The 1,153,433-nt window shown below is 36.7% G+C and overlaps 3 protein-coding genes, 1 non-coding gene and 1 pseudogene across 15 annotated transcripts; 1 reads left to right on the forward strand and 4 right to left on the reverse strand.

Moving 5' to 3' along the window:
• Window positions 1-61,464: 61,464 nt before the first annotated feature.
• On the reverse strand, window positions 61,465-487,849 carry MBD5 (methyl-CpG binding domain protein 5). Of its 9 annotated transcripts, XM_047771972.1 has the most exons (17): window positions 487,198-487,849; window positions 333,771-333,863; window positions 307,060-307,139; window positions 306,167-306,295; window positions 303,544-303,684; window positions 219,810-219,931; window positions 137,922-138,095; window positions 124,574-125,241; window positions 121,066-121,168; window positions 119,825-120,005; window positions 113,224-115,359; window positions 99,263-100,288; window positions 97,499-97,707; window positions 92,462-93,670; window positions 81,436-81,548; window positions 65,212-65,287; window positions 61,465-62,052 (listed from the first exon to the last, which is right to left on the reverse strand). In XM_047771972.1, the coding sequence occupies exons 8-17, from the start codon at window positions 124,684-124,686 to the stop codon at window positions 61,981-61,983; spliced, it is 5,238 nt and encodes a 1,745-aa protein (XP_047627928.1). In that variant the 5' UTR covers window positions 124,687-125,241; window positions 137,922-138,095; window positions 219,810-219,931; window positions 303,544-303,684; window positions 306,167-306,295; window positions 307,060-307,139; window positions 333,771-333,863; window positions 487,198-487,849; the 3' UTR covers window positions 61,465-61,980. The 9 variants fall into 9 exon arrangements, with proteins under 9 accessions (XP_047627928.1, XP_047627927.1, XP_047627926.1 ...); XM_047771971.1 differs by lacking the exon at window positions 306,167-306,295; XM_047771970.1 differs by lacking the exons at window positions 306,167-306,295; window positions 307,060-307,139 and adding an exon at window positions 322,323-322,400.
• Window positions 487,850-488,128: 279 nt separating this feature from the next.
• On the forward strand, window positions 488,129-563,037 carry ORC4 (origin recognition complex subunit 4). Of its 4 annotated transcripts, XM_047771980.1 has the most exons (16): window positions 488,129-488,277; window positions 495,871-495,967; window positions 496,502-496,590; window positions 528,885-528,958; window positions 531,745-531,821; window positions 532,282-532,372; window positions 541,585-541,660; window positions 542,109-542,194; window positions 545,277-545,325; window positions 546,997-547,148; window positions 550,926-551,099; window positions 555,493-555,579; window positions 559,871-559,979; window positions 560,697-560,792; window positions 560,878-560,945; window positions 562,570-563,037. In XM_047771980.1, exons 4-16 carry the CDS (start codon window positions 528,902-528,904, stop codon window positions 562,756-562,758), a joined length of 1,311 nt encoding a protein of 436 aa, XP_047627936.1. In that variant the 5' UTR covers window positions 488,129-488,277; window positions 495,871-495,967; window positions 496,502-496,590; window positions 528,885-528,901; the 3' UTR covers window positions 562,759-563,037. The 4 variants fall into 4 exon arrangements, with proteins under 4 accessions (XP_047627936.1, XP_047627938.1, XP_047627937.1 ...); XM_047771982.1 differs by lacking the exon at window positions 496,502-496,590; XM_047771981.1 differs by lacking the exons at window positions 495,871-495,967; window positions 496,502-496,590 and having other exon boundaries at window positions 488,135-488,277.
• On the reverse strand, window positions 547,754-547,940 carry LOC125123823 (U2 spliceosomal RNA). Its single transcript, XR_007134199.1, has one exon. It is a non-coding gene; the product is annotated as a U2 spliceosomal RNA (small nuclear RNA).
• Window positions 563,038-564,089: 1,052 nt separating the features above from the next.
• Window positions 564,090-650,691, reverse strand: ACVR2A (activin A receptor type 2A). Its single transcript, XM_047771978.1, has 11 exons — window positions 650,054-650,691; window positions 602,668-602,875; window positions 599,129-599,238; window positions 598,775-598,929; window positions 583,674-583,817; window positions 581,234-581,377; window positions 579,368-579,513; window positions 577,581-577,695; window positions 574,124-574,262; window positions 570,212-570,342; window positions 564,090-569,280 (listed from the first exon to the last, which is right to left on the reverse strand). Exons 1-11 carry the CDS (start codon window positions 650,106-650,108, stop codon window positions 569,086-569,088), a joined length of 1,542 nt encoding a protein of 513 aa, XP_047627934.1. The 5' UTR covers window positions 650,109-650,691; the 3' UTR covers window positions 564,090-569,085.
• A 192,072-nt stretch (window positions 650,692-842,763) lies between these two features.
• Window positions 842,764-844,346, reverse strand: LOC125121920 (TBC1 domain family member 17-like; annotated as a pseudogene).
• Window positions 844,347-1,153,433: the final 309,087 nt, after the last annotated feature.

Here is a 1,153,433-nt window from a genome sequence, read left to right on the forward strand (position 1 = left end):
GGAGGCACCCTAAAATAATGACCATTATGTAGGGCTGTATCCCCAATAGGTAGAATCCATGGGTCCAGAGTAAAGGGGGAGGGGGAAGGGTGGGAGAGGATGGCTGTGCTTACCATCGCTTCCAGGGATCCACTTGGGAAATGTATGCTTAGCGTGCCTGCAAATCTCCGTCTGCAGGTTTAGAGGTCCTGGTTCCCAGAGGGAGAAACTCCTCCACCAGGAATCACAAGAAAAGGCCCATTCAACTTTAACCTGTGACTGCTACTTGTTTACCTTGGAGTCCCTAAGCAAAGAGTCCAGCAGACAAGAGGTGTTCCTCTCTTGTCAGGGGTAATTGCCCTGATCAGCAGGAGTAGGGGTCTACTTTTACACTATGGGACAAGGTGTACTATGTCTGGCACCCAGGTAGTTCACTGAGTATGTCTTGATAGTCCCTACCCAATTGTGATGGCAAATCAACAAGTGAGGCAACTCTGGCCTGGGGAGGGCATAGCAATCACAGACTCAGAAACCTCAAGGACAAAGTTCCTGATTCTCCACCACAGGATGACCATCTAGACTAGCAGAGGTGTGAGCTGAGGTTGAGGAAAATCAGGAAAGGATAGTAGACAATGAGCTTCTGTTATATTAAGATCAGCTGTAACAGCAGGTCTGTGGTTTAAGTCACTAACATTATTTTGAATTTCCCCAGGGAACTAAGGAAAGCAGAGGATGTGTTTCCAATGAGATGAATTTCTTATTCTAAAGGGTATACTGAACACACAAGGGGTGGAAGGTCCTGGATGTGGTGGTACCTGAAATCCCTCTTCAGGATTGAGACACTCATTCCTCCAGCTGCTGGAGGAGTGTTGTTTGCTGGTGGCTTGGCTCTCAGTTGAGTCTCTCACCAAGAATTGCCCTTGGCTGAGGGAAGCTACCTTACTCAAGGTTATGTGCCTTGCTGGTCAGCCAGGATGGAGTTGACATGAGGGTCCAAAGGCCTGGCCCCCCCTTGCTTCCACTTAAGAGCTTTCTAGAGGGTCTTCCCAGCTTCATTTGAGCTATCACATTTCAGTTCAATTTCTACCTCCATCCACCCTGTTTCCCTCACCTCCTCATGGTATTCCTTGGAGCACAACCCAGCAATCCACCCGCACACAAATCTCCATCTCACAGTCTGTTTCCTAGGAAACCCAACACACAGTCCTGGTAATTGGGCATTTCATTTATTTATTTGCTTTATTAGGGCCGCACCCACAACATATGGAAGTTCCCAGGCTGGGGGTCTAATCAGAGCTACAGCTGCCGGTGTACACTACAGCCACAGCAATGCAGGATCTGAGCCATGTCTGCCACCTACACCATAGCTCATGGCAACGCCAGATCTCTGACCCACTGAGCAAGGCCAGGAATCGAAACTGCCTCCTCATAGATACTAGTTGATTTGTTTCCACTGAGCCACAACAGGAACTCTGATTGGACATTTTAGAAACTGGCTCCACCTGCTTTTTTTGTGGATCCCAACAGTTGCATCCTTTAAAGGCAAAAGGGAAGATGAGGGCAGGGAGTGATGAAAGATGGCAGAGAAATCTTGGAAACAACCTTTTGCATCCTTGGCTAATGGTCGGCTCTTTGGGGCAACAGCAGTAGGAGGGGAGCCAGGAGTTCAACAGACTCAGACATATTCCATTTCTGTCCACATTTCCCATAGAGCCTGAAGCCAGAGGACCCTTCTCATCGATCTTTCGCACTGATTATTCTGTCTTTGGTGGCATCGTTGAGAGGCCTCCTGTTAAGCTATCTGCAAAAGAGCTAACTATTGCCAGGAGTGAAAATAAAAGTGCTCCTTCCACTCTGCCCTTAAATATCTCCTCAAAGAGAAACTAAGGGATATTTCCTAAGCAGGAAGGGGCTTAACATCTTTCTTTTAAAATATATTTTTAGCAGCCTACAGCAGAAGGTAGCTTTATCCAAAAGGAAGCTTTATCAAGCTCAAAACCATTGCCTCACATTTCAATTCTCTTCAACTTTTAAAATATGACATTAGAGTCTATTAGTCACCAAAAAGACATTTAGAGCAGACTGGAAATGAAAGTTAGAGACAATGAATGAATCAGAAGATAACACCTTGTGGTTTGGGGTTCCAGCACAAAGTGAGAATGTGGCTGTGTATATTTTAGCCAGATTGCCGTAGTCCCACATGTAGAAGCCTCCATGTTTTAAAGTTAGCATTGGAATAGGGACAAATGACAAGTCAAAGAACAAGAACAATGGTAAATGAAGGGTTGCTCCTGCTTCCTCCCAGCTGCCAGGCACTCATGCAGAGGGAACTGGAGAGCACAGGTAGGTTCAAAGACACTGGTCAGAATGCTCAATCCCCTCCTCATTCTGTGCCTCCTCAGATGTTTTCTCTTCAGCCCCAGAAAAAATGGCAGGGGATTGCCACTTGATTGTTATCATTCTCTCCTTTCAGACAGAAAGTAGGGTGTTGTGAGTGCCAACTGGTGCATGGAAGAAGATGACTGGAGCCTGCCCCTGGCTTCCTGTCACACCAGGAAGGACTGACTCACAGGATGGATGTTCTCTGCACCACGTGAAGATCCTCAGGTCACTAAAGGGCTGGTTTACATTAGAGGCAGCGTTCCATGGCCTCACGATTTCTTAATAAACTGACTTTCCTGTCCTCTCACAAACACTGAGCTGTCTGGTGTGCTTTTCCTTCAGCAGACGGCTCTGCATTTCAAGGCTGTAATACACAGTTATAGGAAAGGGCACAAGCAGAGAGAAGCCCTGCCCAACCCCCTCGCTCTTCCTCGGTGGGGTCCCCAGTCCTGATTCTCCTTTCTTCTCTTCCTGGCTCCTTTCCAGAGCGCCAGGGTGGGGATGTTTTCAGAAGGCCCAGGAGCCTTCTTTTATCAAGCTGGCCTCACAGAAGAGCCACTTTGCACCTATTAGCACTAACAGAGCCAGGATGTGGTGATACTGAGAAATCCTGCCTGACGCACTCGAAATGAACTGGGTGGTGCAGCCCAAGCAATGCATTCACACACACCCATGCTGCTTTCACCAGCTCACCCCCAGGTCTGGGCAACACTGGCCCCATGGGTGACATTTTCTATGGCAGTCCAGAAAGCTCTCAATTCTTTTTCATTTAGAAAGGGTTTGAATCCATAAAGATGGCTGCAGTCTGGCAAACACACACAGCCTCAGGCTCAGAAAGCCTTCTGGTTCAACAGAGAAAGAGAGGACTGTGTTCCATCATGACACAGATACTTTTATTGAACATTTTCCTGAACCTTTACCTTGTTTGCAAGCCTTTCAGCCATCTGCAGGTCCAGTGACCTTGTTCGGTCCTACAGCTTCCGTCAGCTGGCCCTTGAAAGAGACGAAAACAAGAGCATGGCTGTGATGGGGTGAGCTGGTGAAGATCACTCTGTGATCAGGTTACTTCTAGAAATATCTCTCCACCCTAACAAACTGCTGTGTGCTAGTCAGGATAGAAGATGGCTGAGAGGGCACTGTTTTAGAATTTTGCCATTGAAGTGTGGCATGTGCGATGATGAAAGTGTGGACAGAAATGGGATAGGAAGAGCCAAATTATTCTTTTTCTTTTTTCTCTATTATTTCTGGGTTTTTTTTGTGTATGTGTATGTGTATATGTGTGTTTCCTTTGAAGAAGAGGTTTTCAGGCCTTATACAGTAGATAGGTAAGTGGGATGTTACAATACAGCCAACAAAACTGTTGTAGGACTTGCTGGAAGGAATTTGGCAGTATGGAACCTGGAGTCACACATAAAGGTCCAATTTTGCCTCTGCTTCCTGCAAGCTATGGGCCCTTGGGCAAGTAACTTAACCCCTCTGAGTTAGGGTTTTCTCATCTACAAATGTAGAGGAAACAAAAGTTCCTATCTCATAGGCTTATTTGAGGACTGACTGAGTTCACACACAGGAAGCTCTTGGCACAGTCCCAGGCATGTATTAAGTGCTCAGTAAATATTAATAGACAATTTTAGAATATCTGCTTTTACCTTTCCTATAACAAGAATCCTTCCATCTTGCCAGGCATATGTAAAAGTAGAGGGAAAACAAAACCCAAGAGATAAGGAGGGAAGAGAGGAAAAAAGATGGGGCTAGAAGAGTGAAGGAATGAAAGAAGCAGGAGTCAGATCCCTGGGGTGGGTGGGTGGTGGGGTTTCCCACATGCCTCTCTGGGCCAAGAGAGATGCTTCTCCCCAGAGAAGGAGTGACTTACATATTCACAAAGAAGTTGCATTGCCCTGAGTCTCATAGGTACCAGAATGAGAACATTTACAGGATTTCTGAGAAATCTGAGGAGCTGAGAGGCCACAACTATGGAGGATACACACATCCTACAATTTCACAAGTCAACCCAAGAAATAATGCAGCACCAACAGTGGGGGAACCAAGATTGGACATCCATGGATGCCAGTCCACATACTTAATATTTGTTGCCACAGGTGTTATATGTGTTGTTATATGATACACAGAGTTTTCTATTGATTAAATTTCTTGATGTAAAGGTGAAATAAGAATATTACTCCACTCCTTCATATATTCAGGAATGCTAGGAAAAAGGGCAGGGAGAATCGTGTCATTTTACTATATTTCATGCCATTGAGTACCTGGCAAGTGTGTATTAAAAAATACCTTGATAACCCATGAATTTTACCCTGCTCATCTCTCAGCATCTTCCTCTGTACTCACACTAAAGTAGGTACTCAAATACCAATCTATGTTTGCAAAGAGGCAAAGTTTAACTGCTTTTGTCTTTGTTGAAATAAAAAGAGCCATTCTGCATGCTTCAGACTAAATAAATTCTTTCTGATAGTTAAAATAAGTTCTATACTTTTACAATAATCCTTGGGCCATGTTATCATTAAAATGTCTATTTCTTTTAACCTAATTAGAAAAAAAATACCTTGATGTGGGTTCCATCAAGGGATGAAAAGGAGTTTCCAGGTAGACAAGCAGGAAAGAGACAGACATATCAAGTAAGGAAAGAATGTGTCTGAAGTCTGAATATGAGAAACAGCCTGATTTGTGCAGAACATACCACTGGTAGGGTGTTATCTGAGTGTGAAGGCCAAGGAGATGAAGATGAGGCTGAGAGCTGGGGCTAGACTAGATACATTGTGTATCTTGTCTGGACCCCTGAACCTGATCTTTCTAAGCTGTGATAAATCACTGAATTGCATTGAGAAGGGGAATGGCAGCTTAGAAACACAGCAGAGAAGGGTTTTGAGAGGACCGTGAATAGACAGTGCGAAAAAAATGAGGGACCCCCCGCAATAGTTCATGCAGGCTTGAGGAAGTCCTGCGCTAAAGCAAGAGGACTCCAGGGGATGACAATTCACTTCTGAAAGTGATAGCAGTAGAACTTGGAGAGCTTATCCAAAAGGGAATGGACGACTCCCTGGTTTCTGGTTTGGGTGATTGGATGATGGCAATTCAAGAGAGAAAGTGTGTGCAAGTGGGGAAGATAACTTCCCTTTTGAATGCAGGATGGAGAGGAAGGGCTGGGAGGGCAGGGGAATGTGTGTGTAGATGAGTAGGAGAGGAGATAGTGAAAGATATTTTCCAAGGCTAAGTGGGCAAGACATTTAGCTTATCTGCTGTTTTATGATTTTTGCTACCTCTCTTTAAGGAGAGAATACTTAACGACACTCCAAAGCTAGAAGCAACAACTCACATTTACTATATGCTTCCTCTGTGACTTCTTTGGGTGGTTAAGTACTTTTCCTATATTATCTCATTTGATCTGCAAAAGAATCTTATGAAATGAATATCATCATTCCTAGTTTACAGATGCACAAATTGAGATTTAAAGGGATTAAGTGATATTCTAAAGCCCCACAGTCAATAAATGGTAGAGTTGAGACTACTCCATGAGAATTAAGAAAATTTCAGGAAAGAAATAAGAAGACTTTTTCATTGTTCATATTTGGTGGGAGGCGGGATAAGCTAATGAAATATTTGAACATACAAGTGCGCTTTGACAGTTTTATTAATTTACATTTATTTTATATTCATGTTTTTAAAACATGTTCACTTTCCTTCTCAGATTTCTCATAAAATATCTATATGAGGCCACCAAGGCCAACATTAGTATCTCTGTCTTTCAATAAACAAACATTCATTGGGTATCACCACCAAGCAAGTCACTGCTCACTGGGTGTTTGCTGAAGTTTCCTTCATGGTCCTGCTGGTAAGGAGTTTCCAGTTGCTACAGGGGGCTATGGAAAAATACAAGGCAGGTGGGCTAGGTGCCACATGGAAGCTACAAACCATTAGCTTTCTAGCTGTGTTTGCCAGATATGAGTGACTCTACAGCAGTGGTTCTCAAAGGGTGGAATGGTTTTGCCCTTTGGAGGGGACATTTGGCACTGTCTAGAGACCTTTTTTCATTATCACCACTTTGGGTGGGGGATACTGCTGACATCCAGGGGGTAGAGGGCAGGGAGGCAGACAATCATTCTGCAAGACACAGGACAGCCCCCGAAACAAAGACTTATCCAGCTCAGAATATCAACAGTGCCAAGGCTGAGAAACCTGCTCCTAGGTAAAACAATTAACCTTAATCTGAATTTCATTTTTAAAATTACACTTGATTTTCAGAAAGTAATAAAACAACAGATATGCTGAAAATAACTACATGCTAAATATTCACACATTGTACTCCCAAAAGGATTAACTTGTGCTGCCAAATTAAATGCTATTGTGGAGAACTTGGACTAAATCTTCCTGGTGTAGTTAGTGATTGTAGAGAACAATTTCTTAACAAGATTACCTACTAGGAAGAATATCCTAAAATTTACAGATAAGTCATTAAAAAATTAACTAGTTCTAACTACTTGTCTGTGTGTATCAGGGTTTTCTCAACAAAATACAGAAACAAATGTGGAGGCTGAGGCTGCCACAATATTACCAAGTGTCATTCACACACTTAATTTTGTATTTTTTTTGTATTTAATCAAACTGCCTAAATGATTGAAGAGTAAATGTTGTCAAGTTTGAGCATATAAATTTCTGATCTCATTTGGAAAAAAAGGAAAGACCTGTGCTAATAAAAAGAAAACTGAAAACCACCAGTACAGGGCATGAGATGGATGGCCTGGCCCTCAAAGTGTGTCATTCAGGTCAGCAGTACTGCAGCATCCACAGGCTTGGTAGGAATGCAGAACCGTGGCCCCTACCCCAGGCCTCCTGGATCAAGATCCACATTTCAGTAAGGTCTCATATATCTTAGAGTTTGCTAAGTGTTTGGCCTATAAGACTTCACAGAAATAGAATCAAGTAGGGCTTATGGGAGAAACAGTAAGGCTTGCAGGCAAGGTGGGATTGAAGGTGGGAGTGACTCAAATTAACTGGACAGGGAAATGTGGGGTGTGCATTTTGAGTGGGGGAGGGGCAAGACCAGGGGGCCAGGAACAGACCACCCTGGTCAGACAGAGGGTTCTGGTAGCAGAATACTCAGGAACAGCCTAAAGAATTGGGAACGGAGGGGAACTTGTGGTTGAGAGAGGCCAACCATCAGCCAGCTCTCTACTCTCGGGTGTGTGTGCAGGCCCCTTACCTTGTTGACAGAGCAGCTTCGGCTGAATTCCAGGCCAGGATTCCCTGGCACCATGAATCAATTAAACCTTCAATAGCCCCAAGATGTTGGGGCTCGTTATGTCCATTTTCTAGAGGGGGAGCCAACCACTTCCGGAAGCTGTAATTACCAAAGGTCAGAGGGCACCTGAAGCAGGAAGTCTGGTTTGTAACAGCACATTCTTGGCCCTTCCCGTTCCTCCCTCCAGAGGGATGCCCAGGCCCCTGGCGGCCCTTCCAGAGTTCCCCCCGCTCCCCGCTTCACGGAGCCCTGGGTTTCACGGAGCGCTGGCAAGGAGCGAGTGGGCTGCTAGCATCTCCCCTCAGGCTGGGCTCTTTGGAAAAAATCAGGCTCTAAGCTTGGCCAGGAAGGTGTGGGCTGCTGAGGGGGTTTGCTGGAAAGACCCTGGGATGGGGCAGCCTCGGGGAGTTGGGGGAGGGGGCTGCAGAGGGAGCGGGGCTCCAGTGGGGCTGTTCTGGGAGGAGTTGGAGCTGTGATAGATAGCCTTCCAATCCAGCAGCCAGGTAACTTCAGATGAGTCAAGACTAGTTTTCTTAAGAATATAAATGTGTCAGCTGAATTCTTTATAGCCCCTCCCCTCCCCCCATCCACCTTTAAGCCTTTGGGAAACAATGTGCTGCTTGGCTAGTGGCCTGAAGCCTGATTCTGCCTGGAACCTCCTGACCATCCCTGATTTTGCTCGGATTCTGTCACAGCTTTCTCTTGTCCCCTTGTGAGACCCATTGAGGTTTCTAAGTCAAGGCAATGGACTGGACTCTGGCAGAATGACAACAGACCATGGGATAAGGGGCAGCTACTCTGTCCCTGCAGGGGCCCTCAGCCACCCATCCTGAAGATGAGACCGCTGGGACACCCCTCAGCCCTGCCCCCACTGCTCAGAGCTTATGTGACATCCGGCTGGGGCCCCTTTACTCTGCCTTGAGACTGATTCATCAACTCCTGGAGGCTGAGCATGTTGAAGCCCGCCTCCCCTTGATGCTGCCCTTTGTTTCCTGGTTAATGACTCCCAGCTGTGCAGGGTCCCGGGTTTGTTCAGACTTTCTGGGAAGAAAAGACTCTGAAACCCGAGCTCTTTACTAGGTGGCTGTGGACACCTTTGGGGACAGAGCAAGGGCTTCCAGTCCTGGTGGAGGCTGCTCTATGTCCTGGGGCCTATCCTTAAGTGTGGGAGACAGAGGCTGAGGCTGCTTGTGGGGAGACCTGAGGAGTCACCTTTACCTTTTGGCTTCTTGGGCCTCCCGGCCAGGCCTCAAGCCTGAGATCTGTCCTTAAATTCAAGGAATGATCTTTGGGACAGGTCTCAGCCTAAAGAGCCTAGGGCTTCACCAGAGCAGAGGGGTGTGAGTTTCTTGCCTCTCCCCCAAACTTCTGAAACTTACTCTTCTGGGATATTAAGAAGCTATTACTGACAGCTGCAAAAACCTAGGGAGAGGGTAATATTAGGCTGAGAACATCTTACTATAGGAGGCCTTCTGTGAGGTAGAGCTAACAAAGAAGTTGGCAAGAGTGGGGAGAAATAGGAAGATAAATGGGGGTCCCCAAGTTCATTTTTATGCATCTGGCTCAGGGGTCCCACAGGAGGGGTGCTCCTCAATCAAGAGGTCATGTGAGTGCATGGGAATCTCGAGGGACAGGGGGTATGTGGAGCAGCACTTCCAGAAAAGGCAGGGGCAGAGGGAAGGAGGAAGACAGTGAAGCTAAAAGTTGAGTGGTCAGCCCAGTCCCTGCTCAGGTACCTGACTTAAAAACCTGAAGTCCTAGACAAGTATAGTATGGCCATATCGTGGAATCCTTCATAGCCACTAAACCACTGTTCCTTAAGACTATTTGTGTAGATGGGAGATTCTCATGATGGATCTGTAAGTAAACAAACAAACAAACAAAAGCTTGTATTACAAACAGTACCTACAGATTCCACTTATTTTGATAAATGCACACACAGATACACACAAATACCCTGAAAACCTGGTAACTGGAAATTGCCAACACATCTGCAATGGTTACCTCTGCATAGTATGTAACCATTGCGAGTAATATGTATTTTTTTTTATGCATTCCCAACTTTCTATAATCAACGTGCCTTGCTTTTGTAAACAGAGTACAGTTAACTGTTTAAATGTCGCACAGTTTCCCTTTAAACTGTGTGGAGCGTCAAAGAGTCAGGGGCTCTGGGCTTGGTGGCACAGCTAGTTGCCTCACAGCACCTGTTCTGCCTTCATCCTTCCTATAGAAGCCCTGATGCTGTCCATGCCGGGCTCAGTATCTTCCATTTGCCCTTCCAGACCCACTGCTCTCTTCCTCACTTTGAGCCCCAGGAGGCTGACCTTTATGGACACATCAAAATCGCTGGTTGGGTTGACAAATGGGGGTTGCCAGCAGGAGATCAAAGGGAGACAGGACCACAAGGCTGCAGTATTGATTCCTCAGGCTTCCTCCCAGTGCCTGGCCATGTCTCTCTTTTGGAGGCCGTGGCTCCTTCAGAAGACCTGCTGCACACAACTCTCTCTGTCTCTGGGTTCCCTGCCTAACCCCTGCAGGCCTTGGGGGTGGCCCAGAGGGCAGAAGGGTGGCCCGCTAAGAGACATCCATATCCTTATCCCCGGATTTGTAAATGTGTAAATTGGGAAAAGTTTCTCTGCAGGTGTGATGAAGGATCTGGAGATGGGGAGAGAGTTCTGGATTATCCACATGGGCCCTAAATCCAATAAGTGAGAGTAGAGGGAGGTTTGACAGAGAGAAGAGAGGAGGTTTTGTGACCTTGGGGGCAGGAGTGATGAGGCCACAAGTAGAAAAATGCCACCAGTCACCAGAGGCTGGATGAGACAAAGGACAAATTCCCCTACCCACTCCAAGAGCCTGGAGGGAGCTTCCAATCTCTATCCCCCAGAACCACAACCATGAGAGAGGAACTTTCTGTTGTTGTACACCACGTGTTTGTAGTAATTTGTTACAGTAACTGCAGGAAACTAAAACACTTGGTAACAGTGTCCCTGTTGTTAGTAGCCCTGGTGGGAATGGGGTATTTCTGCCATCTCTCCATGCCTTTGTAAACAGTCCCACTTTGACTTGCATTACCCATGAGCCACCTGCTTCCTGCCTGGAGCTTCATGTGGTGCCTGCCTCCCCCACATCCAGGGAGAGATCCCTATGCCTCCAAACAGTGTCCTAACTCTGATCAAATCAGAGCAAAAGCTTCAGACTTTGGGGACAGTTCATTGCTCCTGTGAGGGAGTCACGAGAATGCAGAGTCCTTCCAACCCTCTCCCTCATCTAGACTGGGCATGGCTGGGCATAATGCCCACAAGTGCAGCTCAGTCATGACTCCAGTTTGAGCCAATTAGTGAGCCAAGCAGTCAACCCTCCAGCCCTGAAGGTGGTCCTGCTCTGGACTTCTTGTCACATGAAATTACATATTTCCATGTGGCTAATTTCAATTTAAGTTGGGAGCCTACTAATTGATGGAGAATCAGATTGGTTCTATGTTGCCTTAAGGCAGAGATGGTCAAATATTTTTAATTTTTTTATATTTAAATATTCTACCACCTTGAAAGGTTCAAAACTTGAAAAATCCTGATAAAAGATGTTCATGAAATATTCAATGTGCTCACACTTGGTTGGCAAATAGTAGGAAAGAAGATGTGTAAGGATTTGCAGTCCATCATCATGTTAAATGGGGAGAGGGCCTGAAATAACAGCAATAAGGTAAAACAGAACAATTCTGTGTAACATAACTGGATATTCAATTCAGCAAATAACTATTAAACCTGCCATATGCTAGACACTTAGCACTGGGGGATCCAATGAGAATGAGACCTTGGTCATTATCCTTGAGGGGCTCAGAGATTGTTGTTGTTTTAAATCTTTTTTCCCCAGGTTATATTTTATCCAAATCATGGAAAAATAAATGCAAAACTGTTCATCTAGCAGCACTTCTACTCTTCACTTTCTCTACTCCTTTTGATTGTATGTTTGGTGAGAAATGTACTGTTAAGGTCAAAATGAATGCAATTTCAAAGGCAGAAAAATAGAAAAGAATTCGATTCAGAAAGAGCACATAAAAAAGAAAAAGAAAAGAAAGATCATATAAACAAAGTATGGGAGCAAAATTGATCTTTCCCCAAAAATGCTAAAAACTATATTGTGCTTGTAAAGTATTACTTGGAATTGTAGCAAGTATTTCCCAGGGTCCCAGTTTGAAGAGAATTGGCTGAAGGCTTGTGGCAGCGGGAGGGTGGAAATCGCACAATCAGAGCATGCTGGACCCACACACCAAACTCCACAAACAGCTGGAGATAGAGCCGTTTCTTTACCTGCCAAGACTCCCGCCCCTTCATTTCAGGACCTGGAAGTAGACATCCCTTAGTAAGTATAGATGGGTTCCTCAGTGGAAGACCACTCCCACCATCCTGATAGTTCAATAGTCAACCATTCCTTTGAATCAAGTAGGACCATTCCATAAATCCTCTTCCATATACTAGTACCCTTGGGAAGGATATACCCATTAACTCATAATAGTGAGTGATTCTTTTAGTTTTTCATCAGAGTTTTGAGAGGATAGAATACAGGGGATGAAGAAGGAGAGAGTAAGGGACTGTGGTTTGGGAATGATGGCCCAGGTGTGTCATTCAAATTGGAAATCCTTGGGAGTTCCCTTGTGGCACAGGGGGTTAAGGATCTGGTGTTGTCACTCCAGTAACTTGGGTCTGGGAACTTCCACATGCCTTGAGTGGGGAAAAAAAAAAGGAAATCCCTGGGAGGCAGAGGCTGAGTGAGGGGCCTGGTGACAATCTCTTATTTATGCCTCTCTCCTTGATCCTATTTCTCATCATCTCTGCTTAGCCTTCCTTTTTTTTTTTTTTTTTTTCCATGCCCACAGCATGCAGAAGCTCCCAGGCCAGAGATCAAACTTGCATCTCAGCAGTGACCCAAGCCATAGCAGGGACAACAATGGATCTTTAACCAGCTCTACCACCAGAGAACCCCTAGCCTTACTCTTTTGAGAAATGTGTAAATAGAATCCAACCTCATCCAATGAACTTTCCCAAGTTTCACTCCACAGGACACTGGTTCTACAAGGCACACTTAGACGATGCTGTGTATGGAAAGCCCTTGGGGACTCACAAGTAGATTAGCACATTGATTACTCTGAGAAATCTGGCAGCTGGGAACCCTAATGTGTGCTTATGTAACCCAGCATTTTCCAAACTTTTTTTGATGAAAGATCTCTTTAGTGCAGGTGAATTGTCATGTCTTAGCAACACAGTCTGAGAAAAGCTTATCTGAAGCTCATGGCCTTTAATTGCAGGGTTTGCTCTCTGAGTTTTCAGATACTACAGTCCTATATTTCCTTCCTTCGCTATTGTCCCTTGCTGATGCCACCCCATAGCACATGAGCAGGAATGAGGCCAAAGGCATAGTGGACACTTTGCTGCTTTGTTGGCTTTCCTAGCAAAAGATTTAGTTAGGAACAGATTTAAATAATTCCTATAGTTAACAGACTAGCCACAGATTGCGACTATCTAGACTCTCTTTTCTTTATTAATTTGGAAAAATTGGAATTGTTCTCAGCAAAACTTGGCTCCTTTAAAAGCAGTAGCCTCCTTAGCAAGCTTCTTGTCATTCTTCTGTAATCTTTGGAAAGAGCCCAAACATCTCCATTCCCCAAGGAGAGCTGGTTCAGGAAAACTACCATTGTTCCTGGCTGGAGAATATTTCAAATAGAATCAGTACAGATGTGCCTGGATATCCAGGATGTTGCCTGGAAGCTGCCAAACTACCATCTGAGACCACAAGAGGCAGAGCCCAGGGCTCACACTAAAGACTTTGCTTTTCAAGGTGGGGTCTCTGAACCAGACCCCTAGAACTCAGAAATGCAGGATCCCTGGTCCCACCCCAGACCCAGCAAAGAATCTGCCTTTGAACAGATCCCCAAGTGATTTGTGATTGCTTATATCTCAAAGTCGAAGAAATACCAGGATTCATCCCATCCTTTTTCATCAATTCAACAAGAAATTACTGAGCACCCCATTCTACAATAGCTCTGTCTTGAGGACATAGTGGTGAAAAACCAGAGAAGTTCCTGGTTCTCATGCACTTTACATTCAACTGGGGGAGACAGACATAAGTTGAAAACAAAAGATTTCAGGAAGTGGTAAATGCTTGAAGAAATAAGAGCACCATGGCTTAGACAATGACCTGGGGCAGAGTCCCCATTGCAACTCAGTGGGTTAAGAACCTGATGTAGTCTCCGTGAGGATGCGGGTTCAACCCCTAGCCTCGCTCAATGGGTTAAGGATACGGCATTGCCACAAGCTGCGGAGTAGTTTATAGATGTGCCTCGGATCTGGTGTTGCTGTGGCTGTGGAACAGGCCTCAGCTGCAGTTCTGATTTGACCTCTAACCCCCAGGAATTTCCATACGGAGCTGTAAAAAGAAAAAAGAAAGAAAAAGATTAAGGGTGAGAGGCAAGAGTCAGGAAGGGTCTCTTTGAATAGAGACCTGCCCGGAGGGAGGGAGGGAGGGAGGGAGGGAGGGAGGGAGGGAGGGAGGGAGGGAGGGAGGGAGGGAGGGAGGGAGAGAAGGTGGGGGTGGTGGGAACACTCCAGACAGATGGCACAGCTAGAGCAAAGGCCTTGAGGAAGAGTATTGGGACAATGGAAAGAAAACAAGCCAGCATGGCTAAAGCTTAGTTAATTAGGAACTCAGAAGTCAGAGAGGCAGGGAAGGGCCAGATTATGCATGTCAGTGACTCTGAAGCTTTCCGCACATCAGAATCACTTGGAGGAGCGCTTCTTAAGACACAGATGGCTGGGTCATGCCCTGAGAGTTTCTGTTTGAGCTGCTCTGGGGCGGAGCCCAAGTATTTGCATTCCTGACAAGGTCCAGGTGATGCTGATACCTCCTGTCCAGGGACTATTCTTTAACCACCACTGCTGTTGAGCCTTGTGGGGCCTTGTTATGAGCTCAGTTGGTAGAATACCATTGGAGGATTCTAAGCAAGAGAGAGACAAGGTCTGAGATTTTTTTTCATATACAATTTATAATGATTTTTATTTTTTCCATTATGGCTGGTTTACAGTGTTCTGCCAGTTTTCTACTATACAGCAAGGTGACCCAGTTACACTTACATGTATACATTCTTTTTTCTCCCATTATCATGTTCCATCGTAAGTGACTAGACAGAATTTTCAGTGCTACACAGCAGGATCTCAATGCTTATCCATTCCAAAGGCAATAGTTTGCAACAAGATCTAACTTTCACTTTCATCTATCACCAACAGAAGTGCACCCCTGTCCCATCATCCATCATTACCAGGACTTGCATTCCGTTCCTGCTTTGCTCACCAACTGATTTGTCCCAACTTCCCATACTTCCCCTCCATTTCCTCCCAAACATTTCCACTTTGTCTTCTGGGTACCCCTGCCCCCCCAAGCCCCTGATCTGTAGTTCTCAACCTGTAATGGCCTTCCTGCCCCTGCTTGCTTTAGCTGGAGCTTGACTGGTTCCCAGGACACTAGGGCTGCAGCTCTTTCTGGCAGAGCCTATTTGATCTCTTGGTGTCCATGAAATTCAAGGCGAGGAGGTAGTGTTGGTGCTGCTTGTTCTCCACTGTAGCTCCCAGAGTATAACTCCTATCCCCTCTTACAAAGCTCCTTCCCTTTAGAGGGTGACACTAGTCTAGATTCCATGTCTTCTTTCACTGAGGGCCACACCCTTCTTCCTCTCTGTGCAGCTCCTTCCTTCAATCTCAGTGAGGTGATCCACACTGATGCCCCACCCTGCGCTCTGGCCTCTCAGTTTCCTCTACTGACTCATCTCTAATGACCTTTTCTTCCTCTGTTCCACCTCAAGGTCATAGTCTGAACCTTGTCCCCACTAGAATGTCAGGCTCTTGCAAGCTCAAATGTCCACTGTCTTCCGCAGCCTCCTTTCCTTCAATGGTCTTGTTCAAGCGTCCATTGCAATGATTCTTCAACTCTATTGAAATCACCCTTCCACTGTCTCCACCGCTTTTTACTACCCATCAGCTGCCACCTGTGTTCACTCTTCTTGTCCAGCTTAGGGTTCAAGGTCCATCACCATACACACTCTTCAAAAACTCACAATCCCCACATCCTCTACTAGAGCACCCTACAAAACACTAAGTGGATCCAATCATCCATTTCTCCATACCTGCATTCAAGTAATTTAATGTTACTATGGAAAAGCCATATTAGCAGACTGTTTTCACTTTAAGTGTATGATCTCAGACCTCAAAGAGGTACTCAAAACAGCAAGGCTATGTGACTGTGTTTTTCCAGTACACCAGCGTTCATATTTTTCGAGGTACCTTTTCTATACCTTTTTGTTTTTTGTCTTTTGTCTTTTTAGGGCCGTAACTGTGGCATATGAATGTTCCCAAGCTAGGGGTCGAATCAGAGCTGTTGCTGCCAGCCTATGCCAGAGCCACAGCAATGCCAGATCTGAGCAGTGTCTGTGACCTACACCACAGCTCACAGCAATGCCGGATCCTTAACCCACTGAGTGAGGCCAGAGATCAAATCCGAATCCTCAGAGTTCCTGGTCAGATTTGTTTCCACGGCGCCACAACGGGAACTCCCTTTTTTAATCTTAAAACTCCCACAACCCTTCCTGCATCTTAGCCTCAGCTGATGAGCTCTGGTCATATTTCATTGAGAAAAGAGAAACTATCAGATGTGAATCCCCTCATTTTTCCACCTTAAATTTACACGTCTACTGGTGTTGGCCTCTTCTCCTTCCCTCTGGTCAATGTGTCTGTCACCTGTCAAAGACCAGTCATTCCACTGGTGGTCTGAATGGCCTCCCCACATTCATTCAATCATCCCCCATCAGCGTCTCCCCCTCTATTGGAGCATGTCCATTGGCATACACCCATGCTTTCATTATCTCCCATCTGTTTCTTCTGTAATTTATATCTGTACTTCTAAATAATACAGCTATTTTCAGCTTCTTCAATTTTAGACACTTTAAATTGGTTTCCTGCACCCTCCTGGTGCACATTTCCCCCCTTCCACCCTCCCAATGTCTTTATATCACCATTTTCAGCTTAATCAATGTTCAGTGTTTGCACTACCATGACTTAAGTACTCACAGCACATGTAGGTTGTTATTCTTTTATGGGTCAACTTTGTTTTTCTTGGGGTTACAATTACCTCATTTTTCTTCATTGCTTAGTTTTTAAAGTATCTAAGTTTTTACCAAATTTTTCAAATTGTAAAGCCCTTCTTATGAACCACAAGCAATGAATCATCACTCTGAGTCTGGCACCTTGGCTTTCCTGACTGAAGTACGGCTTAGCTGTGAGAATTGACCCATGTTCTTGAATGTGGTCCTTTTAACATCACAGTCATAGAAGAGCTGGACATCGAAGCTGTGGACTCCAGGAGTAAGTGTTCCAACAAACAACATGGGAGCCATGTGGCCTTTTAGGACATTTTGGGTAAGAAATAACATAATGTCACCATGTTGTAGTGGCTCAAGGAATCCAGGGCCCACCCACACTCAAGGGAAGGGGCATAAACCTCGTCTCTCAATGGGAAGAAGGTCAAAGAATGTGGCTCTGTTTTTAAACTGCCAGAGGAGTTCCTGTCATGGCTCAGTGGAACAAATCTGATGAGCATCCGTGAGGACTCAGGTTTGATCCCTGACCTTGCTAAGGGAGTTAAGGATCTAGCGTTGCTGTGAGCTGTGATGTAGGTCGCAGATGCGGCCTGGATCTGGCGTTGCTGTTGCTGTGGCGTAGACCAGCCACTGCAGTTCTGATTCAAGCCCTAGCCTGGGAACCTCCATATGCTGCAGGTGCGGCCCTAAAAATAAAAATTAAAAAATAAACTGCCAGAGACACATACACTTATTCTTGCCTTTGAATGGAATATCTTTGGAGGGAATCAAGAAATTGTTAAGAGGAGAAACTGGGTGATTGGGAGCAGATAAGGAAAAAGACTAACTTTGCTCTATAAGCCATTTTGCATTGTTTATAATTTTGCATCATGTGTTTGAACTACCTTTTCAAAAAATTAAATACTAATAACCATGTCACAGCTTTGCCTGGAGCCACACCTGCCTATAGAGGCCACGTCAGTTTCTAGGGTCCTTTAAACCACTGCTGTCCAATAGAATTTTCTGTCATGATGGAAATATCTCTGCACTGTCCAGTGTAATAGCCATTAGCCACAGGTGGATATTACAATGAAAGGAAATTTAATTTTAATTCCTTAATCATACTAGCCACATGCCAAGTCCTAAATAACTATGGGTGGCTGGTAGCTACATCTTGGACAGAGAGCGCTAGACTGTGGGCGACATTTGCATGAATGGGATGAAGGTGGGAGCATGAGATTCTTGAGTCAATGGTCTCCAAATATTTCTAACATCTACTTCCTAAAACAACTTTAAAGAAGTATATACCCTCTTGCCAAAATGAAAGTTGACGTTTAAATGCTTCATCCTTCATTTGAAAGTTTATTTTTGTTAGGTGTTATAAATGATTAAACATTTCATAAGATGAGAACGAACTATAATAAGAATAAATATTTCATGAGCTGGTTTGATAAGATAAGCTTAATTACTGAATAATGTAGACGGAATCTGAAGAAATTGTGTAAAAAATTTAGCACCACTAACCTATCTTACTTTAGTTGTTCTAAATTTAGAGTAGCTCAGTGTGGGCCATGCTTCACCCTTAACAGAAATATGCAGGGAAGAACAGGAAGTCCTAAGGGGCAAAGATGCCTTGATGAATCATTAAAGCTGCTCCCCAGAAACCAATATGTCAATCTCCCCTTTTTCTGGATCAAGGAGGTTTTTACACCCAAGAGCAAAGCTCCACGTGATTACAACGGGCAAGGGGGACATGGGAAATTTTATGAAATCATTTGAGAAAACTGTACTTGTAAGTTAAGACTCTGGAATTGGATTCTCTTTAGATCATTTGTGAACAATTACCCCCTTGAAAAGTCTGTAGACCTTCAGATGTACTTAAACCTGGATTTGAAGAAAGCTTCCATAGGAAGGGGGAGGCTGGGCTTGACACCATGGTGCCTGCTGCTGCTGCTGCTGTGGAAGTTTCCACTGAAACCTGCCAAGAAGTAAAGCTGAGGACTTTACTTGGTGCCCCTCAAACAATGCCTTGTCAGCATCCCTGTCGTAAGCCTCTGGCCTGCTCTCAAGGACCTGTTTGTCTCTAAGGTAGAAATATGGCTGAGGTTTCTTCCACAGAAGCTTGCTTCTCTTGTCTGGAATTTTTAAGCCTCTCCCCTGGGGGAAAGGACCCAGTTCAGAGCTGCCTTCTCCCAGGACTTGGAAAGAATCTGCAGAACAAGACTTAGTTCTTTCTTGCCAGTTGACTATGCTCCAAAACTTCCCTCCTTACCATTGCCCCCTCCTCCCTTTTCCATCTAATTACTTTAGATGGAATAAAGAATGGAGATGGATCTGGAGAATCTCTGACTAGAAGAGGGGGAAAGGGGCTTTGTCACTCAGTGTGACAAAGTGGACAGTGGGCTAAGGAAGGGCTGATAGGAGTGTCCTGCTCACGGCATTGTCACAGCTGACTGGGAGTTGCTCATGCGATGAAAATCACACGAGGTCAAAATTTCCCTTTAAGGTCTCTAAAATCAGCCTCTGAATACAGCTCACATGGTGGGATTTTTGTGCCACATTGGAGATCAATAAACTATCTCTCATAACATCCATATGAAAACCATTCCTTTTTCTGGCCAAGTAAGGATAAATTGGTGTTTCTTTGGTCAAATACTAGCTGTATGGTTGGTTTCCGTCTATTTCTTGGAGTTCCCATCATGGCATAGTGGAAGTAAATCTGACTAGCATCCATGAGGATGTGGGTTCAATCCCTGGCCTTGATCAGTGGCTTAAGGATCTGGCATTTCCATGAGCTGTGGTGTAGGTTGCAGATGAGGCTCAGATCTGGCATTGCTGTGGCTGTGGTGTAGGCTGGTGGCTACAGCTCTCATTTGACCCCTAGCTTGGGAACCTCCATATTGCCACAGCTGTGGCCCTAAAAAGAAAAAAAAAGTCTATTTCTTTAAACCCAAGAATCATACTTAGTATGTGTGTGCTCAGGTAGAGAGGGGCTAGAGGCAGCTGAGACCCTGAGGCCAGAGCCCCACCTGACGTCTCCCTCACATCAGGCCTGACTCATGGCAGAAGCACTGAAAGTGTTTAAATGTCCCATTTAAAAAGTGGCCCTTTAAAAAGTCCCCTGCCTCTCTTTCTTGGCCCAGCAATTTGTAGTTGATTTTTGTTCGGTCTGCACCTGTGTCCAAAAAGTCTCTTTTGTATTCCCTTGCTCCCTCACAACTTCTGGTCATTTCTGGAAGGTGGCAGTACTTATGGGTCCTGCCAAGTTGCCCAATTCCATGGCACTTATTTCTGCCTTGGAGTTTTTCATGTGTTTCTATGGACATGTCTTAGCTTCCCAATCAGATTGGCCTCCACCTTCTTCAGAGAGCTGGCTCTGGTTTGTTTATCTCGATGTTCGCCACCACCACCCCTTTACCACCACATCTGGCATCATCTCTTCTAGAGTTCAGACTGAACTGCATGTGCATCATCAGGTCCAGAACTCGGTGGAGAATACTTCAGCCTCTAAACATGCAGCTTATGGGTTCCATGACTCTGCCAGGTCCCCGGGCAGCCTTCCTGTTCCACCGTGGAGGCATCAGAACCTTTGGTTGTGTGTGGCCTGGGGGATCCCATGCTGCAGTACTGGATGACAACCAGCTGGGTTAGGATCACCCTGAGAGTCAAGGGCAGGGAACTTGAGATCAGAAGAGGGAAAAGATCCAAGATAAACCCTGCCTTTTTCGTATCTCTCACCTGAATTCCTCAGGCAAGTGAAAAATGACCTTTTCATTCCCAGCCTTCTAAGCACTGTATACAATATTACTAGCCTATCACCTCCTCCAACCCCAGCCCCTGCAGAGAAGTTTTAACCTTTCCATGTGGTCAGGGGAGAAAGGTCCTGACTCAGTTATTTCCTTATTCAACAAAGATGTATTAAAAGCTTACTTTGTGCCAGTGAACAAATCAGACCCCCGCCCTCATGGAGCTTATGATCTAGCAGGGAGAAGACAGGCAGAGACAGTGTATATAATCCATAATAGCATTATCTAACATGCTTGGAGGTGACTGGATTTGATGGGAAAAAACCTGCTAGAGTAGGGTGGGTTAACATTGTTGGTCAGAGAGTGTCAACCAACCATCTCAAATATTATAGGTCACAGAGTCCAAACTTCTAGAGAACTCTTTCACTTATGGAAACATCACCCTTATTTGTTCTGAGGAGTTTTTCAGGTAAGAACTGGGATCCTGGTAAAGCTAAGGGTTGGTGGTGGAGGAAGCTTTAGAAGGAAGTTCCTAGGATCTTCCTGATGGCATCTGTATTAGTTTCCTAGGGCTACCACTACAAAGTGCCACAAGCTGGATGTCTTAGAACAATAGATATTTGTTGTCTCATAGTTCTGGAGGCTAGAAGTCCAAAATCAAGGTGTTGGAAGGACTGTGTTCCCTCTGGAAACTGTAGGAGAACAATTCCTTCTCTCTTCCTAACTTCAGGTGATGGCTGGCAATCTTTGGTGAGACTTGGCTTATACCTGCTTCACCCCAATACCTGCCTGTGTTGTCACAGAGCGTTCTCCCTGTGTCTCTGTGTCTTCTTCCACATGGTCATCATCTTACACAATAGGACACACTAGTCATGTTGGATAGGGCCCTTATAAGAAGGGTCCCATCCTACTTCAGTCCAATTGCATCTTGGACTAATTATTATCTGCAATGATCCTAGTTCCAAATAACACCTATTTTGAGGTACTTCAAACATTAGGACTTCAACATATCTTTTTTTAGGGGGACATAATTCAATCGTTAACAGTATTAGATTGGGAAGAAATGGGGTGAGGGCTAAAGATAGACGTATCCTCAGTACAGTCCAGTAGAAAAGAGAGAACCAGGGGTGGCCATAAAACTCTCCTGAAGTGGAAATATTTCCAGAAAGAAAATAAACAATAATGAGGAAAAGGGTATGGGTTTGGAAGAAAAGTCTTGCAGAGCAGAGTGAAGGGACGAGAAAGTAGAACAAGAATAAAGGTTGAAGAGGTGAAGGGGGAAAGTGAGCGTCTGAGCCCAGGAAGATACACGGGCCTCGAGAGGCATAGGGAGAGAGGATGGGAAACCACAGACTCATTGTAGGAAATCGCAACTTGGCAAGTAATTATTCTGGAGTTCATTAAGCAACTTCCTGCTGAGGCCAGAAGGGCAGGGGGTGTTCTGTCCTGCAAGCTGATGGTATTGCTTAACCTTGGTTTAAAAGGTGGAAGAGCACAGGGGAGAAGCTCTGGACCGTGGCATTTTGATCCAGTTTCCCTGAGCTTCGGACCCGAGACCAGGCTGACAGACACCCCAGCTCAGGGGCTGCAGAACTGCCTGGAGGAGCAGAGCTGCTTCCTGTGGGAGCCAAGCCCATGCCCTGGCCAGATGCTGCCCACTTCTACTTCACCCCAGGGAGCAGGCCCCGCTCAGGTCCTCCCAGCTCCCTCAGAGGCAGACAGGAACCAGCAGCATCTGGACTCCCCAGTACCATCCTGCCTATCCCTGCCTTGTGGCCATTCAGCCTTAGTTCCAGCCAAGAATAAAGGGGTTGGGGTTGGTAGAGCAGATTTAGCCTTCTGAAATTCTGGGCAATCATGTTTAGTCTCCTTCCAGACACAATGCTATAAACAGCACAGATTTTTGTGAAACATGGATCTGTTTTCCAGAATCATCCATCAGGAGATTTGGAAAGGAGGTGATAGTTCCTCTACAACCTTGAGTCACCCAGCATCCTGGGCTAACACACTTGACTTCCAGATGGAATTGAGTTCTGAACCTCTTATGTCCCCTGACAGTGTCCATCAGAATATCCTATCCTGTGTTATATTTTGTTTCCTAGTAGCTGGCAAGTATTTAATTTGATAAGGCAATCAGAACAAAGTAAAAGAAATTAAAGCGTTAATAGATGATTAGTCTCAACTGATTAAGCCAGAGATTTTGGTTGCCCAGAGCAGGAAGTGACCCTAAGCACTTAAGCAGAAAAGTCACTTACTGAAAGGTGAGGCATTGTTCAGTGTGGGCAGCAGGCACAACAGGCTGTGGTGGGAAATGAGTCCCAGCAGAGGTGACTCTTGGGAACCAACTTCTTGGCTGCTGCCTGTGGTGACCCTTGATGCCTGGCTCTGCTCCCTTGGACTCCACTTGGCCATGGCACTGGTGGATAATCTCCAGCTGGCCTAGGCCACTTCTCCAAGACTGATGATCCCAGGAGGCAGCATTTGGTTGGAGCACCAGGTCCTGTGTCTCTCTCCAGCTGTCTGGAGGTGGGGAAAAGACCATCCATAAATTTCATTTCTATAGTAGAAAGCAGAGCCTGTTTTCCTATTTTAGGATTCCTCCTATTTTAGAATTCCTCCCAAATAGGAAGTGGGCAGCCCAAAAGAACAGCTATCTGCTAGAATAATATGTTTGCATATTCATAAGGGTCCCCAAGACAACTCCATAATCCAAAAACTGCCTCTCCTGGGGATGTAAGGCACCATGGCAGGTGGATGGTGAGACTTGCCTGATGGCAGAAGCCCTAGACCAGTGCTCAATTCCTCTGGTTACAGATCCAAGTGCTGTTGACTACAGTGGCCTCATTAAGTGCCTTGCACATAGCTGATGTCAACCAGTATTGAAATGGTTGAATGAATGAATTGCAGGTCTTCCATTATGTAATCATCTGTCCCAAACATGTCGTGAAAAGAGGCAGAATATAATTATGAATCAATAAAATAAAATCCGAGGGCCCTGGGGTAAGTGGTTTAATCTCTCCAGATCGCCAAGTCTCTTTATCCTTAAGATAAGAAGATGGACTGATGCTGATCCCTAGAACTTAGCTTTGAACAAACTGCAAACAAATTTTGGTTACATTAGAGACAACTGGAAATTTGAACACTGAATAATTTGATGATGTTAAGAATTACTATTATTTATTTTAGGTGAGCTAGTGATGATGTGGTTTGGCTTTTAAAAGTGCCTTTGTCTTTTAAAGATGTGTGCTGAAATAATTTTGGATGAAGTAATATGATGTCCAGGACTTGCTTCATAATAAATTGGAGCAGAAAGCAGGTAGGAGAATAGATGAGAAGGGCCTTGAGTTGATCACTGTTAAGGCTTGGCAGTGCATACCTGAGAATTTGTTACACTGTTTTGTCTACTTTTTATATGTTAAAAAATTTCCAAATAAAATGTCTTTTAAGGCTCACAATTCTTCTTTCCTGAGGCCCCTTAAGTGCTCATCCTTGGTAACTGCTTACCCAACATCTCTTCCTCCCTGGCTCTTTCTTAAAAGGACTCTTGATTCTATCCAGGTGTCTACTCTTCCACACAGACACTGTGATCTAAGCAAAGCAATCCCATCCCAAGCTCCAGCCCTGATTCATCTCAGCTGATCAGAGTGAGCCCAACCTTCTCATCAACCATTGGTTCTGGAAGGACATGGGATGCAGGACAGGTTTGCTGGGGTTTCTGAGAAGGGTCTGCCATACTCTTCCAGGGGACTGCTGGAAGCAGCACCCTTCTACTGCTGGAAGGAAGGAGGTGACCCCAAATGCCATCAGAAGCCATGCTGCATCCTAGAGGAAACCCAGCCCAAGGAAGAAGCCAACATGCTGAACAACAGAGCAGAGTGACAAAAAATACCAAAGTCTTTGATATGAATGCTGAGCATCTGGATCAAACTCTGATGTTCACCCTCTCTCTTGATTCCCAATTACATGATATAACAGCTTTTCTTGTTTGAGCAAACTTGATTTTTACAACCAAGAATGTATATAACCGGAGTATCCTAAAACATACAATGCTCAGTGAACACTCACCCTGACTATGGTGAAATGAGGACTACCCTAAAGGCAGGGAGTCCACTGTCCCTCAGTGACCGCCAGCATTTGGGAGGCAGGAACCACATCTTGTAGGAGAAAGAGAAGGGCAATAGTGGAAGAGGTCTATCAGAAGGTGGAGGCATGGAATGCCCTGCACCATTTTCAGACTAGAGAGACAATTCTTCCTAATGTCAGAACATCCTGCTTTGAATGCCACTAACCTGAAGCTCCAGACACAAAGTCAAGTGCCACCAGCAGGAAAGTTGTGCCCAGACCTTGCTCCTGTGAAAAGCTCTTGTAATACAATAGCACTCATTCGTTGGCAAAACACTCAACCCAGGAATTATGCTAATCCCTTTTTATAATTGAGGGATGCTGAGAAAGGCCTCTCGCAGAAGCAGGCAGCTGGGGAGGGTATGCAGACTTTGAAGGCTCTGGCTTTCTCACATATTAAAGATGGAATTGCTGGTCTTCTCCCCTGTCTGTGTGTCCCACACTTCTCCTCCTTCTAAAACAGACTTGAATCCAAGATGGCATCTCTCAATGGAACCTGGGGACACTCACAGAGCTCAGAGCATCTTTGCTATATGGGGGCTGGTGCTGAATGTTTCAGGAAGCCATTAATAACTGCAGGAGTTCCCTGGGCCTACTGGTCAAGGATTCTATGTTGTCATTGCTGTGGCACAGGTTTGATCCCTGGCCCTGGAAATCCCTCATGCTATAGGCCCAGTAAAACAAAACAAAACAAAACAAAAAATTTAACTGCAGAAAACCTCAGAATAGAGGTCCTCTGGGACTCTCCTCTCTCTACTGCATGCAGCCAAGCCCTAACTTTTAACCTAATTACTCCTCAGTCTCTTGTTGACTCATTCTCCCCTTTCTAGCTTCTCTGCCACCACCCTTTTGCAAATCATCACCATCTCTCCCCCAGATAATTTCAATAGCTCAATGGTCTCCTAGAGTCAGTTCCCACTGTTTCCAACTCCATTCTCCCACAGCAACAGCCAGAGTGATCCTTTTAAAATGCTAGTCTGCCAGTGCCTTTTCCTTTCCTAGAAGCTGTGAATGGCTTCCCTCTGCCAATCATGTCCTCCCTGCCTCTGCCGTCCTCACCGCCCTTGTGCCCTCTACTCTAGAATCCTGGATATCTCAAATTCCTTACACACATTCTTTTTTTTACCTCAGGGCTTTTCCATGTAAGCCACTCCCTATCTGGGGCTACCTGCTCTCTATCCTTCCCCTTATTTGTGCATAGCCGCCTCTTTTAGGTCTTATCTTAAATGCCATTTCCTTGGGGAGAAGGTTCCTTATTCTATCCCCTACTCCCAGCCAGGTTATGTCCTCTTTACCTGTGTCCACAGTGTCCTGTCTTTCTCCTTCATAATAGGCAATACAGTTGGAAACTTCTGCTTAATATCTTTCTTGCCTATTAGATTTAAGCTTAAGGAGGGTAGAGATTTTGTCCATGTTGCTCCAAGCTCTCATCACAGGGTCTGGCACATAATCAACGATTAGTCAACAAATGTTGGTTGGCCGACTGTCAGGTATAGCTACTGCTGAGGCCTTCAAAAGTGTGGCCCCCATGACCCCCGAAGACCCCATTTGGACTCTTAAGCATCCACAGAGCTTCACACCTATTAAGTTCCCACTTGAGGGGTCAAAGCTTACAAAGAAACAGGGGTAGGCAAGTCGGAATCCAGTTTGGAACCTGGAAGCAGTGCTGTTGCCTTATAGAGAGAAGAGAAGATGGCTTATTAGCATTCAGGACATTCCCCTCCTAAGCAGACTTGTTTCTTACTGTTTGTTCTAAAATGTCTGGTGTGACTCAAAGGTCCAGACACAGACTTGAAACAGAAAGCAAAGGTGGAGAGGAAGAAAGGCTGGAGCCATTTCCTGTTCACCACCAGCAGCACACACACAGGGAGGGAGTCCTCATCCTCCTCCTGCTTCCTTGGTGATAATTCAAAGGCTTTTGGGCCCCATGTCAGCACTCTACTGGGCTGCGGGGAGACGTCTGGTAGGAGCAGCAACAGATAAGACACCCGGGGGTGGGGCCACTAACGTGCCTTGTGCAGAACTGTTGGTTTCTCAATCTGAGGCCTCTGGAAGGAAATGGGACCCTGGGGTCAGGCCCCCCACCTCCCATGAGCCTCATCTCCACCCTGGGCTTGAGGACACCCACTTCTCTTTAGAGTCAGGCACAACCACCAGAAACTCACTGACATGTGTCCTTCTGGAAAAATCACCAGGTCCCTTTCTCCTGGAGTCAGATGTGGAGTAGCTGAGACTGTTCTGTCAGGCAATGGATCACTGAAGGGGTGGAGTGGGCATGGGGGCAGGCGAGAGCCAATAGAGCCCGGGTAGGTTCCTGAACACAGGCAGGTGGCTCAGGCATCAAGGCCTCCTTCAGGTGGGCCTGGACATGGGAGGTGGGCAGAGCCAGGAGGTGGCAAGCATGGGGATGGCTTGTCAGCAGGTGCAGGGTTGGTGAGTGTCAGCAGGCCTGGGCTTGAGTTCAGGCCTCATGGCTGAGAGCCCATCATATCCTGGGGGCTCTCCGTCCTCTGGTAACATGGTCTTGCCATGCACCTGAAGAGAAATGCTGTGGGTTCCCTGGTGCATGGGAGGCTCTGGATTCAAAGAGCAACTTGTACAATTATGACACAGGCCTGAGCTCAGAACCCAATTTTTGTCTCCCCCACCACCACGTCATGCTGCCTTCAGAAGGGTTTCTCTAATGCTCCAGCTGACCCTGTCAGGCCTCAGCAGGGAAGCTTCCCTGGCCTCAGGGGGCCCATGTCAGGACTTCTGCAACTTTTCTGCTGAAGTATCCTTAACAAGGGTAATGTATGCCCCAGAGCAGCAGAGATGAAATTTCTTTTAAGTCCCTTGTCCTGTCTTAAAAATTCATGTGATTTTTTTGGTATCCAACTACATAATATATTCATGCTTGTTTTAATATAAATATATCATTTTCTTCAAATATTAAAATAAAGTGTGCAGCTTTAACCCCTCACATCTGAAACTCTGTTTAATGTTCCTCATAACATTATGAGGTAGAGCTTTTTTTTCTGTAAAAGAATTAAAACATTACAGCCTTTACATAGCATAATATGAGCATCCCCCATAATGTAATTCCTTAAAAAAGACTCTAATAAACAGTATCTGTGGCACCATCCGTCATGTCGACTAGCCTTGCCATGTTATTGGCCATCCCTGGCCCAGGAGCCCATGATGCTGTGTCTTAATGGTACTGTCACTTGCAGACATGGTTTGACCCTTTTAATTGAGAGCAGCAGTTGCCTACCCATATCCCATTCTGTTCATTAAATGTAAGCTTTGGCCTGAAGTCACCTCTGTTAGAAACCAAGAATGGTGAGAGAGGGGCATCTAACTGCTCAAGGCCCTTGCCTGGTCTTTCTGTTAGACATAGCTGAACCTGATGGGGACTCATGGTCCAGTGGGGTCATGAGCTGGCAGGCAACTCAGGGACCTGTTAGCAGAGAGGAGGTGATGTGGACTTCAACTCAGAGCCTTGTGGGGAGGCAGGATGGAGCTGGACATTGTGTCATCTGTCCCCCTGCACTGTGGATGAGGGGATGGAATAAGAAAGAAGCTGCAGATGGTCAGCAAGCTGCTTTCAGCAGGGACTCTGGATAACCAGGACCTGAGGATGAACTACAACACAGGGCTGCCCATGCCTACAGGGAATATAGGAGCTCAAAGTGAAGGCAGTGCTCCCAGAAGTCCTGGCCACAATGGTCAGGGGCGGCTTCATGGACAGCAGGTGGCCGTGAGGGCACCAGGCAGAACGTGCTGAGAGGTGAGGTTGGCCTTTCACATGGAGAAGACTCCAGCAATACCCAGGGGGAACCTTAAAGTGGATGCCAGGGCAGAGGCAGTGGGCCAATATAGTGTAGTGTTAACGTTTATGTGGCCTAATCCAGAGAAGGATTGGGGAAGTTTAGAGAAAATTTCCATCCATTAAGCTTTTAATTACATGGCTACTTTGGCTTATATATGTTCATAGAAGCAAAATCAAAAACCATACTGGAACTTATACATCAAATGAATTTGTCCCTTTAAAGTGTACCTCAGGCAATACCATGAATGGGCCTGAAGAGTATCACTCTTAAATAAGTCAGGCAGTGAAAGACAAATAACGTGTGATGTCACTTATATGCAGAATCTGAAAATTAAAGCCAGAGTTCCCACTGTGGCACAATGGGCTAGGCAGCATCTCTGGAGCTCTGGGACACAGGTTTGATCCTTGGCCTGGCACAGGGGGTTAAAGGATCTGGCATTGCCGCAGCTGCAGCATAGGTCACAACAGTGACTCGGATCTGATCCCTGGCCCAGGAACTCCATATGCCATGGGATGACCAAAAAAGGGAAAAAATTAAAGCAAACTAACAAAAAAGAAACAGACTCACAGGTCTAAAGAACAAACTAATGAATACCTCCTAAGTATTCACTTAGGGAGATGGAAGGGAAGAGGGGCAAGACAGAGGTAGGGGATCCAAAGGCACAAACTACTGTGTTTGAAATAAATAAGCTACAAGGATGTATTGTACAGCACAGGGAATAAAACCAATATTTTATAATAGCTATAAATGGAGTATAACCTTTAAAAATCATGAATCACTCTGTTGTACACCTGTAACTTATATAATATTGTGCATCAACTATACCTCAATAAAATGTACAAAAATAAAAATAAAATGGTACCTCAGGAGGTTATATACACATTCCAAGATGCGCATGATATTTGCAGAAATTATCTTTGGGATCTGGCTTCAGAACCATTCTATGAGTCATACTTTAGAGTCAGCTAGTGTGATCATCCAGCTTTTTCTTCAGGTTTGCCTTTGAGTAATTATTGTTTGATGCCAAAGTTAAAATCCTCTGCCAAATGATTGTGTTCTTTCACCAAGCCTGTTTCTCTGGAGAAGGTAAATTTCTTGACTTAAGGGGCATGTCTAGTGTATTGTTGGCCACCAAGGCCTGGCCAGACACTTCAGAAATGTTTGATCTGTTTTTAGTTCTGTAGCTGTTCACTCCAAAGACTGTTTCTATCACTGTTATGTTTTATACAATTGCAGGCATCAAAATGTTTGCCTTCTCTTCTCAGGTGGCTTTTGGTATCAAATAGTTAATATTGTTCCAGAAAAGAGAGGGTTCTTTAAATTTGCACCCACACAAACCCACAGTAGAAATGCTTTCTGAAATGAGCATCAACCCTTTAGCTTTTTCTGTTGGTTGACGTCACAGAGAACAGTCTGTCAACATTTTCCCCTACATTGCTTTTCTTTTCGGGGGCCTAGAATAAAGATGAAAAAGCACAGCTCTGAGAGCACAGAGAACAGAGAGCTGGCACTCAAGGGATTGATTGTGTATTCACTTATTTATTATAATTTTTAAAAAATGTCCCAGCTGCTTCGGCTTACACAAACTGGGCTGAAATATTTTACTCCACAGGATTTTCATCTGGTGGTTACAATACCAAGTGATTTAATGCTAAGGTTTTCTTTTTTAACCCTAAAAGAAATAAATCAAAGTTGAGCAAAAAATAATATTGGTGCCTGAAACTGGGATTCAAACATGTGAGTGTGTTCAAGGAATGTCCCCTGCTTTGTTTCCTGCCCTGCAGGTTGATCCATAGCCGCCATGTTCTCTGATGGTGCACACGAGAACCCCCTGTCCTGGCAGAATTTCCCCACATCCCATGCTCAGGTGGATGTCCCTCAAGTGATCCGGAAGGCCCAGGCCCAGACCTGCTCACTTGTATCTTATAAAATGTTCCCAGGTGAGTCTGATGCTGACCCCCAGTTGAGAACATGTGGTCTACGTCCTGACCACTGCTGCCCTATTGTTTCTCTCCTTTGATTATCATTAGAACTTATGTGCTATGTTTTGGTCAAATGATGGACCAGCCCAACTGCAAATGTCCTAGAGAGAAGGAAGAATTTGTTGGCTCAGTTAACTCGAAAGTCTAAGGATAAGTTTGGCACAAGACATTGCTTGATTCAGTAACTCAAACGGTGTCATGATCAAGATCCTCTCATTTCTTGGCTTGGCCCCCTCATGGTGGTGTTCTCAGACATCTTGAGGAAGCAAGTTGGTGGTCAGCTGCTCTGGCCTCAAAACTTCCAAGCCCATCAGAAAATTAGTCTCTATTTCTCGACTGTTTGAATGAAATCTTGTGATCTGACCTTCTCCCTGGTCTGAGTGGAGTCCCAAGTACCCATCTCATCTGTACCAGATGATATTCATTGGTAGAATACAGCAGCCACCCAAGATGTTTAAGGAAGAGAGAACTTTAACTTCAGTATTAGGTCCTTATGAAATTGTTGGATCATCTGGAGAAATGAGTTCTGGGTTGAATCATTAGAAGGGACTTCAAGAAAACAGCTACTAGGGATAGCTGGGGGAATCAGGAGGCCACCATGAGAATGGTAGAGTTCAAGACCACACAATGTATTCGTGACTCAGGATCAGGTGGCCAGGAGGCTGATGGCACCACTGCCATTGCCATCAAACTGATTCTCAAACTCAAGACATGGCTGACCAGATGTTGAACTACTCCTGTGGGAGAAAGTGTCTCTGCAGAAAACATGAAAGTTGCAGGGACACCATCTCTTCTGTACTTCTTCCTTCCAAACCTAGTTTGAGTGGACATTTTGGGTAATAAGTTGCATTCAGATGGTCACCTGTAGAAGAGTCTAGAAAAGATTGTTTTTAGCTGTACTGCCTCTGCAACACAGGATAGCACCCTGGAGGGCACTGGAAAGGATTTTGAGGGCTAGCGCACCACAGAAGGAGGCTAGGAGTGTGCAAGGCTTTCCTTGGCCAGGCCTTGAGCCATATCCCCAGCTTCTGGGACTAGGAGGAGGGCCAAGTCCATCTGCAGCCTGGGGACTAAGAGTGGGATGAGGTTAGTTGTCCGGAGGAAATTAGGTTATGACATAACCATTATGCTGTTACTAGAAGGAGAGGTTATAAGAGGCTAGGTGACAAAACACAAAGAATGCCCCCTGCAATGTATATGATGCTTTATGGCTTACAGATAACCACCTGAACTACTTCATTTGATTCTCACAAAAGTCTCATGAAGGGGCAGGTCAAGTACTGTGATTCTCCTCTTACAAATGAGAAAGTCCAGACTCAGAGGTTAAAGGATCATCCCAACTAATCCCTTACAGCTGGTAAGAGGCAGTGCTCAGATTCATTCTCATTCCCATTTCCAGAATCCCATTCCCTTAGGCTGGAGCAGAAAATGGAGGAAACTTGTTTCTGAAGCAAAGTTTCCAAGCCTCAGGCCTTGTGCACAGAGCCTTGTGCCAGGGGTCTTCAGTAGGACAGCAGTCCCCTGCTCCCTGGCAGCTCTGGCCAGACTGGAGCATGGGGTCAGGAGGATTCTGTACAGGAAAGAGGCAGGAATTTGCACAAGCACTTGGATGCTTGGCTCTACCTTCATTTGAAGAATGAAAGAGGGAATTTCACGTTTGTTTGCTTAATGCTTGAGCATTCCAAGATGCCACAGTATCATTTAAAATGTCTGAATTTAGGGCATAGATTGGCTCATGTTTCTCCCAAACAGCAATATTTATAGCACTCGCCATTCCCACGTAAATGTAAAACCTTCTTTGATAATAGATCAAAGCAAATCCCTCCTCCTAGCCTTCCTTGTGGGCCGGGAAATGACTGGGTTTGCATAAACCAGATTAGAGCAGCAGAGCAGCTACCAGCATTACAAATGCCTCACAGAGTCAGCACCCAGGAAAACCACTGCCGGATCAGCAAGAACTTCCTCGCCAGTGACCCTCAGAGTCTTGGGCCACCACAGTGACCACACGACGTCCCAGCAGCACCACATTTGAGGAAGGAGACTTGCCTTGGGGCCAGTGGGGTGGCAAGAATGTTGGGGCACATTCCTGGGGGAGAAGAAGCCTCAGTGCCCCCCCCCACTCCCGGAAGTCCTGCTCTGCAGCCCCACAGGCCACTCCTTCCTGCCCCACCATGGGGCCACAGCTGTTTGTGATCAAGATGGGTCTTCCTTTTCACGTGTGTGGTTGGGTCATCACACCCCTAGAATCCTCACAGACTGTCTTAGCCCTGGCTGCTGTAACAGATTACCACAGGCTGGGTGGCTTCAATCACAAATGTTTCTCACAATTCTGGAAGCCAGAAAGTCCAAGATCCCTGTGCTGGCAGTTTCTGCTTCTGTTCTGGTGAAAGCCCTCTTCCTGGTTTGCAGATGGCCTTCCCATGTATTCCCGTGCTTGAGAGGGTGGTGGGAAGGGGAGGGAGAGGGGAGAGAAGGAAAGAGAGAGCAAAGAGAAGAGAAGAGGTGAGGGGAGGAGGGGAGGAGGGGAGAGGAGGGGAGAGGGGGGAGGGGAGAGGAGGGGGGTGGGAGAAGGAAAGGGGAGACAGGAGGGGGAGGGGAGAGGAGGGGGGTGGGAGAAGGAAAGGGGAGACAGGAGGGGGAGGGGAGAGGAGAGGGGAAAGAGAGAGAGGAGGAGAAAGACAGAGAGGAGAGAAGGGAGAGGAGGGAGAGGAGGAAGAGAGGAGAAGCTCTCACATCTCTTCTTATAAGGACACTAATCCCATCAGAAGGGCTCTACCCTTAAAACCTAATTATCTTCCAAAGGCCCCACCTCCTAATACCATCCCATCCTGGGTTAGGATTTCAACATAAGACTCTGAAGGGACACAAACATTCAGCTCATAGCACTATCCGGCTACAGAGGAGCTGGTCACACCTGGGTCCTGTCCCAAAGTGGCCAAGTTGGGCTAGTCATCTTGTCATTCACACCAGACCCTGGTGAAGCCTTTATGACATTTCACACAGTGAGGTACTTGGTTCTCTTTTCTCCCATTGCTTCATTTTAACCAAGTTAAGAAAACATATTATGGGCTGAATTGTTTTCTGTCTTGATTCATTTATTGACATCCTAACCTCCAGTACCATAGACAGTGACTGTAGGGCACTCCCACTGTGGAGCAGTGGATTAAGGATCTGACGTAGTGGCTCTGGTCACTGAGGAGTTGCAGGTTCATTCCCCCGCCCAGCATAGTAGGTTAAAGATTGGCTTTGCTGCAGCTGTGGTAGGTCCCAGGACCTACCTGGCCCGGGAACTTCCATGTGCTGTGGGTATAGCACCCCCCACCCCCTGCCCCCCTGCAACACAGGCATATGCAAAGAATGTGACTGTATTAGGAGATAGGGTTTTTAAAGAGGTAATTAAGTTAAAATGAGGTCATTTGGGTGGGTCCTAATCCAATAGCACTAAGTCCTCATATGAAGAGATTAGACGGGTACAGAGGGAAGACCATGTAAAGACACAGGAGAAGAGGCATCTACAAGCCAAGGAGAGAGACATCAAAAGAAACCAATGCTGCTGACACCCTGATCTCAGATTTCTGACCTCCCGGACTGTGAGGCCAACACATTGTTGTTGTTTAAGCCACCCAGTCTGAGGTACTTTGTTACAGCAGCCCTACCAGACAGAAAGATCTTCCCTCCAGACCAACTGGTGGTATAATTTCCTACTTCTTTTTTCTAGTCTTTTTCTTAATGGAACTGCTGCTAATTTGCCCTCTGGATTCAGAGAGGGCAATGAGGCCATCACCAGGAGGTATGTGCTTGGAGTTCTCTCTTAGTAGGACCAAAGAGTCATACACAGGTACTCTCTTTCTCTGGGCTCCCTCCCAGAGAAAGGGGGCAGTGCTAAAGTTTACAGGTGCTTCTGCCTGGGGAGCACTTCATGGAGGGTGACTAAAAGGAGAGGTCCGCAAATATGCTATGCACGTCCTTGGTCCCCAACTTTAACATTCTAGCCAACCAACTCTTGACCATTCTAGACAGCCAGCTCTTGACCATTCTAGCCAAGTTTTCATACCTCCATTTCTTCCCTGCATCAGCGGTTTTATTCAATGGGTCTTGCCTCCCCAAGTTTATTTTCCACTATATCAGCACAATACATGGACACAAGTACTGCCTGGATTGGCTTGTGTTTCCTGGACAAGGTAGTGTCTTGTCTCATGCAGGTATGATGGACTCATCATGCTCACATGATGAACTGGTAAGACATTATCGGTGATGGCACGTGACACACCACTGTGCTCTCAGCCCTTCATAGGACGGCTTGTGTTCTTGTTATAGTATTTTTATAAGCATGGTGACATCTTAGGAGAATAAAGATTAATCACTTCACTAATGGTTGTATGGAGCAGATCTCCTCTTCCCTTAAGAAGTCTCAGAGCTCCTAATGCTCAAGTTATCGCAGGCTTTGCACCCAGCGACAACAGCTTCTGTATCTCCCATCTCCTTACTACTCCCTCCTTTGTGGGCAGGCTCTTGCCAGGACCATTCACGTTCTTTCCTCTGTACCCAGCACAGGTATTGATGTGCATTGGTTCACCCAACATTTCCTAAAGGAAAAATTATGCTCATGAATTAGATTCATTTGTACTCATTAACGATTTTAATTTCAAAGTACTTCTCATTTTTCATTCTTGTATTATTATAGTTAGGGAAGCGTAGGCACATGGAAGTAGAGAGGATTTAGAATTACCTCTACTCTGGTTTGCCAAGTGTAAGTATCCCTTCATTCTCTGAGGGTCTCATACTCTTAAGACGAGTCTCTTCGAAAATAATTGGCACCACATTTTCCTTGATACCTGCGCTAGAATAAGCATTCAGTAAATATCTGTTGAATAGATGAATGGATAAATGAATGAGTAAATGAATGAACAGATCCCAAAGTAAAGCATAGGTGTTCTTTTTTAACATTCTGGCAACTAATGCCTCAAAGTTTCTAAGTCCACTCTCATCCTGGGGCCTAACTGCCTCCACTTAGAACACTGCTTTGGAAGCCTTTTCACCAAGTGTCCCTAATCTCAGAAGAAGACATCCCTTTGGTGAACTGGCCCAGATCCCAGGGTGTCCCAGAGCAACATAACTTTCTCAGAAGCCTTCTGTTTGACCTTAAAAATTCATATGGATCATACATCCCACTCTGTAACATCCTGGGTTCATGTCTATATTTTGAGTTAGTGCGGCTGAGTGGAACAGACCCTCTCTGAGGAGGTATCACGTCTATGGCCACTTCCAGTGCTTCTAGTACTTTGCTGTGTGTGTCCAGGGGTCTGTGTTACCCCAAGTTATCAGCCAAGGGTTAGGCCAGGGTGCAGAGAAAACTTTGGAACTCCCAGTCATAGATTTTTTCAATTTTATCATTTTAGTGTACATTCTCCCCATATTATAAGTTATAGTTTAGAGGGCAGTACATGTACTTACATGTCAATATACAAGCAAAAACATGTTGCAGGTACGTATGGAAGAAGTTTCACTAAGGGGTTAGTACTTTCAGAAATGTTGGGAGACTATTAGCCTAGACCAAAACCCAGCTGTTCCTGCCCAGCCTGAGGTCTCTACCAGCCCTGCCCCCTACTCTGGGCTGTGCCCGCTCACAGTGAGAGAGCACCTGGGAACCAGCCTTGCTCCCTTCTTCATTCCCTCCCTCCCTCCCTTCTTTCCTTCCTTCCTCCTCCCTATCTTTCTTTCTTTTTCTCTTTGTGGGTTGTAGTCTTGTGAGAAAACTGGTGAGAAAAGGTGTGAGATGCACAAGGTACTTCTTGAACAACTTTCTTTCTTTCTTTCTTTCAAATGAGTCTTGGTGTATTGCATTTCTTTACTTTTTTTTTTTTTTTTGGCTATGCCTGCAGCATATGGAATCTCCCTGGCCAGGGATTAAGCCTGTGTCACAGCAGTGACCTGTACTGCTGCAATGGCAACGCCAGATCCTTAACCCTCTGCAACTTGGGCAGCTTTCAGGCTGACTTTCAGAGGATGCAAAGACTGGCTATCCTCATCCTTCCATGAGAACTGCTTTCTCTCCCTTCCTCCATCTCTTGGAGCCCATGGGGGGCAGCAGGTAAGGACCCATAAGCCAGTGGACTGACTCCTTATAGAGGCTAGGCCAGGCCAGCCTCAGTGGGGCACCCCCTGTGGTGCTTCCTTTTTGCCTCCCCCAGATGTGTCAGGCCCCCCTAGATGTTCTGGTCCTTTATTACCCCACCCCCACCCCAGTCTATGCAGGTGGCCATCACTGGCTCCATCTTTACTAACCAGAGGCCTTGGGCTGACCCCTGGAACACTTCCTCTTTGGCACCAGTCCACCTTTCCCACAGCACTGCTGTGGGGAGTCAGGTAGTGGAGGTTTGTCAAGGGGCATTGGACAGTGCAGGAGCATTTCAAACACCTTGTCAAGGCTTAATGTGACAATATCCTCCTGGCCAAGGTGCATGCCGCCTGTTGATTTTTTGAGGAAAATATTATGTATTTTTCTTCCTGTTCTGTGTAGTTTTCTCCTTCTCCTTGGTCAAGCCCCAAGCTTTTGTTTTGAGAAAGTCCAAGCCCTTTGAGGCGTGAGGAAGAGGAGGAGAGGAGAGAAGAGTACCTTGTAGGCAATCGGCCCACCGGGAAAGGTAATTTACTTCTTTTGACCTGGGGAGATGAGGACTCCATGGGCTCTGTGGTTCCTCGTCCCTGCCTTCTCCTGGCAGCACCCGTGTGGGCTTAGCTGTGTGGCTCCAAGCCCTCAAAAGCCCACATGTCCTCCTGGTGCCTGGGACAAAGGCCTTGCCTCATAGGAATCTCATGAATGTTGTACAAAATAAACCTCAGGCTGGAAGGGTCTTAGAGATTCTGGAGTATAAACTCTCTTTTATAAAAAAATGGAGACACTACAGCACAGAGAGATTAAAATGCCTTGCCCAAGATCACACAGCTGGTTAATGGCAGTTTCTCATGCTTTTAAAAAAGAAAATAGGAGTTCCCGTCGTGGTGCAGTGGTTAACGAATCCGACTAGGAACCATGAGGTTGCGGGTTCGGTCCCTGCCCTTGCTCAGTGGCTTAACGATCCGGCGTTGCCGTGAGCTGTGGTGTAGGTTGCAGACGCGGCTCGGATCCCGCATTGCTGTGGCTCTGGCGTAGGTTGGCCGCTACAGCTCCGATTCAACCCCTAGCCTGGGAACCTCCATATGCCGCGGAGCGGCCCAAAGAAATAGCAAACACACACACACACACAAAATAAATAAAAAATAAAAATAAAAAAGAAAATAGTTTGATTTAATACTTTTTAAAAATAGAAAATGGGTGGTATAAAAATGGGCCTTTACCTTCTCAAAATCAAATATAACACATTTAATCATTTCTAAGCATTTTATCATTTCAAATGATTGCCCTGTTTCACCTCTTTGATTTAAGCCTGTTTAAGACCAAGAACTGGTTACATTTCTTTCAAGTGTTCCTTTTGTACAAATTCTTCTTAATTTTTATGAGATTTCCTCTTTCTCACCTCTCTCAGAGTCTCTAGCAGCCCCAGCTCAAAACATAGTCACTTTCGATCTGACTCCATCTGTTTAGGCACACACTTGATGTCACCTGGAGGTCACATTTTCTCATATACACATTTGGAGATTCTGTATCTAGGGAAGGGTTTTCCTCTCTTGAGTGATTGGTTCATTTCAATAAACATAGGCACTGCCCAGATGCCATCTGAAGCCCCTTCAGAGTTGCCTTGACCATTGTTTTTGGAGTTACTTTGATGACAGCAAATTTTTATCCTTCAGGAGGTAAATTTAGTTTTAGGAACTACAGAAAGTCCTTTTGGGCAAGCCCAGTGGATGGAATGAGTAATTTAGCTAGTAAGAGCATTTAGGGTCACTCATAAGAGGTGACTGTGAAGCTACAAAATCCTCCACCCCTTCCCCACAGCTATGCAGGCTCTACTGGAGATATTTAGACGAAGGGCAGTATCTTTGGAAAATGAAGGAATGTCCCAAGGAACAAATTCAAGGACACTGGGGGCTGCATTACCCACACCATAGACACTGCTTATCCCCTCAACTTCTCTCAAGGGCCAGACTTACTCATGGGCAGATGACTGCCTGTGGGAGATATTTTGGGGACACCATTATTTATGAAGGGGTTATTCTCAGTAAGGCACTGTCCTAGGTGCCAGGGACACACTGAAGAGTAAGACAAATCTGATCCCTGTTCTGCTGAAGATTATTTATGATCTGGCAGGAAGAGACAGTCATTGAATAGATGAGAAGGCTAAAAATTAAAGAGTTAAATTTTTGAAAAATTCTCAAAATCAACATAGTCATTAAAAAATTCTTAACAATGAGTTTAAAGTTTGAAAAGAATTCCTTTGAGTGAAGGGGTGTTCTTCTATGAACTACAAATAAAACTTGAGAGGAAGGCCCATTGGGATGTGGTTAGTCACTAACACTAGTACAAATCAGTTACTGCACTTTTCCCTAGATTACAGCAGGACTAGGCCTCTACTCTAGGGGTCATATGGCAGGGAGGATCTTAAAAAAATAGCTTAATGAAGTATAATTCACACACCATACAATTTACCCATTTAAAATATACAACTGGAGTTCCCATTGTGGCTCAGCAGTAATAAACCTGACCAGTATCCATGAGGATGTGGGTTCAATTCCTGGCCTTGCTCAGTGGGTTAAGGATCTGGCATTTCTGTGGGCTGTGGTGCAGGTTCCTCCATTCCTCCATATGCCACAGATGTGGCCCTAAAAAACAAACAGAATAGGATAGGATAGGATAGAATAGGATAGAAAAAACTTAATGGCTTCTGATATACTCACAGAGTTGTACATTCATCACCACAATCAACTTCAAAATAAACCCTGCACTCTTTAACCTTCACTCCTCAATCTGTCTTCCTCTTGCCCTAAACAGCCACTTTCTGTCTCTATAGATTTGCCTAATCTGGACATCGTATATAAACGGAATCATACAATGTGAAGTCTTTTGCAGCTTCTTTCATTTACAATAATGTTTTTGAGTCTTATTCATGTTGTTTCCTGTATGAGTACTTTGTTTCTTTTTATTGCCAAACAAGATTCTATTGTCTGGATATTTTATTCATTAGCTGATGAACTTTGGGTTGTTTCCAGTTTTGGGCTATTATGAATAGTGCTGTTACAAACACTCATGTATATGTCTTTTTTGTTTTTGTTTTTTTCTTTTTAGGGCCTCACCTGCAGAATATGGAAGTTCCCAGGCTAGGGGTCGGAAAGGAGCTACAGTTGCCTATGCCACACCAGAGCAACTTAGGATCCCAGGCACATCTGCGACCTACGCCACAGCTCACAGCAACGCTGGATCCCTGACCCACTGAGTGAGGCCAGGGATCAAACCTGCAACCTCATGGTTCTTAGTTGGATTCCTTTCCGCTGTGGCATGACAGGAACTCCCTATGTATAAGTCTTTATGTGGACATTATGTCTCCACTTTTCTTGGGTATGTATTTAGATATGGAATTTCTAACTCATATGGTAACTATGTTTAACCATTTCAATAAATGTCAAGACTATTTTCCAAAGCAGATGCACCATACCCTGCTAATTTCTCCATACCCTTACCAACTCTTGTTACTATTTGACTTTCTGATTATAGCCATTATCATGAATGTGAAGTGATGTCTCATTGTAGTTTTGATTTCCTTTTCCTTGATAGCTAATGATATTGAACATCTTTTTGTGTCCTTCTTGGCTATTTGAATATCTTCTGTGTCTATTCAGATGCTTTGTCCATTTGTTTATTTTTATTTTTATTTTTATTTCTTATACCAAGTTGTAGTAGTTCTTTATAAATTCTAGATGCAAGTCCTTATCAGATATGTGATTTCAAAAAGTTTTCTCCCATTACAACTACAGATGTGATGAATTCACATCTGTAATAAAATAAAATAAAAAAAACAACAAAAAAACCCAAAAAGTTTTCTTCCATTCTGTAATTGTCTTTTTACCTTCCCTATGGTGTCCTTTTTTTTTTTTTGTCTTTTTGGGGCCACACCCACAGCATATGGAAGTTCCCAAACTAGGGGTCAAATCGGAGCCACAGCTGCTGGTCTATGCCACAGCCTCAGCAACACAGGATCCAAGCCGAATCTGCAACCTACACCACAGCTCACAGCAACGCTGGATATCTGACCCACTGAGTGAGGTCAGGGCTTAAACACCCATCCTCATGGATCCTAGTAGGATTCATTTCCACTGTGCCACAACGGGAACTCCTGGTGGTATCCTTTAAAACACACGATTTTAGTTTGAACATGCCCAATTTATCTCTTTTTTTCTTTTGTTATGCATGCTTTTGGTACCATACCTTTAAAAAAATTGCCTAATCCAGGGTCATTAAGATTTACAGCTATATATCCTTCTAAGAATTTTGTCACTTCAGTGCTTTTATTTAGGTGTTAGATCCATTTCGAGATCACTTTTGCAGATGGTGGGAGGTAGGTAGGCAAGTTTTAGTGTGAGTTTGAGAAGAGGGGATACAAAGCACAGAGGATACCCAAGAATAAATGATAAAAGTGTAAACGTCCATTTTAAAATTAAGAAAAAAATAAAAATTAAGAAATCATTAGTTTCCATAAAAGAACATTTTTGTGGAAAACTCTATGAACCTCACATCAAGACCACAACCAACATGTGTATAGAATTCATTCAAGCAGTAGAGATGGTGTAACCGAGCCGGACCCTGGGAGGCCTTCCCAGAGTGGACTCCCCACCCCCGACTCATGTCCTTCACCTGCCTTTTTGTCTACAGAAGAACTTTAGTCAAAGAACCAATTTAATCAGAGAAGTGAAAAAACAATACAGAGAAAAAAGAAAACAGTAATAATGATTCAGCCATTCAACAACGTCAAGGACCTTCCGTTCTTCAGAGACTATAGTTAATATTCTGAGCCATGTCCTTGAATCTGTCTTGCAGGTGCTGAAGCACCCACTGGGTGGAAGAAGTCAACTGGATGCTACCCACAAGCACATAGACCCCAGACCAGTTAGAACCAGGTAACTGACATTGACTCCCAGTTACCTCACCACCTACCAATCAAGAAAAGTCCATGAACTGACCATGCCCTGCTCCTCAAATACTATAAGACTCCTCGCTACCTCCTCCAAGGGGGAGCACAGTCCTTGAGGCATTAGCCTACTGTGTTCCCCTCTTCACCTGGCAATTAAAGATGCTTTTTTCTCTTTACTCCGCCTCTGTCTCTGCGTTTCTATTTGGCATCGCTATGTAGAGGCAGCCGATACTTCAGCAACAGTGGTGAAGTGGGAGGATGTTCTAAGCGAAGGAAATGGTGACCACGTGACATGAGGGGGTGGTCACTGGAGGGTGTCCAGGTAGTTCATTTGGCTGGAGAACTGGTGTGAAAGGGTGAGGCCAATATGTCAAGGGCCTCTGTGCTAGTTTGCTCAGGTTGCCATAACCAAACATCCCAGACTGTGTGGCTTCAACCATAGAAACTAATTTTCAAACAGTTATGGAGGCTGCATGTTCAAGATTAAGGTGCAGGCAAGATTGGTTTTTCCTGAGGCCTCTCTCTCTGGCTTGGACACAGCTGCCTTCTCTCTGTGTGCCTGCATCCCTGCGTCTCTTCTTCGTGTTTGGACATCAGTCCTATTAGACTAGGGCCTCATCCCTATGACCTCATTTAACCTCAATTACTTCCTTAAAGGCTGTATCTTCATAAAACAGTCACTTTGGGAGTGTTAAGGCTGCAACATATAAATTTGAGGGCAGAGGGGAAACAATTCTGTCCATAAGAGCCTCCAAAGCCGTATTCAGGGGTTAAAGCTTTCTCCCATGATTTTACTCATCAGTGACATGTTGGATCTGTGTTTATATATTCTTTTCCATCATGCTTATCATAGGACATTGAATATAGTTCTCTGTGCCACATGGATCTTCATTTTTACAAAGTCTACCCTGGCAGCAGTGTGAATTCTCACTTACAGAAGGCTAAGCTGGAGCAGAAGACCCAATTAGGAAGCCATGGCAGGTGTGCAGGGTGGGGTGATGGAGATCTGAACAAGGCAGCAGCAGGGGGAACGGAGATTGCACATTGTGTGTGTGTAGGGGGCCTTCTGGTGGAGGGAGCTGCTCTTCACTGAGAGGGAAAGGGTGAAAGAAAAGGCTGTTTAAAGGTCAGCTAGCCAGTGCCCCTAAGGTATGCTGTTGGTGGGACAGAGGGAAGCTGAGATAAGCCCTAATGGATCCAATAAGAAGAAGGCTGGTTGTGAGCTTAGTCTATTGGTTTCCATGGAGGGCTCCATGCAAGCCTCAAGGCAGGGGGCAAGCCTGAGGCTGCCCTGCTACCCCTCCTCACCCCTCCTGGCAACAGAACTGCAAATTCAAGACCTCTGCTCTCAGCTGTTGACCCATTTCCAAGGTTAAAGGATGCAACAGAACTGACAATGTAAACCAAGAAAAGAGCAGGGAATCAAGACACAAATGCAGAAAAGACCACTTAAAAAAGGGAATGCAAGGAAAGGAGTGGAGATGGAAACCATAGGCTGCCTTCCAAAGCGCTGAAAACAGGGAAGAGAAGAGGGTCAGTGTTTTGTGTTGATCTTTGATGAGGAAGGTGCTTGACTGGGAGAGGCTGGAAGAGAAGGAAAGGCACCCAGGGGAGTCAGGAGGGGATAGAGTAGATGGGGACTAGACTTAGACAAAGGGAGCAAGGTTTTTCTGTGACAAGAAGTCAGGAGGAAAGGACAGCGACATGCACAGAGCAATTTCATCTTGGGAGGTGAGTGGGGGGGGGGTCCCCCTCCTGGGTCACAGGATGTATCATCTGGGGCAGCTCCTCCTGTTTCCTGTGGAGGGACTTCAGCTAGGTGGCCTCACCTGGCTTCTCCCAGCCCAGCCCCCCTACCCCTGTGGGGCGTGAATGATGGATGCTGAGTGTAGAAGCAGTCCAGGACCTTCCCTGGGCCCCAGCTCCACTCGCTCCCTACAGTATGGGGGGAGGTGAATGCCTGGGACCACTAACTCCTCAGAGATCACAGACCGGAGGCTGGAAGAGGATTTCAGAGAAGAGAGGAAGATGTTTTCCATCCTCGCTTGCACAGCCTCGCCCTGGTAGGCAGGATTCTGGAACTCACCCCTTCCCTTTGATCTGAGCAGCTCAGCTCATGTGTACCTCCCTTGTTTCTGCTTCCTGGTAAGATTTCTTTTGAAGAAAGCCTTCTTGTGGCTTAAAAACACTTTTTTTTTTTTTTAAACCACAAATCTAGTATAACTGCCTCATTTTTCGGATATGGAGGCCAGGAGAATAAACTCTCTTACCTTCCTCATTTTCAGTTTTCAGTTTTGATTTGGGCACTGGGCATTTCTTAATTTGGGGCACACCTTTAACCCAAGTTCTCAACTGGAACCAAAAGAATCACAGGGAAACAAATTTCCTTTGGAAGTTGAATTCAAGTCAGTGACACTGACTGTGGCCCACAAGCAAGCAAACAAGTGGCCAGAAGTGAAGGAGGCACGTGTGTAAAGTGGTTTCTCTTTCCTTCACTTCCTCAAGTGCCTGCAGCTGGTGAATACCGGCCTGGAAGCTGACTGGCAAAGGGGCCTGGGAATCCCTGCTCATTTGTGCTTCCAGAGTTACAGGCAACCATGGAAACACATCTCTGCCAGGTGTCCCCTGGCCACTGACCAGCCCCTGCAGGGTCAGACATGTGATACAAGAATGAGAAGAGAAATGGGGACGCGTGGGTGGGTTCTGCTTCCTGCACAAACCTTCTCAGCCCATTGCTTCCTGTGTGCCATAACAAAACAATGAACGCTGGTGGCTTAAGCAACAGAAATGTACTTCCCACCATTCTGGAGGCTGGAAGTCTACCATCAAGGTGCTGGCAAGTTTGGTTTCTCCCTTTCCTTGGTTTGCAAGTGCCTCCTGCTGTGTCCTCACAGGGCCTTTGTTTTCCCCTTTGAGGAAATAGTCTCTTTCTTCCTCCTCTCCTGTGAATACCAGTCCTACTGGATTAGGGCCCCACCCTTATGACCTCATTAAAGGGCCTCTATGCATACAGTCCCACTGGGGTTAGGGTTTCAACACACGAATCTGGGGATGCTGGGGACATGATTCTATCGATAACTGTCCCTTTATCCTTGAAGTGAGAATGCTCAGGGTAGAGATTTATCTTCTCACCCATTCTGCCCCATGTCTCCTGAACCAGGGCTGGCACAATTCTCAGTAACTCTTTCAACAGCCCAGACTTGGGCTGGGAACAGGTGTGCTGCAGGAGGCAGTTTCATTCTGCTTCACTCTTGGAGCCCGCTGAATGCCATGAAAAGTGCCCTTGTTAATATGAGGCATGTGGGGCTTCCCTGCCCTTTGGAGATTTTAGGTTAAACTTGGCCCAAACTATAAGTCTATGGCCTCCATTCGGTCGTCTTGCCTCACTATCTCCAGTTTCTCTCTGTCTTTTTGCCAAGTAACTTGGCTTCTTGGCCTCAGACTAGATAGAGGAGCCTCTCCTTTCTGGTTTTCACACACACATCAGATACATGCAGCATTTTCACAGGCCACATACTTTCCTGATGATTTCAGTGGAGATGGAGCAAGATCATATCAGTACAGAACAACCTTCTGCAGTCTCCTCCTGGCCCCTCTCAGCCCCCACTTCCCCAAAGCGTAGGCTCCCTGTCCAATTTGTCCTCTGAGAAACAGGGTTCAGTTCTTGCACATGGCAAGTGCTGTGGAGTGACGCCCAGATCTGCCCTTTCAAGACTGAGGCAGTCATATACCCCTCGCCCCCACCTGTCCAGGGTGGTACCTGCTGAAGCTCTCCAAGCTGGGTCTCCCCCCCAGGAACTGCCCTTGACTCAAGTTAGCCTCACCTAATGATATCCTAGTCCCAGGGACCTCTCAAAGAGGGTGGGCTACTAAGGCACAGCCCCTTGCCTCAGTTTGGGACAACTCTGAGGGGCCATCCCAGCTCCGATTCCCCATGGAATCAGTTGCTGCCTTTGCCGCAAATTGTCCCTCTGCTCAGCCTGACCACCCTCAGGCACTGATCCTGAGAGCATTCCCTGATAAACTTCCTGTCCTCAGACCTCACCTCAGAGATTGTCTCTGGAAAAATCTGACTTGAGACTCCTAAGTCTGGTTGCAGCAGGGGGCGCCCCGCCATGGTGCCTGCACCTCTGCTGTTTCCCCAGAGTCCTGGTAAGTCAAATTCTCTCCATTTTTAAAAATCATTATCCCTATTTTATTGACAGAGAATCACAGGCTCAGAAAGAAGGTGGCACACAGTCTCACCCATTCTATGCCAGAAAGGCATAGCCTCTGGTTTATGTGTTAACTCCCGTTGGTTTGGCTACGTGGTTAACTTGCCATGTGGTACTGTGGGTGCCTGATGGTAAAACTAAGTCTGCAGTCTGACTATGGGAGAAGACAGATTTTTTTTTTTTTTTTAGTTACATCACATTTCTCCATTTGATCCACAAGAATATCTCAAGAGACTTAGATGTCTTGTTGGGAATCCACTAGACTAGGAATTAGAAGATAGGGGTTCTAGGTCCAGTTTACTTCTTTTAGCTGTGTAATTTCAGACAAGTTATTATTATTTTTTTTAATGGCTGTACCAGGGACGTAGGGAAGTTCCTGGGCTGGGTTCTGAGTCTAAGCAACAGCTGCGACCTAATGCCACTGTGCCACTGGATACTTTAACCCACTGCACAGGACTGGCAATGGAATCTGTGCCTCCACAGATCCTTAACCCCCTGCACCACAGCAGGACCTCCCTCTCCTCATTCTTAATCCCAACCCTTTATACTTCCCCGCAGGTCTGCTCTATCAACAATCCCTTGTTCTCTTCAACATGTCCAGTCTCTCTTACACAGAAAGCTCAGATCTCCTCATCTGATTTTGGTTTGGGTTCTTTTGGTTGCCAGGAACTGAAGCCCAGATGGCTCAGTTGATCTCCAGAAATCCAATTAAACTCAAGTGGCTGACCTTAGGAAGGGTCGATGCCAGGGGCTTCAGGGAGTGCCTCTCATCACTCCTTTGTGAGGCAATAATCAAGGTGGTAAACTAAAGGACTCAGGAACCAGCCTATTTAGTTTAAATTCTGGCTTTACTGAGAGTCATCTTGGGCACAACTTCTTTGTGTCTTGGCTTCCTCATCTGTAAATGAGGGCAATCATAGTACCCATCTCACAAGATTGTTAGGAAAAATAAATGAGGGGGAGTTCCTGTCATGGTGCAGCGGAATGAATCCGACTAGGAACCATGAGGTTGTGGGTTCAATCCCTGGCCTCTCTCGGTGGGTAAAGGATCCAGCATTGCCGTGAGTCGCAGACACGGCCCAGATCTCACATTGCTGTGGCTGTGGCGTAGGCCGGCAGCTACGGCTCCAATTAGATGCCTAGCCTGGGAACCTCCATATGCTGAGGGTATGGCTCTAAAAAAAAAAAAAAAAAAAAGACAACAAAAAAAAGAAGAAGAAATATGGGAATATTAATGGAAAGACTTACATTATGAGGCACATAGGTTTGCTATTGTCATCTCTTACTCACGCCTTCTCCAATTTTCTCCTTGTACCTGTGGTTCTCTTGCTCTCCTCTCCCAATGACTTCCTCTGGGTCCTCATGACTTACATACGTGCATGACAGCATAACAGCCACTTCATTCCCTTCTACTTGATTTTCAGCTCAAGGATCCATTCCCAAAGGGCATCTTTCATCAGTGTCTCTTGGCACAGACAGGAAGCTACAAAACCCACAATATTAGGGCCATATTTTTCAGAGCTTGATGATGGAAACAGAAGTATTTTGTAGGAGAGGATTGACAGTGTTTAATGGCTTCGTTTGGTGCAAAGGTAAGTACCAAGGCTGAGACACATCCCCAAGAACCTGTGGCAAGAAGCAGCAGATGACACTGGACAAGGACAACACAGGAAACTCTTAAGTTGACCTAGATCAGACCAGAGCTATGCCATTTGCTAGACAGGTTAAGAGTTATTGCCACCTCCTTAATGAAAGGGAACTAAAGACGATCCTTGAGGTTTTCTACTGTTAAGCACAAAGATAACATTCATCTGGTTCTCACCACAGAATGTTAGGTTAGTCTCAGTGAATACTTGAGTTGGTTTCATAGACTCATTGAAGAATTATTATCTATCTTCCTGGGATGAAGATGAATGGGATCTATCTTCCTGGTAGATTCCTGGTATCTAGAGTGGGCAAAACAAGGTGAACAGCCTCTCCACGCAGAATTTAGTCTTACCAAGTTTCCTTGTATCTGGATATGATCAGTGTTGTAGGCACTCAGTAAGCACATGCTCAGACTTCCTGGACAGACTGGGCCTGACGCCAATTCCTGGGAAGGATGAAGAGGCCCTTAGTGGGACTAGTTAATGAATTCTGTGCCTCTGTCAGGAATGTGAACTACTTGTTAGAGGGTGTGCCTTAAGAATCCAGAGGTTATTGCCCTGCCCCACTTCTTTAGCCCCGGTTGACCCTGAGCAATTTGTCATGCAAAACTCAGCCCCTAAACTTAGCTGTAACAATAAACCCAACTACATCAAAACCCACTGTGACTTTTTGCAATTGCCCTGAATACTTTCAGAGGTGTAGGGAGAGTTCACGTTGCACAGTATGTAGTATCTTTCTCCTAAATCTCTGTACAAGAAAGGAATCTCTTTTAGATGTATCTTCTTCTAACCTCTTCCTGATTCTCCTTTGGGAAATGGGGTGGATTGGAGCGTGGGAGACCTGCCTCTTTCTTCAGCCTTCTTCCCCCATAACAGTCAGCACCTCCTCTTTCCAAGGCACTCTCTCCTGCCCTGCAACATGACTGGGAGGCTTCCTTCTTTCTACTCCACCAAGGGATTTTCATAGCATCTTTCTCTTAAATCTGCCTCCTCCCTCCAGAAACCTTCCCATGAGAGCTACCAAGAGGGTATTTTCTCCATTTTGTTATAAACTGTACAAATACGTTTTTGTGTATGAGTTTGGATATAGTTATATATTCACTTATTAACTTTGAGAAATCTATTTCACATACCCAGACATCATTGTATATACGAGCCTGAGGAAATGTGACAGTTTGGCTTAGTGGATAAGCACTTGGACCCTAAACCTGCCTGGGCTCTTCTGTGGCTGCCAATTTCTACCTGGGTAAAAGACGTATTACTAAAATCTTCCAGTTTCAGATTCCAGGTCTGTGAAATGGGGAAATAATAGTACTTGTCCCATAGGATGGGGAGTGGTATGTCATTTAACTCTTATAGCACATTGAGTGTTTAGCATTGTTGCTGGGACAGGATAAGTGTTCTCCAAATATTAGCTATTATCTTTATCTTAGCAATATTTATACCAGCACAAGGAATATGTTCCAATCACATATTTTGTTAAAAACTTATGTAGTAGTTCTAAATGTGTCTGCAAATCTTTGTCACTCTAATGGGAGAGGCAGTCAAATTCCCCTCTTCTAGAATATGGGCTGGTTTTAGGGCCTTGCTTCTAACCAAACAAATTGGGCAAAAGCAATAAAATATGACTTAGGAGGCTAGATTAGTAAAGGTACTTCAGCTTCCACCTGGCTCTTTCTCATGTGTCTCAGGACACTTGCTCTCAGATACAATGCTGTGAGGGTGCCCAGACCACATAGAGAAGCCATATGTAAATGTTCTGACCAGCAATGCTAGCTGAGGTCCCAGCTGACAGCCCATCAATCAGCCACTGGACATATGAGAGGGAATCCTTCCTCAAGACTCCTCAGGTACCATGTGACTGCCACCTATGCACCTGGAGTAGGCACACACAATGATGTGGCCATGCAGTGGTGTATCTTGATCAGACTTGCCACTCAGGCTCTTTGTTCTTCTTTCCTAGCTTGAAAAATGGATTAATGTCATAATTGCAGAACAACATACGAGTTACATGGCATCATTTAAATGACTTCATTTTTAGGCATGTTGACAAGTCTCCCACATTTTGGTCCTCTGGGGTGATAGGAAGGGATATTCCACCCCATCTCCCCTGCCATCCTCCATACAGTCATCAGGCACTCAGGTCATTTTGTACTGGTATTTGTGAGTCTTGGCCATGAAAATTATATGGGACAGACATTGGGATGGGTTGGTTTGGGTTTCTGGTACCCATCAAGCTCATCTTATGTGGCTTGGAAAAAGCATTATCTTTTGTTTCAGGAGTTTTGCCTTATATAATCTTTTATAGTAAGAAAGAGAAAGGCAAAATCCATCCCAAGGGAGATAATAGCCTGGTGTTAGGTGTAAGGACAACATGTACACATCAATTGGATTGTTCCTTGTTACCCCATCTGTTTGATTTAATTCAATTCAATAAAAAGGACAATGTGGAGTGGAGGTGGGGGACCCAAATTATATGGAGACAGTGCTTCAAGAGATTGTTACTTCGTGGAGTTTCTGTCATGGCTAAATGGTAATGAACCCAACTAGGATCCATGAGGATGCAGGTTTGATCCCTGGCCTTTCTCAGTAGGTTAAGGATCCAGTGTTGCTATGAGCTGTGGTATAGGTTGCAGACACAGCTTGGATCCTGCATTGCTACAGCTGTGGTACAGGCCAGTAGCTGTAGCTACAATTTGATCCCTAGCCTGGGAACTTACATATGCCAAGGGTGGGGCCCTAAAAAAAGATAAAAAGAAAAAAAAAGAGACTGTCACTTCATTGTCAGTTCCTGAATATGTAGCACAGATAAAGACTAACACAGTAAGCCCTAGCAGAAATCTCCTCCGTAAACATGGATGAGATAGAACCTGATGATTACTAGCCCTCTACCTTGCAATCTCAGAACATTAATCTAAAAGAACTGTATTGTGCAATGAGCTGTGGTGTAGGTTGCAGACATGGCTTGGATCCATGTTACTGTGGGTAGTGTAGGCCGGCAGCTGATTTGACCCCTAGTCTGGGAACCTCTATATGCTGCAGGTGCCGCCCTAAAAAGCAGAAGTAACTAACTAACTAAATAAATAATAAAAAAATAAAAGAACTGCATCGTTCCCTTAAAATCATTAGGTCTAGTGAGTGACTTGCCCAGAGTCACATGGATAATCGGGAACAGATCTGAGATCACAGTACAAGCCTTCTGACTCCAACCTCATGGGTCTGAGGTCTAACTATAACCCTATTAAATTGCTGACCTTAACCAAGCCATTCCCCATGCCTTGAGTTTGGAGTCAGGGATGTCTTGACTTAGCCTCTTAGAGGGTAGCTGGGTTTTTACCTTGAGGACAGCAGAATAAATTTGAGCTGTTGGCATTTCTCTAGGAGGAGAAGAAAAATTCATCCCTCTTCTGTGGTCAGGGTGGCCCTTCTAAAGTACCATCATATGGGGCCATAGAATCCTATAGCCATCATAATACTCATTACACTTTAATAATTTTTTGGTGTCTGTCATTGACATTAGACAATACATTCTGTGGGGGTAGGAACACGGCAGCCTTAGTTATCATTATATCCTCAATAGTGCTAGCATATGCTAAGTGCACAATAAATATTTGTTGTTATGTGTATAGATGAATGGCTGTCACTCATCTGGTCTAAAATGTTTCAAATGGCTTTTCAAGTTATGCTGGTCTAGAAGACCTGCTGGCAGCCCACGTTCACCATTTTGGTTACTTTCTGGGATTATTGTCTACCTTGCTCCTTTCTAGGACATCACGTTCAAGATTTATTGGATCTTTCACAGTTCCCAGAAAACCATACTCTAGTCCTTCCCATCCCCTACTCTGCCCCGGCCTTGTCACTTTATTCCCTCTCTCTTGAATGTCCTTTTCCCCTCCTGGCAACCCCTGAATTCCCACTCCCATAAATCACTTACCAGAGTCCCCCATATTTAAGTCTCCCAGGATCCAAAACTCTTTGTATCTCACTCTTGGCTTGTGGCTCTTGTCAATGTATTGCACACAATTTTTCACAAGTCTTCTCATTCACTGGAACAAAGAACCCTTGAGGGAGGCCCTTTATCTAAGAGATAAGATGCTCTATAAATATTTACTGAAGGAATGAATGAACAGACAAATATCCCTTGGAATTCTCTGGAAAAATGGAACTCTACCAAAATTGCTTTATGAAAGTCATCATGGTCCACTCGGTTTTTTCTTTGGGCTCATAAAGCCTCCAGAACTCTGGGTTCAGATTAGAAATCTACTGTGACCCTCTGTGCTGCTCTCCTCAGGAGAAAGTTTCTCAGAATAATTAACTCCAAGATTTCTAAGAAAAATTTGTCTTTGTGCCTTTATGGGATTATAACACAGGAGTCTAAATAGCTTATGTCATCACTGTACAATGTTTTACATTTTTTGCACAGCACCAGGCTTCATAAGCATGTTCATGTGAACTTCATGATAACCCTATGGGGCAGGTAGGGAAATATCAGTTCCCCTAGAGACAGATGAGAAGAAGCAGGGTAAGAGACGTTTAGGCAGTCACCCAAGGTCACACAGCAGAGCTGAGACTAGGAATAAATTCAGCTCCTTTTCCACCCTGCTATGACCTTATGAATGAGCTGTCTAGAACCACACATTTTGGGTACCTGTCAGGAAGGCTCCAGAACTTTCCTGAAGCTGCGAGTATATAGAATACACTGGTATGTGTACACCCATGGTGCCTGACCCTTGTGTGCGAGCAGACAGGCCTACCACAGTGTTGGCCTGACCTCTCACTTCTACCAGGGGTGGCAGCAGCAGTGCTGTGCTGACACTCAGGCCCTTGCACTCTGGATCAGCAACTCTCCTGAGCAGGTATCCAAAAGATATATTTGATAGACACTTGAAGTTTGTAGAAAGAGCAAGGTTGTTCACAGAACCTAATATAAAATGTGGATTCCATATCCATTATCAGATTTTTAGGAATGCTTTCCTTCCTTCCTTCCTTCCTTCCCTCCTTCCTTCCTTCCCCTACAATTTAATTAGAATTGAGCATAGAAAGTTGAATAAGAAAAATTGGCTCCCTTTTCAAGAAGTTCAGGTTGAAGGTTTGGTTCCATCACTGCCTTTGCTGTTGGAATGACATGCTGTGACCTCCCTGTATTTCATCACTTAGAGCCATCGCCTAAGGGTACAGTGCAAGATATCTACTGGGGGGAGGAAGAGGAAAAAATAAAACTTCTATTTCTGTTTGGTTCATCTAGTCTCCCCTAATTTTCATTCTGGCTGTTTTATAACACACATAATGTATTAATTCAGTAGAACACACACACACAAACACACACATGTGTGTATAGTAAGTCCTCAATTTTATTTTTAATTTACTGCTAGGAATTTCTGATAATAAAGTTTGGAAACTACCACTTTAGAGCAAGGAAAGCTATTCTTTGAGGCAGAAACCACATCTCTTTCTTATTTTGTTTTCTGTTCAGAAAGCGATGAGCTCCTCACAATGGCCATCACTATATGGCCTGATCTCTTGGCTGACCTGCTTGCTTTATGAAGCACAGACCTGGTGCACATACTTTCTCCTCCTCCCAGGATGCCTCAGCTGCTCCATAATCACCCAGGAGACTTGAGAAGAGCTTGAAAAGCCAAGAGAAATGTGGGTCTAGGGGAACAGTCTCTCTTCAGCTTTGCTGACTTTTGCTAAGATAGATGGCTTGTCCAGAGATAGCCAGTGTTACTCCACTCCAATTTTTGCATGCTTTCTTTTCCAGCACTTGTGAATTTTTGCTTCCCCTTCTGTGCCAAATAAACCAGAACAGTGAGACTCAGCCTGAATTCACAGGCTCCTGGACCTCTATGCTTGTTTTGAAATTTGAAGGAAACCACCAATTCTAGATAATCCCCATTTGATTGGAAAAGGGGAACAGAGCTTGTAACAGATTTCAGAGATTTCCTAAGGATATCTTCCCTGACCATGAAAGCTATTTAAGATTAACTTGGCGAGGACAGCCATGTTCTGGAGGGATTCAGCCACAGTTTGGGGACCAAAGCCTTGGGCAATCAGTCATCCTGGCCACGTTCTCTACAAGCACTCTTCCGCAGCCACCCAGGGAGCTAAAGACAGGAAGACCCAGAGAGGCTCTGCCCCTGGCAAAAAAGTGTTCAGATAAACCTACTCCCTTCATCAGTGTTTTAACGAATTCTGCCCCCTGTTTTAACAAGATGTGCCTAAGGCTTCACAGTCTGAAAATTAGTTTCTATATACTTCAATAATGTACCTAGACTTTTTTGTACAGTCTTTAGTCAGCAACTTCCAATTAAGAAATAAGTAGGGAGTTCCCACTGTGGCTCAGTGGGTGAAGAACTCGACATAGCCTTCGTGAAAATGCGGGTTCAATCCCTGGCCTTGCTTATTAGTGGGTTAAGGATCTGGCTTTGCTGCAAGGTTCAGTGTAGGTCACAGATCTGGCTGGCTGTGGCTATGGTGTAGGCCTGCAGCTACAGCTCCCACTCAACCCCTGGCCTGGGAACTTCCTTATGCTCCAGGTGCAGCAGTAAAAGGGAAAAAGAAAAAAGAAATAAATAGTAAGCCTTAATAGCACTGAAATATACTATCAGATTATTTATTCTTTCCTCTCTTCTTCTGAAAGCATATCTCAATGTATCATCTCTTTTTATTTTCGTGCTAGTCTTCTGAGGAAGCTCATCCTAGGATAGTTATGAACATTTTCTCACCCTCCATATTCTCAAATCTTTTGGGAACCTCCTGCCACTTGCTCAGTTCAAAGTCTTACTCCTCTCAAGAGTACCTGTGTTGAAATCAGGGAAGAGAAATAAATGGTCCAAGGTGAACAGCAGGACCCCCTTAAATGAGTACCCCACAGAAGACTGGTTCCTTCTTTAACATAAGCGAGGGCTGTGTTGTTTGTTTGCATCTGGAGATGAAGGAACTGAGTGAGGCTCCACCACTATTATTAACAGCGATAACAATAGAGTAACTTGACTTGCATAGCATTTCCTCTAAGCCCACACTCTTCTAAGTGCTTCACACAGATTAATCTGTGTAATCCTCAAACAATTTTATGATCCTATTGCCCTTATTTTCAGATGATGAAACTAAAGCCCTTAGAGGGTAATTTGCCTGAGGTCACAATAGCCACTGAATGGCTGGAGTCACAACCTAGGAGTCTTATCAGTGATTTGTCCTAAATCATGAAGCCAGTCAGTGGCAAGAACGAGGACACTGAATTTCGGTCAGGTCAAATACACTTTTCCCTGGACTAAACTTTGCATTCCCTGATTTGGTTGCTTATAATTTATTTAACTTTTCATAGCTTGAGCTACTTATTCGAAGGGCCAGTTCTAACTTCACTTTGTGGCTGAAGGTTAGAAGTTCTGTTTCTGTGCTGCCTATACACTTCTTGGAGAAATCATTTTCCAGACTAGTTTATTGGGAGATCATTTTGCTGGTCCATTTCTGCATGTAGCACTACAGACAATGGAATTCTAAGGAATACCCCAGGTAGCAGATTCTGAAACTCTGGGCTAAATGGAAAGCACCAGAAAAGGCCTCTGGACAGGTAAACCACTCCACATTTAAAGGCTTCCTGGGGAGACAGCAATTCTACACACGGCTCCTCCTTGTGTTTGACAACCGCTTTCCCTGGCAGCAAGTTCCCTTTTCTAATCTGAATCTTTCCAACTGCAGCTTAATTACCAGTCCCTGAGTGCCTGCTATGTGCCAGGCACTAAGAGTTTATCTGCATTATCTCATTCAATCCTCTAAGCAACCCCAGGAAGGAAGTGTTGTTATTATCCCTCTTTTTTTAGATGAGGAAGCTACACACAGATAGGTTAAGTAACCTGCCCAAAGTCAAACAACTAGTTAGTGGCATAGCCTAGATGGGAATATAGACGACCCCCTGAGAAGAACAATTTGTAACCATTATAACAGGCTGCCTCCCTGTTGAGGCTCCATTTCCTGTGTACAAGACCCTGTCTAGAGAGAAGGGCTATTTGTTGGTGTCTGGATCATAGGATTGGATGCCTGTTATTGCATTGGTTCTGCCTTTAAAAAACCCAAAAAACAAACAAAAAAACCCACCCCAGATAATTAGCTTTGAAAAGCCCTTAAGTTCAATGTTCATTGAATGTAGGAGGTGACTAATTGTGGTTGGGAATACTTTGCAGGGCATGTGTATAATCACCGGCCGGAATGGATGATGAAAGGCCATTGTGGTCTCCCCTGCTGTGGGGCAGAGGTCCTTGTAGCCAAATGGCCTGACTCCCATGGTCCCATGTTCCTGTGCTTCCATAACCCTTGGTGCTCACCTGATACCTCTGACATCGTGCATGCTCCTCTGAAGCTTCCTTTTTCAGTGAGATGTGTAAGATGAAGGGATATGGTGCCAAGTGGCTGGACCTGACCTATACCTACCTGTGCATTCCAGGAAGCAGGCCTTGTTTTCTAACAATCTCACAAAATGCTTTGGGATTTCCAACATTCCCAACCTCTTATCACCAAAGTAGAAACATTATTGCTCTACCAATAGAGCCCTAATTTGTGTGAAAGAAATAGGGCATCATGTTGTTGGCAGACACTGTAAGTGCACTACACAGCATTTCTTCTTGACTGTTAAAGTGACTTTACACAAATATGGTTATATACATACCTCTCAGGACTGGAATGGAACTGGCTCAATAAATGTAATATGAAGAATTATGGTGGGCCCAGATCTTTAAAAAATTTTGCTTTTAAGAAATGCTGCACCTGGAATATAGCCAAATTTATAAGAACTTTGGAGTATAATCTATAAAAATCTTGAATCACTATGAAATTAATACCGTAAATCAATTATTTAAAAAATGCTCCACTCGATGTTCCCTTCTGGTTGCCCATTCCTTCACCTTACAGTCAGATTAATCTTTCTAAAACACAAACATGATCACATTGGCCTCCTCCTGAAAAACCAACGAGTTCCCATTTCTGCCAGGCTGCAGTGCAGTGTTGGTGCGAAGCGCCAAGACCCCGCTTTGCTCTTTGCTCCACTTCTCTCCCATTGCAATCTACTCCATAACTATTCTTCTCTCCTGCTTCCTCTAACCTCCAGCCTCACACAAGCCCTTCTCTCTGCCTGGAACAAGCTCTCCTTTACCCTCCCCCAGGCCACACACTTCTCCTTTGTCTAATACTGAGTCATCTTTCCCTGGTCCTCACTCAAGCCCTCACATCCATTAAACCGGGCCAGGGACCTGTGATGTGCTTCCCTCGCCCCAGCCCTTATCACCCTTTATCATACTTACATGGTTAAGTGGCCTCCTCCTTAGGCAGCTCTGTGAGGGCAGAAAACAGCAAACTCACTTTGCTGCAGATAGGGTGTGGCATAGAGTGGGACTCAGTAAATATCTACTGAATGAATAAATGCATCAATGATATCTCCAGGATCTATAGAGCTGTTTCTGTCAGAACTTAAAAGAGGATCCCACAAAAACTGCTAATACCTGAACCAGGCTACTAGAGAGAGCTGAAGAAATAGATACATATAAATGTACATACATACACATCCTCTTAACCAAACTCCTCATCTGGACTCAAGGAGACAGCTACACTATCACTGGGAAGCCTTCCACCCAAGTGAGCCATCAGTCTTCTCCCAAACTCCCAACCACAGGATGGCAGTAATTCTTCTTCGCCCTACCTGGGAGTTCTCCAAAGATGATTGTCCTGGGTCAGTCTTATAATCAAAAGTGACAAATGTGTCCAAAATGGAACTGAAGCCAATGTATTCACTTCCTTAACCAGGGACTGAGAAGCACTCCTTTGGCATGGGTTTTGTTTTAGACTTTGATCTAGGAATCAGTTTCCTGTTGCTAACAGCATGCCAAACATGTCTACATTTCACCCAGACATATGTTCCATCACTGATTCTATTAATGCAGTGGTTTTCAAATATCACTTTGTCTCCCACCCCCGCCCCACCTCACACCCCCAGAGATATTTGGCAATGTCTGGAGTCAATTTTGATTGTCACAATTTAGAAGGGATGCTCCTGGCATCTGGTGAGTAGAGCTAAGGGAGGCTGCCAAACCTCCTACAATGCACAGGACAGCCCCTGTGCAAAGAATGAGCTCACCCAAAATGTCAATGGTGTTGAGCAGCCCTGAGTCGGGGTGACACTCTGTAGCCACCTTAGTGCAAGAGAACCAGGCCCTGCTTGCCTGTGTGGTGTTTTCCATGATGTATGGAAACAAAGAAGAGAAGAATAAATTAAAAAGCAATAAGAAGACTGTGGTTCTTCCCCTGCCTGTGATTTAGAAATTAAGATGCACAACCTATCTCTACAATAGAATATTTCAGTTTGGGGAGGCTTCCTAGGTAGATCCCAGCCCCAAACCCATGAATCTGCTATGGAAATCTCTTAATACGAGTCATTTAGTGTGGAACTGAACAGACTCTTGAACATGAAAAGAAGTTTTGGTGAATTCAAAACCATATTTGTTTCACACTGAAAATGTTCAGGTCATTTTCTTTTCCATTTGGACAAAAATATCCATTTGATATGCAGGTGAAATGTAGATTGCTACTCTTCTACACAGACAATCCAGTGTATTTAGACTTAATCCATAAAGGCATGATGTTACAAAACACATTTGTATATTGTGAAGCCATCTGGCATCAAATTTTCCAATTTATAGACAACTTTGTATTTACATAACAAATTATTAAATCAACCATTTTTTCGGTTTATAAAAGGTCACTGCAGTACACACACAGTGTGTATAAAAGCAGATAAGGCTGATAATACATATTTACAGTAGATACAAGTTAATCTTTCATATTTGAAGATAATGCTTTTTATATATTTTTTTCTATATCAGACTTCCCACTGTTAGCAGGATTTCCCATGCTTGAGTTGTTTATTGCTTTTTGGCTCACTGATTGAATATTCACTTCTGGGTTGATTACACATATGAATTACTAATGTTCTTATCTCTTTGGCTAATGCAAATGTGATAGAGTGAATGAAAGAAAAAGATAGACTAATTCAATATTACAGTTCTGGCTGATTGATATTATTTGCTTCTGGTCCCCAAATGAGTCAAGTAATGCACAACTCATTTTATATATTACATTGAAAAGTCTTGAGTCTTGCATTACACCATTTGGGCATAAATGGGCAAAACGAACAGGATATCAGATTTTTGGTAAGGTCTAGAATCTTGGCTTTCTTTACAGAAAGAGCAATGTCACCAGCATCTTAATATTTTAGATTTAAAAATATCAATGCAAAACCACTTGTGGCTTACAAGGGCACATTGCAAACTGCATGGAAGATCACCAAAGTTAACGAAAACGTGTTACTGTGGTCTGAAATGAAAAAAGAATCACCTCATGGGACAAGTCAGCTGAGAATCTTCATAAAACTTACAGAAAGCAGAATAACCACCCTCTACTTCTCCCCAAATTCTGCAGTGTTATGTTCAAAAAAAGAAACTGTGTTTACTTAGAACACAGACATAGCAAATAACTCAAAGTCAGGGTTCAAATGAAAGACTAAAAGTGGCCCATGATATCACAAGGGATGAGTATTCTTCTCAAAGAATTTACATGCACAATGAGACTGAAAAGTACAAGCCAAAAATGTCCCTCTAAATAAATAAAAACCGATTGCTTTTAATGCTACAAACAAGACAAATTAAACAAAAGTTGCTCAATTAGGTCTCACACATTTGAAATAATCTTTAAAAACCACTGAAAAGTGAAGTTTATTCTCCTTGTGCTTCCTAAAACTTTTAAAGGGCTCAAAGCAAAATTAGATTTCCTTTTCCAAGAGGGACTATTATGTTTCTAAAGGTGCAAAAACTTTTCTTTCTGTTTCCATTCTCAGATTGGTTGAAAAAAAGTTTATTTTCAGAAATAAAAAATGTACTAAGGTCAAAGGGCTAGGCTTCATTTAAAAAAAATGAATTGGCTTTAATACAAAGATAAAGAAATGGCTGTGTGGGCAAAATTCAAGTATGAGTGACCAATGTTTTAATTGTAAAGTAGGTGCAACATTTAAAAAAATGTTACAGCACTGCATGACCTGTAATGCTAACAATATTTGCATTAACTGCTTACATGAGATTGTATAACTATTAAAAGAGAGGAAAAAAAAACCCCATGTGGACTGAAACAACACCTAGCACCCACATGAAGCCGCAAGCAACCAGTGAAATCATGGGCACAAACATACTTTACATTGTCTCTGATGTAAAGTATACATGGGTGAGAGAAACACAAACCTAATTAGCTTAAAATAGTAAAAAGAAGGCTTGGTAGACACAAACTCGGACTGTTGACAAAAAGCAAAGGTTAAAAAAACTTCTACATATCAACCCCCCCCCACATATATGCAGACAGTCCTAATACACAAACACACGTATGCTGTGAATCTGTGAAGAAAATCAACCATGTGGATGAATAGTAGAAAAGCAGATTGATGCAAAACAAAAAACAAAAAACAAAAAAACCCACAAAAAAAGGACAACATTAATGGTTTAAACATACCAAGCACATCAACTTATAACAAAAATACGTTAACTAAACACAAAAGGTTACTTTGGGTGACTGTGTGAAGGAAGGACCAGGCAGCTAATCCCACCATGACACCAAAGACAAACTCAACCTACCCCCAGAAGGAAGGGTTCCTGCCTCCAGGCCATGAAGCCCAGTGTGGCCAGTTGCATTCCATCAGGCTTGGGGGTGGGGTGGGGGTGGGGTGGGTGTGGAAAGGACAGAGAGACACAGGAGACCCAGGGGAAGAACTAAGAGCTGTTGATATCAAAAGTGAGCCCAGGTGGAGTGCTCTGTGCTGTGGCCCCAAGAAACCACATGGGGAAATGACCTTGGTCTCCTTTTTCCTGAGTTACTGGAACTCTGCTACATCATGGACTGAGGAGTTGGGGGTGAGGTGTATGAGAGAAGAGGAGAAGGGAAGTGAGGGGCATTAGGGGGTTCAGAAGCTACCAATGGAAGGTCCCCCCTGCAGCTGGAGCATTAAGCTGTCCAGTGAGCTCCAGGTTAGGGGAAGAGGCAGAGCTCTCCAGAGGGTTAAGGGCTTGGAAGTGGGGTTGGTGGTTCTAAAAATGAAAGGATAAGGGATCCCTTCCTGGACAATCCATCAATTGAAGTCAGGCTGGAAGCCTGAAACTTGGCTCAATTGCCTGGGAGATTGGGTTATACCACCACCACAAAAGAACTGTGGGAAAAAAGATGGAAAATTATGTTGTGCTACATTTCTTATTAATAACCTTGTACTTTACAATGGCTCACAGTTTTAGGTTTGTATGCTTGCAATGTAGTATTTTCTCTCTACATTTGTTTCACATTTTTTTTCTTACTTAATATAATATAAATAATTTGGTTAATAGATTCAACCTGCACATTTCAGCCACATTAATATATATAAGAATCTGATAATGGTATAAATAATTCTTTAAATAAAATAAATCTGATATGTTACATAATACTGATAAAAAATTACCACTGCTAATAATTTTGTAAGCCACCCTTAACCTCTGGTGTAAGTAATACCGATGAATGGATATAAAACTTGCTTTGATGGTTCATATTTATTTTTGCTGCTACACAGAAAAACTGAATTATAATCAGCCTTGCCTCTGAAAATAATTTCAAAGTGGGGCTCTGCCTCCATGTATGGCAACAGAAAGTTTGATCTTGTCAAGTACTGTTTGCAAAAAAACCTCAACTCTGAGCATCAATGGTAGTGCAGCATATGCTATCTAGTTCAAAAGGTGGCTATCAAATGTTAACTACAGAAATGACTGAGTAAAATATCTCATCTAAGATTTTTTTATAAAACCTATTCTAGTCTAAAACTTAGGTAAAAAAAATATGCAACAAATGGTTGCAGTTTCTGAATTCTTAATTTAGACCTGTGAGCCCTCGTTCCGTTAGAAATCTGCAAGGTTTTGATTTCCTAGACACCCGAAATCAAGTCCAGTGCTTCCAGGCAAGGTTCATTCCAAACAGACAATATAAATGGACACTCAGTGGTGTGCAGCGTATGTCATAATTCAGGTAATACATTATCATGCCTTTTCTCTGCTGTTAAATACAAAAACAGCATCTTTTACATTATCATAGAAAAGCATTTAGGTTGTATTTTTATTTATCACTTTACACTTGTAGTCTCTGGTAGGTGTACTCCATAGAAACCAAAGAATTTTGTACACTATTTCTTTGTACAATAAAAGATAAAGTGTGCATTAGGTACGCTTGTACATGACAATATTGTACAATATTTACATTTCTGATATCACCATGAAATTCTGTATTTTCTATATACAACATTGAAAATTCTTCAGAAACATTTGGACTATTTCTTATAATCACAATTTTAGCACTGTAGAAAAAAAGAGTTTCTCAGTAATCTCTTGACCATTTATCACTTTCATCATTCAGGGGATTCTGATTGGTTCTCAAGCATTCTTTATCCTTCCTGATCAAAAAAATACTGTATCACTGTTTCTTTTAGCACCCTGTGGTGGTGGTAACTGTCTGCCATCATATAAATATTGATATAACAGAGGCTGTATCAATACTTATATACAGTTCTATCTGTGCACACTCCTTTAATAAACACTGCACATGGGTGGAGTAGTCCCTGTTATCTGGAGATCTTCCTCCTCTTGGGTTTGGGGGGTCTCATTTGTCTGTCTCCCTGTGGGATTTGGTGAACCTGGAAATAAAGAGGTGGGGGGAGAAAAAAACAACAGCAGAGATTGAAATCACAAATACCATATGATTTCTGACAAAGAAACAGGGTAGGGAACAGACTCTGGGTTTCCTTTTTCATCACTGATACCCTGAGGCATTTAACATTTTTACGAAGACCCCAGATCTCAGTGTGCCCACAGTCGCTGCAGAGGATGAGGAACCTTGGAAACTGCAAAGCAGAGCAACACTCTGTGAAAGCCACTCCCTGACCAGTGGAATACAGAGGAGGAAACGGGAAAAGAAAATCAGTGTGAGAAATGGGACATGTAGTTGTTACCCCTGCATTATATTGAAGACAAAAATTAGACCTCTCCCAGCAGAGATCTCTGGATCACTTTTCACTGGGGTCTGGAAGTGTGGATATATGCATACTAAACACATTTTCTTCTTCTTCTTCTTTTTTTTTTTTTTTTTTTTTGTCTTTTCTGGGGCCGCTCCCATGGCATATGGAGGTTCCCAGGTTAGGGGTCTAATCGGAGCTGTAGCTGCTGACCTGCACCGCAGCTCATGGCAACGCCAGATCATTAACCCACTGAGCAAGGCCAGGGATCGAACTGCAACCTCATGGTTCCTAGTTGGATTCGTTAACCACTGAGCCACAACAGGAAGTCCCATTTTCTTCTTTACTTCATTACGGTATTTATTTTATAACTGCTATGAAGGGTCAAAGATTATAAGAACATGTACACACACTCAGCCCAAGGAGGTTTACTTATGAGAAGGATCAGGATGGAAAATAGAATACCACTACCATCTGTTGGTAAGTCTAAGCTTATATAGTCTGGGAAGAGCAATTAACACAACTTGTTTTTATATACTAATGCAGAACTAGCAGCATTTAGGGCTGTATATCAGATTAAACAGGGTGCAGCAATAGCAGGACTTGATTCCCAGGTAAGAGACAGCAGGTGTGGTTTTGAGGGGCAGAAGACAGGTGCTAGGGGAGATGATGAGGTGTACTCTACTACATTGTGGCTATTGTGGTACTGATAGGAGGGGGCAAGGTCAAGACCCTGGAAAGGCAGAATGGGCCCAAGACAGTGGTATAGTAAATGCTTAACAACCAGCTCTCTATGGAGGCAACAGAAGCCCACTGCAGCATATGCCAATTTCTGCAGTAAAAGTGTTTTTACCACAGCCAGTTTCAAGCTACCAATATGGTGTCACAGGACTCAGAGTTAGGAAGACATGTGTATTATCAAGGTGGCGTGAATGCATGTTTTAAAGATAATGTTTATATAACAGCAAAGGCCAATGCCATTCAGAGTCTAATACAGAAAACTTAAAAAAATTTTATTTAAAAAACAACACCTATGAGTTTCTCAAAGTGATTCATCCTCTTAATCCCTCCATATATTCTTTAAAACCACAAAACCATGAAGTTTCTGATAAAGATCCAATGGAAATCTTTTTAAAAATTGAGGAAAGAAACCTCTATTTGAGACTGTAAAGTAGTAACCTGTGGACTGAATGGGGTCTGGACAGGATTTTTGTTTAGCCATATGGTGTCTTCATATTTTTAAAATAGTTGTCAACACTAAAATATGAGGAATTTTAACTCTAGACTTCTAGAATCTCGTGAGAAATTGGAGTATCTTGCAACACTGGCACAATTCCCCACCTGGCTCAGATCTGCTGGAGCATGGAAGGAGCTTCTTAGAAAGAGCATGACCGCAGGTTGCCATGGTCCCCACCACTCCTGATTGCCTACTGGCCACAAGAGCCAAAGGTCCTGAGACAGAGACTAGCGAGATGCTTGCCAAACCCATTTCTCTTCTTACTGAGCAGGTATGGAGTATAATATATTTACTAGTGCCCTTGAATTAAGAAGTCCACATGATTGGGTCAGGCCAGAGGAAAGCTGGCAGAAGTGATGAGCTTCTCAATCTGGCCCATAAAATCTATCCTGACAGTCTTCTGTATACATGCTTTTTTCTCACCTGCTGGGCTGGATGCAAAGATATAATGGAGCACTCAGAAGCCCCAGGGGATGATCTCAGAGGCCCTAGGGGATGTTGGACACTAGATATAGAAAAACCTGAGCCCCTGAATGGCTGTGTAGAGCAAACCCTTCCCAACCAGAACCAGACCCAACTGAAAGAGCCTACCTTGATTAGTGCATCTTGGTTGGCCTTTCTCAATCCACTCAAATTACTGTTTTTCTTATACCTTACCCACTTACCTATTGATATTGTTTGTCTATCCCTAGAAGGTGTTTGAGTTTATAATCCAGACTTGCTATAATTGCACCAGGAAATTTAAAATCTTAGGGCCCCAATTTACCCATCTTTGAAATGATGAGTCAGATCACAAAATCTCTAAAGTCCATCCCAATCCCAACATTCTATGAATGTATAACTTATCTCTGTCATTCAATAGCCACTAGATGGCTTGTTAGGATTCAGAAAACCCTATTACCACAGTGTCAGGTAAAAGTAAAAGAAATCCCACTGCTGAATAGCTTTTGACAATTTACATTTTTAAAAAGATTACCAAAATTATATTTTGAGTGCTTACATTAGCCAATATGTAAATTAGAGAATAATGATTAAACTTCTTACATACAACACTATTATATGAACATTTCAATAAAAATTTAAATAAAAAGTTGACTCTACCTCTTTAAAACCAGAGGTTATACTGTTAAATAATTTGAAACAATTTTTTGCCAAATATTTTATTTTTTAAGTAACAGTAGAAAGGAGATGAGAGGTCTATACACCCTTGAGCTTGACCCTATGTTCAATTTCCCTTTTTGTTCTATAAACAGAGTGAAATTTATTATTGAATTTTTAGGCAATACTAATGACCACTGCTATTCTGAGAGTCAAAATGCAGAAAGCTGTGATTTGAACTTCAATATTTTGCTGCTTACATTTTAAAAGACTGTCACATGGTAGGGAAAAAGTTATTTATCTCAGAAAAAATACATAGTTAATACAAGTAGGTTATTTTTTCTTAAGTTATTTTTAATCTTTCCTGATATTAGTCTTTTTTTTGAGCCTACTAATTTAGTATTACTATGTGAGTTGCTTGACAATATTTAAGAGACTTTACCAAAAAGTATAATACAATTTATTTTCAAAGAAACACAATATAATGGAAAAATAAATTAACTTACAGTCCCAGACATTTTGTCCAGTTCACTCATGGCCTCATGAATAGCAGCTTCTAAATGGTTATTTAGCTTTCCACTTCTGGAATTAATGAAAACAACACACCAGATTAATAAATTATGGACACAAAAATCTCAATTTAATCCCCTAATCAGAAAACAGAAGTACCAATTCCATGAGAGAAAGTCAATTTATATTCACATTTGGACAATTCAGATGACAAAACACTCTGGAAATCTCACGACTGAGTGATAAAACCACGTAACTACTAAAAAAATTTGAACACATGATTGGGAAGAATGGATTCTTTCCCCTTCCACATGCTTCTTCCACAGTCAGATAGTTTTGCCAGAAAGCTGGGCCGCAGGTCTGTTTTCATGCAGATGCAGCTTGTCCTCCTAGATTCCAACCTGTTCTGCACTGCCTTTTGTTCTGGCTTGTCTCTTTTTCAGCGGCCAGGCCATGCAGTCAGGAGGTTGCGGGGGCTGAACTGCAGGCTCTGGCCACTAGGGAGCTCCCTCTGCCCTCTCTGGAGCCTCCTGGCTTCAGGAATTGAGCAAGGGAAACCTGAAATCCTGGTGTGCATTTGTTCCAGGTGGGAAACGGTTTAACTTGCCACACCTGAGGCTCAGCCCCATTTTTTTTTTCCCCACAAACCAAAATGACATAACTATTTGAGCAGATGAAGAATGACGTCTCAGAGCATCTATCATTCGTCTGACCTTTTCTCTCCACTCAGCATACCATTAAACATACTATTACTCACATATTGAAACATCTAGGAAGCTGCAAAACTAATTACTAGAATCAGGCAAATCCACACTATCCACCGCTGCAGTCATGTCCACTCTATTTTTTCCTTCTCTATGTATATAAATAATTACCCAATTATTCTGAGTACTAAGGTGATTCATTTCATTTGTCTTCTCATGACAATTACTAGAAAAAGCTGAGGAGGTAAATCTTTTCAAGACAGGCTTAGCATGGCTTTCCAAGAGTTAAGTTCTATCCTATCATCTACATGGAGATTGGAAATTTGCATTTGTAGAAAGATTTGGCTCACAGTGCCATTTAGTTTGGCTCACGTTGTGTTTAGAAACATATTTGAACTCTAGTGGAATGCTTTTAAATGAGGCCTTCACCAAGTTTTACCCTGACACACCAGGACTGGACAATTCATAGGTTTAGTTTCTGTGTACAATCCTGAGTAGTTTACCGACAGGTACATCATGGATGCTGCATATATTTACTAAATAAAAATGTCTGACTCAAGCTAAAACAACGGCTCTATATTTTGGGAAACATATATGCACTTAACTCAGTTGAACAGAAAAGAAAGTTTAATGTATTGATTGTAATTAAATTATACAGGCAATGCAGCACCAACTTCTTCTCCCAACCTTTTGTAGGCCTGTAAGCTAGCCTCTAGCTTTTATATTCTTGCCACTTTACTTTTAGAAATGTAAACAATGCAGAAAGGTGCATAGAATAAATTAGCAACCCCATCAAATCCATTTCCCAGAATAAACTGTTAATAAATTACATATTTCCTTTAATTCATTTTTATTAAAGAAAATGAAGCTGAAATTTCCATTTGTTATCCATTTCTTTTTTTTTGCCTTTTTTTTTTTTTTTTTTTTTTTTGCTATTTCTTGGGCCGCTCCTGCGGCAAATGGAGGTTCCCAGGCTAGGGGTCGAATCAGAGCCTTAGCCGCTGGCCTACACCAGAGCCACAGCAACTCGGGATCTGAGCCGTGTCTGCAACCTACACCACAGCTCAAGGCAACGCCGGATCATTAACCCACTGAGCAAGGGCAGGGATTGAACCCACAACCTCATGGTTCCTAGTCGCATTCGTAAACCACTTCGCCACGACGGGAACTCCTGTTATCAATTTCTTTCTTTCTTTTTTTTTTTTTTGTCTTTGTCTTATTAGGGCCGCACCCCAGCATATGGAGGTTCCCAGGCTAGGGGTCTAATCGGAGCTGTAGGCACCAGCCTATGCCAGAGCCACAGCAACACCAGCGTCACAGCAACGCCAGATACAAGCCACATCTGTGACCTACACCACAGCTCACAGCAACACTGGATCCTTAACCCACTGAGCAAAGCCAGGGATCGAACCCACAACCTCATGGTTCCTAGTTGGATTCATTTCCTATTATCAATTTCTAGTCCTATTTTCTCCCACCCTTTCCCCAAAGGCAACTGTGTTGCATATTTGTATAGTGTGTTTTTTTGTATTTTATATATGTCCATGAATAGTACTTAGTATTGTCTTTTATGTGTGTGTATACACACGCACACACACACACAAGGTGTCCTGATATACATAACATTCTGCAATGTGCCGCTTTCTCTTTTATTGATATTTTTGACCACTAAGTTCATAAAATCTATTTGCATGCTATCTTTTATTTACTTACCCAATCCAGTTTTAAGGGGCTCTGGGAATCTTGTGGAGTCAGAGTTGTTTTCCCAACAAGGAGTTTGCTAAGCATGATTCTGGGTGACTGGGTAGGAATCCAACCCGGGTAGGAATCCATCCCTAGGGCTCTGTAGGGACATTTAAGCTGAGCTAGGATTAGGCTGGGGCCCTTTTGGTGAACTGTTTGGCAAAGACCTTGACAGTCTCACACATGGCCTATTGCCTGAGAATATTAAACCTTGTTACTGTAATATGTTAAATAGAGTTATTCTTACTCCTTCTTTTGTATTTGCATAAAAGTATGAAAATAAGTTTTAAAAGATATTTATTATGCATTTTTACTATACTATCTTAGGGGTTTAAAATTGACTATGTAAAAGTTTTAAATGTCTAAAAAAGGTAAAGGGTTTCAGTGAAAAATTGTCAGAGAATCTTGGTTTTCTCACCTTTAATAACAAAAATAGATAGTATTTATTGAAAAAAATGTTTTAATTTTTATATTTTGCTTTTTAGTGCTACACATGTGGCATGTGGAAGTTCCCAGGCTAGGGGTTTAATTGGAGCTACAGTTGCCAGTCTATGCCACAGCCACAGCAATGCAGGATCCGAGCCGCGTCTGTGACCTATACTGCAGTTCACGGCAACGCCGGATCCTTAAACCACTGAATGAAGCCGGGGATTGAACCCACATTCTCATGGGTACTAGTCGGGTTCATTACTGCTGAGCCACAATAGGAACTCCATGCAAATTTTATATGTGCCAAAATTGTGTTAAATCTTTATGTACATTATCTCATTTAATCCTTATAACAATCTGATGAAGTAGGTATTATCACACCTGTTTGTATGCAATACTTCATGACTCTTTAGGGAGAATTGGTGAAACCAACTGTAATTTTATAATGAAAATGATGGATATTTAACTACAGATAGTTTTCAAAAGTAATAATTTGAGTTATAAAAATCTTTCCCTATGAAAAATTGCAAGAACATCACCAAAGTATAAACATAATTCTGTTGAATGAATAGATAAAATTTTAGGAGTTTATGATTTAATCCTTTAACAAGGTATTTAAAATGTTTATAAACATCTTGGATTAATTTAATTAGTATAATGTTTTTCTTTTAACAAACTTAAGTAGTTATTAGCAGGAGAAATGACTACTTTTGGAAGAGAGAATAAATATAGAGATGTGGGGCATGAAATTACATGAATTCATCATGAGAATCAAGAGGTAAAGAGAGACTTTCCCAGATGTCAAATATACATACCAATTTTTACACTAGCTGGTCAAGAAAGAATGAGCTTAAAAGAGGAAGAAAAAGCTCCATGAGTTCATTAAATGGATAATTAGTCAAAATTCAGTCTTCCAATCCAGATGGCCTCCTTGTGGAATCTCTTCTACTATTTTCTCTTCCCCACTGACATTTAATAATAAACAGTTTTAACTAATGGACACTCTAAAACCTACTTGATTAAGCAATAGGTGTTCATATAATCATATTTCTAATTATTAATGGAGATAATTGCCATTTTTCATCTTCACTGCCTATATTGTCACACATTATCCTCATCTTCATTCATTTTAAAAAAAGCCAGATACACATCTGTGAATAGCACAGAAATAAGAGGGAAATGAGAAACTGTATGTTGCTCTACACTTTCAGTTTAGGATTTAGGCTTAGAATTCAACATTTTGTGTTGAATAGAACAAATTTGGGTAAGAACTAAATGTCAAGAATCTTAGATTATAAAATTTAATCCATAGTAAAACTATGCAGAATAAAGAAAATTAACACACGAGAGATCAATCAAGATGGTGGAGTACAAGAACACTGAACTCACCTCCACTCACAAGTATATCAAAAATATAACTATATGTCGAGCAACTCTTGCTGAAAATGACCTGGAGACTGGAAGAATGACCAGATTTCTACAACCAAAGCTGTAAAGAAAGATCCACATGGAGTGTGGTAGGAAGGGAGGAGATGCTATCTGGTTAGGATCTACACTCCTAATGGGAGACCCAGAAGAGAAGGGGGTATATTTCAGACTTAGAGATCCTCCCTGGGGAGCATGGGGTTCAAGCCACATAGCCTGGGGTCCGACACTGGGAAGATGAGCCCCCTCAGCTGGTTTGAAAACAAGTGGGACTTGTATTGGAAGGCCGTAAGAAACTGAGACTTCACTGTTGAAGAGTGCATGCACAGACTTGCTTACCCTTGGTCACAATGCAGAGGTGGCAGATTGAAAATAGCCTGGTGCTCTGGCTGGCTTGCACTCCCCAACCTGTGCTGGGCCCATGCTCCAGCCCCTCTTTATCTGGTAATGCTCTTTACAAGAGCAGAGGCTGCCATTGCCAACGAGAGTGCACACACTTAGGGTACAAGAGCCAGCACAAACAAGAGCAGAGACAGACATTGCCAGAGTGCTTAAGGGTGGAGACTGTCATTGCAAAACCAGCTCAGTTGTGTGGCACAAACTCCTCCAGCCCTGACCCAGCCTCTAACCAAGGCACACGCATCAGGGGAAGAAGTGAAACTAGCACAGGAATGCAGCCTCAAGCCCTGGCCACAACCTTAACCAAGGCAGAGATTACATCACACCCAAGAGAAACCCAGCTCCCTCAGGGCTCCTGCTTTAGCCTCTCAGGCCGCAATCCAACTTCCTATAGGGCAGTAACAATCACTGGCCAAAGAGGAAGACCCAGCTCACAACTGGCACTGGCTCTAATGCCTTCAACTCCATGTCTACCTCCCACCAAGGTGGTGACTACCAACACTACCTGCGGGAAGATGCAGTCAGTGCTCATTTCAGATCCTGCTCTCCCAGAAAAGCCACTGAGTACATGCAGACTGCTTAGGAATGCTCCCACACAAGGACAGAACTCCAAGACTGGGATAAGTAATTGTTTCATCTAATTTCACAGACACAGAGAAAGTTAATTAAAACGAGAAGACAGAGAAGTATGTTTCAAACAAAAGAACTAGGCGAAAACCCTAGGAAAAAGGGAAAACTCTAATGAAACAGAAATAAATTTACCTGATAAAGAGTTCAAAGAAACAGTAATAAGAATGCAAACTGAACTTGGGAAAAAAATAGATGTATACAGTGATAATTTTAACAAATAACTAGAAAATATTAAAAAAAGACCCAATCATGCTGAAGAATATAATAAGTGAAATGAAAAATATACTAAAAGGAATTAACAGCAGATTAGGTGATAAAGCAGAATGCATAAATGATCTGGGAGATAGAATTGAATTACCCAATCAGAACAGCAAAAAGAAAAACTAATTTTTATTTTTATTTTAAAATTTACTTTAATTTTTTTTTCTGTCTTGTTTGGGCTGCACCTGTGGCATATGAAGGTTCCCAGGCTATGGGTTGACCTATACACATGACCTATACAGATGACCTATACCATGGCTGCTGACCTATACATAGCCATGGCAATGCCAGATCTGAGCACATCTGCAATCTACACCACAGCTCATGGCAATGCCGGATCCTTAATCCAATGAGCGAAGCCAGGGATGAAACCTGCGTCCTCATGGATGCTAGTCAGATCTGTTTCCACTGAGCCATGATGGGAACTCCCAAAGTAAAAAAAAAAAAAATGATAGTTTAAGAGAACTCTGGGGCAACATCAGGCATATTAACATTCACATTATAGGGGTCAAAGAAGAAGAAGAGAAAGAGAAATGGGTAGAAAACACATTTGAGGAAATTATGGCTGAAAACTTCCTGAACCTGAAGAAGCAAACAGATTTCCAGGTACAGGGTGCACAGAAAGTCCCAAACAAGATAAAACAAACAGATCCACACCAAGACATATCATAATTAAAACTGCAGAAATTAAAGAGCTTTCTAGGAGTTCTCCCGTGTCACAGTGGGTTAAGGATCCAACTGCAGCAGCTTGGGTCACCGTGCAGGTGCCAGTTTTATCCCAGGCCTGGCAGAGTGGGTTAAAAGATCCTGCATTGCTGAAACTGTGGCACAGGTTGCAACTGTGGCTCAGATTGGATCCCTGGCCCAGGAACTTCTATATGCCATGGGTGTAGCCAAAAAAGAAAGAGAGAGAGATTTCTAAGGGTAGTAAGAAAAACAGAGTCATATATAGGGGAATCTTCATAAAGCTATCAATTGATTTTCCTGCAGAAATTTTATAGGCCTTAAGGCAGTGGCATGATATATTTAAACTGCTGAATGGGAAAAATCTGAAACCTAGGATACCCTACCAAGTAAGATTATCATTTAGAATTGAAAGAGTGATAAAGAACATCTCAGACAAGCAAAAACTAAAAGAGTTCATCAATACTAAACCAACCCTAAAAGAAATGTTAAAAAGTCTTCTCTAGGTAGAAAAGCAAAAGCTATTGCTAGAGGTAAGTATCTATAGGAAAGAAAAATCTCATTAGTAAAGGCAAATATATAGTAAAGGCTGGAGATCAACCATTTAAATAAGTTAGTGCAAAGATTAAAAGACAAAAAATTTTAAAACCAAGTATACTATAATACTCAGTAAAGGGATAAACATGAAGATGTCAAAACACGACATCAAAAACACAAAGAATGTGGAGTTCCCGTCTATGGTGCAGCAAAAACGAATCCACTAGGAACCATGAGGTTGTGGGTTTGATCCCTGGCCTTGCTCAGTGGGTTAGGGATCCGGCATTGCCATGAGCTATGGTGTAGATCGCAGACATGGCTCGGATCTGGCATTGCTGTGGCTCTGGTGTAGGCTGGCAGCAACAGCTCTGATTAGACCCCTAGTCTGGGAACCTCCATATGCCACAGGTGTGGCCCTAAAAGAAAAACAAAAAAAAGAGAAATTAAAAAAAAACCCACAAAGAATGGAGGAAAGGACTAAATACTGCAGATCTTTTAGAATGTATTTGAACTCAAAGAATTATCTGTTTAAAAGAAATAGATATAGTTTTAGGTCAACATATATGAACCCCATGGTTACCACAAATCAAAAAACCTACAACAGATCCACAAAAACAAGAGGGAAAGGAATACAAACACACCACTAAAGAAAATCATATAACTACAAGGGAAGAAACTAAAAGAAGAAGACAAGAACAGGAAAGAAGTACAAAAACAACCAGAAAATAAAAAATAAAATGGCAATAAGTACACACTTATCAATGATTACTTTAAATATCAATGGACAAAATTATCTAATCAAAAGACATAGTGTGGCTAACTGGATAGAAAACCAAGACCCATCTACATGCTGCTCATAAGAGACTCACTTCAGAACTAAAGACACAGAGAGAGACTGAAAGTGAAGGAATAGAAAAAGATATTTCATGTAAATGGAAATAACAAGAAAGCAGGATATCAATACTTATATCCCCACAGAATGGGAGAAAATCTCTGCAAATGAATCAACTGACAAGGGATTAATCTCCAAAATTTATAAACACATTCTGCAGCTCAATACCAAAAAAACAAACAACCCCACCAAAAAAATGGGCAGAAGATCTAAACAGACAGTTCTCCAAAGAAGACATACAGATGGCCAAAAAACACTTGAAAAGATGTTCAACAGACAAAATAGATTTTAAAACAAAGTCTATAACAAAAGAAAAAGGAGGGTATTATATGATGATAAAGGGATCAATACAAGAAGAGGATATTATACTCATTAACTTATGTACACCCAATACAGGAACACATAAATATAACAGACAAATATTAATGGACATAAAAGCAGAAATGGACAACAATACAATAATAGGAAGGAACTTTTTCACCTCACTTACATCAATGGACAGATCATCTGGACATAAAGTAAAAAAGGCAACAGTGGCCATAAATTACACAGTATACAAGTTGGACTTACAGATATCTACAGGACAGTCCATCTCTGAAGAGCAAAATATACATTCTTTTCAACTGCATATAGAACATTCTCCAGGATAGATCATATGGTAGGTCACAAAACAAGTCTCAACAAATTTAAGAAGACAGAAATTATATCAAGTATTTTTTTCTGACCACAATAATATGAAACAAGAAATCAATTACAGGAAGAAAAGTGAGGAAAGCACAAACATATGGAGACTAGACCAATGAGTTAAAGAAGAAATCAAGGAAGAAATGAGAAAATAGCTAAAGGCAAATGAAAATGGAAACACAACCTTCCAAAATCTATAGGATGTAGCAAAAGTGGTTCAAAGAGGGAAGTTTAAAGTGAAATAGGCCTACCTCAAGAAACAAGAAAAATCTCAAATAAACATACTACCTTTCTTCTGAAGGAATAGACAAAGAAAAACAAAGCCCAAAGTCAGAAGAAGGAAAGAATGGAAACAAATTAAACAGACAAAAAAAAATAGAAAAGATAAATGAAAATAAGAGATATTTATTGAGAGGAGAAACAAAATTAATAAGCTTTTAGCCAGGCTCATTAATTAAAAAGAGAGAGGACCCAAATAAACAAAATAGTAAGTGAAAGAGGAGAAATAACAACCCAAACACAGAGATACAAAGCAATCATAAGATAATATTACTAACAGTTACATGAAATAAATTGAACAACCTAGAAGAAATGGATAAATTTCCAGAAGTGTACAATCTTCCAAGACTGAATCAAGAAGAAATAAATAGACAATCTTAACAGACTGATAACTAGTAGTAAAACTGAAATTATAATTAAAAAAAAAACTGGTAAGCAAAAGTCCATGACTGGATGGCTTCACAGAGGAATTCTACCAAGCATATAAAGAAGAGCTATTACCTAACCTTCTCAAACCATTCCAAAAAATTGAAGTGGTGGGAACACTCTCAGATTTAGTCTACAAGGCCACTACTACACTGATACCAAAACCAGAGAAGGATATCACACAAAAGAAAATTACAAGCCAATATCTCTGATGAATACAGATGCAAAAATCCTCAACAAAATATTAGCAAATCAAATTCAACAATATATTAAAAGGATCATGCAGCATGACAAAATGAGATTTATTCCAGGGATGCAGGAGGGGTCAATGCTCACAAATAAATCAATGTGATATACCACATTAACAAAAGGAGAGATAAAAACCACATGATCCTCTCAACAGATGCAGAAAATTCATTTGACAAAACTCAAAATCATTTATGATAAAACTCTCATCAAAGTGGGCATAGAGGGAACATATCTCAACATAATAAAGGCCATTTATGACAAACCCAAAGCTAACATCACACTCAACCATAAAAAGTTGAAAGCTTTTCCTCTACAATCATGAAGAAGACAGGGATGTCCACTCTGGCCACTTCTATTTAACAAAGTATTGGAAGATCTAGCCACAGCAATCAAACAAGAGATAAAAAAGGCATCCAGATTGGAAGGGAAGAGGTAAAACTGTCATTATTTGCAGATGATATGATACTATCTGTATACAGAAAATCCTAAAGTCTACACCAAAACACTATTAGAATGCATCAATTAATTCAGTAACACTGCAAGATATGAAATTAATATACAAAAATCTGTTGCTTTTCTATATACTAATAATGAACTGTCAGAGACATTAAGGAAATATTGCTTATATTCACATCAAAAGGAATAAAATACCCAGAATAAACTTAGCCAAGGAGATATAAGACCTATACACTGAAAACTATAAAACACTGATGAAGGAATTTGAAAATTATACAAGGAAATGGAAAGGTATCCTGTATTCTTAGATTGGAAGAATTAAAATTGTTAAAACATCCATACAAAGCAATCTGCAGATCTAATGTAATCCCTATCAAAATACCTATTATATTTTTCACAGAACAAGTACAAACAATCCTAAAATTTATCTGGAAACACAAAAGACCCTGAATAGCCAAAACAATTTTGAGAAAAAAGAACAAAGGTGGAGGTATCATGCTCTCTGACTTCAGACTATACTACAATGCTACTGTAATCAAAACAGTATGGTACTGTCACAAAAAGAGACACATAAATCAATGGAACAGAATGGAAAGCCCATTCTATGGACACCCACCTATGGACAATAAATCTATGACAAAGGAGGCAAAAATATACAATGGGGGAAAAGATAGACTCTTCAAAAAGTGGTGTGAGGAATACTGGACAGCTACATGTAAAAGAATGAAATTAAAACATTTTCTCACACCATATATAAACTCACGCCAAAAATAAACTCAAATGGATTAAAGACCTTAATATAAGACCAGAAACCATAAAACTCCTAGAAGAAACATAAGCAGTACACTCTTTTGGCATAAGTTTTAGCAATATTTTTTGAATCTGTCTCCCAAAGAAAAAGAAATAAACAAAAACAAAAACAATTAGGACCTAATTAAACTTAAAAGCTTATGCACAGCAAAGGAAACCACTAACAAAATGAAAAGGCAACCTGCTAAATAGGAGAAAATATTTGCAAATGATATGTCTGATAAGGGCTTTATGTCCAAACACATATAAAGAGCTCATATAACTCAGTATAAAAAACAAACAAACAACCTATTTGGAGTAGATGAGCAATGGGTTCCTACTGCACAGCACAAGGAACTGGGTGTGACTTGGTCACTTTGCAGTACAACAGAAATGAAAGAAACGTTATAAATCAACTACACTTTAATAAACAAACAAGCAAACAACCTGATTAAAAAATGGGAAAAAGATCAGACATTTTTCCAAAGAAGACATACAGTTAGCCAACAGGCACATTAAAAGGCGCTCAACATTGTTGATTATCAGGGATATGTATATCAATACTACAATATGATATCACTTCACACCTGACAGAATGCTGTTGTCAAAAAGACAACAAAAAATAAATGCTGTCTAGGATGTGGAGGAAAGGGAAACTTAGTACACCCTTGGTTGGAATGTACAGCCAGCAAGGAAACAGTATGGAGTTTCCTCAAAAAACTAAAAATAGAACTACTATTTGATCTAGTAATTCTACTCCTGGGTATATATCCGAAGAAAGTGAAAGCATTAATTAAAAAAGATACATGCACTCCAATGTTCATAGCAGCAATTATTTATAATAGCCAAGATATGGAAGCACCCTAAATGTATCCATTAATAGATGAATAAATAAAGAAGTGGTATACATACACAATGGAAATATTAGCCATAAAAAAGTGAAATTTTGCCATTTGCAACCACACGGATGGACATGGAGGGTATTGTGACATAAGTGATATGTCAGAGAAAGACAAATATTGTATGTTTTCACTTATATACAGAATCTAAAGAAAATAAACAAATAAATATAACAAAACAGAAACAGATTCACAGATACAGATAATAAAATGATTACCAGTGGGGAGGAAGTAGGGAGAAGAGAAAGATAGGGGAAGTGGATGAAGATGTACAAACTACTAGATGTAAAATAAATGAGATACAAGGATATAATATACAGTATGGGGAATATAGCCAATATTTTATTATAACTTTAAACAGGGCTTAATCTCTAAAAAAAATTGAATAAATATATTGTTAAACTGAAAATAATATAATATTGTAAATCAGCTACATTTCAATTAAAAATAGACAATTTAATACATTAGGTACCATTTCTTGATTTTTAAAGTAAAAGTGTGATTTATGTTATCACTTTATCATTTCCCAGCTTCATAAATATAAGATTTCCAAGGAGTTCTCTTGTGGTGCAGCAGGTTAAGGATCTGGTGTTGTCACTGCAGCAGCTCGGGTCACTGCTGTGACATAGGTTTGATCCCCGGTACAGGAAATTCCATGTGCCCCATGCACAGCCCAAAAATAAAGTTTCTGAATATATTTATATGTACATATAGACAGAAGATTTGGTTCTTGTTTAAATGAAAATCATATCTTGTAATTTTTTCTTTAATGAAGCTATTTCCTCTTTTAAGTACAAAATGACCCTGAATAATTCTTCAATAAATATGTTAATATTTCTTTTGTGATTGGCTATAATAAGTACATCTTTATTTATTGTACAGCTTGATTGTAGGATACTGAGGGTTAAAATGACTACATAATACTCTAAATATCTAATATAGAGATAGAAGTTTCCAACTGGCAAAAATATTTTGTTTCACTTGCATCTTTACAATAAAAATAACTGTTTACTAATACCATATGCCAAGTACTATGTTAAGATTCTCTTTATATTAACTGTAACAATTCTAAGAGGTAGGTATTAATATGCCCACTTTTAGAAATGAAGAATTTAGGCTCAGAGAGGTTAAACAACATAGCCAATGGTACACACAGCTATGCAAGGATTTGAACTCAGGTCAAAAACCAAACTTTTAACTATCTTGTTCCAAATGCCACCTTCTTTTTTTCATTCTTTTCTTTCTCCTTTTCCCTTTGGCCTACAAAAGTAGTCAAATCTTTATCTTGAAACTTCTTTCATTTATTCTTCAGGAATTTTTCACATTAAGGGTACAAAAGAGAGTAAATAATCTCTACTGGGTCTCTCTACTCCCTTTTATTTATTCTTCAGTCCATGGACATTTTATTTTTACATCTACCACTCTACTGGAAACTGTTTTCACTAAGGTCACCAATGGACTCCAAATTGCTCAGGCTGATGGAGGTGTTTTAGATCCTGTTTTACTGGACCTCTGCTGATCATTCTATCATGAAATCATAGATAGAATTTCTATGATCATTCTATCATAGAAATTCTTGGTCTTTGGCTTTCAACACCTACTCCCCTACCCCTTGATTCTCCTCCGTCTTTCTGATTGATCGTTATTCTCATCTCCTTTATTATCTCTAGCACATGTTCAAATGCCCCAGTGTTCATCCTTAGCCCACTGTTCAAATTGGTCAAAGTATCTCTGAGTGACCCAGTCAGTTTTACATAATCAAATACCACTTCTTCCCAGTTTCAGACTTGTGCCTGTGAGATCACAGGCATCTCACATCGACTCAATGCCTCTCTCCTATATTCCCCATTTCAGTGTTTCCACTACCCACCAAGTCGCCCAAACTAAAACCCTGAGAGTTGACCTTGATAGCTTACTCTCCTTCATGTTCCAGTCACCATGATATTCTGTCAGTTTTACCCCCTAAATATTTCTTGACCACATTCTTTCTCCTCCTTTCTCATTGCCCCATTCCTGGCGGAGTCCTTATTCCCCCTTGTCCTCTGACATGGCCTCTAAATGGATGTCCCTGCTCCAATATTGTGCCCTTAAAATTTATCCTTGACACAGCCCTCTCTAAAGTGAAAACCCAACCACTGGTCCCCTAATGGGACTTTCAATAACATAAAGGGACCTATGGGGCCTTACTAGGCCCTTCATTATTTGGCCCCCACTTACAACTTTGGCTTCACTTCTTACAATTTCATGTCTGACAATTTAAAGTCCCCCAACTGATGATCTCATCTAAACACGACCCCACTCCACCCCATCTTGTTTCCTTTGTCTGGCCAACACCTGCATAGTGTGTAAGGCTTGGCTCAGATGTCACCTCTTCTAGGGAGATGACTCTAGGAAGTTTTCCACTACCTGAGTTTAATGAGACTGCTCTATGTTCTCAAAATACACTATACATACTCCTGTAATTGCAACATTAACATTTAATTATTTGTTTCTAGATCTGCCTCCTTCACTAAAGAGTAAAGTCCAGGGACCATAGCACTGTGCCTAGCTGGCACAGATTTTTTGCTAAATTAGTCTCCTTGAATTAACGAATATATAAATGATTGAATAAGTAAATAAATAAATGACTGAATTCAACACATCATTTATCACATATGTGACTTCCAACTAATTATTTAAGCTCAGATAGTGTCCTCATCTATAAATGGGTTCAGTAATTCTGGCCCAATTTGTGATTAGGAGAATAAAATAATGGATTTTATTTATTTATTTATTTATTTATTATTTTTTTAAAAAAATTTTTGATTTTTAAAATTTTTTTAAAGTTTTTAAAATTATTTATTTATTTATTTGTCTTTTTGCCTTTTCTGGAGCTGCTCTTGTGGCATATGGAGGTTCCCAGACTAGGGGTCTAATCAGAGCTATAGCTGCCGGCCTACACCACAGCCACAGCAACACAGGATCCGAGCTGCGTCTGCAACCCACACCACAGCTCACAGCAACGCCAGATCCCTAACCCATTGAGCAAGGTCAGGGACTGAACCCGCAACCTCATGGTTCCTGGTCGAATTCATTAACCACTGCGCCACGACACGAACTCCGATTTTAAATCATCTATATAAAATGTAAAGTATTCTAATAGGCATTTACAGGGTAATTCAGTCTACTTAGACAATATATGTTAAATAAAGCTGTTTTCCTTCATATTTCTGTTGTTTGCTTCTTCAGTCCATACTCTTAAGTTTATGGTTTCATGAGAGTTCCTTTAGATAATGCCACTTAGGACTCATATAAATTCACCATAAATAGTAAACTGGCTTTGAAGAAAAAAAATTTAAATTGCTATGTGTTACTCATTACCTTTCAGAAATTGCTTAATAGAAAACTTATGGGGAAAATATAGCTCATTTCAAGGCAGTATATCTAAATGTTTGGAGGGGTTATTTCATTTCTCTGTTATCAACAGTTTCGGTTATATTGCACATAATCCTGCTGACTGGCATACCTCACTGAAGGAAAGATTTTAAGAATATTTTATGTCAAATAAGTACTCTTGAATATTCTATAGAAAATGGCCCATTGCAAATTTGTGATTTACGTCATTTGTAATTTTCTTCCTTTCCTCCAGTCCTTGTATTAATTTTATAGGCTTTATCCTACTACTACGCTCTGCATTGTTAAACGTCATTTTGTTCAGAGTAAAGGAGACTTGCCTCACTCTGTTCCTTATCAGATCAGAGCTATAGCGAATCTGGCAATTCACTTGGCCCTCACCATAACCCAGTACCAGCTTGCTGCCTTCCAGAGGAGTCCTGAACACAGGAGCATCGGGGTTTGTCCCTTGCAGTTGGCATCTTTTTATGAGACATTCTAGTGAGGTGAAAATAGTCTCCCCATGATTGCTTAAGTTCTACAATTTTAGGTCTGGTGAGAATTACTGAAGAGAATGAGTGCCTTTTACTATTATTGTTATCATATAAGTTTTTTTGTACAAGACACTACAAATAATTTCATAATTCTTAGATGTTTGATAATATGAAAATTAAGTAATGATAACTTTCCATGTACATGTACAGAAGCAGATTTATAGTTCTCTACCTTAAAATGAAATAATAGTTATGATATATAAAACTACATTGTGTTAGAGTAGATATTACGTTTCAAACATTATCTACTTGCCCATTCTATATTTACTCAGAATATAGAGATCTAGAAAAACTTGAAGAGTAATCATGTCCCAAAGTTCAACTTCTTGTTATAGTTCCAAAGAAAGCCTATTGCCCCTACAAGAAAAAATAATTATTTACCGTCATTTTGCCCCATTTTACCAACTAAACTCTGCCAAAATTATTCACATGTGTACAAGTGGGGGGGTATTCCCACTCCTGAAGTATTTGAATTACAAAGGGATAGACTTTTGCTATACTTTTAGAGACTCTTTAATTGCTACATGTCAAGAATATCAATCACATTTTCTTTCCCACTAAATGAGAGATGGAGACAGGGAGTGAGGAAAGAGCTGATGAAGAGGGAAATCCCACACACAGCATAAATTGTTAAGAAAATATTTTATGTAGTAGCTAATTCATCTATAATGGTCCTGTTATAACAATGATTAAACTGTACTTACACAGGACCCAAAATGGACAAAATAAGCGAGGTATCATTGCCCCTTTGAAGGAAAACCAGTAAATTATATCCTTGAAAAACAAAATGGAAAAAAATAGTGCTTACTTTCTGTTCCTTTTCCGGGCTCGGCTGTAGGCTTCTAAACCTTCTGTTAGTGTCTTCAACTTCTCCGGCTCCACCTGAGTGAAGGCATGAACACCAAACCACATTACCCAGACCTGCAATTGTTAACACTATTTTTAGTTTCCTGCTGTACAAGCAGGTGCTGCACTGGGGGAAGGGAGGCTTAACTTTCACTGTTCTGCCAAATGCTCTGTCCTCACTCGAGCAGAGGTGGATTCCATGGCTCCAGGCTGCAATGTTAATGGAGATGAAAGACTGGCTTTTGAATTGTCAACATTTTGAAAATAATGTTTTAAGAATAAAACTTTCAATTTCAATAACCTTCAATTCACAAAATCATGTAAGTCAGAAACCCTGGTTTGCTTTCTGCACTGCCTGATGATCAACAGCTGCAAATCCGTATTCCATCAGGGATGAACTAGAGCAGTGGTTAGTGAAGTGGCTTTGGAGACAAGAGAATGGAAGTTTGAATCTGACCTCCTCACTTTCTAGCATGAATAAAACACTGAAATATTCTGAGCCTAAGTTTTCTCCTCTTTAAAATGAGGACAATACTACCTTTCTGCTGTAATTGCTGTGAGAATTAAAACGCAACCAGTCACATTGAACACTTAGCTAAGCATAGAGCAGTTAGTACTACCTAATATGTGTTAGGTTTGCAGAAGCCACAAAAAGAGTGGGGGCAGTAGGAGTCTGTGGGAAGAAGGTGTTGCTATACCTGATGGGCCTGTCCTCTATCCTGTCCTGCTTTAACACCACCCTCCTAGCCTATGTGACCCTGCTACCTCATCACAGTTCGCCCCCAGATGGGAGGGGAGGTGCAGCCTTTGCCACCTGTCCCTAATAATCTCTATCATGATTCTTGAAGCCACTTCTCCTAAGAAAAACAATTAATAAACAGGAAATCTTGTATGCAACTTGTGAATAAGAACATTTAGAAAAACACTGCTACTTTTATCGATCTTGAAAAAACACAATCTAAGTAGAAACAGTACTGCCTACTGTGTAAATACAGCTTCAAAGTCACCATCCCTTAACCCAGTTTTTCCCCACCCCTACACTACTTTTATATCAAAATTCAAAGGTTTCCAAAACACCTAATGGGTAAGAAAATATACACTACTAAGCAAAGAAATTATTAACTTTTGTCCTTAAATCATGAGCACCATTCATTCATATTTCTTCTTTGACCCCTTCAAATTTAGTACATAGTAGAGATTAACCAAGAGCTTCCACTAGAAACTGAATAATTAGAATAATTATTAATATTAATTTCTAATTATTCAATGAGAAAAACAGTCAAATAATGGAAACATTTTCCTCTTTATGGTTTTTGTATTTTGTCCTAAAGTATCCAAATATCCTATATACACAAGTTCACTGGGAATACCCAATCTATGGTGGGCCAGGACAAGAGAAAACTTTCTTCTATTAACAATTCCACAGAAGTAATGATGTGTCTTACTGGGATGACTGGAAAATCTTAAGATGGATATATTCATTGGTTTTAGTTGTTATTGTTTTTTTAAGATGCCTGACTATATTTTCACATTTCATGTTAGAAATGACGTCCCAAATTGTATTCACTCACACAAAGAGAATAAGAATATGAAAGATATTTCACATATTACATGTATGTTATTCATAGCTAATTCCAATTGTATTTAAATTACTTTCTTGGCAGCAAGGAGGAAGCTCTCCTGTAATATAAACTTCTATTAGACACAAATTGGTGTAGTGAGAGATCTCAGAAGGGACTGATGTATTTATACAATAGGAAGCAGATTCAGGGTGAAACAAAGCAACACACCACAATGAAAGCCTATCCTAATGGTCTTAAATTTAAAAAACTAAGTTAGGTAAAACTATTTTTAAAAAAGTATCTATTTTTATTTTTAATTATGTAAGGAATAAAGAGGCAGTAAAAACATTTCTTGTGCATTTATTATGTAGTAGGCACTGTTTTATTATTGAATGTGGTAATTCTGCAAACTAGTATTGCTTCATTATTTCACAGATGGGACTAAGGGAGTTTAAGCAACATTGCCAACACTGAAACTCAGGTCTGACTCTAAAACAACTCTCTCCACCATACCAACTCCAATATATGTTGAAATATACATAATATACATAGGTATATATGTGTATATATACACACATATGCACGTGTGTGTGTGTATATATATGTATGTGTGTGTGTATATATATATATATATATACACACATATATGTATGTTTACATACATTTGGTCAAGTTATTGTAAATCCAATTATATTTTTATAGAAACATAGATTCTTGCTCAAATTTATCTTCAAGAATTTTTTATGGTTGGATAATTTTCTCATATTTTTCTGAACTAATTCTCTGCCATGATTTCTTCATTTAAATATGCCTCTAAGGTTCTAAGGTACTCTCATAGTAAACTATATTATTTATAATTCAATGACCTTGAAAGGGAAAGCAATGATGGTGTTTTCTGAAACTAAATATTAATAAGATACACATCACTCTGTATTTCTGACATGACAAGACCATACATATCCAGAGGTAAATGTTTACTTTATTTGGTTCCAAAATTTTAGTACTCTTCTGTATTGTGATAGGTAATACATGAAGAGTGTGCGTTTTCTCTGGGGAAATATTCGTGCACTTATACAATATTCAAGAAAGTCATTAAAGATACCTTCTCCCAAAAGGTATCAGGGAACAACAAAATAAATTCAATTTCTAGTCAAATAGAAATCACAGTTAATGATTTAATGAATACTCCCTCATAAATTAGACACCTTGTTAATGAATTAAGTTCTGGGAATCAAATATATAACATTAAAAAGGTTAAACACATAATCATATTTTAAAATAAAACTTACACTGAAGGAGTAAGTAATTTAGGACACTATTTTAATAATCTTATATTCCTGTACATCCACAAGCCATCAGAAGTTCCATAAGTTATTTGATTCCTATCTTGGTGAGAAATTGGGGGAGGACTTTATATTGTATCATCACTTATAATCTGTCAACATTATTCTCATTCTAACAATAATGATGTTAATAGTAATGGCTCTCATGGCTTAACTCTGCACATATGTCACTCAAGAATTAGAAAAAGATACCCAGAATTTACATGTATTTATAATTCACATATTACTTCATGTATAATTATATACATGTTGAATATTTTTTACTTCTAAATCCTTCCTTTCATTCATTCAGATTCTTAAGATATAATAATTCTTTGTCATAAATAGTTAAACCTATTCAGTAGGGTCAGAAACATACCCACAAAGCAAAATATCATTATCTGGTAGAAGTTTAATAAGAGTTTTCTGAACAAGTCTGAATCTCTGGTTGCTTATTTTTTCCACAAGGCACATATTCAACATTTGGTAATTTAATTTAATTTGGGGTCAGCACAGTAACATGTAGTGTATCTCAGAAGTAAGTCTATGACAAAAGGAGATACAAACATTTCGGAACGCCAAAGTGAGTCTCTGAAAGTGAGGTATAGTGTATGTTAGGAGAACCTGGATCAAAGATCCTAGATCCACCTGAATAGAGCCAGTTAACTAGAGATGATGTCAAAATTCCCTGCAGGGTTTAATCCTTGATAACAGGATTAAATCTCTTTGTGATTACTGGTATTCCATGCTGAGGCAAAGCTGTCACACCAAGGTCAAAGGATAGAGCAGAGCCACATCACAGATTTCATAACAGAGATAAAACAGCTGATTGCAATCACCCCTTTTCATTCTTTACTTCCACATCTCATTTTTACAGTGTCATCAGCTCCTGTGGTTGGGGGAATGGCATCATGGAAAGAATACTAAGCTTAGAGTTAAGACACCAGGGTTGGGGTCTGGTTTAACTGCCTGTGATTTGTGTCCTTAGGAATGCCACTTCCTGAGCTCCAAATGGAAATAACTGTGCATATCTTTATGGGCCACCGAGAGGACCTAAAAAGATTATAAATATGAAGGTGCTTTATAAACACCAAAGCAGTTTTTCCCTAAGTGCCACCAGTGGCATGTGAAATTGTTCTAGGTGGAACATGGACAGACCTTTACAAACATTTTAACAGCTATGCAGTGACAAATTTATATTAGAAAACTATAAAAACATTATGCCTGTGATTTCACATATATCTTAGAGTAAGACTGAAATTTTTTCGTTTTGTTTTGTTTTGGGTCACATCTATGGCTTATGAAAGTTCCTGGGCAAGGGAACAAACCCATGCCACAGCAGTGATCCAAGCCACTGCAGTGACAACAGCCAGATCCTTAACTTGCTGAGCCACAAGAGAACTCCTAGAAGTTATTTTTAAAGTGGCTTGAATAGTGCTTAGGACATAATACGTGTCAAAAATATTTGATGAATGGTAAATGAGTAAGTAAATTTAAAGAGAAATTTTAACTAAGTAATATTAATGTAACATGTAACTTGAGCTAAAGTCTGGGAAATACATTTCTGAAGCAATAGCAAACATGAGGCATTTATTAGGTTTGTTATTATCAACCATTTGATTAAATAACTATTTTAAATCTTCAAGCTGAAAATCCTGCTAACTTAAGTGCAATATTTCAATATTTTTGCAAGTATGGGAATTAATGATAAATAATTTGGAGTAAAATGTTTGACTCACCTGTGACAGAAAGGATGAATCGAATTTTCCAATAATATTACAACAATAGTACTTAAGGAAAAATCCATAAAACGAATCACAAATTTTGCAAAAGGACTAAGAAATCCACATTATTACAATTTTGGTCAGTGGCACTTTCTGAGACTTTTTATTTATTTATTTTTTTGGCTTCCTTTCCTCTTCAGATAGCAGCAATTTTAAGTACTAGAGAGCTATAGAGAACTATTCTACAGAACTAGAGTAAATCTATTCTGAATGTGACAATAAATTTCATATAGATCCACTAGACATAAGTAGAATTAAATGTTTTGAATAAATTCATATTTCTAAAGATACATTGTTTAAGACATCATGTAACAGAAGCATGTATTTGCCTGAGATTCCATTTGCTACTAACCATATGCCACATATTGACAAGCTCGAGAACTCCGTGCCTGGTCTCAGTTATCTGTGACTGGAGACAGGCCTCCTTTTCCTCTTTAATCTTCCTCAGGAAAAAAAAGTTCACAGAATTTCACAGTTTACTAAAGTTTACCTCAGCTTTGTACTCAGTCTTTTCCATAATATTTATATTTTGGGTGTTACCTAGTTTTTTATTTTTACCATCACATTTTGATTAGGCATTGCCTCTTTTTGCTTGTTTATCTTGCTTGTTACTTTTTAAAAACTATTTTTTCTCCTTTTTTCAAAAAGACTCTGTTGCTGCAGATTGCTCCTGCCATCCCACCAGCCAAAATGAAGCCCAAATATTATGTATATTTGATTGGGTATAGAGAAAATAATTTGTTTCTAGCAGAGGTTAAGAAAATATATAAGGCAAAGGGAATACACAAACACTTTCAGCAGAGAATCATGGTACTAAATGATACAAGTAGCCAATACTGATAGTTAAGCCCAGAAAGAATGTCCTTCAAAGTAAAATGTTTAAATATCACAGGAGGGCCCACCCCCCAAATTTAATTCCCATGCTCCATTTCTCAAGTTATACATTCCCAGAATGCAACTGTAAGCTGTCTCTGGTTTTGCTCCATACTTGTCAAAATGTGAGTGCATGTGATACTGAACTGACATACAGAAAGTGATTGTCCCAAAATAAATTTGGCATGAGTTTTAATAATGATGAGTTCTCTCTGTTTTGAACAACCATTCAGAGAGCTGTCTTTATCTCTACCTGCCAAATATATCCGTGTGGAAAAAATTCAGAGTGTGAGTTTAGAGAAGGATCACCCTAGCCATTGCTTTTAAAAAACATCTTCATTCAATCAGGTGATGCTGAAACAAAATGTAAAACTTTTCTGGGTAATCAGAAGCTGTCTCTATCTGCCCAATGACAACAAACATTTCATTGAAAGAAACATTTGGTGTCAACTGAGAAATAAATTCTTTCCTAAATTTGGCTCTAGTCAGAACACATATTGGATGTAAGAACAAGGAAATATGAAGACCAATGGGACGGTGTAAAAAGAGTAAAAATGATCTACTCAGAAAAATATAAGAATTTTATTTTTTGGTTATTACTTGAGAGTCAACCCATTTAGGCTAGTTAATGTAAGATCAAAGATGGCAGATGATAATTACAAAATATATTTTAGAAAAAAAGAGCATTTTTCCTCTCTTAAAATAATTATTGAAGTAAACACATAAAGATAATCACTTCCCCACACAGTTGCACAGGCTTAAAATGTTTGTACATTATAATGTACAGGTCGGTGTAATGCCAGGGGTAGCCATTTTCCTTTCCAAGGATTCCTTAATAATGTGCTAAGATCTGACAGTACATTTTTCCAGCCATGATTCAGCACTGAGGTCTTATTCTTGGCCACTAAAACTGAAACTATAAAGGGTTCATGGTTCAGAGAGAAACCCGCATCATTTCTTTAGAAAAGTATAAATGTCTTCTGGAATGTACTTCATTACAAACTCATAGTCAAAGGAAAAAAAATGGATTAGTAAAGAGACACTGCTTCCTCAGTGGTATACAAGACACATAACATCCTTCGGTGCTGTCACACAGCTTCAGTATTGGGGCAGTATTACGTAGGGGTGATTCAGCCCAACTTTTCACAGACTTAAAAATCTCTACTATTTAATACTGTTGAGTGTTTTGGGGGGTAGGAAGATAGAGGAAGAAAGTCTGAGTTCATAGCTTTTAGAAACATGGTGGGGGGACTATCAAATTCATTCAACAAACTGAGTGCTTTAAAATACTTCCAAGTAGAACACCTGCTTGAACAGCTACTATTAGTTTGTAATCAGATACGCCAATTTGTATGCAATGTCCTGAGGTTCATAAAAAATAGTTATAATCTATTTCATTCATTAAATATATTATTATACTTCCACCTCCAACCTGGTTAATTAATCCTTTTTTTATGGATAATGCATAGGCATACAATAACGAAGGTCAGATTACCGCAATTCCATAATGGTGGAATCCAAATTAATCAGATTTAACATAGGGAACAGAAAGGAGGAGGCAAATTTTTACTGATCATCTTCTGTGTACCATCTCTTTATGGTACTGCACTTAATTCTTAAACATCATTTTCAGTAGGAATTAATGTTCCCACTTGAGGGGGGAGGGGATTTCTGCTCTGGAAATTACTATACCTACCCAAGACCATTTAGGTAAACTGGCAGAGTTGTGTTTAAGCTCACACCAGATCGCCCAAAGCCCAGGCATCTTTTTGCCACACCCTGCTTCCTCTCTAGTTCCCTGTAGACTGTGTTCATACATTACTTGATGTTCAGAAAGCATACCTCCTAGAAAGTAATCTCAGAAACTGCAGGAGATTTCTAACGTATTATTAGTAATTCCACTTCATTTAATACCCCAGCAAAGATTAAAAATGTCTTTCTAAAATCATAAGCTGACTGAGTCATTTATTATCATGACAAACAGTTGGCTAAAGTATCAGGTTATGGACAACATGGAAATCTCAGCCTGAGGCAGATGCCAGTGCTCCCATCACAGCCCTGACCTCTCAGTCCAGAGACCACACATGCGACCTGAGAACAAGGGAAGGTGCCTGGCTTGTTCTGAATTAGTAACCCGCAATCCTGTTAATTATTTATTATTTTTTCTACTTTGCCCGCTTCCAAAGAGAATTTGAGGTGACTTGCTGAAAACAAAGATTGCAACAGAAAATAAATTATAGGTTTGTGAGATGTGGGGGTTGGGGGAGATAAGATAATAAACCTATTCTAAAACTTGAGTTAACATGGATTTTAGCTGGTGGGATCTGACAGGATCTTGGATTAATTTACTTAGGTGGACATAGAACTACTTGTATGAAAAACTGAGAGGCTAACAAAGTTTCAAATGATCACATGTAAGAAAATTGTCTAGCAAACCTTTTCTTCAGAGATACTACAAAGATAAATACTAGGGGAAATGGTCCCACATTCCACATTAGCAAGATAGAATTAATAAGATTTTACTCAGTAAATTGTTCATGGAGTCAGTCTCTGTCTTTCTCTCTTGACTTTATCCAAATGCAGGCATTGCCACAGTGTATTGAAGGAAACTGAGTGAACTGCTTACCTTTTTAAAAGCAGTAGTCTGGTTATAAATGCACAAGACTTTATTTATCCAACATTGTGAGGACTAAGGGGTTCTATGTAAGTAAAATTTATATCATAACTGGTTCACAATTTCAAATCAGTTTTAACGTAAACCATGTTTTATAGGAAATCTTTTCAAATAGATCATGCTTTGTCACAGATATTAACCACAGTTTAATTTTTTCTAGATCAGGATCACCAAGACATCTGGCTTGAAGTCAAAGAGACTTGTATTTTAAATTTTACCTTTTTTTTCTTTTTTGTCTTTTTAGGGCTGCACCTGTGGCATATGGAGGTCTCCAAGCTAGGGGGCTGAATCTGAGTTGTAGTCACTGGTCTACACCATAATCACAGCAACACCATATCCGAGCTGTGTCTGCAACCTATGCCACAGCTCATGGCAACGCTGGATCCTTAACCCACTGAGCAAGGCCAGGGATCAAATCTGTGTCCTCATGGATGCTAGTCAGATTCATTTCCACTGAGCCATGATGGGAACTCCTAAACTTTACCTTTTCTAGTGTTAAAAACTGAAAAGAGTGTTTGACTAGCTGGACATCATTAAGTAAGGTACGAGGAAGCCCTTCCTTTGCTTTGTGAACTATAGGAGGAAAAAAAAGGGTTGTGAAGTAGTACTTTGTTTTTCTTACATGTAAAAGTGAGGTGGGTTCTGAGAAGACCAGAGGTTTTAAAACATGTTAAGTACTCTAGAGCTTTTAAGGCTTTTATACCTTGCTTTTTAATAATAGATAAATATTTCATGTGTTATTAATATTTTATTGTGTATTTTCAGGTTTTAACCTCTAAATGTGTGCTTTCAGTTATTTTTCTGATTTACTAAAAATATTTTTAGTATATCTTGATATATTTTGCTATCAAAGTTTTGAGAAAACAAAATTACAATGTCAGCCAATGGAAGGGGGGCTATTTGAATTTACAGAAACAATTTTATGCTCCTTATTAGGAATCTACCTATTGTATAAAATGAAGAATCTGGATTTTTGAAACACATTATTATTTTATAGTGACTGAAAAACAGTTGTTTATCTATTTATTTATTTTTAGCTGTGCCCATGGCATGTGGGAATTTGTGACCAGGGATCAAACCCACACCACAGCAATAACCAGAGCCACAGTAGTGACAGCACCAGATCCTTAACCTGCTGTGCTTCCAGGGAACTCCCCAGTTGCTTACTTAAATAAAGCAAAACAAATGTTTCTTGTACTCTCAGATAATGATTTTTTAAAAAGTGTATCTTCCTAAACGTCAGTGAGGAACTCAATCTCAGGAGTTTGCTAACATAGAAGAAACAGAAGATTAGATCCACTGTTTAATGTAAAATGTGTTAAAAGTACATGCCTTTATGCTTCTGAGGACATGAAAATATATATATAGGCAAGGCATTCAGGACAGGAAGAAAGTTTTTAGGAAAGGGAGGCCATAATCTTTTCATTAGTTAAGCTTTTTTTTGGTAAAATGGCACATAAAAAGGCATGGTTTCATTGGCACAGAGATTATAAAACAGCTCAATGTCTACATCTTGTATTTGTACCAGTTCCATTTATATCATAAAAGCCCAATTTTGCTGTTTCTAATTATTTTTTGAATAAACTGTCAAAAATATTTAGGTTTATCAACCTAAAGAATGTCTGTCTGGTCTCAGAGAGATTAGAGAATAAAATGTTTTGTGAATAGGAGTATGGAATTCATTTTCTTATCAAATATAAAAACATTATGCACAGAGTGTATCCTGACAAGTATATATTAGGCATTATAAGCAATGGATTTAAGGACCTCCCGGTCATTTGGAGAAAGACAATCCTTTTATTGTGCTGGCAAAAATGTTTTTGGTTTCCTTTGCCATTAAACCTCAGTGCCAGTGGATATTTGAGCAGAGCTGAAAGACCGTCATACAATATACTCTTATAAGAGAATAATATATGCCTATAATAGAATAATATATAAAAGGAGATGAGAAATTACAGGTTTCTTCATCATATGTGGGGAATATGCATTATTATCTCTTCCTGGTCAGATAAAAAATTGTTCTATCTGCTTTAAACATTCTGCTTATTTCTTGCCTAGTGAGTCAATTCTGCCAATTATGAGGGGGAAAAAAAGTCTAGAAGACTCCTACTAATTTCTTCAAAATTGTATGGTAGTTTCATGGAGAAGTTTTCATTTAATTTATGTGATCAGATTGTGTTAAGTAGAACCAGACTATGGGGTTAAACATTTCCATATGTTACAAAGACCCAGAACTTTTCCTGAAAGGAGACACCATTCTGAACTCAGATGTTACTTGCTACTTCCAGAAATGGCTGCAACTCCACCCCAATTTTACCCTCTGCCCAGCTCTAGGTGTCACATGTCAGCATACAGAAGAGATGCAGTCCCCTGGCACTTCCTGTCGCCTGGGAGGACCCCTACCTCTGCCACACAGCTGGATTCCAATAACCACCAGATATTTTTCCCCAGTCATTGCCACTTGCCTTCATTCTCTATGTATGAATGAAGAATTGGGTACATGCAAGGAAGGAAGGCAAAGTTAACACAATTCTGGAAATCTGGTTCCTGGGTTAGAGCCACCCTGAGCCCTAGTGGGATCTATGAATGCTTCACAACTCACCCCGTGGCGATATGACATTTTGGTGACTACAACCATCCCCTCTTCATTTTATGCTCCAGAAGTTTGTGAGACCTCAATGAGTCATGAAGAATCCAAAGTGATGATAACAAAAAATAATCATTGATATCTGAATAAAGGTTAGTATTTGACAATGGATAAAGATTGGTATACCTTCCCTTCCTCGGGGCTTTGTTGACAAGAACTGTGAACGTCGTCTTCTCTTACTAATTTTCCAGGCCAGGAAGTCAGTCCTTTGATTTGGCCCCAGACCAAGTCGCCAACGTTGAACGTCCTTGGCCTATAATGTATCAACTCATTTGAAGAGGGGGAGTCTGGATTCCTTAGGTCATCTTCACTACTGATGCTTTTAGCATCTGAAGGGCTAGGTACACACCCATTAATGCTTTTGGCATTAAAGTCTCCATTGTAATGGATGTAGTCTTTGACCAGAGAACTTTCCAAGCTATTTGAGGAGCTCGGAGATTGTTCCTCTAGGACCAGGTCTTGCTTTGTGGTGCTCAGCAGCTCTCCAAAGCCCCGACTCTGTCGAGGTCTGTTTCCATTAATGTGTGCACATCTTTCCACAGTGTTCTCTAGTCTCTCCTTAAAACTCATCATAGTTCTTTTGTAGTTATTATACCTGAAATTTTCCTCCAGAATTTTATCCCCTTGACAGTTTCTTGGTGGTAACAGTATTGGGTGCTGTTCCCCAGGCAGAAATGGCAGTGTAGAGACATTGTTGGGCCTTTCATGACAAGGACTATTGTGGATATGGCCTGGATGATCTAAAAATTCCTCACACTTCCACCTGTTTCGTTCCCCTCCAGGGCTTTGCTCCCCATCCCATTGTTTTTTAGATGTGTGGCAACTTGTTGACTTGAAATATTCAAACCCATCTCCTTCATTTGAGTTTTTCCCATGGTCCAGATTGCTGGGCAGCCGAGCCCCTCTTGCATTCCTCAGCCTCCCATCATGATCAACACTGCTCATGTTTCGTCCATGAATGACCGCACTGACAGCACTGGGGAGACTTAAGGGGTCACCAATTGAAGCAGTGAAGGCACTCATGGCACTCAGAGCTGGAATGGGGCTGATCTGAGTTGTACTGTTGACTGCAGTGGTGATGACAACCTGCATTCCTTTGCTGGCTGCATCAACAACGGCTTTGTAAATAGCATCTACAGAAGCATCACCTTGGCCACCCACAACAAGACCATCCTTCACCTGCTGACTGAGAGATGGGTCAATCCGAGATTGCAACTCACAAGATGTATCTTGGAAAGGTGGAAGTGTAGTGTTTGGATTTTCGGGAAGTGCTGTGAGCCCCGGCTGAGTGCTTATTCTTTTGTTTAGGAGAGCTGCATCTTCCTGCATTCTCACCTTAAAGAAATAGACAGGAAGCAGTGAGAGAGAGGGAAAAAATATAAGTCCTTAAAGAGAAAGATCATAATTTTAAGATTTACCAGAAGATGAACAGATATAGTAAGGAAGGAAATACAAAGAAAGGACAAGACTCAAAGATGAAATTAAAAGTCATCTGTATAGAAAGGCTTTTATCTTGATTATATTTGAGTACTACTTCTTTGACTGAAATCATGTAACAGATTTTTAAAGAAATCATCGTTATGCAACATTCTCTAGAGAAATTAAAGTTGAGGGGGTTGGACATAAAATGTTTCCAGGTGATGACTCCATGTTTTTAGTGTTATTGCAAGTTTTACAACTTGGAATTCAAAGAGAGAAACAAGTCTGTCACCAGCACTGCTCAAAATAAAAAGGAAAGCAGAGTGTTTCAATGATTTCTAACTCACTGGTATTTCTACTGAACCAAGTGAAATACAGTATAAGGTAAAACAAAACAAACATAGACTCCTTTTTTAACAACAAATATTTCTGATATGACACTAAATTTTTGAAGTTTTTAGATAGGTAGTAACACCTACTTTTCAACCTTACCAGGCCACTGGCTGAGGGACATGGTGTCAACAATGACAATGGCTCTGTGGAGAAGTGATTCTTTTTTTAAGGGCCACAGGTGCAACAAATGGAAGTTCCCAGGCTAGGGGTCGAATTGGAGCTGCAGCTGCTGGCCTACACCACAGCAACAGCAAAGCCAGATCCGAGCTGTGTCTGCAACCAACATCACAGCTCATGGCAATGCCAGATCCTTAACCCACTGAATGGGGCCAGGGATTGAACCAGCATCCTCATGGATACTAGCTGGGTTCGTTTCCACTGGGCCATGATGGGAACTCCCTAGAGAAGTGATTCTTTATTGGATAGAGGTGGAGGGAATAACCTATCAGGGAAGAATGTCAATGCTCAGGACAATAATGACGAGGGTAATTTTTAAAAGTCACAATTAGAAGTTATTCTAATTTCACCAACCCCAGCTAACTGCTGCTCTAGACCCTTGATACTTTGGATCCCCTCAAACGCCCAGCCCCAGTGATCACTCCCTTCCTGTCTTCACATCCTTTTCTACTAAACCAAAACCTGGGACCCATCAGCACATAATTACTCTCTTCTACCATATAAAATCCCTGTCTTGGATCAATTTAACTGCCTGCTTTACCTATCTATATCTACAGTGAGCATGCTGAATATCCACAGCTGGGGGCTTATATTCCCATCAATCCTGTGGTCCTCTGGTTAGGTGTCACCCCTCTTCACAACTATTTAAACCTTTATCCACTTCCTCAAGACAGCTGCTATACCATCTCCTACACTATTCTTAGTAACTGACCTTACTTCACAGAGAAAATGGAGTTCACAGATTAAGAATTCTCCTAATTCTTATACTCTGCTACTCTCTGCCTTCTGGCAGCACATGCTTCTCTGCAACATATATGTCACCATCCGGCCTGTCCGCTTCCCAGTATAAGAGGAGCCCCTTCTGCTCTCTGAGAGTTAAGTCCTCTGTCTATGCTCTGAATCCCAAGCCCCGTCTCAGGGATCATGCCTTATCTGTTATCCTTTCTCTTCTTTATGTTATCCCTTCTCTTCCACTTTCTCTCTCTCTCTTTTTGTCTCTTTCTTTAGCATTCATCTATGTGTGTGGCTCCACATTTTAAAAGTTTGCAATCGATATATAACTGCCTCTGTGGTGCCACCCAGTTTCTCTTGCATTCTTCATAGTTAAGTTTTAAAGGAGTAATCTACAGTCTTTAAATCCTTTTTTCATCCTTCCATCCATTGCAATCTGGTTCATGCTCTCACTACTCCTCCAAAACTGCATTCCACTAAGTCACTGAGGATGTTCTAACTGCTAAATCTAGTGGATTCCCTTCAGACTTTCCCTACTTGTTTACTCAATGACATGTTGAGCACTTCTTCCCTCCTAAATTATTCTATTATATAAGACGTACATGAATATTTTCTCATTGTCAAAAAAAGGAAAAGTTTTCTTCATCATTTCTTCACCCGGACCTATATATACTTTTGCATCTCACTCGGATCCTATTTCTTTCTCAGAAGTAATCAATGCTGGTGTGTATCCTTGCAGATTTATTTTTTAATATATTAAGGTATAGCTCTAGTTTCCCTTCTTTCTTTCATTCCTTCCTTTCTCCCTGCCCTCTTTCTTTCTTTCACATAAATGGTATTGCATATTAGTATTGTTCTACAATGCTAGAGCATTAAAGTTTTGTAATCTTGCGGATCTTCCCACATCAGATTATATAAATCTACCTAATCTTTTAAACTACTAGAAAAATGGATCTAGCATAACATATTTAACTATTTCCCTACTCATGGTTGCTTAAGTGGTTTCTAATTTTGACACCACAAATCAGGTTGTAATGAACATTCTAGATTGTGCCCTTTTGTTCACATTTGAATATTTCTCTAAAATAGATACATAAAAGTTGAACTTCTGGGTCAAAGGAGATATATATATATATATATATATATATATATATATATGTATGTGTATATATATATGTATATATATAAAATGTATACTGATAAATATCAGATTATCCTCCAGAAGAACTGAGTCAGCATACAATCAAACAGTATATCTGAAATAATCAATTTCCCCATACCGCTGTCAGCAAGAGATATCAATCTGATGGACATAGTAGTGTTGTAATTTATATAATTCGGATTATTCTTTTCATGTTTATTACAAATTTTTATTTATTTTTTCTGAATTATCTATTCATTTTACTGCTCATTTTTCTAATCAGTTATCTTTTTTCTTCCTGATTTGTAGGGGCTTTTAAAAATATCATGATTGGCAATTATTTGCTATTATTACACAAGTATTTTCTGCCAGGTTGCCTCCTGCTTTCAATTTTGTTTAGAATACCTTTGATCATCTGTTTTTTGTTTGTTTGTTTGTTTTTTCTTTAAATGGCCGCACCCACAACATATGGAAGTTCTCAGGCTAGGGGTCGAATCAGAGCTGCACCTGCCAGGCTCAGCCACAGCCATGCCAGATCTGAGCTACCACAGGTTGCGGCAACGCCTGAGTGAGGTTAGGGATTGAACCTGCATCCTCATGGATACTGGTGGGGTTCTTTACCCACCGAGCCACAACAGGAACTCCTGATCATACAGATTTTAAAGTTTTATGTATTCAACTCTATTACCTTTTTCTTTTTGACTTGTTGGTTTTGCGTCTTGCTGAAACAGCCTTCTTTCTTCTCTACCCCAAGATTATTTTTAAAATCTATGTATTCTTCATGTATTTATTTAATGTTACTATTTTCATCCAGCTCCTTAATCTAGTAGGAATTTATTTAGTTTGTAGAATTAAAAGAAGACCATGCGGCTGAGGCCAGGGAGAGGGTGGTGAGAGCTAGGGCTGGAGAGTGAGGCAGGGTAAACATGTTTAGGATGTGATTTTGTGGAAGTTCCCAGCCCTGCACCACAGCAGTTACAATGCCTGATTCTTAACCACTAGGCCACCAGGGAAGAGCTAGGATGTGATTTTAATCATGGGAGCAATGGGAAACCATGAAAGGGTTTAAGAGGGTAACATGACCAGTTTTTACTAACAGACCCAAAAGAACCATGCTTCAGAGAAAATAAAATAATCTCACACCCAAAACTGGGAAGTTTAACAATAATTGATTATTGAGAAATAATAGTAAGTAGAAGTGAACAGGTACATAAGCGCCTTCTTTTGTCTCTCCCCCCAAGTTAAGTAAAACAAGTAGTAAATGCTGTTTTCTACTAAAGGAACCCAGGGAGGCAGAGTACCTGAAAGTTCTGAAACAGACAAGCCATGGGGTTATTGTTAGCTGGGCAAGGAATTGTGGACTGTCCTTGAAATGCCTGAAGATTCTGGTACCCCTGAAGAAGTTGCTGCTGCTGCTGATTTGGAGGAAACATCTGATTGTTGTTTAACAGCGACTGTAGATGAGTCAGTTGATGGTTATTCAAAGTATTGTTTATTGAGGACATGTCACCTATAGTTTGAAAAACATAAAACATAAGTCATTGTGAATCTTTGGAGGTCCTATGCCTACCTTTGTTGAGGATTCCTGAAACAAAAACCAAAAACTAGATTTACATGGTAATTCTTTTTTCTTTTTCTCCTCAAAATCTTACTAAGTAGTAAGGAAGGAGTGATTTTATTATTTAATTTTATCTTTCATAATTAGTGCTTTGATTTTGTATCACGGAGAAACTAGTTAGTCTTTGGTCTGTTATCCAATACTTATATATTGATCTTCAATGTTACAGAATTCCTTGAAACTATTTTTGTCAGAGCACCTACAATTAAAGGTTGAAATTAGTCCTAAATACCTTAGTCATCATAAGTATTTGACAAGATGATTAAAGTAAGTGGGTCTGATCTGGCCTTGCTTACAAAATTTAAACCATAATCATCAATAATTACCTCTAAATAAAATGAGATTTGGTCTAGAAATAAGTATTTTGTTTTTTAAGTAATAGGTTGGTTATCTAAAGTTGTAAAGAAAGCTATAATACAAAATAATTCATTGTCATAATCACTCAAAATAAATATTACATAATCAGATAAATTAGTTTACCACAAAATTTATATTTGAAATTAAAAATTAATTTGTTTTGAAATTACACTGAAATTATTTTGAGGAATAATGTCAAAGAAATTGTCCTATAACTTGAAATATGTAAATCTGTAATGCTTTTTAGATTACTTAACTACTTAATTAAACTATATTATTAAGGTGTCCATGAAATCTGGAAACATAGTATTTTTACGTACTAAATATGCCCTTGACAATATCATGTATACTTGCATATGTTTCCAGACTTCACGGATACCATCTCTTTACTTTATATTATAGTTACCTGCATCAAGCAGTTGAAAATACTTGACATTATTTTCTAAGTTTTTGAAGATAAGATAATCTGCATAGAGGATTTTGTTTTTAAGCCACAAAGTTCTAAAGAATAATACTGTTTGAGAAAAACTAGCAGTAGTTTCTGGGGCTGTCTGTTTCCTTGAACTTGGGCAAACTTTAACTTTGAATGTTTCCATGCCTTGTTGCTTATCTTGCTGGATAAGCACTTAGTTTTATTTAGGATCACCTGGAAAAATACTTCCTCAAACTGTTTTCATCCACAGTGCAGCTGCTCATACTAACCCTGTGATGCCACACCAACTAAAATTCAAATAAATGTTATTTTAAAGTGTACCTGTGCTTTATTATTTGAAAAGTAAGACACTACTTGGCTTAAGAGGGTGATGGGTAGGTTAGATTTAGGTGGCATCAGAATTAGAAGATAGGAGGAGGCAGATTAAAATGATATTTAGTATTGCTAGAATAGGGGAAAAGGAAAAAGTCATTTTCATGTTTGTAAAACTATGATTGTGTGTGGGTGTTATTATATTTAGTTCCTTAAGCAAGCTGTGACATAACAAAAACATTTTTAAAAATAGTGTGACAAAATGGAGGTTTTTTTTTTTTAAAGGAGAAAATAGAATTAGAAAAACGTTTCTTTCGTAAAAATTTGTGAAAAAATTTAACTTACCAAGCAGACCTGTCCCCAGTAGAGGGTTAAGTAGCTGTGGCACCACAGAGTTACTGTTGAGTTTAGCTGGACCAGATGTATTCCCAGCATTATTAGATACATTCAGCAATGTTTCTGCCATTGACACCACTGCTGTCCCACCAAGTGTTGAGACAGTCAGTGCTGCCACTGCTGATGATGTAGTGGTTGTGGTAGTGGTTGCCTGGGAAGAAGTTGCTATGGAAACCTCTGGATGATTAGCGGTGTTGGCCGATGCCGAGTTCAGGACACCTCCCAACAGCTGGGGATTCAAGGTCATTAATCCTGAGGCCCCAGTGACAGCTGGGAGTAACAGGGGGTTAAAAGTAGTGTCACTGCCTGCAAAGCTTGGTAAAGGGTTCCCCAGGGGGCTGGTTAAAAGGGTCTCAGCTTGGCTGTTCTCTGACTGATTGCTTGGCAAATGGTCTGGTGGGGCTGTCATCTGTGTTAATGAGGGTAAAGGGGTGTTTTGCTGTTGCAAAAGATCTGAGATGGTCAGATTGAAACATGGCAGGGGAAGCATGGCAGCTGCGTGGGCTTGGTTCTGAAGCAGGGCTGCTAAGAGTTGAAAGTGAACAGGCTGCAAGACCTGCCCATCCATGTCACTGGAGAGAAAAGCTAAAGCAGCGTTTACATTCGGGTTGAGAAAACCTAAAGGGTGGAGGTTGATCTCAGACTTGCCTTCTCCTGCTGAAGGCTGGAGGATATTTAATAGATTCTGGTTTAGGAGATGCTGTTGATTCACTGGCAAAGAGATAGGTAGAGAACTGAGGAGGCTGGGGTTCAAGGGGTGTGGAAGATGGTTGTTTGAAGTGCTGTTGGATGGAAAATGAAGTGCGTGCTCCTGGCCAACAAATGGAAAATCACTCCCAATTGGCAGCTGACTCTGCAGTGGGTTTCCGGCTGCGGTGGTGACTATGACGCCATCTTGAAGAACAGATGTTGTCTTTGTGATGGCGGGGTGGTTGGTGCCAGCTATGGCTATGGAGGATGATGGTCCTGAACAGCCTAAAATAAAGGGGAAAAAAACCCACTTGTTAATTATGGATGTTAACGAAGACCACTCCATGAAAAACATTGAAATGCATTTCAATTAATGTTACATGTCATCTTTGTAGATTCTAACCAGATTAACTGCAACTAGAGATGATTTATCATGTTAATGAAATTTAAGCTGAACTTCATACTTCCTAATCTACTCTGAACATAAATATATTGAAGAAGTTTAGCATATAAAGAAATAGTTATTTCTATCAAATATCTTGTTTTTCATAGCTAGACGAGGTGAAAATGGGGGAATTTGTGGTAGTTTATTCAATTGGGTAGATTAAAGTAACAAGCCTTCATTTTTCATCATATATTTTTACATTTTTCACAAAGTTCTTGGTCTTTATTTATATTTAATAGGACTTGCTTTTAGTGGGAAAAAAACCAAGTAGTATATGTATGAGAATGCAAAACTATTATCTATTAATAGTAGATAACTATTAATATTTTAGAGTACAGTTTTCTAGGCTTTTCCCACCTGTGTGTATATAAACATGCAGACATATCTATATATCTATTTCCACACATGCTACATATATTTTTAACAAAAATGGAATCATACTGTTTTGTAACATGTTTCATTTACCAATACATTGTAAATAACCTTTTATGTTAATGCATTTTAACTATAGATCCATTTTACTATTATCATGTATGGATATACCATAATTTAATCACTCCATAGCTGTGGATATTTTGATTGCTTCGAATCTTTTTCTTGCAAGCAACACTATGATAAACATTATCATTTACTCATCTTTGCTAATACGCTCAATTATTTTCTAAGGATAAATTCTTGCAAGTGAAATTCCAGGGACAAAAGTTTTACTATTTTTAAAACTCTAGATACATCTTGTCAGACTGTTCTCCAGAGAAGGTGATCAATATACATTCAATTTGCTTTTCTATAAATAATGTAGGCAATGCTCATTTTTCTCAATGCTGTATTTTATCATTATTTTAAAATATTTGTTATTTTAATAACATACTTTATACTCATGATTCCTTAAGTCAGACCAGTTTTCACCAAAATAGCATTCTTAATCTTGAAAATCTTATGCATGCTAAATTCAGGGAATTTAATAATAAAATTTCAGTTGTTTATTATAATTGTTTTAGTTGTTCTCAATCCAAGCTGTACAAAATGATTACCTTGAGAACTTAAACAAACCAGCCAATGTTTAGGCCCTATCCAAGACCAGCTGAGAACTCATCTCCTGGGGTACAGCCTGGGCAGTAGTATTCTTTGAAATCACCCACGGTGATCCAGATGCATGAGGGGTGGGGTGGGGAGGGTGAGAATCACATTCTATTGAAAAGGAATCTACAATCTTTTTTTTTTTTTAAAGACTTACCATGAATAAATGCATTGTTTTATGTAATACATGCATTTGGCAAATATTTATTATTGTAAGCACATACATTTATTAAAATATTAAACATGTATATAATGAACAATACCAGTATTATTGAAAATCTGAAATAATTCAGAGTTCCTGTCATGGCTCAGCAGTTAACGAATCTGACTAGGAACCATGCGATTGCGGGTTTGATCCCTGGCCTCACTCAGTGGGTTAAGGATCCGGAGTTGCCGTGAGCTGTGGTGTAGGTTGCAGATGCGGCTCAGATCCTGCATTGCTGTGGCTGTGGCATAGGCCAGCGGCTACAGCTCTGATTAGATTCCCAGCCTGCGAACCTCCATATGTCGCAGGTGCGGCCCTAGAAAACAACAAAAAAATAAAATAAATAAAATAAAATAAAATAAAATAATAAAATAATTCAAACACTTTCCTGCTATGCTATGCCATTATAACAAATTTTATATTTGGCCATGTTACCATTGAGGACTCGTCCACATACACAGAAATATTTCCATTGTGGTCACAGCAGTACAAATATAATTATATAGCCTTGTTCTCTCCTAACAGAATAACACAAGAATTTTTTGACATATAGACTTCATATTTTTAACCGTGTAGTACATGGATTGACCACACGTATTGAATTTCTGATAAAGTTTGGCATTTATATTTTGATTTTTTCATCATTATATATAAGACAGGGATGGATGTCTTCCAGCATGTGATAACTTTCCTACCTTTGAATTTTCTTTTTTTTTAAATTTTATTTTATTAGACAAAGAGGTTTATAAAGCTTTTTATTGAAGCAATTTTTTTTTTTGCAGAAATTTCAGAGAATATGCAAGCTATATATTGGCTCATATGCAGAAGACATATGATCACATACAGGATATTTAGTATTCTCTACCTTTGAATTTTCTTAAGGAAACTCACAGGTATGATTGTTGTGAGCATCAAAAATAGGTAAGTGAAAAGCTTGTAATGTGTTAAAAGTGTACACATAATGATAAAAGGAGTTATCATTATTTATGGACCTTAGTAGTTGTAGTTATGATGATGTAGTAGGGATGATGTGGTAATAGTAATAAGTATAATTCAGCATATCCAACACATACATCTCTATAGCATGACTTTGTAATTTTTCCTAGTTGTGGTGTTGTGGCCTGCTTTTTTTTTTTTTTTTTTAAGCTCTCAGTGTTTTATTTAAAGGAGGAGATAAAATACTGAAGTAGGCAATATGGTATGTATGTAATTCTCTAAGTATTAATTCAGATTTGTAATAAAACAATCAACACCTTAACCACTTCATTGCTTCTTAAATATTGCTATTTCCATAAATAGATATTGCGCTTTATTTGCATTTGGAAACCATGTTTTTAAACAAGCTCATAAAAACTCTTATTTACTAGTAGTCACTATCTACAGCTTTTCCTCCCCCATCTGTTAAATAATAATGACATATTTAAATATATAGATCACCATTCTTCTAATTACAATCAGAGTACATTTTCAAAATACTCTAATGTGTATATGACCTGGCTTTGTAGATGAAGGATTTCCTTAGAAATTATTATTCTTTTATCTTTATTTTCTAAGAGCAAAACATCCGTATTTGGGAATCATGAAAGTAGCCATTTGGGGACATTATTCTAAAAGTTTTCCATCCAAATATTTGTGAGGAAGGACAATAAAGAAAATATAGTTGCTCTGGGTATACTTTTGCATTACAAAAAAGAAGGTGGTGAATACTACAAGCTTCTTAAGGGTAATATGTAGATCAAGGCCTATTTTTTATTTTCTCTAATTTTCAACATATCAATTCAATAATCAAGTGCACTCTGCCCCAAAAAAGGGTAAAAATGGTGATACAAAACAAACAAACAACAACAACAAGAACATAGAACCCTGCCCTTTCTTTCAGGAACTCTGAGTTTAGGCAATGTGATAAACATACAGATCTCTCTGTCTCTCTCAAATACACATTTATTGCAAGCTTATTATGAACCAGGAAATTTTAAAGGTCTTTTCATATAGCTTGTATAACAAGACAATATGAACTATATTGTACCTGTTATGTACCAGCTAAGAACTATAGCTGGTACATAACAAGGGGACACTTATAAAAATGAAGATGTCAGGAAAAACTAAGCAAGTCATAACATTTAATCTGGGATTTGAGAGTAGAAAAGGAGATAGAAAGGGTTTTGAAGTAGAAGGAAAGTAATTTTTTAAAAAGACAAGGAGATAATAAAGTGCATGGAGGATAATAGAGTCCTAGGTATCCTCAAAACAGAGAAATATGACTGAAAATATTGCACACACACCTTTTCTATACACCCCAGCTGTCCTACTCGTAGCTAACCTGCTGTCTTAGACAATCAGTGAAGAAATTTAAAATCATCTTTCTAAACCATTCAAGGCAAGGACCATTTCTTACTTCCCTCTGCACTTCCAAGATCTGAGTCTTTAACACACGGTTGGCATTCAAAAAAAACATTGGTTGAATCAACCTATTAAGATTGTAAAATGTGCATTCAACTTCTACAAATCAGCTCATTTGATACTGTATGTATGTGAGACAAGTGTGTATGTGTAGGACAGAATCCTATTCCTCTGTGAAGAAAATGAAAACCAACTCTCCAGAGTATTGGTCCAATGCCAGGAAATAAGGGTTGCTGGAAAGGAGATGGTTAGAAGATGACAAGTTACTTTAGAAGACTCCCAAGTGTTCCAGAGAGTTAAAACAATCTTACAGAGGAAGAAGTCCATCCCAAAGTACTCTGAGTTCTTAAAAGTCACTCATTAATACTTGAGGTCATTGAAAGAGGACCCTGAAGTTTCATAGTTGGAGGGAAATTTTAAATTGCTTATTTCTGAACCACTTAATCTTGAACAGGCGTTTTCCAGTGAATCTACTTCATAGTTCCACATAAAGATTTAAAAAAATAAAAAAAAACTAATTTACATCATAGACTTTTACATTATTTCTATTATTTTTGTAAATTTAAATAAAGAATAAGAAACATTAGCACTCTTCAAAAAAAAAAAAAAATCCCACTATGGTCTGTTGAACCATGTGGGGAAAAATTTTTTTAAATGTTTTCTTAAGCTGATTTTTTTTTTCTTTTTGGCAGCCAAGATGTTTTGTGCTTAATCTAATGAAGGAGAGGGATTTTTTTTTTAATTTTTTTTAAGAGTTTTTAACAAAGCAAACTATGCTCTAAACATTTAGCAGTGAAATAACCAAAAGGCAGCTGGGAGTCTGGAATAAGTTACTAAGTTGGAGACGTCCTTTCATTGGAAAAAATTATTTCACACCAGCCAGCAGCACCATGAACTGGCATAATTTCTTTTTCTCATTGTTTTTTCTACTTTTAAAGAAGTAGGAAAGAAGACTGGAAAGCCACCCAAATAAACTTTCCTGGTATGAGATCACGTGCCTACCCAATCAGAGGCTGAAAGTATGGCCCAGTACAATGAGGAAACAACAGTAGCTTTTCTAGTGGGGTAGATTTCTAGACAAGAAGTATTCTTCACACACACATAATTTATGATGTGTGTGTACCTGTATATGTGCGTGTATACAGAAAATAGCATCAGTAATATTTTAGGATTTTTTAAATGGATATTTTCATATTACTAAATGTCATTTTTGAGATGTTTCTAAAAACTGCTCTTCAAAGCGAAAGTAATGTCTTCATCTTTAGATTTCTTTGTTACCAGCATTCTTTGAGAAACGTCATTGTTCATGTTATGCTAAGCTCTTTTATAGGCAGCCTTTAAATATTAATTATATTGTACATGTCTTTGTGTACATACAAGAGAGGGCATAAAACTCATTCCAAATGGACCAATAGGTGCTTTTAAAATTTCATTATGCCAGTTAGAGCTATAGCTCCAATTCTGAATAAATACTACATAATGCTAGAAATCTCCTTCTAAATTGATATGCCCAAATACTGATTTTTATCCATAAAATTCAGGAACGTAAGAAATATATCATATAGAAAGCACTCCTTCACTTTTTGACCTTTATCATTTGCTTTGGTAACAGTACTTTAATTGCAAACAGGGTCAACGGCAATCCTTAATAAAAATGAATGCTTCTAGAGACAAGAGAAAATATCATGTCCAAGTGAGTCTAATAAATATAATTCACTTTTCAATCCCATGGAAATAGTACAATTTTTTATATTTAAAGAATTGATTTAAAAAATTGAAAGGTAACTTTTATGAGAAGTCTAGATCTTCCAACAAGACATTATTTTCCCAAGCCTTAGTAATGGCATGGTAATACATGTTTACAAAAATACACCAATCTCTATCTTTGTGCCTTGGATCCTGATGTAAATTCCTAGCATTCCTTTACCAGAAGTAGGCAGGAAGCCCTAGGGACCAGTGGCTATTTGTTCTTCACAAGGCAGGGAGGGAGGGGCCCAAAACCAACACACTTAGAAGAAAAATAAGAGGGGGAAGGGGTCAGTGGTGGTATCTGAGGAAATACTCGCCACCCTCAACAGGGCCAGTCTCCCAGGGAAGAGGAAACAGTGGAAAGGACACAGCTTGAATCTTGGAATACGAGGTCTGAGTGGTTATGACTGTATCGAGGTGGCCAGTCTTATGGGGGTAATGGGTCACATTAAAAAAAAAAAAAAGGTGTTTTACTACTGATCATTTCTGCTTCCTTTATTAACACAAAGAATTACTCTGGAGACTGCTGAAATGAAAAAATGTTTGAGATTTTTCACTGTTTCTCAAGTAACAAAAGTTTTTTTTTAACAAACGCTTATCACATTTTTTCTTAATATTTACTGTAAGTAAACAAATGCTGAGAAAAGGTTAAGTCTCTTGCTTGGTAGGATTTCTGTTCTCTGAATATGCTAGAATAACAATTAAAATGACCCATCTATCAATATTCCAACTGGAAGTTTATCTCGTTTTGTTCAATGAGCAGAGCAAACTGAGTTTCTAGATTATTAACACAGTTAACTTTGTATCCTTCCATTGTATACTATTTTATCTCAGTGCTAAAACAGAGCATAGCACATACTAGCTGCTCAATAAATATTTACTGAGTTAATTATCTCATGAATATTCTAAGGCAGTGTTTAGACCTATCTGGGGTTGTAAAATCAATTTAGTATGTCCAGCTAGTATATTTTGATAAGTGAAATAGAAAAGAAAAAGAGTACCTTGCATAGCTAGGATATTATTTTGTGGAAACTGTTTCCATTAACTTACATATGTGAGTGCTGGGTCATGTTCTGTTAGCAGTTGATAAAATCATTTCAGTGGATCATGAATGTCATAAAAAAAAAAAGAGATACAGAATAAGGATAAGATACAGAATGGGATAAAAAATGTCAGAGTGCATCACATGCAGTATTTTTTTCGGGAAACTTTTATTGGCTGTACATTAAAAACATATCTCCAGTGAACTGGAGAAGTTAATTTCTTGCTGTGGTTAGAAGTGAAAGTTTGAAAAACACTGCTTTAGGATCAGGCCTCTCAGTTGCTCAAGTCTGTGGGGGATGGTCTGTGGAGCCATGCTCCAGGAAGCATATTTATGAGACTTAGAGTGTGGGAGATGTCCCTGTGGAGATGGGTAGCACAGGAGCCCTGCTCCAGGGCATCTGTGATACTCTCTCTTATACCTGTACCCACAGGTCTTGGACAGATAACTCAAGTTTCCCTGGTTTAGTTCCTACCCCAGGAGTATCTCAGCAACTCCTCCAGATTTGTTTGTCTAGTTCCATTCTTATTGTGAAAAAGGGTGGGTTGTTACTTTGAATCTGCAAGACTCCTAACTCTTAAGAGAATAATTTTGCTCTACTCATTGCTTCTTTGGCACCAATATTGTTTGATATAAGTTCCTAGAAGGTAGAACTACTTATTTATTTAGTACTACAGGCACGTGGAAATGAAATCTATTTTGATGGAATATTTTTAAGCATTATTTTTAATGAGTCAAATTTTTATAGAGTTAACATTACTGCTGAGAATTTGGGCACTTTTAAAAGCTACTTCGACGTTTTTAGACCACTTGAGCTTAGTAAATAATAGCTTAGGCATCTCCTAAGAACGGAAGGATTTCTAGTGATTTTATAAGTGAGCTTAGTGTATTGTAATAGAATAAAATTCTCCCAATTTGCACACTGGGGCAATTTATTTCTTAAAAGGTACAAAATAGATCATTGAATCAGCAAACATATCACACCACTCTAGTTCTGTTATCACCTTTGATTACATAGACTCGTCAAACATCTTTTAACTCCTTTTTCTGTACAAGAGGAAACATTTAACCTGGAAGATGTAAACAAAGCAAGTGGTGTAACCCTGATATTAGGAAACTTTCTTAAACAGCAAGACATTGTCACTTGTAAAAATATCTTACAGCAAATAAATGGCTCATTTTGCAAAAATTTAAACTAAAGGAATAGACATAGATTGTTATCATATAATCAAGAATTTAATAGTTTCGGTATTTGGTTAAAAAACAAGAGCAGAAGGCAACTTTCAACCTAGAAGCCTGTGTATCAATCAGATGAGGGATAAAATCAAGGCATTTAAAAACTTAGGTGGAAATACTTCCAATAGAAACTATTATCAATTCAGTCACAAGCTTAAAGGGACCTCTACCTTTCTTCGCTCTACAACAAGTCAATATAAGACTAGAAGATTATTTCCACACAAACATCCCATATTCTGAGAGCTAACATATAGAATAATCCGCCCTGGAGCATTTTTATCCCATCATCTTTTTGCACCTATAACCTCAAATGAAGGGAAGGACAATTTCCCTTTATTTTCTTTACTGGCATGTTAGAAATAAATACATAGAACCAAGAAACCAAGCTTATATTTTGCAGCATTTTATCCAAAGTGTTCTTTTGAAGTCTCTATTTAATTTTCTTATACCTACCACATCAGTGGCTGCACTGAGTTTCAACCAAATGCATTTTGTGCTCAAAGAAAATACTTTCTTTTCCAGAGTAAAAAATAAATATATATATAAAAATATCCATGAGCATATATTTATTCATAGGTTTATTTATATTCTTGTTAGTTAATGTATATCCTTAAAAGTTAAGGCAAATAAATGACTGAATTATTTTCTCTTCTGGTACAAACTCATACTCTGCCTCTTCAGAGGACTATATTTTCATGTATTTAGAAGAGTTAATTAACTGTCTTTTATTAGGAAAAAAAAGAGAACATAAAAGGCATTTTAAGGTGAAAAAATTATATTTAATGACTTTATAATATTGGAGGAAGGTGAGGTTCAATTATTAAGTTGGTTGACAGAATAGTCCAAATCTTTTTTGTTCTTTGAAAATTGTGAAAACCCATATGGCAATGGAAGGATGGGTTGTCATGTGGACACAGACCTGGCTGGGTCCTCTGTAGAGGTCAGAGTCACTGGCATGTGTGTTTTTGTTCTATGGTAAACAGGTAGGCACTAGTCAGAGGATGGAGGAAAGGTGGGCCTGATGAAATCTGCCATTCAGGGGCACTCGATTTTGAATTCCTTCCTGAACCAAAACACCAGAGAACATGTGCTGAAACCACTTAAGTGCTGAAACTTATCTCACTTTAATAAACTGATTAAATGTACACTATTGATGGATTTCAGAACATACCTGCATTCAGCAATTTGTTTAGACTGAGAATCAGGAGCTGATTGGGGTTTGGTTGCCAGATCCACCAGAGCTTTGCTCTACAACTTGAGGAATGTCACCAAGAATCCTACTGGTCATTTTCTAAATATGTTCCATGGAAATTTTAAACTTTATTTGTAATTTTACATCCAAAAGGCTAATGGAAATCTGAAACTTTACAACGCAAAGTGTTTAGAGAGCTTTAGTGGAAAGGCAAAACACCAAATAGAACTAAAAAAACCTATATATTCTTAAGTTTTAAAAATGCTTTCTAAGTGTTTCATCTCTTTCACCCGTTTTCTTTTTTTCGGGGGGCGGTCTTTCTGCCTTTTCTAGGGCCGCTTCCCACAGCATATGGAGGTTCCCAGGCCGGGGTCGAATCGGAGCTGTAGCCGCCAGCCTATACCAGAGCCACAGCAACGCAGGATCCGAGCTGTGTCTGCAACCTACACCACAGCTCACGGCAACGCCGGATCCTTAACCCACTGAGCAAGGCCAGGGATAGAACCTGCCACCTCATGGTTTTAGTCGGATTTGTTAACCACTGCACCACGACAGGAACTCCTGTTTTTTTTTTTTTTAAACTATCTTTGCTTCCAATTCTCATATGGGAGGTGTAATAAATTTTAAGTATGTTTTATGGAATATTTACATATAGGCCTAAAAATGAATATTTGAATTGTTTATGATAAAAAAACTCTCTTTAAAAGAAGTTTTTGAAAATAAATAACCAAACAAATTAAACATTTTCAGAGTGATTTCTGGTCCAAACTGAGGTCTTAATATAATATTTTTGAGCTGCGGCTTAGGAGAGTGGAAAAAAGGCACTGAGTAGGAGGTCACTTGTGTTCTGTTCAGGCTCCCCTATTTAACAAGGAAGAGTTGGGCCATGTTACCTGAGGGTTTCTTTCATCCTCACTCTGCTATCATTTTTGGAATGGCAGGACTAGCATATGCATAGTCACCTCCTTCAAAGGTCTACTGACACCTTACTCACTAGGAAACCCATTCTTATCTGAATAAGTAAGGTGAAATGAATTCACTTAAAAGTTACCAAATGTGATTCACAAATGAGGGGCTTTTGATGCTGTGGACATTTCATCTGCATTGACACAAACATCCTAATTACTATATATTAAGATATTAGAGTCCAAAGAGAGAAGGCAAAATAACTTGACTTTTGTCTAAAAGTGCATCAGAAGTTTACAAATGTGGTTTCTAACATGCATCGATGTGCTTTAATTCACTATCTGTTGGATATTTTTAAAGATGTGAAAGTGAAAATAGTATTTTTGACAACTGTTTCAGAAGAAGAACTTGTGCAGCTGGGAGGAAAATGGATTTTAGAATCAGATGAACCTGAGTTCAAATCCTAATTCAGTTATGCATGATCTTCAACAGTTATTCAGGCTCTCTGAGGCTCAGTCTACTCATCCGTAAAATGAGAGCAAGAATATCATATACTTTGGAAAACTGCACAAATTAGAAATAATATAGGTAAATCACCTAGCACATCACAGGTTCTCAATGACAGCTGTAAGTAACACTTTAAGAATGTGTCTTTCTTCTAACTGGTATGCTAGGAATACCTAGAAAAACTTAAAGAGATAGCTGTCTCACTCTGAATTCCTGGCTTTAGTGTTTATTTGATGGATGAATAAATGTCAGTGAAAATAAATATTTAGGCTAAGCAATTATAATGACAGTACATCCAGCAGACACAGTTCACTGTGTATCTAAAAGAAACATGATATTAGAGGCCTATTCAATATTCAGTTCATCAAAAGAGTTATATTAATTAGTAAATCTACCCATTTGTATTATCAGCTACACATCAGATCTATATACATTAATTAGTATTTAATTTTATTAGGTTTAATACTTTAAAGAATTCTTACTGACCTAGACTTTTATCAAGCATATGCTTTCTGTTAGCTTACACATGATTGGTCACATCCACATCATTACTAGACATTTATTCTCATCTCTTTTAGCTATTTATATGCTAATTCTTTTCTTATATTAATAAATTTTCAACATGTGTGTTTTGACACTCCCAGCACTGGCAATCCAGATCCAATATTTTACAGAGATGTATGGAACAAGAAAGCACATGTCCAAGACCGTATAAAATAAGTCTAAACTTGACAATCCAAAGAAACAAGAATATAAATAAATGTTGGTCTTTTCCATTATAGATAAATTAAAATACATCATTAATAAAATACCTATACTTTGCAATATGACTTAGACCTGAAAAAAACTAAGTTGAGGTAAGGGGGTATCAAAACTTAAAGATATAATACAGTGAGACTAACAATATCTCATTAAAATAATTGAAGGTATGCTTAATAAATAGAATGTATTCTTAAATAGTTAACGATTTTATGTAACTTTAATCTGCTAAATGCATAAGATTAAATTTTCATTTGTTTGGAATTATCTAAAATGGAATATGAGTCATTGAAAAGCTGGAAGCCTCTTTGGAATAAGGATCCTGTTAAACACATAAAAAAATAGTTTCATGAGATTCCTTAGACTAAGAATATCAAGAAGGCACTAATCATTTCAATTATCTTCTTCACCTCATACTCTTTTTAACACAAGAGGTCAATGAACAATTCTTCATTAAATACTGACATCAAAACATAACATATAACACAAGTTGTGGAGAATGGCAGGTATGAGTAGTGACACCAGGTAGGAAAAAACTTGATTTTACCATCAGCAACAAAGACATGTAGGTCATACTGCTTTTCCAGCATGGTGGGTAATACGGTGTCTATATAGATACACAATAGCTTATTATTAAAAGCCTCACTAGTTTTCTCATTTCCAACAGCAATCTGGTTTTAAAAGCCCACTGTTTTCATATCTGAATAATAATCATCTACAATCATCTTTTATTTCCTTCCTGTCATTTCCCATCAACATCTCATATCATTAGTTTGGGGCTTAGGGTATTCTTTCTAAAATTTTCATGGTCAAATTTTCTTAAGTATCAATGAATTTATCTCTTTAGTGCTTCTTTACAGTTTTCCATAACAATTTCTGAGGACTCTACTGAACAAAATACAGTTCTTTCTAATGTGTCTACTTTTAAGTAAATTTGTCTCCTTCATTAATAGTGGACAAAGAGATACAATAACGTCAATGGTAAAAATAAGGGTTTAGTTCTACAAGAAAATTGTAAAATAATTTCAAGATCAAAAATTCTGGAAATCAGGTTTTCAAGCCTTTTTTATTAGAAAACTTAAATTATCACCTTTTTAAAAAAGGGAGTAGCCAATATCCATTTTTGAATTTTTTTCAAACAAATAATAATAAAGGATAGCAAACTAGGATAAGAAAACACATTAGAAGACAGCTTTCTACTTCATACAACTTCTAGTTACCTTTTCCTATCCATTACCTATTTCTGGTCAGCAGCAAAAACAAAAAATCCATTTATTTTTGCCTTTTTGGGTTTTCCAAGTTGAGCTTCATTTACCTGAATACAAACAAAAGCTAGGGGAAATGGTCTATGTATTGGCATAGACCAAGTACATGTCTCACGAACCAGGAAATCCTGCCTTCTATGGCTTCTTTTGTTGTTTAGAGTCCAATGGTTATATAATCAACTAAAAGTCGAACAAAATTCAAAATGAACAGATTGACAACAAAAAACGGAAACACATGGAATCCTCATGGCTGTTATTTTTTCTAAAAGACAAATCCCTAGCGTTCTGTAAATAAAATTATAAATACTAAAGAAATGATGTGAATTTCACAATGGGGGAAAGGATCATTTCTTATCATAATAAATATTTTGGTACAAATTTTAAAAAATGTATAAAAGTTTAGTACCTTTGGGTACTTTTTTCTAATAAAACCATACCTGCTTCAGAACTTGTTTGATTATAGCTGCTAACAATGCTGTTTGGTATCACTGGAGTGGAGGACGTTGAAATTCTTGACTGAGGTGGATTGGGATGTAATGAATTTCCTAAAGCCATGCCCGACTGACTGAGCATCCCACAGTTCCCGCTAGCCTGAATCTGATTGATTAAACCTGCAAGATGGTGGTTTGGGACTGGACTGTTACTGTGAACAAAGTTAGTGTTTGCATTGTGGCAGTGCACGGCTTCCCCTCTTAAAGGTATGTTCTGTGTCAGTGAATTCTGAAGAACAGTGGAGTTCATACTGGGATCTGTAAAATGCAGCTGGTTAGCAGAGCAAGGCAAAGCAGTATTTGAGCCCCCACAACCCGGGGTACTATTGCTACTCAAGTGAGAGCTTTGACAACTCATAGACTGTAGTAACTGAGACATGGAACTGATGGGAAACGATCCCTGACCCTGCTTCCTTAGCAAGTCGGGTCCAGGTTTAGGAACTGCAGAACTATCCATTTGAGACTGTCTGAGCAAACTCAACACTGTGGTAGGTGGCTGTTTTCTTTTTCGCAATGAGTCTTTTTGCTGAGACATCAGCTTATCTCTTAGTGCTGCTCGACCACTTTGCCCTTCACCTGTTGGGAGAAGCATGTTGGCAGTAGGAGGGAACATGGTGTTTAAAGTGCTATGTCCTTCAGTGTTGCCACTGCCAGCAACAGCTCCAGAATTGCTACTGCTGCTACTGTTGTTACCAGCAAGTTTGTTTTGATTTGCTAGCTGTGCTTTGGCTGCTGCTGAGAGTAAACTACTTGCTGGAAAGGAGGCAGCATTGTGCTGGTTCAAGATCTGATTTAAAGGCATTCCCAGCAAACCAGGCTGACTCTTTACAGAACCACTTCCGGCAGATGCAGTAGGAAAAGCTGCACTGCTTGGGGTATTTAGTACATTACTCATTCCAGCAATTAATGGGTTAGGGATATCCTTGTACTGATGATGTCCATCGGACTTGGTAGAAGGGCTTGATGGCATTGATGGCCTTGGGGACCCTATCGTTGACCTTGGTGACCTGGGTGGAACCTTAATACCACTACAAGTGGCCTGGGGTCCTAGAGGTGGCATCATGAAATTTCCGTGATCTGATGATGTGGAAGATGAGCGTGATCTTTGGGGCGATGCCTCAATCCTTCCAATTCCAGTCCCCATCATGTGCACTGGGGATGTCACTGGAGAAGGGGACAGGGAGGTTGAAGCTGAATGCTGAACTCTCTGTACATGACTCCCATGATTCATGTGACCAGGTTTTACAGTTGGCAAAGGGAGATTACTTGGCAAAGGAACAACAGCAGGAGGCATGCTTACATTCATCACAGGTACCTGAGAGTGGACATTTGAATGGAAACTAGTTGGATTAATGATAACAGGGTTCTGATTCACCGGTTTACTAGGAATAGGGTCAAGAATGCCAAGTGGATCTTTTTCGGATGTTAATGGCTTTTTCTGAAGAGCACAAGAAGGTGGAGGAGGGGGAGGTGGGCCTTGGGGTGGTTTGTGGTGAAACATTGCTCGTGGTATTTCCATATTAGTTGAAAAATTACACATTGGTTTTTTCATTACTGGACTCTTTGTAGTCAAGGTTGGGGAAAGAGGTATATTAGTCCTTCCAGCCATTGCACAAGATGACTGTATAGGAGAACCATGTAGCATTACTGAAGGTGGAGAAAGAGGAGTCCTATTCAGGTGAATAGGACTGGAATTGGGAGCTCCATGAAAACCAGGATTACTTCTTGTGAAAACATCAGGGCTTCCAAGTGGGTCAGTCCTTGGAGAGATTGAGCCATCTCCATATATCTGGGAACCTGATGATGCTGGGCTGGGCAGGCCTCCATGGCTGCCACGGAATGGAGATTTCTGTCCGTGTTCGCTGCTGCCCAATCTTTGCCGGGGGTAGACAGGGTGGAGTTCTTGTTGCTGGCTTCCAGGCAGTTCTTGTACATATAGCCTTCCCATGGCATTTGATGATCCAATCATTAACTTGAAAGGATTCTTACATTCAGGCATTACAGAATTTGTAATTCCTTCATGAGATTTATTTCTTGCAGATCTTGGAGTTGCGGCCCGTGAAGGTACTACTGGAGTTGCATCTGATGTGAAAGAGAAAAAAAAAAATTCTGTTAGTAGTCTCAATTTGTTTGTGTTAGGATGGAAGGAGGGAAAAAAAGGAGAAAATGAGAAAGGGAGAGCATCTGCAAACAGAAGCTATGACTCTTGGAGTTCCTGCTATAGCACAGAATATGACTGCAGTGGCTTGGGTCTCTGCAGAGCTGTGGGTTCAGTCCCTGGCCTGGTACAGTGGGTTAAAAGGATCTGGTGTTGCTGCAGCTGTGGCATAAGTCTCAGCTGTGGCTCAGATTCAATCCCTGGCCCAGGAACTTCCATGTGCTGTGGGTGTGGCTATTAAAAAAAAAAAAAAAAAAGCAGCTCTGACTTTTTGCAGTTAAAAAAAGTTCTGTATTCTACATTAAATTTTGATTGAAAAAAATGACATTCTTCCTTAGTTGACCAAAGGTTCTCGATAACTGCTCATTATGCTTGTTTTCCTCATATCTGTTGAGAAAGGATGGGGATCTGAATCTGTACACACTGACACAAGCCATTCTAACATTTATAATATGCCAAATCAAGATTGACAGCTCAGATGGAAATGATGATGTTGCTATCTTTTGGATTTGAATTTTTTAAAGAACACAGCTACAATGGAAAATTATAATCTGTGTGGCATTCTTGGGTGATTTAAATCAATTGCCGTTTTCACCAGAAAACTTGTTACCCTATAATTGTTTCTGTAACCTTACTAAAACCTCAAGACAGCACAAAAACTCTTCCTTATCCCAATCTTTTCACTGTGAGAGTAAGAGTCTTAAAATTTGTGAATTAGGTACATGGGATTCTGAATCTTTCATAAAGGGAGTGATAACAACAGTAAACACAGCAAAATTAAACAATTCTGCTAACTTCACATCAAGTTTGTAACACTGCAACTTTTTTACCCTTAACCAGTCATTGTTGCAAAAGCAGCCTTGGTCAACGAACTTAAGTAGAAGATTGCAATTCTTTTATTAGGATAGAATTCTTATGCAAAATTTAGTCAGAAGGCAAAAATCTTCAGTACTAGGTTCCAATTGAGTATTCTCTTTTTACATAATGCATTGCTCCCTCACTAGCTTTTTGGAATCCTTTCAGTTCTTTTGGAGATCAGACAGAATACAGGCAACAAAAGCAAGCTGGTTCAATCATACAGAATTTTCATTCGATCAAACCAGAATTCTAGGTTGTTGTTTTTTTTTTTTAGCCCCTAAGGATGTTTAACTATTTTATTAAGTTGTGACTTTTAAAACATGGGAGGTAAATAAAACTAGTTTCATATGCCAGTTCGAATCAATTGGTGGTGGACTTCTTAGAAAGCTATGGCAAAAAGGATGCTGAGCTCTAGCTGGGCTCCATGAGAAAATGCTAATGAGTCTATTACTGGCACAGATAGAAGTGGTACTGTTCATACTACATACTGGTCATCCCAATTCTTACAGACTATTAGCAAGTATATACTTGGATTCATTTGAGGTATACTTAAACAGATAATTAGACATTTAAGATAAATATACTTTTCCTACCTGCAGGGTAGTTACAGATGAAATCATAACATAACAATTTTTAAGACAGTGGTTCTCAACCTGAGATAAGCAGAAGTCTTGGTAGGGTGCAATCAGGAAGTAAGAGGATGCAGTGAATATGTATTTTTCCTGGGAAACATGTGCTTTCTGTTTTTGGTAGAGATTCTTTGATAGAGTGATTTTTGGATATAATATATGAAAAATTGAGAACAATTCATATAAGAGAATTGCAGCAGATAAACTCAACTGAATTAATTTTTTTGTTAAAGATTTTTCAAGTTTGTAATTGAAGAAATAATATATGAAAAATATCTGGGGCACTATGCTTATAGTGAGAACTCAGTTGTCTGTATTAATATCACTAGCATTATTATAGGATTAACTGTGTCCTCTTTAATAATAAAACCACCAAGTTGTGTCTTTTCCTGTTTATTTATATATAATTATCTACAGTTCAATGATTAAAAATATAGTCACCGTCATTTTTATATTTACTAGAATTTAGACAGTAGGTACAGTTTAGAAAGGATTTCTTCCATACTGAGGAAAAATAGTTACCATCTTTTAAAAAAAGGAATACTAAACAAATAAACAAACAAAAGTCATGCTGCTGTTATGTTTAAGTTAGGACCTAAACTCTTAAAGAGTTGGAAAATATAAATGCTAGGCACCCATCTAGTACTTTCATGTATATTCAAACAGACCTTTTGAAAGAATAAACAGAAACTAGTTATATGTTTATGCATGTAAAATAAAGGGAGGTGAAAATTACTACATGAGTCTTCTTAACTTTTAATTATTTAAATCTGAACCTTATAATATAGTTTAAAATTTGAAAATTGAAATAAATGCTATGTCTGAAGTTGGTACAAGAGTGGACATTAACTCAACAAAGAATATCATTTTAAAAGGAGATGGAGATATACCTCTTTATAGCTACACTAGATAAATATTTATCTTTAATTTAATAATGAAATTTGTATGTATAGGGTATGGTAAAAGAATTAGATCAAGATTCCGCTCCAGTAATTAAAAAGGCACCAAGTTAGACTTTGTAGACAGAGGTGAAGCTGTTTGATATGATATGAAGATGGCAGATGTATGTGCACACACATGTGCAAGGTAAGATGCAAAAATGAAAACATACAGCAAGGTTGCAGGATAATAGTAAATTTTAAATAATTTATTACTACCAAACATCTTTAAATTGTTGTACTTTTTTAATTAAAAAAACATAGCTTATAAAAAAAAGAAAAATTCACTAAAATATATATTTTTTACATACCTTAGTGGAGCAATTTTTTTCTGATCATTCCTGTTAAAGCTTAAAGGTTAGAGGGTTATTGGAGAGGAGCTCTCTGCTAATAACTGCCAAATCTGTCTTCTTCCTGCCCTCTTCATGTGTGAATGTTTAGTGACCTCTATGGTGTCATAACTGCTCCTCTTTGTATCTAAGGCTGTCAATTTGGTCTCAATTTACCTATGGAGGTTTAATCTTTCACTCAAGCCAGATGAGTCCACACCATTCCTTAACTATGCTGTACTCATTATAGACAAGGATTTTCTTATTTCCCTTATCTGTCTAAGTCTTACCATGTTCCAGGTCCCTGGTTCAAATCAGTTCTACCATAAAGCTTTCTTTGATCACTACAGAAGGGACCTTTCAGAAGTCTGAGGAACAGTGTGACTTATCCTTCTTAAACAAATGTTTTGGTGTTCAGCCAGGTTTTTAACCAGATTTACCATGCAAGTGTTAATTGTAATATTTTGGAGAGCTCATATTCTAGCCCTTACAAAAAGAAGTTCCTCAGCCTCAAAGCATAATTTTTAAACATTAATCGTTTAAAAAAAATGTATCTCAATAATGGACATAACTTTAACCAAGTAATCAAACTTAATGTCATCAATACGGGATAAATTGCCTTTATGCGCTTCCTAATGAGGACATAACATCACCTATGTAGTATTCCTAGCAAACTGTGTTTAATCTGAATATAAATATGAGGGAGCAATGAGGCAAATTCAAATTGAGGAACTTCTATAAAACTGGCCTAGATGCTTTAAAATATCAATGTTATGAAAGATTTAAAAAACTGGGGAAGTGATGTAGATAAAGAAATGTGTCAACTAACTGCAGATACACAATCTCTGCATCCTAACTTTAAAAAACATTGGACTAAAAAAACTATAAGAATATAATTACAACCGAGAAATCTGAATATAAACTGCATATTAGTTAATACTATTATATCAGTTTTAAATTTCCTCTGATAATTAGACTGTGGTTTATGTAAAGAACATGCATGTATTTTGAAATACGGGTGAATTGTCACAATACCTGCAACTCCAACAACAAAATGTTAATTACTAAATCGAGGTGAAGGGTACATGGGTACTCAATGAGCTTGTCATGTAATTTTTCTGCAGTTTGATGTTTTTAAAAAATGAAAGTACGTGTGTATATTGGATGGAAGTATAAAAAATTCATGGCAATGTGACTTCTGTTAGTAGGTGTTCAATATACAGCTATTAAATGACTGAAAGAATAACACTGCTAGTTGCTTTTTCGGATTTGATATTACATGTTCCAGTACAGCCCTAGGAAAGAGGCTACAACTGCTTCCTAAAAGCCAATGGCACTTTTTAAAAAAAATTTTTTTTATTAGCACAGTCTATGTACCTGCACAGCATTTGTATGTGATAATCAGTGTTCATTCTGCTCATTTAAATAAATGATTTGGATAGGAAATTCTGGGAGACAACTTCAGAATTAATTTGCTATTTGTAGTAAAATGATAAAACATACATAATTTTAAATGCACTGTGCACGTTTGAAAAGTGGACTTGGAAAATGCTTGGCAAAGTGATTTCCACTGACTCCTTCCCCAGGAAAGGAGCCAGGGAGGAAAATTCCTAAACCCTTCACCATTTTACATACTTGTTCCTCCTCCGGGACTGGTGAGCACCAGAGAAGGATGTGGGGCTTCCATGCTTTTATGAAGTGTGGCCACTGCAATGATTTTTCTTTTATGTATGCATAGCTTTGTGACATCTTCATCTGCTTTAACATCTTCTGCAGTTCTCTGTTTCACAGCAGCTCCAGGATCAAAATTAAACACCTGGAAAAAGCAAAGCCTTTGTTTAAAATATGTCTGTAAAAATATTAAGTAAAAAGATCCCCTTGTTAAAAAAAAGTTTTGCACAGATTAACCCATAAACCTGAATAAAACGGTCTCAAGTTTTTAAATGTAAGAAAAGCAACTTTATGTATAATGTAATAAATACTTCTGCTGAACTCATGTTTTTTAGTGGCAGAGTAATTAATGAAAATTATCCTAATTCTAAGATAGCCAAGATAAATATATGGAAAGGTATAGTAGCTGATGTTCCCAATTTTAGATACTTCCTGATGTTATAACAGTACAAAAACAGATGAAGTACAGTTAAAAAATCCTAAAATCTGACACTGCTTCATGCTAACTTTTCCTTTGGCTTTATTTTATTGCTATATTAATATAACCTGTTCATTCATTTAAAAAATCTATTACTCTATTTAAAAAATATTTATCATGTATATACATATGTTTCATATGCTTTATTTTTTGGAGTGAGGTAACAAACAAATAAAAAAGAAAAAGTGTCTACTACTCTTTAGTTCTAAAATTAGCACTATTATAGATATTCAGAGAATAAATGACCTGTTTCTACGGTAAATATTTTATCATTTAAAATGATTTTATTTTTATCTGGCAAAGGCATAAAACAGTTTTACTTTTGGCTAAGAGGGTTCAGCTTTGTGATTTTAGAAATATTTGTGGCAGATTTATCAACACCAATGCTAAAAATAACACTGCAGACTGAGCAGGAGTGAAAGAAAATACTGCCGAATTAAATAGTGAACACGGGTATACCTCTAATAAAAAGGTGCAAAAAGAGGTTTTGATGAAATACTTAATGTGAATATAGGTTTGTAATCTTTGAAAATGACTCTTGGATGTAAACTATTTTCTGCAATGTTTAACCATTGCAAAATGCATGCAAAATATATGTAATTAAAGACTTTAAAATGCATATACGATTGGAGAATGTGAAAATAAAATGCCAAATGAGAAAAGCAAATATATGAAACACCTGAAAAATAAAAAAAAACTGCTGATACATCTATTGCGAAATGATTACCTTGGGAAGAATAAGAGGACATTCCAAGCCACACTTGCATGTTCCGTCAGTAAGCAGGTATGTTTTAACCTGCTCCAAGCAAGATAACAAAGACCCACTGGGACTGCAAAAATAGTTTAAAAAAACATCAGGAAATAATTCTGACTGCACATATTTTATGAAAAAAGGCATAATTTATAGTCTTACTGTCCTTCACAGGATAATATTTTCTAACTAGGGGAAAGCATTTTCTTTGTCAATATTATGTTAGCTACTAAATTATAGCCTTTAACGCTATTGCTCTTTCTTTTGAACCAAAATGTTTCTCAGAAAAATACAGATCTTCATAGGAAAGTAAATAAAAGTATTTTGAAAACTAAGAGTGGACTAAGGATGGGAAAAATGCTACTGTTAAGAAAGAGCAGGTAAGAAAGGAATAAGAAAACTATAACAAATCATTTTAAACTATAAGATCTGGTTCTCAAACTGTGTGAGGAAAAACTAACATTTAGGAACATGTTGGAGGACAAACCAGAAAGTCACCAAGTTTACAAAAGTTCAAGCTAACAAGTTCTCCCCTTGAATCTTGGGGTCTAGAACCAATCTGTCCCTATGTAAAAACAGGCTTCTCTTCTTCTCTTCTTCATTCATGTGTTTCTCTAAAGACAGAGCAATGTAGCCCAATCCAAATTCTAATGAAGAACCAAGGATGGAGAACTCTTGAGGTAATAGGGTTTAAATGGAAGAAAGGTACCTTGCAGGCCTTCTGTCTGGTAACTGGGTAATGCTCTCAAGGTTACTACTCTTCAGGTCACAGAAGTCAGTATATGTGAATATTGATCAAAGTTAAGTCTACAGATTAGGTTCTAATTCAGATGACAGGTAAGTCATTAATGTTTATTTATAGTAAGGGTTAGTTTAAAATGAGCAATTTGCATTTCAGGACTTTCATTATTAATGTGTTGATTTTTATAACTTGCTTGCATATTATGTTTTGAAAATGATTATATACTTTTCATTCGAGAATATCTTTTATTTATGACTATTTACCAAAACCTTCGCTTAAGCCTTCTGATAAAATTTACTCAGAAACAATACTCTCTATTTTGTAAACAAAGTAGTATACTACTAGGGGTAGACTAGTCTGCTTCTAGAGAAACACAGGTAGTAGTTTGGTATCAATAAAAGAAAATAGATTTAAAATGCAATTTATATTTTATTTGTGGACAATTATGTTAGTAACTTTGTGGAGAAAAAATCACAATTAAAATCCTCAACTTTGTTAACTCCTTCATTTATTTGGGCTAACAATTGTTTTCAGATGATAGGCAAAGAATAATTCTCATATTACAGATTGGAGTTCCACTGGTAGGAACAGCAAAATGTTTTTGGAGGTCTGATAATTTTGATAGAACACAACCACCAGTTATCCTGTGAAGAGTTTATCATTTTGAGAAGAGAAACTGCCTAATGTGTTTCAGCTAAAGAAAGTGTCCGAATGAATCCTAGAAGAATTTAATTGCAAAATTAAACTTAAATCAAGAATTTCTGAATTCTATGAGAGTATTCTACTCTAGACACTTTAAAAACACTTCTCAGTCAGTCAGTTGAGTTCTTTCCTTCAGTTGTAGCTCTTTACTTAACTTTTGGGAGTAATAATTAACATAAAAATAGTTACAAGTCTCACGGCACAGATAAATCTTAGAAGATTGGAAGCAGGTGGGAAGTTTAATGTGCAGCCTCCATGCCACCCTGAGGCAGGAGTGGCTGGAGATTAACCCCCAAATTACAAGCAAACTGCACGGAGGGAAGGAAGCTATAGAACAAGGGCTCTTGTATATATGTTCAAGTAGTAATTTAATCAGTTATACAAATTGAAGCCATGTTGGCTGAATTTATTTGAAGGTGTTTTACCTTATCTGAAGTTAGTTTCCAAAATAACCCTTAGTGCAGAGAGTTGGATTGGGACAATTCGAACTAACTCATACTAACAGATGGTAAAGCCTACTCACACTTGGTTAGTCATGAACAAGATAACTGGCAGAATCCCAGACTTAATTTGCTTTAACTTAACTCAGCAACCTGAGAAGCTGATTTATCTTTTACAGGGATTCACATGAAGTAAAACAAATACAAATAAAACCCCCCAAAACTAAATTATCAAGACTTTGGAGTTATTTGTTCTAAGCTGAATATATAGCTGCTCCTTACAGATTAGGACAACCATACATATGAACAATAACATTGATATCTTGCTATAGTGTATTGATAAGAAAGTTATTTCTGGCAGTATTAACAGCATCGGCAATACAAACACTCTGAGAAAATTATCACATGAATCCTCATCCATCTAATCCACCATGAGGTAAGCATCACATCCCTGCTTTCTTATATCTTCACTTCAATTAATAAAGAGCACATCTTTAATACTGCAGATACAAAAATATGTGCAAAAGAATTTCAATTGGTCACTAAGTGTACCTCAGGAAACATTTACACAAAACTAGCCAGCCAACCAATCAACCAACCAACCAACACAGGACAGAATCTGAACAGACTTTTGAGTTGTTATGGTATGAAATTGTTTGCATTTATGTAATGGAAATTCCTCATTTACATAAATATATCTTTGCACAAATGAGAATTCCATTGAAGCTGAGATACAAATAATCACACTGAAAGTAACAGCATTAATGTAATGATGCAATGTTGTATCTTCTAAAAAGTTCTACGTGTAATAGCTTTTAAAAATTACATCACAAAGAAAGATTTATGGTATCCTAATCATATATTTACTGACAAACTACAAAGTAAGGAACTTAGGTATCAATAATTTAGTAATAAGACTAAAATTTCTTGCCAATAGTTCAGTTACTTCATTCAGCTTCTTCTACATAATAAATGCAATCAAAATTTAAAAGAGCAGACATTTACATGTTACTTGTGTGATTTATACTTGTGACGTGACTCCATCATGACTTTTTCCTTTTTACTGTTATACACAGGGAATAGATTAAAAATTTTTGCACAGAAAAAAAATAAGGAGTTTATTTTTAGCTAATAGCAGGCATTAAAAAACTCATAATTGAAACTGCCTATAGGTAAAAACACTCAACTTTGTATTAGAATAGCCAGCTGAAGCACTATGAAGGACCCAATAATACTATCAAGAGATGTTGGGTCTATTTTCTATATTTTATATTCTCCTGTGAATGTGGTAATGATGCCCATAGGTTACTTTTAGAAATCTTCGTATTTTTCTTTATCCTTGTTAGAGAGATAAGCATGATGACTTATATGAACACAAATAATGCATAAAAATTCCCTCTGGTAACCTAAGGTAATTCACATCGCAAAATAGTATTAGAATAAAAACACTTGAGTATTCCCAGCACAAAGGTCATTTATTCAAATTCATTTGGGATGCTGTCAGTCACAATATTTTGCACTCTCAGAGGAACAGACTATATACTGCCTTCATTTTGGGGCTGCAAACTTGGAGGTAATGCAGGTAATAATAAGGGCTCACCTGACATAAAGCACTCCATTTTGATCCACACGTCGCTGCCAACCCACAGGAACTTGTATAGCTGGAAGACCTCCATCCTTGTCCCCTCCGTCACACTCCTTGCCTCCATTCATTTTCTGTGTCTGCTTGGGACTCCCCAAAGATATCAGCAATAAGATGATATCCTTATCTTACAGGGCATCATGGCCTTCAAAAATGGCCAATGCAGCACAGTTTTCCCCAGACTGCACAAAATGCATTGGGAAGCTTCGGCTCAGTTTGGAACCAAGTCCTTGAAATCTGCCATTTTAGAAAAAATCAGTTTCCCATTATAATCTACATTAAATGACCGATGTTTAATTCTTGAGCATGGTCTACATGGGTAAAAACAAGTGCTTCTGACTAAAGAACATCATGTTCACCAATGCTGGTACCTGTCTGAAGTGGGGGAGGAGAGGAGTGTAAGTTTTTAGTTCAACATTTTGTCTTGAACCTTGATGTTGGACTAACTTCTAATGTTTAGAAACTGGTCTCATTTTTACAGTGTGAGTCAGTTAATATTTCCAGGTACTACCCGCCTTTATAGACCACATTCTTTAAACTTTCTCTTCATCTTCCAATCTGAATCCAAGATGTTGTAGGTTGGTTCACCTGATGTTTTCATGTCTTCAAAATTCCAATAATGTAGCCTGAAACATATATAAAATATGTAAACGATACATTTAATAATGAAAAACGGAGAAGCTGCACACTTCAAAAAATAGAATAAACTGGGAAGTGTACCAAACCACTCTGATGTCCTCTGCTGTCAAAATCACATGTCAAATTCAACTTGTTTTCTTCTTCCAACTTGATCCACTTACTCCAGTTAAACCAATTTGTTTGTTCTTCAATGCTTGCAACTTTCTAATTACTAGAGATAGACCCATAATTATGGCATCACATATATACATACACAGCCTCCTTCTAACTCACAATAAAAACATATCTCTCACCTCCAATGACTTGACACCTAGAAAGGTGTGTGTTAATCCAATAACTTTTGATCATTTTTAGTTCTACATACCCCTATGATTTATTTTCTAATCACCATATTGACCTAAAGAAGAAACAGTTCTTTTTTTAAAAGAAAAAAAATTTATAGTACATTTCTAAGTATGAAAAGGTTTTCCCCCACTCTTCTTGAACATAAGAATGGGAATTGCTTTGGATAACGTTCATAAATTGCCTTCTTTTTTGGGGTACTCTCTTAATTCCTTGATTAAGTCACAAGGTGCAGTTTGAGGAAGACACACTGGCTTGAAAGAGCAGTAGTCACTGCTAATGTGAAATGCTTATAATAGGTCCTCTTAATAGAATTGCTGAATAAAAAAAGATGGCAAATAAAATTTTTTAAAGATGTAGTACTTAATCCTGGTAGAGAATGTAATATCACAATTGCTAACATTATTTGTTGTGGCAAACAAGACTCTTTATAATCAATTTAATATACAGAGTGTGATTACATTGTGGGACCCATAATACTATACTACAGGATGAATAAAAAAAAAAACACCACTGTTCTAGTGTTATATGAGTGGGAATTGTGGTTTGTGATAAAAATTTACAGTGATAGCATCATCCACAGATTAAAAAATGCTGACTCTGAAACAACTTAACTGGAAGTGAAGGTGATATGCTCTTGAGTACTGTGTTAAATGACTGAAGATTCACATCACAGTGATAAAACTGTTTAAAATTGTAAATAAAGGTTAATATTTTTAGATAATTTTTATATATGCATGTATAACTCTAATCAAAAATTAAACAGTGTAAACAGACACAAAACTACTCCATCTCCATTCCTGAAAGTCTACTATTTAAGTTAGCCCCAGATCTTTTTTTTAGATCTCATCACTGAAAAGAAGAGAAAAGAAAGCGAGAGAATGGTTTTATGGCAAAAGGCATCATGTATTCAGGCATATGCCTTACTTGCAGCCTTGGCTCTGAGGCAGATAAAGGTGTTGTAATACTTTTATCAGGAACCATGGGGACAGGTGTCGGAAATACTGGAAGACAATGGGAAAAGCAGCACACATTTATTAGGGGAAATATGGGGTATAAAGGAAGGTGCCAAGTAGTACACTCTCAATGGTGACTCAAGCTGATAATTTGCACTGCTGGGCCCAGTCCACTGGGTCTATGCCATTCACAAATATGACCCACTTTCAGGCATAGCATCCTATTTCTATCTCCCATTCACTGCACCTTTAACCATGGAGCCTACTGATCATGTATGTGTTTTTTTCATGGTTCATTCAACAATTAGTGACTGGCTATTATGTATGAGGCACTATGCTATGGGCTGGAGCATAAAGATGGTACTATTTTTATCCAAAGCCCTGTGTAATATGTGGCACTAAAGAGTTGCTGAGTGGGGATGAACAGAAAGGAAAGAGGGGACAGGGTGAGAAAGGCTGGAGAGCAAGGAAGGGATAGTCCCTGTTCTTGAGAAGTTTCTAGCCTAGTAGAGTTCTCCTAGCTAGTGAAAGATATAAAAAAGATAAGAAATTTAGGTCATCCTGGACTCCCAGTTTGGTCATATAGCAACAGACCCTGTGAATCTTTTTTAACAGTTCCTGTTCACGCTCATTTTATTAAATTGCATTTTCCTAAAGAAATCCCTTCCCGTGGTCTATGATCATTAGATTGAGACTAGCTCTCATTTTCCTTACTTTCAAGGTTTCTGTTTAATGCTCCCCCACCCCCTTTTGACTGTCTGCTTCTGCAGGTGGACTCCAACTTCCCTAAGACTGACTGCTCACTCCATTAAGTAATTTGTGGATCTGCCAGATAATATCAAATTGATTTCTGCCAAATATCTCCCTTATATTTCAGTCATCAAAAATACAAATATCTGAAGGCTGAGTTTTGCTTAGACCAGCAGTTCTCAAAGCACAGTCCTGGGACAAGCATCTTTTTTTTTTTTCTTTTTTTTAAATTTTAATTTTAAAAATTGTAGTTGATTTACAATATCCTGTCAATTTTTGCTTACAGCAAAGTGACCCAGTTATACATATATACATTTTCTTATTCTCCATTATGTTCCATCACAAGCGATTGGATATAGTTCCCTATACTATACAGCAGGACCTCATTGCTTGTCCACTCCAAATGCAATAGTTTACGTCTACTTACCCCAATCCATCCCACTCCCTCCCCCTACCCTTTGGCAATCACAAGTCTGTTCTCAATCTCCATGCGTTTGTTTCTTTTCTGTAGATAGGCCAAGCATCTTTACTGTTATGAACACCTGGGACCATGTCAGACATGCAAACACACAGGACTAAACCCATATTTTCTGAATTTGAATCTCTGGGGGGCAATATGTTTTTTAACCAGTCCTCTAAGTGATTCTAACGCAGGCTCGAGTTTGAGACTCACTGGCTTAGACTAACGCCCCTGGTTCCCTTCCCAGGACATGACTGGTTTTACATTTCCACACCACACAAGAACCAGCCCTCTGCTTCCTTTTGTCTCTGGGAGGGTCATCCCTTTTTTGGCTGATTCTAGAGTCAGGTGAATAGCAAGGGCCTTAGGAACCCCTCACTGACTGAGGTCCATTAACTACATAGTTGCCGTCTATTTACCTCTAAGTGGCACTGATTTTCTCAACATTTAGTTTGTAAATCTGGAAAATTCAGAGATGTCTGAAGATGACAATCAAAATTGAACTGTAATCTCACTGTTTAATCATAACCATTGCACACCTGGATGACTTTCATTTTTACTAGAAAGTTTTAAAAGCACACATTAAAAAAAAAAGAGTTGAATATAATAAACAATGAACAACCACTCCAAATTTACAATGTCAGCATTTTGTCACTTTTGCTTATTTTACAAAAGAAAATACATAGAAAACATTACAAATGAGATTAAGTATTACCCCTCATCCCCACCCCATTTCTATTTTTGGTCCTATTTCCCCTCCCCTCTGGCCTAAAGGTAACCAATATCCTTATTCTGGTCTATATGTTTTTATATGTTTTTATATGTTTATTCCCTATGTATATATGTAAACAATATTTGGTATTGTTAGATTTTAGAATTTTAACATAAATACATATATATCACTCTGCATTTTGCTTTTTAAAATTCAATATTGTTTTGAGGGCTATCTTTGGAGATAGATCTGTCTCAACAGAGATATACAGATCTGTGAAGATACATAGATCTATATATAGATCTGCAGATCTCTAGATTTACAGACACTAACATTTGAATACTATTCTATCATATGACTATTCATCTTTTGGTACATAAATCATATTAATGTTGAGTTGCAGGGTTTGCACATTTAACTTTATAGGCATTGCGAAATTGCTCTCCAAAGTAGCAATACTCATTCCGATTTTTTCCTATGTACAAAAGTGCCATTTTTTTCCTTTAAATATTATTTTTATTTGATTTTGTATTATTATAATTATTATTTTATCTTTTTAGGGCTGCACCCACGGCACACGGAAGTTCTCAGGCTAGGGGTTGAATTGGAGCTATAGCAGCTGGCCTACTCCACAGCCACAGCAATGCCAGATCTGAGCTGCATCTGAGACCTACACCACAGCTCACGGCAACGCCAGATCCTTAACCCACTGATGAGGCCAGGGATGGAATCTGCATTCTCACAGAAGTTAGTCAGATTTGCCTCCACTGAGCCACGATGGGAACTCTTTATTCCTTTATATATTGAATTAGCACTGCTTTGTGCTCTATTTTAAAGTTGATCATTTTACTAGAGCATTAAATATTTTTCCAAAATATGACTTTTAATTGCTTAGACTTTTCTTAGATAGAGCTTTCTAATTTACTTAACATCCCTTTTGTGGACATAGATTTTTCTCGTCAATTTTTTCAACTGCAAATAAATCTGAGATAAGTAGCTCTATACATAACTCTATGGTCATTTTGATAATTCACTTAGAAGCATTTGCTAAAATAGGAGTTCCCATCATGGCTCATTGGTAATGAACCCAACTAGTATCCGTGAGCATCCAGGTTTGATCCCTGGCCTTGCTCAGTATGTCCAGGATTGGGCATGAGCTGTGGTGTAGGTTGCAAAAATGGCTTAGATCCCACGTTGCTGTGGCTGTGGCGTAGGCCAGCGGCTATAGCTCCAATTTGACCCCTAGCCTGAGAACTTCCATATGCTGCAGGTGCAGCCATAAAAAAAGAAAAAAAAAGAAGAAAAAAAGGAAGTATTTGCTAAAATAGAACTGCATAATTCTAGGGCCCTTCTTTGCATTGGCTTCATTCAGAATTCAAATTAGATGTCACCTCCTCAAAGAGACTACACTGTAAACCTTAGGTATTCTCTCAGTTAATTCACTAATACCTCTTATTATCTGATTTTTTTCCTTATCATTTATTTGTTTGTTTATTGCCTATCCCTCACCATAGGAATGCAAACTCCTCACAGCAGGGACCCTGTTTCTCTAGGTTCCTCCAGTAGCCCCATTTCCTGGTGTAGAGTGCCTTGGCCTACACAAGGTGCTTAAAAACCCAATAAAGACGATGCAGATTCTAATTAGCCAACAGTTTTATATTTTGATTTTTACCATGGTAGGCTTGTAAAGTTTTAGCAACATGTGCATCTAAAATGAAAGAGAACTTTTTAAAAGAAGAGAAGCCGGTGAGTATGAATGTTTACAAATGATAGAAAGGAGTTTTTTTGCTCTAGATTTGTCCCTAATGATCTCACAATCTCTGAGTAATAATTTCTGTGTAGAAGAAGTATGATAGAGCTTATAAGAAAAATAATATGCTAACTTTATGAAAGTGCATCAGAGTTTTTGTTTTTTGTTTTTCTTTTTCAGTTGCACCTCTGGCATGTGGAAGTTTCTGGACCAGGGATCGAACCTATGCCACAGTTGCAACCTGTGCCACAGCTGCAGCAAAGCCAGATCCTTTTTTTTTTTTTTTTGTCTTTTTGCCATTTCTTGGGCCGCTCCTGTGGCATATGGCGGTTCCCAGGCTAGGGGTCGAATCGGAGCTGTAGGCACTGGCCTATACCACAGCCACAGCAACTCGGGGATCCGAGCTGCGTCTGCAACCTACACCACAGCTCACAGCAACGCAGGATCCCTAACCCACTGAGCAAGGCCAGGGATTGAACCTGCAACCTCATGGTTCCTAGTCGGATTCGTTAACCACTGCGCCATGATGGGAACTCCAGAAACACATTTCAACAGGATGTAAATTTACTCAACTGATTTTTTTTTCTCTATCTGCTTTACTGACATTTCTGTCAACCAAAGAATAAACTTACTATATTAATCAGTGTTAAATATATGTTTTAAAAGTTATACCCAAAACACCATGAAAACTAAATATCAGAGAATATGACATCATGAAAATAAGCGGCTAATCTTCATAAATCTTTCTGAATAGCATCAAACGTCACACATTCTTTTGAATAATATCACACACACTTTTTTTTTTTTTTGCTTTTTAGGGCTGCACTTGAGGCATATGGAAGTTCCTAGCCTAGGGGTCTAATCGGAGCTACAGCTTCCAGCCAACACCACAGCCACAGCAACTGAGGATCTGAGCCGCGTCTGCGACCTACACCAGAGCTCATGGCAACACCAGATCCCTAACCCACTGAATGAAGCCAGGTATGGAACCCGCGACCTTGTGGTTCATTTCTGGGTTCATTTCTACTGTTTCATGATGGGAACTCCATTACACATACCTAATTAATGATAAAAAGAATGAACTATTTTAAAGTTATGTTATAATATGAGTAAATTCTACTAAAATGTTTATAATGAAATCACACATTAATCTCGTACTTAGTGGCATTACTTGGATACATAGTAGGGCAGAATGAATACTGAATGAACTATTGATTTATTAAGGTAAGATGATGCAACTTTGGTAAAATTCAAATATTTAATATGCTCTATATAGCCTAAATTATCATTTACAACTTTTATTCAGTGATTATAAACTTAACTCATGAAATATTCAAAGTTAGAAAGTCTCCTTTCTGACATTTGCAAGAGTGAATGCCTCACATCCTCCACTTGATAATTCACTTAGAAGCATTTGATAAAAAAGTCTCACATAAAATCTACCTCTTTCCAGACTTAAATTCCAAAATAGTATGTACATGCAACAACAGATATGACTGGATTAAAAAAACAGCATAAGCATTAGCATTTTAGAGAGTAATGTCTGAGTGGTTACAGCATTCTTTTAGTTTTTTAACATTTTCATTTATTTATATATATATATATTTTCTACTGCACAGCATGATGACCCAGTTACACATACATGTATACATTCTTTTTTCTCACATTACGTGTTCTACCATAATTGACTAGACAGAGTTCCCAGTGCTACATAGCAGAACTGCATTGCTAATCCATCCTGAAGGCAACATTCTGCCTCTATATACCCCAAGCTCCCAGTTCCTCCCACTCCCTCCCCTTCCCCCTTGGCAACCACAAGTCTATTCTCCAGGTCCATGATTTTCTTTTCTGTGGAAAGGTTCATTTGTGCCATATATTAGATTCCAGATATAAGTTATATCATGTGGCATTTGTCCTTCTCTTTCTGACTTACTTCACTCAGAGTGAGAGTCTCTAGTTCCATCCATGTTGCTGCAAATGGCATTATTTTGTTCTTGTTTATGGCTGAGTAGTATTCCATTGTGTATATATACACCAGTCTTCCTGATCCAATCATCTATCAGTGGACATTTGGGTTGCTTTCTTGTCTTGGCTATTGTGAATAGTGCTGCAATGAACATGCAGGTGCATGTGTCTTTTTTAAGTAGTTTTGTCCAGATATATGCTCAAGAGTGGGATTGCTGGATCATATTGTAGTTCTATGTATAATTTTCTAAGGTACCTCCAATACTGTTCTCCATAGTGGTTGTACCAGCTTACATTCCCACAAACAGTGCAAGAGGGTTCCCTTTTCTCCACACCCCCTCCAGCATTTGTTATTTGTGGACTTATTAATGTTGGCCATTCTGACTGGTGTGAGGTAGTTTTGATTTGCATTTCTTTAATAATCAGTGATGGTAGTTTTGATTTGCATTTCTTTAATAATCAGTGATGCTGAGCATTGTTTCAAGTGCTTGTTGGCCATCTGTATATCTTCCTTGGAGAAATGTCTATTCAACGTATTTTTGGAAGTCCTAGCCACAGCAATCAGACAAACAAAAGAAATAAAAGGCATCCAAATAGGAAGAGAAGAGGTAAAACTGTCACTGTACACAGATGACATGATATTATATATAGAAAACCCTAAGAACTCAACCCCAAAACTACTTAACCTGATCAACAAATTCAGCAAAGTAGCAGTATATAAAATTAACATTCAGAAATCAGTCACATTTCTGTATGCTAACAATGAAATATTAGAAAAGGAATACAGAAATACAATACCTTTTTAAATTGCAACACACAAAGTCAAATACCTGGGAATTCACCTGACCAAGGAGGTAAAGGAAATATGCCGAGAATTATAAAGTCTTAATCAAGGAAATTAAAGAAGATGTAAAGAAATGGAAAGATATTCCATGCTCCTGGGTTGGAAAAATTAATATTGTAAAAATGGCTATACTACCCAAAGCAATCTACAGATTCAATGCAATCTCTATCAAATTATCCATGACATTTTTCACAGAACTAGAACAAACAATCCAAAAATTTATATGGAACCATGAAAGACCCAGACTTGCCAAAGCAATTCTGAAGAACAAAAACCAAGCAGGAGACATCTCTCCCCCAGACTTCAGGCACTGTTACAAAGCCACAGTAATCAAGACAGTGTGGTACTGGTACCAAAGCAGACATATAGACCAATGGAACAGAACAGAGAACCCAGAAATAAACCCAGACACCTATGGTCAATTAATCTTTGACAAAGGAGGCAGGAACATCAAATGGGAAAAAGACAGTCTTTTGGGCAAGTATTTCTGGGAAACCTGGACAGCTGCATGTAAATTAATGAAACTGGAACACACCCTTACACCATGCACGAAAATAAACTCGAAAAGGCTGAAAGACTTAAATATAAGATAAGACATCATCAAACTCCTGGAAGAGAACATAGGTAAAACATTCTGACATGAACTTTACAAATGTTTTCTCAGGTCAATCTTCCAAAGCCACAGAAATAAGAGCAAAAATAAACCAATGGGACCTAATCAAACTGACAAGCTTTTGCATAGCAAAGGAAACCAAAAAGAAAACAAAAAGACAACTTACAGAATGGGAGGAAATAGTTTCAAATGATGCAGCTGACAAGCACCTAATCTCTAAAACATACAAACAACTTATACAACCCAACTGAAAGATGGTTACAGTATTAATATCATTTGATTGGGTAATAAATGGATTCACTCATCATCTTTCTATCATTATTAGTTATATTATGCTTGTTAGGCTAACCCTAAATGACATTTTCCCTTTTCAATTATCTTTCACCCTCATATCAATTACTTAAATATCTCCTTCATAGCATTTAGCCGGCCCTCCCATCCAACCTTCCCATCTGTTTCACCTTTCACCTATTTATTCAAGCTATGTATTTTTACTTATCAGCACACTTATCTTAACAGTTATACCTGCTTTCATTAAAAAAAATACCTTCCTATATATTAGCCTCATTTTAACTCTGGTTATCATTGTAATTTGGTTCTTATCTTCACTGTGAAGTTACCTCTTCCAAAACATCCCTCTCAGATACAGTATTTTTGTAAGAGACCTAATGCCTCCACTACACTCTACTTACTCACACCAAAGTACCCTCAATATGTTTATATTTGTTTTATACATTGTATCAGGATACTATAAGCACATCTTCCCTGTCCTGATCCCTAAATCTCTCTAGTTTCAAATGTCTTTGCCCTTTCAATGCAGAAGAGTGTACATGTTCCAAAGCTGCGCATGAAGAACATGTTCGCACTGGAAGGTTGCAGTTTTTTTTTTTTTTTTCCCAGACTCTGACGGTAGAGGGATGGGCTCCTGATAATGAGGCTAGTTCTCAGGGTGAAGGTAACCAGCATCCTGACCTATGCCTATCCATGGTCAGTAGCATTATTTACATGGGCCATTTCATGTAACAGCATTCAGCAACGTACACATTCTAGTCACATAGAAGCCTTTGGAGGACTAGATGCTGAATGCAGTACACTGCAATTGGCCACAAATATATTGTAGTTCCTTCCATCAAGAGGTAGAATTTATTATTATACACTCTGAGTCTGGGCTGGCCTTGTGATTTCCTTTGACCAGAAGAATGGGATGAATATGTTACTGCTCAAGGGCTGAGCCTAAACTTCAAGAGCCTTGTATCTTCCACTCTTGCTTCTTGGATGAGCTGACCTATGTGAGCCCAGCCTAGATTTCCAACCCATAGAATCATGAGTATTATCTCAAATAGCCAAAACTATCCTGGAAATGATCCAAAAGTCTAAAATTGAGTTTTCTTTAAATTAGTTACAGTATTGAGAAGCGATATAGCTCTACCTTTTAATGGCTTGTGACCTTGAGCAAAAATTTAAAAAAAATTAAAATTAAAATTTTAAAAAATTAAAAATTAAAATTAAAATTTTAAAAAATTAAAAATTTTTTTTTTATAAAATGAAGATTACAGCCTAATAGAATTATTTTGTTCTGGAGATATAATAAGCTATAAGTCTTAAACAAGTGCCTAGCATATAATAAATGTTTAAGTTATTATTTTTTATACATTGCTATTAAAATCAAGTTATGGAAAACCAAATAGTACTGGGAAAGGTCCATGACATTGTCGGGTGAAAAAAGACATGGCAAAGTTGCATGCAGTGCAATCTTTATTTATAAAAATGCTAATATATATATGTATAGGAATAGAACAGCACTATCTTCCCAGTATTTGTCTCTAGGTAGCAGAAACATGGGCGTTTTTTATTTTCTTCATTGCTTTTTTGTATTTCAAAACTCTTTATTGAAAATGTGTTAGCTTTGTAATTAGGAAAAATATTATTTCTAAAAATTAAATGTCATAGCCATAGAACAGCTAATTAATATTTCCCCAATCCTTAAAAGCATTAGGGAAGCTTTTTATTGGGAACAGTCACAAGCTTTGTGCCTAGTAATATGCTATTATTCCTCTTTCTGTTTTTTTTTTTTTTTTTGGTCATGTCTGCAGCATGTGGAAGTTCCTGAGTCAAGGATGGTGAACCTGCACCTCAGTACTGACAACACCAAATCCTCAAGCTGCTAGGCTGCTGGGGAACTACATTTTTCTGTGTTAGCTAAGTAGAGCAAAAGATAGGAATAATTAGAAAGACTACCACATTAACCTGAATGACCTAGGTAATAAAAAGAAAATTAATCCCTTTGATTTTTTTTTTTTTTGTCTTTTTAGGGATGCATCCATGGCATATGGAAGTTCCCAGACTAGGGGTTGAATTGGAGCTGCAGCAACCACCCTACGCCACAGCGGCAGCAATGTGGGATCCAAGCAGTGTCTGTGACCTACACCACAGCTCATGGCAATGCTGGATTCTTAACCCACTGAGTGAGGCCAAGGATCGAACATGTGTCCTCATGGATCCTACTCAGGGTACTTTACCACTGAGACTGGTTCTAAAATGCCTCAGGCTGCCACTCTTACTTTTCTGCTTGGAGTTCCATTGCCTATCACCACACTCAGGTTCTTCACTAAACCAATTTCTGTTGATCTCAGTTTAAACATCACTTCTTCAGAGATGGAACCACTTTCCTAGTTTCTCCAGTCACTATTTGACTTTCCAACTCTAAATTAGGTTCCGCTTATAATTCCCCTTTATTATACTCAGGAATCCACATACATTACTACACATAACTGAGCTTTTTCTTAGCCCTTGCCATTCTACACGACTACAAAGAAAAAGCAATTGAAACAGCAACTTCAAGTTAAGGCTTCCCTTTGTGCCTTTAAAAATACAGAAGGAAAGTGAGGATCTGTATGCATATGTAGAAAATGCTTACTCTGCATTTTACTTTCTTAAAAGCCAAAAAGTGAATAATCATCAGTTCCCAAATACATATTCTTTTAAAAAAATTTACTGTTTAAAAGTATAATAATAGGTCACAACAGAACATCTATGAACTAACTGATAAACCCATGGTAACTCTGAGGGCAAATTTATTTATGATTTATTTCGGTATATTAGGCATCAACATAGTTGGCTATTTTTGCTTTTCTATAGTGTAGTAAAATTTCTTGTAACGAATATTTACATTTACATAATCTTTTTAAGAGTGCATGAAGCAACTAAGGGGTTATTTTCACTTTTTAATCTGTGCATTACTAGTATTTTGGGTATTCAAGGTATAGCTCAATAGGTCAAATCATTGCTAAAAAATGATGTACATCATTTTTTTAAACTAAAACTGTACTAAGAATGAAACAATTGTGACTTTTGTCCATTTAGGGGTTGTACTAGTGTTTATGTACTCTTTTAACTTAAAAATGTTTATTTAGCATTCTTCAATTCACCTGGCAATGGATGCCAAGTTCCTACTTGGAGTAATTAGCTGCTTATAGAAGTAATGGTGCCTCCTCAGTAACAGTGACAATCAAGTTACTCAAAGTGAAAACAGAAGATTCCTCAGCCATTGAAGAAACAGATACATTGTCTATAAATATGTACAGATATCTAGGAACACTCAATCCTAATCAATGTTTTCAATAAACATAATTAAATGTAAAAAAAACCATAGTCTAATTAATTATCTGATACGGTCTCTCAAGATGCAAGAGAAGGAAGATAATCTCTGAGGATTCTAGAAGGGGGAGTCCAAAGCATACGGTCTCTAAGTACCATGAAATAAACAATCTTTTACTGTGCTTATTTAGCTCACACATCAGGAATGAAATGAGTAAAGTAATACCAGTAGTTGTTTAGTGGTGTCATATGAAAGTGTCTCAAGGAGACTCCACTTAGCATTTGACTATTTACCAGAATACTGAGGGTGGCAGAGATATAGCAATCCCTCCAAAAAAAACCCTCCAAAACCCCCACCAAAATCTATGAACAACAACAACAACAACTTATGCATAAAATATTCAGGTTGGAGAGGGAGGGTTTCATTATCACAAAGCCAGGGATAGAATATTTTAGAGAACATGCTGAAGAAAAGCAAAACCTGTAGAAAATAAAGACTCCAGTTTAATAAATACATAAGCAAAATATAAAACCAAATTATAAACAGGAGGGCTCTGTGCCAAATCCCACCAGCAGAAGAATTTGGCTTGTACACAGCTGAGAATAATAATCCAAGTGAATTAATGGACAACATTTAAAACAAAGATTTTACAGGAGAATTTTCATTTCCTGCTTTACCTGAGAAACTGGACAATGTGGTAACACTAGGTCAACATTCCTGCCTTGCAACAATTATCTGGAACGGAGCAGTGGCTGCTCCCTCACAAAGGACTTGGTTCTCCAGTTCACTGCAGTGGCTTCCTGCTTCATTCCCACCAGCCTGGCCTCTGTAGGCACTTGCGTTTCCAACCTCTGGAATAGAAAAGACCTTGAGATAAGGCTTGAAGGACTGACTGTAGCCCTTAACAAGAGGCACTTATTTATTTATTTTTTAAATGACCACTTAACCTACACTCTAGTTTCTTCACAAGGGTACAGAACAAACTCTCGGTGGATCTTCATGCATTATTAGTACACAAAGGGATGCCAAAAAACCAACTAAAACCACAAGCACGCACAGTTAACTTTCTCTTTTTTGGCCACCCCACAGCATATGGAGTTCCAGGGCCAGGGATCATAACTGAGCCACAGCTGGACCTATGCTACAAGTGCAGCAATGCTAGATCCTTTAACCCACTGTGCTAGGCCAGGGATAGAATCTGAGTCCTGGCGCTGGAGGACCCCACCAAATCCCGTTGCACCACAGTGGAAACTCAAACTTTCTTAATGAAATTGATTTGACCCTGGGACCGCTGATTTTTGAGTTAGAGGAAGCAGAAAGTACAGAGAATTCTCATCCAACATCAATCCTCTATCTTTCCTTCTTTCTTAGCGCCAATGTCAGCTATACCACATACCATCATTTCAGGAACTTATCTTGGGATCAAAGAACTATGAAACCAAACTGTACATTATCATTACTGTGTTACAAAGTGACATTTCTACCCATGACTTTTAAAACTGCTTTCTGCAAATAAGAAAAAAATTTGTAAGGACTTTCAAAAGTATACTTGAGGCCTTATTTCCCCTTGCTTAATTTTCTCCTAGCCATCAGGGAGGCAATGAAAAGGTTCTTCCTCAAGCCTGAGTAAAATAATTCTAGGTGCAGTCTAACTCATTTTGTTCTGTTTCCACATTCACTGAACAACCTTCTGATTATTTGGTGGATTTTACAGGGGCTTTATACCACTAAGTTAGTGACTTGGATATCAGATACAAGTATTTCAATGAATGAAATTTTCATTTCAAATCAATGAAAACAAACAAACAGGTCACCTGGTTTATAAATTAATTTCTTGCAAATGTCAGACCCTAGGGGCCTTGAAAGGAGTGGCAAAATCAAATTTTTAAATTGGAAGAGTAAGGATCAGCTCTTGGACCATGGTTACTCCATAGGGTGTTCCTCCGCCTTTGAAGTCTTGATATCTGGCCTACTTATTCTTTTTGATTTTGGATGGAAGCAGGACAGGAAAATGTGTAGGACAAGGTGCAGCAGCATGTTTGAGCATTGCTATTCCTCAGAAAGCAGGCAAGAGAGACCAATAAGCAACTAAGGGATGTAGGACCAAAGTTAGATAACTATGTTTCTATAATCCTGATATACTAAAGGTAGTCCAGGCTTTATATTTTAATGTTTTAAGTATTTACTGGGAATCAACTACATGTGAAGAACTGTGATAGACAGTACAGACCCAGACATAAAAAGAACATAGTCCCCCACCCCTCATCTCAAGGAGCTTACTGTCTGAAAGTTGGAGGGTAGAGAGTTGGGCAGTCAGGTAAACAGGTCATTACAACACTGAGTGATGCCTGCTGTGGAAGGGCTAAATGAACACACACACAAAAGAGCTAGTCTAGTTTTCCAGGGAATCAGCAAAGGCGGGGTGGGGGGCAGGATACACTTAAGGATGCATAGAGGTTACATAGACAAAGAAAGGTTAGTAGGAAGCCAAAAACGTCACCTAATCCATGAAAAAGATCTTAGTTCCTAAAGATTAATACTGAAAATTTTATATTGTCTGATAACAATTCCATATGCTGTACTCATTTTTAGTTGGTAAGCAAGCATCAAGGTCTCATTCTGTTAGACCTTTTAACCTTGAGATGTGTTAAGTGATGAAGCATTAATGAATATTTTCCACAGGAAGATCTGGATGCCTGCGGATGCTTTAAATAGAAAATGATGACCTCACATTTAGATAAGCAAATATTGTTTAGTAGAAAAAATACTATGAAAGAATGATGATTCACTTCAGTAAGAAAGGGATATTAGATGTAACTGCTTTGGGAGCAGAAACTAAAAGCAGCAAAATATGGATGAGGGAGATAGCCTATAGATAAAGGAGCTTAAAACTGGAAATATATCCTTCAATAAAAGAAGTCCATAAGTGATGGAAATAAGATAACTATTGTGCTAAAGTTATTTTAGTCAAATGTATAAATAATATTGGCTAACAAATTGCCATCTTCTGGGGTTTTCTATACACACATGGTAGCTCACTTAATCCTTGTCATAATCCTTTACGTAAATACTACCATTTTTTTCTAGAGCTGAGGAAACCAAGGCAAGAAAAATTAAATAATTTTACCTTTAAATAACTTTACTTTCTCTTTTCCTCTCTGATAATTTCTCCCTTTCCTACTTTATTTTTTCTCTTTAGTATTTAACACTAACATACTGTATATATTTTACTGTTTACCCTGCTATTATTGTCTGTCTCTTCTGATAAGAACAGAAACTCCCTGAGAATATGGATATAGTAGTCATCATAACAGACAGAAATCCTTGCTAATTTTTGATTTACATTCAATATCTCCCTGAAAGTTGGCTCTGTATAACAACTTTTTTATTTCTAATAGCAACCTACACATGCTAGAGCCAAAAATATTTGTTGAGTGAATGATGAGCATATTAATCCATAAGGGTATACAGCGCTCTTGCTACTGTAGCACTGCACATGTCGCCACAGATAGGGGAGTTCAAAATAGCATTAATGTCCTCAAAGTACTGAGGAATGGAAATAGGTGGAAGCATCAAGAATAAGAAATCCTCACATCCCAATTACTTCCACAGTTTCATCATCTAATGATGCTGAAAAATGCTTTTTCACCACTTCTTCTAGGATATCCTAGTTTCCTGCTGCATTAAACTTTCTTGGAAATGCCAGAACCATTCATAACTCTACACCTATGTATGTGTCTTTCCCTGGGCACAGAAAGATTTCCTCCCACTTTCTTAAAGCAACCTTCTGTTCTTTGACTAAATTCTAGGGTCAACTCCTCCATGAAGCCTCTTTCCCTCTCCTGGTTAGAGTTACTGTCTCATTCTCCAGTGTTGCTTACATATATGTAACAGCACTTAGCACATTCTGTTTTATGTACTTTACATGATCAAGTATATGGTATGAAAACAGTGTACTTTGAATTGAATTTTTTTTCCCTCACCTATAGAACATTTTTTACTCCCCTAAAATATAGAAAAGTCCTTAATGATATGATAAAAATCACTCAGTGATATACAACGTGGTTAACTGTAGGTATGTATACAACCAAAATCCAATGAAGGCAAAATAGAATCTACTTTTCTTATTTTATTTTTAGTTCAATTTCTTGATTTGGGGACTATCTCCAGAGTATCTGGCACACATAAAATTACTTGTTGGATAAAAAAATGAGTGTCTGTAGACAAACCATGGCATTAAATGTGAAATGGCACGGCATAAACTAAATGTAATAGAAAGAACAATGAATTAACAGTAAATTTGGTATCTGCAATTTTCTAGCTGTATAAGTTTAAGTAAGACATGTAACCTGAAGTTTAATTTTTCAAGTTGCTAAGATTAACAAATTGAACTAAGGATTGAACCAGATTAGTATTTTTCAAATTATTTTAGTGGTAGATCTCTTTTGTCTAATAAAATATAAATTAAACCTATAATATATAAAACAGAGAAAGATATTTGCTGGTGATAATTCATTTTATAAGAGCAAATTATAATATTACTTATTAAAATCCATCAATAAGATTAATCAACTATTTTGATTAATAAGAGGTATAAAATCAAGGGATATGGCTGACAGCTGCAATTTTAAATCATCTTCAACAAATTTATTTCTGAACTTTGTTTTGGATTTATAATATTGAGACAATTCTGATTACCAGAGAAAAGCTACTGCGAATGCCAAGGTTTTTTTTTTTTTTTTTAGTTCTGAAAATTATTTATTTGTTTTTTTTGGGGTTTTCTCTTCTTTTTTTTTTTTCTTTTTATTTTCCCACTGTACAGCAAGGGGATCAAGTTATCCTTACATGTATACATTACAATTATATTTTTTCCCCCACCCTTTGTTCTGTTGCAACATGAGTATCTAGACAAAGTTCTCAATGCTATTCAGCAGGATCTCCTTGTAGATCTATTCTAAGTTGTGTCTGATAAGCCCAAGCTCCCGATCCCTCCCACTCCCTCCCCCTCCCATCAGGCAGCCACAAGTCTCTTCTCCAAGTCCATGATTTTCTTTTCTGAGGAGATGTTCATTTGTGCTGGATATTAGATACCAGTTATAAGTGATATCATATGGTATTTGTCTTTGTCTTTCTGGCTCATTTCACTCAGTATGAGATTCTCTAGTTCCATCCATGTTGCTGCAAATGGCATTATGTCATTCTTTTTTATGGCTGAGTAGTATTCCATTGTGTATATATACCACGTCCTCCGAATCCAATCCTCTGTCGATGGACATCTGGGTTGTTTCCATGTCTTGGCTATTGTGAAGAGTGCTGCAATGAACATGCGGGTGCATGTGTCTCTTTTAAGTAGAGTTTTGTCCGGATAGACGCCCAAGAGTGGGATTGCGGGGTCATATGGAAGTTCTATATATAGATTTCTAAGGTATCTCCAAACTGTTCTCCATAGTGGCTGTACCAGTTTACATTCCCACCAGCAGTGCAGGAGGGTTCCCTTTTCTCCACAGCCCCTCCAGCATTTGTTATTTGTGGACTTATTAATGATGGCCATTCTGACTGGTGTGAGGTGGTATCTCATGGTAGTTTTGATTTGCATTTCTCTTATAATCAGCGATGTTGAGCATTTTTTCATGCCAAGTTTGTTTTAAACGGCAAATTTGACTGACAATTTAAGATCTTTGTAATCAAAATGGTCTGGAAGCTTGAAGGAAAGTAACATTACTCATGTTTCTGGTCATGAATACAAAGTATGGGCAAGAACTACCCAAAACTTAAATTAAGCAAGAAGACTTTCTTTAATACAATATTATCACATTAATTTGCCATTGTAAAACTGTTAAGGAGTATAAGGACACATGGCAGGAGAGTTCCCCAGTGTTCTGTTTGTATTTATTTAATGGAGCATACATATGCTACAGCTCATCTCTTGCTTGCATAATTTTACTCGGTATATAACAATGAGCTCTAGGGGTTGTTTTTTTTAAAGCCTAGCTAAAAACAGAAAAATAGAAATGCATACTTTTATGAAGTTCAAATATCTACATCAAAATTGGTAGCAAGGTTTTAATTAGCAGTTCACAAAAATATAAACTAGCAGCACAGTTTATTTTTGTTTCATGATGTGTTTATATGTAACAATTTGCTATAACACATTTCAGTGGGCATGTTATTTTCATGACAGTGTTAAAATACTTAATGTAATTTTAAAATTTAAAGTTGTATGTATATTAATGATTGGGTCACTACTCTGTACAGTAGAAATTGACAGAATGTTGTACATCAACTATAATAAAAAAATTTGTGTCCAACATTTGGGAAACTCCAAAGAACCTCCCCTCAGCTGGGTATTCTGGTCCTTTGAATTCTGTCATTTCTACATAAGCTAGAGAATCAAGAATGATTTTATATAGATGACTTCAATATTTTCAACTCAGTATTATACATGTTTACTGGGACAGGGAAAAGCCTGATCGGACTCAAGTGGAGCACTAGGAGTGCTAGCAAGTATCATAAATACAGCTTTAAAAAACATGTCACTCTTCCTACTATAGGATGAATCTCTATGCACATAAGCTAAAAACAGCTTTGGTATCAGAGATCCATGACATTTCTAACACAAGTGTTGCTGGTCTACAAGTATCTTAATTTATAAATGCAATTTCATTCCCAAATAGTTATTTTCTGATAACAACATTTGTCAAATGAAATATAACTTTTCAGTGATTTTGCCTTTATTTACTTGGAGAACATATTCTGATTTGAACTATAGAGGAAACTCTTTTAACTGACCTCCACATAAACAAATCACTAAATTAATCAAAACAGTATTTCCATTTGAAAGCAGACAAATGCTTACTCCTTACCCGCTGAATTACATGCTTTCTAATATCAGTTGCATTATTTCCAAAGCTGTCTGAGTCAGAAACACTTGGTGGTGTCATTTAGGAACTTAACTAAATATTTTGTAAAGGAATGAAATATAAATATAAAAAGAATGACTGTTTATATGCAAGTTAAGTTTAAAGCATAGCTTTTAATACCAGCCTCTTAAAAAATGAGGTTGATCAAGATGAGAAAGAAGAGAATCTTGAGGGGAAAACCTTACAAATCATGGTTAAGAGTACGAATTCTGGATCTAGATTACTAAATTAAAATCTTTGCTCTACTACTTGTTGTGTGACTTAGGATAAGCTATATCTCTGTTCCTCAGTTTTCTCACTGGAAAAATGATAATAACACTACCACACAGGGTTGAGCACATTGAATAAGTGAAGATTTGTAAAGTACTTAGTGCCTAGCCCATAGTAAGCATGACGTAAATATCTGGTAAATAAATAAAGATAGCTGGTCATAAAGGAACTCTCAATGACTCCAAACAACTGAAATCACACTGAATGTATCATATGATCAAGTTTCCATGTAGAATGTCATAAGAAAATGATATCCCCAAACATCCCAGTGTTTATAAATTTTAAAAAGTAACTCATATATAGGCAGTGGTGAAAGCCAATTTGAGCTCAATAATCATGAATTTATGGCATAACTCAGAATGTGATCTTAGTTACCGGAATATGACTTATCAGATAAGACAGGAGTATGGACAGAGTTGGACCTCAGCGTTATAGAGGATAGGCATAGAAAAAATAAACACAAGACAGATACATGATGTTTGCAACTGATTATCAATCTATTACAAAAAATATACATGAACACTCACATAGAGTCGGGCAAGAAAGAATGATAAAGCAAAATGGCAAAATGCTAATTGCTGAATTTGTGCCAATAGAGTTCTGTGCACTACTGCAACTTCCTGGTAAGTTTGAATTTATTTCAAAACAAAAAATTGTTAAAATGTAAGAAAAACAGAAACAAAAATAAAATAGGAGCATAATGTTGATGGGGAGTGGGTAAAAGACAGAGGCCATGAATTCTGAGACATGGCAATTGGGTTACTGAAATATGGAACACAGAATCTAAGCTGGAATAAAGATTTACATGAAGTTAAAAAACACACAGTACAGGTATCAGGGGAGGAGGAAAGAAATTGTGAATATATAAGACACAGGGGAAATAATCTGACCTGAAGGAGTTAAAATGTTGGGTAGACAAAACATAGACTCTTGGAAATTATAAGGCAATAGTGATCAAATGCTCAAATAAATAAAGGAAAAAGAAGAATTCTGCATTAGGTCAGAAAAAGTCAATATAATATAAAGAAGTATTCTAATTTTGAATCTCTTCCTTACCTTGCCTAACTCCTAACTGAAGCTTAAAGAAGTGTTTAGAGAAAGAGGAAGGAAGGAAGGAAGGCAGGCAGGAAGGGAGGGAGAGAGGGAGGAAGGAAGGAAATAAATCTCCAATCCATCTTGTGTGAATGGAGAAGGACTACATTTGGGAGAGGGATAGGTAGAGAAGGATAAAACTTTCTAAATAAGTTGTCGATAGAAATGTGTCCATTTGTAGGTGTTTATGTGGAATTATCTTAGTCTTGAATATTTAGTAAGACAAATAACTATTAAATGAGGTATGATTAATAGACATAAATAAATAAAACTGACAGTACAAGAAGTCAAAATGATCATTTTCCTAGAGAATCCAAACTATGAAATTATTAGAACCAAGGACAAAGGTATTTAGAAGGTAGCTAGATACAAAACCAACATACAAAAATAAGAAGGACATAATTGTTCTATGAAATAATAAAATATATTAAAAGGTTGTAGTATTCAGGCAAGAATAAGCAAGAAGTATAATAGAGGAGATTGGCTATAAATAAATCCATAGGTATTAGAAGTATAATAGAAGAGATTGGCTTAGGTATATGAATTTAGTTTATCATAGAGGTGGCATCTTAAATCAGTAGGATAAGGATGGCCAATTCAATATATGCTGTTGGGATAACTGTATACTCACTTGGGGGAAAAATGAGTTACTTCCATAGCTCATATAATTCACTAAAATGCATTCCAGATGATGCAAGACTTAAGTCAGAAATAAAAACTAAATCAAACTAAAATATAAATGCATTAAGACAATATAAAAGGACATGTTTATTTGTACCATATTTATGAAAACCTTCTAAAGGAGATACAAATGCCATAATGAAAAAGACTGTTAAATTTGAGAGCATCAAAACTTAAAACTTCTGTTCAGCAGAAAAATCACTGAAAAACTTAAAAGACAACTGATAGCCTGGAGAAAACATGCAACATAAATAACAGTCTAAGCATTAGTATCTGGAATGTATAAAGAACTTCCAAGAAATCAATAAAAAAGAGAAAAAGCCCAATAGAAAAATGGGCAGTAAATATGGATAGGCTGAGAAGAGGAAATGCAAAGGCCAGTAGGCTTAAGAAAAGATGCTCAATCTTAGTAGTAATCAGAAAATGCAAAATGAAGCAATAACAAAGTATTTTTACTTGCAAGATGTTTAAACATTTTGAAAAGATTGATAATAGAAAGTTTGGTCAACCACAGGAAAATAGCTAGGGTCAAAATATTGGTAGAAGGATCAACTGCTGCCTCCTTTTAGGAAGGTATCAGCATCAATATTATGATATGCATATCCTTTCAAACAGCAACTACTCTTCTTTATCATGCCTGGAGAAATAATCAAATATGTGCACAAAGAATTATCTAAAATGATATTCACTAGCATTGGTCATTAGAATGAAAAATAAAACCAACCTAAATGCCTAGTTAAAACTAGGGAGTGGGTAAATAACAAAACATTCATAATATGGAGGATAATACAACACTTAAAAGAGGTAGTTCTGCAGTGAAAGGGAAGAATTTCTAAGACATACTGTCAAGTAAGGAAAAGTAAGCTGAAGAAAATGTTTTGAAAGGAAAAATACGTGACACTTAAATATCAAAGATGAGATTAAGATGGCAGAATAGAAGGACTGGAGTTCAACTTCTCTCCTAAAAACAACAAAATCACAACCAAATGCTGAGCAATCTTCAACCAAATGGACTGAAAACTTTCAAAAAGATATCCTACTCCAGAAGACAAAGAGGAGGCCACATCAAGAGGTAGGAGGGGTGATTACACAATATAAGCAACCCCATACCTCCTGGGTTGGAAGCCCCACAGACTGGAAAGCAACAGTATCACAGACAATCACATACAGGCGTGAGAGTTCTGAGCCCCACGTCAAGTCACCACACCTGGGGATATGGCACTGGGAGAAAGAGCCCCTGGAGCATCTGGCATTGAAGGCCAGTGGGGCTTGTGCGCAGGAGCTCCACGGGACAGGGGGAAATGGAGACCCCATTCTTAAAAGGCACACACAGACTTTCACATGCACTGGGCCCCAGGGTAAAGCTAAGTCTTTAAAGGAATCTGGGTCAGACCTGACTGCAGTTCTTGGAGGATCTCTTGGGAAAACAGTTGGTGACTGTGGCTTGATGTGGGGGAAGGGCATTGGAAGCAAAGCTCTTGGGAATATTTATCGCCGTACCTTTCTCCGGAGGTAGCCATTTTGGGAAAATCTGTCCCCACCTGTCAGTGCTGAGAAGCCCCAGGCCAAACAACAATCCAGGTGGGATCACAGTCCCTCCCATCAGTAAACAGGCTGCTTAAAACACCCCCAGGCACACGGCTGCCTCTAATCTCACCCAGAGACAAAGTCCCACCCACGAGAGGGATTAGAATCAGCACCACCTACCAGTGGGCAGGCACCAGTCCCTCCCATCAGGAAGCCCCCAAATACCAACTTCAGCCACAAGGGCAACAGATGCCAGAAGTAAGAGAGGCTACAAATCTATGATCTGTAAAAAGGTCACCACACCAAAAACCTATAAAAATGAAAAGACAGAGAACTATAACTCAGATGAGGGAAAAAGGAAAAACTCCAGAAAGTCAGCTAAGCAATGAGGAGATTCTCAGCCTCCAGGAAAAAGACTTTAGACTGTTGATGCTAAGATGATGCAAGACATTGGAAATAAACTGGAGGCAAAGATGGATAACTTACAGGAAACACTGAGCAAAGAGATACAAGATATAAACTTAAACAAGAAGAGATGCAAAACACAATAACTGAAATAAAAAAATTCTTTAGAAGCGGCCAACAGCAGAATACAGGAGGGAGAAGAACAAAAAAGCGAGGTGGAGGACAGATTAGTGGAAATCACGGATGCAGAACAGAAAAGAGAAAAAAGACTGAAAACAAATGAGGAGAGTCTCAGAGAATTCTGGGACAATGTGTTTTTTTTCTTTCTTTTTTTTATTTTCCCACTGTACAGCAAGGGGATCAAGTTATCCTTACATGTATACATTACAATTATATTTTTTCCCCCACCCTTTGTTCTGTTGCAACATGAGTATCTAGACAAAGTTCTCAATGCTATTCAGCAGGATCTCCTTGTAGATCTATTCTAAGTTGTGTCTGATAAGCCCAAGCTCCCGATCCCTCCCACTCCCTCCCCCTCCCATCAGGCAGCCACAAGTCTCTTCTCCAAGTCCATGATTTTCTTTTCTGAGGAGATGTTCATTTGTGCTGGATATTAGATACCAGTTATAAGTGATATCATATGGTATTTGTCTTTGTCTTTCTGGCTCATTTCACTCAGTATGAGATTCTCTAGTTCCATCCATGTTGCTGCAAATGGCATTATGTCATTCTTTTTTATGGCTGAGTAGTATTCCATTGTGTATATATACCACGTCCTCCGAATCCAATCCTCTGTCGATGGACATCTGGGTTGTTTCCATGTCTTGGCTATTGTGAAGAGTGCTGCAATGAACATGCGGGTGCATGTGTCTCTTTTAAGTAGAGTTTTGTCCGGATAGACGCCCAAGAGTGGGATTGCGGGGTCATATGGAAGTTCTATATATAGATTTCTAAGGTATCTCCAAACTGTTCTCCATAGTGGCTGTACCAGTTTACATTCCCACCAACAGTGCAGGAGGGTTCCCTTTTCTCCACAGCCCCTCCAGCATTTGTTATTTGTGGACTTATTAATGATGGCCATTCTGACTGGTGTGAGGTGGTATCTCATGGTAGTTTTGATTTGCATTTCTCTTATAATCAGCGATGTTGAGCATTTTTTCATGTGCTTGTTGGCCATCTGTATATCTTCTTTGGAGAAATGTCTATTCAGGTCTTTTGCCCATTTTTTCACTGGGTTGTTGGCGTTTTTGCTCTTGGGATGTATAAGTTGCTTATATATTCTAGAGATTAAGCCCTTGTCGGTTGCATCATTTGAAACTATTTTCTCCCATTCTGTAAGTTGTCTTTTTGTTTTCTTTTGGGTTTCCTTTGCTGTGCAAAAGCTTTTCAGTTTGATGAGGTCCCATGGGTTTATTTTTGCTCTAATTTCGATTGCTTTGGGAGACTGACCTGAGACAATATTCATGATGTTGATGTCAGAGAGTGTTTTGCCTATGTTCTCTTCTAGAAGTTTGATGGTGTCCTCTCTTATATTTAAGTCTTTCAGCCATTTTGAGTTTATCTTTGTGCATGGTGTGAGGGTGTGCTCTGATTTCACTGCTTTGCATGCAGCTGTCCAGGTTTTCCAGCAATGCTTGCTGAATAGACTTTCTTTTTCCCATTTGATGTTCTTGCCTCCCTGGTCAAAGATTAATTGACCATAGGTGTCAGGGTTTATTTCTGGGTTCTCTATTCTGTTCCATTGGTCTGTCTGTCTGTTTTGATACCAGTACCACACTGTTTTGATGACTGTGGCTTTGTAGTATTTCTTGAAGTCTGGGAGAGTTATGCCTCCTGCTTGGTTTTTGTTTCTCAGGATTGCTTTGGTGATTCTGGGTCTTTTGTTGTTCCATATAAATGTTTGGATTGTTTGTTCTAGTTCTGTGAAAAATGTCATGGGTAATTTGATAGGGATTGCATTGAATCTGTAGATTGCTTTGGGTAGTATGGCCATTTTTACAATATTGATTTTCCCAATCCAGGAACATGGAATATCTTTCCATTTCTTTACATCTTCTTTGATTTCTTTGATTATGGTTTTATAGTTCTCGGCATATAGGTCCTTTACCTCCTTGGTCAGGTGTATTCCGAGGTATTTGATTTTGTGAGGTACAATTTTAAAAGGTATCGTATTTTTGTATTCCTTTTCTAATATTTCATTGCTGGTATACAGAAATGCAACTGACTTCTGAATGTTAATCTTATATCCTGCTACTTTGCTGAATTTCTTGATCAGTTCAAGTAGTTTTGGGGTTGAGTCCTTCGGGTTTTCTATGTATAGTATCAGGTCATCTGCATACAGAGACGGTTTTATCTCCTCTCTTACTATATGGATGCCTTTTATTTCTTTTGATTATCTAATTGCTGTGGCTAGGACTTCCAAAACTATGTTGAAGAGCAGTGGTGAGAGTGGGCATCCCTGTCTTGTTCCAAATTTGAGGGAGAAGGCTTTCAGTTTTTCCCCATTGAGTATTATATTTGCTGTGGGTTTCTCATAAATGGCTTTGATTATATTCAGGAATGTTCCCTCTATACCCACTTTGGCGAGGGTCTTGATCATGAATGGATGTTGGACTTTGTCAAATGCTTTTTCTGCATCTATTGAGGTGATCATATGTTTTTTGACTTTTTTTTTTGTTAATGTGGTGTATGATGCTGATTGATTTGCGTATGTTGAACCATCCTTGTGAACCTGGGATGAACCCAACCTGGTCATGTTGTATGATTTTTTGGATATGTTGTTGGATTTGGTTGGCTAAGATTTTGTTGAGAATTTTTGCATCTATATTCATCAATGATATTGGGCAATAGTTTTCTTTTTTGGTGGTATCTCTGTCTGGTTTTGGAATGAGGGTGATGGTGGCATCATAGAATGTCTTTGGGAGTATTCCTTCTTCTTCAACCTTTTGAAAGAGTTTAAGGAGGATGGGCACTAGTTCCTCTTTATATGTTTGGTAGAATTCGCCTGTGAAGCCATCTGGTCCTGGACTTTTATTTGTAGGGAGTGATTTTATGACCTCTTCAATTTCATTTCTAGTGATTGGTTTGTTCAGTTGGTCTGTTTCTTTTTGATTCAGTTTTGGCAGGCTGTAAGATGCTAGAAAATTGTCCATTTCTTCCAGACTGTCAAACTTGTTGCCATAGAGTTGTTCATAGTATTCTCTTATGGTTTCTTGTATTTCTGCTGTATCCGTTGTGATTTCTCCTTTTTCATTTATAATTTTGGTTATTTGGGTTCTTTCTCTCCTCTTTTTAGTGAGTCTGGCCAGGGGTTTGTCAATTTTGTTTACCTTTTCAAAGAACCAGCTCTTGGTTTTATTAATTTTCTCTATTGTTTTTTGAGTCTCTAATTTATTGATTTCTTCATTGACCTTTATAATTTCCTTCCTTCTGCTGGCTTTAGGTCTTTTTTGTTCTTCTTTTTCTAATTCATTTAGGTGGAGGGTTAAGTTGTCAATTCGGGATCTTTCTTCTTTTTTGAGAAAGGCCTGTATTGCAATAAATTTCCCTCTGAGCACTGCTTTTGCAGCATCCCATAGGTTTTGAGAGGTTGTGTCTTCATTATCATTTGTTTCAAGGTATTTTTAATTTCCTTCTTGATTTTCTCATTGACCCATTGGTTTTTTTTTTTGTCTTTTTGCCATTTCTTGGGCCGCTCCCGCGGCATATGGAGGTTCCCAGGCTAGGGGTTGAATCGGAGCTGTAGCCACCGGCCTACGCCAGAGCCACAGCAATGTGGGATCCGAGCTGTGTCTGCAATCTACACCACAGCTCACGGCAATGCCGGATCGTCAAGCCACTGAGCAAGGGCAGGGACTGAACCCACAACCTCATGGTTCCTAGTCGGATTCGTTAACCACTGCGCCACGACGGGAACTCCCGACCCTTTGGTTTTTTAATAGCATGTTGTTTAGTCTCCATGTAGCAGGTTTTTTCTCTTTCCTTTTCCCATGGTTGATTTCTAATTTCGTGGCATTGTGGTCAGAGAAGATACTTGAGATAATTTCTATGCTCCTAAATTTATTGAGGTTAGCTTTTTGGTCGATTCTTGAGAATGTTCCATGAGCATTTGAGAAGAATGTGTATTCTGATTTTTTTGGATGTAGTGTCCTGAAGATATCAATGAAGTCTAACTTTACTATTGTTTCCTTTAGGATCTCTGTTGCTTTATTGGTTTTCTGTCCAGAGGATCTGTCCATTGATTTGAGGGGGGTATTAAGGTCTCCTAATATGATTGTATTCTCATCAATATCTCCCTTTATGCCTGTTAATATTTGTTGTATGGGGCCAATGTTAAATGCAACAAAATCTGTATTGTAGGGGTGCCAGAAGGACAAGAGAGAGAAAGAGACAGAAAAAATATTCCAAGAGATAATAGCCAAAAACTTCCCTAACATGGGAAAGGAACCACTCACTCAAATCCAGGAAGCACAATGAGTACCATATAAAATAAACCCAAGGAGGAATATACCGAGACACATATTAATCAAACTGACCAAAATTAAAGACAAAGAGAAAATCTTGAAAGCAGCTAGGGAAAAGAAACAAATGACATACAAGCGAAACCCGATAAGGTTATCGGCAGATTCTTCAGCAGAAACTCTGCAGGCCAGAAGGGAGTGGCATGATATACTTAACATGATGAAAGGAAAAAACCTCCAACCAAGATGACTTTACCCAGCAAGGTAAAGGCTCTCATTCAGATTTGAAGGAGAAATCAAAACCTTCACAGATAAGCAAAAGCTGAGAGAATTCAGCAACACAAAACCAGCCTTACAACAAATACTAAAGGAACTTCTCTAGGCAGAAAAGCAAAGGACTCAACAGGAAACAACAATACCACAAATGACAAGGCTCACCCGTAAAGGTATATATACAGTAAAGATACAAAATCATGTGGGTACAAATGCAGGACAATGGAGATGCACTTACAATTAAGAAACCAACAACTTAAAATAATCTCATACATATATAGACACTTATATCAAAACTTCAGAATAACTGCAAACCAAAAATCTACAATGGATAAACAAACAAGAAAAATCAACTCAAATTAAACACTAAAGATAGTCATCAAACCACAAGAGGAGAGAACAAGAGAAGAAGGAAAGAAAAAAGAGCAACAAAAAACAAATCCAAAGCAATTTAAAAAACGGCAATAAGGACATACATATCAATAACCACCTTAAATGTCAATGGACTAAATGCGCCAATGGATACAAAAAGAAGACCCATACATATGCTGCCTTCAAGAGAACCACATCACTTCTAGGGACACATACAAATTGAAAGTGAAAGGATGGAAGAAAATATTCCATGTAAACAGGAATGAAAAGAAAGCTAGAGTAGCAATACTCATATCAGACAAAATAGACCTTCAATTGAAGAATATTTTAAGAGACAAGGAAGGTCACTACATAAAAATCCAAGAAGATGATATACCTATTTTAAAATATCTATACACCCAACATAGGTTCACCACAATATATAAGGCAACTGCTAACAACCTTAAAAGGAGAAATTGACAATAACACAGTAGTGGTGGGGGACATTAACACCCCACTTACTGCAATGGACAGGTCATCCAGACAGAAAATCAATAAGGAAACACAGACCCTGAATGAAGCATTAGACCAGATGGACTTAATAGGTATTTATAGGACATTCCATCCAAAAGCAACAGAATACACATTCTTCTCAAGTGCACAGGGAGCATTCTCTAAGACTGATCACATCCTGGGCTACAAATCCAACCTCGGTAACTTTAAGAAAATTGAAACCATAGCAAGCATCTTTTCCGACCACAATGCTATATGACTGGAAATCAACAATAAGAAAAAAACTGCAAAAAGCACAAACACGCGGAGACTCAACAACATGCTACTAAACAACCAATGGATCACTGAAGAAATCAAAGAGGAAATTTAAAAATACCTGGAAGCAAATGACAATAAAGATACGACACTCCAAAACCCATGGGATGTAGCAAAAGCCATTCTAAGAGGTAAGTTTTATAGCAAGACAAGCCCACCTCAGGAAACAAGAAAAAGCTCAAATAAACAAGCTAACTTTACATCTAAAGCAGCTCCAGAGAGAAGAACAGACAAGACCTAAAGTTCGTAGAAGGAAAGAAATCATAAAGATCAGAGCAGAAATCAATGAAACAGAAATGAAGAAAACCATAGAAAAGATCAGTGAAACGAAAAGCTGGTTCTTTGAAAAGATCAACAAAATTGATAAACCCTTAGCCAGACTTCTCAAGAAAAAAAGAGAGAGGACGCAAATCAATAAAATTAGAAATGAAAAAGGAGAAGTAAAAACAGACGTCATAGAAATACAAAGGGTCATAAGAGACTATGACATGCGAGTATACTCCAATAAAACGGAAAACCTGGAAGAAATGGACAGATTCTTAGAAAAGTACAATCTTCCAAGACTAAACCAAGATGAAATAGAAGAGATGAATGGACCAATCACATGTACTGAAATTGAAACTGTGATTAAAAAACGTCCAACAAACAAAAGTCCAGGACCAGATGGGTTCACAGGCGAATTCCATCAAACACTTAGAGAAGAGCTTACACCTCTCCTTCTGAAACTATTTCAAAAAATTGCAGAGGAAGGGACACTCCCAAACTCATACTATAAGGCCACCACCAACCTGATACCAAAACCAGACAAAGATACCACAAAAAAAGAAAATTACAGGCCAATTTCACTGATGAACATCAATGCAAAAATCCTCAACAAAATACTAGCAAACCACATCCAGAAATACATTAAAAGGATTGTACATCATGGTCAAGTGGGATTTATCCCAGGGATGCAAGGGTTCTTCAACATCCTCATATCCATCAGTGTGATACACCACATTAACAAACTGAAGAATACAAACCATATGATCCTCTCAATAGAGGCAGAAAAAGCCTTTCACAAAACCCAACACCCATTTCTGATAAAAACCCTTCAGAAAGTGGGCACAGAGGGAACCTACATCAACATAATAAAGGCCATATATGACAAACCCACAGCTAACATCATTCTCAATGGTGAAAAGCTGAAAGAATTCCCGCTGAGATCAGGAACAAGACAAAGATGTCCACTCTCACCACTACTCTTCAACATAGTTTTGGAAGTCCTAGCCACAGCAATCAGAGAAGTACAAGAAATAAAAGGAATCCAAATTGGAAAGGAAGAAGTAAAACTCTCACTATTTGCAGGTGATGTAATACTATACCTGAAGAATCCTAAAGACTCTATCAGAAAACTGTTAGAGCTCATCCATGAATTTGGCAAAGTCACAGGACACAAAATTAATACACAGAAATTGACTGCATTTCTATACACTAACAATGAAAGAGCAGAAAGAGAAATTAGGGAAGCAGTCCCGTTTACCATTGCATCCAAAAGAACACAATATCTAGGAGTAAACCTACCTAAAGAGACAAAAGACCTGTACTCTGAAAACTATAAGACACTGATGAAATAAATCAAAGATGACATAAACAGATGGAAAGACATACCATGTTCTTGGAATGGAAGGGTCAATATTATGAAAATGACTATACTACCCAAAGCAATCTACAGATTCAATGCAATCCCTATCTAATTACCAAGGACGTTTTTCACAGAACTTGAACAAAGTATCCTAAAGTTTGTTTGGAAGCACAAAAGACCCAGAATAGCCAAAGACATTTTCCTTCTGAAAAAGAAAGCACAAAAGACCCAGAATAGCCAAAGAGATTTTCTTTCTGAAAAAGAAAAATGGAGCTGGAGGAATCAGGCTCCAGCACTTCAGACTATAGTACAAAGCAACAGTCATCAAAACCATATGGTACTGGCACAAAGACAGAAATACAGATCAGTGGAACAGGATGGAAAGCCCAGAATTCAACCCATGCACCTACAGCCAACTAATCTATGACAAAGGAGGCACGAATACACAATAGAGAAAGGACAGCTTGTCCAATAAGCGGTGCTGGGAAAACTGGATGGCCACATGGAAAAGAATGAAATTAGAACACTCCCTAACACCATAAATAAAAATCAACTCCAAATGGATTAAAGACCTAGATATAAGACCAGACACTATAAAACTCTTAGAGGAAAACATAGGCCAAACACTCTCTGACATAAATGACAGCAACATCTTCTCAGATCCACCTATCAGAGTAATGACAGTAAAAGCAAAAATAAACAAATGGGAGCTAATCAAACTTAAAAGTCTCTACACAGAAAAGGAAACCCTAAACAAAATGAAGAGACAACCCACAGAATGGGAGAAAAATCTTTGCAATGAATCAACTGACAAGGGATTATGGCCCAAAATTTATAAACATCTTTTTTTTTTGTCTTTTCTATGACTGTACCTGCGGCACATGGATTTCCCTAGGCTAGGCGTCCAATTGGAGCTGGTAGCTGCCAGCCTACACCAGAGTCATAGCAAGGTGGTATCTGAGCTGCATCTGTGACCCACACCACAGCTCACGGCAACACCAGATCCTTAACTCACTGAGCAAGGCCAGGGATAAAACCTTCAACCTCATGGTTCCTAGTCAGATACATTAATCACCCAAGCCAAGACGGAACTCCCAAAATTTATACACATCTGCAGCTCCATACAAAAAAACCAAGCAACCCCATCAAAAAATGGGCAGAAGATCTAAACAGACAGTTTTCCAAAGAAGACATATGGATGGCCAAAAAACACATGAAAAGATGTTCAACATCACTCATTATTAGAGAAATGCAAATCAAAACCACTCCGAGGTACCACCTTACACCAGCCAGAATGGCCATATCAAAAAGTCTACAAACAGTAAGTGCTGAGGAAGGTGTGGAAAAAAAGGAACCCTATTACATTGTTGGTGGGAATGTAAATTGGTGCAACCACTGTGGAAAACAGTGTGGAGATTCCTCAGAAAACTAAAAATAGAACTACCATTTGATCCAGCAATCCTGCTTCTGGGCATCTATCCATGGGAACACATGTACTCCGATGTTCACTGCAGCACTATTTGCAATAGCCAAGACATGGAAACAACCTAAATGTCCATCGACAGAGGAGTGGGTCCAGAAGATGTGGTCCATATACACAATGGAATATTACTCAGCCATTAAAAGGAACAAAATACCAGCATTTTTAGCAACATGGATGGACCTAGAAGTTATCATGCTAAGTGAAGTCAGCCATACAGTGAGACACCAACATCAAATGCTATCACTGACATGTGGAATCTGAAAAAAGGACAGACTGGACTTCTTTGCAGAACAGATACTGACTCACAGACTTTGAAAAACTTATGGTTTTTCAAGAAATTCATTGAGTAATATAAAAAAATAAACTCATTTAAAAAAATAAAACCTCCAAAAAAAATCATATAGAAGGATGTAATACTTCTGTATCTATCAGTGGTGACATTTGGTTCCTTTTCACATCACATGCCATAAATTTACAACCTATTCTTCCTTGGGTGGCTTTTGTAAAAGCAATCTTTATATCTCACCTTCAGAGACTAAAATTACATGTTAGTTCAGAGGAACATGTGCTGAGTACCTAGTATATATTGAGGTGCTCAAAAACAAATAGCAGAAGGTATACGCCTTTAAAACCTAAGGAATAACTTTTGGAAACCATTTGGAAGATTCACTCCAGAGGCATGAAACAATCAAGTATTTAAGACGTTTATTTTTGGCACTCTACATAAACTGAGGTTCAACTTTCAAGAAGTGACTCAGGAATGAATTTTAATATGTCACATAGAGGTGTATAAGGTCCAATTACTCAAATCAAATACTGTTTTTCTCTGTTCATTAACTTGGACTTTAATATTTTATAGCTAAAAAAGCCTAGAATACTAAGTATAAGTTTTAAAAAGGCATTTGACTTTCTTTGTTTTTAATTACATACAGGTCCTTGGAATTCTTCAGCGTATAATTCAAAGTTTTTCCTGGATGACCTAGAATGTGTAAAATATTTTTTGGACCAAGAATGAAAACATAGCAGTAAGCTTGATACCAATATTGAAATGTCAGTTTGTTACATTTGAGTGTCAAGAATACTCACAATGGCAGAAATTCTTGGGAATCTGGAACAAGTCAGGATTAAAACACCAGGAGTTCCCATTGTGGCTTAGCAGTAACAAACTCAACTAGTTTCCATGAGGATGTGGGTTTAATCCTTGGCCTTGGTCAGTGGGTTAAGTATCTGGTATTGCCATGAGCTGTGGTGTAGGTCGCAGACGTAGATTGGATCCTGTGTTGCTGTGGCTGTGGTGTAGGCTGGCAGCTCTGATTCGACCCCTAGCATGGGAATCTCCATTTGCCTCAGATATGACCCTAAAAACAAAAACAAAAACAAAAAAACAATAAAAAAAAACCCAAAAAACAAACAAAAAAACCCAAAACGATTAGGAGTTTCCGTCATGGTTAAGTGGTTAGCGAATCCGACTAGGAACCATGAGGTTGCAGGTTCAATCCCTGGCCTTGCTCTGTGGGTTGAGGATCTGGCATGGCCGTGAGCTGTGGTGTAGGTTGCAGACGCGGCTCGGATCCCGCGTTGCTGTGGCTCTGGTGTAGGCCGGTGGCTACAGCTCCTATTAGACCCCTAGCCTGGGAACCTCCATATGCCGTGGTTGCGGCCCTAGAAAAGACAAAAAAAAAAAAAAAAGATTAAAACACCAAAGTTAGCTTATGACACTTTAGGAATACTAGGAGATGGATGACACAAGCAATTTTATCTCTGGAAAAATCAATCTAACGTTAATGAAAAAGTTTCTATGGCAATATGATACTGAAGCAAAAGTCCTGAATAAAAAGATAAAGATTTTTTTAGTTCTACTTATAGATTCTGTTTGAAGACTTTACTCTTTATTACAGCTTTTTGTTTCTAAGCTTCAATTGGCATAGTTTTAATATTTATATTTTTATAGTTTCAAAAAGGATGCTGATAACTCAGATTAATCAGTAAGCTAATAAACTAGTCTCTACTGACCTACAGAGTTAAGGTATCTGGAATAGGTTATGCAACTTTTAGGAAATTCATTAATTCTAGCTCATAGAATTACATTACTATTTCTTGATTCATTTTTTTTTTGTCAGAAAGACATCCAAACTAGAATCAAAAAGCAGATGTTGACATATAAATCATCTATTAAACATAGTAAGCAGCAAGAAAACACTAAAACAAGAGGCACAATTTTAAAGAAATTTTTTAGAAATTTTAAAGAAGTTACCTAATTCTTAAGAAATTACCTAATTTTTAAGAAAATAATCCCAAAACCCTCAAGTAAACTGCAAATTTAGACTACCAGGTCATTTCTTACCAGTAATAAGCAATTAATAAATAAATCCAAAGATGTGACTACAATAATAATTCTAATGTTTCAGGCACGAACACTTCAAAAGACAACTGCAGCAGTAATTGGTATATTTTAAGTATGAAAACTTCAAAAGACAATATCATTTTCAAAAAATGTCAGCATACTATAACTGCCATGATTTAACTGTATTATGTAACTAATTCTGAAAGAAAAAGATAAAGACCCATATTATCATATTTTCAACCTTGATTTCATTTTAGTTAATTACTTAGCTTTTTTGGGGGGTGCTGCACCTGTAGCATATGGAAATTCACAGGCTAGGGGTTGATTGGGAGTTATAGCTGCCTGCCTGCACCATAGCCATAGCAACGCAGGATCCGAGCTGCATTTGTGACCTACGCCATAGCTCATCTCAAGAGAGGCCAGGGATTGAACCCGCATCCTCACAGGTACTAGTGGGATTCGATACTGCTGAGCCACAATGGGAACTCCCCAACCTTGGTTTTATATCAGACATTACAAACAGGTCACTACAATATAAGTTCTATTTTTCTAGAAAAATTTCTGGTAGCCTCAGTCTATTTCTCAGTCTATTTTATGTAGAAATTTGCTAACCAAGTCTCCATTAATCTTACAAAATACAAAAAGATTTGTCCGTAACAATTAAAAATGAAATTATATTTAGTAAAGATGTATGTTTGAGATGAAAATGTTATTAATTTTTTCATTTGCTCAACAATATATGAGTAAGAGTAAGAGTCACACTGAATCAGTAATACAGTTAATGAGAATTTAACAATACTTATATGTCTTTTCCCTCACTGGACATTGTAATACTTCAGTACTAAAGCAAATCTTTCTTTCTTTCTTTTTTTTTTTTTTGTCTTTTCACCTTTTCTAGGGCCACTCCCACGGCACATGGAGGTTCCCAGGCTAGGGGTTGAATCAGAGCTGTAGCTGCCAGCCTACACCACAGCAACAGCAAAACCAGATCAGAGCTGCGTCTGCGAGCTACACCACAGCTTATGGCAACGCTGGATCCTTAACCCACTGAGCAAGGCCACAACCTCATGGTTCCTAGTCGGATTCGTTAACAAAAAAACCCACCAAACAACAAAGAAACAAACTTTGTCAAAAAGTCAGTTTTATTCTAAGTTTTATGATTTTCTTTATGTTCATTCATTCAAAAATATATGAACTAAGTTTAGAATCAAATGAAATTACTTAAATCCTTCACGAGGGCCCATTATATATCAGACATAGTTTTAGGCATGTGGAACAGTGTAACTGGGAGGCCTATATTGTAATGGTGGAAACAGACTAAAGACCAATAAATGAATATGTAAATAAAATAATTGTTACTCATGTTAATCTCTATGAAAGAAATAAACAAGGCCCTAAGAGAGCACAAGGGTAAGGGGTAGAAAAGATCTCATTTACAGATGAGAATTCCTCCATGAGGAGATGAAATATAAATGAGACCTGAAAGATGAGAGAGAAATTGGGCAGGAGAAGAGAATCAGGGGAAAAATACCTCAGAAAAAGGAAAACAGCATGTGCAAAATTTCAGAGCTGGACAAAGACTGGGTTTGTTCTAGAAACTGAAGGGAGATCAATTTTGCTGGAATACAGTGAGTGAAGGGGGCAGTGGCATGAGATGGGGTTGGAGAAACAGGCAGGGAGGGAATCATGTAAGGCCTCATAATCCATAAACATGTTGTGAATTTTATTTTAATTGCAAGGGGAACCTATCAAGAGGATAAGCAGAGGAGAGACAAGACTTTAGCTGTACTTTGGGAAAGAAGGAATCTCTTTTTTGCTGTGTTAGGAATGCACTGGGAGAAACAATTTGCAAGAAGTCTTTGTGATAATAGCTGACAGGCCTGACAAAATTCTGGATGCTTGTTCACAACTGTCTCTTAAAACTGTTTCTTTGTATTTAAATCTGACTGATAATAACAGGTACCACTGGAATGTAATTGGAGAAATGGGTCATGTTACCTTGCAGATTTTAATAGTCTAGGAAGTACACACTAGGGGCGGTTACACAGGTATCTTAGACTTTGGAAAAGTGTATTTCAAAGCATTTGAGAATAGCTAAAAGTACATTGTCAGCATGTACTATAAAGAAGGCAAAGTAAGTTTTGAAATAAAAAAAAAAAAGACAATCTGCCATGACTATACAATCATTCTAAGCCCAAAGATGAAGAAACCAGACAGTTTTGGAGAGGATCAAGGGGTTGCATGCACAGGGAGCTTCCTATGTGGCTTAGGTATAAAGAGGTCATGTTTAAAAAGTAAAAATAAAGGTTATATAAACTTAAGATTCTGTCTTTAAGATCTCATGTGATTTGACCTCTGAACGCTCCCTGACTACATTCTGTACCACTCTTCTTTGTAAATGAATTTCCACTTGTGTCCTTTTTTGTGTTCCTTGAATATGTCAAATTTATGCTTGACTTTAGGTTTTTGCAGTTGCTGTTCCCTCTTTTAAACTCTTAATATTTGAGCTCAAATATCAGCTCAAAATATACTCTTATTTTTCTCCATAGCACATATTCCTAACCAATCTATTTACATGTCTGTTGCTTTTCTCTCACTACTAAAATTTAAGCAACAGAGTGAGGATTTTGTCTGTCCTTTCCATGGCATTACCCTCAGGTTTTCGCATAGTATCTGGCACATTATAGACTTTCAATAAATACTCATTGAATGGAAAGAAAGAAGAAAAGTAGGACAAAAAGGGGAAAACAAAAAGGCATGTGAGAAAAATACCAAAAAGCTTATCAAGTCACAGTGAATTGGGTTTTAGAAAAATTCTAAAGATACAAAAGGAACTTTCAGAGTTATTATTAGAACAAGAAGAAGATTAAGAGAAAGATTTTTTACTTGGATAAACAGCAAAATAATAAAAGGAAATTAAAAGAAAATTAAATTTTAATTTTATTATTGTTTTCTTGATCAAAGAGAATAAATCAATAAAAAAATAAATTTGATTGAGAATAAACCATAGAGGTCTCCAGCTTCCAGTCAAGATAGAAGAGCAAGGGTCATATTTGCCCTCTTACTCAAAATAACTGAAAAACAAACCAGGTAAAATATATGAAACAATGTTTTTAAAACATTAGACATCAGTCAGTCAAAGACAGTGATCCTTCAGAAATAGGAAACAAAGGAGATGAGCCCTAGAACTGAGCTAGCTTATTGCCTTGAGTGAGTTTCTAGTCTGTGTGTAAAGGTTATCCCAGTTGGAGCCCAGCAGGCTAAGTTGAGGAGATGTAGATGAAGAGTTAGGGAAGATCAAGCCAGTGTGAGTCTGCAGGACAGAGTGCCAGAGAAGGGGGCTGCACAGAGAGAAATACAGAAATGTGCATAGCATTTCCTTTGAGTATTCAGCTGAGTAATGATCAGTGCATGTATGTGAGGAAAATAACTGAGGCTGAGGAAAGAATTCCCTGAAAGGATAGAGAGAATGTCACTTGGCATTCACCCTGGGCTGAGAACTAAGACACTTCATAATTCATGAGGTATAGGTTAGAGTTTTCAGTAGTGTCTTGCCAATAGTGGGGAATATGATGGAGAATTAATTCAAGCACTGTTCTGGTACCAACTAATGAGTTTTAAAAGCAAGACCTTAAAAGGATCAAATTATTATTTCCAAGTAGCTTTACCACATTCCAGAACAAAGCCAAAGGATATTTAAAGGTACAAAATACCCAGGACTCAACAAGGAAAAATTCACAATGTCTAACATGAAATAAAAATATTCAGACATGGAATAAATCAGGAAAATAAAACACATAGTGAGGAATAAAATCACTCAATCTTGGTTGAAATTCCAGGGAATTATGCTGAGTGAATAAAAAGCAAATCCCTAAAGGTTCTATTCCATTTATTTGCAAATCCTCAATCATACTAAATGATTCCATTTATTTAACATTTTTGAAATGACAAAATTTTAGAAATGGAGAATAGATGAGTTGTTAGGAATGAGGGATGGGACTATGATGAGGGCAAGACAGACATGGGTATAGTTTTAAATGCACAACATGAGGGTTCTTGTGGTGATGGAACTGTAGCTTGACTGTGGTGGTAGATACACAAACCTACATATGGGATAGAACTGTACAGAACTACATACACATACACACACATGGATGGGTAAAGTAAAATCTGAAAAAGATCAGTGCTCTGAATCAGCATATTCTGGTTATTACATTACATTGATTTTACATGATGTTACCATTGGGGAAATTGGGTAAAGGGTACATGGAGTTCTCTGTATTAGTTCTTACAGTTGCATGTGAACCTACAATTAAATGAATAAAAATTTCAATAAAAATAAATTGAAACTGATTCAGACTGACAGATTTTAGAATTAGCAGATAAGAACACTGACATAATTATTGCAACTGGATTCCATATGTTAAAAAATACAAAGTTATGCAAGACAGTAAAAAAAAAGACCTCTATTGAACTTCTAGAGATAAAAACTCTGAGATGAAAAATACAGTGGGTGAAATTAAGAGATTAGAAATTGCAGAAGAGATAAGTAAACTTGAAGACAGCAATAGAAACTATTCAAAATGAAATGGAAAAAGAAGAGACCAAAAAAAAAAAACCAAAACGAATAGTAACAGTGATCTGTGGGATGACTCAAGTATAATTTAAGTTTGCAATTGGAATCCCTGAAGGAAAAAAGAGAGGAGGGGACAAAAAATATTAAAGAAATAATGGCTAAAATTTTCATGGATTTGATGAAAACTATAAGCCCAGAGACCTAAGAAAGGAAATAAATCTCAAACACAAAAAGTTTTGAAGAAACCCATCCCTGTCTTATATTTAAGTCTTCAAGCCATTTTGAATTTATTTTCATGCATGGTGTGAGGGTGTGTTCTAGCTTCATTGATTTATATGCAGATGTCCACGTTTCCCAGAAATACTTGCCCAAAAGACTGTCTTTTTCCCATTTGATGTTCCTGCCTCCTTTGTCAAAGATTAATTGACCACAGGTGTCTGGGTTTATTTCTGGGTTCTCTATTCTGTTCCATTGGTCTATATGTCTGCTTTGGTACCAGTACCACACTGTCTTGATTACTGTGGCTTTGTAACAGTGCTTGAGGTCTGGGAGGGTTATGCCTTCTGCTTGGTTTTTGTTCTTCAGAATTGCTTTGGCAATTCTGGGCCTTTCATGGTTCCATATAAATTTTTGGATTGTTTGTTCTAGTTCTGTGAAAAATGTCATAGGTAATTTGATAGGGATTGCATTGAATCTGCAGATTGCTTTGGGTAGTATGGCCATTTTTGCAATATTAATTTTTCCAACCCAGGAGCATGGAATATCTTTCCATTTCTTTACACCATCAAACTCCTGGAAGAGAACATAGGCAAAACATTCTCTGACATCAACCTTATGAATATTGTCTCAGGTCAGTTTCCCAAAGCAACAGAAATAAGAGCAAAAATAAACCAATGGGACCTAATCAAACTGACAAGCTTCTGCACAGCAAAGGAAACCAAAACGAAAACAAAAAGGCAACTTACAGAATGGGAGAAAATAGTTTCAAATGATGCAATTGACAGGGGCTTAATCTCTAGAATATACAAGCAACTTATACAACTCAACAGCAAAAAAGCCAGCAACCCAATGGAAAAATGGGCAAAAGATCTGAATAGATATTTTTCCAAGGAAAATATACAGATGGCCAACAAGCACATGAAAAAATGCTCAATATCACTAGTTACTAGAGAAATGCAAAGCAAAACTACCATGAGATACCACCTCACACCAATCAGAATGGCCATCATTAATAAGTCCACAAATAACAAATGCTGGAGGTAGTGTAGAGAAAAGGGAACCCGCCTGCACTGTTGGTGGGAATGTAAGCTGGTACAACCACTATGGAGAACAGTTTGGAGATACTTTAGAAATCTATGCATGCAACTACCATGTGACCCAGCAATCCCACTCTTGGGAATATATCCAGACAAAACTTGCCTTAAAAAAACACATGCACCCACTTGTTCATTGCAGCTCTAGTCACAATAGCCAAGAGCTGGAAACAACCCAAATATCCACCAACAGATGATTGGATTAGGAAGATGTGGTATATACATACAAAATGGAATACTACTCAGCCATAAACAAGAACAAAATAATGCCATTTGCAGCAACATGGATGGAACTAGAGACTCTCATACTGAGTGAAGTCAGAAGGAGAAAGACAAATACCACATGATATCACTTATATCTGGAATCTAATATAAGGCACAAGTGAACTTTTCCACAGAAAAGAAAATCACAGACTTGCAGAATAGACTTGTGGATGCAGGGGGAAGGGGAGGGAGTGGGGTGGTTGGGGAGCTTGGGGTTAATAGATACGAACTCTTGACTTTGGAATGGATTAGCATGAGATCCTGCTGTTTAGGTTAGACATTTTTTCATGTGCCTGTTGGCCATAAATTTCCTCCTTCCTTCCTTTCTCCTTCCCACTCATTCCTTCCTTCTTTTTAATTGAGCAACTTCACTATGCCAGTAGCCTTTCCAGGGCACTCCAAAACAGGAAGGTAGTGAGTCCAGAATGTAAGCCCTTGGCCTGTGTTACCTGGAGAGGGTAGGTCCTCAGCTGCCTGGCTGCCTGGGTCCCTGCTGGCCGTGGAGCAGGGCTCTGGGTGCACAGTGAGTGTTGGACAAGTGTGCCTGTAAGGAACACGCCAGTCTACGTGGCCAGCACCCCAGGTGTCAGGCAAGGTGCTCATGCAGCATCGGCTGAAACAGACCCAATTGCACCTGGGCATCCCGGGCTCTGGGAATCCCATGTTGGGCCTGAGAGCCTTGGAGGAGGTTGCAGAGAAGGCTCTAAGACAGGTGGGACCCAGGATCTCAGCAGCTTCCACAGGGCCGCTGAAGTTCTGAAGATGGACTGAGATCTCAGACCTAGTGCTGCGCTCTTCTCGGCGTATGGAGATCTCTCTGATTCAGTTGATCTTTCCATTGATTAGAAGCATGCAGCTGAGATGGAATTGCGTGTGGAAAGGGCCACGTGGCAGGATGTGGAGGCGGCCTCCAGGAGCTGGAGGCCTCAGCGATGCAGCTGTGAGGATCTAGATTCTGCCAGGCACTTCATGGGCTCTGAAGGGGACCCCACAGAATACAGCTCTGACTCACCATGACTGCAGCCAGTGAGACCCTTGGCAGAGAATCAGATTTGCTCAATCAAAAAAATCTGCAATTTCAAGGAGCAAGCCCAATACATTCGAAGCAGTTTGAACAGAAAAAAATCACACCTCTATGTTATATTTAAACAATAGATAGCTGAAGACAAAAAATAATACTTGAAAAGGAACAGGAGAAAAAGATTGATTACCTGAAAGTAAAATGCAGAGCAGACTGGAGCTCAAATTCTCTCCTAAAAACGACAAAATTCACAACTAATGGCTGAGCAATCTTCAGCCAAATGGACTGGAAACCTTAAACAAGATATCCTACTCCAGAAGAAAAAGAGGAGAACACATCAAGAGGTAGGAGGGGCGATTTCACGATATAAACAACCCCATACCTCCTGTGTGGGAAGCCCCACACAATGGAAACTGGTTCACAGAGACTCACCTACAGGAGTGAGAGTTCTGAGCCCCACATAAAACTCTAACGTGTGGGGATCTGGCACTGGGAGAAAGAGCCCCTGGAGCATCTGGCATTGAAGGCCAGTGGGGCTTGAGTACAGGAGCTCCATGGAACTGGGGGAAACGGAGATCTCATTCTTAAAAGGTGCACACAGACTTTCACGTGCACTGGGTCCCAGGGCAAAGCAAAGTCTCCATGGGAATTTGGGTCAAACCTGACTGCAGTTCTTGGAGGACCTCCTGGGAAAACAGGGGTGAATGTGGCCTGTTGTGAGGGAAGGACATTGGAAGCAAAACACTCAGGAATATTCAGCAGGAAGCCTTTCTCTGGAGGTGGCCATTTTGGGAAAATCTGTCCCCACCCATCAGTCAGCTGCTGAGAAGCCCCAGGGCAAACAACAATCCAGGTGGGATTACAGCCCCACCCCTCAGGCACACAGCTGCATCTAATCCCATCCAGAGACTAAGTCCCACCCATCAGAGGGATTAGAATCAGCAGCCACCTACCAGTGGGCAGGCATCAGTCCCTCCCATCAGAAAGCCTACAGCAAGCCCCCATACTGACTTCAGCCACAAGGGTAACAGATGTCAGAAGTAAGAGAGGCTACAACTCTATGATCTGTAAATAGGTCAGCATACCAAAAACCTATAAAAATGAAAAGAAAGAGAACTATATCTCAGATGAGGGAGAAAGGAAAAATCCCAGAAAATCAGCTAAGCAATGAGGAGATCTCAGCCTCCAGGAAAAAGACTTGACTGTTGATGCTGAAGATGATGCAAGACATTGGAAATAAACTGGAGGCAAAGATGGATAACTTACTGACCAAAGAGATACAAGAAATACTGACCAAAGAGATACAAAATATAAAACTTAAACAAGAAGAGATGCAAAATACAATAACTGAAATAAAAAATTCACTAGAAGCAGCTAACAGCAGAATACAGGAAGCAGAAGAATGTATAAGCGAGGTGGAGGACAGATTAGTGGAAATCACGGATGCAGAACAGAAAAGAGAAAAAAGATTGAAAACAAATGAAGAGAGTCTCAGAGAACTCTGGGACAATGTTAAATGCACCAACATTGGTATTACAGGGGTGCCAGAAGGAGAATAAGGAGATAAGGGGACAGAAAAAATATTCCAAGAGATAACAGCCAAAAATTTCCCTAACATGGGAAAGGAACCACTCACTCAATCCAGGAAGCACAACGAATACCATATAAAATAAACCCAAGGAGGAATATACCGAGACACATATTAATCAAACTGACCAAAATTAAAGACAAAGAGAAAATCTTGAAAGCAGCTAGGGAAAAGAAACAAATGACATACAAGCGAAACCCGATAAGGTTATCGGCAGATTCTTCAGCAGAAACTCTGCAGGCCAGAAGGGAGTGGCATGATATACTTAACATGATGAAAGGAAAAAACCTCCAACCAAGATGACTTTACCCAGCAAGGTAAAGGCTCTCATTCAGATTTGAAGGAGAAATCAAAACCTTCACAGATAAGCAAAAGCTGAGAGAATTCAGCAACACAAAACCAGCCTTACAACAAATACTAAAGGAACTTCTCTAGGCAGAAAAGCAAAGGACTCAACAGGAAACAACAATACCACAAATGACAAGGCTCACCAGTAAAGGTATATATACAGAAAAGATACAAATCATCCATGCACAATTATACCACTGAAATCAGAAATCATGAGAAGAGGAGGGTATAAATGCAGGACACTGGAGATGAACTTACAATTAAGAGAACAACAACTTAAAACAATCTCATATACAAATACACTCATATCAAAACTTCAGAATAACTGCAAACAAAAAATCTATAATTGATACACAAACAAATTAGAAAAATCAACTCAAATACAACACTAAAAATAGTCATCAAACCACAAGAGGAGAGAACAAGAGAAGAAGGAAAGAAAAAAGAGCAACAAAAAACAAATCCAAAGTAATAAATAAAATGACAATAAGAACATACATATCAATAATTACCCTAAATGTTAATGGACTAAACTCCCCAACCAAAAGACATAGATTGGCTGAATGGATACAAAAACAAGATCCATATATATGCTGCCTTCAAGAGACCAACTAGGGACATACACAAATTGAAAGTGAGAGGATGGAAGAAATTATTCATGCAAACAAGGATCAAAAGAAAGCTGGAGTAGCCATACTCATAACAGACAAAATAGACCTTCAATTGAAGAATATTTTAAGAGACAAGGAAGGTCACTACATAATGACAAAGGATCACTCCTAGAAGAAGATATACCAATTTTAAAATATCTACACACCCAACATAGGTTCACCACAATATATAAGGCAACTGCTAACAACCTTAAAAGGAGAAATTGACAATAACACAGTAGTGGTGGGGGACATTAACACCCCACTTACTGCAATGGACAGGTCATCCAGACAGAAAATCAATAAGGAAACACAGACCCTGAATGAAGCATTAGACCAGATGGACTTAATAGGTATTTATAGGACATTCCATCCAAAAGCAACAGAATACACATTCTTCTCAAGTGCACAGGGAGCATTCTCTAAGACTGATCACATCCTGGGCTACAAATCCAACCTCGGTAACTTTAAGAAAATTGAAACCATAGCAAGCATCTTTTCCGACCACAATGCTATATGACTGGAAATCAACAATAAGAAAAAAACTGCAAAAAGCACAAACACGCGGAGACTCAACAACATGCTACTAAACAACCAATGGATCACTGAAGAAATCAAAGAGGAAATTTAAAAATACCTGGAAGCAAATGACAATAAAGATACGACACTCCAAAACCCATGGGATGTAGCAAAAGCCATTCTAAGAGGTAAGTTTTATAGCAAGACAAGCCCACCTCAGGAAACAAGAAAAAGCTCAAATAAACAAGCTAACTTTACATCTAAAGCAGCTCCAGAGAGAAGAACAGACAAGACCTAAAGTTCGTAGAAGGAAAGAAATCATAAAGATCAGAGCAGAAATCAATGAAACAGAAATGAAGAAAACCATAGAAAAGATCAGTGAAACGAAAAGCTGGTTCTTTGAAAAGATCAACAAAATTGATAAACCCTTAGCCAGACTTCTCAAGAAAAAAAGAGAGAGGACGCAAATCAATAAAATTAGAAATGAAAAAGGAGAAGTAAAAACAGACGTCATAGAAATACAAAGGGTCATAAGAGACTATGACATGCGAGTATACTCCAATAAAACGGAAAACCTGGAAGAAATGGACAGATTCTTAGAAAAGTACAATCTTCCAAGACTAAACCAAGATGAAATAGAAGAGATGAATGGACCAATCACATGTACTGAAATTGAAACTGTGATTAAAAAACGTCCAACAAACAAAAGTCCAGGACCAGATGGCTTCACAGGCGAATTCTATCAAACATTTAGAGAAGAGCTAACACCTCTCCTTCTGAAACTATTTCAAAAAATTGCAGAGGAAGGGACACTCCCAAACTCATACTATAAGGCCACCACCAACCTGATACCAAAACCAGACAAAGATACCACAAAAAAAAGAAAATTACAGGCCCATTTCACTGATGAACATCAATGCAAAAATCCTCAACAAAATACTAGCAAACCACATCCAGAAATACATTAAAAGGATTGTACATCATGGTCAAGTGGGATTTATCCCAGGGATGCAAGGGTTCTTCAACATCCTCATATCCATCAGTGTGATACACCACATTAACAAACTGAAGAATACAAACCATATGATCCTCTCAATAGAGGCAGAAAAAGCCTTTCACAAAACCCAACACCCATTTCTGATAAAAACCCTTCAGAAAGTGGGCACAGAGGGAACCTACATCAACATAATAAAGGCCATATATGACAAACCCACAGCTAACATCATTCTCAATGGTGAAAAGCTGAAAGAATTCCCGCTGAGATCAGGAACAAGACAAAGATGTCCACTCTCACCACTACTCTTCAACATAGTTTTGGAAGTCCTAGCCACAGCAATCAGAGAAGTACAAGAAATAAAAGGAATCCAAATTGGAAAGGAAGAAGTAAAACTCTCACTATTTGCAGGTGATGTAATACTATACCTGAAGAATCCTAAAGACTCTATCAGAAAACTGTTAGAGCTCATCCATGAATTTGGCAAAGTCACAGGACACAAAATTAATACACAGAAATTGACTGCATTTCTATACACTAACAATGAAAGAGCAGAAAGAGAAATTAGGGAAGCAGTCCCGTTTACCATTGCATCCAAAAGAACACAATATCTAGGAGTAAACCTACCTAAAGAGACAAAAGACCTGTACTCTGAAAACTATAAGACACTGATGAAATAAATCAAAGATGACATAAACAGATGGAAAGACATACCATGTTCTTGGAATGGAAGGGTCAATATTATGAAAATGACTATACTACCCAAAGCAATCTACAGATTCAATGCAATCCCTATCTAATTACCAAGGACGTTTTTCACAGAACTTGAACAAAGTATCCTAAAGTTTGTTTGGAAGCACAAAAGACCCAGAATAGCCAAAGACATTTTCCTTCTGAAAAAGAAAGCACAAAAGACCCAGAATAGCCAAAGAGATTTTCTTTCTGAAAAAGAAAAATGGAGCTGGAGGAATCAGGCTCCAGCACTTCAGACTATAGTACAAAGCAACAGTCATCAAAACCATATGGTACTGGCACAAAGACAGAAATACAGATCAGTGGAACAGGATGGAAAGCCCAGAATTCAACCCACGCACCTACAGCCAACTAATCTATGACAAAGGAGGCACGAATACACAATAGAGAAAGGACAGCTTGTCCAATAAGCGGTGCTGGGAAAACTGGATGGCCACATGGAAAAGAATGAAATTAGAACACTCCCTAACACCATAAATAAAAATCAACTCCAAATGGATTAAAGACCTAGATATAAGACCAGACACTATAAAACTCTTAGAGGAAAACATAGGCCAAACACTCTCTGACATAAATGACAGCAACATCTTCTCAGATCCACCTATCAGAGTAATGACAGTAAAAGCAAAAATAAACAAATGGGAGCTAATCAAACTTAAAAGTCTCTACACAGAAAAGGAAATCCTAAACAAAATGAAGAGACAACCCACAGAATGGGAGAAAAATCTTTGCAATGAATCAACTGACAAGGGATTATGCTCCAAAATGTATAAACACCTTCTGCAGTTCCATAGTAAAAAAACAAACAACTCCATCAAAAAATGGGCAGAAGATCTAAACAGACAATTCTCCAAAGACGGCATATAGATGGCCAAAAACACATGAAAAGATGCTTAACATCACTCATTATTAGATAAATGCAAATCAAAACCACTCCGAGGTACCACCTTACACCAGCCAGAATGGCCGTCATGAAAAAGTCTACAATGAGTGCTGGAGAGGGTGTGGAGAAAAAGGAACCCTAGTACACTGTTGGTGGGATTGTAAATTGGAGCAACCACTGTGGAAAACAGTATGGAGATTCCTCATAAAACTAAAAATAGAACTACCATTTGATCCATCAATCCCACTTCTGGGCATCTATCCAGAGAAAAACATGACTTGCAAAGACACATTTACTCCAATGTTCATTGCAGCACTATCTGTAATAGCCAAGACATGGAAACAACCTAAATGTCCATTGACAGAGGAGTGGATCAAGAAGATGTGGTCCATATACACAATGGAATATTACTCAGCCATTAACATGAACGAAATATCAGCACTTTTAGCAACATGGATGGACTTAGAAATTATCATGCTAAGTGAAGTCAGCCATACAGTGAGACACCAACATCAAATGCTTTCACTGACATGTGGAATCTGCAAAAAGGACAGACTGAACTTCTTTGCAGAACAGATGCTGAATCACAGACATTGAAAAACTTATGGTCACTAGAGGAGACAGTTTGGGGGGTAGGGGGATGTGCTTGGGTTGTGGGATGGAAATTCTATAAAACTGGATTGTGATGATCATTAATAAATAAATAAATAGATCCTGCTATGTAGCACTGGGAACTATGTCTAGTCACTTATGATGGAGCATGATAATGTGAGAAAATAGAAATGTGTACATGTATGTGTAACTGGGTCACCATGCAGTACAGTAGCAAAAAAATTGCATTGGGGAAGTAACTATTAAAATAATAATAATAATAAATGCACATACATTCCAAAAAAAAAAAAAAGGAAACCATCCTAAGGCACATCATAATCAATCTGCTCAAAACCAGAGGTAAATAAAAATTTTTAAAAGCAACTGGGAGCTAGGGGAACATGTTATGTACAGAAGACTAAAGCGAAAGATGATAAAGAGATTCCTTAATGAAAACAGAGCTGTGAGAAGACTGAGATCTTATTTTTAAAGAATGTTTTTAAAAAATCCCCCCAAACAGTTAACCTAGAACTCTATATACAACAAAAATATCTTTCAAAAATGAAGGTGATGCAAAGCCTTTTTTAGATATACACAGCTGAAAGGATTCAAGTAATGATAAAGTTTTTAGGAAGAAGAAAAATAACACCAGATTGAAATATGGATCTAAGACAAAAGGGATGTAGAGTACCATAAATAGAAGTTACATAGCTAAACATATAAAATCTTTTTCTTATATTATTTAAAGTCAATCAACAATTTTTTTTGACTGCCCTGCAGCATATGGAGTCCCAGGCCAGAGATCAGATGCAAGCCACGTTGTGCTGCAGCTGCTGCAACACCAGATCATTTAACCACTGTGCTGGACAGGGGATCAAACCTGCGTCCCAGCCCTGCAGAGATGCTGCTGATCCCACATCACACAGTGGGATCTCCAGAAAATTTAAATTTTAAAAAATGTAGTATAGGATGATAAAGGAAAACAGAAAGAGAAGAATAAATATCAAATATGACAAATACAAAATAAAAAACCAGGGACAAATAGCAAAATGATAGTCTTAAAACCTAACCATATCAGGAATTCCCGTTGTGGCTCAGTGGTTAACGAATCCGACTAGTAACCATGAGGTTGCGGGTTTGATCCCTGGCCTCGCTCAGTGGGTTAAGGATCCGGTGTTGCCGTGAGCTGCAGTGTAGGTCGCAGACACCACTCAGATCCCACGTTGCTGTGGCTCTGGCGCAGGCTGGCGACTACATCTCCAATTGGGCCCCTAGACTGGGAACCTCCATATACTGCGGGAGCGGCCCTAGAAAAGGTAGAAAGACAGAAACAAACAAAAAAACCCCCAAAAAAACCTAACTATATCAATAACCATACTAACCATAAGTGGTCTAAACACCCCAATTAAAAAGCAGAGGTTGCCAGACTTCACCAAAAAAAAAAAAAAAAAAAAAAGTGAAGTCCAACCATATGCTGCTTACAAAAATCACACTTTAAATATAACGACAAATGAGAAAGAAAAATTCTATTAACACTAATTGAAAGAAAGGTAGAAGGGTATCTGTAATAGCTCAGGCTGAAAACAACCCAGATATCCAGGTGAATAGATACATAACCCAATTGTGGTATATTCATATAGTAGAATGTAACTCAATAAAAAAAGAAAAAAAACCCTATCAACTCATGTATTAGCAAGAGTCAATCTCAAAGTGATCATCCTGAGTGAAAGACGCCTAATGAAAAAAAAAGAGTACTTTACATTTATGTAAAATTATAGAAAATGGAAACCAATCTATAGTGACAGAAAGCAGATCCATGATTGCTTGGGGATGTCAAGGGGCTGGTGATAAAAGGGGCTGGTGATAATGTTCATTATCTTAATTGCAATGATGATTTTACATATGTTAAAACATCAAATTGTGCTCCTTAAATATATGTTGTTAAATGTATATCAATTATATCACAATATAACCATTAAAAATAAATAAATAAAAGGAACAACTCTTCCTTACAGAAGAATTCCAATCAATAAGTGCAAGAGAAATGAGGAATACAGAAAATCACTTTTAGAACACCACCGTAATAACTGTGGCAGGCATGATAAATGAATGCTAAAAATAGTAGGTGAAGGTTTAAGAAGAAACAAGATATATGCATAATATAAAGGTATGTGCTTTCAAGTATTTATTAATTACAAAGAGGGAAAAGAGCAACTTTACAGTCTTTATAGTAGGCTTTACAGAAATCTAACAGACACCTATTAAGCCAAGTGACCAAGGTTAACATTATTAGTAATAGGACATAATCAACATCATTCACCTCCTGCTACAATGCACTGAGAAGGGGATATCATCGTCAATTATTGTCCCCCAAATGCATAATCTCAATCTAATCAGGAAAAAAAAAATCACATATGCCCAAACTGAGGTACATCCAACAAATTTTCTGACTAGTTAGTTTAAAATGTCATGGTCATGAAAGATAAGAAGAAACTAAAGAACTCTATCAGGTTTGAGGAGACAGACATGAAAACGAAATGCAATGTGGGATCCTGGATCGTATCTTAGAAAGAAAGAGCATATTAATGGAAAAACTGGTGAAATCAGAATAAAGTCTATTTCAGGTAACAGTGTTGTATCAATATTAATTTCTTAGTTTTGATCATTGGATTATGGCCATGCAAGATGTTAACATTGCGGGAGGGAGGTAAAGCCTACGTGGAAATGCTCTGTACTATTTTTTGCAACTCTCTTATTAGCATAAATTATTTCAAAATAAAAAAAATGTAAAGAGAATAAATCACAGGCTCAGACAGGTGAAGAAACAGTAACAGATCTCTTATCTGCTTTAACAGATCTATTATTGGCATCTTGACATACATGATTGCCTGAAGAAATGACTGAGAGAACCTGAAGATGAAATGATGAGATTGATGATGGCAATCTTTGAAGAACTATAGAGACTGGAAGAGAAAGGCTGCAAGACTGGATAATGAAACTACTCCTAATTTTTGTGAAAAGAAAAAGAATGTGGAGATCTCAAATTACAAAACAGTCAGGCTTTAAGTTGTGCTTTTTAAGCCCTGCAAGCCTTCTAGAAGGAATTAATGAACAGACAGTCTTACATGTGTTAAGAAACTTCTTTCTAAACGAAGGAAGGCAGTGATAACTATGAGCTAATTCATCTTCACCAAGAACAAGTCATATTAGACTAACTTCAATCATTTCCTGAAATTATTACATGGTTGGCAGATCTGAAAAATACTCTAGAGCTAGTAAATTTGATTTCAAGAAGGAATTTGGCAAAGTCATTAGAAATCTTGTAGATCAGATAGTAAAATAAGAGCTAGATGACATTTCAAAAGTAGTATATATTTATTATTGACTGAATGACTGCAGACTTATGACTCAATGTCCAAGTTCAGTCTCCCATTAGAATTCTCTATTGGCAGATGAAAAGGCCTTTTCTCTGCAATCCTACACCAATAAACATTTTCCATTAAGTAGGATGAATAAACACTGAAATGGAAGAATGGCTGATGGTTACAGAATAGAATTAGGATCCAATATACTCCTAAAGGGATTTTGAAGATCACCTTTAGAAAATAAGATCAAATGGAAGATGGAAGAAATAAAATGTATAATATATGATATAAAAAGACATTTTTTGGCTAAATGCAAGCTCAGTAAGTCTTGCTGCTGATAGAGAATTCTAATAGGAAATTGAACTTGGATGCTGAATCATAAGTCTGCAGTCATTCAGTCAATACAATATAGAGGGTAAAAATGCCAACAGGATCATACTTATCAGAGAGTGATATTCAGCCTACATTAAAATGGAGAATTCTTCTAATAAACTGTAAACTTTTCCATATTTCATTCATCAAATGGAGAAAATAAATAGGATGAGACAAATACTTATTAAGCACTGGTAACAGAGGCTGCACAGTAATTTTCCTATTGTGTCTATAGAGGTAACCTTACTTTAACTAGAATCTTATATATTATCTAATATATTAGATTCCATCTGAGACTACATTATATAAAAGAAAAGCTTTCCTATATTTATAAATAAAACAACCCTCTGAAAAGTCAATGATCTTTTAAAATATAAGGATTAGAAGACAGAAATATAGGGGCTACAGGATACACACTCATGAATTAACCAGAGAATAATAAAGCCAAATATAATTGAGTAGGCCATGTAATCAGTTTGCAAAGGATTGGCAACTTCTGCTGAATGGTTTGCCTGAATATCAATCCTTTTCCATTTCACACATTTTTATCTCACAGAAAGATACTGAGCTAGGATTTTCAGCGTGAGAATAGAGAGAAAGGACACCAAGTGAATAATATCTGAGGTCTAAAATAAGAATTCTTTGTAATTATAAGGATGTGTGTGGGGCATGAGGATGATGTAAGGAGTCTAGGAAAGGGATGGTAAATAAGTTTTAATTTATATGCTGTATGATATATCATGGATTTCAGCATAAAACAAGAGAGTACACTCAAATTGGGCAATTTGTGAAAAATTTAACAGCAAAGATGTGGGCAAGATTTAGGGGAACTGGCAAGGGATAGTACATAACCCCAGGGCTAGCAATACAAGAGACCCATTATCACCCCAAAGTCAGAAAAGAGCAGTTTCTGGAATTGAAGGTGTTGATAGGAGTTAGGTCGTTCAGTGAAAAGATGAAGCCAACCTGTGGCAAGCCTGCGAAAACAAATACCTTTTTTTTTTTTTTTTTTCATTTTTAGGGCCATACCCACAGCATATGGAAGTTCCCAGGCTAGGTGTTGAATTAGAGCTGCAGCTGCTGACCTACACCATAGCTCACAGCAACGCCAAATCCCCAACCCCCTGAACAAGGCCAGGGATTGAACCTGCATCCTCATGGATACTAGTCAGATTCATTTCTACTGCACCACAATGGGAACTACATAAAAATAAATATCTTAATATCCCATTTCCTAATCTTCTATGAATGCCTCCCAGCAAACCCACGTGGAAGACAGAGGGCAAGAAAGCTCTCAATGTAGTCCCAAAGGTGACTGCACAAAGAACTGGGTGAAAAATAAGCAGGATATCCTAATTGATTGACAATAGTTGCCTACAACACCAACAGAAAAGGATTCTGTGATGTCATTCAAGCTGAGTAAGACAAATAACCCTGAGAAGCATATACCTATTAGAATGGCATGAGGCAGTGTCAGTATGTGCTTATAAGTCCTATGTTCATAATAAGCATGTGATGGAGAAATGGCAGCCTATGAGTTGTAAGTTTCTCAACCCTGGACTATGAAGACTTTCATATTTCTATTTTTTCCAAATGGTAAATAGCTGTATTAACAAATAAAACAAAAAATACAAGAGGAACAAATTTGAGAGCAGGGGTAATACATTTAATTTAGGCTAGGGTGACTTTGAAATTCCCAAAGATCATCCATGGATATATGAATGTGATGTTCAGTGGGGAGGTCTTGACTGGAAATGGGAGTTTTGGGAATCAATAGTTTATACATGATAGTTGAAACCATAAAAGTGGAAAGAAACTGAGTAAAGAAAGTTATGGCAAGTATGAAATCTGGTGAATATGAACATTTTAAGTGGAGGGCATAAAAAATTTGCAAGAAAAAGAGCAAGAATAGTCAGAAGGTTACAAGCAGTACCCATGGGATGCAGATTCAAAGAAACCAAGGGAGTAGAATATTTGTAGAAGAATGTTGCCATGACTGTCACCTAGAAGATTACAGGTGCTCTTGGTGAGAGCAGTTTCAGGAATATAACAAAAGGCAGAACCTAATTTCAGTGGGATGAGAAGTTAATGAGAGATAAGAATGTGAACACTGCAAATATTTCTCTTCTGAATACAATGGATGAGGTGAAAAGAATGAGTGGATGGTAGTTAAGTGAAAACAGGATCAAAAGAGTAGTTTTTAGAGTAACAGAACAAAATTAAAGCATGAGGAGAAGGAGCTAATGGGTGAAAGTGAATAAATAAGGATGAAAGAACTATTAGAGATGGCTAGAGCCCATTCTACCAGTATATCCCTAAGGCTAGATGCCTTGCCCACACTTCTCAAAACAGGTGACTGACTATCCTAGGTATATAAGTTAATTAATAACCTATTAAGAAAAGATGAGTCGAGGGGAGTTTCCACGGTGGCTCAGTGGGTTAAGAACCTGACATAGTATTCATTTGGATCCCTGGCCTTGATCAGTGGGTTAAGGATCTGGTGTTGCTGCAAGCTGCACCATAGGTCACAGATGAAGCTTGGATCTGGTGTTGCTGTGCCTGTGGACTGCACTTGCAGCTCCGATTAGACTTTCGTGTGCTGCGGGTACAGCCATAAAATGAAAACAAACAAAAAAACCCAAAACCCAAAAACCAAAAAACAAACAAACAAAAAAAAAACAAAAAAAAAACAAAAAAAAAAAGGAAAAGAGTTGAGCCAATTGGATTCTCTTTGTTAGGAATATGAACTAAGAAATATGGAAATAACTGGCTGATTAGCAAAGGAAACTCAGGAGAAAGGGTAGTGATTAAAAGAAAGAAAGAAGAGAATAGTAATGAGCAATGTTAAAGTTCGTTTAGACAAAATACCAATTGTGAGTGGATAATGGAAGGTAGAGTATGAAGAAGTTAGATCTTTAGGGAAACAGAATAGAACAGAGATATGTAGGGGGATAGGCAGAGGCTCCAAGAGAGACCATGTCCCTCCAAAAGAGTGACACAGATAGTTGCTTTGGTTTTTGAGAGCTTTCCAGTTATGGTGCATTAGTATCCTTACACTAACTCACCTTTTATATTAATTTGAATGGGTTTCTTTTCCTCATATCCCAAACTCTGACACTAAGACAAGGACTGAAAGCAAAGCCATGGAGGACACAGGAAAGAAAAAGTCGAGTAAAAAAGGGTTGCTTAGAACAGGAAGGGAAAATCCAATGCTCAGAGATCCTAGGAGAAAAAGGACAAGTGTTGATGAAGGAATTGGAAGGAAGTTCATAGCTCAAACATTTATCAAAAAACAAAAAAGAGGAGTACTCTTGTGGCACCACAGGTTAAGGATCCAGCATTTCACTGCAGCAGCTTGGGTTGGTGCTGTGGTGCAGGTTCCATCCCTAGCCTGGGAACTTCTGCATGCCACGGGTGTAGTCAAAAAGAAAAAAAAGGAGTTCCTATTGTGGCTCAGTGGTTAACGAACCTGACTAGTATCCATGAGGACATGGGTTCGATCACTGGCCTCGCTCAGTGGTGTGAGCTATGGTGCAGGTTGCAGATGCGGCTTGGATCCCGCGTTGCTGTGGCTGTAGTGAAGACCGGCAGCTACAGCTCCAATTAGACCCCTAGTCTGGGAACCTCCATATGCCGCAGGTACAGCCCTAAAAAGACAAAATAAATAAATAAATTAAATAAAATAAAATTGAATGAGTTAATAAGCATCCAAAAAAAAAAAAAGCTGAGAACTAAAGAGCCACAGAGCAAGCCCAAAGAAACCAGAAGGAAGGAAATATAAATAAAGGGGCAGGTGATGCAAAGAATAACATCAACAACCTCCACACAGTAACAAATAAGAATAGCAAGCCAAAAGTCGATTCTCTGGAAAGATTAATAAAGTAAGCAGATGTTGGGCAAGAATGAAAAAGAACAAAAGAGAATGTGCAAATAAAATACAGAATGAAAAATAGGAAATAACTACGGACATTACAAGATTGAAAAAGGAGATTGGGTACTATGAAAAACTATATATTAAAATTTTTGAAAATAGAAATAAAATAGATAAATTCACAGGAAGATATAAAATATCTCAACTGTTACAAAAAGAAATGAAGAACTTGAGTAAGTAATACAGAAATTGAAATAACAGTCAAAGACCACCCCTCTGAAGAAACACAGGCAGATGATTATACCAGTAGGTTCAAGAAAATTTTAAGAGATAGAGAATTCCTATTTTATGAAGTTGTTCCAGAAAGGAACAAAAGCTACCCAAGTTATTTATGAAGCTAATTTAATCTTAGCTAATACGATAAAAACAACATAACAAAAACCAATCCAGCCACCTGGTGAATTTGGTATGGAAGAAAAGCAAAAATACAACCTCAGATGTTTGTTACTGAACAAACATATTTGCTACTTATAAAATCTTAAGTCAGATTTGTAACATAAAGCAGTAAATAAATGTAAGTTATATACCTGACAGTAATAAGTTAACTTTGCCCAAGTATCTACCTTAAAGTTATAAGCATGACCTTTTCCTCCCAATGCAAGACTACAATATATCCTCTGTGGTTCACAACAATCACTATTCTTTCTCCCAATCTGCCAGCCTCCCCCTCTCTTTCACTGTACTGTGTCACTGCTATTAATCCCTTAGGTGTGTTGGGGTTGAATATGAACTTCAAGAACATCTGCTCTGTCTTCAGTTCGTTTGGGAGGAGGCTGGACTTTTTCTTTCAGAGTTGGTGAACTTCAGATTAAGAAGATCTCTCAAATCAAGATAAAGGTGAGAAGAGACCAGGGTCCCGGATAAGAAGATGTCTGCTGCTGGCTCCCCAAATTTGGTATGTCCGGTTAACCTTTTAGGATAACCTAGAAGCACTGGTGTGTAAGGCACAGGAGTCAATGAGATTAGTAGTTTGTTGTTTTGATTGTTGGGGGTGCACAATCTGTTTCTCATGGCTTCAACATTTACTTCCTCCTAATCTGTGAGGATGACAAAAGGCTAGCAATGCCTTTGGAAAAGGGAGATGTCAATCACATACCATGTTCCTTTTCTGTTTTATTTCAATTGGTTAGGGGAAGAGAAAAGCTTGGGTAGTATACTGTTTACTTTCCTTAATTTCAGATTTTTGACTCTGGAGGTGATGTAAATTTTTATGTTAGTATCACAGGGATCCTATGGAAAGGAGAGAAGGTGAACATAAATTTAAAAGATTAGATAGGAATACTTTCCCACAGGATTGTCAAACTTCTTAATTTTCTAAAATACTCTGATAGTTTCTTTTACCTGTATCCAGAATCTCTTACAAAGGTGAGAGCTGAATAATTTGTCAGAACGTCTTTATCTTTATTTTCCTTGGTCTCTACATAACAAAAAAGATATCAAAAGGCCTGCAGCTTATAATGTTTCTGGGAAATAACTAAATCCCCATAATGCAGGAATAAAAGAAATACCTACTAGTAGAGAAGTATAGACTGAAAGGCTGGAGAGCAGTGGCATTTTTTTGAACTTAGTTGAAAACTTCTTTAAGTTGTAGCTATGTTGAAAGAATGAAAGTGAATCTTTCATTGTAAACATTATTTCCTAAGTCAATACTGGGCTAAAATATTTCTTTAAATAAAGCAAGAGATAATAATTCCCAAACTCACGGTAACAAGAAAGAATGGGACAGATTTTACATATGCTACCTATAAGTCCAGACCTGATAAACACAGGGTAGCTATAGGCTGGAAAGGATGAAGAGAAGTTCCTCAGGTAAACTAGTATGGGGAAGACCATTTAGTTCAGAGCCAGAGCTGTCTGGATCTCTTTAAGTCACTGTTTGACTTAAACCAAGGTATAAAAGGGGTGTAATGCAGATATAATACCATTAAGAAGTAACTGGAAAGATGTTTAATATCACTAATCATCAAGAAAATGCAAATCAAAATGAGATCCTTACACCTGTTAGAATGGCTATCATCAAAAAGACAACCACAACAACAAACAGGTATTGGCAAGGATGCAGAGAAAAGGGACTTGTGCACTGTTGGTAGGAATATAAACTGCTGCAACAGCTATGGAAAACAGTATGGAAGTTCTTCAAAAATTTAAAAATAAATTACCATATGACCCAGCAGTTCCACTTTTGGGTATTTATCTAAAGAAAATGAAGACACTAACTTGAAAAGATATATGCACCCCACCCCATGTTCACTGCTCCATTATTAAAGCCAAGAGATGGAAACAACCCAAGTATCCATCAATAAATGATGAATGGATAAAGATGTGGTTTACATATAAAATGGAATATTATTCATCTGTAAAAAAAATCTTGCCATGTGAAACAACATGGATAGAACTTTAAGGCATCATGTTAAGTGAAATATATCAAAGACAAAGACAAATACTGTGCGATTTCATGTGCATGCGGAATGTAAACAAAACCAAACAAAAACCAAGTTCATAGATACAGAGAACAGATTGGCAGTTGCCAGAGGTAGAGAGTGGGTAGTGAGTGAAATGGGTGAAGGAAGCCAAAAAGTACAAACTTCCCACTATAAAATATAAGTCATGAGGATGTAACATACAACATGCCGACTACAGTTGGTAGTACTCTGTTTCATATCTGTAAGTTGCTGAAAGAGCAGATCTCAAAAGTCCTCATTATAAGGAAAAAAAAATTTCTAACTATGATTGGTGACAGACTTAACTTATTATGATGATTATTTTGCAATGCATACTATTATTGAATCATTATGTTTTATACCTGAAACTAATATAATGTTATGTATCAATTATATCTTAATAAAAAAGCAGTTATTTGGAGGATTAAACATATCTAAAAAGGCAGGGAATAAAGCTTCTCAGTTCTCAGGCTATGGTGTACATTAGTGGTTCTGAAATTGCGCAGTGCTTAAATTACCAGGGCTGCTTGTTAAAATTCAGATGTTCAGGCCAGACTGACAGGATTCTGACTGAGAAGGTATAGGATAGCATTTAGGCATCTGCATTTTTTTAACAAGCACTTCCAGTTAATTTTGAGAGAAGTGAAGTCTAAATGCAACATGTGGAAAAACACTGGTGTAAAATATAAAAAGGAAACAGCGCATTTGGCAATTCTCCAGTTGATTTTGTTAATAAAACCCAATCAAATTCCATAACAAAAACTTGGAATTTGTAATCATGCTATGTTACTGTGTATTGTCTACATTGCTCTTATTACAGAAATAGCTCTGACAAAAATAAAATGTGATATCATGTCTTTCAGAAAGTGTATTCTAATATAAACTTTTGTCTACATTGGAAAAATAGATATCTGCAATAAGTAACACCACTTTTATAGTCAGAAAAAAACAGTGAAGTAATTTCTACCTTTTGAGAAAAAAATAGAACAAATTTATATAATGTAGTATACCAGACTGAGGGACAACTACAAAAAATTATTAAATGTTCTATTTGTTTTTCAACAGTTCAATACATCAGAGAGAATTGGAAAGAAAAACAGACACATACAAAAAAGGTCTTTTAAAGAATATATGTTGTATATCTATGTCCACTGAGGAATAAATGCAAAGCTTAAGACAAATGAACATTAACTTGACTGTTTTCAGAATAATGATTTGTAAATATTTTCTTTCATCTGACAATTTTTTCAATACATCTGTTAGACTTTAGGATATTAAGCTTTGACAAGATAAAGAATAACTGAAGAAATATGTCTACTATAAAAATATCTGGATGTTTCCATTAATTCTTACTTACATGCTTACTAAAATCAGGTAGATTGAACATATTAGATAGGAATGTGGGCTGTTAACAAACCCATTTTTTGTTTTAGGTGACCCCCAATGTATATTACTTGTGAAATCAATCTACGATGTCAGAAGAAAAGCTTTCTAGAATCAAAAATTACTTTCAGGCAGACAAGGAGATTTAAATAGTATCAATTACACTAAATCCAGTACTTGCTAAAATTCCTCATATACAAGGCAGAGAAATATTAAGTCCCTGAGTCATTCAGTCTTGCAAAGCAAAAATATATAAAAAATATAGCTGGGCTGCAAATTAAACCTGTAAAAAACTTTTTTGCTTTGTGTACTAAAATACGAACTCATGTGATAAAACTATTTTTAGATAGATTTTCTTTTTCCTAGTGAGTACTGTTCTTTAACACTGTTTTCTGAAACATCTAAAAAAAAATTTCTCTAAGCCTTTAAGGAAGATAAAAAAATACCTCGAAATATAACTTGCAACTAAGATTAAATAAAATATTCAGAAACCTTAGAACATCTTATTCTCTAGTCTCCTCCATTATTAGGTTATTAGAATCTTAGTTTCACTTTATTGCACAGAGTTATGTAATTTATGAATATGCCTAGTAAAGGATGTAACCATTCCTATCCTAATCAGGCCTTTTTTCTTGCTTTTCTTGGTGAAACATGAGAAGGAATTCAAAAAGAGGTTAATATCAAGTAGATATTCACAAGAAGAATTCCTCAAAAACCCTGTCACTACTTTTCACTGGAATCAACTTGGAAAACACTGACACCTTGACTATTCTGAATCTAATACATTAGTACAACTCTCCATTTAGATCTTTACCATTGCTCAATAAAGTTTGTAGTTTTTCCATAGAGATCTTGCATACTTTTGCTCATTTTATTTCTATGTACTTGAAGTCTTTGTGGCTGTAGTAAACAGAACATTGGGGTGCATGTATCTTTTTGATTTAGAATTCCAGATACATGATCAGTAGTGGGATTGCTGGATCATATGGCAAGTCTATTTTTTTTGAAGGAACCTCCATACTGTTCATAGTGACTGCACCAGTTTACATTTCTACCAACAATGTAGGGTGTACCCTTTTCTCCATACCTTCTGTTATTTCTGGTTTTTTTGTTTGTTTGTTTGTGTTTTTTTAGGGCCACACCTGTGGCATATGGAGGTTCCCAGGCTAGGGGTTGAATTGGAGCTACAGCGGCTGGCCTACTCCATAGCCACAGCAACACCCAGATCCGAGCAATGTCTGCAACCTACCCACTCATGGCAACACCAGATCCTGAACCAACTGAGTGAGGCCAGGGACTGAACCTACATCCTCATGGATACTAGTCATATTCGTTTCTGCTGAACCACGAAGGGAACTCCCATTTGTGGGCTTTTTTAATGATGGCCATTCTGACTGGTGTGAGGTGGTACTTCAGTGTAGTTTTGATTCACATTTCTGTAATAATGAGTGATGCTGAACATCTTTCCATGTACCTATCGGCCATCTATCCAGGTCTTCTTCCCATTTTTTGGATTGGGTTTGTTTTTATCTTATTGAATTGTATGAGCTAACTGTATATTTCAGAAATTAAGCCTTTGTTGGTAGCACCATTTACAAGTATTGTCTCCCAGTTCATAGACTGTCTTTTCATTTTGTTTATGGTTTCCTTTATTGTGCAAAAGTTCTAAGTTTGATTAGGTCCCATTTATTTATGTTTGCTTTTATTTTTATTGCCTTGGAAGACTGACCTAGAAAACATTAGTACAATTCATGTCAGAGAATGTTTCGCCTATGTTCTCTTCTAGGAGTTTAATGGTGTTCTGTCTTTAAGTTATTAAGCCATTTTGAGTTTATTTGTGTATGGAATGAGGGTGTGTTGTAACTTCAATGACTTACATGCAACTACCCAGCTTCCCCAAAACCATCTGCTTGAAGAGATTATCTTTTATCCATCGTATATTCTTGCCTTCTTTGTCAAAGACAGTTGACCATCAAGTGTGTGGATTTATTTCTGGGTGCCCTATTCTGTTCCATTGATCCATATGCCTGTTTTCATGCCAATATCACACTATTTTGATTACTATAGCTTTGTAGTATTGTCTAGTCTGGGAGGGTTATGCCTCCAGTTTTGTTCTTTTCCCTCAGGATTGCTATGGCAATTCTGGGTCTTTGATGGTTCCAAATAAATTTTAGGATTTGTTCTAGATCTTGAAAAATGTCATGAATAATTTGACAGGGACTACATTAAATCTGTAGATTGCTTTGGGTAGTATGGCCATTTTAAAAATATTTATTCTTCCAGGAGTTCCCGTCATGGCTCAGTGGTTAACGAATCCGACTAGGAACCGTGAGGTTTCGGGTTTGATCCCTGGCCTTGCTCAGTGGGTTAAGGATCTGGCATTGCCATGAGCTGTAGTGTAGGTTGCAGATGCGACTTGGATCCCACGTTGTTGTGACTCTGATGTAGGCCGGTGGCTACAGCTCTGATTCGACCCCTAGCCTGGGAACCTCCAGGTGGTGTGGGAGCAGCCCAAGAAATGGCAAAAAGACAAAAAAAATAAAAAAATTATTCTTCTAATCCATGAGCATGGTATATCTTTCCATTTCCTTAAATCATCTTCAGTTTCCTTTAACAATGTTTTATAGTTCTTAGCATATAAGCCTTTCACATCCTTGGTCAGATTTATTCCTAAGTATTTTGTTTTTGTGAAGCAAATTTAAAAGGGTTTTTTTTTTTTTTCTTACTTTCCCTTTCTGATATTTCATTGTTAGTGTAAAGAAATGAAGCAGATTTCTATATGTTAATCTCATATCCTGCTAACTTGTTGAATTTGTTTATCAGTTCTAATAGTTTTTGTGTGCTTCTCTCCTTTACTAATGTAAGCATATAAGGTTATGTATCCTACACATTTGACATGTTTTAGTTTTTGTCCAGGTAGAAGTTATTTCATTTTTGGTCTATGAATTATTCAAAGGTTTTTCCTTTAAATTTCCAAATGTATAATCATTTAAAAGTTTTTCTTTTTGCTATTCACTTTTATTTATATGTCATAAGATGTGGTTTATAATATAATTCTCTAAAATGCATTAACATTTTGTGGAAAAAGATATGGTCAATTTTTGTAAATGACAAGAATGTATATGCTCTAATTATTGGATGCAAAGTTCAATCAAATGTATGTTAAAATTTATTATGATATTGATCAATTTATTCCTTTAATTTTATTGAATTTTAGCATTTTATATATTTTAAAGCCTTGTTTACTTGGTTTCTCTTCAGTTTGCATAAATCTTTCGCCTTGTTTTTTAAAGCCTTGTTTTTATGGATATAGAGGCTTAATATTGTTTTATATATACTTTTTTCCTCTTTTATCTGTTTTGCTTGTCCTTATTGTTGGGAAGTTTAGGCACATGTCAGTTCTCTAATACTACTTTTGTTTTGTTTAAATTTCACCCATTTCTCTCATTCCTCAAACCTTCCCTTTTGCAATTACCAATCTGTTTTCTGTATCTAAGAGGTTTTTTTTTTTTTGTCTTTTTGCCTTTGCTAGGGCCGCTCCCGTGGCATATGGAGATTCCCAGTCTAGGGGTCCAATCGGAGGCAAAGCCACCGGCCTACACCAGCGCCACAGCAATGTGGGATCCGAGCCGTGTCTGCAACCTACACCACAGCTCACAGCAATGCTGGATCCTTAACCCACTGAGCAAGGCCAGGGACCGAACCTGCAACCTCATGGTTCCTAGTTGGATTCGTTAACTACTGCACCATGAGGGGAACTCCTAAGAGTTTTTTTGTTTGCTTTGGTTTTTCAAGATTTCATATATAACTGAAATTATATAGTATTTGTCTCTCTCTGACTTATTTAACTTAGCATAATGTCCTTGAGTTCCATCTATATTGTCTCAAATGGCAAGTTCTTATCCTTTTTTATTGCTGAATATGTTCCATTATATATGGAGTGCAGTGACTATTCAGATAGGATGCTACTACTGATTAGCACAGGAATTTTGACCTGCTCCTCTATTTTCTCTTTGGGATACAATTAGCCTCAGAATTTCACATTTTATCCTACAAATCTCTTTTTTACATGTTTTTCATGTATTTGTTTTTCTCATTTATTCTTTTATTTATCCTGTTATTTATGTATTTATTTGCTTTTTAGGGCTGCACCTGTGGCATATTGAAATTCCCAGGCTAGGAGCTGAATTGGAGCTGCAGCTGCTGGCCTATGCTGGAGACACAGTAACACAGCAGTATCCGAGCTGCATCTGCAACCTCCACCACAGCTCACGGCAATGCTGGCTCCTTAACTCACTGAGCAAGGCCAGGGATCGAAACTGCATCCTCATGGGTACTAGTTGTGTTCATTACTGCTGAGCTATCATTTTAAAACATCTCTTCTAATTCTCCCTTCAGCCATGTTCAAACAGATATATAATCCATTATGCCAACCTGTGTGTTTCCTCTTAAAGCTCTCACTGTTCTCTGTTCTGCTTTGTGCTGTATGAGGTGCAGAGTTTGAAAATGCCTGGTTCTTCTCACAAGTTTCCTATTAAATTCTCCCAATACTCTTAAGGCACAAATTGGAGATTATAAGGAAAGAACTGCTTTTTGGGCAAGAGGGGTGAGATGATTTTGTAACCTAGCACTTTGGGAAGAGGCAGTGACTTTTGGTCATCTGGTTATGGTTGAGGTGATACTACTTTGATGGATCCAAAAGTGACTGCAACAGCACCCTCAGGAGTGGAGGATCAGAGACTCCAACCAAGAAATGTTATCTGCTTCTGAGCTCTGCCTACTACACCGTTTTCCTTTTTATTTGCTCTGTCAGTTATCCTCTCTTTGCCTTTCCAGTTCTTTCTAATAACCTGTATAACTAAGTCCCTGTATTATATTGTCTCTACATAAAATAATTAGAATAGTTTTTGTTTTCCTGACTAGTTACTATCCATTTAAGATTTTTCATTTCGATGATTATGTTTTCCACTTTTGTAAACTCAATTCTATTGGATTATTATTTTAAGCATTTCAGATTTGCATTTATATATTCTATATCAGCTAATTTCATTATCTGCAGTGTTTGGGGTCTATATGTATGATTTGTTATTTCTACTGTAAAAAATAAACAGAAACCTCAATTAAATGGAGTCAGGATACCAGAAGAGGGAGCTCTCATGCCCCGAGAAGACAGCCAAATAGGAAGAAGAAAGATTCCTCTTCTTTCCTGGCAATATCTCAGCCAAGGAAAAGTCATGGACTCTGTTTACTCTAGCTGTCCCACATTTTTCCCCTCTATGAAGGAATTCTCCTTTCCTTGCTTTGTGGGGACTTAAAACTTGCACATGGCTTGCCATGGTAGCAGATTCCAAATGACCTTTCTCTACTGATCCCAAGCTAATCTCCCCTCCCCCCCCTCCAAAAAAATAATTGGCAGTCTACTTGTTTTAGGTCAACACTGCTAACTCTCATTCATGGTGGGTCATTTCCTTTTGTGTATACTGGACTTCGAGAAAGTAAACAAATCTGTAAACAAAACAGGAGGGAAAAAACTCCACCGGGGGGCTTTAAGTGATAATATCCTCCAGCTTCCTTTTTTTTTTTTTTTTTTTTGGCTTTTCTAGGGCCACACCTGCGGCATATGGAGGTTCCCAGGCTAGGGGTCTAATCGGAGGTGTAGCCTCTGGCCTATGCCGCACCACAGCAACATGGGATCCGAGCCTCATCTACAACCTCAACCTCCACCACAGCTCACAGCAATGCCGGATCCTTAACCCACTGAGCAAGGCCAGGGATCGAACCCGCAACCTCATGGTTCCTAGTCAGATTCGTTAACCACTGAGATCCTCCAGCTTCTTTATCTTGCTGTTGGCTTATAGTTTTCTTTCTGGATTAATTGTTTTTATTTTCATTTGCCATTAAAGACAACCTCTGTGTCTTGTATGTGTTTACTGCTTATGTCTTAGTCCAAGTTTTTTGCTTTCCCTGTTTGTTAAGAATTTTACTTCAATTTGTCAAACCTAACAATGAAGTAATATTAATTTTATGCAAGATGTGGTTGTTTTGAGTTAAGATAGCCATTGAAAGTAATTTTTATATGGCTAGAAATAGATGTCTTCATTCTGATTTTCTACTTGTTCTACTCTGTGCTTGAGTATTTTCAAAATAGTATTTTTTTAATAAAAATTCTAGTTTCTAAAAAAATTAATAGTAATTCAGACATAAGCAAAAATGTATTACTTTTCTCTTTCCTATTACTATTACATTTTCTTTGTAATTAAATACTTCCTTTAATTGTAACCATAAATCATAAAATATGACCATCAATTGCTTATGTTTAATCATATTTTTATATAATATACCTCAATCTCTCTAAATTTTTTTCCTTTGGTACAATATGTTAAATTCAAATCTCACTAATATTAAAAATAGGAGGCCACAAAATACTTGTTACTTTCTGAATAGGTTAATGGGTAGCAAAAAATTATATACTTGTCATTACCTAATCACATATTTATAAATAAGCATTTTTTCCTAGATGTATTAGTAAAATATCCATATTCTGAGTTCAATTAGAATAATGGACACTATGGAGATACATTAAGATTAAACTAGCCAAAATTAATAAATAAGAATATGTTGTTTAAAAGTAGTAAGTTATTTCAAGACTTAATAAAATCAACCTTTCTTTTTTTTTTTTTTTGTCTTTTTGCCTCTGCTATATGGAGGTTCCCAGGCTAAGGGTCTAATTGGAGCTGTAGCCACCGGCCTATGCCAGAGCCACAGCAATACCAGATCCAAGCTGCGTCTGCAGCCCACAGCACAGCTCATGACAATGCTGAATCCTTAACCCACTGAGCAAGGCCAGGGATCGAACCTGCAACCTCACGGTTCCTAATTGGACTCATTAACCACTGAGCCACAACGGGAACTCCAACTGTTCTCTTTTTTAATAATAGAAAAACCTTAAATATTTCTGGTAAGAAAAAAAAAAAACCCTCTAACAAAGCTGACAGGCTATTTACAATACAATATAAAAACTGAAAATATCTTGACAAAAAGTTCAATCATTTATTCTATTTAAAAGCAACACTAAAAAGAAATTAAATCATGCTCTCATACTTGCAAAGCTATAACTTATTAAGTGGTAAAAGAAATGCTTAAAATAAGGAAATTAGATGTTACTCTTCAATTTTGGAAAGGTATGCTTCTAAACTCTTAATACAGGTTAGTGATTTTGGAAGTTAATTTGAAAAAGTAGCAAAATGATTCAGGTCAACTCTGAAATTTATCAGGAAACCAAATGAAATTAAACTGTTTTTTTCCTAATATTTTATCTTTGCTTAGAATAGTTAATGATTAGCATAAAAAAGCCATTTTACTCATATAAACGATCATTTTGTAAGGAGTGAAAATATATATAAATTAATGAACACTGCAGTAAGCTTGAAAAGAAAAAGGCAATTTTTATGGCTTATCTATATTTCCTTGCATATGCTCTGAATTACAAAAGCAAATATAGGAAGGTTTTTAAAAGAGAGTTTTCAGGCTTGATCCTAAATCTTGACTACATAATAGCTAATTTTTATATTGTGGGAACATCTTTTCAAGTAAATTTAATGTAATGACAAAATGGATACTTGCATTTCATTTGTTTCCATGATAAGCTTAAGAAACATACACTCACTCAATTAATGGAATTTCTGGAGCACAAAGTTTAAATTCAAAACTCAAACTAACTTTCCTTCTCTCATCCTTCCTATAGGTACCCATGCTCAAGGCTATCTTTGAAGAAGGGATAATAAGATGTATAATTTTACACTGTGCAGAAGGGGCAGAAGACAAAGCAAAAGGGAAATACTGAAGGGGGCAACACAGAGGAGACAATTTTTCAACCTCCTTTTTTTTAAATTTAAATGTTTTTCTTTTTATGGCCGCATCTGTGGCACATGGAAGTTCCCAAGCTAGGGGCTGAATCAGAACTGCAGCTGCAGGCTTATGCCACAGCCACAGCAACACCAGATCTGAGCAGTATCTGTGACCTACTCTGCAGTATGTGGCAAAATCGGATCCTTAACCTACTGAGACAGGCCAGGGATTGAACTTGCATCCTCATGGATTCTATGTTGGGTTCTTAACCCACTGAGCCACAACGGGAACTCCTCAATCTCCTTTTCAGATTTATATAATGTCTTACATTTTGATGAGAAGAATTTAGAGGAAGCCGTGAGAAACATATAATTATAGCATCATTGGTAAGATTGTAAGAAACACAAAGAAAGTAGTCAAAGGTAGCTTCTATTTATTTGTTGTCCACTAAGCAAAAACATAGTTGTATATTAATGACTTTCAACTGGCAGTAATTTTGTACCTCAGGAGACATTTGTCAAAGCCTGGAGATAATTTTAATTATCATTATAGGGGTGTCCCTATGTGCTGAAATACTGAAGGGGGCTACACAGAGGAGACAATTTTTCAACCTCCTTTTTTTTAAATTTAAATGTTTTTCTTTTTATGGCCGCATCTGTGGCACATGGAAGTTCCCAAGCTAGGGGCTGAATCAGAACTGCAGCTGCAGGCTATGTGCGTACATGTATGCCTGTGTCTGTGCGTTACTGCTATCCAGTGGGTAGTGGCTAGAGATTGCTGCTAAACATCCTATAAGGCACAGGAAAGCTCCCAACGACAAAGATTTATCCCTTCCAAAATGTCAATAGTGGAGTTCCCGTCATGGCTCAGTGATTAACAAACCTGACTAGTATCCATAAGGACACAGGTTCGACCCCTGGCCCTGCTCAGTGGGTTAAAGATCTGGCATTACCGTGAGCCGTGGTGTAGATCGCAGACGCAGCTCAGATCCTGTGTTGCTGTGGCTGTGGTGTAGGCCAGCAGCTACAGCTCCTATTAGACCCCTGGCCTGGGAACCTCCATTTGCCACAGGTGTGATCCTAAAAAGTCAAGACAGAAAAAAAAAAGTTAATAGTATTGAGAAACTTTGCTTTACAACGACAGATGTGTTCCACTCCTTCACCTCAAGTATGAATGATGGTTACAGGAGTTAATATTTGGTGGAAGTGCTTTACTGAGGAAATAATTTGGATGCTTACAGAAAGCAAAAATTGGGATAAATTTTCTAGAGAAAGACAATAACCTATATGTGACCCCCAGATATTTTTAAATGATGCAATGAAGATTTAAGATGAAAATTAATTAGTTCACTGTTATCTGTGGACATTGGTCACCAATGTTATAAAGTTTTAAACACTTTCCTTATATTTGTTAACTTTACACAGCAAGATTCTAGTCTTCTTAAGGCAGAAATTGGAAACCTAGCCTTCTTAGACTGTCTTGCATCTGGGCAAGGATACTAGGTCCCAGCAAATCAAATTCATATGATTTGAAATTGGAAACAAGCACCCTGAGGATGCCATTCTTCTTGGAGAACTTGATTTGGTTCTTTGACGATAATAGTGGTGTTCAGACAGATGTATCCACTTCTGGGTGCCAGTGGAAAGAGTGTTTTTTGCTAGAGGAGCTACTGGAAGATGCTTGGACAATGTTATTAGCTTGAGAGCTGGCTCCATGTTCCTGCTGGAGTCTGTTAGCTACTTAGTTAATACCTTTTAATGCGTCTCCTTTATTGTTACTCTGGCCAGAGAAGATTATGTTATTTGTAATAAAGAATCTTGACTGGTACAAAAATATATGATTTAAAAATATTTCTTCCCTAAACTCTTTAGTTACTAATAAAGATCCAGTAGTAGGCCTAAGAGATGCTATTAAACCATGGTGTTTAGAAGCTGGTGCCTAGAGAATTTTCATTAATAATATAAACTATACTTTGGAAAGGATGCTAAAAGTCCAAGGCTGTGGCATTCAGGACCAATGATATTTGTACATAATACACACATAAATACACGTACATAAATATTGTTAGCTATGACATTAACTTGAATTCAAAATGAAAGCATTAAATTAGAATAGTGATCAAGTATTTAAAATAGTATTATTTTCTAATGTTAAGAAAAAAAGCACATGTTAAAATAAAAAAAATGCTCTAAAATATAAATATAATCCTACACATGTGTGGCAGAAAGGAAGCTAGATATGACAATTCAAGAGGACAGTATAATCTGTATTACTATTATTTTGTATTTGTTGTACCAATTTGCACATCTATCTGAGGGTTCACCTTTCTCAGTATCCTAGAGTCCTCAGAGAATGTACTCTGTCTTCCACACCTCAAACCAGGGCAAAGGAGCAGGCCAGTCAGCTGCAGGTTCTCCTAGTAATGGAAAATGCTTAAATGGAAGGTCAACAGCAGAAAGATGGCCAAAAAACATAGGAAAAGATACTCAATATCACTAATCATTAGAGAAAAGAAAATCAAAACTACAACAAGGTATCATAACCTAACACCAGTCAGAACGGTCATCACCAAAAAATCTAAAAACAATAAATAGTGGAGAGGGTGTGGAGAAAAGAGAACTCTTCCACACTATGGGAGAATGTAAACTGGTGCAATCACTATGGAAAACAGTATGAAGTTTCCTCAAAAAACTAAAACTAAAACTACCATATGATCCAGCAATCCCACTACTGGGCATCTATCTGGAGAAAACCATAATTCAAAAGGATACATGCACTCGTTCACTACAGCACTATTTATAATAACCAAGATATGCCAACAACTTAAATGTCTATCAACAGAAGAATAAAGAAGATGTGGTCATTTACACAATGGAATATTACTCAGCCATAAAAAAGAACAAAATAACGACATTTGTAGCAACATGGATAGACCTAGAGATTATCATACTAAGTGAAGTAATTCAGACAGAGAAAGACAAATATCAAATGAGATCATTAATATGTGGAATGACACAAAAAAACTTATTCACAAAGCAGAAACAGACTCAAAGACTTTGAAACCAAACTTAATGGTTACCAAAGGGGAAACATTGAGGGGAGGGATAAATTAGGAAGTTGGGATTAATATATACATACTATATATATATATATATATATAATCTATAATAGCGAAGTAACAAAGACCTACTCTATAGCACAGGGAAATCTACTCAATACTCTGTAATAACCTATATGGGAAAAGAATCTGAAAAAGAATGGATATATGTATAACTGATACACTTCACTCTACATCTGAAACTAAAACAACATCTTAAGTCAACTATACTCAATAATATTTTTAAAAAACACAAGGAGGTAGGGTTTCATTTTCTTCTTTTTAATATCTTCAAATTTAGATTACACTTAGAAAATGTTCAATAAGCACCCGTTAGCTAATTGCAATTTATGGAGGTTAAAAAAAAAAAAAAGAAAACCTTATACCCATGACATGAAATACAGAACCTAGACTTACATTGCTTAGTATTGTTCAATTGTTACATTGTAAAAGATAACATTGGAGTTCCTGTTGTGGCACAGCTGAAACGAATCTGACTAGGAACCTTGAGGTCTTAGGTCTGATCCCTGGCCTGCTCAGTGTGTTAAGGATCTGGAGTTGCCATGAACTGTGGTGTAGGTCGCAGACTCGGCTTGGATCTGATGTTGCTGTGGCTGTGGCTGTGGCCAGCAGCTGTAGCTCCTATTTGGCCCCTAGCCTGAGAACCTCCATATGCTGCGGATTTGGCCCTTAAAAAAAAGCAAAAAATAAAATAAAAAAAAAGATAATATGATGACTGAGGATTGTTAAACACCCACATACATTCAGAACTGTTACACTCTATACCTCTGTAATAAAGGAATACACAGACATATGTGTATATACTGACACATACACAAAGATAATTACTTAGTCTGGAAGAAGTAAATAGGCCTGTGTGCAATGTTCTAAGCTTTGCAACAGTCTGGGTGTGGCAAATTGATTATCCAGTTAAGTCACTCCAATCCAATCAAGTATCTCAATACATTATATCAGTAATGTCCTCAGGTCAGCCTACATTCAACACTTCAAAGGAATGGGCTGAAAAAGGAGGGTGTGGAGGAAAGCTACAAAACCAATTATAGCCTTAAGAATAATTCTAATTAGTAAATAGAAAAAAAGGGATTATAGTCACCTTATGACTACTGAGAATATTTTACTTGGTTAGTGTTTTAATTGGGGATTTTTCAATAAATGTAACTGGTTTCAGAATTTCTTAAATATGTGACTTGCATGTAGACAGAAGTTTGTCCATTTTTGAATTTAAGCCATCATCAGTATTTGTCATATCAATACCACCAATTTCAAAATTTCAATATCTTAAAAGTTCTAATATACTTTGTTCCAGAATGTTTTATGGCTTATCAAATACTGAAAATATAACTGAAATTATAATTAAAAGCAAAAATGGTTTTTGTCAAACCTTTCCTTTTAATAGCATATTCGGATAAACATGTTTGTATTTTTCCTCATATCAAATATAAATCAGCAAGAATCATTGCTGTGTTAGGTCATTATCTGGTTACTCATTACATACATCTCATTGTAGTGAAGTCCTATCACTGAACTAGAGTTATTATACCCCCCAATTGACTTAGATCTACTAAAATCATGAGAGAAAATAATAAGTAAGCAAAATTTTCTCAAAGGTATTCTTTCCTTTTGTTCCCTGGAAACTGATTAATTGAGCTTATTTGAAAATTAGGACTGCTTGCTTTCCTACTTTTTAGATATTATAGAACTAATTTTTTAATATCCATTAAAGTTAAAATTTAATTTTGTAGACGTATTGACACCTCTTTCCTTTTCCTTTTTTTTTTTTTTTCTGTATTTTTAGGGTCCCACCTGTGGCATATGGAAGTTCCCAAGTTAGGCACTGAATCAGAGCTGTAGCCTCTGGCCTGTGCCACAGACATAGCAACACAGGATCCTTATCCACTGAAAGAGGCCAGGGATCGAACCTGCGTCCTCATAGATACCAGCCAGGTTTCTTACCGCTGAGCCACAAAGGGAACTCCTTCTTTCTTTCTGTCTTTTTTTTTAAAAGGGTGCACCTGCCACATATGGAAGTTCTTCGGCTAGAGGTTGAACTGTAGCTGCAGCTGCAGGCCTATACCACAGTCACAGCAACACCAAATCTGAGGCTTACTTTCACCTAAGTCACAGTTTGTGGTAATGCCAGATCCTTAACCCACTGAGGGAGGCCAGGGATTGAATCTTCATCCTCATGGAGACTATGTCAGGGCTTTAATCAGCTGAGCCATGTGGGAAGAACTTCTCAACACATAATTCTTCTAAAAATTAGACGACTATATACAACTAAACTATGTGTTTATCCCAGCACGCAACTAAAAGATAAGGTACATTTCTTCATTATACTATGGAGAGTAATTAGAACAAGTGATCAAAGGCTATTACTTTTCCTCAGTCACTGCACTAGCAGAGTTGGTGAAGATCAGATGCAGAACTGCAGAAAATAACAAAAACTGCCGAACATTCCAACTTCGAGTACAAGTGATTTTCCAAGTCTTTTTGCATGATATTTAATTATTAAACTCCTCAAATTTCTTTTTTTTGTTTTATTGGAGTTTATTTACAATATTGTATTAGCTTCAGATGTACAGCAAAGTGACTCAGTCATACATATAAATATATCCATTATTTTTTTCCCATATAGGTTATTATGAACTAGTGAGTATATTTTCTTGTGCTATACAGTAGGTTCTCGTTAACCATCTATTTTATACAGTAGTGTGTATATGTAATTCCTAGCCTCCCAATTCTTTTCTCCCTCCGAAAGTTTCACCTATGGTAATCATAAGATTGGTTTTGACCAATGTGGTTTGTTTTTGTTTTTTGGAACCTGCAGCATATGAAAGTTCCTAGGCTAGGGGTCCAGTCCAAGCTGCAGCTGCCAGCCTATACCACAGCCAAGCGACACCAGAACTGAGCTGCATCTGTGACCTATGTTGCAGCTTGTGGCAATGCCCGATCCTTAACCCACTGAGTGAGGCCATGGATTGAACCCACATCCTCATGGATACTAGTTGGGTTTTTAACCCACTGAGCCACAGTGGAACTCCCTCTATTTTTAGTAAGTACTTTTGTACCATTTTTTATTAGATTGTACACATAAGTGATATCATATGATGTTTTTCTTTCTCTGACTTACTTCACTCATTATGATAATCTCTAGGTCCATCTATGTTGCTACATTATTTCATTTGTTTTCATGGCTGCATACTATTCAGCTACTATTCTTTTTCATGGCTGCATACTATTCCAACACATGTGACACCACACACACACACACACACACACACCACATCCTCTTTATCCATTCCTCTGTCAATGGACATTTAAGTTGCTTCTATATTTTGGCTATTGTAAATAGTGTTGAAATGAACATTGAGGTGCAGGTATCTTTTTGAATTATGGTTTTCTCTGTCTATATTCCCAGAGTGAGATTGCTGGATCATATGGTAGTTTAATATTTAGTTTTTTTAAGGAAACTTCATAGTGGTTGTATGAATTCACATTCTCACTAACAGTGTAGAAGGGTTCCCTTTTCTCCATACCCTCTCCAGTATTTACTGTTTGTAGACTTTTTGATGATGGCTGATGTGAAGTGCCACCTCACTCTATAAACTCCTCAAACTTCTTGAGCCCACTATACTTTCCTCCACTTACCTTACTTAAACTCAAATTCTCTTTACTAACCTTTCCTACCTTCTAATCTTCCATCTTAATTTCTGTATTCCCGCTTTTTCCTGTATTTGGAAATTTCCCTCTCTGTTCAAGGCTGATTCTCCAAATTCATTATTACTACTTTTCAGAAACACTACATCATAATGATTTTCCTTCTAGTGAGAGCTCATAGTATAATCATGATTTACTGTCTTTCACACACAAGGATGAAGCGAATGATCCAAAAGTCCTTGGCAGGACATGAGTTCAAGTTGGGTTTATAGGAGTAAAGGATGAATTTCCACTAATGAATTCATGCTTTTCCTTGGGTACCTCTGAAAGCCAATGATACAAGTGAATTGTGTGGCCTGAATTGGTGTATGCCAGTTAACCAAAAAGAGAGCAACAATCAGAAGAAATAAGATAAATATTTTCTCAGGAAAAAAAACTTTATTATTATTATTTAGGATATCTTATGTAAATGACAAAATTGTATTTGTTGTAATGCTTAACATATCATAGATATTTGATTAACTGGTTATGTTAATAAGACTAATGTTTATCTTGAAAAAAGCTGATTTGGATCACAAAATTCACATCATATTTTACTAGCCCCATCTTTGGTAGCCAAAATCACTGACATCTACAACTACCCAGTATGGGTTAGGAGCTATTACTATATACCTCCATAGCACATTGTGTTTGTTTTTATAACACTTATTTTATTGCATTGTTATGGTTAAGTTTGCTTGTCTTAAGCAACTTGAGAATGGGAACTATATCATCTATGTCTGCAACTTTAATACAATTATAGAACCTGGCATGTATGTCCATGAATTATACTGAATAAGTGAATGAAAGCCAAAGCAGTTTTTCCAACTGGGCATTTAATCACTAACACTATGGGTGAATTTAATATATTGATTTTTTTTTTTGCAGGATGTTCACCAGATATATAAGAGAGACATAACATGGTATTATGGGAAAAATCGCTATTCTATTCCCAATTGAGCTATTTCTTGGAATCCACATAAATGTGGAGATGAGAAAACCAAAAATGGCTTTCACAGGTAGTGTAAGAGGATGACAAAGCCATCTGAAGTAACACAGACCTCAACTTGAGATTCTGTGCCTTTCTTTACTCTCTAAATTATGAATTTCTACCCAAAAGATCAGCTTAGAGAAGCTTTAGTAAAGTTTTCAAAACCCCAAAGTTCTGGAATTAACCTAGAATAGCCTAGCTTCCTAGAATATTTTTTTCTCCATTTGCTGGTTGTTGCTACAGTATAACCTGATATTCAGCTTATAGAAATACAATAAGAATGAGTTTCTCTTTTTTATATGTTACAGTAAAATTCTGGCTTCACATCTTGGTGTGAGACAGTTATTCTCTTGCTAAAAAATTCTGAATGAGAAAAAAAAGTAGGTCAACAGTGGGGCTAAATCCTTTCTTATGTAGATAAGAGCGCCAAGAATTAATTCTATAAAATAATTTTATATGATGACATATGACCACTTCCTCAGAGAAATTACATGATTGTTAAAAGGGAAAGACTATTATTGACATGTTTTATTCAATATATTTTGAATGTAGACTATAACATTCTTGGTGGAATTTATAAAAAAAGATTCAACAGAAAAAAACAATTGCTGAAATGCTTATACATTTACCTTTTCTTTGAAAGTTAAAATTTTCTGTGAGAAAGCAATTCTTTATCTCTCTTAATATTTATAATGTTAATAATAATAATATTCCTCTTACACAGACTATCAAAACAATTTAAAAATCTGCTTCAGATACAAAATTATTACAGAGAAATCTCTTATATTCCTACACACTAACAATGAAAGACCATAAAGAGAAATTAAGGAAATAATCCTATTTAACATCTCATTAAGAGAATAAAATACCTAGGGATAAACCTACCTTTTAAAGAGGCAAAAGATCTGTACTCTGAAAACTAAAAGACAATGATGAAGGAAATTGACGATGACAAAAACAGATGGAAATAAATAGCATACTCTTGGACTGGTAGAATCAACATTGTTGAAATGACTATATTACTAAGGCAATCTACAGATTCAGCACAACCCTTATAAAATTACCAATGGCATTTGTCATAGAACAGGAACAAAAATTCTAAAATGTGTATGGAAACACAAAAGACCCTGAATAGCCAAATCAATCTGGAGAAAGAAAACAGAGCTGGAGGAATCAGGCTCCCCAACTTCAGACTATACTACAAATCTACAGTCATCAAAAGAGCACGGCACTGGCACAAAAACAGAAATATAGATCAGTGGAACAGCATAGGAAGCCCAGAAATAAACCCAGGCACCTATGGTCAATCTATGACAAATGAGGCAAGAATATAATGGGGACAAGACAATCTCTTCAAAAACTGGTGCTAGGGAAACTAGATAGGTTTAAAAGTGTATAGGAATAAAATTAGAACATTCTCTTACACCATGCACAAAATTAAACTCAAAATAGATTATAGACCTAAATGTAAGACCAGATACTATAAAGCTCTTAATGGAAAATATAGTCAGAACAGTCTTTGACACAAATCACAGCCATATCTTTTTGGATTTACGTTTCTGAGTAGTGAAAATAAAAACAAAAATAAACAAGTGGGACCTAAAGTTTTAAACTTAAAAACTTTTGCACGGCAGAGAAAACCATCAACAAAATGAAAAGACAACCCACAGACTGGGAGAAAATCTTTGCAAATGAAGAGACCAACAAGGGCCTCATCTCCAAAATATAGAAACAACTCATAAACTCAACAACAACAAAAATCTAAAAACCGCCAATGGAAAAATGGTCTGAAGATCTAAATAGACATTTCTTCAAACAAGACATTTAGTCAAAAACACATGAAAAGATGCTCAAAATCACTAATTAATCCAGAATATAAAAACAACTCATACAACTCAACAACGACAAAATCAAACAACCACCAATGGAGAAATGGTGTGAAGATCTAAATAGACATTTCTTCAAACAAGACATGTAGCCAAAAACACAAGAAAAGACGCTCAAAATCAGTAATTAATTGGTAAATGCAAATCAAAATTATGAGATTTCACCTCACACCAGTTACAATGGCCATCATCAAAAAAAGTCTATAAACAATAATTGCTAGAGAAGGTGATGAAAAGGGAACTCTCTTACGCTGATGATGGGAATGTAGGCTGATGCAACCACTGTGGAGAGTAGTGCAGAGGTTCCTTAAAAAACTAAATATAAACTACCATATGATATATCAATCCCACTTCTGGGCAGGTATCTGGAGAAAACCATAATTCGAAAGGATACATGCAGCACCCCAATGTTCTCTGCGGTGCTATTTACAATATCCAAAACCTGGAAGCAATGTCCATCAACAGAAGAATGGATTAAGAAGTTGTGGTGTGTATATATGCAATGGAATAGTACTCGGTCATAAAAAAGAATGAAATAATGTCATTTGCAGCAACATGGATGGACCTAGAAATTATACTACGTGAAGTTAGAGAGTGAAAAACATCAAATGATACTGCTTATATGTGGAATCCAAAAGAAGGATACACATGAACTTATCTGAAGGATAAAAAATGGACTCACAGACTTTGAAAACAAATTTATGGTTACCAAAGGGGACAGATGGTGGGGAGGGATGAACTACAGGTTTGGGATCAGCATAAATACCCTACTATATACAAAATTGGTGGGTGACAAGGACCTACTATAGAACTAGGGGAAATCTATTCAGTACTATGTGATAACCTATTTGGGGAAAGAATCTAAAAAAGAATGGATATATATGTATATGTATGGCTAATTCACTTTGCTATACATCTGAAATTAACATAACATGCTTTTTTTGTTTGTTTGTTTTGTTTTTGTCTTTTTGCTATTTCTTGGGCCGTTCCCGAGCCGCGTCTGCAACCTACACCACAGCTCACGGCAAAGCCGGATCGTTAACCCACTGAGCAAGGGCAGGGACTGAACCTGCAACCTCATGGTTCCTAGTCGGATTCGTTAACCACTGCGCCACGACAGGAACTCCTGAAACTAACATAACATTGTAAATCACCTATACTCCAATAAAATTTCTTAAAAAGACTGAAATCAAAATAAAAATCTTGCTTCAAACATACTCATATATCCACACATAATTGGTACCTCTTAATTCATCCCTCTTACTTTTGTTTCTGGTTTAGACTCTTGGACTCAACAATTATACCAGCTGATATCTGAATCTATGACAGTCTTTGTCTCTCAATTATCTATTAAATGAAAAATATCTTTCTTTATATTACTATTTAGTCCTCTGGATTTAACTCAGACTTGCCAACTCTCAATGTCAACCAAACAACAGTATTTCTGAAAAGAAAACTTTTTTTTTTCCCCCTAGGACCACAGGTGTAGCATGGGGATGCTCCCAGGCCAGGGGTTGAATCAGAGCTACAGCTGACAGCCCTTGCCACAGCCATAGCAACACCAAATCCAAGCCGCATCTGTGACCTACACCACAGCTTACGGCAACACTGGATCCTTAACCCACTGAGTAGGGCAGGGATTGAACCCACATCCTCATGGATACTAGTCAGATTCTTTTCCACTGAGCCACAATGGGAACTCCCAAGAAAACAAACATTAATGTGTATATAAAGACTATAGAGCTTATGGGTCCAAAGAAGTAGAATTTATATTTTGAAAAAGGTAAAAGAAGTAAAACATATTTTACTTCCTTTTTGTAAATATACATATAATGTACATACATAACATACATATTGTTTGTTCTAAGTTTTAAAAAATTGTGATGTACTCAAAATATTTAAAATTAAGGATAACTTAATGATTACCCTATTTAAAAATAAAACTACAGTGATTTATGACACAAAAAATATCAAAAATTGGGCAATTTTTTAGTACAAAGTCTTTTAAAAAGACCTTTCAATTTAATATATAGTCTATCACCTTCACAGAGTAGTGAGAATGATTATAAATTATAGAAGGCAAAAAAGACTCCTGGACAAAGCTCTTTACATTTGGATTAGCCATGTAAAGTGGGGGCGGAGGAATAATGTGTGGCACGTGGGGTGGGGGTTGGGGAGAATGGACATAGTTTCATGTGTCTCTTGATATAGTTGTCCACTGTACATTCTCTAAGTGCACTCACTTAAAATATTAATATCCTGAATTCATATAGTACATTTAACATAAAGAATTTAACATGGCTCACTATTAGACTATAAATTAACTTCTCTTGAGGGAGGGGGATTAATTACCATATTAATTTAGTTTCATAATTGTATCAGTTTGGACAAAGAACAAGGAATAAATTTGTAAGGTTTTGCCTTTTTTCTTAAATACTTGGAACAATGTGACCCATTATAATGAAACAGGCTTTTAACTCTCAGTGGGCATACTCAAGTTAAAATAAGTGTTAAAACTTCAGTTTGGTACAAATTCAAATTTAGAGAAATGTGTAAGAATAGGATGAGGAATTCTCTCCAGAAACATAATCCATATTCCTCAATTGTTTATATTTTGTCCCATTTGCTTTGTTATCTAACTATCTAATTTGCTATTTTGAGAGTAAACTAAAGCAATGTGTCATTTTATCTCCAAAAATTTCAGTCAGCATTTCCTTAGAACATGAATATTCTCTTATAGAACCACAGTACAATTTTTTGTTTTGTTTTGTTTTGTCGTTTTTTGCCTTTTCTAGGGCCGCTTCCACGGCATATGGAGATTCCCAGGCTAGGGGTCTAATCAGAGCTGAGGCCACCAGCCTATGCCAGAGCCACAGCAACGTGGGATCCGAGCCGTGTCTGCAACCTACACCACAGCTCAAGGCAATGCCAGATCATTAACCCACTGAGCAAGGCCAGGGATCGAACCCGAAACCTCATGGTTCCTAGTCGGATTCGTTAACCACTGAGCCACGACGGGAACTCCCACAGTACAATTTTTGAAATCAAGAAATTTAATATAGTTAATCCAAGTACACAATCAATTTTTGATAACTGTTACATAATGCTCTTTGTAGAGCTTTATATTTTTAAAAAATCTCCTGGGCCAAGATCCAATCCATTACCACACATTTAGTTGTTAAAGATTCTTTAGTTTCCTTTAAAATGAAACTTTCACTTGTTTTTGATCTTGACATTTTTGAAGAATGCAGGCCAGTTATTTGTAAGTGTCCCTCATTTTAAGTTTGTCTGATGTTTCCTTATGGTTAGCTTTGTGTTATGCATTTTAGTGGGAATATCACGGAGGTAATGCTGTGTCCTTTTCAAGTGCATCTATCAGGAGGCACATGAAATGTCAGTTTAATCCAGTATTGGTCATCAATTTGTTAATGTGATGTCTACCAGTTTCTCTACTGTCAAATTACCAAGTCTCCTTTATAATTAAAAAAGAATTCATGGAGAAGTATTTTGAAAGTATTTTATGTAAAATGCTACCCACTAATTTTAGCATCCATTGATGGTTTTCTAACTCTATTATCTCTTGTATTAGTTGTCATTCTAATTTAAGGAAGAGTTTTCTCCTCTCTCTCATTTATTTACTTATTCATTTAATGGATTCTTATTTTATTCAGTGTGTTTTAATTCATTGTCATCGTTACTTCTTTTGATGTTCAAATTGTCTCAAATTTGGCCAGTGTAAGTCTCTTCAAACAATGTCCTAAACCCAAATATTTTTTGCAAGTAAATTTTCCTCAAAAAACCCCAACTATTTTATGTTGCACTTTGCCTCCAAAGAAGTAAAACATTCTTCCATTATTTTTTTTTCCATAGCATAAAGTTACTACTCTTATTCAAAAAGCTTTAGAAGACTAGCTATCACACATGACAGTGATGATTACTAAATTAAGTGATGAAAACCAACAATGCTCCTATTTTGGAAAAACTATTTCTTCTTTAGCTATTATTTCCTTAGAGCTGTAGCATGAAATTTTTTTAAAGTAAAATATAATATGCACATGATTTTATAGTATTTTACCTAGAAACCATAAAGACCATTAATATATAACAACTTAAAAAACATTTTACTCAATACTCTAAAATCATATATATGATTTTTAATTAATTAAGAAGATCTAGTTAAATGTGGAGTTGTTTTAAAATAATGTTGTGACCTAAGACATTTTTCAAATAACACTGATCCCTCATAAGCATGTGACTGAAGTTCTTTGCTTATAAGAATCTTTTTTTCTTGTAAGGAGAAAAATGTAAATAGATAATTTAAAATAATTGAATATAACATTTCAGAATTACAAGGAAGCCTGGAATATATTTAGAACTGTATTTCTCAAACTACATTTGAAGGATCTCTTAAAATATGTGGTACAGATACAGGGTAGCAGAATCTTTTATTACTATATCTACTTTTTGGAAATTCACATTAATATTGGGTGTAGAAACTTGCTTTACTTTGTTTAATAAACAATTTGACAAATTTGAGCACAGAACCTAGAATTCTTTTGAAGTTCATTCTTAATATCTAGGTGGGAAGTGGTAATCTCATCATTTTTCAGAAAAGAACTGCCTTTTATAATGTCTCACAGGTAGCTGATGCAGATCCAGAACAAAAAATATATCCTGGCTACTGATAGTTCTGTGTGTCTTGTTAACACAAGATCACAACCTTTTTAGTTGGAGTCCTCTTTACCAAGAACTACTAAGTGTATAATATAATTATTGTGAAACATTCTTCGATGCTCTTATTAATGTCAAGTGATTGCTTCCCCAAACTATGGGATCAGTTGTTCTGTGTTGTGAAGTCTAGCTTATATAATTTAACACACTAAGTGATCTTTAAAAATAAGTAGCTATGGAGTTCCTGCTGTGGCACAAGGCGATTGGTGGCATCTTGGGAGTGCTGGGATGTGGGTTCGATCCCCAGCCCAGCATACTGGGTTAAGGATCTGGTGTTGCCACAGGTGTGGCTTAGGTTGCAACTATGGCTCGGATCTGATCCCTAGCCTGGGAACTCCATGTGCTTCAGGGTGGCCAAAAAATAAAAATAAAATAAAAAAATAAAAATAAGTAGCTGTGGTGATTTCTTATTTGTCTGACTATACAGATAATGTGAGCCCTTCTTGTACCAAGGACCGAATCCTATGCAAAGTTGAAGCAGTTATATTAGTGAATATTGGACAAATATTCATTTGTTCAGCATATACCCTCCCTTTTAAAGATGGCTTTGTAACAGCTCATTGAAACATTTGTAAAATAGGACGGTTGGTTTCCCAAATTGGTGTGCTGGAGAACACAGCTCCAAAGGATGGGATTTGATGTGATGCAAAATAGCGTGAGTTCAAACAAGTTTGGGAAAGGTTGGATTTACAGATTTCTTTTCTCTAGGGCTACTAAGAAATTTTACATGATAAAGGCATTGTGAATTTTTAAGAAGAAAATATGAAGAATATATGTGTGTGCATGCTTTAATATTTCAAATTTACTTGAACGCTGGTATTTTCTATCTTCATGATATAGCTTTGAGAAGACCAGTTTGGGCAATACTGATTTGGAACAAAGGAAGAACAAATTCATCCAGCTAGAACCAAATCAGAGAGGTAGGTGTACTGTTCAATGATAATAAGTTTCCAATCCTGATACACTTCCTATGCCCAAAAGGTATTAATATGTTTTGTTCACACTTTCTGTTTACAGTCCTGGTTCTGGGCCACTCTTCTGTATTTTTTTTTTATTGTTTATTGCATCTCATTCTGCTCAGCTGCCTTACCTACTTGTATTCCTTACTTATTTCTGTCTCTCCTTGTACTTAAGATTGGATTCTAGGCACTGAGTGTCCAGTTTATGGTCTTTAGATTTCTCAATATGGAGTCTGGTCATCTGCCCTGGTATTTTGTAGTTCTCTCTGGCTATATAAAGAAACCTATGAATTAGTTTGGTGAGCTCATCTTTCTGTCATCTAGAGGACAAAATCCACAGAGTTAATCCTTAGCACATCTGTGCTTTAATTTTCTTAGCTGAGAATTGTGACGTAATCTGTTATTTCTTCTATTTCATAACATTTTTGCAACGAGGGAAAAGAAACAGATCAGATTCTTTCAGTACATATATAACTCTCTACTTGAAAGTCAGTCACCGTGCAGATGCTTTAACTCATTCAGTGTTTTCCTTTCCGGGTTTTATTTTTTGCTCAGAAGTATTAAAGGGTGAAACAGCTTTCCACACAAGGAGAATATGGCTTCCTGAATGTAAAAGCTGACTTTTTGAAAGAGATGCTCTGCACCAATCTGACAGAAGATAAAATAACTTCTCTTGATGAGCATAATTTTATAATGCAGACCTAGATAGTATTTTATTTTTTAATAATTTAACAGAGTTCACCCCAAATTAGGAAATAGTAACAGACTAATTGCACCTTTTGGGGGTTAGATTTCAAAATTAGTAGACTACTATAATTCTAAATACAAGGTAATTAATGGGGGAAAAAATCTATAATGAGTCTTTCCTAGCATGATTTAAAATTTAAAAATGAACAATGATTATGTGTGCTTTTTTAACTTGAATAAAAAGTATTATGTTGCAATATTTAAATATTTTTAAAAAGTATTTTAATGCCAACTTTAAAAGTGATTGTGCAGCCTTTCAGAGACCTTTTAAAATACCAGCAATATTAAACGGTGTGTGCCCTGTAATTCTAGCATATGGAATCATAATGTTTCTAAGGTTTCACAGTAAATATCAGTAATGCAGCACACTCTACCTCAATTTTCAATATCTAGGTCACATGGACCACTTTGAATACTGTGAACAGAAGAAAGAAACAAGCAGGAAGATTGCTATAGTGCTACCAAGAAATCATAACAGTCAAATTATGACCAAAAAAACCCCAGCACAATAGGTTTTAAAAATAATTCCAATGTAAAATAGAAGCTAGTGCCCTAAAAATGAACTTCTGATCTATTATTTAAACTGAATAAAACCTTTTAGGAATGTTATTTACTTAATAAAATGTCATTTGTTTTCACTACTCTCTCAGATGTGTGTGTGTGTGTGTGTGAACACACTGAACAGAAACAGATAAGAAGAATATATTGAAAATTTCCCCCTTACAATAAAGGCAAATAGCTATGATAATAATGATATCTGAAATTATAATATTTTTTATTTATATAAGGAAACATGAAGGGTTGATAAAATATTTTAATTATGAAAAATGCATAATGGTTTTGCAATTTCTTTAAGCCATAATCACATAGTTGCAGATATTTGGAGCCTGGAATTACCTTTTCTGTAATTTTTATTTTTTTCTTCAAAACCTACTGAATTTATTAGGTTATGGATTTAAAATTTCTCCTTTCCCCTCCCCCAAGTTATGTGGAAGACAGGAAGTAAATGAGAGAGCCTAATAATGTGTAATAAAACTCTACCACATATAATTTTTATATATGTGTAGTTCTTTTTAAGGGAGATTCAAATGAATGCAGTTTGTCTAAGAGCATTTTTCTTAGTCTATTCAATATCCCTAAGGGGAAATCACACATACGACAGCACAATAATTAAGATGGAAAATACTGAAAAACATTTAAGTGAATACAATTTATAGAGCTGGAACTTTGATAAAGAAATTATTCACATTATAAAGACTTGGGCTGTAATTAATATATATTTCTTTAATAGCACTAAAGCTTACATGTATCTTTTAATCAAGGACACAAAGGAGCTGCTTAATACTGCAAGACAGCAGAAAAGACACTTTCCACATATAACATGCCATAAGTTGGCAGCAGTTCCCTTTAAAATACCAAAATTTTCATATAGACACAGGTTAGTGGATTTGATCAGTGAATTTACTCTAGTTATGGAGATATTCTAGAGGTGGCTTAAAAATGGGTCTACAGTATGAAGAAGGAGAAAATGAGCATTATATATTTTATCTCATTTAATCATCATTGCCACCTTATGAGATAGTATTTTGATCTTCATAGCTGTCAATTTACTGTAAATAAAGAATCATAAAATTCTAAATCAAAGGCTAATTTAAGACTAATTTACTGCTATTCTATGCAAAATTGCATTTACATTCAATAGTAAGAGATAGGTGGAAAAGCCCTGCTAGAGTATGTAGAGATTATATGATTTCTAAAGCAAGTCACTTCTGTTTAGGCCTGGAGAATAACATATTATATAAATATAGTACAATTTATTAAAATTTTATGTTGATATAAAATTTTGCTTTTAGTAGAAGAAAGTATTGTTTCTAGATGACAGTATTCCATTAAATATGAAATATGATTTACTTATGTCTAAGAATATACTATTTATGTCATTATTTTAATAAATAGATTTATTATCTATGTTGTGTGCTAAGTATTATAAGCATCACAGAATTACATTTATGAAAACCAAGTCTTTTAGTTTATGCTGCTATACTTCAAACTCTAACCAGGTGGGTCTTTGTGAAATGACATTTGATCTGTTCATTTTTCTGCTTACAAATATTCAACGATTTCTAGTTAAAGATGGGACATAGATCACGCATGTTTTTACCTCTTTTAAGACCTACTAAAATGATAGTACAAGAATAAAAAATAAGTAACACTACAATGGATGAGGGACGGACCATCAACAGATTAGAGATTTCAAAAAAGGAATGTGAGCAGGAAAATAACAGAAAAATACTAAGGTGGAGCAAGGAAACCTTATCCTAGAGCAGATATGGAGTGGCAAAAACTAAGATGGGCACAGCAATCTTTAAAACCACAGAGAGATTCAGAGGCTCAAGATGCCTGGTAAGAGAGCAGCAATGAGAGCAGAACTGAGAAGTGGGACTGAAAGTGGGGAGGTTAATTTAATGTTTGTGTATGTAACGGTTGCATCCACATCCACTGAAGCAAAGCATTCCTATAAAAACTATCAAAGGGCTCCTTTTGGGGAAAATCAATCCTAGAGCAAAGAATTGCTTTGATATCTGACATTTAGGGACTCTGGATTGTAATGACTATGCCCCTGGCCTAACCATCTTAAACACCTGAAATGAGGAAAATCTGCCTTTGTATGTAAAGCTCCCAATCAGTTGTTTATTTTCTGACTGTTATACATGAATTTGTAGCCAAAACCTGCCAGATATTTAAAGAAAGCTTCTTGCATTAAAAAAAAAGAGAAAGTAAAAGCAAACTGAAAACATAAGCTAAACTGGGTAATTTAGAATTTAGGGAAAAAAAGGGTAGTGCCCTCAGGAACAGTGAGAAGACATCATACACAAAATAATAATGATGTTTATAATGTAATGATAATAGCAAATACACAAAAGGCTTACTATATTCCAGACTTTGTTCTAAGTGTTTTATGTTTATAAACTCATTTAATCCTAAGAACTCTGATAGGCATACTACCATTATCTCCATTTCAGATTAGGACAGAGGAAGAGAATTTAAAATTGCTCAAGGTCACAGAGTTACTAAGTGGGAGATGGGGATTCAAATTCAGTCTGGCTCCATAATCTGTGCTCTTAATCACTATCTTCATCTTCAAACAAACAAAGACAAACAAACAAAACCCCCAGAGAATATGAAAGACTCTGGGAAAATAAAAACACAATTTTATATTTCAACTCTCCTATGACTCTCTTTTTTTTGGTTTGGTTTTAGGAATTGAAAGCACTGCCTGGAAATAGATTTAAAAAGAAACAGAAAATATCATGGTAAAGATGAGACATCAGATGTTCAGCTCATGTGGTTCTTCATGGAATAACAAAAGTTATAGAAGGAAAAAATAAGAGGAAACTAAAAGAAAAAAGGGATGACACTACTGAAGAATTAATATGAGATTAAACTCCTCAAATGAAAGTGCTCACTGCATATAACATGAAGAGAAAAAAGCCTACACCGAGGCTTCTGAAAAGCACCAAGAAAAATAAGAATGGACCCCAAAAGTTGCCAGAGGGAAAAAGGAGATGAGCTACAAAGGACTAACTCAGGCTGGTGTTAATACATTTGAGAAGACCATGGAGCATTTTCGAAGTTCATAGAAAAAATGATTTGTACCCTAGGGTCCCACACAAACTAGAATTCAGATGGCAAGCAGTTAGAAAGGCATCAACTGCTTATCCTCAGCACATTCTCCAAAGGCGGTATCTTTTCTACAGTTTTTAACACATTGATTGTTAAGACTATTGTAACAAAAAGTTAGTAGTGTAAGTGGTACAAAATGCCAGTTTTTAGACAGTGTGTAGTGTAGAGTGAAAGTATGGCACCTTTCAATGCTTTTTCTCCTTCTCTAACACTGATGCGCACACCCCACCTTTCCCCTCTTCCCCGGTCAGGCCCTGTCCCCAAGCTTACACCCTCTGATGTTAGAACCTGGGTATACTTCTACTGAGGATAAAATACAAGAACACTTCAAACGTGAAAGTTCAAAAAGTGCATCATCCATATATTCTTTCCTAGAAAGTTGCTCAGGGATACGCTTCATTAAAGGAGAATATACCATGAAAAAGAGAAAAAATATGGGTTGAGAAGAGGACAGAAGAGAAGCCCCAGGATGACAGCTGTGCAGCCAAAGGATGTAAGGTTCTAGAAGAGCTGTTCCCAGGGAAAAGAACAAAACAGGGAAAGAGATGCCCCAGAATATTTCACATAATCAAGAGTTGGAAAGAACTGGGAATGTGATAAAGAAAAACAATGTGAGAAAAACAAAAAAAGGAATTACAAATTTTAAGAAAGCCAAAAAAAACTGCCTAAGGACATATAATTAAAGAAGACTACTTGGGACTATAATTAATCATAAACTCAAATGATTTTGTGTCTGGCGCTGTTTTAGCCCCTGAGAATATAATAGTGAGGGGAAAATAATACAACAAAAAAGTCAAACAAATTAAGGTAGATAATCCTCATCTTCTTGAAGCTATAGTCAAGCATGGGGAGAGCGACAATAATGTTAAAAATTCAGTGAAATAAAACATATGATTTTTATTACCCATAAGTGTGACAGAGAGAAACATAACAGAAAGCAAAGCCAGGATCCCAGGTGGAGGAGTTGCTATTTAGGATTAAGACGGCCAGGAACAGCTCTACTGCGCAGCTGCCCCTTGGGTCAAGAACTTAAGGGAGGGAAAGCTCAAGCAAGGTGGGCCTGTGGGTACATGGATGTTCCAGGTGGAGGGAACAGCAAATGCAAGGCACTTTTCACATAATGATATAAACACTTGAATGTGGTTATAAAATAGATGTAAATGGCATTGATTTTGGAAATATAAAAAACAAACAAACAAACAAAAAAACAAATCTGACAGAACCACAGAGAATGTGGATGCTCTTATCCTCATCTGATAGATGGGACAATCCCAAAGGAGCACCTATATTTAATGGGACAAGAAATAAAAGTATTTGGTTTTTGTCCCACAGTTATAACAGAGAAACCAAAGACAGAGATAAAACTCATGAAAAACGATAGAGAAAAGGTGGAAGTGGAGTAGGTATGTAAGAGAACTTATACTGCCTCCTTGATTTCTGTATGCATGTGTGTGTGCAAGTGTGTGTGTGTGCAAGTGTATGCGTGTGACTATATGATGCCTAAAGATCATAAATTAAAAAATGTGAGGTGAAAGCAAATTACATTTAGCTGGATAAATGAAGATAAATATCAAAAGGAAAACTGGAAAGAGAAGTGCGGCTTCACTGGGAAAAGCTGAACCAAAGAATTATTGATTTTAACCATGTACATATATCAATTTGATTTAAGCACACACTGACACATGCACACACAGACACAGACGCACAAACACAACATACATACACACACCCCTTGCAGGTTTTCCATAGCTCTTAGGATAAATATAAAAATTCTAAAATGGCCCACAGGGCCTTGCCTGGCTCACAGCCTCACCCCATGCCTCCCTGCCTGCACTCTCAGCTCCAGCCACACTGGTCCCCTGTCAGTTTTCTGAGCAAGCAAGGCCTGATGCTGTTCTTCCATCTGAAATGTTTCTGGCTCAGCCCTCACCTCTAGGCTGACTTATCCACTAGGCAGAGTGGGTGAAAGAGCCTAGGGCCAAAAATACTTTTAGGAGTACATAGAAACATTTTACTATTTAGAAAAAAAAATAAGAAAAAAAACCCTTTTAGGTCAAAGAAAATGTTTTAGTATATAATCTTAACATATCTCTTTTCATATCAGTATAATTGCAAAATGTGCTTTTTTATATTTGTATGGAAGAAGGGGCCCTTGAAGGCAAAAGTGCCCAGGGCCCACAAAAGTCATAGTGTGGCCCCTGCCTCTCCTACTTCCCATTTCCACTGGACTTTGTGAATCCTATTCATACCTCAGGTCTCAACCAAAATGCCCTTTCTTTGGAGATGCTTTGCCTGAATCTCCTGGACTATGTGAGATCCTTAAATACATTCTCCCATTGCCTTATATTATGGAAATAAAATAAATTGTGTGATTTTATGTTTTATGAAATCAGGAACTCTTCCCACCTCATTTACCACCATATTCCCAGCACCAAGTCCTATGTGTAGCGATGTGAGACTCTGAAGGATTGAGAAAGTTTTCTACTGTGGCTCTCTCAACCCCTGGTCTGGTTTCTGATCCTGAATTTACTATCTACTATTTAATCTCTTATTGACTCAATTCCCTCATTTTAAAAAATGGGGATAATAATGGAGTATTGAGTTAGAACATAGAGTAAATCCTATATGAAATCTACCCCCCCCTTTTTTTGGCTGTGCCCGTGGCATGTGGAAGTTTATAGGCCAGAAACTGAACCTGTACCACAGCAGTGACCAGAGCCATAACAGTAACAATGCTGGATTCTTAATCCGCTATGCCATGAGGGAACTTTCAAGTTATTCTTCTTAATGTTATTAGATGATTACTAGAACACAACTCTTTTTATTACTATTATCATCATCAGTATTATTCCATACACTGGGTGAGTTATGTAAATAAATGTTTTGGTTTATTAAATTCCTCCTTCTTACTATCTATTATGTAAATATATTTTTAAAGTGGGGGGTAGGAGTCTTTTTTTTTTTTTTGTCTTTTTTGCTATTTCTTTGGGCCGCTCCCACAGCATATGGAGGTTCCCAGGCTAGGGGTTCGAATAGAATCGGAGCTGTAGCCACCAGCCTAGGTCAGAGCCACAGCAACGCGGGATCCGAGCCTCATCTGCAACCTACACCACAGCTCACGGCAACGCCGGATCGTTAACCCACCGAGCAAGGGCAGGGACCGAACCCGCAACCTCATGGTTCCTAGTCGGATTCATTAACCACTGCGCCACGACGGGAACTCCAGGAGTCATTTTAACAACTAGAGTTACAAAGTTTTTAGAGAAGAATTAAAGCAAAGAGCTATAAGAATAGATGAAAACTGAGGTTTAGTAACTGAAAATACATAATTATCCATGAATTCAAGACTTTAGGGTTTTCAAAATATCCACACTAACTAGTTCATAATTTTACATGTTAAGATCAGGCTAGAAGAATGTTTTTAGCAAAGAGAAAATCAGAATTCTTTCAAACAGAAATTTCCGTGAAAATCTAATAAAAATGAGAAGTGAAATTCATTATCTTTAAAAAAAAAATTCTTACCTATTTTCCCTGAATAGATCCTTTATACAGGTGAATACAATTTTCAATAGTGATACTGCTTTCTTGGGGTTACAACTGTTTATACATAACTCGTTCTGCAGGTAAATAAAAATGCATACCCCAAAGCAGTAAAAATAAAATAAAGCAACAGTAAATGAAAAGTCTACCAAGGGTTTTCTTTTTGGTAAACATTTATCTTAACATTTAAGCTTCAGACTCCTGAGATGGCCCTTGGGATAAAGTGACAGACTCAGGTTTGATTCCTTCTGGTATTTCAAATAATACTCCACAAGCTCAGGACCATTTTTTGAGTATAAATGACAGGCTAGGAACATTAATGTCCTGAGGCTGTGCCTGGGGCATATAATCTCACCTAATCATTATTCACAATCACCCAGAAAAGCCTCAAGCTAAAATTCTGAATGCTATTTAGAACTAAACTTGCAAATTCATTTAAAAAATTCCTTCTTCTTTCATGATTTTATTTTTTGTTTAATTCATATGCATCTTTAGACAAGAACTGCAGCCAGCATTAAAACCTAGAGCAAGAGTCAATCTGTTCTGTGTGTTGCTTTCTTTATTAATTCATAAAAAAGACAAGCCATCTTTTATTTGAAAAATCACAACTTTTGTAAATGTAAAAATAAACTGAGGGATGCAATATTCCCTGAAAATTAGGGAATAATCTACAGTCAAATCATGCCACAAATTTCTTTAATTAGATCCCCCCCTTTTTTTACTTAGGATGTAAAAAATATTATTTCTTGCCATCTATCTTGCCAAAACTTTCCATTCCTGCTTTAATTTCTAGGACTGACTATTGCAATCCTCTCTGTTCTTCCACTAACTGTCTGCTTTAGTTGATAGAGAAATATAATTTCTTACTGATTATAACACTTAAGAGTCGCCTTTGAAAAACAGCATTAAGAGTGAGGGCTATTTGTCTCAGACTGCCTGGCTTAGGGTCAGATTCCTTACCTCTATAAAAGGGGATAGTAATAGTTCTTATCTCAAAGCACTTTGTAAGGATTACATGAGACAAATGATTCAAAGTACTTAGGAGATTGTCACCTACATAGTAAGCACTCAATAATTGTTTTTGCTGTTAAAAATAACTTTTCAGAACCTTTTACTTACTTCTTAAATGTCTAAGAAAACTGGAAAAAAAATTTGTGTGACTTTGGACAAACTTGAGTTCAACTCTCTGCTCTTTTGTTTTCTCACTCATAAAATGAAATACTCTGGCAACATTAACCCAAAGACTGTTGACTATAGAAATGTACATGATTTTACCTAGCTATGAATAAGGTTTGGATTGATTTTACTTTTCTGCTTTTATTTTATTTTATTATTATTATTATTATTATTATTTTGTCTTTTTCTTTTTTTTTTTTTAAGGCCGCACCCACGGCATATGGAGGTTCCCAGGCTAGGGGTCTAATCAGAGCTGTAGCCGCCGGCCTACACCAGAGCCACAGCAACACTGGATCCGAGCCGCATCTGAGACCCACACCACAGCTCATGGCAACGCCGGATCCTTAACCCACTGCGCAAGGCCAGGGATCAAACCCACAACCTCATGGTTCCTAGTTGGATTCATTAACCACCGCGCCACCAAGGGAACTCCTTACTTCTCTGCTTTTAATATGTATTGACATCCTATTTCCAGTAACTCTGGTTTGTATCCTTCTTTTTTGAATAAGAACTATATCTAGTGATATTCTGTACTCTTTCTGGCATTAGCAATCATGAGATTGTTTGTTAATTTCCTATGATGAACTTTTATATTCACTAACAAATTTCACAGAAGATCCTGAGAAGCTACTGCTTTCTTCTGGGCTGATACTTCAAAAACTAATCAGATATCAATCACATATAACAAATAAAATTCTATCTAATCCAAGGATTAAAATAAAACCTGCCATGTTTCTGGAGAGGTATTTGTAAGGTTTTACTCAAAATACCTAGAAAGTATCTTTTAAATACAGTGACATAGTTCACAATTTAGGACAATACCTTTTGAGAACAGAAAAATGAAGTTTATATCATGGTAAAAAAGAGTTATAGATTTTAATAAGGTATAACTTTGGTAAAATAAAAAGGAAACTGAAGCTTTTTATTAAGATATAACTGTAGTAACAAAAAAGTATGGATCATACAGATATGTATATTTAATCCATGAGAGACAAGCAACACAAGTACTTAAAATAATTCTTACAGAGGCTATTTAAAAATCCTAAATTATGTAACGATAACCTTAACTGATGCTGATGTTTGGTGTATCATTTTAAGTATGTTGTAATGGAAGTCAGTGATTCTGGTTAAGACAAACTATGGTAGAGGTAAAATACAGGTTAGTTAAAAATACCTTTAAAGTCAGTGTGCACACTGAAATATTCAATGATTCAATGTCTCAATTTGCTTCAAAGTAATATAGGAACTATAAATAAGATTAACTATGAGTTCTTAATTATTGAAGCCAGGTTGAGGTACACAGGAGTTCATTATAGTATTCTGCCAAATATTCTATGTTTGAAATAAATATGTCTATATTCTATGTTTGAAATAAATTATGTCCATAATAAATAGTTAAAATAAAGAAAGCCAATGTACAGGCAGACATCAAAAGCAGGAGCCATGAGGAAGATGACAGGTTTAAGCTCATAGAAATGCTAATCTTACATGGCAAAAAGAAAGCACATAAAGTAAAAAACATCATAAAAAAATTAAAAAATGAAAAACTGGGAAAACACATTTGTAACAAATGTGCCTTACAGTGCTAATATCTGAATATGATTTTTGATTCTTATCAATCAAGAAAAAACATTAAATACCCCAAGAAAAATTTGGAATGGGGCATAAATGAGATAGTCATAAAAGAAATACAAAGTACAAATAAAGACATTCATCTCACTAGTAACCAAATAAACGAAAATTTAAATGCCATACACTTTTGTCATTTCAGATTTATTTAAAAACAAAAACAGTTCATACCAAATGACAAAACCACAGAGAAAGTGGCAATGCAAATTGGTAAAGCCTTTCAATATATTTACTCTTTGATCCACCAAGTCCATTTTTAAGAATATACCACCCATAAACTAGCATTTTCAAAAGTGTTCAGTGGGGTGTTGACAAATGTGTATGTGTACGTCTAAGTTTAATTTTAAATGTAAATTTATACAATAGCATTTAAAAAAAACTCCTTTTTCAAATTTCTCATTTCCTTTTTAAAAAAATAGACTTCATTTTAAAAATAAGCTTTAGGTTTACTGTAAAACTGACTAGAAAGTAGAGATTTTCCACATCTCCGCTGCCCCCCACATGCACAGCTTTTCCAACTGGCCACATTCTATGGACAGATGTCATTTAAGGATTCTACAGTCAAGTAAGTTTGACTTCTAAGACCTTAGCACACTACGATACACTGGTATTCTCCAAGATGGTGAAAAACAGTGTTTCCTTATGTTATAGGCCATGGAATCCTTTCATTAGAGAAGATTCTTAGGAACTAAAGTTCTGCAAGAATTACTTTTGGAAAATGTCCTGAGAAATCATTAGACATAGGATGTTCATTGAAGTCATGTTAACCATGGGAAAAAAAAAATCAGAAAGATCTCAAACTCAATAATTGGAAAATATTCATATAATTTATATTATACCCTTAAACTAGAATATAATACAACCATTAAAAATGGAAATATGGATATTTATTGATATGAAAAATGCTGCAATAAATTGATAAGTAAAGGAGGAATTCTAGCCAAAGAGCATTTATATCCTATTACTTCTAGTCATAACAACAAATATCTATAGAGGTACATAAACATAATATAAATATATATCAATAAATTCATAAAGACATACAAGAAAATATCAAGAATATTATCTCATAGTGGTAGGATGACTATACTTTTCCATACTTTTTTTTTTGCTTTTAACAATGAACATGTATTAATTTTATAACAGAAATATTTTTTAGAGGTAATGTGTTTACGTGTCTTAGCTATTTGGAGATGCGTGGCACTTTAATCTATTGATAACAGATGCTTTTCATATTTAATATAAATTAAGTTCACAGACAAGAAAACTATAATTATATGAAGAATTCATGGAGAGAAAACAACTCCTACCTTCTGGAGAGAAACAGATGAAAACATAACACGTGCTGTGAGACCCAGCAGTGTAGTGGAGGCAGTAAATCTCTGGATGCTCTATGCCTTTATGAGTCCCTATAAAGGAGTACCTCTTCTCTCTGTAACAAAAATAACATATACACACATTTATTTAAAGGAACAGCTGAATGAAAATCATCCTTAAATACAAACTGGAGCTATACAGGCTGCCCGTTTTACAGTGAGTTCTCATAGAAAAAAGTTTGAAATATTACCACTTGCATATTATATGACCTTGGGAAAGTTACTTATCCTCACTGTGCCTTAGTTTCCTCATCTGTAAATGGGGATAATAATAGGGCCCATGTAGAAGGGTTCTTATAAAGATTAATATTCATAAGGTACTTGCGACAGTGCCAACAATAGTATATGCTATTGATGTGTTTTTTAAAAAATAAATACCTGGGTAGGGTTATTTTAATAGAGACCCTTCACAGAGCATAATACTATCAGTGACATTTTACTTCTGTTAACATCTCTGGTAATTCTCACTTCAGTGCTGGGAATGCATCTTCAGCTTTGCAAATCAGAAACTTGATTTTATCAGCTCCCCAAACTGTTATAAACTCACATGAAACTGATTAACTCAAAATGGGAACTTGGTTGTTGCTCCAAAGTGATAACCAAGGGGTTGGATAAAATACTATTTACTTATACCTGGTCTATTTAAGTACCAAACCACTTAGAAATTACCTGATTAGTATGAAATTAAAGCAAGGAGACCTGAAAACTCAAATTGGACCTTCTATCAAGTCATCGTGGTGTACTTTTCTATTGTGTTGCCAATTTCCTCTTATATATTTGATATGTTACTGTGAGAAGGCACAGCATCCCCAATGGAGTTATTCTTGCCAAGAATGTTTAATCTGAATATAATAATTTTTAAAAATTCTGAAAAATCTAAGTTAAGGGACATCTTGTGAATAACTGGCCCAGACTTTTAAAATGTGTCAGTGATATGACACAAAAAGGCTGAGAGGTTTTTTTTTTTTTTTTGGATTAAAGGAGAGTAAATGGATAGGACTGCAGAATACAATGCATGATCCTTGCTTGGATCTTGGACCTGGGGAAAAAAGACAGCTGTACCTTTTGAACAGTTGAGAAGTTTAAAATAAGGACTTTGAAAAATCTCTAGCAGTCAATTCATTTAAAATTAGGTGGATTATTCCTATAGATAAAATTATTCACTCATGCATTTATTTACATAATTAATTAAATATATATCAGTGTTATAGGCCTGCAGGTCACAAAATTTCTTGCAAGTAACAGACCTTACAATACAATCCTGGCTTGGCCAAAGGAGTCAAGTGAAGGGTAGTGTGGATGCCTCCATCTCAGTCTGGCAAATTAGCAAAACAGCTAAACCATCATCTGATATATTTGGGATTCAGGCCATCTTCCTACTGAAATGTTTTTCCTTGTAACGAAGGGCGAAAACTCAGAATGCTGGAGCAGGCTGCTGCTTCATGCAGCCCTCAATAAAGTTCTACAAGAAAGAGTGGCACATCAGGAAGCAAAGAAGGGGAAAAAAAAAAAGACATAGCTTTGCCAGAAGAGCTACTTTCTGTCTGTGGCTGAGAATCAGATGATCTGGAGCTTGGCAGGATTGAAAAAGCCAAATTATACATGTTTTATAATTATCTTTTATTTATTTTTGAATAGGTTATTTGCATGATATAGAATTTGAAAGATATAAAAAGGCAGTGAAAAAATCTGTCTTCTAGTCTTGTCCCCTCGACATCCATTTTCCCTCCCCAGAGGCAACCCCTGCTACCAATCTCGTATTCTTCCAGAAATGTTTAATGCATTCACACATTTATATATGTATTTATAGAAATGGAGCAGGTTATACACTCTGTTCTATACTTTGCTTTCTTATGTAATATGTTTTTTCAATTGATCATTTCAGGAAATACAGAGCTGCATTATTATATGATCATTATAAAACTTATACCATAAAAACTATAGTGTAGACAAGAGTGCAAGATGATATAACAGATATTTCCCATGCCAAGGAAATAAGACACTGGCCACCAGGCAGGAAAGGGCATTGGGGTATCTGAGCATAGAAGATTATGACAGAGAAAGGTACCTGGGAGGATTTGTCTGAAGACATCTTTAGATTCTAAGCATACCAATGTATAATGGCAGAACAGCTGAAAAGTTACTAAAGTCTCTGCCCTGAGTGGGTGGAGTGAGTGGTTAAGATTGAGTTGGCAGATATAAAGGAGACTGGAATTCAAAGAAACAGGGTAAACAACACCTGGTCCTTACAACTGGAGAGCACAGCAAGGAGAGTGGCAGTAGATCCAGTGTATGAAGTCCAGAGTCCAAGCAAGAGGAACTACATGTCAGTGCATGATGGCACATGGTGCCCAAATGCCAAGCACCAAGAGTAACTGAACAGGGACCAGCAGGCAGACAGAAGGATGTAGAAACCCACGCTCATCTGCCATGACAGGATGATGAGTCTCCCCAGGAACTTGGGGAAGAGTAGAAAAGAAGGAGAGAGGAAGGAGAGGAAGAATCTTAGTTTAAAGCTTAAACTGACTCAATTTTAATTTAGAAGTGACTAAGCTACTACCAATAGGTAAGATTAAGTTTTACTTTATCTATGGAAATGATGGTTAGGGGAATGTCAGAAAAAAAGGGGTTTGTAAGATAAATCTATTTTACATATAGGCAAACAGTTTTTTACACACTAGAAATAAACAACTATAAAATTTAAATCTACATAGCCAGTTTATAGGACTATTATAAGGAGTCAATGAAATGTACAAATGATAAATTGTATGATTTTTCTGGTTACGATTTTTGATAGCAGCCTTTCTGTGACTTCTCCCCAGTTTCCAGGGACCTTTAATATAGTTCCATAATTCCAAGTTTTTTTCTACACACTCCCTTCCAGAGAGTGAATCCTGAGTTTAAATTCTACCTTTGTTACATACTAGCTGTGTGAATTTGAGGAAGTAATTTAACTTCTCTGAGTCTTTATTCAAAAAACATCATGTGACAATAAAAAATTCTAATACATGTATTAAGTGAAATAATGAAATGTACATAAGACATTGTTTACAATAATTAAAAACTGCTGAATACATATATTAAGTAAGACAGTGAGAGAAAGCACATTGTTTAGTTCATGGTTGCTAAAGATTACACTATGTTGCCCAGTTTCCAATTCAGAAATTTTGATGATCTTGTTATATGTCCTGATTCTAAGAGACTGAGCTCGGTTATAGATGGCTCCTAGTTATTTCAGGGTGATGGAGTACTAAACATATCCACACGCTGTGAAGAAAGCAGGTCTATGTCATACTTAAAGCATTTAATATAAAATACATAATTCATAAACAGCAATCTCCTCAAATTTTACTCTGAGTCTGAGAGTCTGAATATAGGGATTGAATAAGGTAGTTTCCATTTTCTTCAAATAGAAATTGTCTTTTTAAAAAAGGCATTTTTATCCCAAATCTAACAAATGTTAAAAAGAAGAAACTACTCAGTAGATAACAAAATTAGCAATATTGATTTCTGGTTAAAGATGGTAGATTGAACATACGCATTTAACTCCACCCCCTTTCAAAACCACATTAAAATACAACATTCAATTTTTTATTAAAAAGCATGAAGCAAGAAAGAAAAGGAGAATGAGAGACGAATGATAGTTACCAAAAGTTGGAAGCTAGAATTAATTAAACTAATTAATTTAGCAAATCCAAGTGAGCAGAATCTTGCCTTTAGGAAAAAAAATTATTTTTAGGGCCACACCTGTGTATATGGACGTTCCTAGGCTAGGGGTTGAATGGGAGCTGTAGCTGCTGGCCTACACTACAGTCACAGCAACACTGGATCTGAGCTGCATCTGCAATCTATGCCATAGCTTGCAGCAATGCCAGATCCTTAACCCAAATGGAGCAAGGCCAGGGATCAAACTCCTATCCTTATGGATACTAGATGGTTTCTTAACCCACTGACCTACAACGGGAATTCCAAGCAAACAGAATCTTAAACCAGCAGTAGGTAAAGCCAGGAAACAATTTTATTTGCATTGCAGTTTTCAAAAAACTTAGGAACTGGTAGCACCTAGACTTATGGGTATGAGCTAAAGGTAGAAATAAGAGCAAGCCTGGTTGGAAGCCTATTTTTTTTTTTTTTGGCTTTTTGGCTTTTTGCCTTTTCTGGGGCTGCTGTCATGGCATATGGAGGTTCCCAGGCTAGGAGTCTAATCAGAGCTGTAGCTGTTGGTTGGCCAAAGCCACAGCAACACTGGATCCTTAACCCACTGAGCAAGGTCAGGGATTGAACCTGCAACCTCACCGTTCCTAGTCGGATTCGTTAACCACTGAACCATGACAGGAACTCCCTGAAGTCTATTAAAAAATAGTTTCTTGCATTCCCTCTCTACCTTTCACAACCAGACAAATAGCCCTTGCTATCTCATCTCAGCAGAAGACTAAACGTTTATTCCTTTGAATGGTACAACAGAAGGCTCCCCATCTGAGAAATTTTAGAGAATTCTTGTGGGCAGAGTACTCTACTGAAAACAGAATTGAAGGAAACTTTATATTCTGGATATTGAGACCCTTAAATCCTCTTCTACCTAGTTTTTGTCATTGTTGATTTGCCAAATGCTAGGAGTCCATCTTATAACTTCTAGGCAGGAGAGTGATTCTTCTTTGGTAAATCTAATTAGACTAAAAAGAAAGGTGTTCAATAAATTGATACTGGGGGTTCCTAAATAAAACAAGCATAGTCAGATTTAGGAAATCCACAGTCATCAAGCCCTAAATATGTATTACCTAGACATCCTTCTTTCTTACCACCTTAAATATGAGCTGATAGGCAGTGACCACTAGACATCTGTGCAAAGCATCTAACATGAAATATGGAGCCTCGAAAAACAAACAAACAAAGAAAGTAAACAGAACTATTCATGAAAATAAAATTCCAAAAAAAATTTATCTTCAAAGAGAGAAGAGAGCAGCATCCATGAAACAAGAACAGATTGCTTTAAAAAAATCAGGGAAAAAGAAAGTGTTGTTGGGAAGCAAAATTACGATAGAAATGGAAACCTGAAAAGAAAAGGTTGGAAGAACTCCCAGCAAGTAAAAAGCCAAAAAAAAAAAAAAAATATATATATATATATAGGAAAGAAAGGCTAAGAAAATTTGAAGACCAGGCTAGGAGGTTCAACATCCAAATAATAGAAAAAGAACAGTGAGAAAGAAATCATCAAAGAAGATAATTCACGGAACATTTCCTGAAATAAATAACATAAATTTCTAGATTAAGAGGGCTCACTGTATGCCTAGCAAAATGAATGAAAATAGATCCCTAATAGGATACATCAAAGAAAATTTCTGATCTTTGGGACAAATAGAAAATCATAAAAGCTTCCAGGAAAGAAAAACATACAAAATGGAAATTAGAACATCTTTCAAATTTTCAACACAAGAAACTAAAAGACAATGGAGAAAGACTAAAAAATTGTGAGAGAAAAAAAATTCCAAACAAGCATTTTGTACTCACCCATGATACCAATAGAATGTCAATAAAGCATGAAGACATAATTCAAACAGGAAAGATCAAAGCTATTGTTAGAATTGCTCCATCAAAATGAGCAGTAAATGAAGAAGGAAAAGACATTAAAAAAAAAAGATTCAACTCAAATCAAGGACAAAAAGAAGCTCCAAAGAAATAAAGACATCAGGGCCAGAGTTTGCAGCTGAAACAGAAACAGGTACATAGGAAATAAACTATGAAAAATATGACAATTATTCGCTTTAAGAAAGGCAGAGAATTAGATACATGATATGGTCCAGTCATAAGCTGAGTTTATTTAGTTATAAAATGCATGTAATTGAAAACATCAAAATCATATTATTATGTTGGTGCATTGTGATGGGCATGGACATAAAAGAGATTGAAATCTACAGCTTCCAAGGGAAAACAATACTTTATATGTGAGGCTGAAAAAAATCAAGAAGTAGAATTAAAATCATAGTACTCATAATATTTAGAGATAGTCTTTTCATAAATACCTAAAGAAACATTTAAAAATAATTCAAAGTGATTATTTCTGGGAACTGGAAAAATGGTGAAAGGAGGTGCTGAGCAGGAAACTGCTAATTTCTTTTAAAAATAAGTCTTTTAGGACTACTCATGAACTATGTGCAGGTGTAACTGATAAATATAAAACAAAACAGGAGTTTCTGTCATGGCTCAGTGGTTAATGAATCTGACTCGGAACCTTGAGGTTTCAGGTTCGATCCCTGGCCTTGCTCAGTGCGTTAAGGATCTGGTATTGCTGTGAGCTGTGGTGTAGACTGTGACCTGTGGTGTAGACTGCAGACATGGCTGGGATCTGGCATTGCTGTGGCTCTGCCGTAGGCCGGCAGCTACAGCTCCGATTAGCCACCTAGCCTGGGAACCTCCATATGCTGTGGGTGCAGCCCTAAAAAGACAAAAAATAAAATAAAACAAAACAAAACAAAACAAAACATAAAAAAGTATAAAATTAACATTGGCAATGAACTGTGGAAACTTAGCAATTCAAATTTAAATTCTTAAATATAGTTGCATATGAATTATTGTATTATATAACCTTATAGAGTAAGCTTCTAGAAAATATTTGTTAGATCAGATAATCATCTGCCATGGCAGCCAGCACGGGGCAGATATCTAAACATTGATACTTTAACTGGAAACAATGAAAAACAAAAACAAGTACTGAAGTGGGTTCTAGACTTCCTGGGTTCAAATCTTGGCTCTACCCCTTTCTACTTATATAGCCTCGGATAAGATATTAAACCTCTTTTTGCTTAAGCTTCCTTAATCTGTAAAATCCTTATTTCACAGGTATGATGTTAGTGTAATCTGATATAAATACAGTGCTTAGCACACTGCCTCAGGTATAAGGAATGGTTAATACATGCTAGCTATTTTACTTTTAATCCCAAATTCCTAACTCTGGGTTCTGAGGATCATGTCCACTGTACCTCTTCTACCCCCCTGCACAGACCTTGGCACATTTTATATCCCACAAATGTGTTGTTCAACAACTCCAGCCCTAACCACAGAGATCAGACTATATTATTACCCTAAAATCAATTGTGCCTGGTTTACTTCAAAACATAGACTAAAAATAAATGTCAAACATGGAACCACCTTTTTTCTTATCCATTCCTGCTTCCCTTTTCCTTTAAGGCAGCCTGGAGCAGGATTTTTAACCAAAAGACATAAGTTTGGGTAGGACGTTTAGCCTCTCCAAATATTTATTTTCTCGTCTGTAAAGTGGAGATGTTATTATCTGCTGGAGTGGATTTTTTTTGCCTCACCACCATGCTTTCTTGCTACTTCTGGTAACTGTACACTGATTTTCCTTTGGACCACTTACCCATTCTACAGCTTTAAAGGTGGGCCTAACAGCCAAAGTCAGTTAGCATATTGCCCTACCCACCCCCGTCCACAGCAGGATGTCCTAGGATGGACACATAACCAAATCAGGACTGGTGACACTCAGAACTGTTAGGGACAACCAAGTATGGAGCTGATGATGGAACCAATTTAGAAGGAAAGAATTGGGAACCTCAGATTAGCTTATCAGAAGACCATTCTATCTTATGAACCAAAAATATCACCTTTTAGCCTAAGCCTGCAGAAGGAGGGGAGGGTAGAGAGGGAGAGTATTCTTCAACCAAATGAGTCTTAACTCCTACCAACCTCATAAGTATTATCCCTACTGTTTCTAAGAGTAATTGATACAATAAATATAAAAATATGTGATAAATGTAAAACAGTACACAAATGTTACCTGCTAAAAATTTTAATAACATAAGCCCAATTTCTTCACAAAGTATACTATGCCTTGTAACACTTATAACTCTTCACAAAAATCAAAATACCCTATGAAAAGTCTGGACATGGTGCATATTATTTGTGAATATGTATTTTGTATAAAGAAATATAAGAATGAGCAAATTGTTGTTCAAATTATTCTAGGTTAGGCATATGACAGCAGCTCAGATGGCTTCCTTTTAACCAAATTTAAAAGTGAGGCCAATACTTCTCAAATCTCTATTTTATACTTTGATATTTACAGTTGTGTGCTCCGTAACATGTTTGCATAATTTTGAAAATGTTTTCTTAAAATATATTACAAAATTACTTAAAAGAGAATTTTATCATAATTAATTAGTGAAATCTAGAGACGTACAATTATTTTATTATTTATAAGTAAAACATTAACTAAAGAGAAACTGAAAAATGGTACATAGTCCTTATAAAACATGGTTTCGTTAACCTGTGATATAAAATATTCTAAAGTCAGAATAAAAATTAGAAATTGGTATCCCAAATGAGTTCAAAAGACTTTTTTTTTTTTTTTAAAGGCATTTTTTTGCTTCAATAGATCCACCTCTTAATGTCTACAGGATTACTTTGGTTGACAATTCTTTTCTTTCTGGCTAAAGCAAAAGTAAACTTTAGCTCAACTCCTGTTTCATTTCTCAAAAGCTAAGAAAGTGCAGTTGAAATAAATGCTACTTTACAGTATTTACTCCATTTGATATATATGTGGTCTTATCTCTAGATTAGGCTCCGTTAGATAAAGGGTCAGATAATCAGGAAATGAGGATGATTTTGGTATCATCTTCCATTATCATTATCCAATAATAACAATGGGGCAAGGAGCATGAATGTATAAGTTTTTTTCATGATGGAAAATATCCAATATGAAATGGAAAAAAAAAAACTAGGCTGTAATAGCATTATTTTTAAGAAAGAAAATGATGAAACAAGAATGACATTCTTTAACTAAAAACAAGTTATGTTATCAGGATCGCTGGTAAAGCTTAAATACCAATTGAAAATAGTATAAGAAAGATAATCAGGACACATAACAAAATGCTTAAAATTCCAGCCCAACAAAGACAACAACTCTTCTTAATAACTTGGAGTTACAAACTGGGACTATGAAGAACCTGGTATTTTAATAAATATACTTTAAATCCTTTTTGTCCTTCAAAATGGTTATCTTGGGAGGCCATAAACCAAGCCCAGAAATGCTAGAATTGTTCAAAATATTTTTGGAATTTCTCTCTTGTAATTGCCTCTGCAATTAACTTTTGCACCACAGAAGATCTCTTGTTGTTTTTGACCTCTGAAGCCACACATAACTTTTGACCCACTAAACTTAATTTGAGATGCCATTTAGTTGGTTTAAGAATTCAGATGAAACTAGTACGTGTATTCAAAATAGTGTACTAAGGAACAAAAGCAATTCCATAAACATTTTGGTATAAGTCTAAAGTTTCCAAAGTACTTCTGATGAAGAGTCAAATAATAAAGTATTTATTTAATAATTTTTAAATGTTGTTTATCCCCATCCCTATAATTATATATTAAGAATAAAACAGCAGTCTGAATATGCAGACATATCAAATTTCAGACTGTTTAAGAATGAATCTTTTTAAATGAGCAACTTCTAGAAATTAAGTCAATTTAACAAATGTTTGAGTATATTCTACACATCTATATAATAGTGCTAGGTTCAAAAGGAAGCAGCAAAATGAGTAATATATAGGCCAGATCTTCAAGGCATTTATAAGCTAGTAGAAGAGAAAGTTATGTACAATACCCAGTACAACATTCTACTTCAGTTCTTCACACTTGGACATTCCAAATAAAGCTAAAATCTCAGTTATATTAGCTAATTTACCTTCAGATGTTTTAGTCCATAGTTTTTCATGTCAATCCTTTTACCACTAGCATTGTGTACCATTATAAATACATGTCATAGTATACTGCACAAATGTATTGATATATCTGCCTCCTCCACTGGCCTAGGAGCTCCTCCGCAGCAAGAACTAGAGATCACAGCACAACGTTTATTGTAGTGTACTTGCCCAACAACTGTGTGAATCATAAGGCAGGAAGTTAAGTCACTGAAAGAAATGCAAAGTGGTATGAGAAAAATCAGACACGGAGTAGTTTTAATTCTTACTGGAGAGCTTGAAGAAAGCTTCAAAAACAAAGGAGCATTTAAAGAAAACTGAGATCGTCATATATAGAAATGTAAGAAGAAAGAGGATTTTAAAATTAGTTGTAACAGGAAAAATCTGCAAAGTATGAAAGTAAAAAAAGTACTGGGTATGCTTTAGAAATATTCATAATCCACTATCATTGGAATTCCAAGCTTTTGTGGTTGATTGAAAAATGTATTAAGTATGGGGAGGAATAGTGGGACTAACACCTAGATAAATGAACAGCTATCTGGGTGGGTCACCTTTCTCAGAACTGTGCTACTGGGAGGCTAATATGGGTGTCACAAAAATAGTCTTTGGGAATTTATCCACATGCTTGAACAAAATTCAGATATCTATATTATTTTAGAATAATGCAGAGAATTCCTTACCAAATAGCGTTTCATGGAATAATATACTCTTAGAGAAATACAAACACTTGCAGAACCCAGTTCAGTCCAGTATATCTTCCCAAATAATCTGGCCATGGAGCATTTTTGTCATAAAATTCCTATTAACATCTCAGTTTGGAACCCATTATTGTAACTCCCCTATATTTAATATATAAGATATCACTATACTCTAACTTAAAATTTGAGTCATCAAATGAGTCTATTTCAAGCATTATGATGTTATATTACTACTGGGGACAACTCCTAAATATCCACTAATTTGGTAGCAATCAGAGGACATGAGATAATATAATAAATAAGAAATTATCAATATAAGTTAATTTTTGTCTTATATGTTCGGACCTACATGAATTATTTAGCAGTTGGTGGGTTAATCTAGACTACAGTGGAATTTAGCGAAATAAACATAAGGTTTGATTTAGCTATGCATCCTTGAAAAATATAAAGAAACTGGAAATAAGATGAATGTCTGAATAAATTTTGGTGCCTCCGTAATATACAATATTGCAGTCATGAACAAATAAATTAGATCTTTTTCTACAAAGTATTGTAGAGTGTGAAATGCAAGGTTCAGGGGTGTATGTGTGTCTGTGTGTGTATGAGTGTGTGTGTGTGTAATCCAATCTTTTAAAGCAATGAACAATTCCTTTCTCTATATGTGTATATACACATGGAGTATAGGAAAGATATACACTAGGTTAGAAGACTGCATCAAATATACTTTTACAGGCATACAAAATAAAAATATGATCTATAAAAATTAAGAATATTAAAACTAGAGAATTTACATCAAAGTTGATTGCAACTAATATAATAAATCTTCCTTTTTCCATTTCTTGTGATTTCTCATTAATTATAGACAGGCCTGGGAAAGGTGGGATGTACATTTCTTGTTTGGGCTGTAAATTTGTTCATGATTTGGTTCCTACTTTCCTCACATCTGCAGTATATATTCTACATTCCAACTATACTAAACAACCTAGCCTGTACTGGAACACTCTGTGCTACTTCATATTCCTGTGCCTTTGTATACGTCCTGTCCATTCCACGAAATGTCCTTTTTTTCATTTTCTGCATGCTGAACTCTTAAAAATTTGTGTAAGGCCTAATTAAACAAATATTAAAAATACAACCTGTTACATAATAAACATTAAGTAAGTATTACAGGAATCCAGAGTCCTGACTGGGGTAGTCAGGAAAAGCTAGTATTTGAATTAGGTCTTTTTTTTTTTTTTTTTTGGCCTTTTAGGGCTGCACCTGAGGCATCCTAGGCTAGGGGTTGAATTGGAGCTACAGATTCTGGACTTCACTACAGGCACAGCAATGCAGTACCTGAACCACATCTGTGGCCTACATCACAGCTCACGGCAATGCCAGATCCTTAACCCACTGAGCAAAGTGAGGTAACAACCTCATGGTTACTAGTCAGATTTGTTTCCACTGAGCCATAACAGGAACTTCTGATTTAGGTCTTGAACTATAATAGGCATGAGAAGAGAAGGTACAGGCATATCTTGGAGATATTGCAGGTTCAGTTCCAGACCACTGCAATAAAGCGAATACTCAACAAACTAGTCACAAAAAGTTTTGGTTTCCCAGTGCACACAAAAGTTATATATAACAATAATGTGGTTTATTAATTGTGCAAAGGTTATTATATCTAAAAATTGGTGTATATACCTTAATAAAAAACACTTTATTGCTAAAAAATGCTAACCATCATGTGAGTCTTCAGTGAGTCAAGATCTTTTTGCTGGTGGAAAGTCTTATCTTGATGTTGATGGCTATTGAATGATTAGGATGGTGGTTGCTGCAGCAGGTTGGGTTGTGTAGCAATTTCTTAAATGTGAAGTTGGGTGCATTGATTGACTCTTCCTTTCACAAACAACTTCTCTATAGCATGCAATGTGGTTTGATAGCATTTTACCCACCGAACTTCTTCCAAAATTGGACTCAATCTTCTCAAACCCTGCTGCTGCTTTATCAGTGAAGTTAATGTAATATTCTGAATTCTTTGTTGTCACTTCAACGATCTTTGCCAAAAGTAAATTCCATCTCAAGAAACCATTTTATTTGCTCATCCTTAAGAAGCAACTCCTCATCCATTCAAGTTACATCATAAGATTGTAGCAATTCAGTCACATCTTCAGGCTCGACTTCTAATTCTAGTTCTTTTGCTATTTCTACCATATCTGTAGTTACTTCCTCCACTGAAGTCTTGAACCTCTCAAAGTCATCCATGAGGGTTGGAATCAATTTTTTGTAAATTCCTGTTAATGTTGATACTTTGGCCTCTTCTCATGAATTGCAAATGTTCTTAATGACATCTGGAATGTGAATTATTTCCAGGTTTTTAATTAACTTTGCCCAGATCCATCACAAGAATCTATGGCAGGTCTAGCCTTAAAGAGTATATTTCTTAAATAAGGCTTGAAAGTTGAAATTACTCCTTGAACCATGGTTTGAAGAATGGATTGTGTTATCAGGCATGAAAACAACAGGAATCTCATTACATATCTTCATCAGAGTTCTTGGGTGAACACGTACATTGTAAATGAGCAGTAATATATGTATATTTTATGGCTATGCCCATGGCATATATAAGTTCCCAGGCCAGGGACTGAATCTAAGCTGAGCTGTGATCTACACCACAGCTACGGCAATGCCAGATCCTTAACCCAATGTACCAGAGCAGGAACTCCAGGCAGTAATATTCCGAAAGGATTATTTTTTTTTTCTGAGCAGTAGGCCACAACATCAACAGATGTGCTGTCATCCAGGCTTTGTTGTTCCATTTATAGAGCACAGGCAGAGGAGATTTAGCATACTTCTTAAGGGCATTAAGATATTTTGAATAGAAATTGGTACTAGCTTCAACTTCAAGTCACCAGCTGCATTAGTCCTTTATAAGAAAGTAAGTCTATCCTTTAAAGTTTTGAAGCCAGGCATTGACTTCTCCTCTCTAGCTATGAAAGTCCTAGATGGCATCTTCTTCCAACATAAGGCTACATTGAAAATGTGCTGTGTAATGTAGCCAACTTCATTACTTACTTTAGCTAGTCCTCTGGATAACTTGCTGCAGCTTCTACATCAGCACTTGCCAGCCTACCTTGTATTTGGATGCTATGGAGATGGCTTCTTTCCTTATACCTCATGAGCCAACCTCTGTTAACTTTAAACTTTTCTCCTGCAGTTTCCTCAACTCACTCAGCCTTCAAAGAATTAAAGAGAATTAAGGCCTTGCTCTGGATCAGGCTTTGGCGTAAGGGAATGTGGGGGCTGATTTAATCTATTCAGACCACCATAACTTTCTGCTTATCAGCATAAAGATGTTTTGCTTCTTGTGAACATTTGCCTTCTTGTGAACATCTTTGTGTTCACTAGAGTTGCACTTTTAATTTCTTTTAAGAATTTTTCCTTTGCATTCAAAACTTGGCTAACTGGCACAAGAGATCTAACTTTCAACCTATCTCAGCTTTTGACATGCCTTCCTCAGTAGGCTTAATCATTTCTGGCTTTTGACATAAAATGAGAGACACGCAATTTTCCCTTTCACTTGAACACTTAGAGGCCATTATAGGGTTATTAATTAGCTTAACTTTTTTTTTTTTAGGGCCACACCTGTAACATATGGAAGTTTACAGACTAGAAATTAAATCGGAGCTGCAGCCCCTAGCCTACACCACAGCAACATGGGATCTGAGGCACATCTTCGACTTACACCACAGCTCATGGCAATGCCGGATCCTTAATCCATTGAGTGGGGCCAGGGATCAAACCCGCCTCCTCATGGATACTAGTTGGCTTTGTTACTGCTGAGCCACAATAGGAATTCCAAAACATTTATTTCAATGTAATACATTATTTCTAATATTTGCAAATTATGTGACTGACAAAGCCTTTATCTCCAAAATATACAACTCAACAACAAAAAAATAAACAACCCAATCATAAAATGGGAAGAAGACCTAAATAGACATTTCTCCAAAGAAGACATACAGATGACCAGTAGGCACATGAAAAAATGCTCAACATCAGTAATTATTAGAGAAATGCAAATTAAAACTACAATGAGATACCACCTCACACTAGTCAGACTAGCCATCATTTACAAGTCTGTAAATAAGAAATGCTGAAGTGGGTATGGTGAAAAGGGAACGCTCCTACAATGCTGGTGGGAATGTAAGTTGGTGCAACCACTATGGAAAACAGTATGGAGATTCCTCAGAAGACTAAAGATAGGATTACCATATGATCCAGCAATTCCACTTCTGGGCATATACCTAGACAAAACAATGATTCAAAGGGATACATGCACCCCAGTGTTCACTGCCCCACTATTCACAACAGCCAAGACTTGGAAACAACTTAAATGTCCATAGGTAGATGAATGGATTAAGAAGATGTGGTACATATATACAATAGAATACTACTCAGTCATAAAAAGAATGAAGTAATGCCATTTGCAGCAACATGGAAGCAACTACAGATTATCATACTAAGGGAAGTACATTAAGAGAAAGACAAATAAATACCATGTGATATCACTTACATGTGGAATTTAAAATATGGCATGAATGAACCTATCTACGAAACAGAAACAGACTCACAGACATAGAGAACAGACTTGTGGTTGCCAAGGAGGAGGGGGGAGAGGGAGGAACTGACTGGGAGTTTGGCGGCAATAGATGCAAACTATTACATTTAGAGTGGAAAAGCAATGAGGTCATACTGCATAGCACAGGGAACTATATCCAATCTCCTGGGATAAACCATAATGGAAAGGAAGAGTAAATAAAAATGTATAAATGTGTATAACTAAGTCACTTTGCTGTATGGCAGAAATTAGCATAACATTATAAAAATACTTTAATAAAAATTCAAAAACAAAAAATTTAATAGATTTTTTTAATTAAATTTTTTATTATACTTGATTTACAATGTTCTGTCAATTTAGATTATTTTTATACTAAAAGAGATGTGTTAAGCGTGGGATGTAAAATTTGTGCAAATTTTTTAAGATAAAACAGGAAATTTCCAAGAAATACCAAACTCTGGTAAGGTGTTTCCAGCTCTGCTACCAGATTGTAGTGGCTGCTCTCATTTACATCTTCTCCTGGCAGTGGAAATATGACTTGAGCAAGATAGTAACCTAATTAAAGTGATGATTTACTTATATTAATCTAGCAGCAGGATGCAGGCTGGCCTAGAAATGGGGAGAAGATTAGAAATCTCTATCCTAGCTAAAGAACTACTGCAACAGTCCAGAATGGTAGCTATTAGAATGGAAAGAAACTTAACAAGCTTCATTAAGGAAGTTAGTATTTCAACTAATATTGTAACCATTGCCATGTATTAGAATTGATTCAATGATACTAGACTTTCTATATATTGAAAGTCAGTTCACTGTTGGTTAACTACCAACTCTGGTGCCATAATTCTTAGTTTTAAATTTTGGTTTAGGCACTTAACTCAGCTTATGACTTAGTACAAATTGCTTAACTGTCCTGCCCCTCTATTTTCCCATCTGTATAAATGGGAATAATGATAATACTACCTACTTCTCTGTATTTCCATAGGGATTAAATGAGTTAATGTATGTGAAGCACTTAAAACAGTGCCTGGCACAGTAAACACTATTTAAGTGTTACCTAAGTATTATTAAGTTAGCTCTATAATTATTATTTTTTTAAATTTTCATATTAACCCGTGTCTTACCTGAGATGTAAGTTCCAAAAAATTAGGGAGAGCAAACAGTTTGAGTGTATATTTTTAAATTCTGTGACAGCTGTGGAAAAATTCTGAATTCTAGACTATCAGCCCAGAGATCAATGAGGACTATAAAAGCATTATAGTCTGGGTCACTATAACAGTATATTTTGTACCCTTTTGCTCCTTCGTTATAACATTAAAAAGTCTCATGAGTTAGATAATCTACTTTATAAATGTCCATAGCAAGTGTTTCTGACACCTAATAAGATTAAATTTATTTGATAAAAGTAAATAGTTTTCATTATAAATAATTACTGATAACAAAAAAATGGAGAAAAACATCTTTTATCTACTCAGAATGTGCAAACTTGATGAATTGCTAAATATTATAGTATATTAAAGTGCTCTGGTAGGTTTTCATGAGGTTGAACTAAATGAACGTTTCATATTCAATCTTTTTTGACTTACAAATATGACAAATTCAGATGGTCCAGCTTAATATTGCCTTAAAGGTACTTTGGACAATCATATATATATATACCTCTATTTTTCTTAAGCAAATTCTACACTTTTGTTAGTTAAAATAATCATGGAATTATAGGAACAAACATGGTTAACAATAGCAAATAAAGTCATCCCTATGTAAGATAACATTTTGGAACCTGGAAAACTCCTCTTTGCCTCTGCCTTTAACCTGAGATTCCTCCCCTAGCTCCTGCAGTGCTGTCATGAGGAGGCTGGCTTGAAGGCGGCCTTACACAGGTCTGTCTATCAATTTTGCATATATTAGCCACCAAATGTCTTGCCTTTGTTTGGGATACTGCTTTTTAAAAATTGTAACTGAAATATAGTTGATTTATAATATTGCTCTAATTCAGGTGATTCAGTTATGTGTATATGTCATATTTTTCAGATTCTTTGCCATAAGAGGTTATTACAAAATATTGAATATAGGTCTCTGAAATATACAGAAAATCTTTGTTGCTTAACTATTCTATGTAAGTTTAGATTGTGTCTGTTAATTCTATACACCTAATTTATCCCTCACCCTCTTTTTACTTTTGATATGATATCACTTATATGTGGAGTCTAAAATAAAATACAAATGAATCTATATACAAAACAGAAAAAGAGTCATAGACATAGAAACAAACTTATGGGATATTGCTTTTAAAGTATGCTTGGAAAGATTTTCTAGAAAGGTAACATTATTCTTCAGAAACAAAGATTTTTGACTCTACTAGTGAACAAAAGATGAAACTTTGTTTGGTTTACCATTGAATGTCTTTTGTAATGTTTTGTGGGATAGGCTAAAATTCAGAGGGACATAATTATTAAAATCAGTAGCAGCTCAAATTATTTGGCTGGCCATCTGCAGTCTGGCCATCTGCAATCATTGTTTCATTTTCTGAGACCACTAAAAATACAAATAGTATCTTTAAACTTAATTTTAGTTTTGAATAGCTCTTGAAATAAAAACATCCTATAAATTACAATATGTCAAATAATATAAATACACATTATTAGCATATGTCTTAGTGTGATATTTTCACTTTTAGTTTTAAAAGAGTAAGATGAAGGCACTCCAACTTTTTTTTTTGCCTACACCCACAGCACGCAAAGCTTCGTGGGACAGGGATCGAAGCTATAGCAGCAACCAGAGCCACAGCAGTCATAACACTGGATCCTTAACCCATTGCACCATGAGAGAACTCTGAAAGGTATTCCAATTCACAAAAAAACAAACAAAAAACAAGCTAGAACTGCTTTAACTCCTGGACGTCAAAAGAATCCAATCTGAGTTATACATCTATTTGAAGTCGAATGGGCTTGATAAAAATTTCAGTCTCTGCATTAACAATAGATATCTATAAATAGCAAGAAATTGGGAGAAAATATTTCCCCGGCCTGCTCTGCATGTTTAGTTAGCTTTAAAGGTTAAAAGACTCTCTGATGGGAGAGCGGAGGTCTTCACTCTGGATTGCTCCAAAAGGAAAATTTCAGAATTAGTAGTAGGATGTGGACAGAAAGCAATGATTAGCTTAGAACAATGTAAAACCTCCTGATACTAAGTAAGAACAGAGTTCAAATCCAAGCAAATTCCACTGTCCATTCTCCCACTTCCAATATATTCTTTATGCCAGAAGAGTAATTTTTTTTCAAAATACAAATCTAAGTATGACATCTATCAGTTAAAAAACTTCAATAGATTTTTGCGTGTGTGTGTCTTTTTGCCATTTTGTGGGCCGCTCCCGTGGCATATGGAGGTTCCCAGGCTAGAGGTCGAATCGGAGCTATAGCCACAGGCCTACACCAGAGCCACAGCAACGCGGGATCTGAGCTGCGTCTGCAACCTACACCACACCTCACGGCAATGCCGGATCCTTAACTCACTGAGCAAGGGCAGGGATCGAACCCGCAACCTCATGGTTCCTAGTCGGATTCGTTAACCACTGAGCCATGACGGGAACTCCAAAACTTCAACAGATTTAACTACTGAACTTTTAAATTCACTGCTCTTGAAATTAAAAATAAAAATGTCTTAGAATAGTCTTAAAGAGATAGTATGATCAAGCTTTTTAATTCCTCTGACAACTTTCTGTCCATTGATATCTTTCACCAACTAGTTCACTTTACCTTCTGGACACCCGTGTCCCTTCAGTGCCTGGTATTCTTGATGTTACTTCCAGCCACATGGTCTCCTGCTATGCCTTCTGCCTAAAATGCTCTTTCCTTCCCTCTTGACAAAGTTATCCTATATTCTATAGGCAATTAATTATAAAATAATATAACTCACTGCTATATTGACCTGGGAATGAAGTATAATGGGAGATACAAAGAAGGAGGTGTTCTATCTGGTGTCCATGTCTCTTAGTTACCAGCAGTAGAAACCAACTCCATGTAGTTTCAGCAGAAAAAATTATGTAAAGGTAGGAAGCCTCTCACAAAATTCTCCAAAAAGTTAAAGAATCAGTTTGGAAGTTATCCTGCCTGGAAAAGAGGCAGCAGTGAGTAATGCTCCTACTTGGGAGATGTACGCTGCAATCCGCCACTAGAATGACTTTTCTGTCATACCTGGATACTGGAAATAGCTGCCATTGCTAGTATTATCTTCTCCATAAATTTAGGAGTCTGTGGTTTGATTTTAAATGTCTCTAGGTTTAGCTTCAAATACGTGGCATGTGTCCTTGACTGGCAGTCCTGTTTGTGGAGTCACATTCAACATGTAAGGGTGCTGTGAAAGTAAGTAGTTGGCATTTTGAGTCTTTTCAGTAGGAACTATCTCTAATTCAGAAGGCAGGGAACCGAGATGGGATTATGATGGCGGAATAGAGGGAATGGAGCTCAACTTCTCTCCTAAAAACAACAAAATTCACAACTAAAGGCTGAGCATTCTACACCCAAATGGAACAGAAACCTTAAAAAAGATATCCTACTCCAGAAGAAAAAGAGGAGGACACATCAAGATGCAGAAGGGGCAATTTCACGGTGTAAATAACCCCATACCTCCTGGGACTGGAAACTAACTGGTTTATAGAGACTCACCTACAGGAGTGAGAGTTCTGAGCCCCACATCAAACTCTCACGTGTGGGGATCTGGCACTAGGAGAAAGAGCCCCTGGAGCATCTGAAATTGAAGGCCAGTGGGGCTTGTGTGCAGGAGCTCCACAGGACTGCGGAAAATGGAGACCCGATTCTTAAAAGGCACACAGATATCCACGTGCACTGGGTCCCAGGGCAAAGCAAAGTCTCCATAGGAATCTCAGTCAAACCTGACTGCAGTTCTTGGAGGACCTCCTGGGAAAACAGGGGTGAATGTGGCCTGTTGTGAGGGAAGGATATTGAAAGCAAAGCTCTGGGGAATATTCAGCAGCTGCCTTTCTCTGGAGGTGACCATTTTGGGAAAATCTGGCCCCACCCGTCAGTCAGCTGCTGAGAAGCCCCAGGGTAAACAACAATCTAGATGGGATCATAGCCCCACCTCTCAGAAAACAGGCTAACTAAACACCCCTCAGGCATACAGCTGCCTCTAATCCCATCCAGAGACTAAGCCCCACCCACCAGAGGGATTAGAATCAGCTCCACCTACCAGTGGGCAGGCATCAGCCCCTCCCATCAGAAAGCCTAGAGCAAGCCCCCCATACCGACTTCAGCCACAAGGGGTCCAGACACCAGAAGCAAGAGAGGCTATAGCTCTATTATTAGTAAAAAGGTCACCACACCAAAAACCTATAAAAATGCAAAGACAGAGAAGTATAACTCAGATGAGGGAGAAAGGAAAAACCCCAGAAAATCAGCTAAGCAATGAGGAGATTCTCAGCCTCCAGGAAAAAGACTTTAGACTGTTGATGCTAAGGTGATGCAAGACATTGGAAATAAACTGGAGGCAAAGATGGATAACTTACAGGAAACACTGAGCAGAGATACAAGATATTCAACTTAAACAAGAAGAGATGCAAAATACAATAACTGAAATAAAAAATTCACTAGAAGCAGACAACAGCAGAATACAGGAGGCAGAAGAACGAATAAGCAAGGTGGAGGACGGATTAGTGGAAATTACAGATGCAGAACAGAAAAGAGAAAAAAGCCTGAAAAGGAATGAAGAGAGTCTCAGAGAAGTCTGGGACAACGTTAAACACATCAACATCCATATTATAGGGGTGCCAGAAGGACAAAAGCGAGAGAAGGAGACAGAAAAAATATTTGAAGAGACAATAGCCGAAAAATATCCCTAACATGGGGAAGGAATCACTCACTCAAATCCAGGAAGCACAATGAGTACCATATAAAATAAACCCAAGGAGGAATACACTGGGACACATATTAATCAAACTGACCAAAATCAAAGACAAAGAGAAAATCTTGAAAGCAGCTAGGGAAAAGAAACAAATGACATACAAGTGAAACCCGATAAGGTTATCGGCAGATTCTTCAGCAGAAACTCTGCAGGCCAGAAGGGAGTGGCATGATATACTTAACATGATGAAAGGAAAAAACCTCCAACCAAGATGACTTTACCCAGCAAGGCTCTCATTCAGATTTGAAGGAGAAAGCAAAACCTTCACAGAAGAGCAAAAGCTGAGAGAATTCAGCAACACTAAACCAGCCATACAACAAATACTAAAGGAACTTCTATAGGAAGAAAAGAACAAGAGAAGAAGGAAAGAAAAAAGAGCAGCAAAAACAAATCTAAAGCAATTAATAAAATGGAAATAAGAACATACATATCAATAATTACTTTAAATGTTAATGGACTAAAGCCCCAACCAAAAGACATAGACTGGCTGAATATGCTGTGTTCAAGAGACCCACTTCACTTCTAGGGGCACATACAAATTGAAAGTGAGAGGATGGAAGAAAATATTTCATGCAAATGGGGATCAAAAGAAAGCTGGAGTAGCAATACTCATATCAGACAAAATAGACTTTACAATGAAGAATATTTTAAGGGACAAAGAAGGACATTACATAATGATCAAAGGATAAATCCAAGAAGATGATATAACAATTTTAAATATCTATGCACCCAATATAGGCTCACCACAATATATAAGGCAACTGCTAACAACCTTAAAAGAGAAATTGACAATAACACAATCATAGTTGGGGACTTTAACACCGCACTTACAGCAATGGACAGATCAACCAGACAGAAAATCAATAAGGAAGCACAGGCCCTGAAATATGAATTAAACCAGATGGACTTAATAGATATTTATAGGACATTTCATCCAAAAGCAACAGAATACACATTCTTCTCAAGTGCACATGGAACATTCTCTAAGATTGATTGTATCCTAGGCTACAAATCAAACCTCAGTAACTTTAAGAAAACTGAAATCATATCAAGCATCTTTTCTGACCACATGGCTTCACAGGCGAATTCTATCAAACATATAGAGAAGTGTTAACACCGCTCCTTCTGAAACTATTTCAAAAATTTGCAGAGGAAGGGAAACTCCTAAACTCATTCTATGAGGCCACCATCACCCTGATACCAAAACCAGACAAAGATACCACAAAAAAAGAAAATTACAGGCCAATTTCACTGATGAACATCGATGCAAAAATCCTCAACAAAATACTAGCAAACCGCATCCAACAATACATTAAAAGGATTGTACATCATGATCAAGTGGGATTTATCCCAGGGATGCAAGGATTCTTCAACATCCTCATATCCATCAGTGTGACACACCACATTAACAAACTGAAGAATAAAAACCATATGATCCTCTCAATAGAGGCAGAAAAAGCCTTTGACAAAATCCAACACCCATTTCTGATGAAAACCCTTCAGAAAGCGGGCATAGTGGGAACCTACCTCAACATGATAAAGGCCATATATGACAAACCGACAGCGAACATCATTTTCGATGGTGAAAAGCTGAAAGAATTCCCGCTGAGATCTGAAACAAGACAAGGATGTCCGCTTTCTCCACTATTCTTCAACATAGTTTTGGAAGTCCTAGCCACAGCAATCAGAGAAGTAAAAGAAATAAAAGGAATCCAAATTGGAAAGGAAGAAGTAAAACTATCACTATCTGCAGAAGACATGATACTATACCTAGAGAATCCTAAAGACTCTACCAGAAAACTGTTAGAGCTCATCCATGAATTTGGCAAAGTCGCAGGATACAAAATTAATACACAGACATCGATGGAATTTCTATACACTAACAATGAAAGAGCAGAAAGAGAAATTAGGGAAGCAATCCCGTTTATCATCACATCCAAAAGAATAAAATACCTAGGAGTAAACCTACCTAAAGAGACAAAAGACCTCTACTCTGAAAACTATAAGACACTGATGAAATAAATCAAAGATGACACAAATAGATGGAAAGATATACCATGCTGGTGGACTGGAAGAGTCAATATTATGAAAATGACTATACTACCCAAGGCAATCTACAGATTCAATGCAATCCCTATCAAATTACCAAAGACATTTTTCACAGAACTGGAACAAAGTATCTTAAAGTTTGTTTGGAAGCACAAAAGACCCAGAATAGCCAAAGACATCCTGAAAACGAAAAAGGGAGCTGGAGGAATCAGGCTCCAGCACTTCAGACTATAGTACAAAGCAACAGTCATCAAAACCATATGGTACTGGCACAAAGACAGAAATATAGATCAGTGGAACAGGATAGAAAGCCCAGAATTCAACCCATGCACCTACAGCCAACTAATCTATGACAAAGGAGGCAAGAACATACAATGGAGAAAGGACAGCTTGTTCAATATGTAGTGCTGGGAAAACTGGATGGCCACATGGAAAAGAATGAAATTAGAACACTCCCTAACACCATACACAAAAATCAACTCCAAATGGATTAAAGACCTAGATATAAGACCGGACACTATAAAACTCTTAGAGGAAAACATAGGCCAAACACTCTCTGACATAAACCACAGCAACATCTTCTCCAATCCACCTCTTAGAGTAATGACAATAAAAACAAAATAAACAAATGGGACCTAATCAAACTTAACAGTTTCTGCACAGCAAAGGAAACCCTAAACAAAACAAAAAGACAACCCACAGAATGGGAGAAAATCTTTGCAAGTGAATCAACTGACAAGGGGTTACGCTCCAAAATGTATCAACACGTTCTTCAGCTCCATACCAAAAAAAACACAACCCCATCAAAAAATGGGCATAAGATCTAAAGAGACACTTATCTAAAGAAGACATACAGATAGCCCAGAAACACATGGAAAGATGTTCAACATCACTCGTTATTAGAGAAATGCAAATCAACCACTCCGAGGTATCACCTTACTCCAGCCAGAATGGCCGTCATCAAAAAGTCTACAAACAATGAGTGCTGGAGAGGGTGTGGAGAAAAAGGAACCCTAGTACACTGTTGGTGGGATTGTAAATTGGAGCAACCACTGTGGAAAACAGTATGGAGATTCCTCAGAAAACTAAAAATAGAACTACCATTTGATCCAGCCATCCCACTCCTGGGCATCTATCCAGAGAAAAACATGACTCGCAAAGATACATGTACTCCGATGTTCATTGCAGCACTCTTTTCAATAGCCAAGACATGGAAACAACCTAAATGTCCATCGAAAGAGGAGTGGATCAAGAAGATGTGGTCCATATACACAATGGAATATCACTCAGCCATTAACATGAACGAAATACCAGCATTTTTAGCAACATGGATGGACCTAGAAATTATCATGCTAAGTGAAGTTAGCCATAGAGTAAGTCACCAACATCAAATGCTTTCACTGACATGTGGAATCTGCAAAAAGGACAGACTGAACTTCTTTGCAGAGCAGATGCTTACTCACAGACATTGAAAAACTTATGGTCTCTGGAGGAGACAGTTTGGGGGGTGGGGGGGATGTGCTTGGTTTATGGGATGGAAATCCTGTGAAACTGGATTGTTATGATCATTACACAACTACAGATGTGTAAATTTATTTGAATAATTAAAAAAAAGAAAAAAAACAAACAAACAAAACAGAAGGCAGGGAAGCCTCTGAGAACAAAAAGACCCTAGTGTCAATCAGCCACCAGCAAAAACTTATAGCCACTAGATTAAGAATGGAAGCAGAAATGGCAAAATCTTTTTAGAGAAGGTAATGTTTTAGTTTTCTCTCTCTCTCACTTTTGTTGAATAAGATTTTCTCAGGAAATTCAAAACAAGTAAAAGGGAGGATCCTAAAGAGACAAAAAGAGAACAGCAATGGTTCCTAAGCTTTTAAAAAACTCATCAACTATAAAGAATCTGATTCAGTAGGTGTGGACAGGGCCTTTGGATCTCACATAACTATAGGGTTATTTTGCAATCACTTGGTTAAGCATCTCTGAAAACAAAAGTGTGATCATATGAAGTAAACGACATGTTTGGAGAAAGAAGTAAGTTGTTGACCCAGTCTAAGTCAAGAACAGGCAAAAGATGAGGCAAGACCAGTAAACTATGGCCAAATAGGAAAAGTTATAAAAGACTTCCTGAACAGTTTGAAGTTTATTCTACAGGCCACCAGGCATTTTTGAAAATTGGAATGATACAACATAGAAACCTGTTAACCCTTCATATGTGTGCAGTACAACATAACACTTCAGTGAACTACAGGAAATAACTAGCTATCAGTTATTAAACAAGAAAGAAAGAATATCACCGAGAAAATGGAAAAAGAGTGAGCCCTTTATATATATATATTGTACGCAGCTGCCTGAAGGCTTAAATCAAACAATACATCCAGAAGATCTTTTACTCTGGTTTTCTTGGGTGAATTAGAGTGAAGAATTGGTAGTCAATGTAGATTGGGTGGGGAAAAGTAAGAACTGTTAAAATTCTTTAACTCCTAAGAGTTTTCCTTTTGCCAAGGAAATTCTGGAAAGAGAATGGCTGCTAGAAAAGGAGAGAAGGCCTGTCCAATCCTGGCCAGCACAGACTGGGTTAACTAAGGGATCATCTTCTCTCAGAGAAAGAAAAAGTTTTACCCACAATTCCTTATTTCTTTCTTAGCATGTGACTTTAAAAAGTTTCCTTTATATAAACAGGTGATCATAAGTTAGATTGAGTATTTATTCAAACTGTCATTCCTAGGCCTACACAAGTATTATTGATATTTGGGGATGCTGTAATTCATTGACATGTAATGTACAAAGTGATTTATGGCATGATGATGTTGATTTCTAGAGCTATACCAATATATTGATAAATTATAAATCACACAGTAATAATGGTCCTTCAGAGAAGAACAGAGAGGTTGATGGGATATCATCCAAAACTTAATGGCCAAGATCAACTTCTGAAATGGATGAGGAGCCCAAGAGTGAAACAGTCATAACAGGTAAAAATAGTAAAATCAAAGTCATTTAAAATTTGTGAAAACTGTCCTAAGGGCACAAAACAAATGAATAAACATTGTGCAAGAGAACTTACCAACTCTTGATAAGAATAGTGAGACTCATGGCACTTGAGTCATGACCCACTGCTTCCCTCACCCCTGCCCACCAGCTCAGTCAAGAGAAGTTCTACTCTAGGAAGGTGTGGCCAAGAATACAGGGCTCCCCCTGCCGCCTCAGCTTCCAGTCAAGGACAAGTTACCTCCCAGAGAAGGGGAAGCCATCAGAATTTCTCATGACCCCAGCTACATGATTCAGAGATTAAATTCCAACAAGTACTGCTGGGAGGCCAGGGCCTCCTCTCCTATACTCAGACCTCACTTAAGAGCAGAAGTTTTACTCCATGTGAGCTAGGCTAAGAACATGAGCCCCAGTCATCCTTGTTCCAGCTCATTCTTAGGGCAGAACTTCCATATCAGGAGGGGCAAACCAAGATCAGAGGCTACTGGCACACAAATTGCCCTGCTCATAAAACAAGGGTGTCACTTCAAGAAAAAGTGGGCCACTGTTCCTATCCTTAGCTTCGGAGTGCTCCTTCAAAGATTTGCCCAGGGGAGAGGCGGGCCATTAAAAACAGAGACTCCCAAAGCTCTCCCCAAAGAACTGAAGTTTTTATTTAGGACAGAGTGTAGAAAGGTTCAAGCTTAAGGGTGCTCTCAAAACAAAGGAGATTTTTCTGGTAAGCAAGTAAAAAGTGGCCAGTAATTCCATGAGATAAACAAGCTAAAAGATAGCCACAACAGTGAATAATAGGAAATGACTGTATCTATCAGTCATCAAATAAAGCAGAAAAATAACCAAGAAAATGGGGGGTTTTTATCAGAGAGAACCAAGGAAAGAGAGTGCTAAGAAGAACCCTCTGGAGTCAAAATAAACTTCAAAAAATGGCGTCAAAAACTACTCTAGAAAAGGGAACAAAATTTCATAGGATCAGATTATGGAGTAAGAATTCGTGTCGTTGGGCCTTAGGAGAAACAATATTCTGTTGGCAACCAGTGGAGTGTAACAGACTTGTGAGATGCCAATAGAGGCAGACAGCATAACAGAAATCAGGGAAAGAGTCAAAGTGAGCTGTGTCATGACTACAGTCATTCCATGGTGATCATTTATACAGAAAAGGCTGAACCTTCAGAGAAGTATCAGAAGTTTGACACAGAAGGGAAAATAGACTTTGCTAAAATAGTCCTGCTAAATCCTTAAATGAGTAAACAAGAAAACAACAACCAAAATCCTGAAAGTGGACTGATACCTAGAGTTGATATAACATGCTATCTAATATGTCCAACTTTCAACAAAAAATTCCCAGACATGCAAAAACATTTAAGTATGACTCATATGCAGAACAACAACAACAAAAAAAAGTGAATAGAAACTGCCTGTGAGAGAGTCCGGATGTCAGACTTAACAAAAACTTCAAAAGAGCCATTATAAATATGGTCAAAGAACTAAAGCAAAGTACAATGGTGACATTTCAACTGATACAGGCTACTAATAAAGAGAAAGTATATATATTAAAAAATCTAAATGGAAATTCTAGAGTTGAAAAGTATAATGACTGAAATGAAAAATTCACTAGAGGGACTCAACTGTAGATTTGAACTGGCAGAGGGAGCAATGAAATTGAAGACAGATCTACAGGGACTATGCAATTTGAAAAACTGGAAAAAAATGAATGAAGACAAAAAGAAAAGAAGGGCAGAGAAATGTGAGACACCATTAATATAGCAACATATCATAATTGTAGGTACTAGAAGGAGATGATAGAAAGGACTAGAAATAATAGTCAAAGAGATAATAGCTGGATACTTCCTAAATTTGATAAAAATCATTAATAGACCATGAAGTTCAATCAGCTCCAAACAGTAAACAAAGAAATCCATAACCAGACATATAATACTACAAATGTTTAAGACAGTGATGAAGATAAATCTTGAAAGCAGTAAAAGAAAAAGGACTCATTATATCCAAGGGACCCCCAAAATATCAACACTTGACTCTCCTCAGAAACACGAAGGCCAGAAGGCACTAGGATGACATAATTAAAGAGCTAACAGAAAAAACCCCAAACACATGTCAGTGAAAAACTTATATCCAGTAAAATTATTTTTCAAAAATGAAGGTGAAATAAATACATTACCAAACAAACAAAAACAAAGCATTCATTGTTAGCAGACCACCATTATAAAAAATACTAAAGAACATTCTTTTGGCTGAAAGCAATCAATCCCAAGTGGTAATCCAATGCCAAACAAAACATAAAAAGTAGTAGAGATAATTATGAAATGATAGGCAAGTGTAAATACATATTTCTTCTCTTAACTAAATTCAAAAGAAATTCTACAAAATAATAATGTAGAATAACATATTACTGGTGTTTAACATATAGAACTGTAATATATTTGACAAAAATAGCATGCAGGTGGGAGGGAGCAAAGATGTATTTAAGAAAATGACACCAGATTATAACTCAAATCCACAAGAACAAAGAGAACCAGAAATGGTATGTAAGAAGGCCAATATAAAAAACTTTATAAATACACACTTGCTCTCCTTTCTTCTCTTAGATTCTTAAAAGACATAAAAAAATACAAAGTATTGTTAGTTTTGTTTCACATATACAAGTAAGTGCATAACAATAATAGCACAAAAAGGGAGAAGAAAAAATAGAGCTATATAGGAATAATATTTTTATCTCATTGGAATTAAGTTAGTAACATCTGAAGTAGAATCTGACAAGATGTGTATGGGCATGTCAGACATAAATATAAATATATTAGTAACATTAAATGTAAATGGATTATATAATCCATCAAAAAGCAGAGACTTCAAAACTGAGTAAAACAATATCTAATTATATGCTATAAATGAGACAGTTTAGATTCAAAGATACAAACAGGTTGAGATTTTTAAAATGGAAAAACATAGTTCATGCTAACAGCAATCATAAGAAAGCTAGATAAAATAGATTTTTAAACAAAATTGTTATAGATAAAAAAGTGACATTTTATAACAATAAAAAGCAAAACATTGGGAGGATATAATAAACATATATGTACCTAACAGCAGATCCCTAAATTGCATGAAGCAAAACTGATAGACCTGAAGGGAAAAATATTCAGTTCAACAATAATAATAATTGCAATCTTCAATATCCCACTTTCATTAATTGAAGGAACAACTAGGCAAAAGCTTTTCTGATTAATTCTGTCAAACATTTAAAGAACAATCAATATCAATTATTCACAAACTCTTCCAAAAAAACAGGAGAGAATATATCTCAGTTCACTCTTAAGACATTATTAACCTGATACAAAGACTAGAAAAAGATAGTACAAGCAAACTATAGAACAATATCTCTTATGAATATAGAGGCAGACACAGACATCCTCAACTAAATAGTAGCAAACCAAATCCAGTAACATATGAAAATGATCAAACACTATAATTATGCAAAATTTAGCTCAGGAATGTAGAGCTTAGTATTCAAATCAATAAAGACAAAAAATACATGTTTAGCTCAGTAAATGCAGAAAAAGGACTTGAAAAAATCCAACATCTCTTCATAATAAAAAAACCCAATAAATTAGAATAGGAAAGGAACTTCTTCAACTAATAAAAGGCATTTATGAAAAATCCACAGCTTATATCATACTTAATGAAGAATGAGTTCTTTCCTCCTAGATCAGGAAGAAGACAAAGGACATCCACACTTTTATTCAAATTGTAATAGAGGTTCTAGTCAGAGAAACTAGGCAAGAAAATGTAATACATGGTATGCATATGGAAGAGTTCCTTGGTGGCCTAGTGGTTAATGATCTGGTATTGTCACTACTGTGGTGTGGGTCCAATCCCTGGCTTAAGAACTTGTGTATGCTGTGGACGTGATCAATAAAATAGTGTCAAGTGTTTAAAATGTTTTAAAAATATTCATATGGAAATTCAAGGAAACCAGAATAACCAGAGCAATGAATCTTGAAAAACAAGGACAGTGTTGAAGGACTCACACTTTCTTGTTTCACATCTCATAAAACTATAGTAATTAAAACAGTATGGTACTGGCATAAAGATAGACATTTAGATAAATAGAACAGAACTGAAACTCCAAAAACAAACCCTCACATTTATGGTCAAATGATTATCAAGAAGGGTGTTAAAGTAATTCAGTGGGTGAAAGATTAGATTTTTAAACAAATGGTGCTATGACAACCGAATACTCGCATTTAAAAAAAAATGAAGTTGAGCCTGTTCCACATACTCTACACAAAAATTACCTCAAATATACAAGCTAAAAGTATAAAATTCTTAGAATAAAATATAGGAGTAAATTTGTTGTCTTGGCTTAGGCCAAGTGTTAGATATGGCACTAAAATCACAAGTGATAAAAGAAAAATTGATAAATTGTACATGATCAAAATTAAAACTTTTTTGCTTTATAAGAAATGGGCTTATATTTGGAATATTTAAAGAACTCAGAACAATAATAAAAAGACAACTCCCAAACAGGCAAAGCATCTGAATAAACATCTCTTCAAGAAGATATATGAATGGTCAATAAACACATGAAAAGATTCTCAGCATCATTTAACATTAGAGAAAAACATAATACCACAATCAGGTACCACTTTACATAACAGTAGGATGGTTTCAATAAAACGACTTTGTTTCAAGTGCAGCCACTTTGGAAGACAGCCTCTCATTTCCTCAAATGTTAAAAATAGAGATAGCATATGACTCAGTAATTCCACACCTAGTTATATACCAAAGAGCAATAAGAACATATGTTCCTGCAAAAAACCTTGTACACAAATGCTCATAGCAGCATTATTCATAATAGCTAAAAAGTAGAAACAATCTAAATGTTCACTAAGTGATGAATGGATAAAATGGTATATCGATAAAAGGAATATTATTTGGTAATCAAAAGGAATAAACCAATGACACATGCTACAAAATGGATAAACAGTTAAAATACTGTGAATGAAACCAGTTGCAAAAGACCACATATATGATTCCATTTGAAAGAAATGCCAGAATAGGAAAATCTATATGGACAAAAAGTAGATTATTGGTTGCCTAGGGTGGGGGAAAAGGAAATACAACTTCGGGGAAAATGAAGAGTTACTGCTACAGGATTCTTTTTGGAGTGAAAAAAATGTTCTAAAATTCATTGTAGTGAAGGTTGAGCAACCATGTGAATGTACTAAAAACACCGTATTATATAATTTAATTGGGTAGTTTGTATGATATATGAATTGTACGTCAATAAAGCTGCTATATATGTATTTTAAAAGTTAATGGCCCAACTATACTACTAAGTGCAGATTATAAACAACAATGCCTGAACTAGAACTCTGATATGAGTTGAGATGCAGAAAATGAAGTTTTGCATCAATGTTCTTAACCATCCATACCAGTGACATTAAACAATACATGAAAATGATAAAAGAGTGGTCCATCTCAAATGGAGGTATTGCTTTTCTTTGGTAGTGTACTAGTCTGTTTCTTAAAACACTAGGTTAGACTAAGCACACATAAATGAGTCAAAGCTATGAGGGGCAATTCTATCCAGTCTCATAAGAAGGAAATGAAGAGAAAATACTGGGTAGTAATGGCAGGAGTTTGGAGTTTCCACACTGAAACGGGCAAGCATTTGACTTGGTCTCTGATAAGTCAAGAGAAGGCCTGTTAGGGCATAAAAGGAAGACTAATGATTTGTACTGAGGCCTCTCTTATTTGGAAGGAGGAAGAACCATGGCAGTGAGACTATAAAGTTGATTAGGTTCTCAGTACATCAAAGTAAATCTAGTTTTCCTTTTTTATTTTGAAGTTCCAAAAACTATTAAAAAGCAGAGTTATAATTTTTTAACATGTCTTTCCCAAAAGAAATATGATTTCAGTATTGCTTCTTGGATTTAAAAAAAAAAGCAGCTTGCTTTTTCTATTCTAAAAATAATACGTGATTTTTATAGGATTATTAGAGAATACAAATAAGCAGAAGAAACAGTTCTACCACTCAAAAAAAAATTACCTTTAAATTGTTAGTTTTTTTGCATAGCTTCTTTCAGACATTCTCCCCTGTGCTTTTCTTTTGTGAAGCAGTGATGATACTATAACTAAATTTTATACATTTTTAACAAAAAAGTCCATGTTTCAACAAGTTCTCTGCAAATATTATTTATAATAATACCATATTGTTCACTGTAATTTGCTTATTCCCATTCACTCTTATTTATCACATAGGTTTTTCCCAAATTTGAGTCTTATAAGTAATGTTGTAGTTTCCTTGGGATAATACTTTTCTATTCTTCTTTATAATAGGTTTTTTAGAAATTGGGTCAAAGGAAACATCTTTAGGCTTCTAATATAAATATATATCTTAATTGCTTTCCAAGAGTTATACCAATTTACAGCCATTGGCAATGTAAGAAAATACATGTTTGTGCACACCTTCACAAACATGTCATATCACTCTCATGAGCATTTTTTTTCATCTTAGAAAGTCTTCAGGAGCATGAATCTGAAATTCCACTCATAATTCATATTAGAAGTCAGCCCATCAGCTCAGGGATCAAAATGCAGAAGCAATATGGTCATAATTCTGATGAACTCTGCTGAAACATTTCTCAGCAGCTAAAGTATTTTGAAGATATATATTAAAAGTCAAATGACGTGGATGTGAAATATTCCATCAGGAGAAAAAAAGCAAGAATCATTTAGAAAGTAAAAAAAAAAAATCAAAGATAGGTTTCCAACATGGTAAGAAAATATGTTTATTTATTAAGAAAAAAAAACTCTATGCTAAGTAGTCCAACCATTAAATCCAATGTCTGTCATGTTTGTAAGAAAAAAATACTTTAATCAAAATAACTATGTCTTTTTGTTGATATCTACTGCTAAAAACCATATGGAAACCTAAAAATACTAGTAATAAAAATAAGTGTTTGCTGATATTAAAACTTCATTAAAACTTTAATTTACATAGTATTTTGAAGAGGAAGCAGAAAAAAAGACTGAAGCGGACATAGAAACTACACAGAAATGTAATGAATTAGAATGCATATTTCCTAATCAACAGTAGTTACTCAAAGCTATGTGAGAATATGGACAACTGTGGCCAGATATTCTGATTATTCAACAGAAGCCATAGATTTGGATTTTAATGTAAAATTTCCTAATTTTGAAAGAGTATATCACACAAATGATTCAAGCCTGTTGGCTGAATCTGGCCTGTGGGACAGTCATTTATAAAGGTAGCACAAAGGAAAGCTATTTTGGTTACCTGCAGCTGATTTCTGTTTATTTATATTCAGAGAAAGAAAATGTTTCAAGCACTTAAAGTCCAAATTTTTTCAGGTCATCCTATTAATACCATTCTTTTTTTCAGCAAATTTACAAATGAAAATACAAAACTGTTAATACCATCTTAATCACACTTTCACTTCTAAATGTTTTGACAGTGGGTAGGAGGCAAAAAGAAAAGAGAATATATGTGTGCATCTGAACTTGGGAGCATTTAGTGAAGAACAGTTACCATCTCAAAGATACACAACTGCAATCTAGACTACTTTTTATGCTTTCCTTCAGTTACCCTGTAGTTACTCAGAGTGCTGTAAACTGAGCTGTCTATTTGTTTCAAGGAGCAGATGGGAAAAGCAGCTACTTTCAAATGTGATTAAAATATGAGGCCTCTGTTTAGTATTTATTTTTCTTTTTAAGCTTCAGATTTTAGGCTTAAGCAAGTTTAATCAAGAGAGGGAGGACCAGACAGCTGCCACAGCCCTAGTCCACTGAGATGTCTCTGCACAGAGACCACTATAATAACAAACAATCAACTCCATCTTTTGCCAAGGCTGTGAGTAAAACTCATTCATATATTGTTGGGGGGGGGGGCGTCCAATGAGGGTATACAACCTTTGTGAAGAGCAACTAGCCAATATTTATTAAAACAAAAAATGTACTTACTATTTTGTATCCTGATTATGGTGGTTGTGACACAAGTCTACATATTTGTTAAAATTTATAGTGTGGGCATCAAAGAAGAGAGAGAGAAGTCACTCCTACTGTATGATAGTAAGAAAACAAAGCAAGTGAGCCTAGCATCCTAGCATGCAGCTATTAGGGTTATGGGCATTTTCAGGTTGATAATCATAGCACCTTAAAAGGTGCGTAATGCTAACAATTTTTATCCATTATCTCATCTAATTTGATAATCACCCAATTGAGACAGAGACTATTCTCCAATTTTTGCAGAGGAGTACACAAAGGTTCTATAAGGGTGGAAATGATTAGGCCAAAGCTGCATGGCCAGAGAATCAAAACCAGGCTGTCTGCACAGCTCCACCAACAGGCTCTACTCCGATGGCTCCACTCTCTGTTGTTTTGTGGTGGTTGAAACCTTCAGATATTTTTAAAATAATGCATTTATTCTTTCACCCATAATCCTACTTTGGAAATTTATCATACAGGTACCCTATACATGTATAAAGTGACAATATTCACTTAAAAAAAAACAACTGTAGCAATGTTTACATCAGTAAGACTGAAAACAACTCAAATGTTCCTCTAGGAGGGGATGATTAAATGAACTGTGGCAAGTACTTTGAATGAAGAAGCGCTCTATACACTGATGTTAAAATAAAAATCCGAGATAAAATATTCAGTAAAAAAAAGCAAAGTGTAAAAAATATACATAGCATGTACCATGTATGTAAGGAAGGTGAGAATATATCTACCTATATAAATCTAGATTTATATAGATAGATATATAAACAAATACCAGAAGGACACCTAAGAAACTACATTAGCTTTGACCAGAAGGGGGTGATGGTGGAGGCAGATGGGATAGGAGTAAAAGTCAGATTCTCAGTGAGTACTTTGTAGTACTGTTTTGATTTTTGAAGTGTATGTGGAAAGTTAAGAAGATAGTTAAGAAGGGTTAAAAAGGAACTGAGTGGAACTAGAAGTTTATGTGCTAACCTTTACTGGGCTTCCAGGAAGAACAGCTTTCGTTTAACCTTTGTCCTGCTCTTTCAAGAACAAAGCATGTTCCACTTAGAGTAGTTTTTGCTACATGTGAGTCTGGAGAAGGAAGGGAAAATTTTTCTTGGAGACTTAGGTGGGGAACACTCTTCTCATGACATAAAATAGAGCCACCAGCTAAGGATAAACAGCTTAGTTCTCAGATTTGTTCAGCATAGTCCACTAAAGGTATGTAATAATTTTATCCGAATAGGGAAGGAAATGCCTGCTCAGCTGACTTCAGAACTAAAATTGGGATTCCTTTATTGCTGTTTCAAATTGCTAAGAACTAAATATTGTATGCAGTGTTTGAAAGAGGAAAAGGATTCTGGAACTTTGGTCTCAGCAGTTAAACTGTCAAACACAAAGACTAGATAATGTATATCTACTTCACTGCCATGCCCTAAGAATCATTCTTCATAGATTTTTTTCCCCTTATTACAAAAGTACAGGATGGATTGTAAGTGAAACAAACTTTACAAGCTCAGGGTAACCTGCTTTCCATATGAGCTCCATAAAGCTGTTGTAATGAAGGCAAGCAATAACAGCTCATATTTCTAGGGTGATTTAGAGTTTACAGACTGCATTCTCATATCTTATTTAACTTTTACAAACCCTCTGATATGTGGGTACTATTATCTGTTTTAGAAAGTAAGAAACTGAGGTTCAGAGAGGTGAGGGTGTTGGATAAAAACCCCACTGGGGACTGTCAGAGTCCAGAAATATACCCAGATTTTCTGATTCTGAACTCAAATGATTTTCTATTATTGAACAGTTGTATATAATCATCAATGCTTGTGTGTAAAGATGCTGCAAGATATTAGAGTAATATCTTTAAAGTACTGAGGGAAAAATAACTGCAACATAAACATTTAAAACTACCTACCACTAAGCAGTGAAGTCAAAATAAAGATATTTCTAGGCCAATAAAAAGCACTAGACATATGTGTTGAAATAACTACTTCTTAAAGCAAAATGAAAACTGAATATTAAAGGAAAGCATAGGACATAAATAATTGTGAGCATAGAAATGACAATGTCTCTTTCAAAATAAAACCAACAGAACACAAAGATATCGTTACTATTCTAGAAAAAGCAATTAGGAAAGGTGACAGATAAAACATGCAAAGATTGTTAAGGGAGAGGACAGATGAAATAATTTCAAACTTTATGAGAAAATACTATGGTATTTATGTATATTACAACTTATGAGTATGATTAAAAGAATGGAAATATACAGTTACAGTTTCCAAACCTCCAAACCAGCAGAGGAGAAAAATGCAGAAAAGTGATCAGTTTAATAGAAGGCATGAAAGGAAAAAAAAAAGGAAAGTAAAATTAAACAAAACCAAAATAAAATGGTAAAAATGAGTCAAATGTGTCTATGTCTACAATAAATATTAATGCATTAAGTTAACCCCTTAAAAATAATACGAGCATGGAATTAATCCATCATTATCATGCTCAGAAGAGATACACCTTGAGGCAGATGATTCAGTGGAAACAAAGAATGGAAAAGATATTCCCAGCAAATAGTAGCCAAAAGAACATAAGAATGTAGAAGATTTGAACAACACAGTCAGTTTTTCTAGCAGCTATTTATAGAACACAGCACCGAAAAAAAAAAAAAAAGAAAATTCCGTTCAAGTACAAATGAGACTAAAAATAAGATGAAAAACGAGGACATATTCAACCTCACAATAATCCTCAATAAGTATCAAGATTCAGAATCATATAGACTAGTCCTCTGATCATAACATATGATTGGTTCATGCAAAAATACAGATGACTCTCAAATGCATTACATTAAGTGAAAGGAGATAGAATCAAAGGGCTATACATCGTATGATTATATTTACATGATAATCTGGAAAAGACAAAATTATAGGACACTGGTTTCTAGAAACTGGAGTTGAGGAGAGAGGTAGATTATAAAGCAGCACATGGAAATTTCTGTGGGTGATGGAGATTTGATAACTTGACTATTGTGGTGGTGAAATAAATATGTACATTTGCCAAAACTCAGAACTGTACACTAAAAAGGCGCTTCTACTTTATGCAAATTATACCCTAATGAACCTGATTTTAAAACTCTGCTTAATTAGTTAAAACAGTAATAAAAGTATTACTTTAAGTGCATATACTAAATAGAAAAAATAGGCTTAAAAATCAATCAAATGTTAGAATCGAAGAAGTGAGAAAAAACCCACAGTAAATACAAGAAACGAGAAAGGAAATGCTAAAGATAGTAATGTGAACTGATCTCTAGGCAGACTGATGAAGAAAGCAAACAAAAGACATTATGAATAAAAAGGTGACATAATCACAGATAAGGTAGATATGAAAAATAATAGAATATTAAAAAAAACTTGAGGACATATTTGAGAGTTTGGAGGAACTGAACAACTTATACATACATATGCTTGGTTTTTCATCTAGTAGAATTCAAGTAAAGGTGTGGGTTCTAAAAAAATGCTTTATGATTGAAACCTATAATCAAATTTTAATGATCTGTATTCCTCCTGAAATCTCACTAGGCATGTTTTCCCTATTACTCAAATCTGATGCATCTTTGCAGTCCCAAGCCTCTGAGCTTTCCATAAGCTCTTCTCATTTCTCACATCTGCCCTCTAACTGCCTTTCCTAAATGATTATTGTCCATTCAACCAGACCTCACACTTAATTTGTATTCTCAACTGAGATTAACATAATGCTCTACATATACTGTGAAAAACAAGTGAAAATTGTTCTTTAAGAATGCTGTTCAAGAAAGGAAGACACAATAGTTTTCTGAAGTTTTATAGCCAAGAGTAATCTGAGTATGTTAAAAATTTTTAAAAAGACAAATTTTTCCTTTTCTTTTATCCTGGATTTGAAGCTTTGAAAGGACTAACACGATCTTTCTTAAAAATTCAGAACTGCTGATACTGGTTATTACATAACTGCTCATTATAATAAGAAAACAAACAAAAATCATTACATATATGAAAAGAAGGTATTCATTCTGAGGGATCACACTAAAAAGGTCCCTGTAAGATAGATTTAAGTCAAGAAAGATCATGTAGTTTCAAAAAAATCTCCTAGGTGATAGGTAAAGGAAAAGCATAATTCTCAACTGGAAAGTAAGTTGGAGAAAAAAATTGCTATGATAGCATAATATTGAAATAATTGGCAAAATTTTAATATGGACTGTACATTAGATAACAGTATTATATCAGGGTTAAATTTTCTAAATTCAAAAACTATTTTAAGTCATGTAGCAGAATGTTCTTGTTTTAGGAGATATTTGCTGAAGTATTTAGGTAAAAGTCAAAGGCTGCAACTTAATCTCAAGTTGTTTAGCCAAATAATAATATGTGTGTATATGATGAGAGATAAACTTAATATGGCAACTGTCAAAAACTGATTGATCTATGTAAAGAGGGTGATTAACAAAGTTTATAATCCTGCAAAATAAAAAGTTTTATAGTTTAGTCAAAACAAATATAAAAATATTTAAAACGTTTTCAAAAAATTAGAAAATAATACAACTACAAGAAATACGAAATCAGAAAATATTGCTTTTAAATAAAAAACACTATCACCAAATTTATAAAAAGCAATAAGTGCTGCAAGCAGCAAACCGATGACTTGCGAAGATACTTTGAGTAATTCTTTTAAAATTTAAAATTTAAACTAGAAGGAAAAAGAAATAAAGGGCAAGGAGAAAGTGATTTAGAGAATATGATGGTTAATTTTATATGTCAACTTGGCTGTGCTCTGGTGCACAGTGGTTAGATCAAACCCAGTTTAGTCATTCCTGTGAGGATAATTTTTAGATGTAATTGAAATTTAAATCAATAGATGTTGACTAAAGCAGATAATTCTGGTAATGTGGGTGGGTCTCATCCAATCAATTGAAGGCATTTAGAGGAAAGACTGAGAGCCTCAAAGGAGTAGGGAATTTTGTCTATAGACTGCTTTGGGATGTAAGATGTTAACAACAACTGCTGTCAGAATTTTCTGACTGCTGGATTGCGTTACAGATTTCAGACTTGCCTGCCAGCTGTGCAGGAGCCAATTCCTTGAAATAAGTCTCTGCATATATACATGAAAACAATTTCTTTATAGATACATAATACAGCCCATTGGTTCTCTTGTGAACCCTAATACAGAGGCCAAATCCAGGAGATCCAATATAATAAGAATTCTATAGGAAAAATTTTAAAGTGGATAGAAGGGAAGCAATAATCAAATAATACTAGAAATTTTCCTGAGATGAAGAAAAACATGATTCTTCAAAATAAAAGGGCTTACTCAAACTTAGCAAAAAAAAACCTTACATCTAGAATATTCTGATGATACATTTAAATTTAAAGAATTTAAATAAGAAAGGAAGGAGAAAATTTTATGTCAGTCTCAGTAGAAAAAAAGTCATCTAAAATGAACAACAATGAACTGACACCAGACTTCTCTCAAACAACCATCTGTAATAGAAGGCAATGGAACATACCCAATGAATATTTATTTTTTATGTTTTTATTTTTTGCTTTTTAGGGCCACAGGTGCAGCATACGGAAATTCCCAGGCTAGGGGTCGAATCAGAGCTACCAGCCTATGCAAAAGCCACAGCAACATGGGATCTGAGCCACATTTGCAACCACAGCTATATACCACAGCTCATGACAACACCAGATCCCTGACCCACTGAGCCAGGCCAAGGATTGAATCCACATCCTCATGGATACTAGTCGGATTTGTTTCTGCTGTGCCACAACAGGAACTTCCCCAATGAATTTCTAAAGTAAAAGATTTCTACCCAAATATCTGAAACTAGCATAGCTCTATCATTCATTTTCAAGGACACAAAAGTATTTCACAGTCATGCAAGGACCTAGAAACTTTACTATCCATCAAGAAAACAAAGGGCTTTAAGAGATGCATAATATTTTAACAAAGCAAAAGCATCACCAGTAAAACTACTAAAACTTTGGGTTATATATGTCCAAGTTAATGGCTCTATGGCAGAGAAAATGTTAAAATAATCATTAAAAAATGAAGTAATGTAGGTGTTCCCATTGGGGCTTAGCTGTAATGAACCCTACCAGTACCCATGAGGATGTGGGTTCAATCTCTGGCCCCACTCAATGGGTTAAGGATCTGGCATTGCTGTGAGCTGTGGTATTGTGCAGACGTGGATTGGATCCCATGTTGTTGTGGCTGTGGTGTAGGCCAGCAGTTACAGCTCCAATTTGACCCCTAGCCCGGGAACTTCCATGTGTCATGGGTGCGGCTCTAAAAAGACCAAAAAAAAAAAAAGTAATGTAAAAAAGATAACGTTTATCTAAAGCTAAAGACAAAATTACTGGTGTGTGCATGTGTTTGTGGTAATGGTAAGAATGGGACAAAGTAAAATCACATTAAATATCTCATTGTATACATGGTGAACTATTATTACCTATTCATGACCCTGGAAGAAGAATAAAGCACTAGTAAAAATAAAATGTAAAACTTCCAAATGAGAACTAGAATAAAGAGAGATCAAGAAAAACTCAGCAGGTATAGAAAAATATAGGAAGATAAAAAGCAAAGAGAAAACTAAAAAAAATAGTCCAAATATAGATGCAAAAAGTTGCAACAAACATTAGCAAGCCAACAATGTATTAAAAAGATAATAAAACATGATCAAGTAGGATTTATCCCAGGGATGCAAGAATGGTTCGATATTCCCAAACAGATCAATGTGATACGTCACATTAAACTGAAGAATAAAAATCATATGATCATCTCAATGGATGTGGAAAAAGCTTTTAACAAAATTTAAGATCATAAAAACTCTCAACAAAATGTTTGTAGAGGAATGAACCTCAACATAATAAATGACAAGCCCACAGCTAACATCATACTCAATGGTGAAAAGCTAAAAGCATTTTCTCCAGGATCAAGAACAAGACAAGGATACATACTCTCAGTTTTATTCAACATGGTATTAGAAGTCCTAGACATAGCAATCAGATCAGAAATTGAAATAAAAGGAATCCAAATTGGAAGTGAATAAGTAAAACTGTCATTGTTTGCAGATGCATAGGAAATCCTAGAGATGCCACTAAAACACTATGGAAGCTCATCAATGATAAAATTAATATACAGAAATTCATTGCATTTCTATGTAATAAAAATAAATTATCAAAAAGAGAAATTAAGGAAACAATTTCATTCACATACCTAGGAATACAGCTAAGGATATAAGAGGCCTGTACTCACAAAACTATAAAAGACTTATGGAAAAAATTGAAAATGGCCAAAACTGATGGGAAGATATGTCACGTTCATTGACTGGAAGAATTAAAACTGTTAAAATGACCATACTACCCAAGGCAATCTACAGATTCAGTGCAGTCTCTACCAAAATACCAATGATATGTTTCATAGAACAATTAATTTTAACATTTATATGGAAGCACAAAAGACCCAGATAGCCAAAACAATCTTGAGAAAGAAGGACAAAGCTGGAAGTATGCTCCCCAATCTCAAACTATACTACAAAGCTACAGCCATCAAAGCAGTTCTGGTACTGGCAAAACAAACAAAACAAAACAAAAAACCAAACCAGACACATAGATTGTTGGAACAGAATAGAGAGTACAGAAATAAACCCACACACTTATGGTCAATTAATCCATGATGAAAGAGGCAAGAATATACAATGGGGAAAAGATAGCTTCTTCAAAGAATCATAGGCAGTAATTAAGCACTTTGACATCAGTCTTAGCAATATTTTTTTTGGCTATGTCTTCTCAGTTAATGGAAACAAAAGCAAAAATAAACAAATGGCACTACGTCAAACTAAAAAGTTTTGCAGAGCAAAGGAGATTATCAACAAAATGATTATCTCAGAGTTCCTGTCGTGGCTCAGTGGCTAATGAATCCGACTAGGAACCATGAGATTGTGGGTTTGATCCCTGGCCTTGCTCAGTGGGTTAAGGATCTGGCGTTGCCGTGAGCTGTGGTGTAGGTTGCAGACACGACTCGGATCCCGTGTTGCTGTGGCTCTGGAGAAGGCTGGCAGCTACAACCCTGATTAGATCCCTAGCCTGGGAACCTCCATATGCTGCGGGTGAGGCCATAGAAAAGGCAAAAATACAAAAATAAAAAAATAAACAAAATGATTATCTCCCATTCACCTACTGAATGGGAGAAGATATTTGCAATGATATAACTGATAAGGGGTTGATATGCAAAATACACAAAAACCTCATATAGTTCAACATCAGAAAAATAAACAACCCAATTAAAAAATGGGCAAAGGACCTGAGCGGACTTTTCCAAAAATGATATACAGATAGCCATCAGGCACAGGAATAGATGCAAAACATCACTAATGATAAGATAAATGAAAATTAAAGCTATAATGAGATATCACTTCACACCTGTCAGCATGTCTATTTTCAAAAGGATAACAAATAAGAAGTACTGGCAAGGGTGTGGAGAAAAGGGAGCCCTTCTGTACTATTGGTAAGAATGTAAATTGGCATAGCCACTATGGAAAAAAATATGGAGTTTCCACCAACAAGCTTAAAATAGAACTATGATCCAGCAATTCCACTCTTGGGTATTTATCCAAAGAAAATGAAAATACCAATTTGAAAAGATACATGCACCCAATGTTCACTGCAGCATTATTTACAAAAGCCAAAATATGGATACAATCTATGTTTCCATCAACAGATGAATGGATAAAGAAGATCCCCCTGACACACATACCCATTCTCTCTCTCTCTCTCTCTCACACACACACACATACACACAAACACAGGAATATTACTTAGCTATAAAAATAATGAAATCTTGCCATTTGTGACACCATGGATGTACTAAGTGAAATAAATCAGACAAAGAAAGGCAAATATTATGATTTCATTTATATACGGAATCTTGAAAACAAATGAAAAAACATAAAATAGAAACAGAGTTACAGATCCAAAGAACAATCAGGTAGTGCTAGAGGGGAAGTGGGTAGAGGGGAGGGGCGTAAGAAGTAGGTGAGGGAGTTGCAAAATAAATCAGTCGTGGATATGAAATGTACAGTATGGGGAATATAGTCAATAACTATAAAATATCTTTGTATGGTGAAAGATATTAAGTAGGCTTATTGTGATCACTGTGTAATGTATAGAAATGTAAAATCACTATGTTGTATTACAGGAACTAACACAGGCATGTAGGTCAATTATACTTCAAAGACAAATGAACAAACTCATAGAAAAAGAGATCATATTTGTGATTACCACAGGTAGAGAGAGGTGGAATTGGATGAAGGCAATCAAAAGGAACAACCTTCCTGTTATAAGATAAATAAGTACAGGAGTAATGTACAATATGGTTAATATGATCAACACCGCTCTATGTTATATATGAAAGTTGCTAACAGAGTAAATCCTAAGAATTCTCGTCACAAGGAAAAACATTTTTTCCATTTCTTTAATTTGAATCTATATGAGACGCTGGATGTTCACTAAACTTAGGGTGATAATCATTTTATGATGTATGTAAGTCAAATCATTATGCTGTACTCCTTAAACTTACTCAGTGTCGCATGTCAATTATTTCTAAATAAACTGGAAGAAGAAAAAAAAAACAGTCTAGCACAGATAAGCATATATGATGAAAGTGAACTTCCTGTACAAATAAAGGTTACAGCAAATTCAAGCATTTTCACTTCTCAGGGAATGTATGAGAGAGATAATGAAAGAGGAAAAGAGAAATGTTTTCCAAAAATAAGTGTAAAATATAGAGAACATAAAAATATTTGTCAAAATAACAGTGAAATCATTCAATTCTTTATTTAAAAAATAAGATCCTTAAGCTAGTTTAAATAATAAAATCAAACTCCATGCTGTAAGAAATAAGAAAGTATATGCTATAAGAGTCACATCTTAATTTATAAGCAAAGGTTAAAATTAAAGGACTAGATAAAGATATATTAGGTAAATACAAATAAATAAAGGATGAGTGGCAAAATTAATAACACATTTGTAGAAATCAAAGGAAATGCACCTTCACAGACAAAGTAAATTTTAAAAAACTGATTACAAATGTAGATCTAAAATAAGGACATATATATCCTTTTATACTACAAATAACATAGCATTGAAACAGGAAACAAAGCTATTTGAAATTCAAAGAAAATATGAAGAGATGGAAATAATTATTTTGGGAAAACAGTTTCCATCACATAGTCATTTACAAAACAAGCATCCAGAAGTAAATCAAAGGGTTAACCAATATAACGGATGTACAAAACTTTTTACTCACAAGAAACATATTTTCTTCAAGTGTCTATGTAATGTTTATTAAAACTGATTATATTCCATACTACAAAGAAAACTTATTTGAGCTCCAAAAATTAACTTACAGGCCAGCCACAAATCACAGGCCAATGAAACTGTAAATTGCTGATTAAAGACAGAATAAATAATACTACCTAGAGACTAAAAATCACCCTCCAAAGAGAAAGTAAAAAATAACACTTTCAATATTTAAAAAAAGACACAATAAAGACAGTGGAAAGCTCTTAGGACAGGTTTCTTCTATGAGATGAGAGGTTGATCCATAGTCTTATCTCCTCTCTCTAGAGATCTCATTAAAATACTAGTAATGAAAACTTTTTTTTTCCCCCCCAGCACTCACAGAATATCAACGTTCCCAGGGCAGGAATCAAATCTGCACTGCACCTGTGACTTATGCCACGGCTGCAGCAATGCTGGATCCTTAATCCATTGCACTGGTCTGGGGATTGAACTTGAGCCTCAGCAGCAACCTGAGCCACTGCAGAGATAAAGCTGGATCCTTAACCTGCTATGACACAATGGGAACTCCTGAAATGCTTTTTTAAAAGGAAAACCATACAGTAAGGAGAAGACATGAGGGGCCATCTATCAGTTGAAAAGAGAGTGTAATAACTTTGGAAAGAATGAAAGTAGGGAGTGGTAAGTGATAAAGATTTGGAAAGTAAAGTTGAGAAAAATCTTTAAAAAGTAGAATTAAAAGCACAAAGAAAGATGTAATAAGTTAAGAGTTAAAGAGGACTGATTCTAAAGTGTTAACATTCAACTACATCTCAGAATGAGAAACAGTAAAGACACATAAGTGAAAAAATATTCATAGAAATAATAGAAGGTAGATTGTCAGAGATAAAAAGGATATCCAAGGGAGTTCCTGATGTGGCTCAGCAGGTTATGAACCCAAGTAGTATCCATGAGGATATGGGTTCCATCCCTGGCCTCACGTAGTGGGTTGAGATCTGGCATTGCCATGAGCTGTGGTGTAGGTTGCACATGTGGCTTGGATCCTGTGTTGCTATGGTTGTGGTGTAGGCCAGCAGCTGCAGCTCTAATTTGACCCTTAGTCTGGGAACATCCATATGCTGTAACTGCAGCTCTAAAAAGAAAGAAAGAAAAAAAGATTTCAGATTAAGGAAGTCTTTAAGCCAAGTACAATAGATTAAAAAAAATCCACCATTTTATATATATATGAAACTGTAGACCACTAGATACAGAAATCTTACAGATTTCCAGCAGGAACAAATATGAATAACACATCACTTATCTGATCAGCAATAATGGAGCAATAGCTTCAATTTGTGAGAAAATGATTTGACCTCAGATATGTAAAAAAGCAGTTTTCAAATATGAAAGTAGAATAGAAAGACTCTCGGGCATATAAAGATTTCCTACATATCCTTTTTTGGATGAGCCTCAGCATCTAGCAGTAGAAGGAGTCAAGAAAGAAGACCAGGGGATGTAAGAAAGGGCAGATCTCACTTAGGAGAGGGGATTACACATTTACATGGTTAAGTATAAGACTAAACTATAGTCCAGCAAATGCAAAATAATGGAGGGATAGACGAAAAGACCGGGAATTTCAGTAAAAATATTAAGCAAAATTGCATACAAACTTTCAGTTATACACTGACAAATGGAAATTTAGTAACAATCTATAATGGCTGTGGGTGTCGAGAATGTGAGGAAAACTCAAGCATGGTAAGGTTTTTGTTTAGTTAGGATGTACTGATTGCCTCTATATTTTATTAGAAAACAGATGTTTATATATATACAGGTCTGGACAAAAATGAAAACAGAATATGAAATTTCCAAACCATCAAAAGGAACACCAAAATAAAGAAAAATTAGATCAGTTCAAAAGAGACCAAGAAAAGAAGCAAGATAAGCAAATATACAAAAAAGTAATAAGTAGAAAACTAAACAATTATAGGACAGGAAACACTGCAGGTATATTAATTTGTCACAATGCATATTAATGAATTGTATTCCTTCATTAAATAATAAAGACTCTGGGTAAAAAAAGAAAAGAAAAAAGAAAATCCAGTTAAAAAAGACACATTTAAATTAATATGATGGAGATGCTGAAAATCAAAGGATTAAAACTGATGAACCATGAAAATGCTAACAAAAGTGAGCAGGTATCAGAAAAAGGTTTGAAGACAAAATTCATTAATTGGGACAAGAAGGATATATCAATTCATAAAAATAAAATCCCAAGAAAATACATAATAATCTTTACGCTTTAGTCATATTTAGAAAAATATGTTCTATACACACACTGATACACACACTCACACACACACACACACTATTAACAATGCATGTATGTGTATACAAACACACAAACACATAAATACTGTTTAATGATATCAGGAGAAATAGTCATATCCACAGCCCATAGCAGAAAACTAAATGGAGTGTTCTCACAAATCTATGATCAAGTAGTCAAAATTACATAGAAATACCAAGCTTTACCAAAAGAAAGTATGTATTATATTTAGCTGTTGATAGAAAGTGATTATACATTAGACCATAAAGAAAATTTCAATAAATTTGCCAAGTAGAAATTACACAGACTAAAAATAAAACCATAAATCCACAACAAAAGAATAGTTAAAAACATGTCCCCACAGAACAACAACAAAAAGCATTTTATTAAATAATCCCTGTTTTATTAAAGAGAAAATAAACAAGTGTTATAGACTATTTAGAAACAATTTACTCAGGAGAAAATGTTGAGCTTTAAATCCATTTATTAAAAACGTAATAAAGTTTGAAATATATATGCCAAGTATTTAATTCAAGTGGTCAGAAAAGAACAATAATATAAAACCAAAAGAAAAAACAGTGATAAAAGGAGAAATAAGTGAAATAAAAACCAAAAGGGTAGACTTGAACAATCACAACAGAAGCTGGTTCTTTCTACAAACCAATAAAACCAATAGTTCTAGTGCTATTCAATAATTTGAATGATCTTAGAGAAAAGAAGAAAAACTTTTAAATTCATTTTATAAAACTGATATACCATGCTATAAAACATGACAATGACAAAACAAAAAGAAAAGCTTAATACTAATCTCACTTATTCTTTAATTAAATAAATATTTACTAAGTGTCAAGGACAAATCAGTAAATAAAATTCTCAGAAAAGTACAATCTTCCAAAACTAAACCGAGAGGAAAGAGCAAAGATGAATGGACCAAGCACAAGTACTGAAATTGAAAATGTGATTAAAAAACTTCAATAAACAGAAGTCCAGGACCAAATGGCTTCACAGGCAAATTCTATCAAACATTTAGAGAAGAGCTAATACCTATCCTTCTGAAACTATTCCAAAAAATTGCAGAGGAAGGAGCACTCCCCAAACTCATGCTATGAGGCCACCATCACCCTGATACCAAAACCAAATATACACAAAAAATAAAATTATAGGCCAATATCACTGATGAACATAGATGTAAAAACCTCAACAAAATACTAGCAAAGCACATCCAGAAATACATTAAAAGGACTGTACACCATGATAAAGTGGAATTTATCCCAGGAATGCAAGGATTCTTCAATATCTGCAAATCAATCAGTGTGATATACCACATTAACAAACTGAAGAATAAAAACCATGTGATCCTCTCAGTAGATGCAGGAAAAGCTTCTGACAAAATCCAACACCCATTCCTGATAAAAACCTTCAAGAAAGTGGGCACAGAGGGAAATTACCTCAATATAAAAAAGGTGATATATGACAAACCCACAGCTAACATCATTCCCAATGGTAAAAAGCTGAAAGAATTTCTGCTAAGATCAGGAGCAAGACAAGGATGCCCGCACTTGCCATTACTATTCCACATAATTTTGGAAGTCTTAGTTGTGGCAATCAGAGAAATAAAAGAAATAAAAGGAAACCAAATTGGAAAGGAAGAAGTAAAACTATCACTATTTGCAGATGACATGATACTATACCTAGAAAATCCTAAAGACTCTACCAGAAAACTGTTAGGGCTCATCAAAGAATTTGGTAAAGCTGCAGGATACATAATTAATACACAGAAAATGACTTCATTTCTAATACTAACAATGAAGGATCAGAAAGAGAAATTAGGGAAGCAATCCCATTTATTATCAAATCAAAAAGAATAAAATACCTAGGAATAAACCTACCTAAAGAGACAAAAGACCTGTACTCTGAAAACTATAAGACACTGATGAAAGAAATCAAAGATGACACAAATAGATGGAAAGATATACCATGTTCTTGGATTGGAAGAATCAATATTGTCAAAATGACTATCCAATCGAAGGCAAACTACAGATTTAATGAAATTCCTATCAAATTACCAAGGACATTTTTCACAGAACTGGAACAAAGTATCTTAAAGTTTGTTTGGAAGCACAAAAGACCCAGAAGAGCCAAAGACATCCTGAAAAGAAAAAGGGAGCTGGAGGAATCAGACTCCCTGACTTCAGACTATACTACAAAGCAACAGTCATCAAAACCATATGGTACTGGCACAAAGACAGAAATATAGATCAGTGGAACAGGATAGAAAGCCCAGAATTCAACCCATGCACCTACAGCCAACTAATCTATGACAAAGGAGGCAAGAACATACAATGGAGAAAGGACAGCTTGTTCAATATGTAGTGCCGGGAAAACTGGATGGCCACATGGAAAAGAATGAAATTAGAACACTCCCTAACACCATACACAAAAATCAACTCCAAATGGATTAAAGACCTAGATATAAGACCGGACACTATAAAACTCTTAGAGGAAAACAGGCCAAACACTCTCCGAAATAAATGACAGCAACATCTTCTCCAATCCACCTCTTAGAGTAATGACAATAAAAACAAAAATAAACAAATGGGACCTAATCAAACTTAACAGTTTCTGCACAGCAAAGGAAACCCTAAACAAAACAAAAAGACAACCCATAGATTGGGAGAAAATCTTTGCAAATGAATCAATTGACAAGGGATTATTCTCCAAAATGTATAAATACCTTCTGCAGTTCCATACCAAAAAAAAAAAAAAAAAAACAACCCCATCAAAAAATGGGCAGAAGATCTAAAGAGAGACTTCTCCAAAGAAGACATACAGATGGCCAAAAAACACATGGAAAGATGTTCAACATCACTCATGATTAGAGAAAAGCATATCAAAACTATGAGGTACCATCTTACACCAGCCAGAATGGCCATATCAAAAAGTCTACAAACAATGAGTGCTGGAGAGGGTGTGGAGAAAAAGGAACCCTCCCACTGCTGATGGGAATGTAAACTGGTGCAACCACTGTGGAAAACAGTATGGAGATTCCTCTAAATACTAAAAATAGAATTACCATTTGATCCATCAATCCCACTCCTGGACACCTATCCAGAGAAAACCATGACTCGAAAAGATATATGTACTCCAATGTTCACTGCCGCACTACCTCCAATAGCCAAGACATGGAAGCGATCTAGATGTGTATTGACAGAGGAGTGAATAAAGAAGTTGTGGTACATACAATGGGATGTTACTCAGCCATAAAAATGAATGAAATAATGGCATTTGCAGCAACATGGGTGGACCTAGGAATTATCATGCCAAGTGTAGTCAGACAGTGAGACACAAATGTCATATGCTATCACTTACATGCAGAATCTAAAAAAACGATACAATGAACTTCTTTGCAGAACACAAACTGACTCACAGACTTTGAAAAACACAGTTACCAAAGGAGACATGTTGTGGTGGGGGGATGCACTGTGGGTTTGGATGGAAATATTGTAAAATTGAGTTGTGATTACCACTGTAAAATTATAAATGTAATAAAATTTGAGTTAAAAAATAAAAATAAAAAAATCAGTAAATAAAAAAGACAAATCCCTTCTGTACTTCCATGGAAATGAGATTTTAAAAATAAGCACATCAAACATATGATCAAAGAGCAGTTTCATGGGGAATATGATATATCTCTATTGGGAAATTTAATAAAATACATTACCAAATATATAATATAATGTGAAAAGCCCATATGATTATCCCATAAATTACTTATTTAATGTTACTATCTACTTCTATATTAAATAACCTAAATTAGAAGCTATACACCTATCAGCATCATTCTGTAGGAACTAGCCAATATAACCACAGATGAAAATTATAAGAGATACAGATATTGGAAAGATCTGCAATTATCATTTGCTAATGATAAATTATCTACATGAAAAACCCTAGTCTACCAACTAAACTAATAAGATAGTTCATGAAGGTCATCTGTTAGAAATGAAATGTACAATAAAAACCAGAACAAGAAGAATTTCATATAAATAGAAACATGCTAGAAAATGTAAAAAGAAACAGTTCACAATAGCAACAAAAAAGCACACATGGTTGTTAACAGTAATAAACCTCACAGAAGCTATACTATTAAAATCAGTAGGGAAAGTATGGGCTCTTCCAGACAACAGCTTTGTATATGGAAAAATAAAACTAGATCCCTACCTCAAATCAAACATAAGGCAAATTCCAGATAGATTAAAGACATATGCATCAACAGCAGACTTAAATAAAAGACTAAAAAAATTAATGAATTCTATATATTGTTTATCACATATATCTAGAAAATATTTAAAAACATCCATGTATATGAACACATTAATTTCAGAACAGTGGTTACCTTTGAAGAGAGAAGGCAGAAAGGATATAAAGTGAGCTTTAGCTTTGTAAGTAATACACTATTACTTTTTAAAAAAAGAGATTAAAAAAGTGGGAAATAGGAGTTCCTGTAGTGACTCAGTGGTTAACACACCTGACTAGTATCCATGAGGACATGGGTTCAATCCCTGATCTCACTCAGATGGTTAAGGATCTGGCCTTCTGTGAGCTGTGGTGTAGGTTGAAGATGTGGCTTGGATCCCATGTTGCCATGGCTGTGGTGTAAGCCAGCAGCTGCACCTCCGATTGGACCCTTAGCCTAGGAACCTCCACATGCCACAGGTGCAGCCCTAAAAAGAAAAAAAAAAAAGTGGGAAATAGATTAAGTGTAATTTGATTCAAGTTAAAGTTATTTAATTACTTTCTGTACTTTGTAGTATATTTGAAATATTTCCTTTCGAAAAATAAGGGCAGAAAAATTGCAACATCTTTAATCCATTTGATCTTTATTTTGGTGTAAATTATGAGAATAGTGTACTAACTTTATTCCAAATTACCACAACAGTATTTACTGAATAATCCATCATTTCTCAACTTTAATTTGAAATGCTACCTGTATCACATTTTAACTTATTTACACTTGGGCCAATTTCTTTTTTTTTTGTCTATTCTGTTCTCAGTACTACTGTGTTTTAGTTACTATAAGCTTTATGTTCATGGTAGCATTATTTAAATAGCCAAGTTATGAAAACAATTTAAGTGTCCACTGGCAGATGAATGGATAAAGAAAATGTTACGCACACACAACACACACATACACACAGAGGATTATTATTCATTCATAAACAATAACGAAATCTAGCTATTTGTGACAACATGATGGGCCTATAGGGCATAATGCTAAGTGAAATAAGTTAGAGAAGGACAAATATTATATAGTCTCACTTATATGTAGAATCTTAAACAAAAAAACAACAAACAAACAAAAAGACACTCAAGCTCATAAATTCAGAGAGCAGACAAGTGGATGCCAGAGGTAGAGGGTGGGGAGGTGGGCAAAACTGATGAAGGAGTCAGGAGTCAAAATTGGTGGAGGTGTAATGTACAGCATAGTAACTGTAGTTAATACTGTATTGATATTTCAAAGATGCTAAGAGAGTTAATTTTTTTTTTGTCTTTTTGTCTTTTTAGGGCTACACTTGCAGCATATTGAGATTCCCAGGCTAGGGGTCCAATCTAAGCTGTAGCTGCTGGCTTATGCCACAGCCACAGCCACAGCCACGCCAGATCCTAGCCACATCTGCGACCTACACCACAGCTCACAGCAACACTGGATCCTTAACCCACTGAGCAAGGCCAGGTATTGAACCCACATCCTCTTGGATACTAGTTGGGTTTGTTAACCACTGAGCCACAATGGGAACTCCAAGAGTAAATCTTAAAATTTCTCATCACAGTAGAGAAAATTCTTTATGTATGGTGATGGTTGTTAACTAGACTTACTGTGGTGACCATTTTGCAATATATACAAATATCGAGTCATTACACTGTATACCTGAAACTAATATAATGTTGTATGTCAATTATACCTCAATTAAAAGAAAATTTTCATAATCAAGTTAAAAATGTATAGACAGGCAAGCCTGCATTATTCCTCCCTCTCTTCACCATCCTTCCTCCTCATACTTCTTGTGTTTATTGTTCCTTAGAGCATTCGAAGTAAATGTTAGAACTTTTACTGGGAGTTCCCTATGGCTCAGTGAATTAAGAACCCAACACAGTGCCCATGAGGATTCAGGTTTGATCCCTGGCCTTGCTCAATGGGTTAAGGATCCAGCATTGCCACAAGGTATGAAGTAGTTCACAGATGTAGCTTGGGTGTGATGGTACTATGACTGTGGCATAGACCTGCAGCTGCAGCTCTGATTTGACCTCTAGTCCAGTAACTTCCATATGCTGCAGGTATGGCTATAAAAAGGAAAAAAAATACCATACGATATCACTTACATGTGGCACAAATAAGCCTATCTACACAACAGAAACAGACTCTGGGACAGAGAACAGACTTGTGGTTACCAAGGAGGGGGAGGGAGGAATTGGGATGAATAGGGAGTTTGGGGTTGGTAGATGCAAACTATTACATTTAGAATGCATAAGCAATGAGGTCCTACTTATAGCAAAGGGAACTATAGTCAATCTCTTGCAACATGATGGAAGATAGCATAAGAAGAAGAATATGTATATATATATATGTGTGAATGGGTCATTACTCTGTACAGCAGAAATTTACACAACATTGTAAGTCAATTATATTCTAATTAAAAAAAAAAGAAAGAAAAAAAGAAAAAATAATCTGTGAAGCTTGGAATCATGTAATGTTAGCTCAATGAGTACAGAGATTTTACTGTTTTTTCCCATATCCCAATGGTTTCCACAGTTTGACATAGGACAGTACCTGAATAACTATCTGTTTAGTAAATTCATTCATTTTTACCGTTGAATCACATTATATTTATAGATTAATGTGGAGATTTGCACTTTTTTGTATTCAGTCAAACCAACATACATCTATTTGTTAATGTGTGTTTAAAAAATCTCTCAGCAAAGCTTTATAACTTCATAATTTTCTTCAGATAAACTGCTCATGAAATTTCTTTTATGTCTATCCTTGGTATAATTTTTGTTATTACTGATGTTCTTTTTATCCTTTTAAAAATTATTATTAGATAGGAAAGTTAAGATTTGGGATTTTTCTTTCTTTCTTTTTTTTTTTGTCTTTTGTCTTTTTAGGGCCACACCGGTGGCATATGGAGGTTCCCAGGCTAGGGGATGATTTGGAGCTGTAGCTGCTGGCCTACACTGTAGCTACAGCAATGCAGGATCCGAGCTGTGCCTGCGATCTACACCACAGCTCACTGCAACACCGGATCCTTAACCCCATGAGTCAGGCCAGGGGTGAACCTATATCCTCATGGATGCTAGTCAGATTCATTTCTGCTAAGCCAGGACGGGAACCCCCAAGATTTGAGTTTTCCATCCAGCAAAGTTGCTTATATGTTCTTTTAGTTGTATATAGATAATAGTAATATCTGCATGATGACATTGTGTCTTTCTAACCAACCTATACATTTTTTTTTTTTTTTACTATATTGGGTAGAACTTCTAGTATGCTGAAAAGCTGGAAAAACAGGCAACCTTTTCATTTTTCCAGACTTTCAAATGGCATGCTTGCTGTTTTTTGTTTTATTTATTTAATTTCTATAGATACCATTTATCAGATTAAGGAATTTTCCTTCTATTCCTAATTTACTAAGTTTTTCTAATTATTGAATTTTACTGAATGTTTTTCATACATTCAATACAGAGGTGATCATATAGTTTTGCACTTTTTGTTCAAAGGATATCATTGATAGATTTTTAAAAACTTGAACCATTCTTGAGTTCTTTCTATTAAAGCCTACATGGTCTGGAGATACTAACACTCAAACAAAAACATTACTTATTTCATTTTGCCAATATTTTATTTAGGATTTTTTTTTTGGACACTCATGACCTATGGAAGTTCCCAGGCCAGGAATCAAATCTGAGCCACCACTGAGACTTTACGCCACAGCTGCAGCAATACCAGATCCTTAACCCATTGCATTACAGCAAGAACTCCTTTATTTGGGATTCTTTTGTATCGCAGTTTTCATGTGAGATTGGTCTATAATTTTTCATATTTGTACTGCCTTTGCTTGATTTGGATATAAAAATCAAAAGAGAAAAGCTTTCACACTTTTCTTGAAACCCTTCTTTCCTCATTTACCCTAGTCCAAGACACCATATGGATTATCTTCTAATCCTTCCTATTTTTTTTTCCAAATGTATTAAGTATTTATTTTTTCTCTTTCCCACACCACTTTCCCTACCTTCAGCCTACCACCTCACATACATTCTAGAATATAAACTCCCCAATAGCAAGAAACTTACCTCTTCCCAGAAATTAGGCCTATGTTAAAGAAATAGAGAAATTTTGGCTATACTTAGAAAGCCATGTTCAGATAAAAACAAACAAGCAAAACAGCAACCTATATTCAAAAAGTATTGAAAAGTGAACAGATATTTTAAATCTGTACTGAACTCTAATGAAGATGCACTAATATAGGATTTCATTGCTAATGTATAATAAAAGATCTTAAAATTCTCTTTTGTCTCTTCCTTAGGTCATAGAGCAGGGTGGCTGTGCTAGAATCTTATCTCATACCCTCAAATCTTCCTCAGACTCTCTCTCCAAGCACCACCAATATGACATTTTCCTTTATTACATCCCCTCCTCCAGTCTTTCTGGATTGATTGTTTTCTCCCTCTAACTTCCTAACGTAAATCGATCAAGCCTTCTCAGCTTCTTTCAATTCTCCTCCCTTCCAAATTTATAAAACAGCACAAAGAATTGGCCCTGAAGGTGAGCAGGCAAACAGGAAAGAGTTATTACCTTTTAACTATTCATAATCTTTATCCTTCTGTTGCCTTCCAAGATTTCCCCTTTCTCTTTTCTTCTCCTTCTTCTTCCCCCACCATGACTCTCTTTCTCTTACACACACACACACACACACAACTACACAACCGTATAGATTTAGGCCATGATACATTTCAATCTAAAACCTCAGCTGTGTCTTTTAAAATGCTTGTCAATCCTCTATTTCCTTGTGTGGTCCTTTTCTCTATTTCCCAGTCCAGACCTTTCTCCTGAGTTCCAGAGTCACAAATGCCCTGCTTTCTGGACATCTTCCTTCAAGTCCCTTACAGGCATTCCAAACAGAAAATTTAAAAAGAATGAAAAACTCAACAACTTTCCCTTTAAATCTTCTTCTCCCTCCTGTATTCTTCACCTCATTTATCAACTTTTCATTTAGTCAAACAAAAAGCCCTGGAGTGATCCCTGACTTTCTTATTTCCTTCATACTCCATGTTAATTAATCACCAAGTCTTGATCTTTTTAATTGCTAAAATCTCTTGAACCCGTACACTACTGTACATGTTAGCTGCCATTACTTGAGGATAATTAAGACCAGCATCCACGCTTTCTTCTCTTTGGTCTTTCTGTCTCCAAGTCTATCTCATTTAAGTTCACTGTTTTTACTATAGTCAAAATAATCTTTTTCAAATGCCAGTCTCATGGTGTCAGTAACAACATGGGTTCTGGAGTCTGACTGCTGAGTTTTGAATCCTGGTTTAATGATCAACCATGAGAATGTATGCTACAGCACATAGACACTATTATAGCTTATCTGTCTTGGTTCAAATCCCAACACTGCCTTTATGAACATATAAACTTGGAACAATTACATAACTGCAGGGCTTGGTTTTCTTAACTGTAAAGGTGAAATAACAAAAGCATCCATGTTAGAGTGTCATGAGGATTATAATAACACTTGTAGAATAAGAGCCATATAAAAATTAGCTATTATTATTATATGACCTTATATAGACTGTATAGCCTTCTGTACTTCAGTCTCACTAGTGAATAGAAATAATATGCACAACACGGTATTCTGATATTAGATGATATAAAAAGACTCATATCAGATGTCACATTCTTTGTTAAAACATTTCCAGACCTCCCAATTTTCCAAGGCAGATGTATATGCTCCAATGAAACAGTATGTACTCCATATCTAAGCATTTATCATTATGTAGTTACAACTGACATCTCATGTACCTCCATCATCACACTTGATGTTCTTGGACTGCAGGAGCTACATATCCCTCAGTGGTTTTCCTACTGTACGTCACAGGAAAATTGTATTGTACAAATGAAGGAATATATACATAGTGCCTTTTTCAATGTCTAGCAAATACTAGGTGGTCAATACATGCCAATTCCCTTTATCAATTTTCTCAGTCTTTGGTGTGGATGGTAGGATGACAATCTCCTACTAGAGTTCTCTCTGCTTTGAATCTTGACCTTTCCAGAAAAAATACCAGGCCATTTAGTGAACCCTTTTACCTGGATCCAATACAATTGTTACTGCTGAGTTTCAGTATTCCAACCTCAATAACCTCTTCATAATAAGAGATTAAGTTCCTATTTCCATTTCTGGGCCTTTTCATGATGGGCCAACACTGTAGAAAAATATTTCTAAGAACAGTTCAGGTTTCTCAAACACCTGATGTCACATGACATGGATAAACTTGATTTTTTTCAATAAAGATCTTCATGGGTGGGGAAGGTTTGTTCAGTTTAAAGATTTTTACCTTGGAGATTCCTTAACACTTATCATAAAGGTACCTGGGGAAAAAAGAGTCATCAAAATCATAAAATGTGGGCAAGGGATGTTAGGAAATAAATAGACCTTTTTGTTTGTTTGTTTCTCTTCTTAATTTTAATATAGTAATGAAGTGTTTGAACCTACAGGACCATCAGGCTAAAACACAAAATTATAGGAAGGGGTTGGTATACTTAAAAAACAGGGCAACCACAAGCCAAAACCAAACATTGCATTCGCAAAAAAATGAAAAAACAAAAACAAAAAACAAAAAAACACTCAAACAGATATTAACTGGAGACCATCCAACCAAAAAAAAGAAAGGAAGAATGGCGAACCATAGAATCAACTGGAACACGAGGTTCAAGATGGCAATAAATAATAATCTATCAATTATCACCTTAAATGTCAATGGACTGAATGCCCCAATCAAAAGACACAGAGTGGCTGAGTGGATAAAAAGGCAAAAACCTTCAATATGCTGCGTACAAGAAACTCACCTTAGGACAAAGGATACATATAGATTGAAAGTGAAAGGGTGGGAAAAAATATTTCACGTCAATAGACATGACAGGAAAGCAGGAGTTGCAATACTCAATTCAGACAAAATAGACTTTAAAACAAAAGACATAAAGAAAGACAATGAAGGAGACTATTTAATGATTAAGGGATCCATCCAAGGAGAGGATGTTACTATCGTCAACATATATGCCCCAAATTCAGGAGCACCCAGATACATACAACAAATATTAACAGACATAAAGGGAGAAACTGATGGGAATATAATCATAGTAGGAGACTTTAATACCACACTCACACCAATGGACAGATCCTCTAGACAGAAAACCAATAAAGCAACAGAGATCTTGAAGGAAACAATAGAAAAGTTAGACTTAATTGATATCTTCAGGACACTACATCCAAAAAAATCAAAACACACATTCTTCTCAAATGCACATGGAACATTCTCAAGAATCGACCACATATTGGGACACAAAGCTAACCTCAGTGAATTTAGGAGCATAGGAATTATCTCAAGTATCTTCTTTGACCACAATGCCATGAAATTAGAAATCAACCATGGGAAAAGGAATGAGAAAAAACCTACTACATGGAGACTAAACAACATGCTACTAAAAAACCAATGGGTCAATGAGGAAATCAAGAAGGAAATTAAAAAATACCTTGAAAAAAATGATAATGAAGACACAACCTCTCAAAACCTATGGGATGCTGCGAAAGCAGTGCTCAGAGGGAAATTTAGAGTGATACAGGCCTTTCTCAAAAAAGAAGAAAGATCCCAAATTGACAACTTAACCCTCCACCTAAATGAATTAGAAAAAGAGAACAAAAAAGACCTAAAGTCAGCAGAAGGAAGGAAATTATAAAGATCAAAGAAGAAATCAATACAATAGAGACTCAAAAAACAATAGAGAAAATTCATAAAACCAAGAGCTGGTTCTTTGAAAAGGTAAACAAAATTGACAAACCCCTGGCCAGACTCACTAAAAAAAGGAGAGAAAGAACCCAAATAACCAAAATTATAAATGAAAAAGGAGAAATCACAACAGATACTGCAGAAATACAAAAAACCATAAGAGAATACTATGAACAACTATATGGCAACAAGTTTGACAATCTGGAAGAAATGGACAATTTTCTAGAATCTTACAGCCTGCCAAAACTCAATCAAGAAGAAACAGATCAACTGAACAGACCGATCACTAGAAATGAAATTGAAGATGTCATAAAAACACTCCCTACAAATAAAAGTCCAGGACCAGATGGCTTCACAGGCGAATTCTACCAAACATATAAAGAGGAACTAGTGCCCATCCTCCTTAAACTCTTTCAAAAGGTTGAATAAGAATGCCCAAAGGCATTCTATGATGCCACCATCACCCTCATTCCAAAGCCAGACAAAGATACACCAAAAAAGAAAACTAGGAGTTCCCGTCGTGGCGCAGTGGTTAACGAATCCGACTAGGAACCGTGAGGTTGCGGGTTCGGTCCCTGCCCTTGCTCAGTGGGTTAACGATCCAGCATTGCCATGAGCTGTGGTGTAGGTTGCAGACGTGGCTCGGATCCCGTGTTGCTGTGGCTCTGGTGTAGGCCGGTGGCTACAGCTCTGATTAGACCCCTAGCCCAGGAACCTCCATATGCAGCAGGAGCGGCCCAAGAAATAGCAAAAAGACAAAAAAAAAAAAAGAAAAAAAAAGAAAAAGAAAACTATCAGCCAATACCTTTGATAAATATAGATGCAAAAATTCTCAACAAAATATTAGCCAAGCAAATCCAACAACATATCCAAAAAAATCATACACCATTACCAGGTAGGGTTTATCCCAGGTTCACAAGGATGGTTCAACATATGCAAATCAATCAACATCATACACCACATTAACAAAAGAAAAGTCAAAAATCACATGATCATCTCAATAGACACGGAAAAAGCATTTGACAAAGTCCAACATCCATTCATGATCAAGACCCTCGCCAAAGTGGGTATGGAGGGAACACTCCTGAACATAATCAAAGCCATTTATGATAAACCCACAGCAAATATAAAACTCAATGGGGAAAAACTGAAAGCCTTCTCACTCAAATCTGGAACAAGACAGGGATGCCCACTCTCACCACTGCTCTTCAACATAGGTTTGGAAGTCCTAGCCACAGCAATTAGACAAACAAAAGAAATAAAAGGCATCCATATAGGAAGAGAAAAGATAAAACTGTCACTGTATGCAGACGACATGATTCTATACATAGAAAACCCTAAGGACTCAACCCCAAAACTACTTGAACTGATTAATAAATTCAGCAAAGTAGCAGGATATGAGATTAACATTCAGAAGTCAGTTGCATTTCTGTATACCAGCAATGAAACATTAGAAAAGGAATACAAAAATACGATACCTTTTAAAATTGCACCTCACAAAATCAAATACCTCGGAATACACCTGACCAAGGAGGTAAAGGACCTATATGCTGAGAACTATAAAATTATAATCAAAGAAATCAAAGAAGAAGTAAAGAAATGGAAAGATATTCCATGTTCATGGATTGGAAAAATCAATATTGTAAAAATGGCCATACTACCCAAAGCAATCTACAAATTCAATGCAATCCCTATCAAATTACCCATGACATTTTTCACAGAACTAGAACAAACAATCCAAACATTTATATGGAAGAACAAAAGACCCATAATTGCCAAAGCAATCCTGAGAAACAAAAACCAAGCAGGAGGCATAACTCTCCCAGACTTCAAGAAATATTACAAAGCCACAGTCATCAAAACAGTGTGTTAGTGGTATCAAAACAGTTAGACACACCAATGGAAGAGAACAGAGAGCCTGGAAATAAACCCTGACACCTATGGTCAATTAATCTTTGACCAGGGAGGCAAGAACATCAAATGGGAAAAAGAAAGTCTATTCAGCAAGCATTGCTGGAAAACCTGGACAGCTGCATGCAAAGCAATGAAACTGGAACACTCCCTCACACCATGCACAAAAATAAACTCAAAATGGCTGAAAGACTTAAATATAAGACAGGACACCATCAAACTCCTAGAAGAAAACATAGGCAAAACACTCTCTGACATCAACATCATGAATATTTTCTCAGGTCAGTCTCCCAAAGCAATCGAAATTAGAGCAAAAATAAACCCATGGGACCTAATCAAACTGAAAAGCTTTTGCACAGCAAAGGAAACCCAAAAGAAAACAAAAAGACAACTTTCAGAATGGGAGAAAATAGTTTCAAATGATGCAACCAACAAGGGCTTAATCTCTAGAATATATAAGCAACTTATACAACCCAACAGCAAAAAAGCTAATCAATCAATGGAAAAATGGGCAAAAGACCTGAATAGACTGTTCTCCAAGGAAGATATACAGATGGCCAACAAGCACATGAAAAAATGCTCAACATCGCTGATTATAAGAGAAATGCAAATCAAAACTACCATGAGATACCACCTCACACCAGTCAGAATGGCCATCATTCATAAATCCACAAATAACAAATGCTGGAGGGGCTGTGGAGAAAAGGCAACCCTCCTGCACTGTTGGTGGGAATGTAAACTGGTACAGCCACTATGGAGAACAGTTTGGAGATACCTTAGAAATCTATATATAGAACTTCCATATGACCCCACAATCCCACTCTTGGGCATCTATCCGGACAAAACTCTACTTAAAAGAGACACGTGCACCCGCATGTTCATTGCAGCACTCTTCACAATAGCCAAGACATGGAAACAACCCAGATGTCCATCCACAGAGGACTGGGTTCGGAGGATGTGGTATATATACACAATGGAATACTACTCAGCCATAAAAAAGAATGACATAATGCCATTTGCAGCAACATGGATGGAATCAGAGACTCTCATCCTGAGTGAAATGAGCCGGAAAGACAAAGACAAATACCATATGATATCACTTATAACTGGAATCTCATATCCAGCACAAATGAACATCTCCTCAGAAAAGAAAATCATGGACTTGGAGAAGAGACTTGTGGCTGCCTGATGGGAGGGGGAGGGAGTGGGAGGGATCGGGAGCTTGGGCTTATCAGACACAACTTAGAATAGATCTACAAGGAGATCCTGCTGAATAGCATTGAGAACTTTGTCTAGATACTCATGTTGCAACAGAACAAAGGGTGGGGGAAAAAATGTAATTGTAATGTATACATGTAAGGATAACTTGATCCCCTTGCTGTACAGTTGGAAAAAAAAAATAAAAAAAAGGAAAATATGCTATTTGAATGGAAAAAAAAATAAAATAAAGGTACCTGGTTTTTTACATATGTTTGTAATTAGAATATGAATCAATATCTTTCAGTATTTTCTAATGGGGGCACCTCTGATATGCTAGATAAGAAAAATCTTTGTTAGATGACATTGTTCCATGCTCTGCAAGAACTTTAACACTACTGGACCCTCCCTTCCAATCACTCAGACAGCAAACGATGCTTCTAGAAATATCCAAGCTCTTTCTGGCACGGTGAGAGTGAACAAAAATGATCACACTTAGTTGAGAAACATTTTAAGTAAGATCATTCACATAATATCTAAAATTTATTCATTTCTCTAATGTACGTAGTACTTTGTCCCTCATTTCCTACTGAGAAAAGCAAGGCAGGAGTTGCAAAGGTTATGATTACTTATGTCTCCTCTCCAAATGACCTGTACCCTTGACATATATAAGTAAAATGTTAGGACACATCAACATTTGCATTAATTGTTGAATATGTACACATTTAAAAATATTACCTTAAACTGTTTTTACTTTTAGGCAGTTTTAAGTTAAATACGCAGAACTTGGCATTACTTATTAAAATCACAAAATAATTCTTCTGAAAAATGACTACAACTCTTAGAAAACCATGGCTAACAGATACTTTAAGGTGAATAGAAATTATGTAAAATGTATGTTTCAAATCAATTAATATAGGAGTTCCCATTGTGGCTCAGCGGAAACTACCCTGACTAGCATCCATGAGGTTGAGGTTGGATCCCTGGCCTTGCTCAGTGGGTTAAGGATCTGGCATTGCCGTGTGCTGTCACAGAGGCAGCTCAGAACTGGCGTTGCTGTAGCTGTGGCATAAGGCCAACGGCTACAGCTCTGATTTGATCCCTAGCCTGCCTGGGAATCTCCATATGCTGCAGGTGTGGCCCTAAAAAGACAAAAAAATTTAAAAATAAAAATAAATTAATATAGATAATTCTACCTCTAGCTTATTAGGTGTAGTAAGCTACTGAAAACTTGTTTTAATATTCTGAATAGGTATTGAATATTTTCAAATGATTTTTGTTATTTTCATTAAATGGTCATACAAACCAAAAATATTCTGAAAATGAAGACTAACCATTTTTTATTTTGATGATAACAAGAACGGTGAGTCACAAGGAAGTCCATAATGCATGGCAGGCCTTGCCTTTCTTTAATCGTGATGACAATCTCATTGCAACAAGAAGATACAAATCAGTAAAATAAATGATACGAATACATCAAGCAGTAAGGGCTTCTGAAGTACAGTATTTCTTGATTCAAAAGGAAACATGAACAAAATGTTGTGAATGTAAAACTGGTCTAAAAAATAAAATCTTTTCTAAAATAAGATTTTTTAAGGAATAAAAGATTTAAGGAATAGTAAGATTTTGTAAAGTAAAGCAAGATAAGAGTACTTATTTTTAAAATGCCAAACTGGAGTTCCTGTCATGGCTCAGCAGAAATGAATCTGACTAGCATCCATGAGGGAAGCAGGTTCAATCTCTGGCCTCGTGCAGTGGGTTAGAGATACAGTGTTGCTGTGAGGTGTGGTGTAGGTCGCACATATGGCTTGGATCTCATGTTACTGTTGCTGTTGCTGTGGCTGTGGCGTACGCCAGCGGCTACATCTCCAATTCGACCCCTAGCCTTGGAATCTCCATATGCCGTGGGTGAGGCCCTAAAAAGACAAAAAACAAATTAATAAATAAATAAATAAAACTAAAATGCCAAAAAAACTTTCAAATAGTTTATCTCCTAGATAGCAAAATAAAGCCTTTAAAAAGAACTATGTAAAACAGGCATGCTGCACGTAATAAAGTATAAAATGATCGAGTAGGATAGTAGGAAGAACAGTAAACTTGAGTTAGGAAACATGGGATCAAATCCCAATTGCTGCATGAAATTGGGCAAGGAATTTATGTCTACTTCTTCTAGGTCCCAGTTTTCTCTTTCATAAGTTAAGAATAATAACATTCCTCTTGAGTTGTTTTGAGAATTGAGGAGCTAAATCTCTGAAAGCACCAGTGTAGTATAATGCCTGGCACATGTAAGTAGCCACCCATTAAATGTTTCTTTTCCATATGGTCTGAGAATGAAAAACAAGTCAGAATCACTATCTGTTTCATTAATTTGCCTAAAGTTTATAATCTATTGGGGGGAAAGCCCTAGTACAGGAGATCAGGAAAGCCCTTCCTATTTTCATTCGAACCTATTTCTGCCATTCTATTTGCCACTTTCTGTATTATTTTGTGGGACCTGGTACAGAAAACGGTATATCTCATGGCTGGATATTAGTTGCAGTAGCAGAATTCATAACATACTGTTTATTACATTAGGAAGATGGTCTATAAGATCTATATGGGCAGGTATATCCAGAAGAGCCAGAAATAGAAAGAACACAAGAATAAGAAATTAGCTAGAAAGCCAGTCACAGAGGACAGGGCTTCTCAACTGTGGCACTATTTAAATTTGGGGTCAGATAATTTGTTATGGGAGGCTGTCCAGTGTGTTGATGTATAGCAGCATCCCTGGCCTTGTACCACACTGCACTCATGATAACCCAAAATGTCACCAGACATTGCCAAATGTTCCTTTAGGAGGGAAAATTTCCTTTGATTGAGAACCACTGATTTAGACAGTAAGAGTGGCAGGGAGAAAAAGAGTAAGGTAACCAACAATACTGTCCAAAAGAGTCACAATTTTAAAAAGGCACCATTTTTAAAGATTTATCAACACCAAAGTGCTATGTTTATATGAATCATGTCTGGGGAAAACTGTCAGCAGGAATTCTCAGAAGATAATGTAGAATCTACTTGATACTACAGAAGAAGAATGAAGATAACATAATGGCTGTGTCAAAGGTCAGAAGCTGAGGAAAGGGAATAATGAATTGGGTGGTGATAGACACAGATATAGGAGTGAGTCAGCTCAGAGGTAACTTTTTCAGTGTAAGAATTTAAGTTTTCTCCTTAAAATTTTTTTTTTCCAAAACACTAACACTACTAGGAATACCTAGTAGTGGATTTTACCCCTTTAGATAAGTGGGCAGGTGGACAGAGAGTTAAGAGGATCAGTCATTTGAAAAGAGTATCAGATTAAAATAAATCTTTTCCCTATTTTTCTGTTTTGTTTTCCCTTAATGAATAATCAATAAGCCCAATACCATTTATTGAAAAGTCAACCCTTATAAAAGCACCTCTGTTATATATACTAAGTTTCCACCCTCAGAGATATTCCTGGGCTACTTTGTTTCACTATCTTTCATCTATCTTTGCATCAGCAAAATGCTGTATTACTTACTAAAGTTTTATACCAAATCTTCATATTTGGTAGGCCAAGTCTCCCCACCTTATTATTCTTCTCTCATTACCTTAAACCCCTCTTTATTTTTTGATTAAAAAGATTTGTTTTAGGAGTTTCCATCATGGCTCAGGGGAAACAAATCTGACTAGCATCCATGAGGACCCAGGTTTGATCCCTGGCCTCACTCCGTGAGTAAAGGATCTGGTGTTGCTGTGAGATGTGGTGTAGGTTGCAGATGTGGCTTGGATCCTGCATTGCTGTGGCTGTAGTGTAGACCAGCAGCTACAGCTCCGATTTGACCCCTAACTTGGGAACCTCCATATGAGAAGACTCCTCACTACCCCCTCCAAGGCAGGGAGCACAATCCTTGAGGCAGTAGCCTGCTGTGTTCCTCTCTTTGCTTGGCAATTAATGCTACTTTTTCTGCTTCCTCCAAAAAAAAAAAAAAAAGATTCATTTTATACTGTTTGATAATTTTAATATCTGAAATGTTGAAGAAGCTTATTCTCTCAAATATTGTTTCTGATACTCCTTTATAATATTTTATTTTGTTATTTTTGATTGTAAATTCATTTTTGGGGGAATTTTACCTGTGGGACCTTTTTGAGTTCTGAATTAAATGTAGATTCCTTCAGAGGGGATTTATGTTTGCTTCTGCCAGCTACTTGGGGAATTTTAAACTTGCGACCACCATAAATTCTTGCTTTAATTTCCTTTAAATTAAACACCTATATAGTGTGAATTTCAGTAGCAACTCCATAAGACAAACTTGTTACAGGTGATCAGGGAGATATTCTTTTAACTGTATTCAGTGGTAAGTTTTGAATCAATCCATTTTTTCTTGCAGTGCTATGGGAAGTGACAGGCTAATTTTATTTTGCACTTACATGAAGGTGCAGAGATTTGGAAGTCTATGCTGAGGGGACTTTACATTTAAACTCTTCACCAAATATTAATTTTTTAAACTACTCTGGCAAGATAGGGGGATAGAGAGCTACTGGGTGGTATAAGTGAGCTAAGTCATCATCTGTGATAAATTATTTATAAGTTCCATTGGCAAAAAATGTCTAATATTTATAAATCTAGATACAGCAGTAAAGAATATATTATTTACAATTAGGTGACTAAATACTTGGGAAAATTTAGGGCAAGTAAAAAATAAAAGCAGTGATCTCTAGGTGGATTCCTATGGAGGTGACATTCAATGCTATTTGATTTAACATGTGCTTGCAATAAGTAAATTTTTTAAAAAGAAGTAAAAAAAGAAAAGCCATGACAGGGAATTGAAGACTACATGTGCATTTGCACTTCACTTCTGTGTTTTAGCATCCAATTGAGAGGCAATATGGTGCAAAAAGCACTGGATTCAGACTGACACGAACATGCGTTTGAATTCTGGCTGTGTAAATGACTATTTCAAATACCCATGGGAAGGTCCGTTAATGTTTTTGAAGACCATAATCTTTTATATATAAATAGGCAGTAATTATTCCTATCAAGCAGATTTACTGTGAGGACTACCAATAATCTATCTGAAGCATATGGCACTTAGAAAATGCTTAACTAATAGTTGTTGCTAAAATTATTCATTATCTCTTGCCAATATAAATAGCTAACTATGTTAAAGTCCATATTTTTTAAAGGCTCATTCTTATTTTGAAATCTGAATCACATAATAATCTGTCCTTTATAGTTTAGCAAAAAGAACATATTTGTCCAAATCCTCCTATTGCCTATTGCTAAGAACTTAAATTTGAAACAAAACTACAAATACTTAGCTTGCTCAGTCTCTCTCAAAAACAGTTCTGTCTCATTCAGATAATAAACAGAAGGCAGAGAAGTCAAGGACATAAACCCTTTTCTGAGGTTTAGTACATTGTTTTCATCAACAATGTTCTCTTACCATAGTTAGCAATAAGATAATTAATGGTAGGGAAGATAGAAGAAAAGTTCCAAACAGAAAATAGCTATGAACCTTGTACCAGTCCAAGGCCCAAAGTTTTCTAATATTCAAAAGATAGAGAGAAACTTAATTATTTTTACTTAAGGCAGCCCAGATAATAGAATTAATAGAACTCTAATATTAGAGTTGGACTGAATTGTGAACATGAACATGCTGACTTATCTTTGTTATTTATTTGTACCTAAGCCCTCATAATTTCTTAAAGCATTCTCAAAAATTTCTCTCTCCGTTAAAATGACAGTAGGGAACAATACTTAACAACTTTCAGGAATGTGGGAATCATGTTACTTTTCAAGCCTGATGTTGTCTGGCCTTGATATAATTCACAGAGTCAAAAAGAAAGAAAGGAAGGAAGTAAAGACAGATGTCCTACTAGCTGCAAACTTGTTTGAAGCAGGGTGGTACCAGATTCATTTTTTTGTATTCCCTAAAAATTCCTACACACTGTGCTGTTATAAAAAGTTCTAAATAAACCAAGTTTGAACCAAATTTCCTTGTTGTTAATGAAGATTTTATCTTCAAATCTTTCATGCAATTATCTTATACTTAAAAAAACAAATGCCCCAAAAAAGACAGTTTCATTATTTTAAATATTTTATTTTATTGGTAAGTTTTTTGTTTGTTTTTAGCTGCACTTGTGACATGTGGAAGTTCCCAAGCCAAGGACTGAACCCATGCCAGAGCAGCAACCTAAGCCACTGCAGTGACAATGCCAGAGCCTTAATTCACTGAGCCACACAGGAACGCACATTGCTAAGTTTTAATAAAATTACTACATTTTCATAGAAACAAATATAAAATCTACCCTTATAAATTTCCTGTTCTGTATAAATAGACTTTGCTTATTTTTCATACATTATGCTAGGTAATGTTCTTTTTATAATATGGTCTTTCCTCACAATCTAAGTTAGTGCATATGATTACAAAAGGATAAAAGGTTCCATTTTAAAAGGTTTAAATAATGATTTTTCTATTTTCTCTCAGAGCCATTTGTGATTACAGAAATATATGAACAGTTGATTTCATAAGAATTATACCTTAAAAAATAACACACATCTTGACAAATTATTTTATTTCCTCTTCTGACACTGCATTTTGCTTCTTAGTTTAGATAACAAAAAGATCAATTTGAAAGGACAGATTTTAATCTCAGATGCTTCTGAGCATTTTTTGGGGGGAGGTAGAAAAAATATGTGGCAATTCATACTATGCATTGGAGATCAGAATCTGGCCCTAAGTTTATATTTGAACAGGCATAAATGTGAACAGTAACCATAATAATGCTTATCAGAGAGAGCTGATGCAACTTCAACCAGTTGCCCCTTTTCCTACAACATTAAATTGCCCCTCTATAGCAAAATATTTCAGAAGACCACACAAAATCCTATGCATTGCTTAAATATAACCTGAAGGAACACACATGCACATCTACAACGTTATTCCAGTAGACAGAACTGGATGATAACTACTCATAGAAAAGCTCCTTCACTAACCAATTTCTGAAATTCCATGTTTGCCCAGGGTACAAATTATTCATTGTGAGTCACAAGTAAACCTGGAGCCAAGAATAGTTCATTGCATAGTGGTATACAATTTACTGGACACCACTTATTTTACTGGGACTAAGTATTCTCACTAAGTATTCTGTCTGACTCTAAAATTGGAAACTTAGCCTCATTCTTCTCTGGTAGAACGCTATGGTAGTATTTTCTGGTCACCAATCAGTTGGATGGCTCTTAAGTGCTCAAAGGAGAGAAAAAGACATTGCCCAGAACATTAACCACCCAGCCTCACTGTTAGTAATCTTGGTTTTGCTATGCCTCCTTTGAATCATAATCAGGCAGTTTCTCCTTCAGAAATGGGATAATACTGCAACAGGAACCTCTGGAAGGCATAAACTTAGCTTGTAGATGTGATTTAATTAATTTGTACTCCTATCACCTAGCAGTAAGGTCTTAGGTAAGTCATCTGGTATAGTAATATCTGACCTTCCAATCTTATAGAATAATTATGTTAAGAAGGGTAGCAGCATTTATGAGTACCAATGAAGTTCTAAGCTCTGTGCCCCATGTTTTACATATAGCTTCACATTTAATATTCAAAAACAACCAACCTTTTGAGGTATATAGGCCAACTTTTATTTTACATATAAGGACACTAAAGATCAGGAACTTGAAGTAACATAACAAATGGAAGAGCTAGGAATCAAATCTAGCTCTAAGTGACTAAACCGATCATGAAGTGAATAATATACATGAATGCAAAATAATGACATGGATAGATAAACATGAAAATAAAAAAACCCTAGGAATTCCAATTCTGGTAACTGAGGAGTAATTTGAATTAGAATCATCATCCTACTGATAATAATGATAAACTGGAAAAACACTAAAACAAGCAAATAAAAAAGAACTATTTGAAGACACAATGGAGAGTTACCAAAGGTAGACAGAAACAGAAAGAGGATTTGATCCCTGAAAGAGGTGAACACAGCTGGGCAAGATCTACATGTATGTGGATTTTCCCTGAAGCACAAAGATGGGAGAAGGGCTGAAATTAATGCAGAAGGCCACACTCTTACTGGCTGAGGTACCAGAGGCTTGAGTTTATAGTTCAGGGAATGGCTGACAACTGCGTGCTGGATTTCAGAAAAAAGGGAAATACAGAGAAGAAGTCTAAAATTTGCATATATACTCCCACCAGAGTTGATCCCTGAACTGCCTATTTATGATGCTAAAGAACTCAGTGGGAAGTAATAGATGAAAGACTGAAACTGGGGTTTCTATTGCTGCCCAGTGCATGAGATTTAGTGGAGTTTGAATTCCACCTAATTAAAGCAGCTTAGTGAACAATTCAGGCTTTCCACAGAAATCCCTGAATGGCCACATTTTAGGAGTAAAGATTATATCCTTGTACTAAAAGAGTCACCCAAGGGTTAAGGGCAAATCTCAAAGAGACCCACTCTGACAAATATAAAATCGACTTTACTAGATAAAGACAAGCAGCCAGGGGTTTAACTATTAGGAAAAAAGATAAACAAAAATGGACAAAACTTTAACTAGACTAAGCAACAAGAGAGAGAGGAATCAAATAAATAAAAATATAAGTGAAAAGGGAAACATTACAACAGAGACCACAGAAATACAAAGGATAGTAAGAGACTACTATGAACAATAATACACCAGTAAATTAATTGAACAACCTAGTAAAATGGATACATAAAACCTACCATGACTAAATCATGAAAAAAACAGAAAAATTCTACAGACAAATAATGAATAAAGAGATAGAGACAATAATCAAAAACCCACCAACAAACAGAAAGTCAAGCTTGGATGGTTTCACTGGTGAACTCTACCAAATATTTAAAGAGGAATTCTTACCAATCACTCAGAAACTCTTCCAAAAAAGTCAAGAGGAAAGAACACTTCTAAATTCATTTGATAAGGCCAGCTTCCCCTAATACAAAACCAGAAAAGGATAGCACAAGAAAAGAAAAATACAGCCCAATATGCCTGATGAAAATAAATGCAAAAATTCTAAACAAAATATTAGCAAACTGAATTCAACTGCACATTAAAAGTATCATATGCCATGATCAAGTGGGATTCATTCCTTGCAATCAATCATGCAAAAATGATTCAGTATATGCAAATCAATAAATGTGATACATCACATTAACAGAATGAAAATCAAAATCATGTGACTATTTCAATAGATGCCAAAAAAATTTGACAAACTCCAATATCCTTTAATGATAAAAATTCTCAACAAAACCTCAACATAATGAAGGACATATATGAAAAGTCTACCGCTAATATTATACTTAGGGTGAAAGGGTGAAAACTTTCCTCTAATATAAAACAAGACAAGGATGCCTATGACTACCACTTTTATTCAACATGGTACTTGAAGTCCTAACTAGAGCAATCACTAAAGAAAAAGAAATAAAAGCCATTCATATGGAAAGAAAGGGGTAAAACTTGCCCTGTTTTCACAGGATATGATATTATACATAGAAAAACCTTAAGATTCCATCAAAAAAACTGTTAAAACTGAAGTGAATTCAGTAACATTCAGCAGGAAAAAAATCAAAATACAAAAATCACATGAATTTCTATACACTAACAATGGACAATCTAAAAACAAAATAAAGAAAACAATCCCCCATTCACAGTAGCATCAAAAAATTTAACCAAAGAGCTGAAAGATCTCTACATTGAAAACTAAAGAAAATGCTGATGAAAGAAATTGAAGAAGACATAAATAAGTGGAAAGATACCCATGTTAATGAATTGGAAGAATTAATACATATATGTACTTTTTGCTTTTTAGGGCCGTGTCCACAACATGTGAAGGTTCCCAGGCTAGGGGTCTAATCAGAGCTAGAGCTGCCAGCCTACACCACAGCCACGGCAATGTCAGATCTGAGGTATGTCTGCCACCTATACCACAGCTCCCAGCAACACCGGATCCCTAACCACTGCATGAGGCCAGGGATTGAACCTGCAACCTCATGGTTCCTAGTTGGATTCGTTTCCACTGCGCCATGATGGGAACTCCAGAAGAATTAATAAGAAGTCCATACTAGTGAAAGCCTCATTCGATGCAATCCCTACCAAAATTCCAATCGGATTTTTTTACAGAGAGAGAAAAAACAATGCAAAAATTATTTAGAGCCCAAGAGATCACAAATAGCCAAAGCAATCTTAACAACAAAAAAACTGAAGGCATCATACTTTCTGATTTCAAACTATATTAAAAAGCTATAGTAATCAATTTAGTATGGTACTGGCATAAAACAGACACAGAGACCAAGAGAACCGAATCAAGAGCCTGGAAATAAATAAATACATGTATATGGTGAGTAAGGCACCAAGTTGACAAGGGAACCAAGAAAATCCATTGGGGAAAAGATAGTGTCCTAAATAAATGGGTTAAGAAATCTGAGTACCTACATGCAAAAGAATAAAAATGGGAGTTCCCGCTGTGGCTCAGTGGGTTATGAACTCAACTAGTGTCCATGAGGATGTAGGTTCAATCCCTGGCCTTGCTCAATGCCTTAAGGATCTGGCTTTGCCATGAGCTGTGGTGTAGGTTGTAGATGCAGCTCGGATCCTGCCTTGCTGTGGCAGTGGTGCAGGCCTGCAGCTGCAGCTCCAGCCCATAGCCTGGGAACTTTCATATGCTGCAGGTGCGACCCTAAAAAGGAAAAATCATGAAAATGGAACTCCATCTTACACCATTCACATTAATTAACTTGAACTCGATTAAACATTTAAATGTAAGACCTAAAACCACAAAACTCCTAGAAGAAAACAGGGAAAAACTCCTTGATACTGGTCTTGGAAATGATTATTTTGGGTATGACATCAGAAGTACAACAACAGAAGCAAAAATGAAACAGTGGGGCTACATGAAATAGGCTTCTACACAGCAAAAATATGAGCAACAAAACGAAAAGGTAAGCTATAGAATGGGAGAAAATATTTACACATCATTTGTCTTATGGGGGGTTAATATTCCAAAGTATGTAACAAACTCATACTACTCAATAGCCAAAAAAAAAAAAAACCCAAATAAACCATTTTTTTAAAAATGGGCAAAAGAACTGAAGAGTCATTTTTCCCAAAGAAGATATACAAATGGCTGATAGTTACATAAAAAAGTGCTCAATACCACTAATCATCAGTGAAATGAAATAACCATAAGGAGTCACCCTATAACTGCTGCAATGGCTAATTTCGAAAAGCTCAAGAGAGGAGTTCCCGTCGTGGTACAGTGGAAACGAATGTGACTAGGAACCATGAGGTTGCGGGTTTGTTCCCTGGCCTCACTCAGTGGGTTAAGGATCTGGCATTGCTGTGGCTCTGGTGCAGGCCGGCAGCTACAGCTCCAATTAGACCCCTAGCCTGGGAACCTCCACATGCCGCAACTGTGGCCCTAAAAGAGGACAAAAAGACAAAACAAAAAACTAAACCAACAACAACAAACAAAAAGACCAAGAGAAAACAAGTGTTGGCTACGATGTGAAGGAGAGGGAACCCTTGTGCATTGTCAGTAGAAATGTATATTAGTATGGCTATTATGGAAAATGGTATAGAGGTTCTCAAAAAGTTAAAAGCAGAACTAGCATATGATCTAGCAACCCCACTTCTGGGTATACAGTGAAAATGAAATCAATATTTCAAAGTGATATCTGCATCCCCATGTTCACAGCTGCATTATTTACAAGTGCCAACACATGGAAACAACCTAAGTGTCAATGAATGAAGGGATAAAGAAAACATATATCTAAATAAATGGAATAGTATTCACCTGTAAAAAGAAGGAAATTCTGATATTTGTGCAACATGGATACACCTTAAGGGCATTATGTTGAGTGAAAAAAATCAGACAGAGAAAGACAAGTAGGAATCCTTAAAAACAAACAAACAAACAAACAAACAAAAAAACCACAAACCATAGAAACAGAAGATTGGTGGCTGTTAGGGGTTGGGGGGAGGATGAGGTTGGGGAAATGGGTACAAACTCTAGTTGTAAGATGAAAAAGTTTTGGGGATCTAATGTACAGCATGGTGACAACAGTTAACGCGCTATATTATACATCTGAAAGTTACTCAGAGAACAGATCTTAAAAGCCACCCCATGGAGTTCCCATCGTGGCTCAGTGGTTAACGAATCCGACTAGGAACAATGAGGCTGTTGGTTCGATCCCTGGCCTTGCTCAGTGGGTTAAGGATCTGGCGTTGCTGTGAGCTGTGGTATAGGTTGCAGACGTGGCTCGGATCCAGCGTTGCTGTGGCTCTGGCGTAGGCCGGAAGCTATAGCTCCGATTAGACCCCTAGCCTGGGAACCTCCATATGCCGCAGAAGTGCCCCAAGAAATGGCAAAAAAAAAAAAAAGCCCCCCCCCCCGCAACACACAGAGTAGCTATCTGAGGTGATGGATGTGTTAACTTTGTGGTAATCATTTGCCCTCTATCTATCTATCTATCTATCTATCTATCTATCTATCTATCTATCTATCTATATCTCAAATCACCACATTGTACACCTTAATGTTTTATGCCATTTATATATCAATAAACTCAAGTAAATAAAAAGGGGAGGCAATTATATCCTAATTTTCATGATGATATGTAGGTATAATTGAAAAACAGAAGAAAATCAAGGGAAAAACTAAGAAAAAAAAAGAATTTAGAAAGGTAACTAGTTATATAATATAATTAGTATATGTAGTATACTACATCAGTAGTATACTATACTACTATTGGTCAACTACTGTTGAGTGACACTGTATCAGCAGTAGTCGATTGATGATTCTCCTTATAAGGGAAGCCCAATTAAAAAATAAAAACTTGAAATAAACCCATTTGATATGAAAAACACAAGAAAAATAACTCAAAATAAATCCAGATACCTGTAAGACGTAATTTGTTTTCAATATAGATACACAGTCAATATTCTAAGACTGCTGATCTGCCTAAATTTTAATAAGATTCCAATTAAAACACCAGTTGGACTTTTCTATTTTGAGAACTCAAAAGATGATACCAAAGTTCATAAAGTTAAAAGCATTTCATTACCTAGGAGTATTTTGGAAGAAAAAAGGAGTAAAGACGGGACTAGTCCTTCCAGATATTAAAAACAATATACATTATAAAGGTACAGTAATTAAAGAGTTTAGTTCTAGAGAAGAAACAAACAAATAGAAAATGTATAATGAGAATCCTAAAATATACTACAATATGTCTAAGATTTTAAAATACAATAAAGGTGCCATTTTAAGAAAGGAATTTTCAATAAAAACTAGTAGGACATGAACAAAATTCCAGTGATTTAAAAACTTAAACATAAAAGAAATTATTAAAAAAATGGTGGGGCAGACAAATGGGTAGAACACAGATTTTTAAGGCAGTGAAATATTACACGTGATACTATGATAGCAACTACCTGCCATTATACATTTGTATAAACCAAAGAATATAAAATACCAGTAGTGAACCCTAATGTAAACACTAGACTCTATGTGATAATGAGGTGTCAATGTAGGTACATCAGTTGTAACAAATGTACCACTGTGTTGGGGATACTGATAATGGGGAGACCACGCATATTTGTGAGCAGAGAGTCTATGGAAAAATCTCAGAACTCTCCTTTCAATTTTGTTGTGAAACTAAAAAGAAAAAGCACCTTAACAAAAATTAAGCCTTAAGGTAGAGAAGAAAAAAATAATGTTATATATTTTATAAACTTGGACATAAATTTCAAAAGGCATAACAGTAAAGAATGATAATTTGATAAAACCAAAATTTAAAATTTCAACATGAAAAAAAGAGACTATCACAAATGAAGTTAAAGGGTAAAATTAAATGAAAAATTAATGGTCAAATTAAACATTTGAAATGCATGAAAAAAGGCACATTTTATTGTATACAAAGAGCTCTCAGAAATTAGTCATAAAGAGACAAATATCAGAAAGGTCACTAGCAAAGAACAAGGGATCTCCTCCATTCATGTTTTTTTTTTTTTAAAGGCATATAAAGGAACATGCATGTGTGTGTATATGTGTGTTACATGCATGTGCATATACACACCTGAAGATGGATAGATTTCTGAAATTATATATTAAAACTCTAGCTCAAGGGAAGCTTAGTAAAAAAAGGTGGCACAATTTTACTTATGAACTTTTTTCCATCCTTAAATTGCTCTTGAAATATACAGCGGAAAAAAGAAAACAATTACTGTCACTTTCATTTTGGTTCTTTAAAGCCAGACTAGAGAGTTTCCCTTCATTCCCTTTGGGGCTTCAAAATCAATCAGTCCTGCCTTTCAAGGCCCACTAGACTCAGGCTTTTCTCTTATGAAGGTGCTTCTTCTCTATCTTCAGCAGTGTTTTTCTTCTAGGAAACTAGCCCTTCTCCCCAAGATTCTAGCTATTAACAAGCAATAGCTGCATCAAAAGCAATTTGATCAGCTGCATGCTCAGTAAAGAAGCATGCAGACAAGGAACAATGGTAGTAATTAATGTACATATCTGAGTCAAACCCGGTAGTAGAGTAATTTGAGACACAGTATACTGCATATTGCAGAGTTTAAGAAGTACCTCCTCAAAGATGCTGGATCAAAATGACACTTTTATCCAACAAATTAGACATACTGGAAGAAACCGACAAATTTCTAGAAACATACAACCTGACAAGAATGAATTAAGAAGAAAGAGACAATTTGAATTTACTTATCAACTAGAGATAAAATTGAATTTGTAATAATAAAAAAAATTCCCAGAAAACAAAAGTCCAAGACCAGATGGCTTCAAAGGCAATTTTACTAAACATATAAAGAAGAGCTAAATAGCTATCTTTTTCAAACTATTCCAAAAGATTGAAGATAGAACATTCCTAAATTCATTTTATGAGGCCATCATTACCCTGATAGCAAAATCAGACAAAATCACTACAAAAAAAGAAAATTACAGGCCAATATCAATGATGAATACAGATGTAAAAATCTTCAACAAAATATTAGCACACTGCATCAAAAATATATAAAAAATATCATATACCATGATCAAGTGGGATTTATTCCAGGGACATAAGGATGGTGCAATAGTCACAAACCAATCAAAATAAACAAAAGGAAGGATAACAACTACATGGTCATTTCCAATAGACAGAGAAAAAGCCTCTGACAAAATTCAACATCCATTCACAAAAAAAACTCTCATGAAAGTGGGTATAGACGGAACATATGTCAACATAGTAAAGGCCATTTATGACAAACCCACAGCTAACATCATATTCAATGATGAAAACCTGAAAGCCTTTCCTCTAAATTCAGGAACAAGGTAATGGAGTTCCCATTATGGCTCAGTGGTAACAAACGTGACTAGTATCCTTGAGGATGCAGGTTCGATCCCTAGCCCTGCTCAGTGGGTTAAGGATGCAGCATTGCTATGAGCTGTGGTATAGGTCGCAGACGGTACCTGGATCATGCTTTGCTGTGGCTATGGTGTAAGCTGGCAGTTGCAGCTTCAATTCGACCCCTCGCCCAGGGAACTTCCATATGCCATGGGCACAGCCCTAAAGAGAAAAAAAAAAAAGATAAGGATGCCTATTTTCACCACTTTTATTTAACAAAGTATTAGAAGTCCTAGCCACAGCAATCAGACAAGAAAAATAAAAGGTAACCAAATTGGAAGGGAAGAAGTAAAAACATCATTTTATTTGATGACATGATACTATCTCTATGTAGAAAACCCTAAAGTCTCCACTACAAATCTATTAGAACTAATAAATGAATTCAGCAAAATTCCAGGATACAAGAATAGTATATAGAAATCTGCTGCTTTCTATATACTAATAATAAACTATAAGAATGAGAAAATTCCAACCAAAAGAATACCTAGGACTATAATTAACCAAGGAAGTGAAAGGCCTATACTCTGAAAACTATAAAACACTGATGACGGAAACAAGATGATACAAAGAAATGGAACAATATCCCCAATTTGGATTGGAAGAATATTATTAAAATATCCATAACTACACAAAGCAATCCATAGATTTACTGCAATCCCTATAAAAATATCCATGACTTTTTTCACAAAACAAGAATAAATAATCCTAAAATTCATATGGAAACACAAAATACCCCAAATTGTCAAAGCAATCTTGAGGAAAAATAAATAAATCTGGTGGTATCATCCTCCCAGACTTCAGACTACACTTAACATACAGCAATCAAAATAGCATGATACTGACACAAAAACAAACATAGATAAATGGAACATAATCGAGACCCCAGACATAAACCCACAAATTTATGATTAATTAATCTATGATGAAGGAGGCAAGATATACAATGAAGATAGTCTTTTCAATAGCTGATGCTAGGAAAACCAGAGAGTTACATGTTAAAGAATGAGATTAGAACATATCCTCACACCATATATGAAAATAAATTCAAAGTGGACTAATGACCTAAATGTAAGTCGCCTAGAATAACACAGGCAGGATACTCTTTGCCATAAGTTGTAGTGATATATTTTTGTATCTATCTCCTAAAGCAAAGAAATAAAAGCAAAAATAAACAAATGGGACCTAACTAAACTTAAAAAGATTTGCATAGCAAAAGAAATTGTTGACAAAATGAAAAGTCTAAGAAAGTGAGAAAATATTTACAAATGATATGACCAACAAAGGGTGAACATCCAAAATGCATAAACAGCTCATAAAATTCAGTATTAAAAACCAAACAACCTGGAGTTTATTTTTCCCTCAATTATCAAGTTTCTTTTGGAAAATGAGGTAAAAATGTAAACCAAATCCTTAAGTCCTTTAGACTTAAGTTTTTTAGGAAATATAGGACATATCTCTAATCTTCAGCATTGTAAATTTTCTAATTTCTACCTCTGTTCATCTTTTATACCAAATTCAAGGAATATACTTAACATGAATGGTGTATAACTGAGTCTGCTTCAGAATTAACTTACCTTTCAATAGCAATCCTTGGATGCTATGTAAAAGCAGAAGGCCAATAACAATTTTCTTCATTCACTTCAAAAAATTTACTGAGTGTCTATTACATGCAAAGGATAATTTGAAGCAGGTTTTACCTTCAAGAAGCATACATTTGGGAACTTTATGTGCTTCATGCAAGAGTGGAAAAATATAAGGGTCCTACAATAGTATTTTCTAATGCTTTACCTCCTTTCTTTTTCAGAAGTGCAAAGAAAATACACATAAAATTCTTTAATTGAAGTGCTAAGAGTGTACAATCTATTTAAGTTTTATTACATGAAACAGTGACAATTGTCTAAATATATGGGATATGACCACAAAAAAGATATGAGTGTGCTGATAATCTATATATCGCATACCAAGTATATATGAGAAAGACTTGACTAGGATGAGCAGTAGAATTAATGTTAAAAATATACAGCAGCGGAGTTCCCGTCATGGCTCAGTGGTTAGCAAATCCAACTAGGAACCATAGGGTTGTGGGTTTGATCCCTGGCCTCGCTCAGTGGGTTAAGGATCCGGAGTTCCCATGAGCTGCGGTGTAGGTTGCAGACGTGGCTCGGATCCCGAGTTGCTGTGGCTGTGGTGTAGGCCGGCGGCTACAGCTCTGATTTGACCCCTAGCCTGGGAACCTCCATATGCCTCAGGAGCAGCCCTAGAAATGGCAAAAAGACAAAATATATATATATATATATATATATATATATATATATATATATATGGTGGCTTTATTTTGAAAGGTCATCAATTTAAAAAGATTTTATTTAAAATGAATTCCTTGCTGATGGAAATAAAAAATAACCCTGCTTTGAATCAAGTATAGCAAAGGAAAAACTGACTCAGTTCATTTATGGAGTATACTATCAATACAGTTATAAATGTAAAGGCTAAACCATCTCTAAAGATTTTAAGGCGTTTCATTTGTTGATATATGTAAAATGGACACAAATCTTTAATCATAAAACTATAATGCTATTATTCATACTTTGATCTCAAGTAAACAAACATAAAATTGTTCTATAATTTTAACAAATAGAACTACAAAGTAGATGGGAAAAAGAATCAAGAAACTATGTTCAAGAAATGATAATGCCAAATCATTATAAGCAAAACATGTCTTTTTATAAGTAAAAAAAATCCTTTGTTTTTAAAATCAATTTTTCTTCTCTAACTTTATTTTCAGCTAATATATACACATATATGAATGACAGTGTTATTGGTTCCTAGGAGAACAAAATTCTTTGTTTTTAAAATCAATTTTTCTTTTCTAACTTTATTTTCAGCTTACATATATCTCTATGTGTGTATACACATATATGAATGATAGTGTTATTGGTTGAAAATTGTGTTCTCTCTAAAAGATGTGTTCAAATCTTCATCCTTAACACCTATGAATGTGAACATATTTGGAAATAGTGTCTTTGCAGGTGTACTGAAGTTAAGATGAAACCATGCTGACTTATGGTGGGCCCTAATCCAACATGACTATGTTCTTATAATGAGAGAAGAGACACAGACACAGGGAGAAAACTATGTGAAGAGGGAGGCAGAGATTAGAGCAATGAGTTTATAAACCAATGACTGCCAAGGAAGCAAAGAGATAGGCAGAGAGTCCATCTTCCATGCCTTCAAAAGCGCATGGCCCTGTGAAACACCTGATTTTGGATTTCTGGTTTCAAGAATTGAGAGAGAATAAATTTTTGTTAATTTAAACCACCCAGTTTTTTTTTTTTTAATTTATTTTTTATTGTTATTTCCCACAACACACTTTTTTTTTCTTCCACTGTGCAGCATGGGGACCCAGTTACACATACATGTATACATAATTTTCTCTCCCATTGTCGTGCTGCGTTGTAAGTATCTAGACATAGTTTTCAGTGCTACACAGCAGGATCTCATTGTAAATCCATTGCATGAACAATAGTTTGCTTCAGTTGACCCCAAACTCCCAATCCCTCCCACTCCCCCTAGGCAACCACAAGTCTATTCTCCAAGTCCGTGATTTTCTTTTCTGTGGAAAGGTTCATTTTAAACCACCCAGTTTATGGTAATTTGTTACAGGAGACCTAAGAAACTAACACAGAGAACTAAACTGCCAGTTTTATTTTTTTTCTGGTGATATTTATTTCTTTTTTCTTTCTTTCTTTTTTTTCTTTGGCTGTGCTTGAGGCATATGGAGGTTCCCTGGGACAGGGATCAAACCTATGTCACAGTAGTGACCCAAACTGCTGCAGTGACAATGCCAAATCCTTAACCCACTGTGCCACAAGAGAACTCCTCTAATGAAATTTTAAACCAGTGTCTCAGAATAATTAAAGATTTGATCAAAGTATCCATAAAAGATATTTAATCCAAAGAAGATTTTTTATATCACTCTGCCTTGTGAATGGAATATTTCTCCAAGTAATAGTTGTTCAAATAAAGTTAAAATTTTAGAACAGGCAATAAATCAGGAACATCCAGTAAAACTTCCTGCAAAATTTGTAATATACATAGTTTTCATGAGACTAAAAGGCTACCAGCCATTTTTTTTAAACAACCATGTTTTTGTTGGTTTGTTTGTTTTACCAGCGATTTCTGCATAAACTGCATTTTTACATGCTTAAACATAAAATTTAAAATGCTCATTGAGGAAATTCAATGTGGAAAAAAACTTAGTAGCAGTACCAGAAACATGATGTAAAATAAATCTGGTATGAATATAATGGACAAATTCATTACTGCTTTTGCAAAAAGTATAATAATTACATCACCTATTTATTGATTATATGCCACCCAACTGTTAAGTAGCTAAGCTTTTACTTATATTATCCATCCCATTTAATCCTTACAATGCTATAATTATCAAATTTTAAAGATATACAAATTGGGGGACAAAGAGAATCAGTAATTTACCCAAGGTAACACAGCTGGTGGGAGTGGCACAGGTGTGGTTAATCAGTCAGTCGTAATCTGTTCTATGAATTTGTGTTCTTGTATAGCAAGCTTATAGTCATACCCACTATGTTCTAGTTGCCTTTCTATCAAAATTTTTTTAAATCATAATTTGCAAATCGACCTTAAAATATGAGAAGAAAATGAAATCACCAGCACTTTTGATTAGAATTATTAATGACATGGTCATAAATAGAATGCAATTCAAAGAAAACAAAGGGCTGGTTCTTAATGTAATGTGTGTGGAAGAAAGAGAAATTACAATTATCTGACACAAGATATGTTTCTGTGGTTAAAGAATAACTTAAGATCAAAATAAGATGTGACACTAGATAAGATCAAAAACAAAATATTAGAGGAAGAAATTTAACAATAGGCTGCTAATGGAGAAGTATTGTTTATGGAAATTATTTCCATTAATTTTAGCAACAGTCAACTTTAAGTATTTTCTTAAACCTTAAGTAGATTACATGAAACTAAGAAGAGATTTAAATTATGATTAAAGCATGATTCTGAGAAAAGAAATTTCAGAAACAATCGCTCAATAAAAGGGTTAAGAAAGAATTCCCTACTCCTGAGAGCTGTTATTCTAGATTGGTTTGCTAAAAGAAGCAATGAAATCTATTTCTTTGAAGAGCCTTAAAAACAGAAGGCTTACTTTATCAGCAGTTCAGAAAGGTTTAGGTATGTACCTACCAGAAGGCAGTCAGAGGATAAACACTTACGGTTCTATAAAGTCTAGTGACTGCATAATAATACTATTCTTATAACTATGAGGAAAGGGCAACACAACTGCTTTTTCTTTTCTTTGGTGATCAGGCTTTGCTGTCCAAAAAGTTGCAGAATAATTTGAATGTAATTAGATGAAATTTTCCTCAACAGAAAAGCAAGAATTAATTTTGTCTCTAGTTACCGAAAGAAAACTCAGAAGGCTCTACACTGGGCTTTTTAAACATTTATGGCCTCCTTCACTTGGAAAATGTCCTTTTATGTACAACTTAAAAAGCAGGCTCGTTTGCTGGATGACCTTAGGCCTATGGGTTGAATTAACACTAAATTAAAAATTCTGACATATCTACAGTTTCTTTGTTCATACAAAATGTTGGAAAAAATCAATTTTCTTGCATTCTACTTATGTTTTCATAACTTTACTTTTATTTCATTTTATATTCACCCACTTAAATATTGTTTATGAAAGCAGAGAAGGCAAATTCCTTATATTATTTTTGTTATAATGCAGTTTTCAATTTCTTTTCAACCAAACTTCCTTTAAAGGGTAATGTAATTAATTTTCATATTGAAGATGGCACCGTGGTTCACAATCCTTGGCCAGCTATTTTTCCAGGAGTATTAAAAGCTCCTGTGAAAATAACTAAAAATTCAATGGCATCTTGTGATGCAGGAACCTCACAAAAAATAAAGCTGATAGGGATGTAAAGGATGACATCCCAAGGATTTTGGAGCCCTTTAGAACAATTGTTTGAAACTGTTTGAGGCAAAAAAAGTGCAGGAATTAAATGAAAAAAAAATTCATATATGGTATGGATAATTTTAAAATAAACAGAAGATAACTTTAACTTCCAAACTATTTAGTATTTATAGTTATATGATTTGTGCATCCAAGATAAATGCCAACAGCCCTGTTTTCAAGCATGGGTACTGAATTTCAGCTATTTAAATTTTTATTTTGTATTTAGGGATATAATTCAGTCTTATACAGTACTCGAGGTAAGTGCAAAAGTGGCTTAATGTAATTTTTGACATGCAATAGTGCTCAAAGAAAAAAAAAAGGAAGGGGACAATAGCTATACTTATATAAACCACTATATTAAAGAACACTTATTTTTCATTAAAACATAATTCTACTTGTCACCATGTACTTGGTAATTGAAAACTCACAGCACAAGAATTTCATTGCTTACCTCCAAAAAATTGTTGACATCCTCTGTGGCCATTTGCCAAGGTGGTCATTCTTTTGTATTTGATTAAACTAGAGAAGAGTCTATGGATTGATGAAGGAAAATACTCTGTGCTCTTGGTTTCTGGTATTTATTTCCTTGGTCCTGTTAAAAAGGAAATAAGGATGAATTTACCAATTTTGAACAGATAGCCAGTTATTTTATATTTCTTTGGATGCATATTTAAGGACATTTTTGAGATTCTTAACAAGATCTCATTAAGAACAAGATCTCATTAAGGAAATCTGGACAGATGAGTGGCAACCCCATCAATGATTCTACTCTAGAGAAAGCTGAAATCCCCAGATCTACCCTTGTTCCTTTTCTTTCCACCTATCAATTTCATGATACTTTATTATCTTCTAGAAAAATGCCCTTTTTAAATAAGCTTGGCACACTCTGTTTTTCTTATTGTAAACAAAAGAAATTTAACCAAAATAGGCTTTAAAAAATCCACTGTACTTTTTGTTATAATTTAAAAATGCAGAGGAAGGATTTCTTCAAAAGACCAAATAAACCCTGCATTTGTTTTTTTTTTTAATCCTGTTAATTTTGCAATTGGCAGATACAGACTGTGTGTCCCCTGATACTAGTCAAAAATTCTTCCATATTTGAAAAATCAGGGTTCATGTATTCTTAAGGATCTGTAGATTGAACTACATCTGAGTAAAGTTACTTATGGTAGATTTACATTGTAATCCTATTTTATATATTTAAATACATATTGTTTATAAGATGATTTCTACATTCCTTTTGATAATAAAAGGCAAGTAAACTTATGGGATTCACTCATAGACTCTTTATAAGACCCAAATATATTAGGTACAGGAGATACAGCACAGATTAGACAAAGTCTCTGACCTCATGAAGGAATAAGAATGAATATATGGAACATAATTTTAAAAGTTCATAGTGCTATTAGTAATGAACCTGGTACATCTGTACAGTAAGGAGATAAAAGCAGCTCAAAAGTGTGAGAGTATGGAGGCAAAATGTCTGAAGAAAGTTTATGTATAATTCTTAGTCTATACCTAATCTTCAAGAGGAATATAACAGCACATATAGGGAATCTGCAAGAAATCATTATGTTAGAGTACACAATAAAGTGCAAACACCACCACAATGGCAGTGTTTGTTACACTTTTAAATTTACCCAGTGATTTCAAATCTATGACTACAGTATAACCTCTTAATACTTCTTCCAGATTAATAGGAGGAAAAATGGTGCTTCAGAGGTTTGAGAAACTTGACCACTTTGAGTAGTGGTAGAACTAGCTAGAGAGTGGTATCCAAGTTTCCCAGTTTTTCTTTCCACACTACATCACCTGAACAAAGGACAATTAGTTTCACAGCAGACAGTGTAGCAGTTTTCTTATATTTACTTCTATGAGTTGTGAAGTGGGACAAAGAAGCAACATTACTGGGATCACACAGAAGCTTCTGGTAACAAATTGAACATCTTTTATCACCAGGCATGAGCTCAAATCACTTTGGAATGGCATGATAGAATTGGTATTGGAGAAGTTTAAGAATGTGTTACTACAGCAGATTTTCCCAACCAGAAGATTTAACCATCTAGAGTAGGAGTTGGCAAACCTCAGTATTAGAAAGAATATGGTGCTGATCACATTCAAAATTTTCCCTTATTTAGAAATTAAAATTAGCTGATTTTAAAGCTAACTTATAGGCCTCATGGATATTTACACTACAAAGTTTTTTAAATATTTGATTTTGCAATTATCATATTTAGAAATGTTATTTCTCTGAAAGTCCATGACAGAGGTCCAATCAATTCTCCCTGACTTGCAATCTTACTTCATAAGCTTTGTGTTGTTATCCAATTTTTTTTTCTTTTTTTGCTTTTTAGGGCTGCACATGTGGCACATGGAAATTCCTGAGCCAGGGTCAAATCAGAGCTACAGCTGTGGCCTACACCACAATCACAGTAATGTGGGGTCTGAGCTACATCTGTGACCTACACCACCCCTCATGGCAACTCTGGATCCTTTAACCCACTGAGCCAGGCCAGGCATTGAATCTGCATCCTCATGGATAGTAGTTAGATTCATTTCTGCTGCACCCCAATGGGAACTCCCAGTTGTGGTCCAATTTTCAACAATATAGATTCCAACATTTTTGTAACTCAAAAAACAATGACATCCTTCTTGAAAATGTTAACATTTGCCTATTTAAAATGTTGAGAAACACTGTTCCAAAGAATAGGAAAAAAGTGATATTTATTGACTCTACTTATTCATTCATTATTCCTCCAGCAACAGATAAGGAGAAACTCCTTGCCAGCCATTGCAGAAAAAAAAGAAAAAAAAAAGAGTGAGAGAGAGATTAATGATAGTTTTAGTTTTCAAGGAGCTTTCAGGCCAGCAGCTGGAAAAGCAAATATATAGATGATTAAAGTACACTTCCTTAACTTCTTTAATAGATTTATAGTAAGCTATTCACAGATGTAAAGAAGCAGCTACTTTTAAAATTACTGTCAATAAGGGTGACCTTTATTTAGAGAAGTAAGGAAGGCAGGGTCTAGGGAATGTTTACCTAGAAAAAAGAATACATTAAATATTCTCCTTACCAAATTCTCCTTTTTTCTTAATTTCCAGAAAGTATACACAACACTTTCATCCAAAACTTTTGGGAGTCAGATGTGTTTTGAAATTAAGAACATTTAGAGTCTTGAAAGGTAAGCTTACATCCATTACAACTGTTAAGCAAACATACCAAATTTTTTTTTAAAAAACACAAGTTTTTAATGTCTAAAACATACATCAAAGACTGCTCTGTACCAAATAATAATTTTAGGCTTCTTGTCACTGTAGAATAATAACTGGTTCAAAAAACATAAACGATCATAAATTGATAAATAGATACACAAAATGTAGTGCCATTCATACAATGGAATATTATTTGGCCATAAAAAGGAATGAAATTCTGACACATCCTATAAGATGGATGAAACCTGAAAACATTATACTAAGTCAAATGAGCCAGAAGAGAGAAGATGGCAAAAGAGAAGGTCTTGAATTTACCTCTTCTCACAAAAACACTAAAATCAAAACTAACTGTTGAATAACCATCAACAAAAAAGACTGGAGCCTACTGAAAATATATTCCACACCCAAAGATAAAGAAGAAACAATATCGTGGGTGGGGGGGAGGCACTTTCATGATATAATTAATTTTCATACCCATCAGGTAGGCAAGCCAACTGGAAAATAATTACATTGCAGAGGTTCTCCCATAGGAGTGAGAATTCTGAGCCCCATGTCAGGGTCACCAGCCTGGAGGTCTGGCGTCAGGAGAAGGAGTTCCAACAGTATTTGGCTTTGAGAGCCAGTGAGGCTCAAGTGCAGAAGCTCAGAAGAACTGGGGAAAACAGACTCCACTCTTGGAGGCTGCATATGAGGTCTCATGTGCACTGGGACCCAGGGCAAGGAGTGACTCCATAGGAGCCTACACCAGACCTACCCGTGGATCTTGGAAGGTCTCTTGGGAGTTGGAGGTCAGTTGGCACTCACTGTGAGGGCAAGGACACTGGTGGCAGAGGCCTAGAAAATAATAATTTACTTGAATACTCCAGGCCACCATTTTGGCTCCACCCAACAGCCTAAAGGCTCCAGTGCTGGGATGCTTCAGGCAAAACAACCAACTGGGTGGGAACACAGCTCCACCCCTCAACAGACCAGCTGCCTAAAGTAGTCCTGAGCTCCTTGTTGCTTCTAAAGATGCCCCTTGGCATGGTCCTGTCCACCAATGGGACAAGTCCTAGCTGCACTCCCCCCCCCCAGTGGGTAGCCACTAATCCCTCCCACCTGGAAGCCTGCACAAGCTCAGGCTCACACACAAGGGGGTAGACAGCAGAAGCAAGTGGAACTATAATCCTACAGCCTATGGAATGGAGACCACAAACACAAGAAGTTAGACAAAATGAGACAGCAGAGAAATATGTTCTAAATAGAGGAACAAAAGGAACCCCAGAAGAACAATTAAGTGCAATAAAGATAGGCCAACTTGTCTAAAAAAGAATTAAGAGTAATGATCCAAGATCTTAGAAAAAGAATGGAGGCACAGACCAAGTAGATAGAAGAAATATTCAACAAAGAGAGGATTTAAAAAACAAGAGATGAACAATATAATAACTTGAAATAAAAAATACACTAGAAGGAATCAATAGCAGAATAAATGAGGCAGAAGTATGAGTAAGTGAGTGGAAATCCCTGCTACTGAACGGAATAAAGAAAAAAGAGTGAAGAGAAATTAGAACACTGTTAAGAGACCCCCTGGGACAATATTAAATGCACCAACATTCATATTATAGAGGTTCCAGAAAGAGAAGAGAAAGAGCCTGAGAAAATATCTGAATAGATAATAGCCAAAAACTTCCCTAATGTGGGAAAGGAAATGCTCAAGTCTAGGAAACACAAAGAATCCCATACAGGATCTCTCCCAAGGAGAAACATAATGAGACACATATTAGTCAAACTGATAAAAATTAAAGACAAAAAGAAAATATTAAAAGCAACAAAGGAAATGCAACAAATAACATACAAGAGAACCCCCGTAAGGTTATCAGCTGAATTTTCAGCAGAAACTCTGTAGGTCAGAAGAGGGTGGCAAGATATACTTAAAGTGATGAAAGGGATAAACCTACCACCAAGGAACCAGACACAAAAGTAGTATATCGTATGATTCTATGTACGCAAAATGTCCAGAATAGGCAAATCCATAGTGAAAAAAGAAAGTAATGATTGCCAGGGGCTTGAAGAAGAGAGGAATGAAGAGTGCTAAGGGGTACAGAGTTTCTTGTTGGGGTGATGAAAATATTCTGGAATAAGTGGTAATTGATATGACACTGTGAATATACTAAAAAAATCAACTTGTACAATTTAAAATTGCAAACTTCATAGCATATAAATTATATTTCAATGAAACAATAAAATTTTCTATAAAAAATAAACTCATTGGAGAATCTTCAATTTCTAAAATATTGAAAATAAAATAAGATGAATTATACTAGGGAAATATTTCTGTGACTGTGAATAACTACACTGATCTTGTAAGATCTAGCTATAAGAAAATAGTTATAGAAATTATTCAGATATTTCACATTTAAAAATCTAAACATGGAATGCATAAAATTAGTATGAATAAAGAAATATAGGAAAGGAATAAAATAATAGACTATGCCTGGTTTAGACTATACTTTGTCCTTACTTCAAAGACATAAAAATTTAATATGGCAATCAAATGCTAAAAATAGTTATAAATAATTAATCTGGCATTTTTTATCTGAATTCAAAGTCCAAATTCTTTTAATTCTAAATTAAGGAATATTTACAACCCTATCTAGGATCACTATGAACAATGGTTTTTGGAAACTGAAATAAATGTAAAACTGAAGATTCAACCAGAAGGATGAAGGAATGAAGAAACTAGAATCTGCCTGAATTTGAATGAAAAAAGCCAAACAAACAAGCAAAGAAATAAACAAACAAACAAACAAAAAAAAAACAAGGAAAGAAAGGGACAGCAAAGTCCACCAGAATCTATGTTCATTTATTTGGATCCCATACTGATGTTCCAGTCAGGCTTGAGGTGAAGATATTGCTCACTAGAATACACAAACTGGCTTCACAATTCATGTGTTAAGATCAGGTCAATGATAACTTCTGCCAAACACAGCTAGTCAGTAATAGGTCCTTACACATTTATTGCAGAGAAATTTCACTGGAGAGAAATTTACTCCAGTGAATTTGGAAAGTCTATACTGATGTTACAACTGCATAATATTCATAGGCACATGTGAAAATTTATACATACATATATATATATATATATATATATAATTTATAAGAATCAAAAAGCTTTACATGTATGTAGGAAGAAACCAACACATTTTCTTTAATATCCATAGAAAATAAATTCTAATAAGATAAAATTCTTGCCAGGTTACCCATGTTTATTTAGTTATCTAAATAATTTTTTATAATTTATATTTTATTCATATTGAATAATATAAATAAAATAAGTACACAAATCTAAAAAATATAAGCTACTAATATGATTACTTATATATAGTAGATGCCAATGAGATAAATGAAAGCAGCTCCCAACATTTACCTTAATATGTGATAAATCACATTATATTCTTTTTTGCTGTTTTAGTCTTTTAAAATCATAATATAAACTTATTACTAAAAAGTTTAATAATACAAAGTATAAAATATAAGTGGATCCAGGTAATTTAGCAAAATGTGAGCTTCCCAATCATTTTACAAAACATGCTATCCCTTGAATAGTCTGTGTAAAATAATGTGGTATGTTTAAAGTATTAGAAAAAAACTTAGTAGTCTTTTCATAAGTAGTACACTCTTACCACTGGAGAAAGAAAGGGATGATGGGTAATATGTGAAGATAACAAACCAATAACAACTGATTTGTATGACTATCCATCTACAGGTCCTATACAGGATGAAGAAATTGGCTAGTGCTTACAGCTGGAATTAAATAGTTTTATGGCTTTTCTCTTTGAAATGAAAATGGTATTAAAATAATATGTAAATGTATCATGACCAAATAGTATTTATTAAACTTTTTAAATAAAGTCTACATTAGAATTTTATTTGAAACCAAAAAGCAATGAAAAAGTAAACACACAATATATATATATATAAGACATTCATATATAGCAAATTGAGCTACATGGACTACTATACTGACATAACCAGTTACAGTCAATTATAATACAATATCTTTGTATGGTGACAGATAGAAACTAGATTTATTGTGATCATTTTGTATAGAAATATAGAATTACTATGTTGTGCACCAGGAAATAATCTAGTGCTGTAAGTCAATTATATTTCAAAAAACAAACAAACAAACTTATAGAAAAAGAGATCAGATTTTTGGTTACCAGAAACAGGGCAAGGGAGAGACGGAATTGGATGAAGGTGGTCAAAAGGTACAAAGTTCCGGTTATAAGACAAATAAATACTAGGAATGTAATGTACATGATTAATAAGATTAACACTGTTCTACTATGTGTATATATATATACATGAAAGTTGTTAGAAAAGTGAATCCTGAGAGTTCTTTATTATCACAAAGAAAAAAATATGCTTTTCTTTTTCTTTTATATTTATATGATGATGGATGTTCACTAAACTTATTATAGTAATCATTTCATGATATATTTAAGTCAAATCATTATGCTGTATACCATAAACTTATACAGTAATATATGTTAATTATATATCAATAAAACCAGAAGAAAATATCCTTCTGTATTCATGAAAAATCCAAATGAAGTTACATTATACCAATATTAATGGAAAGACAGAAGTAATAATAAGGGTTAAAATCACACTTGGACTTGGAAAATTTTAACACTACACATAAAAAGATGTTTAATAAATCCTATGCACAAATGTAGCTGGAGACAATTAAAATTTAATTTGTTTCAAATACATTTGTTTACTATAACATAGAACAGAGGCACTTCATGACACTTTTTATTGACTTTATACTTCATGAAAGTATTTGCTATGCTATTAAAAGTTTTGGTTTAAACTTTTAAGAAAACTAAGTAATTAAAGATAAAATTTTGGGAATGAAGAGTCCATATAAGTGAAAAATAGCCAAAAGAATTAAAAAAAAGTAACAGTTAAATAATGTTAATAGGCTACTTAAGGAATTAACTGACAGCTAAAAATGTAAAATAAGAATTAGATATATAGCAAGATCACAAAATTATTTCTAGTCATACATTTCACCTAGCAGAAATGAAGAATCTTATAGTTTAAGCCTATTAAAGTAGTTATCTAGTTGAAGCAAAAACACTACAATTATTTCATGACTTATCAATTGTCTGACATGCAAGATGTATAAAATCAATTGACAAACTAATGTGGACTAAAGGAAAGTTCTATTAATTCTACATTGAATAATATTTTCAAGGCCTACACATAGAAATTAAAGTATTTTGGATAATATAAAGTAAAAATAAACAGATCTGTACAATAAGCAAGAAGCCCAGAACAAAGTAAACACCATGTATTTATTTTTACCATGTGTGTATTTTCACCTTATATCATCCTTCCCTCTGGTTTGCTTGTCATTGTATTTCTCATTCTCTAAACCCCTCTCATACTTAAGACTTTCCCAGGATCCCAAATTTTCTTGCAGTCCATCCTATCCACTCTAGCTCATAGTATTCTCCCTTTTCTGTGGACTCTTGGTTGAGAGTACTACGCACTTAAAAATCTTGAGAGAGAGCACAAGGCAAACTGATTTTTGTTTACTAGCAGAGAAAATATTTAAATAGATAATAGCCAAATTTATCTTTCTAGAGTCATTTTTCATTTATTAAAGTAATTCCTAATCGTTGTAAAATTCAGAGTATTTAAGGTTACACTGTGAAAACTAAAAGTCCCATGTCTTCTCTCCACAGATGGACATCATCCTAATCTCTTGCACATCTAATTCTATAGATTTCATATACTTGTGTTAGAAACTCTTCAGGACAAATGTATATAGGAATTTGGATTTTTTTTAAGATTGATGTGATGGTTTTATTGAATTTTCCCCTATCACCACCCAATGGTGTCCAGGTAGCAGCTCATAATTAAAGACACTCACATTATCAGTAGTGAAATTCACCCTTTGATATGAACATATAACATAATAATTTCATATATTTATAAGTGGCTTTTTTTTTTTCTCAGAAGATATGTTTTCCCCCTGGCTTTAATGAGATATAATTGCCATAAGACATTGATAAATTTCTGTACAATGTGATGATTTTAATACACATAGTTAACTCAATAAGATTAGTTAACTCATTCATAACCTCATCTAATTATATTTGTGTGTGCGTGTGGTGAGAACATTTAAGATCTATTCTCTTTGCAACTTTCAAGTATACATCAGTTAACTAAAGGCACCATGCTTAATATTAGATCCCAAGAACTTATTCCTTTTATAACTGGGAGTTTGTACCCTTTGACAAAAACTTCCCCATTTCCCCGTCACTGTCAACCACTCTTCTACTCTGTTCCTATGAATTTGGCTTTTTCTTTCTAAGATTCCACATATAAGGGGGATCATGCAGTATTTGTCTATTTCACTGAGCATAATGTCCTCAAGATCCATCCATGTTGTCACAAATATCAGGATTTCCTTTTTATGAGTGAATAATATTCATATATACATACATATATATTCACATGTAACTATATATGTGATATACATCCCATTTTCACATACATATCACATTTTTAATCTATTTATCTATATAAATGTAGGACCATATGGTAGGTTTATTGTTAATTTTTAAAGGAAACCTCATATTGTTTTCCATAATGGCTGTAACAAGTTACTTACATTTCTCCTCCCACCCCCAGAGGTTCCCTTTTCCCCACATCCTCACCAGCACGTTATCTCTCGTCTTTTTTATAAGAGCCATTCTTACAGGTATGAGGTGCTATCTTACTGTGGTTTTGATTTGTATTTCCCTGATGATTAGTGATTTTGGATACCTTTTCAGGTACCTGTTGGCTACCTGAATGTCTTTTTTTTTAAATGTCTGTTTAGATCCTCTGCCATTTTTAAAAAAGATTGTTCATTTTTTGGCTATTGAGTTGTATGAAATCTTCTGCTTTGGATATTAAACTCTTATTTGATATGTCATCACAAATAGTTTTTAAATTCTCAATGAACTTAAGTGAGTCATTGATGATCCCAAGTTAATCAGGTTTTGCTACCCCAATGTGTTGAGGCAAAAAGAAAATTTGGATCTCAGAGCCTTTTGCCTTTAAGAATTGCATTTATAGACTTGTACTAACTCTACACATGGAAACACAATATATTATCATATACTTATAATAATGAATTATACCCTTTTATTCATTCATGTGCTTCACTATAAATGAAGTACAGTTTTGTTGTTAGTCACAGTGTTCAACGAATAAAATCTAGGGATAACACTACACATTTGACCCTCACTAAATACGAGTATTTGCTAGTAAAATGCCTCATTGTTGAGCTGTTTCTGGAGTTGTGTGCATTTCCTAGAAGCAGCTCACACAGATAATTCAGAAAAGAGAACTCACTGGATCAAGTGAAGATGCTCCATCACATGTTATGTGATGTATTCATTCAATATTTAACCATTGTCTCCAATATTGCTTGCATTGCTTCTAGATGTATCCCACATTCCCTCTTTGCTGCTGATTTGGGGATATTAATTATTTAAATCTTTTACATATGTTTGTTTTACTTTTGATATTTGCCTCTTTTCATTTTCTCTTTTCTCTTTTCTTTTTCTCTTTTCATTTTTTCTTTTCTCTTTTCTTTTTCTATTCTCTTACCAGCTATGTTCACTAGATGTTCAATCCAGCTAATAACCCATCTAACTCTTCTGATATTTCCTAAGAATTTTTTGTTTGTTTTATATTCTCAAACTCCTTACATACTAAAACTTTTAAGCATTGAAATATACAAACGCAGGGAAGGATCAAGATGGCAGAGGAGTACGAAGCTGCACTCACCTACTCCAACAAACACATAAAAAAACCACATCTCCATATAGAATGATTCGCACAGAGCATCTACTGAAAGCTGGCAGAGGAACTTAAACCTCCAGAAAGGGCAAGAAACCCTACACATAAAATGGCAGAACAAAATAAAAAAAGAGAGTGAGAGAGAAAAGGAATCTAGATGGGACTAGTGCTCTGAGAGGAAGCTATGAAAGAGAAAAAGAACCCACACACTGGGAAGCCACCTAACTGATGGGGAGATCAGCTGAGATGGAGGGACCCCAAAGTCACTGAGAAAAGTGCAGCAGCTAGACTGCAGAGGGCAAAGCAGAGTAAGAGCTGCAGAGATCATCTGCACCACCACCCCGGACATCATAGCCTGAAACTCTTCGGCAGAGACAGGGTGTTGAGATTCAGGCTCCAGAGGTCAGTTGCAGGGAGAGGACTATAGCTGGCTGTGTGGAGACAGTCTCAGGGGCTAGGGAGAAAAGCACCATTGGCTAGGGAGCAGAACTCTGCAGCTGAGGGAACTGGGAAGGAGGTCTGAGCCAGCAGGAGAAGCAAGGCGTCATTGTCAGGGAAGGCAAAAAGAAGAGGGGTGGACTGCCATAAGAATCTCTTTCCCTGTGCATGCATGCATACATGTGCATTCTCAGAGGGTGGGGCACCCCTGGCATAGGCTACAAGTGGTGAGAGTCCCCATGCTCAGGCTACAGGAGACAGGTTGCCTCTTGTGCAGGCTATGGATGGCTAGGCACCTCTTGTTTGAGCTAAGGGCAGCAGGGACATGGTGCCTTTTGTGTGATCTACAGGCACTGGAAACAAAGCAGTCATCTCGGAAACCAGAGGGGAGCATGGCCCGCCACCTCTAGGGGTCTGTGAACAGGCTACACCTGTGGCCCCAGTCACCTCAGAGGTTGGCAAAAAAAAGAGGGCACTGCAACAGAGCACCATCCACTGAAGATCTCATTCCCCTGAGAACACACCCACCCTGCTGCTGCCACTGCCAAACACTCCAGGCAGCGCCCACACATACCTGATTACTGTCACTTCCCAGGACCCTGCAGCCTGTGTGGCAATTCCTTCATGGGCTAAGCAGTACAAGGTGCTTCTTGCATGGTCTACAGGTAATGAGGGCAAACCACCAAAGTTATCTCTGACTCCAGAGGTAGTCATGACCCTCCATCACTAGGGGTCCGTCAATATACACAACTTGCAGCCCCAGTCACCTCAGAGGGCACCAGAGAGGAGCCCATTGCAACTGAACACCATGCATTGTTGCTCTCACTCCCCTGGAAACTCCTATACCCTGCCACTTCCACTACCACTGCCAAATGCTCTGGACACTGCCTAAATCTGCCTGAGGCTCATTACCACTTCCCAAGCCCTGCCACTAGGAGTAGCATGCACTATCTTGCTATTGTCAAGAGCCCAGCAAACACTAACTACTGCCCACTGCTTCCTCCCTGCAAACACACTCAGTACCCTATCAAGGGGATATAGTGTTCACACCAAAGAAAGAGAAATATCCAAAATGCCTCTTCAAAAATAAATAGTAATCCCCACAAAATACAAAGGGGTGCTCTTGTATAGAAACAGCCCTCCAAGACTAGCATAGTTGGTTTCCCTAACCTCACAGAAAAGGAAAAATATAAGCGAAATAAAGAAGCTCAGGAACCACTACCAGTTAGAAGAACAGGAGAATTCACCTGAAGTAGCGAACAATGAAACAAACCTCTGCAGTTTAAAAGACACTGAGTTCAAAAGAGAGATATCAAAATACTGAAAGAATTAAGGGTAAATATGAAGGAATTGAGAGAATATCAACAGTAATGCAGATTACTTTAGAAAGGAATTAAAAATATAAGGAGGAACCAAAAAAAATTAGGAAATTCATTTGCAGAGACACAAACTGAGTTAAAAACACTAAAGAGCAGAATGAATAATGCAGAGGAATGAATTAGCGACTTGGAAGACAGAGTAATGGAAATCATCCATTCAGGACAGCAGACAGAAACCAAATGAGTAAAACATGAAATATAAGAGATCTATGGAATAATATAAAGGCCAATCTACGCATAATAGGGATTGCAGTAAGAGAAGAAAAAGAAAAGGCAATTGAAAATATACATGAAGACTTTATGTCTGAAAACCTTCCAAATCTAAAAAAAAACCAGATATCTGGATACAGGAAGCAGAGAAGGCCCCAAACAAGTTGAATCCAAACAGGCCCACACCAAGACACAGTATAATTAAAAAAAATGGTAAAAGTTAAAGGTAGAGAGAGGATTCTAAAGGCAGCAAGAGAAAAACAAAGTGCTAAGTATAAAGGAATTCTCTTGAGGCTATCAGCTGTTTTCTCTACAGAAACACTACAGGACAGAAGAGTGGTAAGATATACTCAAAGTTCTAAAAGGGAAAAATGTGCAGCATAGAATACTCTACCCAGCAAGAATATCACTTAAAATAGAAGGAGAAATAAGTATTTCTCCCACAAACAAAAACTAAGAGTATACCAATACAAAACATATTCCAAAAGAAAAAAAAAAGGAATACTCAAAGAGCTTCTCTAAATAAAAAAGAAGAAGAAATAGGATGGAGGAAATCATAATTGGAATGCCATCACTTAAATAAGCCAGTATATAGATCTAAAAGAAAAAACAACAAGAAAAACTCTTGTACAAGTGACGATAAACACAAGGAACAGCAAAAGGACAAATACAAATATGTTAAAATAGGACTTAAAAATCATATACTGTGGGGAAGGAAAGTAAGAAAATATAGACTCTCTTTTTTTTAGTATTTGTTTGAGTCTATATGACTATTAGGGTAAAGCAAGCAGATATAATAAGGGGTTAACTAACATTCGTGAAAAACAGGGCAACCACAAATCAAAACCAAACACTACATTCTCAAAAACTAAAAAGAAAAGGATACAAGCACAAAATAAAAGGAAATTATCCAACCAAAGAAAGAAAGGAAGAAAGGAGAAACTCAGAATCAACTGTAAAACAAGGTTTAAAATGGCAATAACTATATATCTATCGATAATCACCTTAAATGCCAATGGACTGAATGCTCCAATCAAAAGATACGGAGTGGCAGATTGAATAAAAAAGCAAAAAGCTACAATATGGTGTCTAAAAGAGACTCACCTTAGGGCAAAGGACACATACAGATTGAAAGTGAGAGGATGGGAAAAGATATTTCATGCCAATGGTCAAGACAGGAAAGCAGGGGTTGTAATACTCATATAATACAAAACAGACTATATTTTAAAGCTTTTTTTTGTTTTCTATTTTTTGTCTTTTTAGGACTGCACCCACAGCATATGGAGTTTCCCAGGATAGGGGTCAAATTGGAGCTGTAGCCACCAGCCTACACCACAGCCACAGCAATGTCAGACCCATGCTGCATTTTTGACCTACACTACAGCTCACGGCAATGCTGGATTCTTAACCCACTGAGCGAGACCAGGGATCAAACCCACAACCTAATGGTTCTTAGTCAAATTTGTTTCCACTGCACCACGATGGGAACTCCAAGACAAAATAAGACTTTAAAATGAAGCCCATAAGGAAAGACAAAGAAGGACGCTATTTAGTAGTAAAAGGATCCATTCAAGAAGAGGATATTATGGAGTTCCTGTTGTGACTCAGTGGTTAACGAATCTGACTAGGAACCATGAGGTTGTGGGTTCGATCCCTGGCCTTGCTCAGTGGGTTAAGGAGCCAGTGTTGCCTTGAGCTGTGGTGTAGGGCCCAGATCCTGCATTGCTATGGTTCTGGTGTAGGCTGGCAGCTATAGCTCTGATTAGACCCCTAGCCTGGGAACCTTCACATACCGCAGGTGCAGCCCTAGATAAAAAAGACAAAAAAATAAAAAATAAAAAAAGAAGAGGATATTACAGCCATCAATAAATATGCACCTAATATAGGATCATACATACAACAGATACATACAACAAATACTATCAGAAATAAAAGGAGAAATTGATGGGAATCCAATTCTTACGAGACTTTAATACTCCACTACATCAATGGACAGATCCTCTAGACAGAAAATCAATAAGGCAACAGAGATCCTAAATGACACAGTAGAAAAGTTAGACTTAATTGACATTTTCAGGACATTAAATCCAAAAAAATTAGAATATACATTCTTTCCAAGTCAATAAGGAACATTCTCAAGGATTGACCACATACTTGGGCACAAAACTAACCTCAACAAATTTAAGAGTACAGAAATTATTTCAAATATCTTCTCTGACCACAACGGCATGAAAACTGGAAATCAACCATAGGAAAAGACATGAGAAAAAACTGACTACATGGAAATTAAACAACATGCTACTAAAAAAACCAATGAGTCAATGAGGAAATCAAAAAAGAAATTAAAAAATACCTCAAGACAAATGATAATGAAGACATAATCATTCAAAATATATGGGATGCCAGAAAAGCAGTGTTTAGAGGGAAGTTCACAGTGACACAGGTCTTCCTCAAAAAAGAAGAAAAATCTCAAATCGACAACTTAATCTACCACCTAAATGGATTGGAAAAAGAACAAACAAAGCCTAAAGTCAGCAGAAGGAAGGAAATCAGAAAGATCAGAGAGCAAATCAATAAAATAGAGATTCAAAAAACAATAAGAAAAAAATCAATAAAACCAAGGCTAGTTCTTTGAAAGGGCAAACAAAATTGACAAACTCTGGCCAGACTCACCAGGAAGAGGAGAGAAATAACCCAAATAAACAAAATAAGAAATAAAAAAGGAGAAATCTGAATGTATTCTTAGAATACAAAGAACCATAACAGAGAGTTCCTGTCATGGCTCAGTGGTTATCGAACCTGACTAGTAACCGTGAGGTTGCGGGTTTGATCCCTGGCCTTGCTCAGTGGGTTAAGGATCTAGCATTGCCATAAGCTGTGGTGTATGTTGCAGATGCAACTTGGATCCCATGTTGCTGTGGCTGTGCTGTAGGCCAGAGCCATAGCTCTGATTCGACCCCTAGCCTGGGAACCTCCATATGGCCACAGGTGCAGCCCTAAAAAAGACAAAAAGACAAAAAAAAAGAACCATAACACAATACTATGAACAATTATATGCCAACAAATTTGACAACCTAGAAGAAATGGATAACTTTCTAGAGAATCAAGAAGAAACAGAAGAAACAGCCCACCTGAACAGAATGATCACTAGAAATGAAATTGAATATGTAATAAAAAATACTCCCTACAAACAAAAATCCAGGGCCAGATGGCTTCACAGGCGAATTTTAACAAATATACGAAAAAGAATTTACACCCATTCTTCTTAAACTTTTCCAAAAGCTTGAAGAAGAAGGAACACTCCTAAAGAAATTCTATGAAGCTGCCATCAACCTAATACCAAAACCAGACAAAGCTAATACCAAAAAAAAAAAAAAAAATTATAGGCCAATATCTTTGATGAATATTGACACAAAAATTCTGAGCAAAATTTTAGCCAGTCAAATCCAACAACATATAAAAAAGATCATAAACCAGGACCAAGTGGGATTCATCCCAGGTTCACAAGGATGGTTCAACATATGCAAATCTATCAACCCTATACACCACATTAACAAAAGAAAAGTCAAAAACCACATGATTATCTCAATAGATGTAGAAAAAGCATTTGACAAACTTCAAAATGCATTCATGATAAAAACTCTTACCAAAGAGGATAGAGAAGGAACATACCTTAACATAATAAAAGCCATTTATGACAAACCCACAGCAAATACAATATTCAATGGAGATAAGCTGAAAGGCTTCCCACTAAAATCTAGAACAAGACAAGGTTGCCCACTCTTGCCACTTTTATTCAACATAGTATTGGAAATCCTAGCCACAGCAATCAGACAAAAATAAATAAATAAATAAATAAAAAGAAATAAAAGGTATCCAAATTGGAAAAGAGGTAAAACTGTCACTGTATGCAGATGACAGGATACTATATATAGAAACGCTAAGGACGCCATCACAAAACCTACTCAAACTGATCAACAAATTCAGCAAAGTATCAGGAACAAGATTAATATTAAAAAATTGGTTGTATTTCTGTATGCTAGCAATGAAATATTAGAAAAGGAATATAAAAATACAAATACTTTTAATATCACACTCCCAAAAATTAAATACCTGGGAATAAACCTGACCAAGGAGGTGAAAGACTTATAGATGCTGAGAACTATAAAACATTAATCAAGGAAATTAAAGAGGATTCAAAGAAATGGAAAGATATTTCATGCTCCTGAGCTGGAAGAATTAATATCATAAAAATGGCCATATTACCCAAAGCAATCTACAGATTCGATGCAATTCCTATCAAATTACCTATGACAATTTTTCACGGAACTAGAACAAACAATCCAAAAATGTATGTGGAACCACAAAAGACCCAGAATTGCCAAAGCAATCCCGAGGAACAAAAACCAAGCAGGAAGCATAACTCTCCCAGACTTCAGGCAATATTGCAAAGCTATAGTCATCAAGACAATGTGGTACTGGTACCAAAACAGACATATAGACCAATGGAACAGAATAGAGAACCCAGAAATAAACCCAGAAACCTATGGTCAATTAATCTTCAACAAAGGAGGCAAGAATAGAAAATGGGAAAAAGTCTTTTCATCAATTGTTGCCGGGAAAACTGGACACCTGCCTGTAAGTCATTGAAACTGGAACACACCTCTACACCATGCCCCCAAATAAACTCAAAATGGCTTAAAGACTTTAACACAAGACAAAACAACATCAAACTCCCGGAAGAAAACATAGGCAAAACATTCTCTGACATCAACCTTATGAATATTTTCTTAGGTAAGTCTCCCAAGGCAACAGAAATAAAAACAAAAATAAACCAATGAAACCTAATCAAACTGACAAGTTTTTGTGCAGCAAAAGAAACCATAGGAAAAACAAAAAGACAACCTACAAAATGGAAGAAAATAATTTCAAATGATGAAACTGACAAGGGCTTAATCTCTAAAATATACAAACAACGTATACAACTCAACACGAAAAAAAACCAACAATCCAATTGAAAAATTGGCAAAAGACCTGAATAGACAATTCTCCAAAGAAGATATTCAGATGGTCAATAAACATATGAAAGAATACTCAACATCATGGATTATTAGAAAAATGAAAATCAAAACTACTATGAGGTACCAACTCATACCTGTCAGAATGGCCATCATTAACAAGTAAAGAAAACAAATTCTGGAGAGGGTGTGGAGAAAAGGGAACCGTCCTACATTGTTGGTGGCACTGTAAATTGGTACAAACACTGTGGAAAACAGTATGGAAATACCTCAGAAAATTAAATATAGAACTACCATATGACCCAGCAATTCCACTCTTGGGCATATATCCAGAGAAAACTTCCCTTGAAAAAGATACATGCACTCATGCATTCACTGCAGCACTATTCCCAATAGCCAAACATGGAAACAACATAAATGTCCACTGACAGACGAATGGATTAAGATGTGGTATATACACACAATGGAATACTACTCAGCCATAAAAAGAACAAAATAATGCCGTCGGCAGCAACATTGATGGAACTATAGACTCTCATGCTAAGTGAAGTAAGTCAAAGAGAGAAGGACAAATACTATATGATATCACTAATATCTGGAATTTAATATACAGCACTAGTGAACCTTTCCAAAGAAAAGAAACTCATGGACTTGGAAAACAGACTTGTGATTGCCAAGGGGGAGGGGGAAGGAGTGGATGGACTGGGAGTCTGGGGTTAAAAGATGCAAACATGGAGTTCCTGTCATGGCTCAGTGGTGAATAAACCGACTAGCACCCATGAAGACGTGGGTTTGATCCCTGGCCTTGCTCAGTGGGTTAAGGATCTAGTGTTGCTGTGAGCTGTGGTGTAGGTCGCAGATGTGGCTCAGATCCCACATTGCTGTGGCTGTGGTGTAGACAGGTGGCTAAAGCTCCAATCAGACCCCTAGCCTGGGAACCTCCATATGCCGTGAGTGCGGCCCTAAAAAAAAAAAGACAAAAAGTCAAAAAAAAAAAAGATGCAAACAATTGCATTTGCAGTGGATACTCAATGTGATCCTACTGTATAGCACAGGGAACTATATCTAGTCACTTGTGATGAAACATGATGGAGGACAGTGTGAGAAAAAGAATATATATATACCTCTTAGCTGCTACCCTTGCTTCCTATGACTGGGTCACTTTGCTGAAGAGTGGAAATTGACAGATCAGTGTAAATCAACTATAATGGAAAAAAATAAAAATCATTAAAAAGTAAATATACAAGTTCTTAGAAAACACATACAATTCATGTTAACAATTTTATATACTATGTTAAGTTAAAAATAAATACCATAAGCTTAATTTTTCAATGATTAAATAAGCACTCTGAAATCATTCATGCCTTTTAAATGTTCACCTTAATGTTTTAATTGAGATCTTTTTTATACTTGCCACCTGCTAATGTGGCAAAAATAAGAGGCATGGTTTAATAAGGATCATTTGAGGCTCATACATTTTTTAGAATGAGTACAAAAATATCATACTTAGCTAAACCATGGCGAAACATATCTAAGTTTTGTATAAATATAAATAAGCCTATATGTAGTCTCTTAAAATTTTTAAGATGAGAACATTCTATGTATGATGTCCTATGCCTTATTTTTAAAAAAAATTTAACAAGGCTGTGCCTTCCATAATACCACAAAGGTCTTCTTAGACCAGATGGGATCTAGGTCATGTGGCTGAATGTAGCTAGAGAAAAACCCAGTTTCACTTTTAAATTCATGAAGCTCTTAAGTGGGCTCTTCATGCTCACAACCAATCACAGTATAATTTCCTAGTCCATTCAATCTCCCATTTTCCTAGATAATGTTTTCACACCTCTCTTCCTCGAGTCCTCTCCCTCACACTCCATAACCAGTCCATCAGGAATACAGCTAAGTAGTTTCAAATTACATCATAACTCCAACTACTTTCTCATCACTTTCATTGGTCTTCCTCTGGTCTAAGACACCATTATTTCTGAAATATCTCTTAGCTGTTACACTTGCTTCCTACTTATAATAATTCAAATTGATAAAACCAGAGTGAGCACTTCAAAACTTGTCAGATCATTCTACTCTTCTGCTAAGACAAACAGTGTCCAATGGATATTATATTTCTGGCCCCATATTCTACTATCCTTTTTGTTCTGATCAAGACACACTGGGCTCCAAACCTTTTATATAAAACATCTGACATGTACCTCTCCCAGTGCATGTACACTGGCTATTATCCTTACCTCCTTACATTCTTTTGTCACATATCCACATGACTAACACCTTTGCTTAAGTCTTTGCTTAACTTTGCTCTTTCTTGATAAGACTTATCCATTAATCTTTCTTTTTTTTTTTTTTTTTTAAGGGCTGCACCTATGGCAAATGCAAGTTCCCAGGCTAGGGTTCAAATCAGAGCCCCAGCTGCTGGCCCACATCATAGCCACAGCAATGCCAGATCCAAGCTGTGTCTGCAACCTACATCTCAGCTCATGACAGCGCTGGATCCTTAACCCATGAGTGAGGCCAGGGATTGAACCCACATTGTCAAGGATAACAGTTGAGTTTGATACCACTGACTCAGAAGAGGAACTCCCACCCTGCTAATCTTATTTAATATTGTAAAATCTCCTCCTAATTGCACTGACACTGCCAACCCAACATACGCTTTTATGTGTTTTTTTTCCATAGCACATACTATCTTCTGATATACAACACTATATGCTTATTATGATTATTTTTTAATGTCTGTCTGCCATCATTGGAATATAAACTCCGTAAGGGTTGGGATCTTTGTATTGTTCACTGATCCCAAGTACCTAAAACAGTACCTGACACAAAGTAGGTCCTCAATAAATATTTGAGAAAAAAAATGAAAAAGTTTATTCACTTAGCTTAAAGAGTTAAGATTCATATTTATTTTAATAATTTTTCAAAGCTTAAATATTTTACACTAAAATTTATCTCCTGCTCCTATTCTTCATCTAATTCCTATTCACTCCCCATGAGAAAATGTCATCATTATCATTCCCTTGTGTATCTTTGCAGTGATTTTTATGCACAAGGAAGAATATATGAATGAATATGCTTTTCCCCATTATGTTTGAACCGCAAACATCCTACACATATCAATCTACAATTGTAATACTGTAATTTCAATTGTAATTTGAAAAAGTGAATAGATCATAAATATTTTTCTTTATTAGGAATAACAAGTTTCAAAAAAAAGGGAGTTCCCATCATGGCTCAGTGGTTAACGAATCTGACTAGGAACCATGAGGTTGTGGGTTCATTCCCTGGCCTTGCTCAGTGGGTTAAGGATCTGGCATTGCTGTGAGCTGTGGTGTAGGTCGCAGATGTGGCTCGGATACCACGTTGCTGTGGCTCTGGTGTAGGCCATTTACTACAGCTCCAATTAGACCCCTAGCCTAGGAACCTCCATATGCCGCAGATTGGGCCCTAGAAAAGACAAAAAAAAAGAAAAAAAAAAGAAATAACAAGGTTCCTAGTTTAGTTGTAATAGCTGTGTACTATTCCATTCTGGATACCCCACAGTTAAATTTTACCCATAGAGATGCACACTTAGGGTTTCTCCAATATTTGCTATTAAATATTGCTAAGAATAACTTTATGCCTATTTCATAAAGGAATATATCAGTGGATAAATTACAAGAAGTAATTAGCTAGGTCAATGGAAAAGGTGTTTTTCTACTTTTAACAGATATTCCCAATTACCTTCCATATGATTTATATTCTACCAGAAACATTCAATTTACATTCTACCAGGAAAATAAAAGAATGCCTCCATTCTTAACAAGACTAGTATATATAAGTTTAAGAAATTTGAAATTCTAATAGGTGACAAGTAGCATTTCATTGTGGCTTAATTCTGCTTTTCTTTTATTGAGTGAGGTTGAGATTTTTCTAAGAGCCATCCGTAGTTCTTTTTCTGTAAACAGTCTGTTCTCATACTTTGTCATTTTTCTGATTGCAACGTTAGTCTTTTAACTTATTATTTTGTGGGGTTTTTTTTTGACATTTAAAAACTTTAGCCAATCTGGTGTTGGGAAAGGTGGACCGTTACATGTAAATCAATGAAGCTCGAATACCTCATCACACCATACACAAAAAGACCTCGAAATGGCTTAAAGACTTAGACACACCACCATTAAACTCCTAAAAGAGAACTCAGGGAAAACATCGTTTGACCAGTTGTAGCAATGTTTTCTTTGGTCAGTCTCCCAAGGAGACAGAAATAATAGCAAAAATAAATGAGACCTCTTTAAACTTAAAAGCTTTTGCACAGCAAAGGAAACCGTAAACAAAATGAAAATACAGCCTAGAAATGGGAGAAAATATGTGCAAACTATGCAACTGACAAGGGCTTAATTTCCAAAATACACAAACAGCTCATACAACTCAATATCAAAAAACCAAACAACCCAATCAAAAAATGGGCAGAAGACCTAAACAGACATTTCTCCAATGAAGACATACAGATGGCCAACAGATAAAAGAAATGATGCTCAACATTGTTAATTATCAGAGAAATACAAATCAAAATTACAGTGAGGTATTGCCAATGTAAGTCAGAATGGCCGACAAAAAGGCTACAAATAATAAATGCTGGAGGGGGCATGGAGAAAAGTGAACCTTACACACTGCTGATGGGATAGTAAATTGGTGCAGCCACCATGGAGTTTCCTCAAAAAACTAAAAATAGAGTTACCATATGATCCATTAATTTCACTTCTGGGCATATCTGGAAAAGGCAAAAACTGTAATTTGAAAAGATGTATGTATCTCAATGTTAATAGTGACAATGTTTATAATAAATAGCGAAGGCATGGAAGCAACCTTAGTCCATTGGCAGAGGAATGGATAAAGAAGATGTAGTATAAACACACAATGGATTACTCAGCCATAAAAAAGAATGAAATAATGCAGAAATATGTATAGATCTAGAGAGTATCACACTAACAGAGAAAGACAAAATTAAAAGACATAATATCACTGATATGTAGTATCTAAAAATATGACACAAATGAATTTATTTACAAAATGAAAACTGACTCACAGGTATCATAAACAATTTTAGGGTTACCAAAGGAGAAAAGGGGGACAGGCTTAATTAAATTAGGAGTTTGGGATTAACATATACACACTATTCTGTATAAAGCAAGTAAACAACAAGGACCTGCTACACAGCACAGGGAACTATACTCAGTATCTTGTAATAACCTATAACAGAAAAGAATCTGAAAAAGATATATGTATATTCAGGATATATATATCTGAATTACTTTGCTGCACACCTGAAACTAGCACAAAATTATAAATCAACTGCATTTCAATACAATTTTTTTTAAATTGCCCCTTCAGTAAGAATTGCAAACTTGTTTCAATGTTTGTGATTTGCCTTTTGATTTTGCCTGTGCATTTCTGTGCTGACAAACATGCTCAAATTTATCAATCACTTCATTTTTTGGCTTCTAGATTTCATTTGGAATGGTTATTTTTAGCAAAAGTCATAAAAAAAAAAAACTCCTGCATTTTCTGAGTAGCTTTGTGGTTTCATATTTTACATTTAAATATTTGGTCCATCTAGAATATATCTTGGTGTATGATGTGAGGTATGGATTCAACTTTTCTTTTTAGATGGCTTAACCAGTTGTCCCAACATGTATTAAACAAGACTTTTCCTACTGAATGAGATGTCATTCTTATTATTTTCAATATTCCCGCATTTATTAAGTCTATGGCTGGAGTTTATAATCTTGTTAATTCTGTCATTTCATACACCAATATATATAGCCTTTTAAAACTAGGGTTATGGGAGAGAACTCTAAATTTTACAAAAATGATATTCGACTATTTTCTGAACTACCCCAAGGCCAGTGCTTTCCCAATTCTCCCAAGGATGCTACATAACTATTACCATTCTAGATACCCTACATACATAGGCTAAATAATGGCCAAAGATACTGTGGCTTAATTCCTATAAACTGGAAATGTTATCTTATGAAGAAGAATCTTTCCAGATGTGACTAAGTCAAAGATTTTAAAATCATATTGTTCTGGATTATACAGGTGAGCCCTAAATGCAATCACAAAGGTCCTTATATGAGAGAAGTAAACACACACAGAAATGGAGAAGGCAATGTGACCATAAGCCAAGGAGTGTTGGCTGCCACCAGAGGTGACGAAAAGGAAGGAAAAGATTCTCCCCTGGAACCTTTAGAAGGAGAACCCTAGATTTTGATTCTGGCCCCTTGACACTGATTTCTGACTTCTGACATCTGGAAACATAAGAGATGCTTATGTTTATGGTTTAATGCTCTGTTGCATTAAACCACCAAGTTTGTGGTACTGTTACAGAAGCTATTGAAAACTAATATACAAACAATATTCTTAGGCTTATTGCACACACCCAAACACTATACAAACTAGGCACTAGGGCTTAAATTACATTTAATTAATTAATTTTATTATAATTGATTTACAATGTGCCAATTTCTACTGGACAGCAAATTGACCCAGTCATATGTATATATCATGATAAAATTGTTATATATAAAAGTTACCCATGTGGTTACACTAATCTTGTGCCACAATATCTTAGTGAGTTCTACTATTTATAATAGTCACTCAGTTGATTAAATAAAACCCACTGGATGGTGCTTTCAGGAATATAATCATATGATTTGCACTTGGGGCTTTTAATTCTATCTTTTAAAATTTCTTTAAAAGTTCTAGCATTTTTCTCTTGGTATGTTCCCCTCATCAAAATGTTATGTAGTCATGGCATGGGGCATCTCTGCAATGTTCCTTATTTGAAATATTTTCAAAGTTTTCTCATTCTTTCCTTACCCTCACAACTGCTTGATATGTTTTGGACTGAGAGGAGAATGAATAAACTTTCCAAGCCTAGTGTGTTTTTTACTATTTTCCCTTGTACCTGCACTGTTTGTGCTTTGTAAGTGTTGTTATCATGTTCTTCGGTTTGTAGATATTCCCTACTGTTATATCTTCACTGCGAACTGCACTCTTTGCATTAAAAAACAATGACTCTGGTCTGACATTAAGCATTTGCCTACCTTTATCTGACGTAATTTTTATCCTTTAGTTTTCAACATTTTAAAAACAATTTAGTTGTATTTCTTACCTATATTAGAGAATATAGTGTTTTGCTCTGTGATTTAGCAGGAAATCCACTTTCTAAAAAGCCAACACAAGCTCAAAGCCCATTTATGTTAATTCCTCTCTTGGCTGATTCCCTTCAGTGTAATGCTGAATGATGATTGTGACATCTGATAGTTAGAATTGCTTTTCATTCTTTAACTTGACTTTTGGATTTTTTAATTTATTTACTCATTTATTTTTGCTTTTTAGTGCCACACTTGCGGCATATGGAAGGTCTCAGGCTAGGGGTTAAATCTGAGCTACCGCTGCCAACCTACATCACTGCCATAGCAACGTGGGATCCAAGTCGTGTCTGTGACCTACACCACAGCTCACAGCAACACCGGGTACTTAACCCACTTAGAGAGTCCAGGGATTGAAACTGCATCCTCATGGATCCTAGTTGGGTTCATTAACCACTGAGCCATGAAGGGAACTCCCTGGATTTTTTTTTTAAAGAAAATATTTTCATCACTAATTTTTATGTCATTTTTCTCCATGTATAGTTTTTTCATCACTAATTTTTATGTCATTTTTCTCCATGTATAGTTTCTCTGTATATATTTTTTCCAGTAATTGTTTTTATAATTATAACATTATGCAACTTTATATTCACAAGTTAAATTATGTCACTTATATAACATACGACTGTCATTTATTTCCCTATTTATGATCTATTAGTTCATTTCTATAAGCAATTAAGGTATTAGCATATTTCCTACTGCTCTGTCCTGTTCTTTCCTTCATATTTCAGTTAATGTTCTTCAGTATTTTCCTCTGCACTATTAAATTCTGCTTTTATTTTTATTTGCAGCTTTAATGTAATTCTTTGACTTGCCAGTGTTGAAGAAGAGGAAAAGGCAATCAACAAACTTACAACTACAAAAAACCTGGATGAAAAGGGGAAACAAATAGGTCAAGGTGGTACATCACTTTTATTTTTAGGGAACATAGTGTTTACATCTTGTCTTAGTCTTTATTTTATAGTTAAATCCTTTCAATGCTCATCCTTCTGTGGTCATTTTTAAGTTATTTCCATCTGAATGAAAGTAGTTCATTTTCTAGGAATTCTTCTAGGAAGGGCATAGTTAAAATAATATTCTCTGAGTTCAAAGCCATCTGTAGTCTTTGTATCTGAAGACACTCTGAATTTAAAATACAAAATACTTTTTCCCTCTATAGAATCCTTTTGATGTTACTCCAGTGTCGACAGGCCCTAAATGTTGATGTGGATAAACAGAGACAAGACTAAATATTTTTCCGTTTTCCTCATCTTAGTGACTTAATCATTCTTTCTTCACGTTTAAACCCAGTAGGTTTGTCTCAGTATTGACAGTTCTAGGTTAATTTCATCTGGCCCAGGGTGAGCCTTTTCACCATGCGGATCCAAATTATCTCCTATTTTATAAACTTTTTATATTTTATCTTTAAATATTTTTTCTTTTCTATTATATTTTTCTTTAGTGTCTCTATCTCAATTTACCTACTTACATACATAACAGACATTTTCCAATTACTTTATTCTTTCTTTGGTTTCCTTCATTTATTCCTCTCATTTTAATCTTTTATATTTCTTAAGAGTACTTCCCATAATGTCTAGTCTTTCTTTTTTCTTTCCAATTTAATCTTTGAAATAAGTACTTTCCTAAGTTTGGCCAGATCATAATCCATCTGTCAATTCACAACATATTTGCCAGAATTCTTGCTTTCTGTATTATCAGTTTTGTTCCTAGTTGATTGCTTTATTCATTTTCTCTTTTCTTCTTCTGTTCCTGTGTTCTTCTATTTGACCCTCCCTGTCTCCCACATTCTTTCCTTTCTTTATGGAGAAACCCACTTGATGTATTTTAAGTAATATTAGGATTCAGATGAGATCCTGAAACACTGAAATAGGTAAAAGCAGTTGAGACTTGGTAGGAGCCACATGAGAGTAAGCGAAGAGAATTAGTCTTGGAAAAAATGTACTAGTAAAGCACAGTATAATGCAGATCTCAGAAACTGAAGGCCAAAAATATGCCTCAAAGGCATAGAACACACCCAAATCGCTGGAGACCTTTATTTCTAATCACATGTGTGGAACAGAAGTGAGGTGAGCTGTCAACAGAATTCAGTAAACTCAGTTAGGTTTAGAGAAGTGGAGAAGGTAGAGGCTACCTGAGAAATAAACAAGCCATTTTTATAGGAGGTATTTTATGTCTGTGGCAGCATAAAAGATTATTCCTTGGAAAGCAAACTTGGAACAATACTCTAGACCCTCCCTACCAACACACGCACATACACACACACACACCCACACATGTACATGCTAGGTAAAACCATTACATTCAGTCGTGAGATATAAAAAAGAAAAAAAAAAGAGGAACTAGCTCAGCACTAACAAATAATAAAAATAAATATATATAATATAAATATAAATAAATATAATTTATTTATAAGGAGTGGTTGAAAAATCAAACATTTTCAAGTTTCCTAGCTACATGCATTTCTTCATAAACTACATGTTCAAGTCTTTTATATAAATGGGTTTCTTTTCCACACTGAATTGTTCTCACTCTTCATATATTAAAAAAAAAAAATCAGTATTTTCCTTATAGCTGCCAACTATAATTGTTAAGTTTTCAAGTGTCTTTTAATTTACAGATTTTTCTAATTATTCAAACATTTTTATAGTAAAAGTTACAAATCTATCATTTTATGGCTTTAAAAGAGTTGTGGGGGAGGGAGTGGGGTGGTTGGAGAGCTTGGGGTTAATAGATATAAACTATTGCCTTCGGAATGGATTAGCAATGACATTCTGCTGTGTAGTACTGGGAACTATGTCTAGTCACTTATGATGGAGCATGGTAATGTGAGAAAAAAGAAAGTGGACATGTATGTTTAATTGGGTCACCATGCTGAACAGTAGGAAAAAAAATTGTATTGGGGAAATAGCTATTAAAAAAAAAAAGAGTTGCTTTTAAACTAAAATTCTTAAGTTATCATTCAAAGATGTTTTACGTCTCACAGATCACATCAATCCTATGCTCAAAACCCACAAATGGCTTCTTGTCAGAGTTAAAGCAAAACATAATTTTAATTTCTTAATATGACCTCTAAGTTCCTTATATGTCTTGCCCCTGCAAGAATCTTTTTTATGGGAAATATATAAATATCAAGTTTTTTTTTTTAAAGAAAGAAAGTATTAAAGATAAATAAAGATACACACTATCAAAGTGTATAAGAAAAACTGAAATAAGATGGCAGAAACAAGACGAGAAAAAAAAAAAAAAAAGAGTTCCCGTCGTGGCTCAGTGGTTAACGAATCCCACTAGGAACCATGACATTGCAGGTTCAATCCCTGGCCTGGATCAGTGGGTTAAGGATCCGGCGTTGCCATGAGCTGTGGTGTAGGTCGCAGACGCAGCTCTGATCTGGTTTCATCAGTACTCAATCTTTCTTAATTTGGAAAAGATTTTACATTCAAAACCCTCAGTAAGCATTATACTTAAATGAGAGGTCAGATACATTCTCTTTAAGATTGACTATAAGGTAAGAATGCCTACTGTAAGTTACTACTACCGCTTAACATAGTTCTGGAGGAATTGACCAAAGGTACTTATTGAAAAGAAGAAAGAAGTAAAAGTATAAGAATAAGAAAGGTAGAACTAAAACTGTCATTACTTGTAATTTGTAATATGATCATCTATCTAGAAAAAAGAACAATCTATTAAGAATAAGATAATTCCGGCAGTGGCACAGTGGTAGTTAATCTGACTGGTATCCATGAGGATGTGGGTTTGACCCCTGACTTCGATCAGTGGGCTTGGGACCTGGCATGGCCATGAGCTGCGGTGTGGGCTGCAGATGTGATTCAGATCTGGCGTTGCTGTGACTGTGGTGTAGGCCAGCAGCTACAGCTCTGATTCAACCACTAGCCTGGGAACTTCCACATGCTGCCTGTGAGGCCCTAAAAAGAAAAGAAAAAAAAAAAGATAATTTAGCAATGTTAGCACTAAGATCAAGTTTCAAAAAATCAGTAGCATTTCTGTACACCAGCAGTAGATACCAAGAAAATGTTTTTAATTGATTAAAACATGAATATCTACCTAAAGAACATCAGGTACAAAATTAAAAATTTCTGTGTGTCATGAACTAAGGAATGTGATTAACTATTTTCTATCAAAAGGTACATTTAAAAGGGATTTTTTTTTTTTAAACCAGAGGGATCTATGTTAGACTGTGGAGACAAAGGAATTATAACATAATTGACTAATTAGTATAATTCTGAAAATAATTGAATAGCACTTCTAAGCAACCAACTCACCATATATAACTACAGAAATAAATTTAAAACAAGAAATATCATTTAGATTTTCAAGAGAAGTATTTCTGACAATAATATTAATCACAGAAAACTAGCAAAATCACTAAGCTGCTAACCAGAAATTAAGGACAAAAAATAGACTCAAGTACTTGCACTTTGAATGAATAAAGAAAAATAGAACAAAGGAAAAAAAATTTTTGCACCAGAGACTATAAACTGTTTTATTTGATTCACAGAGTAGTGAAAGTAGATTTTATTTTTACAGGAAAAATTTTATGCTGATATTGAAAAATTAGTATTTTTAAAAATCTTTATTTGTTTTTTTCTGAAAAAAAAAATGAGATTTGATTTCATGGTCTCTTATTCTCACTTAGAAAGGCTTCTAGAGCTGAACAGAAGTGCCACTAACAGGTCACATAATCTCCAAGGTTCTACTGTACCTACTTGACACACACAATTATTTAAAGTACCTTTTTGGGCATTTTGTGCTTCTTGTGTTTCACTCAAAGTTTCACCAAATGTATTCAGAAATTGTAATGTAAGCATGTAAGCACTCATATGAGACAGGAATGGAATATACTAAGTAAAAGGACATACTAGGTCAAGAAAATCTTTAGGAGCATAAGAAATAATGAAAAGAAGTTTAATATTCAGAGATAATACTCTAAGTATTTGAAACTATGATGGGTTTTTTTGGAGTGGTTCACAAAACAAGTTCTTAACATGGTTAAGGAACTGATTAAGGAATACATTAAAAAATACAGTGAATAGTAGTCTCTGTAAAATTATTTTTTCACGTTAAATTCTACGGAGTAATACATACAATTGTGATGGAAGCTTTTCCATTCTTAATTGGTTTGCATTATTCCATAATATATCAATTTTAACAAATGCCTGCTATAAATGAAATCTAGTATTTCCTATCAAGATAGTGTTAGGACATAAAAATTTGTGTCTGAAAATGGATACATGTGCTCTGTGAGGCTGTTTAGAAAGAGCCAGTGATAAAAAAGTAAGTTTAGCAATCAAATTATAATCTAGCAACCCTAACCATTTAAATTAGATTTAACAGGCTACAGTTATTACTTACCTTGAACGTCTCTTTTTAAAGATCTTGTCTGTAAACCATGTAACCTTCAGTATCTAATTCCCACACACAGAAAATGATATCCTCAATAAGCATCTAAAAGAGAAAACATAATATCATGAATTTGAAGTTATAAACATTTTTTCATTTATTTTAAATGTTAAAGGAGATCTTGAAATTATTCTTTATGATTTAATAAGTGTGGCCAAAGGGTAGTGTGTATTATAGGACATATTTTATGTAATGAAACAGTGATAATAATGAGATTTTTTTCTCCCTTTATAAGAATCAGAAAGTACAGTACAACATATATTTTGATCCCTGGCATAGAGTTTAGTACTTTCTATAATACTATTTTTATCTGGCTAACCTAGTTTCAATGAACATTTTTAAGAAATATAATTTTATACACATTGGTTCTGAGGTCATACATGAATGTATCCCCACCCTAGAAAACTCTTTCCTTGTTCAGAATGGATAATTAGCAAAAATATATTCTTGAATACCTCCGAATTGCCTCTAAAAGTCAAAATCACAGAAATTAATTAGTTAAATATTCTGCTCTCATGAAAAGTCAATATTTTTACCTCTTATCACTTAAACTGTCCCATCAGTGTTTTACACAGAACTAGTAAAACAGCAGAGGTTTTTTAAGAGAAATTGCTTCTTATAGAGAATTGGGATTACTCAGAGAAAACGTTCTATGTTGAAATAATTTGATTCTTATTTTGTTTGATTTTTTAAAATCAGCCTGAGATAAGCAGTTAGGGAAATAGGATTTGGATGCTACAGTGCTATACCTTTAGCATATAGTTTTGAGTACTATGGATTCCAAAACCAAAATCAATAATTTTTTCATTAGCAACATCATTCTGCCTCTTGTCATTAGTGTAGACTCTGTTTTAGTTGCAGCTACACATTAAAACACCTAAGAAATTACTAAATGTAGGGAGATGGTCTCTTCCTTAGATATTCTGATTTAACTGGCATCACATGGGGCCAGGACCTAGCTATTTTTCAAAAGCATTAAAGAATGATGTCTGTTCTGCAAGTTAGGAAACAATCTCAGAGCAATTATTTAACTTAGTTTCTATAGATAACTAACATAGCAAAAAAAAAAAAAATTATATCTATGGGTATCCATGAAAACCAGTAAGATACTTGCTACTCTGACTAGTAAATATTTTATTTATTTATTTATTTATTTATTTATTTATTTATTTATTTACTTATTTATTTTTAGGGCTGCACCCATGGCATATGAAAGTTCCCAGGCTAGTGGTCTATGCCACAGCCATAGCAATGCAGAATCTGAGTCACGACTGTGATCTACACCACAGCTCACTGCAACGCCAGAGCCCCAATCCCCTAAGCAAGGGGAGGGATAGGACTGGAACCCGCATCCTCATGGATACTAGTTGGATTTGTTTCTTCTGCACCACAATGGGAAATCCTTGTCTAGTAAATGTTTTAAATGATTTCAAAGCTTCCCTGACACACGTAAACACATACAAACCTACTTCAACAACTAGGTAATACCACAGATTATGTGAAACTAAGCACGGCATAAATGGTGGTTACAGTGAATCCCAAACCATAATGCACTTAAGGAATTAAGTGCATTATGGTTTAAAGTAGTAATTTTAAAATTACTACTTTAAAATCAAAGGTAGATTCCTAGGTTCCATGCCCAAAGATTCTGAGTCATAAGAACTAGCTTAAGGCCAAGGAGATATTTTTTCAGATATCTCTTATGATTACAAAACAAAAGGTTTATGTCCCCTATAAAATGGCTAAGTATTTATGAACAGTGACTACTATTAGACTTTCATTATTAACATGTATAAAAATATTGTTAAGTTTTATTCTGACATTATATTTCTAATCTTAAAAGGTAATTCCAAGACTCACTGGTAAGAAATAACTTTAAATTTAATAGTGAATAGGACTTCAGCAATAAATCAATGTAGTTAAGCTAAAAAAATGTTTATGGTTCGCCGCTTATTTTGTAAGCTTTGCTATCCTCCCAAGTAAACTGTGTAGGTAATTGATAAAATACTTGTATCCAAAAAAAAAAAGTATAAAACTAGGTTATATTTATAAGGAAAATTTAACCTAAAAGCTTATATGTAACTAGAAACATTTTCTAAATGTCTCAACATTAAATTTTTTTTTGTCCCAGACTCAACGGGGGAAAAAGAACTCCTCTAAAGTAATTTGCTCTGTTTAAATACAAACAAGTTTTTTAAAACAAAAAGTCTTGAATCATTTCCCTCAAGAATACACACACAAACATAGCTTACTAAAAATAACATAAAATAGGCTGTCAACATTTTAGTTTGGAAAATTCTTATAAACAGGTCCAGAAGGACTTCACAATAAAAATAAAATATTCAACATCACATACTCTTCAGAATCCTTCTGAAAAAGTCTAATAAAGAGAGGTAAATATTGGAGTCTCTTCTGTACTCAATAAGGATGGCGATCAAAACTACTAACCCTTGAAAGAAAACTGTACATATTTTCTCTTATCTTCCTAATATGGATGTACTCCTTGTTAATCAGAGACTCACTTATAGGTTTCTTCATTCTATATTTTGTTATTATTTCAATTCTGGCATGTTTGTTTTTTTTCCAGCAACTATATTGTAATTTCCCAGCAAGCCCTAGCCTGAAAGCATTGAACAAACATGTAACAATTTTATCTGTTGGTCTTTCGATTGATTACATATATAGTATTTTACCGTGATTCTGTGAGGCACTCAGCTTTACTCTTTAATATAATTTATTATATTAAATAAATGATTTAAAAAATTGTAATCTCCCTGTGCTGCATGATCTTTCCCATCTGTTCTGAGGACTACTGTACCTAACTCTCTTAATGTCTCATAAGTCAGGTTATTTTGGTTAACTGAGAATAAAAGCTTAATAATTACTAGTATTAATAACAACTAAACAAGATGAACACTTTTCAGTAAACTACATTCTATTTAAATATATTTAACATAGAAGTCATAGGGAACATGGTTCAGTGTTTCCCTTCGCTAAACTACATATTTTAAAAAGAACCAAAAGTTGTAAACCACACAATACAATACAAAAAGCATTCAAACTATACATACTGCTCTTGAATGATTAAAAATACAGACTTCTAGATAATGGACATTAGGGATCTCCAATATTTGTCATATAAATTGTTAAAACATCTTCTTTGTTTTTAAATATAGTAGTAAGAACATTTATTTATTTCTAAATCCTAAGTAACATTAATTAAGACTCACAACCATCCTAAGAAGTGCTAATGATCATCTACATTTTACAGATAAGGAAGTTGAGGAAGAGAGAGAGGAACTTGCCCAAGATTTCACAGCTAGGAACTGGCAGAGCTAGGTTTCAAATTCATGCAGTTTACAATTAACTATTTCTCCAAGGCCCCATCCATTAAACTAAAGTCTCAAGAAACTCTCAAAGCCCTACTTAATCTATCCTTTTAACAATTTCTGCCTTATACCTCCTACCCTTTTGCTAGGTTTATCAGTTTTCCGACTGAAAGGAAAATGCTATGGTGTCTACTTCCAACTCTTCTTCCTCACAATAAGATTATAAGTTCTCATTTATCTTTACATGCTTTCTATTATTTCTGTACCACTTACATAATAAAGTCTCTATGATATTAAGGGTTTATCCTAAAAACCTCAGTCTTGCTTCTGAATGTAATGTTCTATAAACCTAATCACATTAAGATCCATTAAATATGGTTCAATACTGGGATGCAAAATTTATGGTTTTAACTCAATTTTTTTTCTGCAACAAAATATGCCTTTTTAAAATATTACTGTACCTCTAATTTCTAAATATGGTGGTTTTTACAGGGAGAAAATATGCTTTCTACTTCCCTGAGCTATGGGAAGCTAAAACTAAACTTATTTTTTTTAAGGGTTAGGGTTCTCAAATCTAAACTTTTATAGGTGAATGCTTTTTATAGGTGATAGCTTTCATTAGCAGTATGCAATTTTATAACCATCAAGATCTCACTTATTCTGATTTGATACTGACTGGTTCCCAGGCTAGGGGTCAAATTGGAGCTGTAGCTGCTGCCCTATGTCACAGCCACAGCAACGTGGGATCTAAGCTGCATCTGTGACCTACACTATAGCTCACCACAACACCAGATCCATAACCCACTGAGCAAGGCCGTGGATCAAACCTGCATTGTTATGGATGCTAGTGAGATTATTTTCCTCTGAGCCATGATGAGGACTCCCTTATGTTTGTTTTTTTTAAGTTTCCAAATTTCTTCAGTATAACAAGAGCTCTAATCATGTAATCCATGAAAAATTTGTTTTCTCAACTGTTTTTATTACAGAGAATAATCTTAACCTGAGCTTATTTAACCCATTCTTGGTATCAGCTAAGACCATTATTAGGTTTATTCCAGATCTCTCTTTTAGTGGATCTGGAGTAATTTTTATTTATTTATTTATTTTGCAGCTATACTATTTTTGTGGTAAACAGCCTAAGAGTCTCTTACTGAGTACCCAAGTCACTTTCAAAAACAAAGGATCATAGGCTATTCTAAATTCTATACATCAAATTCAGACTTGCCTTTAGCCCTCATGCAATTTATCCAGATGATTTGGCTTCAGTAAGAAAGTATATTTAAAGTCCAAAACAACTGAAGTTCTCTCTGTGGAAGTTGATAATAATCAGGCCCTTCAAGGTATTCATATAAAATGATATAATTTCATTAGAGAAAGAAAAAAAAAGGCCATGCCCTTTCCTCCATCCCTATTTTTTTCCCTACTAGCACTCTCTAAAAATATCCATCTGATCTAAGTAGAATCTCTCTCCAACTAAAGTAAATAATCAATGTGGTTCTGACATCTGTTACTTGGGGAATATTAGTGAGTGATATTTTGGCTAAACTAATATGCAAACACCTTGAGAGCTGATCTCTTTGGAAAGAAAGAATTAAATACAACATTTTGCCACATATAGTATCAAGGACATGCATATTAACATTCTGGCAATGAATTTAGTCTTATGTTCTTGGGCTTGTTGACAATTAATGAGAGAACAGAGTTGGGACCCAGTAAATGGATTGGCAGCTCATTTACTATTTTGTGGTCTCTCTCAACCCCAAAAATGAGGTTCCTAAAAAACCACTATGAATTGAGAACTCAGAGCTGAGAAAATGAATATATTGTAGAGAAAAAAGATTGAGGGAATGAAGTCATGTGAATGTGAAGTACAATGTTAGTAGTTTACATTCAATAAAACACAAAATTTAAAAAGAAATCATTTCTATTTATCCTCCCATGTGTTAGAACTTTTCAAGGACTTCTTCAGTGGCAGTTACAGAAACACAATACAAAGCTATGTATATAGGTTTATTACATTTTATAAAGCTATTTTACCTTTGGAAATAAAATACTATTATATTATTGACCTTGCTCTCTGCCTCCCTCCAAATGTTGGCACAGTTAGAAGTTCATGACTGGGATGTTAATGATGGTATCTTCTTGTCTTATCAGATTTTGCCTCTTGCCTCCTGAGATCTGACTCAGTAGTCTCTCAACAAATTTCTAGCAATTTATCTATCCATATCTTTTTTTGTGGCATCCTTAAAAATATCACTACCACTGACATCACCACCATTTCCTTTTATAAAACATCACATTCCTCTTTCTCTCATGATCATCACCAACAGGAGTGAGCTACATTTCCAGAACACCAGAAAGGCAGTATTTTTTTTTAATGCTGTAAAGTTCTATAAAGGAGGAAAAAGAAGGGAAGAAAAGTAAAAGTGACAACTACTATTGATTTCACTGTTCAGGATTATACTAAAAGGGTAGATGAATAACTGAACAAGAGACTGGGATATCAGAGAAGGAACTTCACCATCAGAGGTTATGCTTATGTTCCTTCTGAAACATGGTAACCTTGAAGGCCCTGTCCAACTCCATGATTTTTTGAATTTGTGATTAGAAATCACAAGAAATTTTATGAGCAAACAAGAGAAAAATGCTTTGAAAAAGCATTCAAAATTCAAACATCAAAACTGTACTGCTTCCTTTTGGGGTAGACAGAAATTCATGAACACTTTACATAGTATTATTAATTTTTTTTAAATTCTAAAGCAATACGGTAAAATATAGGCATTGGTTATACCAGTGTAACCCAAGGTTAAGAACAAACAAAATACTATAAATTGATGATGGGCCAACATGAAGAATAAAACAAAAGCCTGGGGATCATGCTGAAATTCATGCCACCAAACAAAGAACTGGAATTTTACCCAACAAAACAAGATGTGCTGCTGCTGCCGAAACAGACAGTAGGTTCATGACTCTGTGTGTGTGTGTGAGAGAGAGAGAGATCATTGCTTTTGTGCACAAAAACTGGAAGGCCTTAAAGAAGTTTCACCTATTTTCAAGTATTTTAATGGTGCTATAACAATATTTTGGGGCATGTGACACATAAGATATTATCATCTTAAAGAAAGACATATTATGAAAATAGATTTCATGAGGCTATTGTAAATCAGGTTCAATGCTTAAAAAGAAATTCAGATTCTGCATATGAACCATAATGTTTTATTTACATGGTGGTAACAGAGATAATAATAGGTCTAAAAGCAGTCCACTGTATTTAATTGAAAAAATTACTAGGGTATTATAGGAGCTTTAGCAGAAAATACTGAATCACAGCTTAGAAAAAGTCTTTTTAAAAGATGTTCTTTATATAAAAACAAAACCATTTCAGATAAAAAAAATAATAAGATATGCTACTCATTAATTAGTGCTTGTTAATTAAGATTAATCTGAGAGAAAACTAATTAGAGGAAAGGTATTTTTAAATTAACTTATGGAAAAATTTTAAATAAAACAATGTTAAAGTATGTGCATACAGACTAAAAAGTACTCTTGTAGATATTTTTGAAATAAGCAACTTCACAATATAGCTATAGATTATTAAAACTGACATAATAAACTGCTCATAGGCAAACATCAGATTTATGCTATAATGCTTTTTAAATGTTAATATGTAAATACCCTCCTTTCCAATATTTCTGATATGATAACAAAGATTATGCTTTCTATACATTATTTTATTTAATTTTAAAAAAAATTTATTGGACTATCGCTGACTTTCAAGGTTGTGTTAGTTTCAGCAAAGTGAATCAATTATACACATACATGTATCCATTGTTTTTCAGATTCTTTTCCTGCATAGGTTATTACAGAATATTGAGTAGATTTCCCTGCGCATACAGTGAGCAGGTCCTTGTTAGTTATCTATTATCTATGTAAAATAGTATGCATATGTTAATCTCCAGCTCCTAATTTATCCTTCCCATATTTCCCATTTGGTAAATTTAACTTTGATTTCGAAACCTGTGAGTCTGTTTCTGTTTTATAAATAAGTTCTTTTCTATCATTTTTATTGGATTCCACATGTAGGTGATATCATATGATATTTGTCTTTCTCTGACTTACTTCACTTAGTATGATAATTTCTAGTTCATCTGTGTTGCTGCAAATGGTATTATTTCATTCTTTTTTATATAGAACGCATATTCTATTACATATTTTTTATAGAATTCCTATAAAGTCAAAGCAACTTTTCAAATTGCAAACACAAAAACCTCCAAAATGATGAGTCATCATTCCTCATCCACGGAAGTAAATACAAGGTAATAACCTAAGAAAAGAGATTTCAGCCAGCATAACTGACAAAAAGCAAATGGTTACATCTTGGGGAAATATTAAAAATTTATGAAAGAAAGATGGGAGAGGAAAAAAAACCAAGATGAAAATTTCCTATATAACTAAATCAAACTCTACCATAATTTCCAATAGAAACAAAAAGCAAGGAGAGGTGTCAGAGTTCTGTGTAAGCAAGTGAAGTCCCCACATGCCAACCCACTGAAAGAAAACAAGGACAAGCAGAAAAAAATGCAAATAAGTGCAGAGAAGAATAGGAATATGGTCCTTAGTGATGTCTGAAAAAAAAAACAAAAAAACAATAAGACTAAACTGTCAAAGTCACTTGTGAGAAACACTAGGCTCTGATTTTTCTGTAGATTTTTGGTGCAGGAACTCATAATGGCAAAAGAAACCTTATGTGAGAAATTCTGTGAGCCAGAAGTAATGCTCGATTTTATGATGTCTGGAAGCAGCTATCATTTACCAAGAGTATTTCAAATCCTATCAAGAACAGCTCAATATTATGCCAACCTGCCAAATAATGAAGAGTTTTGTTAGAGAAAATATCATATTGACAAAAGAATGAAATCCTTATAAATAGGAAAAGATGTCTGGATTACACAAATTACCTCTAGAATAAATAAATATGGGGTCATTATTAACTTCATCAAAGATAACTGAGAAATAAAAAAAAGAAATCCAAAAATGAGCAAATGCAACCAAAAAAGCTTCTGAGTCACTCTTGTTTACTAGAGATTTTTCGGGTTTAGAGGACTGTCCTCTCAAAGTTTTGTGAGATGTACAAAAAATTATGGAATATCATTTTAAATCTTTCAAAGGTGACAAATCAAATGCTATACATATAAAATGGGAAGCATTTCCAGAAATTTATTCTCTCTTCTCTGTTTATAATGAACTGAATGACTATGCAGAAAAATACTTGAATGTTTAAACCAAAACATTACAGGCCTATTTTGCTCTGAGTGATTTAAGTCTTGATACAACCTCTCGCATATAGCTTCAAATGCTACTTAAAATTAGTCAATGTTTCCAATATTGCCAGCACTTACAATGCTATAATTTTCTGATGATCCCTTAGCATTAAGAATACAGCTGTAGGTAGCACTGTAGATGCAGAAATAATAAAATGTACACTATATAAGTATGTAGTAAGTAGGCTTTTAACTAGGCAAACTACAAATCAAAATGTGGAAGTAAAACTTAGTATGGTGGGTTCATGTTCAGTAAAAATTAAAATGTTTTAAAATATATACTAATTACCTGGTTGCAACAGGGATCAAATGAAGCAGAAAGTAAAATGACATATTCAGTTATTTTACATAGAAAGTAATATAAACAAATTATTTCAAAGCAGTCAATCTGTTGGCAATACATTCCCCTCTATTGGAATGAACCAGGTGAAACCATCCTTTTTAGTATTCAAAAAAGGCTAAATATTAGTAATGACATATGGTTCAAAGTAAAAGCATTAGTTAACATATTTATTTCATTTAATTCCATGTACTATTGTGATACAATCCACGGAACAATGTATTCATTCATTAAAATCAGCATTTCAAATAATTTTTCTCCCACAAAAATGACGAAAGAATAAATACTCTCAATGATATCTGTTGCTCCCAGATTATGAAATTAAGAGACTAGGTTTTTAGTAAATTTGAACATCCTCTGTATAGATTATTAGGTACAATTCATTGTGTTGTTTTTCTTTCTTCCTCTTGGATATGGATAAAGAAGATGTAGCAAGAAGGTTATAAATAAGAGCAAATTCACATTTGGAATAAAAGCACACCAACAAAGTCTTTATAATAACTTAATAAATTTTCTGGCCAAAATACCATAAATTGCAAGCTTCTTCTATCAAACTATGGCAAGTTGATAATTAAAAAAAATTGTTGACTATAAAGGTAATCTGTGTTAACTGGTGATCAATCAATCAATCAATGTAAGTAAAAAGGACTGTAAAATAAAAACTTAGCAGAAATATTTACTTTTAGCAGAAAGGAATTCTAAATTATGCCTAACCTGAAAAATGTGACTTAAAAAACATTAAAACAAAAACTAGTATAGTATTCAAATTTTTATATACTTAAAACATTCAATGCATTAAAACTATCATTTTGATACATCTAATACCTGGTCAGAAAGAACAATGTGGCTATAACAGTTGTTAAATACTAAATAATAATAGACTTCCGTACTTTTTGAAAAATGGCCACTGCTCCAACCTCTATGTCCCCTTCTCCAGGGACCTTGCCCCCATCAAGATATGTCCATGTTCTAACCTCCAAGAGAATAACACCTGGCAGAGCATAAGGTCTCCAAGACCCTGGCATCTGCTCCAATTGGCTGGTGCCTGGGCCACACCAGTCCCTATATAATTGCAACCTCTTCTCTGTTAATAAGACAGGTATAGTAGCACAAGCTTTGAGCTTGGAGTCAGAGACACTATGTTACAGCAGCTCTGTTATTTGAGTAAATCACTGGACCTTTCTGAAATGTCCATTTCTTTTTTGAAAGAGTTATTACTAGCTATCTAGTAGGGTTGATTGTGGATTACATGAAAAGCCATCAAGTGCTTATTATTAGCATACAGTAGGCACACCATTTACTTTCCCTTCCCCTTACTAGGAACATAAACAATATTACATGGGAAAACAAGCAGAAACTGCAGTTTTTTGTCATAAATGGGTCACACTGTAACTTTTTTTTTTTTTTTTTTCCAGCTGGGGCATTCAGCGGCTTGATGTGGTATCTCAGTTCCCAGATCAGGGGCTGAACCTGTGCCACAGTGGTGAAAGTGCTAAATCCTAACCACCAGACCATCAGGGAACTCCTGAAACATTCATTTTTGAACTCAGTAGAGTCAGAATCCATTTTCCCCATAATAATAATCATTACATAAAAGTTGTTATGTATCTCAACAATTTTATAATTTCCAACATTTTTCCATAATGCACTATTCTCATCCATGAAAAAATTATTATGCATTCATACATGGCAAGCACTACTCTAAGAATTGTACATTTAATCAGAGTTCCTGTTGTGGTGCAGTGGAAATGAATCCAACTAGGAAACATGAGGTTGTGGGTTTGATCCCTGGCCTTGCTCAGTGGTGTTGCTGTGAGCTGTGGTGTAGGTCGCAGACTCAGTTCAGATCTGGCGTGGCTGTGGCTATGCCCAGCAGCTACAGCTCCAATTAGATCCTTAGCCTAGTAAATTCCATATGTTGCAGGTGCGGCCCTAAAAAGACAAAGGATAAAAGACCCCCCCCCCCCAAAAAAAAGAATTGTATATTTAAGTTATTTAATCCTCAAAATCCCTTAGAGAACAGTGTGTTCTCATTGTGCCCACTAAATAAAGGAGGAAATCAAGGCAAAGTGAAGTAACACGTGCTTGGTCACATTACCTAGTTAGGTGGCAGAGCCAGGACTGGACCAAGGGCCTACCCTCCTACTCACTGTACTATATTGTCTTTGGAGTTATTTAAATCATAAAACCTATAAATACTTATAAAAATCAAAACATTGAGAAAAGACATATAGTACTTTTGTGATAATAAACAACATTGGTCAAACTGAGCAAAAGAAGAAAAAAGTTCTATACAATTTATCTTGTATGTTGGTGGGCTAAAAGAAGGCTAAAACAGATTAAATATGTGGAGTTATAAAGTGGATTGGAGGAAAAGCAGGAGGAAAAGCAGGCTAAAGCAGATTAAATTTTTGGAGACATAAAGTGGATTGTCTATTGTCAAGCTTTAAATACTGCTATCACTGGTTCTTCATCACAGCTAAAGTTCCAGAGTTACCCTTCCCTTTTCTTATTTACATATCTATCATCAGCTTCTACAAAATGTTACTTAAAGTGGTGGGAAATGCAGCAGTAAGTCTGCAGTCCAAGAATCAGGTTTGATTTCTACCTCTTCTTTTAGACTGTCCTTTTAAAGATAGTCTGCAAACAATTTGCAACTAGAATCGGCCTGGGCTCTAAACTGGATTATCAATAGTGGTCAGGCTCATTTGCCAGGCAAAGGAGAATGATCATATTTGACCCAGAGGAGTTAAATTCAGCCACTGCCTCCCATCTTCTTCAGACTAGAACTAGGTCTTCCTTTTAGCTGTGAGATTCCTCTGAATATTGTGTGACTATTTCTGGCTTTGAAAGATTGTTTTTTAAATTCAGTTTTTGGTGCCCTAAATGATTTACATACAATACTCTTAGTACTTTTAGATTGCTTTTAATATTTTCTTCTTAGTACTTAATTACATTTTATCAATAGTACCAAGGTGGCTATTAAGTATTTTATTCATTTGTTTGGTATTTTATTTTATTATTATTATTGCTTTTGTCTATTTAAGGTTGCACTGGTGGCATATGGAGGTTCCCAGGCTAGGGGATGAATCAGAGCTACACCTGCCAGCCTACACCACAGCAATAGCAATGACAGATCCAAGCTACATCTGCGACCTACACCACAGCTCATGGCAAAGCTGGATCCTTAACCCACTGAGCAAGGCCAGGGATAGAACCCACCACCTCATGGTTCCTAGTTGGATTCGTTTCCACTGCCCCAAGATAGGAACTCCTTGTTTGGTATTTTAAATACTTGGAATACTAGTTCCTAGTCTCTGAGGATCTTATTACTTTACTACTTTGTTTTCAATTCTTAGCATTTTTAAGTATCCCTAAACATTTATATTTGGGCATTTTAAGGGTCTTAAGGTTTGCTTTAGTTTAGACTGTAGCTATAATTTTTGGTTAGAACTATATTCAATTTTTTGGTTAAAATGCATTTTTCCAGTGTAAAGACCTTACTATTTATATTGATTCTAGTATTTCTAAAGTTATGTTTAGAATTTTAATGAAAGGGTGATCATATAAAATCCTTTTACTTCCATAACTTTGTTAATTTTTACTAGTATTGATGGATAGTAATTTTAACAGTTTTGGGTCACAAAAATGGAAATGGATCTATCAAACTAAGTATTTTCAGTCACAATCAATCAATAGATAACCTTTAATACTGTCCATTTGCTCTAAACAATTGATAATAACAGTATAAAATAAATAATACTGGCAAAATAAGAGAGATTCTCATCTCTGAGTTAATAAGTTGGTGTTTTCAAGGAAGCAGACGCTCAGACTAGGACTGAGTGGACATAATTTATTTAGGAGGTTCAGCCTAACTGGTATGGGAGTGGGGAAGATGATAAGAGAAGGGCAGGCAGCTAATACAGGGCATGATAATAAACTAGCTATCACAGAAGCCAACAGAAACTTAATCTAATGGAAGAACCTGGCAAATGATATGAGATACATGTCTCAGAATTGTCTGGGTAAGGGCCAGTCATTGCTTACGGTCTGTCAATCATTGCTTAAGGTCTTCCTACAGTGGCTTCCAGCAGCTAAAAGGCAGTCCTGTGACTTAGAGGTAGGTGCTGGCCTTTGGGAGGCCGATGTGTACTATCAGAGCATATAGACAGAATACCCTTTATCTATTACAGCTGTTAGGTAGAATCCAGTCACCACTGTGATCATTCCAACAAAATAGCCCTAATTGTGTGTGAAATTGGGGCAAACCAGTTTGCCCTGGAAGCTGAAAGGATGTTGACAACATCTAAGTATTACTAATAATGAGGTAGTTTGCAATTTCTTAATTCAAAATGCTAACAAAATAGGAGCCTGGCACTAAGACACTAGGAAATACATATAAGTTCAAGGAATAATATTAGCCTATGATTTAACTCTTTCAAGAAATAAGGGGAGTTTCCATTGCAGCTCATGAGTAATGAACCCAATTAGGATCCATGAAGACGTGGGTTTGCTCCCTAGCCTTGCTCAGTGGGTTAAGGATCTGGCATTGCCATAAGCTGTGGTGTAGGTGGCAGATACGACTCAGATCCTGTATTGCTGTGGCTGTGGTGTAGGCTGTCAGCTGTAGCTCTGATTCAAAACCTAAACTGGGAACCTCTACATGTGGCAGGTGCAGCCCTAAAAAGCAAAAAAAAAAAAAAAAAAGGAATATATAATCCTTATAGATTCCTATGATGTCCAAAATTATAGCAAGGACAAACACCTACCAAAACAAAGAATGTAAGGCATCATACCACATAATCAGTCTGGCACATAATCAGCCACTTGTAGAAGTGGCTACATTCCTACCACAACTTGAGGTCACATACTATTAAAAAAAAATTAAACTAGGGGCTAAAGTCATTTGGAGGATCCACAAATACTTTCTCAAAGAAGACAACTGTGCCCTGACATAAGTAAGTTTCTCTTCCTCATACTTGAATTCTTCAGCTTTAAAGTCTTTCGTGAAAGATGGAATTAAGACGGTGGAATAGAAGAACTGGAGCTCAACCTCTCTCCTAAAAACAACAAAGTTCACAACTAAAGGCTGAGCAATCTTCAGCCAAATGGACCAGAAACCTTCAAAAAGATGTCCTACTCCAGAAGACAAAGAGGAGGCCACATCAAGAGGTAGGAAGGGTGATTACGTGATATAAGGAGCCCCATACCTCCTGGGTGGGAAGCTCCATGGATTGGAAACTAACTGGTTCAGAGAGACTCAACTACAGGAGTGAGAGTTCTGAGCTCCACATTAAACTCCCAAGTGTGGGGATCTGGCACTGGGAAAAAGAGCCCACGGAGCATCTGGCATTGAAGGCCAGTGGGGCTTGTGCACAAGAACTCCAGGGGACTGGGGGAAACAGAGACCCCATTCTTAAAAGGCAAACACAGACTTTCATGTGCACTGGGTCCCAGGGCAAAGCAAAGTCTCCTTAGGAATCTGGGTCAAATCTGACGGCAGTTCTTAGAGGACATCCTGGGAAAACAGGGGTGAATGTGGCCTGTTGTGAGGGAAGGATATTGGAAGCAAAGCTCTGGGGAATATTCAGCAGCAGTGCCTTTCTCTGGAGGTGGCCATTTTGGGAAAATCTGGCCCCAACCATCAGCGCTGAGAAGCCCCAAGACAAACAACAATCCAGGTGGGATCACAGCCCTGCCCCTCAGTAAACAGGCTGCCTAGAGACCCCTCAGGCACACAGCCGCCTCTAACCCCATCCAGAGACAAAGGCCTAACCATCAGAGGGATAGGAATTAGCTCCCCCTACCAGTGGGCAGACATCAACCCCTCCCATCAGGAAGACTAGAGCAAGCCCCCCAAACCGACTTCAGCCACAAGGGGGGACAGACACCAGAAGTAAGAGAGGCTATAATTTTATTATCTATAAAAAGGTCACCACACCACAAACCTATAAAAATGCAAAGACAGAGAAGTATAACTCAGATGAGGGAGAAAGGAAAAACCCCAGAAAATCAGCTAAGTGATGAGGAGATTCTCAGCCTCCAGGAAAAAGACTTTAGACTGTTGATGCTGAAGATGATGCAAGACATTGGAAATAAACTGGAGGCAAAGATGGATAACTTACAAGAAACACTGAGCAAAGAGATACAAGATACTCAACGTAAACAAGAACAGATGCAAAATACAATAATTGAAATAAAAAATTCTCTAGAAGCAGCTAACAGCAGAATACAGGAGGCAGAAGAACAAATAAGTGAGGTGGAGGACAGATTCGTGGAAATTATGGATACAGAACAGAAAAGAGAAAAAAGATTGAAAACAAATGAAGAGAAACTCAGAGAAGTCTGGAACAAAGTTAACACACCAACATCCATATTATAGGGGTGCCAGAAGGAGAATAGAGAGAGAAGGGGACAGAAAAAATATTCCAAGAGATACTAGCCAGAAACTTCCCTAACATGGGAAAGGAACCACTCACTCAAACCCAGGAAGCACAACGAATACCATATAAAATAAACCCAAGGAGTAACACACCGAGACACATAATAATCAAACTGACCAAAATTAAAGACAAAGAAAAAAATCTTGAAAGCAGCTAGGGAAAAGAAACAAGTAACACACAAGGGAACCCCAATAAGGTTATCAGAAGATTTCTCAGCAGAAACTCTGCAGTCCAGAAGGGAGTGGCATGATATACCTTACGTGATGAAAGGAAAAAACCTCCAACCAAGATGATTTTACCCAGCAAGGCTTTCATTCGATTTGAAGAAGAAATCAAAACCTTCACAGATAAGCAAAAGCTAAGAAAATTCAGCAACACTAAACCAGCCTTATAACAAATACTAAAGGAACTTCTCTAGGCAGAAAAGAAAAGACAGCAACAGGAAACAACAATACCACAAATGACAAGGCTCACCAGTAAAGGTATATGTACAGTAAAGATATGAAATCATCCATGCACAATTATGCCACTAAAATCAGAAATCATGAGAAGAGGTGGGTACAAATACAGGACACTGGAAATGAACTTGCAATTAAGAAAACAACTTAAAAAAATCTCTCTCTCTCTCTCTCTCTCTCTCTCTATATATATATATATATATATATATATATATATATATATATATTAGACTCATATCAAAACTTCAGGAATAACTGCAAACCAAAAATCTACAATTGATACAGGAAGAAATAAAAAAAAATCAACTCAAATACAACACTAAAGATAGTCATCAGATGAGGAGAGAACAAGAGAAGGAGAAAAAAGAGCAACAAAAACAAATCCAAAGCAATTAAAAAAATGGCAGTATGAACATACATATCAATAATTACCATAAATGTTAATGGGCTAAATGCCCCAACCAAAAGACAGAGACTGGCTGAATGGATACAAAGTCAAGATCCACATATATGCTGTCTTTAAGAGACTCACTTCGCTTCTAGGGGCACATACAAATTGAAAGTGAGAGGATGGAGGAAAATATTCCATGCAAACGGGAATCAAAGGAAAGCCGGAGGAGCCATATTCATATCAGACAAAAAGACTTTAAAATGAAGAATATTTTAAGGGAGAAGGAACGTCACTACCTACTGATCAAAGGATCAATGCAAGAAGATATAACGATTTTAAATATCTATGCATCCAACATAGGTTCACCACAATATATAAGGCAACTGCTAACAACCTTAAAAGGACAAATTGACAATAACACAATAATAGTAGGGGACTTTAACACCCCACTTACAGCAATAGACAGATCATGCAGACAGAAAATCAATAAGGAAGCACAGGCCCTGAATGAAGCATTAAACCAGATGGACTTCATAGATATTAAGATGACATTCCATCCAAAAGCAACAGAATACACATTCTTCTCAAGTGCACATGGAACATCCTCCAACATGATCATATCCTGGGCTACAAATCCAACTTCTGTAACTTTAAGGAAATGAGGTCATATCAAGCATCTTTTCTGACCACAAGGCTATACGACTGGAAAACAACAAGAAAAAAAATGCAAAAAACACAAACACGTAGAGACTCAACAACATGCTACTGAACAACCAAGGATCACTGAAGAAACCAAAGAGCAAACTAAAAAATACCTAGAAGCAAATGACAACAAAGATACAACACTCCAAAACCTATGGGATGCAGCAAAAGCCATTCTAAGAGGAAAGTTTATAACAATACAAGCCCACCTCAGGAAACAAGAAAAAGCTCAAATAAACAAGCTAACTTTACATCTAAAGCAGCTCCAGAGAGAAGAACAGACAAGACCTAAAGTTCGTAGGATAGAAATCATAAAGATCAGAGCAGAAATCAATGAAACAGAAATGAAGAAAACCATAGAAAAGATCAATGAAACGAAAAGCTGGTTCTTTGAAAAGATCAACAAAATTGATAAACCCTTAGCCAGACTTCTCAAGAAAAAAAGAGAGAGGACGCAAATCAATAAAATTAGAAATGAAAAAGGAGAAGTAAAAACAGACGTCATAGAAATACAAAGGGTCATAAGAGACTGACATGCGAGTATACTCCAATAAAATGGAAAACCTAGAAGAAATGGACAAATTCTTAGCAAAGTATAATCTTCCAAGAATAAACCAAGATGAAATAGAAGAGATGAATGGACCAATCACATGTACTGAAATTGAAACTGTGATTAAAAAACGTCCAACAAACAAAAGTCCAGGACCAGATAGCTTCACAGGCGAATTCTATCAAACATTTAGAGAAGAGCTAACACCTCTCCTTCTGAAACTATTTCAAAAAATTGCAGAGGAAGGGACACTCCCAAACTCATGCTATGAGGCTACCACCAACCTGATACCAAAACCAGACAAAGATACCACAAAAAAAGAAAATTACAGGCCAATTTCACTGATGAACATCAATGCAAAAATCCTCAACAAAATACTAGCAAACCACATCCAGAAATACATTAAAAGGATTGTACATCATGGTCAAGTGGGATTTATCCCAGGGATGCAAGGGTTTTTCAATATCCGCAAATCCATCAGTGTGATACACCACATTAACAAACTGAAGAATACAAACCATATGATCCTCTCAATAGAGGCAGAAAAAGCCTTTCACAAAACTCAACACCCATTTCTGATAAAAACCCTTCAGAAAGTGGGCACAGAGGGAACCTACATCAACACAATAAAGGCCATATATGACAAACCCACAGCTAACATCATTCTCAATGGTGAAAAGCTGAAAGAATTCCCGCTGAGATCAGGAACAAGACAAAGATGTCCACTCTCACCACTACTCTTCAACATAGTTTTGGAAGTCCTAGCCACAGCAATCAGAGAAGTAAAAGAAATAAAAGGAATCCAAATTGGAAAGGAAGAAGTAAAACTATCACTATTTGCAGGTGATGTAATACTATACCTGAAGAATCCTAAAGACTCTATCAGAAAACTGTTAGAGCTCATCCATGAATTTGGCAAAGTCACAGGATACAAAATTAATACACAGAAATTGACAGCATTTCTATACACTAACAATGAAAGAGCAGAAAGAGAAATTAGGGAAGAAATTCCATTTACCATCACATCCAAAGGAATAAAATACCTAGGAGTAAACCTACCTAAAGAGACAAAAGACCTCTACTCTGAAAACTATAAGACACTGATGAAATAAATGAAAGATGACACAAATAGATGGAAAGATATACCATGCTGGTGGACTGGAAGAGTCAATATTATGAAAATGACTATACTACCCAAGGCAATCTACAGATTCAATGCAATCCCTATCAAATTACCAAAGACATTTTTCACAGAACTGGAACAAAGTATCTTAAAGTTTGTTTGGAAGCACAAAAGACCCAGAAGAGCCAAAGACACCCTGAAAACGAAAAAGGGAGCTGGAGGAATCAGGCTCCCTGACTTCAGACTATACTACAAAGCAACAGTCATCAAAACCATATGGTACTGGCACAGAGACAGAAATATAGATCAGAGGAACAGGATAGAAAGCTCAGAATTCAACCCACGCACCTACAGCCAAATAATCTATGACAAAGGAGGCAAGAACATACAATGGAGAAAGGACAGCTTGTTCAATATGTAGTGCTGGGAAAACTGGATGGCCACATGGAAAAGAATGAAATTAGAACACTCCCTAACACCATACACAAAAAATAAAGTCCAAATGGATTAAAGACCTAGATATAAGACCAGACACTATAAAACTCTTAGAGGAAAACATAGGCCAAACATTCTCTGACATAAACGACAAAAACATCTTCTCCAATCCACCTCTTAGAGTAATGACAATAAAAACAAAAATAAACAAATGGGAGCTAATCAAACTTAACAGTTTCTGCACAGCAAAGGAAACCCTAAACAAAACAAAAAGACAACCCATAGAATGGGAAAAAATCTTTGCAAATAAATCAACTGACAAGGGATTAATCTCCAAAATTTATAAACACCTTCTGCAGCTCCATACCAAAAAAACAAACAACTCCATCAAAAAATGGGCAGAAGATCTAAACAGTTCTCCAAAGAAGACATACAGATAGCCCAGAAACACATGAAAAGATGTTCAACATCACTCATTATTAGAGAAACGCAAATCAAAACCACTATGAGGTACCACCTTACACCAGCCAGAATGGCCATATCAAAAAGTCTACAAACAATGAGTGCTGGAGAGGGTGTGGAGAAAATGGAACCCTAGTACACTGTTGATGGGATTGTAAATTGGAGCAACCACTGTGGAAAACAGTATGGAGATTCCTCAGAAAACTAAAAATAGAACTACCATTTGATCCAGCCATCCCATTCCTGGGCATCTATCCAGAGAAAAACATGACTTGCAAAGACACATGTACTCCAATGTTCATTGCAGCACTATCTGCAATAGCCAAGATGTGGAAACAACCTAAATGTCCATTGACAGAGGAGTGGATCAAGAAGATGTGGTACATATACACAAGGGAATATTACTCAGCCATTAAAAGCAACAAAATACTGGCATTTTTAGCAACATGGATGGACCTAGCAATTATCACGCTAAGCGAAGTCACCCATACAATGAGACACCAACATCAAATGCTTTCACTGACATGTGAAATCTGAAAAAAGGACACAACTCACTCACAGACTTTGAAAAACTTATGGTTTCCAAAGTAGACAGTTTGGGGGTATGCTGGGGCTGTGGGATGGAAATCCTATAAAATTGGATTGTGATGATCATTGTACAACTATAAATCTAAGCAATTCATTGAGTAATAAAAAATAAAATATAAAAATAAATAAAGTCTTTCTTGGCTCCTCTCAGTGTTTGCCTTACATGAATCTTCGGGCCTCCTTCTTTTGGATTGTTCCACAGCATTTATGTTTCTTGGGGTCTGGTGATAGTTGCTGACCAGTAGAGCTCAGGTCCAGGTCCTGGTGTTATTATAATGCCAGAGCTTCTGTGGTCAGTGTGATGCCTTATCTGATGGATTATTTCTTCCGGGTCATCTCTCTCCTCAATGTATCCCTTTTGGATTAGCACTTACAGCCAACTGGAGAGCTAAAACAGACTGGATGGTCATGTCATAAGCCCTGTAAGCCATATAGTGGCATCTCTGGTTATGCAATACCCACTGATGTACATTAAAGAGTGGTGATATTTCAAAAGCTATAATATATAAATACATAAATATACCAGGGGGAATAAAAATAATTGTATGTAAACTACATATATATGTACCAAGATGAATATTGTAGTTGTGAAGCTGATATGTAGTTGTGAGTTTTTTGGGTTTTTTTTTTTTTTTTTTGGTCTTTTTAGGGCTGCCCTGGTGGCATATGGAGGTCCACAGGCTAGGGGTCAAATCGAAGCTGTAGCTGCCAGCCACAGCCACAGCAATGCAGGATCCAAGCCATGTCTACAACCCACACCACAGCTCATGGCAACATCAGATCCTTAACCCACTGAGCAAGGCCAGGGATTGAACCTTTGTACTCATGGATGCTAGTCAGATTCATTAACCACTGAATCATGATGGGAACTCCTATAAATTTTTTTTTTAAGGAGAACAGAGGCAAAAAAGGTGGAAAGCAAGTGTGTGTGTGTGTGTGTGTGTGTGTGTGTGTGTGTGTGTGTCTGCGTGTGTATGCACGCATGTGTGTATGAAAGTGAAGAAATGACATTTCCCTTTTGACTGTGCTATGCTATAAATCATACTATTTGTGACAGTTTTGCATGAATTTACTCCCTCTGAATTTTATTTTTACAACACAGTTGCCAAGCATTGGTCTATCTTCACTGCAGAGAATAATGTCCCAGACTTTGTTGGTTTTGTGGTTGTCAGGCTTACTTTTTTTTTTTTCTTTTTGTCTTTTTGCCATTTCTTGGGCCGCTCCCGCAGCATATGGTGGTTCACAGGCTACGGGCCAAATTGGAGCTGTAGCCACCGGCCTCCACCACAGCCACAGCAACCCGGGGATCCGAGCCACGTCCGTGACCTACTCCACAGCTCACTGCAACACCAGATCCCTAACCCACTGAGCAAGGCCAGGGATTGAACCCGCAACCTCATGGTTCCTAGTCGGATTCGTTAACCACTGAGCCACGATGGGAACTCCGAGACTTACTTTTCAAGTATGGATGCAGGGGGAGGTTATCTTTGGGTGGTGGGGGTGGGGAAGAGCTAGTAGGAAATGAAAAGGATAAGAGATTCTCCTTAGAAAAATATTTTCCTTCTCAAAATGAAGAAGTCTGATCAAGAAATACAGCATATAAAGCAATAAACACTTAGGGAAAAATACAATTATATTTTTGTCTATTTTTAAAAGACAAGTCTGCAATGTAATATTATACACTATTAATAACTCTTGAGTAAAACAATCATTTATGTACAGTATGACCAAGTTTTTATCACCTCAAATTTTAATAAAAAGAGTAATAGAAATTTACACTGGAAAAAGCCTTAGCAATTTCCCAGATGTTACTTCATTTTCAAGCAAACAGATCTAAAAGGGTGACTTGCCAAATGAAGGTCATAACAGTGATATAAGGGCTATGATCTAGGTCTCCTCATTTTCTCACCCATGTCCTTTTCACAAATAACTTAAAGATATTGTTAACATAGTTTTTACATAATCCACAGAGTTTTCATTTGAGTTCCACAACATAATACCTTATTCACATATATAGTACTTGTAGGAAGTATTATTAGCACTGCACCATCTCCCAACATGAGCATGCTTCAATTCTCTCTCTCTCTCGCTCTCCTTTTTTTTTTTTTTTTTGTCTTTTTAGGGCCACACCCATGGCATGTGGAGGTTCCCAGAATAAGGGTCAAATTGGAGCTATAGCTGCAGGCCTACGGCACAGCCACACCAACGGAGGATCTGAGCCCCATCTGTGATCTACACCACAGTTCACAGCAAAGCCAGATCCTTAATCCACTGAGCGGGGCCAAGGAGTGAACCTACATTCTGAAGGATGCTAGTCAGATTAGTTTCTGCTGAGCCACAAGGGAGCTCCCAAAAAGGTTTCTAATCACAGTATAATACAGCTTCATTAATAGAGTTCATGGGTACAGACTTTTTTGGCTTGGATATGAAACAGATTGAAGGAAGTTCCAGTCTGAAGAAAAAGCTGGCTCAGAACAAAGGCCAACATGAAGATGACAGGTCTCCATAAAAGAGCCTAGACCCACCTCAGGGAAAGGCGCATTTGTAACAAGAAATACAGTGAGTATAGTTATATTCTCACAATTGCACTGTTGTTTAATTGTGTTAAGAATAAAATGGCTTTTGAAGGAAAACCATGACAAATCAATACTATATAGCACAATGTCTATAAGAATACATGTTTCAGGGTGCTGCTTTGGAGGCTTGGAGAAGGCTTCCTCTTGTCATAGGTTCTGTCTACTGGCACTGATGCAACATGGAAGTTCAAGGAATAAGCCTTCTCTAGAGGAAGCTCTCTGGGCACAGCACCGATGTGGCATTCATTAGATTTTTCACAAATGCTCAAAATCCAGAATGCCTAGACTCATTCCTAGTCAATGCACCAAACTGTAACAATTCGGTCACAGGAATAACAGATTTAAAAAGGAAGAAAAACCACAATATATTTTCCCTAACCTATGAAAACCTGATAGAGATTCAACTAATATGTAATTATCTTTCTAGTTTATGCCATATACTTTCCCAAATATAACATGACTTAATCAGCATTAAGATCTTAGAGTATATGAGAAAAATAGTCTCTTGAGAGAGGCCAAAGTTTTGGCCCTGAATTGGAAAATTGTGGTGCTAGAACCTGAGCCCAAGTCTAGTGCTCTATTCCATCTTTCCCAATTGCTCGGTTAGTGGTTTGTAATACATCTTAAATGTGATACTTTTTAAAATTATTTCTCTGTTTTATTACAAAGTGATCGATAGCATATAAAAATACCAGTACTATATATTAAAATGGAAATAAGTGAGGAAATTGAGACCAAAAAAAAAAAAAAAATGCGAGTGGCAAAAGGTTGAGATTAAGAAAGAGTTATAGGAAAAAAACTTTTACATATCATTATGATGATGGTACAGGAACATATTAACTTAAGATCTGCTTTAGCAACATAGTGCTTTTTTCAAAGTATCATTAGTTCAGCAATATTGTAAGGTGAAATCCCTCTGGAATTCTCTTTTCTAGGGGTTCTTCTCATTTCCAGTTATGTAGTTGTCAACAATGATCCAGAAATCAGACAAGGCCTCCCATTTTAGGATGAAAAGATCTCTGGAAATTCTGTCCTAGGAACCTTGCTCAATGTACTACATGGGTTTCAAAGGAAGAAATGTATTTTCAATTCCAAAACAGTAAATTACCACCTCCTCCCCCTAAAAAAAAGTATAACTTGGGCTTGAGGGGTTTCAGTTATTTCCTATTTGATGGAATAATGCAAAAAGTCTACGAGAGAACTAGTATAGTGTCCAGGAACACCTATAGGAACATTTCTAGTTCCTAACATATTCATTTCCGAAGAGCTTTTAATTCAAACCAGGTCAAATTCACTTCGACAAATTATATTAGTATAATACCAAATTTTGATCATATTATATATTATGAAAAGTAGAAGGTATATAACATACTATATATGGAAAATGGAAGGAAGAAATTAAAGTCTAACTTCTCCTAAGTGCTAGCCCATTCCAGAAAAATATCTATGAAATCCATTTCAAACACATCTTTTCAATTAAATACTTATTAGTTAGAATTCAAACTACGATTTCCTCTAGGGAAAAAACAGAGTATATCCATTTAACATAGCACAATAATAGCATACAGTAAAACAAGGTTTATAAGCCTGGCTTTTATCCTATAAATGTTTTTAGATCTTGTGATATTACAAATTCCTCATTATTGTGAGGAAAGTAGACACACTCTACTGGGCTAAAGGGTAAAGTATCAAATGTGTCTGTCACTATTTAAATCCACGTGCCTTTGAAATGACTGATAGAGTGGAAAACACGCAAAGGGAAAGAAACAAAGAAATTGAAAGAATCCACCCCAGCTCAGTCCCAGTTGCATGTTCCTGCTCAGCACAAACTGGTTTTCCAAGTAGGTGTGGTGCTTTGTGGTTTCATAAGAACCTGACCTTCCAGGTCTTCTACTTCTAACCCCACCCCTGTAAGATTTTCTGAGGGGACGAAATTATACAGGATAGGCATCTTGTTTTTTCTTTTTAGGGCCACACCCACAGCATATGGAGGTTCCCAGGCTAGGGGTCAAATCAGAGCTACAGTTGCCAGCGGATGCCAGAGCCACAGCACCACCAAATCTGAGCCGCGTCTGTGGACTTAACATCACAGCTCATCGTAACGCCAGATCCTTAACCCACTGAGCAAAGCCAGGGATCAAAGCAGTAACCTCATGATTCCTAGTTGGATTCATTTCCACTGTGCCATGACGGGAACACCAGGATAAGCATTTTAAATTCTCCTCCATGCTCACCTACTTACCTATCTTCTTTCCTTTCTTCCCTCTCTTCCTTGCTTCAAAAATAGAGATTAGATCTGGCATTGCTTACTTCTTCAGACAGACTATGGGAATAAATAGGTATCACTAGGGTTCACACTCAAATTTAAATATTATGATTAAAATATATCTTGGAAGAAATAACAAATGCTAACCTACCAAAAACATTCCATAGGTTGTTAATAAAATCTGGCTCTTTCTGACTCTTAAAGCTACAAATAACTTATTAACTCCAATGTAGGTATCTCTCATTTACATAATTGGAGTTATGTTTATTATTTAGAATTCCATGTTGTTAGCATTACATATACATCACAGCTCCTCTATTAAACTAACATTAAAGAAAATAACTAAGTCTTCTGTCTTAATTCAATACAGTAATATTTTGAAAACCTGGTATGTAAAAGACCACTTTCAGGTGCTCCTGGGTGTGTGTGTGTTTTTTTTTTTTTTTTCTTTTGTTGTTGCTATTTCTTGGGCCGCTCCCGCGGCACATGGAGGTTCCCAGGCTAAGTGTTGAATCGGAGCTGTAGCCACCGGCCTATGCCAGAGCCACAGCAACATGGGATCCGAGCCGCGTCTGCAACCTACACCACAGCTCACAGCAACGCCGGATCGTTAACCCACTGAGCAAGGGCGGGGACCGAACCCGCAACCTCATGGTTCCTAGTCGAATTCGTCAACCACTGCGCCACGACGGGAACTCCCAGCTCCTGGGTGTTTTAAGAACAAAGAGTTGAGGATATCAGTGTAAAAAAAAATCACCACAAAAGCAGAGGTACAAATAAAATACCATAGAAGGTAAGAAGTGGGAGAGAGTATTAAGTCCTTTGCAGTTCTTAAAGAACTGATATAACGCAAATCAACTGAGATTCAAAATCCAATACTGGAGTTCCTGTCGTGGCGCAGTGGTTAACGAATCCGACTAGGAACCATGAAGTTGCGAGTTCGATCCCTGTCCTTGCTCAGTGGGTTAAAGATCCGGCGTTGCCGTGAGCTGTGGTGTAGGTTGCAGACGCGGCTCGGATCCCGCGTTGCTGTGGCTCTGGAGTAGGCTGGCGGCTACAGCTCCGATTTGGCCCCTAGCCTAGGAACCTCCATATGACGCGGGAGCGGCCCAAGAAATAGCAAAAAGACAAAAAACAAAAAAACAACAAAAAAACCCAAAATCCAATACTAAGGAACTCAGGTGCAAGTCTATCCCTCATTATTGTAACTTCCAACAAAAAACTCAAACTCCTCTGCTTATTCTTCTCAAGCTATCTCTCACAATAGACCCAACGCTTTGGGAGGATCCCATGCAACAGCTTCTGGTCATATTTCACATGACCTCTGAAAATGCCATCACCTCTGGGAAGCTCTCTCACCTGTCTCAAATGCTGTGGTTAGTCCCTATAGCATGTAATGACTACCCTACTCATATTGCTTACTGATTATTACTTACATTATTAGTGTACATTTATACAACTATCAAACTTCGGGGACTTAACTGTTTGTCAGGCACTGCGTTGAAGAGTTTCACTTGTACTTATTCTCTTGATAAGAACAACCGCTCTCTATGTTATTTAAAAAATTTGCCCTTATTTCATGCATCAAAAAACTAAGGTTTAGACAAATTAAGTCACATGCTTAAACTAACAAAATTAATAAATTTATAGTCAGAAAGTCTAGCTCCAGAGCCCATACTAGTAATCAATAAGCAGTAATACCTTGCTTAACATTTTTATAAATGTTGTATTAAAAACCCTTGAGATATATGAGGCTGAGAGACCATAACAATTCCATCTGTTGTATGTATATAAGACAGCTATACACCTAAATCATCTGTGGAACATCTTAACATAGTTATCCATAACCCAACTTAGAAGTTATTGATTCATTTTGTCCATAGTTGGATTGGACCTCTATGTCTAGAAAACCCCATAATTATTTCTGACCTGTAGCTAGGGTTGAGAGGCAATGTGCATTACACATTTTTAGGACATAGACAAATTCTGAATAGCATGAGTGCCAATTTGGATTTCTCAGTGGCTGCCTGGAACACTGTGCTACTAGGACCAGTAAAGTTCAGATTGGTTGGATTCCAATCTTGGCTTTAGCACCAACTACCTATGTGACCTTGTGCTTCCTTATATGAAAACATGGATCATATTGGTATTTACTAGGGCTGCTAAGATGATTTCAGGGTTACTAAGTAAAGAATTTAGAACAGTGTCTGGCACATGGAAAATTTCAATAAATATTAGCAACTGTTCTGGGAATGGCATTCTAAGTACTGAGTATTTGCCAATTCAGACCTGAAAAACCACTCTTCAGGGTTGACTCTTAATGAGTTTAATGCTATACCTATGGGAAAGGACATTACATGTAGACACTTCTAATTTAGAAACACATTTAGAACATAACTTTGAAACACATTTAGAACATACTGTATTTGTAAACCGAAGACTTTCTAATTGAGGCTTTGTGGTAGCGATGTCCAGCACGGCACAGTAAAATAAAACCTATTTTGTGTAGTAGAAAAAGAATGGATTTAGAAGCAGGGTAGTAGTGTTTGAGACTCAATTTCCTACTCAGTTTAATAATTTACTCAATTTAGTACTCAACTGTACTCAATTTACACTTGCTCTATGTAAACCAGAGCAAAACATTCAACTTTTATTTGCTCCATCTGTAAAGTGGTTATATAGACTTTTTACTTGGCGATGTTTCTGTAAAGATTACATGAGATGATGGATGTTGTAGAAAACTGTGAGACACACAGTAAATATTCAATAAATTTTTTGTTCCAAGGTGGCCTCTCAATCCTATTTAACCTATTTACAGCTAAAAGACAGTATCAACTGCCAAATATAACATCAGAATTCAGTGTGTTAATAACATTTTCTCCTATTCTGGTTCTTTGTACCACGATGGTTAAGGTTCTGAGTATAATGCACGGATCAGTGACAAAATCAGAGTCCCCATGGCTGATGATCTTAACAGACTCAACCGCAAGAGACTTCAAATGAAAACCCTGCCATTTAAATTCTTGGGGAAAGGACTTCATGTGCTTAAAGAAGCTCTAGGAACACTCACAATTTTTTTCTCATCTTTTTCTGTGTATGCTTGTTTTATAAAACTGTCCAAATGTATAATGTTGTATTCAATGTTCTTCATGTGATATATTCTCTTGAGCAGTTCCCTATTTCATTAAAAATCTGTTACAAATACTATCTGCAAAACTTCATGGTGTTCTAGCATATAGATGTACCACATATAATTGCTCTCTATTAAGCATTAATTTTGTTCATAAATTTTTGCTATTATAAAAAATGCTGAACTGAACCTCCTTATTCATTAACATTTCTAGATTAATTCCTTAGGATGAATATTTAAAAACATAATTTACTAAGGTAAAATTCACATAACAAAATTTACTATTTTATTTATTTAGTCTTGTTTTGGGGCCACACCCATGGCATATGGAGGTTTCCAGGCTAGGGGCTGAGTCAGAGCTATAGCTGCTGGTCTACATCACAGCCACAGCAAAGCGGCATCTGAGCTGTGTCTGCAACCCACACCATAGCTCACAGCAATGCCTGATCTTTAACTCACTGAACAAGGCCAGGGTTTGAACCTGAGGCCTCAAGGATGCTAGTCAGATTCATTTCCACTGAACCATGATGGAAACTCCTAAAATTACTTTAAAGTGAAAAATTCAGTGGTATTTAGTACATTCATAATGTTGTGCAACCACCACCACTACCACCACTCGTAAAACATTTCCATCAGGATGGATATTTTGAGCTATCGATAAGTGTGGAAATCTAAAATTTTTTCAATGTATACTGTTTTTGCCCTCAAAAAACAGGTCAATTTATACTTTCATCAACAGAAACTCAGAGAACCCATTACATAGCACACTTATTTTCAAGTGTATTACTAGTATTAAAAAGTAAAAAACCTTGACAGTGAGAAAGGATTAAAAATATATTTCTTGGGGTTCCCTTCGTGGCTCCCCGGTTAACGAACCCGACTAGGATCCATGTGGATGTGGGTTGGATCCTTGGCCTCACTCAGTGGGTTAAGGATCCAACGTTGCTGTTAGCTGTGGTATAGGTTGCAGACGCGGCTCGGATCTGGTGGTGCTGCAGCTGTGGCGAAGACCAGCAGCTGTAGCTCCAATTCAACTCCTAGCCTGGCAATTTCCATACACCACAGGTGCAGCCCTAAAAAGCAACAACAACAACACAAATCTTTCTTCGTTTTCAGTGATCAGTAGTAAGTTTTAATTTTTAAAAATATTTACTTGTCATTTATGTTTCTTCTTTTCAGAACTGTCCATAGTGACTGGATAAGAATTCTAAGATTCTGCGAGGCATCTTGTTTTATTTGTTTGTTTTTGCCACACCTGTGACATATTAAAGTTCCCAGGCTAGGGGTAAAATCAGAGCTGTAGCTGTTGGCCTATGCCATAGCCACAGCAAAACCAGATCCGAGCCGCATCTGCAACGGACACCACAGCTCATGGCAATGCTAGATACTTAACCCACTGAGCAAGGCCAGAGATCGAACCTGTGTCCTCATAGATGCTAGTCAGATTCATTAACCAATGAACCATGAGGGGAACACCTGCAATAGCTTTTATGGTGCATGCTTTACAGGTTCCTGTGTAAGGGATACATGGGCTTGGATGAGGTTAAACTTGAGACTGGGGTCTCTGGAAGTGCCAGGATGGCTAGTTTTGTGTTTTGAGCTACTTACAGCTGCACTGGTAAAATCATTCCATTGTCTATGAGAAAACACTAGGCTTTTAAAAAATAATGATCAGAGATGGAGATTTTAAGAAAACAAGAATGAACAAATATTTTGATTCAAATATTAATTTACAAAGTAATTTAATATTTAATGGTGAGCCTATCACTATTTGACAGTAAAGGAAGTATAAAATTCATGAAAACTGTAATAGTGCACAAAGTATGATAGTGCAATTTCTGCAAGTTTTAAAAGTCAAAACTAAAGACACTGCTAAATTAAGAATGTAATATTCATCAATGAACTCAGTAAAGTTGCATGACACAAAATTAATACACAGAAATCTTTCACATTTCTATACATTAACAATAAAAGAACAAAGAGAGAAATTAAAGAAACAATCACATTTACCATCACATCAAAAAGAATAAAACACCTAGGAATAAACCTGCCTAAGGAGACCAAGGACTGTATTCTGAAAACCATTATAAGATGCTATTGAAAGAAAAATGAAAATGATACAAACAGATGGAAAGATACACCATGCTCTTGGATTGGAAAATTGTCAAAATGACTACTCTGCCCAAGGCAATTTACAGATTCAATGCAATCTCTATCAAACTACCAATGGCATTTTTCACAGAACTACAATCAAAAATTTTTAAATTTGTATGGAAACACAAAAGATAGCCAAAGCAATCCTGAAAAAGAAAAACAGAGCTGTAGGAATCACGCTCCCTGGCTTCAGACTATACTACAAAGTTACGGTCATCAAAATAGTATGGCACTGGCACAGAAACATATAAAATATAGACTGGTGGAACAGGACAGAAAGCCCAGAAATAAACCCAAGCACACATGACTAACTAACCTAGGACAAAGGAGGCAAGATTATACAATGAAGAAAAGACAGTCTCTTCAGTAAAACTTGACAGAAACATATAAAAGAATGAAATTAGAACACTGTCTTATACCAAGCACAAAAATAAACTCAAAATGGATTAAAGACCTAAATGTATAATCAGATACTATAAAACTCTTTAGAGGAAGACAGACAGAAAATTCTTTGACATAATCTGCAGTAATATCTTTTTGGATCCATCTCCTAGAGTAATGAAAGTAAAAATAAAATAAACAAATGAGTCCTAATTAAACTTAAAAATTTTGCATAATAAAAGGAAACCATAAACAAAATGAAAAGACAAACCTTGGAATGGGAGAAAATATTTGCAAACATTGTGACTGACAAGGGATGGGTCTCCAAAATATACAAGCAACTTGTACAGCATGATATAAGAAAAAAAAAAAAAAACCCAACCCAATCCAAAAATGGGCAGATGATATAAATACACATTTCTCCAAAGAAGACATACAGGTGGCTAAAACACACACGAAAAGATGCTCAATATCTCTAATTATTAAAAAAAAATGCAAGCCAAAACCACAATGAAGTATCTATCACCTCACACCAGTCAGAATGACCGTCATCAAAAAGACTGCAAACAATAAATGCTGCAGGGGGTGCAGAAAAGGAAACCTTCCCACAGTGTTGGTGGGAATATACATTGGTACAACCACTATGGAGAACAGTATGCAGTTCCTCAAAGAACTAATTTCTGGGCATATATCCAGACAAAACAATAGTTCAAAAAGATACATGTACCCCTGTATTCACTACAGCACCATTTACAATAGCCAAGACAAGAAAGCAACCTAAATGTCCATTGACAGAGGAATCAATAAAGATGTGGTACTCAGACTTTGAAAAACTTATGGTTTCCAAAGGAGACAGTTTGGGGGGTGGGGGGATGCGCTGGGGTTGCAGGATGGAAATCCTATAAAATTGGATTGTGATGATCATTGTACAACTATAAATGTAATCAATTAATTGAGTAATAAAAAAGGAGAGAAAAAAAGATGTGGTACATATATACAATGAAACAGTACTCAGGCATAAAAATGAATGGAATAATGCTATTTGTAGCAACATGGATGGACACAGAGATTATCACATTAAATGAAGTAAATCAGACAGAAAAGGACAAACATCATATATCACTTACATGTGGAATCTAAAAAAAGGATACACATGAACTTCGAAGAGCAGAAACAGATTCACAGACTTCAAAAACAAACTTACCATTACCAGAGGGAGACATGTTGGGGGGAAAAGATGGATTGGGGATTTAGGATTGGCATATACACATATTGTATTTAGAATGAATGGTCAATGGGGACCTGCTGTATAGCACAGGGTACTCTACCCAATATTCTATAAAAACATATGGGAAAAGAATCTGAAAAAAATGGTTATGTGTGTGTGTGTATGTATGTATATATACATATATATACATATATATACATATATATTCACATATACATATATAACTGAATCACTTTGTGGTATAGCAGAAATTATCACAAAAGTGTAAATTAACTAAAATTCAATAAAACTTAAAGGAATATAATGTCTATGATCCTTAAAAAAAAAAAAAAGGTGCAACTCAGAGTCATACATCAGATTGCCCTGCGTGGGCTTGTCTCTGAGGAAAAAGTCTGATTCCTTTGGTAAAATGTGCTAAGTGCTATCACAATCTTTTGATTTAAATGAGTTGTAATGTGAATTCTTTCCTATAAATAATTCTCTCTCTCTCTCCTTTTTTTTTGGTCAAAATTAACTGAGGCTTCATTTATATTAAATTAAACATTTATTAAATGCAGCTGAGTGTCATGCATATGCTGGGAACTAAGGATACACAGAAACAAAAACAAAAAATCCATAGACCTTCAAAGAGCTCACACTAGGAGAGAAGTTTAACATATAAACAAACTGTCATAGACTGAGATAACTCCAAGTGGTAGCAAAGAAGAGGAAGTGATTAGCTTTGAGTTTTCAGGGAAAGATTTTTAAAGAAGATGACATCTGAGATTAATTTTGAAAGCAAAAATGAATTCATAAGGTTGGCAAGGACCAAAGAATATTCCAAGCATTTTCTAAGGCCTGGAGAATTAAAATTTCTCTTTTCTAGAGAATAATTACAAGCAGTTCCATGCTTCTAGTGTATAAACTAAGAGTGGGGCTTTTGGAGCAGACAGTAAAGAGGCAAAAGGCAGATTAATGAACTTTGCGTGCTAAAAAGGGAACCTGCATACACTGTTGGTGGGAATGTAAACTGATGCATCTATTATAGAAAACAAAATAGAGATGTTACAAAAAATTAACAATAAAAACCACCATGTGATCCAGCTAGCCCACTTCTGGGTATTTACCCAAAGAATACAAAAACTCTAATTTGAAAAGATACATGCATCCTATGTTCTTCACAACATTATTTACAACAGCGAAGATATGGTAACAACCTAAGTGTCCACCAACAAGTGAATATATAAAGACGATGTTTAAAAATATATTTTCATTTATTTATAAATACATTTACACACACACACATACACACACACAAAATGGAATATTAGGCATAAAAATGGATGAAATCTTGCCATTTGTGACAACATGGATGGACCCTGGGCTTATTAGGCTAAATGAAAAAAAAAACCATGTTATATGATTTTATTCATATGGGGAACCTAAAAAACAAACAAAATAAGTGAACAAATGAAACCAAAACAAACACAGAACATGATAGTGGTTGCTGGAGGGTGAGGAGTGGGTATGGAGCTGGGAGTGGGGGTATGTGAAATGGGTAAAGGGGATCAACCAGAAGGAAATTAAAATTATGGGGTGAGCACTTTGTAGGTAAGTGAAAATATTATGTGGTATATGTGAAACTTCTTCAGTCATTGTTACCTCAATTAAAAAAAAATTATATCTATATATATAGGAGTTCCCATTGTGGCTCAGTGGAAATAATCCGACTAGCATCCATGAGGACCCAGGTTTGATCCCCAGCCTTGCTCAGTGGGTTAAGGATGCAGCACTGCTGTGAGCTGTGCTCTACATTGCAGACACAGCTCAGATCCCCCGTTACTGTGGCTGTGTTGTAGGCCGGCAGCTATAGCTATGATTTGACCCCTAGGCCTAGGAACATCCATATGCCCTGGGTACGGCCCTAAAAAAGACAAAAGACCAAAAAAAAAAAAGTGTGCTATGTTATAGAACTTCAATTTAACCTAAAGCCAACAGGAAATCATTGGTAGATTCTACTTCTGGCAGATAAATTACTATATTCAATTTATAAGATGATCGTTTTTGGTAACAAATGGATTAACAGAGCACTTTAAAAGGATCTGAAGATATCAGACAGGATCTGGTTCCTTTGTACTTCTCCAGCTCCAGTTTGAGTTGCTCACCTCTGCTCTCTATCTGGTTATTATTCAAATTCTATTTTCTGGGCATCCACACCAGTGAAAATGGTCCTTTTGCTTGGAAATTCTTTTCCCTTTGAGGGTCTAACTCCCACTTATCTTTTAGATCTCAACAGGTAGATAGTTTCTCCTGGAAAGCTTGTATTAATCCTCATAAATCGGAGGTGATTACTCACCACTACGTAACTAAGACTACTCGTACGTCCCTTCTCAAAGCACTTGTTATATAGTCATGTTACTAACTGCCTGTATGATTTTCTAATTACCCTGAATTTTGTTAGGGACAATGGTCATGTCATGCCTAGCTTGATAACCATTATATCCACAATACTTAATGTGGGGGCTGGAACACAGAAGTAGTTCAGAAAAATCTCTGGAATGAGTGTTGAACATAAAATGTGAGGCTATTAGTAGATCAGGTGACCAATAACAAAGGCTTGAACTAAGTCAAAAGCAGTGAGGATGAAGAGGATAGACAGGAGAGTAATGCAGGAATTGGAGCAAAATGTGGTGAGTTTCTAGATATTAGAGGAAATGAAAGGAGAATGATAGATTAAGCAGTGAAGTAAGAAAATGGTAGGCAGGACCAACACAATCATGTTTCCTTTAAGTCTCTGACCTCTCTCCTACTGCTCTCTCCCTCAAACAAGCCAGACACAATGGCTACTGAATTGTCTCCCCCAAATGCCAGCATATCCCTGCCTTGCAGCATGCAGCTGCTATTTTCCCATCCTGGAACAAACTTCCTCCAAATATCCACATGGCTTTTTCCTTCACTTCCTCAGATCTTGGCTCAAAAGTGCCTGACTTCCCCAAGAATCCTACTTAGAATTGCAACCCTTATCGTAATCTTGGCTCTCCTCAGTTCTCTTTCCTGTTTTATTTTTCTCCACAGAATTTATCCATATCAGACACACATGTTTTATTTGCTTTATCTCCCACTAGAAATAGTTTCCCTTTGGGGTAAGGATTTGTAATTTGTTTACTTCACTACCAGGGCTTAGAACATCGGAGGCACTCAATGAATATTTAATTAATTGAATGAATGAATGAATGTACAGTGTTGTCCATATGGGCAGAGAGAGGAAAGAGAAAGTATGCAGAAAATGATGATAGGTTTATTTTTAGATATACTCCACAAGGAGATGTCTCTGGGACACCCCAACTGCTGCTCAAGGAAAAGGTGCCATGAAGAATTTCGTACCTAGGGACAATGCAGATGAAAAAGAAAACTTTTAAAGCCTATACAAATTTATTTAAAGAGTAGGCAAAGAACAAAGAGTGAGCAAAGAAATCTGAAAAAGAATAAACCACAGAAGCAGGAAGAATCTCAGAAAAGGAGAAAGGGAAAAAATTTCAACATGTTCAATAGTATCAAATGTAGTAGAAACTGAGACAAAGGAGGAGGAAGATGCATAGGATTTCATAATTAGGTCACGTTAGGCCACGTAATTTTAGAAGAGCACAAAGTAACACTCACAAGAATAACTACCACCTATTGAGCACCTACTTATATGCTATACAAGATGCTTCATGCTTAAGATATGTCTCTAATCCTCCCAACTATACTGCCAGGTGGCTATTCTATTATCTAAATTTTATAGAATAAACTTAGGCTCAGAAAGGTTAAGTGGCTCATAGCTGTACAGAAGAATAAGGAGTGAAGGAGCTAAGGTTTGTGTCTCAATGAAAATGCACTTAAAAATATTTTGTTCATTTGACACTCTTGATATAAACTCCACATAAATTAATTTTCCAGCTCATTAATTTTGAAGGTATAAAAATATTCCACTTTTAGCACCAATACTCACATATTTTAAAGATCTTTAAAAGAAAAAAATTTTAAATCTCACACTTGACAAATCAAGAATGCTGTTACAAATATCAATTGCTGTATACATGCCTTTGGGAGCTCCTATGCTGTCTAGAGCTTTTGCTTTTATGATGAAAGACACATGTTTTTTTGAGTATCTATCTATCTGAATCTGTATAAGTTTTCTATGAGCCAGAACCATGCTAAATGCTATATATATTTCATTTTAGGTGATCCTCACTACAAACTTACGGTTTAAGTTTATTGTAAGAAAAAAGAGGCATAGAGGGGTTAAATGACTTATCTAATGTCACACAGCAAGCCCTAGGAGAGATTCTAAGTGGCTGAGCCTCCAACTCCAAAGCTCAATTGCTTAATTCTGACTCAGCTATTTTCCAGGCTAATTTTCCCAGGAAGTCCTTAGTCATGCTGTAGATAGTCCAGATTTCCAGATAAACAACTGCAGATAGAAAAAAGAATTGCCCGTAATAAATTGAGTTATTAAACTTCTGGAAAATGTACTGTTAAGCAGAAAAAAAAAGTTAGCTTTTTAGAATTTGGGGCAAATTCTAACAATTTGAGGGAAGGAAATGGAAGCATGTAGCATATTAAGCATAAATTTACCTGCCCGTTAAATATTTACCAAAACATCAAATCTTCAGTATTTGTGAGTGCTCTGTCCTAATAGTTTACTAACTGCATTAATATCCTATTTACTGCCAAAGTAAATTACCACAAATTTATGGCCTAAAACAACATAATTTATTACCTTGTTCTGAAGGTTAGTAATCTTGCATGGGCCTCAGTGGGCTAAAATCAAGGCAGTATTCCTTTCTGGAGGCTCTTAGGAAGAATCAAGTCCTTGCCTTTTCCAGTTCCTACAGTCTGCACAGCACATACTCCTTGGCTTGTGGTTCCCTTCCTCCATTCTAAAAGCCTATAAGGGTAGGTTGAATCCTTCCTTTTCAAGGGAAATTTATCTCCCTTTCCCTCCTCCCTTCCTCTTCTATTATTATGGACCCTTGTAATTATATTGGAATCACCTGGATAATCCAAGCTATTCGCCCTATTTTAATGTTTAGCTGATTGGCAATTTTAACCTCATGTGGAATCTTAATTCCCTTTTGCCACTTAAGGTAACATATTCACAGGTTCTAGATTTTAGGGCCTGGACACCTTTGGAGAGCTATTATCCTGCCTACCACAGTAACCCAGAAAATGCTCAACTATAGCACTATATGATCCTACTATCAAAAAATGGAATGGAGACATATGTTTTCCATTTCTTTTTATTTCTTTTACCAATAGAAAAAGAAGGAAAGAGATACTAGGCTGACTGGGAAATTCTAAATTGGATTTCACTATCTGGCAGGAAAATTTAGATTGAACTTAAAAAAATTTATCGTGCAGATCATAAAAATAATCTTCACTTATCCTCAGTCTAGGCAATAATATTTAGCAGCATAATAGTATGGTCCTGAAATGTACTTACTTTCTGTTAAAAGTAAAAGTATCTTTTTGTTAGCCTTCATTTCTTCATCCTTTGCCCTTCGAATTTACAAAGACTTTTACCCTGTCTTGGAATGTGCTTTGGCCTCTAAATATACATATACAATAAAACCCAAGCTATTTGAATGAAAAATGTTAGTAATTCATCTTAAGTGTTAAGCAAGGACTACACTTTTCACAGGTTTTACTGTATTTTAGAAGAGCTAGTTTTCCCAACTAATTTTTTCAGCAGTAGAAATACCTGAGGGCAATACATTTTAAGCCATGAGTAGGGAATGCTTTCGTATCCACTTATTATAGCTCAACTTCCTCTCTTTCCCCGTTTCCTACAATTTCCAGGTTGTAACTTAAAACAACCTCCACTTCCATTGCAAGAAGGTGAACAGGAAGAATTGCTAGCCATAAATAAACAATAACTCACAAGTTGCCAAATAAAGGAGAGATGTCTCTAATACAAAGTAAAACTGTAAACTAAATTTATGACAAAAGCAACAAAAAATAAGAAATTTATCCTATAGTAATATATGGTCAAAAAGATGTGAATGCAATAAGGTTCACTTCATTATTGTTTGAAATAACAAAGCATAGACCAACTCAAATATTTGCTACTAGAAAATGTGCAAATAATGGACTATCCATTATAGAATACCAAACAACTACAACAACAATAATAAGAGGCTGAGATAACTTCAATATGGATTAGTATGGACCAATATCTAAGGTAAATTACCAAATGAAAAAAAAGATACAGAATATGAGTATATAGTAAATTTCTGTATGTACAAAAGGAAACATAGATCTCTACACACATACATGCTTCTATAGTATATATATATGAAGAATACACAGTAATCACTAATACTAATTAATATTCTGGTTGGGATTAGGGGGAAAATGCACTTAAGGGTAGAAATCTTATTTACGATACTCTTTTTTTCTATATGTACTATTTAATTATTTTTTTAAGAACACAGCTTAATATTTGGAACAGTAGAATAAAGACCTCCCAAAATAACTTCTGCATGAAAGCGATGATAACACTGGCAAAAACTGTCAAATTGTCTCTTTTAAAACTCTGGAAATTAAAGGCTTACAACAATCCAAGAATTGTTTAATTAAGATAAATGGCTGAATCTTGGTAAGAAGAGCAAATCTTATGGCATTTTATTTTTCCTTAATCCCATTCCCCTCTCTGGTTCTGGATCAGCCTTGAAAACCAAGAGCCACACAACTGTGATAGCTACATAAACTAGCAGCCTACCAGCTACATGAGGGATTAGGACAGACAGAGTTTCCCCAAAATGTCCATCTCAAGAGAACTGTCACTATTTGACTTATCTTACCTTGAACTATGAAAATAGTTCCATTTTCAGATTACTTCATTAGACTCTGTGAAAACACTCTACCCTCAGACATCTGAGGGCAAATGTTTAACACTAAAGCTACTGGAGGTGGCTTTGATAGTTATGGATAACAAGAAGCTAATCAAAAAAACTAAAGGGAAAAATGGAGAATGGGAGGCACACGTGGGCAAAAAAAAAGCTCCAAAATATTCTTGAGATCCTGGTGGGTCATGAACATGCACAGGGCTTTGTGCATGACCATGAAAGATTTCAGAAGGTTCTAAGCTCTCAACTCTGGCTGACTCTGAGGCTCTATGCAAGTAGAAAATGAAGGCTAAAGCTAACATGGAGTTGTAAACTGGCATATCCCAAGACATAAACAAAGCCTCCTCAGCAAAGGCTGGAGACTTAGTTCAATCTCTCATCATTAAATGACTACTAAGGTAACAGAACAGAAACTTTAGTGGCCACAAACAACAAACAATACAGACTTTGGAGAAAAATCACTTAAAAAACAAGTAGCAAAAACAATGAAAGAGACTGCAACAAAAACAAACCCTAGTGAGGATGGTATCTATTTTCTAGAGTTGATAATTATTCAAAACAACAATTTTCAATTAACAAATGAGAAATATAAAACAGAAAGTATAGTCCATAGAGAGGAAAAATAGCAGTGTATAGAAACTCTCTAAAGAAGGCCCAAATTTAGACTTACTAGGAAAAGATTTTAAATCACCTATAATAAATAAGTTCAAAGAACTAAAAAATAGTCACATCTAAGAATTAAATAAAAGTAAGCAAGTGATGTCTCCTCAAATACAGAATCACAAAGAGAAAGAAATCACTTTTAAAAAAGAATAAAAAAGAAATTCTGAAATTGAAAAGTATAATAACTGAAATGAAAAACTTCACTAGTTTGAACTGTCATTAAGAAAGAATCAGGAGTTCCCGTCGTCGTGCGCAGTGGTTAACGAATCCGACTAGGAACCATGAGGCTGCGGGTTTGGTCCCTGCCCTTGCTCAGTGGGTTAACGATCTGGCATTGCCGTGAGCTGTGGTGTAGGTTGCAGACTCGGCTCGGATCCCGCGTTGCTGTGGCTCTGGCATAGGCCGGTGGCTACAGCTCTGATTCAACCCCTAGCCTGGGAACCTCCATATGCCGCGGGAGCGGCCCAAGAAATAGCAACAACAACAACAACAACAACAAAAAGACAAAAGACAAAAAAAAAAAAGAAAGAATCAGTTAATTTGATGGCAATGAACTGAAGAGAGGTCAACTGAGATTATCCAACATAAGAAGCAAAAAGAATTTAAAAAAAAATTAACAGAGCCACAGACACCTGTAGAACACCATCCAACATTCCAATGTGTGCAAAATGGAAGTCTCAGAAGGAGAGGAGAGAAAGGAACATAAAGATTGTCTGAAGAAATAATGACTGAAAAATCCCCAAATACAATAAAAAATAACAATATTAATATTCAAGAAGTTCAAAAAAAACAATAAACTCAAAGAGACCCACACTCAAATATATCACAGCCAAAATGTGAAAAAACAAAGACAAGAGACAATCTTTGAAAGAGCAATAGAAAATAGACCCATCAAGTACAAAAGATCCTCAAAAATTAAAGGCTGATTTCTCATCAGAGACCATGGAGGCCAAATCACATCTGGATGACATATCTAAAGTACTGAAAGAAATACTGTCAAAAAAGAATCTTACAGCTGGCAAAACTAACCTTTAAAAAAGAAGACGGAATCAAGGTATATCCAGAAAAAGAAAAACTGAGGGACTATGTCACTAGCAGTTCTGCCCAAGAAATAAGAGAATTCTTCAGAATAATACTAGACAATCATTATAACCTACAGAGAAAAAAAAGAAAAAAAAAGAACACCAATAAAGGTAATTATAGAGATAAATATAAAATGTATATATAGGAGTTCCTGTTGCAGTGCTGCAGAAATGAATCTGACTAGTATCCATGAGGATGCTGGTTTGATCCCTTGCCTTGCTAAGTGGGTTGAGGATACAGTGCTGCCATGAGCTGTATTGTAGGTTGCAGACATGGCTCGGATCTCGCATTGCTGTGGCTATGGCTGTGGCTGTGGCTGTGGCCAGCACCTGTATCTCTGATTCAACTCCTAGACTGGAAACTCCCATATGCCACTATTGGGACTCTAAAAAGCCAAAAAAAAAAAAAAAAGATAATATATATGTATTTTATATTTTTCACTATAATTCTTTTCTTCTCCTATATGATTTAAAACATAGCTGTATAATTTCAAAATTTATTGATGGGCTGATAATGTATAAAAATGTAATTTATATGACAGTAGTAGTATAAGTAAAGAAAAGAATGAAACTTTATGGGAGAAAAGCTTTTGCAATGAAATTAATTAATTAATTAACCTAATTAATAGGATAGCATTAATCTGAACTAGGTTATTTTAGGTTAAGTACTAGTTATAGTCATTAGGTCAACTGTTAAGAAAATAACTGAGAGAATCAACAAAAAAATTACGATGAAAAATAAAACAAAACAAAAGGAATTCCTGTTGTGGCAGAGCAGAAATGAATCCAACTAGGAACCATGAGGTTGTGGGTTTACTCAGTGGGTTAAGGATCTGGTGTTGCCGTGAGCTATGGTATAGTTTGCAGATGTGGCTTGGATCTGGCGTTGCTGTAGCTGTGGTGTAGGCCGGCAGTTGTGACTCCAATTTGACCCCTAGCCTGGGAACCTCCATATGCCACGGGTGTGGCCCTAAAAAGAGAAAAAAAAAAAAAGAATTATGACAGCATACTAAAAAAATATCCAACACAAAAAGTGATAATTATGAAGATAGAGATGGGGAAAAAAACATAAAAAATACAGACGGCAAGCAGCAAAATGGCAGATAAAATTCTCACCTTATCAGTAATTACATTATATATAAAGATGCCAATCAAAAGTGTGAGATTGGCAGAGTGGATTAAAAAAATGGTCTAATTACATACTGTCTACAAAAGAAACACTTTAGATTCAAAGACAAAACTAGGTTGAAAATTAAAGAATAAAAAAAAAAATGCCATACAAACAGTAACCAAAAGAGAGATGGAATGGATACCTTAATATCAGACAAAAGAAACTTTAAGATAAAATTTTTTACTAGAGACAAAGAAGGACATTTAAAAGAGTCAACATATCAGAGGGATATAACTATTATAAACATATATATACCTAACAACACAGTCCCAAAATATTTGAAGCAAAAACTCATAACTGAAGGGGAAAAAAAATAGAATTTAACAATGAGTTGGATTTCATGAATGGATAGAAAAATTAGGCAGATGATCACTAAAGAAATAAAAGATTTAAATAGTACTAAATAGTACTAAAAACAAACTAGAGTGAACAGAGATCTGTAGAACACTTCACACAACAACAGACACCTAGACACCTATGATCAATTAATCTTTGACAAAGGAGGCTAGAACATAAAATGGGAAAAAGATAGTCTTTTCAGCAAGTATTGCTGGGAAATATGGACAGCTACATGCAAATCAATGAAACTAGAACTCACCATGCACGAAAATAAACTCAAAATGGCTGAAAGACTTAAATATAAGACAAGGCACCATCAAACTCCTGGAAGAGAACATAGGCAAAACATTCTCTGACTTCAATATCATGAATATTTTCTCAGGTCAGTCTCCCAAAGCAACAGAAATAAGAGCAAAAATAAACCCATGGGACCTCATCAAACTGACAAGCTTTTGCACAGCAAAGGAAACCAAAAAGAAAACAAAAAGGCAACTTACAGAATAGGAGAAAATAGTTTCAAATGATGCAACTGACAAGGGCTTAATCTCTAAAATATAAAAACAACTTACACAACTCAACAGCAAAAATCCAACAACCCAATGGAAAAATGGGCAAAAGACCTGAATAGACATTTCTCCAAGGAAGACGTACAGATGGCCAACAAGCATATGAAAAAATGCTGAACATCCCTGATCATTAGAGAAACGCAATTCAAAACTACCATGAGATACCACCTCACACCAGTCAGAATGGCCATCATTATTAAGTCCACAAATAACAAGTGCTGGAGGGGCTGTGGAGAAAAAGGAACCCTACTGCACTGTTGGTGGGAATGTAAACTGGTACAACCATTATGGAGAACAGTATGGAGGTACCTTAGAAATCTGTACATAGAACTACCATATGACCCAGCAATCCCACTCGTGGGCATATATCCAGACAAAACTCCCCTTAAAAAAACACATGCACCCACGTGTTCATTGCAGCACTATTCACGATAGCCAAGACATGGAAACAATCCAAACATTCATAGACAGATGATTGGATTAGGAAGATGTGATATATATATATATAGATATAGATATAGATATAGATATACACAATGGAATATTACTCAGCCATAAAAAAGAAAAAAATAATGCCATTTGCAGCAACATGGATGGAACTAGAGACTCTCATACTGAGTGAAGTACGTCAGAAAGAGAAAAGCAAATACCAGATGATATCACTTATATCTGGAATCTAATATACGGCACAAAGGAACCTTTCCACAGAAAAGAAAATCATGGACTTGGAGAATAGACTTGTGGTTGCCACAGGAGAGGGGTAGAGAGTAGGATGGATTGGGAGCTTGGGGTTAATGGATGCAAACTATTGCTTTTGAAATGGATTAGCAATGAGATCCTGCTATGTAGCACTGGAAACTATATCTAGTCATTTATGATGGAGCATGACAATGTGAGAAAATAGAATGTATACATGTATGTGTAACTGGGTCACCATGCTGTACAGTAGAAAAAAAAATTGTATTGGGGAAATAATTTAAAATAATAAAATTTTTAAAATAAAAATAAAAAATAAATAGTACTAAAAATAAACTAGAGCTAACAGAGATCTACAGAACACTCCACACAACAGTAAATAATCATTCTTCTCAAATTCACAAGGAAATTCATAAGTATGTGGAAATTAAATGACCCATTTCTAAATGAGTCAAATACAATATCAGAAGAGAAATCAGAAAATATTTTAAATGAATAAAAATGAAAACAGAATAACCAAAACCATCATGATTCAACTAAAGTAATGTTTAGAGGGAAATTTATAGGGGTAAATACCTTTTAGAAAAAAAAAAAAGTAGAAGAAGAAAAATCTTAAGTCAGATCAGCAATAGAAGAGAAATACCATTACCAACCTCACAGAAACAAAACGGATTGTAAGGGAATACTATAAACAACTGTATGTCAAAACATTAGATAACATAGATAAAAATGGCATTCATTAAAGGATTTTTGGTTCTCGTTTTTACATGTTTGTGCATTTAGGTTCTGCAAAGTATCAAAGATACAGTTGACTCACAAAAAGTGGGATATTGTATTCTTTAAATTGTTTTTATTTTATGATGTTGATATATGTGTGGAGTTTATGAAGTAAAATAATATTAAAAGGCTTACAGTGAAAAAGAACATTGTTTTGCCACATCTCTTTCCATTCTCTCTATATCCCCAGAGTCAGCTCTTCTGGCTTTTTCCTCTGGTATTAACCTATATATATAAATTTACATTCTTTCCCACTATGATTTATCTCAAGATATTGAATATAGTTTCCTGTGCTATATAGTAGGAACTTGCTGTTTTTCCATTAAGCTATATATTTACTTTTTTTTTCTTTTTTTGCCATACCCATAGCATATGGAAGTTCCCAGGTCAGGGATCGAATCTGAGCCACAGCTATGACATATGTCACAGTTGTGGCAATGCCAGATCATTAATCCACTGCGGCAGGCCAGACATCAAACCCAAGCCTCAGTAATGAACCCAGGTGCCACAGAGACAATGCCTAGAGAGTTCCTTTCTGAGGATTCTCCTTATAAGAGAACAGTGTGAACTGGTTGTCCTTTTAGTTTGCTAAATAGCAGCCATGCTGACACTTTTCTTTATCCCCTTTGCATGGAACCTCTTGTTTTCAGTTGTCTACATCTTTCTTCTCATAATTTACTTAATCAAATAGATAAGTCACATTCTTCAGTGAGAGGCCTCTTTTATTCTAACAGCACACTGGCTGCCTGGGTATAAAATTCTAAGTAATAAGATTGGTTACCTTATGGTTTTGAAGAATTTTTCTACAGTGTAGTTGTTGAGAGGTCTGATGCCACTGCACTCCTTTAGATGTGAAACATGCCTATTTTTTGCCCTTGGGAAGCTCTTACCATTTTTCTTTATCCTTCATGTGCTGAAATTTTGTGATGATTTTCCATGGTGTGGGTATTTTCCATTTATTATGCTGGATAGTTAGTGGTCTTTTTCAATGTGAAGACATATCTTCAGAGAGAAGTTTAATAATTTTTTTAGTAATTTCTTTTTCCTTTTACTTTTTCTGTTATTCTTTTATGGAAGTCCAATTTGCAATATGGTGGGCTTCCTGGGTTAAGCCTTGAATCTCATGTTTATTCCACCTTTTTTTTTAATCTCTTTGCTTCTTGTTCTATTTTCTAGTTCTCCAAACTTTCTCTTCCAGCCTATTTAAATTTATAATTAAATAAAATTAAATCAATTTATAATATTTTTAATTTCAAAGTTCTGCCTTTACTTATTCAAAATTTAAATAGCATCTTAATGGATTTTGTATTTTCTTTTCCTTTTAGGGAGACGTTGTATTTTCCTATTTAATGGACTCCGCATTTTCTCAACTCTGTTTTTCTCTAACTTGTTTCTTTTCTTTTTGCTTTCGTATTTTAATTATCTGGCTACCTCTTCATTGTTAGTTTCCTCTGGATCCCATTATACCGTTTATTTAGGTTTAGTATGTTTTTTTGTGTTGGAGGTTTTCCTGGACAATTACCGGGGTGAACTGTTGGATATTCACTCGTATTAAGAATGAAGCACCAAAAGAAAGTGTGTGGGTAGGACTTTGTCAATTCGTGGGCTTCACTAAGAGTTAATCAGCTTAATCAGATAAAATGTCCTATTTGTAGAATTATCTCCAAATGTTTGACTCTGTGAAAATCTCTTGTTCTGGGGATAGTTAAGAGGTCTCAAACGTAAAATCCTATTTCTTTTCTATCTTTTGCTAAATGTGTTCAAACTATTTTGAGCAGGCTTTCCAAAAACTACAATAATTTCAAGGATATTGTGCAAAGACATTCACTTCTGAATTCATTAAAATTATTTTATAATTAATTGTAATGATACATACTTTTAAGTGATTTGTCAATTTACAATGTTTTAGGAAAAAAAATTAAACTAGTTAAGTCATTCCCACAGACTTACTTACACAGCATGTGAGACATGTTTTATTTTTATTTATTTATTTATTTTTTGGTCTTTTTAGGACCACACCTGCGGCACATGGAAGTTCCCAGGCTAGGGGTCTAAGCGGAGTTACGGCTGCTGGCCTAGGCCACAGCCACAGCAATGTAGGTTCCAGGCCACCTCTGTTACCTACACCACAGCTCATGGCAATGCTGAATCCTTAACCCACTGAGAAAGGCCAGAGATCAAACCCGCAACCTCGTGGTTCCTAATCAGATTTGTTCCTGCTGTGCCATGAAGGGAACTCCAAGACATGTTTTATACATCCTTCTTACCTTTAAATGCACTGGGAAAAAACTATTTTGGACGACACAGAATTTTAAAATCTAAGTTTTAGGTAACTCTGATTCAGATAAATATAGAACTGGAAAAGACTTTAAGCTATTATTCTGAATCAACTATCTTATTTTTTTAGAAAAGAAAACAGTATCTGAATTGTTCTTTCAAGGTAAATATTTTTTGAAATTTCAAAACCCAATGTGTTAATAGTTTTTTCCAAAAGAGTTAACCTTGCAGAGTTCAGAAAACTGGGGGAATTTAAAAAAATTTTTTTCTTCTTTTTACGGTTGCACCTATGGCATGTGGATGTTCCCAGGCTAAGAGTTGAATCCGAGCTGCACCTGCAAACCTACATCACAGCCATGCCAGATCCAAGACACATATGTGAAATACACCACAGCTCTCAGCAGTGCTGGATCCTTTCCCACTGAGCAAGGCCAGGGATTGAACCCACATCCTCAGATACTAGTTGGGTTCTTAACCCATGGAGCCACAATGGGAACTACCAAATTTGTCGATTTGAATTAAGTATTCTCTCTCCCTTATATCAGGTCAAATATGTTCAACTTATACCTTAAGCATTCAAATTTTCCTCTGAGTAATTTCTTCTTTGGTGAAGTGGGTTAAGAATCCTACTGCAGTGGCTCAGATTTCTGCAGAGGTATGGGTTCAATCCTTAGGCCATTCCAGTGGGTTAATGGATCAGCATTTTTGCAGCTTTGGCATAGGTTGCAGCTGCAGCAAAGATTCAATTCCTGACCCAGGAACTTCCATATACCATGGGTGCAGCCATTAAAAAAAAAATAAAAATTCTCCTTTGCTTTCCTACTGCCTTAACTTGTTTAAAGCACTACTGTTTTTGATTAGGTTGGTGTAACAGCTTTCTAACCACCCCCTTCATATTGTGGCCACTTCATACTGATCCCTTCATTTTCAAAACTTCAATGAATTTTATTATATTTACAGTTATACAACCATCATCATCATCTAATTTTAGAACAACTCCATCCCAAACCCCCAATCCATCCCTTCCCCCAAATCTGTCCCTTTTAGTAACTGTAAACTTTTCAATACCTGTGTATTTCTGTTCTGCAAAGAAGTTCATTGTATCCTTTTTAAAGATTCCACATATAAATGACAGCATATATTTGTCTTTCATTGTCTGACTAACTTTACTTAGCATGATAATTTCTAGGTCCATCCATGTTGCTGCAAATGACATTTCATTCTTTTTTAAGGCTGAGTAATATTCCATTATCTATATGCATCACATCTTTATCCACTCCTCTGTTGATGAACATTTAGGTTGTGCACATGTCTTGGCTATTGTATATATAGTACTGCAATGAACACTGGGGTACATGTATATTTTTCAGTTATGGTTTTTTCTAGATAGATGCCCAGGAGTTAGATTACAGGATCATACAGTAATTCTATTTTTAGTATTCCAAGGAACCTCCATACTGTTTTCCATAGTGGTTGCACTGATTTACATTTCCACCAACAGTATAAGAGGGTTCCCTTTTCTCCACACCCTCTCTAGTATTTATTGTTTGTAGACTTTTTGATGATGGCCATTCTGGCTGGTGTTAGGTGGTACTTTGCAGTAGTTTTGATTGGCATTTCTCAAATAATTAGTGATGTTGAGACTCTTTTTATGTGTTTTTTGGCCGTTTGTATGCCTTCTTTGGAGAACTGTCTGTTTAGATTTTCTGCCCATTTTTTGATGGGGCTGTTTATATATTTTTTGTTTTTGTTTTTTATACTGAGCTGCAGGATATGTTTATATATTTTGGTGATTAATCCCTTGCCAGTTGCTTCACTTGCAAATATTTTCTCTCATTCTGTGGGTTGTCTTTTTGTCTTGTTTATGCTTTCCTTTTTTATGCAAAAACTTTTAATTATGCCCCTTTTGTTTATTTTTGTTTTTTTATTTTATTTTTATTTTTTTATTTCCCCAATACATCATTTTTTTTCTACTGTACAGCATGGTGACCCAGTTACACATGCATGCATACATTATTTTTTCTCACATTATCATGCTCCAACATAAGTGACTAGACATAGTTCCCAGGGCTACATAGAAGGATCTCATTGCCAATCATTTCAAAGGCAATAGTCTGCATCTATTAACCCCAAGCTCCCAATCTATCCCATTATCATTACTCTAGGTGGATCTGAGAAAATATTGCTGTGGTTTATGTCAGAGAATGTCTGGCCTATGTTTTCCTCTAAGAGTTTTATAGTATCTGGTTTTACACTTAGGTCTTTAATCCATTTTGAATTTAATTTTGTGTATGGTGTTAGAGAGTGTTCTAATTTCATTCTTTTACATGTAGCTGTCCAGTTTTCCCAGTGAAAAGCTGAAAGAATTCCCAATAAAATCAGGAACAAGACAAGGATGTAAGCTCTTGCTACTTCTGTTCAACATAGTTTTGGAAGTCCTAGCCATAGCAATCAGAGAAGAAAAAGGAATCCAAATAGGAAAGGAAGAAGTAAAACAATCAATGTTTGCAGATGACGTGGTATTATACCTAGAAAACCCTAAAGACACTATTAGTTAACTGTTAGAGCTCACCAATGAATTTGGTAAAGTTGCAGGATATAAAATTAATGCACAAAAATTGACTGGATTTTTCTATACTAACAATGAAAAATCAGAAAAAGAAATTAGGGAAACAACTCTTACTATGGCATCAAAAAGAATAAAATACCTAGGAATAAACCTACTTAAAGAGATGAAAGACCTGTACTCTGAAAGCTCCTAGATGCTAATGAAAGAAATCAAAGATGACACAAACATATTGAAAGATATACCATGCTCTTGGAATGGAAGAATCAATATTGTCAAACTGATTATATTACCCAAAGAAATCTAGAGATTCAATTCAATCGCTATCAAATTACCAGTGGCATTTTTCACAGAAATAGTACAAAATATTGTAAAACTTCTTTAGTAACACAACAATCCCTTTATATACAAATTTCCTCATTATGTTTACTTAGGGAACATTCTACTATATTGGTATGTCCTGCCATGTAGCTATATACTATATTCAGAAAATTTATATGGACATGCCATTTTAAAATTGATTTATTCATAATGAATTAAATAAAATTATTTGATAAACATATATCTTCCTATATTATGATTGAAAAATAAACCTGAACTCTCTGGTTATACTGCTTGGATTTGAATGCGACTGTGGACAAATGTCTTTACTTTTCAAATGCCTCATTTTTTACATTTGTAAAATCAGAATAATTATAGAAGTATCTCACAGGACTGCCCAAGAATAAAATGTGTAAAAATACATATAAGTCTTAGAATTCATGTGACATTGTGCATGAGGCCTCAGTAGGAAATCTGTAAATATTAGGTTACTACTGATACTGGTACTACATTTTATTAGTCTTATTTTTGTCTTCCATTTTTACTTGAGATTAAAGTTTCTTTTTAATCATTCTTTTGATAAAAATTTGCAATTCACAATCTGATATTAATACATAGTTTTATCCATCACACATGGACCTGGAAGGGCAGGGCAAAATGGGAAAGGACGATGCCCTAGGAAGAGGGGAGATAACCACAAAAGATCAAGAAAGGGGTAATGCAGGTCTCTGTGGAGTACAGTAGAATGGCCCTAGTGGAAGGGAGCCCAGAATAAAACAAAAATAATGGTCAAGATATGGGTGGGTTTAAAATTAGGTGCAGAATGGGTTTCACAATAAAAAAGTTAGTATTGCATAACATTATAAAAGTTTCAGAAAGATTACACTTAGCATGGATTATGTATGTATATGAGGTGTGAATGCAAATGCTATATGTTAAGTGAGAAAATCAGGAGGAACAGATCATTTGGTTAAAAAGAGGAGGATTTACAGATCCTGGGCAGAGACTTCAAAGGAAATTAAAAGGAGAAGCAAGTCTCTGACAATTATGTACAGACAGACACAATGAAGGAGGAGTTGGAGAAGTTCCCTGGTGGCTTGGTGGGTTTAGGATCTTGTGGTGCCGCTGCTATGTCTCTGGTTACCACTGTGATGTGTATTTGAGCCCTGGCCCAAGAACTCCTGCATGCTGTGGGTGTGTCCAAAAAAAAAAAAAAAAAAAAGTCAGGGGTCGGATTCTATAAACTGGTGGATAGAACATATTTGGATTAAGGATTTTCTAGACAAAATTTCTGCTTAAAGATAGCTACTGCCTGATTTAGTTACTGCTTTGACTAGCAACTAGATAAAAACCTTACATTTTAGTCAAGTAACTTTGTTGACCTAAGGGCTGCTTTACTGACTTCTGTTTAATAAAGGAGATATTAAGAGAGCTACAGGACAAAGGTTTTCTGGAAGGAGACTCCAAGTCCTTGGTGTTGGTCACAACAAATGCACCCAGAAGGAGACCACTGTCTTATCACACTCCATCTAATTTGTTCATTTGTAAGCTTTGTCAGTATCGAATTTCCTAAAATTTCTCTTAGCCAAAATTTATACTTCTCCTTTTTCTACTTATAATTTGTCTAGGACCATTTCTTCCCTCCGTCCTTCAAGTTATAAATTCAATCTGAATGTAATGAAATGCAGAATATAGATTGTCTCTGGTTCTTTATTTGAAAACCATATCACAGCTGGAGTACGTTTAAGACTATGAGTCTATAGTTCTCTGGAAAAGCTGAAATTTAAAATTAAACAAGTTATTTTCAGTTAAACTGTTGAGAAAGTGGCTGCCTGAGAGTGTGTCCCTGGTGCTTTCACCTCCCAATTTTAGTAGCCTTTCCTAGGAAGAGCACCAGGTTGGTGACTGGACAGCTCAGAAAATGTGCAAGGCCATGCGATATGCAGGGATTCTGGAAAGAAGGACCAAGAACCCAATTTTGTGCCATTCTGGGACTGACAGAGACTGGAGGATCTGTGTCTGACAGGCCAGAGAATATCACCAAAACTCCCAGGTCCCGAAAGATCTTGGCCTTTGTTGAAAGTAAGTGTAGAGTAATGTATGTAGTCCTAGGGGTTGTGGCTGATGTTTGCAGAAGCCCTTCCACGCAGATATAAAGATGGACAGACTTATTCTCTATTCCTAAGGAGAACTTTACCCAAATAATCCTTCATTGCTTTAAGAAATGGTGAATGAGCTTGCCAGCTGGTATATTTAAGATCACAGAGCAGACAGTGTTAGGCCTCTCACCACTAAAGAGTTAAACAGACATTTTTAGGCGAGAAAGATAAAAATGTATACAAGGCATCCCAATAATCAGAGAAAGAAAGAGCAAACAGAACCTTGAGACCTGAGAAGTACCTAGTAGACTGGAATTGCTGGAGGAGAAAGAAAAAAAAATTAACAAAATAAAAATAATCAGCTTTAAAATATATTCTGGAATTTGGAAATCTGATTTTTAAATTTAGAAATGGAGAACAAACTAATGATTATCAGTGGGGAGAGGGAAGGGGCACTATAGGGAAGGTAGAGGATGGGGTACCAGCTATTATGTATAAAATCAGGTACAAGGATACAACATGGACAATATAGCCAATACTTTATAATAACTAAAAATTTGATTAAGATGGTAAATCTTAAGTCATGTATATCTTACCACAATAGTTTTTTGTTGTTGTTGTTGTTGTTTTTAAATAGAAGAACTGAAATAAAGTATGTACTTGTTGAGCCTTCCTGGAACAAATATCTCAAAATATAGAACAAATGTACAAAGAGGGAAATCATAACGAAAAACAAACTTGGAAAGTAACACCAAGAGAACTATCAGGTAAAGAATATAATAATTACAAGAAAAAGAAAAAAAGGGGAAAAAAGACAAATGGAAGTTAGGAATAAAAAAATAACATAATTTCCCTGATTCAAAGAATTAAGTATATGAGTGAAAGGGCTCCCTAAGTTCTAGGTAGATTAATCAAAGTAAGGCATACAACTAGACATATTTTGCTAAAATTCCTATATTATAAGGATTAAGAGAAAATATTACAAATTTCTAGAAAGAAAGAAGGAGTTACTTAGCAAAGAAAAAGAATCAGATTGACATCTTAGTTCTTATCTGTAATACTTGAAACTGGAAGATAGTAGAATACTAAGGACAGAGAGAAAAAGATTGCCTACAAACAATTCTATGCCCAATCAGGTTTATCATACATCATGCATGTAGGAAAAAAAAAAATTGTGGACATACAATAATGAGAGATAATACCACTCCTCTAGCCCATCTGATGAAAATACTCAAGAAAGTACTTGAACCAAACAACATATGAATCACAATGGCAATCTCAAGACAGAAGATGATGAATAGAAAACAGTTCAATATATTGCCTTGTGATACACGTTAAAACTAAATGGATGATTGTGTGAGTGGGAATTTGTAACGCAACTATGAAGTAAGGATCCTTAAAACAGAAGAGACATATGGCAAGGGGAAAATCTAATAAATATAGAACTAAGCGTATTGAACTATGTCAGCAAAATGGAGTTGGAAGAGGGTAAAGGAAAGTAAAAGCACCCTAAGGACTTCACTTGGGAGGGGGAAATGGGATGGGGAATTAAAACATTTTAAAGCCTTCATATAATTGTGGAGAAATATGTGTTAGATAATAAGCATTAAAATAAAAAAACATCATTTCCATATTAACAAGACACAAAAGGAAATAAACTAAAAAATGAAATTAATAGTAATTGAACAAATCAGTAAACATAAAGGAAAGGGAAAAGAACAAATGACAAAATAAAATCATGAATATAAAGTATATATGGAAGAAATCCAATGAAGTACATCAGTTGTCACTCTACACAGTGATAAGTGGATTCCTCTTAGAGGGTGTTCCAGACAAAGTTAAAACGCAAAACCTGGCTATATGATAATTTACAAAAAAAACACACTTTAAAGAAATTACCAAATATCTTTCTCCTTTTAGTGCTAAGAATTAAAAAATATAAATGTAAATATATATATATATATATGTCTATGTACCTACCTATCTACCTGCCTGACATTAAGATCAATTGATCTATTTATCTATCTATCTACCCACCTATCTGACATTAAGATAAAATAAGACTGGGCATGATAAATAGTAAGTAAAATCAAATTTTGTCCAAAGATTGGATGACATAGCTATTTAGTAGAAAAAAATTTTTTTCATATTCTAGGATACCCTAGAGAAATACTTTCTTTCTTTCTTTCTTTTTTTTTTGCCATTTCTTGGGCTGCTGGCATGGCATATGGAGGTTCCCAGGCTAGGGGTCGAATCGGAGCTGTAGCTGCCGGCCTATGCCAGAGCCACAGAAATGCGGGATCCCACCCGCATCTGCAACCTACACCACGGCTCACGGCAAAGCGGGATCCTTAACCCACTGAGCAAGGCCAGGGATCGAACCCGCAACCTCATGGTTCCTAGTTGGATTCGTTAACCACTGAGCCACGACTGGAACTCTGAGAAATATTTTATTTAGACATTCATGGCAATTTGGATACCTCCCCTCTCATTACCCTTGCTCAACAAATACATTTTCTTAATTCAATGTGAATTTTGGGACAATTATTTTTCTTTTCAAAATAAGTTAAAAATAGTATGTTTAACTTGCCTTTTTTTCTGGAAATATCATGGTTTTACTTAAACATACTATTTTCTATATTTGACAACCAAAATGAAAAGAAAAACAAAGAATAAAACGAAGTAAAGGCAGAAATGTCACAGTAAGGAAAGCTTATCCAAACAAAAATTAAAAACTGAGGCTAAACAAGGGCAAATTCATACCTCAATATTTTACTCAGAATAACTTACTTGGAATAGTATAAACTGTAAATATAAGGTTTATAAGGTAAACTGCAAAAACAAATCTCTTGAAATATGAAACAAGAAACTAAATTTCATTTAATTACTCTACCCTAAACAACATTTAGTTACCCCAAGGAAAACTTACAGAAAGATTTTTCTAAAAATATGGTATGTATGATCCTTTAAAAGATGAAGAAATAAATGAAACTACTATTGGACCTCAGGAATAGCAGAGGTAAAACTTCTACATTTCCTTTATATGTGATTGCATAATCCCTCCAAATTATGTATTCTGAGACTGCAAATTTTTTTTTAATTAACATTTTGGTATAGTGCCATCAATATCCCCACTTTCCAATTAAAAAATTGTTGTTAATCATGGACCATCTAATTATTTTTATGTAGCAAGGATAGTACATGAATACATAAGACATGCTACATTACTAAGTCATCCTTCAGATAAGTCTTCACTACTTCATGCATTTTATGTAAATGAACAAATACTTATGTAAATGTATGCATGTGCCCGTAGAAGAAAGAAGTACATAGTAGCTATAGCCCACAAAACCACATTCCAGTTAAAAAGAAATGACATTAGATTTTAATATTTCAGTGATATCCAAAATATGTTGAAAAATGATGTAAGACTAATTGATGATTTAAAAAATTTAGCAGTCTACCTTCACTGAACTAACCCAGATGAGGAGACTGATTACAACTGAAATCTCACTTTCATTCCTGCATAACTTTCTCAAAGATTTGTTTGGGAACTGTCTCGTGCTTAGTCACCCTCCAAATATGATTTTTATGAGCAAAAGCAGTTAGCTATTTTTGTGTTATGCAAGATGGGAAAAGATGTATGAGTATTCTTTTTTGAGCAACATAATTTGATTTTTATGCTTATTCAATACTAAAAAGGCAGCTCATTTTTACATTTTAGAATTGCCATATGGATATACTTCACTGAAGATCCATTCCTAATGAAAGTCTAGAGAACTTTTGTTTACAATAAGAGGTAAAAGCAACAGAGGATAATTTATGCATTGTCTATGTATATTTTATTTTCATTCCAGTTTTTGAACAGTAGACTAATTAGATTTAATCTCTAAAAAAGTAAAAACACGAAGGAGCAGATCCTAAAAAACAACCACAGTATATACGAAATTCTCTTTTTGTAATCTTCTAATAGTTTTGATTATTTATTGAGAAATTTCAATGTGCCAGGCATTGTGCTCAGTGGATTAACTCATTTAATCCCCATAAGAGATCTACGTGGCAAGCATAATTATTCCCATTTTGCTAGGGAGGAAAGAACGTTGGAGAGGTCACATAAGTGGAATCATAGCTTAAGTCTGACTTCAAACCTTTTGCCTCCAAAATAATATAAGGGTCATTTATCATAAACACTTAACACTGGAGTTCCTATTGTGGTGCAGTGAAAAAACGAATCCTACTAGGAACCATGAGGTTGCGGGTTCGATCCCTGACCTCGCTCGGTGGGTTAAGGATCCGGCGTTGCCATGAGCTGTGGTGTAGGTTGCAGATGTGGCTCGGATCTGGCATTGCTGTGGCTGTGGTGTAGGCCGGCAGCTGTAGCTCTGGTTGGACCCCTAGCCTGGGAACCTCCATATGCCGCATAAGCGGCCCTGAAGAGACAAAAGACAAAAGACAAAAAAAAAAAATGTAACACTAAGATGATGATGCACAAAGTAGTCATTAGCAAAGAGTGCCCCAAAAGGAATATATACACAGACACACAGATCCCTCATGCTGAAAAGACATAACAACATCTCAGTCATCTGGAAACATTAGGGAATTAGATGTTAGGAAGACATTTTCAGATAATTAAAACACAGTACTTCTTATTCATCATTTAAAATATTTAAGGAAATTTTTCATGGCAATTAGTTGATAACTGAACCCATAAATACTTCTTAAAAATAGCAATAAATAAGTCCTTTTGAATGACCTATCACATTTTATGACAAAGAATTTCTCATTCATCTCTTACTAGAAACAAATAAGATGTTACAGATGAATGCAGTTTTTAGTGACGCTTCACTTAATAACTGCCTAAACTATTTTGACTCTAATCACTTTTGGCAAGCTTTCTAAAATATTTTAAATATTAGCTGGTCTCCCCAAATTTGTCCCAGAGAATCATTAACATCATCAAGTGAGTAAATCCTTACTGCTACTCACTCTGGAGCATGCTATTATGAGAAAAAGCTGGGTAGCAAATCAAGTTCTATAACCTGGCAGGGCCATCCTTGGGACATTTTGATTGGGCACTTGAACTTACCACTGTTTTCTTCTTGCACAATGTCTTACTACATATGCCTGTCTCTCCTGATCAAGAGTTGTAAGAACTTCTCTGGTATGGTCATTTAAAAGATCTGTGAGATAAGTTCCTTAAGTTCCCACAGCAAGTTTTGTTTATACCACACAGCTTATATTTTGTTAGACAATCTCAAACAAATGTTTCAAGTTTGATGAATTTTGATGAAAAATTTCTACACACTTATTTCTTGATGTTTGTATGGTAACAAAAGAACTATCACTGTCATAGTAAGCAATTTATTAAAAATAATTTTGCATGGCTTCATTGACCTAGTTCACTTACTGTACAGTTCTACAAAAGATCATACTCTAGAGGTAACCAAAGGGTACAGGGTCATTGTTATACTGTGTCAGCTTCTGGGAGTACAGTGTTTCTAGCATACTACGCAAGAAGAGTTGAGTGCTGTCAGAAAAAGCAGAAGACCAAGTTTATTTAATCAACTTACCATCAACATTCTCTCAAAATAGTGTATTAAATTTTTTTTCAAAAAAAATAAGAATGGTTATAGTGCCTTCTTTTACAAAAAAAAAAAAAAATGCATGGGCTTTGAAACTATTATTTCCCTAAATGTTCAGAGATTTTGCTTTTCAATGCATGGAGCAGACTTTGCTCCATCCTTAACAGCGTTATTTCAAAGCCTACTTAGGCCACCAAAATGCCTAAAATGTCACAAAATTACTTAAATCTGAAAACTATATTTGAATCACATACATTTAAAAAGTAGAAAACAAAATTTTTGAAAGTGTCAATTAAGGAGGTAATCCACATTTCAGAAGGCTATTAAATGATGTTTAAGTATTCTATAAATAGAAATTAGTACAGAAAGCAAAAAGAACTTAGTCTCATATTACTTAATAATAAATTGAAATACCAAATTCTGGATTTGCCTATTCAATTATTTAGAAAAATATACTTATGGTATCAGAATCGTCTATTTTTATAGTTTACAGCCACAAAAAATCTAAGTGGATAAAGAACTGAGTCTTCCTCCAAGTTTCAATAATATCATTAATTGTCAAATTCTTAAAACTTACTGCTGACAAAATGTTCCTTTTTCTTAATGATCAGTGACACTTTCAATACAGTGACAATCTTCTTTGTGAAATATATCAGCTGTACTTCCACTGAGCCTATCTTTTAAGACATAAGACTATGGCCTGAGTCACTATTGTGAGTTTCCTTCAGCCATGGCTTGTGTTCTCTTCTTCAAGGCCGCTGACAGTTCCCTTACTGCTTTTAATTCTCCTGAAATATAAGATCTTGAAAATTAGGATTGGATGGGTAAAGGCATTTTGGAGATCATTATAAAAATGACAAAAACCAATCCAAAATTGATAACCTAAAATAAATAGAGCTAAAGCTTCAATTTTTATGATATCAAAACTTTGTACCAAATCTTCTAGTTGTGCTGATAGGAACGTTCAGTTGAGATGACAGAAACAGGAATTGTGCTGGTGTACTGAATAAGGACAGTGCAAACACTTCATACACACAAAACTCAACTTCAATTAAGGTTTTTCTAAGATAGGGGTGGAAGTGAAGCTTTATATATTTGCTGTTGGTAGAACAGTTTTCAGATATTTAAGGAGTGACTCACTTCAATACATATACATTGATGTGCGTATCTGAGTATGTATGCATATGAAAATGTATGCATTATTTTTTGTGCTGATTGTCATTTATAATAACAATCAGCACATAAATGGCTATAAATGAAAATGGACAGCCCATGAAGCAAGAAAGGTGAGACTTAATTTCTCCTCAAACCCTAACCAATGTGTGACTTTGAACAAGTGTTTGTCATTAGCCTTCATGATACCAGGACCATTTTTATCCAAAATACAGGTCTACTATAAAGGTCAATAGTATATGTACTGTATTAAATGCATGTAAAGTGAAATATGTAGACATGGTTTTAAAAGGACAGTTTATCAACTACTGTTCTGGTAACCACTTATTAAATAATAAAATTTGCAAAAATTTGAAACATTATTTTTAATTTAAGGAGTATTTGATATTATTCTTAAACTGTAAATTATATTCTCTCTCTCTCCTTCAGCTAAGTGCATTCTGATACGCCTTTTTGAGTAAGGAATGTGTTGCACATGTGACTATTATCCATCCCGTAGTCATGCTGGATAAGAGATTGTCAACCAGTATTTAAGTATAAACAGCTAGGGGGAAAATATGGTATTATCATTGTTCCTATTATTAAAATAGCCCAGATTAGAGGCCTCCTCTTAAGGCTGTAATTCATACAGTATATTACTCTGAGAAATAGAAGTACAAAGGATTGCTTTGTTTGTTTCTTCCTTTTGTTATATGTGTGGAGTATGGGAAGGAAGCATGCAGGAAAAAGCATTTACTATACATAGTGAAAGCGTGAACACTCTGGCTATCATATATGGAAGGCAATATTTAGCTATCTAAGAACTAAAGTTGTATGTCTTTATCTAAAACCTTTAGCAATTTTTCCTTTGTAAAGTTATCTACTTCTTGGCCTATAATTCTCAGTACCTTGACTGGGTAGAACACATTTTTATTTGAGTTACTGTTTCCGGAGTTCCCGTCGTGGCGCAGTGGTTAACGAATCCGACTAGGAACCATGAGGTTGCGGGTTCGGTCCCTGCCCTTGCTCAGTGGGTTAACGATCCGGCGTTGCCGTCAGCTGTGGTGTAGGTTGCAGACGCGGCTCAGATCCCGCGTTGCTGTGGCTCTGGCGTAGGCCGGTGGCTACAGCTCCGATTAGACCCCTAGCCTGGGAACCTCCATATGCCGCGGAAGAGGCCCAAAGAAATAGCAAAAAGACAAAAAAAAAAAAATGAGTTACTGTTTCCTCTTAAGATGACTAAAATCAGAAGAAAGCATGTACTTGTAATACCAACATACTTTTCATTTCCTTCTAAGCCAGTTATATACTAATTTCTCTTTTTACTTTCCTATTTAGCATTACAAAAATTATTCTCTTAGCCAACCTTTTTAAAATACTTGGAAACATTTTAAAAACAATTCACAGCAAGAGGATGCTTTCAATGTTTATTGACTAATCAAGCAGCAGCTAGCTACACAGTTCCAAATCCTAAGGAAGCCTAATATAAGAGACAGAAAAATGAATAAGGCACCTGTGGTACAATTATGATAAATGTCGAAAGGTATTAGCATAGGGGGCTACTGAGCTATGCTGAAAACATCTTAAAGTTGAACATAGTCTTATAAGATGACAACAAGCACGAGTATTAAATTCTTTGTAGACAAAAAAATTCAGGTCAGATATTTCAAATGGATGGAATATCATAAGAATTTATACACTACATGACATGTTGGTCATAATCACATTTACTTTTTAGAGAGATGACTATGCCTGAAATATGGAAAATGTATTTTAAAAGGCAAAACCAAAAAGTTTATCACTATTCTATTTTCATAATGTATGTAAATTAGTAATAGGGCTTATAAGCATTTATATAAAATGAAACAAACACAAATTTAAAGGAGAGAAATTTGCTTAAGACATCGTCGGTACCAGTAAAAAGCTAAACGCAAAATAAAAATCAAAACCCATAATGAACAATAATAAGAAAAACCCTGATTTGTTTTAATGGACGGGTTAAAAAATTATGAAAGATTCATACCATGGAATAATATACAGCCAAGAGAAAAAATTAGTAATTGTATTTTTTAGTGTAAGATGCTAGAAATGGAGAAGCATAACCTGAATTCAAAGATGTTAAAATTAGAAAAACGAACCTCTTAGAATTGAGGAAGTATGAGCATATGTATATATATAAATTTTTTATTTGAAAACATCTTAAATTTAAAAAGCATTTCTATATATATATTCCTAATCTCACTTGTATATGAAAGTAAATGTGCTTATATGCATGTTATTTTACATATATTTTAGGTATTTTATTTACATACATATATACTTCTCATATTTAGATAACTATATTTTCTTGATTTGATATAAGTATATGTACTTTTATTTTTTATTCACATGTATATATTATTTCTATTCCTACATTTTCAGATGGTATTCATTTAATATCAGCCTTTCTGGAAAAAAATCCATTAAATTTAATATACCTCAATTGTAAGATATCTTCTAATTTTAGGAATGTAAAAATGTGAAAAATTTTGCATTTTAAATAGTAGGAATACAGTTATGCTTGTATATTCAAGGAAAATGATTAGAAAGATGCAGGAAAAATTAAAAGTTAATGCTCCAGGAAAGAATACAGTGGGGAGACAGGTACAAATTTTTCACTTTCTACCTTTTAAAACTCTTTGGGTAACTAAAAAGAAAAATAACACATTACTCTGGCAATTAAAGTTTCTTTTCTTTTCTTTTTGTCTTTTTAGGGCCACATTGTGGCACATGGAGGTTCCCAGGTTAGGGGTTGAATCGGAGCTGTAGCCGCCTGCCTATGCCACAGCCAGGGTTAACACCAAATCCAAGCCTCCTCTGCGACCTGCACCACAGTTCACAGTAACATTGGATTCTTAACCCACTGAGCGAGGCCAGAGATGGAACCCACAACCTCATGGTTCCTAGTTAGGTTCGTTTCCGCTACGCTGAAATTAAAGTTACTTTAAAAAAAAAAAAAAAAAAAAGATCACTAGGAACATTTGTTTTAAATGTCAACATTTAAGTGATTTATCTTTTGTCTTGTTGGACACTTCACAATTTTGAGTTCCTACTTTCCTTAGTGTTCTATCCAATTTCCTTCACTGGATCCCCTTCTGCCCAATTTTACATTTGTTCCCCCTTTACATTTGTTTGGATCTATCCTGGAACAGATCCACAATTCTTTTTTTCTGAAGATGCAGCATGCTATAAGCATACATTTTTAACTCAGTCTGAATGGCTTTTTTTCTCCCTCGCTATGAGACCTTGAGCAAATTACTTAGATTCTCTGTGCTTTAATTTCCATGTCCATAACATGGGAATAATGGTCATCTACCATATTGGATTCTTATGAGAATTAAATGAAATAATTCATTCAAAGCAAACTATTGCCTATATGCTTGAGTAAAGACTCAGTAAACATGATGATGATGATGTTGGCAGTGGCAGTGGTGGTGGTTTACATAAAGGTGTTCCCTTATGATACAGAAGTAAATTCTTTCTCCATCCAGATCCGTGATCTGGTTAGGCTCTCTCATTATTTACAAAAACACATAATGTTATTCTTTGTTTATTTGCCTTTCAAAAATATATGGATATACACTGAACTGTCAATTATAATCAATTGGTTTCTATCCAGCTTATATGCAATATCTAGCTGCAAGAAGTGGTACATAGGAAATTACTTCAAGGTGAGACAATTTGTCCATTCTTCTACATATTCTAAGTCTTATGGTTTGATGAAACATAATTCCTATACAAACAGCTCATACAACTCAATATAAACAACAAAAATAATAATAAAAAATGCAAAAATGGGCAGAAGACCTAAACAGACATTTCTCCAAAGACATACAGATGGCTAACAGGCACATGAAAGAAGGATGTTCATCATCACTAATTATTAGAGAAATCCAAATCAAAACTACTAACTCACACGAGTCAGAATGACCATTATTAAAAAGTATACAAATAATAAACATTGGACAGGGTGTAGTGAAAAGGGAGCCCTCTTACATGGTTGGTGGGAATGTAAACTGGAGCAGCCACTATGGAAAACAGTATAAAGGTTTCTTAAAAAACTAAAAATAGAATTGCCATATGATCCAGCAATCCTACTCCTGGGCATACATCCAGACAAAACTATAATTCAAAAATATACATGCACTCCTATGTCCATAGCAGGATGGAAACAATCCAAATGTTCATAAACAGATTAATTGATAAAGAAAACATGGTGTGTGTATATATATATATATATATATATGTATGTGTATATATATATATGTATATATATAAAATGGAATATTTCTTAGTCATAAAAAGGAATGAAAGAATGATATTTTCACCAACATGGATGGACCTACAGATTACCATACTATGCAAAGTAAGTCAAAAAGAGAAAAAGAAATAACCATTACTTATACGTGGAATCTAAAATATGACACAAATGAACCTATCTACAAACAGAAACAGATTCACAGACATAGAGAACAGACTTGTGGTTGTCAAAAAGGAGTGAGGGTGGAGGAGGCAAGGAATGGGAATTTGGGATTAGCAGATACAAACTAGTATGTATGGGATGGATGAAAAACAAGGTTGTATTGTATAGCACAGGGAGCTATATTCAATATCCTGTAATAAACAAAAATGGAAAAGATTATATAAAATCTTTTATATGTAAAATTGAGTCATTTTGGTGTACAGTGGAAATTAACACAACACTGTACATTTTGGTGTACAGTGTAAATCAACTACAATAAAAAATTTTAAAAACCCAATGATATCACCCTTATATGGAATCTAAAATACCAGTGATATCACTTATATATGGAATCTAAAATACGGCACAAACGAACCTATCTACAAAACAGAACCAGACTCACAGACATAGAGAACACCGCTATGGCTGCCAAGAGAGAGGGAGAGGGGAGGAGGACAGATGGAGAGTTTGGTGTTAGTAGATGCAAAGTGTTACTCTTAGAAAGGATAAGCAAAGGTTATATTGTATGGCACAAGGAACTATATCCAATCTCCTGTGAAAAACCACGAAGGAAAAGAATTATGTGTGTTTGTGTGTGTGTGTGTGTGTGTGTGTGTGTGTGTGTGTGTGTGTGTGTGTATAACTGAGTTACTTTGCTGTACAGCAGAAACTGGCAAAACATTGTAAATCAACTGTATTTTAATTAGAAGTTAATCAAAAAACAAAAGCATGATTGCAATATGGCCAGAAACATTTCAGTGGTTTTCAAAGACAAAAATAAAGCAATGCTCCTTACAAAAAAATTCCCAAAAGGCTTAAACTTTGTATATATACAAATGCATATGTATATTATATATAAGATATATATATATTTTTAGCCCTTTGCAGAAACTCCATTTTTGAATTGAAAAGTAAAGAGTGAATAGCCATAAGACATCTATTTATGCACTTGTTATTGAAATTCTGTAGAAGCTATAGCTATGTACCTTTCATCACAATCTCCAAAGATGCTATCACATTCTAGAAATGCCGCCTTTTTTTTTTTTTTTTTTTCAGTTTCTCTTGTGGGTAATTACCTTTAAAGAAACCCACTAAGAGAGATGATGTTTATGAAAAATTATTTGTAAGCTATATCTTTTTCAACTCTTTTAGGTAGTATTCTTAAACTTTTACCATCAGAAGGCTATGAACTCAAACTACTTTATCTTACCTATATTATAAAAAAAGTATAAAATAAGAAGGAATGACTTTTTGACCATTGTGATGTATGGAAAAGGACTGAACTTCTATTTTACAAGTTGATCATATTAAGTCATAAAAGTTCAGTTTCCCAGCCAAGTTCTGCTGAGGAATCCCTTCAACCAGACTTACCAATCTGCTGAAGAAACCTAAAAGAGACAACAATTCTACTAATGAAGATCTATCTATACAAATAAAAATCACTAGCTATAAAAAGAAAATCAGCAGCTCAAAAGAGGAGAGTAAGGTGAACAAGCTGTGCAAATGGTACTCAATGAGGAGAAATAACGCAAGAAATAGGAGAGGTAACTGAAATTTTCTAGTTTTGTTTTCCGTTATATTTGAGGGGTATTGTGGCAATAAACAAGAATATACTACCATGGAAAAGGAGCAATTAACAATAAGACAACGAAAAATGGTTGTACTAATCTATACACTCCCCCGGTACATGAAATTCAGGTTTTCTCTGTATATTCAGGTGTTACTATTTTTAAACTCAGTTAATCTGCAAAGCAATGAATTAAATCCAGTTATTTTTATTTTTAATTCTTAGATGCTTAGTTTTCAGATGTTTGTTGTTGGCAGAAAGCAAAGGTAAGATTGAGAGTACGCGGAAATTCTTTACTGAGAGAAGTTCTGTGCACAGAAGGAGTCTGGCAGACATTCCTGGCTCCTGACCAGTGAATACCAGTGGTGCTTTCTCAATTGTGGTGATAACTTAAAAAGGACTCTAACATTTGCAATATGTCCCTTGGGGGAATAGAGGAGAGAATGGAGGAGAAGCAGTACTAGCCACACACAAAAGAGGAAAATATTTAAACATAGAAAATAAAACTAAGATCTCTAGACGAAAATACAGGATTAACAAAATCTTGCAGTAGAGATTTCCTTTCTAAGCATGACACTAAGACCAGAAATCATAAAAGACTAACATATCTGACTAAACCAGAATATAGACATGATAAATTGAGAAAAAATATTTTTAATTTATAGTAGGGACTATTGATTTTTTTCTTTTAAAGGCTGGCACATGGAAGTTCCCAGGCTAGGGGTCGAATCAGAGCTACAGCTGCTGGCCTACACCGCCACCACAGCAACTCGGGATCCAAGTCCCATCTGCAATGTACACCACAGCTCAGGGCAACGCTGGATTCCTGACCCACTGGGGGAGGCCAGGGATCAAACCCGTGTCCTCATGGATACTAGTCAGATTTGTTTCTGCTGTGCCACTACAGGAACTCCACTAGTAAATACTCTTGATACAAAAATTAATTAATAAAATAAAAAGAAACTGTCCAAAAGAAATGAACAGAAAATTCACTAAAGAAAAAATTTATGTAACAATAGGGTTATTTTAGCACTTACTATGTGCCAAGTACAACAGGTACAAAGTAATTGCCTTACATGAATTTCAGAATTCCTCCACCATTAGATTTCATGTCATTTTAATGGTAAGATCAATTAGCTGGCCAAAGTTAAACAGCATGTCCGTGATGGAGGTTGGTATTCAAGCTCTAATTCCAGAACTCAGAGTTTTATCATTTTATCATAACAATGATATCAATTTTATCAAATATTTTATCAAACATTGTTATCAATAACAGTTCTACTGCTGCAGCTATATTTATTTCATGGAATAATAAAGCACATGGATGTCTATAAAAGACAAAAAATATACTTATTATTTGTAACTGAGTAAAAAATAATCTAAATAACTACCAATGAGGAATTTATTTACTAAAATATGATATAACCATACCATATAATATTCGGGAATTACAGAGTAAGGGAAATCTATGTAGTAATATGGGAAGACTTTAGCAAGACTTTTATAAAAGCCACTTGCAAAACAGACTTACAACATGAGCTCATGTTATTTATTATTTAGAATATTAATAAAAACATCTCTATTTTGGGAAAAAAGGAAAGACTACATTCATCAAATCGTTTCCTATATAAACTCATAGCTTTTATAATATTGGTAAAATGTCTTATGCTCTTTCTCACTTTTAATTTATACCGGAAATTTTTAATGTTATTCCTAATGATAGCAGGAAATAACTAACTTACTCTCACCTTCATAAAATCAACCAACAATGTTATAGATTGCTAAGAGATTATGTCAACTTTTTAACTAGAGATTAGAGGCTGTTAACAGTAAATGCCAAAAATATCAATAGAACAAGTTCGAGAGCAGTTACTATAAAGCAGAAAGTTTCCCACAAGGAAATATTTCCAAGAGATGAAATACAACGCAACTGCTATTTTCTAAGAGTTAAACTTTATGTGCAAAAGGGAAGCATCAATCATTGAAAGAATTATTATAAGAAGATGCTCTAAGTCATACTACCTCTTTCTCAAACCCCACCTCGCCTGAGGCCTTTGAGATAGAATTTGTGAGATAAAGTCAGCAAGATTTCTGGCTACAGTTTGGAAGTGAAGAGCTGCCGGTGCCACACAATAGAGGGGTGACTCACGGTATGTTAGAGTAGAAGTAATGTTGATGATTATTATGTACTTTTCTGGTCTAATGAAACTTTTAGATTACCAACAGATGCCTGAGTTTTAAAGCTATTCACAGGATTTCTGAGTCTGATTGAAAGATTTTTTTTTTAATTTCAAGTTCAGCACCATAATAATAGACCAAATGAGACCGACAAGCCATAAACAGAATTATGATGGGAAATAGATTTAAATACAAATTAGTATAATTGAGCGGAAAAGCAGATAATGATTCAGTGATAAGCATTTTAAAATTATAAATTTGTTAAGAGAAGAAATAGCACTTTCGACTCTATTAAGTATTAAGAGAGCATGAACTGCAAGGAGGTTCATGTAATAATTCCTTGTGCTTTTTAAAATTTGAAATGTGTGAAAAATTTATAAAGACATTCCTTTTGCACCAAGTAGAAAGTATTTGGTCCAAAGGTTTGTTAAGCCATTTTAGGAAAATAATTCAAGAAAAGATAATAAATGGTATAAAAAATATACATACTGAGGATATTCCTTGGGGAATAGGATTTCAGTACAGAAAGCAGAGGTTTTCACAAATGCTTATGTGTACACATACATTCACACACACACACATGCGCACGCAATTTCTTATACAGGCTGAAAAAACATTAATTAAAATAAACTGGTAGGAGTTCCCATCGTGGCGCAGTGGTTAACGAATCCAACTAGGAACCATGAGGTTGTGGGTTCGATCCCTGCCCTTGCTCAGTGGTTTAAGTTTCCGGTGTTGCCGTGAGCTGTGGCATGGGTCGCAGCCGCGGCTCAGATCCCGCGTTGCTGTGGCTCTGGTGTAGACCAGAGGGTACAGCTCTGATTCGACCCCTAGCCTGGGAACCTCCACATGCCGAGGGAGCGGCCCAAGAAAAGGCAAAAAAAGACTAAATAAATAAATAAATAAATAAACTGTTAGAGAAATTACTACTAAAGAGATACTGTTGTAGATATAGAATAGCTAAATTTAGATCTGATAATACATATTAAAATTACAAAAAGATATTTCACTTTCCAACTTCTCTGAAAAATTTCAAACTTAAGTAACTTCCAATAGCAGTAGCCACAGAGAACACCCTCGACCTAGTTTAATAACATATTTTTAACCGCTTGCCACATTTGCCCTTCCCCGTTTATGGATATCTGCTTGTATGTGTGCATATCTGTATACATACATATACTGCTTTTGCTGAACCATTTGAGAGTTACTTGTAAAGTCCATGGCACTTGATCCATATGTACTTCAGTATGTATCACCAAACAGTGACACTCTACATAACTGCGATAATATAATTATCATGTTCAGGAAACTTTACATTGATACTGCATATAAGTTACAATCTGTATTTCTTTTTCCATTTGTCTCCAAGGCACTCTAACCTTCTATTGTTTTTGCTGTTTTATTGTTTTCTTTTAAAATTAGGATCCAAACAATCATCATTCTCTTTTCAGTTAGAGAAATTCTCTAATCTTGTTTAGTTTTTCACATCACTGACATTTTGGAAGAGTCTAGGGCAGTTGCTTTTCAGACTCTTCCTCTCATTTCAAATTTGTCTGAGGATTCTACTTAGGTTAAACATTATTGTCAGGATTCTACTTAGGTTAAACATTATTGTCAGGAATATAACAAAAGAGGCACCTTTTCCTCTTCTGAAGTACAACATATTAGGAGGCACATGATGTGACACTGTCCTTTACTGGTGTTGTGAAATTTAATCATATAGTTAAGATGGTAGCTGCCAGATTTCTCCATTTTATAAGTATCTTTCTTATTAATAAGTTATCTGTGAATTGATCCAGATAATTTTACTTTTATTAAAGAAGATAATTATATTTCTATTTTTATTTTTCACCCAATAATTTTAGCATCAACTGGTGACTATTGCCTGAATTGATTTATTGTAAATAAAAGTAATTTTCCATTCCTCATATACTTTCTACATTTATTAGCAGGCATTCTTCTATAAAAAAGCACTTTCCCATCATCTGTTTTCTAATTTATGTATCGATGTGACTTACGGATTACTGTTTTTAAATCAGTGTGTTATAATCCATTTTTATCATTATTTATTTGATTAGGGACATGAGTGTCCCAAATATGTCCAGATGGAACCCCTTTAAAGTTGGCTTCTGTGAACTTTGGACATGTTTTTTTCAGTTTTTTAGTTTGTCTTAAAATACATTCTAAAAATAATGACATTTCAAAACAGAAGTCCATATTATATCCATTAGAACTCTACTAAAAGTATTCCTTCCAAATTAGGGGTCACATAAGGATATTAATTATTACCAATATTATTTTAAGTGTTTTTGAATATTTTTATACATAAAAAACAGAAAAAGAAACATAATAGATTAATAAAACACATAGAGAGATAAAATATTATTTGAATAAAATGATTATATGCTATGAAATCTAAAACAACCAGTGCAGAAATTATAGAACCAATGAGTTTAATAATTTTTCCAGATATAAGTTAAGTATACTAAAGTAATATCACCAAGTTATAACTAGGTAGAAAATAGAAAGAAAGAAGAGAGTTCATTCTAAATAACAAGGAAAAACTGCATTATTTAGAATGTAACTTAATAAAAGCTGCATTTAATCTCTATGAAGACAAACATTAAATTTAGTATATTTGACTTAAATAAATGGAGACATATTCTTGAATGGGTGGTCATATCATAAAATGAGGTTTTTAAATATAGTGGATTAAACCTGTGTTTATCTCTACTTTCTGAAACACCATTTAAATGACAGTATATTTATATATTTTTAAAATCATACTACACAAGCAAAAATGAAAAAGGAGACAAAAACAGATGACTATATCAAAACACTTTTGGAAACTGAAAGCTGGATTGATTAAAGTTAAGTCAAGGAGTGAGAAGATAAGGGAGAAAGAAAAGGAGGTAGGCAGGAAGAAAGGGAGAAAGAGGGGAAAGAGAGACAGGCAGTTCTATTTCAGAACCTCAGAAAAGCTTAGGAATTATATTTCTGGATAGAAGGGTGGAATAGGGTAGGGCTTTAAATGGAAAGATTTGTTCACAATTTTTTAAAAGAAGATGCTAAACTGATCTTCCTTACTCAGTAGCCAGGTGACTACTCACATAGCTGACTGGAATTTTATTCTGTAGAGGGTTGAACCAGAGAGGACTTAGATAATGAGTCACCAAAAAGAGTTGAAAGTGGAATAAATTGCCTTGTTTAACAACTGGGATTAAGTAAATGTTTATTATACCACTCCCTTCCCTCCCTTTTTACTGACTGCCTCCCAGAAGCTGGCATCCAGGCTTTTCTTCCAGAGCCAAGACACTGGAAAATTCCTCTCCCTATAATCTGAATTGCCTAGGAGTAAACACCTGGAGATACTGACATTTGGTGATCTTCCAACAAAGAGGACAGTTCATTGCTCAATCAAATCTCAGTGAAGCTACCCAATCAACAAGCTCTGCTCATAACAGACAGGAATTCAAACCACAGAAACAGAAAATGGTGAATTTGGAGAAAATCATTCAATTCAGGAAACAGAAGAAACTTCAAAAATTTATTTAAAAACCTCACGGAAACTACATTGTATCCCAGAAACAAGAATTAGAAATTAAAGAAAAGAAATTCTCAGAGAACAAGAAAGATCAGAAATGGTAAGAAACAAAAACAAAAACATAGTGATAAAAGGATTCAAAGATAAAGCTAAAAACTCTTCTCTAAGGTAGAAATAAAATGATAGAGAAATGAACAATAGAAAACAAAAGATATGACAATCAGGGTCTAAGAGGTCCAACATCCAAATAAAACTTCTGCAACAACAACAATAACAAAATTGTCAACAACAGCAAAATTAGAAGACAGGAAACTACCAAAGAAATAAAACATGAAAAATTTCCAAACCCAGGTCAAAGGATGAAAATCGAACAAACAACAAGGTAAGTTATTAAGAAAGTATAAAAACACTAAGGAAAAAGAGAAGATGCTAAAAACATTCCAGACACTGGACAGGGAGAACTCCTACACCTAAGATGAGACTCTGAAAGTGACTGTTCTTTTTAATGATAATACTGGAAACTAAAAGATAATGGTCATAAAAATCCTGAAATAGATATGGGATTCAGAAAACTGAATTAAAACTAGTATTCATCGCTGTTATTATTTCCTGTTAACAATTATGGAACACAATTATAGAAACACTAATAGAAAAAGCTCAGAGTCAGAAATACAATCAGACAAACCCAGATTGAATTCTAGTTCAATCTCTCACTAGCTTTGTAATCAATGGGTTACTTACCTTCTTTACACTTGTTTCATCTTTAATAAGAACATATTAATGCATAATTCATACAGTCATTCTAAGAATGACATAGAATTTTTATGAAACACCAAAAAGGTGTTTCATAAATTATACCTGTTACCATTAATTTCAGAATTATCATTTGCATTATTTAATTGGTGTGCTAGCTATATAGATAAATGCTTAAAAGGTATTTAAAATGATTATAAAAATTAAATTTTAGTAATTAAATAGAATATAATGTGGTCATCAAATTGATCATTGCCAAGCCATGTAGAAATGCGGAAAAGAAATGCCAAAGAAAATAGCAGATTATAAAATATATGTAGAGGATAATTTTAACTACATAAAAACACATGTACATAAACATCAGAATTGAAAAGTCAATTTAGGAGTTCCCATAGTAGCGCAGCAGAAATGGATCTGACTAGGAACCATGAGGTTGCGGGTTCAATCTCTGGCCTCACTCAATGGGTTAAGGTCTGGCGTTGCCATGAGCTGTGGTGTAGGTTGCAGATGTGGCTGGGATCTGGCGTTGCTGTGGCTCTGGCGTAGGCTGTAGGCTACAGCTCCGACTGGACCCCTAGCCTGGGAACCTCCATATGCTGCCTGTGCATCCCCCCAAAAAAGACCAAAAAGAAAAAAAAAAGTCAACATAAAAAATACAAATAGTTGTATAAGAGTACTGGCATTTTAAATTACGATTTTTATTTAAGAATTTATTTAATGGAATGTTACCTATTCTTAATAATGTTTGGATCACTGTAGAAAATACAAATAAGTAAAAGTAAAATGCGTTAAAAATCATTTCAAACCTCATTTCTAAGAGCTATTACTTTTAACCTCTTAAGATTGATTGTGGTTATACACACCATTCTTTAAAAATTAGATTATTTGTATTTTTATCTTGCAGCAATCTCTTTCCCCTCAACAAACTGTCACAAACTTCTTTCAGTAGCATGAATACTTCAAAGAAATCTTTTTAAATTGCCATTTAGCATTTTATTATATGGATATTTAATACTGAACTATGAGGCAAATGTTTGTTTTCAGTATTTTAATTTTATATAAAGTTGATGTAAAGATCACTCTTATGGCTAAACTGCTATGCACATCTTTAATTGTTTTTTCATAAATTCTTAGAAGTGAAATTTGTGTCATAAAAATAAAATTTTTTAACATCTTGGATATACACTGCCAAATTGCTCTGCGTAGAGTTGAAGCAAATAATGTCCTTGCCAATAAGACATATGAAGGTATCTGGATTTTTGAGTGGTTGTTAATTTGGGGTTTCAAATTCTGTCTCCTTCCTTTTTCCTTCACTTTCTTCCCTACCTTTCTTATCTGATAAGAAAAACAGTACTGCAGAGTTACTTCCATGTATTTCTTGGATCACTAATGATTTTAAACCTTTGAAATATTTGTTTCTGTATATATCCTTGTCCAATTTTCTTGAAGTACCATGATGAGAGTCAATTTGTGATTTCAGTCTTGGCTTTGCTATTTATAAGCTATAAAATGGACTTCTCTTTACTATAACACGAGTACCACTTGAAAACAACTATAACAGGAGTTCCCGTCATGGCACAATGAAACAAATACAACTAGAAACCATGAAGTTGCAGGTTTGATCCCTGGCCTTGCTCAGTGGGTTAAAGATCGGGCATTGCCGTGAGCTGTGGTGTAAGTCACAGATATGGTGTGGATGTGATTGGCACCTATCCTGGGACCCTCCATATGTCATGTGTGCGGCCCTAAAAAGAAAAAAAAAAACTAAAATAAAATAAGAAATATAAAAAAATATTTCTAAAATGTTCCCATTAGGTAAGGAATTCTGGGGACAAGACCAAGTTAAAGACTAGTAGTTGGAGTAGCAAGGTAGGCACTTAAGTTGTCTTTTACCCTAATAATATTTGGTGAATTGGTTGAACTTGAATACTAATTTTTGTGGCCTCAAAAAGCAAGATGTCCAACAGCAGATCTCCCCCAGAGTGCTGGGACCATAAAGCACTACTCAGTATAGGAGTTAATTAGACAAAATAGTGATGATAATGATAATAATAGGAAACACTTATAGAATTTACTATGTTCTAAATGCTACATAGATATTAACTCACTTTATCCTCACAAAAACCATAAAAAGGGCACCATTATAATCCTTATCTTAGAGATCAAGACAGTGAAGAACAGAAAGGTTAAGTAATTTCTTCAAGGTTAGTAGTAGAGCCAAAAAGCAAAATCACAAGGTCTGAGTATAGAGATAATGCTCTTAAGCACTTTGCCATACTATCCCCACCCCTTTGTTTCCCTTCCTTAAAGGGAATGTTAGGAAAATTGCCTATACAGAACTTTGGCACTGGCTGGATGGGAAAAATAAGTCCTCTCTGATAATCTCTAACTATAAGGTAACCCTCACTGAAGTTTACAGTCTGAATCCTCACTACTCTTTTTCTTCTCAAAATCTCTAGCCACGAATTTAAAATGGTCCTATATTAACAGTATCATAGAAATACTGTTCTCAGGACTCTGACAGAAACAGCTGAAAATCTGTTGAAAAATTAACTTTCAAAACAGGTATCGAAATATTTTCACATGTAAAACACAAAGAGAAATGAGTAACTCAGGACTTTAAAAATCATTTAAATATATTAAAAAAGAAGGCATCACATATACAAATAAACAATATATGACAGAATCATTTCTAAAATGTTGCCAGGTATTAAAATTACTGCACCCACAGTAAATATGCTTAATATATTTAAGGAAATAAAAAGTTTAACAATATAAGAAAAGAAGACAAATTCTGAAAAAAAGAGCATTTAAAAAATGTAACGTATGATAAGCAAAGTAAAAAAAAGTCAATCAATAGGTTAAACGGTAACTTCAATATAGTTGAAATGAGAATTAGAGAAATCTAATAGAGAAGTAAATAAATTATGTCAAATGTAGTCCTGAGAGGTAAAGAGCCATAGAAAATATTGTGAAATGATCTCCTATACGTCTGAATTAGAGCACTAACAGAGAGAGAAAGAGGTAGAGGCTACACTGGAAGAGTAAATACCAGAAAAAGTAAAGATATCAAAAGTAAACAGAAAAACAGATTAATTACATTCAAAGGACTGACAGACCAATTATTAAACTTTTGAAGAAATAGCAGAATCCACAAGACAGTAAAATGATATATTGTATTGGCTAAAAAGAAATTAACCTAGTAAACTAGAATTCTATAACCAACAAATTCTTATAACTATGAGAGTGCAACACAATCATTTAAAATAAAGACCGAGAGGGTTTATCACTCTAATACCCTCAGTGAATATAATTTTAATCAAAAGGAAAATAATACCAGATGGAAGCTTTGAAATGCACAGGGCATGATGAGAGGGAGCAAAGTAAATATAAAACAATATCATTATAAAACATATTTATTTCATACTGACTTAAAAACATAAATAAAAATATATACATTGGGAAAAGGTAAGCAGAGTTAAAATATTCTATTCTAAGACCTTTTTTGTTTGGGTAGAGAGTAAAGGTATGTAAATAATATAAAAGTATACTTAACATTTCTAGGGTAAGCAAGTAAAAATAGAGTATGACATCCAGTCTCATAGGGAAAAAAATGAATGAGAAAAAATAATGAGGAATATAAAAAGAAATCAATGAATAAAAGAAAAAGAAAGAAATAATAGGAAAATAAAATGGTAGAAATAAACCCAAATATAATCAGTAACTATGATAAATGTAAATGGGCTGTATATTCCAATTAAAAGATAAAAATTATTAGACTACATTAAAAATTTTAACTATTGTTCTCTTTTAAAAAGATACATACATAACAGAAAGCAGAAAAAGATATCAATGCAAACATTATTGAATAAAAAAATCAGAAAAAAAGCATTATTGGAAATAAAGAGGATCATTGCTAAGTGATAAAAAGTTTACATCTTCAAGAAAATATAAGAGTTCCTGTCTTGGTGCAGTGGAAATCAATCTGACTAGGAACCATTAGGTTGCGGGTTCAATCCCTGGCCTCGCTCAGTGGGTTAAGGATCCGGCATTGCAGTGAGCTGAGGTGTAGTTCTCAGACACAGCTCCGATCTGGCGTTGCTGTGGCTGTGGGATTGGCTGGCAGCTCCAATTAGACCCCTAGCCTGGGAACCTCCAGGTGTGGGTGTGGCCAAAAACAAACACACACACACACACACACACACATACACACACACACACAAAACCCCAGACAAAAGACAAAGAAAAAAAAGAAAATATAACAACAAACATACACAACTAACAGCCTCATAATACATAAAGCAAAACATAACAAGGAAAACTAAATAAATAATGCAACATGGGAGCTTTATACTGTAGCTTAGTAACTGAAAGGTCAAGAAGACAATGTCATAAGAACATAAAAGATTTGAACAATTACCCTAATCTAATGAATATATACATAAAATGGCACTGAGAGCTGTAAAATACACACTATTTTCAACTACGTTTCCAAAACAGAACATTTCACAAACTAATCACACACTTAGGTCACAAAAGTAAAGCTCAGCAACTAAAATAATTGATATTATACAAACCACATTTTTTAACGAGATTAATTTATTTATGAATTTATTTATGAAGTTATCTATAAATTTATTTATGAATTTAATAAGAAAAAGATAACTAGAAATAATCCAATTGTTTTGAAAATAAGCATACTTCTAAAAAACTCGAAATGGAAATTGTAACTAAATATTCAGAACTTAATAACAACCAATATCTAACAAGAAAATTTGTGGTATACACCAAAGTCAATAATTGAAGAGAATTTTATAACCTTAAATGCCTACTATGGTCAAGAATGAAAATTAGTGATTTAAAAATCCAATAAAATAGTTTTTATAAGAGAAATAAAATAAACAAACAAAAATCCAGGAGTCAAAAGAAAGCAGAGAACAAGAAATAATTAAAATAAGAAAAGAAAATAATGAAATAGAAAATAAATATAAAATAGAGGTGACAGGAGGGCTAAAAGTTGACTCTCTGAAAAGCATAATAAAACTTCAAGCCTCTGGAGAGATTTAGCAAAAAGCTGTAATGAAGGAAGGAAGGAAGGAAAAAGAGGAGGGAGAGAGGAAGAGGAGGAAGGCAAACAAAAAGAAATAAGCTAACATGGGAAACTACATAACCACAGATACTACAGACATTAAAATAATAGGAGTGTATTAAAAGAGCTCCAATCCAATAAATTTGAAGACAGATGAAATGAACACATTTCTAGAAAAAATACAGCTTACACCGATTCAAGATTAAATAGAAAAATCTGAACAATACTATTAAAGAAATTGAATCGAAGTAAAAACTTCCTCGCAAATAAAATTCCAGGTCTAGCTACACATTCCAGGGTGTTATTTAACCTCTATGATTCTTAGTTAACCTGTTTATAATATCCCATTTTATTATCTTATAAGTATTACACTTTCTCACAGCAATTTAATTTGAGCATTATATAAAAAAAGTACAAAGGTAATCTGTGAATTTTCAAGTGATACAAAACTATAAATACTGTCCCCCCAATTTTAGATTAAAATAAGAAGCCCATAACTTTAAAAATAGACACATTCCAAAAAAATCAATCACAAAGACAAATTTTCTCCATAAGGCAAATCTTATCTTGCTATAGCATCCACTAAATAACTAATGACACGTTCTTTGGGAGGAAAATTGGCCACAAAATTATATAACTGCAGATTAAGAATGCTGAAAAATTTAACTTTTTTTTTTTTTAAATGGCTTCACCCATGGCATATGGAAGTTCCTAGACCAGGATTGAATCCTAGGCACAGCTATGCCAATGTCAGATCCTTTAATGCACTGTGCCGGGCTGGGGATAGAACTCATATCTCCTCAGTGTCCTGAGCCGCGCTCGGATTCTTAACCCACTGTGCCACACCAGTAACTCCAGACTAACTTTTTAAAAAGTCAATATTGTGTGTTAAAGACTTACTGGCAAAGTTATAAAATTTAATTTAAATAGTAACTATTTTTTGTTTAGTGCAATAGGTTAAAGATCTAAAGAATGAAAATAATATTGCAGAATGGGATGAAGAAGCATAATAATAAGACAATGTTTCATGGGTAATGAGTTGATGCTTTTTACCTGTGAATCCTAATGTGCAACTCATAAAATACTTGTAAATATATTCACATTCACTTTTTCATGTATGCCTTTATTCAATAAAGATGTTAGTGCCTACCAAGTATGAGGCACAGATTAGCTGTTGAGGAAACAAAGATGAAAAACAGTGAAGCTCACAACAATTTTACAGGCCTTTGAGGAAGTAAGAGTTAAATAAAGAGAAGTACCTGAGCATGTACAGGGTACTACAGATGTTCGCAGAAGAGGTACACCTAATGCAAAATGAAAAGATCACAGAATGTCCCTAGAAAGGATGACTTCAAACCTTTATATCAGAGAAGAAATTAGAGTTAGCCAGGAGGAATAGAAGAGATGAATGGCTATTCCAAGAGGAAGAAACTCAGTCCACTGCTGCCATAGCTCCTCTTACTCCCTCTTACAACCTCACCAGGCAAACACATGTTATAATACATTCATAAAGCGTGGTGTCTATCATAAAAAATATTTCATAAAGAGTAGGATTTTAAGTTTACCACTGAATAAAGCTAAAAATAAGATTTAATAATGAGTTATAGAATGCATTTAAATTATTTCCCTAACTCTGGCAAGATACCTTAACTTTATTTTGAAATCGAACAGTAGAGATCCATGTTTAACTAAAACACCATGAAAATTTTTTAAATTTTTTTATTTTTTTGTCTTTTTGCCATTTCTTGGGCTGCTCCCGCGGCATATGGAGATTCCCAGGCTAGGGGTTGAAACAGAGCTGTAGCCACCGGCCTACGCTAGAGCCACAGGAACGCAGGATTCAAGCCGCATCTGCAACCTACACTACAGCTCACGGCAACGCCAGATCCTTAACCCACTAAGCAAGGCCAGGGATCGAACCTGCAACCTCATGGTTCTTAGTCGGATTTGTTAACCACTGTGACACGACGGGCACTCCTAAAATACCATGAAATTAAAAAAAAATCTTATTTCAGTTTTCCATGTACTGGCATATCTAGAAATTATAAGAAGGGATGGTGGGATGGGAAAGTTGGGCATACCTCTGGTCCACAACAAATAAAGGGTACTTCACTGGATTCTGAAGCTAACTTTTAACGTTTTAACCATACCATGTACTAACATGCCATCTTAGCATGTAGCACATATCAGAGCATCACTAGGTTGTGTGGTTTTCTAAAAAGATTTCCTGAACTAAGGCCACTACCCTGGCTCTTCTTCTTCCAGGAGTGCTGGCTTTGGAGATTGTTTCTCATACCACTACTTCTATCTTGACTTTTCTATGACTCCAGGAATACTTATCCATGAGCCACAAAATGAAATATTAAAATATTTTCAAGGCCATAATGTTTTCAGTTACATAAATTCTGATCTCTGTAAGAAATGCAACCCTACCATTAGGGATATCTGTTACTCTAAACAGGAAAAAAGACACTGACGGAAAGCAAAATAATGGAAAGATCAAGCAGTTAAGTAGGAAAACAGCTGAGGCTGACCTTGGCTTTGGTACAATAAAGAAAAAAATAATACAAGTGGATAACATATATTTTATTTTCTTCATGTTGCTTACATGGATACATGAGGAATTTATTCTAAGGCAAAAGTATGATTTCTCACAGAATGTTGTATTTTCTTACGCAAGCTTATTTATGTTCTCATTAAAATTTTCCATCTATCTTCTTTTGGTGAGTAGGAATGTTCTGGTCTTGTACAACATAATAAATTATGCTTTTCACAGTTTCTTTTGTATACTTTTTTTGGTCATAACAAAGGCATTTTTTTTTTTTTTTGATTTGCCAGTGAACAGACTGTGAGCTTCTAGTTGGGCCAATGTTCTGCTCCCCTTAGACTTTTGCTTTGTAAATGCCTTCTACAAACAAGCTGGGTTTATATATTCAGCTAGCTGAATAGAACAAGCAATTCTGATCCTTCACATAAATGTTAAATCAAAATAATATTCAGCTGAGAAGTATTACAGAGAAACTACAGGTACTGATGCTGAACTGCAAGAATTTAGCATTCTGAGTTAGATAACTGTGACCTAGAATCTTACTGTCGCCGCTGTGTCACAGCTGTGTAACAGATAAGCTACTTCATTTCTTCTAGCCTTTTGCTTTCTTCTCTGTGAAATAGAGAAAATATCACATACTCTTCTGAGGAGTAACTGAGGTAACAAATGCACAGCACATGGCAAAAATATGGACATTACCATTTTCAACACTGCTTTTTAATCAAAGTAGACTAGGAGGTCTTTTTTAGATTAGTGACTATGAGATTAGCCTAATATCCAATGAAAACAACATCCAGTTTGACCTTGTTCCTACATTTTGAGGCAGAAGAAAGTGGGATGAGGTGGATTAGAATAGTAAACTTGAAATCAATAATAGACAAATGAGTTTTTAAAATTTTTTCCTTCTAATTTAATTCAGGCCTATCTAGATCAGTTTAAATCAGAGGACTCTGTGGATGGTTAAGATATGCAAGTGAAACAAGAAAAGGCTTGATTTGTGTTTATGACTATGATTATATATATATATATATATATATATATATTTAAAGACTGTTCTACATATTTGTGTATGTATATACATGCCCCAGTGAGTATACACACATTCTCACACAAACACACATATAAGACAAATCTTGCACATATATGGGAAAATCAGGGCCAAAGAAAAACAAAGATATGTAAGAGTTGTACTTTAACATCTATTTTTTTTTTTGCAAAGAACATACCTTTTAAAAGGTTAGTATTCAGTTTACATTATAGCTGAGGCTAGTAGGCAGTGCAGCGAAATTAAATGAGGTTTTAAAAAAAACAAAAACCAACCAACCAAAAACAAACAAAAAAAATCACCCAAAACTCCCTAACTAGCTAGCAGGCTTATAAAGATGGTAAAACAGTACTGAAGTTGCTTTACTTAAAATTATTTTAGGTTCTGAAAGCATGTAGTACATTTAATTCCAATTCTTTATATGTTTAAAGTGACAACACTTAAGGAGCAGTTACAGTTTTATCACTGTTTTAATTTAAAAACTTTGTTGGTTTTGCTTTGTACCACTTCTAGACTTCTTTTATGCTTTTGCCCTTATCAAACAGGATGAGGCTACTAACACTTACAAAATACCTCCAAAGTAATGTCAAAGATATCATGGATGAATAACCAATAGGTAAGCTATAAAGAACAATTAGTGACAGTTGGTGCAGTGGAACACAGCTTTGTCCTTATTTGTGAGCATTCTTAAATGAGGAATGTGTAAGAACTGTACCCTTCAAAGATGCTAATCATCAGTCAATCCTTTTCCACATTCTCTTTTTACAACGTGACTAACATTCCTCCCACTGAGAGGAAGGTGTTTTGTTCCCTTCCCTTGAACATGGACAACGGTCTATGACTGGTCCAACAAACAGAGTATGGGAAAGATGTGATTTCTAAGGTTAGCTCTTAAAAAGTATAAAACTTCTACCCAGTTTTATTCTTCGTGAGACACTTGCTTTTGGGTCCTGGACACCATGCTATGAGGAAACTCAAAGTGGCCTATGAGGGGAGAAGAATTTAATTCCCTGGCCAATATCCAGAATTAACTGCTAAAAAGGTGAATGAATAATGATGCAGATAATTTTAGTCCTCAGCACCTTTCAGTCCTCAAGTTGAGACACCAAACATCATGGAACTGAGACAAACCACCTCCACTATGCCCTGTCTGAAATTCTGACTCAGAATGTGATAGTATAATAAATGGATGTAGTATCCTATCAATTTGGGGTAATTTGTTATGCAGCATTAGATAACTAGACAAGGTACTTCATGCAAGTTTGAAACTGGCTTTTAAGGGCTATGTGTAGAGGTTTGTACTTACGTGAAAATCTGAGTATACCTCTGATGAGAGATGGAGAAGACAAGGGAAGGTTAACATCTAATCTCATTTTAGATAACTAGACAAGGTACTTCATGCAAGTTTGAAACTGGCTTTTAAGGGCTATGTGTAGAGGTTTGTACTTACGTGAAAATCTGAGTATACCTCTGATGAGAGATGGAGAAGACAAGGGAAGGTTAACATCTAATCTCATCTCCAGTCAATATATGGCTCTTGCTTTCTCTCGCTCTAGGGACATTCTATTCTATTCTCTCAGCCTGACCATAATTCCTCCCCAGTGATCATCCTCTGATCTTCACTTGGCAAATTCCTACTCTTCTCAAAGTTCTTAGTCTCACATGAAATGCCACATTCTCCCAGAAGACTCATTTCATTGCTAGGGAATAGGTTTAGGGGTCCTTTCTACTATAGTGATTTTATCACTAAGGATTATAGTGAATATATCACACTATATTCCAGTTGTTTATTTCTTCATCCTACTAGCTTATAAGCTCATTGAGGGTATAAACTTTCTTATTTACTACTGCATACCCAGCATCAAATAGTGATGAATGATCAATACATACCAGTTAGATGAATGACTATATGATTGAATGAATGCTCTTTTCCACCCCTATCCTGCTGTAAAGCACATGGACTGAAAAGGAAGACTGGAAAACTGGAGAAAATGGATATTCAGAAATTACAGTGGGCAACATCCCAATAGAAAAATGTGCAAGGGACCTGAACAGACATTTCTCCAAAGAAGATATACAGATGGCCAACAAGCACATGAAAAAATGCTCAGCATCACTAGTTATTAGAGAAATCCAAATCAAAACTACTATGAGGTACCACCTCACACCTGTCAGAACGGCCATCATTAAGAAGTCAACAAATAACAAATGCTGGGGAGGGTGTGGAGAAAAGGGTACCCTCCTACAGTGATGGTGGGAATGTAAATTGGTACAACCACTATGGAGAAAAGAATGGAGGTACCTCAGAGAATTAAATATAGAACTACCATATGGCCCAGAAATCCCCCTCTTGGGCATATATATGGGCAAAACTTTCCTTGAAAAAGATACATGCATCCATGTATTCATTGCAGCACTACTCATAATAGCCAAGACATGGAAACAACATAAATGTCCACTGACAGACAAATGGATTAAGAAGATGTGCTATATATACACAATGGAATACTGCTCAGCCATAAAAAAGAACTAAATAATGCCATTGGCAGCAACATGGATGGGAACTAGAGACTCTCACACTAAGTGAAGTCAGTCAGAAGGAGAAAGAAATCCATAGGACATCATTTATATCTGGAATCTAAAATACAGTACAAATAAACCTTTCCACAGAAAAGAAACTCATGGACTTGGAGAACAGACTTGTGATTGCCAAGAGGGAGGGGGAGGGAGTGGATGGACTGGGAGTCTGGGGTTAATAGATACAAACTATTGCATTTAGAGTAGACAGGCAATGAGATCCTGCTGTATAGACAGGGAACTGTATCGAGTCACTTGTGACGGAACATGATGGAGGATAATATGAGAAAAAGAACATGTATATATGTGTGACTGGGTCACTTTGCTGTACAGTAGAAATTGAGAGAACACTGTAAATCAACTACGATGGAAAAAATAAAAATCCATTAAAGAATTAAAAAATAAAAAAGCATTTTAAAAAAAGAAATTGCAATAGGTTAAACAGCAATGATCAAAAACACACTGAATTTCAGCATCTTTCCAAATGAGTCTTCCTTAATTCAAAGCACCCAAAATATACCAAAGGCATCAGGTCTGAAGAATTTCCGAGATAAAACAATCTCCATTATAATTCCATAAAATTTTGCAATTCAGACTCAGTTCTCCCTCAGTTTGTTTTACTTTTCTCTCCTGATACGCACTCTCTCTTATTTTCTCACATCACCCTAGTCTATAGACCCTCATGATAACCTCAAGAAATTCAAAATCTAATTTATCTAGATTTGCCATTATAAATGCCCCAGATTTAGGATCATACACCTGGCGGATTTCAAGGCAGTACTGATTTCATACATTCTTTTCTTTTATTTAAATGTCAATTTACACAAAGTAATATCATTATAAAAACTACCATATAAACACACTCACGAACTGACAAAAATGTAAGATGGATCCCAATTTTTAGGAGAGAAAATAACATCTGACTAAAGATTCCAAAATTATACTACGTTCTTGGAAGTGTTTGCTTCCATTGTTAAGCCTGATTTAAACTAAATATTGATTTAATTATAACAATTAACTCTAGAGTACCAATCACTTTATCTCTCTCCATATCCCTTTCTCTCCATATCCCTTTACTTCTGAGTTAGGAGCATTTTTTCAGATTTCACTGTCTATTGTAGGTAGTCTACATAAAAAGTCTCAGAGGGAGTACTAGTGCATGCTTTTTGCAAGCTCCTGTATTTACCCCTCTTTGTTGTTGTCACTTACTAGGCAACTTCCTCTTCAAAAACCCTTTTAATTTTTTATCCTCTGGCATCTGGATCTTAGGCTTTTCCTTTTACTCTAAAGTGGCAATCAACCAGAGTTAACCACAAGGTGCTACATTAATGACATTGTAACTTTGATTTCTTGATTTTTCTTGGTGATTCAATCAACCATTTCCATTAACATGTTGGATATGTCATTAATGCTCTATCCTCAAAATAATAAATTTTTTTGGGTTGCTGCTCACAGCATATGGAAGTTCTCAGGCCAAGGATCAAACTTGAGCCACAGCAGTAACCCAAACCACAGTGACAATGCCGATTTCTTAACCACTAAGCCAACAGGAAACTTCCAGATAATAAATTTAGACATTCTATTCTCTGACCATGACCTCCCAACATTCCTGTCCTCTTCTAATTACAACCCAATATATATATAGATTCTCAAGTTAAGTCATTTCCAAAGTAGGAAGTATAAGACAATCTAGAGTAGAGTATATGAAGAAGGCCTTAGAACTTTTAAATCTTTAGTTGTTTACATTTTATATTTTTTATAATTCATGTTTTTGCATAATATATAAAGTAGGCTGCAGGTTATATAAAGTAGATTTTACTACAGCATACTTATGTAATTTACTTAATATACTGTTTATAAGTTTTATATAAAGTATATGAGAATAGAGGTAAATACATACAATTTATAAATACATATATACATTAGTGTTACATGTTAAAAAACTGAAGACCACTTTATTGGCTACTTTCTATCTTTTCTCCTTTCTCTTTATTGCCTTCCCTAGTCTGCTTTTATTGCACTGTACATCACTTAAACCATTCCCCTGTCAATATAGTCAATTCCCTTGCCCTATTGTCCTTCCATTGTACCTGGGATCCTGGAGGCTTCAAGAGAAAAATTACAGAATATAAAGCTCTGCAGATAGTGGCCACCATAAATCCTTGCTCAGCATCCTCAATCTGGGCCTCAGCGATGCCTGGTTATCCTATTAGCTTTTCCTCTTTAGCTCACTCATCCTCCACAGTGATTGTTTCAAACACTCATCATTTCTGTAAAAACTGTCCTTACCATCTCTTCCCTCACTCCTAGTAGATCATATAAAGTGGTGTTTAACAGGAAAAAAAAAATCGTTGTTCTTAGATGAGATGAGAATGCAACACACCAGTTTTGTACCACCATTGCTACAAATGAATTCTTTCTTCCCTCCTCTTAGAATAGAAAGTTATTTCTCTTTTCGTACTCTGGTTTTTCAGTCTCACTCCTCTTGCGTGTTTATCAGGTCTGATGCTGATCTGTTCGGTCTCTCTAGGGCCTTTAGCAGATAAACATGTTCAAGTCTCTCCCATTATAAAAGAGCTCTCTCCTAAACTCAGGTTCTCTCCAGCTGGTGCCTTTTTCTCCTTCATTTGTTTATCTATTTTTATAATCAAACTCCATGAAAGAGTGGAGACATCAACTATCTTCTTTTCTCTATCTCCCACTTACTACTCAATTACCGCAACTAGGCTTCCATGACCATTAATTTAAGTCATTAATTCATATTCATATTGGCAAATTCAATGACAGTTTTTGATCATACATTTGACTCTACAGTCCTCCGCTCCATAGCTGAGTTATGGAAGGGTTCACCAATGACACTTTTTGATTATTATTTTTCATTACTTCTCAGAAGCTTTTGATTCAGGTTCTTCTTTGCCTTGGAGACACCAGATAGTGTTCCTTCTTTCTCATCATCAATGATTCTCAACCTTGGCTGAATCACTGTGAGAGCTTTTGAAGCACAGGATATCTTAGGACACACAAAGACCAAATGAATCATAATCCCTGGAGAGTGGGGCCTAGGTACATAGTTTTAGAAAGCTCAACAGGTAATTCAGATACATTGTGAAAGTTAAGAACCTCTGCCAAAGGCCCTCTTTCCTCCTTACAGTATGCATTTACCCTGTACAAACTCATCTACTCTTTGTGGTTTCAGTTATGATCTATATCCTGATAAATCCTAAATCTGTGTCTTCTGCTCAGATCTCTCCTCTGATCTCCAGACCCATGTTTTAAATCTTGTTTAGACAGCAACACTTTGATGTCTTGTATGTTTGTTTGTCTCAAACTCAAAATACCTCAACTGAATTATTCACTCCCCACCCCGTATAACCTGCTTTTACTACTGCGCACCCAACAAACTACTAAATTCTAACAACTATACCCCCTTTTTTAAATCATTTATTTATATATATATATTTTTTCTACTGTATAGCATGGTGATCCAGTTACACATACACGTATACATTTATTTTTTCTCACATTAAGTGTTCCATCATAAGTGACTAGACAGAGTTTCCAGGGCTATACAGCAAGATCCCATTGCCAATCCATCCCAAATGCAACATTCTGCATCTATTTACCCCAAGCGCCCAGTCCCTCCCACTCCCTCCCCTTCCCCTTTGGCAACCACAAGTCTATTAACTATACCTCTTAAATATCTCCTCAATCTATTTCTTTTCTCTTCTTCTTTACATTACTTTATTACATTATTCTACTCACCTTACTCAAACTTTATCATGCTATAAACCTTCCAATGGCTTCTCCTTGCCTTAAGAACAATTTTTAAATACCTTAACATGGCTTTTAAAGTCCTTCAAGACTGTATCCCTACCTGCCTTCCCCTTACATTCAAAGTTCAAATAATGAATTGAACTTCAAATTCTTTGAAGTGCCATCCTTCCTTTCTTATAAACATTGGTACAAGATTATTTCTACCTGAGATAATCCATCTCTTCTGGTCTAACTACTTATTTTTCAGGTTTCAGTCAAATGCCATGGTTTCCGGGGAATCCTTTTCTAAATTGTCCAATTGTGGTAAAGACCAGTGGCAGAGTTTGTGCTCAACAAATAGTCAAATGTACCTCCCTCTGCATTTTCTAGCATGCCTTCCAGTAAGTTTGGGGGAATGTGGTTAGTTTCTGGTCAGTAAGATGTGGGGGAGAAGGAGGTAAACCACTTACAGGACTGTCTTTAATAAACATGTCCAATTCTCTACCTCCTACTTTCTCTGTCATGACACCTGAAGAAGCCACATGTTTCTGCAAGATGGAGGAACAGTGCCTGACAGAAACTGGACATTACTTGTGTGAAAAATTCCTTGTGTGATAAATCATTGAGATTTCTGGGTTAATTTGCTACCAAGCTTAACCGAGGCTACACTTAATAATAATAACACAGGGCTGCAGTTACCTACTCCCACAGGACTCCTCTACTACTTAGCACAGTTTGTTATTGCTTATCTGTCTAACTGTCCTGCTATTAGCATTTTAAGAAAAAGTTTTGTGCTTCTTCTGCTCACTGCCTTCTCAATAGAATCTAGCATAGTGCTTGAAACAGAAGATATTGAGAAAATATTTTAGTACATGAATGAATGGACCAATATAACCTACTCTGTTTAATAGAAAACTATTAGTATCACCATTTTGAACTTATAAGTAGTAATATATACCAGATATTTTATCTGCCAGTGTTTTTTCTACAGCTTTTATTTTTTAGTTAAAAGCAGCTATATGTATTTTGTATCCTGTTTCATTTTTTTCACTCAACATGTACCCAAACATTTCCAATTTTTGGACATTCAGATGATTTCCTGCAAACAATTTTAGATGCAAGATAGGTTCTATCCTTGTTCGGCTTACCTTCTGAAGAATTTCTCCCACATTTTAAAGCTTTCGTTTTCTTATATCCTATAACTTTATGTTAAAATTCTTCTATTTTTATGGTATGCCTTGCTAGAGGCCTTGAATTGATGAAACACTGATAGTATGTATTCAGTTTTCAATGGAGGAAAATTGAAGCTATCAATTCCAAAACAAAGGGTACTACCAGATACTGCATAACAAGACATCCAAATAAACAAAACTTAAAACCAATTATATTACAATTAAGAGGAACATAACAAAATTGGAGAAGTAGCATTGACTCTGATGATGCTCTTGCTCCTCCCCCCACATCACCATAATTCTCCAAAGGTAACTGAAATTTTGATTCCAAGAACAGTAAGAACCAAGGAAAGCACAATGCTTGGCATTGGAAGATCCAAGTTCAACTTCTGGCCACTTCATTTAGTAGCTGTATGGCCTTACACATATCTCTATTTCTATTATTTTTGAGAGGGTGTGTCTCTTTCTGAAGCATGATTTCTCATTCTAACACTACTGATATTTTAGGCTGGATTACTCTTTGTTGTTGGGGGCTGTCTTGGGCACTATAAGATGGTTAGCAGCCTATCTGACCTCTACCCACTAGATGCCAGTAGTAAAATCCTAATACTCTCAGGTGAAGGCAATAAAAATATCTTCAAACACTGTGAAATGTGCTATGAGAGATTGAGAACCACTGCTTTAAGATAAGAAAGAATAATACTTTATAGTTTTATAGCTTTCTTATTTCAGCAATTCATCCCCAAATTATCAGGTTAAATATTTATAGTCTGCATCATTTCTTTTTCCTTCTCTGTTCTCTTCTAATTTGCTTTTAAGTGTCAAAAGCACACCAAAGAAAGAAAGAAAATGGAAAAGTATAAATATTAAAGTGATTATGCCATTTTGTCCTGGGGTAATTAAAAATTGATAATATTTTTCTTTTAACTTTTTTTTTTTCTTTTTAGGGCTGCACCTGTGGTGTATGGAGGTTCCCAGGCTAGGGGTTGAATCAGAGCTGCAGCTGCTGGCCTATGCCACAGCCACACAATGTGGGATCCGAGCTGTGCCACAGCCCACGGCAAAGCCGGATCCTTAACCCAGGGATCGAACCTGCATCCTCATAGACCCTAGTTGGGGTCGTTAACTGTTGAGCTACAAAGGGAACTCCCCTCTTTTAACTCTTACCAGGATTCCAATTAGTTTTCTATATTCTCTTTTAAGAAGAAAAGGGTATTTCAATTTCCCTTCTCCCACACATGGCCATTTAAAAGGTGGCCTTAGAGCTTGGGAATCTCAACTAACATTTAACACTGCAAATGCTGAAAAAGACCTGAAAATGCTTGCTCATTTTGAATTTTTTTTCCCCAAGTCTGCTGAAGGTAGCAAAAAGACTTGAAAAATAATCTAACTCATAGTAATGGAATTAATTTATAAATCTGGATTATGCATGGAAACATGTATTGTTCATAATAAGTAATTTGTATTTATACTATACTACACACTCTACACTTCATAAATGTTAAATCTAATTACTAAATGTTCCCATCTTTTATAAGAAATAAACTTTCAGCACCTAAAATCGAGGTCTTCATATAAAAGTAGTTCCTTAAGACACAGCCTATATTACTAAAGCACCTTAACTCTAATTAAATCAAATGTACTTTTTTACTTAAAGACAGACTGTATATGTATTAAAGGGATTAAATAATGCAGCCAAAAATATAAAATATGATAAGCGGTCAGCTATAAATCATTTCTTAGCAATTACATTTAATTTTGTATTCCCTTCAAGATCCGATGTGGAAATAACATAAGGAAGTAGTTTTAATTTCTAAAGCAATAGAACAGGGGAAAATTTGTTCACTTTCAAATACTTCTTTAAATAATGTTATCTTAATATTCACTGTGTTCTTTTGAAAATTTTAAAATGAACATTTCTATGGGAAACAACATTTTCCCACCTGTTAAAAGGGTTGCTGAATCTGGATTTCTTAATTGTTATCCAACAATTTCAAGTGATTAGGCATATGCTGAGAGTAATGTTAACCTTTTAAACTATATTTAGTGAGCAAAGAGCATAGCTTTCCATAATTTTATTTATTCATTTATTATTTATATGCCGCTAGCTTCCCGTAATGATTTAAGATGATTCACCTGGTCTTTTGTACATTGGCGTTAGAAGGCAGCATTGAATGGTAGAAAAAGCACTGGCTTTGAAATCAGACACAGTTCTGTTTGAATCCTATCTCAGGCATAATACCTACAGATTTTGGTCAAGTCACTTATTGAACTCTCTGTGCAGCAGATTCTATACCTATTAGAAGCTACACCCTTTTTCCTCTTCAAAAATGATTAGTTAGACTTACAGAAAATTAAGCATGTTATTTTTCCTAGTATTCTCTTCTAGATCAAAAAAGATAAGGCTTTGGTACTATGCCTGATAGAAAAAACATCGATATCTCAAAATGTCAATGCAAATGCCATTTTGGATTCTTTGAAAAACAAAACAAACAAAAAAAAACTACTTCATATGTACCCATACTACTAAACTTAGTTAAATACTACTTAATGGGTACATATGAAATGACAGTAGAAATTACTATTTCGAGACAGATACAATGTAAGGGGGATTGCGAAAATATTTTAAAGTCCTTGAGTAAACCTTCAGTTTAGAGCAGTAGGCTTCAAATACAGGACTTTGTACTGAATTTTCCTTCTAATAGACCTATAGGAGATACTAAACTGTACTAATCCTTAGAATGCCAATACACTTCTTTGATCAAGCTTTGTTTGCGACTTAAAAGATTAGTTACTCCTTGGAACAGTTGGTCTCAAAGTAGATTCAAAGAAATTTATTCATGGAGTTCCCGTTGTGGCTCAGTGGTTAATGAACCTAAGAACCATGAGGTTGCGGGTTCGATCCCTGCCCTTGCTCAGTGGGTTAAGGATCCGGCGTTGCCGTGAGCTGTGGTGTAGGTTGCAGACGCGGCTCGGATCCCGCGTGGCTCTGGTGTAGGCCAGAGGCTACAGCTCTGATTCAACTCCTAGCCTGGGAATCTCCATATGCTGCAGAAGTGGCCCTAGAAATGGCAAAAAGACAAAAAAAAATATTCTTCAGAAATAAGGAAATATTAATTTTAAAAACACTTTTGAAAGATCCTATTGCAGCTCAGTGGTTAACAACCCAGACTAGTATCCATGAAGACATGGGTTTAATCCCTGCCTTGCTCAGTAGGTGAAGGATCTGGTGTTGCCGTGAGCTGTGGTATAGGTGGCAGATGCAGCTTAAATCTCATGTTATCGTGGCTGTGCCTAGGCAAGTGGCTACAGCTCTGATTTGACCCCTTGCCTGGTAACCTCCACATGCTGAAGGTGCGGCCCTAAAAAAAAGGAAAAGAAAAAGGGAGAGAGACAAAAAAAAAAAAAAAAAAACTTTTGGAAGCTGAATCTTAAGATATCTAAGCGGACAAAATTATGTCCTCGATTCACTGAATTAGCTTTACTGTCATTAGAGTTGCATATTTTTGAAACTTCTATATGTGTGAAGATTTGAGGAATATATTGCTAACTCATGCGCAGAAAAAAAATACTTTTCAAACATGGTAATCTGGCTTAAAAGCAAAAAAACCCTAAACTTATTCTGACAACTGATCGGTAAAAAGGAATGTATAAATCAGCAGTTCAGCATCAGAATCACACCTGGTGGGCTTATTAGAAGAGACTGTGAGGCCCCACCCCCAGCATTTCTGATTCAAAGGTCTTGGGTAGGTCTTTGGAATTTGCTTTTCTAGTAAATTTCCAGGTGATGCTGATGCTGCTAGCCAGGTTATTTTAGAAGGCTTTGAGAAGCACTGATCCAAATTATCTCTAAGTCTTTATTATTCCTAATCCTCTTTAATCTGAATAATTTATTATTTTTCTAGACACAGTTCATTCATTTATTCCTACAGCTATTTCTTGGCCAGGCTGTCCAAGGTTCTCGTGATTAAGTGGTGAGCAAGACAGACAAGGTTCCTGCTCTCACAGAGATTACATTATTCTAATAGGTAAAGGGAGGGGGGAGATAAACATGTAAATAAACAGGAAAATCTTGGATAGCGGTAGGTTCTATAAGAAGAAAGTAAGGTAATTAATCCCCATTTCTTTGGATTTGGCAGTAGTTGGAGAAGACCTCTCTAAGGAGTTGACATTTATGCTGAGATATGACTAGCAGGAGCCAGCTATGGAGAGCCTGAAGGGAAGAGCATTCTAGGTAGAGGAAACAACTTGTGTAAATGTTCTAAAGGAAGAGGAACAAGTGTGGTGTGTCAAGAAACAGGTTAACTTGGATTACAAATGAGGGTGGATAGTTAGGGGCCAATTCAATCACATAGCCTCATTTGGGCTGGGACAAATAGTTTGGAAAGTTTTCTGTAACTGAAGAGCTCCAGTACACCAAACTAATAAATTTTGCCATTTGAGCACAAATAATGAAGACTATAATTAATCTGATAGCATTCTATCTATAATAAAAGCTCTCACTGTCTCATTACATAAACAATTGAATATACTGCTAATCAGTCAAAGGATGGTGCCAATATCAGTAGACATGGGCTAAGAAGTTTAGGGCTAAAAACAAAAGTCAGAGGTTCAGAAGGCTCCTCTACTCACTTTCTGCTTTCAGGAGCTTGTCTGACTTGAAGTTGTTAGACTGCACCTTCTGTTATTTGAGAATTTATATTCTCCTCTCTAGCGTAGCTAATTTTCTGCCTGAAGTTCTGTGTTTGCTGAGATCCTCATTATCTGTCACCTCTTATCAGCCAAGATCAACTTTGGTCCCTGGCTTCTCTTGGCCTGCCTCACCCTGTGCCGCTGGTAGCAAAAGAAGTGCTGTTACCCTTCTCAAAGTATTGGTTTACAGTTATAAAATATGCCTACCTTCTACATTTTCTCTTCACAGATCTCTCCATCAACTTCCATAATCAAATAAAATGTAAGCCATTAGCCAAATATTTTGAAAAAAGGCGAAAATGTTATATTAGAAAAAAGGTAAAGAAAAAATTTAAAGACAGTCAAAAGTATTTAATACAATGCTGTAAAAACCCATTGTCATTAACGGTGTATCAATTTTCAATCTAAAGAATAATGATGGCAACAAGAAAATATCAGTAGTAGGAGGTAGGGGATAGGAGAATAGATTGCTTTAAGAATGAGAGGAAAAACACCTCAGGGGGGGGAAAAAACAGCCACTGTTAAAATATCTACAAATAGTAACAAGATATCCTGTATTAACATGATGGCTTTCTTCCAATGAATTCATGGTGATATATTCTTTTAAAAGGAAAACAGTTTTGTTTTTTTTAATAAGATGAGCCAATATAGGGTAAGTGTGAATCACTCTTAAAAGTACACATGTACACAATGAAAGTTAATCACTTGGTTATAAAAACAAAAACAAGATAAAAAAGAGTCTATTAAATATGTTGGTTTTTTTATCTGTGACAAAGATTTTAATAGGCTTCAGTCTCCACTGAAGTATCAAAGTAATGATGAAAAATTTATACTGAAATAACTTAGAAATCAAGAAACAATGTACTGAAATATTTAAATATTTTTAAAAGTTATATTTTAAGAGGTAAAAAATAAGGGTAAATACTACCTTAGATCTGTCAAAACTGCTTTATATATCCAATGGCTATTATGATATAGTACCTTTTGTTTTATGTCTTTGTTTTTGGAATATTTAAATTCTGGTTGGGTAGAATTTTATAATCCCAATATAAAGATGAAGCTTCAAGGTAGGCATGTCACAGGAAGGTGGTGGCATCCTATTTGAGAATAGAAGCATGGAAAAAGTTAAGTCATTTGCCCAGTATCAATGGCAAAAAAGGGCAGGGATCTTGTTATTTGACTTCAAGTCCTATGCTTTTAAGTACTACATAAATCTGTATTCTACAAAATGAAACTGTTAAACTGCAAACAGGCAAAAAAGACTTTATATAGTATTTCTAAACCAGGTCTTCAATTACTTTGTGCAATCTGTACCTAGCAGAAAGAGTTTCCTGAGAGTAAAAATGTGAAAGATTAAAAAATATTTTTTTTTAAATTATACAAACAATGGATAAAAAGAGAAATATTTTAATAAGGGTAGAGGGGAACATAGGGCCTTGATTGGGATGTTCTGTCTAATTTATAGATGAAATATGTTAAGTGAATATTATACAGTGAAAAATATACATAATTTACTTGGGAGGAAACAAGTATGATGCCTTCTCATTTTAAAAAAAATTTAACAAAGAAAATATGTCTACTGACTTTCAGAGGTTACAATTTAAAATAAAAAAATAATACTAATATGCAGTCAAGCCTTTCACAAAAATATTTTCCACCTGATAGTAAATATTTCCCAATGTTTCAAAAGTCATAATCTCTCTCATAATCACAATCAACCAACCAAAAAGTAGGTTTGTGATATGGTTAAATCTTGATTTTTGAAACTAAGATTCCATAACATTTTATACAGCAGATATACTGGATGTTTAATAAGCGCAAAGGGGGGATGCAAATTTTATAAATTTAACTTTTGATTAATTTCAAATGTGATAGAAATCAGCTAACATGAGCCACAAGAGTTCAGATTCTGGGACAGAACAGACTTGAATTTAAACCTCCACCCTCTGAAAAACTATGGGCAAGCAACTTAACTTCTTTGTGCCCATTTTTTCATAAATTTGTTGTGAGGATCATAGGAAATCATGCCTATAATGGACAAAATCACAATGCCTATGAGTATTGGTTTCAATTATTACTATTTTTTTAAGCAAGCAAAGTCTTTATTATGGGAAAACAAACAGCTCCCAGGACAGCTGGGAGGGGGAAGAAAAGTCACCCCTTCTATTGTCCTATAGGGGTTTTTATTATTAACATGACTTTTATAGGGGCTACTCATTTTGTTGGACACATGCAAAATAGTCTTGCAGTTGTGCCAAGGCTACCACACAAAAAAAAAAGATTATTCCTTTTGGGGTTGTAAATGAACAAGAAATTTCTGTAATAAAAGCCTTTTTCCCCTGAAATCACATGCAGATTAAGTAATGGAAGTAAGTGTGAGGTTACGTTTTATCTTTCAACTGAGGAGAAAACTCCGTATGGTTTTGGACCGTGTTTGCTTCTTTTACCTCTTACCCTAACACCCTGCACAGGTCTGGTGCATGATACTGACTCAATAAATGTCTGTTGAATGACTGAATAGGTATAAGAATGAGCTAATATAAATCATCAAAGATAGAGAAGGGCCAAAAGATGAATAATGGGAACTAGGACCATCTGAAATGAAGAACAGTCCACAATGAGATGCTCCTGGTCCTGGGCAAATGGCAAAAATCTGAGGAGTTTATAGAGAACCTGTCAGAGCCAAAAGCAACAGAGAGACTTGAAGGAAGCTTGACAGGGAGATGGGTATGTGCCCTAGAAAAGGAACGTTATCACAGAAAACACTGAATGAGTGACAAGAATTAGAAAACTCATGTTTCATATTGACAGACCCTCTCATATAAACATTCCAGTGGTTCTGGAGAGAGCAGTCTCAGCCTAAAATTTTAGAGATGTAGGACTAGAGAAAGGAATATACTTTGATGAAGTTTAGAGGATTCATGAAAAATGCCTCTGGCTTTGCACATGAAGTGTGAAAAATTTCCTTAAAGAGGAAAGACGCATGGTAGGACACAGCAAACAAAAAGAATGAGACTATAGAACAAATGAAAGTGAAAAAATTCAGAAGACTCTAAAAAAATTATTTACACATCACATTGAAGTTAATTAAAGGAAATAATGAGTATGTTGGCTGAGAGGAAGATTAAATGATTTACCTATAATCAATTAATCAAATTAATGCAATCACTTTCAAAAAGAGTAGTTACTGTTATTTTGTACGGTTTGTGTGCTAAGATACCTGAAATTCCCCCTTAAAAGCATGAGTGACAGTGCAGTGAGCACTATGTGGAAGAAATAGAAGGATGAGTACAATGACCTTGAGGTAGCCCCAGAGTAGAGTGCATCAGGTCATCTAAGCATGCAAAGAACAATCTAGGTAGCCTTCTGAGTGCCTGCCATCTTGGGTTTTGCTGCAATACAGGGTCCATTTATAGAAAGCAGATTAGGATTTATAGGGTGTGTCTAACACCTCTCTTTTTTTTTTTTTTTTTTTTTTTTAGGGCCACACCCAAGGCATATGGAGGTTCCCAGGCTAGGGGTCGAATCAGAGCCGCAGCTGCTGGCCAACACCACAGCCCCAGCAACACCAGATCTGAGTCGTGTCTGTGACCTACACTACAATTGACGGCAATGGCTGGACCTTTAAACCACTGAGAGAGGACAGAAATTGAACCTACAACCTCATGGTTCCCAGTCAGATTCATTTCCACTGTGCCATGATGCGAAATCCCTCTCTGCCTTTCTTAATGTATGGTAGTCTTTTGGTATTTGCAGAATAATGGTTCCAGGACCCACTGTGGATCTACAAATGCTCAAATTCCATAGTTGGTCCTCTGTATCCATGGATGTGGAACCCACCAATACTGAGGGCCAACTGTACTCTCATTCTTCCTCAGAGTCAGATGTTTTGCTATGAGTGATGGAAATATATATAACTGCTTAACAGGGTTGATTTTGCTTGGCTTCACGTGGATACATTCTCTATAGTTCAAGTTTCTTTAATATTTGTGACAAATTTCATATTCCCCTGGTTTTACAGCTTAAACTAGGGGAGATGGTAGGGGAACAGGGAACATCAGTAATTTACAATGTAACATAATTAATTAGGAGTTAACTGCATATCTCATATGTTATTTGCTTATTCAACATATATTCATTGTGCTCCTACTATATCCCAGAAATGATTCTAAATGTTTAAGGATGCAACAATCTAAAAAGAGAGAAAAGAACCCCATTCTCATAGTTTTTATTTAGGTGTTTGGGGGAATGCTGATGCTTGAAGAAGAAAATAAACAAGTTGACATCTATTTAACCACTTTTACACTGCCTAGCACCCTGACACAGTAAGCCACGAGCTGCTTCTTATACTGAACTATACACCAAAGAAAGTATGGTCTTTTGGGTACATGGATTATCCTTACATTTAATATAAGTGCCTTTGAAACATTTGCCATAATTAGAAACAGCAAATGCTTTCTATATTTAATCCTAGCTTCCTTTATTACATTTTGTAAAAACATATTTATTCTTCTCATCATAAATGTAACAACCATATTACAGAAATATTGGAATCTAGAAGAGAGAAAAAAAGGGCCCTAATCTTAGCAACTTAAAACAATCATTCGGGATTTTGCTATATTACCTTCTAACATTTTTAATGTTTAAATAGTTGGATATTTACATAGTTGTAATTATAATATGCAATAATTTTGAATATTTTTATTTGATTTTAAGCATTTTTCCTTTCTTCACAATTTTTGTTTACTTTAAAATTCAGGAGATCCACAAATTAGCAAAAGAAACATATGTATTTATCTTTCTCCCAAATCACCTAAAAATCTTAAAAATGTAAGTAAAACATCTATTTTTTTTTTGTTGTTGTTGTTTTTGTTTTTTGTCTTTTTGCCTTTTTGCCTTTTCTAGGGCCACTCCCGTGGCATATGGAGATTCCCAGGCTAGGGGTCCAATCGGAGGGGTAGCCACCGGCCTACGCCAGAGCCACAGCAACGCGGGATCCGAGCCGCGTCTGCAACCTACACCACAGCTCACGGCAACGCCAGATCCTCAACCCACTGAGCAAGGCCAGGGATTGAACCCGCAAACTCATGGTTCCTAGTCGGATTCGTTAACCACTGGGCCATGACAGGAACTCCTAAAACATCTATTTTAAGCCTAATTAATCTTTAAATTGAGACTCCATTCTAAAATTTTAAGCCTAAAGTATGCTAGGTCAAAATGTGATGCTAGAAGTATTTTTCAAGTATTATTACATATAATAAATGTTGTATTTGCATTACAACACATTTGTACTTTAGATTTGCTGTTAAAGTTAATGCCAAAATCAATGAGGTCATTTTTTGTAATAATAACTATTTATTTATCAATTATTAAAATACTAGGTTCCAAACATATAACTCACAAGTTCAGAAAACTAATGAATCACACTTTTTAAAGAAAGGACTATTTATTCAAATTAAAACTTCTGCTTCTCTCATGACTCAATATTCCTGGATCTTTTTTTTTTTTTTAGTTTTTTTGTCTTTTTAGGGCCACACATGCGGCATATGGAAGTTCCCAGACTAGGGGGTCAAATCAGAGCCACAGCTGCTGGCCTACACCACAGCCACAGCAAGAAAGGATCCAAGCCACGTCTGTGACCTATACCACAGCTCACGGCAACGCTGGATCCTTAACCCACTGAGTGAGGCCAGGGATCAAACCTGAGTCCTCATGGATATTAGTCAGATTTGTTTCTGCTAAGCCACGATGGGAACTCCTCCTGGATCATTTTTTGAAGTTAGCTGAAACTTGCTATCTAAAGAAGACATGTTTACAACTAAGCACAGAACACAATGAGTTTCTGTACATTTTATTGAAGGTTATGATTTTAATACATCTCTTGCATTACAAGATATAAATGCCTCAGCTGGACCAGTACTTACTCATCATTTTAGGTCATGGACATCTATTTGCTATAACTGAGGGAAAGATTAATCACTTGTCTCTAATTTGGTTATCTTCAGACTTCACCTTCATTTCGATTCTAAATTTCCTTTACATTAGAAGACTAAAGGTTTTTCTTCTGTTTTGACTTTGTTTTAATAATTTCAAAAGATCCACTAGAGATAGTGTTTAATAACATGACACCATGGTTTATTGAATTAAAATTAAATGAGTTTCAGGGGTCTGGACACTAATGAAAATGGGCTAAGGCAAGTTTTAGTAGGCAGGAAAGTGGTCACTATAGCTGAAATAGGGATGCCATGGATAGACAGAGACTGCCTCTTTGACTTGAGAATTTCAGACACGCAGAAAATGGCATATTTTCTATATTCATCCACTACCCAAAAATATTCTATGAGGTTTTACTTTCTCTAGTTTGTATTATTATAACTGACTACACTTCTCTAACCACAATAACCTTAGGGGTAGTTACTCCCACCAGCACTACTGTCATTCTCTAAAACTTTTGAAAGTCACTGATATAAGATAGGATGAACGAAGTTAGGTCAAATACAGTACTCAGGATAATAGCAATATAAAGCTGATGGTTTTGACATTGGAAGATAGAGCCAAATTATTAATAATTCTGCTGAAATTCCAGGTCAGCATTTTATGAATTAACTGGCCAAGGTGGCAATGAATAACTTCAGACACTTGATCATTTCAATTTTGTTTTAAAAACTTTAATGAGGTTGACCTAAAAATATATTTCAGTGAGTTACTCAAAATGAAGGCAGAAAAGCTAAAAATTGAGAATAGATGAGAAAGATGAGTCAACAATGCTGAATATTATTTTTTCTTTCAATGTGTCTTGAAAAGTTAGGTATATATGGTCATTTGTTCCAGTCTGTGTAGCATTCATCTCCATGAATATTTTTATGATAAAATATCTTAATAGTTAATAAAATATTGACAGTAATTATACACCTATTCTTTTATGATATTAAATTTTCCAACACAATGACAGGATTATCAGCTGATTCCAAATTATAGCTGTGATACCCAGTTACGTGAAATTATATTCACAATTAGCACTAACCAAAGGAAATTCATAATTACCAACAAAAGGCTAAATCTGAAAAGCAGAAATTAGACACATGAAAGGATCAAAGGATGTGTGTTTAAAGAAATATGGGATTATACATTTACACTAGACTATTTTAGCTGCTGTACAAAGGGCAGTCAGTCCCATGACCTTGTTATATAATGGTACATTTGCAGTGGCTAAGTTGTAGGGCAGTTCAGTTAATGCAAATTAACAATAAAATGCCTACATAAGGAAAAGGTGATTTTAAATTATAATCTCAGAATTACATATAGCAGCAGTCAATAGCCACGGAAAGTAGATCATACATAACCCACAGTAAATACTGGCACATTTGGTGTATTTAGAGCAATTTGCTGGTCCTCAAACAAATAGAAGGCTGGTAAAATACATAAAGTAAACAAGTGTACAAAGGACATTCAATATACAAGCTCTGAATCTAATTAGAGTTACTGGAACCATAGACCAAAGCCTTGTCTGTCATTTAGTCATAGTCATAAAACTAGAAAGAGCCTTAGGAATCACTCGAAAAAAATATGCTTGCTATTGTTAAGAAAACAAACTCTATTCCTTGTAAAATAGTAGAGAGTAATGTTTAAGGAGCTCTGAAGCTCCAGATTTGAATGAGAATATTCCACAAATCTATAAAAATTTGGTTCCTATTTATATATAGACTGTTGTTAAACAGATGTTTTTGGCATTCACAATCTACAGTTCACATATTAGAATACTTTATGTGAATCCTAAAAGTGGTGGGAATCTGTCACAGTTCTATAATCCAAAATGCAAAAAAAAATGGGGATACAACTGAATTGACCTCTGAGAGTTAACACGAGACTGTAATAAGTGTAAGCTCAAGGCATCTTTTCTCTCCACGTGATATAAAAGTTATATATTTTGGAGCCTTTTCCACCAAAATTGCTTTAGAATAAACCAGGTGTGTTTTATACAAATCTCTTCCTCTCAATCTGAAGACTACCCTCTTCCTTTATTTTTTATTTATTTTTTGCCCTTTTTAGGGCCACACTTGTAGCATGTGGAGGTTCCCAGGCTAGTGGTTGAATCAGAGCTGTAGCCGTTGGCCTACACCACAGCCACAGCAACACCAGATCCTTAACCCACCAAGTGAGGGCAGGGATCGAACCTGTGTCCTCATGGATACTAGTCAGATTTGTTTCCACTGAGCCGCGATGGGAACTCCTGTTCCTTTATTTTGAATTTGAAGTAACAGGAGTGACTTTTCATTTGTCCTTCTATATCAAGTGCCTCTTTCATAGTAGGGACTTTAATATATAGGCTTTGATTCCCATATACTTTGAACCTCAGCCCCTTGTTCAGTTTAAGAAGTAGCTGCAATTATAATCCTTAATTGAGAAGCCCAGTCCATAGAATGAAAATTTTAAAAAAAAATCTGATTTTATGTGTACTTCCATCCACTGCCCTTGATTTCTAAAGTCTATAAAGTTTAGGTTCTATTTCTCCAAGGAAGCAGATATCCTCATGGTGCTTTACTTCCTGTTCCCAAACAAATCATTACTTTAACATCTAAATATATATATTTTAGGGCTCTGACCTTCTTGTGACTACCTAACTATGCATTAAAATTAATACAGATCCTATGTCTCCAATGCCAAGTAATAACACCCCTCAAGATGACAATAAAATCACCACTCCAGCAACACAGAAAAAGATTTATATTTCCACAGAAATGTAGTATCAGATCAAACAAAAGGCACACTGTTGAGATCTCCGGGCTTTTCAAGTTAACTGTGTGTCTTTTATCTGACAATGAGCTAGATAATACTTAGTTTGAGGAGCATCAAATTTATGAACAGATGTTACAGAACACAGGTCAGCAAAGTTTTTTTACTGTAAAGGGTCATACAGTAAATATTTTAGGCTGTGTGGGCCACTTACAATCTCTGCTGCATATTCCTTTTTGTTCATTTGTTTTTTCAATCCTTTAAAAGTGTAATACATTTTTAGCTTAAGGGCCATATAAAACCAGGCTGCAAGCCAGATCTGGCCTGTGGGTGATACTTTGCTGATTCCTAATATAGAAAATAACCTGCTTCTTGTCTCTACTAGACTCTGAGAACCTAGAGAAGAGGGATGCAAAATGATAAGTTCACTTTAATATTTCCACTCTATAGTACAGTGAAATGCACAAGGCATCCATTCAATAAATATGTGATTAATGAATGAATAAATAAGTGAATGAATGAATGGATGAATAGATTTGCCAACAGTCCAGTGATAGAATTATTACTTAACAATATTTATTTGTCCTGCTTACCAATAGCTAGTTCTTTTCTCTGAGGCACATAGATGACTAATTTCACAATCTCCTTGGACTCTTTTTTTCCTCCCCTTTATTTCTAGTGTGAAGATCAGCACTGATTGAAACAGTGGCTGCTCCATAAGGTCCCTAAGTGATTATTACAAGCAAAGATACCTCTGACCATTATGGACATGCAAAGAGAACAAGAAAGAAACCTTTGCTGTTTTAAACCACTGAGGTTTTGTGGTTTTTTCTCACTACTTCATAATACAATCTATGCTGACTAATACACTACAAATCATATTCATCTTCAGGCTACATGCAACCTATTTTAAACTCACACCTGGATGTAATACAAAGAAGAAAGACAAAAGCATCTTCATCAGTCTGCTAAAAAAGTCAAGTGATCTTAGTTTTCAAAGTAGTTTCTAAGGGGATCTAGGGTAAATCACCAACCATTCCACTTTTATTAAAGACCTATTTTCCTAACCAGAATAGGATAATCAGGATACTTACTTTCCAAGACCAGATTAGAAGGCAAATTCAGAAAACAACTATATAGATGTTATTTACCATTGAATTAAGTTGGCTAATTACTAACATTTCCTGTTTTCTTGCAATGTAGATACTTTGATCATCGATACCTTATATCTGTAAGTATGTCTCATCAATTATTAATCTGGAGAGAGAAAAGCTATAGATTAAGAAACACTTTAGAGATACGTCAACCAACTGCAATATATGGATCTTATTTAAGTCAAGTAAACTGTAAAAAACCAACAAACCAATCAACCAAAAAACCCCCACAAAAAGCCAAAGTTACAACTGGAAAAATCTGAAATCTGATGTGTATGATGATAATTAAGGACTAATTCTAACTTTTTAAAGTGTGATAATGATATTAAGTTTTTTTTAAAAAAAATTGAGTTCCTGCTTTTAGACATACATTTAGATATACCTATAGTTGAAAAAAGTTCTAACAGCTAATGTTATAACCTTTTCAGGACAATTATTTCCATTTCTCTTACACTAGTCTGAGCTTTTCATACAAAGGATAATGGGAAAGAAGTCAGGCAAGGGAAAAAGAGGTAGAGTTTACAGGATTCTAGACTCCCAATCTGATTTCAAACAGAGTAAATCAGTTCTTACCTCTGCCTGTGACTATTAAAAACAAAAAACAAAAAACAAAACAAACAAAAAAACCCCAAGAAATAAACCTGACTAAATCCAGTTTATCACAGTATGCACTATAGTCCCATATCTATGGCCACTCTTTGACTCAAATACGGCCTTTAGTTGCTTATTCTACTCTGGGCTGCTTCTTCCATGAGTCTTCTTTCCCATTATCCCTTCTGACAACGCTTTTTCTACTTCACCTCTGCTATTGCTACTATAATTACTAATTAGAAATTGACAATCCCCTACGCCTCACTGTCTTCACAAAATGCTTCCTCTGGAGATCTATTTGCCTTAATAAAAACCCAGAGGACACCTTTCTCTGGTAGCCCTTCCTAGAGGAGGAAGTCTTTAATATTCCTAACGCCTGTATTAACATCGTAACAGAGGATGGGGGAGTAAGAGGTTAGCATTCCTCCAGTCACTCAAGATCATTTCTAAATCATTACTGCCATATTCTCATGTAGAAAATTCAATGCCTTGGGGAATATTATTATTTTCAACTTATACCCACTAATGTGTCGTTTTCATCAAGGCAATGTTTTTAAAATATAAGAGCAAGGAAGGAAGAAGGATAAGAAAATAATTTACACAGTTTTAAATTGATTTATGAAAAATCACAACATTGAATTTTAATATTAACTGCAAATCGATCAATTTTAACAATGTGCCCTCCCCTTAACTCCAAGAATTTTATTTGTACATCAAGAGAAAAGGTTTAAAGAGCAGTCTGTCTTACCTATACCCTCCCGCCAGGCAACGAAAAAAAAAGTACAGTAAATCTAAAATTAAGACAACAGTGACCTTTTCCTCTTCTAAACTGACTTCATCAGCACAGTAGGATCTTGATCTGATCTATCTTCTCATTACAGAGTAACAAAAAATCAACACAGTGAGACTCTCACATTTTTAAGGAGAGCAGGCTATTCATATTAAATCCGAGACTAACTAAGAGACTAAAATATTTCTCTGTGAGGATTCTTGGCCAGTTCTATGGGAATGACCTAAGGCCTGGGATGTGCAAAGAAACCACGATATTCACTCCTTCAGTCTATCACTTCATCTCCTATGTCATTTTTGTTAAAAGGGTAAACTTTAGAGCTGCATATGTGTGCTCCAGAACATTAACAAAATAAAACAAATTTATATGTCTCAAGCAAATCAATGTGGTTTAGAAAACTTATAAAGCATACATCGACAGTTATGCCTAGTAAAGGAAACACTACACCTAATCACACCCAACTGATCTAGCTTTCAGGGGATATGAAAATTTAGAATGATAAAACTTTTGAGTTAATAAATAAATGTGACACATTCACAATACAAGAGCCTGTCAAGGAAATTAATGCCTTATTGTCAGGGGCAATCAAGTGTCATTTTACTCAGTTTTTATACAACACTAATTCAGGTGCCCCCTTAAGAACTAAAGTGATATGTTATGTAATATGTTAAATCTAAAAGCACTCAACTTACCACTCAATCAAAGCCTTGGCTGGTATATAGGTTATATCCTCAGGGGGGCAGTGGGGCGGGGGAACAATGCTAAGCCAAAACAAATGACAATGAAAGAAGCCAGTCTTTTTCTTTATGCTTTAAAACATAGATACTTTGAAAGCATTTTTTAGAAACAGAGCAAACTATGTTTATAGTTTTTAAAACAGAAATTTTACCTATAAAGACTAAAGTCTGCATTTTGGCCCATACATTTTAAAAATGTTTGATTCCTGGTAAATCAGGAATCTTTTTCATCTAAAAATATTTATCCTTAGGGATGATACTCTGTGAGATGCTATAATTTAGTAAAATTATTTTTAACTAAATGACTTATTTTCACAGATTTCAGGTAACTGCTATCTATGTTTACACAGTCCCATTGCCTAAAGGTGTTTGTTATCTGAATTTCAGTAAGTCTCAAGACATTATACTATATAAATGCCCATTATTATATTGGATAGTATGAGCAGGGTAGAACCTATGTTTGAATTAGCATACTGAATTCTCTAGATGCTTATAATGATTAAAATAAGAACAAATTAGTACATTTAGCTATAATTTCCTCCAGAAGAATAAGGCCTGATCATGTATGATATTTTAAATATGTACTGCCCAAGGAACTTCAAAATTTTTCCTCATAATCTTTCAAATTTAGTATGTGATTTCATCATATTTTATTTTACTTTATTTATTTATTTATTTTTGTCTTTTTGCTATTTCTTTGGGCCGCTACCGTGGCATGTGGAGGTTCCCAGGCTAGGGGTCAAATCAGAGCTGCAGCCACTGGCCTACACCAGAGTCACAGCAACGCGGGATCCGAGCCACGTCTGCAACCTACACCACAGCTCACGGCAACGCCAGATCCTTAACCCACTGAGCAAGGGCAGGGACCGAACCCACAACCTCGTGGTTCCTAGACGGATTTGTTAACCACTGCGCCACGACGGGAACTCCTCATCATATTATTTTAAAACAAAACTTGATGGCAAAACTCACAGTATGTTAACCATTCATTCTATTTTTAACTAAAAAAAGTTATCTGACATAACATTGTTCTATGAAAAATTTATAGGACAAACAAATGGGCTTTGTTCTTTAAATGTGTTTAAAACAGAACAGGAATTCTATTGTGGAGCAGTGGGTTAAGGATCTGGCATTGTCACTGCAACAGCCTGGGTGGTTGCTGTGGCACTGGTTTGATCCTTGGCCCAAGTACTTCCACAAGCTGTGGGCGTGGCCAGAAAAAAAGCGTTTAAAATAGAATACACTTTCAAGACAGAGAGCAGCCTGAGAGGACTCCAGGAAAGAAATGGGTAACGCTAAATTAGTAGACAGAAAATACCTCAGATCATCTTTAATGAATAGATAGTCCAACAGGTAGAAACATATTGGACATATATATCAGCTCCAATACCATAAAGCATTGAGACCACAGTTTGAGTACCAAGGTCTATTATTTAATGACTATGTAACTGTGGACAAGTTACTTCTCTCTGTATGCCAACTTTCACCAAAAAAAAGAGAATAAGAATAGTACCTATTTCACTGGATTATTGGTAGGATTAAATGAGAATATAAAGTGACTTAGCACATCTACCTCACTAACTATGTCCCTCTGCTGCTTACATATTTCTATGCATATATACATAAATCCTCATCTATCTCTGTCTATACACACGAACACTGAAAAAATACATCACATATAAATATCTCTGTATATTTATGTGTCAGACAACTGCAGTGTGTCAGAAATAGGGAGAGAATATCATAATTTACTAGGCTGATATTTAAATAACTTATAATTCTCAATTTTTTAAACTGTTTGTCTATCACTTTGTTAAATCACTACCTGGTATTATTATCACTTTCTAGTAACATTAAAGTTTTACACTTACAGTTTAAAAGACTATTGGATGAACAAAATAGTATTAAGACCTTGTTTAATGTTATTTCTGTATTTCCAATTTTCACACTAGTGAAACTGCTAGACATTTCTATAATTCTAACAATCTGGAATGACCTAGGTAGTATCAGAGTAATGAATGGCATAAATTTAACAGTGCGATGAAAACCATCTCCAAAATATACTTTTGGACCAGATGGTGAAATGCGAACTAGAGATAGGCTGTCAAACTTTTATACCTTGTGTCTTACCCCTTTTTCTATCAAAGAACATTGGTCTCACCATGATAAACACAGAATGGTCATTGTACCTGGGGATTTTTGTTGGTTTGTTTTTCCAGGGGTTCTTGTAGTGATTTAAATTTTAACAATTGCGGTGATACTTTTGAATAAAGCAGTTGTGATTGCTTCTCTGTCCTACTAGTAGTAAACATACTACAAATATCAAATTCCTGAAATAGATATTACATATTATCACCACAAAAAAAAAAAAAAAAACCACCACTGGATTAACAATCTTACCCTCAAAGAAGAGTGCTGTGTTGCTGTAGAGAGAAGTCTTTGGGGAAGCATCACATCTTTTGTCCTTTGATCTTATTCAGTATTTTTATTATTTAATTAATGAAGACATCAAAAAGATAAAGGAAAAATGGCTTGGCAATACTTTGTATAAAGAGGAACTGCTTATTGTAGAGTTTCCCACAAGCTCCTTATTATCCAGCATTGTGACACAGCTGCTAAACACAGTAACATACTACATGGTGACATTTATACAAATGCTAAATCTAAAAAAAAGCACTGGCTGGATAACCATTTACTGTGAGCTATTAAGAGAGACTCCTGTCAATAAGAAACAACATAAATGCCAATAATAATGGATTGATTAAAAAAAAAAAAAACTTTGGTTCTTTAGTATAATACTATCTTGAAATTTAAAATTGTATTGATATGAAATATATTTATGATATCAAAATGCAAAAAGGTGCTATAACAGTATGCACATCTTGATGCCATTTAAAAAATTAAAATAGAAATGGATACATCTTGGGAGTTCCCTTTGTGGCTCAGCAGAAACGAATCTGACTAGTATACATAAGGATGCAGGTTCAATCCCTGGCCCCACTCAGTGGGTTAAGATTCTGGCATTGTTGCAAGCTGTGGTATGGGCTGCAGACCTGGCTCGGATCTGGCATTGCTATGGTGTGGTGTGGGCTGGCAGCTGTAGTAGCTACAATTCAATCTCCAGCCTGGGAACTTCCATATGCCACATATGCGGCTCTAAAAAATAAAAGATAGAAGAAAGAAAAAAAAGAAAAAGTAAAAAAAATGGATACATCTCTTTTTCCATCTCTCTCATTTCTTCCCTCCCTCTACCTTGACATTGTATATTCACACAGGGCAACTAAAGGTATGTAATGAAAAACATGTAATGCTAATAGGGTATACCTCTGAATTACGAAATTATACATTTAGAAACTTTTATCTCATTTATACATAAATTACAATTTTTCAAATGAAAATATACATCGTTTCTGTAATATTAAAAAAATCAAATGAATGAATCCTGCATTAGGTAAAAAGATGAGCTTAAGTCTAAAATATTTTCTCAATTCTTAAAAATTTTAAAACCTTAGTGATATTTTCCTTTTCCTACTGGTTAACAACACAGAGCTTAAAATTATAACCAGAGAATGAAAACCTTCCTTATAAATGACCTGAAAGGTCAAATTTTAAGTATAAGAATTTAATAACTCTGTTAGTAAAATTAAATGAAGAATTAGATGAAGAATCTGTCAATTTGGTACAGAGAGCAATGATACGCAAGTAAAATAAGGTAACCACAAAGTGCTCATTAGTTATAATTATCACCCAATATCTCCTCATGTCTTAAGGTGATCCCTCATTCATAAAAACAACAGAAAAGGCACCTGTCAATGCACTATCAGTGGGAATACTTGATGAATGAACAAATATTGCAATGTAAAACCAAAACAGACTTTCTCCAACAGAAGTTACTTGTTGGAAGTATTCTCCAACCTAGTGGGGAAAGACTCTTGGATTTAGAAGATATGGGTACTATGATCTCAAAGAAACAGGATTACTATGAAATAACTTATCTAAGTTCTGCTTCTCTTCCATCAATACATTCTCTCCTTAGCACAATCTCAGAAACAAAGTGTAGCCAGATCCTCAAATCCCACTAAAAAATCTTCTTAGGTCTCACCGAAAATGCAGATTCACAGGACAACCACAAGCTACCCCGGGGCAACAGTCTATTCAGAACATCAGAGGACAAGTACTGATGTACGCCAGCAGGGCAGTGTCAGCCATTCCTCTCTGCAGGAGTCCTTGTAGCAGTCCATGTAATGGTTCATACAACTATCAGGGAGCTCTTTCTGGCCTCCAAGATCATTGTTTCAGTGCAAGATGAGACAGCCACATCGGACAGAGGAGGAAGCTGCACTGATTTAGGGGCCTTGTGCCCCACCAGGAGTTGGTATCTCTAGTAATAACTCCATAAGCACAGCTTTCAGGATCCCTTCAAGGGTCACATCCATTCATAAGAGTTACCATATTCAGGGAAACCCAAAGATATGGCTCTCTGCCAGATATTTATAGCACCATCAGTACAGATGAAGTTTATCAATTTTTACCATAAGCAATGTTGCCTAGTGACACAGCTGATATATTACCCTTATCAGGTTACCAAGGAAACAGAGCTAGCAGTTAACAGAAGGTCAAACTCTCATGCTGAAGGGGAAAAGGTTTTGTTAAACCTTTGCCCATACAGGGCAAGATGCCCTTCTATTGCACTGGTATGAGATGAGAGTAAGAATGACCACTTAGTTACCATGAGATTTTAAAAGTCAGCTTTGCAGGATTGGAGGAGGGATGGAAGTAGGGAGGAGTGTAAGACAGGGGAAAGAAATAGAATAAAATTATTTTGTAACCCTGAGCAGCATCCTGTTTCCATTCGTTTTAATTCCAGTTAACAGCTGAATAAAAATAGAATCTAAATTCAATGTTTCTGTTTTGTAAGCAAGTAGATAGAGTAAGATCCTAAACTAAATTTACTTATGTAATAAGTCATCTGGAATGATGTATAGAATACAGATTAATTTATTGAGTCTTGGAGGTATAAAAACTTGAGAAAAATTTACGTCTTGGCAAATGAAATATTTACTGAATTCCTGAAAATTTTATCTTGCTCCATGTATAAAGACAATTTGTAAAGAAAATCAAACATAAAAAAATGCCTAGCAATTATTGAGTGGCTCTTAATTGGGGTTCAAAATACTTTTTTGATGTAGATACATTTAAATCTCAAAGATATTTCAGTGTCTAGCATGGCGTCTGGTTCAGAGTGGATACTCAAGTATACTGAATTAATGAAGTGTACCTTTTGTATTCTATTTTGCAGTTACTGTGAATGGAGTCAAAACATCTATTAAAATTAAATTAAGAGTTCCTGTCCTGGCGCAGTGGAAACAAATCCGACTAGGAACCATGAAGTTGCAGGTTCGGTCCCTGATCCCTGGCCTCACTCAGTTGGTTAAGGATCTGGCGTTGCTGTGAGCTGTGGTGTAGCCTGCAGATGTGGCTCGGATCTGGTGTTGCTGTGGCTGTGGGGTAGGCTGGCAGCTGTAGCTCCAATTCGACCCTCACCTGGGAACCTCCATATGCTGTGGGTGTGGCCCTAAAAAGCAAAAAACGAAAAAAACAAAAACCAAAAACTTGTATTAACCAAAATACGTATGGCATGGCTATTTCTTTCTTTCCTTTTTTTTTTTTTTTTTTGGTCTTTTTAGGGCTGCACCTGCTGTATATGAAAGTTCCCAGGCTAGAGGTAGAATCAGAGCTGCATCTGAGGCCTACACTACAGCCACAGTAACTCAGGATCCAAGCTGCGTCTGTGACCTACACAGTAGCTCACAACACCACCGGATCCTTAACCCACTGAGTGAAGCCAGGCATTGAACCCACATCCTCACAGATACTGGTCAGGTTCTTAACCCACTGTGCCACAATGGGAATTCCATACAGCTATTCTTAAATCTACATTCAGTTCCACAAATACTTATTGAGCATCTCGATGTGCGTCATCTGTACTAGGTGCTGGGAACACCATTTTTGCTCTCTAGATATTCCCAGAAAATTCAAACATGACAGAGTACCAAACTAGATGGTGCCAAAATGCTCTGAAGAAGAACAAAAGAAGCTTGATAGGATGTTCCAAGACAAATCTCAAAGGATAAGTAAGAGTGAAGCAAGCACAGATAAGTGGAGTGCATTCCTTATTGAGCAAAGGTGTGGAGGTGAGAAAAAACATAGTATATGTGGCAAATTTAAGAACAATTTAGAACTGCTGAAGGAAATACTAAATACTAACATGAGTAAAGAGTGAAAGATGAAACACCATTACAAGATGAACATAAAATATTTACCTATTAACATACTGCATTTAAATATCAACAAATGTTTACAAATCCATCCAGTGGAAATAATGCTATAAATGTCTCTTGGCCCCTCTCTACCCCCAAAGCTTTAACAATACTCTGCTTAATTTTGGAACATACAAATGACAGACACCTTTTATTAACCACACATCAATTAAATGCTGAATTCATATTTTCAGTTTTGCTTTGTATATATTCCAGCCAATAAGCATTGAGAATCTTCCTACCTTAAAAAAAAAAAAAAAACACACAAAGAACAGTTTTCTACTAAAAACTCTATAATCAAAAGATTATTAAAATCTAGCATTTTATTTTGTAACATTCCCATCCCTCGCTTTCCATTTCATCTATCTAACAGGAGGTCATTAAATTGAACACATTCAGTTTAAAAAAATCCACATTTTAATAATATTATACTGTGATACCCCTATATTAATATCCTTTCCAAAGAATGGTTTTTCCTAAATTCTTTTTGAATGATGACCTGAAATACTCATGACACTACTTTTTTTTTGTCTTTTTTTGCTATTTCTTGGGCCGCTCCCGCGACATATGGAGGTTCCCAGGCTAGGGGTTGAATCGGAGCTGCAGCCACCGGCCTACGCCAGAGCCACAGCAACGCGGGATCCGAGCCGCGTCTGCAACCTACACCACAGCTCACGGCAACGCCAGATCGTTAACCCACTGAGCAAGGGCAGGGACCGAACCCGCAGCCTCATGGTTCCTAGTCGGATTCGTTAACCACTGCGCCACGACGGGAACTCCCGTGACACTACTTCTGATTGTTACTGTCAAAGGAAATAGTCCAGAGAATGCTCACAGGATAGAAAAACATGGAAAAACCTCACAAATTCATAAGTTTGCTCTTCTCAACTCAGAGCTGGAACCTCTGGTTCACAGGGTCTACTGCGGTTGTTTCCTCACTTAAAGCTATTCTCACTCCACCTTCCTCTCTCTTTTGCCTTAACAACGCTGGGAAATACTAATGTTGTGAAGAGAGGAAAGCCTCATAGTGAGTGCTGTGAAGAGAGGAAAGCCTCATAGTGAGTGCCTATGTGTCTGAAAAGAGGCTTGCTAGGCCCTTTTTGGTGCATGCTCCAGAAAAAAAGCAAACATGTTTTGCCCTTCCCCTATTCCTGCTTGGGGTGGGGGTGGGGGAGAGGAGACTTATAAATGTGAAAACTGGTGATGAAGTTGGAAGCTACCTAGTCCCAAATCTTCCTTTAGGAAAGTGGTGATGTCTAAATTCATTCTCTCGGATGCTGGCTGTGCAACTCCATCTCTGTCAGACTCCAAAGCAGTGAAGAATTGCACCTGCTCCCTGGGTAACTGGGCTTGAAGGAGGTAAGACAAGTAGGAACCATAAGTTTAGGTATCAGGAAGTGACTGCAATATATAATTTCATCTCTCAGGTATGCTATCACAAATATACATAAAATATATATAAAAGCAGTGGACTATACAGGAGAATGAACTATTGATATTTTAAGCACTGTTTTTCATACATCAATTACTAAAGGAAAGAAGGAAGGATGTGAAAAGAATGGAAGGGAGAGGAAACTAGTCAACATAAAGCTTCCATTTATTTGTCAGGTAGTTATCTCAAAGGTAGTGCTCTTTAGGTTTGTTTTTTTTTTTGGTTTTGTTTTATTTTGTTTTGTCACTAGGTAAGAAGAGGACAGTAAATTCAGCTTTGAGGCTTGATAAGTTCCATGCAAAATGTGAATGGATAGGGTTGGGGCTGAGGGCATTTAGCTAGCCTCAAGAGAAAGATGAGTAGCACCAAAATCAGAGTGTCCAAGGGTTCATGAGGAACAATGTAGATTTGATCTAGGGTCACACCAAATTCTACACAATCTTAGCTGGTAGGATGAGCAACATGGAAGGGGTCTTTTTGTAGTGGTGACACTTGAAGATAATAAGCAAGAGGAGCAATTAGTTTCCGTGAGATCTACCCTATACAAGGCAGAGGCATTAAGAATTCTCTGCCTTACATAGAAAGCTGCAGCCTCATGACATCCCAGGAAAGGGAAGTTTATCAGTATTGGACAAGATACCAAATCTTTAGTCTGATCAAAGAGAGTGGCAATGGAGGAAGAAGGCTATAACTTATGGGCATTAGAGCACTTATAGACTTAATCTAAGCATTGGCTAATAGGCAAAAAAATGAGAAAAATTAACCTCCATGTAACAATGAGATAACTAATACCCTGACTCAAGAACTGGTTGGGTAGGTTTCTAGGTCAAAGATTGATAAGTTAGGAAGCAGCAATACTATACTTGGTATACTCACAGGCTTTACAACATGTATAAATTGTACAGGGGTGGCAAAACTGCCATTAAGATCAAGATCACCATCAAGATCACCAGTTTTTTAAAAATAAGTGAGCCCTTGTTGACACACAGATAGTCTCATCCAAAATATGCATTAGTACAGAAATCAGAAAAAAAAATTCACTGCTGTGACATTGATCATTTAAATGCTATTACCAGCTACTTATAATTACAATAATCTTGTAATTACAGATCAGTCTGATTTGTATCTCTAATAGGCAAGTGGGGTTATTTATGATTATGGAAATAGAATTTTGTAAAGGAGTTAAAAACCGATGGGATTGCAAATATCTTTAAAAAATTAGTAAAAATGATTTGTATTATTTTTAAACACCTAACAAAATTAAACCTAAAAAACTATTTCAGGTGTTCTCATTGTGGCACAGAGGATAAGCGTTCATGAGGATGCAGATTCGATCCCTGGCTTTGCTCGGTGGGTCAAGGATCCAGCATTGCTGTGAGCTGTGGTGTAGGTCACAGACGCAGCTGGGATACTGCATGGCTGTGGCTGTGGTGTAGGCTGGCAGCTACAGCTCTGATTTGACCCCTAGCCTGGGAATTTTCACATGCTGTGAGTGTGGCCCTAAAAAAAAAGATCATTTCAAAATCTGTGTTACCCAGAGTCTAGAAAATTTCTTTGAGATGCAAAAGAAAATGTATAAAATACAAAGAATAAAAGGAGGAATAAAGGGTATTAGCATCAGAAATAAGACCTATCTAACTTTTTTTATAATCTTGGTGGAAATATGCATAAAGCCGCTTTGGTTAGAAAATGAGCAGGTAATAAAATGGCAGGGTGACAGGAGAAGCAGCAGAACCATAGTTCCATCTATAAAGGCCAGGTAAACTAATATATATGATTTGAATGAGGTAAGGTCATTTAGGGAGAAATGACAAAAACATATCCATAGAACAAATAATCATGCACTATCAGTCAATATACGAATAAAGAAACTTGGAAGTAATATTTTTTTCCAATGTCTTCTGTGAAATCTTCTGTTTGACACTCCACATTCTTGACGGCATTATTAAGAAGGATACTAACAAAATAAGTAACCTTTACCTCAAAATTTTTAATGAATTGTGGAATAGCAGTCCATATCTCAGGCCCTAAAATAATCAGTTTATAAACATATGCGATATAAAAACAGACTAGCAGAATTAACTTCCACTACTATGCAAAGAACACATAAGGTAGAAATTTATCAAGTCCCACAAGAATGAATAACAAAAACTGATTCCGTAAAAACCATATATTTAATTAAAAACTTATAAAGTGGGCCTCCCCAGTGGGACATTAAGGCATGATCCATGTACTTGAGGCCTCGAAATATGTGAAAGTATGTCACAAGTTACAAAGAATCAAGATGTCTCCTTATCCTGTGCTAGAGAAATCCTTTAAAGAATTTGAAGAATTTCCTTTGGTTATTTCTTAATTGAGAAGTAATTTTAAATTATTTACATATAGACTATTACACGTTTTAATTATACTAGTATATTGGCCTAGCTCACTTAATATTAATTAAATTTCTAGTAGTCTAATGTATTAAATTAAACTGCTTTACTGCATCCAAACTTGAGTATGATGATAGCTCTAATGTATAATATAGTGACTATAGTTTATAACAATGTATTACATAATTAAAATTTTCTAAGAGAATAGAACTTAAATGTTCTCACAAAAGAAAGAAACAGAAAAAGAAAGAAAAAGAATAAAAGGGAAGAAGTGGGGAAGGGAGGGAAAGAAGAGGAGAAAAGGGGAGGGGAAGAGAGAGGAAGGAGGAAAGAAAGGTAAATACATGAGGTGAAGAATGTGTGAATTAACTTGATTGAGGAAATCCTTTCACCTTGTATATGTATACACATTGTACCCTTTAAATATCTTACAATTTTATTCATCAATTATGTCTCAATAAAGCTGAAAAAAAAAAGAGTGTGTTGGGCGCTCATGTTATGACTCAGGAGTTAGAATTCAACCAGATTCATGAGGATGCAGGTTCAATACCTGGCCTTGCTCAGTGGGTTAAGAATCTGGCATTGCCTTGAGCTATGGTGTAGGTCACAGACCCAGTTCAGACCATGCGTTGCTGCAGCTGTGGCACAGGCCTACGCAGCAGCTCTGATTCAGCTCCTAGACTGGGAACTTCCATATGCCGCAGGTGTGGCCTAAAAAGCAAACAAACAAAAACAGTGTATTGATGTCAATAGGGCAGAAAAGTTGTTTACTGGACGCTCCATTACTAAATGCGTAAATGCTGCAGCTTATTGTATATATGAAAGGCAAATAGTAAACTGAACTTTTCTTCAGTTGTCAGAACCAGGCTTCATGCACGTGCAGATATTTTCATATTAAAAAAAGCCACTGACAGTTATGTATCTATAAATGATGGTATGATGAAAATACACAAACGACAGAAATAGATACATGACTTTTTTTTTTAATACCACAAGGAAGGATTAGTAAGAACTTCTTGCTAAGGTTCTTCATCCAGAAAGTCTTCTGTCATCATACAACATTAGCAAGATTACAAAGGCACACACACAGGAGACTAGCTACTGTAAAAGCTTATATCCAGACTTTTCATTTATTTACTCACTCATTCATCCATGCAGCAATCAACCATCCAATACACTTCATGAAACACTTCTGTTGTGTTCCAATGACTTAATTTTTGAAATAGCTAAGAGAAGTTCTGACCAAGCTCATATAAGGCCACTATGTTCTTCTGGAAAGCTATGTTTAATACACACACAAAAAAATGCATTCTGGCAAGAAGTTTTTAAGCTAATAACGCAAGCAAACTTTTTGCCTAACAGACATTCTTCGGGTCAATCTTTTAAGGTCAGACAGATAATGAACTCTACTCAAGGAAAATTTTAAGCACTGCATTTATCCTATACAGAAACTAGAGATAAATGGAAAAGTATGTGGGGAGACAAACCAAACTTCATGATTATACATTGTTCATTTTTTTAATGAAGTAATAGAACTAAATATAAATGACAGTGGAGAATATTTAGTAGTAAACAACTTAGAGTCTCTTTTTTTAAGTATCTGAAATGCAAATAAAAGCCAATCAGGAAAATCAAAATAAATACTCATGTCCTGGGACAGGTTAAGCCAACTATGATCTAAACTTGCTTCTTAATGAGATCACACAGACTATAAAAGATCTACCGAACAAGACCTACATAAATATAAATGTTGGCAACATTGGAATGAGATAGGTTTGCACTGAGGCTTGTCCCGCCAATCAGCTAAGGGACAATGAAAAAATTAAATTTAGCACTTAGCAGTTTTGAGTTCATCATCTGGAAAACACAGGTACTATCTAATCTGTAGGTTATTTGTATCAAATCTGCAGTGTCAGAGAAAACAGTTCATCACACTATTAAATAATTCATTAAAGTTCAATGGTACAAAAATGTAATACATATGGTAAGATGGAAATAGGAAAAAAAACAAAACAAAAAATACCAAACTCTGAGGTATAGGTAGGGAGGTGTTACTCATTTTCTTCCTTAGAACAGCACTCTAATAAAAATATTCTTTGTGTAGTTTAAAGTAGTTAAAAGTAAAGGGCAAAGAACATTATTTTTGATACAATATCTCTGGAAATGATCTATAAATCACATTGAAGATTTTCATGTCTGTCCTTTAAAATCAATAAATCTGAACCAGATTTATACTAGTACTTATTTCAAGGCCCAGAAGACAAAGTAAACAAATTAGAAAATAAAATAACAACTCAATAACTGTTTTTATAATCTATGTTTTTGTTTTTTGTCTGTTTTTTGGCTTTTTAGGGCTGTACCTGAGGCATATGGTAGTTCCCAAGCTAGGGGCTGAATCATAGCTACAGCTGCCAGCCTACGCCACAGCTGCAGCAATGCCAGATCCAAGCCACATCTGTGACCTACACCACAGCTCACAGCAATGCAGGATCCTTAACCCACTGAGTGAGGCCAGGGACCGAACCCACATTCTCATGGATCCTAGGTGGGTTCACTAACTGCTAAGCCATGACAGGAACTCCAAAATCTATTTTTTTTTTAAATATAGCAATAATTTTGTGGGCATTTTTGTCATGCTACTGCTAATATCTAGGATCTAAGTTTCAAGGGGAAAAATCTAAGTAGTGGTAGTACTGCAACTGCATTTGACTAAATTACCAACTATAAAGTACATTGGACGTATATTTGCTTTTAGCATGTCGGATTTAAAATTGGAAAAACTGGAGTTCCCATCGTTGCGCAGCGGAAGAGAATCCAACTAGGAACCATAAGTTTGCGGGTTCAATCCCTGGCCTTCTCTAGTGGGTTAAGGATCCAGCTTTGCCCTGAGCAGTGATGTAGGTCGCCGACTCAGATCCTGTGTTGCTGTGGCTGTGGCACAGGCCAGCAGCTGCAGCTCTGATTTGACCCCTAGCCTGGGAACCTCCATATGCTGTGGGTGTGGCCCTAAAAAGCAAAACAAAACAACAACAACAACAAAAAGATAAAGATAAAATTGGAAAAACTGATACCATTATTATAGTATGGGATTCTAAGAATTACAGTCCTTTGACTAATTAAGTCAAACAAGATCTTCATACTGTCCACTTCTCATCACCAAAATGCCTTTAAATGTAGAAATCAGGAACAAGAAAGATATTCTTACAGACTTGAGGGAAAACAAAATCAAAAATAAACAAAATAAACTTTTACAAAAATCTCAGAAATCACCAAAGAAAGAAATCACAGTAAAAATCAGAAAATATTTATAAGAAAACTGTAGCAAAACACATACACATCAAAACTTGTGGAATGCAAATAAAGCAATACTTAATGTACATTTAATGCCCTAAATGCTTATAGGAAAGGTAAATGGCTTAAAATGAGTGAGAAAGCAAATTAAAGTTTTTAAGTCAGCATGTACTATATGAATAAAGTAAATTAAAAAAAAATAGAAGAAAGAAAGTAATACAGTTACAGAAAAAAATTAAGTAGGAAAGCATCCAATAGTAGGTATCAGTATATGCAAAAGCTAGTTCTTCAAAAAGATGAACAAAACTGATAATGCCATTACAGACTTGATCATGAATAATAAAGAGAAAAATAACTTAAAAATGTTAAGAGTTACCATTGTGGCCCAGTGGAAACATATCTGACTAGCATCCCTGAGGATGCAGGTTCAATCCCTGACTTTACTCAGTGGGTTAAGGATCCAGCGTTGCCGTGAGCTGTGGTGCAGGTCACAGATGCAGCTCAGATCCCGAGCTGCTGTGGCTGTGGTGTAGGCCAGTGGTTACAGCTCTGATTCAACCCCTAGCCTGGGAACCTCCATATGCCAAAAGTGAGGCCTTACAATAAATAAATATATAAGTAAAACCATTAGATAAGAAAAATGGAATATATCAAATAATGTATATGATTAAACAGATAAGACAATATTAGGAACAACTTTATGCCAACAAATGTAAAATTATAAATGATGTAGATGAATGCCTAGAAAAACTCACTATATTATCTATTTATTTTTTTTTTAATTTTATTTTTGTTTGAACCTGTGGCATGCAGAAGCTCCCAGGCCAGGGGCAGAACCTGTACCACAGCAAAGACTTGAGGGACAAGAATAACAACACCAGATCCTTAAACCACTGAGGAACTTCTCAGTGTATTATCTGACGAATACATTAGCATTCTAAATATTCCTTAACCACTAAAGTAATTGCATCAAAAGTTAAAAATCTCACAAGATAACAGCAGTTCTGATGGGTCCTGATAAATTTCACTATGCTTTTAAGAAAGACTATTCTAGTCTTATATAAACACTTCCAGACAATAGGAAAAAAAAAGACGGTCGTTAGGTAATTTTTACAAAAAAAGGAGACAATTATGAAACAGTCTTGCTTTATGAATAGAGATGCAAAATGCTCAAAGTAAATATTTTAAAATCTAATCCAGTGATGAACAAAAAAGATATTACAACATGAGTAAGTTGGTTTCATAACAGGAATGCCAAGTTAGTTTAATTTGGAAAGTTGCTTAAATATAATTTAATCTAACATTTGCACTAACAGATTAAAGGAGAAAATTCACATAATCATCTAAATAAATGCACTTAATATAACTTAGCCTTTGTGTATGATAAAAACTTTCAATACAGGAACAGAAGAGGACTTTAAAAATCTAATAAAAGGCACTCAAAAGAAAAAAGTCATACTTAAAGGTGATGTGTAAAGCATTCTTTATAGCAACATTACAAGGATGTCCATTATCATTAGCACTGTAGATTTTAGCTCCCATATAAAGGCAAAGAGAAGAAATAGTAGGTAATAAGGCCTGGAGAGGAACAAACAAAAGTTTTACTGTTTGTTGAGAATGATTATTTATTTAAAAGATATCCTAAGAGTATACAAATATACTATTAAAATGAAAAAGAATGTTTAGTAATTTTCTGGATAAATAACCAACACATAAAAGACATGTGAGAAACTGATCATGGAGGGAGTTCCCGCTGTGGCTCAGTGGAACAAATCTGACTAGTATCCATCAGGATGTGGGTTCAATCTTTGGCCTTGTTCAGTGGGTTAAAGATCTGGTGTTGCCATGAGCTGTGGTATAGGTCACAGACGTTGCTCGGATCCTGTGTTGCTGTGGCTGTGGTGTAGGCTGGCAGCTGCAGCTCCAATTCGACCCCTGGCCTGAGAACTTCCATATGCCATGAGTGCAGCTATAAATATCAAAAAGAAAAAAGAAAGAAAGAAAAGAAAAAAGACATGTAATTTCCACAGATAAACTATGGAACAAGATGTAGTGCACACCATCTACTAGTGAGACCTATTTTAAAGGTGTAGAAATTAAGCCAAAGATTAGTCAAAGTGACCAATGGAACATGATAGTGAGTCCAGAAGTTGACTTACACACATATTACAACACACTTTAAGACCAACTGGATGTTGAAAAACAATGGTAAAGGATAATCTATTCAATAGACAATTCAAGAACCCGTAACAACAGAAGGAAAAAAAATTAGATCCTTATTTCAAATTCTACACAGAAATCAAATTTGAGTGCAAGTGGACTCAAAGGCCTAAATGTAAAAAACAAACTTTAAAACAAAGTTATAGAAGTATTTATTAAACAGGACAAAAGGAAGAATTAAGAATTTCTGTTCATCAAATCACCAGAAAAATAAACTGCAAATGGGAGAAGACATGTGCAATACACATAGCCAACAGAGAATGAGTATCCAGACATATGACAAAATTGAATCATAAATGTACTAAATACATGTGAAAATACATTTATTACTATATTAGTTATTTAGAAAATACAAATTAAAATTTTAAGATGCTATTTCACACCTATCAGATGGCAAAACTTAAAAAAAAAGTGGGAGGTGGGCAATACCAAGTGTCAGATAAATAGCAGAGCAATGAAAATTTTTATTTCCTGGTGGTAGGAATATAATTTGATACAATGATTTTGTAAAACAGACTGAATTTACCATATAATAGTTGATCCCATACAGACTGTGATCTTGCAATTCCTATGTAAAACTACATTATAGTACTTCTCAAACTATCCACTGAACAGTCATTTGTATATTTTAAAATTTCAAATCTGTCACAGATTAATACTGTGTAAAATACAATAAAAATGAGTTATGAGGTAACTGGTCCTGTATTTGGATGAAAGTCATGTGCTATGAGAGTTTTTAAACATTCTTAATTTCTAGATTTATTCTGTCACAGACCAGAGACAAGTTGCAGATCAGTAATGGTCCATGGAAAATTTAGGAGAGCATTATGTTCAGTGATAATGGAAATGTATATCTGAGCTTGAAAGACTAAAATCAAAGTGTTCTGACCACAATGGAAAGTTTTAAGAAACCCAGAGCGGAAGAAAATTTGTAAAATTCACAAATATGTGGAAATCAAATAACACACTTCTAAATAATCTATAGGTCAAAAAGGAACTCACAAGAAAAATTAGAAAATACTTGAAGATAAATGATAATGAGAAAACATAACATGAAAACATATGTAGTGAAAGTAGTGTTAAGAGGAAAACTTATAGCTGTAAATGCCCACTTTAGAATAGAGAAAAAAAGATCACAAATTAATAATATAAGCTTCACTTTATGAGGCTAGAAAAAGTAAACTAAATCCAAAGCATAAAGAAAGGAATAAAGATTAAAGCAGAGATAAAGAAGAGGAAAGTAAAAGAGAAAAACTAATAAAACCAAAAGGTGGTTATCTGAAAAGATCAACAAAGCTGACAAACCTTTATATAGATGCACCTAGTTAAAAAGTGAGAAGGCTAAAATTAATAAAATCAGGGATGAAAACAGGGACATTACTACTGACTTTATACAAATAAAAAGAATTATAAAAGAATACAATGAACAGTTTATGCCAAACAAATTAGATAACCTAAATGAAATGCAAAAAGTCCTAGAAACACACAAATTACCAAAACTAAGAAGAAACAGAAAATCTGAATATGCTTAGAACAAATAAAAAGATTAACTAAATAAGCAAACACTTTCTGGGAGTTCCCTTCGTGGCTCTGTGATTAACAAACCTGACTAGGATCCATGAGGATGCGGTTTCAATCCCTGGCCTTGCCCAGTGGGTTAAGGATCTGGTGCTGCTGTGAGCTGTGGTGGAGGTCACAGAAGCAGTTCGGATCTGGCGTTGCTGTGTCTGTGGTGTAGGCCCGTATCTGTAGCTCTGATTTGACCCCTAGCCTGGGAACTTCCATATGCCTCAGGTGCTGCCCTAAAAAGCCAAAAAAAAAAAAAAAAAAAGCTAAAAAAAGGCCAAAACTTTCTAATACAAAAGTCCAGGGTCAGATGGCTTCATGAGTGAATTCTATCACACGTTTAAAGAAAAATGAACACCAATTCTTCTCAGGCTCTTCCAAAAAATAAAAGGGTAAAGAATACTCCCTAACTTATTCTATGACCACTATACTCTAATAGCAAAGCCAAATATAGAAACATAAGAAAACTAGAGATCAATATCTCTTATGTATATAAATGCAATGATTATCAACAAAATACTAAAAATCAAATCCAGTTGAATCTAAACAGATTATACATGATAGTCAAGTGGGATTTATCCCGGGAATGTATGGATGGTTCAACATTTGAAAAATAGTCAATGTGAAACACCACATAAATAGAACATAGGCAAAAAAAAGATCATTGCATTGGATGAAAAAAGCATATGACAAAATCCACCACCATTTTATAACTCAAACAAAAAGTAAGAATATTCTACAAAGTAGGCAAAAAAAGACAAAAATAAATAAAAATAAATAAAATAAAGAGGATCAAAAAAAAAAAAAAAAAGGAGTTCCTGTCATGGTGCAGTGGTTAGTGAATCCGACTAGGAATCATGAGGTTGCGGGTTCGGTCCCTGCCCTTGTTTAGTGGGTTAATGATCCGGCGTTGCCATGAGCTGTGGTGTAGGTTGCAGACGCGGCTCGGATCCTGCGTTGCTGTGGCTCTGGTGTAGGCTGGTGGCTACAGCTCCGATTCAACCCCTAGCCTGGGAACCTCCATATGCCACAGGAGCGGCCCAAGAAATGGCAAAAAAAGACAAAAATAAATAAAAATAAATAAAATAAAGAGGATCAAAAAAAAAAAGAATATTCTACAAAGTAGAAATAGAAATTTCTTCAACCTGAAGGAGTATCTAAGTAAAACCCACCAATAAGATAAGATCTAAATGATAAGCTATAAATGCCCACTTTAGAAAAGAGAAAAAAAGAGATCACAAATTAATAACATAAGCTTCACTTTATGAGACTAGAAAAAGAGTAAATAAATCCAAAGCAAAAAGAAAGGAATAAAGATTAAAGAAAAGTGAAAGCTTTTCCCTTAAGATCAGGAACAAGAAAAGCATTTTTACTCATGTTTCTATTCAACAGGATACTGGAAATTCTAGCTGGGGAAATTAGGTAAGAAAAAGAAAGTCATTCACACTAGGAAGGAAGAAGTAAAAATATCTCTAACTGCAGATGACAAGATTTTATCTAAATTAAGCTCCAAGGAACTCATAAAAATTTTCCAGTTAATAACTTCAGCAAAGCTGTGGAATACATGATCCATATACACACAAAAAAGTTGTATTTCTAAACACAAACAATGAACAAACCAAAGAGGAAATTAAGAAAACAATTCCATTTATAATGGCCTCAGAAAGAATAATAATAATAAAAAAAAACCCTCAGAAACAGATTTAACCAAGAAGCACAGGACTTCTACAACAAAAATTAGAAAACATTGTTCAAAGAAAGTAATGAAGACCTACAATAAATGAAAGACATCCTGTGGTCATGGATTGGAAAATTAATACTAAGACAGTTAGAATCCCTAAACTTATCTATAGATGCAATGTAATCTCTATGAACAATCTTAGAAAATTAAAAAAAAAAAAGTTGGGGGACTCACACTTCTGATTTCAAATTTTACTACAAAGCTATAGTACTCAAAACAGTGTGGTACTGACATAAGGAGAAATAACACAAACCAATGGAATAGAACTGAGTCTGAAATATAGCTATGAAATTATGGTCAATTGATTTCTGACAAGGGTGCCAGGACACTTCAATGAAGGAAAAATAGTCTCTTCAACAAATGATTTTAGAGAAATTAAATATACAGAAGAATGAACTTGTACCCCATCTCATATCATATACAAAACTTGACTCAAAATGGGTCAACAATTTTTATGCAAGAGCTAAAAATATATAACTCCTAGAAGCAAACAGAAGTACAAATCTTTGTGATCTTGGATTAGACACTGGTTTCTTAAATACAACACCAAAACCTCAAAAAACAAAAGAAAAAATAAATTAAATGTACAACTAAAAACTTCTGTGTACGAAAAGATATTATCAAGAAAGTAAAGACACAACACACAAAATGAGAGAAAATATTTGCAAATATATATATTATATATATATAATATAAGGGTCTGGTGTCAAAAAATATATATATAAAACCCCTACAACCTAACAATAAAAAGACAATAAAGACAAATGACTCATTTTAAAAATGGCAAAAGATCTGAATATGTATTTTTCCAAAGATATGTAAATGACCATTAAGCACATAAAAAAATGTTTTACAGCATTGGCCATCAGGAAAATCAAATCTAAACCAAATAAGATAACATTTCATGTCAACCAGGATGGCTATAATAAAAAAGACACATAAGTGTTTGAAAAGATGAGTAGAAACTGTAATCCTCACATATTAATGGTGAGAATGTCTGGCAGTTCCTCAAATGTTAAATGCACAGTCATGATATGACCCAGCAATTCCACTTCTAGGATTACATGAAAATTTGTACACAAATGTTAGCAGCAGCATATCCACAATAAACAAAATGTGATAGCAAGCCAAATATTGATCAACTAATCAAAATGTGATATATCCATAAAGTTATGCAAACATAAAAAGGACTGACTTATTAATGTACACTACAATATGAATGAAACATGCAAAATGAAAGAAGTCAGATACAAACGCCATATCTTGCATGGTATCATTTACATGAAATGTTCAGAATAAGCATATTTATAGAGATAATACAGATTAGTGGTTGCCAGGGGATAGGGGAGGGGGAAACTGAAAGTGATTGCTAATAAATTTTTTAGAATGATAGAAATATTCTCGAATTAGACAGTGGTATTATTCCAGGACACTGTTTATATACCCTCAACCACTGAAGTGTATACACTTTAAAATGGTGAAGTTTATCTTATGTGACAGATACATACCTCCTCCCCTCTCCAAAAAACCAACAAATCAAAGCAAGGTAAGTGCTGAAAAAATCTCAGTTCTTTTCCTCTTTGCATTTCTGTTCAAGACACTGCCATAGGATCTGTACTACAATGATTATTTCATGGCTAGCATCTACTCAAAGATTATGAGGGATTTCTAGCGCTATCCAAATTCCTCCCTTGGTTAAAGGGAAGGTTGAGAATGGTTGACTCCCTGGGATAATCCACATAGTCCATATGCCACTTGGTTTTCAGCTTCTAAAGAGCTAAGATGATGTCTAATTTCTGGGTACAAATCGCTGAGCTGCTGAGAACCGGTTAATATACCACTGTCCATCAAGCTACATTCAAGTCAATCCACCTATCACATACACTGTTTCCAGAAACTTTCAGCAACTACAGGTTCTTTCTTACCATTTCCCTACAACATGGACAATTTTACTTTTGTTGCTGGCATCATATCTCAGATACTAACATAACTAATGAAATCCCATTCCTTTGCTCCCCGCATCCCACCATTTGATCCAGTGTTCAATACTGTTTAGAGCACTGGCTGTGTTTTCTTACACTAGACAGGACACAAGGCTTCATACCTGATGAGTGGACCACCCCAGCATCCCAAGCTGAAACAGGATAGTTTTTCAGAAGTTTCTCGCATACTGACCCTAAAGGAGTTACCACTTCACAGGAGCAAATTTGTAATGTAAGGCCCTCTGGGGGACATTTCAACCACAGAGATTTTTCGCCTGGGAAGAGTCAGTCCCTTCATGTTTTCTATTCACATCCTTTTTATCTTTTCTTCTTTTTTTTTTTTTTTGTCTTTTTAGGGTGCACCCACAGCATATGGAGGTTCCCATGCTAGGGGTCGATGGGAGCTGTAGCCACTGGCCAATACCACAGCCACAGCAACACAGGATACAAGCCAGTCTGCAACCTACACCACAGCTCATGGCAACCAACGCTGAATCCTTAACCCACTGAGCGAGACCAGGAATCAAACACACGTCCTCATGGATTCTAGTCAGGTTCGTTACTGCTGAGCCACAAGGATTCCCCTTTTGTCTTTTAGAGGTTTTTCTATTATTTGTCTTCCTCTGATTGAGTTAAGTTACCTTAACCTTCCTCTTGGATATGTTCTTCCTTTTTCCCCAAAAAAAGCTTCACTCCTCTCTATCCTCCAACACCAAACCAGCAAACTATTCTTCTATCCAGTCAGTCTTCCTTGATAAATACTTTCATAATGCCCCAAAAGAGATTTGGGTGCCTCTTCTCTCAGTTATTTTATTCTTATACTGCCCCCACCCCTGCCAAAGCATTTTCTAGGTTATTAATTGTTGATTCTCAAAATGTAGTACATTGCACAATACTCACTAAATTCTAAATTCTTCAAGAGCAGAGATTCTGCCTTACTTGTCTTTGTAATTCCAGCGCCTAATAAATAGTAAGCAATCAATAAATAACTTCTTAAATAAATGATTTTTTAAAGGCTTATCAGATGCCACAATACAGTTAGCATTTATGGTGTCCTACCAAGACTTTCTTATGGACCAGGCACTGTGCCAACAACTTGGCACACATTCTCTCTGAATCTTCCTAAAAACCCTGTGAGGTAGGTAGAGTTAATAACCACCTTTTATAAAAGGGTAAAGTGATTTTTAGAGATACTAAGTATTTCAGAATTTAAACTCAAAGTTTGACCTCCAAAGTTTATGCTCCTATGCATTTTATACTTCAAAGGGAAAGGATAACAAATAAATTGATGTAATAGGATTGTTTCAAGAGAGCATATTTAAATATTTAAGTTAGGTGTTATCTACGGTATCGTAGTGAAGGCTGCTTTGTAAGGCTTCCTAAAATATATAAGCATATGCATGAAATCTTACAATCAAGGGTTTTCCTACTTTTGCTGCTTTTGTTCCTCATGCGTTAGTACATGCTGTTCTCAATCTATCAAGCTCTTACCAACTTATCCATCTGTAGAATTCCAATCCATACTTTAAAACTTTGCTAGGGCATCACTTTAAACTGGAGGATTTCTGCCTGGAGAGATTCACATCATAAGTGGTTACTATTCCTCACAATTAATTTATTAATGTATATTCATAGATGATATTTATTTACTTACATGTCTATCTTCCCTGTTCACTTTGAATGTTTTCAAAGGCAGAGTCCTTTTCTTACTCATCTTCATACCCCTAGTACTTGTATAGCAAAAAGCCACATATATATCAAGGTATTTAGTAAAAATATTGGCTTATCGAATTTCTATGCCTCCCAGTTGGGTTTTCAGTAGGTTTTGAGGTATTACCTTACCCTAACAGTGGCCAACCAGGCTGTGAAAAATATCAGCCTTGCCACTGCCCATGTTCCTTCCTTCTCAATGCTTTCCCTTTCTCCACACATTTCTCCATACCATTCCTTTTGGTTGCAAAGCCCTTATTTCAACCCAGGCTTGCCTCTGCCAAGCCTATATTCTGAATGACCACAATATACCTTTGATGTGCATCTACTATGGCTTGGGCTAGTTTTGAAAATACAAATAAGGCAAGCGCTTCATAACCTTGAGGGTAGATAGACACTAAAAGTAGAGATAATCACCTTATATGATGATAAAAGATAGATGTATGTGCCATTAACTAAGATGGAGCAAATTAATTCTGCTTGAGGAGGATTAGGATGATATGATAGAAAGTTACATCTGAATCTGGACTTGTACCAGGTTCTTTCGGGTTGTGGCGGTGATGAAAAGGCAAGGCAAGAGGCATTATATACAAGATAGCACTTGTGCAAAGGCAAGACCTGAAGAAGTACAATACAATCTTGAAGAGGAAGCAGTTGGGTGAGCTTCAACACAATATATAAGGGTCTTGAGAGAGTAATGAGAGATGAGGCTGGAGGTCCAAGTTGAAGTAAAAGAGTAAAGATAAAAGGCTCATGTGCCAGACTGAATATTTTATACAAGCCAAAATGAAAAGGCACCCCTTAAGGTTTTTAATCAAGGTCATCACATAACTAGATTTATGTTTGGGAAATAACTTCAGCAAAAGATAGAATATGGACTAAAGGAGAGAAAGCTAGAGGTAGATTTTTTTTTTTTTTTTTTGCTTTTTTAGAGCTGAACCATGGCATATGGAAGTTCTCAAGCTAGGGGTCAAATCAGAGCTACAGCTGCCTGCCTACAGCTTTTTAAAAAATACTGTTTTAAATATAAAGACTTCGGATATATAGTTGAATCGGGATCTGAGGTGTGTATGTGACCTATACCACAGCCCACGCCAATGCCAGATCCTTAACCCACTGAGCAAGGCCAGAGATCAAAATTGTATCCTCAAGGATACCAGTTGGATTCCTTTCCGTTGTGTCACAACAGGAACTCCACTAGAAGCAGTCGAGTTTAATTTACTAAAGAGATTATCATCATTCCTTAGCCAAGAAATGAGCTAAGGAAGCAGCAACAGGCCTAACATGAAAAAAAACTGAAAAGATTTATGGATTAAAAAGGAGGCAGATTCTATAGGATCTTGTGACTGGTTGACTATAGAGGAAAAGGAAGAGGTGGCAGAGGACTCCTGCATTTCTAACCTGGGAAACGTGGGTGACCAGGGATGACACCATCAAAGACAGTAAATATAAGGAGATCTTTGTGGAAGATATTAAAAGTTTAATTACATAAATGCTGATTCTGAAGAACCACCAGGACATACTGTTAACCAGTTACTCTAGGACTTAGTCATATGTTGTCAAATTAGCTTCATGTGTTTATGTAAGACTTCTCAACCAATGACGAAATCTTGAAGATCTTTTATTTTTTTCCCAACATCACCAGTATATAGAAAGCCTTTGTTAAAACAACAAACCCTTAGTGAACTGATTTGATTTGTATGGACTATGACTGTATACATAAATCAAGACATAATTTTATTATCCATTCTAGGACTGAGGAGCAAAAATCTTCAGAATTTCTGGATTGCTATGTACAAAAAATCCTAATATATTAAAGGAGAAAGAAGAGAAATGACATCTTTACATCTGCTAGTAGCTAGAGGCTATTTTTCCCGCTAACTCTTAGCCTTTATCCTGGGATAATTAGTCTCCAGGCTACCCAAGAAAGTGACCTAATCCAAGTTCAGTGTTTTTTATTCACCAGTCCCAACAGTATGGTAACAGATACTGTCTCTGCCAAATAATGTATGATCTTGAGGAAGTTACAAAAGTGGACCATTTGTTTAAATCTGTGTAAGAGGATAACAAGGCCTGTCTCACAAATAAGAACTGAACGCTATACATAAAAGTGTCTATAGGAGTTCCTGCTGTGGCACAGCCACAGCTGTGGTGTAGGTGGGAGCTGCAGCTTGGATTCAATCCCTGGGTTGGGAACTTCCACATGCCAGGAGTGCAGACCAAAAAAAAAAAAAAAAAAGTCTATAACTAAGTCTGGCACATAATAAGCAAGTAAGTTAGTATCTTTCCTTCAAGTGTTTTTCATGAGTGGCAAGAATCTACATTAGCTTTTTAAAAAATACTGTATTAAATATAAAGACTTTGGATATATAGTTGAATCTTGAACACAGGTTTGAACTACATGGATCCACTTAAATGCAGATTTTTGCAACAGCAAAGACTATAGTACTATATGATCCATGGTTGGTTGAATCTGTAGATGTGGACCTATGGGTATGGAGGAACCACAGATGTGGAGGGCTGATTATAAATTACAGGTGGCTTTTTGACTGCAGGGAGGGTCAGTGGCCCAAACCACCATGCTGGTTGAGGGTCAACCATATTTTAAAGTCATCTTCCAAGTTAGTAACACATAGTAGTTAAGAAGTCAAGGACTGATATTAAATCTAGTTTAAAACTGACAAGTCATATAACCTTTGTTGAGTTAGTTCACCTCAATATGTTTTCTCACCTATGCAAGAGGAATAAAAATTGTACTTACTTCGAAGGTGACTATGGGGAATAAATGATATAATGCACACAAAATATGCACTTATTATGTACAAATTAGCACACTAATCAAAAAGTTAGCTATTACAACTATTATAATCCACTCTGTCAAACATAAAAATAAATGTGATTCTTATTGCAGAGATAAACTATACTATTTGTGCATATTATTTGTGTATATTTTTATATACCATTTGTGTGTGTGTGTACATAACGTGTGTATACCCTTAGGGACACATGAGGAGAAAGACAAAGGGATCCAAGAAACTGAATTTAATACATAGAAAAAACTACCATAAAGGTAAGTATACTCTTGCAGGAAGAATTTTTAATCAGAAATAAGACTCAATGGGAAAATCACCAACTAAATTTTAATCTTTGGAGAATAATTAAACTGTTATTTTTATGTAAATCTGGATCATCACAGGAGACATGAAAAAAATTTATAGGATGTTTTCATGTATTTTCCAGAAACCCTAGGAATAACAGATTTTACATGATAATATTTACTGAACAAAGTTTAATTTGCTTTTAAGAAAGAAATATATCAGATGAACATTAAGAGGACTTTTATTTTATCAATGAATAATAGCACAAATATTTTTCCCACTCAGAAATAATTTTTTTCACTTACTCACTGATCATAATTATTTTTTTCCTCTTAGCAATAAAAAGCCTTTGCTGAGTAATTCACATTTTACCTGATCTCTCCTGACTCCTAACAAGTTTGATGAGACAGTTAACTAAAATATATGGTATAACTGTTGACCAGGGAATTTTTTCTTCTGTGTTTAAACAAATGTCCTAAGACTACTGGACTCATAACTTGTCTTTCAGAGTCATGGTACAAAAGTGTTTATGAATTAATACCAAATAGTTCAACTACATGGGCATACTAGCTCATTAATCCAGATTCAATAACTTAAAGATAACAGCTTGTCCCTATTAGTCTAAGTTCAACCCTAAATTTATCTGTGAAGGAAACCAGCAAAAATAAATTAAGACCATAACAAGATTAGGACGGAAATGTTTAGTCAAATTTTACATACTATTTTCAAGCAGTTCTTAAACTGTTTTAGCAGCATAATTTATATACCACCGTTTAATATGTACATTGCAAATAAGGTTGATTCACTCAGGTATTGAGGTAAGTCCTGGAGACAAGTTTATCTCACTATGTACATTTAGTTGAAGTAAAGCTGCATATATTTTTAAATAATTATATAAGTCTCACTTTTCCAAAATTCACACTGGACCCAATCTCAATTATTCTGAGGTAGCAGTACTTTTAAGTAAGCTATCATTGACTCAGTATGATTTCTATTAAACACTTGAGTAACTGTAGATACATTCTTAGAGCAAATAAGTATATTTTACAAAGACTACAAATAAGTTTATCTAAATTTGCATATTGTGACCCACAGAGCCAGGAACTAAAATGTTTTTCTCATAGCATTTATTTTAATTAAAATGATCAACCCAGCACAAGTAACTGCATTTCTTTACAATCCTGGTGGTCATTAACATTAAAGGCACCTAGCTGATACTTTGTAGTAGGTTAAGAAATTAGTGGATAATATATGATAAGTTGAGTATCATTGAAAATGTTGGTCCTAGGCCAAAGGCAGAATTGGTAATAATACATAAAGCTCTTGAGTAGTGATTCTTAGACTATAGAGGTGAACAGAAGAATTATGTGGAAATGCTTTTTAAAATGCAAATTTCAGAATCCAGGTCACTGGAAATTCTATGGGGTATAGTCCCACAGCCTGTATTTTAACAGGCAACTCGTCATTGTGATGCAAATGGTTGAAAGGCATTAATTATTAGTCTTCAGAATGTCACAAACCTGTTGATACATAAACAAGGTAATACAGAATTTTTCATAGACAAAAGACACCTTCCCTCAGGAGAACAATGCTTTTATCAGATTCTCAAAGGGAGCCAAGCCTCAAAAGAAGGTAAAAGCTATGTTGCCTTGGAAAGCCCTTAAGTCCTAGTAAAAAAAATTCCGGTCCAGCAACAGGATTCCCCTAACTTGTAGAACTTCCTTTAGAATTACTGGTCTGGTCTCCTTTTCTTTTTTCAGTCATAGACAGTCACTTTGCAATTTTTAAAATAAAATTACCAAATGCTAGTATGGAAACTTTATCAACATCACTGTTTTCTTTCCAAGAGATTATGAGATCTTGCAAGTATACTTGTAGACTTCTCTCTCTCTCTTTTGCTTTTTTCGTTTCCCAAATTTGTTGAAATAAATTTCATTATTATTGATTTTGTTGCTATTGAATATATAAATTGATTATATAAATTTTGTTACTGCTGATTTAATGTTGATTTTAGATGAACTGTACAGCTGTTAAAAAAAAATGTAATAGAACTTGATAATGTAAAATGTTAAAAACTGTCCCTGATTTTGAAAGGTTGATTTAAGTATTTTTAGGTATCCAAGGGAATTATTTAAAATAAAAAAATAAAAAGGCTCTTCAGCTTTTTACTTGGAAGTTCTCTACAGTTTACTCACAGCTGTGAGAAATATTTTATCTGTAAATCATAAAAACCCCCTTTCTTTCTCATAAAGGCATATGCTTCTTATCAGTCACATAAAGGAAGATGCCACTTTAAACTGTTATACAGGCACTAAAAATAAATGGCAGGAAGAGTTGCCAAGGCAAGGTAGAGATGTACTATGACTGAAACACTTTGTTCATCAGGATGCTTAGTTATTCTAATGACTATTATGTAGAAAAGAAAGGAGAAAAGCATGATTTTTCTGAAGCTTGGTAACATACACTTAATAGCTCTTACTATAATACTGTTTACTTAATTTATATCCACATACAGTCTTATGAAACAGAGATCCTATTAAAGCAAGAATATTGTATACTAATCATTTATTTGCAACTAAACTGCTCACCTGAGGTTTAGAAACTAAACAGTACTTTTGTACATATCTCATGTATCTGTTCCCAATGAAAGGTAAGCAGCAAACCAGGAAGGGATCAATCCCCCTTGGGTGGCAGAACTTTTCTATCCTCCCAGATTAAAATACTGGCTAAAAATACACTTAACTTGTTAAAAAACCATATTATGCTGTGAGAAGATTTTAATGTATATCCCTGTTATGCCCATCTCTATTTAAGGAAAAAGTCCATCTGCCTTTAAAAAATGTCAAGTTCAAGCCATTAGGTATTAAAAAGTTTTTGTTTATGCTTTTGGAGAGATAGAGGGTGGAAGGAAAGCAGAAGAAAGGCAGTAGAGACAAGGTAGAATCTTCTTCTGCCCCGTAATCAAATTCTGCAGCAAACTATGTGTGACCTTACTCACTTTAGAATAACTGGGTGGCACTGTGTATGATAGGCGTAAGTGGCATGCATTTGCTGGGACAATGGAGAGTACTACTAACATCTGGTTCTCATCCTTCTCCCTAAGAAAGATTATTTAAGATGGCAGGGTGGTAGCTCTTCTGGAGGTCCATTTCAAAACATTTCAGTACATGACTGGCTATATAAGGGGTTATTTTTAAACATGACTTTCCTGAAACTTGGAAATTCACTTCAATTTCTTCTAACTAGTCAGAAGGCCCCTCTACAAATTCTTCCCTGAGTTGACCCACAATGAGTGTTGTCAGTTATTGCGCTCTGGTCTCAGCAACTAGAGTTGAGGACCCAGAGGCCATCCTCACAGGAATTCATTACACTCCAGTGTCACCTCGAAAACAAGTTACAGAGTCCAGATTCTGCAGTGCCATCAGTAATCCAACACCCTGTGAACCTGATGTTTAAGGATCTCTCAAGAGCAAGGCATGAGAATTTGAAGAGAGTGGATCTTAGTCCCAGAATAATACTTGCTACACTTAAGCACCAACTGAGGAACTTTAAAAAACAACAATACCAGCACTGCCACCACCAGAGATTCTGATTTAAATGTTAGAGGTCAGTCCTGGATTAATGTGCATTCATTAGAACTATCTTAGACCTAGAAGAAAGAAGCATGTGCAAAAACAAACAGGAAGTATTGCTTTAACATGTCCAGTTGTTAAGGATAAGGTAAACAATCAATAAATTAACAAGGGAGTTCCTGTTGTGGCTCAGCAGGTTATGAATCCGACTAGTAGCCATGAGGATGCGGGTTCGATCCTGGCCTCACTCAGTGAGTTAAAGATCCAGTATTGCCGTGAGCTTGGTGTAGTTCGCAGATGTAGCTTGGATCTGGCATTGCTGTGGCTTTGGTGTAGGCCAGAAGCTGCAGCTCAGATTTGAGCCCTAGCCTGAGAACTTACAAATGCTGCAGGTACAGTCTTAAAAAGCGAAAGAAAGAAAGAGAAGAAAGAAAGAAAGGAAGGAAAAGGAAATGAAATGCAGGAAAAGTAAAGGAAGGGAAAGGAAAGAAAAGAAAGAAAGAAGAAAGAAAAAAAGAAAGAAAAGAAGAAGAAGGAAAGAAAGAAAGAAAGAAGACAGAAATAAAGAAAGAATAAAGAAGAATGAAAAGAAGGAAAGGAATAATGAAGAGAAAGAAAGAAAGAAAGAAATAATGAAAGAAAATAATAAAGAAATACCAAAGAGAAAAGAAAGAAATAAAGAAAAGAAGAAAGAGAGGAAGCAGAAAATAAAAAGAAAAGAAAGCAAGAAAGGAAAGAATACTAAATAACGAGCACCGAAGAAGCAAGCACCAGAAATCAGCATCCCTCACTAATAACTAAATAAGCATGCCATTACGCCCCCGCCCTCCATTGTGATTCTCTTGTTTTTCTCTCATCACTTAACAGCTTATTCGTATCCATGAAGCACTAAAGAAAGAACCTCACTCCCTCCCTCCCTCCCTCCTCACTTCCCTCCCTCCCTCCCTCCCTCCTCCCTATCCTATGTTTCTTTCTTTTTTTTTCTCTTCATTCCTTCCCTTCTTCTTCCCTTAACGCCCGCCATCCCTCGCCATTCCTCCTCCCTGCCCCACCGCCTACCGCTCCATCCCTCCGCTCCCTCCGCGCGCCTCCTCACCTAGCCCTGCCCTCACGGCCCTCCCTCCCTCCCTCCCTCCTACCTCCCTCACCTCCCGCACTTGTTCTTTCTTTTTTTGTCTCTGCAGTTCGAACCTTCTCGTCTCCATGCGTCTTCCTTATTCTCTGTACTAGCTTATGTGGTAAGATCTGCATTGCGAGACTGTGTGTAGATCACAGACAAGCTCATCCTGTTTTGCTATGTACTCGATTCAACCCTAGCCTGGGAACTTCCATATGCCATGGGTGTGGCCCTAAAACAACAACAAAATTAATAAATATATATATGACAAGGATTAAATTGCATGTGCTATCAAAACTGACATTGGACTTTGGACATATAAAGGAGAAAAAATAACTGTATTAAAAAAAGCTATTATTGTCATTTATAGCAATTATCTACCATATTTGGCTAATTATCATGAATTGCAATGATGATTATAAATACCAGTAAATATACGTCAAATTAACTGTGTTAGTTTTATTTAATCAGATGAAAGAATTGCAGAAACAGAGAACCATAGGGCTAGATACTCAACTTCATCCACATACTATACATTCATATTTAATGGACATGAAGATATAATTTATAAAAATTAAAAAATGTATTAATCATCAGTAGGGTGCTTTGATTAAACATTAAACTAGACAATAGCCCATTGTTATAGACAACTGGATTCCCTTTTACTAAATGAGAAGCATGTGCCCAAACTATCAAATATTTTGAAACATAATTGATAGGCAAGTACTCTTGTGCTTAATTGATACATAATAATGTCATTTTTATATATAAAAGTTCTTACTCCATATATTATTTTCATATAGACACTACAAATTAATTTAAAAGATACTAAAATGACACATTTTACAACAGTGATTTACTTGATAAAATGAATATACTCAGAAATTAGATGCAAATGCAGTTTTTATATGTAGAACACATCTTCATTAGTTTATAATGAAAATTTCAGAAATGCTTTACCCTCATTTCGATTACTATTCAAGCAGCAGTGGCTTCTGACATTTCAGCACTAAGTTTTCTTGCACCTCTTATAGCCAAAGATAGGAAGTGATTTCTAAAACACTTAAGTACATCAGAAGAGCTTTCTACTTAAAAGTAATTCTTCAGTGAAACCTTTTCACTTACTTTACAGCTTTTGTATGTTCAATTTTTTAAGTAACAAATTTCTTAAAATCTCGCACAATAAGGAGTTCTCTGGTGGCCTAGCAGTTAAGGGTCCAGCATTGTTCCTGATGTGGCTCAGGTCAGGGCTGTTGCGTAGGTTCGATACCTGGCCTGGGAACTTCTACATGCCGCACATATGGTAAAAAAAAAAAAAAAAAAAGCTGACACAACAGTAAAGTGAAAATAGTATGTGTTCCTAAGAGACAAAACCACCAATATATACTAGAAAACTAGCAAAGTTTAAAATACATGAGATATTATACCCTAACTATAATGTATAAATATGATGTGAGATACTTGAAGAAAAAAAAAGTTTTCTTATAAATTACATCCTTATTATATCTGGAAGAATGATACAGTATTGCTATTTCTGAGATAATAGATCTAAGGTTGTAAAGCAGAATATGCATTTTTAACTCCCAGTTATTATTTTTGTAGTCTGCTTCACCATCTTTCTCCTTTGCCATATGCATTGTAGGTGGGATGTTTCCTGTTGTTACTATGTCTAGCTTTGCAGACTCAACTTTCAAACAGTTTATTTACTTCTCAAACTGTGATCCTATAATTGTTCTTTGCTGTCCCTAAGTCAAAGTAAGTTACTAGGATGTGTACCTAGTTTTTCTGTTTATTATCCTTAAAACACACACACACACCCCCCAAAATTCAAACTCTTGGTTCACCTTGAGGAATTAAACAGTAACACTGATAATCAAATACAAAAATAATAATGGAAACAAAAATGAAATCATATAACTTTCTTACAATCATTACATCTTACAAATCCTTACATTCATACAAATATTAGTTTAGTTAAAACCTTACATGTGATTGGAATACCCTTTAATAATGTATTACAAAGTCTTTTCTGATCAGACATAACCAGAATTAGTTTAGAGTAACAGGATTTCAAGCCAGTGTTACAAAACTATGCCAGAAAAACTTATGCCTTTAATCTTCCACCATCATATTTTTGTCTTTTTTTTACCCCAGGAACAAGAAGGCTATAGCTAAGTAAATTCAAGATAATTAAAGGAAACAACTTTCTTCACTGAGAAAAAAAAAAACAAAAAAACCTCCCAATAGTTCTAGCAGACAAAAGCTTTAGGAACCACAGCACCAACATAGGTGGCTTCTACAGGCACAGAGCACTCTTCTAAAATTTTTGTACGAACAGGGATTTAGCAAAACTGAAAGACCAGTTAGTAAATGTTAAAGAACAAGAAATTTTTAAAATTCAAATAAGATAACAAGCATGTAGAAATAAGTTTAAAAAGTACATTTCCTCATATTTCATTAATTACATTCAAGTCTAAAGTAGCTAGTCCAAATTTAATTTCTAGGTCCTTTGTCTTATTTTCTTCTCTTTCAGTTTCCTGCTTTAATTCAAGGGGCAGAAATAAGTAGACAGGAGGCAGGGGACACCTTGATTCTAAATATACCACTTCCTATAAGGCCTTGGATAAACTGTTTACCTTTTCTGGGTCTCTATTTCTCCATCAATAAAACTGAGAGGTCAAAAGTTAAATCCATATATTATTATCACCGAGAAAGGTCTGTCTTACAATTTAACTTACATATGGATTCTCTGAGTACCTGAAAGAAATGTTCTTTATAAAGCTGATTACATTTAAGCTCCATGATCCCTGCCTTTTTTTTTTTTTTTTTTTAATTTCCCAATACATTATTTTTTTCTACTGTACAGCATGGTGACTCAGTTACACATACACGTATACATTCTTTTTTCTCACATTATCATGCTCCATCATGTGACTAGACATAGCTCCCAGTGCTACACAGCAGGATCTCATTGCTAATCCATTCCCAAGGCAATAGTCTGCATCTATTAACCCCAAGCTCCCAACCTATCCTACTCCCTCCCCCTCCCCTTTGGCAACCAAAAGTCTTTTCTCCAAGTCTTTTCATTTGCAGCAACATGAATGGAACTACAGACTCTCATACTGAGTGAAGTAAGTCAGAAAGAGAAAGACAAATACCATATGATACCATATACCTACCTGTCTTATTTATTGCTGCATACATGGCTCATATCATGTAGTTAACATGTGTAGAACAAGCAACTGAATAAATATTTATACTTCTCTATACCGCTATGAAAAACCTGAGATTGCTTCTTAAGTCCTAGGACTTTTTTTTACCTAATTGCATATGTAACAGACAACAATGTACATCTTTTCTCTATTTTAGAAAAATTCCTACTTATGAAGAATTACTATTTCCTTGAGTCAGGATTTGATGTCCCTTAGCAGCTGATGGTAGCCTTAATAATATTCTAAAATGTTCACAATCTCCTTTCAAGAAATAATCCTTTTCACAAGCCATAACTTTAAAAAAAGATTATTTTAAACATAACTTGACTTTTTTTTTAGGAGAAACTTAAAGTGGTTTAATCACAACAGGATTTACAAAATAATTTGAGAGTTTTCAAATTCGGTTATTAGGTGACTAGGTTCCCTGAGTCTACGCCCCTAATAACCGGTAGAGTATATACACGAAAACACTAAAAAAAAAAAAAAGAATAAAAAATATAAAAAAAGATAGAGAAAAACATTTTTCCAAATTTGTTTACAATTTAAACATTATTTCACAAGGATGGAAAATAGGATATTTTGTCTTTGAGTCAATACTGCTATTTTAAACATATATAAATTTATCCTTGTTTAGTTTTCTATAATAAAAGTGGCACTGATGTGAAAGCACCTATAAAGATTTGCAAATTATTAGACTAAAATACTAAGTTTTAAGTTTTGTTAGTTTTAAAGAGAAAATTCATAGTAAATTATTTACTACTCCTAAATGACACTTTTCTATTACTTGTCTAAGTAACATCTACAATTCTCTCTTAAAGGGATGCTTTTGAGTTTTCTAGTCATCATCATTTATTATTTTCTGGATTCCAAACAAACTGTTCATAACTTTCTTAAATTAATTACAGACAATGTGCAGTATTTTAAACAAGAAAAAACAAATATTTTAAATGTTTCTCTAACGTATCTTTCTAAAAAAAACCCAGAAAACTGTTCTTATAATCCTAGTGCTTTTCAATTTATTCTTTGAAACTTGGAATCATTTTTCTTAGAAACTAATATTAAGAATGACGGTTAAGTTTCTTGGATGGTTCAGAAAAGCACAGTATTACTACAATGGTTACTGATACTATGAGAAATTGTAAAGAAATTTTCCATTTCATCAAATGAGGAGGGAAGGGAAGGCAGTTGATTACTAAAAAAGATACTCCACCCACAAATGTCCTAAAGGATAGCTGGGCCACCACCACTTAGCTTTAATTAGTCCAATGCCAGCAAAGACAATTTTTTTGCATACAATCTTTGAATTAATTTAAGGCTAAGTGAATCAATCTTAAGAGAACACATCCAAAGGAGACATAAGCCAATGAAAGTCTTGAAGAACAGAATAATATCCCTTTAACATTTAGTTTGCCAATTAATAGGTTTGTTGTTTGAATATTTAATAAGGAGTAGAGATGCATGGCTCAACATAATAGCACATGGAATACTCTGAATACTAACTTTCTACTAACTTTAAAAACTGCTATGCTTTAAAAGCTCCTAAATTTACTTTATGTCTTAGCTTCTTCACCGGAAACAACAGGGATTTTTCACTATCTCCAATAATACGATTAAGAAGTAAAAAAAAAATGTGCAGAATTTGCCAAATACAAATGCTACATACTTTTCACGGAACCGTAAATTAAACTGAATTTGTTTTTATTCTACCAAATGAAAAATTACCAAATTAGACTCTTACCAGAACAGTAGAAACAATTTTTTCTATATTACAACTGATATACAGATAATACATATTCATCTGCAGATAATACATATAATCACTATTAACAGTTAACACTGTTACGGCACTCAGTATGTGCAAGGCATTTTTAACAGTTATATATAGATAGATATAGATATATGCCCTAAGGTGGGCACAATTATTACACCCATTTTACTAATGTGTAAATTGAGGTGCGGGTGTCACATAGTTAAGTGGTAAAGTAGGGATTTGATTCCAAACAGATTTGCCCTAGAGTCCAGGCACTTAACTTCTTTGCACTATCGCCTGTTTAGTGTGGGGAAATAAAGACAAAAAAAGGAACTCTATTTAATATTCTTTCACTTAATAAGAACCAAAAGCATAGCTGTAAGCTTTCAGTAGAGTGTTTACATTAATGAAGTGTGGCTACTTAAATTTATATCTGAGTTCAACAACATTTACAAGTGCCCATTTCATTAGCAAAATGCAGAAAAGCAAAAAGATGAAGTAAATCAAGCCCTCAAATGCAGAATTTAAGGAAAGTTTTAAAATAATTTTAGGAGAAATAGATTACTTTTTAAAAGGAAAACAATTTAAAAATTTAATGTGTATATAATTTCATGAAGATTCTAAAACATGGTTATTACTAACAGAAAAAGAAGAGAAGAAAAAAGAAAGAAAACCAAGTTTCAGTGAATGTACACTATATGCTAGGACTTCATATACGCTTGGTACTCTATCACTTAATAGTCACAACTAACTCTGTGAGAAATGTACCACTATACTAATTTTACAGATAAACTAAATTTCATAAACTTAACAGCCCACCAAAGTTGAACACTATAGTGGCCTGTGTTTGAACACTATAGAACCTGTGTTCAAACCCAGGCATCTCTCTGAAGCCCTAAAGGTTGTTTCCTAGTCATAAAAGAATATAATGGTTTTCACTGATTATCTGTGAGTACTATGGTTAGAAGAGCATAGAAAACATTATTAAGTTGAATGTTTAATTTTAAGGATAAATTTCATAATCTTCTTTCCCAAAGCCACAGGATTTTTAACAACAGAAAATGGTATTTTTCTCACTATTACATTCTTAACAGAAGTTCTTGCACTGGTGCTTATAAGCTGTGAAATAATACAAGGAAATACTTCTTGAATATTCTTCCAAGTGTTTTTTCTGGTTGTTAAGATTAAATAAGATAATGTATGTAAAACTCTTAGCATAGTGACTGGCACAAAGTAAGCATTCAATAAATGTTAGTGATTACTATTATGGTAAAAAAATCCTGTTCAGTATTCTTTAATCAAGTTTTCAAAACGTCAATGAAGAAATCTCATGGGAGATAGGGGAGGATGGCCATACTTATTATCACAGAACTATGGATTTTTGGAATATACTTTGATAGACAAGTAGAAACCTGTAAAACAGAGGGAACACATCAATCCCTGAATAATTTCCAATTGATTCTTCATTTCTGTTTAAAAGGTACGATGACCCTTAGAGATATCAGATAAATTTAGTAAACTGTGTTTTCAAACCCCAATAAGCTTCCCAAATATTTATGGTCTCTGAATACCAGTAGTCTGCTAGACACTGCAAAAATAAATAAATAAATGGTAGTGATACTTTCTAATTTAGAATGTTTTATAAGTAAGTAAAAGTACAAATACATGAGTAAATAACCACTAAAGTCAATTCTGCAGTTCTTAATTTTAGATGTTAATCTGCTTTAAAAGCCATACTTGAGAATGCCAGAAAGTTAAAGTTCAAGATCACCTGATAAAGGATGATGTACTGGCAGAATTCCTCAACCAACAGTATTGTGATGACTATTCAGTGAATGCTTGCATATATTTTACCTTTTCCTTACAATTTAACACATTTTTTGTGACATTTTGGTCTTGATAAAATTCAAGTAACTGATCCATCTTTTTATAATATTCTTAATAAACTATTAACTAGTTTACTAATATAGATGTAAGCTGGTGTTCAAAGAGGCTTAAAATTTAAATATCAACAAGAAATGAAACTATCTTATTGACGATGTTCTAAGTTAAATGGAAAATAAGATTAAAAATTAAATTTCTTCAACTTTGTCTTTAAAAGTACTACTTCAGGAGTTCCTGCTGTGCCACAGCAGGTTAAGGATGCCATCTCATCTCTGTGGTAGCATGAATTCAATCCCTGGCCCAGCACAGAGGGTTAAGGATCTGGCATTGCCACAGCTGTGATGTAGGCCTCAGCTGAGGCTTAGATTTGATCCCTGGCCATGAACTTCCAGATGCCATGGGTGTGGCTAAAAATAAACCAAAAAACAAACAAATAAATATGAGCACTACTCCAAGGGAGATTCAGCAATATTCTCAAAGCTACCATAAAGGCCTGAGATAATGTTACTTAGTAAATTATAATTATTATAACTTCTTACTTTTTTACTCTAAAAAAACCAAAACACAGTTGGCATTGTATTACCATTTTGCAATTCTACTTAAAATGTATTTTTTAATTTTATGTTTTAATAACATTGACACAAATATTTCCTAGATTTGGAACATTCAATCTGTGAATATGATGTCTTCTACTTTCCCTGCCTTGGTATGCTTCGGATATCACACTGCTTCATACAGGTACCAACTGAGGGTCTTAAGCTGTCCAACTGAATATGATAATCATTTGCTAGGATCTCCTACACTAGCCTCCTACACTTGCAGACTTTTTTCCTTATTATTCAAACTCAGTCAATCACACTCAGGACATTCTCTTGAGTATGTAGAGATATCAATTTTAATCCCCTTTTTTGTTTTTCTTTTCTATCTTCCACCTAGTTTTCTTAAGGGCTCAATGTTAATATTCACTACCTTCCACTGTTAACTGTGTTAAAAATGTTTTAGGAGACTTGATCTCTACAACAATGATTCTACAGGAAAAAGCACTGTAAGCCTTAAACTGAAAGAAAAATGAACTCTTAGAATACAACCACCAGAGCAAGTACAGCTGACTCTTGAACAACAGGAGTCTGAACTATGTGTATCCAAAAAATCCAGATTTTTTTTCCCAATAATAAATACTACACTATTATGGGATCTGCAATTGGTTGAATCTTCCCACACAGAGGAACCTCAGATAATAAGTCCAACTATAAATTATCCTTGGGTTTTTGACTGCTTGTAGGAGTGGCATCACTAACTCCCAAGCTGCTCAAGGGTCAAACGCAGTGGTAAGTCTTTGTAGAGTGTAAAGAATATTAGTTTAAATTTAAATAATAACTCTAAGGATAAAAAACCTTGGCCCACAAATATCCTGCAATTTGGCTCCAACATAACTCCTTAGCATAACCTCTTTCCATGCACTCTCTAGTCCTTGGCTTCTGTCATTCTGACCTTCATTTAATGTTAGGTACTAAAATCTTCCCACATGAGGATCTTGTACATACATCCTCTTTTCTTCCACCAACTTTTTTCTCCCTCTTGATCAAGGTAACTCAAATTCATCAAGATTTCAGCTAACTAAACACTTTCTCAAACAAAAAACAAACCCTTCCCTTGGTGTGGTCCCACTAATTGATTAAATTATCCTTCCAAAAGCCCTCATATTAAAAACCATGTACTTCTCTACAGCAAATGAAAACAGTTCCAACTTTGCATTTATACATATGAATATCTGACTAATATTTTTCTCTAACTCTAGAACTTAAGTTCAGAAGAGCAAGACCTATGTCTATTTTTCCTCACTATTTCAGCAAGCACATCATAGGTATCAACGTACATTTGTTGACTAAAAACACAGGTTAACCAATCTTTTTTTTTTTTTTTTACTTTTTAAAAAAAGATAACAAACACTGAGTCAATGATCCCTACATGGTTTTAAAGGAAAAATTATCATGACATTTTGGGTAAAAAAAAAAATACAACATTGGATAGAACTCATTAAACTGGCTATTTTTCAGGAAAAAAGTTTAATATATAGCGGTAGGGGATAGGTGGGATGGTAATTTCCATATAGGGCCAGCTGGAAATAAATATAAATTAACATTATAAAGTAAATGGAGAAAACATAAGCTATAACTTTTTGTTATTTTATTATTTATATGTAAGATTTATAGTTTTAATTGTATACTATTTGCTACTGATCCTAGGACCAACTTAAGTATGAGTTTTAATTATGAAGGGAAAAAGAACCTGAAGATCCTAGGATAAAATTTTCTGGAGTTCCTACTGTGGGCCAGCAGTAATGAACCCATCTAGTATCCATAAGGATTTGGGTTCAATCCCTGGTTTTGCTAATGGATTAAGGATCCCACCATGAGCTGTGGGCAGACCCAGCTCGGATCTGGGTGTTTCTGTGGCTGTGGTATAGGCCTGCAGCTACAGCTCCAATTCAACACCTAGCCTGGGAATTTCATATGCTGCAGGTACAGCCTTAAAAGGCCAAAAAAATTTTTTTTCCTATTTTAACTATAGTGTTTCATTTTCAACTCATATTCACATTGCACTTGTTTAAGACTGGACAGATTTTCTAGTCATAATTGCAAAAAATGTTCACTGTCTCATTTTTTATGTAAGTTATTTTTTCCTTATTTCTTTTCTGAATTGCACTGGGAAATAAAGTCTTAAGACACAAATGCAAAGTATATTATTTCTTGATTTATCAGGTTATTCTGAATTTTAATCCTAGCTTTCAAACTAATAAAAATAAGCTTTCGCATCCTCTTATCCCATTGCAATCTTTGTCTTTACTTGAATTACTTCTCTGCCAACCTAGGATCCCTCCACTCCCTAAACTCTGATTAGCCCATGTCCTCCCAGGAAGTCCAGTGTGATTAACTCTATAGATTTCTAATTGCTTCTTTACATACTTTCTAATTTACATGCATAAATTACATAATTTCTAAATTACATAATTTCTAATTGCATATTTACATACTCAGTTCGATGTAATTTTACAAAGGCTCCTGAAGTTTTTTTCAAGTACATATTTCAGTCACTTAAAAAAAAAAAGGACTTAATCTTAAAACCTTCTGTTTAATTTTTGTCTTCTATCCAAACCAGAACCTAAATGCAGAAAACATCATAAAAATCTCATGACTATGCCATCTGTATTTTGAATGAGCATACAATAATTTGGGTCATTATTAAAATAGCAAAAGTCTAACTTAGGCCCATATATTATATGTTCTCTCAGACTGAAACTGACTTAGTTACTGTCTACTCATTTAAGACTGAAAGTCTTCACCACTGGATCCCTAAGCTGTATTTTCCCAGGATAGTGAGAAATGCATTTTGCAATAAGAGACAAAGTATTTAAAAATCAGGATAGATTACATCCATTATTCTTTCCTCAACCATCAAGGCTTTTCTCCCTGTTAGACAAGCTTAAATCAATTTAAGATTTTATTCTGAATGAAGCTATGACTGTTAACCAATACTCTATTCTCTTCATGGTGGTCAAGAGATATATTCACAGGATGATTAAGGGCTAGGATTATAATTTTCCTGGATCATTCTTTTTCTCATTCCTTTAATATGTAAGTATTTTTCCATTATAAAATTACTACAGGAATATGTGCTTATTGTTAGAAATAAACCCAAGTAATAATACTCAAGTATGCAAAACAGTAAGAGTTCTTCAACCTTCCAGCATCCTGCATACACACTTTATATAAACTAAGGACATAATTTGCTACATTATTTTCCTGGCTATTTCTTAATGTATTTAGAAAATATAAGGCATATATTTTATATAATTTTTAATTTCATAAATTATACATATACACAATGTATGCATATATATACACTTATGGATTGATGCACAGTAATGTTTTAATTTTTTTACATGAATGGGATCATACTGTGTACATTATTTTGTGACTTGGTTTCAACTCAGCTTACCTTAGAGATCTTTCCAGGATTTTAGCCTACAAGTCAAAGTTTACATGGTTGTTATTACCTTTTATCTTTAAATAATACAGGGAGTATTTCCTGACTTTCTACCAATAATATTCTAAAATAAATGGATCATTACTTTCAGTGCCAAGGAAAATGAGTAACGCTGCTTTCTCCATTGTAGTATTTCTTAATTAAAAGTATTTTAGCAAATTTTCATTCAATTTAATGTTATTTTTCATCATTCCCAAATGTTTAAATCTCCTAAAAGTTTGTATTTTATTAAAAAACTATATACAGGGAGTTCCCATCGTGGCTCAGTGGTTAACGAATCCAACTAGGAACCATGAAGTTGCGAGTTCGATCCCTGCCCTTGCGCAGTGGGTTGAAGACCTGGCATTGCCATGAGCTGTGGTGTAGGTTGCAGACGCGGCTCGGATCCCGCGTTGCTGTGGCTCTGGTGTAGGCCCGCGGCTACAGCTCCGATTAGACCCCTAGTCTGGGAACCTCAATATGCCGCAGGTGTGGCCCAAGAAATGGCAAAAAGACAAAAAAAAAAAAATTAAAAAACTACATACATACACATATTTAGTAAATCAAAGTCTAAAATTAATAAAGATTAAAAGTTTTATGAAAAGCAAAAGCAATATAATATAGCAAATTTGCCTACTGGTTAGAAAAATCAGACATATTATACAATAAATTTTCTGACTCACTGAGGCAAATTGTACTAAAATACAGAGAAACTGATGAAAAAATGTTTTAGAGCATTCTTAACAGCTTTAAAAAGAAACAAAACCTTTAAAAACCATTTATCAATATACTTAGAATATAGAAAACACAAACAGCAGGAGCACCAGACCAGAAAAGCAACATAAAATTAAATTAAAATTGAATTATGTGGATCTAGTCTCCTCTCATACACATTAAGTATAGTGTAGTATTGAGACTGCTACTTGTGTAACAGACAAATATTGCTTTATTCTTCAAACTAGAAACAGGAGTCAGTTTGTTATCAAGAGGATAAGAAACTAACATCTACTAAGAATTTACTAATCTTAAAAAAAGTTAAAGTGGATCATTTAAATAAGATATGCAATAATATAACCTGTTAGGATTTTTTAGCAAAAAATATCTTAAAGGAAGTTCTATACTACTACTAGAAGTAAGTAACTTCATTTTTAGACTTAACATGAAATAATTAAATGTTACTACTTCCTAAATGAAAAAAAGGAATTTATAAGGAGCGGCTTGATTTAGGAAGGCCTATAGCTACACAAAATCATTGCTATTATTACTGGCAGTATTTGTAGCTGATATGAGCTTCCTGATATATAGTGAGCTGAATGCTATAGCTTTAATTGAAGTTTGAATGTTATAAACAGTTAGATGTCTGGCTCTGGCCTGCATTCTAATACCATCAGCAGAACAGAGATGGGAAGCATAAACAAACCTTTTAACTAGATTACAGTCTCTAAAATGGCCAAGAAATCCTTCAGCACAACTCCTGTGTGACAAATATGGAGGAAGGAAAATGATTTTGAAATGCTAAAAAACAGCCTCTAAATTTCTGTCATTACTGGAACATGTATTTTATTTCCCAAGTATTTTGATGCTGCTTAATATTCAGTAATGATAAAAACTTTATATTTACTTTCCAAATAAACAAAAATCCTTTATATCTTATAAAGTAGCTGGTTTTTAGATCAGTATATCCCAAGGAAGCTATTTAAAAATCAATACTTTCTTTTGTGGAATGTGGAATACTTCCCTACCAAACACCAGTGAGTGTATGTATACAGTATACAGCCTACATTATTATTTTTAGATTACTAGTAATACTAATTAACATTCACCAGATAAGTAGACACTTAGGAACTCAAGGCGTATAGAAAACGATAGACTTGAATACCAGGAAAAATCAAATTACAATTTAGCATCAGCCAACCTTAAAAAACATTTTACATTTACTTCTAACTTCTGAGGTATAGACATTAAATTTTTCTTTAAAAAGGTAGCAAAAGACTGTAATTTTTAACTCTAGTACCATAGAGAAATTTGTCCTCCTATTGCTGGAATCTTAGTTGGTGGCATAGGACTCAGTGATGCATGGATGTGCAAAATTTTTTCACCAGTGGTATCCAATTAATATAACTCATTTTAGCCCTTTAAAACAATACATTCTAATAAATTACTCAAAGACACAGAATTTAATTACAAGTTCTCTAAGAAAAGGTTATTATAGAGGTCAACCGAAATAAGGACTCAAATCAGAATTACTCACAACCAACTTCTTTTTTTTTGGTCTTTTTGTCTTTTTAGGGCTGCACCCACGGCACATGGAGGTTCCCAGGCTAGGGGGTCTAATTGGAGCTGTAGCTGCGGGCCTATGCCAGAGCCACAGCAACGTGGGATCCAAGCTCAAGGCAACACTGGATCCTTAACTCACTGAGTTAGGCCCTGATCAAACCTGCAACCTTATGGTTCCTAGTCGGGTTAGTTAACCATTGGGCCATGACGGGAACTCTCCACAACCAACTTTAAATGCAGTATGTGTTTTTTGCCAGGCGATTTTCCTTTCTGTTATGTCCAGCTACATTAGAAGATAATACATTAATATATTTTAAGCCTGGTTTGCACCTTGTCTCTCTGAAGAGCTATACTGAGTCATTCCAACTTCTATAATCTTACATGATATAGAAATACCTCAAACAGAAATGCTGAAGAGTTAGAATCTCCATATTTAACTGAATTAACTTTAGGTTATCTAAGGAGATTACTCAGGACCAAATTCTATCCTACTGATTATTGAGATTGGCTTAAACATAAAAAACCACATAGTTTCCTTTCTGAAAAATGAGACGACACATTATAGATATTTTAGCATTTAAAAATATTTCTAAACTCTACAGGTCATAATGCATTGGCATAATGTTTATAGGGTAGTAGAGTCAATGTAAGCATACAGTATGAAATGCATTTACTTAGGACAGATATGAAAGTTATGTCATTAATAAAACAGAATTAAAAAAAAAACTCTTTTCTCTAAAAGGCAGAAGATTAAAAATCAACATTTGTTGGCTGGATTAAAAAGTATCGTAATTCAGTAGCTGCTTTGAAGAACAACTATATAGTAATTTAGGCATCAAGAGAATCCAAGAAGTTGTCCATTCTTATACTAAAAACATTTGAGTTTAAGTAATACTAAAAAGAGTACATTAAATTTAATCCTATAAAGGCAATGTAGTAATTATAAAATATTGTAAGATAGAGGTGCAGAAAGTATGTGTATATACACCAAAGCATTAGGCAATATAAACTCCCCTTTGTTTATAGGTTTTCCATTATCAACAGTTATATAAAAATTTTTATAATAAATATTCTCTGGGTCACAAATTTTGGAACTTTCAAATTTCATGCAATAAAATATTAAATTTAACCCCACGCAAGACAAAGGAAATTCAGTATTTAGAAGGCCTAAATGTCATTTTTGCCACACAAAGAGAAGACTGACTTTACATATATTTCATTGCAAATTGCACACTAGTTTGGATCTACATTCCTTATAAAAGATTGGATTTTTTGTTTGTTTTTGTCTTAATTTTTAGAAAATTTCCATCTATCAGTAAGCTACCAGGGCCATGATTTTACTAATATTTACCAGAGTATTTACTGACTGATAAAAACACTTTACTGTGACCATGTTTTTAATTAGAAAGTGTCATGAATTTACTATAATGGAATATTTTGCTGATTATAATAAAATCTTGTTTTGTCAGGAAAAACTTCCTCTTTGCAATGTGTAGACAATGTTACAAAGTTCACAGGACCACAGTAAGGACTGACTAGGATTGATAATATTTACCACAGTACTAGGCACTTATAATAATGGTAACTATGATTATTACCAAAATAGAAGGTTAAGAATGAATGTGAAAGAGATCAGAACTGACTGACCCTCAGAAGTCTATTTAGCTTTACAAGATACTCTACCAGAAAGATCCTTCCCTCTTTTAAATTATGAATCGATATTATTCTAAAAGGCATACTTTAAGGACAGCAAAGGAAATCCAGGAAATCTCTTTTTCTCTAATAAACCTATAAATTACATATGAAAACCATGACAGAACTAAGATAGCATTCTCAGTTTTTCGAAACATCCTTCAACTAAGAAATTTCCAAATAACTTTACTAAAGTTATAGAAACAATAACACATAACAAAGTTAAAAACTATAATTGATTCCTCCAAAATTCTCCAAATTTATCTACAACACATTACAAATTCCAAAACTCCTAAATAGTCTATACTATAATTAGTTCATGATAATTAAATCATACTGTCAGCTTAAGCTATGGTAGAAAATAATTAAATGCTCAAAATGCTAATGTACAATATCTTCCAACAAACCATGAATGATAACCTGTTATACGAGATATAAAAATGAAAAAGTTACTTTGGAGGAAAAAAATGTTTAAGATTAGAGAGTTAGATTTCTGTTTTGGGGGAATAATTTAATGAGATATTTTAATGAACAGTGTTGGTCATCTTCGAGTAAAACTATATAGCAGTAAAATACCAGCAGTGATAGCCATATGGTCTATTTTCATAAAATAGTGAAATAATAGGTCTAAAATTAGTGAATTATATACAGAATAGAAATCCCTAGAATACAGTATTAAGTGGAAAATTTTTCTTTGCATTTCTCTATTCTAATAAAATACAGAAATATTCTTCTTAAACATGCATTTTTCTACCTAATGGTATCTATTTAGTTAATAAAATTTATTTAAGTAGAAACATCAAATAAAGATATGACCAATACACTTGTGGAATACAGTTAAGGTCCTCTTCACATTAAATTGTAGGGACCATCCTTGTTTCTCAGATGACTAGCACAGTGCCTGACATACATAAGATGCTCAATAAATGTTTAATGAATAACTAAGTACAATCTGTTTTGCACATACATTCGAAATACAGACAAGTTTGCAAAGGTACATAAGTTGGACATAGGCTTTCTGGCTGACTTCCTGGGGTCCCACTGATGACTAGGAGTAAATCTTCATATCCATAGAAAACTGGAAAGTTGATAATTGTCTGGGTAAGGACCAAAAAAACAAAGTCAGGGAAACATGTCACCTAAGTAACAGTTGCTTTATAGAGCTGGTAAAAGCAGCCTAATTATTCCAATAACCTATTGTACCAGTTACTCAATGAAATGAAATCTAAGTGTATTCTGAATGTTTGCTAGAACCTTTTTAACAGGAATTTTTTTGATTATCCTTTATTTAAAATAAATCATTTTCATCAAGTTGTAGCCCATACAGAATATGTTTTTACTTACTATGAATACTATTTGTTAACAGGATTTAATTTGGCTATTCGAAAAAGGGAGAACCACAGTAAAGTTAGAAAAAATCTTCATAGTAGTGAATAAATTGTAGCAGGAAGGAAAGGAAAAAGGATGAAAAAGAAGGAATTCCGTATCTGAGAGTCAAGAAATTCAAATATTCCTAACTCTAATATCAATTATGACAAACAACCAGTAGGGCCTACAGTGAACTAGACATTGTGCTGTGAGGGAACAAGAAAAAATCTTTAGTCCTACTTAAGCAGTTCACCGAAGAAGAATCACAAGTAAACATTTATATTACAATATGCATTCTTCATATACATATATATATATAAAGAGAGACAGGGAAGGGGAGAGAAGAAATGAGAGAGAATGAAAGAGATAGAGCTTCTTAATACAAAAGTAAGAGATATATTTACTCTTACTTGATTAATAAGAAGTACAAAGGAAAAATAAGCATTAGGGAAAGCTGAAATATCTCAAAATAATAATAATCCATATGAGAGAAATCAGTACCTCTTAAAAACTCAACAGATTATTGAATTATATGGACAAAATTGAGGCTTTACAGACATCTCATATTCTTAGAATGTCTTCATTTAACCTTTAAGTGCCATACACAGACTGTGCACAACAGTTTCATTTCTGACAAAAAATAATGAGGTAGTATGGCAAAGTGAGTATCAAGAATCAGAGTTCTCTTGTCTATGTGCTGTCTGCTTACAGGCCTTGGAACTCTGGGCACGTTCCTTGAACTCTCTGAACTTTAGCAATATGGAAAATAAAGAGTTGGATAAAGTGACATCCAAGATATCACCCAGTTGAAAATTACAATTCTAAAATACATCTTAATACTTAAAAATAAGCCATAATAAAAATACATAGTTTTCTAAGGGTAGATCTTCATCCAACTTAGAGGAGGTGTGGAATCTTCAAACCATATAGCCTTACCCTGGGTTGGAGTATGGAATGTTTTCAAAGGAAAACAGAAACAAAGTTAAGATATTATAATCAAGCTGTTGATTTTTACTCAGCTGCCAACTGGGACAGTACCACCCCAATTACCTACAAAATTCACTTTACTTAAAAATGTTTTCTTGGAGTTCCTGTCGTGGCTCAGTGGTTTAAAGAATCTGACTAGGAACCATGAGGTTGTGGGTTTGATCCCTGCCCTTGCTCAGTGGGTTAAGGATCCAGTGTTGCCATGAGCTGTGGTGTAGGTCGCAGATGTGGCTTGGATCTGGCATTGCTGTGGCTCTGGCAGAGGCCAGGAGCAATTAGACCCCTAGCCTGGGAACCTCCATATGCCTCGGGTGCAGCCCTAGAAAAAGACCAAAAAAAAAAAAAAAGATTTCTTCACTAAGTTTTACTTTCCATCTCTTAGGTTAAGGTTGCTGAAGTATTAAGATGAGGACAAGAAATCCTAGGTGGATCTGGAACAGTAGTATTGCTGGAAGACAAACTTGAACTTGGCACAGATTTCTGCTTAAGTGTACCAATTAAATCTCAGAAAAAGGTACAAAACTGTACAAAATTTATAATAGAAAGGAGGGAACTAGGACCATGATGTTCACTGCTACACAGCTTTTTTTTTCCTATGTGTAAATGTCTACTTTCGCACTCAATCAGTAATTAAGATTTTACAGAACAAGTTTCTGCATATGCAATGCTTTTCCTGTCACTAAAATATAGGCATATTACGTTTTGGTTGTACCGTTAAGAAAACAAAAAAATTAAAAGTATTATTATGTCTAATATTTATGTCAAATATCCTTCGAGATTATTTTTCTTCAATCCTTTCTAGTTGATCAAATTGCTGTTTTCATATTGCCAGTCTGATCACAAAATTGCTGCTTTACAGGAGAATATTTTTTGCTGACATAAATTATGGGATCAGAGATACCAATGCAGTTACAAAAAAGGGTGTGTGTGTGTGTGTATGAATGTGTGCATCCATCTTTAAGGAAAGGATAAAGAAATGTACATATGAAACAAAATACCACTTTCCAATGTAAGCCCTGGAAAAAGGTTTAAAAGGCCTACATCAGAAACATACTTTCTAACATTTGTGAAATCAAATACTGTACTAGATTTGAAAATCTTTCACTAAGAACATGCCAAGTGAAAATGGAGAATAGATATTTTTATCAAGATTATTACTCTATAAACCTAAATTTGGATTTATCTTTCAATTAACATATACAATGCATATACCAACTACAACATCATGATTTCTTTGACTCAGAAAACCATATTTTAGAAATTTTTCTCCTTTCACATATAGTGAGCAATTTGGTTCAGTACCCCCCAGAGATAAAAAACTCATCTCAATTTACAACAGTAAATAAATAATTCAGTTAAAACTGAAAGTGGTACCAATCCAGCAAACTATTGATGGAGAGGTTTGGCCTTCCATGAAGCCAGAACAACATAAAAGTTTTCAATGGGGATTACTTGTTCAGACAAGTTGCAAAGATTAGGAAAATACCCATATTATGAAATAGCGAATATTCTCATCTTATGTAAAATAAATATCAGGAACGTAGCTACAGAGAGACAATACCAGCGGCATTTAAACTTTAAGTATTTTGAGCTATGAACTTCATATGCTAATATATGAACAAACATTTAACAAAAAAAAGCAATAATACAAGCCAAAACCTAACCAAAGGCCTCTATCACCAAAAATTTGAAATTTTCTATGCAAGTCAGACAAAACGAATAAAGGAAAATTAAACCCAGAAAGCAAAAACCAATCAAGTCTGTTCCAACACTGAAGTCAACATCCAAATCACATACAGAACCAAAAAGGGGAAAACACTCAGGTCTACAAATGGATAAGCAGTTCCGATACAATCCAGATCCCGACATTTTCCCACACAGAAACAAATGCAGCAGAGCTTTTCCTAGGAAAAAAGGAAAAAAGCTCTCCAAATGATTTTTTAAAGTGACATCTAGAAAGTGTGCCTCTTTCTGTCTCTTTCCCTGGCGCCTCATTGGAGGAAGGAGGGGGTTGTTTTTGTATTCTCCCCCACTGGAGCAAGACACAATCAGATGTTAGCTGGAGGAGAGAAACCACTTTTGACAACAGCAAATAAAAATAAAAAGTGCCCTTCCTCCTCTGACAGGATGGGCACCCACCTCACACACCCCTCCCCACTCCTACTCCTCCTTCACCACCCCCCCAGCACCACCCCCTCCTCACCCGGGAGCTCCACTGCGTATGTGGTTTGGTGCTACTGTTGCCCCAGAGTTAAAGTCAGAGCCACAGGAAGGCAATGAAGCCCCCACAGACACACTTACCTTTCCTGCCCCCCACTTTTGAGTGCCTTCCCTGGAGCTGTGGAGGATGACACAAAGGGTAATAAAGAGGGGGGGAGTGGAGGAGGAGGAGGAGGCGAAGGAGGAGGAGAGCTGGGGAAGTGGCTGCTCCTGGGTGTAGTGAGATGTCTCCAGCCAGGGCCAAGCAGCAGTAGCAGCAGCAGCAGCAGCAGCAACAGCAGCAGCAACAGCAACAGCAGCAGCAGCAGCAGCAGAGAAGGGTCTGTGTTGCTAAGAGGCTTTTGGTCTCTTTCTCTCCTCTCACGGCCAAAGAGGAGGAGGATGGAGAGGGCTCGGGAGGGAGGCTAGTGGAGGGGGTAGGAGTCGTGGATGGGGGGGTTTGGAAGAAGAAGAAACTCCTTCTCCTTCTTTCTCAAGCTCAATCCCCCTCTCAGGTCTCAGGGCTGGAGGGTGGGGGAAGGAACTCAGCCGCCTTCCCCCCACCCCCCTCAATTCAAGGTTGAAGTGGGGTAAAATTAGTGTCCTGTCCCTTTAAAAATAGAAATAAAAGGTGCCCCCCCTCTGCCACTGCCTCTCTCTTCATCATCAGCTGCTGCTGCTGCTGGGGTCTCTCTGCTTGGGGGGGGAGGGGGGGTTCGGGTAGAAGAGACGGGAGGCACTCACTGCGCATGTCCCTCTCTGACGGGAGGCTGGTTGGTTGAAGGCAGGAGGAGGGGGAGGGGAGGAAATGTGAAGGTTTCCCAGAAGGCTCCGAGGCGATCGCGACCCGGAAGACATTGTAGCAGGGGGTAGAGGGGCGGGGGCGGGGAGTAGGAGGAAGTCGCTACTCTTTAACACCCCCAGCCCCCTCCTCCTTCCTAAGGGAAAGTGGAGGAACGGAAGTGGGCGTGGACCAAATCGAAAGGAGGTCACGTGTTTGGGCGGGAGAGGGGAGTGGTGGGAAAGGCGGTCCCTGCGCGGGGCACGCTGGGAGTAGTGGTGTATAGCTGGCAGCCTCTGGGGAGGTAGAGCTGACTACGCGGCGAGAGGAGCTTGTGGATCCTTTTCTGCGGTCTCTAGAATACCGCTCTGCCCTCTTAAGGGCTGGCTTTTTCGTGAGAGGTAACAGGGGGGTCGGCTGGCCTCAGAACGAAGGCCATGGGCGCCACTGGCTAAAAGCGAATCGAAAAGGGGAGGATGGAAGGCTTTGGAGACTGGGTATGCGGGAAGGGGGGCAGGCCTTGTCTAGGCCAGGCAGGCCAGAAACTAGGCTGGCTTCTTCCATCTCATAGCCTTCCTGTGAGCCTGCGGGCGACGAATCCTTGACGAGTTTAGGGAGTCCTGATGAGATTAAATCTATGGCAGGTGGAGACTACACCCAGTAGTGGTGAGGAATGTGATGGTCCAGGTGTAAGAGAAAAATTGGATCTCCGGAGCCTTCTGATGACTGTTTCAGCTCAAAGCAGGGGACCTGCCTAGCAAGGGAGACAAGCTGTGTGATTTTTGACAACTTATAGCATTAAATGCATTGCTTATGTTGGATGTTATGACCATCAATCCTTACTTCGCTATCCCTCTAGGAATTGTGGAGTGGCTTTGGGGAGGGAACAAGCTAGGATGTCTCGAGTGGAATTTCTCTCCCTGTCTTGCGTTGTTGCTGCACCACAACGCCTGTGGTTGTTCTCAGAAAAGGATACGGGATTGTGTAATCCTTGATATTGTATGTTACCGTTGATAAGGAAGGTATATTATCAAAATTCTCCCTTTCTGTAGTGTAGATGAGGGTTTTTAAAAATTATTTTAATGGGTTTTTATTTTAAATTACTTTGGTTACTAGCCTCGGATTTAGCCTTTGGTTTTTCAATTAAATGCAACTGTTTTTGCTGGAAATAATGCTTCCCTCATGTTAATTCAGAATATTTAAGAAAAGATTCATGGATTTTCATTAATAAAGGTATTTTTTTCAGTAAAATTGCACCGTTTCTTTTTCACATTCAGTTCATACAATCATAACTAAAACCATTCTAGTCTTTCAGTTAACTTCTTTTGAAGGTGCTTTGAAAGATTATCACTCATGTATAGTTTCTTTTAAGACCGCGAATCCAAAATTCCTCATGTTTATGTTGTGTTGGTATTATTCTGTGGTGTGTCCTTTAGCGTACTCTTAGTTAAAGTTACTACTTATTTTCTACGTTTTACTTCTATGTGTTTTGACAGTAGATCCTATTCATGCATCATTGACTGCTTTTACCACTTTCTGTGTGTGCAGTAATCTTGTCGAATGGAGTAAAAACTAGACACCTGTGCCTTAACATTTTGTTTATATTGAAACCAAATGTTTGCCACTTTAGAACAGAAAAAAATTATAGCAAATCAATAAAAGTGCCTTACGTAACGTTTTTAATTTTTTACGACAAAATAAAAATGTGCAAAAAATGTGCAAAAAAGTGTGCAAGTCGTAGATATGCAGTATAATGAATAATTATAACGTGCACACTTTGTAATCACTACCAAAGAGAGAAAACAATGCTCCCCTTTCCCCCCGCCAATCCATTCCTATTCTTTCCTCCTTCTTCAGTACTCCCAAAGATGTCTGGATTTTTATGGTAACAATTTCTTTTTTTTAAATGTAGTAATGATATTTTTATGGTAATGATTTCCTAATTTTATTTCAAGTGTTTTTAAACCACCTTTTCCGACATTCCTAAACAATACACGTTTTTTTCTATATGTAAATGAGTTATGTATAATTTTTCTCTTACTATGCAATATTTAATCCTGTTAGCTTTAGTTCATGTATTTTTATTGCTGTATAGTAATGTTTATAATATAGTAAGTGTAGTGTAGTGAGTCCTATTGTGAATAAATCAAAATTTAACTAGTTCAGTATTACAGACATTTGGATTGTGTCCAGTTAAGTTGTCTGTGTTTTACATAAAGACTTGAGCATTGTGGCAAATATCTTCTCTGTGCTTGTAGCATTTCTCACATCCTGAATAATAGCTTTATCTTCATTTCATTCTTACTGACTTATATGCTGCTACTGTTATTTGAATTTGGGGGGGTAATTTTAACTCCAGGGAAAATGTCCTATACTTCTGCTATCTGGTACAGTAGCCACAAGCTATGGAACACTTGAAATATGGGTAGTATTACTGAGAAACTGTATATTTAGTATTGTGTTAATTTAAATTTGAAAATCGATACTCGATTCAGTTGTCGGAAGATTCATTAAGTATGCTTGGAACAACCTGAGTATGTAAGTTTACTGTCTCAATTGTAAACTTTATAAAAATTAAGACCACATACTTCTGATGACAAATTAGCATCTGAGTTGTTCTGTGAATGTCAAATAAACCTCAGATTTCTAAGATTTAGTATGAGAACAGTGTAAAATTATTTTATTATGATTACTTGTTGAAATTATAATAAATTAATTTCACCTTATTTTACTTTTTTTAAATGTGAATACTAGAAAATATTAAGTTACATGTGTGAGTGGCCTTGTATTTCTAGTTGGGCAGCATTGCTTTCTGCCATCAATGTTGAGTCGATATATTTACCATTTTGGGTGTTCTTCATCTCTTCTTGAATTTTCTTTGGGAATCTTTTTCCTCTTGCCTGAGTATACACTCTTAAGAAATTAATTAATATAGACATTCTGATGGCCAAATTGCTTAATTTTTTTGCTTACCTTACAATGTCATTGTTTCACCTGCAATGTTGAAAAATGTTTTGGGGGTATTGTAGGATTGTGGTTGTTTATCAGCCCTGTTAAGATGTTCCACTGTTTTGTGGTGGGGAGCTGCCATTATTGATTTTGAGCAGTCAGCTGTCTAATTCTTGCTGCTTAGAAGAAATCTGCCTTTAAAAAAATATTTTCTTTGTCATAGATTTTCTGCTATTTCTTCATGATGCTTTTGTGTGGAATTCTTTTTCCCGTTTTGGACTCATTGGGATTCTTGAGTCTACAGATCCATATCTTTTTAGGAAATATATCACCTATGTCCACCCTAACTGTTTCTAACTACTTGCTAAAAATTACAATTGTGGCCTTTATTGACATAGTATTTGTAGTTAATTTGTTGTCTGCAATGTGGAATTCCAGTTTCTTGATTTTTTTTTTTTAAATGGGTCATTTTCTATGTTCGTGATTTTCTTTTTTTCTCCTAGTGTGCCTGTGTGATGGTTGTATTTGAAAAATGTTAGGAATACATGAGTCTTAGAATAAGGTCCTTCTCAAGAAGAAATTTTTTTTTTTTTAGGAAAATTGTTTAGGGATGCTACCATTTAAGTCACTTAGTTCATGTTCAAATCTTGGGATCCCTTCTGTTATATACATGATGTTAAGCAGGGCTTCTAGTCATACAAGCTTTGTTTTACTTTCCAGTTCTCCTTTTTCCTGATGATGCTGCCCTTAACGTCTCAGAATTAGGTGATCGTTTCTTTGAGTGCACATGCTAGATAAGCTCTATGCTTTTGATTTTTTTTTTTTTTTTTAATTCCCAATAGCTCTGCAAAGTCACCAGTAACTTGGCCTTTCTTCTTATTTCTTAGTCTTTTATTCTGGATAGACGGAAAACCTCAGGAGGAAGGTACTGAGTGTGTATTTCTTCGTTTATTTTCTCCTAGATTTTGTCATGTAATATCAGATTGACTTATTTTTGTTTGACTTTTATTATTAAGCTTTCTTGTTGACTTTGCAGTTGGCTTGATTTGATCTGCCATTACCATAAATAGAACCCTTATTCTCTTTTTAATTTTTGAGATTTTTTTTCTTCTAGCCAAAATTGTTTTAAATTGTCACACATTAGTTTAAAAATCATAAAATCACATCGATCTGTACAGTATAAGATGCCAAATTAATTAAAATTTAGAAAATATTTCCAGGCAGTTTGTATCTTTTTTTTAACTTAACAGTTTCAAATGTAAAAACACATTCTTAAAGTATCAACTGCTTCTACATGACTTACTATTGAAAACAGCTCATAACTATTTATCATATCCTTTGGTTCTCCAGAGTATTGCCCATTGCAGACTGAATGATTCAACTTTTATCCCTCACCTAGTATGATGTTGGACAGGGTGACTGTTACAGCCACCATTTCCCCCACTCTAGGGGCAGACCCTTTAAAAACTTCTTGGCTGATCCTTTTGGTGTTTACTTCCATATTTCCAGATAACATCCTATACTACTGTCTCTTGATTTTTCCATTTTTGACTTCCCATTGTGAATGATGTAGTTTTGGATTTTTTACGGAAAAACCCCCAAAACTCTCCCATTGTTCCACTGATACCTTAGTTTTTGGTAGATAACCATTCAGTGTCTGTATAGTTTCTCAGTTTTTATGAGTATTTTAATTCCAAACTGTGTGCTAGTTGTCAGCATACTCTCTCCATAGGTTCAAAGATATAAATTATTTTTATCAGTTCAACCTTCTTCAAGAAATTTTTCCCAGGATATTCTGATCTGTTTGGGCTGGTTGCTTAATGTGTTTGCTCCTCATGCAGCCTCTATCCTATGCTCTGTTTGCTATATCCCAAGTAATCCTGTAATCCTTTGTCTCATGTACACATTTTGTTTTGTTGCAGTCTCCAGTAAGTGTCTGAGAGGCAAATGTGTGGGATTATGTTCTTGTAAATGTCTTTACTGTACCCTGTTAGTTTGGGTGTAGAGTTCTAAACTTGTAATGTTTCTCTTTAGATTTGTGAAGGAACTCTTTGTGTTTGATATAAAATTTGAGGCCATTCTTATTTTTAAACTGGACTTCACTTTCTTCACCCCATGGAAGCTTCTGCAAACTTTTTGATTCTTATTGAATCTTTTTTTTATTGTACCCAGTGTTCTGAAATGTCACAGTAATGTGAGGTGACTTATTATGAGTCCACAGACATCTGCTTTGCTCTACATTTCATGTGTTCTTTCAGTCTGGCAATTTGTATTCCTTAGCTCTGAAAGTTTCTGAGAAAGTTTCTAATACATTTTCTGTAATTTTCTTGCCTATGTGTTTTTGATTCTGGAACTGCAATTTGACAATGTACTTCTGGACCTATTTCTTTTCTTCTATTTTTCATTTTTTCCTAGCCCTTTGTTTTACACTTTCTGGAAACATTTAATTTTTCAAACCTTGAAACTTTCATTTCTCCTATCATATTTTGAATTTTCAATATTTTTTGATGTATGTATTTTTTCTGTGGCGTTCTAGCTTTTTTTTTTCCCCACTCTATGGATTTAAAGTTTTGCTTTCTAATTTTTCACTACATACTTGTTTTTTTCTAAGTTTTTATTTTTGTTGGTTAATTTTAAGCCTCTCATTTTGGAGGCTTTCCTCAGTTATATTGTGATCCTTGATTGTGTGTTCAAATTTGTGTAAGTAGTGTTGGAAACCTATGTAATGTCTCTGTTAATGTGGGCTTGCTAGCTATTGATAGTTCTCATGGTGGAAAAATTTGACTGGGGCATATTTAGAGGGGAAAACCCTGATGTCAATTTTTTTAGGTTGGAAGCTTTTTCTCTTGGGCTAATAAGAGTCCAACAAGGAAAGTTTCCCAGTCTTCTCCTCTAAGTCAATAGTTCTCTGCTGTGATAGTACGATCCCCCAGGGGATATTTGGTAGTGTCTAGAGACACGTTTGGCAATGGGTTGCTACTGAAAACTGGTGGATAGAAGTTGCAAGTGCTGTTGAACATTTTACAATGCACAAGGCAGCCACAACAAAGAATTATCTAGTTCAGAATGTCGCTATTGCTCATCATGAGATTCTTGCTCTGAGATGTTAACAGTGCTCTAGGTTTCAGGTGAGAGTAGAGCTCAGGAATCTCAACACTGAATTTTTTTTTTTAAACTTTATACTCTCATCCTCTACTGTGCCTTGTATCCCCTGGTATAAGAGTCCCTCTGTATTACCCTTTGTAGAACTGCTTGTCTTCTGATGGAGTGAAATTAGAGGCTTCTCTTCAATTTTAACCATTTTAGCACTGCAGATCTTTGGAGATGACTTTGTCAGTGAATTTCTAGCCCAAATTAAAGTACTGATTATTAAGTGACTTTGCTGTTTTGTGTTTATCCTATTTGAATAGGATTGGCTGCTGAGACTGGATGGCTTTGTACATTTTACTGATGCTTTAATGGGAGAATAAGATATGATTTCAAGATTATAAACTAGAAGGTAGATGGAAGCTAGAATAGGGAATTGTTCCCCATCCTTTTATTTCCATTTGTCTCCCTTTTTCACTCCCAATTCTGCCTCTGATGCTTATCTTCAAACAAGTATGTGTTGGGGTTGCTAGTTTTTCCTAAATTTTTACTCTTAATCTTACATTCTTTTCTGAGTCTCCCTCCTCATCTCCAATAAAAACACAACAAAATCGTAGTCTTTTATATTTTATTCTGCTGCTTTGATTAGTTTGGGAATCAATATTAGTAATGAAGTTTTGACCTAAAGATTGAGGTCAGACTTGGCAAGATTAAAGTTCTGAGTGTGTTAACTTTTCTTTTGGCACACACATGCACATATTTATGTTCTCCTGTGTGCTTTTTTCTTTCTGTAGTTTATAAAAATATGCTTTTTAACATATACATGACCCAGAAATATCAACTTATATTGCTCTCTTAATCACTTCTAGTTCAGCCTGTGTGTCAGTCAGCTTACTTTATAATGAGTAAATACCCAAAACATTTCCTCTAAAAGCTGGGTAGTTTGTATCATGTCCAGTGTGTTATAGCACCACTCTGATGCAATGTCTGATGAGCATATTGTATTTAAATTCATGTTAAAATAATTTCATACATTTGACATGTTTAAAAGTTAAAATTTTACTTGTTTTCTCTAGAATGCTATTAAATATTTGTAGTAGTAGTGAGCACATTGTTCATGATTTTATTTGCAACATTCTTTACAATGAGGTTTTTTTTGTTTTGTTTTGTTTTGTTTTTTTAGGACTGTTACTCGCAGCATATGGAGGTTCCCAGGCTATGGGCCAAATCAGAGCTATAGCCGCTGGGCCTATGCCACAACCACAGCAATGCCAGATCCGAGCTGTGTCTTCAACCTACACCGCAGATCTTGGCAGTGCTGGATTCCTTAACCCACTGAGCTAGATCAGGGATCAAATCCACAACCCATGGTTCCTAGTTGGATTCGTTTCCACTACACCATGACAGGAACTCCTACAGTGAGTTTTTGATACTTGTCCTATTTCAAATTAAAGAACTAAGTTCCTAGCATTCTCTAAAAGATATTTTTTTCCTATATACATAGCTAATAAATATTTGAACCATAATCTTTGACTCTTTTTAAGAATTCTGTCAACTTTGTTTATAAAGGTTTTTTTGTTTTTTTTTTTTTAACCCTTGTTCAGTTTTATTAACAAAGAATACATCAGGTGCATAGAATAATGTCAAAAGTCCTATATCCTTTTTTTCTAGATATTGGAACTAATTTTTTTGAAGTTTTTTTGAATGTTTAGTTAAAAATTAGACCCAAGCTACCTGGGTCTATAGCCATTTTTGTGCTTGGTTTCGAGCACATTTTCCATTTCTTTTGTGATGACTAATTTGTTCAGATTTTCTGCCTCTACTTATTATTTATCTTTTATTTTATGAGTAATTATTTCATCAGTTTGGTGCTTTATTTTCTGTTATGCAGTATTTTGGTTTACTTAGTTTCCTTTGTAAGTTGCACATTACATATTTATTTTCTTCTTTACTAATAGGTTTGCCTAAAACTGTATAGTCCTGCACCTAGTTTCAACCTAAGGTTGTGGAAAGGGGCAGGTTTCCACATATCACCAAGCACTTCCGAGACACCAGGTGAGTGTCCTATAATTCAACGTTAATTCTGACACTCTTTACCTAGAAATAGCATCAGATTCCACAAGTTAATGAGTTCTGCAAGATACCCCCTGCCCCTTCAGATGCCAGTTGCAAGTTAAGGTTGTCACCTGTGCTTCTGATCAACTCACTGTAGTTCAGAAGTTCTAATGACCCACTCCTTGGGCTCAATTAATTTGCTAGAGCAGCTCACAGAATTCAGAGAAACATTTTACTTTCTAGGTAACCAGTTTACTATGAAAGAATGTTAACTCAGGAACCATTATTTGAAAGAAATGCTTAGGGCAGGGTAGAGTGGCTGCTGCTCTCCCGCCTCCACATATTCACCAGTACAGAAGTTTTTCAAAACCCATACTTTTGGGCTTTTTATGGAGGAGGCTTCATTACATAGGTAATATGGATCATTAACTCCATTTTTAGTCTTTCTCCCTATTCAAGAGAATGGAGGGGGTGGGTTGCTGAAAATTCCCAGATTCTAATCATGGGTCTTTCTACTGACCACCTCTCTTCCAGGACCCATTCAGGACCCCACTGAGAAACACCTCATTAGAACAAAGGCACTTCTATCACCCAGGAAATTACAAGAGTTTCAAGATCCCTGTGTGAGGAACTGGGTTCCATAACCTAATAACTAGAAAAAATGCTCCTGGTGCTCTTAGGAAGTTACAGGAGTTTCTGGAGCTCTTCTGTGCCAGAAGCCAGGGGCAGAAACCAATATATCTATTCTTGTTATCTCAGAAATATCATATGTTTTTCTCTCAATGTTACCATGATCATATCCTCTAGATTTTGTGGCTTTTTAAAGTTTTTGTTATAGTGGATTTTCAATGTTCTGTCAATTTCTGCTATACAGCATAGTGACCCAGGCATGCGTGTGTGTGTGTGTGTGTGTGTGTGTGTGTGTGTGTGTGTGTGTGTATATACACATTCTTTTTCTTACATCCTCCATCATGTTCCATCACAAGTGATCAGGTATAGTTCCCTGCGCTATACAGAGGATTGCACTCCTTATCCACTCTAAGATTTTTGTGGTTTGGTTTTGGGGTGGGGTTTTTTTAAAATGATTTTTATTTTTTCCATTATAGCTGGTTTACAGTGTTCTATCAATTTTCTACTGTGCAGCAAGGTGACCCAGTCTTACATACATATACATTCTTTTTCTCACATTATCCTCCATCATAAGTGACTAGATATAGTTCCCAGTGGGTTTTGGAGTGTTTTTGTTTTGGAAGAGGAAATTTATAGTACTCATGACCAATTCTCAGTAACCAGTTTATCAATACTTTTTATTTATTTTTATTTTATTGAAATATAGTTGACTTACAAAGTTGTGTTAATTTCAGGTGTACATCAAAGTAAATCAGTTACACTTATACATATATCAATTCTTTCTTTCCATTAGGTTATAAACTGTTGAATAGATTTCCCAGTGCTGTACAGGATTCTTATTGTCTATTTTATATAGCTAAATGTACATGTTATTTCCATCCTCCCAATTTCTCCCTTCCCTCCATAAGATTGGTTTTGAAATCCATGAGTTTGTTTCTATTTTATAAGTAAATTATTTCATACATTTATCATTAGATTCCACATATAAGTGATATATGATATTGGTCTTTCTCTGATTAGTTCACTTAGTACGATAATCTCTAAGAACATCCAATACTTTTTTTAAAAATAAATTCTGAAAAAGTGTGTATTAGTTATTTGTTGCTATGTAGCAAAACACTCCAAAGCAGTTGTACCCATTAGTTGTTTAAAATAGCATTTATTTTCTCACACAGTTTCTGTGGGTCAGGAATTCAGGAGAAGCTTAGGTAGATGGTTGTGGCTTTTGATCTCTCATGAGTTGTAGTCAAGATATTAGCTAGCATTGCAGTCATCTGAAAGCTTGACAGGAGCTGGAGAATCTGCTTCTAACTGGTTCACCCATGTGGCTGGCAAGTTACTATTGACTCCTGGGAAAAGCACGTAGTTTCTTACCACATGGACCTCTTCATAGGGTTGCCTGACTGTCTTTGCTATGTGGCAGTGGCTTTACTAGAACAGGTGGTCTAGGGGAAGTCAAAGCATATCCTCAGAATTCACATTCCATCATTTCCACAATAACCTGTCAGCTATAATAGCCAGTTCTATGATATGGTAGGGGATTACTCAAAGAAATGAACACTAGAATATGAGAACTACTGTGGGTCTATTTGGAGGCTAGTTAAAAGGAAAATACAAATTTTTCTTCTAGAATATAAAGAAAACGTTGTATTTTGAGATGAGATTTCCTCCCTTAAGAGGTCCAGAAAGTTATCTGGAGTACCGCCTCACCTTCTCAGACCTTAATCCCCACTTTTTTGAAGCAGCTCTTACTTTTTTAGAGATCTCTAGTTGTTGCCTTTAGTTGGAATAAATGGAGCTATTGAGTATTCATAGTTAGAGATTGGTAAAATCCTTTACCATTTATTTTTCCTGTCTCCCTTATGATCTTTATCCTGTTGTTGCTTTTTTTCTTTCTTTCTTTCTTTTTTTTTTTTTTTTTCTTTGCCACAGCATGTAGTGGCTTAAGGTTGGATCTCAGTTCCCAGACTAAGAATGGAACCCAGGCAACAGCAGTGAAAGCACCAAATCCTAGCCATTAGACCTCCAGGGAACTCCACTGCTGCTACTTTAGATCTTACAGTTATTCTGGAGTTCTGCTGAGCAAACTTAGTTTTACAAAAGTTTTCTTTTACTAATTATGGGTTATAACTGCTTCTATTCTCAGAGATTTTTAGCCCATGTGTTTTTCTTCAGCATTCTGGTCATTTCAGCTTTTTAGCTTTTCCGATGGCACAAACATATCCTTTTTTATTGTTTCTTCTGTAATATCAGTGACAGTTCTAAAGGAACTGTAGATTAACTAACTGGTACACCCAGTCAGTCTTCTTAAAGGGGAAGGCTCTGCTTCTGAGCCATTGTTAGGTTTAACTCATTGCTATGCAGCTTGGTCTACCACCAAAGGGAGAAAAAACTGTTCCTCATATGCTTTCTTATGTTTACTTAGAAAAGACTATTTTGTATTAACAACTGTTGAAGATTCCATGTTTGTTTACCTGCTGACTTTTCAAGGGAGTGACCTGGTGTCCTGAGCTAGTTCTGTCTTATTTAGGAATTAGGAAATTGATTGGTCAGGAGGTATTTAATTTTTTTTTTAATTCGTTTCGCCCTGTTGTTTATGGTTGTTGGGCATTTTTGTTTCAATGATGGTGGTTTTTATTGTTTTTCTTACCTCAGTGGTTAAGGAATAGCATTTTCTCGGGACAGAGAATGGTGTTTATATGAGAAAAGGTATATGAAGAATGACAAATAGGAAACATATGTTTTGAATCTATCTGCTCATATTCAGTCATCAATCAGTTGCCTTGCCATCAGCCTTTTAACCTTGAGGGGGTAAAAAGGTTTACAGAAAAAGATGGATATATTGCACCTGAATTCTTAACTTCAGTTTGCCTGCAACTGGATCTGAGTGAGAATAAATTTGTGTCTCAATTTTTTCTGTGTGAAAATGAGGAAGTTATCTTTGGTGATCATGCTAAAAACAAGTGAGTCTCTAATTATGTTGAACACAGTATACTTTACTATCTTAAAGTCATTACAATGAACACTTATTTTGCAGTGCAAGGAATAAGTTAAGTTTTTAAGCATTCTTCTGATTTGGAGTCTGAAAAAGGATGTTTTCCTCCGTATTGAATACAAGAAATAACTCTAAGCTGTCTTTTTAAAGCAAAAAAAGAAGATATTTTTTAGCACCCCCTCCCATAAAAAAGAAAAAAGCCAAATCTCTTTATTACAGTAAAAATGTTTTAAACTCAAGTTTTCATCTGTCATGGCAAAATTACCTAAACATGCTGATGGGGGAGGAGGCACTGTGTATTTATTTATTAGTAAACAATTTTTTTTTTTTTATCTTTTAGGGCTGAACCCTCAGCATATGGAGGTTCCCAGGCTAGGGGTCCAGTCGGAACTATAGCCACTGGCCTATGCCAAAGCCACAGCAATATGGGATCCGAGCCATGTCTGCAATCTACACCACAAATCACAGCATTGCCGGGTCCTTAACCCACTGAGTGAGGCCAGGGGTCAAACCCGCATCCTCATGGATGATAGTCGGGTTTGCTAACCACTGAGCCATGACAGGAACTCCAGTAAACACGATTTGAGAGCATAATTTCCTTGGCCCTAGTACTCAAATTATAGGAATTTGGTGTCCTTATGTTTCCTGCATAAGCTGAAAGTCTCATTAGAAACATACTGTTCTTAAGATTTTTGGGGAAAATTGTAAGACTTTGGGTTCACATGAATAATTTCTAGAAATTCTCAAGTGGTTTCTCCCTAAAGCAATGTTATTTTCAGTTTCTCCTTACAAAGATAGTTAAATTAACATTCGCTAGTTAATTCACTGGAGTTGTAGCGTACCATATTTACATAAATTCAACTGTGTGAGCATGTTGAAGGGAAAATTTACTTGAATAGTGGGGAGGATTCTATTCATTATTTTTCTCAAATGAACATATGCTCTGGAGTAATAGCTTTTGTGAAAAAGTACAATACTATTTTATAGGCATTTGAGAGTTTTTCAGAGAAAATGTGCCTATATGTGCTCTCTCTTTACTAACTTCAGTGCCCAGATCTTAAATCTTGAGTCCCATATGTGATACCCTCTTCTTTCTCCAAAAACGATGTTTTCATTGAATTCAAATCTTTGTTTCCTTTATACTATTTATCCACCCAAGTAAACCATTCTTTTGATTTACAAGATTAATTTCTCCTTTTTTAGCATGTTTCTAGTCAGATTCCATGTGCTCAGAGAATGTAGACTGTTTGCTAGTATAATATTTAAGATGTAGTTATAACATAAATCAGTGCCAATAAAATGATATATTGCATTCCAAAAACTGAAAGGGTTTCTAGATTGTTAAGTTTGTGTTGCTTCTTTCATTAGCTTCTTTCATTCATTTCATAGTTTAGAAGTGAGTATATTTTTATTTTAATTTTTAGATATGTGTTTTAAAGACATCCTCCCAGGAGTTCCTGTCGTGCTCAGTGGTTAACGAATTCGACTAGGAACCATGAGGTTGTGGGTTTGATCCCTGGCCTCGCTCAGTGGATGAGGGATTCGCTGTTGCCATGAGCTGTCGTGTAGGTCGCAGACACTGCTCAGATCCCATGTTGCTGCTGCTGTTGTGTAGGCCAGCAGCTACAGCTCCGATTGGACCCCTAGTCTGGGAACCTCCATGTGCTGCTGGTGCAGCCCTAGAAAAAGACAAAAAATAAATAAAAAAATAGACATTCTCTCAGTATTATTTCTTTTTTTATTCTTCTATACTAATGCAAAATTTATACATGTCATCATTTACAAGGACTGTTCCATGACTAATACTATATTAACTTACAAGTACTTTTTAAAATTTTAATTTAAATTTTATTGAAATACAGTTGATTTATAATGTGTTTCAGGTATACAGTAAGGTGATTCAGTTATATACGTATTCTTTGCTAAACATTCTCTTCCAGGTTTTTACAAGATATTGTGTATAGTTCCCTATGCCATACAGTAGGTTCTTGTTGGTTATCTATTTTATATATAGTAATGTGTATATTTTAATCCCAGACTCCTAATTTATTCCTCTCCCACCTCTCCTCTGGTAACCAGAGGTTTGTTTTCTGTGTCTTTGAGTCTAATTCTGTTTTGTAAATAAGTTCATTCGTATTCTTTTTTAGATTCCACATATAAGCAATATAATATTGTATGATATTTGTCTTTATCTGGCTTACTTCACTTAATATGATAATCTCTAGATCTGTCCATGTTGCTGCCAATGGCATTTATGGATGAGTAACATTCCATTGTGTGTGTCTATGTGTGTGTGCATGTATGCATGTATACATATATATACATCGCATCTTCTTTATCCATTCCTCTGTTGATGGACACTTAGTTTGCTTCTATGTCTTGGCTGTTATAAATAGTGTTGCAGTAAACATTGAGGTGTATGTATCTTTTTGAATTATGTTTTTGCCAGATAAATATATATGCCCAGGAGTGGGATTATAGGCTCATTTAGTAACTTTGGTTTTTTAAGGAACCTTTGTACTGTTCTCCATAGTAGCTGTATGAGTTTACATTCCCACCAACAATGTAGGAGGATTCCTTTTCTCCACACCCTCTCTATCATTTATTATTTGTTTACTTTTTGATGATGGCCGTTCTGAAGGATGTGAGGTGATGCTTCGTTGTAGATTTAATTTGCATTTCTCTAATAACTAACAATAAAATTTCTCTATCTAACGATAGCAATGTTTAGCATCTTTTCATGGGCTTTTTGGCTATCTGTATGTCTTCTTTGGAGAAAGGTCTATTTCAATCTCCTGCCCATTTTTTAATTGAGGTGATTTTTTTCTGGTATTGAGCTATATGAACTCTTTGTATATTTTGGAGATTAATCCCTCGTCAATTGCATCATTCACAAATATCTTCTTCCATTTTGTAGGTTGTCTTTTTTGTTTACAGTTTCCTTTGCTGTCCAAAAGTTTTATCAATGCCCTTTTTTCCTGAAGATTTCATGTTATTAAAATCTATGCCTTTCCCACTGAGGTTGTTTACTCATTTTTTTTAATGGCTGAATCTGTAGCATATGGAAGTTCCTGGGCTAGGGGTCGAATCAGAGCTGCAGGTGCCAGCCTGTGCCACAACCACAGCAATACCAGATCTGAGCCATGTCTTCAACCTACTCCACAGCTCATAGCAACACTAGAACCTTTAACCCACTGAGCGAGGCCAGGAAACAAACTGGCATCCCCATGGGTACTAGCCTATAAGGGGAACTCCATGTTTACTCATTTTGTGACTATTGATCCACGATGTTCTCAAAAACAACCGAATGGGCATATTTGGTATTGGTATTCATATAGATACTTTATAATGTAAATTTACTTACTAAAAGATATACAATGTCTAGTATCTATGCACATACATGTATGTATATGTGTGTGTGTGTGTGTGTATATATATATATATATATATATAATATATATATATACACATGAGGGTGTATCTCCCTGTGTATATGTGGTTCCAGGCACAGTGCTATGCAGTATTGAAAACTCAGAGGTGAGAGATAGCATGGCTTTTCTGGAGAGTTGCAAACCTTTCTATATGAATTATTTGGTAACTTTTGAGTATTAGACATTATAAATATTTTTATTCAATACCAATCAAGAACACAGTATGTCATTATATGATTAGAGTAAATATTATTAAACCTTGAATTCATATGATCTGAGTCAGTTCCTAAGTAAATTGTACAGTTCTGTATTCACTGGGAACAAATTAGGAGAAAAATAGATTTTTATACAATTGTCAGCAGTTATCCCAGTTGGTCCACCGTGGATAAGTTTATCTTGAAGTCACAAAAAGCTATTATTTTATTTGGAATTATGTTTCAGACTTAAGGAAACATCTTACTAGAAACTGTGCCCCAACTTGACTGACTAAATCTGCATAATTTGATAGAAAACGTTTTCAATCTGATCCCTTTAGGAGTACTAACAATATGTTTGCTTGTTTGTTAACTTAGAATTGATACTAATTTTGTTGCTTATTTTCCCCACCTTCATCATTTCTTTTAACTCTATTTTCATCTTTACCTTGCTACAAACAGACCAAGTAGAAAGAGTTATATGAAAACTAATTCTAGCTGACTGAAAAACAGCTCTACTTTCCTCAGTTTCATCTCAAAGAACAATAACAAAATGTGGAAACCTCCCACAGAACTCTCCTAAAATGTCTTATGTTTTACATTATTTGACTGTTTATCTAATCAAGAACATTTTACTAACTGAAGAGAGGCAAAGTTCTAATCTTTTGCCCATTCTTATTCTTTTTTGAAAAATGCCAACAACCATAGAGAGTTAGATACTAGATAAACAGTAGTAGAATCTCTATTTTTTTAACTTTTGCCTAATTATATGGAGGTTGATGGTGGTATTATTTTCAGCATTTTTTCTTCAGTCATTATCAAAGAGAGTAGTATTACGTCTTTTTCTTTCTTTTTTTTTTTTTTTAATCGAGAGTCCTTGGAATTCCCGTCATGGTGCAGTGGTTAACGAACCTGGTTAGGAACCAAGAGGTTGAGAGTTCGATCCCTGGCCTTGCTCAGTGGGTTAAGGATCCAGTGTTGCCGTGAGCTGTGGTATAGGTTGCAGACACAGCTAGGATCCCACATTGCTGTGGCTCTGGTTTAGGCCAGCAGCTACAGCTCCGATTAGACCCCTTGCCTGGGAACGAACCTCCATATGCTGCAGGTTCGGCCCTTAAAAAAAAAAAAAAAAAAAAGAGTCCTTGTCATGAATTGATATGTTCTTCTGCTGGAACTTTTTAAGTTTGTCCCCAAAAAAGGAATGGAGAAAATAGTGATCATTTGTATGTTATTTATTTTTAGTCCCATCCTCCAATTTTATTAATTTTTTATAGAAATTCTGTTAGTAAATTTTGGAGTTCCTGTCATGGCTCAGTGGTTAACGAACCTGACTAGGAACCATGAGGTTGTGGTTTCCATCCCTGGCCTTGCTCAGTGGGTTGAGGATCTGGCGTTGCCGTGAGCTGTGGGTAGGTCACAGATGCGGCTCGGATCCCACGTTGCTGTGGCTCTGGCATAGGCAGGGGGCTACAGCTCTGATTAGACCCCTAGCTTGGGAACCTCCATGTGCTATGGGAGCAGACCTAGAAAAGGCAAAAAGACAAAAAAAAAAAAAAGGAATTCTGTTAGTAGATTTCATCTTCTCATGTAAATTAGTTGTTTTTGCAAACTGATTGGAAAAATGGTATGTTTTTATATTTTTAACAAATTGTTATAAAACTCACTCATACTCTTTGTAGGAATATCTGTTAATAAACTAAAAAGTCCTCTTCATAATGTTTTTTAAGAATTTTTAAAAGTAATATACCATTTTCAACCCCAAAGTCGAGATGAAAACATTTAAAAAGTGCTCTCTCTATAGCACAAGTTTGTTTCTAAAGGCAGTTTCTTTTCTACTTTTTTATTTTTCTGCTTTTTTTGAAAGTCCATAAAGTATCTTTTGTTGGTACTGGGGTTTTTTGTTTTCATTTTGGCTAAGTACCATGCTTTTGAAAGTCAGCCACTTTTCAATCCAGGCAAGATCCTCAATTTATCACGTCATTTTTCTTTCATTTAAAATGTCATAACACTACCTTTAAGTTGAACAAGGCAACCGGCTTTAGTAATTTTATCCAACTGGGCCCATATACCTACATTGTGTAGTAATAAGCTGAAAGTGCATAAATATGAGATGGTGCCACTCGGAAGCTTTGTCACCGATCTCCCAGTCTTTCCTTAGAACCCCTGGGTTGCTGGTAGGGACATACATGACATAACCTCCTAGCACAAGGTGAAGGTGAAAATTAATATTTTATTTATTAAATTTCATCTAGGCTTAATTTAATTATTTTGGGATAAATATAAGTCAAAGTTTTAAAATACTTACTTTACCTAAGAGGATTATTTTGCAGCAACTATCATGTACCTTTTTGATCTGCAGGTATGGAAAAACTATTTATTGTCCCTTTGACCTACTTGCACAATTTTGAAACTAAGTAAATAGGACATGTTCTCATCTTTCTTTTCTTGTAAATGCTCTCTTTATATACAGTTTTATAGGATAAATTATTTGTAATTATTTTTCCCATTCTTTGGGATGTCTTTTTACTCGGATAATAGTGTCTTTTAATGCACATATTTTAAACTTTTCTTGGTCTGCTTTACCAATTTTTTTTTCTTTGCTTGTGCTTTTGGTTTCATATCCAGCAAACTCTTGTAAAATCAAATGTCTTAAAGCTTTTACCCTGTTTTCATCTAAGAGATTTGTAGTTTTAGGTCATTTATTTAGTTGTTTGATACATTTTGAGTTGACTAAATATATAGAGCTCGTTATAAATATGTAGAGCTCATTGAGGGTCCAGCCTTACTCTTTTGCATGTAAATATTCAGTTTTCTCAGCATCATTTATTAAAAGACTACCCTTGCCCCATTGAACAGCCTTGGTACCTTTGTCAAAAATCATTTGTCCATATATGTGGGTGTGTGTGTGTATATATATATATATATATATGTATATGTATATATATATATATATATATTTCCGGGCTGTCTGTTCTATTCCATTGGTCTGTATGTCTGTCTTTATGCCAGTAACACATTGTTTTGATTACTGTAGCATTGTAATAAGTTTGTTTGTTTTTCCTTTTTTACACCTGTGCCTGTGGCATTTAGAAGTTCCCGGGCTAGGGTTTGAATCAGAGCTATAGCTGCAGTCCTACGCACAGCCCCGGCAACACCTCCAAACCGCATCTGCCACCTATGCCGCAGCTTATGGCAATGCTGGATCCTTAACATAGTGGGTAAGGCTGGGGATCCAACCTGCATCCTCACACACTATGTTGGATTCTTAACCCACTGAGCCACAGTGGGAACTGCAACATCATATTCAGGTTTTTTTGTTTGTTCGTTTGGGGTGTGTGTGTGTGTGTGTGTGTGTGTGTGTGTGTGTGTTTAGGGCTGCACGGAGGCATATGGAAATTCCCAGGCTAGGGGTCAAATCAAGCTGTAGCAGCTGGCCTACACCACAGATCAAGGCAATGCTAGATCCTTTACCCACTGAGCAAGGCCAGGGATCAAACCTGCATTTTCATGGATACTAGTGGAGTTGGTTATAACTGAGCCACAGTGGGAACTCCTGTAATAAGTTTGAAATGAGAAAGTGTTTGTCCTCCAGCTTTGTTGTTCCTTTTTTAGGATTTTTTTTTTTTTTTTTGGCTGTTTAGAGCCGTTTGAGGTTCTATGTGAACTTGAGCATAGTTTTTTTCTTTTTCTCCAAAAACATCATTGTGATTTTGATAGAGATTGCATTGAAATTATAGATCATGCTGGGTAGTATTGACATCTTAACAGCATTTTTATGTGTTCCAATCTATGAACATGGAATGTATTTTCATATGTTTCTTTCTGTGGTGCTTTGTACTTTCATTGTACAAGTCTCTCACCTTGGATAAGTTAATTGCTAAATATTTTACTTTATTTGATCCTACTGTAAGTGGAATTGTTTTTGTTTTTTGTAGGAGGGGGTGCAATTAGACTTCTTTTTTTCTTTTTATGGCTATATCTATGGCATATAGAAGTTCCCAGGCCAGGGATTGAATCGGAGCTGCAGCTGAGGCTTCCACCATAGCTATGACAACAGTGGATCTGAACTGAATCTTCAACTTAGGCCGCAGCTAGCAGCAATGCTGGATCCTTAACCCACTGAGTGAGACCATAGTTTGAACCCACATTCTCACAGAGGCAATGTAGGGTCTTTAACCCACTGAGCCACCTTGGGAACTCCTAGACTTTTTTTTTTTAGGGCCACACCCTCTGCATATGGAGGTTGCCAGACTAAGGGTTGAATTGGAGCTATAGCTACTGGCCTACACCGCACTCATAGAGAAGTGGGATCCAAGCCACATCTGCGACCTACACCATAGCTCACAGCAACATCTGGTCCATAAACCACTGAGCCAGGCCAGGGAGCAAACCGGCATCCTCATGGATACTAGTTGGATTTTTTTTCTGCTGCACCACACAGGAATTCCCAAGACTTTTTTTTTAATTGTTGTATAGTTGATTCACAGTATTATGTTTCAGATGTACAGCACCGTACATGCATGTATATATGTATGTATGTATATATAGATGTATACATTTCAGATCCCCTTCCATCATAGGTTTTTACAAGATGTTGAATACAGTCCCCTGTGCTATACTGTAGGTCCTTGTTTATTTTATGTCTAGTAGGGTATATTGGAGTTTTTTTCTTGATTTCCTTTTCAGGTTGTTCTAGAAATGCACTTGAATTCTTTGTGTTGACTTTGTATATTACTACTTTGCTGAATTCATTTATTCTAACAATTTAAGGAATCTTTAGGATTTTCAGCATATAAGAAAATATCACCTGTGAATAGACAATGTACTTCTTCTGTTCCAATATGGATACCTTTAATTGTCGTGCCTAATTGCTCAGACGAGAACATTCAGTACTGTGTTGAATAGGAGAGGTAAAAGCAATCATCCTTACCTTGTTCCTGATCAAAGAGAAGGGCGTTTCAATTTTCAGTATGATGTTCCCTGTGTGTTTTTTCTGTATAGTTTTTGTTATTTTGACAGTTTCCTTCTGTCCCTACTTTGATTAGTTGGATTTTTACTGCTTCTGGGTAGGTTGAGATGATTATTTTTTCCCCTCATTCTGTTAATGTGAAGTATTACATTAATCAATTTTGTATATTGAACCATCCTTGAATTCCAGAAATAAATCCCACTTGGTCATAATGTATAATCTTTTCAATATGCTGCTGAATTCAGTTTGCCTGTGTTTTCATTGAGGATTTTATATGGAAAATCTGTGGTGTTCTTAAAGTGTCTTTGTCTTTGGTATCTGGGAAATACTGGCTTCAGAGGAGGCTGAATTAGAAAGTGTCTTCTTCAGTGTTTTGGAGAAGTTTGGGAAGAATTGATACTAGTTCTTTAAAAATTAAGTAGAATTCTAGGACTTTTTTTTTTTCAAGAGATTTTTGTTTTTTGATTCATTCCCCCTTATTTGTTAGTTATATGTCTATTCAGATATTCTGTTTCCTTGTGATTTAGTCTTGGTAGATTTTGCATTTCTATGAATTTGTCCCTTTTATCTAGGTTATTCAATTTGTTGGCATACAATTTTCTATCTTCTCTTAAAATTTTTATTCTGTAGAATTGGTAGTACTATTCTCACATTAACTTCTAATTTTATTAATTTGAATATCCTCTTTTATAGTCCATCTATAAAAATGGTTATAGATTTGTTAGATGGTTGTAGATGGCTAAAGATTTGTCAATTTTGTTGATGTTTTTAAAAGATACAACTTTTGGAAAAAAATGAAGGTACAACTTTTTGTTTCATTGATTCTCTGTTTTTCTAGTTTCTCCTATTTTTAAAATCCCTGCTCCAGTCTTTATTATTTCCTTCTATCTGCTAGCTTTAGGCTTAATTTGTTTACTCTTTGTATATTTTCTTAAGGTTGAAGGTTATGTTATTGATTTGAGATCTTTCTTTTTTTGTTTTACTTTTTAATTTTTATTTTTTTGATTTTTAGGACTGCATGTGTAGCATGTATAAGTTCCCAGGCCAGGGGTCAAATCAGAGCTGCAGCTGGCAGTCTATTGCCACAGCCGCTGTAATGTGGGGATCCAAGCCATGAGCCATGTCTGCGACCTACACTTCAGCTCACAGCAATGTCAGTTCCTTAACCCACTGAGCAATGCCAGGAGTTGAAACCACATCCTCATGGATACTAGCCAGGTTCATTACTGCTGAGCTACAGCAGGAACTCCTTTTTTTTTTTTTTTTTTCAGTTTTAAAGTTGGTAGTTCTGAATTTCTCCTCTAGCACTACTTTACCTCTGTGGTAGGAATTTTCTATGTTGTGTTTTCATTTTTTTCATATCTGGGTATTTTCTAATTTCCCATGTGTTTTCCTCTTTGATACCTTGATTCTTTAAGAGTATTATTATTTAATTTCCACAGATATGTGAATTGTCTGTTTTTTCTTCTGATATTTCTATCTTTTAAAATGTGTTGCATCCTAATATATGGTATATCCAGGAAAATGATCCATATGCACTTGAGAAGTATGTGTATTCTGTTGCTGAGTAGAGTATTCTGAATATGTCTGTTATATCTAGTTGGTTTATTATGTTCTTCATGTTCTCTGTTTACTCATTTCTTTCTATTTCCTGTTCTATTCCAGTGAGAGTAGGGTATTGAAATCTACAACTGTTATTGTGGAAGTATATATCCCCCTTCAGTTTTGTTAATTTTTTTCTTTGTGTCATTGATGGTCTAATTTTTGGTGCATAAATGTTTATAATTGTTGTATCTTCTTGTTGTGTTGGGTTTTTATTAATGTATAATGTGCTTATTTGTTTCTTGTCTTTTTTAATGTATAGTCAGTTTTTTTCTGATATTATTATAGTCACCTCTGCTTTTCTTCGGTTATAATATTTGCATGGAATATTTTTCTTATTTCACTTTCAAACTGTATGTGTGTTTGACTTTAAAGTGAATCTCTTAAAGACATATAGTTGCATCATGGTTTTTTTGTTTGTTTTCCATTCTGCCAGTCTTTTGAGTGTAGAGTTTAGTTCATTTACATTTGAACTAATTACTGTTAAAGAATTCTCTCTTTCCTTTTTCTATTTGTTTTCTTTTATTTTATAGCTTTCTTGTTTCTTATTGTCTGTATTGCTGTTTACTTCTATGCTTAGTTGATTTGGGGAAGGAATAGGGAAACATTTAAATTTTTTTAAAATTTATTTTTGTGTGTATTCATAAGTATTTTCTTTGCAGTTGCTATAGGGATTGCTTTTTAAAATTCTAAAGTTATAACATGCCAGTTTGAATTTATACTTACTTATGTTATTTCAGTAACATACCCAAATCTCTGCTCCTTTACTACTCCATCCCCAGCCTTTTCGGTTGTTGATACCATAGTTATGTCTTTATACATTGTGTGCCCAAAATATAAACTAAGTTATGAGAAATGCTTTTAATCTTTTGAATTATGTGGAAAAACAAATTAAGGAATTAAAATCTAAGTTACAATAATACTGGCTTAAGCTGTTTATATACCTTTATTGAGTTCTTTATTTCTTCATATGACTTTGTGTTACTGTCTGGCATCCTTTTGTTATACCTTATAGGACTATCATATTCATTTCTTGCAGGGCAGGTCTAGTGGTAACCAGTTCCTTTAACTTTGGTTTATTTGGGAATGTCTTAAGTTCTCCCTTGCTGTTAAATGAGAGTTCTACTAGATATATGTTTCTTGAGTGACAGGTTTTTCGAATTTTTTTTTTTTTTTTTTAGCACTTTGGAAATATTGGCCAATGCCCATCTTGCCTCCAAAGTTTTTGATGAGGACTCTGATGATAATCTTATCAAGGACCTCATATGGGAAGTGTTCCATCTTTCCTGCATCTTTCAAGACTTTCAAGTCTTTTAAAAATTTGATTATAATGTTTTCCTGTGCAGTTCTCTTGGAGATCATGATATGTGTAGTTCATTGAGCTTCTTTCATTATACTTGGAAAATTTTAAATATTCATATATTCTCTCATCCCTGTTTTGGGGGGTGTTTTGTTGTTGTTTTTTACTTTGTAGGGCCATACCTGAAGCATGTGGCAGTTCCCAGGTGGGGGTCAAATTGGAGCTGCAGCTGCTGGCCTACACCATGGCAATGCAAGATCATAGCCATGTCTGCAGCCTACACCACCGCTCACAGCAGTGCCTAATCCTTAACCTACAGAGCAAGGCCGGGGATCGAATCCACAAACTCATGGAAACTGACAAGGTTCATTACAACTGAGCCACAATGGGAACTCCTCTCATCCCTTTTTTCTTTCTCCTTCAGTGAGACTCACAGTACACTATGGTGGTGTCCCACAGTCCCCTTAGGTTTTGTTCACCTTTCCTCAGTCTTTTTGTTTCTCTGAGTTGTTCATTTTCATTGTCCTGTCTTTTTGTTCACTGATTCTTTCTTCTGCCTGATCAAATCTGCCTTCTAATCCCTGTTGTAAAACTTTTACCACAGGTATTTTATTTTCAACTTAAGATTTTATTGTTTCTCTTTCAGTTTTCTCTATATTGATTTTATTTCCATTTTGGTCATATGTAATTTTCTTGACTTTTTACACATCTTAATTTAGTTCTGTGAGAATCTTTAAGACAGTTGTTTTAAAGTTTTTGTCTAGTAGATCTGCCATCAGTTCTTTTTCAAAGAACATCTCTTTCTATTTTTCTTTGAATGGTCCATACCTTCCTGTTTCTTTGAGTTTCTTGATATTTTTAATTTGAAAACTGGACACTTAAATTTAATAATTTGATAACTTTAGAAATTAGATTTCCCCATTCCGCAGGATTTGCTGGGGTTTTGTTATTTTTGTTTATTGTTTTCCTTTTTTAGAGAAATTTTTGTGTACTGTCTCTGTGTCAAAGATCAACCTGGGGTGTAAACCTAAGGTCTTTTCAAGTTCTTTTGACCCTAGACATTTGCCTTGGCATGCATGTGCCTATCTAATTTTCCTCACATATGCAGTTTCTGTTGAATGTTCTAGTATTTAATGTCTGACTTCATTAAGGTAGCAGGATACAAGATTGGCATGAAGAAATTTGTTGCATTTCTTTACACTAACAATGAAATATCAGAAAGGGAAGGGTAAAAAAAAAAAAAATCCAGAGTTTCCCAATGTGGCTCAGTGTTAACAAACCCAACTAGTATCCATGAGGATGCTAGTTTGATCCCTGGCCCCACTCAGTGCGTTGAGGAGCCAGAATTGCTGTGAGCTCCAGTCTAGGTTGCAGATGCAGCTCAGATCCCATGTTGTTGTGTTGCAGTGTAGGCCAGCAGCTCTATGACAACAGCTGCAGCTCCGATTTGACCCCTAGCCTGGGAACTTCCATATGCTATGGGTACAGCCCTAAAAACACAAAAAAATAAAAATAATATAAAAAAATCCCTTTTAAAATTGCATCAAAAAAGTAAAATACTTAGGACTGTACCTGACCAAAGAAGTGAAAGACTTAACAGTGAGATCTATAAAACACTGATAAAGGAAACTGGAGATGATTCAAAGAAATGGAAAGATATACCACACTCTTGGATTGGAGTAATTAATTGTTAAAATGGCTGTAATATCTAAAGCAATTTACAGATTTAATTCCATCCCTATCAAATTACCCATGGCATCTTTTACACAACTGGTACAAAGAATCCTAAAGTATAATATGGAACCATAAGAGACCGAGAATTGCCAAAGCAGTTCTGAGAAAAAAGAACAAAGCTTGAGGCACTACCCTCCCAGACTTCAAACACTACTGCAAAGCTACAGTAATCCAAATAGTGTGGTATTGGCTCAAAAACAGACATATAGATTAATGGAACAGAACAGAGAGCTCAGAAGTAAAGCAACACACCTACTGTCAAATAATCTTCAACAGAGGAGGCAAGAATATACAGTGGAAGAAAGTCTCTTCAGCAAGTGGTGTTGAGAAAGCTGGCCAGTCTCCTGTAAATCAATGAAGTTAGAACACACCCCTTACACCATACATAAGAATAAGCTCAAAATGGCTTAAAGACTGAAATATTAAAACTTTAATATTTCAATATTTAATATTGACTTTACAAAACACTTAGAATATCAGAAAAATATTCTCTGACATAAATTATACCAGTGTTTCCTTCAGTCAATCTCCCAAGGCATTAGAAATAAAAGCAAAAATAGACAAGTAGAACCTAATAGAACTTAGAAGTTTTGCACAGGAAAGGAGCCCATGAACAAAATGCAAAACAACTTACTGTCTGGGAGAATACGCTTACAAATGATGTGAGCAACAAGGGCTTTATTTTGAAAATATACATACAGCTCATACAATTCAATGACAAGAAACCAAACAACCCAATCAAAAATAGGCAGACCACCTTAATAGACATTTCTCCAAAGAAGACACACGGATGGCTGTTGTGGCCAGAAAAGATACTTGTAGTAATTTCTATATTTTTGAATTTGTTGAGGCTTATTTGTTCCCTGCCCTTATGTTCAATTCTAGAGACTGTTCCATGTACACTTGAATGTTTATTCTGGATTTTTGGATTTAATGTCCTGAAAATTTCAATTAAGTCTAATTGCTCTGTTGTTTTCTTTAGGATCTCTTGTCTTATTGATTTTTCCCTCTAGAATATCTTTCCATTGATGTGAGTGGGGTGTAAAAGTCTCCTACTATTGTATTTCCATCAATTTCTCCTTTTATGTCTGTTACTATTTGTTTTATGTCTTTGAGTGCTTCTATATTAGGTGTATATATGTTGACTAGTGTAATATCCTCTTCTTGTATTGATCCTTATATCATTAGTGTCTTTATTTTTCTTTAGACCTTTTGTTATAAAGCCTGTTTTGTCTTTTTCCTTTCTTCTCATTTCCATTTGTGTGAAATATCTTTTTCCATTCTCTCACTTTAACCTATGTGTATCCTTTGCCCTAAAGTAGTTCTCTTATAGTATATTGTTGGCTGTTGTTTTTGTATCCAGTCTGACTCTCTTTGTATTGTGTCTGTGTCCCCTTCTGTTTTGGTTTTTGTTGATCTATTGTTATATTTTCAATTTGGGGTTACACTCTTTCTCAAGTACATTACCCCTTCCTATATTTGCTTTTCTTACACTGGTAGTCAAATAGGTTCAAACACATTCTTAAAGAAGATCTAATTTTTCTTGCTCTCCTCCTCATTTTATTATTTTGTTGTCCATTTGTGCATCTTCATGTTAATCCCTTTACTGTTCATTGTGGTTATCATTGCTTTCACAATTTTTTTTTAATCTGTGCATTGGCTTAATTAAGTGATTTACTTTCCAATTGTGATTTTCTCTTTCCCACAGATCTTTGCTTCTTTTCTATTTAGAGAAGGCCTTTTGCTATTTCTTTTAGGATAGGTTTAGTTTTACTGCATTCTTTTAGTGTTTTTTGCTTGTCTGAGAAATCCTTTCTCTCTCCTTCTATTCAAAATGATGTGCACATTTTATATTATTCCATAGGTGTCTTATACTACTTTCCTTTTTTTTCTTTTAGTTTTATGTCTACTGTTACGATTTTGTGATTTCCCTTATTCTGTCTTCTAGATCACCTATTCAGTCTTATGCAGTATCCAGTCTGCTCTTCCATTGCCTTTAACTGAGCTTTTGTCTCAATGAATGAGTTTTCTAATTTTTCTTGGCTTTTTTTTTTTTTCTTTTCTTTTTAGGGCTTTACTTGCAGCATATGGACATTCCCAGGTTAGGGATCAAATCAGAGCTACAGCTGCCAGCCTACACAACAGCCACAACAGTTGGGATCTAAGCCACGTCTTCAGCCTACACTGCAGCTCATGTCAACACCACATCCTTAACCCACTGAGCAAGACCAGGGATTGAACCTGCATCCTCATGGATACTCTGGCTTCTTTACTGCAGAGCCATGACAGGAACTCCTTATTACCTTTTTTTTTTTTATATTGGGGGTCTCAGAGTGGAGAAGTCTGTGTCATTGTTCTTTCAGAGTAATCCTTCTGTGTTTTAGTTAGGAGTGGTTTCTCTGCTTTTTCATTTTACTTATATTACTCTGATATCCTTGAATTTAGGTGAAACAGTTATATGCTGTGGTCTTGAAGGACTGCTGTGGTCTCGAAGGAACACTGCTGTATAGCATGTGTGAGTCCAATATTTTTGGTCTACAGGCTTTTTTTGGTATGGATGCCTGTACTGTCTTTCCACAGGGTGTGCTGACCATCACCCCCTTAACAGGTGGTATGACTGCTATTATGGTGACCACAGCCTGCAGTGGCCTTCTTCATTGCTCTTTGTTATCATAGTTCTGTCGAGGGCAGGTTCTGCTCTCTAGGTCTTGGAGTAGAAACCCCCAGATCTGTTTCTGAGCTGAAGTGCAAGGTAGGCAGGATTGGAACACTCCCACTGGGAGGGAAGCCATTGATTATTCTTCCATTGGACTGCTCACTGGAGAGTGTGCTCTTTCGTGTCGTCTATCACCTGTTGTGCAGGATCACAAAGTATTCTATTGTTGGTACTACCCTCGGCCCTGCCTCAACAGTTGGAATAGCGGCACTAGGCTCTAGTGTTCCTCAGGAGCTATTTTCATAAAGCCACTAGTGCAGATCCACTGAAGTCAGGTTCTAAAACCACAGTAGTCACATACTTGGTCCCACTATGGGAGCTAAGGAGGCAGCCCAAACCCTGGCCTGGCTCAGGCCTGAATCTATGTGTATATGCCCACAAAGCCCCCACTTTCTAAGGCCCAACCCATTCCAGCCCTGGGAGCAACTATTGTCTACTCAGATATCCCACAGGCACAGAGTTTACAAAACTGTTGGTTGTGGTATAAATTCACGGGTCACACAGCCACATGGAGAGGGCTCAAATTTCAGCCCTGCTTAAGTCTTGCAGCCTCTGGGGCTCAGCTCTGATTTCATCTCCACCTCAGCATGTGGGCAACCTAGTAGCATTTGCTTTGTCCCAAAGCTCACAGAGGTGACACTGTGCCCCTGAGAGAGCGTGGAGAAGGAGATTGCTGTGATAGGCTCTGTCCCTCCCTTTGCATTCTCCTTAACAGTGGCACTTTGCTTCCATGCCCAGTCCAGGTTCCTCTGGGTACACACCCTGGTTGCGGCTGTACCACACTCCAGCTCCTGTAGGCTTTCTCAATGGAGCCAGCCCTAGTTACCTCCCCTGGACTGTCCTCTAACGCCTGATTTTTCTGCATCCAGCCCCCACTTGCACCAGCAGACATGCATCTCAGGCTGGGGAGCATGGGGAAGTGGCACGAACTGTCTGTGTATCTCTTTCTGCTCTGCCTGCCACAAACTGGTTGCCGTGCTTTCCTTTGAGCCTTCCCTTTCTGTCCAAGCCTACCTCACCACTGGTGAGGGGGCTTCCCAGGGTTTGGGAACTTTACCTCTGAGAGCTCTCTCCCAGGGTCAGGTCCCATCCTACTTCCTTTTTTTTCCTCTTTTCTCCTACATGGATTACATGGAGATCCTACTTGTGTTTTCAGGTTCTGAGGTCTTCTTTCAGGGTGCAGTATGTATTCTGTGAGAATCACCCCACATGTAGATATACTTTTGTTGTATTTGTGGGAGGAGGTGAGCTCCTTGCCTTCTACTCTGCCATCTTGATGGGAGCCCTCAGAGTCACTTTAAAACTTGCATAAATACATATACTAAATAAAAGCATATAATTTATTTGGCTAAATATATGTTAACCAAGACCAACACTTTGGAACAAAGTAAAGGAAAGAAAATGTATGTGGTGTTTTTTGTTTGTTTGTTTTCCTGCTTTTAATAGACTATCTGTGGTTATCTACCTGAATTTTGTGTGCAGTCATTTCATTATGGGCAGTATTTTAATCACCTAGCCTTTGGCAAAGCAAAGTATCTCTCTTATGTGTATGTTAATAAATTTCTCCATTCTTTTTTTTGCTACATCTATGAGGGTTTCATATGTGATACTTACTGTTCAAGAGATCAGTGTCCAGAGGAACTGGCAAACCAAGGCAGAATTAAGTTGCTCAGGTTTTATAAAAAAGATCCCACTGACATTAACCAAAAAATCCACAGGTATGATCTATGACATGAATCCAATTTTCTTCCTACTTTGACTTTATATCAGAATAATAATAACTTACCTGCTAAGGTTGGGGGCAGTTTCTGTCCCCAAAGATCCAAGTATGTTGCCCAGGGGTTTCTTCTTTTTCTTTATTTCTTTCTTTTTATTTATTTATTTTTTAATTCACATTCATCCATTTGGCTCATGTCTTCCTGGATTTTACATACTTTGCATCATATTAACTGACATAGCCTGTCCAGTAGTATTCCAACATTAGTGCTTAACCAGTTCCTCATTCATGTTGTAATTGGAACAGTGAGACAATAGTGTTCAGTTAGTTCCATTATTTAGCTGGCTTTATCAGAGCAAATATCTGTCCCCATCTCCTGAATCAACCATATCATTTTTGGCCTTTTTATATTAGGAGCCTTTCATGTTGTTTGATACTAGTCTTAGAGTGCAACTTTGTTGGTAACTTTCTTGTAAAAGTATTTTATTTTTTAGGTTCGAATTTTTCCTTTTTTTAAATTTTTTTTAGCCTAAGCATTTTAATTTGTCCTAAGAAATATTGATGAATCAAAACCTTATAAAAAACATTGTCTTCTATGCTATTAAAATATACATATCAAAAAACAATTTAAAAATTCTTTGCAGAAAAGAAGTTTTGTTTGTTTTTTTAAGTCAGAGGATGACATACAGACATAAAACATCTTAGCAAATGTTTTTTTTCTGTCTTTTCACTATTGTTTAAAAAGTCCATATGAATATCTAGGTAACCAGTAGAATCTCCAAGGTAGATCATAGTGTGCTTTTTTATGTACTTTTGTGAAATACCCTTCAGAAGGTTCTATAAATTATCAGATGGCAGGACAAAAACCTTTTGTTATTATTTAGTAACAGGAGGAAAGAGAAACTCTTTTTGTTTCCCCTTGTAGTTTCTTTTTCTATCTAATAAGAAGCCTTCCAGGGCTTCAAAGCTTATTTGTTTATTTACCTATGTGTTTATTTACCATGATGAAAGTCCCCAGGCCTCCTGACGCCTGTTTTATACCAGATTTTCCTATTTTCCCCTCATGATCCTCAAACAGTTTTTACCTTAGACTTAGCTTTTTTAGAAGAAATTCTGTCTATACCCATGGACTTCATCTTCTCTATCTAGCCTCATGTCAATTTATCAGCTTTGGTGTGTAATGAGCAATAATTAAGTTAATTTTCTTAGTTGCTTACAAAGTGTGATTCCAGGACTGGTGACAGGAACATTATCTGGCAATTTATCAGAAAAAAGATGTTCAAGCTCTGCCCCAGATATATTATTAAATCAGAAATTCTGGCAATAAGAACTAGAAATCTTAATCACTTCCAGGTATTGACTAGCTTTGGGCACTAGTGATTTGGAGTCTTTAGGGTCCATGTAATTCTAATTCTATATAGATTGGACTACCAATCATTTTTTATTACTAATATCTTAAAATACATTATTTTTATATTGAGGAATACTCAGTGAATCTATACTTTTGAAGTTGCCATCATAGTTCTTGAGTACCTTAGTTTAAGTTGTACTTGATGTTTTATTGCACTGTCAAAGTACCCTCAAAGAAATTGTTTAGAATAAGAGTCTGATGCTGTGTTTCAGTTTTTTTTTCTCCCCAACTCCAATTGTTTCTTGTCTTGGTTCTCTTCTACTCTGTATCACCATGCTTGGCATTTGACAACATGGCATATCAAGTAAAACATTTCATTTAATCACCACAATACTATGAATTAAATAATACCTTTTTTAATTGGCCACAGAAATGTATTTAATTTGCAGCTGTAGTATGTGAGATGCTAAACAAAGCACTTTCATTCTCTCTTATTTGCTTTTTTAAATTTTTTTTAATTGTTTAGTTTTATTGAAATATAGTTGATTTGCAGTGTTGTGATAAATTCTGTTGTACAACAAAGTAATTCAGTTATACGTATGCACATATTGATGCTTTTTCAAATTTTTTTCCATATAGGTTATTACAGAATATTGCATAGAGTTCCCTGTGCTATGCATGAGGCTCCCATTGACTATCCATTCCATATACAGTAGTGTGCATATGCAAATCCTAAACCCCCTACCATCCCTCCCCACTACCTATCTCCTTTGGTAACCATAGTTTTTTTCAAAGTCTGTGAATCTGCTTTTGTTCAAGTTCATTTGTATTATTTTTTTTGTTAGATTCCACATATAAGAGATATTTAATTGTGTGTCTTTCTCTGACTTACTTCACTTAGTATGATAATCTCTAGGTCCATCCATGTTGCTGCATATGGTATTACTTCATTCTTATGGCTAATACTCCATTATATGTATGTACAACATATGATTTATCCTTTCCTCTGTTATTGGACAGTTAGTTTGCACCATGTCTTGGGTATATTAAATAGTGCTGCAGTGAACATTGGGGTACATGTATCTTTTCTAATTATGACTTTCTCTGGGCTTCCAGGATCATATGGTAGTTCTATTTTTAGGTTTTTGAGGAACCTACATACTGCTTTCCACAGTGATTATGCTAGTGTACGATCCCACTAACAGTATAGGAATGTTCCCTTTTCTCCCCACTCTCCAGCATTTATTGTTTGTAGACTTTTTTCTTTTTCTTTTTTAGAGCATGTGTGGCACATGGAAGTTCCCAGGCTAGGGGTTGAATCAGAGCTGCAGCCGCTGGCCTTCGCCACAGCCACAGCAATGCAGGATCCAAGCCAGGTCTGGGACCTACACCACAGCTCACATTAACACCAGATCCTTCACCCACTGAGTGAGGCCAGGGATTGAAACCATATCCTCATGGTTACTACTTGGGTTCTTTACCACTGAGCCACAACAGGAACTCCTGTTTGTAGAGTTTTTGATGATGGCCAGCTGAGTAGTTCTGAAGTGGTACCTCATTGTTTATTTGGATTTTTTTAAATAATTAGAGAAGTTGAACATCTTTTCATGTGCTTTTTGGTCATCTGCATGTCTTCTTTGGGAAATGTCTATTTATTTATTTATTTATTTTATTTTTTTTAAGGTGGAATTTTTTTTTTTTTTTCCCACTGTACAGCAAGGGGGTCAGGTTATCCTTACATGTATACATTACAATTACATTTTTCCCCCAGCCTTTCTTCTGTTGCAACATGAGTATCTAGACAAAGTTCTCAATGCTATTCAGCAGGATCTCCTTGTAAATCTATTCTGAGTTGTGTCTGATAAGCCCAAGCTCCCGATCCCTCCCACTCCCTCCCCCTCCCATCAGGCAGCCACAAGTCTCTTCTCCAAGTCCATGATTTTCTTTTCTGAGGAGATGTTCATTTGTGCTGGATATTAGATAACCAGTTATAAGTGATATCATATGGTATTTGTCTTTGTCTTTCTGGCTCATTTCACTCAGGATGAGATTCTCTAGCTCCATCTATGTTGCTGCAAATGGCATTATGTCATTCTTTTTTTATGGCTGAGTAGTATTCCATTGTGTATCTATACCACCTCTTCCTAATCCAATCATCTGTCGATGGACATTTGGGTTGTTTCCATGTCTTGGCTATTGTGAAGAGTGCTGCAATGAACATGCGGGTGCACGTGTCTCTTTTAAGTAGAGTTTTGTCCGGATAGATGCCCAAGAGTGGGATTGCAGGGTCATATGGAAGTTCTATGTATAGATTTCTAAGGTATCTCCAAACTGTTCTCCATAGTGGATATACCAGTATGCATTCCCACCAGCAGTGCAGGAGGGTTTCCTTTTCTCCACACCCCCTCCAGCACTTGTTATTTGTGGATTTATGAATGATGGCCATTCTGACTGGTGTGAGGTGATATCTCATGGTAGTTTTGATTTGCATTTCTCTTATACTCAGCGATGTTGAGCATTTTTTCATGTGTTTGTTGGCCATCTGTATATCTTCTTTGGAGAAATGTCTATTCAGGTCTTTTGCCCATTTTTCCATTGATTGATTGGCTTTTTTGCTGCTGGGTTGTATAAGTTGCTTATATATTCTAGAGATTAAGCCCTTGTTGGTTGCATCATTTGAAACTATTTTCTCCCATTCTGTAAGTTGTCTTTTTGTTTTCTTTTGGGTTTCCTTTGCTGTGCAAAAGCTTTTCAGTTTGATGAGGTCCCATGGGTTTATTTTTGCTCTAATTTCGATTGCTTTGGGAGACTGACCTGAGAAAATATTCATGATGTTGATGTCAGAGCGTGTTTTGCCCCTGTTCTCTTCCAGGAGTTTGATGGTGTCCTGTCTTATATTTAAGTCTTTCAGCCATTTTGAGTTTATTTTTGTGCATGGTGTGAGGGTGTGTTCTGATTTCATTGCTTTGCATGCAGCTGTCCAGGTTTCCCAGCAATGCTTGCTGAATAGACTTTCTTTTTCCCATTTGATGTTCTTGCCTCCCTTGTCAAAGATTAATTGACCATAGGTGTCAGGGTTTATTTCCGGATTCTCTATTCTGTTCCATTGGTCTGTCTGTCTGTTTTGCTACCAGTACCACAGTGTTTTGATGACTGTGGCTTTGTAGTATTTCTTTAAGTCTGGGAGAGTTATGCCTCCTGCTTGGTTTTTGTTTCTGAGGATTGCTTTGGCGATTCTCGGTCTTTTGTTGTTCCATATAAATGTTTGGATTGTTTGTTCTAGTTCTGTGAAAAATGTCATGGGTAATTTGATAGGGATTGCATTGAATCTGTAAATTGCTTTGGGTAGTATGGCCAGGAAATGTCTATTTAGATCTGCTGCCCCCCCCCCTTTTTTTTTTAGGGCCGCACCCAAGGCATATGGAGGTTCCCAGCATAGGGATCTAATTGGAGCTACAGCTTCCAGCCTACACCACAGCCACAGCAACACCAGATCCAAGCCACATCCTCAACCTCCACCACAGCTCACAGCAATGCCGGATCCTTAACCTACTGAGTAAGGCCAGGGATCGAGCCTGCAACCTCATGGTTCCTAGTCAGATTCATTTCCGCTGCACCATGATAGGAACTCCAAGATCTGCTGCCCATTTTTTGATGGGATTGTTTGCTTTTACGAGATTGAGCTCTATGAGTTGATTGTATATTTTGGAGATTCATCCTTTGTCAGTTGCTTCATTTGCAAAGATTTTCTCCCATCCTGTGGGGATTTTTTTCATTTTGTTTATGGTTTCCCTTGCTGGGCAAAAGCTTGTAAATTTAATTAGATCCCATTTATTTTTGTTTTTATGTTCATTATTCTAGGAGGTGAATCTGAAAAGATATTGCTATGATTTATGTCAGATAGTGTTCTGCCTAGTTTTCGTCTAAGAGTTTATAGTGTTCAGTCATAAGTCTTTAAACTATTTTGAGTTTGTTTTTGTATATACTGTTAGAGAATATTCTAACATCATTCTTCATGTTGCTGTCTAGGTTACCCAACACCACTTATTAAACAGACTGTCTTTTTCCCATTGTATATTCTTGGCTCCTTTGTTGTAAGCTGGTTGAATGTAGGTGCATGGATTTATATCTGGGCTTTCTATCTTGTTCCATTGATCTATATTTCTGTTTTTGTGCCAGTGCCATACTGTTTTGATGGTTATACTGGTTTAGTATAGTCTAAAGTCAGGGAGCATGATTCGTTCAGCTCCCTTTTTTTTTGTTTGTGTGTTTTTGTCTTTTTGCCATTTCTAGAGCTGTTTCTGTGGCATATGGAGGTTCCCAGGCTAGGGGTCTAATCACAGCTGTAGCCACCGGCCTATGCCTAAGCCACATCAATGTGGGATCTGAGCCACGTCTGCAACCTATACCACAGCTCATGGCAACACCAGATCCTTAACCCACTGAGCAGGGCCAGGGATTGAATCTGCAACCTCATGGTTCCTAGTCAGATTTGTTAACCACTGAGCCATGATGGGAACTCCCAGCTCCTTTTTTCTTTCTCAAGATCACTTTGGTTATTCAAGGTCTTTTGTGTTTCCACACAAATTTAAACATTTCTTGTTCTAGTTCTGTGAAAAATGCCATTGGTTATTTCTAGGGCTTGCATTGAATTTCTAGATTGCTTTGGATAGTACAGTCATTTTAACAATATTGATTCTTCCAGTCAAAGAACATGGTATCTCTTTTCATCTGTTTTTGTTATCTTTGATTTCTTTTATTAGCATCTTAAAGTTTTCAGAGTACAGGTTTTCTGCCTCCTTAGGTAGGTTTATTATTATTATTATTATTATTATTATTATTATCATTATTACTACTTTATTCTTTCTGATGTGATAGTGAATGGGATTATTTTCTTAATTTCTCTTTCTGATCATTCATTGTTGTATAGAAATGTGAGAGATTTATGTGTATTAATTTTGTGTCTTGCAACTTTACTGAATTCATTGTTGAGCTCTAATAGTTTTCTGATAACTTCTTTAGGATTTTCTGTGAATCATGTCATCTGCAGACAACAACCATTTTACTTCTTAAATAATACTTTTAATCTCAAATTTTAGAGAGGAGAAAACTAGGTCTTAGGAATGTTAATTTGCAAAGGCCACAACCTAGAACCAAGAATTCAAATCTAGGCCCAGGTGATGACACATCTCTTAAGAACAGTTTATATTACCATCAATTTCAGTTTTTAAATTCTGCTTCTCCTTGACTTTGTCTGAATCTGCATTTTTCTTAAATTTGGAATACATACAAGTAGCCTTTTATTGGATGTCTTACTTACAGTTCTGATTTCAACAGTGTCCTCAAGTATTTCTTTTTCTTTCATCACATGTGCCTAACTTTCCAAGAAAAACGTAAAATTTCCAGAAAAATTCTAGTGTCTTCATCTTTACTTCTTTTCCCTTTGCTTTTTTGGTTTAACTTCAGAAATGAAAACCTTTTAACTCTACTTTTTCATTTATTCAGTAATAGATTTAAAATCTGTGTTGACTAATTTTTTAGACATGCTAAAACTGTCATTCAATAACTGCATGTTTGAAATGAGTAGGGATAGTATTCCAAATCACAGCAAAATTAAAAGATGAAGTAGAAGATGACTGAAATACTTATAAATATTAATAAAATAAGTAAAAATGTGCCAGGGCCAGCTCAGCAGGATGGGGCTGAAGAATGGGTGCTGTGGAATTTAAGGAAAAATAGTTAACATAAAACAAGACACAGAGACATTTATCTTAAGTAGAGGTGGGAGCCAGGGAACTCAAGGTCTCAGGGACCAAGAGCACGCGGGGGACTCAAGGTCTCAGGGACCAAGAGCGCCCTGCCTCAAGAAACCACACTGCTTTTATTGTGAGATCAAGGGAGGAGTGGCTATGGGTGGATGATACAGGGTTTGGTTTACTATTATATAAGTTCTTTTACTATTTAGAAAGCCACTTAGGTGGTAAAGGGTTAAGCTCTTACTCTGACCTCTAGGCACATAACAGTTCTTAAGCTTAAGTCACTTATGCCTTTAGGTCTTTGTTCTTAAGCTTAAGTCATTTACCAGCACTGTGACTGTTTTTCCAAGCAGGAAGATGGGATAAAGTAAAGAAGGACAAGATGGAGTTTTCAAGGAAACATGTCTTGCAACAAAAATGTAGATTTTAACTAGTAAATTTAATCTTGATTTCAAATATTTTTTAATCCTCCAAGTCTTAATTCTAGGCCGTATAAATAATATGAAATATGCTAGCCCAATCCCAGAAAGGAGAATATATATTACTCATCTTTTTAAAAACTACGTTACCAGCAAGCTGTCAATCTAAGATTATAAAAAGATAAAAACAATTGATAGTCTTTTTCTAAAGATAAGTGACTTTGCCTTCTCTTGCTCATTAGATTTGCAGGTTTATAAGATATGCCACTTGATTTTAAAATCTTGAAAAACGAAAAGATTCCAAACTATACACTATTATCTTTTGTTAATCTTGGGACCTCTTTGTTAAAAGAAATGTATTTCTTAGCCACATTAACTATATTTTAACCAATATGAGTTTCCATTGCTGTGATATTACCATAATAATATTATACTGTGTGTAATTTGCTTGAAGTATGAATTACTTTTATTTGCTATACATAATATTTATATGAATATACCTATAAGTATACATGTATTATTTATATAACTTATTATTTTTCAGACCTGGCAGGGTTTTTTTTGAGGTCATGAGATGTAATTATTCAAAATTTTAAAATTTAGCTAAACAGTTGGCTTAACTAACCTGGCTCCTTTATGGCAAGTAGTTTACCTGTGGACATTCTCCACTGCCTAATATTCATTCCTTTATCAAATATTTTCTTGAAAACCAATTGTATGCCAGTATTGCACTACTTGATTTGGATACAATGGTAGGTAATACAATATCTGAGCCTTTCCTTCAAGGAGCCAGTGGCTCAGTGGAGCAAACAGGGAGGTAAGCACACTTGTATCACTGTTTGCTAATTAAGTTCTATGAAAGGGGAAAATAGCATGTATCCTGAAAACACTTGAGGAACAAATAACCCTCAGTTTTTGTCCAGACTAGCAATATATCTGAGTGTCACAGAAAGTGGACTAGAAGAAATAATGTCTCAACTAAGACCTGAATTTGAAGTAAGTCAGAGTACAGAGAATTGGTGGTTTTTCCAGGGAGAAGATGCTAGTAAGCTAAACTGGGATACTAGTCATTCAGAACCTTCCTTTTAAATGCTGTTAGGAAATTAAGAATTTAGAATTTGGCAGTTGGGTGTGGAATTGAAGGTTTTTAACATGAAAATAAGGGTAAAAATAGACAGTAAAGAAACTGTCATAGATTACCTGTCAAGAAATAAAGGTGATCTAAAGTGGGATAGAGGTAGCTAGTGACAGAAGTGAATTGGGTTCAATTGTTTTAGGCAATAAAATAGACGAGTTGTTTCTTGAAACTCTGAAATTGAAAATTAGATTTATTCACTTTAGCAAAACATAAGTTGAGAAGAGGACCTACTAAAAAACCCAATAATATAAAAATTGTAGATGCTAAAGAAATAATATGAAGGTTAGCCATTCTTTGAGATTTTCTATTTCACTGCTTCTCTTAATAGTATAAATAAAATAGTAACCTCTACCAAAAATTTCTACAACTAAATAATTGTAGTCACCTATTTTCTCATTTGGTAACAATATGAGTAATAACTTAGTCATGCGTAGACATTCAGCTTCTTTTACTTTTTATGCCCAGCCCTGCTATTTAGAATTTTAAGTAAAATCATAGTATCAAAAGTACAGGAGGAAGTGGAATGAGAAGTCCCATGATCCATTGGTAAAATTTAAGGAGAAATTGAATGAAACTTACCTTAATAAATGATTTGCAGATAATAATGATTTAGTTACTGCTAATATTCACATTTTTTGTCATTATGTCATTGAAAAGACTATAAAATTGGTTTTATTTTTCTTAAATTTTTTATTTTGAAATTGATTTGATTTCAGATGTTGGCTTATAGACTTTTTCACATTCAAGGGTATATCAAAACAGAATGAGAGTATCATTTCATGTTGTTAAAACAGTTTTTTCCCACACACGATTCAGATTTAAGGAATAAAATTAAGTGAAATAAAATTAAGTAGAATAAACCTATAATAATTAATGTAAAGATTCTCAAGCAAGGTGACTTATGTAGGGAAAAGGCTGCTAGAAGGTGCCCTAGGGCAGCAGAGAAAACCACTTTTCTCCTAAGAAAGAAGCTGCTATAGGGATATCAGTAGGGTACTCTGTTCTTCAGTTTCCAATATGGGTGCCTGGAGCCCAAAGCCCTTTGGGGTTTAGGCCTTGGTTATATAGAAAAGGGGAGACAGACTTGCTTGCTGTCTGTCAAAGCCACTCAGCTGCTGTCCTGTTAGAATTTCCAGAGAAGGAAACAGCATTCCAAGGGTTGACATCTAATTGTCATTATATGAAATTAATAAATATGAATATAAAGTATGCCACAGTGGCTGATCTTCCTTCAAGTTATTGAAATTTGTACTTTTTTTTTTTTGCTTTTTTTAAGGGCTGCATCTGCAGCATATGAACCCAGGCCAGGGGTTGAATCAGAGCTGCAGCTGTTGGCCTACACTGCAGCTCTCAGCAACGTGGGGTCCAAGCCACATCTGCGAGACCCACGCCATGGCACCACAACTCATGGCAACACCAGATCCTTAACTCACTGAGTGAGACCAAGGTTCGATCCCACATCCTCATGGATACTAGTCAGATTTATAACCCACTGAGCCACAACAGGAGCTCAGATTGAGATTTGCACTTTTAAAAAACAGTTGGTGAAGGAGCAGTTAGTTATATATAACCAAATATGTATACTTATAACTATGTGACTCCTTCACAGTTGGTGAAGGAGCAGTTAGTTATGTATAACCAAATATATATACTTATAACCAAATATATATACTTATACACATACATTATGTGTATGTATAATAGTTATATATAATTAAGTATAACTTGGCTAGGTTTAAATTCTGGTTCTGTGACATATCCTTTTTGATTTTGCTAAGGTTACCTAACCTTTCTGTGTCTTCTAATCTGAAAGTGATATTAATGATTATATTTATTCCATAGGGTTATTCTGAGGATTAAATGATTTAATAAATGCAAAGCACTGGCTAAGCCATTATTACCTGATTAGGAAAGTACTTCTAAGGAAATTGCTGATGAGAAAATTAGATCTTTTAGCCAAAGATGTTTATCTATGAGTATATTGCCCTCTGGGACAATTTTACAAAACTTTTTTTTTTCATTAGTACATATATTTTTCATTATGCTTATTGCCAAATTTATCTTGCATATCATGCTAAAATGCTTGGAATTTTTAAATATCCTCAATTTTGGGACACTGGCAATTAACCAAATTTTGTTTAATATGATTTGATTATAGATAAAGAAAAGTATAGGCAGTTTTGTATGTTTACAAAAGAGACATTTTACCTAGTCTGCAATGACTGTGTATGATTAATGACTGGAGCAAGCAAGTGAAGTCCTTCTGGAATGGATGATCCTGTGGAATGGTTGTAGGAAGAAGCATTCTGTATAAAGGAAGCACATAGGTTTTTGTTTTTTGGGGTTTTTTTAAAGGCAAGGAAGGGAAAGTGAATAGTAGATTTAAATGAAATGTGGGAGTAATTGTCTGTAAAAGCCATCCAAAATGTGGAATGGGAGTGTCAAACAAGCCTGTATTTTGAAAAAGAGGTGCCATTGAGATGGGCTTTTTTTCTGGTTTTATTGAGAACTAATGTACACACAGCACTGTTTAAGTTTTAGAGGTACAGCATGATGGCTTGATTTACACATAACTGAAATAATTGCTACAATTAGGTTCAGTGGAGAATTTTTAAAGTTTGAGAAATTTGAACATTTTTTATGTTTTAGAACTTGTTGATTTTCATTCTCTAATAGTAAATTCCTTTTTTTTTCTTCTTTTTAGGGCTGCACATGCAGCATATAGAAGTTCCCAGGCTAGGGGTTGAATCAGAGCTGCAGTTTCTAGCCTACACCACAGCCCACAACAACACCTCACCCTTAACCCACAGAGGGAGGACAGGGATCGAACACACATCCTCATGGGTACTAGTTGGATTGGTTATCACCGAGCCACAATGGGAACTTCCTAATAATAAATTCTAAATCTCTATAAGTCAATGGTCTTTATTATATTCATGATAAAATTTTTAATTTTTCTTTTAAGGATTTCACTTTATTGAAATGAGTGGTCGTAAATCAAAGAGTAGCAACTTAATACAAGCAGAATACCTTTCACAGGTTAGTATATATTTTCTTTAATCTGAAGGTCTGTTACAAAGAGGATAAGAGAAATAGTCATCTTAACTTGAATTCTTTCCGCAGCATGTATGAAGACCCACTCTTGAAGAACCATTCTCAAAGTTTCTTTGCTACTTCCTATTTCAACCTCTGTTTCTTTGAATACATGGAATCCTAACCTTATTCATATCTTCCTAAATGTGCTCTAATTTCAGTTTAGTTTAATATTATCTTAGAGTTTTGTACCTCTTTTGGTAAATTTATTCCTGTGTATTTTATTCCTTTTGGTGTTGTTGCAAATGGAATTTTATATTTTATTTGTTCATTGCTAGTGCATCTTAATTTTATGTTTTGTTCATTGCTAATGTATCTAAGTAAAATTGATTTTTCTATATTAATCTTATATTCTTCAACTTTGCTGAAACCATTTATTATAATAGCTTTTTAGTTTATTTCTTAGGATTTTCTATATATAAGGTCATGTCATCTGCAAATAGAGATAGTTTAGACTTCTTTCTTTCTAATCTAGATACCTTTTATTTCTTTTTCTTGTTTAATTATCCTAGCTAAAATCTTAAATATAATAATGAATAAACTAGTAAGAGCAACTTTATTTTGTATTTGATAGTGAGGAACTGCATTCAGTCTTTCACCAATGAGTATGATTTAGCTGTAGGTTTTCATAAATGCTCTTTATCATGTTGAGGAAGTCCCCTTCCTAGTATGTTGAATGTTTTTATCATGAACATTTAATATTTTCTTAAGTGTATATATATCTTTCTTCAGAAGTCTAAGAGGGAATGAGCATGATATATCTACCCTGGCATTTCTATTTATCAGGCTTAACCAGAGTTATATTTTTAAGAAATAAAAACTAAATGTTATTAGCATCCCTTTATAAGACTTTACTTTCCTTCTTTTGGAAGGAAAATGTTTAATTCTGTTTTTTAAAAAGATTTAACTGGAGTATAATTTACATATCTTTTTAAAGTACACAAATCTTCCATGTGCAACTTAATTTCTATACATGTATATACCTGTTTAACTTTCATCTAAGATCACCTTGGGATTTTTGAACCTCTCACTATTCACTACAGCTTCACTTTATTTCTTATTTTATACATAGTTGTCATCTCTCTAATAGACTTTAATGAAGATTTAATGATGCAAAGGAAATAGGTTTGTCTTTTGATTTCTAGTGATCTGATCTTTGTGGAAAAATAACACACTATGATTAGTTGAATCTATATATGCCTCTTTACATTTCATAAAGTATCAGTTTTTACCTATATAATACCTATATTGTATTATAGATAACTGCCTTATTTAATCTTATAGGCCTGATAGAAAAGTCTTATTGTCTCCATTATATAGATTAAAAAAAGATTTAGAAAAAACTAAATTTTAAAATTCACATAATTGACTTTGTGGCACCATTCTTATTCTTTCCACTTTCTGTCTGATAAGTATAGGCGATTTTTTTGTCTTTTTTTGGGGGGCGGGTGTCACACCCCCGGCATGTAGAAGTTCCCAAGCTATGGGTCAAACTGGAGTTGTAGCTGCCAGCCTGGACCACAGATGCAGCAACCCAGGATCCAAGCTGGATCTGCGACCTATACTACAGCTCATAGCAATGCCGAATCCTTAACCTACTGAGCAAGTGCAGGGATTGAACCCGTGTCCTCATGGATACTAGTCAGGTTTGTTACTACCGAGCCATGAGGAGAACTCTCAGTATAGATTATTTTATCCTCAGTGAATAATTTGCTTTGCTCCGCCTCTGGTACCTATAAAGAGAACTCATTTCTTTGATACATAATGTATCAGTCTCATGCTGTCAATCTGGGAGAAGCAAATAATCTTGGAGTCTTCTTATTTCTGCTGACAGGGCTAAATCTAAAATGGTCTCCTGAGGTTCTTGTCCCTGAAGGACCTTTGTATTACAGCAGATGCGGAAAAGGAATGACTTTAGTGGTCCATCTAAATGTGGTAGATTGACATATTTTCTACAACTAATTTTTTTACAACTAAGTCTAGGCCCTTCTTTCTAAGGCAAACTCAAAATTCAGCTCTTTATAAATTTTTTTTTCCTAGTCAATGATTTATTATTATATAGCCTAGATGAATATTATTTCTTCCATATAATTGAGCATTTCGTTATACAGAGTTACTTCTTTTTTGTAGGTTGTTACTTGAATGTATTCTTTCTTTCCAATATATTTGCTATGATTTTTTAGGCATAGATTTTGTTATTTTAATATTGTTGTGCTCTACATTTAATGGGTCCTCAATAACTATATGGACTTTTACACTTCTTTTATTTCCTCAGAATCCTGACTTCTGTGACAGGTGCAGATTGATAGGGCCTGAGTTAAACCAGTTTAGATGTGTTGGTCTTTAGAGACTGAGGTGTGGTTCATGAGCATTATTAGATTATATTGTTTGATTCCTTCCTGTCTTGGTTTCTTGGCTGACATGTCATACAAAGTGAGGCATTCATTCATGTACATTAAAACAGCCCTCAAATTGCTTATGTAGCTAAGGTTACTGTCTCTTGTCAAAACCTTAACTAAAGTCTCATCCTTTCTCTGGGACTTGAGATAGTTAAACTGAACTGTTACTTTTACAATTTGTGAAAATGCCAGCACTCATGATGACATGTTACTTAGGGAGCATTAAATTGATTCATTAATACCTAATTCTTACTGCTATAATGTATATTCTTGTTCATTTTTGATTGCTTATATAATATCTTCATTTATACTTATCCACTTCATTTTTATCAGGTACAAAGAATTTTACGTGAAAGATTTTGTCATCAGAGTCCACATAGTAACCTATTTGGAGTACAAGTGCAGTATAAGTAAGTTTAGTTATCTGCTTGTCTATTATGAAACTACTTACAGGTGCCCTTTAAGTTTTGTAAAAGTTGCTAAATACTATTTCAAACAAGGCTAACAAACATTTTTATAGAGATAGATTTTTTCTTTATATATAAAAACAATGATTGTTTCTAAGCAAAAGCAAATATAAATATTTCCATAATGAGAAAACCCTTTAATTTTGAATCTTGTGTCATTTCTGTCATGAGGTATAATGGAAAGAATTCTAAGCTTGCACCTGATACTCAGCAGCCAGCTGTGGAGTGAAAGGTCCCAAGAGTTGCTACTCTTGTCCCTTTAGAGCATAAGTCAAGGCACAGAGGAAGAAAAAAAAGGAATGCTTATTTTTTGTGCATATTCCAATTCAGCTCTTAAAAAGCATTACCTAGCAAATTACTTCCACTTTCCTTTTAAAATTTTGGCCTGTTTATATTATTTCAGACACTTAATTGAGCTGCTAAAAAGAACTGCTATCCATGGAGAAAGTAACTCTGTTCTCATTATTGGACCCCGAGGATCAGGAAAGACCATGGTAAAAGCTGTTGATTTCTGATGTTGTAACAAAGTTTTGATTAATGTTTATTCCATGATGTTCTTTTATCCTTGAATAGTTCGTGATTGTCAATGGAAAAAAAGCAAACTAGCATCTATTGAGCATGTATCTTGTGCCTTTTACTTGTGTTCTATCATTTATTCTTTACATTAACTCTGAAAGGAGGTATGGCTTGCTTTCTTCTTAATTTATTGTTTAATCCTAACTAAGGCAGTTTTTTAAAATGTGTGGTCATATATTCTAGAATTATCTTTTACTTTTCCTCTTTATTATAATCGATAAGTTACTTCAAAAAGATACTCATTTTTTCCCTCAGTTTCTCTTTTCTCATTCTTTATTTAGTATATAAGACAAATTATAGTTGTTATATTCAAAGTATTACTATTTAATTATAAAATCTGTTTTCTACTTTATCTCATGCAATAAATTTGTATTTCTCACTACCATGCTTTTTTATTGAATGTATGGTATTGTATTACTTATAGAAGTAAGTGTGTGTATTATATATTATTTTCTATTAAGTAAAATTATGTAAAATAGCAAAAAATTTTTTTATTTTTTAAAGCAGTGTTTGTTGAATGCACATTTTATAGAATGAGGAAATTAAAACTTTAAGATTTTACTGTTATCACTAATTTCTAGTAACGTTTGAAGTACATAAATTGGAAATATAGATCTTGATCATTTCTTTTGTTTTTTAATCTCCTAAGAATTTTTCATTTATTATATTATAATCACATTTACAATAACATTTAGTTTTGATTCTTTGTTTAATTTGGTTCAGTCCTTGGGCTGAGTCCTTCTATATAACCACTATTTCTTTATTCTTGAGATTTTAAATTATAATTTTTCTTTAAGTTATTAACAATAATTGCATTAACTGTTAGTAGAAAAAAATGAGCAAAGAAAGATCCTAGGAAATTAAATACAAGTCAGTCTTTAACTTATAAACATGTTCAATCTCACTCATAATTAAGTAAATTAAAAACTATAGCAATTTTCTCTATCAGGTTGACTAAACCTGTAAGATTGAAACCATATTGATGATCTTGCTGGTAGTATAGTATATACACAGATATTGCTGGTATATACCAATTTGGTATTAGACAAATTCTAATCACATTATAAATGCATATACACTTTGACTCAGCAACATTTCTAGGAATTTACCCTTGTGAAATGATGTATGTACAAATTTACTCACTGCAGCACTGTTTGTTAATAGTGAAAGAAAAGAAACAATATAAATACCTATTAACAGAATGAATACTAGTTGGTAAATCATTGTACATCCATCCATATACTAGACTATGATATTGCAGCATAAAAGAATAAGGAAACATTTGTATATAGTCCATTTAAAAAAGAGGAAGAGGAAAAAAATGTTCATTTTTCTGTTGGTTTGTATGTGGACAAAATTTGCTTGAAATACTAAATAGTAATATAGTGGGTTATTTGTTGAAGGGAACATGGGGACAGAGGTAGGAAACTTCACTGTATGTATTTTTATGCTTTTTAATATGTGAACTATATGACCATATAGTCTGTTTAGAAAACTAAAGAAAGGAATGTTGGTTGAAGGCAAAGGGAAAAACCCAAAGGATCTGGTTAACAAAACAAATCTTCAAGCCATTCAAGCTACAGAAATATAAAAGAGAAGTTTAGTAATATTGGAAAATGGCAGAAAAAAAGAATATTTTAAATACATCAAAAATAATTTTGCACATTACTTATAACCTGGCCCAGGTTGAACTCTTTGGTCACAGTTTCTTATCTTTTGAAATTACATAGATTTTATTCAATTTGTGTTTTGTGGGGAAAACTCCAAGGGCAGACTTTTCTCTTTTGGCTTTATGAACTGCTCTATCAGTCTGGATACATTAGATTATGCAGTCATAACAACCTCAAATTTCAGTGCCTTGACACAAAAGAAGTTTATTGTTTGCTTTTGCTATGTGCCCAGTGTCGATCAGCAAAGGGGCGTTGTTCTTTGTAGTCACTTAAAGCAAGTGAATGTTATCTCAGCATGTTCCTCCACAAGTGCCCCAGTGTTGGAAAGGAAGCATAATGAATAATGGACACTCTTAAAATACCTACCCAGAGGTGATACAAAGCACATCTCATAGTTCACTGGCCAGAGTGAGTCACATGATCACACCCAATTTAAAGAGAGCAAGGAAGTGCATTTTTTTCTAGGTGCCTGGAAAGGGAGGTTAATCAGAAGTATGGTAAAAGTCACTGATGACCTCTATAGCTAACCTGTTTTGAGTTTGTGTGTGATTTTTTCCCTATCTAGATGCCTGTAGAATTCCTTTATCTTAGCAATGTGAAAATTTCACAGGCTATGTCTATGTGTAGGTTTTTTGTTTTTTTTTTTTAGTTTTCATTATTTTATTGTCTTGGAAAACACATTATCATAAGTATGTTTGAAGATTATTTTTCAAAAATATTTTAATTCTTGAAGGAACTCCATAGTGATGCTCTTGTATCAGTACAGGAGAAAATGAGATCTAGGAAAGTAGTACATGAGACCTGTTATTCTGTCATACATTGTGCAGCTTGAAACAAAATGACATTGCAATAGAGAAGTTGAATCTCAGTGATTTGTATATCAAAGTGTCAAGAATAAAAATGTAACTTGAGTTCTCATTGTGGCTCATCAGGTCAAGAACCCAACATAGAGTCTATGAGGATGTGGGTTCTATCCCTGGCCTTGCTCAGTGGATTATGTGCCTGGCTTTACCACAACCTACAGAGTAGGTCACAGATGCAGCTTGGATCCAGCGTGGCTGTGGCTGTGGCATAAGCCAGCAGCTGCAGCTCTGATTCGACCCCTAGCCTAGGAACTTCCATATGCTGCAGGTGTGGTCATAAAAAGAAAATTAATTACTTCATTAAAATATAACTTGAGCAGCTAATATGTGAATTTATTCTGAACTTTCATCTTGGATTTTTGTCCCTAAAGGCATAGAGAAAGTTCAGAAAACAGAAAGTAGAGCTAGTAAACACTGACAAAAACATATAAGTAAATACAGATTAAAACTATACTCCATTTCATTAGTAAATTAGCAAAATAGATACTTTTTTTTTAACAGAAAATGTAAGCAGATAGTAGAGTTCCTGTGTCACCCTCCCCCCAAAACACACATGTGCAGTTTCTCCTGTTAAAAATATCTTGCCTTAGTGTGGTACATTTGCTAAGTTTAATGAATCAATATTGAAACGTAAAGTCCGTAGTTTACCTTAAGTGTCACTCTTTGTGTTGTACAAGTCTGTGGGTTTTAGCAATGCATAATGCCAGGTATCCACCATTATAATATCTTAAAAAATAGTTTCACCACCCTTAAGATCCCCTGTGCTTTACCTATTACCCTCCCACTCCCAACCCCTGGCACCTATTGATCATACTGTCTCCGTAACTTTTGCTGTATTCAGAATGTCATACAACTGGGATCATACAATATACAGCCTTTCTGATTGGCTTCTTCCACTTAGCCAAATGCATGTACGATTCCTCCATGGTGTTTCATGGCTTGACAGCTCATTTCTTTTAATTGCTGAATAATATTCCATTGTATGAATGTACCACTATGTATCCATTCACGTATTGAAGGATATCTTGGCTGGTTCTCAGTTTTAGTAGTTATCAATAAAACTACTATAAACATTTGTGTGTAGGTTTTTAAGCCTTCAACTTAATTGGGTAAATACTTAGGAGCACCCATTGCTGGATCTTAATGGTAAGACTATATTTAGCTTTGTAAGGAACTGCCAAACTGCCTTAGAATGTGGCTATATCATTTGGCTTTCTCACCAGCAGTGAATAATAGCTTTAGTTGCTGTGTATCCTGACCAGCATTTGGTATTGTCACTTTTTTAAATTTTAGTTATTTTTGTAGTTGCATAGTGGTATCTCATTGCTGGTTTATTTGCAGTTCTCTAAGGATGTATGATATCAAGCATCTTTTCATATGCTTATTTTTCATCTTTGGTGAGGTATTTTTTGACCATTTAATTTATTTATTTATGTATTTATTTTTTGCTTTTCAGGGCCTCACCTGAGGCATATGGAAGTTCCCAGGCTAGGGGTCTAATCTGTGCTACAGCTGCCAGCCTACACCACAGCCACAGCAATGCCAGATCTGAGCCATATCTGCGACCTACACCACAGATCATGGTAATGCTGGATCCTTAACCCACTGAGCTAGACCAAGGATCGAATCCACAACCTCATGGTTCCTAATCGGATTCATTTTTACTGTGCCACGATGTGAACTCCTATGACCATTTTAAAATTGGGTTATTTCTTTTCTTAATAGGTATGTATTAAGAATTCTTTGTGCATTTTGCATATATCAGAAATGTGTTTTATAATATTTTCTACAAGTGCATAGTTTGTCCTTTAATTCCATTACCATTGTTCTTGGCAGAGCAGAAGATTTTAATTTTAATAACGTCTAGTTTATTAACTGTTTCACCTGTCGTGATTTTAGTTTTATATCTAAAACTTGATCACCAAACCCAAGGTCATCTAGGTTTTGTCCTGCTATCTTCTAGAGGGTTTATAGTTCTTTATATTTTACTTTTAGGTCTTTGATTCATTTTGAGTCCATTTTTATGAAACATATAAGGCATGTTTGTGGCTTCATTTTTTTTGCCTATGAATATCTAGTTATTCCAACACTATTTTTTGAAAAAACTATCTTTGCATCAGTGAATTACCTTTGCTTCTTTGTCAGCGTTCAGTTGACTGTGTGTGTATGGGTCTGTTTCTGGGCTCTCCGTTATGTTCCCTTGATCTATTTGTCTCTTCTTTCACCAGCGTCACATTGTCTTGATTACCATTAGTTTTATAGTAAGTCTTGAAGGCAGGTAGGATCAATCTTCCAACTCTGTTCTTCTTTAATATTGTTCTGACTATTCTGTGTACTTTTAACTTTGCATATTAACTGTAGAATAAATTTATAAATATCCACTTTTTTTTCCTGTTATATTGTGGGATTTTGTGTTGGATCTGTAGATCACATTGGAAAGAATTGGTTTCTTAACTCTACTGAATCTTCACATTCAGGAACATGGACTATTTCTCCATTTGTTTAGGTCTTTTTTCAGTTTTGTGCATTTCTTCATTATAGGTTTATACGTATTTTGTTAGGTATTTACAATTTTTGGTGCTAATGTGAACGGCATTATATTTTTAATTTCATATTCTAAGTTTTTGCTGCTGGTATATAGGAAAGCACATAAATTTTGTGTATTACCTCGTATCTGCAACCTTGCTATAATTGATTACTAGTTCTAGGAATTGGTCCAGTTGGGATTTTCTTCATAAATAATTGTGTCACCTGCAAACAAAGAGGTTTATTTCTTCCTTCCCTTATCTCTTACCTATACTTTTATTTACTTTTCATGTCTTAATGCAGTTAGTTATTAGTTATTCTTGTTTAAGGATTGATCATACGTTTAACTGTTATACAAACTCTCAGTATAAACTTGAGTCTTTCTTCACTGAGCAGTCATTCTCTTCTTTTTGAGTATTCTCTTTCTTTTCTTCTTGCCCTTTTGGGGATTATTAGAATATTCAGTTATTAAGCCTTTGTTCTCACTTCACCATATCGCTTTTCTGTGTTTCTTTCTTTTTACCTTTCTCTTCCTCTTCATCAGCATTCTACCATATCACCAGGGTGATTGTTCTTCCCCATCAGTTCTGTTTGGTTCTTTTGTTGTTGTTGTTGTTTGTTTGTTTAGCTTTAGGGCTGCACCCGTGTCATATGGAAGTTCCCAGACTAGGGGTTGAATTGGAACTACAGCTGCCTGCCTATACCACAGCCACAGCAATGTGGGATCTGAGCCTTGTCTGCAACATACACCACAGCTCATGGCAACACTGGATCCCCAACCCACTGAGTGAGGCCAGGGATCAAACCCGCATCCTCATGGATCTTTAGTCAGGTTTGTTACCACTGAGCCATGATGGGAACTCCCCTGTTTGCTTTTTCTAATGTGATACTGCATTTTAGTTTTCTAACAGTCCTTCTTGTCTAGGTCTTTGTTGCATACCTTCTTAGTCTACTGTTTTGTATTTGTCTGATTCTATCTTAAATTGCTCAAAACATGTATTACCTAAAATACATAATTTTAGTAGTAATTAATCTTTTCATCAACTTGCTGTTCCCTTTCATGTTATATCATCTTTTTATGAACTCCTATATTTTTTCTATTTACTCAGACTTAAAGAAGACAGACTTTAAGACATAGTATTTATGAGTTAATAAAATGGATAGAATATTCTTGACAGGCTGACAGTTTATCCAGTTGTTGTTACTTCTTAAGCCAGAGCCCTGTTCTGGTGCTTTGGAGCCAATTATCTAGTGTGACTTAACTGGAATATGGAAGAATCCTTTATCTTGTATTCTATTTTGGTACAAAGTAATTTATTCCTGCTGCACTCCAGTATTGAGAGGAGAGGTCAGAAAGCTGAGAAACATTGTTTAACTCCTGCCACTTTTGTGATTTGTTGTGTGTGCGAGTATCCTGAGATATAAAATAGGTTATACTTAGATAAGAGTATTATTATGTAGTATAATTAGTATAATTATGTATATCATATCAATATAATCATACATTAGTAACATCATCAATATAGTTATATAAATTTGAATTTAAAAAATAAGATTACAGTATATTTAAAACATTACCCTTAGCCAAACTATCTAAAATACAAAAATTCAAAATCTATAGTTAATTGATAAACACAAGTGTGGTTTGCTGTATTTCAAACATTTTGTTTTAAAAGTAGATGTGGTTCCAAATGACAGATTGGAACCTGGAAAATACTCTTCTACATAGAAATTTCTGTAGACAAAGAAACTTGCTGGATGGTTAAGTAGGATGTTCCTTCTAGTCGATGTTTCTTCTAGTTGCATATTGTTGGATCTTGTGTTCGTGAAAGTATTTGGGAATAGGAGTAGGTGAGCATAAAAAACTCTGTATATTGGCAATTCTAAGCAAACTATGCTAGTATGTTTGTAAAATTAATTTTTAGCTACAAAGAATGTGGAACCTTGGTAGTCAAATTAGTTACACTGGTTAGCATAACATTAATAACCTACTAAATTTTTTGTAGTGTAGATTTATTTTAAAATATCTGAAAAGATGACATTGTTTCTTGAAACAAACTAAAATTATATGATTGGTTACCTAGCTGATGACACAGACAATTTTAGCAATATCCAGATTGGACTAAAATTGTTATTTGAAGACCTACTTGCTAATACATTTAAATTATCATTTCAGACCACACACGTATAAAAATTTGTGAGCTAATTCAGACAAATCATAGTAATTTGGTGTTAAACTAAATTCAGTGGAAAGAATATAAACCTGTTGTAACTATGCATATGTATAGTGAAGGTACTATTAACCCTGTTTCATTCTGTAAAAAATTTGAAATGGTTTTGAACAATTCCTCAAACATAAAATGATTTTAAACACAAAATCATAGCTAGGGAAATATAAATATTATGTAAGTGAAATATCAAGAGGTGGGGGCAAGAACATAGCAGGTTACTAGGAGAAAACAGCAAAAGCCATATTTTGAGTGACCCAAGTTTGCATCATCTGGGGACTAACTATTGTGATAGAGTCCAATGTGATCCAAAGACAGAGGAGTACCATGTCATCTGACAGTTTTCTATAACGAATGTAACTTCTCTGCTGGGCTTTTATTCATACATGTCAGTTGATATTTAGAGAGATTATCTTTTGAAGGAGGATTTACACTTATGATCCAAGGTAGAATTCCATTTGCATACAAATATACCAGGAATAGCTAGTATGTTTGATAGCCTGTTATGAAGCCTAATAATTTGAAATGAGGGTTACCTCTTCATATTGCCCAGAGATGTTGTAGTGACCAATAGAGGTAGAATATTACAGGTACAAATAATATTTTGTTTTACAAATTAGCTTACCAGGTGTCTCGGTGCCTTTGTTGATTAATCCTTTTTGTCCTCACTAAATTTTGGTGCCATCCTTACCAATTTTCTTGTATATATAGCCTAATGTCCTAGTCTATATATTTTGTGATAGTACCCTGCTGTTTCTACTTTAATATTAGAAAGAATAATCCACCTTTACTCTTCCTTTTAAAAAGCTTTTTGGTTTCTCTTAATTCAAATCATTTTCAAATTTAAGAAAATATATGCAGTATTAATATGAAGAAATGTATATGATATTGCAGTATGAGTGGTAAGATTCACAAATTAAAATGTAAAAAATGTAAGTATGTGACATAGAACCCTGTAGTAATAAAAATATGGGCTTTATAATTGAACAGTTTAAGGTGGTATAACACTATCTGGATATAATTTTAGTACTAATTACTGTTATATTTTAAGTATGGTGTTAGTTGTAATAATTTTTTTATGTATGCTTTAAATTTCTTTAATAAGGGCATTCTCTGCTTACCTAGCCACTGACAGGGCAACATGGCTTTTTCAACTTAACAAGATAACTTCTTGGTTTTTCTTTTTCTTTTTCTTCTTCTATTGTTTGTTTGTTTGTTTGTTTTTTTGGCTGCACCCTTGGCATGTGGAAGTGCTTGGGGCAGGGATCGAACCCATGCCACAGCAGTGACAGTGCTGGATCTTTAATCTGTTGTGCCACATGAGAACTCCTTGGTATTTCTTTTTTCATTTTTATTTCAGGGTAACAGAATGGTTCACAGTATTTCATAGAAATTGATGTATTGGGGGTCAGCATTTTGCAATCATTTAGCATTGTCCTGGTACTTGTTTTCAATAGCTTTTAATGGATTTCAGTGATGATTTTGCAGAGAACCAAATATAAGAACTGACTGAGACCCAAAGTTCTTACGCGGCCATAATTTTATGTGACTTGTAGAGAAGTATTTTTTTGAAAACTTAAGGGTTATTTCTAAACATTTGTTAGAAGTTTGTATAGCTGATTTAAAGAGTGTGGCATCAGTCCTGGCTCTGGCATCCTAAGAGTCAAACATTAAAAGTTCTAGTTAAACATTTTATCTGTAAATAATCTGCAGATTTATTGGTTAATTTTTAATGCCGGTCTATTTATATTCTGTTCCTGTTACTCAGAGTTTAAAAAAGAATATGGGCTTATCATCTTTTATTTATTATTAAATACTTTATAAACTTTTTAATATTATTTAGTTAATAAACCATGCTTTGAAAGAACTAATGGAAGTGGAAGAAGTGAGTGAAAATGTATTGCAAGTTCACCTAAATGGTAAGTATGTCATCATTTTGCCATTGGAATTTGATATAAGCCATGTGAGCTTTTTATATTCTGCAGCTAAATTTACTCATACGATTTACATTTGCATGATATAAAAACTAGATCCTTGTTTAACAACTTTTGCTTTAGCATATTACACACAATATTTTTAGAAGTTAAAAAAATATTAATAAAGTTGGCACACAGGTCTCCTAATTTTTTGTCTTTATTTTTTAAAAAAATAACACTAACCCCATGGAAGATGGTTCTTTGAGTCTATTAATTATCTTAACTATTGAGTTTTTAAAAGGAAATAATGTAAACTAAAAGGCTTTGACTTTTTTCTTTATAGCTAAATTTTAAAAAGCATTAGAAAATTTATTTGACTAGAAAATAAGCTGCACTGTATCAAATACCTATTTAGTTTTAACTAAATACATTTAAATGGGTTTTATTTCAGGACTGCTTCAAATCAATGATAAAATTGCCCTAAAGGAAATTACAAGGCAATTAAATCTGGAAAATGTAGTCGGAGATAAAGTTTTTGTAAGTATAATTTTTGTTCCTTTATTAAATAAGCATCAACGTCAAATCTGTGTAAAAGATATTTTTATATTTGGAAGACTAGGAAGGGTTCAGAAATTCTAAATTGAAATATGCAAGGTTCCTGTTATAAGAACATACACTTGGGAATTCCTGTCGTGACACAGCAGAAACAAATCCAACTAGGAACCATGAGGTTGTGGGTTCGATCCCTGGCCTCGCTCAGTGGGTTAAGGATCCTGCATTGTGGTGACTTGTGGTTTAAGTCGCAGATGCGGCTTAGATCCCGCATTGCTGTGGCCTAGGCCAGCAGCTGAGCTCCGATTCGACCCCTAACCTGGGGAACCTCCGTATGCTGCAAGTGCTGCCCTAAAAAGAAAAAAAAAAAAGAAGGTACACTTGTACTAGGATGCATTTATTAATCAAATCTTTATGTTTACATTTTTTGAAGCAGATTATACTAGCCATAACTAGCTAAGAAATCCAGTTTTATGTTGATAATATGATATCTGTTTGTTTCTTTATCTGTAATATTCTGATTGTCTATCCTTGGAGATAGAACAATATGTTCTTAAAAATACTACCTGCTAACAGTCCATTTCTAGTCTTATAGCAGTCCTTTTCTAGTCGTATAAAACTTGGATAGCATGGAAGTAGCGAAAAATGTACTGAATTTGAAGCTACAAAAAGTAGATTTGAGTCTTGCCTTACAATTATTGACTACCTGGTGATCATGGCTAATGAATGTCTTTGAATTACTGATTCCTCACCTATTAGATGGGCATTATTTTATTATTCTTCACGGATTATTTTAAAAATGAAAAGAAGCATTAAACATCATTTATGATTTTTTTTTTAAATTGGATGGTAATTACTATGCAAATGTCAGTTGTCTCTTGCTATTAAAATGTTCTAAGAGAGGAGTTTCCTTTGCAGCTCAGCAGGTTAAGAACCAACTAGTATCCATGAAGATGTGGGCTCGATCCCTTGTCTCACTCATGAGTTAAGGATACAGAATTGCCACATGCTGTGGTGTGGGTGGCAGATGCTGCTCGGATCTGGTGTTGATTTGGCTGTGGTGTAGGCTGGAGGCTACAACTCTGATTGACCGCTAGCCTGCAAACCTCCATATGCCATGGGTACAACCGTAAAAGGACAAAAAATAAATGTTCTCAGAAAGTTAGCCATGTCTCATTACCATAAGCAGCTTGGAGTCTCAGGACAGTAAACATCAATAACTTAAATTGGTTAGAAATTTTTTGGAACTTTCATTAAACTTTTTACCTATCCCTTAATTTATAAAGCCAAGGAAACAGGATTTACTTAACTTGCAGCTGCCTTAATTTTCATGATGAAATGACCCATCTGCTTAATGCAAATGAAGTGGGTTGTATATGTTCCAAGTTCATTTTCTGGTCACTGGTGATTATGTAGTCATATCACTCTAATCTCTAAACTGTGTACTCTGCAATATAGTAACACTGCCATGGTTGTGTAAGCCTCCTAGCATTTAGTAATTTTATTCTTTAAAAATTATCTATAAAAAGTTGAGCCAATCATGTGTAACCCTTCCATTTTTTGCAGATCTTTGAAGTGCAAGTTCAAAATGCTCCTTCTGCAAATCTGTTCTACCTCCTGTCCAGAATGTAATGTTAAAGATAGTGGCCTGCTTGGCTAAAAAGAGTTACTACTATATAAACTCAGTTTGGCTTTTGGTTTCCACTTGATGTAGATTAGTGTTTCTGACCTTTGTAAACAGAGCTATTCATATAAGATTCATAAGAAAAAAGGCACAGCTGATTATCATCCTAGTTATCACCTTTGTTATCATAATCATCACATACACAGATTATTAGTTTAACTTTTGCGCTATACCAATAGGCACCTGAGGCTCAGAGAACATAATTAGTTACCTAAAGTTGTGAAATGACAAAGGCCGAACGTTAAGAACAAAGTAATTTAACCCAGAGTCTTTCTGTTTTGATATAGCAAACTTGTATATTCTTTTATATATATCAAAAACATACACATATATATGCACACATATATGTGTGTATCCATATATATACATCTTATTTAAATAAATTCTTTATATGCATATGAATTTACCTAAGTATGTACCTATACTTAGTGTCAGGTATAATAGTCTTTAAAAGAAATATCAAAAAACAAGCAACCTTTGAGTAACTCTGACCACTGATTTTGCATCAGATTGTCTCTGAGCATTTGTTTACATTATGATAAATACCTCTTGCCTTGACTTCCTTGGAAATAGTATTGACTTGACAGCATGTAATCATCACAAAATATGTAGAAGCTCTTTAAAACCTATTATGCTATTTTATATCAGTGGGAAACAAACAAATGGGTGGCCTTTCTCCTTTACATCTTAAATTCGAATTTGGCTCTTTCTTTAAATTAAAAAATCTGAATGAAGTAAAAATTAATGACTTCATTGAAAAAATATTTTAATGGGGCCTTTATCCACAAGCTAGGACATCTGGATAATGCATCTGCTACTCCATTAATTTCCATCCAGCATATTTAAGTTGTATGCAAAAATGTTTTGGCTGTGTTCCAAGTAAACAGTCAAATTGGATATGATATATACAGATTCCATAATATGCTCTCGAATAGAGAAACACTGTTGTATTATCTAATATTTGAGGCAGATTTCTTCTCCCTTTTCCTTTTGCATCGCTCTTTTTTTTTAGTGATACAAGTTTTAGACTTTCAAGAGACTCATTTAGGCAATGTTTGAAAATACAAAGTGCAATGAATTTCTTGTTCTCTAACTGTAATTAGGATAAACTGCCTTTTAAAACTACCTTTAAATAAAGAGTTTTAGGGATTTTATCCAGAAAATGTAAAATTTTGAACATGACATAATAATGCCTTTTTCAGTGCTATGCCCCATCTCTTTTTATATTTAAGGTTTAGATTGTAAGCATAGAAATATATTCAGCTCAGATTCTGGCTAATTACTCTTAATTTACTAGAAAATATTAGATACACAGTGTCTATATCTCTCTGTATATTTTATTTCACTAAACATCTAGTCATGGTATATTTTTTTGTTATTCAGGGAAGCTTTGCTGAAAATCTCTCATTTCTTCTGGAAGCTTTAAAAAAAGGTAAATATTAGCATACTTAACAATATTAAAAGATATTTGTTTACTTTTATTTTTCCCTTCATTAAAAATACAATACATGCTTTTATAAAAAAAAGATAAAATAAATAGAAAAAAGAATAAAATAATGATAGTGATAATCCCTAACGTAGTGATTATTCCAATTAACTTTGAATTTCATATCTTTTCACCTGCAGTATATCATTGGTATAGACATAATTTTTTATAAGAATAAAATTTCTTCTTTTTTGTTTTGCAGTATATGTCTTTTCACTTGCAGTATGTTGTAAGCATATTTCCATGTCAGTAAATATTGAAGTGCATCATCATTCTTATGGTGCTCATATATTCCATTTTTAAAATGTAAATTAACTATAATTTAAAATTCTGTGTATAATAAATTATAACTTAACAGTCACCAGTTAACAGCTTTTATTTCTAATTTTGTATAATTAGGAAGAAATGCTTAAAAGCTCATCCAGATATTTCCTGAGATAAATTTTAATGTGTAGAATTCGGGATTGAAATGTTCCACGTTTAAAAGAATAAATATTAATTACCAAATTATTCTAGAAGATCCATTTTCTTTTTTTTTTTAAGAAGATCCATCTTCTGAGCATATGTAAAAGTACTTTTTTCTTCACAACCTCAGCAACATTTATTTTCATTTTGCCTTTTTAATAGAAAAAATTTATTTTAGCTTAATATGCATAATTTAGGTACTGATGATGCTCCTATCATATTTTAATTGGCCACTGATATTTCATAGTTTGTGCGTTTCTTGTTCTTTGTCTTATTTTGGTTATCTCATACTTTGGGGAATTATCGCACTTGTTTTTTCTTAAATTTGGTTTGGACCTTTAAAGTTTAAAAATTTTTACATAGTCAAATTTTTTCTCTCCTTCATATTTTGAAGATATTCACTTATATTTTCATCCACTACATATACTTAAATAATTTGGTAAGGTATAAAGTGAAGATCAGATGCTGAATAAACCACTTTTCTTGTTGATATGTTATATGATATTTGTCAAAAACTAAATTTCTCTATTATATGAGTCTGTTTCTAAACTTTTGAGTAGTCTTCATAGTTTTAATGTCATTTAGGTTACTGCATATATTTTATTACCTATTAGAGTCAGTACCTCCTTATCAGGCTTTTTTTTTCTCCCCACTTCTTTATGCAAATATAAAGGCTTAGACCTTAAATAGTAGTGATTTCTTATGCTGAAATAGTTTGCATCATTGTGATGAGAAAAATAAATCCATAGAGTCATACTGAACTTTTCTCTATTATTGAAATGTTAAACTTATCATCAGGAGTTAAAAGTGGCTTTTGTTGAACTTAAAATAGTGTAAGCTTTAATTCTTTTAAGAATTTACATAATTTAAAAAGCAGTACTCTCCAGTCATTTAAATGATTTTAACTTTTCATCAGTAAAAACGTCTAGAGGCTAGTAATTAGACTATGAAATACTTGAGGGCAGTAGGGGCTATCTTGAGGATATTTTTTTTTGTTGAGTAAGGGTACGTGTATTGGTAAATGTCCTCCCCTAAAGCAGGTTGTCAATATATATTTGTTGAATTGATCTTAAAAAATGAAATGTAGTAAATGGTTAGGAAATTTAAGAAATGTGATATAACTTCATGTTAATATAAAACATTTTATTTTAGGTGACCGGACTAGTAGTTGCCCAGTGATCTTCGTATTAGATGAATTTGATCTTTTCACTCATCATAAAAACCAAACACTCCTCTATAATCTTTTTGACATTTCTCAGTCTGCACAAACTCCAGTAGCAGTTATTGGTCTTACATGTAGATTGGTAAGTCTTTCTATTTTAAAAATTGATTATAATATTTAGAATATAAAAGCAAAAAAATTAAAGTTTACTTTTACTGACTTAGTCACTATGTAGGTCATTTTCGAAATGTGTTTCATCAGTGCCTGGTACATTTTTCACACATGCTCATAAACTAATAACTTTCTCCCTTCAATGGAATCACTAAAAAAATGTGATGTGAGAGTAAGCTAATAAATGTAATTTTTACATTAGTAAATAGATTTGTATATAATCTCACCATCATTTTATAAAAATTGCTAATAGTTTCTTTTTACATTTAAGATTATTTTCATATTTTGAAAATGCTCATCATTTTAAATTGAAATGATACTGTTTCAGCTTTGTAAGTTCACATCTCCAGAAATGGAAGGAACTGTTTTTTTTCAATCTGTCAATAGTAGATAGCAGCTTCTTTGCTCCTTGGGGGATTTTAGAATTATTCTAACCACAGTCTTCCTGTCACTATCACATTACGTTGTGAAGATGACTCCATACATGTTGAACCTTGGGTACCATCAGATAGCTTATGTAGCTCTTTTTGTCTTCACCACCTTTTAAAAAAAGAAAAAATTTAAATTCTCACACTAAGGGGGAGCACTGTTCCTAAAAGTACTGCAATACCAGGTCAGTGGATGGAGTGGATGGAGTAAGCTTCTGTTCCATTTCCTCGTCCCAAAAATCTATTTAATACATTGTCCTCAGAGGATGTATCAGATATTAAACTGATAAGCACAGATACACCACGTGACCTTAGCTAAAAGGCCATGAAGTGATGTGTTTACCTTCTTTTACTCCTGGTATGAACTTTCTTATTTTTTTATTTATTTTTTATTTTTTTGTCTTTTTGCCTTTTCTTGAGCCACTCCCGCGACATATGGAGGTTCCCAGGCTAGGGATCTAATTGCAGCCGTAGCCACCGGCCTATGCCAGAGCCACAGCAACGTGGGATCCCAGCCGTGTCTGCGACCTACACCACAGCTCACAGCAACGCCAGATCCTTAACCCACTGTGCAGGGCAGGGATCGAACCCGCAACCTCATGGTTCCTAGTCGGATTTGTTAACCACTGCACCACGACGGGAACTCCTGAACTTTCTTATTGAATTCAGTTAAAACTGGTATAGAGTCACCTCTATTATGCCATGGTTGCTATGCTTCTATAGCTTTCATCCTCCTGCCCCACTTCATTTTTTGCAGTCTATCACAGGGGTTAAGGAAGTGAGTTCCTTCTTGCTAAAAATTCCTTTGGCAATTTGACAGTGGCAAATGCTGTCTGACCCAGTGAGGGACCAAATAAAGGGTTAATACAGCCTTAGCAGTGTTATCAGAGGCTCTTTTTTATTTTGAATATATAATTCTCCAGCTGTGTAATTTAAGTCTAAGTCTATCTATATGTCCATGTTTTTAGGGAAAGAGGAAAAGGATAGATGGAGTAAAGATCTTGCCAGCAAATAACCTCTTCCCCTATGGCTGTAAATTTTTTTTTCACTATTCCCTCTATCCCCACATAAGCAATATTCTGTCAATACTGTCCAGTACCAAAATATCAGTTACTGTTCACTTCTAAAATTCTTTTACTTCCTTGGAGTTCCTGTTGTGGCTCAGTGGAAACAAATCTGACTAGTATCCCTGAGGACGCAGGTTCAATCCCTGGCCTTGCTTGGTGGGTTAAGGATCCAGCATTGCCTTGAGTTGTGGTGTAGGTTGCAGATGCGGCTCAGATCTGTTGCTGTGGTTGTAGCATAGGCCAGCAGCTACAGCTCTCATTTGACCCCTACCCTGGGATCCTCCATATGCTATGTGTGTGGCCCTAAAAAGACCAAAAAAAAATTTTTACTTCCATCTCTTTCCATTCCCAAATTCAGGCTCTTAATTACTGCTTGCACAGTGTTGCTTCCACTACCATTCAACTCTCTACTTTTTTGGGTAATCTAGAACTGTTCCTTAGAAGAAAATAAATGTATAATATTTCTGTCTCTAAACATAACTTTTAATTCTCTTAGGTTGGTACTATATTTTTCTTTAACCTATAAAAACATTTCACCTTTTTTTACTCGCCTTTTCCTCTGTAGCCCCAAGCTATTGATCTTTCCTGTCTTCTTTTCCCAACTAACCATGATGCCTTTTGTTTGTTTGTTTTGCAGGGCCGCACCTGCAGCATATGGAAGTTCCCAGACTAGGGGTCAAACTGGAGCTACTGCTGCTGGCCTACACTACAACCACAGCAACACAGGATCTGAGCCGCATCTGCAACCTGTGTCACAGCTCACAGCAATGCCAGATCCTTTAACCCCCTGAGCGAGGTCAGGGATCGAACCTATATCCTTATATGCTAGTTGGATTCATTTCTGCTGCCCCACAACGGGAACTCCTCAGTGATGCTTTTTGATCACTGTAATTCTTTTGTCTATATCATTGGTTTCTTAGAATCACCTGGGTAGATTCAAAAATTTATATTTCTGGGCATGACCACAACCTTTTTTTTGTGTGTGTGTGTTTTTGCCTTTTCTTGAGCCACTCCCATGGCATATAGAGGTTCCCAGGCTAGGGGTCTAATCAGAGCTGTAGCCACCAGCCTATGCCAGAGCCAGAGCAACACGGGATCCGAGCCACGTCTGCAACCTACACCACAGCTGATGGCAACTCCGGATCATCAACCCACTGAGCAAGGGCAGGGATCGAACCCGCAACCTCATGGTTCCTAGTTGGACTCGTTAACCACTGCTCCATGACGGGAACTCCAGCTTTTTTTTTTTTTTTTTTTTAAATAGAAAATTGACACCAAACTTGATCCCTCACTTCTTAAGGGAAAATATAGCACAAATAAAAGTAGTTTCTCAAATATTACTTAGCCAAAAGACAGATCATTTACCAATGTCATGCTGTGTTTCTACTAGTTTCCTCTTCCATAGTTTGTTCCTTAAGTCCAGCATGGCTTCAGCTTAAATTTGTTTAGGTTAGTGAAATGAACTTTTCTCCATTACACATGCTGCTTCTCGAGTCTTTGTTACATAAAACAATGAAGATGTTTAAATTTTCATGCATGTTAGTTAATAAGTCTAACTACATTTTATTATCTTAATTTTTTAATCTGAATTCTTTGTAGAATATATGAAATCCCTTATTTAAACTCTTGATATTTCTGTGTCATGTAACTATTTATTATAGTTAAAATTTTTAGCAATTATTGTTTGTCTTGCAGTGTTAAAGATTAGCTGAAAAAGGCATGACATCACCAGGCCTACAGATGCTTGGACAAGGACTAAAAGTAGCTGATATTAAAAATATTTTTAGGAGTTTCTGTCATGGCTCAGTGGTAATGAACCCCTCTAGTATTGATGAGGACACAGGTTTGATCTCTGGCCTTGCTCAGTGGGGTTAAGGACCCAGCATTGCTGTGAACTATCATGTAGGTTACAGATGTGGCTCGGATCCTGTGTTTCTGTGGCTGTGGTGTAGGGCAGCAGCTACAGCCCCAATTTGACCCCTAGCCTGGGAACTTCCATATGCTGTAGGTGTGGCCCTAAAAAAGACAAAAATTTTTTTACAGGTTCCTCTTACTTCTACTGCATTGTAAATCTAAGTAGCTCAAGGGAATAATTAGGGTTTTCAGAAGCTTGCATAAATTTTTTTAATGCTTAATTTTATATTATAGTATAAGCATTGCTAAGTATAAGTGATATTTCAAATAATTATCTCTCTAACATTGGTATGGTTATTTTAAACATGCATCTCATGGTGATTTTTGTTTGTTTTTAAGGATATTTTGGAACTCTTAGAAAAAAGAGTGAAGTCACGATTTTCTCACCGGCAGATACACTTAATGAATTCATTTGGTTTTCCACAGTATCTTAAAATATTTAAAGAACAATTATCTCTACCTGCAGTATTTCCAGACAAGATTTTCGCTGAGAAGTGGAATGAGAATGTTCAGGTAGTTTGGAAAAAGACAATAATGTTAAAGTAATTTTTATGTCTTGTTATATCATTTGAAAGCAATTAAAACTTGGAAATTTTTAAAATTTATGAATTAGCATAATGTTTCTAATATTACCGTGGCATAAAACTGCATTAATACAAATTATACTTTTTTGTGTGTAATTTCTTTTAAAAAATAGTTGACATTTTTTTCTCAAAATAGCTTTGAGATTTGTTTTATTCATACCTCATTTATATTTTAGATTATTTTGTTAATGAATTTTTATTGCTATTTATTCTCTTTGTTTTACAATTTTAGAAATATATTACCTGCTTAAAGTTAATAACTACCTATCTAATGTGGCTTTTTTATTTTCATTCTCATCAACAACTACAGCTTTTTTCTCAGTGGGTCTATTAAGAGGCACCTTTGGTTATATTATTTACATTGGGTCTTAAGTTACAAATGTACATTCATGTGTTGTTCTAAACATTTACTAAACCTGTGGACTCTGCAAATTTATTTATACTAAAGTTGAACAGCCTAACTTGTACAGACCATTGTTATATTAACTAAGCATACTACCATCAGTTTATCTTACACTGATAAATTTTAGTTGGCAGGGAGAAGAGAGAGTGTATGTATGTGGATGTGTTTAATAACATGATTGAAAAAGTGTTACTGAATAAACCTCACATGTTAAAACCTTTCAAAAATATTGGTCCTGTGAAAGTGGAAAGTAATATAAAGAGTCTATAGTTTTGAAAGAATTGGAAAAAACTGGTCTTAATGTTAAATACCAATTAGTAAGGATGATTAGATCTGCTTAAACACTCTATATTCACTGATTGCGATAGGTTATATTCTTTTTACTATAAAATCTCAAATATCAATACAAAATTAAACATGAGAATTTGCATTTATGTTGCTCTTGAATGATTCTTCTTTTTCCCCATCTTTGTTGAGGTATAATTGACAAATTAGAAATTGTTTATATTTAAGGTGTGCAACTATGTTTTAATATGTTTCTGCATTGTAAAATACCACAATCTGTAACTGTTCATTGCCTCACATGGGTTTCTTTTCTTTTTTTTTTTTTTTGGTAGGGGACGTGGGTAAAACAATTAAGTTCTATTCTCTAAGCAGATTTCAAGACTATAGTACTGTATTGTTAACCATAGTCACATTTCTGAACAATCAGACCTCCAGAACTTACTCATCTTGCATAACTGAAACTTGATTCTTACATTGATTTTAAAATATAGGCTGCTTATGTAAGCACTGTTAATTTTGACACATTTTTAACATTAAGTTTACTAAACAAATTCGAATCTGTGCATGAGAATACACAGTAAAAGGTAGAATTTTCCTGCATGTCCTTGTTCATCTTTCCTCCTTTTACTGCAAAGTAATTATTTGGTTCATAGCATATCAGACCTTATATACATGCTAAATTTATATTTACATAAAGGATTCAAACCTTAAATATTATTCTTTGGTTATCTTTTTTAACTTTGTTCTAATTTTTTATTCCATATTATTTTTCCTAATATAACTATATAGAATTATATGTCAAAATGATTGACTTTATCCTTAAAACCCAGATATTGTGCTGTGATGTAATTAGGTGTGGGTCCTCCCTTCCAGCCTCTTGCCCAAATTAATTTTGCCATGGACTCATATTTATTAGCTTACAGAAGTTCTTGATACTATATTTAATTATAAAATTCCATGCTTTAAGACCACTTCATAGTACTCTCACACTGTCTCTTCCTTTATGTAGGTCTGGAGTGGATCAGAGCTCTTGATCTTTGGCCTCTGAATCCACTTTTGAGTGCCTCATAGACTTGCACCTTCTACAACTCCTAAACCAATTGTCTTGTTACAACAATGTGTTTTTCTGATTGCTTTGGTGATCAAATGCAGTTTTTCATAGTGTTTAAATGTCTTTGCTTTCCTAAGGCTTTTATTATTTTTATCCCTACTCACTTTCTTTTCCTAAAATGACCACATAAGCCCAGGTTGTGCTGTGTTGTCATCCATCTTTCTGTCCTTCCCAGCTATTGAGTATCTTAGAATGGATGTTTAAAGTATATAAAGGAAGTAGATGGTGAGTTTACTAGATGACTCAGAAAATGGTAAGCATGTGGTAGTGCAATGGCTAGCCCTTAAGTTTTTGGTCCTTTTTTGCTGATCTTATATCACTGAATTTAGGGGCTGGATGGTAGGACTGAATGTGAGCACTATCTTGTCATCTTTCTGATAATCTTGTAGGGTTTTTTTTGTAATGTAGAATTTGAACCACTGGAGTTTGTGTCTTGATTGTAGTATTTTCTTGACCTCTCCTAGGCATCATTTGTCACCTCCCCTTGAGTGTATGCTAATAAATGAGCTTCCCTAGGGGGAAAAAGTCAGCACCATGGCCAGAGGCCCTGACCAAAAAGTGCATTGGCGCATTAAAGGAGCTATCCTTTCACTCAGTGCTGACTGTGCAGCAAGTTTTTCTAATTCCAAGGTTAAACCAAAAGCAATGGTATAAATAACAGGTTGCCTATGGAATTTCATCCAAGAAATATCTTCAGGATAGGCTTGAACCCGGACATCCTGCCTAACTTGAATGTTTGTTTTAGCCCTACCCTAAGTGAGTCAAATACATAAATAAGGGTAAACACCGTCTCAGCATGGCAGTATAAGAAAGATCTCCGTATAAAAAAGCATCTAAAAAGACTATAGCTAATTTTCCCTAAAGCTAATTCCCACAGAGTACTGTGGCTAAGTTCAAGAAAGATCTGCTTACTGTCTTCACCTTCCCTGTTTAGTTAACAAAAGGTGAGAATACTTAGCAGGAACAGACTAGAAGATGTAGTACGTATGTTGCTACGACTAAGTTATCCCTTGAGCAGCATGAGTCCTGAGGTACAAGTGTAATCCTAAATTACTTAAAATCCTTAAAACTAACTGTGAAGAGGGCACTGGCCAAACAAATGGCAGTGAGCACATTAAGAATTTGTTTATGTAATTGCTACTCATGTGCTCATCAGTGAAAAGGGAATATGTCAGCTTCCCTGAATGGGAATTTTCCCCTTGTTCCTGTAAGGGGTGATGCCGGTTGGTCAGTTTCTGTCCTATTTTCCTTATATCATTTTCTGAGCCAGCCATAAAGGAGTTTTCAATCCAGAGTGAAAAGAAATTCAGTCATGTTTCAAAATCCAAGATTTAACATCTTCAGTGACTATCACAATTAGTTAAATATAATAGACATCCAATAAGGGGTTGTGATAATAGCTTTATCCTCAGGTAGTTTATAGTGTTTGAATCAAGGTGAAATTAAAATATTTAAGAGCTTTTTTTAAATACACATATAGATCTCACATATAGATCTTTTAGGTTTGTTTTTAAAGCAGATTGGGTAATTTTGTAAGCAAAAAAGTGATAGTTTGCAGAAGGAAAGTGAATGGAATTCAGACCTCTTAAAGTATAGAGATGAGCAGAAAGGTGAAGTAGAGATTAACCCTTTGAAGCATCATGTAAAAGAAAAGCAAGTATTGTTTTTTAAAAATAATCTGAATTCTTAAAGAGAAAATTTCTTTTATCAACATGTGTTTTGCATTAATTTTCTTAAGTGCTCTCATTTTAATATATATCAATTTTTTAAGTGACTTGGCAAGAGTCAACAGTGCAGAAGCCAGAACTACAGCTAATTTCCAAAACTTTTATTTCATTACTTTGTTTTAACATTTAATGTTCATCCTGTGTACTTCCAAAGGGTGTTTGACTCTTGAGGATAAAAAGAAATATGTAGTAACAGTAAGCCCTTTATTTGTTCTCCAAATATATAAATAACCCTTATTCTCTGTTAAATTTTGTGCTGCATTTTGATCATCCCACTAGTAGGACTATATAGTTTCCCTTTTTAGACTAGAAATTATGTGGTAGCGTGGATTATGTTTTCTGTGTCTTCAGAATTAACATAAAGAGCTAAGAAGTGAATCATTTAGAGTGGACATTTTATTTTGATTTTTGTATTCCACAAATAAAATCAGTATCTATTTGGAGTTCCCATTGTGTCTAAGTGGATTAAGAATCCAACCAGTATCCATGAGGGTGTAGGTTCAATCCCTGGCCTCACTCAGTGGGTTAAGGGGGTTAAGTGTTCATAAGATGCAACATAGATTGAAGATGTGGCTCAGATCTCACGTTGCTATAGCTGTAGGCCAGCAGCCACAGCTCCGATTCGACCCTTAGCCTGGTTACTTCCATATGCCACGAGTGCGGCCTTAAAATTTAAAAAAAAAAAAAAAAAATTAGCATCTATTTAATAATGAATAAAAACCAGATAGAGTTAATGAGACACAGGATTTGAATTGCATTGTTCCTTAATTCTGTTTTGTTTTTTTTTTCCCTTTAGAATCTCTCAGAAGATAGGAGTGTGCGAGAAGTGCTGCAGAAGCATTTCAATGTTACCAAAAACCTGCGGTCTTTACACATGCTGTTGGTTTGTATGAGTTTTGTTTTTATCACTCATTTGCTTTTACCAGGTAATTATGTTCTGATAGGAATTGGTTAAGCTTTTAGATAAATTCTGAGAGAATTAACATGTTCACTGCTACATTAGGTTTTCCAATCCTTGGATGTGGTACATCTCGTTTATTTATTTGATTTCTTTCATCATCATTTTATAATTCTTACCACACAGATCTAGTACATGTTTACAGTGCTTTCCGAAGTATTTAATTTCCTTTGGAAAAATTGTAAATGATATTTTAACTTTGGTATCAGCATGCTCATTGTTAGTATATAGAAATGTGATTGATTTTTGTGTTGATGTTATATTCTGCAACACTGCTTAACTCATTTTAGCTTTTTTCCATAGATTCTTCGCGGTTTTCTATGTAGACAGTCATATCCCCTGCAAATAAAGAGATTTTTTTTTCCTTTCTAATTTGTATATCTTTTTTATTTCTTTTTCTTGTCTTTTTTGCAATGGCTAGACCTTCTTGAACTATGCTGAATAAGAATGGTGAGGGTGAACAATTGCCAGTCTTAGAGGGAAAGCCATCAGTCTTTTACCATTAAGTAGATGTAAGTTGTAGGTTTTTAATACATGTTTATTAGCAAGTTAAGGTATTTCCCATCTATTCCTAATTTGCTGAGATTTTTTTTTTATGATTGTGTTAGATTTTGTTAAATGCTTAATTTGTATCAGTGAATGTGATCTATGGTTTTTCTTCTTTAGCCTGTCGTTATGTTGGATTGCCTTGCTTGATTTTGAATGTCGAACTAGCTTTGCATGCCTGGACAAATCTAACCTGGTCATGGTCTTTCACCAAGTAATTATATCTTAAGCTTTAAATAGTATCAGTTAGGGGGTACTTTGCTTTTCTGAAAATTAAAGTTCTTCTTTCACTAAGAGTATTAGATATTAGCCTAATTTTTTTTCTAGAAATTATTTTTTCATTATTATGAAAGATACGGCAGATACTTTTCAAAGAAAAAATAATTTTGGTTTCATGAGTTCTTGCTCACTTCCATTTATAATAGCAATAGGTATCATTTATTAAATAGTACATGAGTTAGGTGACCTAGTTACTTCACCAGCATTATATCTAATCCTTTACATTAATCCTTTTTTATTTTAAACCACAAATATATTTTATCCTTATCTTCGAGGATACTGAGGCTAATTTTAGGTTAAATAACTTACCCCAGGTCTCACAGCTAGTAGATGGCAAACCCAAGACTCAAATCCAAGGCTCTCTGGCTTCAAGTTTATCCCACTTTACTGTATGGTTTTGCAACACTTTTTACACATTCATCTTTCCCATTTCTGTTTTTGCTCCCTATATACTGCACATCCTCCACTCATTTTTCAAAAGCATACTGCCATTTTCAGCAACAGTTATCTTCATAATAAAGGTATTTGGGAAATAAGAATTTTTAGAGATTTTAGTTATTTATGTACCAGAATTAGACTATTTACTAACTTACGTTATTTGGAGGATACACATACACACATATACATATACACATTCCTCTCATCATTCTGGGAAAAATACCTTTGCTTCAAAAGTTGTCAGCATGAACCACTGTTTTGCCAGTTTCCTATTACATTTTTAATTCAAGGTAATGGCTTGATTTTTGGTTTGTTTTTTCTTGTTTTGGAATTGGTTGAAATTATTGAGGAAAGATTTCAACCAATTTGGAATTGGTTGAAATTTTTAAGGAAAGTTTGAAAGACTTGACTGCAATTAAATGCAGTTATTGGATAATTTTTCACCAAAAAAATCAGGAGTTATACACATAGAAAAAACACGTTCATTGCATAGCCAAAAGTAAATTTCAGGTTGATAAATCTAAATGTATATACAAAAGCAAACTCTTTTAGAAATTAGAAGAAAAATATAAGAGATTATGTTTGTATTTTTGAGGTAAGAAAATATTCCTTAGAGAAGTTACACAAATCACAAGAAAAGATAGTTAAAGTTAATTGCATTGAATTTTTAAATGTCTGGACACCAAAAGATACTGCAGAAGTGATGACTGATTAGGAGAGGAAAATGACAACACAATCATCAACACTATATGTAATTTATAAAGAGCTTCTACAGTAAACAATAAGGGAAAGAACCAACTAAGAATGTGAGCTCAAGCAATCCACCAGTGTAGTATCTCATGTCTTATAATGTGTAAAGATGTTTAACCTCCAGAAATTATGGAGTTCCCGTTGTGGCTCAGCGGAAACAAATCTGACTAGTATCCATGAGGATGCAGGTTCGATCCTGGCCTTGCTCAGTGGGTTAAGGACCTGGCATTGCCATGAGCTGTGGTGTAGGTCACAGATGTGGCTTGGATCCTGCGTTGCTGTGGCTGTGGTGTAGGCCAGCAGCTACAGCTCCAATTAGACCCCTAGCCTGGGAACCTCCATATGCCATGGCTGTGGCCCTAAAATGACAAAAAAAAAAAAAAATTTAAATTAGGTAATTAATTAAGGAAGTAATTAAGGAAGTTGTACAGTTGTACAGTTTAAATTTTACAATTAAACTTTTTCTGCCAATCTGATGAGTTTCAAAAGTTTATGTCTGATGGTATGGTGTCTGCCTGCAACTATTAAATTTATCGCTGCTAGTAGTATAAATACATATAAGTACTTTGAAGAGCAATATGGCAAATTAAGCATCTAGAGATACTCAGATTCATAAGAAGGCACGTACAAGATTGTTTATTGTAGCCTTGTTTATAATTACAAAAAAAGAAATGACAGATATCCATCAATAGGGGAAAGAATAATTGTGAGTATAAACAAAGGACTATAATACAAAAAAAAATGATGTAAACTAGAAGTGATATCTTAACATGGATGAATCCTCATGATAGATGTTCAGTGAAGAAAGAGTGGCATAAGTATAATATGTTATTTATATAAAACTTGAAAATTACTCTGTATTGTCTACAAAGATATGTAGTAGAAGGATGAAGACATGCATGATTTTTTTTTGCATGGAGAAGAGTAGAGAGTCCAAGCAGGGCAAGAGACAGAAGCTTCGACTCTGTAAGTCTATATTTCATAAGCTGAGGAAGTGGTCCTTGACACTCATATTATTCTCTTACCTTTTTATATGTCAGAAATATTTTATAATGAAAGGAAAATGGAAGGGTAAGAGAAAGGGAGGAAACTACTGGGTACCTGAGTTCCTCCATACACAGGAATGAAGGACAAGGATTGCCAAACTCTTTCACTGAAGTAAGGACCCTGGTCCCTGGTTTAAAAATGGAGAGTTTCTGGTATAAATATGTCCCAAATATTACAATGTATACACTTAAACTAAGAAGTTACTCATTGTTTACCTGGAATTCAAATTTAATCAGATGCCATACATTTTTATCTGCTAAATCTGCTAGCCCTATATATATGACTAAATCTGAATGTTGAATTAATTATACTTCAATTAAAGTTTTTTTTAAAAAAATAAGTAAAAATTAGATGTTATATAAGTTACAAATAAAGAAATCTTCAAATACAAGAGTTTTTTTGTTGAAAAAACTTGCTACAGAAAAGTGGACTCTGATTTCAAGGAGAGTTGTTTATGTGTATAATTTGGGGGTTATTTATTTTTTTCTTTTTTATACACTCAAACATTAAAGTAACTGACTTCTATCACTTAACACTAACCTGGACTGGCTGACTGAATGCTAAGAAAGTTTATTCAAGTCACAGATCTACATTTTTGGTTTGGGTTTTGTTTGGTCTAGGGCTTTGAATAGTATCCTTTCTTATTTTTGGTCTCTTGTTGACCTTTTAAAATGTTTTTCTTTTGAGGATTTGCAAATAAACAAGATATGCAAGGAAAGGGTGGAGAAGCAGCAAGAACTTTTTTTGTCCCTTTTTTTTTTTTTTTTTTTTTTTTACCACCTGGCAGTTGTGAAGTTCCCAGGCCAGGGATCAGATCCCTTCTGCAGTTGCAAACTATGCCATAGCTACAATGCTAGATCCTTAACCCACTGTGCTGGGCCATGGCATCAGGGGATAGAACCTGCATCTGGTGCTCCAGAGATGCTGATCCTGTTGTGCCATAGCAGGAACTCCAGCAAAAATTTTTTTGTGCTTTACATTTATACAGTTATATGGCATGTGAATTGAAATGCTGTATTTTAATAGAGCTAAAGATGAGAATACCTTTCCCAAACATTAATATTTAGTCTTCCATAACTCTAAATAGTTTTGTTTGGTAATATTTCTAAAATGCCCAAATAACATGCAGTTGTTTTTCTGATCGTTATTTCCCTAGATGCTTGCTTTAAATCGTGTAACACCATCACACCCTTTTATGACTGCAACAGATCTGATGGAGGCAAACCAGCTGTGTAGCATGGACTCTAAAGCAAATATTGTACATGGTAAGAAACCTGCTTCATTAGTAGTTTTTAAAATAAGTTTGAGTTTATATAATGGTATGCTTTTCAAAATTATAATTAATATTGGATATAGTGTTTTGTATACAGAATACTTTTATATCCATATATCCTTTAACTCAGCCTTTTAAAAATATTTATTATTATTCCCATTTAAAATGAGAGAAAGTTGACGCTCAGCCTCCCTTGTCACACTGGAAATCCAGCTAAGACTTTACTGCAGGTATTCTCATTACACCAAATGCTACAGAGGAGCACTGGCTTTTAGCCATTTGGGGTTCGTTGTCCCTTTTGAGAATCTAATGAACCTTCTCTCTAGGAAAAAAACAAACTAAAATATAATCTCCAGGGGATTAGAGATTCTGAATAATCAAGGGCCTTAAAGCTATTTAAAGTTACCTAATAATTGCAGCTCTAGTTATGTTTACTGTGGGCCATATGCTGAGTGTTTGATAATATTATCTCTAATCCTTATAACATCTCTGGAAGTTTTACGTATATGAAAGTTAAGCTCTGGGAGGTTGAATAACTTGCTTAAGATTATATAGTGACTGAAACATGTTTGAACCTAGGGGATGTCTTGACTTCTCACCCCTCAAAACCATGATCTTTGACTTTACCTTTCTATTTGGAGGACAGTTATTTTAAAATTATATGTCAGTAAATAAACTACTATCATAGTTTGTCTTCCTTTTATTATAGGTCTGTCAGTCTTGGAAATCTGTCTTATCATAGCAATGAAACATTTAAATGACATCTATGAAGAGGAGCCCTTTAATTTTCAAATGGTTTATAATGGTGAGATGAAACTTTAGTAGTTCCTTTTTGACTCTACCCCACTGCTTATTTGAAGGTACTAATGTTGTCATTGCTTTCTGTACAGAGTTTCAGAAGTTTGTTCAAAGGAAGGCCCATTCTGTTTACAATTTTGAGAAACCTGTTGTCATGAAGGTAGGGTTTTAAGTTCGCTATTATTCTTTTGCAGATAGTTACATTTTTACATCTAATTTGATTGTATGTAACATAGTTATACTTTCATTAATTTTGAAATATTAGCTATTATCATAGGATTTTTTTTCAAAACAGACCTCAAAAATAAAACTAAAAATGAAATGTTTGAATAATTCTGAAGAATGCAGCCAGTTCTGTTTTAGTTTGTGGCAATATACTGCCCTCTACTGTCTCTTCCTAGCAGATGCATCACTCTTTACAGTCTGTCTCATAACACAGATATAACCCTATTCCTTTACAGTCATAGGGTTGGCTTTATAATCTCAGCAGTAAAAGCGACAGAATGAGTCATTAAGAAAATAAGTCAAAATCTCATTGACTTATGAGGGTATATAGAGAAAGATGTACTAGGGCATGAATTTTAAAACCTGAGAAACTTTATTCTAGGATACATTGTCACCAAAATAAATTTTGTTTAATATATCAAAAAATCTTTCAACCTATAATCATTACAGGAATTTTTTTTTTTTTTTTTTTTTGCTTTTTAGGGCCATGCCTGCAGCATATAGAAGTTCCCAGGCTAGGGATCAGATCAGAGCTACAGCTGAGGGCCCACACCACAACCACAGCAACAAGCTGCATATGCAACCTACACCACAGCTCATGCACAACACCAGATCCTTTAACTCACTGAGTAAGGTCAGGGATCAAACATGTATCCTCATGGATACTAGTTGGGTTTGTTTCCACTGAGACACAATGGGAACTCTGAAGAAATTTTTCAACAGGTTGTAGTGAGGTCTCTGTCAGACTTCTAGGGAAACAGGAAACTGTCCTTTCCTCTATACCTATACCATTCTGCTGAATCATTTATAGGATCAGTTCAACAGGTGTACTCCTAGGGGTTTTCTCCTGCCTCCCTCTCTTTTCATAGCTACATTAAGCTTTCACCCAGCCAAATCTTAAAAAGGTAGGAGCAAAACTTAAATGCAAACTTCAATAACCTAAGCAATTAGTCAAGAAGTACTTGTCTTCAAGTTCCCATTGTGGCTCAGTGGTAAAATGAAACTGACTAGCAACCATGAGGATGAAGATTCAATCCCAGGTCCCACTCAGTGGGTTAAGGATCTGGTGTTGCTGTGAGCTTCAGTGTAGGTTGCAGACACATCTCGGATCTGGTGTTGCTGTGGCTGTGGCATAGGCTGGTAGCTGAATCTCTGACTTGACCCCTAGCCTGGGAACCCCCATATGCAGGTGAGTGGTCCTAAATTTACAAGAAAGAAAGAAAGGGAATACTGGTTTTATGAGATCTTAAGTACTAGGAGATATGATATAGAATGAAGTTAGGAACAAAAACCATATTCTGCACACTGAATTAAGTTTTCCCTGTTTACATTCAGAGATGCATGGACAGATAACTATGTATGTTGATACTGCCTCACATGATGTATGAAGTTTTTATGAGGTTGATGAGAATTGTTTTTTGAACCGTACTGGCATCTATTAAGTTTTGTTTCCTGGTACTTTATTCCACAACTGACCAAAACACTGACTATTCTCTGTGTTAATGTTGTTTACATTACTTTCCCTATTCAACCTAAACTATTTTTCTTTCATCTTTCAGGCTTTTGAACACTTACAACAATTAGAATTAATAAGGCCCATTGAAAGAACGACAGTAAATGCACAGAGGGAGTACCAGCTGATGAAACTGCTTTTGGACAATACTCAAATTATGAATGCTTTACAGAAATATCCTAACTGTCCTACAGATGTTAGGCAATGGGCAACATCCTCACTAAGCTGGTTATGAATATCACCATGGCTTCGGTTATGGAGTTTCTGGCTTACTAAAAGCTAACCATAAGCTATTGTCCTTTAACAAGATATGTTATTACATTTTTGTTACATTTATAAAGATGTATTTTTATATTAATGGGAGACTGTTACACATGTAGTAGCATAGCTTGCCTTGCCTTTAAATCATGAGCAGTTCCATGATTTATAATTCCAGTGATTTAGATTATAAGTAGCTGTTCAAAAAAAAAAATAAATGTGACTATTTTAGGCATTGAACCATATGCTTATTTAACACTTGTGAAGTATGTATGTGGTACATTTGAAAAGTTCAACTCATTTAGCAGCTGGATTTTTTACATACCTTAAACAAAGCAGTAAAAGAGCAATGGTAAGAGTTGAGGTGTTGAGTAATCTTTTGGCCCACTGGGAGGAGGTGCTGCATTTTTTTCTGTATTCATGGAAATTTTGGATTCTATCCCAGACTCAGGTCTTCTAAGAGTTCAGGAGATGACCAGTTTGGCTAGAAGATCGTTCACATGGAAGAAAAAAAGCCAAAAGTTTGAACATTTTCTTCCAGACTTAATATGGTACTCATACCCTCTACAGAAGATAGATGTGGGATGTTTTTAAATGCAGATTCTTGGGTCTATGCCAGGCCAATGGTACTAGCATTTGTCTTTTTGACAGGCATTTTAGGAAATTTCTGTAGAACCACTCCTACAAATAAGGAGAATATGACAATGTTAACTAAAGCTATTTGTATCAAAAAGTAAAGTCCTAAGAGGAATGTGGAAATGGCATAGCATCACCTTATAAATTCAAGAATTCATGAACTAATCGGATATATGTTTGAAGCGAAATTTAACAAACATTTATTAAGTGTTAATAACATCATTTATTCAAGAATATCTTATTTTCATGAAAGGTTTACAAAAGACAGAGTCCCCATCCTTGTGCATTTAGTAATCTTTTTAACGGTCATAGGCCCTATGATATTTACTGTTGTTTACAGATGAGTAACTTAGTAGTGGCCACGTCCAGAGGACAGTCAGACCCTGGAATCCAACTCATGTTTTGTTAACAACAGAGCCCCTGCTGTTAAGACCTGAAGCTCAGTAATGGATTCCTTACCATGTATTTTTGAAAGGACACTCTAAGAAATGATTTCATTTTTAAGAGGTATTGTGCTCAGGATGGAGTGTAAGATTTCTGTGCTTAAAAATAGCTCTTCAGCAGTTGCACCTGATCCTTTGTATACATAGGCATTCTTTCCCTGCCTTCTGTCTTCACATCATTGTCATTTACTTTTCAGCAGTGTCCCATGAAAGCTAAGGCATGCATACAGGTTCTGTGCAGTAGTCTACAAGTTTTAGGGGATTTTTTTTTTTTTTTTGCCAAAATACCGCAGTCACATCACCATTACCAGCAGCAAGGAATTTGCACTTGAGCTAAAATTATCCCTTTAAAAAATTTCCTGAGGTGTTTAGGGAAGTACCCTCTTCTTTAAAGGCACTGACTATAAGAGCACATAAAGAACTGGCTGGAGGGTTGCAAATTTTTATCAATTTAAGATGTCACTAAAAGACTGAGAGCCCTGGCCACATAAGAGGCAGAGAAGATCCATCGACATCAGTGAAAGAGTTATAAAGCAAACTAGAAAAAATAGGTTAGCAAGTCAAATGAAGCATATGTCCACATTCCAAAGGCATTTTTCTCGAGGAGGAATGTTGATATTCCCCCTTTCCATATTCCTTAATACAAAGAAGCTAAAATATATTTAAAGTGCTTAAACTATCAATAAAATAAATATCAAATCTGAAAAAAAGCCTAGTAAAAAACTTTTGAAAATAATGTAAACCAATAAGGCTTAAAGATTCTTTTCATTTACTAGAGGGGGAATGTACCCTATTAACAGCACAATCAAACAGTTAAAAAGTGGGTAAGGAGGAGTGTTAGAGGCATCAGTGCAGTTTCCCACCAAAAATAGGATCTAAGCAAAAGAAAACAAAAAGCCTCTCCAACTTTGCGGACATGGATGTGAATGGCTCTGAGGAATTAAGACCTGTTGGTCCGAACTTACCATATCAAAATGAGCTATATGTTGATTATATACTATTAACTCCCTGAAGAAATCTGTTTTGCAGAAACAGTTTTGGTCTTTCTATAGAAATTCCATGTAGATTCCACCATGGTTTACATTTTCATTAGGTTTAGAGGACAACGCAGTTTCTTTCAAACCACCTTAACCTAAGTGTGCCCCTTCCTTCACCTTTATCCTAAAAAAATTGAGAATCCATTGATGTGAACTGTGACACTCAATGTGATAAGGTGGGGCTCTTCCAGCCCCATTTTCTTTGAAAGCCAGGGGATAAATAAAAGATTTTGCAACATTAAAAATGTAAATGAAAACTAGTTTTCTTGGTGATGACTCTTACTGACTACCCTATATGAAAATACCAGAAATTTTAAGTTCAGTGGGTAAAACACAAATATTTGAGAAATGTAGTTTATCTCTGATGTCTACTTGCCTGAGCCACATTTTTAAAATCTATGGAAGAAAAGAGAAAGTAACAAGGGCCATTTATAGCCTCTCATTAAAATTGGCAGAACCTACTTTAGTGGGAATACAATCTGCTTATACAACAGAGGAGGCAAGTGCCACCACTGAAAAACCTCGCTTTCACCACTATCCCCATTCTTGCACATCTCAAGGTGTAAGCCTTACTATAAATTATAAATCTGTTTCCCTGTTTAAGAACTTATAACTAAAGAAAAACTGCATATACAAATTATACCATGTTTTTTTTATTTAATTTGGGAATGGAATGGGGATAGCATACATTTTATTTGTACAATATTTAACAATCACTTACCCAAGGTGGGGTTTTATGGGACTTTTTTTTTCTTTTTTTTTAACTTTCTGTTAAATACTTGCAGAAAAAATAGCAAGTACAACTTGACAGTAGTACAACAACCTGTGCCCAAAACACTGACAAGAAATACAGAGTAAAGCTAAAATAATTACTTACCAATATTTTGAGAGAGGTAACAAATAGGATATGGTTGAGACTGCATAAAAAATGTACTGCTGGTTGAATATCTGAGGTAAATGATGTTCAATCAAGATGCTACTTGTATCATTTTGCCCATAAGTCAGTAAATAATTTTATGCATATTATACCAAATGTCCCTAAAAAGTAATATTTTTAAAAAGGTAAAAAAGAGAAACAGGAAAATATCTATGGTGAAGCTTTTTTTTTTTTAACTGTAATCAATTTACTCCACTAACCTATCCTCTGGCCAGGATTTTTTTCCCTATCTCCTGCGTTTGACTTAAATGTAGCTATTTCGTAGGAGTAAGGAAACGGGAAGAAGAGATTCTTTTTAATTTCATGATATACGATTAATTTTTAAGTTCCAAACTTTTTTTTTCCTGATTGTATTTTCAAAACATTACCACGAAAGATAGTGCAAGTTCATGGGACCAACAATTGTGAGGCACAGTCTCTGTTCTGGAATTCACAAGGTACCTGTAATAAACATTCAAACAAGAATCACACATCACATGCTAAAAACTTCCTAGCATCTAAAATACATACAAGAGCTGTGCAGGGCATAGACTTCAAATAAAGCCAAATACTGGTTAATCCATCAGTCCTATGGCAGTTGTTCATAAAGCATTCCTTACACGGAGATCTGGGCAAGGTAAAGAGTATAGTTAGAGCAGCAGTTCTGACGAGTGTCATAAAGGCAAAATACAAGACGAATCATAAGGAGCACCATACACATGAGGAAAAAATTACTGGGGTCCCAGTTTACCCCAAAACAAAGAAGTCACCATTTTTCTTTCTTTGATCTTTTTTTCAGTATCCCAAGCTCAAACTTTTTTATTAACTTGCCCGCTCTACACTGACTGTAAACCAAACGAAAGAAAATGCCCTGCAAAAGAAAGTTTTAACAAGACTAGTTATCAGAACAGGTAGTCACTGGAACATTCTTATTTTACTGCTTATAAAAAGTATTTTTCTATCAATATAGTTCTCAAAAGGATACAAGTTTTAAAACTGGCTAGCTAGAGTTGGGTACAATCCCCGGGATTTCTAAAAAAAAATTTTCTAACATGAAGAGAAAACTTTATTTTGTGAATAACTAGTCTTAAAAAATTTATCTCTAAGTGTTCACATAAGCCAAACATTCATCATATTCCTTGTTTTTCTTTTGATTTTTTTTAACTTTTAAAAACATGATTAAATGTTCAGAACAGATAGAAATTAGTCTTCAGTAGATTAACAATTTTCATGTATGAACATTCTCATTATTTTCCCTTCTTGATTATTATCAAAGTGGAAGCAAAACCAAATCAAGAAAGTGAGAAGCCAAGTACTTCCTGAAATAAAGGTAAACTCAACACTGAAATGGGAATTCTTAGAACTACAACAAAACCTTGGATACATGTGACCAAGAGCACGAAGTTCTGTACGGTGTGTGGCACACAGACAACAATGCTGTTACTCTTCTTTCCTCTCTGCTTGGAGTCTGTTGACCGATGTATGATTTATAATGTAATTTACTATTCCCAGAGATTAAGTGCATGTTATATGTAAAATGTAGTGTACTGTGTGGTTAAACAGCCATTTGAATATAACACATTCACAGTGAGCTCCTGATGGTGACATGTAAAAAATACTTTTATAAAGTCAATGTATGGATTTTAAAATGACCTGACAAAAGTACATACCATAATAACTGGCTGTTTGTTGGTCAGTAATCTAGAAATTCAGGAAATTAATATTTTACTTTGGCCTGTATAAATTTGAAGAAGAATCCAATTATATTTCTAATGTAATATTGTTTTGAAAAGCACTTTGGCACCTACCATCAATTTCATCTTATCAAGGATAAGGCATGAACTATGCTAAATTAATATCAGTGTTAGGTGTGAAAGCAATTTGTAGGAAGAGGCTAAGGTATGTTACCTATATCAACATTGGTTACCTCTAAATGTCATTGCATATTTTAAGTTATAAGTTTAACTTGTTATCCCTGATTTATTTTAAAGCAGTAACATCTGAAATCTGTGCTTAAAATTTTAAACCTCTACCCTAGGATGATTCTTGACATATCACAGACATCAAATATTACCCTGACAAGATGGCACCAAGCAGAAATATAGTGATAAAGTCTCAAAGCAGAGAGTGAGGAATTTTGGGTAATGACACTTCCTGAGGTGATCCTAAAACAGTGATAAAGAATGTCCCACACACTGGTAAAAAGAAACACACTACAACTTTACATATATAAATAGGAAAAAAAAAAAACTATTTCAAAAGAACAAAAACGAAGAGCTTTCCAGTGTCACAGCTCACTTAAATTTAAATCATGCTTTAAATTTTCAAATAGTCCCCAAACACAACACACCCAAAAACATACATAGGAAAGTGTGCAATATTTTGGGAACTGGATATAAGATGAAGCCTTAAAATGTGGGAGAAAAGGTAAAAAGACACCTTTTTTTTTTTTTCATTTCAAAATACAGCACTTTTTTTTCCTTACATCACAAGCTAGCACAAGAAAAGCTAAAACACTGCTTTACGAATGGCCACTTACTGTTGGCACTAAGCATAGCTTACCTTTTTTTCTTAAATAACACAGTGAATTTGTAATACCTTGTTACAAAACATGGGTCAATTTATTATTCAGATGTTGTTAGTGTTTTCAATTTTATAATTTAGCAACCGTGGAACTGAGGTATACCTTGTTGAGGGAGGTTAAAGTAATGCTTGGAAGCCTCTTTACTGTACCCCACTTTGATGACTTTGTTTATGTACACAGAACAGCAGCACACTAAACATTCACAAGCTGTGTCATATTGGCATTACAATAGTCATTTATAGAAACACAACAGCAAATGCAATAAAAACAAGTTACCCTTTTTAAAATCTGAAATGAAAAGTTTTTGATTTAAAAAAAAATAGCAGTAGTTCATTTAAGGAATTAGTGTCTTCTGACAGACATTAAGAAATCTGATGTCAGTTTTTCAAACACTTGATTAGCCAGGTCCAAAAGATCCTTGATTTGGAGAGGGCCACATTCTTCATGTACACTTTTTCAAAAGTTTCTTTATAGAGTCTTCAACTTTTAGTCTCATGTCCTTCATGTCTCTGCTACAGGCAATGCCGTAAGTCTCCCAGAGCCACATTTTGAAATGAGGGTCTTCTTTCTGACATGTCCAGGAGACATCCTACTCATTTCACACAGAAAATAAACTGTAAGCAGTTTCATTAGCTCAGCAGCTCCAGTTGAGAGTCTTGTTTCTCAGTGTGTACACATGGTGCAACCATCATAGACTAGATTCTTTGGGAGGAAAGTCAACATTTGTCACCATCGTGACCACTGTTACAATGTCCTCTGTCGTAATGATATTTGTTAGTCTTTGCATCTGAGTAATTCTTTCACCTACACATCCAGCTGATAACCTGGCTTCTGCATCGTGATCCCAACATTCTTCTATTGTTTCACAGAGCATTGCCATTCCCTAAAATGGAAAAACACATTCAAACACCACAGTATTTTTTTGTTTTCTATTAGGAAATAGAATACAATCTTCCTAAAGAAACTGCTATTTTTGTGGGTTAAAGAAAGTTTCAAGATTACCCAAGTTTGATGATACTTATCAACATTCACTTTTGAGAAAAGCATTAAGAGAAATCAACTTTTTCTTAGCAGTGGAAAGCTATCACAGCAAGTGATTCGGATTTTTGTTTTGTTTTGTTTTGTTTTCCAAAATCCCTATCCATTGTTCATAAACTAGGTAATTGAAATGCTGACCCTTGAGCCAGATTAAAAACCAAGGCTTTAGGAGGTCTAACCAATTTTTACTGTTTTCTCCATTAATATCAGCATCTTTACCTTGCAGTGAAATAGAAAAAAGGTTATAAAGCCATCCTCAGGGATTCTCTACCTGGCTTTATACATGTTTCTAGTTATATCTAGCCTAAAATAACCAGGGTAATATTGTTCTAGCCTTCACCTACCTAGTCTCTTAAGTTCTTAAGAGCTTGAGAATCATTCAATCCCAAATCAAAACGTAAAAACTGCTATGGAGAGGAGAAAACTGGGTGCTTCACTTAATGACATCATATGGGCAGGTGGTGATCAGCAGGGTTACCCAACTATCCACTGGCTCAGAGGCAGGCACCCCTTTTCCCCACAAGGGACATACTTATCTGCACAGGACAATAAAGGTGAGAGCCCTTAAGGCTCTATGACCTCACCATCTCTCTCCTAAGTATATAAGACATAGCCTTAATTTTGCTGTTTCTGCAACTCTAGTATAGAATGACCTGTATGAAGATCATCTCGGAAAATCCTCCCAGAAAAAAAAGAAATGTATAGAGATATAAACTGTTCCTCCAAAAAGCATTTTTTATTGAAAATTCAAGTGAAAAGCTAACCATATAACTTACAGCATGTTTCTGCCAATAATCTCTTAAAACAGGCCTCTTTTTTTTATGCACAACAACTTCCTGCATGTCTTCAAGGGAGGGATGCTGGCCAATTTCCTCCTCAAATGGCAACATGTATTCATCTACAGGTCCTGAAATTAAAAAAAAAAAAAAAAAAGCGGGGGGGGGGGAAATCATTTTAATTCAGGTCTTTCTGCCTTCTAAACTGGAACAAGCTTTCTAAAACAGTCTTTCATACACTTTTTCCTAACTGTCAGGTGCTAGGATGATGAGAAAAACAAACTCAACTGTACCTATACCACAATGTGATTGATGCAAACTTTAATTTAGGGGAAAGCAAAAAGTCTGTAAGTTGGCATGTAACCCTGCTAGGGACTGTGGAAGGAACTTTCTTCTCCTCTGTTGTGTAACGAAGCCTATCTCTATACAGGACATAGGATACCATCGATATCTGCATATCCAGAACATAATATCCCTTTAAGGTACCCGAACCTCTTATAAGTCAGATCAAACTGTAAACAGCAGTGGTTTCATCTCTGAAGACTTGGGGTTCAATTTGTTATACCATCTTTATTCCATGACATGCCCAAACCCCCACGCACTCCTCCTGAGCAATTATGTACCTCAGGGTCACACCGCTTTGCAGCCCTCACAAGAGCTTCCAAATACTTATTTAAAAAAAATATATATATCACAAATGTACTCTCCAAACAGGGTTCCCAGCAAGTCAGAATATGCCTTTACAGATAGGATTCATTCAAGAAAATAATGATTCCTTTTTTTCGTAGGCATACTCAAATATGGAAATTTAGTTGAGTTAGTAATAACTAATATTTGATGAGCACTTACCCTGACTAGAACTTTACATTATTTATTTCCATTTTATGTTCACAGAACAAAGGTGGCATTACCCTATTTGACAGATAAGATATTCCAACAACAGTTCCATAATTTGCACAAAGGGATACAACTTTCAGTGACAGAGTTGGAATTTGAATCCATCTCTGAACAGCTCTAAAGTCTCTGTCTTCAATCACTATAGTGTATCCCCTTGACAGAAATTGTTCACTAATGAGCAATTTCAGTGACCAGATATGTCTGTAAATAAACATAAAGCTTGTACAAGTTCTTGAAACACACCAAGTACTCCTGGATAGAATATAAGTTATAAAAAGTGAATCATGGGAGTTCCCCTCATGGCTCAGCAGTTAGTGAACCCAACTAGCATCGATGAGGACACAGGCTCGATCCCTGGTCTCACTCAGTGGGTTAAGGATCCAGTGTTGCCCTAATGTATGGTGTAGGTCACAGATGTGGCTGGGATCCCACATTGCGGTGGCTACAGCTCCGACTAGACCCCCTAGAATCTCCAAATACCACGGGTACAGCCCTTAAAAAAAGACAAAAAGACCAAAAAAAAAAAAAAAGTGAATCATGAAGGAGGCCATCTAACCTAATCTAACCCTGTCTAAATATAAGAATCCTTGATACCTGGATAGTCTACTCGAGCACATCCAGTGACATTCTAAGGTGTCTATTTAACCCTGGCTACTCAAAGTGTGGTCCACAGATCAGCAACACCAGCACTGATGGGTAGCTTACAAGCTTTGAATTGAACCACCAAAAAAATTTCTTTTTTGCCTTTTCAAGACCACCCCCACAGCATATGGAGCTTCCCAGGCTAGGAGTAGAATCAGAACTGTAGCTGCTGGCTTACACCACAGCTACAGCAATGCCAGACCTGAGCTGTGTCTGTGACCTACACCACAGCTCACACCAACGCTTTAACTCACTGAGCGAGGCCAGGGATCAAACCTGGGTCCTCATGGATGTTAGTCAGATTCATTTCTACTGAGCCATGACGGGAACTCTGAACCACCAAAAATTTTAAAAGTGGAGGCACAGGAGGTTAAGGACCTGGCATTGTCACTGCAGCAGCTCAGGTCGCTGGTGTGGTGCAGGTTCAATCCCTGGCCGTGGAACTTGCACATGCCTTTTTATTATTATTGATAATTAAAAATTATTTTAAAGCATTTACTTTAGCAATGTTCACCCTGTCCCCTCTGTCTCAATTTCTGATTTAAGTTAGGAATGCCTGACTCTGCAATTAAGTATTTCATAGTACATGTGAGGCATTTAAGAAATGCAAGCATCTATTTTTTTTTTTTTCCGTAAAAACTTGCAGGATAACCTCTCCTCCCGACAAAGCAATTCCTCACTCCTCAGTATTCCTGTAACACTCCCTTATATTTCTCAGGTATCACATTCATCTAAAAACAGTTATGTACAAACTGGAAAAAAAAAAAAAAAGCACTAGACAATTCATCCTTACTCCAGAGTTAATTGCCCAAGATATGTTTTATCACCTTAAGTAAGCTGTACATTACTTGTGTATCCCTCATAACACTATCCAATGGTTTGCTTTGGAGAGTTCACATTAATAAAATTCTTAAGAAATATATTTTTTATAACACCTGTCATCTAACCTACTTTTGCCTCCATAAATGCATTTAACAAATGCATTTTGTCTTCCACTTTGAGCCACAACACACAGAACAGCTTACTCTTCTTCCTTTAGATGTTTAAGGTAAAATTGTACACAAATTGCTCAACCTTTCTTAGGTTGGATCCACTCCCACACCAAATCTCTAATCTTGGAAGAATGAATGAATGGCACTCCCTTCTAATTCTCTTTAAAAGGTAGTACCCTGAATCAAGTTTCATATACCAGAGGTAGCCTGTCCTATAGTGAGAAACTATTATAGTACTCACAAAATATTCTTACAAACATAGGTTAAATTGGTCATCTTTTATAAATTAAAATTTTAAAAAACAGATTGAACTAATTTACACTGATTAGGGAGTTTAATAATCAGGAAAATTTGCCTTATATTCTCATATCCAAGAAGTGTAACATAGGAGTTTCCTTTTGGCCTAGCAATTATGAATGCGGCATTGTCACTGCTGTGGCTAAGGATCGATCCCTGGCCTGGGAACTTGTGCACATCATAGGCAACACCAAAAAAAAACACCTCCAAAAATCAAAAAAGTGTAACATAACTCAAGAGAATAGAGAACTTCTGAGGAGCACTAAAGACAGCATTCCTAGAACACTAAACTTCAGTCACACCAGGAATACAACATGCAGGTTTACAATCAATCAATGCAAATATTTCTAAGACTTGAACAAGGACATAAGTAATAAGAACAAGGATTAGGAATCCCTTAGAGCCAAGGTGTTATGCTAATAAGGAATGTAACTTTTATTCACAAAATGTCTACATCAAATCAGACTTTCAAAGCTCTGAGGAGGCAGTATCTAACCTTGGTATAACACATGCTCAGTTCTGGGTCATGGAGGACAGAATGCTAATATAACGTAGTATTCCACAGACAGCATGAGTGTCCTGGAAGGCAAAATCCCTGAACTCTACATGCATCTCCTCTCACCCAAGAGAGAGCTTTAACTCTTAGGTATCTCAGGATCCATGTACCTAACCAACACAGCAGCCCTTTCCCTGCATCTGGATCAGAGTTTCAAATCTAGGTTTCACCAATTACCACCTTTAGCCTAAAATAGACACACTACTTAATTTCTACTTAAAATTTCAGTGTCAAAGTCCTCACATATAAAACTGATAATAACTACATCCAAAGTTCTTTTAGGAAATAAGCTAAAGGTATGTGACGTGCCCAGCAAAATACCTGGCAATGGTCATGAAGCAATATTTATCAGTACCTTTCCTCTCCTGCACACCCTATCCCCTCCTTCCTGCATTCTCTTTAAGTTACCACCTCTTGGAGTCTATTAAAAAAAAATTATACTTTAAAACATTACCTTTGAGTGTAATCATCCCTTTATATACATGGGTAGCCATATATTTATCATTTTAAAAATATTTGTTCTCTTACCATCTGCAGCAGTACAACGAGAAGCCAGCTCCCACAGGACTAATCCCATGGCATACATATCTATCCTCAAAAATGCATCCCTTTGGAAGTTTATAGCACCCTCTAATACTTCTGGAGCCATATACCTCCGGGTACCAACCTGAAAAAAATGTTGAAAGCAAATAGTACTTATTTATTAACTTTATGAGCTAACATTTTATGATTCTGTAGAAAGAATCAAACCCAAGCATGGTCTGATATCAGGTAAGATAAGTGAATTATGACCAACAGAGTTTTATTCCATTTCAAGTAATACCATAGCCAAGACACTGGAAACAGCAGAAGTATCCATCAGCAGAGACTGCGTAAACAAATAAGAGTATTACTCAGCTCTAAAAAAAATCATGAGAAAAATCTTTAAAGACTGAAATGGAAAGATTTCTGAAAATACTGCAAGATGAAAACAACATGGAACAGAGCAATATATACACTAAGATCCCTTCTGGGTACACTTAATAGATATATCAACAGACATTTTGCTGGAATAGGCTGAGTCTTTCCCCCTTCTTCAAGTAATTACATAAAAAAAAAATGAACAATGGTTATTTGTGGGGAGAAGGCTAGAACAGAGGAAACAGCTGTATGCTTCTTGGCACGGAGGGCAATAGAATGGTATCTTTACTATTTTTAAAAATAGAATATTTTTAGAGCAATTTTAAGTACACAGAAAAATTGACTGAAAGAATGAAGATTTCCTATATTCCTCCTGCCTTCATACACACACACACACACACACACACACACACACACACACACACACCTTCCCCACTAGGGATATTCTGCACCACAGTGATACATTTGTTATAGGTAATGAACCTATACTGACACATCATTATCATGCGAGTCCACAGTTTATATAACTGGTCATTCTGGTAGCTCCTGGTATTGTACATCATATGGATTTTCAACTATGTACCTTTGTACACAGTTTGAAAATGTATCTTTTATTAAAAAAAATCTTTTTTAGAGAGTTTCTCTCTTTCTCTCTACTAAAAAAAAAAAAAGAAAAAAACAACAAAACTAAAACAATAATAAAAAGAATTAGCCAAGTAAAGGATGGATAAACTTTTTAAAGTTCTATTTGCACAAAATCTATGTCTTTGTTTCTTCATGAATTCTATCTTGGAGTTCTTTACTAATACCCATCCCTAAAAATTTGGTATTTCTTAGTAATGTAACTACGGTTACTAAGCTAGTATAGCTAGCTTTGGTTGGTGCTTGAGAAGATTCATATATGAATGCTTTAAAAATTTCTGTGAAACAGGGGGTGGGTCACAATCCATTTGAGTTTTAGTAGGTCTAGGAAGCAGCCCAGATATTGATACTCCCAGAAGCTCCACTGTTAAGTGACTGTGATCTACAGACTCAAAATTGGGCCATTATCTGCAAATGTACATATAACAGAAAAGTTAAAAAAAAATAAGGACAGATCCTTAAGACTCTAAAGATCAAGTTTTAACTGAATACAGAGAACACTTTCAAGAAAGGAAAAAAGAGTGGTTTTGTCTTTTCTGCTACTTTAAATAACTATTTTCACTGTACTATAAGCAAGCTTTTCCCAAAAGTTGACTTTTCTCCTAAAGATAAACATGTGCCATCCAAAGTACTTCTGTTCTTATGAAATAATGACATCTACCTTTTCAATGTAAAATGTCTTCTCTTCTATAAACGGATGATAATAGATAAAAATATTTTTCCCAGTGTTCTTTGTAGTATATAAAATGTGTAATAACATGCATTCAGAAATTTTCTAGTCCATGAAATCTAAAGTCATTGAATCAGTGATGTATTATTATTTATTACTATGTATTTTATAAATGTGTGTGTGTATATATATATGTATGTGTTATACATTATTATTTATTTTTACCCTCATCATGTAACCCAATCATGAAGGCATTACAGGTTATTAAAGAGTTCCCCCAATTTTTTTCTTAAAAAAAGGAGGGAGAGGAGTTCCTATCGTGGCTCAGTGGTTAACAAATCCGACTAGGAACCATGAGGTTATGGGTTTGATCCCTGGCCTTGCTCAGTGGGTTAAGGATCCGGAATTGCCATCAGCTGTGGTGCAGGTTTCAGACACAGCTCGGATCCTGTGTTGCTATGGCCCTGGCGTAGGCCGGTGGCTACAGCTCTGATTAGACCCCTAGCCTGGGAACCTCCATATGCCGCGTGAGTGACTCTAGAAAAGGCAAAAAGACAAAAAGAAGGGGAAAAAAAAAGAGGGAGAAGTTTATAAGGTACAAAAGATTAAACTCTTCCCCATATTCAATCTTTTTTCCTTTTTCAGGCAAACCTGAGGCATAGGGAAGTTCCTGAGCCAGGTACTGAATCCAAACCATATCTGTGACCTATGTCACAGATGCAGCAATTCTTGTTACTTAACCCACTGCATCACAGCAGAAATTGTCACAAATTCAATCTTATGGTAAGCATACAGTCAGCTCAGAAGTTTGGCCCCAGGCTTCCTCCACAATCTCCCACCTCAGTAATATTCTCCACAAAAATGCCTTTGTTCTCAAATACATTCAGTGTTAACTTTTCTAGAACTATGACTGCTGACTAAATTCTTAAATCATTGGTTAATACTGCCAAAGTTTGTTGTGGTTTGTTCTTGGAGGTCAATACTGGGCAAGAAGAAAGCTGAAAATTAGATGATCAAAATAACGTGCATGATTTGGAAAATGAAATAAGGATTATGAAAAATCATTTAGCTTTGTAACTGGTTTGAAAACACTTTCCTAGCTCGGTTTTTAAGGGGGAAAAAAAGTACAGATACTGCTCTTTTCCTCTTTGGCCTTCTTCCTTAAAGGCTCCCATTGCTGAGATCTTTTGTGTAGACGATGACTAGTAGAGTGAGGCTCCTTGATCAGAGCCTTACAAATGCTCTGAACTCTGGAGAGGACTCAGAGAAAAGCTATTAAGTTAAGCGAAGAGTTAAGGAGGCAATAAAGACCAAGAAGAAATAAATCATCATTATTGTCTGGAAAAATGGGCACCAGATCTTAATACAATGTAGCATGAATGGTCAATGATTAGTCTTCCATATCTCTTAAGATAGTGAAAAAATTAACAAGTTAAAACTAGTGCGTTAATACTAAGAACTCCCTAAGAATGTGGTCTATTAAAATGTGTTGAATTCTTCCTTGATTAGTTTTAAAATTAGAATCCTGTGACATCTAAGTTGTTCTATGAATTGCTTGATCTAAACCACTTGAGGTCCTAACAGTCTTTCACCGCTATATGAAAATACCTTCCTCAGCAAACTTAACAAACTATGCTTAAAAGAGTCATTTTGTATTAGATGCCGATTTAATAACCACCATGATAATTTTAGAACAACTGATCCTAGATATGCCATCTAAGAAAATATGGGACAGAATTATTTTTTCTTACAGTTTATAGTTAGCATCCTTACCTGCCCATGAGTATCACCTGCAGACTTGCCAGCCTCAAACTTTAATGCCAACCCAAAGTCAGCAATACAAGCAGTCAGATTGTTCTTCAACAGCACATTTTTACTTTTGATGTCCCTTGCAAACAGAAGGATAGACAAAGTATTCAAAGTTAGTTTAAACAAGTTATCTTTTAAATTTTTTCACTGAAAGTAAGAAATGAGACCACATATACTACTATAAAACAATTGCTACTTTCTAAGTATGAAATACAGAAAAAGGCATCAGGAGAAAAAGCCTAAGCAAAATCTCCATATAGCTTGAACCACAAGAGTACAGTGACCAGCTCCTATTCATCACATGGACAGTAAGAAGGAATTCTCTCCATAAAGCAGTTTTATAAAGAGCTACCATCCCAGAAAACTGTCAGCCTATGTGTTGTTTATGTCAATCCTACCTACTGATTATAAAACTGTTATTTTTTATGATAATAAGCATATTTCAGAGTTTATAGTTGGAAATTCTAATTGAAATTGAAATTTAAAAAAATAAATTAAAAGAATTTTCAAATAGTAGTTGAACTAGAGCCTTTTTGTCTATTGGCACAGGCCTACATTTTAAGAATGGTCCCATATTTTAATGGATCTTATATTTACCAACCTGGCTGTACAAAAGCATCTCTAGGGATATATAACAGATAAATTTTTCACCATAAACATAATGGCTCCATCTGTATCCTAGTGTTCCAAAAAAAGTAACTATTTTAAGGTGATCAGATATCTTCCTTTACATACTAGCCTCAACTGCTTCAGGCTAGAGATTACTATACCCCAGCTAAATACATCTGCACTGTGAGCAATGGTTAAATTTATGTGTACAGACACAGAGACTAAGCATGAGATAGAGGAGGATATTTACAGCACAAATGCTATAAAAAACCAGTCTTAGACTCAAACAGTTTTTAGAGACCCTACTCATAATAACCTCTGGGGGTTCCAAAGGATTAGTTCCCTATAGGATGGGTGAGGCAAGCAAAAATCCAGGAAGAGGCAGTTTGACTGCATATGGAAAGGTGAGAAGGGGAGCTATTTCTGAGGTGGAAGTCCTTTAAGGTTTTCAAAATCAGAATCTTCATTAGAACTGGATTTAAAGTAATACCTCCTAGCAACCTAAAAAAGTGCCTGGTGGCACTGAACTATCTTTTAAATGAATCAGTTAACTGCAAATAACCATCTTTAAGTTGAATATAAGATGTCAGACAAATTGATCCCATGTTCAAGGAAGTTAAATACAAAATGGTAAACTGAATCCCATATTTAACACAGGAACTGACACTGTCCTGTGTAAAGATATGCCAACTGTTGGGTCCTAGTAGTATTTTTTCACTGAAAAAGTAAATCCAGTGAATCTAATTATTCAAATCATGCCTCCCTCCACCTCAGCTCAGGAAATGATCACACTATCATTCAAAACAAGCAAAAAAGATACTCAAAATCTCTTAATTATACCCCCTTAAACACCTAATTAAAATCATCTTTGAAGTAAATCATTCTTAACTATGCTTTCAGAAATGAGACAAAATAAAACAAATTAATAATTAAACTTTGATAATGATTTTAATATATACATTACCCAAAATAATTCCTGGCCAATCTCAAAATTAACTTGAAACAACAAATGAATATCAAATGCCTCCTTTAGCATGAGATTAGATTACTAAGGGAAAAATAAATTTAGCCCAGGGGAATGAAAGTTTAAATAATAAACAAATATAGAATTACTGGAGAAAATAATATAAATTTAGCTCTACCTGTGAGATATGGCAGGTTTGTGGCCATCTTTTAGGCCAGGTATATCCTCGTGTAAATATGCCAATCCTCGAGCCATAGTTTCTGCAATATGACACAATTCATTCCAAGAGACCACATTAGCCTTAAGAAAGTCTGACAATGAACCCTAAAGAAAGGGAGAAAAAAAAAAAAAAAACTTACGTTCTTGACAAAAATCATATATGTATGGAGACTTTCCTTTTTTATTTTTAAGTGTTTATGGAAGGCAATATATCTTTCCTTTTGGTGAATAACATCCAAAAAGCAATCTTTCTAGAATGGTTCAAATTTTACATTAATGAACATTTGAAAGGAATATCACTAATCTTTAAAGATTTGCTACAAGTACAGTTGTTCACTTTCCTATTTAGAAGCCAAAGGTATAAAAAAAATTTCAAACACAAGAAGAGCTGAAAATCTAAAATTTTAGAAAATATTTTAAAAGTTAAAATATATTGACTATAGGAGCTCCTGCTGTGGCTCAGTGGTAAAGAACCTGACTAGTATCCATGAGGATGCGGGTTCAATCCCTGGCCTCGCTCAGTGGGTTGTAGATGTGGTGAGATGTGGTATAGGTTGTAGACATGACCCGTATCCCGCACTGCTGTGGCTGTGGTGTAGTAGCTACAGCTCTTATTCAACCCCTAGCCTAGGAATGTCCATGTGCCGCACGCGTGACCCTAAAAAGCAAATAAATGAAAATATTTATTTACACACACACACACGCACGCACACGCACATGTGTGCGTATAAAACACTGACCATAGAGATGTTACATCATAGGACTAGGAGAACCAAAAATTAAAACACAAAAACAACTAATCTAAACTGCCAACCTTTCGGCCAAGAATTAAGGGAAGTAAAAGAGCCACATTTTTCTGATGATGAACTGACTTCCAAGAAGAACACAATTTCCTACTTCAATAATGTGTACTTTCAAACCAACTCTGAAAGTAGAAAAATTGAGGAAAAATAGCAAGTAGGTTTTCATGGTAATTATCTTACAAATTAGTGACAGATCAAAGATCAGATATATTTCCTGACCCCAGTTTTGTCACTATGCAACATTGATTAAAGAATTTTAAGAAAAAGGAGTTCCTGTCGTGGCTCAGTGGTTAACAAATCCGACTGGGAACCATGAGGTTGCAGGTTCGATCCCTGGCCTTGCTCAGTGGGTTAAGGATCTGGCGTTGCTATAACCTGTGGTGTAGGTCGCAGACGTGGCTTGGACCCCACCTTGCTGTGGCTCTGGTCATAGGCCGGTCGCTACAGCTCCATTAGACCCCTAGCCTGGGGACCTCCATATGCCATGGGAGCAGCTCAAGAAAAGGCAAAAAGACAAAAAAAAAAAAGAATCTTTAAGAAACAAAATTCAAGGTGAAAAACTGGTTCATGTAATAAAATTAAATGGTAAATGGCAAATAAAAATTACTAAGCAATGGCTATGTTAAAATAATTATTTGTAAGAGAGGTAATGACAGCACAAGAAATCAGGGACAAAAGAATAGTATTATATAAGTAGAGGGTTAGGTGAAAAAGTTCCATCTTTATTTTTCTATTAAAATAACTTTTTTTTGGTCACACTCACGACGTGTGAAAGTAACTGGGCCAGGGATCGAATCTGTGCCACAGCAAAACCCAAGTCACTGCAGCGACAACACTGGATCCCCAACCCACTGCACCACAAGGGAACCCTAAAACAAATTATTTTTAAAATAGGTTTTTATTTCTAAATATCAACCACCTATAACAACATACTAGTCCCCCAAAAGTGAGGGCTTTGTAGCCAACCTTAGGAAGGCAGGCCGACTCTAACTTTACTGAGTTAAAAAAGAAAGCAGTTTTACCTTTTCATGAAATGCTGTGATTAGCCAAAGATCCACATCAACACTGGTACCTCGTTTTTCTGCACCAATGAACTGTAATATGTTCTCATGCTTCATTCCAGGCAAACTATAGACTTCATATTCATTTTGCCATGACTGTTTGTCCTATGGTTAAAAAAAAAAAAAAAAAAGAATAGTAAGAATGCAAAGAATACAGGCAAATAAACCATATCTAATAGATTACTTAAGTAGGTTCTAAGGCAATTTTTTTTTAATGGCTAAGTATTAAATGATTTTTTGGTTTTGTTTTGCCCTGTTTTTTAATTTAAAAAAAAACAACTTTGACAACAGGTCCACACCAAATGTCAGCCCTGCCCCATTCCCTCAAACATAATTTTTGTGTTTCTAATTTGTAAATACAGTAGTTGGTCAGAAAGGCTGCACTTCTAAATCTAACAATGGCAACACATTCTGCTTACAAGTTAATATTACAGCGTAATTTCATCATGTTGCAAAGTTACTTGCATTACTATTAAGAATAATCACCTTGAGAGATGAAATTCAGGGAGGATGACTTCATCTAAACAGAAAACAATTTTCAAAGACAAACAATATATCAAACATTTTTAAAGTCAATAAGAGAGCAATGGGGTATAAATGTGCAATACAGTAATTTGAAACACTACAGATTCATTTGTGCCAGTAAGTGATCCATGTCTATTACACACCTACTTAAAAAGCATTAGTATCTATGCACAATGAGCAAATAATGAAAAGTGGGAGACACCACAGCATAATGGTTAAGAACCCTCTGTATCCAAACTAAGAATCTTTGACATGTTACACGATCGTTCCCTTTCCTCATTAGCAAAAAAGGACCTGTAGTGTCTGCCTCACAGGGTTGTTGTATTATATGTACAGGTAACATATGGACACATATCATTGAGTACTCACATATGTAGAGTACTCTCTGTCTACACAACAGAACCATTCAATAAGGTTACTGTTGTTACTTTTACATTAATGTCACCCAAATGCCCTTCTCCAATTTTTAGGCTTCGTCACATAAAAACCCTGATTTTCTTGGTGAACCTTGGCACAACAGACTCTTCCTCTGAGAACCATAATTTACAGTATGTGCACAGCTACCAAAAAAAGAAGTCTGACTCTTAAGAAACAGGCTTTCAAGGAGGTAAAAGTGCAAAAATTTAGGTATATTAAGACAAAGAAACTTAATTTTGGAATAAGGAAGATCTACTATATAGGTTCAGGGGTGGAGCCTGCATCAGAAAAACTCAGCCATACACAATACCATCATGGCATTAGCCACAGGTGTGTACACGCAGAAGACAGGGACAAAGGAATCATCACAGATCTATACCACCAATGGAGCAAAACAAAAACTAAGAATAGCTCAGAGGTACATTAAACCAGAGTTTTATGAGGTTGGCCCCCTCTAAAAGAAAAACAGGTCAACAATACACCAATTATTTGCAGTCTTGAGTCATTGCCTCTGAAAATTCACCAAAAAAAAATATCAAGTCATTACATAAACACTCAAAGTAGGACAAAAATGAATTAGTTTGGTCATATACCTCCAAAGAGCAATTCTAAAACAAATTCTGGGAGTTCCTGTCATAGCTCAGTAGTTAACGAATCCAACTAGGAACCATGAGGTTTCAGGTTCGATCCCTGGCCTCACTCAGTGGGTTAGGGATCCTACGTTGCTGTGGCTATGGTGTAGGCTGGCAGCTGTAGCTCCGATTTGACCTCTAACCTGGTAACCTCCATATGCTGTGGGTGTGGCCCTAAAAAGACAAAAAAAAACAAAAACAAATTCTGTACTATTCTGTTTGCTTTTTTTGATAACGTCGGTGGGACATTAAAAGAAACCACTCAGACAATGAATTATGATTTTATTAGAATCCTCTTCACTTTGCATCTCTGTAGAATTTTTATTGTTAAAAAGATCACCAATATACTCATTTATTGTAATTCCACCCTTCCAAACAAATATGACTGTTGTATCATTAATTTCTCAGATGAAAAGGCAGACATAAAAGGGCTAACTGCTTTCCCAGTATCACAAAGAACCACCTTGAAACACGTGGCTTGTGTTTTCAGACTGTTTCTGAGTTACAATGATCTAGCCAGTTACGTTTTTTAAAAAATATATGTACATTATGGAGTTCCCGTTGTGGCTCACTGGTAACAAATCCGACTAGTATCCACGAGGATGCAGGTTGGATCCCTGGCCTTGCTCAGTGGATTAAAGATCCAGCATTATTGTGAGCTGCAGTGTAGGTCACAGACATGGCTCAGATCTGACATTGCTGTGGCTGTGGTGTGGGCCAGCAGCTACAACTCCAATTCAACCCCTAGTGTGGAAACTTCCATATGCTACAGGTGCAGCCCTAAGAAAAAAAAATAAAAGCAAAAAAAAGTGCATGTTAAAAAATACCTGTATTGGAAAGATTTTCACTGCCACATATTCATTGAGTAACTGGGCTTTCCAGACACAACCAAATCTTCCTCTTGCTTTTACTTCTAGTAATTGCAGTGGCTTCAAACCTAATAATGGAGAAGGTGGGGGTGGTCCTGGGTCCTATAGATAAATAATAATAATATTATCAAAAAGGAGCACTTGATACATATCACTTCTAAATATCAGAAAAAAGTATACTGGAATATCAATTGACAGAAATGGTAAACACAAACAAATGACAGTAAATTCAATTTTGCCAAAACTGAGTTCTAAAGAATTACTAATTATCTATAAGATCACAAGGCAAGGAACTTGAATTAAGAGTTTTCATAATAACATTCAACATTATTGCTATACACATATATTTATACATATCTGTGACCTTCAGGACACTACTAACAGTATTTCAATGATCTCATCCAGTTGATACTTCTTTATAGGACAAAGATTTGAAATGTGCCAGAAACAGCAAATTATGGCTGTCTCAGAGAAAACCTCTCCTCAAAATCCATTACTTTCCCCAATGAGTGTTTAACTTTAAATCTTTCTTCATGTTAGAAATATCCAGAGCCATTCTCAAACACATTACAAATTGGTATATCAAATACAAAGCACATAAAAGAAATTTGTAAGTTAGTGTTGCTACAGCCAAACTATTATGTTCACTATAATTTCCCCCCTAGTAATAATTCATCCCTTTGTTTATAATTACCTTGCAGAATTGATCTGAGATATTATTTGTGCTTTGGGACTAATTGGCAAAGAAAGTACAGATAATAATTCAGCAATTAGTGGTCATCATTGTAGATAATAAGGTATGAAAGCGAAGGGTACTGCTATAGTTAATTTTTTAAATGGAACGAACATAGTATATGAATACAGGTACAGCATGTCAGATCACCAAGGAATCCTCCCTATACAAAGCATAGGGACAAACTTTCATGGAAAGCATTCTGTTAGTTCATTATCTGCAACTAAAGCAAGAGGTAGAAAGCCTTTTGGAAAGCCTCCAGAGGAAAGTAGTAACATGTCTGAAGGCCTGCATGAGTATTGTAAGGGGGAATTAAAATTTCTGTGGCAGTAGCAACAGACTTTATGATAGTGGGTGGCACCTAAGACACTTGGAAATTGTAAATCAGTGCATGTCCTGTCTTTACTCTCCCCTCCTTAAAAAAATAAAATAAAAACAAAAACAAACAAACAAACAAAAAACCCTTCTCAGGTCTTGGTGCTCCCTTTAGGCATTATTCAGCCATAGGTGCTGCTCAAGATTCTTAAAAGTTGACATCTACATTAGAAAGACCCTCAGAAAGAGACACATTGCAAAGTATTAAAAAGTACCTTCTTCTTCTAAACTAGACAATCTTTATAAAATGGTTTGAGAATTCCTATTTTAAACCAGTATGATAAACCAGAAGACTTCCTGTGATTCATTTTAACATCAGATATTTATTTTTTGAATGTCTACAAAAGTTGCTTTCCCTTTACATTCAAAACATGAAAAGTTAGTAGAGCTGAAGATTGTTTTAATTTAGTAGAGTGACAGGTCAAGGAAGTCAGATGCAAATCTTACAGAAGTATGGTGCTTCAAGTTATGATTCTCAGTGGGAGGGGACATAAGACTTTCTCTGGAGGACTTTTAACAAAACTAAACAGTCCCTCCCTTATCCCTTCACTGACCATGTATACCTGTAATAAGAGATGCCACTGATAGCAGTATATGACTTATGTGAATGTGAAGACAGGAGGGAAGAAAGTTGAAACCCACTCTTCTAGAGGCAAATGAAACCACTCAGTGCTCAAAGTCCAAGGATTATTAGATACATGCATAAAAGAATAATTATGCTAAATAAACAGAAAAAATTCAGTTTGAAAAACTTTATAAAGTCAACAATTTCCCCTCTTTTAGAAGAAATAAGTTAGAAAAGTCCTATTTTCAAAGCAGGGATGCCAAAAACTAAAGTATGAAGACAAAGGTTAAAAGCTAAAGAGGGAAAATAACCAAAAATAATATGTCATTATACTTAAACACTAAGATTTTTAAATAACTTTTATAAATTGACTGATAACGTCTCCCTAGATAACATACACATTACCCATTCTCTATTCCAAAGAGGACTAACCACATGAATATGATTCAGTCTATAAAATAGGGGTTAGATGACTCAATCCACACCCCAAATTAAGAATGTGTCAGAGATTCAAAATATGACTTTAATAAAATATTAACCTTAGTTTTAGGAAACAATAATTTCCAATGCCTATGCTTAGAAAAAAAAATCACTGTATGTTTTTCGAATGTATATATAAACTTCAGAGTTCCCATAGGTTTTCAAGACTCTGCTTAGAAAATTTCTAAGCTACCATTATTTCAGTAAGAAATCTTAGATCATTCTCCTAATGATATTACCATTACAGTCAGGATTATATCATAACAGCCTGATAATATGCTTTGTCAAAATTACCTATAAGTAAAAAGCTTAAATTAAGGAGAACAATGGCCAACTTTCAAAGAGTGAGAAAAAGGTCTACAAAGACACATTCCTTTGAAGTGTCAAAACTTTTAGAAACGATATGTATTTTTAAATAATACTCTATAATTCTTAAAAGGTTAGGTTCAAAAGAACTCTATATCATTATAGCTTTCAATATACTTTTTTGATTTTTTAATAAAAAATTATTAGAATATTCTCCTACTTCATACTTTTCAGCCCTTCATTTCATTTATAGGAAGCTTTAACAGCCTTTCTCATATCTAGCTTTTACTTATCCAATAATCCAAGAATATTAGAAATGATTTCCAGTTTATTAGCACCATTTTACTAATGTATTTACTAAAAACTCAATTTTTGTTTCTAGGAATGAAGATTTATACCTTTAAAATACATGAACACCTGGGGAGACAAATTCGACTTAAACCTCATAATGACAACATTCTGATGTTACCCACAAAACATGGCTCTGTCCTGCTACAAAGAAAAACCACTTTTAGAGGGGCAACTATAAGGACTATAAAATTCCTGAAAACATTTACTAAGTTCCAGTTTTCTTGCAGTGTCCATGCTATTTTGCACAGTTAAAAAGATATGCACTAGAACATGGCTTTGATTACATCTCTTCTTATTTATATATGAAAATTACAGCATCAGAAGACATCATGTTGAGAAGCAACAAAGGACAATAGCTGGCAAAAGTGTCCCCCACTCCAACACCACTACTCAGGATCATTACTATAACCAATAGTGGAATAAACGACTAGAAATGAAGAGATGTAAAGCAGTCTGCGATCATTTTACTTGTCCTGACTTCTCCATATGAAAAGTGAGTTCTAAATCTAAATAAAGCCTTAAATTTGCAGACAGCAAAAGATCAAGTTACCACTTCTCTAGCTAGTCCACTTGTTCAAGATGCTAAAGATGAAAGAAACTACCTGAAAATATAGATTTCGCATTGAAAGATAATGTGTTCGACCTGAAAGTCAGCCCCTGTTAAAAATGAGTACATGCTGGCATTTAAGCTAATGACATACTATAAAAATAACCAATACAAGGTTTTCAAAGCTAAAAATATAGCCATTATGTGTTAACATCTAATCAGCTAAAACAGTTGTTTCTACATTTCACCTTAGATAAGTATAAACACTGTTAACAATACTTTAGGACCAAAAACTATTACTATGGCAAATCAATCAAGTTTTTAATACTAAAAGTGGCGGGAAAAACTATAACATAAATTTATAAACTATAAAGGATGCACAATAAAGCAACAACAACAAAAATCTAAGAAAAAAATGTTTTGTATGCATCCACAAAAAGTTCCACAACCATAAAACAAATATCAATGAATCTTACCTCTATCATTATATGAAAGGCGTGCTTGTGAAGAAAAAACACAGGCAAAAGAAATTACGATTTATATCCGGAATGAAATGAAAAATGACACTTAAATTACAAAAGTGAAGGAAAGAGAATAATGATTTAGCTTTTTAAAAGTTGTCAATGATTGAATGTATCGTATTTTTCAAATGAGAATTAAGAACACTTTCCTTATAAACAGAGGAAAGTAATATATTAAAAAAAATCTTGGATATTATCTATCAGATAAGAGGTATTGGTATATTGATGTCTATAGTATGAGCCCAAGTTACCTGATCCAATGGATTTCAAGCCAGGGAATAAACTAAACCAAATCTTTAAATAATTGTTACTTAATTTTCTAAGAAATTCTGGGGTCTAAACTGTAAGAGTAAAAAAAAGCAGTTTGAAAATCTACGCATTGAAATTGGATTCTGGACACCAGAGGGCAGTATTGTCTTTAACAAAAACTGTAGAAGCAGCACAAGAAATTTTTACACAGAAAGTTTTCTCAGATCACTGACAGTTGACGTAATAATCTAGAATCTCCAACTTCCTGAATGGTTTTACTCTCCTTTCATGAAAGACAGGAGAATGCTTACAGTGAGACAGAAAAATGTTTCTGGTGCCTCTGTGAGCATGTGAAATACAAATAATACACTAGGACACCGGAAGAATAAGATCAGAATTGAATAGAAAACAGTGACATATCAGACCTGCTTCCCCAGCCACAACCAGAGTGAAGAACTCAAGCAAGTATCTATACATAATTTTCAAGCTCAGGACCCCTATACTGATAAGAACTAGATTTTCATTCCCCCAGTCATCCCCAAAGAGGCAAGAGCACTAATTTAAACCAGTAAAAGCTTCGAATACCTCCAATCACTTATTTCTCAGTTTTCAGTATTTCTACAGAGAACAATAGCAATGATGAAAAAGATTTGACCACTCATTTTTATGTACCAGTTGCTTAGTTTTTTTGTTTGTTTGTTTGTTTGTTTTGGGGGGTTTTTTTTGCCTCTTGATCTTCTCCCGTAAAGATTCAGGACTATTTCTAATTCATCTAAAAGGTTTAGCTAATCCTAGTATCAAAACATCTTATCAGTACTCCAAAGTAAAATTCCTCTCTTGAAAGAAATACATGCCAAGTGAGTAACTAGACTATAGCTTCCCAAAGCTTAAACATCTCTCAGATTTTTTCATACTGGTGCTTTCAGAGATCAAGATGCCACTGTAATAACACTGTGCAAGTAGCTGCTGTTTCATGCATCTTACTAAAAAGTGTATTTTTGCTCAATATACTTTTCAGTAAATGAATACTAGAATAAGCTATAGAATGATTCAAGCCACAGACATCAACAACAGGTCCCAATGCATAAACTTAAGTTACAAAACATGAGTCAAAACATAATCCAAAAAAAATTAATTCACCAAATACACAAACAGATAAAAAGTAACCAAAACAGTCTTAGATTCACAACTTCGAAAATAAAACTTGAATATCATGCACTGTGACTGGAGATAAGAGTAAAAACCAAATCAGCACACTAATGTCAAGTAATTAGATTGCTGGATGAGAAAGACACTTGCTGCTTATTCCTTAAGGGGAAAAAAAAAATAACTATTGACAAACATCAGAAAGGAATGAATACTCACATTCATTCAACAAATCTTTACTGAGCACCTAGTTTGTACCAGACACTGACTACCTAGGTTCTCATGATGTTTACTATATTGTGGGGAAGAAAGACTAATCAAATGAATGCATAATTATAAAATGAGAGCAAAGAAAAGGAATTTAGTTACCATGAGCACCTGTAAGGAAAAACCTAACTTATACTGGACAGGTAAATAAGAGGTTTTCCTAAGGAGAGAATCCTTGAGAAATGGAATAAGGCAGCATAGGTATGAAAAACAGTACTGGGATATACACCCCAGATTTCTGACTTGTACAACCAAATGGTTACTGGTTCCATTTACTGAGAATCAGGTTTGAGAGAGATCATCATTACCCTTGTATGTTAGTGCTCAGAGACATCTAATAGGAGATATTTAGTAAGCAGTTAGATATACAGAACTAGAATACAAAGAAATTTTTGTAGAAATAAGGATTCTATATGCTATAAATATATATATGATATTTACTATAAATTTTCTCTGTTTAAACCATTCAAGACATTTATATACAAATTTTTAATAATTTATTCAACTTCTTAGGATGATCAAGAAGAAATAAGCACCCCCTTCCCCACCCAAAGTATTTGAAAACTGACAAATTCTAAATGTCTCCCCTTAATCATCCAATTATTGTACTTTCTAAGAAATTTTACAGTTGCTAATTTTTTTTCCTTTCCTTTTTTTTCCTTTTTAGGGACACACCTGCGGCATATGGAAGTTCCTAGGCTAGGGTTCAAATCTGAGTTACAGCTGCAGGCCTACACCACAGCCACAGCAACAGCAGATCAGAGCCACATCTCTGAACTACACCGCAGCTTGTGGCAACACCGGATCCTTAACCCACTGAGCAAAGCCAGGGATCGAACCTGCATCCTCATGGACACGATGTCAGGTTCTTAACTCACTGAGCCTCAACGGAAACTCGCTACAATTGCTAATTTTTAAAAAGACAATTACCAAATAGAAAGAAATAAAATGTGCAAAGAAAGAATATGTGTTATCAGGATAAATGTTTCTGAGCTAGGGACAGCAAGAGAGTATACATTAACAGGTTCAATAACGTTGATACTGTCAAATGCACAGCCATGATTCTATCCAATTAGATCTTCAAAATTCCTGTGTGATATATCAACTCCTACTACCCAGAGTTTCCCTCATCTAACTCCTCATGGAAGGAAAGCAAAGACAGACCAAGGTAAATAAGTTCCCTAAGTGATTAGCTCCTCAGGATAGTCAGCACTAGGGCTACAAGTCTGAAAGAGATAATAGGAATGCCCATTCTTTTGGCTGCTGTTCAGAAGCATCAGGCCTATTACTGGGTATAGAAGAAATTTCATTTTTATTTAGCATTCGTATTCTTCAAGTAGAACTGAAAAAAAAGAAAAAGATGATGCTATACATTAATAAATTGTGATGTGGTGAAATGGTTATGTTTATCTGCAAGGCTATATACATAGTCACTACAAAAGCTACTTTAAATGAAATATATGTACTCGGATCCCTCCCTTTATCTTACTTTAGTTTTTTATGGACCTGACCTAATTATTTATTGAAATAACCCATTCAATTAAGATTACTTCAATGGACAACAATCCTTGGATATAAATGCTCAGGCTTTACCATTCAGCACACTGACTCTAGGCTAAGTCACGGTATGTATCTGTGTTTTGATATTTTTGTCTATAAAATGGACTTAATAAAACAGAACCCACATCATTGGGTATTAATAGAAAGATTACATGAGTTAATATGTGTAAAGTGCTATGCATAGTGCTGCACAGAATATTCAAAAATGAAATTTTTTACTATACAAAATTAATTTCAAATAAAATGATTTCAATAAATCAATTTTGATAATGAAATCAATGGCTTCAAAAAATTATTCCTCTGGAGTACAATTTCGAGCTTGTTGGCAATTAACAGCTAACACTTACTGAGCACATAACATTAGCCAAGCACCCCAGATGTGGCTCTTCTCCCAACCACTACAGACCTGGAATCAAACATTTCTCCTCCTTTTCTCCATCTATGCCCAAAATTGTTGAAGCAACTCCCTTTACCCTTCCTTTCCAAGCTGCAAAGTCAAACAACTAATCAACCAACCTATTTTTAATACATCTACATGTTAACTGTGGGCTCCAAAAGGGCCAGCAAGGACTGTCCCTGAACCTTAACATTATACATCAACATTATACACCCAGCATGGTGCCTGGCATACAATAGGCATTTAAGCAGTAGGTGAAAAGTTATGCAAAAATAAAACAAATCAACCAACTTGAACACCTCCTAGCCTATCTGATACAAGCAGCTTTCACTAACAAATGGATTTCTTCGTTTTTATTATCTCAAATTAGTAGAAAAAGGTTTGGCAGCAACAAAGTAGCTAGGAATAAAGGAACAGATCTAGGACGAGGTCCAGGAAATAAAAAACACAGAGAAAAGCAAACTCACTTCTTCCTATCTACCATCTCCTTGCCAAACAAGAAAAAGGAGAAACTATGCGCTCTGGTCTATATGCATCAGTCCCATTTGTAAGCTGACAAAATGAGCCTTCCACAGGCCAAAGTTAAAACCAAACTCAAGATTTTAAAATTTAATCTGCCACTTTTTAGAAATAAAGTGCCTTAATTTTAACGTGCAGCTTTAATTTGCATTAGCTTTTGATACAGCTTCCCCTCACCCCACTTTTTTGCTTTTGGATACAGAATTTCGGCCCAGCTCCAAATGGGCCTGTCTGTGCATTTGTAAGAGAAACAACTCATATACACCTAATCTGAGTAATACTTTGTCAACTTGCATGTCTATGGAGAGTTTATGACACTTCTCCCCATAATTAGTTTAGAAGTATACATAAAAACAAGTTGTAATTTAGGTTACCAATATAAAAATAATCATACCAAGAGATGTTTGTAGTGGCCCTGTATTATTTCTTAGGCATATAGAGAGAAGAAAAAGAAAAGGTGCTCAAAAGTAAGACAGTAGCATTATATCACTATATTTTAAACACACTATAATCAGAAAACTAAAAACTGTCTGTGGGGAGTTCTCTTGTGGCACAGGGTTAAGGATCTGGCATTGTCACTGCAGTGGCTTGGTTCAATTCTTGGCCTAGGAACTTCCACATGCTGTGAGTGCAGTCACACAAAAAACAAACACCCACCATTTGTGAAATGCAGGTTCTAGCTCTTAGCAGAAACCTAACATAAACTCTAAGCTAATAAAACATCAAATTTTGGTATTTCTTGAGCATACATTAAAGTTCCCCTAAATGTCACTTAAAAATACATCGTAGCATCAGAATGAGATTAAAACTACTGAGCTGAAAAGCTATCCTCAGTATACTGTTAAATTAAAAGAAAGCAATTGCAGAGTAACATTTTCTAGTGTATAAATAAGAAAACCGTATATACTCAAATGAGATTAGAGAAAGATGTCAAAGGATACACACCAACCTGTTAAAACTGGTTATTTCAGAAAAGTGATAAAGGAAAAAGAGGAAGAACAAATAATCCTTTTTTTGGACATACATCTTCCTGTGTAATTTGTCTTGCTATAACAAGCAAGTTCCTACAATTAATTTTTAAATAGAAGAGAATTTATTTAAAAAGAGAGAAAGCAAGAGATGTGTTCATAAACTCCAACGATCAACCTATTTCAAGATGCGCTTCTACAGATGTAATATTTATTTTGTAGGTATAGCTTAATATTAGCATATTAAATATTCAATAAAATTTAGTAAACATCTCCCTACAGCCTCCCCAAATGAGGAAGCAGCATACTTTCCAAAACTGACTTGGCTGAAAAATGTTATACTACCTCTTTAGCATCTTATTAATTTTAAATGGGTATCTTATTAATTTTATATAGACCCATGTTCAAAAGGAAAATCCTACAAGGCATTTTCACAGATGGCTTGGTTTCTCAGTGGATAGTCATCTGACATAGCATGAAATGACAACCTATTATTACTTTAATATTAAGGTCGACAGGATGGATTATTTTGTATGCACAACTCAATATTCCAAGCATCTGAAAGCCTTTAGTCCTCATCAGATCAAAACTTAGATAAAATGTCATGGTGCCAAGACTGAAGACACTGATATCATTTTTAAAAGTATTAGTGCCACAATACTACATAACCTTCAAAAATTACCAAGATGTTAACCTCATATCTTGTTAAAGGTACATAATTTCTTGCTTCTTAAATGTATTTTCTTATCAAGTGGTATTTTTTATCAGCACAAACATAGATTTTTATAAGCAGGAAACTTAAGCTCACATATGGTTATAAAAACAATGCAAACAGTTTTACTGAAACCACATTAACTCTAATCACAGTAAGACTTAATAACAATCAATGCATTAATTCCCTCATATTCATGACTCACTGGTACTATAAAAACCAGTCTGCATTCAGATTATTTACTGCAGATTATAAGAATACCTACGTACATGTGGAAGGAGTTTCAGAACAGGCAAAAGAAAAGTGATTCAGATGATGCAAATTAGAAGGATGCTTCACACACATGTGTAGAGAAAGAATTAAACAATGGCATTCTCTTATAAAAGCATGGATGGGAGTTCCCGTCGTGGCTCAACAGTTAGCAAACCCAACTAGCATCCACAAAAACGCAGGTTCGATCCCTAGCCTCGTTCAGCAGGTTAAGGATCTGGTGTTGCTATGAGCTATGGTGCAGATAGTAGATGTGGTTTGGATCCAACATTGCTGTGGCTGTGGCCGGCAACTACACCTCCGATTGGACCCCTAGCCTGGGAACCTCCATATGCTGCAGGTGCAGCCCTAAAAAGACAAAACAACCAAAAAAAAAATTTTTTTTTAATAAAATAAATAAATAAATAAATAAAAGCCTGGAATACTTCAACTTAGTTTATTACCCCCAAGAAATATGACCTCAAGATTTATCCTAAAGCAAAACCCTAAAGCCCCTGAAATGTTTATAAAATTCCTGGGTATAATGAATTTGGTATATTATATTCATCTTAGTATAAATACAACAAAGTCAATTCAGCAATTCATCACTTACAAAATGATTATGACATACGGATACTGTATGCAATACAGTACTAATCACAATACATACTTTCTCTTCAAGCTTATAATCAAGTATGAGAATAGAACATGCTCACAAATGACAAGAGCCCTTCTCAACTTAGGTTAGTCAAGTGAATCACAAAAGAGAGAAATTGACTTGAGCACTATTTTCTCAATTCTTTCAAGGACGCTACATAACTAATACCATTCTCGATGCTTACAACAGAAGGCTTAGAGTGTAATGGAAGAAAAGAATCAAAAGGCAAAGTGTGGAAGATTCTGTCATGCTTTAAACTTTATATTCTCTGCTGTTAGATCACTGAAAGCCCTCAAATATTTTTAAGCACAAAAGGAACATAATCAGACATGTATAGATGAAGAGAGAGAACTGGAAACAAGAAGGCCAGCTACGAAGATTATAGAAATAACCTCAGCCTCCAGTAATAATAATGTCCTGAAAACAAGAGGATCAGGAAGGATGAAAACGTAAATGAACTGGTAAGTGATAGGGCCAAGAATGGGAGACACAGCTGTCTCCAAGGCTTCCAATCAAGATGAAGAGAAAGACAGTGATAACATGAAACAATGTTAGAAACATTAACAGGCTATACAGAAAGAAGAACGGCTTATTTCTTTTAAAAAAAAGCACAATTACTTTTTTTTTATGCTTTTAACTATAGCAGATTTACTTTAGAATATTTTCCATTTTGGAATAAATAAGAACCATAATTAAAAACCAGATTTCAAAGCATGTATATCCCTACATCACTTCTTCAGAATAAAATATTAACGAAACCAGAAGAAACTTTAAACAACTTGATGTTTTGGAAATAAAGAATCCCACCATTTAATTGCCAGAACCAGATTATTAAGTGATGTATGTGGATATCTCTTAGTCCTCCAGAATGCCCCATAGGACTGATACGTTATTCCCCAAGAAGAACAGGAGACTGAGATCAGACCAATGAATGAGCATGGTATTGGAACTAAAGCTTGCTCTGTTAAGGATCATTGTAAAGTTCTCTTCAAGTATAATTCTTATTGTAAATTTTTATTGACCCACCAATAAGATATCACCAGCCTTTAGCCAAGGCTTTAAGAAAATGTTGCCCTAAGAAAAGGAAATGACAAATTTTACATCATTGTCTAAATGTTTGAAGAAATTAGAGGAAGAATGTAGCAGAAATGTACAACAAGAATATAAGATGTTTTCCTAACTGGTCTTGAAATTAAACTTTGATCTTAGGGAAATGAACATGGAGTGAAATGCAGAAGTTACCTTAAGACTTCAAATGTGTAGTATGCTTCCCTTACCTACTCTATCCCTCAAAAATGTCTTGAATAACTAGCAGGCACTGGTAATGTCAATTCAGAAGCACAAGAAACTTTACCTATGATACAATCAATGTCCATAAACCGTATTCTAAAATGTATGCTAAAAAGTTTTTTAATGGAAAACACATGAATATACCCTTCTATTTATCTATGACTTGTTTATTCCCCCTTCTGTCCTCTGTGAGACAATAAGGTCATGTTACTGCTCATTTCAGTTGTCAAACTACTCACCATCCTAAAGTAGGAAAATACATTAATTTAGAGAATGATTTTAGATGGCAGGGATGTTTACTGAATTATCTGAAACAGCAGAAGCATCTGCTTTCTGGAAAAAGAGGCCAATCAGCAAAAGCATTAAGAGCAAAGCTTTAGCGTCAGAGGGTCCTTGGTTCAGAATCCAGCTCTAATATTTGCCAGCTTTGCTATGTCTCAATTTCTTTATCTATAAAATAAGGATTATAACTCTACATAAACAATCCTATGAGGGCTTTCCACAACTGGCTCACTGGTCAGGGCTTTCCACAACTGGCTCACTGGTCACCAGAACTGCCTAGGAAACTTATTAGAAACATAATATCACAGGGCCCATTCCATACTTTCAGGGGTATGGTCCAGGAATTTGTAGGTCTTTAACAAATTCCAAAGATGATCCTTACATACTGGTCAAAATTTGGAAACCATAGTGAAATTTTCATGTATTTTATGTTTTTATATATTCTTATATAATTTATATATTTATACATCTTTGTAACTTACCAGTATTCTAGTGTACTGTAAATGTTCACTTAACATTTGATACAATCATCATTTTTTTTGCAGTAGAAATAAAACTGTGCATTTTGTAAAAGATAACCACCAAGCAGTCTTGCAGAGTGGTTTGCATAAACCACTCACCAAAAATGAGACTTACAGCATGACACTATACTGTTTGAGACAGTGAGATACTACATAAATGAAGTTTCATATTGATGACAATGCTCCTTTTCCACAACATATTTCATGACAGAAGGAAAGCAGAAAGTTGGGCATTTATTATATTTTTCGTAACAAAGCTTGACCATTCCAGGTTATTCTATCACACATCTTTTAAATTCATTCCTTATTTTTCAGTAATTCATACAATTCATGCAAATTCACTGCAGAACAGTGCAAATACTTAATACATGTATACAATAACATTAACCACTGCAACAAAAACCCCCAGAGATGGATACCCATTCACTGAACATTCCTGGTTTTTAGTTACTTATAAATAGTCCATCTTTTCTTTTCCAAAGTCCAAACCCTTGACTTAATTAGCATTCCTAAATAAAGTGGCCTCATATATAACATAGTCAGCCCTATAAATAAAAATGTCCATCCACACACACTTTTTTTTTTTTTGGTCTTTCAGTCTTTTCTAGGGATGCACTCTTGACATATGGAGGTTCCCAGGCTAGGGGTCCAATCGGAGCTGTAGCCGCCAGCCTATGCCAGAGCCACAGCAATGCAGGATCTGAGCCATGTCTGCAACCTACACCACAGCTCACGGCAATGCCAGATCCTTAACCCACTGAGTGAGAACAGAGATAAAACCTGCAACCTCATGCTTCCAAGTTGAATTCGTTAACCACTGAGCCACAACGGGAACTCCCCAACCATACTTTTTTAATAATATTTTACGTAAATCAACATTACCTATAGGATTACATTATTTTTTAAATTCTATTAAGAAACAAATTTATTTTTAAATGTAGATTACAGTTTATTTCTATCATATCACAAATCCCGGGTAAATTCAGACATGACTATAGTACTAAATACTCTGTCTTTTAAATGTGGATATTAAATAAAATAGTTCGCCACCAATGGAAAGTAAAGTGTATTCTATGGCCATCTGGGAGTACACAACATCTATTTATTAGGTACTGTTTTTTTTTTTTATTTTAAAGTACTTTTTAGAGATGATTTTTCAATAAACCCACAACTTAGCTACTAATATTTAAAAGTTCAACTATTTCAGCTGTACAAAATAGTGTGTTTACCTAATTTACTAAATAAGGAATTTTACCTTTAGGCTTACTTCTCCATATACACCTCTTACAAAGATTACAGGGATCAATGATCTAATGCTAACAGATTGCTAACAAGCACTGAGAAAGGAGTATATTACATAAATAAAGTTAAAAGAGAAGTTGTTTCAGTCATTAAATTATAGGACTTTACCATTTTCTTCTACCAAATTTGAACCATTAATCCTACTGAAATTAGAGAAACAAAGTTAAACCAAGAGAACCAGAAGGCTGAGGTAATCCAATCTTAAGAGTTAAAAGAAAACACAGAGTTTAGAGATGTCTCAAGCAAGTGTAACCAAAAGTTATGACCTTTCCTGTGCCTATAGAATATGAACTACTTATATTAAAAGTCTTTGTAACGCACTGAACCAGCACAAATTGTCCATATGATAGAGAATGAGGAAAAATTCATAAATTTAATCTGACTACCCACCATACCTATATTTTCAGATATATTCAGTGTTGAGGGGGTGAGACTCAAGGGCATTGAAAAAGTTTTCAGACTTCAGTACACAGATATGTTGCAAATAAAAAACATATATACACTTGGAACTACCAACAACACATGATGAAAAGGGTTGTCCCTCTGTTCCTCTTCTGCAAAACAACATTTTTACAGATATATCTTCCTGATGACTTTGTAAAACCTCTCTATTCCACACTTTCTTGATTACCTTACTGGGTCCCTTCCCATGGTTAAAAGGATATTTTGGCAAATAGTCTTGAAAAAGGAACAAAAACTTAGGAATGGAGGAGAAAATGGATGGGAAAGGAAGGGTTACAGTATCTCTTCTCCATCATCACTTACTTCTCAAGAAACAAAGCAGAGTATATCTCCCATTTTTAAAGTACTACAATGTCAGTTAAACTCTCCAAAGAAGAAAAGGTACAGGAATACTCTAGTCTGCTCTACCTCAACCCTTAAGTTTAGGACAAAGCAAATTAATAAGTTTGCAAAATTAGCTATAGTTCCCATGACAATAAACATTCAAAAATTAACCGTGAAGGAAAATGATTTCTAACAACCTACTACGGTTTCACCACAGTAATATTTCTTTAAAATATACAATCTAAAATAGCACAAAGTACAAGACATTAACTTACTTGAGTTGGAACAAGCACAGGAGGATAAGCCATCTTATGATGCCTGTACACCCAAAACGCACAAATGACAATCCCCGCAATTAACATAAGTGGCACCAAAGAATAGAGCAAGATGTTGTAATAGGGTGGCTTAGGTGTAACTGGATTCGAAGTAGCTGTGGAAAAGGGGGGGAGGGGGGAAACTGTTCAGATTCGGTCTACACAATTCCACAATAAATATTTATTATAGTGTCAAATTTTGGGAGAAAAATAAGGAGTAGGAGAAGGTGGGAGTAAATTATTCCACCCAGACAAATATGCTTTGCTTTCAGTATACTAGTTGAACAGACCTATGCATTTTTCCTGTGAACTTACGCTGTGTGACTTCCATCTCCGGAAAATAAGAAAACCTTTCATTACACATACTGCCCTCACAGCAACAAAAATATACTTCAGGGCTATCTTTTTTTTCTATACAATCAGTCCTGTAAACAAAAAGAGGAGAAAGAATTAAAATCAACACAATTACTCTGAATCTACAATAGATTTTTTCTAAAGTTCTTCTCAGAGATAAAACACTGAATAAGTCATACGGTCAACTTCAACATTCCTATTAATAGTCAATAACCAATTCTTAAAAACCAAAAATGTTTCTTGAATCCTAGCACTAAATCTCATCAGGAAAAAAAAAAAAATCAATGGCTGATTTTGTAACAATCACACTGGCTCCCTGAAACTCCTTCTTTAATTTGGTTTTCAATGGTCAATCTAAGACAACCTTTTTTTTTTTTAATTATGAGAAAAGCTTGAAGAAGAACATAAACTCAACGAAAAATTTTGGCCTAGGAGTGCTCACAGGAAATACAGCTTTCCCATTTTGTGAATACAAAAACTAAACACTATATATATAAAAAAAACCTATATGTGCATATACATACATACACATACACGTGTGTGCATGCGTATGGGTGTATAAATACACCAGTACAAGGTAATGCATGCTCTTATCTCACAACAGAACGTATTTCAACATCAGAGACCTAAACCAGACTTGGGAATAAAGCCATTTTGCAGCAGATAAAAATTCCTTGAACATAATGAATAGATGTGGGATTAAGCAAAAAGTAAAAAGCAACATGTAACATAGCTTACAAATTGTGAACTTTTGTAATGGTTGTTAGAATAACATGGTTGAATTTAACTCTGAAGTGAAAAGCTCAAGAAGTTTCAGGAAGAAGGCAATTTTAACAAAATCAAACTTTAAAATGAAATCTATACCAATACTGATTTAGTAGAAAGAGACAAATGAAAGCTATATTTTTAACAATTTATATAGCGAAATATATAAATTGAAATTTAGAATCATACCTCAATTTACAGGTTAACATGATTAAATACCTATCCCAATTAACTCAAGAAAGTTACTTTTCATCATCCGATTTCATCATTCTTTTTATCACTGTCTTTTCTGCCACCTTTGACATTTCTTTTTTTTTTCTTTTTTATTTTTTTAGAGTCACACTCGGGGCATATGTAAGTTCCCAAGCTAGGGGTCGAATCAGAGCTACAGCTGCTGGTCACAGCCATAGCCACAGCAACGCAGGATCGGAGCTGCATCTGTGACCTACACCACAGCTTAGAGCAACACCGAATCCTTAACACGGTGAGAGAAGCCAGGGATCAAACCCGCATCCTCCTGGATCCTGGTTGGGTTCGTAACTGCTGAGCCATGAAGGGTACTCCAACATTTCTTGAATCATCTTTTCCTTTCTCTTACTTATCTTACTACCCTTAATATTTATTTTTAATCAAATTCAGAGTATAAAAAATTTACATACTTTTAAATTAGCATTTAACCCCTAGTAACAAAGCTGGTGTAGTCGTTAATCACTGTAAAAGCAAGCATTTGAACTGAACAACCCACTTACCATTATCTAGAAAAGTTTAACCTTCAGCAATACTGATTTTGGTGAGAAGCACAGTAGCTTTTTACTATAAAAAGAACATACATCCCTGATTTCAGCTAAATAATACAAAGTTTTGAATAAAGATGATCCCCAAACCTCATTTTTCCCCAACCTGTTCCTCCTTATTTTTCTTTATTTTAACTGAGATATAACTGGCATGTAATATTACATTAGCTTCAGGTGTACAACATAATGATTGGACATCTGTATGTATTGTGAAATGATCATCACAATAACACAGTTATTTGTGACCACAAAGTTACAAACGTTTTTCCTTGAGATGAGAATTTTTAAGATTTACTTTCTTAACAACTTTCAAATACACACTACAGTATTATTAACTGTAGTCCTCCATTATATCCTCAGGACTTACTTCTTTTATAACTAAGAGTTGTACCCCTTACACTCCCTTTGCCTACTTTGTCCACACCTCACCCCTGGCCACTGGCAACCCCCAATGGTTTCTCTGTCTGACTTACTTCACTTAGTATAATGCCTTCAAGGTCCATCTGTGCTGCCATAAATGGAAAGATGTCCTCCTTTTTTTGTCTAAAAAACAGTCTATACGTGTGTGTGTGTGTGTGTGTGTGTGTGTGTGTGTGTGTGTATACGCCATTTTCTTTTCCATTCATCAACTGACAAGACACCTAGTTTGCTTCCACATCTTGGTTACCGTAACTAATGGTTCAATGAACAAGGAGGTACAAACGTTTTTTCAAGTTAGTGTTTTCATTTCCTTTGGATATATACCTCAAAATGGAATTGCTATATCATTGCTATTTTTAATGTTTTGAGGGACCTCTATACTCTTTCTCTAGTGGCCCTACTTACCATTTCATTGTAACAAATGTCACTTGATGATATTTTATTATCTTCTGTTAATAAAGAGGCTAATAATCAGAAATACAGCTAAATGTACAATTACAGAGTAAATATTCCTAGAAAATTCACAGATGTATAAGTATATATACCCTAGACACTAAATATATACCTAAGTGACTATTTTAATTTCTCACCAAAAGTGGAGCTAATACAATTTTCATGGCCTTATTCAACAAAATTTACCATTAACTACATATGGCCAATCAAACATAGATTCAACATAGTCAATTAAGACTCCCGAAAATGGATCGGGATGTAGCTAGTGTTCCATGAGTATTAGTAGTTATTTGGTTCCATGAAGTCTTCTGGTTATCTAGAATTTTGTAGCTTCTGTAGTCATCAGCACCCACCCCCAGTGAAAATCTTGTGGCTCAGGCAGTTTAAGTGATCAGCCCAAAATCCAAGGATACCTTACAGAAAGATTACAGGCAATCAATAACATAACCACTGTATTTTATTTCCAGTACAGAATAAAACAATTTAAGCAAGATCTTTTAAATAAAATGTAGCTTTCTATGAAGACTGTGTTAGTTCTGACGCAATTCTGAATGTCAAGTTAAAAATGTCTCTTGGGATAAAGAACAAAGGCCTACTTTGTACAAAAAAGGGGGAAAATGTAGTGAGATCAATTTCTTCCAGATACATAAAGAGGGAAACTAAAGGGAAATTAAATACCATGATTAAGCTTTATTCTCCTTCAGGATAGATTTTCAACAGATATATTGTCTTTTAAAGCAATTTAAAAAATCCTTTTTCTTAAAATTGTCATTTAAAAAAAAAAAATCTATACTCCTAACACAGGCAAAGAAATGTTTCTTATCTAAAGTCTCACCCTTTAGTAGATTATTCAAAGTATAATGAAGATAAAACATAAGTATGCTATAGTTATTTTATTACCTTAAAATACATATCTTGTTATTATAACATGTTATAATGGTCTTCATATTCCCAACTTAAAGAAGAAATATTTAACTGCAAATCCATGCATTGATCTTTCTACTTTAAAAAAGGGGGAGGGAATGAAAATTATTCAACACCATCGTAAAAGATAAAATGTTTTCTTACCTGTCATAGCAGTTGATATCATCCAGCCAACAACCTTGCTTCACTATTTCAATGGAACCAGAAATATTCTTCCAGGTAGCAAAACAATGCCTCCGCTTATCTTTGTCACCGTAACAGGATTCAACACCAGTTCGATTGGTTCTATCTCTTTCCCAATTAGCATTATAGAAAATACACTCCTGAGTTTCTGATCTACCAAGTATAGCACCTATAAGATAATAAAACAACACCTTAATATAATCCTATATGTTCTTAAATAAAACACCTTAATATAATCCTATATGTCCTTAAAGAGATTTCCTAGTACACCACATTTCAGATCTTCCTAAAATGTCAATATAGTCTTCCTAGGCTTACAACATTGTGTTTAGGTTTCCAGGACAATCTCTATATTTTAAATATAATAAAATACAATAATAGAAAACAATAATATGCATCACAAGATTTCTTTGCAAAAGGCCAAGTTCACTTCATTTAAGAATGTCCTGGAGTTCCCGACGTGGCGCAGTGGTTAACGAATCCGACTAGGAACCATGAGGTTGCGGGTTCGGTCCCTGCCCTTGCTCAGTGGGTTAACGATCTGGCGTTGCCGTGAGTGTGGTGTAGGTTGCAGACGCGGCTCGGATCCCGCGTTGCTGTGGCTCTGGTGTAGGCCGGCGGCTACAGCTCCGATTCGACCCCTAGCCTGGGAACCTCCATATGCCACGGGTGCAGCCCAAGAAATAGCAACAACAACAACAACAAAAACAAAAACAAACAAACAAAAAAAGAATGTCCTTAATGAAATGTAGTAAAATTATTAATTTTCTTTAACCTTGACCCGTGAATAGACTTCTTCTCAATACTCTGTGTGACAAAATGGGAACTAAGCAAAAGAACTTCTGCACATTTGAAATACAATGATTGCCTCCAGAAAAAGCCCTTGCATGATTGAGTTGTGAACTAAACCAACCATGGTTATTTAGACAAGTATCTGGCAGAAATATTTTCTAAAATAAACCAAGTAAACCTGTTACTTCAAGAAAAACAATCAATAGCATGCACTGACAATGACAAAATATGAGTTTTCAAACAAAAATAAGAATTTTGGAAAATCTCTATTCACCACCACCATTAGCCTGACACCTTCCCAATGATCCAAGAATTTTCTGGTGAGATTAGTGGTGATATTAACAAATGTGATTTTCAACTATAGAATAATGAGACGTGCCTACAGTTAAAAGGTCTATATAATTCAGAGAACCAAAACTTTCCAAATGAATTACGTGTAATGTTTGAAAAGCATTCGCAGATAAAAAATCCATTCAATGTTCAAGATAGCCAAGAAGATTTTAATGTTAGAAAAAGGACAAAAAGTTCATTAATGGTTTTAGATTCCACACTTTCACTGACTTTTAAGAAACCACAACTTATATGCAAAAGCAAGCGGAGTTCCCATTGTGGCGCAACAGAAACAAATCCAATTAGGAACCATGAGGTTCCAGTTTGATCCCTGGCCTTGCTCAGTGGGTTAAGGATCCAGCGCTGCCGTAAGCTGTGACGTAAGTCACAGACAGGGCTCAGATCTGGCGTTGCTGTGGCTGTCGTGTAGCCTGGCTCCAATTCAACCGCTAGCCATATGCCATATCAAACCTCCATATGCCATAGGTGCAGCCCTAAGAAGCAAAAAAAAAAAGAAAAAAGAAAAAAAAAAAGAAAAGAAAAGAAAAAGCAAGGGAACTGGAATACCTAAATAATTATGAAAAAATGTACAAAAGATACTACTACTTATTTTTAAGATTTACATTAAAGCTTCAGCAATCAAAACAGCATGATCTTAGAGGTCCCGCTGAGGTTTGGCAGGATATAAACCCAACCAGTACCCATGAGGATGTGGGTTCAATCCCTGGCCTTGCTCAGTGGATTAAGGAGTCTGAATTGCAGCAAGGTGTGGCATAGATTGCAGTTGCAGCTCTAATCTGATGTTGCTGTGGCAGTGGCGTTGGCCAGCAGCTACAGCTGTGATTTGACCCCTAGCCGGGGAACTTCCATATGCCGTGGGTATGGCTCTAAGAAGACAAACAAACAAAACAGTGTGGTCTTAGTGAAAAGACAGATACACATGCACCTACAAGACAGAATGGAGAATTCAGAAACACACTCATTCGTATATGGTCAAATGATACACAGCAAAGGTATTAATGCATTTCAATAGAGAAAACACAGTCTTCTAACAACTTACATGGGAACAATTGGACACCTATGTGCAAAACAAAGAATCTCAACTCATAGTTCATGCCACATACAAAAAATTAACTCTAAGAGTTCCTGTTGTGACTCAACAGGTTAAAGACCCATCATCTCTGTGAGGCTGCAAGTTTGATCTCTGGCCTGGCTCAGTGGGTTAAGGATCCAGTATTGCCACAAGCTGCAGTGAAGGTAGCAGATGAGGCTTGTATCCAGTGTTGCTGTGGCTGTGACTCACACCACAGCTATAGCTCAGATTCAACCCCTAGCCTGGGAACTTCCATATGCCACAGATGTGGCCATAAAAAGAAAACAAAAATAAACTCTAAACCTATCAAAGACCTAAAATAAAACCTAAAACTACAAAAGTTATAGAAGAATAATTAAAAATCTTGTGACTCTATATTATGAAAGATTTCTTAGAATACAAAAAAAAATATGAGCTACAAAAAAAAAAAAAAACAAAAACAAAACAAGTTGAGTTGAACTTTGCTAAAAGAGAAAACTTCTCTTTGTAAGTTAAGGGAAAAAAGTCAGACCAGAAGCAAATTACATATTTAGAAAAAGAACTGATATTCAGAAAATGGAAAGACACAACTAAATAACAAGAGCACATACAACCCAATTTCTAAAAACGAGCAAAAGATTCAAATAGATGCTTTGTCAAACAGGTACAAATGGGAAATACTATTTTAAAGATATTCAACATCACTAATAATCAGGGAAAATCAAACTAAAATGAAATAGTGATTAACAAAAACACAAACACAACCTCAAGTGCTGGTAAATATGTAAAGCATCTACAACTTTTATACATTGGTGGTGAGAATGCAAAATGGTCCAGCTACTTAGGAAAACACTTGGACAGCTTCTTAAAGTTAAACATGCACCTACCTTACTACATAGCAAATCTCATGCCTAGGTATTTACCTAAGAAATGAAAACCTATGCCCATGAAAAAATCTGTACATTAATGTCTGTAGTGGCTTTACGCATAATCACCTAAACCCAGAAACAATCCAATATCCAGGCACTAGTAAATGGAAAAATAAACATCTACAATAAAAAGAAATGAACTAATGACAGCTACAACAACGTGGATAAATTACAAACATGTTATGCTAAAAATGAAGACAGACAGAAAGGTCTATATATTGTATGATTCCATTTACACAATATTTTGGAAAAGCCAAAAGCATGCGGATAAAAATCAGATCAGAAGCTGAGACTGAGGGGAGAGGGCAGATTACTAAAGGACATGAGAAAACTTTTGGGGGTGATGGAAATATTCCACATTTTTATTGTGGTAGTGGTTATATGATTGTATGGCTTAATTAGAACTCCCAGAATTGTATACCTAAACAAAATACATTTTATTCTATGTAAATTATAGTTCAATAAAACTGATTTAAAACAACAAAGAACCTACCATTTGTTGAGTTTTGGTACAATATCAAAGAAAAATATCCACAATTATCTTAAAAAGCTATTACAATACTCCTCAAATTTCTAACTTATATTTGTGTATGGCTAGATTTTCTTTATATCAAAACAACGTGCTTTTTAAAAATAGAGAAAGAGATAAGATGGGAGAATAGAAAGACTTAAGCTCACCTCCTCTCATGAAAACACCAAAATTACAACTAACTGCTGGAACAACCATCAACAAAATAGATTGGAAGCCACCAAACAAGTACCTACATCCAAAGACAAAAAAAGAAACCACACTGATACAGAAATGTTTATCTAACATGATGACAGAAACTGAACATTTGTCTGGCACTCAAAAAACATGGATACTTGCCTATGTTTCTGCCACAGGTCATACAGTCAACATCATACTTAACGGTGAATGAATGTTTTCCCCCTAATTTCAGCAACAGGGCACTTTTATTTAACATAGAACTGAAAGTTCTAGCTATTCCAATACAGCAAGAAAAAGAAATTAAAAGCATACCAATTTGGAAAAAAAGATATAAAATTCTTTCCATTTGCAGATGAAATGACTGTTAATGCAGAAAATTACAAGAAACAAACAAAAAAATGCTAGAATAAGTGAATTTGATAAGGTCACAGGATACAAATCAATATACAAAAATCAACTGTTTTCTTTATACTGACAACAAACAAGTGGAACTGAAATTAAAAATATCAGTTACAACTGCTCCTAAAAAATAAAATACTTACATATAATCTACTAAAACATGTACAAGATTTGTATGATGAAAATTATAAAATGTTGATGAAAGGAATCAAAGAAGACCTAAACACTTGGAGACATACTATGCTCGTGGACTGGAAGAATCAACATAATAAAAATATCAATTCTCCCTAAACAGATACATAGGATTAATCCAATTCATATCAAACTTTGAACAAATTTCTTTGTAGACATACATGAGCTTATCCTAAAATCTGTTTAAGAAGAATAAAGGGAGAGGAGTTCCCGTCGGGGCTTAGCAGTTAACGAATCTGACCAGGAACCATGAGGTTGCAGGTTTGGTCCCTAGCCTTGCTCAGTGGGCTAAGGATCCGGCATTGCCGTGAGCTGTGGTGTAGGTTGCAGACTCGGCTTGGATCCAAGTTGCTGTGGCCCTGGTGTAGGCCGGTGGCTGTAGCCCAGATTGGACCCCTAGTCTGGGAACCTCCATATGCTGCGAGAGCGGCCCAAGAAATGGCAAAAAGACAAAAAAAAAGAAAAAAAGAAAAAAGAAAAAAAAAGAAGAAGAAGAAGAAGAAAGGGAGAAATCACTCTTCCTGATGTTAAGGCTTACCATATAGCTGCTGTAGGCATGACAGTGTGGTACTGGTGGAGAGACATACACAAAAACCAATGGAACAGAGAAAGGACCCAGAAACAGACTCACACAAATATGCCCAATTAATTTTTGACAGATGAGCAAAGGAATTTCAATGGAGGAGAAATAGACTTTTCAATAAACGGTGCTGGAGCAATGCATGTGGTTCAAGCAAATATTTCCTGAATGCTCTCCCCTTTGCCATCTATCATCATTCTAATAGTTACTGAAAGCCCAGTTCTTACAAAAATCCTCCCAGGCTACATCTTACATATGTGACAAGTTTCAAGTTTTCTCATCAGAACTCCTCCTTCCCTAAAATTTACAAAAATGCACACTATTTACAATCCAATACAAAATGTTTTATTTTACATCTAGTCATTGATTTTAGTTAGTCTATATATGTTCTTTAATATGTCAGAAATGCCATTGGCTCTAAGACTATCTTTCTTGCCCTCCTAATAGAGTACTTAATGAATGATAAAATGTAAAAACATGATGTAATAACTGAATTAAAAAAAAAAACCTACCAACCATGACTGCATCCACAGCACCTTTGAAAATGGTAGATGAAATTAAAGACTCTTTTACAATAATGAATTGTATTAATTTCTTATCTGATAAGGATGACAATGTTTTTCAGAGCCCTGTGACCAGCCTTATCCTACCACAATTTTCCTATGTATGCAACCAACATTAAACAGAAAGAAAAGAATTGTTTTGGTAACTTCCAATCACTTTAATATTAAAATATTAAAATATTTTAATGCTATTTGAAACTATCAACGAGTCTTTGAGAAACAAGTATAAACAGGCACACTACTGTATGCTTTGCCTAACCATGTGCCCCCAAAGGCAACTTAAGTCCTTTAGAAAGGATTAATGAAGTTTCCAAAATAACAAATATAACATAAAAAGCAATTCTTGTTTCCCCTTCACATGCTACTGCTTTGTACCACTCTAGGGGTAGAACACATATGTCCAAAGAGAATCAGCTATGGACAGCACATCAAACTCAATGATGCTTTTAATTCATAACATTTTCTAGTACAAATTTTTTAAAAATAAAATTACATCAAAAACATTATACGAAAGAATGATTTTAGGCAAATAATTAAGAAATTCTGGCATATTACCTTCCCTCACGGCACCAAGAAATCCTTAAGTAAGAATATGTATATGGCATTTTATTAGTTCAAGAGGTATTTTTAAGTCTCTCATTATGTCAGGAGTCGTCCAACAACCCAGAAAGTTGCAAGCTACCTACCATAAATGAATATGATGCAACCCTCAACATGAAGGTTATCCTAATTTTCCCCATTGAGAAGTTATTTTTTAAATTTTTTGACCAACTTTAAATATACAAACCTTTGTATATTTGTATGAAAGAGTCCAATGTATACTTATTTTAACTCATTAGTTTTATGAAATTTTTTAAATCATAAAGCACAAAATTTTGCAAAACAATTTTGTTCAAACTCCACATACATCTTTCAACAAAAGTGTCATCTCATTACTTTCTTTTTCAGTCATCTAAAAGTATCAAAACTTGAATTATCTCCATTTCCATTTGTCTGAGAAGCAATACTTTTTGAAGCCATATAGAGTATTATCACTTAACATGTTTTTCCAAGCCATAAATATCCATTCACATAGTACTAAGGTTTTTTTCCCCACTGTTATAAAGGTATATATTGTGATGTTCATAAAATAATTAACTACTTACAATACTGCTTTTAAAAGTGAGCTTTTACTAGCTTCTTTTTAAAAACCTTTATAAGTAGTTTACAACAAATAATGATAGTAAATCAATACCCTCCCCTGAATAATTTCTTATTTATTTAAAATCTTTATTCCCTTTTTACCTATTCCCTCAGGAAATTTCCATAAACATTCAAAACTAGCACTAACTGGCATTATTTCAAGCTTGTCTATCCTCTACAAACATTATACTTCTATTCAAAATAAAATTATTGAGAGAGCACCTCAAAATATTGAAAATTTTGTAAGGTCTCAAATATAAAATGACTTTTTCTGAGGAATAATCTTTTAAGAAAGCTTTGCTGTATATTGAGAATATACAAAAAATGAAAGAATTGATCACATACTTGTAATATATAAATTAAAACACCAAGATAAGAGCCATACATAAATGCAGTAGGAATATGGAGATGATAACCTAGGTCCTCCACTAGACTATGAGTTTCCAGAACAAGCCCTGTTATCACCAGTACCTGGCACAGTACAGGAACTCAATAAACATGCATTAAATCAATCAATTCACAAAGAAATGAATAAAAGTTTTATGGAGCAAATGGGACTAAAGTAGGACTATTAAGGAGAGAGGAAATAACTGAAGTAAAAATAAATAGAGAGATTGTGACCTAATAAACAGGCTGTGAAAATCAAGAGTGTTTGACAAGATTGCTTTCACTAAACATGAGTGTTCTGTCTTCTTTAGTACTGAGTATAATCCAGGCAGGTTTGCAAACATCAAAAGTTAAGAGCTTTTTTTTTTTTTTCTTTTTCCGCCACACTGAGGCATATGGAGTTCTTGGGCCAAGGATCACAGGGATCAGATTCAACCCACAGTTGCAACCTATGCCACAGCTGTGGCAACGCTGGATCCTTTAACCCACTATGCCGGGCTGGAGATTGAATCTGTGTCTTGGTGCTGCAGAGACACGACCAATCCCACTATGCCACGGCAAGAACTCTTATTTTTTTTTTTAATGTTTGTTTGTTTGTTTGGCCCAGGCCTAAGTTCCTGAGCCAGGGATCAAACCTACACCAAAGCAGTGACCCAAGCCACAGCAGTGACAACACCAGATCCTTAACCCCCAAAGCCACCAGGAAACTCATAGAAGTGTTAATTTTAAGATTAACCTAAAAATTTGTAAACTCTGTTGCAATGAAAAGAAACTCAATAAGCCATATGAACTATCCAATATAAACTAAGAGTCTATAATATCCATGCTTAGCAGATAGCCACAGGTATCAAGAGGATAGGCAAATTAAAATATAGAAATCAAGTTTTTGCTTTCCATAGTCTCTTATTTGGTCTATGTATAAAAAAGTAAAATATAAGTGATTTGAGTAAGGAAGTTGAGTATTGGTAAATGTTTATCTTACATCATCTGACAAAATAAAACCTTATTCCATATATACTTATTCTTCACTTCTCTTTGTTGCTAACTCTTTTCCTACTGTTATGAAAGACAGGTGTTGTCCTGGATAAGTAGGATATCTCAAAGATAAGGTACAACAGAAAAGTGTTTTTGCCTATAGCCACAAAATGTGTGGGATCTCTAGAAATGCCCAGATCTCAAGATTGAAATAGTTCTATGCAGTTCTCTGGCACACACTCAAAAAATGAATTACAACAAAACAGGTACAAGCAGATACAAGTATCACACGGACTGTGTGAAACAGATTTCTTATGTTAGATATTCTTGGGGGGGGTGCAGAAGGATCATGGTGACTGTAGCAAGAGGCTACATCAGAATAAATGAACTATTTCTAAAATTGTACAAAAGTCAAAATTGGGCGTGAATTTAGAAGAATATGAGATAAAAGATAAATTCTCAAAATCAGAACAGACAACCTAAGATAAAGGAAACACATACAAACACACAGTAGCTCCTACTAAAAACAACCTACAAGTCTCAATTAAATTACTCTGAAAACCATGTACATTTAGGGATTTTTGTGCTTTATTTTCTTGAAAAGATGAAGGTTTTCTTTTTCATAAATTATCAAATTCTGATGTAAAAATGGATCACTTCAGCTGCTATGAAAGTAGTGTGAAATACTACCCTTGAGAAACCAGTAGTAATAAGAGTGAGAAACTTAAAAAACAAACAAAAAAACAAAACAAAACAAAAAAACCCTACAAAACTCATAGCAAAACTTTGCATCAAAGTAACATTTGGTAACCTACAACCAGCAATGGAAGAAAATTACCAATATTAGAGAAGTCTTAAATAAGTAATATGCTAATATTAAAGGAAAAGAATGCAAACTGAAAACTCACCATGACACTAAATAACAGACAAATCACTCAACTTGTCTTATTTTAAAAATCACCAACAGCCTTCTTCATTTTTATTACTAAGATTTCTAGTATTTGAAAAGTCTAAAATTCTTGCTTATTACTTCTATGTTTTATGTAATTTGTTTCTCATTTAATATTTGTATGCATCTATAAACACATCAGAGGTCTCCTGCTATCCTTTCTTTTCTATATTAACACACATCACAGAAGAAAAGTCACCTTCCCTATTTGACTCCCTTGGGCCGTTTTTAAGTATTAGGAAGAAAAGTAAAGTCCACAATGTCCCAAAAAATTTCTGATAAACAAGTTAGAAAACACAAGGAAGAAGAATAAATTTTCAAATAAAATTTCTTCATGATAATGCAACATTTTAGACACTGTCAATTTTTTTTTTTTTTAACTACCTTCCTACCACCAAACAATTACTTCCAAAGGAAAACACTTTCTGGCATTCTTCCCAGAAATTTATTTTGCCTCCCCTGTTATACTCTGTACTTACTCTGACTATCAGTCAGACAAAAATACAAGATTCTATCCATCAGGGTCAAGCAATATAAACTAAAAACACAACTAATGTGGAAAAAATAAAAATACAAACATTGTATGTTGTGACACCAGACACAGTGTGTGCATATGCCCATGTAAGAAATAGCATGATAGTACTTAGAAGTCAGCATTTAACCACTGGTTATCTAAGGACTCTTAATGTTAATTCCTGGCAAATTACTAAGATAACCACCTAAAACATATTTTAACAATGTTAACTCAAAAGTTACTGATTTCCCCCATATAGATAGTTCCTAAATAAGTATATATCTACTTTTATACAGATCAAGATTTGAAGAAAAACATAAACTTCTCAAACCTCTTTCTTAAAAAGCCTTAACAGTTTCAGAAACCCAAGGAGAACAGAACACCAAATTGGTAATGGTAGAATTCCCTCTTATAAAAGAGGCAAACTGAACCCCTTTAAATAAATCCCTTACAAATTTATTTCTTAATTCACTTAATTATAGATCTAGTTTAATACAAAGAGATGCATTTCTGTATGGCAAAATTTTTAAAAGGCCTCATGTTTTAAACTCTTCAAGTAGAGATGCTCTACACTTGGCTTGTTCAAAAAAGATGCTAACTAACCTGTGCTAAACTACTAAACCCTATATAACAAAAGAAATCCATTATTGTATTCTCTCCCAAAAGAAAGACAAATTTTTTTTTTGTCTTTTTGCCATTTCTTGGGCTGCTCCCGCAGCATATGGAGATTCCCAGGCTAGGGGTCGAATCAGAGCTGTAGCCACTGGCCTATGCCAGAGCCACAGCAACGCGGGATCCAAGCCGCATCTGCAACCTACACCACAGCTCATGGCAACGCCGGATCCTTAACCCGCTGAGCAAGGCCAGGGATCAAACCTGCAACCTCATGGTTCCTAGTCAGATTCGTTAACCACTGAGCCACGACGGGAACTCCCGAAAAATTTCTTTAAAAGTAACATCTTTACACCTTAAAGGTTGCTGTTCTCATTCTCTTAAGGGATGACGTGAGATCTGTTTGGGCAGAAATATATTTTAAGTTGGTATATTTGATTGGGAGCCTGGAATAAAAGCATTGATTTTATCATCAACCACCAAAGACCTTCATTTTCCTGACTACATAAAGTATTTATAGAATAATACGAACCAGGAAGAGAGCAAATTGCAAAACTTCAAATTTGTAATTCAACTGTCTAGCACCTGGGAACACATTTAAGGTTACTTTTCTAGGACAGTCCAAGAAAGCCTGGCAAATTTCCAGACCTCAACCTCCCTGTGCCTTTTTAATAATTAAAAAGGAGGGACAGGTAATGGTTGAAAGACAAAACCTGTTTTCTTCTAACTTTAACCAATATATGTAGATTTCTTAGAACATTATGAGGGAAAGATTTCTACAAAGATCAAGAAAAATAGGAGCCCAATGTTTTTCCCTTCACAAGTGAGAAAATTCCACCCTCTACCTCTCTGCCCCCAGTTGGACACTTTAAAGTCTATTTTGGTGGCATGCTATATGAAATCTGAAGAGGACACTATGTCTTTCACAAAGGTAGAACATCTCCTACATTCAATAAATATACAGTATTGGCAGGCACTTGATATTTTAAGTACTAAGCATAAAGAGTGAAATGGAAAATATTTTGGGGAGTTCCCTTGTGGCACAGTAGGCTAAGAACCCAGTGTTGTTACTACAGCGATTTGGGTCACTTCACTGCCTTAGCATCAGTTTGATCCCTGGCCCAGGAGCTCCCACATACAGTAAGCGTGGACAAAAATATATATACATATTTTCAAAATTTGAGATATCTTTTAAAGGAGAGTCTTAATTTTCAGAACAGGACACTAGAAGTAGAAATTAGGAGAGAACTTATAAATTTTCAGATATTTCTGAACTTCAGTAAGGCTTATTTTAATTTCTCCTAAAGGGTAAAAATGGGAAAGCAGGAATGATAAATGATCAGAAATCACAAAGACTAGGGAATTTCAAATATGCTTCTTTATCACTGTAGTTTATTTAAAGGAAAAAATCATGCTAATGCCTCTAAAAAAAAGTAGTATTTTGCCTTGGAACTTAATTTGTAAGATAAAAAGATGAATAAAAAAATAAATAATTTGACTGAGATATCCTGACTTAACACACAAAAGCGCTCACTAACCATCATTGATTGATATTACAAAATAGCCACACCAACTCCTTATTGGTAGATAGGTAGCAGAAATACCTGAAAAAGCAAATAAATCATGCATAGAGGTCTTCATATTAGCCATAAAGAAACTATACATTCATACTAGCACCTTCAAGAATAAAAAGAATAAAATAATGATCCTATGTCATCAAATGAAAATTTATAGATAACTGAAAGCAAAAAAAAAAAAAAGTAACATCATTTGGTCACAAGCAATGGAAATAGAGAAAATCTAAGCTAGTTTGTGAAGGAGGTGAGTGTCAGTGGAATAAGAAGGTTATTATGGCAAGTCACTGATCTCTCTCCCTGGACTAGAGCAATAGCCTCCCCAACCATTCCCCAGGTTACACTTTTCATCCTATCCCAACAGTTCTTCATCTAGAAGTCCTTCCCAGATAAAATCAAGTCACTCCCCCAATTTAAAACCATTCAATGGTTTCCAACTACCCTTGGCTTTAAAATAAAATTTGAACAAATCTTACAAGGCTTTCCACAATTTGACGCCTCTTCAGCCTTAATTCACATCAGACAAGTGAACTACTTTCTTGGAACATCAAACTGCTTCAGGCCCTGACACATTCTTTCTACTACCACCTCCCTATCTCTAACCCCTCTGAATGGGTAAGGTAATGGAGTGGATAGAGTAAAACATTTAGAAAGTTCTAGGAAAAATTTAATAAGAGTTACCAGATCATGAAATGAAAAAAGGCAAAATATCAACTTTTAATTTGGAAACAGTTCTCAAATAACTGAGAACAGTTTGATTACATTTAGTAAGTTCTTAAAAATACATATATTTATCATCTTCACTCAAACTACTTATCTCTAAGCTCTTAAAAAATTAAAATACTCAGTTAATTTCTAAGATATGTGTATAACTACTACCCCACCCTCCAAAAACGAAAGATTCATTCACTACTAAATTCATCAGAGAGAAAAGAGAAAGCCTTTAAATCAGTAACTTTTCTTTAAAGATCCCTAAACCACACTAATACAAAGCATGCATCTTTCCTCTAAAACCTAGCAAAAATTAAACAAAAATTTCAGATAAACATTCTAAATTAAAAGAATATTTGATTCTAGGTTACAGTTACTGGCTTCTTGCTTATTAATAAAAATGTAAAAGCTGTATTTGTAAAAGTCATTTTTGCCCATTTAAAAAATAAATACATCCATGCAACATCTTTCAACAACTATCAAAGTTGTTCTAGACATTGGTTTGTCTGGATCCTATAAAGGAGTAGCAGGAATAGTAAAAATCAGATTAACACACTCATTTTTATTTAATATTACAAAGTAAATTTTATCTAATTACTTTCTAAATCTTTCACATTTATAATTTTAAAATACTTCCTCCAAATCTCTTCTAAACTTAAAAGAAAGCATTTTTTCTTCAATACTTTAATAATTTTGCTATGTTAATAGCAAAATTTAAACAATTTTGTTCTATTACTTATCACAAAAGAATTATATTAACAGTATCTATTTTTTTCCTTCCCAACTTAATGAAACTACAGATATACATATCTATATATAGAGAGATATACATAGATATAGATATATATATAAAACAGGCAACAATTTTTATTATAAGCATTACATTTCTCTGTACAAGCATACCCTGCTTCATTCCAGAGAACTGCAACAAATTGACTATCACAATAAGGCAAGTCACATGAAATTTTTGGCTTCCTAATGCATATAGAAGTCATATTTACACTGTCCTATAGTCTGTTAATTGTACAAAAGTACAAAAACAATGTGCATACCTTAAGTAAAAAATGCTTAATTGCTAAAAACTGCTACCCATCACATAAAAGTCATATTTACATTGTACTATAATCTGTTAATTGTACAAAAGTGCAAAAACAATGTACATACCTTAAGTAAAAAATACTTAATTGATAAAAACTGCTACCCATCATGTAAGCCTTTAATAGGTCATAATCTGTCAGGGGAGGGTCTTACCTCAATGTTGATGGCTGCTGACTGATCAGGGTAGTGACTGCTGAAGACTAGGGTGGCTGTGGCAATTTCTTAAAATAAAACAATGATGTTTGCCACATGGATTGATTCTTCCTTTCATGAAGTTTCTCTATAGCATGCAATACTGTTGATAGCACTTTACCCACAGCAAAACTTCTTCAAAGTGGGAATCAATCCTCTCCAGCTCTGCAAATACTTTATCAACTAAATTGATATAATATTCTAAATTCTTTCTTGTCATTTCAACAACCTTCACAGCATCTTCACCAGGAGTAGATTCCACCTCAAGAAACCACTTCTTATCCATAAGAAATAAATCCTATCCACTCAAGTTTTATCATGAGATTGCAGCAAGAATCTTAAGGCCCCAATTGCAATTCCAGTTCTCTTGCTAATTCCACCACATCTGCAGTTACTTCCTCCACTGAAGTCTTAAAACTGTCTGTCCCCCCTGCCCCCCGCCGCCAATCCATGAAGGTTGGAATCATCTTCTTCCAAGCTCCTGCTAATGTTGATATCTTCACCTCTTCCATGAATCACAAACGTTCCCAATGGCAGTTAGAATGGTGAATCTTTCCCATGTTTCCCCCTTACTTTGCTCAGGTCCATCAAAGAAATCACTATCTCTGGCAGCTAGAGTCTTACGAAATGCATTTCTTAAAGAAGACCTAAAAGTTGAAATTATTCCTTTACCCATGGCTGAAGAATGGATGTTGTGTTAGCAGGCATGAAAACAACAATAATGTCATGATACATCTTCGTCAGAGCTCTTGGGTATGCCAGGTATATTGTCAGTGAGCAGAAATATTTTGAAAGGAATCTTTTTCTTCCAATGGGCTTAAAACAGTCAGTATTCCATATTGTAAAAAGAGCACAGGCAGAAAAGATTTAGCATAATTCTTAAGGGCCCTAGGATTTTCAGAATGATTAATGAGCTCTGGCTTCAACTTCAAGTCACCAGCTGCACCAGCCTTTAACAAGGGAGTTAAGCTTTGAAGCCAGTCATTGACTTATCCTCTCTAGCTATGAAAGACCTACATGGCATCTTCTTCCAAGAGAAGGCTATTCTGTCCACATTGAAAATCTGCTGTATCTTAGCCTGAACTTCTGGATAACTTGCCACAGCTTCTACAGACATCAGCACTTGCTGCTTCACCTTCCACTTTGTTGTATGGAAACAGCTTCTTTCCTTAAACCTCAGGAAGCAACCTCTACTAGCTTCAAATTCTTCATTTGCAGCTTACTCAACCTCGCTCAAGCATCATAGAACTGAAGAGAGTTAGGGCTTTTCTCTGGATTAGAGTTTGGTTTAAGCGAATGTTGTGATTGGTTTATCTTCTATCCAGACCTCTGAAACTTTCTCCATATTAGCAATAAATCTGTTTCACTCCCTCACCATTCATGTGTTCACTGGAGCAGCACTTTTAATTTCCTTCAAGAACTTTTCCTTTGCATTCACACTTGGCTGTTTGACACAAGAGGCCTAGCTTTCAGCCTATTTCAGCTTTCAATATGCCTTCCTCACCAAACTTTATTATTTCCAGCTTTCAATTTAAAATGAGAGATGTGTGACTCTTCCTGTCACTTGAACACTTAGAGGACACTATAAGGTTATTAACTGGCCTAATTTCAATATTGTTGTGTCTCAGAGAATAGGGAGACCCTAGGACAAAGGCAAAGTGGGGGAACAGTTGATCAACGGATCAGACAGAATATATACAACATTTAACAATTAATTTTGCTGTCTTGTATGGGTGCCATTTGTGGTTCCCCAAAGCAATTAAAACAGTAACATCAAAGATCATTGATCACATATCACCATAACAAAAATAGTAATAATAAGGAAGTCTGAAATATTGTATTACCAAAATGTGACACAGAGACAGGTAGCAAGCAAATGCTGTTGGAAAAATGGTGCTGACAGACATGACACAGGGTTGTCATAAACTTTCAATTTGTAAAATACACTATATCTGTGCAGTGCAAATAAAGCGAGATATGCCTGTATAACCAGTCAGTAGTTAAGAAATAGAATTTTCAAAGAGTAGAAAAGCAGCATGATAAATGTAACACTAACAGTTTTAATCAAGGATCAAAGTTACAGCAGAACATAGACATTCTTAACTAGCCTCCTTCAGAAAGCTTTCATATAAACATCCACAAAGCATACTACTTGCAATTAGTCCACAAATTTTATCACCTTCACTAATATAACTTTCATTTGAAATGTCATGTTTATATTGAAAACAAGCTATGTTTATTTTACTTCAAAAATAATCAACAGCTGGTAAGTTGCCCTATCTACATGAATGATTAAACTATTTTCTAATAAGCCACCGCCTATACCCCATTAATAAAACCAGAACTCCTCTTTACTTAAGCTAATAATAAAAGGAACTTTTTGTGTTCAGGAGTATGTTAGACAATCTTTGAAAAGTAGAAATGAAGAATAGTAAATAAAGTTAAACTATTTACTTTTAAATCCAATAGTGGAAGGTTAGCACATTAGCTTATGTCCTAATGTTTAGTAAGTTAAATATCTTTTTTTTTGTCTTTTTTTGTCTTTTTGCCTTTTCTAGGGCTGCTCCCGTGGCATATGGAGGCTCCCAGGCTAGGGGTCGAATTGGAGCTGTAGCCGCCAGCCTACACCACAGCCACAGCAACACGGGATCCAAGCCACGTCTGCGACCTACACCACAGCTCATGGCAACACCGGATCCTCAACCCACTGAGCAAGGCCAGGGATCGAACCCGAAACCTTATGGTTCCTAGACAGATTTGCTAACCACTGAGCCACAACAGGAACTCCAGTATGCCATTCCACCATTTTTTCAACATCCTACCACTCAGAAATGTTTATATCTATCATTTTATAACTGAAAAAAGATCCACAGAACTCTCACAGCCATCAGAGCATTCCCAGTTCTTTATATGTGAAACATTTAAATACGAGGTTAAAAAATTCCTATTACTAAGCCACTGAAAGATACCAAACAAAAATAAGTTCGAACCAGTTCAAATATAGGGTGCTTTCCTCCAAGTTAAAAGCTATTTTCCCAGTGCCAGAAACTAAACATAGCTGGGCAATGTTTAGGTTTACGGCTACCATAGGAATGGAAATCCAGGTTCAGAAATATGTAGCACTTGGAGAAAAGACTTGTGGCTGCCTGATGGGAGGGGGAGGGAGTGGGAGGGATCGGGAGCTTGGGCTTATCAGACACAATTTAGAATAGATTTACAAGGAGATCCTGCTGAGTAGCACTGAGAACTTTGTCTAGATCTCATGTTGCAGCAGAACAAAGGGTGGGAGAAAAAAAATGTAATTGTAATGTATACATGTAAGGATAACTTGATCCCTTTGCTGTACAGTGGGAAAATAAAAAATAAAAATAAAAAAAAAGAAATATGTAGCAGAAAGCAAAGGAATTCAGAGACAGAATATTTAGTAATAATGCTACTCGTTACCCTTTTCATATTAAGTGATGTATTTGTGCACTGAGGCGATAGAGATGGGATAGGAGAGACAGGATAGAAGAAAAGGATGGAGACAAAAAAGCAGTTGAAAGGACCTGGGGAACAACTGCATCCATCAGAGTTGTTCTCAGTTAAGCAGCTGGTTAGCTGATGACTCAGGGGTCAACAATTCTAATCCCTGGCCTTCCACTAAATCTGAAAATCAATTCCTGGTGGAATTCACACACTCTCTTCCCATTTAGCACTTAAACCCACCTGCCTCAATTTTCAGAGAAGAATTTTGCTTTTTAAAAACTAATCAAGAACAGGGAACAACTGCAATAAACGTCTGAGCCCAATAGGAACTTAAATATCAACAGACATTAAAAGCCTCATAAGTCTGATGAAGAAAATAGAAGTGATAGGCTGATGAAAATTATGTCCGAGGTGCCACACAATCTAAGATTTGTCTTTAACATTAGCATTTTTCAAGTATAAATTAGCACTTGTAGTATACCTAACACTTGAGAAGTCAGGGAATAAATACCTAAAAAAAAAGGCAGCAGCACTGGTGCAAGTAAAGAAAATGGGTTTTATCAAACCAATTTTTAATTTTTTTCTTAGTCTGGTACTTAGAAATTCAAAATTTGTAATAAACTATTTAATTAATTGTACTATACAGTAAAAAGAGAAACAAGGCAGGGAGCGAGACAAAAATTGAGATATATTAAAAGAAAAACAGAAGTAACAGTGAGCAGACTGTTTATATGAAACATGGGAAAAGGACGAAAAACTGTGGATTGCTCATGGAATAAAGGGATTTAATCAGTCAATTCAAGAGGTGAAGGCTAGTGTTGCAGAAGATGCTTACAGAAGCACAGTCCTAGGCATACAATAAAAGCTCAATAGTTTTTCTTAAAAGGGTACTAGACACTGCCTGGCTATCTTATTTTCTCTTCCCTATATATTTTGTCACATAATCTTAAGTTTCACTACTTGATGATAACGTTTGTGAAACCCTGAAACTAACTTTAAAAGACTGAAGGAAAAAAAAAAGACTGAGAAGTGTAGACTCATTCAGATCCAGCCATGTCCTATGATTTTTTTTTATATATAAAAAAATGTTTTCTAGAGAGTTCCCATTGTGGCTGAGTAGGTTACGAACCCTACTAGTATCTATGAGAATGCAGGTTCCATCCCTGTCCTCGATCAGTGGGACAGTGTTGGTGAGAGCTGCACTGCAGATTGCAGATTCAGCTTGGACCCTGTGTTGCTACGCCACAGCAACACGGTATCCAAGCTGCATCTGCTGATAGATTTGTCCTTTCATTTGACATCTGTATTAATACCAGCTTGGGTTCCTATGGAAAATATAGAGAGAAACACACGTGGAGTTCTGATATGCAACATTTTTATGTTCACTTTCAAGTTGGAAGCATACTATTCCTAATTTATGCTGTGCAGCCAGTGCCTGCAATGTATGCCTCTGGAGGCAACAAGAAACAGAGCCATGTTTCTCAAAGTGTGGGCGCCCTGCACAGCCTCCATCTAAATCACCAAAACACTGATTTCTGCCCCCAGTTCAGACCCACTAAATCAAATTCTCTCAAAGCATTATGTCTGGCCACTGCGCTTTTAATAATCATTTAATAAGTATTTCTATATATTAAATTATGTACGGATTAGATATCAAAACAAGAAATTTTAAGCCTGGAACACTATAACTAACACAAAGCAGATTCCTAATAACTGTCTGCTCTCTCTGGAAATTGGGGGAAAAAAAGTGAGGTTAAATTTTATTCCCAAAAAATAACCTAGTTGTGGGGGTGGTTTTTTCGTTTGCTGAGAGGAGAGGATTAAATTGATGGTGATGGAAAAAGAGTATGAAAGGGAAACAACAGATAATCCCTAAATAGGACAATCTAAACAAATGAGTCACAAAAATTATTTTAAAAATTATTCCTAATATTAAATATTATTAGGAATTATTACTCCTAATCTTAAGCACTTTAAATTTATTTCTAAACTTAAAAATAAGAACAGACATTAGTCTTTCAAATTATACATTCATCTGGTTTGAAGGTCTATAATGGTATTGGGCCTCTACTATGCAAAAAATTAAATGGAAATGGGGTGGGTAAAAATAAGCTCCTTATTGTTTGAACAGGAATTCTAGTATCAAATACTTAATCCACCTATACTCACCTAATACAGAAATCATTATATATTTATAGTTAAGAGTAGCTGCAAAAATAATTATATAAATAAATATTATAAATCACAATACATGTATATATCATATGTATTACATATATTACAATCTATAGGAGTCTAAAATTTAATTATCTTTTAACCAAAACTTATTTTCACAAACATAAAGATATCTTACTTGATCTTCACAACTATCCTACAGGGTAAACAGGAATAGATACCATTATTCCTACCCAACTCCTACTCTATGCATATAATACAAGGAAGAGATTCATACTTGAACTGAAACAGATCTCAGACTCATCCTTTCTGGTGCTTCTCAAACTAGATGTGGTACAGATCAGCTACACTTGAGTGCTAAGTAAAACTTCCTTGGCTCTACTCTCAGAGACTGACTCAGTGCGTCTAAAGTGGGGATCAAGAATCTGCATTTTTATCCAGTACTCAGGGTGATAAAAATGCTGGGAAGCCCTCAAACCAGAGTTTGAGAAACACTAATCAATTCGATTTCAACTGAGTCCCAGAAAGATAAAGTGATTAGGTCACTGTGCGGTGGAGCTCAGACTCAATTCCAGATTTCTGTTCTCACTTTCACTATCCAAACAATTCACAAAACAAGACATAGAAAGTCTTTCTTCACTCAATAGGAATTATGTGTAAAGAAATTTTCATCCACTATTAATCAACAGGTTTCACCAAACTTAACTTTGAAAACTGCTTTAAGGAATAATAGTTTAGAAGATATGGCATGAGCGTGGACGCCAAGAAAACATTACAGTACCTCTTTTTCCTTCCTCTGGATTTTCTGAACTAAGAGGAATAACAGGAAGATGTGTCATACTGGCCAAGATCACTGAATACATAATCTCATTCCATCCTATGTAATTCCATAAAGTATATGCTACTTCTGCCGATTTTATGAATGAAGAAACTGAGTCCTAGGTGGTTTTAACTTGCTAAGGAATATAAATTAAGTGGTCAGGACAGGTCTGGAACAAAATTAAAAGCATGAGCTCTTAACCTCACTTATATTACAGCGTGGCCAATGTTCGTATCACTAGGTCCTCTTATTCAGCACCTAAGCAATAAATTTTGACTTAGTATTCTGCTTAATCTTTATCTTTTTTTTTTTTGGTCTTTTTTTGTCTTTTTAGGGCCGCACCTGCAGCATATAGAGGTTCCCAGGCTAGGGGTCAAATCAGAGCTGCAGCTGCTGGCCTACACCACAGCCACAGCCACAGCAACCCAGGATCCAAGCCATGTCTGCAACCTATACTACAGCTCATGGCAATGCCAGATCCTTAATCCACTGAGCAAGGCCAGGGATCGAACCCGCGTCCTCATGGACGCTAGTCGGGCTGGTTAACACTGAGCCAGGACAGAAACGCCCCGGTATTCTGCTTAATCTTTCATTTGCTCTTAAGTCACCAAGAACTTTGCCTGGTTCCTATTTCATAAAAATCAATCATTTACCTCAGACCCTTCCTCTTTGCTATACTAACGTAAATCAACTTCCCCTGCCTCCCCGCTACCCACATTATTTCTCTACAATCAGTTTTATCTGTTGACCTCAATGGTTTCTCTTGGGTGTCATTATGAGCTTTCCTTCAAACAATAATGACACAGCCTAGGCTAAAAAAGCCCTTAGTTGGGAAAGATGTTTTCCTTAAAATGATAATCAATTATCTTGTTCTTCTTACAAAATATTGGCAATTGTCAAATCCTGCCATTTCCTTTTTTTTTTTTTTTTTTTGTCTTTTTAGGGCCGTGCCAGTGGCACATGGAGGGTCCCAGGCCAGGGGTAGAATCAGAGCTGTTGCCACCAGCCTACACCACAGCCACAGCCACGCCAGATCTGAGCTGCGTCTGCATCTGCGACCTACACCACAGCTCACAGCAACACCAGATCCGTAACCCACTGAGCGAGGCCAGGGATCGAACCTGTGTCCTCATGAATGCTAGTCAGATTCGTTTCCACTGAGCCACAATGGGAATTCCAATTTTTATCTTCTTTTGAATCTCTGCTGTTTTCATCTTTCAGCTGGTTTTCCACCATCTTCCACATACTTCTCAACCTGACTCCCTCCTGAAATTACATGCCATTTCATGCAAAATTACCTGCACTGGGTCTATCTTGGAGCTTCACACTTGCTTCTCTTATGTCTTCCCCAACTTCCTGGCATCACCATAATTTCTCTATAGAGTATACACTGACACTCTACCCCTGAATTGTCTGTCCAATACAGTAGCTACTAGCCATATGCAGTAGCTACTACAAAGATCACTAATGTGAATTAAGATGTGCCATGAGTGTAAAATATATGTTGGATTTCAAAGACTTAGTACAAAAATTAATAATTTTCCTATGATTACATGTTGAAACAATATTTTAATATACTGCATTAAATGAAATACAGAACTGAAATTAATCTCACCTTTTTTTTTTTTTTACTTTTTTAATATGGCTGCTTGAAAATCCAAAATTACATTTTGTAGCTTATGGTTATGGCTTGCATTACATTTCTTTTACATCACTGCTCTAGACACTACACCATCCTGAACTTGATTGGCCCAATACCCTCATTACAACACATGTCATATGAGACCTTCTTAGAATACACACACTCTGTTCAACCAACTACTAAAAGTTAAAACAATTCATCTCATAAAAAAGTTAAAACAATGTTTTATCATAACTAACACACATGCACATTTTAAGGAACACCGTATGGAAATGAAACTACCACAAATGCCTCCAAAGTAGGAACTACAGGAGTTCCCATCGTGGAGCAGTAGAAATGAATCCGACTAGGAACCGTGAGGTTTTGGGTTCGATCCCTGGCCTCGCTCAGTGGATTAAGGATCTGGCATTGCTATAAGCTATGGTGTAGGTCGCAGACGCAGTTCGGATCTGGCACTGCTGTGGCTGTGGTGTAGGCCTGCAGTTGTAGCTCTGATTTGACCCCTAGCCTGGGAACCTCCATATGCTGCAGGTGCGACCCTAAAAAGCAAACAAACGAACAAACAAAAAAAAAAGTGGGAACTACAAGATAGCTGTCAAGTAAATGAGCTATACAAAGACACACAAACCACTCTGCCTATTTAAAAAAACAATCCTCTCCTATATCTGGAAATTACTCTTTGTGATTTTTCTCAGTGGTTTCTCTCCTGTATACTTATAAAAGGTGTCCCCAAGAAGGTAAGGCAATGGCTATTTCTAAAGGCAAAAAGAAAATCCTAGAAATCATAGACAGGTATAACTTCTACTGCTAAAATATCTTTATGTAAAACCAGATATATAAGATTTTAGAAGTTAGAAAATAGGTGATTAAGAAGATCATTAAAACTTTCAGAAAGGATGCATTTAACAATATCTGCCACAAATCCTGCTCAACCAGATGACCTAGAGAAAGTGGTGGGTGACTCAAACTTCTACCATGGTCACCTGATAGCACTTCTGTCAAAGGAAGAAGTCAGACCAATATCTCTTTAATTGTATGAGCCAAGAAATATATCAACAACAAAACTTTCCAGAATTTGCATAAGTGACAGTGATAAACCAAAACATTACATGAAAAACCATGCCAGTCTGTTAATGTCAGACTGATAAAGAAACGAGAGAGATTTCTGTTGAGAAACACTCTGAAAATATAAAGTAAAACAATATAGGCTATCAATGCTTTAACCAACTATCTAACATACTGAATATCCATGGAATCCAACTTTCCATTAAGACATAATAAAAAGCTTTTTACATTTTCGTTATATTTTGCTTTTAATTGGGTTTTACATAACGTGTTCGATGTGGAAAAGTAATGTAGGACCCCTTTTGGATAGGTGCAAAACTGGTAGATGGGACACATTTAAGAAGTTATCTATTAATCATTAAAATGTTAGTGGGTAGAATACACACACATTATGTATTCTACATAAACCATGGGTTCTATGTTTTCAATGCTAATTCAGAGGGAGAAATGGGAAGTATGTGATCAGGTATACCACTTCTTGGGACTAAAAAAATCTTATATCAGAGAGCAAGAATCTTCACCAGTAAAAGCCCCTAATACAGCAGCCACTGAACAAACTGTTTTCTTCCTACTTGTGCCAAAGACCAACAAACAAAAACAAGTCACAAGTGGGGTTCTCATTGTGGCTCAGCAGTAAGGAACCCAACTAGCATCCATGAGGACATGGGTTCAATCCCTGGCCCCGCTCAGTGGGTTAAGGATCTGGCATTGCTGTGAGCTGTGGTGTAGGTTGCAGATGCAGACACAGCTCAGATCTGGCACTGCTGTGGCTATGGTGTAGGCTGGCAGCTACAGCTCTTATTTTACCCCTAGCCTGGGAACTTTCATATGCTGCGGGTGCAGCCCAAAAAGACAAAAAAAAAAAAAAAATCAAGTCACAAGGAATGTAAATGAGAAGTAATAAAAGAAGAAAATGAGCAGAAAAATTAAAAAGATGTCAACCCGAAGATGAGCAAAAAGACAGCAATATGAGCAATAATTTAAGATGATCGCAAAAAGCAGGAGGAAAGTTTGTCTTTAAAATGAAATCTTAACAGATGGTTAAGTAGGGGACTTAGTCCTCAGAATATTTATAAAATGAGTTTTTCAACATATATCTGCTCAATTCCATTGACACCAAAAAGACAGTACAAGGCTTAAAAGCAGCTGTTCCATGCTTTTGTTTGCTAAGACTTACCTGCAGCAGACTGTACAGATTTTTACCTTTCTTCTTCACAAAGTACTGATATATCAGCTGTAAAAATTTATTTGTAATTAAATACATCATATTTATATATACATATATTTATATGTATTTAATTATATATATAAATATATATATATTTAAATTATGTGTGTGTATAAATGCACAAGCACCTAAGCTAGATAACTGCAACTTCCTATAAGGGATAAGATATAAAATTCTTTTCTTAAATTAAACCCTGATTTTAAAAGCAGACCAAATTAAATTATTTCTTGATATCCCTTCAGGTCCTTAAAATTTAGAACTGAAAGAGAGTCATTAGCAGAAGGCAAACATAGGACAGAGCTTACCTAACAATTAATTTAGTAATGATGTACTAGCTTGTTGTCATTTACTCATCACTGACCAAAAGGAAGGAAAAATATCTTCCTAATAAATTCTTATTATCGTAAAAATCCACAAGTTTTTTCTTATACGAACTAGAACTTACAACCCAGCAGGAGAAACACCTTTCTACATATGAACTCTGGGCACAGGATGGTAGTTCCAAAATCAAACAGTAACCATATCTAAGTGCTCAGAGTATGCAAAATGTTATATAAATACACCAAAAGAAATAAAATAGTCCTTTCTGCCCTTGGGAAGTCTGTAATCCATTATGAATACCAGATATATCAAATATTTAGAAATTTTTTTAATTTAGAATTTAAAATAATTTGTGTGCTTAGTTGCAAATGAAGTACATGAGGAATGTACTTCAATTAGAAAAGGCTTCCCAGAAGAAAGAGCTTATGAAAAAGATTCTAGCTATATTTGGAAAGTAAAGATATTCGACTAATGAAGAGAGTACTCCGGGAAAAGAATGGCACACATGTAGAAAGCAGTCTATACTGAGAAGTAATGAAAAAGGAAACTTATTAAAGGGGAAGAAGGAAGTGAAGTCTTCACAATATACTGAGTAGATTAACAGGAGAAAGAAATGAGAAAAAGTCAGGGAAAACAGTTCTTGAAACTAAAAGACCTGTGGTGTTCAGAGTCCCTGCATAGTGACTTAACAGGCCAGCAGGACTGAAAGTGTAAAGGGTGAAGTATAGGCAGCCTACAGGGTACTTAGAAAAGGCCAAAGAACTGTACAAAGTGTGACACCCGCTCTCATGTTCCAAGTACTTGAACAAGAAAAAGCAGAAGTGACTAGACAAGGCATACTTCACTCAAAGACTAGTTGAAAAAAAGCACAGATAGGTAGAGTTATTTGAAATTAATATATATATACATATATACACACATATATAGATACATATATTTTTTTTTCTCCTTTTTAGAGCTGCACTTACAGCATACAGAAGTTCTCAGGCTAGGGGTAGAATCAGAGCTGTAGCTGCCAGCCTGTGAAGCCACAGCAATGTGGGATCCAAGCCATATCTGCGACTTACACCACAACTCATGACAATGCCATATTCTTAACCCACTGAGTAAGGACAGGGATCGAACCTGTGTCCTCATGGATACTAGTCAGGTTCATTACTGCTGAGCCACAATGGAAGTCCGAAAATTAAAACCTTAAAGCATAACATCCAAGATTCCATTTCATATGTACCCAATTTATTTTTCTAACCGTTACCTTCCATTACATTTTCTACCTTTTCTCTCCTGTCTAAAAGAAGCAATCAGCATATCTCTAAATTTTATCCTATTTACTGCCTCAATGCTCTTACATATGATGGCCACTCTACACTGAATCTTCTTCCTCATCAAAGGCCACTTGTTGAAATCCTGCCATTCTTCACAGGTCCAATCAAATGCCACTACCTCCACATAGAATTCTTCTTACAACTAATCAATGAGCATGACTTGAGCAACAACTCTACCAGCACTGAGCCAGGAACCAAGAATTCAGAGAAAAATCAGACAAATCCCTTCAGATCTACTGTGAAGAGAGAAAACAGAAGAAAATGTCAATAATATAGGAAGTATAACAATAAATGGATGAGTAAGATGCTACAGGAACACAGAAAGGAGTGCCTAACAGCTTGCTAGGAAAGAGGGGTCCCACAGGTGTTGCAGGAAGTATAAAATGAGTGGAGTTTGGAGCAAAAAACAAGTATGTAGGGAGAGGGGAGAAGAGGAGGTTTTTTTCGTGTTACAGGATCAAAGTGGGAGGCAGTGAATGGCAGTAAATAAAGCTGGAAAGGAACAATCCCAAAGGATACTATACGTCATGTTTAAAAATTTGACCTTCATCCTGTGTAGGTGATAAGAAGGTGGTGAGGGGGATTTAAGCAGTTTAGTGTCAGGACCAGATCTGCACACTCATGATAAGATCTCTTAGCATTTATTTTCCATGTTTCTAGAAAAAAACAGAGAAGACAGATTTTCTTGATTTCCCACGTGTTTTTTTTTTTTTTTTTTGCTTTGTTTGTAAATTGATTTCATGCATGTAAATCTACTGGCTAAAGACTCAAATCTCTCTCCAGCTTAGATCTATATCAACTACTTATTTGATATCCCTATCAAGGTAAGCCACAAGTACTTTGACCTCAACTTGATGAAAACTTAAAGCATCTCTTTATACTAAATAACACTAATCTGATGAGGGATTCTCTAGCTCAAAATGTGCTTCCACAGCCTACAGCACGAAGTTAACCCTCTTGAAAAATCAAGTCCTGATCCCTGCCCACCTCTGTCTGCACTCAGCCATCACTGCTCCATGTTCCATAATATGCCTATGATCTAGGTCTCAGAAACTAATTCTGGTTTCTCAGTCTCCTTATAAGTTTCCTCTGCATTTTTCTGGCCATTTTTGGCTCCTTTATCCCTTTCTGCTCAAAGTACAGGGACTGATAGCATGGCATCATAAGAATATTGTTAGAAATATAGAATCTCAGGCCCCACTCCAGGCAAAATGTATCAACATTTGCATTTTAATATTAACTCCAAATGATTCATATGCATATCAAAGCCTGAGAAGCACTGCTTTAATTATGACCACTATTACAACAGGTATCACAGAAAAGGGCAGATCTAGCACACATGATTTTCAAAGCCTTAATCTAAATCATTCCCTTACAAAGACTGCTTTTGACTGTCTATTAATGGATTCTACAATTGACTCTCCTGGTCTTAGGGTCACCTCTCTCCCTTTGGATTTACTACTTCTTACCACTTTCTGGCATTGACATTGGCTCCACTGGACAATTCTCATTCTTCTGCCCTGAGGCCTTATGTCCTCAGACCTTGAGGTTTCCATAATTGCTGTCTCATCACCAGGAAGCACATCCACCAGACTTGACAACATAAAATACTCTTCCCACTTATTCACCTGATAAAATCTAATCATCCTTTGATCACCTCAAGCACCACTGAGGGAAAACATTACCTGACTCCCCCCAAAAGGAATTAGGCCACCTTTTTCTGTAGTTCCAAGGCATTCTAATATAGACAGAATGTGCTGCAAAACTGCTAGTTTACTTATCACTCTTCTCCAACTAATAAGCTATGAGTCCTCTAGAGTAAAGACTGTTTTATTCATTCCCGTATTTCCTGTTACAATATATACTTAATGTTTACCAGATGACTAATATATGTCTAGAGCTCAAGAGGGAGATCAAACTGGAGATAAACTAAAGAGAGGTGGGATTACTTTAGCAGGGAAGGATATGTAGATTAATAATTCCATAGCGATTTAACTCTGAGAAACACAAAACTAAAAGGATGGGCAGACTGAAAACGGATGTGGTGAGGAGCTGTAGTCAGAAAAACTGAAAGGTAAAAAGACAAAAGAATTTCAAGAAGGAATAAGTAGACAAAAGAATTAAAGTTACAAGAAAGTCAAGTAGTAACTGAATATAGATAACAAGAATCCTTTAGGCAATTAGAAAATCATTAATCGTTGAAGGAATTATTTCACTTAAGGGTAACAATGAGTTGAAGAGAAAACAAAAGGTAGATATGAAGCCAGTGTAGGACAGAAACCTTTCAAGACAGAGGAATTAATTTATTCAACAAATATTTATTGAGCACTGGACACCAGGAATGAAGCGATAAATATAAGGGCCATAATCTCTACCTTCATGGTACTTTTATTTTAGCAGCAATAAATCAGAAAGCAAAGCCAAGAAGGATTCAAAGACTAGACAAAGTAGAATGTGAAAGGCATCCCTCACATTATGAAGTTCTAGAAGATAACCAAAGCCTCCTTTCCCCGCATCCAAAAAAAGTGAGAAAGGTCTGTTAGCGCCTAACACCATTAATTTTAATATTTAACGTGTCAAATGTTCTTGTATTTCATTGCCGGTTTCAGAATGTTTATTATATTTAGACTGTAAAGTTTATCATTCCAAAGTGACAAGCTTTTTTAGACAAAGACTTCATATTCCTTTTGTAACCTCCATAGTAACCAGCATACTGAGAAGCACACAGAAAGTACCCCCTAAATGACAGGTGATTTCAAATATAGCTAAATGGATTATTAATACAACATTAGTTTTTCCATAAATTCAGTCACTTAAGAACGGATTTCCTTTTCTTCTATTCTCTTTATCATATGTTTTCCACAAGATAATCTATAATTTAAGTTATAGAAAGTAACAGAAAACTGAAATCCTTGGAAATGGAAAAACAATGTGTTATATCTTTACCAATCTGTCTTAATATGAATGTGGGCAAGGGAATCACAAACCCAAATGCCAGAACCACTCATACTTACCTATCTAACATGTACTTTCTCACCCATCACAGGTTAATAGGCACCAAGTAAGCAATAAACAACCACTATCATTAAATTCTTTTCCAAAATATGGGTCAAAAAGAGCCTGATTTTGTCTTCTTCTACATGAGCAAATTTCAATTAATTCAACTTCTCTAAATCAAGGTATAATCACTTTTAAAAGATGCATTTACTTTGATCATTTGATTCACTAATTACTCAAGTAGTGATCAGAGCAAATGAATTCCGACCTAGTTCCGATTCTGGCTCACTATAACCAAAAGAAAAACTTCTGCTTCTCAGTCTTTATACAGCTGTGGACATGTACTTTTATTTAAGAGATAGAGAAAGCTCTACTATAACAGCTACAGTACTCAATATATTATCAATAACTCAATTTGATAACTCAGCTTTTTTTTTTTTTTTTACTACATCATAGGTTTTAAAGGGGGTACCATAAACAGCAGCTGCTGTAAGGGTGGAATAGGGGTAGCAAACCCTGGGGGAACAAGTTCAAAGAAGGTCACACTTTAGGAGTTCCCGTTGTGGCTCAGTGGTTAATGAATCCAACTAGGAACCATGAGGTTGCAGGTTCGATCCCTGGCCTCGCTCAGTGGGCTAAGGATCCGGTGCTGCCATGAGCTGTGGTGTAGGTCACAAATGCAGCTTGGATCCTGCGTTCCTGTGGATGTGGCATAGGCCAGCCGCTACAGTTCTGATTTGACCCCTAGGCTGAGAACCTCCATATGCCACGGGTACAGCCCTAAAAAGATAAAGGCAAAAAAAAAAGTCACACTGGCGATGAAATTGGTAGCTTCTGTTTTAATATATATTTAGAACATTTGATTCAACAGACTAACAGATTTACTCCCTGCAGACTTAGGTTACACATATACATACCCTGGCTCTGATACTAATTTGTTAAGTATCATCCTTAGATAAGTCACTGAGTCTCAGTTTTCTCACCTATAAAATGGGGGTAATATTTATCTTGTAGGGTGAGTCACAGACATTACCACTAAAACTTTAAAGCATTTAGCCTAAAGCATACAGAAAGTGGTGGCTGTTTATGATGGTTATTTTAACAAATGATAATCATTAATATCATTGTTTTATATGGTTGAGGTGTGACGTAACTTTCCAGTTTCAATTTTGACCAAAGATATATAATAATGCAAAATTGTGGTACACATATAATGGGACTCACCGAATAATGGCCCATTAGAAAAGCAATATTAACCATCCTTCATCAAAAACAAAAGTGATTAAGAAAAGCATTCTGCAGCAATCAAAAGCAGGATTTACCTACAAATTTCCTTCAGCAATAATTAACATATATGGATTTACGGTTGCCATCAAACTATCCAAGCAAGAATAAATCAACCTCTGCCCTGGAATGAGAACTCACTTTAGTGCTTCCTGCTCCTGTATTGCTATTTCTGCCCTGCACCCCTAACCCCGCCTTATCCAGCATCAAGAGTGAATTTCTCAAAGTGTGGTACAAGGATGAACTGCAAAGCAACTACCTCTAAGTGTAAACACAAACATTTCCTCCACTAAGGGTGGGAGATGGCAGAGGAGGATGAGGTAAAAGTTGGTAAGCATTCTTTGCTTTTACCAAAGACCACAAAGCTTAAAAATCAGGGTTTAAGTTCTATCTCCACTGGTTAGTGACTTCAGACTAATTCTATTATCTTCTGAGTTAAAACAAACGAATAAAAAAAATCCATGAAACCTATCTCAAATAGGTTTACCTAGTATCAAATAGGAACACAAATGAAATCACTTAGGAAACTATAAAACATTAGTAAAAGGTATTTTCCCAGAAATGTTGAAATTCAAATATTGAGAAAATAAAACTAGATGCACTTTTTGGAAATTATAGGCATTCCCCTAACACACCCACTCCCTTTCACCTTTACCTCATTCTGGAAAATGGTTTTTGAGGTGCTCTCATTTGGGAATATACTATCAAATGACACACTACTCCATTTTATAGTTTACTGAAAAGATCCCCCCAGATTTCTATATAAAACACCACCACCAAAATACATAATTGGAAATAATAGTAGGGTCATCCCTTGGTGGGGGGGAGGGGGGAGCAGGTGGTTCCAGGACACCTTCCTCACTCCTCCCAAGGACATTAAAATCTGAGGATGCTCAAGTCCCTTACATAAAATGCCAGAGAATCTGCATATGACCTCTACATCCTCCTGTATACTTTAAATAATCTCTGGATTACTTATAGTATCTAATGCAATGTAAATGCTATGGAAATAGTTGCCAGTGTGCAACAAATTTAAGTTCTGCTTTTTGGAATTTTCTGGATTTTTTTTCCCAAATATTTTTGAGCCCCAATTGGCTGAATCCATAGATGGAAAACCCATGGATATGGACAAGCAATTGTATTCTTCCCTGAAAACCAAATGATATTTTAAAATTAAACCAGAGTCCAATAAATATATAAATAAATGTAAATATTATAAATGAAACAAACACTATTATATCCTAAACAAAACAGCATGGCCATCTGCCAAAGGTCAGTTTCTCACTAAATATAATGGAATGCCCTCAGTTTTAGATTCACTCTGTTGTGCTCATTCATATTCAATAAACAGTTCAAAGCTAGACACACTGTACTATACAAAAATAAGCAACATTAGCAACTAGTTTTTTAGACATATTTTTAGAGAAGTTATAGGTTCACAACAAAACTGAAAAGAAGGTACAGAAATTTCCCATATACCCCTGACCCCACAAATGCACAGCCTCCTTCATTATCAACATTGCTCACCAGAGTGCTACATTTGTTACCAAGAATCAGCCTACACTGACACATCACAATCACCAAAGTCCATGGGTTCTTAGGGTTCACTCTTGGTGATGTTCATATATTCTGCGGGTTTGGACAAATGTATGTCCATGTCTCCATCATTTTAAATCATAGAGTATTTTTACTGTCCTAAAAAAATCCTTTGTTCTCTGCCTATATATCCCTTCTCCCCCACTCCACCCCTGGCAACCAGTGATCCTTTTACTGTCTCCATGGTTTTGCCTTTTCTAGATGTAGTTGGAACCACACAGTATGTAGCCTTTTCAGATTGGCACTGGATAATAAGCATTTAAGGTTCCTCCATGTATTTTCACGATTTGATAGCTCATTTCCTTCTAGTCCTGAATACATTTCATTGTCTGGATGTATCACAGTTTATTTACCCATTAGCCTATTGAAGGACATCTTGGTTCTTCCAAGTTTTGGCAATTAGTAATAAAGCTGCTGTAAACATCAGTGCATAAGTCGTTGGTTTTTTTTGTTTGTTTGTTTGTTTGTTTTTGTCTTTTGTCCTTTTAGGGCAGCAACAGTGGCACATGGAGGTTCCCAGCCTAGGGGTCAAATCGGAGCTGTTGCCGCCAGCCTATACCACAGCAACACCAGATCCGAGCCACGTCTGCAACCCACACCACAGCTCTTGGCAACGCTGGATCCTTAACCCACAGAGCAAGGCCAGGGATCAAACTCACAACTTCATGGTTCCTAGTCTGATTCGTTTCCGCTGCACCACAATGGGAACTCTCTTTTTTTTTTTTTTTTTTAAGTGCTTAAGTTTTTGTATGAACATGTTTTCAATTCCTTTGGGTAAATACCAAGAAACATGACTGCTAGATCATATAGTAAGAGGATTTTTAGTTTTTAAGAAACCACCAAACTGGAGTTTCTGCTGTGGTACAATGTGTTAATCCAACTGCAGCAGCTCTGGTCACTGCAGTGGTGCAGGTTCAATCCTGGCCCAGCACAGTGGGTTAAGGATCCGATGGTGTTGCAGCTGTAGCAAAGGTTGCAGTGGTGGCTCAGGAGTCAATCTCTACCCAGGAACTTCTATATGCCCTGGATGCAGCCATAAAAATTAAAAAATTCTTAAAAAAGAAAGAAACCACCAAACTGTCTTCCAAAGTAGTTTTACCATTTTGCATTCCTATCAGAAATGAATGAGAGTTCCTGCTGGTCCACATCCTTGCTAGCAGTTGGTGGTATCTGTGCTCCAAATTTGGCCATTTTAATAGATGTGTAGTGGTACATAGTTGTTTTAATTTGCATTTCCCTGATGACATATGATACAGAGCAACTTTTCATATATTTGTTTACCATCTGTACATCTTCTTTGGTGAGGCGTCTATTAAAGTCTTTGGCCCTTTTTTTTCCCTCTTACAGCTGCACCTGCAACACATGGAAGTTCCGGAGCTAGGGGTTAACTGGAGCTGCAGTTTCAGCCTTGCCACAGCCACAGCCACACCATGGCAAACAGTATGGAGGTTCCTCAGAAAACTAAGAACAGAGTTACCATATCATCCAGCAATCCCACTCCTGGCATATATCCAGACAAAGCTATAATTCAAAAAAATACATGCACCCCTATGATCACAGCAGCACTATTCGCAATAGCCAAGACATGGAAACAACCTAAATGTCCACAGACAGATGAACAAATATAGAAGATGCAGTACATATATACAATGGAATACTACTCAGCCATGAAAACAAAAAGAAATAATGCCATTCATAGCAACATGGATGCAACTAGAGGTTATCACACTAAGTGAAGTAAGTCAGAAAGAGATATCACTTGTTTTGTGGAATCTAAAATAGGACACAAATGAACCTGTCTATGAAACAGAAAGAGACTCAGAGACAAGAAGAACAGACTTGTGGTTGCCAAGGAGGAGGGTATTGGGGGAGGAATGGAGTGGGAGATGGGGTTAGCAGATTATGCTTGGAGGAGAAAAACAAAAGGTCCTAGTATGTAGCACAAAGAACTATATTCAATGTCCTATGATAAACTGTAATGGAAAAGAGTGTTTTTTTAAAAAATAGCATATTACATATATAAAATACTATAAATCAACTACACTTCAATTAAAAAAAGAAATCTCAACTCAGCTTGAGAAAGACAATCAATTTTACAAGAATCTGTCATCTTTCCACTCAATTAACAAGGTATCTGTCTGCTATGGTTTTGTTACTTTTCTAGTTAACAGCCTTCCTATCAATCTACTTCTTCCCAAGACAATTTCAAATCAAGTTTAGAAATCAGAATCAGCATAAATTTGTTTTCACCATACTTGCTAACTCAATACATAAGAAAAACAGATACATCTTAAACATGTATTATGATTTTTAAGTACTTAAATGAATAACTGAATCTAGACTAATCAAGTATTGCTTAAGAAAGGCTTTTCCATAATAACTAAAAAGAACTATTTTCAATTAGCATATCAAAGCTATGAGTCTCCAAAGCTAAGACTTCTGCTTGGAACACAATTAATTTTTTACCCATACCCACTTAGACACTGTCACCTAGGAACAGCCAACCCAACTGAGTGGCCAGGTGGGCATTTGTTACTGCCACCTGGGCTTCCCCCCCCCATTCTTCCTTCAGCTAAAGACAAGATTTTATTAACTCTTCCTCACTAAACGCTTGCTGTTTCTAGCATGAGTTAAGAGCCCATGATGATGGTGAGGTATGAAGGAGCAAGGCTAGTCATACAAAGAAGAAAGAAGAAAAAAAATAAAGGCAAAATGGCAGAGCCCCTCTAATACATGTCAATCTTCACATAGAGTTTCTAACCATTTTCTTCCATTGGCCCTGTCCTAATACTTAAGCCAATGCCTTGTCTCAAGAAATCTGGTGAGCTGTAACCAATTGGGATGGTTTTTGTCCTCTTAAAAACAATGGAAGTCATACATGGCTTTTTTCCCTACAGGGAAAACACAGTATAATGGATGAAGCACATATTCTAAAATAAGGTAAGCATCTGTCTGAATCTCAACTGTGAAGCTTATTAGCTGTCTGCTCATCAGTAAAACAGGTAACTACCTCATAAGGTAACTCTGTACCAGCAATACATTGCCACAAGTGTTTAAGAGGCCTTCTTTACATTTTTTCATTTGGCTCTCATATACAGTAAGAGAATAAAAGATCTCAGGATCAGTATTTTAAGCCCTTAGAACACAGGGCTGATCACAAATCACAGTAAGAAATACATTTTTACTGTGACCTAGTACATATATACATATCATCACACACATAACTGAGGTTTCACAAAACAATACTACCCTTAGTATGCATGATTCAGATATTTTCTATTTTCTTTCATTCTCCCCACCACCTTTCTCCTCCCTAAGAACATACACAAAGCTCTTTTTAGTCTTTTCACCATACCACCCTACTGAAGCCCCAGGGTACGGGGTACTTCCTGATAGGAATCTCAGGGAAGAAGGAAATTCTGATAGTGCTAGGAAAAGTCTGTTTCTTCTGGTCCAAGAAGGAATGCTAACTCTATTTTCCCTTCGAGTCAGTGTTATTCCTGGGGACATAGTCGTATTGTTGGGTTACAGAACACCGAAGGTAAAACAGGCTTATAGATTGGTCTGGGAATGTAACCAACACAGATGATGATGATCCTAAAAAAAAATGCTTCCTAGGTTCCAAAGCTTTTGGACATAATGTATTTATTTCTAACTTGGGGGAGGACGCTACCTACACAACTGCTGATGCCAGAGATTGGTAAACTGTTGCCCACAGGTTGAATCCAGTCTATAGCTTGACTTTGTACAGCCACTGAATAATGGTTTTATAATTTTAAGTGGTTGAAAAAGAATATTTTGTGACACATGAAAATTATATGAAATTCAAATTCTAGTATCTATAAATAAAGTTTTATTGGAACATAGTCATACTGATTCATTTAGATATTGTCTATGACTGCTTTTGTGTTACAATTGGCAGAGATAAGTACTTACAAAAGAGACTGAAATATTTACTATCTGGCCCGCTACAAAAAAGTCTGTGGACCTCATCCTAAGCACTTGAAAGCATTCAATACTCGTGCACAAATATCTGTTAAGCACCTATTATGTGTCAGAAGCTGGAAAAACTACAGTGAATAAGTCAGATATTGGCCCCCTCATAAGTATTAATGAAAGGCAAGTGGGAAAAAAACTCAAGAGGTAACAAAGAGAGCAAATATGGCAAAAGATGAGGTCAGAGAAAGGCCACCTCAAGCAGTATCTTTAAAGTCCCTGTAAGGAATAGACATTGCTCTAGGATTTGACATTCAGCTGTTTATAGAATGAATCCTTTATTCATAGACAGAGTAAAGATAAATGGGCTATAGTAATGAAAGATAAGATCAGTGGATAGACTATCAAAACTAACCTTCACTAATTCAAAAGGAAAAAATTAAAATTAACAATATTCTTCTCAAACTTAATCTTTTAATTTTACTCCATCCTCCAGCTTGAGTAGTTTATTCTTCATAAAAATCATTTTGATGAAGTTAATGGAGAAAATAGTAACTGACAGTTTGTTAGGCAGGCCCTCTCAGCAGTTAAACCCTCCTGATTTAATTGCTTCTATTATTTCCAGCCCTCTCATAAAACAGGTGATCTCTATTTACATTTTAACAAACAATATAATTAGCAATTAATTTCCTAATTCAACACACAAGTTATCTATAAAAAACTAAAAATGAAGAGAATATTTTTAAAGGTTACCCAGAAAGATTTATTATATAATATTTATATAGAATAAAAGGATGGTCATTTAGAAAGATATTATATTCTACTTCTGAATGCCTACTAATGAAATTGCTTTACTATTACTATGCCCATCTTGAATAATTAATATCCTGCAACTGCCCTTACTCATTTTTTATCATTTTTGTTTTAACTTTGACTTTGTTTCTCCTCAAATCACTTTAAAGTGTACTTACACAAGTTAACTTCAACTCTTAACTTAAATAAAAGTAATTAACAAATTCTATTTACTAATCTTGCCATATGAAACTCCACTACCTTGCAACCAGTTCTAGTCACCTTACTATTTAAGTTAATAATAAATAAAATGACATTTAATAACTTACAAGGTGAAGCTACACTTTTTTTTGGCTGCACCTGTGGCATATGGAAGTTGCCAGGCCAGGGATCGAACCTGCGCCACAGCAGAAACCCAAGCCACTGAAGTGACAACACCAGATCCTTAACCTGCTGAGCCACAAGAGAACTCCAAATCTGTATTTCTTTTTAGAAGAAGGTAGCTAACCAAAGACAGCCTTACCTATATCCAAAATGAAAGAAACCAAATGAAAAGAGGCAGGCACCATTATATTTCTAAATTCAGTAGAGTTTAATGTCTCTTCTGGCCTTAACTCTGTGTAATAAATGCTGTTTTTCCTAGTCAAAGATGATGATGCTGAACTTCTGCCAATATAGTTGATTTCCCTGTGCCAAGCATCACTTCCCCCTTCCACCAACACTAGAGGCTCGAAATCTTCCACATAAAAATATTCAACTAACTACTTAACAGTTAAAGGCAACAGCTCTGAATAAAAATTAAGGCCCACAGTATCAACTATTTATCCTTTTAGCCTTTAAGACTTCGATAATCAGAAAATATATGAAATTTCTAAGAAGATACAAAATATGGTGAGTTTCTACTTCTGAATCTTCAACCATATCAACAATACAGTATATTATATATAAAAACAATAAAGAGGTGATATGAAAAATCGGCATTTAAAAAAGAATAAAGCCAAAGTTTCAGAGAGAAATAAATTTCAGAAAGAAATGCTTAGCAAGAATATAAACTAGTAGATGCACAGAATCTAAATTTGCCACAAAAATTCAATAACCTCTGGCCTGCTATTTATTACCTTTTTTGAGGTTTTTTTTTTTTTCAGACACTGTATTCAGTTCTCACCTGCACAATAAGCTATCCATTTTTCTTGATAATAAGCAGAGGAAAAAATGGGGTGACTTAGAAAATGAGAGGAAGACTGTTAAGTGGAGGCAAATTCTAGAATACAAAGCTAGAGGGTAACTTAGAGAATCTCTCTAGGTTAAGTTGACAAGACAGCCTCCTAACTGGTCTTACCTCCTCTCTCTACACATCTCCAATCTATTTTCCAGATAGCTGCCAGTGATCTTAAAACATAATCCAGATCAGGCTCCTCCTTAAAACTTTTTGCTTCCCACAGCCCTTTGGATTTTATTCTCTTTCCCAGCTTATATCAAAAGCCATACACGATCTTGTCCCTATCTCTCCAGTGCCGCACTTGTATTCATTTCCTCAGGCAGTCAGTCAAATATTTACTGAGTTTTTGCTCTGTGCCAGAAACCGTGCAATGCCTTGAGTACTGTGATGAGTAAGTGAAACACCCTCTCACAGAGCTTATACTCTAGCAGTGGAAAGAACAGATAATAAAGGGGTAGGTAAATAAACTAAGTAATTTGAGATTGTGATATGTGATGTGAGGCAAATAAAGAGTTAACCTCTCAGAACCCTGTCAGAGCACATACGACAACCTGTAATTATTTTATTCACTTGACTACTTACTATATGACTATAAGCTCTGTAAGGACATTATCATGTCTGACTTGTTCACTGCTACATCCCAAGCACTTAGCACTGTGCCTAGCACGAAGTTCAATATGTATCTATTAAATGAATGAATACTTATTTCATCTCTTTAATAGTGATAAGTAAAGTCTTCATGGTTGACATGGTCAAAGAAGAATCAGTAGAAAAGTAAGAATTTAAATGAGAGTCTTAAGTTATAATCCAAAATGTTATTACCACTTTCTAAATACTGACCTCAAAACTCTACCGATCCTATCTTCAAAGCTTGTAGCCAGTACCCCAAAACAGACTTGAGACTCTTTCAAGACTTGACTTTACATAAAAAGTTTTAAAACACTTAAAGTGCAACTGTCTATAAGAAACATTTCAAATTCCAACAAATAAATAGAAATGAAGATTTATGCCAGTGTTTCCTTTTACCACGTATTAGAACAAAGAGAACTCAAAGAACTCCTTGTACAAGAACCACGATTATCTCAATGTTCTAGGTATTTCCTGGCACCTACCTGGCAGCATTATTTATATTTTCTTCAGCTGAATCATTTAGTCAGAATATTATTTCATATTAACTTATAAGTAATTTACCAGCAGATTTTTAAGATCACACTAGAACTGAACCTGTATTTTTAAATTGTTTTAAAACAAGACTTAAAGATAGGATGAAAACAGACATGTATGTAAGCTACTGTGTTCTATGTGGTGTATTATTTTATTTACTACATTTTGGCTTACAAATTAAAAAAAAATTAATCTCACAATTTTAGAAACTTGCCATGATCTGATAATTTGCCCATGCCCCTTCCTCTTGAAATAATGCCCTGCAACAAGCTTGATTTACGAAGTATAGTCATAAAGATGTGAAGATCGACAGATTTTTCCCAATAGAGTTCTCAATTCTATTAAATGTAAACTGTAACATTAGTAATCTTTTCTCAAAGCTTTAGATAAGATAGGCTTATTATTATATGTACAGACATTCATTTTAAAAGGCAACCCCTCCCTACTTGAGTCCTTCTAATAATTATCTCATTGATTTACATTTTGCTTCAGCAATATTAGAGAATAAAATTACTCCCAATATGATTAGTTACTACCATCCCCCTCAAAAGGTACTTTTATCTAGTCCAAAAGAATGGTATTAAAAAGGCTTAGGATTCGGGCCAGAATCACATATACTAACTTCAGAAAAGTTTATAAACCTACTTTTACAAAACAGTATAATTTACTGTGAGGAACCTGCCTCACATACACTTCAAAGAATATAATCTGAATGACCAGTATGGGCAATTACTGCAATTACTGGACTATGACCATTATTTAAATACAAACAACACACCAAGCTACTAGTGCTTAGGATTAACTGAACCTCACTATGGAGACATATATCCACCATGTAGTGAATATATATATGCTCTCATGTTTTTTATCTAGTCTTATTTTTTCCAAATCTATGTTTATATTTTCATTCATGCTTATATTCTAAATCCATCTCTCTCTGCAGAATTTCTTCAGTTGTGAAAGTGCTTCCTATTTTCTTCTGGCTTTTTATTTCTTTACAAATTTTATTTAGTAGTACCACCATTCTATCTTAATCTCTAAGCTATTTTTCTTTTCTATATTCCATATACTATATGTATTTGTGACATCCATCAAGATCACTATCATCCACTCTTATCTCCTATTGGTTTTAATTGCTTTTCATCTGGATTTAACTCCCTCAACTGAGAATGTTGACTTCAAGCAATTACATACATCTTTTTATCACAGAGTTTCTTCCTCAGACTTAGTAAAAAGTCCTCCAGCTCAACTTGCCTTCTACCATGGTCAAGTTTACTCACAAGTGCTCTCTGTGTTCCCGATCCTATTTTCTGCTTTCTCTCTCATATTAAGATGAATATACTTCTCAACCTCCTGAAAATACATTTTTTCCCTGTTATTAGGACCTATTTCCTCCATTGAGCCTTTCCTAAATGAAAAAATTTGATCTTCAAAATTACTCTAATTTTGTTTTAGCACCTTTTGTGTGTGCATAATTCATCCAGCTAGTCAAAGAGAGAGACAAGCTCATACAGGGCAGGTCCATGTTTTTCCTTGGAACCAGTTTTCTCTATATTCTGTACCTAGGTATATGTTCTCCTTTACAGATTAAATAATGATTATAGTTTTCAGTGCAAATATTTTTCATTGCACATATTTATTCAACTTCCTTCTCTATTCAGAAGAACAGAGATTGGGTGGAGAGAGTAAGAGATTATTAGTTAGATCAGTATTTTTTAGTTTAGAACCCATTAGTGGGTCACTGAGCTAATTAACGGGACCTAATAAAAAATGTGTTAACACAACAGAAAATAAAGTGTCCTGTACACAATGAGTTACTAATTTATTAAATTTCTATTCCTGATACATATACATATTTATGTATATGGGAACTGAGTCATGATGTAATGTGTATTTCTTATTGTGGGTTACACTCACAAAAACCTGAAAGCCACTGAACTTGAAGTGCTCCAAGATGTCTTCTAAATCTATATGATTCAAATTATATTAAAAGACTCAATCTAAGGATCAGAGACAGAGCATTAAAAAAAAAGGACAGAACTTAAGGATACCCCAAAATAACCAGCAAAATCACTTTTTCTTAATAAAATGTCACTATTAAACTCTACCCTTAAAACTAGAGAATTATAAAGCTTTTAGAGTAGGAAAAAAGTTAGAGATCATCCAATCCAAGTGTATTGCTTTAATATACAAAAGAAAAACCCAGGCCCATAATGAAAATTTTCTACTTCATTCATTCAATAAGCATTTGCTGAGCATATATATATTGTGTGTTAGGTTCTTGGAGTGGGTCTGTGGATAAAGAAAAGACATCTTCAAAGAGCTCAGAATCTAAACTGTATATGAGCAAGTAAACATTTACAATAATTACTGGAAACAAGGTCATTTATAATGAACAAAAATCAACTAACTCAATCTGGGTTGGGGGGGCAGAGAAATAATGTTTACCAAGATGTGATACTTCTCAGTCTTAACAGCAAGGAGTTGGCCAAGTAAAGGAGGAAGAAATGACATGTACAAAGATACCATGCTGATATACAATAAAGGATGATACATTCAGAAAACTGCAAATTGAGTTGGTATACTCGGAATATAGGACTCATGCTCAGGAGGAGACACAGCAGAATACCTAGCATTTAGTGATGTTTGACATTTAATCTTCAAATCTCTACCTGAGGGAGGCACTATTAATATCCCCATTTTATAGATGAAAACTGAAACACAAAAGATGAAGTGATCTGTCCAAGGTTAAGTTGTGAAGTGAGGATATAAAGCGAGAAAGTCTAACTCCAGTGTCTATACTCTTAGCCACTATACCACAAGGTAAAAGAAAACAGGCAAGAACCAAATGATAAAGGACCTGCATGCCATTCTAAGACTAGATTTTATGCTAAAGGTGACTCACAGTCAGTGAAAGGCTTTAAGTGGAATGGCATAGTCAGACTTATTTTTTAATGAGGTCAATGTGGCAGCTCTGTGGATGGACTGGAAAAAGAATTAGTAGCAGGGAACTAGCTAGTCATAGCTAGAAAGGTACTGCAATAATTTAGGTACCAGCAATGACAGATGAGTTAGACATCGGAACCCAAGTCTACTGACCACCACAACCACTTTTTTGTCCAGTATCCGTAAGAACCTCCCATTTTTGCCCGGTATGTCCATCATTATAATAGTTGAAGAAATGAACCTCAGAAACAGTAACACATTCCCTTTATTAAACAAAACCTGACTATCAGATGTGTTGGGTACATGAAAATGACTAACAGAAATTTAGTTGGAGAACGACAGAAAGTCAATTGCTATCTGCAGTTTTCTTTCCTTTGCGACTTCTTCTCCTTCCTCTATACACTATTCCTGGAACTTTGATGTTCAATAGTCAATTTGAAATCAATGTTCTGTCTAGACATGACTATTATAACCTAAAAGATTAAATATACTACAGAGGAAGTCTAATGTGGTCCCAGCTGTGGAAATAAATATAATCCCTGGTCTGGTCAAATTTTGGCTTAAACAGAGATGAAGAATGAATAATAAGAGATAAACTTTTTGAAAGCAGCAAGAATTAAGAAAACCAGAATATTAAAAAGGGATATGAACCAGAGCAATCTGAAGTTCACGACTTTTGATTCCAAGAGAGTACACCAGCCCAAGTGTGTGTGTGGTATTCCAGACACCAACAAATGAAAAGAACAGTAAAAAAAAAAAAAAAAAAAGACTATCTGGTCAATTCTCAAACATTCTAAATTCAATCCGTTCTTATTTAAACCTAGGGTTAGCACTCTTGAGCCACCTTTGGTACCAAGCAAGGGTAGGTTCCACAAGCAAGTAGCCTATATTACAGGGAAGTACAGAAGAGACTGGGAAGACAAAGAGGGAGGGAAAGTGGAAAGGGAATTATAATGAGGGGGAATGGAAGTCATGATGAGTTTTAGAATATGGAATAAAATGGAGGAGTACTAGTGACCTTGGGATCAAACATTGCCAACCTCACCTAACTTACTATCCAAGGGACACCATAACGGTGGCAACCTAAGAGAGGATAAAAAGACAAATTTAAATCACAGATTTATGAGACACCAAAGATGAGATATAAGAATAATGACAAAAGTGAAAAAGCCACTAAATAGTTTTAGAATCTAAAGGGACAATTTAAAGATTATTAAAATCTCATTTGGTTTACTTACGCTTTATTGCTCTTGAAACAATGAGTCTGGACACAAAAGGTGAAAATGTCAGGACCAGAGATAAATATCTGGGAGGTGTGTTACAAAGACAGTATGAGTATGAGATTTATTTGCATATTTTTTGTGGGAGGAACTTCAAAATTTTTCCTCCCTGTAGTGTAGTGCTACCTATTTTAAAAATTTCACTGTAATTCTTACGCTGGCTGGCTGGGTTAGCTTCCTTAACACCAGGGTTCAAAATAAGGTAATCAAGTATTAATTACGGTGAAATTTTAACCTCAAAAAGAACAAGGGTCCGCAACAGATCATAGAATATTACTTAGTAGTATATCCCAAATGGGTCTAATGGTAACCAAAACCCAGATAATGATTCTCAAGAAAATTATGTAATTAAGAAATCATTTTATAAGTTTCTTGAAATTAAAGTTTGCTAGATAAAGGAAATAATCTAAAAAAAATCAACAACAAAAATCCCTGAATTTACACCTTGAAACCATTTATAGAACACGTTATAATAAAAATATTTCGCTATATGAAATGTACAAAACTTCCAGGCACCATATTAATCTCTCTCTCTCTCTCACCCACACACACACACCCCTGCCACCACATCACACAGTGATTTCAATAAGGATAAAAGGAAATAGAATTAAAGATGATTATTACAGAAAAGAAACTACTGGATGAAAAGCAAAAACAAATATAATTAAACTTGATACCCTGACCTATCATTCATCATATCAATGAATACACAGTCTTCATGAGCATTTCATCATAACAAGTGTTTGGAGAAAGTTTATCCATTAACAGCAAAATATTTTTCTTACAGTATAACAGGATGAAATAACATGTATATGTAGTTTATTTTTCTCGTCATTCTAATCTTAAAAGATAATGAAAAGATGAAAACTCTCAATACAAGGTCACTTGGAGATCATTAATACCATGCATTCATAAAATTTAGATGACTAACTGCGGGAGGGACAGCAGAGCCCTTTTGCTAATATACTAATAATTTTTAAAATTAAGAATTAACTATAGGGCTTCTCAACTTCAACACCATTGACATTTTGAGCCAGATAATTCTTTGTTGTGGAAGGCTCTCCAGTGCATTACAGGACGGTTAGCAGCATCCCCATCCTCTACCCACTAGATGCCAGTAGCAAACCTCCCTCCTCCCTCATAGTTGTTACAACCCAAATATGTGTCCAAATGTCCCCTGGGGTAGAGGTGGGAGGTGGGGGCTGGGGTGGGGAGCAAAAGTCACATATGCTTGAGAACTACTGGCCTATCATAAATAGAAAAAAAAAATTCAAAATGAATTGGAGAGGGGAGTGTTGTTTTCTTCTGGTCTTAATCTTCCAATATATTGAACTTGACCACAGATTACATTTAAGAGATTCTGCCTTTTAGAAAAAAAAGGATTTAATATCTATCACTTGTTAGCCAAACTCCAGAAGACTCACTGTACTGCCAACTCCCCCTCCAAACACATATACACTTTCTCACAGAAATGAGCACATCCATGTGCGCACATACACACAGTTTTAACTAGCTGAACTAAAGAAAATGCACAAAATTACTTTATTTACATTTCCTACTTCATCAAATATGTGGACCAGACTGTTCCAGTTCCCACAAAATCCAAAGGAATTCTCAACTTGTTCAATGCAATTCAAATACTACAATAGCTGCATCACTCTAGGTAAGATAACCCTAAGTATTAGAGCAAGTATTAAACTCATCCTCACATTTTAATAAATTTGGAGAACGATTCAAATTAACCACAATGCTTTAAACACAAAACAAGTAAGAAGCAGATTTGTGTTTTGAAACAGAATCTGAGGAAGGATAAGAGGAGTGAAAAAAACTGAAATCAAAGGGAATCTGAAGGTATTTCAGGATGAGGGCAAAACTCGAGAATGTTTCCTCTAGAATGAGAGGAAAGAATCATACACTTGGTTATATCCTACACAAATAGTCTGCATAACCAATCTCCAGTATACATACCATGGGATGGAAAATGAAAAATCAACATAAAATACTAAAAAAAAGCAAAAAAAAATCCTAAACACCTGAAATAAAAGTGTTCTTTACTACTGTTCTTCACTTGATTTTTTAAAAATCAAATATTGATAAACAAAAAAAACTTGAGAAAAATTTTAAATCTCATAAAAGTAGCCATCCTCATGCTTCACCAGGCTAGATTACAGATTACATAGAAAAAAATCAATTAGGAAAGGAAAAATAACAATCCTTTTTTAGAGTGCACTTGATGCATAACAAAAGCCCTTTTAAAAAATCAGACATTTTAAGTACTAAAAATCTTCATGCATAAATATGAATTAAAGTCTTTAAGATTTCAGTATCTTCAACAGAATTATATTTTAGTTCAACTAAGATTGCTTATTTAAAAAACTATGCAACAATACTTAATTAGTAATGTAAGTGCAATATCTATGTGCTCTATAGCAACAAAATTACTTTAAAATTTTAGCTATTAACCTCCTGGCCCAGTGAAAAAAACCCTACAAGAAACTAAGTGCTCCATTCTTTTTACTCCCAAGCCAAGCAGAAGAAGCTGTAAGATCTGTAGTTGACAGGCTGCTTTTCCAGAGGTAATACCTGGAGAATGCTCAAGAATAGCCTGCTTCACCAATTAGTGTGACTCAGGAGGGTCTGGGAGAAAATAATGTCCACAAGTCTTTGGTCAGTGGCCATGATGCCCCTCCTCCTCAAGGGCAGGAGATCAGAAAAAGGGATCTGAACAAGAGGAGTTCACCAACCAGAACATATAGGAGCAGAGGAGGAAGAGTACTACAGGAATAATAAAAACTACATGGTTAAGTTATGTCACAAAAGCAAGAGGTTTAATGTTATCTAGTATTCATTCATTTCAGAAACACCATTGTTTATCTTCCTTCCCAAACCACACACAAAAAGAACTGTCAGCCTGCCTTAAGCATGTTCCTTCTTCCATTTAAACAGACATGATTCTTTTGGTTAATCTCTGGCAATGATCGCCATTTCACAACACATTCAGCCCACCCGGAACTGATCAATACCACTATAGACATAAGACCAGACTTTATCCATTTATTAACCACAAGGAAATGTACCATTCAGCAAAATTCTATACATCACAAAAGATTCTATTAAGAGGGGGCAGGGAGGACGGATGGACATGGACATACACACAAACACACACACCACAGAGGTACACAAAGAAAAGACTACCACCCTCTTATTTCCCTGTGGCAAAGGAGATAAAGACATGGCCATGAAACCTGTCAATTCGTTGTCCCCCTATAATTCTATCTCACAACCTGGTAACTGAATATTGAATTTTGTAAAAAATAGATCCATTGCCACTTTAAAATTACTCCATCTATCAAGCGAACTCTCCTCTTATGCACATTTGCACACCTTTTGAGCTAGATACTGTATTCATTTACAGAATTTCAAATACAAAAGACTACATAGTTTTCCAACCACTGGTTGCAACCACAGAATGTTCTCACAAAATCAAAATTTCAAATATAAAGGGGCCAGATTATTCTTCCAACCTTGGGCCAAAACGAATTTTATGACTATAGTGTATGTGACAGTATGCACAATTTCAAATGGTCTGTTCTAAACCGAAAACAATGCTTCAATACAACGCGTTTAAAATAAGTATTCGTAGGTAAGCAAAATCTATGCCAGAAAAGAGCACATAAATGGTGGTTGAAAGCCAGCACATTCCCAACACACAGCAGCATACCTCTTCTGCACTGGGTTATTGTTAATACTCCAACAACAACTACAACTATTTTTAACACTGCTGGACATTGAAGTTGAAGAAAATGTGAGGGGAGACGCAGAAGAAACTGCTGGTAGAATGCATTGTTTCTCACGGTCAAAATTAAGCAGCAACTGACTTGATCTCTGTCGTGATAGTCACTGAAGTACTAATTAAAAGACGTTAAAAAAATAAAAAACCACCCTTATCTCAGAGGATGTCATACTAAATGACATTTTGGAATACGCCTTTCGAGTCTCAAACCTTTGCACAAATTGTCACTTGTGGTATTTGCGGCTTAATTACAACCCAACCAGCGCTGTCATCCACTGTTATGGCCACAAACCATGACTTTCTCACTTCCACAACAGAGCAGTCACTCCAATCAGTTCGCCAACCTAACTCAAAACCAGAAAAATTCATGGAGGTTTCCAGATCACAGTCAGACCTGGCGGGTGGCAGCCGAGGGGCTCGGGGTGCGGGGAAACCTCCTCAAGGTCCACGGGAGCTCGCCGACCCACCGACAACCGCGGCCGCCAGCAGCGGCGGCAGCGGCAGCAGCCCCGCCGCGCCGCGCTCCATGCACCTACCTGAAGAACAAGAGATAAGAAAGACGGCAAACGCCAACTTTGCAGCAGCTCCCATTTTCCCGAGGCGCCGGGGAAGCCGTAGGAAGTTCTCGCTAGATATCCAGTTCCCTGGGTCTTCCTCAGAGACAAACCTCCTGGTGTAAAATCAACCGTCATAAAACATATTCGGAAGCCCCGACCAAAAAAAAATAATAATAATAATAATAAAATAACGTTCACGGGGTCAAAAAAAAGGAAAAAATTTAAAAATAAAGAAAGCACAATTTAAAAAAATGCACCACGGGGGAAAAACCGCCACACACAATCACAACACACAAAACCAAACAACGAAAAGCCAACAACAACAAAAGCAGGTTTAAGTCACTGTCAAAATCACTGTCAGCTCCGCTCGCCTCTCGGGTCTCTCGGAACAAAACGCCAGGCTGAGGCGACGAGGAGGCGGCGGCGGCGACGTCCGCTGCCGCCCGGACAGTCCGGGAACCGAGCTGGGTCCGACGTCCGGACCGACCTTCAACCCGGACACCCAAAGTCCGCGGACCAGTGGCGGCTGAGCTCGCAGCGGTGGCGCCCGAGGAGGCGGCAGCGGCAGCACGGGGAAGGAGCGGCGGGCGTCGGCGGCGCAGGCGGCGGCCAAGTTCTGGTCCAGGCTCTGGCTCCGGCTCCAGGCTCCGGGCTCGGCCGCGTTTTCGGTCCCCTGGCCTCTGCCGGCCCCGCCCCCTAAACTTCCGGTTCCGGCCCGAAGCTGGAAGCCGGGCACCGTGAAGGAACGCTCCGCAGCGGTGGCGGCGGCGGCAGTGGCGGCGGTGGCCGGGCGCAGCGCGCGTGCCGGGCCGGGAGCGCGAGGAGATTGTCGGGGAAGCGAGGCGGGAGAGGGGGAGGGATGAGAGAGCGAGGGCGGGGCCCGCAGGAGGGTGAGGAGGCGGGGCGGACGGAGCCTCGATACCGCGAGGCCTCGTCGTCCGGCCTGCTCGGCCTGCTGGGCCGTGGAGCTCGAGTGGGCGGGAGGATGAAGGTGCGTCCCGATCTGGAGTGCCTGGTTTCCAAATCGTGCTCCCCTGGCCTCTCTATGGAGCGCACGCCCGAATGGTCAGAGGGAGCTCAAGAGGAACAGGACCCCAGGGCGGGGTGGGGCGGGTGACTCTTCGGTGGGGGCGTCTGCGGCGCCCTGTCTTTCCTCTGGGGGGACGCCTCGTCCGCTCTGAGATTCCAGGCGCGGGGAAGCGAGGTGTGGTAGTCGGTCCTCCGCGCTGCCGAGCTGCCTCAGCCAGTGTCTATACCCTCAGTCGTCTCGTGCTTCCCGCCCCTGTGGCTTCTGTTTTAAGCGTTTTGTCTTAAAAAGAAAAGGAAGGGGGTGGGGATGGCCTCGCAGAGGGTGGGCTGTCCACCCGGTCAAAGATTTCCACCGCAGTCATCACGATGTGCAATACGAATCCATTCCCACCATTCCTTTTACATACAAAGCCTTGTGCTGAGAATTGTTCTGCATGTAATAGGTTCTCAAATATTATTACACGCAGAAGAGAAAACCTGAGCATTTCGATCGACGTATTTGATGGTCATTCGAGTGTTTACTTTTTAAATTTTCGTTATTTTAGGGCTTGTTTTTACTCCTTAATTCAAGTTGATTGCTTACAAGGTGCTGTGCTAGGCACGGAATGGGATCCAAAACGTAAAGTAGGATTCCCTCTCTCAGGAAGCTCACGTTATGTGCTGTACTCAAAGTTGGTTACAGAATACTAACTGAAGAGAGTATTAAAGGTACTAGCTTTGTCATTTACCACACTTTAGCGAGCTCCATGAAGGTGGGGGGGTGGGAGGTCTTGTGTCTTCTTCCCTATTTTATGTCAGCACTCAGAGTGTCTAGCATGATGTGATAGGTGCTTAATATTTATATAAATGACAAGGGATAATTGCCTTCTCCTTAAATACATTATTCTCACATATAATCTATGATTTTTTGTTTTTATTAATAAAAACAAATAAAATATCTGTACTATATGGCTAATTCACACTTTACTTGCAGCTTACTGAGTTCCATATTTCCCCGCAAAGCAAGCCTTCTCCCTTGTAGTTATAGTCTCATTTTTCTCTTCCTCTAAATTACTCTGTATTTCAATTAAGTTCATCCTGTAATTATCTACCCATTTCTACAACTTGTCAAGGTTATTAGTAATCATTGTGGCTCTTTAAAGTCTCTCCAAGATTTCTAGTTCTCAAGTCATGGTGCTCAGAATTTGAATGATATTGTGCAGCAGTTAAGAAAAGTCCCCAGTTGGTCTTCAAGGTGTCTAAATGATCTCATCTAATGTGATGTAGTTCTGTGGACTTTATGAGCTGGTCAGAGGAGTAAATATAAACCTTCCATTCTCTGATTGAATTAAGAGTTGCCACTAACATTTCTAGAATGGACAGTGTATTTTATTTAGTTCACTCAGAAATTTAATGTTAGTTATGCCTTGGATCAGGCCCCACTGTTGTCTAATCTCTGCATCGCTTCAATATTTCTTGAATTGTGAAACTAGAGCAAGTGGAATAACTGGAATAACCAGAAATAGGACTAAAACTTGAAAATATATTCCTTATCTTACCACCCAAATTTCCAGTATAAGAATGTAAGAGAACATGAAAAATACTCTCCTGTAAAAGAAAGAGAACAAGTCAAAGTCTTTGCTAGACGATTCTCTAATAGTTAAATAACTCCATGTGAGATGTTATTACACCCATTAACAGTAATTGTCCATTTTGTTCCTAAATCTGTGTTCACCCTCACTATCTGCATTTTTTTAATTCAAAAATATTTTAACGAAATAAGCCATAAGAGTGTGTGACTAATTCCCACTTTAATTGCAAAGCTTATAAAGAAGATAGAGGTAGCTGAAGCTAACCCTTTTGCCCCTCTTTGCTTCCTGTTTTCTAAAATCACTTTTTCTTATCTACGAATCCAACATCTCTCTAACATAATGCAAGTTGTACCAACTGGTTTAGGAAGGAAGGAGAGGAAAGGAGAAGGAAACCTGGAAGGAATTCTAGTCTGACACAACTATGTGTTTAACAGCTTTAGCTAACATCGCTCAATTCCCAAACCTGATACCTGGCCTTTTAGTTACTCAAATGCTATAATTTCAAGTTCAGAGTCCTGACAGAAATTCAGTTGAACATCCAGTTCCTAGCTGGAAGAATCTTGAGAAGCCAATTTAATCTAGAGTCAAGTGTGTGCTGGCCAGATGAGCAAACAGAGGTAAACACAGACTGCTTCTAGAACAAAGGATGGTTTCTTTTTATGCTTGAAACTCACATGGCTGAAAAAAAGGTATAGATTAAATGTTCAATGCCAAGGTAGGGCTGGAATTGAACTTACCTTTGGGATTGAGTAGCACATCATATATTATGAGGAAATTCACTTTAAGGTATTCACCTGCCATATATAAGCAAGATATGCCAAATCCCTCTTTAACTTCAGGAAGATGACCACATCACTTTGAAGTGTGAGACACGTGAATTCCCCATAGATGAAGAATTTTTAAGTATTTCTGCTGCGTTTAGCTACAGAAAAAAAGAAGGAAGGAAGGAAAGAAAGAAAAAGAGAGAAAGGAAGGAAGAAAGAAAAAATACCCCTGTGCTCAGATAACATGGACATTCCTGAAATGGCACAAGAAATGAACTTCTTATATACCTAAGCTGTAAGTTATAATACAAGGGGAACAAACTTAGTAATTTGGTAAGTTAAAAGAAGGCAGCTAATAATCTCTGCCTTTCTTTCATGGCATATCTTTCATGAATATCATTCTCACCCTAAATGCTCAAGGTAGGAAGAAAGCTCCCATTATCCAAGCTTTTGCCACTGTTACTCTTACATTTTCTACCTAACCATAGCATTGCACTGTGTCAATAGGGAAAATACACACACAAACACACACACACTGAGAAGAATAAGGATATGGGAATGGCTAAGGGACAAAACATTAAGGCAGAATACTTTAGCTTGGGAAAGTGAGTTAAAAGAGTTGAGAAACTAACTATGATGGAAATAATATATACAGCACTTTGATAAAAAGGCTACATCTCAGCTAGTAATAAAATCTCAACAACCAGTTGGTTTCTGTGTTACATCCCAAGGGTAACATTTAACTTTTTGTCCCACTATCACCTTTTTCAAAATTTCAGTAAATGTGTGGGAAGTAGAAAAAAATAGGTTTAATTCGGGGAAGGTTTTTTCCCACCCTTAAATTTATATTCATGACCACAGGGAAGGGACTTAGTTTTCTGTCTTATTTCTAATAGTTTTCTATTTTATTTTCTAAATTTTATAACTCTTTTATGAATTCTACAACTATTTTATTGCTCAGTTTTCTAAATATTTTATTTCTAATGGCTTTCAACTATTCTTTCCATAACAAAGAATAGCTGAAGTCTTGAAATACCCTACCCAAGCTAATGCAATGACTTAAGTCATTCAAGCTGGAGTAAACCAAAACTATTCAAAACCCAATTCTCAAACCAGTGTTAATCTCAAACTGCTTGTTACTGATACTCAATGAGATTAGTATAGATAGTGATAACAACTGTTTTTTTGTTTGTTTGTTTTTTGGCTTTCTGCTATTTCTTGGGCTGCTCCCACGGCATATGGAGGTTCTCAGCCTAGGGGTCTGATCAGAGCTGTAGCCACCAGCCTACACCAGAGCCACAGCAACGTGGGATCCGAGCCGCATGTGCGACCTACACCACAGCTCATGGCAAGGCCAGATCCTTAACCCACTGAGCAAGGCCAGGGATCAAACCTGCAACGTCATGGTTCCTAGTCAGATTTGTTAACCACTGAGCCATGACAGGAACTCCAATAACAACTATTTAAGTTTTGTACAAATTTGGCTGAATAATTTTACTTTGTTGAAGGTAAGAAAATATATATATATATGGCTTTATATTTTGTTTTTATTTTTATTTCGTGTTTTTAGTAATTCAATTTTATTGTATTTTTAAAAAGTATCATAGACTAGAAATTTGCCATATACAATTTGAGAGGCATTGGAATAGAGAATAAGCTATATATCCAAGACTCTCAAAAACAGTGCCCTTCATCCATTTTGACAAATGCTTAAAATCTTGAATAAAGCTTTGATGGTATGGTCCTAAAATTTTCTGTAATGCAAGACTGCATAGAAATCAGCCATTTTCATTACATTGTCCATCTTTATCTGTGGTATCCATTTATTTGACAGATAATTATTAGTTATAAGATTTTTGCTAGGTGATGATTGTATAGTGATAAATGAAATGGATATAGCCTATACCTCCATTTAGTTTATAGGAAGATAGAAAATTAGCAAGTAAATAAGTAATTGTCGAATTGGAAGGATTATTTATAGAAACTGACAAGATATTGAGATAAAAAATAAGAGTGGTAGTATTGGATAGGAAGGGAATGACTCAGGAAGGACTTGCTAATGAAGTGGCATTTAAACTGAAGCCTAAAAGATGAAAAGGAGATTCCTATGAGAGTGGATAATTAAGAAGGAACAGTGTGTACAAAACCAATGATATGTTCAAGAAATTGAAATGAGTGTCTTGTGGCAGCGAAAAGAGTGGTGTGAATACAGAGAGAAGGATATTGATTCCAGACTATCCAAGATCTTATAGGCCAAAATTAAGTTCTTGGACTTTATTCAAAGTGTAGCATCACACCATTGAAGAATTTTAAGTAAGGGAGTTACATGGTATGGTTTATGTTTTGAAAGATTACTCTTGCTCTTAGATGGAGAACAGTTGAAAAAGATTAACAAAGAAAACAGAAAACTAGTTAGAAGGGTGTTGTAGAAAATCAGGCGAGAGATTATGGTACTTTTAACTATTATGGAAAGAAGTAGACAGATTCAAGATATATTTTGGAAGCAGAATCTACAGGATTTGCTGATGAATTGGGTGACTCCTACTTTTTTTCTTGAGCAGAGGTAGTTTCATTTGTTGAGTTAGGCAAGAATTAAGTGGAGAGATATATTATAGAGAAAGAAGTAGAGAGATGAATAGTGAAAGAATTCAATTTTGAAAATGTTAAGTCTGAGACGCCTATAAGACATCCAAATGGAGATATAAAGTAAGAAAATGGATGTAGGTGACTAAAGTTTGGGTCAACATGCAATCCCACAGGTATGTATTGTGAATTGTCAGCACACAAACAGTATTTAAAGCCATGGAAATAAATGACAACATCTAAATAGAGAGTGGACTTAGAAAGTAAATTTAGCAAGCACAGGATTAAAAGCCAGGGTAGGGGATGAAAAAGTAATGAAAAAGCCAGAGAAATGACGTAAAAACCATGCACGAGAAAGAGAGAGAGAGGAGAGATGGGATCATACATGAAAGTGTTCTGTAAAAGGGGAAATATGAACAGTATTGAAATTTACAGAGACATTGGTAAACTGAAGAGTAAAAAGATAAGGATGCCATTGGATGTGGCATCATGGAGAGAATTGCTCTCCTTCTTTCAACAGAAGCCATACTGAAGCAAGTAGGAAGGAGAATAGGCAAGCAGAAGCAGGTGAGTTTGTAGAACTGGACACTGGAGGGTGATTATATTCTCAGCAAAGAGCTCTAAATTCCCTGACATGTAAAGCAAGATTTTCAGCTTAAAGTGGAAGGGGCAAGATGAAAAGCTATAACATAGTCCTAATGGAGATTGGAGAGAGAAGCATTAGAGTAGATTTGCCAGACTTGAGCCCCATTGAGATTGGATATCATGTTTATCATGACTCTAGTCTGCCCAGCTGTGTGTGGTTATTTCCCAGAACACATAGTTATGGGCAGGCACAGAGAAGGCAGCTGATTAAGTTCTTCAGATGTTAGACTTGTTAAGTAAGATATTTTGAGGAAGAGAAAAACAAGAAAGTTATGGGAGTGGAATGGGAGTCATTGGAACAATGAATAACGGAATTTTAGTTGCATAAGAAGAAAGTATAGAAGAGGCTGTTGTGGGTAGAAAGAAGTGGTAAGTGCAATGGATTAGAAGGCTGACACCACTCAGAGGAATTCTGGCAGACATTTAGAAAAATAAGCTAAAAGGATAAGAGTGAAAATTTAAGAATGAGAATTATATGTATTGGGGGGTTTTACCATTGCAATGATAGAAAAAATGGTCACTGGCAATGAGATGAAAAAATTGGATGCCAAATCATCCAGAGAGTGGGAGGGGTCACTTGCAGGTATGTTGAAACCACCTAAATGGTGACAAAGATTAGGCTGGTAGGTAAAAATGTTAAGATTTCAAGAATACAGGCATGTTACTTGGAGGCTGTAAGAAGACAGCATTCCTTAACGTCATCTCTAACAAGATAAATGGTTTTTAATGTGTTTTCAAATACAGTCTTTCTTAATTTTCATTACAATTTTGTAAAGTAGGTATCCTTAATATTATTACCATTTCACAGAAAAGGGGAAAAACTGAGTCTCAGAGAAACTACAAATATATTAGGAACAGTTAAGAGGAGACACATGGTAAAGAGAGAAAATTTATTATCCTCTATGTTAAATTCAAATTTATGAAATAAATTGAAGATAATTTATTAAATATTTAAAAGCATTTGTTTTAAGGCTCCCTTTCAGTAGCACCTTTCCTAAATACAATGTACTTTAAATTTTTCTACATACAAAGATTTCAATCTTCATATTTTTTCAGAAGCAGAGACTCTGCAAAGTAAGAAATGTACCAAGCGAAGGAATGATCTGAACATTTGCTCCTTTTTATAATATGGTGAGAGCATTAAAAAAAATCTGTGTTGAGATAAAATATTAAAAATATTATTAAAACTCCATTTCTTAAAATTATAGATAAGAAAAGGAAAATAATAGATATGAATTTATTATTATTGTGTGTAAATGTGAATATTTGCAAGTGGCAATATAGACTAATATGTGGGTATAATATATAATATTTTTTACAATTTAAAAAAAAGTGAGAGAAAGAAGGATTTTCCTATTTTAAAAAAAAATTTTTGCTTTCTCAGGCTAAACTACACTGGATTTTCCCACCTGTTTAAGCATGCAAATTAAGCAAAACACTTAACCGCACTTTATTGTGCTTCATTTTAACTTAGATCAGAAGAATTTTAATCAAAGCAATACTGAGACTTTAGGGGAAACAGAACTGTAAAAATGTTTGCAGTAATTTTAACTGGTCAAAATATATTGTATGCATTTTTTTATATTCAAAATCTGTTATTACTAGCTACTCTGCAAATATGTGATAATTTTATCCCATTTTTCAGGTAAACAAATATAAAGGTTAAATGGCTTGCCCAAGGGCACAAACTGAATCAGTAGCAGAAGTAGGATTATAACTCCAAACTACTGACTCAAAGCTTGGTCCAATGAGCCATGTTATTTCTCAAGTAGTAAGCATATTAATTGTCCCTCCAAGCAGGAAACAGAGCTCTAAATGGAGCATGTCCCATCCAGAAGACCTTTGCTACATACTAGAAAGACCTACTTCTCTTACTTAAAAAAAAAATTACCCACCAAACTGTCAATTTCACGTTTTTGTAAGGAGGAAATGTATATTATAAATTCAAAAATAGTCAAATATATGTCATTAAAAGGCACAAAATTTTGTACTTGAAAAACCAAAAAGATGTTTTGATTTTGTTTTTCAGTGCTGACATTAGACCTGAGATACTCAGAATGGTGAATCTGCAGTATTAGACACCTACATAATTCAGGAATCCATTTCCCTTTGTGATTTTTGGCTATTCACAGAAAAACAGCAGTTGCATAAATTTTATTTAATATTTGAATAGATGCTTTCCTGATTCATTTTTCTTATTTTAAGTCCACCCAGGTATATACTTTTTCTGACTCAATTTTAACTCTGCAGTTTTAAAACCACAAATGAGACTATGTTGAAAGTGGAGATTATGGAAAATTGCACTATGAAAGTAAATGGTTCAACGTCCCCTTCTGGCTATGATAGAATAGCTTGTACTTAACTCTTCTGTTAAGAACAACTATTTAAAAATAATATAAACAACAATCATTCGAAGTCATTAGACAGGAACTAAAGAAGCCAGTACTGGAGGGACCGAGATCTCAGAGAAGATAAAATGATAATGTATTGAACTCCATATTCACCTCAAATTTTCACTTATGTATTTGCAGATTCATGGCATGGGTAATAGAGGCTAAGAAGAAAGTGTCAGCCTGAGCTTATGGTAGTCTCACTAGGATAGGGAGACAGATGTTAAAGTTTGAGTCTACCAAGGTGATTAAGACTTGAAAGACTAAGAGCCAGGAGTTGAGAAAACCACAGAGGAGGAAGCCCAGACTTCTGTGCAATTTTCCTTTACTACATGTGCTGACTCCTAAGCTGTGTAGGATAAAATGAAGAGAACCTAAGTGTAAAGGAAGAGCTTGAAGGTTAAAAAGCTGAGCAGAGATTTTTGGCAGTCTTGGAGACATTCATTGGAAGACAGAGATGAAAATTTAGGCACCATCAAGGTGCAACAGCCCAAGTAAATACCTCAGGATTTCATGAGAGAATCCAAAAAGTCTACTCCTTAGAAATTAAAGGCTATGCTTTAAGAGTTAGAACAAACAAAACTGATGAGGCTAAAAAGTTCAAGTCCACCATCAATTGGAGTAATGTGATAAGTCCATACATTATAAGACTAAGGCATACTAAATCTTTTTTGGAAAAGATAACTTCATGTAGAATCTTTAAAATTTTTCACACACAGTGTTCAGCATCCAATTAAAACAGTACCAAGTATGTAAAAAACAACCAAATATAAATACTAGAACCAGAAATTACAAGAACTAAAACAATAAAAGATGTGTTTAAAATGGATTAGGCACATCAGAGAGAAGAATAGTGAACTAAGAGCAAGATGGCTGTAAAAAATATTCAAATTTAAGTAGATATTAAAAGAGGTGGAAAACAGGAGAATAAGAGGTATGTGGAAGAGAGTTAAAAAATCTGATATACATATAATTGGAGTCCCAGAAGGATAGGAAAGCATGAATTGAACAAAAGTAACATTTCAAATACGATTGGCAACTATGTTTACAAAACCAATGAAAGAAAGCAAGTCATAAATTCAAGAAGCTCTACAACACTGCAGGAGATATACAAGGAAATTACACTCAGAGCATCATAATCAAATATCTGAAAAATCATGATAAAAAGAAATGCTGAATGTAGTTAGAGGGGGAAAAAAAAAACCAACTACTTTCAAAGGAGCCAAAATTAGACTTAAGATGACTTTTCAATAGAAACTATGGAATCTAGAAGACAATGGAATGTTATATTTAAAGTTCTGAAAGAACATGACTGCCAACCCAGAACTCTACACTCATAGAAATATATGTTGGAAAAGAACGTGAAATATACACTTTCAGACAAACAAAAGCAGAGAGAATTTGCTATTAATAGATCTACACTAAAAGAACGCCCAAGGAATTTTTTTCAGGTTTAAACATGGAACTAAAGGAAACAATTAAGAACACAGGGAAGGGTAAATTAGTAAACCTATACAAATAATAGTAGTAATACATTATGGGATTTAAAATATATGCAGGAGTAAAATATATGATAACCAAGAAGTGTTATTGAAGAAATGTACATGTACTAATTTAAGGTAAACTATAACAAGCAAATGATGAATGTTAGAATCTCTTATTTATGGTAACCAATAAAATAATAAATATATCACTAACAATCTAATATATGGGGCAAATGAAATAATAAATACTTGATTAATCTAAAGGAAGATGGTGTAATAGGAGACGTATAGTAAGAAGGTAGATTTAAATTCAAATACATCAATTATTATACTTAATTGAATTATACTTCAATTAAATGGAAAAGGTGGTCAAGGTATACTGAAAAATAACCAACCATATGCTGCTTATAAGAGATACACCATAAATATAAGGCCTCCTAAAGGTATAAGGTTATAGTTAAAAAATATATGTAACATGAAATAATAACCAAAAGAAAATGGTGCAGCTATACTTATATCAGACAAAGCAAACTCTAGGGCAAAAAATATTACTAGTGAAGAACTGAATCTTTCATAATGATAAAGGGATCAACAAGATTATACACTTGAATTTGAATGTACCTTACCTAATGAGAAAGTTTTAAATGTATAAAGATACTGCAGAGATAAAAGTTTCAGTAGTTTGTGTCTTTTCCAGTACTATGTTCAGTTCACCTTGGTTATCTAATTTGTTGGCATACAGTGTTCATCATATTTCATTATAAACTTTCATATTTCTGTAAGATTGGCTTTAAGGCCTGTTTTTCATTCTAATTTTAGTGATTTGAGACTTCTCAGTTCTTTTTTTTTCTGATCAATCTAGTTAAAGGACTGAAAATTTTGTTAATACTTTCAAAGACTCTATCTTTAGTTTTGTGTTTTTCTTTTTTTCTGTTGCCTAGTTTATTTATTTCCTCTCTAATCTTTGTTTTTCCTTCCTGCTTACTTTGGATTTAGTTTGCTCTTTTTTTCCCCTAATTTCTTAAGGTGGAAGTTTCAGTTATTTATTTGAAATATTTCTTCTTTTTTAATCTAGGCATTTACAACTATAAATTTTTCTCTGAGAACTTCTTTCCCTGCATGTCATAAATTTTAGTGTGTTGTATTTTCATTTTCATTCATTTCAAAATATATTTTAATTTTCCTTGTGATTTTCTTTATCCACCTGTTATTTAGAAGTGTGTTTAATTTTCACAAATTTGTGAGCTTCTCACATTTCCTTCTGTTATTGGTTTGTTATATTATTATATTGTAGCCAAAGAACATATATTGTATGATTTCAGTCATTTTAAATTTATTATGGCTTGATTTACGGCTTAACATACAGCCTATCCTAGAGAATTTTTCCATTTACACTTGAGAATAATGTGAATCCTGCTGTTGTTGGATGGAGTGGTCTATAGATGTATTTTATGCCTCGTTGTCTTATACTATCATTTGCATTTTTAAAATTTTCTTGTTGATCTCTCTTTTAGTTCTTTCCATTTTCGAAAGTAGCATATCAATGTCTCAAACTATTTGTTTTTTTTCTTTCTTCAATTCCATAAGCTTTTGCTTCAGTTCCACAAGCTTCAATTCCATGAGGAATTTGCTTCAATTCCATAAGCTTTTGCTTTTATATATATATATATTACATATATTGATTACTAGATACAATATATATAATACATATAATGGTTACTAGATACAAAGCAGGGCATATATTACATATATATTTACATATATGTGTGTATAACAACATATATTATTTGTGAATAATATATTTACATATATATTAGAATATATATTATTATATAATTATGTTTTATATATATATATATGCTAGGTGTATATATATTTACAATGTTATGCCATTCTGATGGATTGAACTATTTATTGCTGTAAAATGCCCTGCTTGTATCTAGTAATCACTTTTGTCTTAAAATCTATTTTGTATGATACTAGTATAGTTACTGTAGGTCTCTTTAGGTTACTAGGTGTCTTATTTTAAATTAAATTTTATTGAGGTAGAGTTGATCTACAACATTGTGTTAATTTCAGGTGTACAGCAAAGTGAATCATATATATATATATGTATGTGTGTATACACACACAAACACGCATTCTTTTTCAGATTCTTTTCCCATATAAGTTATAACAGAATAGCACATAGATTTCCTTATGCTATACAGTAGGTCTTTGTAGTTATTTATTTTTATTTTATTTTATTTTATGTTTTGGCTATCCTGGATCATATAGAGTTCCCAGGGCAGGGATCAGATCTGAGCTGCAATTGCAACACCAGATCTTTTAACCCATTGTGCCAGGCTAGGGATCAAATCTGCTTCCTGGCACTGCAGAGATATTGCTGATCCCACTGTGCTACAGCAGAAACCCCTAGTTATCTATTTTATATTAAGTGGTGTGTTAGGCCTCTTTAGTTACAGTAACCAAAGAGATGTTTTTACTATTCTTTTACTTTCAAGCTTTGTTCATTGAATCTAACATGTCTTTAATACACAACATGTAGTTGGGTCACTTTTTTAAAATGCATTTTGTCAATATCTGTCTTGATTCAAATTCATTCACATTGAATGCAATTACTAGTAAAGTAAGATTTACATTTTCCATTTTGTTATTTGTGTTCTATGTCTTATGCCTTTTTTCCTCTATCATTACATTCTTTTGTGTTAGAGATTTTCCAATGTACTATTTTAATTCCCTTGTTTCTTCGATTATATTGTTTTGAGTTATTTTTTAGTGGTTGTCATGGGGATTACTATTATCATTTTAACTTGAAACAATCTACTTCAGATTAATACAAACTTAATGTCAATAATGTATTTTTATAAAAAACTTCACTCCACCATAGCTCATTTCCCCACCCCAAGTGTTGTGCTATTATTGTCATACAAATTATATTTTTATTTATTTATTTATTTTTGTCTTTCTTGCCATTTCTTGGACCACTCCCGTGGCATATGGAGGTTCCCAGGCTAGGGGTCCAATTAGAGCTGTAGCCGCCAGCCTACTCCAGAGCCATAGCAATGCGGGATCCGAGCCATGTCTGCAACCTACACCACAGCTCACGGCAACGCTGGATCCTTAATCCACTGAGCAAGTCCAGGGATCAAACCCACAATCTCATGGTTCCTTGTCAGATTTGCTAACCACTGCGCCATGACGGGAACTCCTAAATTATATTTTTATATATTAACTCCATCAATGCCATTTTATAATTTATGCATGTATCTTTTAATTCATATAGGGAAATAAAAGTGTTACCAAAATATATTTTTATTCTTTGTCTTTTGATAGTTTGCCTATGATTTGTTTGTGTAAAGGAGTGAATCTCTTTATGTTTATCATACCTTGGGTTTGTTGAGCTTCCTGGATCCATAGATTAATATTTTGCATCAAATTTGGGAAAGGTTTGGTTATTGTTTCTCTCACTCTCTGTTCCCCTCCTCCTCTCCCTCCCCTGGCACCTCTCCCCCCTCTTCTTCCTCTTCTTCTTACTCTTCCTCATCTTCTTCTCCTTCTCCTTCAACTCCCATTAGGCATGTGTTGGTATTTTTGCTGATGTTCTTTCTACAGCTCTCTGAGCCTCTGTTCATTTTTCTTCATTAAGAAAAAAAGTTCTGTTTCTCAGACTAGACAGTCTCTACTGTCTAGAGGTTGTCCCATTCTTCTTCTACCAGCTTCAATCTATTCTTGAGTCCCTCTGTTGGAATTTTCACTTCAGTTATTGGGTTTTTCAATTCTAAATTTTCTGTTTGACATATATGTATTACATGTATATGTATAATTATATATAAATATATATAATATATATAATTCCTATCTTTTTGTTGATATTCTCTAGTTGATGAATCATCTGTCTAATTCTTTAGTATAATTTTCTTTAATTCTTGAAACATTTATGATAGCTGATTTAAATTCTTTGCTTAGGAAGATTAACATCTGAAATTCCTCAGAGTTAGTTTCTTTAACTGCTTTTCCCCCTTGTGCATCAACCATACTTTCCTGTCTTAGCCAGTCTTGTAATCCCTTCCCTCTAGGGTTTATTGTTGTTGCTGTTTGTTGCCGTTATTTTTTGTTTAGTCATTTTCCCAGCATGATTTCCTTAAATGCCTTAAAACAATGTATTCAAGATTTTTTCCAAGAAGCTCTGTATGTGTTTGTGTGGTGGTACGCCTTTATTTTATGTCTGCCCAAGCCTTCACTCCCTGTTTGCACAGGGCCTCGGGTTATGCTAAAGGTGAAAGAATAGGGCCTTCACTGGTTTTTCTGGGGCATACACAGAGCCCTGCACATTCAGGTGGCCTTCTAGATCCCTAAGAATATGTTGGAACTTTTCAAAGCCTACTACGGATACATAATTTTCCAGATTTCCTTTTGAAGATTTTTTTGGAAAGCTACTTATTTGTCTCAAATGGTATCTCTAATTTAGACAGTTGTGATATTAACCAGCTGCTGCTGAATGATTTTGACAGTGCCTTGGGGATAATGCTCTCCTCACTGAGTAAACTATGGATTAGGTAAAACAAAGACAAGCCTCTTGAATAGGGCTTTTCCTGGAAATTTCCAAGACAGGTTAAATAGTGACAATTGACTGAAGACTTTTGGGGAGCTCCAAATCCATTCTTCCCCCTTCAGTGTCTACTAGGATGCTTCCACAGCTACTGTGGTGTGAGGATGCTTATTTTCAACCCTATAGTGGATCTGGGGACAGAGCAATCAAAGTAGAGCTAGTTAAAATGTACAAAGCTCACTGTTTTTTACCAAAATTCAATCATTTTTCTTGAATAAATGCTCTTCAGATTGCTAAAAATCTTTGGTTTATTTCCAGAGATCTGAAAAAAAACTGATTTTGACAATTTTTCATTGCTCTTTAGGAGAGGAGGTTTTCAGAGTGCCATTCCAGAAGTGCTTCTGTTTTGGTTTATTCTTAAACTGAAATAATACACAGCAATAAAAACAATGAATAATTGCCTCATGCAACAGTACCTATGACTTTCAGGGAAATGAGATTGATACAAAGAAGCCAGACACCAAGAGTACATACTGCATGATTTCATTTATATGAACTGCCAAAACAGTTAAAACCAGTCTATAGTGATTAAGTCAGAATAGCATTTATCTTTGGGATAGTTAACTAGAATGAATCATGAGGAAATATTCTAGTGTGGTAGTAATGTTCTATATCTTGACTTGGATAGTAGTTACACAGGTATATTCATTTATTAAAATTCTTTAAGCAATACACTTTGTGAACTTTATTGTATGAATGTATACTCTTGTAAAAAACTCAAAGATCAAATAAAAGTAAATGGTTAACTTCAAGGCCCTTCTTTAATTCTCTGGCAGAATTTTATGCAAATAATAAAAGGTTTCATATTCAGAGTTAACAGATTCATATATAAGCTATTTAGATATAGGAATTGTTTGTTTCTAATATTTATTGTTTATACTAATAACAGAAGCCTGCAAAGCTCTATAGTTCCTAAGCTGCTTTCATGTATATTATCTTATCATCTGAACAATTCTTGAAGTTGTAGGTCAAATGTTATCCGAGTAGATTCAGATGTGGAGACAGGGTTTGTGAATAGTAGAGTCAAGTTTGATACTTTATGTGTCTTATTCTTAGATGATCATGCTTCTTTACCACAGTTACATTTTCTTTAGAATATTGACAGTTAGCAACTTATCAAAATTAGATGGGTGTCCAAGATTTTAGAATTCTTTAGTAAACATTTTTAAAGGATGATATTAATCTTTGATTCTATTGGTAATTCCAGGACTCTCGGAATTGATAGAATTTTAAACCTCCTCCTTTAAGTCTCTCTGCGAGATACAAGTGTATTTGTCATCCAATTTAAACATATCTTTTGATGAGATTTCACAATGCTCACTCATGTATTGTAGTACCACATACTTTTTATGATAAGGAAGTTGTCCCAGGATTATACTAAGTCTCTATTTTTGCAGCCTGCTCTTTTCCTTCTTTCTACTTAAATGTAGAATGATTGATTATAATCTATGATTCCTTTTCAGGTATCTGAGGAATATTAAGAGCTATTATCAAAAAAAAAGACTATTTTCATATTAATGATCTACTTCAGGCTTTCCCCCTGTAATTTGCTAAACATTCACATATTGGTTGAACTTCTCTCTGTCAGAAAGAAAAGATCTTTGTCTTGTCATTTTATCTATGCTATGAAGCTTTATCCTAGAAAATAGTTCTTTGATTAAGACCCGGTCAGTTATCAGTATAAAGGTTTTGTTATTGATTTTATTGTTTCCAATATATAATAATTACTAGATAATATTCTGCTGCATTTATGTAAATTAATAACATCTATTTCTTTTATTTAGGTGATTTAATTTGCATGTCCCCATTAAAGGTCATTAGATATGTGAAGACAATTTTGAATTAAATCATTTTTTCACAAGTAATAGGCATGCCAGCTAACTTTGCATCTTTGCAAAGTATATTTAATAAGTATATTCCCAACATAAATTCTGAAATCACAAATGAGAATAATAAATAAGGCAGGACCTTACAAAGCTGCTATGCCTTTGTGGATAGCTACTAGAAAGCCTTAATTTGCTTTTCATGCAAATGAAGAATAGCACACAAGTGAGAAAGTGCTATTTATAAAGAGAATAAGGGGCTCGAGAAGTTTATTTATGCTTTTGTAATTAAGTTCCAAATGGCTGATGAAATGCCATTCTTAAATCCCAAACAGAGAGTAACTTTAGCTGGGTTTTCTCTGCCCCTCATCTCAAGCAAAGAACTTATCTTCTCAATAAATTAAAGATTCAAGGGGAGAGAGATTTCTCCTCTAAATATCTTTCTGCAGCCTGATACACTTTTCCCTTTCTGGAGAATACCTTTCCCATTATATCTTCCAAAATATAGTATATGCAATATGTTCAACTCCACAACTGATATTACTATATTTTAGGGCAATTTCAGGGAAAAGAAAAACTATAGATAGTTGAAGTTACTGCTAAAGATATTGCTTCATTAGCTCAGTACAGCCTGAAAACAGTAAACCATCTCTCCTAAGCCATCTCAGTTCTTTCACTTGCTGCTCTCTCCATGAGTCCAAACCCTTGAAACCACTGCCTTTTCTTTCTAGTTCATTCTGCCCCTATTCTCAAGCTGAAGGCATATAAACATTTTTGGAAAACCATATCCTTGAAGATGAAGGGTCCTTTCTGCCTGGATCAGTTTCAGATTAAAAGTGAAGTCTTTGTAGGTCTCTGAATGTTCAACTTGTCCAGGGTCATTGGGATAAAATCCACAGAAATCCTATGATCAGCCTTCTTTCTTTTATTCTGGATATGTGATAATATGCAGAGATTGCCTGAGCTCAGCTTTTCATTATGAGTCCTTCCTGAGTTTGTTCCTCACCTTCTTTCCTCCTGTTCTTTACCACCTGGACTTAGTCTGATCCTCAAAACATATAAAAACAACATCAATGACCCAACTGAGTGGTCCCCAGCTTCCAGCATTCGGGCTGACCATCACTTTGCTGTTATCTCTTTACTTTTCGCACCATATTATTACAGTAAAATAATAGCACATTTTACCTCAACTATACTTTAATCTCTCTCTCTGGACATAGATCCAATGTGGGGAATGATGCCAAGGGTCTTTTAGAGGATATCTGAGAAGATGCACCATAGCAAAAGAGATTGAAAGTGTACTTTAATGTTTACTTATTTTAATTTTTTGTTAGGGAAAATGTTCAAAATATATCAAAGTAGAGGAATATTAGGCTCAACTCTCAGATATCCATCACCCAACTTCTACAACTATTTTTAAAGTAATTTTTTTTCGTCTTTTTGTCTTTTTAGGGCCACACCCATGGCACTTGGAAATTCCCAGGCTAGGGGTCGAATCGGAGCTGTGGCCTCTGGCCTACGCCACAGCAAAGCTGGATCCGAGCATCATCTGCAACCTACACCACAGCTCACCATAACACTGGATCCTTGACCCCCCAAGTGAGGCCATCGATCCAACCCCAACCTCCTGGTTCCTAGTCAGAGTCATTGCCGCTGCACCACCACGGGAACTTCAAAAGTAAGTATTTTTGATCACTGTATTGCATGAAAATTGCTTTCTCAAAGATTATTATCCCCCATGACCAATCTGCTTTTTATTCTAAATCCAGCCCTTAAACCAAACTGCAAGACAGAAAAAAAAGTGAAAGGAGAAAAAAACAAACTGATTACAGTTCTTTTAATTCCAGGAATATCTCTTTCCTATTATCTTTACCATATAAGACAAGTTACAACATAAAGCATCCTGTAAATTCTCCATTGAAACAAAAGCTGAAGGGAATTCTAGATTATTGGAGTTTGCTTTTCTTTCATCACTTGTGTTGTCATAGTTACCCTACATTGTATTCTCCAGTTAAACTTCTGGATAAAAGATTATCAGTTTCTAGGCAGGTTAGGATCTAGGGATATCTATTTATGAGGAAGTATTAACAGCTACAACATCTCATCAATAAGAGAGAGCAGCTTTCAAAAAGCTAAAGTAGTCTGCTTTATACCACCTCTAGGTAATGGAAGAATTTGACAAAGTTACAAAACAAGGAGTAGAAAGCCATTGCTGTGTTTCTAGACAATTGCAGGATGACAGTGAACCAAATGATAATTAGTGGAAACCTGCCGCAAGGATAGTTTTCTTTGTATTTTTATTGCTGTGCTGGATAAAAGAATTCAGAGCATACTGTCAGACTAATAGGGAGCTGAATTAGGTGATTTGCTAGTATCCTAGAGCCTAGAGAAAAATGACCTTGAAAGCTGGTAAAATATTAGTCTGAAAACAAGGTATGAAATCAGAGATGACAAATATAAGGTGAGGTTTAAATACAAAGGAACGTCCATATATTCAGTTTGAAAGATAATTCTTCCATGTGCTTTTCATTTTATAGATTTATACTAAAACAATGTATCTACCTGTTTCAGAAAACTTTAAAATTTTATAGACAAAATGGAGGAACTTCCAAGATTAATCACAAAATCAACAAAAGTGGAGAAATTTTTAGCTTAAAAATAAGATTTAAAAGGTATATAATATGTTATGAAGAATACTATGGTCTGAATGTATGTGTCCTCTGCAAATTCACATGTTAAAATCTTAACCCCTAAAGTTGACCATATTAGGAGGTGGACCATTTGGGAGGTCTTAAGTCAGCGTGGAGCCCTCTTGAATGGGAATAGTGTCCTTATAAAAGTGGTTCCAAAGCTCTCCCTAGCCTGTTCCACCACGTGAGAAATAATGAGAAGTCCGTGTCCTGAAAGAGGACCTTCTACCAACCAGGCTGGCATCCTGATCTCAGACTTCCAACCTCTAGAACTGTGAGAAATAAATTTCTGTTGTTTATAAGCTACCCAGTCTGTGGTAGCTTGTTATAGCAGCCTGGACAGATTAAGACAAGGAAAATAGTGAATGGTTGGGGGTTTTTTGGTATGCTTAAAACAAATTAAAAAGAGAAGAAAATTAAAAGAGGACCAACTGAATTAGGCATAATTCTCTTTTAGATAAAGGAACAAAAATAAGCTAAAAAATGTATTCTGTTTGGTTCATTTTCCAAAGTATAGTTTTGATGGTGTATTTTTTAAAATAAAGAAAGAGTCCACTGGTAATGAGGAAGATAGTTTTACTTATTTATGATTTGGAATTTTTTGGTTTGTTTTTTAACTGAATCATAATTGACATATTGGTTTCAGGTGTACAACTTAATCATTCCATTTTTTTTTTTTTGTCTTTTTGCCATTTCTTGGGCCGCTCCCACGGCATATGGAGGTTCCCGGGCTAGGGGTTGAATCGGAGCTGTAGCTGCCAGCCTACACCAGAGCCACAGCAACGCAGGATCCGAGCCACGTCTTCGACCTACACCACAGCTCACGGCAACGCCGGAACCTTGACCCACCGAGAAAGGGCAAGGATCGAACCGGCAACCTCATGGTTCCTAGTCGGATTCGTTAACCACTGCACCACGACGGGAACTCCCATATTTTTATAAGAAATGACCATCATGATGTCTAATAACCATCTGTCACGATACAATAGTTATTACAATATTATTGACTATACTCCCTATGCTGTATATTACATCCCCACATTTATTTCTTTTATAACTGGAAGTTTGTACTTTTTAAACTCTTTAACCTATTTCACCCATCCCTCACCCCCTTCTCCCTGGCAACTGTTGATTGGTTCTCTGTATCTTTGAATCCATTTTTGTTTTGTTTTGTTTGTTCTTTTGCCTTTTTTTAAGGTTCCATATGTATGTGAAATTATATATTATTTGTCTTTGTCTGACTTACTTCATTAGCATTATACCCTCTAGGTCCATCCAAGTTGCCACAAATGGCATGATTTCTTTCTTTTTTACTGTTAATATCCCATAGTATACACACACACACACACACACACACACACACACCCACGTCTTCTTTATCCATTCATCTATCAGTAGGTAGACACTTAGGTTGTTTTTCTATCTTGGCTACTATAAATGATACTGTAACGAATGTAGGATTGCATAGTTTTTTGAATTAGTGTTTTTGTTTTCTTCAGATAAATACTCAGAGCTGGAATTGCTGAATCATATTGTAGTCCAATTTTTAAAAACTTTGTGAACTACTTCAATACTGTTTTCCACAGAGGCCCCACTAACTTACAGTCCCGCCAACATTGCATCAGGATTCCCTTTACTCCATACGTTCCCCAACAATTTTTATTGTTGCCTTTTTGATAATAACCATTCTGATAGGTGTGAAGTGATAGCTCATTGTAATTTTTATTGTATTTTTCTAATTATTAGTGATGTTGAGCATCTTTTCATGCACCTATTGACCATCTGTCTGTCTTTGAAAAATGTCTATTCAAGTCCTCTGTCCATTTTTTAAATTGGGTTTTGTGGGGTTTTTTTACATTGAGTTGTATGAATTCTTTATGTATTTTGGATATCAATCCATTACAGGCTATAACACTTTATTTTTTTTTTAGGGCTGCACCCACGGTATATGGAGGTTCCCAGGCTAGGGGTCAAATTGAAGCTTCAGCTGCTGGCCTACGCCACAGCCAGAGCTACAAAAAAAGCCGGATCCTTAACCCACTCAGCGAGGCCAGGGATCAAACCTGCAACCTCATGCTTCCTTGGGATTCATTTCCACTGTTCCATATCATTTGAATATCTTTTCCTATTCAATAGGTTGCTTTTTGTTTTGTTGATGGTTTCTTTTGCTATGCAAAAACTTTTTAGTGTAATGTGGTCCCACTTGTTTATTTTAGCTAGAAGACAGTTTTAATTGACTTCCCACTCAGCAGCAAATGGTTGCTTGTGACTAGGGCCCACAACGCAGTCTCTTCCTGTCCTGTGCCCTAAAATGTCAGATTTCACATAGTTCAAAATTTTCAAAAAATGTAAAAAGAGATAAAGTGAAAATTTTGCTCTCACCCTGTCCACCATTTACATAGCTCTCTTACACATAAACAGAATGCCATAATTAGTTATTATTTTCTTATAAGTTCTCACAGAATTTCTTTATGCATCTTTTTGCAAAAAGTAGCATACAACATACCCTGTTTTAACCTTTTTTTTTTTTTTTGCATTTACAATACATTGACATCCTGATGACCAATACTAGAGAGATCCTTACTTTTTAAAGCCACTGGGTAGTACTTCACTCTGCAAAGACTGAACGACTTTTCAACTAGTCTCTTATTGGTGAGCATGTGCACTGTTTCCAGTTTTTTATTTCAAGAAATACAAGCCTGAGGAGTTCCCATTGTGGCTCAGTGGTTAAGGAATCCGACTAGGAACCATGAGGTTTCGGGTTTGATCCCTGGCCTGGTTGAGTGGGTTAAGGATCTGGCGTTGCCGTGAGCTGTGGTGTAGGTCACAGATGCAACTCGGATCCCTAGTAGCTGTGGCTCTGGCGTAGGCTGGTGGCTACAACTCCGATCAGACCTCTAGCCTGAGAACCTTCATGTGCCAAGGGTGTGGCCTAGAAAAAGCAAAAAGGCAAAAAGACAAAAAAAAAAGAAGAAATGCAAGTCTGGATAAAGTTACACTTATTGTCATTTCATGTGTGCATGAAATGCAATTGTGAGTCAATGGGTATATGCAGTTTTGATAAACCTTGAAAATTTTTCTTCCATCAGAATTGTACTAATTTCAGTGTATGAGAGGGTCAGTTTTCCTATAAGCAATAAAATTTGTTATCAAGCTCTTAAACCATTGCCAGTCTAAAAAGTGGTATCAGTGTAGTTTTTTTCAACTCAGGCTAGGGGTCGAATTGGAGCTGCAGCCGCTGACCTATGCCACAGCCACAGCAACACCAGGAAGAGCTGCATACCACAGATCATGGCAACGCTGGATCTTTAAGCCACTGAGCTAGGCCAGGGATTGAACCCGCATCCTCATAGATACTAGGTAGGTTTGTTTCCACTGAGCCATGACAGGAACTCCCATTTCAGTGTAGATTTAAGATGTATTTCTATTCTTACGAGCAGACTTGATCATCTACTTATATTTATGAGCCATTGGATTTTCCTCCTACAACTTGAATATATAGGCATATAGATAGGCATATTTTTCTATTAGATATTCGGTCTTTTATCGGTTTCTAGTAGTTCTTCACATAGTATTTATCTAAGATAGGATTTTCTCAGTTGGTCATTTACCTTTTGACTTTGCTTATAGTTTTAAATGTTGTTAAATTTATTATCTTCTTCTATGGATTCTAGATTTTGACTCATAAATTTTTCACTGAAATACTAAAAAGGAACTTCCTATAACTTCTTCTAATACTTACATGCTCTCATTTTGTATATACATCTTTGATTTATTTGAAATTTACCCTGGTTTTACTAGAGCAAGGAGTGTGGTACAAATCCAACATCTTTCCCCCTCCATGTAGTCTACCACCACTTACTGAAGTGATAATCTCCTCCCCAATGATTGAAATGCTGTGTTTTTCATATAGTAAATTGCAGTATGCATCTGGAATTATTTCCAGACTTTGTATATTATTCTTTGGTCATCTTGTCTAATGATTACCCAGTACCACATTGTTTAAGTGTTCAAGTTTCCATGTTTTAATAGCTGATAGGGCTAATTTGCCCTCACTTCCCTTTTCTCCCCCTCAGTTTCCTGCCTATTTTTTGATTAATTGTTTTTTCAAATAAAGTTTATGATCAGTTTGCCCTGTTTCAAAAATCCCACTGTCAACATTTTTCTTATTGGGCTTATGTTGAAACGATACATTAACTCAGAAGAATTGACACCTTTTTTGTTTTACCAACTGGTACATCTCCCCTTGTAAAAAATTTCTTATATGTGCTCCAATAATTTTTAATATTTCTCAATAAGTTTATTACTGTACCTTTATCTTCTTTTCCTTTTTTATTTGTCTTTTTTTTTTTTTTGTCTTTTCTATGGCCGCACCCGCGGCACATGGAGGTTCCCAGCTAGGGGTCCAATTGGAGCTGTGGCCACTGGCCAAAGCCACAGCAACACGGGATCTGAGCCATGTCTGCAACCTACACTACAGCTCACAGCAACACTGGATCCCTAATCCACTGAGTGAGGCCAAGGATTGGACCCACAACCTCGTGGTTCCTAGTCGGATTCGTTAACCACTGAGCCAGGACAGGAATTCCCTTCTTTTCTTTTTAAAATGACTACTTGATTCCATTATATATCCATGCCATTTTCTGTCTTTTGTATATTAATTTTGTGCTCCCACTACTTTGCTGAATAGTTTTTTGGTGAGTCTCTTGAGTTTTCCAGGTATATGATCACAATACCTAGCAGGAAGAATCCTGATGGATGCTGTGGAGGAGAAGAAATTGTGCTTTTCAGTTTAGTGGATGGAAGTTTCTTCTGACAAACCTGAGGAAATATGGGCATATTATGACAAATAGGGAAATATCGTGGACTCTTTGATAGTGTAGACCAGACCAGGTAATGCCCAGGGTTCAAAAGCTGTAGAGTCCTTTAGGAGGGATATACTGGAATAAGGATTGTTTTAAAACAAATAATTCATTATTATCTGAATCTCAGCCATCATAATTGTCACACATTTTACATTTAAATAACACTCTATATTGAAAAATATTAACTAATATAAAGCTACATATTTGTTACCACTATTATTATTACCAAAAAATTTCAAAGATACCTCTAGGATATCCATGTAGGGTTCACTTTAATATGATGTGGTAAAGAAAAACTCCAGTTGTATGCATCTAACTGGCCATTGGCCCTCCAATAGGATTTGTTTTTAAGTAGCTTAAATGAGTTGCTTTGTTTGTGATGGGCACAGCAAATCCTCCTTGCTAAACTCTCCTCACCTAACAATGATCTCCTCTGTTGATCTTCGGGGCATGGTGTCTCACCTGTTTAGTTTGGCCTTTTATTTGACTTTCACTGACTTTGTGGCCAAGCCTGTTTTCTTTGTTTGATATGTTAGGTCAAATATGTAGGTGAACTTGGGCATTTAGTGATGAGCATATAATTTTTAGTAATAACACATATTGTATTTGACAAGAGAATACAATTTTCACTGGTAAATGGAGAAGCAAATGTTTGATTTTGAATAATATCTTGCTATCTTTTAGAGGAGTTGTCTACCTTCTTTTACCAGGAGACACAGACTTCTGGTTGCTAAATTCCTGCCATTTTTTTTTCTGTATACAGTGTTCAACCTTAGATTAGATATACACAACTTTAAGTCTTCTTAAAGTGCTTCCCAGAGTTGGAAAGCAGTCACCCAAGTGTTAGTACTGAGCTAGCCATAATAACAAGAAATTTGATGTGTTGAAGAATCTTCTAATTTGAGGTACATCACAAGTTGTCCATTTCTGTGAGAAAAAAATATACAAAATCATATTGAGCCTGTGTCAATGAATATAAAAGATGTGCAAAGGAGGAACCAAAGGTTGTGAATGTGTAGATTTGTACCTGTTGGTACTGAAATCCTGATTTGGTCTAGTAAATTCAACTTTAATGCTTTGTTTTCTGCTTTGGTTGAATCTCAATATTTTATCTCTTTTCTACAAAATTATCTTAAAAAGCCAAGACATGAAATGCTTCTGAAATCCTAAAGAAGATTTATATAAATTTTAGTTTTCTCTGAGACATTACTTCTGAAATAAAACCAGCAGCAAAACTTCAGATCAAATAACACAAAGAATTGACAACTTAAGTCACTTTTCTGTGTGTGGTGAGAGATGCTGGCAATTGGAATACTCTCATCAACAGGGGGCTTCTTTTGGCTCCAAGTGTGAATTACTTACATAAATATCCCTTAGAATCTGTTTATGTAGAGACCTTAGGGCATGTTAGAAAACACGTTGTCTCATTTTATAGGCCTTCTGATTTTCTAACATACTTTAAGTTTCAATACTCAAAAGTTATTCATGTAACATTTTCTTTTATTGATATGGTTTTGAAGTTTCAGGTACCTACTTGCAAATGCTTCCCAAGATTATTTCCTTGTACCTGGGGTATGCTAGGACTTTTACCCCCTTTTTTTAGTATTTTTCTGGATTATTTTACAAACATAAGGGGTTTTTGAACACAGCAAATCTTTCAAAGAAGACTTGGAGAAGAACAGAGGCAGAGCCAAGCCCATGTTTCTTCACATGGCCAACAGAAGGGCAAATGAAGGACCCCTCTACTGTTTTATAATTGACCAAAATAAGAGCACTCTTTCATAAAGAAGTCATTATTTTATTCTTGGAAGTCTTTGATTATCTGAGTCTTCTGGTATAGGTTGATGGCAAATCAATAAGCAAGAACCTGAAATAATTTATCATCATTTTGCACAGTGGGAGTATGGGGCAGCTGATAGGGTTAGGGAGGCTTTTTTTTTTTTCCCATTGTATCAGGTTTTAAAGAAAGCTGTATATAAAATTTCATCATTCCCACATCTTCTCAAGCTTCTTCCTTTTTGGCCCTTTTCCCTTCCTACTTTGAAAGATCTGGCTTTATATCCAAAGGTCTTTTTTGCCACCAGTGTCCACTTTCAGCCTGGTTATAACCATCTTGCTGGGCCGAATGCCCACATGGACAGTTGTGCCATTGGCTTCTCTGGTTGCATATGTCTAGGGTAGATGATACATTTCTTCCTGAAAACTTGAACTACTTTGCCAGTCTGCTGATATTGGTAGTCTCCTCATACAGCTCAAGATTCATCATCCATTCAGATGGACATGGTCTAGACATTGTACTTCTCTCTCAGCTCTCAGGAAAAGAGGGAAAGACAATCTTTGTGCAAATGTGGGAAGGTGAGTTGAAATGATTTTTATGGTTCTCACTCTGGTCACAAGAAACAAAGGGATTGTATTTCATTGTGGCTCATGTTGCTTCAGTGATGACCACAACAGGGAAAAGAAGATGGAGTTTTCAGAAAAGTTTCTCTATTATCTCTTTGTGTGTTTGAGGGTGCAGTTCTGCTTTTCTAATCTCTGCTCAGCCTTTTGCCTGACCTACTCAGTGTTTTTCCTTCAAAGGGCTAGGCTCTATAATTTTCACATACTTGGGATCCTAATCAAGCATTTAGTTGCCTCTCTTTATTTTTACTTATTTATTTATTTAAAAACATTTTTCATATCTTTTTCTTTCCTTTGCCATTCTTATTTATTTATTTATTTTCTTTTTAGGGCCACACCTGTGGCATATGGAAGTTCCTGGGCTAGGGGTTGAATTGGAGCTGCAGCTGCCAGCCTATGCCACACCCACAGCAATGGCAGATCTGAACCTCATCTGCTACCTTGGCTGCAGCTTGCAGCAATGCCAGATCCTTAACACACTGATCAATGTCAGGAGTTGAATCCGCATCCTCATGGACACTATGTCAGGTTCTTAACCTGCTGAGCCACAAGAGGAACTCCTAGTTGCCCCTTTTCAAATGAAGATTTCATTTTATCTTTTTTATTGCTATTGGTGGTAGTGATTTTTTTTTTAAGTTTAAAGAGGCATGTTTTAGTCGTTTTAGGAAGACAATGGACTCTTAAGTCAGATAAGTCAGGGTTCAAACCCATATTCCCCATGTACTGACTTTTTCACTCCTAAAACTAGTTATATAACATCTCTTTGTAAGATGGTTATAAGACCAATCACATAGGATCTGCTATGAAAATTCACTGAGATCATACGTTGTGGCTCAGTGGAAACGAATCTGACTAGCATCCTCGAGGACACAGGTTTGATCCCTGGTCTCACTCGGTGAGTTATGGATCCGGTGTTACTGTGAGCTGTGGTGTAGGTGGCAGATGTGGCTCCAATCTGGTGTTGCTATGGCTGTGGCTGGCAGCTGCATCTCTGATTTGCCCCCTCACCTGGGAACCTCCTTATGCCATGGGTGCGGCCCTTAAAAAAAGAAAAAAGGAAAGAAAAAGAAAAAAAATTCTATGCAGAGCCTGACACATGGTTAACACTCTATACATAAGAGATTCTTTTAAATTTATTTGAGATATTCTAATGCTTGTTTATTTTTGTGACTTGTAACTAATACAACATTGAAAGTCAACTATACCCCAATAAAATAAAAAAAAAGTCCTTTCATTCATTCATCAAATATTTGTTGTATACCTTCTTTATACCAGGCACAGGTTTAAGATCTATGACTATGTAGTGAATAAAATGAAAATGATAAATGCTAAATTTATATACTATTTTGCACTGTTATAGAAGGTAGACAATAAACAAAATAAGCATGCAAAATATACAATATGTCAAGTGATGATAACTACTGTGGAAAGCAAGTTTTGCCCTGAGCAGGTAATGCTCGAACAGAGACTTGAAGGAGGTAGGAGAGTAAGTCATGTAGATCCCTAGGGGAAAGGGGTGTAAAAATTAGTCATGGCCCGTTTATAGAGGCCAGTGTACTAAAATACAATAGTGTTGTATTTATTATCTGTTGATAGAGAATATACATGATAAAGAGGTATTATAAATGCAGGAAGATTTTAAATGAATTTTTGTTTAATTAATTACAGCTACATACAACTGAAAAACATAGGTGAGATATGTTGCTTATTTGCTCTATTGATAATGCTTGGCCCAGCATGTGGATTTAAGGACTCTCCCAGACCCCTCTCCCAAATGACTTTTTGAAGTCCATGGGCTTAGGCCTTTGAATTGAAAATGAGATTAGACAGCATAAGATCCAGCTCAGAAGATGCAAATAAAATCTGAAACACTGGGTCAACTATAGCTATAGACTATAACTTGCGCATGAAGATAGCTGAGGCCAAGAGAGTCCAGCATGTATAGTGGGCACTGTGGGAACCTTCCCAACATCACTTACTATTTTCCCATCACAGAGAAGCCATCCAACTTGGGAGCTGTGGTGCTGGGTTGAATAGCGTCCACCCAAATTCATGTCCACCTGGAACCTATGGATGTTACTTATTTGGAAATAATATCTTTGCAGGTATAATCAAGTTAAGATGAGGTCATGCTGGATTAGAGTGGTTCCTAATCCAGTGATTGGCTCATAAAAAGAAGGGGAAAATTTATACACAGACACAAAATCACCTTGTAAAGACAGAGGCAGAGATTGGAGTTAGGCTGCCACAAACTGAGAACACCTAGGACTGTTGGCAACCACCAGCTAGAAGAGCAAGGAGGGTTTCTTTCCTAGAGGCTTTGGATGGAGCAGGGCTCAGCAAACACCTTGATTTTGGACTCCTAACCTTTAGAATGATAGGAGAATACATTTTTGTCTTAAGCCAACCAGTTTCTGGTACTTTATTATGGAAGATCTAGGAAATAAAAACAATGGTGTTACTACTCTCTTCAGCTGCAGGCTGGGAATATATTCAAAATGTTTAACAACCAGGGCATGATCCATCCAAACAGAATAGATGCCTGCAGCAATGCTGGAGCAGGGTCCAAATGGATTTCTTTGCAGATATTAACTTTTTAATTGCTGGATAAAGAGAGTTCAGGGACATTCCAGGTGGATGCAATGAGAAACACCTGGGGGACTTAGAGTATTGGCTACTTATCATCTGGCTTAGAGTGTTTCAATATTTTAAAAACCCATGGATTTCTATCAATGTGTACCAGGAATATGTCTTGGTTAGTCTTTATTTCTTGCCACTACAGGTGATTCAAGAGTGGCCCCAAATTGGGTCAAATTGGGCCAATCAAAATGAAGCCAGATCATACAGTTAGGATGTATCAAACTGTAAACTGCTTGTGATTATGGATGAGATTGTATTTTTGCTTCCTATTTGTTTGTGTTTTTTGGTTTCCTAGTACGAGCATGTCAACTTTCAAGAAATAAATGTAAATTAAAATTAAAAAAAATGAAGATCAGGACTTTCACTGGGGGGAGAAATGGCCTTTAGTGGGAGATGTAAATAGGAAAGAATCCTGGTTGCTGTGAACTGAAATTCTTCAACCTGAAAAGAAGTTAGCCTAAGACAGAGTCAACAATCAAAGAAGGAAGAACTAGACTAAGGCAGCCAAGTTATTTGGAATTTCACCCAAATCTCTCCCATCCTTTGCACTATTAGTTATTTGAGCCAATAAATTCTCTTCATTGTTTCTGCAAGTTTGAGTTGCTTTTTCTGTTGTTTGTAACTAGAAGCATCCTTAATGATACAGTCCCTAGGACTTTTTTTTTTTTTTTTTTAGCAGATACTAGGTCCTTCTCTGTGAACCATCTTATTTTGATAACCATGAGTGTAATTACTTTGTAATTACCTTTTACCTTTGTGTTCTGTAAGTAAATGAAACACCAGCCAGACTTTAAGTAAATAGGACTTTGATGAAACACTACTCTCATCAATTTTATACTGAATCCTTATTTTAGAATACAACTCAAAAGCAAACAGCCATGTATATTCTCCTTCTCTCTCTCTCTCTCTATCTCTCACACACCACACACACACACACACACACACACACACACACACACACACACCTGCAATTTCCTCCACTGCATTCTTTGCCATACATAATAAGCATTAATTTGTATTATAGATGCAATTGATGGGCAAAATGGTACAAACAAATGGGAGAGGATCTGTAATCTATGGGGAATAGTGGAAAAATAAAGGAATGCATTAACTCAAAGAAATATGGCTTTGTGACTAAAATTATCTTCTATAAGAATAACTCCAACATAAATTAAATGGCAGTGTAAGGGCCAATTTAAATACAGAGGCTAGAACACGAATGGAGATGGAAAGAGATGAATAGAAGCAGCCAGGGAAAAATCATGAAGTTTAAACTCCTTTTCCTCTGTCTCAGCCTTAAAAATAAATCTTTCCTTTTCAGGGGTCATTTCAAAAACAGGGCTAAGGAGGGGCAGAAACAAAGCACCAGTATCCTCTGGGGCCCCTTAAAAATGAAAAATTTGAGTTAACTCAAGACTTTGGTTACCTTGAATTACTGTTCATCTATTTGCACACTGAATTTGAGGCTTCTGCTTTATACTCTGCATTACTGTCTATACATTGTTAACAATAAATACTAGAAAAAGCAATTCCAGATTTAGCCAACATTTCAGTCATCTTTGATTGATTTTGAAATTAGTGTATTGCTTTCATTAATAGTGAAAAAGAATTTTAGAAAAGAAGCTGTAAAGATGATAAAGTAGCTTTTCCCAGTATGCAATTCATGTTAAATTGCTAGTGTCTAAAGTATACAGAAGTGAGATTTTATCAATACAAGCAGTACCACACATTTCCTATTTTAGTTGCTAATTAGTATTCAGGTGTGCAGTGGAATACATGAAATTAAACGTTAATGCTGTTTCATTTGTGATTTAACATGTATAAGTTCTTATTCTATACAGTATTACCCTGTCTATGCACATGTAGTCCTGTTTTTTCTTTGTAATCATACTATCTTCATGTATTAATTTGATTCAGTCTCCTAAGGGCATGATGTGAATAAATCTTGGTTTCAAAAAATCATTACCTTTTGAGTTTAGAAATAAAAATAAGAGCTATCTGAGAGTTGTTTTTAAAATGCTTCAAATGAGGACTTAGTTTAATTGGCCCACTAGTATAGAAATTTTAGTTTTTCCCTTATATTTGGTTTCACTTAATTTGTGATTAACAGCTACATAAAATTGAGAACCACCTTATGGAAGTAGTTTTATAAATATTGCATGTCATTTTATGTTCTTCAATTTGTACTTCCCTTATCAAGTATTATTATGTTAAAATTTTCAAAGTTAATGTGTTAGGAAGTAACTAGCTGCTTTAGTTAGTTAGCTTTCTCTTCCTTGAAGAAAATTACTATAATGGTTACTTTTGCTAAAATGCAATTACTGTCACTGTAACAATCAATCATATTTTTATATAAGAAACTTTAACAACTTTTGAATGCATTAAGAAAAGTAAATGAAAAAGACTCAGTGTGAAACAAGACTAGACAACTAACCTCCCTCCACCCTGATATCTGATGTGAAAAAACTCAGCTACCTTTTTTGTAATTTGTTTTAATGTCTTATCTAAGATCACTGTTAAAGTTTTACAATATAATAGTAAGCAAGTTTCTTAGAACCTCATTGAAACAGTACCTTAGAACCTCATGGAGACAGTATTTTTTTGCCCAAAACATCTGTAATACACTCATTGAGAAATGCTATTCAATAGCTGGTAACTATTGTTGTTTCTGGTGAATAGTTTATTCCTAATCTATAAGAATCTGTAGTCCTCAAGTCTTACAAGTTAAATCAAAAGATATCATTTGAAAAGGTTTAACATTGTTATACTCTTATAGATAATATCTCCACAAGAAAAATGAAAGTTAGAAAGTACAAACTGTGTCCGTTCTCAGATTTTATAAAGAAATCACTAGTTAAGATCAGAAACATTTTTTTTGGCCTCAAAATATTGTGCAGTCACATGGAGACAGTATTTTTTTTCCCCTGAAACATCAGTGATACACTCATGAAGATAGAATACTAAACAGAGATGGGTGCTATTCAAAACATCACACCTTTCATATAGTATTGGGATTATAGAAACAGATGACTTGGTCCATACTGTTTTTTAATAATATGTGTGTTGATGTGGTGAATATGGTTAAATAGGACATTAATCAAAATATATGGAAGAATAATGTATTATGGGAAAGATATATTATCTTATGTAGCTATTGTACAAAAACACAAAATTAATGTCTGGTAGCACAGGCAATCACAGCTCTCTTTTCTCTCCTAATCATCCCTGCCCTGCTCTCTAACTCCACTCTGTTTTGTCTGTGTCGTCTAACATCTTTAACAGTATCTCCATCCAGCTAGTCTCCTAAACTGATACGTGAAAGATATTTTTATTCCTCCCTCTTCCTTAGCTCCTTCATTCGATCTGTCACTACTGGTTTCCACTTGAACTTTGCAGGGTGTCTAGCTTAGCCCTGTGTCTAGCTTAGCCCTGTAACCTCTATAAGCTCTCTGTGTAATCTGTCTCTCCTTTGTCAATGACCCTTTCCCCCTGCTTCCAGAGTTATCTTTCCAAACTCCTTACATGACATATTGTTTCTATCCCATTCTGTCTGTTTTTACTTCCTGTCAGCTTCCTGATCATGCCTTAACACTGTTAATCCACAATGTCCAAACAGTGGTTACTGCCTTTTCTTCCTGGAATACCATTTTCTTATTGGAAATACCACCTCTTATTGGAAAATTACTGTTTCTACATCAAGATTTTCATCTAAAAGTCTTTCTCTTACACCCCAGGCAAAATTAAGTGTTTGTTCCTCTGGCTCTCACAGCTGTCTTGATGGCAGTGGTTTGTAGCACTGTGTTTCTTGAGCTCTCCTCTGCTCCTTTGTGAACATCCTGAGGGCAAGGATGTATCTTATTCTTTTTGGTATCCTTAGTGCTAAGCTCAATGCATGACAATACAGTGGGCTCAAAATCAGAGTGAAGGGATGAGGGAATGAAGAACTCTTTTAGTACTTTTAGTTGTACTCCAACTTCAGTGTTAATAGTTATGGATTTACATTCTGTGTGGAAACAAAGCCATTAAGAAAAATGATCATTTTAAGTCATGCTATAAAAAATTAGCTTTTACCAATTTACCTGAAGGTAAAATCTATTACAATTAGAGGTCATTATTCATTATTAGGAAACCTCTCTATTCTTTTTTTTGGTATTAAAAAATATGATCTGTGGGTAACAGCTGCATGCACCATTATTTGTTAATAAAAACATTCCATGTAAAGGCAAATCATTCCAGATAGCTGTTGGACATTAGATTTCATTTATTTTCCTCAAAGCTAAAGCTGGCCATAAACTTCATCTGGTGGCAATTTTTGGAATGTATTTTAAATTGAGACAGTAGCAGGCCAGTGCTATCTATAGAAAACTGCGTTTGGTACTATTGCCAATATGTGTTTTTTCCCCTACAGTTTGTTATCAGAGAACTAATAAAAGTGCTTCTTTATGTCGCTGCCATGCTTTCTAGAAAGGGGAAAATAATAGCATAAATTTCAACATCTTCCCTCTCTCAATAATCTTACAATTCTTTGATTTATGGTACATTTGTACCACAAGCAACTATATCCCAATAAGAGAGACAGCATATAAGCAATGGACAAATTCTTTTACAAACATACAAGCTTCCAAGACTGAACCAGGAAGAACTGGAAAATATGAACACACCAGTCACAAGTCCTGAAATTGAAACTATGATTAAAAAATTTCTAACAAACAAAAGTCCAGGACCAGATGGCTTCACAGGCAAATTCTATCAAACATTTAGAGAAGAGTTAACACCTATTCTTATGAAACTCTTCCAAAAAATTTCAGAGGAAGGAACACTCCCAAGCTCATTCTATGAGGCCAATATTACCCTGATACCAAAACCAGACAAAGATGTCACACAAAAAAAGAAAATTACAAGCCAATATCACTGATGAACATAGATGCAAAAATACTCAACAAAATACTAGAAAATCAAATCCAACAGTATATTAAAAGGATCATACACCATGATTAAGTGGGATTTATCCAAGAGATGCAAGGATTCTTTAATATCTGCAAATCAATCAGTGTGATACACCACATTAACAAACTGAAGAATAAAAACCATATGATCATCTCAATAGATGCAGAAAAAACTTTTAGCAAAATTCAACACCCATTTATGACAAAAACTCTCCAGAAGGTGGTCATGGAGGGAACATATCTCAACATAATAAAGGCCAAAAAAGACAAATCCACAACTAACATCATTCTCAATGCTGAAAGGCTGAAAGCATTTCCACTAAGATCAGGAGCAATATAAGGATGTCTACTCTTGCCACTTTTATTCAACATAGTTTTGGAAGTCCTAGCCATGGCGATCTTAAAAGAAAAAGAAATAGAAGGAATCCAAATTGGAAAAGAAGAAGCAAAACTGTCACTGCTTGCAGCTATCTACTACTATACATAGAAAATCCTAAAGATGGTACCAGAATATAACTAGAGCTCATCAATGAATTCAGTGAAGTTTCAGGATACAAAATTAATAGGTCAAAATCACTTACATTCCTATACACTAACAAAGAGAGATCAGAAAGAGAAATAAAGGAAACAATTCCATTTACCATCACATAAAAAAGAATAAAATATCTAGGGAAAAATATCTACCTAAGGAGGCAAAAAACCTGTACTCTGAAAACTATGACAATGATGAAAGAAATCAAAGATGACACAAACAGATGGAAAGATATACCATATTCTTGGATTGGAAGAATCAATATGGTCAAAATGACTATGTTACCCAAGGCGATCTATAGATTTAATGGAATCTCTATCAAGTTACCAATGACATTCTTCACAGAACTAGAACAAAATATTTTAAAATTTGTATGGAAACACAAAAGACCCCAAGTAGCCAAAGCAATATCGGAGAGGAAAAACGGGACTTCCTGATTTCAGACTATGCTACAAAGCTACATTCATCAGAACAGTTATGGTACTGGCACAAAAACAGAAATATAGATCAATGGAACAGGACAGAAAGCCCAGAAATAAAATCATGCATTAATGGTTAATGCATAGTTAATATGAAAAAGGAGGCAAGAATATACAATGGAAAAAAGACAGCCTCTTTAATAAGCAGTGCTGGGAAAACTGGACAGCTACACATGAAAGAAAGAAATTAGAATATTCTCTAGCATCAAACACAAAAACAACCAAAAATGGATTAAAGACCTAGATAAAGGCCAGACACTATTAAATTCTTAGAGGAAAACATAGGCAGAATACTCTTTAACAATAAATCAAGCAATATCTTTTTGGATCCACTTCCGAGAGTCATGAAAATAAAAACAAAAATAAACAACTAAATGTGACCTAATTAAACTTAAAAACTTTTGCACAGCAGAAGAAACAAACAAAACAAAAATACAACCCACAGAATGGGAGAAAATATTTGCAAATGAAGTGACTGACAAGGGATGAATCATAAATATACAGTGAACTCATGTAGCTCAATAACAGAAAACAAACAACCCAATCAAAAAACAGGCAGAAGATATAGACATTTCTCCAAAGAAGACAGACAGATGGCTAAAAAACAGATGGAAAAATGTTCAGCATCACTAATTATTAGAGAAATGTAAATCAAAACTACACTAAAGTATCACCTCACATAATGGTCAGAATGCATATCATCAAAAAGTCTATAAACAATAAATTTCCCAGCCATAAAAAATATTTCTCGGCCATAAAAAAGAATGAAATAATGCCATTTGCAGTGACATGGATGGACATAGAAATTATCACACTAAGTGGAGTCAGTCAGACAGAGAAAGACAATCATATGATATCACTTATATGGCAAATCTTTAAAAAATGATAAAAATGAACTTATTTGCAAAAGAGAAACAGACTCTCAGACTTTGAAAACAAACTTATGGTTACTAAAGGGCAAAAATGGAGTCAGGGGAAGAATAAATTAGGAGTTTGGGATTAACATATACACCCTACTATATATAAAATAGATAATCAATAAGGACCTACTCAATATCACAGTTAATCATACTCAATATTCTGTAATAACCTATATATACAAAGAATCTGAAAAAGAATGTATATATGTATACACAGAACTAAAGCACTTTGCTGTATACCTGAGACTAACAAAACATTGTAAATCACCTATACTCCAAAATAAAAATTAAAATAAAATTACATTTGCATTAAATACCCTTTTAATTTGGCCAGAACCCTTGTATTATTTCAAGAGTAATTCCTCCTTCATCATAGGTGTTTTGATGGAAATGATAGTCTCAGTGTTCTGCCAGCTTCTGCTGTAGGAGTGGGCAGGAGCCCAAGCCTGTTCAATCATGGTATCTCATCCTTCTGTCTTAGAGAGTTTGATGTAAGTGGTGGGCATATGAACCAGACAAGGAAATTTAGAATCTTTCAATGCTGTGTGTGTGCTGGTAGAGAAATGCCTTATTTATTTTTTCTATCTCAAGATGTAAAGATGCACACTTGGAAATACTGGCACTTATGTTTTCTGACATGTGGAGATAGTCTGTTTAGAGGTGGACCTTACACACAAAGAGAAGCAGAGACTAGCACAGCTGAGAGATGTTGAGTAAACCCTAATAACGCTCTTTGTATCCCTGAAGCTAACCATTGCTGAAGTAAGAAGTATCCTTTAATTTCCAGGTATATGAGCCAATCAACTCCTTCTTTTTAAATTTTTTTTTAGTTTTTTTTTGGGGGGGGGCACACCCATGGCATATGGAAATTCCCAGGCTAAAGGTCCATCAGAGCTGCCACTGCTGGCCTACACCACAGCCACAGCAATGCGGGATCCAAGACACATCTGCAACTTATGCTGCAGCTTGTGGGTGGCAATGCCAAATCCTTAACCCACTAAGTGAAGCCAGGGATGGAACCTGCATCCTCATGGATGCTAGTCAAATTTGTTTCCACTGGACCATAATGGGAATTACCCCCTTTTTTTCTTAAGCTATTTGGAATGCTTATATACTATTTTGTATACATCAGAGTGAAATTATGATAAAAAAAATAAGTGTTACGTCTCTTTAAGTATGAAATGTTAGAGTTAAAGAAGTAAACTCATGATCTGTTTCTGCATGGGAAGAAGTTTCTGGACATGAATCCTCTGATATCTCTTAGTATTTTTCACTCTAAAACACTTGAAAGTTCTAGGAAATAATTCTATTTCATACTTTCCTATTTTAAATGCAACTTTTAGTTAATTCACAGTAAAAGTACTAATATGGTGTGATAGCTTTTACCCTGTTAATTTCCCCACATTCTCTTCCCAGTGGTTCCATGTTCAAATTGGCCACAATAAGAATATGAGATGGATTTCGCACCAACGGGCAGCCATTTCTAGGCTCAGACGATTGCTGCATTGAACTTTGTGTATATTTTCCTGGATCTGCTGTTGGCAAGGAGTAGCTGCTGGGCCTGCAGCACCTCCAGCTCTCATCAAACTCCTTCACCTTCTGAGAATCCTGGGCCAGGGGCATATCCAGCTCTGTAGTTGAACATGCTGGCTAATCTCAGAAGTTGCCCAAATCATTTGAACTGGAGGCAGTGACGGATTAGGTGAACTTACAGTTTCTCCTTATAGGCTGCAATTTGTCCTCAGTTGCCCTACTTCCTGTCCATCTTCTCTTCCTGATGGCTGATGCTCAGGCTCAGCAATAGATCTAGAGGCAGCACACATCCATGACTGCATAAGGCTGATGCATAGAGTAGTGAATTCCTTGCTCTCTGTCACTTATATTGCCTCTGCCTGTCTCACTAAACCCTAACTGATGGGAATTCTGTTTTTTTTAATTCATTTCTAAAGCCATATGAGAGTTTCTGTATTTTTGGGAAACAACAATGATGAGGTTGAGTTGGGTTTTCTGCTATCTGCAACATAAAGAGAAATGTATCTCCATGCCACAATCTTATTTATATGTCCTGTGAAAAGCTCACACGATCAATAACAATGATAAGGTTTAAAAATCTCTCTTTTTTTATATAAATGAAAGTTTTGCTTTAGCACTGTGGCACATTCAGCTGACTGCCCATTTTTCACTATTTCTTTTATCTCCTTTTGACATTGGATGTGTAGCAGAATAAGGATCCCTTAGTTACATTTTCGAAACATCTTAAGAAAACATAATGTAATATAAGATGTAAAGCTAGATGAAAAAAGAAATACAAAAACTTCTATATATATACACATATATAATATGTGTTAATTCTATATGTAGTATAATTTCAACTATGTAGACATACATAGGAAAATATTATTTTCATCATCAAAAAATAATATACTTTAAAAGTACTTCTTCCTACCATGGCACTATTAATATAGAATGCTGTCCTTTTTAGGCATGAAACACCCCCTCACTATCTAGATGGTCCTTGCAACTCTTGTGTAATGCTCGTTTGTCACATAATCATTTCACTTAACAACTAGATTGTGATCAAACATTATAGCACATTAATTCCCCAGTGAGACAAGTTGGAATATAGTGTGCTCTGCTGTTTTGTCACATCTTTCTCCTTTTATTGTAACTTTCTTTTAACATCACCAAATTTGGTCCTTTTATCAAAATGATTGACTCCTAAATTGGGAGATTTGTTTGATGGTTAGGCTCCATATCTTGAATTAGAGAGTTTTGCTTAAGATTTATAAGAGCCTGTGAGTGGCGTTATCTCCATCAGCCTTACATAACACATATATCAAGTACAAGGTTTCGCATTCCTGAAAATGTAGTTCAGAAACAAAGAGAAAATGAAAGAAAAACTTTCCACTCTTGAAGGTAAATGTAAGATGTTTCAATGACTTTCTATGAACTCTCTTATCATTGCTAAATTTTATTGTTCTTATCTTGACATATACCTTTAATAATAGTTGTATTTCTGGCAAAAAAAAAAAAAGGAAATTAGTTTTTCAAAGCAGAGGGCTAATAAAAGTGACATTAATAAGAATTCTGAAATATCATTGACATGGTTGAATGGTAAGATCCATGGCTAATTTTGTTATGTTTAGCTGTCATGAGAGTATATTTACACTTTCAGGAGTACTGACCAAGGGATGGAATTGTTAACAGGAGAAAAAAAGTTACAAACAGGCATAATGTACACAGTAATATGATAGCTAACGGGTTTTTAAACTTTGAGTTATTTTCTAATATCTTTGACTATACATACATAGCTTCTTAGTGATGAAACTCTTACCCTTTGAGGGGCAGGGTTGGGAGGCTGTGCTGAGAGAAGAAAGAAAAGAGAAGTGGAAAATACCTTTGAGGATTTACTCTGTGTTGGTTCAACAAGGAGGTGAGAATTCTGTAGCTTTCTTAAAGCTGACTTCTAAAACTCTGAAGATACAATAGAGCCACTGTTAATAATATCGGTGACAGGGAATAAAATTTATATTCATCACTTAGGTTTTCATGGTGTTTTAATGAGTGAGCTACTCAAGGTCATTATTTGAACTAAAGTATAAATCTAATCCACAGTAAAATAAAACAAATTATCACAGGATGATAGCATACTTTGATTCAACCTAGATGTTGTCATGTATCTTTCACATTAAATCATAGTAAATGAACATTTCCTTTTCTATCAAGATATCTGTACTAATATACTCAATTACAGAGATATATTTTTTCCTTGCCAAAGATTTATAGCAGAATTCAATACATATTGTGTACATGGAGAATGCTTATCAAAATAGCCCCTGAATTTACCATAATATTTGAAACAATATATGTTGACCATGGTTAGATTTTTAGTTTCTCCCTAATATAAAGGTTTTATTTCCCTTGTTCCTAGCTTATATTACACACACACACACACAAATATCCTAAGTACTTTACATATCTAAAGAAGAAATTTTACATATGGCATTTTTTTCCCAGTGTTAAGTTTAACAGTTGTTTTAGAAGTTATTAACAGAAAAATTGACAAATTAAAAATTCAAAAATTTAACTGTGGTTAGTGGCAGAGAATATATTTAATATATGTGCATTTAAAATAATTATCAAGCATTAAAATCCATATTGAAAATATGAAATCTATCAGTTTTCCCCAAATCTGTAATGGTGCCAGAACTTTAGTTCATTTATATATTCACAATTAAATACGTTTAAGACTTCTAAGGGGCCTGGACAGATTGTATCTTAATAACGGCCCATAGGCCTATAACTTATGATCTTCTAAAAAACTTACTCTCAGTTGTGAATTTAATAGCATATGTCAGAGTCTAAGGGCATGGACTCTTGAGCCAGACTGCCTGCGCAGGTTCCCCACTAGCTATTTAACCTTGTTTACATCATTTAACCTCAAACAGTCTCCTCATCTGTGAAATGGGGATCATTGTATACTTCATTAGAGGGCTGTTGCCAGGATTGTAAGAGCTGATAAACCATTGAGATTTGTGCCTGGCATAGAGGAGGCTTGATAAATATTAACAATTTTGATAATTTTATTACCCTCTCTCAAGGGTTGATTTAAACCAATCTAATTTGTATTACTTTATTGTGCTTTCAAATCATAATATATCACACCATTTATAGATCAAGAGCCTCAAGTCCTATATTATTCTATTTAAAATAAAATTTTTTTCAGAATACCTAATAAATACTTTCTGTTGCATTGTGGAAAGAAGACCATTAATTAGTTTAAATGAGATTTTCTTCATCTGTGTCACTGATATGCTGATAAATGCAAAATAAAGCATTTAATATACATCTTATAGGAAGCATATAAGTCTAATATAATAACTTTCTTATTTCCAAGGTGCTTGTGATGTTTAATTAGTTAACATTTGAAAAGTGCTTTGTGAATTAAAAGTGCTACCTAAGTGCTAAATCTTCATTGTCAGTAATAAAAGATTAGGTTTGAAAGAACACATCAAGAATCTCTTACAAAGGAATTGTATTTTATTGTAATTTTTGCTTTTCAACTTTGTAGAAAACTGCCATTAAAGTTTATTCTCCCTTAGGAGAATAGGAAGGCTCTTAAGACAAAAGCAGAGCCCTCTCACTGGAAACCTCAGTTCAGTTAACCCAGTGATAAATGGTGGGACTTTGACTAAGCCACTCCAAACCAATGCCTTTCACTTTCATTATTATTGAAGCGCAGATAATCACACTTAACCCCTACCTACTTAATGCATGTATGAAAATAAATACTCCTGTAAGGTAACAATATTAGCTTTGAGCTCTTTGCAGGACAGTACAATTTATAAGTGCTATGATTATTGCTGAGGGACACCACACTCCCCATGTGTTCAGAGCAAGGGTGTTGAAGTAGGGGAAGAGACTTTGCTCACAGCACTGGCTGAGGAGCCAGGCCAACTTCTTACCATGACCCTCCACCTCATAAAGAGAAAAAGGGGGAGAGCTCAGCAAGCTGGAGCACCCTTGAACTGCAAGTGCCCTTGGAGACTATCTAGTCCACCACTTCCATTCTCCCAACACAGGAAAAATCTACTTTGAAAAGAGAACTGTAAGTATACAACATAAAAGGGTGAATTGGAGGCGTTCCCATCGTGGCTCAGCAGAAATGAATCTGACTAGTATTCATGAGGATGCAGGTTCAATCCATGGCCTTTCTCAGTGGATTAAGGATCTGGCGTTGCCTTCAGCTATGGTGTAGGTTGCAGACATGGCTTGGATCTGGCATTGCTGTGGCTGTGGCGTAGGCCAGCGGCTACAGCTCTGATTCAACCTCTAGCCTGGGAACCGCCATATGCCACAAGTATGGCCCTAAAAAGACAAAGGAGATGGGGGTGAACTGTATGGTTGATAAAGCAGTAAAGCTGTTTTTTTTTTTTTTTTTTTAAAGTGCCTTGGTGAGCCAATGTGTGTATGTGTGCATGTGTGTCTGTGTGTGTGTGTGTAAATGTCTGCTTCTTTGGCCATTCTACACACTGAGTGGCAACCCTGCTTCAGTCTCTATACTGAGTGGCAACCCTGCTGCACTCACCCTGTTCTAATTCCATTTGTGGTCTTTGATTGACTGTGGAATGCAGTGATGTTGGTTAGACAAGGATCCCAGATGATCTCTTCTTTCTTAAAAGCTAATGACAAGCAATGAAGAAAAGTTATTTAGGCTCTTTTTTAAAGAGGTTCTGAGAAGGTCTTGTTTATACTTCAGACTTTCCTTTCTACGCTCTTTCCCAACCTAGTTCCTTACTCGGTTCCTAGTTGTTGATTTCTGTCAGTTCACCTGGAAGTTGCATTCCTATAGCTCAGTTTTTCTCAACTGGGAGTTCTTCATGGAACATTTGGAAACTAGAAGATTTCCACATTTGATTACTACTATCGGTTGGAGCAGGGGACAGGGAGGCTGGTAAATGCCCTGCACAAGTAGTCAATTATGCATAAGACATAATCATCCTACCCAAATGGTAACAGCATATGTGGTAAGAGTCACCAAGAGAGGCAAGCTTAAGATTTTGGTTTCCTTTAACATGTCAGTACTAGAGTTGTTATTTTCACCCAGAACTTACCACAAATTATTTCCTTAGAAATTGTTTTGATATGTAGAGTGGAAATAAATGTTGGAAAGAGCACATGCATGTGCATTTCCTAGAAATGATGCTCTCATGGGGGCAAAAAAAAAATGGGAAGGAAGACTCTGTGACAGGTACTAACCGTTGGCTGACTCAGCAATTTCTAATTCTCTCCCTTCTTCTTGTTTCCTTTCACTAATGAGGCTGGGAAAATGAAATTAATTCCCCAGCTTTCCCAACATGTGGAAAATGTGACAAAGTGTTGACCAATGAGATGTTAAGTACAAGCTTGCATGGAGTAGGAGTCTGGGCTTCCTGGTAAAAGGGGTGTTGCCCTTTCCTCTTTTTCCTGCCCTGAGTATGGGTGTGATGTCCAGAGCCATTCTTCAGCATAAGATGAAAATTATGCTGAGGAAAAGCCAGTACATTGAGTATGGTGAAGGGGAAGAAAGAGCCTAAATCTTAGCATATATTTAAGCGGTAGAACTTTGCTACTGTCAAATGCTACCCTTGATCTTTTTATGCAAGAAAAAGAAATCTTATATTGGTTTGAGCCAGTTAGTTAGGTTTTCTATTGCTTGTTGCTGAACACATTTCGAACGGTATAGAATTAAAGGTAAATTGCCTATCTATGCATAATTTTGCATGTGTCTAATGCTGCCTCTTCCCAGGATATTCTGTTTATCGGGATCACTCTCTTCTGTGCCCCAAAGAGTAGCCATACCCGACAAGGCCCTCGTTTAACTAATTTTAGAATTTTTGTTTGTTTGTTTGTCTGTTTTTTTAGGGCCACACCCATAGGATATGAAAGTTCCCAGGCTAGGGGTTAAATTGGACCTGTAGCTGCTGGCCTATACCACAGCCACAGTGACACAAAATCCAGATTTTCAGAATTTGTTGAGAATCTACTGCCTGAAAGGCAATATGTTTGAAATAAAAAAGATAAAAATCTCAACCTCAGTGGAGTTGAGACAAATAAGGGAGGCAAATGATTTTACTAAATTAATTTGATCTAGTCTGTATACGAACCCTTAACATTATCAGTTTGGAAAGTACAGAACATGGTTTGGAAGAGGAAGAGACTGGAGACAGCGAGGCCATGTAAGAAGTTACTGCTATCATTTAGTGAGGCCAGTGTTTACAACTCAGGCTGGCTCAAGAGATGCCATTGTTCAGAGGCTGAACAGATTATATAATGCAAAATGTTTGAGTTCCCACATTTTTATGACCCTGGTTGCTGAAATTATCTATTCTCAAATCAAAATTTGACTAAGCATCTGTGGTGTGCTTTGTGGTCAGGAGTGTACTCTCTGGCTTCAAATTCTGGCTCTGATACTTACAAATGTGGATTTGAACACCTCTGTAACTTAGTTCTATCATCTGTAAAATGGGGATAAAGTTAATGCTACATCATAATGCTGCTGAAATGGTTAAATGCAATAACATGTTAAGTGCATAGTGTCTGGTATACAGTAAGTGCTCAATAAACATTAGCTATTATGTGTACAGCACTGAATGAAATCCTTGGGAATGCAGAGAGGGATACAAAGAACATTAGGGTCATAATCCTGCCACTTAAGGGTTTAGCAGTGTTGGGGGAGGGATAGGAAGGAAACAATTCAGTTAGTTAAAGTTACCTGCAATAGGAGCAGAATTGAGATAAGCCTAACTGTAGCAACTCTAATATCAGAACTTGGTTCTTTATGTACCTCAAGCTAGGTTTTAGACCTGGTGATTTTAATATGCACACATGTATTACCCCCCTAAACTCTTCCCTGCCAATGTGAAGCTAAGAGCACAGCTGCCATGGGGGTTGAGCAAATTTCCTAAGGCACCAGGGGGTAAGCTTTGGGCACAGACTCTCTGGATTAGGTGGAGTTGAACCCCCTGCTGGGGCTGGGGAAAATATGTGAATAGGTATGCTTTCCCTGTCATTCAAAAGGAATTTTTGAATGTAGTGTAGTGGCTTATACACAATAAAAAGGACAAAAAATAGAGGAAAAATTAGGGTAGAAAGAAATCAGAATAGGGAAACAAGATTCAGCTTGAATTATAAATACTTGGAGAAAATTTGTTGGGCCATCTTTAACTGGACAAAACTGAATAATTCCATTTTAAACTAACAGAGAACTGATCGAAATAATTTATACAAATGGCTTGTCTTTGTCTTCATTTTTTTCCATAAAGGTGGATATATATATATGCATTTTATCAACAATGTGTGTAGTTTTATATGTGTATGGTTAATCTCAGAGCTCAGGAATGCATATATCCCAACATCATCTTGTAAATGTATGAGTTTTCTGAGATTGGATTACATCATTATGCCCACATAAATATGTAAACTTCATGCTGCATTTATTTAACACAACAAGACCCAGTTACTAAAACATCCTTTGTTCCTTTCATTTTCTACCACATGATATTGTTTAGAGGAGTGTTTTGGTTCTAAGCACATAAGACATTTTTTAAATAAACGAGAATTTATTTTCCTTGTGAGGATGTGGGTTGTCTATTTGAAGCACTAGAAAAGCCACTCTTTCAGGCTTAATGTTTTCATTTGCACAGAGATCTTCAGTAACATTCAGTGAGTTATTCAAAGTAGGTACATAGTATCTTTTAGTGTTCAAATAGCCAGGATGGCAGAAGTCCCTTCTTTGTATTTCCTTCTTTCTCCTACCCTCAGACAAGTATATGGGGCCACAAACAGATCCTATTGACTCATCCATGAGTCGGGGCTGGTGGCCTTGGAACAGTCCTCTACCTGCTTTCACCATTTTACTTGTGGGCGTACATTCCAGGGTAGATGGAGAGTACAAATAAGACAAAGCTGACTGTCACTCAGAGATGTAGCCACAGAACTTCTTTCTGCCTCACAGAAAGGCATAAAGCTGTGCCTCTTTGTGATTTCACATCTTCCTTTAGCATTTTTGAAGCTACACAGGTTAGATACAGAACAGATCAAAGTCCTAGTGAGAAATTGTACATAAACATTGTTATTGCTGTATCAGAGAGAGTCTATGGCAATGAGTTGAAGAAGTATCACTGAAACTAGTTTTTTCTTTTCTTTTTTCTTTTTAGGGATGTACCTATGGCATATAAAAGTTCCCAGGCTAGGGGTCGAATCGGAGCTACAACTGCCAGCCTATGCCGCAGCCACAGCAACTCCAGATCCAAGCTGTGCCTATAACCTATGCTGCAGCTTGTGGAAACCCTGGATCCTTAACCCACTGAGCAAGGCCAGGGATCCAACCTGCATTCTCATGGATATTAGTTTGGTTCTTAAACCTGCTGAGCCACAAAAGCAATTTCACTAGTTTTTTTCTTTTAAAAATACCCTTTGTCATTTATAATAAGATCTCTGATTGCCTTTTCCAGTAATACAGCAATGATGATGAAAATAATTTCTAACAACAAAAAGGTCTATTAAACAGACTTTTTAAAATAAAAGCAGACTGCAGGGTTTTGTTTGTGTGTAGGATTCACAAACAGGTTAATAATAATTAGTTGGTGGTAAAGTTGTTAAAATGAAAAACGAAAAGAATAACAAAAACCGAAAAAGTAGTTTTTTCCATTTTTGTGTGATAGAGAAAAATAGAGCTAAGACTCTTTGCAGGTAATCAGTATGCCATCTTAGTTCTTTAATTAACAATTTATCCTTTGATGTGCTTTGAAATAAATGGGGAGGTGTGCTCCATAAATAAATAAATAATAAATAGGCTAATTCTGCTTTTTTTCCTTCATGTCTTATAGTTACGGTCCTTAATTATTTTTATTTAAAAATTAAATTTCTTGAAGCTGGATTTACTATACGTTTATAGTAAAGTATTATATTAGAGAGAGAATGTGACAGGTCTTTGCCTTTTTCCTCTTTCTTTGAATTGACTTCATCCATAATGAAAGCTGGTGATTATGATGCTAACCTAACTTCTCTGTTTAAATGTATTTATATCTATATTTGTAGTTAAAAGGGAGGAATGAATAATTTCCTTTGTTTTCAGAAATAAGAAGTTATTGAAATTAGAAAGATGTTTTAATCACTGTATTCATATCCATGGCTAGTTTTATGATTATTCCCCATGATTCTCCAGGTACTTTGTTCCATTATTTGAGTGATTGGGTTTCCCATAATTGGCATAATAAAATATTTTATGATGGAGTAAGGGAAGACTTCTCAGCTTTGGGGCTTTAAGTGATATGGGAACATGTGAGTATAGGTGAATTTTTCTTTCCTGTTCTTAAGATGAATGAGCAAAGACAGAGAGGTTTCCGATATCGGTACTGAAGGATATTTGAGTGTCAAAAACGCATGTGGTGTACTGTGTAAGAGTGAGTTAAGAAAATCAACAAGACTAGGTCTCCAGGTACTTGAAGCTCATAACATAAAAAATACAGCCTCCCTCTTTCCAGCTCTCTCTCAGAAGTGGTCAGAACCTGCTGGGACTACATTCAGAGCTTGGATCATTATGCTGTGGCCACAGCCAGCAAACTTGCAGAGAAGGCAGGTGCTTTCCATGCTTAAATCTATTCATTATTTTTCTACAAAGCTAATTTACTGTTAAGCAGAAAGTTGTCCTCTAAGGCCTTGTTTATTATCATCTCTCTTATTAAATGCTAAGTCAGAAGCAGTTCTTTTGTTGTTGTTGCAACAATGAACTTTTTTTTTTAAACAATGAACTTTTTGTATTAAGTAGCCAACTTCTCTATAATCATACTACTATAAATCACAAACTAATAACTTAGAAAGCAACAATAGGAATATGAGACCACTACACTACAATTATTTCTGTAGATTCCACGCTTTATGATGTTTTACCACTCAGATCAATTTTTTCCCTTACATTGATGACATCTTACCAAACCAGAGTTCTCCTCGTGGCATAGCAAATTTGAAGGACATCAAAGTTCACCTCCTGCCTTCTACTTCCAGTGTTATGTCACTGACTAAAACTTGCACAATCACTCTTAGATGTCATGAAATTTCAACCACGAAACTGCTGCTATTTCATTGCCCACATTCTCCACCAAAAACCAAAAACCAAACCCCACAAAAAACAACAAAAAACTAAAACAAAGAACAAAAAAAACCTGCTACCATGTTTAGCATCTGTATCTCACTGGAAATTTATTTATCTGATTAACTTTGGATACCTGCAGGTGAGAGAGAAGACAGATGCATTTTGTTAGGAAAGAGAAGAGGAAGACTGACAATGTCTATGGCCATAAGCATTTTTCCAGGCAGATCTGTGAGGCCTAGGAAGCCCTGTTACCCTGACAGTGGAAGCAAGTGTTTTAGGGTTCATTTTTTTTTAAGCGCAAACCCCCCCCCCCAAAATTTAAAAGGCCACACAGGGGGTCTATTTCATGTTTTGACCAGAGAAGGCCCTGTTGAGACATGACACTGAAAAAAGATCTTCCAATTTATGACTTTTAAGAAGTAAATGTGCAGACGATTCATGCAAACTTTTTTAACAACAAAATGAATTTTAAAAGCCCCAGAAGTTTAGAAATATAAAAATATGCTTTATTCTAAGTCTATTGAACATTTAAAAAGTTACATAAGGTAAATCTAAGGATGGTATACCAAAATGGTATTATAAATGGTGGGTTCAGCTAGATAACAGAGGTATGAGGTCAGTTGAAATATGCAGGAAGAGTTATGAGGAGGCCACCTAAAAGACATGAGGAACTGGTAGAATTTAGAGAGATAAGTATGAGAAGAAAGAAAAGCATGAGAAGATACAAGATACTGGTTTTTTTCATTGTATGTTCTGTGGAATGAGTGGTGAGAACAGCAGTCTTCTTGGTTGGGCAGCTCAGATGGGACAGGCCAGCATGTGACAGTCACATCTGAGCATTGCTCTTGATGAGCATTGCAGTTGAGGAGTTTGCACTTGATGGTGGTGCCACTGAAAAAGTGGTATATATAGTTAGAGGCATTTAACATAATCATGCTTCTTATAATGCACCTTTCGCTTACAGTTTTAATATACTTGATTACCCTTTATAATCTGTGGAAACTACAATAGATGTAAAAGTAATGGGTGATGAGGAGTTCCCATTGTGGTGCAGTGGTTATCGAATCCGGCTAGGAACCATGAGGTTTCGGGTTCAATCCCTGGCCTTGCTCAGTGGGTTGGGGATCTGGTGTTGCCGTGAGCTGTGGTGTAGGTCGCAGACGCGGCTCGGATCCTGCATTGCTGTGGCTCTGGCGTAGGCTGGTGGCTACAGCTCCGATTAGATCCTTAGCCTGGGAACTTCCATATGCTGCAGGAGCAGCCCAGAAAAGGCAAAAAGACAAAAAAAAAAGTAATGGGTGATGTGGGATGACTGCTATTCATTACATGCCTGCCAGGCACTGTATATATACACATTTTTTAAAAGGATACTGACTGTTAGTTATCAACTGTATGGGTTATCAAGTCAATATCTGAAATTATAAGTGAAATAAGGACAATAATATTCCTACAACTATGCACCTACCTATTCACCCACACATCTAATGGGCTGAGAAATTCTTGAGTCTTCTTTGTGTTTAGTATGTATAATGAACTCAACAAACACATGTTCAGTGGATACTTAAATGGGCTATTTTGAGGAACAAATGAGTAAAAACTGAGAAAAGCCAATAGCAGAGCGATATATAAATGAAGGAAGAGTCTCTCCCCTCTGCTTTCTTCCCAATTCTCTGCTGACATTACACAAATTCCTTGTCTGGGTAGAGAGTCATTCCCACCTCAAATTTAGACTACCCAACTTGAGCCACTTCCTTTTTTCTTTTTTTCCTTTTATGGCTGCACATGTGGCATATGGAAGTTCCCAGGCTAGGGGTCAAATTGGAGCTACAGCTGACGGCCTATGCCACATCCACAATAGCATAGGATCTGTGCCACATTTGCAACCTATATCACAGCTCTGGAGACAATGAACTCTTAACCCACTGAGCGAGGCCAGGGATTGAACCCACGACCTCATGGATACTAGGCAGGGTCATAAACCACTGAGCCACAATGGGAACTCCCTTTTATATCTGGCATGTAACTGAACAACATTTCCTTACTCTCCTGTAGTGAGGTGAGGCCATGTGCCTGAGATCTAGCTAGTGTTATAGAGGTGGACATGAGGTACAGGCATAGCTCCTAAAACCTCCAGAAAATGACCCTAAGATCTCCTGTAAGATTCTTACATTCTTTCTTTCCCCTAGCTGGCTGGATGACACCTGGTGACAAGGAAGTCATATTAGTTTTCTAGGATGACCAGAACAGAGTACTATGAACTGGGTGGCTTAAAACAAGAGATTTATTTTGTCATAATTCCAGGGGCCAGAAGTCCAAAATTAAAGCATCTAGAGTTGGTTCCTTCTCAGGGTCTTAAGGCAAGAATCTGCTTCAGGTTTTCTCCATGGCTTGTAGATGGTGGTTCTTTTCCCTGTGACTTCACATCATCTGTCTGTGTCTGTGTCTTAATTTCCTCCTCTTATAAGGACACAGTCATATTTTATTATGCCTATCCTAATGACCTCATTTTTACTTAATTAACTCTGTAAAGATTCTGCCTCCAAATACAGTCACATTCAGGGGTTACTAAGAGTTAGTATTTAAATTTTGATGAAGGGGGCACAATTGAGCCCCAAACAGAAGCCACGTGTTATAGGTGGGAATACCTAGGCTCCTCTTTTGCCCCTAACATGCTTTGACTATGACATGAGCTAGAAGACTTTATTATTTAACTCACTGAGATATTGGTGTTATCATAGCAGTTAAGATATCTTGACTAGTACAGAAATTGGTACCAAGACTGAGGTGCTGTATAATAAAACCCTTAACTATATGCCATTGGCTTACCAAGGTGGGTTAGGTAGCAAAGAAACTAATGTTAAAGGCTGAAAAAGTGACAATCCATGTTATATAGTAGCAAATTGTTTGAAAAACTATCACTAATATTACAGAGGCAGATGACATTTCTATTTAATAAAGAGCTCTAGAGGAAATGGTTGTAAAGAATCAAATTGTCAATGTGTATTGACTACCATTGGCTAATTTTTGAAAAATATTTTAAAAGATATATAACTTCAGGAAAGAATTGGCCAGTTAGCAAGCAGAAATTAAAGTGACCAAGTCTAGGAGTTCTCTTGTGGTGCAGTGGGTTAAGGATGTGGCATCATCACTGCACTGGGTGGGTTGCTACTGTGGCTGGGGTTACACCACTGGCTGGGAACTTCTGCACACCACAGGTGCAGCCAAAACAAAAAGAAGTAATAGAGTCTAGAAATTTGCAACCTTGACGAGTTGACAAAGACATCCATTACTAAGCCCCAATCAATGGAAAATCATAAAAATTTAAAACCCACTAATATCCAAGCATTTGGCAAAGATCAAATTAAGGATGTGGCATTCCAACCAAGCTTGATGACATTGAGGTAGTTGCCATTAAATTGAGACAGCAAGGTGCAGAGTGAGGGAAAAATGAAATAAAGCATATTTGAGAATTATGACTACAAAAAAATTGAAGAATGTTTACTTAGGGTGAACATGAATGAAGTAGAACAGAAATAGTCTATGGTTTTGAGGGAAATGTATAACCAAAGAAACCACAAACTTCAAGCTTTGATTAAAAACAAATCTTGACTGTTTAGGAAGTTCCCTTGTGGCACAGTGGGTTAAGGATACAGTGTTGCTGCACTTGCAGCACAGGTAGCAGCCATGGCTGGTGTGGGTTTGATCCCTTCCCTGGGAATTTCCACATGATATGAGTGTGGCCAAAATAAACAAACAAACAAAACAAAACAAATTTTGGCTGCTTAAGTAGTAAGGCAACTCTTAGATTCCCAACCTGTTCCAACAGGAAGCAGCCTATAAAAACTATGCAGTCTGCAAGATGGGAGTGCTCCCAAGTAACACATTTCAGACATGGCTAAAGATGATGTTGGACAGAGAAGAAGCTTCCAGAGAGTAGAGACAGTGGCTATGTATCAAACAGTTAAAGGGTTCTTCCAGAGAGTAGAATCAGTGTCTGTACAAGATCGTCTTTCCCTACCCCAGACTCCAGGGTAGCAGGCCCTTATACTGTCTGCCCAGCAGGATTTTAGGATTTCTTTAACTCAGGTCTGTTTCCTCCTCCCATATGGGAGTGTTTTGGTGGTAATTATGTCCCTATTCCACCACTGAATTTTGGGAGTATGTGTGTTGAGAGGCAGATGATTTGTACCTTTTTAAATTCATAGTTGACAAGGACTTGAGAAATCCTATCTGGACTTGATGCAGGGCCTGATCATCACTCAGAGATCCTTGTATTAGGGCTAGATGCAGTGACAGAAAGGGAAATGAAGGTATCTCTCACTGGAGGCAGTAATTTTGTTCTGTGTATGGGAGGAAGGGGTAGAATAGGTATGCAGTGACCAAGAAGGTAGATTGGCAGAGACACTTTCATGTGCTCACCAAATCTGTTTTATTTTTCCAACTGGCATGCAGCAAGATAATGTTTCCCAGCATTTCCTGTAGTTATTTTAAGCCATGTAACTGAGTTCTGACCAGTGGAGTGTGGGGAGAAGCAATATATACCTCTTCTGGGCCTGACCTCTAAAATGTCTTATAAATCCTCCATAATTCCTTTTTCCTCTTTCTCTTGTTGGAGGAAGCCAGGGGGTTCTTTATACCATAGTAGAAGAGTAAAGAAACTGAATCCCTGAGTGGGTATATGGAGGAAAGTCAAGACTCTCACCTAATTTAAACTTTTGCTTCCTCTAAACTTGACTAGCCCTCATTGAACTATGACATAAGCAAGAAATACTGTTGTTGTGTTAAGCCACCAAGATCTGGGGACTGTTTGTTATAGCAATTGGCATAGTCTGACAGACATAGGCACTGACATTAGATAATACTTTTACTCCTTCTCAGTTTATACCTTCTTAAATTTGCCACAATTTACTTTTCACTGAACTCATAAATTCAATGGAAGGACATAAGAAACAGCCTACCCTCAAATTAAGGCCCCAATTGATCCCAACCCCCTCAATCTCAATATATCCAAATTCCCTGAGACATAGTCTTGTGTAATATTTTAAGTAGCATCTCTATGTGGATGAGCCTATACCTACCTCTTCAGTTTTGACTTGTCTCCTGAATACCAGACCTACATTTCCAACAGGCTACTGAGCATCTTTCCAAAATCAACTTGAGTCTGATTTTTCAAGTAAGAAATACAAGACTATACTCATCTTCTTTTCCTCAAAATCTGAGTCTCCTTTTTCTGTTAATGGGATCACAAGTTTTCCTGTAAACCAACTTGAGACTTGAGAGTCATTTCAACCCCTTCCACCATTTAATCCTCCATCTCCACGCTAGCACCTGACAGTATTTCTTTGCTGTCTCATACATATTCCCCCCAACCCCATCCTTCATTAATTGGGAACTCCTCATCTTATGTCTGGTCCATCATGGCTATCCCTGATTCTAGTCTTTCCCACATAAACTCCATTCTTCTAATACTTTCAGAATTAAATTTTTAAAATTGTGGCTGTGTCATGATACTCCTTTTTTAAGAATCTCTGGTGGTACTTCCTTATTTCAAAATAAATCCAAATTCCTTAACTTAGCATTTAAGAGTTCTTATCCATTTATCCAAACCTAATATTTAGGCCCTACCTGTGTGCTCCAGCCACATCAATTTTCTCTATTTTACCATCTCCACTTTAACATCCCCCATTACTGCTATAAGGTGCTAACAAAGGTTACTGTCAATGGCATCTATCTTGGGATCACTAGAGGAAAAAAAAAAAAACCCCTTATATTCTCAGGCCCCTCTCTTAGAGATATTGTGGCCTTTTTAATCTGTTTTACATCAACTATGGAATGCAAACAATATCTTTTTTTGGAGGGGGTGATAGTGGTGGTAGAATAGGATTTTTTTTTTAAAGCCACATTTATTTTATTTATTTATTTATTTATTTATTTTTTGTCTTTTGTCTTTGTTGTTGTTGTTGTTGTTGTTGTTGTTGCTATTTCTTGGGCCGCTCCTGCGGCATATGGAGGTTCCCAGGCTAGGGGTTGAATCTGAGCTGTAGCCACCGGCCTACGCCAGAGCCACAGCAGTGCGGGATCCAAGCCGCGTCTGCAACCTATACCACAGCTCATGGCAACGCCAGATCGTTAACCCACTGAGCAAGGGCAGGGACCAAACCCACAACCTCATGGTTCCTAGTCGGATTTGTTAACCACTGTGCCACGACGGAAACTCCAGAATATGAATTTTAAAAAATATAGGAGCTTTAAAAACAATACAGTTTCTTGGGTGTTTCGGGGACTACCGAATCCTAATCTATTGGGTTAGTGTTCCTCAAGCATTTCTGATATCCAACATTTTTGGAACCACTGATAGGCAAGCTGAGAGTAAGAAAGAATAGAATATTATATAAATACTCTAAACAATACTGCCAAGGAACAAAAAGGGGAAATACCATTATGAAATCAGGGAATATTTCATTCAGTCAGTGCATTTGCAAAAAACTAGACACACTAGCATCTGGAATTTGAAAAAGAAAAGTCGCACTATTCATATAGGATTATTATCATTAGGAAGAAGTTGAATACAGACATACCTCGTTTTGCTCTGCTTATATTTGTTGTGCTTTGCAGATGTTGCATTTTTTTCACAGACTGAAGGTATGTGGCAATCCAGTCTTGAACAAGTGTTATCGAACCAAGTTCAAGTGCCTGATGCAGAGCAAACCAAACGCTGAGATGCTGAGGTTTGTAGCAGAGCAAGAGTTTATTCATGAGGCAGCCAAGTGGGGAGATGGGAGAACAAATCACAAATCTGTCTCCTCGAATTTGGGGCTTGGGATATTTACAGGATAAAGCTGAGACATGGAGAGCATGGGGAAATGTTATTGGAAATAGAAGACGGTGAGATATCTTTGTTCTGCCCAGGTACAACTAAACTTCTTTATGTGACTCATGTTAAAGAAATGGCAGCCTTAGTACTTGCTGAGGGTGGAGTTTTTGGCCCTTTGACATCATAAGGTCACCAAGAGAACACTCACTCAGGCCCAGTTGGAGGGTTGGTGGTCCTAACCAGTCTTTAACCCTTGTGAGCTTGAACTGAATACAGCTGGCTCCAAGTTCCTGAAAAACAACTCAGGCAAACATCTTATTGTTTAGGCTACTTGATGCTTGGAGGACATGCAAATTTTTTTGTAGTAATGATTAAAGGAGCTTAATCAGTGAAGGCAGGTTACAAGTTTAATGAAGCTGATGATTATCCTTAGTTTCACAAGTCTTTTGGTACCATTTTTCCAAGAGCATTTGCTCACTTTACGTCTCTGGGTCACATTTTGGCAATTCTCCCAATATTATATTTGTCATGGTGATCTGTGATCTGTGATCAGTGATCTTTGATGTTACTATTGCCAAAAGATTATGACTCCCTGAAGGCTCAGATTATGGTTAGTACTTTTTAGCAAGAAAATATTTTGTAATTAAGGTATATATATATTTTTGACATAATGATATTATAACTTAATAATTACAGTATAATGTAAATATAACTTTTGTGAGTACCAGGAAACAAAAAAAAATGTGCACCTTGTTTTATTGTGATATTCACTTTAACCGAACCTGCAATATCTTCAAGGTCTACCTGTAAAGGGAAAGTGACTTCCTTAAAGTAGGTAAATTATTAAAATACACAGTAAACTGCACTATGCTAAATGTCATATCTAGCAACAAAGAGAGCATATGTGCACAGGAAACCTACCCTCTCAACAGACAAAAGACAAAAGCACACTGACAAGCAATTAAAGTGGGAAGGCATGAGGAGGCGAGATGACAAAGGCATTTGTGTCCAACCGGCTGTGTAAGCCAACTGAGTAGCCTGTCAAGTGGAGAAGTGAGAGAAAAGAGCCATTAAGGACTACACTCTCTCTGGCCTAGACCTTATGTTTCTGCCCTGAATGAAGAAAGAAAAGCAGCACTGAATAGCTCATAATAACAAATGAACAGACTGATGGTAGAAAAGACTATGACTTGCTATAACTACTCTATGGTGAGTCAGCCTCTCTATTCTGACCTCGACGTATGAATGGGAGAATTATATCCATTTTGCTTTTGTTCTTGGCTTTAGCAATCAGTAAGCCATTGGATGCCACTCAGTAAGTAATTTATAAAGTAGAATGCGGCCACTGTGGGAATGTCGTATTTTGAGATACAAGCAAATATTTGGATACAAAGTGATTTTCTATGATATTTTTTCTTTAACGATGAGGATAATCACTTCAAGGAATTCCAATTGTTGAAAAGGGTTAACGGCATAGTGTTCTAAAACCATATCTGATCTGTTTTTCAAGTTGTGCTGTATTTAGAGATATATTTAATTTTGCAGATGTCTTGAGTCTATCAGTGGAATTGGACTTTCCCATCATAACCAGATACTGCTTCTCAAGGAGTCAGAATAGGGTGCCCAGTACTCTTTGGTGGGACCATTTTTCCTTTTGCCTTCCACTGTGAAGCAATGCAGAGCTGATAAACTTCTTCTTCTTCTTCTTCTTCTTCTTTTTTTTTTTTTTTTTTTTTTCTGATCTAGAGAAGTTATCTCCAACTGATTGTCCCGGAGAGGTTATAGAGTTTTATTTTGGGATTACCTTGACTAAGAAAAGTCTTCAGGAGTTGTGTAATTAGGTCAGTATCAAAGCTTTTAGGAAGTTTAGAAATAGGAAATTAAAAACATGATTTGGAGATTAATTTATATTTCTTTCTGGAGAATAGCTGTTGAAAATGGGAGGGGGGTGGGATGTGATGAAAATAATAGAAGTGTTTAAGATTCTGATGGCACGAGATTCTATAATGAGCCTCCAACCAGTTGAGGGGTGGGAAACCAAGATTTGAGGGACTCAAGATTATATTGGAGGCTGGAGTAAACAAAAACAAGAACTATACTTTTTAAATTGGTAACTGAATTTTTAAATGCTCTAGGAATCATTGAGTATGGCAAAAAGCTTGACACATATCTCATCTGATTGAAAAGATTTCAAAAAAACATTCAGAGTAAAATGGTTTTCTATTGTTATTGTGTTATTTTGTCCAATTTCCCCCCCAAAGGTGTGATTTACATAACAAAGTTAGAAAAAATTTCCAGGCCTAATTATCACTTTCAAAATAGAACCTGGAAATCAGCCATTGGTAACTGAAGATTATAGACTGTTTTTTTAAAAAGCAAATCTTGAGTTCAGCTCAAATGTTATCCTTAAAACTAGTTGTATTATTTTGCCATATCAAATCAAGTGCCTTTTTGGCATCAAAGAAAGCAGCTCCCAGGCTAATTCATAACTCAAGTTCTGTCAGTTTAGGCTACACTAAAGCTTTAACTTTTTTTAGTTAAATAAATAAAAGACACTATAAAAGATATTACATTATTTAGAAAGACAATTTGACTGTATGGTATTCTACACAGTCCTTTCTACTTTGTAAAGATTTTTTTTTTTTTTTCAGTCTATGCTCTATTACAGACACAGCAGAGGAGGTGGTTAAGAGCACAGACTACTGGTCAGGTTGCCTGAAGTTATGTTCTGGCTCTGTCACTTCCCAGCTGTGAGTCCTTGGGCAAGTTTTGAAACTTTGGCCCAGTTGTTTTATCTGTAAAAGAGAGTAATAATGGACTCTCTTGAGGGGTTTGTTGAGAGGAATAAATGAGCCAATACCAGCAAAGCTCTTAGTGCCTACATCGAATTCAGGAAGTCAGACTCCTGTTCTCAAAAGAATTCTTATAACTCTCGATCATACAAATACTATGGTAGATAAGAATTCCTTTTTAACGTAGAATTTGTTAAATTAGTACAAAAAGATTTTTTCAGTGTGAATATGATTTAAGGAATTTTCTTGCAAAGCTAACTAATTTAGACAATACTAGCAAATATAGGCTTTTATATCCAACTTTTCCTTGATAAGAGTTTTTTTCTTCTCCCAAAATATTTGGATAACTACTTAACTTTATTTTTTATTTTGATTAGTAAATAAAAATATTGTTTGAATTCCTTTGGAAGACAAACAATGTACTAGTGACTATGGACACAGGGGTAGTGATAATCAAGGAAGTCATTCATATAATAAATATACATAGTAATCCCACTCTACAGGGATTTATTTATTTTTTGGTAATTTTATCCCCATCACAAGCCTTTGGGAATTTAACATGCTTTAGACTGCACCATGAGAAAGAAAGAAATTATTTGTGTTGAGCTACTGAGGTTTGGAGTTTTTCTTCTATAGCAACTGTAATTATTTACCTTAAGTAATACATTGAGGTTCTTAAAACTCTAGTAGGACTAAGAATATGAGATTTGAAACTGCTGTTAATTCCAACATTGCTGCTGGGTCTCAAGATATCCTGCCTCAGGGTCAGAGCAGATAAAACTCCTTTGTTCTCAATTTGAAAGTTTGTCCAGCATTAATTGCATAAGTAGGTGCTATGTGAGACTCTAGGATAAAAAAGAATAAGATAGAGCTTCTATCTGCAAGGAGTTTATGGACTAACAGCAGCAGTGACAATAATATAACTAACATTTATTGAATGATTTCTACACACCTTGTTTTCATTATTTTCTCTATTCCTCATAAAAACCCTTCTAGGAGCCCATTTTGAAGATAAGGAAAATATGTCCTAAAGAAATGAAGAAATTTGGAGGTATTTCCAAATACTATCATAGCAAAAAAAGTGCAAATAAAATATAATGGGATTAAAGCTAACTGAATGTCTACAATGACTATGGCATGTTGGGCATTATGCTATATTATTTGATCCAAATACTATCATCACATTTAACACAAGTGATAATACCACAAAGTATTATAAGTATCCTCAAATTATAGAGAAGGATATAAAGGTCAGAGAGGTTAAATTCCCCTGGATCACTCAGTTTGTAGAAGCAAATCCAAATCTGCATGTTTCTTGATTCCAAATGCAGATTCTTTCCACTCCATTAGGTGGTCTCTGCAAAGTGGGAGGAGAGAGAACCTCAAGATACAAGCCCAGATCACAGTGACCTTGTGGATAGTGAGCAGCCATCAAAAGATTTTGGTAGAGGAATATCAGATTTGTGTTTCAGAAAGAGCAGTTTGGTAGCATTTAGAAAGACTGATTAGGGAGTTCCCCTGTGGTCCAGGGGAAATGAATCTGACTAGTACCCATGAGGATGTGGGTTCAAGCCCTGGCCTTGCTCAGTGGGTTGGGGATCCAATGCTGCCATGAACTGTGGTGTAGGTCGCAGACACAGCTTGGATACCTGTTACTGTAGCAGTGGTGTAAGTTAGCAGCTGTAGCTGCAATTAGACCCCTAGCCTGGGAACTTCCATTTGTTGTGGTTGAGGTCCTAAAAAGAAAAGTAAAAGACTGATTATGCCTTTAAAAGTTTGCTAAATTACAGTTACTATACTACTTTCTTTATTGACTTACAAGCATTACCAAGATGAAGGTCATGAACAAGATGCTTTATCATTCCTCTCACATTCTGGGATTTAGATTCTGCACCTTCTCTTTCCTCCGTTAGATGACTCATGCTCTTGTCCCATCCAATCTTGAATCTAGGTTCCTAGCTTTTATGAGAGTGTCCACTACAGTCCTACACACTTTACTGTGTGTACTTATTCCATTTTGTATCTTCTTTTCTTGTTTATACCTTGATGTTGTCATCTAGATTTGACTATGGATGTTATTCTCAGATCAGTATGGTAACAGAGGTACCATTGGGAACCATATTAGTGTAATAAGGTGGAATATGTGTTAATTTGATAGAATTACCAATGCTATATTATTTATCTAGCAGTGTACTGTACTGACTAAGGGCTAGGGCTTCAGACAAGAACTGCCTGAGTAAGGATCCTGCCATACAACTAGCTGTTAAGCACTTTGCTCTAGGTCATTTAGCTAAGTAAATACTTGGAACAGAGTGAGCCACTTGCTCTAATAGAGGAACATACATAGAAAGTACAATGGGAATGTACTCTTCATGAATGCTTATAATGCAAAAAATTTGCTAGGCCTTATGCTACATGCCTTACATATCTCACTGCATTTAATAAGAACATGGCAGACCTTGTATAGTTACATAGTTTACATATATACTTTTGCACTTAATGAGATTATAATGGACCTAAGAGGTGGGTATTATTTCCCAAGGCTGACCTCTTCCTGCATTACTTTTCATCTTTATAAGGACAGTGATAGTAAGTATGTCTTAGGGTTATTACAAGGATTAAATGAATTAATCCATTACCATGTGCCTAGCATATATTAGGCTCTCAAAGTGAACTATTACTGGATGAATCAAAAAGTGATATGAAATAAAAGCTCATGGCCTTTGAGACAGAATGATAAGGTATGAAAGGGCCATATTCATATAGAAAAATAAGAAGAGAAATCCAGCAGAGAAAACAGAACCATTTTTTCCAGCTAGTTTATTAGATTAAAGTAGAACAAGCTGACTAGCTGCAAAAATTGTGCTGTGTATCTATGACCACAAGTACAGAAATAGCATCAGTTTTTAGAATTAAACATCCTTGATAATTTATTGAAAAATCTTATAAAATGAATACTTCAAGCAATTATATGTTCACTGATTAAACCTCAGAAACTAAACTTTAATGAAAGAAAATCGGCTTAACTCTTTAAGTGTACCAATCTAATGGAATCCAAGTCAGAAAATGCTAAATTTAAATTCTATGAAACTGAAAAATAACCTGATGAAATTGCCTGTAAATATCAACTGGACGTCATTTTGATTTCTTAACCAGTTTTATATATGTAAATAATCTTAATTTGCATAAAGAGAATATTAGATGAAAATCCAACCATATTAAGAAAAAACTTAAAGGAAGATAATCTCCAGAAATAAAAAGGGACAGTGCTCATCAAATCAGACTGAGCTGAAAACATGAGTGCCATGAGCTCTCAAACACAGTGTTCCCCTAATTCAATATTCAGAGAAATATTAAAACTTTCCTCTACTAAATATTGACAAATCTGAGTAGCCATACTGATTGGTTTTTTCATGCTGAAAGCTGGTCCAGTGAGGGTTGTGTTTAAGCTGATCTCTTTTTTCTCTATAATCGCTTATTGGGTGAAAAGTACCAAATCATTCAACCCTCACTCTTATGAGTATTCAATAGCTATTCAATTCCTAATATATTGGTAATTTTAATTTCTTTATTCTGGCATGTCCAAAGAGGAAATTTTAGAGATGGATTTCAAGCTATATTATCTAACTACTAAGGAAAATTTGGGTTTATTCTCTTATTTCAAATCATTTCTTTTCCTATAGCTTGATTTCTGTGCTGCTTTTGTGCTTCTGTGCTGCTGTTCCTGAATTACAGAGAATCAATTTGGGGAAGAATGAACGCCCAGAGTCTTGAAAGTAAAAGGCTGGCTATTTGTTGGAGACAGTTTAAATAAGGAGATGGTTCTATCAGTTAATACTAAAAGATACTAAAAAATAAAAAAGAAAGATTCAGGAGATCCATTTTAATGAGCACATGTGTGTCTGAACCTATGTGCACATAAGAGAACCAAGTTAGGAGCTGGGGAAAGGTTCCACAGGGGCCTTCCATTGTGAAGTCTTAATTAATTAAAAAATTTTTTTATTATTATTATAGTTGATTTACAAAGTTTCATCAAGTTCTGTTGTACAACAAAATGACCCAATCACACACATTTCACTGTGCTGTACAGTAGGATCCTATTGCACATCCATTCCAGATATAACATTTTGCATCCTCAAAAATGCCCACCCCCCTCCCTCAAACCCCAAATCTGCTCTTCTCAGCCTATGCTTTGTTTCTGTTTTTTATTTGTTTGTTATTTTTAGATAGGATCATCTGTTCCATATTTTAGATTCCACAAACAAGTGATATCATATGGTATTTGTCATTTTCTTTCTGGCTTACTTCACTTAGTATGAGAGTCTATAGCTCCATTGATGTTGCTGCAAATGGCATTAGGTTGTCTTTTTTATGCCTGGGTTATATTCCATTATATATATGCATCACATCTTCTTAATCCATTAATCTGTCAATGGACATTTAGGTTGTCTTCCTCTATGTCTTGGCTATCGTGAATAATGCTGCAATGAACATAGGGGTGCATGTATCTTTTTCAAGGAAAGTTTGTCTGGATATATGTCCAGCAGTGGAATTGCTGGATCATACGGTAGCTCTATATTCTTAAGATGTGTCTGTGTGGTGCACTTGACACTCAAGGAAAAAGTCCAAGTTGCTGGAATTTTAATATTTGTTCTGCCTGTGTTTTTTATTGTCTTCTGAAATTCCACTAATCTTATAGGAAAGAAATTTGCTAAAATCGATGCAGTCTGCTGAGTTATTCTTATGGAAACTAAAAGGCTAGTGTGGCAAAAGGAAAGGCAATCCATCCCATCCTGTCCTCTCCAGGTTCCGGGTATGCTCTGAGTTCCATGTGGAGGCGTAGTCCTGAAGGGCATCCTATAGAGAAGCCATCCTGGAGGGAGCAGCCCCTGGAGAGAACATGGCAGTAAGAGCAGGCTCTGATTGCAACCAGAGGACAGAGACCACCATTTTTCTGAGGGAGGAGGTAGTGACTCCAGGAGCTAATGGGTTTCTTGTAAATACTTTCACACCAGACTTGTTGATGGTTGCTGGGCAGCACATCTCCTCCCCCATTTTCACATATGCTTCTCAAAAGACAGCTTATCTGAAACATTGCCTCCTCTTTTAAAATCTTTCTAGGTTGTCTTCAACATTCACTTAAATATAATATATTTTCTTATTTAAAAAATGTTATTTTAATATATCACTTGTCAAACATTACCTTCTCAGAGGCCTTCTCGGGACGCCTTATTTATAATTGTAAGCTCTTCCCTACCAACATTCCTCTACCCCTTCCCTGATATATACTCTCCAAAACACTTGTCATAATTCTCATATTATATATTTTAATTATTGATTCATTTACCCAAATTGCCCATAGCATCCAGGTGAGTCCCAGTCTTAGTCTGAGCCATCCAATCCAGTCATGCCAGTCATGTTTCCACAGGCATGGTTTTTTGTACACAAGGAGAATGTAGCACCTCCAATTGTTCCCTTTAGCAAATTTTGTCTCATGTCCTACCCTGACACCCTTGGTCTCTCAGGGTCCCCTCACCTGCTCAAATACCAGCTATTATTTGCTGAAAGTAATGTGTCAGCACAATCATTTGCATTATTCTGGCTTCCCTTTCACTGGTCTCAGTGAGAGGTGCCACTCCTGGAACCACAGATAGTCTCCTTTTTTGCTGACTTCCTGAGGCTCTTTCTGCTGTTTTCACCAATGTTGCCTTCATTTTCATCTTTGCTACTTCCCACGTCAATGCTCTCCCTCCCTCTCAGACACAGGAGATTCTAATTTTGGGAAACAAACAAACAAGCACTCTAAACTAAAAACTGTCCCTAGAAGGTAATGCACCTGGATTCTACAAGCTCCCACTCTCATTCTGATATCCTTGGGAACTGAGAAAAAAAAAGAAGTCCAAACTGGCCAGGGCCATTTGCAGTTCCTTGCCTGTGGGGAGATGTGTGTAGGGAATAGCATCATAGGCTTCCTCCTTCGGCACATCATTGCAGCTCTCTCTCTGGCTCCTCTGGCCCTTTGCTTTCTACTACAAATCTTGTGCTTGGAACTATTTCTTACTCTTAGTTTGATTCTTGGATTGTCTAGTCCAGGAGTATGACTTTGAGTTTCCCTTTGGCCACAGCTTCAAGCTAGTCCTGATTATTCGTATCCTTGCTGCTGCTACTCTTGGAACCAGGTAGGCTGAACCCAGAGGGTTTCTGTTATAGCCTTTCCATTCCCTATTGAAGATGCTTGGCTTCAATTAGAGTGGAGATGAGAATGAGAAGTAACCCCTGTGTACTGCAGCAGAAATACAAGTGACTCCAAGAAAATTTAGACAAACACTGTGTGGATGCAGGATACCCAACATTGCCCTAGGCAAACTTTCAGCAGCTGATAAATCTTCCTTTATCCAATCAGACCTAGGCTATGGGAACATCTCCCTAAAGCACAGGCACATTGTCTAAGAAACTCTGCCTTTTCCTGTACTGGGCAGCATTAGATTCTCCCACAGATTAGAGGGCTAGAAAAATTTAGAGGGGCCTCTTTGGAATAAAAGCACTGCTCATGGATAGGCTCTCCCCACAGGGGCTCTCGATCTTGGAACACATAGCGCATATTTAGTATGGAGAGTAGCCTTGGGGGTAAGTAAGAGGAATGTCTTATTACTCAATCAAATAGCAGCTTCAAGCTGGTGAGGGGAAGGTGGAGGTGGATAAGGCATTGCTTATACACTATTAGCCCACTTGGAATTCTTGATGTCATCACAGCTGGGATGTCAAAAATTCCCTCTTTGTACATAGAAACAAATGCAATCATTTATACATTTATTTTATTTTATTTTATTTTTGTCTTTTTGCCTTCTTCTAGGGCCGCACCTGTGGCATATAGAAGTTCCCAGACTAGGGGTATAATCAGAGCTGTAGTCACCGGCCTACACCACAGCCACAGCAATGTGGGATCCTCAACCCACTGAGCAAGGCGAGGTATCGAACCTGCGACCTTGTGGTTCCTAGTTGTATTTGTTAACCACTGAGCCACGGCAGGAACTCCTCATTTGCGCATTTATTGAGTTTTAAAACATTTGCAAGCCAACATTTGTTGAGTGCCTATTCTGTACTCACTGTTGGGCTGGGAGATGGAATGCTAAAGCTTGTAATGAACAACACCTATTTCCTGCTTTCCAAGAACTTACTGTCTTGTGGGGGGGACTGATAAGCACAGAAATAATACAAAATGTTAAAAAGGGGACATGGCAAGCGATGAGTGTGGGGGCTGAGAGTGGAAGTAGCCAGCAAAAATTTATAGTTTTGAGCATTAGTGCTACAGTGCATGTGGCTTTTATTTCTTTTGCAAAAGAAAGAATAAAAATTCCGTGATCTTTTTTTTTTTTTTAAATAAGACTATTAAGCTAAACTACTTCCAACAACTTAGAGAAATTTGGTTATTCATGAGAATAACACCTTTTCTAAAAGAAATAAAGTTAATTTTCTACTATTCTGCAAAGGAGGTCATTAATTATACATTTTAGATTTCATCAATTTCAGTTAGATGAGACTAACATTTTAACTAGATGTCAAAGAAGACATAAGGTATTAAGTTAAATACACTGGATGACAATAAATGGTTATTAAAAACATAATTCTGTTATTCTCATAATTTTCTCACTTGGGTGTCTCATTGAAGGCCTAAGTTTCACATTTAGGCAGTCAAGTCAATGTATAGCCATTCTGTGAGCTTTAAACAAAAGCTTCTAAACCATTGAGTCATTTCCAGATTAAGGAGAGATGGATGGTATTTTTTTTTTTTTTGAGCACTTAAAAAAAAAACAGTAAAATCAACAAAAACACTGGTATACACAATAGTAACTATCTATCTGCAAAAGAATCAACATACCTCTTACCCTGCTCCCACTAGGAATTTACTATTTTTGAGATAGGAACTTCATCTTGAACAAGTTTAATGCATGTGATCCTGTGTTTTGGTGACTCGCATTGCCAACAAATGTAGGAAAAGAAGGAAGGAAAAGCTAAGAGCGCTAGCTGTTTGACATGCTTGGTGATTTTCCCAGGTTGCTATTCTGTGTTAATTTTCTACTGTTTTTCAAAAATTGCCCTCTGTTTGGACAGCCCCCTATCAAGATAAACAGGAGAAGTAATACCATGCTCTCCCTGATGCTGCATGGGGTAGCCAGAGCCATCTTTCATTTTTTTATATCATCTTCTGCTCACTTGGCCCAGATTCACAGATGGAGAATTGTTTCTTTTTTAAACTCCTTTTTCTTAAGGAATCCAGTGAAAAATATTAATCAATTTTAATTGTTTTTATTAAACCCATGTATGTGTGTGTGTGTGTATGTGTATTTGGGTGGGGGGGTATTCATTTTCTAATGGAGAATTAAGTTAATGGTTTTCTAGAATATAGTTTGGAGATTGATAACTTCTTTAAATCCTTTGAATTCACACATCTGGAGGGAAGTTTGAAAAGTTCAGTTGTGTGATGAGAGGCTGATACATGTGGGTTGCATCTGTTTGACCCTGCTTTCTTGTCCTGTGGTCTATCCCATAAGTACAGCTAAAAGCAGTAAAGAAGAGTGAGGTGACCTATACTACCAAAGGTAAGATGGTAAGTCAGACCCATTTTTGATTTTGGTCTTGCATGGGATACTTAGGCTGGTCATTTGCATGCTGTTATTTTTGCATTTCTTCAATCTCTGTGAGATTTTTTTCTGTGCCTGTTATATTTTGTGTTCTTCCAGAGGTATGGTTACTATCTTCTGCTTCCTGTTTCCCCATACAGAATCTATTTCAGCACTCCACACATAGTGGCTGTTTAATAGATAATTGTTAACAGATTGACCTTTTTTCTCCCAGTAACTGATTAAAATTCGGTTCTCTGTTGCTGTTGGGTTTTTTTTTTCTTTTCTTTTTTTCCCCTCAGTTTACTCTATGCAAAATCAGTGACCTTAATCTGCAGTGCAGTCTGTAAAGAAAAGGGATCACTTTAGTTGACGTGAATTTGAAATAGCAAAGAAATGGGTCATCCAAATTGAAGTAAACAATGTGGAGACTATGCATAAAAGAAGCCTCTGCTTTGTAAGTGGCCACTTTCTATTAGTAATTCACTTATTTTTTGTTTCCAACCATTGTGGACTTGATTTTCTTCAGAGTGGCTTTGAAAGACTTCTAGGAGCAAACTCATCATTTAAAAATGCTTATTTACAGTTTTGCCTGTCCTTTTCAATGTGAGGTACAGGCATTAAACTGTAAGATTTCTGTTAAATGTGGTTAAAGCTGAGGAGATAAATTTCCATATGAAGGGGCAAAAAGAGACACTTTTGTGTTCTTTAAGAGGAAGAATCAATCACAATTTTGGGAGTTTTGGAGAGTTTCCCTTCTTTCCTTTTTTCATTCTGTCATCATTTTGGTTTATTAGAAAACAAGTACCCATCTGTTTTTTTATGTGAAAAGAAAATGTTTCTTAATCATGTTTATATGAAAGCCAATAATTCCAAGCAACATGATTAATCTAAGGCAATAAATAAATGACTTCAAGAAAGTACTTATAAAGGACACTACCCTTCAAGTTTTTAGTTTTCCTCACATTCTCAAGTTTCTTGGGTAAAATTCTTGATTTCCCAACTGCTATTAATTTTTATTGCAGTTATTACTTAAGAAGGAAGGTCAGTAGGAGAAAAATGAACCACAGCACAAAAGAGAAAACTTGTAGCAGCTACCTGAGCTGGGGTTTATCTCTCAGAAGGGCAGTCGGATAAATGTAGAGCCAAAGGAATTAGCATTTAAAAATCCATTTTAGCCATGTCCTCACAGGAAAACTATCTATGTCTAGACAGCACGGCCTATTAGTCTGGTCAGAAAAAAAGTTGGTCTTTTCAATTTGATAGAGATTTTCTCACATAATTATATTGTAATATGAAGTCTAGAAACACCAATTCCAACACATAAAATAGTTAAGATAAGCCCTCAGATTCTCACTAGTTACATGTTTCAGTTCAATTCTTTGTCAGATGATCCCTGTTGATTAATTCACTTGAATAAGCTACTTCTAGTACATATATTTGCTTATATATGTACTAGAATTAAGATAAGGCCATTGTGGATTAAATATGAATTTTCTTCTCATCTGCTTGGTTCTAAAGTAAATTATAAGAATAAATCAGAAGGAAAACCAGTATGTATTTATTCAGAACGTTCTGCTATTTGGTCTATAGATCACCTCAAATACTTTGGAAATTTGAAGTTTAGATATAATGCATTTTAACATGCATCCAAGAAATGTTGATCAATGATAATCCAACACCAAAACATCATTTGAAAAATATTGCTTGTGTACCCTATATGTACCAAGGGACTGTGCTAAACCCTGGAGACACAAGGATTTTTCCTGATGAAGGTTATAGGCTAGTGGTTCTTTGAAACTAGAGAAATAAATGTCATCTGAGGTGGATGTAAGCATTCTGGGAATTAATGCTCTGTTAACAGCTATTCTTCTAATGACTAACAGATGCCATGAACAGGGTATGAGGTGTACTTCTGTGAAGGAGTAGGGGTTATCTTGGCTTTGGTGAAGGCACATTGAAAAGAAGCCCTAGATATCTTTAAACTTTGACTAAGGGAGGACAGAACAGGTATTTTACTATCTAGTTGAGGAAGTGGAAAGGAGACCTGAAAAGAGAAGTGGGTCACCCATGAATACGAGGTTTAAAAAGAAAATGGAATTAGAAAAAGAAGAGTATGGAATATATTTTCAGCCTCACGTGTGCATATTTCTTACCTAACTATCTTGAAGAGAGCATTTTTACCTTCAGCTGGTATTCCAGTATGAGAAGCCAATAAGAGAGGTGACAAATCCCAGCCCCTTTCAATTCTGAGGTCTTGGTCTCTTTTAGCTTATGAACATGGCTTTGGAAACCCAGTGAAATGTATAGAGTTATTGATGGTGATGGTGTAGCTGAGACCAGTATGTAGTTTAGCAATAATATATCTGTTTATTGTTTTATTGTGCATTAATAGTTGTGTGTATACTTAATTTGTGGGTTCAAGCATACTTATACTTAAATCTTCTCTAGATACACTGATGGCCAATATTAACATGGATAAAAAAAGACAAGATTATCAAATTCACACATTTTCTCCATATCACGTAGTTAATTACACAACTGAGGGATCAAAGTCCTGTGCTGTGAAAGTATGTTTGCTTTTCACACCAGGGAACCAAGTTTAGCAGCACTTGAAGAATTCAAACAGAAACTGTTGACTAGTCAGAGGCTTGGTAAAGGACATAATTAGATAAATGCCTAAGGAATAGAAAGATAACATAGGCACAATCCATCAACTTTTGCTTATAGTTCCTTTTTTTCTTAGTGTCTACTACATGGGTTTCCATCTTTCATCTCTGAATTGGGCAGTTTTAGTTGCAAGCCACAAAATTTACTCTGGCTAATTTAAAGAGAAAGAGATTTTTTAAAGTATCTCAAATAGCTCACAAAATTTCTGCAGGGGCCACTGGACCAGGTTTGAATGTAACGCATTTTCAAACAATATAAGTTGGAACTCTGCTCCCCCATGCTGCAGGATTGTTATTACCAAGAGAACACTGATGCTGCTCTCCACTGAATCAGATGCTCCTAAAGAATCAGATGCTTCCACTCCATTTACCAGAAGATGAACCTCCCCACATGTTCCCATTGGTTCATGTTGCTACCGTCCATATTTTACTTTTGGGGTCTTTTTTTTCTCTTTTTTTTATAGCCACACCTGCAGCATATGAAAATTCTCAGGCTAGGGGTCAAATTGGAGCTGCAGCTACAGGTTGTACCAGATCTGAGCTGCATCTGTGATCTACACCACAGCTTATGCCAACCCCAGATCTTTAACCCACTGAGCAAGGCCAGGGATCGAACACACATCCTCACAATGTCAAGTCCTTAGCCTATGGAGGCACAACAGAAACTCCTACTTCTGGAGTCTTATATGGGTGCCTTTGCTTGGCACAACTTCGGTCTGATGCTTGCACTGAAGCTGCAAGTGAGACCGGAAGGGAGTAGTTTGTTTGTTTTAAATTCTACTCTGGCAGGGCTAGATTCACAATATAAGAATCTATCAAAATATTGAGAATAATTAAAAGATATCAGGCAGATACAAATGATAAAGTTCTAAAGGTGATGACTAAAGAAACTCAGTGAGGACACATTTATTTCAGGATGAGCTAGAAATTAAAATTAGGTGGCACATTAACAGGATGTGCTGACTAAAAGTTGGAGGCTAAGATCTTTTTTGAATCTTGATGTGTAGGATTTGGACAAATTGTAATTTCTAAGTTGCAAACATCCAAAATACCTAGTGATAAACTTAACATGAAATATGTATGACCTATGAGTAAAGTGACAAAAATGTGCTGAGAGGCATATAAGAAGACAAGAAATGGAAAGATAACTTTTCTTGGTTAGAAGATACCTTTTCTTGTTAAGATGTCCAGGATCTCAAAGTGAGTCAAGGTGTGAATGGTAATCCTAATCAAAACTCCACATAGGATTTTTTTTTTTGTCTTTTTAGGGCCAAACCCTTGGCACATGGGAGTTCCCAGGCTAGGGGTCGAATCAGAGCTATAGCTGCAGGTCTAAGCCACAGCCACAGCAAAACAGGATCTGCACTGCATCTGCGACTTAACCCTACAGCTCATGGCAATGCTGGATCCTTAACCCACTCTCTGAGGCCAAGGATTGAACCCCAGTCCTTATGGATACTAGATGGGTGTGTTACCACTGAGCCACGATAGAAACTCCCTCTAAATGGGATTTTTTCTGAGGGAACTTTACTAAATGATTTCAAAGATTCCCCCCAAAAATCATTATCTAAAAGATAATATTGGATCATAAATGTAGGCAATGATGTTCTGAAAAATATAATAGTTAATGAATGTCACAGCCAATAAAATTCTGAAAAAGGAAAGTGATGAGGGGTAACTTTTCCTAGCATCAAGGTGTTAGTAAGCAAAGCAAAGCTGATTTTTCTAGGACAGGAATAGACAGAGGATGAAATACAATGATGAGTCTAGAAGGAGACTCAAGTTAGCAGGGGAATAAAATATACGATAAAGATAGCAACATCAAAAAGATATATTCTTTCATTAATAATGTTAGAAAACTGGTTAGTCATTCAGGAAAAAGAGTTCAATATTGATTTCACTCATTATATTAACATAAAATCTAAATGGATTCAGGACTTAGGGCAGTAAAACTAAACCATAGAATTAAAAGAAAAAAACCAATGGTGGCTAGCATTACATTCTTGCAGTGGGGAAAGCCTTTTACCATTACACACACACACACACACACACACACACACACACACCCCTTCATATATACCCTAAAGAAAAATATTAAAAAATTTAATTATAAAAATAAAAAATTGATTATAGCAAAAAATTCCCATGAAAAACAACAGAAAAAACAAAACAAATTGTAAAAAATATTTGAAACAAATGTTTGCAAATGTATCTGAAAATGAAACCAGGTGACAGTATAGTCTTGTTTAAGGAAAACAATTTTCAATCTTTTCACGCACATGCAACATATATGGACTGAAAATCTGTCTCTTCCATAATTTAGTCCGTTTATAGAATTGTCACTGGTTGTGTGTTTTATAGAATCTAGTAAAACTACACTGAAAAATTTTTAAAGATTTGGTTAATTTATCTGGCAAATTTTTTAAATTCAAGGAACACTGTTTGTTTGTTTGTTTTTTTAAAGAGTTTGTTATATGCTCTATTATATCGTTTTGTATATTGATTACATTTCCCTTGAGGAAAATCTTTAGATGAGTTAACATTTCTATAAAAAGTAATGAAAAGTCTGCTGGTATCATGCAGACTCTTCTTCCCTGGATCCAAGGAAGAGAAGGCAGGATTTTTAAAAGGGGGCTTGTGTTCCCTTCAGATTGTTATTCTAAATCTGACTTGATGGCAGAATCCAAAGAACATCATCTCCCAGATAAAGCTAGCTGCTTGCCAGACTGCTCTGTTACAATTGAACTGTAAATGGCTCACATCAGCACATTCTGTCAACTTTATATAAACCCCATTTTATGTAACGTGATTACAGATCCCTTGAACACTGCTCTGTACCTGCAGCTTGCAGACTAATTCTCTCTGTATCTTCTATCAGATATGATGACCAGTAAAAGCAGCAAGGGCTGGTGTTGAGGACATAGGCAGAGATAACAGGTGGCTAGTGCTTGGGAGTTCCATTTTTCTAGAAGCCTGTTATCCCATGTTCAAAAAGACTAGGTAACTGTGTGCTTTCTTCCTTTACCCCCAAACCTTTACTCCTCGATCCCTGTATTTATCACATCCAGAGATGTTTTGGGGCTGGCTTACTTTGACCAAAAGCCTAGAGTACTCCTTCATCCACATGATCAACGTGCCTTTCTGCACAATGTGATTTATCCAGGAAAGGTTCACTATCCATTTCTTTGATGATATGATTCCCTTTGGTCTCTGAAAAGGCTGATTTGATGGCAAGAAGAGTTCTCGGGACAGTAGGTTCAGATCAACAAGAATTTATTGAGCCTCTGCTGCATGTAAGCACTGAGTTAGGCACTGGGGATGACAAGACATAATGCAAGATCCCTCTTTTGTGGAAGTGACAGCCTAGTTGGAAGACAGACGAAAACTGGAGTTTCAATGTAATATGATTAATGCTAAGCTGAGATTCCTGGATGCTATGTCTCAGGGAGATACTATTTAAACCCGGAATCTAGGAAAGGTTTCCTAGGGAGATGATGCCTGTGAATCTTGAAGACTGAGAAAGAAATGCATAGGTGGGGAGGGAAATCTACACAAAAAGTACAGCCTGAAGAACATCAGAGAGATGTGAAACAGCATGGGCACATGGGCAGGTAAACTCCTAGAATTCTCAGAAGGAAATATTTCAGACTAGGAATGGCAGGAGAGGAAGCTGAACAAGGAAGAAGGGGTCAGATTGAGAAGGAATTGGATGCTGTGCTACAACCTTGGGCTTTTTCTATAGGAAATGCCCAGTCCTTTATTCCTTGCCTTCTCTTGTACCCACATTCAAATCTTCAGCAAACTCTCTTGACCAGATATGCCAAATTTGACCACCATCACCATTATAGTCCAAGCTACTATGGATAATAGCAACAGCTCCAAAGTTATAGTGGGAATAAGTCTCCTTCCATTTTGGCTCACTTAAAGTCTACTCTCTTCACACAAGGGAGAGTGGTCTCTCTAAAACATGAATCAGATAATGACATTCCTCAGCCAGCGATCAAACCTCCAATGTCTTCTTTACATCCAGGATAAAGTCCACATTCTTACCAAGGCATGAAAGGCAAGTTCTTACTTGAATTTGTCCCTGCCCTGCTCCCCACTTTGCCTTCAGCCCCCTTCCACAGTGTGCTCCAACTTCACAGGCTGCCTTGATGTGCCGGGACATGCTGGCATCTCACTGACTCAGGCATTTGCTCTTGCTAATCTCTCTGCCTGGACTGCTCTTCCTTCTTATCCATTTCTCTAGTGGCTGACCTTGCCCACCCACTCCCTCTGCTGAGAAAGGGCCTCCCTGACCACCCTTTCTAAGATTTACCCCATTTCCATCACTCTGTCTCTCCTGACATACATGTCCTTGTATAGTTTTCTTCTTATTGCCTGTCTTACCCACAGTAATGTAAGATTCAAGGGGGCAGAGATGTGTCTGTTTTATTTACTGCTGTGTTCCCAGTGCTGGAGTATGGGGGATTTGCTGAATGAATTGATGACTGAATTCAAAGCCATTTAGAACCTGGGAGTGGAAGGAGCAGGTGTGTGTTACAGACGAGTCTCTCTGGCTGCAGTATGGAAAGGGGGTAGATCCAGGGTAGGGGAGATGGATGGACAGGAGTTACAGAGACCAGTTTGGAAGTTGTGTTAGTCCAGGTGAGATGTATGAAGGACTGTACTGAGCCAGTGGTATTTGTCATGAAGAAAGAAGAAACTGATTTAATAAGTGTTTTGGAGATAAAATTGGCCAAACATGATCAAGTTACATCTGGGCCTCTGTTCTGACTTTTGGCTACATAAAGGATGCTGGAACTGGAAGTGGTCCAGAATCAGAGGGATTAGCATGATGTTGCCTGAGTGCCTTCTGGGATCAGAGCTTTTCCATTTCAGCATTTCCCTGGGTTAAAATTTCCAAGGCATTCATATGTCCCTTGTGAAGCACAGAAGCATTGTCTTGCTGAAGATCCCAATGACTACTATGAGTTGGGTATATTTCTGGCACCTGATAGATGTTCAATAATAGTTTTAATGATAGTTTCTACAGCAATTGGGTTACCCTGGAGGCTGCCCATCTCTCTAATGACTAGGGCCAAGCAGCTTATTTTATAAGATCTGGCAAAATTACAGTGTGAACTAGTAATGCCATAGGCTGTTATACAAATTATACCAGATCTGTCTCTGAGAAATTTATCTGAACCTCCAGAGACTTCAAGAATACTGACTTCAAAGGAAGTACTATGCTATTATGAACACTATGAACCGCATACATAGCAAAATAAGAAGTGGACCCTTGTAACTCGTACAAGTATTTGCTCTGCTTGAAATTTTTGAAAATGTATTTGAACTGTTGAAATTTACACTTCATAGAGTGTCACAATTTTGTTTACAACACAGTTTGGAAAAGTTCTTTGTATCTTGGGAAAATTTATTATCTTAGCCAAGGAAAGAATTATGTGGCCTTAAATCTATAAATGTTCAATCCAAGAGAGATTATGAAATTATCTTGGATGATTGAGACAGAGGTCTTTCCAAAGAAAAGGTTTATCACATGGGTAATTTAAAACACTACTAAAGTTGCCTCTCTAAGCAATGACCTAGAAATCTGACAATGCGATAATGAATTCCCAAACAAATAAAACAAACAAACACAAAAATCACATTGGAGCATTTCACAATTGGCAGGATGAAAACTGGCAACAATGACTTCTGGAAAAGTAAATTGGATCTTATAGCATTAAAATGAGTTTGGGGACTATAACATGAAGTCAACACTTGTGTGAGAATTTTGGAATGCTCAATTTCCCACAATATCATTATTTCTCTGCCTGACAATTGTAATTATTTTTCAACAACTCGATAGTCAAATTTGCTTCCTGTAGTGATAATATACCTGTTACCATCCTGACCATATTGGAAAAATAGTTTTTTCTTTGATAGGTTTTTTTCATTTTGAAGCAAACTTTCTATGTTATTCTTACCACTCTCTTACATTATTCATTAACTAATTGCCATCCATGCTTCTGACAGTAGTTTGCAACTTTGGAAAAAAATGAAGACATATATGCTCATCTCCTTGATTATAAAGAAAAGACTACTTCACTTACATCATGAGTTAAAACTAATTAGTTAATGGGAAAAGTTACAATATACCACTTGAGAAAATATTGGACATTATTGTATGCTTCCAAAACACCCAAGGTCATTAAGAAATCATGGATTTAATGTATAAGGTATTATGAAGGAATCTAATTCTGTAGAGTTTACTTAGATGGGATACTAAGACCAGGTCATATATTAAAAAAAACCCAAAAAACAGAAGTTCCGGTTGTGGCTCAGTGGTGACGAATCTGACTGGTATCTATGAGGATGGAGGTTAAATCCCTGGCCTTACTCAGTGGGTTAAGGACCTGGCGTTGTGGAAAGCTGTAGCATAGGTTGCAGTTGTGTCACGGATCTACAGGCTCAGATCTGGTATTGCTGTGGCTGTGGTATAGGCTGTCAGCTGCAGCTCCAATTCGACCCCTAGCCTGGGAACTTCCATATGCTGTGAGTGTGGCTCTAAAAAAGCCAAAAAAAAATTGATTTGACATCCATTCACTTAATTATCTACTCAATAGTTTTTTACTTATCACCTCTGAGAAGGTGACATTTGAGAAAGACTTAAAAGAAGTCTTTGCAAAGATATCCGAGGCAACAACCTTCTAAACAGAGGGAAGTACTACTGGTACAAAGGCCTTGAGGTGAGAGCCTGCCTAGAGTATTGGAGGAGGAACAAGGAAGAGCACAGAGGCTGTGGACTGGAGAAGAGCAGTGCATGGCACAGGATGGGGTTGGGTGGTGAAAGGATATGTACAGGTCACTGTGGGAATTCTGGCTTTGTTTTGGGTGAAATGGGGAGGACATGTAGTGTTTTGACATGATATGACTTAAATTTTAAAAGATTTCAGTCTTTCTTGTGTAATGAGAATAGATTGTAGGCAGCATGGGTGGAATCAAGGAAACTGTTTAAGGAGATAATCTAGGATGGTGGTTTCAACTAGTAGGAGCAGTGGAAGAGGTGAGAAGTGGTCAAATCCTAGATGTATTTTTAAAATACTTTAAATACATTACTACCATTGGTTGGATTGGCAGTGTGACAGAAAGATGCAAGTTAAGCACAACTCCATGGGCTTTGGTGAGCAAATGGCAGCAGAGAGTTGTCTTTTGTGTTAGATTTTTTCAGGATGCTGTAAAAAATTACCACAAACTGGGTGACTTCAAATGACAGAAATGTATTCTCTCACAGCTCTGGGAACCATAAGCTCAAAATCAAGGTATTGGAGTTCCAATCGTGGCTCAGCTGTTAACAAACCCGACTAGCATCCATGAGGACATGGGTTCGATCCCTGGCCTCACTCAGTGTGTTAAGGATCCAGCATTGTGGAGATGTAGGTCGCAGATGGCACAGGCCAGCAGCTACAGCTCTGATTGGACCCCCAGCCTCGGAACCTCCATATGCCGAGGGTGTGGTCCTAAAAAGACAAAAAGACAAAATCAACCTGTTGGCGAGCTATTCCTTCTGAAGGTTCTAGGATGTCTCCCAGCTTTGGTGATTATTCCCTTTCATTGACATTCCTTGGCTACATCATTCCTTTATGCCTCCTGTTTTCTATCTCTTAGGGTACTCGTCTTAGGCCCAACATAGGATAATTCAGGAAGATTCTATCATAAGATCATTTACTATATTTTAAAATCCCCTCTACCAAATCACAGACTCCAAAGATTTGCACTTGGATATATTTTGGGGGACCCATCATTCAACCTGCTATGCCATTCATTGAAATGAAGGAAATTGTGAAATAAGGCAGATGAGGTAAGGTACATATAAATATACAATTCTTATTTTAGCTGAGAGGATACCTGATAACTGCTTGAGGTGTTGAATTAAATAATCAGGTATTATTATTAAAATATTCATTTTATTGGTCATGTAAAATAAAAGGTTATCAAATAGCTATAAAAATCCAACAGTCTGCTCAAACTTAGCCATTAGCCTCATTCTTTTTTACTTTTTGGCTGTCCCCACAGCATGTGGAAGTTCCCAGACCAGGGAAGGAACCTGCATCACAGCAGTGATCTGAGCCACAGCAGTGATTAGGCCAGAATACTTAACCCGCTGAGCCCCCAGGGAACCCCCATTAGCCTCATTCTTCCTTAGATATTTTAACTCCAGCTGTTAAGACAAGTGACTTGTTCATGTTTGAATTTTGTTTTCTCTCCCTTCCACTAATCTATGGTTTGTTTAAAAAATTCAATTATTCAGTATTTATTTCCTGTCTAGAGTGTGTAGTTCACTGTGTTAGGCGATTTAGACACACAAAGATTATTAAGAAATAATTTCTATCACTAAAGAACTTACAGGTAATAATGTGGCTCCAACTACTATCCCCCCACCCCCCAAACGCACGCACATATTCTGTCTCAATGTGACACTACCATGTATAGTTTACTTACAGTAGGAGTTATGGGATGAGAACTTAGGTGACTGAGTCTCTTTTGCTAATTAAGATTGATAGAGGTCACAAAATCCAACTTTTTGTTTCACAATCTCTTTCCCTCATTACATTGAGAAAGTTTGGGCAATCATAGATAGTGAGCTGCAGGCTCCAGAAGTGCTTTAGAATGCAGGAATAAGACGCCAGAATGAATACATGGTGGGAGGAATCAGTTTATTTGGAGAAGCTTTTCCTAGAAATAACCCATCCTACACTCTGATTTGGAGAAGAGAGAGTTTGCTGAAGAGACAGAAGTGCTGGGAAACAAGCATCATAAAATGTAACTAATGTAAAAGAAACTGTAATCCTGGAAATGGAAACATGTTTGAGACAAATGATCCTTATGGAGTTTAGGAAAAGGAAAGTTCATGAGTATTTTCAGTGTTTACCCTGACTGCTTAACAGGGGCAAGAGACTCTATTTTATGTCACTAGTAATCTTGACTAGATCACTTGAAAAGCGACAAATTCTGATTTCTCTGATAGCTTGATTGAAATAGTTCACAGGACTATACAACCTCCTTTTCGGCGATCCTGGGCTCAGCAGACAGCAGACTATTATTACAAGGAGCTTTGAGGGCAGTGCCTGACACATAATATAAGCTCTACAAAGATAAGCTATTATTACATATTATTATTTTATTTTCCTTGCTACTTTATTATTTTTCCCAGTGTGATCAAACTGTTAGGGGTGAAACTGATGAACCTTCTTGGCCCAATCTAGACTGTGACGATTCTGGTCAAGATTTGATTAGTTATTTAATGAGCTACACCTGAAACAGATTGCTCGTTCTCTCCTAATAATATAAGAAAATTTCCTCACATTGAGATAACATTTGTTAATGATTGTCATGTAACATTACCTAACGGTTGTCTCCTTGTTCCATCACTCCACAGCACTGTCGATTATACCCTTCTTCCACAAACACCTTTCAATGATATCCTCCAAATAATCTAAATTTTTTTTTTGTCTTTTTTTTTTTTGCTATTTCTTTGGGCTGCTCCCACGGCATATGGAGGTTCCCGGGCTAGGGGTTGAATCGGAGCTGTAGCCATCGGCATATGCCAGAGCCACAGCAGCGCGGGATCCGAGCTGCGTCTGCAACCTACACCACAGCTCATGGCAACGCTGGATCCTTAACCCACTGAGCAAGGGCAGGGACCGAACCCGCAACCTCATGGTTCCTAGTCGAATTCGTTAACCACTGCGCCACGACGGGAACTCCCAAATAATCTAAATTTCTTAAGGTATTATTTAAGCCTGCGTGTTGCCGTTTGATTCCAATATGATTACAACTTACTTTTCCCACCACACATCATGTTATGTCTAAGCTGCCGCCAAAATAGATAATTAATAACTCCCCTTTTACAAAATGTATGCTGTCCTACCTCTGTGCCTTTGCCCATGTGCTTCCAACTTGGCAAATGATCCAACTTCCTATAGATACTCATCTCCTACTAGGCTCCTCAGCATTGCTCAAGGACCAGCTTTAAGGCCGTCTCCCTCACCAAACATTTCCAGTTTTCTTGGGCTGGAATGACTGCTGTAAAGTACTGTGGTTCATGGGTCTACCTTTATGATGTTTGCCATTCCACAGTGATCTGTCTACATGTGGGAGGTATAGTGTGATACCACAGAACGGAGCTAAGCCCCTTGGACTCAGACCCACATGTCTTACTTACTAGTTTTATAACCTTGAACCACTGACTTAAACTCTTTGAGCTTAGTTTCCTCATCTGTAAGATAAGAATAGTAATACCTACCCTAACATGTTAACATGAGGATTAAATGAGATTGCATATGTGATATAAAGCTTTTGGTGGAGTCCTTCACACATTATGTGACTTAATATATATTTAAAATTATTATTTCATTGCTATTATTATGTCTTACCCTCCTTAAAAATTGCAGTCATTTTGAGGTCAAGGACCATGCAGTCTCATTTCTCTTTATATTCTACTTAGTATAGCATCTTGTACACAGGACTGCCTTTGCTAAATTTGTGAGTGCATGTTCATCAGTTTTGTCTCTACAACTATATTATACATTTCTGGAAGTCAAGGACAATGCCATGTGCACTATAAGGGCAGGTGTAATATGTATAAGCCTACATAGGAATAAGACCTATTTAAGCACACTCTGCTAGTAATGACGCTCCTACCCCAGACATTTTTTGGCAGCTGAATCTTGACTGCAGTTGTTACTTGGGTCTTGGGGATAATTTCTTCCAGACAACATTCTTTAATAAGGTTGGAAGGAACTGTGTGCAATTGAGAATAACTGAACCTATGATATATGAAATTAGTAGTGTTATAGTTAAGACTAAGTTATACTTAAGACTAAGTTATACTTGAGTATATGCCAACAAATTACAATGAATATCGAATGTTGTTCTGATGGTGACATTTATCTCTCTTCATGAGGGAATGGTGAAATCTTAGGTAAATGTGGATCAGAAAAATATCTCTTAGAGTTGGCCCCTTTGTATAACTCCTTTTGTGGGTCCTACACTCTGCATTTCCTGCATCTTCCTTCCTCAGAATGGACATACATTGCCTCAGACTTAGGGTTACTACTAAAAGAAGTGTATTTTGTTGTTACACTTACAGTTGCTTAGACCAACCTTTAAGAAGAATTTTCATAAGCTATTTCTTTAGATGATTACATCAAATTAATTTGCATCAAGTCTACTATTGCATCAAAGGTAAGGGGGATTCTTTTGCCTCCACTGCATCCTACAAAATCCTTGCTTCATTTTGGTTCCTGAAGTGAGACTGTCCTTTGTAAGCCTTGCTTCAACTTGGTTTCTCTGAAAGTTTTTGGATTTGCGCTATATTGAAAGATTGAAAAAATTATGTATTTTCATGGATTTTTAACATAAGGGAACAGCTACTAGTTGGATTCAACCTGAAAAAATAATTCTCTTTTGTGTGGAAATGGTTTCTATGGTTTTCTGTGTGTCACAGTTAAATATCTTCTATGCCTACCTCTAATTTAAAAATTTTATGCATTTCTTGAGCTACATGGCATTATTAATCTCTCAACACTTATTAACTTTGGAGTTTATGTTATTCTTACAACTTATAAGATGTCTGACTCCTAAGAACAAAAAGTTCCTAAATAGTTATTTGTCTAAATTTACAATATCTGAAAAGTGTTTTATGATATCATGTAACTTATATATGACCCTCATGAATTAAGCTTAGGCAATTATGTATCACTGTGGAAATGGAAAGATTACACACTAACTATATTAATAAGTTTGGTTGTTATATTATCATATTGTAAAGGAGTAAATTCAGATGATGAAGGTGAAATGATAAAATAAAATTAATAAGAAATTTGAAATCACTTAACTTTTTCCTCCAGTGGATTGTTCCCCTAAGTCTCTCTTAATTCTTCATCATGTTTGTGATATATATTATATATGGTTTTGCAACACTAAAAATGTCTTCTCCTATAGATACTGTAACTTATTTCTAGTAACAAAACCGGCTTTTTTTTTATTGTAAAAGAAACATTTTTGAAAGGGAAGAGAAGTTATAATTCAATCATATTTTCACAGCTGGAGAGAAATTAATTCCATTTGGTATTAGGACAATTAAGTCCTATAAAATTCCTTTTGCTTTGAATAAATGGAATATTAGCTTTGATGGTGAATCTCTAGTCTCCCTAGTCTTATTTAAACAAATAGAAGAAATTGAGAGATATTCAATGACACATAGGAGTTGTAACACAATTTAAGTCTTTTAACTTCTAATCCAGGGCATTTTTCACTACTTTTCATTCTTTCTATAATTCTTTTAATTGTAAAGTTATATTGGAAGGGACTAGTACTATAGACTGAATGTTTATATCTCCCCCAAATCCATGTGTTGAAGCCCCAATCCTCAATGTGACTTTCATTGGAGATGGGGCCTTTATGGAAGTTACATTAGATCATGAGGATGGGGTCCCAATGATGAGATTAGTGCCGTTATAAGAAGAGACAATAGAAAGCTTGCTGATTCTCTTTATTCCTTGTGAGGACACAGTGAGAAGGTTGCTGTCTGCAAGCCAGGAAAAGAGCCATCATTAAAACACCAAACGTGTTGGCACCCTGATCTTGGAGTTTCAAGCTTTCAGAACTATGAAAAAATAAATTTCTGTTGTTTAAGCCACCCAGTATATAGCATTTTGTTATGGAAGCCCAAAAAGACCAATACGACCAGTGAAAGAAAAAAATATATTTTTAACATTACTAAATTTGGCTATTTTCCCATTTACTTGGTGTTGTTGCAAGTTTTGATGTTGCCTTAATGAAGTACAGAGTGAGAAGGAAAATAGAATTATCTTCATCTCTACAGTGCATGCAAAGTTTCTGCAATGCACAAATTCACATTTGTAGATGGAGGTACATTGTATGATTTATGTGCACATTCTGCTCTTGGGCCTGCCCTAGAGGTGGATCTACTTGTGCAAATAAAGACTAAATTGAATTAAAAGAATATTTATTGTGTCTTAAAATTTCTCTTTCAAGTGGGAATATGTTATTCACCACTTAGTGTGCAGGGCTAAATTAGGTGATTCCTTATTATCTTGGCCACAGAGGTTAGTAGCAGAGGGAGTGTTGCATTTCTTATTCTGGAGGACATCCATCTATGCTATTGCCCCCCCTTCCAATGAGATAAGAATCAGATAACAAAGTCAAATTAGCTCTGCAATTTCTACCCAAAACAGAAACATAAACATTTGGAAAGAAACTAAAGTCAAAACTGATGGTTTCTTTCCAAATTTTCATATGGACTTTCTTCATAACAACAAAAAAAGCTCCTGATTTTCCTATTATAAGTCAAATCTGTTTTGAGAAGTATCAGGAGGGGGCAAGTTGATTTTGTTTAAATCCAAAGTAAATAGGTATAAGGATATTGATTATAATAGAGATATATCTTGAAAGATTTGAAAATGTACTAGTTACTAGTGGTTATCTCTGGAAAATGAGACTATTGTAATATTTTATTTTTATAATTTATGTATATTTATAGTATCAAAATAATTTTAAAGCAATGATAACCAATAGGATTTTTTAAAAAAACTTTTAAAAAAAGCTATAGTTTTAGGAAGCTCCCTTATGGTGCAGTGGGTTAAGGATCTGGCATTGCTGCAACTGTGGTGCAGGCTGCAACTGAGGTACATGTTCGATCCCTGCTCTGGGAACTTCTACATGCAGCGGGTGTGGCCAGAAAAAAAATTAAAAATCTATAGCTTTAAAATAAATGAGTTTTAAGCCAGAAATAAAATAGCTTTTCATTTGGAAAAAAGAGGCATTTAGAAAGCAGCAATATAGACACACCTCAAATATAATATAGGTTATATTATAAAAATGGACCCATGAAGCAGACACTAAATCTCCATCTTTCCAAAATATTTCTTTTAAAATTTGTTCTGCAGTGCAAGGATGCTTAGGTAGTAATAAGAATAATGATATATCTTATCTAATAGGATTTATTATGTATCAGTTAGGAGACATTCTTTCATTTGAACCCAACAAGAATATTCTCTCATAGGCAGGGAAAATATGGCTTTCTTAATCTTACTCATGCAGTATATAGGGCTCACAGAAATTAAATGACTTGTCCAGTCTGAAAGAATAAGAAATGGCTGGATCAAATCAGAAATAAAATCCAGTGTTTTTTCCAGTTTGGGACTCAACCTTATAAGGGTCACCAAGGAGTTCCATCTTGCCTTATTAATGGTTAATTTTCAGTTCTTACTTTACTTAACTTTTGGCAACACTCTTTCTTTAAAATTAAAAAAAATACTTAAAAGAGTAGAAATAAATATATATGCCACAAAATCCAAAAGGTATGAGAGACAGAATAAACTGAGAACAAGCCTCTCTTCTGCCTCATACAGTTCTCATGCCTGGAAGCAACCTTATAATCAGATTATTACATATTCTTTCAGAGATATTCTAGGCATATACAAAGATATATGTATCAATGTTCTATTATTTTCTTATAAAAGAGCTAGGTAACAATAAAGATACTAATCTAAACTTTGACTTGTTTCACTTAATCATATATCTTCAGATGCCTTCCATACAGTACCTATAAATCTGTCATTCTTTTTAATAGTGGAATACTATCGATAATTTATTTAACAGTTCTCATAATTTTATTATATTTATTTCTGGGTGAGTCATAATTTGTTTAAACAGTTCCCTAATGACTGTTTCTGACCTACTGAATATAATCTTTAGTGTATACTCTTGCACATTTATTATTTTGCACATGTATAAATATACTATATAGGATATAGTATAGCAATTCCCAGAAGTAGAATTGCTTGGTCAAAGGGTATATTTGCTCTTAAAATTTTGTTCTTGCCAAGTTTCTCTCCAAAGAGAATATGCCAGTTGTAATACTCCCATCTATAATACGTGACTGTCTGTTTCCCTAGAAGCTCACCAACATACTGTATTATTAAACATTTTAATCTTTTTTAACCTGATGGGTGAACAATGATATTGCAAAGGTGTTTAAATTTTATTTTCCCTTATTATGGAGATTGATGATCTTTTCTTTTCCAAGAGCCATTTGTATTTCATTTCCTATGAGCTATATTTTCATATCCTTTACTCATTTCTTTTCTTATTGCGCCTTCTTAGTCTCTTGTGCTGGATCTTCTCCTTTAACAGACCTATAAGTGGTAGGATGCCCCAGAGCTCAGTTTCCAGATCTCCTGTCTTTATTTTCTACTCATTATCTAGTGATCTCCCCCTGTTCTAAGAGTGAACGCCTTCCAAACTTACAACTCTAACTCCAGTCTGTTACTCAGCCTTTTGTCTCTCTGCTCAACATCACAGAGGTGCCTAATAGGCATCACAAATTTAACATATCTAAAGTATAACTTTTTATTTTTTTTACTGCACCCATGGATGTGGAAAGTGGAAGTCCCTGGGCCAGGGATAGAACCTGCATCACAGCAACAACCCAAGTTGCTGCAGTGAAAATGCTCGATCCTTACTCTGCTGCTCCACAGAAGAACTCCTAAAGTGTAATTCTTGATTAACTCCCTTTCTCTCCAAGTCTTCCCCATTTCAATAAAGAGAACTGCCATTCCATCAGTTAAGCAGGCTAAACAAGAGTTGGCCTTGATTTCTCTCGTGGTCTCACCCAATAGCCAGTTCCCTCTGTAGCCCTGCCAGCTCTACCTTTAGAATATATCCTGAAGCCTACCAATTCTGTCTACTGCTGCTGGTACCACTTCAATTACTGCTGCTGTTTCCCCTACACTAAACCAGTCCAACTGGTGTCACTACTTATCTAGATGACTGCAATAGCCTCCAGTTCCCAATCTTGTTTCCTTCCAGTTAATTTTTCCCACAGCATTGAGAAAAAGCTTTTAACAAATTGGATCATATCATTTCTCTATTAAAAGTATCCAATGACTTTCCATTATGCTTACAATGAATTCCCAAACTCTAGGTTTGGCCTATGTGATCTGGTCTCTATACAGCTCTGTGATTTCATCTCTTGCCATTCCTCCATCACCCACTCTCCTGTAAGTTTCCAAACTGGCATTCTTGCTATTCTTTGAGCACACTAAGCTCACTCTCTTCTCAGAAGCTCTGCATTTACTATTTTCTTGGGTTAGAATGTCCTTCCCCAGATTGTTGTGTGCCTTTCTTCTTCTTCCATTTTGGTTTCAAGCATCACCTCCTCAAAGAGACCACCCTATTTGATATATCCCCTTCATCACTCTCTATGCCTTTTCCTTGCTATATTTTTCTTTATGACATCTGTGATTTCCTGAATTATATTACATATTTATTTGATTATTGTCCACTTCTCCCAATTTGTTGTATGTCCCAAGAAGTCAGGATTTTGACTTTGCTCACAGAAATATCTCTAGCACCTAGAATTATTCCTGGCACATAGGCAGGAATTTAGGCATACTAAATATGTATTGAATGGATGTTGTACATTTCCAAAAGCTCAGACTCAGTTCCAAAGTACCAAGTATAATGTACTTTAACTCCAATTTAACTGCAAACCCTTTCCTCCCTCTCTCCCTCCTTCCTTCCTTCAATTCTTCCTTCTTTCTTTCCTTCCTTTTGTACTCTTTAATTTAAAGACTATATGTGAATTTATTTATTTTAAACCATGGCAAATTACTGAGATATACATTTTAAACTATAGTATATAACTGAGATATAAAATTTTTAAAATATTGAATAAATCTTTCCAGTATTTCAGATTTTTGGTGAGGAGAGCCAGGAATATGTGTTGGAAGGAATTTGGAAGAAAGGAAGTCAGTGTTATTTTCAACTCCACCACTGGTTAAAGTAACCACTGTGGCCAAGTTTATCTCACTTCTCAGAACATTTTAATATCTACAGTATGAAGTTATTAGCAAATATAGTTAACAAAGATCAACTCTTAATGAGTTCTTATTTAGTTCTATACATAAGAGTATCTTTGAATAATTATTATTCCCATTTTAAAGATGAGAAAAATGAATCTTAGAGAGCTATATTCCTGCCCAATGTTTCACAGCTAGTAAGCAGAGGATTCAGGCCATCCATTTGACAAAAATCTGAATGGTTGGAAAGTGTTGTGAGAACTACTGAAACAATTTCTGTTTTTCCCTTCCAGCCCGTGCAGCTTTATCCATGTGTGGAGATTCAGCGTGTGTTCTCACATGGATCAGTGAATCACTCACCATGTGCTCCACTTTCATTGTATAACATTGGCAGAAGCTGAATAATCCATGGAGAAGTGTGCTTGATCTAAAGATTCTTGATTGCCAAGAGATTCTCATTGCCTATTAGATTGGGAACATTTTGAGAGCCATTCAGGACTGGCTTATTTTTTCTCTGTATCCATGGCACTCAGAATAGGACCTAGTATGTAACAGGTATTAGATTAATGCTGGTCAAATGAATAAAGAATGACCTGACTATAGTGACAGGTAACAAGCATCCTGCTAGTGAAGCTAATGATTTATCAGACACAAATCATTCATTCAACAGATATTTATTAAGTGTCTAGAGCATAGGCTCACCTAACATTCTGCAATCCAGGTCATTTCATTTTTAGCAGATGGAACAGGGTTCTTGAGCAGACCATTCATTACTTTTTTTTTTTCCTGTTTGGCTGCCTCATAGCATATGGAGTTCCTGGGCCAGGGATCAGATCTGAGCTGCAGCTGTGGCAATGCTGGATCCTTAACCTATTGTGGCAGGCCAGGAATCGAACCTGAGTCCTCCAGTTTTCCATAGATGCCGCTGATCCTGTTGTGCCACAGCAGGAACTCCACAGACCACTCATTCCTTGACTCTATAATTCCTTTGATTTTCTTGGATGGAGCCACTACATTAAGTCTGCTACATAGAGCCTGTTTTTAATTAGAGACATATTTGTTAGACAAGCTATCTAAGAGCTTGAAGTTTATGCTTTCTAGTCCACCTCCTACCTTCTGTGGTAGGGCTTACAGTCAAGCTCTTGTTTTGCCTCAGTACCAAATTCCAGTAACCAAGTGAATCCTTGTCTTTCTAAGTCTACCATGATAGTTTGCTTGATAGAGCAGTTGCTCTAGGATGTGTCTTAACCTAGACTCTTTTCTGGGCTACTAGAGTCTTGCCTTTGATATCTAACCCTGAGGCTGAATACCTGATACTAGGTAGCAGACCTAACCATCTTTTCTCCCAGACCTGAGTTTATTGCCTATTGCCTGACTCCAGCTCCTCAAAACTTGCCCATCACCCCAAGTTTCCCTCCTTCCTGCCTTACCTGTATAGCAGATCTTCAGGTCCTGCCCTCTGGTTTGGCTTGCCAGTCAACCCACTATCAACATTCTATTTAACTACCTATGGTGGGGTAGAATGAATGAAAAAGTCAACTTGGAATATTTTTCCTTTTTTTTTTTTCTTTTATAGCCGCACCCTCGGCATATGAAGGTTCCCAGGCTAGGGGTCATATCTGAGCTGTAGCCCCTGGCCTATGCCACAGCCACAGTAACTCAGGATCCAAGCTGTGTCTGTGGCCTACACTGCAGCTCATGGCAATGCTGGATCCTTAACACACTAAGCTAGGCCAGGGATCGAACCCATGACCTCATGGTTCCTAGTTGGATTCATTTCCACTGGGCCATGATGGGAACTCCTAACTTGTAATTTTTTTAATCTGAGGGTGATGGCACATAGAAATAAATCATGGAGATGAAGGATAGAAATTTGTTCTCCTTTATACAGTTCACAAATGCCATGGATAGTAAATTATTTGTATTCTGTAGGTGGATCTCTGCTCTTCTTGAAATCTTACAACACATTCTGGATATTCCGAGTTCACTCCTATCATTTAGATGTCCCATGTGAGCATGATAATGTGAAAAAAAGAGTCTATGCATGTATGTGTAGCTGGGTCACCATGCTGTATAGTAGAAAATTGACGGAACACTGTAAACTAGCTATAATGAAAATATATATATATATATATATATATATATATATATATATATATATAAATAGATGTCCATGTGAGTTGGTGGTCTCTTCCCAACAAGACAGCATGATTTTTATGAATGTATATCTCAAGTCTTCTTATCTTAACATCAGTTCCAATATCAGTACCGGCTACCATTTTTGAGCAATTATTCTGTGCTATGTGCTTGTTAACTTGGTCATTACAATAATCATATAAGGAAGGTGTGAATATTCCTGTATCAATGGAGAAGAAACAGAATGTGATAGCACTGCATTTTGAATGCATGTGTTCAAATGTTTTCTTCAACCACAAGATGCAGCACTGGGTTCAATCAATAAATAATTGACTTTGACTTAGGAAAATAAACTTCAAAATTATTCTTTCTCACATATACCAAGATGGCTACCATCAAAAAAAAGCAGAAAATAACAATTTTTGGTGAGAACACAGATAAATTGGGACCTGGGTGCACTGTGGGTGGGAATGCTAAATGATGCAGTCTCTGTGGAAAATAGTATGGTAGTTCCTCAAAAAATTAAAAACTGGAATTACCAGCTGATCCAGCAATTCCACTTTTGGGTATATAACCAAAAGAAATGAAAAGAGGATCTCAAAGAGATATTTTATACCTATGTTTCTGTTTTCATAGCACCATTATTCACAATAGCTAAAATTTGGAAACAACTCAAGGATCCATTGATGGATAAATAAATATGTAAAATGTGGTATATACCTACAATGGAATATTATTTAGCCTTAAATGTTCTAACACATCATAACCTGGATGAAACTTAAGGATATTATGCTAAGTAAAATAAGTCAGTCACAAAAATACTTTATGAGTCCACTTGTAGGAGGTATTAGAGTAAGTCGAATTCATAGAAACAGGAAGTATAATGGTAGTTGCCAGGGACTAAGGGCAAGGGGAAGGGGAAGTTTTTGATTAACAGGTTTCGGTTTTGCAAGATAAAAAGTTCTGGAGATCTGTTGCACAACAATATGACTAAACACAGCACTTTACACTTAAAAAATGGTTAAGATAGTTAATTTTATGTTATGCATATCTTATCAGAATTTAAAAAAATATTCTTCACAAAGAGGGTAGACTGAAATACTACATAGTATTGTGCTATGTCCAATAATACACACATGTAAATTTGCCTTTAAAGGAAGTAGTTCTAATAAGAATGCAATTCTTCTACACAATGCAATTATTCTAAATTCTCAATTTAAAATTTTACCTTATTCAAAATGCATGTGGGCAATTTTTACAAATATCATCATGGTGTTGAATAGCTGTTAAGAAAAACTGGTGAATGCTCAAGACATTGTGTCATGTCTCTAAAACTTAGTTGACATTTTTCTTGGGGACAAATACATACACATATTATGTGCATGTAGACACCCAACCACACCACACATATTCTGACCTTTTAACTTACTCTAAATAAATTATTTAATAAGTCAGTACCTTCCCTGTATGACAATTGTGCTTGCTTATACTTTCCTTTCTTACATCTAAAAAAAAAAATTACAGGTCTGGTGCCAAATGTCATGGTCAGACATCATATATTTCATTACATTTGAAAGGATATCTTCTCTGGCTTATATAACATATGGAAATAAAGAAAAAAATCTATACTTTGAGTAAGAAAATATCCTTTATTTCATAGGTTTTTGGTATACTGAATAGATAATCCTATTGTTGTCTGTTATTTTCTATTAATATAAGTTCATATAGTTTTGGTATTTATAATATCATGATATATTACTTCTGATTTTTCAAATGCCAAAGAGTTGTAAGTGTTTCAATTTCTATAGTGGAAATAGATGCCTGTAGATTTCACAAGGAGCTGCAAAATTTCCCTGCTCAAAGATATGGGCCTACTGTGGATATCTGAAATGCCACCAATAGGGATTAATTGCTTTCTCATACAGGCTAAGGTTTCCTCTCATATAGTTGGCTTTTTTTCTAAACTGCAAATACTCCAGGAAGGAGTAATATACAAGGTAACTCACACCTATTATGAAATAATTGAACATATATTTTCTATGATAAGAGGAGCTACAGGTGAAGTACTGACACAGGACCCATGAAAGAAAACTGGCTAAAGAAGGTCTTGATCAGGTAAAGTGAAGAATGAAAAGATTTCCCCTTCTCCCTGAACAGAGAGCCATGTTCCTTGTCTTTTTAAAAAATGAGTTTCTCAATTGCAAGCATAAGTTTGTGGATATAAGCAAAGTGAAATGGAAATCTGGGACAATTACCTAAATAATTTCATTTTTAAAAAACTTCATTAAGGCTAAACAGGAATTTTTGGCTTAAATTATTCAACTGGACTAACTACATTAAAATTATCTAAAATTGCCTTGCTCTCTATTTCACCTTATCTGTTTAGAGAGACAGACCTTAGGCAGTGTCTGCCTTACCCTGTATGGATTGATTTGGGGGCAAAAAAATTCAATTAATTCTATTCACAAAGGGCCATTGTAACACAGAGCAAATGGCAAAATGAGTGCTTCTGGTTTCTTGCTGCCCCATTCCACTGTCAAGCCTGGGAGGGACTGAGCCTGCTGTATTTAATGACTCCAGTTTTGTCGGTTCACTGTGTGTCTGCATGGGTTTCCACTTGGCATCTTATTTTAAATTTATGATCTTCAAAAACTGTTTTGTTTGGGCACAATCAGCAGAGCCAGTTCATTGTTCTGGAAGCAAAGAAAGCAAATTGAAGCAGAGTGTTGCTAGCTAACATCTACTGTGCTTACTACGCAGTTGTTATCTTGTGAATCTGAGGACTATTGCAAGCGGTGCAGTGGCTTCAACTCTAAGCAGCTTGGCTCTACAACCCATTCGTCAAGCATACCTCTATGCTGAAAGGTGATGGACCACACTGGTCAGGAGTGTGTGCCAGACTCAGGATTACATAACTGTATGTGCCTCAGTTTCCCTCTCTATAAAATGAGGGTAAAACACTTCCTGTCTCATAAGGTTGTTAGGAGGATAGAGAGTAACACAAGCACTATACTTAAAAGACTGGGCGTAACAAACTACTTAATAAATATTACCTATAATTACTAATGTCATTATTATTACAGTCCCTATAGTTAATGTAAGCGATGCATCCCAAAGGGATTGTGTGGAAATCCCTCTATTTATCATTGAATTCACCCCTCCCCAATCTTTTACTCCCCCTTGTACCACTCCCATTCACCCACCATTATACATTCTTAAAAATTAAGGTTGACTTTGGGATTGTAATTTTAGGCAGAGCTATAAAACAAGATCAAATTAGCTATTTTGGTTTATGTGACAGTCATATGCTTATTTCTTATCTTTTTACTTAAAAAATGATCATAAACGTCATCATGATGATGAGATCTGTGTAGCACTTTATGGTGTTAGCATATTTTTATATTCATTAGCAACACTCTGTAAAAGACTGTGCAGATGTGACTTCCATCAATAGAAATTATGTTTCAGAGAAGTTAAATCATTTTCAGAAAGACTCCCCACAGAGGGAAGGGGATGCTGTGACTCTGTGGAGTAAAAGTTGAGGGAAGGAGCAAGAGAAAAGTTTGGTATTAGCCTGGGAATTTTGAGTTATTGGGATTGTAAATTTAGGCCTAGTGCTAAGGGCATGGGTAAAGGAACCCTCAGAAAGGAAAAAAAAAAAAAAAAAAAAAGAGGAAGAGAGAGTGGATGAAAAGGCCAGGAAAGCATAAAGGGAAAGAAAAAGTAAACTGGGAAAAGAGGTAGATAGACTAGAAAGAATACAGGGTGCTGACAGCAGTTTCTCCCTAGCTGCTGTCTATTTGCATCTGAAAATGGAGGTTCCTCATCAGCAGGGTCTTTATTGAGGTCCTTAATTTTTCCTCCTGGCACTTAGTGTAGTATTGTTGAGTGCCTAATGAATTGTTCTCTCTCCTGCAAGGGACTTTCACTATAGCAGCAACTGTGAGCTTAAATGATGGGAAATGGTTCATTTGTCCCTTTGAGAAGAAAGAAAGACCTCCTACGAAGTCAAGGAATTGGATGAAAATGATGAGTATTCTCTGGGGTGGTTGAAATTAGAGCTCTGTGGTCTGGAAAATAAACTGTGCTTCAGTACAGATACATTTATGGAAACATCAATAAACACTGTGATTAAACTGCAGATAGGATTCCATGAGAGAGAACAATTCAAATAGTATACAAAGTTATTTTAAACCTCTATTCATATTTGCCGGTAAAAAATCCATTTTAATTAGTCAGATAGGTTATTCAAATGGTTTTGTTAAATTCAAATTACATTAAAGTAAAAATTTAGTGCCACAGGGTATGGAAAATTTACTTTTCCCCCCCTTGCTTTGGGGTGTGCGCTCTTTGCAAATAATAGCTTATTAACACTCAGGAGTTCCCGTCGTGGCTCAGTGGTTAACGAATCCGACTAGGAACCATGAGGTTGCAGGTTTGATCCCTGACCTAGCTCAGTGGGTTAAGGATCTGGCCTTGCAGTGAGCTGTGGTGTAGGTTGCAGATGCGGCTCAGATCCTGCTTTGCTGTGGCTCTGGTGTAGGCTGGCAGCTACAGCTCCGATTAGGCCCCTAGCCTGGGAACCTCCATATGCCGCGGGTGCAGCCCAAGAAAAGGCAAAAAGACAAACAAAAACAAAAACTTAACAAAACAAAAAAAACACTGAACGTTTTGGTGGGGGCAGAGATTGTTTCCTTCAAGAGGCAATTATTAAATAGCTATTGTGTAATGAGCATTAGGCTTATGTTGATGGCACCCTGACAAAGTTTTTGCTCCTGAGGTGATTAAAATCGTTTGGATATTGGAAGACAGGGTGACAATGACATGGGCTCCTAAAGAGACAAGCTCAAAGGACTGTGGGAGCTCAGAGGAGGGGCAGCTGGGAGAAACACCTTGATCTATACTCTAGCTCTATACTTGAAGACAGAGTTGGTGATGGTGACAATCATTGTAGAGAAGTGTGCATGTACAAAGTTATAGAGATGGGAATACTGAGGAGTTGAGGATATTGGCTGGAGTATAGATGAGAATTGGAAAGGGAGATGGGAGAGATGAAGCTGGAATTGTAAGCAGAGTCTAATCTTAGAGGGAAAGTTGGAAGTTTATTTGAGTGTCATGGGGGAACCATTTAAGAAATTTAAGCATCCCATCAGCCCTGGGGATAGGAGGAGGGGGCAAAAGATGGAAGCAGAAAGAATGTGTGTAGATACACTTAGGTGGTAAGTTCTGCATTTTAGATAAAGCTCTCTAGGCTGCTGGGTGAGCAATGGATTGGGGAAAGATGTTACTGATAACAGTAAGGGGTGATCAGCGGAGCCTGCGTGAGAGGCCATGGCAGTTATGGAGAGAAAGGGACAGGTTCAAGTAACAGCAAAGTTATTGGCACTTGGTGGTGAGAGAGAAGAGTCTAGAAAACACAGGTTTCAGGCTGAGGATCCAGTGGTTTCTTTTAGGAGAAGATGTGAGGTAGAAGATGATTTAAGATGCTTTAGCATTGTCTAGAACGGTAAACACCTTGGTTTCCTGTTTTGTCTTCTGGTAACTTCTCTGAAACTTTGCTTTTGACTGTGCTGCCATGTCTACTCTTTCTTTCTGTCTCTGACTCCCTCTCATTCTACCCTATTGCTATTTTCTTCCATTCTTGCCTGGCCTTGCCAATACTTCTTTCCTGATTCTCTAAACCTCACCCCCTTCAACCCACCTCCACCGAGACTCAGCAAACACACACTCGTATAACAGAACAAATACTGAACCAACATTTTTGTTAAAGATCCTGACTGCTTTGTGGACAGGGATTTGTCAACACATCTGTTCTAAAGGATTTTCTTTTAATAGATTTTTTTTTTGTGGAAATGAGATCAGCAAAGCACTGTTACTATGGTCTATCCTTGGAGACCTGGAAATTGCTGTACTGAGCAGAACTGATTAAATGGTATTTTACCTGTTTGGAGTGAAACTTAAAATCTGCTCTTGAAAATTGTTGCTATTATTTGGCCAAGGGTAATTGAGGAGAGGAATATACCATTTGTTATATTCTAGGACCAAGATTTGTGATCTCTGTCTATAGACAATAGGCTCTCTCTTCAATTGGATAAATATAACCCATGAATGTTGAAGGGGACCCATTCAGAACAGAGAAAACTGTGTAAGAGGGAGCAACAAAGTTCACTATCAGTAGAACTAGGGACACCAATGGATACAGAATAAGGACAAAGGTTGAACAGAAGACACTTGGATCCACCATGGATGAACATGGAGAAACATAGTATTTCTTAGATATACCCTTCTGTGATGCTGTGTAAGGGTCTTGATTACAAATCCAAGAAAATCTGAATGTTAGGTCACCTGGATGTGTAGGTTCTGAAGATGTCTGACCCAGAGAGTGAGTGCTATCTGCCTTAGGAAAGCAAAGGGATAAGAAGAGTCTGATAGCTCTATCAACGCTTTCACAGCAAAAAAGAGGCAAGGTCTGCTTGGTCTTCACCCAGAACATGGACACATAGGGTACTATGATAGATAATTAAATTTTATCCATCTAGGCAGCCAAAAACAGGTAATTTAAGGGCAAGGACTCTGACAGACAAGGGTCAGCTTGTCCCTGCCTCCATTGCTTGTTTCCTAGCAGGGTAACTTTGAGTAAGCTACTTAACCTTGCCAAGCCTCATTCTTTTCTCTGTAGACAGAGAATAACATTACTCACCACACTGGGTTGCAATGAAGAGTAACGAGCTTCTGTGCTCACTGTACTTAGCTTGTTGCCTAGAAAGTAATGGAAGTTTAGTAAATGTTAGCTGATGTTATTAGAGGCTATCTGATGGGAAGATGCAATTGGAACTGGAGAATTGCAACAAAGGGCTCTGTAAAATAAAGATGTTTTCATGTCATGGCATTAAGAAATTGGGTTTTTAGGGGTTTGGTTACAATGGATTACTACACAGAATAATCTTATACTACAAAAGCATTTTGTGGGTTTATGAAAGTCTTGCTTTCCCTCTGTTCATTGCCACCATAATCAACAGTATTCTGTAAACTGCTGTCACTTAAAGTCACTTTTAGCCTCTAACTCTGATCACTCTTCATCCAAAACCAATTACCAACTTGCATAGGGAGTTTCCACATGACATGTAAAAGGTCTTCCATAGAAGTCAGAATCATGACCCTGTTTTTTTCCATCGTCTTTCTTAACCTGCATTGCCAGGGAGACTAAGACTCTTCTGGAAAGGAACAGAGCAACGGTCCTCAATTCTGATTGCATCATGATCAGTTGTAGAGCTGTTAATAAAGGGTGGATGCACCAGTACCTGATGCTGAATCCACAGTGGGCAAACTACTTAATTCACCATAGAATACCTCATGGTGTCATTGTCAAGTATGGGGAAGTGAAGGATCACTCAGAAATGCATTAAGCAACCAAAAGACTTGTAAAAATGCCCCACAGTTATGAGGCTCTGCATGAGTCTCTTGGGACCAGTGCCCCCATATAGGAATCACATCCTGTTTGGACATTATTCTCTAGTAGAGGTATTTTCTGACTTTTTTACAAGACCTCTGTTAATTCCATTTGTCTTTGACCCAAGCATTTCTTGATGTTCTTGTACAACTGTATCAAATGGGAAAAATGTAGGATATGGGTTTTCCCTCCAATATGAATACACTCTTGTAAAACAGTCTTATGACAAAACTTGCTTCTATATCTAAAATAAATCTGTAGGAGTTATCTGGGTAGGGAAGATAACCTCCTGTCTTCATATTTCTTGGAAGATTTCCCCTTATTGGCCAGAAGCTCTTTCTTCTGTGGCAGTTTATGATCTCAAGCTATCAAATGCACCCCCCTCCCCATCCCTAAACTTGGCTGTAATAACTGAGATTACAAGGCCATTCCCTTGTGAGGGAAGTATGCCTTACTGGGGCCCTGCCTTTTAATAGTTTAATGCCAGCACTCATCAAAGGCAGAGCTGCCTTCTCACCATGAAGTTTATTCACAGGTAACTTTTAAGGTTAAAATGTTTTTGTCACTACTAATTTGAAGGATGTCATTTTTTTCCCATAAATTTTGTTGTATCTCTGTCTCTGTCCCAAATTAAAACAGACTTGTGAGAATTTCTCAAAAAGTGTTCCTTCATTTGGGATGTTTATAATTGTTGCTAGAAAAGGAAAATGTTTCCTGGTGAAAAAAGATTGGGGAATTGCTGGAAAAACAAGTTGGTTTCTTCTCTGCAGGACTTATCAGAACATTTAACATGGTAATATTCATTGTGTGTGCAATATTTTCCTCAAATTATTTTCCCACAAAATTCTTTTTATCACAAGGAATCTCTGAAGACTAGGTTTTGGGGAAACTGCTTTGGGAAATGGTGTCCTAAATTTTTTCAATGAGAACTGTTGGAAAGAGAGGAGGAAAGATACAGATCTTGAAATAAAATTTGGTTCACAGGATTTGACATGTTCTCTGACAAAAGGACAATTTGAAACTGGATTTAATCTGCTCCAAATAAGCACAGACTTTTGATCAATGTGTACCTCGTGTCCAGAGGGTGATGGGAGATGGCTCACCCCCAGCCAACTTTGCCAGGCAGCCATCTGAGAACAAGGGTCTTTGATACTATTCTCAGCATCACTGAAAAAGTGGTACAAAATACTAAAAATGAGTTGATCCAGGCCAATACTGGCCTAACACTGTTGCATGTGATCCTATGATCCTAACACTGTTGCAAAGGGAGCAAAGAGATTTGATGCAAAAACCACGAGACCTTTCCAAAATAGGCATGGTGTCAAGTTGTACCAGAGATAAGTACACAAGATGTAGTTTGGAACAGCTGTTGTGGCTGATTCTGCTCAGTAGATAGGCAGAACGATTGGCTTATCTCCTTGGTTAGCACCAGTGTAGCAACCATTAAGAAGGAATCACATTCATGTCACTTCTGTTCAAAGCATCCACTGATTCACTCAGCAAATATTTATTAGGTGCCTACAAAGTAGGAGACACTGGCTTTGTTACTTGGGCTAGAGCAATGATCAAATAGATAAAGTATTTGATCTAAAGTGTTTACTATGTAGTTTAATCTTTACAATGTCCCATCTATTAGATGAGAAATTTTTAAGAGACTGAAACTGTAAGTTTTCAACTCTGGAAGGAATCTTAGAAAATATTTTTATTCAAATATTTCATTTTACTCATGAAGAGTTTAAAGGGTTACTCTTTTTGATTGAAAAGAGTGACAGCTGGAATGAAAAACTGTCTTCTCCTTTCTGGTCTCTCTCTGCTGCCACATGCTGCTTAGAAAACTGACGTGGATTTGTATGAGGAAGGTGGTCAGTAGAGGTGTGATTCTCAGAGAGTGGCCACAGACTTGCCCTAAACATAGTAGGAATTTGACAGTATTAGCTCAAGCTGCTAACTGAAAATCCAAAAGCAGCAGAGGCTTGAGGACCATGCCAAATACTATTTCTCAGGGTAAAGGAGGGAAGGGACCCCCCATTAACTGAGAAGGATGAAATAAATGGTCCCAGAACTCCTGCTTGCATTTGCTGGGTTATGAAAGCACAGTGAATGTGTTCCAGTTTAAACTTGGCTAGACACTGGGGGATTAAGTTTCATGACACAGGGGTTGGTATTGGAATTCTTATAAATTCTCAATGAGAAGATGGAACTCTTATATGTCATTAAATGTAGGGAAGAGATTTAAGGGCCATATTTCTGTTATAAACAATATCAGAAATCAGTATTTTATTTACCCTTGATTGCAACACTAAATCTAAGAACATCAAGGGAGAGAATATACTTCATGGAATGCAGAAAACGTGATTAAAAAAGACTTAATTGGTAAAAAATGTATCAAAGCATATGAAGCAAATAGCACAAACTTCATATATATTTCAATGTTCTATTTTTTTTTATCTTTTTAGGGCCACACCCATGGCATATGGAGATTCCCAGGCTAGGGGTCTAATCGGAGCTGTAGCTGCTGGCCTACAGCATAGCCACAGCAATGCCAGATCTGAGCTGTGTCTGCGACCTACACCACAGCTCATGGCAATGCTGGATCCTTAACCCAATGAGCAAGGCCAGGGATCGAACCTGCTACCTCATGGTTCCTAGTCAGATTTGTTTCCACTGCACCACAATGGGAACTCCGTCAATGTTCTATTTTGATTTGAGTTGCCTGAATAGATATTAGATTGATTGATTGAATGATGAATGAAGGGGCATTTGATGGATCTACAGACATATGTTAAACACCTACTATGTGCAAAACACCATAAGATAGTAAGAAATACAAAGATAAATAAATCTTAATTCCTGAGAGATTACAAATGCTATAATATAAGGACAATTTTATGTTCCTTAAAGAAGTATGGCATGTTTGGGAGAGCAAAATGATTTCACTATGGGAAATGCTCATTTGTTGCTTATAAGAATGTTGGATCTTAGGAACCTGGTCAGACATATACCATTGCAATTATGGAATTAAACAATTCACCTTTTGGAAACAGTTTGGTATGGATGGTATGATTCAAAATATCATTTGCAGTCTGATCTATAATAATAGTTGTTATTTTTTGAGATGATGTTATATTGGCCCAGATCCTTCTGAAGTTGGTTCTGACATTTATAAAGGAGCAGTTAGCTCCTTTGCAGACAGCAAGCTCACCATCCTTGCATACTTGTATCTAAAATAGTCCTAAAATTCTCTTTATTGCCACTACACTGTTTCCCAAAATGAAGCATGAGATCATGGTAGTATTTAGTTATTGGTTCAGTTTCCTGTCTTCTTAGATCTTTTTAAAGCTCCTACGTCCTTACAGAATGACCTCCTAGCTTAATGTCTGATCACGTGATCAGCTATTTACAAAGTGCTGGTGTTCTAATTTGATTCCTTTTGATAATATAAGAGGACATTTAGTTGCATGGTCTGTGGTTAAGTATACTTTATTTCATACTCTGAGTCTTCTGAGACTATGCACTGGCAGAAAGCAGACCAAGTAAAAAGTAACATTTTATGAGAAACCGTCAATTTCTTCCAACTATTTTCCCTTACTGATTATGTAGTTCTAAATGAAATAGATAAAAAAATTCAGCCAGCCTATGTGCCAAGCCATGCTTTGTTCACTTTATTATAATAATACATTAAGTGTCTATGTATTACATTAATCACATTTTATTTTCATAGGAGTATATTCACCTAAAAATTAAAAAAAATGATTTGTACTTATAGTGTTTGTGGTATTAGTTACTAAAACTCTCATCTTAGAACCCATGGCTGAAAGTTCCTTTAAGGCAAACTTGTTAAATACCAGCTCCAACTTTATTGCAAACCTATTATGCATACATAATGCATTCCACACTCTTGCAAGATGCAAGTCACTACTCTCCAATAACATTCTTACATAGAACATTACATTTTTTTTTCTTTGCAGGAATGAAATATCCCCCTGAATCTGCATTACCTTGTTTTGTCAAAGTTTGGTGGATTTTATCCCTGACCTAGACTGTTAGTCGACATTTTATTGAAAAGATATAGAATGTTATTCTTATGCAAGTCTCCATGAGTGGCTATTTTTGTTCTCAGTTCTCATCAGGAACAAGTAAATACTGCAGGACGAGTTATTTTTAAAGGTTTTTAAATAGTGTTTGTTATTTCAAGGCATTAACGGGTAAAACTTCTTAGAAAATACTGGTCAGTTGTGTTTATTGCCTTATGTCAACACGCTTGTCATTTTGAGAAAGTGTCATAATCCTAGAAGAAGATGGTTTGTGTTCCTTGAGTCAGATTCTAATCTGAGAAGTGTTCTGTGGATCCCTGTGTATCTCTCAAAGGATCTGTGGCTGCACATTTGTAAACATCTTGCTTCTTATGGCAGAGTGCAGCACGCTGGGAAGGCTTAGATTCTTTCCTTTGCAGTGCAAATGCAAATTGCGTGGCTAATACAGAAGAATGAAAAGGTTTATCCACCTGTATTTTTCCCTCTTTTTTCCTTTCTATAGTTTTTACATTGTTGACATAGTTAGAGTAAGTCAGTAATACTGAAGGGCATAAACTGAACACAGAGACCTGGATTCCAGGCTTGGTCTTTCCCACAAACAGCTATTGGACTTTGAGTGTAAACTTCCCTAACCTCTGTCATTTTGAGAGGTTTGTAAACAGGTGGACCATGGCTTGAATCTAATGTGCAAAGGTGTTTTGTTTGGGCTACGTATTGTTTTAAAAGTCAGGAAATTTTACATAAATTTCTATTAGTTCTTAAGAAATGGAAATATGTGGCAATATTGAGGCTGCATTCTTAAATAGCGATAATTTCCTGGGTCCTATAGATTCTTTGGTTTGCATCTTGCACTTGTCTGGATTTTGTTCCCTTGTTCTTCTAAAATGGTGTGACTCTTTAGGCTTTGTTTCAAGGAAAACTGTGGGAAAAGTTCAGTTCCTCTTAAAATTCATTAGATATATTACATTTATTTATTTATTTATTTTTTCTGCCTTACGATGTCTTAGTTATCCTCTGATTCCTTTCTGATTTCATACCCCTACAAAGGGTATAGCTCCATCTGTGTATGGCCTGCCTGTCTCTGCCACTTCTTTAGGGGGAACAATGAAGGAACAGCCTTGGCTTTATTTTTCATATTCCTATTTAAATTTTCTCCTTCCATGATCATACTTCCAGATAGATAACATAAAATAATTTATTGTCATTTCTGTGAAAACTGAAGAAACAATGACTTTCTACTCATGAAATGCAGAAAGTATGCGGAACTGAGAATGGAATAGTAAATCTCACTTCCTGAAGCTGTGCTTGTTCACATTTTTTGGTTACCACACTGTATCTAATCAGATTCTTGCAAAGCAATGCTATGCATGCAACAATTCTCCTATAACTCTCTTTGGAGACAGAGCCCAGCTGCTGTGTTGAGAGTTAGCTGTTTCTTATGGCTTAGGATCATCTTTCATTTAAAAAAAAATCACAGATGGTAATATATCCTTCTCACCACAAGAGCTGATAAAAGCTTTGGTCAGGCGAAGGAAGAATGTATGACCATGAAGAACTTCTTTAAGTGAAATATCCCTGAATCAGGTCCTGTTGTCATGTATCTTCCAGTTGAATCCTCAATCCTGACTCTTGGTGAGAATCAATATAGTCAATAAAAATCCAGGGTAATAAAATAATCCTGGATCTATGTGGTGGGTAGGGAGAATTATCAATGAAAGGAATTTATTTTTTGTTGATTTGTTAAGAATTGAATTTGTGTAGTAGTAACGTTAGAGAGATGGTTTAGAGAAAGACAATACTTATTCCCTAAAATACGGCACCGTTTTTTGTTGTTGTTGTTGTTGTTGTTGTTTGTTTTTTTTAATTAGGTTCTAACTACATGGCTACTCTTCCGTAGCTGTAGAGAAAAGCAAACGTTGCTCATTGTCAAATGTAATCATTGAGGAGCTTGGTTATTGACAGCTAAGGATCACCTAAAGATACAGTACATTTTGCAAGATGATTCTTTTCAAATGGTGATTAAATTGTAAGCTCAAATGCAAATTTCCCTGTTCCTGTTTAACTGGACAGGCTCCCAGGACTAGACTAGAGCTAATGCAAATTAGAGAATTTTCACCAGTTGATTCAGGGAAATAGCTAGCTTGAAGCATAAACCTCTTAGCAATGAGGTCCTGCAGAAAAATACAGAAATAGGAGCTTTGATTCAGTTGAGGAGCCATAGGGGACAATATTGTTCCTTACTATAGAATTATTTATTCAATATAGGAAACAGACTGATAAGATTCTCAATCTATGAATTTATTCTTTCTTCCTCCTCTCTTGTCTGGTTTCTCTTTGTTCAATGTCAACTATCCCCTGAAAGTGAAACAAGACACCTTAGGGTAGACTCGCTACCTCTGTGCTTTGCAGTATGCAGTTCCCTAAATCCTTCATTGGGAAATTCATTCCGAAAGAATGCTGAAAGCGTAAGGGAGTACAATTTGTGAGACACACAGGCAACAAATACCTTGGGTAGAAAAGACTGGTGAATTGATCTCTACTTCATATCTGACTAAATCTTTAAAAAAAATCCATGTAAAGTGGGTGGAATATTTAAAATATCTTGTTATGAAAAACCAGACATGATTCCACAAAAGACAAAAATGTCTGGAAGAAGGCATTTTTGTGAATGTTAATCTCAAGCTCTTCCATATCTAGTCATAATTGGGCTCTAAAAGTTCCTTAATAATATAAGGGATTTGGCAAATTCTTATAACAAGTTGTTCTCTGATGTCTTTGGATCATTCATGATCTGTTGTAGGATCATTATCTGCCAAATTGCTCAGGAAGAGTAACAATTAGTCCTGGGTAAACATTTAAAAAATGAATTGGCAATTAACAAAACAGAGATGGGGCAAGAGACTATTTTAAAGTTTCATTTATGTTTAAGCTTGAGAGGGGACTCGGGGTCAGATGCACTAACACCTTCATTTTACGGATGAGAAAACTGAGGACCAAGGAATGTAAATGCTACAATTTAGGTTACATAACTTAGCTGTAGAACCAGAATGAATTCTTGATTCCAAGCCCAAGGCTTTGTTATTACGGCTTGCTGCCTTAGATTTTCCCACCAGATCAAGCTGCTGGCTTGGGTAGAATTCTAATAATTGATATTTCATTTTTGATAAAAGTTTGTTTTGTGAAGCCTGCATCACATTATGTCCTTTTAGCACTGTAAAAAGGAGCTTAATTTGAATGTCCTGGAAGCATACTGCACCAACTAAGTGTACCAGCTTAGCCAGTACAGTATCATCACCAGGCTCCAAGAACACTGTGTAACTTTTCCCACCTGATGCTAGCCCCTATCTGTCATGTTGAGCTTAACTTTGAAAGGCTGCCCAATTTCTCCTGTATCTGGCTAATTTCACAGAAAATGCTGTCATTAGTATATGGTGAATTTCAAGGAATATCTCTTCCCCTAAACCTTCTTCAAATTAATGCACATAAGTAAACAGAATTATTTTTTTCCATAAAAAATCAGCATAAATAACAAGGGCATAAATAACAAATTAGTTGACTATTAAGTTGAGATATCTAAGTTTACATAAAAACTGATATTTTGCTAAACCACAGAGCCAAAGCCAAGTATACATATGAAACCTATCCTTTGGGTTTCTTAAACTGTCTGTTTTTGAATGCTAAGCATCTTGAAATCATCATTTTGGGTATCCAATTTGTTTCCTTTTGTTTTGTTTTGCTAAAAATTTATGAAGCAGGGAGTTCCCATTGTGGCTCAGCTGGTTACAAACCCAACTAGTATCCATGAGGATGTGGGTTCAATCCCTAGCCTCGCTCAATGGGTTAAGGATCCAGCATTGCCATGAGCTGTGGGTTAAGGATCCATTGTTGCCATGAGCTATGTCTCAGATCCCATGTTGTTGTGGCTGTGGCTGTGGCTGGCAGCTGCAGCTCCAATTCACCCCCTAGCCTGGGAACTTACATATGCTTGAAGGTGTGTCCCTAAAAAGCCAAAAAAAAAAAATTATTGAGGTCAGACTGCTCAATGGAAATGAATTTTTTTCTTGAGAAAGAACAGGGAAAAATCTGAACATGGAGAGGTCTATCTCAGAATATCTGTGACTCAAATAGTATCTTTGAGTATTATTTCTGGGTTTGAGTAATCTCTATGGGTTATAGATGCCATAAAAGTCACGGACTGGAAGAAGGAAAAGATGGTGATGGGAGATAAAGAAAAAGGGAAAATAAGAAAAAAGCAAAGAAGAGGGTAAAGGAGAGAATGGGAGTGGTAAAGTACTTTCAGAAATGTTTCCAAGTATATTTGTGTTATGGTCTCTTAAGTTGTTATTGCCGTTTTTCAAAAAGAGCTCTATTGAATTATAATTGATCTACCTTAAAATTCACTTATTTCAAGTGTACAATTCAATAATTTTAAATACTTTGAGTTTATCACTCCACTTTCACATGGCCTCCATAGTTTCTGATAAGTCAGTCATTAATTGCATTGTTTTTTTTTTTCTTTCCTCTCTGTTCTTCAGCTTGGATAATTTATGTGGGTCTATCTTTAAATATTTCCCACATTTTTCTGCCATATTACATATTCTGTTGAAGCCCTCTAGTCAAATTTTCATTTCAATAATTGTATTTTTCAATTCTAGATTTTCCATTTAGTTGTTTTTATAATTTATATCTCTTTATTGAGATACTCTATTTGCTGAATCATTGTCATCATATTTTCCTTCAATTCTTTAGTTTCTTTTCATTGCTTTTTTTCCCCTTTGGCTTCACCTGTAGCATGTGGACATTCCCAGGCCAGGGAATGAACCTGCATGATAGCAGTGACCTAAGCAATTGCAGCGACAATGCTGGATCCTTCATCCACTGTGCCACAAGGGAACTCCTACTTTCCTTTCATTCTTTGAACATATTTATAATAACCATTTTTAGGTCTCTGTCTGATAAATCCAACATCTGGGTTATCTTGGAGACAGTTTTTTTTTTTTTGACTAATTTTCCTCTGAGTATGGGTCATAATTCTTGTTTATCTGCATATCTCATTTTTTTTTGAATATTGGACACTTTAGATAATCTCTTGTAGCAACTCTGGAGTCTGATTTTTTTCCCCTGAAAAATTTGTTGCTGTTTGTTTAATAATAATTTGCCTGGAATAAATCTGTGAAATCTGTCCCCCTTGCAATGCATGGCCCCTGATGCCTGTGCTCTTTTCTTTTTCTTGTTTTTTATTTTTAAGCCTGACTTTTTATGGATAATCTTTATGCCTGTTCAGTTTAGTGTTTATCCAATGATTGGCCAGAGGCTTTCCTCACATACCTTGAATCAGTATGGCTTCTATTTATACTGCTAATGGATTTATTTGTAGGTAAGGAAGCGTATTCAAACTTCAGGTCATTTTCAAGTTTGTGTCAGTTTTTACTTTCTGCTGGGCTCTCTTGCATCTCCTCTTCATTATGTCCAGATTCAGCTATGCATATATATGCACAGCCTCTGACCAACCCAGGATACCTGAATGGTTTATTACATCCTCTATGGAGGTCTCATTTCCCATAACTCTGTTAAAACTCTGGCCAATCTACCAGTCCATTGCTTACCTTGAAAAGGCCAGCAACCTCAGGCTAATGGAGCCCTAGACCTTCCTTGTCACCGGATGTCCTTTTTAACTGAAATGCTCCAAATCAAGTGAGTCCCCTCCAGTAGCAGCAGTGCTTATTACTTTCAAAGCCTGTCTCACTCTTGCTGAACTACTGAAAGAGGGATTGCTGCAGCCACAGGCAAAATGCTATGGACTTACGCTTTTCTTACCCAAAGTTTAGTCATTTTCACAAATAAACGCTTTTCAGTTAAACTCCAGAATGCCTAGATGAATGTTACAGACTGTTTGGCTTTAGAGTTGCTTTTGGGAGAAAGGATTTTTGACCTTCTTATTCTGTCATGGTGGAAGTCATAAATCTGCTAGACTTAACTTTAATGACAAGATCTTCACTTAAGATGAGGTGTCCATATCCTTTGCATGTGGATATAAAAGGTTAGTCCCTGTTCCAAAGGTCATGTGCTATATTTGACAGTATGTCTGAAAACAAGAATGTCCTATTAATCATTCATCCTTTAAGAAGAAACAGGTAAAGCTCTACCCATACCTCTTTCTCTATTTCCTTGTGAATGAATGTTTAGTGTTCTCATTTCTGAGTGTGGATAACCAGGGTGCAGAGGATTATTTTTCCTCTTGGCAACAATAGCTGCCATTTAGTTTTGAGGTTGGGAGATTGACAATGGCAGGACATTATTTTTCCGCCTTCTTAGTAATAAATATTTAAAAGAAGAATGTCTACTATTTAGTGAGTGCTTACTATGGTGCTAGGTACTTTGTTTAGCATTTTACAACTTTATGTTATTATCTCTATTATGAGGCTTAGAACAATTACTTGCCAAGGTCACTCAATCCGTAACTGTGGAGAAAGGAATTCAAACCTGGGTCAGTTGGATGCCTAATTCCATGTTGTTAGTGACCATGCTATACTCCTTTGTGGTTCCACTACTTTCAGACATCAAGTGAGCAAACTTGGTCCATTCTTGTTTTGAGAGACTAATCTCCAATAAGGTGCTGGTGTCAATGATCTGTCAAAGATCTTGTTTGTCTCAACTGAAATCTTCCTTCCCCAGCCTTTCTTTATGGCTTATTAAGTTTAGTTGTACTTTGGATAGTGGAGGAAGGGATTTAGGGAATGATGCTTAATAATATTTTATTTTTCTAAATCTTTAACTTTCTCAACTGAAGGGTACATCTTTTCACAGGTTGAGTCCCTTGGGAAGCAGCATCTAATATGGAGATTAGCATACTAGAGATTTATTAGAGAGTGCGCTTTGGATCAACACCTCTGGAAGCAACAGAGGAGGCAAAACTGGGCAGAAGAAAGAAATTGAGCTATGATTAAATTTCAACAGGGTCCTCAGATAGCCTTATAGGGAGTTCAGATAGGATAACCCATTTTGAGTTGTAGGGTGGAGGCTGAGCCTTTTCTACCCACAAAGATCAGTCGCTGGATATGGACCATCATGGGGTAAAGGGGTGTGATTTTGGATGAGACAGTGCTCTTTAGCTGATGCAAGCCCTGAAGAGAGCTGAACACTGACAGCTATTAGACAGCAGCACTTGCCCCCACCTGAGGAAAATAAGTCCTCTCTGTTCCTTAAGGGAATTCTGGGCAGTTTATTGGAATACCCAGCACAGCTATTTATTTCACACTTTATTTTTTTCTAGAATTCTTTTTTTCCTCTTTAATTTGACAAAACTGTTTATTGGGAGAAAGCATTTTTAATTACAATGTAATTAACATAGTATATTAGTTTTAGATGTATAATATGATGACATGTACATATTGTAATTCCTTACTCTTTCACTTATTTAAACAACATAGAATTTTTTTCAGTGTGAATTTTTTGCCAGGCACTGTTTGAGAGGGGGGGATATGATGATGAAAAACATGCACCCAGTTTCTGTTCTTGTAATGTTTATAGCCTAGGGAAGGCTATTTGTATATCACCTCCTTCCTTGAAGTCTCTTGTTTAATCAGAAATTGTTCTAGGTCAGTAACTCAGTGTAGTCTAATTTAAGCTAATTTTAATCTCTCATCCAAGCCTTAAGCACTTGGCTGTTGTTTCCCAAATCCTTTTAAATTAGTGGATATCTTTCTTGGGTAGAATTATACTAGACTATGTTTAGAAAGTTTTACAAACATAATTTAATAGACTGTATTTGTAAAGTTACAATTATCAGTTTAATGGACTGTGAGCAGAGGGAAAAAGAGCATTAAAATTATAATTTTTGACAGAAAGTGGAGATAGCAGCAATTGAATTCATTGCTCAAGATTATACTAGCTTCTTAGTGTTATCCTATTATCCTTAAAGAAAAAATAGCATGTTTTAATTGTAATTACTTTTGATAATTTTTTTTTAACCCTAGGAGGTAAATTATTAATTAGGGTATGCAATATAAATTACTTTTTTATTAGGTAATTTCTGTCTGACAATAGTTTCTAGTATTTTTTTTAATTAAACTATGTCTCTTGGATTTATTATTAATAGCTTTGGGCTCTTATTAAAGAGGGAGGCTAATCTGATTTCCACCTTATGACTCCACATGCAACTGGAAAATGGTTCTGCCTAACTGAGATAACTAGTGAATTATGTGTGCCCAGTTTGAATGGTTTAGGGTGAGGAACCATTTCTAAATGAAAATTTTATTTTCACATTTTTTCACCATGATATTTCACTACAGATTTTAAGTGTAATTTGCCTCACCATTATATATATGTCATGAGGACATACCCAAGTCTTTAAAAAGCTGGTCCAGGCATGAAAAGAAATTACAAAGAGGACAAAACAACTCAATATAGAATCAACTCTAAGTGAGAAAACAAATATATTAATGGATCAATGATAATTTGCCTGCTTGTGTATAAATGGGGTACCCAACTGAGTCCTAAGAATTTTTTTTTCCTTTTAAAATTTCATAGGTATAGGAGTTCCCATCTTGCTGCAATAGAAACAAATCCAACTAGGAACCATGAAGTTGCAGGTTCAATCCCTGGCCTCCCTCAGTGGGTTAAGGATGTGGCGTTGCCGCGAGCTGTGGTGTAGGTCGCAGACGTGGCTTGGATCTGGTATTGCTCTGGCTCTGGCGTAGGCCGGCAGTAACAGCTCTGATTGGACCCCTAGCCTGGGAACCTCCATATGCTGTGGGTGTGGCCCTAAAAAGACAAAAGAGACCAAAAAAAATTTCATAGGTATAAATGGCAAAAACCAAAATCAACCTATGAAAACCCTTAACAACAAAACTACTATAAAAATAGCATCATTTAAAAGTGTAAATAAGTTCTATAATTTACCGTTTGAACAATCTATTATTTTGAGAAAACCCTTTAAAAGAACAAGGTCTTGGGGAATATATATCTCGTATATTACATAACACCCCAGGAAGGTCTGGGACAGCACCTCATTACCAAAGCCTTTAATATTTCTATATTAAGTAGACAAATAAAGACCATTTGTAGTTGCAGTCAGTTCAGGTCAGGTTTGCTACCTAATAAGTCAGCTTCAAACTTAGGAAAAAACATTAGTTTTTAGAGATATTTGGACTTCAGAATTGTGGGTAAGAGACAGTACATCTGTACGAATGATATACATTTTTATCCCTAGAAATCTAAAGAGTCATTTATCCCCAGGAAAATATTCTGAGATTCCATTTCTTGAATAATTGAATGAACGCTTGGAGGAAAGTTAAGGCTTTGTTGCTGGTGTCCACCTTGTCTGGGGGTGGCAGGTTGGGGTAGGGTCTATAGCCTCAGAGTTGTCTCTTACCCTTACTTTTTAAAATGAAGCTGCAAGTTTATGTTTTACTCATGAATACATTGTTCTCTATTAAGTTACCCACTCAGGAGAGATCTCTTCCAAGAAACAGATTGGTTTGTACAGCAGCAGTGGAACCCCCAGAAGCCTTGGAATCCCCTTTTCTTAAATGTAATGGGACAGCCAAGAAACACAGAGATCTAGTGTTATGAAAGAGAAGAACAAGGTAAACAGAAAGAAACCTAAACCTGAAGGAAACCAAGATTATTTAGGAAATAGAATGAAGCTTTAAGTGAAAAATACTCAGACAGCATGAAGAACATATTCCATAAAATAAGAGTAATCAGGAAAGCAAATGCTTTTAAAGAATAAAAATATTATCACCTATATAAAATAAGTCTGGTACAAGAGCTGGAAAATGAAGTAGAGGAAATATCTTGGAGTGTAAATCAATAAGAAGAAGAAATAGAAATACATGAAAATGTAATGAGACAAGAGATCAAACCAGGAGGTCCAACATCTTCTAAAAAAAGAACAGAGAAAATGAAGGGAAGGAAATCCACAAGTAAGAGAAAACAGAGTTGAAACATGTGGATTTTTGGCTTGAAAGGGCCAATTCAGTGTGTGAAAAAAGTCCCAGTTCTAAGCACTGAAGGGCACAAAGAGGAAGACCAGGGCCTAGCGTCTATCCTTGGAGAGCCTAGTGTAGGGGCAGATAGGCCTGCCACATTTGGTGGACTATTCTTAATCCTATTTGTAAAGTGGATTGTGATTTACTTTGTTAATAAAGAATGTTCTCTGTATCATTCTGACCAAATGTTGTTGTGTTGGTGGTGAGGTGTAGAGAGAGAACAAGAGAGAGAAGCAGCAGCAGTACATCTATTTCTACCAGAAAAGACAAAATGTTAGAATCAGATTATGGTAGCCTTTATCAAGGTACTCAAAAAAAAGCTTTGAGGGCCATTATTAATGTGATAGTACAATGCAAAAAGCAGGTTATTATATAGGGTGTATGCATGATCTCATTCACTTGTATATGCATGTAGGCTTGAGAAGAAATCCAGAAGGATAGATCCCATCCAGGGATGGTGGGATGATGGATGATTTTTATTTTCTCCTTTATAATTTTGTATACTTTATGAAGTATTTTTTTATACTTAAAAATAATAAAATTGATCCTTTTTTTTAAGGGGAGGGGAGACTTTTTGTATTTAAAATGCAAAAACTCTTGGGAGGATAATTGGTGAAAACCTGGGGAGAGTAACTTAGGAAGGGAGGAGACATAGAAGGAGCCCTTTGCAGGTCCTGAGAAAGAAGCCCTGCTGAGGGGGAACTGCCCATGAAGAGGTTATAAAATCCTAAAGGTCAAGCTAAAAATAAGCTTCATTTATCTCCTGGTTCATCCAAGATTCATTTCAGCAAATGTCCTAGCTGAGATACATACTTTTCTTACAGTGAAGCCATGTTGCCTGAGGCTCTCAAAATTCTCTTCCAAGGGGCAGAGAAAACATAAGCAAAATCTAGAAAGACTCTGGCCAGGGCTCAGCTGTGAAAGTGAAGAGAAGGAGAGCTGGGCTCACATAGGCATTCTGTGAGCACAGAGATCTTTTTGGATTTATTTAAAAATAGATACACAATGCTTTGCTGACTGTTCCAGCATCCTCGAAGGTTTTTGTGGCCACTGTCCCTATTGTCATCAAGAAGATACATTTATTCTCAATTGATCCATGTGGAAGGCTATTTTGGGCACTTTAAAGAGCAGGTTAATAACGTAGAAATGGTTTATTCTTTTTTGTGAGCTTGCAGAGGATGAGAGAAAATAATTTAAAAGCTTACTTTACGTAAACAGAAATTATAAAATGTAGTGCCTCACAATGATGCCCCGAATGGCCATGTAATGATCCAACTGGCTAAAAACGCCTTTAAGTGGAGCTCAGGTCACTAATCCCGGCCTAATAAGGGAGAAAGCTATGACCCTCCGGATAGCCCAGACTTTAAGAGTATTCAGAACTGAGTGCATCTGAATTAACTCGATAATTTATTTCAAATAGCTATGATGGAGAATTGTCATAGAATTTTCCATCCAGGTTAAAGTTTTTTTTTTTTTTTCCCAAAAAGGAATTATGTTCACAAGATTAAAAACAAATAATTCAGACTTTAAAAGTTACTTTACCTTGCAAAAATACTATTGTGGAATTTAATTTTTTCAACACAGAGTGTAACAAAAGCAGGGGGAAGGTAGAGAGGGAACAGAAAAGTCGATTTAAGAGATAATGTATTGCATTTAAAGAATTTGAATGCCATTACTTTTCATCACTTAACTTTTCAAAGAACACTTTCAACTTCCTTATTTGCATGTTTCATTGTTTTCCAGCCTTTACACTGTATGCTTAAAATGCAAATGGAATAATATAAGAATAATGAGAAATAATACTTGGAAAAGTTCTGAGAAAATGTTGAAAAAAGGACAGGGTTTCTATCCATTTGAAAGGAGGTGGGACTTCGGAGATCATTCAGACCAGATATAATTTTATCTTAAGCTCTATCGAGAAGGACCATTACTATCCTTCTTTCTCTCTCTTTTTTTTTTTTTCCCCCTGTGGAAATTAGTTACTATTTCTCTTACCTTGACTTCTTTATTCTTTATCCACTTCCCTAATTTTTCACATTAGGTGCCTACCAATCAGTTAATCTCAATTCAGTGAATATTGATTAAGCACTTATTAGTCATTGTCACATTTGGAATATAGAATTAATAGTCCTTTATTAAGAAAAGCAGGGTTTGGAGTTCCCATTGTGGCTCAGCGGGTTAAGAACCAGAATAGTATCCATGAGGATGCAGGTTTGATCCCTGGCCTGGCTCAGTGGGTTAAGGATCTGGTGTTACTGTGAGCTGTGGTATAGTTTGCAGATGCAGCTTGGTTCCCTTGTTGCTGTGGCTGCGGCATAGGCCGGCAGCTGTAGCTCCAATTTGACTTCCAGCCTGGGAACTTTTGTATGCTGAATGTGCGGCCCTAAAAAGAAAAAGAAAGGAAGAAAGAAAGAAAGAAGGAAAGAAAGAAAGAAAGAAGGAATGAAAGAAAGAAAGAAAAAAGAAAAGCAGGTTTGACTACGGGGAAAACATGGGGAAATGTTTGTCAGTCTCCTGCTAAAACTCCTTTGATGTCTGGCTCTCCATTGAATAGGCTTAAAAATCAGTTCTCTTCCAATCCCAGCCCTGCCATTTCCCAAACATGTTACCTCCTCTGACCCTCAGTCTCTTCATCTGTAAAAGGGAATAATGGTACCTTTCTTGTTGGTGGTTATGATGATTGAGACAATACAAAACACAAGTGCTTACAGAAACCTGGGCTGCTTTCTCTGTCCTTTGGCTTGTGATACAAGAAATGTGTAAGCTGACCAACCATCACAGTTGGCTTGAGACTGATGGGTTTCCTGGGACACGATTCTTTCAGCTTTAAAATGTGGATGGTGTTGGACAAAATTAGATGAATTGGTTACCCTAGAGACAGAAGAATATGTATTTAGTTAGTCACAGTCCCAAATCAAATAAATCAAATATCCTAGAAGAACAAAGTTATACTGAAGCACAGGGCAAGCCATGCAAGTTCCTTCACAAAAAAGAAGAAAAGAGCAATCCATTCCGGGGGAACTGAAGAAGCAAGGGTGTGGAAGTGAGAAATTGGATGGCCTGCTTGTAGAAGCCTTAGGCAGTTTGGTGTGGGAAGCATGAGAGCAAATGAAAGGATGTAATGGGTTAAAGGTTCTGGAAAGTGTGCCGTGGCCAAATTATCCAAGTCCTTGTGTGTTATGCTGAGGACTATGGATTTGTTCAGAAGTAATGGGGGAGATGGCTATTAAGGGGGATGGCTTGAGTTTAAACCTTAGTTTAACTTCACTTTTCTAAGGAAGAGCTCATGTGGCTACTTCAAATGGATTAAAATGAAAAATTTGTCTTTAGCTCTCTATTAAGTAATAATAAAATATGCCTTTTGTGACAAAATATTTAAGGTAGTTCTATGTGACAGCAGATGAAAGGTGTAAAGTCATTTTTGCCACCTTCCAGATTCAAACTAGGGGGCATCTTTGACTCTCCTATTTGCATTATCCTCCTTGAACAATCAGTGGCACAATATATTGGGTTTTGTCTTCATGGCCACATTTTCTTCCTTTCTATTCCCTGTCTCAGGCCCTAGTCATGTTTCTCTAGATTCAAGAAAAATTGTATGTGGTCCATTCTTCCAACTGCTCTCCAGATGTAAATATTCATCCTGAATATTGTGCTCAATTAATCTGGTTAAACAGTATTTTTGTTGTATCACTTTCCTATTTAAGAACCTACTATAGTTTCCCATTAGTACTGACCTAGGCCCTCTTCATCAACCTGCCTTTAAAATTTTTTATCAATGGGCCCTCTGGACAACTACTCTGGTTTCTCAGAAACCATTTGTTTGTGATATTCAGATCAACCTTCTTTTTGTCTTTTTGTTTATTTTTTCCCCTTTTTATGGCTGTACCTATGCTACATGGAAGTTCCCGGGCTAGGGGTTGAATTGGAGCTGTAGTTGCAGGCCTACATCATAGCCATGGCAACAGCAGATCTGAGCCACATCTGCAACCTATGCCGCAGTTTGTGGCAATGCCAGATCCTTAACCACTGGGTGAGGCCAGGGATTGAACCCACATCCTCATGGATACTAGATGAGTCCTTAACCTGCTGAGCCACAACGGAACTCTTGTGTTTTAAAATTTTTGATTGTGGTAAAATACACATAACGTAAACTACCATATTAAGCACTTTAAGTGTACAATTCAGTGGTATTAAATACATTCACATTGTTGTGCAAACACAAATGTCCAGAAACTTTTCATCTCTTTCTTTCTTGAACACTAGGTCTTATTTGTACAAATCTAGCCCCTCCGTTTCAAGCTGCTCACAACACATGGAATTGATTAGTTGAGTTCTTCTTCCTTCTTTCTTCCTGTTTAAATCCACAGCTAAACTACAAGTAGAGAAGTCCTACATAAAAAGTCTATAAAAGAGTAGGTGCTCAATAAACGATTCAAGTGCTACTGTTGTTACACTTTGTATTGTTCTCCAGGTATAGCTTATATGTGGAGGACACTTGGTCATTCACAGTTCTCAGCCATGCTAGTCATCTCATCTGGTCCTCACCACAGCCCTGTAAGGCAAATGAAATAGATGCTCTCATGCAGCTTTTAGATGAAAAACTGAGGATGACAGAGGTACTTGCCCAAGTTGATGCAATTAGTAAGTGACAAAGCTGGTAGTAGAATCTGAGTAGGCTCCTAACACAGAGCTCTTTCTATTATTCCTAGCTGCCTTGTTTCTTTTAAAGATATCTTGTCTCCCCAACGAGAAGGTAAGCTTTCTGAGAGAAGGAACTATCAGAATTCTTTTCAGCTCCCCTAGCATGTGGCTGAATCTTAGGCACAAAGATTCTGTTTCTTAGGCACTTATGTGCATATTTATTACTTCCTATACTATTACCTATGGTTTCTTAAATATTTTATGTCATTTTATATATATTACATGTACTTTCTTCCATAACTCTATAGAAGTTATAGAGAACTATAGAGAAGTTATATAGAAGAACTCTATCCTTCTTCACTTGGGAGAAGTCACATGACAAATTCTGGCTGAAAGGTCCTAGTCACTTCTCCTGCCAAGCCAGTCATGGAGTGGGGGACATGTGTTGAGACAGTGGAACCCCAAGATGTAAGTATCAGGGATTGTTAGCCTGCTGCTTGGAGAACAGCTACCTAGAGAGTGGTCTAGGTCTGCTCTGGAAAATGTATGAACATAATGAACTTGTAACATTTTAAAGCATCAAAATTTTAATTTAGACTTTTTTAAACCTCAGCATAATTTAGCCTATCCTGACAATGCAAAATTCAAATGTTTAATGGGCCAGAATGTTAGCATCTTTAACTCTCAGATTGTTCTGGAAAAATAAAAATGAATTGTTCTTAATTTACAGTTAATTTACAAGGGCCCAAAAAGGTTTAAGGAATGACCTTGAGCCACTCTTCAAATCAGTCTCTTAAGTTGGTGATCTTCTCTTGAACATTTAAGGACTAGTATAAGAAATGTAAATCAGGTGCAGAAAAAATGCAGCTTCTCTCTGCTTCTACAAAAACATCCTTCAACTTCGGCCTCCATCCTACCTCACAGCTATCTTCCCTTTTTTGTATGGTTTCTTCCTTAACTGTCACTGAGGGACAGGCTACATTGAAAGAGGTATTATTTATCACTGTGTTGCCAGAGTAACACCAGCCTGTACAAAGATCCATTTGAAGGGCTGGAATGGGTACAAAAGACAGTTTTGCTGGTATTGTGTAGAATTCTCAGTCACCCTTGCCCTGTGCAAGGAAGTGATGGGGATTAAACTTTCTTTCTTTCTAAAGAGGAGCATGTCTAAGCGAGAGAGAGGAGAGAGATATTGCATAATCTCATAGTGAGTTTCAGTCCAATGACAATAGTTATAGCTTTTCCATTGCCTCCACTGAAATCTTTTCTTAATCAAATCAATTTTTTTTCCTAATCTTTTTAGTGTATACTCATGGCATCTGTTAGTTCCCAGGTAGAGGCTGAATTGGAGCAATGAGGGATCTGAGCTTCATCTGTGACCTACACCACAGCTCATGGCAACACTAGATCCTTAAGCCACTGAGTGAGGCCAGGGATCGAACCTGCATCCTCATGGATATTAGTTGGGTTTGTTACTGTGGAGTCATGATGGGAATTCCTCAGATCAATCTTTTTAATAACTATGAATAAAGTCCAGTTATGAGTTTAGGATCCTCTTTTCATCTTCTTCTCAGTTTTGGTTGAAATTTAGACTTTTGTGTAATCTTATCTCTATAAAGTTTTAAATATAATATGTGTATAAATGAAATATATGTTTATATAATGTAAAATTTTATGCACATATAATATATATTATTATTTTTAAAAAATTCTTTCTTTTTCTGAAGCTGGATTTTTGAGAAGATAAGGGGTGGTTATTAAAACTGAGTCTTGGATCAAGACTAGTTTTCATTAGCAGAGCCTAATGGGAAGTTACTGGTGTTTCTTTGCAGCATTATAAAGTTGAAAAACTATTTAATTCATATTTAACCTCACAATTTACAACTATTAGAAAAAAATCTTAGAGGGAGACTGAAAAAATGTTCCTTGGAGAATTTTCATTGCTGAAATAAAAGATACCAATATATTCACAAAAAGTTCCATAAAACAAATGGAAAAAAATGTTATACTGAAGATACAGATAATTTGGGAAGCTGCAGCCATCTGGTTATGGTCAAAATAGCTGCTTCTGATGTCCTTAGATGGTACAAATTACTGGCAGACCTCAAAAACCAAAACAGGAATCCATTTTGAGATCAGATTCCTTTTGCCTTCAAGACATGTTTACAAAGAAATCAAGATTAGAGGAAACAGAGGAAGAGCTAAATTGACATAACACCAAAGAGTTACTTAATTTGGCCAATGATTAACATAAGCTGAATTTGCATGAGAAGGCAGGTAGATGTCCAGCCCCATTCATTTGACTTTTTCACTTCCATAGCCATCCATGTGCTAGCTTCTCACCTGTGAGTTGGTGAGTGCTCTCATAAGGGATGTGTTAGGGATGGCAACTAAGATGCTTCTTCAGGTCAAGGTGTGGACATCAACCATGGAAGACACCAACTGCTAACTAGTGGACAGTTGTTTTTAAGCACAAAGGACTCACTTCTTTGGAGGCTCCACAACAGTGTGGAGGGAGTACTCTGCAGAGATTTAGCAAGGAAGCTGAGAAATTCATTTATAGAGAGTACTACTATGATCAGAGCATTGGAAGTTAATATAATTCATGGGTCAATGGAACCTTAACATGCTGGTCACCTTACTAAGCTGCTTCAAGTAGCCTATGAAGGGGTTGTCCCTGACTTATCCTCCCCTTTTGTCATTGTGTATCTAACTACTCAACACTCACATCTTTCACCTTCCCAGCCCCATGTTCCCTGATTGTCTGAGCATGGCACTTTCTTTCCCCTATTTTTAAGCTTAGCTCTTCTTCCCTTCCCCTCATATTCTCTCTTCTATCTTTCTCCTAATCTCCCTTTCCAATTTCTAGGACTGGCCACTGCTCTGAATCCTATTCTGATTTCCCATTCCAGCAATCTGTGAAGTCAGAAGCTAATGATCAAATAACTCCCTCAAAATACTTGTTCACCAAAAATGGGGACAGGAGGGTGGGAAAGAGGGAGGCTGGTATTCCCGTATGTGAAAAAAGAATTCTCATACTTCAAAAGATAAATTACATATTATACTTATGCAGATTTAAAAAAAATCATCTTAAAGTGTTTTTTTAAACCACTTTTAAAATATACTTCAGAGAAATTGCAAGGAATGTTGAAGAAAATAGTGTTTACCTTACTCTAGTTTTATGCACATTGTTTTCTAGCTGGTCCTCACATTGTTCAAAAAAAAAAAAAACACTAAAAATTCTTTTTATGCCTTCCATTGAGATGGGAATGGATGCACAAATTGCTTAAAGAAAGCTAAATAATCTTACTCAGACAATTACTATATGGCATACCAGAAATTCACTTGTGAGTTTCCTGGGGGCCACATCAAAGAGATAGGTACTCACTCTCTAGGTAGGCAGAGATGGAGGCACCATCATAAACTCTCAGTTGTGAATTAGGAAAGATACTTTGCATGTGTTAAGGCTCCTGAGATGGAGAAAACCAACAACTGTTTCAAAATGAGTCAAGTGAAAAGTCTCAAGTGCAGATGTTCTGATTTACAGATGTTAATTTGCAGTCGTGTGGCAGTGCTGCTAAGTAAATAACATATAGGGACTCAGCTATAGGTGGTTAAAGCCTCTACTGAGCCATACCCAGGTCATTCAAAACCCCGAAATGATTTTAACAGATTTGGAGCTGATTTTTGCTGGAAAAATGTGTCTGTATTAGTTAGGGTAAGCTAACTACCATGAGACTAGACCCCAAAATATATTATGGCTAAAACAAAATGAAGTTTATTTCTTGCTCACATGATAATACTGGGCAAATGAATAGGGCAGAAAGGTGGCCTTCTTTCATGAGGTCATTTAAGGGCCCAGGCCAAGGGAGACTGTGCTGTCTTCAATATGTGGTTTCCAAGTGCACAGCTGGTAGGGAAAAGGCACAGACTAAGCATGGAAGGCTCTTATGGAGCCTGGAAGTGGCACCCATCTCTTCTGCCCATATTCACCGGCTAAATGGCCACCTCTAATTGCAGCGAAGAGTGAAAAATACAGACTGACTATGTTCCCAGGAAGAAGTGGAGAACAAGGGTTTTAGTGACCAGCTGGCAGTTTCTGCCAGTGTCCATTTATCAATCAGTGGCTGTTGTGACCTGTGGGAATGGATATATATCATTCAAGAGATGAATTTTTGTCAGAAAGATTTAAAAGATAGCTCTATTTTCCAAAGCATTCAGATAACTGTGACTTTGTCCCAGAAGAAATATTTATTTTAATATACAAGCTTATAAAACTTCAGCACTCCATGCTGCCCCAGCTGTCGGCTTTGTTTCCAAATCAAACAGGAATATCATTCTGCCTTTATCCCCCAAGACAGTCATTTAATATCTCTGGGTTCATACTCAGTTTTTTAAATAAAGTGTTTAACAAAGCTTAGCTTGATTCAATATATTACCATTGCAAACATTTGTTTGAGTATATATTTGTGTGTGTGCATGTTTGTGTATTTTCTGTCATTGAGAGAAGAGTATATATCCAGGGAATGACATAACTATAAATCTAAGTCAGTTGCATTGAAGCTATACCCTTTAAGATCCATGCATTATTAAGATGAACAAGATCTCCTTCTTTGGACTTTTCTGGCATTTGAAAGTAAATAAACACACCCTGGTTGGGTAGGCAGTAGGAATAAGAGGCCTTACAATGACTTAATGACCATAAGTCATTACTTCATTACTGGCCCTAAATTGTATTTAATCTAAGGGTGGGCCCTGGGTGCTGTATGACTTGCAGAACCAGTTGTGTTTCATACAGAATGACTTTGTTCATCTAAAATCAGAGGTGAAGTCTTTGTCTAGGCTAATTAAATGGGTAAAAGGGCAAAGCAAACAAAACTGCTCTGGAGCCAACTTGATTACATAGGTTTATGAAGAACAGTGAACACTTTTGATAACTGAAACATGCAGATAATCCCTAAATCTCACTCCACTCATTTGGTTATTGGGTTTAATTACTTCCTCCATGGGTTTGGTACCAGCTGTGTCAAATCAATCACTTGCTTTTTCCTCTTTCCCCTGCCCTTAGTCCCCTGCACTTGATGTTCTGATGGAGGATCTAACAAACGGACAATGAGAAGAAGGAGATGAGAGGCTGGGTAATCCCTAAACTGTTTAAGAGGCCCTGGGCAACAGAAGGCTGATAGCCAATGATCTTTTCTTAAGTCACAAGTCAGGATAGAGAAATGGGGTATGCATTCTGAAGCCAGACAGACCTTGATACAGACCTCACTTACCAGTTATGCGATTCCAAGCAATATCTTAACCTCTCTGAGCCCAGGATTCCTCATTTACAAAAGGAGATTGAAATTGTACTTTTCTTAAAGAGTAGTGTAAATGAGACCATGTGTGTTATATTCTTGGTCTGGGTGCCTGGCATGCAGCAAGCACTTAATCAATGTTAGCTATAATTATTATCCATGAAAACTATGGGTGCCCCTTTCTTACTTTCATGTTCCACACCTTTCTCTTTTCCTGATAAAAACCAAAGGGGCAGATAATTGTTGAAGTTCCTCAACCTTGTGCTTTTCAGCAGTTAATGCAATAGCCCCAATGCCCTCTGTGACCTTAGGGAGGAAACAGCTTGGTAGTTCAGAGCAGCTCTTTCTTCTCAGCTCTATTTTGTTCTTGATATAGCTGTTCTATTCACACACCTTGCAATCTGTGAAGTTAAAATTAACCTATTTGCCAACCTGCGTCTCAGTGAGAAACTGAAAAATTACACCTTTTCTACGCACTAGACAGTGTTTTCTAGTGCATCTTTGATGAAGAATATGTTAAAGGAAGAGATGGCTGAAAGGAAAAAGACTGAGTTCTATCTGCGCTCAGTTTACTCCCTTGGAAGAGTCCTCTGAAAATGTCAAAAGCTGGATTGAGAGAACAGGATGTGACATGGAAACCGCTCAGTTGCGTCTCCACACACGTTTTTGAAATGGGGAATCAAAGTGTGCCAGTGTAACTGTCAGATTTGGGCATATGGAACAATCTAAGGAATCTGACTCTTTCCAGTAACAAGTTTAGCAACTTCCTTTTAAGAGAGAGAGGAGAAAAACACTCACTGCACTCACAACCAATAGTTACCTTCAGTCAACAGTTCAAAGGAGTCCACTTTTACATTTTGTATCTGAGCTGACATTTCCCTGACTTCAGGAAGAAATAGCACAACTGACCTGGATGTTGCCACTCTTTAATCTTAGGTGCCTTGGATTAACCTGTGGTTCTGCCTCCCTGTCATTTTGGAGCCATGGTAGCGAGCCAAGGATGAATTTGTTTGCTTTAACCTTGTCCTGAAGGAGATCTGGGTGTTACCATTTGTCTCCAAGACAGCCTAGATCATTGCACTAGGCTGCACAAATATATATTCTTCTCTTTTATTTCTTATCTCCTTCAGTGGATCCTGTTAGATACCCCTCAGTCCTGCCAGGACTTATCTCCCATCCTCCCTCATCTTGTCAGTAATTCTTAGAGACTCTGAAGTTCCAGGTTTTAGAATCAGTGGAGATGGAGCCCAAACTGGGGGGGTCTTAAGGCGTGGGCCCAAGATTTCCTAAGTCATTAAAAAGCTACTTGAGACTAGATCCTTAAAGGTATGGCAGGGGGAGAGTAAAAGTTAGATAAAGCTTCTTGCCTGCCATAGTGAACTCAAAATCACTGTGATAGAGTAAGTAGATGTCTACATGGTAGATAGACTGAGGTATTAGGCCTAACTCTCTGCCCTAAAATATCCTATTAACAGCTGTAATTTTGCCATTAGAGATTTATTCCTTTGGAACTGGAGATGTAGTTTTCAGAGGTCTCGGTCTACATCTATATGAGAAATAAAATTTTAAAAGTGTTGTTACATATATTAATTTAATCATCAAAACAAACTTGTGAGGTAAGTACTGTTAATATTTTCACTTTTCAGATGAGAAAACTGAGGCACAGAGACACTAGCAATTTGCCCAAGACCCCACAGCTAGGAAGTGGTGCAGCAAGAATTTGAACCCAGGCCATCTAGCTCCAGGGCCCCAGCTCTTGGCCCTATGTCCTGGTGTCCTATACTAGTAGCATTAATTTTTATCTTGCTATATCTAGCACCTAATTCCTATTGCAGAAACAAAGCTCCCTCTGCCCTAACCATCAGCTATTTCTGGGAATTCCCAGAGATTCTCTGGTAGGTGTGGACCCATGGATACTGGTATAACATGCAGTATCTATGAAGTCTTTTTCTCCCGTTCGGGTGTCCCCTTGATATTGTCATGCTGCTGTCTCTATGCTATAACTGTTTAACCCAAGAAGGCTATGTTCTTTACAGTCCCTAGTGATCTGAAACCATGTTGTGTTCCATATTGAAGGAGTGAGGATTTTCTGCCAAAGTGAGATACTGGGTCTTTAAGCAGCACTGTGCTGTGCCCAGCTATAGAGGACATCTGGCACCTGGGACTGTCTGCAGAATCCCTCTGCTAAGAAGTGCCTCTTCTCCCTTTCCTCATCTTCGTAGTTAACGCAGGAATAAACACATGAGTATCCTTTCAGGTTGCCATTGCCAGGCTTTATTTGATCGGTCCACCATGGGAACTGAACCCATCCTAGAAGCCCCACTCTGACCCCAGCTGACAGGTCCAATGGCTGATTTAAGCTGAGCTAATGAGTGCTTTCCTTGGGTGGACTGGGGGCCAGGAGAGAGCTTGAGGGCAGTCTCCTTCTAGGGGTTAAGTCTGACAAGTTTGTAACTGACAAAGGTCATGTATCCTCTCATTTGAAAAAAAAATCATTCTGCAGGGGAAGAAGATGAAGTGGACAAGCAGAGATGCAGGAATGGGAAATAAAGTGAAAGCCCAGTGTGCATTAGAGTCTCTAATTCAAATAATTTCAGAGGTTCATCACTTCCCCTGCTCAGTCCATGTCTTATTGTTCTTTTCTTTCCTAACTATCATGAGCCAGCAAAGTCCCATATTTGCTTAAGATGATCTGATATGTATTTTTGTCACTTGCAACTGAAAGAGATATAAAAGTCCAGTAGGTAACAATTTCTGGTTTAATTACCTTGATATCTCTTTGTAAATCCCTCTTGAGCTTTGACAAGGGGAGCTGAAAAGTTGCGAATTTTCCACAAAAACACTTTCTTATTTTCTACCCCGCTTCCCACCTTCCCCTCACCCATAACATAATTAGTTTCTTAAACCAGGGCTGATGATTTGAAGATTTCACTTATATATGCAAATACACCTGGGAAAAGAAACACCTTAAACCAATATTAGCTAAAAGCCATTATCTGTAGAAAGAACAGTTGATAGCTAGGAATAAGACTTCTGGGAAATGGAAACCAGTTGGAGAGCTGCAGAAATTTGATGTGTCAGTCAGGCAAATGGAAGACAGAATTTGCCAAGGGCAAGTCTTACTTTCTGGATATCCTCCTTACTGTAGGAGGATAAATATGGACATTTGTTGTACTTCTTTTCCTATTAAGAATATGATCAAGATAAACTATATATCTTGTGCTATACTTGAATATAGCCCAAGAGATCATTGTTTCTTTTATTATAGATGCTTTAAGTTTGGGTCGTTTAAAACTTAATATTTAGACATTCAAAATAGGATGCAAATTGGTAATGTGCTCTTTTTGAACCTAAGTGTCTGGACCTTTAAAAGAATCAGATACAATACTGCATATCTACCTTCCTCATCATGATTTAGCATTCACTGAGCTAGGCTTCTGTAAGTTAAGTACTTTTTATTTTCTCCTGGGTTGCTAATAAGCCTGCTGAAAACCAAATCTTGGTTGCTTTCTCTTGGACAGGGATGGGAAGACAGAAGAAAATTTAACTATCCTTATTTTTGCTTGCTTGTTGCCTCCTCCTAGACTCCCCTGTCTTCTTGTGTTGTTTAAGAAATGTTTATTACCATAAAGTTTATATACCTGTTTATACACCACTTAATGGATTGAGTCGTCCAACTCTTTTGATCATATGCTTTAGAATAGTGAACTACCTTGAAGACAGTCATCTAGCTACTTAAAGGTCTTCTGAGTCCTAGGGACAGTGTAATTTCCAGGTAAGACATAGAATTTTTCCAAATTAGGCATACTGACCAGATATTAAAGCCAAACTATGTCCATTCTCCATTTATTTTCCTTTGCCTACCTTTCAAGGCAAAGCTGATTCATTTTTTTGATAATATTTGAACCCTCCGTAGGTTCAGAGGAATAGCAGGACCTGGGGAGTTGGGGGTCATTGGATAGATGGGATTGCCCACTGACTGCCAAAAACAGTGCCAAGGAAGCTCCAAAAGCCTGTCCAGATGAGGATCTGATGTTTAGTACAAACTGAAAATTTCATATTTCAGAACTGAATAGAGATGTAAATCAATGACATAGCCATGGCATGGAGGATGCAAACCACTATTAGGCTGGGAAAGAAGTTCTGGAAAGCAGAGATGAAGAAAAAACCTGAAGCCTTACAGTATCACTGGGACCTTCCTTCCCACCTCCCCCAGCCTACACCCCTCCTTGATGATGTGGGGGGATTGGTCTGGACCCACAAGATCTTCAGTGATTAGTGAAACAGGAACCTCCCTTATTAGCAACACTGTGATTCCAGATGGTATTTTTGGCTGAATATTTGTCAGTCTTGTTTATCCCCTGGTTGGAAGCCTAATGAGGGACAGCATGGTCATGTTTGAGAAGCCTTCTTAAGACCATGGTCTATTATGAGCCTAATAGATATCACTATGATCAAAGAGCCTGGAAGTGTAAAAAACAATACTTTTACATATTTCAGGGAACATATATTTTTGTGGCAAGTTCTTGATGTGCTTCCATGCAAATAATTTATGATTAAAATTCTCCTACCCTTCAGTCTGACAAATTGGTGTTGAAATTAGAACCATGAATCCCTTGAGAACAGCACTGGAAGAGAATTGTAGAAATACGGATTTTTGTTCTGGCACAAAACTAATTTTTCTGTTCTTTACTTGAATAGGAAAGGGCATGGAATGAAGAAATCTGTAGGGAGACCTCTAGTTATAAAATCATTTATTTTTTTCTTATCTTTCATTCCTGGTTTTTCCTTTTCCTCCTCCTTCATCTGATCTTAACTTGGGTTTTAAAATTTCAGGAGCTATGAGTCAATGTATATTTATTGGAATTATCAGTACACAAATAAATGAAAGTGTTTTAAACCTACATCACACATGATGAAGGTGCATGATGAAGGCATAACATATATATTGTTTTTGTACTTTTGATCAGAATAAAGGTATGGTCACAATTTCAGGAGAGTGAGTGGGCTGACTATGCACTTGCTAAGTTCCTCTTTGCTACTGGTACAGCACCAAGCCTGTGCTTGCTCTGCCAGCTCATCTCATTTCATTACTGACATTTTCATTTCCCCTTTTCTAAGCATACTTTTGAAGTTTAGTGCTTTGCCTGTGCTTTATAAAACTGTGATCACAAATTAGGAGACTGGAAGGAGTTCTGGGGGGGGGAGGGAGTGAAGAGAGGTACCTCAAAGAGAGGTTTGCCACAAGGATCACCCTAGGAGTCAGGGTAGGTGGGTGATAAAGAACCAGTGCCCACGATCCTGGATGGGCCATTTCTCTCCACCTCACAGATTTGTGCAGATAAAATCTGGTTAAAATAATTATTGTGGGAATCACTAAGGGGAACACTTGCTTCTTCTAATCCATGACCTCTCTGAGGCTCCATCTGCTTTCTTAGCAGTGGAGAAGCACTCTCCCCACAGTGCTCTGTGTGTCCCCTCCTCATAACAGAGGAAGCATAAGGGCTCCTCTGAGCACCTTCCTGATGTACCTCTAAACTGTGCAGGATGAGCCAAAGTGCTGGGAATACCTGCCTTAGTGAGTGCTTTTCTGGCTGTCTTTGACACCTTGTTCCTCAGACCAATATTTTTCTTCCTTTTTTTTTTCTTCCCCTTCTAGATAGGGTCAGGTTTAAGGGATTCAGCTGCAGTAGTGACTTCACTCTAAGATTTTGGTGTTCTGGTATCTTGCTTTCTGTGTTCTGTGGATGTTCAGCCTGATGTGAACAGGTGATATGAAGAGCATTCAGAGTATGAATATCCAGAATGGATTCTGTAGCTCACTGATGATAGCTTCTTTCCATCTTCTGCCTAGTCATTCTCAGTTTGTTGGTATTTTGCTCTTGTGCTGGTTACTTCAGGGTCATAAGGTGGCTGCCACACTTCCTGACAACATGGCCATATTCAAAGGCATGAAGGAGGAGGGGGGTAGCAGTAGGGGGAGAGAAGAAGTGGCTTAAGCTAATCCTTTCTGTCTCTGTCTCTATAGACAGACAGATTAGGCAGATGGATATATAACTATACATATACAGATATATTAAAAGGCTGAAGAGAACTTTCACTTATATCTCATTGGTCAGAAACAATGTCATATGGCACTTACAGTACAAAAGTCTGAGAAAGTTAATATCTGTCAAAAATGAATGAGATTTCTAGGAATGGCTTCGATAATCATGATTCAAACAATGGGGGCTGAACACACCACTCTTCTGCACAAATGGTGTTCTGTTGGTATGGAAGAAGGGGTGGATGGCTGTTGAGGGGCCAACCAACAATTCTTCCCCACTAACAGAACCAAGGTTTTTTTTGAGTTCCCTCCTCCATACTATCACAGGAGTGTGACTCAATTACGCTAGGAGGTTACCTTCCCAGTCCTAGAAAATGAATCATAGCTGTGAGTGATTTAAGCCAGTCATGGTGGCCCAGTTCCCCTTGCCACTGGTTGGGATAAGCAGGGAAATGTGGCACAACTTTGACCAAATGAGGTGTGAAGGGAACTGGACAAGAGGCTTCTGGGAAAGATTTGCCTCTCTGACTAAAGGTGACATGTTGGAGAATTTTCCCACTGGAATTGGCATATATAGTTGTGATGGCTGGTTCTGCTGTAGTCTGAGGAGAGCCATACAACACACTGAAAAAAGCAAAAAAGAGAGACAAAAGTTCATGGGGCCTGATGACACCATTGATCAGCTGAATTAAACATCCCTGGTGATGCCTAATGAAGAATTTTTTGTTATATGAGATAATAGCTCTTATTGATTAACCCATTCTAAATCAATTCCCTTATTACTTTCAGCCCAAAGAGTCTCAATAAAAGAGGTAAGGGTTATTAATTAGGTCAGCTTCTCCAAATACGTAAATCAAAACATTATCCCCTGGACATGCTCTCCAAACCAAAGTAAACCATGATCAAATAAATATGGGAAATTAGAAAACTGGTCATGGAAGTTAATGGTAAAATTAGCATATCAAAGGCTTGGAGCCAAATATTTGCCTCTGCTTATAATCCTACAGCTTCCATTTAAGAGAGGAGTAAATACGTAGCATGTAGGTGAAAGAAAATGCTTTTGAATTGAAAATATATTTGATGCAGTAACCTCTCCCTCCTAATAACAAATCCATAAGACTGCCTGCTCTTGTCCACCTCTTGAACTTGAATCTATCATTAGCACTGGGAAATCAAGCAAGACTCTTGTGCTTTATAACTTATCTTGAGAATAGTCCACTGTCTCAACCTAAGGCCACACAGTTATGGCTACACAGACCAGCTGCCCTGACCTTCACAATCATCATAAAGTATCTTCCTATTAGTCAATAAGCAGTGATTATTGATCACCTGCCATAAGCCCCAAACTCTCTGAAATCTGAAGCAATATAAGATATGGTCAATGTTTTAGTTTCCTAGAGTTGCTAAAACAGATGATCAAAAACTGAGTGGCTTAGAGTAATACAAATCTATTCTCTCATAGTTCTGGAGGTTAGAAGTCTTAAATCAAGGTCAGTAGGGCCACACTCTTCAAAAGCTGTTTTCGTTTCTAGCTTCTGATGTTTGCTGGTAATCCTTGGCATTCTCTGACTTGTCATAGCATAACTCTGCCTCTATCTTCTCTTGGCTAACTTCCCTCTATGTATCTGTGTCTCTCTTCTTATGAGGACTCCAGTCCTTAGGATAGCACCCACCGTAATCCCAAATCTCATCTTAACTCATTATATCTAGAAAACCCTGTTTTCAAAATAAGTCACACTCTGAGGTTCTGGATGGACATAAATTTCAGGGGGACATTATTTTAATACAATACAGTCTATGGCTGAGGAGCATTTATGCTAGGTGGGTTTGCCTCAAATTTTCTTATTGACGGTGTTCTCTTTACTTGTGGAAGCCATGTGGCTCAGAGAGAGGAAAGTGTTTAAATCATCTGGATGGATTTAGGAAAATGCATGGAATTTGAATAGAACTTTGAAGTATGGCTGCAATTTAGCCTGATGGAGGGGACAGGGAAAAATATTTTGGATTATGGAGATGAAAAAAATTCATGAGCAAAGATATGAATCAATAGGTCTATTCTGGAAAAAAAAAAGAGAATTACTTGACCCCCTATTCACTCATACTGTGAATCCTGAGGATATATGTGTTCAGGCAATGAAAAAGTATTGTTCCCAAGGCCTAGACTCTTTCTCCATGGCTGGGAAGGGAGGTAGTTTGGAAAGGATAAGTGTGTGTGTGTGTGTGTGTGTGTGTGTGTGTGTGTGTGTGTGTGTAGAGGGTGGGGCATTGATGAATTTCCTTTATGCAATAAATATGGCTTGTCTGTCTCCTTGCAAGAAAGACATCAGGGATAATAACAACAGGGTATTTTATACTTTAAGTAATCATAAAGGCTTAAGACAAAAGTGATGCTCATTTAAAACAGACATCTGAACACCAAATTAACAGGTCAAATTTAGATGTGGATTTTTTATTGGCTTAAATCCAAAGGAAAATTTAAGGTCTTGATAATTATTCTGTATTTTTGTCAGTGTAATTTTTAGTCATCATTATGATTTGTGTATGTTTCTAAATTTACCTCCTAAATGTCTTAATAACTATTTATAGCCTTCAAATACCTACAGTATTATTTGTATGCTCTGACTATTAACTTGAGTCATTTTGAAGTAACTACAGCATGGTTCCATATGCAAAAAATTACTAGAGAAGACTCTGCTCTGCTTCTTATAGAACCAGCCGAGTATTTTACTTCCTTTTCCTTTATATAGTTTCTTTTCCCTATATATAGAAGGAACAGTTTTTAAAAGTATCTCTAATTCCTGGTCTTCAAAGCCTGCGAGAGCAGCCCTGAAAACTGTTTCCAGAAATAAGTTTCTATGCAACCTACTAATTTAAATCAGCCATCCCCAAATTTACAAATGGTGTTTGCTCTAAAATGACATCTTTTCCCTTCAGTACAACCACAACTTTGGTTCAATGTACTTTTGACTAATGTTACCATCCACAATGCCCCAGTACAGCCATTAACATTTTACCTGGAACCCTCAGTTCATACAGAATGCGTCTCCTCCCTGTCACTGGCTTCTTTAATAAATTTCATAATATGCTGATGTCAAACTTTGGGTTTCAATGGCAATACTGTCTTTTTTTCCTGTCATCCATAGGATGGAATCAAGATGCACTATCCAATTTAAACCTAGGTGGTTAAACAAAATAGAAAAATATTTAGTGACCTAAAGGGTATTTGAAGTATGTTGGCCAAAATGTTGAATCAGGGTTCAGTGTTCTTTTCTTTTAAGTTTTTTTTTTTTAGTATAGTTGATTTACAATGTTCCACCAATTTCTTCTGTACAGCAAAGTGACCCAATTATACATACACACACACACACATTCTTTTCACATTATCTTTCACCATGTTCCATCACAAGTGATTAGATACAGTTCCCCATACTGCTTAGTAGGACCTCATTGCATATCCACCCCAAATGCAATAGTTTGCATATACTAACCCCAAACTCCCAGTCCATCCCACTCCCTCCCCCTTGGTAGCCACAAGTATGTTCTCTATGTCCATGAGCTGTTTCTTTTCTGAAGATAGGTTCATTTGTCCTGTATATTAGATTCCAGATATAAGTGATATCATATGGTAATTGTCTTTCTCTCTCTGGCTCACTTCACTTAGTATAAGAATCTCTAGTTCCATTCATGTTGCTGAAAATGGCATTATTTTATTCTTTTTAATGGCTGAGTAGTATTCCGTTGTGTATATATACTACATCTTCTTAATCTATTCATCTGTCAATGGACATTTAGGTTGTTTCCATGTCTTGGCTATTGTGAATAGTGCTGCAATGAACAAACAGGTATCTTTTTCAAAGAAAGCTTTGTCTGGATGTATGCCCAGCAGTAGGATTGCTGGATCATATGGTAGTTCTATATTTAGTTTTCTGAGGTACCTCCAAACTGTTTTCCATAGTGATTGTACCAATTTACATTCCCACCAACAGTGCAGGAGGGTTCCCTTTTCTCCACACTCTCTCCAACATTTGTTATTTGTAGACTTACTAATGACTGGTGTGAGGTGGACCTCATTGTAGTTTGATTTGCATTTCTCTTACAGTGATGCTGAGCATTTTTTCATGTGCCTGTTGGCCATCTGTATATATTCTTTGGAGAAATGTCTATACAGGTCTTCTGCCCATTTTTTGATTGGATTGTTGTTTTTTTTGCAGTTGAGTTGTATGAGTTGTTTGTATATTTTGGAGATTATGTCCTTGTCGGTTACATTGTTTGAAACTATTTTCTCCCATTCCATAGGTTGTCTTTTTGTTTTTTAATGGTTTCCTTAGCTGTGCAAAAGCTTTTAAGTTTGATTAGATCTCACTGGTTTATTTTTGTTTTTATTTCTATTGCTTTGGGAGACTGACCTAAGAAAACATTTGGCTAATGTCAGAGAATGTTTTGCCCATGTTCTCTTCTAGGAGTTTTATGATGCCTTATGTTTAAGGCTTTAAGACATTTTGAGTTCATTTTTGTGTTTGGTGTGAGGGTGTGTTCCAATTTCACTGATTTACATGCAGCTTTCCAATTTTCCCAGCATCACTTACTGAAGAGACTGTCTTTTTCCCATTTTATATTCTTGCCTCCATTGTCAAAGCTTAATTGATCAAAGGGGTTTGGGTTTATTTCTGGGTTCTCTATTCTGTTCTATTGGTATGTATGTCTGTTTTGTACCAGTACCACACTGTCTTGATTACTATAGCTTTGTAATATTGTCTAAAGTCTGGGAGGGTTATGCCTCCTAGGTGGTTTTTGTTCCTCAGGATTGCTTTGGAAATTCAGGGTCTTCTATGGTTCCATATAAATTTTTGAATTGTTTGTTCCAGTTCTGTGAAAAATGTCATGGGTAATTTGATAGGGATTGCATTGAATCTGCAGATTGCTTTGGGTAGTATGGCCATTTTTATGATATTAATCCTTCCAATCCAGGAGCATGGAATATCTTTCCATTTCTTTGAATCCTCTTTAATTTCCTTGATTAATGTTTTAGAGTTCTCAGCATGTAACTTTTTTACCTTCTTGGTCAGGTTTATTCATAGGTATTTAATTTTTGGGGGTGTGAATTTAAAAGGTATTGTGTTTTTACATTCCTTTTCTAGTATTTCATTGTTAGTATACAGAAATGCAACCGAATTCTGAATGTTAATCTTATATCCTGCTACTTTGCTGAATTCATTGATCAGATTAAGTAATTTTTGTGTGGAGTCCTTAGAGTTTTCTATATACAGTAGCATGTCATCTGCACAGAGTGACAACTTTACTGCTTCTCTTCCAATTTGAATACATTTTATTTCTTTTGTCAGACTGCCGTGGCTAGGACTTCCAGTACTATGTAGAATAAAAGTGGTGAGAGTGGACATCCTTGTCTTATTCCAAATTTTAGTGAGAAGGCTTTCAGCTTTTCTCCATTGAGCATTATATTTGCTGTGGGTTTGTCATAAACGGCTTTTATTATGTTAAGGTATGTTCCCTCTATACCCACTTTGGTAAGAGTTTTTATCATGAATGGATGCTGGATTTTGTCAAATGCCTTTTCTACATCTATTGAGATGATCTTTTTTTTGACTTTTGTTTATATGGTATATGACATTGACTGATTTGCATATTTTGAGGTTCAGTGTTCTCATATGAACCAAAATCTAGAGAATATTATAAATTCTTTGATGTCAAGGACTCTGTCTGTTGTAACATCTTAAGTATCTTGTTTGGCAACTGGCACATAACAAGCCCTCGAAAAATCTCTGATGATTCACCGAATAAATGAATGAACAAATGAATGCTTCTGAGATCTGTTCATAGTTGGAACTCTTAGGCAGAAGGAAAAGATCATCATTATAATTCATTTTTCTGTTTTAAACACTATTCTTTCTTTTCTACACCTCCTGTTGAGACACAAATACTCCCGAGTAAGGTGACATATTACACCTCCAGTACTGCTGAGGTTTAATGTGAGTGAGTTTATCAGATCATGATGCCATGCAACATTCCTGAAAGAGGAGAGATGCTAAATGCAGAGGAATTGTTGGAGAAAGTGAGGCCAGAACACAGGAGACCAATTTGACTGATATGAGTATTTTTCCTAGGGATGCTCCTGTAAGAGAAATCTGTCCACAGCTGTTATGATAGTTCTTGGGAGTACCTGCAGCTTTTGAAAAGTAGCATATATTAGGGAAAGAAAAGAAAGGTAGTTGGAGAGTGTATTTTTTTTTATTCTGACCTAGTTTTCTAGTAATAAAATATATTTATTTCTCAGGCAACATTTTCCCCAGTAGGCAAATTATTACTAACAACATACAATTTTAGACTAACATTCTTTTTGCTAAAGGCTTCAGTCATAACAGGTATTATTAAGGGTAATAAGTACATGAGGAGGAAGAAAGGACAATTCTTTTATCGGAGCATTTGTGGAAGGTCCAGTCAATGTAGTTAAGAATGATGTCAAGTACCTTATTTTTCAGCTCTCAGGGATGACCATGATCTGTAAATGATTTTGGTAACCATCAAAGTGCTTAAGTAATGATGAATTCTGGTGGATAAAACTGCATCAGTCCTGTGGACGATTACGCCCTTGAAGGTAATGATACTGGATTTAAGGAAAATAGATATTTACATGCAGAAATTGAAACATATATTGAATGTTCAATCTCTGGTGCTGTATGCTATTAGGTTCCTGAAAAGAGAGAGGAATCTTGTATATTCACAGCTTAGGACAGGGTGTAAGCAACAGGAGAGCTGGGAAATGCGAGTCAGACAGCAGTCCTTCCTACAGCCAGTAGTGGTGCCCTTAAGAGCACCAGCTCCTCAGAAAGGGTTCCTGTGGCCACTGTTTTTTGCTTTCTCTCCAGGCCTGGGTTTTCTGGGGTGCATGGAGTTAGAAGAGGGGCAGGTATGATGTACTGGTCAGTTTTGCCACATCTAATGCTGGTAGCCTAAAGAATATAGGACTATTTTAATAGTCACTCACAGTAGGGGCATTGTATTGCCTTTAAAAATAGATACTACCTATTTAGGTTAGTTATAAAGGCTCTCCTTTAGACCCAAAGGACGTACAGTTTTATTGGCGAACAATTAATACCCAGTCAGTTTCATCCATTTATTTAGCACATTGAGTGCCTACTATGTGCTCTATTCCAGGACTGGGTATGCTGTTGTGAACAAGACACCAGGGTCTCTGGATTCTTGAAGCCTATATTTAGTGGGGGTGATACACAATAAATAATAAATAACAAAGATACAGAGGTCACATTTGAAAAATAATTTCTAACTTGGAGGAGCTCTCAATATAATTGGAGAGGCTAATATATCATATACTTACTTATCAGATAAATATAGAAACTTATACAGTGACATAGAAGACCCTTTGTGGATTTCTGCTTGAAATCTAGTTTGCTCTGTTATGAGGTATTTTACAATAGAGTTCTTTGACTTCAAGCTCACTCAGTTGTCTCTGGAAATTTTTACTTCTTAATGTTCTATCCCTTCCTGGTGATATTACCTGACTGAAGAAATTAGTATTCTGATGAAGTAGGTCATTGAAACACAGTGACTGATGACTAGCTTGCTGTTCTACAGAAAGTGAGAATACTGGAACGGTCTTCACTGTGGCTGTTTCCATTTTTCAGTCCTCGGCTCAGATCTCATCTCACAGAGTGGACTCTGACCATCCAATCTCTAGTCTCCTCCTCCCCCCAACTCCTGCTGCCCTCCCCATTCTTTATCTCATTGGTTTATCCCAAGGTGTTTACAAAAAAGAAGAAGAGGTAAGAAAAATATGTGAATAACTATGAAAAGAAGGCCGAAGGCTTAAAATGTTACAGATAATTACAAATGGTGTTATGTAGATTTAGAGAAAAAAGAGGTCACATCTTTTGTATTTCATATTTTGAACGATTTTCATCCTTGGAGAAGATTAGGCCTTTCATATACATATATATACACACATACATACACACACACACATATATTTTTTTTTGAATCATTGGACAAGAAAATAAAGGTCTTGAAATGTTAACAAGATTTATGAACACAGGAACAAGGTCTTATAGAGGCGATTGAAATATGTGACAAGCATTAGCATTTCAGAGTAGTGATGAGCTATTTGTATAGATTGATGTGGCTAAAAATCAGACAAGGCATATTAAAAGCTGAGATCATTCAGGCTTAGGAGCAGCTGAATATGAGCAATTATGAAGCAGTTAAGCCATTAAATAAAACTGAATATCTTGTGAACTGCCAGAGCAAAAAGGCACCTCCGTGTGACCGAGAGCTTTATTACCAACACTCTCCTCTCAAAAACATAAACATTAGGAAACATTGGTGCCAAGGGCGATGGAGAGGCTCTTTAAAGGCAAACCATTTCACATGTTGCTCAGGACAGCAATCTTATGCAGAGAAAGTGATCTCTAACTGGGCATACCAATTGTGTGAACAGAATGTGGGGATAAAGCAATTAAGGCCAGCCTTTTGGGTTGGGGCCGATATGGGACCCTGATAATACAGAGTCCTGGGGAGACTGGCTTACCTGGTTTCTGGCATGCTCCTGTAACTGTACATTCAGACTGGCTGGCTTCATCAGCCAATCCCTTCTGTGGAAAGGACTGTAAACATGGGTAATGTTGTTTTTGTGATGGTGGTTATTCTATTCCATTCTGTTTAGGTGTTAGGCACTTTAGCATGAGAGGGTTTCAAGAACACACTATAAGAAGGGAAATAATCCTAAAAACATCTGTTCTTTCCCCAGTCACTGTGACTTGGCTACATCATTTGATAGTAAATAGGACTACTCTGCAAAGAAAAGGCTGAGACAGTTTCAGAGTGGATCTGCCTCTATGCAATAATGCTATGTCTATATGCATAAATCATTTTGAATGGCTTAATTGGTTGTCAATAGAAACATCTAATATTTATTAAGAATCTACATTGTGCTAGGCATGGGGTAGGCATCTTTACATATTTATTCAGGAGAAGCAGGATGTCAAAGTAGAAAGAACATGACAATTAGAGCTGCAGTTTTGGCATAGCCTCTAACAAGCTGGGGAAACTAAGCAAGTCATTTAAAACACTCAACAACTGTGGCGAAGGAAAGCAAAGCCTCTAGATGTGTATTTATTTTGCTGTTTAAAAGTGTGTGTATGTATGTATGTATGTGCACATCTGTGTCTGGAAGAGACTATATTTCCTATTCCCTCCAGCTCTAAAGTTCTATGGACTGTACATCTATATGGCTTTATTTGTATTTTTGACACTTGTGTTATTTCTTGGATAATGTACTGTATTTTCTCTTTTCTTTTTAGGGCTGCACCCATGGCATATGAAGTTCCCAGGCTAGGGGTAGAATTAGGAGCTGCCGCTGCTGGCCTATGTCACAGCCACAGCAATGCCAGATCTGAACTGTGTCTGTGACCTATACCACAGCTCATGGCAATGCCAGATCCTTAACCTACTAAGCGAGGCCAGGGATGGAACCTGCATTCTAGTTGGGTTGGTAACCCACTGAGCCACAACAGGAACTCCCTATTTGCTGTATTTTCTTTCTTCCACATGCAAGTTGGTTGTTAATTCCACTTCGATTCTTCTTTGAAATATCCCTCAAATGTTTTCCTCTCAACCAATCATTCTGTATTGGGAAGCCTAGTGGTTAAGGGCGGCAGGCTCTAGAATAGAATAGATTTGGGTTCAAATTCTTCCTTTATCATTTAGTAGCTGTGTGATCTTATAATCTTGTGCTGTTTACTATTTATTTAAACTTTCTCAAATTCAGCTTCTGTATCTGTAGAAGGGGATGGTAACACCAGCCTCTAAAGATTTTTGTGACTATTAAGTGAAAAAAATGCAAATAAAGTACTTAGTAAAATGATACAAAATTTCAATGTTAGCTATCCTTATATTGCTACATTATTATTATTGATAGATTGTATTAATTTCCTACCATCACAACTATTATTTTCACTCTACCAGCTTTTATGAGACTGGTTTGCTACAAGAGCCCTGTAGTTGATATTCCTAATTCTTTTCATGGAGTCTACTATAATAAATAATTATACTACATGGTAGACTCTCTCTGTGTATCATTTTGGAGCACTTCTCTTGCTTTAGATTCAGGTTACATTTTTTTTCCTGCAGTGTCGAATTTGCTGTTTATTTCACTCAGTGTATTTTTCATCTCAGAAATTGTATTTTTCATCGATAGAAACTGTAATTGTGTCTTTGGGGTACTCTACATATCTCTCCTTAATTTGCTTATATTTTCTTCTACCTTAGTGGTTTCCAGCCAGAGGTGATCTTGCCCCAGAGGAGACATATAACAATGTCTGAAGATAGTTTTGCTTGTGGTGGGGGAATGCTACTGGAATGTAGTGGCTAGAAGTTAGAGATGCCAATAAACACCCTATAACGCTCAGGACAGTCCCCGTGATGATTTACCTGGCCCCAAATGGCAGTGTCAAAGTTAAAAAACCATGCTCTACCTTCTTGAACATATGGAATATAATTATAGTATCTGTTTTAATATCTTTGTCTACTTGTCCTATCATCAGTTTCATTTCTAAATTTATTTTGACTGATTTTTTTTCTCCACATTATGCTTCTTCGCATACAAGGTGATTTTTCATTGGATGCCAGCTACTGTGAATTTTATTTTCTTGGGTACTGGATATTTTTGTATTCTTTTAAATATTCTTGAACTTTGTTGTAGATACATTCAATTTACTTGAAAACAGTTTGGTCACATAGGTTCACTTTTAAAGCTTGTTGGATGGTAACAGAGTAATCTTTAGTCTAGGAATCGTTTTTCCTCACTCCTGAGTCCATAGCCTTTCGAGTACACTACCTGATTCCTTGTGTGTTATGAGGTTTTCCGCTCTGGTGGGGGTAAGGGGAAATGGAACTATTTCCAGACATGTGTCACCTCTGTGCATTGCTTCTTTACAGTGGTCTTTACTTGGCCTTGTAGTTTCCTTTTATGTTGCACAGGGCAGTACTCAGATGAAGACATGAGGAACCCTCTGTACATCTCCTGAGCATGGTCTCTGTGCAGCACTCTCTTCTCCAGAGCTGTGTGCTCAGAATTTGTGCCACCTTGGGCTCCGTTCTTAAATAATTGGCTCTGTTTCCTCCACTCAGGGAGAAAGCCAGATTCTGTTTGGGTTTCCTCTCTTTGTTTCAGCCTAGAAACTATCTTTAGGCAGTAAAAGGGGATGTTAGAGGTGGAACTCATCTGGTTTGTTTTCCTTTACTCAGGGATCCTATTGCCTTTTTGCCTCCTACTGCCCAATTTCTGAAAACTATTGTTTCATATGTTTAGTCTGTTTCTGAAAGTTATTTTAGGTGGGCAGGTAAACCTGATCCCTGATATTCCAATGACCATAAATAGAATCTCACTTAAAAAACAAAAAGTGCATGGACAGTGTTATATATTGTATTAAAAAAAATCCCATTTTCGTTCTATATCTGTGCTTCTAGAAACATTATGTCTTCAGAATCAAACTTGCTTTGGTGCTGAGATCTAAACTTACAAGGTATCCATTTACCAGAATTTCCTCTGAAATTTTCTATGTTGCTTCACTTCTACTCCCTCCTGCTACTTGTGATTCTCCTCTTGAGAATCTATTCTTCAGTGCTTCCATTTTACAACCTTTTAACCTCCTGTATCCTATTACTTGCTCAATTAACTTGGGCCTTTTTTGTTTGCTTTTAGCCTTTTCTGTAGTCAGGTCCTAAAGTTTAAGTATGGCTCAATAATTTATATGTCTGTTTGTTGGTTATAATGCAATTTAATGGTGTATTTATATTGCAGTATTTATTAGCTTTGAAATTCCAAACAGAAGTATCCATTTTCTGCCCTCAGGGTAGGCTCACATTTTAATTACCTTTTATGTATTAAAGAATATTTCTTTACATGTTTCTAGTAACTTTTTTTTTCTTAAACTCTTTCATTAAGATATGTTTATTGAAAAGGATGGGGCCAGGAAACATAATGAGAACTGGGGAATAAAAGCAAAATGAAATACAACCAACTCCCAAATTTAAGTGCCTAATAGCTGTCCCATCATTATTTCTCTTGGTGGAATGATGTTTTCAGATTTTCTAAAGCTAGAGAATGTTAGCTCTTCATGGTTTATGTTCACTGGCCTAGAAATTACTAATCCCAATGCTGTAATAAGCATAGCTTAGGTGAGCTTGATCTGGCTAGGTTTTTTTTATGTTGCTCCATGTAGTATGATGCTTGACAATAAAGCCAAGGATTTAGGTTGAGTGGCTCATAGATTAAAGATGGGAAATGTGGAGTCTTTCATCTTTTGGTTTCTAATTCAGAGCCAATCAAGAAGTCATTGGATGTAATGACCTCCAGTTAGAGGATCCTGTGAAATAGGCTGTTGCTGTCAATCCCATTTTTAATGGACAAGAATCCACATAATTCAGTATCCTTTGTTCCATAGGGTTGATAATGTATTTTTTTCCTAAGGGTAATTTTGATTCTGTATGATTTAATCTCGAGGACTGACCACAGAACCCAATTTCCACAAAAGATGCAACTCCATTCAAAAGGCGAAATACCTGGCACATGGTTGGTAGTCCACAAATATTAAGTGAATGAATATATTAATATTAGATATATAAGCATAGTGACAGGGAACCCTGTTTTAGAATATTCAATAACTATGCTAGAAATGTCTCTAAGAATTGCCCTAGACACCATATATGTATGTGGATCATCTCTATATCTACCTATTGATTGATTGAGCTATCTAAAATATAGGTGTAGCCACCACCCATGCTGGGTACTAAAGGATAACCTCAGTAAAATTTTAGTAAAATTTGAGTTGTAATACTGAGAGGTACATTTTGTGACTTGCTTATCTTTGAGTTTAAAAATACATTTCAGTCATTGAAATGAAAACAATGAAAGAACAGTTGTTAAAAGCACGCATTGTGAAAAGAGTCCACATAGATAGAAATTCACCTTGTGAAGTAAAATGAATACTGGAACAGCCAAGAGGTTCATTTTAACCTTCCACTGACCCTCCTAACTGACTGACCTTGGGTGAGCAAGAACTTTTCTACTCTCAATTTCCTTTTCTGTAAAGTGAGAAAGTTGGATCAGAACAGCTTCCGAGGCTCTTTAGAGTTTAAACATTCTATGGTGGGTTTTAAAAAACCAACTTAGATAGTGGTTTGGCAGATTAAAAGATTAAGGGATTTTTATTAGATCACTTTTCTTTTTCAGAGGTCTTTAGCATGGTAATTTGGTATCAACAGAAGGGCCAGTCTTTGGGAGCTAAGATTTCCACATAGATACCTAATTTGTACCTATTTAGAAACACTCAACAATACTGTCTGGAAGTCTCCACTTAATTCAGTGGTTGTTCTGAAATTTTAGGATACATAAATATCAACTAAGGGGTTTGTTAAAAATGTACATTCTGGGGTGAGGCCCAGGAATCTTAACTACTTATGAACACCCTAAGTAATTCTAAGTGATAGTTGCTGAGCTTATTTTGAGAAACACTGATTTAAGGTATAAATAAAATTGTCTTTGGATAGGAAACAGCTCAAGAAATAATCAAGTCCAATCTTCTATCCTCAAAGGCAGAGTGAGTTTACTCTCAAAGTCCACCATAAAAAGGGATTATACAACATCCTAGTTTTAACTTATTCAGATCTTTAGGAATTCCTTCTTTGTGTTAAACCTAGGTCAATCCTGTTTCATTTTTATAGTTGCTTTTCTGTGCTGGCCCCAATACTTACAGTAAAAATTCTTAAGCGATCATGAAGTCTTGGAATTGAAAGTGACATCAAGGGATGGCTTTATTCAGTTCCCTGCTTTTTGGCTGGACTAGAATGAAATAAATTAAAAAAAGAACAGTGAAATGATTAGAAGGCTAATATAAAAAGATTTGTTTGGTAAAATACCTCAAAGGCATTTTGGAACACACAAAAAAACTAGACAAAAATGAGGAAGCAATTAGAGACATTTCAAAGTGCAGAATTTTCCTAATCAGCTATCCTTGGGTAGTCATCTTTAAAAATAAACAACTGTCTTGGAGGTCAGTAGGTAACAGGTAGGTAAGTATGATCTATCCTCAGAGATTTGCGGAGCTATGGATGGGCCACAGCTTAAGTGGAGAAGGAAGATAATGAGAATAAGAATAAAAGCTATTACCCACTGATACTTGGTACCACTAAGTCTCCAGCTAGCCAGTGTGTAGACTTCAGTCTATAGGTAGTGCCTAATGACCTAAGAATTATTTTCAAAGTCAGCCAAAGCTCACCACACTGCCTTAGTGTGCGGTAGTGGGGTTGGGTTGGAGGTGGTGGTAGAAAGGATGAGTTCCCAGAGGTTACGTGAATGGCTGTTCTTTGTAGTAACCCTGTGGGGGTGGGGGTGGGGAGCTTGTGGTGGTGGTAATAATGGGCAATGAAGTTCTGGCTTTCACTTCTTTGCCCTTTTGACCCCCACAAATGTATCCCATGGACAACATCATTTTTGGTCTCCAGTCTGAACTTTATCTTTGATTCTGAATCAAACAGCATAACAGCAAAAGGAGACAGTGTTGGAACTGGGAGCTATGCTTGGGAAAAATAACAGAAATAGGTCAGATAAGGCTGGCCAAAGATGTCAAAAGTAAAGTGAGATAGAGTCTCAGATTAGTGTTTTCAGAAAACATCTATCACCTCTCTTCTTCTTTTTTTTTAATGAAGCAAAATCACATTCTTTAAACAATTTTTTTTTAAGATTGAAGTACAATTAAGAGAGTTCTGAAAAGAAATACCTTTTGCAATTTTGTTAAACACTGCATGTGAAGTCATTAAGTTACTCTTTGCTCTATGGCTCTGCACTTATTTAGAATTTATCTTCATGATAACTTGTCCAAATAGTTTTAAAGTTTGTATTGAATTTAAACAAATAACCTGAATAAATAATTTTCAGTGTGGATATATTTCCCCATCTCTTTTCCTTAAGTGAAATTAAATTTTATCAATATTAATTGTATAAAACTAAGTAGTATTTAATTCAAATTTATTTGATAATCAACACTGGGAAAATATCCTTTTCAAAGAAAAAAAATCGATGGCTTCAAACTCAAGTACCATTTTCCCAGAAACTTCTGAAGACCTAGCTATGTCATGTGTTTTCTATACTCCCTCAGTTTCCCATGGATGCTTCCGCCACAACTCTTACTATGAGTACTACAAGAAAATAGCACAGGAGCGAAGGCAAGTGTATAAGCTAAAACCTAAAGTCTGAAGTCCAACCTGAACTCCAACATTTACCATTTGTGTGATTTAAGATGAGTTAAATAACTGTCTTAGACTTGGTTTCTTCATCTGTCAAATGACCATATCATTAGTATCTACTGCTTAGAGGTGACATGAGGATTAAATGAGATAATCCATGTCAAATGCTCGGAACATTGACTGGTGTACATGGATGCTCATTAAATTTACCTAGTTATGATAATTAATTATCTGGCCCCTCCTCTGTACTGTGGGTTCCCACAGGGCACAATTCATATGTCAACATTCAGATTTATTCCTTTGAGTTCCTGGCATATATTCTGTACTCAATAGATGTTGAATGAAAAAATGCTTTATTCTTGGTGACAGTGCGGGATCTAGCTTGCAAAGGGAGTTAAACAATAGTAGACTGCCAAAAGATTATGAAATTGTGGTGCTAAGAGGGCTCTAATCTTCTCATTTCACTGACGTGACTTTGTCCCTAGTGGTCCTGTGGTTGATACAAAGACATACAACCAATTGTTGGGAGCTGTGGAACCAACACCTAGGACATCTGATTTCCTGGCAAAGGCTTTTGTGAGCAAATATAAATAACTGAGGATAATGTGATAATTTATTAGGTAGTCTTAATTGGCAAAGAAAGGGAGATACGGTTAAAAGAAAAGCCTCCTAGAAAAATCACTGACTCAGGTCCCATGCAGCAAACTAGAATTCTTGCCATCAAGGCACTGGGCTACTGTGAGGTAGCAGAAAAGCTCTGCCTTTGAGGTAGAAGGATAGTGTTGCTTAGGGGGTTGGCCTTAGCTGTTGAGTCAGAAAAACCTGGGTTCTAATCCCAGCCCTGCCATTTACTACCTCTGGATGCCTGGAAAATACCTTAGAGTTTTTTAAGCTTTGTTTCTTCACCTTTAAAATGCAGATAGTAATACCTACTTCTTAGAATTTTTGAGGACCCTATGAGAAAACTTATATAAAGAACATAATATTCAATAATTAGTAGATTAGCTCTGTGGCCTTTGAAACTTTATTAGATTCTCTAAGCCTCAGTTTTCATGCCTGTAAATAGGTGTAATAATCTGTAATTTGCAAGACAGTTGTAAGAATTAAATGAGATAATGAATGCAAAATTTCAATAAAAGTTCTTTTGAAAAGACCTATTCTATTGGTCTTTTTCCTACATTCTTTTGTTTCTTCTGCTTGTGTTCCCTCTTTCTTCTCTTCTCCTATCCAAGGATCATAGACCTTAGATTACCCTCTGGTGATCCAATACTTATTGATGTGCCAGTTCAAACTTGACCTTCTTGTTAGCAACCCCTGCTTCTAAGTTTCCAGTCAAATACTCACAGTTCTTTTAGGGTTCATTGCATCCGGGAATCAGTGAGAAAAGCGACCTGATTAAAGCAATTCACAATGAGATCTAGAAAACTGATGAATTAACTCAGAGACATTTATGTCTTACAGCTCATGCTAGGAGAAACAATCTTACATGGAAAAAAAATCCATAGAATTTGTTTAGTCAAAGAAATCAGGAATATCTCTGTGGAAGGTAAAGAAATATTTTGTGGAAGAAATCTTTGGGGATAGTTTATTTTCCTTCTCTGGCAATGGGTCAGCACCCCCAGTTTGGAAAGGTTGCCACTTACAAGAGGTGAGAGTAGATGTCGGTTTTTTGGACTTGGGTATTTTATAGGTCTAAGTGTCTCTCATTTGTATGCCTTCTATAGAGATATACTCTGTAAGAGCTCAGTTTTGGAGGCAGCCCCAACTTCCAAAAACATAAACTTTTTTTCCTTGAGAGCACAATGGAACCCTCTATTTTTGTCTTGGCTGGAAATGAAAGGGAAAGCTTCCAAATGTTTCAAATCCTCAGATGTCTTTAGTTTGGAAGGAATAATACGAAAAATGAAGGCTGGCAGGATTGTGATTGAAGTCTATAAAGTCATGAAAGGTCTGAGCAGGGTGAGTATAGACATGCTTACTAAATCTTTGAAAGCAAGGGCCAAGGGCAATGCCTTAAAGCTTCAAGGGCTAACTCACTGCACTTAACTACACCTTAACAAACATATGTTTAGGTACTTAAAGGAAATACAGTATATTCTAAGAGGATGGATTAAGTTGGCAAATTTGTAGATGTCTACCTCAAGAGGTGCTAACTGGACATGTGTATCTAAACTTAGGGAAGGGTTTACATTGTTAATGTTCTACATTGAATAAGCAATTGAAAGACTTGGATTAGAATACTTCTAAGTATCTGACATTCTGTGGCTTTTAATATAATTAGTGAAAGTTATGGGATGCTTCTAGGTACCTCCCTACTCTTCAAAGTAAGTTCCTCAGTATCAAAGTTGGAGACTCCCTGAGGGATCCAAAGAGTCTCAACTTTTAAGTTTTTCTTTTGTCATGATGCTGGGGGAAAGCAAATACCCTTTAAACTAGTTTATGTATTCTTAATGGCTTACATTGTTATATGAAAAAACAAAACAAGAGAATGTTTGAATCCTTAAGATTTGTCAGATGCTCCTGATGAAATCATGTTGTTATTCACAACATGGATATACCTATTTAGTAAAGTTCTTACACACACACACACACACACACACACACACACGTCTTTTTAGGGCCACATGTGCAACCCCAGGCTAGGGGTTGAATTGGAGCTGTAGCTGCCACCTATGCCACAGCCACAGCAACACAGGATTCAAGATGCGTCTGCAACCTACACCACAGCTTGTGGCAGCATTGGATCCTTAACCCATTGAGTGAGGCCAGGGATTGGACCCACATCCTCATGGGTACTAGTCAGGTTCATTACTGCTGAGCCACAACAAAGCTCCTATATTTGTTTTTTGACCTACGGTAATTTTATTAGTTTCAAAAAAACACAGTGCTCAATTCAAAATGGTTTGTGTGCTTATAGCAAATTATTGATTTGATTAAAAATGCAGTAATTTCTTTAAATTTCAAAAATAATGGATTCATTTTCAGAAAGAAAGGGCTATAAAATGTGTAGTCACATAACCTGATGATCTCAGATAAGTGATATTTAATATTGCTCAACAGGATATTTTCCCCTATACAGTAAATAAAAAATCTCAAATATTAAGTCATGTACGTAGTGCATATGAAACATTTAGAAGAAAAGAAAGCTCTCTAATTTAACTCAAGGTTACATGCTTACTGTCAGAGCAAAGAGGGAGTTGTGAAATTATCCAGGGAACTTGAAACAGTCTAGACAGTCAATCCAGATCATTCAAAAAGATATGCTAAAGATGCTCATAAGAGTATGAGAGTTACCTGCTAATATAAAGATGTAGTTTGGGGACAAATCAAATTTAGTGTTGCTTAGTAAGCCATAAGTTCTTTCTTGAAATCCATTTAAAAAATATATACACTTAAAATATTTCCATAGATAGGATATTATTTAATAAATTAATATATTTTATTCATTTATTATACATACATACCCACAGAACCTGAGAAATATCTTAAATATAACCTAATGTATGCAAATATTTAATTTTTTCATGTCAAAAGGTGGGAATTAACAAAGCTTGTAAAACTCAGTGGATTATGCAAAAATCCAAGGAACCCCAGATCTCCTTTTCATGGAGGAGGAATAAACCATGGTTCTGTCATCAAATTATCCACTGACTACATTTAGGCAAGTCTTTTATTCTTTTATAGTTTTTTCCATTTGTAAAATGGAGACATTAGAGCTAGACGGACACTTAGAATAGATAATCTCTATGTATGGCTTAACTAAAATGTAATAAAATATATTTATACACATTTATATCATATAGACACACCACAACAGGAGTATGCAACAGTTTGCTAATTATGTAACTGGGAGAATAAACAGCAAATTATTAAATTATGCTCTTCTTTACTCTTTTCTCAAGGATAATTGCTGGGTAGCTCAAGCTCCCAATTAGTAGGAATTCATTTAATGATTGTTGAATTGAATTGACTGTGACCCATAGTACATAAAAATGTGTTTAAACTCCATCTAGTATGCTTGAATTTCATAAACCTTACATTCCACACTAGGGAAATCAGCCTGATAGACAGTAGATTTCATTAATAAATAGTTATTTTTGAGAACAGAAATATAAACAAATCACAGCTTGTACATGAACCAATTCCCCTTTCCAATGCAGGCTGAAGGCCAAATGTGTAAACATACGTCCTGAAGGCTCTCTCTTAGATAAACTGACACACTAATTCTGCCAGTGCAATGGCATGCCCTTGCCTTTCTTTCCCTTCTCAAACTGTCATCATTTTATGACTATGATCATCCTGGGTAATTCTCAGATAATATCTTTGCCCAGAGAGCTGAACTGTTCAATGCTGTAAGTTACCAGTCACTATGGCTATTGAGCCATTGAAATGTGACTAGTTCAAATTGAGATGTGTTAGGTGTAAAATCCACAGTAGAGTTCAAAGATGTAGTATGAGTAAAAAAATGTAAAATACTTATTACTATTTTTATATTGATTATACATTGAAATAGTTTTTTAAAAACTAATTAGGATAAATAAAATGTTATTAAAATGAATTTCACCTGTTTATTTCTACTTTTTAAAATGTGGCTTTCAGAAAATATAAAATTACCTAAACTTATCCATGTTTGTGCCTTACATTTTATTTATGTTGAACAGTGCTTCTCTTGAGTATTGGCTAAACACAAATCTTTCCCACTGGCTCTTTTTCAAAAATTTTCAGTGGTACTTTAATCACATTCATGTAATCTACCTGTTCTTTTTAGATTTCAAGACCATCTCTAACCTCCACCATTCCCATTTAACTGTTTTAGGAAGAAATTTCCCCTTCCTTTCTTGAATGCACTGTTTGTTACCCCTTTTCTTCCTATCTCCATTGGTGCCAAGGGTTTGAGCAATTTCATTCATCTCATACTTATTGATTTTATTGCTCTGAACAAATGGCTATGCTGGACTCTGGGGCTATAGTCCCTCCACCCTTAGAAAATACAGCCTAATGGAAGAAAGAAATGACAATACAAGTCATAAGTGCCATGATGGGGTGTGGACAGAGTGCTAAAGGATACACAGATGGGCTCCTAACTCAAACTCAAGAGTTTAGAAAAGGTTGTTACCGAGGAATTTTAGCCTCAGTTGAGGCCTGAGGAATGAGTCTGAGTTTACTGGGCAAATGTCAGGTGAGACTGAGGGGAGGAAAGGGTCAGTATGAGAAAACCTTGGTGACTTAGTGAGATGAAGAAAGTGGTATGGGTAAGAAAGGAGATAGGAAGTTTGAGCTATTTGACAGAGCTGGCCAGATTGTGAATGCCATGCTAAGGAACTTTGTCATATATACACTTTTGCATTTTCTCTCTTAGCTATCTGCTGTATCTGGTTCTATTTATGGACCCAATTCAGCCTTTTCTTTGTCCTTCCCCTTTGCCACATGATGCTACTGTGACTGGTCATTAAATAGTCTATTCTCTACTCTGAATCTGGATTTGGGCATGTGACTTTCCTTGGCTAATAAGATGTTAGAAATTATTAAAAAGTACTTGTGCATTTTGTCTGTGATTTTGTACTTTGCTATTGTCATGAGAGGGGGACATGCCCTGGCCAGCCTACTGGTCCCAGAAGGAAAATGAAAGATATGTGAGGAGAGCTGAGTCACCCTGGTCAGCCTAGCTAAGGTCATACCTGACCAGCCTATGGCCTATAAACCTCTAGACATATGAAAGAACCCAGCCAAGATCAGCAAATCCACCTAACAATCCCAGATACAGGAGCACTGAATGCTTATTCTGCATGTAATTATTTGTTATTCATCATTATTGTGGGAATGTATAACTTATTATGCATGATCCAAGTAAATCATATTCTCCTTGAGGGCATATCCTCTTCCTGGTACTCAAAGAAAACTAGTAATTAATAGATTTAGACTTTCTTGGGTTGTCAAAGATTTTAATGCCATAGTTATATTCATGAAAAATGGGAACTTAAGCCAATGTTGATGACCTTTCTAAAACCTTCCAGCAAGGATAAAGAGAGCACCTATTTTATACCATTTTGCTCCAGTAAAAGGACCCATTGGCAGCTCCTGAAAGAGGAAAGGGGAGGAGGCTGAATGTGATTGGTTATGAACCAAAGAGAAGCCCCCTTTGCCCCCCAGGGGGTCTGATGGGATTTAGGATACCTTATAGGGTGGCATACATACCCTTCAAAGATGGCTGACATGGGAGAAATGATCAGAACAAATTCTGGAATTTAAATCTCATTTGACAGTTTTTTTAGAAAGCCTGTCCTTCCCAGTAAAGCTTGGTTCTGACAGATGCTAAGTAGACTGCCAGGGAAAATTGCTGAGCTTCATGGACTTTGGTCAGGTGGGTCAGAGTTGATGGCACTGTGTCAAAGTCACTTTCCATCACCAAAGGAATGAGAGAGACTGCTTAAAAGATCCAGCTTCACTCTATTTTGTATAGCTATACTTCAGAATGCCACTGGAAATCTAAGACCTTATGTTAGTCTCTGCTTCAGATCTCCTGGAAAACTTTCCTATATCATCAAGAGTTACTGAACATACAAATTCGCTTCTTAAGTCAGTAAGGCAGGGTGAAATATACATGCTGAGAAAGGCATACACACAGATGTGAGGAATATGAGTCTACTTTGCAGAGTCAGCACATTACTGTGGTCTGAAGAATGAAATCAAGTACCCAAACCTACGTGAGGGAATTTCTGCCCTTATGACTCTTCCTTGGTCAATCAGAGATGAAATGTGGCCTTGGAGTCACACTGCCTGGGTTTGAATTCAGCTCTGTTACTTATCTGCTGCATGATCTTGAGCAGGAATCCTTAGTCTCTGAGCTCAGTTTCTTCTCTTGCAAGATGAAAATAAGAATAGTACAAACCTCATTGACTTGAGGTGACGACAAAATGAGAAAAGTTTTTGACATAGTACCTGGCACATAATGAATTCTCAGTAAGTGGTGGCTGTTATTAGGGATTTCTGGAGTCTATGTTGGGAGCCATTTAGTAAGCAAAACTGGTTCAGCTTTTCCTATTAAGGAATGATAAGCAGAATGTTATCATTAAGAGATTAAGCTTTAGGGGAAGCTAAGGTTCATTTTAATGGTTAAGCCATTATTAGGCTTGCACTGGCTATAGATGATGCTGTTGTGCCACCATTATTGCTATCTCTCCTAATGTGAATGGCAATCAAATTGTTCTGAGAGTGTTTTATGCTCACTTACTGCTACTCTCTCAGGATTGGACCACAGTCTACAAGAAAAGGAATTTGGTCAACTGTGGGAGCTGCTTATCACATTCACTGCTCCGGGATAATTATTCACCCCTAGTGGCTAGAGTTTAGAATGAGAGTAACTTTGGATGATGTAGAAACCAAGAATTTCAACAAGGCCAGTGGCCACAGATGACTAGTACATAGTTTTCATAAATGAAAGATATGTGTCTATGCGGTGTACATGTGTGTGTAAGAAGGGTGTCTGTTTTTTTCTTTTCCTTTAGTTTTCAGTCTTTCAATAAATATTTACTGAATGTCTACTGTATGCTAGACACTATAAGTAAAAAGTAGATATGTCCGGCTTTTGCAAGCAGATTAATTTTCTGATCTTCTCCTGCAAAATACATTTTCTGGGTTCCCTTGACAAGTGGCTTCTTTTTAGATTCAGCTAATGGGAATATTAGAAGAAGGCAGTAGAGCAGGAAGAGAAGAAGCAATGGCATTTCTCACTATGCACCCCCATATTCTGCTTTGGGAAGTGGCTCTCTTCTGTGTCCTACTTCCTGCCAAGCAGCTTCTAGCTGCATCCTGTTCCCACCAGGCAGCCCAGATCATGGGATCATGTAACAGTGATTCCTTTATTCCTTCCAGTCCTAGGATGGTAGTGGCTTCTTGCTCTTGTGTAACTCTTGAGTTCTTTCACTCTCAATTTCTTCAACACCTTTGTAACTAGTTTCCTAAAATTAAATCCCTTCTGTTAAACCATCTGATGTGGTCTCTGTTTTCCTGACTAGACTTTGAGTGATATGATTTCAATACCTTACATTTTTTTTCGGGGGGGGGAATAGATATTATTCAAATATTCCTACAAATACATAATGATATTCTGTGGTAAGTTATGAAGTACAGGTATAATAAAGGCATGTAACTATGTGGGGAGCTAGTTCAAGGTTTTAAAGCTCCAAGTGAGGTCCACGCAACTGCAGCATTCCTGTCCCCTCGGGGCTTGTTGGAAATAAGAAGTCTCAGATCCTATTCCAGTTACAACTTTGTTCAGAATCTGCATTTTAACAAGCTTTCCAGTCCAGAGGAGTGATCCAGTAATAGCATCTACTTTCAATCTGATTACTGTGGTTCAGACCTCCCAGTTCTAATCTATTGGGATTGTACAGAATCAGTAGTGGCTTTCAATCTCGGCTCTATCCAATACTCTTGTAATGTCCACTTCTTGATCCTGCCAGAGCAAACACTACAGGCAAGACTCGGGAGCAAATATAAACCAGGGGGTGGAGATTAGAATGATTCATATAAAAGAACCAGAAAACTCTTCTCTGCTACCTATGTTTGGATAGCAAGAAGGTGAGCCTTAGAGGACTGGGTATTGAAATGTATTAAAGCATTTTGTGGGAAAGTAAATACCTTTCCCAAAGTGACCATATCTAATATCAGCCAATGTAGGACATTTGGTTATCATAACCTTTCCATACCAGTAAACTTCACATGAGACTCACATGCATTGTTTGTAAACTACCATGGAAGAGGCTGTCAAAGAGACAGAAATTGTGCAATCACTGATTTTGATCTAATCATTGATTCTGGGTACACTATTCTCTTTGCTGTGACCATTACCCAGAAGTGAAAATAGTGGAAGAATAATAGAATCTGAAAGCAGAATACCATGTCGAGTCCCACCTGTGCCATTCTGTGAGCTGTGCTATCTTGGGCTAACTTAATGTTTCCAACATTCAGTTATTTCATGTGGAAAATAAGAGTTAACTGTCCTTACTCATTGGTGGTGTGGTATTCCTTCACTCACTCATTAATTCATTCATCCCTTTAATATATATTGAAAATATTATGTTAGTCACCATGCTTGAACTGAGGGTGCAGCTATGAACAGTACAGAAAATGATGCTCTCTTCATGGAGCATTCTTTCTAGCAAAGAAGCTAGTAGACACAATTATTCAATTACATTTGTGAAAAGGGCTACAGAGTAAAAGAATGCCATAATAGTAGTTTCTAATAGAGGTACTTAGACTAGCTTGATTAATTCACTTTCTTGAGGAAGATTTTCAAACTGAGTTCTGTATAGTTGTATGGCGGGGTAAGTAATAACAGTAAGGAGCACAATATGTAAAAGCTCCAAGGCAGGAGAGAAATTTTCGTATTTGAGGAACTGAAAAGGGTCTGTATTACTAGATCACAAAGAAGTGAGTAAATTAGGGGATAGGATGAGCTGGAAAGGTATATAATCTTGCAATTATGTAAAGGATTTGCCTGTTTATGCTAAAGGTAATAGAAAACCATCAAAGAGTTTTATGCTTGGGTGTGATATGATCTCATTTATATTTCCAAGTAAATATTTTGGCTACAATGCAGAAAATGGGTTGGAGGTATGGAAGGAATGGATGTGAATAGACCAATTGGTAAGCTATTATAGCTCTCTGGACAAGAGATGACGTTAGCTTTGATTGGGTAGTAGCCTAGGTTATGAAAAGAAATAGATGGATTCAAGAGGTATTAGGGAGTGAAAGTTGGCAGGACATGGTGACTGAATGGATAGTGGTGCTGAGGAAAAGGGAAGAGCAAGGATTTTGGCTTGAACCTCTGGGTGAATGATGGTATCCTTCACCGAGATGAGATATACTGCAGGTGGATGGGGTTTGGGGGAAAAAAATGACATTAGTTTTGAACAAGTTGAATTTGTGCTTCCTTTAAAACATCCAGGAAGAGATACTGAGTTAGATATACAGGTCTGCAGGTCAGAGGTAAAGTTGGGGCTGCAAATTGCTGCTGATAACTACTTCAATCATTGTTGGGTAAACACTTCAGATATAGGAACTAATACTTCAGATCTTAACTAGTGACAAAATTATCCTATTAGCACTCTCCATGAAGTGAGTTATTATGATTAAAATTATTTTTTAAATGCCTTTTTGACAGATTATGAGGCTTTTTACAATGCCTCAGACTTTTAGATGTAGGATGCCAAGTTGGTCTGTACTGTCGCCAACCTGGTACCTAGTCAAGATAATAAAATGTACCTGTTGCATATATGACCTGCTAGTTGCCTCCCAATGTTCATTCACTATTGCTCCTTAGTAATAAAAACTGGGCAGCATTTCCTAGCCCCATATGAAGTGATATGTGGCCTGTGACTTAAGTGTTGGCCAGTTAGATGTGAAGAGTAGTATTATGTGGGCAGAGACCTCAATGGGGGGAGGAATAGTGGGGAGAAGCTCATGTTCTCCTGCCTGCTGCTTGAAATGCAGACATAATGGCTGGAAAACCAGCTGCCATTTTGGATTATGGAAGTCATGTGTGGCAGAACAGAAAGGTAGAAGGAACATGGATCACTGATGATTTAATGGAACCCTGATATTAACCATAGGTTGACTAAAGCAAGTCTTCTTCTACTTAAAAAGGGGGTGAAGTACCATACTGGTTTGATTGCTGTAGCTCTGTAGTATATTCTGAAGACAGGGAGCCTGGTTCTTCCATCTCAGTTTTTCTTATCAAGACTGCTTTGGCTATTCAGGGTCTTTTGTGTTTTCATACAAATTAAAAGAAATTTTATTCTAGATCTACAGAAAATGCCATTAGTAATTTGATAGTTTTTTTTTTTTTGGCCACCCTGCAGCATATAGAGTTCCCAGGCCAGGGGATCAGATCTTAGCCATAGTTGCAACCTACACTCCCACTGCAGCAATGATGGATCCTGCAGCAACTGTGCCAGGAAAGGGATCAAACCTTCATCCTGGTGCTGCAGAGATGCTCCCGCTGATCCCATTGTGCCACAGTGGGAAATCTGGTATTTTATTCTTTATGATGCAGTGGTGAATGGAGTTGTTTGCCTAATTTTTCTTTCTGATCTTTCATTGTTAGTGTACAGAAATGCAACAGATTTCTGTGTATTGACTTTGTATGATATAACTTTACCACATTCACTGATGAGCTTTCATGATTTTCTGATAGAAACTTTAGGATTTTTTGTGTACAATATCATGTCATCTTCAAACAGTGACAGTTTACTTCTTTTTTTTCCCCCAATTTAGATTATTTCATTTCTTTCTTCTCTGACTGCTGTGGATAGGACTTCTAAAACTATGTTGAATAAAAGTGGTGACAGTGGGCATCCTTGTCTTGTTTCTAATCTTAGAGGAAATACTTTCAGCTTTTCACCATTCAATATGATGTTAACTGTTGGTTTGTCATATATTACCTTTATTTTGTTGAGGTATGGCTCCTTTATGCCCTCTTTCTGGAGAGTTTTTATCAAAAATGGATGTTGAATTTTATCAAAAGCTTTTTTTTTTGCATCAGTTGAAATAATCACATGATTTTTATTCTTCAACTTGTTAATGTGGTGTATCACAGTGATTGATTTGCATATAATGAAAAATCCTTGCATCCCTGGGATAAATCCCACCTGCTCATGGTGTATGATCCTTTTAATGTATTGTTAGATTCAGTTTGCTAGTATTTTGTTGGAGATTTTTACATCTGTGTTCATCAGTGATATTGGTCTATGATTTTATTTTTTTGTGGTATCCTTGGTTTTGGTATCAGGGTGATGGTGGCCTCATAGAATGAATTTGGGGGTGTTCCTTCCTCTGCAATTTTTTAGAATAGTTTCAGAAGGATAGGTAATATATGACAAAGGAGGTAAGAATACACAATGGAGAAAAGGCAGTTTCTTTAATAAGTGGTGCTGGGAAAACTGGACAGCTACATTTAAAAGAATGAAATTAGAACATTCTCTAACACAAAAACAAAAAACTCAAATGGATTAAAGACCTAAATGCAGGGCCAGATACTATAAAACTCTTATGGGAAAACATGAGCAGAACACTCTTTGACATAAATTGCAGCAACATCTTTTTGGATCTTTCTCCTAAAGTAATAGAAATAAAAACAAAAATAAACCAATGGGATATAATTAAACTTAAAAGCTTTTGTACAGCAAAATAAACCACAAACAAAATGAAAAGACAACCTACAGACTAGGAGAAAATGTTTTCGAATGATGCTAGCAACAGGGATTAATTTCCACAATATATAAACAGCTCATACAGATCAATTAAAAAAATCAAAAAATGGGCAGAAGATATAAATACACATTTCTCTAAATAAAACATACAGATGACCAACAGGCACATGAAAAAATGTTCAACATCACTGATTACTAGAGAAATGAAAATCAAGGCACAATGATGTATCACCCACACTGGTCAGAATGGCCATCATCAAAAAGTCTAAAAACAATAAATGCTGGAGAAGGTGTAGAGAAAAAGGAACCCTGCTACACTGTTGGTGGGAATGTAAATTGCTACAACCACTGTGGAAAACAAAATGGAGGTTCCTAAAGAAACTAATAACAGAACTACCATCTGATCCAGAAATCCCACTCCTGGGCATATATCCACAGAAAACTATAGTTTGAAAAGATATATATACCCCATTGTTCATTGAAGCACTATTTACAACAGCCAAGACATGGAATCATCAAGAGATGAATTGATAAAGATATGCCATACACACACATGCACACAAACACACACACACAGGAATACTAATCAGCCATAAAAATATGAAATAACACCATTTGCAGCAATATGGATGGACCTAGAGATTATCATACTAAGTGAAGTAAGTCAGGCAAAGACAAATACATGATATCACTTAAATGTGAAATCTCAAAAAGGTGATACAAGTGAACTTATTTATAAAACTGAAATAGATCCACAGACATAGAAGATAAACTTATGGTTACCAAAGGAGAATGGGGATAGCGATAATTTGGAGTTGGAATTAACATAAACACACTACTGTATGTAGACTAGATAACCAACAAGGTCCTACTGTATAGCCTAGAGAACTATACTCAATATTCAGTAAAACTGAAAACTGAATCACTTTGCTGTACATCTGTAAATTACAACATTGTAAATTAACTATATTTCTGTTTTTTAAAAAGAAAAAAAAAGGTTAAAATGATAAAAAAAGGGGGGATGGAAATCTATGTGCATTTAAGTTGTAGTTGAATCTATGTTATTACAGGTGAATTCAACTCTTTTACTCCATATTTGGTTATTACCTGGGTATTTTGCCATAATGTGACTTATCATAGCATGAAATTTGGTATTAAGACTGTAGGTTTGGATTTCATCAAAGAAGTGTATTACTGGAGTGTTAGGGGAATCTCGTTTTAATACTGTTTATCTCCTGCAAAGGCCCGATAAAGAGCATTGTAAAGGCAGGAACCAGGAAGATCAGTAACTGAGATTGAGTGGCAAACAGGAATTCCAACTGAAGACAAGGAACTGAATTACTAATTTTTAAAAAAATACTTGCAGAGAGTATCAGTAAGTTTTTGCTGAATAAAAAACCACCCCAAAGTAGTGACTTCAAACAATAAGCATTTGTCTGGTTTATGCTTTTGCACATTGGTAATTTGGGCTGGGCTTACTTGTGCTGCTCTGCTCCAGTGTAGTGGGCCAGGCTTGGCTACTCTTGGCTGGAACTCATTCAGGTTCTGTGATTGGATGCCAGGTCAGCTGAGGCTGACAGACTTTTGGCTGGGGTGCTCTGGTTTTCCTCTAAGCAGTCTCTTATTCTCCAAGACTTGTTCACATGATGATAGTGGCAGGGGTCCCAACAGAATGAATGGAAGTATGCAAAGCTTTTTGAGGCCAAGGCTTAGACCACCATGGAGTTGCATCTGTACTCATCTATTGGCCAAAGCAAGTCACAAGGCCAGGCTAGAAAATTAAATTTTACTTGATGGATATCAATAAATTTCGAGAGAATCTGTAACGGTTTTTGCAATGTACCGCACAGACACCTAAACATCTAATTTAAAGGAGAAATGATGAGGGAATAAAAGCTCTAATGGGAGCAAGATATCTAAACAACCTTTGCAGGAAATGTAAGGCTGACGTTAGGAGTGTGAATCCAGTAAGACAGAACTGGATTCAAATCCTGACTGTGTTGTTTACTGGCTGGGTTCCTCATTAATAATGACTGTCTCATGGATTTGTAAGGTACATGTGTATAAAACTCTTAGCATGGTGGCTGCCATGTGCTAAGTAATAATAAATGGCAGCTGTTATAGTTGTTAGTATAGGATACTGACATGGCATAAGGCCTAGCTGAAGATAGGACTTAACAAGACTGGAGATGTACAGTTGGAGAAAAAGGCTGGCAGAGAAAAAGCAGAAGTTATCACAGCATTATGCAGTGGACTAGGGAAGGACAGAATACAAGGTCAGACAGACTAGGGACTGTAAGTATGCAGATCAGCATAGGTCTTCTATTAACAACAATAACAGCTAACACTTACTGAGTACTTAAAATGTGCCAAACACTCTCTTGAGTACCTTATAGTTATCTTAGTTACCTTACTAACTCATTTAATCCTCATAACGCTTCTATCTAGGTTTTTTTTTTTGTCTTTTTGTCTTTTTTTCTAAGGCTGCTCCCGTGGCATATGGAGGTTCCCAGGCTGGGGGTTTAATAGGAGCTGTAACCACCTGCCTATGCCAGAGCCACAGCAATGCAGGATTTGAGCCCTGTCTGCAACCTATACCACAGGTCACAGCAATGCCGGATCCTTAACCCACTGAGCAAGGCCAGGGACCGAACTTCACGGTTCCTAGTCGGATTTGTTAACCACTGCACCACGACAGGAACTCCATCTAGGTATTTTTGTTATCTCATTTTATACTTGGGTAAATTGTGGCACAAAGAGATTTTCGCACATTTCCCAAGGCTACACAGCTCATGGGCGGTGAGCTAGGATGTGAGCCAGGTCTGTCTCATTCCTGATTTCAAGATTCTAGCACCCTCACTATACCCTGCAGGCAGAAACCAATGTCAGTCAAGTGAGGTTCAGAAGTTTCCAGAGAGGCAAGGAAGATTCAAGCAAGGCATATGTGGTACCCAAAAAAATCATTAGCTGAGGAATTTGGGGGGGGCGGGGGTGAGGGGAAGACTGTCTTAATAATTCAGACCTTCTATATAGCTTGGCACTGCCATCTGCACTATTTCTGGCATGAAAATGTCTAGTCCTCAAAATGAGAAAGGTGAGAATTACTCTCTCTTCAGAACTCAGCTACTGGAAAGAATAGTCTCCACTTGTTGACTTCCTTTCCTCTTCAGACCCCTGCATCCTGACTCCTCTAATACTTCAGACCCCTGCATCCTGACCCCTCTAATACTTCAGACCCCTGCATCCTGATTCCCAACCTCTACCTTGGTTAAGGTCACCAGTGACGTGCAATGGCCACATGCAGTGGACCCTACTCAGTCCTCATTGTTTGGTGTTGAAGAGCTCTGTTTTTTTTTGTTGTTTGTTTGTCTATTTAAATGCTATTTTCCTGATTGGATAATCTTGGCCTGGAGGAGGAGACTCCCGTCTTTTATCAAGCAAGGCCTCAGGTAACCCACTCATTCTCTGGGTCAAGTCCAACTCCTCCCTTCAACTTTTTCTCAGGCACTCACAGTAGCTCATTCCTATTCCTATGATCAAATTCAGGTATCTCCACTGTTTCAAAATCTTTTTTCCTCTTCCTTTACTTTTCTTCCTATTCCTTTAAATGATAAGAACATACATACAGATTCTGAATTGTAGTCTTGAATATGGGAATCTGAAGTAGGGGTAGTGATTACCATTGGTTGAGCCACATTGCAGGACCTCTTTTTACACAATGTCATCAATTTTCATTACAAGTCTGGAAGCTAAGTAGTACTATTTTTATTCTACAGATAAAGAAACTAAGGCTTAGAGAGAAAATAAGTACACAGCTGGTAGAGAAGGAATCTGGATTCAAAGATAACCCAGATTGCTTTAACACCAGAGCCTGTGTTTTCCTGCTATCTCATGCTGCCTCTCATAACTCACAAACTGTATGCCATGGGATCTACTGCAATAACACAAGAGTCCAACTGCATTTATTTATTTGTTTATTATTTATTTACTCTTACTATTACACAGTAGAACCTGACTGATTAAGGAGAGTTTAAGCACAGACTTGCTTCCCAATTGCTCAGGGCGTGAATGGCCAAAGGTCTGAATTCTATTTGGATACCTGGGTCCTATCTTTTCTGTAATTTGTAGCCACAGTCTGCACACTTAATTAGAATGTTCCTGGGATTTTATGAGCAGGGGAAAATGCACTGGTAAGATTACAGATCAATAGCTCTTTCACAAGACACAGATGCAGAGCAAGCAATAGTTCAGAGATTAGAAATTGCAATCCAGGCATGAAGGCACCTTGGAAAAACACATATTTTATCCCACCCCCCTTTGGGATCATTGAGTGTCACTGAAGCCAATAAGTTAAAACTTAGTATGTGAAGCTTAATGGGCGAAACAGCATATTAACAGAGGAAAATGAGAGGCATTTCTTGACCTAGTAATTTGGAAGGAGAGTAGGCGAAGTGTGTAAATTAGAGAAAATTCAAAGGTGAGTCATTTTGTAAATGTATAGTAGGCATATATCACACTAACTGCAGCTTGGAATTGTGGATTTCACCCCTGAAATCCATTAGAGTAGGACTTCCCAGCATTTTTACCATTTTAATACTTGCATTGTTGTTTGCTTGATTTTGTCACATGTGGTCTATGTTTATTTAAAACTTCAAATGAATTAAAATGATTGTTTCTCTGAAGTTTTAATGACGTTCCCTTGAGGTAATTAGACATACTTTGTGGTGGGAGGCGTCCCAGGGCTGGGAATTATAGCATTATGGAAATGAAACCTATGTTCTGCCTCCTTCCATTTTTAATTTAAAAGGAACAGCTGAACCTAGTGTTTAAGAGCTGAGGCTAAAAAGAAAGGAAGTTCCAAAGACCAGTGATCCAAAGAACTGGTCTGAAGAAAGGGGGTAAGACCTCTGGGGGCCTTGCCCAAATCTAAGTAGGAATTAGTATAATTGTAGGAAGGGAAAAGACTATGGCATCCCATTATTTCAAGAATTTCATCCCTGCCAAGTCTTAGGATGCTATTCCTAGGAGTTCATTCATTCAACAAATATTTGTTAAGGGCCTATTATGTGCCTGGCTGTCTGGTAAAATCAGCAGTAAGTAGAGCCCCTATCCTTAAGAAACTGAAATTCTTTTGGGATTGACTGACAACCAATGTATAAATAGAGTATTATGTCAGCTGGTACTAAATATTAAAAAGAAAGAGAAACACAAGTGTTTTTTATACAGTGATTAGAGGAGGACTCTCTGAGATGGTACTATTTGAGTAAAGGATGGGTATGTAATGAAATTCAAGGGAATAAAAAGTAACAAGTACAATGTACTTGTGAACCTAGGTCAGATGATGGCTAAAAGAGACAGTTTACTAGAACTCCATTTGAACTCCAGCAGGGCCCTTGGCTGTACCATTAAGCAGATATTTAGAAATGACTCTTCAACACTCATAGTGTGCCATTGCCTGAAAACTACCATACCCTTGTCTTAAAACTCTGCAAAGTATTACAGGTTTGGTAATAATATGAATCACGATGCCAAGGACCACTGAACAATCCTAGTTTGAACACTGATTTAGTTTATCATTGCACCTAGTCCCAGTGACAACAGGAAAAAGCAAGACAATTATCCAACTCTGGGGAAAAAACAAATCAAGATGCTCAGACCACACAATGCACTGTAGTTATTCTTTTTGACAGGTTGTCATAGTGTGTTAAATAAAATTTCTCATCTATACATTTGCGAACAAGAAGTAACATGGTATGGAAGCGTCAGTAAGAACAGAATTGGCTATTTGGGGGAAGTTTTACCTTCAAGACAAAAATCAGTCGTTTACCTAAACAAGCCATTATCCATCTGCCTTCTTATGCCCAAATCTTCTTTAGTACATTTCAGATTTCTGCCATGGCTAGGCTTTTTTATTTTTTAATTTTTTCTTTTTTTTGGTTTTTAAGAAAAAGAACCCATTCAAACAATCTTAAGAAAAACTGAAGAAATTTATTAGGGAGATACAAAGCAATAGCATGGAACCTAAGGGAAGGAAGTCAGTTGGGACTCATAAGATACTGGAACCCCAAGTAGACAATCATAAAGAATGGGAGTTACTTTCTTCAGCTCTCTGGAATCTCATGATCTCTTGTCTTTGCTTCTTTCTGCTTGTCTGCTTCATTTGTTTCTCTCTCTGAAGAGTGGCTTTCTAGGTTTCTTTGAACACATGGCTGCTCCAGCTCCTGTCTTTACATTACTTCCTTGTTCATTCTTGAAAAAAGACTCACTAGGAACTAGACTTATCCAATGAATAAATAAGTGTAAAAAGCAAGTTATAAATAAATACACACAGTGCAATCTCATTCTATAAACAGTTTTGGTACGTGTACGTATGCTTAGAAAAAAATAGGACAGAAATAAACTAAAGTGTTTTTAATGGTTATCTCCAAGTGATAGGATTATGGGTGATTTAAATTTTTTCCTTTGAGCATGTCTGTACTTTTCCATCAGTACCATATGTACTTATGTAATTCTAAAAAGTTATTGAAAAAAGTTAAAGTGAAATATATGTAGCAAATCCTGTTGGTCTAGGAATAAGCCTGACCATGGAGCAGCCATGTGCCAGATCTAGGGGTAAGGGAGCAAAGGCTTATGGAAGGTGGTAACCAATTGCACTAAGGAGAGTAGCAAGAAAAATTTCACATACACAGAGGGGCTGGCTCCTTATTTCTACATTTGTTTATTTTTTTGCAAAGAAAAAAAAATCCTCAGATAGTTGTCAGTACCATCACAGGAACAGAATTTGCAAATAATGGTGTCATGCTCCTTTGATCTTTGGAGTTTATCTTTTTCCTTCTTGCTTTATTTGTGCAATTATATGTTGTCAAAGAGTCAGTCAGTCCCATAGCATCCCATGGTGTAAGACCCAATGCTCAGTGACAGCCAGGTGATAAAAGTTCATATCCTAAGTTCCATCTGTTCCCTGACTTGCCTCCTTCTTGGAATTCATCAGAGTGTATCTTGGAGGTTTCTTTCCCTCTGCAAGATACCACCTGAACAAGCTGTTTTTTAGAGACTTTCTCTGGCTCCCATCATGCACAGGATCAAGTCCATGCTGCTTAGTATGGCAAAGAAATCCTTCAGTGCCTTGGCTCCCACCTACTTGCCATCTCATCCCCTGCTCTTCTCCCCTTTCATTTCACTTACAGCAATACTGAATTGCCTGCAGTTCTCTTAACACATCACAGTATTTCACACTTCCTTGCATTTGTATATGCTATTTCTTCCTTCTAGAATGCCCCTCTTTCCCTTGTTTGCTTGGAAACCTCCTCTTCCTTCCTTATGCCTAGATGTCATATCTTTGGGCTAGATTTCCATGAAATTTCAATTGGAAACTTAATTCTCTGTGTATCTTTATGCCTTCAAGCACCTCCAGCATTGCTTCTACATAGTCACATAGTAATTTGCTTGTTTATATGCCTATCTCTCCTCCAAGAAGGCAAGAACTATTTATTTCTGAATCCTCAGTTTTTGCTGCTTAATAGGCACTCAATAAATATTTCTTCAATGAATGAATAAATAAATAAATAAATCCAATTTGGGATTTCTGCTAATATTATATATTGGAAGGTACAGTGGATTAAAATAAAAGGAAAAAGGAGAAGACAGACTGTAATAGAGGCTTCACAAACATTTCCTACTTTAATTTCCCAAGTATAGCTCCATTAGATTTTTATTACCAATCCCATTTTACAGATTGGAAAACTCTAGCCCACAGAGGTTAAAAAAAAAAAAACTTGCTGAAAGCCATGCTTCTAGAAAGCAGCAGAAGCAAGATTCAAACCTGACTCAAAAGCCTGTACTCTTTTTAACTAAAGAATCTGTGTGAATCTAAGTCTTTGTCTGCTACTAATGAGCAATGAAACTTAAAACAATTCATTTAATATTCATTATCATCAGGTTTTCACATCTGTAAAGTAATCTAAACTCTAAGGAAGTCATTCTCGAACCCTAGATGCACATTAGAATCACCAGTAAAACCTTTGTAAAATACTGGTGTGTAGTTCCCAGACCCAGAGATTCTGATGTTGTGGGGTGTTTCCAGACATCAGTATTTTTTCACACCTCCCCAGGTGATTCTAATGTGCAGCCAGAATTAAGAAGCATTGTTCCATCTCAGTACTTCTCAAACTTTAATATGCACATAACTCATTCAAAGATCTTATTAAATGAAGATTCTGATTCAGTAGGCTGCAAGTGGGGCTCTAGATTAAGCAATTCTAACAGGTTTTCAGCTGTGGGTGATGCTGCTGGTTTTCCAATTACTCTCTGAGTAACAAGACTTAAGTCAGAGATCCTGCATCCTATATGACCAAATTTAAATGGCTTAAATAAAGATACTTATTGCTATCAAGCATACAGTAGCCAAATGCAGCTTCCCTTGTCTGTTCAATCCAGCATCTACAGACCTATACTATTTGACCCTGAGTGGCCCTGACCACCATCATCTTTACTGCTAGGTATGGCAGCTGGCTCTGGTTCATCTCTGGGTAGGTTTTCAGAGATTAGGAAGCAAAGAAGGAAATGACTTAGCTTGAAGAAAAGCTGAAATAGGACCTAGGGCCAGCAATCAGGGCAGCAGATAGGACAGATCAAGATACCAGGGAATCCAAAATGACCCACAATGAAGAGTGTGGCAAGGCTGGTTAAGGTCTAGAGGCTAGTAAAGGGTGCACTAAGTGGGTGAAGGAGGGTGAGGTCAAGGGATGAGGGAACTGTTAAATAAAATTTAACCAAGGATTTAGAAAGAGCCAAGATGGTTTCCCATGCAGCCAACCTGTCAATAATAATTTACCAAACAATACTCAGCTATTCACTATCTATTACCTACCAACTCTGATCTGGACATGTATTATATGGGAGGGTGTGTATGTGATAAATGAGTCTTGTACACATTTGTGAGCCAAAGAAGACACCTTGCCTGCAAAGGCCTACTGGAGAGCTGGACTCTGAGTTCCCCGTCAATCCACCAAAACCACTTCAAAGTGGAGGACCCACGAGCGATTTATTACTAACAACTATCACATCTTGGTCAAGCAATCTCTTGGAATTCCATATACACACTCCTGCATGAGTATGGATGCAGTTCAGAATGTTTGGTGTTCATATCACCAGTGAGAGGGAGATTTATCCCTTTATAGGAAAAAAGCAGAAAGTAAATTCAAATGAATTAGACATTAGGGAGGATTCCCTTCCCCAATGTTTGAGGAGCCATTGATGGGTCACTAAGTAAGGAACTATTAGAGCCTTATTCTCTGCAAATTTCAAAGTTTTCTTCAGGCTTAAATTCTGCTTGGCCTGGAGGCAAGGCAGGACTCAGATGTCCTCTTGGATGGTCTTCCAGGTCCAAGTATGGTTCTGTGTTTATGGCTTAGAAAACCCAATACCTTAACTGTTCAGATATCCGGGACATTGAATGTGCTTCACAGATTTCGTAGCAGAAAAACCCTACCTCTTTGTTTAATCACTTGAAAAGGAGGATTAGAGGGAAAAAAAATTAGAGACTGCTACGAATAGATGGAATGAGGCTTGTTTTGTAAAGCAGCGCCTCTAAATTATGCCTGAACATCTTATGGAAACTGAAGACAAAGCCAAGTTTGCTTTGTGCAAATTCAGCAGCACTGGGACCCCTTGGCAGAATGCCACACACCCCTTCCTTGGGCTATGTTTGTGCAAAATCTTACTTGGTGAGGCCTTGTTTTCTTCCAAGGAACAAACAGGGTGGAAATTCCTGATCTACCTTGGTATTGCCAGTAATCTGACCTGCAGGCTTGTACCTGAATACTGAAACCTTGGGGTTCACTGCTCAAATATAATACTTGGGAAAAGAAGAAAAGGAGTAAAGAGACTCTTCTTAACCTTTGCAAATGTCACGCACTATTTATATAACATTTACCACTTTTATTTTCCACAGCCCAGGATTTTGTAAGGAGAAAGGAACAGGCACTTTAAGCTAAAATGCATTACTACAGGTTTTAAATTGCAGCCTTTCCTCTCAGAAGGCTAAGCTTATTGTAGGGATATCATTCTTCAGGGGCTGATTGCCTCATAAAAAAACTGGAATTCTATTTCTTGGATAATTCTTGAAACTGGTTCTAATAGTTTCACAAGATAAAAAAAAAATTCCTCTAAATTAAATAAATTACTAATCCTAAAAGACAAATTGCTATCTGTTGTATGGAAGTTTTGAAATTATTTCATTCCATGTCATAATAAATGCAACAAGTTTTCATTTTCTAATCTAATTTTATTAAATAAAAATTGCAGTTTTAAAAAGACTGGACTCAAATTAAGTTTCTATTATCTTGGTTGCGTAACCATTAGGGGCCTGAACTTGGCTGAATGAGTTGCTATGTGAGGGCTGGTATTTTATAAATTCTAGAAAGGAGGAAGCCACAGAGTCTCATTTTGACAACCTTATTAACTGCAGGTAGATAAGGAAAGCAAACACAAGTTAATGCCATCCAGCAAAAGAGAAAACATGAACTTCCAAGAAATGTGACAGACAAGTATATAGATGCTAAAGCCTCACTGGAAGGTGTCTACTTCATCTTAAATGCTGGTTTCATATATCCGATCCCCGAATAAAAGTAGACATTTTAATTTTATTTGCTTTTTAGGGCCGCACCCACAGCATATGGAAGTTTCCAGGCTAGGGGTCAAATTGGCACTGCAGCTGCCAGCCTGCACCATAGCCATAGCGATGCAGGATCTGAGCCACATCTGTGACCTATACCACAGCTCATGTCAATGCCAGGTCCTTAACCCACTGAGCAAGGTCTAGTTGGGTTCGCAACTGCTAAGCCACAACAGGAGCTCCCTAAAAGTAGATTTATTTATTTATTTATTTATTTATTTATTTATTTACTTACTTACTTTTTAGGGCTGAGCCCGCAGCATGTGGAAGCTCCCAGGCTAGGGGCTGAATCAGGGCTACAGATGCAGGCCTACACCACAACCACAACAATGCAGGATCCAAGCTGCATCTGTGACCTACACCACAGCTCACAGCAATGCCAGATCCTTAGCACACTGAACAAGGCCAGGGATCGAATCCACAACCTCATGGTTACTAGTTGGATTCACTTTTGCTGTGCTATAACAGGAACTGTGTAAAAGTAAACATTTTTAGACTGAGAGTTTCTAAATAGCTGAAATGTTGGGGTATTTTAGCACTGATACACTATAACTTGTCTTAAAATGGCTGCTATGACTAAAGTCAGAGGTTGTCAGCTGGCTGTGGTAACGCCACCTTTGACTCAGAACTTGTATTCTGTTTGGTGCTCACTGTGTTTAGAAGTGAATTAGGGGAGTTCCCAGTTATGGCACAGCAGAAACGAATCCAGCTAGTATCTATGAAGATGCAGATATGATCCCTGGTCTTGCCATGAGCAAGAATCCGGCATTGCCATGAGCTTTGGTGTAGGTCACAGACATGACTAGGATCTGGTGTTGTGGTGGCTGTGGTGTAGGCCGTCAACTGTAGCTCCGAGTCAACCCGTCGCCTGGGAACTTCCATGTGCCGCGGGTGCGGAGCTGAAAAAAACAAAAACAAACAAAAAGTGAATTAGTTTTAAAATCTAAAAATGAGGATGTTTCAAATAAAAATATAGATTTCTGACTGTATTGAAAAATGATAGGTTCTAAAAGGATTGGCCACATTCCCGCTTTCTTGCTTGGGTGGAACTGGACAGAGGTTGCCCCTTCTATGGGGGCACATACTTTCCACTTTGGCATATGTTGGCTGAGGCCCACTTTATTCTGTATGTTGCTTCCTTTACCTCTGCAGAAATCAGAGCCTGAATGCTTTATGCTAGTGCAGAGGTGGCAGTCTATGGTAGGAATGCCAACTGGTGCCACTGGAGACAATTGTGTGACTCTCTCTTCTGCTCCCTGATGAAGATATTTATTTTCTTTTTCTTCTGCAGAGGCATTATGACCTAGGTGAAGGAGTCCCGGATTGAGGGCCAGGGACTTGGCTCTAGTGATAATTTCTTTTATCTAATTGAGTGAATTCATAAGAACCTCCTAATCCTTTAGTGACTCAGTTTATTCATCTATAAAATGGAGGGTTCATTTATTCACCTGCCTTTTAAAACACACCTATTCTGTTCCATAGATTTGAAGATGCACCAAAATATTCAATTATACAAGGACACAAAAATGATGTTGTACTGACATACTCTGTGTCTATGTCTAATACTATTTGGAAAAGGGAGAATTTGAATGTCCTTAGCCAGTTTCCTACAGTTCCCTCTGCTCCTAGCTAAGCCGGCTTTCTGCTACCTACCTGTTCTGGCAGTCACTGAGTTAAAGAATGGCCCCTGATCTCTAGGCCCCCTTTCCTGCTAGGATGTCCTGTGGTTTTTCTCTCTTTCAACACTCATGTCTTCTACCTTGCCTCCTTCTTTGTTCTTTCCCTGTCTCCATCTCCCCCAGCCTAAGACTTGCCAGGGGCTTAGCTTTTAAAGTCTGCCATAGTTTCTGGAGCGAGAATTCCTTTGGCTTTGTCCCTTTGTTGCTTTTCTTTCTCACCTTGACAATAAGGACATATTTTCAGTTTTACTCTGTAGCTTGGTTTAGTGTTAACCGAAGTTCCCCCCTTTCTTTGCAGCAGCTGCTCTCATTCTTCTAACCAGTTTTTAAAAGGCTTGAATTTGGAAATACAGTTGCTGTGTGCCTCTTCAGAGATTCATCCATAACTGTCAGAGCCTTTTCATTCCCTGTCTTTTGTATAGGTTTCTTTTATGAGCAGAGTAATTTGCATTTGTCTTTAATTCTTAATTTGTCTTTGCATTTGCTGTGGATGTAACATAGCAGCTGAATTTGCATTTTCTTTTCACTTCCATTCTCATGGACTGGGGCTGTCTGAGGTGTAAACCATAGAGAGATTCTGGAGCATGTTTGCTGATCTTGGCTCTTCTGGTTTCATCGTAACCCTCCCTCCCTTTACCTGAGTTGTCTTATTATATTTAGGTGATCTAAACTGTGATCAAACTTAGCCTATGTTTTCCATTCCATTGGTTGCTTAATCCCATTAACTGAATATTAGACCTTTAAAAAGCAGTCATACTCACTTATGAGAAGAAACCCTATGTAAGAGGATACTATTAAATTCTAGAATATAGAATGCTTGGGATTTAATTCTGTCCCTACCACTGACCAGATGGGGTGCATATCTAGCTTTCTTGTCCTATTTTCCTGTAAAAGGGGACAAATAACATTTCTGGCTAATTTACAGAATTATTCTGAGGTCCGAAAGGTAGGACAGGTGTGGAACAATTTAAGGAGTATCATGTTCTAGACCAATATGAAATATGGTGGTACCCTAGGGACACCAGGCAGTATTGCCCCTGAGCACTCTGGTTAGCTTTTGTTTGGTTGTTTATGGAGCTTTGGTTCCAGGGAATTTCACCAATGATGACTACTATGTTTCAAATCATACCAGAGTTTCCCAGTGAAGGGAAAAGGACCAGGTTAAAATCTATGCACAATCTCACACTAGGGGCTTCTCTATTGTTGTGAAATAACTAAACAGAAGGTTAATGCTTTACACTAAACCTAATCCTGATGTGCCTACAAAAAGCATAGTTCTATTATTCTTTGTAGAAAGGTAGAGACTGGAAGTGGCCCTATATATTCCAACTTTCAATTAAAGGGCTGTTCTTAAAAAGCAGTTTTTTTTTTTTTTAATTGAAATGTAGAACGTTGAGAAAATTGTTAGTTGCTTCTATAGCCCACTCTGTAGCAATATGTAATTTTTTGCCCAAGAGGGAATATAATTTCTAGTCAATGTGAACTAATTGTAGGGTATACAGAGGGAGTTTTCAACAATGTCCAGTGATTCTTCCTCATTGCTTTCCTTCATCAGAGCTTAATCACTAGAAAGCCCTTGGAGGTAGTGGAGGGGTATCTGCAATTTCCTATAAAATCTACCGGGTCCTAGAGAAAGGGGCATTTTCTCAAACCTCCCATTCCTTCCTTCTCACCACTCTGCTGCCCTGGGATTAGACCTGCTCTGGAACTAGGCCCTAAGACATATGGCATTAATGGATTTATTGAATCAGAGCTTCACACAGTTTAGATAATAGGGCAGTTTATTCCTTGGCTAAGAATCCATTTTCCTTCAATTCTTCTTGTCACTCCCTTATTACTCCCAGAACCCTTGTTTCTGGGTTTCTAGGAAGAGAGAAGATCTCAGATTACTTTTCAGAGCTTTCTCCAGATGATTCAAGTGCGGATAATAAAGACTCTGATGGGACTTTAGGCCCATTGCTCTTGAGACACACCCCAAAACCTGGAGGCCAGAAAATAAAGAGAACCCCCTCCCTCAGGCTAAAAAGTGTACCTTTTCACATACCAGGAAAAAAGAAAACAAAAAACAAACAAACAAACAAACAAACAAACCCCAAACACAGTAATGTTGGATAAACCTAAGAAAACACTGGTTTTTTTTTTTTTTTTGAAATCTTAGAAAGTTTGGCTTTACAGAGTTGGATTTTATTTTATAACTTGTGAACATTTCATTGTAGCAGGGAATTCTTCACTGCAATCTTTGTAGTTGCAAAAGATACTGCTATTTTCTGGGAGTTTGAAATAACTTTTTTTGTTTGTTTGTTTTTGTTTTTTCTAGGGCCACTTCTGTGACATATGGAGGTTCCCAGGCTAGGAGTCTAATCTGAGCTGTAGCCTCTGGCCTATACCAGAGCCACAGCAATGCCAGATCTGAGCCGCGTCTGCAACCTATACCACAGCTCACGGCAACGCTGGATCCTCAACCCACTGAGCGAGGCCAGGAATCAAACCCGCAACCTCATGGTTCCTAGTGGGATTTGTTTCTGCTGAGCCACGATAGGAACTCCTAAAAGAACATTTTGACACTATTAATGCTTAACTATAAATCAGAGTTTAGGAAATGGATTTATTGCTCTATTTACCCTTGTCTAAGTAGACAAAATGCAAACTTCATTTCAACTGATTTCTATGGAAGCAGCTTCTTAATTTCTGTGGTTGGGAGGACAGGCCATTTTTTCTTTAAAACTTGATGGGCTTCAACAGGCCAACTATAAATTCTCTTCTGACCTAATCTCTTACCTAGGGGAGGGTTATTTTCTTTCTGGATTGCTGACTGATTTCCTTCCTGGAGTGCTGGAAAGCCTTGTTCAAAGATCTCAAAGCCTGGCTGCATCTCTTTCCTAATGAAGCACCCTTAGCTTGAAGCTGGGGGAGAAGGTCCATCTGGCTTCTGCCATATGTGTGTATGCTGTCACACCAGTAAACACGGCAGAGTTTGCCGACAGTGCGGAGTTTCAGTTAGTCAGTCATAAATTAGAGATGAGATATGCTGTGTTCCTGCTGCTGCGAGCTTTCACACTCCAGAAAGGAATCTACTTACCTATCATGAAGAAGAAGAAAATGTGGATGAAGCACTCATCTGAGGGGATGCCACACCAAGTCAAATGCACATGTACTATTTAGAGACAGGGAGAACTGCACAAAGATTGGGAAACCAAAATCATTCCCTAAGCACCTGATTTGTATCTGTTTGCTTATGCAGTTGGTAAACTGGCTCTTTTGTTTCAATATGTGTATATGTAGCCAGTTATGTTTCCTGCCCCCCCCCACTTGGGGTGGATACTGGGGAACAACTCCTTAAAAGTCTTAAAATCATTCCTGTCCTGAGTGAATATATGTGCAGTTTCCTCCAAAATGTGCTTTATTCTTGTCTGATAATCAGATAGGGAGAAAATAATTAAATTTTAATGCATCTGTCTTTTTAAAGAGAAAGTGCTTTCTGACTCTTAATGGCAAGATTTCATTATTATGATTTTAATGCTTTTAGACTAAAGGAGAGTTTACATTTAGGCTTCAAAGAAGCACAGCTAACCTATTCCTCTAAGACACCTTTGTTTCACTTATGGGCTTGTGTGGAGGTGTGTTTTAATGTATTACATTTAAAACAGACTGTGATACATTACACTTTTTAAACATCTTAAACCAGAATAGTTTCAGATTAACATTGCTATCTCTATCTGAGGTATTACCACAGGAAGTTCATAACTTATAAAACAGATCATCACACTTTTTTATCCTGAATACCCTTTTCACCCAAAGGGTCCTGTGACCCCCACACATCTTCAAACCATCTCACTCCAAAAAAGAGAAAGATGCTGAGATTCTTTCAATGGAATGTGGACTAGAACACCATGGCAATCTATTTTGTTTGATTAGTTCAGAAATGGTCAGACCCTGACCTTAGCTATGTTTTTGTTTCTTTGAGGTTGGGATTTAGGGCAGGAGAAAAAAGAAGATAAAGGATAGGGTGAGCATGATAAGTAAGTTTCTAATTCATAAAAAAAAAAAAGACTGGGAAAGAGGAGGAAATTGGCCAAGACTGTAACTTTTGAGAAGAGGGGGGCTGTTGGTTTTACCCCAGTCCCAGAAATAAACATGTGTATATGTAGCCAGTTATGTTTCTTGCCCCCGCCCCCCACTTTGGGGTGGATCCTGGGGAACAAATCCTTAAAGAACTCTCTGTTTGATACCTACTAATGGTATGATTGACATGTTTTTAGAACACTTCAGGCCTTGTCTATGCAATTGGCTGTAGTTATCATTCAGTAAAACCAAAATTGTTATGTTGCTGCAGCCAAAAGCAGCAGTTCCTCTGTACAACTGGAAGTAATGCAACACTGTAAACCAAATATATTTAAATAAAAAATTTTAAAAATGTTACCTTATTTGGAAATTGGGTTTTTTTGGATGTAATTAGTTAAGGATCAAGGTGAGGTCATATTGGATTAGGATGGGAGCTAAATCCACAGATAGCTGTCCTTAGAAGACAAAGAGATGCAGAGAAGAATATAATGTGGAGATGAAGGCAAGAATTGGAGTCAGCCCTCTACAAGCCAAGGAACACCAAGTATTACTGGCAACCACCAGAAACTAGGAAAAAGTATGGATCAGATTCTCCCTCAGAGTCTCTAGAAGAAACCAACCTTGTGATACCTTATTTTGGACTTTGAGCCTCCATAACTGTGAGAAAATGAATTTCTGTTATTTTAAGCCACCAAGTTTGCAGTATTTTTTTTCTTGGATTTATTTTTTATTTTTTCAAATGATTTTTACTTGTTCCATTATAATTGGTTTACAGTATTCTGTCAATTTTCTTGCAGTAATTTTTAAAAAATATTTTTATTATAGTTGATTTACAATGTTCCATCAATTTTTGCTGTACAGCAAAGTGACCCAGTTATTCATATATATATATATATGTATGTTCATATATGTATATATGCATATAGCCACTGTCAAATCTGGATTTATGAGAACTTCCTATGAAAGGGGTTTTACAAAATGGAGCATGGTGCTTCTAAGCTTTCTGTGGCAAGGTCAAGGGCCAAGGACCCAGAATGCCCCCCAGTGTGCAGTGTCCTGTGCCCCTTCTTAATTCTAATTCCTGCACAATCTGTAGCAGGGAAAAATGATAGGTGTGGTTTTATTCTCTATACCTGGAGGAGCTATGCTCCTTGTTTAGGGGAGGTTATGTAGAGAATCTAAGTAAATATTATAATAGTGATGAAAAGTCTTGGTAGTCATCTGACCAGGTCTCTGGGTTTGAAGACACGATGTGTGGGTAAACTATGTGACTGCTTCTCTCAGAGAAACACTTCCAGGTGAAAGCATCCTATTGCCATTACCATTTGTTTATGGTCTAAGACTCCTTTTGTTTGCCCCTAAGCACAACCATAGCTTTATGTGTTTCTAAAGACAAAATTTTAGGAGCATTTTCCCTCCAGGGCAAGTACTTATATCCTAATTTATCTGGGTTCCTGGCCCTTTTTCATGATCTCTTCACCCTCAGATTTTTTTTCAATTAAGAGCCGTCGGGGATGTAGGTGGAGGAAGGACATCCTTAGGGTCTGTAGAAATCTAGTTGGAATGCTCATCTGGCTTGGGATAGTTGAGGTGCAGTCTCTTTAGAAAAGAGTAGTCTTTGAAGGACAATGGATCTCTCATATACCAAAATCTGCAACTCTACGGAGGGATTAGGAATATTTTCCTATGTTCCCCATTTTGGCAAATAGAATTCCAATCCATCCAACTGTTTAAGTCAAACCCACAGCAAATATAATACCCAATGGAGAAAAACTGAAAGCCTTTCCACTAACATCTGGAACAAGACAGGGATGCCCACTCTCACCACTACTATTCAACATAGTATTGGAAGTCCTAGCCACAGCGATTAGACAAACAAAAGAAATAAAAGGCATCAAAATAAGAACAGAAGAGGTAAAACTGTCACTGTATGCACATGACATGATACTATACATAGAAAACCCTAAGTACTCAACCCAAAAACTAATTGAACTGATCAACAAATTTAGCAAAGTAGCAGTATATAAGATTGACAATCAGAAATCATTCACATTTCTGTATACTAACAGATATATTAGAAAAGGAATATAAAAATACAATACCTTGTAAAATTGCACCACAAAATATCAAATACCTGGGAATATACCTGATCAAGGAGATAAAGGACTTATACGCCGAGAACTATAAAACATTAATCAAGGAAATTACAGAAGATGTAAAGAAATGGAAAGATATTCTATGTTCCTGGATTGGAAAAATTAATATTGTAAAAGTGGCCATACTGCCCAAAGCAATCTACAGATTCAATGCAATCCCAATCCAATTACCCATGACATTTTAAGAGAACTAGAACAAACAATCCAAAAATTTATATGGAAACACAAAAGACCCAGAATTGCCAAAGCAATCCTGAGAAACAAAATCAAGCAGGAGGCATAACTCTCCCAGACCTCAAGCAATATTACAGAGCTACAGCCATCAAGACAGTGTGGTACTGGTACCAAAACAGACATACAGACCTATGGAACAGAATAGAGAATGCAGAAATATACCCTGACACCTATGGTCAATTAATCTTTGACAAAGGAGGCAAGAACATAGAATGTGAAAAAGTATATTCAGCAAGAATTGCTGGGAAACCTGGACAGCTACATGCAAATCAATGAAACTAGAACACACCCTCATACCATGCACAACAATAAACTCAAAATGGCTGAAAGACTTAAATATAAGACAAGACACCATCAAGCTCCTGAAAGAGAACATAGGCAAACATTCTCTGACATCAGCCTTATGAATATTTTCTCAGGTCAGTCTCCCAAAGCAATAGAAATAAAAGAAAAAATAAACCAATGGGACCTAATCAAACTGACAAGGTTTTGAATAGCAAAAGAAACCAAAAAGACAACTTACAGAATGGGAGAAAATAGTTTCAAATGATGCAACTGATAAGGGCTTAATCTCTAGAATATATAAGCAGCTTATACAACCCAAGAGCAAAAAAGCCAACAACCCAATGGAAAAATGGGCAAAAGACCTGAATAGGTATTTCTCCAAGGAAGATATACAGATGGCCAACAAGACATGAAAAAATGCTCAACATCCCTGGTTAGTAGAGAAATGCAAATCAAAACTACCATGAGATACCACCTCCCACCAGTCAGAATGGCCATCATTAAGAAGTCCACAAATGACAAGTGCTAGAGGGGTTGTGGAGAAAAGGGAACCCTCCTGCACTATTGGTGGGAATGTAACCTGGTACAGACACTACAGAGAACAGTATGGAGGTACTTTAGAAATCTATACATATAACTAACATATCACCCAGCAATCAAGCCAAGTGGGCTCTTGGACATAAATCTGAACATAACTTTCCTAAAAAAGACACATGCACCCGCATGTTCATTGCAGCTCTATTCACAATAGCCAAGACATGGAAACAACCCAAAAGTCCATTTACAGATGACTGAATTAGGTAGATGTGGTATATATACACAATGGAATACTACTCAGCCATAAAAAAGAACAAAATAATGCCATTTGCAACAACATAGATGGAACTAGAGACTCTCATACTGAGTGAAATAAGTCAGAAAGACAAAGACAAATACCATATGATATCACTTATATCTGGTATCTAATATACAGCACAAATGAACCTTTCCCCAGAAAAGAAAATCATGCACTTGGAGAATAGACTTGTGGTTGCCCGGGGGGAGGGGGAGGGATTGGGAGCTTGGGGTTAATGGATGCAAACTATTGCTCTTGGAATGGATTAATAATGAGATACTGCTGTGTAGCACTGAGAACTATGTCTAGATATTTACAACACGGCACAACAATGGGAGAAAAAATTATGTATACATGTGTGTGTAACTGGGTCCCCGTGCTATACAGTGGAAAAAAAAGTGTGTTGGGGGAAATAACAATAAGAAATAAATTTTAAAAAAATTCCCTCAATAAAATTGTAACATCAACTCTTCCATTTCTAACCACACAACCCCTCAACATTCTAAGGTGGCCCTGGCCTTAGAGAGCCTGGGTCTAAAGTCCCAGGTGGTCACCTGCAGAGACCGGACAAGGTCAACCACTCTGGCACTGGGTGTGTGTGGTTGTTTCAGCTTTTGTCTTAAAGTTATGTACTTTGTTAAAATATAAATAGTGAAATCCACCCCCCCAAAAAACCCAAAAAAACCTGGAAGTCACTCTTGACTCCGTACTCCATCATCTCTCATATCTAATCAGTCACCATGTCCTAATGATTCTTCCTTTCTGCATCTCTCCATTTTTCTCCAGCACCCTAACTGAAGTGGCCTAGATTACTGCAATAATCTTCTAATGACCTTATCACCTTTAGTCTCTTTCCCTTTATTCTTTTCTCTCAACCACAGTCATAGTGACCATACTAAATGTACTAGTCAGATTATATTTCCTTGCTTAAATAATTCTGACAACTTTAAGATAAAATATGAATTCTTTAAGAATGGTGTGATGGCCAATTTTATGTGCCAAGTTGGCTGGGCCATAGGGTACCCATATATTTGGTTAAACATTCTTGGTGTGTGTGCGAGGGTATTTCTGAATGAGATGAACATTTGAACCTGCAGACTGAATAGCAGCTCCCCTCCCCAGTATGCGTGGGCTCCATCCAATCAGTTGGAAGTCTGAATAAAATAAAGGTGGGGAGAATTCACTTTCTATCTGCCTTTTTTTGAGCTGGGACATCAATCTTCTCCTACACTTGTGCTGAAATTACAATATCAGCTCTCCTGGATCTCCAGCTTGCAGACTGAGGGACTTCTCAGGCTCCATAATCATGTGTACCAATTCCTTATAATAAATAAATACCTCTTTTCTATCTTTTCTTTCCCTTCTTTCCTCCCTCCCTCCCTTCTTTTTTTTCTATCATGCATGTCTTATTGTTCTGATTCTCTGAAGAATTCTAAGATACTGCTTACAGGATCTGTTCACTCCATCCTGCTCTCTTTTTATTCTCTCACTTCCATGAAATGAATTTCTTTCAGTATCCTAAATGGAATGTCACTGGTTCTCCTTGGTTGTATGTTAGAATCACCTAGGGAATATTAAAAGTATTGATATCTGGGTCATACCCCTAGAAATTATTACTCAACTTGTAAGGGTCGAGTAGGGAGTTAAAAAATCTTCCCAGGTGATTTTAATCTCCAATCTGAGTTAAAAAAACAAAAAAACAAAAATGAAACACGAGGCTTTGTGCCTGAATCTGAAAACTCATCTCCTATTCTGTTTATCAGGCTAAAATTCATTTATAGTTCTGGTCTCCATTTAACAAATATTTGCTCCAGAAGCTTTCCTTAATCACCCTTATACTAGGCTAGTTCCCTCATTATATATTCTTCTATTATCCTGCACTTCCCCTGTCATATCACTCTTTACATTTAGTAGTACTCACTTCTTTAATCTTTTGTCTTCTCCATTAGAATGGAAGCTCCATGGGGTAAGGAATTGTGTCTAGTTTTGTTCCATCTTCTATTCCAGCACATAATTTTTAATCTGCATTTATTAGTTAGTAAATATTAAATTGAAAGTATAAGCAAATGTAAACATATATGGCAGTATACACTGAGTAAGGTTCTTACTCGTTTCAGGCAGTCAATTTTGGGGGACTTTCCCCAGCATGGTCTGGAATTCTCAGTCACTTTCCAGAGTGATTATCTTTCAGTGATTGTGCTCCCTTACTATCATGGGCTTGTTTTGGGGTGGTCTTTGTGATCCATCCTTCCTAATTGCTGTATTTCTCCAGTCTGGGTCTTTGGGATATCTCTTTCCCATTCCTGACCTTGACCTTTCTACATTCTGACCTATCTCCAGAGGTTATAAGACGGGAGCTGCATCAGAATGCCAGTGGGACCATTTTCAAACTATACTTGTTCAAACAACTACAACTTTCCAAACTCTGACTTGGTAAGAATGGGGTAGATCCTAAGCATTTATATGTATTTCATAGAAGTTCCACAGATGATTTTGGTACAGAATTTGGTCTTTCATCTATTCTAAATGAGTGAAGTGGCTACGAGGAAATCAAAGAAAGAAATGAAAACACATCTGGTTCTATGTTAGTGGGAGAAGGCCCAAGGAAAAAGATGTTATCTACAACTTCCCTCTACCAGCTAAGCCTTGTGCCCTTAGCTGTGGCACACCCAGGCATTCCTAAATGTTCTGCCAGGAATGATGACTCTTGTTTTATTGTTTAACACAGAGAAGTAACTTTATGATGGCTCTATCAGAGATTTGGCAAGGCTGCAGCAGACCAGGGGAAGAGATATTTGGGTTAGGGGAACACTGCAGGGCTCTTCAAATTATAAACAGGGCTGACCTCTTTCGGGTTTCATACCATAGGAATGTTTTGCTCCTAGCTGCCTAACTGAGGCTGGCTTCTGTCAATTTGTAAGAAAGGGGACCTGGCACTTCGCTGTGGTGTCACTAAGTATTCCACTTTATGTAACACAACCTTTAGAACATTGCTCTTAAATATATGTTAGGGTTGGGCTATTTAAAGCTCAAGACTTATGCTGCTCAGACATGAAGCACAACACTCTAACATAGCTTTAAGTTATGCAAATTGTTTCTTCTCAGTTGCTGCAAGAAGCTTTGTTTTGTGATACTGGCCTAGGGCCAAACAGGTAGCGTGATATGAGTAGGCAGCCCTCCTACTACCTCTCAAGTTGAAGGCTTCAGCCAAGTGCTGTTCTCAAACATGCAAACAGGGTAGAAACAAATCTGAGGAAAGATGTGTAGGGTGGCGGCACAGTTTGGTTACATGTAGCCAGCACTTGACTGGGAGGTAGAAAACCTTGGATTCAAGCTTGGCTGCTGCACAGGAAGTCCACTCACTCTCTGCCTTCCATTTTCCACTAGGTCCAAGAGAGGAGCTGTACTGGGCCATCTTTTCTAAACCTAAATTTTAACTCTTAAAAACTTTAATACTGGTATACATGCACAAAAAACAAGCAGCAATGGACATCACATATCTTTATTCTCATGTCAGCCAGATCCTTTTCCCCCCTAGAGATTTGGTCTAATTAACCTGGAGCCTAGTTAGCCCCAAGTCATTGAAAGTCCAGATTCTCCCATGATTTCTCTCATTTCCATGATCAACTTGTTTCTGTTTCATTACCCCTGATATCTCTGTGTTCAAACTCAGCCCAGTTTACATAAGAAATCCACTCACTCCTCCATTTTAGGTTTGGTGAAGTTTATTCATAACTGAGGAAAGAGAATATGGAGAAGTCATTTCCTACATGCACAGCCTTCCACTACCTTCCTGACTCTGTTTTCCTTCTCCCTATCTTTGCTCCTACCTCTTCTCTCTTTCATCACTCTTTGTTCCTACCCCCAAATAATCCCTGTTATGCAGAGTAGTTTGATCTCCAAGGACAGTGGAGTGAAGTGGGGTTCAGCCTCCATCCCTACTTGTAACCTCATAAGACGTATTACTGTTGTGATTCATCCTTACTAGGGAGCAGTCTTAGTTATAGATAGATTTGTTTGAAATCTTACCATGAGCTCAGCTTTATCATGCATATGTATACAGTGAAATCTGTAGAAATTTTAGAATGTACAGGTGGGGTTCCTGCAGGCAAGCTGTGTGATGTTATTAGCCCTGAGCTATATAAAACCACCAAGACTTTAAAGCTTGAACCTGCATTATTTTGCTGCAAAAAAGAGAGTGATATTTAGGAAGAGTGAGAGAAGAATCCAAGTCCTTAGGTAGAGATGTGCAACTTTGAAAATGAAAGGTGGAAAACAATATAAACCATCCTATGAATATTAATAAGAATACTTTACAAAGCACTCTGAGTTCTCAGAAGGAAGACGCTACATAAGCACAAACTTTATCTCATTAATCCTAACAGCATCCCAGGGAGAGGAGAGCCAAGGCAGATTATTCCATTTTAAAGACAAGGAAATGGATAAAGAGGAGGCATAACTTGCTGTAGAGGCCCTGCCAACCCCTCCTTTGTAGAGTCTCCTCACTCAGGCCAGCCTCACTGCTGCGTGATACTTCTTTACTCCTGAATGCTATTCATCATTCCACCTCTAAGTCTAATCTATCCAACCAGACTGGGAGCTATTTGAGGGGAGAGCCTGGGCCCTCTATCTCTTTTGCATCTCTCCCTCTCACTGCATCCTCCAGAACACCAGGGAAATAATAAATACTCAATCAATGTTTTTTGATTGATGGATAGTCACTGTAGTGTGGAAGTGAGAGTGGTTCGACTTGCTTTATTTTCCCTTTCCAGTCATTTTTCTTTTTTTGTCTTTTTAGGGCCGTACCCACGGCATATGGAGGTTCCCAGGCTAGGGGTCTAATCGGAGCTGTAGCCTCTGGCATACGAGTACATAGCCATAGCAACGCCAGATCCGAGCTGTGTCTGCGAGTTACACCACAGTGCATGGGATCATTGGATCCTTAACCCACTGAGCAAGGCCAGGGATCAAACCTGTGTCCTCATGGATGCTAGTCAGATTCATTTCCACTGAGTCACGATGGGAACTCCCATTTTACTTTTTCATATTAAATGTTAAATAATTACAGGACAGAATACTTTGGTTAAAAGAAAGAAAAAAAGAAAGCATTCTAGACATTCCTTTTTTCTATCATCCTCTTCCTAGATTTAATCAGTGATATATGACAGAATTAAGGACAGTTTTAAGAAACACATGTTTTGGGGAAAAAAAAAACTTACATGCACATAGAACAAAATTAAAAAGGTATTATATGGGAGTTCCTGTCATGGCTCAGTGGTTAATGAACAGGACTAGCATCTATGAGGACGTGGGTTCAATCCCTGGCCTCGCTCAGTGGGTTAAAGATCTGGTATTGCCGTGAGCTGTGGTGTGGGTCACAGACGAGGCTCAGATCCTGCGTTGCTGTTGCTCTGGTGTAGGCTGGCAGCTACAGCTCTGATTCGATCCCTAGCCTGGGAACCTCCATATGCCGCTGCCGCCGGTGCGGCCCTAAAGGACAAAAAGACAAAAAAAAAAAAAGTATTATAAGAGGATAAAAAAACTACATGCGCATAGAAAAAAATTAAAAAGGTATTATAAGAGGATATTATAAAAGGTATTATAAAGGTATTATAAGAAACATATTTTTGGGAAAAAAAACTACATGCACATAGAACAAGATTAGAAAAGTATTGTAAGAGGATGGCCCTTCCTAAGGCCATCTCATCCCCCTTCCAAGAGGCAATTGCTATTACCAATCTCTTGTGTTCTTCCAGGGGTGGTCTATGCTTACACAAGCACACAGATACGTACAATTTTTGACATGAATGGTAGCATACCATAGACATTGTTCTGCACCTTGTTATTTTTGCTTAATGACATATATTGGAGGTTGTTCCTTGTCAGTATTTACAGTTGCCTCACTCATAGGATTTCTTTATATGTACATACCATCATTTGTCTAACTATTCTTCTACTAATGAACAATAGGTTATTTTCTATCTTTTCATATTACAATGTTACTATGAATATTTTTCTACATATATCAAATTGCATATGTGCTAGTATATCTACAGGATAAATTCCTAGAAGTAGAATTGCTGGGTCAAAAAATTTGTTTTTGAAATTTTGATGGATGTTGCTAAACTGCTCTCCACAGAAAAAAGTTGTACCAACACATATTCCTAAACACAATGGGAGAGAGAAATATACATTTTAGAAAAGCCATACGAATTAGATGAAAATGTGGGAAGGGGGCAAAAATCAAACTGTAGCATAGTAGCATGTCCCACTGTAATGCTAATGTGGCTAATTTTCATATATATAGTTTACTGTGTACCAGGCTTTGTTGTGGGCTCTTAGATTAACTCAAGAGTCCTATGATTGTCAGGTGATTTTATTTGAAGGGACTTTAAATTGGTACCTTGCTTAATAGTTAAAGTAGCTGTTAAAAAAATAACAAACATTTACCGAATATTTCCTGTGTTCCAGGAACAGAGAGAAACACTTCCAATTCTATGTTTTTTAATCCCATGAGATGGGTATTATTATCCTCACTTTTTTGATGAGGAAACTGAAATTCAGTTTAAGTAATTTGCCTGAGATGTGCTATGGAATTAAAGAAGGCCTCTCTCTTTCTACTATGCTACACTGGCCTGTATGATTTGGAAGACTGAGAATACTCAACCACTTGAAATGACATTTTTCTAAGGAAGAAGGCTATGAGTCCAAGGGTATTGCAGCAGGGAAGATATCCAAATATATGTTCTTTGAACTTGTCAGCAGAAATAGAAACTGCCTGGTAACCAAAGAATATAGTCTGATGTAAAAATCTCAGTAATACTGACATTCTCTCTCATATAGTGAGGGTCTGAGAGACAGATCTGTCATCACACATTCTGACCCTGCTCAAAAAGGAACAGATTTTAATCTCAGCATCATTTTAGGAATTGGCAATTTCAGGAAAGGGAACATAAGGGAGTGGAACACAAGTTTCATTTTCACATTAGGATACACAGCTGAGCTGAGACACTATCAATGACCAAAATTCAAATCCTGTGGTTATGGCATTGACGAAATCCTGTGGAAAGGAGAGTTTTACTTCTCTTTTACAGTCTCCTTTACAGTCTCCAGATTGACCACCAACAGAACCAAAAAAAAAAAAAAAAAAAAAACAACCCAGGCAATCATCTGTTGTTTTTTTCCTCACCAAAGAAAACTGGCTGTGGAACTTTTGTTGGAAGCCAGAGATAGCAATGTGTGTCTTCTGTGAGTTTGTGTTCAAAAGATGTTGGTACTGGGGACTCAGGAGTACCTTTTTTTTTTTTTGGCCACGCCCATGGCCATGGAAGTTGCAGGGCTGGGATCCAATCTGAGCTGCAGTTGTGACCTATGCAGATTCTTAACCCACTGCCCAGGGCTGGGATCAAACCTATTCCTCCACAGTGACCCCACCTGCTGAAGTTGGAATATAAACCCACTGTGCCACAGTGGAAACTCCCAGGGTACTTTTTTTTTTAAGCTTTTTATTAATTAATTTTTTTTCCTACTGTACAGCAAGGGGACCAAGTTATCCTTACATGTATACATTTTTTTTTCCATTTTTTTTTAAAAGGGGTATTTTGGGAGTTCCCGTCATGTCTCGGTGGTTAACGAATCCGACTAGGAACCACGAGGTTGCAGGTTTGATCTCTGGCCTTGCTCAGTGGGTTAAGGATCTAGCATTGCAGTGAGCTGTGTGGTGTAGGTTGCAGACACCGCTGGGATCCCATGTTGCTGTGGCTGTGGCGTAGGCAGGCAGCTACAGCTCTGATTAGACCCCTAGCCTGGGAACATCCATGTGCCATGGGTGTGGCCCTAGAAAAAGGCAAAAAAGACAAAAAAAAATCAAAAAATAAAAGGGGTATTTTGCACAGTGCATCTTGATGAGTGGCCTCAATACTATCAATTAGTTTAGTCCAATAAATACTATGTTCTTGCCATTATGAGAATATCTCCGTGATGAGTCAGCTGAAAGGTATATGAAATATAAATTCCTGTCATTATGTATTATATGTAGAGGAATATTTAGTCTAATTGTGAAGATAAAAACATATACACATGAAAATCCCCAAGAAATTCCTCCAACAAATATTTGTTCAGAATCTACTATGTGAAAGGCATTGAGCCAGGTTCTCAGAACACTAGGTTCAGAGGAAAAGAGATATGGATGTTTGCCCTCCTTATTTATAGTGTACATGGAGAGACAGATGACTGAACAGTTACATCAAGTGAGAATTACAGAAATAACTGCTAGAGGGGTTCAGAGAAATTATGTTAGGCTAGGTTGGTGGAAGAAGCTTTATTAGAGGGTAAATATTGCAAGTCAAAAGTGCAATGACCAAATATTTTTATTTTCTTCCTTCTGACACATGGAAGACTATACTTTCCCACTCTTTTTGAAGTTAGGTTTGGCTGTATAACTTGTTTTGGCCAAAGCAAGCAAAATTGATATGTGTCATTTCTTGCTGGAAGCATTAAGAGCCAAATGCAAATAAACACACATTGTACCACTGATGTGCTGATTATCATGGACACATGTGTGGAGAAGAAGCCTCTGTCAGTCATGCTCCCTGAAGGAACACTATGAGCAGAGTCCTGTAGCCCTTACAAGGTATACATTGTTATGGTTTTAGCCCACTGAGATTTGGAATTGTGTTTCTAAAGCCCATTCTGACTCATGAGTGAGCTTTTTATCCATTAACTTTTTTTCAATGAATATTTATTGAGAAACCCAAGCAGCATTCTTAGGGGCTAGGGAAAAATCATAGAAAAACACATTCAAGTTTTTTTCTTTTAGAATTTATATATCTGGTTACAGGGAGGTTGTGAGATGAAGTTAGAGATAAATAACAAACAAGTAAACAAATAAAAATGTTAACTAGTAATATTTTAAATCATGATCACTTTTACTGTTAGTGGGATATAAAGTACATTTTTAATAGGAAACATTTTGGACAGAGTAGTCAAAAAAGACCCCTCTGAGAAAATGGTATCAGGATAAAGCAGAATTTACCATGTGAAAACTCAGTAGAGAGTATTCTTGAAGGATGGAATAGCAAAATCCTAGAATTGAGGAAGAGCTTGGCTTATGTGAGGAGCAAAAGAAGATCAGTGTGGTCTGAATAAGGTGCTTGTAAATAAGTGAATGTGGTACCAGTGAGATGGGAGAGTAAAGAGCCCAGTGCTTTAGGCTGCAGTAAGAAGTTTGAATTTATTTAAAGTGAAACAGGAGGTCACTGCCATATTTTAAGCAGGAGAGTGATGTGGTATTATGTTTTAGAAAGATCTCTCTGTTTGCTATGGGAGAAGGCCAAGCATGGATTGAAGAAGGCCACTTAGGGCACTACTGCAAGGTTCCAGGAAAGAGTTTGGTGACTTGGTTTAGGGTGGCAACACTGGAGAAGGAGAGAATTGGCAACAATGGAGATAAACTTTATTGGTACAACATGCAAAATCTGCTGATTGAACATGAGTGAATATTAAAGATGATATCTAAATTTTTGGTTGGGGTTAAATGAATAGTGTCATTTGCTGAGAGAGGGAGGATTGGAGTAGAAACAGGAAGGAGATTGGAGAGTTGAACTAACAGTTCTTTTTAGATAAGTTTGATGTACATATTAGACATCATAGTTAAGATATTAAGACAGAGTCTGGACTTCAAAGTCATGTTATGCCTGGAGGAAACATAAGGAATCACCAGCAAACAGTATTTAAAGCCAGTGGGTATTTGAAATCATTGAGGGAATGTGTATAGATAGTAAGAGAAGGAGATCCCAGGACTGAGCCCCTGGGCACTCTAAAATTTAGAGGCTAAAGAGAAGAAGAGTCATGACAGAAGACTGAGAATGAGGTTAAGAAAAAGGCAGAAGTGTTGAAAGCAAGGAGAAGAAAGAGAATGCAAGATTTGTTACACACGTTGACTACTACTGAGAGGTAGATAAGAGGAGAAGACAAACATTTTCATTGACTTGGGCACAGAGGTGGTTCTTAGTTAACTGAAAGGAGCAAATTCAGTGGAGATAGAAGCTAGACTGCAGGGGGTTGAAGAAGGAACAAATGTAAAGTGAAAAGTAGAGAAGCTGTGTGTTGAGCAGTTGGGAAATAAGCAAATAAATGGACTGATTAACAGACAGTAGGCAGATAACGGTGTATGTGGGTAAATTGGGGGGGTTGGTTTGTTTTTAAGGATAAGAGGTTCTAAAGCATGTAGTATGGTGATGGGGATGACTTGGGGAGAGAAGGAAAGGGAGGAAAGAGGAAGAGGAAAACTTAAGCACACAATGCTTGAGAGTGTATGGAATTATAAGCAACAGTAGAATAGAAAGCTTTGACTTTGACCCCAATAAGTTTATGTGAGCAAAAAGGAGTGGGAACATTACTGGAACAGGCACATTTATAATACTTAAGATGGTATTTTGGTATAAAAAGTTAGCAGACTGGATTGATTGAAGCCATGGCTTCATTAGAGAAATAGTATTAAAGACCAGAAATATCTAATATAATTGGAGAGTAGGAAGGAAAGATCATTCAGTATAGGAGACTATCCCCCATCTACCCTGACAGACACTCATCCTTCCTCTGCTCAAGGGTAAGGACAGATTGCAAAGACCCTAATATTTGAGCTAGTGTGGGACTTTATTATTTAGGCCAGAGAGAGCCAGCGTGGATTTGGCAGTATGGGGCTGGGTGAAAAAGAGCTTCACAGGGGAACATTTAGGAAGATGGGAGCAGGGAGGCTGTGGAAGTAGAAAGGCCAGGTGGAAGGCCTGTGGGACAGAGGCTAACAAGAGTGGTAGTATTGGAATTTTAAGAAAGGGAGGCAGTATGGCAGATGACATTAAAAGCTGTAAGAGGAAGCATTTGAGGTTGTTGGTGTCTGGGAGGAAGAGTTAAGAAGGGGAGAGGATAAAATATGATTATATATGTAGAACGTATATAATTTTTTAAAAACTTTTATGGCTTTCCCTACAGTATATAGAAGTTCCCAGGCTAGGGGTCGAATCAGAGCTGCAGCTGCCAGCAACATGGGATCCAAGTCGTATCTGTGACCTACACCACAGCTCATGGCAATGCTAGATCCTTAACCTACTAAGCAAGGCCAGGAATCAAACCTGCATCCTCATGGATACTAGTCAGGTTTGTTACTGCTGAGCCACAACAGGAACTCCTGATTATATATTTTTAAGCTTAGAGAAGTTGTGAAATAGAACAGGATAAGTTAGAGATAAGGAACTTGAGCTTTGGGAATGATTTTCTCATAGATGATTTTTGAGCCAGAGTCTATATGAATTTGTAGAGAGAAAGTATGGAGAAAGAAAAGTAGGGCAGTAAGCAGAAACAGAAGTGAAAGAGACAGAAAAGAACAGTGGGACAGAGAAGAGAGTTTCAAAATGGAAATGTTCCTTGGGGTCAAATGCAACAAAGAGAGGCAATTAAGCCCATATTAAAGATTGCTTGTACTATATCTGCTTAGCTTATAAAGTGCTTTCACAGTGATTCATTTCATTTATAAGTTTTAGGTCTTCTCAGTAATTCTCTGAAGAAGTAGTATGTACTCTTATTTTCAGAAAATAGACTTGGTCAAGGTCAGATGGCACTTTCCATAGATCAGTGGTTCTCATGAGGTTCTCAGAGCAGCAGCAGCAGCAGCAGCAGCAGCAGCACCTGGGAATTTGTTGGAAATGCAAATTCTTGGGCCCCACTCCAGACCTACTGAATCAGACACACTGGGGTGGAGCCTAGCAATCTGTGTTCTAACAAGCTCTCCAGGTAATTCTGATGCACACTAAATTTGGAAACCACCAATTTCCATATAGCCAGCATATGGTGGAGGGAAGGCAGATACCAGAAGGTTAAGGCATGAGTGGAAAGTAAAAAAAGGAAGGGAGATGAAGTGGTCACTTTCCCCAGTTAGGCCTGACCTCATTTCCTCGGGTTGTGGTTGGAAGATGCTCATTCAAGAACTTTGGATTCTGTTTTTTCAGGACAATCTTGATTTATGTTTGATTATAATTCAGTTTGTGAATGCATTTGTTCAGTGCTATTGTATTTGTGGGAGTATAGACATTTTAATTAAAAATCAAATTTTATTAGTGGAAGGAAGAACTTCATTAAAAAAAAAAAGACTTGGTGCCTAATATGGCAATCAACACTCTATGGTTTCTTAAGACTTACTAACATCTAGAAACTTTGTGCATCTAGAAACTACAATGTTCAGGCATAATCCTGCTGTGGCTATTTAGGAGAAACATGGAAAAACTCACAAAACAATCTGAAGTAATAAGGCCTAAACCAGGATGGGAACTGGTCTTTAGGGATATTTGGTGGTTCTGAGAAACAATGAGAGTTGACTGATGAGAGATGACTATTAATTTGGTACAAGTAGCAAATTAACACAAGGTCAGTTCAAGGAGAGAAAATAAGAAAACTTTCCTCTTTAATGATTTAGTCTTCTCTACAGAAGAGAATAAACACATTTACTGTGAATGTTTTCTATCTCTGATCCTGCTTATCAGTAAGACTTTCCCTTGCCCCCGTGTCAAAATGGGCAGTTCACTTTTTGCCTGAGACAACCATCCATTGATCCATTCAACTTCAAGTCCTTGGTCTTGACCTCCCCTTCTTGGCATCAATGTCATTTCTCTTCTAAATTTTTGTCTCCAGGCTCTAGCTGTGAAGCTTCCTATCTTTTTAGGATCTAAGACATCTGATTTCTTCTCTCTCCTTACAGACATGATTCTTCATCACTTAAGCTGCATGTCTTTGGATTTGGATTTTTTGTTTTGTTTTGTGGCTAAAAGAAGTAAATAGATTCTGAAGGTACTACTTCTGTGCCTAAGTTGTCCTTCCTCCTCCTATTTTGGTCAGGTATGTTCTCCATAGTCTAGGAGGTCATTCAGGGTAGGAACTAATATATTTCCTAATCCTCAAATTACTTGTCCCTAAGAGAATTTTTGATTGACTAACTTTAAAGGAAAAAAAAAAAAACCTAAAAAATGCTTTTGGCAATCTTCAATAGCACAGATGGAAATGTGCCTGGCAGGGTTTGATGTTCTAGGATGAAGTTTCCATCATCTTTTGTCTAGTCACAGAAGGTACTTTGGAATAAGGAAAGGAAAACTGAGTTTGATGTGGGCTCATTTGGCTAGATAAATGCTAGTCGGACATGCAGTTTTTTGGCATGGATACCTAGTGTTTTCTATAGTAAACGGGGAGCTCAGTGAGCATTTTATAAAGAAAACATAAGACCTCAACAATTGCAGCAATGAAAAAGAAAACATTAAAATAGGAAACCAAAACCCACCTGTGTGCCTATAAGTACCTACAAATGTAGATAAAAACATACTTATGGGCCAGACCAGAGACTCAACTTAAGGAAAGATCTAGGTTCGATAAACTAAGCAATGAATGCTATTGGTAGATTTACTGAGCTTAAGGGCCGAGCAAAGGTGATCTTCAGTCTGTATTTTGATGTGTGTTGTTAATTAATTAAACACATGAAGGCTTCCTGTGAAGTGAATCAATGTTCCTTATTTCACGTGTGAGGAAACAAGGGCAGAGAAGGTAAACAACTTGCCATTTTGCCAACCAGAAGCTTCACCCCAGCCATACTGCTAGAATTTCCAGTGAGTTTTCAAAGAATAATTTCATATTTAGTCGAGGTTCATGCAAAGCTACTTAGGTAAAATTTTCAGGTCTCTGAAGTCATTCACTTGGTCCTGCTTGGGAGATTGTAAATGGTCAGTAAAGGTTTACTAGGAAGGTGTGGGGTTTTAAGTGCTTCTCATGGTGACTTATTTAACACCTGTTTTGCTTTCTTAGTATAAACTTGCCATCCCTGAGTGCCACTTATGTGCTACACAGAACAAAAAGCAAGCTTGCTAGAAAATTAATTAATTCAATAATTGGGGACAAAGGAACTTAAAACCTTGCCAGACCAGCAGCCCAGTGTGATTTGTAGCAGGAGAACCGAAAAATACCTGAGGAATGAGTTTCATGTTTATATTTTGGGTACTGTAATAATTAGCAATAAGGGAAAGGGACTGTTCAGAGCAAACCTAGATTCAAGCTTTTCGCTTGTATGCTGGGAGTTTTCTGTGTATAATGACCCCCCCCCATACAAGATGTAATACTTAAGGTGTATTGATAGAGGAGGAAAGTAAACATGTTGTCATGGGAGAGCTAACTGTGCTTTGGAAGCCTAGATCAATCCATATAAATTAGTGAGGTTAGAGTGTCTCCTTAGGTAAACTGTGCAGAGAGGGCACAGAAACCATTGGGTCTGCAGATGGAAATGGGGTTTAGGAAACATCTAGGATTTTGAAGGGTAGCATGTCCCCCAACCCCATAGGCAGTGTTGCTGGAATGCCAGGGAAGGAGGTCAATGGAGGTCCATCATTAGATTAGAGAGAGGTATGCCTGAAAGATGGGAATGCTTAGACTAGTTGGCAGTGGAAGATTCCAGAGGTGCGCTTCATTCCACAATCTGAAAATTTTTCCAGTGGGAAAGGGAAATAAATAATTAGAGGAAAAGAGGATGTTACACTATTGGGACATTTTGAATTTCAATGGAGAAGTTATCAGAGTGTTTCAGAATGAGTCAGAGTGAGCTAAATGTTTAGGGGTGCATGGTTTGTGAGAGCATGATTCAGAAGGGAAATTTTATGTGCTAAAAATGTCATTGAGTAAGTGGGCTTTCCTTTTTTTTTGGAGTTCAAATTTTCCTTATTAGCAGCAAGATTCTAACATGATGTGATTATACTTAGGGAACTATATTTTAAAGATCTGAAATGCAAACACATTTGCAGATGAATTTTAATATGTTCATTTCTTATAGTGACCTGTCTTAAATGAACTTTGTTAAAACATCGGCAGATGTCGAATGGCTGAATGAACATCATGTCAAGTTCTGAAGGGGGTTCATAAAGAACTAATATATTTATAATCTAAAGTCTTACTTTCAAGATATATCAAAAGATTTCCATATTAATTTCTTCCAAAAACTCTTACTGGTGGGGGTCTCTCTTATGAGAATAATACAGAATATGGAAAAATTTAATGTACAAAGATATTATTATTTACAGTTGTAAAACAGAAAACATTTTGGAAAAACAGGAAGCAAACAGAATCATGTCCAAATGTATTACAACACACCCATTTGGTGGAGAATGCTATTTATGTACTATTAAACCTCAATAAAATGATGGCTATGAAGAATATATAATGAATGTGTAAAAAGAATATAAACTTATGATTAATGGGACATTTAGGATAACAATAACTAGCATTTATTTTGCACTTACTAGGTAATATCTTGTTTAGTCTTTTAAATGTTTTAACATTTAGTCATCACAACAATCTGAAGTGGTAGTAGTATTATTACCCCCATTTTGCAAATGAAGGAACTGAGATAGAGGCTAAGTAATTTTCCAAGATCACACAGCTAGAAAGATGTAGAGCCTTCTGGCCCCAGAAGCAGATATAAAATTGTATCTGTTATATGATTAAAACTACTTATAAAGCATACATGAGGAGAGAATATGTTAATTCTAAAAAGTAAAAACTTTCTTATATACAACCATATTCCTGCAAGGCTATTATCTTCTGTGGTCCTCTAAACAGACATGATCTTGTTGGGCTGAAAGTACCAACATTGGGAACATGAGCAGTGTTTTCCTGGCACTGCATGGGTAATCTGCAGGGTGTCAATATATTTCACCATTTGTTTTCTTTGTGTTTTCTGTCCAGTTACACACAACTGGATACCAGAAGAGGTGGCTAATATTGGTGTGGAGAAAGCCAAATACAACTCTGCAAGTTGATACTACCTTTGGAGGACTTTGTGGAACCTGAACTTCAGACTGACATAAGACTATGTTATGATAATATTAAGTGACATTTGATTGCTATTTACAGTTCACAAATCATTTTCATCATCATCTCATTTGATCTTCAAAAATGATTACCTTTATTTTGCAGATGAAGAAAGTGAGGTCCAAAGATCACTCAAATTTTAGAGTCTGAATCCAAATCCTACTATTCTATTCAAAAATGTAATCACACTGTATATGAATATATATCCATATCTTTATATTTATGGATGTATGCCCCTATCTACCTATCTATCTCATCTATCTTTATTATTATTATTTTTTCTTATTAGGGCCACACCTGAGGTATACGGAAGTTACCAGGCTAGGGGGAGAATTGGAGCTGCAGCTGCTGGCCTACACCACAGCCACAGCAAAGCCAGATCTGAGCCACATCTGTGACCTACACCTTGCAATAACACTGGATCCTTAACACGTTGATAGAGGCCAGGGATGGAACTCACATCCTCATGGATACTAGTTGGATTCTTAGCTCACTGAGCCACAACAGGAGCTCCTCCTCTGTCATTATTTATTTGTCTTGTTTTCCTGCAACTTGCTTTTCTCACCTAATAGTATATAATATCCATCTCTCTAAACTAATATATAAATCTGAATTATTCTATTAGTAGTCACATTATAACCCATGACCAAATAGATGCATCTCAGCCTACTCAACCATTCCACTCTTGTGGATATGTAGGTTGTTTCAAGTTTTTGCTATAACGAACACAACTACAATAAACATCATTGTATGTATATCCCTATGTACTGGTACTTTAATTTTTACAGGGTTGATTCCCAGAAGTAAAACTGCTGAGTCAAAGAATATGCACTTTTAAAATTTTAATATATCGTGTCAGATTCCCCTCCAAAAGGCTGGATCAAACACTTTCCCACTGACCATGTCTGGAAGTGCCTGTTAGTCTGCACCCTCACCAGCACTGGGAGTTGTCACTCTAGTCTCTTACAGGATCAACTCTGGTAGTCTGACTTTAAATCTAGGCTTCCTGGTTTTTTCTTAAATTAAGAAGTCTCAAACAACAGAGACTTTGCATACATTTAAAAAAATCATTATCTTTAGGAGAGTATTCATAATCTAATAGGCTTGGCTCTGTTAAGAGGCTGCTTTTGGACTCAGCTACTGCTTTGTATATATACAATATATCAATAAATAATAACCATTATGGTCGAACATTAGAGTAGACAGCTTAGTAAGTTATGAACAAATCTCCTCATTAGCAGCACTATTATTTTGGTGTTTGCAGCAATCTAGTAGTCACAGCTAAGTTGAAACAAGAACCATTATGTATGTAAGACATTTTTAGCTCATTTACTCTGAACTCATTTTGCATACAAGAGCGTTTGGCCCATGCCATATGGTGTAATGTCATAACAAGATGCAAATTGAAGAGGAATAGGACCTCTTTGACATGACAGTGTAATGTCATGTGTTTGGATGCTTGTTGCTTTAGAACTAAGTTAGCAATTGTTTCTGAATAGATTTAGATTTTAATTTCCATCTGAGTGACCCACATATTTTCTTGTTGAAATGGAAGGGTTACTTCCTAATATATTTATGTATGTCATGTCTGTGTTTGCTTATTAGTCAAAAGTTAGAATTATGACACTGAATCATTGGACTTAATTTCCCTTTAAAAAAATTCTAGTCAAAATCTCACAAGCTGAGGTTGGGGAATTAATTAATGTGAGTACTGGATTGGACAACCTTTAGCTTGTCCGTCATTCTTTTACCTTTTTCTAGTAATGGAACCTTGATTTTAATTTGGGGGCCATCCCTCCTCATCTCCTTCAGTCTATGAGGATGAGCCTCATGTACAGCACTCTCTCTACCACAGATTTAATGTATTATGTTCCTTTGGCACGTTGTTGGTTCAAGGGTGGGGATGTAATGTAGTTCAGGACAATGACACTCAATTCTGGAACATTTCTTGGAGTTATAGGGAACAGACAATCTCTCTGTGCAGTGATTGCTGGATCTAGGCTGAGGTAAGGCTAAGAGCTCCAAGGTCTCTATTAGGTTAGAGTCTACTTGAGAATAATGCCAGTCCAAAGGGTTGCAGAGCCAAAAGATGGAGAGAAACTGAATCCTGATACAACTGAAGCCCATGGCTCAGTATTCCGGGGACTTCACTGGAATACTGAGTCAAAATTTCCCACCCGCTCCTTATTTTTAACTTCAACCATTTTGAGTTAAAGAACTTCTTTTGCTTTCATTCAAATGAATCCTAACTGATTTAGGTTTTTAAATTGTTTTGATTTTACTATTGCATTATTTGTATAATTTTTTTTCAGTGGTTTCACTGTCTCTCTGGATAACCAAAGATATTTTAAAGCTATTTCTAACACAAAGTATTAATTATATTTAAAAAAGAAACATGGTAGCTGAAAGATGAGCTTCTCTTTGTATGTTCCATAAAACACAAAAAGTTAGTGTCTCTTGTTTTTCTAGTTTGTTTAGCACATTTTTAGGTCAAAAGTTGGCATCTGAGATTCCTTCCTTCTTGGTTAAAACTAACAACTTTATGGAATTTTTTTAGGATTTTAGTTCTTCAGATAATAGCACACAGAAGCTTATTACCCTAGCACATTAAATACTGCCCTGGGGGCTGAGCATATAGCAAAAGCTACTGATAGCGCTGACTGAAGCCAGTTCCTTTTTTTGGGTTATCACTCATGTGAATCACAAATGATTTCTTAGCTTGCCCTTTATTGTGTCTTGTTCCAGATACCTAAAGCAGACTTCGGAAATTAATATTCTTTCCTCTCAACTGAGATAAATTACATGTTAACTGTCTCATAGGAGTCAATAAGAATGTTTATTGTTTTAAAAATAAGGCACCAAGGTGTATAAAGAAGACAGCATATTTTCCTCCAAACAGTGCTAAGGGAGGGCAAGTCATCCTCTGTTTAAACCCAATCTGAAAAAGATTTTTCTCAGTAAAAAGAGCCACAAAACAAATCAAAAGTTTCTCTAATAGTTTCTGGTAGACTAAACATGGTAGCGAGACTGGGAGTAATCTGAAGCAGGGACAGACAAGAACAGCACTATGCGACCATGGACATTGAAAGAGAAGTTTTTCCTGAGTTGAAACACTGTAAAATGTATGGAGGAAGCAAACGTTCTTAGAAATACCATTGCTATGAACTCTATACTTAAACCATGTACTATACAAGGCAAAAGCCAAGACCAAAAATTGCCTGAAAGTAGAAATGTGGAACTTACATGGTGAAATGACACTCCAAAGCACAGGACATGGGGATGACAAAGACAGTGTAAGGAGAGACCTAGACAGGAACTTTAGAGCAGAAATATTTCTCTAAGCCCTGCTTCACTGACCCTTCACCAGTTCTTTTATTTTTATTTTTTTATTTTTTATTTTTATTTTTTGGCGGATGGAGGTGGGTGGGAGGTGGAGGGTTGGATGGTTTATCTTTCTCACAGAACAAGCTGGTAGGTAGGGTCCCAGAGTGAGGCCCTTTTCAGGCCCTTCCATCTCAGTTACATCTGGGATGTGTCCCGACAGAGCTAAGTGGCCACTGCACCCCAGTACCCTCATCCTCACTTCTCCAAAAGCCCCAAACTCAGTCAGGAAAGGGAGCCCTGCTTCTACAACCTTCCCTCCCACCACACACACCTGCCTCCTCTTATGCCTCGATGGCAGATCAGCGTCATGTGGTCAGACATTAACTCCACAAAGTAGTCACAGGGGACTACAAGCCACAATGCCTCCCATTCAGGCCCAAGCCAACATGATAGCCCAGCAAGTGCAAGAGGGTTAGGAGTCAACACCTTCCTCCTCCTCCCACAGGACCAAATCCACGTGGGGGAGGGTGGAGCCAATGGGTCCCAGGTGGGGGACAGCTGCACTAGGCAGGCAGGGAGCCAGAAGCTGTGGGGCTCTGAGAAGGGCACCAGACCTAGGACCCCAGCACGTGGTGGGGCAGCTCATGGAAGGTTGGGGGCTAGGGAGCAAAAAGTCAGAGGTTTTATGGGGTTGGAGGGCTATTAGGAGGGGTCAGGGACTCACCAGGCAGGGTCAGCAGCCTGTAGACAGCCTCAGCCTGGGCTAGTATGTCCTCCACATTTAGCTTTGTGGTCAGCTGGTTGATGTGCTTGAGGATCTCACTGGAGCCAAAGCCGAGGTGTCCTTCCCACTCGGGTCCAGGATGGTGGGCCACCAGCTGCTGCAGATTGAGGGCTGGGGGCCCTGTCACAGCACCTTCCATACCAAAGGACTTCCGGTAAGGGGAATTCCCTCTCCAGCAAGACGAACAGCCACCAGAAGCAGAAGCAGAGAGAACCAGAGTCCTGGGAGTCCCGGAAGTTTCAGAGTGGAAAGCCCCGCACGTTCAGGAGCAACAGAAGTTACACTTCATTATCTCAAAGTTCTGGTGCATGAGGTCCGTGAAGCCACTTGATGGCACCTCATGAAGCAACCTTGTTCTGAGTGACACAGAGGATGGCTGAGAGAAGGTCACTCAGGCCCTGTATGTAGCCGAGGTCGTTGCGATATGGGCATAAGGTGAGGAGGATGTCATCCAGCAGGCCCAGCCCTGGGTTCTCGCGACCCTCGCAGAATTTGCTGGTCCTGTGAGTGTGGCTCTTGCTCTCCTCTCTGGCCATGAGGCTGCAGTATGCAGCCGGAGTGGTGAGTTTCTCCACTCCTGCCCTGGGCTCATGGATTTCCACGGCAGCTTCAGGTGTCAATACTCAACGTTTTTCTTGCGTACTTGGTCCCGGTGCTTCCTGGCAGAGCCATCCCAGCTGAGATGCCACAGGAGGAATGGCCAAGCCTCACTCCTCAGAAGATGACTCTCAGAACATGGGGAGACTCCCTTTGGCCGCCTGCTTGGCCCAGCCCAGCCCGCCCCGAATGGAGCAGGTACTTGGCTCCTCAGCCCTGAGAAGAGCTGGGCTCTTGGCCCAGGGACCTGGGGCCAGTAGTCCCTGGTGGGCCTACGCCTCCTTTGTGACCGGAAGTGCCTGCTCCACTGTGGGCCGCACCCCACCTCCACACCTGAAATGACCTCCAACCCAGGTGGGGCTTGTCTTCAGGAGCCAAAGGAGCATCACTGGAAATCCTCTCCCAGTGTGGTTGCAGGGCTCCGTGAAAGAAGTAGGTCATGTGGGAGAAGCTGCTGAAGGTGGTGGAATAGGGATCCTGGAGGAAGCCAGACACCACGTTGGAGCTGTCCTGGTCAAAGAGATGAAGGTGAAGGAAGGAGTTGGAGAAGGCCGAGGAATCATGGGGGAAGACATGGTAGCAATGGCAGTCCATTGATGAGCTGGCCAGCAGCAGATGATGGCTGAGGACTGAGAGCAGGGCACCTGGTGCTCTGTAGGAGAGGTGCAGGGCTGGCAGAAAACCCTCAGCCTACACATGACCAGGACCAGGCAGGACTGAGGCCCAACTTTGAACAGTGGATGAACTTCGCTCATCCAGACTCACTCACTAAGAAGACCCAAGAGCCCCTGTGGAAGCTGAGCTCTGAGTGATAGGGCCCATGTTTGCACCATGCTGCTGATGGCCCGTGAGTTTCTTGGTGGTGGTCAGAGGTGCAGGAGTCATCCCTCCTGGCATCCTTCTTGGAAAAGAGGATTTGAACGGATCTCCAGCCTCCTCTGCAGGAGCCCAGTGCAGGAGAGTGTCATTTGTCCTTTTCCACAATGTGGACAGGGCAGGCCATGAGGGAGTCCGGGTCTTGGTGCTTCTTGGCAACCATGTGCAGGTACATGTCTCTTCACCAGTTCGTTAGTAAGTGAAGTTAATGTGAAGGAAAAATATTTGTAGAATGAGTAGGATTTGACATATACTACACTAGGTAGTTCTACGTCAGATGCATTTTATATCTTGTATGAATTTTGGTGAGGTTAAAAGTATAGAACACTGTTTATAGTTCTTATTCCATAGGAAGGAATCTATTATTGTACTTAATGGTTTGTAGCTACCATGAAATCCTTAGCCTGTTGTATCGCTCCTAAGTGGTATGGTTAAGATCCTGATGCTCAGTGTGACTAGACAAGAGGCACACAGGCTTGGTGGAACCAGATGGTCTTGTTGAGATGATTTGGTGTGGTTGTGCCTCCCAAGCAGTGTGTGCCAGGAGATGGCAGGCTTCAGGCCAGACATTGCATCTCCAAAGCCACAGATCTGGCCCGTACAAAACCAACCCCATGGATTCTCTTTTAAATACCTAGACTGATTGGTACAAGAAAATCTCCTTAGTGATACCTCTGCTTCTCCTCCATTTATCCAGCTCTCTTCTTCTCCCACTCCTCATTTTTTTATTGTGGTGAAATGTTCACAATATATAATTTACCATCGTAACTATTTTTAAGAGTTCAGTTCATTGGTATGAAATATATTCATAATGTTGTGCAGCCATCACCACTGTCCATCTCCAAAGCTCTTTCCATCTTTTAAAACTAAAACTCCATACCCATTAAACAGTAACCCTTCATTCCTGCAGCCCTGGGCAACTACTATTCTACTTCATGACTTTATGATTTTTTTGGGGGGGCGTTGTCTGGCTCTCTTTTTGATAACATTGTGTCTGATCAGGTGGACTGGTTGGGGAGTCAGTCAAAATATGAAGCTGTAAGAAATGCAATAAGGAAGACTGGGACCTGAACTCTGTCAAGCATCCTATATAGTTAGTTGTATGACCACACATAAGTTCCTCAAACCTCTGGCCCAATTTCCTCATTTGTAAAATGAGAACTATAATAGCACTTAGCACATATGATTTTTATGAAGAAGGCATGGATTAATACATGTAAAATATACTGGGCAGTATGTGGCACATTCTAATCACTAAATAAACTTCAATGTTGATGATGATGGTGATGATCTCTCATTAAGATAATTGTCCTTGGTTAAATTAGCCAGTTCAAGCAGAAAATGCAGTTACAGCTGACACCACCCAACCAGCCTGTGTGTGACTAGAGATTCAGCTGTGAGTTGGTTGTTCAAATGGTCTGTTTACTCGTTCATGTTTATGTCAGTTTATTCACTTCATGTGGTCTTGCAATGTTATTTTCTGTTAAAAGCACTCTGTGGCAATGTGAAAGATACAAATAAATCAGCACTTCTCATGTGAAAGATTACCTATGTGTCCATCACTGAGGTTAATGATCATGTTAGAAAATTTTGGCTATTACCAGAGAAAGTATTCAACGAGCTATTATGAAATTGCTATTATAGAAGTTTATATTTTCTTTATATAACAACATCTCTTCCTGTTTACAACTTGGGCTTTAAATAGCTTGAGAGGTGATATTGTTTGAGATTGAAAGGCCAAACTGAGCATGTGCTTACACATGCTCCACACATGCTTTGCAGACAGTGACTAGAGATTTTTTTTAATTCCACTCCTACCTAGATGCTGTTATTTGTTTCCATGACACTAGTTCTGGGAATGGTACTGAGCACATTTAGCCATTGCAAGTGATGGATTAGATAGTAATTGATGTGTGTTACGAAACTCACATCTGGGCTTTCCACCAACTGAGAGTCAGTTTGATTTGATCTGGCAAAAGGAGTTTCAAAGCATTTGGTTTTTAAATTATAGTGATTTATAGAAAAGTGCCACTTCAGATGACTATCAGCTGGTAGCAGGTTGAGTTCCCAGAAAAAGGGCTCTTTCATTGTCCTGATTTTTCCAAATGGCACACCCACTAGGGTACTCCTTTTCAACATGGCCTCCTGGGGCTTCTGCTTGTTGGCTATGCTGCCTACAGATTGAACTGGTGATACTAAGATTGTATTTCACTGTGCTGTAAATTTATTTTGGGATATTATATAAAACTTGGATTATCAAAACTGTGGGAGCATACTTCAATATAAAATTAGAATTTTTTAAATCTTCATAAATTTATGTGAGCATTTTTTTTAATTCAAAGTGGATAATGCTTGCCCACAAAAATTCATGCCTTAAATTCTGTTTTCTGGTTCCCACATTCCATTCTTTCTGTCATGTTATCTCCTTAGTGAACAAGATATGAACATTGGATACCTTCATCCTCTTTTGACTACTTTTCTAGCAAAACTTGTGAATACTAATATCAAAATTTTTTTCTTGTTTTTGGATTTCATCTTAATATGCTTAAGTTTTTGTCTATATTTTACCAGGTATTTGTCCTTTAGGTTTTTATTTCTGTTTGGGAAATGAAAGATTCTTTTTCTCTGTTAAAGGAATTTCAAGCATGGTTAAGCAGCAAGGGAGTCTTTCTGGGAGGGGTAAGATATTCTTCAGTATTATCCTAGCCTTTGTTGTTAGATAAGTGTGGAAGTAAACCTGATTTAATCACATTAGATGAATCTGAAAGAGAGTCATCAGGAATCACCTTCCACTTATCTATGGCTGCTGAAAGCCTGTACTAGGTGAGGAATGAAATGTTTTGGTGTCTTCCCTAAAGTTTAATTTTAAGACCTGTATAAGTTTCCTATGTAGGTTCCCCAGGGTAGTGTTTCTCAAACTTTAATGTTCATATGAATCACCTGGTATCTTGTTAAAATATCGATCCTAATTCTATAGATTTGGGGTGGGGCCTAAGATTCTGCATTTCTAACAAACTCCCATGTGATGCTAATGTGGTTGGTCTATTGAGCAGCAAGTGTCTAGAAAGGGCTATGCTTTCAAGTCTTTCTTGTCTCTTTTTGACTTTTTTCTCCTTTTCCTGAGATAAAGTTTATATAGATATACCTTATGGAACGTTTAATGTAATACTTACTAGTATTCGTGACATTCCATATGATAATCCTTTAAATTAATCAAATGGCATTTAGTCAAAAAATATTTATTAAGCACTCAGACAAAAAATATTTATTAAACACTCAGAATATGCTAGCTATTTTGATGCATAGTGGGCATATAGGAGTGAACAAGACAAAATTGCTACCTTGTCAGAGCTTTTATTCTACTGAGTGAAGCAGATACCAAACAATATGAATATACAAAATAGTGCCCAACAGCAATAAGTTCTATACAGAAACATAAGCTAGGGTGAGGGAATAGAGAGTGAAGGGTAGGGAAGATGTAGATCTATGGTAGGGTTGCCCTAAACTCCTCTCTCCTCCTCTTCAAAACACAGCAAAATTAAAATTATCAAGTTAATTATTAAGCAAGCTGGTATTCAGTTCAAACACTTGAATGCAAAGGTTTATTGAATGAAAACAGAAAGCTGTACTTTCCCAATGCTACCAAATTTGAGTTGACAGATGGCATGCACATCAAACTATATGGTTCACCCTAAGAGTAGACCACCCACTACCTGACGTGTATAAACTCTTCCAGGTTCTCTGCCACTGATATTAATTACCCATTGGCAATTCTCAGTAGCTGAGAATGATAATGACTTCTGAAAGGAATCAATGAAACTTTTCAAAAAATACTTAAACAATATCGAGAACTTATTTAGGATATAATCGCATAAGTGTGGTTAACTGATTTTTGATAAAGCAGCAAAAACAGTACAATGGAGCAAAAATAGTCTTTTTTACAAACAGTGCTATAACAACTGGATATCCACATTAAAAAAAAAATGAATATAGACACAGACTTTGCACCCTTCACAAAAATTTACTAAAAAAAGATCATATATCTAAGTGTAAAAAGCAAAATTGTAAAAATGCTAGAAGATAATAGAAGAAAGCCTAGATGGCCTTGCATATAGCAATAACTTTTTAGATATAATACTAAAGGCATGATCAATAAAATAAAAAATTGATAAAATGGACTTCATTAAAATGAAAAACTTCCTGCTCTGCAAAAGAGTGTCAAGAGAATGAGAAGACAGTTCACAGACAGGGAGAAAATATTTCAAAAGACACGTCTGATAAAAGACTGTTATCCAAAAAATATACCAAAAAACTCTTAAAACTCAACAACAACAAAAAACAAATCAACTGAAAAATGGGCAAGGACCTTACCAGACACTTCACCAAAGAAGATATACAGATAGGAAATAAGCAGGTAAAAAGACGCTCTACATCAATATATCATTGGGGAAATGCGAATTAAAAAATGAGATACCATTACAAACTTATTTGGAATGGCCGCAATCTAGAATACTGACCACACCAAATGCTGGTGAGGATGAGGAATAATATGAACTCTCATTCATTGCTGTTGGGAATGCAAAATGGTATAGCCCCTTTGGAAAACATTTTGGTGGTTTCTTACAAAGATGAACATGCATTTACCATGCATATAGTCCAGGAATGACATACCTTGATATTTACCCAAAGGAGTTGAAAACATTTCTACACAAAAACATATATATGGAGTTTTATAGCAGCTTTATTCCTAACTGCCAAAACTTAAATGCAACCAAGATGTCCTTTAGTAGGTGGATAAACAAACTGTAGTACGTGCAGGGAATGGAATATTACTTAGCACTTGAGCCACCAAGCCATGAAAAGACATGGAGGAATTGTAAATGCGTGTTACTAAGTGAAAGAAGCCGGTCTAAGGAGGCTGCATACTATATACTTCCAACGATATGACATCTGGAAAAGGCAAAACTATGGAGACAGTTAAAGGATTGGTGGTTGTGAGAGATTGGGTTTGGGGAAGGCAGGGCACAGAGAATTTTTTGGGTACTGAAAATACTCTGTGTGAGGAGTTCCCACTGTGGCACAATGGGATTGGTGGTGTCTTGGGAACACTGGGATGCTGGTTTGATCCCCAGCCTGACACAGTGGGTTAAGGATCTGGCATTACTGCAGCTGCAGCTTAGGTTGCAACTACAGCTCAGATCTGATCCCTGGCTCAGGAACTTCATATGCTGTGAGGCAGCCCAAAAAGAAAAAACAAAAACAAAAAACAAAACTCTGTGTGATACCATGGTGATGCATACATGTCATTATGTACTTGCCCAAACCTATAGAATGTGTAACACCAAGAGTGAGCCCTATGATAAACATGGACTTTGGGTGATTATGAAGGTCAAAGTAGGTTCATCACCTGTAACAAATATATCAATTTTGTGGGAGATATTTTGATAATGGGGGAAGCTATACAAATGTGGGGCAAGGGTTATATGGGAAATGTCTGTAATGTCTTAATTTTGAGGTGAACCCAAAGCTGCTTTAAAAAATAAAATATTTTTTTAAGCAAAAAAAAAAAAAAAAAAAAGAAAAGGAGTTCCTGTAGTGGCACAGTGGAAACAAAACTGACTAGGAACCATGAGGTTGTGGGTTTGATACCTAGCCTTGCTCAGTGGGTTAAGGATCTGATGTTGCTGTGAGCTGCGGTGTAGGTCAGAGATGCAGCTTGGATCCCACATTGTTGTAGCTGTGGTGTAGGCTGGCAGCTGTTACTTCAATTGGACCCCCAGCCTGGGAACCTCCTTGTGCCTCAGGTGTGGCCCTAAAAAGCAAAAATAGTAAAATAAAATAGTTTTAAACAAGAACATGTTTATTTACTTTCCTCACTTCACTGCATGATCAGAGGCTCTGACACTGTCTTTACTATTCACAATGAGGCAGATCTTCTCATTTTATAGATGAGCATCTTGAGGTTTAAAAGGGTGGAAACTTAATGGCCAAAGCTCTATTGGTCAGTGGAAGAGCTAGGACCCTGAATGTTGATCTCTAATTTAGCAGCTTCCTGGTCTCTTCATTATGTACTGTAGCAGCTGGCAAAGAGTATTCCAACTGGTAAACTGTAATAAGAGTTTTAAACATAATGTTCTTAATACTTTTCAGGAAAAAGATCAAACCAGTATGGTAATTCATAGCTCTTTTTTTCTCCATGAATATACAGAGCTATGTGATCAAATTGTGTATATTCCTAGCATGTCTGTGTCACAATATCTGTACTTGGTAAGTGCAGAACTCAGGAAATAATAACAATAATAAATTGACATCTTTCAAATAAACTAATATCTTTTTAAAAGAATTGATGATGGTATGGTATGGCCAGTATGGTAAAAAATGTGTTACTTCAAAGAAAAGTAGCTGATGCTCCATGATACACTTTTCAAAAAAGAGAAAATGAACTTTCAAGGAAGTTTGCCATTGCAAGGAGAATGCTACATTTGTGTCATTACTCTAAAAATAAGTAAATAAAGAATGTTTGTTTACATTGAAAAAATAGAATTGATGATAACAGCATTCAGTAAGCTCTGTTGGTGGCAGGTGATTTGCTGAAACACTAGCAGCGCCATTTTCAAGATTTTTTTTTTTTAAGTCCTTGAGCTGTCCACTTACGCTTGCAAATAAGATAGGTAAGAAGCAAGCAAAATCTGGGCAATATGTCTTCTTACTGTAAGGTTGGTTTTTATTTGTTTTGTAATTCAAACTTCAGATTTTACTTCTATTTGATCCTTCAGCAAGGGAACTTGGTTTGTGTTTGCCCTTGTTTTAAAGCTATGTAGAACCAAAAAAGAAAATTAATGTAGCAAGAGTATTTCTTGTTGCTTAAAGGTTTTTGTTTGTGTTATTTCCAGAACAGCAAATCTCTATTGTTACAATCTCTGATCATTTTGGAACCATCATGTGAATTATACCAATGGTAATTCCTTTAGAAAGAAAGATAAAATTTTGAGGATTTTGCCATTTGAAGTATTCAGTGTAGAAACAGATTTCTCCAAATGTAGCAAATTGTTGGTTCATTTACTAACCATGTTTGTTTCATATATTTGCATTTGCCAGACAAACACTGAGAATATATATTTTAATTTTATTGCAGAACTACCATTTCAAGGCATACCCTGAAATTATAATTTATGTTCCTGAAATTTTTGTAGTTTTAAAATGATCATTTCAATTTAGCCCTGGGTACCTTATACAATTTTGCTAGGAACACTTCCAGTTTAAACATATATAATTTATTTTTAACAGATTTTGCTTGGAGTACACAAATGAAATGTAGCAGTCATTACAGAGATTGTCTTAGTTCATTTACTAAACATGAATCCATGTCCTCTGTTTCCCTTATATTCTGTGCATGACGTTCAGCTGGGCCTCTGTTGCTTTGATGGAAATTGCAGGTTGAAGGAGCAGACTCCCAGCATGATATTCTTTTTGGGGGGACAGTTCTTGCAAGTGATGTGTGTGTCTGTGTGTTATTCTGATATTTTATGTATTTTAGATAGTTCCTACTGGAAAACATCAAATTTCTAAATTGATCTTTCCTCTATTCCCAATCCCTTTACATGTGGAGCTCTTCTATGCTTCGAAACCTCCAAACAGCTTTCATCTGGAGACCTTTCCTCTTTGGAAGATGATGGTTTCATTTTTTGAAGTTATTTTACCTTTATTCAGAAAAAGTTACTCAAAGCTCGACTTCTAATTAGAGTCTACATTCTCTCATCAAGCAGGACAGATCAAACATAAGGTAGTGATTCTGCATATACAGCTCCATGAGTTTCCAGCAGGAATTACATTGCGGTGAGCATATAAATATAAATAATGTGAAAACATTGTGTGATAGGCTCCGTATGGGACCTATGCCAACAAGTTTTGTCCTCTGGATATTTATATTGGGTTTATATTACCTTTGCACATGAAATCTTGTGGCTTATTTTGTATCATCAAGCTCAGTACACACGGTATGCAAAATTGTTCCTTTTTTCTGTACTTAGGCTAATGTTTGAGGAAGGTTTCACTGTATAAAGTGTTTGTTGCTTGGACAGATTTTATGCCATTTGAAACTGGAATTATGTAGAGCAATTATTCAGAGTGTAACAGAGATTTTGGATTCAGCAAATAGGTGGGGCTCAGAAATTAGGTTTTCATCAGTAGTGAATAAATATCTGAAAGATTAGGAGACCAAGCTTTTGCCGATCTGTATTCACTGTGTACTGAGCTTTCATAAGATGCCATAAGAAGTTTTAGAACTTCTCTGGCAGGAGCTAAAAAATAAAGACGGTATTCTGTGAGCATTATGGGTTGTTAGGTGACTTTGCTTCAGGCTATCAAATAAAAATGGCACATGTCATTAGCTTTATGGAGAAAGGGTTTTAAATATCTTTCTTCAAAATTATGTCCTCTTTTGATTTATTCTGTGGCCCCTTTTATTTGTCTCATATTTCTGAGAGGCCTGTGATGGGGGTGCCCAAGGGATCATCCCTCTTGTAAGCTGACATGTTGAATTCTGTATAACCCACACATTTTTTCTTTGATATTGGACACTTTTCAGGCACTGAATTAATTCTGCTGTTTTAACAAAACCCAAACCCAACAAAACAGTCTTCTTAAGAGAGCAAAAAAACCCCTCAAATATGGCTGTGTGTCTTTACAAAGCAGAAGCCTAAGGATCATATTTGAAAAACTAAAAATTTTTAGCCCTAGATGCGATCCCCTGACCTCTTTGTGGATGATGTTTTGATTGTCCTTCCGGCTTTTATTTGTGCCCATATTCTCTGTTATCTGTGATATTCTTTCTTCAGAGGATAAAGATGAATAGCATCTTCATAAGGAGGCACACGGGTAATAAGAAGGTGGAAGTGACTTCAGTGGGTAAAGATCCGCCAAGCACTGGCCCGCAGGCTCTCATTACATAGAGGTTGGAGGAGCGCAATAAAAAAGATCAAATTCAGCAGAGATAAATGGCACACATCATCTTAGCTGATCGATAACCAGCTTCTGAGAGTAACCACTGTCAGCCAAGCTGTATCATCTCTCCTGGAGACTTACGGAGGAGTGAAGATCACATCCCTTTCAGGTTTGGAGGCCTTTAAAGTAAGCAAACCTATAGGGATAAAGGCTTGTTGCAATGATTTCTCTATAACGTTTTGAAGGCCCGCTTTATTGATGGAAACAGAGTAATTTCAGCAATGCAAGCAGCATGAATAAAAAAAAAAAACCAAGATAAATTATGCCATTATTGCCATACTTTTTCACAATCACCCTACTAAACATTGTTCTAAAAGGAGTTTATATAAAGGAGAACATTATTTTTGATACAGTACTGAACTTGCAGCTTGCTAAAGTGAATACTTTAGAACAGTCTGAGCATGTTCTGACTAGAACAAAATCTTAGCGATGGCTTCCAGTCAAGCATAGCTACATATTTTATTTAGACATTTCTAGAATGAAAAAAAGAGGGAAATTTAAAGAGGACTTAAATCCTATTTACCCACCTGCTCCTTCAAGTATAAATTTAGATAAGTGTAATGTACAGAAAATAAGCATCCAGATAGACTCATTTGATTATATGGCTTTTCTGTCTAGGAATTATGGAAACAGGATGCTTTATTTGATCTTGGGATATAATATTACTGAAAGTTTTTGCTAAGGTTAATAAAAAGGAAATTCAATAGATACATTAAAATGTCTGAAACAGGCTTGTGAGTTAGAGCACTGAGCTCATTGCACTTAAAGATTGGAAGTCAGAATTCTGACGCCACTCAGCAGTGAGTCTGTGTGTGTGTGTGTGTGTGTGTGTGAAGTGAGAGATTGCTCTAGGAAAAGAAATTTCCTTGGCTTAATGTTTTAGAGCATGTTGCTCTAGAAACACCTTTTAATTGGCATTTAAACTCTTCTATTAACACAAACTGGTATTAGAATGATGATTTTCTTTTTTTGGAGACTATTATTGTTCTCATTGATATTTAACCATTGGGAAGTGAGAGAGGCCTATTAGTTTATCTCAAGAATTGTTTGAAAAATCTGTGATAATATAAATCAAAATTCAGTCTGAGAAAACTTGGGAAAACTATCTGACTAGAAAGCTCCCCCCTCCGCCCCAGCCTTCTTAAAGTTCTTCTGACTTGTGAGCCCAGGGCAAGTTTAATTATAATTAGTTAATGTTAGTTAATTAGGTAATGTTCATATAGTCCTTTGAAGATGAAAAGTGTTTTAGAAATGCTAAGTGCTATCATTATTAATATCAGCAAAGGAGGAAAATTAAGCATAACGAACACTTTTAGAAACTGCAGAATCTGAACGTGAAGTGCTTGATGTCACGTGACTCTCCAGTTCCACCATCTCATCTCTTTCTCTGGAATGTGAAGCAGCTTTTTGTCTCCATTGTTTGCATGTTCAGAGCTCTCTTCCTCCTTTCCTGTAATATGCTGACACTGCTCAAAGAGGTCAGTGTTTGGCTAAACACTCAAGCACATATACTCACAGGCATGTGTGTTCACACACACATAGCTCAGCCTTCAATGTGAGGTCATGCTCATGTTTATTTCTGAACTCAGAGACATTCCATAGGCTCCCACTCTTCATATTTTCTTTAATCCTTCTTGTTCTGTATTTCAGAAGAAAACAGCATAAAATTGAGAACAAAAAAGAATCACTGTTGTTTGGCTTATCTAATATATTTAAGGAAATGAACCTGCCAAGTAAAAAGTAGCATCTCTTACTGCAAACACAAGTAATTCTCTTATTTATAACCAAGATGCAAAAATGTGAGGCACATGGCTTCTAAGCTTTAGAAATGCATGACTGTCCCATGCAATTTGCAGAACAGAAAGCATTTATAGACCATATTATCTCTGGACAGCCCTTTACACAACTTTTTATTAGCTATACTGAGGAAAGTAGGTCAATATAATTTCTGATGTACAGAGGAGGAAAGTGGGCTCTGGCCAGAGCTAAGTCCAGATGAGGTTGGAAGTTGCTCTTTAGAGAGGAGTGCTAATTGGAGGCAGTGCCTTCCTCCAGCCTATCTTCCAAACAGAAATTACATTCTTCTTAGATTTAATTTTGAAGAGGCTTAAAATGAGCAATAGGTTAACTCTTGGGATCTTGGAATGAGATAAGTTAATGTATGGTGGTAGAGAAACTACAGGGCAGAAAGAGGGTTCGGGGCCTATATTGCTATCTCACACTGGACATCTACAAAGGAAATACAGATGATGTTTGAGTGATTAAAAGTCACAGAAAGTCATATAGAAAACTCATCTTGATTCCTCACTTCTTTGTTTCTTGCTTCCTTTTCTTCACATAAATTGTTTAGTTGGGAGTAATAACAGGGAAATGGCATGGAAGTGTCTTGGAATTGAGTTAAATTATTCCCAAGAGTCCAAATTGGTTTCTTGCTGTTTGGTAGAGTAATTTGTGCATCTCACCGAAGGGCTAATGAACACTTCACTTTGGCACTTGGAAATAGACACATTCAGATCATGTTAATCAAACATAATTAACTTTCAAGGAAGGAGGCTAGAAGAGCAGGCCAAAACAAATATGTAGAAACAGAACAGAGATGAATGCAAAATCCTGCAGTTAAAAAAAATCAACTGCACAGTCATAGAATAACTATGTGGTTTATTAAAACCAAGCAAGACTAGACACTAGCGACACAACTTTAAAGGCTTGAATTGACTAAAAGCTCCATGTATATATGTAGTGATATGACCCAAATGAGAAAATGCTACGGTCTCAGCTTCACATGGCAAATGTCCAGCAGATAGGTTGAAGGAAGGCTGCTCTGGCCTGGTGAGACCACATTCCAAGGACTGAGTTTTCCTGGGCTTTGAATTTTGAGAATGCTTGAATGCCTTATGAGGAGCAGTCGAACTGGGAGGGATTTGGCCTAGAAAAGTAAACCTTCTAGAGATAGGGATACTTATTTCAAATTAAATAAAAAATTTAAAAATACCAAAAACCTAACATCTGAGGAGAGATTAGGCCTGGAATGGCCATCACTGAAGAAATAACCAGCAAAACTATAATTCTGGTCTTTAAAGCCCTCAGTAATTGATCCAGACCGCCTCCCTCATGCTGTTATTCCCTGCTCTCTTATCAGAATCATTTGCTCATTCACTTTGGGTTGACTCATTTTTCCCCAGATGCAGATTTCTGTCACTTGGAGGGCCTCCCATCACATTTATGTTATCCCTACTGCCTTTCTGTCCAACTGAATTCTTCTAAGTCTTGCCCAGCGATACTCCACCTTGGCTGTATATTAGAATTACCTAGAGAGCTTTAAAACATTGTATGCCTGGGCTCCTTCCAGAGCTTCTAGTTTAATTGGTCTGGGGTGTGGCCCAGGTGATTTTAATGGAAACCTGGTGTTAAGGACCAGCAGTTTAGTCCTAACTCAACTTTGGTGATACATATACTCTATTTGACTTGTTTCTATGATTACTTGCTATAACACTCCCTGGTAATTAATATAAGGTCTAATTTAATTCATTCAACAAGAAATAACTACTTGTTTCATATTGTTGATCATTTTTCATGGTGCACACATCTCATTTCTTCAGTTGAATCCTAAATCCCTTGGATGTGTTTTATCTTCCGTATTCCTTGCTCTCTAGTATAGTGCCTTACACATAGAACTGTGCATGTGTTAATTTTTCTTTAAATTATTAGAGAAAATAAATAAATATCTCTTACTTAATTGGCAAATAAAATATGAATTTTGATACTAAACTTAGGAAAATCATTATATTCAGAAATGTATGTAAAAAAAGGTGGGTCATTGAAGTTTAGTTAAATTGTTGACTGAGCAGAGTATTTGGGGTGCGTTCCGTTTTGCAGTATGTATCATATAGGATAATTTTGATGGCTCACCGAAAGACACAGAGTAACTGGGTTTGGGTGACCCTGGCAGTGGCTTAACATGATCATGGGAAGTTGGGACATGAGTCTGCAACAGCATGAAAGGTTAATTTTCTCTTTCTGGCCAATGAGACTATTTGCTTTCTTCATTGTCTAAGGCAAGGTGGCTTTTTGAATCATTGGACTGAATTTTGTTTTAGCCCTACAGGTGGATTTGTTCAAGCCATAACCAAAACTACATGCCAAGAAACTGATGGAGTAACTAAACTGTTAATAAATTCCAGTGCCACCTAATAATAATACTTTGTATTTATATAGCGTCTTTCTTAGAGGAGCTCAAAACAATTTATAGGCACTGAAGTTAATCAAGTAGGGAATTTTTCAATCATAGTGGGAGTGAGATCCAGAGCTACAAACCCCTAAACTGTAAAGCTTGCTTTCCTTATTTACACATGTGAACCCTGTTAGTGTGGGGACTTCAAAAAGTCTGAGGCTCTTTGGCTTTAGAGACATTTTAGCATGAAGTGAGCTGAAATTCATTTCTGGCCAGCTTGTATAAGGATCCAAACAATGTTCAAGGTATTTTAACAAATGAAAACATTAAAAGAATCATATGCAGCTGTCACCATGACAATTGCAGAAATATAATGATCCTTGTGTTTGTGTTTCTAGTTATTATAAGAATAATTGTGAGGAGGGAGACTAAATTTTACTTTGTTTTGTTTATTGAGATTTTATTTCTCTTTTAATATGTATTATCTCTGAGCAATAAAAGGGACTAGGGAAGTAGTAGGGTTTCCCCAGCACAGTTGAAGGTAAGAGGCCAAAAATAAAGATGTTGTGGCAAAAGTGTTAAGTGTTACCTTGATTATTTTCATAGCAATTAGGATATCACTTTATGGAAGAGCCCTTTCAATAAGAGCTTTCAAACATGAATGAGGAATGTACCCTGTGATGGAATTTTAGAATCTTGGTTAATAAGGAGAATCATGCAAATGATCCATGTCATCAAAGACTGTTTAGTTGTGTGAGCTTAATCTTCAAATCTGTGCCCTGTGGTCTGCTGCATTCCTTGCTTCAGAATTCCTTTCTTAGCACTTGGATTTAACAAGATTTGCTTGTTTATTGTGGAGCTGGATTTTGTCTAGGCAACCACTTTCTTTTTCTGGGGTCCTGGGGACTCGAAATGTGTTACATGTAGCAAGGTTTTATGTATCTTCTAAAGAGGCAGATGGAGTTGATTTTAGCATCTGCCATATTGTAGTGGAATGGGTCTTCCAAAATTAGAATATCAACTCCTCATTCAAAGAGACATTGTAATTCCAAGTACAGTACAATGAAAATTACTGGGCTTGGTAAACATTTGTTGACTGATTTTCTTAACAATGTTTCAGGGTGAGAAAAGTAGTACTGAATGGTCAGGACAATTTTAGGTGGAGCTGGGTGGGACCTTACAATTCATGAAGCTGAATCACATAAATGTTATTTTTCCAATTCTCCTTCCATTTTTCTAATTATATAAAGAAGACAGGCTTAGCTGGTTACTGGTATGTTTTTAACATCACCACCTATTAAACAAAAAGAGAAATATGAAAATATTTAAAGAAAAACACGAAATAGACAAAAGTACAGGTGACATGTGTGTATGTCACAAAAGTTGGTGTGTAAGAATGACTAAATTCCCCTACCATTTAGGTTTACTTCTAAGTCTAGTACTTGTTTTCACATTCTGATTTTTAATCAGTTTTACTTAGTATTTTTTTCATGTTTGATTTCTAAGTATCCCTAAAGTATATATTTATGAGTGGCAAAACACATTATTTTCTTCGAATTTCTTACTGTTTAGGTAAACCAGTATCCTTTTCTCAAAGTTATATAAAATCAGAGTTTAGCACTGAGTGTGGTGAATGAAATTTTCACTCATGAATTTAGAATAATACTTTCTATGTACCATTCTTGGGAGAATTGGGAAGAGAGTTGTTCTGTGTTCTATGATTCTGATGAGGAATCTTTGTTGAGAAAGGTTTTTGAAGTTATTTTCTGTCAAGTCAAACCTATTAGCTTAATTACCTCTGCTTTGAGAGCATTCAGCCATGTCAGAAAAGGGAAGAAATGTCAGGGAGAGGAAAGAAAAGGGCAGAAGGTGGAGAAAAGGGATGGGTGCATAAATATGGCAGGGAGGGAGAAAAAGTGAAAGAGGAGCCCAACAAGAGCAGGGGAGGGAAACAGAGAACACCGTGAAGACACATTGTGAATTAATATGTGTTTATGGAGTACTTGATGTTAACACAACTTTTAAAATATTTTGAAATACAGATAGTTTACATCCAGATAATGTTTGCTCTCTCTCAGGGGCTCAGTGGTTTTCAAAGGGGAGGCATATTTGGGCTCAAATTCTTTCACCTGCATTTGGCTTTGTGACCTTGGGCAAGTCATGGCATTTTCCTCTTGAAATGCAATTATAGTATCAGCCTTATGGGATGGCTGGGAGGATTAAATGATAGTTGGTTATTATGAGAAGATAGGAGCTCTATTACAACAGACTTAACAAGTGCATTGTTGAACAGAAATCGCCAAACCCCAAAACAAAACAGGAAAAAGGTTTCTTTTAAAAGCCAGCAAACAGTTTGAAAGAATGTGGGTTTCTCTACTCTTTTTCTCAACAGTCCTTTGTATTTCATGTTGACGGTGCTCTATCCCTGATTGCAGAACAGGGAGCCTACTGCTGCTACTGTGAGCTCAAGATACCAGGCTTTGAAATCTGCTTCTGGTCACCATCCAATGGTTGACTTTAGGCTTCATGGGGTATGGTCACTGAGACAGTTGCTATGATATATATGTCCTATGGCGATGAATGTAAAAATGAGTGAGAAAAGTTTTACCTTAGGTTAAACTATGACATATGAGAATTTTATTTCAGACATTCTCTTTGCCTTACATTTTTCCTTTACAGGACAGCTCCTTTTCAGGTATACAAGATCCTTGTCTCTCTCTTCTCCCTGTTATTACTCAGCTTTAACCCTCACATCAAATCACTCTCAAGAAAGTGGCTATTTAGACTTTGTGTGAAATCAAGGTAACAGCATTGTCTTTCCCAAATGTGTCTGAAATTTGAGGTTTTTATTGCAAATTGGAGAACTCTACCCCTGTTAAAGGGATCTCTGACAGTTCTAGAATTTTATGGAAAAAGGCCCATGGGGGCAGGATCTCATAGGTCGAATCCTGGAAGAGAACCATGTCCTCAGGCCTCATGGGCTGTCTTTTTGGGCTTGTCCTCAGACTCAAGGCTAATGTTTCCCAGAATAGTCCTCATTTCAGATATTCTATTCTGTGTATCAATCATTTTCTTGTTTTTCTGGGTTTGGTTTGGAAAACATGATTATGTCTACTATATAGTAGGCATTTAATTCTTGTTTTCCTGTTGTTATTTTTAATTGAAATATAGTTGACAGTATTATGTTAGTTTCAGGTTTGCTATATTTGACATTTGCCTACATTATGAGATGATCACCATGATAAATCTAGTAACCATCTATCCCTTTACAAAGTTTTTTTTAATATATATAATGATTTTTTTCCCATGATAGCTGGTTTACAGTGTTCTGTCAATTTTAATGGATTTGTTAGATGACAGTGTATACGGGCAATGCACACACACACACACACACACACACACAGGTGCCTCTATCTGTTGGTGCTTAACTTAATCTTTATTGTTCCTGAGGTAGCAATAGTTCCTGACCCTCTTTAGGCCTCCAAGTCTTATAGCTTGCTAAGCATATTTACTACAGGCTCAAATCCATATAGTAAATTCATCTTCCTATCTATCTGTCTATCCATCTGTCTGTCTTCCTATCTATCTATCTATCTATCTACCTATCTTCTATCTATCCATTATAAAGAAAATAGATGGGAGGGAGTAGAGGGTTTCAGACATTTTCTCTGGACAGTTCCGTATTTTCAATAACTTCTTACCATGCCCATTCAAGAGTCCAGGCTTAATAACTTTTAGGACAAAGTGCGAAATGTGGCTTCTTTCAGCAGCATTACATGGTGGAAAGGCCTCTTGAGATTTGCTGTTGGAGGCTGCTAGCCATTTAGTTTTGATGTTATTGCTCCTGTTCTGGGTTTTAAATATTTTAATGAAAATTTTTATTGTTTGTGGCCTGGCTTTTAGCACAGGCTGCAGTTTAAAAAATTCTAATAAATGAATGGGAGATGTGTATAAAGAGAATTAAAACTGAAACCTAGTTAACTCACAGAGTATTTCGTAAAACCTGATAGAACCTGATGTTTTCAAAGGTGAAGTGCCTGACTAGGTACTGGAGAAATAGATTGTGCCTGTCTTTTAGAACTTTATGACCACAAAAAAGGCTGCACATTCTTAGCTGGTTGGTGAGTATTTGATTGTTTCCATCTTTCAGGTGGATTGTTAGTGTTGCTGTAATGGGGCCTCCATGTTTCAGAGCACTGCATGATTACACAGAGAACAAAGATGATGAAGAAAGTGAAGACTTACCTGGAAAACCTAGCCTTGTGTAACTATCCTCTTCCTCTTGCAAACAAGTGATGAAACCTTATCCGCAAGAACTCTCTGTTTATACATTTTTTGACTAGGCCTAAATATCTAAACATAAGTATAAAACATTTCTAATGAGCAATACAGCTCATTTTGTGAACTGTATTCTTTCCTCCCACCTCTGGTTTTGATGCCTTAGGGCCTTCCCATAAAAAATGAACTTATGCAATCCAGCTTGGTGGTTTTCACAGTGCTTTAAAAATGCATTCTCTTTCCGGTGTGGTGGTGCCAGAACCACTGTAGGATTGTGTGGACTTATCCTTCCATCTGCTCCCAAACATTAAAAGATGAATTGGAAAATAACTATGAAAAGCAACAGTTATTTCCCTGTCTGCTCTCAGACTGATTCCTTGCCCTTCTCAGGCTCTTAGTCAGAGCCTTTTATCCAAAGGGATAAAAGGGCAAGAAATTGGAGGATGGGAGGAAGAGAAAGACCTGAGTATTCTGCCCTCTTTCTGTGCCAGTGTTTCCAGCTCCCAAGCTGCCTCTCCTTTTGTGGTTCCAGCTCCCCTCTGGCAGAAGTGCCTGGATCCAGTTGTCTTCAGGCTGCCTCAGCCTCTGGGATCTGATATTACCATCTTCCCATGTCCCTCACTAGGTGCAGGTGAGTCTCATCTTGTGGAAAAAGAAGGTGGGCCCATACCTGTGATAAGTAAGAGACAGATTTCTGATTAACATTGAAAAGTGGTCAAAGTTCCTCTCTGGATCCCTCCTTTTGAACCCCACCGACTCTGGTGTCATATTTCCCATGGCACTTTACCCTGTCTTGTCCTCTCCAATAGCATAAGTTGGCCTGTAAATGATAAAAGGATATAAAATATCTGACTTTCCCTTTTCTTTAAAATACTTTAGTCCCAGGATTGATTTCCTTAGTGGCTAGGTGGTTAGATAATCTGAATATGTTTGTGGAGGAAAGGTGACATTATTAGATATCTATTGCTGCAAAACAAACTAACCCAATACTGAGTGGCTTAAAGTAACAAACATTTATGATCTCATAATTTGCTTGAGTCAGAAATTTGAGAGGACCTTAGGCAGATCATTCTAGCCTGGGGTCTTTCACGAAGTTGCAGTCAAGATCCTGGCTGGGGCTTCGGTCAGCTCAAGGCTAGACAGTAGTTGGAGGATCAGCTTTCAAGACCGCTCACCTACATGGTTGTTGGCTGGAGGTCCCAGTTCCTCTCCTTGTAAAATTATTTACAGGGCTGCTCCAGTGCCCTCACGGCATGGTATGGCAGCCAGCTTCCCTCAGAGTAGGTGACACAAAGGAGTAAGGAGGAAGCCACACCACCTTTTATGTCCTAATCTTAGAAGCCACTCTGTATCACTGTCACTTCTACCACATTCTTTTAGCTAGAAATGAGTCACTAAATGCAGTCCACCTTTAAGGGAAGGGGGGTTGGGCTCCACTTTTTGAAGGAAGAAATATATAGGATTTTACGGATGTGTTCAAAACTACCACAGTGGGTAAGCCTTTAATATGTTAACCCTTTCAGTTGCCATATTTGCAGATTAATAAGGCTGTAAGCTTAATAAATCCTAGAGCTCTCTTCTCTGACTTATTGACTTTAGAAAGGGCACTATCCTTTGGAGAGGAAATGTTTCTGTCCCTGGTTGATTTGTAATACCCTCCCCTGTCTGTGATTTTTATACACAGGTGTGTACACACACGTGCATACACGTGCATGCACGCACGCACACAGACACACACACACACAGTCGCTATTGCTAAATCTGGATCTGGGCCACATCTGGTGAGTCATCTGACCACTGTAGCAAGCAAAACTTTCTCTCCCACAGGCTTTCTCCACCCCCATTCCCAGTCAGGCGCTGGTCTCTCTGGTTTCTTCGGACTTTTATTTTGAATACTTCATCCTAGTAATCCTATTCTTTGTCCTGAGTTTGGCCTTGAAGAAAAGCAGAGCAAGAATTGAACTGACATTTGTAAGGAGGAGGAAAATCTTTTCCTTCCGCCTATGTATTCAGGAGTTGTGATATCCCCTATATCCTAGCAACAGTCTTGGAGGTGAGGCAATGTTTTGTGAGAATGAAAGCAAGTCTGACTGTAGCAGTATGTGTATTGAAAAGGCCTTTGAAAAATGAAAAAACTGCCAATTATATGTCTTTGAATTGGATTCCATCCAAGCCCTCCCTGAAGGAATCCCATTTGCCTGGTGTCTGAGCAGGGACAGGAAGGGAGGAAGGAAGCCTGAAACCAGGCATGTGTTGCCCAAGTGCATGAAGCAATTCCTTTTGACAAAGATGATATCTGTTTCCCAGGTTAGGTGAGTGAAATGTGCTGGATGGATAAACCAAAGATTATGGTTTTGTCACGCTTCACTCAGGATATCATGAGTTAAAGGCGTGTAACATACCTGAAAAAAATGCCATTAATCAATGGTAAAGAGGAATTAGAGAGCTTCTCTGTGTAGGTCAAAAATGCAAAGGAAATTGCAAAGGAAATTGCCCTAGGAGGAGGCTCATTTTCCAAACCCTCCTCTCTGTATCTAGTCTAAGGAAGACATTCTTTTATAAGTCCTTTGGAATAAAGATTTCATTATTATAAGAGATATAGGAACAGTGTGGCTGATTATACAGTGACATGTTTTTTTTTTTTTTAATCTTCGTAGGGACATAGATGGAATCTTACTTGGTTTGTTATTTCATTTGGGTGTGTGTATGAGGGATGTTAATTAGGAAGAGCAGGTGGCACTGTGTAGTTTTGTTATAAAGCATCCTTTTCTGAGTGGTTAGTGAGTGCCAGGCATCAAAGCAAGGCCTGTTACTTTCATTATTTTATGTAACTATTATAACCACCCAGAGAGGTAGTTTATCATTAGCTTTATTTTTAATGTATGAAAAATATCTGGGCTTAGGTGAGTTAAGTAACTTGCCCAAGGTCATTCAGCCAGTAAGTGGCCAAATCAGAACTTGAATTCAGGTCTATTGGCTTCCAGTGCTCTGCTTACTTTTATTGCCTTAATAAGTAAATGTTGCTTGAACTGGGAGGGTTACAAAAATCTCCCCGTTCTCATGAAGGATGGTTCTAAGTTTTTCTAGAAAGCTGTGAAGTGACCTTTTCTCAGCATCTTAATCTATAAAATGGGCTAATGACTGGATTAATGTGGGGATCAAGTTAGGTGTTTTAAAGCATTTCTTAAACTGGAACATACAATTTAAATATAAGGTATTGTGCTCTCACTTCATTTAGAACCTGCTTCAAGAGTGGTCAGATTAACTAGTGAACATGTAGTGGATACTGGTTGTGTTCAGTGCATTTCATTAAGACTGAATGTTTGCAGAGTTTAGGTGATGATAGGATTTCCATCTAGTGCCCTTGCATTATTTCTTGAGGATTGGAGAACAATGAGTATTGGGGCTGGCTGAAATTGTCACAGCAAAATTGTGTCACCTTTTACCTGAGTACTATTCTCTCTCACACTTTCAGAGTTGATCTATGAGTGGTAAATCACCACTATTGTAACATAAAAGAAGTTGCCCAGTTTCCAATATTAAAATCTAAAAGAGGCAAAAAGATATGTGCAAGTATGATTATTTAGTGAAAAATGCAGGAATGACCCTGAGTTTCAAGTACAAAAGAAAAAAAAAACCTAGGCTCTCCTCTCCATATAAATGCAGGTGGGAAAGAGCAGTAAACAATGAAGTAATTGAATAAATAACATGAGATATTTATAAGATGAAATTTCTCTTTGTAGAGAGAAGGTCCTGAATGAAAAATGTGAAATATTTATCTTCTTGCTGTTCACCATTATCTGTTTTAAAAAGGGTTGTCTAGTTCATTAATAATGAAGATAGCAGAACACCATGATTCTTGAGGCAATTGTACAAATTTATAATAATTTATCATTTCTAGGTGCTTACTTTCATTTATTAGTTTTCTGTACATCAATATCTGCAAAATAGAGACTATCAAAAATTGTTCTTATTTAACAGATTTGGAATTTTGAATTTCACAGAGATGAGCTTTCTGTGAGACAGTGCTTTGAGGAAGGGATGGATAAAGGGACTTGGGTTTAGGTTTATTTTGCTGTCAAACATGCAAAAGACTCTGGACCATTGCCTCCTACCCCCTCATTTTTCAAAGCAGACAACTGAAACCTAAATGAACAAACTAGTGGGTGAAGGGGCTGTAACCAGACCCTGGCAGTCTGTTGAAGCTCAGTTTTGTTCAGCCCTAGTGTGCCTCACACTCAGCCACTCCAAGCACTATGTTAGCAGGGGAGCTGGTCTTTTGGCCTCTGCTTTCTAAATGGAGGAGTGAGCTATGTAAGGGATGCTGGGTGTGTAGAAGTTTGGACACAAGGGGAGTTGGCCTTGTAAAAGATTTCAAAACTCCTTAAGCATTTTTTCCAGCCCACAACATTTGCATTGGCTTCATTCCTTGCCCACCTAATCATCTTATTCCCCATCAGACAACACGTACAAATGCCGGCAGCCACAGCTTCAATTTTCCCAAAGCCACCAGTTCCTGTAAAGCCAAAGGGAAATAGAGAGGAAGGCTGAGCACTTTCAGCTCAGTTTCTTCTTGGAATTTGGCCCAGGTTTCTTCTCTTTCCTCCAGATTTCTTGTAGTCTCTGTAGTCACCTGAGCTTATTTTCAAGGCTGGTGCGGATGGTAGAACACAGGACCATGTGCCTACGTGTAACTGCAGGGGCCAAGATGGTGATGTAAGATAGCTGGATGCTCCCAGAATCAGCAGATGGTTGTAAATAAGGTGCAAAGTGAGGCTGAGAGTGGTTCCCAGCAGGGAAGTGAAAGATGCAGGTAAAGCACAGGAGTAGCTGAAACTTTAATCTCATCTCTTATACCCCTAATTTAATTCAATGCCATATTGGTGTGCCTCTAGATAGGACTGGCTGTTTTGGGGTGAGAACAACAAGCATGTTTCAGACTTTGTACTAGGTGCTGGGAAAAAAAACAAAAAACAGTCAAGGCTAAGACCTATTCCCCTATCCTCCAAAGAGGTCATTGTTTTTATCAGCATCACCTGGGTTTTATCACTCTCTAAAACTTCAGGCACCTGAGCTCCACTCCAAACGTGCTGAATCAGAATTTTGCTATTGAAACAAGCCGCTCAGGTTAATCTCTCTAAAGGCTGAAGGAAGGCAAGAGATATTTTGGATGGCCCCTGATTAGAACTGGAGGGATAATTTGATGTCCTACCTGGGGACAAACCCTAATGAGATTCTGATATCTGGAGGGACAGAATCCTTGACTTTGGAGCTGTGGGGATTTGTGGGTGATTGGCTGGGCTTCTGTAGGTGTGAGGGATAAATATCTGAGGCCACTTTGGGTATTTTTATTAATTTGAGTACAAAAATTAAGAAATATTTACTGATATCGATTATGGTCATGGCAGTTTGGGAAATGAAGGAATCTAAATCAAGATCTTGCAGTCCATTTAGCAGTAGACATAAGACTTACCCATGTAATCAAAAGGATGAAAAGTAAAACCTTGCAAGTTGTCTGCCCTTGGGGAGGAGGGAGTATGGGGAACATCCATCTTATATGGGGGGCATTTAAATGTGCAGTTGAGAATCCTGGGGAGTGACTTCAGCATAATGGAGACATAAAGACTTTCTCCTTTTGGTCTCCCATTTTAACAACTAATTAAGCATCCATGCATGAACAGGAGTGCCTCTGTGGGAGTGTGGTATCCTGTACCATATACCAAGGGATTCTGGAGGAGTCTCATCTACCTGTGTATCTGCCAATGGGTAGACAGACCTTGGTACAAGCTGAAGAACCAACAGGAACCAGCGAACTTGTCCCGGCCCCTCTCGGCTGCAGCTGGGGAAAACCTTTAGAGTGCTGACTTGAGTAGAAACCCATGGACCAGGCAGACTTTGTAGGAGTCCAGCCTTCTCGAGGGGAGATTCCAGCACTCTGTTGGGGAATCCTGGAGGAGAGGGAAAGGTGAGCTGAAGAGGATGAAGATATTCACTGATGGGGATACAACTTTTTTTTGAAGGTCCATGCAGTAAAATGAGTGTTCCTCTCTACCAGTTAAAAATAATGAATGCTTATTGAGTGCTTTCTATGGGGACTCTTCTAGAAGCTTGTAAGAACCTCCTTTCAGCCTACAACAGTCAGTTAGGTATCATTAACTCACCTCGTTTTCCAGATAGGAAAACCAAGGCATGGGGAAGTTAAGTTGACTGCCTAGTGTCACATGGCAAATAAGAGTAGACTCAATATTTTAATCTCAGCAATATGCTTCTGGAAATTTTGTACTATGCCATTCTGTCCCTCAGCTCAGTGAGTCTGTTGGAGGGATGTGTTCTGCCCACACTACTGTGCTGCCTCTTCTCTCCAGCCCTCTCCAGAAAAGGCTGATGCTTGCATCTTGAGGGAGGGGAAGGGATGAAGATAACCCTTAGGAAAATCCATATGAAGGAGAGGATGAGAGAAGTCAAAGGGAGCTGGAATAAGCTGAGATTTTTCCAGAAGCACAAAAGGCAGTGTGACACTTTGGTACCTTTCTTCTTTGCCCAGAGGAGAAAGGCATCCTGTGACCTTTCTTGGTGGAACACAGGTATACGTTTGCATAGAAAGCAGCTAGCGCTTGTTTAGCTACTACTTTTGCTGACCAGTTTCAGCAACTCAGGGCAGGAACAGAGGGGCATGATTCATTTTACCCAGAATCAAGGGTTGGCAATGTGGGTTGTGGAAAAGCTAAAAATTTTGAGAAATCCCAGGGTTCTGGCAAGAGTATAGTTGTAATGCCTGACCTTGAAGTTGGATGTGGAACAAAGTAAAGCTGAGAGACTAGGGAGTTGGGATACACAAGGTTGGTGTTAGAGGACAAATAGCATTAGAATGGTGAGTTTGGAAGCTGGGAGGTGCTGGCTGTAGCAGAACTTGTAAATGATTGAGAGTAATCCAAGTAAATGGAGTTCATCGGTGAGAAACTGAGAGACAAGGCTGTTGAAGGAATCACTATGTGAATGTTGACATCACTGGGTCTGTGGGCAGTGTTAGAGGGACCTGGTAGAGAGGTCTCTTTGAAGTGTCTTGAGTGGGTAGATCTGAAATGTTCTAACTTACCTGTCACAAAGCCTCCTGTGATCAATGGGCAGTTCTTAAGTGATGGTGGTATGAGAGGCAGTAGAGAACACCTATTAGGGGAGGGTTTATAGAGGATGTGGTACTTGAGCTAAGCCTGAGAGCAGGAGAGAGATTTGATGGACTCCTAAGAGGAGGGCCATGAAGTGATAGGAGGAGCAGCATCAGAGAGGCAAAGCATGAACAAGCCCTAGAGTGTTGCTTAGAACTTATCTCACTATATAATTTTTGCACTTTTATCACTGTACATATGTGTATATTGTTTAATAATATAATTTGCTTTAAGGGGCTTGCTTTGATGGTATGGTATTTAGCATTTTGACTCTGATAATCCTTGAAGGACAGTGAGTTATGTCAGTACAAGCACTGTAGTTACAAAAAGAGGCCATTTTTTAAAATTACATTTGAATTTCTGAGACAAGCAAATGTATTAATATACCGAAATAGGGAGCCATTTATAGATCCTTATCCCTTTCTGTACCTTATTGCCAAGATGTTCATTAATTATTTGTTTATTTTTTTTTCAAGAGAAAGAGAGAGAGAGTGGTTTTTGAAGTTCAGTGATTCAAAAAGTTAGGTTTTCTGCCCTGATCAATAACTTTGGACAGGCACCTCCATCTCACAACCTACTGTGGGCCATTGCTGGCATATATTGAGTTTGGGCCATATGAAGGAGCAGGGGGATCAGAGATATCTTCCCAGAATCCATCTCAAAATCTTTATCGATCTTAAGGCATTTCTAATGAATCCTTAGTAGTTACTGTTTGCTAATATTTTGGAGATTTGGTGAAAATTGAGCTGTCTTTAAATGGGGGAGAGAGAATGAGCGAGTAAGAGAGCAAATGAGCAACCTTGAACACAACGCTCCTACCCTTTTCCTAGAGTTGGCCGTGGCCCTGCCTCTGCTCAGAAGCTGCTTTTTTCGTAAGATGCTGATGAGAGAAATAACTATACCAGATATTACATTAGTTACTGCATCCAGGAAAGCTGGGTGCTAATGTTCTGTGATGTGTGGGTTAGAAATTTGGTTTAGAAAACTCGGTTTAAAAGAGTCTTTTAAAACAGGATAAAATGGCTTTAATATTTTGGAGAGAAAAGAAAAGGTGATTTTTGTGTGCTTCTTAATGCATATGTGTAGCTTTGAATGGATTTATTATAGAACTCAAGAACAGAAAATTAAGAAATTAAGGATCATGATGCTTAAAATAGACACCACCATTTTTTTTTCTCACTCTAAGCAAAGCAATCTGCTAGGCAGGTGAGATTTCTGAAATGATAACAGTAAAATATCCAGAAGCCTGGGATGCTGTTCCTCTACCAGTAAATATTTCCAAATGGGCTTTTGATGAATATTTTAAATTTTATTCTAGTAACATACAGATATGCAGAAATAGGGAAAACAATCTGATGCCCTTCACTGTTCAAGCCACCCAAAGTACACGAAGAATAAAGGACTGTGATGTGTTTAAAAATGTTTCTAATCTCCTACAAAATAAAATAAGTGTCTAATTTTCTTCTTTCTTTTTAAGATAACAGATTTTGTCTTTTGTTTTTGGAATCAGTGACAGCTAGGAAGGAAAAAAATCATCCTGAATATTTTCATAAGTTATATAATTACTTTTCTTCCCTCATCAGATGAATTTATGTTTCTACTTTCTACTACTGCCATCAGACCATTAAAAAGAGTTGGGGTGAAGCCTCCCTAGGTTCCAATGAGACTAGTATATACATAGTTGAAAAAGTATCATCAGAACTCTATGTATATAGTTAATATATATGCAGACTCTATTTCTCAGGAGGAAATAGTGCTTATCTCTTAGAGACTAATACTCTGATTTACTATTTACATGTTTCTGCCTAGTATTGTATTTATGTCCATTTCTTACCTACTATATTGTAGACTCCTTCAAGGCAGCAACTCTTTGTCCTCTTCAACATCTTCAGCTGTGCCTTGTTATTAGCAACAGCTAATAAATGTTTCTTTAACAAGCAAAAGGTGTTGATAGAAGTAAAAAAATCATAATCATGTAGGCCTACCATCCTAATAAACTATGTAGTTTGATTTGAGGGATACCCAAACCCCACTGTCTGCAAATATATTTTCTCAGACTTGAATTTTCTTCATTTATTTTTACTGTTTTAGGGTTAATATTTTTATTTCCAGAAAGCATCTGTTAAAACAAAAGTTTTAGCTGAAAAGAGCCTTGAGGTCATGGGACTCAGGTACATTTTGAATAGGAAAGACTGGTGGGAAGGAAGTGAAGTTGGGATGCTGTTGGAAGGGATGGTCCTGACGCTGCTGAGGGGAAGTAAGATGTATCAAAAGAGGTATATTTTGCACCTTTCATAAGATGTCCAGTGTGAGATATGGAAATTTAAAAAAACCAGGCAACCAGAAAATCTTACCTTTTAGGTTTTATAATGCAATCTGAGGCCTACATTCAGAACTTCCAACTTACAACATAGACCCTCTAAGTGTGTGTACCCCCTTTCGTGTGTAGAACTGTAAATAGCTGTAGTCAGGCCAGGTGATCCATAACCTGTGAGGACATTCATGTACTCCAGATCACCGGGAGTTGATTCTGTACATAGGAGGAATTTCCTTTAAAATCCTCCAAATGACTTCAGCAGGATGTAAACCCAGAGGGTGATCCTTAGGGACCATAACAATCCTAGAGCTTTCCAAAGAGGAAGGAAGCTCTGGCAACAGTCAGAGGCAATGTGTCCCCAGACACCTCCCCACTGCATCCCCCACACTCCCCTTCTGCTGCTTGCCATTTTTCAGAGCCCTTTACACAGTTAGCAAGGGACTCCAGATGTAAAGAGTTGGCAGGGATTGGGTCTGTTTTTGCCCTTCAGAAGCCCCATTTGGGAGTGTCCAGAGTCACACAAAGTAGATCTGGACAACATGTTCTAGGACAGACGAGTCAATCAAAGACCATATAGCTTTTGGCAAATAAATAATAATATTTTATGTTTTCTTTGAGTATATATGTCAAGTGATGGTAAAATAAAAAGGTTTATTCCCCTTTGGTAGTGGAAATAGGAGGAGCAGGGGAAAAGGTGGGCAAGAGTGAGAAGAAAGAGAAAGTGTCTGTCAACCTTTCCATTACCGAGACCCCAGGGGACTATAATTTAATGTAACTATAAAAATTTACCTCTGACTTTAAAGTTACAGGACTTAATTTGCTGATATTTCGCATTTTTTCTGAAGAGAGAGAGGATCCATTCCCCTCCCTACCACGCTAAAATTAGAAGAGAATCATAGAAAGCCCACTTCATTTGGATATTTTTGAGAGACCTTTGAAATAAGATAATGTAATATGGTCTTAGAATGAAAACTTTTTCTATATCCACATCTCCCTTTTATTTTTAAATATTGTTTTAACTTACATCCTCTTCTCTGCCTTCCAGAATATGTGTGTACATGTGTGTATAAAATATCATCATTCTTTAGATCAACCCTCTCTCTCTACAGCTTCTCCGCTAAACAAACATTTGTTCCTGTCTGAAAGGCACTGTGCTTTGGGCTCAGAAAAACAAAGAATAAAATGTTCTCTCTCCTTAATAGAAAGGTTCTCTTCTCTTGGAGAAATATTTGGTTTGTTTTATTTTTCTGTGTTAGGTTTTAACCTCCCTGAGAGTAAAAACTGGCATCATATACATAAATATACTTAACAAAAGCAAAACATAACACAGTCTCATAAAAAGCTTGTAAGTCTTCAAAAATAGTGACTTCGTTTGGTGTCATTAATTTTTTCCCATCAGCATTCCTTCCTTTAAATCTTGTTGAGTGAGCTCCAGAAAGCAACAAAGGTGTGATAGACAATATAATGGTCCCTCAAAGATGTCCATCTTCTAGTTCCTGGAACCTCTAAATATGTATGCATATTACAGGGCAAAGGGGAACTAAGATTGCTAATCAGATAACCCAATAATAGGGAGATTATCCTGTTCTTTCTGTGTGGATCCAATGTAATCACAAGGGTCCTCAAACGCAGAGGAGAGAGGCAAAAGAGAAGTTCAGAGAGAGATGATATGAGGATATAGCCCTTCACTGCTGCCTTTGAAGATGGAAGAAGTGGCTTCAAGCCAAGGAACATGGATGACCTCCAGGAGCAACAAAAAGCAAAGATACAGAGTCTACCCTACAGACTCCAGAAAGAATGCAGCTCTCCCGACACCTTGATTTTAGCCCAGTGAGACCCATTTTGGACTTCTGACCTCCAGAACTGTAAGATCATAAATTTGTGTTGTTTTCAGCCACTAAGTTTATGGTAATACATTGCAGCAATAGAAAGCAGTTCACAAAGTGAACACAAAACAGGCCATCCTAACAGATTAGTTAATTCATGTCCTGGATGATCAGATTTCTCAAATTGTCTGCCTGAATTTCCTGAGATTGTTCCCATTTTAAGCCCTCCTATGAATGAGGGCTTAAAAGTTCCATGGACTTTTCATTTCTTCCTATTTTCTATTTTCTTCTCCAAAACACACTTGTTTCCTCACTGTTTAGGGCATTTTTTTTTTTCTACAGATCAGAACATCTCTGATAATAACTCTTGAAGATTTCTTGAAGTGAGAACATTTTTTTTGGTTCTGTGTGGTATATCTATATCAGTTAGGATCCCATCAGGAAATATAAACCACATATATATTTAAACAAGGAAATTTGCATATAAAGAATTTTATTACTGTTATTATTAACTATAGCAAGTGGATTGGAGTTTTGAGGGACTGGAAGTAAGAACTAAAGAGAACCCTAAATAATATAGGAAGAGCATATATAAGGAGCATCTACTACCCTGAGGGCTTAGGAGAACTCCCACCACCACCCCACCCCAAAGTTGAGACCCAGACCTTGTTGGAGGGATGGCTATGATTTACTGGGTAGTGAAGACTTTGTTTTGGTGCCTTGATGGTGAAACTTTCTGAAAATTTGTGCTCTGGACTTATCAGAAGCCCACCCTCTCATTTCCAGAGAAAGCCTTTCACAGGAGTATCTTCCTGCTGTGAAACCACCTGCAAATTGTTCCAGGGAAGCTGCTTACCATCAACTTCTCCTGGCCACAGGAGCCAGATGCTGGAGAAATCATACATGCTGCAGAAGCTGGGTGCTGTAGAATTCATGAACGCTGAATCAGAAACTAGAAAAGAAGGCCCTCACTGCTGGGCATATATCCAGACAAAAACCTTCATTGAAAAAGATACATGCACCCCCATGTTCATTACAGCACTATTAACAATAGCCAAGACATGGAAACAACCTAAATGTCCATCGATAGATGGATTAAGAAGATGTTGTACAACATATATACAATGGAATATTACTCAGCCATAAAAAGACAAAATAATGCCATTTGCAGCATCATAGATGGAGGTAGAGGCTCTCATACTAAGTGAAGCAAGCCTGAAAGAAAAAGACAACTACCATATGATATCACCTATTTGTGGAATCTAAAATATGGAACAGATGATCCTATCTAAACATAAAAAACAAACAAAAACCAGAAACAGAGCATGGCCAAGAAGAGCAGCCTTGGGGTTTCAGGATTGGGGGAAAGGGGAGATAGTGGGAGGAATGGGCATTTTGGGTGTTTCTGGGGATGCAAACTGTTGTATCTGGAGTAGATGGGCAATGGGATCCTACTGTATGGCATAGGATAATGTGTGTGATTGGGTCACTTTGTTGTACAACAGAACTTGATGAAACTTTGTAAATCAACTATAATAATAATAATAATAATAATAATGAAAAAAAAGAAAAAAAAAAAGAAGGCCCCTTCCTCCTGCAGTGTCTCTCTACCACCCTCTATCAAAAAAGCTCAATATCATGCCCACTAACAGAGGAAACATTTTTACAGAGCAGGCCACGAAGGGTGAAGGTGGAGCTGTGAGGCAGTAAATTGATAACTGGAAAATGGCCCTAAAGGACATATAACAAAGGATAGCGGTTCTCAAAGTAAGATCTATGGATTCCTAGGTTCTCTGAAATCTTCCAGGGGATCTATGAAGTCAAAACTATTTCAGAATAATACTAAAATATTATTTGTCTATTTATTGTTTTGACACTCATAGTATGAAAACAATTGGTAGTAAAATTATTGGTATCTTAGTAGAAAATAAAGTGGCACCAAACTATACTAACTGGATCTTTCGCCACCACACATATAGTAAACAAATAATTTCTTTTAAGAATATCCATGAAGTTCCACTGTGGTGCAGTAGGCTGAGCGATGTCTCTGCAGTTCTGGGACACAGGTTCTATCCTTGGCCCAGCAGAGTGTGTTAAGGATCTGGTGTTGCCACAGCTGCAGGGTAGGTCGCAACTGTGGCTTGGATCTGATCACTGGCCTGGGAACACCATATGCTGTGGGGCAGCCAAAAAAGAGAAAGAGAGAGAGAGAGAAAAAAGAATATCTTTGATGAAACAGTAGAAATGATTAATTTTATGACATTTCAAACATGTCCTCTTAATATTTTGTGTGATGGGATGGGAAGAATGTGTAATTTCTGCTGTATCCAAATATGATAATTGTTCTGAGGAAAAGCAAGTATGCAGTTCTTTAAATTGCAAGCTGAACTATTCATGATAGCCAAGACATGGAAACAATCTAAATGTCCATTGACAGATGAATGGATTGAGAAGATGTGGTATATACATAAGGGAATGCTACTCAGCCATAAATAAAAACAAAAGAATGCCATTTGCAGCAAAATGGATGGAACTAGAGACTCTTATACTAAGTGAAGCCAGAAAGAGAAAGACAAATACCATATGATATCACTTATATCTGGAATCTCATATATGGCACAAACAAACCTTTCCACAGAATAGAAACTCATGGACTTGGAGAACAGACTTGTGGTTGCCAAGGGGGAGGGGAAGGGAGTGGAATGGACTGGGAATCTGGGGTTGATATATGCAAACTATTGCCTTCAGAATGGGTAAGCAATGAGATCCTGCTGTACAGCACTGGGAACTATACCTAGTCACTTATGATGGAGGATAATGTGAGAAAATGAATGTGTCTATATATATATATATATACACACACACATTATATATATATATACACACATTCTTTATATATATATATATATATATATGTATGACTGGGTGACTTTGCTGTACAGTAGAAAATTGACAAAACACTGTAAACCAACTATAATGGAAAATAAAAATCATTAAAAAAATAAAAATAAATTGCAAGCTGAACTAGCCACTCCCCACTCCCCCCCCATAGAATGGCACTTTAAATTGAAAGAATGATTGACAAACTATGGTTATGAAGACTTGGTTATTTGGTACACATTTTCTTAAAAATTAACAAAATGAAACCTGTCAATCCAAAGAAAACTGAGCATTTGTTGCCAATGATAAAATTCAAGGTTTCAAGTGAAAAACAGTTTTGGAAAACTTATATCTGCTTCTATGAGCCTGACGGCTTCCCAATCCTTAAAGACTTTTCTGATGAGATTGTTACCAATAACACTAAGATGACTTTGATAAATGATAAACACTAATATGACTTTTTGATATGATGAAATATATCATTAGCTAGAAGATCTGATACCACAGTGAATTAATATTTTCTAAATAACCAATGCATACTGTCACAAAATCATTCATGGATCAAAGATCAATTTAAAGTGTAATGTAGTCCATTGGATTTTAATGCAATAGAAGACAAAATTGTCATTGATAGGCTTTTGGATTCCATATTGCAGCTACCTAATTTAAGATACCACCACATGTTGAGTTTTGAGTAGTATCAAAGAAGAATTTTCACAGTTATCTGAAAAAGCTATTAAAATTCTCTCCCATTTTCCAATACTTGTGTGAGTCTGTATTTTTTTTAATATATATGCCTCAACTACCATATCACAATAGATCAAGTGCAGAAGCATGTATGAGGTTCCAGGCACCTTCTATTAAGCAGGAGTCATTAAAGTGAATTGCAGAGATGCAAAACAATTTCACTTTTCTCATTAATTTTTTTTGTCAAAATATGGTTATTTTCATTTTCATTTTATTTTATTTTATGTTATTTTAAAAATATCGTTATTTTTAATAAAAGTATTTTATGCTAACATATAATTGCTTTTTACATTATTTGCTAGATATTTAAATAATAATTAAAATTTATAATACAGTTAAGTATTAATAAATAGCATTTATATACACAGAAGCTCTCTGAGGTACCCAATAATTTTAAAATATTATAAAATGGTCCTGAGGACAAAAGGTTGAGGACTGCTGACATAGGAAATAAATGAGTAAAAGTTATATTTTAGCTTAAAGTAAGGAACTACTATCTGAAGATTAGGTTTGTCACAATTCCATTATTTATCAGAAAAATGAAAGTTAAAATGCCAGATAGAAATAATTTCTTACCCCTCACATTGGCAAAAATTAAAAAGTGAGAGTATCAAGTTTGGCAAGAATGTGCGAGAGTAAGAATTTTTTATTGTTGGTGAAAGTGTGAGTGGTATAATCACTGGTGAAAGCAAATTGGCAATCTCCTGTTTAACTGAAAATGTATTCCATAACCCAGCAATTCTATTTTTTATTGTATATTCTTGACACTCTCTGACTCTTATACCTAACGATGGAATGAGCAAAAGTGTCCATTGTTAGCCTTCTTTGTATAGCAAACAAACAAAGCAGACCATCATGTAATAGGATCCCATATAGCTGTGGAAGTGAATGTACTAGTGCTCTAAATGTATATACATATACATACATACATATATATATATACATATACATATATATACCTTTAAAACATAATATTGATGAGCAAATTACAGTGCCATATTGCTTAATGTGTATATCAATGTTAATATGTGACATATATTTAATATATTTAATATGTATAATATTGTTTATGTACATTTAAAAAGCCACACCTAGGAGTTCCCATTGTGGCTCAGCGAGCTACAAATCCAACTAGAATCCATGAGCATGCAGGTTCGATCCCTGGCCTGGCTCAGTGGGTTAAAGATCCAGCATTGCTGCTAGCTGCAGCGTAGGTGGTAGATGTGCTTGCATCTGGCATTGCTGTGACTGTGGCGTAGGCTGGCAGCTGCAGCTCCAGTTCGAGCCCTAGCCAGGGAATTTCCATGTGTGACCTGTGAGGCACTAAAAAGAAAAATACAATAAAAATAAAATAAAAAGCCACACCCATAAAACATATATACAGTACATGTGAAATGACATTCTTTAAGTCAAAAAACCATTTGAAGATTAACAAATTTACATTATTCAGACTAAATACATAGATGTTTAGGAAATAGCCTTGAGTTTATCATACCAAATTCTTCTGGAAGGAGACCAGTGAGAAGGGGGTTCAATTTTATCTCTAGTATTTAATTTCTTTCATAAAAATGAGGAAAAAAGACAAAATATCAAAATTTTAAATTCTAAATGCAATGTATTTGGGTGTATATTTTACTTTTATGTCCTAATAAATTATTTTTTAAACTAGAATTGTCTGGAAGAGGATGAATTGAGTCAAAAGGCAGTGTCCCTTTACTTGCAGTGTCAAGGGTATTATAGGGGACATGCAAACACCCAATGGGGAGGCTTCTTGTAAACCCACTGCCTTTACTTAAGGGCATAAATGTGCTTTGAGCAGCTTCAGATCCCTTGGCAGCCTGTTGTAGTTGGGAAGATACATGGGGAGTAAGGATTTCTTTAGCTCCTAAAATCCCAGTATCTAATTAAGTTCACAAAGATTGACTTCTAGTGCTGAGTGAAGGAGGAATTTTGTCTAGTAGATTCTTTATTTCAGCAGAGCTTAAAATAATTCCATCCAGCCACTCTAAGAGAATCCATTTGGATATTTTTCACCAGCACTGTGAAAGTTAGAATGGTCAATTAGACATGGACAATTGGACCTCAGATATATACATTGTACTTAATCAATAACATGGAAACAGATGTATAATAATCATCTTCTTTGAGTTGTATTCTTATTTTTTCTTTTGTCTGAATTGCTTTCAAAGTAGAATTTTTAATGGAAGTCCCACCAGATTGCAAATGAATGACGCAATAAATGAGCCTTTAACTTTTTAAAGCAGATATTACTTATAGAGTTCTGTGTGGAGAGGAGAAGGGAAGATCTGACCGGGACCTTAATAACATCCCAGTCTAACTGGATAGCAACAGCTGATACTAATGAAATTGCTACCAAGCAAGCCATAGGGAAGGGATAAAATTGAGTCTTGGCAACTAGGGCTAGAAAGAGCACTAACGCTGTTGTGGAAAGACAATGAAAGGAGCTTGAGTGGTACTTGTTGGGGAACAGCTTCCCCCGGGGGAGATGTGACCTGAGAAGATTGATAAGGGAGATGGTCCAATTTACCTGTGTGAAGGATGACTTACTTTAGGACTTGAGATTTTCTGCTGAGTCTGGAGGTTAATTCTGGAAGAATGGATTGAGCTAACAACACAGTGATTCACAGCTGAGGCTTGACTCTTGCAAATGAGTCGGGAAATATGAGGAGTGTGAAATATAGAAGGCAATGGCTAAATAGTTCAGGGGTGGTTATTGTTATTAGAATGTGTGAGGCAGTCTTCTATTTATAGCATGCTGTTCTGAGTGTTTTATCAACTCCCACCTCCATCCAAAGAACTCCACGTGACATCAGGCTAGAAAGCCTCTCATCTAGGTGAAATTACATAGGGGATTCCAATAGAGCTTCAAGTTATTCACATTTCAATGACATTTCTTTATGAATGATACAGGCCTGCTTATAGCCAGCTGTCAGACCAACAGTAACACTGAACTGTGCTCTGAGGAAAGCCCTGGATACCTTGGGGTTTTATTTCTCTAGGTTGTGACCATACTAAGGTATTATCTTCAGCAAGTTTCTGCCCTTTTCTTGCCCTGCCCTGGGTTAAATTGGCCTAAATGAATCTCCTTTTGTAATGTGTCTGTAGAACCCCCTATTCTTAATCCATCTCTATCTAGCATCTGGATAGTTTTCTTGTTCTCTAATTAATTGTCATTCATTTATTTAATATGTGTTGAGTAGTATGCTAGATGCAGTTAAATAAATAAGTTTAGCAGCTAATGAAGGAGATAGAGAACATTCTCAAATAATCTTAAACTAGAATGAGAAGTCCTACCAACCAAGAGCAAGAGGAGTTCAGAGAAGAGTGGTGGTGATGGGTGGGAGAAGTAAGGAGAAGATAATAGAGAAGGAGATATTTGAGAGTCTTACAGGAGAAGCAGTAGAAGCAGGACAAAGGTGTGAGTCCTCTAACCAGGTCTATGGTTGGGTGGCCCTTCAAGTGGTGGTTTTAAAATATTTGCTTAATATTTGTTTAGCGGTGAGCAAAAGACCCACATGAGCCTCTTTTTTACTGCCCAAAGTCATCCATCTCTGGTCTCAAGGTTGTACACTCTATTTAGCAGGATAAAATCCCTGCAGTTACCTGGACCCACTCCCCTGGAAGGCAGTCTAGCCACCTTCCATCTGTGGTAATTCACACTTACCCCTGCCAAACACCCACCCCCAAGTGGTTTTATTAAATTATCCGTTTCTAACACATACAGAGCTGTTTCTGAATGGAGTTCTAGTAAACACAGTTTGCTCCATTTCACTACACACTTGAGCACTGCTGGAGTAGTTGCCATCTGGCCCGCTCCCTAATCTAGCTCTGGGAATAAGCAACACCCTGAGCAAAGGTGCAAAGGCTGGAGAGCTAGGGGGTAACATACCAGAACATGATTTGAAATTTGTAGAAGAAAAGTGGGAGAGGAAGGGGCATCAGCACGTAGAAGCATTTGAAGGCTGGTCTAGTCTAAGAGAATTGACTTCTGTTCACTAAGTCATCATAAGGCACTGAAGGATATTGAGACAGGATTATGATTTGCATAATTGGATTTGTAGTTTTAAAAATTCTTTTTTGTTAATAAAAGGAAGTGGTGGACTTGAAGATGTGTAAAATTATATATTCTCATTATAATTTTTCTTTATGAATTTGTAAATTTCAAAAATTCCTATGGTCACCAATAATCATAATCATGGTTGAAATTTTGCTCATTCTGTCTAGTTCTATTTCTTTGGGTGTGTGTGCTTGTATTGTTGAGATTACACTGTGTATAGAATTTAGCTTTTATATTTAATATAATAATAACAAATTTCCACATTTATTAAAAATTTCCTGAATATATTTTTTATTGGTTGTACAATATTTTGTGGAAATGCTATTATTTCTTCAACCATTTTTCTATTATCAAACATTTGGGTTAATATGTATATATTATTACCTAGTGTTATAATTATTTTATTAAGATTAATTTGACAGCAATATGATTTGGGGGAAAAAGGTTATGTTACACAAATAACACATGATTGGAAGTGGGAATCAGTGACAAGAAGAAGTTTCAGTGATTTAAAGCCTAAATTGGGTAGCAACAAAGAAAAGGAATAGAAGAAATCAAGTGGATTGTTGTTACCTTCTCAGGCTTTGATTCCCTTAAGGCCTACACGAGTTTTTCTTTTTTTATAGCTAGTGAGCCCTCATTTGCATTTTTGTTTAATGAATGAATGAATGATTAAATGAATGCTAGACTTTGGTGATGCTGCTGTTGCTAAGAACCATCACATGCCATCCTTGCTAAATTACATTCTGGCTCATGTGGCCTCCCTGAAGAAAACTTTATTCATCTGTGGAATCAATTCCCTCTGACATGTCTGACATATTTTTTTTTTCTCCAGAAATGAAACACCCATAAAAACAAAGAGTGGTTAGTGAAGAAGTTAGTATATTTTATCCTCTCTCTTTAAGTATTTATTTATTTCTGGTGAATGGGAAAATATTTATAAAAATTACTATAATGTGCCCAGCGCTTTGAAAATAGAGCATGTATTCTACCTTATGCACAATGTATAACTCAGTTGTGTTGCAAAAACTAACAGGCAGGGATATTTATAAAAATTACTATAATGTGCCCAGCCCTGTGCTCAGTGCTTTGCAAATAAAGCATGTATTCTACCTTATGCACAATGTATAACTCAGTTGTGTTGTGAAAACTAATAGGCAGGCAGGGATAAGAAGAGAGTGTGATTAGAGGTAGTGTTCAGTTGAAAATGAATTTACTATGTGCTGCAGCTAAGAGACAAGAGTAAGAAAATAGGATAGGAATATTGGTAAACACAATAGAAGGCAATGCAAATTTTATGAACTAAATTGAATCTCTGTTGGTGGTTATGATTTTGCCTAACATCCATAAAATGGAGGAAGGCAACAGCTGGTCCCCTTCTTGCTGTGTAGTGGATCTTGCTTTACTTCACTGTGATAAATGGAGTGCTCTAAACTCATTTAACCAGTGATTCACCACCATATTCTCAGCTGAGATAGTGGCCTGCATACAACCCCAGAGACAGACCTGTACCTAAGACCTGCTATAATCCATGTGAGTAATCAATATTTACTGGTGCAGTGATCTCACTCTGAGAAATAATGCCCATGAGCTAATTGAGCTAATGAGAATGTATTAGCTATTGGTTTAGTGAAAGTGATGGCAGGATAATCTAATTCCTACTGGCTCCTGGATAACCTTCAATTTAAAGGTAATGGCATTAAGAAATGTTAAACTAAGTGTGCTCAAGTGTATGTGGTATGTACTCTTTTAAGTGGAACATGTGGCTATCAAAAGTCATAATGATTCTTTAGAGCAGAAAATTTTCACCTAGGAATTCTATCCTATCTATTCCATGAATAGAATTTAGGAATTCTGTGAACTTGGATTGAAAAGAGAGTACATCTTGATTTTCTCTAATTTCTAATGAACTTTAGCATTTTCTTTCATTATGAATATGGGCAACTAATTACAGAAGTTTCAGTCATTAATAGAAACCACAGATATTTTTGTATAACATTTGCTATGTCATAAGATATTGTTTACATTCAACAGTACTTCAAAAATACAACTATCCCACCTGCAAATAGATTTTATTTCATACAATAATAATGTATTACTATATCACTAATTTGTTTTTTCAACATTTTTATATTAGTATTTACATTTTAAATTAGTTTCCTTTCTACTCCTGTGTGTTTTATTTTATACTTTTAAAAACATTATTTTAAGAAGGCATCACAGATTTTACATGATTTTGAAAAGGGGTCCATGCACAAAAAGTTTAGAGACCCTTTCTTACAATAAAGACCTAGGAGCCTTCTTTTCCCTATGGAAACTTTGCTACTTGCAATAAAAAATTCTTTCTGTTTTTCTGACACAGGGGGATCCCACCAGTCCTTTCTATGGGGGAGAACTTGGAGTGGTTCTGCTGTCAGTTTACACAGTGAGATCTTACACCATATGTAACTCTAGAGGCTGGAGAGATGACATTCTGCCAAAATGGTTGGGAAACATGGAGAAACAGAGAGCTGGTGGCTGGACCATCTTACAGAGAGAAGTGACTTCTGTAAAATTGTATCACATTATGAACTGCTGCCTTTCCTCCTTGACTATTCTTCTTCTGGACTCACATCATATTAGCAAAAGTTTTAAACAAATAAGTTAACAAAACATAGAGATACATGAGACTTTTTTCCAGCTATCTGATTCAGTTGAGGGCTGGTAGAAGAGTAAAAAAGGAAAAACCAGTTGGTCAGGGCCGAACGGTCATTTTATCTCCCAGTATGAGCCCTCATGGGTCGTGTGACCCTGGGTAAGTAACACATTGTCTCCAGACTGCATTTTCCTCATATTAAGATGAGAGGCCAGTTGTCATTCAGATGTGAGTCCCGAAGGCCTGATAAAGATGGAACAGTTCTTCAGGGCTCAAGATTTTGCTCTGCTGGCTCTGACCCTCTGACACCCTAGGCATGTGATAAGAGGAATCAGGAGAATGGCTGGAACTCTGCTTCTCAGCAGCCTCTTGATGCAGACCTGGAATGCTGCATGGTCTGGTGTATGAGGGGAGAACACAGGGAGGATTTTTCTGGCATTAGCTCGCTTGGGTCTTCAAAGGTAAAATGAACGATGTCAGCAGTTGAAGCAGTGCAGATTTCATTTCACAGAGACCTTTGGAAAGCAGACTCCTTTCCTCTCATGCTCTTGGATGGCTGATCTGTATCAGTGTCAGAGTAAGTTACAAGTGGGTCCAAGCATAAGCATGATTCAAATGGTGATTATTTTCCCTAATGCTTACTTTAATTTCCATAGCCAATATCCTTATTTGTTTATTTTTATTTTTGCATAACTTCTGCTGATTTTAAAAATTGCTTGTTCTCACATACTGAACTCTGAGGATGCAAATAAGCCTGTCAGATAAGGTTTTTGTGGCTTAAGTTGGGAACTTAGAGCACAAAGGAAAAGTAGTACAACATTTGAAGTGTTAGCTCCTGGTTTATTTGGTACAGTTGAGAAAATATGTGATTTCTCAAGCTGCATATCAGTTTATTACAGGTTTAAAATACTTATGGTAAATATTTCATGGCAACACCTTGACTCAGTAAGTATAGATCTCAGTGGTTTGAGCAAATAGCTTTAGTTCCTTTCTGAATCAGAAGCCTATCTCTCTTTTTAACAACAGTATTCCTGCTTTTGAATTCCAAGAGAGGAAACTGCTTGTGAACTCTTGGACTAGTTTTAATGTAGCCAAAAGATTCTTCTATTAAATATTCCAAAGTTCTATGGAACTTACCTAGAAATATTTTGGTTGTTAAAGCATAAAGGCCTCAATTGAATAACATCCTCCGTTGACTGAAATTTTTGTATACCCTCCATTTGGGAGAAAAAGGCAAATGCTAGTGAAGTACCTACTGGAGCTTTGTTCAAGAAACCACCCTTTATTTTACAGTTTTGGATTGCTGAAACATTTGTTTAACCTCTCATACCTGCTATTTTATGACTATGCTTCATGACTAGGATTAATATTCAGGAATGACCAAAGGCACAGCAAAAGTTTGAATCATTAAAGACTCAGAGTGGCTTAAAATCAGTAGAGTTTGAAACTTTTCTTCTTGCTTAACAACCCTGATTATCAAATCTTATATTGAATATGCTGATTCATTTGTTTTACAATCCTTTCGAAAAAAGAGCTAAATTTTGCTAAGCTAGGCACTTAAATGGAATGTGGGTATCTGATCTTCCATTTAGTATGGAAGATAGTATATTTTGCAGGCTGTAAATTAAATTTAGATTTGGTCACCAGTTTAGCTAAGGAATTGATATCTACTTCATTCTTAATTTATTTGGTTTGCATATTTTGTGGAATAGAAGGAAATCATGCTGAGGAAATATACAACTGACTAAAGGAAGAACCATGAATTCAGGTTTTTAGTTTCAGAATGAGAAAGATTCTGGAAAGGAAACAAGAATGAGGCAAATTTTTATGATTTTAAGTATCTGACCTCTGTTCTTTTGGGAGCAACAGTGGTAGGCTGAGAAAACTTCTGATTTTTGGTGCATGTAATCCCCATGATTATTGATAAGATTTTTGGACTATAACACTTTAAATCACTAGATTTGGACTGGACCAGGAGTGATATGAGATTGGTTTATTGTTTAATTTTACTGAGAATCTTCAGGAATATTATCCACAGCTCTGGACTTTTTTTTTTTTTTTTAAATCCATGTAGCATCTCTTTCAGCCTAATTTTTTATGTCTGTAACTAGATGAGTCATAAAATCCAATGCAAAATGTTCTAGTTTGCACCTCTGGACAGAGGAACTGCTGTATATTTCAATGAAATGAGGCAGTAAGCCTAATACTTTTGTTCAAAATGTACAAAAGTACATATTTTTATAAATGCACTTGAAGTTTTAAGTCTGGTGGTTTTATAGAGCCTTTAAATTCATTAACAATATGAAGAGAGGCATGAGATGCAAAAATTAAAATGAATGTTGTAACTCCATCTAAAAGAGTATATAACTTTAGTCAGTTCTAATTTCACATTCTGACCCCTTGTTTCTATGCCATTTAGCCAGAGAACTGAGCTGGGGTTTATTTCACAGCATTTTAGCCATGTCCCTTGCTCTCTGTGTTTTCTTTCTGTGTCCTGGAGGAATATACTTCTTTTTGCCCACTTTTGAAATCAGCAATTTCCCACTCTCCTCAAATCAAACAAGGACAGCCAAAAGCAGCTTTACAAAAAAGGCTAATTTCCCATCCATTCGAAAAACATTTATCAGTAGGCCAGATACTGATGTATATGCTGAGAATCAGTATTGAACAAAATGGACACAATTTCTGCCCTTGTAGAACTTGTGATCACTTGGGAAACAGACATTAATTAAATGAAAATTATGTTAACTTCAAATTGTTGTAAGAATTGTGGTGAAAAAATATAAGATATGTTTTTGACTTAAGATTTTAATTGATGCTAGTTAGCGAAGTCAGGAAATACCCTTCTGAGAATGACACTAAGATGATTTGAAGGATGAGTAAGCATTAGTGAAGGAATGATTTGGAGAGAAGATTGTTCCAGGCAGACAGAAGCACAAGTATGAAGACCCTGGGGAAAGGAACTGGGATCTCAAGGAGTGGAAAGCAGCCATTGTGCCTGGAACATGGTGTGTGTGTGTGTGTGTGTGTGAGTGAGGGTTATGAGCTCAGTCTAGCGCTATGGGCAGGGGGTCCATTTTAAAGATTTTTGGATTTTTATCCAAGAAGAAAGACAAGCCATTGTTAACTCTGTGTGTGTGTGTGTGTGTATGTGTGTGTGTGTGTTTTGAGGGTCGCACTGGCGGCATATGGAGGTTCCCAGGTTAGGGGTCGAATTGGAGCTATAGCCGCCAGCCAACACCACAGCCACAGCAGTTAGGATCCAAGCCGCGTCTGCAACTCACACCACAGCTCACAGCAGTGCCAGATCCTTAACTCACTGAGCGAGGTCAGGAATCGAACCCGCATGATTACTAGTTGGGTTCATTAACCACTGAGCCACGATGGGAACTAAGCCATTGTACCTTTTATGCAGAGGCATTACACAATTGGATTTAAGTAGCTAAAGACCACTCTTGCTACTATGTGGAAAATCAGTTGGAGGAGGAAGCAAGAATGAAAAATGGAGTAAAATTGCTTTAGCCCAAGGGTCACAGCCGCTTAGACTCCAGAGATTTCACAAAGTTGGGCAGGAGGTAGTAGATTCAGACGTATTTTGTCAGTAAAATAGATAGGACTTAGAAATAGCTTGGATGATGGGATATAGAAGAAAGACTTTGAGATTTTTGGCTAGTGCAGTTAAGTGAATGGAAAAGATATCATTTACTGGTAGGGGCTAAGTCTAGAGCTATGGGCAGCATGCAGATGTGGTCCATTTTAAAGGGAAGGTTGGTGCTGGAGAAAATTGAAGGGGAAATCAAAATATAATTTTAATATGTTATGGTCGAAATGTATTTGGAACATTGCAGTGGTGATGTTAAAGATATAAGGGTCTCTTGGAGTTCCCGTCGTGGTGCAGTGGTTAACAAATTCAACTAGGAACCATGAAGTTGCGGTTTTGATCCCTGGCCTTGCTCAGTGGGTTAAGCATCCATTGTTGCCGTGAGCTGTGGTGTAGGTTGCAGATGTGGTTTGGATCCCTTGTTGCTGTGGCTCTGGTGTAGGCAGGTGGCTACAGCTCCAATTAGACCCCTAGCCTGGGAATCTCCATATGCTGCAGGAGCAGACCTAGAAAAGGCAAAAAGACAAAAAAAAAAAGAAGATATAAGGGTCTCTGTTTAGAGACACAAGTTGAAAATTCATCAATATCTAGATGCTATTTAAAGCCATGTCATTATATAATATTTTACTAATAAATATCATATAGTAAGAAAGGAAGAAGCCCCAGGACTGAGCCCTGAGGAACTCTAAAATTTAAAGGTCACATATGTGATGATGGATATTCACTAAGCTTATTGTGGTAATCATTTCATGATGTATGTAAGTAAAATAATTATACTGTACACCTTAAACTTACACAATGCTGGAAGAAAAAAATAAAGGTGACATAGAAGTGGTCCTCCTAATGAGCCTAAGAAGGTGCCAGTAGGAGAAAGAAGACGTTCAGGGAAATATAGTGTCAGAGAAGTACTGAAGAGAGCATTTCAACATGAAGAGCGAAGTCTACTTTGTTGAAGGTGGTTGGTAGATTAGTAAGGTGAGAACTTAATGACTTAGAGGTAATCCAAGACTTTGGTAAGAATACTTTTGGAAGTAGAGACAGCTCTTAGATTACAGTAGTCTGAACAGTAAAGGGTCAGTAAGGAAGTGGATGTAGGATGCACAGAAAACCTTTTATGACAAGACTGGCTGTGAAGAGGAGTAGAGAGAAGAGTGGTCTCAGGTGGGGGTTTGTATCAGGAAAGGACTTAAAAGGCAGGGGATACTTGAGCAAATTTGAGTACTGGTGGGAATGAGCAAGACAGTGAAAGCATTTGAGGATGCAGGAGAGAGGGGTTTGTAATGGGGCAACCTCTTTGAGAATGTCTGGGGAGGGGTTGGTAGACTAAGCGTGAATCATGACAGGATGGCATAGCAGATTGGGATTTTGCTAGGCAGGGATTATAGGACCACAGAGGGGCAGGGAATTTTCAAGTATTTGCCAAGATGTAATTTTAATGATAGATCAAAGATTTTAACCTGGGTAAGAAACAGAGTGAGGACATGAGGAGCTTAAGGAATAGAGCAAAGTGAAATCAGTGACTTTGCAGACTGGATGAAGGCAGTGAACTACAATAGTGATACAATGGACGAGAATCCCTGCATCGGACACTGGCTTCACCCATGCATATCTAGGTTCTTTTCTTTTCACTTTTAAAAATGCCCTACATCCTTTTTTTTTCTTTTTGCATTATGTATCGCAAAATATCTTTAGAACTCCTCCACAAAAATTCTCATGCTTCCAAAGTAAAGTAGAAGAGTGAAACAATCAGCTTATCTTAGATTTCACTTAGTCTTGCTTCCTGCCTTAACAAACTTCTTTTTGGCCTGAGGAGCATTGATTGTTTATATGTGTTTATTAGAGAAAAATGTTTATTGGAATCCCAGGGTCTATTCACTTACTTCTGCTTCTAGTTAGGAACCTGAATTTATGTTTCCCTACCAGTAAACTCTGTGTAAAAATCACATTTGTATGCTTTTACTACATACACTCTTTTGACCCGAATGTATTTCCTGGCTGAGAGCAAACTGTACCTTCATTCTTAAAGGTTTTTTTTTTTTTTTTTTTCTTAAATTGGTTTCTCCAAAAACTAGATTCTTGACCTTCATGCTTGCATTTAATTATTTGTTGAGTGCCCATCAATTGACTGATAATATGGTAGATGCTATGAATCAGGAAATTAAAAACCCAGTCTGCTCTGGGGAAGGCATGCATATCATAATTCCTTGTGGAAAATGCTCTCAGAAGGTACTTATCAAAGACTGGGGAAACAGAGAGAAAGGGAACAATTGATTCTGCCTTCACAGAGGAATTAGAGAAGGCTGATCAAGGAAGGAATTTTTGAGAAAGACCCTTAATAGTAAGTAGGATTAGATTGTGAAGTCATAAATGTAAATGATAATGTTGCACCTGGAAAAGAATCTGTTGTGGTTTGAGACTAAGTTGTGTGGATCTAGCAGCAGGGTTTCAGTTTGGAAAGTTTGGCTTAACCAAATTCTGAAGAGATTTATAAGTAAAGGTAACATTTGTGTATTATTTTATTGGATAGAAAGCTATTATAAGTTTTAAAATAGAATGATTTTTATCAGTTATATTTTTCTTGCTTTATCTCTTGTTTTCCTTCTAGTCCTAATATATTTCTGTTAGGCAACTAGTTTTCATCTCAGTCAAAATTTTGCCACAGAACACACACCTGTAAGCTCTAGATGTCTCGGCTTGTACTGCTGATACTGCCAACTGTGATGTCACCACTGGCCCTTCTGCCTCTGAGGCCTAAGAAAGTGGACCTTCTTGACCAGAGATATGCCACCTAGTCCCAGAATAATTCTCCATTGTCCTTGTTTCTTTGAATTGAAGTCCTCAGTGGTTAAGTCTGAGTGGCTAGATTTGACTTAGCCTGGGAGGCTAGGCTTTTTGCCTTGCACCAAGATTGATAAAGGGAGAGACTCTTCAAACATAAGTAACGCTATAAATAATAATTTTAAAAAATTAATTAAAAAAAATAAAAAAGACAAGTGTTTACTAGAATACCTTTTTTGGATGAGAAAAGTAACTTGTCCAAAGCCACAGTAGTGTAAACTAGTATAGGCAGGACCTGAACCAAGGAAGTCTGATTCCAGAACTCATAATATGACCACTGTGTCTTATTATTAAACTATAGCATGATAAAAACTTTGATAAAGTGTGTACATGGGTGATAGTGTTGTACTAGAGAGAGGAAGAATGTCTTTGGCTGTGAAGTGGAATGAAAGTCATGGGTCTGTGTAGGAGTTGAGCTGCTTGGTCTTATTAGGACTCATGATGTTTTCCTGGGGTGCCCAGGTTGTTGTAGGCAGAGTCTACAGAACAGTACAAAAAATGCTTTCTCAGTTTAGAGTATTTAGTTAGGCCAATTTAACCTCAACATCATAATGACTGATTCCTGGCACCCATGTCTCTGTTGATCTATTCCCCTTAGAAAAACATCAGTGTCGGTCACATATACACACACTAGATGAGAAAACAAGAATAATAAATGTCTGTAATTTTAGATAAATCCAAATCTGGTCATCAGATGATTCTAAGAAATGATTCCTTTTTTCAAGTAAATTTTAAGTATGTTGAATCCTTCAATAAGTAAATTGAAAGGTTTCTTATAAAAACAAGTCAAAATGTTGCAATGTCATCTTCTAAGCTACACAAACATTGAAGCCCAATTACGTAATTTCTAATTTTTTTTAATATTGAAAAACAAAACAAGCAAAAGGAGATTCTTGGGATTAGTCCCAAGATTAATCTATTTGCCTTCTAATTACTTCATCTATGAAGTTTTGCCCTTTTAGCAGTGATTCTCTTTAAGGTTCGTGGAATGTGATACCTTTCTTTTGGGAATGAAGATGGGCTTCCAAAGCATCTTTCTATCCTCGTTTTTACCTCATGATACTATCCAGATACTGATATGAAAATGTCTTAGAGTGTTTTTACCTACCTAGATGTCCTTAGTCTCTGGAAACAGTAGGACTTCTAGTTAAATTCTGTAAACGCAAGGCCATTGTGGAATGATTTGCAATAATAAATACTTCTTATTTCTTTTATAAGCAATTGTCCTTGTGGAAGTCAGAAGGTTTCTGGCACTTGAGGAAAATATATACCTTGACATCATATACTCATGAAGTCCTTGGTCTTTTTACTTCATGTCCTTTATTAGTGTTGCTCATAAATCTGAAGACAGCCTTTTCCTTTTCTTTCAGTCACTACCAATATTTATCTTTCATTTCTTCTGTTTCCCACAGTTATCCACCTCTCAACATTATCAGAATTGTCCCCAGGCATCTAAACTTTAAATTAGATTGTAACTTTTCCATTTGGGCTTGTTTCATTAAACAAATATGTGGGTGCTACATGATTTTGCAGCAGATACTTTTTATGTGGGAGTTGGATTTGTACTGTGTTTACAGCTAAAGAGAAAAAAATTCAACACTTTATTGGACATGTACTAGCATGTGGGTGAGGTTGAAGAAAATAATTGAGTGTTGAAATCAAACACATGCCTGGGAAAATATTCCTTTCTGATGGAGCATGCAGGAAAGGCCAACAGCTGGCACACATGGAGGTCTTTAAGAGTTAGCCTCCCTTTTCAGAATGTTGCTTCAGGATGTTCAACCTCCTAACGAGCTGATTGCTCCAGAGGAATTCAAGGCAAACTTCTGTCTATTTAAAGCAAGACATTTTACCACAAAACAAAAACCGTGTGTCTTCATTTCACTGTATATGATCTCTCCCACATGCTCTGAAAGCCATTTATCTCTCTCTCTCTCTATCTATCCCTATCTATCTATCTACCTCCCCATCCATCCATCAATTCATCCGTCCATTTATCCTTTTATTTATTTTGAGGGCGTGAAGCATACGCTTCATTTCTGATAATTTTTCGAGGGCAATCTATATTGCAAATGTGATGTGTGCTATCATAGTCTTAAGACTGATTAATATATGCAGTCCTGAGATTAAGGACTTGCAGATCTTGTTCACTGCTGTATTCCCAGCCCTAGAACAGGGCATGGCACAGAGCAGATTCTCAATAAGTATTTATTGAATGAATCAATTAGTAATCTGCAAATAACAGCTGTTATGTAGAATAGCATTTTTTTTCTCTCACATTGACCTCACTTAGAAAAATCTCAGAAATCTGAAAATGTCTTTACCATGTAGGTTATCTTTTGTACACAATCTTCAAAGAAGAGGATTAAAGGAGAATAATCATATAGTTTTGATGTTTTGATTTGTGGAATCAGTGGATCCCACCTTAGCAATCAGCCTAGGCAGATAAAACTCTATTTCCATATTTTCTCCCATCTCCCATTTCTACCCCAAAGGATTTATGTCAGTATTTAAAGAGTCCAATCACCTGAAGAACCTTATTATTTTTTTCTTTTTTTGCTGGGAGATTTTTATCTTGCTGTTAACTTTTTCTTCTTGATCTGTCTCTCTTCTTTCCTCCCTGTCTCCTTCCCTCCCCACTTCCTTCTTGTTGCCCTCCTTTCCTTCCTCTTTCCTCCCTCCCTCCTTCCTTCCTTTCCTTCCTTCCTCCCTCCCTCTCTCTCTCCCTTCTTTCCCCCTCTCTCTTTCATTTCTTATTTCAGGTAGCACCAGGTAAACAGTATCTCTGTACATCAAAATCTCTTAGACTAACAAGTTATAATCCTCACTTTCCCAGGCAAAACCATGTATGGCAGTCTTTCTGCTGAGTGTTAATTTATGCCTGTTGAATTTCTCTAGTCTTTATATGCACATTTCTTTTTTGAAGTGAATTACTGGCTGAATATATTATTTTGGGGAGAGTGCAAATGGGACACTGTGTATTCACCAAATTGTTTAACTTAGCATATGCTCAGAATTGTGTGGGGAGAAAATAAATGTCCAAAAAATAAATAAAGATGAAGGAGACTACATCTTTAGCATGGGGGTCAAGTTATGGCATGTAAAAGTAATCTTACAGAGTATGGGAGTATAGGACATTGTGCAGTTCAACAAAAGAGTTAGATTTATAAGTAGCAGTGACTTTAAAGATTTTCAGATTATGGGAGGAAGTGATTGTGAGGCTGGAATGAATTGCCAGAGAAGCTGCTGGGACTTAATTGCATGAACCATGTAGTTCTAAATAGTTTTCCAATCCTAGGGTTTAGTTCCTCATAATCCTAGAGGTAGTGTACTGCCTGATATAGGGTGCTAATTGGATGATGTTATAAATCTGTTCTCTGAAGACTGGATGTGTGTGTTTGGGGAGGTATATGGGGTAGGATGGTAGAGTTAAGGGGGCAAGGTTACTGGGAATACTGTTATAGCGACTGCCATTTATTGAATCTCTAAACCATTTTCAGGTATCATAACAAGTGCTTTATTTTCATGTTCTTATTTAATTTTCATAACTCTTTGAGGTGATGACATTTTATGTGTGAGAAAAATTTATCTCAGAGATGACTAGCCTGCCAGAGCTCACAGAGCTAGTATAAGGGGCAAAGTAGTATGCTAGTATAAAGCTACATGACTCAAAAATCCAAACCTTTCTATGTAAGTCTGTGTCTTTCTATCTAAAATGAAAAACAGACCAATACAAAGAAACAACTTATAATTTTCTGGCTATAAAAAGCAATAAAGGGAGTTCCTGTTGTGGTGCAGTGGAAACGAATCCAACTAGTATCCATGAGGATGCAGATTCAATCCCTGGCCTTGCTTCATGGGTCTGGGATCTGGCATTGCCGTGAGCTGTGGTGTAGGTTGCAGATGTGGCTCAGATCCTGTGTTGCTTTGGCTGTGGTATAGGCCAGCAGCTGTAATATAGGTTCATTGTGGGAAACTTATAGAATTCAAATATATGATGAAATAAAAATCACAGTACTATGTTTTGTTTGTTTGTTTGTTTTTCTGGATACACCTAGGCTAGGGATCGACCTGAACCATAGCAATGGCAATGCCAAATCCTTAACTGCTAGGTTACCAGGGAACTTCAGTACTATGTTTTGATAAAGTTCAATTTCCTTTTAGTCTTTTTCTATCTGTGGCTTATATTGATGTATATTTTCCATCTGTACCTGTATTTATATCTATATTCATGTAGCTATGTATGTGAAGTACATATGAACAAATACAGACAGATTTTCCTCTGTATACATATACACACATAATTTGGATCATATAGTATATAATGATTTTGCAGTTTAATAAACAAATTCTTCAGAATCAACATGTTTAATGATTAAGAATTCTTCAGAATTAACGTGTTTAGTGATTACCTAAAGCTTCATGGACTGTAAGCACTGTAATTTACCTATTTTTAGATATTTAGGTGGTTCCAACTTCTTTTAGTATGATATGTAATAGTGTATAAACATGGTGGTTTAAAAGTATCTGAATCTCAGATTATTTCCTCATGAGGGATACTTAAGAGTAGACTTACTGGGAGTAGGAACAATTTTTAAGACTCTATATATTCAGAGCCAAGTTGCATTCCCCAGTTCATACTTATCTTCAGTATAGGAGAGTGCCAGTATCACTCACTGCATGTATTATTATTATTATTATTATTAAAAATACATTGAAATTTTTTTACTAAAGTGCAATATTAATATTTCACATCTTTAATAGTTTTCAACCTCATATTATCTTCCATGGCACTATGTCCATCACTTTGTCTCTTTAGTTGGCTTCTATAATGTGACTAAATTTTTAACCTCACTTTCAGTATCTCCACCTTTTTGCCCATTATTATGTGACCTTGAAAACACCAAGCCTGAATATGTGCCAATTTTTCTGATATGGTAATATTGGACTTTGAGTGGTTTATGGGAACATAAACTCTGGTTGAGTTGCATAAGTCTTTGCCTGTTATGGCCCCACCTAGCTACTACCTGCAGATTCAGCCTTCTCAGCCCTGGAACCAGTGGGCACTAAATAGATATGGTGTCTGTAGCCATACCCCTATTAGAGATAAGGTTTGGAAATAAAGCTTGGCTGTCCAAGGGTCTTGAGACCACTGTACTCTTGGTCTAGTGAAAGTCTCATACTGAGGCCTTCTCATCCATGTATGGCTAAGCAATCCCAACAGATCTTCTGACTAAAGTCTAGTCTCTGTACTCTCTGCTGCATTCCCCCTATGTGGAAGATGAGTCTGCTCCACTGTTTTAGGGTTTATTTTGGACCCCCTGTCAGTAGGCCAGGAACCTTTTCTTTACTTGTCTTCTACCTCTTACCGCCTTGTTGATAACCCCGCTCCCTGACAAGAACCACCACCTTGTGGGAAACTTGCAGTCCTCTCTCTCCTGCCTGGCTCCTGCCTGGAATCCATCCCTACTAGAGATAGACTTGAGTTTGGCTCCTGCACTTTAGACTTAAGATTTTGGACTCTGACTTCTTCCCTTTCCCTGCTCTACAATCTCATTACATTTTTTTCTCTCTTTTCCCATCTTATTCCCTGTCTTCCTCTCTCGTCTTCCCATTGCAAGATTAGACGTGGCTCTGAGCTGTCTGCATTTTATGAGGCTGGGCTGGTGATGATAAGGACTCAGAAATCTGGGGTTCAATCTACAGATTCTAAAAGTTTGATATAGTCAAGATATTTAAATTTTTGAGTTACAATTTGTCTGTAAAGATTCATTATTCAAATTAACATTTATTGAGTACATGATGTGAGGAAAGAGACCTTGACCTTTTATTTAGAGAATTACACCTCTTGAAGTCATCTTTTTACGTAATGATGGTGCATCTCCTGTTTTACATAGTTTCTTACTTATAATTTGCCCCACATGTTCAAGAGTATTCAGACATTCTTTTAGAATTATATCCTATTTTACTAATAGAAATGAAATTTAATTCATTGGGGAATATCTATAAATCATTATAGTAGTCTTACGTCTTACTCCTTCCCCAATATGAGGCTGTTAAGGATCTAAGCATTTCCAGAAATCTGACTTTCTTATTAAACCGATTTTTAAAAAAACATCCTATAACTATTAGAATATAAGCTGTCTTTTGGCTAGAAATTCTGTGTCTTCTATGAGCATATAACATTGTAAAACAAGTTAAATTCTTCTTGATTCGAGCAACGAAGAAAACAATCTCTGACCTATATGTTGCTTAAGTTTCTGTGTGTGTATGTGTGTGTTTTAATAGATCTCTAATACCATTTTACCATTGTATTTAGCATGATTTTCACATTGCCAGCAGAATATTTGTGCTACATTATTTGTAGGAAAAAATGTTTTACCCAGGAGGCTAAAATTGAAAATAATAGGAAATAAAACAATGCTAAATAGAGTCTATAATTCAACTTTGATCTTTTTGAATGTTTTATGGATTTTTAAAAGAATATGAATCAAATGTAGGCATTTTTCTCATATATGTATGTATATGTCTCTATGTAGCATATGTAAATAACTATATATATATAAGAGTATATATAAACACTATTTTTTAAAATTCTGGAGCAGCCTACCTCTATAAAGACAAAAGGCTCAAATCTTATATTTTCTGAAATGATTGATAAAGCAAGGCTGATTTATAAAGCTGCCAATATCATGGTATCCTAGAATATGATATTTTTCAATCTAGAGATTGATGACCCTTGGAAGTAATTCAATATATCTTGCCTTGTTCAGTTTTTTTTTTTCCATAAAATAAAATAACTGATACTGCTTTTTAACTGATACTGCTTTTCGGTCTTTTTATGGAGTCCCTATACTGATTTGCATTTTTATTTTTTTAAATAAAAAAATATTTTTTTTATTTCCCCAATACATTATTTTTTTTCTACTGTACAACATGGTGACCCAGTTACACATACATGTATATGTTCTTTTTTCTCCCATTATCATGCTCCATCATGAGTGACTAGACAGAGTTCCCAGTGCTACACAGCAGAATCCCATTGCTAATCCATTCCAAAGGCAATAATCTGTATCTAAATACCCCAAGCTCCCAGTCCATCCCACTCCCTCCCTCTCCCCCTGGAAACCACAAGTCTATTCTCCAAGTCCATGAGTTTCTGTGGAAAGGTTCATTTGTGCCGTGTATTAGATTCCAGATATGAGTGATATCATATAGTATTTGTCTTTCTCTTTCTGACTTATTTCACTCAGTATGAGAGTCTAGTTCCATCCATATTGCTGCAAATGGCATTATGTCATTCTTTTCTATGTCTAAGTAGTATTCCACTGTGTATATATACCACATCTTCCTAATCCAATCATCTGTCAATGGACACACAGCAAAGGAAACCAAAAAGAAAACAAAAAGACAACTTACAGAATGGGTGAAAATAGTTTCAAATGATGCAACTGATAAGGGCTTAATCTCTAAAATATACAAACAACTTATACAACTTAACAGCAAAAAAATCAACAACCCAATGGAAAAATGGGCAAAAGACCTGAATAGACATTTCTCCATACAAATGGCCAACAAGCACAAGAAAAAATGCTCAACACCACTGATTATTAGAGAAATGCAGATCAAAACTACCATGAGATACTACCTCACACGAGTCAGAATGGCCACCATTAATAAGCCCACAAATAGCAAATGGTGGAGTGGGCGTGGAGAAAAGGGGACCCTTCTGCACTGTTGGTGGGAATGTAAGCTGATACAACCACTATGGAGAACAGTATGGAGGTACCTTAGAAAACTCTACATAGAACTTCCATATGACCCAGCAATCCCACTCTTGGGCATATATCCGGACAAAACTTTCCTTAAAAAAGACACATGCACCTGCATGTTCATTGTAGCGCTATTCACAATAGCCAAGACATGGAAACAACCCTAATGTCCATTGACAGATAATTTGCATTTTTAAATGCTTTTCCTGAGTGAAGTAAGTCAGAAAGAGAAAGACAACTACCATATGATATCACTTATATCTGGAGTCTAATATGTGGCACAAATGAACCCTTCCACAGAAAAGAAAATCATGGACTTGGACAACAGACTTGTGGTTGCCAAGGGGGAAGGGGAGGGAGTGGGATGGACTGGGAGCTTGGGGTAAGTAGATGCAGAATGTTGCCTTCGGGATGGATTAGCAATGGGATTCTGCTGTGTAGCATTGGGAACTCTGTCTAGTCACTTATGATGGAGCATGATAATGGGAGAAAAAAGAACATATACATGTATGTGTAACTGGGTCACCATGCTGTACAGTAGAGAAAAATATATAAATAAATGATAATAAATAAATGCTTTTCTCATCTGAATCTTTGACTATTCTGAATGATTTGAACTGTCTTATTGATTTAGATGGAAACCCTTGTGAAGTTTGAAATTATTATTATTATTATTATTTTTAATGGATGCACCTGTAGCACATGGAAATTCCTGGGCCAGGGATCAAATTGGAGCTGCAGCTGAGGCCTGCGCCACAGCCACAGCAACACCAGATCTGAGCTGCTTCTACCACCTTTGCCACAGCTTGTGGCAATGCCAGATCTTAAACCCACAAAGCAAGGCCAGAGGATCAAACCTGAATCCTCACAGATGATGTTGGGTCCCCAACCCACTGAGCCACAATGGGAACTCCTGAGGAAATTATTTTTTTTATTTACAAATTTCAAACAAAACATTATTTACCATAATGAGCTGTCAAGTTGTAATATTGCATTAGTGCATTAATCTTTAATGCTTTTACAGGCAACTTAGAGATAAAAAAAGACCATGAAGTCCGAGCCAGAATATGAGGCTTCCTTCATTTGGTACCCAAGCTCTACCCACCTTCCTCTCTGTCCAATACCCTGCTCTCTCCTCTTGGGTTTAGGATCCTCAATGTTGGAGGATAAGAGGCAGGAACAGGGTTATTTGGGGAGGAAGGGGAAGAGTTAGCTAGTTGGCCAAAAATTATTTACTGAGTACTTGTTATGTGCCAGACACTCTTCTGTATCTTAAAGATATAACAGTGAATAAAACAGGCAATCCTTGCCTTCTAGCAGCTTACCTCTGGTCTTCGTAATTGGAAATGTGGGGGCAAGATGGGGGAGTTCAGTATTGTGAGAATTTTGCTGTACCTATTCTTATTTTAACTTGTATGGTGTGGGAAGATGATAGTTATCATTTACTGTGTTTCTTTACTGTGTCTCAGGGACTGTGCTAGAGGCTTTTCCTATACATATCATAACTGAATAGATTCACCTTAAAAATTACAACCAATGTGAAAACACAGTCCCTCTATTTGAGGGACTGCTCTCTCTAGGAATAGTGATCGTAATGTGTACATGGTATCTTAGGTTTCTTCTGTCTTTTTGCTCATTCTGGGGAAAAAAAAAAGCTTATACCTCAGCCTTGTGAGAAATTTGTGGAATCTACTCTCTTGCCTACACAACATTTCCTCCAAAAATATGTATGAGCATGTGTGTATGTAATATTTAGCATCACCAGGAAAGTTAGTGAGGTTTTGCTTTTTTAATGGCCAAAATGTAAAGTTCAAGACTGTTATAAAAGATCCATGAAATGGAAAATTTAAATGTTTACATCATATAATTGATTGCTTATTATGCATAGGGATGGGGGCATGAAATGTTTCATAATGAATTTAGTCTGAGTGGATTGTTTCAAATAGTTTAAATGTACAAAAATAAGTTTATACTAATCATATGTATGGTAATTACTTTTGCAAAGCACTATATGATGGCTTTTATTAATAATATCTATCCATCAAATAATATCTACATATCTTACCAGTAGACAGATCATCACATTTTTTTCCCCACATCTGACAACTTAAGACACTTTGGGGTCAAAAAAGGAATAATTAATTAAAATAAAGCTGAAATCACAACACATTTCCTCTCTGAATTTCTAGAAATTGTGTTTGATAATTAACAACTGTCATAGTCCATTCAGGATGCTATGAAAAAAATTGGGTGGCTTATAAGCAGCATTTATTTCTCATAGTTTTGGAGGCTGAAAATTCCAAGATCAAGGCACCATCATGATTGCCTTCTGGTGAAGACCCTCTTCCCGGTTTATAGTTGTTGGCTTCTCTGTGTTCTCATAGGGGTAAGAGGGGTGAGGGATCTCTGAGGTCTCTTTTATAAGGGCACTAGTCCCATTCATGAGGGCTCTACCCTCCTGACTGAAGCACCTCCCAAAGACCTCACTCCTAATATCATCATGTTGAGCATTAAGATTTCAACATATGACTTTTAAGGGGATTAAAAACTTTCCGACAATAGCAATTATATTCATTGACAAATAGTCATTTCTTTGGAGCAGGTATTGTGGAACCCTATATGGAATCTGAGAATGGGCTAATGTTCTATCCTATAGTCTCCTCTAACTAGATTACTCTCTACTTTCCCAGTCATGAGCCTTACGTGGGAGTAATAGAAAAGTAATGTAAGGATGATGGCATCATAAAGGTCTCTCTTGAATTCTGCTGAAATAACTTCACCATCATAATCTTACCACAGAATCATTAGATGGTAAAACAGATGTTGGGCAATAATGCCATTTCTGTAACATTTTAAATTGGATGCTAACGTGAGGTTCACTCCAATGGGGAATTCAGGTCATGTTGCATATCTTTTGAAAAAAGACATTAGAACTCAATTCCTACAGATGCTCATTAAAAGTATTTTGAAATTATAACATTATATTATTGTAGGATTCTCAAGCTCCCTGCAGACTTGCAATGAAATTGTGATATCTTTATTACTTTGTGTTTATTGTACATAAGTGTTTTCTTCCAATAGACCTTGAACTTCTTGCTCATATTGAAAAGTTTACATTTACTCAAATAGGAAGATTTGCTGGCAATATACACGTATATCAAGAGGAGTGGTTCCACTATTTTAAACATGAAACTTCTACAAAATGAGGATGAAATTGTCAAAAGATAATTCCACTCAAGGTAAACCCAGGAGACCTAGCAACCATTCTGGTGATATTTATATGTAGACAGGAAGCACTCAATAAAGCTGCCGATTGATTGACAGTGTGTTCTGTAAGTAATTTTCTTCCCTTCAATCCAATTCAGTCCAACAGAAAAACACATGCTATGATCTTTTCCCTAAAAGGGAAATAATAAAAAAAAGAAATTTAAAATATGTTATTCTTAAGGCATCAAATTATCAGAGAAAAGATAATATGGTACAGGTAGATTCAATTTTTGTGCCATGAATAGAGAGCATATTAATTTAGTCTTGGGTAAGTGACCATGACTGAATAAAATGAGATGGATAAAATAAAAACAAAGCTAGTAGTAAAAAACTAAACTTTTTTTTTCTTCTTTGTATCAGGTCCTCAGGTAACTCCTTCATGAGCATTTTATTAAATTACAATAATCCCATGAGGTACAATTACCTATTTTACAGAAAAGTATACTGAAGCTTAGATAAGTTAAGTAATTATCACATACTGAACAACTAAGGAGTGGCAGACATGTGATTTGATTTGATGTCTGCTTTAGATCAATAAGCTCTATTGTTTTCCAGGGTCTAGTGAAATGTTTGCTTAGCAAAACTTAAAACTTTTACAATTGGGTGGAGGAGCAACAAAAAAAAATGAAAGAGTTGGGACTCTTGCAAATCTGTACATGCCCTATGAATTACCCAGTTGCTATAGGCATGTATGTAAGCTCCATGAGGTCCAGAACTTGGGCTATTTTTTGAGCATATGTCTTGTTTTGTTTTATTGTCTCAGAGCTTTGGGCACTCCAACGATGACATCATTAAGAGACTAAGGAGTGTGAAGGCTACAAAAGAAGTAGAGGCAATGATAGAGACATTTTCTGCCTTTCCATTATACAGTGATTTGGAAAGCAGGATATTTCTAAAACATATTTGATGGAATACTGTTCAATGAGGCCCAATAACTGTGGTCCAACGTATTGAAAATATTTAGTGTATCTTTAAATTTTCCTTGCATAAAACATGAGTTGGAGGGCAGAGGAAAGTAAAAAGAGAATTTTCAAATGTATTAGGACAATTATGGAAAGTTAAATACTGCTTTGATTAAGTGTATCTCTTTTGCTATGACTACACTAGTCAATACAATTCTAAAAAAAAAAATTAGTGATTGTCAAAATATAGTTTTGGAGTTTTTATTGGAAATGGTATTGAAGAAGGCCTACTTATTTGTTGCACAAGATGCTTCCAAGTAGTTGCTGTTGATGATTACAATGGAGTTTCCATCTTCAAAGTTCCAACAGTAGGTGTCTTAGGTAGAGACAAAGACTGGATTTCTTTCTCTTAATGATGCATGTGCTCTGGTGACCCCTGAGGAAAACAGTCATTGTTCTTTGCATGATTGTGGCTGCTGAGAATCAAGGTTAATTTTGAGCTGCTTGTTTATTCCAGTTGGACTTTACCAACTTAATGTACAGAACATACTGAATTTTTTACGGAAAAAAGGAAGAAGGTGGAGAAATGCTAGAAACCTTTCAGCTTTCACTAAATGATATATACTAATCAGATGTAAATTTGTAGTTTTTTAAAAAAATCAAGAATTTGAGGACCTATTATATTAAGATTGAAGTCCTATTCCTTTTGAATGCTCTAAGTATATTTCCACTTAAAATAATAATAATAATCTGTTTCCAACAGCCCCTTTCATATATTAACCTATCAATGTTACCTTTGAATAGTTCTACAACCTCCCATGGTGCAAATGTCTCTGTTTAACTAACACTCTTTATTTTATTACATTCAAAATGTACTTGTGAAAATGAAAGTGCTTTGTATTGCTGTTATAGCTCCAACAATGTGATTATTTAACACTTTTCAGAGACTGATTTCCTTGTTAGTTTTTATACAGCCCCAAGTACCTGCTATGAGCATTGGAAAGGTGCAAACAGCATTTTGGAAGGTTGGAATTATTTAGCATGTTTTAGAGCAAGAATGACAAGGACTAGCAGTAAGAGGGGAACAAAAAGGAACGTTTCTTGAAGTGACATTTTTAAGCTTCTGTTGACAAAACCCTCTGAACATACGGGGGAAACATAATCAAAATAGCCACCCACTGCATCTGAAAACCAAATTCTGGTTAAAGAAAAAGTCAAGGCTATCCTTTCTTTTTTAAAAAATTGAAATGTAGTTAATTTACAATATTGTGCTAGTTTCAAGTATATAGCAAAGTGATGGTTACATATATATATTATTTTTCAGATTTTTTTCATTACAGCTTATTACAAGGTTTAGTTCTCTGTACTATACAGTAGGTACGTATTATCTATTTTATACATAGTAGTGTGTAAATGTTAGTCCCAAACTCCTAATTTATCTCTTCTCTCTTTGGTAACCATAAGTAATCCCTTATCTATCCCCTTTGGTAACCATAAATTTTTTTCCTATGTCTGTGGGTCTATGTCTGTTTTATAAATAAGTTTGTTTGCATCATTTTTTAAGATTCCACATGTAAATGATATATGATATTTGTATTTATCTGACTTACTTCACTTAATATGATAATTTCTAAGTCCATATATGTTGCTGTAAATGTCATTATTTTTTTCTTTTTTATAGCTGAGTAAAATTCCATTTTATATTTTATTATAGACCACATATTCTTTATCCATTAATCTGTCGATAAACATTTATGTTGGTTCCATGACTTGGCTATTTTAAATAGTGATGCTCTGAACATTAGGGTGAATGTATCTTTTTGAATTAGAGTTTTCTTCAGATATATACACAGGAGTGGGATTGGAGGCCTATCCACTCTGAAATATACAAATGAAGGCCCACTGTGGCATGATATGTTGGAGGATTACAAAAGCTTTGTTCAACATAGCCAGTTGCTTACAGAATGCTGAGCAGAAATATGTTATTTTTATGTTTATGTTATGATGGCATATTTCCTGGACCCCACACATGGGTCCATCCTTAAAATTTTCTGGCTCCAAAGCTTTTGAGTTTATTTCATTTAAATACTTTCTGAGGAAGAAATTACTTTTCAACTGAGTCACTTCCATAGAAATTTCTGACTTAGATTTTCCTGGGAAGCAAGACTGGAGATAACTAAGAATCACTTCAGTATGGCAATATCTACAACATGGGAACTGTGATCAAAACCTGATGAGATTGTGTAGGTTAACATTTCCAGTTTTCTCTGTATTTAAAGACCAAAGTAAGCTGAAATGCCCTTATATCATCTGCATTTTCCACCCCACTTGCCATTTATAAAGGTTGCCATTTTCCAACCTTTAGAACAACAAGAAAGATCCTATAATCTGATGACTCTTGACCAGTGGTAGTGTGAGACAAACAGAATATTTTGGTGGTTCAAAAATAGGGCTTCACAAAGCAGAACCACAACCTCTGGCATTATGATTCTGAGCTTTTCTTGCTGCTCAATCTGTGATTGAAATACAGTCAGTCAGAGAATGGATATTGAACTATAATGCATCAATTCAGTAGAATATTATGCAGCCTTTACCAATTACAACTGGGAAGAAAATGTAGAAGCATTAACTGTTTATGAAATAATTGAAAATCATATCGCAAATTGATGTGGACACTGTGGTAACAGTCACATAAAGTATATGTAAGAACTGGAAGGTAATTGAAAAAGTTGAGAATAGAGGTAAAGTTGGTTTATTTGGGGATTAATTTTTCTTTTTTGTAAAAACTTATTTACTGGAGTTCCTGTGGTGGCGCAGTGGTTAATGAATCCAACTAGGAACCATGAGGTTGCGGGTTTGGTCCCTGGCCTTGCTCAGTGGGTTGGGGATCCGGCATTGCCGTGAGCTGTGGTGTAGGTCGCAGATGTGGCTCGGATCCCACGTTGATGTGGCTCTGGTGTAGGCCAGTGGCTGCAGCTCCGATTGGACCCCTAGCCTGCGAACCTCCATATGCCATGGGAGTGGCTCAAGAAAAGGCAAAAAGACAAAAAAAAGTTATTTACTGTGGTCTCATTATTTATTCAATATGTACTTTTTATACAAACAACCCACTGATGCTTGATATGATTTGGGAAACTATGAAGATGAATTTCTTAAATATGTGTACTTAAGAATAGCTAAAAGACTCAAATTGGGCCAAAATCATAAAGTTAATTTGGTTAAAGTGATTATATCTTATGTAAATGGCTATAATAAACCATTTTTAAAGAACAGAACTGAATTAATTTGCTTGCTTTCTGCACTTTCAGGGTGAGCTTTCTTTTCTTAAAGAAGAGTAGCCAGGTATTTTTGCTATGAGACTTTAAACATTACAAGGGATAGAGTAATGGAAAATATTAATAGCATTCACTTAACAGTTGGAAAATGAATAAATTGACTATATTCTGTTACCTCTCATAAAGCTTTTTCTCCAAAGAAAAGTTAGATGTACTACAACTGAGTTAGAATCTTAGTGTAGAGCTTCATAATTAAGCTTAGTATAGAGGCTTCTGAGATCACCTTTTCAAGTAATTTTACAAATACTGGAACCCCAGTGGAAACCTGACATAGCAGCCAGTTTTAAGAGGAGCTACTCTGGTTGAAGCATGGGAGCTATGCCAACTCCATTCCACCACTTGGTTGACCTACTCCTTTTGAGACTGTCTCTGAGCACCTAGATCATTCTGCTTCTTCTGGTTCGGAGAGATAGAGCAAGAATTAGGGTCATTTAATCTATCTTTGACCAGCGCAAGTCCACTTTTACCTTTTTATGTAATGGGGTTATTGTTAATATTCTTTAAGAAAAACATCCTGGAGTTTCCGTCATGGCTCAGTGGTTTACGAATCTGACTAGGAACCATGAGGTTGCAGGTTCAATCCCTGGCCTTGCTCAGTGCGTTAAGGATCTGGCGTTGCCGTGAGCTGTGGTATAGGTCGCAGATACAGCTCTGATCTGGTGTTGCTGTGGCTGTGGTGTAGGCTGGCAGCTATAGCTCTGATTAGCCCCCTAGCCTGGGAACCTCCATGTGCCATGGGGTGCAGCTCTAAAAAGACAAAAGACAAAAAAAAAAAAAAGAAAAAAGAAAAAATAAAAGGAAAACATCCTATTGCCAAAAAGAAAAAAAAAATGAAGGAAGGAAGACTACCACAGGACCATCTTTCTTCACTCTATTTTCTTTTTTTAGTGGTCTAACCTTAAATTGCCTATATCCTTTTATCTCCTATTTCAGAGGTGAACATGGTGAGATATACACACACAAAAGCATTTTAGAAAAGAAAACAAAAACATTGCAAAGCAATGGAAACTGGATGGTGAGGCAGAATTCCTGACCAGAAAGTGAATGCTTAGCAACCAGGACCACAGTATTTCTGGCATGGCCACATGGATTGATTTTATTTTTAATTTGAATTTTTTTTTTATTTTTTGCTTTTTAGGGCCACACCCATGGCATATGAGGTTCCCAGGCTAGTGGTCCAATCAGAGATACAGCTGCTGGCATACACCACAGCCACAGCAACATCAGATCTGAGCCGTGTCTGTGACCCACACCACAGCTCATGGCAATGCTGGATCCTTAACCCACTGAGCAAGGCCAGGGATCAGACCTGCAGCCTCGTGGTTCCTAGTTGGATTCGTTTCTGCTGCACCACGACGGGAACTCTGATTTTATTTTTTTTAAAGCTCTGATAATAGCTGAAGACAATCCTGTGTTCTGGATTAATGATTCCCTATGTGTCTTTCTGAGTTTATTTTGTTTGAAAGGCAGCAAACAAAACTTTACCTCTTTCTAGAGAGGGCATTTTGGATCACATGCCAAGTCTTGGAACAGCATAGAACTATGGACCACAAGTTGTGGACAGCTGTTCTAAAAAGCTGAAGTCCATAACTGATAGACTTCTTAAATGGAGAAGGATGGGCTGTTGATTGGCAGAAAAGACTCTGATGACATAGTTCAAAGATGTAGTGGAAAGAAGTAGAAGTTGAAGTTGATTTATGGGGTGGGAGAAAGAGTGGGGTGTTCAGCTATGGGATGAAGGAAAGCGCATGGCCTCACCACTCTGATGGGAAAACAATCTTTTATGTGTTTAGGTTCCACTCCCAATAATATCACTGGTAATTTTTCTATATAGAGAATGGATTGCCTGACATCTTACTGTTCTTGGAAAACAAATACCATAAAAGCAACAATGATACCACAGCACACATATTTGTATTATTCCTGTGGACCACTAATGACTATGGTGAGATTTTTTTTGAAACCTATAAATTTAGAGAAGGTCGTTGAGAAGAAGAATTTTAAAAGTGTTTTGGTAAACATTAGTAAACTAAAAATATTCGTTAAGTTTGCATTGTTTCTCATGTCAATTAAAGTTCCTTGTCTGTTTGTGTCCATCTTGCATGTTTATTTATATGTTTGATAATTTGACTGTCCATCTGATTTAGCACATGAAACCTATTAGGCCTCATAAGAGTAAAAACATATTAAAGAATACCAAGAAATGGTCATTCTATCATGCAAAGCCATCCAGGAAGTAGCCTTTATTTTGGACAGCTTTTGAGTGCGACAGAAAGCGTGGAAAATGGTTATGAAAATGGAACTTTCTCCATTTCCTGTCTTCCCCCTTCCCTATGGTCTTCCATAGGCCCACATTCAACAGGACCTATGCTCTTCCCCTTTCTGGGACATTCTGGGAGGCATTCTCCCAGGATTCAATCAGCCCTGCTTTCTGAGGTGCCTGTGGAGCTCCATTTCCTTCTGCATTGTGCTGAGTTGCCGCCCTTCAATCATTTGGCTTCTTGGCTCTGCTTTATGTGTGGGGGTGTGTTTTTCCTGTTTTCTAACTTGCATTTTGTTTGGTGGGGTGGGAATATCTTTATCCAGATGGTCCCCATCCCAGGACATTTTTCAGAGTGTCTGTGAGCCAGAAACCACTGGGAATTTTTTTTCTTTTGTCTCAGTAAGGTCCCTCAGTTTGCTCCAATGGTGCCAATTCCTTTTGTAAATCTCAAGGCATGTTCTCCTTGCAAAACAATTCTCTGAAAGCACACACACACATATGCACACACATACAGTATTATTGGTTAAAAATTTAGTCTCTGGCAAATTCTTGCAAAGGCAGACTGCTTTAGAAAAGGATAAAATTTTACCTCTTCAAAGAGGCCAGCAAAACTTCTCCCTCTTATGACTTGGCTTTTTAAACAAAACCCTTCCAGAAATGCTCTTGGAGCACATGTTCCCACATGGACACCCAGAATCTAATCCCTAGGACACAATGTCAGCCTAACCACCTCCTACCAACCCATCCTAGAACAAACCTGAGTCCTTTTGAAACAAATCACGTGGAATAAACCAGACTGCAAATGAAAGCCATACAGTCTATTGGAAGCAGCATAATTTGTGTTTATTATGCTCTATCAAGTGATTCTATATCCCCTTTTGTCTCATTTTCCTGTTGCACAGTAGACATCTGCTCATGACTGAAATACCTTAGAAGCACTTGATCCCTTTGGACTTAGGGTGATGAGAGTGGAACAGGGGTTATTTCATCTAAATATTACTTATAAACCTCACTCCTGTAGTCTTTTGCAGAACAATATTTCTTTTTCTTCTTTAGCATAGCACCCCCCTTTCCCCATTGTCTGGGTCCATCTAAGTAAAGGATATTGTGTTGGATGACTACTACTGATGAGGGCTTTTAAACACTTTAACATGTGGCATCATTGTTATAGCTGTCATTGCTGCCTTGGAATTTATCCTCAGCTCTGAGAAAGGCTTTTAGCCATGTGTCAGGCAGCACGTCAGCAGAAATTGCCAACAAGTATGATTTATATTCAGTCTTTTAGAGCTGTGAGAGTACTGCCTCAGGCCACTTCAGGTCTGAAACACATTAGAATCACATCTTGGCAGTCCGTAACCTACCTCTGCCCTTGGTCAGGCAAATCATTTTATTTTCAGGATGACAGACATTTTCAGTAGCATACTGAATCTCCTTTCCTAGATGATAGAAAACTTTAAAAAGTGGCCTCTCTCTCTTACCCCCTGCCTTATTTCACTCCATATGTGCACTTACTTTCCCCTCCAGAATGCAATGGCATTAAGGAAAAAGTCAATTACATTCTAGTTGCCCAACTCTAACTCAGAGTGAGACAGAATTGATAAGATTTGTCTATAAGAGTGTTTATTGTAAAGTAGTTTGTAAATAGGGAGTTGGATTAAGTAATATGATACATCTTGTTCAATGAAATTGTTCTTCTTATTTAATGTAATATCCTACAGATATTAAATATGATTTTTAATTCCAGTTTAGTAAAAATTTGATAAGCAAAAAAACAAGTTACCAACCCAAATATAAATCAGCTATGAAGGGATAGATAAACTGTGGTATATCCATACAATGAAATATCATTTGGCCTTTAAAAAGAATAAACTACTGATACATTCTATATCATGGATAAACCTTGAAAAAATTATGTTAAGTGAAAGAAGAGGGACACACAAAATCACATACTATATGATTTGATTTACATGAAATGTTCATAATAGGTAAATATACCAAGACAGAGAGTAGATTAGTGGTTGCCAGGGGCTGGGCAGAGGAGGGAAATGGGTATGATTGCTATTAAATTTCTTTTTGGAGTTGTGAAAATTTTTCTGTAGTTCAATGGTTATAAACTCCTAATATACTAAAAACAGTATGTTGTCCACTTTAAAAGGTTGAAGTTTATGTTACATGAATTATATCTCAATAAAACTATTATTAAAGAAAGATTAGAAAGAAAAAAAGCAAGTAGCCTAACTCCATGCACTAATAATTTTATTTTTGTAAAAACAAAATATAGTATTATTAATAAAAATCTATATTAATATCAATACATAAAATAAATTAAAGAGATAAATTATATATTCTAATATATTTATAAAAGACTAGAATGGAACAGTTACTACTATGGATGAAGTTATGAGAAAATTGTGTTTTTCCAATTCTTTGTGCTTATTTGATTTTTTTCTAATTACAAAAATTTTGCTGGTTAGTTTTATAAAACTTAGAAGATGTATGTGATTTTAAATTTAAGAAAGAAGTGCATAAATGATGATTGCTTTAGATATATTTTAAAATGTTTCTCTTTGTCTTAGAGAAATATTGTAGGCCTGGGGATGGAGCACCAAATAGAGCACCAATATGGTACTATGAGCCAGAAAGATCAATTCCTTGTCCTCTACTTCTGTTTTTTTTCCTCTGAGAAAATAGTATCACATTAAACATATGGTTTGAGTGTGGTAGAAAGTGGTTTAACATTTATTGAATGTACCTGTTTGTCAGGAACTCTGAAAGAGCACTGCACTGTCAGTTATTTCAACAGATATTTTTTATGGCTTGAGTTGGCTACATTCAGCACTTCCATTCATATTCTATTGGAGAGACCTTAGTCAAATAGTCATACTTAGCTGAAAGAGAGGCTGGAAAATATAGTTTCTAACTAGTTATCCATAGGCCCTTCAAGAACTATGATAGTTTAATAGAAGGGAAAAGCGGATTTAGGGGGAAACTAGCAGACTGCCTCCCAATTGTTCAGAGAATATTTTTCAAATGCAGCAAAATGATATGTATACATGCAGAAAAATACCTTGTGCCAAAGGAAAATTCTGGATTACTATGGGAGGTACTATAATAGTTGGAGCTTGTTAGAGATATGTAAACAGTGCTTTAATTTGGATGCTTGATGGATATTCATCTGCCCATAGGCAGGTTACTAAATTAAATGATATAAGAAGTGATTTCAGCTAAATGGTCATTAGAATCCTTGATCTTTGTTCTTTTTTGTTTTAAACAAAGAAGAGTTTCTCTGTAAGAAACTCATGTTCTTGTTTACCTTTTGTAAACAAACATAGCACAGGTAACCACATCAAGTCTCTTGGGATAGACCATGATAGAAAATAATATTTAAAAAAGTATGCATGTATAGGTATGAATGAATCACTTTGCTGTACAGCAGAAACTGGTACATTTGTAAGTCAACTATACTTTAATAAAATAAATTTTAAAAATAAATGAAATATACAAAATTTTTTTTGCCAAGTGGTGTGACATCAGGGTGGCTTTCCTTTTTTTTTGTTTTTGTTTTTATTTTTATTTTTTTTTATTTTTTGTTTTTTAGGGCTGCACCCACAGCATATGGAGGTTCCCAGGCTAGGGGTCTAATCGGAGCTACAGCTGCTGGCCTACACCACAGCCGCAGCAACACCTGATCTGAGCCATGTCTGTGACCTGTACCACAGCTCATGGCAATGTTGGATCCTTAACTCACTGAGAGAGGCCAGGGATTGAACTCCAAACTCATGGTTCCTAGTCAGATTCATTTCTGCTGTGCCACAATGGGAACTCCCAGGGTAGCTTTTCTATATAAAGAATTTCATGTTAATTCAAGTCCTATAATAATTCTTGTATTAGTTAATGTAATGCTAGCTGTTGTAATGAATAAATCCCTGAGCTGTAGTATCTCAATGAAATAGAAATTTTATTTCTTGCTCAAATAATTGTGTAATAATGAGTGTTTGAATGGGCAGCTTTCAATATGGTGAGCCAGGAACTCAGTCTCCTTCCTTCTGTTGACTCTACCAACTTTTAGATCTCTGTAGCCCTCAGCTTCTAGATGGGGAGAAAGATAACCTGTAAAACAGATGGAGAGAAAGATAACTTGGAAAATAGAATGGGACGTTGGTATGGCTCAGGTCTGGGAGTAGAGTAAAAACTTCCTCTCAGAGCTCATTGGCCAGAAATTAGTCACATGACCACACCTAACAAAAGGGAGTCTGGGAAATGTTGTTCACTGCAGTCTTTTACCTATGAAGAAAGGAAAGAGTAGTGGAACAAGTAATAAGTTTCTGTCACAACTCTTTATCTCAAAGGAGATAGAGTTTAAAATCTTTACCAAGGAATTTAGGGTCACTTCTGGTTTGTTCCAGTTTAGCTTTAGAACCTCATCTTGCCTATTGAACTCTATTCCATTTCAGGTCACTAAATCATAGAGATCCTTGGGTGTTGATAGTTCATATAATAATATTGTTTGCAGTAGAATAGCAACTAGCAATTATTTAAATCTTTTGATCTTTTTATCTTTAGTCCCATGAGACTAACCAGCTTTTATCAACATTTTTCCCACCAAACAAAAAAGACAGTGTCTTGTGAGCACTGTTGCTTGACTTCTATTTGATATTTTGTGAGGTTAAGTCGTTTTTTTTTTTTTTTTTTGCATCCCAGCAAATCTTAAAAAATATGAGAGAATGAGTTTCCACTTCTACACCTAGGAAAATTTGTTGTGTTCCTAAAGGCTCCCCTCTTATTCTCCTAGATGGAGAGTAGATTAACTGTAGTTGCCTAACATAATGCTTCCCACTGAAGAATCTCTTGGACAGTTTGTGAAAAAGATGATTTTAGGCCCCCATCAGAGAATCTGATTCAACAAGACTGATGTGGCATCTGAAAATATGTATTTTCATGGTTCTGATATAATGGTCCATGGGTTATAATTTGAGAAATAATAAACTAGCAGATTAGAGAATATAGAGTTGTGGAATACTACTACTTAGACAAATTGATTCAGCTCTATTACTGAATAGCTCTGCAATCTGGACCAAGCTTCTTACACTCTGTGTATGGTTGGATGAGGACTAATGAAATGTTACGAGAAGCTCCTGTGAATATAATCTATTTGCTTTCCTTCTAGAGGCCCCTCTCCATCTCTTCAATGATCTTACCTCACTCCTGTAGCTAGATTCCCTCTCTACACAGCTACAGTACGTTTCTCAAGATGGGATGATGCCTTCACACATGAGTGCTGAAAACTTGCTTTTTAAAAATTTATTTTGTCTTTTTAGGGCTGCAGCTGTGACATATGGAGGTTCCTAGGGTAGGGGTCAAATCTGAGCTGTAGCTGCCAGCCTACACCACAGCCACATGGGATCTGAGTGGCATCGGCAACCTACACAGCAGCTCACCAGCAATGCTGAATCCTTAACCCACTAAGCAAGTCCAGGGATTGAACCCACGTCCTCATGGTTACTAGCTGAATTCTAGTTAACTTCTGAGCCATGACAGAAACTCCTGAAAACTTACTTTTTATAACAAAGAAAGAGTTTAGGCTCAGCAAAAGAAAAAGCCAGGGACCTGGTCATTTTCTTAAATTTTTCCCATTTAAAGCCAAATCCTTGGCTACTTGCAGATAGGAAGTCACTGATGTGATTAGCTGCTAAAAATTCAACACTCATAGACTTCACTAAAGAGATGTGAGAATTTATATCAACAAAGAAGGCCATGCTTCACTCTGTGGTGGTCATAGCATCCAGAACCATGCTGTCTTGTGTAGACATGCTCTCCACCTAAACAGAGCTTTAGCCATCAAGAGCACATCCAGAGGTAAATAATAATAGTAATAATAATAATAATAATAATAATAAATGGCATGAGGTCTAGAAACCACATCCTATGAGAAAACATCCAGTCAAATTGAGAAGTTTAATTTTGCTGAAGAGAAGACTTGGTGGTAGTTCATGGCGAAGGATCAAGAAGGGCATTTAAAATACTTGAGACAAAAAGTGTGAGAAGACTAGACTCATTATTTGATGCTTTAGAGAGCAAAGTGAGGACATTTTCAGGAGACCTGTCAGGATAAAAGATATTTCTACACTCAGAAATTTCTAATTGTGAAAAGAATGGAGGCTCATGACCAGATGCAGAGGTGGTTGTGAGCAGTATTTCTCTATTAAGAGGCAGTTAAATTGCATGACCTATAGGGTCCCACACCTTACTAGAAGATTCTATGGTTGGACTAAGGGATGAGGTAATTTAATGGATTATACTATGGCACCTTTGTTCCTACTGATGCTATTGAAAATGTGCCAAGTGATTTTGAACTCATAAGTTTCTGTGTTTTCATTACTTCTACGGGAATAGCCTTGTAACAAAACAATTTACATGCTTCTTGAGAGGGCAAATTTATAGAGGGTGGCTTTCTTAAAGAGTTACTTTATTCTCCCCCATCTGAATTTGGTTGATGACCTTTGAGAGTAACTGGACAATATTATCCCTACTTCTCTGCTTCTCCCCAGCAGAGGGGAAAGAATATTGTTCCTGGTTTCCATCCTTAAGAAGGAGAAGGGAGAATTAAGTAAAGTTTTGATAGTATTATGGGTAGGGAAAGAAGACTGCCTAGATCTTGTATTATCCTAAGCACTCTTCTGCTAAAGGTTTCTGAGGCAGATATTTATGGACAATAGCAAATAAGAAAGTATTGCTTTTAAATCAGATGGCAAAAATCAATGTAAACTTCTTTGGTAAAAGTTTAGGTAGTGTGATAAGAATTTGGGATTATATTTTGATATTACTTAGATGTAGTATAGTCAGAGGACCTAGAAATAAATGAATTTTTACCTTGATCATCCATACTGTTGGAAGTTTCCCAGGAAGCTCCATTCATGGACAGAAATGACAAATGAGAAATCAAGTTTTACTTTGTTAGTGCCTGAATGAGTATGCCTTTCACTAATGTAGGACTCTTTAGTGAAAACATAGGTGGCCCATCCAAAGGTCCACAAGGACTATTCTTCCATATACTCCAAATCTCTGAAGCTTACGCCTTTTGACAAACCACTAGATACAGAGACACATTCCATGTTACTTGAATTTATGATCATGTTTGAGAAGAGAGAAGAATCTGGGCCTTAGGTTATCCTGGTACAGTTTACCCTATGATATTTCGGGAAGGGAAACAAGTGCTACAGAGGAAAGCAAGATGGCCTGCATGCTCAGGTGTGGGCCTATGGCTCACCAAGGAGGATAAAAGCTGGGAATAGTGAAAGAAAGGCATGTGCAACTAGGTAGCCTGTAAATGTAGAGTGATTCCACTTAGTGAAACACGACTCCATCTCTGCCAGCAGGGACCTTGTCTAGAAGAAAGAAAATGCTGCATCTTAGTGAAAGAACATCAAAACACCAGTTCCCAAGTGCATATGGCTCATCCAGTCAAACCTACTGCATGGGAGAATGGCAAAGGGTAAAGTGAATGGGTCTGAGGTAGATCCTGGCTTGCTTACCTGGCCTTTAGCCGCATGGGAACAGAACGACACTCAGTGAGATGGCCAGGTTCCCAGGAAGATCTCACCTAGCTCATCAGGCTGGCCATAATATGATAACGGCCAAGGATAGAGCAAGATCACCAAGCCAGCCTAACCAAAGATGTGAAAGTTGGAAGTAGAAAAAAGTGAGTTCCCATGGTGGGATCTTTTAATGCACGTTGGTCCTACTCATGTGATTCTATCAGCATCCTGAAATCAGCCCAGTAATATTAGCAACACTTTCTCTTGATATGTGAGTGGGGAATGGGTAGGGAGGGAGGACTTAGGGTCTTTCCATTCTCCTCTAAAATGCTCATGCTCATGGAGTAGAGTAATTTCTAAACAGTCTCCTAGTACCTTAAAGACACAGAAAATTTGACTTTCAGGCTGCCAGGGGCCTGAGGTTGTTGATCATAGGCCTTGAGACATTTATTCTTATGTCATGTTAACATGCAACATCTGCAGGAGAGATCCATCTATCTTTGCATGTGCTCTGGATTTTACTGTCTGAACTCAAATCTCAGATCTGCCCTTTTCTACTTCTAATTTCAGTTTCCTCATCTATAAATTGGGCTGATGATATAAGTGTCAAAAGGGAAAATGCACACAAAACACTAGACTCATACTTAGTAGGGTCTCTGAGAGTTAGCTGTTTGATTTTGTTTTTCAGTGGAAAATAATCATATATTGGTTAAAAAAAATGATCCTTCAGTTTCTTCAAATATATATAATGCCCTTCTCCTAGGAAATCAAAATGTTGTCTTCATAGTTGTCTTCATGGTATCTTGGCAATTTGAAATAATTTGACATAAATGGAAACATTTGAAACTCAGAACTCAGCACTAAGCCCTGTATATGTACTCAATACACAAATGCTTTGATTTTTGGTAATATGCTTGAGAGATATGAGCAGTGCCCTGTGGTTAGAACCAGATGTGCTGCTGTCTCTTCCCCTGTACCATCCATGATGTGCCGGGCTGGTCTTTAACTCTAAAATAAATTTGCACTTTTGTAGGTAGCATTGTCTGAGCTTGGGGCTGAACTTGTGGACCATATTCCTGGGCACACTGTGCTGCAGAGCCAGAAGGAGAGATGGGAGAGAGAAAAGCTGCATCTGGCTCTGGGCACGTAATCTCATTTTGAGGGGGCTAGTTTTAAAATGCCTAATCTTCCATGTGTTACACAGGCCTGGAGTGTCTCTAGGCTCTGTCATAAACTTTCTGTCTCTTATTTCTCATGACTGTACTTGAGATTATCCATTCTGAATTCCAGAAACAAACAGACCCCCAAATTCTAGGAAGTCTGGCATTTAGAATCACAGAATGTTACAGTTTGCAGAGACCTTAAAGGTCATCTTTTCAGCCTCAGTTTACAGATTACAAAATTGAGTCCCAGGAATGTCAAGTAACTTGTCGAAGGTCATAGACTTAAGTCACCGGAATAACTCTGATTGTAGTGTGTGTTTTATAAGACGGTGGTTAAGTTTCTGGAACCAGCCAGCCTGTATTCAAGTTACCAGTAACAACTCTCTCCCAAACTAGAATCTGAGGAAAGTTAATTAACCGCTCTGTGCCTCAGTTTCTTCTTATGTAACTGTGGGCAACAATGATACCTACCTCATAGATTTTCATGAGATTTAAAGTGGGTAAAACATATAAAGGATTTTAGAACACTACCTGACTTAATAATGTTACTTAATACTATTGATTTTAGTTCACAGTTCTTTCAGTCTGGGCACAAGATTTTTTTTTTTGTCTTTTTGCCATTTCTTGGGCTGCTTCCGTAGCACATGGAGGTTCCTAGGCTAGGGGTCTAATCAGAGTTGTAGCTGCCAGCCTACACCAGAGCCACAGCAACGCGGGATCCGAGCCATGTCTGTGACCTATACCAGAGCTCATAGCAATGCCGGATCATTAACCCACTGAGCAAGGGCAGGGATCGAACACACAACCTCATGGTTCCTAGTCGGATTTGTTAACCACTGCGCCATGACGGGAACTCCCCGGCACAAGATTTTAAACAACAATAGATAGTAATCAATTTTTTCTATGTAAGGACACATCCTGAGCATTAATAATTTTCAGTCCCTCCACTGACAGCAACTTAGTATGAGCCCCATTCTCCTTCACCTAGCTTACTGAAGTAGATTGCTCATTGGTCCCCTGCTTCCTCTTTCATCCTTTATTCTAGTTATTATTGATTGTTGCATAAGAAGTTATGCCAAAATGTTTGCTCATAATTTTGTGGGTCAGGAATTCAGAATTTCTCAGCAGGATGACTTGTCTCTCTACTCCTTGCATTGTCACTTGGAGAAGCTTGACTGAGGCCAGAGGGTCCAATTCAAGATGGCTCACTCATTTGGTTGGCAAGTTGGTGCGGGTGCTTGGCTTTAGCCAGGGTTGTCATCTGGGGCCTCTGTTCCTCTCCGTAAGGGCCTTTCCTTGAGGATACCTGGACTTTTCCATGGCACAGTGGCTGAGTTACATGTGAGTAAGTGTTCCAAGACACTGGAAGTGGAAGCTGCCAGTTTCTGAATGCCTGGGTCTGAAAAACCGGCAAAGTATTGCTTTCTTTATATTCTATCGGTCAAAACAATCAGAGTCATCCCAGATTCAAGGGGAGGGAAAAAAAGACCCCATCCTTCAATGAAAGGAGTGTCAAAAAATTTGTGACTCTCTTTAATAGTCCATGTCCTTCTATAATCAGTTATTTTCAGAGTATCAAAAGTCAACTTTAAAAAATGTAAATCAGATCATGTCACATCCCATTGTTTTAAAACTCTTATATGCCTACCCATCACACTCAGGATACAATTCAGAATTTATTGTGGCCTATGAAGTTCTACACATCAGGCCCTTGGCTGAATTTCTAACCTCATTTCCTTTGTCACCTTTTCAAATTATATTTTCTAACACTCTATCTAAAAACAGTGCCCTGCTACTTTCTACACCCTTTCCCTGCATTATTTTTTTTCATGTACTTATCATTTCCTGGATAAATAAAATAGCTATTTTTAGCTATTGATTTATCCAACTCAGCCCCTAGAGTGTGAGTCTATGAGGGCAGAGACTTTAGTCAATCACTTATTTCCACTGCCTAGAACAGTGTCCAGCACATTGTAGATGCTCTATAAATATTCGTTGAATTAATGAACGGTACTTTTTGAATTTTTTTTCTCTACCAGGAAAAAAGCTTTTGCTTTTTGAACAGAACATGTCTTTCTGACATACTTTCTTTGGAGAGGGAGTTGCCTTGGTATTAATCAAGTGTATTAGTATAAGGAGTGAAAGCAAGATGAAAGATATAAAATTTTGGCAGGAGAAAGAGTTGGAAATCAATTGGCTAATATTAAATGGGAAGTCCCACTATTAACTTAGGTATTTAGGACAGGTGTGTATAATAAGGAATGATACAATCTGTGCTCTTAAAAAAGTTTAGGATTAGAGAAATGTCAGTGTGATGATGACTTAAGGGCAGCAGAAAGTCTAAATGAAAAGATTGGTTTCATTGAAATCAGACAAACTTAGACTCCTTTTTTTAGGCATGAGACCCAATAATCAACTTGTATAACTTCTCTGAACCTTGGTTTCTTCATTCATGAGGGATAAATACTAATATTCTCTAAACATTTTCGTGAAAATTAAATGTGTCAGTATTCTATCTGTGGTAGGTTTAAATCATGACCACAGATTTTTGGTACCTCCTTCCATTGAGAGGTGGGGTATATACCCTTCCTTTGAATTTAGGCAGATTGTGTTTGCTTGGACCAAAAGAATATAGCAGAAAAGAGTACAGCAGAAATGATATTATGTTACCTTCAAAGATAGGTCATAAATGGCCAGAGTTCTTATTCTTGGAACTTTGATCCACCATATAAAAAGTCTCACTGCCTTGAGGCTGCCCTGCGGAATGGCCACATGTAGACCTTCCGGGTTGAGTCCTAGTTGAGCTGTTCCCCAGCCATCCCAGCTCGTCAACAGATATGTGAGTTGTGATGTAGAAAAAGTCATCTTGGATGTGGGTCCTCCAGCTATTCCAGCTCTTGGTTATTGAGTCACTCTCAGCCATGAAGTTTACCTCAGCCAAGGCCCCAAATGAGATGGAAAGAGAACTGTCCCCACAGTGCTTTCTAAATCCCTGATGCACAGAATTTATGAGCATAATAAAATGGCTATTGTTTCAAATCACTGTGTTTTGAGGATAGTTTGTTATAATGCAGTGAGAGTCAACTGGAACAGAATGGTAGCCACCCAACACAATTGTTTGTATAAAGTAGGTGATCTTAGCATATCAGTGCCCTCCTCATTTTCTCTAAATGAAATAGGAGATTAGAGAGGAGGGATAGGCCTACAAATTTTATGGAGTGGTAGGTTTTGAGTTAAGTCTTAAAGGTATCTCAATATTTCAACAGGGAGATGAAAGGGTGTCACGGAAAGACATTCCAGTCAGGGAATGTAGGTGGGAGTAAGCATGGTTACCACCAAAGATTTAGAGTTAGTCTTAAATGACTCACTATTAGAAGTATGCAGTGGTCAGCACTGATTCCTTTAGGCAGGAGATAAAACTGCTCAGAAGGAGGAGACTTCCTAAGTGGCCCCTCCTTTATTTTATGCTGAGAAGTGAAATGTGGTGATAGGACTTCCCACTAGGGCCTGCCCTCCTAGCCTAGTGCTCACCAGGAGTAAGTAGAGACACTGCAGGGCTGCTGGGGTCCTCACATGGGCCCCTTGCTTATCTCTTCCTGCTCCTTTATCTGGTCTAAACCTCAGGCCCTCTTCTCACCCACTTGCCTCATCTTCATTCTCTTTGCTCACTGCTTCAGACTCCCCCATCTGTCTATGACCCAACATGTTTTTCCTCCTATTTCTTCAGTAGGGGGAGAAATAAAAATGCCGCCTTCTCATGCTTTACCAAGATATGGACACCTTTTAAAAAGGGGGAGAGTTTGTGAGTGTGTATTTGCATAAACTTACCGTTCATGCTCACCTTTATTTCAGGGGAGGATTTATATTAAAATCACTCTATTAGATGGTAGTCTTTTCAGGAGTGAAGACCATGACTTTTTAGGTAAATTATAGTTCTTGCCTAGGACAGTTCTCAAATGTATCTACACTGAATAAATAATGAGTTACTATGGAAGAATTTTCAATTCTCAGTGTGCAAGAAATCATTCCCACTTCAGTGGGCAGCAGAGTTACCAACATGTTAGACTTGAATCTGAGAGTTGTACTGAGCACCCCAGTCTTCTTCCTTTTACCCCCTAATATGGAACCAAGAGTCTGAGATCCCCATGGGAGCAGAATTCGGTACAACTTGATGTAGAACTTTTAGACTGGGCCTGGACAGTATTATCAGTCATTACACTAGATCAATTTCAAGGCTTTCCTCAGCTAACATGGACATACTTTCCTTACTTCATTGTCCCAACTTGGTAGTTCCTATCTTTGAACAAGGCAGAAAGATTTTTCTTGGTGTGTTGGATCATCATTAAAATCCCAGTAACTCTGATGTTCAAAGAACAGACTAGTATGGTGCTATTCTAAAAGCAACTTTATATTTTCTTAACAATACTTCTGTAAACCCAGCTGGCTCTTTCCCTACCCTGGGATAAAATCCTGGCTAAACTTAGAAGTTATCTTCTTATTTTCAGATAATAAAATGTCCTCCAGTCACTTTTATGGGAAAGAAAAAGCTAGACTCAATTCCTTTTATTAGGTCCACTTTAGTGTAATGATGAAAAGTAGGAACCCACTCAAAAGTACAGCTTTAGGCCTGTGCAGGTAGAAGGATGAAAGTGGGAAAGGGGAAAGAGTAGAGGGTGCCTGAATGTAGGGGCACCTACATTCTTAGTGTTATAAATGTCTATCCTTCCTCCCCCATCTTGCCTACCGTGTTTCTGACCCTTGTTCCCACATTGGCAGCTTGAAGTTGGGGGATGGGTATGAAAGGAAAGGTAAGAGACAGGAGAGGTCCTGCAGCCGTGTAATTCTTGTGATCTGGCACTGGAGCACTGTGGGCCAGGCAAAAGGCTGAAGCTGATTCTCCTGTGGCATGCTTTTGAGTTTTTGGAACTCCCCTAAACAACCCATCACTGAGAATCTCTAGCCTGCTGTGTTCTGTCATGAGTGGAGTACAGTCTGCCTGGCTGCCTGTTATCTTCCTCAGCTCTGGGCATCTGATGATGTATTTACAGCACAGTTCTGCTGAGGTTTCCTTGCCCGCCCCTGCCCCCCAAGGGTTTTCTATTGCTGTGAACAAATTACTACAAACCTAGTGGCTTAAAAACATGTAAACTTATTATATCACAGTTTCTATAGGCCAAAAGTCCAGGCATGGGCACAACTGGGTCCTCTGCTCAGGATCTAACGAGGCTGAAATAAAAGTGTTGACCAGACTGGTGACCTCAAATGTGACTGAGTGACCTTTTCCAGTCTCACATATTTGTTGGCAAGATTTATTTCCTTGCATCTCAAGACTTCCAAAGGCTGCATCTTCCAGGCCAGCAGGAGAGCATCTCTATGATACTCTGCCTTCTTTTAAGGCTTATATAATTAGGTCAGGCCCACCCAGAAAACCTGCCCTTTGATCAATTCAAAGGATTAGTAGCCTAATCATAGGAGTGATATTCGATCATATGCAGAGGTCTTATCCAATGGAGGCAATTACACAAGTGGCGGGGGGATTATACACAACTATACACAAGGGGGCAGGAATCCTAAAGGTTATCTTAGTTTCTGCCTACCATGTTTCTCTTGGGAAGGGTATATAAATTCTCCTCACCTACTGTCATCTCTCTCACCTGGCCCCTGTGAGAATACAATTGCTTTCCAGCTATAGCTCCTTACTCTCCTTCCACAGGCTGCTCTAGCTAGCTCTAGCCCATTATATTTCTCAGGTATGGCCCAGTTTCCATTTAATTTGTCTCAGGAGACCTCTAACAAGCTCACCAAGTGATCTCTTTAAAGTCTCTCTCATTAGTACTGAGGTGAGGGTAGAAAATTTCAAAATAATTCATCACTCCAATCTTCAATTCTTCCAGGCTTATCAAATGATTTCTTTATATGTCCGTGAGTGGGTGAGGGTGCAGGGGTCGCAAAACACTTTGAGAACACCTCTTTTGTAAATCTTGCTCAGGTTGTTTGTTATGACATTTTGAAATTTAGGGATAATTGGCACCACAGTTCCAAGACATCCTGGTCCTTGAAGCTTATTATTGCTCACTTTTATTAGGTTCTTACTATGTATTATACCCACTAAGCACATAAAAGGGGGAACCTGAGTTAGAGTTTAAATTATTTGTTCAGGGCTCTATCATTGGTAAATAGTAGAGCTGCAATTTGAATCCAGGTTTGACTCTATAGTCCATGTCTTAATCACTGTCTGTACTGCCTTCCTAAGATTTTTGTTCACAACTTTCAGACCCAAATAAAATCACTTGGGTCACATTGAATCAAATTGCCTAGTGATAATTAGATTACATAATTTATAATTGTTTTGTTTCTATCTATACCTATTTGTGTTACGTGTTTATGGAAAATCTCTTGACAGATACTGGTACAGTTAGGGCTGTGTCTTTCCTCTTGATCTGGAAAAACATCCCCAGTGATGTTCTCATCAATTAGTTGCAAAGAAATGACTGACTGCAGATCTGGCCCTTTGTCAACTACAAGGGGAAAGAAAGCTTATCAAATTTGGAGTCTGAGAATACAGTTGGGATGATGGGCAAAGGCAACCCAAGGAGCACCTTGTTCATATCTCTGGCAATATTCTTGCAAGTTTCTAGGTTGATGTGACAGTCTTAGAGTGGGACACAAGTGGAAATTTTGAGAAATTCCGTCCCACGGATAGAGGGCTAATTGTGTGATTTTGATTTGTTTGTATTCCCTCTGTCACAACTAAAGAAAGAGCCCATACTTGGATGTGGATATTTATTGAATATATTTCATAACTGCCTTTTTCGAAGCGTCTGGTTGCCTTATGTTGATTCAGAACATTCACCACCCTGCTACTCAGCTGTTTTTTTTTTTTTTTTTTTCTGTCACAGGCAGAGTCAACTCACCAAATAGAGCCAAACCTCAGGACTGCAGGAGACTCCGCCACTCTCCATGCTGGAAAACATTTCTCAGTAACAATAAGTTACCTCGAGGCATTTGAAACAGCCAGCTCTCCTTGGCTTGGGCCAAGGTGGCAGAGAACAGTATAATGATTGCATCTTGTGTGGAAGGATTTCTGGGGTAACTTTAGCCCCATGGGGATGGAAAGTTTGGGAATAGTACCAGGATTAGAATTAAGACCAAATGTGCAGGAAAGAAGGCAGATTTTAATAGGCTGTTGGTTGTTCAGCAGGACGCAGAGTGCTATTTCTGAGCTAGAGCTTTGAAATCTTTAGGTCTTTATCAAAGATGTGTTGTTCTTGATTAGCTACACAAACTCTTTCTTCTGCAGCTTTTCATAGTGAGAATTTAATCTCAGGCTGCCTGTCCTTGCTTTCAAATAGAATGCTCAGGGAATGGATATTAATTTTAATAGTTGACTAAATAAAACTCAATCAAAAAGATAAATTTCCTCCCAGTGAAACCTGTGCCATACATTCCAGAACAATGTAGAAATGACTTACTCTGGATGGTATGGCTGTATTCCTAAGATACCATCTCCATATTCTGTTCCTTAATTAGGGAAGTAGCCCAGAGGATACTAAGAGGAGAATGATTTGCCTTTTGTAAGCTTTAAAAAGTCAGTGCAGGCCCATGCATTTAAATCTTTGGGGAGAAGAAAGTGGTGGAGAAACTCTGAGCTTGGAAGGGGTTTTGTGGCTAGATATGATGCAACCAGGAATGAGTGTTGGAAGTTATGTTCTCCAGATGGCTTTGTGTCTCAGACCAGGCCAGAGATATCATTTAATTCCCTTGAGCTGCTTGTGTTAAATATGTCTGGGATAGAAAACACAACTAAGTAAGTAGTCTGTGGAGGAAGAGCCATGTTCTGGGAAATTCCTTTCCATGTAGCTGGCCCCAGCCCTCTGTGGGGGATTTTTCTGGGCTCCCCAAAACCAGATTCCTGGGAAGTGAATGATCACCTTTATTAAATAGAGGTCCTTCTTGGGACATTATTGACAAAAAGAACCTCACTTTTGTTATGAACCTACCATGTGTCATGAATTTAGGACATAGATGATTGAATGAATTAATATAGAAAGTAATTTTTTATCCCCGTTTTTAAAGAATGAAAAAAAGTGAGTCAAAGATTGGTTAAATTGTCCGGAGTGAGTGAGAAGAGTTGAATTGGTGCATATCTTCTGAATCTCACATTCTCTCTAATGTTGCACCATTGAAATATCATCATAATCATAAAAGTTAATGTATAATACTTTTAACATTCAAAACTTCTCATGTTTATTTCCGGTTGCGTGTTTATTTCCCCATCTAAGTAAGGTAAGTATAAGTGAGAAAGGAGAAATTTAATGAGATAAGGAGAAATTTGCCTAAAATCACACAGAATGTTGAGATTCAGAACCAAAGCCCAGGGTTCTGGTGGTTACTTCAGGGAGCTAGTCATCAAGTCTTGGGAAATCTGAAGATCAGCCACCTAAGTTGTCAGAGTCTTTTGTGGCAGTTTTTTGTTTCAGCTCTTATTCAAGCTAGGAATGCATTTAGTGCAATACTGTTCTTGAAGGAGTCATATGGGGCGTGTGTACTGGACCACTCTGTCCCTTTTTTTGCAAAGGAGGCTGAGTTTTTCTGGAGTGGCTTTTCCCTGGAAAAGATTCATTCTGGTCACTATGTTACCTGGATAGAAGACAGATTGTTGGTCAGGGCTATTGCATCCTGCTGTGTAGACTGCATACTCCACACATAGATTCTGATGTGTAGAGTGCCTTTGGTGTCATGCAAATGGAAACTGTGTCTAGAAGCTGACTCCTCACATTCTGACAGTGGGCTCTCAAGAAAGGGTAGCCATTGGGGTGTTGGGAACATTTCCTTCTTAGGTCACAGTGTATCAGGCTGAACTTTTACTGAACACATTTGTTAATCCCCTAGATCTACCAAGGTCTTATGAGATTCAGAGTTGTTCTAGGCCCTATGATGATGGACAGAAATGCCTTACCCTATTGAAGACCTTGGCTAGGACAACCCATTTCCTTGAATAGTAGAGGAATCTTCAGGTTCAATGTCTCACATTGGCCAGTGACAGTAATGATTTTATTATCTATTATCTTGTATCTGTTATCTGTCTATCTATCTATCTATCTATTGTCCATCCACCTACCTATGAAGAGAGGGAATTCATTTGTTCTTAGGACTACATGATTGTAAGAGTGTTTATCCTTTCACCTTCACTACTCTTGTTTCAGTCTGCAACTATGTTTGTTTATGTTCAACTCTCTTGAATAAATATTGGCAAGACTTTTATGGGCTTGTGCACATTGATTGTTGATATAAAATTGTGTAAAATTGTAATAATTTGAAATTCTCAAGGATGATATTTGCATTTCCAGGAAATTTGAAAATGGTTTGGGCAAAAGAAGAGGGTTTTGTGTCCAGATTTCTCCTCTATTTATAGCTCTTTTCTCATTTGATATCTGAGCAATAACAGAAGAATGGCTGGTGACTTTGTACATTTAGATTAAAAGAAATATCACGATGTTAATAATCATCATTGATTGACGCAGAAGATTAGGCTGATTTATCATTAAGAATGTATCTGTGCAGGCTGTAAAGTTTATGAAATATAGGAGTTCCCGTCGTGGCGCAGTGGTTAACAAATCCGACTAGGAACCATGAGGTTGCGGGTTCGGTCCCTGCCCTTGCTCAGTGGGTTAACGATCCGGCGTTGCCGTGAGCTGTGGTGTAGGTTGCAGACGCGGCTCGGATCCAGCGTTGCTGTGGCTCTGGCGTAGGCCGGTGGCTACAGCTCCGATTCAACCCCTAGCCTGGGAACCTCCATATGCCACGGGAGCGGCCCAAGAAATAGCAACAACAACAACAACAACAATAACAACAACAACAAAAAAGACAAAAAAAAAGTTTATGAAATACAGTATTTCCTCTTTTAGAAAATATTAAAAATAAAATAACCTTGGTTTTCAGACTTAAAAGATCATAGCCTGGTCATAAATGCCAATTTACCTGTAATAAAAAGGCAACCATGTTCCATGATTCAGTGGCCACATTTGTGCTTTTATGAATAAGGAACAGAGGGGTTTAATTTATTAAAGACTGAGTGTAAACATGAGAGCTTTTACAGGGCTTGTCTGCTGCCCATGGTTCCAAAAACTGAATGCACTGCCATTTATTTGCAATGGACAGAAAGAATTAATCTTACATCTTTAAACCTGAATTGTTGTGTGCAGGCAAGTGAGCAAGTGAGTGAGAGAAATTACATTACTGGTACATGTGCTTGTTAGGTTTATCTTGCTTTGTGAGATGTGTTAAGTTTACCTTGGAAAGTGAGCTAATGATAGACTAAGTTCGGGGGTTTGTTGATCAGAGTTTGAACTAGAGCTTCCATGCTCCTTTCCTGGAATTCCATCTCATATAATGTCCTTCATGTGTATATTGGAAGAAGTTCCTGTCTCTGAGGGTCCCCTCAAGTCTTCCTGTGACCCAGAAGGACAATTTCTACAGTGTCTGGTTGAGGCAGCAGGGCTTGACCAAAATAGTCCATTCCTGGGCTATGACTCCTGACCTTTTTTGGAATTGCAAACACCAGATCTTTTGATTTCTTGGCACCCTCCCACTCTTCTTAAAAATGCTGCTTGGTGCTTTTAAAATTAAAGTGAATTAACACTTTGTTTTAAGAATTTGGGACAGTATAAAACTGGGGCTGGAATTCATTGCTTCAGCGATTCTGAGAAGGTGACAGCAGCTTAGGTAGATTAAGTTCTTATGGATCTGCCACTGGGCAAAGAGATTTATATCATTTTATCTGCTATAATCATATGAAGTAGGACTTGTTATGAGTACTGCTTTAGAGATGATAAACTTAAGACAGAAAGCAGTAAGATCCATGGCCAAAGTTGCCCAGTTGGTAGAAGAATCTGACCATGGAAAGAATGAATCTGGTCCAACTTCAGACACCAGGAGGAAGCTCTTGCTGTGTTTGAGACTAGGTCATCCTTTCAGTCTCTCCTCGTGACTCTTTGGGAGGTCACCAGATAATACGCTTTCAGTGATAGTTCTCTCTCTCTAATGACAGAACTGCTGGGACCAAGCACAGCTACTAAAGCAACACTTTTGGCAGGCATAAAGGTATTGGAGTCATAAGAAAACATCACTTATTTTTCAGTTATGCTAGACACAAGAGCACGAACAAATGGATGTCAATTGTTTAAAGGCTTCTGGGTAGACTAGAATGAGTCAATGAGACAGTCTGATAGTATGTTATAAGACTACGGCTTGCCCAAGCAGCAGCTCTTGTTGGAGAGTCATATTATTCGGCACAGTCATTCATGAGTTAATAATCAAGGTTTCTAGTCCAATCACATCTCTGAAATGTGGTTGAATTTCCCAGCTGGGCATTGTGTAGGTTATTCTTCTGTCTTGGAACAGCATGAATGGAGACAGTTCTGAGATCAAATGTCACAGAATTGTTCAGCCCACTGCAATAAGAATTTCCTGAGTGCCTACTCTGGACAAAGATGCAGGACAGGGGTTGCAAAGACAAATAAGACTGAATCCTTGCCCTGAAAGGGGGTTGTCATCTAGCCTGGGTTTGAAACACATATACAATAACTCTTGCAGGGAGGGAAACATCACATTTCAATTATCCAGCTTGTCCAGCATTTAAGTCATCCTTTTCTGAATGTTAAATTCATAGCAGATGATTCATTAGCTGTGGAGAAAGAGATAGTACTTATGTGGATACTTTCTTTCTTTTTTTTTTTTTACTTTTTTTGGGTCTTTTTCTAGGGCTGCACTCGCAGCATATGGAGGTTCCCAGGCTAGGGGTCCAATTGGAGCCTACACCAGAGCCACAGCAACACGGGATCCAAGCCGTGTCTGTGATCTACACCACAGCTCATGGCAATGCTAGATCCTTAACTCACTGAGTGAGGCCAGGGATGGAACCCACAACCTCATGGTTCCTAGTCAGATTCGTTAACCACTGAGCCATGACGGGAATTCCAATATTTTCATTTTTAATCTGGTCATTTGTTTATTTAATTGATGGTGGCTCTTTTCCTCAGAATTTTGTAGCAGATCAAAATATTAATGTTGTCAGGTGATCAACTGTGCTATGTTCACTTTGCCATTGTTGCTATTTCAGGTATTTGTTTTCCCAGCCCTTTTGATCCTGTCACTCTCCTGTTTAACACCTCCAAGATCTGCGACTGTTCTTAGGATAAAGTCCAAAAATGACAGTGTAAGCACCACTAACTTCTCTGTTTGCTCAGTACACTTACCTTCTCTTATTTACCAAATACCTATATATGGCCAAATGTGTATCAGGTACTGTTAGTGTTCTGTACCCTTTAAACCTCCAAATAATCCTGTAGGTTGTTATGTTCCTCACTCCCCTTTTACAGATGGGCCAAATTGTAGCAATACGGGATCCGAGCCGTGTCTGCGACCTACACCACAGCTCATGGCAATGCCAGATTCTTAACCCACTGAGCGAGGCCAGGGATGGAAACCACAACCTCATGGCTTTCTTGTGGTCAGGCAGGTAGTAGCCCAGACAGCCTGACTTGGGTCTGCTCTCAGCCACCACACTACCCTGGTTCTTTTAAAGCTTTGCTATCAGCTTACTCATTTCATGGACTTCACAGATATGTGCTTTCTGCCTGGAATTGGAGGCCCTCCCTACTTTGGCTCCATCCTACTGCTTTCTCTTTCTTGTCTTCCACCTCTTTCATTACCATTTTAGCCCTCAGTTTAAGTCATACTTTTTCCTGACCGTTACCCCAAACTGAGCCACCATTATATTACTTACTCCAGAAGCACCTTGTATCTTTCTCTTATTGCACATAACACATTATGATTAAATAATTATTTGAATAATGAAGATATTTTTCATTTCTACTAGACTGTTATGTAACTTGAGGGTAAGGACCATGTCTGTGTCCTTGGCACCTGACATGGTACTTAGCCTATTATAAGTGCTAAATTAATGTGTATTAATTACATTTGATTACACTAATTAAACTATATTTAGGAAGTTAAATAAACCATCATACTGGGTTCAGGCAACCAGGATGCCTGGAAGGCAGAGGGCCTAACTGCTGTCCTGCCTTCCTCACTGACTGGCTGATCATTGTTGGGCAAACCCCTCCTTCCTTGAATTTCCTTTTTCTTTTGTGTATAATAGGACCCCAGACAGCTGTATATCCACTCTAAAAGGTATTATGAGGACCAAATAAAAGGGAAGAAGAAAACTCATGAGACCTACTTTTTTATTGGTTGTCATGATTTTTTCCATGTTTATGGAAATGGCACATTTTACTCCATTGACTCCATTTGCTTCCTGAAGGCTGTTCATATGAAAGTTGCACAAAAAAATAAAGCAGTCTCTCTCTCTCTCTCTTTTTTTTTTTTTTTTTTGCTTTTTAGGGTTACACCTGTGGCATATAGAAGTTCCCAGGCCAGGGGTTGAATCAGACCTGCAACTGCTGGCCTCTGCCACAGTCAGAGCAATACAGGATCTGAGACGCATCTGTGACCTACACTATAGCTCATAGCAATGCCGGATCCTTAAACCACTGAGCGAGGCCAGGGATCAATTCCATGTCCTCATGGATACTAGTTGGGTTTCTTATTGCAGAGCCACTATGGGAACTCCCTCAAAGCAGTCTTAACAAGCCTCTGGTCTCAGCTTCTAATTGTAGGAAATACCTAGGACAGAGGAACATGGTGAACTCTGCTGGGAATATATAGTGAGAAAGAGCTAGACTGTGGGGAATTCTCAGGCCTTCAAAAGGCAAATTGTAAAGAAGACAAATAAGTAGAGGTGGCGATGGTGGGAATTATATATTAAAGTGACTTAATTTTAATTTTTTAAAAAAAGTGATTCAGGTAAAATTAGTTTCCAGGAATACATACTTGGGTGATAATACTATAAGAATGCAAGAAAAGGATTACCATAACAGTTAGGCTATTGGTTATGCATTTGGGTGGAGGACACTTGAAAAAGCCATCTGGGGTGGCTTGGAAACATTTAATTTCTTGACCTGGTTAAAAGAGATTTTATCCTATAATAATTTATTATACTCTTCATTTTTTGGTGTATGTACTTTATCTCTGCTTTATCTTTCAATGAAATGATTTCTTAAAAAAAAAAACAAACAAACAGACAATACAAATAACCCAGCCAATGAACAAATAATAATAGAGAAATAAATATAAAATAAAAGAGATGGTTGAAAACTCACAAACGTCAGTAAGTATATACACTGGTGATAGACTAAATCAGGAATAGATAAACATCTGTAAAGTGCCAAGTAATACATATTTTAGGCTTTATGGACTATTTAGCTCTGCCACCATTGTAGGTGAGAGCAACCATAGACAAAATGTAAACAATGAGCAGTCCGTGTTCCAACAAGACTTAATTAATAAAAATAGTCCAAGGACTGGATTTAGCCTAAGGGTGCTAGTTCTGACCCCTAGTTTACCATTTTATTTTATTTAATTTTATTTTTTAATTTTTCTTAGGGCTGCACCTTGGCATATGGAAGTTCCCGGGCTAGGGGTTGAATTGGAGCTGTAGTTGCTAGTCTACACCGGAGGCGCAGCAATACCAGATCCAAGCTGAGTCTGGGAACTACACCACAGCTCATGGCAACACCAGATCTTTAACCCACTGAGCGAGGCCAGGGATCAAACCTGCATCCTCGTGGATGCTAGTCTGATTTATTTCCACTGCACCACAACAGGAACTCCCTAGTTTACCATTTTATATAAGAATGTTGTCTGCATCAGACATGTCTTCCCAGTGTCTACTAGATGAAGATCAGCCCAGCCTATACCCAAAACTTCTTTTCAAGTCGTTACTGGAGGAGGATGCCCACTTACTCTAATAGTGCTTTATCTTTCAAGGGGCTTTGAAAAAATTTATCTTCAGAGATGAGGTGGCAGTGGTGGCATGTCTGTGCCTTTTTAAATTGAATTTGACTTGGGAAATACTGTACTAGTCATTCAGAGCCAGCAGTGAGTGGTCAAACTGGGTGATGGTGTTTTCCATCAAAAACTTTCAAGGAAAGCTCATTGCAAACTAGAGCTTATAATAGGCTGCTGCCCACTCCTTTTTATGGAGCAGGCACGTTCAAATCCTCAGATCATTTCATCCTAAATCTGACAGTCAGTCCGTCTTCAGGGATGAGTTTTTCTTTAAAAATACTACAGATACCAGAGAAACAAATTCAGCATCATTTATATTTGTGATATGGACATAGATTTTGTTGTTTTTGCTTCATTTTAAAGGGCTCTTAGGGCTTCCTATTAGAGACTTGTAATTTATTTTCTGGTCATGCTGAAAACATGTTTCATCACGGTCTATTACTATCCTTAAATATAGTGTGTTGTCATTAATTTTCCCTGATTGATAAAAACCCATGCTGTCATCTCTGACTAGTCCTACCAGTATGTGGTACAATCTTCACCAAAACAAAACAAAACAAAACAACAAAACAAACAAAAAATGACTCATTTTTTCCCCCAGAGTGAACCTATTTCTTTACCTACTATTACCTATTCAGCCTAAATTCTCATAGTTAGTCTTCTATTTGAATGACTCCAAATCTCTTATCTTTTAGCCATTTTTTATAAGCCCTATGGATGGATAACTTAGGTCAATATCATGTTCATCATCACTGTAAAAATCTCTTCCTCTTGATATTACTTTATCCCTACAACATTTTTGACAGCTTCTACTGGATCACTTTTAAGATTTATTTGATTTTGGAGTTCCCGTTATGGCACAGCAGAAACAAATCTGACTAGGAACCATGAGATTGCGGGTTCGAGCCCTGGCCTCACTCAGTGGGTTAAGGATCTGGCGTTGCCGTGAGATGTGGTGTAGGTGGCAGACATGGCTCAGATGGATCTGGTGTTGCTGTGGCTCTGGCACAGGCTGGCAGCTGTAGCTCCAATTCTAGCCCTAGCCTGGGAACCTCCATATGCCACGGGAGCGGCTCTAAAAAAAAGGGCAAAAAATAAAAGATTTATTTGATTTGACATTAATAGTTTTTATTTAGAAATCACAATATGTAAGTATATGTAGCAGATCTATTCTGCCAGGCAGCCATGTGTTGCTTTGAGAGTGTATCTTATCTCTAAGCTGAAACAAGTTGCAACATATCTTTGCCATAATTTCTCCCTCTTTGCTTTTAGAAACCTTATGAAATAAACATTCTTACTACTGCAGAGTCCTGTCTTACATACTGCATCATGATGGTTGGAAGGAACTTGACATAATTAGCCTTAAAAAAATCTCATGCAAGATATGAGAGATAAATTCAAGTATTTGAAGAACTGTTCATGTGGAAAGTGATTAGATTTGTTCTATAAACCAGAATTCCTGGTTAAAAGTTATAGTAATAAAGTTCTTAAGTTCTAATAGGGTAGGGTCAGTGCTTGTCTGTTTCATGATTTCTATAGCTTGGTTACAAAAATGTTCCTAGTTGGAGTTCCCATCCTGGCTCATCAGTAATGAACCCATCTAGGATCAATGAGGGTTCATGTTCAATCCCTGGCCTCACTTAGTAGGTTAAGGATCTGGCATTGCCGTGAACTGTGGTGTATGCCATAAATGTAGCTTGGATCTGGTGTTTCTGCAGCTGTGGTATAGGCTGGCAGCTGTAACTCTGACCAACCCCTAGTCTGGGAAATTCCATATGCTGCGGGTACAGCCCTAAAAAGCAAAAAAAAAAAAAAAAAAAAAAATTCCCATCTGTTCATGCCCTTCTGCTCCCATATCCTTTACGATGTAAGTTTTCAGCTCCTCCCATTAAGTCATGGCTTCTATTATTTCATCTCTTGTTTCTGAGTTGGATCTGTCCTTGCTTTGGCAAATAGAATGCAGTTGAAATGTGTGTGCAATTTCTAGGATAGGCCCTAAGGAGAATTGTATGTGCTTGCTCTCTTGGTCTCACTGCTAAAGGATAAACATTATGTGGTCTACTCACCCTGTTGCCCTAGCCAAAAGTCAGTCAATTGCCAGACTTGTGGATTAGGTCATTTTAGACTAATGTAACAAATCATCCCACCAGTTGACCAGACACAGGCTGGCTTAGATCAATAGACCCACCACATTGACTGTGGGTTTATAATCAGTAATAAATGTGTATTTTTTTAAGTCACTGAGTTTAGGGGTGGTTTGTTATGCAGCAACAGCTAACTGATATACCGTTGTAATTCTAGGATCTAGCTCAAATGCCTACCTGTTAGAGAAAGCACCTAATAGATATGTTTTAAGTATGGGCATACATGAAAGAATGGTTAGGGATCATTAACTAAAGATCAGAGGTATCCAAGGATGGATGGAGCCCTTCAGGAAAGAGTGTTATCAGCATGGCCCATGCCATGGCCTGTCAGGATCTTTTTTGGATCATAATTCTATCAACCATTTTTCATTTACCTTCTCCCTGCCTCATGTCAAATGGAATTTTAGTGTGCAGGGGTCTATAAACTCTTACAAACATCATGTTAACACTATTTGGTCTCATTGCACTAATATTTCCTTTGGGTCCTATGATAGCACTGAGCATTAGAAGTATAAGTAGCTGTACTGGTCTGGTGGAAGAACCAGTGAATGAATGAATATTAGGAAACCTGTAATCTTGTCTCAGCTCTTATAATAACTGTCAGTATATTGTGTGGATATTTTAATTCTACCAATATTACACATTTCAAATTTTTCTCCAGTCCTTCATAATTCATATTTTAAAATTGAAAAAGATAATATTTGCCTAATATATAACAAGAGGATTTTGTGAAAACATAAATAAATAACAGATGAGATATATTTTTATCAAAGCCGGTGTGTTTCCATCACATTTATTTCATTTAAATACAAGCTATTATTAGCCTGAGACCAATGTTGTCATGTTGTCATACATCGTGTCAGTTTTAATTATAATTGCTACTTATGTGGAACACATTCCCCCAGGACCTTGTGTAACTTTTTTTTTTTTTTGGTCATAAGTTCTTATTGATGGTCACAATTTCTTACCAAAACAACTTTATATCTCTATGTAAATTTCTTTTGCTTTTTGTTTAATATCAACTAAGTGCTTTGAGGAAGAGTTTTATACTGATAGAAGTTACTGGTTGGAGAATTGGTTATCTGAATATTAGGGTTTTTTTTTTTTTTTTTTTTCGTCAAACAACAACTTACAAAGGCACCACATCTCATAGGGAGGGCATCCTCTAGTACTGTCAGTATGACCCCCCCACAAATAACTTCTTGGGTGCTGAACTTGAGAATCGTAATCTCTAAAGTGAAAATCATGAACGTCATACACCCTATGATTATGAACATTTCTAATATAGGTAGACTCACTGTGCAATTTAGGCTGTGCAAATTGCCACATAGATTCATTTTGCTTTGGTGTTTGGAGAACCTCAAGAAAGGGGAAGTTCCCTTAACATGCTCATGAAGTTTTTTTTTTTTTTTCCTTTGTTTGTTTGCTGTGTTTTTAACTGCTATTAATGCTTCAACTCTGAGTTTTGGATTGGATGATGAAGTGGGGAAGCCTGGCTTCAGAGTATCTGATGTTGGTTAACTCAGCTAATCATGTGCAAAAATAAATCTGGCTCACACACTGAACTCTGACTGCTTTTCTAAATAATTCTATGCTAGTGCCAGGCCTCAAATTAACACCTCTCTCCATATCTCACTCTTCTTTCATGTTCATTCTGAGCTTTCAGTCATAATAAACCACCTCAGTTCTCAGCACAATTCCAATAAGACATGTCTTGGAAGAATTTTTACAGCAGTTTAGACCCTAATCCTAGAGGAAAGAGGTGATGCAAGGGTCTTTGGATGCGCTCTGATAATCCTTGCACAGCAACTGACTACCCTGTACAAAAAACCTGGAAGCAGCTCTTCCCTTACATGACATCATTTTTCCAGAGGCTGCCCTGATACCAAGCTCTTCTCCCCTTCCCCATTTTTTATTTCTTCCTGTGTCTGGAGTCAGGGCAAAGGAGAATCAGAAGGTGAAAGGGCAGAGCTCACATTTTCTCTCCTGAGTGCCTAAGAAAGCTGTGATTTCAGTGATGTTATACAAAAGGATTAAAATATAGATCAGTCACTTTCTGCTAAGCAGGCCAAAAAAGCGTATATAGGATTATTTATTCATGGGTACAAAGAAGCCATCTAAATATTTTAAACACAAATTAAAATTTTAAAAATGCATGAAAAGAGATTACAGTGTTTAAACTAACCTTAACTCATATGTAGTCACAGGTATAAACCTGCTTTTGAGAATAAATGGTGCTATTATCTTTCTGTGAGTTTGCCCTTCCCGATGAAATTACAAATACAAAGGCAGTTTTGTGGATATATGAGGTATTCTATTTTACATCACTATGAATTTCCACATAATTTTGCTTTTGATTGCACATGCTGAGCATTTAAAGAAACTCAGTAAAATGACTGTTAGGACAGATTAAGAGGAGTCCATGGTACCCACCTGATGTAGCTGGAGGGAAGGTTGCAAGATCCTTATGGCCCAAATTCCCCAATATGCCAGCCTTGCTGTGGTTCTTAGCATGGTCTTGTTGGGTACTTTTGGGGGGTAAAGAACTAAAGGTCCCTGTATTAATTCTAATGGGTAAAGAGATACATTAAAGCCACCTTAGCATAAGTAATTTAATGTAATGGAAGACGCTCAGTCCTTAGCACCAAGGGGTGGGGTTTGAATTCTGGCATTATTGCTTATTAACCATGTGATCACAGATTATTCAGAAACTAAATTTCATTTTCATAAAAAGGCCATATTCTTCTGTACCTGTAGTCATTTGGAGATTAAATCAGATGTGCGTGGTATGTAGAAAATGCTGGACAAGTGTTCCCTTTCCCTTCAGAAAACAGGGCCCATGGGAACGAGCCCAGACATGTAAGTTATTTTATGAGCAGAGTCAGGGGATCAGGATGATAGTGGCACAGAGAAGCCTTTTTCTGTCAGCAGAACACCAATGGGGCATCTTTCACCAGCTCTGTTTACATGTGATCTGTCCCCCCCAAACCAACTCACTGACTGAGGGATAGGATGTAGTTAAAAGTGTGCTGGTCGGAGTTCCCGTCGTGGTGCAGTGGTTGACGAATCCGACTAGGAACCATGAGGTTGGGGGTTCGGTCCCTGCCCTTGCTCAGTGGGTTGATGATCCGGCGTTGCTGTGGTGTGGGTTGCAGACGCGGCTCGGATCCCGCGTTGCTGTGGCCCTGGTGTAGGCCGGCGGCTACAGCTCCGATTGGACCCCTAGCCTGGGAACCTCCATATGCCGCAGGAGCGGCCCAAGAAATAGCAAAAAGACAAAAAAAAAAAAAAGTGTGCTGGTGGCTCTGAAAACATGCTTTGCTTATCTCTTAGTGATGTCTTAGGTGGCCACTGGTGATGGTCTGTATTTCTTATAGCTCCTTATTTCCCAAACATGAAAATAATGCCAAAAGGTTGTATCACCAAATATCTTCTAAAAACCAAGTCGTAAAATAATAATGCAGTTTGCATGCTATTGATTTGTATTTCTCCACCCCTGTGCTTATCCCAAGCTTTATTACTTTTTTAAATGCCTGCTCTTTTTTCCTTCTTGGGCTGCAAAATCTCTAAGTACTAGAATATTCAATTCCTTTGGCTTCTCTCCAGTCTTTAGAGAGAAAGAGAGAGAGAGAGCTCAGTCAACATTGGCAATTTCCTGCCTGCCTTCCAGCAACCTTAGAGAGCCAAAGATTCCAAGGCCAGGTGCCTTTTGCTTTCTTTTTTGCTTCTTTTCCATTATCTTTCTGTACCATATATGTGTGGATACACACACACATTCACACATATGTACACCTCTCTACCGTGTTCCAGCCCCTAGGATGGACATTAGAGGTACAGCAAAGAAAAAGACTCAGTTCTTGCCCTTAAACAGCTAGTGAATTGGTAATATATATATGTATCATACATACTGCAAGACAGTATGTACATACATAATACAATACATACATTGTACATACATAAAATTTTAAGACACTGTGTGTACAGGATGTTTTGGGAGCCTGAGAAGAGACATTCATGACAGTCTAGTTTTTTCTAGAAAAGCTTCCTAAGAGGGAGGATGCTTGAGTTGAATCTTCAACGGCCAGAGAGTACTACCCAGGAGAAGAAAGAAACAGTCTGTGCAAAGATGCAAAGAGAAGAAATGCATTTTTTTGTCTCTAAAAACTATTAATTGATATTCAATGTAGGATGATTGCAAAGAGGTAAGAAATGAGGCTTGAGGGGTATTCACCATCTCACTCCAGTAGACTCTGTGAGCCTTGTTAAGCCTTGGACTGTGCATGAAAGGATATAGGGTTGGTGCATGATGGTGATGGTGAGATGAAGGACAGATTAGGGAGTTTGCCAAATAGGAAATGACAAAATCAGATGTGGGTAATTGTGCAGATTAGGGTCTAAACTGTGTCAATGGTGGCTCAGGTTGAAATAGGAAAATTGCTGGTATACCAGCAAAGAAATATTAGAAAAGGAATACAAAAATACAATACCTTTTAAAATTGCACCTCACAAAATCAAATACCTTGGAATACACCTGACCAAAGAGGTAAAGGACCTATATGCCGAGAACTATAAAACTTTAATCAAAGAAATCAAAGAAGATATAAAGAAATGGAAACATATTCCATGCTCCTGGATTGGAAAAATCAATTTTGTAAAAATGGCCATACTACCCAAAGCAATCTACAGATTCAATGCAATCCCTATCAAATTACCCATGACATTTTTCACAGAACTAGAACAAACAATCCAAACATTTATATGGAACAACAAAAGACCCAGAATCGCCAAAGCAATCCTGAGAAACAAAAACCAAGCAGGAGGCATAACTCTCCCAGACTTCAAGAAATACTACAAAGCCACAGTCATCAAAACAGTGTGGTACTGGTATCAAAACAGACAGACAGACCAATGGAACAGAATAGAGAATCCGGAAATAAACCCTGACACCTATGGTCAATTAATCTTTGACAAGGGAGGCAAGAACATCAAATGGGAAAAAGACAGTCTATTCAGCAAGCACTGCTGGGAAACCTGGACAGCTGCATGCAAAGCAATGAAACTAGAACACACCCTCACACCATGCACAAAAATAAACTCAAAATGGCTGAAAGACTTAAATATAAGACAGGATACCATCAAACTTCTAGAAGAAAACATAGGCAAAACACTCTCTGACATCAACATCATGAATATTTTCTCAGGTCAGTCTCCCAAAGCAATCGAAATTAGAGCAAAAATAAACCCATGGGACCTCATCAAATGGACAAGCTTTTGCACAGCAAAGGAAACCAAAAAGAAAACAAAAATACAACTTTCAGAATGGGAGAAAATAGTTTCAAATGATACAACAGACAAGGGCTTAATCTCTGGAATATATAAAAACTTATACAACCTAACAGCAAAAAAGAGCTAATCAATCAATGGAAAAATGGGCAAAAGAATAGACATTTCTCCAAGGAAGATATACAGATGGCCAGCAAACACATGAAAAAATGCTCAACATTGCTGATTATAAGAGAAATACAAATCAAAACTATTATGAGATACCACCTTACACCAATCAGAATGGCCATCATTAATAAATCCACAAATAACAAGTGTTGGAAGGGTTGTGGAGAAAAGGGAACCCTCCTGCACTGTTGGTGGGAATGTAAACTGGTACAGCCACTATGGAGAACAGTTTGGAGATACCTTAGAAATCTATACATAGACCTTCCATATGACCCCACAATCCCACTCTTGGGCATCTACCCAGACAAAACTCTACTTAAAAGAGACACGTGCACTCGCATGTTCATTGCAGCGCTATTCACAATAGCCAGGACATGGAAACAACCCAGATGTCCATCGACAGATGATTGGATTCAGAAAAAGTGGTATATATACACAGTGGAATACTACACAGCCATAAAAAAGAACGACATAATGCCATTTGCAGCAACATGGATGGAACTAGAGAATCTCATCCTGAGTGAAATGAGTCAGAAAGACAAAGACAAACACCATATGACATCACTTATAACTGGTATCTAATATCCAGCACAAATGAACATCTCCTTAGAAAAGAAAATCATGGACTTGGAGAAAAGACTTGTGGCTGCCTGATGGGAGGGGGAGGGAGTGGGAGGGATTGGGAGCTTGGGCTTATCAGACACAACTTAGAATAGATTTACAAGGAGATCCTGCTGAGTAGCATTGAGTACTCTGTCTAGATACTCATGTTGCAACAGAACAAAGGGTGGGGAAAAAGAATGTAATTGTAATGTATACATGTAAGGATAACTTGATCCCCTTGCTGTACAGTGGGAAAATAAAATTAAAAAAAAAAAAGAAATAGGAAAACTGTTATTTGGCTTAGAAAAGATGTTTCCCTAACAATGATGAAGACCTGAAAACACAATACACATCTAGAAACATATTGGTGAAGGAGTCACATTAGCCCCTCTGGAGTGATGTTATCATTATTCTTATCAAGGAGGCAGTATTTTCCAGAAGTCTGAAGAGAACCATTCCTCAACATTTACAATTCATTCATTCATTCATTCATTCACTAAATACCCATTGAGGCACTAAGTGTTTTAGACTCTATAAAAGTTCCTTTAAAGTTTTTTTTTAATGTTGTATGTTTATAATGTTATTCTTCAGCTAAATTTTTAAAAATCTATGTGCATTTGCCAATACCCTTACTTATATACAGCATCTAGGTACAGTCTTATATGAAGTAGTCTTGTAACAGATGTTTTTGGAATGAATTGGTTATTAAACACAACCCTGCTGTACAATGGGAAAGGCAAAGGAGAATGATCAAGTTCATATAGAGGCAGGAAAACCCCATGCCACCTGTTACCATTTCCCCTCTTAGAATCACATAGTTGCCTCTTCTTCCCTCCCCCAGTAACTTTTGTGGAAAGGAACAGCAGGAGGAAATCAATAAGGCCTCCAGAATACCTTTGATTATAGGTGTGTCTAATTATAGTAAATCTTAAGGGAGATAATCATTAACAAATAAATAATAACTGAAGAATGGTCTGAGAAAGTGGCAGTGATGTACATATGTATCTAGAGAATTGACTTTGTTGCATGACACATATCTTCACCATGTCCCTAGGATTTAATATTGCTTTGATTCAATATGTTGGCTGGGATAGAGTTAGCTTCAGGATTTCCATTCAGACTTCCTCACTTTAATAGCTCTTAAACTTACAGTCCAACATAAATGTTTTGCCATTACCAAGTATGTGGTTTCTATTAAACATTTTGGAACAATGGAAATGTCTACCAGGTAAGTCCATGGACAAAGTAGATTTATTCTTTGTAAATCTGGTGCCAGGACTCCATTTATTATCTGGTTACTATAAAACCCACTCTAGCAGGGGACACTTGGGTGACACTATGGGTCCCTGAGTATCAATATCTACTTGGATATTGTATTCAACTGTCCTCCAAATGTCTGGATATTTTCCTTTCTTACTAGGTTGTTATTGGAGTAAATACCCCTAAGTTCCTTTTTAAGAAAGCCACTCTAAAACCTGGCTTCTTGGAAGGGCTGAAGAAACCTTTCTGGACAGGCAGGACGTTTTATCCAAGGAGGATACCAGAAACTAAATTATATTGAAGCAAAGAGGAATACAAAAGCATTCAAGATGCAAAATGATAAGAGGAAGAGTACACACCAAAAACACTAGGAAGAGTAAAGAATAAAGTAAAAGGGCAAGAAGAGTCACCAATCTAATTAAGAAAGCCTTAAACTGAAATTTGAAGGGAAGAAGAAAAGTGACCTATTAACTAGATACTAGGAAGATAGCTGGCATGGTACAGAAAGAATAGTAATGAGGGAGGTGCCCAGTAATTTACTGAAGAAAATAACAGGGTAGATGTTTGAGAACTATATTCATGATCTCAGATTATATACAGATTATAAGTAATAAATAAAATCAACCTGGATTCTTAACACTACGAACTAAATCCCATGACAGAGAGAACACTGGGAATTTATGGGCTAGAATTTAGAACAACATGCAAAGGTTTGTCATGTTCAAAGTAAACAGATGAAACAGACATGATAAGCATACCCCAAAGCCTTAGCTATTTATGGACATTTACAAAACTGAAGCATAAATGCACAGTAGAGAACATTACTGAACATAAAAGTAGAGAGAACATAAGTGGCTTGGGGGTTAGTGGTGAGGGTGTATGATAAGTTACCTGGCCAGATGAAAACTGCAGATGCTGATGTGATAACTAAAACAGAGTTCAAATGTGCAGTGTCATGGGTGAATCCTACCATCCAAATGTCTGCCAGCTTTTCCTTTTGCAAAAAGTTTGGAGCTTGATTAAATTACCTTGAGGACAATATAATTTATTGGGATCCATAAACTATAGTACTATGGACTTGATACTGATCCTTGGAAAAAATATGAAAAACTCTAAATAATTAAAAAAATTTAAGTAACTCATTAAATGAAGCAGGCATTAGATGGGAATACAAAGCTAAGTAAGACAGACATGAAGTTTGCCTTCTAGTGGAGAATACAGATTTAAATAACTGACTCCATGATTGAATATTTAAATTCAATTGTGAGACATATCATACAAAAGAAGTATAGGGTGATGTTAGACAAAATATGGGGGGTCCACTATAGTTGAGGGCAGGGGAGCTCAGAGAAGACTTTCTGGGAAGAATGACATTTATCTTGCTGTTGGAAATTTCCTTGGCAGGAAGACCCTGAGATGCGATATGGCAAGAGATTGGGTCTACATAAAGGGTAGGAATTAAGGAGGAAAGTGGGAGAAAAGGCTCCAGCATGAGTTTTTAAGCTGATATTACTCCAAATTAACCTCTTCAAAGGAGTGAAGTTGCAGGATCATGTCAGCTTCAGAAGATATCTCTGGGGTCATTCCATAGTTCCCTAACCTTGAGATGGGTACTGTCATGTGGAAAAGGGATAGGGAGAATTATTTTTAGTGGCTTCAAATGGCAGAGCTGACTCAAGTGTGCATGTTATAGGGATGCAACTTATATGAGAGGTCCTTCTGCAGCTAAAGCTGCCCAATGATGGAAAGGTCTGCCTGGAAGAAGAGAGTTGTTTTACCTGAATTCATGCGACAGGATCAAGTGGGGGCCACTGAGCACCTTTCAGGGTTATCTTACCAGAAGAAAGTACTTCCATTTGGGAAGTTGAACAACATACAGTAATACCTGCTTTTGAGCACCTACTCTGTAGTGGGTGGGATTTGTTAAGAACCGGAAACACAGAGGTAATAAAGAGTATGGACTCTGAGCAAGTGGCAGTAAAAACATGATGCAATGGAGAAAATGTTCTTATGTGTGCTTTTGACCTCAACAACATCTTAACCCAATCACAATGTCCTGTCCTACCCCACCAAAAGCAAAACATTCTTACATCTGCAGTTGACACCACCTAGACTGGGCTTCAGCTACACCTGGTTACAGTACTAGTGCAGCTCTTCCCAGATTCGTGCCTCTCTTTGTTCCCACATGATGTTTTTTTCTATGTTGTGTAGTTCACCTTTGACCTGGCCCTTGTTCCTCTAGTGGCAACTCTGTTCTCAATCCTGTGCCAACCCTTGGACCATGGCAAGTTTGGTTTTTCACTCTAGGCAGTGTCTCTGGGCACAACCCACCATACTCTTCCTTTTACTCCTGGTTCCTCTAACTGCTCCTCCTTACTCAGCCCCTGCCTCACCATCATTCCACTGGAAGGAATGGCTCATAGGTGCTGGAAAAGCCATTTGTGCACTTTGGGGGCCTTTAGCCTGTCTCAGGAGATCATACATTTGGGTTGCGTAGGAGTTCTTCAGAGAGAAAAGAGTTGGAAGGGAATCTCAGGCAGGAGAACAAGGTAGAGGTGCTTTAATATATCACATCTACCCAGGAATGAATTCCATGCTCTTCATGTGGCAGAGTAAAAGAGCATTACTAAGTTGGGTATCAGAGATCAAGACTTGTGATACCTTAGTTCCCTGCTCCTCCCCATATCTCATACCCAGGTTACTACTTCAGCAGAAATGTGTCTGCCATCCTGGCCACAACAGGTCAGAATTCACAGAATGAGTTGAGATGGGATTGTGATTTAGATTCTTAGAAGGGAACCATGGAGATAGACATTTTAATCTAAAGTAATCCATCAAACGATCATTAACTAGAGTTCCATTGTGATGTGCACTAAAGCTTTTAATTATTGATTTATTTAAACAAAATTGGTAGAAAGCCCACTTGAGTAAGAGAATTATTTGTAAAGCTGGACACTGACTTTGTTACAGCCCACACCCTGCTTTGTATGGACCATTTCCTTCCTGCTGCCCTCCCAGGGAAACCTCAGAGCATAACTCTTAATGAGGATCTTATCTGCTTAGCCATCTGATCACAGGCTGACAACTGGGCCTAATTGAAGCAAATCATACTCTCCGAGGTGAACCCATGTAATTTTTCTCTTTTGGATCCTTATTTTATATTTATCTTTGGAAAATGTTTTTATATCTGAATTGTCAAACTGAAAGAAATGAAGAAAGGAAGTGCTGTTAAGGTGCCATTTATAGCTGAGGATTCTAGAGGGAAAGTAGGCTCCTGGGACCCAGAGCAAAACACTGGTGCTTGAAACATTCAAGTTACCCTGACTGATGATGCTCAGTTACGCCAGTCAAATGAGATATTTCAGAAAGCATGTGGGATAGGGACCCACTTGATTTGGAACATATGGGTGCTCCTGAATGGACATTCTCATCTCTTTGAGGCTCCAAAATAGTGCAAAATACCAGGAACACCTCTGGACACATCCGAAGCAGACATAGGAAGACCAGCAACTCTGTGCATCCTGAAAAGTTTCAGGCTTAAGGCCAGGAGACCTGTGTTCTCCTTCTCCTGCTGCTGCCATAATTAGCCACGTGACTTCAGCCAGGTCACTGATTCTGAGCCTCATGTTAATCACTTGTAAAATGTGGTGGGTTGACCCATAAGGACTTTTCTGCTGGGACAGTCTAGAATTATTATTATTATTATTATTTTTCGGTTGTGCCTACAGCATGTGGAAGTTCCTGGGCCAGGGATCTAACTTGTACCACATCAGAGACAATGCTGGATCCTTAACCTGCTAGGCCACCAGGGAACTCCTAGTCTATGTATAAGTTATTTCCAGATATCTTTTAATAGTTTGGGCTAAATCTGCTTTAAAACATTAACTTGGTGCTAAATGAAGTTCAGGACTCTTATATATACTTATTTCTAAATGGTCATTATCAGAATCATGGTTTGGATCATGGTGGCCTGGGTCAGAGATTCCTTCTTTTCGTTTTTGTTTTTTCAAATTGTTCAGTCTATGTGGCAGTGTTGTGCCAGAATAGGTGGTGAGAGGCAATCTTATATTTATCGAATACAAAAGAATATGCAAATAGTACTGTAAAAGAGGAAAATGTTTCCCTTCTTCCCTTCTTTAGCTGTCTAATAACTAATAGAACAGATTATCAGGAGAAAAACAAATTTAATTTCATGCACATAGAAGCTTCATAAAGATGTGAGAGGCTCCCCAACAGACAGGTAACTAAGGCTTACATGCCATTCTGACTGAGCTCAAGAGAAGGGGGTGGGGGTCTGAGTCTTAAAAGGAGGAAGAAAATTCACAGCAAGATGAGAAGGGCAAATAGTAAGCAAATGTTTGTCATACCATGCAGATAAGTCTTTCTGATGTAAAGAGTTATCTCTGGTAATAGCTCCTTTCCTGGTTCAAGCACCATATCTAAATTCTTTTAGGCAATTAAAGGAGAGGTAAAATGTTCTTCAGTTTGTTAGTCCCTGATTGTCTTCAACTTGAAATCATCCACATGCCAAAGTGACACATTCCGGGACAACCTGCCCTGAACCCCGTAAGTACAAAATAGCTCTTTGAATTCCCATCGTGGCTCGGTGGTAATGAACCTGACTAGAATCCATGAGGACACAGGTTTGATTCCTGTCCTGGCTTAGTGGTTTAAGGATCTGTCATTGCTGTGATTTGTGGTGAAGTTCACAGACTTGGCTTGGATCTGGTGCTGTTGTGGCTGTGGTGTAGGCCTGCAGCTGTAGCTCTGATTCAACCCTTGTCCTGGGAACTGATCTGTCGATCAATTGATCTATCTATCTATCTATCTATCTATCTATCTATCTATCTATCTATCTATCATGGGTGTGGCCCTAAAAAGACAAGAGGAAACCCCCCCCCCCAAAAAAAACAAAATAGCTTGTGCTTGTTGATAGGGTTTTGTGGGTGATGGGTGATATATTTTGTTTTGTGGAGCACTATAGGAGCAGTATGGTGTAGTGGTTATGTTATGGGTTAAATTATGTCTCTCCCTGCACACCCCCAAAAAAGATATGTTGCAGTTCTAACCCCCAGTACCTATGATTGTGACCTTATTTGGAAATAGGGTCTTTTGCAAATTGAATCGAATCATCACTGGACCTTACTAAAATATGACTACCCTCCTTATGAGAAGAGGGAAATATGGATATGGACACACAGAGAGAATGCCAGGTAAACACAGAGGCAGTGGTTGGAGTGCTATACCTACAGGCCAACAGATACCATGGGTTACTTGCCATCACCAGAAGCTAGGAGGGAGGCCTGGACCACAGTGCCCCTCAGGGCCTCTAGAAGGGCTGATACCTTGATTTTGAACCTCTAGGCTTGAGAATTTGAGACAATACATATCTGTCATTTTAAGCCACCTAGTTTGATAGCACTTTGTTATGGCAGCTATAGGATACCAAACCAGGTTAGGAGTACAAACTCTGCAGTCAGTCATCTGAGGTTAAAATCTATCTTTTGCCTTACTTATGTAGGGGCAAGACCTTTGAAGCTAGGGACCATAGTTTATACAATCTCATCTAGTAGTGAGTGTTGGTCCAAGTAGTAACTGCTCAATAAATATTTGCCACTGCTAGTAGCATAAATACAAGGTACTTTAATTTTGTTAAAGCCCAGCTGATAGTGAATGAAGTTGAAGGTTTCCTCCTCTTAGGCTTTCCTGTCAACTCTTGCTGGGTTTTTCTGGGTAACACTGACATCCCAGTGAGGAAAGTTAGGAGAGAGCATGGGCTGGGGCCTCTTCCTGTTGTCCCTTACTGGTTGTGTGTCCTTGGAGCAGTTATTCCATCCTTCTGAGCTTCAGTATTCTCCTTTGTAAAATGCAGATGAGGATGGAAAGAGGTTTGCTGACTTTAGGGCTATTGTTTACTTTCCACAGTGATCTACCTTGGTGGAGGAGCCTAAGCCTGGTTCTTCCCATTCAAGTTCTGCTCCCCACAATCTCCAACCCAGACACTCTCTAAGAAGCTGTTCTATTTTCAAAGATTATATACATGGAAATAATACCTTAAGAAGAGTTATAAGTAACAATTTTACTGATTCAGACACAAGCACACATACAACAATACATACACAAAAATAGTCAGACTCAATAAAAGCAACATCAAGCACCTGGCTTAACCTTGGTGGTTTCAACTCACATAGAAATTGTGCTCTTGGCATCCCAGGACTTTATCGATATGAGAATCACTGTATTTGGGGGCACATTTATAAAACACGTGCTTTGGCTGAAAAGACCCCTTGGTAGGCAGCTGTCATGGGGGAGGCCAATTTCAAAGGCCAGGCTTCTACTCTCATTTGGCAAACATTTAAGGTCTGTTAGCTCAACCTGGAGAGCTGTGGAAGGGAGCTGTGCTGAGACCCCTGCAGAGCATAGGACCTGTGAGCATGATAGATGAGGCGTGTTTAGTGAGGATTATACAAATTGTTTCCTTTTAACAAGATGTAAACCTCACTGAAAACATCAACGGTTTTTGGCTTGCTAATTACTCCTTGCCTTTCCTTACTTAGCTGAAGTTTTGACTGTCCTAAATTTTCTAAAGGCCTTGTTAGGAAAAATAAAATTAGGGTTTAATTATATGAATATAAAACATGTATATTATTTTTTTAGTCTTTCCATGGAATGCCCCACATTTATGTGGATTCATTCATTCAACCACATTTATGGGGTCTCAACTTTGTCCAAGGTACACTGCCAAGTACCAGGGTTCTTAGTTGCATGGTAGCTGCAACTAATTAAAATGTTCAGTGGTCATTAAAAAAACCTTTTTTTTTTTTTTTTAAATTTTGAGGATTTCCCTTGTGGCACAGGGGATTAAGGATCCATTATTGTCACGGCGGCGGCTCAGGGTTTGATCCCTGGCCTGGGAACTTCCATATGCCGTGTGCAGCCAAAAAAATAATTTTTTTTGATATATAATCAACATATAATATTATATGAGTTTCAAATGTACAACATAGTGATTTGATATTTGTATATATTTCCCAGTGATCACCATAGTAAGCCTAGTTATTATCTGTCACCAAAGTTACAAAAACTTTTTTTCTTCTCATGAGAACATTTAAGAAAACTTAGCAACTTTCAGCTAAGTAATACAGCATTTATTTATTTATTTATTTTCATTTTTGACCAGGGCCAGACATCAGATTTGAGCCCCAGTTGCAACCTGGGCCCACTACAGCTGTGGCAATGCTGGATACTTTAACCCATTGTGCCAGGCCAGGGATGGAATCTTGCGCTGCAGAGATGCCTCTGATCCTGCTGTGCTGCAGTGGAAACAGTACAGTATAAATAATCAATAATTCTAGTTACCATGCTGTACATTACATCCCCATGAGTTATTTATTTTTATAACTGGAAGTTTGTGCTTTTTAACTACTTTCACCCCTTTCATATCCCCTCCTCTTCCCACAGGCAGCCCTCAATCTATTCTCTATGAGCTCCGGTTTGTTTGTCTGTTTTTAGATTTCACATATAAGTGAGATCATGTGGTATTTGTCTTTCTTTGTCTGATTTATTTCACTTAGTATAATAATAATAACCTCAGGTTCCATCCATATTTTTGTAAGTGACAAAATTTTCTTCCTTTTTATGGCTAAGTAATATTTCATTGTGTTTATATACACCACATCTTTATCCATTTATCCATCAGTACATGCTTAGATTGTTTCCATTTCTTGAATATTATAAATAATGCTTTAGTGAACATTGGGCTGTATGTATCCTTTTGAGTTAGTATTTTCATTTTCTTCAGGTAAATACCCAGAAGTGAAATTGCTGGATCATATGGTAGTTATATTTTTAATTTTTTTGAGGTGCTTCCATACTGTTTTCCATAATGGCTGCACTAATTTACATTTCTGCTAACAGTATATGAGAGTTTTCTTCTCTCTATGTTCTTGTCAGAACTTGCTATTTCTTATCTTTTTGATAATAGACATTCTAACAGTATGAGGTGATACTCTGTAGGTTTGATGTGTATTTTTCTGATGATTAATGATGTTAAGCAAACATCCTGTTGGCTGTATGTATGTCTTCTTTGGAATAATATCTGTTCAGATTATCTGCCCATTTTTTAATCAGATTTTTTTCTATTGAGTTGTATGAGTTCTTTATATTTTCAATATTAATCCCTTAACCTTTTTTTTTTTAGGTTAAAAACATTCAATACTGTAGCCATTACCACATGTTACTATTCAAATACAAATTAAATACATCCCCTTAACCTTTTAAAAATGTCATTGTGTCTCATGCAATTACCAGTGTCCATTTTAGCCACGGAACTGACAGAAAGCCTAGATTAAGACCAGTCTTGCCCTCAAGAGCTACCTGCTTAGTTGGAAGAAGAAGAACTGAATTCAAGCTTCCCCAAGCATTGTCATAGTAATAGTATAACAGAACGGTACAATAGTTATAATACTAATATGGAAAACAGTGAACATTGATTGTTTATTATGTGCCAGCTCATAAGTGCTTTAAAGAGATTATGTGGTTTAATCCTCACATGAACCTGATGAAAGAATTGCTAATATTATGTCCATTTTATAAATGGGAAGGAATGGAAGTTAAATAACTTGCCTAAGCACACGTAAGAAGAAAGTAACAGCACTGTGATCCATCCCAGGTGGTCTGGCTCCAGAACCTGTGCTCATATTCAATTTGCTATGTTGCACACATGAACTCTGCTTTTTTAAATTTTATTTATTTATTTATTTATTTTTGTCTTTTTAGGGCCATACCTGTGACATATGGACGTTCCCAGGTTAGGGATCGAATTGGAGCTTCAGCTGCCAGCCTACGCCACAGCCACAGCAACACCACATCCGAGCTGCGTCTGTGACCTATGCCACAGCTCATGGTAACACTGGATCCTTAACCTACTGAGCAAAGCCAGGGGTTGAACCCACATCCTCATGGATACTAGTTGGATTAGTTACCACTGAGCCACAACAGGAACTCTGAACTCTGCTTTAAAAAGTATTACTGACCACAGCTTTATATACATGGAGCTAGATTATTTACTTTTCTTTTTTTTTTTGTCATGCCCACAGCACATGAAAGTTCTGGCACCAGAGATTGAACCTACACCACAGCATGGTGACCCAAGCCGCTGCAGTGACAATAGTGCATCCTTAACCTGCTGTGCCGCAAGGGAGCTCCAGAGCTAGATTATTCACTTTTTTGGAGGATTTCATATAATGTTTCTGTAAATAGCAAATGTTCTTGGTATACTCAAAATAAATTTCAGTTAGCAAAAGGTTGATTTATGTATTCATTTTCAGGAATCTATCTATTCCGTAATGGGAAATTCCCCTGGGTATAAAATTTTAATCAGATTACATACGCAGCAGAGGGAGGTAAAGGTGATACTGTGGGCAGCCCTTTCCCTCTGCTCTACCCATGAAAACATTTTTATTGACAGTTTTCTTTTTAATAGAGAAAGATATAATGAAGAAAATCAAAACGTAAATTATCCTACAGCACAGATAACCCTTATTTTGTTTGAACTTAATCATATGCATCTGTTACTTTTATTTAAAAAAATAAAGTTATAAAATGAAAACTAAAAGGTCTCTTCTCCATCTTGACCCCCTATTATCAAAAAAACTGATATGGAGTTGACTATATATTCAACTTGAGAGGATTGGAAGAAGTAAAAAGACACTCTATTGTGTGCCGAATTCCCTGCCTCCTCCCCCTCCCCCAGAGGGTATGAAGTCACAGAGATAAATATCACTTTATTCTGGACACTAAGTGTGGGGTGTAGGTGGAAAGAAAGATTGTCAAAGAAAAAAGACATCTTGGACTTCCCGTGTGGCTCACAGCATAACTACTTGGTGTTGCTTTTACAGTGGCTGTGGCTCCATCTCTGGCTCGGGAACTTCCATGTGCTGCAGGTGTGGTCCCTTGATTAAAAAAAAAAAGAAAACAAAAAGAAAGAAAAAAGACATCTTTACCTGAATCCTAGGGAGATGTGAGTGCTTCGGTATCTCACGTTCTCTCTACTTTTATGTCTTCCTGTTCTCTTTATTTTCCTCCCCCTTTCCTTGTTTGTCCTTTCTCTCTGTCTGTCTCTAACACACACACACACACACACTCACACTTCTATGAATTTCCACTAAATTTTGGACCCTTGCCATATTTTCTGCACGTGAACAGGTACATTGACAGTACATAACGATGGTGTTTGCGTGCATGTGTCTTTCTAACAATAGTCTATTGCTCACACGATTCTGTTTAAGTCCTTCACAGCATGTGCAAATCTTTTGCGGGAGATATCTGGAGTTAAAAGAGTCCTCACTCTCATCCTATGGGCCATCGCTGAGTGCTTCTTTCATCAATACACCATTGCTAGGCGTGAAATGGGCTATTTAGGATTTTAAGAGCCAAATGTAAATGTGCTTAATGAGCCTCGAGGGAGCTGTGGCATGGCCAGGGAAAAAAGGCTTTTAGCAGCAGATGCAGACAAAAGTATTGGATTTCATTCTCTGGGTCTCCTGAAGAGTAAAAGACAAAGAAAATGGAGATCCTGGCCCCTGATGGGGTAGGAGTCCATCAAAACCTAAAACCTAAGCAACTGGACTCTCTTGACATTTTTCTCTTTGATAAAGAATTCAACAAATGGTGGGGAGACAGATGGAGTATAATGATTTGTTACAGGAGTGTGAAACCCTGGTACTGTTGGGTATACCCTAGAGGAGCTTGAGGACACCAGTGATGGAGAAGCAATCCTCACAGTAGTTTTAAGGTTCTGAACGGTGATTTTTTAAAATTTTTAGATTTTTAGATGAGTTTAGAAAAACTCATCTGAGTATTCCAAATCTGCCTGAAATCTCTTTCTGGCTCTGTCAAAACAACATTCTTTGTCTCTTTACTAGTAAATATGAAGGCTAGTTCAGGCATCTCAGCACATTAGAAATCTGTTGAATGTCTCAAATTTACTTTGCTGTAGCTTGAGGCTGGAGTCTGGGAGACTTCCTGCCTCTGACAACTGTTGTATGCCTACCCGGGTTGGGCCAGCTCTTCTCGAGTGTGTTAAAAGTGGTGTGTTTCTGAATTTAACAATGATGATACTTGATCCTGGCAGAAAAAGAAGTGAAAAATAACTCATATATATATATACTTTTTAATGGCTTTAGGCAAGTCAGTAACTCTGGGAAGTCTGTGCGGTTTACAGTCTATAGCAGCTGAGCCTCCAACATTCTCATCCCCTGGGAGGAGGAGAAAGGCAGGGTGACCCACACTGTTTGCCACGATACCGACGTTCCTCCACTCTGGTTTGGAAACTTTTGAAGCTGCTGTGTCCATGCTCAGCTTACACTCTGCCACTCTCAGAATTCCTCCTCCAGTTTATATTCACTTCCTTAATCTCTTTGTATACCTGTGTATCTTCTACTGCCTGATAAGCTCTGGGAAGCCAAGCGTAGTGTCTTTTTCTTATCTTTCAGAGCACAGAACACAGAAGCACAGAATTGTGCTCGTGGAAACCATTAAGTAGATATTTGATAAATAATAACTTTAAATTTAGTATATTTTGATCCTTTTGGTAAGTCCCTGTTCTCATGACAAGTCTGGCTAAATGTATACTCTTGCCACTGCTGTGATAATACCTCACTTAAATGTTGTGTGCTCATGAGCCTAAATCCTTTTTTTTGTTTTTTAATGTTCCATTAAAGAATATTGGATTATTGGATAGTGTATCCTAGAATAAATCACTTAAAACTCTTGGTGCCTCAATTTTCTGTCATCTTAAAAGGATAAGAGTTATTATAAGGTATAGAAATCTAAGACTGAGAGTAATAGGGAATGATTATTGCAGTGCTGGCTCTCTTGCCATGTGATTTTAGACAAGTTACCTGAACTCTATGAGCTTCAGTTTCCTTTTCTGTAAATTAGAGATAAGGCCTAATATACAGGGTTGTGGTGAAGACTAGATGAAATGCAATGAGACAATATAGTCACAGCTTTTAGAATTATGCTTATGTTTAGCAAGAGCCCAATAAACTCCCCTGAGGAGGTCTGATTTGCTTTTGAAGAAACATGTAGAGATCTGAGATTCAAAAGTGATTCCCTCTGGGCTTGTAGAGGGGATAACAGATTTCTGGTCCTGGGATAAAGGGTCACATAGCTCCCTGACTGTATCCTGAGGTATAAGCATAGTTTCAGAGGAAAAGGTCAGAGGTTGCCAGAGGGATAGGTTGTCTGCCTGGGATGCTGGCCTTGCTTAATATTTCCAGGCCGCAAGTGCACCCCAGAAGCATGGAATGGAAGATCTGGAGAGATTATGCAGGCTGAGAAAGAAGCTATTTTAGCACTGTTGCAACTCTGGACAGATGGCCAGTGACTGCAGGGAACTCCATAATGCCTTGGAACTCTGAAAGACCCTGAACCTCAGCCCAACACTGGGGAGTCTCAGGTTGCTGAAATCAAATTTCCCATTACCCAGGCAGGAGGAGAAGTCAAAATTTAGTTGGTTTATAGAAAATACAGAGATATTTCTCACATACTTATTATCTATACCACTAAAAATGTTTAATCTTCCAGAGAATTCCACTTAGATGTTGACTCTATTTCACAATATTTAAGAGCTTTGTGGGAGAATGAATTTTTGAAATCAATTCAATCAGATTACAATTTGGCAGTTTTAGAAAATCTTCTTTTTGAATTTTTTGATGATAATTTTTATTTGTCTGGATTCTTTATAAATTATGACTTTTACCCTCTGACATGATATGGTCACCTCAAATCTTATGTAAAGTCAGACAATAAAACCATACTGATATGTATAGACGGTGAATCATTGATATAATAATACCTAACATAGTGCTCTTGAATAAATTTTAGGATCTTCAGTAAGTATTTGGGAAATGAATTAATTAATGGGTAGATTTTTAAACAAATACTTAGAATACTAACAAAATTATAAATTTTATTCACCTTAGCTTTAATTTTAGTAAGTTTTATTATATTATAACCCTTTTAAAATTAGTCATCAGTGTATGGTGTATATGGACTTTCATTATAGTACCAACTTCTACTGTTTTTCTCTGTTCCACTTTCCAATTGTCCTGATATAAGATTTGTGTACAAAGATGCTCATTGCTATTTTAGATAAAATAACTAAAAAACTAGAATTTCTGAATAAATTATGATATATTTCCAAATGGTTTTGAGATACTCCCAAGGTGGTTATCATGCAGCTATCACAGATAGTATTTTAAAAATTATGTTTTAACCTGAGAATATGTTCATGTCACCCAGTCAAATGAGAAAATAGGATATAGTTTAGGTGTGTGGTTCTGTGGCCATGTTAGGGTGGACTTTGGGTTATAAAGAGAAATTATTGTATTGCACTTGCCTAGGAGCATCCTTGGTCAATAATTTCTAAGTGAAGTTTTTGAAAAATATTGAAAGGGGGTGACTTCAAGCTTATATTTTCAAACACCTGGAATTCAGTATTTCTGTGTTGCTGGTTAGGTGTAAAGCAGAGCTGAGATAGGGTTGGTAAACATCATCCTTTGAAAATTAGGATGCATGCTTAAATAAGAGACCTCTCACTTTGGCTTAGAGATGAATCAGAGAAGTACCTATGGGCACAATAAAGAATTTATTTAGAAAATAGTTTTGGGTTTCTTTTAACCCAGAGGTAAATGACTGATCAAAGAAGTAGATTATAAAACTGCCTAGCAGTAACTGTGGTTATCTCTTGGTAGAGTTGTGGGTTATTTTAATTTTCTTTTTGATACACTTATTTTCTAACTTCTCATCAGTAAACATTCATCAACTTTATAATTAGAAGAAACAACAATTAAACCCTCTAAAGAGCTTGTATGCCTAGCCCTCACTGGCCTATGTGTCCAGAACTAGGTAACATTTTCATTAACATGCACATTATGACCTTATCCCCACCTTCCCACAGATAAATTTAGGCTCCTCAAACTGCTCTCTGGGTCTTTATGAGTGTCTTCTGGTACTTTCCTTCTGTGTACCACTTTCTTCCATTCCAACTTACTTGTTAAGCTATAGTGTACAGGCAGGCACTCTCACAGTGCAGGGTAAGTGGCCTTTCCTGGGTGACACTGCTGATCTGCACAGTGGTCCTGATCAAGGGAGGGGGCACTGCTCCTTCCTTTACCCTTTTTCCTCAGCATATTCTACTATCATTCTTCAAACTCCCCAGAAGCTCAGCGAGAATAAGGCTTTACTACAGCCTTGGAGCAATGGAAGGGAAATACATTCTAAATGTTAGTACATACCTGTGACTACATGGTGTTGCCCTCAGAACACACAGACCATGGTTAACCTCAGAATCCCCTTCCCACTGCTTTACTGTCCACCCTCCCAGCCTCTCCCCACTCATACCTCCTGGAAGGCTTACAGCTATTTAGGCCTCAGAGTTCACATCTGCAGGCATCTCAAAGACATCAAAGTGCCTTACCCTTTCCAGACTAAAGTTCACCTCCTCAGGACTCATTTCTGGTCTCAAATGGTACCTTCCAGGATAATTGACAAGGAATATCTGCTCCCTTGGAAAGAATCTCAAGCCCTTGCCCTCAGGGGACTGTGGGCAGGTCCTCTAATTACAACAGAAAAAAAAATGTAAATTATCTAAAAATCTATATGTTACATGAATTCTTTCTGGAGGTTTCAGTCTTAAATAATTCTATATATAGTACCTCAATGGTCCAGTGCAAATTCCTATGTGATTCCCAATCTAATTCTTTTTTACTGTCTCTGATCCATCATGAGGTCAAGATCAGGCTAGTATGAACTTTGTCTCATCCTCTCCAAATTATCTTCTTTAAGCAGTCAAGAAAATCACACATACTCACACACGTACACACACACGTACATCCACATCCACAAACTCACATCTCCACAAGAACAAGCAGCAAGTTGTCTCCATCAAACAGTACAGTAAATGAAACATTTACCTGAAAGGAACACATGTGAAGAATCTGGCTAAAACCTGTACCTTGTGGTTTACATTAGCAAACAGAACATTTATTTTCTCAAACAGGTACAGGCCTAAAAAGCAAATAGACAAATTAATTGAAAATTAAAAAAATAAATAAAAAACAATGTAAGAGTGAAAAAAAAAGAAAGAAAACACCTGCACTCAGTTTGCTTCACAGTCTTCCCACAAACAGTAATGGGTAGGCACTTCCTGTACATTTGTGTCACTAAGGGGTCAATTTTAAGCAATTATCCTAAGTCAAAGGAACAATCTCCCCCAAAGGTATGTTCAGTCCTCTTACTTCTTTGATAGAAAATTGCTTTGGTTTTGGTTTGTTTGTTTGTTTCTTTCTTTCTTTCTTTTTTAATTTTTAGGGCCACACCTGCAGAAGTTTTGAAATGACAGTTTTCCAGTCTATACATAACAAAGCTCAAAAAAAAAAAAAGAGTAATCTGAGGGTAAGATTTACTTTCATCTAGACACTTTGGGCACCAAATGTTATAATATTTATGCATTAAAGTTGACTTTTCATGTGCTGAATTTCTACAGGGCTTGATTTTTGCTGTGACTAACCTAAGAAATGAATGATCAGGCAGGCAGCAGCAATTGAAAATGGCTTACTCTCTTTCTCTTCTTTGGTACCATTAGTAGTTTGGAAGCTACCTGTAGTGCTTTAATCCAGAGGAGTGACTGGTGTGGAGATTCCCAGGACTAGGATGGCCTTACAGGTATGAGGTAGATGTGAGACTGTGCAGTGGCTCTGGTCACATTGTTAGTCTCCACTCCTAGTACAGTCAACCAAGGGTTTAGAAGTGTAGCATTGAGTTGGCATTCCTCAGCTCTGCTCACATCTTCTTAGGTCTTCCATATTCTAGGAGATGGAATGGAAAATTGGAAAAAGAACAGAAGAGAAAAAGTCCAATGAAGAGATACTGTATGTGTGGGTGAGTCATTTTGAGAAAGGAAACCTGAGAATCATTTCAAATGAGTTTCAACTATTATGAAGTTGATTACAAAGGGAGTTTGTGATTGAAATTATGTAGAGTCAGAATAAGAAAGAATGAACTTGTGTTGCCTCAAGAATGATATTAAGAAACTGGCATCATTGTCTGATAATAAATGTGATTTTGTACCATAGGAGGGTGTGGCATGCCACCCGCAGTTCTCTATGCTACCACAGCCAAGCCAAGTTTCTCTGAATTTTGAAACCTACTCCCTCTCCCTTGTGTTCCTTCATCAAGCTTATCTCTTATCTGCCCTGTCCCAATGGCTTCCTTACAGGTAATGCCACCTCCTATATCTGTCTAAGAGTGATGCATCCTTCCAGGCTCATCTCATGCTTCCTCTTCCTGCATGTGACTGTATGTGAATGTCTGCTCTGAAGGTCATACTGCATGCATTTTAGCACTTAGTTATACATAGTAAACATTCCTTCCTTTGTGTGCGTATAACCCTTTTAAGGTATAAGTCATTTGTCATCTGCAGTTTTGCATTATTAATTTCAGCTTTATGTCCATTCATTCAGTAAACATTTATTTGTTGAATATTTGCTTTAGTCCAGGCACTGTGCCTGGCACTGCTAGCGGGAAGAAGAGAAAGGCACTGTGTCTGATCTCAAGGAATTTTTGTGTAAGTGGAGAAAACAAACTCTTACAGCACTCTCTGATTTGATATGTGCCTAACTCCAATAGAAAAGTCTTCATGGAGACTGGGCTGCATCTTAAAGAATGAATTAGAAATTTCCAAGCTGATAAGGAAGAATACTCTAGGCAGAGGGAACAAGATATACAGAGGCAAAGTCAGAGAGGGTATGATGTCCATAGTGATTAGTGAATTGAGTAATGGAGTTTAGGTATATGTTGTGTGTATGTGTGTGTGTGGTTTGTAGAAGGGGAAAGAAGATTAAAGTGGTAGTCTGGGGCTAGCTTACCAGCATCCTTATCTGCTATGTGGAGCTAAGAAGTTTGTACATTTAGCTTTCAGAGTGCTGAAATTTATAAGAAAAGTTATGACATATTCAGATTTATTTGATAAGAAGAGAATTCTTGTAAAAATATGGATTATGGGAGGTTCTGTCGTGGCTCAGTGGTTAACGAACTTAACTAGTATCCATGAGGATGTAGGTTCGCTTGGTGGGTTAAGGATCTGGCATTGCCATGAGCTGTGGTATAGGTCGCAGAGGTGGATCAGATCCCAGGTTGCTGTGGCTGTGGCATAGGCCGGTGGCTACAGCTCTGATTGGACCCCTAGCCTGGGAACTTCCATATGCCATGGGTGCAGCCCCAAAAAACAAACAAACAAAAAATATGGATTATGGATAGTGGAGAGAGACTGGTAGAACAGAGCCAGTTATGAGACTGACCATAGCTGTGAGATACAGGAAAGGATGGATTCTGGAAAACAGAGAAAGAAGAGGAGAAAAACTTTTTGTAGATACAATAAGTTCAGTTAAATTGCACATGCAGGAGGAAATGTTCTGAGGCAGGTAGAAATCAAGACCTTATCTTAGGAGAAAATTCTCTACATTGGATGGAGATGGGTGCCGTGGCTTTGGAGTCATAGCAGTAGAGGGTAGGGGGCAGATAAGATTGCTTTAGGGAGAGTGAATAGCCAGAAGGTAAAGAGACTAAGAAGAAAGATGGATAATACATGAAAGTGAGGGATAATTACTAGAATAAGATTTCAGAATAGGCAGAAGGGCATAGAATCCAGTAACTAGGTAAATGGAATTCTCCCCAAAGACTGGTGAACCATATTTAAGATAAGGTGAAAATTGACCAACTAGAGTTCTAAAGCAGTTTGAGAATGAAGACCATTTCCTTTTAAAAAATATTTCCTTGGAGCTCCCACTGTGGCTCAGTGTGTTAAGAACCCAGCTGGTATCCATGAGGATGTGGGTTTGATCCCTGGCCCTGCTCAGTGGGTTAAGTATCTGACATTACTGTAAACTGTGGTGTAGGTCACAGACGTGGTTCAGATCTGGTGTTGGTGTGGCTGTGGTGTAGCCTAGAAGCTGCAGCTCTCATTTGATCCATAGTCCAGGAACTTCTATATTCTGCGGGTGTGGCTGAAAAAAGAAAAAAAAATTTATCCTTTATTGCTCATATTACATTGCCTTACATATAAGTCTATGATAAATGCCTGTTGGTTTACTTTTTGTGCATAAAAATCTGTCTATTTATCTTTCTTATACTTGATATATTTCCTCACAGTGTCAATGCTTACCAGGTTTAATTCATAGCAATTGTTTCATAAATAATTATTGTTAGTTTCCTATTTTGAATGTATTGGTTCCTAAAGGATGGGCTACTATATTCTATTCAAAATGTGACCCAAAGAATTGCAACATCTGCATCACATGGGAGCTGGCTAGAAGTACAGAAGTGATCCCTATCCTAGACCCACTGAATCCGAATCTTCATAATTACAAAGGTCCCAAGTAATCTGAATGTACATTATAGTTTGAGAAGCACTGGATTATAGACACTTTTCAGAATCTTGTCCTATTAAGAACTTGTCCTTTGCTTCTTTTCTTCTCAGTCTGATGCCTGCAGAATCATTCTGGTGCTTCCAAGAAATGTTGCTCCTTGATATATTAAATTTTGCAAAAGAGCAGGTGAAGTTGTACTCATTCAATGGAAGTTCTTAATGTCATTATGAAAACTTAAAAGAACTATAATATATTCATTTTATAGTCATACCAAGAAAGAAACATTGATATTATAAATATACATTATACTACATAGAATCCCAAGGGTTTGTTTTAAGTATAACTTAAAAATTCTAGCTTGTATATCTGTTCTATTGCTGTTTTCTCTCCCACTGACATGTAATTTGCAAAACCACCAGTTCTACCTTTATTGATGTGGAGTAAATCAAAAGCAGGAGAGAAGGGCAAACTTCCCCTGAAGAGCTGGAATTCCAAGTAGAAGAGGAAGCAAAAATATTGGAAGGAACAAATCTAGGGATACCCGCACCTTCCATTCTCATTGGTTCTTTCACAAGAGCATTTGGCTTAGTTTCCAGTGGGCACTATGACTGCCAGGTTTTTGCTTGTTCAATTGACTTTTATTGCTTTGCTTCACACTTTTAAAATGTTTGCAACCCAAGAAGATCTTGTGTAATCCAGGGTACTGATGCAAGAGTATAAAGATCTTTTGAAAACAGTTTGTTACAAATAATAAAGTGCTTACCCTCATTTTTAGTATTTCACCTGGCACTTTGATTTGCATTATCACTATATGAATAATAACTGCTGGATTTGCTTATAATAAATTGGAGAAAATTGGTTTTTTGTCAGAATTGTTGCTCATGTTTTCACAGTCTTAACAGAAACCCAGTTGTAATATGTCTTGACAATGTCCAGTAGAGCTGGCCTATTTTATTGGTATTATTTACTTTCAAAAAGGAACAGAATTTTCTCTTATTGGATTAAAATATGTCTTGAAAAGTAAAAGCAAATTATGCTGAGCATGGAATTTCAGACCTGAGTGAAAAACATCTGAACACTGGGTGTTCATCTTTCTAACAAGCTTAGCAGATGGATGGGAAGTGATGTTTGCTGTTTATTTCCTCAACATATCAATATGTGAGGATGTGGTACAAAATATGGTTTTCCTGCAAATGAGCAAAACCATGCCGGAAGAGTAATACAAGTAACATAGTTTGTACTCTGAAAGAATTTTAGAATTCAGAGGGCCACTAGTGACTTAAAATCTGCCTGATGCTTTTTACTCATCAAAATCTTAGAACAGTTGTGATTGGGGTTGAAAAGACATGATTGTTTCTGCTACTCATGTAACCATTTCAAGAGCACTTTATTAAAGGGTTCTTTCAGACAAAGAACACAAGGACAACTGAAAGCTATCTGCATTCATGTCCTTTGAATTAAAATAATAAAAAAACTGTAAATCTGAACCACCAAAAGATGCAGTGCGTGTCAAGTGATTTTTCCAGACTTTTAGCATGTATTTTTGTGACATAAGACCTTTCCTTGGCTGTCAATCAGTTAAGAATTAGGCCAAAGTCATGGTTTAATTGTAAGTTGGCACTATTTGAGAATAGTTATGGAATTAGTCATAGCAGTGATGTAATGATTTCTGCAGGAGTATCACCACTGATAAACGGTCCTATCAGGAAGGGTGAAGTGGCTAAGCAGCATACAACATCCTGACAATTGTCTCCTTCTTTTGTGGGATAAGTAAACCTTTCTTGGCTTTTTAGTAAAATTCTCAGTGCTAGTCCAAAACCTTTATTTTTCCTTTGATAATTATTGTTTCTCAATGGCTCTTGTTCTTATGGTATTTATCATGAATTGTGTACATTTCCTGGAAGGTGATAAAAATTACTCTATGCCAAGTGAAAGTTAGGCTATCTTCCCAAGGAGAATAATTAAGTGGCTTAAATGGTCAAAGATTCACTTTCCTATAGGTCAAGGTTAGACATTTATAGTCGCCATCTTGTTACTAGTGACCTATAAAACTTAATTGATGCCTGGGGCTGAGAAAACTAGATGGCTTAGATAGCCATTGTATAGTTTATTCTTGGTTATAAGTTTCCATCATCTTGGTACCTCTGGGATGGCTAAGGCAATATTCTAAGCCACTTACATTAGAAGAAATCTTTTCATCTCAGTTTTGGAATTGAGAGCAACAATTTTAGATGGAGAGATAGCATTGTAAAATTCTGCCCCAAGAACTAGTGTTGGGCTTATTGCTAAGAAGACTGACCCTGTAGCTGGCAAGAGGGCTTGATGGTCCCAGTCCCAGCATGATCCCTTTTCGCTAAATTACAGACTGAAGATTCTTTGATTTCTCAAAGAGTTCATAGTGTTATGCTATTGACTAGAAACTTCTGGTCTTAGTAAGGGTTTTAATATCTCCAAAAATTTTGTTTCGTGTCTTCCATTCTCTTCACTCTGTTGAATTGCTATACATAAAAGCACTGAATTTTACAAAGATATATTGCAAAGTAAGTGTGAAGTGGGATATCATAATAGATCAAAGGTTATAATGGCTGAAGACTTTTTTTTTTTTTTTTTTTTTTAGAAAATCTCAGTTCTGGGCCCAAATCCTTCTCCTTGATATTTGTTCATCTTGGGCATGTCACTCAATTTCTTTGACCCTCATTTTTGACATTTGTATACTGGAAGTTCAACTAACTGACCTATCTGTGATCTTGTTCCTTGTTTAGATAACATGACTTGTCCAACATTCTTCTCGGTGAAATGTACAAAAGGCTGACTGTAGAGACCAATTTCTATTTTAGGCAAAGCCATAGGGAGAGAAGTTTAAGTTCATTCTAAAATGTTTGGTATAGAATCTATATAATAAATTGCAGAGCAGAGAGAGACTGCCTATATCTTAACTATGATAAGGCTAAATTTATTATTTCATAAGAAATCAGATTGGGAGTTCCCGTCGTGGCGCAGTGGTTAACAAATCCGACTAGGAACCATGAGGTTGAGGGTTCGGTCCCTGCCCTTGCTCAGTGGGTTAAAGATCCGGCGTTGCTGTGAGCTGTGGTGTAGGTTGCAGATGCGGCTTGGATCCCGAGTTGCTGTGGCTTCTGGCGTAGGCCAGTGGCTATGGCTCCGATTCAACCCCTAGCCTGGGAACCTCCATATGCCGCGGGAGCAGCCCAAAGAAATAGCAAAAAGACAAAAAAAAAAAAAAGAAATCAGATTGTATTTACATTAATTGGAGGAACAATAGTTTTTCATGTAGATCAGACAGGTAGGTTTGTAAAGAAATAAATTCATGTGGTGGCAAGGTGTGTTTACATAGGTTGGGAGAAAACCAGCCATAGCTAGCATGAAATCCACCATCCTTTTTCCTGGACTAGAGATCAACTTTAATATTGGTAGCATCAATTTCCATGAAGCCAGCAGATGAGAGGCAAAAGCCATGGACATTCAGCAAATATGTGAAGCTGTGCAATTTACAAGATGAGAAAACAAACCGAGGAACTGAGAATATTTACAGCTATCCAAGATGGAAGAATAATGAGTCCAGTTGAGCCTCTGGAGTTTCTTCTTTCCAGAGGGTACTAGAGGCACATCTTATAGGGCAGAAAGGATGGGTCCAGTTCTTGCATTAGAGACTTTTTTTCCTAGAAATGTCTAACTCTCTCATCCCATAGCTCCCTAATGTGTCTCATTTAGTGCTGTCCACATTTTCAAGTGTAAAATGCAAATGATATAATTGGGCCATACGATAATAGCAGAAAGTCAATAGTTTCACATTATTTCATGACTTTAAAAAGTAAATTATTGAATTTTCTTCTGATAAATATTAACAAGAAGTTAATGTAACAGAGAACTTTACCTTGTCTCTGATCCTCAAAGAAAAGCTATGCAATTGTTTGGCGCTTCTGCTTCTGACCCAGAGCCATATCCAGGTAAACCAATCCTACTTTTCAACATCATACCCTCAAAAAGAAAATGGTAAAGGACAGCATAGGATCTAACATAGAAGTGTGCATTGGGGATGGATGAAGTGTCTATTTAAGTTTTAATTAGGTTCCTGTTACTCTGCATGTCCCCATATCTCTGATTGGAAAAGGACCACCTTCCCTGTTGTCATCATCCTGGCATAACTGTCCTTGTTTCTGATATCTGCTGGGAGTCACCATTTGGTTAGGTAACTCATTTGTACTTCTTTTTCTAGCTTTCTGGTCTGCTCAATTGTGGCTCTGCCTGTGTTTCACTGGGTCCCTGCTCTAGCTCCATGTAACCCTTGATTGCTCCTGGCCCATTTCTCAGGAAAGAGGGATTTGGACACTACCTGTGTTGTCACATGGTTTTAAGGATTGATGAGATGGTATATGAAGAAGTCACATTCCAGTTAAACGGAGGAGGGTCCTCACATACAAGATGGCAATCAGAAGACTTCCATGGTCGATGATTGCTTCAGAACAGCATAGCTGGTCAACTCTGCTAAAACAACCACAACAATAACAACTAAAAAATATCCTTAAGTTAAAAACTCAATAATCTCTGCTGTATATTAGAGTTGGTTAAAATTAAGTCTGTGTGGCACATATTAGGAAGTTCAAACATGTATCTTCCTTCTCCCTCTCTAAAAGGAAATCGATTTCAAAATGCTTTTTAGCCTCTCAAATTATGGGTGTAACATATAGAAATCAAATTCAGAGAGCAAGCTTTTCAATGACATTTACCTGGCTTATGGTAAAAGGTTTCTTTTAGTGTTGTCAGAGGAAAAGAAAACCTCGTGGTGGATGCTGTGAAATCCTAACATGATTATCTTAACAGCATTCTTCACATATGGCTTGTGATACTCACATTAAATCTGTCAAGTAGTACAGTTACTGTTGGCACTGTTAATATGAGTTCATTAATGTTAACCTTTAATCCCATTTTATAGCTAAACAGTACTGTTATACCCTTAATTATTTCTCAAAAAGAAAAAAAATGAATTTCTGCTAGTCCTTGGGCAAGTGAGTGTAAGTGGGAGGAGCCTAGGTTCAGGATTCCTGGCTCTGTTGAATGTAATCTCTGGGACCCAGTCAGGAGTCTCTGTGGATGTCCATTTTTGCATCCAACAGTACTACAAACTTGAGGTAACTTTTGGAATTTAATGATGATCAGAAGAGAAGGTAGAAATAAGCCTTATGAAGAAGGAAAAGAGTATGATGAAGAAATCTGCCAACTTTTTAATGGTCTTTCATTACAGTTTCCATGATTTGAATCATTTTGGTCTTTCAAACCAACTTCTTTATTTGAAGTGTTAATTAATTCCTTTATCCTTTTTGGTCATCAAAGACCTATGTAATTGATGTTCATAGCATCCTGAGATGTAAATCATCTATTTGCCTTCTTTAAATTAGTATAGTTAACCTAACAATCATAAGTATCCTTTTTAAAAAAAAAGTTAATTCATTATGCTAAAATTGACTGCTATTATTTTGTAATATTAAGGCTATTTTAGGAGTTCCTTGGTGGCTTAGCAGATTAAGATCTAGTGTTGTCATGGCTATGGCTTGGGTCTCTCCTGTGGTGTGGGTTCAATCCCTGATTTTGCAACTTCCACAGGTGTGGCAACAAAAAAAAATTCAAAAGTTTCTTGGCGTTCCCGTTGTGGCTCAGTGGTTAACAAACCCAACAAGCATCCATGAGGATGAGGGTTTGATCCCTGGCCTTGCTCAGTGGGTTAAGGATCAGGCATTGCCCTGAGCTATGGTGTAGGTAGAAGATGTGGCTTGGATCCCACGTTGCTGTGGCTCTGGCATAGGCAGGTGGCTACAGCTCCGATTGGACCCATAGCCTGGGAATCTCCATATGCTGTGGGTACAGCCCTAAAAATACAAAAAGACAAAAAAAAAGTTTCCCAAACCTTATTACTAGGTTTGCAGATTTTTTAAGCATGCGAGGACCTCAGATTGATAATCACTGGTTTTCCATATCATCTTGTTATCTCTCTAGGTATATTCATATATGTATTTGCTTATATAGTACAAATCCCTTTCTTAAAAGAAGTTATAAAAGAGACCTCCATTTGTAAAGTAGCTGAAAATGTGTCTGGGATAGTTGAAGACCACTCTCTCTTTGCCTCCTATCATTGTCTTTCAGTGGCTCCTAAGATGACTCAGCAGAACACTTAAGGTTAAAGGAAGGTGGTTTGAGATTCACTGGGATAAGATAAAAACTGAAGAAGGTATTTAACAACTCCTTAACACAGTATTCTTGGTCCTCTTTGCACATGCAGATGATAGGTAACTGGGATGTTGTAATGGGTCAAAAGAAAAAAAAGGTTTAAGGATTGATGAGATGGTATCCACTTGTTACTCATGAAGACTGTTGCTCAAAGAGAATTTGACTCTTTCTCATCCCATTTTTTTTTATTTTTTATTTTTTATTTTCCCACTGTACAGCAAGGGGGTCAGGTTATCCTTACATGTATACATTACAATTACATTTTTCCCCCAGCCTTTCTTCTGTTGCAACATGAGTCTCTAGACAAAGTTCTCAATGCTATTCAGCAGGATCTCCTTGTAGATCTATTCTAAGTTGTGTCTGATAAGCCCAAGCTCCCGATCCCTCCCACTCCCTCCCCCTCCCATCAGGCAGCCACAAGTCTCTTCTCCAAGTCCATGATTTTCTTTTCTGAGGAGATGTTCATTTGTGCTGGATATTAGATACCAGTTATAAGTGATATCATATGGTATTTGTCTTTGTCTTTCTGGCTCATTTTGTCTACAGATATAGAAGACTTGTGATCATACTTGACAGGCCTGCGCTAGATCATTATATAGGAAAACCAGAATATACTGGTTTTCAAAGTTCTGCATTCCATGGAACTATGGAATTAAAAAGAAATATGGGGACTAATATGGGCTTCCTAATGTTTTATTTTGCCAAAAATGTATATTTCTAAGAGCAGCCCCTTAAGGATACTTCAAGCTTTGTTACTTCATAAAAGAAAGGACATTTTTAACAACAAAATATTAGGAAGACCACAATCTCAGAACTGTTCAAGAGTCAATACTGATAATTAATTAAATAGAGTGAAGAATACTTTTCTTTTCAGAATAAGACTTGGTATTTAACCCAGCTCTTCCAGTTATTGCCTATAGGATGAAGGTGAAGATAATTAATCTTTGTGAACCTCATAATGTAAATGAAAATAAATGATTATCAGAAGGCAACCAATGAATAGATTCACATTTCTATGGTGTTTGGTACATAGTATGTCCTCAGTAAATATCCATTCTCTCCCTCCTGCACCCCTTTCTTCCCATCACCTTTTATTTACCCTGGAGGACTGATTTAATAATTAAGTAAGAAAATAATGAGAAATTGCTTGGTGAACCATAAAGCACTATTTAAATGTAAGGTTCATGAAATGTAAGTTGCTTTGCTTTAAGCATATGCATTTTCTTTTTACAAGTTATGTGGATAAGTGGCACAGTAACCCTCAGGAAATGAATGTAGTGCCTTTGTCTTATTCCTTAAGGACTCACATGGCCTTTTGGATGAAACTCTCTATAAAATATAGATGCTGTTTTAATAAATACTGTCCATATAGTACATATAGTGTTTCTTGTACATGTTTTTTAAACAAAGAACATTCACCAGTCATCTCACAGATTTTCCTACATAGTCTACAAGGTGTAGTTATAAAGTCTATTGGAGTTGTAAAGCATTTGGAGTTATATTGCATTAGCTCTATTGCATTCAATCTTACTGAGCTATTAGGGTGTTTTATAATGGGATGTAAATATTTATGGCCTGTTTGAGAGTAACCAAAGAAAAGTGCTTTTTATTATTTTACTTTGAATCCTATTAGCCAGACATATCTTCAGTGTTTTAATTCTTTCATGGCTTGGGAAAGTGATGTCAACTTTTGTGCAGTATGAGGCTGGGAATGAATTTGGCTACTTTTTGTTACTGTGTCAAATGGCCCAGGAGCTACTTCGCTTGACAGGGTGGCTCCTGAGCACATATTATGTTTTCTCTATCTTCTGTAGATACCAAGCAGAGCTGGAAGAATTCTTCCATAGATGCATTATGAATAATGATTATTCACAGCTAACAAAACACTCTTACTTTTCACACGGAAACCTGGGGGTATCACATTCTAAACCTGGTTTGCCTACCTCTCAGACATAGTAAAGCTGAGTAAAAGTATTTCTGCTTTTAATTATATTCCCTCAAAGAAAACTGGAAAAAAAATTGTACATGTTTCTTTAAGAATTGAATTTTGTTTTTACAAATCAGTCTTGGTTCTGGACTTTTAGTACACATCTCTACTGTAACAATTGGAAGTAGTTAATTTGAATGGACTTAAGCTATTGTTCATCACCAAAGATATAGGAAAGTCTGGAAGACATACTTTTTAGTAAGGAAGTAAGAAAAACTGGTGCTATTTTCATGATCACATGCTGTACTTGAAAACATCTAGTTAGAGGAAACAGGAAAGGTTAAACATTCAAAAATAACAATTTAAAACCACTTTGTTCTCAAATCTGTCACTACAGTTTTTGTCAGATAAGTTTAAATCCTGGTAATTGGTTTATGCCAAAGGACAGAGGACAGTCATTTCAAAGCTTTCCTGTTCACAGACTATTAAATTGCCAGAAATAACAATCACAAGAAAGTGACACATAATTTAGAAAGAATGTAGTGCATGCTTTTAATCAGAACAATAAAAACAGAAAAAAAAACTCTACTAATAACAAGCATGGAAAAGCTAGTATAGTGTTGAATACAGTCATGGTCACAAATGAAAAGCAACTGCTTGACAAGGACAGCTGTGAATGATCTATGTGCCCCTCACATCAATAAAAAAGATATTCTCATTGGAAATATGGTTGCAAATTTAAATTACTGACTTCTTCCAAGACCATGACGGCAGCTCTGTAATAAATATCAAATTGGTCCATTTTACACTTGTAAAAGAATTCTTTCAGATATGAAGACTCCAGAGAGCAACTGTGAAACTGTCTTTATTCAAATCCTTTGAAATTTAAAGCGGTGATCTTAGACCACCAAGAACTACAAGATGTGCCAACTGATGTTTATAACAACTTAGCCTTCCTGTTCTTCATATCTGATTTTATTAAATGTCTGTCAAGGAGTATATTTAACTTTGATGTTTTCAACAAGAATGCATTGTCTTTAACTTTTATTTTATGTTTTTACAGACAGATAATGAAAAGAATTATTTGTGAGTTGAATTTATACCTCAGGGTATCTCTACAAAGAAAAGAAGTCTGACGTTAGTGTTGTGGTGTGCTTTCCCTTCCTAATAATAAATTCTATCAGAAAAGGTCGAGATATCATAAAAATGAGGTTGAAAAGGAATTTTCAATGTGGTTTTGATAGGTAGATGAAAGCATTTACTTTTATTTATAAAAGAGGATCTATTTAAAATAGACCCCTTCTCAGTGTAAGGTAGTTAGGATCTTAAAAGGAAAACAGGGCTACTTTCATGTGATTTTGATGTTAGAGACTATTATATGAAGAGATCCCTTCATTAGCAACCCAGCAGTGGAGACCTGGCATACCCCAAAAAATGTTAATAGAAATAAAGAGGCAGTCAAGCTGATTAAAAACATAAAACTTCATTTGCTTAGACATAGCAAAGTAAAAAAATTAAGTCAATAAAGTTTCATTGCAAAAATTTATTGTTTTTAATTTATTGTTAACACTTTTTTAACAGTTAAATTACTTAATTTGAATTCAGTTCATTAAGTCAATAAAAGTGGAATAAGATAAAATTAATTTGCTGTTTTTCAAACTATGACTCAAACTCTGAAATTGGGTAGGTCCTTTTTGCCAAGTTGGAAATAGGCCAGTTTCAGCCAGTGAACTCTCAAATTTTCATTAAATATATTTAATTCAAAGCTCCTAGCAATGTCTTATCCAAGTGAAAAGCAGTTTCACCACCACCACCACCACCAATGACAAACTTAAGGAAGGATTTCCATAGTTACATCTCTCACTTAAATCATTTCTACTTCTGAAATGTTCTCACTTTGGACCGTTTTATAATGTAAACATTTTATTTTGTATTCATTTTTAAAAACATCTGTAGTGTAGTATAACTTGCATACTATGAAATTCACCCATGCAATTAAAAAATTTTTAGCAAATTTACTAAGTTGTGCAACCACTGCCATGATGAATTTTTAGAATTCTGTTCATGTTTACCTTTTCTGTTTTTTAAACATGTTCATCATCTACTTGTCTATGGACAAGAAGAGTATTAATAACTGGATAAAGGAAAAGCAGAAAGCTGCTATAGGCAAAAGGGTTAGGATTCCTTTGTTTATTTGTTCATTAATCTACGCATTCACTTGACAGTTATTGAGTCTCTTAGTATGAGCTGGAAACGAGAGTGAGTACCTGTAATGGAAAGATTTTTCACACATAATCTAGTGGGTGGGCAAACAATTTAGCCTTATTACCACTATAAACGTGACAGGTGTTATCATGGGAGTATGCACAGGGCATATTAGAAATACATAGGAGTTCCCACTGTGGCTCAGTGGGTTAAGAACCTGACATAGTGTCCGTGAGGATTTGGGTTCGATCCCTGGCCCCACTCCATGGGTTAAGGACCTGGTGTTGCAACAAGCTATGGCATAGTTTGCAGATGTGACTTGGATCCTGCATGGCGGTGGTATAGGCCTGTAGCTGCCTTCATTTTGACAGCTAGCCCAGGAAATTCCAGAGGCTGCAGGTGTGGCCCTAAAAAGGAAAACGAAAGAAAGAAAGAGAGAAAGAAAGAAGGAAAGAAAAGAAGCCTAAAGACAAATAGATTAGGGAGGTCTTCCTAATGGAAGGGCATTTTGAAGAATGAATAGACAGGGCCATACAAAGAACAATAGCTGTGTTCCTATCTCTAAGCCTATTGATTTGGGGGCTAATTCCTAGAACCCAGGCCAGGGGAGGTGAGAGGAGAGGGGAGGATAGAAAGAAAAAGAGGGACCAGGTCCCAATGGAGCTATAAGAACAGGCTCACAATAAGTCTGTGTTTGCAGGAGAGAAAATTCAGATTACTTCTTAGATTTTCCTAGTTATGAAGATTTGAGAAACATCATACATTGTGACATTAAGCCTTCAGCAGAGTCGCTGGGATAGAAATGTCCAAATATAATTGGGAAAAGCTTGGGTTCTAATTTTATCTTTTAAGATCAACATATGATTATCTATTAACCTGACTTCCATGAAATTTACATGTAGTTCTATGTCCTTGATTGTGTGTGTGAGGGTGGGGTGGAGGAGAGAGAAGGAACTGATAGGATATACTATTTAGTAGTAAGTTTAATATGGCGAGAACTTCTAGCAGTGTTCTTCGATTTCAGTATCTAAGTTGACCCTCGTCATTATTATAGGATCTACTCCCAAAGTCTAAGTTTTGAAGAGGCTGGAGAAAGGGCCCTATTATGGACTCCAGGACTACTAAACTAATACCCTGCTTAATATGGGGCTACATGTTCCTTGGGTGTTAACATTGCAGATCTAATTTCTGCTTGGATAGATTGTGTGCTTCTCTGTATCTCGCACAGTCAAGATGCTGATGGAAAAAGCCCCGGTATGTATGGCTTTAGCTGGCTGTGGATAATTAGGATGTCTGCTTCATGCACTGACCCCCTGGGAGGAGAGCTGGCTCAATCCATTGGTATGGATTGTTCTGCTAGTGTAACATGATGATCAATTACTGTCCATCCTGTTAAGCAGACTACTGTTTCAAAATAACTGAAACATACCTAGAGTTTTTGACTAATCCATCCTCTGCCAGAAATCTGAATGCCTTCCTGGCCAGGTGAACCTCTTTAATCAGAAACTATATTTCACTCTATGCAATTGGCTACTATTTTGTCAAAGAAAATTGGTATTTCCAATTAGGATCCAGAACTGGTTTCAAGAAATTTTTTTCTCTAGAGAAAGCAAATTCTAAAAGTTCCTGGTCTTTTTTCATGACTGAACCTACACTCCAGGAAACCCAGTGGATAAAAATGGAAGGGCCAATCCCTCTTATCTAGTCTGACACTAATAAAGCCATTAACAAGGTCCAACTGGAGCGACAATGGATAAGGAAAGAAGAGCTGAATTCTTTAAGATCAATCCTATTAAGTCAGACAGATGTCAAGTTTAATCTATCTGGATACCTTAAGGACTTTGGCAAATTCCTTTTTTTATATCTTAATGCTGTTTTTGGTTGATGCTTTATCCTGTTTGCACAGATATAATTACCCTTCATAGATACTGCGTAATTAGGAAAATTTTTTATTAGTTTTATTTATCTGTATGTTGTAATAGAAAAGCTTCCTAGTGCATTATTTTTTTTAAAAAAAATTAAGAACCAATGTACCTACAAGGATTAAAAAGTCCCCCACACTACAATTTATATTTAAGATACCTAAGTATGGTTTAGTACTATATTTATTTGTGGTTTAAAAAAGTGATTTAATGCATGAATGCAATATAGATATGTTATAGCTTTTGTTAGCAAAGTGGGACATGTGTTTCAGCTATTATTTATAGGATTTATTGACTAGCCATTTCTTTCTCTAGTGGCTAATACTTGGGAACCTAATGTTTCACAATTAGATTTGTTTCCTTGACTTGTACTTTCCAGCTCAAGTGATATCAATCTCAAAAGAATTGAATACTTACAAGTTTAATATATCCTTTTCTTATAGTATAGTCTCATGAATGGAGGATATGGCATGAAAATAATGGGCATTAGTAAGTGTTGAAGTGGTGGAATAGAATTGATGGAAAGAGATAAGCGAAGAAGGAGTAGAGGGTAGGCAGGGGGTTTTGAAAACTGATTTCAAGATTCTGCCTGGGCTTTGAGCAGATTTTTGGAGTCATGGATTCTACCCACAAATATTAATTAAATATAGACTCCACCCTCAGTACTGTGTTCAAAATTATCTACTATTTTCCCTTTGGTTGGACTGTACAGATTATTGAGTAGGTAAATAAGCAGCATTGTGGATTCTATGGAAACTCTCCTGCCTTTAGCTCCCAGAAGTGGGCCTTGTAGTAGCAGACCTCTGTTTTTATCTCCATAGAAATAAGAAGATAAATTTTTTCTGCTCACCTCCAGTTAAAAACTAACAATTTTTTTTTTCTTTTAGGACTGCACCCATGGCATATGGAAGGTCCAAGGCCAGGAGTCAAATCAGAGCTGCAGATGCTGGCCTATGCTACAGCCACAGCAATGCCAGATCCGAGGCACATTTGTAACCTACACTACAGCTCATGGCAACACCGGATCCTTAAGCCACTGAGGAGGGTCAGGGATTGAACCTGCATTCTCATGGATACTAGTTGGGTTCATGACCACCGAGCCACAATGGGAACTCCAAAACTAACAATTTTAAAAGCTAAAAATCTGTATTCAAACTGAGGTTAGATAAATTCTGGTTCTATTTCAGATCCTAGAGCACAAGGGACTCCAAAACTTTAGGAGGGTGTTAATTCTCTTATTCCTCGATGTGGAGCCCTGTTATATCTTCCTCATGAAGTAGGTATAGATTTTCCTAAGCCAAAATATGTATTTAATGTGCTTTGGTAATAGCACCTGGGACAAACAAGGAAGCACCCAGTAAGTGATGAATGTTAGTGTTGCCTGTGTTGGCAGGAGGAGAAACACAAGAGGAAAGCATTGGAAAATGAGTACTTGATCTAGCTGACGGGAGAAGAGGTCCTGGTTCAGGCGAAGGCTGTGTAAATAAGAGTGATGTGACTTTTTAAAAGAAGAACAGACAATATTACAAAACAGTACAAGAGATCAAATCAAAGCAAAACTTACCCCAATGCAATTGTTCCTTCAGATTCCAATAGTCCTTTAAAAAATTTGTTCGTGCACCCTCTCCTTGTTTATGTGTGTGCATAAAAACATAAGATTAATACAGAGATGATTTTACAGTCTCTGCTTTTTCCCTCATGTAATTAAATTTCTTATTTATCTGAAATTATACACTAAATTATTTCTAGATTTTTTTGTTCTAGTGAATCTTGTGGCAATGAAAATCTTTGTGCTTTGTAGTTCTGCATCTTTAGGTCTGTCTTCTTAGAAGAAATTTCTAGGATAGTAACAATGGGTCAAAAGATATGAGTATTTTATTTTACTGCTATTGCCAAATGGCTTTCCAAAAAGGCTTCCCAGTTCTTGCTGCCACTAACAGAGAAGAGAGGAATGTATAGTCTCCTGACAGCTTCATTGGTAATGTTAAGGCAGTATCATGATTTTTAATATTCCCTCTGTAATAGATATAAGGTATTTTTTAACCTGCAGTTCTTGGGTAACTAGTAAAGTTTAATATTTTCTCAGGTTTTTTTCCAAACCGTACTCTCTCCAATACAAATTTTGTATTCTGACCTTTCCCCACTTTGATGTTAGAGCACTTGCGGGGCAAAGAAAGGAACCTACAATTCTCAGACTTTGTTCTTATCACTTTAAATGCCTTATATCATTTAATCTACACAGTACCTCAGCAAAGCTGGCATTCCCACCTGCATTTTATAGATGAAAAGACTGAGCTTTGAAGAAATTAAATTTCATGCCCAAAGTTGAATTCCTGATAAGTGGCAGTCGTTAGATATTTTTCCTTATCATTTTATATGAGCTTTTATGTAATATAAATATTAACTCTTTGGGGAAAATATTTTAAGCAAATATGGATGACAATCTGTTGTTTTCTTTTTTCTGAAATTATGCTATTTTTGCTCTGCAGAAGCTTAAAAATTTTTCCATGAAGTGATGGATTGGAGAGATACTGGAGTGGTGGATTGGGTCTCAGCTTCTGTTTTATTTCAGTACCAAGATCAGTGAGATTTAGAAAGATCTAAGAGACAGAACTATTTGTGGATCATTTGCTAATGATTCTATCATGGAAAGTATCTCTCAGTCTCCCCTATGATTTCCCACAGGATGGGATAGTGGCCTGTGCGCCCATTGGTGGTGGTCTGCAGATAAGCTGTACTCCTAAACTACTTGCTGGGTGGTCTCTGAGTGGTTGCTGTGTGGTCACTGCCTTCTCCATTCCTGCCAAAGAATATAAAGAGTCCCATGACAGGCCACATACAAGACCACCGGCCCTCCCAGTAGGACCAACGAGGATATATGGCTGGTATCCAGTACCAAAGAGGTCAATTAGCTGTTGAGTTCAGTATTATTTCTGTTTAGAGTAAGAACAATCCCATTGAAATGGGTGGAGACACTAAGAGATTGTGACTGATTTGTTAGGAGCATCATTTGGAGGTTTTTCAATGGCCTGGCCTAGAAATGAATGGTTTGGACTAGGGTGAGGAAAGTAATGCCAGAGGATGTGTGGAACAAAAAAATTTTAGTCTCCTATGACATAAGGGCTATATATTACATGAACATTTATAATATGTCAACATATCACTCAATCTGGTCTGCCTCGTGCAGTTGACTCCAACCCAACTGTCAAAGGGCATGATGTCACCCTAAGGTCTGGATCTAGTAGGGTGGGAAGATGCAGTAGCCTCCATTCTAGGAGGCTTGATCTAGAAAATAATTAGGAGATGCCTTTTCAGCAGAGAAAAAGTGAACTCTGTGAAGTCAGGCCTTCAACCAACATTGCCTAGACTATTAAAAGTTCTGCCCAGCTCAGCTTTACAGATACTGTGGCAGTATTTGAAAAAGTGCTTTTGGCTTTCACCCCATACAACACAAGACATTTTTCCTGACCAGTGAGAAGTGGCAGCAGTTTTTTTTTTTTTTCTTCCCCAAACTTCTCCCTGAAAGAGAGATGATTATTCTCAAACCTGGGATAGGACTGAATTAATTCCCAGCATCCCAAACACTCCTTTTCTCAGGTACTTCAAGGACCGTGGGCTTTGAACAAATGGCATCTGAGTATACATGCATTTTAGAAATGTCCTTCTCTCTTGTGTCTGTGTTACCTCCCATAACTCTGATTGCACTATTAGGCTGGGCTCTGATCATGGAAACTCACAAAAGCAGAGGTCTTGTACAGACAGAAAGTTGGATAAAATGTATAGGTGGTGGCTGACGACATCTTTCTTTCTACATCCTGCCTATGATAATGTGAATTTTTTTTCTTGTTGTTGTTAAAAACTTGAGCTTGTATAAACCAATAGGAAGGGAGCTGAATTGGCTAGAGAAATTCAGCAGTGATGGCCAGGATATCCAGAAATCTTACACACCTACTTAGATGAGCTGGCCTGTGAATCCTTGTGGTTAATTAGTGGGTGGCTAGTGGTTATGACACTCGCTAGGCTCCCTGAAGGGATTGGAGCCACCTCCCAACAACACTGCTTAATCACATACAAATTATAACTTTGTCTTCACATTCTGCCTCACAAAATGAATGGTCTTCATCATTTGCCCATAATATATAGTCATTATTTCAATTAGCTCACTGTTTTCTCAACTGCCTCTTTTTTTATATGCATGTCAGAGTTGATATTTTCTCTCTTGGGATTCTTCTCTTCTCCACAATGTAAGCCTCATTTGTTTAAGACACTTTATGTCTTAAGCAAAGTGCATATGATTTGTACTCAGAGGCTCTCCAACTGCTTTTGGGGATGATGATGGTGACTGCTGGCCAGCTGTCCCACTACTGAAAGCCAGAACTTACCATATTCTGGTGGCAAAATATCTCAAGGCCTGCATATCACAGCACAGGCTGATTATAACCTTGGGGCTAGTTAATCCCAAATACTGTCCATTGAAAACTCCTCTCCTGTTACTGAGTTGTCCCTTTCATCTCTTGACTTCCTCCTTCCTGCATTCCTGTTATTTATAGTATTCTAGGAACCAACTACTCCCAAATTTCTCAAATGGATTTACAGTTGCTGCTTCCAATTCCTCACCCAGCTCACGCCTCCATCTCTTGCAGCCTTTGTTCTGCTATAACCTGTCTGTCCTCCCAAAGGTGGAGAGTGACATCTTTGTTTAGTCCAAAGGCTGTTTCTCAGGCCTTCGCTTTTTGACTGATTTTTCCCTGTTGATCCCCTTTACTGTGACTTTTAACTTTTGGGACAGTTCATGTTCTCTCCTTTCTTCTCTCTTCTTCTTGGTTCTCTTTCTTCTAGGGGCACCAAAATATGAGTGATCCTCAAGTGCTTACTTCTCTGGAACATGCTCTCTTAAGAAGTGACAGAGCCATGGCCTTGACTATCACCTCCTTTGGGACAATGCGCATTTATCTACATCTTGTCCCAAATCCTTCAAGCTTCAGACACATGCTCAATCTTTTGCTTGCTCTTCATGTGCACAATTTGCTTGATACTTCAGACTCCACATGGCTATCACTGAAGTAACCTATTCCACTGACCGTGCTGCTCTGATAACTCCATTTCCAGTGATCCTGCACCAGCTCCCAGATACTTCGGAGTGGATTTTCATGTGGGAGGCAGGTTCTGTGTGGGAAAAAATCTCTTAAATCTCACTTTTATTCCCATTCTCATCACCATATTTTGCCTCCTTTTTACTTCTTGCATGGATTTTTGGAACAGTCTTCTTGCCAGGATATTTTAGCTTTTATTGCCCATCCCAACACACCTGAGGCACACTGCACAATGTAACCTTGGTTTGCAAAGGCAATGATTCTCAATTACCAGTGTGAGTGGTGCATGGGGGTGGGGGTAAACCTGTGGCCCAAATCAGCCTACAACACATTGTTGTAAATAAATTTTTATTAGATCATTCTTTGTTCGTTTGTTTATATATTTTCTATGGTTGCTTCCATGCTATAGTGGCAGAGTTGAGTAGCTGTGGCAGAGGCTATATGACTTGCAAAGCCTCAAATATTTACTATATGGCCCATTAGAGGAAGTTTGCCAACCTCTGATTTAGAGCAATTATTCTTAACAGAAGTGAGGAGAGAAGGAACAAAGGAATGGAGGGCAATGTTTGAACTCAGGATAATCCAGGCTAAAAATCAAAGTGAGAATCTTCACATTTGTAGAAAAGCAGCTACTAAGGAGAATATGCCTTGGTTTTGTTTCATTTTTTTTTCCAATGTGACATCCTTGCCTTTTTCTGAACTTTTTAGTTATTTCTGCATCCATGCCTTATTTTGTAGTAAATCAGTGTTACTGATGATCTTGTCCAGTATCTTTCTACTGTGGTAGGGAGAAAAAAAAAAGAAAAAAAATTGATTTTGGCGGGGGGGGGAATATTATTATACCAAGAGTGCTCAGTGTGCTAGTTATGGGAATTGAATAGTAAATTTAGTTCTTTGATTCTTAGCTGCCAAAGTGAAAAGCAAACATGACAAGTTAGGTAGTTCTCCTTGGCTAACATATGGAAGTATACCCATTTGCAAAAAAGGAAAACTTCTCAATTCTAAAATCAAGAAGGAATTTTTGAATTGTCTCAGAGAGACATAGGAGACAATATGTTCAGCTACAGTTTTGCAAAAGATCTAGCCAATATATTGAAATGGCCAATTCTCATTACATGAAATTGCAATTCAGGAAGGATTTGTTAGTACAGTCTAGGGACACAGTTGTTGTCCTAACTTGTCATGGGAGTAGAGCTCAGAGGATCTAGAGAATTGAGTAGTTCCTGTGTTTCTCCACTGGAACATCAGTTGGCTTTGGCAGACCCTGGAAACAGGTCAAATAGCTGTAGCATTCCATTGATTGCTGGGAGTAGAGGTTTTCTGGCATGATGACTAAAGAGTGACCCACAAAGTGGTAGCAGGTGGAAAAGCTGACATTCTGGTATTGAACAGAGAAAGCTTGGGCATTTTTGCCTCGCTGGTTAACCAGAACAACTCTACGTGGTGGTAGGTCGTAGAGATGGGCACCAGAGCAATTTTATGTAACTGTGGGGACAGTAAAATAATTAAATGAAGAATAATGTTGGCAGCAAATAAATAATGAACTATCACTTGAGTTTCTATGGTTATTAGGAGCTGTAAAAGTCATCTTATAAATTTATTCTGGAGTGAATGATATCTCTCAATGTGCCTGTTTATTATCAGGGTTGATTATAGGTGAGTTTGACTTTAAAGAATTAACATTTCTCCAGGAACTAATATGTTATAAGTATGCATGTATATTATTTTCCTAAATAAATAATTTTGAAGGTAAGAAAATCAAAGCGGGGAGTAACCGTCATGGCTCAGTGGTTAATGAATCCGACTAGGAACCATGAGGTTGTGGGTTTTATCCCTGGCCTCTCTCAGTGGGTTAAGGATCCAGCGTTGCCGTGTGAGTTGTGTAGGTCGCAGATGTGGTTCGGATCCCATGTTGCTGTGGCTCTGGCACAGGCCGGTGGCTACAGCTCCAATTAGCCCCCTAGCCTGGGAACCTCCATATGCCTCTGGTGCAGCCCTAGAAAAGACAAAAAGACAAAAAAAAAAGAAGAAAAGAAAAAAAAAAGAAAATCAAAGCTTATATTACTTTGAAAATACATATCTTGACATGAGAGATGTTTTCAAAGGTTTATGAAAATTTTTGCCAAGTGAACATGAAATTTTTTTGTTGGAGGGGTGGTTTGATCCCTGGCCTTGCTCAGTGGGTTAAGGATCCAGAATTGCCGTGATCTGTGGTAAAGTTCACAGACATGGCTCGGATCCCATGTTGCTGTGGCTGTGGTGTAGGCCAGGATCTGTAGCTCTAATTCCACCCATGGTCTGGGAACTTTCATATGCCATAGATGCAAGCCCTAAAAAGCAAAAAACAAACAAACAAACAAACAGAAAACAGTTGAAAGAGGATATTTTCAATGTCTTTCAAGTGACACACACCACTTGGAGCAGCATTTCCCAAATTTCAGCCCTTCCCATCCCACTTCACTGCTGCCACACCCTCAGATCACCTGTATAACTTGCTTATGTTTCTCTAAACCAAATTAGTTTTAGCATCAATAAATTTACTTAAAATGAGACTGCGTATCCCTATTATAAAATTATACTTTGGTCTTTTAAGAGTACTCCATTTTTAACATGCTTGTTTGCACTGACAAAGTCCAAACTCAATCAGAATCTTTACCCTCCTCTTCACAGAGCCAGGATTGCTTCCCCGGCAATGAGGCATCTCTGCTACCTGTTACCACCATGCAGACTTGTTTTTATCTTGTTTTCAACCCCTCCAGGAGTTCCTGCTGTGGCTCAGTGGTTAACAAACCGACTAGTATACATGAGGGCGAAGGTTTGAACCCTGACTTCGCTCAGTAGGTTGAGGATCCTGCATTGCTGTGGCTGTGGTGTAGGCCAGCAGCTGTAGCTCCAATTAAACATGAAATCTGAATTTCCTTTTCTTCTTTATATGTAATGTACTCAAGGTAGAAAAACTATTTGTTGGCTTTTGCATAAGAGAATAATTTTATTTTAATGTTTCTTTAATATTTTAGGAAATTTTGAAAAAGATGGCTCTGGTAATTTTGGATTATTTCATGGGTAGAATTATTTGGATAGAGTTTTAGTAAGTAAGGGGATATAGTAATAAAATGATTTTATGAACAATATTCATTTAAAAATAATTAGAAAGTAATTTCTCAGTCTACCAGACCTACGTTAATCTTATTCATATGATGTTTGTTCTTCCAAACACACTGAGGGCAGGGATTTCTCAAGATTGGTTCTCCATGGGGCTTGCAAGTTGTAACCTCTTGAAGTGATCTATATTGTGGTAGCCACAGACAAGGGTAGCATTCTGCTCATGATGCAGCTGTCAAATATATATATATGTGTAAATTTTATCCTAAGTGCAATATAATCCACCCCCCCCACACACATGGAAAGTGTTTAAGTAAGGGAGTAGCATGATTGGAGATGCATTTAGAAGCAAATACCATGTATAGAAAGGGTTGAAATGAAAGTGGGAGATCAATTAGGTCAGTGTAGCTGCCTGGGCGAAGGGTGCAAATAATTGTCAGCATTGTTGAGACAAACGAGACATATTCTGGAGATAGAATCCACTGACTAAATGTGGGGTCTCTCAGGTCAAGGCTAACTTAATACATGGACAATGAGTACATATAAGGAAGTCAAGTGCTGAGGTGAAGAACATTGAGAGACTGGCCAATATGAAGTGGGAGGAGATGTCAAAAGTTGGGATAGCACTATTCTGAGATATCTGTGAGAAAGCCAAGAAGAACAGGTGGATGTGCAGTTCTGAAACCTTGAACAAGACGCTAGTCTGGAAATGTAAATTCAGAATTCTTTTCAAATATTTGGATTTTAAAGCAATGAGAGCAAATTAAATGTCTGAGAATGTAATATGAGGAGTAAAGAATGTCCAGGACAATTTATATCAGGTGGAAGAGGAAGTGCCAGCAGAAGAGATGATGGCAAAACTGGAGGATGAGGTGTAATGTTAAGAAAGTCAAGAGAAGACGATAATAAGTGGTCGTGTATATTGAATGCTGCTGAGAAGTTGAGAATGATGAAGGTGAAAAATAGTCCTAGTCACTCAGGCAATATGAATAATTCTTACCAAAGAAAGAATGGTTTTTAGTGTAGGAAGATACCTGGTTGGAATGGATTACAGAGTGCATGAGAATAAGAAGCTAAGGCCAAATGTCTAACTTTGAGAAAATTGGATATACAGGGTCCTAGAGGGAGAGGACAACAGCTGAAAGACTCCTAGGTGAGAGATACTAGATAATCTTTAAATGATGATGGAGAGGAGCTTGAAGATTGATGGTACTGCAAAAAGGGGGCTTACTGGTAGGATTTCTGGAAAGTTGGAGGGTTTGAGATCTGGAGCCCATATGGAAGTCTTAACCTTTGAAAGGAGGAGGGATGTTTCATGATTGTAACTGAAGCAAAGGACAAATGGTTGCAAACATAGTGTTTTGTATTTGAAGGGTATATTTAAATGCACATTGTGCAACATTTATAAATATATATTATAATCATGATTCATAAACACCAATAAAAAGAAGACTGACAAGTGTAAATTGGAAATAATTCTATGTAAACAGCAGTTTGGGGGCTCCTATTTTCACATCTTCAAACAGAAATACCTTTAGATTAAAACAAATGGATCTTTTCTTGCATCTGTACTTCTGCTGAGTGGTTGCTATATTGTTGTTGGTTCCACTTTTCTCTTTTGGCTCTGATCTGCAATATATCAGTTACCTATAATTCTAAAGTATGTGAGAAAAATCACTCTCTACATAAACTTTCAGTGCTCATAAAGATATTCATTTGTAATATTAGAACTGTCACATGTCTTTTCCTTCATCTCACAGTGCAATTTACCTCTACCTGTAGTTGTAAAAAGGAGCAAACTTAATTTTACTCTCTGCTGTTCTGACAGTTTTAAAGTTGCATAAAAGTTAACCCTGCCTCCTCTGGCAGTTCTAAAATGTTGTCAGGCAACCAATCTATCAAGAATAAGGAGTATGTCTAAAATTCAATGATTTTGTTTCATTCATTCCTATAACAGCAAGACAGCTGCAAAATGATATCCTAATTTCAAATCCTATTGGGTATAGTCTTTCGAGATACTCCTGGCTCCTCCTTCTCATACACCGGTAGACTTGTTCAAGAGCAAAGTTACGTTCTGGGACTTCTTTCCTTGCCTTATCAGAATTCCACATACAGCTGGATTATTAACTTTTCTCTGTCTGAGCCTGTATTCTGCTTATCTCCAATTGTCTTACATATTGTAATAATGGTAATTACTAAGACTTATTTGAATAGCATTTTATAGGATTACTGTTATAATTTTCAAGGTCCTTTCACATGTGTTCCCCTTAACAACTGAATGAGAGTTAGTGGCGATTATTTGTTATCCTCATTTCTAGATGAAGCTACTAAGGCACAGAACAATTAAAATGATTTGTCCAGAGATACAGACCTATAACTTCTAGGGCCAGGACTTGAACCAATTTTTCTGTTTTCTTATATTTCCTGTTTCTTCAATAACGTGACGGAAAGTACAGAAACTTTGGAAACAAGTAGATTGAGTTTCAAATTCTAGTTTGGACTCTCTGAGCTTCACTTATTCTGTCTAAAAAGTGAAAAAATAATTCTGAATTTATATGGTATTTTCCCCTAAGGAATAAATGAGATAGCTAAAGTCCCTAATAAAATGCAGGCATGCAGGCATACAGTATGGCAAAATATTTTTTGTTATGATAAAAATAATTGAATTGATGGCATTTAGGGGCTAAGAAATCAACACAGAACTATGAGCATTTGCATTCAAATATACAGCTCGGGGTGATTCTGATTTTAACCTTCCTTTGAACCACTTTGTAGCATTCTCAGTCGGTTTCGCTGTATGAAAATCAGGAGTCACTGGATGTGATTACACTTATTCTTTGGCATTTCATCAAAGATGATATGATTCTGACCCATTTTAAACAAGTGGTGGATCTCCTTGCAAGGCAGTCAGTCAGTCATTCCTGCCTGTCTCTTCACCTCATCCCTTTGCCCACACCCCCAGCCCTCTATTCCATCATCCTAAGCAGAAATGGAATTGGAGGGCTGATAATTTTCTCTGATCTCTGTAGAGATGGTTAGTGTAGTGGACATTTGATGTTTGTTTGAATTCCTGTCATTCCCCTTTCACAATAGCACACAATAACGTTTTGGATTATTAAGCCCTCATCATGCGTGATCTTGGTGGAAGTGCTTTTTATGGTTTCTGATTTCTACTGTGGAAGCCAAAGGTTCCCAACTTTTCCTCTCCTCATCTTCTGGGACCTACAGTTGACCAATCTGCCACTCTGTGGGTGGGTAGGGGTATTTGAATCCTGAACATGTGGCATTGGATAGAAGTAGCAGTTGAGGTCATTCATTGATTATGGTGGTGGTATGGTACTCAAAGAGGAGCCTGCCTCCCAGCCCTTTGGAGTGCTTGTGCTTTCCATCTATTCTCAAGTCTCCTGTCACTTCTGTGAGCCCTCTGATAGCTTTCTAATAATGTCCCTTTTGCTAAAGCCACCCAGAGCTGGTTTCTCTTGCTTGTTACTGAGAATCATGTTATGTTTTTCGCAATTAGTAGAAGTCATCTGATCACTCTGTAACAGTGTTGTAATGGAAAAAAAAAGTGTGAAAAAGAATGAAAATTTATAGCCACAATAATCAGAATGTTGTAATAGTAAGACAAGTTATTGGAATTAATTCTTTGATCCAGTCAGGATGATATCTTGGGACCTGGCTTTGAGTTCTTTTAATGCCAGTAAGTTCCTATGTGACCCTGGGCAAAGCCCTTCGCATCCTTGGGTCTTGATTTTCTTATCCATAAAATGAGAGGCCAGAAATGGAAATGCTCTAACTTTTCTTTCACTTAAACTTTCTATCCTCCTAAGCATGCTTGGAGACTTCTCTGTGCCAAAAGTGTGCAAGCTGTTGAGTTGGTTATAGTAGTAGTAAGGTCCTGGGGAGTTTACAGTTTTACTGTGAGGACAGCATATAATTATATGAAGTATGTACATAGTATTTCAAAGTTGAGTATGAAAATATAGACTAAAGTGGGTGGTGCTGGACATGTGCACTATAGACATTCTTAGTTGGAGTCATTGAGAAAGATCTCAGAGAAGAGGGTGCCCTTTGAATTAAAACTCAAAGGACAAATTATATATATGGCTGACATAAAAGGAGAAAGAGTCTCTTTTAGGAAGGGTGTGGCTGAAAATCAAGAATGAACCAAGCATGTTCAGGGGAAGATGTGGAGATAAAGCTGATTTTTTTATTTTTTTTATTTTTTTTTATTTTACAGGTGCATCTGGGGCATATGGAAGTTCCTAGACTTGGAGTTGAATTGGAGCTGCAGCTGCAGGCCTATGCCATAGCCACAGCCACAGAAACCCGGGTTCTGAACCACATCTGTAACCTGTATCGCATCTTGCAGCAATGCCAGATCCTTAACCCACTTAGACGCAACAGGAGCTATTCTTCCTCTTCTAAAGCAGGACAATAACATGGATAGGTTGACATTATGGGAAGATCAATTTGGCATCCAATTATAGGAATTTGACCTTGGAGAAACTGGAGACATGAATACCAGGTAGAAGACTTTTCTGATGGTTCATGTATAAGGAATGTAGGTGAGACCTAGGATGGGGCCAGAAATAGATGACAGAATCATGAAGAGGAATCAATTGAAGTTGTGAACCAAAGATAAAGGATACAAATATGAGGGAAATCAAAGGAATTTTAATTCCTATTGGTTGGACATTCTCTTAAAAATAAAGCAGATCGGAGTTCCCGTCATGGCTCAGTGGTTAACGAATCCGACTAGGAACCATGAGGTTGTGGGTTCGATCCCTGGCCTCACTCAGTGGGTTAAGGATCCGTCATTGCCGTGTGAGCTGTGGTGTAGGTTGCAGACATGGCTCGGATCCAGCATTGCTGTGGCTCTGGCGTAGGCCAGCGGTTACAGCTCCGATTGGACCCCTAGCCTAGGAACCTCTATATGCCGTGGATGAGGCCCTAGAAAAAAGACAAAAAAAAAAGAAAAAAAAAGTAAAGGAGATCATGTCATTTCTCTTCTCAAAACCCTTCAACAGTTTCCAATTATACTTAAAATTAAATCCTTCTTTATCATGGCCTACATGAAACTACATGTCTGTCTGTCTCTCTGACTTCCTTACCTACCACCTGAACTCCCTGTGGCTTAGCTACACTGGTCTCCTGAGAGCAAGCTTCTTATCCAAGAGCCTTTGTCCTTGTTTGTCTGGAATGTTCTGGCCTAGACGTTCATATGGCATTGCTATTTTAACCATATGGGTCTCTACCCAAGAGTTATGTCTTTAGAGGACTTCTCAACCTATATTAACTGGCAGCATCTGTTGCTGTCTAGCCTCATACTCTGCTTTATACATCTTTATAGCCATGCACATGTGACAACATAGCCATATTCATTTGTTTGCTGTCTATCTCTTGTGCAGCTCAATGAAGAAGACTTTGTCAGCTTATTTTCTACTTCTATGTGGTACCCTGTAGGTGCTCAGTAAATATGAATTGTTGATTTCTTAATTAGTGGGTGCCAATCAAATTGTCTAAGAAAACAAGGAAATTGATTGGAGGATGGAAAATCTTGAGTTTGGTCCTGTGAATGTGAAATGAGATTTTGGTGCTCAGCTGTGTAAGGAGTTTTATGTTACTCTTGAAAATGACATACATTTTCTGCAACAAATTAACTCCTTTCCCACTTAAAAAGTATTTTGCTGCTTGTAGTAGAAAAAGTACAATAGTTAGATTCTAATCAGGGATTAGGAACTTCCAAATAATTTGTTAAATTCATTTTCAGTGTGCCCAGATCTTTTAAATAGGGGGTTAATTTGACCCAAAGGAGATAAAGGTGAGGCATGTTAATTGAATATCCTATCTACCTGTCTATTTTAATATAAAAATCAATTTCTAAAGTACAGTTATAAAGAGAAGTGATTTGCCTAATTTATAGGCCAGACTGTGTTTCCCTGAAGCTGACACTACCCCCACTCCTTCAGTTTCTTGGCAGTCCCGCTCTCTGGAAGGGCCAAATCACTCATCTTTCTGGAGACATTTATGTCATCAAAGCTTCCTCACTGTCATGGCAGCAAACAGCACATATATTTCCTTATCACTTTAAATATAAACACATAGAGCATCCTCTTGTCAATTTGTAGCATCTAAGCAACAAGCATAGGTATTTGGCAACCCTGGAAGCAAGCATAGATCTCACTCTATCCTAGTCCAATATAATCAAGTGAAAGCTCCCCCATAGATATGTAAAACCCATGAAGTTGTGTTGGAAAGGATACATTGGAGCAAAGCTACTCAGGGTAAATAAGATGGTTGGTATCTGGCCAAAACTGTTGCCTGATCCCGTTGTTTTAATCCCCTGGACCAAAACAAGGTAGCAGTAGTGGTGAAGGTGATGGAACCAGGAAGGGGAGACATGGCCTTTCTTTATCTTGAGGCTGCCAAACATTGGCCTTAGGGAAATCAAAAGTCATGGTGTTTCCTGCATGGAAGAATTGCATAGGGATCAATGAGAGTTAGAAACCTGTCATGTGTCAGTAAGATTCTCATTGAATCAGATGGATCACATGTTTGAGTCCTGCTCATAATCCTGTAGTTGTATAAACTAGGCTGAAAAATGTAGTTCTAGTCCAAGGATAATATGAAAATGGAGCTGAGAGTCAAGTCCTTCATTTGGGGTGGGGGGTTCTATTTTCACTTGGAAAAAAAAGAAAGTTCATTGCTTAACAAATTCTTGACATCTACCGGATTAGCCTTCAGAGTACTGTGCTCAGTCTCAATGGAAAAGCTTTGTGGGTGCTTTAGAGAATGCATTCTCTGTGGGGTGTTGGGTAATTACTTTACAAATAATAGCAGGGTTCTTAATAAGGAAGGAGACTATATTATTGCTGCTGGCAGATGTGGCCGATGGAAGCAGCAGGGGAGGGGGCAGTGGGAAATGGAGGGGAGAAAGGGAAATTGCCTTTACATTCCATTGAAATATAATCCTGTTGACCTAAAACAAATAGATTGCCAATTATTTCTCCAGCAAAAATGAATTTATTTGGGATCAGCTAAGTATTGCAATTCAGGGTCTGCAACCATGGCAAGCCACATATAAGTCCCCACACAGCAAGGAGGGGAGAACTCTTTTAAAGAGGGAAAAAGGCAGTTAGTTGGCAGGGCTACAGTAAACAAAGAGTCCATTGGAGGAATTGAGAGTTTGAAGTATAGTGTTTTTTTATTGACTGAGTTGTGACAGTCTCTCACTGGTTGAGCTATTTGCCAGGCAAGAAGTGGAAACTTTTCTTCTTCCTGCTGGGCTCTGCTATCTGCATAGCATGTAAGAGGTCCTCCTTCTGGTCTCCTACCTCTATTTTAATTAAGGTTTCTGTTGATTAAATTTTATAATACCATCATAGTATTTGAAAGATGAATTTCTTTTAAAATATAAATAAATAAATGCTTCCTAGATTGTCAACATTTACATTAACATATATGGCCTAAAGTGTCACTTTTATATCTCGTGAACTATTGGCTCTATCAGATGGCAATGCTGGCTTGCTCTAGATGTTGGTCTTTGCAGTAGTTTATGGGCCATATTTCTCTTGTCAGATCCACAGTTTATTAAACTTTTGATTTGGGAGATAGGTCTCCAGGCTGGTGGGCAGTGGGCTCTTGTCCTATATTTGTCCATTAACAACTGTGTGATACTGTATATTAACATCTCTGAGCTTTGCTCATTTTCACCGGGGTGGGGTGGAGGTTGGTTTTCAATCTTTCTCATGGGATGGACCCTAAAAACAATTTGATAAAGTTGTGATTTTTCTCTCCTATATGTGTGTGTGCGCAAACATATGTGGAGAGGTTCACGGGTTTCTAAAGCCCAGAAGAACTCCGAGGTTAAGAGTGAATCATTTTGTTCCCTTCCCAAACTACTGTGGCATCAAATACAAATCACATATTTGAACCCTAAGCAATGTTATTAATTGTTGATTTGTATTATGCTGCTTACAATTTCACTTCCAACTAGATTTTCCATTTATTGTTAGTAAGACTGATTGTTTCATGAACCAGGCCGAAAGCAACGATTCCCAATTATCTGAAGGTCCCAAGAGGCTGATTTCTAGGGAAGTTCATTACATATACAATAGATATATTGCAAATATAATTAAATGGAGGGTGGTATGCTGGTTCCTAATGCTATGTGTCTATGTTGAACTATTGGCTAATATCTTCCATAACTGGAATTGCCTTGTTTACACATTTTCCAACAAGTTAATTGTGTAGCAAAGAATTTACACATTGATTATAGATTGATTGATGGCCATTGACAAACATAATACTCTTGAATTTCACTTAATCAGCATTTTTATGAGCATTACCCACTGTGATGAAATGTAATGATTTACTTAAAAAACAAAACCAAACAACCCACTAATTTCTAGAATTAGAGACAAACAACATAATTGGAAAGTCACCAATTAATATCACAGTGTAATAGATAAGATCCAGGACTCATAAGTCAGGTGGATCTGGGTCCAAATCTCAGCTCTACTTCTAGATCTGTAACATTTGGGCAACACCCTAAGCCTCTCTCTCTTTCCTCATCTGTAGCCTGAGATAATAACAGTACACAACTCAGAGCATTGTGATGACAAATAAGATAATACACCAAAGTGTTTATCACAGTGTCTGCTATATAATCTAGTTACTATTAATGTTATTATTATTTGTATTATTATATTTGCAATAATGAAAAAAGGATCACCTTGACAGATTGAAATCATTCAGCAAATAGTTGTTCACTGTCTGCTGTATGCTATGCCCACAAGTTATTTTGGTCGTAACACTATTTCTTCTCCCAAGAACACACAACGAACTGAAATGTTTTGCTTACACCATGATCTCCTTTCCATAACAATGAGGTCCTTGAGAGTGGGCCCTGTGTCTTATTTGACTTTCATCCTTCAGTTCAGTAAAAGGCTGGGCAAGCTCTGGAATAACTTCTTGCAAGTCAGTGTGAGTTGCCTACAGGGTAATATCCAAGCTTCCATCCCAGTCCTTCATCAACACATGCCTGCCTATCTCTCAGTCACCTCTCCTTTCTTGTGTATTAAGCTTCTTTCCAACTACTGTTATATCCAGTGAATCCAATCATCTGCTCCATGTCTTCATGACTTGGTATCTGTGATTTCTTTGGTTTATAATGACAATGTCTTCCCTTCTTTTGTAGTTAGTGATTAGATATTATGCACCTACTGTGTACTATGTTATGCGTTGACTTGTGCCCTCACAAGGCTGTTGAAGTTCTAGCTGCCAGTACCTCAGAATGTGACCTCACTGGAAAATTCAGTCTTTAGAGATAATCACCTTAAAATGAGATCTTTAGAGTGGGCCTCAATCCAATATGAAGGTGTCCTTCTAAAAAGGGGGAATTTGGACAGAGATGCAAACGCAAAGGGAAGACTTTTCGAAGACTGAGAAAGAACACCATGTGAAGATGGAGAAATGGAGTCATATCCCTAAGCCAAAAAATACCTGGGGAATACCAGAGCCAGAGGACTCTTCCCTACAGGTTTCAGAGTCAGAATGGTCCTGCTGACATCTTGATTTCAGACTTTAGGCTAGAGCCACCAGGACTGTGAGACAATATATTTCTGTTGTTTTAAGCCACTTAGTTTGTGAAGTTTGTAATACTTTGTTGAGGCAGCCCTAGAAAACTAGTACACACCATATTCTAGAACCAGGTAGAAATAGTCATACAGTTTTAAAATAATAATATACTGTGCTACCTTCCTTTTTAAAGTGTATGAATTAAGAGTGATGACACATAAATTCTTGGTTTCTATCAAGGAGCTGAGCAAACAGCAGGGCACACAATGCAAACATACTGATGGGTGGAGTAGAAGCAATGTTGGGTTGTGAAACAAGCTCTGATTAGAAGCCACTGACTAGCTAGAGTGCTGAACCTTTCTAGTTCTATTTTTTAATTTGTCAAAGAAAGGACTGTCCTTGTCTCCCAGATCCCTTTTGAATCATTCTATAATGCCACATTCTGGGTCAAGTATTTTGAAATTATGAAGTTTATTTTGAAAGAATTGTGTATCTATGTGCAGTTCTAAGAAATAATACAGAGGGATCCTGTGAACCCTTCACCCAGTTTCTCTAAATAATAACATCTTTCAAAGCAGTTTTTAATACAAGCTGTTCTTACTGGAATGAGATGTTGAAGACATTTTTCACAGGCAGCTCTGTTTACCTACCTGGCTTAAACAAGATATTGAAACCTGGACTGTGATTGTCTCTGTGATAAAATCCTTGGTTTCTTTGCTTTATTGATCATTTCTCCCAATGACCTACTTAATTTAGTTTTGATCAAAGTGACACTAGGAATAGAGACATTAGTCACTTTTTCACCACTTCCTAGAAAATGTACAAGGTGGCCAAGGTATGTATTCTCATCATGGTCTGCTGCTTTTGTAGTGCTAATATGAGTATAATATCAATAGTAATAATCAGGACTTATTAAACACTTAGAATATGTCAGGCCTCTAAGTGCTGGAGAATCATTATCTTATTTAATTCTCAATCCTGTGAAATAGACACCCTAATTACATCCATTTTACAGTTATGAACACTGAGGCCCAATGTTTCTGATGAATGGCTGAAAGGCTTGGGTTTTAACGTCATAGAAGACTCCAGAGTGTGACTTAACTGCCACGCCATAGTGCCAGTGAATAAAAATGAACTCATTCACAATTGTTAAAATTTAGTTAAGCTTTCAGACTGAGCCTAAGAGTTCTCACTAAGTTCTGCTCATTACAAACAGAATCTTGCATTGTGATTGTACTGGCACAATGGTACTTCTTCCCTACCAGTGCTCCAGGTGAGGAGAAGACAGAAGCCCCACCTTCTTATCAGAGCTCTGTTAAACCTATGACTGAGGAAACAAAAAAGCAGAAGAGGGGGTGAGTGTGTAGTGCTAGCAGTCTCCTTCCTCTCCTTACCTTGGGTCCAGCTCTCACTCACAGTGTTACTTCCCTTTTCAGGATGGAAGGAGACTTTCCACCTGAATTCACTCTCACTGGCAATCAATCATGCCAAGGGGTCATTTCCTTTCTTTCTTCCTTCCTTCCCTCCCTTCCTCCCTCCCTTCCTTCTTTCCTTCTTGCTTTCTTTCTGTTTTTTTACTTTATTTATTTACTTATTTTTTTAGAGTTGATTTACAATGTTGTGCCAATTTCTGTATATAGCCAAGTGACTCATTAATATATTATATGTATATATATATTACTCATTAATATATTCTATTATATGTGCATATATATTACTCATTAATATATTCTATTATATATATATATATAACTTTCCCTCATGGTCTATCCCAGAAGATTGGATATATTTCCCTGTGCTATAGAGTAGAACCTTGCTGTCTACCCATTCTAAACATAATTGTTTGCATATACTAACCCCAAACTCCCAGCCCATCCTATTCTCTACCTCCATCTTCTTGGCAACCAGAAATCTTCTCTGTTTCTGTTTTGTAGATAGGTTTGTCTGTGCCATATTTTAGATTCCACATGTAAGTGATATAATATAGTATTTGTCTTTCTCTTTCTGACTTGCTTCACTTAGTATGAGAATCTATAGTTGCATCCATGTTGCTGAAAATAGCATTGTTTCATTCTTTTTAGGGCTGAGTATTATTCCATTGTAATATATACCATATCTTCTTAATCCATTCATCTGTTGATGGACATTTAGGTTTCTACATGTCTTAGCTATTGTGAATAGTGCTGCTATGAATATTGGGGTGCATGTATCTTTTTGAATTATAATTTTGTCCAGATATATTCCTAGGAGTGGGATTGCAGGATCATGTGGTAATTCTAGTTTTAGTTTTCTGAGGACCTTTCATATTGTTTTCCATAATAGTTATACCAATTTACATTTCCACCAACAGTGTAGGAGAGTATCCTTTTGTCCACACCCTCTCCAACATTTGTTATTTTTAGACTTACTAATGATGGCCATTCTGAATGGTGTGAAGTGGTACACTTTTCCTGTGCCTGTTGGTCATCTGTATCTCTTCTTTGGAGAAATATCTATTTAGGTCCTTTGCCTAGTTTTCAATTGGGTTGTTTGTTTTTTTTATTGTTGAGTTGTCTGAGTTGTTTGTATATTTTGGAGATTACGCTCTTGTTGGTTGCATTGTATGCAAACATTTTCTCCTATTCTACAGGTTATCTTTTTTTGTTTGTTTGTTTATGGTTTCCTTTGCTGTGAAGGGGCCATTTCTTTCAAAGTTCATGCAAAGGAACCCTAAACCATGTGCAGTGGGCTTCTGTCTAAATTATTTATTTGGCTTGTATTAATGACCTTGCTTGTTAAAAACACCATAAAATGACTGATAGGGTGGTGTGCTGCTAAGGATCGACTCTTGCTAATTAGCCGCTTTTATTTTATTTATCAACATGGTTCAGAACTAGAGCAAAAGTCAACCTACTTTAAAATGTTTATGTTTTTCCTCCTGGCCTTTGCATTATTAAACCTTTACTCGTTTACTCCAGGGTAATTCACAGACCTTATCTCTCTTCATTCATTTTCTCCATTTCTTTAGTCTTTCTTGATAACATTAAGTCTGCTCATATTTGTTTACATTTTTGTACATAGGTTTTTTGTTTATTTTATCCTCATGAGTCGAAGAAGAAACTATAATGACAAGGTTTCATTGTGTTCCACAGTCCATGTCCAACACAGCCTTAATTTAAAACACAAATAATGTGACATTAGAACATATAGACCCCCACTCCTGGGCATCTATCCAGAGAAAACCATGACTCGCAAAGATGCATATACTCCGATGTTCATTGCAGCACTATTTACAATAGCCAAGACATGGAAACAACCTAAATGTCCATCGACAGAGGAGTGGATCAAGAAGATGTACATATACACAATGGAATATTACTCAGCCATTAAAAAGAACGAAATACCGGCATTCTTAGCAACATGGATGGACATAGAAACTATCATGCTAAGTGAAGTCATCCATACAATGAGACACCAACATCAAATGCTTTCATTGACATGTGGAATCTGAAAAAAGGACAGACTGAACTTCTTTGCAGAACAGATGCTGCTTCACAGACATTGAAAAACTTATGTTCTCCAGAGGAGACAGTTTGAGGGGTGGGGGGATGTGCTTGGGCTGTGGGATGGAAATCCTGTGAAATCAGATTGTTATGATCATTATACAACTACGATGTGATAAATTCATCTGAGTAATAAAAAAAAGTAAAAAAAAAACTAATAAAAAAAAAAGAATATATAGACCCTGATGATGTGACTTTAACAATCTCCTACTTGGAATCTTCGGAAAGATCTTGAAGATGTTTTCATCCTCAAATTTTGCATTTCCATGGGTGACGTGAACCCCAAGAAGCAAGAAGATTATCTCTGAGGTCCAATACATGGTAATCAGCAGTCACTAACTACAGTATTAACTTGCTGATGAATAGCTAGCACTAGCCCAGCTGTGATGGAGGAGATAGGTAGGATGAGGGAGAGGTATGTTCTGATGGAAGTGGCCAGGCCTAGGGCCTTGGTGTTGCTATCAGCTATGTGATAGCCTGATAATGTGGACACATAGGGAGGAATTAGAAACACAGAGAAGGGAAGCAAGAAGGGAAGCCTGCCGCTCCATTCTGCTGAGTGGGTGCTACCTCCACAGCCTCAACAAGTACTTCTCAGCTGCCACTTTTCCTATTTTCTTCATGCTATGGGACTTCATCACTACAGTATCCATGGAATTTGACCCCTCCATTTCACAATGCTGCTGTGGAGGGGGGGGGCGGTGCAGTGGAGAAGCCTGCCTTAACCAAAGCTTATCCATTGTCCTGGATAGCTGAAGTAAGGCCTGGAATTTGGAGCCAATTGGTTTCTTTCTTTTTTCTCTTCTTTCCTTCTTTTTCCTTCCTTCCTTCCTTCCTTCCTTCCTTCTTTCCTTCCTCCCTCCCTCCCTCTCTCCCTTTTTCTTTCTCTCTTCTTTTTTTGCTTTTATAGGGCCGCACACATGGCATATGGAAGTTCCCAGGCCGGAGACAGAGCTGGAGCTGCTGCTGGTCTATGCCACAGACACAGCTTGCCACATTTGCAACCTATGCCGCTGCTCGGGGCAACGCTGGATCCTTAACTCACTGAGTGAGGCCAGGGATGAAACCTCTGTGCTTGTGGATACTAGCTGGGTCCTTAACTTGCTGAGCCACAATGGGAACTCCTTAATTGCTTTTTTTTTTTCTTTTTAGAACCACACTTGCAGTGGCATATGGAAGGTCTCAGGCTAGGGATGGAATCGGAGCTGTGGCTGCCAGCATATGCCGCAGCCAGACCTACACCACAGCTCAAGGCAACTCCAGAACCTTAACCCACTGAGTGAGTCCAAGGATCAAACCTGCATCCTCATGGATATTAGTTGGGTTGTAACCTGTGAGCCACACCTTGAACTTCCTCAATTGCTTTCTTAAACAGCAGCTGAGTAAAAGTAAGACTGCCTTAGAAGCTTGTTCTGTACCTGCAATAGGATTGTTGTTTTGAGGAATATTTAAGGTAATGGAGAGCTGTATTTGAAAGCCCAGGTGTCTCCTCAGGGCTATGTTTTAAGCATTTATTACAATTAACTTTCGTGTCAAATACATAAAATATTTATAAGGCCTATGGAATAAAAATTCTTTTTATTTGTTAAGGTGTTAAATAAGACATATGGTCCATTTGTAAATACTCAAGGAAGAGCCCAGATCAGGTTTGAAGTTGGAGTCTAGTTCTGTTTTATAACCTGCAGCTCTTGTCAAGATAAGAGAGTCAGCAGAGGAATAATTAGAACAGGCCTTCCCCCCACAAAATATCAGTGCTACTCCCTAGATTATGACAGACCCAAGATAATTTACACAGTGCAATGCATAAAGCTTACTAATGGTTATTCACTTAGATGTGCAAAATACAAAAGGCTCTAGGTTAAAGCAAAGGCAGTGAAACATTTATGAGATATTATCTACTGATATGGATTGGGTCCATCTGTTGAAGCTGGAGAGTTTTTTGTTGTTTATATAACTTCATTTAATTTTGTTTACGGTATTCAAAATGAAAGAAGGATTAGGGCAGATAAGCAGGGATTTTTCAAACTCACAGATAACTGGAGTTAGCAGTTTTCTATATAAAAGTCAAGTGCTGTTCATGTGTCCTGGAAAGCACAAAATTCTAAATCCCCAAAAAGCAAGAGCATGAAGCACAAGTTTGAAGTTGTCCAATGATATTCTAAGGGTGCAAAGTCTTTCTGCTTTTGCTTTTCCATTGAGCCCATCTGGGAGTTTTTCTTTTCCTTCCCTCTGATGAGAATAGGCCTGTTTTCTGTGATACGCTGTGGCAACTTGGAAGTCTGAAAAGGATGTAGGTGAAAAAACATTTCTGTGTCCAACACTAAATTCTTTAAATGAGAGATCATCAGGTTTGAACTGACTTTCTAACTGGAGTTCAAAATGCCTGCTTAGAAAGCAGGCTGGTTGTCAGATTTTCTCCCAGTATTCGATGAGAAGGAGAGAATGCCTGAGAATGGAAACTGCTGGCACATATAGACTGGCTACAGGTTGGTACCAAAGATGGAAGGTACAAACTGTTGAAGAATATATTTGTCCTTACTTAAATGATCCTTAAACATTAATCATCTCTTCAAGTAATTTATAATTACTTAAGGCAAAGAATACATATTTCTTTTTATCCTTTGTGGGGTGGGCTGGACATACAGTAAATTAGCTCTTTTTTTTTAAAGGTGGAAACTTAAACAACCTAGTTCTTTAATGTAATTGTGGAATGTCTGGAGAAAGTTGTTTATCGGTAGTCTTTGAGATTTATTCTGATGCTTAGCATACAATAAGGGCCAGGCATTTTTAGTCTTCTCTCTGCATCTTTTTCATGGCCATACACCCTGAGCAATCATTTCATTACATGAAGGTGAAAGAGAGAGTATGGTTAGATTACAGCAAATGTATTACACAACTGGAAAAATAGTCTTTAGTCCATGCTTAATGTTTTCTTCTTTATATTTAGATTAAACAATTACTACCTGCTAGGTTGAGAGCCTGTAGGAGTCACATGGGAGTGACAAAGATATCAGAAGATACAGATGCAACCTTTTATGAGGGAAGACACAACAGAAAGCTGTACACTTGAGTTTGAGTGAGGCTTATGTAATTTATTTGTAATCAACTGTGGAGAAATGTCCTGAAGAACTGGGAACTGGTAAGAGCTCAAACCAGAGGTTCAGAAAGGAATAATACACCACAGAGGACTGAGTGCTAGACTGGCTAGAGGATGTTCTCAGTCTCTCAGTCAAGAGGTAGGGATTTGATGTCATGGTATCCATGTGGGAGGAAAGGCGTGTGATAAAGGTATCAAGGAAATAAGGAGGGTATGTGTCAGAGAATAAAAAAAACTTTGAGTCTGTGGGAGCAGAAAACAACAAAGAAAGCAAAAGTGATAGAGTCAGAAGATGAATTTAATTAGGAGACAGCACAAAGAAACAGCCAGTTAATGTGTACATGGCTCTATAACTCCCAAGCTGCATATCAGCAAAGGCATTTAAATCTGAAACCATTTCATCCAGGACTGATTTTTTGCTGCCTTGATATTAATTATTGCAATGATAACTTTCTTTACTGGGGGTGTGTTTCCTCTTCTATCTTAAAAAAAAATTCCTTGGAAGAACTGAGTGAAAGGAGTACAGGGCCATATGTGGTAGCCACTCAAATAATACTTCCTATGCCACAGTGCTCTAGAATCCCCTAATGAATGCCTAAGTCAATCTTTTGGGTTGAGGCATTGAAACCCATATCATATTGCCTGTTTACCTGAAAGGATGTATCAGTTCAGATGCATTCAGCTCTAAGAATCAAAAAGCCATCTAACCAAAGAATATTTATTGTATACAAGGATTTGGAATTCAGGTCACCTGAAACATGCTCAGAGATATTATAAAGTTCCTACCTTTCTGGATTATTATCTTCATGATATTGGCTTTTTATCTTGTAACAGTCATCTCATGATTGCAAAAGAGTGGCCACGGCTTCAAGCATTTAGTTATCAAACCGTGTCAAAGCCAAGAAACCAAGCAGTGAGAGCCAAAGGAATTTCCTCTTAACAGAAGGCCACTGTCTCTCATGGGGGTAGTCACGTACAAGGGAGTCTGGGAAATTGAGGGTATAAACGAAGGAAATGATCTGGTACAATCATGATCATCCAACAAATAGGAAGAAGGGAGAAGGGCTCTTGGGTAAATCTCTAACAGAGGGATATGTGTTATCCTCCTTTATTCATTGGCAGGATTTTTTATGTCATCATTGATGACATTGAACATAAGAAAGGTGGGAATTATGGGATGCTGCCAATGTTTCTGGGGGACCATGAGCCTTAGGATATGAGAATGAGGGAAACTATGGCCAGGCAAGGTAGGGAATACTAAAACTGAGACTAGAAGTTGAATTTCAGAAACACTAGGATCACTGGAGTGTTCTTCAAATGCCTTCTTGTTCTAACACTGATTGCGCAGAATGGAAAAGCACCAACTATTCTTTTTCTACTGTCTCATTTTGCCAGTGCCTTGTTGTTGACATTAAATTTGTAACTTACATAGTTATTTGGAGGTAATTAGCAGCAGGGCCTGCTTCATGGCTCATTTTGGGCCTCTATATTTAGAAGGTAGGAGGGTATTCTTCGCATTTTAAGCTAAGAAAACCAGAAAGTATACTTTTAGGCTGTCCTTACTTAAAATGTGTGTGGGGTGTTAACTTTTATTAGGCCAGGACTCCAGATTCCAGCCAGCTTGCTATGTTGTGAAGACCCTCCCTTGAGATAGGAATACAGTCTGACTTCATTTTGCCTACTTTCTGTTAAGGGCAACCAAATCTTATGCCAACAAATGTGTGCCAAGGTCAGGTCATCTCACTTTGTTTCTTTATCTGTTCAGTGGGAAATCTTGCTGTGATTACCTCAAGGGGTTTTTGTGAGAAGAAAATGAGATAATGTATGAGACAGTTCCTTTGAAAAGCTGTATGGATGGCATAATGATCAGGTTGCTGCTGGTGATTCAGGGTGTCTGCAGAACTGGACAGTGATGGACTTGAAGTACCCCTGTCTATTAGTGTAAATTCAATGTCAACTCTATTTTGCAACCCTATTTTGTTTACTCTTAGTTCTCTCCATATATTTTTTTCTTGTTCCTATTTTGACCTCCAGTGCTTCCCCTCTGTCTTCAGGTTTTTATGGGCACTGGACAAAGCTATATGAAAAATTGTTATTTCTGATTTTTTTCATAAGGATTTTTTTTGTCTGTACCTATTAACAAATAGGAGGGAATCAGTGATATCATTTGATATGAAAGCATGGTGAGGAAGGTTAAACAATTGCAAAATGAAAAAAAATCCATGATCCTGAGGTGAAGGAGTTATATCCTAGGAATGAGCGGGGCAAGTATGTGGATATTTAAATGCTCTCCTCAGAAGCTATACTGTGGCACTGAACACAGCACTGGACTAGGAGTCACTAGGCGTGAGCAGAGTGTTTGCTCCATTATGAATGTTCCATTTATGACTTAGTAAGTCACCAGGCCTCCATGAGCCTCAGCTTCCTCATATGCAGGGTGGGAAATTCTTAGAATGCTGATTAAGAGCAAGGAGAGAATGCATTATCAACCAGATGATCTCTAAGACCTCATTCTTCCAAACTAAACACTCATGGTTTTCCCACTATGTTCATCTTTTTGATTGTGACTCTAATCTGAATCATTTGCGGAGCATATTAGACTTGAAGGGGACCTAGAGACCAACTGTTTAACCTCTTCTAGGAAACATTCATAGTCACAGAGACTGCCACAAAATCTGGGCTTTGAACCAAAGACTTCTGACTTCAAATCCATTGTACTTCCCATTGCACAAGACTAGGGAACCTTTTTAAAAGGAGAGATGGCTGCAAACATGAATGCTTTTGTTTTAGAGAACATATGTAAATTTTAAAAATTTCCCTCTAGCAAAGCTAGTAGAGAAATGGAAAGGAAATCACCATATGTGTAATGGTATGTGTGAATGTATGCATTGGAAAGGTCATTTGAAAGGGCATGCCAAATGTTCAATAATATGAGAAAATCAAGCAAGTTGCAGTAATCCCTTAATAGAATATTATGGAGGTTTTAAAGATGATGTTTATAAAGATTATTTTGCAAAATGGAAAATGCTTATTTTATAATATTAAATGAAAAGAGTAAGATGTGAAATTTTATAAATACTTTAATTACAACCATATTAAATATGTATCAAATACTGCAAAGCAATGTATCAACATTCTAATAATGTGATGGGATTATGGATAATTTTTTTCTTTCCTTTTTTGGTAGCATAGTCTTATTATTTATCATATATTTCTTTAGACAATTTTATAGATTTCTTTTTTAAAAGAAAGGTAAAACTACTAAGCAGGTATGTGTTTCAGTCAGGGTTCTAGCAAAAGACAGATGGCATACTGAAGCTGGGAGGAAGGCTTAATGAAGGAATTATGTTCAATGGTATACAAAATTAGTGATATGCCTTGGGATTGGTGGCAAGGGGGCCTGCGACACCATAGGACAGAGTCTTCTGGAGAGTGCTGCCATGATAGGAGCTATGATATTTTGTTGAGGGATGAAATCAGTAGAGTGAGAGGACATCACAGGGAGGAACAAAGGGAATATGTCTGTCAACCTCTCTTTCTTTCTTCTCAGTATCCTGCTAGGAGTCCCCAGAAGCCAAGCTCCACTAGAAGCCAGAAGGCATGGCAGCTTCTTGATGCAGTCCATGTAGGTCGCCCAGGGCAGAGAGCTGGATGGAGAAAGATAGAAACTGTTTTAGGACAGGTAAAGAAGCCAGCATACCAGTACACATAGAAGGACTTGCCCAGTGTGCTAGATTACCGCAGGGTTGACCTCAAAGCTCAGGCCTTAACCTCTTTCTCCTAAAGCAGAGGGGCATAATGGCTGTCTGGCTCTGATAGCCCATAGATTGATCTATTTATAGACCATTTCTAGGACCTCTGATGTAATGAACTTCCCTCAGGAACTGGACACATGTTATGTCATGGCTTGGTTCCTTTAGATCAACAGGACAGTTATCAGATAGAAATAAAGACCTGGAGAAAGGTCAGGACTGGAGAATCACCGACATGTAGGAGGTGACTGATGCTATGAAAGGGGATGAGACAGTTCAGAGAGAGTAAGAATGAGATAAGATCAGACTGCTGTGGAATTGCAACTTTTCAGCTGCCAGTAAAGGAGAAAGACAGCAAAAGACACTAAAACCCGCTAAGATACATTAAAGTAATAGTTAATATTAACTGAATACTTATTATACACCTAGTCATTTATATGCCTTATTTCATCAAATCATCACTGTATCTTTGTGTGTAACATATCATTATTATCTGTATTTTACAGATGGCAGAAACTAGATAATTTAGCTTGGGAGAAGTCATACCAGCTAGTGAAGGTTGGCTGAAGATATGAATATAGTTGGTATAGATTCTAGAAATGACGTCCTAGGAAGAAGCAAGAAAATAAAAGGGAAAGGTATATTGAAAAATCCAAGGAAAAGGGATGGTTTGGGACAGGGGCAGGAGCATGTCAGATGATCAGCAACATTAAACATGACAGAGGTCAAGTGGGACAATAGCTGAAAGGAAGTCATCATAATATGAGAGTCCCTCAATCTGTTTTCAAACAGTTAATGCAGTTATAACTAGGTCTAACACACATTTTTGCTATATTTGCTTTTTGTTTGTTTTTATCCTGAGCCTAGAATTTAAGCTCCCCAGATGCTGTATTAAATTTTATTATTTTTCTTTTGAGGACAGTCTCAAATATCTATCATAAGCTTGTATTTTTTTTTTCTTGCTTCTTTTGGAATTTCTGCCTTGAATATTTATCTCTGATAAAGCTTGATTAGTTAAATGTTGGCTTTCTGAATGTGTCTATTGTCTAAGGTTACAAATATGATTTTGGTGTTTATGAGGGAATGAGACCCAAGCTGCTGAGGATCATTCCATTCACATTTGTAGACAGGAAACAGCATGTGTATTAACAAACGGATTGGAATAGGAGTTACATCTCACACTCTGAAACATTTGACTTGGGAGCCATCAGGCATTAAGCTGTTACCACATTAGAGTGCAGTAAAAAGGCAAATTTAGGAAATTCCTGAAAAGATGATTTCTCCTATGATCTGGTGATGGTACAGTAAATTCTTAGTTTCAGAGTATAGATGCCATTTCAAGTTAAGTATATGCAATTTAAATTAAAGATGCTCAGATGTTAGCTGGCTGCCACAGCATATTGGCAACAGCATGTGTTTGAACTAGAGCAGATAATTCAAATGGCTCGTTATCCACTTACATTCTAATCATCTGTGAGGTGGCTTCTCTCTGGGCAGACTCAGCATGCTCTCAGGGGAGGTTTTACAGCTTCTGAACTTATAGAAAGGGAAAAAGGAGTTGTTCTGGCTGCTGTGACTCAGCCAGTCCCACCTAGTTTCTGGACTGCTTTTGCTCTCTCTCTTTACGAGAAAAAACCAACTTGTCTTTGGGCCTTAATTCTCATCTTTAGAGAAAGTGGCTCCTGAGATTGTTTCCAGGTTGGGCATTTCAGTTACTAGTGCTGCATAACAAATCACCCCAAAACTTAATGACTTAACAATAACAATCATTTTATAGTTATCTTTCATGGTTTTTAGGGTTGATTTGGCTTATTTAGCTGGTTCTCTCTTAGGGTGTCTCCTGTGATTGGAGTCAGATGGTGGCTGGAACTGGAGCCCTCTTGAAGGCTTCCTCATTCACATGGTTGGTGGTTCATGCTGGACCTTCAGCTGGGCTGTTTGCTGAAACACCTATCTGTGGCATCTCCTTGTGACTCCTTGGCTTCCTAACAGCCTAGTTCCAAGTGTAAATGTCCCAGGAGGATCTGGCAGAAGTTGAATCACCTTGTATGACCTAGCCTAGGAAGTCACATGGTAGTTTCAAACCTGCCCACACCTAAGGGGAGAAAACACAGGCTCACCTTTTGATGGAAGGAGTGTCAGTGTCACACTGTAAGAAGAATGTGTGGAACAAGAGATATTGTTGTGCTGTCTTGGGAAATACAGTCTGTTTCACTGGGGACTTTTCTATAGGCATCTCCCTAGGCACGTCTCTGAAGCTGTAAATTCATTTTTCCATTTCTCGTTTTAGATCCTTCTTTGCTTTCAGCAAGCTTTCCTTTCCTAACTTGTAGTTTCCCATGAGGAGCCAGGATTCCATGTTGCCCTAAACCTACAAGTTGATATGCCTAAGCCATGACCGATGATAAGACTTTTCATCTAGGTATCCTCTCCCCATCCGTGTCTTTTCTTGGCATTCAGGGCCCAGGGTCCATTCTCTATTCCTTCTGAATGGCAGAAATGTGGCTGACTGTAGCAGTCCTTCTATATAACATGTGTGGCCTATTTTTATGAGAAGAAAAAGGAGATTCTTAGCAAAATGTCCCATTTTAGAGGTATTTTAGTAGTTTGTACCCAAAGGAGCTTTGAGAGTTCATATTAGGTAGGCCAGCTAGCCTTTTATGGAAGAAGCTGGCCTATGGCCTGCATTTACAATGCAGTAAACTTATATTAGTGTTGAGTTCTGTCTCAGATGCTGTGCTGGGTGCTAAGAATACATGTATGATTGAAATGTGGATTCTGCCCCTCAATGGTGCTTACCATGAATATCAGTAGCCAGAATCCCACAGTAGCTACTACTCTTAGTTAAGCATTAATAGCCTGTGATTAAGTGGGAACCATTATCATTAAGAGGTAAGTGAAACTATTTTTATTTGTTGATCCTTGGTATGGATTCTATGGCCCAGTAAACATTAAAACCCTGAGGAATTAAATATCAGAAGCTTTGACAGGAGAAAGGGGAGGTAAGAAAATGTCTTAACTTGGTGAAAGGAAGCAATGAAATGAGCTCTTGGGAGAAGTCATAGAGAAACTTTCCCTGCCTTACAATTTTTTAGTAATAGTTAAGAGACTACAGACTATGGATAGGGGTTAACTTCATGGCTCTAGGGCTAGACAGTTTCTTTGCATTCTTGCTCTGCCACTTATTAATCATATGGTCTTTGGTATGTTACTTAATTTTCCTATGCTTCATTTTCATTATTTGTAAAGTAGGGATACTAATAGTAAATCTATCATAGAGTTGCTGTGAGCATTAATTAAATGAACAAATACTGGCTAAGTACTTTGCCCAAGGCCCAGACATGAGAGATACTTTTCTTGGACTGTTAAATAACCAATATTGTTTCTTCTCAGATATTTTGTACTCTGCTGTCAAATTCACTAAAGAATTGATATATTCCCATATTGGTGATGTCAGATTCTTCTCCCCTCTTTGGGTGGAATTGCTTCCCTTTTCTTGTCTATTTACAGCCTAACTCCACATGATTCTTTATCACCCTGTGGTCATATATTTGGGAAATTTGCTTCCTTCATTTCTAGACTTTTCTTCTTCAAACTTTCTTTAATGCGATTGAGAAATTGTGAGGGGTGCAATAGGCTTTCTGTTCTGGGAACTCATCAATTTAATGTGATTCCATTTGACAGTTTTATATTCTTCTGTTCTTCTATTCTTTGCCAGTTAACCTATCTGCAAGGTGAAAATCTTGAACAAATATTCTACCCAAAGCACTACGCTGTGAAATAGATGATGTGTCTGGAGTGGATATATTCTGTTGAGTCATATGAATGGTCAAGGTTGGAGAGGACCTTGTGAGTTCCTACTTAAAAGAATAATAAAATAGAGGAAACTGGGGAAAATGATTGGATGATTTTCGTTGTGGAGATATCCCAAAATTGTTTAGATAATTTAATCTTGTGCCTTCTTTCGCAAGTGTAGATAACATTTTTGCCATGAGAACTTAACCCTGTCCTCATCATTCTGCTTGGAACCTTGGAAAAATGGAAAATCCATTTGCTTCTCATATTGTAGAAGACTTATTTCCTGAAGGCCAGAGTATACCTGTGACTCACAGCCTTGTTCGGGCATCAGAATCACTTGTGGGGCCTTAAAAAATTTCCCAGGCCATTCATCACACTCTGAAATTGTGATTTATTAGATCTGGAGTGGAACTGGAGCTAATTTTTTTTCTTTTTTCTTTTTTAAAAATACCTCCCTGAATGTTCAAAATCAATGAAATAGACACTTAGGTAAAGAACAATTAATCCATATGAAATCAACTTAATACTACCTTATAAATATAAATATTGGCATCTCTCATATTTGATTACATGATCATCATAGTTTAGACTTTGAAAGCTCTTCGAAAACATGTCTATTAATTTGGATTTATTGTCCTTTTCAGACTGAAGTTTATGCAGCTGAAGACCTTGGCCCATAGCAGCAGAAGGTTATTTCTTTTGTCCCTAAGTTGTAAATTGGATTCAAAATGGTAGAAATACTTCTTTAGTATTGTTATGACTTTCAGGTGGACCAAAGAAATTCAGGATGCAAATAAAAACATCTTTACTCCTAATTAAAAAGAAATCCTTTTGGGTCAGAAGAAATAAGAAAATAAAACTAACATCCTAGAAAGTATAAAGGGAGAGTGTTAAATGTTGTCTGCCAGAATCTCTCCTTGCAATATTCCAACTGTGGTGCCAAAGGCCAATTACAACTTGTTTTGTGGTAAGAGATGTGTCTGATTTAGACAATAGAAAGATAGAATACTGAACATTTTCACAGTCAAAAAAAGTTAGCCCAATCTTCCAAGGTATTTATAAAATGCAATAGAATCTTTCCTCCAAAAGTTTAAACTTGTATTCTTATACAGTGCTGCCATTGTTTCTTTTCTTTTCTACTTTCTCCCTCGCCCTGCCCTTTTTGTTATTTTGCTTGTCTGTTAAATATCTTAAAAGTTCTAAACTTTATCACTGATGACTGATAGGGAAATATAAGATTTAAAAAGATTTGATTCTGGCTAGAAAAAATGTTCCCAAAGTAGTTGTTTTACCAAATAACATTGCTGTATTGCAAAAGATTCAGTTTGGTCTTTTGTCTACTTGCGTGCCCTTCTAATACAAAGGGAAATAAATACACTTTTCTTAAGTATTATTCCTTTCAGTGAGAATATGTCTGTTTGAATAAATGTGAGAAGTATGGCTAATTTATAGTATTTCTCAGCATCATTTGTGTGAGATGAGGATGTTGCCTCCCATACAGAGGATGGAAAGGAAGTGACAGACTGTTTCCCTCCAGATCAAGCCAGGCAAGCTCAATTCCAGGCAGAGTTCTCTGTATGCATGGCACGGTCTTCCTCATGTCTCTATCTGGTAACAACTCTTTTCTTAGCATCCTACCTTAATCTCTATTATCTACCAAGAGAGAACACACCAAGTTACCAAATTTCTCCTTTTTCTGACTACTTCTACATTCTTTTCTGGGATTGAAGCTAGAAAAGGGCTAGCAGTTGTTATCTTTCTAATCCTTCTTTAAATGGCTCTTGCGTGATGGTCTGATTTTTCTCCTCAAACCACAAAATCAGATTACCTCTTAGCTCCTTTCTCTTTGTCTGCTGGATGAAGTTCTAATGAAGTTCTCCAATAAACAATCAATAAATTTATATTAACTACATACATGACCTCCCTCAAATGAATTACTTTGATTCTTCTTGATCTCTATATTTCTCCTACATTCTCATCTCCTGAGGATGAAGACTGTATCTTGCTCATATCTGTAGAATATTTTATATAATGTTCAAAAAATATTTTTTGTTGGAGTTCCTGCTGTGGCTCAGCAGAAATGAATCCAACTAGTATCCATGCGGGTTTGATCTCTGGCCTTGCTCAGTGGATTGGGGGTCTGGCATTGCTGTGAACTGTGGTGTAAGTCTCAAATGCAGCTCGGATTCTGAGTTGCTGTGGCTGTGGCTGTGGCTGGCAGCTGTAGCTCCTATTCGACCCCTAGCCTGGGAACTTCCAAATGCCGTGAGTATGGCCCTAAATATATATATTACTATATATATATATATATATAGTAATAGAAACTTCATAAGCCCCATAAGTTCAGTTGCATTTGGAATCCTGATAATTCTATGCCTGAGTCTTGATTATTATTTTTTCTTCAACTTTTAGGGAGGTTATAGTGTATGGGGGTTTGTAAATATAATGAAAAAGGTGGGATGATGTTGCCAGGAGATGTCACCCAAAAGTTTCATTGACAATTTTCCTGGAGCAACCTATTTTAGATTCACCTTGAGAGCAGATGGTCATATTGTGCCCCCCTGAGCAAGTGTTATACCCAGACGTGGAAAGGGACTGATTGAAGTTGTGCTGCATAGGTAAAGATTAAAATCATTTGCAAAGTTATTTTTTCTTTTCAACTTACAGCCTGACACAGGAGCCCATTTAAAGTCATTAGTGTAATGCAGACATGCTCTTTTTCAAACACTTTAAACTATGATAATGTTCCAGTGGAAGAAGTGGGAATTTGACTCATGGCTCATCAGTTGTCTCATTCCAACATGTATATTGCCATGATCTGCTTTTGCCAAGTCTGTTGTTTGATATTTTTGTCCTGAATTGTTCTCTTGTCCTGCTGTGTCACTGGTGGGATATAACTGCTCTTTGCTGAGTCTTGCTAAGAGGGTAAACAAATGTGTTCTACCCTACAGATTGATCGGTAAACAGGGAACATGAAGCTGCCTAGTGTTGCTGAAAGATTTAAAAGAGGATAGGAAGACCTGTTTTAGCATTGTCACTGCTACTTTACTGATGACTTAATGACCTAACTGTTGTAACTCCTTTGTGATTTTTTCCCCCTTATTCTTTACTTACTAAAGGTAAAATAACTAAAAACATTTTTTTTTTTTTTGTAAAGGTGGCTATGTCCCATGCACTAGAATCCTACAAGGAAATAGAATTTCTGCCTAGATTTCTTGAATGTAAACGACTTTTCCTGCCGATTCAAGAACTGTTGGCTTTTTCTGGTATGGGCTGTAAGTGAGGAACGTTTCTGCACTGAAAGGAGAATAATGCCATGAAGCCCCTCAATTTGCAGAATTCCAGAGCCTACATCATCATAACCCACTCTAAAGTTTTCTGACCATCTTCTTCAGGGAGAGAGGTTGGGCGAGAGCTGACTCTAACCTAGGATGTAGATTGAGTTCCTGAGATTTATAATAATCAAAATATTAATGAAGTAGTCGATACAAATGCTGTTTGTGTAGAATGCCTAAGTAACCGGTTGTGTAATATATCAGGAAGAGATCCAGAGATGAGCAGAGGCAGAGCATAATAAATCAGGTCATTTGTTTTGCAATAATGGAATGATAATTGTGATAATTTCAGAAGTCACTATCATCCTGCAGCGTGAAAGAATCTTTTTGCTGGCTTCCCATTGTTTAAATATTCATGTGATGTCTATGAGTGACTTCCTGCTGAGAAAAATCTTTGCACACCTCCAGCTGGCACAAGAACTAGAAATTGTTCTTTGCTTTAACCTGGAAGGTTTTGCAGGAGTCTGGGTGCTCTCTTGGTTTAGAGGGGAGACTGTTTCTCAAAGAATAATTCTTTCAGTGAAATTAAGGTCCATGTTACTGAATTATTTTCCAAATGCCTTCTCCCAGCTAGCAGCTGTGTGAATTTATAGGCACTCACCTCTGCCCTTTCGCACTGAGTGATGGGGCAGAGGCAAAAATAACCATGCTAGCTTGTAACTCAGTTATACTATAGAAATATAAACATAGCTAATGACCCAGAGAAGAAAATCTGCAGTTGTCACCCATGTGTACCCTCTCCCTCTCCCCCAGCTCCCAGCATTTTTTCTTGGTGAGGGTGAATGGGGCTGTTTTAATTGAGTTATCTAAATTTGGCAGGCCATACACCCCACTATCTCATATCCTAGGACTTAGGTCCACCTGTTGCCCTTATCCCCCAACCAATGCAGTAGAGGATAGACAACAAATGCTTTCAAATTCCTTTTCTCTATAAAATCCCCAAAGAATTGCTGTGAACATTTTGGAATTATTCGGGTGCTACAATGAATGGGAATTCAGCTTCTGGCAACATGGGTTATTTTAGAATGAGTAATATTGTGCTATTGCTTTGAACAAATTGTATTATTAGTATGTATATTAGATTGTACAATAGATACTGTATATTACGGTGTACTAGAGTTTGGTATTCTGGTGGTATTTTGACTTTTAGCCTTAGGAGCATTTCTCAGATGACTGAAGGAAAAAAAGAAACGGTAAAGAGGTAATAGCTCTCTTTTAAGAACTCAAGTGCTGTTTGTTGACTGTTTTATTAAGCCTGCTAATTCTTATCCAGCATTTAGAAAGAATCACAATTTTCTTTTTAAGGAGGAAAAAAAGACCAGAAAGATGCAACTCTTTTGCATAAAGAGCAAAAGAGCACAAGCCCAGAGTTCTATAAAAATTAAAGGTGGAGCCAGAACCTCTTTACCTCTGATAGAATTCTGACTGCCAACCCAGTTTCCTCCCTTCAAGAGTTAATGGCCTCTAATGGTAGTTTGATTTGGAGGTGATTATGCATCTAAACTACCTGATTAAAAAATATGTTTCCAAATGTGGCTGATTACCTATTTACATATTGCTAGGGTTTAGGTGAAATTGTGAAGTTTAGTTGGCTGATTTTCTGAGAAACTCTACAATGTGCAGAAGCAAATTCTGTTTTTAGCTTCATGATTAGATAGGACACCAGTTAATATTTAAATTGATAGTCATTTTTCCATGGAGTTAAAAAGAATCAGTCCTGCATATATTCTTTCAATCAAGTTAAAAGCAATGACAGCAGTTTCTGAATGAGGCAGAGGCTGGTTGGCTGAGGCTGCAGGAGAGGAGGGCTCTGGTAAAAATCACTAAGACCAAGGTGAAATCTTAGCATTTATTTAGCACATATCTGTGGAGGGCAGTGGACTGGGCAGTGACATTTGGTTTCACTTAATTGACTGCTCTCTGTTATTTTGAAGCCTAGGGCAATCACATCAGGGTGGGTTAGTCTTCAAGAAGATAAGGACACTTAAAATGGCAAATAAATTGAATAACAATGCAGGAATAGAGTAATCTTACATATACAAAGAAGGGTTGCTAGGTAACAAGTGAGGGGGTGTCAAGTCTTCAGATCAAAGTGGGCTGGTTAGAAAATAAAATGACATCCTCTCTTCTAATTAGTCCTTCCCAATCACATGCATCAAGATAATTTTGTGGTTTCGGGCTTTAGCCTAGTTTACAAAGCCTGATGCTTTAATCTCTTTCTTAATAGAGCCATTTCACTTTTTGTGTTTTAGACTTGGCCCATTGGCTGCTGTTTCCCCGGCAGACAGGCTACAGCAAAGCCAGTTAACTACAAGATAGAAGTGTTTGGTGGTGATAGTCAACTCTTCAGATTCATTCTCTGAGAAAATATTTCCAATTTTGTGAAAGACAAAGACGGTGCATTTGCCTTTATGTATATATAGGAGAACAGATCTAACTACCCAGTTAAGACCTTAACTAAGAACACAGTAGGTCAATTTTCTAAATCTAGTTTTTCCCCTGCACTTAATTTTTAGAAGAAAAAAATTTCAATGTTTAAATGAATAATACTTCTATATCCAAGGAGTTCCCCAAACTCCTAATGCAGTGAACCCCAGGATCATCAGAGGAATTTCCCTAGACCACATATATTCCAGAATCTTAAGTGGGGATAGACATATGTAACTTGAAAAAAAAAAATGTGATTTTTACACATTTACCCCTAATCCTATTGAGAGCAGCTGTCCTAAATCTTTGTTCTATCATTGTCACCTATATTTATGTGGAATGTTCTCTCTGGAAGCCCTGAAAGACCCTGCATTTTAAAAGGAAGAATCAGTTATGTTTAATAACACGTATTTACTACAATAGGAAAGTATTAATTTATCTTCTAAAAGTCATTATATAAAATAACAAAATATGGGGAAATAATTTTATAATAAGGCTTAAAACAATAAGGAATATTTGATTCTATTTAAATTGACTAGAAAAGTAAATTAACTGGCTTTAAATAAGAATACATTTTGGTCTTCTAATAAATTGAGGATTTATTATTTGGGATGGAAAATAAGCAAAAATATAACACCCCTTAATTACGTTATTAGCTTGTGAACATGCATGTTTAGTACATTTGTTTTATTTATGTATTTATTTATTTATTTATTTATTTATTTATTTATTTATTTATTTTAGGTCTTTTTTTAGGGCCATACCTGCGGCATATGGAATTTCCCAGGCTAGGGGTCAAGCTAGCTGGCTGCAGCTGCCTGCCTATGCCACACATAGCCACAGCAACGTGGGTCTCAGCTGCCTCTGTGACCTAGGCTACAGCTCACAGCAATAATGGATCTTTAACCCACTGAATAAGGCCAGGGATTGAACCTGCATCCTCATGGATACTAGTTGGGTTTATTTCCACTGAGCCACAACAGGAACTCCTAGTTTATTTGTTATAGAATTTTGCAACCAGAAAGACTATGGTGAAGGTACTGTGTTTTTCAGTGCATAGTTTTATAATTGAAAAAATTCTAATACAGAAAATGGGAATCACAAACATCTTAAAAATGATTTCTCTATAGGAGAATACTGAGAAATAGTAAGCAGTGTTTGCAGAGTTGAAGGCCGTGCTTTTTCTTTTCCCTGGTTTATGGGCCTATGCTTATTTTTGATTATTGAAAGTAAATGAGATCATTTTATGTTGTGTTTTTTTTTGTTTGTTTGTTTTTTGTTTTTTGTTTTTTTTTTTTTGGTCTTTTTGCTGTTTCTTGGGCCGCTCCTGTGGCATATGGAGATTCCCAGGCTAGGGGTCTAATCGGAGCTGTAGCCACCGGCCTACACCAGAGCCACAGCAACGCGGGATCCGAGCCGCGTCTGCAACCTGCACCACAGCTCATGGCAACGCCAGACGTCAACCCACTGAGCAAGGGCAGGGACCGAACCCGCAACCTCATGGTTCCTAGTCGGATTTGTTAACCACTGCGCCACGACGGGAACTCCTGTTGATTTTTTGTTTTTTCCTTATAGCTTCTATTACTGTGTCTGCCTGTTTTCTAAAGATACTTTGAGTCCTTAAGTTGTGATTATGATGGAGTGGAGAATTTTCTGGAGTTTCTGGAGACAGCGGTTCTTTATGACAAATGATTTACAGACATTTCCAAAAAAAAAAAAAGGAAAAAAAAGGAGTCCTTAAAGGAAAAATGATTTGTTAAGAAATAATGTATGTGGATTTTATTTTATACTGGAATTAATATATCACCAGGCTGTTTTAACTTCTAAGTCCGTTTAATGTAGAATGTGCTTGCTGATATGGTTTGATGTAGGTCTGGGACACTTTCTTTAAAATGGGATCCTATTCAGTTCATCACCAGCAATCCTTCTGGACATGGAAAGAAATGAATATAATGCTTCCTTCTCTGCTTGATCTATCCTTGTCAAATTTCTTTGTTTTTGACAGGCTATTTCTAGTCTGTTTTCTCTGTTGTCCTTCTACCTGAATTGAAGAATGACATCATTTCTGTTCTTTGACTTTATTCTTATATCCAGCAACACTTCAAATTTAGGAAGTTTTTACTAGATTGAGGGCCGGTATTATATTTCTCCTGGGATGTTTCCAGAACATGGAGGATGAGGTGGAGGTTAAAGTGGCTAATCTAATCCGCACCTTGTGAGGATACCTCCCTCATATTTAGTAGTTACAGACTAAGTATGCAGAGAAAAGCCATGCTTTTCGGACTATGGAACAAAAGATGACTTTATAGATTATGTATTTGCACTAAAGTTACCAACAGCTGGATGAGGCTTTGTTCAGTAAAAGTTAGGTAACATTTGTTTATGTCCACATTCTCCAGTATTTAATTCCTTTTGCTAAAAATGCTCACCTAAAAAATGCTTTTGGATCAATCTAGTTGTTTCTACAGATTCAACTTCACAGGATTATTAGGTTTATTAAACCTGCTTTGAACTGGCTGGGTTTTATTTGGTGTTAAAAATCATTGAGAGCTTAGCTGCAGGGTATTGGAGATGATAAAATAATCACAACAACAATAATTTTATTTTTCTAGTGTCTATTTCTGACAAGTTTACAGCTGTTATATACTCATTAAAATTATTCACTAATAGTAATTCCTGAAAAATCTATGATGGAGGCAAAAGCATTTCTCTGTTTTTTACTAATCAACATTTCCTCTCAGACCCAGTGTGTAATAGATATACAGAAAATTCTGTTTAAATGAAACTGCAACTGGGAAACTCTATACCCAGAAGAAGATCATAAGAACTCCTTGTGAACAGAACCCACTCTTTGAAAAAACTGTATTATTTATTTAAACTTCACAAATTTTATATTTTGTGAAATTACACTATAAATAACAGTATCTGACAGCCTTTAATAATAATCGGTAACAACAACAATGTAGCAGTCAGGTTAGGCTAGGTTATGCTGCAATAAGAAGAACCCCTGGGTCTTAGTGGCTTAAAACAACAAATTTTTATTTCTACACACACATGTTCACTATAGATAGCTGGAGATTCTGTTCCAGGTTTTTCTCAATCCAGACCCAGACTGATGAAGCCTCCAATGTTTGAAGATTTGTTGATCATATTTGTGGGAAGAAAGAAACCTGCAAAAAAAAAAAAAAAAAAGTCTCCTAATGGTTTTTGCCCCAGAGCAATACATGCTATTTTTACTCATGTTCCCTTGACAAAACAAATCACTGTCTCTGCTCCTTTTCAAGGGAGCATGACAGTGCAGTCTCACCCTGGCCTGATGGAAGATCTGGAATATTGGTGAACAGTCTTAGTATTTATCATTAACAACAGTGAAAAAGCCTAAGATACTGTTTACTATTGCCTCACCAGGAGAACAAGATAGGATACAGAATAGAGGATTATAGTGGATAGAAAAATGAAAACAAAAAGTCTATAGGTAAAAATATAACCTAATAGCCAAACAAGCACTTCCTTAATCTTTCTTCTTTAATCAGCAAGTAGGCTTGCTCCCTACTCTCCCAGTCTCTCTTTCTTTCTCCTTCTCTTCCTCTCTTCTTTCTGTCTCCATCTCTTCTATAACTCCCTTTTCTCTCTCCTTTCTGCTCTCTCACTTCTCTCTCTCTCCTATGTTTTTCTCCTCTCTCTCTACCTCCCTCTTTCTTTCTTTTTCTCTCTCCCTTCCTCTTTCTCCACCCCGTTTTGTCTTATGAATTTGCATGATCCTCTGCCTCTGGATGGTTCAGTGCTAGTGGGACTTCCGCTGAAGATGTTGCAGCTTCAGAAGTTTAGTCCTGTCTAGGCTGTAGCAGTTTACCCTTGCCTCAGACAGGCATTTCTCAGATACATATCATTGTGTATCTTGTTGAAGCCTGTATCACAAAGTGTGTGTGTGTTAGAGGTATTTGTAAGAGATTCCGTACTTCCACAGAAAAGAGAGCTAGTTCTATTATGACCGAGAGCTTCTTGAAAACATTTGGACTCCTCAGTTCACGTACATAAGCTCCTCCTACATATTCAAGAGTGTAGAATCCTATTTCCCTGTGAATCATTGCACCCCCTTGGTGAAAATCGGATAAGAGATTAATGAAGAAAAAGCGACCTCTTGGAAGGTGCTCAGTAACTAGGGCCCTTGTGTGTACTCTCACGTCCCTTCTTTCTGTTTCCTCTTCCCTCCAGAACCCCGCCATCTGTGGTGTCTTAGTGAGGAATTATGGAAAAGGGCTGAAGTGGAGGTGAGAGGTGGCAGTTCTGGTCCTTAATTTTACAAATGAGAACACTGAGTCTCAGGAAGATTAAGTATCTTTTTTTTTTTTTGTCTTTTTGCCATTTTCTTAGGCCGCTCCTGTAGCATATGGAGGTTCCCAGGCTAAGGGTCGAATCAGAGCTGTAGCCACTGGCCTACACCAGAGCCACAGCAATGTGGGATCCAAGCCACGTCTGTGACCTACACCACAGCTCGCGGCAATGCCGGATCCTTAACCCACTAAGCAAGGCCAGGGATTGAACCTGCAACCTCATCGTTCCTAATTGGATTCGTTACCCACTCAGCCACGACAGGAACTCCAAAGTATCTTTTGTGTGTGTGTGTGTGTGTGTGTGTGTGTGTGTGTTTCTTTCTATAGCCACACCTGTGGCATATGGAAGTCCTCTGGCTAGGGGTTGAATTGAAGATGCAGCTGGGGCCTACGCCACAACCACAATAATGCCAGATCCAGGCTGCATCTGTGACTTATGCCACAGCTTTTGGCAATGGTATCCTTAACCTGCTTTGTGAAGCCAGGGGAGATTCTGCTCACATCCTCGTGGACACTATGTTGAATTCTTAACCTACTGAGACACAGTGGGAACTCCAAGATTAAATATCTTGAATAGAGGCACCAGGCCTCAGCCACAGATCTTGCAGCAACATGTTCAGTGTTCTTTCATTCATTGATATAATAGACTCCTAAGGACCTTGGCATTCAGGTCATCCCAGAAATTCGCGCAAAAAAATCAGTGTCAGGGAATCAAGTGTTGGAACTTTCTCAAAGCAGACTGACTAATTCTTTGTTGCCAGGTCAATGCGGATACTTCCCAGGGAGGGCAGGCCTCATTGGCTGGGTCCCTTTATTTTCTATAAAGTTCATGAAGTAGACATTATCCCCAATTACCAGGCAAAGTAAGCTTACTTTTTGGAGACCTCAATGTTGGAAAGTTGATCTTAACAGATGCCTTAAGGGAGAAATGGTAGCATCCAATACACTTATGGTCTCAAATTGGAAAACCATTTTGCATGCTTATTCTCATTAAACAATCCTGACCTTTCAATACTTTCTCCCGACACTGGATTATTTTCTGAAACCATTAGTGAAAAGAAAGTAAGAGATAGTTGAAGAGTGAATTTGAAACACTAGCAATAATCAACTACTTCTTAAAAATAGGTTTCAAATTAAATGGCACCTGCATATGAACTACCACCAGCAATACAGGCAAAATGTTGATTTTTCTTTAATGATGAGAGCCAAATCCCATAAGAATATCTTTCCTCTCTTAATAATTTCTTTTTTTCCCCTTTTGGCAACTTTTCTATTGTGTGTGTGTGTATGTGTGGAAACAAAGAAACAGTGATGTACCTTCCTTTTTTATAAAATGCGGGCAATCTAATGCCCCAGCAGCAAACACCATTGCTGTTGCTGTGAAGACCCCACCCTCTTATGTCAAAATGCACATTACAAGTTATTTAATGGATGAATTCCAGTCCAATCAAGGGATTACTTAACCCTCAAGTCTTTATTGAGCTTTTTTGGTAATTGGAATCATTCCTGAAATGAGTAAGACATGGCTGGGAGCTTGGTACTGTGTTGTGTTACCTAGAGAATGTTGTCTTAGTAGTATTTGTCATAACTGCTTTTGGCTTATAAAATTTTTTTCTGTAGGCAGTGTATATAGAGACTTGTTGATGATGGTACTTGAGCAAATGATGTAACCCCTGCCAAGGAGAGCAGAGGGTAGAATAAAGCCATTCCTCTTTGGTGTGCCGGATGGCTCATCAGCCAGAGCCCCTGGGGGAAAATCCTGTGCACAATGGCAAGGCATCGTAGTTTCCTGGGAGGCCAATGAATATAGCAACTGTTGTTTTCCTGACAGGCACAGAAGCAATCCCTCTCTCTCGACGCCAGTCAGTGATAGTGCTGAGTGTTAAAATGGATACTCCACAGTGGTTTGAGCCTGGAAGCTGCATTAGGCAGCTGCTTGAGGTAATTAGGAACTAGAAGGCAACTTTCTAAAGGCATCCAACAAGAGAATAGAACATCCATAGGAGGAAATGGTTCTTGGGGATGACAGCAGAGCAAGCTGAAAGGAAAGCTGGGGTTCCTGGGGGAATTGCTACTGGTGTGTAAAAATAGACACTTGTAGCTTATGTCTAACTGCTTATAGTTGAGTTACAAGTTGTCAGATGATTTTAACATCAACACCAGGCTTCAGTGCATTGACAAGAGTTGGAAAAGTTGGGGCTAAAGTCTAGGTTGCATTCTGGAGAAGCAGTTCCCTGACTCATTCTTTTTCTCAGCCTCTGCTAACTTAGCACCTGAGCTCTTTAAGTTATGTATTTCTCCTGTATTTGGTTTTTAAATATGTGCCAACACTCTGAATTCTGAAAAAGTGCCTGAAGGGGCATTGAATATTCTTTTGACTGCAGTATTATTTTTTTTCCTGACAATCCTGATAAGATTATCTTGAATACAGGAAAAATATAAGTATGTTTTCCTTGTATGATATGTAATTAAAAATGCTGGGGTGGTCTGTACATGGCTCAGTAATCATTTTTTATTGCCCTTCAACTGATACCATGCAGTCATTGGGATGGTAATACATGGGGAGAATTTTTGCACAAGTGCCTTCCCTTGGGGTGAAGATGCGAGTCTTCTGTTACAGCGAAATGCAGCAGAAGGTGGTTTCAAGGACTCTGGTGCTCAGGCAGTGGACGTGAGACCTCCATAGAAAGCTTGTTAACGCAACTTTCTCCTGACCTGGAACCCTCTTGCTGTTCATCCTCCTGGATCCCCTTGAATCTTGAGTGGAGACTGTCAATGGAAATACTTTCAGCTTCACTTTATGACATGAATAAATTCCCAGAAAAGAAACTAATTTCCCTGTGCCTAAAATCTCCTGGGTAATGTATACTTTGGAGGTAAGGTGCTGGTGGGGAATTAACCAAGCTACCTCAACCCTGGTGGAGTTGAAGCTGATCTGACTTACACATTTATTCAAATAAAAATCATAGTTCCAGGCACTAGAGAAGACAGTTTAGTGGAGGAATATTAGGCCTCTGAAATCAGGGGGTTTCTGGCAAATATGAAAAATGTGTGTACCCCCAGTTAACATTGATGGAGCATTGTGCTGGGCTAGCAACCTCTCCAGGTATAGTTCTATTTCATCCTCACAGTAGCCCCTTTGGAGGGATAGGTGCTACTATTATTTGCCTTCAGAACTGAGGACCCTGAGGCTTTGTTGAAGATGCAAGTGATTTGCTTCAGGCTATTCAAATTTATGTTGGAACCAGGTTTTAAACCAAGGTCGGGCCTCATTTTGGTGCAGTCCACTTTGACACTGCTCTGCACAAGCTGTCTTTATTTTTAGTACATCAGCAAAATGGAAGCCAGTGTGATGGGACTCTCTCTGGCCTGGATAAAGCAATTAACTCCTTGCATCGTAATTGCTGGTCAGCAGGTCCATCTTTCCCCTACCATCTATTCAGATGGGAATTGCCTTGAGGATGGGACTAGATCTCATTTTTCCTGTCTTGCTACCCCTAACTCAGAGCCTGGCAGTTGAAATACACTCAGTAAGTCCATATTGGAGGGAATGAATGGAATCTGAACATCTCAGCAGAATGCTTGGGAGGAAAGGGGAGGAGGGAAAGAGCTCACGTCATTCAGAAAATCCACCATCCTTTGTCCGTGGATCGACCAGTTAAAAATCATCTGTGAGAGCTAGCTTAGACTGGACAAGAACCAACAGCAGCTCTGGGACCTTGAGGGCAGAGAGGCAAAGGGAGAAATCAATAGGTATCTCTTGTGGCTGCTGCTGTACAGGTCCTTGCTCTGATAGACTCCAGAGTAAGATTAGAGAGGGCAGCCATCTTGTCATTACCAAAAGCACAGTGAAACCGGAGCTTAATGACATGAGTATTCAAAGGGCAGTGGAAGAGGGAACAATGTCATTAGAACAGGTAGAAGGGGGCCTGTGAAAGGGGGGCACTTTTAAAAGCTGATGCTGTACTGAGACTAATAGATTTACTGGGCATGGTAAATAGGGTGAGACAAGGCCTATTGTGCAGGGCTCAGCCAGCAGTGTCTCACAAAGAATCACGGATTAAGAAGAGGGGGGAAAGAATGAAATTGGAGACCCAGGGAAACAAAGAGAATATGAGAAGCAGTGGTAAGGAAGAAGCACAGCTGAAATGGCAGGGAGAGTTCTTTAGTCAAGCCTGTGAAGAAAGAAATTGACTAACTAGTGCAAGAATAATTCATGATGACAATAATCATTGGTGAGGTGGGAGCAGAACATGTCTTTAGGATATAGCGTGTCACAGATTAATAGAACTAGAGACTGACTTTTGTACCTCTACCACAGGACTGTATTGAAGTATTGCCCCTTTCATTTTACATGTATGTAGAATCTCTCTCTCTTTTCATATAGGATACACACACACACACACAATATATATATATATATGTGTGTGTGTGTGTGTGTAATGCACATACACATGCACACAAGTACACAAAAGTCTCCAGGGAAGATTTTTATAACATCCTTCCGTAGGTTGTTTTTATTCTTGCAAACTGTACTGTGGGGCATTTTGTTCCCAGATATAATCCTGCTGCCTGTGATTAGTGGAAGAGAACAGCTGCTCATGACAACCATGAGCTTGCCCCTGATAAATGGAAGCTGTTACTGTTAGTCTCTGCTTTTCCCTCATTTTCATTTAATGGCTCTAAGAAGTGCCTGTACTTCACCCTCAAGGCTGTGCCCACTCAGGCAACAGTTTCTCTTGCTGATGCTCAGCAGGGTCAAAGGAACACATCTAGTGGTTCATGGGCAGCTTATCCATTCCCATTGCAACTTGACCAAGCTGCTTTCCAGATATTGCCAGTCTTGATCAATGAAAGTCAGTTGGGGGTGATACTTTGTTTGTGTACAGGGTGAGAGAAAGTATGTTTCAGCAAGGACATAGTTTTTCAGGAGATGTATAAGTTTGGGAGCAGTTTTTTTTTTGCAGGACAACAACTAAATCTGAGGTCCTATTACAAATTTCTGGGTCTGTGTATAAGGAGATTTAACATGAACTGAGTTATGTGAACCAGTAGCTAGTCCAAAGAAGTGGAATAAATATGGGAAGAATGGTCAGTGACTGGAAGACCATCAGGACCTGAGGATTTCTCCCAGTTCCTCAGTTCGTCCTGTTTCTCAGTACAGTCTGCTCTCTGCTCTTGATATTGGTGGGTTCTATATCTGCAGATTCAACCAATGGCAGTGGATTTCATTCTGCTGTTGGTGGAACCCACAATGCTTGGATGCAGGATTCCAGCTGTGCTCAGACATTTTATGTAAGGGGCATCCTGGAACCAACCCCCACGGATAACGAGGGACAACTGTCCTACTTCACTCTTTCTCCTTCTCCCTTTAGTCATATGCCTTTAACAGGAATCAAGAATCAAGCCAGTTGGACTCTGTCTGTTATCTTGGACTCCTTAGTCTTAACCAAGACCAAGTCTTCTAGGTTAGGGTATCAGTTAAGGTGCATTCAGCTCAGATAACATAAGATCCAACTCAGAATGGTTTAAACAATGTGTAAATTAAGTAACCCACTAACAGGAGGTCTGGAGGGCTTATTGTTAGGGTACATTCAGGGGTTTATTATCTTTAGTGTTTCATCAGGGACTCATGTTCTCTCCATCCTTCTGCTCTGACATTCTCGGCAAATCGATTTATTGTCTTGGTTTCCCTTTATGAGCTCAAGCTAGCCACTGTAGTTGTAAGTGTAACATGCAAATGCAGAGAGGGAAATTTCACCTTGAATGTTAATTTTCCAAAAGTGAAAAGACTTTTCTCAAGTTCCCCTATTAGATTTCCTATGAGGAGTGGAAACACCATCATTAGCTTAGATCAATCATGACTCTCCACGTGGGGCTGGAAGGGTCTTCCCCTCTTTGGAACTTATGGCCACAGATCCCATGAATAAAGTGTGGGTTCTCTTATAGAGGAAGGGGGAGAGGAAGAGGGGCAGAATGTGGGGGGTTGGTAATTGCTGTTGAGTAGGCAACAACATTGTTTCTCACAGAAAATGTAGTCCAGTAGCAGTGCTCTTCACTTTTATTTCTGTTGAGCAATATTTAGTTTCAGGGTCAATATAAGCCACTATTTTTGGTTATAATATTCCCCCCTTATTTGTTTTGCTTTCAGCAGTTTCAGTTACTCGTGGTCAATGACAGTCCAGAAATATTAATATGCTAGAAATAAACAATTCAGAAGTTTTAAATTGCTCTCTGTTCTTGTTATCATGATGAAATCTTGTGCTATTTCACTCTGCCCTGCCCCATCCTGCCCCAAATGTGAATTGTCTTTTTGTGCAGCTGATCCCGTCCATAGGTCACTTAGCAGTCAGCCATCTTGGTTATCAGATCAACTGTCACGGTGTTGCAGCGCTTCTGCTCAAGTGACCCTTATTTTACTTAGCAGTGACCCCCAAAGCACAAAGAGTAGTGCTACTGGCAATTCAAAAATGCCAAAGACAAGTAAAAAAATGCTCCCTTTAAGTGAAAAGGTGAAATGTTTTGACTTAATAAGGAAAGAAAAAAATTGTATGATATGCTTGTTAAGATCTACAGTAAGAACAAAGAAGGAAAAAGATGTTTGTGCTAGTTTTGCTATTATACCTCACACTACAAAAGTTATAGCCACAGTGTGTGATAAACAGTTAATATAGAAAAGCCATTAAATCTGTACAACATTTTGACAGAGAGACCACATTCACATATCTTTTATTATAATATATTATTATAATTGTTCTTTTTTTATTAGTTGTTAATCTCATACTGTGAGTAATTTGCAAATTATATTTTATTAAACCTATGTATGTATAGACAAAAAACATAGTTTATATAGGGTTTGGTACTATTTGTGGTTTCAAGCATCCACTAGGGGTCTGAGAATGTATTTCCTGTGGTTAATGGAGGGCCATTCTATTTAGATTATATGGTTGGGATCAAGGCTCATTTTGTATTCATTCAGCAGCCCAGCACTGATTAGTTATCTCTTGAGCATTTGACTTTGTTCTCCAAATACATAGGCAATAGAAATTAAATGGAAATTGTGATTCTCCAAGTAATGAAAGCTAGTACTAATAACTCTATTCTTATTGATGAAAATATACCTATATAACTTAAGAAGTACTCATTTTTTTTCAGGAATTATGGAATAATTATTACCAAATACAATAATAGTTGCTATTTAATGATTACTTATTATGAGCCAGGAATTATACTAAACAATTCGCATGTATCATCTCATTTAATTTTCCCATCAATTCTGCAAGATAGTTAGTATATTCTCCACATTATTGATATAGAAACTGAAGCCTAGAGAAATTAAGTTGCTTATAGTTTAAATAAAATAGAGAACAGGTAGCAGGACATAAAGGTTAAGAGACATGATATAGATAGAGGACCAAATCCTGGCTCCATCATTTGCTGTGACCTTGGCCAAATTACTAACTTTTTTATGTGTCAGTTTTCTCATGGGTAAAATGGGGACAAGAATGGTACTTACCTCAAAGCATTATTGTGACATAATATTGGTAAAGAAATTTTCCCAGGACCAGGATGTTTAGGAACTCAATAATTATTAATAATTAATATTTACAACTAAGTAACAGAGCTAGGATTTGATTGAAGGGCTAGCTAGGTGCTTTCTTTCCCTTTTTCCGTGCTGCGTCCAGCGACTAGAAATGGAAACTATGAGCCAAGTGACCATGGGAAATTTTGTTTCATTGAGCAACTGGAGAACACACTTTTCCAACACATATTTTTGTTTAAGAGTGAGAGAAAAACATGAAAATATGCTGCACCCAGGTACTCCTTGGTTATTTTTGTTTCTCTCCATCCTTCTGTTTAGAATACAGTCATTTTGATAAATTGCATAACCCAGAGATACAGTTAGTTACTGTTAAGTAAAAATAAATCACCTATACATGCTGAGCAAGGACTAATCTTTTAGCTAATTGAGACTCTTGGGGACCAAGTTATCACAGTTCCTAGGTGTGATATGCTAGCTCTAAAATTCATTGCCCTATTATTGCTGAATCTTTCTTTAAGATCTGACCTTAGAAGTAGATATTTCCTTTTTGCAAATAAATGCTCACAATATAGCATTTGTTCCTGTTCCATTTTGAACATATCTTCTTGAGAAGCAATTATGGGAGTTATACACACTTATGTATAATTGAACTCTTGCCCCCCTTGAACAGGATTTGTGAGAGTTGACTCTGTTTATCATGTCTATCTCTAGATCACTGAGGGAGTTCTGGGGGCAGAAGATGTTCAATAATTTACTCCCAAGACTCATTTATAGCTTAGTGTCAGATTCCTCCACTCATTTTTTTTCCTTTGAGAAGGAGGGAATGTCCCCATCATATGGGGAACAAATGCAGATAAAGGGAAGTTTTTATGGAGCCCTTATCTGACACTGTTGTGTCTGGTCTGAGAAAGAACAAAACTCCTTCTTCCTTCCTGGTCCCATTTTATTCACGTTTTTCTCATCCTTGTTTAACCCCCTGAGTTTTTTAGATAACATCTCTTAGATAACATATCATTCCCACCTCCATTTATGGCCTTCTTAGTCTTTTCTTAGTTGTCTACTTTGCTTTGCCTACTCTCTAGCCCCCACGACATATAATACCTTCTAAGGCTCTTTGTTCTACTTCTATGAGGGTAACCATATTCTTCCTCATTGTTCGGATCATTGGCCTCCACGTGGATCTGCTCAAGTTTGCCTGTGGCATTCTTGGGATCCATCCAAGGATCCCATCCGAGCCATACACACTTGCTTTTCAACGAAGATTTTAACTTGTAGGGTGGGGTTTAATACACTGTATATTATATTTTGCTTTCTTTTTATGTGCCTATCACATAGTAGGTGCTTAAGTACTCCATGTTTTAGAATTCAAGTTCCTATTCATTGTGCTGGATTCTTCTGCTTTCTTTCCCCTTTCTTATTATAATGAGGGTTATGCCCTGAATAATAGAACATAAGAATAAAATGTGAGAAAAGATTTTAAATTCCTGCAAAGGAAGACCCTCATAATCACTGTAAAGTTACCACAATGCCCTTCTTGGAATTTCTCTGAACTCCATAATTCTGACTGCTTCACTAACTGATTTGATACTTTGCTCATTTGGTTAAGAGTATAATTACATAGACTTTTGTGTACATGTTTTGGCTCCCCTTAGATTATCAGCTCCTTGACACAGGTCTCCAGCATAAGATCCAACTTAGTTCCCAGAATATTCCTACATAATAAATTTTGGTGTGATGATGAGCAGAGAGGATATCAGAGGAGGAAGATGAGTGAGCTTTGCAAGAAAGGAACACTTGGGTAAGGCCCATTGAGCTTCCTCAGGGCATTGCTTAGTTTCCTCAGTAAGCATCTGGAAGAATGTATTTTCTCCATGGGGTGGGGGTGTGTATCAGGGACTCTAAGTTTAGTAACTTGTCACAAGCCAAGGCCCCATGAGTAACCATGAGAATAGTCCCGCTTTACCACCCACCAGATATGCTAGTAGGATCTAATTTTTAGTTCTTAGTAACTGGCCTCAGTTCTTAGTTCCTACTGAATTCAATAGGGATTCTCTCTAATCAGGTGCAAAGATGGATGCCCACTGGTGCAACTTCAGTAGGGCCTCGTGGTGGCAACTTCGGCTTCTGATCACCTTTTTTGAATACTATTGATCAAAGTGAGCTGATCTGGCAGCACATTAAGCCAAGCTTGAATTCACTGCCCATAATTTGGGTTTGACAGTATAAAGTATCTGTGCAGTAACTGTCGTGACCAATTCAGCCTTTTAATGTTTGTTCTGTGTTAAATTTTAAAAATCTTAGAAGAGAGCTTAATACATTTTAAGAAACCACAAGCACCTTGTGAAAAGTCAACTTGTAAAATCCCAGCTGTTGAGGTAGTATATTTAGTAACTCTTTATACCTACAGTAGGTATGAATGCATGGGTATGCATGTGTGCACACATATGTTTTGGATTTATTTCAGTAGGAAAAAAAATGTTCAGGGACAAGTTGATCAAGGTCTGTCTATATTGCTTTTTCTTTTTGTGATCATCCTGTTGGATATTCTGGGAAAGCCATTTTACTTTTTTCAAATCTTAGTCTCTCATCTCTAAAATATGAGGATGTGGCCATATGCTTCCTAAGGCTTTCTCAAACTCTTACTTTATGATTAATTGTCAATAATACAGAAGTGTCACAAACATCTTATTTTAAGAAGACTCTATCTGGACCAAAAATAAAGAATGATGGCCAGTGGCTACATTTTAACTTGAGACAAATGGACGTTTACTTCATGTTATGGACTGAGTATTTGTGTCCCACAAACCTGCATATGCTGACATCTTAACCCTTAATGTAATGGTATTAGGAAGTAGGGTTTTGAGAGGTGATTAAGTTGTGATGATGGAGCCCTTATGATGGCATTCATGTACTTGTAAAAGAGACCCCATACTGTTCCCTTTGGCTCTGTGAGAACATAGCAAGATGACCATCTACAAACAAGAAAAACACACCCTCACCGGACACTAAATCTGCTGGCACCTTGATCTTAGATTTCCCAACTTCCAGAACTATGAGAAATTAGTTTCAGTTGTTTATAAGTTGCTCAGTCTATTGTATTCTGTTATAGCAGCTCAAACGGACTAAGGTACACAGTGACAGAGATCATTTATTGCTGGTTCTTCCTCTGGCCTGACTTTGTGCTCCACAAGTGTGCATACTGGCCTCCCAATTCCATTTCTGAATTTCTCTCATTCATTCATCTATTCATTCATGTGTTTGCAAATATTTTTCACTATAACTTGTAAAAGAGACTTTCCTTTGCCCAGACTCAGTTTCCTTGCCTGTGAAATGAAGGATTCGGGCTAGGTGGAGTTTCAGGTCTCAGAAGCACTAATGTTCTTTAATTCCACGAAGGCATTACCTGCGTAGCCCTGTCTGAAGGAAGAGGTGATCCAGTTTTTCACTCTCTGTGCATTTGTTCTTGCTGCAGGTGCACAGTTTTTCCTGGTACTTTTTTCTCAGATGGCAGCAGAGCAAAGAATGAGGTAACTGCTGAGGACTGGCTGCCAAAACCTTATGTGGGAAAACAGAGTTTTCCAGAATTGATATTTCTAGGAATGATTGAAGAAAAAAAAATAGATGCAGCTCGACTTGGCAAGGTTAACAGTAGAGGCAGCAGGCTCTTGGGCTCAGCTGCCAGCATGACCTTGAATAAACCAACTATGCCTAACAGGACACCTGACAGGAATGCAGAGTGTGGAGTGGTCCATGGGCTGCAAGGATGACATAGAGAAAAGAGAAAGTTGGAGCACTGCTGGATCGCAATGCAAAGGACGTCTCTAGTGGTCTCCAAGTCAGCACTAGTCAGAGATGACTGGTGCAGAGTTGAGATGTGAGGTAATGTGTAGGGCCAGCTCCTGAGAACTGGGGGAGGATGCTCAACTGCTAGCTGTTCTCTCTTCTTTCAAATCTCATTTCAAGTGTCTCTGAAAAGAGTGACTCTTCCTCTTGGTTCCTCTGGAGATTGGAATGGAATGGAGTGAGTCACCTCTCTGGGAAGTTGTCTTTTAGTGTTTGGCTTCTATTTGGTGTGTATGTGTGACGCACTTTCCGAGATCCAGCTGTGATGTTTTATGTGAATGGATTAGGTGGAGAATTGGAATGAAGGGTTCCGGGCCTTTTTGGTGCGGTGGTTGACTTCTCCTTGGTCAGAGACATCTAATTAATGAGAACTCATGCAGAGGCCTGAGAGCTTAAGCAAGACCAGCAAGTAGAGCTGACAAGAACCACAGTGATAACCTAATCTGGCCCATCTCTTTAGCAGGAGGGAAACATCCCGCATCTGTGTAGGAGAGCCAGAACCAGAAGCCAGGGCTTCAGATTTCTAGTCACTCCCTTTCTACCATCTTCATTCCTTCAATTAAAAAAAAAAGGCAAATGTACTGTTCATAAGCATGTAGCATAGGCAGATGACCTTTGGGGATGTGAAGAAAGGAACCAGCTGAGTGAAATAGGATATATGACAGAGAATTCCCCAAAGTGAGGTTAAAGCCAGATTTAGAAGAGGCTGAATTTTAAAACATGCTGTGGGGCATAGATATTTGGGGCTGGAAGAGGCCTTAACAACCATAACCCTCATCCATAACTCTCCCTTTATAACTGAGGCCTAAAGAGGTGAAGTGATTTTTGCACTCTCTTGAGCTTTAGAAATACAATATTTTAACTTCCTTTTCCATCTTATTATTTGGCTTTCTGACTCCACTTTTCCTTCCCTTTCCCCCTTTTGTTGACTATGACTTGCCAATTTTTAAATTTTTTCGAGGGGGAATCCCATCAACTTTGCTTGTATGTCATTTACTGTCTTTCTTTTTTACTTCTCTGTTTTCTATTTTTTCCTGTCCTTTTTAATAAAAATGCAGACCCATAAATAGTACATTAGATCTGACCCCTCAAACTCTTCCCAGAGAAGGTAACAGAAGTCTTTGCCTTATGCACATGGTTCACACGGCTTGAGGCTACAGCATTTTGTCCTTATGCCATGCACACATTCCTGTCATATTGGCCACCCTTCCTGGTACTCCTGGCAATAGTGGGTTTTCAAACCTTCCATCATTTTGTAATTTTTACTCCCCCAGGTGTATTTGTCCGAACTATTTTTTTCATGCCAAATTTCAGATGGTTTCCTCTCCTTGTTTTCAAGGTCTTTTTGCCTCCAGCTGCTGGGGACAAACACCATTGTAATCACAATAGCAAGACTGATTTAACTGATAATTGACAAAACAACCTGGAATAATCATCACTGTTCATTCATGACTTCTTTAGTCAACATTTCCCCCCAGAAGTCATGGATTTGGCTAAATTTTCCTGTCTAAGATTCTGTCAATATCTGGATCCTACACCAACACAGAGTGTGCAGCTCTCTAAAGGCATTTCTGGGCCTTCTCATTGCTTACCCCTTTTCTGCTTTCCTTTAAATATTGTTCTCTTCTTTGGCTGTCCCCTTTCCTCCTCTAGTGGATTGATGGTAAGTGCCCCAGATCTTCAGTATTTAAGATTCAAAAATTCCCATGGTTTTAGGAGCAGCTTTAAAGTCCATTCTCCAAAGCCTGTCTGCAACATCATTTGTGCTATTGAACCTAACAGACGAAAAGAAGGAATTATTCTAAATTTTTGGTGGCTCCTAATTAGTATGGCTGAAGATTAAAATAACCCAGGCACCTCTTTTCTCAGCACAGCTTCCTTGGTTTTATCCATCTTAGCTGTGAATTCCTCTGCACCTCTTTCACTTTTAGCCAGCCCTGAGGGATCCTGTGTACCTTCTCCCACCCATAACAGCTCTGTGGGATCTTCTGTATCTGTTCCACCCATAGCCACTCCTGCAGAACCCTCTGCATTTTTCTATCTATACCAGTTCTGTGGGACTCTCTGTCCCTTTCCCACCAAGGCCAACCATCAATTCAGGATCCATCCAGCTGCTTACAATGACTTTTTGGAATAGAGGTTACCTGAAATGGCATGTGATGAAGAATGTATTTTTTGTTTATTCTAACTATTCATGGTCTCCCTCAGGCTGGCAACTTAAAAGTAAAATTTTCACAGCTTTCTCTCTGTTCCAAGCTATAAAAAGACCTAGATCAGATAAACTAGACACCAGTCAACATCAATTTTTCTCCACGTAAAGGCATTATGAAGTCTCTAGATCCTTCTGATTGTTTTTTGAAGTTAGTTGACAAAGGGCAAAGCATATCAGTAGCAGCTTTGTGCAGGGGAATCAATCAATTTTATCTTTCCCAAATTATCTTCAAAACACGAAATATATTCTCAGTAAGATTCTGTATCCCAAAAAGTCTATTTCAACAACTCTACTTTCAGGTCATTTGCTTTCTCCATCTCCCAGGATTCATCCTGGCCTGAGTAATTAGGGTGTTTTGTTGGAGTGGATTGCCCCATCCTGCCCAGGGCCATTTGTCCAATGAAAATGCTTTCCTAAAATTTATTGTCAAGTCAAACTATGAAAAACATGAGAGCTAGCCACAAATTTATACTTACAGTCGCATTAAGTTGTGGATATAAATTCAGAGCTATCACAATGTTTCCCTAGTATTCTATTTTTCAGGTTAACTAAAAATCTCATTTTTTTAAAAAATTTTTTGTTTATGACGTGATTTCAAGACCCTTTACTGCCTGGTTTCTTTTCGCTATTTGCAATGCAATTTGTCTAAATCCTCCCTAAGCATATCTGTAAGTCATATTTAATTTTACTTTTCTTTAAAAAGGAAACTTATTGTGGCTCCCTGGTGCCCTAATGGTTAAGCATTTGCCATTTTCACTGCTATGGCATGGGTTCAATCACTGGCTCCACAAAAAGAACAAAACAAAAGGAAACCCATCAGCTATTAATTTTTTAACTTCAATGAGAAATATATATTTCTAAATATTTTCATCTATTGTTGTTTATTGTTGCCCAGAGAACTCTTCTAATATGTGTTTAAAAAAAATTCTAGAAAATAAATTAGGGCTAAAAGTCCATCTAATTTGCTTAAGATCAGATTTTGATAGGACCTGAAATTCTTGAATAAGAAGAAAGAAAGGTATAGATAGAAGAGGAGGGTGAGAGAAATTTTGAGACCATCGACTTCCTGTCTGCCTGGCACTAGTACATTAGCCCTTATCAAAGTTGGAAAAGCTGGTACAACACAGCCATTGTATGTATTGGATCAATACCTGGCAAACAGCCTGAAGGTCAGATAAAGTACTTAGGCAGGCAGTTTGCCAGGCTAAAGAGATGTCAAGAAAATCAATTAGACTCTAAAGAAAGAGTAGCAAGCTAACTAAAAATCCCATCTTGAAAGGCTCTCTGTATTTCAAAAGTGTTTTATATACATTCACAATATCTTTATCTTGTTCATAAAATCACATTTGATAAGGAATTAAAACTATCCTTAGATCACCTGAGGTCATCTCACAAAAGATTGTAAACACCTGCACTATCCTAGATTAGAAAACTGTGAAGGATAGAGATTTAATCAGGTCCTTTTCAGGGTATAAGATTACATAACTTTCGATTAATTTGTTCTTTTTCTATATCGATTACTTTATATGCATTTGGGATGCCAAAGATGCCCTTGTTATTTGAGTGGTGATAGACAACGTGGATTTTGAGTATTACAAGATGCCAGGTAGTTTACTTAGTAAGTTATAGACATCTCAAGTCAAAAAATAGAAGGAGAAAAACAGGGCTGATTGCTTTGGGAAATTTTTTCATCAGCAAGCCAAAGAAGCCTAATGTTTACTGTGTAAAAGGCAGAAGTATTCTTGCTATTTGTTTACTAGCAAAAGCTTTTTGTTATATATATAGTCCTTTTTCTGTCCCAGGGAGCTTGTGGGCACATTTTGATATAAATAACGTGATGATACCCTATTTATCCTATGTCATATGATTTTCCTGGTATTGTTACATAAGACTACTGACAGATAATTTGTATTCGTAGTATATTTCTTGACTTCAGGAAGTTTTTTTTTTTCAGTTGGGGGGAGGAGGACAAATAATACTTAGGTATTTCAATGCCCTGTCAATAGAGATTTATTCATAATAGATAATTATCAAGAGAAAATTTATGGACTTGTGCTAAGCCCTGGGTGGAGATCCCCTGGTAAACTAAATAGATATGGTCTGCATTCATGGAGCTTACAGTCTAGTGAAGGCAACAGGCAATACACAGCACTCTAAAATTGTGTACAATTAAGAAATATGATATGTGTGACAAAGCAAAGAATTAGATAAAATGAGGAAAATGTAAGCTTAACCAAAAAGGCTGCAAAGAAGTGGGTGATGGCAAGCACTTCAGGGAAAGGGAACAGCCTGCCCTAAGGGTCTCAGATTGAAAGACCACCACTAGGGACCAGATCATGTAGGCCCTTGTACGCCATTGTACTTTATCACCACAGAAGATTACAGTTTCTCTTTTTTTTTTTTGCTTTTATATTACTTATCTGTGATTGATAGCAGGTTAATTGAAATAACGATAAGCAGCAGTATCTGTTATTTTGGATTTTAAATAACTTTAAGATTTATGTATTTGAAAGATCTTCCTGGGTCCCTGTCTTTATAGATCTTTAACTCTTGTGGGTAGATATTAACTGACGTTGACTTTTAGGATGAGCCCTGCCTTTTACCCCCAGTACAGTGCAGACCAAGGGCGAAGATCTACCCTTACTCATGCAGTGATTCTGTACTGAGTCACTCTTGCTGCTCACTCAGTGTGGTCATGGGGGATCTCAAGTTTCTCTAGTTTCCCATGAACCAGGCCCCCTGCTGTTGCAGGCAGCAGGTCCTGATACTAATTGTTTGCTCATTTGAATGCCTATCAATTATCCCCTATAGAGTTCTCTAACTGTTCTTACTTTGAGTGTCAACTTGCACCTTGGGCTAACTGGACTCAAATCCAGTCTATCCTTTTGCCTTTGAACAGTCATCCTGTCTAGGTTCTGCTTTGCACACTTGTAAACCTGTGGAATTGTACAAAATGGCATTTTCTAGAATCTAAATGCCTCAGGCCCACTTACAACAGCCTCAGTTACTAAGTCCTTTTCCTGTAAGGCCAAAAGTACCATTGAAAAATACAAAGTTTCCTTTTATGTACATGTACAATCAAATTACTTATCCTGATCAAGTAGTTTATTATTGACTTCAATGATATTAACATCATGGTAAAAAACATGGGCTTCATAGCTGATGGTCAGGCTATACTGCTTACTGCTGTGTGTATCCTTGGGCAAGTTATCAGACCACTTTGGTTTCCTTATCAGTAGAATGGGAGAATAATTGTTGTGAGGATTAAATAAGTAAACGCATATAAAACAACTAAATGTTGCCTAGTACTTTATAAACTCTTCATAAATGTTAGCTAGTAAGTGATAGAATTAGGATTTAAACTTGGACCAAAGTCCAGAGTACATGCTTTAGCACGTATTTCCCCCCCAACTTTTTAAGACGGGCGCCTGCAAACTATCATCTTTGGAACAAATCCAGTGGCGTTAAAAATAGTTTCTATGTTTTTAAAGGGTTGTAAAAACAAACCAGCCAACAAAGAAACAAAGAAAAATATGTGACAGAGACCTTATGTGACTTGCAAAGCCTAAAATATTTGTTGTGTCTTTATGGAAACATTTGCCCATGCCTAGTTTAATGTCTTATTCTGCATCTTACATTTTATGTGATTTAGGGCAATGTATTTAAACCGTGAGGCTCTGTCTTTCTCGTCTGCCAAGAGAGGTTTTAAGATCCATGTTACAAGAATATGTAAGACCAAAAACAATAGCATATAGGCAAGTACCAGCAGAAAGATCTGCATGTAATACATACCTGTTAAATGTCAGATCATTTCTTCCTTTCTCTTGTTAAGAGTTATGTTGGCTTCTCTTAAGATATATTAAAGCTATTTTTAATATTATAAAATCATTTTACCCTAGATAAGCAGCCTATTGAGGGGCTGCTGAGTAGTAATTTACCAAAGAGAACCAGAATATGTGGAAGGAACTGGGGACCTGAAACAGTGGTAATTTGGCCATTTGGGGGGGCCAGGTTTGTCTGTAAATGAGCTGTGAGTGGGAGGTGGCCCTTCTAGGAAATGATGAAAACAAATGCCTTCTAACATTATCTGCCATCAAGGTCAAATGGACATTTGGGTGAATTTAAAACAATATGTGAAACAGCCCAGCTTCTCTACTCTTAATTGCCACAGGAGGCAAACTAAAGGCATCAGTGAAAGAGGGGCCACTGTGAGGTGATTCCCCAGAACATTCTGGGAGAGAGAAGGTGATTGCATGGTCAGTGCAGCATGCTTAGAGGCCAGGAAAAGAATATTTGAGGACTAATTGAAAAGCGACTTGCTTCCAAGCCTCACAGACCAGGGTATGTCCTTCTAGAGTAAGGGTGGCCTTTTAGCAGAAGAGGAACAACATGATCAAAAGGAGTGGGCTGGAGACTACAGCCAGACTAAAGACTAAGGCGTGTGTAGGGAGGCATGGGAATCTCATGAGTTTTAGCAGAGTTAGGGATCTGGGTCTATCTTAGAAAAGACATCTAAGTCCATATTGTTTAGAATGTAGATCTTAACACTTTTTCTACCCACAGGTAATATTTTATACGGCCCATATTTAAAATTAGATATTTAAAATTTTAAGCCTTTGGGGGCTTTAAAAACTTTTTATTGAAGTATAATACATATATAGAAAAGTAAGTCAATTAATTTTCACAAAACTCCACAGACTCAATCAACTGGCACCCCAATTAAGAAAGAGTAGTATCAGTATTTTAGAAGCACTCCTCACCTTGCCTTCCTGTTAAAATCCCTCCTTAAAAGTAATACATCCAGACTTTCAATAGAATACATTAATTTTTCCTCTTCATATGTATAGAATCATACAGTATGGGTGTGTATGTGTATTTCATTCACCACTAAGTTTGCGATATCCATCCCTACTGTTGTATGAAGTTGTAGTTATTCATTTCTGTTCTTGTATTCTATTGTGTAGATGCACAATTTATTTTGCTATTGTAGTTGGACATTTGAATAGTTTCTACTTTTGGGCATCACAAATAGCACTACTACAAACAGTCTGGTGCATGTCTTTGGGTGAACATACGTAAGCATTTCTGCTGCTGGGTCATAGGTTATGTATAAGTTAAGCTTTAGTAAATATTGTAAATATTTAGTAAATATTCTAATATAGATATGCAAATTTAAATTCCATTGGTAGTTTTTTGAGGAGGGAGAGCAGGTATTTATAGGAATCTATAAGAAGATGATCTATTAAGAAAACACTGTGGGTTGGATATGGATCATCCCATGAGCTAAGGGAAATTAGTGGGCAGGTAAAGATGGAGATGCCCTGTCAAGTATAGGACTGGGACAAACTATTGCCATTGGCACACCCTCACATTGAGGAGCTTTTCAGAGTGACCTATTACAGGAATTAGCTTAAATGTTGCATTTGTTAGACAAATGATAGTAACAGGAATTAAACATAGAATTTCAGATATCATCTACTAAACAATTCAATGTGCTTGGTTGATTTCCTGGATTGTTTCCTTTTCCTATCTGAATACATATTGGCTACCTGCTTGTGACAGGAAACTACCATCATACATATTGTTTCCTTTTCCTATCTGAATACATATTGGCTACCTGCTTGTGACAGGAAACTACTATCACTGAGCCATCTAAATAGATACTCAAGTAACTTCTGATAGTGTTGAGTGCTTTGCACAGTTGTTAGCTGTAGAATATTTGTGCAGAAGACAAAAATGCCCAAAGGTGAAAAAAATACGTTTTATTGTTTTTGTTTTTTTTTAAACTGGAATAAATATTGGCCCTTGAAGTTATGAATGCATTGTTATATCTTTGAGCCCTAGAAACATAACTAACAAGTCATCAGGTAATTGGCTCCCTGAATTCAAAGTGTCAGGAAGTTACTAGAATAGTTTGGGATGAGCTATGTCAGATCAGTTTGTTGTCATGTTTTGACTGAATGCCACATAAAAAGGAAGCAGTAGACATTACCTGCATTTCTGAAATTTTAGATTTCTTCCCACATGGCATTTCTGTTAATAAACCAGAAAGGCAGAGACTATTTGAAAAGCAGCATGGTCATTCATGAACTTTGGAGTCATATAGACTTGGATTGGAAATCCAGCCCTGTTACTTATTATCTAGAGGTGTGTGACCTTCAGATAAGTAACCTACCCTATTAAATGCTGAGTTTCTTCATCTTTAAAGTTGGGATAACAATACTTGCCCTACAGGGTTATTGTGGGGTTTAAAAGGGGTAATTTATACATTTGTGCAGATTCTCAGCCTTTTAGCCTGTCCTTCTGAATCCTTCTCTTTGGAATTCAGGTGTTAGTTACTACAAAATGCAGCCACAGCTTCTAGACCTGTAATTCTTCCTGTGCTCAAAGTCTTGCTTTGTCCTCTTGCTGCCTGCCTTTCCTGTCACAGCACTTACCATATAGGGTTGTAGTTTTCTATTTACTTATCTCTCTCTGATGGACTGTAATCTATCAGGAAGCAGGAACCATGTTTGTTTTACCCCTAATACCTAGCAGAGAGCCTTGCACACAGGTAAAAAGAATTATTGAGCTTTCTCCCAACCTTCCATATCCTTTACTTATTTGAAGATTATTAAAAAAAGTCCTAATTTTGATAGCATTACTGATCGATCCATAGGCATCAGGACAACAATTCAACAGACCCTTGAAAATTGAGAAAATGGGCCAAGCTAAACGGGATGAGATTAGGGAAAAAAACAAACCAGGCTGACACAAGATAGAGGATAATTATGTAGGTACAAAGGAAGTAGAAACATGCCTGAATGTGAGTCAGCAGCCTGGTGCTGTTATTAAAAGTGTGAACATGATCCTAGGATGTATTAATAGATGTATGACATGCAGAAACCATGGAGTAATCTGCCTATTTTGATTTGGAATTTCCTGGACACTTATTGAAGAGTTGTGTATTTTTCAGTGCTCCATATTTATTAGAAGCTGCAGAGAAATTGGGAAGAATCAGACTGGTGGACAAAAAAAAAATGGTCAAAAGCATTAAACATGCCTTCTATGAAGGAAGTTTAAACCTGCTGTAATGTCTTTTTTCTAGAGGAGTAAATAAATAAACATATAGTTTATTGTATTGTTCAGGATATTATATAAATATATGATGAACACAAGGTAATATCATTAACTCAAAGAACTAGAAATATTCATAACAAAAGGCATGGTGCATCTTCCTTCCTGTAGAAAGCTGAATGCCTAAAACTTTCAACATTGACAGTTTTAAGCCCTTCCTGGAAGTTTTTATAGCCTTGCTCCATAGTCATCTATGAGTTTATCACTCACAAAGTCAAGAGATTCTTTCTCCTTAGCCCCATCTCTTTCTCTTTGATTCTGACAGTATTCTCTGATTTTGGTCCATCACCTTTAGGGAGAATTTGAGTTCCCTTTGTGTTAACTTCTTAATGTATCTGACATCGTTAGTCATCCCCTTGCTGTGATTTTAGCATCTCTTCCCTAGCCTAAAATTCTCTAACTTTCCCTTCTGTGAAATACTCTTTGGAATTCTTCTCTGAACATTTTCCCTGATATCCACAGAGAGAGTGAGCCTGATGTCTTAAACTAGACATATTAATCTAAAGGCTCCTGACCCACTAAAACAATCAACCAATCAAACAAAACCCCCCTCACATTTAATATTATTTTTTTTCATTTTTTTCATTTTCAAAAAATGGTTTCCAACTCTTTTTTTATTTTATTGATTTTCCCAGCCAATTTTTCACTCCTTAAGAAATTATTTTTACACTTAATTTTTTTCTGTTTTCATAGGAATATTTTTCTTTTAGTAAAAGTAATTTTGAATCTTAATCTCCACCCCTTCCCCCCTTCATATTATCCATACATTTGTGAATAGAGCATTGGCTTCTTGGTTCAGATGTAATTTAGACAACTTGCTAGGACAAACCTCAGGACTGATTCTTATGGAGCTTTCTGGAGGCAACACTACTGACTGGTACAGAGGCAGCAACAATTGTTTCAGTAGTCTTTAAAACAGGTATTCCTTCACCTAGTAATGTGATAAAGTAAATTAGAAATTAATGGGATGGGTTGAAAACTTTTACTCTCATCATGATAAATCAGCTTTTGTTTATTTCTTGTCTGTCTGGGCCTTCTATTTAGAATTTGGCTCAATCTGTTCTTCCCAAAGTTATATGGGATTCAATTTAATATGGTAATTATTGTCTGCAGGATATTTACTATTTTTAGTTTTCCTTTTATCTGCACATTTGAAAATACATAGATTTAGGTTAGAGCTTTTTGGCAATAATAATATTCAAGTTGACATTAGGCCATTGTACATATATTTAAATTTTTTTTGAAATTTAAAAATTCACTCACCATTATTCATTTAACAAGGCTTATTCTTTTCTCTGTATGCTAGATGATTATAGTGGAGGTGAATGAAGGGGAATAATACAGAGTACATAAATTTTAATTAGTGAAGAGAAAACCATGGAAAAGAAATTAAAGCAAAAAATCTAATAATATCAATAATACTACTAATGAAGGTAAAAGTGACTAAAGCATAGAAGAAGGGCAGCAAGCTGTGTGAGAATGCGAGAATGGAGGATGTTTCCCAGAGGAGATGGTGTTTAAGTTCAATTTTGTAACATATTCATGGGAAGACAGTGTTGTGGAAAGTGTATTTTATTCAGAACAAACGAAAAGATCAAAGATATGGAAAAATATCCTGCATAGAATTTGAGGGTCTACAAGAAGTTCAGTGTAGCTAGAATTAAGTTTCGGTAGCAAGGTTTGGAAAATTAGCAGGGACTAAATCATAAAACAAGATCCTTGTATGCTATGCTTATGAACCTGGGATTTTATCCTGTGGGCAAGTAAGAAATCTCCTGCAAGACATTATTTACAATTGTCAAGATTTGGAAGCAACTTAAGTGTCCATCAACAGATGCATGGATAAAGAATGTATGACATATAAGTATAGACACACATACAGATGTATACACACACACACACACACACACACACACACACACACACACACACATGATTAAGTACTACTCAGCCATAAAAAAGAATGGAATTTTGTCATTTGCAGCAACATGGATGGACTTGGATGGCATTGTGCTAAATGATGTTAAGTCAGAGAAAGACAAATTGTATAATATAACTTATATGTGGAATCTAAAAATACAGCACACTAGTGAATATAATAGAAAAGAAGCAGACTCACAGATATAGAGAACAAAATAGTGGGGGTAGTGGTACTAGCAATATAGGGGTAGGGGAGTGGGAAGTACAGATTATTGAGTGTAAAATAGGCTCAAGGATGTATTATATAACATGGGAATATGGCCAAGATTTTATAAGAACTGTAAATGGGACATAACCTTTGAAATTGTATAAAAATAATTTTTAAACATGATGATTAAAAAAAGGTTTAGAAATTGAAAAAAAAAAAGCAAGCAATAAAGCTCCTGCAATAATTCCAGACCCTTGTTACCTCTCACATGGAGAGAAATAACACCAGTGAGGATAGAGCAAAGGACGTTAATTTGTGAGATATCATGGAGGTAAAATCAACTAGACTAAGCGATATATGGAAAGGAGAGGAAACTGTCCAAGGAACAAGGTTGACAGCTTGGGAGATTGCATAATGGCTTTGCCATTTATTGAGAGAGGGGGTATAATAAAATTCTGTTTGAGGATGATAGTGAGATTAGTTTTTAAAGATTATATTATAGATACCCCAAGAACACCGAGGTAGAGCTTACTGGAAAAAAAACAGGTACATTTAAAGTTTGTAGTAGCTGGCTCTCTGCCGTGGAATGTTGCTTCAACACAGATCCATACTCAAGGGCAATGACTCTTGTAAATAATAGAGAAACCAAGGTTTGAATACTGAAATACTCCTCAAGAGGGGCATGACCTTGGAAAACAGTTGTTTGATAAAGACAGGCCTTGAATGGAGGGCTTCTTCATGTGTTTCTTCAATTTGGTTTTTTAGGTGCCTATGGATGCCTTCCAGCAATGCAGTCTGCACGGATATGTTTTACACGTCTCACGTTGGCTCTATTCTCTTTCCTTGAATTTTCTTATCTCAGCTTTCACACCAGACTTCACTGACTGTACAATGCTCTTTGGAGGCTTATATTTTTATTCTTGTTATTTAAAGGGAGAAGAAATAGATACAGGTCTTTTGAAATTATAGGAAATTCGGAACTTTCTTGACTTTGTTTGGAAGGCGAAACATTTGCAATCAAGCTCATGTGCACACACATATCTTGTGCCTTCTGTTCTGGCAATATTCCTCGTCCAGCTCTGTCTTGTTGCCAGCAGCCTAGAACTCTCCTGGTGAGTGGAGTCAAGGACTCTATTTTATAAACAAATCTGTAACTTGGCTTCCTCAAGTCTTCTTTTATTTTAATTTTTTACCTACCACACCAATTTATTATAAGGATCAAAGAAAATAATGCTTGCAAAAGTTCTTTTTTAAACTATAAAGGATTATACAAATGTAAAAAGGTAAAGAAACACAGAGAACTATTCATTTCCATATCCAATACAAAAGTGTACCTGTTGGTAATTTTATTTGTGCTAAGGATATTTAGTCATAAGTGGGGCTATGGGGAGACTTTTGATCATGCATAATTTCTCAGGCACACACTGCTTAAAGATACATTTATCTTTCTCTGACCTAATCCCTCTGTGTATTTCAGTTAAATTGAAGTTTCTCACAGGCTTGTACTGTTTTCACTATGTTTTTACCATAATACTTTTTACATAACATCCCTACAGACTACAATAATGTGTCAGATAATTCTGGGACAAAAAAGCCCTGAAAATCTGCTTTGAGGAGAGTTGTTTTCCATGAATATGCTCTAATGCTATTTCCTCAAAAGTGTGTTTAACTCAATGTTATTTACTTTCAGAGTTTATTTTGATCGGCTCTCCATCCAGTTGCTTTGTAAAATCCCAGAACTCTAGACTGTTTCTGTACAAACTACAGCTGATATTTTTGGGGAAGCTGCCAAGTGGCCACAGTCTCCCCCCTGAGAGTGCCTGGCCAGACTGGGCCAGAAAAGCTTGCTCAGTAGCCACTTAAAGCTTAGGAGTTTGGCTGCCAACCCAGAAGGGATGATGGCATATCCTGGTCAGTTTTTAGGCCTGATAACCTTGAGAGATAAACTGAGTGAAAGTCACAGTTCCTAATAAATAGCTGTCACAGTAGTTATACTCATAGATCCAGCCTAAAAGATCAGGATAGATTTTAATATTTCAAAATTAATTCATGACAACAAATAGTTTTTTTCTAACTTACAACTGTGTGGTCCTTATACCTTACACTTATATTTTCTTCTCAAGTAGATAATAAATGTAGATACCATCTATACTTAAACCTGACTTCTACCATCTTATGCTCATCTGAAGAAGTCTTACTAAGCAATCCTAAGTCGACATTGTCATATTACTATAAGAAAGCAGAGAAATGCACAGGCTTTGGATTTCCATAGGAAAATAAGCATTCGAATAAAAATTCCATTGGATCTTAGATTTTCTATAAAAAAGAAATATACTGAATATTACATGGAAAAATTATGTATATATACACATATACATATATGTATGCATATACGTGAGTGTGTGTATATGTATGTGTGTGTGTGTGTATATATATATATCTTTTCCATGCATTTATGGTGACCAGAAAATTATGCATAATATGTTCATATAGCCATATGTGTGAGAATTACATTAATTCATTTAAAAATTTTTAAATTCAGCAAGTCATTTTTATGCCTCCATTTCTGTGAGTCAGAGAAAACTTCTCAAGTGCTCAACCCTGACAAGCATAGGAATTTGAAAATTAATTTAGCTTATAAAATCACATGTTAACAAAATAGAATAGCTCAGAGAGAAAAGTAATCAGTGGCGGAAGCATACTTCAGTATGTTTAGCTTATCAAAATGTTCCTAAATGACACAAAATGTGGTTCTTATATATGATAAATATTTTCTATACTGCAACTATATGTTGACAAATGAACAACATGTACTGTTGGTGAAGAGGCTGTTAAGTGTCAAATACTAATTATCATGATTATGATTTGAACTTGTCAGAACTAACATCTTGAAACCACGAAGAGGGTTTACAGAAGGATGGGAGCCAAGCATGTTACAAGTTATTTTTTATTTGGTTATTATTAAACCATTGAGAGTATGCAAGTAATGTATACAATAAAAGCCAGTGCTGTGACATAACTTACTATTCCCTAATTGTGGAGCATTCTGTATAATACCACACACTACCAGATTCGTCTGTTCTTCCTCCACACTTGTCAAGAACTTTTGCATGGCTTTTTCTAGATTTCTTACCAGTTTTACCCTAAGGAGAAATGTGATTTATTATCAGGCAAGAGAATTCTTATTGTCTTTTTTTTCTATCTATGTGAAACTGATTTGACATTAGAAAATATCTGAGGAGGTAAATACTTACCAGGACAGAGGGTAGGACTGAAGTATCTTTCCAAAGCTTGATTAGGCTTTCCTTACTCTTTACTGAGAGAAGTACCTTTTAGGCTCTCTCTGTTCCACTCAGATGCCTACACTAACTTGCATAATCCCTCTAAGACTTAGGTTCCACAGTTTTACCTCCAACTCAGAAGTCTGACTCATGGCCTTCTTCATAGAATCTTTCTGACAACTCCTTTTCTGCACTATAGAATCCTTGCTCCATCATGTTGGTCTTCACATGGCTGCTATGACACTCATAACACTTTGTGACACTTATTTGACTGCATATTCAGGTATCCTATGCTCTTATATTTCCTGAACACAAACTAAAGTTGTCATTTCAACATGGCCAGCACTTAGCACAGAGTCTGGTCTAGACTAGGTTCTTAAACATTTTGTAATGGTATTAAACAACATCACTTTCATTGAATTCAAGACCCCTGATAATCTGCTTGGTCTGTTTTCCCAGCTTCATCTTCTCCTGGTGCTCAGCTCAGCTTCCAGATGGCAGCCACCCAGGATCATTTTCTGTTCCTTGAATATGCTGAGCACTTCTAAGTATTCAAGTTCTTGCCGTTATGCTGGCCTCCATGTCTTTTCTTGCTGAAATCTCATTTATTTGTTTCAGCCTAATTTAAATACTTATGTGTATGCCCAAATGTCTGTATGTGTGAGAAAACTCTGAACCTTCCCTAACCCCAGCTAGACTTAATTTTGTCTCCCGTGTGCTATCCTGTAATTTGTTTAATCACAGTTGGCTTGCATTATAGATAACTGTGTATATCTTCATTTCCACTCCTGGATGGTGAGTTCCTTGAAGACAGGAACTGTATTGATAACTCATTCATTTAAAATATGCATTGGGCACTTTTTCTGTGACAGGTATTTTGTTAAGTTCTGGACACAATGTGATAATTATAATAAACAAAATTCCTGTTCTCAAAGACTTCATATTCTAGTCAGTGAAGAAAGGCCATGAAAATGTGAACAAATGACACAAAATATACGTTATGATTAAGAACTCTGATAAGAAGTAAAATGAAGGAAGAAGGACATATCCTGATCCCAAGAAGTTTCCCTGAGTAGATAAACTATTGATGGAGACCTACCTGGAGGCAATGAGGGACATCTTGGTGGCAGTGGAGGCAGGTGTGGAATTGGTGAGATAGGTTAGGAAGCTAGTACAACTGTTTAAGCAAGAGATGTCAATGGTTTGAACCAAGGTTGTGGCAGTGGAGGCTCGAGAGGTGGTTGGACATAGAGCAAAGGAAGTGCTGACACTTTTGCTCAAGGATTTACTTGTGGAAAGAAGGAAATCAAAGACGACTGCAAGAATTTTTAGTTTGAGTATATGTCAGGATAAATATGCCAGTTACCAAAATAAAGAAGACTGCCAGACAAGTGGGGTGAGAAGTAAAAAATCAAACAATCAATCTTGGATATGATAAAGCTGAGATACCTAATTGGAGGTCTGAGTTATTTCAAATAGTAGATTTATAGTTAAGTCCAGATCACAGGGCTAGAAATAAAGTTTTGTGAATATTTTCCTGTGAATAGATAATATTTAAAATTACGGAACTGAATAAAGCATCTAATTGAGATTTTAAAGGCTGAGTCCTTTACTCCTTTGAGATTAAAAAAAATATTTGAGGGGAACCCACTAAGGAGACTGGGATAGAGCACCTGGTGAGGGATAACTGCTTGGTGAGGACTCCCTGATTAATTTTCTTAAAGTGTAGGGACAATTCCTGCTATTCCACTTTGGATGGTTCTTATGACTAGGAAGTGGTAAAAGGAAACAGAATACTTTTACCATTTGATCTTAATGACAGAGTTTTACATGTAGATGTCAACCTGAAAATGTGATTCTTTCTATGCCAGATGTGTTTTCCTTGAATTCCTACTTCATCCTTAAGGCAAGGGAATAATCCTGCTCTTCTCCTTTTGCATATTCCTCTATTCAAAGGGGAGAGTTTGTGGTTTACCTCCTTTACAAGGTTCTTTTGATATTTATTAATATTTATTAATTGATTTCACCTTTATTGGGAATATATCACGGTTTAGCCAGGGGTCAACTCTATGATGCCAATGGTTAGTTCTGGGGCTATCTAAGGACACTGAGGTCTTTTCAGTGAATGAACTTCACTACATTACCTCCATCATATTATTTAAGTCAAGGCAACATCTTTTACAAATCTGTCACTCTCTCAGAATTTCCACATCGGGGTGTGTGGCTGTCAAGTATTCCAAATGCAAATGTTTCTGAGGATGTAAATGAAGCCTGACTCATCATGAACCTGTGAACTCACCCTAGTCACTACAGCAGATGGAATGTGAACAAAGGTCAAAATAGATTCATCTCAGTAGTATGTTTGCTGACATTGTAATAGGTACTTAACTGCTTCTATTCCCTCTCCACAACAAACAATGAAAACTACCCATGATAATTTATAGTAGCATCTTACTCCATTCTAACAGCATTTCTTAGCTTCAATGTGGAATCTGCCATCTTGCTACAATAATGGTCAATTTATATATATGTACACATTCAACCTACAGTAGGTCTTCCCAGCTAATTTTATTATGGAAGTCATTGGAGATGGGCTAAGAGAATAATTTATAAACACCTTATGCTTGCAATTTCATAAGTGACCTTGAAAAATGGTTGTCTCCAGTCTATGATTTAGAAAGGTCAATGGTCTATTTAAATTTAAAACCAAGTATATATTTTACAGCTTTTTGATCATGGCGAGTTTTTTTTTTTCTTTGCCGTTTGCTATGTGAACTTCAATTAGTGTCTGTTAAGCACAATGGAAATAGTATTTTTTTAGTGATAACAGATAATACTAAAATCAAAATAATTGGGAAATTTTAATTATTCACAATGATGAACAGTTATATAGCACATTTGATTAATGCCATGTATCCATCATTGAAATTTGCAAGGCAGGCAGTTTTATACTTTGCAGAAAAATAAATGTTGTAACACAGAGTCATTAAAATTATTCAGTAGAGCTGAGTCTGGAACTCTTATCTAACTCCAAAGCTATATTTTTCTCTCTGCAGTATACTGTACTATGATCCAATAAATAGACATATTGTTTGCCATGTTTTTATTCAGAAAACCTAAAAATAAAAAAAACTTTGAAAAGGTTGAATTGCTTGAAATGTAAGGGCATATTCTAATGGATATGTTTCATCTTTCTTTAAAAGCTGAGATAAAAGAAAAAACACAATCTTATGTCTTGGATATATTTTATAACTCTTTGAAAACTGAGGTGAAAAGGAGCAAAATATGAGAATGCTATAAGCTCATTTCATTGAGCTGACTAATTCTGAGGAGATATAATTTTATTGTTCATGGGTTTTTGAGGGAATATGTATATATATATCCCAACACAATTTATGAGGTTATATATCAGAGTTTCAAAGTTCATATAAAAATTAAGTTAGAATTGAAGAAAACAAAAGAGAAAAGAAAAACACCAATTATCTGGTGGCTATAGTGGAAATACTGTTTAAAGAGGCACCATATATCCACCAAGTGGCTTTTAATATTGAAATATGCCCTGAAGTTGACCCCAAGGAAGGTGATGAAATAGTCAGTGAGTTAACTTCTAAGCAAAATTATAGTTGGCCATAAGTTTGTCTTGGAAATGATTCAGTGAAAATGTTCTCAAATATTTATTTTAACAGAGGAATTTCAGATGAAGAAGATCCTGGAAGGAGAAAACGGGCAACTGTTGACTTTAAAGAAATCATGAAAGAGAGAAAAGGGCCTTTTAATAAACTTGCATTATGAAGTAGGAATATGTGTGGTATTGGTGTTGGTGATGATGGTGGGAGTCTTTGGACCCCACTGGAATCTGCTTCTAGGTCACACTCATTGGGATGGAACCTTTGAATCTTCAGGCCACTCTTTTTGCTACCAGCCTCTCTTCCTCTCTGTGGTTTACTAGTGATTGTAACATTTTGGTGTACAGTATAGTTTTTACAAAGTCAAGCTCTCCTTTACATACTTATATCAAGTAATTGTTCAACCTGAGCACATTTTTTCCCATTAAAAATAATAAGTATTGAGATTATTTTTACATGAATATGAGATATTTCATGCTGAAAAGAGATTATTCTTGCTCAATAAGCATTATTATTAATAATAATGTGCCAGCTGAAGGACAAAATGGAAATTTTGTAAGGTAGGAACTGTTCTATTTCTACATCTCTTTTTAAAAATGATGTTTATTATTTCTCATTAAAATATTGAAAAGTACAAAGAATAAAGTAAAAAATTGCCTATGATTTCAGTGTCCAGAGTAATTACTATTAATATTTTGGTATTTTTTTGTATGTGTGTGTATATATTTGTCTGTCTTATATGTGCACTTTCTCATGCTGCTTTCTCAAACGTGCAATGCCTGGTATTTTTCAGGCATTTGATATGATTTGAAAACTTTATATTTATTTTATATATACTGCATATATATTTATTGCTCAAATGTATCTCTACCTAAATATGTATATTTATCTATTGTTTATGTATACTATAAATAAGCTATGATAAAAGTCCATGTGGACAATCAATCCAGCAAAAGCAGTGAATGTTTTTGTCTATTTTCTGAATCTTTTGGCAATGCTTCTAGCACCTTATCTTCTTCAGCTTATTCTGTAGAATACAAATACATTGATGAATAGATATACCAATAATTAAAAGATTATTGTTGTCAAATAAGTTTGTGAAATGCTGAGTTCAATAAAGTCATGGATTTTTATTTTCTATAGGATTTCTGTCTTTAATATGCAAATGTGTACTTTAAATTACTTAGGGGAAGGTAAGATATACAGTGGGCCATTTTCCCAAAGATCCCAGAGCAGTTGTTTTCTTGGATATTGGTTTGGGAAACATTAAATATGATGCTGTCTTTTGATTAAAAACAGATATTTTGCATCATGGTAATTGAAGGTTGTTCTAGTTATATTAGAGCAACACAGGACTATACTTTAATGACAAATACACCTGAAATCTCTAAACTTGACACAGCAAAGGTTCATCCCTTGCTCACGTCATAGTATGTGATGGTGAGGCTCCTATGTGCTTCTTTTCCAATAAGTGCCCCAGGATCCTACTGCTACTAGTATAGGGACCCTAGTGCTACTTCCAGATTCTTTCTACCAGCTGTTTTCGCTTTTAGCCATTTAGGTGAGATTGTATTTATAGAGGGCAAAACTTCTTTTAACTTCCCTTTTCTATTTGAATGGTGAGAATTAATCATTCACCTAAACCACTTAGATTCATGGGAACTGGGAAAGTTTGAGGAACATATAATTATTTGATAAATAATAATCATCTCTGCCATACTGCTGCTGTTGTTTTTTTACAGAATTAACTATGTTGGATTTTGTTGAGTGCTGTGCTAGAGTTATCCAGAGAAACAGAACCAAAGTATGTATATAGACATATAAGAGGAAATTTATTATTATGTCAAGTAGAATTCACCAGTGAAACTATATGATCCTGGGCTTTTTTTATTGGGAGGTTTTTGATTACTGATTTAATCTCATTTACTATTGATCTCAGATTTTCTATTTCTTTATGATGCAGTTTTGGCAGGTTTTATGGTTCTAGGTATTTATTAATTTCTTCTAAGTTGTCCAGTTTGTTGGCATATAAATGATAACAGTTCTTATGATCCTTTGCATTTCTGTGGTATCAGCGTAATGTTATCTCTTTCATTTATAATTTTATGTTTTTGAGCCTTCTCTATTTTCTTCTTGGTTAGTCTAGCTAATGGTATGTCAGTTTTACTTACTTTTCCCCGAAAAACCACCAAGTCTTAGTTTTGTTAATCTTTTCTATTGCTCTCGTATTCTCTATTTCATTTATTTTTGCTCCAAACTTACAATTTCCTTTGACTAAATTTGTGGTTACTTTTTTTTTTTTAAGTTCCTCAAAGTGTAATATTAGGTTGTTTGAGATCTTTCTTGTTTCCTAATATATGCTTTTATAACTACAGTTTCTTCTCAGAATTGCTTTGGTTGCATCTCAAGTTTTAGCATGTTGTATTTCCATTTTCATTTGTCTTATATTTTTTGAATTCTCTTTTGATTTTTTCTTTGATCCACTGGTTGTTTAGGACTATGTTGTGTAATTTCCATGTGTTTATGAACTTTTTAGTTTTCCTCCCATTAATTGATTTCTAGTTTTATACACTGTGATTGTAAAAGTTAGTTCGTATAATTTCTATCTTCTTGATTTGTTGAGACTTGTTTCGTGGCCTAACATATGATCTTTCCTGAGGAATGCTCTATGTGTGCTTGAAAAGAATCTGCCATCTGCTATTGTTGAGTGGAATATTCTAGATATATTTGTTAGGTTCCTTTGGTCTATAGAGTTGTTCACATCTATTGATTAAAAAACTGATTTTTGTATGTTATTTTGTATATTGTAAATTTTTGAATTTATTAGTTCAAAGAGGGTTTTTATTTTTTGGTAGATTGCTTGAGATTTCCTATGTAAATGATTATATCATTGCAAATAAATCAGTTTTACTTTTTTCCTTTCCAATATATTTGCTTTCTTTTGCTTTTCTTGCATTGTATCTTACCTGGGTAGAGCATTCAGCCCTATAATTAATAAGAGTGATGAAAACAGACATTCTTGCATTGTTCTGGTTCTTGGGAGGAAAACATTCTGAATTTCACCATAAGTATAATGTTAACTATAAGTTTTTTAGTAGATGCTTATCAAGTTAAGAATGTTTCCCTCTTCATTTTTCTGAATTTGTATCAACACACTGGTGAATTTTGTCAAATGCTTTTTTCCTGCATTGATTTATATAAACCAGTAATGTTTCTTCTTTATCTTCTTTTAAAAATATTTTTATTAAAGTATAGTTGAGTTACAGTGTGGTGTCAATATCTGCTGTACAGCATAGTGACCCAGTCATACACATATGTAGAATTTTTCTCATATTATCTTCTAACATGTTCTATTTCAAGATATTGGATATAGTTCCCTGTGCTATAGAGTAGGACGTCATTGCTGTTCTGTTCTAGATGTAGTAGTTTGCATCTACCACTGTGTATCAGTATCATCATTTTACTGGTTCAGGTTATATATAGAAAATTCACTGCCATTTATGTCACTTTACACTTTCCGGTTTATAATTATTGTTTTAAATATTTCCTCTATGTACATTTAGAACCATATGACACAGTGTTATAATTTTGCTTCAACTATCAAACAAAATTTAGAAAACTCAAGAAAAGGAGAAAAGTGCATTTCTTTCACCATTAATTTTTTTACTGTTTTCTTTTTTGTCTCCTTTATATTATCCAAATCCCAGTTTTATCATTTCCTTTTTGTTGAAATAAATTCCTTTAAACTATAGACAAATTCATTTTTCCTTTATATTATCCAAATCCCAGTTTTATCATTTCCTTTTTGTTTAAACAAATTCCTTTAAACTATAGACAAATTCATTTTTCCTACATTTGAGAATGTTTGGATTTTGCCTTTTATTTCCAATGGAGATTTTCTCTGATTGTAGTATTTGTGATTGACAGTTGTTTTCTTTCAGTGTTTAAACAATGCATCACTTCCTTCTAGCCTTCATGTTTTATGATAAGGAGTGCACTGTAATTAGAATTGTAAAAAAAAATTATATAAAAAAAAGCCAGCATAACCAAGTAAGACTTCGTAAAGCTAAATAGTTTCTGTACAGCAAAGAAAACAATAAAAAAGATTAAAAAAAAAAAAGAATTGTGAATTGCTTTCTCTCCATAGGTAGCTGTTTTTTAAATTTCTCTGCTTTTAAGATTTATTTCTTTGTTTTTAGAAGCTGGACTATGTTGTGTCTTAGTGTGAATTTCTTAATATTTATCCTTTTTGGGGTATGCTCAGCTTCTTAAACCTCTAGGTTTGTGTCTCTTGTAGAATTTGGGAAAATTTCAGTTATGGTTTCCTTGAGGTTACCAGTTTCCTATAAAAATCTGGGATTTATGAGGCATAAAGAAGATGCAGAGAACTCACTACTGTGTTGTTTCTTGAGTGTTAAAGCTTCTATTCAGTTTTCCTTCTTTTTTCCACCTTTCTTCTGAGGTTTGCTTTGTGTATAATGTCCATGGTGTTTAGCTGTACTTAGAATAAGGAATAGGGAGAAATATTTCTATTCCATTTTTCCAGAAACCATGCATGTTTCCTAATTGTATGTCTTGAATACTTGTATCATATGATATTACTTATTCTTTAATGCTTTGATAGAATTTACTAATGGAATCAGTTGACCCAATGTTTATTTTTTTAACTGTTCTTTTCTTCAAAATTTCATTATTATTCCTTTACTTCAGTTAGAAACACATTATTTGCATATCAGGGCATGTAAAAAATAAAAATCAGCCTTACTCCCATGACTGATAGGATATTACTAGTAATCTTTCATTAACCTCAAATTTATTTTATTTGCATTTAATATTATGGGGTTTGTAGTTGAATCTGTATTTAACTGGTTTTAGTGTTCATCACTGGTCATTTTAGACCACATTATTTCCATTCTTAAGCTCTTAACTTGATTAATTTTGTGAATAGTCAAAATACACACACACACACACACACACACACACACACACTTGAAGAATTGCATGTGGGTGATGTTTTTCAAGCTCTTGCATATGTAAAACTTTCTTTGTGTTTCATTAATTAACTAATTCATGTAACAACTATTTATTGACAATCTACTGTGTGCCTGGCATCATATTAAATATTAGAATTATAAGTGTGAACATGATTAATAGAGTCCATGCCCTCTTAAATCTTATAATTTACTAGAAAAGACAGTACTGAAAAAAATATAAGGGAGATGAAAATAAAAAGGAGAAATAGAATGATATATGAGTGTATAAGTCAGACAGGATAACCTAGCAATCTAATTTAGGGAACAGAAAAAAAGTGTATATTTTTAAAAATATCATTGGACTGAGACCTAAAATGTGAATAGACGTGCACTGTGGGAGGAAGAATATTCTGAGTAAAAGGAACTCATGGATGGTGGCACTGAGCTTTAAGTGTATACCCAGAGAAACTCACTAACATGTTGTTTCTTAAGTTTCAAATCTTCTATTTAGTTTGCCTTCTTCTTTCCACATTTCTTCTGAGATTTTGCATATAATATACATAATTTTTTGCATATAATATCCATGGAATTTAGTTGTACTTAGAGGAGGATATAGAGAAAAATATTTATATTCCATCTTTGCAGCTTTGAAGCCAGGAATCGACTTCTCTTCTCTAGCTATGAAAATCTTAAATGACATCTTCTTCCAACAGAAGCCATTTTGTTTACACTGAAAATATGTTGTTTAATGTAACTATTAATTATCCTAGCTAGATCTTCTGGATACCTTGCTATGTCTTCTTCTACAGCAGGATTTGCTGCTTCACCTTGCGTTTTGATTTTATGAAACATGTTATGGCTTCTTTCCTTAGATCTTAGGAATTGACCTTTGCTGGCTTCAAACTTTTCTTCTGCAGCTTCCTTACCTCTCTCAGCCCTCACGGAATTGAAGAGAGTTAGACCCTGGCTCTGGATTAGGCTTTGGCTTAAATGAATGTTGTGGCTGGTTTGACATTCTACAGAGACCAACAAAACTTTCTTCATATGTGTAATGATGCTATTTCACTTTATTTTCACTTATGTTTTCTGTAGTTGCACTTTTAATTTCCTTCCATAGCTTTTACTTTGCATTCACAACTTTGGTATTTGTTTGGCCCAAGAAGCCTAGTTTTCAGCCTGTCTTGGCTTTTGACAATTTCTAACTTGATTTAAGGTGAGAGGTGTGTGACTCTTCCTTTCACTTGAATACTTATAGGCCTTTGTAGGTTTATTAATTGGCCTAACTTCAATGTTGTTGCATCTTAGGGAATAGAGAAGGCCAAGGAGAGGGAGAGAGATACGGGGAATGGCCAGTCAGTGGAGAAGTCAGAACACACATATGTATCAGTTAAGTTCACTATTTTATATGGCTTTGGTTTGTGGTGCCCTGAAACAATTACAATAATAACATTGAAGATCACTGATTACAAATCGCTATAAAAAATATACTAATACTGAAAAAGTTTGACGCATTGTGAGAATTAGCAAAATGTGACACAGAGACATGAGATAAGCAAATGCTGTTGGAAAAATGACACCAATAGACTTGCTCAACCATGTGTTTCTACGAAATTTTAATTTTTAAAAAATGTGGTGTCTGCAAAGTGCAATAAAGTGAAGTGCAATTAAATGAGGTATGCCTGTACCTACTATCATTCTCATTTTATGCATACACATATACACACATAAAACACAAACACGCAGATACTCAGGCATATGCATTTACATATCTATGTATACATATTTATATATAAGCACATATATAGACACATACACATGTCTGTGTCTATATACGTATAAATACACAGCTTACGTGTGTGTGTGGAGAAAGACATTGAGAAACAAAGTTCTCATCTTTTTCTCTGCCCTCTTAGAGTTTTTCATTCAAATTTAGGAGGTGTTCTGTCATAAGTGCCAACTAAATGCCATTTTAGTCTGAAATTGCCATTCTGTTTTTGGAAATTTCCATTTGAAATCCACAGTAAAGATATAATCCATGCAGAAGCGGTTCAGAATTTGTTTAGCGGTGTTGAGAGCGTTCCAACGGATATCCAGCGTCAGTGAAGAAACAGAGTGTGACTTCATTGTTTGCCGAATTGAATTCTCATCCCATTTTATTCCAAGGACAGAATTGCCCTCATGAGGTTATGGAGACCATTAATAGGTCTCCTCTTAAAAATTCACCAACACTTTCTAGTCCTGTAGCCTTCAGTATTAAAAATCAGCAAAATGAAATATAAACATAACATCTAGAAAAACGATTTCTGTAAATCCTTTTTAGAAGCTCATATTGGGAGACAGAAAACTCTCTGGAAGTCTAACTTAAACTGAATGGAACTGTTTGAAGCCTATTTCCCCTTCCTCTCTTCAGGAAATGTAGGGAATAGTGTTTTTGAAAAATACCCTATTTCTTGCTAGAGATAAACTCCCTCAGTTGGTTTCGAGTCACTTATGCATTAGATGTATCTGTACGTTAAAGATTTGTTGACTTAGCAGATCCTTCAAATCTAGTCTCCTTCAATGTGCTCCTTTTTGTGTAACTGTCTTTAATCTAAAGGGATTACTTATAACTGTTAAATTTTTCTTTTGACACCTAGTATATTATTTTTTTATGCATGTCATGTTTAGTTTGAGAGGAGTATAGTATCCTGATGAAGGATATGGACTGTAGAGCTAGAGGTCTCACATCTATCCCTTACTAGTGTATGACCTTGGGCAAGTGGCAGTGTTTCTGTGCTGTAGGTTTTCCTTCTGAAAAAAATGAAGGATCCACTTCACTTAAAGAGTTAATTCATTTAATCACGTAAAAGTGTGCCTATTGTGTTATATATGTAGTTGTGACTATTACTATTTACATAATCATCAGTACAATAAGTCTGTCTTTTTAATTTGATATGAACATGCCTCCTCCTACAGAAAAAACTTAAATTCTTAATAAATATCACCTTAGGAGAAGAGTTAAAAACTTCCTAAATTAGGAGTTCCCATCCTGGAGAGTAGAAATGAATCTGATTAGTATACACAAGTACGCAGGTTCGATCCCTGACTTTGCTCAGTGGGTGGGGGATCCAGCATTGCCTTGAGCTGTGGTGTAGGTCACAGATGTGGCTTGGATCCCACATCACTGTGGCTGTGGCTTAGGCAGAAGCTGTAGTAGCTCGAGTTGGACCCCTAGCCTGGGAACTTCCATATGTCATGGGTGCAGCCCTAAAAAGCAAACAAAACAAAACAAAACAAAACAAAAACAAATGAACTTTCTAAATTCTAAAGATTATTAATAAAGGAGATCAGTTACTTCATTACCTTAAAAATATTGGTTACTTTTTTCAACTCATTTTATTTCTAAATACCGTCTGTAAACATTCTATTCAGTGTTAATTTATCTTGAGTGATCTTCATTAAGGAATATGACTAATTTCTTGTAAAAATTTAACTCTTGGAGATTGGTCTTGTGCTTCAATTAATTATATTATCAGCCATATTTTTTGTTTCATTTTTTCTAACATATGGCTTCTAAGGTATTATCCCTTCTAATGCCTGTTGGTTCAGAGAAAATACCTACAAATGGCATTTGTTGCTATGTTTTTGTACTGAATCTGTGGCTGTTTTCATTTTAATTCAAGGTACTGTTTATTCCCTTTGCTTAGAAACTATTGGAGTGAAAATATTAATGTTGCAAATTACTTTCTGACCATGATGCATGGGACAATTAATCTGCAAAACAAGAAAATATGATACTTGTTGGAAGAAACTCAATGTTGCAACCAGTTGAAATAAAAAACACCCAATCCCACGTGCTAATAAAGTGGGGAATCCTTTCCAAAGCTTTGTACTATGCAAAGGATACTTTTTTGGTGTGCTGAGAAGTTGTCTCTGGGACCGTCACACTTGGAATTCCAGCAGATTACCCTATCATCAAGTCATCAGTATGCTGCTATTTGAATAAACACAGCTGTTGTTTTCCAAGAAATATGGCTAGGAGCAGCAAGGAAAAAAGGGCAATTAGTGTTATTGAAATGGAGGGGTACTCAGGATGGCATATATGTATTTATGAGAGTATTCATTTCCGAATAGTCTATTTACCATGCTGTGACTTAACAGTGGGAGTGTAATAATCCCTTCTCCAAATCCTTGGTACTTTACTGCATTTTGCTATTTGCCTAATATTAATTATGAATATTTTTCATAATTAAATAAATACATATTTAATTCATACGACCTTGTGCTATCTTCTATCTAAAACATCTTAAAATTTTTATGGAAACTCATTCTTCCATATATATGAGGCTAGATGACATATTTTTAAAATTCTGCTAATGATTTTCATTAGTTTTCTTGCCTTTGAAACACCTGGAGAACAAAGATATCATGTACCAGTGCTGGGAATAAAGCTTTTTTGGGGGGGCATGGGTCAAGGAGAACCTTCAGCATGTTGTAATGGAAAGAGCAGTGGACTAGAAAGATTAGACTGTAAACTGGCTGTGTGGCCAAAGGCAAGGGATCCCCTTCCCTGGATCTCAGCTTCTTATGTGTAAGCTTTCGAGACCCTTCAAATTCCATAAAGCTTTTAATTTAGGCCTTTATTATTCAGGTCTGACATTCAGTGCTGAAAAAACATTTGTTACCAAGACCCATTAGAATTGGTGGTTGTCATTTTTATATATTAAGCCAACAAACAGGCAAATGTTCTAGGTGTTTTTGTGCTTTTGTATAAATGAAGAGAAGAGATGGATGATGAGTAATTAAGACATTCTCAGTGCTCTACTTACCTAACAGTTTGTTTTGAATTTAAATAGTCTCAGGTCTTTAGTCCATGATGCAGAATGCTAGTTCAGGAGTATTGGCTTTGCAGGCAGAATAGGAATGAGGGGAAGACTAGACAAAGGATGTCAAAGTTGTATTTCTGTTTTAAGATTGTCAAGAATGAGAAAGTGGAGCTAGAGAGGCAATGTGTTTTCTTGAGGAGGCATTGCTTTGGTGCACTTTGAAGTCATTTCATTAAAGAGGTACAGAAAACATGCCAGCACCTACTTTCTTGGTGGTCGTGGCTACCTTAGTATCATTCTAATAACCACTATGACAAAGTTATGTATCTATCTATCTTTTATTTCTTCTAAAGATGGAGTTGACCTCTGGCTTAAAAGTTTGTCCTCATATGTTTAGCCAACTGAAGCTGAAGGGTTTTAAAGAATCCTCACAGAAAAATAACACAAGTCAAGGGTGTGGGTGTGTTGTTTTCCATTGTTTTAAGTAGGTGTGGAAGAAAACTGCATTTCAGCCACATTCAAAAATCAACAAAAGCCTTCAAACAAGAATGACGAAGCAGCATGAATAATGTTTGGGGTCCAAAGAGGGATGAGGATGACAGAGGCCATTTGTTCCTTAGTCAGAACATCAACCATCTATGCAATGTCTGAGGTCTAACTGTGCGACCTTGGGTCCAGCCATGAAATTTTGTCTCCTGAATCCAGCCCTTCCTCATTAATAATAACAACACACAATAGTTTAGTGCTTCATACTTTCAGAGCTCTTTTGCATTATTATCTCATCTCTGATCCATTTTTAGGATAGTGTTAGCCTTACCTCATGCCCTAGCATTTTATCATTTCTTTGTAGACATTATGTCTTAGTTATTAGGTCTGGTTTTTCTATTCATGTTTTGGGAAACCTGTTGAGGGAATAAAATTGGCATCTTGGTTAGTGGTTTAACCAAATAACAAGCTAAAATGAAATAGAAAGTTTCTAATGGGCTTAAATAATAAATTCCAAGGGATGGAATTAAGGAGGGTTTATGCAGTGGTAGTTTTTCTCACTATGAATTCATGTTATGCAAACACTTTACTCCTCACTTTCTTATTTGATATTCATGGTAATCCCTTGAGGCAGGAGCGTTTATTATTATCCTGTATGTACAGATGAGGAAACAGCCCCTTAACAGTTTAAATGAATTTTGAGAATCAAAGAGCCAGTGGTAGAACTGGGAATAGTAATATTCTTTTGCCTTGTTGGACTTGAGTGCCTCCCTGTTTATAAGAGAACTCTCAAGTTGGGACTTTTTTTTTCCCCATATGTCACTTTCTTTCCTAGAAGGTACAGGAAACCAATTTTGGGTAATGTTAACAGTATAAGAGTTACTGCTATCTTCTGCATTACCAGAGCAGCATGATTTTCCCAAGAACTAGAGAAAAATCTGAGAGATAGTAAATGTCAAAGGAGAGGTGAGACTAAAGTTGTGAAGTCTTTATTCTGTCATTGCGTATTTTTTCTATAAAGAGGAGAGAACTTCTCTTTCCTCAATATATTGATTGCTGTGCTCCTCTTTTGAGTCCTTTAGACAGAAAGCTCAATACTTGTTAATTAAAATTAACTACTAATGCTGTATTATGGATACTATCTTGATGTTTAGTATTATGAAACCTGCCATGTTGGAATATATCCACTCAAAAGACATCACCTGTTGCTCCTTTGGGTATGAGCTCCATGGCTTTTTAAAAGGTTACCAAATGATAACAGAAAGAAAGTTGGAGAATGAAAAGGTCTGTTTGGCAATTCGGTACATGTGGAAGCTATGGAAGCTCATGTCCCACTCTATAAAAGAGGGAAGGAGGGGCACTCCTAGCATCAGAATGAGGAGTAGTAAGAGGTCAGGGCAGAACTGGACGTAAGGGAGGAGATCACAGCAGTCACTTAATTCCATCAATAATACAATATTGGGATCGATTAAAAAAAATTCATTGCTGTAATCCAAACTTTGGACATCTTCCAGGAGATGGGTCCTGGGTCTTGTAACTGCTCTATCACTTGGGTCCTTCATAATAATTAATGAAAGGTGCCCTTTAAAAGCCAAATGTTGGGAAAATGCTGCTCCTTTTCTTCCCAAAGTTAGATAGGTTGGTGAGGGATCTGCTTAGCAGGGCCAGGGACAGAATCTGGGCCCAAGGTCTGTACAGAGCAGGCATGTTACCAAGGTATGCCTCAATGATTCAAATCCAAAGTGCTAGAAAAGGAACTAAAGTCATTCTGGAGAAACCAGAGAACAAAGAGGTTGGGGCAGTGAGTTAGTCAGGATTTTTCTTGACTATTTAATAAAAACCAACTCTGGAAAGCTTAATTAAAGATTGGTGTATATGTCTCTGCCTAGATTAAGAAATCAGCTGGGCCCCAATTATAGTTTGGGGACCTATGGTATTCTCTCTTTCTTTGGGGGGTTATGTTCTCTTTCTACTATTTTTTTTCCACTTTTTAAAGTTGTATTGAAGTATAGTCGATTTACAATGTTGTTATATTTTCTTCTATACAACAAAGTGATTCAGTTATACATGTATACACATCCATTCTTTTTCAGATTTTTCTCCAATATAGATTATCACAGAATATTGAGTAGAATTCCCTGTACTCTACAGCAGGTCCCCACTGGCCAGTCATTCTATATATCACAATGTGCATATGCCAATCCCAAACCCCCAGTTCACCCCACACCCTATCCACTTTGTTAGCATAAGCCTATTGTATTCTCTTTCTCCTTCCTCTCTCTCTCACACACACTCTCTCTCATCTTATTTTCTAGATATTTGTTTTTTTTCTTTCTACAGATATTCTTTTACTGTTATTTAGTCTATGTAGCAGAAATATGCTGTCTTCACTTCCTGAGCTTACATGTTACAGGCCCAATAAAACAAGACATTATTATTTCCAATAATAACTTCCCAGTAAAGAATATGATTAGCTTGGTTTTAATCATGTGTCTACTCCTGCTTTGTTCAAACATGACTGCTGAGATTCAACCTCCTGATCCTGTGAAGGGGTGGGAAGTTCCTGAATTAAAGGGAATCATGATGAGCAGAGATCATGCCATAAACTATGTCAACTATAGTTGGAGCTATAAATAAGAGATCACACCAAAGAGTAGAAATAGGAAATGGATACCAAATAAAACAAGAACAAGCGGAGAACAAATTTGGATGGTGTGAGATTTCCTTGAATGGATCATTGTGATTGTGACTCATCCCCATCAATTGGTGAGCCTTGGACGATGAGCATGTACCTACTATCACAGAGCTGCCAGGACAGGAGGCAAGTAATGGAGACAGGAGGGACTGGGTTCATAGGGAGACTGGAAATATTTGGCAGATATGGGAGTTATAGAGCTGATACAAATCCAAAGCTGCAATTTCTGAGAGAAGAGTTAAAATTAGATGGTAACTAGCCAACAATTAAAGAAAATTCCTGAAAATGAATACATACAGTAACTAATACAAGAGAACAGGTAAGTGGCACATTCAGCAAGGAGGTCCTACCTAGGGAGGTAGTATTTTTATGTCTGTCTCTATCTACCTCAGTGTCTTCTCTTGTTCATCAAAAGATCCAGGATACCAGAGGTGACAAAGCAACAGAAGCCGAGGCCCAGCAACAAGAAGGCCACATTTGGGCCCCATTAGTCCTTTTGAAGTTGAGTCTTAGCCAGTGTCTGGAGTTAGTGGAATTGAGTCTGGACGGAATATCTGGATCCCAGCCAGGAGGCTCGGGTCTCATCTTTGGTGTTTGTATGCTGATCTAAGGCTAGAAGACTTTTTCCAGTTCTCCCTGATAAGCTGACTGTACTTGTTGATATACTTACTTCACTATTGGCCCAGGAACAGGTGAGGGTATCAGTGACGTGCTAAAAGGTCTAGGTAAGCAATATGTGAACTTTTGGCAGTAATGCCATTATTGATATTTGATTCTACAGTTATTGGCATTTATTATTCTCAACCAAAAAAAAAAAAAATTAGGGAACTACCTTTTATCCTTCTTTTTTTTTTTTTTTTTTTAGTTTTCCTGCCCTTGATTCTTTTCTTCTCTTCGGTTGTTGTAAATCAATAACATTCAAACTGCACTATTGAAATACAGGATTTAAAAAAAATACATGAATTCTTTTCTAATGGAACAGTTCTTTTTCTAATGGAAATAATTACTTACCAATTGTTCTGTAAATTTGTATTTTATTGCATATATTTTTAAAGCAGGCAGTACTTGAAAAGTGATCATCTTATTTACCACTTTTAAAAAAATCAGGTCTATAGAAAAATTCCAATTAAATTAAAAAAACGATTCTATTATGGAAAAAATGTGAGGAAAATGGGGAAAGTATATTACACAAAGCAAAATTGTTTTGAAATAGAGCATTTTATGTGGCCTTCTTCAGGCTTCACTGTCTTTTTAAAGAGATGGTTCTACACCTTGATTTACTAGCTTTCCAAAAGTTTAAATCCAAGGTTGCTTTTACAATGATGTCTCCATTTCAAAGTGTTCTTATTAGGAGCTGAGAGCACCCAAACAGAGAGGTGAACATTTAAAGCATAGCGTTTATAATGAAGCTGCAATAATATGAAGCAATTGCTCTGTATTAGACTCCAGAGAATTGAATTATACAATTCATATCTAAGAGTAAGATGAGTTCCATATTAAGCATTTCTCTGTCTCTGAAACCAGGCAGAAAACTTATAAATGCACCTCAACTATCTTTCTGAAAGAGCATCATTACTGGTCTGCAGCTGCAGAGCACTCTGTTCTCTCTCCACTGTACTGATTATTAATTCCCAAGCTTCTGAAAGGAGGCCTTCAATTGGAACCTGTCCCACAATGCCCTTTACATAGTGTGACTCTCAGAAGCCCCTGCCTCTCACATTTTGGCAAAGACTCACTTGATATACTTATGTGTTATCCTTTTCTTTCTTTTTCTCAGGAGTGACTGGGGCTGGGCATAGGGTAGAGGTGGAGAAAAGTCTAGGTAATAGACCCAATTACAAAGGCTTTTGGAAGAGCGCTGAGGGGAGATTAGATTTGGTGGAAGGCAAAATCTTTCAGAATGTAGTATGGTCTAATACCTCTTTTGGAAATAATCCTATCCACAAGAGGCATTTATACTTCACCCATAATTCAAAGGAATTGAATATTCATATACAACTTTAAATTGAAAATCTGAGCACAGCCTAGGGCTTGCAGAGCTAAATCCATCACTGAACTGTTTTTTTTTTCTTTTTTTTCTTTTCCTACCATTACTGGTTTCTCATACTTCAGCAGCCCATGGATAAAACTGTAATTCCCTTGAGAAAATAGAAGACATTGAAATGGCAATTATCGGCTGATCCTAGGTACAAATTTAATGGCTAGAGCTTCTTTGGTTTTAACTAGAGCAAGTTTCATGTGAAGCCTCAGATTCAGCCCTTAGCCCATCTGGTGATAATATTTAGGTACTCTCTTGGTGGTACATATTAACTGCAGAGATTAGAAGTTTAAGCCCTGAGGCCACTGGCAGAGCTGGGCAAAGTTGATGAGATTTTTGAGTGACATTGGTAAGTACCAAAAATACTCAGACAAACTGGAAATAAAAAAGTTGTGAGAGACCATTATAAAAAGGAGAAAAGACAAGAGGAAGCAGAGACTGGAAGAGAGTAGTGGGGGTGGTGGCTGCCCCTAATTACCTCGTCCTGCAGTGCTGGAGCCAGCTCCCACAAGCTCACCAAAGCTGACTGTAGTTTTCTTTTGAACTCTGTGTCCAGTGATTTCATGTTGGCTACTTGAGGCTGGCACAGTAGAAATATTTACACCATAGAAATTGGCAAACACTATAAATGAGGGTTCTTCCCACCCCCCACCCCCCAGTGCTGTTGAAGAACAATTAGCACACTACTGGCCTTAGATACTTCTTTGTGACACAAGAGGCCTAAATTACCAATTGTGTCACAGCAGGAAAGAGTTTGGGAGAGGCTGAATTAGTTGGGCAAGGGCCAGTTCTGGGACCAGAAATAAATGGAATTAACGTTCTGCACTTGTCTAAAATCAGAAGCAGTTTAAAGTCATGGAGAGAAGAGGTCAAACCAGTTGAGAAAAGAATATTTCCAGGCATTTTGCAGAAAATACAAGCAGTATTGTATTTAACCCTCCTAATAGAGGAGTGAGCTGTGGTTGAGAGAGGTTAAATTGTGCCACATAACTTGTAGCTTAAGGACTAGTTAGAATTTGTCTTATCACAAAATCCTAATTCCTAACTCCCATGCTACAGAGTTCCTCGGTAGCCTAGACTCAACCCTCAGCATCTTTTATCACCTTTCCTTTGCTGCTCCACAGGGCCCCTGTGTCCAATTAGGCAGGTGGTTCTCCCAACTAAGTTTGGGGTTACCATCCAGATTGTAACCTATATGAATGGTGTCTCTGGGGTATTATAGTGCACACCCTGTACAGCTGCCTGTAGTCACCTCCCTGTAACTACAGTGGTAAAGAGTGGCCTCAGCCAGAGCAGCACCTGCTCCATTCCAGAGCAAAAAAAGCAGTTTACTCTTCTCCTCTAGATTTATAACCATTTTAAAAAATGTCTGCTGTATATTCATTTGTTTATTCAATAAGCATTTGTTAAAGACCTGCATGTACCATGGTAGAAAATGGGAATACAACAGATAGTAGCCCATAGAATATAAGGTTGAAGGAGAACAATGCCAGTGCCTAATATGGAAGCTCCAGAGAGGAGGGTGTGAAGATGTGAATTTGCAGACTATAGTTAGGTGACCCATACTTTCTATGTTATTATGAAGACTCCATCTTTTCTGGATATTTCTCTTTACCATGAGCAAAAGCTTTAACCTAGAAACCTTATTCTTTTTTTTTCTCTCTACATTATGTCCCTGACCTTTACCTAAGACCTCCTCTGAAAGATCTTATTTGTGGACATTACTGGTCTAGATAATATTCTCCTTTCAGACTTCCTGACACTTTCTCTGCCCCTACCCACAGTGTGAAATTCTCTTAGCTATAGTAACATTATATGGTATTTTGGTGACAGTGTAGCTTAATTCTGCTTACTGAAGTGCACTTTTATTTAATAAATCATTTTGATATACTGATTTATTAAAATGGCCTATAACTTTGAAACATTTTAAATTTTAATCATGTTTTATTGAATTGTTTCCGGTTTACATTTATTTATTTATTTTAAATTGTGCATTTATTAACAACAGATGTATTTTAACTATAAATGACTATGGTTTTAAGTATTTTACTGGGTGATGAGTACTGTAGAATTACATGAGATATTCGAATGAGGTGTTGGAGTCAGGAATGTGTAGGTATGGGAGCCATACATGCATAGATACAGTTTAAGTTGCAGGTTCTCAAAGTGTGGTCCCTGGCTCAGCAATGTCAATATCTCTTAGGAATTTATTAAAAAATGCACATTTTTTGAGCCCCGCACCAGACCTGGTGAATCAGAAACTCTGGGAGTGGGCCCAGTAGTCTGTTTTGACAAGCACTCCAGGTGATTCTGATGTTAGCTAGAGAGTGAGAATCGCTAGTTTACATAATATCAATAAGTGAAATTAATAAACAACAGAAACATTTCAATGAAGCAAAACAGAATTATGTAATCCATTCACTCTGGTCAGATCAACACTAGCATGGAACCCTGGTTATATCTTTTTTTACCATGTTCTTAAAAACCAGAAGTGCTTCAATATTTTCATTTCTTTTGCAAATAACCATTAGACAGATTTGTGAAAAGATTGATTGTACACTTTCATTTCCTCAAGCAGTCATTTATTCATTAAGATAATACTCATTCTCTGGGCAGCAGACAAAAGACTCGAAGACATACACAGCTGAAGGAAATGAAAAAGCTGCAAGGCTAAAAGAACAAAGATGAGCATTACCATGGTCTAGAGCGTGGTAGTGGAGGAAGCAACGTGTGTGCTCCTGCTTCTGTTGTAAGCTTCAGGAAATGAAAGTGTGTGTTTTGTGTTTTTTTCTGTTCACCTCAAGAAACATGGAATAATGATTTTCTTTTGTGGAGAATCTTACATTCCAGCAGATGAAAAACTTGCCTTGAGATTAGAAATATAAAATTAAGGTCCACAAATTTAATTTTTGCTTTCCCTGTTTAGCTGATCTTTCTTTAGTCATGATGTTCACCTCTTTGGTATAGGGGGTTAAGGATGATACCTCCTTTTGAATTCACTTAGTGTATCAGGAATAGTAATACACAGAGAATGTTTTCATTTATTCGTAAATACATACCAAGTTATCCAACTGACTAAAATGCTGTGAAGGATACCAGGTAGAGGGAAACTTGACCCCTGCCCTCAGGCCATTCAAGGTTTTCAAGGAGAGAGCTGTCATTGCACAAGAAAGCACAATAAATTTTAAAAGTGAATTTGCAGTAAAATGGGTCAAAATAAAGAGCTATGAGAGGTCAGAGGAAGAAAAGTGTTCCAGCTTTGGTTAGATTTGGTCCACAATCAAATCAAATTCTTATTAATTGGGTTCTTGTTCTGCCTCTTACTCTCACTGGCAAACTAAATTGCTGCAAAATAATCTTCTCCTATGGGAGATCTTACAGACAGACCCTAATTGCACCCTCCAAGCTGACTAGAATTGAGTTCTGAAAAGAATAAAAAAGAGGTCAAAGGAGAAAGCAAGAGATTTTTTAAATATTTGGTCTTTAAGGGCTTAAGCATTTATGATGGCAAAGCTAGGGGATACACAGCTGAGGTCAATCAGTATTAATTGCTAACACCTAGAGGTAATTAGTAGTAACTACCCAAAGGAGGGAGAGGAGCAGCCAGACCGACTCAAAGACAGCATTTCTGGGAGCTCTTACCACACAGGGAACCTAATACTATGGTTTCTAGGTAAGAGGAAATACATGAGTTTTTTGCTGAAGTTTACTTAGAGACATTTAAAGTTGCACTACAAAGGACAGTTGAGAGGAGGTATGTATATATTATTAAAACTTGCAGCCCCCTCCTATCCAGAAGTGGAATTTATTTGCCCAATCCTTGATTCTGAGCTGGTCTTACGATTTGCCTCAACCAAGAGAAAGTGGGGAAAATGAAATCAGGCTACCTATGTTGCTTGGTCTTCAGAGACCTTGCAGCTTCCACTTTTACCTCCTAGGAATGCTAAGCTAAGATCATCTTATGAGGAAGCTGGTCTAGCCTCCTGGAGGCTGAACAGTGTTGTGGAGAATCAGGCATTCCAGCAGACGGAACCAATTCCAGACTCTTGAGTGAGTATGTTTTGCATTTTCCAGCGAATGGTGCATCGTGAGTACTGGACTCTCAAAGTAGATTCTTTCACCCCTTCCTCTTCTCTGTGACAAAATTATTTTCAAAAATTATAATTTTCTTGGTAGATTACTTAATTTTAAAGTAAACAATTGGAAAAATAATGAATTATTTTCAATTTCGAAGATACTAATTCATATTGAGAAAAATATTTTATGCATAAACTAAAAATTGTATTTACCAAACAAAAAATATTGTTTTTGACAATTCTCACTTTTTTTTCGCCTTTAAAAAACTTTTACAAATCTCCAGTGGTCATAGGACAATGACTGCAAACAAAGAAAGCTTGAGTGCCTTCTATTCTGTCATTCTATCATTGCTTAGTTCAAATCTTAAACACAAAAATATGTAGTACCACAGGGTTGAAGATACAAATTGCCCACAAAGAAAGCTTGAACAATCCCTGGTCACTATGAAATTCATTTTAAAACAAATGTGTAGTTGACCCTGTGTATGTCGGCGAGTCCAGCTCTAGTAAGTTCTCCAAGTTAACTTCCAGGTAGAATGTAATTTTTTTTTAAAGGATAAATAATAAAACATACTAATTTGAAACTTACATATATATTATTAAAACTCAAGAACTCCAGCATTGTTTAGAAATTAATTCTATTTGCTGCCCTGCAAACTTCATGTGTTAAAACCTAATCCCTAGTGTGATGGTCTTTGGAGGACCTTTGGGAGGTGATTAGGTCAGGAAGGTGAAGCTCTCATGAATGATATTAGTGCCCTTATAAAAGAGACCCCAGAGAGATTCCAGACCCCTTCTGCCATGTGAGACACAACAGAAAGTGAGCATCTGTGAACTAGGAAGTCAGTCCTCATCAGAACCTTATCATGCTGATGCCCTTCAAACTTCTAGCCTCCAGAACTGTGGGAAATAAAATTTGTTTTTATAAGTTACTGAGTCTATGGCAGTTTGTTATAGCAACCCTAAAAGACTAAGACCATGTCCCTCAAAGCTTTTTTCCAGGGAGGAATATTTTATCACTGACACTATTTAGAAATACTGGCGCAAAGTGAAAATCAAAAGCAGGCTGACTTTTAATCATTTTTATTATTGCTTTCAAATTCTTCAGTGTACCTTTTTGCCTATACTTGGGGTGGACTTCTTCCAGACCTTCTACATCTCATCTGACTGCAAACCCGTGAATGAGCCAGGTGAGACCAGTAGAAGAACTGCCAAATCAACACAGAGAACTCTTAGAAATAATAAATGGTTATCCTGTGCTGCCAAGTTTTGAGGTGATAGCCATATATAACTGGTGCAGGGAATAATCATTTAGAACAATTGGCCTAGATTTTTCTTCCTCAAGCAAGAAGCAAATGTAAGAGCTTTAAATGTATACTGATTTTCATGTTTGAAATTGAAGATAAAATTTGGAGAATATATGTTATGGCTTATTTAAAAAAGGTGAAGTCATTTTAAACATGATAGGAGAGGTGGATAAAGAAGAAAACAAGAAAAGTGTTTCTGTGGGATAGGAGATTTAAAACTTTCATGAAGGTATTGGTAAGTGGGTGGGTTTTTCAAAGAAATCAGTTTATAAAACTGCTGAAGATAAATCCTTGGAGTATCCTGACCATGAAACCAGACTTTCTGCAGTGGGATTTGAATAACCCTGAAATAATGAGGAGCATTCCTGGGTAGTAGCAAATATATGAAGTTCTGTCCCCTAGAGCAGGAGGAATAACACATTGTGGTGATTAATATTTTCCTTTATGAAGCTTTAACATACTTAGTTGCTGATTTTTGGAGAATATCTAAGTTATTATGGGGAAAATTGGCAATAAATAAATATAACCCACTAATTACTAATAACTTTGAATTTATGTAGGAGTCAATTATATAACCAAAGGTAAATGCTTTTTCCACATACTGTACCTGAAAAATCTACAAAGAGGAAACTGAAGTCACAGAAACTAGAAAGTTAAACATTTCTTTTGGTTAATCATGATTATTATGACTTTGATTTTTTTAAATGATATCTCAAGCCTTTCTTCCTCAAAGAAAGGATTGTTTGGACTAGAATTTTGTCAAGATCAAGTGCATATTATGAAAATTGGGAAGCCTGCGGATACCAGAAGAGGTGATGGTCTTCTAAAGTGAAATTAAACTGAAACTTGTAGGGATGATAATAAATACATTCCTGGAAATAATGAAGAGATCTGTTTATGATGTTATGGAATAAGACAGAGGTCTGAGGTAGAAGAATATGATAGATGATGTGCTAGTGACAAGGGGCGATCATGGCTGAAAATTATGATCTCAATTGGCCAATTGACAAAAGAAATTTGAAAGTTTGATTTTGAGTGGTGAATATAAACTCATGTATCACTGATACAATGGGTAAAAATTTAGAAATATAATGTGGAAGTTGGGAGTGTATATCATATTCAAGCAGCATGGAAAATGAGAGCATAGTTGGATGTGATGATGTGATTTATAATGAGAAATGTTTATTTGGTTTTTGTTCTCATTTCTGGGACAAAGCTCCTAAATCCCTTGGAATTTACTAAGTGAAGAGGGCATAAAGGTGTCTTTTGTTATCATAATTGTGACTTTTGGACTGCTTCTAAGGATGGGGGCTGGTTGCCAGTGGAGCAGCTATGATTGAAGGGTTGAAGCTTTCAGTGCTCTGCCCTCCAGGCCCCCTCCCTCCCCCAAGACCCCTCCTTGTTCCCCAACTTCCAGGGAGGGGAGAGGGGTTTGAAATTGAGTTCAATCTCCATTGTCCAACAATTTAATTAATTACACCCATGTAATGAGCCTCCATAGAAACTCAAAGGGACTGGGTTTGGAGAGCTTCTGGGTTGGTGAATGTATGGAGAGTTCTGGAGAGTGGTGTACTCTGAGAGCTCTGAAACTTTTCCCATACCTTGTCCTGTGCATCTCTTACATCTGGATCTTCCTGAGCTATGTCTTTTTATAGTAAACTTGTAACCTTGTAGGCAAAATCTTTTGGAGTTATGGAGCCATTCTTGCAATTTACTCAAACTGAAGGAGGCATGGTGGGAACCTCTCTGATTGATAGCCATTAGGTTGGAAGCACGGGTGACAACATGGGCTTGCAATTGACATTTGAAGTGTGTGGGGGCAGTCTTATAGGACTTAGCACTTAAACTGTAACTGAAGAAGTTGGACCCTTCAATCTATAGCTGGTTGATCAGAAGCCCAGGTGACAGTCTGAGTTTGTAATTGGCATCTGAAGTGGAGGGCAGTTCTGTGGACTCTTAATCTGTGGAATTTGATTGTCAGGATTGAATTAAATGGTAGAATGCCCAGATAGTACCAGATAATTTCTTGGTAGTATGAGGAGGAACCTATTCACCCCACTCCCAAATTAGAATTGTTGAGTAGTCAGAAACTTTTTTTGTAGGATAAATCATTTTTAATAGGATAGAGGTATGATAAATGGTGGAGAGACTTTGGGAGGGATATAAAGGGAGAAAAATAGACCTAATATTTTGTCTAATGGATTATAGCATGCCTAGTCAGATAGAGAATGGAAATGAGATTTTCATGATAAAGATTACAAAACTGAAACAAGATGCAAAATGTGGCAGATTTTTATTTACTGTCCGGACATTACTAGAAATCTCATATTAAAAAAAGAGGGGTTGATTCCTGATTAGTATTCTTGTCCAACAGTGAGTTTCATAATTCCTAAAATATTGAGAAACTGCTGGTCTTCACTTATTTTAACCAATAAGGAAAAACAACTTGATACACGAACAGTGTCGCAAAGTTTGGGGTGGAGGTAACCATGATATGAAAGAAATTCTTCACAGGTAAAGACGGAAAGGTGGGTTTTGTCAGACCTGATGCCAACATCCTTGAAGGTATAGAAGGTAAAATTTAGAGAAAATCAAGTTCTAATTCCATAGTTAGGGATTCAAAATGAATCATTACTGCAATGAGGTAGAAATACCTATCAACAATAGTAATGATAACTGAGTTTCTACTACAGTGTAATTACTCTTACAGGCTTCCCTCATTATTCTAGAAAGAGTTTGCTTTCAAATTTGCTATAGACCCTAGAGAGGAAAAAAAGGTGAGGGAGGGTAGAGGTGTGTGTGTGTGTGAGAGAGAGAGAGAGAGAATCAATGCAACTACTCATAGATAAGCTCATTTACGTCTCATAAGAGCAAAAGAAGGTCTCATAAAGAGTAAAAGAAGTCATCCTCAATAAGGAGATGTAAAATTGTGGCATAAAGCTATAGGAAAATGTTATGAATATACTGAGCTGAAATAAGCTTCAGAATGATGCCAACCCAGAACAATTCTCTAAAGAAGGATTGGGTTTGGGTCAGGGGATGCCTGTGGTGCATCCAGGACGACAGGGACAGAAACATTTTGCGGAACTCTTGTTTGCTTCTGTCTCTGTTGGAAAAGAGCTGCAAAATGGAAAGAAAACAAATAGAGATTAAGCAGTATTTAAATGTATGATGGGCAGATAAATTGCAAAATGAACCTTGCAGTTTTAAATGTTTGTATCTCTAGACCATGTCTGAAATTGGGATAGGACCATGTGCCATGTGCCAGTGACGCAGTCATGGTCAGGCAATCATGCGTCTACCTGTAGTATGTCTGTGGTCTTGTCTGTTTCTAACTGGCATTCTTAAAAATAAAATAAATATTAATAAGTTTATATGCTTATTATATGATATGCAGTCTTATGAATGGTATTCCAAAAATATTTTGGAAGCAAAATAAATCCTAATAATGGTAATTTTGGGTAGTGCTGGTGATTTTGCTAAGAAATCACATTCTATTTTTTGAATATTATCCAATTGTGTTTGCTGATATTTTCCATTATTTATAAATTTGCTACAGCCTCTGACTTCTTGTAATTACTATTAAACATACATTTCGTATTTAGTAAATAATGTTTAGATATCCATAATGATGAGTAGAGATATCCATAATGATGAGTAGAGTATGAATAATATTGAAATTATTTTGAGTAGTAAGATTTCAGAAATTCCTGGGAATCTGATTTCTTGTTGCCAAATCCCAAAGAGTAATATCATCAGCAATTTGATAACACTAAATGAACTGCCTTGAGCTCAAATAAATAATAACAAATTAGCCTGATTTTATTTTTGCTAGTATGAGTGGAGTACTTATTCACTAGGCTGCCTCTGATTTACTGCAACTGGATTTCAGTAAAGCACTTCACAGTCTCTTGTTATGTCTTGCTGGAGAAGATGGAGATATCTGAGTTGAATTATAGCACCATTAAGTAAATTTGTAGCTTGTTAAACAACAATACCTAAAGTGTGTTGATTAATAGATCAATAGCATTTTGAAGTTACCATACTCAAAGTGAGCCCCATGGCTGTGATCTTGGCTAAGTCCTCATGAATAACTTGAAAGAAGCTAAAAAATCACTTTTCATACATGTACATTATTATTGAACATGATACAATGTGTAAATAATATATTAGCTGTTAAAGACTCAAAATTTTCCAGAAAGTTGGAACAAGATGCTGAGAACAACCAGTTGAAATTTAAATCTAGCATTTAGATTTTAAAAGCTCAGCTCTACAAGTACATAATTCAGGAGACTTAGATTAAAGATAATTTAGGTGTAAAAACAATCACAGAAGTTTTAATTGAGTAGCATTCAATATAAACTTATAATAGGACAGTCTCATGTGAAGTCTAATGTGATCTTTAGTTTCATATACATGAATAGCATATCTAGAATATGCAAGGTATTGGTATCCTTGGACTCTATATGGGTCAGACTATGTCTAGAGTGTTACATTCAGTTTTAGAGTATCATTAATAAATGGTCATAAATCCAGAAGAGGATGCCAGAATAGAAAAAAAAATCTAAATATTTTGAAAGCACATCATGGGAGAACTGGAGGAGTTTGACTGGATAAGATAATATTGATGGGGGGAAAAAACCATTGGTTTGATGTATTTGAAGAACCTAATCTTGTCTGTGCATGTGAACTAGAGATTGCACTTACTCAGTGAAGCACTATGGAAATAGGCCCAATTCATTTAGGTTATAGGAAGATAGATTATAATTCAAACTATGAAAACATAATGGGAATGACTCTAAACTTTCCATCACCTAAGACATGCAAGCAGAGGTTAGTTTTGCTTCTTCACAATCTACCTAATTTATTTTCCTGCATTTTCTGGGAGATGGTATTAGGTGACATAAGTTTCTTTCTTGAGGAAGAATCAAAGATTTTATGTAATAACTAATAGTCAGACTTGAAAATTCAGAGAATGAGCATATTTACCATATGACTCTCATTTGTTATGGTCAGATTAGATTGATCAGCCATCCTGGTTTGCCTTGGCCTGTCCCACTTATAATACTACAAAGCCTATATCCCAGGAAACCATTAGTCCTGAGCAACCCAGAGTTGGTTATCTTAGTCAGACTCAGTAATCAAGGTATACTGCTTATCTCTTGAGTTGATTATAGAGTTGATCCCTGGGATGGGATTTGCTCCAAAGAGTTGGTTGATCTGATTTTCCATGGCTATACTTAGTAGGAGGAATACCAAAACTACTTGAGCTTTTGAGTCTAGATCAGAATTTTATTATCAAGAAAATTCTTGAAGGATTTAAGCACAAGGAGTTTTTATAATGGCAATACAGGGAAGCCCAGCTAGGGGAGGGAGGGTCTTAAGGTAGAAAAAGGGAAATTGTAATACAGGGTGCTTTAAAGAGCACGTTACTACTGTGGGCTACTACAGGGAAGTAGTAGGGAAGTCTTCCTAGGGAAGACTTTTAGGAAACTGTAAAACATTTCAGTGTTGTACATTTCAAAGGCTCTTCTAGTTGTGTTAACCCCCCAGTACATCTCTCCCACCCTGGTCACTCCTCTGTCCAAAAGTAGCCCTCAGGTCTTTAATCACAGGTGAATGTTAGTGGGGATTTGAGCAGGACACTGCCAGAGGCTGCCTTCCATTTAGACTGTTGTTACTTTTATCTAGTTTATACATACTGTCACAGAGGCACACTGGATTGAAAGATGCTTGCATTGTGGCAGATTGAATACAAGGACTCAAATACTTCACTCCATCATGTATCTGCCTTTCACAGTAACTTTTCAGGTTTTACTAAATATAGGGTGGACTTTCCTGCCTCTTAACTTTGGGTCTGACCTTGTGACTGTGTTTGCTGATGGAATGGAGACAGAAGTGACAGTGTTGCCAGGATGAATGAGAGGCTTAAGAGTTTTTTTTTTGTTTGTTTTTCTACTTGGTGTGCTTGTGCCTCTGCAATTGCCATGACTAGAACATAAGACAAATGTATAATGGCATGTATCCATCATTTTAGTATCACACAGAAGTGTTTCATGGCCCTAAAAATCTCTCAATTATATACCTATCCATCCCTTCCACCACTTTTTTTTTTTCTTCCTGCTACTATAGTTTTGCCTTTTCCAGAATGTCATACTGTTGGAATCATGTAGTATGGAGATCTTTTAGATTTGCTTCTTTCACTTAATAATATGCATTTAAGCTTCCTATATCACATAGTTTTCTAACTATTTAGATTTGAAAAAATATACTAGGAGTCACAACAAAGGAAAGGGTCCTACACATCTTGAGCCCTAAAAGCGCCTACTGTCAGGAGAGTTAATTTACTTTAAATCTCAATTTCCTCATGAGCAAAATGGAGGATAATACCACCTACCTTGGAATGCTGTTTTGAGGATTAGAGGTATTATATAACATATAACACTATAATAGTGGAATGCTACTGTGGGATTTTTTTGAAGGACCCAACAAGATGGACATAATTGATTTACAAAAGGAGAAGAAAGCTGAGGGAGTACTGCAAAGATATAGTACTATCAGCAAAAGACTTATAAGCTCTTCTTCCATAGAAGAATAAAAGTGGGTCCCTATGGCACTTTTGCTTCTGTTTGGGGATGATTTAGAAGGAGAGGCTCCATTTAGAGTAGCTCCTCTCCAGATCTGCCCATGGAAAGCAGAATATTAAGAAATAATAAACTAGTACTTTCTTAAATGTAGTCAGTAATGAGAGCTTGGATTTAGAGGGAAATTTGGCTCAAGATTCACTGAACAGGAAGGTCTAGGATGGGCTGGGTGGTAGAATATGAAAGTGAACACTCACTTTCCATGTTTCCATGTCCAAGGCCTCATGCATTCATAGATGATGTTAGTATTTTTCACTAGGTTGAGTGTTCAGCATACTCAGGCCTCCCATGAATACTCAGTGTTTATTGACATTTTTACACCTGCTATTTGTTTTATAAATTTTACTACATGTTTTCTTACTTGAATGATATGCCAGATATTTTCTGTTTTCCCCCCAGATCCACTTTTTATTCATCTCTACCTTGCTCTTTGTTTTGGAAGGCTGATCTATATAGACAACTTCAGTAGGTCCCATTCAAATGCAGGTATATTTTCCTAACTGTGTCAAGTTCTACATTTAAGATACTTCCTAGAATTCTGAGAGAGGGAGACAGTGAAAAGTGATACACAGAAAATATCCATACAATTAATGAATTGTGAGAAATTATAACAGACTATGTGGGTTATAATACTATAGGTCCAATTTCTTTAAGAGGTACTTAAATCATATGTACAATTATCATCACATGCTCCATTCTGAAAATAGGGTTAAAGCATGCAGTTTTCTTCAAAGAATAAATGTTGCAAAACTACTATTTTTTTCAGGTTTCTTAAAGGGGTAATTGGACATTTACAATTTTTATTCTTTTTCCTTTCCTCTTTATTCCCCCCTCCCTTTTTTTTAGCACTGCTCGGATAATGTAAGATGAGTACTGGTATAAAAGCATGGGTATCTGGAAAGCATAGATTTATCAGAAGGGACTGCTACCTAAGCACAATTTGACACTAGCACTTGGACTCTTCCTTCCATTTTAGTGATCTTCAGGATATAGTCTTTAGATAACAACAGATAAACAGAAACTTTTAGCTAGCTAATAATCAAGATCCTGAATAGGCATATTACCTTTTATTATTAAGCCTGCAGTTACAACATATGATATACATGTGGTATTTTGCCAAGTTGAAAGTCATTTTAAAAAATTTCTTCCTCAGTATTCATGTTTCTAATACAATAGTTTGGGTAAAAAGTCTCCAATAAAATCTTGCACCTGCATTGTTTGGGATCTAGAGAACAAACCGATTCACTTCTAGATATTATTAAAATATTTAAATCAATTTCAATTATCATTGATAAGTATTTTTAGGTAAAATATTTCATAGACTGCAGGCTAAATCATGATATATTCTAGGAAAATCCCTTATTTTAATTACTTCAATTTGTATTTTCTCACAATTTTAATCTCTTTTCTGTATGTTACTAGAGTAGCATGTTTTCATTATGTTCATTTCTCAAACATTTTGATGAGTAATTTCATTAATAACTGCAAAGTTTCCCATATAAATGACTGTTTGTTGGTCCATCCATCCACCCAACCATCCATCCATCCTCTATTCATTTATGTACCAGGAAATGTAGTTAATGTGTGGAAAAGTAAGAAACAAAATTGTTACTGTCAGTGAATAGAATTAATGAAAGAGATAGGCAAAAAAATTGAGGATTGATGTGATATGGTTAGGTTGCTAATTTAGACTAGGGTGGTCAATGAAGGATTTTTGAAGGCAATGAAGGATTTTTGAAGGCGATGAAGAAGAGCCTAGAGGTAGGAAGCAGGGGTTTGGGAGATGGTAAGTTGCCACTGAGCTGAATTATAACTGGGAGTTATCTGAGTAAATGGGGAGAACAAGGAGGCTAGAGCCTAAAGCTTATTTGAGGGTATAACAGTCTGACAGACCATGCCATATTTAGGAAGGTGTAATGTATGTCATTTAATACATCTGGAACATAGGGGGTAGGTGAGAACCATGGATATACCCAAAATTACAGGCAGCATCAGATCATGAAAGCTCTCTTGCGAGCTAGGAGAGTTTACATTAAAAACAAACAAACAAACAAAAACCTCATTGGCAAGTCACTGATGAGTGCCTTGAGCAGAATAAACTGATCAGATATATGTTTTAGAAGGATTACTCTCAGGGCTATGAAGAATACATAGGAGGGGCCATTAGACTCTTAGTGAATGAGAATAGGAACCAGGTCCATTTACTCAACACTGTATCTCCAGGACCTTGGTAATTCTTCCATCAGTATTGCTGAATAAAGGAATAAACATGGAGTTCATGTAGGAAAATTTGGAGGTAGTCCTAATAAGAAATGATGAAGGTAACTGAGTAGTAAAAAATGGATAGTTTGGATCAGTTTTTTTCTTTTTTTCTTCTTACAGCTGTGCGGCATATGGAAATTCTCAGACTAAGGGTCAAATCAGAAGTGCTGGCATATGCCACAGCCACAGAAATGCCAGATCCACAACTTGAAGCAATGCTGGATCCCTTAAGCCACCAAATGAGGACAGGGATTGAATCTGCATCCTCATGGACTCTTATGTTGGGTTCTTGACCAGCTGAGCCACTATGGGAACTCCAGATAAGTGTATTTCAAATTGTCCTAATTAAGACCTACATAAGGAAAAACATATACATGACTCCATACATATGAACACATGGGCACACACACCCACACCTAAAACTGATTTTTTACTAAACAATATTTACTCCTACTACCTGTGGTATACTCTATTTTTTATCCTATGCCATGACGTGCTGTACTATTTGTGTTAGTTTGCTAGAGCTGCTATAGCAAATACCATAGACTTGGCAGCTTAAAGAAATGCATTTTCTTTATTTTTTGAAGACCTCTTTGTCCTATTGACAATCAACATTCACTTTTCTCTTTTGAGGAACATTTTTTTCCACTGTATATTCACAATGTTAATAGGTGAATGATATTCATGCAGCAAAAACCAAACCAAAACAAAAATCAACAACTTTGGAGGCTAGAAGTTTGAGGTCAAGGTGTCAGCAGGTTTGGTTTCTTTTGAAGGCCATGAGGGAAGGATCTGTTCCAGGCCCCTCTCCTTGGCTGTCTTCTTCCTGTATCTTTGCATAGTCTTACCTCCTTGCCTATCTGTATTTTCTTATATGAATACCAGTCATATTGGTTTAGTGCTCACCCATTGACTTCATGTTGCCTTAAATGCCCCTTTAGGCCTTGTCTCTAAATACAGTCACATTCTGAGGGACTCAAGATTAACCCTTCAACAGTTGAATTTGAGAGGACATAATAACACTATTCTAATAAAAAAAAAATCAACAGAAGTCTATTGTGTACACTAGGGTTCACTCTTTCTACTGTGTATTCTATAGATTAAAAAAAATCTATGTAATTATACATACACATTTTTAACAACATGCAGAATATCACTACTGTCCTAGAAATCTCCTGTGCTTCACCTGTTCATGCTTCCCACTCCCCCAATCTTTGACAACCACTGATATTTTTATAGTCTCCACAGTTTTGCATTTTCCAGATTTCATATAATTAGAATCATATGGTATATGGCCTTTTAAGATATTATTTCGCTAAGTAATATTTTCATTTTATTTTTAATTTTTTAATTTATTTTTTGTCTTTTTAGGGCCGCACCTGTGGCATATGGAGGTTTCCAGGCTAGGGGTCTAATCGGAGCTGTTGCTGCTGGCTTACGCTACAGCCACAGCAATGCCCCATCCGAGCCATGTCTGTGGTCTACACCACAGCTCAGGGCAATGCCGGATTCTTAACCCACTGAGTGAGGCCAGGGATTGAACCTACAACCTAGTCGGATTCATTTCTGCTGTGCCACGATGGGAACTCCTTGTCTTAGGTATAAATTTGAGTTGGACATCTTTAGCTATATTGGTTTACCATTTTTGTTTTCCTGGTGAGCTGTTTGTTCATATTTTGTATGAAATTTTTTATTGGTTTGTTGATCTTTTCAACAATTTAAGAGAAAGATTTCTATATTAAAGGAAATATTTGAAAACATATAGTAATGGACTATTTTCCCTTTTTTTGTAGCTTTGTCTATGATATTAGTTTCTATGCAGAAATTCTAGTTTCTATGTAGTCAATTTTACCAGTATGTAATTTTATATCTCCTGAATTTTATGGCATGCTTATTTAGCAAGGCCTTCTCCGCTCTAATATTATATAAGGAAGAATCTTATGTGTTTTCTTATGGTATATTCCCTCACTGGTTCCACCTTTTTTTTTTTTTGTCTTTTTATGGCCCAACCCATGGTATATGGAAGTTCCAAGGCTAGGGATCTAATTGGAGCTGTAGCTGCTGGCCTGTACCTCAACCACAGCAATGCAGGATCTGAACTGTGTCTGCGACCTACACCATAGCTCATGGCAACGCCAGATCCTTTAACCCACTGAGTGAGGCCAGGGATTGAACCCACATCCTCATGGGTACTAGTTAGGTTCCTTACTGCTAAGCCACAATGGTAACTTCTGGTTTAATCTTTAAATTTGAAAATTTTATTATTTTGAAATAGTGTTGATGTATGGGACAACATAGTGATCTAATTTTGGTTTTTCCCATATGACCTGGCAAATTCCCTAGCATTCATTATTAAAGAATTTGCTTTTCCTGTCTTATTTTAAGTGATATAGTTATCACATACCAATATATAGTATGTATTTGAGTTATTTCTGAAATCTTCACTTTGCTTCATTGGTTTGACTGTCTAATCTTGACCAGAACCACATAATTTTAATTCATTTTGTGATATGTCTTTGAGATACTGCAAAGGGCTAGACTTTCACCCACATGCATTTTCATGGATAGCCTCACTTATTTAGCCGTCCAAGTGATCTCTAAAATAAATTGTCAGATCCTGTCTCCACCTTAGAAATTCACACCTCCAAACAAATCCCCAAACAAATACTTTGGAAATTTGATTGGAAGAATAATGAAATTATAAATTAGGAAGATTGCCTTCTTTACACTTCTGATTCATTATAGTCAAGATAATTTTACTGGGTATCCATGTGGATTAGGACAATGGTGGCATTATAGCATCTGCAGAATTTCTTCTCTAACTCCTAAGAAAATGCATGAAAAATAAGTTCTATGCAAAACAATACCCTAGCTTAACTGGCAGGTAGAACATGCCCAAACTGCAAAAATAACTGTCCAAAAAGAGGGGGAAAGAAAAGACCAAATTCCAGCAAGCTATCTTTCACACCATGATCTTATAAGCCAGAGAAAAACAGTGAGCAAAACAAAAGACGAAGGCAAGCAATGAATTAAAAGGTGATGTAGAAGTTTTCAAAATATTACATCTACTATCAAACTGGGGAAAAAACAAACAAACAAACAAACCTGTGAAAATCAGAGCAAGAACTACAGGGCAGAGACTTCAGAGTTTCTGTGATAAAGAGGCCGGCCCATTTTAAAAGGAGAGATGCAATTACATGGGCAGACTTAATTTAAATGGGCATTTTTCAAAATACACAACTTCTGCCTAGAGAAAAATGGCAAAGGACTGGAAAATGCTCCTTTGCAATTTGATAGTTAAGTAGTAAAAGAAAAGAAAGGTGGGGGGAGACTTTTAGGAAAAGCAAGAAAAAAGAGAACCATAAAATTGGAAGCCTCAGAATCCTTTCACCAACTCCAAAACTGACAAATAAAAACTCCTTGTTAAAGTATCTTGACTGTGCTATACTGACAGAAGAGTGTGCTATGAATAATGGGAATAGTGAAAAATACTCCCGTATCTTAAAAGTGAATAAAAGAAAGATGACATCTATGTAGAGATATTGCAGAAAATCAGTAAAGAAATTTCAAACACAACAAATAAGAATATCAACCATGCCTTACATTGAAAAATGAATATAAAACAGAAGTCTACAAGCCAATAACTCCAAACCGAGTTAAATATGCTCAAACAAGCTTTTGAGGGCTCAAGAAACCATCTTTAATCAGAAATTTGAAAATTAAAACAGTGGACAAGGAAAATTGAGAAGAGGTTTTTGAACTCAGAACAGAAATAGAAAAAAGCATCTTGGAGTTCCCATTGTGGCTCAGTGAGTTAAGAACCCAACATAATGTCCCTGAGGATGCGGGTTTGATTTCTGGCCTCAGTGGGTTAAGGATCCGGCATTGCCACGAGCTGTGGTGTAGGTCACAGTCTCGGCTCAGATCTGGCATTGCTGTGGCTGTGGCACTGGCCAGTGGCTGCAGCTCCAATTTGACCCTTAGCCTGGGCACTTCCGTATGCCTCAGGTGCTGCATGAAAAAGAAAAAATAACAAACTGAATAAATAATATAAATTTCAAGGGAGTTCCTGTCGTGGTGCAGTGGAAACAAATCTGACTAGGAACCATCAATCCCTGGCCTTGCTCAGTGGGTTAAGGATCCGGCGTTGCTGTGAGCTGTGGTGTATGTCGCAGATCTGGTGTTCCTGTGGCTGTGGTGTAGGCCGGCGGCTACAGCACCAATTAGACCTTAGCCTGGGAACCTCCATATGCCATAGGTACAGCCCTAAAAAGACAAAAAGAAAATAATAATAATATAAATTTCAAGAATAAACTTGAAGAAAACTTTATTAAGGGCATTTTAAAAACTAGGCAACTAACCAAAGAAATGAAAATGATACATTAAAAGAAATTATATAATCGAAAAAGAAGAAAAACGGTCAAAGAGAAAGCAGTAAAAAGGAAAACAGGGAAAAATGTAATAAAACTAATACTTCCAGAGTCTGTAAGGAAGAAAAAAATTGAAATAGAAACAGGGATAATCTTTAAAACCATGATCCAGAAGTTCTCTTGTGGCTCGGTGGGTTAAGGATCTTGCATTGTCACTGCTGCAGCTCAGATCCCTGCTTCAGTGTGGGCTTAAACCCTGGCTAGGATCTTCTGCATGCCATAGGTGTGGCCAAATGAAGAAACAAAACAAAACAAAACAACAACCCACAGTAATCCAAGAAAACTTTTCAGAGATAAGACCTAATCTATACATTGAGTAGATTCATCACATACCTGGGAAAATTTATCAAGAATAATAAATGCTGAGACATATCTAAGTAAAACAAATTTCAAAATAAAAGTGAAATTCTCTCTAAAAACTCAAATAATTCATAAATGCAAATTAGACTTGCATCAGGCTTTTCACATCAAGACACGAAGACAAAAATGTAGCAATACTTGAAAAAAAAAACTTAATTGAAGAATGTGCTAATTAATGTTCTTTAGTAACCTATATGGGAAAAAAGAGTGGATATACATATACGTATAACTGATTCACTTTGCTATAAACCTGAAGCTAATATAACATTGTAAAGCAAGTATACAATAAAATTTTAAAAAGACAATAAAAGACACATCTTGAAGAGAAAGAAATGTACCAACTCTAATAAAATATACACAGCTAGGAAATAGTTAAGAATACACTGAGACTGGAGTTCCCATCGTGGCGCAGTGGTTAACAAATCCGACTAGGAACCATGAGGTTTTGGTTAACAAATCTGACTAGGAACCATGAGGTTTTGGGTTCGATCCCTGGCCTTGCTCAGTGGGTTAAGGATCTGGCATTGCTCAGACACGGCTCAGATCTGGTGTTGCTGTGGCTCTGGCGTAGGCAGGTGGCTACAGCTCCAATTAGACCCCTAGCCTGGGAAGCTCCATATGCCGTGGGAGCGGCCCTAGAAAAGACAAAAGACAAAAAGACCAAAAAAAAAAAAAAAAGAATACACTGAGACTCAGTGTTGCAATTATCAACAAATGTGAATGGGCTTAACTCATCTATTAAAAGGAAAAGATTTTGATTTCCCAAATAAGACCCAAAAATATGCTATATAGAAGATAATACCCTAAAATAAAATGATTCAGAAAGGCTGAAAATAAAGAAATGTTCAACCAAGATGTTGTGGGAATCCAAGAAAAGAATGCAGTTGTCACAATGTATAACAAGTTTTTTTCCAGGAACTGTTCATGTCTAGTGATGTTTCAATAAACTTGAAATTTATTTTATTAAAAAAAGCCTCAACAAATGTATGACATAACCTCACTGTAGTGAAGGGGGTGGGAGGAAGCAGAACTGACCTAAATAATTTTGAAGAATGGTGTTTTGATGGCAACCTCCTCCCCCCAAATAGTACATAGACACTGTAGTCTAGTTGGTAACTTTGTTTCTCAAGGGAGTATGAGTTAATAATCCTGAATCTGCTTTACCTGTGTACTGGAGATGGACATGTAACTGAGTGGTGGATGGTGAGAGTCATGTTTTTCTCACGTGTTTTGAAATTTTTATGTATAAATTCATTTTGAATGGATTCTTTTCTCTTTCTCTGTACTTACCATTTCCTATTTATGATTTTTTGTTTTGTTTTAAATCTCAACTCTGTTTTGGGATGGTCAGTCTAGAACCAGCCTTATGCTGTTGGCTCAGATTTCCATCTCATTGTGACATTGGGGGACATTCCAGGTATAATGCCCAAGGCCAAAGACTGCTTGGCCAGGTGGTAGCTACAAATCTGGTCTGTTTCCTTCACCTTGCTTGATGGTCAGCTTCTTATAAGACCTACTCTAAGATAGAAGACAGCTTTAGCTTTTTTTTCATATCCATTCACAAGTGGGTGAATCTTTCTCCAGCTCCTTGAATAATCCTTTACTTGCATCCAATCCTTTACCAGATGTTGGAGAAAATGAATTCATACCTTTTCTGCTTGCTTCTGGAATCAGAGCTCAGCAGGCCAGAACCTTCATCCTTGCATTACATTGTTTTTTTGTTTGATTTCTGCCCCCGAGGAGATGCTTGTGTGTGTGTGTGTGTGTGTGTGTTTACACATGGATTTCTCTTTTGAAATTTCTCAGTTTTACATTTTATATACTGCTTTGTGTTTGTGTAGTAGTTAAGTATGAGAATATGAACTGCAAATTGACTAATTTCTCATTTCATTTGAAAGTAGAATTTTAAAATTTTGATATCATATCCTGCATATATCTTAAGTTTATTCCTAAATATTTAATTTTTTAAAAATACTATTGTGGGGCGTTCCTGTCGTGGTGCAGTGGTTAAGAAATCCGACTAGGAACCATGAGGTTGCGGGTTCGATCCCTGGCCTTGCTCAGTGGGTTAAGGATCCAGGGTTGCTGTGAGCTGTGGTGTAGGTTGCAGACGTGGCTCAGATTCCGTGTTGCTGTGGCTCTGGCGTAGGCAGGTGGCTACAACTTCGATTCGACCCCTAGCCTGGGAACCTCCATATGCCACGACAGCGGCCCAAGAAATGGCAAAAAGACCAAAAAAAAAAAAAATTGTGATCGCTCATTTAACATAATTTCAAACTCGCCATTTTTGGTGCAAAAGAAAACCAGTGAATTATATATATATGTATTTTTTGTAACCAGCTATCTTAAGATTTTTTTTTCTAATTTTCTAATAGTTTTTATAGTATCCTTGCCAGTGGTTATGTAAATAAAATTTTAACTTCTGGAAATAATGACAATTTCCCTATTCTTTTCTAATGTATGTACTTACTTCATTCTTTTTGGTAAATGTATTTACTATAACTAAATGTATTAACAGTAACCTCAAGAAGGATGTTGTTCTTATTTCTAACTTTAATGAAAACAATATGGTTGATGTTCCACCATATCGTTTAATACAACATGATTTTATTTTATTTGGTTTCACTAGGTTGTAGATTAATTAAAAAGCAATTTAAGACCCACAATCATTAAAATTTATTTATTCCTCAAACTTACATTTTAACTTAAGCATTCATTTGTCACACTGTTGTTAAAGAATCAAGGTTTCTTCTTTGAATATGAGCTATTGATTGTAGATTTACATCCTCTCCTTACTATAAACCATACCATAAAACATTGCATATAATTTATATTTTTTAAGTACCTGGCATTTTCAGATATTTATGAAATAATATAATTGCATAGTACTTCTATACTTTATGACCTACCTCAAATATTATAGTTTTTTGAAGGTACTGTAATGGTTCATAGATAGTGCAGATTCCAAAGAATTTAGCTGAATTTCCTTAGAAATACCAACTCTCTTTTAGCACTTATATTTTGATTGTTGTAACATCTAATTTACTTATATTCAATAGACTTAAGCTCAGTGTAAACAATGTTTTGGAACATAGAACCTTGTACATAGGAGCAAATGTGGATGAGTTCATTGATGAGTATATTATCTGCCAGTATTCCTAAATCCATGATCAACAATATACTTTTTAAAAAGAAAGCTGAGCAATTATTATTCCTAGAAGCTAATCTTGTAGAATTCAATTAAATGTGCTTTTAAAAATTTTGTGTATTTGTCACTCCAAGAAGGGTCATGGCATTCTGATTGAGGTTACTTTTGGAAAATTAGAAATGTCTATTGAATTTTAATATATTCAATATGTTAATTTTTAAAATAATGCAATGATAGTGTGATTTTTCTATTAAAGTGAAGTATACCATTAGGGTTCTTAATATTGAACTGTCTTTGCATTCTGGTATGTTATTAATTGAATTTTAGTATTATAATATATTTATTAACTTATTAATGACAATAGCATTGGCATCAACCATCACTGCCACCTATTTCCACTCAACCTTCCTGAAATTTCTCCAATCTCCAGTGGAGAGCTTCTTTCACTTTTTGCTTGAGTAAATAAATGATGAGTAAAATGAAGTATTATACCAGATATCATCTGCTGAGTAAATGGTATGGCTTGGAATAGTTTATTACACACACACATACATATACACATTTTCTTTCATATCATAACAGAAGATTAACACACGTTGAAATGATCACTGAGGGTCTTTCCAGTGTCATTAGGTACAAATTTTCTACTGATACTAATGGAACCTCAGTGGGTTGATCTCAGGAAAAGCATCTGAAGGATGGCAAACTTAGCATTTTTCAAAATTGTTCTACTTGAGAAGATTAAACTTTCTTTACACAGGTGGTATATTTAAATAAATGTATGAAAAGAGCAAATTACAAAGGTTTTTAAACATTTAAATAAGAATGTATCTTGATCATTTACTTCCTCTGAAGTGAACATTCTATTAAATTTATTTACTCAGTCATTCAAACTGTACTTTATGGTGATGGTTAATCAGTTTTTATATAATTATTAAATATTTATAATCTCTTTTCATTTACTCGTTCTTTTTTTTGTTTGTTTTTGTTTTTTTCTTTTTTTTAGGGCCACACCCATGGCACATGGACGTTCCCAGGCTAGGGGTTGAATCTGAACTACAGCTGCTGGCCTACACCACACCCACAGCAACACAGGATCTGAGCTGAGTCTATGACCTACACCACAGCTCATGGCAACTCCAGATCCTTCACCCACTGAGCAAGGATGGAGATCGAACCCAAGTCCTCATGTATACTAGTCCAGTTTGTTAACTGCCGATCCACAATGGGAACTCCTATTTGTTCTTTTCAAACAGAAAGAGGAGCTAGGGACAGAGAGGATATATGGGTATATTGAAGTATTGGCAATGTTTTAGAGGTGAGAAATGCTTTTGAAGAAAAGGCAAGTGGATATATATCTAGTTATTGAATTTCTGTTTTGAAAATCAAATATTCTATTATTGGCAGATAATTTTCTGCCTCTGGTGAAAGTGTATAATTTCTTATTTTTAAGGTAGGTAAACATCCCATAAAGAAATATTTTTATCTCACAGGTGCCCACATTTAACACTATATTTATTTTAGAATAAAGCATGTTATATTATCATGCAGACTTCATTTTGCATTTTTGTTAGGAGACATTATTAAACATTTTATGTGTTGTAAATTATTCACAGTGCTACACTCAGCAGCATCTTGAACTACTTGCTGATCTATCTAGAAACTGCATTTCTGATCATAGTCTGCATATTCAACAAAGGGAAAAATTATGTGGTCTTTAAAAAATGTACAATGAACTGAATTTATAAAATAGAAATCAGATCCTAATATATGTGATTGATAGTAACAAAGTCCAGAGGGATTGTAACTTAAAGTTATAACAAATTCAAATATAGAAAAAACACAACAAAGCTATGTTGTGAAACCAATAGGAACAAATCTTGCCAGAGAATAGTCATTACTTGTTAACAAAACTATGAAAAGAGGACATTTGGCACCTTGTGGTTTTAACAGAAGAAAACAGTTGAACCAAGAGTAGAAATATTAAATTTTTTTATTATTAATTATTTAAACATTAGAAAGAATATTGAATAATAAAATAATCTTTCATTATGTAGCTTCTTTCTCTTTAGGCTTATTGACATTTTCACATTTGCCACAATTTTCTTAAGGAAATTGCCAAGCACTTTCTTAGCTAGGCTAACTTGGCTTTAATTGATCTGTTTTCTGGTTCCTCCAATTTATAATTAATAGCATGAAAAGAAAAACCCATTTGTACTGTCCGTCCCCAAGTAGCAATGGCTATATAATACATAAAGTGGATAAATATATCTTTATGTTTTCATCCAGCAGTCCAGCAATAATGGCTTAAGTCTGTTGTCTGGCAGAACTCCCAAGTACTTATAAAGAGACCAAGATCTCTGAAAATGATAGGTCCTTTCCAACACACTGTGCTAAAAATCTTGTCAATTGTGAAATAATTGTTAGCCATTGTGGGGTTTGGGGAAAATGGGATTTACATGACTATAGAGATCATTTTTTTTTTTAGAACTTTGTAGGATCTAGCCAACACTTCTTGGCAGCATTTTAAATAGCATTAAGTTTCCTGGCAGTGCCAAGGATCAGGTCCAGGGGAACTGACTTCGTCACTGTAATTATTTCCAAGCTTATTCTGTTCCAAAACAAAGCAACTTGAGGACAGGTCTGTTATAAATTTTCTTAGATTGGTTCACATGCAAGGTCCTTGGGTGTCTCTTCCAGGCACATGTGTTTGAACCAATTCAGATATGGTTTCTTTGATTCTTGCTTCTTGGCACTGTTACTATACTCTTGGTCAAAATCTGGAATTTAAAGATTTAATAGTCATAAGGGAACTATGGCCTCAAATTCATTGTTCCATTGTATGAGAGATGTCAATATATGAGCTTCTCCAAAGAATGGATACCAACATCAAGGAAAAGAATTGCTTCATATCAGCCCCAAACAGTCATAAATGGTTTAATTTTTATGTGCGTGCATGGGTGGAGAGGAGGAAGTTCATTGTCCATTGATCTTAATGGGTATGGGAAGAGTGACAATTCAATGAACTTTACAATATACTTAACAACTTAATGAGTTTTGGAATGAAAGGGAGCATGTAAATCATTGCAAGTTCACTGTCAAAGTTCATTGTTCTTATCAGATAAAACTGCCATGACCCTGAAAGAAATAACTGGAGGTACCACACCATCTCACTTTTTATAGGGTGATCTATAAACTAATCACATCTATGGAATACCCTGCCCTCTCTGTCCCCATCCCAGAAAGGGGTTTGAAAAAGTACCCAGACATGTGACAATACATACTGGATGAAGACCTGTTCTCAAAACTTGTTTCAAGAGGTTTTATAAAGTTTCACACAAGACTGATGTGACTCAGATCTTATATTACCAGGTCAGGCAAACTTTTACATAACACAGCATTTGTTTGGAGAGTCTGATTTTGGTATAAGTCTTTAAAGGACAAGGGATGTGTTTATTGGGGACTTCATGTGTCAGAACTGGAAGCAACTATAGATAGCGTTGACCAATACTTTTTTATAGGCAAATAAATCGAGGCACAGAGAAATTATGTGATTTGCTTGGGTCATGGAATTACTCAGATATAGAGGTAGAATACATATCTCCTAACTCTTGGTGATTCACTAGATTGAGACAAAAATTCAACAGGTAGAAGCAGCAACATGAAAATATCTGTTTTTGTTATTGTTGTATTTTGTCAGGGCTTCTTACAGAATGCTTTCTCCCTCTGAAGGTTACTGCAGGGCTCTGTCTCTATAATTATTCAGGATTACTTTCCTGCTGATCCTCTGTCTCAGAGATTTGGGAAACATACAATATTTTCAGTTAACTTTTTTTCCCTTCACCTTGATTATTTCACTTTATTTCTTTGTAGTACTTCATTATAGAAGGTCATCTTTCAAAACTTATTTTTTTTAACACTGGTAGAAATAACTTTTATGATGTAGCTAACTCAAACTCCAACTCTTACTTATTTCAAAGGAATTGGTTCACAACAGAATTTAAACTGTCTTGTGTTAAATCTATTTGATCTATTTTTTTTTTTCAAAAGTTCAGGGACTTTTGTGTCTTTCTATTTAACTTAGTTACACAAATGGCCTTGGTAGTTGCCTCTGAAGTTATCTATATTTTGATGTATAAAATCCAGTCCACATATATCTGACAAGTTATAGAATTTTTTACTCTTGAGTAATATTGTGATATTTTTAATGATAACCAATGCTTTAACAATGCATTGTCCAATATGGAAGTCACATAATTTATTTAAATATGTGGCTATTTAAATTAAAATTAGTTAAATGGAAATAACATTTTAAATTAAGTTCCTCAATCACGCTAGCCACCTTTCAAGGGCTTGATAGCCACAAATGTCTATGGCTACTGTATTTGGACAGCATGGATATAGGACATTTCTATTATCTTTCTAACAGAAAGCTCTGTTGGGCTACTCTTCTCTAGAAGAATTAATACTCTGTCCCAAGATCCTTGCATTCAAAATGATTCCTATAACTGAAGAACAATATATCAATTAGTAAATATATGAAGCATGTGATTTTTCTTAAATATTTTAAACTGAGAACCATATTAGCATTTTTTATACTATTTTGTTACCTTGTCACTTTCTAGCTGAGCAATCTTGAAAAATTCCATTTGCTTCAATTTTCATCTTTTCAAATAGAGAACATGATATTTGATAGCATTGCTGTAAAAACAAAATGATGTAAAAATATCTTTACTTCTTATAAAGGTATTTAATTAATACAAAGGCATTATATAAAATTACAAGAAAAGAAAAGTGACTGCTCAATTTTAAAATCTTCATTTAGAAAAATGTAATTGTGAAAAGGTGTGGTACCCTTTTCTCCACACCTTCTCCAGCATTTGTCATTTGTCAACTTGTTAATGATGGCCATTCTGGTTGGTGTGAGGTGGTACTTCATTGTAGTTATGATTTACATTTCTCTAATAATTAGTGATGTTGAGCACTTTGTCATTTGCCTGTTGGCTATCTGTATATCTTTTTTGGAGAAATGTCTAGTCAGGTCTTCTGCCCATTTTTCAATTAGGTTGTTTGTTTGTTTTACTATTAAGTTGTATAAGTTGTTTGTATATTTTAGAGATTAAGCAATTGTCTGTTGCATCATTTGAAACTATTTTCTCCCATTCTAAAATTTATCTTTTTTTTTTTTATGGTTTCCTTTGCTGTGCAAAAGCTTGTAAGTTTGATTAGGTCCCATTGGTTTTATTTTTGTTTTTATTTCTATTGCTTTGGGAGACTGAGCTAAGAAAACATTTGTAAGGTTGATGTCAGAGAATGTTTTGCCTCTTATAGGAGTTTTATGTTGTCTGGTCTAAATACATGCACCCCTGTGTTCATTGAAACACTATTTGCAATAGCTAAGACATGGAAATAACCTAAATGTCCATCGACAGATAAATGGATTAAGAAGATGTGGTATATATACACAATGGAACACTATTCAGCCATAAAAAAGAACAATGCATTTGCAACAACATGGGTGGAACTAGAGACTCTCATACTAAGTGAAGTAAGTTAGAGAGACAAATCCCATATGATATCACTTATATGTGGAATCTAATATATAGCACACATGAATCTATTGACAGAAAAGAAACAAACTCCTGGACTTGGAGAATAGACTTGTGGTTGCCAAGAGGGAGGAGGAGGGAGTAGGATGGACTGGGAGTTTGGGATTAGTAGATGTAAACTATTGCATTTGGAGTAGATAAGCAATGAGATCCTGCTGTATAGCACAGGGAACCATATCTAGTCACTTGTGGTAGAGCATGATGGAGGATAATGTGAGGAAAAGAATGCATATTTATATATACATATGTATATGTATGTGTGTGTGTATATATTTATGTATGTATGTATGACTGGGTCACTTTGCTGAGCAGCAGAAATTGACAGAACTTTATAAATCAAGTATAATAAAAAATGTTTAAAAAATTGTTAATGACAGTTGTAAATTCAATGTCTTCTGGATAAGCCTTGTTCTGCTAGATAACCTCAGATTAAAAGAACCTTCATATGAAAAAGTAACTTGAGAAATAAAAAAAGCTATCTGAGAAAGAACATGTTGAATGGATTATCCAAAATCCTACACTATTTTCTTTGTTAGCATGTCCCCTTCCCCCAGTTTCCAGTTCTTTAAATTTGTGTTTCAATTTTTTGTCCTTGTTTTTATTGAGAAGTCATCTGCAAGTCTAGTTGTCCTTCCTTTGAAGGAATATATGTATATATTTGTGTGCTTTAAAGATTTTTGTCTTTGGGTTACAGCAGTTTGACTATGATGTGTACCTCGGTATTTGCCTTCTGAGTTTCCACCCTGATTAGAAGTTTCCTGAATCTGTGACTTGTTGACTTTGGTCAGTTTTAGAAAAATTTGACAATTAGCTCATTAACATTGCTTTTGTGCCATTCTCTTTCCCTTTTCCTCTTTCTGAGATTCTAAGTACACTTCTTATATGTATGTTAGCACGCTTTTTAAATATGTGATATGTTCTTTTTTCTATTTCCCACATTTTGCTTTCCCTCTGTGCTTATTCTTAGTACTTTTTAATAACCTATTTTAAGTGAATTTATATTTTGAAAGCAGGTTTAAGATTATAATAAAATTGAGAGGAAGGCACAGAGACTTTTCCATATACCAGATGCTCCCACACATGCATATCCTCCTCAGTCATCAAAGTTATTCTCCATAGTGGTACATTTTTTTTTTCATCAAGCTCCATAATTTACCTTAGGCTTTACTCTTAGTACTGTGTATTTTATGGTCTTAGGAAAATGTATAATGATATATATCCATCATTACAATATCATACAGTGTTTTCCCTTCCCCCAAATCCTCTGTATTCTGCTTATTCGACTTTCCATCCCTCCACCTCTGGAAACACCTGATGTCTTTATTGTATGGTAAGAGCATATTTAGCTTTGTAAAAACTGCCAAACCATCTTCCAAAGTAGCTATACCATTTTGCATTTCTCTCAGCTATGAAAGTTCCTGTAGCTCCACATACTTATCAGCCTCTGGTGTTATCAATGGTCTAGATTTGGCCATTCTAATAGGTGTGCCATATCTCATTACTGTTTTAATTTGTATTTCTCCAACATATTTTCATAGGCTTATTTGCCATCTGTATGTCTTCTTGTGTGAGTTATCTATTAAGATCTTTGGCCCATGTTTTAATCAAGTTGTTTTCTTCTTGTTGATCAGTTGTTGAGTTTTAAGAGTTTCTTGTGTATTTTGCATTAAAGTTTTTTTATTAGATCTGTCTTTTGCAAATATTTTTTCCTTGTCTGTGGCTTGTTGTCTGATTCTTATAGTATTATAATTTTCAGAGCATAAGTTTTTGATGTTAATGAGGTATAGCATATAAATTGTTTATTTCATGGTTTGTGACTTTTGTTTTGTATCTAAAAAGTTATCCCCAAACCCAAAGACATCTCAATTTTCTCCTCCTTTATCTTCTAGGAGTTTTATAGTTTTACATTGTATATGCAGATCTGTGATCCATTTTTTAGTTAATTTTTGTGAAGGCTACAAGGCCTGTGTCCAAATTCACTGTTTTTGTATCTGGATGTCCGGTTGTTACCAGGATTGTTTGTTAAAAAGTCTATATTTGCTCCATTATATTACATTTGCTACTTTGTCAATATTGACTGTTGACAGTATTTATGGGGATCTCCTTCTGGGCTCTTTATTCTGTTCCATTGATTTGTCTGTCCTTTTGTCAATATCACATTTTCTTGATTATTACAGCTTTATCCTAAGTCTTGAAGTTGGGTGGCATTGGTCCTCCAAGTTTGTTTTCCTTCAATTTTGTGTTGGCTATTCAGGGTCTTTTGCCTCTGTATAAATTTTAGAATAAGCTTGTTGGAGTTCCTGTCATGGCTCAGTGGTTAATGTATCTGACTAGGAACCATGAGGTTGCAGGTTCGATCCCTGGCCTTGTTCAGTGGGTTAAGGATCCAGCGTTGCTATGAGCTGTGATGCAGGCTGGCAGCTACAGCTCAGATTAGACCCCTAGCCTGGGAACCTCCATATGCCTAAGGAGCGGCCCCTAGAAAAGGCAAAAAGACAAAAAAAAAAGAAAAAAAAAGAATCAGTTTGTTGATACACATAAAATAACTTGCTGGGAGTTTAATTGGGAATAAACTGTCGTTTAGTTTACTAACCAGAGATTGAACCTGCATCCTCATGAATGCTAGTCAGATTTGTTTCCCCTGAGCCATGACAGGAACCCCTCTTTGGCCATTCTTTTACTAAGTACTCCTATTGAATTCTTAATTTTATTTATATTTTTTAGTTTCAGTATTTCCATTTAATTAAAAAAATTCCACTTCTCCCATGAAGTTACCTGTAATTTCTTTTTTTTTTTTGTCTTATTTCCTTTCCTAGTGCCGCTCCCACAGCATGTGGAGGTTCCCAGGCTAGGGGTCTAGTCGGAGCTGTAGCCACTGGTCTACACCAGAGCCACGGCAACGCGGGATCCGAGCCGCGTCTGTGACTTACATCACAGCTCACGGCAATGCCGGATTCTAAACCCACGGAGCAAGGCCAGGGATCAAACCCTCAACCTTATGGTTCCTAGTTGGATTCGTTAACCACTGAGCCACGACAGGGACTCCTTTTTGTTTTTTGTTTTTTTTTTGATTGCACCTTTTACATGTGGAAATTCCTGGGCCAGAGATCAAACACATGTTGCAGTTACAACCTGTGCCATAGCTGCAGCAACAGCAGATCCTTAATACATTGTGTCACATGGGAAGTTTCCCCCCTTTTTTTTCTTTTTTCTTTTTTTTTTTCTTAGTTATAGCTATTTCAACGTCTCTAAATGATAATTTCACTATTGAAAAATTCAATACATTGGTCTCGATTCTTCTTCTTCTTGGTTTTTGGTTATTTTAGCCTGTTTGTGACATAGTTGATAATTTTGTATTGAATACTATACATTGTGTATGAAATATTGTAGAAGCTCTAGATGATGTTATCTACTTCCAGAAAGAATTTACTTTTTTTTTTTTTCCTGGCAGTTAGATAAAGTATAAGTAGATTGTCTTACTGCAGTCAATACTGGGTTTCAGGCTTTTTTTATGGCTGATCTGTTTTTGGCTTGCCCTCACTCTTAGGACACAGATTTTTTTCCTGTAGGGCATAGCCATTTTGAGGTCTTGGTAGAATTCCTAGAGTGCTTACCTATAGTCCTATACCTCTATATCTCCATGAGACAACTGAAACCTCTGCTTAGCTCTTTGGTCTCCCAGATGTTGCTTTCCATTTGGTTTCTTAGGATCTCAACCTGAGCATGCCTAATTGAGGAGTTGGCTTATGTCTTAAGGAGAAATTACACATGAATTTTTGGGCTTAAGAGATTTCTCTCATGTCTTTGGTCCCTCAAGTCTTAGGTGATTTGAAACTCCTGGATTCCAACCTCTGTGTTTCTAGCCCATTGAAGCTTACAGGTTCAAAGCAACTATATAGCACTAGCCTATACACTCTTGTTATACAGAGAACGGATGAATTCCCTCAGAAAACTGCAGAGAAAAATGTGGAACTCTTATTCAGTGAGTTTCTTCTCTCTCTGGGAACTTGACCCTTGAATTTTGGCTGCCTTAATTCTTGTTGATGCCTTTGAAAAATTATATATATATAACTTTTATATATTTTATTTTATCCATATTGTGTAATTGATCCTACTGAGATAGTCTGATGCAAACTATTGCATCATAGCTGAAAGCAGAAGTTCAGGATCCTGAATTTCATTTGATTTTCAACAAATTTGTGCCTACGACTAACATAATACACAGTGGTTAAAAAAAAAATGAAAGTTTTTCCTCTAAGATCAGGAACAAGACAAGGATGCCCACTCTTGTTACTTTTATACAACATAGTATAGGAAAACCTACATGATTAGGCAAGGAAGAAAGTAAAAGGTATCCAAATTTAAATGAAGTAAAACTCTATTTTCAGGTAACATATATAGAACAGCCTAAAAATTCCAGCCAAAAAACCCTGCTAGAACTAAGTCATAAATTCAGTAAAGTTGCAGTAAACAAAATCAGGATACAAAAGTCATTTTTTTTCTATACACAAGTAACAAACTATCAGAGAACTTAAGAAAACAGTCTCATTTACAATTGCATCAAAAAAGAAAAAAATACCTTGGAGTAAATTTAACCAAGGAGGTGAAAGACCTGTACACTGAAATAAGATGTTGATGAAAGAAATTGAAGAAGACAAAAATAAATGGAAAGATATTCTATGCTCATTAATAGAATATCTAATCTAATATTAATTAGAAGAATTAATATTGTTTAAAATGTCCGTACTACCCAAAGCAATCTACAGATCCAGTGCAATCCCTATCAAAATTCCAATGACATTTTCACAAAAATAAAACAATTATAAAATTTGTATGGAACCACAAAATATGCTGAATACCCAAAGCAATCTTGAAAAAAAAGAGTGGGACTGTGGAGGCATCATATTTCCTGATTTTAATCTATATTACAAAGCTATAATTGTCAAAACAGTATGATATCTGCATAAAAACACACATATGTATGGATCAATGGAACAAAATAGAGAGTTCCAAAACAAATTCATGCTTATATGGTCAACTAATTTATGACAAAGGAGGCAAGAATGTACAATCATGAAAGGATAGTCTCTTCATTAAATGATGTTGATAAAACTGTTATAGCCATGTGCAAAAGAATGAAACTACCCGTATCTTGTACCATACACAGAAATCAACTCAAAAGGGTTAAAAAACTTGAACATAATATCCCAAACCATAAACCTTCTATAAGAAGCCATAGAGGGTAAGTTTTTTGACATTGGTTCTGGCAGTGATTTTTTGGATTCCAAACAAAACCAAAGGCAACAAAAGCAAAAATAAACAAATGACATTCCATTCAACTAAAATGCTCTTGTACAGCAAAGAAAACCATAAACAAAAATGAAAAGGTTACCTAAAGAATGGCAGAAAATATTTGCAAAGCAAGTATCTGATAAGGAGTTAATATCTGAAATATGAAAAAGAACTCACACACAACTCAAGAGAAAACAAACAAAAATCTCATTAAAAAATGGGCAGAGGATCTGAACACACATTCCCTAAAGGAGACATACAGATGACCAACAGATACATGAAAATGTGCTCAACATCATTAATAATCAAGGAAATGCAAATCAAAATCACAATGTTCACATGGTTATTATCAAAAAGGCAAGAAATAACAAGTGTTGATGAGGATATGGATAAAAGGGAATATTTTTGCACTGTTTGTGGGAACATAAGTTGGTGTCACTATGGAAAACATTATGGAAGTTCCTCAAAAGTTGAAAATAGAACTACCATGTGATCAAGCAATTCCACTTCTGGGTATTTATCTGAAGAAAACAAAGACACTATCTCAAAAACACATCTGCACCACCATATTCATTGTGGTAGTATTTACAGGAGCCAATACATGGTAACAACCCATGTGTCCATTGAGGGATGAATGAATAAAGAAAATGTGGTATGTGTGTGTATTATATGAATATTATTCAGCCATAAAAAGGAAGAAATCCTACCATTTGTGACAACATGGATGGACCTTGAGGGTATTATATTACATGAAATAAGTCAGACAGAAAGAAAAGTACCTATGGTTTCACTTATATGTGAAATCTCAAAAGAAAAAAGCAACCAAACACAAAAAACCAAACTCATAGATATAAAGAACAGATTGGTGGTTGCCAGAGGTGGATGATGGCATATGGACGAAGTGGGTGAGAGGTCAAAAAGGTATAAGCTTCTAATTATTGGGTAAAAAAATCCTGGAAGGAAATATATAGCATGGTGGCTGTAGTTGACAATATTATGTTGTATATCTGAAAGTTGCTAAGATGGTAGATCTTAAAAGTTCTCATCACAAGAAATAAATTTTGTTACTATGTGTGATGATGGATATTAACTAATCTTATTGTAGTGATTATTTTGAATTGATATACATATCAAATTATTATGTTGTATGCCTAAAACTAATACAATGTTATATACCAGTTATATTTTGATTTAAAAATTTGAGAAATAGGCCTGACATGAAATTGAGTCTTGGGAAATTTAGGTAAGTTGCCATGGCACAAGAAAAATAAGATCAATATGTCGTTTTAGAGTTCAGGTCAGGTATTTGAATAGACTCTCTTTTCATTTTTTTTTTTTGTCTTTTGTCCTTTTATGGCTGCCATGGCATATGGAGGTTCCCAGGCTAGGTGTCTAATGGGATCTGTAGCCACTGGCCTACCCCAGAGCCACAGCAACGCCAGATCCAAGCTGTGTCTGTGACCTATACCACAGCTCATGGCAACGCTGGATCCTAAACCCACTGAGCGAGGCCGGGGATCGAACCCACAACCTCATGGTTCCTAGTAGGATTCGTTAACCACGGAACCACGATGGGAACTCCCAGAATAGACTCTCTTCGTAGTATCAACCATAGCCTGAAATGTATTTCATACTTAGTTTTGGATTCTGACAATCATTAAATGATTCCTCCTTAACCCTACTGACTTGAAACATGCATTTTCTTTCCTTATTAATATGTTCTGTGGTTAAAAGAAAGTTCTGAGCACTTTAAAATGACATAACAAAAGTACTTTTAGGCCTTAAATTGACACAGATTTGCATACAGCTTGTACCTTTTCCAATTTCACTTTGGTTGAATGACATAAAAACCTGCTGACTCATTGTCTATAGGAATGTTGGGCATTGGCACCCTTCATAAATAGATACTAAACAGTCATTTATCTTGGAGGCTTGGGACTCTGCTCTGAGTCAGTATTGTCCCATTCATTCTATCCTTTGGAACTTTATAGTCACAGTGCTGAGGATAAGTAAGAATATTTTCAACTTATACATTTCTGATATTCTAAGCTTCTAAAATCTTAGTAATTGTCTAGGAAGCCATTTTTAAAGATGCATGGAAAGGAGATACATGTGTGGCATCTTATACTCAGGCAAATCTCACATAATTTGGAGGTATTTATAATATTTCAATATGGAGGCAGAAGATAGCAGAGTGTTCAACTTTGTGAATTCCAGAATGTACTACAGGGGGTTTGCATGATGGTATAAACCCATGGCACCCATGGGGTTGGTCAATGATAATTCCATAATATCAAACTTTAAAAGATAATTTCTACTGAGTGATTTTATTAACTTACTACTTCTTAGAAATATTTGTTTATTGCTTAAATATTTTCAGAGCATTTTTATACTTATTATCCCATTCTATCTTCGTAAGTACTCTGATGAGTAAGCAGAACAAATCATATTCTATTTTAAAGTTGAGGACAGAGACATTGTTATTTGTCCAAAATAGCGATGCTAGGAACTGGGTAGATTTAGAACTTGAACCCAGGACTTCTTTTTTCTTCCAGACTTTTGTATTTCCCTTACATATCTCTGTCTGATGTGTAAGGGAACTGAAGCAAGGACTTTTTGGAGGCTGTACTTTTCTCTAAGTACAGAAAGATCAGCAAGAGAGATGATTTTGGCTATAGGAGCTTTCCCACACCATTCAAATTATACTACATATAAGACAATTTTGCATCTCCCCCTTGCGCCTTCCCTATTTCTTACATGGGAGCTCTTGGAAAAATGCCTGTGTCGTCAATGTGACAAAACGTCTCTCTTAGACTTTTTATTTCAACAAGGCTTTCCTTGAGGGAAAATCATTTGCCCTCTGGGGGCAAGTAGCTGTAAGATTCTTAAAAATTCTGTTTTTCTCAGCTATGAAGCCCTGCGACTCTCTTAAAGTTCTGTGGGAGAATAATATTGAACAGGGTGAGGGAAGTGCAGCTTGTGAGTCATAAATATTTACATTTCGTGGAGGCTTTGGGTAAGATTAAGAGGGTTGAACAGCACGACTTTATGTGAGGAGGTGGCGGCACATCTCTGAAATAGCTGAGGTGATACTGCTCAGACCTTCAGCAGTAATATAAATAACGTTTCTGAAAGGTATTTTTCTCAGTCGTTCAAGGCTCCGTGGGTCCATTTAAATCTCTTTTCCTGCTTTGATTGATTCTGCTTTTGTCATTTAAGGACCATGGTTCGATTCATCCCCATTGTTTAGGGGAATTTTAATAAATTTCCATAGCATAGCCCCAAATACATGAACATTAGGAATAGCAAACAGAACATTCATTCATCTATTTGTCTTTAGCTGAATTGTTTAAAAGCTGATAACAAACAAAATAAAAGCACTGGAATTTAATATCATTTAAAAAAGCTTTCTTGGGGGGCTCTTTTGATTGGGGTTCAATTAGAATTTTAATTTATCTTTGTTTTATTTGCATAACAAAGTTATGAATGATGAGGCCACTAGAGCCAGACGTGTTGGCTCCAAGGTTTGCAATTCAAGTAGGGAGTATTTTGCAAGAGAGCAAGGGAGGGAGGGAGAATGCACCCTTATAATATGCATAGCTTGCTGAAACCTGAGTTTCCCAGATAGTCTTCCTTGAGCTTCCATATCTGTAAGAATAAAGGAAAAGCAGAGGTTGCACAGAAGACTTGGAGAGCAGATTAGCTTCCATAAGTAGGGTGAATGCATCCCCAAAGCAGGAACATTCCCATGATGCCCAGCTGCTGGCGGGAGTTGCTCAGGAACAGGATACACTGATACAGAGAATACCATAGGCTAATATTTTTGACTTCCTATTCATTCATAAGTGGATAATAGTTGGAAATTGCACTGTGACCATGATTTTTGCTTCAAAGATAGAGACAAATTTGTGTAAAGTAGGGGGTTTCTCCTCAGAAATTTTTTATTCTTATTTAAGTCTCCTGCCTACATTCTAAACAGGGGTCTCTGGCCCAACTGTGGCACTCTCTTGGCTGTCTTCCTATATCTGCGGAGTCAGAATATCTGGGGCTTTGGTCATAGGGAATTTTTGTTTTGAAAAAAGAAATTCAGTGATTTTGATATATTCCTCATTGCTTTATGTTTGTCCAGATTTACCTGCCAGAATCCCATGGCTTTAAGCCCTGGCTCTAAGCCACAAAGTGTCTAATCCTAACGTTTTAACTTGGAGTTGCTGTTGTGAGCTGGACTTGCCTTAATGGGCTGCCCTTTGGATCACTTGCTTCTTTAATAGTGATCTTTATAACTTTGTTCCCAAAGAAGTGGCAAGGAGCTTTAAGTACATGGGTGGGAGTGGGGGGTGGAGGGTGGGCATGAGGGGAGATGTATTTGTGCGGGAGCATGTTGGGGGCATTCTGAACATCACATAAAGGTGACCACCTATTCTAATGAAGCATGAGATTGTTTTTGCACATAAAACTTCCTGAGGTCTAATGTATTGATGAAATTATTGAAAGAGCAGACTGAAATGTGATTGCCTTGGTTTAATCCAGCCGGAGGCAAGAGACCTAGCTGGAAATTGCCATTTGGCTTTGCAATCCATTAAAGGCCTCTAGATTTGCCCTTTGCTGCCAGTTTCACTTTCAATTTCACCTTGACACTTCTGTTAATTTTGTTTAGGAAACCCAGTTACCAAGCTTCAGATGAGATGGAGTTAGAAGTAGATATGCTAAAGCTATATTGAAGTTAGGAGAGGAAAAGCTGTTGTTCCTCAGGGACTGTCTGAAGAGTGACCGCCACTCTGACTTTTTCGGCTGTTTCGCAACCAGCAGCCACAGTGGGAGTCAGGATGGTTCTGACTTATGCTCTCAGCATTGCCTCTTTCCTCTGTGGCTGAGGCAGGCCTCTTATAAAGCATCTCAGATACCAAGCTGTGACAGCTCAGGTATCAGCAGGAAAGGAAAAGGGGAACAATTCCTCTGGGCTATCAAAGTACTATTTTCTTTTTCACCTTGGTGAGTATCTGAAAGACATGCCTAGGTTTTCACTCTTGGGAAAAGTGATCCTCTATGCTGATTTCACTTGAGATAAGGGAAGATATTGTCCTCTGTCCATCTGTGTCCTCTTGTTTGCTGGGAATAGTTCTGGTGGAAAAAGGTAGAGACCAATAAGATCCATGTTTACTAAAGTTTGATATACAAGCAACTAGAGGCATGCAAGATGACTTCAGGTGGTACCAAGACAACCTTTTATGTATTATATTTAACAGAGTTATGCATTTATTTTTATAGCAACCTCCTATTTTTGATAAATAAAAAATGTGTTGTTTATGATTATAATGAAAAATTCCCTCTTAAAGTTTAAAAAGGAGATCACTTTAAAGTTTTAGAGGAATACTAGTATAATTTGTATGCTGACAGGACAACATTTATGGAGTTTGGTATGTGAGTGACTGAAGTTTAAGAACTACTGATTCGCACAGGCTGGGACAGAGTGGACCTGGATAAAAAACAATTGGGAATTTCTTTTTTTATATATAATTATTTTTCCCACTATAGCTGGTTTATAGCATTCTGTCAATAATTGGGAATTTCTTAATTTAAATTTTTAAAAATAGATCTGTAGGCCATGAATGTTATATGGAGGTTAACAGTTTGATTCTTCTCGGTCTCTTGAAATTTTAGTTCTTAAAATATACTATTATTAGAAATAGTGTTATGAACGTAAAACCTACAATGTGGATTTTAAAAGGAGCAAGAGGTTTTGCCTGACTCTTGGCTTTTATGTTGGGTCTTGAGTATTCTGTTGGGTACTTAAAGCTCATTCTGCAATATTAAACTGTGAGAGCCCATTTGGTTTCCTTGATTTAATACCTCTAAATCCATTCATCTCTATGTCTCCAGCTAACACTGTTTTCCTACCTCTGATTCAACTGTTGAGTTCCAAATTCTCAGTTCCCTAGGAGCCTTTCTGAAATCACAAATAATAAAATGCAAGTGCTATTAGTCAGTAATTAGAAGAGGAGATTTATAGAGAAGAAAATAGAAATTCATGCTTTGCATTTATTTATTCATTTAAAAATAGTTCTAAAAAGATGTTTACTTTTTTGGAGACACTCATGTTGAGAAAAATATTAGGGATAATGGATATAGTACAGCCACCATTTCTACTCTGGAGAGTAAATTATTAAAAGGATGCAAAATACAACATTAATAGGGTTTGGTGGGAAGAATTTTGGGATTAGAAATATGTGAATGTGATTCTTGGTTTTTCCTACTTCTAGCTATATGATCTTATATCACCTTTCAGCCACAATTTCCTAAACTATGAAATGGGGAAAAACAATATTTGTTTTATGAAGCTGTTGTGGGATTAATTTAGAAAGTCATAAAAATAGTTTGTCATATAAATGGTATGCTTTTTTCCTTTACTTTGTCTTATAAGTGGAATCACTTTGTTTGAACTTTATTTTATACTGATCTATTATATGTTTTTATTTAATAACTTCTTAGTTTGGCTTCTATAAATCCATTATGATAGGGACGATGTCTTCCTACTTGTATTATCTGCAGTGTTGGGCTCAGAGGAAGTGCTCGATATTTACGGATTGATCAGAGAAGGATAAAGTGACTGTTTTAAGAAGCAGTATTCTCATAGCTTGGTGGACTGAAGAGCCTACCCAGATCTCTTAGAGCAGTGATCTATCTCTGGGATGCTTCCTGGTGGCAGGAAGTGCAACTTTCTCAGAGAGTTGACCTTGCAAGGCAGAGATTCATCAACATTTTTTAGTGCCATGCTCAATGGTTTGGTGCCCTGGGCAACTGGCAATTACTTTTAGGCATCTAACTTCAATCACATCTTGCAGTTTGAGGCATTCTTCACTCATTCTGACATCCATGAAGATAGGGAGCATTTCATCAGTCTTTTGCAAAGTATTTCTTTCTTATTCTTTTTTTTTTTTTTTCTGCCATTTCTAGGGCTGCTCCCATGGCATATGGAGGTTCCCAGGCTAGGGGTCAAATCGGAGCTGTAGCTGCCGGCCTACACCAGGGCCACAGCAACTCGGGATCCAAGCCGAGTCTGCAACCTACACCACAGCTCACGGCAATGCCTGATCCTTACTTAACTCACTGAGCAAGGCCGGGGATCAAACCTGCAACCTCATGGTTCCTAGTCGGATTCATTAACCACTGAGCCACGACAGGAACTCCTCTTTCTTATTCTTGAAATCTATTATTGTTACCTTGCCCTCTCACTTTTTTCCCCCATGCACCTTAATTCTAGAGAAACCAGTAGTACTGAATCAGTTTTGCAGCAACTCAACATCAGACTCGGGATTCGTTCCTTATTGGCATTGGCTGCAATGAAATCATATAATACAAGGAAATATTCAAAACCATGCATACTTTGAGCATTAGTTGGGTGGGGGAGGCAGTATCATTAGGCAGTTGGAATCCATTTATTTCTGTTCTAAATCTAAATTTTTGTAGTTATAATTAAACCTCAATTTATTGAGATTTTTTTAAAAATGAAGGGGTTCCACAGAACCCCTGATGCAGCGGAAACGAATCTGACTAGGAACTATGAACTTGCGGGTTCAATCCCTGGCCTCGCTCAGTGGGTTAAGAATCCGGCATTGCCGTGAGCTGTGGTGTAGGTCGCAGGTGTGGCTTGGATCCCATGTTGCTGTGGCTCTGGTGTAGGCCAGTGGCTACAGCTCCGATTAGACCCTTAGTCTGGGAACTTCCATGTGCCACGGGCGTGGCCCTCAAAAGGACCAAAAAAAAAAAAAAAAAGAAATATTTACTGCTGTCTTTAGAAAGGACTTTCTATGTTTGCTAACTTCCTGTGAAATTAAAATCTAGGGATCTAGTAGTTCAGAGAAGTCACGTAATTTGTTCTAAAATTACCATATTCTCTTTTTTATGCATTTAGACAAATCATTTCATCCTCTTTATAAATGTACCCACCAAATGTATCTGGAACAGGTATAGCTGTCATAACTTGACTAATAGGTTATCTTAGAACTTTTCTTTCATCCTACAAATTTATATGAATAACTTAAATGTTTTGAAAAAATCACAAAACAAAACTCCCTTGCCAGAGTGTCACTGTCACCGTGTCTCCTAGTATTCCATACTCTCTATGTGGGTAGGGACTATGTCAACTATTTTAAAGTTAGTGCAATGGCTGGTACTTCTTAGGCACTGCATATTGTGAGTGAATAAAGAAAAGAAATGAGGTAAAAGATGCTAAACATCTGAAGTGAGTAGTGGCCCTTGGTAGAGTTTCCTCTGAGTACTGGCTGGTTGTATATGTGTCAAGCATTTGGAGCTGCTTATATATTAATGATACAACCTGATTCTGAGAGTGCTCAGATCAGGGGAAGTACCAAAAGCTTAAGATTAATTTATCGTCTTCCAGCTAATGTTTATTTATTGATTTAAGTATAGCTGTGTTATATTGTCTTCCAGCTAATATTTATTTATTTAAGTATAGTTGTGTTATATAGTTATATGTCATATAGTACAAGGTTGTGCCAATTTCTGCTGTACAGCAAAGTAACTCATATATATATATACACATTCTTTTTAAACATTATTTTCTAGCTAATACATTTTTATGAATGGCTAGAACTTCGGAAGGAATAATGGAATTGATCTAATAATGCATATTTTGCATCTAATAGTTTACCATTTGTGCTATTCTCTGAGGATATAGACTGGCTATGAGCATCCTTGTCCTAGGTGGTTTGAAGTCACAGATGAAGTATATTTCTTGGGGGTTCAGCTGTCTTCATGTAGGTTTCTACGCAAAATCTGGGTCAAATGGATCATGCCTTAAATAGCACACTTGGATGCCATGGGGAAAAAATTCAACTTGCCCAAGTTCAAATTCTGACTACCACTTTCTTGGTTAATTTATTATACTTTTGTACTATATATACTTTTATACTATATTATTGTAATATCTATAATTACTATATATTATACTTTTATATATTTATATTTATTATGCTTTTGTGCTATATATGCTTTTATACTATATTTTTGTAATATATATAATTATTATATATATTATACTTTTATATATTTATGTATAAAATAAATTATACTTTTGTACTCTATCTGAAAAATTGTAAAAAACTTCAGATTTCCCTCAGAGTTTTTGTGAAGATGAAATAATTCATATAAAATGTTTTTTCACCTATGTGGCACATAATTACGCTCAGTAAATGTTAGAAGCTATCATTTGTGTTATATTAATATTATTACTGCCTCATAGAGGTATGGAAATAACCAAGTTATTAAGATATTTGGTGAGTAGAAAATAAAAATGTTCAACCCTCTTTAAAACCAAGGTATCTAATATGGTTCCATAATCGATGGGTTGATGATGGGTCTCTTTCTTTCAGGTATAAGTTCCTTATAGACCTGTCAGATTTTTGTTTTCATGGAACAAACATTTAAATTTTATTAACAATACAGTTTTTAACATTGGAATGGCCACAGCATCACCCATGAAATCCCACTGCCACATCTGGCTAAATATTGTAACTGTAGATTCCTGTCCTTTGTATTTAAAACCAAACCAACATGGTAGTCCTAACTTACGAAGTAAGAGAAGGTGTAGCTTATAAGTATTCCAACCATTCTCCTTTTTATCAAAATCTCTACTATCAAGGGGAAATTTTTCTTCAGTTTATTTCTTTTGTATTTTAAATTTATTTTTTAATTGTGGGTAGTTGATTTACAATGTTGTGCCAGTTTCTGTTGTACAGCAAAGTGACTCAGTTATACCCATATATATATTCTTTTTAAATATTATTTTCCATTGCGTTTCATCCCAGGATACTGAAAATAGTTCCCTGTGTTATACAGTAGGACCTTGTTGTTGTTTATCCATTCTGTATATAATAGTTTGCATCTACTAATCCCAAAGTCCTATATGTCCCTCCCCAACCTACTTCCCTTTGGCAACCACAAGTATGTTCTCTATGTCAGTGAGTCGGTTTCTGTTTATAGATAGTTCATTTATGTCATATTTTTAGATTCCACATATAAGTGATATCATATGTATTTGTCTTTCTCTTTTGAGCTTACTTGACTTAGTATGATAACCTCTCGTTGCACTCATGTTGCTGAAAATGAGATTATTTTGTTATTTTTTTATGTCAGAGTAGTATTTCCTCGTATACATGTACCACATATTATTAATCTATTCATCTGTCAATGGACATTGAAATTGTTTCCATGTCTTGGCTATTATGAATACTGCTGCTATGAAGGGATGCATGTATCTTTTTGAATTACAGTTTTGTCTGGATAGATGCCCAGGAGTAGGATTGCTGGATCATATGATAATACTACTTTTAGTTTTCTGAGGAACCTCTATATTGTTTTCCATAGTGGATAGTAGCTGGAGTGACTTACATTCCCAGTAACAGCATAGGAGGGTTCCTCTTTCTTCACACCCTCTCCAGCATTTGTTATTTGTAGACTTTTTAAAGATAGCCATTCTGACTGGTGTGAGGTGTTATCTCATTGAGTTTTGATTTGCATTGCTCTAATAATTAGCAAAGTTGAGTACCTTTTCATGTGCCTGTTGGTTATTCATATGTCCTCTTTGGAGAAATTTCTAGGTTTTCTGCCCATTTGTCGATTGTGCTGTGTGTGTGTGTGTGTGTGTGTGTGTGTGTGTGAGTGTGATGTTTGTATATTTTGGAGATTAGGCACTTGTCAGTTGTATTGTTTGCAACTATTTTCTTCCATTCTGTGGGTTGTCTTTTCATTTTTTAAAAAATGATTTCCTTTGCTGTGACAAAACTTGTAAGATTGATTAGGTCTCATTTTTTAAATTATTTTCTTTAAATTTCTATTGCCTTGGGAGGCTGACCTAAGGAAACTTAGGTGCAATTTGTGTCAGAGAATGTTTAGCTTATGGTCTCTTCTAGGAGTTTTATGGTGTCTTGTCTTATATTTAAGTCATTAAGCCATTTTGAGTTTATTTTTGTTTGTGGTGTGAAGGTGTGTTCTGACTTCATTGATTTATATGCAGCTGTCCAACTTTCCCAGAACCACTTGCCTGAAGAGATTGTCTTTCCCATTTTATATTCTTGCACCTTCATTGAAGATTAATTTTCCATAGGTGTGTGTGTTTACTTCTGGGCTCTCTATTCTGTTCCATTAATATGTATGTCTTTTTTTTTGTGCCAAACACCACACCGTTTTTATTGTTGTAGCTTTGTGGTATTGTCTGCAGTCTGGGAAGGTTATGCCTCCAGCTTTGTTCTTCTTCCTCAGGATTGCTTTGGCAGCTCTGGGACTTTTATGCTTTAATATAAATTTTAGGATTATTTGTTCCAGTTCTGTGAAAAAACATCACAGCTAATTTAGGGATCACATTAAATCTCCTGATTGCTTTGGGCAGTATTACCTTTTTAATATTAATTAATTCTTCTAATGCAAGAGCTTTGTATATCTCTCCAGTTCTTTGAATAATCTTTAATTTCCTTTATTAATGTTTTGTAGTTCTCAGCATATAGATTTCTCACCTCCTTGGTCAGGTTTATTCCTAAGTGCTTTTTTTTTTTTAAATTCCCTTTCCGATATTTCATTGTTGTGTAAATAAATGCAACCAATTTCTGTGTCTTAATTTTGTATCCTGTTACCTTGCTGAATTCATCTATCAGTTCTAATAGTTTTTATGTGCAGTCTTTAGGATTTTCTATATACAGTATCATGTCATACAGTGACAAATTTTACCTCTTCCCTTCTAGTCTGGGTATGTTTTACTTCTTTTCCTTGTCTGATTGCTATGACCAGGACTTCAAATACTATGATGAATAGAAGTGGTGAGAGTGGGCATCCTTGTCTTGTTCCAGATTTTAGGGGGAAGGCTTTCAGCTTTTCACCATTGAGTATTTATATTGGCCATAGTTTGTCATAAATAGCTCTTATTATGTTCAGATATGTTCCCTTCTATACTCATTTTGGTGAGAGTTTTTGTCATGAATGGATGTTGAGTTTTGTCAAATGGTTTTTCTGCATTTATTGAAATGGTCATGTGGTTTTTGTCTTTTCTTTTGTTGAGGTGGTGTATCATATTGATTGATTTGCATATGTTGAACCATTCTTGTGAACTTAGGATGAATCCCAATTGGTTTATGGTGTATGATCTTTTTATATGTTATTGGATTTGGTTTGCTAAAGTTTGTTGAGAATTTTTGCATTTACATTCATCAGAGGAGTAGTTTAAAGAATCCAGCACTACTGCAGCTGCAGCATAGGTATCATTGGTGACTCAGTTTCAGCCCCTGGCCTGGGAACTTATGCTCTAATGTGGCCATAAAAAAGAAATACTCATGGTCCTAGTTAATGTTGGATCTTTTTCTATGATAAGATTTCAGAAGTCTTTATAAATTTTCTTTAAAATGGCTTTGTTTAAAAGTAAGAGAACAGAAAATAAATCTCCCTAAAATATGATTGACCATGCTTATTTTTAGAAAAGAAACTACTACTATGTTTGGGTAGGAACGGTCTACTTTTTATAAATATGTCACATTTTTGAACTATAAGAAAAAACAAGAGAAAGAAAAATTGTCTTGTGTTATTTCAAATCCTATCCTATACACACACACACACACACACACACACACACACACACACACGCCCTCTTTTTTTTTTTTTTTACTGTTATGTGTCAACTGTGATATAGTGCTGGTGTGGTGGCAACTTGATGGTCTTAGGCTTGTGCCTTAATGTACAGTTACTGTATAACCTTCAGTAGTTTCTCATGTGCCTAGCCCTCCATTGTTACCAACTCCTCTTGTATCTGGTGTGTTAAATGTGAAAAACTCTAGTACTAAACATATCCCAATTCCCTGGGTTATCTGCTTTTAATAGCATGTTCACATATAGGTGTACATATTTTCTATAAGCCCTTAGGGATAATAATTCCAGACATTCCTTTAGCATGTCTTTTGCTAATTTCCCCTACATTCTGTCACAAGTGAAGCCACCTGATTCCAAACTTCTTTTCAGGGTTTGGATAGATTTTATCTCTTCTGTCCCATCCAATTGCTCTCCCTGCTGCTCAGATGTCTTTTTTCCTATTCTGTGTTCCTGCAGCTGCCATTTTTTGGGTTGCTTTCTCTGTTTCTGCTCTTGCTCAGACATTAACTTCAGGTTTGAGGAAGTCGTCATAGTGAAATCCCTATACTTCTCTGATTGGCATTTGAAATCTTTTTCTAGCCTCTATAATATAATAGTAACATCACCAAAAAATTCCCATAAATTGATAAAAACTAGAATATAGGAGAAATAGTATATTACTTACAAGTAAGGAGATAGAATAGAGAAAAAGAGAAATCTTCATAATTTCTGCTTCTCCTGAGTCTGCATGCAGGCTGTCATGCAGGCTGTCCAGACATCACCACTTATGGATCTAAACACATTTGAGCAAAACTTTCATCCATCAAAGAATGTCATTTAGGAATTGTGCGACTGTACAGTTAGGGTAATGCTAGCTCCCATGTTAGTTAGTCTTCAGGAAATATTAGTATAAGAACAGATGCTAAGATTTCAATGGCTAAATAAATAGAAGTTTATTTCTTGTTTGTTTATTAATAACATAGGTGTTACCACTGGTCCATGAGGCTTGAAGGATGAGGCCCTACTAGAAGATGTCAAGCATGAAATCCTGGCCTAGGTGCTTCTGTCTCACATACGTGTTTTGCAGTAATTAAGAGCATGGAGGGAGATGCATGGAAGACTATTCTGAATCAAGTTTGAAAGTGGTGGACAGCAGTCATTTTTATTTGCATCCCATTATCTAGAACTCACTCATGTGGTACACCAACTGAAGCAGAAGTGATTTGGGGTCTTTTTTTCTTCCCTTTCTCTTTTTGTTGTCTTTTCTTGCAATTTGCTGACAATGTTTAGTGTTATGTTTGGCTTGATTTTTCTTTTTATGTATGTGACCATTATAGGTAGATATATCCACCTGTATGTATGAAGAAGAATTGTTTTGTCTTGCTGATCTCCTTAATTTCAAATGTATTTTCAGTGTTCTGCATTTGTCCTCTCCTCTTCTCACGCTTGCTAGTTTAAATATCATATTTGTCAATGGTGATTTCCTACTTTTAAATTATCTTTGCCTTTACCAGTGAACTTCATTTTTAATATTCTTAAAGGAATAAAACTAATATTCTTAATATTAGTTTCTAATTGTGGCTTTTCCTTTTCTGCCCAGAGAAGTTCCTTTAGTAGTTGATGTAGAGATGGTATGGAGGTGCTGAATTTTCTTAGCTTTTGCTTGTCTGTGAAGTTTTCTACATTCCCATCGAATCTGAATGAGAGCTTTGCTCTGTACAGTATTCTTGGGTCTAGGGTCCTTCTCTTCATCACCTCAAATATATTTTGCCACTCCCTTCTGGCTTATAGAGTTTCTCCTGAGAGATCAGCTGTTATCTTTATGGGAATTCCCTTACATGTGGTTTGTTGCTACTCCCTTGTGGCTTTTAATATTTTTTCTTTGAACTTAATTTTTGTCAGTTTGATTAGTATGTGTCTTGCTGTATTTCTTCTGGAGTTTATTTTGTATGGAGTTCTCTGTGATTCTCCCACTTGAGTGAATGTGTCCTTTCCCATATTTGGGAAATTTTTGGTTATAATCTCCTCAAATATTTTCTCTGGCCCTTTCTTTCTTCTCCTTCTGGAACTCCTGTGATGCAAATGTTGGTATGTTTAATGTTGTCCTAGATGAAAGATCAGAAAGAGAAATTAGGGAAACAATCCCATTGGCCATTTCATCAAAAAGAATAAATACCTAGGAATAAACCTACCTAAAGAGACAAAAGACCTATACTCTGAAAACTATAAGACACTGATGAAAGAAATCAAAGAAGACACAAATAGATGGAAAATTATACCATGCTCTTGGGTTGGAAGAATCAATATAGTCAAAAGGACAATACTGCCTAAGGCAGTCTACAGATACAATGAAATCCCTATCAAACTACCAATGGCATTCTTTACAGAACTAGAACAAAATATTTTAAAATTTGTATGGAAACACAAAAGACCTCAAATAGACAAAGCAATATTTTTGAAAAGAAAAAATGGAACTGGAGAATCAGGCTCCCTGACTTCATACTCTACTACAAAGCTCTACTACCAAGCTATTACAATAGACATAGATTCTGGGATTTACAATAAGGAACCAGAGGTAATGGAATCTCTATCATGGTGACTTTTTTTCAAATTCAACCCTGTTCTTCTAAACCATTTAATACCACTGAATCTTCTCTATTCATCTAGTTTACAGGTAACAGACTTATTAGTAATAGCACTTCTTAGTTAGAGTAGGGGTTTTCAAATTATATCCTGCAGGCCAAATCTGGCCCACTGTCAGTTGTTACATAGTCTATAAATAAGGAATAGTTTTTATATATTAAAATGGTATGGTACCGGTACAAAAACAGAAAAATAGATCAATGAAACAGTATGGAAAGTCCAGAAATAAACCCAAACCCTTTATCTATGACAAAGGAGGCAAGAACATACAGTGGAGGAAAGATAGGCTCTTCAATAAGTGGTGCTGGAAAAACTGGATGACTGCGTGGAAGAGAATGAAATTAGAATATTGTCTAACACCATACAAAAAATAAACTCAATATGGGTTAAATGGATCCAAAAAAATAAACTTTAAATGGATTAAAGTAAGGCCAGATACTATAAAACTCCTAGAGGAAAACATAGACAGAACATTCTTTGACATAAATCACAGCAACATCTTGTTTGATCCACCTCCTAGAATAAAGATAATAAAGACACAAATAAACCGATGGGACCTAATTAAACTCAAAAGCTTCTGCACAGCAAAGGAAACCATTAAAAGAAATGGCAACCCACAGAATGGGAGAAAATTTTTGCAAATGACTCAACCAACAAATGTCTAATCTCCAAAATATACAAACAACACATACAACTCAACAACAACAAAAAAACAACCCAAATGAAAAATTGGCAGAAGACCTAAATAGACATTTTACCAAAGAAGACATACAGATGGCCATCAGGCACATGAAAAATGCTCAATATCACTCATTATTAGAGAAATGCAAATAAAAACTACAATGAAGTACCATCTCACACTGTCAGAATGACCATCATTAGCAAGTCAACAAATAATAAATTCTGGAGGGGATGTGGAGAAAAGGGAACCCTGCTATACCGTTAGTGGGTATGTAAACTGGTAAACCACTATGGAAAACAGTATGCAAATACCTCAGAAAACTAATTATAGAACCACTGGGTGACCCAGCAATCCCACTTCTGGCCACTTATCCAGACAAAACCTTCATTGATAAAGATACATGCACCCATATGTTCATTGCAGCACTATTCACAATAGCCAAGACATGGAAACAACATAAATGCCCATTGATGGATGAATGGATTAGAAAGATGTGGTACATGTACACAATGGAATACTACCCAGTCATAAAAAGGACAAAATAATGCCATTTGCAGCAACATGTATGGAACTAGAGACTCATACTGAGTGAAGTAAGTCAGAAAGAGAAAGACACCATACAATATCCCTTATATGTTTGTTGCAAGACATGTTTCTTTGAAAACTCCATCTTGTCCTTTACTTTATCCCATCTTCTTGCTTTACTTTATCCCATCTTCCTGCTTGAAAAACAGTCACAGTGCTGGTAAATGACTTAAGCCTAAGAACTCTTATGTGCCTAGAAGTCACAGTAAGAGCTTAACCTTTTACCAGCTAAGTGGCTTTTAAAATAGTAAAAGAACTTATATAATAGCAAACAAACCCTATATCATCCACCCATAGCCACTCCTCACTTGATCTCATCTAAAGAGCACAATAAAAGTGGTATGGTTTCTTGAGGCAGGGCTCTTGGTCCCTGAGACCTTGAGTCCCCCGGTTCCCACCTTTACTTAAGACAAATGTCTCTGTGTCTTGTTTTATGTTACCTTTTTTCCTTAAGTTCCACAGTACCTGTTCTTCAGCCCCATCCTGCTGAGCTGGCCCTGGCATATGTGGAGTCTAAAATATGGCACAAATAATCTATCTATAAAACGGAAAACCTCATGAACATGTAGGACAGATTCATGTTTGCTAGGGGGAGGGGGAGGGAGTGGGGTGGATTGGGAGTCTGGGTTTAGCAGATGAAAATTCTTGCATTTGAAGTGGATGGGCAATGAGAGCCTGTTGTATAGCACAGGGAACTGTATATCTAATTTCCTATGATGGAAGATAATGTGTGAAAAAGAATGTATATTTATATGTATGACTGGGTCATTTTTCTGTATAGCAGAAATTGACAGAACAATGTAAATCAATCATAATGAAAAAAAAAAATAAAACAGAAGCGGAAACATACATATAGGAAGAAGAAACACATATCTGTCTGCTTACAAATTAATTCTGTATGCTGATAACCATCCCCACATTTCCTTCTTAACCATAAATCTCAAGTGTGCTTTATTTCTTTATTTTAAACTCTAAATGGTAAGATGAAAAATGTAGGAGAAAAGGAAACATTCTGATAAACAACTAACATTTTGATTCATTTTTCTATCCAAAGGTCATATTCAGCTCCTCTCCAAAGGAGAAAATTAATAGTACCATTTGGGTATCATTTCAGGTCAAAGTCCATAATTTCTGAGTTAACAATATTAGCATAATGTTTGATAGGCAGTTCTCTCAATCAAGTACAAATATGGCTCCATAAGTTCTAATTGCCTATAATTAAAAAAGAAGAAGAAGATAAAAAAAAAATCTTCTACCAGCAGATACATGACACTGGATCACAATATGGGACAGGATGACTGTGAGACAAATTTCCTTTGGAAAAGGAAAAGATTAGGAGGCCCAGTGGATGATCAGAGGTCCATTTCAGGAGTGAAATCTTGCTGGGCAAGCATTATGAGGACCCTCTGCTTGGCAGAGGAGGACATTTCTGAGCAGATCTTGGATTCATTCTCTTCCATTTTTCTTTGTTTTCTTCTGTTCCTTATCTGCCCTAGAAGTTATCTTCCTTCATTTGAGGCTCATATTTTCCCCTGTTCCTGACAAATGTCATTGGTAAATCTACCTTCTTTGAGGACAACAGCTTTTGAAACATACTCCCTACTAGTGCAAGTTTAGAGTGCTAAGATTTTGTTTTTGATAATTGGTTAGTTTTTATTTTTTTGGCCAATTTCATGGATTTTTTTTTTTTGTAATACAATTCCTTAAAGAACTTGGTAGACTTCTTGCATATGTACTTATAAGTTAGTTTCATATGCTAATAATCTTCAACCAAGATTGTTTCTTATATACAATTCTCAAGTGTATTTATTTCATTGCATCCTCATTTTAATACCCCTTTCTAACAACTTAATCAAGGCTCTTTTGAGGTCATTTGAAGTAATTTGAGAGTCCTTCTTGGAATTGCTATAATTCAATGTGCATTTCCCATTCAAAGTCTTTTTCTATTTTATTTCATACTTCATGGGGTTCAGATGCTGTTGAATTTTCCAACCTTGTGGGCCTTCAAATTTCTACATTTACTTTACTCCTGGAAATTTACTCTACAAACTTTTTTTTTTTTTTTTTTTGGCCATGCCCCTGGCATGTGGAAATTCCCCACCAGCAGTTGAACCCATACCATAGCATTAACATGAGCCACACCAGTGACAACACTATATCTTTAACCTGCTGAGCCCCAGGGAACTCCTGAAACTGCTACCTTATCTGCAGTCTTCCTCATAATAACTTGCTATAAGCAGCACATAGCAATTGATACTAACATGTCACTTTTCAACTATTTCCCCTGGGGCTAGTCTCAGTAGACATCTGGGACAATTCCAGATTGTTGCAGACAGCAGCACTTTTTACTAACCATCTCGTCAAAACAAAACAGGGTTCTTTGGCCTTCTAGCTATCTACCACCTGAATGCAAACCCAAGGCCAAATATTTGGTGTTTTGTTCCAGCAGTATCACACTTCAAGGAATAAGATGGTTAGGATTTAGGATAATGTTACCTATTGCAACATGTTAGTCCCCAAATATCTTTGACTTCATGTATTATAAGTTTATTTTCTCTTATGTGAAAATTTAAGTGGTTGTTCCTGTTTGGTGTGTGAAGGTTCTGGTGATAATGCAGAGATGGATGCTGAGGGAGGTTGTGCTATCACTTATCTTTAATGTGTATCTTCTGAGTTTGCTTTGGATTTTGACTTTGAACTAGCAGAAGTAGGAAGAGCATGGAGGTGTACACAAAGGACATTTTTGCGGACCAGGTCAGTAGTAGTGCTTGCCCCTTCATTATGCTCACACTTAACTCCAAGAGACTGAGAAAAGTAATCTAGCTGTGTGCTTAGGAATCAGAGAAGATGGTTTTGAAGTGTAGCACTTGTCTCTGCTGTAGTGCCTTAAACAAGTAGGAATTTGTTTTTCTTATGTACAGGAAAGCTCAAGGTAGGTTGTCCAAAGCTGGTATACTGATCCTATGATGACAGTAGACACTGTTTTTTTCTTTTCTTTTCTTTTCTTTTTTTTTTCTCCCCTACTCCCCTTTCTTCAAGAAAAAGAAATGTCCTCACCTGAGATTTCCAGCAATAACATGCTGTCCTAACCTGAGTTAAGTGATCATTTTTAGTAGCAAGGGAGGCTAGGAAATTAAATATTTTAGCTAGGCACATTTTCCCTCTGTTTAAAATTGATTCATTTAATAAGGAAGAAGAGGAGAATTTACGTTGTGTAGGTAATTAGCACGTCTGCTTCAAAGCATAACTTCCGTATTCTAGGGGAACATCCTTCTCTGGTACAGACATTTTTTTTTTTCTCTCTCTCTCAGAAAGTAGCATATAAAACACTTCTATCTTCTAGAATTATTTAGAAATACATATTTGAAGTAATTTTTACAGTACCTTCCACCATGCCTGGAACATAGTAAATAACTACTTTTTGTTAGAGTAGTTAACTGAGCAAATAAATCAGGACACGTGTGTGACTTGAGGAAACAAAGGGAGATGTCCTCTGACAACTGTCACTAACAAATGTGTGGGTCCAGGTCTGTAATGAATAAAGTGAGGAATTTATTTACTGTCTATATACAAACCATTTTTTTTCTAGATGTTTCCTATTTATGAGAAAGTTTTGCCTTCTAAGTCCTTAACACTTTGCACTCAAGTTTCTTCTCTCTCATACCCCTAGAGAAGTTAAAAAAAAAAAAAACCTAAACAAACCCCCAAAGAAGCCCATAAAAAAGTAACCTCCCAAAATGAAAAATATATTTAGTAAAGGACTCTAAACTTTCAGAGAGCAAGGACTGCATCTTTTTTTGAAGGTTGGGGGTGTGAGAATACTGTTCTAAAACCAGTGAAATGAAAGTGAACTTATTTTTTTGACTGAAATGGATTGTGCAAACACTGTCTATATAATATGCCCGTAAAAATTCATCTAGTCAAAAATAGTAAATGCCATTACTACAGGTCCATGAGTCTCTCTCTTTTTAACTTATTTTATCTAGTAGTTAAAACAGGGAGGGACAGGTACATGAGGAGTACCTGCTACATGCTGCTCTTGAAATGATGCAGTTAAAACCGCTTCATGGTTTTGCTTTGGAAGCCACAAAAGACTTCCTGTGATGTCAGGCATCCTGTAATAACCCAAATAATGGCCCCCAAATGCACATCTCTGACGTAAGCTGCCATTATCAAGTGATAATTATTTCTTCTTCACAGGAGTCAGCTTGCCAATCACTCTGACAAGCTTTCAGTTTGTTTCAATGGTACACATTTTTCTATGGCTTTTGTATGGAAAGAGTCTTTGACAGACTTAGTTACTTTTAATGCCAGTCACTGCCTCGTTGGAAGTCTGTCTGGATGTCCCTTACCACAAAGCAAGTAAGTCTCTGCAGCATCAAAATGAGAATAAAAATATCTTGACTAGCTCATCTCTCTTTGTGAATCCCTTGGACACTTGGGCCCTGGTGTGCCCTGAATCTAGGATTGTGCTGCAAAAGCAGTAAGCTGATGGCTGTGGAATGTGTCCTTGGAAATGGGATGGCCTGGAGGTGGGGAGTTTCAGACAGGTTCTGGCACTGAATGAGATCTAAGCAAATTCTTTTCAGATTTGTACATAGAGACCTGTTTTTCCTAAAATTAAAAACTTGCATTGTGAAAATTCTTGTAAGAAAATAGGAAAACATTTTGACTTAGCTTGTCAGGAAACATGCAACTTATTTCAGGTTATTTTTTTTTTTTGAAAATTCATATTTTAAAGACATAACAAAAATTAAGACTAATTTTACTACTTGCTGGGTAGAAAAGTGAGAGTATTGTTTGAGAATGGACCTAGGTAGGAGTTCTTACATTTCTCTTGATTTCAGAAACCTGGGTCCACATTTCCAGAAGAAAATGTATATTAAAAACTTTGTTCTGTTTCACAGAAAATGGCCTTTCTTTGTTGAACTCTGAGGACACTGTATATATCCTCCATGGATATAATTTCTGATTATAAGGTTGATTTTGAAAATCGCTATTGTAGTTGACATAGCTTACCTTCATTCTCCAGGGGATTCTGTAGATCTCATATTTCCTTTACTTTGGCCACAGGCTGCTGAGTTTTTGAAAAAGATTTTAAAAGTTGGTGATATAAATTTCCATATATTTTCTATTGTCCAGGGTCTAGTTCAAAATATCTGCATTATCTTGTTTTTCCTTATTTCTTATTAACAAGACAGCAGGACTCCACGGTTCTGTTGCTTTGACCCTTTAATTCAGCTTACTGAAAAGATACCTATATGAAAAAATGATACCTTCATTCACATCACTGACAATAACACCTGACACTTCTCTCTTTCCCATTCTCCATAATCATTCAATTATCAAGGCCTGTGGCTTTTTACCTCCCCAATGTCTTTATAATTTGTTCCTTAATATATTCCTGCTGCCATATTCTTGGCCCAATCTAACATCATCTCCCAGGTACATCATGGCAGTAACTTCAATACTGACCCTTATTCATATTTACCTTCCTAATATAGTCTCTACACTCTAGCCCTAGTGGTCCTCTCTAAATGTAAATTGAGAATGTTATCTCCATGCTTAATATTTCTCAATGGATTTACCTAAAGTCATAAACCAAAATCCTTAACATAGCCTAACAGTCTTACATATTCTCATTTTATTCTTCTCCTTCTGAACTTTTGTGTCTTTCTTAAAGATAGCCTACTTCTTTGGCCTTCAAGACTTTCTTGCTATTCCATTTCTTTTGGATCATTCTTGTCCCTCTGAGCTAATGTGCACTTGAGCCATTGTAAGTTGACCTTAAAAAATTAATGTAACTTGTACTATGGTCATGGAGTTGTGGGACTCTGGGTCTATGGGTTACAGGTATCTCTAAGGCCTTTTTGCTTTGCATCTGCTAGGTGCTCTGCAACAAACTGGTGGTCCTGCCCTTTGGATGAGTCCACACAGGTTACTTGGATGCCTTTCTTTAAATCTTAAATGACATACAAGCCCCATCTGCCCTGGCCTAAGAAACCAGAGCATGTTACTCCAGCTGATGATTCCTAATTGGAACAATTCAGCAAATGAGTCTGAGAAAGTGTCATTTTGGGGACTGTGTAACGTGTCTGCTGGAGCTGAGTTTGTTTACACTTTGCCAGTGTCATCATTTACAAACTTCAAAAAACACATTGACAAATTCCCTCGCTGTTTTGGCAGCGCTTCCATCAATCACCCAACTAATAGCACCAACATTTCTCCTGGGCTATTATAGTCACTTCAATCGCTGCTGCTGCAGCTTCAAGAGAAGATAAATCAGAAGGGGTTCTTTTAGATGGTCTCAAGTACAACACCATTTTTTATTAAGCAGTGCTTCCCTCCTCACTATCCTCTCCCTGCCCTTCCTCCAACCTCCCATAAACAATTCTTTCTGCTTTGTACTGCCTTAGATAAAGTAATCTGGATCTATGGCTTTCCTTTAGAGGCCCCTTTGCAACATCATTGGGTAATGGGTCCATTTATTATTTTGGATTTTTGTGTGTCCTCTTTAGTTACTCCGTGCAGTCCTCTCAAATCAATAAGTGTATTGTGTTTCTGCTGGCAACAGGTGCCTAGCTTCCCAGGCCCAACACACCCTCAGAGAGCAGCTCACATGTCTAATGACCACAGCATGAAAACCTGAAACCCTTTTGCCTTTCAACCAGGTTCTTTGTGTGACAATTGTCAGGCAGCAGCTGTATCTATAAGACCGAGTGGCTAGAGTATCTATGCTCTTTCACTTTTATCGTTTCCTTCTATTGCTACAGCTTCTCACCCCTTTTCACAGGGAATAAATATTGCAAATACTCAGCTGCCACATCATCTCTGCAGATTTGTTTTTCATGGGGCTACAGTCCTTCCTTACTTTCTGTGTTCAAACTTCTCTTTTTTTTCCTCACAAAGTGACCTGTCTTAAACAAGAGTGCATTAAAAAAGAAAGAAAGAAAGACAGAAAGAAAGAAAGAAAAAGAAATGAAAACAGCCAACTTCTTCCAACTTCCTCATCATTTAGAAGCACGACCACATCTTCTCCCTTCATTGCACACACATTCAGAATCTGGACAGTGAAAGGGGAATGCCTGCCAAACTTGGCAGATCAGGTGAGGAGGGCTGGCTGGGGATCTGCTGCCCAGCTGGAGTGTTTGCTGGCTGTGGTGCCAACTTCAGGGCCAAACAAACCCTAAGACTGCATTTCAAGTTAATGCCTGAGAGATGCTGTTAACTCCATCACTGAGGGCTCTATTCGGCCTAAATGATCCATGGTCCTGGACAAAGCACCAACTGCAGCCTGTTGCAAATCTTGGCTCTGTACCTGACCAACCTATTAATCAGAATTTTAACTGGGCCTTGGTAGCGTTTTTCTTTCATGTGAAAGTCAGAGAGCTGATCATGTTTAAGACTTCATGTAAATGAAGCCATCAACTTGATGCATGGGGCCTTCGATGTCTGAATCTGTGGTCAAAGGGAGTATTATTTACCCTAAAAAAGTAATCTTTCTCCTGGATGCCTTAACTGCTCGAGGCTGTCTTCAATATTAGCAGTTTCTTTGATTACCAGCTCTGTCTGGGTGCTGAAATGACCAAATGGCAGCAGTCATTTTTATATTTGAAAGGACTTTTCACATTAGTTGAAAAAGAAATACCCTTGATTTTTATTTTATTTTTTTTAAAGCAGTTTTTCCAAGGTGGATTTTTGGTTAAGTTTTAAATGGTAGTCAGCCTCAAAGCTGTTTTTGGTTGACCAACAATAATTTACTGCTTGTATAAGTGAAAGTATTCATAAAGACAACTGGCTGATTAGAATTCACTGACCTCATAAGGGAGGAATATTTTTGAATTCCATTTTAGCCTAAGTAACATGAGAAATCCTTAGTACAGAGAAAGAATCACCATTTGTTCTTTGTGTATATTGATGATTTTATTTATATCTAAATAAATATACTCCAGACCTAAAACTAGGGTAATATGAATATAAATATTTCAACACATTTGTTGCAGGAAAATGGTGCATGTGAATATGGTCATGTCCCAGGTCTCTGGTCTCTAGTGAGTCCCTGGGATAGGCCTCCAGTGAACATTCTTGGTTTCACACAGGAAGGAATTCAAGAGCAAGCCATAGCAAAGTAAAAGTGAGTTTATTTAGAGATACACACTCCATAGGCAGAACGTTGTCCATCTCAGCAGGTGACAGTGGCCTCAAAGTATGGGGTGGTTAGTTTTTATGGGCTGGATAATTTCATAGGCTAATCAGTGAATGAGCAGGTGGGTTATTCCAACTATTTCAGGGAAGGGGTGGGGATTTTCAAGAATTGGGCCACCACCCACTTTTTGGCCTTATATAGTTGGCCTCAGAACTGTCATGGTACCTGCGGGCTTGTCATTTAGCTAATGCATTGCAATGAGCACATAATGAGGCTCAAGGTATACTAGAAGTCAAACTTCCCACCATCTTGGGTCCAGTAGGTTCTAGCCAGTTTATGTCAAATCCTCAAGGGCTATGTCATTCTTTTAAAGGTTGTGTATTGCCCCTTCCCCTCTTCTCTCACATATATGGTAGATTGTTTTGAATTGATATTTTAAATGGTACAGTGTTTGTCAAACTTGAATATTGCATATTCCATTTAAAGGATTCAGTTCTTGTGACCCTTCCATATTGACTTAAATTTATTAAGCTAGCAATAATCTTTTTATGCATATAACTTTTGCAACAACTGTAAAACATAAATGAAAACAGAACCATAAAATTAATGAACATAAATTAACAATATGAATTAAATGGAAAAGAAAATATTGATTGCTAAAACTAAATGGGTCAGTCACTGTAGAACTGGGGTACTAAACCATACATGAGTTTAGTATAACAGCATTCTGATGCTAATGTGTTATATAATCTCCAGTGAACTGTCTTGCTGTATGGCCTTCCATGGTATAAATATATCATGTATGCCCTTTGCTTTACTTCTTGTCCCATTGGCTCATGACATTACTGAGAGACTGGTTGGACTCACTTTGATCATGAGATATGTGCAAAAGTTGATTTTAAAGTCATGGGACAAAAATTGATTAGGAGACAATTTTCCAGAAAATTCCAAATATTTTCATAAAATTTAAAAAATCATCACCAAAATAAGAACAAATGAAAAAATGGACAGCTGCATGTAAATCAGTAAAACTAGAACACACCTTCATACCATGCGCAAAAATAAACTATAATGGTTTAAATACTTAAACATAAGACAAGACACCATAAAACTCCTAGAAAAGAACGTAAGCAAAACATTCTCTGACATCAACCATATAAATGTTTTCTGAGGTCACTCTCCCAAGGCAATAGAAATAAAAACAAAAATAAACCAATGGAACATAATCAAATGTACAAGCTTTTGCACACAAAAGGAAACCATTGGAAAAAAAAAAGGCAACATATAGATTTGGAGAAAATAGTTGCAAATGATGCAACTGACAAGGGCTTAATCTCAAAAATATACAAACACCTCATACAACGCAACAGCAAAAAAACCCAAACAACCCAATTTGAAAATTGGTAGAAGACTTGAATAGACATTTCTCCAAAGAAGACAGATAGATGGCCAGAAGGCACATGAAAAAATGCTCAACATCACTAATTAGAGAAATGCAAATCAAAACTACAATGAAGTACCATCTCACACTGGTCAGAATGGCCTTCATTAGCAAATTAACAAATAATGAATTATGGAGAGGGTGTAGTGAAAAGGGAACCCCCTACACTGTTGGTGGGAATGTAAATTGGTACAACCACTATGGAAAACAGTATGCAAATACCTCAGAAAACTAAATATGGAACTACCAACCTTCCCACTCCTGGCCACATATCGAGAAAAAACTTTCCTTGAAAAAAATACATGCATCCAAACGTTCATTACAGCACTATTCACAATAGCCAAGACATGGAAACAACCTAAATGCCCATCAACAGATGAATGGATTAGAAAGATGTGGTACATGTACACAATGGAATACTACTCAGCCATAAAAAGAGAAGTATGATGCCATTAGCAGCAACATGGATGGAATTAGAGAGTCTCATACTAAGTGAAGTAAGAAAGATAAAGGCAAATACCATGTGATATCACTTATATATGGAATCTAAAATATGGCACAGATGAACCTAACTATGAACAGAGACAAACTCATTGACATAAGGATCAAATTTGTGGTTGCCAATGGGGAGGGGGAGAGAGTAGGATGAACTGGGAGTTTTGGGTTAGTAGATGCAGACTATTGTGTCTGGAATAGATAAGCAATGAGGTTCTGCTGTATAGCACAAGGAACTATTTCCAGTCACTTTTGATGGAAATGATGGAGGATAATATGAGAAAAAGAATGTATATATATATATAACTAGATCACTCTGCTGTATAGCATGAATTGACAGAACACCATAATCAACGATAAAAAAAAAAGAACTGAAAGAAAGAATAGTTTAAAAATTCTTATAAATATGTTGTTGAGTTCTGAAAATATGTCCTTTAACTGTGGTTTTAGAAACACTGGCTTGGAGTTCCTACTGTGGCCCAGTGATAATGAACCCAAATAGTATCTGTGAGGATGTGGATTTGATCCCTGGCCTTGCTCAGTAGGTTAAGAATCCAGCATTGCCGTGAGATGTAGTATAGGTTGCAGATGCAGCTTAGATCCCACGTTGCTGTGGATGCGGCCTAGGTTGCCAGCTACAGCTCTGATTCCACTGCTAGGCTGGCAGCTTCCATATGCCACAAGTGTGGCCCTAAGAGGACCAACAAAAAAAAAAAAAAAAAAAAAAAGAGAGAGAAACAAAGAAAAAAAGAAATACCGGCTTAAAAGAGCATGTCTAAGAGTAATCCAGCCTTCACTCTTCTGCTAATCTACTAGTTATACTAGTTATAATACACTGAAATATTTACCTAATCATCTCAGAATTTAGTTATTATTTTTGTAGCATAAGATCAAAAATAGCACAATTCAATTCAATACTATGTATTAGGTGTCCACCATACACAAGTCAGGGGGTTAAAAGTTAGAACAGATCAGAGAAGAATGAAAATATATTATAAAAGATTATGGTGATTCTGTTAATTTCAAACAAACAAACCTCTATACATTGTAAACTGTGAGTCAAGTTTATTCAGTGTCTTACTGAGAACTATAGCCTGGGAGACAGCTTCTCAGATAGTGCTGAGAAACCCTTTCAAAGAGTTAAAGGGGCACATTAGTAGACATGTGATTTTGGCAAAGGAGAGTACATGCAATCAAGCACACATCTCAGCAGAAAGTTGCTGCTGGTTATGAGGAACAGATATCTTAGTTAATGGTTTTAGTGCTTTTCTAAGTAGGGGAAGATATAAAAATTTGGGCTCAAAATTTTCTCCTGAACATATCTGACTGAAGGCTTATTCTTCCAGTTTTCTCTGAGCATATTGTGCCTCATTCCTGATGATTTATGACCCAAACTCCTTTCAGAGTATGTTAAAGGTCATTGATTGTAGTAAGTGGCTAATGATTCAATCCTTGTAGAGCCAGATGGCTAAGTTGGCATTACCAGTACAAACTATCCAAATAGAATCACTGGGAATTTTGATAAATTTAAAATTTAAGGAAAAAAAAAAAAAAAGGAGTTCCTGTCATGGCTCAGTGGTTAACAAATCCAACTAGGAACCATGAGGTTGCGGGTTCAATTCCTGCCCTTGCTCAGTGGGTTAAAGATCCGGCGTTGCTGTGAGCTGTGGTGTAGGTCACAGACGCGGCTCGGATCTGGCATTTCTGTGGCTCTGGCGTAGGCCAGTGGCTATAGCTCTGATTAGACCCCTAGCCTGGGAACATCCATATGCCACGGGAGCGGCCCAAGAAATAGCAAAAAGACAAAAAAAATAAATAAATAAATAATATTTAACTTTGCCCTATGTTATTTTATCTTGGGAATTTTAGATTTCCTTATTTTACAAGGATAAGATACTAATGATTTCAACAAAGAATGTCTTAGAAATTTCCTTTTAAATCTAAAAAAATCATATGTACCTAAAAATAAGCATCTCTTTTTCTAAAAGTGGACAATAATTTCAAATTTTTTTATCAAGTCAACACCAAACCACCTTAGATAGTATTAATTATGGAAGTTTGTTTCTTTTTTAGATTCAGTGCCCTGCTCTTTCCTTTGTCAATGTAATAGGTATGAGTTCACTGCATTAATATGCATGCACTACTCCTTCTATTAGCAATCCATTTATAATTGTAAACTGAATGACCAACAGATTAACTGCCAGCTTCCAACAACATGGTAGAATTAGTGGATATTAAAAGGCTTTCGTTCCACTAGAAAGCCATAGAGATACTAATTACCAGGACAATTTTGAATTTTGATACATACCTGAACTTAAAGTAATACCTATAAGAATTCTTCCATAATCTGGGAAATAAAAGGATCCCACAAAGGGATGAACCATGGTGAAAATAAGCTAATTCCATCACAATAGGCAAAGTTAATATGGTTCCTTTTGTATGTCCAGCTGGAGTTGGCAGAAGATACTCTTGTTGTGGTCCTCCGGCCCTCATAGGGACTGAGGCTGACTGAGGCTCCAACTTGACACACGTGACTGCCAAGGCAGGAACAGGGGGATGGGGTGAATAAAGTTCTGGCTTTTAAAACTTCTACAAGTAAATGACACATTAAGTCTCTTTTTATATTATTGAAGAGAGTCATATAAAAGAGAGCCATTTGAGCACAACTAAGTTCAGTACATGCAGGGAAATATAATCTGTTTTCAGAACGAGAGCACAACTGGAATATTTGTAGAAATTCATAATAAGGTAAGGATTAAAAAAACATAAGCATACAAGGAGCTGAACTATGGCAAGAGAAAGTCATCAGATACAAGAAAACAAAAACAAACAAAACTCCAGGAAAATTAGTATTTTAGTCACAACCCACACTGTATAAACACATAAGGAAACATATAAAGTGTGCTTACTGTCATTCAAGAGAGAAGTAGGAAAGTGAAACAAGGAGAGAACAAGAAAAGGTAAAGCAAGAGACAGACTTGATCAAAGAACTAAATCAAACTAGAAGATAGATCTGAAGAAATCAACCAAAATGTATTAGCAGAGTGATAAACAGATGGAAGGTAGGAGATAAACAGATGGGAGATATCAAGGGAGGTTAAAAAAAAATCATAAAGGCTCCAGTGAAATAGTCCAACAGAATTTTAACAGGAATTACAAAAAGAAAAAGAGAATCAGGGCCAGACAATATTGGAAGCGATAATGGCTAAAAAATTCCAAATAGTTGAAAGATACGAGTCATTTGGTTTAAAAAATATATATCAAGAATATCTGAGGAAGATAAATAAATTCTCGCAATTCTGTCACAGAAAAACTGTAGAATATTAAATATAAAGAAAAATAATAAAGGCAAAAAACAGGAGGACAAAAGAATGAGAGTAGAAATTTCATCAACTTGTTTAAATGACAATCTCAGGCTCCCGAAACTTCTACTTTGGGCCAGGAATGAAAATACTGTGACAAGTTCATATCCTGGAACTGTAGACTCTAGGAAATTATGGCAGCAGGAGAACAAACATATTTCTGGGAAATATCCATTATAAATGAAAATTTTTATGTTACAAAAATATTCTGTAATGTATCTTTTGAGATGTTTATGACCTTAAAAATTGCTTTTAAATAAATCTTTTGATGCTACACTCATTGTAATTGCCTCTCATAGGAAAGGCAGTAATTATTAGTTCCATTTTAAAGATGGCAACACAGAATATTTCAGGTCATGCAATGTTTAAAAGTCGTAAAGCTGGTAGGTATAAAAGGAAGATTGAGAAACTCAGGTTGCTCTGATTCATGATTCATATTTTAAGTAAGGGTTTACATAAACGAAATATTTGGTTATTATATTTGTAAACTATACTATATTGAAATGGGGCATTATTAAAACAGAGATTATCTGTCAATTCCAAACACAGTTGCCTCAGAGAATAACACTAGATTTGCTAAATTAGTCTTTTTACAACAATCATATTTGAATACAGATATTCTTTTAAGAATGCAATATGTTTCTCTAAATATTATACAGACACTTATTTTTAATGGTTTTTGATAAAAATATATTTGGCTCAGACATACATTAGTAGAGACTTCTAAAATATAACTTCTAGAGTTAACTTAGGATAGGAATACATGAATAGTTTGTATTTTTTTCTGAATAAACAAATCTAAGCCAAAACATTGTGGTTGTATTAGAGGTTCTTGCTGAAGATGAATGACTATTTACACAGAAAATGGAAAGGAATTGATAGAAAAATGTTGGAAATATTTTCTGAAGGTAGATTATCTACACAGAAACTTGAAAGGGAGAGACAGACCGACTATTAGAAATGAAAAGAACTTCTGAAGTTTTTCTAATATAAAATATTCAACAAAACCACTTTTATTTCCATATATCAACTTTAAATAATTGAAAAATTTTAGTAGTGTTCGCTTCCAAATGTGGATAGTATCAAAATGCATGCTGCTCCTTATGGTAAGAGGTGGGGTCTATTTCCCCTTCCTCTGAATCTAGGTGTTCTTATGGTGCAAGGTGGTAGAAAGGACGCCATGTCAATTCCAGACTAAGCATTTAGGAAGGCTTGCAGACTGTTCTTTTTCTCTTAGAAACCATCCTCCATGGAAGAAGTCAATCTATCTTGATGGCACCATGCTGTTAGAAAGAGCACATGTTCAAACAGAGATAGAAATAGATACCCAGCTAGACCCCAGCTATTCCATCCTTCCTACCTGAGGAAAAAATAGGTGGAGGAAAAAGCCATCTTGGAATTCTAATTCTGGAAGACATCAAATTAGGCAAAGGAATTTCCTTGCTGAGCTTAATCTGAATTGAAGAATCATAAAAAAATAATACATTTGTTAAAAAAAATATATTTGTGTTTTAAGCCACTAAGGTTGGGGGTAATTTGTTAAGGAGTAGTAGAGAATTGTAATGTATCAAGATCCAGGGTGCCAGTGGAACTTGAATTCCACTTTGTGACTGAGCTGGGAGTGGAAGAAAACCTAAAATGCAGTGAGGAAATTGTCTTTGGAAGTTGGTGAAAAAGGCAACCTGTGTTATGCAGTGGTGGGATATTTGGCAGCACCATTGTCTGCAAGTACATGGAAGAAAGAAGATGTAAACTTGTAAATTTCACTGAGGATATTTCTAGGAAGAATTTTTTAAGCTGTCTGTGGTAAAGTGCATGAAAAGAGAAAGAAAATAGAAAAGGAACTTCTCAATTTACCCAGGGTTTAGAAAAAAAAATCCAATCTGGGTTGTGTTGAAATTTATACTATTCCTTATTACTAGCTTGTCCAGCTGGCAAAGTGTCCTCAGAATAAGAAATGCCCTCAAGAAAAAGATCAAATACAGAGAAACGTCAGTAAAATCTGTACCTTAGAATTAAGATCAAATCAAGTGTATGGCTATGAGATCTTTTCTTAAAACATTCAGCAGATTGAAGTCAGTGCCTCAAAGATCTTCTAATTCAGACAGAAAGTTCTAAGAATTTTAAGTGTGTTGTCCCATATCATTCTGTCCCACAGAGAGCATTCTGTCTAGATAACATCTGTGGGTGCAACTTTTGTCTAGTGGAGTCAACTGCAATAAAATTCCTAGAAAACATTAGGCTTTTAAGCAAATTTATTGGACAGAGCATTGTCAGTTTGAACAATAAGAGACTAACAATATAAAAATAAAAAGTCTTAGAATCCCCAACATTACATAAGAAACAGACATGGTAAGAAAACTATTCAGCCACAAACATGGAAGTTTTCTTACAGAAAGAGAAAAATAACTTAGGGGACACAGCCATGAGCCACAGGAAATATTCCAAGAGAGCATAACTGGAGTCAAATTTAAAAACATTCCTTGCTTTTGGAGCAGAGGGAACTGAGATTATGTGACTGATTATATTTCAGAATTTCTATGGAATAATTAAATTCTGTATGTATTCCTTTTTAGAATGGGGGTTTCTGGTAAGTTAACCTGTTCTCACCTTATGATTATTGGGCATAGAGAGGCAGAAATGAATGTAATTTTTGGTCCACAAGGCTTTGTACCTGAGGGACTGCATCTGACGCATCTCATCTCCTGGGTTTAGTCCATATTTCGATGACAAGATTCTGCATTAAAAACACAAGTCTTATGCCAGAGTGGAATGGAATAGGGGGATTCTGGATGAGAGTGAGCATATTTAGCATGTGGAAGCAATATGAATTGTTGTGGCCCAAGACCACCATCTATTCCTTCCCTCTCTACATATGTACACACTACTCCCCAGTCTAGAAGTGGTGTCTATTTCTCTTTCCTTTGATATCAGTCTGAATTTGTAATTGGATTTATCCAATACAATGGGACAGTAGTATGCTGTGCTGATTCCAATATCCTTTAAAAGATTTGGGGACTTCTTCCTTTTTCTTGAGAGCCAGCTGTTATACAGGGAGTCCAACTGCCCTGAGGCCATCACTGAGTGAGCAACCTGAAGCATGCCACATGGAGAGACTGCATGGAGAGGGAGACATTCTTATCCAGTTCCTTGTCACTCAGTACAACCCCACAGGGACAAAAGTCATACAAGTGAAGGCGCTATCTTGGACTTGCCAATTTTAGCAAACATCATGTAGAGAAAAGAAATTACCCAGCCTGGCCCAGCCCAGATTGTGGAATCATGAGAAATAATACATTGCTGTTTTTAAACAACTATGTTTTGGAGTAGGTTGTTTAACAATAATAGATAACCAGAACATTAACAAATGTTAATAATATTTATTAGTAGTAACAAAAAATAAGGTTTTATGTAGAAAACCAAAAAATAAGACTTTTATGTAGAAAGTAATAAGAATAATCAAACATTATTGAAAGTCTCTAAGGAATATGTGAGTAAATTTAGAAATATAACATGTCCATAAATAGGAAGACACTATTTTTATAATTTTAATTTTCCTCAAATTAACCTGTAAATGCAATGTAATGCCGATAAAAAAAAATCACAACAGATTTTTCTTACAAGAAACTTTCCAAACTTACATTTATTTGGAAGTAAAAATTATATTCCTGAAGAAAAAGAATCTGAGGAGTTTGCCCTTTGGATATCAAGAATAAAAATATACTAATGAAGGGAATTTAGGATCTATGCAGAAACAAATTGAATGGCAAAACTAATGAACTTTGAAACAGACTTGGAAAATACATGGAAACTCATTTTGTGAAAGAACTGGCATTGAAGGCGAATAGGGAAAGCATGGAGAATTTAATAAGTGATGCTAGGAAAATTGATTGTTCATCTTGAAAAGATATTTAAATGGATCTCTATCTCATATTTCTCTCTCCCCGCCCCGCCCCTCACACACACACACATTCTAGATGGATTGAACTTTAATGTGGATGATAAAACTTTACAACTTTAGCTGACAACTTAAGAGAATATCTTCATGATTTTAATTGATGAACAATTTCTTAAATAAGACAAAGTATAATTATATAGGATAGATTAATTCATCTAGATTAAAATTAAGAATTTGTGTTCATCAAAGACACCATAAAATAGTTAAGACAAGACATAAAGAAGATCTAAAAATGTATTTAGCTTACCTAGAGTTAGCACCCTGAATATACACAAATAAGTCATCAATGAATAAGTAACAGAATTTTAAAAATGAGTAATGGGACTTGAATGGCTATCTCACAGACAGAAGAGCCAATAGACATATGAAAATATTCTAAAAGGTATACTTTATAAAGGAAAAACAAAACTACAATGAAGATATCATTTTCATTCTCTGGAGTGGTAACAGTTCAAGTGTTTGACAATATCAAATGTTGATAAGAATGTGAAGCGAAGAAGCATTCATGTATTGTTACCAGATTTAAAAATTGGGATACTTTTGGGAAAAAAATTAGATAATTATCTTATAAAGATGACAATGACTATATCCCAGTGAATAACAAAATATTTATACCATATACCCCAGTGAACCTCTTATATTTAGTACCAGAGGATTTGCATATGTACAAGAATATCCAGCCCCAGTTAAATAGATAGATGATTTGTACTATCTTTCTACAGAAAAAATTCTCTGCTTCAGTGGAAACGAATGAACTGCAGTCATGTACATCAATGTGAATTATTCTCAAAAATAATTTTGAGAAAAACTTAGAATGTTACATATAGAATGATTATATCCAAATTATATATTAAAGCATATATAAATGTATGTTTGCATATGTACACACATGAATATATGTATAAATATAATAAATTATTAAAAAGGCAAAGAATAAAGTCAGATTTAGGCATAAACTGGGTACCACATAAATATTTAATTTATTATTTCATCATTATCAAAACGTGCATTAAAATCACTATATTACACCATTTAAAAAAAAAGAAAAAAGCATCATTATTGAGAAATGCAAGGTAGGAAAGAGTGTTGTATATCAAATGCCTTTAAAAGCCTTACAATACATTTAGCTTGATTTACAAATTAAATTGTCAATTATTGTTACCCAATGATGGTAATTATTATATTCTTAAAGTAAAGACTACATCATAACACAGTGACATTTTGATAATGATGAACTGACATGAAAATTCTAGGAGCCAACTGAAATGGTGACAGTGAAAAAAAGTAGAAAGGCAATAAATATTTTAGGTTTCAAATTACTAAGTGTAAAATAAAAAGTATCTTATGGACTCAAACAAATGCACAACAAACCAAAATGATTCAGTGATAATACACACTTGATATTAAAAGATGCAATTCAGAATTTCCCTTGTGGCACAGTGGGTTAAGTTTCCAGCATTGTCATTGCAGGGGCTTGGGTCCCTGCCCAGGAACTTCCACATGCTGTGTGATGTGGCCAAAGGAAAAAAAAAAAAAAGAGAGAGTCAATACAGAAGAGTCACAGATGTAAAATAAGATGGCAGAAATAAGTCCAAAATTATTTGTTAGAATGAAAATTTTAATATAAATAAGATAAACCTAACAAGTTCAAGGAAAAACAATCAAAAAACAAAATGGACTGACAGATTTATTTAAAAAAACCTAAAGTCTATCTCTACACAGAATGTAAAAGACCTACTTTAAAAAGTGACTATGAAAGGTTATGGAAAAGATGAAAAAGTGTATCCAAGTCAAAAGAAACCAAAATTGCAAAGTTAGCAAAATTCATATCATAAAAAAATTACATGAAAGCAAACAACATTACATGGAAAGGAAGATCTCTGAGGGAATTACCCACAATAGACATGTAATTGTCATGACCTTTTAGCATAAACAACAGGACAATATAATTTTGTGTGCCCTGGTGTGGGAAAATCAACATACTAATGCACCGTCTCAAAAACAGAATCTCAAATTATCAAATGTGTTAAATTGTAGAATTATCTTATTTGTAGGATTCAGATGAGGGTGACTTTTCCTGTGTTGGTTAACACAAAAGATTTATAATTTTGTGATCATGAAAATATCTTACTTTATGATCTGTATATTAAGGAAGTATTTTTCAAATTAAAAGCAGTCATGGCTGCTTTTATTTTGATTTTTTTTCTTACCAAGCATATACATTATAAATTACCCTTTCCCCCCCTTTTTTGGCTTAGATAAATTTTCATTGGGTTTCCATTACTTGCAATAAAAAAATAAAAGGACTCTCAAGTAACACATATGGCATCTGGCTATCATCAATCAACTGTGCATTTAATTGCTGGGGAAAATGCCCCAGGGCATTGCACTATTTATACCAGTTTTCATCAAAAGTTAAAATGTGAAATACAACTAGTAAGTAAATTCAGGAGTTTGCACTGTGGTGCAGTGGGGTAATAATCTGGCTCATCTCCGTGGCATTGCCTATTTGATCCCTGGCCCACTGGTGCAATGGGTTAAGGATCTGGCATTGCCACAGCCATGTGCAGCTGTGGCATAGGTCATAGATACGGCTCGGGTTTGATCCCTGGCCTGGGAACTTTCATATGTCATGGGTATGGCTGAAAAATGGGGAAAAATATAAGCAAATTCAGGTAGTAGTATTTCAATCATTGGTAAAGACATATTTGCAATATAGTATTTTGGTGCAAGGTTTTTGCCAAATTTTTTGAGGCCCCTCACAGTGTCTACCCAGGAACTTCAGGAACTGAATTGTGAATCATTTTGTCAACAAAATGCCTCTTATTTGAAAAGGCATCAAGCAAACAATTCATGGAAAACAACTGCTTTGCAGAAAGAACTTGAATAAGTTCTTGGGACTTAAACTGTTAGAATAGTCAGACTTGAAAATGTTCACCAAAGAAGCAAAAGTTAATGAGGAAGAAATAATGTGATTGCATTTGGATTTGGTAATTTCAAGATTAACTTGAAACTAGGAATTTTATGGGTAAAAATGAAGCTCTTTTGGACATTTAAACAAGTGAGGTGTTTTTCACTTACAGCTGGGTATGCCAGTTATAACATATGTGCAAGTATATATACGTGCAGTCATAATAATTATACTGAAATTCATAATAGTAGAATAAGACATTATGGAATGTGTATGAAACACTTCTAAAAGAGGCCTACGCCCCTCATTTTACAGCTTGTAAACTTGACTTTATCATAAAAATAGCTTATTACCCACAAATCCCTGAGAATACTCAAGCCATCATTATTTATTGAAGGAAATTCTTAGTTCATTGTTTTCATTCAGAAGGCCAACCCTGCTCAGGTGTCAATTATGAAGTATTTACGTTGCATTCTCAATGTGATGCATTCTGTTGGTTAACCTTAGCCAAGCATTGCAATCAATCAGGTGCAAGTAGAAAGGAGCCTAAAACTGTTCTCAATATACTCCTGATCATCATTGTGCTTAGCAGTGCTTAGTAAGCTAAATCCTTTCCTTTCCGGTCCTACAACTTACCTAGTTCTGATGGCTAGGTATCTGCAGGAATTCTGCAGAATTTCTTGACTGGGACTCTTATCTGACTAGTGCTTTTTCCCTTTTATGAAATACAGTAATTTTTTTTTTTTTTGCCAGATTTGTTGAGACAATGCAACAAATTTGGTGAGGTCCTCATAGTTCCAGCTAATTTGGGGTTGCTATTTCAATGCAAATAAATGGACTCCCTTCCTCTGGCAACAAGATGGTCTGGCCCACTTGAATACGTGTTATGAGAATCCATGTACCAGCCCTTCAGGTTGAACTGTAGAAAATTTACGGCAGTCAAGGTCAGAGCTGAGAGTGTCAGGCTGTTTGGCATTGTGATAAGGGAAGCTGGATACATACATATAGTCACCTATCAATTTGAACCTAGCATTTGCCTTTTCTTCCAGTTGTTGTTTTTGTTCATCTGGTATTTAAATAAGACATGCTTTGAGGCCCATGGATTATGAAATTTCATTTCTGCTACTTCTGATTTGAGGTCAATGCCATACATCCATGAAACCCTAACTATGAAATTAATATAAGATAAACTTGGGAAAATTCTTGAGAAATGTGATGGTCTTTGGGCACATTAATAATTTATTTAGGAAAAAAGGAAAATCACAATTTGTGGTGTTATCTTTTAAGAAAATAAATTTGAAAAGATGACCCATAGTTTCTCAAGATGTAATTTATGTAATCTATAAAATGCATTTATTAAAAAATAAATGAAGAGATTAATCTGCTGGAGCTATACAATTTCTATGAATTTTTGCTTCCAAAATAAGAAAATGATGTTGATTTATTTCATCGGCTTTTGAAAAAAAAAGTCCTCCTTGGATTTGGAAGTTAAACAAGTGTTGCTTTTGAACTTAGGAATGTTTTAAGGACTTTCAAAGTCTATGTTCCAGTTGTAGTGAACATAAATTGTTGTGTTTTATTGTTTCTTGTTCCCTAAAGTTTTTTGGGGTGGTTTGTCTTTAACACAATTTACCAAAAATGTATTGTGACTCTGATTCCTTAAAACTCACAAATAATTGATTATAAGAATACAATCAGGCACAAACTGATTAAGGGACTGTAGTGCTATCAGGGGACTCAAAAATTCTATGGCTTAGCATTAACAATTGGTACCAATTACAAACTTCTTTTGCTATTTAAAAAAGAAATCTCCACTTATAATTTTTTAATTTTTCTTTTAGGGCTGCACATGCAGCATATGAATGTTCTCAGGCTGGGGGTGAATCAAATCTGTAGCTGCCAGCCCATGGCCTGTTCCATAGCCACAGAAACATAGGATCTGAGCTGGGTCTGTGACCACACTACAGCTCCCGGCAACACTGGATCCTTAATGCACCAAGAGAGGCCAGGCATTGAACCCAAGTTATCATGGATGATAGGCTCATTACTGCCGAGTCACAAGGGGAACTCCCTCCACTTTTAATTATGAGTCTATATACAAGGCACCAGAGTTCCTTGCTCAATATTTACTAACTACTTATCCATGTGCCTAGAAGAGTTATTGAAAGCTCTGAGTCTCATTTATTATACTTCCCCCCCCCCATTTTTGGACACACCTGTGGCATGTGGAAGATCAAACACATAGCACAGAAGTGACCAAGCTGCTGCAGTGACAAAACTGAATCTCCAACCTGCTGTGCTACAAAAGAACTTCTATTACACATTTTAGTATCATCTCTGTAAAACTTTTGATATTGAAGACTTTCTTGACTTACTGCTTCATGATAAATTATATAATTTAAAGTTTGTGACCTATATTACCTGAGATCTTAAACTGGGCATTATACCAATTAGGAATTCATTAAACTGTGAGTAACACCAACCCAGTTTAAAGTACCTTCAAAGAATTGGGGCTCATACTTGATATGTCACAAAAGGCCTGGAAATAGATGGCTGCTGCTTTGATTTAGTGCTTTGATTATAAAATGGCCAAGATCTCTTGACTTTTACCTTAAAATGTCACTCCTTGGTCATACAAAGGGCACTGCAGTTTCAAAGACCATGTATTTGTTTAACATGGAAAGTAGAAGAGGACAATGTTATTTCTTTCTGACCCCTTTTTTCAGGAAAGAAAAAGGTTCCCAAGAACATCTCTATACATCTCATTTGTGGGTGATAGGTCACATGTCCAATACTAACTTCAAGGGAAACTGGAAAATTTTGAACAAAGGTTATGACTGGCTTTGTCCAATAATGATTTAACACTTTGGACAGTAAGAAAAACCAAAGGAAGATTTAGCATGGGATGGACTGATGACAAACACAACAAAGAAACTATCTGAAGAATTTCATCTAGTGCTGCTGATTGAACTCCAAATTATACCCTTTATAAAATAATCACCTGATCGTCATTATAGGAGGCGATCATCATCATCTGATCTTAGCTTCACTGCGTGTCATATATTAAAAAAATCTTAACATGAAATCATGTGTGTCAGTTTGTGACATAGGAATTGACAGAAAAAATAAATGGTAAAGCTAAAAAATAAACTATAATCTCTCAAAAGAATCCATTTTCCTGTGAGAAAAGACCAAAGCTATCTTGGTTGATAATGCATATTTACTTTGCAAGATAATTTCAGGGATACATCTCAAAAGGTCTCAAATGCTTTTAGTTGAGATATTTTGTTTTAAATGTCTGTTGCTACATTTGCAATTCTGCTATACTTGCAACACAGACTTCATTTCACTATAAATTCTGATGGGTGTGCTTTCACTTCATTTTAATGAATTTGTGAAAAGAAAGTATCTTTGCGTTTGCAGATAGACATGGTCTTTCCTTCGTAAACTTTCACATAGTATGTAATATAACAATAATAGCTAATATTTATTCAATACTGACCATAGGCTAGGCATGTTATCAACTTATTTTACACTGACACTAATTTCCTATGGTACACCCCTTTGATGTTGGCTTTATAGTTAGTTAAGTGAGGCACAGAGAGATTGAGTAACTTTCCTACTTATACAGATAGTGAAAGGTGGAGCTAGAATTCAAACCTGGCCTCTCTTGTTCTAGAGCCCAAGTTCTTAGCCACTACCTCACAGACATTTTGTTTATTCTACTTTCTTCAAAGTAGAATACATTGTTTGTTCTTGTCAGGGTCACCATTTTTAATGAACCAATCCAAGTCAGCTTGTACCTAACTTTTAGAAGTGAGCAACTTGTAACTGGCATGCTCATTTTATTCATTTATTTAAAAAGCCTTTTTATTTGATATAACTTCAGATTTTGAAAAGGATACAAGAATAGAAAAATACCCTTCACCCAGATTCCTCAAATGTTAACATTTTATTACACTCATTAACATTTCTTACTCCCTTCCTCTCTCCCCCTTCCTCCCTTTCCCTCCCGTGCCCTCTTTTTTTCTTCCTACTTCCCTACCTATCCATCTCTGCATCTCATTGACTAGGGCTTAGTCACATGACCAAGCCAGGAAGGCTGAGAAATCTACTCTCCTTTCTGGGTGACCATGCATTTTGCTAAATTTTGCATGTTCTGTTATTTACATGAAGAGAAGAAGTTTTCAGCCACAGTAATAATATCTGTATTAAGGTTTGTCTTTGGATTGGATGAGTGATATGTTTTAGGCACCATGATAATATATACACTGTACTTTTCACATATTATGTGTCCAGTACATATTAGCTATTTTTATTAATAATATTAACACTCATCTTAACAAAGCATTGATTTATTATATATTTCCTTGTTGTTTTATCTTACTGCTGATCTCTACCTATCACTCAAGGGCATGGTATTGATGTTTGAGGGCCATAGACATTTACTTTGTAGGCTCTCCACCAGAGAAGCCACTATCTACCTTAACATAGTCCATAGGGAGTTCCTGTTGTGGCACAGTGGTTAATGAATCCGACTAGGAACCATGAGGTTGTGGGTTTGATCCCTGGCCTTGCTCAGTGAGTTAAGATCCGGCATTGCTGTGAGCTGTGGTGCAGGTTGCAGATGTGCTCGGATCCCGCGTTGCTGTGGCTCTGGTGTAGGCCGGTGGCTACAGCTCCAATTCGACCCCTAGCCTGGGAACCTCCATATAGTGGCCCAAGAAATGACAAAAAAAAAAAAAAAAGAAAAAAAAAGAAAAAAAAACACAGTCCATAGTTGAAAAGATTAAATATTTTTTGGTGTCACTGAGCTTTTCAGAGGTAGTTTTTAAAGCCTATCGGTAAAATCAGATCCAAAGTAAATGTTACAAATTCCTTGTCCATTTTACTCATGCATCAGATCCTGCTTTGCAGAGAAGGAAATTTATTTAACTTATACATTTTCATTCATAATGCATATTGGCCTGATGTAGACTTTCTCTCAAAAACTAAAACTTCTGGGAGTTCCCATCGTGGCTCAGCAGAAATGAATCTGACTGGTATCCATGAGGATGCAGATTCTATCCCTGGCCTCACTCAGTGGGTTAAGGATTTAGCATCACAATAAGCTGTGGTGTAGGTCACAGATGCAGCCCGGATCCTGAGCTGCTATGGCTGTGGCATAGGCCAGCAATTGCATCTCTGATTCAACCCCTAGCCTAGGAAACTCCAAAAAACTAAGACTTCTGGTTTGTGCAATACAACTGGAGTGCTAACCTCCAAATATAAAAGAGTAGCAAGAGAATTTTTAAAAAATGTAATAAACTCATAGACTGCACAATATTGACCTGATGAGGTTTATCTTTCTGATAGTCAGCTTATGAGATGAGGACCAAGATGTGTGCTACTTGAAAGTGAGGGCTCATTGTTCATAAATGTGAGGAAGTCATTCATCTGTCTCCTGGGGTACTTGTTAGCACCTAATCTCCATATTTCAATGAAGAAGATTTAGCAGCTATTTTCTAATAAAATATTTCCAGTAATCATGTGTCCACTGGTGTTCATGCAGATATCAGTTATGAGTGTAGAACTTAAAGATAATATCAATGTAAATACGCACACATATACATACATAATGTCTAATTTTAAATATCTGAAACATAAGTGTGTTTCATCTAATTAAAGACTTAGATTCCTAGGGAATGTGCTGCACTTTGGGGGGCTTTTGATGTATTGACTCTTTTACTAATAATTGCTTAAGAACATAAGTATTTTATGAACACACAAGAGATGAAGCTCTGACTTTTTTTGAAGTGTAATTTTTATCACTGAATGCATATTGTCATTAAATGGTTAGGTATTTTTTCTGCGGAAATTTTAAAGACAGTACAAAGGTCATAGGAAGATGTCTTCTAAAAAACTGAAGAGAAAGCACTGATGGAGAAGAAAATATGTACTCTTTGTCCTTAAACTGACTAACACTTGAATTTCAGCTCGGTCATTATAAATTGTGAGGTCTTGGGCACATTTTTCTTACTGTTTCTGAGTCTCCATTTCCCTCCCTCTCTATAAAATGTTGATTCTAGGCTCACCTCTCTCCCTCTTTATGAAAAGTTGATATGTTTGTACTTATACATACACCTATGTTTTTGCTACCTGTTGTATAAGAAACCATTCCAAAACTTAGTGACTTAAAGGAACCATAACATTTATTTTTCTTATGAATTTTCAATATGGGAAGGACTCAGTAAAGACAGCTTTTCTCTACTCCTCTAGGCATCAAAAACTTAGGCTAGAATTATCTGAATGCCTACGCATCATAGGATACACATCATTTATGTATCCAGAAGTGAATCCCGGCCATCAGCTGGGACCTCAACTGTGATTATGGTTAGACCACCCATATGTGGCCTCTCCATATGTGGTCATAGTGACTTTATTTCAATGATGAGAGTTGCAAGAGAGAGAAAGACAGACAGAACAAGAATTGCCTTTAAAGCTGCACATTATTTATCACTTTTCCTTATTCTATTTGTTAGAAGAGAGTCACTAAAGCCAGCCCATTTTCAAGGAAAGGCCAAATCAACTCACCTTTCTGAGAGGATGAGTTTCAAAATTTGTAGACATGCTTTAAAGCACCAAAATGACATACTGCAAATGCTCAATAAATATTCATGACTCCTTTCTTTTCCTTCAAATTTTTCACATATCTGTTCTAGTTTAGGATGTCATTCAATCTATTTTGTGCCTTGAACTATTAGGTACTGGTAAATAAGATAGAGAAATTCTATTCTCTCATGGGTTTATAGTCAAATATACACATCTGAATAAACCACATATATTTATTCAGGTACTTCTAAACATTTATTAAGCACCTATTATGCAAAATGCCCTCAGATGTGCACTTTGAAAGAATCAATTGTGTGATCCATGTCCTCAGAACATCTAGTCTAGCAGGGGGAATAGAATATGAATAGTAACAACTGTAGTAAAGGGGACTGTGATAGGTGTTATAAGTTAAGATTAGATAAGGGGAGACCAGAGGTAAAGAAATAATTAGCAATTTGATGGGTCATGGAAGGCTTCATGGAATAGATAGTATTAGAGATATTATTAGAAGGATTTGAATGTGCGTTATTATCTGAAAGCTCTTCCAAACCCAGTTAAGAGAATTTCTTATATTTGTGAACTGTTTTATAGTTCACAAAAATATGTTATGTCACCTAATTTTTCCAGTAATCATGTTTTTCATAATATTATTTTATCAGCAGCATTTTATATATTATATATATCCTATATAAAATTATAGATAAAATTATGTATATATAATTATATGTAACATTATGCATATATCTATATAAAATCAGCAGATGAAATTGTGTCTCATAACACTTAAATAGTTTACTTAAGATTATGTAGATAGTAAAGGACACAAAAGGAAACAAGAATTTACTTGAAGATTTCATTGGGGTTAAATTATAAAAAGCCTTGAATGCCAAGCCAAAGGAGCTCAGACATCATTTGGTAGCACAAGCAGCAAGAAAAATAAATAAAACTGTGCACTGAGTAAAGTATTCTGCAATTTGTGTCAAAAATGGGTCAGAATCAGATTTCTTAGAAGTATGTATTCTTGTCATAACAGTAGCTTATGTCAGAGGTAATGGACCATGAAGACAGAAAAGAGTGGTGCATATAGGAACATGGGGGTGGAAGCAACCACATTTGGGCAAGCAATGAGAACTGTCAAAGTTGAAGACAAGGTTTTAAACATAAATCATGACACTGGCATTGATATTGGAGAAAATTATAACATCACAGCCAAAAATGGGCATTTGTTTGTTTGCTTTATTTTATTTGTTTATTTTTTGTAGAACCAAGATGATAGTAGCAGTTTCATATTATATATTGGGTTTGAGGTGTCAGGGAGTAATTCAGATGGACAGATAAAATGACAGGTGAAAATATGGGACAATAGCTCATGGTAGGGGAAGGGTTGTTCAGAGATCAAGTTAAACACTTGCAAATTGAACTTAGAGTGAAAGATAAGTTTGACAATATTGCCAGGTAAGTGAATTTTAAGAAGAAAGAAAAAGAAAGTTAAGGGCAGAACTTTGAGAAACAAATAATTTTCAATAGTTGGTTAAGCCCTGGGCCACCTGGGTGACAAAATACCACACCTTTGTTAGCTTACAAAAACCAGAACTTTATTTCTTACAGTTTGGAGGCTGGAAGTCTGATATGAAGGTGACAACATAGTCAAGTGACAGCCCTCTTCCAGGTTGCAGAATACTTGTAGTATCCTCTCATGGAGCAGGGGTGCGCTGGCTCTCTAGAGCCTCATTTATAAGGGCATTAATACTCTTCAAGAGTGCTCCACCCTCATGACCTTATCATCTCCCAAACCTCCCAGTGATCAATATCATCTTGGGCATTACTTTGTTACATGAATTTTGGAGGGACATAAACATTAGCCTTAAGCATTGCCTAAATGCTTTTGAAATTATGACATGAAAATAAGAATTCATTTATTTGCTTATTTGCTTTAGTGTTTGAAAAATAACTCCTTTCCTTTTTCTTCTAAATTGTGGGAAAGATGTGCAAATAAATGAGAATGTTTCAGTATATTTGGGGAGGAGGGAGGAAGAGGATGAGACCCTGAGTGAGAAGGGCATCTCAGTATAGGGACAGAGGGGAAAGTGTTTTTTCTTTTTTTTCTTTTTAGGGCCACACCTGAGGCATATGGAAGTTCCCAGGCTAGGGGTTGAATCGGAGCTACAGCTGCTGACCTACGTCACAGTTACAGCCACAGCAACATGGGATCTGAGCCGCATCTGTGACCTTTACCACAGCTCACAGCAACACCCCATCCTTTAACCCACTGAGAGAGGCCAGGGATAGAACCAGCATCCTCATGGATGCTAGTCAGTCTTATTACAGCTGAGCTACAATGAGAACTTCTGGAAAGTATTTCTCATTGTAGGATCTTAAGAGTTATGAGACACTATCTGTGATACTTGGTAGAACAGCCTCAGACCTATATGTTTTGGGGACCAGGAAAATTGGAGAGCATTATGTGTATGTTGATTAAGTTGACTGATTTATCGCTTTTATTTGGTTGTACCATGCAAGATTTATCTCTTTGTTTCTCTGTCCTCATTAAAACCACCACCATGTCAGTGGTTCATACTTTTGACATAAACTGTTGTTATAACAGTATTCTATGCCTCTAAGAAATCTGATTCTGTCGTAACATTAGGAGAAAAGCATGGCTTTGAAGTCAAGACTGGAATTTAAATCCCAGCTCTGCCCTATTTGGGTTAAATTAGTTTGGACAAGTTACCTTAATGCTGAGTTTCAGGTTACTCATCTACAAAAAAATAAGGTTAATATTACCTCCTGAGTCAGAATGAGAGAGATAAATAAGAATGTGTGCACAGCACAAAGTAGAAAGTCAGCACACATGAGGCAATTCTTATGATTATGTTGCTAATGTCAGTACAGGTTGATTTGTCTCAGAGGTTAAAAATTAGAAGATCCAAGCTATGTAGAGAATTATAGAATTAACTTCACACCTTTAGGACTCTGACATCTGGAAACTCCAAAAACCTATACGTTGTGACTTTATTTGATGAAAGTACTAGCAATGACACCAAGATATTCAATAGGAAAGAAAATAATTATTGTATTTTATCACTGCTTATATTTTAATAGCATTGCTTAATAATTATGGCCATTTTACCTTTTCTTATTTTATGTATGAGTGTACATATGTGTAGGTGTACATGTGTGTTCAGATGTGATTATAGTAAAAATAGCAAGAACACTAGATTTACAAACAAAATCTTGAGTTTATGTCCTGCCTCTTCCACTTATTCAGATGGCTTCATCTCTGAATTTCCTCATTTGTTAAATAAAGCTTAACCCCATCCTTAATAACACAATAACCCCATTATGTAATTAAAGTTATATGAAAGTCCTTTGTAAACTGTAAACTACAGTATAACTGGGGTGTGATTTATTTAATCATAAATATAATTTGCCTTTATGTCATGGTGTCAAACAGAATTTTACCTAGAGTACCCATAATATACAACCTGGAATTTTGTTTACAAAAGAAGTCCAAAATTGAGCCTTTACTTACTGGGGAAAAGTACATGATTGCTTAACAATATTTGAAGTGGTATGGGAGAAAGCAATCCCGTATGTTTTCTAGTCTTAATTTATAAGTTGCGGTGTTCTGATTTTTTGCTTCTTTTAATTCTCATCAGTGAATACATAAGGGCACAGGGTTTTATATAATTTTTTTAGCTGGGTATGAAGATACATGACTTAAACATTGATGTTCCATACTGCTCATAGTATAATTTGAGGCTGACAAGATGATAATAAGGGTAGCTCTTTGAGGTAAAAAATCTAAGAAATTGTACAAGATTGAGATAAACAGCCATTAACTGCTCTTCATCTGTGCCTTATGTGTAGATGTTGGAGATGGTACTGAAAATGAAGCTGTGTCCTCTCATATGTGAATTTCAGTTAGAAGCTTTGATCTGGAAAACATCCTTGAGAAAGATCACAGCAATAATTTTGATGAGAATTTAATTTCCATTTGTTAGAACTACCACTGTAAAGTCTAATGTCAACTCTCCTCTGCCTTCTTCCCTTTTCTTCTTTTGTTGTCTTCATATCTGGAACACTAGTGAGTTCTGTGCATGCATTGCACTGAATTCTCCATTGAGTGGCTTCTGATCAGCCTTCGCATGTTATGTGTCATGTGCCTTTCTCCTATGTCCACAGAGACTCTCACTGATTGTTTTAAGACTATAACTCTTATGTTATCTTAGAAACTAGTACATAGACCTGGGTCTGAACTGGGGTAAGAATTTGTAATACTTTTTTTCTTGCCATAATTCTATCAATTTTTCTGCCTAAGTGGATGAAAATCAGTGTGTAGTTTCTTTGATAGAATTTCCCCATTTCTTTTACCTAGTCCGTGTTTACCCATTAAAATTTTCAAACTCCTTAGTGTCAGTATACGTATGAGAATGGTATGCTGATGTAGGTCACTTGGATAGGCAGCCTTTTTTTACATGTAAAAAAATGCCACTAAAATTCTACAACTTCTGAGGCACAACTATTAACTCAAGGATTATAATATTATTAATAGCATGGTCTGTTTTGATTGTTTAAAGGAACTTCTGTGTTACTCAATGTTTTGCCATGAGTCAAACTTTTAAAGATTTTTTTCACACAGTTTAAATAATCATCACAGAGTTTAAGACTGGTTTAATACTTATAGTTAAATTATTGCAAGGAGAGGTAGAACAATTGTCTTTTAAAATTTGTGTCTTAATTTGAACTTCAACTCAATTAACTGAAATACATTGAACATCTGGCCTTTCAGGCATGACGTGGAAGCGAAATTTTTCTCAGATAAATTCTTAATTAGTGACGATTTTTTAAAGTATAATTTATCAAGTTAATGAACTAAATGCTTGTCTTCCTTTCCACTCTAATTTCATTAAAATGACTGAAAAATATTTATAGGTCTATAAATAATTTATTTATGTATCTATCAATTCTAAATTATGATGGAAAACAAGAATATATGTAGTGGTTTGATCAGTCTTTGAGGAATTGCCTGGAAGCTGGAAAGCAGATGAGATCAAATTGACTAAGAAATAGGAGTTATAAAAATGCATCTCAAAATAGCCATGGGAAAAAACTCTCGCAGAAGTAAAAATGTTTCCTGTGGTTCTCCAAGGTCAGAGATAATAAACTAAGGAGGTGATTGGGTTGTAAGCAGGGCTGGTATTTATCCCTACACAGGTCCAGTTGTACCAATTTTTTAATAATTGAAATGCATTATACAAGATGATAAATACCTCATGCATGAGCACCAAGCCCATAGGACCCTCGCTTAGAACTCCGTGAGTATCCCCATGACTCAATAGCCAAGGGATTAATACTTGGAACACAGGTAGCTATCAGGATCCAGATTCTATTCCTGATTAGGAGATACCCAGGTGCCTCTGCTAAATATTTTAAATATCATCCCTGCTGTGGTATAATATCCAGGGACATTAAAGATGACATTTGGAAAAGCTGGCCTATGTTTTTGGCCTTTCTTCTTCAGCCCACATCTTAAAGTTACATCCTGGAAACTTCTCTTTTCAGAAACTTAAAAATACCTGTGGAGGACTACCATCTTGTATAGTGAGTCTGTGAAAAATGCAGAGTAGAACTTGAATTAGCTCTGGCGCCTTCTTAGCAGAAATGTAGGAAAGGAGATGAAAAGTTTTTCAGGAGAATATAACACTTTGCACTTTTTGAGTGTATACTGTGTTCCAGGCACTGTTCTGTAAGATTCATATGTCTAAGCTTAACCCATTTCAACAACATCATGAGAAACATTAATTGTTATTGCCCCCATTTTACAGATGAGTGACTTGCCCAGGTTCACAGAGCCAATCAGTGGCAAAGCTAGGTTTTGCATTTTGGCTATCTAGCCTTACTCTGATATGCTGTTCAATCCTCTCTCTCTCATATACATTGAAATGCTCCATTCCAGATAACTACATCCATGTTTTGGCAATTTGGAGTCCTAGCTCACTTTCTTCTTGATAATCACTGATACCCCTTCAATAAATTCCGTATGTAGAAGTTCCCGTCGTGGCGCAGTGGTTAACGAATCTGACTAGGAACTGTGAGGTTGCGGGTTCGATCCCTGGCCTTGCTCAGTGGGTTAAGGATCCACGTTGCCGTGAGCTGTGGTGTAGGTTGCAGACACGGCTCGGATCCTGCGTTGCTGTGGCTCTGGTGTAGGCCAGTGGCTACAGCTCCAATTAGACCCCTAGCCTGGGAACCTCCATATGCCATGAGAGTGGCCCAAGAAATGCCAAAAAGACAAAAAAAAATAAATAAATAAAAAAATTAAAAAAATAAAAATGAAATAAATAAATAAATTCCGTATGTGTGAAGACAGACATAATAGATTTATGTGGCCATTTACCTTTTAGTACATTAAAAATATGGTGATATAGAGTAATGAGTAAAAGTGAATAAAACAGCTAAGCAGAACACATTAATTAGGTAGGAATTAATGAAGTGAAATTTACTAGTAATAAATTATTGGGAATAGGCAGAAATTAATGAAACAAAAGCATAAAATGTATATTTCAACAAAGAAAAAGGTGGTTCTCTGAACCATATAAAGTAAACAAAATGTCTAACTATTGTCTAAGTATTCATTTTGCTGTATCTTATCCCCTTAAATATTTTAGAAACACCTAAGTCGACAGGCAAGAGGAGTAAAGGCTATGGAAAGCTCACTATCAGATTTCAGGTTTGCCAGTAGTTTTTCAAAAATTAGGAGGTTGCTTCCAACATTCTAGACAGGAACTGCAGGAAACCACTGCTGTTGGGAACAGCTGCTTGCTCCACTGTTTTGGTTGACTATGGTGGGAAAGTTATCAGTTTCTGGAGAACCTCATAGCTGCCAGAGCTCAAGCATCTGCCCATTACTGCTGGAGGAGAAGGGTTTTGGCTTCCCACCACCTTCCAAATCTCATCAAGTGCTTCACAATGGTGGAATCTGGACTGGAAACTTGAGGGCAAATGATTGTGTGGTACGAGCATCAAAGGGAGTTGGAATTGTGTTCACATGAGTAGAAAATCTGTCACTATGAAGACCCTCAAACTCTAGAGTAATTCTTTTTTTAAATTTAATTTTATTGGAGTGTAGTTGTTTATAATGAAGTATTAGTTTCAGTTGTACAGCTAAGTGAATCAGTTTTATATATATATATTCTTTTTTCCCATATCGGTTATTATAAACTATTGAATAGATTTTTCCCATATAGGTTATTATAAACTATTGAGTAGATTTTCCTATGCTATATAGTAGGTTCTCATTATAACCAATTATTAAATATTAAAAATATATCCATTGAACTTAGCAACAAAAGGAAGATTTCCATTGACATGGCTAGCAAGTGATATGAAGCAATAAAAAGTATTAGAGGTGTTAATATTGAAAAAGGAAAGATTAAGTCACACTTTACAGAAAATGGAAGAGTCCATCTGAAAATCCAGGAATTAGTAGTCAAAATATTTCAAGAATTTCTATTAATTAATAATAAAAGATAAAAACACAAAGAAATAAATATAATATAAACTAGTAATTGTAGGAAAAGTTAAGGGACTCACCATCATCAATCCAAACATCATTTGGTATTAGGGGGTTAAAAATTTTAAACAAAAATGTGGTACCACACATCTTTCTCTCTAAGATTGACAAATAATAAGTACATTGACAACATACAGGATTTATTGTGGTATTTTATTATTTATTATATTATTTAATATATAAGGATCCACATATTCTTATACATTGTATTGGCTTATAAATAATTATGATTTTTTTGACTCTTTTCCTTCTCTTATTTTTGTAGGACCTCTGTAATGTTAATGTTTCTATGCTTAATGTTGTCTCAGTGGTCCCTTAAGCTGTTCTAATTTTTAAAAAATTTTTCTCTCTCTTTTTTTTTTTTTGCTGTTCTGATTGGGTGATTTCTATTATTCTGCCTTTCATATCACTTATCCGTTCTTCCACACCATCTACACTGCTATTAATTCCTTCTAGTGTGTTTTCATTTCAGTTATTGTATTCTTCAGTTCTGACTACTTCTTTTTTGTATTTTCTAATACCTTGTTAAAATTCTCACTGTGTTCATCTATTCTTTTCCCTGATTCAGTTAGCATTCTTACTAGTAATGCTTTGAGCTCTTAATCTGTTAAATTATTTCTGCTTCATTAGTTGTTTTTTTCAGGGTGTGTTTTTTTTTTCCCCCAAATGAAAAAATTTTTTCTGTCTTCTCATATTGCTTAACTTTCTTTGTCTCGATGAAATTAGGTGAAACAGCTACTTATCCTGGTCTTGAAGGAGTGTCCTTGTGGTCAGAACAAGAGGGGCTGGTACAGGTGCTTGTTGTATGTGCCTGGTGGCTTTAGTGAGAAAGCTGGTTCTGGCATGAGCATGAACCATGTCTTAACCCAGGGTCTGCTGGAAGCTATTAACTTGGTAGAAGGTAGGGCTAGAGATGGAGAGGCTAGAGCCCGGGCCAAGTATGAACTGAGATTTCTCCTCTGCTTAGTGGCCAGTAGCCTCTGGGGGAAGGGGCAGGGGCAAGTCCTCAGATGCTGGGGTAGAACCCCTAAGAGTCACATCCAAGCTGGCTTTGTTCCCTCTAAGTGTATTTTCTCCCCACTCCCAGGACCAGCACTCTCACCCCAGAGGCGAATAGTCCTGGAGTAAGAGCAAGAGTGGCTGGTGCAGGTGCTTGCTGTGGGTCTGGATCTGGGTATAGGCTGTGGCAGTCCTAGCCATAATCAGACACGTGGACCATTTCTGAAGTGTTGCCCCAATAAGTGCCAGTAATAACTCCCCCTGCCCTGATCAGATGCCATTTTCCAGATCTGAGCTGCCCCTCTCCCTCACAGCTGAATTCTCAGTATCTGTGACAGCCCTTTTCTTAGTGTGAAGCTGCAGCATGAAGCAAGTGGGGTCAGAGTAGGCACTCAGCTCAGGCTGAGATGCAAGCTGGAACAGTTGTGGGAGAGAGGCCAGAATCCTGTACAGTTTCAATCTGCCCTCTCTGTCCTGTTTTGTGAGTAAGCAAACATGTGTGTATTCGTCATGAGCATAGTCCAGGCTTCCCACAGCCCTCCTATTAGTCCCATTGGTCGGCCAACCAGGCTAGGGGGAAACATCTTCCCAGCGTAGGTCTCCAGGGCTAAGGCACCCAATGTATGGCTGAAACTGCTAACTCCCCAGGGAGGATCTCCACCCGTGCAATCCCCCTGATCTTTTGAGTCTCCTCCCAGGGTCACAGGTCCCTTTCTACTTGATTCTTTGTGGATCTCTTACAGCCTTTGTTGTATAGAAGTCTTTCTGCCAATGTCAAGTTAGTTTTCTGTGAGAATTGTTACACCTATAGATGTATTTTTGATGTGTTCATGGGTGGAGGTGTTTTTAATGTCCTCTTATGCTACCATCTTGATCTCCTTCTCCCAAGTGTGTTTTTTTTTTTTGAGAGAAATTTGACCATGAAAACATATGTGTGTAGTCAGCAGTTCTACTAGGTATCTAACCTATAAGAAATTCATATTCATGCAAAAATATGCACATAAAAGGATGCTAATTGAAACAGTTTTTAAGCCCACCAAATGGAAATTCCTTAAGTTTCTATCAGTAGGGTAGGGTAATGCTTAAATGAATAATGATTTATGTATATTGTAAAATATTATTCAATCATTAAAAAGAATGAGCTATGTCTTCATGAACTGATTTGGAAACATAGCAATTATATATTGTTAAATAAAAGTGGTAAGATGTAGAGCAGCCCATATAATATAGTTTCCTTTATGTTGAAAATCATACATTTGCATATTTGTCCATACATTAGGGAAATGACTTGAAAAAAGATGTTAAATGAGGTATTTAAACTGTTAAAAATTGATTGCCTCAAGGAAGGAGAGTGAGCTAGGAAGGAAAATGTGTATGAGACAGAGAAATAAAATGAGATTTGAAGTTCTTACTCTTTATAATTTTGATTTGTTTGAAATTTTCACAAATTAGAATGTATTACTCAAGTAATTGTTAAAAATAGAAAAGTTAGTCAAGGAGTTCCCATCGTGATTCAGCAGGTTAAGAACCTGACATTGTGTCCTTGAGGATGTCCCTGGCCTCACTCAGTGGGTTAAGGATCCAGCATTTCCACATGCTGCGGCATAGGATACAGAGCTGCAACTCCAATTCAACCCCTAGGCTGGGAACTTCCACATGCTGCAGGTGCAGCCATATAAAGAAAAAGAAAAGAGAAGTTAGTTAAAATCTTCAGTTCTCTCTACTGTATTTCCGTTCTGTCTATGGCTTTTTTTTAAATTAATTTATGGTTTCATTATGATGATTCACCAAATTCTGTTGTACAACAAAGTGACCCAGTTACACACAGTTCCCTGTGCTGTACAGTAGGGGTCCATTGCCCATCCATTCCAAATATAACAGTTTGCATCCAAAAACCCTGAACTTTCAAATAACATGACCTCCCAAATAGCACCAAAACATTGAGCATAAAAACCATCCATTACATGGATGAATTTTCCTCTATCTAGTTCGACTGCTCTTACCTACCAGGATACATCTTGTGTTTTTCACCTTAAATTCAGACGTTTTGGTTCTGGCTCTCTTCCTAAAATTTGGGACTCAGCTTCCCTCTTAACTCCTAAGATTTTTGTTGAGCGTGACCAGGACAGTTCTTTCATTTTAGTGTCTATGCTTATGTCTTCTATATAATATAAAAGAATGATGTTCTTTTAAAATTGATCTATAACTTTAATAGAATCTTTTTCTAGAGAGAGGAACCAAGTCCCAAGTCTGAGAGAGCTTGACTGGCAAGTTCATCTCTCCTTATATGGCCTGTGTGAGTTTGGAGCCTCTATTTTCTTCTCTGTGAGATGAATATGTAATTTATGTTGTACATGATCCTTTTTAACTTTATCATGTTACTTAAGTGAAGGTAACATCTGCTTTAAATGACAGATATACCTTAGATATAGGTAGGTATATTTTATTGATTGATTTTTGCTGTGTTATTAATCACAAACCAATCATGGTCACAGTTTGTGATGGATGATGGCAACACAAAGTCTCAACTAAGCCAGCCTCTGAAATCTTGAGACAGAATTTAGTATTTTTCTAGATAAAGCTTGAAAACACATACAAAAATTTGATTAATAGACCAAACTAAATTCTTTTTATTTGATTGTATTATAAAATAATTCCTTATTGCCATTTCATTATTCATTAACATATAATCATAAAGAAACATTTGCACATAAATGACCAATAAAATTAGTAAAATCTTAATTATGTAGCATTGAATATCACTTTTGTCTTAGTTTGGAAATTAGAATACATTTCTTAAGTATAAGAAAACTTAAATATAGAATGTTAACAAGCCACATGTTTGAGAAAGAAGGAAGGAATATACTAAGAAAAGAAAGATATAAGCTAGTTAGTTCAGTGAATACTGTAAGCAACAGACTTGTAAAGATGTGTTATTTTTTCATTGGAATTTTTATTATTCATCTTAAAATACAGGCTTTATATTAAATTATGAGGTTTTTCAAGACAGAGACCTAAATATATCATTTTTCGGCTCTAGGCCCTTACCATGGCACTTGACAATGACCATCCAATTTTGATTGAGTTAGAAGTCAAACTAAATATGCTATGACTTCACCAGTTATGGGAAGAAGCTGTAGAAAACAATTTATTTTTATTTATATTAGGCTGATAAATATTTACATTGTTTAGCCCTCTAATTTATTAATAAATTTAATCCAATTCCAGATATAATACTGGAGAGAGAGAGAGAGAGAGAGAGAGAGAGAGAGAGAGAGTGTGTGTGTGTGTTGATGGGGGAGAATGTAACAAAATTCTGAAATCTATTTGGAAAAATAAGAAAAAATACCTAGAGATTCTTGAGAAGAATAATAAGGAGGGAGTACTTGTACTGCCAGTTTCTGAAGCCAAATATAAAGCTAAAATAATTATAGTAGAGTTGCACTAGCTCCAAAATGGATGGAAACATTTAAAAGAACAGAATTGAAAGCCAAGAAAGAGACCTAATATATAATAAGCATGTTGCCTCAAATCAGTGGCAGAGGATGAAATAGTTGGTTGTTGCTGAAATATTTAGTAATACATTTTACAATTTATACAAAACAAGCTTCAGAAGAATTAAATTAAGTATAAAATGTTAACTTAAAGAAACTATGTAAATACCTACATGATGCTACACTATCAAAGGGCTTTTTAACATGACATCAAAAGGAGAAAATATAATTAAATGAAAGAAAAATTTGACTCCTAAAAGAATTCTCTGTAGCAAAAGTCAACTTAATCATTGACAAGGCAAGTAGCAAAATGGAAAATATATTTATATAATAGGATAAATTGCTCTTCTTAATGAGTTATTTTTTGTCAGTTAAAACAAAGCAACAAGTAAAAAACTAAACATATAACCACTCAGTATATATCAGGCAAAGGACATGAACAATAAAGTCATAAATTAAGAAATAAAAATGGCCAAAAAAATTAAAAACTATTTCTTTTTACTGTTAAATATGAAAGAAAACCACATCAAATGCTTTATTTACTATTTATATTTTGTATGATTTTGAAGGTATTAAGGTATTCATAGAAATGTTTCAATATAAAGGACAAAATGTGAAAAGCTGAAAAAAATCGACAAATGCAAAAATTGTTTAGAAACAACAAATCAAACAGGAGTACAAGGCAATGTAAGAGATCAGCTTACTATGTAACTATATAATTTCTAAGATATGCCATCAATATAACTATGGATATCCCATTGTTCAGAGAAAAATTTAAAAAAGGAGTAATTTTACAAAACTTATATTGTCCACAATTTAAAGTAGTAAACTGCTAACTTGTTCCTGGGAATATGTATGATAATACTGGTCCTTAAAAGTAAATTTGGTAAATAAAAAAGTAAATTCTAAAAACTTTGAGTTCATCTGTAACATTTCCTATGAAAAGTATTCATAAATCAAGATAATAATTTCTTGTTTTTTTTAAGATGAGTTACATCCTCAGCTTACATCTGCCTGCACTTCTGAAAGCAGTATTATGCACACACTTGGTGCTCAACAATTATTTTTTTATTTTATTTTTTAAAGCATTTTTTATTACTCAAATGAATTTATCACATCTGTAGTTAGATCTGATAAATTCCTTAAATCCAAAATATGTGAAGAACTCTTAAAACTCAATAACAAAACAACATAATTAAACAGTGGGCAATAGTCCTAAGTAGACATCTCCTAAAAGAAGTTATACAGGTAGAAAATAGCACCTAAAAAGATGCTTGCAGAGTTCCCACTGTGGTGCTATGGGAGCAGTGGTGTCTTGGGAGTGTTGGGATGCAGGTTCAATCCCTGGCCTGGCAGAGTGTGTTAAGTTTCTGGGATTGCTGCAGGTGAAACTTAGGTCTCAACTATGGCTCAGATCTGATCCCTGGCCTGGGAAATCCATGTGCCTTGGCCAAAAAAAGATACTTGAAATCTTTTGTAATTTAGGAACTGCCCCTTGAAATAATGAGATACCACTATACATTTATGAGAATGTCTAAAATTCAAAATACTAAAAAAAAAAAATGTGAGTAAGGACATGAGGCAACAGGAAATTTCATTTATTGCTGGTAAGGATATAAACTGGTATAAGCCACTTTGGAGTCAGCTTGGCAGTTTCTTATAAAACTAAACATACACTTATAACCCAGCAGTCATGATCCATGATATTTACCCAAATGAGTTAGTAACTTATATCCACATAAAAACCTACAGAAAAATGTTGATAACAGCTTTATTCATAATTATCACAACTTTGTAAAAATCAAGATGTCTTTCAATAGGTGAATGATAAGTTGTGGAACCTTCATGCAAATGGAATATTAATTATAAATAAAAAGGAATGACCTATCAAGCCACAAAAAGACGTGGAGGATTCATAAAAAATAGAATACCAAGTGAAAGAAGTCAAACTGTAAAGACTGTGTATATGATTCCACTATACAACATTCTGGAAAAGGCAAAACTATGGAATAGTGAAAAAAATTAAAAAGAAAAAAAAGATGAGAAGTTGTTAAGTTTTGATGGAGAGGAAGGAATGAGTAAATGGCACGCAGGGGAATTTCGGAGCAATGAAATTTGTCCTGCATGATACTTTGATGGTGGTTACAAGTCATAATACATTTGTCCTATACCTATAGGACATACAAGTAGTGAACCCCAATGTAAACTGAGGACTGGAGTTAATAATAATGTATCAATAATAGCTCATTCATTATAAGAAATGTACCATGCTAACACAAAATATTAATTATAGGGGAAACTGGCATGCGGGGTGGAGGTGAGGGGACATGTGAGAATTCTGTATTTTCTGCTCAAATTTTTAAACCTAAAACTGCTCAAAAATCATCTACTAATTTTAAAAATACCATTATGTCATAATATATATAGCACAAGTCCTTTCAATTTTTTTTTACTTTTTTTTATTACTCAAATGAATTTATCACATCTGTAGTTGTATAATGATCATAACAATCTGATTTCACAGGATTTCCATCCCACAGCCCAAGCACATCCCCCCACCCCCCAAACTGTCTCCTCCAGAGACCATACATTTTTCAATGTCTGTGAGTCAGCATCTATTCTGCAAGGAAGTTCAGTCTGTCCTTTATTCAGATTCCACATGTCAGTGAAAGCATTTGATGTTGGTGTCTCATTGTATGGCTGACTTCACTTAGCATGATAGTTTCTAGGTCCATCCATGTTGCTAAAAATGCCAGTATTTTGGTTTTTTTAATGGCTGAGTAATATTCCATTGTGTATATGTACCACAGCTTCTTGATCCACTGCTCTGTCGATGGACATTTAGGTTGTTTCCATGTCTTGGCTATTGTAAATAGTGCTGCAATGAACATTGGAGTACATGTGTCTTTGCGAGTCATGGTTTTCTCTGGATAGATGCCCAGGAGTGAGATGGATGGATCAAATGGTAGTTCTATGTTTAGTTTTCTGATGAATCTCCATTCTGTTTTCTACAGTGGTTATACCAATTTACAATCCCATCAACAGTGTACTAAGGTTCCTTTTTCTCCACACTCTCTCCAGCACTTGTTGTTTGTAGATTTTTCGATGATGGCCATTCTGGCTGGTATAAGGTGGTACCTCATAGTGGTTTTGATTTGCATTTCTCTAATAATGAGTGATGTTGAACATCTTTTCATGTGTTTCTCAGTCATCTGTATGTCTTCTCTGAAGAACTGTCTGTTTAGGTCTTCTGCCCATTTTTTGATGGTTTTTTTTTTTTTTTGGTATGGAGCTGCAGAAGGTATTTATAAATTTTGGAGATTAGTCCCTTGTCAGTTGATTCATTTGCAAAGATTTTCTCCCATTCCGTGGGTTGTCTTTTCCTTTTGTTTAGGGTTTCCTTTGTTGTGCAGAAACTTTTAAGTTTGATTAGGTCCCATGTGTTTATTTTTGTTTTTATTGTCAATACTCTAAGAGGTGGATCTGAGAAGATGTTGCTGTCATTTATGTTGGAGTGTGTTTGGGCTATGTTTTCCTCTAAGAGTTTGATAGTGTCTGGTCTTATATCTAGGTCTTAATCCATTTTGAGTTGATTTTTGTGTATGGTGTTAGGGAGTGTTCTAATTTCATTCTTTTCCATGTGGCTGTCCAGTTTTCCCAGCACCACTTATTGAACAAGTTGTCTTTTCTCCATTGTATATTTTTCCCTCCTTTGTCATACATTAGTTGGCTGTAGATGTGTAGGTTTAATTCTGGGCTTTCTATCCTGCTCCACTGATCTATGTCTGTCTTTGTGCCAGTGCCATATGGTTTTGATGATTGTTGCTTTGTAGTATAGTCTGAAGTGCGGGAGCCTGATTCCTCCAGCTCCCTTTTTCTTTTTCAGGATGTCTTTGGCTATTCTGGGTCTTTTGTGCTTCCAAACAAACCTTAAAATATTTTCAACAATTATTTTTGATGGTGATTAGCTTCAGGCTCAAATCATACAAACTTGCATTAGTTTCATAATATCAATTGCACTAGTTGTGTCACCATTTACACTGCAGTAATGAACCTTTTAGTTGATGTTTTAATATTTATTTATTATATGATGTCTACATTTGAACAAAAATCACAAGACATTGCTTCTTGAAAAAAAGGTACAACAAAGCTAAATCCATAGGTTTTATTACTAGGGAATGATAATCTTAGTGGAATTGAGTTCTACCATTCCAATCACAGCTGATGTTACTCCTTGCTTATCTGTCTCCTCTTCTTAACCTAGAGAAGATTATTGCATTTAGTTGTATTTGAATCTTTCCATCACTCTCCCCCTTAAAGAATGAATCAGTTTAAAAATACAGATTACAGAACAGAGATCGATCTGGCAGGGACTCTGTTGTTACTCATTCATTTAGGACATCCATTAATTACTATGTATTAGGAGAACTGGCAATTACTTGATCCATGAAATCACTTTAGAAAGCATTCTCAATCCTGAATTACCAGGTTATCTATCTATGTTTGTTTTACCTAGTATAATTTAGTCACTTTCATGTCATTAAGAGCCTTTATTAGTTTCTATTAGTCCTCTTAGTCTAGGAAGCAGCCATAATATACAGAATTCCCAGTCTGAGTCAAAACTAGAATGGATTTCTAGAGCATAAATAGAAGAGTCACCACTATAGGCAACATTCAAAATTATACTAATGTCTGGGTACTATACATCATCTAATTTCCCCAAACTTACCTTTAAAATATTTACTTTTTTGATATCTAGCCAGTATTTCAAGTATCTGTCCCCTCTCTTGGAAATGCTTTGCTCTATTGACTTGCTATAGATGGACAAATCTGAGTTCTGAATACCCCCTTTAATTCCATAAATAGCAGCCATGTGCCACCAGGTGCAGGTAAGCTGGCTATCTGACCAAAAAATCAAGAATAACCCTTCCCCCACCAATAACCCAGAAGAAAGAAAGAAAGAAAGAGAGAGAGAGAGAGAGAGAGAGAGAGAGAAGAAAGAAGAAAGAAAGAAGAAAGAAGAAAGAAAGAAAGAAAGAAAGAAAGAAAGAAAGAAAGAAAGAAAGGGAGAAAGAAAGAAAAGGAAAGGAAAGAAAGAAAAAAAGAAAGAAAAGGAAAGGAAAGGAGCCTGATTTGTAGTGTTTGCTGATTTCTATGGTATAAATATTTCCTCAATGGCCTATTTCAGCCACCAACAGTTTATTAAGCAGTTCATAAATCCCTAAATATTTAGCAATTGGCTCTCTGTGAGCAAGAACTCACTAGCTTGAACACACTACTCTGTGTGTGTGCATGTGTGTGTGTGTGTGTGTGTGTGTGTATGTGAGAGAGACAGAAGAAAATGGCAGTCCTTTTGGAGAGAGTGTTGAATCTGATTAGGATTCTGAGAGCTAAAAAGGAAAGATAAAGGTAGATCAGAATCATCTAGGGATTTGTTGCAAATTTATTTCAGATTGTTAAAATTCATTCCTACTAATCACCCACATCTTTTAAGAAAAATTTGAAAGCTTTCCCATGAGTCCCTGGCTTTTAAAATGCCATTTGCATTCTTTTGGCCTCTGCTAATACCTATCCATTTAAATGTTTCACAAGCTGCTCCTCCTGCCTGCATTGGCAGGCAGCTTCTCATCTGTAGAGAGTCTTGTCCTGTTGCAGGATCAGCTTGAATGGTGGGTAACTTCAGGTGAGTATCTTTCATAGCTCTGACTGCAAATGAGATGGGACAAGAGAGTGTAGAACATTATTTTTTCCTTGCTGCTCAAGGTTGTTCTGTGCTTAGGTTATTGTAACAGAGGTTATTGTAATGGATGGGAAGCCAAGCCATGAACTATTATTAGATGCTCCTGAACTTGAAAATGCTGAGGTGAAGGTGTGTAAGGTTGGGTACAAAGAGACACTGGTTTACATTCAAGAAAATTATAATATTATTATTATAGGACAGATGTATGTGTCTTTGCCTATTAATTGATGGTTGAGGTTTTCAATTTTAGGATTTAATGTTGGGATTTGGTAGAAATACAGTTTAGAGAAAATGTTGAATGGTGTTTATTCCTAACCACCATGGGCCAAGTGGAGGCATTTTAAATTTGCATATCAGGATGTTTAAAATAGATAATCAACAAGGACCTACTGTGTATACTGTGTATTTCAAAGAACTCCATTCAATAGCTATAATAACCTATATGGGAAAAAATCTGCTAAGAATGGATATATGTATAACCAATTCACTTTATTGTAAACCTAAAACTAACACAGCATTGTAAATTAACTATACTCCAGTATAAAATAAAAATTAAAAAAATAAATTTATATATCTGGGATAGGGACAGAGTAGACTCTAGTAAACACTTTCATTTTTTTTGACATCTGTCACTTTTCAATAAGAGCCAATAACAGCAGCTAACAATGTGTAGTTACTCTCTTAGGTGTTCTGCTCAACACTCTATACTACTTTATATACTTCTCACAGCTTCATGAAAGAAGAATATTAGTACTGTTTTATAATTAAGAAAATTAGGGCCTAGAAAAGTTGAGGGATGGATTTAACTTAAAATTATTTATGCTGTACAGTAGAAAAAAATATATTGGGGAAATAAAAAAAGATAAAATAAATTAAAATTTTTAAAAAATTATATATGTTTTCAAATTTAATTGTCAATTTATAAGTTTATATGATTAATTTTCATATTAGAGGAATAAAGTGATAAAGAAATTGACAGGTATAGCAGATATGTGTATTAAGCTTTGAATGACATTGTTTAAAATGCCTGC

Source organism: Phacochoerus africanus, chromosome 3 (assembly GCF_016906955.1).
Source record: "Phacochoerus africanus isolate WHEZ1 chromosome 3, ROS_Pafr_v1, whole genome shotgun sequence".
In the NCBI taxonomy this organism is placed as follows: Eukaryota; Metazoa; Chordata; class Mammalia; order Artiodactyla; family Suidae; genus Phacochoerus; species Phacochoerus africanus.

What these genes read in the sequence shown, in the direction of transcription:
- ACVR2A (XM_047771978.1), bottom strand. Translation starts at nt 650,108, where the DNA reads ATGGGAGCTGCTGCAAAGTTGGCGTTTGCCGTCTTTCTTATCTCTTGT. An exon ending in GGAGATGGAAGTCACACAGC is followed by an intron (nt 598,930 to 599,128) that starts GTAAGTTCACAG and finishes CCTTTTCCACAG; the next exon opens with CTACTTCGAATCCAGTTACA. An exon ending in AAACCTGCCATATCTCACAG is followed by an intron (nt 577,696 to 579,367) that starts GTAGAGCTAAAT and finishes TCTGTTTGCAAG; the next exon opens with GGACATCAAAAGTAAAAATG.
- ORC4 (XM_047771980.1), top strand. Translation starts at nt 528,902, where the DNA reads ATGAGTGGTCGTAAATCAAAGAGTAGCAACTTAATACAAGCAGAATAC. An exon ending in TAGTCGGAGATAAAGTTTTT is followed by an intron (nt 542,195 to 545,276) that starts GTAAGTATAATT and finishes TTTGTTATTCAG; the next exon opens with GGAAGCTTTGCTGAAAATCT. An exon ending in TTGGTCTTACATGTAGATTG is followed by an intron (nt 547,149 to 550,925) that starts GTAAGTCTTTCT and finishes TTTGTTTTTAAG; the next exon opens with GATATTTTGGAACTCTTAGA.
- MBD5 (XM_047771973.1), bottom strand. Translation starts at nt 124,686, where the DNA reads ATGAATGGAGGCAAGGAGTGTGACGGAGGGGACAAGGATGGAGGTCTT. An exon ending in ACTGGGGACAGGTCTGCTTG is followed by an intron (nt 97,708 to 99,262) that starts GTAAGTTAAATT and finishes TTCAAACTATAG; the next exon opens with GTGACATGTCCTCAATAAAC. An exon ending in GCCCGGAAAAGGAACAGAAA is followed by an intron (nt 65,288 to 81,435) that starts GTAAGCACTATT and finishes CATTAATTCCAG; the next exon opens with AAGTGGAAAGCTAAATAACC.